At 50.0% G+C, this 1,110,790-nt stretch overlaps 32 protein-coding genes, 3 long non-coding RNA genes, 170 other non-coding genes and 10 pseudogenes across 353 annotated transcripts; 124 read left to right on the top strand and 91 right to left on the bottom strand.

Moving 5' to 3' along the window:
- Positions 1-5,929: 5,929 nt before the first annotated feature.
- On the bottom strand, positions 5,930-33,493 carry LOC145505213 (intelectin-1-like; annotated as a pseudogene).
- A 1,740-nt stretch (positions 33,494-35,233) lies between these two features.
- Positions 35,234-35,837, top strand: LOC145505212 (large ribosomal subunit protein uL13 pseudogene; annotated as a pseudogene).
- A 3,130-nt stretch (positions 35,838-38,967) lies between these two features.
- On the bottom strand, positions 38,968-47,040 carry LOC145505211 (intelectin-1a-like; annotated as a pseudogene).
- An 11,624-nt stretch (positions 47,041-58,664) lies between these two features.
- LOC145505210 (non-selective voltage-gated ion channel VDAC2 pseudogene) lies at positions 58,665-59,562 on the top strand (annotated as a pseudogene).
- A 2,960-nt stretch (positions 59,563-62,522) lies between these two features.
- LOC145506618 (intelectin-2-like) lies at positions 62,523-72,731 on the bottom strand. 2 transcript variants are annotated; one of them, XM_081491665.1, is made up of 8 exons: positions 72,720-72,731; positions 72,444-72,507; positions 71,728-71,838; positions 70,549-70,796; positions 70,077-70,235; positions 69,552-69,672; positions 68,492-68,595; positions 62,523-62,792 (listed from the first exon to the last, which is right to left on the bottom strand). In XM_081491665.1, exons 1-8 carry the CDS (start codon positions 72,729-72,731, stop codon positions 62,640-62,642), a joined length of 972 nt encoding a protein of 323 aa, XP_081347791.1. In that variant the 3' UTR covers positions 62,523-62,639. The 2 variants fall into 2 exon arrangements, with proteins under 2 accessions (XP_081347791.1, XP_081347793.1); XM_081491667.1 differs by having other exon boundaries at positions 71,728-71,835.
- Positions 72,732-98,992: 26,261 nt separating this feature from the next.
- LOC145505209 (non-selective voltage-gated ion channel VDAC2 pseudogene) lies at positions 98,993-99,743 on the top strand (annotated as a pseudogene).
- Positions 99,744-100,851: 1,108 nt separating this feature from the next.
- On the bottom strand, positions 100,852-109,971 carry LOC145506616 (intelectin-1-like). 4 transcript variants are annotated; one of them, XM_081491661.1, is made up of 8 exons: positions 109,712-109,971; positions 109,108-109,171; positions 108,395-108,505; positions 107,194-107,441; positions 106,702-106,860; positions 106,201-106,321; positions 102,571-102,674; positions 100,852-101,108 (listed from the first exon to the last, which is right to left on the bottom strand). In XM_081491661.1, the coding sequence occupies exons 1-8, from the start codon at positions 109,712-109,714 to the stop codon at positions 100,956-100,958; spliced, it is 963 nt and encodes a 320-aa protein (XP_081347787.1). In that variant the 5' UTR covers positions 109,715-109,971; the 3' UTR covers positions 100,852-100,955. The 4 variants fall into 4 exon arrangements, with proteins under 4 accessions (XP_081347787.1, XP_081347788.1, XP_081347789.1 ...); XM_081491662.1 differs by having other exon boundaries at positions 108,395-108,502; XM_081491663.1 differs by lacking the exon at positions 102,571-102,674.
- Positions 109,972-119,890: 9,919 nt separating this feature from the next.
- LOC145505208 (intelectin-2-like) lies at positions 119,891-127,729 on the bottom strand. The gene is given in 8 exon segments (XM_081486979.1): positions 119,891-120,043; positions 123,420-123,523; positions 124,532-124,652; positions 125,036-125,194; positions 125,521-125,768; positions 126,707-126,817; positions 127,436-127,499; positions 127,718-127,729. Coding segments are annotated over 8 exon segments (972 nt in total).
- A 24,762-nt stretch (positions 127,730-152,491) lies between these two features.
- LOC145507778 (heterogeneous nuclear ribonucleoprotein D-like pseudogene) lies at positions 152,492-153,415 on the bottom strand (annotated as a pseudogene).
- A 13,485-nt stretch (positions 153,416-166,900) lies between these two features.
- Positions 166,901-167,439, top strand: LOC145507777 (neurotrophin-4-like; annotated as a pseudogene).
- Positions 167,440-207,823: 40,384 nt separating this feature from the next.
- On the bottom strand, positions 207,824-235,106 carry F11R (F11 receptor). 6 transcript variants are annotated; one of them, XR_014052165.1, is made up of 10 exons: positions 234,941-235,106; positions 212,161-212,229; positions 211,903-212,010; positions 211,540-211,686; positions 211,054-211,256; positions 210,589-210,691; positions 210,324-210,451; positions 209,759-209,807; positions 209,534-209,614; positions 207,824-209,418 (listed from the first exon to the last, which is right to left on the bottom strand). XR_014052165.1 is itself a non-coding variant. In XM_081485104.1 (10 exons), the coding sequence occupies exons 1-9, from the start codon at positions 234,999-235,001 to the stop codon at positions 209,579-209,581; spliced, it is 888 nt and encodes a 295-aa protein (XP_081341230.1). In that variant the 5' UTR covers positions 235,002-235,106; the 3' UTR covers positions 207,824-209,418; positions 209,534-209,578. The 6 variants fall into 6 exon arrangements, 5 of the variants coding, with proteins under 5 accessions (XP_081341230.1, XP_081341231.1, XP_081341232.1 ...); XM_081485104.1 differs by having other exon boundaries at positions 210,340-210,451; XM_081485105.1 differs by adding an exon at positions 210,112-210,124 and having other exon boundaries at positions 207,824-209,614; positions 210,344-210,451.
- LOC145505074 (small ribosomal subunit protein uS10 pseudogene) lies at positions 223,503-223,855 on the top strand (annotated as a pseudogene).
- A 20,522-nt stretch (positions 235,107-255,628) lies between the features above and the next one.
- TSTD1 (thiosulfate sulfurtransferase like domain containing 1) lies at positions 255,629-257,104 on the bottom strand. 2 transcript variants are annotated; one of them, XM_081485131.1, is made up of 4 exons: positions 256,981-257,104; positions 256,631-256,753; positions 255,949-256,111; positions 255,629-255,823 (listed from the first exon to the last, which is right to left on the bottom strand). In XM_081485131.1, the coding sequence occupies exons 1-4, from the start codon at positions 257,054-257,056 to the stop codon at positions 255,772-255,774; spliced, it is 414 nt and encodes a 137-aa protein (XP_081341257.1). In that variant the 5' UTR covers positions 257,057-257,104; the 3' UTR covers positions 255,629-255,771. The 2 variants fall into 2 exon arrangements, with proteins under 2 accessions (XP_081341257.1, XP_081341258.1); XM_081485132.1 differs by lacking the exon at positions 256,631-256,753.
- Positions 257,105-257,365: 261 nt separating this feature from the next.
- On the bottom strand, positions 257,366-263,068 carry USF1 (upstream transcription factor 1). Of its 14 annotated transcripts, none has more exons than XM_081485121.1 (11): positions 262,976-263,068; positions 261,036-261,143; positions 260,625-260,674; positions 260,348-260,463; positions 259,898-259,999; positions 259,464-259,659; positions 259,126-259,213; positions 258,929-258,987; positions 258,701-258,795; positions 258,320-258,448; positions 257,366-258,124 (listed from the first exon to the last, which is right to left on the bottom strand). In XM_081485121.1, the coding sequence occupies exons 5-11, from the start codon at positions 259,994-259,996 to the stop codon at positions 258,035-258,037; spliced, it is 756 nt and encodes a 251-aa protein (XP_081341247.1). In that variant the 5' UTR covers positions 259,997-259,999; positions 260,348-260,463; positions 260,625-260,674; positions 261,036-261,143; positions 262,976-263,068; the 3' UTR covers positions 257,366-258,034. The 14 variants fall into 14 exon arrangements, with proteins under 14 accessions (XP_081341247.1, XP_081341239.1, XP_081341243.1 ...); XM_081485113.1 differs by having other exon boundaries at positions 261,051-261,143; XM_081485117.1 differs by having other exon boundaries at positions 260,379-260,463; positions 261,051-261,143.
- LOC145504405 (uncharacterized) lies at positions 261,820-270,586 on the top strand. Of its 20 annotated transcripts, XR_014052175.1 has the most exons (7): positions 261,820-261,863; positions 262,076-263,120; positions 267,017-267,244; positions 267,365-267,542; positions 269,016-269,091; positions 269,867-269,957; positions 270,185-270,586. It is a non-coding gene; the product is annotated as an uncharacterized LOC145504405 (long non-coding RNA). The 20 variants fall into 20 exon arrangements; XR_014052172.1 differs by lacking the exon at positions 262,076-263,120 and having other exon boundaries at positions 261,820-262,044; positions 270,300-270,586; XR_014052171.1 differs by lacking the exon at positions 262,076-263,120 and having other exon boundaries at positions 261,820-262,044.
- On the bottom strand, positions 264,752-279,544 carry ARHGAP30 (Rho GTPase activating protein 30). 10 transcript variants are annotated; one of them, XM_081485043.1, is made up of 13 exons: positions 279,163-279,544; positions 274,528-274,630; positions 272,703-272,847; positions 271,449-271,531; positions 271,225-271,332; positions 270,339-270,466; positions 269,691-269,862; positions 269,508-269,611; positions 269,352-269,429; positions 268,673-269,074; positions 267,215-267,480; positions 266,774-267,122; positions 264,752-266,122 (listed from the first exon to the last, which is right to left on the bottom strand). In XM_081485043.1, the coding sequence occupies exons 1-13, from the start codon at positions 279,257-279,259 to the stop codon at positions 265,512-265,514; spliced, it is 2,646 nt and encodes an 881-aa protein (XP_081341169.1). In that variant the 5' UTR covers positions 279,260-279,544; the 3' UTR covers positions 264,752-265,511. The 10 variants fall into 10 exon arrangements, with proteins under 10 accessions (XP_081341169.1, XP_081341159.1, XP_081341161.1 ...); XM_081485033.1 differs by having other exon boundaries at positions 264,752-267,122; XM_081485035.1 differs by having other exon boundaries at positions 264,752-267,122; positions 267,386-267,480.
- Positions 279,545-281,711: 2,167 nt separating this feature from the next.
- Positions 281,712-306,625, bottom strand: NECTIN4 (nectin cell adhesion molecule 4). 13 transcript variants are annotated; one of them, XM_081485054.1, is made up of 12 exons: positions 306,376-306,625; positions 303,856-304,066; positions 299,286-299,392; positions 296,566-296,710; positions 287,491-287,850; positions 285,962-286,252; positions 284,753-284,873; positions 283,675-283,823; positions 283,318-283,477; positions 282,830-282,905; positions 282,395-282,469; positions 281,712-282,054 (listed from the first exon to the last, which is right to left on the bottom strand). In XM_081485054.1, the coding sequence occupies exons 4-12, from the start codon at positions 296,639-296,641 to the stop codon at positions 281,830-281,832; spliced, it is 1,533 nt and encodes a 510-aa protein (XP_081341180.1). In that variant the 5' UTR covers positions 296,642-296,710; positions 299,286-299,392; positions 303,856-304,066; positions 306,376-306,625; the 3' UTR covers positions 281,712-281,829. The 13 variants fall into 13 exon arrangements, with proteins under 13 accessions (XP_081341180.1, XP_081341185.1, XP_081341181.1 ...); XM_081485059.1 differs by having other exon boundaries at positions 283,318-283,474; XM_081485055.1 differs by lacking the exons at positions 299,286-299,392; positions 306,376-306,625 and adding exons at positions 305,697-305,824; positions 305,989-306,178.
- LOC145504404 (uncharacterized) lies at positions 287,600-300,873 on the top strand. 4 transcript variants are annotated; one of them, XR_014052166.1, is made up of 11 exons: positions 290,102-290,127; positions 290,411-290,461; positions 291,887-291,930; positions 292,226-292,385; positions 292,517-292,548; positions 293,718-295,667; positions 296,630-296,734; positions 296,826-296,943; positions 298,805-298,960; positions 299,050-299,145; positions 300,670-300,873. XR_014052166.1 is itself a non-coding variant. In XM_081485133.1 (10 exons), the coding sequence occupies exons 1-5, from the start codon at positions 288,633-288,635 to the stop codon at positions 293,771-293,773; spliced, it is 309 nt and encodes a 102-aa protein (XP_081341259.1). In that variant the 5' UTR covers positions 287,600-288,632; the 3' UTR covers positions 293,774-295,667; positions 296,630-296,734; positions 296,826-296,943; positions 298,805-298,960; positions 299,050-299,145; positions 300,670-300,873. The 4 variants fall into 4 exon arrangements, 1 of the variants encoding a protein (XP_081341259.1); XR_014052167.1 differs by having other exon boundaries at positions 291,887-291,934; XM_081485133.1 differs by lacking the exons at positions 290,102-290,127; positions 290,411-290,461 and adding an exon at positions 287,600-288,642 and having other exon boundaries at positions 291,887-291,934; positions 292,514-292,548.
- Positions 306,626-306,875: 250 nt separating the features above from the next.
- KLHDC9 (kelch domain containing 9) lies at positions 306,876-308,829 on the top strand. 2 transcript variants are annotated; one of them, XM_081485085.1, is made up of 4 exons: positions 306,876-307,548; positions 307,832-307,991; positions 308,083-308,281; positions 308,550-308,829. In XM_081485085.1, the coding sequence occupies exons 1-4, from the start codon at positions 307,028-307,030 to the stop codon at positions 308,714-308,716; spliced, it is 1,047 nt and encodes a 348-aa protein (XP_081341211.1). In that variant the 5' UTR covers positions 306,876-307,027; the 3' UTR covers positions 308,717-308,829. The 2 variants fall into 2 exon arrangements, with proteins under 2 accessions (XP_081341211.1, XP_081341212.1); XM_081485086.1 differs by having other exon boundaries at positions 308,083-308,316.
- A 208-nt stretch (positions 308,830-309,037) lies between these two features.
- On the bottom strand, positions 309,038-319,306 carry PFDN2 (prefoldin subunit 2). The gene is made up of 4 exons (XM_081485130.1): positions 319,203-319,306; positions 310,105-310,193; positions 309,880-310,003; positions 309,038-309,330 (listed from the first exon to the last, which is right to left on the bottom strand). Exons 1-4 carry the CDS (start codon positions 319,275-319,277, stop codon positions 309,154-309,156), a joined length of 465 nt encoding a protein of 154 aa, XP_081341256.1. The 5' UTR covers positions 319,278-319,306; the 3' UTR covers positions 309,038-309,153.
- Positions 310,131-322,269, top strand: NIT1 (nitrilase 1). Of its 5 annotated transcripts, none has more exons than XM_081485084.1 (8): positions 310,131-310,215; positions 318,725-318,889; positions 319,989-320,087; positions 320,353-320,607; positions 320,719-320,822; positions 321,030-321,163; positions 321,333-321,458; positions 321,726-322,269. In XM_081485084.1, exons 4-8 carry the CDS (start codon positions 320,363-320,365, stop codon positions 321,990-321,992), a joined length of 876 nt encoding a protein of 291 aa, XP_081341210.1. In that variant the 5' UTR covers positions 310,131-310,215; positions 318,725-318,889; positions 319,989-320,087; positions 320,353-320,362; the 3' UTR covers positions 321,993-322,269. The 5 variants fall into 5 exon arrangements, with proteins under 5 accessions (XP_081341210.1, XP_081341209.1, XP_081341207.1 ...); XM_081485081.1 differs by lacking the exons at positions 310,131-310,215; positions 318,725-318,889 and adding exons at positions 319,357-319,432; positions 319,677-319,778; XM_081485083.1 differs by lacking the exons at positions 310,131-310,215; positions 318,725-318,889 and adding an exon at positions 319,056-319,115.
- DEDD (death effector domain containing) lies at positions 322,154-333,081 on the bottom strand. 13 transcript variants are annotated; one of them, XM_081485100.1, is made up of 7 exons: positions 332,967-333,081; positions 331,194-331,226; positions 325,434-325,620; positions 325,232-325,304; positions 324,924-325,031; positions 324,482-324,628; positions 322,154-323,746 (listed from the first exon to the last, which is right to left on the bottom strand). In XM_081485100.1, exons 3-7 carry the CDS (start codon positions 325,554-325,556, stop codon positions 323,370-323,372), a joined length of 828 nt encoding a protein of 275 aa, XP_081341226.1. In that variant the 5' UTR covers positions 325,557-325,620; positions 331,194-331,226; positions 332,967-333,081; the 3' UTR covers positions 322,154-323,369. The 13 variants fall into 13 exon arrangements, with proteins under 13 accessions (XP_081341226.1, XP_081341228.1, XP_081341215.1 ...); XM_081485102.1 differs by lacking the exon at positions 332,967-333,081 and adding an exon at positions 332,807-332,887; XM_081485089.1 differs by having other exon boundaries at positions 325,232-325,620.
- UFC1 (ubiquitin-fold modifier conjugating enzyme 1) lies at positions 333,025-351,611 on the top strand. Of its 5 annotated transcripts, none has more exons than XM_081485127.1 (7): positions 333,025-333,200; positions 347,930-348,052; positions 349,877-349,944; positions 350,179-350,242; positions 350,561-350,637; positions 350,890-350,980; positions 351,179-351,611. In XM_081485127.1, exons 2-7 carry the CDS (start codon positions 347,930-347,932, stop codon positions 351,257-351,259), a joined length of 504 nt encoding a protein of 167 aa, XP_081341253.1. In that variant the 5' UTR covers positions 333,025-333,200; the 3' UTR covers positions 351,260-351,611. The 5 variants fall into 5 exon arrangements, with proteins under 5 accessions (XP_081341253.1, XP_081341251.1, XP_081341252.1 ...); XM_081485125.1 differs by lacking the exon at positions 333,025-333,200 and adding an exon at positions 333,541-333,584; XM_081485126.1 differs by lacking the exon at positions 333,025-333,200 and adding an exon at positions 334,180-334,354.
- Positions 351,612-352,245: 634 nt separating this feature from the next.
- On the top strand, positions 352,246-358,372 carry USP21 (ubiquitin specific peptidase 21). Of its 5 annotated transcripts, XM_081485048.1 has the most exons (13): positions 352,246-352,424; positions 353,250-353,870; positions 354,673-354,732; positions 354,860-354,980; positions 355,204-355,315; positions 355,497-355,652; positions 356,162-356,226; positions 356,477-356,580; positions 356,762-356,848; positions 357,134-357,212; positions 357,441-357,548; positions 357,660-357,774; positions 357,986-358,372. In XM_081485048.1, the coding sequence occupies exons 2-13, from the start codon at positions 353,271-353,273 to the stop codon at positions 358,074-358,076; spliced, it is 1,698 nt and encodes a 565-aa protein (XP_081341174.1). In that variant the 5' UTR covers positions 352,246-352,424; positions 353,250-353,270; the 3' UTR covers positions 358,077-358,372. The 5 variants fall into 5 exon arrangements, with proteins under 5 accessions (XP_081341174.1, XP_081341175.1, XP_081341170.1 ...); XM_081485049.1 differs by lacking the exon at positions 356,762-356,848; XM_081485044.1 differs by lacking the exon at positions 352,246-352,424 and having other exon boundaries at positions 353,092-353,870; positions 357,986-358,368.
- A 128-nt stretch (positions 358,373-358,500) lies between these two features.
- Positions 358,501-362,923, top strand: PPOX (protoporphyrinogen oxidase). 12 transcript variants are annotated; one of them, XM_081485066.1, is made up of 13 exons: positions 358,501-358,684; positions 359,442-359,536; positions 359,685-359,819; positions 359,955-360,070; positions 360,253-360,385; positions 360,692-360,836; positions 360,949-361,139; positions 361,570-361,630; positions 361,808-361,926; positions 362,010-362,120; positions 362,220-362,369; positions 362,581-362,623; positions 362,706-362,923. In XM_081485066.1, the coding sequence occupies exons 2-13, from the start codon at positions 359,450-359,452 to the stop codon at positions 362,846-362,848; spliced, it is 1,434 nt and encodes a 477-aa protein (XP_081341192.1). In that variant the 5' UTR covers positions 358,501-358,684; positions 359,442-359,449; the 3' UTR covers positions 362,849-362,923. The 12 variants fall into 12 exon arrangements, 10 of the variants coding, with proteins under 10 accessions (XP_081341192.1, XP_081341190.1, XP_081341196.1 ...); XR_014052164.1 differs by lacking the exon at positions 358,501-358,684 and adding an exon at positions 359,074-359,273 and having other exon boundaries at positions 362,201-362,369; XM_081485064.1 differs by lacking the exon at positions 358,501-358,684 and adding an exon at positions 359,074-359,273.
- Positions 362,924-363,019: 96 nt separating this feature from the next.
- Positions 363,020-368,890, bottom strand: B4GALT3 (beta-1,4-galactosyltransferase 3). Of its 4 annotated transcripts, none has more exons than XM_081485078.1 (8): positions 368,554-368,890; positions 367,849-367,994; positions 367,217-367,515; positions 366,472-366,707; positions 365,496-365,686; positions 365,265-365,387; positions 363,945-364,049; positions 363,020-363,811 (listed from the first exon to the last, which is right to left on the bottom strand). In XM_081485078.1, the coding sequence occupies exons 3-8, from the start codon at positions 367,476-367,478 to the stop codon at positions 363,538-363,540; spliced, it is 1,191 nt and encodes a 396-aa protein (XP_081341204.1). In that variant the 5' UTR covers positions 367,479-367,515; positions 367,849-367,994; positions 368,554-368,890; the 3' UTR covers positions 363,020-363,537. The 4 variants fall into 4 exon arrangements, with proteins under 4 accessions (XP_081341204.1, XP_081341205.1, XP_081341202.1 ...); XM_081485079.1 differs by having other exon boundaries at positions 367,217-367,491; XM_081485076.1 differs by having other exon boundaries at positions 368,810-368,890.
- A 9,547-nt stretch (positions 368,891-378,437) lies between these two features.
- ADAMTS4 (ADAM metallopeptidase with thrombospondin type 1 motif 4) lies at positions 378,438-388,572 on the bottom strand. Its single transcript, XM_081485032.1, has 9 exons — positions 385,436-388,572; positions 384,002-384,325; positions 383,620-383,752; positions 382,888-383,058; positions 381,869-382,155; positions 381,576-381,762; positions 381,169-381,344; positions 380,083-380,258; positions 378,438-379,652 (listed from the first exon to the last, which is right to left on the bottom strand). The coding sequence occupies exons 1-9, from the start codon at positions 386,165-386,167 to the stop codon at positions 379,226-379,228; spliced, it is 2,613 nt and encodes an 870-aa protein (XP_081341158.1). The 5' UTR covers positions 386,168-388,572; the 3' UTR covers positions 378,438-379,225.
- A 1,451-nt stretch (positions 388,573-390,023) lies between these two features.
- Positions 390,024-398,580, top strand: NDUFS2 (NADH:ubiquinone oxidoreductase core subunit S2). 2 transcript variants are annotated; one of them, XM_081485019.1, is made up of 14 exons: positions 390,024-390,137; positions 390,918-391,024; positions 393,017-393,207; positions 394,701-394,821; positions 394,996-395,108; positions 395,525-395,599; positions 395,769-395,846; positions 395,987-396,072; positions 396,277-396,396; positions 397,061-397,190; positions 397,606-397,701; positions 397,878-397,961; positions 398,100-398,157; positions 398,349-398,580. In XM_081485019.1, the coding sequence occupies exons 1-14, from the start codon at positions 390,043-390,045 to the stop codon at positions 398,384-398,386; spliced, it is 1,392 nt and encodes a 463-aa protein (XP_081341145.1). In that variant the 5' UTR covers positions 390,024-390,042; the 3' UTR covers positions 398,387-398,580. The 2 variants fall into 2 exon arrangements, with proteins under 2 accessions (XP_081341145.1, XP_081341146.1); XM_081485020.1 differs by lacking the exon at positions 395,769-395,846.
- A 573-nt stretch (positions 398,581-399,153) lies between these two features.
- Positions 399,154-402,377, top strand: FCER1G (Fc epsilon receptor Ig). The gene is made up of 5 exons (XM_081485031.1): positions 399,154-399,266; positions 401,113-401,204; positions 401,372-401,404; positions 401,836-401,856; positions 402,018-402,377. The coding sequence occupies exons 1-5, from the start codon at positions 399,218-399,220 to the stop codon at positions 402,078-402,080; spliced, it is 258 nt and encodes an 85-aa protein (XP_081341157.1). The 5' UTR covers positions 399,154-399,217; the 3' UTR covers positions 402,081-402,377.
- A 2,861-nt stretch (positions 402,378-405,238) lies between these two features.
- Positions 405,239-407,397, bottom strand: APOA2 (apolipoprotein A2). The gene is made up of 4 exons (XM_081486167.1): positions 406,469-407,397; positions 406,257-406,332; positions 405,850-405,982; positions 405,239-405,474 (listed from the first exon to the last, which is right to left on the bottom strand). Exons 2-4 carry the CDS (start codon positions 406,306-406,308, stop codon positions 405,357-405,359), a joined length of 303 nt encoding a protein of 100 aa, XP_081342293.1. The 5' UTR covers positions 406,309-406,332; positions 406,469-407,397; the 3' UTR covers positions 405,239-405,356.
- A 1,069-nt stretch (positions 407,398-408,466) lies between these two features.
- On the top strand, positions 408,467-412,979 carry TOMM40L (translocase of outer mitochondrial membrane 40 like). 5 transcript variants are annotated; one of them, XM_081485027.1, is made up of 11 exons: positions 408,467-408,543; positions 408,764-409,013; positions 409,305-409,372; positions 409,694-409,786; positions 410,068-410,169; positions 410,316-410,421; positions 410,612-410,734; positions 410,849-410,925; positions 411,119-411,221; positions 411,359-411,541; positions 412,517-412,979. In XM_081485027.1, exons 2-10 carry the CDS (start codon positions 408,899-408,901, stop codon positions 411,496-411,498), a joined length of 927 nt encoding a protein of 308 aa, XP_081341153.1. In that variant the 5' UTR covers positions 408,467-408,543; positions 408,764-408,898; the 3' UTR covers positions 411,499-411,541; positions 412,517-412,979. The 5 variants fall into 5 exon arrangements, with proteins under 5 accessions (XP_081341153.1, XP_081341156.1, XP_081341151.1 ...); XM_081485030.1 differs by lacking the exon at positions 409,305-409,372; XM_081485025.1 differs by having other exon boundaries at positions 411,359-412,979.
- On the bottom strand, positions 412,079-422,951 carry NR1I3 (nuclear receptor subfamily 1 group I member 3). Of its 4 annotated transcripts, XM_081485021.1 has the most exons (11): positions 422,927-422,951; positions 419,438-419,506; positions 416,881-417,022; positions 416,588-416,726; positions 415,900-416,030; positions 414,571-414,740; positions 414,006-414,145; positions 413,644-413,789; positions 413,432-413,548; positions 413,144-413,249; positions 412,079-412,347 (listed from the first exon to the last, which is right to left on the bottom strand). In XM_081485021.1, the coding sequence occupies exons 4-11, from the start codon at positions 416,692-416,694 to the stop codon at positions 412,218-412,220; spliced, it is 1,047 nt and encodes a 348-aa protein (XP_081341147.1). In that variant the 5' UTR covers positions 416,695-416,726; positions 416,881-417,022; positions 419,438-419,506; positions 422,927-422,951; the 3' UTR covers positions 412,079-412,217. The 4 variants fall into 4 exon arrangements, with proteins under 4 accessions (XP_081341147.1, XP_081341148.1, XP_081341149.1 ...); XM_081485022.1 differs by lacking the exons at positions 416,588-416,726; positions 419,438-419,506; positions 422,927-422,951 and having other exon boundaries at positions 416,881-416,900; XM_081485023.1 differs by lacking the exons at positions 416,588-416,726; positions 419,438-419,506; positions 422,927-422,951 and having other exon boundaries at positions 412,218-412,347; positions 413,144-413,264; positions 416,881-416,900.
- Positions 422,952-451,278: 28,327 nt separating this feature from the next.
- On the top strand, positions 451,279-454,122 carry PCP4L1 (Purkinje cell protein 4 like 1). The gene is made up of 3 exons (XM_081495185.1): positions 451,279-451,314; positions 452,072-452,183; positions 453,008-454,122. Exons 1-3 carry the CDS (start codon positions 451,279-451,281, stop codon positions 453,151-453,153), a joined length of 294 nt encoding a protein of 97 aa, XP_081351311.1. The 3' UTR covers positions 453,154-454,122.
- Positions 454,123-468,618: 14,496 nt separating this feature from the next.
- MPZ (myelin protein zero) lies at positions 468,619-477,112 on the bottom strand. 2 transcript variants are annotated; one of them, XM_081485007.1, is made up of 6 exons: positions 476,432-477,112; positions 471,002-471,168; positions 470,535-470,748; positions 470,157-470,292; positions 469,965-470,025; positions 468,619-469,863 (listed from the first exon to the last, which is right to left on the bottom strand). In XM_081485007.1, coding segments are annotated over exons 1-6 (681 nt in total). In that variant the 5' UTR covers positions 476,433-477,112; the 3' UTR covers positions 468,619-469,761. The 2 variants fall into 2 exon arrangements, with proteins under 2 accessions (XP_081341133.1, XP_081341135.1); XM_081485009.1 differs by lacking the exon at positions 476,432-477,112 and adding an exon at positions 473,520-473,641.
- Positions 477,113-477,142: 30 nt separating this feature from the next.
- SDHC (succinate dehydrogenase complex subunit C) lies at positions 477,143-507,109 on the top strand. 8 transcript variants are annotated; one of them, XM_081485011.1, is made up of 6 exons: positions 477,143-477,186; positions 482,503-482,559; positions 485,719-485,820; positions 493,111-493,166; positions 500,165-500,328; positions 506,249-507,109. In XM_081485011.1, exons 1-6 carry the CDS (start codon positions 477,167-477,169, stop codon positions 506,351-506,353), a joined length of 504 nt encoding a protein of 167 aa, XP_081341137.1. In that variant the 5' UTR covers positions 477,143-477,166; the 3' UTR covers positions 506,354-507,109. The 8 variants fall into 8 exon arrangements, with proteins under 8 accessions (XP_081341137.1, XP_081341136.1, XP_081341139.1 ...); XM_081485010.1 differs by having other exon boundaries at positions 493,111-493,172; XM_081485013.1 differs by lacking the exon at positions 482,503-482,559.
- Positions 507,110-509,569: 2,460 nt separating this feature from the next.
- CFAP126 (cilia and flagella associated protein 126) lies at positions 509,570-549,048 on the bottom strand. 10 transcript variants are annotated; one of them, XM_081485003.1, is made up of 8 exons: positions 548,917-549,048; positions 542,065-542,563; positions 539,871-540,010; positions 538,834-538,973; positions 511,239-511,301; positions 510,953-511,033; positions 510,292-510,468; positions 509,570-509,921 (listed from the first exon to the last, which is right to left on the bottom strand). In XM_081485003.1, exons 4-8 carry the CDS (start codon positions 538,873-538,875, stop codon positions 509,613-509,615), a joined length of 672 nt encoding a protein of 223 aa, XP_081341129.1. In that variant the 5' UTR covers positions 538,876-538,973; positions 539,871-540,010; positions 542,065-542,563; positions 548,917-549,048; the 3' UTR covers positions 509,570-509,612. The 10 variants fall into 10 exon arrangements, with proteins under 10 accessions (XP_081341129.1, XP_081341128.1, XP_081341131.1 ...); XM_081485002.1 differs by having other exon boundaries at positions 542,072-542,563; XM_081485005.1 differs by having other exon boundaries at positions 542,450-542,563.
- Positions 512,912-524,692, top strand: LOC145504385 (uncharacterized). Of its 2 annotated transcripts, XR_014052162.1 has the most exons (4): positions 512,912-513,030; positions 513,609-513,716; positions 520,798-520,896; positions 524,092-524,692. It is a non-coding gene; the product is annotated as an uncharacterized LOC145504385 (long non-coding RNA). The 2 variants fall into 2 exon arrangements; XR_014052161.1 differs by lacking the exons at positions 512,912-513,030; positions 513,609-513,716 and having other exon boundaries at positions 519,997-520,896.
- A 1,387-nt stretch (positions 549,049-550,435) lies between the features above and the next one.
- On the bottom strand, positions 550,436-550,508 carry TRNAV-CAC (transfer RNA valine (anticodon CAC)). The gene has a single exon. It is a non-coding gene; the product is annotated as a tRNA-Val (tRNA).
- A 32,809-nt stretch (positions 550,509-583,317) lies between these two features.
- On the bottom strand, positions 583,318-583,389 carry TRNAG-UCC (transfer RNA glycine (anticodon UCC)). The gene has a single exon. It is a non-coding gene; the product is annotated as a tRNA-Gly (tRNA).
- A 758-nt stretch (positions 583,390-584,147) lies between these two features.
- On the bottom strand, positions 584,148-584,219 carry TRNAD-GUC (transfer RNA aspartic acid (anticodon GUC)). The gene has a single exon. It is a non-coding gene; the product is annotated as a tRNA-Asp (tRNA).
- Positions 584,220-584,762: 543 nt separating this feature from the next.
- TRNAL-CAG (transfer RNA leucine (anticodon CAG)) lies at positions 584,763-584,845 on the top strand. The gene has a single exon. It is a non-coding gene; the product is annotated as a tRNA-Leu (tRNA).
- A 1,419-nt stretch (positions 584,846-586,264) lies between these two features.
- On the top strand, positions 586,265-586,335 carry TRNAG-GCC (transfer RNA glycine (anticodon GCC)). The gene has a single exon. It is a non-coding gene; the product is annotated as a tRNA-Gly (tRNA).
- Positions 586,336-595,761: 9,426 nt separating this feature from the next.
- Positions 595,762-595,832, bottom strand: TRNAG-GCC (transfer RNA glycine (anticodon GCC)). The gene has a single exon. It is a non-coding gene; the product is annotated as a tRNA-Gly (tRNA).
- Positions 595,833-597,251: 1,419 nt separating this feature from the next.
- Positions 597,252-597,334, bottom strand: TRNAL-CAG (transfer RNA leucine (anticodon CAG)). Its single transcript has one exon. It is a non-coding gene; the product is annotated as a tRNA-Leu (tRNA).
- Positions 597,335-597,877: 543 nt separating this feature from the next.
- On the top strand, positions 597,878-597,949 carry TRNAD-GUC (transfer RNA aspartic acid (anticodon GUC)). The gene has a single exon. It is a non-coding gene; the product is annotated as a tRNA-Asp (tRNA).
- Positions 597,950-598,704: 755 nt separating this feature from the next.
- On the top strand, positions 598,705-598,776 carry TRNAG-UCC (transfer RNA glycine (anticodon UCC)). The gene has a single exon. It is a non-coding gene; the product is annotated as a tRNA-Gly (tRNA).
- A 298-nt stretch (positions 598,777-599,074) lies between these two features.
- Positions 599,075-599,146, top strand: TRNAE-CUC (transfer RNA glutamic acid (anticodon CUC)). Its single transcript has one exon. It is a non-coding gene; the product is annotated as a tRNA-Glu (tRNA).
- A 7,082-nt stretch (positions 599,147-606,228) lies between these two features.
- TRNAG-GCC (transfer RNA glycine (anticodon GCC)) lies at positions 606,229-606,299 on the bottom strand. The gene has a single exon. It is a non-coding gene; the product is annotated as a tRNA-Gly (tRNA).
- A 1,419-nt stretch (positions 606,300-607,718) lies between these two features.
- TRNAL-CAG (transfer RNA leucine (anticodon CAG)) lies at positions 607,719-607,801 on the bottom strand. Its single transcript has one exon. It is a non-coding gene; the product is annotated as a tRNA-Leu (tRNA).
- A 543-nt stretch (positions 607,802-608,344) lies between these two features.
- Positions 608,345-608,416, top strand: TRNAD-GUC (transfer RNA aspartic acid (anticodon GUC)). The gene has a single exon. It is a non-coding gene; the product is annotated as a tRNA-Asp (tRNA).
- A 755-nt stretch (positions 608,417-609,171) lies between these two features.
- On the top strand, positions 609,172-609,243 carry TRNAG-UCC (transfer RNA glycine (anticodon UCC)). Its single transcript has one exon. It is a non-coding gene; the product is annotated as a tRNA-Gly (tRNA).
- Positions 609,244-609,541: 298 nt separating this feature from the next.
- TRNAE-CUC (transfer RNA glutamic acid (anticodon CUC)) lies at positions 609,542-609,613 on the top strand. The gene has a single exon. It is a non-coding gene; the product is annotated as a tRNA-Glu (tRNA).
- Positions 609,614-616,695: 7,082 nt separating this feature from the next.
- Positions 616,696-616,766, bottom strand: TRNAG-GCC (transfer RNA glycine (anticodon GCC)). The gene has a single exon. It is a non-coding gene; the product is annotated as a tRNA-Gly (tRNA).
- Positions 616,767-618,185: 1,419 nt separating this feature from the next.
- TRNAL-CAG (transfer RNA leucine (anticodon CAG)) lies at positions 618,186-618,268 on the bottom strand. Its single transcript has one exon. It is a non-coding gene; the product is annotated as a tRNA-Leu (tRNA).
- A 543-nt stretch (positions 618,269-618,811) lies between these two features.
- On the top strand, positions 618,812-618,883 carry TRNAD-GUC (transfer RNA aspartic acid (anticodon GUC)). The gene has a single exon. It is a non-coding gene; the product is annotated as a tRNA-Asp (tRNA).
- Positions 618,884-619,638: 755 nt separating this feature from the next.
- On the top strand, positions 619,639-619,710 carry TRNAG-UCC (transfer RNA glycine (anticodon UCC)). The gene has a single exon. It is a non-coding gene; the product is annotated as a tRNA-Gly (tRNA).
- Positions 619,711-620,004: 294 nt separating this feature from the next.
- Positions 620,005-620,076, top strand: TRNAE-CUC (transfer RNA glutamic acid (anticodon CUC)). The gene has a single exon. It is a non-coding gene; the product is annotated as a tRNA-Glu (tRNA).
- Positions 620,077-627,146: 7,070 nt separating this feature from the next.
- Positions 627,147-627,217, bottom strand: TRNAG-GCC (transfer RNA glycine (anticodon GCC)). The gene has a single exon. It is a non-coding gene; the product is annotated as a tRNA-Gly (tRNA).
- Positions 627,218-628,636: 1,419 nt separating this feature from the next.
- TRNAL-CAG (transfer RNA leucine (anticodon CAG)) lies at positions 628,637-628,719 on the bottom strand. Its single transcript has one exon. It is a non-coding gene; the product is annotated as a tRNA-Leu (tRNA).
- A 543-nt stretch (positions 628,720-629,262) lies between these two features.
- On the top strand, positions 629,263-629,334 carry TRNAD-GUC (transfer RNA aspartic acid (anticodon GUC)). Its single transcript has one exon. It is a non-coding gene; the product is annotated as a tRNA-Asp (tRNA).
- Positions 629,335-630,089: 755 nt separating this feature from the next.
- Positions 630,090-630,161, top strand: TRNAG-UCC (transfer RNA glycine (anticodon UCC)). Its single transcript has one exon. It is a non-coding gene; the product is annotated as a tRNA-Gly (tRNA).
- A 298-nt stretch (positions 630,162-630,459) lies between these two features.
- TRNAE-CUC (transfer RNA glutamic acid (anticodon CUC)) lies at positions 630,460-630,531 on the top strand. The gene has a single exon. It is a non-coding gene; the product is annotated as a tRNA-Glu (tRNA).
- Positions 630,532-637,625: 7,094 nt separating this feature from the next.
- On the bottom strand, positions 637,626-637,696 carry TRNAG-GCC (transfer RNA glycine (anticodon GCC)). Its single transcript has one exon. It is a non-coding gene; the product is annotated as a tRNA-Gly (tRNA).
- A 1,419-nt stretch (positions 637,697-639,115) lies between these two features.
- On the bottom strand, positions 639,116-639,198 carry TRNAL-CAG (transfer RNA leucine (anticodon CAG)). Its single transcript has one exon. It is a non-coding gene; the product is annotated as a tRNA-Leu (tRNA).
- A 543-nt stretch (positions 639,199-639,741) lies between these two features.
- TRNAD-GUC (transfer RNA aspartic acid (anticodon GUC)) lies at positions 639,742-639,813 on the top strand. The gene has a single exon. It is a non-coding gene; the product is annotated as a tRNA-Asp (tRNA).
- A 755-nt stretch (positions 639,814-640,568) lies between these two features.
- On the top strand, positions 640,569-640,640 carry TRNAG-UCC (transfer RNA glycine (anticodon UCC)). The gene has a single exon. It is a non-coding gene; the product is annotated as a tRNA-Gly (tRNA).
- A 294-nt stretch (positions 640,641-640,934) lies between these two features.
- TRNAE-CUC (transfer RNA glutamic acid (anticodon CUC)) lies at positions 640,935-641,006 on the top strand. Its single transcript has one exon. It is a non-coding gene; the product is annotated as a tRNA-Glu (tRNA).
- A 7,070-nt stretch (positions 641,007-648,076) lies between these two features.
- TRNAG-GCC (transfer RNA glycine (anticodon GCC)) lies at positions 648,077-648,147 on the bottom strand. The gene has a single exon. It is a non-coding gene; the product is annotated as a tRNA-Gly (tRNA).
- Positions 648,148-649,566: 1,419 nt separating this feature from the next.
- Positions 649,567-649,649, bottom strand: TRNAL-CAG (transfer RNA leucine (anticodon CAG)). The gene has a single exon. It is a non-coding gene; the product is annotated as a tRNA-Leu (tRNA).
- Positions 649,650-650,192: 543 nt separating this feature from the next.
- TRNAD-GUC (transfer RNA aspartic acid (anticodon GUC)) lies at positions 650,193-650,264 on the top strand. Its single transcript has one exon. It is a non-coding gene; the product is annotated as a tRNA-Asp (tRNA).
- A 755-nt stretch (positions 650,265-651,019) lies between these two features.
- Positions 651,020-651,091, top strand: TRNAG-UCC (transfer RNA glycine (anticodon UCC)). Its single transcript has one exon. It is a non-coding gene; the product is annotated as a tRNA-Gly (tRNA).
- Positions 651,092-651,385: 294 nt separating this feature from the next.
- Positions 651,386-651,457, top strand: TRNAE-CUC (transfer RNA glutamic acid (anticodon CUC)). The gene has a single exon. It is a non-coding gene; the product is annotated as a tRNA-Glu (tRNA).
- Positions 651,458-658,515: 7,058 nt separating this feature from the next.
- Positions 658,516-658,586, bottom strand: TRNAG-GCC (transfer RNA glycine (anticodon GCC)). The gene has a single exon. It is a non-coding gene; the product is annotated as a tRNA-Gly (tRNA).
- A 1,419-nt stretch (positions 658,587-660,005) lies between these two features.
- TRNAL-CAG (transfer RNA leucine (anticodon CAG)) lies at positions 660,006-660,088 on the bottom strand. The gene has a single exon. It is a non-coding gene; the product is annotated as a tRNA-Leu (tRNA).
- Positions 660,089-660,631: 543 nt separating this feature from the next.
- Positions 660,632-660,703, top strand: TRNAD-GUC (transfer RNA aspartic acid (anticodon GUC)). The gene has a single exon. It is a non-coding gene; the product is annotated as a tRNA-Asp (tRNA).
- A 755-nt stretch (positions 660,704-661,458) lies between these two features.
- Positions 661,459-661,530, top strand: TRNAG-UCC (transfer RNA glycine (anticodon UCC)). Its single transcript has one exon. It is a non-coding gene; the product is annotated as a tRNA-Gly (tRNA).
- A 298-nt stretch (positions 661,531-661,828) lies between these two features.
- TRNAE-CUC (transfer RNA glutamic acid (anticodon CUC)) lies at positions 661,829-661,900 on the top strand. Its single transcript has one exon. It is a non-coding gene; the product is annotated as a tRNA-Glu (tRNA).
- A 7,082-nt stretch (positions 661,901-668,982) lies between these two features.
- On the bottom strand, positions 668,983-669,053 carry TRNAG-GCC (transfer RNA glycine (anticodon GCC)). Its single transcript has one exon. It is a non-coding gene; the product is annotated as a tRNA-Gly (tRNA).
- A 1,419-nt stretch (positions 669,054-670,472) lies between these two features.
- Positions 670,473-670,555, bottom strand: TRNAL-CAG (transfer RNA leucine (anticodon CAG)). Its single transcript has one exon. It is a non-coding gene; the product is annotated as a tRNA-Leu (tRNA).
- Positions 670,556-671,098: 543 nt separating this feature from the next.
- TRNAD-GUC (transfer RNA aspartic acid (anticodon GUC)) lies at positions 671,099-671,170 on the top strand. Its single transcript has one exon. It is a non-coding gene; the product is annotated as a tRNA-Asp (tRNA).
- Positions 671,171-671,925: 755 nt separating this feature from the next.
- On the top strand, positions 671,926-671,997 carry TRNAG-UCC (transfer RNA glycine (anticodon UCC)). The gene has a single exon. It is a non-coding gene; the product is annotated as a tRNA-Gly (tRNA).
- A 294-nt stretch (positions 671,998-672,291) lies between these two features.
- Positions 672,292-672,363, top strand: TRNAE-CUC (transfer RNA glutamic acid (anticodon CUC)). The gene has a single exon. It is a non-coding gene; the product is annotated as a tRNA-Glu (tRNA).
- Positions 672,364-679,439: 7,076 nt separating this feature from the next.
- TRNAG-GCC (transfer RNA glycine (anticodon GCC)) lies at positions 679,440-679,510 on the bottom strand. Its single transcript has one exon. It is a non-coding gene; the product is annotated as a tRNA-Gly (tRNA).
- Positions 679,511-680,929: 1,419 nt separating this feature from the next.
- On the bottom strand, positions 680,930-681,012 carry TRNAL-CAG (transfer RNA leucine (anticodon CAG)). The gene has a single exon. It is a non-coding gene; the product is annotated as a tRNA-Leu (tRNA).
- A 543-nt stretch (positions 681,013-681,555) lies between these two features.
- On the top strand, positions 681,556-681,627 carry TRNAD-GUC (transfer RNA aspartic acid (anticodon GUC)). The gene has a single exon. It is a non-coding gene; the product is annotated as a tRNA-Asp (tRNA).
- A 755-nt stretch (positions 681,628-682,382) lies between these two features.
- Positions 682,383-682,454, top strand: TRNAG-UCC (transfer RNA glycine (anticodon UCC)). The gene has a single exon. It is a non-coding gene; the product is annotated as a tRNA-Gly (tRNA).
- Positions 682,455-682,752: 298 nt separating this feature from the next.
- Positions 682,753-682,824, top strand: TRNAE-CUC (transfer RNA glutamic acid (anticodon CUC)). The gene has a single exon. It is a non-coding gene; the product is annotated as a tRNA-Glu (tRNA).
- A 7,082-nt stretch (positions 682,825-689,906) lies between these two features.
- On the bottom strand, positions 689,907-689,977 carry TRNAG-GCC (transfer RNA glycine (anticodon GCC)). Its single transcript has one exon. It is a non-coding gene; the product is annotated as a tRNA-Gly (tRNA).
- A 1,419-nt stretch (positions 689,978-691,396) lies between these two features.
- TRNAL-CAG (transfer RNA leucine (anticodon CAG)) lies at positions 691,397-691,479 on the bottom strand. The gene has a single exon. It is a non-coding gene; the product is annotated as a tRNA-Leu (tRNA).
- Positions 691,480-692,022: 543 nt separating this feature from the next.
- TRNAD-GUC (transfer RNA aspartic acid (anticodon GUC)) lies at positions 692,023-692,094 on the top strand. Its single transcript has one exon. It is a non-coding gene; the product is annotated as a tRNA-Asp (tRNA).
- A 755-nt stretch (positions 692,095-692,849) lies between these two features.
- Positions 692,850-692,921, top strand: TRNAG-UCC (transfer RNA glycine (anticodon UCC)). The gene has a single exon. It is a non-coding gene; the product is annotated as a tRNA-Gly (tRNA).
- Positions 692,922-693,215: 294 nt separating this feature from the next.
- On the top strand, positions 693,216-693,287 carry TRNAE-CUC (transfer RNA glutamic acid (anticodon CUC)). Its single transcript has one exon. It is a non-coding gene; the product is annotated as a tRNA-Glu (tRNA).
- Positions 693,288-700,363: 7,076 nt separating this feature from the next.
- TRNAG-GCC (transfer RNA glycine (anticodon GCC)) lies at positions 700,364-700,434 on the bottom strand. The gene has a single exon. It is a non-coding gene; the product is annotated as a tRNA-Gly (tRNA).
- A 1,419-nt stretch (positions 700,435-701,853) lies between these two features.
- TRNAL-CAG (transfer RNA leucine (anticodon CAG)) lies at positions 701,854-701,936 on the bottom strand. Its single transcript has one exon. It is a non-coding gene; the product is annotated as a tRNA-Leu (tRNA).
- A 543-nt stretch (positions 701,937-702,479) lies between these two features.
- TRNAD-GUC (transfer RNA aspartic acid (anticodon GUC)) lies at positions 702,480-702,551 on the top strand. The gene has a single exon. It is a non-coding gene; the product is annotated as a tRNA-Asp (tRNA).
- A 755-nt stretch (positions 702,552-703,306) lies between these two features.
- Positions 703,307-703,378, top strand: TRNAG-UCC (transfer RNA glycine (anticodon UCC)). Its single transcript has one exon. It is a non-coding gene; the product is annotated as a tRNA-Gly (tRNA).
- Positions 703,379-703,676: 298 nt separating this feature from the next.
- TRNAE-CUC (transfer RNA glutamic acid (anticodon CUC)) lies at positions 703,677-703,748 on the top strand. Its single transcript has one exon. It is a non-coding gene; the product is annotated as a tRNA-Glu (tRNA).
- A 7,076-nt stretch (positions 703,749-710,824) lies between these two features.
- On the bottom strand, positions 710,825-710,895 carry TRNAG-GCC (transfer RNA glycine (anticodon GCC)). The gene has a single exon. It is a non-coding gene; the product is annotated as a tRNA-Gly (tRNA).
- A 1,419-nt stretch (positions 710,896-712,314) lies between these two features.
- On the bottom strand, positions 712,315-712,397 carry TRNAL-CAG (transfer RNA leucine (anticodon CAG)). The gene has a single exon. It is a non-coding gene; the product is annotated as a tRNA-Leu (tRNA).
- Positions 712,398-712,940: 543 nt separating this feature from the next.
- Positions 712,941-713,012, top strand: TRNAD-GUC (transfer RNA aspartic acid (anticodon GUC)). The gene has a single exon. It is a non-coding gene; the product is annotated as a tRNA-Asp (tRNA).
- Positions 713,013-713,767: 755 nt separating this feature from the next.
- On the top strand, positions 713,768-713,839 carry TRNAG-UCC (transfer RNA glycine (anticodon UCC)). Its single transcript has one exon. It is a non-coding gene; the product is annotated as a tRNA-Gly (tRNA).
- Positions 713,840-714,137: 298 nt separating this feature from the next.
- Positions 714,138-714,209, top strand: TRNAE-CUC (transfer RNA glutamic acid (anticodon CUC)). The gene has a single exon. It is a non-coding gene; the product is annotated as a tRNA-Glu (tRNA).
- Positions 714,210-721,293: 7,084 nt separating this feature from the next.
- On the bottom strand, positions 721,294-721,364 carry TRNAG-GCC (transfer RNA glycine (anticodon GCC)). Its single transcript has one exon. It is a non-coding gene; the product is annotated as a tRNA-Gly (tRNA).
- A 1,419-nt stretch (positions 721,365-722,783) lies between these two features.
- TRNAL-CAG (transfer RNA leucine (anticodon CAG)) lies at positions 722,784-722,866 on the bottom strand. The gene has a single exon. It is a non-coding gene; the product is annotated as a tRNA-Leu (tRNA).
- A 543-nt stretch (positions 722,867-723,409) lies between these two features.
- TRNAD-GUC (transfer RNA aspartic acid (anticodon GUC)) lies at positions 723,410-723,481 on the top strand. The gene has a single exon. It is a non-coding gene; the product is annotated as a tRNA-Asp (tRNA).
- Positions 723,482-724,236: 755 nt separating this feature from the next.
- TRNAG-UCC (transfer RNA glycine (anticodon UCC)) lies at positions 724,237-724,308 on the top strand. The gene has a single exon. It is a non-coding gene; the product is annotated as a tRNA-Gly (tRNA).
- Positions 724,309-724,606: 298 nt separating this feature from the next.
- On the top strand, positions 724,607-724,678 carry TRNAE-CUC (transfer RNA glutamic acid (anticodon CUC)). Its single transcript has one exon. It is a non-coding gene; the product is annotated as a tRNA-Glu (tRNA).
- Positions 724,679-731,768: 7,090 nt separating this feature from the next.
- Positions 731,769-731,839, bottom strand: TRNAG-GCC (transfer RNA glycine (anticodon GCC)). The gene has a single exon. It is a non-coding gene; the product is annotated as a tRNA-Gly (tRNA).
- Positions 731,840-733,258: 1,419 nt separating this feature from the next.
- Positions 733,259-733,341, bottom strand: TRNAL-CAG (transfer RNA leucine (anticodon CAG)). Its single transcript has one exon. It is a non-coding gene; the product is annotated as a tRNA-Leu (tRNA).
- A 543-nt stretch (positions 733,342-733,884) lies between these two features.
- Positions 733,885-733,956, top strand: TRNAD-GUC (transfer RNA aspartic acid (anticodon GUC)). The gene has a single exon. It is a non-coding gene; the product is annotated as a tRNA-Asp (tRNA).
- Positions 733,957-734,711: 755 nt separating this feature from the next.
- Positions 734,712-734,783, top strand: TRNAG-UCC (transfer RNA glycine (anticodon UCC)). Its single transcript has one exon. It is a non-coding gene; the product is annotated as a tRNA-Gly (tRNA).
- Positions 734,784-735,081: 298 nt separating this feature from the next.
- On the top strand, positions 735,082-735,153 carry TRNAE-CUC (transfer RNA glutamic acid (anticodon CUC)). Its single transcript has one exon. It is a non-coding gene; the product is annotated as a tRNA-Glu (tRNA).
- A 7,079-nt stretch (positions 735,154-742,232) lies between these two features.
- TRNAG-GCC (transfer RNA glycine (anticodon GCC)) lies at positions 742,233-742,303 on the bottom strand. The gene has a single exon. It is a non-coding gene; the product is annotated as a tRNA-Gly (tRNA).
- Positions 742,304-743,722: 1,419 nt separating this feature from the next.
- TRNAL-CAG (transfer RNA leucine (anticodon CAG)) lies at positions 743,723-743,805 on the bottom strand. Its single transcript has one exon. It is a non-coding gene; the product is annotated as a tRNA-Leu (tRNA).
- A 543-nt stretch (positions 743,806-744,348) lies between these two features.
- Positions 744,349-744,420, top strand: TRNAD-GUC (transfer RNA aspartic acid (anticodon GUC)). The gene has a single exon. It is a non-coding gene; the product is annotated as a tRNA-Asp (tRNA).
- A 755-nt stretch (positions 744,421-745,175) lies between these two features.
- Positions 745,176-745,247, top strand: TRNAG-UCC (transfer RNA glycine (anticodon UCC)). Its single transcript has one exon. It is a non-coding gene; the product is annotated as a tRNA-Gly (tRNA).
- Positions 745,248-745,545: 298 nt separating this feature from the next.
- Positions 745,546-745,617, top strand: TRNAE-CUC (transfer RNA glutamic acid (anticodon CUC)). The gene has a single exon. It is a non-coding gene; the product is annotated as a tRNA-Glu (tRNA).
- Positions 745,618-752,683: 7,066 nt separating this feature from the next.
- Positions 752,684-752,754, bottom strand: TRNAG-GCC (transfer RNA glycine (anticodon GCC)). Its single transcript has one exon. It is a non-coding gene; the product is annotated as a tRNA-Gly (tRNA).
- A 1,419-nt stretch (positions 752,755-754,173) lies between these two features.
- On the bottom strand, positions 754,174-754,256 carry TRNAL-CAG (transfer RNA leucine (anticodon CAG)). The gene has a single exon. It is a non-coding gene; the product is annotated as a tRNA-Leu (tRNA).
- Positions 754,257-754,799: 543 nt separating this feature from the next.
- TRNAD-GUC (transfer RNA aspartic acid (anticodon GUC)) lies at positions 754,800-754,871 on the top strand. The gene has a single exon. It is a non-coding gene; the product is annotated as a tRNA-Asp (tRNA).
- A 755-nt stretch (positions 754,872-755,626) lies between these two features.
- Positions 755,627-755,698, top strand: TRNAG-UCC (transfer RNA glycine (anticodon UCC)). Its single transcript has one exon. It is a non-coding gene; the product is annotated as a tRNA-Gly (tRNA).
- A 298-nt stretch (positions 755,699-755,996) lies between these two features.
- TRNAE-CUC (transfer RNA glutamic acid (anticodon CUC)) lies at positions 755,997-756,068 on the top strand. The gene has a single exon. It is a non-coding gene; the product is annotated as a tRNA-Glu (tRNA).
- Positions 756,069-763,132: 7,064 nt separating this feature from the next.
- On the bottom strand, positions 763,133-763,203 carry TRNAG-GCC (transfer RNA glycine (anticodon GCC)). The gene has a single exon. It is a non-coding gene; the product is annotated as a tRNA-Gly (tRNA).
- A 1,419-nt stretch (positions 763,204-764,622) lies between these two features.
- Positions 764,623-764,705, bottom strand: TRNAL-CAG (transfer RNA leucine (anticodon CAG)). The gene has a single exon. It is a non-coding gene; the product is annotated as a tRNA-Leu (tRNA).
- Positions 764,706-765,248: 543 nt separating this feature from the next.
- On the top strand, positions 765,249-765,320 carry TRNAD-GUC (transfer RNA aspartic acid (anticodon GUC)). Its single transcript has one exon. It is a non-coding gene; the product is annotated as a tRNA-Asp (tRNA).
- A 755-nt stretch (positions 765,321-766,075) lies between these two features.
- TRNAG-UCC (transfer RNA glycine (anticodon UCC)) lies at positions 766,076-766,147 on the top strand. Its single transcript has one exon. It is a non-coding gene; the product is annotated as a tRNA-Gly (tRNA).
- A 294-nt stretch (positions 766,148-766,441) lies between these two features.
- TRNAE-CUC (transfer RNA glutamic acid (anticodon CUC)) lies at positions 766,442-766,513 on the top strand. Its single transcript has one exon. It is a non-coding gene; the product is annotated as a tRNA-Glu (tRNA).
- Positions 766,514-773,584: 7,071 nt separating this feature from the next.
- TRNAG-GCC (transfer RNA glycine (anticodon GCC)) lies at positions 773,585-773,655 on the bottom strand. Its single transcript has one exon. It is a non-coding gene; the product is annotated as a tRNA-Gly (tRNA).
- A 1,419-nt stretch (positions 773,656-775,074) lies between these two features.
- On the bottom strand, positions 775,075-775,157 carry TRNAL-CAG (transfer RNA leucine (anticodon CAG)). The gene has a single exon. It is a non-coding gene; the product is annotated as a tRNA-Leu (tRNA).
- A 543-nt stretch (positions 775,158-775,700) lies between these two features.
- On the top strand, positions 775,701-775,772 carry TRNAD-GUC (transfer RNA aspartic acid (anticodon GUC)). The gene has a single exon. It is a non-coding gene; the product is annotated as a tRNA-Asp (tRNA).
- A 755-nt stretch (positions 775,773-776,527) lies between these two features.
- On the top strand, positions 776,528-776,599 carry TRNAG-UCC (transfer RNA glycine (anticodon UCC)). The gene has a single exon. It is a non-coding gene; the product is annotated as a tRNA-Gly (tRNA).
- A 294-nt stretch (positions 776,600-776,893) lies between these two features.
- TRNAE-CUC (transfer RNA glutamic acid (anticodon CUC)) lies at positions 776,894-776,965 on the top strand. The gene has a single exon. It is a non-coding gene; the product is annotated as a tRNA-Glu (tRNA).
- Positions 776,966-784,024: 7,059 nt separating this feature from the next.
- On the bottom strand, positions 784,025-784,095 carry TRNAG-GCC (transfer RNA glycine (anticodon GCC)). Its single transcript has one exon. It is a non-coding gene; the product is annotated as a tRNA-Gly (tRNA).
- Positions 784,096-785,514: 1,419 nt separating this feature from the next.
- TRNAL-CAG (transfer RNA leucine (anticodon CAG)) lies at positions 785,515-785,597 on the bottom strand. The gene has a single exon. It is a non-coding gene; the product is annotated as a tRNA-Leu (tRNA).
- A 543-nt stretch (positions 785,598-786,140) lies between these two features.
- Positions 786,141-786,212, top strand: TRNAD-GUC (transfer RNA aspartic acid (anticodon GUC)). Its single transcript has one exon. It is a non-coding gene; the product is annotated as a tRNA-Asp (tRNA).
- A 755-nt stretch (positions 786,213-786,967) lies between these two features.
- TRNAG-UCC (transfer RNA glycine (anticodon UCC)) lies at positions 786,968-787,039 on the top strand. The gene has a single exon. It is a non-coding gene; the product is annotated as a tRNA-Gly (tRNA).
- A 302-nt stretch (positions 787,040-787,341) lies between these two features.
- TRNAE-CUC (transfer RNA glutamic acid (anticodon CUC)) lies at positions 787,342-787,413 on the top strand. The gene has a single exon. It is a non-coding gene; the product is annotated as a tRNA-Glu (tRNA).
- Positions 787,414-794,471: 7,058 nt separating this feature from the next.
- TRNAG-GCC (transfer RNA glycine (anticodon GCC)) lies at positions 794,472-794,542 on the bottom strand. Its single transcript has one exon. It is a non-coding gene; the product is annotated as a tRNA-Gly (tRNA).
- Positions 794,543-795,961: 1,419 nt separating this feature from the next.
- TRNAL-CAG (transfer RNA leucine (anticodon CAG)) lies at positions 795,962-796,044 on the bottom strand. The gene has a single exon. It is a non-coding gene; the product is annotated as a tRNA-Leu (tRNA).
- Positions 796,045-796,587: 543 nt separating this feature from the next.
- Positions 796,588-796,659, top strand: TRNAD-GUC (transfer RNA aspartic acid (anticodon GUC)). Its single transcript has one exon. It is a non-coding gene; the product is annotated as a tRNA-Asp (tRNA).
- Positions 796,660-797,414: 755 nt separating this feature from the next.
- TRNAG-UCC (transfer RNA glycine (anticodon UCC)) lies at positions 797,415-797,486 on the top strand. Its single transcript has one exon. It is a non-coding gene; the product is annotated as a tRNA-Gly (tRNA).
- Positions 797,487-797,780: 294 nt separating this feature from the next.
- On the top strand, positions 797,781-797,852 carry TRNAE-CUC (transfer RNA glutamic acid (anticodon CUC)). The gene has a single exon. It is a non-coding gene; the product is annotated as a tRNA-Glu (tRNA).
- A 7,058-nt stretch (positions 797,853-804,910) lies between these two features.
- Positions 804,911-804,981, bottom strand: TRNAG-GCC (transfer RNA glycine (anticodon GCC)). Its single transcript has one exon. It is a non-coding gene; the product is annotated as a tRNA-Gly (tRNA).
- A 1,419-nt stretch (positions 804,982-806,400) lies between these two features.
- TRNAL-CAG (transfer RNA leucine (anticodon CAG)) lies at positions 806,401-806,483 on the bottom strand. Its single transcript has one exon. It is a non-coding gene; the product is annotated as a tRNA-Leu (tRNA).
- Positions 806,484-807,026: 543 nt separating this feature from the next.
- TRNAD-GUC (transfer RNA aspartic acid (anticodon GUC)) lies at positions 807,027-807,098 on the top strand. The gene has a single exon. It is a non-coding gene; the product is annotated as a tRNA-Asp (tRNA).
- Positions 807,099-807,853: 755 nt separating this feature from the next.
- TRNAG-UCC (transfer RNA glycine (anticodon UCC)) lies at positions 807,854-807,925 on the top strand. Its single transcript has one exon. It is a non-coding gene; the product is annotated as a tRNA-Gly (tRNA).
- A 294-nt stretch (positions 807,926-808,219) lies between these two features.
- Positions 808,220-808,291, top strand: TRNAE-CUC (transfer RNA glutamic acid (anticodon CUC)). Its single transcript has one exon. It is a non-coding gene; the product is annotated as a tRNA-Glu (tRNA).
- A 7,059-nt stretch (positions 808,292-815,350) lies between these two features.
- TRNAG-GCC (transfer RNA glycine (anticodon GCC)) lies at positions 815,351-815,421 on the bottom strand. Its single transcript has one exon. It is a non-coding gene; the product is annotated as a tRNA-Gly (tRNA).
- Positions 815,422-816,840: 1,419 nt separating this feature from the next.
- TRNAL-CAG (transfer RNA leucine (anticodon CAG)) lies at positions 816,841-816,923 on the bottom strand. The gene has a single exon. It is a non-coding gene; the product is annotated as a tRNA-Leu (tRNA).
- A 543-nt stretch (positions 816,924-817,466) lies between these two features.
- TRNAD-GUC (transfer RNA aspartic acid (anticodon GUC)) lies at positions 817,467-817,538 on the top strand. Its single transcript has one exon. It is a non-coding gene; the product is annotated as a tRNA-Asp (tRNA).
- Positions 817,539-818,293: 755 nt separating this feature from the next.
- On the top strand, positions 818,294-818,365 carry TRNAG-UCC (transfer RNA glycine (anticodon UCC)). The gene has a single exon. It is a non-coding gene; the product is annotated as a tRNA-Gly (tRNA).
- A 302-nt stretch (positions 818,366-818,667) lies between these two features.
- Positions 818,668-818,739, top strand: TRNAE-CUC (transfer RNA glutamic acid (anticodon CUC)). Its single transcript has one exon. It is a non-coding gene; the product is annotated as a tRNA-Glu (tRNA).
- A 7,052-nt stretch (positions 818,740-825,791) lies between these two features.
- On the bottom strand, positions 825,792-825,862 carry TRNAG-GCC (transfer RNA glycine (anticodon GCC)). The gene has a single exon. It is a non-coding gene; the product is annotated as a tRNA-Gly (tRNA).
- A 1,419-nt stretch (positions 825,863-827,281) lies between these two features.
- TRNAL-CAG (transfer RNA leucine (anticodon CAG)) lies at positions 827,282-827,364 on the bottom strand. Its single transcript has one exon. It is a non-coding gene; the product is annotated as a tRNA-Leu (tRNA).
- Positions 827,365-827,907: 543 nt separating this feature from the next.
- TRNAD-GUC (transfer RNA aspartic acid (anticodon GUC)) lies at positions 827,908-827,979 on the top strand. The gene has a single exon. It is a non-coding gene; the product is annotated as a tRNA-Asp (tRNA).
- A 755-nt stretch (positions 827,980-828,734) lies between these two features.
- On the top strand, positions 828,735-828,806 carry TRNAG-UCC (transfer RNA glycine (anticodon UCC)). The gene has a single exon. It is a non-coding gene; the product is annotated as a tRNA-Gly (tRNA).
- Positions 828,807-829,104: 298 nt separating this feature from the next.
- Positions 829,105-829,176, top strand: TRNAE-CUC (transfer RNA glutamic acid (anticodon CUC)). The gene has a single exon. It is a non-coding gene; the product is annotated as a tRNA-Glu (tRNA).
- A 7,083-nt stretch (positions 829,177-836,259) lies between these two features.
- TRNAG-GCC (transfer RNA glycine (anticodon GCC)) lies at positions 836,260-836,330 on the bottom strand. Its single transcript has one exon. It is a non-coding gene; the product is annotated as a tRNA-Gly (tRNA).
- A 1,419-nt stretch (positions 836,331-837,749) lies between these two features.
- On the bottom strand, positions 837,750-837,832 carry TRNAL-CAG (transfer RNA leucine (anticodon CAG)). Its single transcript has one exon. It is a non-coding gene; the product is annotated as a tRNA-Leu (tRNA).
- A 543-nt stretch (positions 837,833-838,375) lies between these two features.
- On the top strand, positions 838,376-838,447 carry TRNAD-GUC (transfer RNA aspartic acid (anticodon GUC)). Its single transcript has one exon. It is a non-coding gene; the product is annotated as a tRNA-Asp (tRNA).
- Positions 838,448-839,202: 755 nt separating this feature from the next.
- Positions 839,203-839,274, top strand: TRNAG-UCC (transfer RNA glycine (anticodon UCC)). The gene has a single exon. It is a non-coding gene; the product is annotated as a tRNA-Gly (tRNA).
- A 298-nt stretch (positions 839,275-839,572) lies between these two features.
- Positions 839,573-839,644, top strand: TRNAE-CUC (transfer RNA glutamic acid (anticodon CUC)). Its single transcript has one exon. It is a non-coding gene; the product is annotated as a tRNA-Glu (tRNA).
- A 7,064-nt stretch (positions 839,645-846,708) lies between these two features.
- TRNAG-GCC (transfer RNA glycine (anticodon GCC)) lies at positions 846,709-846,779 on the bottom strand. The gene has a single exon. It is a non-coding gene; the product is annotated as a tRNA-Gly (tRNA).
- Positions 846,780-848,198: 1,419 nt separating this feature from the next.
- TRNAL-CAG (transfer RNA leucine (anticodon CAG)) lies at positions 848,199-848,281 on the bottom strand. The gene has a single exon. It is a non-coding gene; the product is annotated as a tRNA-Leu (tRNA).
- A 543-nt stretch (positions 848,282-848,824) lies between these two features.
- Positions 848,825-848,896, top strand: TRNAD-GUC (transfer RNA aspartic acid (anticodon GUC)). The gene has a single exon. It is a non-coding gene; the product is annotated as a tRNA-Asp (tRNA).
- A 755-nt stretch (positions 848,897-849,651) lies between these two features.
- Positions 849,652-849,723, top strand: TRNAG-UCC (transfer RNA glycine (anticodon UCC)). The gene has a single exon. It is a non-coding gene; the product is annotated as a tRNA-Gly (tRNA).
- A 294-nt stretch (positions 849,724-850,017) lies between these two features.
- TRNAE-CUC (transfer RNA glutamic acid (anticodon CUC)) lies at positions 850,018-850,089 on the top strand. The gene has a single exon. It is a non-coding gene; the product is annotated as a tRNA-Glu (tRNA).
- Positions 850,090-857,160: 7,071 nt separating this feature from the next.
- On the bottom strand, positions 857,161-857,231 carry TRNAG-GCC (transfer RNA glycine (anticodon GCC)). The gene has a single exon. It is a non-coding gene; the product is annotated as a tRNA-Gly (tRNA).
- Positions 857,232-858,650: 1,419 nt separating this feature from the next.
- TRNAL-CAG (transfer RNA leucine (anticodon CAG)) lies at positions 858,651-858,733 on the bottom strand. Its single transcript has one exon. It is a non-coding gene; the product is annotated as a tRNA-Leu (tRNA).
- Positions 858,734-859,276: 543 nt separating this feature from the next.
- Positions 859,277-859,348, top strand: TRNAD-GUC (transfer RNA aspartic acid (anticodon GUC)). Its single transcript has one exon. It is a non-coding gene; the product is annotated as a tRNA-Asp (tRNA).
- Positions 859,349-860,103: 755 nt separating this feature from the next.
- TRNAG-UCC (transfer RNA glycine (anticodon UCC)) lies at positions 860,104-860,175 on the top strand. Its single transcript has one exon. It is a non-coding gene; the product is annotated as a tRNA-Gly (tRNA).
- Positions 860,176-860,469: 294 nt separating this feature from the next.
- On the top strand, positions 860,470-860,541 carry TRNAE-CUC (transfer RNA glutamic acid (anticodon CUC)). Its single transcript has one exon. It is a non-coding gene; the product is annotated as a tRNA-Glu (tRNA).
- A 7,059-nt stretch (positions 860,542-867,600) lies between these two features.
- On the bottom strand, positions 867,601-867,671 carry TRNAG-GCC (transfer RNA glycine (anticodon GCC)). Its single transcript has one exon. It is a non-coding gene; the product is annotated as a tRNA-Gly (tRNA).
- A 1,419-nt stretch (positions 867,672-869,090) lies between these two features.
- On the bottom strand, positions 869,091-869,173 carry TRNAL-CAG (transfer RNA leucine (anticodon CAG)). Its single transcript has one exon. It is a non-coding gene; the product is annotated as a tRNA-Leu (tRNA).
- A 543-nt stretch (positions 869,174-869,716) lies between these two features.
- TRNAD-GUC (transfer RNA aspartic acid (anticodon GUC)) lies at positions 869,717-869,788 on the top strand. Its single transcript has one exon. It is a non-coding gene; the product is annotated as a tRNA-Asp (tRNA).
- Positions 869,789-870,543: 755 nt separating this feature from the next.
- On the top strand, positions 870,544-870,615 carry TRNAG-UCC (transfer RNA glycine (anticodon UCC)). Its single transcript has one exon. It is a non-coding gene; the product is annotated as a tRNA-Gly (tRNA).
- Positions 870,616-870,917: 302 nt separating this feature from the next.
- Positions 870,918-870,989, top strand: TRNAE-CUC (transfer RNA glutamic acid (anticodon CUC)). Its single transcript has one exon. It is a non-coding gene; the product is annotated as a tRNA-Glu (tRNA).
- Positions 870,990-878,047: 7,058 nt separating this feature from the next.
- On the bottom strand, positions 878,048-878,118 carry TRNAG-GCC (transfer RNA glycine (anticodon GCC)). Its single transcript has one exon. It is a non-coding gene; the product is annotated as a tRNA-Gly (tRNA).
- Positions 878,119-879,537: 1,419 nt separating this feature from the next.
- TRNAL-CAG (transfer RNA leucine (anticodon CAG)) lies at positions 879,538-879,620 on the bottom strand. Its single transcript has one exon. It is a non-coding gene; the product is annotated as a tRNA-Leu (tRNA).
- Positions 879,621-880,163: 543 nt separating this feature from the next.
- Positions 880,164-880,235, top strand: TRNAD-GUC (transfer RNA aspartic acid (anticodon GUC)). Its single transcript has one exon. It is a non-coding gene; the product is annotated as a tRNA-Asp (tRNA).
- Positions 880,236-880,990: 755 nt separating this feature from the next.
- Positions 880,991-881,062, top strand: TRNAG-UCC (transfer RNA glycine (anticodon UCC)). The gene has a single exon. It is a non-coding gene; the product is annotated as a tRNA-Gly (tRNA).
- Positions 881,063-881,356: 294 nt separating this feature from the next.
- TRNAE-CUC (transfer RNA glutamic acid (anticodon CUC)) lies at positions 881,357-881,428 on the top strand. Its single transcript has one exon. It is a non-coding gene; the product is annotated as a tRNA-Glu (tRNA).
- A 7,059-nt stretch (positions 881,429-888,487) lies between these two features.
- Positions 888,488-888,558, bottom strand: TRNAG-GCC (transfer RNA glycine (anticodon GCC)). The gene has a single exon. It is a non-coding gene; the product is annotated as a tRNA-Gly (tRNA).
- Positions 888,559-889,977: 1,419 nt separating this feature from the next.
- On the bottom strand, positions 889,978-890,060 carry TRNAL-CAG (transfer RNA leucine (anticodon CAG)). The gene has a single exon. It is a non-coding gene; the product is annotated as a tRNA-Leu (tRNA).
- Positions 890,061-890,603: 543 nt separating this feature from the next.
- TRNAD-GUC (transfer RNA aspartic acid (anticodon GUC)) lies at positions 890,604-890,675 on the top strand. Its single transcript has one exon. It is a non-coding gene; the product is annotated as a tRNA-Asp (tRNA).
- Positions 890,676-891,430: 755 nt separating this feature from the next.
- Positions 891,431-891,502, top strand: TRNAG-UCC (transfer RNA glycine (anticodon UCC)). The gene has a single exon. It is a non-coding gene; the product is annotated as a tRNA-Gly (tRNA).
- Positions 891,503-891,796: 294 nt separating this feature from the next.
- On the top strand, positions 891,797-891,868 carry TRNAE-CUC (transfer RNA glutamic acid (anticodon CUC)). The gene has a single exon. It is a non-coding gene; the product is annotated as a tRNA-Glu (tRNA).
- Positions 891,869-898,927: 7,059 nt separating this feature from the next.
- TRNAG-GCC (transfer RNA glycine (anticodon GCC)) lies at positions 898,928-898,998 on the bottom strand. Its single transcript has one exon. It is a non-coding gene; the product is annotated as a tRNA-Gly (tRNA).
- A 1,419-nt stretch (positions 898,999-900,417) lies between these two features.
- TRNAL-CAG (transfer RNA leucine (anticodon CAG)) lies at positions 900,418-900,500 on the bottom strand. The gene has a single exon. It is a non-coding gene; the product is annotated as a tRNA-Leu (tRNA).
- A 543-nt stretch (positions 900,501-901,043) lies between these two features.
- Positions 901,044-901,115, top strand: TRNAD-GUC (transfer RNA aspartic acid (anticodon GUC)). Its single transcript has one exon. It is a non-coding gene; the product is annotated as a tRNA-Asp (tRNA).
- Positions 901,116-901,870: 755 nt separating this feature from the next.
- On the top strand, positions 901,871-901,942 carry TRNAG-UCC (transfer RNA glycine (anticodon UCC)). The gene has a single exon. It is a non-coding gene; the product is annotated as a tRNA-Gly (tRNA).
- Positions 901,943-902,244: 302 nt separating this feature from the next.
- TRNAE-CUC (transfer RNA glutamic acid (anticodon CUC)) lies at positions 902,245-902,316 on the top strand. Its single transcript has one exon. It is a non-coding gene; the product is annotated as a tRNA-Glu (tRNA).
- Positions 902,317-909,368: 7,052 nt separating this feature from the next.
- TRNAG-GCC (transfer RNA glycine (anticodon GCC)) lies at positions 909,369-909,439 on the bottom strand. The gene has a single exon. It is a non-coding gene; the product is annotated as a tRNA-Gly (tRNA).
- A 1,419-nt stretch (positions 909,440-910,858) lies between these two features.
- TRNAL-CAG (transfer RNA leucine (anticodon CAG)) lies at positions 910,859-910,941 on the bottom strand. Its single transcript has one exon. It is a non-coding gene; the product is annotated as a tRNA-Leu (tRNA).
- Positions 910,942-911,484: 543 nt separating this feature from the next.
- On the top strand, positions 911,485-911,556 carry TRNAD-GUC (transfer RNA aspartic acid (anticodon GUC)). The gene has a single exon. It is a non-coding gene; the product is annotated as a tRNA-Asp (tRNA).
- A 755-nt stretch (positions 911,557-912,311) lies between these two features.
- TRNAG-UCC (transfer RNA glycine (anticodon UCC)) lies at positions 912,312-912,383 on the top strand. Its single transcript has one exon. It is a non-coding gene; the product is annotated as a tRNA-Gly (tRNA).
- Positions 912,384-912,681: 298 nt separating this feature from the next.
- On the top strand, positions 912,682-912,753 carry TRNAE-CUC (transfer RNA glutamic acid (anticodon CUC)). Its single transcript has one exon. It is a non-coding gene; the product is annotated as a tRNA-Glu (tRNA).
- Positions 912,754-919,835: 7,082 nt separating this feature from the next.
- On the bottom strand, positions 919,836-919,906 carry TRNAG-GCC (transfer RNA glycine (anticodon GCC)). The gene has a single exon. It is a non-coding gene; the product is annotated as a tRNA-Gly (tRNA).
- A 1,419-nt stretch (positions 919,907-921,325) lies between these two features.
- Positions 921,326-921,408, bottom strand: TRNAL-CAG (transfer RNA leucine (anticodon CAG)). The gene has a single exon. It is a non-coding gene; the product is annotated as a tRNA-Leu (tRNA).
- Positions 921,409-921,951: 543 nt separating this feature from the next.
- TRNAD-GUC (transfer RNA aspartic acid (anticodon GUC)) lies at positions 921,952-922,023 on the top strand. The gene has a single exon. It is a non-coding gene; the product is annotated as a tRNA-Asp (tRNA).
- Positions 922,024-922,781: 758 nt separating this feature from the next.
- TRNAG-UCC (transfer RNA glycine (anticodon UCC)) lies at positions 922,782-922,853 on the top strand. The gene has a single exon. It is a non-coding gene; the product is annotated as a tRNA-Gly (tRNA).
- Positions 922,854-923,147: 294 nt separating this feature from the next.
- Positions 923,148-923,219, top strand: TRNAE-CUC (transfer RNA glutamic acid (anticodon CUC)). The gene has a single exon. It is a non-coding gene; the product is annotated as a tRNA-Glu (tRNA).
- Positions 923,220-933,164: 9,945 nt separating this feature from the next.
- LOC145506622 (uncharacterized) lies at positions 933,165-939,379 on the bottom strand. Its single transcript, XR_014054071.1, has 2 exons — positions 937,761-939,379; positions 933,165-933,714 (listed from the first exon to the last, which is right to left on the bottom strand). It is a non-coding gene; the product is annotated as an uncharacterized LOC145506622 (long non-coding RNA).
- A 17,508-nt stretch (positions 939,380-956,887) lies between these two features.
- On the top strand, positions 956,888-967,969 carry LOC145506619 (low affinity immunoglobulin gamma Fc region receptor II-like). 5 transcript variants are annotated; one of them, XM_081491672.1, is made up of 5 exons: positions 956,888-957,056; positions 958,907-958,927; positions 960,122-960,376; positions 961,917-962,183; positions 966,510-967,969. In XM_081491672.1, exons 1-5 carry the CDS (start codon positions 956,948-956,950, stop codon positions 966,602-966,604), a joined length of 747 nt encoding a protein of 248 aa, XP_081347798.1. In that variant the 5' UTR covers positions 956,888-956,947; the 3' UTR covers positions 966,605-967,969. The 5 variants fall into 5 exon arrangements, with proteins under 5 accessions (XP_081347798.1, XP_081347795.1, XP_081347797.1 ...); XM_081491669.1 differs by having other exon boundaries at positions 966,406-967,969; XM_081491671.1 differs by having other exon boundaries at positions 960,119-960,376; positions 961,917-962,099; positions 966,406-967,969.
- Positions 967,970-971,189: 3,220 nt separating this feature from the next.
- TRNAG-GCC (transfer RNA glycine (anticodon GCC)) lies at positions 971,190-971,260 on the bottom strand. The gene has a single exon. It is a non-coding gene; the product is annotated as a tRNA-Gly (tRNA).
- A 93-nt stretch (positions 971,261-971,353) lies between these two features.
- On the top strand, positions 971,354-974,215 carry HSPA6 (heat shock protein family A (Hsp70) member 6). The gene has a single exon (XM_081491650.1). It carries the CDS (start codon positions 971,955-971,957, stop codon positions 973,884-973,886), a length of 1,932 nt encoding a protein of 643 aa, XP_081347776.1. The 5' UTR covers positions 971,354-971,954; the 3' UTR covers positions 973,887-974,215.
- A 5,203-nt stretch (positions 974,216-979,418) lies between these two features.
- TRNAL-CAG (transfer RNA leucine (anticodon CAG)) lies at positions 979,419-979,501 on the bottom strand. The gene has a single exon. It is a non-coding gene; the product is annotated as a tRNA-Leu (tRNA).
- A 659-nt stretch (positions 979,502-980,160) lies between these two features.
- On the top strand, positions 980,161-980,232 carry TRNAG-UCC (transfer RNA glycine (anticodon UCC)). The gene has a single exon. It is a non-coding gene; the product is annotated as a tRNA-Gly (tRNA).
- A 909-nt stretch (positions 980,233-981,141) lies between these two features.
- Positions 981,142-981,213, top strand: TRNAD-GUC (transfer RNA aspartic acid (anticodon GUC)). The gene has a single exon. It is a non-coding gene; the product is annotated as a tRNA-Asp (tRNA).
- An 8,090-nt stretch (positions 981,214-989,303) lies between these two features.
- On the top strand, positions 989,304-989,377 carry TRNAN-GUU (transfer RNA asparagine (anticodon GUU)). Its single transcript has one exon. It is a non-coding gene; the product is annotated as a tRNA-Asn (tRNA).
- Positions 989,378-991,725: 2,348 nt separating this feature from the next.
- On the bottom strand, positions 991,726-1,003,005 carry LOC145504835 (low affinity immunoglobulin gamma Fc region receptor III-A-like). Of its 2 annotated transcripts, none has more exons than XM_081486164.1 (6): positions 1,002,947-1,003,005; positions 1,001,952-1,001,972; positions 1,001,191-1,001,448; positions 998,312-998,566; positions 992,979-993,165; positions 991,726-992,887 (listed from the first exon to the last, which is right to left on the bottom strand). In XM_081486164.1, exons 1-5 carry the CDS (start codon positions 1,002,993-1,002,995, stop codon positions 992,990-992,992), a joined length of 759 nt encoding a protein of 252 aa, XP_081342290.1. In that variant the 5' UTR covers positions 1,002,996-1,003,005; the 3' UTR covers positions 991,726-992,887; positions 992,979-992,989. The 2 variants fall into 2 exon arrangements, with proteins under 2 accessions (XP_081342290.1, XP_081342291.1); XM_081486165.1 differs by having other exon boundaries at positions 1,001,191-1,001,445.
- A 58,680-nt stretch (positions 1,003,006-1,061,685) lies between these two features.
- On the top strand, positions 1,061,686-1,078,444 carry LOC145506610 (low affinity immunoglobulin gamma Fc region receptor II-like). 8 transcript variants are annotated; one of them, XR_014054068.1, is made up of 8 exons: positions 1,061,686-1,061,854; positions 1,065,373-1,065,393; positions 1,066,588-1,066,845; positions 1,072,163-1,072,417; positions 1,073,064-1,073,183; positions 1,076,652-1,076,785; positions 1,077,438-1,077,478; positions 1,077,600-1,078,192. XR_014054068.1 is itself a non-coding variant. In XM_081491641.1 (8 exons), exons 1-8 carry the CDS (start codon positions 1,061,746-1,061,748, stop codon positions 1,077,684-1,077,686), a joined length of 945 nt encoding a protein of 314 aa, XP_081347767.1. In that variant the 5' UTR covers positions 1,061,686-1,061,745; the 3' UTR covers positions 1,077,687-1,078,444. The 8 variants fall into 8 exon arrangements, 7 of the variants coding, with proteins under 7 accessions (XP_081347767.1, XP_081347766.1, XP_081347768.1 ...); XM_081491641.1 differs by lacking the exon at positions 1,076,652-1,076,785 and adding an exon at positions 1,075,351-1,075,407 and having other exon boundaries at positions 1,066,591-1,066,845; positions 1,077,600-1,078,444; XM_081491640.1 differs by lacking the exon at positions 1,076,652-1,076,785 and adding an exon at positions 1,075,351-1,075,407 and having other exon boundaries at positions 1,077,600-1,078,444.
- LOC145507733 (polyhomeotic-like protein 1 pseudogene) lies at positions 1,069,623-1,070,732 on the top strand (annotated as a pseudogene).
- Positions 1,078,445-1,096,694: 18,250 nt separating the features above from the next.
- FCRLA (Fc receptor like A) lies at positions 1,096,695-1,108,241 on the top strand. 6 transcript variants are annotated; one of them, XM_081491639.1, is made up of 6 exons: positions 1,096,695-1,096,920; positions 1,099,875-1,099,889; positions 1,100,338-1,100,535; positions 1,100,854-1,101,120; positions 1,101,594-1,101,878; positions 1,106,290-1,108,241. In XM_081491639.1, exons 1-6 carry the CDS (start codon positions 1,096,848-1,096,850, stop codon positions 1,106,322-1,106,324), a joined length of 873 nt encoding a protein of 290 aa, XP_081347765.1. In that variant the 5' UTR covers positions 1,096,695-1,096,847; the 3' UTR covers positions 1,106,325-1,108,241. The 6 variants fall into 6 exon arrangements, with proteins under 6 accessions (XP_081347765.1, XP_081347762.1, XP_081347760.1 ...); XM_081491636.1 differs by lacking the exon at positions 1,106,290-1,108,241 and adding an exon at positions 1,102,861-1,103,327 and having other exon boundaries at positions 1,096,695-1,096,812; positions 1,100,383-1,100,535; XM_081491634.1 differs by lacking the exon at positions 1,106,290-1,108,241 and adding an exon at positions 1,102,861-1,103,327 and having other exon boundaries at positions 1,100,383-1,100,535.
- Positions 1,108,242-1,109,074: 833 nt separating this feature from the next.
- The window catches only part of LOC145505207 (glutamate receptor ionotropic, kainate 5 pseudogene), a 4,188-nt pseudogene continuing 2,472 nt past the window's right edge, over positions 1,109,075-1,110,790 (bottom strand).

The following is a 1,110,790-nucleotide window of genomic DNA, read 5'->3' as shown; positions in this document are numbered from 1 at the left end:
TTGTTGTCATTGTCATTAAGCTAACATTTTCTGCCTTTGTAGGTTGAAAGTACTGATTTATACAAAATACTAGATAGATTAAGGAAAATAAAACACTGTCCAAGAAGAAAAGCTCCAAAGAAAAGTTATGCTTCTTGTAATACATTCTTTTATTCCTTCTAAGACATATTTTTTCATATTTGACATCTTTAATGTCACTGTGCATCTCATCCTGTAGGGTATGAAATTAAGGAATAACCTACAGTAGATAGCACATAAACATCTGGGAAAATGGTACAAGTAACTTTAGGGACATCACCCCTTCTAACCACCTTCATCCAGTCACAGCCAGTCACCTACCTCCTACTTCCTCTGGAATCTGTATCCCACATCACTACCCTCAAGTCTTACTGCCCCTGACACTTAATTTGTTCAGGTCTAGATCAGTTATGAGGCTTTCAACTGGGACTAATACTAAACCCACCTCAAACTGGCTTAAGCAAAGAGTAAACACATCACCTCATGAAATAGGAAATTTAGAGGCAAGGCAGTTTCCGGCTTGATTGACTCAGCACCAGCTCAGTGTCTTCAAGGACCTGGGCACTTTCAGCCTCTCTGCCCTGGCTCATCCTCTGGCTGAGGATAAAATGTCCTCTGGTGTTCTAAGCTGCATGTGTGCAATAGTTTTCTGGGTCTACCATAACAAAATACCACAGACAGGTGGAGACAAGGGGGCCTAAACAGCAGCGTATTTTCTCAGTTCTAGAAGGTACAAATCCAAGGTCAAATGCTGACAAGTCTAGTTTCTTCAGAGGCCTCTTTCTTGGCTTGCAGATGGCCACCTTCTCACTGTGTCCTCACAGGGTCTTTCCTCTGTGCATGAATCCCTAGTGATCTGTGTGTCATTGAAGTGCTTCCTCTTCTAAGGATATGAATAAGTGGATTGGACCCTCACTTTAACTTCATAACCTCTTTAAAGGCTTGGTCCCCAAATGCAGTCATGTTCTGAGGTACTCAGAGTTAGGGTTCTGGCATGAATTGGGGGAGAACACAGTTCAACCCATAATAATCTATATTATTTTTTATAATATTTTTTGAAGTATAGTTTGTTTGCAATGATGTGCCACTCTCTGTTGTACAGCCAATTGACTCAGTTATACACAAAGAGGCAATGTTTTAAATATTCTTTACCACTGTGGTTTATCACAGGATATTGAATATAGTTTCCTGTGCTATACAGTAGTGCCTTTTTTTTGTCTATCCTATACATAACAGTTTAACAGTGCTAATCCCAAATTCCCAGCCCTTCCCTCCCCATACGTCTCCCCTTTGGCAACCACAGATCTGTTCTCTATGTCTGTGTGTCTGTTTCTGTTTTGTAAATGTGTTCATTTATGCCATATTTTAGACTCCATATGTAAGTGGTGTCATATAGTATTTGTCTTTCTCTGACTTACTTCACTTAGTATAATCATCTCTACTACTACTACTAAGTCGCTTCAGTCGTGTCCGACTCTGTGCGACCCCATAGACAGCAGCCCACCAGGCTCCACCATCCCTGCGATTCTCCAGGCAAGAACACTGGAGTGGGTTGCCATTTCCTTCTCCATAATCATCTCTAGATGCATCCATATTGCTGCAAATGACAGTATTTCATTCTTTTTGTGGCTGAGTAGTATTTCATGGTGCATATGTTCCACATCTTCTTTACCTATTCACCTGTCAGTGGACATTTAAGCTGTTTCCATGATCTGGCTATTGTGAATAGTGCTGCTATGAACATAGGGGTCCATATATTTTTTTCAAATCAGTTTTGGATATATTTTTTGATTACTTACTTATTATTTAGCTTCCTCAGATCTTAGGTGCGGCAAGCAGAATCTTCATTGCATTATGAGGGCTCTTTCATTGTGGCACACAGGGTCGGAAGTTGTGGCATGCGGGCTCTGTAGTCGTGGCATGCAGGCTGAGTTGTTCTGTGGCGTGTGGGAATCTTGGCTTCCTGACCAGGTATCAAGCCCACATCCAGTTCATTGCAAGGTGGATTCTTAACTACTGCACCACCGGAGAAGTCCCCGGGGATGCGTGTATCCTTTTGAATTGCACTTTTATCCAGGTATACACCCAGGAGTGGGATTCTTAGATCATATGATAATTCTATTTTTAGTTTTCTGAGAAACCTTCACACTGTTTTCCATAGTGGCTGAACTAACTTATATTTCCATCAACAGTTTAGGAGGGTTCCTTTTTCTCCACACAGTCTCCAGGATTTGTTGTTTGTAGAATTTTTAATGATGACTGGTGTGAGGTGGTACCTTGCTATAGTTTTAGTCGCATTTTTCTAATAATTAGTGATATTGAGCATCTTTCCATGTGCTACCTGGCCATCTGCATGTCTTCTTTGGAGAAACGTCTATTAAGGTCTTCTGTCCATTTTTCTATCGGACAACCCATAATAACCTATAAGACTAAGGAATATCCAGAGCAAAACCAGGGATCACTTCCTCTGGCTCTTTTGCAGAAGAAATGAAGTTTTTCCCAGAGGCCCCAGCACACTTTTCTTCATGTCTTTTTGGGCAGAGATAGGACACCTGCCTGCTCCTGAGCCAGTCTCTGGCCAGAAGGCTGGAACTACTTTGATTGCCTCAAACAAATCATCTGGACATAAGATGACGTTGGTGATCATAGAACAAAGTCCTGCTGAGACCTCCATTCCTGAAATGGCCTCCTGCCCCTTCCTAATCCTCACTGTGTCCAATGTTGGTCCCCTCCAATCCCTTCCCTACACTGCTGCCAGTAAGGGTCCTTGTAAACCACAAGCTCCTCCGCAATCCCACTAAGAATACTCATGTCATCAGCTAGAGCACCAGGCTCAACCTCCACCCGATGAGGTTGGATCAGTTATCAACAGTGGCACAACAAGCCACTCCAAACTCAGGGGCTTAACACAGTGATGATCCTTTCTTTTGCTCCTGAGTCTACAGTTTGAGCAGAGCTCAGTGGGGACAGCTTGTTTCTGCCACACATGGTGTCACTGGGACATTTGAAGACCTTCTTGCTCCTTCTCTCTTCCCTCAGTGACCTTCTTCCTCCAGCACCTCAACTTTGCCTTCTCTCTTTCTACTCTCCCTTCCTCTTTTCCTCCTTGCTTTCTTTATCCCCTGACCCCTTCTACCTTTCCCCTCTCCTCTTTCTGTGACCACCCTTGTCCCCGTTTCTCATAAGCAATCAGTTGTCATCACTCATTCAGTGTCCAGCCCTGGACAATGTACCATGGGACCTGGGATAGATTTCAGATCAGTCCTCTGCCTCCTCCATATCTCTTCCAGAATTATTATAAAGAGACAGGTAGAGTGATCACAAATCACATAGCTTCTAGGTTTTTTTTTCCAATCTCTTCAATTTTTTCCTAATCTTTGTCTTTCTGAATTGGCAGCTCCTAACTCAAGTCTTAGTTAGCACTTTCATTTTTGCCTCAGGCTTTCATGTATGGAGGACCCAGGCTAAGATAAATAGCACTAGAATTGGTTGTGGAAACAGGCTGTCACAATGGGCTTTAGAGTCAAATGGCTCACATATCTGATAGGAAGAGTGACCCATTGCTGCTGGACTCTGGGATTCTGTGAACGTCTGATACTTGCCCTCTGTACCTTTCTCTTCCCCAATTTGTGCCTTTTATGACTTTTAGATCAATTTCTCTCACACTGAACTTCCCTGTGAACCAGAAGATAGGGATTAGGGAGAGAAGTTAAGGGGGAAACTGTAGACCCAGCAGGGAACATTAGAGCACTGGCCATGAAGAAGGGATAGACAAAGTGAGGGAAGTGTTAGGAGGTGGTGATTGTAGCCACTGATCTTTCTACTACCGGACAGCCTAAACTGGGGAGACAAGGCAAAGTTTGAGACTGGATTGTGTCTGGCAACAAGCTGGAACTGTTGAAATGTAGAGAAGAGTTAGTAAGAATGTAAAAGAAGGATAAAAATTGATTCTGATATATTATTACTTTTTGTGAATTTAAATTCACCATCAATCACCAGTCCATAGAAAGATAATTCAAAATGTACCTTAGGCAAAAGAAAAACTGACGTGTTTGCATAGAAAGAGAATAGTGGGAATAAAAGCCCTGACCCCTGCCACCCTTTCCAGCCCAGCTTATCTAAGTGAATTGTTTACGCTTTATTGTTAAAAAAAGAATAACAAAAAGAATGTTATAAAAATTAACACAACTACAGGAAAGGATATAAGGCATAAATATACAGTTTAGTGAATTACAAAAAAGCAAAGACTTATGAAACTACCATCCTGCTTAAGAAACAAAAGGTTGCCAGAGCTCCAAAAATAGTACTTCCAGATAACAAACCTTTTCTAAGTCATACCTTGGAGCTGTTTTGCGGATACTGAAACTCCACCAGGTGGAAGAAGTTAACTGTATGCCAACCACAAGCACACTGACCCCAGACCAGCTGGAACCAGAAGGTGGATGATGTTGATTCCCAGTAACCTCACAATCAACCAATTAGATGAAAGTCCAGCAGCTGATCCTGCACCCTGCAACTCCCTTCTTCACTCTGTCTTTAAAAACTTTTCCCTGAAAGACACTGGGGTGTTCAGGCACTTTGTGGGCATTAGCTACCTAAACTCCTTGCTGGGCACTTGCAGTAAATGTTGTACTTTCCTTCACCACAGCTCCATGTCAGTAGATTGGCTTCCCTGCACATAGGCCAGCAGACTCAAGTTTGGTTTTATAACACCCTGACATTAGGAGAGAGAAAAAAGGCAAGAGGTAACAAAAATGAGTAGAGAAAGAAAGAATAAAGGAGCAAAAAGTGAAGTCAGGAATGTGCTAGTAAGGGACAAAGATTTACTAAGGAGGTGAAAGCAAAAGAAGATACTAGAAAAAAAGCAAATACAGGTGACTCTTGAACAATACAGATTTGATTTGTGTTGGTCAACTTATATGCAGGTTTCCTTGACACAATACTGCACCATCCATGACTCACTGAATCTGCAGTTGCTGACCACAAACTCAGAAACTGCAGATATGGAGGAACCATGGTACAGAGGGCCAAGTATGAACTATTCAACTGTGCAGGGGATTGGTGCCGACAGGTTGTTCAAGGGTCAACTATATATTAATAGTAGATGACCTAGTATCATACAAACCAAGTTTAGCCAAGAGCAACCACAGGGCTTTCACTTCACCCTCCAGCCAAGACAGCTGCTGCCCAAACCAAAAAAAAAGCCCCAGGGCCTCAGCCGTGGCTGCAGTTCTCCCCTCAGAAAGATTCAAGGGGCAGACTTGTAGGACTCAGCCTTTCACTTGTAGGACTCAGCCTGATCCTGTTTCCCTGTAGATTGGGTCAAAATTGAGTTGACTTGGAGGACTCCCAGCTACTTTTCAGTGAATTTCTTGGTATTGTGAGAACCCTCCCCAACACACACACATTGCAACACATACTATAATCATTGTAGGGACACTGTCCTGAGTGTCAAAGCTGGAGGAATAAAGGAAATGGACAGTTGTGACCTTAATCTCTTTTTTCCTACTGAATCTAAGTAATCTATTCTTCTTTAAGATGTTTACGTTGAGGACTTTACTTGATTAAATAATAACAGTATGTTACCAAAAAATTCATAAGAATCATTTTCCTCTGCCCTTCAATCTCAGAAATGGGCAAACTTGTGTTCAAGAACTTGAAGTGGCGACTTGAAGTTTCAAACGCAGAATGTTCAAAGAGGTATTCACCAGAATGAGGGGTATTGTTTCAAAACATCCCTTCAGGTCTTCAGGTCTCTGTCAATTTGTAAATAGACTCAAGGAAATTCAAAACCACAAAGTGCACAAGGTGATATAATTTATTCCCCTCCCCTCCTTGTTAACATTCTATTTTTTCATCTTTGAGTGTCTGCGCTTAGGAGCTGGCTTCTGTGTCTCACACCACACACCTCTCAGCGGTAGAACAGAAGCACAGCTGCCTCAGTGATCTCCCCGCTGGAGCTGTAACCCCAGTGAGCTCCGTATCCATTCCAGTCAAAGGAGGAGAAATCCCCACACTGCAAGGGACTGCTCTCTGGGAAGTATCCTCCTCCGCCAATGCAGTGCTGGGGGGCAGAGAGAAGACACAGTGAGGGATTGGCTGTAAACACACTAGTGAGCTCTTAATGGTCTCATCCCCTGAAATTTCGGTCCCTCTCCTACTTGGCCTTGACCACTCCCCTGCACAGAACTCACTCTCCAGTGGACTCTGAAATCATGTTCTCCTAAATTCCTTTTTAACTTCTTTCCCGTTTATTCTCAGGCCCCTCAGCTCACCTCTTTTCCTTAATCAATCCCCCAAATGCTATTCCTCACAGCTCTGTCCACTTCTCGTTCTCCCGGTGAGGCTCATCTTCTCCCATGACTTTTGCTAACACCAGCATAATCATACATTGTTGTGATGCTCCTAAATTTCAGAGGGCAGCCAGTTATTTTCTGCATTTGAAACCCCATATCCAACTGTCACATGGATGTCTCCACCTACATATCTTTAGATCTAAAACTCCACTTGAGCAAAACAAAACTAACTCTCTCTTGCTGTCCTTGAATCTATTCCTCTCTCATCACACATCTTAACTGATAGCATCCAGTCACCCAAAACAAAACCCTGAAGTCTGTTTGGTCTTCATCACTTGCCATCTCCCATTTTCATTTAATCATCAAGAACTGTTGGTTCCATCGTCTATGCATCCATCTTTGCTCTTTCAGCTTTATCAACAACACTCTAGCTCAAGTCCTCAGTGTTTCACATCTGCACTTTTACACCTGCTTCATGGTCTCGTTCACTCATTTCCCTGCTCTTGAATCCATGTCCCCCTCCTTGCTAAACCAAAGTGATCAGGTCACTACTCTGTTCAAACTCCTCTGATGTGTCCCATCACCTATAACATAAACTCTATGTCCTGAACATAATGTAAAAGCCCCTCCTTGTCCTACTTCCTGCAAGTATTTCCAGCTCTTGATTCTACACCATGTGCATACCGTGATACAATTTACACAACAGCTCACTGCCCCCTCAACACACCATGGTCTATCAAATCCCAGTGATTTTGAACGTTAGTCATTCATCCTCAAAGGACACTGTTTGCCCCTTGCTGCCTGTTGAACTCTACACACATCTTTTGATATTTATCAAAAATGTCACCTTCCTGAAGAATCAACTGTGTGCCATTAGTAGAGGTAGAAGCTTCTGTATTGTGTTCCCAGGGCCCTTTGTTTATGTTGCTATCACAGGTGATACCACATGAGATTGCAGTCATGCGTTTATATATTTTTTTATTAACTTCTTTATTTTAGTTGGAGGCTAATTACTTTACAATATTGTAGTGGTTTTTGCCATACATTGACATGAATCAGCCATGGGTTTACATGTGTTCCCCATCCTGAGCCCCCCTCCCACCTCCCTCCCCATCCCATCCCTCTGGGTCATCCCATTGCCCCAGCCCTGAGCACTTGTCTCATGCATCGAACCTGGACTGGCGTTCTGTTTCACATATGATAATATACATGTTTCAATGCTATTCTCTCATATCGTCCCACCCTCACCTTCTCCCACAGAGTCCATAAGACTGTTCTATGCATCTGTGTCTCTTATTCTGTCTCGCATATAGGGTTATCACTATCATCTTTCAAATTCCATATATATGCATTAGTATACTGTATGGGTGTTTTTCTTTCTGGCTTACTTCACTCTGTATAATGGGCTCCAGTTTCATCCATCTCAATAGAACTGATTCAAATGTATTCTTTTTAATGGCTGAGTTATATTCCATTGTGTATATGTACCAAAGCTTCCTTATCCATTCGTCTGCCGATGGACATCTAGGTTGCTTCCATGTCCTGGCTATCATAACCAGTGCTGCTATGAACACTGGGGTACACGTGTCTCTTTCAGTTCTGGTTTCCTTGGTGTGTATGCCCAGCAGTGGGATTGCTGGGTCATATGGCAGTTCTATTCCCAGTTTTTTAAGGAATCTCCACACTGTTCTCCATGGTGGCTGTCTTAGTTTGCATTCCCACCAACAGTGTAAGAGGGTTCCCTTTTCTCCACACCCTCTCCAGCATTTATTGCTTGTAGACTTTTGGATAGCAGCCATTCTGGCAGTCATGCATTTATATCTCTGTCCCTAACCACTTGAGTTGCTTAAGATGACTCTGTCAGCCTGCAGTTCTAATACCTAGCACTTTGTAGGTAACCTCCCATGTATTTTTGAATCAATACATACAGGGGTAAATGCAAATGGGCACTTATGAACAGAATAAGGATTCATGGAATCCAGAATAGGGGAGGACACACCCAACCCCACTCCCAGGACCAACACACACATTATCCTCCAGATCAGAATCTAGGGGCCTTGTCATGAGGGCACAGCTGCCTCTTTTTGACTGACAAATGGATGAACTGATAATTGCAGGGGGAAGTGAAGATGTCCTTGACTTCAGGGTCACATTTTTCAGACTGACAGGTGTGGAAGGAAAAGTTGTGAGTGAGCATGCTTGTTCTTAGAGCTCTGACTCCCTTTTCCTCCTGCCCCTCCAGTCACAAAACATCCCTCAAAGACACTCTCCAGCTGACACACCTATGCTGCTCACTTCTACAAGACTGAAGAAACAACAAAAACATAAAGATTCTAGAAGTTAATAAGAATACTAGATAATATTTTTGTGATCTCAATATATGAAAATACTTCTTAAACACAATGTAAAAGTACTAATCATACATGAGAATATACATAAATTGTACTTTAATGAAGTAAATTATGTCTAATGGTTAAAGGTACAAACTATCACTTACAAATTAAGTTTCTGGGGATGTAATATACAATATGCTTCCTATAATCATAATATCATGGTGTACATTGAAAAATTATAAAAGAGTAGATGTTAAAAGTTTTCCTCAGAAGAAAAAAGAATTTGTAACTATGTGTGGTAGTGGATGCTGACTAGACTTATTCTGATGATCATTTCACAATACATAAAAAAATAAAATCATTATAGTACACACCTGAAACTAACATAATATTACATATTGATTACATCTCAAGTAAAAATAATAGTAACAATCTTAAAATTATGTCCACAAAATACTAGCAAAAGAAGAAAAATGCAAGCTACAGAGACATACACCAATATATAAGGGGTTGTGCACACACAAACACAGACACACACACACACGCACAAGCCATGATTCTTCCCAAAATTCACGAACTCAGTGTTTCAGCCAGTTACTCTCATCCCAGCACACAGGGCATTGGCTGCTCTCTCATTACTAAACACCCTGAACTGGACAAATCCTGCAACAAATTCCTCTGGAAAAGAAGAGGCAGAGAAAGGCCTAAGTATTCAAAGGATGAACTGAAAAAAGTTTCCTTTTGACCAGCCCAGGGATTCCCTAAATCAATAGGTCAAGCAACTTCAAGCTGCGGGGATGAAACCCAGCACCTCTGTGGACAGCGGCTGCTACATCCTGGCTCTGAACTTCAATGGAAGAGATCTTCCCTCCATCTGGAGTAACAGGACCAAGGCTCGTGTTCAAAAGAGTCACTTGTCTGCCTAGGGCTCATAGGTGAAATTAATAACCCACTGAGAGATCAGCAAGAAGACCTTCAGAGGTCCAGAAGGAATAAGCAATTATCAGAAGTAGCCATCTGTTTCTGCTAGCACACTTCTCATCCAACTACCATGATGTTAACGTAAAATGACTTATTTTCCCACCAAAAACTTAAGTCTGTGGCTTCTTTAAAATAATAGCTATCCATCGTTTGTTGTTCAGTCACTAAATCATGTCGGACTCTTTGTGACCCAATAGAATGCAGCACACGAAGCTTCCCTGTCCTTTGCCATTTCCTGGAGCTTGCTCAAACTCATATGCATTGAGTAGATGATGCCATCCAACCATCTCATCCTCTGTCGCCCCCTTCTCTTCTTGCCCTCAATCTTTCCCCACATCAGAGTCTTTTCCAATGAGTCAGCTCTTCACATCAAATAGCCAAATTACTGGAACTTCAGCTTCAGCATCAGTCCTCCCAGTGAATATCCAGGGCTGATTTCCTTTAGGATTCATTGGTTTGATCTCCTTGCTGCCCAAGGGACTTTCAAGAGTCTTCTCCAACACCACTGTACAAAAGCATCAATTCTTTGGCACTCAGCCTTCTTTATGGTCCAACTCTCACAACCATACATGACTACTGGAAAAACTAGAGATTTGATTGTACAGATCTTTGTCTGCAGAGTGATATCTCTGCTTTTTAATACACTAAGTTTGTCATAGCTTTCTTTCTTCCAAGGAGCAAGCGTCTTTTAATTTCATGGTTGCAGTCACTGTCTGCAGTGATTCTGGATCCCAAGAAAATAAAGTCTGTCACTGTTTCCACTTTTTCTCCTTCTATTTGCCATGAAGTGATAGGACAGAATGCCGTAATCTTAGTGTTTTGAATGCCAAGCTTTAAGCCAGCTTTTTTACTCCCCTCTTCCACCTTCATCAAAAGGTTCTTTATTTCCTCTTCACTTTATGCCATTAAATTGGTATCATTTACATAACTGAGGTTGTTGATAATTCTTCAGGTAATCTTGATTTCAGCTTGTTGATTCATCCAGCTTGACATTTCACATGATGCACCCTACATAAAAGTTAAATAAGCAGGGTGACAATATATAGCCTTGACCTACTCCTTTCTCAATTTTGAACCAGGCTGTTATTCCATGTCTGGTTCTAACTGTTGCTTCTTGATCTACGTACAGGTTTCTCAAGAGACAGGTAAGGTGATCTGGTGTTCCCATTTCTTTAAATATTTTCCACAGTTTGCAGTGATCCACACAAAGGCTTTAGCATAGTCGATGAAGCAGAAGTAGATGTTTTTCTGGAATTCCATTACTTTTTTTATGATGCAGTGGCTGTTGGCAGTTTGATCTCTGGTTCCTCTGCCTTTTCTAAATCTAGTTTGTATATCTGGAAGTTCTCGGTTCAAGTACTATTGAAGCCTAGCTTGAAGGATTTTGAGCATTACCTTGTTAGCGTGTGAAATGAGCACAACTGTGCAGTAACTTGAATAATTTTGACAGTGCCTTTCTTTGAGATTGGAATGAAAATTGACCATTTCCAGTCCCATGGCCAATGCTGAGTTATTCAAATTTGCTGGCATATTGAGTGTAGCACTTTAACAGCATCATCTTTTAAGATTTCAAATAGCTCAGCTGGAATTCTAGCACCTCCACTAGCTTTATATATAGTAATGCTTCCTAAGACCTACTTAACTTTGCACTCCACAGTTTCTGCCTCTAGGTGAGTGATGACGCCATCATGGTTTTCCAGATCATTAAGACCTTTTTAATATAGTTTTTCTATGTATTCTTACCAACCCTTCTTAATCTCTTCTCCTTTTACTAGGTCCTTGTCGTTCCCATCCCTTATTGTGCCCATCTTTCCATGAAATGTTACCATGAAGAGACCTCTAATCTTTTCCATTCTATTGGTGTTCTCTATTTCTTTGCACTGTTCCCTTAAGAAGGCTTTCTTATCTCTTCTTACTATTCTTTGTACCTCTGTATTCAGCTGGGTATATCGTTCCCTTTCTCCTTTGCCTTTCGCTTCTCTTTTTTTCTCAGCTATTTTATAAACTCGATTTTCTAAACAAAAATATTCAAATTACTGCACAATTGTACTCATTTCACATGCTAGCAAGGTAATGCTTAACATCCTTCAAGCTAGGCTTCATCAGTACGTTAACCGAGAACTTCCAGATATACAAGCTGGATTTAGAGAAGGCCTCCTCAGACAACCATTTTGCCTTCTTGCATTTCTTTTTCTTTGAGATGATTTTGGTCACCACCTTTGATACAATGTTATGAACGTCCGCCCATAGTTCTTTAGGTACTCTGTCTACCAGATCTAATCCCTTGAATCTATTTGTGACTTCCACTGTATAATCATAAGGGATTTTATTTAAATCATATCTGAATGTCTTAATGTTTTTCCCTGCTTTCTTCAATTTAAGCCTTAAGTTTACAATAAGGAGCTCATGATCCAACCCACAGTCAGCTCTAGGTCTTCTTTTTGCTGACTATATAGAGCTTCTCCATCTTTGGCTGCAAAGAACATAATCTGATTTCGGTATTGACCAACTGGTGCTATCCATGTGCAGAGCTGTGTTCTGTGTCATTGGAAGAGGGTGTTTGCTATGACCAGTGCATTCTTTTGGCAAAATTCTGTTAGCTTTTGCCCTGCTTCATTTTGTAATCCAAGGCCAAACTTGCCTGTTACTCCATTTATCTCTTGACTTCCTACTTTTGTATTCCAATGCCCATGATGAAAAGTACATCTTTTTTGGTGTTAGTTCTAGAAGGTCTTATAGATCTTCATAGAACTGATCAACTTCAGCTTCTTTGGTATTCTATTCATCATTACAAAAACAAATTTTTCTCATCACTTTGCTATTTGTTTTTGCCTCTGAACTTTAACTTACCTCTTTCCTTAACTATTATAAGAGTCATACAGGGTATTGGTTAAGAAGATTGAGCTTGTATCCTCTACAATGGAGAAGAGTAATACTAACTTCATTCTTTTCTCATGATGATTAAATGACACAATATCATGTTAAGTTCCTATATTACACCATGGTACATTGTATGTGTTCAATAAATGCTAGCAATCATTAACTGTTGCTAGTTACACTTTCCCCAAGAGAGCAGGGAAGAGCTGATGACTGGGCTTGGGAAGGAGATACTCAAGCTGACTATCTGGTAAATAATAAGATGCAGTTTTCTCAGCATCACCAAAGTCATAGTCGACAGGAATGGCTGGGCCATTGTCAGTCCAGCACTTCCCTGCTCCATATTTCACTGGGTATTTCTACAGAGACCAAAATACTGGTTGTGTGAGGACAAGCAGGAGATTTAATGCCCTCAGGTGTCATTTTCAGATCAGTCTTAAAATACTAATTCCTCCCCACCTACCCTCTATCATAACTATGTCCAACAGCCTTGAGTCCCTCTCTCCTCCCCCATATGCTTCTTCCCTTGCTTGGCTCAGAACTCCCAAGAGAGGTAGCCCATGAGTTCACTTGACCCAGAGAGAGAATAAAGAGCCAAGAACAAGCTCCTGCTAGGGATATGGGACCCAGACCAGACTTATTCTCATCGAAAACTCCTGGCCCTCAGCTCACCAAAAGAAGTGCCCCCACCCCCAGCCAGCAGCCCCATGTACCTGGTAGAACCAAACAGATTCTGTCCCAGTCTCCAGAAGAAGACAATGTTGGTGTGGTACCTCAGCAGAGAGCTGTTCCTCTAGTGCTGCAGGGGGCACTTATTGGGCACATGCCAGATGCCCAAGTCCCGAGCTTGAATGTCGTAGTAGCCAGGGTTCTGCAGAGCGACACACACTCAGTCTGACCAGCCCAGGAGGTGCTACCAGCCAAAGACCCCACACACACAGCCCTCAGTGGAGCTGATAGGTCAGGTCTCCAGGAGGGCAGGTACCCAGCAGTGCTCAGACCCCAACCTCCCTCCAGAAGATGATGAGACCCCACCACACAAACAGCTTTGGTGGGAAGAAGCTGTGATTCAAGACATGGACTTCTGTCTGTCTTCTCCAGTCCCACCTCCACATCTTCATCTCCCACCCTCTCTTCCACATGCTCTGCTCCAGCCACATCCAGCTCCCTATCCTTTCCACCTGGAATCTCAGTGCCACCCACCTTGTAGTCATCGCTGGTGGCCACCTCTGCAGACCCAAACGTGTTGTAATTGGCCCAGTTGCCATCGTCCTCTAGGTAGTCAGCCCTGTTGCCTTGCTGACTGGACCAGCGATCACCCAATGTGCATTTCCCAAGCATGCAGTTCTCATGCACACTGGCCACCAGGGTCCAGCCACCACCCTCAGAGGTCATGTCACAGGAGGTCTGGTAGATGACACCATTCTCAGTGCGGAGGTGATACAGGCCATCTGCAGAGGGAACCAACCCAGAGACCCCCTTTCTGAGACCACAGGGTCCATCTCAGGCCTCACAATCAGAAAGATTCTGGAAAGTCAGAAATGTATCCTGAAGGCTCTCACACATATCTGCTTATTAGAGAACAATTCTCTATGGGTCATCTAAGAGCAGAAACACTGACTGACTTTGTTCAAAGCTACCTTTTCAAAGACTTTGTAGAGCAAATATCCAAGAAGACAGAGATGATATCTCCCTCTGGATAGAGCCTCCTTCTGACCGCTCAAGGCCTGATAATAGTGCCCAACCACATCTCAAGTCTACATCAGGATGTGGCTCTGCAACTCAGAGCAAGGGGAGCCATGGTCACTGCCCATTTTATGAGATTCACATTCCCTAAGTGCAGAGTTCCTTTCCTGGACCCAGCCCTAAAGGAGAATAAACTCTCTGATATGAATTTTGTAGTTTCTTTACCAACCCTATCTGTCAATCTCCTTGGAAAACCCACTACATGTACAGATGTCTCCTGTAACATGATCCAAACCCTCAAAATTCCCATTGGAAATCTCCTTGGCTGGACGCTGGAGTCAGATCAGACAGGAGTGGTGGGCACAGCCCTCCTGACCTCCATAACTGGGATCTGCTTAGCTAAAAAGTAACTGAAAGGAGAGGGTACTGGATTGGTTTATTACTCACCATCTGCCTCACTACAACTTTCTTTGATTTCCTTGCAGCTTCTGGGAAGGAAAGACATGTAAGGAGCACATTTTTCGTCCTCCCAGAACTTCTCAACAGAAGAGATCATTGCTAGAGGATGGGAGAATAATTCTCATTAATATTCAGATGCTGCTCACACCAGCTTTCCAGGCCGTCAGCTCCCAGCCCCTTCTTACTTTACCATTTTATCATTGGACTGTGAGGCCCAAGAGGTCATGATTCTCATAGCTAAGAATACTTGACCACAATCTACTACAGCCTTAACACTTGCACTCTTTTGCTCAACTATTTAAAAATGAAAACTATCATAATGCCTACTACAAGGAAGGGAATTGGGAGGATGAAGACTAGACTATGTTGTTCCCTGGACATAGCCTTGAATACCGTCTCCTTCTGGGAATCCCAAGACCAAGGCCATAGGAGCAGGAGCCACTAGAAGGAAGCACAGTCTTCGCCACCATGGCTCCCCTGAGCCCCTCAGGCACACACAGAGGCACACATTGCGGCCCCAGGACAGGCCCTAGCTTCAGACCACACATCCAGAGAGACAAGCAGTCAACACTCAGGCCACAGCTCATGTAGGCTGCAAAGTGTGGCTTCTCTGTATCTCCATGACTTCCCTCTCTGGGCCAGGACATCAGCATCCAGCCCAGATCCACTCCCTCTGCTCCACTGTGCACCTGGGTGAGCTGATGAAACTGCTGCTCCTGAATGACTTACCTGCACTCAGCCCTCTTGTGGCCACAGAGAGGAACAGCAGGAGGCAGAATATGGCACCTGGTCCTTAAGAAGAAAATGAGGCACAATGAGGATCATTGGCCGATCCATCATTTTTCATCTTCTCATCCTTGCTGCCTGAACTTTCTGAGTAAGGAAATCTCAAATGGGAAGTGATGGCCTCCTGGGCATTCTCGAACCTATTGTAATACACCCAATCTCATCCAACCGTCAAATCCTTAAGGGTCCACAGGCTCCTTGCTCTGAAACTCTCCATTCCTGAGACCAAAACCAGACCTGAGCTGCCATTGTGGCTCCCCACACACTTGGATCTTGTCTCAGACTCAGCACAGAGAGCTTCCTCACAGCACAGAGAGCTTCCTCCTTCCTTCCTCACAAATCCCAGGAACCACGAGTTCCCTGCCAGGTGGAATCTCAGAGCTACTGCCTCTGCAGAGAGTCCTGACATGAGTGAAATGCTGAGCCTTGTGGAGAGAATAAAGCATGTGGGCTCTGCCCACTTTGGGCTGCAAGCCCCTCCCTCGGACTTTCTTCCCTTGAAGGTTCCTGAGCCTCACCTCCGGCAATGAGAAGAAATGTGTGACTGTCTGGAGGGGCAGGAGGCAGCACTCTGGGCACACAGGTGACACTCACCATGAGGAGGGCAAGCCCTGCTGGGTCAGAGTACACACGGTGTTCCCTTCCGTAACAGACTCTCAGGATGGACGGGACCTCACAGTTCTTCCCTGCAGCCTGTCCTGCTCCCACCTCAGTCAGATGCTCCAGGGCCTCACACACCTCTGTCAGGTCGTCATCCTTCCAGTCTCTCCTGAAACTTCTCCATGAAGCAAGCCTTCCCTGACAACCCCACCGCAGACAAAGCTGATGGATACTCCCCTGGCCTAATATGGACTTTGTCACTCTAATCATGACATGTGACACATTGTCATGTCATTTTGTTTTAATTTGGAGGCTAAAATAATTGAAAATTTACAGAATATTGCAAAAATAAGAGTAGTGCAAAGACACATATAGCCTCTACCTAGATTCACCTATATTTTGTGTTTTACCCAATTTACTTTAGCACGTGTGCCTCCTCTCTATGTGCATATACAAACTCACACAGGCTTTTTCTTTAAAAACAAATTGAGAGTAAGTTACATACATGAAGGCCCTTTCCCTAGTTAAATATGTGTTTTCCTAATAGGGATTTCTCACATATAACCACAGTGTAATTATCAATTATGTATCGCTAACTCTTTTTAATACAACAGGTATTTTTCTAGAGTCCACTAACCTGGGAGTTCTACTCAGCTCGGCTGGCATTCATTAGACTGAAATTTCTCTGGCTTTCATTTCTTCCCATCATTAGGAGATTTCTGTCCACGCTGAAGCCCATAGTCCCTAGGGGATGTTTTACACCTGCTGACAACTGGATTTCCCCATTCCACACCCAAGCCAGCCCAATTCCTTGAAAGGAATCGATGTCAAGGATTCAGAGCACTGACAAGTGATCCTATGATACCTCATTTCTGTCACCTCTGCCTCTGGGGCTGCTCTTGGGGTCAGATGCCGATGTTCAGGGCACTGCTTCCTCTCACTCCTGGGCCTCCAGCCCCACATCTCTTTGATGTCCAAGGTGCAGGAGCCATCCAGCTTGTTCAGTGCAGAGGAAGGCAAATGCCTTACACCCACACAAAACAGTATCTAGTCCAAGGCCTGGAATGTTATTAATAACTTACACTTACCCATGCACTCTACTATATCACAACCACCTGAATTTGTTTTCAGAAAGGACAGAGTCAGAGGGAGAGATGGAGAGAGGACTGACCTATCTCCCATACATCTCTGCTGTTTGCTACAGCCATAGGGAAATGACCACTAATACCACTTAATCAGGCAATTTCTCAGGTAGTCACTTGGGTTGTTCACTGTGATTAATTCCCTTCTTTTTGGAGGCACAGGAAAGACTGTACCTCTCCTCTGTAAAGTTAAATGGGCCATGGGACCTGTCCTAGCCAAGAAATGTCAGCAGAAAAGATCAGTTTCAGGCTGAAGCCTTTACCAGGCAGGGCACAAGTCCACACCATCCTTTTTCCAGCCTCAGGAAATAACCCCATAAAATATGGGGCCCTGGCTTGGTGGTATGTTTATGTCTGATGAGGAAACTAATCTTCGAGGTTGGAAGGATGGCGATCTGTGTTCTGTTTTAGGGGAAATGCTAAATGTGTTGCCTGTGGTATCTCAGGAGGTGTGTGATATACAGACTGCACTGGGGCGTTAAAGGAAGACCTCAGGGAAACAATGTCAGCACTGCATGTCAGCTGTCTTGGTTCTGTATTACAAAGGGGAGGGTCTGGGAGAAAAGGTGGTCGTTTTGCAAGCAGAAATGAAAGGAATAACAAATTCTGGGTCTTCAACCAGCAAATAGTGTGGAAATTTTTCTTCATAAATCATCTTCGATCAAGGCGCACACACACACATGCAAGCATGATGTATTTTGGGAGGGATATATATTGTTACTACATGATATCAAACTTTTAAAATTTGACTAGTAAAATTTGGGAAAATAAAGCAATACATTTGGATGAGTTATCTTCCAGATATTCAATCTTTGGACATCAACACATGGCATTATCCTCTGCTGAATACTGTTTCTAATATGGGAGTATTTAGAATAAGTGGTCAAATGTATATTAGTGATCTCTACCAAAAGGGTTCATAACTCCCGGATGAGATCTTAAGCAGCCTGTAAAGCTCGGCCTGGGAAGGAGAGGTTCTGACTGCAGTACAGGTTTGGCATGTGCTGACATTCTGAAATAAAGTGTACTTAATATCCAAAATGCTAATACTTGGGGTAAAATAACATGTATTAGTGTCTTTAAAAAATGTGAAATCTGAATTTATATATCAGTATATGTCTTGAGGAACCCTTTGCATTAAAATTTCAAACTGAATAAAACTACACACCTTTTAAAAAAAGTCACCATATCTGTTCCTCACTTAAAAGCCCAGCCTGATTTTATCCCAACAAGTACATTAGCATTTCAATTTACAGAATATCACAGTGTACTGGAATACTGAAAGTTTGTATGGTAAAGAAGGCTGAGAGCCAAAGAATTGATGCTTTCAAATTGTGGTGCTAGAGAAGACTCTTGAGAGTCCCTTGGATTGCAAGGAGATCAAACCAGTCAATCCTAAAGGATATCAACCCTGAATATTCATTGGAAGGACTGATGCTGAAGCTGAAGCTCCAATATTTTGGCCACCAGATGAGAACAGTCAACACATTGGAAAAGACCCTGATGCTGGGAAAGATTGAGAGCAAAAGGAGAAGAGGGCAGCAGAGGATAAGATGGTTGGATATCATCACAAACCCAAAGGACATGAGTTTGAGCAAATTCCAGGAGATAGTGAGGGACAGTGAAGCTTGGCTTGCAACAGTCCATGGGGTCACAAAGAGTCAGACACGACTTAGCAACTGAAAAACAACAACAATGTGGTACTGAAAACTTGCTTTGTAGTCACAACGTCCTGGTTGCAGACTCAAGTTTGAGAGCTGTGTATAGTCTATTATTGCAGTTGTTAAATATTCTTACTCACAGACATCAGAGGATGTCTTTTCTTAGGTAATTAATCTGGATCTATTGACTAATTCTTTTCCCCATGGAAAAGAAATGCAAAAAAGCAAAATGGCTGCCTGAGGAGGACTTACAAATAGCTGGGAAAAGAAGAGAAGTGAAAAGCAAACAAGAAAAGGAAAGATATTCCCATCTGAATGCAGAGTTCCAAAGAAGAGCAAGGAGAGACAAGAAAGCCTTCCTCAGCGATCAATGCAAAGAAATAGAGGAAAACAACAGAATGGGAAAGACTAGAGATCTCTTCAAGAAAATTAGAGATAGCAAGGGAACATTTCATGCAAAGATGGGCTCGATAAAGGACAGAAATGGTATGGACCTAACAGAAGCAGAAGATATTAAGAAGAGGTGGCAAGAATACACAGAAGAACTGTACAACCCAGTTATCTTCACGACCCAGATAATCACAATGGTGTGATCACTCGCCTAGAGCCAGACATCCTGGGATGTGAAGTCAAGTGGGCCTTGGAAAGCATCACTACGAACAAAGCTAGTGGAGGTGATGGAATTCCAGTTGAGCTATTTCAAACCCTGAAAGATGATGCTGTGAAAGTGCTGTACTCAACATGCCAGCAAACTTGGAAAACTCAGCAGTGGCCACAGGACTGAAAAAGGTCAGTTTTCATCCCAATCCCAAAGAAAGGCAATGCCAAAGAATGCTCAAACTACCACATGCTTGCACTCATCTCACACGCTAGTAAAGTAATGCTCAAAATTCTCCAAGCCAGGCTTCAGCAATACGTGAACTGTGAAATTCCAGATGTTCAAGCTGGTTTTAGAAAAGGCAGAGGAACCAGAGATCAAATTGCCAACATCCGCTGGATCATCGAAAAAGCAAGAGAGTTCCAGAAAAACATCTATTTCTGCTTTATTGACTATGCCAAAGCCTTTGACTGTGTGGATCACAATAAACTATGGAAAATTCTGAAAGAGATAGGAATACCAGACCACCTGACCTGTCTCTTGAGAAACCTGTATGCAGGTCAGGAAGCCACAGTTAGAACTGGACATGGAACAACAGACTGGTTCCAAATAGGAAAAGGAGTACGTCAAGGCTGTGTATTGTCACCCTGCTTATTTAACTTATATGCAGAGTACATCATGAGAAACACTGGGCTGGAAGAAACACAAGCTGGAATCAAGATTGCCGGGAGAAATCTCAGTAACCTCAGATATGCAGTTGACACCACCCTTAGGGCAGAAAGTGAAAAGGAACTAAAAAGCCTTTTGATGAAAGTGAAAGAGGAGAGTGAAAAAGTTGGCTTAAAGCTCAACATTCAGAAAACTAAGACCATGGCATCTGGTCCCATCACTTCATGGCAAATAGATGGGAAAACAGTGGAAATAGTGTCAGACTTTATTTTTGGGGGCTCCAAAATCACTGCAGATGGTGATTGCAGCCATGAAATTAAAAGACATTTACTCCTTGGACGGAAAGTTATGACCAACCTAGATAGCATATTAAAAAGCAGAGACATTACTCTGCCAACAAAGGTCTGTCTAGTCAAGGCTATGGTTTTCCCAGTAGTCGTGTATGGATGTGAGAGTTGGACTATGAAGAAAGCTGAGCACCGAAGAATTGATGCTTTTGAACTGCGGTGTTGGAGAAGACTCTTGAGAGTCTCTTGGACTGCAAGGAGATCCAACCAGTCCATCTTAGGGGAGATCAGCCCTGGGTGTTCATTGGAAAGACTGATGTTGAAGCTAAAACTCCAATACTTTGGCCACCTCATGCGAAGAGTTGACTCATTGGAAAAGACCCTGATGATGGGAAGGATTAGGGGCAGGAGGAGAAGGGGACGACAGAGGATGAGATGGCTGGTGGCATCACCGACTCGATGGACATGAGTTTGGGTAAACTCCAGGAGTTGGTGATGGACAGGGAGGCCTGGTGTGCTGCGATTCATGGGGTCGCAAAGAGTCGGACACGACTGAGCAACTGAACTGAACTGATTGAGTAATTCATTTCCTTGACATTCTCAAAATATAAAATATTAGGTTTCCAGACATGGGAAACCATCAACTTTTACTGAGAAATCCTATAAGGGAAAAATAAATGTTTGAATGCAATGCTATCAATTGTATAATAGAGATTTGCCTCAAAATTATGAAAATATATTGGAAGAAGTGGTTGATTTTGTCACTGGGAAAGGGAGGTAAATCTTTTTTCTCAAAGAAATCATTAACTCCAGTGTATGAATAATATTAAGTATTTAGATTATGAGTGGGAATGGGTTGTACTGAATCAAATATTCACAAAGTGTCATCTAAAGATTGTGGCAGGTAATGATACTTCCAGTGGTTGGCATACATAATACAAAATTCTTTTCCCAGGAACTAGATATATTCATGCTGAAGAACTATATTTATTCTGTGGTTAAGGTCTTTCTATTTTGTTATTGTTAAAATATCTTTCCAATTTGCTATAACACAACATTGTAAATCAACTATACGCCAATAAAAAAATTTTAATGTTTTTTGTGTAAAATTCTGTGGATAACAGATGTTTGATTTTAGCTTCTTAGTCTTTAACTGGGAATTTTTTTAATTTGGTAACTTTACATTGTTTCCCATGGAAGTAAATGAATTTTATATGAGTGCTAAGTTTATGACTCTGTGCTGAGCCTAATCTAGCCCTGAGAAAACCAAAGTCCTCATCTCTATTGGACAAAGTATTTGGGCAGAGACACCACTAAGCTTTCCTCCTAAAGGACACAGAAGCAACCCTAGAGAATTTACAAAACAAGAAAAGATCCCAACTTGGCAGGGAACTTTTCATTCCAAGAAGCTCATAGAAGGAAAGAAAGATAAGGTAAAGCTCCTTCACCCTTTAGAAGGAGAATGCAGGGGCTATTCTATTTTGGCAACTAAGTCTCCCACTCCTTTCCTTTTGGGGTTACAGGCTTATTGTAGAACCATCTCTTCTTTCAATTATGTCCATCCTTGCTTTATACATTTTAATGGTCTGTTGTTAGTTGCACAAATGTTTGCAAATGCTGTATCTTCTTGTTATTTTGAACCATTGTTAATATACAGTGTCGTCTCTTGCAAATTTTAATTCTTTTTGTTGATATTAGTATACCACCCCTGCTTTCTTTTTGCTGTCATTTTCATAGGTTATCTTTTCCCCCCTCCTCACTTTTATTCAGTTTCAACCTATTTAAAGGCCTTCTCGCTCCTCTCTTCCCTCAGTGACCTTCCTTCCCAATACCTCAATCTTACCTTCTCTTTCCTGACTCTCTTTAAATTCTCTCTTTCTCTTTGCTTTTTTCAATCCCCTGACCCGTTCCACCTTTTCTCCTTCCTCTTTCTCTGCCCACCATTGTCCTTGCTTTTCATATGGAATTAACTGTCATCACCCACTTACTGTCCCATTATAGATAATGCACCATGGGACTTGGGGCAGATTTCAGATCAGTCCTCTGCTTCCTCCATGTCTCTTCAAGAATCAGTATAAAGAGACAGGCAGAATGATAGCAAATCACACAGCGTCTAATATGTTTCATCTCTGCCATTTTTTCCTACTCCTCATCTCTCTGCACTGGCAGGTCCACAGTCAAGAGTTAACACGTTCATCTTTGCCTCAGGTTTCCATGTGTGGAGGACCCAGGCTAAGATAAAAACACCTAAGAAATGGTTCTAAAGACAGGCTGTGAGGATAGACTTTAGAATCGAAGTGCTCACATATCTAAAAGAGTGACCCGTTGCTGCTGATCAGTGGGATTGTATGAACGCAGGGTGCTTGCCCTCTCCACCTTTCTCTTGCCCATATTGTGCCTTTGTGCCCTGTAGATCAATTTCTCTCACACTGAACATCCCTGTGCACCAGAAAATAGGAAACAGGGAGAAAAGTTAAGAAGGAAGCTGTAGAAAAAGAAGCAAGAAACTGTTAGAGTACTGACCATGAAGAGAAGCAGGGGAAAGTGAGGGAAATATTAGGAGGTAGTGACAGCAGCCAAGTCATCATTCCAATACAGGACAGCCTAAAATGGGGAGACAGGGTGGAATTTGAGGCTGGATTGTGTGTAATGACAGGTTGGAAATTGTTGGAAGGTGTAGGAAGTTTGGAAGAATTAAAAGAAGGAATAAATAATTGATTCCGAGAGACTATTGCTCTTTTGAATTTAGATGCATCACCAAAGAGCAGTCCTTGTCAACAGAACTCAAATATACTTAAGGCTAAAAAAGAAAATTGTCAGTATGTGTGTGCATAGAGAGAAAATGAAATTTTTCCCCATTCCTCACCTCATATCCAATCCAACTTCTCCAAGTGACTTTTTACGCCTTATGCTAAAAAGAAAACATCATTGTAAAAATTAACACTTTCAGAGAAGGATATAAAACAAAAATATAACATTTAATGAATTTTAAAAAGCAAATGCTATGGACTCACTAACCCCCATAAGAAATAAAATTTTGTCAGGACTCCAAACTTGTTCCTTCCAGATGACAAATCCCTTCTGGGACATATCCTTCAAGATCAACACAAAAACCTCCAATGGGTAGAAAAAGTTAACCACATGCTGACCACAAGCAGGTAGAGTCCAGATCACTAAAACCAGAAGACTGATGATATTCACCCTCAATTACCTCACTAACAGTCAATCAGAAGAATGTCCTCTAGCTGATCCTGTACCACACAACATTCTTCCTCACCCTGTCTTTAAAACCCTTTCCCTGAAAACCAATGGGGACATCAGAGGCAATGGGTGGGGAGAGGAGGGTGACGTTAGCTACCCAAACTTCTTGCTGTCACCTATAGTAAATGCTGCACTTTCCTTCACAATCCTGTGTCAGTAGGTTGGCTTTTTTGTGCACAGGCCAGCAGACTCAAGTTTGGTTCAGTAACCCCTTGACATGAGAAGACAGAAATAAGGCAAGAGGTAACTAAAATAAATAGAGGAAGAAAAAATAAATTAGCAGGTAGGAAAATCAGGAATGAGCTAGTAAGGAACAAATTTTCTTCTTTTCTTTTCCTTCTTTTTTTGTTTTATTGGGCTCCGAAATCACTGCAGATGGTAACTGCAGCCATGAAATTAAAAGACACTAGCTTTTTGGAAGAAAAGCTATGACCAACCTAAACAGCATATTAAAAAGCAGAGACATTACTTTGCCAACAAATGTCCATCTAATCAAAGCTATGGTTTTTCCAGTAGTCATGTATGGATGTGAGAGTTCAACCATAAAGAAAGCTGAGCACTGAAGAATTGATGTTTTTGAACTGTGTTGTTGGAAAGACTCTTGAGAGTCCCTTGGACAGCAAGGAGATCAAACCAGTCAATCATAAAGGAAATCTGTCCTGAATATTCATTGGAAGGACTGATGCTGAAGCTGAAGCTCCATAATTCTGGCCACCTGATGCAAAGAGCTGACTCATTGGAAAAGACCCTGATGCTGGGAAAGATTGAAGGCAGGGGGAGAGGGGGACAACAGAGGATGAGATGTTTGGATGGCATCACCAACTCAATGGACATGAATTTGAGTAAGCTCTGGGAGTTGGAGATGGACAGGGAAGCCTGGAATGCTGCAGTCTGTGAGGTTACAAAGAGGTAGACATGACTGAGCGTCTGAACTGAACTGAACTGGAGTAAGGAACAAAGATTTAATAAGGAGGTGGGATAAAGAGAAGACACAAGAAAAAAATGCAGTTAACCCTGGAGCAAAGCAACTTTGAACTGTACTGGTCCACTTACATGGGGGTTTTATTTTCCAATATTAAATAACATAGACTACAGAATTCATGACATTGAATCTGCACATGTGGACCACAAACACAGAGGAACCTCAGATGTGGAGAAATTATGAGTACAGATGATCAACTATAACCTACATGTGGATTTTAGACTCTGAGGAAGAATGGTGCCCACAACCCACACGTTGTTCAAGGGTCAACTGTACATTACCAGTAGCTTACCAACAACCATACAAATCAGGTTTAGCCAAGAACAGCTATAAGGCTTTCACTTCACCCTTCTCCAGGCCATCTGCCTCTCAACCCATAGCAAGCCCGTGGCCTCAGCTGTGGCTGCAGGCTGTCTCCTTCAGAAGACACCAGACTACCCCTTCTCATAGTCTTGTCTTGAAACCAACACACTGAGCTGTGGGTAAACAATGTGCATTCCTCTGTCATGGGCTGACTTTGGCAAATCCGCCAGAGATATTTTCAAGGAAGGATTGGTTTGGGGTTGTCTGAATGAGAAAACATAATCATGTACTGACACAACATTTTCAACATCTGGATCATCTAATACAGACACCGGTCAAGTTCCTGGGACTGGAGAAGGAAATGGCTACCCACTCCAGTATTCTTGCCTGGAGAATCCCATGGGCAGAGATGCCTAGGGGGCTACAGTCCATGGGGTCGCAAAGAGTCAGACATGACTGAGCAACTATCACAAGTTTCTGGGAACTTGGAAACCAAACACATATACAGTATGATCTATCACAGAACAGTGCAAACACTGACAGAACTCTGGGAGCAGAATTGAATTACCAATGAGGACCAGATTTGACAAGGTTTGAACCTGAGATTTGATGCTGCCTTCTCACACTACCATGGTAAAGAATAGTGGTAACATCAAGTCTTCTTACAAGAGGGAGTCTATACACCATAGTTGTGATGTTGACTTGGATTTTGCTGGACCTGCAATCCATTGTTCAGCTGTCTTTGATGGTGAGGGCTGTTTTGACTGTGATGGCTGGCTTGCTGGGTTCCAGCCCATAATCTGGGACAGTGACAAATCATAGCTAACAAGGAGTAACTTTGCAAGGCGCTGCAGGACTGGGGACTTCCAGCTAAACACAATGTCAGATTCTGGGAACAGAATTTGAAGCATCAATTTATCAGAAAGAAATTCATCTTGACATTTGGGTGAATGTTGCTCAGACATTAGGTACCAGCTGCATGCATTTGGTGGAGAAGGCAATGGCACCCCACTCCAGTACTCTTGCCTGGAAAATCCCATGGATGGAGGAGCCTGGTAGGCCACAGTCCATGGGGTCGCTCAGAAGTCGGACACGACTGAGCGACTTCACTTTCACTTTTCCCTTTCATGCACTGGAGAAGGAAATGGCAACCCACTCCAGTATTCTTGCCTGGAGAATCCCAGGGACGTCGGAGCCCGGTGGCTGCCGTCTATGGGGTCGCACAGAGTCGGACACCACTGAAGCGACTTAGCAGCAGCAGCATGCATTTGGGCATTGCAACTAAATATCACTTGGATCTCACTGCTTCTGTTTAGTTGGAGTAGGCTACACTCAACTTCTGTGCCTGATGTGAACCTAACATTGTCTTGGTAAACAGGAAGAGCATACTGCCTGGAGGCCACGAACTTGACCTTTCTCTGGGGTTGGAAGTTCATCCAGCTGTAGAAATCTCTGGGAAGGGATAGCAGAAGATTGGGTCTTAACACAATTTCCCTGTGACCAGTATGATTAACTACCCCTCCTGGGCTTCCAGGTGGTGCTAGTGGTAAAGAACCCACCTGCCAATGCAGGAGGCATAAGAGATGCAGGTTTGATCCCTGGCTCAGGAAGATCCCCTAGAGGAGGGCATGGCTACCCACTCCAGTATTCTTGCCTGGAGAATCTCATGGATAGAGGAGACTGGCAGACTACAATCCATGGGGAACCAAAGAGTTGGACTTGACTGAAGTGACTTAGCATGAATGCACACACCCCTGAACCCCAGTGATCAAAACAAAGGATGATCTACACAAAAGCTGTATTTTAAATGTCTAGACAATTTCATATTACCTGGTCTCTTGTGAAATTGGTTATCTAGTTATCAGTGCCGCATTCATGGATCATTTTTAAATGCATTCACCTTGCATTTTTGAATCTAGTTAACTGTTAAATGTACTAACCACCAAAATGAAACTGACCTTTGTGAAAATTGTTTTAAAAAAATTAAAGACACAAACCCTCTCTCCAGGGTTGCTCAACTACAGCACTGTTGACGTTTTAGATCACTCTGCATTTGGGAAAGGGGTCCTGTACTATGTCCAGTGTTTCACAGCAGGAACTGGCCTCTATCCAGCAGTACTCGTGTCACCCCCATATCAACTGGTGTCTGCACTGGATGCATCAAGAGGCAGCCTTCACCTGGGGATCTGAGGATTTCTCCTGGTAGATTGGGTCAACTTTGAGTTGAGTTGGAAGACACTCAGCTAGTTGTCAGTGAATTGCCTGATGTTGTGAGAACCTGCCCCAACACACAGATGTTGCAATTAGTACTAAAATCATTTTAGGGACACTGTCCTAAGGAATAAAGGACATGGCAGGTGTGACCTCAATCTTTTTTTTCCTAATGAATCTAAATAATAGTTATCTTTTCTGCTCTAAGATGTTTATGTTGAGGGTTTGATTTGACTAACCAATAATGGTAGGGTAGGAAAATTAAGGAATGGCTTCCCCTGTTCTTAACCTCCCTCAGGGAGTCCAAAGAGGAGCAAACTTGTGTCTGGGACCCAAGACTTGAAGCTCCAAACTCAGAATGTCTAAAGTGGGAATCAACCCCAAAGGAGGCTTAAAGTCTCCCTTTAGGTCTCAGTCAATTTTCAAAATGAATTCAGAGAAACTCAGAACCACAAAGTGATGTAATTTATTCCCCACCCCTCCTTGTTAGCATTCCATTTTTCCATCTCAGAGTATCTGAGCTTAGGAGCTGGCTTCCATGTCTCACACCACACAGCTATCAGCAGTAGAACAGGAGTACAACTGCCTCAGTGATCACCCAGCTGGAGCTGTAACCCCAGTGAGCTCCATATCCATTCCAGTCAAAGAAGGAGAAACCCCCACACTGTCAAGGACTGCTGTCTGGGAAGAATCCTCCTCCATCCAGGCAGTGCTGGGGGGCAGGGAGAAGACACAGTGAGGGGCTGGCTGTGGACACCAACAAGCTCTGAATCTTCGAATCCCCTGCAATCTTTAGTCTGTTCCTACTTGGATTTGCTCCCCCTTGCCCAGAAAACCCACTCCTCCAGTAGACTTCGAAACAATGCACTTCTCTGAATTCCTTTCGAACCTCCTTCTTATTAACCCTCAGGCCTGCTAGCCTACCTTCCCCTGCTTTTACTCAGGGCTCCGTCCACACCTCCCTATCTGGATGATGGCTCATCTTCATAAACCAAGGCCCTTGTTTATGTTGCTACCACAGGTGATACCTCATGAAGATTGCCATCATGCATTTATATCTCTGTCCCACTTCATTCGAGTTCCTTAACGACTCTGTCAGCTATGCATGTCTAATATCTATTGCTTTGTAAGTACCTATCATGCAGTTTAAAAGAATCAGTTTTCGCAGGGGTACATGCAAATGGGGCTTTCCAGGTGTCCCAGTGGTAAAGAATCTTCCTACCAATGCAGGAGACGCCAGAGACGGGAGTGGGATCCCTGGGTCGGGAAGATCCACTGTAGTAGGAAATGGCAACCCACCCCAGTATTTCTGCCTGAAAAATTCCAAGGACAGAGGAGCCTGTCTGGCTACAGTCCGAGGGGCTGCAGAGAGTTGGACACGACTGAGCACACATGCACAAGTCACAGCACATGCAAACGGGCACCGAGGAACAGGGTAGGCTCCATGGAAGCCAGAGAGGGGAAACACCCTACCTCCCCAAAGCCCACACCTGTATTATCCCCTTCCACAAGGGCGTGGCTGCTGCATCTTGACCGACATATGGACAAATTAATAATTGAAGGGGGAAGTGAAGATGTCCTTGACTTCAGGGTCACATTTTTCAGAGTGACAGGTGTAGGAGGAAAATGTGCTAAGTGAACTTTATTATTCTTAGAGCTCTGACTCCCTCTTTCTCCTCCCCCTCAGCCAAAAAATGATCCTCAAAGACAGTCTCTAGTCACCACAACTATGGTGCTCTCTTCTACAAGACTGGAAAAACAACAAAAACATAAAGCTTCTACAAGTTAATATGAATATTGGAGAATAACTTCATGACTTCAACATATGGAAATACTTCTTAAACACAGTATAAAAGTACTAATCACACATGAGAATACAAACAAATTAGACTTCAATACAGGAAATTATGTCCAGCGGTCAAAAGATAAAAACTTTCAATTATAAAATAGGTCCTGGGGATATATTATACAGAATGGTGACTAATACTATATTGTACATTGACAAGTTGTAAGAGAATAGATATTAATTTCTCATCACAAGAAAAAAAATTGTAACTATATATGCTTTTGGGTGTGGACTAGACTTATTATACTGATCATATGCGATGTATAAAAATATAGAATTATTATGGCATACACTTCAAATTAATATAATGTTATATGTCAATCAAGTTTCAATTAAAAAGTGATAGTAACACTTTACAAATTATGTTCACAAAATATCAGCAAAAGAGTAAAAATACAAGCCGTGGAGAAGCATATCATCATACTCCATAGGGTGTGTGCACTCTCATGCACACACACACGTGGACAGGTCATTGCCCTTGTTGTCCAACAACTCCCTTGCTCGTTGTTGCAGCCAGTGACTTTCATTCCAGCACACAGGGCATTGGCTGCTCTCATGGTCACTGCACATTATATGAGATTCAGATTCTCTAAGTGCAGAGTTCCTCTCCCGGACCCAATCCTTCAGAGAATAAATTCTCTGATAGGAAAAACTCTTGCTGTTTCTTGACAAGCCAAATATGCCAGGCTTCTTGGCAAACAAACTACCTGTGCAGCTGTCTCCTGGCCCTCTTGCCATTCTTCTGTTGGGATTGAGGCTCAGGAAACCAGCACAAGAAAATTCTGATACTCTCACTACTGCTGTGAATAATAAATTTCCTTGCCTCACTGCCAGGAGTTTCCTGTTTTCTACCAGCACCTATGAAACTGTGAGTAGCTTATTCTTTAGCTTAGAAGAAGGGGAAAATCTTACACTCATCACTGCTCAAGAGTCACCAGGATAGACAGAAGAAATAGGCACACTGTTCTTTATCTCCATGACAGGGATCTGTTCAGCTTAAAAGTGACTAAAATGAGAGGATCCCGTGTTGGTTTATTACTTACCATCTGCTTCACCACAACTTTCTTTGATTTCCTTGCTGCTTCGAGGCAGGAAAGACCAGAAAGGGGCATAGATTCTGCTCTTGCAAAATGTCTCAGGAGAATGGCATGCTGCTAGAAGATGCAAATATAATTCTCTAACAGTCTGGAGCTGCTCACACCAGCCTTCCAGGCCATCATCTTCCAGCCTCTGCCCACTTCACTAGTTCATCACTGGACTGTGAAGCCACAAAGGTCAGGATGCTCTCGGGTAAGACTAGCTGACCATGATCTAGTACATGCTTGACACTTGCATTCTTCTGCTCAGCTAATTAAAAATAAAAAGTATCATTACTTCTACTGTGACCTTTGGACTTGAGAGGTAGGGGAACTAGACAAGGTTGCTCGTTGCCACAACCCTCACCAGCTCCCTCTGGGAACCCCAAGGCCAAAGCAATAGGAGCAGGAGCAACTAGAAGGAAGCGCTGACTCCACAGCTCCCCTGAGCTCCCTGAACCACCCAGAGGCATAAGTGGGGCCCCAGGACATGCATTAGCTTCAGATCAGATCCAGAGAGGCCAGGCAATCAGCACCTAGATCACAGCTCTGTCAGCTGCAAAGAATGACTTCTCTGCATCTGCACAACTCCCTCTCTGGGCCAGAACATCAGCCTCCTACCCAGTTCTACTCCCTCTGCTCCACCAGGGTGCACACCCGGGTGAGCTGAAGAAGCAGCAGCTCCTGAGTGACTTACCTGCACTCGGACCTCTGGTGGCCACAGAGAGGAACAGCAGAAGGCAAAATCCCGGCCATGTCCTCTCAAGGACATGCAAACGGTTAGTCCATTCATTCTCTTGTCCCCATCTTGTTCTGTCAACTTCCTAGTAAGGAAAAGTCAACAGAAAGTGATGGCTTTCTAGGCATTCTGGAACCTCCTGGAATAGCCCCCACCCTATGAACCCTTAAGGGACCGTGGGTTTCTCTGAAACTCTCCATCCCTGAGACTAAGACCAGAGCTGAACTGGAATTGTGGTTCCTCACACACTTGGATCTTGTCTCAGACTCAACAGATTCGTCACTTCACAGAGAGCTCCCTCCTTACTGCCTCACAGATGCCAGGAGCCGAGAGTTCCCTGCCAGGTGGAAACTTAAGAGTACTGCCTCTGCAGAGAGTCTGAGGTGGGTGAAATGCTGAGCCTTTTGGGGAGAGCAAAGTGTGGGCCCTGCCCATCCCAGCCCACTTTAGGCTGCAAGCCCCTCCCTCAGACTTTCTTCCCTTGAAGGTTCCTGAGCCTCTGCCCCCGGCAATGAGAAGGAATGTGCGACTGTCTGGAGGGGCAGGAAGCAGCGCTCCTGGGCACAGGAGTGACACTCACCATGAGGAGGGTGAGCCCTGCTGGGTCAGAGCACACACGGTGTTACCTTCCGTAACAGACTCTCAGGATGGACGGGGACTCACGGTTCTTCCCTGCAGCCTGTCCTGCTCCCACCTCAGTCAGATGCTCCAGGGCCTCACACACCTCTGTCAGATCGCCAACCTTCCAGTCTCTCCTTAAACTTCTCCGTGAAGCCTGCCCTGACACCACCACCTCCCCCCCAGGCAAAGCTGATGGATGCTTCACTGTCCTACTACTGGACTTTCTCCAACCCCTAATTGTGGCATGTCACACTGTCATGTCATTCTTTCATTTACTTTGGGGTTAGAAATAATTGAAAATTTACAGAACATTGCCAAAATAACAATATTACTAAAAAATCCACACAGTCTCTCCCTAAATTCATCTTTTTTTTGGAAAATAAATATTCACAGGAAATGTTTACAGGGTGGAGGAGGGTTAGTAAGAATGTGAATTGTATTTTTTCGTATTTCACCCTATTTGCTTTATCATGTATTCCCTCTGTCTAAATGCACGCGCAAACTCACAAACTCACTGTGCTTCCTTCTAGATGCTCCTGTGAGTCCTCCCAGAGCAGCAGCACCCCCACCCACCTCACCTGTGCCGCCATGATCTGAGGTCTGGGGAGGGTGGCTGGCCTGGCCTCTGCAGCTCCACACCTCATATCTCTGGTACGTTTATTTTGCACCAGAAACAATTTTGAGAAAGTATTCTGCTGAGACAGAGCCTGCCTTGCTCCTGGAGGAGTGGCCATCCCACACCCACCCACCTGTGCCACAGAGCAGGAGGCCCAGTCAGCTGCCCGAGCCACAGAGAGCCCACTCCCAATACTGCAGTGTTTTTATGTTTCAAAGGTCAAACATCCTCATTCACTCACCTAGCCCTTCAGGTGTCTTCTACTCTCCCAGTGCCAGGGCCAGACCACAGGGGTTTCCTGCTGCAGGAATTGGGGGCTGGGAAAAGCAAGAGGGATAGTAGTCTGGGGACAGGGTTAGTATTCTCTACTTTGGGGAAAGGCCCACTCAGATGCACTGGGATACTTCACTCTGCCTCACCACCCCCCCTTGGAAGATAGATGGGGAAACAGTGGATGACTTTATTTTTCTGGGCTACAAAATCACTGCAGATGGTGAGTACAGCCATGAAATTAAAAGATGCTTACTCCTTGGAAGGAAAGTTATGACCAACCTAGATAGTATATTAAAAAGCGGAGACATTACTTTGCCAACAAAGGTCCATCTAGTCAAGGCTATGGTTTTTCCAGTGGTCATGTATGGATGTGAGAGTTGGACGGTGAAGAAAGCTGAGTGCTGAAGAATTGATGCTTTTGAACTGTGGTGTTGGAGAAGACTCTTGAGAGTCCCTTGGACTGCAAGGAGATCCAACCAGTCCATCCGAAAGGAGATCAGCCCTGGGTGTTCATTGGAATGTCTGATGTTGAAGCTGAAACTCCAATACTTTGGCCGCCTGATGCAAAGAGCTGACTCATCAGAAAAGACCCTGAGCTGGGAGAGATTGAGGGCAGGAGGAGAAGGGGACGACAGAGGATGAGATGGTTGGATGGCATCACTGACTCGATGGACATGGGTTTGGGTGGACTCAGGGAGTTGGTGATGGACAAGGAGGCCTGGCGTGCTGCAATTCATGGGGTCACAAAGAGTCGGACACAACTGAGCTACTGAACTGAACTGAACACAGCAGAACCAGGTGGGTATTTTAGTATATATGTATAAAAAAGAATTCTAATTTGCAAAAGAAAGAGAGAAATACAGTCAGAGTGATCATACATCAGAGTTCCTGATGCTTTTCTTCATTGTTTTCTTTTTTTCCTGGTCCTCATCTTTCTGAATTGGCATATAGCAACTCATGTGTTGGCACTTTCATCTTTGCCTCAGATTTCCATGTGTGGAGGACACAGGCTAAGATAAATAGCATCAGAAATGGTCCTGGAAACAGGCTGTCAGGATGGGCTTTTGAGTCACATTTCTCACATACCTGAAAGGAAGAGTGACCCACTGCTGCTGGTCAGTGGGATTATGAGAACGCCTAGCACTTGCCCTCTCCACTTTTCTCTTCCCCATTTTGTGCCCTTGTGCCCTGTAGATCAGTTTCTCTCATCTCTGAACTTTCTGTGTGCCAAAGTTAGGAATCAGGGAGAGAAGCTAAGAAGGAAACTGTAGAAGCAGCAAGGAACATAGGAGCACTGGACATGAAGAGAAGCTTAAGAAAGTGAGGGAAATGTTAGGAGATGGCAGTTGCAGCCAACAGATCTTTCTAGTACAGGACAGCCTCAACAGGGGAGATGTGGAAGAGTTTGAGGCTGGATTTGTGTGGTAACATGCTGCAAATGTTTACAGGGTGGAGGAAGGTTCAGTTCAGTTCAGTCACTCAGTCATGTCCAACTCTTTTTGACCCCATGGACTGCAGCACACCAGGCCTCCCTGTCCATCACCAATTCCTGGAGTTTACTCAAACTCAAGTCCATTGAGTCAGTGATGCCATCCAACCATCTCATTCTCTGTCATCCCCTTCTCGTCCCACCTTCAATCTTTCCCAGCATCAAGGTCTTTTCCAATGAGTCAGTTCTTCGCATCAGGTGGCCAAAGTATTGGAGTTTCAGCTTCAACATCAGTCCTTCCAGTGAATATTCAGGGTTGAGTTCCTTTAGGATGGACTGGTTGGATCTCCTTGCTGTCCAAGGGACTCTCAAGAGTCTTCTCCAACACCACAGTTCAAAAGCATCAATTCTTCAGCACTCAGTTTTCTTTATAGTCCAACTCTCACATCCATACATGACCACTGGAAAAACCACAGCTATGACTAGACAGAGCTTTGTCAACAAAGTAATGTCTCTGCTTTTTAATATGCTGTCTAGGGTTTTCATAACTTTTCTTCCAAGGAGCAAGCATCCTTTAATTTCATGGCTGCACTCACCATCTGCAGTGATTTTGAAGCCCAAAAAATAAAGTCTCTCACCGTTTCCACTGTTTCCCCATCTATTTTCCATGAAGTGATGGGACCAGATGCCATGATTTAGTTTTCTGAATGTTGAGTTTTGAGCCAACTTTTTCACTCTCTTTCACTTTCATCAAGAGGCTCTTCTGTTTTTCTTTGCTTTCTGCCCTAAGTGTGGTGTCATCTGCATATCTGAGGTTATTGATATTTCTCTGGCAATGTTGATATTAGCTTGTGCTTCATCCAGTCCAGCATTTCTCATGATGTACTCTGCATATAAGTTAAATAAGCAGGATGACAGTATACAGCCTTGATGGATTCCTTTCCTTATTTGGAACCAGTCTGTTGTTCCATGTCCAATTCTAACTATTGCTTCCTGACCTGCATAAAGATTTCTCAGGAGGCAGGTCAGGTGGTCTGGTATTCCCATCTCTTGAAGAATTTCCCACAGTTTGTTGTGGTCCTCACAGTCAAAATTCAGTAAGAATGTAAAAGAGTAAATAAATACTTGATTCTGAGAGAGTATCGTTTTTTGTGAATTTAGATTCATCACCAATTACCAGTCCATAACAGCATAATTCAAAATGTACTTTAGGAAAAAAAAATTAGCAGTCTATGTCTGTGTGGAGAGAGAATAGTGTGACTTAAAGCTGTCCCTTTCCAAACTTGCATCCAGTCCAGCTTCTCCCAGTGAACTATTTAGGATTTATTGTTTAAAAAAAATACTTGGTTGTAAAAAATTAATACACATACAGAAAAGGATAGAAAGCATAAATAGACAATTTAATGAATCACAAAAGTAAATACCTATAGAGTCACCATCCTGTTTAAGTAACAAAAGTTTCTTTCCCACACAACTGCCAAAGATGGTGGAGGGGCAGGTCCTGGTGTTTGATGGCTGAGGCCATCTCTTGACCTACCTGGCAGCCATCCTGGCCAAGAAGGTGCTTCTGGGCCAGAAGGTGGTATTCCTGCACTGCTGGGGAATCAATATTTCCTGGCAGATTCTACAGAAACAAGTTGAAGTGCCTGGCCTTCCTCTGCAAGCAGATGAACACCAACCCCTCCCAAATCCAAACCCCCAACTGCATCTTCTGGCTGACAGTGTGAGACATGGTACCTGCAAGACAAGGCAAGGCCAGGCCACTCTGGACCACCTCAAAGTACTTGATGGGATCCCACAACCCTATGATATGAAAAAGTGGACAGTGATCCCTGCCATCCTCAGGGTGACATCTTGACATCTATGTGGAAGTTTTCCTGCATAGGGGACCTGGCTCATGAGACTGATTGGAAGTACCAGGCAGTAGCAGCCACCCTGGAGGAGAAGAGAAAGAAGAACAACATCCATTAGTGGGGAGGGGGAAGGAGAAGCAGCTCATGAGGCTACAGAAGCAAACTGAAAAGAACATAGAGAAGAAAACTGACAAATTCACAGAGGTCCTCAAGACCCGTGGATTCATAGCCTGAGACCCATAAAATTGGCTGTTGAGTTCTCAAGAAAAAAGAAACAGAAGTTTGCCAGGACTCCAAACATATGCCTTCCAGATGACAAATCTCTTCTGAGCTATATCCTTCCAGATGATTTGCAGATAATGAAATCCACAATAGATGGAAGAAGGTAACCGGAGGCTGACCACAAGCAGGTGGACTCCAGATCAGTTGGGGAAGGTTGATGATGTTGAGTCCCAATTACCCCACCAACAATCAGTCAGAAGAGTGTCCAATTGTTGATCTTACATACAGCCACCCTCTTACCCATCCTGCCTTTAAACACTTTTTCCCTGAAAGCCAGTAAGGAGTTCAGAGTCCAGGATTTGAGCATTAGTTACCCAAACTCCTTGCTTAGTGTCTGCAGTAAATGCTACACTTTCCTTTACCACAATCCTGCATCAGTAGATTGGCTTTACACACCTAGCAGATTCAAGCTGGGATTTGTAGCAATCTGACATGAAGAGAGAGAAATAAGGCAAGAGATAACAAAAAGGAGCAAGAAAGAAAGGATAAAGGAGAAGGACGGAAATCTGGAATGAGCTAGTAAGGGGGAAAGATTTATTAGGGAGGTGAAAAAAAGAGAAGATATTGGGAAAAAAAAAACCACAGCTGACCCTTGAGCAAAGCTGGTTTGAACTGTGCTCATCCACTTATATGTGGGTTTTTTCCCAATATTAAATCATATAGTACTACACAATTCATGAAGATCCCCTGGAGAAGGGATAGGCTACCCACTCCAGTATCCTTGCGTGGAGAATTCCCACAAACAGAGGAGCCTGAAGGGCTACAGTCCATGGAGTCAGAAAGAGTCAGACATGACTGAAAACTAAGCACAGCACAGCACGCAATTCATGACTTGTTGAATCTGCAGATGTGGAACCCAGACCCAGAGGAACTGCAGATACGAAGAAACTATGGGTACAAATGATCAACCATAAGTTATATGTGGATTTTAGACTGTTTGGAGGATTGGTGCCCACAATCCACACATTCTTCTAGGGTCAACTGTACCTTAACCATCATTGACCAACTACCATACAAACCAAGTTTAGCCGAGAACAACCACAGGGCTTTCACTTCACCCTCCAGCCAGGATAGCTGCTGCTCAACCCAGAGCAAACCCCATGGCCTCAGCTGTGGCTGCAGAACTCACCTGAGGAGACACTGAGCCACCTCTTCTCACAGTTTTACCATCAGACCTATACACAGAACTCTGTGTGTGAGCAATGTGCATCCATCTACATATGCTGACCTTGGCAAATCTGCCAGAGATATTATCAGTGAAGGATTTGGCTTGGTGCTGTCATGATGTAAAAACAAAATGACTCACTGACAAGGAATGCTCAGCACTTGAATCATCTGATACACAGGTCATGTTCCTGGCAGCTTGCAGACCAAATACATAGACTGTATGATCAATCACAGAACAATCCAACACTGCAACTGGGAACAGAATTGAATTACAAATGAGAACCAGATTGGTCAAAGTTTGAATCTGAATTTGGTACTACCTTCTCACACTAACATGGTAAAGAACAATGGTAAAATCAAGTCTTCTTACAAGAAAGTGTGTATACACCTTGGTAGCAATGTTGACTAGGATTTTGTTGAACCTGCAATCCCTGATTCAACTGTCTTTGACTGTGAGGTCTGGCTTTTCCATTCCAGCCCATGACCTGGGACAGTGCCACATCCAAGCTGACAAGGGATAACTTGACAGTGCATTACAGACTGGGGACATCTGGCTACATGCTCTGGGGTGATTCTGTGGACAGAATTTGGAGGACCAATTTATCAGAAAGCAATTTATCTTGACACTTGGGTGAATCTTGCTTGGCCACTAGGTATCAGCTGCACTTAACTGAGCATCGCAGATAATATCAATTGGAACCCACTGCTTCTGTTTCTGCAAAAACCAACAACTCTAGTTCAGTTGGAATGGGCTACATTCAGACTCTGCCTAAGAGATCTTCAGTCATGTTAATGAAGTTAGAATCTGCCTTGAAATGAGAGGGTTGAAACTTTCAAGCCCAGTCACCCTGACTCTCCTGAAGAGCAGAGGGTTGGAAGGTTGAATCAATTTCCCTGGCCAATGACTTAATCAAACCTGTCTGTGTAAAACCCCAAAAGGATATGGTTTAGAGATCTTCAGGGTTGGTGAGTATGTGGAGATTGGGAAGAAACGCTATGCTCAGAAAGGGCAAGGAAGCTCAGGGCCCTTCACCTGTACTAGCTCCAGCTGTCTCTTCCATCTGGCTGTTCCTGAGTTAAACCCTTTTCTAATAAACTCATCATCTAGTAGGTAAAATGTTTCATTGAGTTCTCCGAGCCACTCTAGCAATTTAATTGAACCCAAGGAGGGATTCACTGGAACCTCCAATTGACAGCCAGTCAGTCAAAGCACAGGTGACAATCTGGACTTGCAACTGGTGTCTGGAGTAGGGGATTCAAGGGACAGACTTGTAGGACTGAGCCCTTCACATGGGGATCTAATGCTGTCTCTTGGTAGATTGGGTCAAAATGGAGTTGAGTTGTAGGACATCCCACTAGGTATCAGTGAATTTCTTGGTATTGTGAGAACCCTCCCCAAAACAGACATGTTGCAAATAGTACCAAATCATTTTAGAGACACAGTCCCAAATGTCAAAACTGGAGGAATAAAGGAAATGGACAGCTGTGACCTCAGTTTCTTTTTTTCCTACTGAAACTAGATAATAATCAGCTTTTACTCTTTAAGATACTTATGCAGAGAGCTTGATTTGACTAACCAATAATAGAAAGGTAGGAAAATTAAGAATGATTTTTCCCTGCTCCTCAGTCTCCCACAGGGGTTCCCTAGAAAGAGAAGCAAATGTGTGTCTGCGATACCTGAGACTAGAAGTTCCAAACTCCGAAAGTCTACAGTGGAAATCACCAGATTACGAGGCACTATTGTAAAACATCACTCCAAGTTTCAATTTGTAAAAGGAATTACAAGAAACTGAGAGGCACAAAGTGCACAAAGTGATGTAATCTATTCCCTCCCCCTCCTTGTTAGCATTCCATTTTTCCATTTCTGAGGGTCTGGGCTTAGGAGCTGGGTTCCACATCTCACACCACACAGCTCTCAGCGGCAGAACAGGAGCACAGCTGCCTCAGTGATCTACCGGCTGGAGCTGTAACCCTGGTGAGCTCCATATCCGTTCCAGTTGAAAGAGGAGAAATCCCCACACTGCACGGGATTGCCCTCTGGGAAGTACCTTCCTCCACCCATGCAGTGTTGGGGGCAGAGAGAAGACACAGTGAGGGGTTGGCTGTAAACACACCAGTGAGCTCTTAATGGTCAAATTCCCTGTAAGTTTGGTCTTCTTTCTACTTGCCTTGACCCTTCCCCTGAAAAAACCTTTCCCTCCAGTGGACTCTGAAACCATGCTTTCCTGAATTCCTTTCTACCTTCCTTCATGCTTATTCTCAGACCCTTCAACCACCCTTTTTCCTCAATGGATCCCCAAAGGCTATTTATTCCTCACAGTTCTGTCCACACCTCACTGTCCCAATGATGGTCAGTCTTCTCCCATGACTTTTGCTAGAACCAGCATAAACTATATTGTCAAGATATACTCCTAAATCTGGATGACCAGCGAGGTATTTTCTGGGCTTGAAATCCCCTATCCAACTGCCCTGTGAATGTCTCCACCTACATATCACTAGATCTAAAACTCCACTTAAGCAAAACAAAACTAATTCACTCTCTTGCTGCTCTTGAATCTATTTCTCTTCTTGTCACCCATCTTAATTGATAGCACTCAGTCACCCAAAACAAAACCCTGAAGTCTGTTGCCTCCTTCACTTCTCATCCCCCATGTTCGTTTAATTATCAAGAACTTCTGCTTTCACTGTCTATGCATCCATGCTTGTTCTTTCAAATTTATCAAATCCACCCCGGCACAGGTCCTCACTATTTCACATCTGTACATTTACACCTGCTTCATGGTCTCGTTCACTCATTTCCCTGCTCTTGAATCCATTTCCCTCTCCTTGCTAAACCAAAGTGATCAGGTCACTAATCTGATCAAACTCCTCTGATGTGTCCCATCACCTATAACATAAACTCTATGTCCTGAACATAATGCAAAAGCCCCTCCTTGCCCTACTTCTTGCAAGTATTTTCAGCATCAGCTCTTGATTCTACACCATGTGCATACCATGATACAGTTTACACAACAGCTCACTGCCCCCTCAACACACCATGGTTTATTAAATCCCAGTGATTTTGAATATGTTAGTCACTCATGCTCAAAGGACACTGCTCTGCCCCTTGCTGCCTATTGAACTCTACACACATCTTTTGACATTCAGCAAAGATGTCACCTTCCTTCAGAATCAACTGTGTGCCATTAGTAGAGGTAGAAGCTTCTGTATTGTGTTCCCAGAGCCCCTTGTTTATGTTGCTATCTCAGATGATAACATGTAAGATTGCAATCATGCATTTATATCTCTCTCCCACTCAGTCTGAGTTCCTTAAGATGACCCTGTCAGCTTTGCCTCTCTGACAGCTGCATTTTGTAGGTTCCCTAGCATGTATTTTTGAGGAATCAGTGCTTGCAACGGTACATCCAAATGAGCATTAATGAGCAAGATAAGACTCCTTGAAAGCCAGTGTAGGGGGAACACACCCCACCCTACTCACAGGTTCCATACCTGCATCATCCTCCAAACCATAATCTAGGGGCCCTTCCATGAAGACACAGCTATTACACCTCGACTGAGAAATGGACAACTGGTAACTGAAGGGGGAAGTGAAGATGTCCTTGACTTCAGGGTCACGTTTCTCAGACTGACAGGTGTGGAAGGAAAAGGTACTGAGTGAACATTCTTGTTCTTAGAGCTGTGACTCTCTCTTCCTCCTGCCCCCTAGCCATAGAATGCCCCTCAGAGACAGTCTCCACTAACCACAACTATGGTGCTCTCTTCTCAATACTGGAAAAAAATAAAAACATAAAGTTTCTACGTTGAATGTAGAATATCATCATGATCTCAACATAAGGAAATACTTCTTAAACACAGCATCAAAGTATTAATCATACATGAGAATATAGATAAATTGGACTTCAATACAGGGAATTATATCCATAGGACAAAGGTACAAACTTTCAGTTATAAAATAAGTCCTGAGGATGTAAAGTATAGACTAGTGACTGTAGTTAATAATACTGATTTGTACACTGAAAAGTTACTAAGAGAGTAGATATTAAAATTTTTTATCACAAAACAAAAGAATTTGAAGCTATTTGTGGTGGTGGGTGTTGACTAGAGTTACTGTGATGATCATTTCAAAATACATAAAAAATATAGAATCATTATATTATATACCTGAAGCTAATAAAATGTTTTATGTCCATTGAATCTCAGTTTAAAAGTAATAGTAACAATTTTCAAAATACGTCCACAAAATACCAGCAAAAGAATAAAATACAAGCCAAGGAGATACACATTAAAATATTCCAATCAAGTGTTCCCATGCACACATAGACACACATGCACAAGCCAGGGGTCTTCCCCAAACTTACGAGCTCAGTGTTGCAGCCAGTGACTGTCATCCCAGCACACAGGGCATTGGCTGCTCCCCCATTGTTAAACACCCTGAACTGGACAAATCCTGCAACAAATTCTCCTGGAAAAGAAGAAGCAGAGAAAGGCCTAAGTATTCAAAAGATGCACTGGAAACAATTTCCCTTTGACCAGCCCAGGAATTCCCTAAATCAACAGCTCAGGTTATGGCCCAGCACTCCAAGCTTAGGGGATGAAACCCAGCCCTTCTGTGGATAGCAGCTGCTGCATCCTGGCTCTGAACTTGGCTGGAAGGGAACCTCCTTCCATCTGGTAATAGGACCAAGGCTCGTGTTCACAAGTCACTTGTCTGCCTAGGGCTCATAGGAGAAAGTAGAGTCCACTGAGAGATCAGCAAGAAGACCTCCAGAGGTCCAGCAGGAATAAGCAATGACCAGAAGTGCCCATCGGTTTCTGCTGGCACACTTCTCATCCAATTACCATGACTTTATTTGCCCTGCCTACCACTACCTGCTCTCATTGAAATAGTAAATGTAAAAACTGATGGTTCACATTTTCCCACCAAACATTAACGTTCTATGGCTTTAGTAGTGTTAGTCTCTCAGTCTTGGTGGACTCTTTGTGAGGCCATAGACTGCAGCCCGCCAGGTTCCTCTGTCCATGAGATGTTCCAGGCAAGAATACTGGAGTGGGTAGCAATTTCCTTCTCCAGGGGACCTTCCCTACCGAGGTATCAAACCCACATCTCCTGTTTTATCATGCTGAAAAAATGTCTTCTTTCAAATAATAGCTATCCATCATAACAAAAACAAATTTTTCTCACTACTCTCCAAGTGGTTCTCACCTGGGAACATTAGCTTGCTTCTTTCCTTAACTATTATGTCACACAGTATATTGATTAAGAAGTCTGGCTTTATATTCTCTACAATGGAGAGGACAGTAATTTTAACTCCATAGATTTTTCATGATGATTAAATGACACAAAGCCATGTCAAGTTTCTAGAAAACAATTTGGTGTGTTGTATTGATATGTGTTCCCCAAATGCTGGCAATCATTAATTGTTGTTATTTACCCTTTCCCCAAGAGTGCAGCAAAGGATTGATGACTGGGTTTTGGAAAGAGATACTCACGCTGACCATTTGGTGAGAAATAAGGTGCAGTTTTCTCAGCATCACCATAGTCATAGTCGACAAGAATGGCTGGGCCGTTGTCAGTCCAGCACTTCCCTGCTCCGTACCTCACTGGGAATTTCTACAGGGACCAAATACAGATTGAGGAGAGTAGAGACACTGCTGTACTGGGAAGTAGAGGATTTAATGTCCTCAGGTGGCGTTATTCAGACAACAGTCCGAATAATAGTGATTCTTTGCCACCCTTACTCATAGCTCAGAACCTAACCAGCCTCAAGACCCTTGTTTTTCTCCTTCTTTACCCACCTTCTTCTCTCCCCTAGCTTCTTGTGCTTCCTGGCTCAGAGATTCTCTGAGAGAGGCAGCCCACTAGTTCACAGGGACCCAGAGGTAGGAAAAAGCCAAGCAGAGGTACCTCTTAGTGCAATGAACAGAGCAGAGTTACTCCTCATCCAAAACATTGGGTCTCTGTTCACCAAAGGAAGTGCCTCCAACCCCCAGCCAGCAGCCCCATATACCTGGGAGAACCAAACAGATTATGTCCCAGTCTCCGGAAGAAGCCAATGTTAGTGTGGTACCTCAGTAGGGAGCTGTTCCTCCAGTGCTGCAGGGGGCACTTGCTGGGCACATGCCAGATGCCCAGGTCCTGGGCCTGGATGTCGTAGTAGCCAGGGTTCTACAGAGGGACACACACTCAACCTTACTGACCCAGGAGGTGCCACCAGCCAAAGACCCACACACACAGACCTCACTTGAGCTGAGAGCTCTGGGCTTCAGGGAGGCAAGTGCCCAGCAGTGCTCAGACCCTCACCCTCCTCCAGCAGACAATGAGGGCCCATCACCCAAACAGCCTTGGCAGGAATAAGCTGTGATTCAAGACATGGACTTCTGTCTGTCTTTTCTCCAGCCCCACCTCCCCATCCCCATCTCCTGCCTTCCCTTCCACTTGCTCTGCTCTAGCCACAATCAGCTCCCACCCTTTCTCACCTGAGTGCTCAGTTCAGTTCAGTTCAGTTCAGTCGCTCAGTCGTGTCCGACTCTTTGCGACCCCATGAATTGCAGCACGCCAGGCCTCTCTGTCCATCACCAACTCCCGGAGTCTACCCAAACCCATGTTCATCGAGTCGGTGATGCCATCCAACCATCTCATCCTCTGTCGTCCCCTTCTCCTCCTGCCCCAAATCCTACCCAGCATTAGGGTCTTTTCCAATGAGTCAACCCTTCGCATGAGGTGGCCAAAGTATTGGAGTTTCAGCTTCAACATCAGACCTTCCAATGAACACCCAGGATTGATCTCTTTTAGGATGGATTGATTGGATCTCCTTGCAGTCCAAGGGACTCTCAAGAGTCTTCTCCAACACCACAGCTCAAAAGCATCAATTCTGCGGCGCTCAGCTTTCTTCACCGTCCAACTCTCACATCCATACGTGACCACTGGAAAAACCATAGCCTTGACTAGACGGACTTTTGTTGGCAAAGTAATGTCTCTGCTTTTAAATATGCTATCTAGGTTGGCCATAACCTTCCTTCCAAGGAGTAAGCGTCTTTTAATTTCATGGCTGCAGTCACCATCAGCAGTGATTCTGGAGCCCAGAAAAATAAAGTCTGACACTGTTTCCACTGTTTCCCCATCTATTTCCCATGGAGTGATGGGACCAGATGCCATGATCTTAGTTTTCTGAACGTTGAGCTTTAAGCCAACTTTTTCACTCTCCTCCTTCACCTTCATCAAGAGGCTCTTTAGTTCTTCTTCACTCTCTGCCATAAGGGTGGTGTCATTCGCATATCTGAGGTTATTGATATTTCTCCCGGCAATCTTGATTCCAGCTTGTGTTTCTTCCAGCCCAGCGTTTCTCATGATGTACTCTGCATATAAGTTAAATAAGCAGGGTGACAATATACAGCCTTGACGTACTCCTTTTCCTATTTGGAACCAGTCTGTTGTTCCATGTCCAGTTCTAACTGTGGCTTCCTGACCTGCATACAGGTTTCTCAAGAGTGCTCAGTACCACCCACCTAATAGTCATCACTCGTGGCCGCCTCTGCAGACCCAAACGTGTTGTAATTGGCCCAGTTGCTGTCGCCCTCTGGGTAGTCAGCCCTGTTGCCTTGCTGACTGGACCAGCGATTGCCCAACGTGCATTTCCGAAGCATGTGGTTCTCATGCACACTGGCCACTAGGGTCCAGCCACCGCCCCAAGAGGTCATGTCACAGAAGGTCTGGTAGATGACACCATTCTCAGTGTGAAGGTGATACAGGCCATCTGCAGAGGGAACCAACCCAGAGACCCCCCTGTCTGAAAACAGGGAGTCCCTGTCAGGCCCCATTACCAGAAAGAATTTGGGAAGTTAGAAATGTATCCTGAAGGCTCCTACACATACCCATTTCTTGAGGACAATTCTCTGTGGGTCAACTAAGAGCAGGGACACTGACTGCCTTTGTTCCATGCTACCTTTGCAAAGATTTTATAGAACAAACATCCAAGAAGACAGAGATGGTATCTCCCTCTGGATAGATCCTCCTTCTGACCACTCGAGGCCTGATAACAGCACCTGACCACATCTCAAGTCCACATCAGGATGTGGCCTCTGCAACTCAGAGCTAAAGGCAGGCATGGTCACTGCCCATCTTATGAGATTCAGATTTCCTAAGTACAGAGTTCCTCCTCATACTCAGCCCCAAAGAAAATAAGCTGTAATATCAGAAAAGACTTGTACTTGCTTGACGGGTCCAATTTATGAGCTGCTCAGAGGGTAAAGAGTCTACCTGCAGTGCAGGAGACCGAGTTGATCCCTGGGTTGGGAACATGCCCTGGAGAAGGAAATGGCAACCCACTCTAGTATCCTTGCCTGAAAAATTCCATGGACAGAGGAGCCTGGCAGGCTACAGTCCATGGGGTCACAAAGAGTTGGACACAGCTGAGCAACTTCATTTTCACTTTTCACTTTTGGCAAACAAATTACATGTGCAGATATCTCCTGGACCTCTTCACATCACTGTGATGGGATGGGACCAGAGAAACAGCACAGGAAAAAGCTGATGCTCTGGCTACTTCTGTGAGTAATAAAGTTCTATGTCTCTGCCTCTGAAAGCACATGTTTTCTACCAGAATCTATGACACTGGGACAGAAAAACTATTTAGCTTACTTACAAGAAGGAGAAAATCTTACAGTCATCGGAGCTCTGGTCGCCAAACTAAGAGTCACCAGGAACACCAGGAATATTCTCCCTGTGTTCAGAAGATCATGTCTCTTACAACTAGATGGGACCCAAAGGCCTCAAAATTCCCACTGGAAATCTCCTAGCCTGGAAGCTGGAGTCAGAGAAGACAGGAGTGGTAGGCACACCCATTTTGATCTCAATAACCAGGATCTGTAGCAGAAAAGGGGCCAAAAGGAGAGGATGCTGAGTTGGTTTATTACTTACCACCTGCTCTATGGCAACTGTCTTTGATTTCCTTGCAGCTTCTGGGCAGGAAAGACAGGAAAGGGGCTCAGGTTTTGTTCCCCCAGAACTTCCCAACAGAAGGGGTCACTGTAGAGGATGTGAGGATAATTCTCATTAATAGTGTCGCACGGCTCACTCCAGCCTTCCCGGTCATTGACTCCCAGCTCCTTTCCCCTTCACAGGTTCATCACTGGGCTTTGCAGCCCCAGAGTTCTGTGTCTTCTCTGCTAAGACTAGCTGAGCCACCATCTAGTACAGGTTTAATTTAATTTGCATTCTTCTCCACAACTAATTAAACATGAAAATTCTCATTATGCCTACTGTGATAAATGGAATTGTAAGGATGAGGATTAGGGAAGAATGTTCCCTGGACACAGCCCTGACCACCAAGCACCCTCTGGAAATCCCAAAGCCAAGGCCATAGGAGCAGGAGCAGCTAGAAGAAAGCAGTCTTCGTCACTATGACTCCCCTGAGTCCACTCAGCCACACAGAGGCACAGAAGGAGCCCCAGGACAGGCCTTAGCTTCGGACCACACGTCCAGAGAGACCCGCAATCAACACTAGGCCACAGCTCAATTTGGCTGCAAAGTGTGGCTTCTCTGCATGTCCATGACTTCCCCTCTGGGCCAGGACATCAGCATCCAGCCCAGCTCCGCTCCCTCTGCTCCACTGTGCTCCTGGGTGAGCTGATGAAACTGCTTCTCCTGAGTGACTTACCAGCACCCCGCCCTCTGGTGGCCAAAGAGAGGAACAGCAGGAGGCAGAATCTGGTACCTTGTCCCTAAGAAGAAAGGAGGTGCAGAAAGTCATTGGCGGGTTCATTCTTTCTCTCCCTTTCATCCTTGCTGATCCATAATTTTCATCTTCCTATTATGATCTCTGAACTTTCTGCATATGGAAACCTCATATGGAAAGTGATGGGATTCTGAGCATTCTCGAACCTCTGGAATAGACCCCACCTCATCCAACCCTCAAATCCTTAAGGGCTCACAGCCTCCATTCTCTGAAACTCTGCATCCCTGAGACCGAGATCAGACCTGAGCTGGCATCGTGGCTCCCCACACACTCAGATCTTGTCTCAGACTCAGCTTCCTCAGAGCACGGAGAGCTATCCCCTTCCTTCCTCCCAGATGCCAGGAGCCGAGAGTTCCTGCCAGGAGGAGACTCAGAGCTACTGCCTCTGCAGAGAGTCCTGAGGTGGGTGAAGTGCTGAGCCTTTATGGGGAGAGCAAAGCATGTAGGGCCTGCCCATCCCAGCCCACTTTGGGCTGCAAGCCCCTCCCTCGGACTTTCTTCCCTTGAAGGTTCCTGAGCCTCGGCTCCGGCAATGAGAAGGAATGTGTGACTGTCTGGAGGGGCAGGAGGCGGCGCTCTTGGGCACACAGGAGACACTCACTATGAGGAGGGCGAGCCCTGCTGGGTCAGAGTACACACGGTGTTCCCTTCCGTAACAGATGCTCAGGATGGACGGGACCTCACAGTTCTTCCCTGCAGCCTGTCCTGCTCCCACCTCAGTCAGATGCTCCAGGGCATCATCAGGATGCTGTCAGGTTGTCATCCTTCCAGTCTCTCCTGAAATTTCTCCATGAAGCCTGCCCTGAATCCCCTACCCTCGGTTATAGCTGACGGATACTCCCCTGGCCTACTATGGACTTTGTCACTCTAATTATGACATGTGCCACACTGTCATGTAATTCTGTTTTAATATGGAGGCTAAAATAATTGAAAATTTACAGAATATTGCAAAAATAATAATAGTGCAAAGACACACATATAGCTTCTACCTGAATTCACTGATAGTTTGCATTCTACCCAATTTGCTTTATCATGTATGCCTTCTCTCTATATGAATACACAAAATTACACAGCCTTTCTTTCTTTAACATATTGAGAATAAGTTACATATATGAAGCCCTTTTCCCTAGACAAGTGTGTATATTCCCAATACGGATATTCTCATATTAACCACAATGCAATTATCAACTTCTATCATTAATTCTTTTTAATGTAATTGGTACTTTGCTAAGGTTCACTAGCCTGGGAGTTCTACTCAGCTCAGCCAGCATTCATCAGACTGAATTTTCTCTGGCTTTCATTGTCTCCCATTATTAGGAGATTTCTTGTCCACACTGAAGCCCAAATTCCCCAGGGGATGTTCTTGTTGTTATTCAGTCACTCAGTGATGTCCGACTCTTTGTGATCCCATGAACTGCAGCAAGCCAGGCCTCCCTGTCCCTCAGTATCTCCCAGAATTTGCTCAGACTCATCTCCATTAAATTGGCGATGCCATCCAACCATCTCATCCTCTGTTATCCCCTCCGCCTCCTGCCTTCAACCTTTTCCAGCATCAGGGTCTTTTCCAATGAGCCAGATCTTTGCATCAGGTGCCCAAAGTATTGGAGCTTCAGCTTCAGCATCGGTCTTTCCAATCAGGGTTGATTTCCTTTAGGATTGACTGGTTTAGTCTCCTTGCAATCCAAGGGATTCTCAAGAGTCTTCTCCAGCACCACAGTTCAAAAGCACCAATTCTTCAGTGCTCAGCCTTCTTTATGGTCCAACTCTCATATCTGTACTTGACTACTGGAAAAACCATAGCTTTGACTATATGGACATTTGACCATATATGACTATATGGACTACAGGGTCAGAAAAGTGATGTCTCTGCTTTTTGATACGCTGTCTAGGTTCATCACAGCTTACAACTAGACTTCACCATTCCACACCCATGTCAGCCTGACTCCTTTCAGCTCTGTCCACTGCCCAGGTTCTGGCTGACCACTGATACCTCATTTCTGTCACCTCTGCTGCTGGGGTCAGATGCTGATGTTCAGGGCACTGCTTCCTCTCACTCCTGGGCCTCCAACACCACATATCTTTGATGTCCAAGGTGCAGGAGCCAGCCAGCTTGTTCAGTGCAGAGGAAAGCAAATGCCTTACACCCACACAAAACAGTATCTAGTCCAAGGCCTGGAATGTTATTAATAACTTACACTTACCCATGCACTCTACTATATCACAACCATCTGAATTTGTTTTCAGAAAGGACAGAGTCAGAGGGAGAGATGGAGAGAGGACTGACCTATCTCCCATACATCTCTGCTGTTTGCTACAGCCATAGGGAAATGACCACTAATACCACTTAATCAGGCAATTTCTCAGCTAGTCACTTGGGTTGTTCACTGTGATTAATTCTCTTCTTTTTGGAGGCGCAGGAAAGACTGCACCTCTCTTCTGTGAAGTTAAATGGGCCATGGGACTTGTCCTAGCCAAGAAATGTGAGCAGGAAGGGTCAGTTTCAGGCTGAAGCCTTTACCAGGCAGGGCACAAGTCCACACCATCCTTTTTCCAGCCTCAGGAAATAACCCCATAAAACATGGGGCCCTGGCTTGGTGGTATGTTTATCTCTGATGAGGAAACTAATCTTCGAGGTTGGAAGGATGGCGCTCTGTGTTCTGTTTTAGGGGAAATGCTAAATGTGTTGCCTGTGGTATCTCAGGAGGTGTGTGATATACAGACTGCACTGGGGCGTTAAAGGAAGACCTCAGGGAAACAATGTCAGCACTGCATGTCAGCTGTCTTGGTTCTGTATTACAAAGGGGAGGGTCTGGGAGAAAAGGTGGTCGTTTTGCAAGGAGAAATGAAAGGAATAACAGATTCTGGGTCTTCAGCAGGCAAACAGTGTGGAAAATTTTCTTCATAAATCATCTTCAACAAGGGCACACACACATGCACACACATAATAGCTCTCAAAATATTTTTCCATATACACCTCAGTAAAGAGCAAGTATTTTACTATTTGGTATCCCATGTACAGGGCTTTCCTGGTAGCTCAGACAGTACAGAATCTGTCTGTTATTTGGGAGACCTGGGTTTGATCCCTGAGTTGGGAAGATCCCCTGGAGGAGGGTATGACAACCCACTCCAGTATTCTTGCCTGGAGAACCCCCTTGGACAGAGAAGCCTGTGACACCTGCTGTTCATGGTGTCACAAAGAATCGGACATGACTGAGTGACTAAGCACAGCATATTCCATGTAAAATAAACTGACTAGTTACACAGACCCAAGCTAGCAGCTGAGAAATATTGTTGCTACATGATATCAAACTTCTAAAATTTGACTAGTAAAATTTGAGGGAACAAAGCAATACATTTGGATTGAGTCACTTTCCAGATGTTCATTCGTTGGCCATCAACACATGACATCATCCTCTGCTGAATACTGCTTCTAACATGGGACAATTGAGAATACATGGCCAAAGGCATATTCAGTGACCTCTACCAAAAGGGTATGTAACTACTAGATGACACCTTAAAAAGTCCGAAGACCTCAGCCAGGGAAGGAGGGTGTGTCTGTGGTACAGGTTTGCCATGTGCTGACATTCTGAAATAAAATGTGCCTAGTATCCAAAATCCTAATATTTGGGGTAAAATAACATGTATTACTGTCCTTTTGAAAACTACGAAATCTGAATTTATGTAATAGTATATATCTCGAGGATCACTTTGCATTAAATTTTCAAACTGAATAATTCTATACTCCTTTAAAAAATGTCACCATATCTATTCTCACTTAAAAGCCCATCCTGATTTTATCCCAGCAAGTATACTAGCATTTCAACCCTACAGAATATCACAGCGTACTGGGATACTGAAAGCTTGTTTTGTAAAAAAGGCTGAAAGCCAAAGAATTGATGCTTTTGAATTGTGGTGCTAGAGAAGACTCTTGAGAGTCCCTTGGACAGCAAGGAGATCACCAGTCAATCCTGAAGGAAATCAACCCTGAATGTTCATTGGAAGGACTGATGCTGAAGGTGCAGGTCCAATCCTTTGGCCACTTGATGTGAACAGTGGACTCACTGGAAAAGATCCTGATGCTGGAAAAGATTAAAGGCAGAAGAAGAAGAGGGCAGCAGAGAATGAGATGGTTGGAGGGCATCACCAACCCAATGGACACGAGTTTGAGCAAATTCTGAGAGATAGTGTGGGACAGGGAAGCATGGCTTCCTGTTCTCCATGGCATTGCAAAGAGTCAGACACAACTTAATGAATGAACAACAGCAATGATGGGGTACTGAAAGCTTGTTTTGTAGTCACAATATCATGGTGGCAGACCCAGGTTTTAGACCTACATATAGTCTGTTTTTGCAATTGCTAAATATTCTTACTCCCAGACGTCTCAGTCTTTTTCTTTTATAATTAATCTGGATCTATTGAGTAATTTATTTCCTTGACATTATCAACATAGAAAATATTAGCTTACAGACATGGGAAGCCATCAACCCTTTCCTGAGAATTGCTATAAGGGAAAAAGAAATATTTGAATGCAATGTTATCAATTATATAATAAAGGCTTGCCTCAAAATTATGAAAATATATTGGAAGAAGTGGTTGATTCTGTCATGGGGAAAGGGATGTAAATCTTTTTTCTCAAAGAAATCATTGACTCCAATGTATGAACAATATCAAATATTTAGATTATACGGGGAATTTAAACTGAATCAAATATTCACAAAATGTCATCTAAAGATTGTGGCAGGTAATGATACTTCAACTGGTTGACATACAACATACAAAATTCTTTGCCCAAGAACTAGATATATTCAAGCTAAAGAAGTATATTTATCCTGTGGTTATGGCCTTTCTATTTTGTTAGTGTTAAAATTCTTTCCACTTTGCTGTACACCTCAACTAACAAAACAGTGTAGATCAACTCTACTCCAATAAAATTTTTTAATGTCTTTCATGTAAAATGATATGGATTATAGATGCTCAATTTTAGCTTCTTTGTCTTTAACTGACAAATTTGGTAACTTTATATTGTTTCCCATGAAAGTAAATGAATTTTATGTAAGTGGTAAGTTTGTGATTCTGTGCTGAGCCTAAACTAGCCCTGAGAAAGCCAAAGTCCTCATCTCTATTGGACAAGTATTTGGGCAGAGGCACAACTAAGCTTTCCTCCTAAAAGACACAGAAGCAACCCTGGAGAATTTACAAAACAAGCAAAAGTTCTCAACTTGGCAGGGAACACTTCATTCCAAGAAGCTCATGGAAGGAGAGGAAGATAAGGGAAAGCTCCTTCACCCCTTAGAAAGAGAATGGGGCTGTTACAGTTTTGCGAAAAGTCTCCCACCCCTTTCCCTTTGGAGTTACATGCTTATTATACAACTATCTCTTCTTTCAATGATGTCCATCTTTGCTTTATATATTTTAAAGGTCTGTTGTTAGTTGCATAAATGTTTATAATTGTTGTATCTTCTTGCCATTTTGAATCATTGTTAATATATAATGTACTTTGTCTCTTACAAATTTTCAAGTCTAATTTTTCTGATAATACTATACCATCCCTGCTCTTTTTTTATTGTCATTTTCATTGTCACTGTTGTTCAGTCACTCAGTCCTGTCCAACTCTTTGAGACCCAATGGACTGCAGCAAGCCAGGCTTCCCTGTCCTTCACTGTCTCCCAGAGATTGCTCAAACTCACATCCATTGAGTCAGTGATCCATGCAAACATCTTGCCCTCTGTTGTCCCCTTCTCCTCCTGCCTTCAATTTTTCCCAGCCTCAGGGTCCTTCCCAATGAGTCAGTTCTTTGCATCAGGTGGCCAAAGTATAGGAACTTCAGCTTCAGCATCAGTCCTTTCAATGAATATTCAGGAATGATTTCCTTTAGGATTGACTGGTTGGATCTTCTTGCAGTCCAAGGGACTCCCAAGAGTCTTCTCCAACACTACAGTTCAAAAGCATCAATTCTTAAGTGCTCAGCTTTCTTTATAGTTCAACTCTCACATCCATACATGACTACTGGAAAAACAATAGCTTTGACTGGATGCACCTTTGTCTGCAAAGTAATGTCTCTGCTTTTTAATATGCTGTCTAGGTTGGTCATAGCTTTTTTTCTAAGGTGCAAGTGTCTTTTAATTTCATGGCTGCAGTCACCATCTGCAGTGATTTTGGAGCCCAAGAAAATAAAGTCTTTCACTGTTTCCTTGTTTCCCCATCTATTTGCCAAGTGATGGAATGGATGCCATGATCTTTGTTTTTAGAATGTTGAATTTAAAGCCAGCTTTTTCACTCTCCTCTTTTACTTTCATCAAGAGGCTCTTTAGTTTCTCTTTGCTTTCTGCCGTAAGAGTGATGTCATCTGCATATCTGAGGTTATTGATATTTCTTCCAGCAGTCTTGATACCAGCTTGTGCTTCATCCAGCCTGGCATTTCACATCATGTACTCTGCATATAAGTTGAATAAGCAGGGTGACAATATACAGCCTTGATGTACACCTTTCCCAATTTTGCACAAGTCCATTGTTCCATGTCTGTTTCTAACAGTTGCATCTTAACCTGCATACAGATTTCTCAGGAGGCAGGTAAGTTGGTCTGGTATTCCCATCTCTTTAAGAATTTTTCCACAGTTTGTTTTCATCCATACAGCAAAGGCTTTAGAAGAGTCAATAAAGCAGAAGTACATGTTTTTCTGTAGTTCTCTTGCTTTTTCTATGATCCAATGGATGTTAGCTATTTAAACTCTGGTTCCTGAATTGAACTTAATTGATATTTATAGAGCATTCCATCCAAAAGCAACAGATTACACATTTTTCTCAAGTGCACATGGAACATTCTCCAGGATTTACCACTTGCTGGGCCACAAGGTGAGCCTTGGTAAATTTAAGAAAATCAAAATCATATCAAGCGTCTTTTCTGATGACAATACTATGAGATTAGAAATAAACCACAAGAAAAAAACTCTGACAAACACAAACTTGTGGTGGCTAAACAACATGCTACTAAACAACCACTGCATCACTGAAGGAATAAAAAAAATGCCTAGAGATAAATGAAAACAAAAGCTAAATGGTCGAAAACTTATGGGATGCAGCAAAAGCAATTCGAAGAGGGAAGTTTATAGAAATACAATCTTACCTCAAGAAAAACCTGAAATAAGAAACTTAACCTTATACCTAAAACAACTAGAGAAAGAAGAACAAACAAAACCTAAAATTAGTAGAAGGAAGGAAACCATAAATATCAGAGTAGAAATAAATGAAATAGAGACAAAGAAAACAATAGCAAAGATCAATGAAACTAAAAGTTGGTTCTCTGAAAAGATAAACAAGACTGATAAACCTTTAGCCAGACTCATCAAGAGAAAAAGGGAAAGGACTCAGATCAGTAAAATTAGAAATGAAAACAGGTAAGTTACAACTGACTCCATAGAAATACCAAGAATCATAAGAGACTACTGTGAACAACTGTATGCCAATAAAATGGACAGCCTGGAAGAAATGGACAAGTTCTTAGAAAGATACAGTCTCCCAAGACTGAACCAGAAAGAAATAGAAAATGTATGAACAGACCAAGCACTGATATTGAAACCGTCATTGAAAACTTCCAACAAACAAAAGTCTAGGACCTGATGGCTTCAAGGGTGAATTTTATCAAACATTTAAGAAAGAGTTATCATTTATCCCTCTGAAACTGTTCCAAAAAGTTTCAGAGAAAGGAATACTTCCCAACTCATTTCATGAGGCCACCATCACCCTGATACCAAAGATACCACAAAAAGAGAAAATTACAGGCTGATATCACTGATGAAGATAGATGTAAAAATCCTCAACAAAATACTAGCAATTTGTATCCAACAATACATTAAAAAGATCATACACCATAATCAAGTGGAATTCATCCCAGGGATGCAATGAATTTTCAACAACCACAAATCAGTCAATGTGATACACCATATCAACAATTTGAAGAACAACACATGATCATCTCAATAGATGCAGAAAAGGCTGTCGGCAAAACTCAGCACCCATTTATGATAAAAACTCTCCAGAAAGTGGGCCTAGAGGGTACAGAGCTCAACATAATAAAGGCCATATATGACAAACCTACAGCTAGCATCACCAGTTCAGTTCAGTTCAGTTCAGTCTCTCAGTTGTGTCCAACTCTTTGCGACCCCATGGACTGCAGCATGCCAAGCCTCCCTGTCAATCACCAACTCTCGGAGTTCACTCAAACTCATGTCCATTGACTTGGTGATGCCATCCCACCATCTCATCCTCTGTCGTCCCCTTCTCCTCCCACCTTCAATCTTTCCCAGCATCAGGGTCTTTTCCAAGGAGTCGGCTCTTCACATCATGTAGCCAAAGTATTGGAGTTTCAGCTTCAACATCAGTCCTTCCAACGAACACCCAGGACTGATCTCCTTTAGGATGGACTGGTTGGATCTCCTTGCAGTCCAAGGGACTCTCAAGGGTCTTCTCCAACACCACAGTTCAAAAGAATTAATTCTTCAGCTCTCAGCTTTCTTTATAGTCCAACTCTCACATCCATACCTGACTACCAGAAAAACCATACCCTCGACTAGATGGGCCTTTGTTGGCAAAGTAATGTCTCTGCTTTTAAATATGCTATCTAGGTTGGTCATAACTTTCCTTCCAAGGAAAGTTTTAATTTCATGGCTGCAGTCACCATCTGCAGTGATTTTGGAGCCCCCAAAAATAAAGTCAGTCATTGTTTCCACTGATTACCCACCTATTTGCCATGAAGTGATAAAACCGGATGCCATGATCTTAGTTTTCTGAATATTGAGCTTTAAGCCAACTTTTTCACTCTCCTCTTTCACTTTCATCAAGAGGCTCTTTAGTTCTTCTTCACTTTCTTCCATGAGTGGTGTCATCTGAATATTTGAGGTTATTGATATTTCTCCCAGCAATCTTGATTCTAGCTTGTGCTTCATCCAACTCGGAGTTTCTCATGATGTACTCTGCATGTAAGTTAAATAAGCAGGATGACAATATACAGCCTTGACGTACTCCTTTCCTTATTTGGAACCAGTCTGTTGTTCCATGTCCAGTTCTAACTGTTGCTTCCTGACCTGCATACAGGTTTCTCAAGAGACAGGTCAGGTGGTCTGGTACTCCCATCTCCTTCAGAATTTTCCACAGTTTATTATGATCCACACAGTCAAAGGCTTTGGCATAGTCAATAAAGCAGAAATAGATATTTTTCTGGAACTCTCTTGCTTTTTCAATGATCCAACAGATATTGGCAATTTGATCTCTGGCTCCTCTGCCTTTTCTAAATCCATCTTAAACATCTGGAAGGTCACGGTTCACATATTGTTGAAGCCCGGCTTGGAGAATTTTGAGCATTATTTTACTAGCGTGTGAGATGAGTACAATTGTATGGTAGTTTGAACATTCTTTGGCATTGCCTTTCTTTGGGATTGGAGTGAAAACTGACTTTTTCCAGTCCTGTGGCCACTGATGCGTTTTCCAAATTTGCTGGCATATTAAGTGCAGCACTTTCACAGCATCATCTTTTAGGATTTGAAATAGCTCAATTGGAATTCCATCATCTCCACTAGCTTTGTTCCTAGTGATGCTTCCTAAGGCCCAATTGGCTTCACATTCTAGGATGTCTGGCTCTAGGTGAGTGAGCACACCATCGTGGTTATCTAGGTCATAAAGATCTTTTTTGTGTTACTTCTTCTGTGTATTCTTGCCACCTCTTCTTAATATCTTCTGCTTCTATTAAGTCCATACAATTTCTGTCCTTTATTGAGCCCATCTTTGCATGAAATGTTCCCTTAGTATCTTTAATTTTCTTGAATTAGAGTTAGCATCATACTCAGTGGTGAAAAGCTGAAAGCATTCCCTCTAAGATCAGGAACAAGACAAGACAAGGATGTCCATTCTCACCACTTTTATGGAAGTCTAGCTATATCAAACAGAGAAGAAAAAGAAGTAAAGGGAATCCAAATAGGAAAAGAAGTTGAACTGTCAGTGTTTGCAGAGGACATGATACTATACTTAGAAGACCCTAAAGATGCTACCAGAAAACTCCCAGAGCTCATCAATGAATTTGGTAAAGTTGCAGGCTACAAAGTTAATACACAGAAATCTATTGTAGTTCTATACATGAGTTTGGGTAGACTCCGGCAGTTGGTGATGGACAGGGAGGCCTGGCGTGCTGCGGTTCATGGGGAAGCAAAGAGTAGGACATGACTGAGTGACTGAATTGAACTGAACAGCAAAAGATCAAAAAGAGAAATTCAAGAAGCAATTCCATTTACCATTGCATCAAAAAGAAATAAAATACCTAGGAATAAACCTACCTACGGAGCAAAAACCTGTGCTTCAAAAACTATAAGATGCTGATGGAAAAAATCAAAGAAGACATAAACAAATGGAAAGATACACCATGATCATGGATTGGAAGAATCAATATTGTCAAAATGACTATACTACCCAAGGAAATCTACAGATTCAAAGTAACCCCTATCAAATTACCAATGGCAGCTTTCACAGAACTAGAACCAAAAAAAGTCTCAAAATTTATATGGAAACACATAAGATGCCAAATAGCCAAAGCAATCTTGAAAAAAGAAAAATGGAGGTGTAGGAATCAAGCTCCCTGACTTCAGACTATACTACAAAGCTACAGTCATCAAAAGAGTATGGTACTGGCACAAAAATAGAAATATAGATCAATGGAACAGGATAGAAAACCCAGAAATAAGCTCATGCACCTATAGTCAATCTAATTACTCAGATTAAATTAATCTATGATAAAGGAGCCAAGACTACACAATGTTGTAAAGACATGGAAAAAACCTAAATGTCCATCCACAGAGGGATGGATAAAGAAGATGTGATATATATATATATATATGTATGTATGTGTGTGATATATATATAAGATGTCATACATATATATATGTATACACACACACAATGCAATATTACTCAGCCATTAAAAAGAATGAAATAATGCCATTTTCAGCAACATGGATGGACCTAGAGAGTGTCATACTGAGTGAAGTAAGTCAAACAGAGAAGGAGAAATATCATATCCCTTATAAGTGGAATCTAAAAAGAAATTATACAAATGAACTTATTTACAAAATAGGAAGAGACAGACTTAGAAAATGAACTCATGGTTGCTGTCACCTACAGTAAATGCTGCACTTTCCTTCACCACAACCCTGTGTCAGTAGATTGGTTTTTCTGCACACAAGGCAGAAGACTCAGTCTTGGTTCAGCAACACCTTGACGTGAGGAGAGAGAAATAAGGCAAGAAGTAACAAAAATAAGTAGAGAAAGGAAAGATAAATGAGCAGTAAGGAAAATCAGGAATGAGCTAGTAAGGAACAAAGATTTAATAAAGAGGTGAAAAAAAAGAGAAGATACTAGAGGGGGAAATGCAATTGACCCTGGAACAAAGCAGGTTTGAACTAGACTGATCCACTTACACATGGATTTTTTTCCAATATTAAATAATATAGACTACATAACTTGTGACTCATTGAATCTGCTGATGTTGGCCACAAACACAGAGGAACCTCAGATATGGAGGTACTATGGGTACAGATGATCAACTATAATTTATATGTGGATTTTAGATTGTGGGAAGAGTTGGCCTACAACCCACACATAGTTCAAGGGTCAACTGTACATGAATAGTGGCTGATCAACTACCATACAAATCAGGTTTAGCCAAGAACAACTACAAGGCTTTCACTTCACCCTCCAGCCAGGACAGCTGCCGCCCAACCCATAACAAGCCCATGGCCTCAGCTGTCGCTGCAGCTCCCCCCTCAGTAGACTCCAGACGACTCCTTCTCACAGTCTTGCCATTGAGACCTACACACTGAGCTGTGTGTAAACATTGTGTATTCCTCTGTCATGAGGTGACATTGGAAAATTGCCAGAGATATTTTCAAGGAAGGATTGGTTTGGGGTTGTCTGGATGTGAAAACAAAATCATACACTGACACAAAATTCTCAACATCTGGATCATCTAACACAGACACAGGTCAAGTGCCTGGCACCTTAGAACCAAATACCTGTACTGTATGATCTATCACAGAAAACGCCACTGATGACACTCTGAGAGCAGAATCGAATTAAAATGAAGACCAGATTTGTCAAGGCTTGAATCTGAGTTTGGTGCTACCTTCTTTCACTAACACAGTAAAGAAAAACAGCAAAATCAAATCTTCTTACAAGAGAGAGTCGATAAACCTTGGTTTTGATATTAACTTGGATTTTTCTGGACCTGCAATCCATGGTTCAGCTGTCTTTGACTGTGAGGGCTGGCTTGCTGGATTCCAGCCCATGACCTGGTACAGTGCCAAATCCAAGCTGACAAGGAATAACTTTGCAGTGCATTACAAGACTGGGGACTTTCAGCTACATGCTATGGAGTGATTCAGGGGACAGAATTTGGAGGATCAGTTTAACAAAAAGAATACAAAGATCTTGACAGTCAAGTGAATGTTGATTGGATATTAGGTACCACCTGCACTCATTTGGGTTATTCCAGCTAAATGTCAGTTGGATCCCATTATTTCTTTTTCTGCAAAAGTCAACAATTCTAGTTCAAATGGAATGGGCAACATTTAGACAGCATGTCTGGTGTGAAGCTGACGTGTCTTCTGGTAAAAAGGAAGAGCATTACTGTTGGAGGCCATGAACTTGGAGTTTCTCTGGCGTGGGAGGTTTATCTAAATGTAGAAACCTCTAGGAAGGGATATCAGAAGATGGGTCTTGATACAATTCCCCTGTGACCCAGTAGGCTTCATTCTCCCTCTCCTGATCCCCAGTCATCAAAACAAAGGATAATCTGCAAAAGAACTGTATTTTAAAAGTGTGGGCAATTTTAAGTAAACTAGCTGTCTAGCTAAATAGAAATTATCTGTCTAGTTACCAAGGCTGCAGTCCTCTAGTCACCTATGCATTATTTAGTCAATGAAGAAATTAATCAGATGATCTATGAAAGAAATGGAGTTTTATTCAAGCTAAACTGAGGATGGTAACCCAGGAACAGCCTTTCAAAAACTTCCAAGAACTGTTCTACCAGTTAGAGGTCCATGCCTAGTTATTTAGGTTTTCTTTTTTCATTTATTTATTTTGGCTGTGCTGGGCCTTGGTTGCTGCTCACAGGCTTTCTCTAGTTGCAGTGGCCAGTGGGGGCTACTCTCTAGTGGTGGTGCACAGGCTTCTCATTGTGGTGGCCCCTCGTGTTGTGGAGCATGGGCTCCAGAGCATGCGGGCTTCAATTGCTGTGGCACTCAGGCTCAGAAGATACAGTTCCCAGGCTCCAGAGCTTGGGCTCAGTAGTTGTGGCACATGGCTTAATTGCCCCATAGCAAGTGAAATCTTCATGGACCAGGGATCAAACCCATGTCCTCTGCATTGGCAGGCAGATTCTTTACCACTGACCCACAAGTGAAGTCCTATATAGGTTTATGAGATAGACGGCTGTGCATTAAACGACGTAGAGAGTTTGCAAAATCCTGATCTCTGAGTACAAAGTAATGGGTCATGGTGACCCCTTACAAGTTCAAGAAGGAATGTTGCCTATTAAGGAGTTGCCTTGGTTCTAGGAGAATGACTGAGCAAGTATTTCTGCCAATACAGAGGTTTGGTGGATGCATAAGGCAGATACACAATGCACAGTAGAGGATACCAAGGAGGCCAAGGGGTGGAGAAATGTTTTGCTTAAATTTTCTTGACTTCTCTTAGAATACGAATTTCTATTTAATCAATTTAAATGCATAAAATTATTAAATACTTGGGGCCGATAATGAAATAGATTTTTGTGAAATTTTTAAATTAAACACATTTTCTTAAATTTTTCTTTTTGCCCTCAGCTACAAATGTTCAGAAACTTAGAATGTCAATACTCTACAAATAAAACAAGTCCTATGTCCAGGATTTCTCAGACACACTACTGACATTTCAGATCACATCACTTTCCATTTGAGGGAGGAGTCCTGTGCAATGGATGGTGTTTCACAGCAGCCATGGCCTCTATCCAGTGGCACTCCAGCCCCACAACATCACCTCCCAGTCATGAAAATGTCTCCAAATGTTCCCAGGTTTTCGTTGGGGGTAGGGTCTCCAGGTAAATATTGCAGGAGACACATTTATACTAAAATCATTATTCATTATTTATCTGAAATAAAGTGTAGGTGATCTCCTATATTTTTATTTGCTAAATCTGGCAGTCCTCCTGAGAGACAACAGCATCTTCATCTCCTCCATCTCCCACCCTATTTGAGAACCACTGCTCTAATCCACAAGGAGCAATGGAGAAAGAGTACAGTGATGGGAGGTGAGGAAAGTTATGATCAGATTTGCATTCTGAACAAAATAGAATAAAATATCTGCACTAGGCTCATAGCCAGAACTGTTGTCATCGAATTCTCATTGTACAGATGATGCACTGAGACCTAATTCAATGTGTGGCTCTGCTTTTGAATAAGCAACTGAAGATGGGAGCCCAGATCCTGCCTTTCACATCCTTGGGGAATGTGATACTGATTTACACTAAGTATATATTTTGTTTTCATCGTGTTTCTAGTACTGAGTTCCAAAAACTCTTGGATTTCTTAAGTGATCAGAGCAAAAAAGCAAAAAACAAAAAAAAAGTTTCTTGTGTTATGTGAATGAAGTAACTTTTGGATCACACCTAAGGAAGTAGGCTAGTTGCCAGGTGACTAATCACATGATTAAAGGGTTAGAACTATCAGTACTACAAACCCTGACCCTCCTGGAGAGAAGAGAGGCTGGAGATGGAAACAATTGCCCTGGTAAATGATTAAATCAATCATGCCTATGTAATGAAGCCTCTGTTAAAAAAAAAAAAAAAAAGAAGAAGAAGAAGAAAAGAAAAAAAACCCAAAGAAGTGGGTTCAGAGGGTTTCTGGATTGGAGAATAGATGGAGAATCAGGTTTGGTGATATGCTGAGAGGGCATGGAATCTCCTTACACTGTCCCCATACTGTGCCCTAAGCATGTCTTACGTAGGGTATTTCCCATTTTCTATCTTTTTATAATAAACCAATCACCAGTTGTTTCTGAGTTCTGTGAGCCACTCTAACAAATTAGTTGAACCAAACAAGGGATTCACTGGACCCTCAAATATATAGCCGGTCCTTCTGGACTTGCAACTAGTGTCTGAAGTGGGGGATCCAAGGGGCAGATGTATAGAACTGAGCCATTCACATGTGGGATCTGAGGATTTCTCATAGTAGATTGGGTCAACATTGAGTTGAATTGTAGGACCTCCACCTAGTTGTCAGTGCATTTCTTGGAGCTGAGACAACCCTCCCCAACACACACAAATTGCAATTCATACTAGAATCATTTTAGGGACAATGTCTTGACTGTCGAAGCTAGAGAAATAAAGGAAATGGGTAGTTTCAACTACCCAACTCTACTTTTTTCCTACAGAATCTAAATAATATTCATCTTTTCTTCATTCTGTTTCCTTTGAGATCTTGATTTGATTAGCCAATAACAATATGGAAGGAAAAATTAATGAGAAAAACTTTCCCTTGCTCCTCAGTCTTACTCGGGATTTGCCTAGAAAGAAGGGAAAACTTGTGTTCTGGGACCTGAGACTAGAAGTTCCAAACTCAGAAAGTCTAAATCAAAAATCACCAGAATAAGAGGCATTATTTTAATACATCCTCCAGGTGTCAGTCAATTTGTAAAAAGAATTCAAAAACACTTAAAAGTCACAAATGATGTAATTTATTCTCCTTTCCTTGCTGGAGAAAATGGAAACATATTCCATTTTTCCATCTCTGAGTTTCTGGACTTAGGAGCTGGGTTCCACGTCTCACACACTCAGGTCTCAGCGGTAGAATAGGAGCACAGCTGCCTCAGTGATCTTCCGGCTGGAGCTGCAATCATGGTGAGTTCCATATCCATCCCAGTCAAAGGAAGAGAAATCCCCACACTGCACTGGATCACCCTCTGGGAAGAATCCTCCTCCACCGATGCAGTGCTGGGGACAGGGAGTAGACACAGTGAGGGAACGGCTGTGGACACCATGGAGATCTTAATCCTTAAACCCCCTGGAATCTTTGGTCCTCCTCCTACTTGGCCTTGACCACTCCCCTGTCAAAAATCCTCCCTCCAGTGGGCTCTGAAATCATGTTCTTTCCTGAATTCCTTTCTACCTTCCTTCACATTTATTCTCAGGCCTTTTAGCTCACCCTTTTCCCTCAACTGATTCCCCCAAATGCTATTCCCCACAGTTCTGTCCACACCACAGTCTCCTGATGATGGCTCATCTTCTCCCATGACTTGCTAGTATCAGCATAACCATACATTGTCAAGAAATGCCTAAATCTCGGAAGTCAGGTCAGTATTTTCTGTGCTTGAAACCCCATATGCAACTGCCACCGGCATGTCTCTATCTACATATCTCTAGATCTAAAATTCCAGTTGAGCAAAACAAAACTAATTCTCTCTCTTATTGTCCTTGAACACCCTGGGTCAGGTCCTCAGCATTTCACATCTGCATCTTTACACCTGCCTCATTACCTCCCTGCCCCTAATTTCCCTGATCTTGGATCCATGTCCTCCACCTGGCTATACATCATTATAGAAACATCAAAGCTAATCAGGTCACTCTCTGTTCAAAATCCTCTGATGAGTCACATCTTCTACAACATGAAATCTACATCCTGGCAGAATGAATAAGTCCTTGCTTATCCTGCTTCCTGTAGGTATTTCCAGCTTCGGCTCCTGCTTCTACCTAAATGCGCAAGATGCTCCAAAAGCAAACAACGGCTCAAGGGCCCTTCAGCACCCCCATGGTCTCTCAAACACCAATGATTCTAAAAATGTTAGTCACTCATGTCCAATGACAACCCACTCCAGTACTCTTGCCTGGAAAATCCCATGGACAGAGGAGCCTGGTAGGCTGAAGTCCATGGGGTCGCTAAGAGTCAGACACGACTGAGCGACTTCACTTTCACTTTTCACTTTCACGCATTGGAGAAGGAAATGGCAACCCACTCCAGTGTTCTTGCCTGGAGAGTCCCAGGGACGGTGGAGCCTAGTGGGCTGCCGTCTATGGGGTCTCACAGAGTCGGACACGACTGAAGCGACCTAGCAGCAGCAGCAGCATGTTAGACGGGCATCTTTCTGCCCTTGTTACTTGTTGAACTCTACACACAGCTTTTGGGATTCAACAAAAATGTCACCAACTTGAGGAGTCAGCTATGTGCCATCATTAGAGATAGAAGCTCCTATATTTTGTTCCTCAGGCCCCTTGTTTATATTGCTATCACAGGTGATACCACATTGCAATCATGCACTTATGTCTCCATCCCATTCAGTCTGATTTCCTTAAAATGACTGTCAGCTTTGCATGTCTAATATAGAGCACTTTGTGGATGCTCTATCATGTATTTTTATGGAAACAGTGCTTGCAAGGGTACGTGCAAATGAGCACTAATGAATACGATAAGGCTCCAAGGAAGCCAATGTAGGGGGCGACACATTGCATCCCACTCCCAGGGCCCACACGGGCATTATCCTAAGAATAGTAACCTAAGGGCTCTTTCATGAGGACACAGTTGTCTCACTTTGACTGACAAATGGGCAAACATATTTGAGGGGGGAAATGAAGATGTCCTACAGGGTCACATTTCTTATACTGATAGGCGTGAAAGGAAAAGGGCCTAAGTGAATGTTCTCCCCCCCGTACTTCTGACACCCTCTTCTTCTTGCCCCTCCAGTCACAAAATGCCCATCAAAGACAGTCTCCAGTCAACACACCTATGGTGCGCTCTTCTACAAGACTGGAAAAACAACAAAAACCTAAAGCTTCTAGAATTTACTAAGAATATTTGAGAATGTCTTTGTGACCTCAAGAAGCAGAAATACTTCTTAAACACAAAATAAAAATGCTAATCATATATGAGAATATACATAAATTGAACTTCAATACAGTAAATTACGTCCAGTGGTCAAAAGGTATAAACTTTCAGTTCTTTTTTCTTGTCCATGCCATGCATGTTACAGACCTCAGTTTCCCATCTAGGGATCCAGATGGGCCCCCTATAGTGGGAAATTGATCATCAAAGCATCAGGAATATAAATATGAAGATGCGGGCAGTCAGCTCCATGATGGACTGTTGGCTCCAGGGTGGTGGATCGGCTCCAGGGTGGCCAGCGGCAGTGGTGAAGGCGAGTGCCCTCTGCTCCTGGGAGTCCTCCAACATCAGTACCAGCCTTCTCCGGACCCACTTCCCAACCACTTCATCAGGGCCTTTGCCTCAACCCCCAGCCACATACTGACCAACACCTGATGGCCCATGAAGGTTTAAACGTTCACTGTGGACTAGCAGTGGGACAGCCAGGGCACTGAGCATGTCATCTACTATGCTGACTGGCTAAAGGGCATGTCCCTGCTAATTAGGGCCTGAAAAATGTGGTCCACTAGAAGAGGGAATGGCAAACCACTTCAGTATTCTTGCCTTGAGAACACCATGAGCAGTATGAAAAGGCAAAAAGACATAACACTGAAAGATGAACCCCCCAGGTCAGTAGCTAACCAATATACTATTGGGGAAGATGGAGAAATAGCTCCAGAAAGAATGAAGAGGCTGAGCCAAAATGGAAATGACACCCAGTTGTGGTTGTATCTGGTGTTGAAAGCAAAGTTCAGTGCTGTAAAGAACAATATTGCATAGGAAGCTGAAATATTAGGTCCATGTAGCTAGCTAAACAGGAGATAACAAGAGTGAACATGGACATTTTAGGAATCAGTGAACTAAAATGGACGGTAATAAGAGAGTTTAATTTAGATGACCATTATATCTACTACTGTGGGTAAGAATTCCTTAGAAGAAATGGAGTAGACCTAGAGTAAACAAAAGAGTCTGAAATGTAGTACTTGGGTGCAATCTCAAAAATGACAGAATGATCTCGTTTTGTTTCCAAGGCAAATAATTCAGCATCACAGCAATCCAAGTCTACCTCTCAACCATAAATGCTAAAGAAGCTGAAGTTGAATGAGTCTATGAAGACCAAGACTTTCTAGAACTAAAACTAAAAAAAGATGTCTTTCTCATCATGAGGACTGGAATGCAAACGTAGGAAGCCAAGAGATATCTGCAATAATAGGCAAGTTTGGCTTTGGAGTACAAAATGAAGCAGGGTAAAGGCTAACAGAGTTTTGCCAAGTGAGCACACTCATCATAGCAAACACTCTCTTCCAAAAATACAAGAGACAACTCTGCACGTGGACATCACCCGATGGTCAGTACCAAAATCAGATTGATTATATTCTTTGCAGCCGAAGGTGGAGAAGCTCTATACAGTCAGCAAAAACAAGACCTGGAGCTGATCATGATCAGATAATGAGCCCCTTATTGCAGAATTCAGGCTCAAATTGAAGAAGTAGGGAAAACCACTGGGTCATTCAGATATGACCTAAATCAAATCCTTTATGATTATACAGTGGAAGTGACAAATAAATTCAAGAAATTAGATCTGATAGAGTGCCTGAAGAACTATGGATGGAGGTTTGTAACATTTACCAGAAGTGGTGACCAAAACTATCCCATAGAAAAAGAAATGTAAAGGCAAACTGGTTGTCTGAGGAGGCCTTACAAATAGCTGAAAGAAGAAGAGAAGCAAAAGGCAAAGGAGAAAAGGAAAGGTTATATCCGTTTGAATGCAGAGTTCCAAAGAATAGCAAGGAGAGATAAGAAAGCCTTAGGGGCCTTAGGAAGCATCACTACAAATAAAGTTGGAGGTGATGGAATTCCTGCTGACCTATTTCATATCCTAAAAGATGATGCTGTGAAAGTGCTGCACTCTTTATGCCAGCAAATTTGGAAAACTCAGCAATGGCCACAGGACTGAAAAGGTCAGTTTTCATTCTAATCCCAAAGAAAGGCAAAGCCAAAGAATGTTCAAATTACCATACAATTACATTCGTTTCACATGCTAGCAAGATCATGCTCAAAATCCTTCAAGTTAGGCTTAAGCAGTATGTGAACTGAGAACTTCCAGAGATGTACAAGCTGGATTTAGAGAAGGCGGAGAAACCAGAGATCAAATTGCCAACATACGCTGGATCATAGAAAGCAAGATAATTCCAAAAAAAATTTTTAAAAAGTCTATGCTGCTTCATTGACTATGCTAAAGCCTTTGACTGTGTGGATCACAAACTGTGAAATATTCTTAATGATATGGGAATACCAGACCACCTTACCTGCCTCCTGAGAAAACTGTATGCAGGACAAAAAGCCACAGTTAGAACTGGACATGGAACAATGGACTGGTTCAAAATTGGGAAAGGAGCAAGTCAAGGCTGTATACTGTCACCCTGCTTATTTAAGTTATATGCAGAGTACATCATGCAAAATGCAAGGCTGGATGAAGTACAAGCTGGAATCAATATTGCCGGAAGAAATGTCAACAACCTCAGATATAGAGATGATACGACTTTAATGGAAGAAAGCGAAGAGGAACTAAAGAGCCTCTTGACGAAGGTGAAAGAGGAGAGTGAAAAACACTGGCTTAAAACTCAACATTCGGGCAACAAAGATCATGGCATCTGATCCTACCACTTGATGGCAAATAGATGGGGAAAATGTGGAAACAGTGTCAGATTTCATTTTCTTGGACTCCAAAACCACTACAGAGAGTGACTACAGCCACAAAATTAAAAGACACTTGCTCCTTGGAAGAAAACCTATGACAAACCTAGACAGTGTGTTAAAAAGCAGAGGATCACTTTGCCGACAAAGGTCCCTGTAGTCAAAGCTGTGGTTTTTCTGGTAGTCATTTATGGATGTGAGAGTTGTACTATAAAGAAGGCTGAGAAGCAAAGAACTGATGCTTTTGAACTGTGATGCTGGAGAAGACTTTTGAGAGTCCCTTGGACAGTAAGGAGATCAAAGCACTCAATCCTAAAGGAAATCAACCCTGAATTTTCATTGAAAGGATTGGTGCTGAAGCTGAAGCTCCAAAACTTTGGCCACCTAATGCAAAGAGCTGACTCATTGGGAAAGACCCTGATGCTGGTAAAGATTGAGGGCAAGAGGAGAAGGGGTCAGCAGAGGATGAGATGGTTGGATGGCATCACTGACTCAATGGACATGAGCTTGAGCAAACTCCGAGAGATAGTGAAGGACAGGGAAGCCTGGCCTGCTGCAGTTCATGGGGTCACAAAGAGAGAGACATGACTTAGCAATTGAACAACAACAACAGTGGAATTCCAGAGTCCTAATCACTGGACCATCAGTGATGTTCCAAACTTTCATGTATAAAATAAGTCCTGGGGATGTAATGTACAATATAGTGACACTAGTCATAATATTATGTTATACATTGAAAAGTTACTAAGAAAGTAGATGTTAAAACTTCTCATCAGAAAAAAAAAGGAATATGCAACTGTGAGTAGTGCTGGGTGTTGGCTAGATTTGTTACAGTGATCATTTCATAATATATACAAATATAGAATCACTATGCTATATACCAGAAACTAACATAATGTTTTAGATCAATTGAAGCTCAATTAAAAAATAATAGCTACAATTTAAAAATTATGTCCACAAAATGACAGAAAAGAGTAAAAATTCAAGCCACATCAAACACCCCAGACAACTACACACACACACACAAACGTACACACACATACACTCGCCCGGACAAGCCATGGATCTTCCCCAAACTCACGTGCTCAGTGTTGCAGCCAGTGACTCTCATCCCAGCACACAGGGCATTGGCTGCTTTCTCATTATTAAACACTCTGAACTGGACAAATCCTGCAACAAATTCTTCTGGAAAAGAAGAGGCAGAGAAAGGGCCAAGGATTCACAGGACGAACTGGAAATATCTTCCCTTTGACCAGCCCAGGAATTCCCTAAATCAACAGGTCAGGTTACAGCTAATCTGTGGGCATAGAGCCCAGCACTTTTCAACAGTGGCTGCTACATCCTGGCCTTGAAAAAGGCAAGAAGAGACCCTCCCTCCATCTGGGCAAGAAGACCAAGGCTCAGACTCACAAAAGTCACTTGTCTGTCTAAGGCTCATAGGAGAAATGAGAGTCCACTGACAGATCAGCAAGAAGACCTCCAGAGCTTCAGCAGGAATAAGCAACGATCAGAAGTAGCCATCCGTTGCTGCTGGCCCACTTCTCATTCAATTACCGTGACTTTAAAGTAAAATGACTCTTCTTTTCCCACCAAAGAAAGTTCTGTGGCTTTATCATGCTAAAAAAGGTCTTCTTACAATAATAGCTATCTACCATAACAAAAACAAATTTTTCTCACTACTTTGCAAGTTGTTCTCACCTGTGCACATTAATTAGCTTTTAACTATTGTAAGATTCTTATAGTGACTCAGAAAACTCAAACCAGGGCTCTGTGACATCCTAGAGGGGTAGAATGGGGTGGGAGGTTCAAGAGGGAGGTAACACATGTATACCTATGGTTGATTCACATTGATGTATGGCAGAAACCAACACAATATGGTATTGGTTTAAAATAAATAAATAAACTAAGGGGAAAAAAGAATCAAACAGGGTTATTGGTTAAGAAGCCTGAGCTTATAGTTTTTCCATGATGGTGATAAAAATTTTTGTGACATAACAAAAATCCATGTCACATTCCTAGAAAACAGCTTGGCATATTGTACATGTTTAATAAATGCTAACAATCATTAACTTTTCTTATTTACACTTTCCCCAAGAGTGCAGAGAAGGGTTGATGACTGGGCTTTGGAAGCAGATACTCACGCTGACCACATGGTGAGTAATAAGATGCAGTTTTCTTAGCATCACCAAAGTCATAGTGAACAGGAATGGCTGGGCCGTTGTCAGTCCAGCAATTCCCTGCTCCGTATTTCACTGGGTATTTCTGCAGGGACCCAAAATACAGATTGTGGAAGACAATAGAGATATTGCCATTCTGAGCAGTAGAGGATTTAATACCCTCATGTGGCATTATTCAGGAATCAGTATGAATAATACTGATGTATTTTCTCCCTACCACTCATAGCTAAGACCCTAACCAGACTCAAGACCCCTGTCCTTTTCACTCTCTTCCCACCCCCAATCCTCTCCCCTAGGCTTCTTCCCCTTCCTGGCTCACAGTTCCTCTGAAAGAGGCAGCACACTAGTTCATAGTGACCCAGAGGTAGTAGAAAGCCAAGCAGCGGCACTTAGTGATATGGACAGAGCAGACTTACTCCCCATCCCAAACACTTGACTCTCTGTTCACCAAAGGTAGTGCCCCCACCCCCAGCCAGCAGCCCCATGTACCTGGTAGAGTCCAAACAGGTTCTGCCCCAGTCTCCGGAAAAAGCCAGTGTTGGTGTGATACCTCAGCAGGGAGCTGTTCCTCCAGTGCTGCAGGGGGGACTTGTTGGGCACATGCCAGATGCCCAGGTCCTGCGCCTGGATGTCGTAGTAGCCAGGGTTCTGCAGAGGGACACACACTCAGTCTGACTAGCCAAAGACCCACAAGAGCAGCTTTAAGTTGAACTGAGAGCTCTGGGCTCCAAGGGGCCAGGTGGTAACAGCGCTCTGACCCCTCCCCCTCAGCAGATGATGAGGGCCCACCACCCAAACAGCCTTGGAGGGAAGAAGTTGTGGTTCAAGACATGGACTTCTGTCTATCTTCTTCTCCAGTCCTTCCTCCATGTCCCCATCTCCCACCCTCCCTTCCGCATGCTCTGCTCCAGCCACACCCCTCTCCCTACCCTTTCCCAACTGGGTTCTCAGTGCCACCCACCTTGTAGTCATCGCTGGTGGCCGCCTCTGCAGACCCAAACGTGTTGTAATTGGCCCAGTTGCCGTCGCCCTCTGGGTAGTCAGCACTGTTGCCCTGCTGACTGGACCAGCGATCGCCCAAAGTGCATTTCCCATGCATGTTGTTCTCATGCACACTGGCCACCAGGGTCCAGCCACCACCCCCAGAGGTCATGTCACAGAAGGTCTGGTAGATGACACCATTCTCAGTGCGGAGGTGATACAGGCCATCTGCAGAGGGAACCAGCCCCGAGACTCCCTGTCTGAGAGCACAGGGTCCATCTCAGACCCACAACCAGAAAGAACTTGGGAAGTCAGAAATGTATCCTGAAGGCTCCCACCCATACTACTTGTTGGAGGACAATTCTCTATGGATCATCTAAGAGCAGGGACACTGACTGCCTTTGTTCCATGCTACCTTTTCAAACACATTGTAGAGCAAACATCCTAGGAGACAGAGATAGTATCTCCCTCCTTCTGACCACTCCAGGCCAGAAATCAGCACTCAACCACACCTCAAGTCTACATCAGGATGTGGCCTCTGCAACTCAGAGCAAAGAGAGGGCATGGCACTACTCATTTAATGAGATTCAGATTCCATAAGTACAGAGTTCCTGTCGAACAAGAGAGGAATAAACTAATCTACAAAAGGCTTGTAGTTTCTTTACCAGCCCAATCTGTCATCTGCTTGGCAAACAAAATACATGTGCAGATGTCTCCTGGCCCTCTTAACATTAACCTATTCAGACGGGACTCAATAAAGAACACAATAAAAAGCAGTTGCTTTGCCTACTGCTAGGGTTGTGAGCAACAAACTTCTGTGTCTCAGCCTCTGGAGGCTCAGGTTTTCTGCCTCCGTCCATAAAGTTGTAGTAGGCTAGCACTTTAACTTATAAGGAGTAGAAAATCTTCATTGCAGCTCTGGCCACCACCCTAAAAGCCACCAGGAACACCACATTCTCCCTGTATTCTGAAGATCATGTCTCCTACAACTAGATAGGAATGAAATGCCTCAAAATTCCCACTAGAAATCTCCTCGGCTGGAAGCTGGGAGTCAGAGCAGCAGAGACTAGTGGACACACCCTCTTGCTCTCCATGACTGGGATCTGTTTAACTAAAAAGTGACTGAAAGGAGAAGATGGTGGGCCGGTTGATTACTTACCACCTGCTTTGCGGCAACTTGTTTTGATTTCCTTGCAGCTTCTAGGCAGGAAAGACAGGTAAGGGACGCAGGTTTCATCCTCCCAGAACTTCTCAACAGAAGGGGTCGCTGCTAAACAATGTGTGGATAATTCTTGTTAACAGTCTGGTGCCACTCACACCAACCATCCTGATCATCAGCTCCCAGTCCCAGCGCACTTCACAGGTTCTTCATTGGGCTGTGAAACCCCAGAGGTAAAGATCCTCTCTGCTAAAAATAGCTGACCACCATCTAGTACAGGCTTGACACTTGCATTCTTCTGTTCAACTAATTAAAAATGAAAACTATCATAATGCCTAATAGGAGGAAAGGAATTGTGAGGATGAGGACTAGGGAAGGATGTTCCCTGGACAGGGCCCTGACAACCTAGCTCCCTCGGGGAACCCCAAAGCCAAGGCCATAGGAGCAGACAGAAGGGAGCACAATCTTCACTACAGCTCCTCTGAGCCGCCTCAACCACACAGAGGCATAGATCGGGGCCCCAGGACAGATCTTCGCTTCAGATAGGACCTCAAGAGGAGCCAAAAATCAACACCCAAGTCACAGCTTATGTATATGCAAAGTGTGGCTTGTCTGCATCTCCATGACTTGCCCCCTAGGCCAGGACTTCAGCATCCAACCCAGCTCCACTGCACACCTGGATGAGCTGATGAAACTGCTGCTCCTAAGTGACTTACCTGCACCCAGCCCTCTAGTGGCCACAGAGAGGAACAGCAGGAGACAGAATCTGGCCCCAGTACCCTAAGAAGAGATGCACTAAGTCATTGGCAGGTCCATCCTTCTCTCCCCTGTATCCTGGTTCTTTGAACTTTCTGAGTTAGGAAACCTCAAATAGAAAGTGATGGGATGCTGGGCATTCTGGGCCCTCCTGGAATAGCCCCCAATCCATCCCACACTACAAAAAGAGACCATGGGCTCTGTTCTCTAAATCTCTCCATTCCTGAGACCAAGACCTGAGCTGGCATCATGGCTCCCCACACACTCGGATCTTGTCTCAGACTCAGAAACAGCTTCCTGACAGTGTGGAGAACTCTCTCCTTCCTTCCTCACAGATGCTGGGAGCTGAGAGTTCCCAGCCAGGTGAAGACTCGGAGCTACTGCTTCTACAGGGTCCTGAAGTGGGTGAAGTACTGAGCCTTTATGGAGGAAAAGAACCTTGTGGGCCCTACCCAGCCCTGCCCACTTCGGGCTTCAGGCCCCTCCCTCGGGTGAGCTTCCCCTGAGGGCTTTGGCCACCGGGCACTGAGGAGTGAGTGACTGTCTGGAGGGGTGGAAGGCAGTGCTCTTGGGCACACAGGTGACACTCACCACAAGGAGGGCGAGCCCTGCTGGGTCAGAGCACACAAGGTGTTCCCTTCCTTAACAGACGCTCAGGATGGACGTTACAGTTCTTCTGTGTGTAGATAAGCAGGCCATGAGACCTGTTTGAGTCAAAAAATATAAGCAGGAAGGGTCACTTTCAGGCTGAAGACCTTACCAGACAGGGCACAACTCTACCTCATTCTTTTTCCAGCCTTAGAAAATAGCTTAAATATGTGGCACTGGTTTGGTGGTATGTTTATAGCTGATGAGGAGACTTATCTTGGAAGTTAGAAGGGTGGCGTTCTGTGTTCTGTTTTAGGGAAAATGTTAAATGTGTTGCCTGTGGTATCTCAGGAGGTGTGAGATGTACAGACTGCACTGGTGCATTAAACGAAGGCCTCAGGGAAACAATGTCAGCACTGCAAGAGTCAGCTGTCTTGGTTCTGTATTACAAAGGGGAGGTTCTGGGAGAAAAGGCAGTCTGTTTTGCAAGTAGGAATGAAAGGAATAACTGCTTCTGGGTCTTCAACAGGCAAATGGTGTGGGAAAATTGTCCTTGTTAAATCATCTTCTATCAGGACACACACACACACACAAGCACTATATATACATTAATATATACGTGTGTGTGTGTATCATTCCTGACATCTTTTTCTCCATCCACCTCAGTCAAGGGCAAGTATTTATTATTTGGTATCTCATGTGTGATATAGTAACTAGTGATAAAGACACAACCTAGCAGCTGAGGAAGTTGAGAAACATTGTTCCTACACTGTATATCAAACTTCTAAAATTTGACTAGTAAAATTTGAGGGAATAAAGCAATACCTTTTTAATTACATTTAGATTGAGTATGTTTCCAGATGCTTGTTTGTGTGCTGACATTCTGAACTACAGAGCTTTTAAATCCCCAAATCCCAATATTTGGGGTACAATAAACATATCTCAGTGTTTTTCAAAAATATGAAATCTGAATTTGTTCATCTTAACCAGAGGAACAATTTGCATTAAAATTTCCAATTGAATAAAACTACACTCCTTTTTAAAAAACTACACTCACTTCAAAGCCCATATTGGTTTTACCCTAGTAAGTACACTAGCATTTCAATCCTACAGAATATCACAGTGTACTAGAGTACTGAAACATTGTTTTATAGTCACAACATCCTTGTGGGAGACCCAGATTTTACGCCTAGTTATGGTCTATTCTTGCAACTTTTTAAAATTCTTACTCCTATACATCTGAGAACTCTTTTTTAATGTTACTTCAGACTTTAACTTTAATGTTATCAGACTTATTGAGAAATTCATTTCCTTGACATCCTCAATATGGAAAATGTTAGCTTAGCAAACAAAGGAAGCAATCAATGTTTTCTTAAGAATTGCCATAAAAGACAAATAAATATTTGAAGTGCAATGTAGTTAAATAGTACAAGCTTGTCTCAAAATTATAAAAGTACATATGAGGAAGTAGTTGAGTTTGTCACCAAAAAGGGAAATAAATATTTGTTCTCACAGAGCTCACTGACTCTAGAGTATGAATAATGTCACATTTTTGATCATGAGAGGGATTTGTACTAAATCAAAGATTCACAATTTGCCTTCTGAAGACTGGGGCAGATCAATACAATTTCTAGTGGTTGACATACAACATAAAAAATATAAGAACAGAAATATGGATTTTCTATGGAACAGATATATTCAAGCTAAAAAGCTATATCTACTCTGTGATTACAGCCTTTCTATTTTGGTATTGTTAAAGTGCCTTTCATTTAAAATGGTATTGATAACAGATGTTCTATTTTTGCTTTTTAATCTTTAATGGGATCTTTTTTTAATTTTGTAACTTTTTCACATTCCCTGTAGAAGTATATGAACTTCGTAACAAGCTCTAAGTCAATGATTCTGTGTTTAGCCTAGTCTAGGCCTAAGAAAACCTAAGTCCTCAACTCCATGGGGCAAAATACATGGTCAGAGGTAGCACTGGGCTTTCCTCCTAAAGGACTCAGCAGCAATCCCCAGGAACTTTATAAAACAAGCAAAGGATCCCAACTTAGCAGGGAATTCTTCATCCCAAGAAGCTCATGAAATGAGGGAGAAATAAGGGAAAGCTCCTCCACCCTTTGAAAAGAGAATTCAGGGGCTGTTCTGGTTTGGTGATTAAATCTCCCACCCTTTTGGGTTGCATGCCTATTGTAGAACTATGTCTCCTTTCAATTATGTCCATCTTTGCTTTATATATTTTAAAGGTATTTTATTAGTTGCATAAATGTTTATAATTGCTGTATCTTTTTGCTGTCCTGAACACTTATAAAGATATAATGTCCTTTGTCTCTTGCAACTACTTTTTTTTTTATTTAAAGTCTGTTTTGTCTGATACTAGTATACCAACTCTGGTCTCTTTCGTTAATATTTGCATGGACTATCTTTTTCTTTCACTTTTATTCACTTTCAATCTATTTGTACCTTCAGATCTAAAATGAGTTTCTTGGAGACGTCATAGAGTTGGATCATGACTTTTTTTAAACTTTTGGCTGTGCTGGGTCTTTGTTGCTGTGCACGGGCTTTCTCTAGTTGTAGTCAGAGAGGACAACTCAATAGTTGTGGTGCATGAGCTTCTCATTGCAGTGGCTTCTCTTGTTGTGCAGCATGGGCTCTAGGCACAGGGTCTTCAGTAGTTGTGGTGAACAGGGTTACTTGCTCCATGGCATGGGGGATCTTCCAGACCATAGATCAAACCATGTCATCTGCATTGGTAGGCATATTAACCACTAGACAACCAGGGAAATCCTGATCAATATTTTTTAATCCATTCTGCCATCTCTGTCTTTATATTGGAGAATTTAATTCATTTTAGTTTTAAGTAATTACTGATAAGGGGGGATTTACTTCTGTCATTTTTCTTTGTTTTCTCTATGCCTTATAGATTTTCCTTTCTCCATTGTTGTATGGCAGAAACCAATACAACATAGTAAAGCAATTATCCTACAATGAAAAATATGTAAAAAATTTTCCTTTCTCATAAGCCTGCCTTACTGGCTTCTTTTGTGTTTAGCTGATAATTTTTTGTAGTGAAACTTTTAAACACTTTTCTCATTTTCTTTTGTGTATATTCTATAGTAGTTCATTTGTGCTTAACATGGAGTTTGCATGTAACCTACTAAAATTATAACACCATATTTGAATTTTAACAGTTTAACTGCACTATCACACAAAAACTCTGTTTCTTTATAGCTCTAGTCCCACCTCTTTCTGTTGCTGATGTCAAAAAATTACATCTTTCTATATTGTGTATCCAGAAATATAAACTGTTTTTAATGTATTAATTGCTTAGATTGTAGGGAAAATATGTACTCATAGAGTTTGAATAATGTGCTTACCTGTATATCTCTCCCTGCCATTCCCTTAACTTCACCCTCCATTCCACCGTACTCACAACTCAATGAACATATCTTTGTTCTCTTTTAATCCATTTCAGGGTTTATCACAATTCATAGCACAGGAATTCTTCAGCAAAATTGTCCCCAAAATGCCTTTTTAATAAGTAAGTAAAACTGAATTGACGTAGACTTTTCAAAACTCTCAAGAATTCGATGTTGTTGTTCAGTCGCTAAGTCTGAACCCATGGACATTTGCAACCCTATGGACTGCAGCACTCCAGGCTTCCCTATCCTTCACTGTCTCTTGGAGTTAGAGCAAACTCATGTCCATTGAGTCAATAATGCCATCCAACCACCTCATTTTCTGTTGTCCCCTTCTCCTCCTGCCTTCAATCTTTCCCACCATCAATATCATTTCCAATGAGTTGGTGCTTCACATCATGTGGCCAAAGTACTGGAGCTTCAACATCAGTCCTTACAATGAATATTCAGGATTGATTTCCTTTAAGATTGACTGGTTTGAACTCTTTGCAGTCCTAGGGACTCTCAAGAGTCTTCTCCAGTACCACAGTTTGAAAGCATCAGTTCTTGGGGCTCAGCCTTTTGGGGAGGCTTCCCTGGTGGCTCAGACAGTAAAGAATCTGCCTGCAAGGCAGGAGACCCGGGTTTGATCCCTAGGTTGGGAAGATCCTCTGGAGAAGGGAATGGCAACCCACTCCAGTATTCTTGCCTGGAGAATTCCATGGACAGAGGAGCCTGGCAAGCTGGGATTGCAAAGAGTCAGACATGACTGAGTGACTAACACGTTCACAATTTTCAGCATTCTTTATGGTCCAGCTCTCACATCTGTACGTGACTACTGGAAAAAATCATAGCTTTGACTATACAGACATTTGACAGCTAAGTGATCTCTCTGCTTTTTAATACACCGTCTAGGCTTGTCATAGCTTTTCTTCCAAGGAGCAAGCATTATTTAATTTTATGACTGCAGTCACTATCAGCAGTAATTTTGGAACCCAAAAAAATAAAATCTGCCACTGTTTACATTTCTTCCCTATCTATTTTTCATGAAGTGATGGGACTGTATGCGATGATCTCAGTTTTTTGAATGTTGAGTTTTAAGCTAGCTTTTTTACACTCCTCTTTACCTTCATCAAGAAGCTATTTAGAATCCAAGGACGACTGTCCACAAGATCTACTGAGTCAGAGATCTCCATTGTGTTCTTGTGCACTGGCTTTTGGAACTCAAGTAAAGGCCCTTTCATTTCAGGTGAAATCCCTCTTGGTGGATTGGACCTAGGCTGGTGTTTGGAGATAGATCAAGCCCTGAGCCTTTGGAGTGGAAGCATTGACTCCAATACCATAGACAATCAAAGAACTAACCCTAGGGAGTATCAAATAGTGAGAACTCACACAAAGGAAACCATTTGAATACAAGACCCAGCATCACCCAACCACCAGTAGCACCCTTTGCAGGATGCCTCATCTAAACAACAAACAAAACAAAAATACAAACCCAATCATCAGCAGACAGGATGACCACCTCACTCAGCCTTGTTCATCAGAGGAAAAACAAACAAACAAAAACCAGCACAAATCTCACCCTATAGGAAGCTTACACAAACCACTGGACCAACCTTAGGAGGGCAGAAACCAAAAGGAAGAAATAATTCAACCTTGAAGACCGGGAAAAGGAGACCTCAAACACAGTAAGTTAAAAAATAATTTTTTAAAAAAGGCAGAGAAATACTACACAAATGAAGGAACAAACTAAAAACACAGAAGTCCAAATAAATGAAGAGGAAATAGGCAAACTACCTGAAAAAGAATTCAGAATAATGATAGTAACGATGACCTAGAACCTTGAAAACAAAATGGAGAAAATGCAAGAATCAATTCACAAAGACCTAGAAGAATTAAAGAATAAACCTACTGAGACAAACAGCACAATTACTGAAATTAAAAATACTCTAGAAGGAATAAACAGCAGAATATCTGAAGCAGAAGAACAAATCAGTGAGCTGGAAGATAAAATGGTGGAAATAACTTCTGAAGAGCAGAATAAAGTAAAAAGAATGAAAAGAACTGAGGACAGTCTCAGAGACCTCTGGGACCATATCAAATGCACCAATATTCAAATTATAGGGGTCCCAGAAGAAGAGAAAAAGAAAGGGCATGAGAAAATTTTTGAAGAGATTATAGTTGAAAATTTCCCCAACATGGAAAAAGAAATCATCAATCAAATCCAAGAGGCACAAAGAGTTCCATACAGGATAAACCCAAGGACAAACATGCCAAGATACATACTAATCAAACAAAAAAAAACCCTGAACACAAAGAAAGAATATTAAAAACAGAAAGGGAGAAGCAACAAGTAACATACAAGGGAAACCCCACAGGTTTAACAGCTAATCTTTCTGCAGAAACTCTGCAGGCCAGAAGGGAATGGCACAATATATTTAAAGTATTGAAAGGGGAAATCTACAACCAAGATTACAGTACCCAGCAAGGATCTCATTCAAAATTGATGGAGAAATAAAAAATTTTCAGATAAGCAGAGTTAAGAAAATTCAGTACTACCAAACCAACTTTACAACAAATGTTAAAGGGACTTATGTAGTCAAGAAATAAAAGACAAGAAAAAAGATCTACAAAATCAACCCAAAACATCTAAGAAAACAGCAATAGGAACATATATATCAATAATTACTTTAAATGTAAATGGATTAAATGCTTCAACTGAAAGACTCAGACTGGCTGAATGGATACAAAAACAAGACCCATATATATGCTGTCTACAAGAAACCCACTTCAGACCTCAAGACACATATAGACCGAAAGTGAGAGGATGGAAAAATATATTCCATGCAAATGGGAAGCGAAAGAAAGCTGGAGTAGCGATCCTCATATCAGACAAAATAGACCTTAAAATAAAGAAGATTACAAGAGATAAGGGAGGACACTACATAATGATCAAGATATCAATCCAAGAGGAAGATATAACAATTGTAAATATCTATGCACCCAACATAGGACCACCTCAATACATAGGACAAACACTAACAGACGTAAAAGGAGAAACTGACAGAAACACAATAATAGTAGGAGACTTTAACACCCCACTCACACCAATGGACAGATTATCAAAACAGAAAATTAATAAGGAAACACAAGTTTTAAATGATACATTAGATGAGATGGATCTCATCTTCTCATCTCCTGATATCTTCAGGACATTCCATCCAAATGCACAAGAATACACCTTCTTCTCAAGTGTGCATGGAACATTCTCCAGGATAGACCACAAATCAAACCTCAGTAAATTTAAGAAAATTGAAATTCTATCAAGCATCTTCTCTGACAACAATGCTATGAGACTAGGTATCAATTACAAGGAAAAAACCTGTAAGAAACACAAATACATGGGATTAAACAACACGTTTCTAAATAACCAACAGGTTACTGAAGAAATCAAAAGGAAAAGCAAAAATTTTCTAGAAACAAATGACAATGAAAACATGACAACTCAAAACCTATGGGATGCAGCAAAAGTAGTTCTAAGAGGAAAGTTTATGGCAATACAATCCTACCTCAAGAAACAAGAAAAACATCGACTAGACAACCTGACTTTACACCTAAAACAACTGGAAAAAGAACAAAATAACCCCAAAATTAGGAAAGAAGTCATAAAGATCTGAGCAGGAGGGACTTCCCTGGTGGTCCAGTGGCTAAGACTCTGTGCTCCCAATGCAGGGGGCGCAAGTTCAATCCCTGTTCAGGGAACCAGATCCCATATGTTGCAACCAAGACCCAAGGCAGCCAAATAAATAAAAATTAAAACTAAATATAAAAAAAAAGATATGAGCAGGAATAAATGAAAAAGAAATGAAAGAAACAATAGTAAAGATTAATAAGACTAAAAGCTGGTTCTTTGAGAAGATAAACAAAATTGACAAATTTTATCCACTCATCAAGTAAAAAAGAGAGAAGAGTCAAATCAACAAATTAGAAATGAAAAAGGAGAGGTTACAACAGATTATGAAGAAATACAAAGGATTATAAGAGACTATTATGAACAACTATATGGCAATAAAATGGATAACCTGGAAGAAATTGACAGATTCTTAGGACAGTTCAATCTTCCAAGACTGAACCAGGAAGTAGAAATTATGAACAACCCAATTACAAGCACTGAAATTGAAGCTGTGATCAAAAATCTCCCAAAAAACAAAAGCCCAGGACCAGATGGCTTCACAGGAGAATTTTATCAAACATTTAGAGAGGAGCTAATGCCTATCCTTCTAAAACTCTTTCAAAAAATTGCAGAGGAAGGAACACTTCCAAACTCATTCTACAAGGCCACCATCACCCTGAGACCAAAACCAGACAAAGACAACATACAAAAAGAAAACTACAGGCAAATATCACTGATGAACATAGATGCAAAAATCCTCAATAAACTTTTAGCAAACAGAATTCAGCAAAACATCAAAAAGCTCATACACCATTATCAAGTTGGGTTTATTCCAGGGATGCAAGGATTCTTCAATATATGCAAATAAATCAATGTGATACACTATATTAACAAATTGAAGGACAAAAACCATATGATAATCTCAAAGGATGCAGAAGAAGTCTTTGACAAAAGTCAGCACCATTTTTATGATTAAAACTCCTCAAAAAATGGGCATAGAAGGATCCCTCCTCAACATAGTGAAGGTCATATATGATAAGCCTACAGAAAACATTATTCTCAATGGTGAAAAATTGAAAGCATTCCCTCTAAGATATGGAACAAGACAAGGGTGTCCACTTTCATCAATATTATTCAACATAGTTTTGGAAGTCCTAGCTACAGCAATCAGAGAAGAAAAAGAAATAAAAGAAATCCAGGTTGGAAATGAAGAAGCTCACACTGTTTGCAGATGACATGATACTGTACATAAAAACCCTAAAGATGGTATCAGAAAATTACTAGAGCTAATCAGTGAATTTAGCAAAGTTACAGGATACAAAATCAATACACAGAAATCACTTGCATTTCTACACACTAACAAAGAAAAATCATAAAGAGAAATTAAGGAATCAATCCCATTCACCATTGCAATGAAAAGAATTAAATATCTAGGAGTAAACTTACCTAAGCAGATTAAACAACTGTACACAGAAAATTATAAGAAACTAATGAAAGAAATCAAAGATGACATAAACAGGTGGAGCAGAGAAGGCAATGGCATCCCACTCCAGTACTCTTGCCTGGAAAATCCCATGGACAGAGGAGCCTGGTAGGCTACAGTCCATGGGGTCGCACAGAGTCGGACACGATTGAAGCGACTTAGCAGCAGCAGCAGCAAACAGATGGAGAGATATTCCATGTTCCTGGGTAAGAAGAATCAATATTGTGAAAATGACTATACTACCAAATGCAATCTACAGATTCAATACATTCCCTATCAAATTACCAATGGCATTTTTCACAGAACTAGAACAAAAAATTTCACAATTCATATGGAAACACAAAAGACCCCTAATAGCCAAAGCAGTCTTGAGAAAGAAGAATGCAGCTGGAGGAATCATCCTTCCTGACTTCAGATTATACTACAAAGCTACAGTCATCAAGATAGTATGGTAACTGTCACAAAAACAGAAATATAGACCAATCGAACAAGATAAAAGCCCAGAAATAAACCCATGCACCTATGGGTACCTTATTTTTGACTAAGGAGGCAAGAATATTTAATGGGGCAAAGACAGTCTCTTCAATAAATGGTGCTGGGAAAACTGGACAGCTACATGGAAAAGAATGAAATTAGAACACCTCCTAACACCACACTCAAAGATAAACTCAAAGTGGATTAAAGACCTAAATACAAGACCAGAAACTATAGAACTCTTAAAGGAAAACGTAGGCAGAACACTCGATGACATAAATCAGAGCAAAATTCTCCATGACCCACCTCCTAGAGTAATGGAAATAAGAAGAAACAAGTGGGATCTGATTAAACTTAAAAACTTTTGCATAGCAAAGGAAACTATAAACCAGGTGAAAGACAATCCTCAGAATGGGAGAAAATAATAGCAAATGAAACAACTGACAAAGGGTTAATTTCCAAAATACACAAGCAGCTCATACAACTCAATACCAGAAAAACAAACAACCCAATCAAAAAGTGGGAAAAAGACTTAAACAGACATTTCTCCAAAGACATACACATGGCTAACAAACACATGAAAATATGCTCAACATCGCTCATTATTAGAGAAACGCAAATCAAAACTACAATGAGATATCATCTCACACAGTCAGAATGGCCATCATCAAAAAGTCTGCAAACAGTAAATGCTGGAGAGGGTGTGGAGAAAAGGCACCGCTCCTGCGCTGTTGGTGGGAATGTAAATTGATACAGCAACTATGGAAGACAGTATGGAGATTCTTTAAAAAAAAACAAACCAGGAATAAAACCACCATATGACCCAGCAATCCCACTCTTAGGCATATACCCTGAGGAAACCAAAATTGAAAAAGACACATGTATCCCGTTGTTCACTGAAGCACTATTTACAATGACTAGAACATGGAAGTGGAGAAGGCAATGGCACCCCACTCCAGTACTCTTGCCTGGGAAACCCCATGGACGGAGGAGCCTGGTAGGCTGCAGCCCATGGGGTCGTGAAGAGTCAGACACGACTGAGCGACTTCACTTTCACTTTTCACTTTCATGCACTGGAGAAGGAAATGGCAACCGACTCCAATATTCTTGCCTGGAGAATCCCAGGGACGAAGGAGCCTGGTGGGCTGCCGTCTATGGGGTCGCACAGAGTCGGACACGACTGAAGCGACTTAGCAGCAGCAGCAGCAGCAGAACATGGAAGCAACTTAGATGTCCATCGACAGATGAATGGATAAAGAGTCAGTGGTACATATACACAATGAAATATTACTCGGCCATAAAAAGGAACGCATTTGAGTCCTTTCTGATGAGGTGGATCAACCTAGAATCTATTATACAGAGTGAAGTGAGTCAGAAAGAGTAAGATAAATATCGTATTCTAACATATATATATGGAATCTAGAAAAATGGTACTGAAAAATTTATTTTCAGGGCAGCAGTGGAGAAACAGACATAGAGAACAGACTTATGGACATGGGGAGAGGGGAGGAGAGGGTGAGGTGTATGGAAAGTGTAACATGGAAACTTATATTACCAAATATAAAATAGATAGCTAACAGGAATTTGCTGTATGTCTCAGGAAACTCAAACAGTGGCTCTGTATCAATCTAGAGGGGTGGGATGGGGCAGGAGATGTGAGGGAGGTTCAAAAGGGAGGGAATATATGTATACCTATGGCTGATTCATGTTGAGGTTTGACAGAAAACAACAAAATTCTGTAAAGCAATTATCCTTCAATAAAAAAATAAATTAAAAAGAAAAGGAAAAAAAAGAAGCTATTTAGTTCCTCTTTGCTTTCTGCCAATAAATGTGGTGTCATCTACATATCTGAGGTTATTGATATTTCTCCCATCAATCTTGATTCCAGCTTGAGCTTCATCCAGTCTGGCACTTCGCATGATGTATTCTTCATATAAGTTAAATAAGCAGGGTGACAATACACAGCCTTAAAGTACTGCTTTCCCAATTTTGAACAAGTCCATTTTTCCATATACAGTTCTAACTGTTGCTTCTTGTCCTGCATACAGGTTTCTCAGGAGGCATGTAAGGTGGTCCAGTATTCCCATTTCTTTAAGAATTTTCCACAATTTGTCATGATCCACACAGCGAATGGCCTTAGCATAATCAATGAAACAGAAATAGGTGTTTTCTAGAAATCCCTTGCTTTTTCTATGATCCAACAGATATTGGCCATTTGATTTCTGGTTCCTCTACCTTTTCTAAATCCACCTTATACAACCAGAAGTTCTCAGTTCATATACTGCTCTTCAAGTGTGGCTTGAAGGATTTTGAGCATTATCTTGTTAGCATGTGAAATGAGTACCACTGTATTGTAGTCTGAACATTCTTTGCCATTGCCCTTCTTTGGGCCTGGAATGAAAACTGACCTTTTCCAGTTCTGTGGCCAGTGCTGAGTTTTCCAATTTTGCTGACATATTGAGTGCAGCACTTTCACAGCATCATCTTTTAGGATTTGAAGTCCATGATGTAGTATAAGAATTGCAAAATTCCTAGGATGCACCCACGCCTGCAGAAGTGGACCATTCCTGCTGGAAGTCATACGGCTTTGTGTCTAATGGCTTATGGGTTTGGAAGGAGAGGAATGGGCCCAGGATCTGGGGATGCCACCACAGTCCAAGATGGCACACAGTGTCCCTGTTTCCAGGGATCACCAGTTGGTCCTTTAGTTTTTAAAGGCAATGCCTTCCCACACTATAAATTATCATGGTGGTGTCCACCCAAATTTCAAGATATTTCTCTGACAATATAACAAAATTTTCAACAGAGCTAATTTCATAGAGCTATTTTGCACTATAAAATATGTCTAAAAACTAATGTGAAAACAGCTGCATAAAAAAGTCAAAAAACATTAAAGCATACAAATAAGTTTCAATTATATTTATCAGTAAATATGTTTTCAGTATCACCCCAGTATTATTGACTTATTTATTATTTATTTATCTGTGACAAAAACTGGGAAATGAGAATTGTTCTACTGAATTGCAAAATGTGCCCTGAAAATTCAAGAAACAGAACTCATTTCATTTCCCCTAAAACAAGAATCACCATGAGAGAGACAAGATGGTGGAAAAGTAGGTGGACATGGAGTACATCTCTCCCCACAGATGCATCAGGAAGACACCTCCAGACACAGATCTTGCAGAACACCTGCTGAGAATGGGCAGGAGTACCTGGCAACCAGAAAAGAACATACAGAACCATGCAGAACTCAGCAGAATGAAGGAAAGAGGGGAAAAAGAGGAGGGTGAGAAGGACCGGAACTGCACGTGCTGAGGGGGGCCGGGTGGGGGGCTACTGAAAGCAGGGGTCAGATCCCCACATCGGGACAATCGTTTAGGACAGACAAGAAGCATATGAGACTGTTGGAGCGTGCAGAAGCTGCTCTGTGACAGGCTGAATGCAATGAGAATCACAGGGACAATTCTTGCTGCAGCCCTTCCTACGCGGACAGGGACACAAGTCTGCTAGAAAGCTTGGCGGCTGGGAGCTGGAGCATAGGGATTGGAGAGCAATCCCAGGCCGAGGCCTGCTGTTGACTGCAGGGAGACAGCCTGAGGGGACATGAGGGAGGAGACTACAGTGGGAAATGCCAGTGGAGGAAAGCAGGGCAGCCATGGAGGCAAGGAATTAGTGCTGAGTGACATGCAGGGGGTGAAGCCATCACTGTTGCCTCTCTCTCCCCATATGCCAGACTGGCAGCTGAACAATAGAGAAACATCCCAGACAGGCTGGCCGTTTAAGTGCCTAACTCACCGAGCAACAGAGAAGGACCAGCCAAATAGGCCCTTTGAACGCCAGCTACCAGAGGCTAGAAAAAGACTCTAATAATGCCACAGCCCCTACAGCTGAGGCAGCCGATGTCCCTGTACACTTGACGCTACCAGGGTCCCCATGACCCAAGCAGCTGAGTCACCTCCACACTCAATCCTCATGGGGGCAGAGCTGCCAGAGGCTAGGAAAAAGCCTAATAGTGCCTATCTCCTGCAACAATAGCCGCTGGCACTCCTACCTACTGGCATTGCCAGGATCCCTGTAATCCAAGCAACCATGCCACCTCCACACTCAATCTCCACTGAGACAGAGCTGCCAGAGTCTAGAAAAAACCCTAAGAGCACCGTATCTCCCACTTCCCTAGCCACCGGCTTCTCTGCATACCTGATGCTGCAAAAGGCCCTGCAATCCAAGCAGCTGCAGTACCTCCACACCCAATCCTCACTCGGGCAGACCCAAGTCCTCCAGGGCAGCCTCAGGAGCAAATCCCTGTGGACAACCCACATGCAGTGGTAGAGATAAAACCACAATTGAAATCCAGGGGCAGTGTGGCTAAGGAAGAGAACTGAAAGCCTTCCCACCACCTGTACAAGTTGCAGATTAAATCCACATGACCGACTAGGCAGAACCTGTGTCTATGGAATATATAAAAGGACAATAAGAATTCCCACAAAAGAAAATGCACTAGTTCTGGCAGCTGTGGACATTGGAGGCAAGAACACGCAGCTGCTGCTGCTGCTGCTAAGTCACTTCAGTTGTGTCCGACTCTGTGCAACCCCATAGACGGCAGCCCACCAGGCTCCGCCGTCCCTGGGATTCTCCAGGCAAGAACACTGGAGTGGGTTGCCATTTCCTCCTCCAATGCATGAAAGTGAAAAGTGAAAAGGAAGTCGCTCAGTCGTGTCCGACTCCTAGCGACCCCATGGACTGCAGCCTACCAGGCTCCTCCGTCCATGGAATTTTCCAGGCAAGAGTACTGGAGTGGGGTGCCATTGCCTTCTCCGAAGAACATGCAGAAGTGGGACCAAATTAGAGTCTGAGCTGCCCCTACAGCAGGTTCAAAGACCAGCCCAGTGTTGGAGGGCATTCCAGGGCGGTGACAGTGGACTGTGACTCACAGTGAGGGAAAAGACACTGACAACTGAGATCTGACAAAAACATACATTATTCTTATATATTGACTTGCTCTACAGTTGGTTCTGGATTTTTTCTTCTGTTTTGCTTTGTTTTTTTCCTCTGTTGCTGTGGCTGTTTATTTTAATAGTACTAATAACTCTGCTTAAGCTTTTGAGAAATTTTTTTTTTTAAAGAAGTTTATTTATTTTAGTTGGGCTAATTACTTTACAGTATTGTAGTAGTTTTTGCCATACATTGACATGAATCAGCCATGGGTTTACATGTGTTCCCCATCCTGAACCCCCCTCCCACCTCCCTCCCCATCCCATCCCTCTGGGTCATCCCTTTGCCCCAGCCCTGAGCATTTGTCTCATGCATCGAACATGGTGTTCTGTATATGATAATATACATGTTTCAATGCTATTCTCCCAGAACGTCCCACCCTCACCATCTCCCTCAGAGTCCGTAAGACTGTTCTATGCATCTGTGTCTCTTATTCTGTCTCGCATATAGGGTTATCGTTACCATCTATCAAATTCCATATATATGCATTAGTATACTGTATTGGTGTTTTTCTTTCTGGCTTACTTCACTCTGTATAATGGGCTCCAGTTTCATCCATCTCAATAGAACCGATTCAAATGTATTTTTTTTAATGGCTGAGTAATATTCCATTGTGTATATGTACCACAGCTTCCTTATCCATCCGTCTGCTGATGGACATCTAGGTTGCTTCCATGTCCTGGCTATTGTAAACAGTGCTGCGATGAACATTGGGGTACACGCGTCTCTTTCAATTCTGGTTTCCTCGGTGTGTATGCCCAGCAGTGGGATTGCTGGGTCATATGGCAGAGAACTTTTTTTTAATTACACTTTTTAATTCCTTTGTATACTGTTATCTCTACAGTGGCCTTTTGTGATTCTGTGGGGTTATTTCTTTTTTGTTAATTTTTTTTAATTTATTATTATTATTATTGATTTATTATTTTTTAGATTTTTTTTCTTAATGTTCTTTTCTGCTGTAGTTATGCTTTAATATGTGTAATCTTCTTTATATGCTTCTATTTAACTTTGCTTTTCTAATTCTTCCTCTCTGGTCTTCCTTTTCTTTCTTTCACCATGTTTGTTAGTCTTATCTTCTTTGCTTTATTCCCCAGTTGGCACCTTACTCTGGCTTTGTTTTCAGTTTGAACTTCAGATAGTTTTGTTTTTAACTGGTCGCTAATTTCGGTTCCCTTTGCTCAGTAGTCAATCTCTTGTAAGTTCTTTTCTTTAGATTGTTTTGGTATATGTGTGTGTTTATATCCCATTATTCTTGTTATTATTGCCTGATTTTGTATTCACCATTTGTCTGGGGCTCATTTTTTTGTTTCTTGTTTTGTTGTTTTTGTATGTTTGTTTTAATCCCCTTTAATGCCATAACAAACGACTTGTGGAGTCTCAGTTTCCCAGACAGAGATGGAGCCCTGGCCTTTGGAGTGGGAGTGATGAGTCCAACCCCATAAAATACCAGAGAATCCCTAACCCAGAGAGCATAATTAGTGAGAACTCCCATGAAGGCCTACACTTGATTACAAGAGCCAGCATCACCCTAGTGCTGGCAGCACTCAGTGCAGGACGCCTCACCCAAACAACAAGCAAGACTATTTCCCAAGAGAGGACACATATCCCCCACTTATAGATTGCAACCTAGATAGCATATTTAAAAGCAGAGACATTACTTTGCCAACAAAAGTACGTCTAGTCAAGGCTATGGTTTTTCCAGTAGTCATGTATGGATGTGAGAGTTGGACGATGAAGAAAGCTGAGCGCCGCAGAATTGATGCTTTTGAACTGTGGTGTTGGAGAAGACTCTTGAGAGTCCCTTGGACTGCGAGGAGATCCAATTAATCCATCCTAAAGGAGATCAGTTCTGGGTGTTCATTGGAAGGACTGATGTTGAAGCTGAAACTCCAATACTTTGGCCACCTCATGCAAAGAGTTGACTCATTGGAAAAGACCCTAATGCTGGGAAGGATTGGGGGCAGGAAGAGAAGGGGACGACAGAGGATGAGATGATTGGATGGCATCACTGACTCGATGGACATGGGTTTGGGTAGACTCTGGGAGTTGGTGATGGACAGAGAGGCCTGGCATGCTGCAATTCATGGGGTCGCAAAGAGTCGGACATGACTGAGCGACTGAACTGAACTGAACTGATCCTCCCCACCCTGGCTTCAGAAAACGTCACTGATGGCCCCAAAATCACTATCTCTGGTCCAGATGTTTCTTGGTCTGAATCTAGAAATCCAACAGCCACCTGGATATCGTCAACGCAGCTCAGTTCCACACGTGACCAAAACAGTTAGCTCTATGCTTCACTGATCTCAAACCTGTTCATTGTCTAGACATCCAAACTCTCACTCACCCAAATGAAAATCAAGTGGTGATTCTTAACTTCTTCCCTTCCCATCTTCCCTGTTCCACTGCTCATAAATTTAAAATCTTTGAATTCATCAAATCCCACCGTTCCTCTCCATGGGCATTGCCCTACCTCAAGCCTTCATGTGGCTTATTGAATCTACTCATTACTGACCTCCTTGTCCTTAGTCTCTTTCCCTGGAATCTGTCACCATTATGATACCAGCATGATCTTTGTGAAACAAACAAACAAAAAAGGTCAATCTTCCCTTTAAAATCCTTTAATACTCCCATCAATACAGGACAAGGCCCAAAATCATTGGCATCATGTAAAAGTTCCCCTATCACCTGGATCCTGTTAATATTTCCAGCATCTCCTGCCTCTACCCAACAAACATTCCGTGCTCCAAAATTAAAAACCAAGTTGCTGCCATAAGATGCTCTCTCTGAAACAGTCATGATTTTGAATAGACTATTCAAAATGAATAGTGAATAGACTATTCACTCAACCTAAATTGCACTGATTTCCCATAGACTCTTATACAGCTCCCAAGACACAGCTCAGTAGTTACCTTTCATGAGTCACCACCCCTGAGACCGCAACAGAGTTAGAGCGTCATGTAGACCCTCAGTAATATTTCCATTATACCTAAGATGCTTCATATGATAATTATGTGGATGTCTATAATTATATGTTTGTGTGGATGTCTGTCCTGCCAAACGCTGAGCAAGACACATGCCATTAATGTGCTTTTCTCTCCCACAACAGCAGAGTATAGCTGCCCCCTGCAAGCTTGTTAAGGTGCACACAGGCACATGTGCACACAACCTCACACATGCTTTGGACCATGACTGGAGGGAACCATGGAGACCAGACTGGCACAAGGAGGAGAAATACACAGACCTTCCATTTAGTGCCCTCATTCTCATCAGTCCCCCATCAGATCTGAGGTCCTCCCTGACAAGGAAGCTGCCTCATTCTGACTGGGAGAAGGACAAGCTGAAGACTGAGGAGGAAGAAGAGATAAATCTTGAGAGTCACCTGCCGCAGCTAAGGACCTTGTCTCAGACTTCCTTGGTGTTACAGTGATTAAGACTCCATGCATGCTTTCATTGTAGAGGGCACAGTTTCAATCCCTGGTCAGGGAAATAAGATACCACCTGTCACTCAACGTGACCAAAAGAAAAATGTGAGTCAGCTTTAAAAAAGAAAGAAAGAAAGAAGACAGAGACTCATATGCTTATACACTGGTGTTCAATGAACATTATTCACAACAGTCAAGAGACTTTCAATTATATTTAACATACTTGACTCTGTTTCCTTATGCCAAAAATGAAGCCAGTAAACAGTGATTTAGAATTTAGTGAAGATCAAATGAGATGATATTTAGCAACATGCTTTACTTACAAAAAAAAAAAAGCATAAATGCCAATGAAGACAAAGACAGATTTTTAAATTCCATTCTTATTCTTATTGTGGGGAGGAGGACGGAAAGAGAGCAGTCCTGGGCACAAAACAGACCATTCAAATCCCTCTGGAAATCCCAAGACCAAGCACACTGGAGTGGGGAGAGACTGGGAGGGAACACAGTTCTTAACACAGGCCCCTGAAGGCCACTCTGAGGGTCACACAGAGGCACAGAACTGGGACCCAGGACCTGCCTCACCCAGCACACTACTGCTCCTCATCAGATCCCACTAGCCAACAGAAATCAGTGCTCAGCCTACAGACACCTCAAGTCTAAAGCATGAAGTGGCCTCTGTGCAGCTGAAAGACATCCCCTCTGCCCCAGAGACACCAGCAGTCCAGCCCATTTCTATTATTGACACTTAAAGGAGAAAGGAGAAAGTGTTGCTCCAGAAGACAGTCTCCTGCACTGCGCCCTCTGGTGGCCCATGGCCAATGTGAGAAATACCAGGAAGCCAGGTTCAGTTCAGTTTGGTTCAGTTGCTCAGTCGTGTCCGACTCTTTGAGACCGCATAGACTGCAGCAAGCCAGGCTTCTCAATCCATCACCAATTCTCAGAGCTTACTCAAACTAATGCCCGTCGAGTCAGTGATGCCATCAAACCATCTCATCCTCTGTCTTCCCCTTCTCTTCCTGTCTTCAATCTTTCCCAGCAACAAGGTCTGTTCCAAAGAGTCAGTTCTTCCCATCAGATGGCCAAGTTTTGGAGTTTCAGCTTCAGCATCAGTCCTTCCAGTGAATATTCAGGACCAATTTATTTTAGGATGTACTGGTTGGATCTCCTTGCAGTCCAAGGAGCTCTTAAAAGTCTTCCCCAACACCACAGTTCAAAAGCAAAATTCGGTGCTCAGCTTTCTTTATAGTCCAACTCTCCCATTCATACATGACTACTGGAAAAACCATAGCCTTCACTAGACAGACCTTTGTTGGCAAAGCAATGTCTCTGCTTTTTAATATACTGTCTAGGTTGGTCAGACTTTTCTTTCAAGGAGCAAGCGTCTTTTAATTTCATGGCTGCAATCACCATCTGTAGTGATTTTGGAACCCCAAAAAATAAAGTCCCTCACTGTTTCCATTGTCCCCCATCTATTTCCCATGAAGTGATGGGACTGGATGCCATGATCTTAGTTTCTGAATGTTGCATTTCAAGCCAGCTTTTTCACTCTCCTCTTTCACTTTCATCAAGAGGCTCCTTAGTTCTTCTTCACTTTCTGCTATAAGGGTGGTGTCATCTGCATATCTGAGGTTATTGATATTTCTCCCGGCAATCTTGATTCCAGCTTTCTTCCTCCAGCCCAGCATTTCTCATGATGTACTCTGCATATAAGTTAAATAAGCAGGGTGACAATATACAGCCTTGATGTATCCCCTTCCCAATTTGGAACCAGTCTGTTGTTCCATGCCCAGTTCTAGCTGTTGCTTCTTGACCTGCATACAGATTTCTCAGGAGGCAGGTCAGGTGGTCTGGTATTCCCATCTCTTTCAGAATTTTCCACAGTTCGTTGTGATCCACACAGTCAAAGACGTTGGTATAGTCAATAAAGCAGAAATAGATGTTTCTCTAGAACTCTCTTGCTTTTTCAATGATCTAGCGGATGTTGGCAATTTGATCTCTGGTTCTTCTGACTTTTCTAAATCCAGTTTGAACATCTGGAAGTTCAAAATTCATGTAATGTTGAAGCCTGGCTTGGAGAATTTTGAGCATTACTTTGCTAGCATGTGTGATGAGCGCAATTGTGCAGTAGTTTGAACACTCTTTGGCATTGCCTTTCTTTGGGATTGGAATGAAAACTGACCTTTTCCAGTCCTGTGGCCAATGCTGACTTCTCTAAATTTGCTGGCATATTGAGTGCAGCACTTTCACAGCATCATCTTTTAGGATTTGAAGTAGCTCAACTGGAATTCCACCACCTTCACTAGCTTTGTTTGTAGTGATGCCTCCTAAGGCCCACTTGACTTCGTACTCCAGGATGTCTGGCTCTAGGTGAGTGAGCACACCATCATGGATATCTGGGTCATGAAGATCTTTTTTGCATAGTTCTGCTGTGTATTCTTGCTACCTCTTCTTAATATGTTCTGTTTCTATTAGGTCCATACTATTTCTGTCCTTTATTGAGCCCATCTTTGCATGACTTATTCCCTTGGTATCTCTAATTTTCTTGAAGAGGTCTCTAGTCTTTCCCATTCTATTGTTTTCCTCTATTTCTTTACACTGATCACTGAGGAAGGCTTTCTTATCTCTCCTTGCTATTCTTTGGAACTCTGTATTGAGATGGGAATATCTTTCCTTTTCTCCTTTACCTTTCACTTCTCTTCTTTTCATCGCTGTTTCTAAGGCCTCCTCAGAAAACCATTTTGCCTTTTTGCATTTCTTTTTCTTGGGGATGGTCTTGATCATTGCCTCCTGTATAATGTCATGAATCTCCATCCATAGTTCTTCAGGCACTCTGTCTATCAGATCTAACCCTTGAATTTATTTGTCACTTCCACTGTATAATCATAAGGGATTTTATTTAGGTCATACCTGAATGGTCTAGTGGTTTTCCCTACTTTCTTCAATTTAAGTCTGAATTTGGCAATAAGGAGTTCATGATCTGAGCCACAGTCAGCTCCCAGTCTTGCTTTTACTAACTGTATAGTGCTTCTCCATCTTTGGCTGCAAAGAATATAAACAATCTGATTTCAGTATTGACCATCTGGTGATGTCCATGTGTAGAGTCTCCTCTTATGTTGTTGGAAGAGGGTGTTTGCTCTGACCAGTGCATTCTCTTGGCAAAACTCTGTTAGCCTTTGCCCTGCTTCATTTTGTACTCCAAGGCCAAATTTGCCTGTTACTCCAGTATCTGTTGACTTCCTACTTTTCCATTCCAGACCCCTATGATGAAAAGGACATCTTTTTTGGGTGTTAGTTCTAGAAAGTCTTGTAGGTCTTCATAGAACCACTCAACTTCAGCTTCTTCAGCATTACTGGTTGGGGCATAGACTTGGATTACTGCGGTATTGAATGGTTTCCCTTGGAAACAAACCAAGATCATTCTGTCATTTTTGAGATTGCATCCAAGTACTGCATTTAGGACTCTTTTGTTGACTATGATGGCTACTCCATTTCTTCTAAGGGATTCTTGCCCACAGAGTTGCCAGGTTATACCCTTTTTTTCTCAGTCTCTGCCTCCAATCTTGGAGAAGGGAATGGCAACCCCCTCCAGTATTCTTGCCTGGAGATTTCCATGGACAGAGGAGCCTGGTGGGCTATAGTCCATGGGGTCACCATGAGTCAGACACAAGTAAGTGAGTAACATGGCCCCCTCCAATTCCTGTCCAGCCCTACAAAGACTCAAAGTCTAAGGATCCCTTGCCCTCCACACTCCTCTGAGCTGTAACCCATGCCCCCGCACCCACAGACCTTAGCAGCACTTACTTCCAGCACATCGGCCCCTATTCTTCCCTCAAGCCAGGTCCAGGAGCTGAGAGTTGAAGCCAGGTGGACACTGGGAGCTTTCTCTCTAGAATCCCCACAGGCTCTAAAAGACACTTGTTGAAGGTCACTTCTTAGCACAGTGTTCAGATCTGGGGATTTCATGGACCTGTGTATTTTCCAAACAAAACACATGAAGACAAGATTAATGAGAGCTGTTGCTGGCTGTTTTTTTCTTTGTGTCTTTCTTTCTGGAAAAACACCAAAAAAAAGTTTTCATTTAAACATTGACCATCATCAACCACCATTTCCTAGGGAAAAAAAAAACATACTCTAAGAACAAAATTAGAACTGATCATCTCAGAATACATAAAAATCTTCAACTGAAATAAATTTTAGTTTCACACAAAGACACTTCTTTGCCTTTTATCTTCTCACTTTCCCAGAAACTAGTGAACATTTATTACAGATGAACAAATGAAGATACTGCATGTGAGAATAAGTCAGTACAAACCACCCTGATGCTTCAAGCTTCCTCAGTCATTTCTATCCCAGTAGCATTCTTTTGCTCTTAGATTCTTCCTTCACTGTAATAGAATTAATCAGTTCCTTCACAGTGATATCACATAACTTTATTATACTACTGATGACATCACAAGCCTTAGGAAAAAATTGAGCCTTTTGTTGTTGTTAAGCCAACATTTTCTGTCTTTGTAGGTTCAAAGTACTGATTTACACAAAATACTAGGTAGCTTGATAAAGGAAAATAAAACACTGCCCAAGTAGAAAACTCCAAAGAAATCTTATGCTTGCAGTGTGTTCTTTCATTACTTATAAGACATAGCTTTTCATATTTTGACATCTTTAACTTCATTGTACCTTTCGTCCTATGTGGTATGAAATTAAGGAATAACCTATAGCTGATGGCACATAGGCATCTGGGGAAATGGTACAAGTAACCTTAGAGACATCACTCCTAACCACCTTCATCCAGTCACAACCAGTGACTGTGTCCATTTCATTCTACTTCCTACTTTCTCTTAAATCTGTCCTACACCACTACCCTCAAGTCTCACTGCCCCAACACTTGATTAGTTCAGGTCTATATCAGTTATAAGGCTTTCAGCTAGGACTGATACAAAACTTATCTCAAAGTGACTTAAAAAAGAAAAGTAAATACATCACCTCATGAAATAGGAAATACAGAGGCAGAACAATTTCAAGCTTGATTAACTCAGCACCAGCTCAGTGTCTTCAAGGATCTAGGCACTCTCAGCCTCTCTACCCTGGCTCATCCTTTACCTGAGGATAAAATGTCGACTAGTGTTCTAAGCAGCATGTGTGCAATAGTCTTCTTGGTCTACCAAAACAAAATACCATGGACTGGTGGGGAGAGGGGAACTTAAACAGAAAATGTTTTTTTCTCAGAGTTCTGGAAGGTAGAAGTTCAAGGTCAAGTGTTGGCAGGTCTAGTTTCTTCAGAAGCCTCTCTCCTAGGCTTGTAGATCGTCACTGTCTCACTGCGTCCTCACACAGTCTTTACTCTCTGAATGCCTCCCTAATGATCTGTGTATATCCAAATGGCTTCTTCTTGTAAGGACATGAATAAGAATGGATTGGACCCATACTAATGGCCTCATTTTAGCTTTATACCTCTTTAAGGACTGAACCCCCAAAAGCGGTCATGTTTTGAGGTACTGAGGGTTAGAGTTCTGGTATGAATTTGGGGAGAATACAATTCAACCCATAATAATCTATAATCGTAAGACGTATATAGAGGGAAAAGAAGGTTCTCTTCCTCTGGCTTTTTTTCAGAAGAAATGAAGGGTTTCCCAGAAGCCCAGCACACATTTTCTCATTTCTCATCGGCCAGAGATAAGACATATGCTACCTCCTGAATCAGCTTTTGGCCAGGAGAGTGGAACAACCTTAATTGCTTCAAATTAATCCCCTGGGATGGTGTTGGTGACCATAGACCAAGGTCTAGTTGAGGCCTGCATTCCTGAAATGGCCTCCTGCCCCTTCCTAATCCTCACTGTGTCCAGTGTTGGCCCCTTCCAATCCCTTCCTCATACTGTTGCCAGCAAGGGTCCTTGTAAACCACAAGTACCTCCACAATCCCACTGAAAATACCCATGTCATCAGCCAGAGCATCAGGCTCAACCTCCAACCATGGAAGATGGAACCATTATATACAGGTACACAATAAGCCACTCCAAACCCAGCAGCTTAACAAAGGGACAATCATTTCTTTTGCTCATAAGTCTACAATTTGAGCAGAGCCCTGGGGGTGAGGGGTGGGGGTGTTTCTACCGCACATGGTGCCACTGGGACATTTAAAGACCTTCTCTCTCCTTCTCTCCTCCCTCGATGACCTTCCCCCCTACTAGTATCTCAACTTTGCCTTCTCTCTTCCTACTCTCCCTTCCTCTATTTCACTTTGCTTTCTTTATCCCCTGACCCCTTCCACCTTTTCCTCCCTTCCTCTTTCTCTGTCCACCCTTGTCCTTGCTTCTCATATAGTATCAACTGTCATCACCCACTCACTGTCCCATTCTAGACAATGCACCATGGGACTCAGGAGAGATTTCAGGTCAGTCCTCTGCCTCATCCATGTCTTTTTCAGAATCATATAAAGAGACAGGCAGAGTGATCAAAAATTACATAGCTTTCATGTTTTCTTTTCATCTCTTCCATTTTTTCCTAGCCCTCGCCTCTCTGAATTGGCAGCTCTCCAGTCAAATGTTAACACTTTCATCTTTGCCTCAGGTTTTCATGTGTGGAGGATGCAGACTAAGATAAATAGCACCAGAAATGCTCCTGGAAACAGGCTGTCAGGATGGGCTTTAGAATCAAATTGCTCACATATGTGAAAGGAAGAGTGACCCATGGCTACTAGTCAGTGGGATTGTATGAACGCCTTGGTGCTTGCCCTCTCCACGTTTTCCTTCCTCATTTTGTGTCCTTGTGCCCTATAAGTCAATTTTTCTCATACTGAACTTCCCTGTGTACCAGAAAATAGGGATCAGGGAGAGAAATTAAGAAGGAAACTGTAGAAGCTGCAAGAAACATTAGAACATTGGCCATGAAGAAAAGCTGGGAAAGTGAGGGAAATGTTAGAAGGTAGTGATTGCAGCCAACTGATCTTTCCAGTATAGGACAGCCCTAACTAGGGAGACAAGTTGGAGTTTGAGGCTGGGTTTTGTGTGATGATATGCTGGAACGTGTTGGAAAGTAGAGGAGGTTTGGAAGAATTAAAAGGAATAATTAATTGATTCTGGTAGAGTATTGCTTTTGTGAATTTATATGCATCACCAATGAGCAGTCCATGTCAACAGAATTCAAAATGTACATTAGGCAAAAAAATGACAGTATGTGGGTGCATAGACAAAGAATAATGTGGAGGAAAATCTTGCCCCCTCTCCACATCACATCCAACCCAGCTTCTCCAAGTGACCTCCTTATGTTTTATTGTTAAAAAGAAAATTTCATTGTAAAAAGTTAACACACACAGAGAGAAGAATATAAAATAGAATTGTACCATTTAATGAATTTTAAAAAGCAAACACTTATGGACTCACCAACCTCCATAAGAATTAAAATTTTGTCAGGACTCCAGACATATTCCTTCCAGATGGCAAATCCCTTCTGAGTCATATTCTTCAAGATGATTTGCAGATATTGAAATCCCCAACAGGTGAAAGAAGTTACCTATGCTGACCACAAGCAGGTAGAGTCCAGATCATTGGAACAAGAAGGTTGATGATGTTGACTTTCAATTACCTCACCAACAACCAATCAGAAAAACGTCCTCTAGCTGATCCTGCACCCTGCAACATTTTTCCTCATCCTGTCTTTAAAACCTTTTCCCTGAACACCAATGAGGAGTTCAGGGGCAGGGGGTGGCAAGTGGAGGCAGTGAGCACTGGCTACCCAAACTTCTTGCTGTCACCTATAGTAAATGCTGCACTTTCCTTCACCACAACCCTGTGTCAGTAGATAGGTTTTTCTGCACTCAAGGCAGAAGACTCAAGTTTGGTTCAGTAACACCTTGACATGAGGAGAGAGAAATAAGGCAAGAGGTAACAAAGTAAGTAGAGAACAAAAAAGAAATGAGCAGGAAGGAAAATCAGGAGTGACTTAGTAAGGAATAAACATTTAACAAGGAGGTGAAAAAAAAGAAAAGATTGCAGGAAAAAAAAACAAATGCGGTTGACCCGGGACCAAAGCAAGTTTGAATGATACTGATCCACTTACACATGGGTTTTTTTCCCCAATATTAAATAATATAGTACCACACAATTCATTACTTGTTGAATCTGCAGGTGTGGACCACAAACACAGACAAACTTCACATATGGAGGATCTATGGGTACAGATGATCAACTATAATTTATAGATGGATTTTAGACCGTGAGGAGGGTTGGTGCCCACAACCCACACATAGTTCAAGGGTCAACTGTACATGAATAGTGGCTGATCAACTACCACACAGATCAGGTTTAGCCAAGAACAACTACAAGGCTTTCACTTTACCCTCCAGCCAGGACAGCTGCCGCCCAACCCATAACAAGCCCAAGGCCTCAGCTGTGGCTGCAGCTCCCCCCTCAGTAGACACCAGATGACCTCTTCTCACAGTCTTGCCATTGAGACCTACACACTGAGCTGTGTGTAAACATTGTGTATTCCTCTGTCATGAGGTGACATTGTAAAATCTGTCAGAGACATTTTCAAGGGAGGACTGGTTTGGGGTTGTCTGGATGTGAAAATAAAATCATGCACTGACACAAAATTCTCAACATCTGGATCATCTAACACAGACACAGGTCAAATGCCTGGCACCTTAGAATCAAATACCTGTACTGTATGATCTATCACAGAACAATGCCACTGATGACACTCTGAGAGCAGAATCGAATTAAAATGAAGACCAGATTTGTCAAGGCTTGAATCTGAGTTTGGTGCTACCTTCTCACACTAACAAAGTAAAGAATAATGTTAATATCAAGTCTTCTTACAAAAGAGAGTCTATAAACCTTGGTTATGATGCTGACTTGGATTCTGTTGGACCTGCAATCCATGGTTCAGCTGTCTTTGACTGTGAGGGCTGGCTTGCTGGGTTCCAGCCCATGACTTGGGACAGTGTCAAATCCAAGCTGACAAGGAATAACTTTGCAGTGCATTACAAGACTGGGGATTTCCAGCTAAATTCTATGTCAGTGATTCTGGGGACGGAATTTGGAGGATCAGTTTATCAGAAAGAAATTCATCTTGACATTTGGGTGAATGCTGCTTGGATATTAGGTACCGGCTGCACTCATTTGGGTGTTACAGCTAAATATCACTTGGGTTTCACTGCATCTGTTTCTGCGAAAACCAACAGCTCTAGTTTAGTTGGAGTAGGCTACATTCAACCACTGTTTCTGGTGTGAACCTAACACTGTCCTGATAAACAGGGAGAGCATTACTGCTTTTGGCCTTTCTGTGGGGTTAGAAGTTCACCCAGCTGTAGAAACCTCTGGGAAGGAATATCAGAAGATTGGGTCTTACTTAACAGAATTCCCCTGTGACCAGTAGGATTAACTCCCCCTCCCCTGAACCCCAGTGACCAAAACAAAGGATGATCTACACAAGAACATTTTAAATTTTATATTATCTGGCATCTAGTGAAAATGGATATCTACTATTTATCAATGTTACATTCATGTAGTCACCTTGCATTATTTAAATCTATTTAACTGTTGAATGTACTAACTACCAAAATGAAACTGACCTACATGAAAATTGTTAAAAAAAAAAAAATTAAAGACAAAACACTCTATCCAGGGTTGCTCAACCACAGCACTGCTAACATTTCAGATCGCATCACTCTCCATTTGGGGAAGGGGTCCTGTGCAATGCAGGGTGTTTCACAGCAGCCCTGGCCTCTACCCAGGTAGTTATCATGCCATCCCCACATCCACTGGTATCTGGAGTGGAGGATTCAAGGTGCAGACTTGCAGGACTGAGCCCTTCACATGAGGATCTGAGGATCCGAGAAGATCATGGGGATCTTCTCCTGTAGATTGGGTCAAAATTGAGTTGAGTTGAGGACACTCAGCTAGTTGTTAGTGAATTGCTTGGTGTTGTGATAACCCTCCCCAACACACAGATATTGCAATTAGTACTAGAATCATTTTAGGAACACTGTCCTGACTGTCAAAGCTGGAGGAATAAAGGAAATGGCAGTTGTGACCTCAATCTAATTTTTTCCTACTGAATCTAAGTAATAGCTATCTTTTCTGCTTTCAGATGTTTATATTGAGGGCTTGATTTGACTAACCAATAATGGTATGGTATGAAAATTAAGGAATGATTTTCCCCTGCTCTTATTCTCTTTCATGGGTCCAAAGAAAGAGGGGCAAACTTGTGTTCTGGACCCAAGACTTGAAGTTCCAAACTCAGAACATCTAAAATGGAAATCAAACCCAATAGGAGGCATTATTTTAATAATGAGACCCTCTAGGTCTCAGCCAATTTCCAAAAAGAATTCAGAGAAACTTAGAAGCACAAAGTGATGCAATTTATTCCCCTCCCCACCTTGTTAGAATTCCATTTTTCCCTCTCTGACTGTCTGGGCTTCTGGGTCTCACACCACACAGCTCTCAGTGGTAGAACAGGAGCACAGCTGCCTCAGTGATCTCCGGGCTGGAGCTGTAACCACGGTGAGTTCCGTATCCATGCCAGTCAAAGGAGGAGAAATCCCCACACTGCACAGGATTGCCCTCTGGGAAGAATCCTCCTCCACCGATGCAGTGCTGGGGGCAGGGAGAAGACACAGTGAGGGGTTGGCTATGGACCCCACTAAGCTCTTTATCTTCGAATCCTCTGTAATCTTTGGTCCTGTTCTTACTTGGCTTTGTCCTCCCATAAACCCCTCTACTCCAGTGGACTCTGAAACCATGCACCTTCTTGAATTCCTTTTGACCTTGCTTCACATTAATTCTTAGCCCTGTCACCCCACCTTTTCCCCTCAATCAATTCTCTAAGTGCTATTCCTCAGGGTTCTGTCCACACCTCACTCTCCAGTTGATGGCTTATCTTCATAAACAAGGACCCATTGTTTATGTTGCTATCACACGTAGTTATCTCATGAGATTGCCATCATGCATTTATATCTTTGTCCCACTTCATCTGAGTTCCTTAAAATGACTCTGTCAACTTTGAATGCCTAATATCTATTGCTTTGTAGGTATCCTAGAATGTATTTTAAGGGAATCATTTTTTGCGGGGGTTAATGCCAATGGGGCTTCCCACGTGGCTCAGTGGTAAAGATCTTCCTGCCAAAGCCAGAGATGCAGGTTGGGCCCTGGGTCGGGAAGATCCCCTGGAGGAGTGCATGGCAACCCACTCCAATATTCTTGCATGATAACTATAGTTAATAATACTATATTGTACAATGAAAAGTTGTGAGAGAGTTGATATTAAAATTTCTTTTCTTTTTTTTTTAATAAATTTATTTATTTTAGTTGGGGGCTAATTACTTTACAATATTGTAGTGATTTTTGCCATACATTGACATGAATCAGCCATGGGTTTACATGTGTTCCCCATCCTGAACCCCCCTCCCACCTCCTTCCTCACAAGAAAAAAATTTGTGACTATATGTTCTTGTGGGTGTGGACTAAACTTACTGTGATCACATTCAATATATTAAAATATAGAATTATTATGGCATACACTTGAAATTAATATAATGTTATATATCAACTGCATCGCATAGAACAGTCTTATGGACTCTGAGGGAGAAGGTGAGGGTGGGACGTTCTGGGACAACAGCATTGAAACATGTATATTATCATATGTGAAACAGAACACCATTCCATGTTCGATGCATGAGACAAATGCTCAGGGCTGGGGCAATGGGATGACCCAGAGGGATGGAATGGGGAGGGAGGCGGGAGGGGGGTTCAGGATGGGGAACACATGTAAACCCATGGCTTATTCATGTCAATGTATGGCAAAAACGACTACAATATTGTAAAGTAATTAGCTCCCAACTAAAATAAATAAATTTATTAAAAATAATAATAAATAAATAAATACAACATAAAAAAAAATAATAATAGCAACAATGTAAAAACTATGTTCACAAATATCAGCAAAACAGTAAAAATGCAAACCGTGAAGAAACATATCATCAGATTCCATAAGGTGGGTGTACCCATGTCCATACAGACACATACACATGGACAGACCGTGTATCTTCTCAAAACTCACATGCTCAGTGTTGCAGCCAGTGACTCTCATCCCAGCACACAGGGCATTGGCTGCTCTCTCATTATTAAATACCCTGAACTGGACAAATCCTGCAACAAATTCCTCTGGAAAAGAAGAGGGAGAGAAGGGGCCAAGTACTGAAAGGACAAACTGGAAATACCTTTGACAAACCCAAAATGAATTGAAATTGTTAGTTGCTTAGTCATGGCCGACTCTGCGAACCCATGGACTGCAACCTGCCAGACTACAGAGGAAGACTGTAACTTGCCAGGCTCCTCTGTCCATGGGATTCTCCAGGCAAGAATACTAGAGTGAGTTGCCATTCCCTTCTCCAGGGGATCTTCCTGACCCAGGGATGAAAATTGGGTCTCCTGTATTGCAGGCAGATTCTTTACCTGTCTGAGTTACCAGGGAAGCCCTTGACGAGCCAAGGATTTCCCTAAATCAACACTTTAGGTTACAGCCCAGCACTCCAGTCTGTGGGAATGGAGCTCAGCACCTCTAGAGAGTGGTTGCTACGTACTGGCTCTGAACTTGGCTGGAAGAGACTCTCCTTCCATCTGGGTCAAGAGGACCAAGGCTCAGGTCACAAGAGACCACTTTTCTGCCTAAGGCTCATATAACTGTAGAAGAAGATAACAGTAGAAAACTTCCAGAAGTCCAGCAGGAATAAGCAGTGATCAAAAGTGTCCATCTGTTTCGGCTAGCACACTTCTCATCCAATTACCATGACTTTATTTGCCCTACCTACCATTACCTGGGGCTTGCCAGGTAGCATTAGTTGTAAAGAACCCACCTGCCAATGCAGGAGACATAAGAGACATGAGTTTGATCCCTGGGTTGGGAAGATCCCCTGGAGGAGGGCATGGCAACCCGCTCCAACACTCTTGCCTGGAGAATCCCCATGGACAGAGGAGCCTGGGGGGCTACAATCCATAGTGTCACACAGAGTCAGACATGACTGAGGCAACTTAGCACGAATGCACACATACACACACCATTACCTGCTCTCATTGAAACAGTAAATGTAAAAAAGTGATGGCTCTCAGAAAAGAAAAAGAAATAAAAGGAATACAGATCATAAAAGAAGAAGGAAAGCTCACACTGTCTGCAGGTGACAGGATACTATACATACAAAACCCTAAAGATACTATCAGAAAATTACTAGAGGTAATCAGTGAATTTAGCAAAGTTGTAGGATACAAAATCAATACACAGTTATCATTTGCATTCCTATATACTAATGATGAAAAATCATAAAGAGAAATTAAGAAATCGATCCCATTCACCACTGCAAGAAAAAGAATAAAATATCTAGGAATAAACTTCCCTAAGGAGACAAAAGAACTGCATACAGAAAATTATAAGACACTGATGAAAGAAATCAAAGATGACATAAACAGATGAAGAGACAGTCCATGTTCCTGGGTAGGAAGAATCAATATTGTGAAAATGACTATAGTACCAAATGCAATCTACAGAATCAATGCGATCCCTGTCAAATTACCAATGGCATTTTTCACAGAACTAGGACAAAAAGTTTTACAATTTATATGGAAACACAAAAGACCCCAAATAGCCAAAGCAGTCTTGAGAAAGAAGAATGGAGCTGGAGGAATCAACCTTCCTGACTTCAGATTATACTATAAAGCTATGGTCATCAAGACAGTATGGTACTGGCACAAAAACAGAAATATAGACCAATCGAACAAAATAGAAAGCCCAGAAATAAACCCATGCACCTATGGGTACCTTATTTTTGACAAAGGAGGCAAGGATATTCAGTGGGGCAAAGACAGCCTCTTCAATAAATGGTGCTTGGAAGACTGGACAGCTACATGTAAAAGAATGAAATTATAACACCTCCTAACACCATACACAAAGAAAAACTCAAAATGGATTAAAGACCTAAATTTAAGAACAGAAACTATAAAACTCTTAGAGGAAAACATAGGCAGAACACTCAATGACATAAATCAAAGCAAGATTCTCTATGACCCACCTCCTAGAGTAATGGAAATAAAAACAAAAACAAACAAGTGGGACCTGATTAAACTTAAAAGTTTTTGCACAGCAAAGGAAACTATAAGCAAGGTGAAAGACAACCCTCAGAATGGGAGAAAATAATAGCAAATGAAACAACTGACAAAGGGTTAATTTCCAAAATATACAAGCAGCTCATACAACTCAATACCAGAAAAACAAACAACCCAATCAAAAAGTGGGAAAAAGACAGACATTTCTCCAAAGAATACATACAGATGGCTAACAAACACATGAAAAGATGCTCAACATCACTCATTATTAGAGAAATGCAAATCAAAACTACAATGAGATAATACTTCACACCGGTCAGAGTGGCCATCATCCAAAAGTGTACAATCAGTAAATGCTGGAGAGGGTGTGAAGAAAAGGGAATGCTCTGGCATTGTCGGTGGGAATGTAAATTTATACAGTCACTATGGGAGACTGTATGGAGATTCTTTTAAAAAAAACTAGGAATAAAACCACCATATGACCCAGCAATCCCACTCCTAGGCATATATACCCTGAGGAAACCAAAATTGAAAAAGACACATGTATCCCATTGTTCATTACAGCACTATTTACAATAGCTAGAACATGGAAGCAACCTAGATGCCCACCGACAGATGAATGGATAAAGAGGTTGTGGTACATATACATAATGGAATATTACTCAGCCATAAAAAGGAACACATTTGAGTCAGTTCTAATGAGGTGGATGAACCTAGAGCCTATTATACAGAGTGAAGTAAGTCAGAAAGAGAAAGATAAATATATTATACTAACACATATATATGCAGAATCTAGAAAAATGGTACTGAAGAATTTATTTTTAGGGCAGCAATGGAGAAACAGACATAAAGAACAGATTTATGGACATAGGGAGAAGGGAGGAGAGGGTAAGATGTATGGAAAGAGTAACATGGAAACTTACATTACCATATGTAAAATAGATAGCCAACGGGAATTTGCTGTATGTCTCAGAAAACTCAAACAGGGGTTCTGTATCAACCCAGAGGGGTGGGATGGGGAGGGAGATGGGAGGGAGAACCTCTTGAGATGTTCAAGAGAGGGGGGATGTATGTATACCTATGGCTGATTCATGTTGAAGTTTGACAGAAAGCAACAAAATTCTGTGAAGCAATTATCCTTCAATTAAAAAATAAATAAATTTTTAAAAAGTAATAGCTCTTATTTTCCCACCAACAACTTATGTTCTGTGGATTTATTACCTGAAAAAATGTCTTCTTTAATGTCTGTCCATCATAAAAAACAAAACAAAAACAAATTTTCCTCACCACTTTGATAGTTGCTCTCACCAGGGACTATTAGCCTAGCCTTTACTATTCTAAGCATCATACAGGGTATTGGTTAAGAAGCCTGGGTTTACATCCTGTAGAATGGACAGGATAAGAATTCTAACTTCATACTTTTCTCATGATGATTAAATGACACAGAACAAGGTCAAGTTCCTGGAAATGAGAGTGGCACCCTGTGTTGATAAGTGTTCAGTAAATGCTAGAAATTGATCATTGTTGTGATTTATAATTTCCTCCAAGAGAGCAGGAAAGGACTGATGAATGGGGTTTGGAAGGAGATACTCACGCTGACCATATGGTGAGTAATAAGATGCAGTTTTCTCAGCATCACCAAAGTCGTAGACCACAGGAATGGCTGGGCTGTTGTCAGTCTGACAACTCCCTGCTCCATACTTCACTGGGTATTTCTGCAGAGACCCAAAATACAGGTTGTGTGAGGACAGGGAAAAAGCTGCCACATTGGGAGTAAGGGATTTAGAGCCCTCAGGTGTTATTCTGCAGAAATCAGCCTGAATGACAGTGACTCCTTCTCCCTGACCCCACCCAGCTAGGTACCTAACCAGCCTCAAGACCCTTGTCCTTCACCCTCTCTCCTCCCCTAAGGCTTCTTCTCTTGCTCTGCAGAGGTAGCACATGATTTCAGCTGACCCACAGGTGGAAGAAACAGCCAAGCAGGAGGATCTGCTAGTGATCAGGGACTCAGAGCAGACTTACTCCTCACCCCAAACACTTGGCTCTCTGTCCACCAAAGGTACTGCCCCCACCCCCAGCCAGCAGCCCCATGTACCTGGTAGAGTCCAAACAGACTATGGCTCTGATTTTGGAAGAAGCCAGCGTCATTGTGGTACCTCAGCAGGGAGCTGTTCCTCCAGTGCTGCAGGGGGCACTTGTTGGGTACGTGCCAGATGCTCAGGTCCTGGGCCTGGATGTCATAGTAGCCAGGGTTCTGCAGAGGGACACACACTCAGCTTTACTGATCCAGGAGATGCCGCCAGCCAAAGACCCACACACACGGCCCGCATTTGAGCTGAGAGCTCGGGTCTCCAGGGGGGCAGGTGCCCAGCAGTGCTCAGATACCCCCATTTCCAGTAGACAATGAGGCCCCACCACCCAAACAGCCTTGGTTCCAAGAGATTGTGATTCAAAGCACAGACTTCTGTCTGTCTTCTTCTCCAGCCTCACCTCCAAATCCCCATCTCCCAACCTCCCTTCCGCATGGTCTGCTCCAGCCACACCCTGCTCCTTACCCCTTCTCAGCTGGTTGATCAGTGCCACCCACCTTGTAGTCATTGCTGGTGGCCGCCTCTGCAGACCCAAATGTGTTGTAATTGGCCCAGTTGCCATCCCCCTCTGGGTAGTCAGCCCTGTTGCCTTGCTGACTGGACCAGCGATCACCCACCGTGCACTTCCCAGGTAAATGGTTCTCATGTACACTGGCCACCAGGGTCCAGCCACCACCCCCAGAGGTCATGTCACAGAAGGTCTGGTAGATGACACCATTCTCAGTGTGGAGGTGATACAGGCCATCTGCAGAGGGAACCAGCCCAGAGACACCCTGTCTGAGAGCATAGGGTCCATCTCAGACCCACAACCAGAAAGACTCTGGGAATTCAGAAATGCATCCTGAAGGCTCCTACACATACCCACTTGTTGAGGACAATTCTCTGTGGGTTATCTAAGAGCAAGGACACTGACTGCCTTTGTTCCATACTACCTTTCCAAAAGCTAAATCCTTAGAAGACAGAGATGGTATCTCCCTCTGGATAGAGCCTCCAGACCAGGAGAGTCCAGAAATCAGCACCTGACCACATCTCAAGTCTACATCAGGATGTGGCCTTTGCAACTCAGAGCAAAGGGCAGGCATGGTCACTGCCATGAGATTCAGATTTCCTAAGTGCAGAGTTCCTCTCCTGGACCCAGCCCTTGAGAGAATAAATTCTCTGATGGAAAAAATGGTAGTTGTTTCTTGACAAGCCCAATTTGTCGGCCTGCTTGGCAAACAAACTACCTGTGCAGCTGTCTCCTGGCCCTCTTCCCATCACTCTGTTGGGATTGAGGCTCAGGAAACCAACATAAGAAAATGCTGATACTCTGACTACTGCTATGAATGTGAATAATAAATTTTCTTGTCCCACTGTCAGGAATTTCACATTTTCTACCAGCATCTGTGAAACTGTGACTGGCAAAATCTTCAGCTTACAAGAAGGGGAAAATGAAAATCTTAGACCCATCATTGCTCCTGCCACCACCTTAAGAGTGACTAGGAACACTGCATTTCTCTTTGTGTTCACAAGATCATGTTTGCTGTCCTTGGGTTGGACAGAAAACCCTCAATATTCCCACTGGAAGTAACCTTGGCTGGAAGCTGGAGTCAGAGCAGACAGAAGAGATAGGCACACTCTCCTTCATCTCCTTGACGGGGATCTGTTCAGCTTAAACGTGACTAAAACGAGAGGGTACGAGGTTGGTTTATTACTTACCACCTGCTTCACTACAAATTCCTTTGATTTCCTTGCAGCTTCGAGGCAGGAAACACCAGAAAGGGACATAGGTTTTACTCTCCCAAAACATCTCAGGAGAACAGGATGCTGCTAGAGGGTGCGAAGATACTTCTCATTATTAGTCTGGAGCCGTTCAACACCAGCCTTCCAGGGCATCAACTCTCAGCCCCTGCCCACATCATCAGTTCATCACTGGACTGTGAGGGCACAGAGGTCAAGGTCCTCTCTGCTAAGACTAACTGACCCCCAATCTAGTAAAGGCTTTACACTTGCATTGTTCTGCTCCACTAATTAAAAATGAAAACTATTAATATCATTATGCCACTTTGACAAATGGACTTGTGAGAATGGGTACTACACAAGTACTTTCCTTGGCACAACCCTCACCAGCTCCTTCTGGGAACCCCGAGGCCAAGGCCATATGAGCCGGTGTAGCTAAAAGGAAGCGCAGTCTTCACTACGGCTCCCCTGAGCCCCCTCAGCCACACAGAGGCACAGACTGGGGCCCCAGGAACCGTGGAGAGACAAGCAATCAGCACTCAGGCTGCAGCTCAAGTTGGCCGCAAAGTGTGACTTGTCTGCGTCTCCGTGACTCCCCCTCTGGACCAGGACTCCAGTATCCAGCCCAGCTCTATTTCTGCTCCTCTGCACACCTGGGTAGCTGATGAAACTGCTGCTCCTGAGCGACTTACCCGTACTCGGCCCTCTGGTGGCCACAGAGAGGAACAGCAGGAGGTACAATCTGGCCCTTGGCTCCTAAAGAGAAAGGAGATCCACAGTCATTGGCAGGTCCATCTTCTCTCTCCTTCCATCCTTGCTCTTAGAACTGAATGAGTAAGGAAACCTTGAATGGAAAGTGACGGGATTCTGGGCATTCTGGAACCTCCTGGAATAGCCCCAACCTCATCCAACCCTCCTTTCTCTAAAAATTTCCATCTCTGAGACTAAGACCTGAACTGGCATCATGGCTCCCCCCACACACAGGTCTTGTCTCAGACTCAACACAGAGAGCTCCGTCCTTCCTTCCTCACAGATGCCAGGAGCTGAGACTCAGGTGGAGACTCAGAGCTACTTACTGGCTCTGCAGAGTCCTGAGGTGGGTGAAGTGCTGAGCCTTTAATGGGAGAGCAAACCACGCTGGCCCTGCCCAGCCCAGCCCACTTCAGGCCAAAGGCCCCACCCTCAAGCTGTCTTCCCTTGAAGGTTCCTGAGCCTCAGCACCCAGCAGTGAGAAGAAATGTGTGACTGTCTGGAGGGGCATGAGGCAGCACTCTTGGGCGCACAGGTGACACTCACCATGAGGAGGGCGAGCCCTGCTGGGTCAGAGCACACACGGTGTTCCCTTCCGTAACAGACTTAGGATGGACGGGACCTCACAGTTCTTCCCTGCAGCCTCTCCTGCTCCCACCTCAGTCAGATGCTCCAGGGCCTCACACACCTCTGTCAGGTCATCATCCAGGTCATCATCCTTCCAGTCTCTCCTGAAACTTCTCTGTGAAGCAAGCCTTCCCTGACAACTCCATCCCCAGGCAAAGCTGGGGGTCCCTGTCCTCTCTGCCCAGAGTAGTCCCTCTCCAGGACTACTGTGTCCAACTCCTAATTATGACATGTGTCACACTGTCACGTCATTCTTTTACTTACTTTTGGGTTAGAAATAATTGAAAATTTACAGAACATTGAAAAAATAAGAACAGTACAAAAGTACACATTCAGCTTTTAACTGAATTCACCTAGAGTTCATATTTTACCCCATTTGGTTTATCATGTATGCCCTCTCTCTATAGATATACACAAATTCACACAAACTTTTTTTTCTAAACAAATTAAGGGTAAGTTACATATGTGAAGTTCCTTTCCCATAGATAGGAGTGTAATTTCCTAATAGTGATATTCTCATATATGGCCATATGCATTCATCAACTTCTTATCATTAACTTTTTTTCATGAAACTGGAACTTTCCTAGGATCTAGCAGCCCAGAAGTTCTAGTGAGCTGATATTTATGGTACTGAAATGTCTCTGGTTTTCATTCTCTCCCATTATTATGAGAGTTCCTTTCTGCATTGGAGCCCATAACCCTCAGAGGATGTTTTAGGTGGGCTAACAAACAAAATATCTCCATTCCACAGCCATGCCAGCCTGACTCATTTCAGCACTGTTCACTGCCCAGGCCCTGGCTGACCACAACCCTACGATTCATCATTGCTACCACCTCTGGGGCTGGGTGTGCTCTCTGGGACCAATCGCTGATGTTCAGGGCACTGCTCCCTCCCTCTCAGTCCCAGACCTGGAGCATCACCTCTCTTTGTTGTCCAAGGTATAGGAGTCATTTGCCATGTTCAGTACTGAAGAAAGCAAATGCCTTATACACTTAGAAACCACTAGCCAACCCAAGAACTGTAATGTTATTAATAACTTACACTTACCCATGTGCTTCCCTACATCATTCTTGTCTGAATTAGCATTGGGGAAAAGGAGAGAGAGAAGGAGAGATGGAGAGAGGACTGACCTGTCTCCCATGCATCTCCGCTGTTTTGTACAACCATAAGGAATTGACCACTAATATCATTTCATCAGGAAATTTCTCAGGTAGTCACTAGGGCTGTTCACTGTGATTAATTCTCTTCTTTTTGGAGGCACATGTACGTCTGTGCCTTTTCTCTGTGAAGATAAACAGGGCACAGGACTTATTCTAGCTGAGAAATATAAGTAGAAAGAGTTACTTTCAGGCTGAAGCCTTTACCAGGCAGAGCACAAGTTCATATCGTCCTTTCTCCAGCATCAGGAAATAATTCACACGTGGGACACTGAGTTGGTGATATGATTATAGCTGATGAAGAAACTCATCTTGCAGCTTAGAACAATGGTGTCCAGGTTCTGTTGTAAGAAAATATTAAGAGTGTTGCCTGTGGTGTCTCAGGAGGTGTGTGATCTACCTACTGAGCTGGAGCATTCAAGGAGGACCTCAGGGAAACAGTGTCAGCACTGTGAGTCAGCTTCCTTGGTTCTGAATTACAAAGGAGAAGTTCTCAGGGGAAAAAAAATTGGTCTGCTTAGCAAGCAGGAATGAAAAGAATAACTGATTCTGGGTCTTCAATAGGCAAACAGTGTGAAAAATTTCACTGATAAATATCTCCAATCAGGACACATACACACACACACGAAGGCAACCATTATATACTTATATATACAAAATACTGCTACCAAATCTTTGTCTCCAACCACCTCAGTCAAGAGCATGTATTTGCTATTTGGTATCTCTTGTGCATTATAATAGCCAGTGACAGATATCCTCCCTATCCAAGGGAAGGAGTGGAGAAATATTGTTCCTACACTGTGCATCAAACCCCTAAAATTTGACTAGCAAAATTTAGGGTAATACAGCAATGCATTTTTAATTACATTTGGTTTGAGTCATCTTCCAGATGTTCATTATTTGGGCATCAATACATGGCTTTATCCTCTGCTGAATACTGTTTCTAACATGAGACTATTGAGAATATGTGACTAAATACATAATCAGTGACCTCTTCCAAAATGGTATATAATTGCTGGATGAGCCCTCAAGCAGCCCGACAACCTGGGCTTGGTTGAGAGGAGGTATGATGGCAGTACAGGTTTCTCACGTGCTTATATTCTGAAATACAGTGTGCTTAACTTTCAAAATATGAATATTGGGATAAAATAAAATACTTTCATGTTTTTCAAAGTATGGAATCTGAATTATATATCATAATATAAACCATGAAGATCACTTTGCATTAAAATTCAAATTGAATAAAACTACACTCCTCTGAAAAAATGTCACCATATCCATTACCCATTTAAAAATCCATCATGGAATCACTTTGATTGCTTCAAACTAATCATCTGGACATGGGATGATGTTGGTGACCATAGAACAAGTTCTTGCTGAGGTCTGCACTCCTGAAACGGCCTCCTGCCCCTTCCTAATCTTCACTGTGTCCAGTGTTGGCCCCCTCCAATCCCTTCCCCACATTGCTGCCAGCAAGGGTCCTTGTAAACCACAAGCTCCTCCGCAATCCCACTAAGAATACTCATGTCATCAGCTAGAGCACCAGGCTCAACCTCCACACCATGAGGTTGGATCAGTTATCAACTGTGGCACAACAAGCCACTCTAAACCCAGGGGCTTAACACAGTGATGATCCTTTCTTTTGCTCCTGAGTCTACAGTTTGAGCAGAGCTCGGTGGGAACAGCTTGTTTCTATTGCATATGGTGTCACCGGGACATTTGAAGGCCTTCTCACTCCCTCTCTCCTTCCTCAATGACCTTTCCCCCTGGCACCTCAACTTGGTTATCTCTTCCCTTAATCTCCCTTCCTCTTTTCCTCCTTTCTTTATCCCCTGACCCCTTCACCCCTGTTCCTCTTTCTCTGCCCCTCCTTGCTCCTGTTCCTTATATGGAAATAGCATATGTCAGCCAAATTTTCTCCCACCCTGGACAATGTACCACAAGACCTGGGATGATTTCTGGTCAGGACACTGCCTTTTCATTTCTCTTCCAAAATCACTATAAAAGGATAGGCAGAGTGATCACAAATCACATAGTTCCTAATGTTTTCTTCATCTCTTCCATTTTCCCCTAACCCTTATTTTCTGAATCAATAGCTAGCAACTCACGTGCTAGAAATTTCATCTTTGCCTCAGATTTCTATGTGTGGAAGACACGGGCTAAGATAAATAACACCAGAAATGCTCCTGAAAACAGGTTTTCAGGATAGCCTTTAGATTGCTCATGTATCTGAAAGGAAGAGTGACACATTGCTGCTGGCCAGTGGAATTGTGAGAACACCTGGCACTTGCCCTCTCCACCTTTCTCTTCCCCATTTTGTGCCCTTGTGCCCTGTAGATCAATTTCTCTGATCTCTGAACTTCCTGTGCACCAGAAGTTAGGAATTAGAGAGAAAAGTTAAGAGGGAAACTATAGAAGCAGCAAGGAATGTTAGAGCACTGGCCATGAAGAGGAGCTGGGGAAAGTAAGGGAAATGTTAGGAGGTGGGGATTGCAGCCAACTGATCTTCCCAGTACAGGACAGCCTAAACTGGGGAGACAAGAAAGAGGTTGAAGCTGGATTGTGTGTGTTAACATGCTAGAAATGTTTGTAAGGTAGAGAAGTATTGGTAAAAATGTAATAGAAGAAATAAACAATTGATTCTGAGAGAGAATTGCTTTTTGTGAATTCAGATTCATTATCAATCACCAGTCCATATCAACATAATTCAAAATGCACTGTAGACCAAAAAAAAAAAAAAATTGTCTGTGTAGAGAGAGAATAGTACAACCGGAAGCCATCCCCATTCCAAACTTGCATCCAGTCTAGCTTCTCCCAGTGACTTGTTTATGCTCTATTGTTAAAAAGAATATTGTAGGCTTCTGTGGAAGAATGTGTGCTCACTTCCTCCTGTGAAAGCACCAAAATCACAACTATCTATTGAACAACCATCGACAGGAGGACACTGGAATCTACCAAAAAAAAAAGATACCCCACATCCAAAAACAAAGAAGAAGCTGCACCTAGATGGTAGGAGGGGCGCAATCATGATAAAATAAAATCCCATACCTGTCGGGTGAGTGACCCACAAACTGGAGAACAATAATACCAAAGAAGTTCTCCCACTGTTGTGAAGGTTCAGAACCCCATGTCAGGCTTCCCTGCCTGGGGACACAACAAAGCAACTGGGAATCCCCAAGGAATCTGACCTCAAAAGCTAGTGGGATTTGATCATAAGACTTCCACAGGACCAGGGGAGACAAAACTTTGTGCACACCAAGACTCAGAGGAACAGAGCAGTGACTCCACAGAAAACTGAGCCAAAACCACCTGCTAGTATTGGAGGGTCAGCAGGGGCTCACTGCAGAGACAAGGGGACTGGCAGCAGCTGTCTGGGAAGGTTCTCCTTGGTGTAAACCCTCTTGGAAGTCACCGTTAACCCTACCATAGAGACCACAGTCCCCAGGGCTGGGTCACTTCAGGCCAAGAAACTACCAGTTGAAAGAACTCAACCCCATCTATCAGCAGATAATTGGATTAAAGCTTTACTGAGCAAGGCTCTGCCCACCAGTTCAGTCAGTTCTGTTCAGTTCAGTTGCTCAGTCATGTCCGACTCTTTGTGACTCCATGGACTGCAGAATGCCAGGCTTCCCCATCCATCACCAACTCCCAGAACTTGCTCAAACTCATGTCCATCAAGTCGGTGATGCCATCCAACCATCTCATCCTCTGTAGTCCCCTTCTCCTCCTGCCTTCAATCTTTCCCAGCATGAGGGTCTTTTCCAATGAGTCAGTTCTCTCTTTGGCCATCAGGTGGCCAAAGTATTGGAGTTTCAGCTTCAGCATCAGTCCTTCAAATGAATATTCAGGACTGATGTCCTTTGGGATGGACTGGTTTAATCTCCTTGCAGTCCAAGGGACTCTCAAGAGTCTTCTCCAACACCACGGTTCAAAAGCATCAATTCTTTGGTGCTCAGTTTTCTTTATGGTCCAACTCTCACATCCATACATGACTACTGGAAAAAGCATAGCTTTGACTAGATGGACCTTTCTCAGTAATGTCTTTGTTTTTTAATATGCTGTCTAGGTTTGTCATAGCTTTTCTTCCAAGGAGCAACCATCTTTTAATTTCAGGGCTACAGTCACCACATGCAATGATTTTGGAGCCCAAGAAAACAAAGTTTGCCCACCAAAGCAAGACCCAGTTTTTCCCACCACCAGTCTCTCCCATCAGGAAGCTTACACAAGCCTGTTAGCCTCCTCCATCATAGGGCAGACAGAAGAAGCAAGAAGGACCACAATCCCACAGTGACTAAAACAAAACCACATTACAGAAAGTTAATTGGAATGAAAAGGCAGAAAGTTACATCCCAGATGAAGGGACAAGATAAACCCCCAGAAAAACAACTATATGAAGTGGATATAGGCAGTCTTCCAGGAAAAGAATTCAGAATAATGATAGTGAATATGATTCAGGATCTCAGAAAAAGAATGGAGGCAAAGATTGAGAAGATGCAAGAAATGTTTACCAAAGGCCTACAAGAACTAAAGAACAAACAAACAGAGATGAATAATACACTGGAAGGAACCCATAGCAAAATAACTGAGGCAGAAGACCAGATAAATGACCTGGAGGACAGAACAGTGGAAATCACTGCCACAGAACAGAATATGGAAAAAAGAATGAAAAGAAATGAAGACAGCCTAAGAGACCTCTGGGACAACATTAAACACAACAACATTTGCATTATAGGCATTCCAGAAGTAGTAAAGAGAGAGAAAGGACCTGAGAAAACATTTGAAGAGATAATAGCTGAAAACTTTACTAACATGGGACAGGAAATAATCAACTAAGTCCAGGAAGCACAAAGAGTCCAAGGCAGGATAAACCCAAGGAGGAACACACCAAGACATAGTAATCAAACTGATAAAAATTAAAGACAGAGATAAAATATTAAAAGCAACAAAGGGGAAATGACAAATAATGTACAAGGGAACTCCTATCAGGCTATCAACTGATTCTCAACAGAAACTGTACAAGCCAGAACGGAATGGCATGACATATTTAAAGTGGTGAAAGGGAAGAATCTACAACCAACAAGACCCTACCCAGCAAGATTCTCCTTCAGATTTGATGGAGAAATCAAAAGCTTTCCAGACAAGCAAAAGTTAAGAGAATTCAGCACCACCAAACCAGCTTTACAACAAATGCTAAAGGAACTTCTCTAGGCAGAAAACAAGAGAAGGAAAAGCCCTACTTGCAGAAAATATACCCAAAACAATTAAGAAAATGGTAATAGGATCATATCTATTATGATCATAGGATCATATCGATAATTACCTTAAATGTAAATGGATTAAATGCACCAACCAAAAGATATAGACTGGCTGAGCAGAAGAAAACACGTGCATGTATGCACTTCTACTTACCACATCACTCTGCTTGACTCACCCCAAAATTGTATGTAATTATTTATATTGTTAGGTTAATCATGTTCTCATTATAGCTTGCAATTGTAATTATCTTCTATTTTGTGTCTGGGTATTAATTTTGAAAACTGATAAACATCTTTTACTATTGTGATTATGTAACTACTACTCACTTAATATCATTGTATCATGATTGGTCAACAGAAAAACTACAGAATTCTATATCATCAAAGCTACCATTTAATAGAAAAAACTGTAACCACTTTTTAAAATCCATATGCATATCAGAATTATCTTGGAATTTTTTGAAAAATACAAGTGCCCAGGTGTTACTTGTTTTTGGTTTTTTTGTTTGTTTTTTTAAAAAAACATTTATTTATTTACTTGGCTGTGTTGGGATCTTTGACGTGGGATCAGTAGCAGTGGTGCTTGGGCTTAGTTGCCCCACAGCATGTGGGATCTCAGCTCCCTGACCAGGGATTGAACTTGAGTCCCCTGCATTGCAAGGCAGATTCTTAACCACTGGACCACCAGGGACGTCCCTTGTTTTTGGTTTTGTTTTGTTTTGTTTTTTTGCCATAGCTCCAGATATGTCTCTAACGAGCAGCCATGTTTAAAAACAACTGGACTGTATGAAGATTTTTTACTTTTATCTAGTTTGTTTCACTTTTTCTATTTCATATTCAGAGCTTCCATTTCATTTAGCTTATTTTCCAATTCCTCCATTTCTTTTTTTTTATTTTGAAGTTCCTTCTCAAGCCTTTATCAAGCATAGTAGAAAAGCTTTTGTATACATATATGTAAATAATATGTATAATACATATATTTTAGAAAACTTATGAATTTTTGTCTAACTAAAAAATTTATGATATTTTGATTCCACTTGTTTGACCTAGTATGAATAGAATGCTAGATTTCTAATTTAAAAAAATAGATATGTAACAAGCAAAAAAAGTTAACTATATAGCATAGGAAACTATAGTCAATATCTTATATTAACTAAATGGAAAATAACTTCAAAAATAATATATGTGTATATGTATAACTGAATCACACACTCAAGAAATAATTCTACTTTTTGAAATTTAGTAACGTTTATCTTTTTGCCAGTTTTTCTAAATGTCCTATGGACATCTAATAGTAATGTGTGAGACACAAAATTTTAAATATATTTGTGTAGGATGTGATTAATATAAATTAATAAAATATAAATCTATTATTTTTAAATTATTAATGACATCATTCAAGAAGCTCCTATTCTTCTTTTTTCTGCATTTGATAAAATATTCTCAGAGAAATGTTAATATGTCTCACTATGATTATATATTTTTTCTTTTCCCTTGTATTTCTTCCGATTTTTGCCTGATTTTTTTTGTTGTTAAGGTGTCTAATGGTTTATGATGTCTATCTTCTTTGTGAATTGTACTTTTTATCTCTAAAAATATTCATCTTTGTTTCATTTAAAATAGGTAAATAAATTTTAAAAAGAATATTATAAAAAATTGACAAACATACAGAAAGGGATATAAAAGATAAATCTACAGTTCAATGAATTATAAAAAGTAAATACCTATAGGCTCATTATCCTGTTTAAGTAATAAAAGTTTCTTTCCCAGGTGGCTGCCAAAGATGGTGGAGGGGAAGGTCCTGATGCTTGATGACAAGGCCATCACCTGGGATGTCTGGCAGCCACTCTGGGCAAGCAGGTGCTTCTGGGCCAGATGGTAGTATTCCTATACTACTATAAGCACTATAAGGAAACCAACATTTCTGACAGTTTCTACAGAAACAAGCTGAAGTGCCTGGCCTTCCACAGCAAGCACATGAATACCAATTCCTCACATGGCCCCTGACACATCCAATCCCCCAGCTGCATCTTCTGGTGGACGTTGTAAAACATGGTGCCCCATATGACCAGGCAAGGCCAGGTCACTCTGGACTATCTCAAGGTATTTTATGGGATCCCACCACCCTATGACAAGAGAAAAGTGGATGGTGATTCCTGCCATCCTCAAGATTGTGCCAGATTGTGCAAACAAATGCCCACGTGCAAGTTTGCCTACCTAGGCTGCCCAGCTCATGAGGCTGGCTTGGAAGTACTAGCAGTAGCAGCCACACTGGAGAAGAGAAAGAAGAAGGTCAACATCTGTCACTGGAAAAATATTATAAAAAGCAGTTCATGAGACTACAGAAGCAGGCTGAAAAGAACGTAGAGAAGAAAACTGACAAATGCACAGAGGTCTTCAAGACCCATGGATTACTAATCTGAGCCCCCAAAAATGACTTCTTATTTTTCAAAAAAGAAAAAAAAATTTGCCAGGACTCCAAACATATTCCTTCCAGATGACAAATCTCTTCTGAGCCATATCCTTCAAGAAGATTTGCAGATAATGAAACCCACAACAGATAGAAGAAGTTAACTGTGTGCTGACCACAAGCAGGTAGACTCCAGATCAGTTGGACAAGAAGGCTGATGATATTGAGTCCCAAACCTCACCAACAACCAAGAAGAAGAATGTTGACTTTCTGATCTTGCATACAGCAATCCTCTTCCCCATCCTGTCTTTAAAAACTTTTCCCTGGAAGACAGTGGGGCATACAGGGACCAGGATTTGGGCATTAGCTACCCAAACTCCTTGCTTAGTACCTGCAGTAAATGCTGCACTTTCCTTCACCACAACCCTGTGTCAGTAGATTGGCTTTACACACACAGGCTAGCAGATTGAAGTTTGGATTTGTAACACTCTGACATAAGGATAGACAAATAAGGGAAGCAGTAACAAAAGGGAGTAAGAAAGAAGAGATAAAGGAGAAGGACAGAAATCTGGAATGAGCTAGTAAGGGGAAAAGATTTATTAGGGAGGTGAAGGAAAAAAAAAAAGAAAAAGAAGAAGAGACTGAAAAAAAGCAAACACAGTTGACTCTTGAGCAAAACTGGTTTGAACAGTGCTGGTCCCTGATTGAGTCAAAATGGGGTTGAATTACAGGACATCCTGCTAGATGTCAGTGAACTTCTTGATATTGTGAGAACCCCTCACCAATACAGAGATGTTTCAAATAGTACCAAATCATTTTAGGGACACTCTCTCAACTGTCATACTGGAGGAAATGCGCAGTTATGACCTCAATTTCTCTTTTTTTCTACTGAATTTAGATAATAGTCATCTTTTCCTCTTTAAGATGTTTATGCTGAAGGCTTGATTTGACTAACCGATAACAGTATGGTAGGAAAACTAAGGAGAATGATTTTCCCCTGCTCCTCAGTCTCCCACAGGGGTTCCCTAGAAAGAAAAGCAAACATGTGTCTGGGATACCTGAGACTTGAAGTTCCAAACAGAATGTCTAAAGTAGAAATCACCAGAATAAGAGGCATCATTTTAAAACATCCCTCCAGAGCTCAGTGAAATTTAGAACCACAGACAACACAAAGTGATGTAATTTATTCCCCTCCCTCCTTGTTAGCATTCCATTTTTCCATCTCTGAGGATTTGGCTTTAGGAGCTGGGTTCCACGTCTCACACCACACAGCTCTCAGTGGTAGAACAGGAGCACAGCTGCCTCAGTGATCTCCCGGCTGGAGCTGTAACCCTAGTGAGTTCCGTATCCATTCCAGTCAAAAGAGGAGAAATCCCCACACTGCACAGGATTGCCCTCTGGGAAGAATTCTCCTCCACTGATGCAGTGCTGGGGGCAGGGAGAAGACACAGTGAGGGGCTGGCTGTAAACACACCAGTGAGCTCTTAATGGTCGAATCCCCTGTAATTGCAGCCCTCTTCCTATTTGCCTTGACCACCTCCCTGCACAAACCTTTCCCTCCAGTGGACTCTGAAACCGTGCTTTCCTGAATTCCTTTCTGTAAGGTAGCATTTAACAGGAGGCTTCCTGTATGCTGTTTTTGGTCTTGCATAAATCCTTTTGTTCCTTAACAGCCCCTGAATGCAGGTGCAGAGGGCTGGCAAGCCAGCTCTTGGGAAAAATAGGAATTTATGTATCCCGTTCGTATGGAAAGTAGCTTTTCCATACGGTGAAAAGTAGCCATTTACAACTCTCTTCCCTTCTGTTATGGAAAGTAACTTTTACAATCCCCTCTCTTGAAAATGATTCTAGCCTCAAGCTTCCTGAAAAACGTTTAAGATTTTTTTATCCCTCTCTCTGCTGAAAAGGCTATCTTTTGAGACAGTATATATATGCCCACAATATGTTGAATAAATGTCTTTGTTCCATCAGAACACTGGTCCCTGTGTCTTTCTTCATTTCTCTCTCTCTCTCTCTGTCCCCTTCAGGCTGCTCAGCCTCTTTCCTTCCTTCTTTCATTTTCTTATCATCGACTCTGTACTCCCAAGTTTTGGCCCATTAAAGGACCACAACACCTTTTTATCTCCCTTAATATTTGTTCTCATACCCCTTGCTCACTCTTTTTCCTCAATTGTTATGTCATTCATTCGCTAAGTCATGTCTGACTCTTTGCAACCCCATGAGCTGCAGCATGCCGGGCTTCCCTCTCCTTCACTATCTCCCTGAATTTGTTCAAACTCATGTCCATTGAGTTGGTGATGCCATCCAATCATCTCATTCTCTGTCTCCCCCTTATCCTCTTGTCTTCAATCTTTCCCAACGTCAGGGTCTTGTCCAGTGAGTTGGCTCTTCACATCAGGTGGCCAAAGTATTGGAGCTTCAACTTCAGCATCAGTCCTTCCAATGAATATTCAGAGCTGATTTCCTTTAGGATTAACTGGTTTCATCTCTTTCCTGTCCAAGGGACTCTCAAAAGTCTTCTCCAGAACCACAGTTCAAAAGCATCAGTTCTTCAGAGCTCAGCCTTGTTTATGGTCCAACTCACATCCATACATGACTACTGGAAAAACCATAGCTTTAATTATATGGACTTTGTTGGCAAAGCGATTTCTCTGCTTTTAAATATGCTGTCTAGTTTTGTCATAGCTTTTCTCCCAAGGAGCAAGCATCTTTAAATTTCATGGCTGCAGTCACCTGGATCCCCCAAATACTATTCCTCACAATTCTGTTCACACCTCACTCTCCCGATGATGGCCTGTCTTCTCCCATGACTTTTGCCAGAACCAGCATAATCATTTATTGTCAACATACTCCTAAATCTAGATGACCAGCCAGGTATTTTCTGGGCTTGAAACCCCATATCCAACTGCCACATGAAGATCTCCACCTACATATCACTAGATCTAAAACTCCACTTAAGCAAAACAAAACTAATTCACTCTCTTGTTGCCCTTGAATCTATTCCTTTTCTTGTCACGCATCTTAATTGATAGCACTCAGTCCCCCAAAACAAAACTCTGAAGTCTGTAGTCTCCTTCACTTCCCATCCCCCATGGTCATTTAATCATCAAGAACTGTTGATTTCACTGTCGATCCATCCATGCTTGCTCTTTCAAATTTATCAAGGCCACCCCAGCTCAGGTGCTCAATATTTCACATCTGCACCTTTACACCTGCCTCATGATCTCCTTGCCTCTAAATTCCTTACTCTTGAATCCAGGTCCGTCACCTGGCTATGCATCATCATAGCAAAACGAAAGTGGATCATGTCGCTACTGTTTGAACTCCTCTGATATGTCCCATCATCTACAGCATAAAATCTATTTCCTGGATATAATGTAAACACCCTGATTGCCCTGCTTCCTGTAGGTATTTCCAGCATAGCTACCTGCTTCTACCCCATGTGCGTACAATGCTCCAAAATTAAACAACTCATGTCCCCCTCAACACACCATGGTGTATCAAATCCCAGTGATTTAGAACATGTTAGTCATTCATGCTCAAAGGACACTACTCTGCCCCTTGCTGCCTATTGAACTCTACACACATCTTTTGACATTCAGCAAAGATGTTACCTTCCTGGAGAATCAACTGTGTGCCATTAGTAGAGGTAGAAGCTCCTGTATTGTGTTCCCAGGGCCCCTTGTTCATGTTGCTATCACAGGCAATACCACATGAGATTGCAGTCATGCATTTTTATCTCTCTCCCACTCAGTCTTGAGTTCCTTAAGATGATTCTGTCAGCTTTGCATCTCTAATAGCTGCACTCCATAAGTTCCCTAGCATGTATTTTAAGGAATCAGTGCTTGCAAGGGTACATCCAAATGAGCATTAATGAACAAGATAACGCTCATTGAAAGCCAGTGTAGGGGGAACACACCCCACCCTACTCCTAGGGCCCACACTTGCATTATCCTCCAAATCATAACCAGGGGACCTTCCATGAAGACACAGCTATTACACCTCGACTGACAAATGGACAAACTGATAACTGCAGGGCAAAATGAAGATGTCCTTGACTTCGGGGTCACATTTCTCAGAGTGACAACTGTGGAAGGAAAATGTGCTGAGTGAGCATTCTTGCTCTTAGAACTCTGGCTCCCTCTTCCTCCTGCCCCCCCAGCCATAGAATGCCCCTCAGAGACAGTCTCCACTAACCAAACTACAGTGTTCTCAATACTAGAAAAACAATAAAAGCATAAAGTTTCTATGTTGAATATGTGAGAATATCATCAGGACCTCAACATAAGGAAATACTTCTTAAGCACAGCATAAAAGTACTAATCATACATTGAGAATATAGATAAATTGGACTGCAATACAGTAAATTATAGCCATTGGTCAAAGGTACAAACTTTCAGTTATAAAATAAGTCCTGGGGATGTAATGTACAGACTGGTGACTATAGTTAATAATACTATTTTGTTCATCAAAAAGTTACCAAGAGAGTAGATACTAAAAATTGTTATCACAAGACAAAATATTTGCAACTATGTGTAGTAGTGGGTGTTGACTAGAGTTACTGTGATGATCATTTCACAATACATAAAAATATAGAATCATTATGTTATGTTCTTGAAACTAGTATAATGTCATATGTCCTTTGAATCTCATTTTTTAAATAATATTAACAATTTTAAAAGTCTGTGCACAAAATACCAGCAAAAGAATAAAAACACAAGCCAAAGGAACATACATCAACACCCCAATCAGATGTTCACATGTACACACACACACACAAGTCATGGATTGTCCCAAAACTTACGAGCTCAGTATTGCAGCCGGTGACTTTCATTCCAGCACACAGGGCATTGGCTGCTCTCTCATTATTAAACACCCTGAACTGGACAAATCCTGCAACAAATTCTCCTGGAAAAGAAGAAGCAGAGAAAGGGCCAAGTATTCAAAGGAGGAACTAGACACAGCTTTCCACTGATCAGACCAGGGATTCCCTAAATCAACAGGTCAGATTACAGCCCAACACTCCAAGCTGCGGAGATGAAGCCCAGCACCTCTGTGAAAAATTTGTTTTTGTTCTCACTTTATCAAGAACACCCTGGCTCAGGTTCTCAGTATTTCACATCTGCACCTTTATACCTGCCTCATGTAAAAAGAATCTACCTCCTTATATGAGATTCTTTTTACATGATAAAGAACAAAAAAAATTTTTACTTGATAAACAGATGGATAGCTATTTTTAAAAGAAGACGTTTTTTCAGCATGATAAAGCCATAGAATATAAATATTTGGTGGGAAAATACAAGCCATCAGTTTTTACCTTTGCTGATTCAACAAGAACAGGTAATGGTAGGTAGGGCAAACAAAGTCATGGTAATTAGATGACAGGTGTGGCTTCAGAAACAAATGGCCACCTCCGATCATCACTTATTGCTGCTGGACCTCTGGAGATCTTCTTGCTGATCTCCCAGTGGACTCTTATTTCTCCTATGATCCTTAGGCAGAAAAGTGACTCTTGTGAGCCTGAGCCTTGATCTTCTTACTCTCAACTGGAGTTTCTCCAGGTGAGCCATGGTGTTCTTGATAAAATGAGAACAGAAATTTTTCTCAATACTTTCCAAGTTGTTCTCACCTGTGAAAATTAGCTTACATTTTCCTTAACTAGTCTAAAAATCATGGAGTGTATTGGTTAAGAAGTCTGGCTTTATATACTCTACAATGGAGAGGACAGTAATTGTAACTTCATTGGTTTTTCGTGATGATTAAATGACACAAAACCATCTCAAGTTTCTAGAAAACAGTTTGGCATACTGTATTGATACGTGTTCCATAAATGTTAGCAATCATTAATTTTTATTTACACTTTTTCCAAGAGAGGAGGGAAGGATTGATGACTGGGTTTTGGAAGGAGATACTCACGCTGACCATTTGGTGAATAATAAGATGCAGTTTTCTCAGCATCGCCAAAGTCATAGTCAACAGGAATGGCTGAGACATTGTCAGTCTAGCACTTCCCTGCTCCGTATTTCACTGGGTATTTCTGCAGGGACCAAAATACAGGGTTGTGTGAGGACAGTAGGCAAGCTGTCATATAGGGAAGTAGGAGATTTAATGCCCTCGGTGTCATATTCAGAAATCAGACTGAATAACAGTGATTCCTTCCCACCTGCACTCATAGCTAGGACCCTAACCAGCCTCAAGACCCTTGTTTTTCTCCCTCTTTACCCACCCATAATTTTCTCCCCCAGGCTTCTTCCCTTCTGAGAGGCAGCACCCTAGTTTGCAGTGACCCAGAGGTAAAAGAAAGCCAAGCAGAAGCACCGCTTAGTGACATGAACAGAGCAGACTTACTCCTGTTTCCAAATACTTGGCTTTTTGTTCACTAAAATAAATGCCCCACCCCCAGCCAGCAGCACCATGTACCTGATAGAGTCCAAACAGATTCTGTCTCAGTCTCTGGAAGAAGCCAGTGTTCGTGTGGTACCTCAGCAGGGAGCTGTTCCTCCAGTGCTGCAGAGGGGAATTGTTGGGCACATGCCAGATGCCCAGGTCCTGAGCTTGAATGTCGTAGTAGCCAGGGTTCTGCAGAGGGACACACACTCAGCTTGATCAGCCCAGGAGGTATCTCCAGCCAAAGACACACACACACAGTACTCAGTGGAGCTGAGAGCTCAGGTCTCCGGGGGACAGGTGCCTAGCAGTGCCCAGACACCCACCTCCCTCTAGCAGAGGATGAGACCCCACCACACAAACAAGCTTGGTAAGAGGAATTTGTGATTCAAGACATGGACTTCTGTCTTTCATCTTCTCCAGCCCTACTTCCAACTCCCTATCTCCCACCCTCCCTTCCACATGCTCTGCTCCAGCCACACTCAGCTCCCACCCTTTCCCAACTGGGTGCTCAGTACCTTGTAGTCATCGCTGGTGGCCGCCTCTGCAGACCCAAATGTGTTGTGATTGGCCCAGTTGCCATCGCCCTCTGGATAGTCAGCCCTGTTGCCTTGCTGACTGGACCAGCGATCGCCCAATGTGTATTTCCCATGCATGTTGTTCTCATGCACACTGGCCACCAGGGTCCAGCCACCACCCCCAGAGGTCATGTCACAGAAGGTCTGGTAGATAACACCATTCTCAGTGAGGAGGTGATACAGGCCATCTGCAGAGGGAACCAACCCAGAGACCCCCTTTCTGAGACCACAGGGTCCATCTCAGGCCTCACAATCAGAAAGATTCTGGTTAGTCAGAAATGTATCCTGAAGGCTCTCACACATACCCACTTGTTGAGGACAATTCTCTGTGGACACTGACTGCCTTCGTTCCATGCTACCTTTTCAAAGACTTTGTAGAGCAAACATCCTAGGAGACAGAAATGGTATCTCCCTTGGGATAGAGCCTTCTTCTGGCCAGAAGAGGCCAGAAATCACACCCGACGACATCTCAAGTCTACATCAGGATGTGGCCTCTGCAACTCAGAGGTAAGGGCAGGCACAGTCACTGTCCATTATATGAGATTCAGATTCCCTAAGTGCAGAGTTCTTCCTTGCACTCAGCCCCAGAGAAAATAAACTGTCTTATCCGAAAAGGCTTACCTTTGCTTGACAAACCCAATTTATGAGCCGCTTGGCAAACAAACTACACGGGCAGATATCTCCTGGCCCTCTTCACATCACTGTGATGGGATGGGACCCAGCACAGGAAAAAGCTGATGCTCTGGCTGCTTCTTTAATTGTGGGTAATAAGGTTCTATGTCTCTGCCTCTGGAGGCTCATGTTTTCTGCCAGAATCTATGACACTAGGGCAGAACTAACATCTTAGATTACAATAAGGGAAAAATCTGACACTCATTGGAGCTATGGTCACCATGCTAAGACTCACCAGCAACACCACATTCTTGCTGTGTTCAGAAGATCATGTCTCCACCAACTAGGTTGGACCCCAAAGCCTCAAAATTCCTAATAGAAATCTCCTAGGCTGGAAGCTGGAGTCAGAGCAGACAAGAGTGGTAGGCATACCCCCTCTTGATCTCCATGACCAAGATCTGTTTAGCTAAAAAGTGGTTAAAAGGAAAGGATGCTGAGTTGGGTTATTACTCACCACCTGCTTTATGGCAACTTTTTTTGATTTCTTTGCAGCTTCTTGGAAGGAAAGACAGGTAAGGAGCACAGGTTTCCTCCTCCAAGAACTTCTCAACAGAAAGCATCCCTGCTAGAAGATGTGAGGATAATTCTCAGTCTCCTGCCACTCACACCAGCCTTCCTGGCCATTGGCTCCTAGCCCCTTCCCACTTCACAGGCTCATCACTAGGCTGGGAGGCCCCAGAGGTCAGGATTCTCTCAGCTAAGAATAGCTGGCCTCAATCTAGTACATACTTAACACTTGCATTCTTCTCCATAACTAATTAAACATGAAAACTCTCATTATGCTTACTGTGATAAATGGAATCATGAGGATGAGGACTAGGGAGGGATGCCCCCTGGACACAGCCCTGACCACCAAGCACCCTCTGAGAACCACAAGGCCATGGCCACAGAAGCAGGAGCTGCTAGAAGGAAGCACAGTCTTCACCACCATGGCTCCCCTGAGCCCCCTCAGCCACACAGAGGCACAGATGGAGCCCTAGGACAGGCCTTAGCTTCAGACCAAACATCCAGAGAGACCAGAAATCAACACTCTGGCCACAGCTCAATTTGGCTGCAAAGCGTGGCTTCTCTGCATCTCCATGACTCCCTCTCTGGGCCAGAACTTCAGCATTCAACCTGGTTCTACTCTCTCTGCCCCACTGCACACCTGAGATGATGAAACTGCTACTCCTGAGTGACTTACCTGCATTCGGCCCTCTGGTGGCCAGAGAGAGGAACAGCAGGAGGTAAAATCTGACTCCTGTCCCCTAAGTAGAAAGGAGATGCACACGGTCATTGGCTGGTTCATCCTTTCTCTCCCTTCCATCCTTTCTCTTTGAACTCTCTGAGTAAGGAAAACTCAAATGGAAAGTGATGGGATTCTGGGCACTCTGGAATAGACTCCATCCCATCCAACCCTACAATTCCTTAAGGGGCCACAGTCTCCTTTCTCTGAAACTCCCCATCCCGAAGACCAAGACCAGACCTGAGATGGCATTGTGGCTCCCCACACACTGGGATCTTGTCTCAGACTCAGCACAGAGAGCTAGATTCCTCCTTCCTTCCTCGCAGATGCCAGGAGCTGAGAGTGCCCAACCAGGAAGAGTCTCAGAGTCTCAGAGCTACTGCCACTGCAGGGAGGTCTGAGGTAGGTAAAGTGCTGAGCCTTCCTGGGAGAGCAAACCATATGGGCCCTGCCCATCCCAGCCTACTTTGGGCTGCAGGCTCCACCCTCGAGCATTCTTCCTTTGAAGTTTCCTGAGCCTCAGGCCCAGGCAATGAGAAGAAATGTGTGACTGGCTGGAGGGGCAGGAGGCAGCACTCTTGGTCACACAGGTGACATTCACACAGTGTTGCATTTTGTAACAGACTCTCAGGATGAAGGGGACCTCACAGTTCTTCTCTGCAGCCTGTCCTGCTCCTACCTCAGTCAGATGCCCCAGGGCCTCACACACCTCTGTCAAGTCATCATCCTTCCAATCTCTCCTGAAACTTCTCCATGAAGCCATCCCTAACACTCCCATCCCCTGGAAAAGCTGATGGATACTCTCCTGTCCTACTATGGAGTTTTTCCAATTCCTAATTATGTGATGTCACACTGTCATGTGATTCTTTTACTTATTTTGGGTTAGAAATAATTGAAAATTTACAAAATATTGTAAAAATAAAAATCGTTCATAAACACAAATATACCTTTTACCTAGACCCGCCTATTGTTTGTGTTTCACCCCATTTACTTTATCATATATACCCTCTCTCTATATGCATACGCAAACTCACACAGCACTTTTTTTCTGAGCAAATTGAGGGTAAGTTACATACATGAAGGCTCTTTCCCAGAGATAAGTTTGTATTTTATTAATAGAGATATTCTCATATATAACTACAGTGCAATTATCATTAACTCTTTTCAGTGTAACAGTGTAACTTGCTAGGGTCCACCAGCCTGGGAGTTCCACTCAGCTCAACTAGCATCCATAGTAAACTGAAATTTCTCTGGCTTTCATTCCCTCCCATTATTAGGAGATTTCTTGTCCACATTTGAAGCCCATAATCCCCAGGGTATGTTCTACACCTGCTTACAATGTTCTACATCTCCATTCCGCACCCATGCCAGCCCAACTCCTTTCAGCACTGTCCACTGCCCAGACTCTGGCTGACCATTGACCCTATGATACCTCATTTCCGCCACCTCTGCTGCTGGGGTTGCTGTGGGTGATCAGTTGCTGGTGTTCAGGACATTACTTCCTCTCATTTCTGCGCCTCCAGCAGCATATCTCTTTGCTATCCAAGATATAGGAGCCATCCAGCATGTTCAGTGCTAAGGAAAGCAAATGCCTTACACACATATAAACCACTATCTAATCCAAGGCCTGGAATGTTATTAATAATTTACACTTACCCATGCACTTTACTACACCACAACCATCTGAATTTGTTTTCAGAGAGGAGAGAGTTGGAGAGAGAGATGGAGAGAGGGCTGACTTATCTCCCATACATTTCTGCTGTTTGCTACAGCCATAGGGAAATGACCACTAATACCACTTAATCAGGCAATTTCTCAGGTAGTCATTTGGGTTGTTCACTGTGATTAATTCTCTTCTTTCTGGACGCCCAAGAAAGACAATGCCACTTCTCTATGAAGTTAAATGGGCCATGGGACTTGTTCTAGCCAAGTGATGTTAGCAGAAAGAGTCACTTTCACACTGAAACCTTTAACAGGCAGGGCACAAGTCCACATCATCCTTTTTCCAGCCTCAGGAAATAATGCAAATATGGGGCCCTGGCTTGGTGGTATGTTTATGTCTGACGAGGAAACTAATCTTCGAGGTTGGAAGGATGGCGCTCTGTGTTCTGTTTTAGGGGAAATGCTAAATGTGTTGCCTGTGGTATCTCAGGAGGTGTGTGATATACAGACTGCACTGGGGCATTAAAGGAAGACCTCAGGGAAACAATGCACTGCATGTCAGCTGTCTTGGTTCTGTATTACAAAGGGGAGGGTCTGGGAGAAAAGGTGGTCATTTTGCAAGCAGGAGTGAAAGAAATAACTAATTCTGGGTCTTCAACAGGCAAATGGTGTGGAAAAATTTCCTTGATAAATCATCTTCTATCAGGACACACACACACAGAAGCACTATGTATGTGTGTGTGTGTGTGTGTGTGTGTGTGTGTGTTAGTCGCTCAGTCATGTCCAACCCTTTGTGACTCATAGACTATAGCCTGGGGGGCTCCTCTGTCCATGGAATTTTCCAGGTAAGAATACTGGAGTGTGTTGTCATTTCCTCCTCCAGATATATAGATATAGATATAGATATATGCCACTCCCAAAATCTTTGTCTCCGTCCACTTTAGTCAAGAACAAGTATATACTATTTAGTATCTCAATGCAATATAGTAAGTAGTGGCAAAAACACAACCTAGCAACTGAGGGAGCTGAGAAATACTGTTCCTGCACTACATATCAAACTTCTAAAATTTTACTAGTAAAATTTGGGAGAATAAAGCAATACCTTTTTAATTACGTTCCAGATGTTCATTCATGTACTGACAATCTGAATTACTGTGCTCTTAAGTTCCAAAATACCAATATTTGGGGTATAATAACATATTTTAGTGTTTTTCAACAATATGAAATCTGATTTTTTACATCTTAATTTATATATCCAAAGGAACAATTTGCATTAAAATTTCAAAGTAAAACTACACTCCTTTAAAAAATTGTCACCATACCCATTGCTCACTTAAAACCCCATCTTGGTTTTACCCTACACTAACATTTCAGTCTTACAGAATATAACAGTGTACTGGGGTACTGAAAGCTTGTTTTTTAGTCACTACATCCTGGTGGCAGACCCAGGTTTTAGGCCTAGTTATGGTCTATTCTTGCAACTCTTTTAATTCTTACTCCTATACATCTGAGAACTCTTTTTTATGTTAGTTCACCCGGACTTATTGAGTAATTCATTTCCTTCATGTCCTCAAAATAGAAAATGTTAGCTTAGCAAACAAGGGAAACAACCAACATTTTCTTAAGAATTGCATAAAAGATAAATAAATATTTGAAATGCAATGAAATCAGTTACATAATAAAAGTTTGTCTTAAAATTATGAAATTACATACAAGGAAGTAGTTGAGTTTGTCACTGGAAAACGGAGATAAAAATTTGTTCTTAGAGAGCCTACTGTCTCCAGAGTATGAATAATGTCACACTTTTTGATCATGAGAGGGGTTTGTACTAAACCAAAGATTCACAAATTGCCATCTGAAGATTGGGGCAGGTCATGACAGCGTTAGGCATACAACATAAAAAAATATAAGAACAAAAATATAGGTTTTCTTTGGAACTAGATATATTCAAGCTAAAAAAACTACATTTACTCTGTGATTATGGCCTTTCTATTTTGGTGTTGTTAAAATACCTTTCATGTAAAATAATACTAATAACAGATGTTCAGCCGGAGTCCAGCTCCAGCAGGTCCAGGGGTTCCCTCAGGATGGACGGCGTCGGCGATGCGAATGAAAAGACACAGCGAGTCTCAGTGTTTCCAAGTGTCTCCCCAATGTCTTCCAACTTTATTATTTTTAAGACAGCTTTTATATTTTTTGTGGTACATAGAAACAAATGTAAAGTATAGAGTCATACCAATTCAGCTTAGTGGGCATACCAATTTAACTTAATGGGCATATGAATTCAGCTTAATGGGCCTATCAATTCAGCTTAATAGGCCAGCAGTTTTGACCTTCATCGAAACGGTTTGCATGTTTTTAGTTACCAAAAAGCCTCATTTTGTTTACATCATCTTCTGGCCTGGGGGCCTGCTAACATCTTGTGACTCTCCATTGATAAGGGTTGATCAGTCAGAACACTTTTGTATCAGGCACAGCAGGAAAGAATTCATCAATAGAAAGTTTCAAGGTAAAACCTGTTTTCGGTAATTTACTCTACGCCTTGAGCTTAACAGAAAAGAATGTGGTTCCATAAAGTCATAGAACAGCAAGCTGAAGGTCAGCTCTAAGTAAGAATCATCAGTTAAATCAACAGTTGTCTTATTATTTGTATTACAGCTAAACTTTTATTTATATAAATTTCTAACTATTATGCTTTCATTATATAGGCTAAATACGTTAAGAGTAAAAACATAGTGAGTAAATATAGACCAAGTAACAGTTGTATAAAGCAATATTTCTTATATTTCCTAATAAGCCTTTTTTCCTACGAAGAGCTCTGTGCCTATTGGGGTTTTCTGTGTGGAGGCTCTCAATGCTGTTTTATTATTAAGGAGCAGTCATGTATATTAGCTCTAAAGGCACAGGCTTATTTATGAAACAAACTAATATGTTAGCAAAAGGAATTTAGATCAGCATACTCTATATCCCAGATAATTTTATTTAGGGTGCTACCATTCAGGTGCCTTGTTGATTTGAGGTTTCAGAATGATCTATTTTAGAAGGGAATCAGGAAAGGCCTTTTGCCTAAGTCATAGAAAATAAGAAGAGGTTTTTTATAGCAAACATCAGAAAGACAGATATCTTTAAGGTGAGTGCTGAGGCAGCCTTCCGAGAATCCCTGAGGCCTGAGAAGCCGTGCTCAATCATTCCTCTTTCCCATGACTCTGTCATGGGTGGGATCTCGTGGGCTGGCTCCTGGCAATGTTCTATTTTTGTTTTTTAATTTTTAATGAAAAATTTTTTTTAAATTTTGTAACAACTTTTTCTTGTTTCCCATAGAAGTAAATAAACTTTGTGACAAGTCCTAAGTTATGATTCTGTGTTGAGCCTGGTCTAGTCCTAAGAAAACCTGTCTTCATCTCCATGGGGCAAAATATGTGGTCAGAGGCACCACTGGGTTTTCCTCCTAAAGACCCAGCAGCAACCCCCAGGGACTTTATAAAACAAAGAAACGATCCCAACTTAACAGGGAATTCTTCATTCCAAGAAGCTCATGAAAGGAGGGAGAGATAAGGGAAAGTTCCTCTGCTCTTTGGAAGGAGAATTCAGGGGCTGTTTTTGTTTGGTTATTAAGTTTCCCACCTCTTTGCCTTTGGGGTTTCATGCCTATTGTAGAACTATCTCTCAGTTATGTCCATCTTTGATTTATATATTATAATATATGTTATAGTTGTATAAATGTTTATAATTGCTGTATCATTTTGCTGTACTAAACTTTATAAATGTATAGTGTCCTTTGTCTCTTGCAACTGTTATTTTTTTATTTAAAATCTATTTTGTCTAATATTAGTATTAATATTTGCATGGAATACCTTTTTCCTGCCTTTCACTTTTATTCACTTTCAATCTATCTGCATCTTCAGATCTAAAATGAGTCTTTTGGAGATATCATAGAGTTGGATCATGACTTTTTTTTTAACTTTCGACTGTGCTGGGTCTTTGTTTCTGTGAACAGGCTTTCTCTAGTTGCGGCGAGCAAGGGCTACTTTCTACTTGTGGTGTACGGGCTTCTCATTGTGGTGGCTTCTCTTGTGGAGCACAGGCTCTAGGTGTGTGGGCTTCAGGAGTTGTGGCACACAGGCTTAGTTGCTCCATGGAATCTGGTATCTTCCTGTACCAGGGATCGAACCCATGTCCCCTGCATTGGCAGGCAGATTCTTAACCACTAGACCACCAGGGAAGTCCTGATCACGATTTTTTAATCCATTCTGCCATCTCTGTCTTTTTATTGGAAAATTTAATTCATTTATATTTAAAGTAATTACTGACAAGAGGGGATTTACTTCTTTCATTTTGTTTTGTTTTCTTATACCTTACAGGTTTTCCTTTCTCCATTGTTGTACAGCACAAACTAACACAACATTGTAAAGCAAATCTCCTCCAACTAAAAAGAAAAAAAAAGATTTTCCTTTCTCCTCACCTGCATTACTGTCTTCTTTTGTGTTCAATTGGTAATTTTTTTGTAGTGAAACATTTAAATTCTTTTCTCATTTTCTTTTGTGTATATTCTATACTATTTAATTTGTGCTCAACATGAAGATTACATGTAACCTGCTAAAATTATAATGTCATATTTGAATTTTAACAGCTTAACTTCAATATTATACAGCTCTAGCTCTGCCCCCACCCCTTTCTGTTGCTGATGTCACAAAATTATATCTTTATACATTGTGTGTCCTAAAACTTAACCTACTAATGTTTTCAATGCATTAATCTCAGATTGTGTAGAAAAAAAGTATATTCATAGTGTTTGAATAATTTGCTTACATGTATGTCTCTCCCTGCCATTCCCTTGACTTCACCCTCCATCCCACTGTACTCTACAACTCAATGAACATATTGTTTTCCTCTGTTTCAGAGTTTACCACAATTCATAGTACAGTGATTATTCAGCAAAAGTGTCCCAAAATCTCTTTTTAATAATTGAATAAAACAGAATTGAAGTAGACTTTTCAAAACTCTTAAGAATATAATAATAGTTAACAAGTATCAAGCAGTTATCACAATCCAGGCACTCTTTTAAGGGCTGTAATGCTATTTCATCGAAAAAGCAAGAGAGTTTCAGAAAAACATCTACCTCTGCTTTATTGACTATGCCAACGCCTTTGACTGTGTGGATCACTATAAACTGTGGAAAATTCTTCAAGAGATGGGAATACCAGACCACCTGACCTATCTCTGGAGAAACCTGTATGCAGGTCAGGAAGCAACAGTTAGAACTGGACATGGAACAACAGACTGGTTCCAAATAAGAAAAGGAGTACGTCAAGGCTGTATATTGTCACCCTGCTTATTTAACTTCTATGCAGAGTACATTATGAGAAATGCTGGGCTGGAAGAAACACAAGCTGGAATCAAGATTCCCGGGAGAAATATCAATAACCTCATGTATGCAGATGATATCACCCTTATGGCAGAAAGTGAAGAGGAACTAAAAAGCTTCTTGATGAAAGTGAAAGAAGAGAGTGAAAAAGTTGGCTTAAAGCTCAACATTTAGAAAACTAAGATCATGGCATCTGGTCCCATCACTTCATGGCAAATAGATGGGGAAACAGTGGAAACAGTGTCAGACTTTATTTTTCTGGGGTCCAAAATCACTGTAGATTGTGATTGCAGCCATGAAATTAAAAGATGCTTACTACTCCTTGGAAGGAAAGTTATGAGCAACCTAGATAGCATATTGAAAAGCAGAGACATTACTTTGCCAACAAAGATCCATCTAGTCAAGGCTATGGTTTTTCCCGTAGTCATGTATGGATATGAGAGTTGGACGGTGAAGAAAGCTGAGCGCCAAAGAATTGATGCTTTTGAACTGTGGTGTTGGAGAAGACTCTTGAGAGTCCCTTGGACTGCAAGAAGATCCAACCAGTCCATCCTAAAGGAGATCAGTCCTGGGTGTTCATTGGAAGGACTGACGTTGAAGCTGAAAACTCCAATACTTTGGCCACCTCATGTGAAGAGTTGACTCATTAGAAAAGACCCTGATGCTGGGAAGGATTGGGGGCAGGAGGAAAAGGGGACGACAGAGGATGAGATGGCTGGATGGCATCGCCAACTCGATGGACATGAGTTTGGGTAAACTCTGGGAGTTGGTGATGGACAGGGAGGCCTGGCATGCTGCGATTCCTGAGGTCTCAAAGAGTCAGACACGGCTGAGCGGCTGAACTGAACTGAACTGAATGCTATTTCATTTAATATTTATAAAAACAACAAGTGAGGACTTTACTATTATTATCTGTACTTTATTAACGTCTGTATGACCTGTATTCAGTTAAAAAAAACTAAGACTCTGATATATGAATAAATTTCTAAGGACCAGGTGAATTTCAGGAAATATGATTTGGACTAAATACATTTATGAACATTTTTTAATGTACTATCCACCTGGAACTTTCTGCCAGTTTTTGTTTCTACCTGTGGAGAATTAGAGGATCCATTTATTTCTCTTTTTTTAAGAGGCATAATTGACATACTATATTAGTTTTAGGTATACAACATAGCAATTCAACATTTATGTACACTGCAATATGGTCACCACGGTTACCATCTGTTACCTTACAAAGTTAACAAATTCCCTACATTATATACCCATGGCTAAGTACATTATATCCCCATGACTTATTTTTTTATAACTGGAAATTTGTACATCTTAATCCCCTTCATCTATTTCGCTCTCCCACCCCACTCCTCCTCTGGCAACAACCAATCTGTCCTAAAAGAGTCCATTGTTTTTTGTTTTTTGTTTTCTTTTTTACCCACTGTGTGGCTTGAGGGATCTTAGTTCCTTAACCAGGGATAGAACCCATGCACCCTGCAGTGGAAGCATGATGTCCTAACCACTAGACCACAAGGGCATTCCTAAGAGTCCATTTCGTGAATCTCTTGTCAAGGTTTATATTTGGCTGCAAATAATAGAAAAACCTATCATAGCAGCTTAAATAATTCAGTGGATTTATTTATCACAAAATAAAAATTCCAGGGGTAGGCAATGAAGGACTAGTGTGAGTCTCAAGTACTTCAAGAGGGTACTTGACTTCTTTGATATTCCTACTTTACCTTCCGTTGCACATAATTTTTTTTCAGCCTCCTGATCACAGACTGGCTACTGTCTCTCCAATCATCCTATCTGTTTCCAGGGATAAAGAAGAATAAAGGATGAACAAAGAACATTTAGACTTCTACTCACTAGCACTTGTAACATGACAACTCTAGATACTAAGGAGTCTGAAAATAATATTTTGTACTGACATTAGAAAAAAGAGGAAAAACTGAGATTGGAATGATGAGCTGAGTTCACTACTAGAAACTATGACTTATCATATTTTTGTCAATTTCAATTTTTTTAAAAGCAAACTTATCATCTACATTTCTTTGATTATTAATGAAGTTGAACAATGATGACTTTGTGGAATCTTGATCTTAGTTTTACTAAACCTAGAAAATAATTTAGAAATAATGGTAATCACTTCTGCCTCCCCGGCCATGCCACATGGCTTGCAGGATCTTAGTTCCCCAACCCGGGCCCTTGGCAGTGAAAACTTGGAGTCCTAACCACTGGACCAACAGAGAATTCCCAACCTTTAAATGTGTAAACCCATGCTCAGCTCACTGGCCATAAAAAAACAGGTCATGGGCAATGGTTTGTCAACCCCTGATCTTGACAAGAATAAAGCATTAGTGTTATTCCCCTCTGTTTTCAAATCTACCTACCTTTTTCTGGAATTTATCACATGAATTGGTCTGGGTAAAATCTCAGTATATTATTATCAAAGCAATGAACCTGACCTCTGCTTGTGAGTTAATTCTTTACCTCCCAAGGCTACTTATTCCACTTGGGCCCTCTTGACTGCAAAAAATAATCTTATGTTCTTTTGTCTTAAATATCTTCTTCATTAGTAATATTTCTGTGATGTATTATGAGAATTGCAAAATTCCCAGGAGGCACCCACACCTGCAGAGATGGACCATTCCTGCTGGAAGTCTTATGGCTTTGTGTCTAATGGCTTGTGGGCTTGGGAGGAGAGAAGAGGGCTCAGATGACAACAGGATCTGGGGATGCTACCAGTCCCCAAAACGTCCCTGTTTCCAGGGATCACCAGTTGGTCCTTTAGTTTTTAAAGTCAATGCCTACCCACACTATAAATTATCATGGTGGTGTACATTCAAATTTCAAGACATTTCTCTGGCAATATAACAAGATTTTAGCAGAACTACTTTTAAAGAGCTATTCTGCAATATTAAATATTTCTAAAAACTAAAGTGATGGAGGAGAAGATGGCAGGGGAGTAGGTGGACGTGGCGTACATCTCTCTCCATGGAAACATCAGGAATACACCTTCAGACACAGAAGTGCATACAGAACACCAGCTGAGAGCAGACACGCATACCTGACTAGCAGAAAAGAATATACAGAACCACTCAAAACTCGGTAGAATTAAGGAACTAGGGGGGGAAACAGGAGTGTTAGTAGGACTGGACCTGCCCTCCACAGGTGGGGGAACTGAAGCAGGGGTCCGATCCCCACATCGGGGCATCTGAGTCAGAGGAGAAACATTTAAGGCTGAGAGTGAAACAGCTGATCTGTGGTAACCTAAATGGAATGAAAATCAGACAGTCCTTGCTGCAGCCATACATACCCCAGACAGGGACACAAGTCCCCTGGGAAGGCACAGCAGCTGGGAACTGGAGTTTAGGGATTGTGGAACAATCCCAGGGCGAGGGCTGCTGTTGACTGCAGAGAGATGGATCGAGGGGATGTGAGGGAGGAGATTGTGGTGGGAAATGCCTGTGGAGGAAAGCTGGGCAACCATGGAAGCAAGATGATACTGCTGAGTCACACATAGCGGGTGTAGCCACCACCATAGCCTCTCCCTCCCCACATGCCAGCATCAGCAGCTGAACAATAGGGAGGCTGGCCCATCAAATGCCTGATGCACTGAACTACAGAGTAGGACCCCAGCCAGGGGGACCACTCTGTGTGCCTGACGTGCCAAACAACAGAGAAGGACCCCAGGCAAGGGAGCCCTCTTAGTGCCTGAACAGGCAGAGCTACGGAGAAAGACTAGCCAAAGAGCCTTCTGATCGCCAGCTACAAAAGGCTCGAAAAAAAGACTCGGATAGAGCCATAACTCCTGTGGTAGAGGCAGTCCATGTCCCTGCACACTTGAGGTCCCTGCAAGCCAAGCAGCTGCACCACCTTCACGCTCAACTCTCACTGGGGCAGAGCTGCCACAGGCAAAAAACATCTTGCATCTATGCATATGGGGTGGCTTGGGTCATGTCCAACTCAGACCCTGTGGACTGTGGCCTGCCAGGCTTCTCTGTCAGGGAGGGGTGTTCTCCAGGCAAAAATACTGGAGCATATTGGCCAATACTGGTTGCCATACCCTTCTAGAGCACTGTATCCCCTGCTGTCCTAGCCATCAACTCCCCTGAGGACCTGGTGATGCCAGAACCCCTGCGACCCAAGCAGCTGCACCACCTCCTCACCTGGCCCTCACAGGGGCAAACCCAAGTCCTCCAGGCCAGCCTCAGGAGGAAACCCCAGTGGATGACCCACATGTAGAGGTGGAAATGAAATCACAATTGAAACTCATGAGCAGTGTGGCTAAGGAAGAAGACCCCAAACCTTCCCACCTGCTGTACAAGCAGATTAAATCCACACGATCAACTAGACAGACTCTGTGTCTATGGAATATACAAAAGTGTTGGGAGCCGCGATAGGCATTACTGACCAAATGGAGGCACGGCTCCAACCCCCTCTCCTCATCCCGCAGGCACGGTCCTGGGATGAAGGAGTTAGGTCTTGTGATTCTGACTTGTCCTTTCCTTCCTCCGGTTGAGTTGGTTGGAAAGAATGTTATAATCCATAAAGTTAACTATTGACATTTATTCAAGGATCTTTACAAAGAATGTTCCAGAATGAGCACATAGGCTGCAGCTTGCTGCTGCTGCTGCTGCTAAGTCGCTTCAGTCGTGTCCGACTCTGTGCGACCCCACAGATGGCAGCCCACCAGGCTCCGCCGTCCCTGGGATTCCCCAGGCAAGAACACTGGAGTGGGTTGCCATTTCCTTCTCCAGTGCATGAAAGGGAAAAGTGAAAGTGAAGTCGCTCAGTCGTGTCTGACTCCTAGCGACCCCATGGACTGTAGGCCACCAGGCTCCTCCATCCATGAAATTCTCCAGGCAAGAGTACCAGAGTGGGGTGCCATTGCCTTCTCCAAATGGGAAACATTGTTATCTGAAACCTGCTTGTAAGGGAAATGTTTATGGCAAAACAAGTTTGCTGAGTTTAGGGGTTAGGAATAATTAAGAATAGTTAGAAGCTAAAAGTTTAAGGTATGTTGTAGTGTGGCACATTTTACTATAGCTTATGAAAACTGGGTATTTTAGAGATACGAATAGCTAAAAGCCTTTTTAGGAGATGACGAGCTTTAGTTACTAGGGGATAGCAGGATTTAAAGAGAGAAGAAATAAACTGAGGAATGTAATATACAGCCCAGAGACAAACTTGAGTTACAATGTTATCACAAGGACATTTAAGAGGGAACTCTGAAGGACAACAATGATTTATGGAGACAGTAAATATAGGTGAGGGGAAACTGGAGATGTCATACCTCTGACCTCATGCTTTTGTAAAAGTGTAAAAGAAAACCTGATGCTTAAAATAAACATGCAGCCCAGTGCTTTGAGCGAGAGACTGCATCATTTTCTCCGCCGACGCCGACGCCGTCCATCCTGAGGGAATCCCTGGACCAGCTGGAGCAGGACTCCAGCACAAAAGGTCATTGAGAGCTCCCACAAAAGAAGTTCTGATAGCGCTAGTTCTGATAGCTATGGACATTGGAGGCAAGAACACACAGGAGTAGGACCAGATTACAATATGAGCTGCCCTCACAGCAGGTCCAGAGATCAACACAGTGTTGGAGGGTATCCTAGGAGTTGAGGTGGACTGTGACTCCCAGAGAGGGAAACAACTCTGACAGCAGTGACTCAAGAAAAACATTTACTATTCTTATGTTTTGACTTGTTCTGTAGATTCTTTTGGATTTTTTTTCTTTTTTTCCCCTCTTTTTCCCCCTCTGTTGTAGTTGTTGGTTTTACTGGCACTATGAAATCTAATTAAGCTCCTGAGCTTTTTTTTACCCTCAGTCACATTTTTTATGATTGTTACAAACCTCTGCCTCTACGTTGGGCTTTTGCAGTTCTGTTCTCCTTTTTCTCTCTCTCTCTCTCTTTTTTAATTTTAATTTTTAAGTTTTCAAATCTATTATTATTTTTTCTCCATTTGTTCCTTTGTTTACTTTTCCTCCTGTTCTTTTCCCCTTGCAGTTAATCTTTAATGTATATAAATCTTCTTTATCTACCTCTATTTGATGTTGTATATCCATTCTTTCTTTCCTTTCCTCTCAATATATTTAAATTTTCATTTCTTTATTTCCCAATTGGCACCTTGCTTTAGTTTGGTTTTCCAGTTTGTGCTTTAGTTAGTTTTCTTCTGATAGATATACTTTTTGATTTCCTTTGTTATCCAGGTCAATCTATTGTACATTATTTTTGTTGGACTGTTTTGATTTTGCTTATGGGTGTATATGTATATATGTATATTCAGTCACACTTTTTATTGTTGTTATAAACCTATGCCTCTAGGTTGGGCTTTTGCAGTTCTGTGATGTTTTCCTTTTTTTTCTTTTTTCCTTCTTCTTCCTTTTTTTATTTCTGTTTTTTATGATTTTAATTTTTAATTTTTTAAACCTATTAAATTTTTTCTACATTTATTCCTTTGCTTGCCTTTCCTACTGTTCTTTTCCCCTTGCAGTTAATCTTTAATGTATATAAATCTTCTTCATCTACCTCTATTTAACTTTGCATATCTACTCTTTCTTTCTTTCCTTTCCTCTCAACATATTTGTTAATTTTGTCTTCATTGCTTTATTCCCCACATGGTACCTTGCTTTAGTTTTGTTTTCCAGTTTGTGCTTCAATTAGTTTTCTTCTTAACTGGTAAATATGATTTTTTATTTCCTTTATTTGCCAGGTCAATCTACTGTACTTTATTTTTGATGGACTTATTTGACTTTGCTTATGGGTGTATATGTATAAGTGTATATTCCATTATTTTAATTATTACTTGCCTGATTTTGTAACTGCCATTTGTCTGGGGTTCATGTTTGGTTTCCCATTTTTGGATATTTGTTTTAATCTCACTTAATGCCATAACAAACCACTTGTGAAACATCATTCCTGACCAAAGATCCAGCCCTGAGACTTTGGAGTGGGAGCACTGACTCTCAGACCCTAGACAACCAGAAAACTAACCCTAGGGAGTAGCAAACAGTGAGAACTCACGCAAAGGAAACCACTTGAACACCACCAGTAGCACCCTGTGCAGATGCCTCATCTTTTTTTTTTTTTCAAATAAATTTATTTATTTTAGTTGGGGGCTAATTACTTTACAATATTGTAGTAGTTTTTGCCATACAGTGACATGAATCAGCCATGGGTTTACATGTGTTCTGCTTCCTGGACCCCTCTCCCACCTCCCTCCCCATCCCATCCCTCTGGGCCATCCCATTGCCCCAGCCCTGAGCATTTGTCTCATGCATCGAACATGGAATGGTGTTCTGTTTCACATATGATAATATACATGTTTCAATGCTATTCTCCCAGAACCAGATGCCTCATCTTAACAATCTAAACAACAAACAAAACAAAAATACAACCCAATCATCAGCAGACAGGATTACCACCTCACTCAGTCTTGCCCATCAGAGGAAAAACAAGCAAACAAGCAAACCAAAAAAAAAAAAAAAAAAACTCAGCACAAATCTCACCCTATAGGAAGCTTACACAAACCATTGAACTAACCTTAGGAGGGCAAAAACCAAAAGGAAGAAAAAATTCAACCTTGAAGCCTGGGAAACTTCAGTTCAGTTCAGTCGTTCAGTCGTGTCTGACTCTTTGCGACCCCATGAATCTCAGCTCGCCAGGCCTCCCTGTCCATCACCAGCTCCCGGAGTTTACTCAAACCCATGTTCATCGAGTGGGTGATGCCATCCAATCATCTCATCCTCTGTCGTCTCCATCTCCTCCTGCCCCCAATCCTTCCCATCATCAGGGTCTTTTCCAATGAGTCAACTCTTCACATGAGGTGGCCAAAGTATTGGAGTTTCAGCTTCAACATCAGTCCTTCCAATGAACACCCAGGATTGATCTCCTTTAGGATGCACTGGTTGGAGCTCCTTCCAGTCCAAGGGACTCTCAAGAGTCTTCTCCAACACCACAGTTCAAAAGTATCAATTCTTCGACGCTCAGCTTTCTTCACCGTCCAACTCTCACATCCGTACATGACCACTGGAAAAACCATAGCCTTGACTAGACGGAACTTTGTTGGCAAAGCAATGTCTCTGCTTTTCAATATGCTATCTAGGTTGGTCATAACCTTCCTTCCAAGGAGTAAGCGTCTTTTAGTTTCATGACTGCAATCACCATCTGCAGTGATTTTGGACCCCAGAAAAATAAAGTCTGACACTGTTTCCACTGTATTCCTATCTATTTGCCATCAAGTGATGGGGCCAGATGCCATGATCTTAGTTTTCCGAACGTTGAACTTTAAGCCAACTTTTTCACTCTCCTCTTTCACTTTTATCAAGAGGCTCTTTAGTTCTTCTTCACTTTCTGCCATAAGGGTGGTGTCATCTGCATATCTGAGGTTATCGATATTTCTCCCGGGAATCTTGATTCCAGCTTGTGTTTCTCCCAGCCCAGCGTTTCTCATGATGTACTCTGCATAGAAGTTAAATAAGCAGGGTGACAATATACAGCCTTGACGTACTCCTTTTCCTATTTGGAACCAGTCTGTTGTTCCATGTCCAGTTCTAACTGTTGCTTCCTGACCTGCCTACAGGTTTCTCCAGAGACAGGTCAGGTGGTCTGGTATTCCCATCTCTTGAAGAATTTTCCACAGTTTATAGTGATCCACACAGTCAAAGGCTTTGGCATAGTCAATAAAGCAGAAATAGATGTTTTTCTGGAACTCTCTTGCTTTTTCGATGATCCAGCAGATGTTGGCAATTGGATCTCTGGTTCCTCTGGCTTTTCTAAAGCCAGCTTCAGCATCTGGAAGTACACGGTTCACGTATTGCTGAAGCCTGGCTTCGAGAATTTTGAGCATTACTTTACTAGCATGTGAGACGAGTGCAATTGTGAGGTAGTTTGAGCATTCTTTGGCATTGCCTTTCTTTGGGATTGGAATGAAAACTGACCTGTGGCCACTGCTGAGTTTTCCAGATTTGCTGGCATATTGAGTGCAGCACTTTCACAGCATCATCTTTCAGGATTTGAAATAGCTCAACTGGAATTCCATCACCTCCACTAGCTTTGTTCATAGTGATGCTTTATAAGGCCCACTTGACTTCACATTCCAGGATGTCTGGCTCTTGGTGAGTGATCACACCATCGTGATTATCTGGGTCGTGAAGATCTTTTTGGTACAGTTCTTCTGTGTATTCTTGCTACCTCTTCTTAATATCTTCTGCTTCTGTTAGGTCCATACCATTTCTGTCCTTTATCGAGCCCATCTTTGCATGAAATGTTCCCTTGGTATCTCTAATTTTCTTGAAGAGATCTCTAGTCTTTCCCATTCTGTTGTTTTCCTCTATTTCTTTGCATTGATTGCTGAGGAAGGCTTTCTTATCTCTCCTTGCTATTCTTTGGAACTCTGCATTCATATGGGAATATCTTTCCTTTTCTCCTTTGCTTGTTGCTTCTCTTCTTTTCACAGCTCTTTGTAAGGCCTCCTCAGACAGCCATTTTGTTTTTTTGCATTTCTTTTCCACAGGGATGGTCTTGACCCCTGTCTCCTGTACAATGCCATGAACCTCTGTCCATAGTTCATCAGGCACTCTATCAGATCTAGTCGCTTAAATCTATTTCTCACTTCCACTGTATAATCATAAAGGATCTGATTTAGGTCATACCTGAATGGTCTAGTAGTTTTCTCTACTTTCTTCAATTTAAGTCTGAATTTGGCTATAAAGAGTTCATGATCTGAGCCACAGTCTGCTCCCGGTCTTGTTTTCGCTGACTGTACAGAGCTTCTCCATCTTTGGCTGCAAAGAATATAATCAGTCTGATTTCGGTGTTGACCATCTGGTGATGTCCATGTGTAGAATTTTCTCTTGTGTTGTTGGAAGAGGGTGTTTGCTATGACCAGTGTGTTCTCTTGGCAAAACTCTAGTAGCCTTTGCCCTGCTTCATTCTGTACTCCAAGACCAAATTTGCCTGTCACGCCAGGTGTTCCCTGACTTCCTGCTTTTGCATTCCAGTCTCCTATAATGAAAAGGACATCATTTTTGGGTGTTAGTTCTAAAAGGTCTTGTAGGTCTTCATAGAACCGTTCAAGTTCAGCTTCTTCAGCTTACTGGTCGGGGCATAGACTTGGATTACCGTGATATTGAATGGTTTGCCTTGGAAATGAACAGGGATCATTGTGCCGTTTTTGAGACTGCATCCAAGTACTGCATTTCGGACTCTTTTGTTGAGCATGATGGCTCCTCCATTTCTTCTAAGGGATTCTTGCCCACAGTAGTAGATATAATGGTCATCTGAGTTAAATTCACCCATTCCATTCCATCTTAGTTCACTGATTCCTAGAATATCGGCGTTCACTCTTGCCATCTCCTGGGAAAAGGAGACCTCAAATATAGTAAGTTTAAAAAAAAAATGAAAAGTCAGAGAAATACTGCACAAATGAAATAACAAACTAGAAACACAGAAGTCCAAATAAATGAAGAGGAAATAGGCAAACTATCTGAAAAAGAATTCAGAATAATGATAGCAATGATGACCAAAAACCTAGAAAACAAAACGGAGAAAATGCAAGAATCAATTCACAAAGACCTAGAAGTATTAAAGAATAGACCTACAGGGACAAACAACACAATTACTGAAATTAAAAATACTCTAGAAGGAATCAATAGCAGAATATCTGAAGCAAAAAAATGAATCAGTGACCTGGAAGATAAAATGGTGGAAATAACTTCTGAAGAGCGGAATAAAGTAAAAAGAATGAAAAGAACTGAGAATAGTCTCAGAGACCTCTGGGACAATATCAAATGCAAAAAAAAAAAAATCGAATTATAGGGGTCCTAGAAGAAGAAGAGAAAAAGAAAGTGTATGAGAAAATTTTTGAAGAGATTATAGTTGAAAATTTCCCCAAGATGAAATCAAAAGACACTTGCTCATTGGAAGAAAAGCTATGATCAACCTAGACAGCTTATTAAAAAGCAGAGACATTACTTTGCCAACAAAGGTCCATCTAGTCAAGGCTATGGTTTTTCCAGTGGTCATGTATGGATGTGAGAGTTGGACGGCGAAGAAAGCTGAGCGCCGAAGAATTGATACTTTTGAACTGTGGTGTTGGAGAAGACTCTTGAGAGTCCCTTGGACTGCAAGGAGATCCAACCAGTACATCCTACAGGAAATCAGTCCTGAATATTCATTGGAAGGACTGATGCTTAAGCTGAAACTCCAATACTTTGGTCACCTGATGTGAAGAACTGACTCATTGGTAAAGACCCTGATGCTGGGAAAGATTGAAGGCGGGAGAAGAAGGGGACGACAGAGGATGAGATGGTTGAATGGCATTACCAACTCAATGGACATGAATTTGAATGGACACCAACTCTGGGAGTTGGTGATGAACAAGGAAGCCTGGCGTGTTGCAGTCCATGGGGTTGCAAAGTGTCAGACACAACTGAGCTACTGGTCTGAACTGAACCTAAGTGTCAGCTACCCAAATGGTATCAAAAGGACCTTCAGTTAACACAAACATGCCTGAACGAAACTTGTTGTGTTAAATGGTCTGCAGGTTCCAGAGAAAGAAGAGGGAGGAGGGAGCCCAGATTAGAAGATGAACCTGGAGAGCCCCACTCACTGCTCAGCTGGCTTGTTCTTCTTTTCAGGAATAACTTACTGATCCTTGTGTTTGCTAATCATGCTGGACCCTCACCAAGATTAGGGTTGGAATAGAATATTTCAGTGTCTCTCTGGAACAGAAAATTTTATTTATTTTTAAGCTATTTATATGGCTACATCCAGTCTTAGTTGAGGCACACATGGTCTTTGCAGGATGCTAGAATTTTTAGTTGCAGCATGTGAACTCTTAGTTGTGGCATGTGGAATATACTTCTTTGACCAGGGATTAAACCCAGGCCCCCTGCAATGCGAGCATGGAGTCAGTCATTGGACCACCAGGTAAATCCCAGAAAAGAAAATTTTAAACTGGACTTCAGAAATTGTCTCAAATATGTGTTCCAAATTTTTAAAACTATCTCTCAAAATTAAAATGTTTTAAACTGAACAAGCAATAAAAATTCAGCTGAAACATACATTTAATTTTTATAAGCTTATGACTCAACAATAACAAGAAAAACAATCTAATTCAAAAATGGGCAAAAAAGCTTAATAGACATTTCTCCAAAAAAGATATACAAATGACTGAGATTTACAATAAGCACATAAAAAGATGCACAATATCAGTAATAATCAGGGAAATGCAAATTAAAATCACAATAAGACACCACTTCACATCTATTAAGATGGCTACCACCCAAAAAAACAGAAAACAAGAAGCGTTGCCATGGATGTGTAGTAACTGGAATCCTTGTACTGTACTTGTGGGAATCTAAAATGATGCAGCCTCCACAGAGAACGGCATGGTGGCTCCTCAAAAAATTAAACGTAGAATTATCCTGTGGTAGCTCAGACAGCTGGAGAAGGAAATGGCAACCCACTCCAGTACTCTTGCCTGGAAAATCCCATGGACGGAGGAGCCTGGTGGGTTCCAATCCATGGGGTCGGGAAGAGTCGGACACGACTGAGCGACTTCACTTTCACTTTTCACTTTCATGCATTGGAGAAGGAAATGGCAAACTACTCCAATGTTCTTGCCTGGAGAATCCCACAGACGGTGGAGCCTGGTGGGCTGCCGTCTATGGGGTCGCAAGAGTCGGACACGACTGAAGCACCTTAGCAGCAGCAGCAGCAGCAGCTCAGATAGCAAAGAATCTGCCTGCAATACAGGAGACCTGGATTCAGTCTCTGGGCCTGGAAGATATTCTTGCCTGGTGAATTCCATGGACAGAGGAGCCTGGCAGGCTACAGTTCATGGGGTTGCAAAGAGTTGGACTGAGCGACTAACACACTAGCAATTTCACTTCTGGTTTTATCAATGAAAAAACTGCTGCCTGCCGTATCAGTAAACTAAGGATGCTGTAGCTAGCAAGCCATCACATTACCTCCCCTCTGACAATGATAGTGAGCCCTAAGAACAGAAACAGGGTGCCCACCATCAAGTAGTCAACTACTGCAACCAACCGTTTTAGTGTACCCTCAGAAGACTCAGGATGAGAAAACACAAGATACTGGCCCCAGACAGCTGAGGCTCATAGAAAAGGAATGACTTCAGTGAACCCAGATTTGTTCATCTTCCCACACACAGAAAAGTACTAAATTCCTTAACTTGAGATATCTGGTTTTCTTTAATTAATAGTAATCTTTGGATGTTTGACTATCTGGTCTTTGTCACAAAAACTCCTATATATCCTGGCTTCTCCCTTACCTCTTCAGACCCACTCTCTTAGAACTGTATGAGAGTCTACATCCCAGGCTTAAGTTCTCAGTTTGTCCACCAAATAAAACATAACTCTCAGCTTTTAGGTTGTGCATTTTTTTTCAGTCAACAGGTATATATACAAAAGGTGGAAACAACCTAAGTGTCTGTTAACTGTTGAGTGGATAAACAAAATGTGGTATATACATGCAGTGGAATATTATTCAGCCTTAAAAAAGGAATTAAATTCTGACACATGCTACAACATGGATGAACCTTGAAGATTTCACAGTAAATAAAATAAGTTTTGTGGCGGTGGTTTAGTCCCTAAGTCATGTCCAACTCTTTCAACTCTATGGACTGTAGCCCAAGAGGCTTATCTGTCCATGGGATTTCACAGGCAAGAATACTGGAGTGGGTTGCTATTTGCTTCTCCAGGAGATCTTCCCAACCCAAGGACCAAACCCACATCTCCTGCGTTGCAGGCAGATTCTTTACTACTGGGCCACCAGGAAAGCCCCACACAAAGCAAATATTGTATGCACTTACTGAGGTACCTAGATTAGTCAAATTCAAGAGACAGAATGTATAACAGTGGTTACCAGGGGCTGAAATCAGGAGGGAGAAATAGAGGTTATTGTGTAATGAGTACAGGATGGGATGATGGGAAAGTTCTGGAGATGAATAGTGATGATGGCTGCACAACATTATTAACATATTTAATGTCATTGAACTATATGCTTAAAAATGGTATATTTTATGTTATGTATGTTTTGTGACAGTTAAAAAAAGTTGTGATAGGTTATTACTTGAAAGATACTGAGGAGTCTCCACTCTGGAACTACCCAAGGGTTTTAACTAAAGCTTGAACTATCTTTCCCTTGAATCTACCCAAGAAAAGTCTTTAGTTGGCATAAGAGATGATAAACATTTTTTTCTTTGGTGATGTTCCTAACCAAAGAAATGGTGATGAATCACACTTAGAAAATGAACTTATGGTTGCTGACAGCTGAAGAGATAGTTAGGGAGTTTGGGAAGGACATGTACACATTGCTATATTCAAAATGGATAACCAACAAGGACCTATTGTGTAGCACATGCAACTCTACTCAAGCTTATGTGCCAGCCTGGATGGGAGAGGGGTTTGGGGGAGAACAGATACATGTATATGTATGGCTGAGGCCCTTCACTGTTCACCTGAAACTATCACAACATTGTTCATCCGCTATACCCCAATACAAAATAAAAAGTTTAAAGTTTGGGAAAAAGAAAAAAAAAAGAAATGGTAATGAGTGATGTTCCTCGTAGAGGAAGGGCTAGAAATGCTGTACAGGCCTGTATACAACCTACAGGCCTAATGATTGGGAGTAGGCCTTCAGCCTGAGACTCTTGCATTCTGCCATTTAAAGGAGGAGTCTGATCCTGATCCAGTTAAAAGGAGTGCTTAGTCCTGCAATAGAATATTGTCACATCTGGCTCTAGTGAACCTGAAGTTCCTAAATGCAGAGTGCTGTTACTTCACTGAACTTCAAAGAACAAGTTGTATATTTGGTTTGCACCTCTTTCATAATAAATAGTATGGCAGATATCAGTTTGAAATTTGCTTTTCTTGTAATATATCAGTTCAGCAGGGGAGGCTGTGGAAAAGGAAACCCATAGCCTTCACTATCTCAAATCATCAAGATCACTTACATCTACCAAAAAGAACTTGACAACTGTGAACAGCCAATTTGGCTTAGGTCAGTTTACAAACACATCCTTAATGACTCATTGTCTATAAATAATCTCAAACCATGGTCCTCTCTCAAAGGTGATATTTCAGACAGTCTCATTGGATAGATCCCTTTGACATCTCTATACAGTCATGAGTTGAAGAACACTCTAAGGTACCTGAGACCACATCTGTTTTTACTCACTATCCTATCCTCTGTGTGTGCCGTGTAGTAGCTGTTCAATAAAAACTATTAAATGTATGCTTTAATAAATGAATATGTAACACATTTTAGTCAGAATGTCCCCAAGTCCAAATCTTCCAACTTTCATTGGACAAAAAACAGAAAAAAATCCACTGACTCAATTTCCTGCTCTACATACTCTGGAAAAACCCCTTGCCCTCTCTGAGATTTCGAGGGATTCCCAGGGGCACCTCATGGCTATGTCTGGCTCTGACTTCCTGTTCTTGCTGAATTCTCTCACGTCTCTCCTCCCACACAGTTCTCATCCTTACACTGTATGTAGGACCAAGTATGAAGCCTCCCCTTTTATCTGCAAAACATCACCAATCCAAGGCAGTTGTTGAGATTGTTACTGAAGGTTTTTGGATAATAGAGAGGAGTTACTGCCAGCCCCAAAAATAAATAAAAATGGGATATTAGACATCTCTGTTCTCATGTTCCTCAGCATCCCTGAAAAAAGGAACTTCCTACTGCTGAATTTCCCCCTCAGAAGAGTGACCCTGCCTCTGGCTCCCAGAGCTATAACGGCCTCTTGCTAACTTCCGACATCAATCACTAACTTCCCAACGTTGTCTTATACAGGGAAGCCTAACTCTTCTTTGCTGCATCATCTCCTGTCTAGACTGAGTTTTTGCAAGCAAACTGGCCTGTTTAGATGTTTTTCCTAACCCAGGAGTTTACATCTCTCCCTCGAGACCATGCTCTATACAAGAGCATTTACTGTATATATTCTATGAACCAGGTGTCCTAATAGATGCCAGGATATAAGATGAATAAGAGCTTTCATGGTGGCTCAGTGGTGAAGAATCCACCTGCCAGTGTAGGAGACACAGAAGATGCAGGTTTGATCCTTGGATTGGGAAGATCCCTTAGAGAAAGAAATGGCAACCCACTCCAATATTCTTGCCTGGGAAATCCTACGGACAGAGGAGCCTGGTGGGCTACGATCCATGGGGTCACAAAAGAGTAGGACGACCTAGCAACTAAATAACAAAAAAAGATGAATAAAATATAGTTTCTAGGGAATTCCCTACCTGTCCAATGGTTAGGACTCTGAGCTTTCACAGCTGAGGGCCTGGGTTCAATCCCTGGTCAGGGAACTAAGATCCCACAAGCCACACAGTGCAATCAAAAATGAGCTTTCACAGCTGAGGGCCTGGGTTCAATCCCTGGTCAGGGAACTAAGATCCCACAAGCCACACAGTGCAATCAAAAAAGAAATATATATATATAGTTTCTACATTAAAGAGACTCAGTTGTCATTTCTTAATCTCAGTATCTCATTTCCATGACCCTGTTTACATTAAAATGAAGTAAAATGAAGTCAGTCTCCATCCTCAGCTTCAACATGTTGTACTTTGTTAATAGCAGTCAGGTTGGTTATACATATTGATCTCCAAACCTCTCTAACTATCCGTTCCTTCCACCCTTCCCCTTGGTAACCACAAATTTGTTCTTTAAGTCTGTGAGTCTATTTCTATTTTTGTGTATGAGTGTATTATATCATTTCTTTTTAGATTCTACATATAAGGGATATGGGATATAATACTTTTCTTTCTCTGTCTGACTTACTTCTGTCTGACTTACTTCTCTGTCACTCAATATCACAATCTCTAGGTACATTCATGTTGTTGCAAATGGCATTACTTCATTCTTTTTAATGGCTGGGTAATATTCCACTGTATACATGCACCACATCTTCCTTATCCATTCCTTTATCAATGGGCATTTGGGTTTCTTCCATGCCTTGGCTACTGTAAACATATTGCAGTGAACACTGGGGTGCATGTATCCTTCCAGACCATGTTTTCCTCCAGATGTATACCCAGCAGTGGGATTGCAGAGTCATGTGGTAACTCTAGTTTTAGCTTTTTTAAGGAACCTCCATACTATTCTCCATAGTAGCTATACCAATTTACATTCCCACCAACAGTGCAGGAGGGTTCTCTTCTCTCAACACCCTCTTCAGCACTTAATGTTTGTGAATTTTTTGATGATAGCCATTTTACTGGTGTGAGTTGATATCTCATTGCAGTTTTGATTTGCATTTCTCTAATAACTAGCATTGTTGAACACCTTTTCATGTGTCTCTTGACCGTCTGTATGTATTCTTTGGAGAAATGCCTATTTTGGCCTTCTGCCCATTTTTTTGATTGGATTGTTTGTTTTGATGATATTAAGCTTCATGAGCTGTTAGTAGATTTTGGAGACTAATCCCTCATCAGTCACTCCAAGTCTGTAGGTTGTCTTTTGTTTTGTTTAATGTTTTCTTTGCTGTGCCAAAGCTTTTAGGCTTAATTAAGTCCCACTTGTTTATTTTTGTTTTCTATTTCCATTATTCTAGAAAATAGATCAAAAAAGATACTGCTGCCATCTATGTTAGGACTGCTCTGCCTATGTTTTCCTATAGTGTTCAGTCTCATCTTTAAGTCTTTAATCCATTTTGAGCTTATTTTTTGTATGGTATTAAAGAATGATCTAATTTGATTTTTTTCCATGTTGCTGTCCAGTTTTCCCACCATCATTTGTTGAAGAGACTGTCTTTTCAAAATTGTATAGTCATGCCTCTTTCATCATAGATTAATTGACCATGGGTGCGTGGGTTTATTTCTGGGCTCTTGATCTTATTTCATTGATCCATATTTCTATTTTTGTGCCAGCACCACACTGTTTTGATGACTATAGCTTTGTAGTATAGTCTGAAGTCAGGGAACCTGATTCCTCTAGCTCTGTTTTCCTTCCTCAAGATTGTTTTGGCTTTCCCTGAAGCATTTTCAGAAACTGAGGACAAGAGACCAAACGTTATCTCAGTGCTCTTATCACTCAATGAACTCCAAGGGTTTAGGGAGCTGTAAGACAGGAACTGTGGATGAAGACCAAATATATATTTCTCATACATTCTGATTATCACCTGAATGATCAATTGTATTTTTCTATAAAGCATAATATCATAGGCACTCTTGTAACTTCCATATCTTTCATCATAATATTTGGTTTTGGGTTTGGTCCTAATGTCCACCATGATCCTAGTACCACCTGGTCCACCAGCTGCAGCTCCCCTTCCTCCTGTTGCTATTGCTGCTTGTACATCTCTTTGGGTTGTGTTTTTTTAATTTACTCTTCACAGAACCAATTTGATGATATGTGCTTTCTAACAATTTCTTTACTGGCTCTTCATCTGTATATGTGATAAAAACAAATCCTCATTTTTTCATTTATTTTTGTATCCATGGGGAGTTCAATATTTCAACCCCTCCAAAATCTCCAAAGTATTCTTTAATTTGTTCTTCAGAAGTATCTGGTCTCAACCTACCCACAAAAATCTTTTTAGGAGATTCCTTGCCTCTTAAAGCATTGACTTTTGGGAGGTCTATCAATTTGCCATCTAGTTAGTGTTCTTTCACTTCCAAAGTCTTATTAACACTAGCAGCATCTCTGAAAAGCACAAATCCAGGTCCTCTTGATCTTCTAGTAATTGGATCTGTTTTGATTATGCAGTCTACAGCTTACCAAGTGAGATAAGTATTCAGTCAGGTCTTTCTTGCTTATATACCAACCCAAGGCTCCAATAAACATTTTACTATCATCCTGCTGATGCTTACTGATGTTGATCTTGTAGCTCTCTGAAAATTCTTCTATGCCATCATACTTATTTACATGCTGCATGGTGGGGATGCTGGTGCTCAGCCTGAGTCCAGGCAGCAGCGATGATGGTGCATTTTATGGAATTGAATTTAAAATGATGGCAGAAGGGCCCATTCCTTGAATGTTTTAATACTTTGACTTCGTAGGGCCTTACTTGCCCTGAAAGAACTATCCCTGTCAGGGTTAACTAATTCCTAAGGGTAGCAAACAACTCGCATGTGAACATTCCTGTCATGTGCAAACCAACCAATACAGAGCTGGTACCCTCAGCCCCCTATCTATTAGGATCTCACATTCCAGGACACTATCAACCTGCCCCAATCACCAAAGATCAGGAGACAGACAACTCGACATAGCCCCTATGCCCCAGAGCCTGCTGAAATTATTCAAACTAGCCAATCCTAAACCTGCTTATCCTGCTTTATCCCTTCCTGTGGAAACCACAATAAGGGCTCTTGCATAAGTTTTCCCCTCACTATCTCTGCCTCCTGATTGACCCTGATTTCTGCCCTTTGTGGCCCCCTACCCTGATGCTGGGAAATATTGAATGCAAAAGGAGAAGAGGGTGGCAGAGGATAAGATGGTTAGATAGCATCACCTACTCAAAGGACATGTATCTTAGCAAACTCCGGGAAATAGTGAAGGACAGGGAAGCCTGGCTTGCTGCAGTCCATGGGGTCACAGAGTCGGACATGACTTAGTGACCAAACAACTACAGCTTGTGGAATTGAGCGCTTTACCTGTGGAATCTGATTCTATCTCTGGGCAGGGAATGTCAAAATTGGGTCAAATGCTCAGACACTCTGCTGGCATCCGAGTATTGCTTGTTGGTATGGGTAAGCCTATACACACACACACAGGAACAGAGTCTCAGAACCTTACTTAGTGCCTATAGAGGTGATCAAAGCTATAGTGGCTATGGGTGGTATGAAGATACTGTGTAGAACTATGGGAAATATGGATATGGACTAGAATATGCAGATATTGGCAAACAGAGCATCTGTTCCCTGTCCTTCACTATTTCCCGGAGTTTGCTAAGATTCATGTCCTTTGAGTAGGTGATGCTATCTAACCATCTTATCCTCTGCCACCCTCTTCTCCTTTTGCATTCAATATTTCCCAGCATCAGGGTAGGGGGCCACAAAGGGCAGAAACCAGGGTCAATCAGGAGGCAGAGATAGTGAGGGGAAATTTTATGGCAATGCATCTCAAGCAGGAGACAATCACCAAAACAATTTCCAGCCATACTAGTGGGGGGTATTGGAGAAAACAAGGAGTAGTAATGATTGGTCTTCTGTTGATTTAAAATGATTATTTTGTAAAAGATTTTCTACTGTACAAGACAAAACGATGTCCCACTGTATATAATTGAAGCAGGAGGGAAGGGGGCAAAGCATATTCTTTAAAAGAGTGACATAGCCTGAGGACATGACATAAGCTGATTAGAACCAAATAGGTCCAAGATGGAAGACAAGCTGACTTCCACTAGGCCTTGAGCCTTCAGTATATGTTCACTGTAACATATCAGCAAGCTAAATGACATACCTACCAGGGAAAACCACTAGACCATTCAGGTATGACCTAAATCAAATCCCTTACAATTACACAGTGAAAGTGACAAATAGATTCAAGGGAATAGATCTGACAGAGTGCCTGAAGAACTATGGACGGAGGTTCATAGCATTGTATATGAGGCGGTGATCAAAACCATCCCCAAGAAAAAGGAATGCAAGAAGGCAAAATGGTTGTCTGAGGAGGCCTTACAAATAGCTGAGAAAAGAAGAGAAGTGAAAAGCAAAGGACAAAAGGAAAGATATACCCATCTGAATGCAGAGTTCCAAAGAATAGCAAGGAGAGATAATAAAGCCTTCTTCAGTGATCAGTGCAAAGAAATAGAGGAAAACAATAGAATGGGAAAGACTAGAGATCTCTTCAAGAAAATTAGAGATACCAAGGGAACAAGTCATGCAAAGATGGGCACAATAAAGGACAGGAACGATATGGACCTAACAGAAGCAAAAGATATTAAGAAGAGGTGCAAGAATACACAGAAGAACTATACAAAAAAGATCTTAATGACACAGATAACCATGATGGTTTGATCACTCACCTAGAACCAGATATTCCTGGAGTGAGAAGTTAAATGGACCTTGGAAAGCATCACAAATTTAGTGGAGGTGATGGAATTCTAGCTGAGCTGTTTCAAATTCTAAAGATGATGCTGTGAAAGTGCTTCACTCAGTGTGCCAGCAAATTTGGAAAACTCAGCAGTGGCCACAGGACTGGAAAATGTCAGTTTTCATTCCAATCCCGAAGAAAGGCAATGCCAAAATATGTTCAAACTACCACACAATTGCACTCATCTCATATGCTAGTAAAGTAATGCTCAAAATTCTCCAAGCCAGGCTTCAACACTACATGAACCATGAAATTCCAGATGTACAAGCTGGATTTAGAAAAGGCAGAGGAATGAGATATCAAATTGCCAACATCCATTGGATGATCAAAAAAGCAAGAGTTCCTGAAAAACATCTACTTCTGCTTTATTGACTACACCAAAGCCTTTGTGTGGATCACAACAAACTGTGGAAAATTCAAGAGATGGGAATACCAGACCACCTGACCTGCCTCTTGAGAAATCTGTGTGCAGGTCAGGAAGCAACAGTTAGAACTGGGCATGGAACAACAGACTGATTCCAAACTGGATAAGGAGTATATCAAGGCTGTATATTGTCACTCCGCTTATTTAACTTATACGCAGAGTACATCATGAGAAATGCCAAGCTGGATGAAGCACAAGCTGGAATCAAGATTGCTGGGAGAAATATCAACAATCTCAGATAAGCAGAGTACGCTACCCTTATGGCAGAAAGGGAAGAGAAACTAAAGAGCCTCTTGATAAAAGTGAAAGAGGAGAGTGAAAAAGTTGGCTTAAAATTCAACATTTAAAAAATGAAGATCATGGCATCTGGTCCCATCACTTCATGGTATATAGATGGGGAAACAGTGAGAGATTTTATTTTGGGGAGCTCCAAAATCAATGCAGATGGTGACTGCAGCCATAAAATTAAAAGATGCTTGCTCCTTGGAAGAAAAGCTATGACCAACCTAGACAGCATATTAAAAAGCAGAGACGTTTTTGCCAACAAAGGTCTGTCTAGTCAAAGCCATGGTTTTTCCAGTAGTCACGTACTGATGTGAGAGTTGGGCTAAAAAGAAAGCTGAGTGCCAAAGAACTGATGGTTTTGAACTGTGGTGCTGGAGACTACTTGAGAGTCCCTTGGACTGCAAGGAGATCAAACCAGTCAATAAAGGAAATCAGTCCTGAATATTCATTGGAAGGACTGATGCTGAAGCTGAAGCTTCAATACTTTGGCCACCTAATGTGAAGAACTGACTCATTAGAAAAGACCCTGATGCTGGGAAAGATTGAAGGCAGGAGGAGAAGGGGACGACAGAGAATGAGACGGTTGGATGACATCACCGACTAGATCAATATGAGTTTGAGCAAGCTCTGGGAGTTGCTGATGGACAGGGAAGCCTGGTGTGCTGCAGTCCATGGGGTTCCAAAGAGTTGGACATGACTGAGCAACTGAACTGACTGACTGACCAGTGCCATGACCATTCTGAGGTCAACCATCAAAGGTCAAAAGGTGGGTGGTGGCCCAGTTCCTGGAAATCCCTACCCCTTCCTCAAAAGAGTTGAAATAACTGTCCCACTCATTAGCTTATGAAACTACTCAGCCCATAAAACTAATCATGCCATATTTCAGTGCCTCTCACCTTCTGAGACAGCACAACTCTGTAGAGTATGTTTCTCTCTAAATAAAACCACTTCTTACCTGTCACTTTGTTTCTCACTGAATTCTTTCTGCAATGAGATATCAAGAAACTGGGCTTCATTAAATGCTGAAGCTAGGTGTATGATCTCGGTAGGAAGACTGTGAGTTTTGGCTGGATTTGAGTCCCAGCCTTGTTGATTCAAGTCCCAATTTGAGTTACACAGTTTCATAGTCACCAATTGATCTTCTTCGATTTTACTTGTCCTTTGTTATCTGTCTTATGACTGAATGTGGGTTTGTGTTTACATAAATTTTATTTGTAAAATTTCATGGTAAGCATCAAATAAATACTACTGTTGGGGAGGGAGAAACTTTCCCTTACCTTTCTCAAGCTATTTTGGCTGGTCTAGTAATTAAATTCACACGAGACAAATTAACAAGAGGGAAAGAAAAACAAATTTGTGTGCACAGAGATCCCAGGAATGGTACCTACGAAGCAGTTTTTTAGACTTTTTAGACAAACAATAAATTTGTGAGGAATTGATGAGACAAAGAAACATAGGCTTTGGGTGCTTAACTAGTGAAGAATCTAGAGTTTACTCAAGTAGCAAAGTTTGTTCATACACACTTCTTGGCCCCAATATCACTGACCCTGTTGATAAGGGTATCCTTATATCTCCAGGTACAAGGAGGGTACCTTTCACATGGGAAATTTATTTTCTACTTTCAAGGGGACAGAGAGGAAGGTCAGGGCATTCCTCTTACATTGGCCGTTCCTTAAGTATTTTCCATTCAAAATAATCAATATGCCATTTTGGCATATCTGGGGGCAGCCTGCCCTGAGTCCCAACACTTCCTTCTGTGAGAAAAAGAAAAACAAAATGAAAGAAAAGAAATGGTTAGTATACCTCCACTCCCTTAGCCTGAGTTAGGTTGCACCCTAGAAACATTTCTGTCATCAGATTTATTAAACTATATCGTAATAATCATTTTGTTGGGTTCTGCCTATTAGACATAATTCTTGTGGGTAAACATTCTGTCTCCTTCATCCCTGTGTTCTCAGCTTACAGGGCAGTGCATTGCCCAGAGTTTCCCAGCTCCTGTAACTTAGCACCTTTGTAGAGTGTAAACAAGTTACAGGTGTCCCAGGAGATCCTGATGGCTGTAAATTTTTTATAGTGATACACAAGCCAAAACCATGTTTCATAACCACTTAAATGTTCACTTCAATTAAAATTATATTTGAATATTATTTATATGGATTCCCTATTTTCAGTTATTATCTTAGCAAAAGACTTTAGATATAATGCCCACCACCAGAATGTCCTCTATTGGCAATACTAAGGAGCACCTCCCTCAGTAATGCCATGCAAATATCATCCTTGTTTGTGTGTGCCAGGATGTAAAGTTTTGGGAGCAGTGACCTACCTAGAAGGATTCTGAAAAGCAATTTGAATTATAAGATTGCATGAATGAACTGATGAATGTACTGGCTTTGCCTATTAGTAACTGCAAATCACCAGCATCCCCAAACCTTGGTATTCCAGCTAAAAAGAGAACAATGACTACCTTATAGAATTATGATGATTAATAATAAATGCTCTAAGTTCAGCTATAAAACATTATATAACGTAAATTTAATTACTGACTTTGGCAGTAACAGTTACACTACCATTTCCCTAACTGATTTCCCTTTCTTCAGCCTCACTCCTCTGCCGTTAAGAATTCTGCACCAAAAAAAAAAAAAGAATTCTGCACCCAATTCTAGTAGGGGGAGGAGGGTTTCCCCACACTGCCAAGCACCACTAGCTGGGTGTCCTACAATTAAACACAATTTTGATGCTATCTAGTGAGAGGTTAAGGATTCAGTCTCCCAAGGCTTCCCCCTCTGCCCACTTCAGACATCAGTTGCAAGTCCAGATTGTCATCTGTGCTTCTGACCTACTAGCTATAGATGAGAGGTTCCATTGACTCCTTCATTGGGTTCAATTAATTTGCTAGAACAGCTTACAGAACTCAGCGAAACATTTTGCTTACTAGATGATCAGTTTATTACGAAAGGATATAACTCAAGAAGAGCCAGATAGAAGAAATACACAGAGCAAGGTATGAGGGAAAGGCTCAGAACTTTTACGCCCTCTCTGAGAATGCTACTCTTAAATCTCCACATGTTCACCAACTCAGAAGCTCTGAACCCTGTCCTTTGGGGGGTTTTGGAGGCTTCATTACACAGGCTTTATTGACTAAATCATTTGATCACTGGTTGATTCAACCTCCAACCCCTCTCCCCTCCCTAAGGGTCAAGAGAGGTGGGAGTGAAAGTTCCAGCCCTCTAATCACAGGGTTGTTTCTCCCGCCAACCAGCCCCCATCCCTAGGTGGGGCTCAAATTTCACCTCATTTGCATAACAGAAGATATCCGTATCCTTCTCAGCACTTGAGAAACTCCAAGGGTTTTAGAGCTCTGTGCCAGAAATGGAGATGAAGACTTATGTATCTTCAAATATATGTATTTTTTTTATTATCAGTTACAAAGTCAGAGCCCTATACCCTGCTCTTATGAGCAAATCATTCTTCAAGTCTTTTTCCCCAAATTACTCCTTAAATTAAAAATTTCTAGACAGCTCCCCTTTGCCTACAGTTTTTTGCAGTTAAGCCTAACTGAGGCCACGAGGACCTTCAATTTTTAACTTTGAGGCAGATCCCTCTGTTCGCTATGACCCTACAACAGGTCCAAGGGGGAAACCCAAGGCCAATAAGCCAGGTACACCAGCCACTAAGGGTGGGAGATCCCAGAGTCAAGCTATATTAAACAAGTTTATCCAGAGAAGTCAGAAGCAACGGCACGAAGGCAGGCTCAGTAGATGAGGCAGGCAACAAGAAGTCAAAGCTGCACCAGCAGCAGTAGTATTGGGTTTAGAGGTGAGGTAAGCACATAAGCAATACGTTTTCATCAGAATGAGCTCCGTTATGTTCCCCTAGCAAACAGCTTCCAAACTAAGTGGCTTATCACAACACAGGTTTATTGCTTGCTAAAACAAAGTCAGTTGCAGGCCTGGGGAACTGCAAAATAATTACCACCTGTGGAGCAAGTCACAGTAATTACACCATGAGGTCTTCTTAGTTGCAGAAGAGATAACACATCTGGAGTATCTTGCAGGTTTTTCTTTGCTTTAGCCTGGAAATGAAATATGTCATTTTTGCCAAAAGCCCATTGTCCACAAGTCAGATGGCCCCACCTAATTTTAAAATGACTGACAAATGCGGTTGCGGTAGATAGAATCCAAAGCTGTAACCCACATTCCTTACCCAACAATTACACAGGTATCATCCCTCCCATCAAAGGATGTAGCCTAGTTTTCCTCTCTCTAAACCCGACATTGTCACCTCTTTGACCAGTAGAATGTGGCAGAAATCATGTAGGTATAGCCTAGCCCTTAAGAAGTGGCACCTCCTGTTTTCCCTCTCTTGGACCTCAGTCTCCATGGATAGGGAAGTCCAAGCTATCCTGTTGGAGAGAGAGGGGTCATGGAGAGTGAGACACAGCATGGAGAGAGAGGCATGGAGGAGAACTAAGGAGCCCCTGCCAAATTCCCAGCTGAATGCAGCCCCATAACAATATCCATAGTTCAGTCCACACAAAAAATTAGAGGAATAACCTTAAAATCCATCAACTGGCAAGTGGATAAATACAATGTGGTAAATTCATAAAATAGAATATTTTTGGTGATAAAAAAGAACTAAGTATTGATACATGCTACAAAGTAAATGAACCATTTATATGAAATATTAAGAATAGTCAAATCTATAGAAAGAGAAAGTAAATTAGTGGCTACTTAGGGCTGAGGGGGTTTGGGGAAATGTGGTGTGACTGCAATGGGTATGGGGTTTCTTTGGGGGTGATAAAAATGTCCTAAACTTGATTGTGATGATGGTGACACAACTCTGTGAATATACTAAAAAGAACATTCAACTATACATTTTAACTTACATTTATGTATAGTTAAACTATGCATTTATTTAACTATACATTCAACTATACATTTATGGTATGTGGATTATATTTCAATAAAGCTGTTTTTAAAAATCAAGATAATTTATACACCCTCAGAACTCTTGACAAAAATTATCCAAAACTCATAAATAAGGTGAAAGGATGACTGTATGTGGTTTCAAGTTCATACACAAACATAGTCCAAGAGGCTTCCCCAAGGATTATCTCACCGTTTCTTTCTAGCCTGTCCAATACTCTAACCACAGCCACAGATGTCTGCTGACCACCTAAAATGTGGCAAGCACAACCAAATGTTTAATTTTATTTAATTTTAATTAATTTAAATGTTAAAGCTACAGTTATTGGGAAACTTTTAAATATATATATATATTATATATTTATATATATAATATATATATAAATATATATATGTGTATATATATATAATATATATATATACACATATATACTTTTTTTTAACAGAGGTCTTTGTGTTTATTTGTATCATAGGTAGGGTTTGGGGAATTTGTTTGTTTTGGGCTGAGTCACACACATTGTGGGTTCTTATTGTTATTTTTTTTTTAATCTTTTAATTGGAGAAAAATTGCTTCATAATGTGTTGGTTTCTACCATACAACAACGTGAATCAACTATGATTATACATATATTCTCTCTTTCTTGAGCTTCCCTCCCCTCCGCCCCACCACTCCCCTCTAGGTCATCATAGAGTGCCAGGCTGGGTTCCTTGTGTTAATATAGCAACTTCTCACCAGCTATATATGCCAAAGAATGCTCCAACTACCGCACAATTGCACTCATTTCACGTGCTAGCAGAGTAATGCTCAAAATTCTCCAAGCAAGGCTTCAACAGTACGTGAGCTGAGAACTTCCAAATGTTCAAGCTGGATTTAGAAAAGGCAGAGGAACCAGAGATCAAATTGCCAACATCCTTTGGATCATAGAAAAAGCAAGAGAATTCCAGAAAAACATCTACTTCTGCTTCATTGACTATGCTAAAGCCTTTGACTTCAAGGAACACAACAAACTGTGGAAAATTCTTCAAGAGATGGGAATCCCAGACCTCCTGACCTGCCTCCTGCAAAACCCGTATTCAGGTCAAGAAGCAACAGTTAGAACTGGACAAGGAACAATGGACTGGTTCCAAATTGGGAAAGGAGTATGTCAAGACTGTATATTGTCACCCCGCTAATTTAACTTAAATGCAGAATATGTCATGAGAAATGCCTGGCTGGATGAATGATAAGCTGGAATCAAGATTGCCAGAGAAATATCAATAACCTCAGATAAGCAAATAACAACACCCTTGTAGCAGAAAGTGAAGAGGAATTAAAGAGCCTCTTGATGAAGATGAAAGAGGAAAGTGAAAAGCTTGCTTAAAACTCAACATTCAAAAAATTAAGATCATGGCATCAGGTCCCATCGCTTCATGCAAATAGATGGAGAAACAATGGAAACAGTGAGAGACTTTACTTTTTGGGGCTCCAAAATCACTGCAGATGGTGACTGCAGCCATGAAATTAAAAGATGCTTGTCCTTGGAAGAAAACCTATGACAAACCTAGATGGTGTATTAAAAAGCAGACACATCACTTTGCCAACAAAAGTCCATATAGTCAAAGCTATGGTTTTTCCAGAAGTCATGAATGGATTTGAGAGTTGGACCATAAAGAAGGCTGATCACTGAAGAACTGATGCTTTTAAACTGTGGTATTGGAGAAGACTCTTGAGAGTACCTTGGACTGCAAGATCAAACTAGTCAATCCTAAAGGAAATCAACCATGAATATTCATTGGAAGGACTGGGGCTGAAGCTGAAGCTCCATTATTTTGGCCACCTGATGGAAAGACGACACCCGGGAAAAGACCCTGATGCTGGAAAAGATTGAGAGCAGGAGGAGAAGGGGACGGCAGAGGACAAGATGGTTGGATGGCATCACTGATTCAATGGACATGAGTTTGAGCAAGCTCTGGGAGATGATGAAGGACAGAGAAGCCTGGCGGGCTACAGTCCATGGGTTCACAAAGAGTCATACACAACTGAGCAACTGAACATCAGCATCAGCATCTCACCAGCTGTCTGTTTCACACATAATAGTGTGTATACGTCAATGCTACTTTCTCCATTCTTTCCACTCTCTCCTTTCCCCACTGTGTCCATAAGTCCATTCTCGACATCTGTGTTTCCATTTGTTATTTTTTACTTACTTTTTATTATTTGGCCTTGCTGTGCAGCATGTGGAAACTTAGTTCCCTGACTAGAGACTGAATCCACACCTGCTGCATTGGAAGCAAGGAGTCTAAACCACTGGACCACTAGGCAAGTCCTAGCCTTGCAGGATCTTAGTTCCTCAAACAGGGAAAATGTCAAATCCTAACCACTGGGTCACCAGGGAATTCCCAGTGTATTTTTAACTAGACTTGGAACAACTCTTTTGACTGTAAATTTTATGAAACCTAAATGCAACATCAACAATTCTAATGAATACGTAGCATACACATTGAGTGGAGCTTTATGTGAGTATTAGATACACAGTAGATTTTGAAGACTAAGCAAGAGAATAAATTTTTTACATTGATTACATATTGAAATGATAATATTTTGGCTACACACATATTAAAATTAATTTCACCTTCTTTTTTTACTTTTTTTTTACAGAGTTAATAGAAAAATTTAAATTACATATGCAGCTTGCATTATGCTTCTATTGGACAGTGCTGCTCTAAGGTATATACCTTTAATTTACTATTTAAAATTAATTAGGGCTTAAACTGAAGCTACACATTAATTTGTCAATTTTAGCCTGATAAAAGCATAAATGATTGAAGACTACCCCAAAGTTTTGTTGTCTAGTTTGTTTCTTGGTTGACTTATTCCAGAAGGCTCCTCCTGACTACTATATAAATCTCTATTCCACAAATTCTCTTTGAATCAGCTTTACTATCCACTAGATTCCTCATTAATGAGTTAAATAAACATCTGACACATGTTCACTTTAGAGTCATATGAATCATATTTTGAACTTTTTTAAAATTACACTTTGGCAGATCCCACTGGCAAGGTTCTACATGGTCAGATCACTTCTTTAATACAAAAAACTATAATCTACTATATCATTCAAATAAAATTTCTGAAAGGAAAAACAATTTATAACCTTGCTACTTAAGAAAATTATTTTGATTCATCCAAATCATCTACCAACATTGCCTACATGACATTTTTCCAAATAGATGTAATTATGATGGATGCTATTTTGTATTTTCAGTATGTGTATGTGCAAAAATCATAAACATTTTCATGTTTATACAAGTGCTCTGTAATTATCATTTTTAATAGCTGCATACTATTTCATTGGCCTTTGTGTTCTAACTCAACAGTTTGTGTATTGTTGAGAATTTGATTTCTTTCCAGGTTTTTACTCTTATAAATCATGCTTACCATGGACATCTTTCACATATATGTATATATATTTATATAACCTTTTGCTTCTGTTTAATTGCTTCCTTAGGGCAGATTCCCATGAAAGGGATTAGTGAACTTCAGGATGTGAACAATTTTATAGCCATTGAAATGCTGCTGTAATGCATCCAGAAAACTTTGTAACCATTTCTACAACCATCAACAGTCCATTAACTTTTTAGTTTTCTGAAAGTTCCCAGTCTTGGTGAAAGAATGTATTTTGAGGTTTCTTTGTTTATTTTGTTTTAACTATGAATTGATAGATGCAAAACAAGTCCTCAATTTAAATGTTTTCTATAGTTTCCTGTTGTCTTTCTTTTTTGATCAAAAGAAAAACTGGCACTCTGGGGACACCTAACCAGAGAATGATTCTTACAGTGGACCTACCACATAGCCCTCAGCTGTGTGAAGCCAACTGAATGTGTTACCAAGTGTAACCACACTCTGCTCGACCCATGACAGGCCAGTGAATACAAGAGATGAGGTGATGAGGCAAGGAACACAACTTTATTCAGAAAGCTGGCTGACTGCAAGAAGATGGCAGACTAATGTCTCAAAGTAACCATCTTCTCAGGGTCTGGATGCCAGGTTCTTTTATAGAGCCAGAGGGAGAGAAGCAACGAGAAACTAATGTCAAAAGGCAGAATGAGGACTTCCCTGGTGGTCTAGTGGCTAAAACTCTGTGCTCCCAATGCCAGGGGCTTAGGTTTGGTCCCTGGTCAGGGAACTGTATCCCACATGCTGCAATTAAGAGTTTGTATGTATGCCACAACTAAGACCTGGTCAGCCAAATAAATAAATATTGAAAAATTGAAAGGCAGAATAGAGAGGGAGAGGCAATGAAGAAGTAAGGTAGAAAGGGTCTTCAGTCTTGCAAAACATCTCTGGGAAGGGCCAGCCTTTGGAAGGGGTGTGTTAATCTCTTCTTTTTTGCATCCATTCACAAGTGGGCACCATCAGATTATCTCTCTATGAGCTGAACAAGCTAAAAGCAAAGGAGAAAAAGAAAGATATACCCATTTGAATGTAGAGTTCCAAAGAATAGCCAGGAGAGATAAGAAAGCCATCTTAATGATCAATGCAAAGAAATAGAGTAAAACAATAGAATTGGAGAGACTAGAGATCTCTTCAAGAAAATTAGAGATACCAAGGGAACATTTCATGCAAAGATGGGCACAATAAAGGACAGAAATGGTATGGACCTAACAGAAGCAGAAGATACCAAGAAAAGGTTGCAAGAATACACAGAAGAACTGTACGAATAAATCTTAATGACCCAGATAACCATGATGGTGTGATCACTCACCTAGAGCCAGATATCCTGGAATGAGAAGTCAAGTGGGCCTTGGGAAGCATCACTATGAACAAAGCTAGTGGATGTGATGGAATTCTAGCAGAGCTATTTCAAATCCTAAAAGATGATGCTGTGAAAGTGCTGCACCCAATACGCCAGCAAATTTGGAAAACTCAGCACTGGCCACAGGACTAGCAAGTGTCAGTTTTCATTCCAATACAAAAGAAAGGCAATGCCAAAGTATGTTCAAACTACTGCACAACTACATTCATTTCACACTCTAGCAAAGTAATGCTCAAAATTCTGCAAGCCAGGCTTCAACAGTACATGAACTGCAAAATTCCAGATGTACAAGCTGGATTTAGAAAAGCCAGAGGAGCCAGAGATCAAATTGCCAACACCCACTGGATGATCAAAAAAGCAAGAGAGTACCAGAAAAACATCCACTTCTGCTTTATTGACCAAGCCAAAACCTTTGACTGTGTGGATCACAACAAACTGTGGAAAATTCTTCAAAAGATGGGAATATCAGACCACCTGACCTGCCTCCTGAGAAATCTGTATGCAGGTTAAGAAGCAACAGTTAGAACCGGACATGGATCAATGGACTGTTTCCAAAATGGGAAAGGAGTACATCAAAGCCATATATTGTCACCCTGCTTATTTAGCTTATATGCAGAATACATCATGCAAAATGCCAGGCTGGATGAAGTACAAGCTGGAATCAACATCGCCTGAAGAACCCCCAACTCTGCTTCCAGTAAGAAGGAGGAGGAGGCGACGCGCCAGAAATAGCCGAGGAGGGGAGCTGAGGAGGTCGCCCTGCATGGTTGCCTCCTCCCTCTCCTGAGATGTCAGGAAGGAAGGGGCCACCTGTGTCCCCAACAGGGGCCCCCTGGAGCCTGGGGACCCGCAGCCCTGGAGCTCAGAGGTAAGGAGGTGCTGATAGGTGCTCAGCGAGATGCTCCCCCACCCCTCAGGCTCCCTTCCCATTCTCCTATTTTTCCTCCTCCCCAGGGTCCCAGTGGAGCCCCACCCCTCACCCTCACCCTTGCCCCCATTTCCAGCACCTGAGTGGGACTTCTTGTCAGCCCCGCATAACCCTGTCCAGGGGTACCCTCATGGGGCCCTCTCCGCTCTTTCTGCTGGAGTCCGAGGCCTTTGGGGAGCCAACCCAGAGCCCAGCTAACCACAGTCTGTGAGGGGTGAGCAAGACAGCACCAGCCAGTTGCTGTGGAGAGCTGACCTGTGTGATGCAGTCAGCGGCTGGTGACAGACCCCTGGACTGCTATGGACCTGCGTGGGTGTGAGGTGGAGGTGCTGGAGGAGGTGCCTATAGCTGGCGGCAGTCCCCTGTGCCAGTACTTCTTTGAAACCCGCTGCAAGCCTGCCAGCGCTGAGGAAGGTGGCCCTGGTGGGGGTGGAGGAGGATGCCGGGATATGGGCTGGAGGCACTGGGTGTCTGAGTGTAAGGCCAAGCAGTCCTACGTGTGGGACTGATGATGGATTTGAATTGATACCGCCTGTGTCTGCATGCTCCTAAGCCGGACTGGCCGGGCCTGAGACCCATGCCCCAGAACTGGGCAGACAGAGGAAGATGCTGAAAGATGCTGAAAGACCTCAGGAGTGACCTGGCTGCTCTGGGCCTCAGTCTAGGAACTTGTCAAATGGTCACAAAAATCATTGAGAGTTCATTCTGGGCAAGACAGATGGTGAAACCAAATGGGGTTTTGAAGGATGAATAGGAGTTATCCTGGATGAACTTGAGGGTAAAAATGATGATGATGATGATGATGATAGCCAAAGAAAAAAGAAGAAGATTGCTGGAAGAAATATCAATAACCTCAGATATGCAGATAATACCACCCTTATGGCAGAAAGAGGCTTTTGATGAAAGTGAAAGAGGAGAGCGAAAAAAGATGGCTTAAAAATCAACATTCAAAAAACAAAGACCATGGCATCCTGTCCCATCACTTCATGGCAAATGGATGGGGAAACAATGGAAACAATGGCAGACTTTATTTTCTGGGGCTCCAAAATCACTGCAGATATGACTGCAGCCATGAAATTAAAAGATTCTTGCTCCTTGGAAAAAAATCTACGATCAACCTAGACAGCATACGAAAAAGCAGAGATATCACTTTGCCAATAAAGGTCCGTCTAGTCAAAGCTATGGTTTTTCCAGTAGTCAGGTATGGATGTGAGAGTTGGCCTATAAAGAAAGCTGAGTGCCAAAGAACTGATGCTTTTGAACTGTGGTGCTGGAGAAGACTTGAGAGTCCCTTGGACTACAAGGAGATTCAACCAGTCAATCCTAAAGGAAATCAGTCCTGAATATTCGTTGGAAGGACTGATGCTGAAGCTCCAATACTTTGGCCACCGGATGCAAAGAACTGACTCATTGGATAAGACCCCGATGCTGGGAAAGATTGAAAGCAGGAGGAGAAGGGGATGACAGAGGATGAGATGGTTGGATGGCATCACCAACTTGATGGACATGAATCTGAACAAGCTCAGGGAGTTGGTGATGGACAGGAAAGCTTGGTGTGCCGCAGTCCATGGGGTCACAAAGAGTCAGACACGACTGAGCAATTGAATTGACCTGAACTGAACTGAACTAGTGACTTCATTTAATCATAATTGTTACTGAACAGGTTCAATGGTTCACCACTTGAAAGCCAATATTTGAGAGACAAGTGCTGGCTAGAAAGGAAAGTTTGCTTTATTCAGGAGGTCAGCAACCTAGGGAGAAGGTGGACTCCTATCCAAGAACCAACTCGAAGATTCTGTTCGACCAGGAAAGTTTTTAAAGGAAGAGAGGGGAAGCTTATCACAGTTAATCATTTGGAAAAGGGGGTCAGAGTCTTTATTACCTTCCACTGTGTGCAGACTTTCTCCTGATTGGTTGGTAGGGAGGCAGCAAGGCAGTGTTCCAGGAATCTTGTACTCAGTCTGAAGTTATCATCCTCCACCTGGGTGGAGACTTTAGTTCCTGCAGAAGAACTCAAAGATATTGTTGTATATATTACATGAGCAGAAACCAGGTCCCTGTTTTATCACTGCACTATAGTTTCTTGACCATTCTGAGGCAGGATATAGATAGGTCCACCCCTGGGTAAGGTAATAGGAGATTCATTCTCTGGACTGAAACTCCAAGATGCGAATAGCAGGGCATTTCAGAGAAGAGGCTAGGCCTTGCCCAGACCACATATTTCTCATTCTCAAAGTCAGGAGATCTCCCTGACCATGCATGTCCTTGGAGGTTGAAAGGGATTGATGCTAACTGACACCAGGCTACCCATAGGCCTCTGGCAGTAGAATCCATCTTGGCTAAGAGATGTATGCATACATATGGGATGATCCTGAGATATACCAAATATGGACTCTGAGCCAGGCAAATCAAACTGATAGGCCTAAGAAAAACCAGAGTGATGCTCCACAAAAGTGATTTAAACTACCACAAGGGCAAGACTTGAGGACCTTCTCTCTGAGCTCACCTTTGTGTCTATCCACATATACTGAAATCTTTTTCCACCTAGTAAATACTTTACTTGCTTCACTACTTTCTTCCTATATGGGAATTGTTTTCTGCAAAGCCAAAGAGCCAGGGCCTTGTCACTGACCACAGGTCTAGTGGGTAGGATTTGGTGTTTTCACTGCTATAACCCACCTCAGTCTCTGGCCGGAAAACCAAGGGCCCACTTCAAGCTGCTTCAGGTTGAGTCTACCAAAGATCAGTTCCTCTTTTCATTCCCCATTACCTCACTATTCACTATTTTGATCAACAACTGTTGTTTGAATTTACCCTTTGATAGTCAGGGAAGGTCTAGGAGGTTGAAGCTTCTTTCCTACATACAAGAAACTGAGGACAAGGAAAAGATTTGTACCAGGGGAGGTTCCAATAGGGTCCTGCTCAGTTTTATAATCATTTCTTTAAAGGCCTTATACACAAATATAAACATAAACCATGATTATGTTTGATTGACAACTTAGATGTCAAGTTCTAAACTGGGTTAGAACTTTGGTTTATGAACTGGATGGGCAGGTGGGGGCAGGCAGATACAGTTCCGCCTATAATGGTAGTGTTAGCAATATTTGTTACAATTTGTAGAAATAAAAGTTTCAAAACTGGTAAAGTTAAAGCCCCTGGAAGGATAGTGCTTAGAAAAATCACAATTCCAATAAGCAATGTAAGAGCAAAAAAAATTTCCCAGCATCCCCTGTATTGCAGGAGAGTGAGGCACAGGAGGATGGTCACATCCCAGTTCCTGTGACAGCTACCATATGTGTGTTCTTGGTTTCATGAAACAAAGAATTCAAGAGCAAGAAACAGTAAAGTGAAAAAGTTTATTTAGGGAGGAAACACACTTCGTTGACAGAGTGTGGGCCATCTCAGAAGGCAAGAGAGGCAAAAAAGGCACCAGGGTAGGCTAATCTAATCCTAAACTGAGTTCGAGTCCTAATATGAGTTGTATGGTTTCAATAGTCCTAAATATGGGACTTTCAGTTTTTGTAAGGGTGGGTAATTTCACAGGCTAATGAGTGGGAAGAGTATCCAGCTCTTTTGGGAAGGGGTGGGGATTTCCAGGAATTGAGCCACCGCCTACTTTTTGACCTTCATGGTCAAGGCATCTGTGGATGTGTCATTTAGCATGTTGATGTGTTACAATAAGCGTATACTGAGGCTCAAGATCTAGTAGAAGATGACTCATCTGTCACCTTATACTTCAGTTCAGTCGCTCAGTCGTGTCCGACTCTTGGGACCCCATGAATTGCAGCACGCCAGGCCTCCCTGTCCATCACCAACTCCCAGAGTTTACCCAAACTCATGTCCATCGAGTTGGTGATGTGATCTAACCATCTCATCCTCTGTCATCCCCTTCTCCTCCTGCCCCCAATCCTTCCTAGCATTAGAGTCTTTTCCAACGAGTCATCTTTTCACATGACGTGGCCAAAGTATTGGAGTTTCAGCTTCAATGTCAGTCCTTCCAATGAACACCCAGGACTGATCTCCTTTAGGATGGAGTAATTGGATCTCCTTGCAGTCCAACGGACTCTCAAGAGTCTTCTCCATCACCACAGTTCAAGAGCATCAATTCTTCGGCGCTCAGCTTTCTTCTCCGTCCATCTCTCACATCCATGCATGACCACTGGAAAAACCATAGCCTTGACTAGACGGACCTTTGTTGGCAAAGTAATGTCTCTGCTTTTAAATATGCTATCTAGGTTGCTCATAACCTTCCTTCCAAGGAGTAAGCGTCTTTTAATTTCATGGCTGCAATCACCATCAGCAGTGATTTTGGAGCCCCCAAAAATAAAGTCTGGCACTGTTTCCCCATCTATTTCCCATGAAGTGATGGGACCAGATGCCATGATCTTAGTTTTCTGAATGTTGAGCTTTAAGCCAACTTTTTCACCCTCCTCTTTTACTTTCATCAAGAGGCTCTTTAATTCTTCTTCACTTTCTGCCATAAGGGTGGTGTCATCTGCCTATCTGAGGTTATTGATATTTCTCCCGGCAATCTTGATTCCAGCTTGTGTTTCTTCCAGCCCAGCGTTTCTCATGATGTACTCTGCATATCTTATACCTAGTTGGTTCTAATCAGTTTAAGTCCTGTTCTCAGGCTATGTCATTCTTTTAAAGGCTGTGCCCTGCCTCCTTCCTGTCTCAGTTCTATGTTCTTTGACTGGTCTAATAATTAAACTATATAAAACAGATTAACAGAGGAAAAACAAACAAAATTACATACCTCCAGGAGCATGTGAAAATATGAAGAATCAAAGGCAGCCAGGTAACTGAAGCTTATACAATATCCTGAGCTAAAAAAAGGGGTGGAGATCTAGAGACACAAAATTGTGAACGAGGAAGGACAAAAAAAGCATTGTTCACCACCCAGTTCTACATTGTCATAACCCTCTACATTTGCCCACCAACAGGGTGAAACACAGAGTGAGGATTTCTGTACTTTGGCCTAACAGCTCTTTATGAAACTGAGCAAGACCCTGTGGGGCTCCTGGTCTTGGAAGCCTTTCCGTGTCCCCTATTCTTTATAAGGAACAGACTCCAGTCTCCATGACCTTTCCTGAGTTCCAAAGGGCAGATTCAGTTGCTAATCTGGGAAGGAGAGGATGTAGAGACAAGGGAGGAACAGCCAAGAATCAATAGTGTAGCCTTGGGGTAGGGGCAGGTTCTGCCTCAAGGGATACACATAACAATATCTTTATGCTCTTTATAGAAATAAAAACACCAACAGGTGAAAGATGTATGTATGCTTGACTGCATGTATTCCCTAGACCAAAAAAAAAAAAAGAACACTGTATGTATACTGGTTCCTCCTCTACCACTTCTAAATTCTGAGCTTCATTAGGTCCTGAGATGAGGTGTATGATCTCAACAAAAGACTGTGTGTTCAAGTCCCAATATGAGTTGTGCGATTTAGCTACTACTTGCCTGTCTCCTCCTTTACCAATACCCAGTCTACCAATCATCTATCCAAATTACCTTTCTGAAACAGGAGGGAAGGGGTCAGGGTACAGTCTTTAAAAGAATGACATAGCCCAAGGACAAGACATAAACTGATCAGAACAAAATAGTTCAAGGTGAAAGATGCATCAACTTCCACTAAACCTTGAGCCTCAGAGTATACTCATCATAACACATCAGCAAACTAAGTGATACGCCCACCAGTACCATGACAGTTTCAAGGCCAACCATCAAAATTCAAACAATGACCAGTGGTCTAATTCCTGGAAATCTCCACCCCTTCTCTAAAATAGTTAAAATAATCCTCCCACTCATTAGACTATGAAATTACCTGGCCCATAAAAACCAACCTCTCCATATTTGGGAGCCTCTTACCTTCTGAGATAGCCCACAGTATGTTGGTGAAGTGTGTTTCTACCAAAGTTGTTCTCGCTTTTTGAGACATATCCCATCCTGTCTATGGAATATGTATCTCTCTAAATAAATCCACTCTTTACCTATCACTTTGTCTCTCATTAGATTTTTTTCTGCAACAAGACATAAAGAACCTGAGCTCACTGAATCCTGAGACCAGGTGTGTGATCTCAATTAAAAGTGAGTGGGTTGAAGTCCTAATCTGAGTTGTACAGTTTCAAAAGTTCTATGTAAGCCCCTGATTATGTAACCAAGCAGGACCATATGGGACCTTCCCAGTTCCCCCATATTTCTGTTTTTTCTCCTCTCTGAAGTATCTAGATAATAGTATCTAAAGCATATTTCCTAAGTTTTTCAGCTGATAAAACTGCCACCTAATGGATGAAATTAACTATTAATACTTGATCATCATAAGCAGTAGCTTGCTTCTAGTGCTCAGGAATTGATCACCATCAACCAATCAGAGAATTGTACAGGAGCTGATCACATACCCTGGGACACCACTTCCTCCCCTTGCCTTTAAAAATGCTTTGCTGAAACCCTTCAGGGAGTTTGGAGTTTTTAAACACAAGTGCCAGGAGCCAGCTCACGAGATCCCACCCATGACAGAGTCATGAGAAAGAGGAATGATTGAGCACAGCTTCTCAGGCCTCAGGGATTCTCGGAAGGCTGCCTCAGCACTCACCTTAAAGATGGTATCTGTCTTTCTGATGTTTGCTACAATAAACCTCTTCTTATTTTCTGTGACTTAGAAAAAAGGCTTTTCCTGATTCTCTTGTAAAATAGATCAATCTGAAAACTCAATCAACAAAGCCCCTGAACGGTAGCACCCTAAATAAAATTATCTGGGATATAGAGTATGCTGATCTAAATTCCTTTTGCTAACATATTGGTTTGTTTAATAAATGTACCTGTGCCTTTGGAGCTAATGTGCATGACTGTTCCTTAATAATAAAACAGCATTGAGAGCCTCCGCACAGAAAGCCCCTATGGGCACAAAATCCTTCGCAGGAAAAAAGGCTTGTTAGGAAATATAAGAAATATTGCTTTATACAACTGTTACTTAGTCTATATTTACTCACTATGTTTTTACTCTTAACGTATTTAGCCTATATAATGAAAGCATAATAGTTAAAAATTTATATAAATAAAAGTTTAGCTGTAATACAAATAATAAGACAATTGTTGATTTAACTGATGATTCACTTAGAGCTGACCTTCAGCTTGCTGTTCTAGGACTTTATGGGACCACATTCTTTTCTGTTAAGCTCAAGGCGTAAATTACTGAAAACAGCTTTTACCTTGAAACTTTCTATTGATGAATTCTTTTCTGCTGTGCCTGATACAAAAGTGTTCTGACTGATTAACCCTTATCAATGGAGAGTCACAAGATGTTAGCAGGCCCCCAGGCCAGAAGGTGATGTAAACAAAATGAACTAAGATATGCAAACGATGTCGGTGAGGGTCAACACTGTTGACCCATTAAGCTGATTTGGTATGACTCTATACTTTACATTTGTTTCTATGTACCACTAAAAATATAAAAGCTGTCTTAAAAACAATAAAGTCGGAAGACACTTGGAAACACCAAGACTCGCTGTGTCTTCCCATTCGCATCGCCGATGCCGTCCATCCTGAGGGAAACCCTGGACCTGCTGGAGCTGGACTCCGGCACACAAGCCCCTTGTTCTTGCTCAGCCCTCTGTCAACTACAAATTGGCAGTTGATTGGGTACTTGTCATCTACCTCTACGAGGATTAAATCATATGCTGCTACACCTGTTGATTTTCAACACCCTCTGAAAGGAGTTCAGGGTAGAGAGCAGAAATTGTTGCAGGTAAAGCCTTAACTCCATGTTGGATCTCTTTCTTTGACTTTAACCTTTATTTTTTTGTTGTTTTTGTTATTATAATCATACATAATGGCCTGCCTAAAAACCCCACCCTTCTGCTGGACTGTTAAACTAAAGTGCCTTTGTTCAGCACACAGAAATATAACCTGACTCTGCCCACCTGTTAATGGCTGCAGGAAAGAAGATATTAACACATTCCTTCCCCAATACTGGCTATTCCCAGAGATGATTTGCAAGACCAATGGCCCTTTTTATTTTACTTCCTCATCCCATCTATATCTCTCTCGTTCTATAAAAGAAACTGTCATCCAGACCCTGATAAGATGGTTATTTCTAGACATTAGTCTATCATCTTCCCAGTCAGCTGGCTTTCTGAATAAAGTCATATTTCTTGCCTCAACATCTCATCTCTCAGCTAATTGGCCTGTCATGTGGTGAGCAGAGTGAGCTTGGATTCGGTAACAAAATGAGGCACTCTGTGCTCGGGGAGATAGTTAGATATTTTCAGGAGACTTTTTTTTTTTGGTTGTGCTGGTTGATATACAGGTTTTTCTCTAGTTGCAGCGAGTGAGCTACTCTCTAGCTGTGGTGTGATAGCCTCTCTTGGTAGTGGCCTCTCTTGTTGCAGAGCACGGACTCTAGGGCTCTTGGGCTTTAGTAGTTGCAGTGCCCAGACTCAAGAGCACAGGCTCAGTGGTTACGGTGCAGACTTAGTTGCGCCGTGGTATGTGGGATCTTCCCAGACGAGGGATAAAACCTGTGTCTCCTGCATTGGCCACCAGGGAAGCCCCAGAGTCCATTTTTTGAGCCTAATTCTTGTGTCTCCTCTGGAAAAGTATTAAAATCCATGGTGACAACTCTTCCTGATGACTAACAAAAGCTTCACAAGTCTAGTAGAAACCTTCTGGGAAGTATGTGCTTGATTGCATGTATTTCCCCTTTACCAAAATTACATATATACTATTTTTCCCTCCTACATCTTGGGAGTAGTTTCTCGGAGGTATCTGAGATGCCATCTCCCAGGCTGCAGTCCTCATTTTGCCCCAAATAAAACTTGACTCACAACTCTCATTATTGTGCTTTTTCTTAAGTTGACATCTCCAATAAACCTTTCTGTGCTCTAAACTCATTTTTGTTTATTTGCCCTAGAGGTAGGAGATACTTGGGCCCAGGCTCAACAGTTTCTCCTCTGTGGACAGAAATTCCATAATAGCAGAAAGGTGGCTCAGATGGTAAAGCGTCTGCCTACAATTCGGGAGACCCGGGTTCGATCCCTGGGTCAGGAAGATCTACTGGAGAAGGAAATGGCAACCCACTCCAGTATTCTTGCCTGGAAAATCCCATGGATGGAGGAGCCTGGCGGGCTACAGTCCGTGGGGGTCACAAAGAGTCGGACACGACTGAGCGACTTCACTTCACTTAATAAAAACAGGATGATGGAGGAGGCTGGACCCTGTACAGATAAGAGATGAAAGACCACATATTCTTCATTCTAAAGTTAAGGAGACCTCCCCAACTACACATGCACTGAAAGGCTCCTTGGAGGTTGAAAAGGGAGGGGGGATAACCTCAAAGTAAATGATGTCAACTACCCATAAGACTCTTTACTAGAATCCATCTGGGCTAAAAGATGTGCACACATACAGGATGACCCTGAGATATGCCAAATATGGCATCTTTACCAGACAAAGCAAGATGATTGGTCAAAGTAAACTGGAAAGAAATGCCCCATAAAAGTGATTCAAATTACCACCAAGGTGCAACTCTCTCTCTGAGTCTGCCCATGTACAGGCACTGTACTCTTTTTCTCCCTAATAAACACCACCTCTGTGGGAATTCCCTTCTGCAAATCCAAAAGGCTAGGACTTTGTCACTGACCACTGGTCTACAAGACAATGGTGATGCAGGGACTCCAGCCACTCCCCACAGCAGATCCTGCAAAAGCAACTGAAGTCATCCTGGGACCTCTTTAATGAGACAGGGTGAGAGCTCCATGACTCCAACTAGGTAGGGTCTATGAGGCCCTGTCAGCCTGAAGAAGTTACAGAAAACAGACATTTGCCTGTCATCTTCCCAATAAAGATTTTTTGGGGTTTATGTTTCTCAGAGGGCATGATGCAGGAGGTAGACGCTCCCCCAACACAGTAGAGCAATTGGAGATTCATTCCCTACAGACTGAAACTCCAAAACAAAAGCAGCAGGACAATTAGAGGAGGCTGGGCCCTATCCAGGACATATATTTCTCGTTCTTGAAGTCAGGAGACCTCCTCAACTGCATATGTGCAGAAAAGGCTCCTTTGAGATCAAAGAGGGAGTTATGTCAAAGGATATTCTCTACCCATACAACTATTCATCTTGGCTAAAATCCATCTTGGCTGAGAGATGTGTATGCACACATGAGAGATCCTGAGATATACCAAATATGAATAGTGAACCAGGCAAATCAAAATGACTGGCCAAAGGAAACTCAGAAGAAATGCCCCATACTGCCACAAGGGTGCAACTCAGCAGTTCAGACACTCTCTCTCTGAGTTCGCCCATTTGTCTATCCACACATGCTGTACTCTTTTTTCCTCTTAATAAATATTTTATTTTTTTCCCCTATTTTCTGTCTTTGTGGGAATTCTTTTCTGCAAACCCAAAGAGCCAGGCCCTTGTCACTGACCATTGGTCTAGTGGTTAAGATTTGGTGCTCACACTGCTGCAACACAGCCTCAGTTTCTGGCTGGGAACCCAAGCCCGGCTCCTAGCCAAAGCAGGCTGAGGCCACCCAAGATCAGCCTCATTGTGCATTGGGCTCACAAATTTGCATTCAGTAACAAACAAAATTTAAATTCTCAATTTCACCTTGTGTGGTTTTTCTTTAAGTAGACAAAGGGGAATAAAACTATTCACAGGAAGGCAGAGATGTTTGGAAAACAAAAGGTGAATAAATTTCTTTAGGTGTCTCAGTCAATAGCTCTCTTCCTGGTACAGACCCCCTTTCCAATGTAAATTTAAGCAGTTAAGGGAGAGATAAAGAGCTTTCCAGAATTTGTTAGATTTGATTACCTTTACTTTGAAATAACCCTCAGGCTGAAGAGGCATACATTGGGGTGAGAAATTCTGCTTCCCTTCAATACGAAATAATTTACATTGCCCCCCCAAAGGACACTGAAAAGGGATAAATCCTTGGTCTCACTTAGTAACTTTTCACAGAAAAGACCCTGGAAAAGATCTGATGCTGGGAAAGATAGAAAGCGAGAAGAGAAGGGGGCAACAGGACAAAACAATTAGATGGCATCATCAACCCAATGGACATGAGCTTGAGCAAGCTCTGGGAGATGCTGAAGGACAAGGAAGCCTGGCATGCAGCAGCCCATAGGGTTGCAAAGAGTTGGACATGAATGAGCAACTGAACAACAACAACAACAACTCTTTTTGCAATTCCCTTTCTCCCATTCCACTCACAACAGAATACTGCTTTGCACCCACAGTTCCCAGGTCTGCTTAGGGACCCTGACTCTTTGTAATGCAAATTTAGTAAACTCTGCTGTTAAAGTCTTATCCTTGCCTCTCCCTGACATTCCAGCTCAACCCCACCACACAAGTTCAAACCAGTCTGGCTGGAATTTGCTCTCCACAAATGGGAGGTGGGGCTGAGGGTGGGGTCAAGTGTCAAACACTGGAGGAAACAAGTTACATCTTGTTGGAAAGCCAGATGACTGGTTTTGTTGTTGTTTAGTCTCTAAGTACTGTCCCACTCTTTTGCCACTCCATGCAGGTTACTGGAGGAGTGAGTAATAGTTATGCGCTTGCAATCAGCCCCCACCTCCATCTTTTCTGGGAGCCCCAAAGAGATGCTGAGTACCCCAGTGTGCAGCCCACTGCCTCTGCAGTCCCTTTCTACAGCCAGTGCACAGTTCCTGTCCTCATTTGGAAACACCTGGGGCCAGATTTCTCAATTCCCACAAAGTCAGGAACTTTCCTAGGATACACACGACCTGCTCAATAGTTTCCTCCAAGATTATTGTCATTGGCACCCCAAGAATAACAAAACAAAAGGATAGGCAGCCACTAGATGGCCCCCTTTGCCTTATCCACAGCAATGCAGGGCTCAGTTCAGTTCAGTTCAGTTCAGTCGCTCAGTCATGTCCGACTCTTTGTGACCCCATGAATCGCAGCACATCAGGCCTCCCTGTCCATCACTAACTCCCGGAGTTTATCCAAACTCATGTCCATCTAGTCGGTGATGCCATCCAACCATCTCATCCTCTGTCGACCCCTTCTCCTCCTGCCCCCAATCCTTCCTAGCATTAGGGTCTTTTCCAATGAGTCAACTCTTCACATGATGTGGCCAAAGTATTGGAGTTTCAGCTTCAACACCAGTCCTTCCAATGAACACCCAGGATTGATCTCCTTTAGGATGGACTGGTTGGATCTCCTTGCAGTCCAAGGGACTCTCAAGGGTCTTCTCCAACACCACAGTTCAAAAGCATCAATTCTTCAGCTCTCAGCTTTCTTCACCATCCAACTCTCACATCCATACATGACCACTGGAAAAACCATAGCCTTGACTAGACAGACCTTTGTTGGCAAAGTAATGTCTCTGCTTTTAAATATGCTATCGAGGTTGGTCATAACCTTCCTTCCAAGGAGTAAGCGTCTTTTAATTTCATGGCTGCAATCACCATCAGCAGTGATTTTGGACTCCAGAAAAATAAAGTCTGACACTGTTTCCACTGTTTCCCCATCTATTTCCCATGAAGTGATGAGACCAGATGCCATGATCTTAGTTTTCTGAACGTTGAGCTTTAAGCCAACTTTTTCACTCTCCTCTTTCACTTTCATCAAGAGGCTCTTTAATTCTTCTTCACTTTCTGCCATAAGGGTGGTGTCATCTGCATATCTGAGGTTATCGATATTTCTCCCGGCAATCTTGATTCCAGCTTGTGTTTTTTCCAGCCCAGCATTTCTCATGATGTACACTGCATATAAGTTAAATAAGCTCAACTACCTCCCAAAGTTTGATATTCATTTATCTCCATCTGGGGATTTGGTGACTGGCTTCCTCTGTGGAAGCAAGTGTTAACTACAAATCGGCACTTGCCATCTCCCTCTACAGGGATTAAATCATGTGCTGCTGCAGCTGCTAACTTTCAACACCCACTGAAAGGAGTTTAAGGTGGAGAGCAGGGGGAAGGGGTGGAGTGGGGGAACTGCTAGGAGAGGTCTTCATATATTTAGATATTTTTAGGAGCTGGTTTTATGTGCCCAATTCTTGTATCTCCTCATATCTAGAAAATCACTAAAGTTCTTTATGGTGACAACTGTTCCTCATGACTAGCAAAAGCTTCAGGAGACTAGCAGAAACCTCCTAGAGAAGTATGTGCTTGATTGCATGTATTCCCCCTTCACCAAAATTACATATATAATGACCTTTCCCCTGCTTCTCTGAACCAGTTTCTCAGAGCTATCTGAAGTAAAGTGCTGACTCCTGGGCTGCAGTCCTCATTTGCCCCAAATAAAACTTAACTCACAGCACTCAAGTTGTGCATTTTTTTAAGCTGACACAAGTTAAGGGACATAGTCTTCTACCTGAGCCCTTGACTGGCTCCACAAGAAGTGGCCCTGGAGGAGTCTGAAGAACTCCCTGAATCCATCCTCAGGGACTTTACATGCAGATACTTATCTTTGGGGGGTCAACTTAGGCCTGCATCACTCACAGGTCCCCATAGTGGGGAGTGCACATCAAACTAAAAGACTTTGTGTTGTCTGCATCTTTCCAGGTTATCAGATTCTAGTGAAGGGAACAGAATCCTAGGGGGCTCTTCTGAGTACATATCCTTTCCATGTCTCCCATTTCATGTTTGTAGGAAACAGGCTTCATTCAGCCTCCTAGACCTTCCCTGAGTCCCAAAGGGCTGATTCAAAGGGTTGGTAATCAGGAAAGGGAGAGAATACAGAAACAAAAGGGGAATGTTACCAAAAAGTCGACTTCTCTATACTCCAGTGGTGAATCATATCCTGGAGACAGAAGTAGAAACAAATAGCTTTCTTGCTTTGCCAGGCAAAGGGAGACACACCAGGCTTCCGCCTTGAAAACCTATGTGTCTCAAACCCAGAGAACTTGACGAGTGTTTTTATACCAGTGGGTCAAAGATAGGGTCTAACAAGACTCGGGTGTGTGCAGGGTTTGCCCTCCTTTAATCTTGTCTCAGGTGGTCAGGTGATGAGCTTCTCTTGTTCCTTTCATCTTTGCCTCAAGTGGTTTCTTTGCTGATCCTCCCTTGATTAGCAACCATTCCAAGCCACCATTTGGAACTCAGGAAAAGTCACAGAGGCTGGAGTCTTGCCTACAAGAAATGGGGGACAGAAAGTCTCCATCCTTGGGAGCCCCACAGGACTGGGTTTCAGGAACAGCCAAGGAATAATCATGTGGCCCTGGGGCAAAGTTCCAGTTCCTCCTCAGGGGACAAGCACAGCAATGTCTTTAAGTTCTTCTACAGAAAGTAAGGGCCCCACTCAAGTGGAGGATGGTAACCTCATGCTGAAGCACAAGATTCCTGGAGTACCACCCTGTTACCTCACCACCAACCAATCAGAAGAAAGCCACACACCCTGCAGCTCTCACCCCAAATTTTGCCTATAAAAACTTTTCCCTGGAAATCCTAAGGGAGTTTGGGGTTTTTGAGCACGAGCCACCATTCTCCTTGCATGGCCCCACAATGAACCTTCCTCTGCCCCTAACTCCAGCCTTTTGGTTTGTTTGATCTCACTGTGCATCAGGCACATGAATTTGTGTTCAGTAAGGTACCCTATGTACACTGAGGAATTTTAAGTTGGAGGTAATTAATATGTTCAGTCGTGTCTGACTCTTTGCCACTGTATAGTTCATGGAATTCTCCAGGCCAGAATACTGGAGTGGGTAGCCTTTCACTTCTCCAGGGGATCTTCCCAACCCAGGGATCAAACCCAAGTCTCTCACATTGCAGGTGGATTCTTTACCAGCTGAACCACCAGGGAAGCCCAATTAATATGGTGATTTCCTTGACTTTTCCCCTCTCAAGGGAAAGAATTCAGTCAAGCAGCATAGAGAAGTTTTAAGTAGCAAGAGTTTTACCAAGCACAGCAAAAATACACTCCTAAGAAAGGGTGAGAGTGGACTATAAGGAAGCCAGAAGCAGCCCTGCAAGAAGGTAGTGTTGGGTTTTTTAGAGTTGTTGCTGTTCCCTGTGTCCTGCATCATTTTGAAACCATTCACCCCAGATTAAGACTTGAACCCATGTGCCAGGACTCAGCCAAAACCCAGGTTGGGACTCAAACCAACGTGGCCAGGACTCAAACCTGGCCAAAATTGGGCTTGGACTCAAACCCACGTGGCCAGGACTCGATCCCAGCCAAAACCCACTCTCTTCCAACTGACACTACAGACTTGGTTTCAGGACCTAAAGAAGCTCTTCTTCTTGATGTCTCATTGCAGGAAGAATTCAGTGAGAGACAAAGTGATATGTAAGAAGTTAATTTACTTAGAAAGAAACACACTCCACAGACAAGAATGTGGGTTGTCCCAGAGAGTGAGTGTGGCCTCAAAATGTGGAGTGGTTAAATTTTATGGGCTGGGAAATTTCATAGGCTAATGAGTGGAAAGATTACCCCAACCATTTCGGAAAAAGGGTGGAGATTTCTAGGAATTGGGCCACTGCCCACTGTTTGGTCTTTGATGGTGGACCTTGGAAATGTCATGGTGCCTCTGGATGTGTCATTTAGCTTGTTGATGTGTTACAATGAGCATACACTGAGGATCAGATCTAGTTGAAGTTGACTTGTCTGCCATCTTGAGCCCATTTGATTCTAACCAGTTTATGTTGTGTCCTCAGGCTATGTCATTCTTTCTAAGATTGTGTCCTGTCCCCTTCTCTCCTGTTTCAGCATCATGTGGCCAAAGTATCGGAGCTTTAGCTTCAGCAAGAGTCCTTTCAATGAATAAAATTACCCAGCCTATAAAAGCTAACCACACATTTTGAGGCTGCACTCACCTTCTGTGATGGCTCACACTCTTGTGTATGGAGTGTGCATCTCCCAAGGCTGCCCTTGCCTTCTGAGATAGCCCACACTCTGTGGAGTGTGTTTCTCTCTAAAAAAAAAAAGAACCAAAACAAAACACTTCTTACCTATCACTTTGTTTCTCACTGAATTCTTTCTGCAATGAGACATCAAGAACCTGAGTTTCACTAGGTCCTAAAACCAGCTGTGTGATCTCAGTTGGAGGACCATGGATTTTGGCCAGGTTTGAGGCCCAACCACATGGGTTCAAGTCCCAAGCAGGTTTTTGCCTGGGTTCAAGTCCTGACACGTGGATTCAAGTCTCAATCTGAGGTGAATGGTTTCAATGTAAAGAGCCAACTCATTGGAAAAGACTTTAATGTTGGGAAAGATTGATGGCAAAAGGAGAAAGGGGAGGCAGAGGATAAGATGATTAGATAGCATCACCATCTCACTGGACATGAATCTGAGCAAACTCTGGGAGATGGTGGAGGTCAGAGGAACCTGTGTGCTACAGTCCACAAGGAGTCAGACACAACTTAGTGACTGAACAGCAACAAAAATTTCACAGGCTAATGAGTAGGAGGATTATTTCAACTATTTTGGGGACAGGGTGCAATCTCCAGGAATTGGGTCACCACCCACTCTTTGGTCTGTGATAGTTGACCTTGGAACCATCATGATTCCTCTGGATGTGTCATTTAGCTTGCTGACATGTTACAATGAAGGCTTCCCAGGTGGTTCAGTAGTAAAGAATGTGTCTGCCAATGCAGGAGATGTAGGAGACAGGAGTTTGATCCCTGGGTCGGGAAGATTTATCAATTTATGTTGTGTCTTCAAGTTAAGCCATTCTTTCAAATGTAGTACCCTGCACCCTTCCCTCCTTGTGTCATTCCTTGCTCAGATTTTAGTCCCATATTCTTATGGGAAGCAAAAAGGCATGGTCCATCTTCTGTACCTGCTTCAAGGCTGAGTAGTTGCCGGAGTCCTGCTCCAGCTGGTCCAGGGGTTCCCTCAGGATGGACGGCGTCGGCAAAAAGATGAGAAGACACAGCGAGTCTCGGTGTTTCCAAGTGTCTTCCAACTTTATTGTTTTTAAGACAGCTTTTATATTTTTAGTGGTACATAGAAAAAAATGTAAAGTATAGAGTCATACCAATTCAGCTTAATGGGCATATCAATTCAGCTTAATGGGCCAGCAGTTTTGACCCTCATTGAAACCGTTTGCGTGTCTTTAGTTACAAAAAGCCTCATTTTGTTTACATCATCTTCTGGCCTGGGAGCCTGCTAACATCTTGTGACTCTCCATTGATTAGGGTTGATCAGTCAGAACACTTTTGTATCAGGTACAGCAGGAAAGAGTTCATCAATAGAAAGTTTCAAGGTAAAACCTGTTTTCGGTTATCTATCCTACGCCTTGAGCTTAACAGAAGAGAATGTGGTTCCATAAAGTCATAGAACAGCAAGCTGAAGATCAGCTCTATGTAAGAATCATCAGTTAAATAAACAATTGTCTTATTATTTGTATTAAAGCTAAACTTCTATTTATATAAATCTCTAAGTATTATGCTTTCATTGTATAGGCTAAATACATTAAGAGCAAAAACATAGTGAGTAAATATAGACTAAGTACAGTTTCATAAAGCAATATTTTTTATATTTCCTAACAAGCCTTTTTTCCTACGAAGGGTTTTGTGCCCATAGGGGCTTTCTGTGCGGAGGCTCTCAATGCTGTTTTATTGTTAAGGAGCAGTCATGCACATTAGCTCCAAAGGCACAGGTACATTTATTAAGCAAACCAATATGCTAGCAAGAGGAATTTAGATTAGTATACCCTATATCTTTGATAATTTTATTAGGGTGTTACCATTCAGGGGCCTTGTCAATTGAGGTTTCAGAAAGATCTATTTTAGAAGAGAATCAGGAAAGGCCTTTTTTCTAAGTCACAGAAAATAAGAAGAGGTTTATTATAACAAACGTCAGAAAGACAGATATAATCTTTAAGGTGAGCGCCGAGGCAGTCTTCCGAGTATCCCTGAGGCCTGAGAAGCCGTGCTCGATCAGTCCTTCTCCTCATGACTCTGTCATGGGTGGGATCTCGTGAGCTGGCTCCTGGCAAGTAGTAGCATTGACCCTGCCTGTCAGGTAGTAAATATCTCTGGATGCCTGATCTCAGGGCCTGAGGGACAGGACAGTTTGTTGTTTTAAGTCAATATGAGCCATAATCATAACCATCATCTTGATATGAAACTGTTGTAAATGCTTAACAGCTTTCTTTATGAATCTCCTTGATAATGAAGCACTTTTTCTAAGCACCAGAGTATAAAAATATCTATAAATGACAAAACATTTAAAACACAGAGTTAAACATCTGATTACAGTATAATTGATGAAGAATCCTGATTGCTGTTGTGACACACAATATTTTAAGATAACTAGAACTATCACATTATACCAGGACACATTCTAATTTTAGAAACTTTATATAATTTTTAGAATGTCTATATTAATCAAACCAACAAGCTTAAGCCACCTTCAATACCAGATATTAGTTTTGTTCTGAATATTTTCCAGCTAACATGAACCTGAAATTCATTCTGCCAGATTACTTTGTATTTCTGAGTATTATGTAAGTGCTTATTTCCTTTAAGTCAATTAAATGTGGCTCTTTTATGAATTAATTTTTGGCAATACCATCATCTATAACACTTATAGACACACAAACAAACACAGAAGCCTGTCCAAAATTTCAGCCGTCATCTTAGGCCCAAACCATTTTCTCAAAATACTTTCCAAATCGAGGAGAGGGTCATTTAGAGCCTCTATCTGTTTGTGCATGTGACTCAGTAATTGAGATACACTAACAGAATTATCTGGAGTAAAAACACAATATTCTGTCTTAATGATAGCACAGATTACCCCCTACCCCACTCCATGAAGCTGTGATACTGTCCAAGGCCATTCTATTTTGTAGGATAGCTTTCCTCATTGGAAGTCCAAATTCTTCAATAGATGTGCAACAGGCTAGTATGTAGGTCCTAAACATTGAGTTAACACACCAAGGGCCATACCTCCTCCTTCAGTACCAAAGAGAAAAAATATTTTTTTCTAAATTAGGCAACCTCCGAGCAAGGGGGTCTAATAATTTTCTTTTTAGAATTTAGAAGACCTGTTCTTCTGTATCCCCCCAATTTAATGGTACAGTTTCTGCATTTTGTTTTAGGAGCTCATATAATGGCTTTGCATCTAGCCCATAACCAGGAATCCAACCCAGCAATATCCAGTTACCCCCAAGAAGGTCCTAAATTGTTTTACTGTTTTTGAAGACTTTAATCTTTGAATTAACACTATTCTATCAGCAGATATAGACTTCTTCCCTGGGGTAAGCATGCATCCCAGATAATGAAACTTGTTTAGAAATTTGCACCTTAACTTTGGACACTCTATTACCATTTTTTCATAAATGAGTTAGGATCTTAACAGTATTCTCATCTGATGCCTTCTTGGGGAAAACTTCCTACTAAAATATCATCTACATATTGCAGAATAACTCCATTTGTTTCCTTTACTTCTCAGTCATGGAACAGGAATTCCAAGTTCTTGCGCCAAGGCAATCCCCCAAATATGTGGGCTATCCCTAAATCCTTGGGAAAGTCGAGTCTAAGTATATTGTCCAGTTTCTTTTGTATCTGAATCTGTCCACTTGAGAGCAAAAGAAACTGAGATTCTTTGGCTGATGGAATGTAGAAAAGGGTATTCTTTAAATCTAATACAGTAAGCCAGTTGGTTTCCTCTGGGATCTGAGTCAGAATAGTATAAGGCTTAGGCACAATAGGCTAGATGGTTCCCCTACTTCATTAATAGCCCTTAGATCTTATGCAAATTGATATTCCCCAGTGGGTGTAAGAATGGGTAATATCAGCATATTATGCAGAGACTGAGGTACCAACAAACCATGCAAAAGGTATTTTTTAACTTAGGGAGAGATTCCTCTTGGTGCCTCTGATTTTAGAGAGCTCTGCTTTTTGCGGAGAAATTCCCACCTAGGTCTTAACTTAATAACCACTGTTTGGATATCTTTAGCCAAGCCTAGACCCTCTATATTCTACACTCCAGAGTCTAAAAAGGCTTCTATCTTAGTTTCAATCTGTTCCTTCCTACTTTCTGTCAGAACCACTTGGCAATAAGGGTGGTTCCTTTGTCCCTCAAGAAACAGAGAAACCCCTAACCTTAGTTAATAAATCACTTCCTACTAAAGGGATGAGACAACCAGGCACCGAAAGGAGTGTAAAAAGAACTGGCCATTGATGTTGCACAAAAGGGTCTCCAAGAAACTGTGCCCCTGTTTCTTCCCTGACAACCCCATTACATATCCCTTATGATTGCTAAGGTCTCCAATTCTTTGGGTTTCGACCGAGAAGTTTGCATCAGTGTCTATAAGAAATTCTATCAAGTGGCCCACTGCATCAATGACCACCCAAGGCTCGGCATTAGTTACATAGATGGTATCTCTGGGTAGAGTCACTTTCAGCCTCAGGCCCCATAGCTGCACTATGGGGCACTGATGCAAAACCATCAGTGGCTGAGGGGCCTCCGTTGCTCTCTGGCATCTGGAGCATTCCTTATGCCAATGCCCTGGCTATTTGCAAAGGGCACATCAACTGTAATCCTTCCTCCAGTGCCCCTTTTGTCCACACAAGTTACACTGAGGTTGTATGGATACCCACGGACCTTGTGGTCTGCCAGAGTCAGATTGGCCCAGAAAAACCAGACTCAGTTGGTGGTCTCTGAGCAGACAAAGCCATTGCAATCATTTGGGCCTTTTGCATATTTCTCAGGGTACATTCAGCCTTTTTGGCCATATCCCTATTATTGAAAACCAAATAAGTCAATTGGAGCAAATTGCTCATTGGAATCTGAGGACCAGCAGTTGCTTTCTGAATTTTGTGCCTGATATCTGGGGCAGACTGAGCTGTCCCTCAGGGCAAAAAGCCTCTACTAATCTCTTTTAGAACACTACGGGATTTTCATCCTGTCCCTGTTCAACCTCTTTCACCTTATCATAATTAACAGATTTTACTGTAAGTTTCTTCATACCCTTTATTAAACAGTTAATCATAGGGTCTCATCTATCTCTATCAGTTGAGTTAAGCTGGTAATTCTGTTAGGGGAAGCACACTAATTGAAACCGCCCACCCTGGCCAGGCACCATAGTAACCATTTGCATGAGTTGTTTTATGACAGGAGGTTCTGGTAAGGAACACAACTAATAAGCCTCCACCAACAGGAAGAGTTCTGGAAAGGTCAAAAGGAGACACCTCATGTCCGACCACCTCCCAGAATCCTCCTCTCTGGCATCCATCTTGGCTGAACAAGGCCTGCACCACCAGGAAGGACTCTGAGTCAGAATGATTGGCTAAAGACAACCCGAAACTGATCCCATCACCATAAAACCCTGTGAAAGTCATGTGACAGAGCAGTTCTCCTGGGTTCCCTTACCCTCCTGCTCTGCGCCCGGGCGCCCTTTCCCAATAAAATCTCTTGCTTTGTCAGCACATGTGTCTCCTCGGACAATTCCTTTCCAAGTGTTAGACAAGAGCCCAGTTTCGGGCCCTGGAAGGGGTCCCCCCTCCTGCAACAATTCCATTGCAGGTTTGCCTCAAGGACAACATCATTCCCCACTCAGAGCACTGCATAGTCCTGTTGGGCTTGGGCTGCCAGTTAGTCCACATGGGCTCTGGTCACCAGTAGTATACACTGCTTTTCCTCAGGGGTGCAGCAGTAGGGTAGTAGTCAATAAGATCTATAAGTCCCCTCAGGTGAGATCAAAAGATCTCAATAGTTGGGTAAATCCCTTTGTAAAAAAGTTCAGGATCCCCAGAAAAACTTTCCAACTTGTCCTCCGCCATACTTAGATCAGGCATTGAAAAAGGTGCATGGACTTTTATTGTCCTTTGATTTTCATCAGGGCAAAACTGTAAGGGCAGTTTGTTGGTAACTTACACCAACCGAGTACTAGCTGGGCTAAGGATGGGCCCCTTGGGTAACCCAGAGTACAAAGAGGTTCCTGAATATGGGCAGGGCCTTTTTTCATCCCTAGCTGTGTTTTCCCCTCAGGCAATAGGCAGAGGAGGGGCTCCTGCCTGTGGGTATTCCTCTGAGCTACATACACCTTAAATCCCTTTTGGGTCTCATTTAAATTTAAATACAAGGCCATGAAAATTTGAAGTGTGGAAGCTCACTCCATTCAAATTTCTTTCCACAATATAAATCTAACTGCAATATAGTATCATAACTAAGGGAACCATTTAGTGGCCACTTTTTTTTTTTTGGCTTCCTCCTTTAGTTGCCACTTTCCCTGGCTTCCTAATTCCTATCATGGCCAAACATGATTACATAACTTAAAAAGTTTTTTTTTTTTTTCTTTTTAATCCCTGTAGTCTCAATCTTTCCCAATCCCTGAGGATATGGCCCAGAGGGCTCTTGGTTGAGACTGATGCAACTTGATCCATTTCAGACCCAAACTTGAGATGATGTCTCTAACTCCCGTTCTATCCAAAATTTCACTCTTAAATCAATATCCACTGTGCAATTTGGTCAAGATTTGCACTTATGATATTAGATGCTATCTTTTCCAAGATAGTCTCCCAATCGGGTGTAAGTGCCAAAAAGTTGATGCAAAAAAATAGCACAGTAGACATCCCAATGGTATTGAGGAGTTGGAGTTGGTCTAGCTATAAGTTGGGAATAAAGGGTCAGCACTTGTAAGAGTCAGAGAGGTATAGTAAAAACAATAAACGGTACAATTTGGTGGTCACATAAGTCTTCTAGGGTTAACAGAAGAAAGAAAGAAATAGAGAGGGAATGAACAAGAATGCAAGAATGTAGGAGAAAAACCTCAGTCAAAGACTATAGAGATTAACAATTCTGTGTGCACATAAGCACACAGACTTGACCCCACCAATGACATCAGCAGATCTTCCTCCCCCTGTGGGCTTGTGGAATCCCACGTGCCTCTTAAGGACCAAGACCTAATTTTAAACCTTTTCTTGCCTTATCACTGTCCCTTTGTAGTCACTAACTAAAACCGTTCACCTCAGATTGGGACTTGAACCCATGTGCTGGATTCAGCCAATACCCAGATTGGTACTTGAAAACAGCCAAAACCCATGGTCTTTCAACTGAGGTCACACACCTCGTTTCAGGACATAACGGAGCTCAGGTTCTTGATGTCTCATCGCAGAAAGAATTTACTGAGAGACAAAGTGATAGGTAAGAAGTGGATTTATTTAGGGAGAAACACACTCCACAGACAGAATGTGGGCCATCTCAGAAATCAAGAGTGGCCTTGGGAGAAATACACTCCACAGACAAGAGTGTGTGGCTGTCCTAGAGGGTGAATGCAGCCTCAAAATGTGATGTCGTTACCTTTTATGGCTTGGCTCAACTGGTAAAGAATCTACCTACAATGTGGGAGACCTGGGTTCAATCCCTGCATTGGGAAGATCCCCTGGAGAGGGCAAAGGCTACCCACTCCAGTATTCTGGCCTGGAGAATTCCATGAACTGTATAGTGCATGGGGTCACAAAGAGTCGGACACAACTGAGCAACTTTCACGCCTAGCTTTTATGAACTCAGTAATTGTATAGGCTAATGAGTGGGAGGATTATTTCAACTATTTTGGGGAAGGGGTGGAGATTTCCAGGAACTGGGCCACCACCCACTTTTTGGTCTTTGATGGTGTGTCTTGGAACTGTCATGGTGCCTCTGAGTGTGTCATTTAGCTTGCTGATGTGTTATAATGAGTGTATACTGAGTATCAAGGTCAAGTTGACGTGTCTGCCATCTTGGACCCATTTGATTCTAATCAGTTTATGTTGTGTCCTCAGGTTACGCCATCCTTTCAAAGGTTGTGCCCTGTCGCCCTTCCTCCTGATTCAATTTGCCTGACAAGCTGATTGACAGCTTTAGGTTATATAATTTTGTCCCAGTGCACAGGCACTTACCCATGAGCCCCCGAGTGAAACCCATGATGGGGGAGGGGGGAACCAAAATCCTAATTTATTACAAATATGGCATAATGAACCCAAGGTCACTGTGAGTCACCTTTTAGGTCTTGGTGCTCCTATGCCAACCTGTGCTGGAGTTTTATCTTGTTTGAAACTTAGAGCAAGGATCTCTGGGTGTGCTCTGATTACCAGCGTCCACGTAGGGGAGGGAAATATGACCCTTATAGAATGAGATGGGACCCACTCATGTCTGACTAGCTACCTAACAAGTAGAAGTGTAAATTCTGTAATTTATGTAAGTTTTATAATTTTCCTTCCTCTCCCAAAAAATCAACTTTGTCTCCACTTGCAGTTTATTTCAGCATTTGTGTTTTTTCTATTCTCACTTGCATTGGTTATAATATTTGCCTAATTCTACCATATGAGTAAAATAAATCTTTTACCTAACATCATTATTATATCTGTATGAGATTCATGGTTTTAACCTCCTTGCAAAAATTATCTTTTAACAATGGTTAGAGGTAGATTCACTGTAATGTTAAAGAAATAAAGAAATCTGAACTTCAGGTCCTCTTCCAATGTATTATTTTCTTAAAGGGACCTCCAGATTGCATAAACTACAGGCCCACCAAACTTATATCCACTGCCACAAACTGCCAGCTCCCATTAAGCAGTTGAAATTTTATTAATGTAAAGTCATAACTCCCATAGGAAATTCAAAATGAACACATGTTAACAATTAATTAGCTCATTAATTAATTCTGTGAAGCAAAAAATGCAATTTCTGGAATCATCTGCTTACTTTCTAGAGTGGAAATCAGTCCCTACCAAACAAAATTCATTTGCATTTCTCTGAACAGGGATTATTTGCATCACCATCAGGCCTCCACGAATTAACCTTTCCCTGTGTGCTTAGTCACTCAGTTGTATCTGACTCTTTGTGACCCTATGGACTATAGCCTGCCAGGCTCCTCTGCATGAGGATTCTCCAGGCAAGAATGCTGGAGAGGGTTGCCCTGCACTCCTCCAGGGGATCTTCCCAACGCAGGGATCAAACCCTGATCTCCCACATTGCAGGTGGATATTCTTTACCATCTCAGTCACCAGGGAAGCCCAACTTTTCCCTACAGAGTTGCAAAATAGTCAAAGATGATAAAGAACGCAAACCCTATAGAACCAGAAAATTCCAAGGAGGGTCCTCTAGTTTAGACAAATCTTGATATTCCACTGAAGGGAGGCTCAGTATTTGTCCATTTCAAAATGTTTCACAATTTTTCCTTAATTAACAGCAGGAATTCAGGTAGCATTAAGGTGTTGTTTGTAACAAACATGCTGTTTGTTTTTTCCTAAGAGTGTTGTTTCCCCAAGCCTCCCCCTAAGCCTGTCACCCTGCATCAAGGTGACTGACAATTTGTGGAAATTTTTCCCAAGGTGTCTAGAACAGTATTTGATTTTGGCTGATTTCAGATGCAAACGTGTTCTAGAGGATTGAGACAGCACTGCCCGGAAGTGCCAGGTGACAAAGACTCTCTCCTTGACCAGACCCTCATATGAAGCACTGTACTCCCCCTATCCATGAATCAGTTTCCCTTGAATAAAGCACATCAAATTTATTATGATATTGTACTGTTTTTTCCGTTGGTATTCCTTACTTTCTCGTTTTCTGTATTCAGATATTACCAAATTGAGACCCCTTGACGAGACTCATTGTCTCAGCCAGGGAGGTCCTTGCTCCTGCTTGGATTCTCGAAGCCGATAAGGGAACAAAAACCCATGCTGAGACTGGAATTGCACAGTCTTTATTCAATGGCCAAAGGATGGAAAAGCAGGAACTTAGTTCACAAATCAACTTTTCAACCTTGTTAGAGCAGAGACCTCATATTTAAAGGAGTGTCTAGCTAAAAGGGAGGCAATTGTAAAAGTGAGAGAAATATTCATGAGTCATCCAAGAACAGGAGTGTGGTTTGGAGCTGGAATTGATGCAGCTCTCCTTTTTGTTCTTGTATGGTCTTGTTCAGTTGTTGTCATTGGAAACCGTCAACTATCATGGCACTGGTGGGTGTGTCTTTTAGCATATACTAATGCTAAAAGTGAACATATGATGAAGCTCAAGATCTCTGGAAGTCAAATCGTCTGCCATTTTGGGCCTAGTTGGCTCTAAACAGTCTTTGCTTTTTACTCTTTGAAGCTTCCTCCTGAAACTTAGATAAGAGTAATTGGTTTCCATTGGCAGGAGAGGCAGGGGTATGATTCTGGGGCACAGTCTTGGTAAGGCTTTTTCTTTTAATCACCTCAGTTCAGTTCACTCAGTTGTGTCCAACTCTTTGTGACCCCCATGGACTGCAGCATGTCAGGCTTCCCTGTCCATCACCAACCTTCAGAGTTTACTCAAACTCATGTCCATCGAGTCAGTGATGCTATCCAACTATCTCATCCTCTGACATCCCCTTCTCCCTCCTTCAATCTTTCTCAGCATCAGGGCCTTTTCCAATGAGTCAGTTCTTCACATCAGGTGGCCAAAGCATTGGAGTTTCAGCTTCAACATCAGTCCTTCCAGTGAATATTCAGGACTGATTTCCTTTAGGATGGACTGGTTGGATCTCCTTGCAGTCCAAGGGACTCTCAAGAGTCTTCTCCAACACCACAGTTCAAAAGCATCAATTCTTCAGCGCTCAGCTTTCCTTACAGTCCAACTCTCACATCCATACATGACTACTCGAAAAACCATAGCTTTGGTTAGACTGACCTTTGTTGGCAAAGTAATGTCTCTGCTTTTTAATATGCTATCTAGGTTGGTCATAACTTTTCTTTCAAGAAGCAAGCATCTTCTAATTTCATGGCTGCAGTCATCATCTGCAAGATTTTGAAGCCCAAAAAATTAAAGTCTCTCACTGTTTCCTTTCTTTCCCCATTTATTTGCCATGAGGTAATGGGACCATATGCCATGATCTTAGTTTTCTGAATGTTGAGTTTTAAGCCAACCTTTCCACTCTCTTTTACTTTCATCAAGAGGCTCTTTACTTCTTCTTTGCTTTCTGCCATAAGGGTGGCATCATCTGCATAACTGAGATAATTGATATTTCTCCCAGTAATCTTGATTTCAGCTTCTGCTTCGTCCAGCCCGGCATTTCTCGTGATGTACTCTGCATATAAGTTAAATAAGCAGGATGACAATATACAGCCTTGACATACTCCTTTCCCGAATTGGAACCAGTCTGTTGTTCCACGCCCAGTTCTAACTGTTGCCTGTTGACATGCATACAGATTCTCAGGAGGCAGGTCAGATGGTCTGGTATTCCCATCTCTTGAAGAATTTTCCACAGTTTGTTGATCCACACAGTCAAAGGCTTTGGCATAGGCAATAAAGCAGAAGTGGATGTTTTTCTGGAACTCTCTTGTTTTTTTGATGATCCAGCGGATGTTGGCAATTTGATCTCTGGTTCATCTGGCTTTTCTAAATCCAGCTTGAACATCTGGGAGTTTTCAGTTCACGTGTTATTGAAGCCTGGCTTGGAGAATTTTGAGCATAACTTTGCTAGCGTGTGAAATGAATGCAGTTGTGCAGTAGTTTGAGCATTTTTTGGCATTACCCTTCTTTGGGATTGGAATGAAAACTGACCTTTTCCAGTCCTGTGGCCACTGCTGAGTTTTCCAAATTTGCTGGCATATTGAGTGCAGCACTTTCACAGCATCATCTTTCAGGATTTGAAATAGCTCAACTGGAATTCCATCGCCTCCACTAGCTTTGTTCGTACTGATGCTTCCTAAGGCCCACCTGAAGAAGCTGAAGTTGAACGGTTCTATGAAGACCTACAAGATCTGCTAGAACTAACACCCAAAAAAGATGTCCTTCTCATTTTAGGGGACTGGAATGCAAAAGTAGGAAGTCAAGAGACACCTGGAGTAACAGACAAATTTGGCCTTGGAGTACAAAATGAAGCAGGACAAAGGCTAGCAGAGTTTTGCCAGAGAACACACTGGTCGTAGCAAACACCCTCTTCCAACAACACAAGAGATGACTCTACACATAGACATCAGCAGATGGTCAGTACCAAAATCAAATTGATTATATTCTTTGTAGGCAAAGATGGAGAAGCTCTTTACAGTCAGCAAAAACAAGGTTGGGAGCTGACTGTGGCTCAGATCATGAACTTCTTATTGCCAAATTCAGACTTAAATTGAAGAAAGTAGGGAAAAACACTAGACCATTCAGGTGTGACCTAAATCAAATCCCTTACAATTATACAGTAGAAATGACAAACAGATTCAAAGGACTAGATCTGGTAGACACAGTGCCTGAAGAACTATGGACAGAAGTTTGTGACATTGTGCAGGAGGCACTGATCAAGACCATCCCCAAGAAAAAGAAATGCAAAAAAGCAAAATGGCTGTCTGAGGAGGCCTTACAAAAGCTGAGAAAAAAAGAGAAGCTAAAGGCAAAGGAGAAAAGGAAAGATATACCCATTTGAATGCAGAGTTCCAGAGAATAGCAAGGAGAGATAAGAAAGCCTTCCTCAGAGATCAGTGCAAAGAAATAGAGGAAAACAATAGAATGGGAAAGACTAGAGATCTCTTCAAGAAAATTAGAGATACCAAGGGAACATTTCATGCAAAGATGGGCTCGATAAAGGACAGAAATGGTATGGACCTAACAGAAGCAGAAGATATTAAGAAGAGGTGGCAAGAATACACAGAAGAACTATACAAAAAAGATCTTCATGACCAAGATAACCACAATGGTGTGATCACTCACCTAGAGCCAGACATCATGGAATGAATCACCTAGTGGTTTTTAAGTTTGCTTCTCACCTAGCACATTCAACAGGCCGTGTAAGTATCTTCTCCTAAAATGTGCAACCCTGACTTGGGAGACTTGGCCATGCTATCTTTTCTATGTGTCTTTTTAGTACTATTTCAATACTGTCATAGCTCAAGCATGATCAACTCCCAATTCCTTTGTACTGTTACGGCAGTCTCTTCGGCAAGTTCTCCCGTGAAATTCAAATTTTTTTCTTGTTGACTTTTTAAAATATGCAAAACATAATTATAACTCCAAAATTCAAAACAATAAAAAGTGTTATGTTCAGAGCCACGCTCCATCATCTTTCTCTTTCACCCTTATCTTATCCGCCAATTTTTTTGATGATAAAAAAATTCATTAACCATTTTCCTTTCTGTGTTTGTTTCTGCAAAAATAAATATAATATGATGTCTTATTTCTCGTCACTTTTTACCAAAAAGGAAGCCTTGCTTTTTCTTCATTTAAAAAACATATCCCAGGGACTTCCCTGGTGGTTCAGGGGTTAAGAATGCACCTTCCAATGCAGGAAACATGGATTCAATCCTTGGTCAGGGAACTAAGAACCCACAAGTCATGGGGCAACTGGGTCTGTGAGCCACAAGTGGAGAGCCCACACGCCACAGTGAAGACCTAGTGTAGCCAAAGTAAAAAAATAATAATTTTCAAATTTTTAAAAATTCAGTCTTTGAAGAATTTTATTAAAATATATCTTAGATATATCATATATATTAAATATATAAAACTATACATTCAAACTAATTTATAGAAATCTTTCTCTTTTTTTAATAATTGTGTAAAGAAAAGAATGTTGCCTGCCGTTCCAGTTTTACAAGGATCAAGCTATTAGCCACTGCTGTCTTCCACTAGAAGGATGTTCAGATATTCAGGATGGGGAAAAAAACAGGAAACATTCTGTGCTTTGGCACTAGATAGCTAGGATCCATATCTAAGGGAAATTTTCAAAGGACTCCAGATTCTTGCATCTTCCCATCAATACAAAAGCACTAAAACCTTTGACTTGAGATGTCTGTTCTTCGCGATTAGCAGTAATATTTTGATGTTTGACTACATGTTCTTCCTAGCAAAAGAAAAACTTCATATATATCCCAGCTCCTCCCTTACCTCTTTAGAGAAGTTCTTCAGAGCTATCTGAGATGTTCTCTTGTACTATATAAGGTTCCCAAATAAAACTTAACTCACAATTTCCTTTTTTTAATTATTTATTTATGTATGTACTTATTTTTTGCATCAGGTCTTCATTGCTTCAATGCGAGCTTTCTCTTAGTTGCAGTGTGCAGGCTTCTTATTGCAGTGGTTTCTCTAGTTGCAGACTCTAGGCACACAGGTTTTTGTAGGGCTTGAGGGTTCTAGAACACGTGGGCTCCAGTAATTGTGGTGTAGGGACTTAGCTGCCCCAAAGCACGTGGAACCTTCCTAGACCAGGGATTCAACCTGTGTCCCCTGCAGTTGGCAGGCACACTCCCATCCATTGTACCACCAGGAAAGTCCAATTCACAACTTCTACATTGTGTGTTTTTCAGGTGACATTTGCATGGTATTTCATTGTGTGAATATACCATAGCTTATTGAACCTTTTTTTTTTCCCAGGTTTTTTGGTTGTGATGAGCAGCATGCATGATCTTACTTCCTCTACCAGGGATCAAACTGTCACCCCTGTCACCTTCACTTTCTTGTCCCATCCTTGTTCTGTCAGAGTTGAGAACTATCGGAGAAAAGGGGAGGGGGATTAAAAATGAGCAGGAACCTGCAAGGACTTCGCTGGCACAAAAGCTGCTCCATGTCCCGTGCTTCTTATTTGGAGAAAAAAGTGTTAGTCTTCTAAGCCTTCTCTGAGTTCCAAAGAGCAGACTCAAGCAGTTACTAATTAGGGAAGTGAGGGCATGCAGAAAAAAGCAAAAGCAGTCAAGCAAGAAAAGTAATGACGGCTTAACAGTATTTCAGCCATAAAACAGAGTTCTAGTTTCTTCTCATGGAATACATGATGCAAATGTTTGAGTTGTTTTGCAGAAACTAAGACTGCTACCCAGGTGGAGAGCTATGACTTCATGCTGACCACAAGTCCGTAGACCCCAGACTGGTTAGAACCAGAAGGCTGATGATTAAGATTCCTGAAACATCAGGAATTTTCTAGTGGTTAGGACTCTGCACTTCCACTGCACAGGGCACAGGTTAGATTCCTTGGTTGGGGAATTAGGATCCCGCAAGTCACTTGATATGGCCCCCCTCCCCCCCAAAAAAAAGATTCCTGAAACATCAATAAATGCTGTCCTTTCCTTCGCCACATCCTGTTATCAGCAGACTGGCTTTGCTGCATGGCAGATGAGCAGACAAGTTTTGTTTGATAACATGTTGGCCAGGTCATATTTTAAATGTATATTAGTTTTATTATGATATTGACAATGTCAACTAAAAAAACACACACAACCTGAGAGTTGCGAGTTGATTTTGACTTGGAGCAAAATAAGGACTGCAACACAGGAGACAGCCCCTCGGAGAGCTGGGAAACGGCTCCAAAGAGACAGTGAAGGAAAGTCAATATATATGATTTGGGGGAAGGGGAAGTTCAATGCAATCAAGCACTTATCTCACAAAAGGTTTTCTACTAGTCACAAGGAGCTGATGTCATCATGAAGGGATTTAGTGCTTTTCTAGAAATGAGATGCAAGGACTGAGATCATGAAATCATTTCCTGAAAATATCTATCTAAAGACCTGTTCCACCAGTTTCCCTGGAGCGCAAAGTGCCTCTTATTCTCCACCCTGAATTCCCTCAGGGAGTGTTGAAGGTCAACAGCTGCAGCAGCACAGGATTCTATCTTCACAGAAGCAGATGGCAAATGCCCTCCTCGTTCAGTCGCTGGCAAATGCCCTTGGCAAGTGCCAATTTGTAGTAGACAACAAATTGCCCCCCTTTTATATTCACATCAGCAAAATATGTGCTTGTTTCCCCCAGCCTTGATGATCAAGTGTATTACCAAGTGAAGGGGAGCAGAATATGCCACCCCAACATATGCCCTTTTGGTACTCAGGAGGAAGAAATTTTCCTCTCCCCTTTTAGCTTTTTCTGGCTAGTTTAAGAAATAAATTGACATGAACCAGATTAACATGAGAAAAGCAAAATTTAATTAATAACGTGTATCCAGGGGAGAGACCCAGGAAACTGGGTAACTGACTCAGGAAACTGAATAGCTCAACAAAATGGCCAAACTCTTCACCTTAAATATCATCCTCAGCTAAAGACAAAAGAGAATGTTGAGAATGGGGGCAGTGCATTATGGGAAGTTACCAGGAAAAGCACAGTAAAGAAGGGTAATTGTGATGCAGGTTTAGGTCATTGCCTTCTCTATTGATAAGTTTCCAGAGATTTGGTCATCTTCCTCTTACAGGTACAGAGAAAGCACACCCTTACAAATGGAGATTTCCCTCACAAATGTAATCATTTCTTAAAAAAGGGCAACTCCTACTCGGTTTACAGAGCCCTGGCTGGAGAAGGGATAGGCTACCCACTCCAGAATTCTTGGGCTTTTTTCCCACTGGTAAAGAATCTGCCTGCAATACGGGAGACCAGGATTCGATCCCTGGGTTGGGACGATTCCCTGGAGAAGGGACAGGCTACTCACTCCAGTCTTCCTACCTGGAGAATCCCCATGGACAGAGGAGCCTGGTGGGCTACAGTCCATGGGGTCGCAAAGAGTCGGACACCACTGAGCGACTAAGCACAGCACAGCATGCCAAAGAGACATATTTCAGAGTGGCAAATTCTGCTCCCCTACGTTGACATAAGGATTATCTTGAGTTGATTACTTTTTAAAAGCAGCAAAAAACCATAAATAAATAAAAACAACAAACATAGGAAATGCTCTGAAAACCAAGTGTAAGTCAACCTTTGAAAGAGTAATTTACGGGGGGAGGGGAGAAGTGCAGGATGGGCAGAAAGGGGCAGTTCCTCAACCAAGAACTTGGAGGGGTGGATGCAAAATTCTTTTTCCTCCCCTGTACAAGATTTTAAAATTTTGCCAATATGATAAGGGAAGTTAGCTATTTTTGATTCCTCATACTTAACTCCAGGAAATCATGCCTTTAACATAGCATCACGTCAGGAAGAATAGCCACGACAGAAGGGTCTAGCTCCACCTGGTGGTAGCATGTCTAGCTGCAGGAAAGGTACTGTACCTTTTCCCCAGGGTTATTTGTGCCTTTGTACATTTGCCTACCAATGTCAACTACAAATTGGCACTTGCCATGGGTGCTTGCAATCTACCTCTACAAGGATTAAATCATGTACTGCTGCAGCTGCTGACTTTCAATACGCCCTGAAAGGAGTTCAAGGTGGATAGCAGAAATGAGACACTCTGGGGAAAAGCTGGCAGGACAGGTGTTGAGATAGTTAGCTATTTCAGGAGCTGATATAATGAGCCCAATTCTTGTATCTCTTCATACCTAGAAAAGCACTAAAATCCTTCAGGGTGATGACTGTTCCTCAGGACTAGCAAAAGCTTCACAAGACTAGTAGAAAGCTTATGGGGAAAATATGTGCTTGATTGCAAGTATTTCCCCTTCACCAAAATCACATATATCACCTTCCTCTTTGGACCAGTTTCTCAGAGCTATATGAGTTGCTGTCTCCTGGACTGCAAACCTCATTTTGCCCCAAACAAAATTTAACAGATGTGGGTCTAGCCAATTAAAAAGATGCATAAAGTGAGAGTTGCAAGTTAAGTATTATTTGGGGCAGCCTGGGAGACAGCACCTCAAATAGCTCTGAGAGACTGCTCCAAAGAAGTAGTGGGGGAAGATCAATATAGAAGATTTTGGAGAAGGGGGATTTCAGTGCACTCAAGTGGTTTCTTTCCAAGATTTTCTGCTAGTCAGGAGGAGCTGGTGCAGCCATGAAGGGATTGAGTGCTTTTCTAGATATGAGGAGATGCAAGGATTGGGATCATGAAATCAGTTCCTGAAAATATCTATCTAAAGACCTGTTCCACCAGTTTCCCTGGGGCACAGAGACTCACTCTCCACCCTGAATTCCCTTCAGGGAGTGTTGAAGGTCAGCAGCTGTAATAGCATGGGTAGACAGCAAAGGCCCTGCTTGTTGGTGTTCAGTTGCTGGCAAATGCCCTTGACAAGTGCCAATTTGTAGCTGACAGGCTTAACCCTTTTACCGGCTTTATTTCACAAGTATACCTGCTGTCTTGTCCTTTCATCCACTGAGACCCTTTAAAATATTAGAGGATCCCTTGGTTCATTTAAGCCACTATAACAAAATACTGTTGACTGGGTAGCTTATGAACAATGCTAATTTATTTCTTCAGTTTTGGAGGCTGGAAGTCTGAGATTAGGATGCCAGTATGCTTGGATGAAGGCTCTCTTCCAAATTGCAGGCTTCTCCTAGTATCCTCCATGATGGAAGGAGCCAGGGAGCATTGTGGAGCTTCTTTTATAAGTGCACCAATCCCATTAATGAAGGCCCCACCCTCATGACTTAAGCTTCTGCTAAGGACTCCACCTCCTAATACCATCACCTTTGAGGGTTAGGATTTCAGCATATGAATTTGGGTGGAACTCAAACATTCAGACAGTAGCAGAGGGCAACCCTTAGACCACCTGGACCTTAGGCTCTGTTCTAACATTAAAGGCTAAAGGTTGTCATCACCTGCTTCCCACACTAGCCAACTTCTTTGCCCTCATTCTATTTTCTTTTTATTTCTTCTTTTCTCCTTTTCCTTCTGTCTTCTACGTGATCAAGGCCTAAATGTGACACTATAAGGCCCTATCTCAGGACTAAAAGGGAACCCTCTTACACTGTTGGTGGGAATGCAAACTAGTACAGCCACTATGGAGAACAATGTGGAGATTCCTTAAAAAACTGGGAATAGAACTGCCATATGACCCAGCAATCCCACTTCTGGGCATACACATTGAGGAAACCAGAATTGAAAGAGACGCATGTACCCCAATGTTCATCGCAGCACTGTTTATAATAGCCAGGACATGGAAGCAACCTAGATGGCCATCAACAGACGAATGGATAAGGAAACTCTGGTACATATACACAATGGAATATTACTCAGCCATTAAAAAGATTACATTTGAATCAGTTCTATTGAGATGGATGAAACTGGAGCCTATTATACAGAGTGAAGTAAGCCAGAAAGAAAAACACCAATACAGTATACTAATGCATATATATGGAATTTCAAAGATGATAATGATAACCCTATATGCGAGACAGAATAAGAGACACAGATGCATAGAACAGTCTTATGGACTCTGAGGGAGAAGGTGAGGGTGGGACGTTCTGGGAGAATAGCATTGAAACATGTATATTATCATGTGTGAAACAGAACACCATTCCAGGTTCGATGCATGAGACAAATGCTCAGGGCTGGGGCAATAGGATGACCCAGAGGGATGGGATGGGGAGGGAGGTGGGAGGGGGGTTGAGGATGGGGAACACATGTAAACCCATGGCTGATTCATGTCAATGTATGGCAAAAACCACTACAATATTGTAAAGTAATTAGCCCCCAACTAAAATAAATAAATTTATTTAAAAAAAAAGTTTTCAGTGTATAGGGAAATTTGACTTGTATCCATAAGAAATGCTTTCTTGAAATAGACCTCAGATCCAGGCCTGGATTCTGCAGGCACCACAGGGAGCTACAGGCAAGAGCCCCAAGTTGCATCCTCCTGGCATTGCTTACATTGAATTACACAAGAGCGGCACCTCTGGCCTACAATGCGTCCCAACAAGGCATCTCGTATTCATGAATTTTCCAAAAAGCCTCTGGAGTTGTGTACAGAGTGACAGTGCTGGTGTGGTTTAGGGAAACTTTCCAATAGCTCTTTTTCATATAGATAATTACATTTCTATAACCTTGGCAGAATAGTGAGTCTTTAGAATTTGGTCTCTGTAGTCTGTCTGTCTGGGTCTGCATTCTGGCTCCACTACTTCCCCCTATATGATGTTGGACAAGGCACTTAACTGCTTCCTGCCTCAATTCCTCATCTGCAAATATGAATGATAAGAGTACCTTCCTTTTAGGTGTGAGGATTAAATGAGGTAGTGCATTTAATGGTTTTAGAACAATGCCTGGCACTAAAGAGGATTCCAGGCCAATTATCATTATGTAAAACACTATGCAACTACAGCTTCAGCTCCTGCCCTCCAACCAGATTGCTGCTCTCTAGGGAACAACTTCAGCAGCATCAACTCTCCTATGATTCCCAAATGTGTAAAAGCTCCATGAGGGAAAACATAAGGCTGTTTTTCACCTAATCTGCTTATCTCAAACTCTAAAGAATGCTCATCTTTCTCACACCTTTGTAAAAAATCTGTGATGTTTCTGCCAACAGTGACATCCCTTTTCAGTCTGGACATCTTTAAAAATTTCAACCTGTGTTTCTTGGAGATGCAGATAACACCACCCTGATGGCAGAAAGTGAAGAGGAACTGAAGAGCCTCTTGATGAAGGTGAGAGGAGAGGGAAAAAACTGGCTTAAAACTCAACATTCAAAAAACTAAGATCATGGTATCCAGTTCCATCACTTCATGGCAAATAGATGGGGATAAAAATGGAAACAGTGACAGACTTTATTTTCTTGGGTTTCAAAATCACTCCAGATGGTGACTGCAACCATGAACTTAAAGCAGAGATATCTTTTTGCTGACAAAGGTTCATATAGTCAAAGCTATGGTTTTTCCAGTAGTTGTGTATGGACGTGAGAGTTGGACCAAAAAGAAAGCTGAGCACCGAAGAATTGATGCTTTTGAAATGTGGTGTTCTAGAAGACTCTTGAGAGTCCCTTGGATAGCAGGGAGATTGAACCAGTTAATCCTAAAGAAAATCAACTTGAATATTCGTTGGAAGGATTGATGCTGAAGCTGAAGCACCAATACTTTGGCCACCTATGCAAAGAGTTGACTCATTGGAAAAGACCCTGATGATGGGAAAGACTGAGGGCAGGAGGATAAAGGGGCAGAGGATGAGATGGTTGGATGGCATCACCAACTCAATGGACATGAGTTTGAACAAACTCCGGGAGATAGTGAAGGACAGAGAGGCCTGACATGCTGCAGTCAACGGCGTTGCAGAGTGAGACACGACTGAGCAACTGAACATCAACAACTCCCCTCCAAAAATAGATATTGAAGGGTAGCAGAATATGCCACCGCAAAATATGCCACTTTGGTGATTATTTCAAGCTGAAGAGAATGAGTAGTGGATACAAGAAAAGCCCTCTGCCCTTTCCCTATTTGCCTAAAAGCAGGACATAAATTTATTAGGGTGCCCCTCCACCTTTACCAGAAAGGACAGAAGTTAATCACCAGAGACAACTCTAGCCTTTAGCCCAGATACGGCACAAGAAAAAATGCTATATAACAAACCTAACATTCATGTCCCAGTAGTTTCTCCCATATCCTTACTTCCCTACAATTTGCCACCCAGGAAACTCTTTTTCCTTTTGTCTGGTCATTTTACTAAAACTTTATTATTCTTTTGTTATGCTGTATACCCCCAAATTATCTTTTGTCAGTCTAATGACAGGACCCCAGCTGAAGAACCTAGGCGGGTAGTGGGGAAATTATTTTTCTTCCCCTACAAGGTAGACTTCAAGTGTTCTGTGTGTAAACAGATTTAGGTCACAAGTCTCTTAAGAGTGTTGTCAAAATATTGGTGGAAAAAGGTGAGAGATGCCTGGAGCCTTAGGGGCTGTCCCTGCTCCTTGTTTATCCCTCTGGCCACACTGCTGTTGCCAGGCTCCTTCCAGACCAGGATAAATGGACCTCATTCTCAGCATTCGGCCTTTCCTGTATAGGTTGATGTCTCCCCAAGGAAGGTTTCAATGTGTTCTTTACTGGCTGTGAGCTGGGCTCAGAGATAGGAAGAGTGCTGAAAACCCAGGAGCCCAGCCCCTTGGGAAAGACTCAACACACCAGAGGAAGTGAATGAGGCTGCTCATTGTCTTCTCAGCCCTGTACCCTGTTCCACTGCTTCTACTGCCCACACACCAAGAACAAAATACATGCTTCAAGGCCTGGGATCCTCTGTCCCCCATCTCTCTTCTGCTTATTTTCATTTGGCTAGCACTTAAAAATCAAGAGGTGAGAATGTTGGTGAAAGAGGATATATGTTTACCTATGGCTGATTCATGCTGAGGTTTGACAGAAAAAAACAAAATTCTGTAAAACAATTATCCTTCAATAAAAAATAAATTAATTTAAAAAAAAAAGAATGTTGGTGAAAAATCTGGCTTAAAATTCAACATTTAAAAAATGTGGCTTTCCATTTACTCCTTCCCTGCAGGCTCCAGGGATTTAGCACTTATTCTAATCCAGATGTTCCCACTTACTCTGTTGTGAGTTTCTTTCTCCACAGGGATGTCACAGACCTGGACCAAAGAAATGTTAAAGTCTATGTTCAAAATCAAATGAGGTTAGGTGCTTATGATAGCTCAGTTGGTAAAGAATCCGCCTGCAATGCAGGAGATCCCGGTTCAATTCCTAGGTCGGGAAGATCCGCTGGAGAGGGGATAGGCTACCCATTCCAGTATTCTGACCTGGAGAATTCCATGGTCTGTATAGTCCATGGCGTCACAAAGAGTCGGACACAATTGAGTGACTTTCACTTTCACTTTTATGAATAAAATAGGGCTTCTCTGGTGGCTCAGACTGTAAAGAATCTGGCTGCAATGCAAGGAGTTCAATCCCTGGGTCGGGAAGATCCCCTTTGGAAGGAAATGGCAACCCACTATCGCATCCTTGCCTGGAGAATTCCATGGACAGAGGAGCCTGGTGAGCTGGACTATTTCCTGAAGAAGGAAATGGCAACCCACGCCAGTATTCTCACCTGGAAAATCCCATAGGCAAAGGAATCTGGCGGGCTACAGTCCATGGGGTCACGGAGTCAGACACGACTGTGCAGTAACATGTACATTCTTTCCACCATACAACAGCCCCTCCTTAAAGCTCTAAAGGGCACATTTTGAATTATAACCAGTCTTCTTTCTTGGACATTATCCATTGATCCTAATTTTCTCCCTTGAGGCCATCCATCCATTCAGTAATCTTCAAATATCTAACTTTGTCTTGCTTGAGCCTTTGATTCTTTTGGTTTGACATTGTTTTAGGAGTTTCTATATGACACAGTTTTAAGTCCCTTCACCATTCATATCACTTTCTATGAACATATTCTATTTGTCTGTAATCATCTTAAAAAGGTTGACACCTAAAACAGAACTTCATATAGGATTTTAGCACTATCAGCAAAGAGTATCTCTCTGCTTCTAGACATTCTACATTTTTCCAACTTTATACGTGAAGAATTGGTTTTGCAAGTCCAAAGATACAATCTTACACTTACTACTATCGAACTTCTAAGGTGAAGTGTATCATTCCAGCCTATTGAGATCTTTTTGTATTCTCATTTTGCCAACTAATGAAGTTGCTGTTCTAGCTCCTTGTTATCCAAATATGATGTGCCTTGTTTGCCACCTGGGTCACTGGCACAGTGACATTATCTTTCATTCCAGAAGGTGGCACTCACAGGCCCTACATTCTACCAAGAGCTTCATAATCGTTAGTCTCAATCTGTACTGTAGGCACTGTTACTGCTAAGTTACTTCAGTCGTGTCCGACTCTGAGCGACCCCATAGATGGCAGCCCAGAGGCTCCGCGGTCCCTGGGATTCTCCAGGCAAGAACACTGGAGGGGGTTGCCATTTCCTTCTCCAATGCATGAAAGTGAAAAGTGAAAGTGAAGTCGCTCAGTCGTGTCTGACTCTTTAGCGACCCCATGGACTGCAGCCTACGAGGCTCCTCTGTCCAAGGGATTTTCCAAGTAAGAGTACTGGAGGGGGTGCCATTGCCTTCTCCTGTTGGGGTGTCTCAATTCAGAGAAAACTCCAAGTGTCGTTGCTCTCTCCTAATCCTCACATACATACCTCTACAGGGAAAGTTAAATTCTGTCTCCAGCTCCTCCTGCCCTTTTTCATGCAGGGTCACTGTGAACAGAACATATGTTACCCAGCCTCTTCTGAAGCTGTCCTGAATCGCAGATCTACACTTGCCTAGGTTCCTTAGTCGGAGAAGGCAATGGCACCCCACTCCAGTACTCTTGCCTGGAACATCCCAGGACGGAGCAGCCTACATGGGAGGAGCCTGGTAGGCTGCAGTCCATGGGGTCGCTAAGAGTCGGATGCGACTGAACGAGTTCACTTTCCTTTTTTCCTTTCATGCACTGGAGAAGGAAATGGCAACCCACTCCAGTACTCTTGCCTGGAGAATCCCAGGGACGGCAGAGCCTTGTGGGCTGCCGTCTATGGGGTCTCACAGAGTCGGACACGACTGAAGCGACTTAGCAAACAAGCAAGGTTCCTTAGTATTTCTGTGCCTCCTTTTCCCAATCTGTGAAATGGGGATAGTAGTAATACACAGTAACTTCATGAATGATAGTAATTATTCAACAAGGCACTGGGGAATTCCCTGGCAGTCCAGTGGTTAGGGCTCAGGCTTTCACTGCCATGGGCCGAGGGTTCAATCCCTGGTTGGGGAACTAAGATTCCACAAGCTCCAGTGTGGCAAAAAAAGAAAAAAATTACAAATTCCTCGTCTTAGAAAAGTTCCATTTCATACTAGATTTTTACAGCTAGTACCAAGGAAGGGGCAATAAATTGGAAGACCTACAAAATTTGAGATTTTTAAAGTGCAAGTTGTACTTTCATTTTACTTCCTTTACTGAGCTATCCCATGCCCCAGCATGCAGAAATGGACCAATCCATTTCCCACTTTCCCCACCACCACCTTGATCTGCAAATCCTATTAACACAGGGACAACAAACACATCCTTAATGTTCAATCATTTTATCTCTAATCAGGTTGGGTCCATGTCTAAAACACTAATCTCTATGGAATCATGCTGTTCTCCAACCCCAGGTCTCCTTCTAATATAGATTATATTCATTTGAAGCATTACCATTCAAGTATAGTCTAATGGTAAGTTAAAGTGAAAGTGAAGTGGCTCAGTCATGTCCGACTCTTTGCAGCTCCATGGACTGTAACCTGCCAGGCTCCTCCATCCATGGGATTTTCCAAGCAAGAATACTGGAGTGGGTTGCCATTTCCTTCTCCAATGCTAAGTTAAACTGAAATCTAACCACCAGATTCTGTAGAAGGATATCCCTGATCTCTTAAATAAGACTACAGGGAAGATTATTGAATGTCAAAGTCACTCTGAGAGTCCCAATTCTTCAAAGCTAGAACTTCAGGATTTAAACAAACTCAATGTGAAAAATAAACATTTATTACAAAAATTAGTTTTAACATTCTAAAATGAAAGCAGACGAGGTGTTTTCCAACTCAAAGGGGCCATTGTTAGCTGGAGAAGTAAATTCCAAGGTTGGTAATCACTGACTCATACTCCTCTCAAGTGACCTAGGGAGTGAGGAACCATTTGCTCCAGACTTGCAAGAGCAATGATTCACCTCTGCCTCCCTGTGCCCTTTACTCCCCATCCTTCCCACCCTGTCTCCCAACCAGGAAACTCAAACATACTTTGAAAATTTCATTCTTACTGAACCGTTTCACAATTTCTACTTTTATTGCCTAATTAGATTTTATTTCCATCTGGAAAGCTTATTTTTTATTGGAGCATGACGATATGATTTGTTTTCTGTTTTTCCTTCTGGACCCTGGATGAAAAGAAAACTCAGTTCTGGGAGGGATTGTCGGATAAGGGTACAGAATATGGTGAAATGGTGCTCAGTATCCTCCACAAAATTAGCAAAATCAATCCTAGAAGATCCCTTATTTGCCCTCTTGCTAGTTAATAAATAGACTGCTGGGGTAAAGGGAGAAATAGATTCAAGGGCAAAGAAGGGTTCAGATGGGATGAGGAAAGCAGGGACAGGCATGTCTACCCCACTCACTCCTGCTCTCACACCTATCCTCTAAATAAAGTAGTAGTATTACTTTAAACTACTACTAAAGAAGTGGTTCTCCAAAGGATTTGAGAAATCCTGCCTCAGGCTCTGGAGCAGCTTTTCCTGCAGCCTCTGGTAAGTCTACTAGTACATCTGGGTTGGCAGAGGTGGGAGGGTGGGCTTCTTTCGGTGGGTGAGTCAGATCAAGTAGCACCTGGAGCACAGCATCACTTCACCCAGGTGCTCTCCTCCTACCCTAAGAGGACTCTGGAACACTCGATTTCAACATAGAGCTAAGACCACAAACACACACACACTCACATGCTCAGCAGAACTGACTGCTACACAAATTTCCATAACCCTGCAGACCTCTCTTAAATGGGCAGGTCAAGTTGTTCCAACCAAGAGAAGAGTGATAGCTTGAGCTACCCACTTCAGCTTTCTTTTCTGTCGATCAGTGGTTTACAAACTCTTCTCTCCATGTGCTCTGAAAGTTTACTAGGCTTCCCACAAAAAAAGTTCTTGTTTTCCCTACAGACATAGTTTTCAGTCTGCTTGTGTTCGGGAAGAGGATGGTGCAGGAGGATCCCAGTGGCACTTCCCATGGAAGACAGAAGAAAGTGGGCTGTAGAGGTGGAAGAGACTTGACATCGTTTCCAAACAAATATTTCAGCTGCTCTAGTCTCCAGTCCCCACTCTAGAACAGCTGTACCAGTCCTCAGCATGGCAGGAAAGAGTCAAGAAGCCAGGCTCCAGATTCCTATCTGAGAACCACTACATGCAGGGGGCAATGAGTACCCCACTGCTCTTGTGGTCTACTTGGAATGGAAGTCAGCAGGCATCAGTCAGGACTTCTCTCTGATCCCTTGTAGGGCTGGGACAAGAAGGCTTTAAACAAGTTCCAGACCACTCAGCAGTGGTGGGAAAGGAAGGCAGGCAGGAAGGTGCACATGGCTGAAATTATTACAAAACACAACCTAAGATAAAAGTGGGGGCCCCTAAGGGGGCTCAAAGACAAATAAGGCATCCTGTGAAACTACAGACATCAGGGGCCAGAGTCTGGTAGCACCTGAGTAAGGCAAGCAGCGAAGACAGGAGAGAAGCCGGACCAGGGTCACACCAAGAATGACGAGGTCTGTCTGAACTCCCCCTGGAGAAACAAAACATCCAGGTCAGCTCTCTATAGTCTCTCTTCTTTAGCTGCTAGATAATCCCCAGAATACATGTGAACACAGGCTGGAAAACCCCGACTCCAGCCAGGGGGCCCTCCCCATCCCAGGGCAGGCATACTCACGTCACTCCGAGCACTGGGCTGGCTGTAAATTACCTTCTTACTGGAGGTCCTAAAGACAAGCCAGAAGATGGAGACACTCAGTCCCCTAGTTCCTCTCCTTAACCTCCGCTCACTCACGTTAGAGGCCAGGACTGAGAACTTCATGGGTGCATGGAGCTCTCAGTAGGGAGGTTTGGGTGGAGGGAGAAAGGACAAGCACAGGACCGCAGTGGACAATGGTAGAAATCCAGATGTTCTCCCTACCAGGCTGGTTGCCTCCCCCTCCAACCTCTTCCCCTGGGCACATCTCAGCTTCAAACCATACACATCCATGTTCTCAACCTCAGAGAGCCCCTGGACAGCAGCTCACTCACCCTTTCTTTGCTCCTGAAAGACAAGAAATGGGACCATGAGTGTCAGCAGAGTAGAAGACAGCATGGCACAGGAAGATGGGGAACACAGTGTGTGGCCCTGAGACATGGGTGACCCAAGCTTCCCGGGAGGTAACCCAGCACACCAAGGCTCAGTACCAGGTCGGCACTCAGGTGGTACTCAAGAATCAGGCCCTAAAACAGGGATGATCCACCTTTGAGGGCAAATACTTACTGTCAAAGTAGCCTCGGCTATAGGCGAACCAGATGCCAAAAATCAAGGCTCCCAGAAGAATAAGTGTTACGAGGACAGCTGCCACGATGCCCCCTACATTGAGCTCCACTATGGGACACAAACGAGAGGTCAGGCACCTGAATACGCCTTCACAGCACTGACAGCACCACCAAAGCCAGGATGGAAAGCAGACCCCAATCCCCACCCCAGGTCTGAGCTCAAGCCCCAGCCACACCCTCACTCACCAGCATCCATGTGCACAGTATCTGACTTCACGGGGGATTCATAGCCATTCTGTGCCTCACAAGTGAAATCTCCAGTATCAGAGGCCGACACGGGATCAAAGATCTAGAGGGCAGAAGATGAATTGGCTTCCTGCTTGAAGAAGCCACTTACCTCTCTTTTATGTCTCCTGACCCTCATGTCAAAGTTATCTTGTTGCTTGCTTTTACGCCATCTTCAGAGCTTCTATAACCCTGTACCCCATCACACACACCTTTTACCCCAACCCCATCTGCACTGCCTGCAATGCAGGAGACCAAGGTTTGATCGCTGGGTCGGGAAGATCCCCTGGGGAGGGAAATGGCAATCCACTCCAGTATTATTGCCTGGAGAATTCCATGGACAAAGGAGCCTGGCAGGCTACAGTCCATGGAGTCGCAAAGAGTCGGACATGACTGAGCAACTAACACACACACACACATCCGTACCAACTCCCCTGTCTTCTGGTTCAGGGTATAGGAAGAGTTGAGGAAGGCACGGTTGCTCTTGGGTTCCAAAGGCATCTCTACCCCATCCTTGAACCACTTGTATTCAGATGGCGGAGAACCATCTTTCTCTGAGCAGGTCAGCACTGCTCGGCTTCCAATGGTAACAGAGGAGGGGACATGGATCGTAGGCTTGGATGGAGGCACTGGGGAGGGAGAGAAGGTACTGGTCACAAGGGTGGGAGGGCTGCCTGAAGCATGACACCCCTGTCCATCAGCTCTAGCCTTCCTCCCATACTGTGCCCTTAGTTTCCCCCTAACCAGGGGCTTATCATTCTCTGGCAGCACCAGGACTCTGAATACCCTCCTCCCTGCCCCACCTGCAACCTGACATGAGCATGCTATCAGTGAGCTCTGAAACTGAGCAGAGCCTAAGGGTTTAGGGAAGCAACTGACTGCAAACCCACACAGAAGACCCGTGGGACATACCGAGCACAATGAGCTGGACCGTGACCTCCCCATAGGTGTTGCCGCCTTCGTCAGAGACCATACAAGTATACATCCCTGTGTCTTTCCGGGTCACAGAATGGAAGGTGATGCCACTATCCGAGAAGGTAACTCGGTTCTCATAGGAAGCTGCCAGGAGAGAGGAAGCAGGGGCAGAGTGAGCTGGAGAGCTAAGAGAAGCTGGTGACGGTAGCACCCATGGCACAGGGGCTCTCTTCTTCCCCCAAGCAAGGGCAGTGGGAAGGCCCTGAAGACTTGAGCCCCAAGGTGTGCCCCTCCCCTGCAATCCAAGCACAACCAATCCCTCTACAAGTCGGCAGTCAGCAAGGAGATGGAGCGACTCACCTGTGATTTTGTTGTTATAGCAAACGAGACCTCTGATATCACCATGGGTAAACTTCCACTCCACACGGGGCGAGGAGAAGCCTGAGTAGGAGCAGGACAGCTTGGCAGCTGCAGGCAGAATCCAAGTGAGTGAGAGGAGGGAGCAGCAGTAAATGGACTCAAAGCACCATGTGAGTTGGATGTTCCCCAAAGGTCTGCCCCTGCACGCCTCCCTCTCACCCCAGCCCCCACCATCCCCCACAGCCACTCCCAACTCACGTTTATTCTCAGGAACTTTGACTATCGGTTCATAAGTTTGCACCGCACCCCTGCCCAATGCCAGGGAACCTGAGAAGAAGAGAGGTAGGTCCATCAGGAGTGGACAGAGAAATGCCATGGCGAGGGAAGAGCAGTCCCAGCCGATGGAGCATCTGGAGCTAGGACCCTCTGTGCTGAGATCTCAAGGTCAAGGGATTCAAGAGATCCAAACTCCTCTCAGATTTCACACCCTCTCACCATCTTCTTCAAATGTTTTTTGCTAAACTGCAGGCCAATACTTGTTTAATCAATGGAAATAAAACATTTATTTCTAAGGCAATGTCCTTCATTTAAAAAAAAAAATTGGGATGGGATGGGAAGGGAGGTGGAAGAGGGGTTCTGGAAGGGGAAAACATGTACATCCATGGTGGATTCATGTCAATGTATGGCAAAACAAATACAATATTGTAAAGTTAAAAAATAGAAAATAAATTAATTTTAAAAAAATTTCCTTCTGTGACTACCAATAATTTAATTAATTCCTACCAGTCCAAGAACAGTTTCCCAAATGACATTTCATGGTTCAGAGAAAGCTTCTCAGCAAATAATTGTTGTCACTTGTCAGACAATTCTGGCAGGAAGCTGGAGGCAAGGGAGGGAAGGAAAGGAAGGAGCAGTAATAGGGTAATAATACTCGGCATTTGGAGGGCATTTTGTGCTTTCTAAGGTGTTTTCACATACATTACTTCATTTGATCCCTGAAACAAGCACGACAGATCAGCAGGACAAGTATTATCATTCCATCATGAGGAACTAAAGTAAAGAAACGTGTCTAAGATCACACAGCTGGTTCTGGACCAGAAGTGAGCTAGGATCACCTCAATAGAATCTCAATCACTGGGTAGGGAAGATCCCCTGGAGAAGGAAATGGCAACCCACTCCAGTATTATTCCTTGGAAAATCCCATGGACAGAGGACCCTGGTGGGCTACAGTCCATAGGGTTGCAAAGTTGGATGTGACCGAGCAACTTCACTTTCACTTCTGCCCAAAGGTAAAGGGAAAGAAAAGGTGGTGTGTGTGGTGGGGTTGAGAGAGGAGGTGAGAGACAGGCTAATGAAATAACATGGTGGGAGAGAGGCAGCAGGTTCACAGGAGGGGCCGACACACTCCAAAACAAGCGCCAGCACAAGGACTCTGGGGTGGTGTGATACAGTTACCAACCCGCACTTGCACAGTTACTCTCAATTATGCTTTCCAAGCCCAAACTGATGAAGGATGCTTTAGTCAAAACCCTGTCTTTCTTAGATAAATGCAAGCACATCTGTTCAATGCAAGTATATTTTTCCTTTATTAAATTACTCATATAACTGAATATGCAAAAGTAGGAAATCAAGAGATACCTGGAGTAACAGGCAAATTTGGTCATGAAGTACAGAATGAAGCAGGGCAAAGGCTAACAGAGTTTTGCCAAGGGAACACACTGGTCGTAGCAAACACCCTCTTTCAACAACACAAGAGACGACTCTACACATGGACATCACCAGATGGTCAATATCGAAATCAGATTGATTACATTCTTTGCAGTCAAGGATGGAGAAGCTCTGTACAGTCAGCAAAAACAAGACCAGGAGCTGACTGTGACTCAGATCATGAACTCCTTATTGCCAAATTCAGACTTAAATTAAAGAAAGTAGGGAAAACTACTAGATCATTCAGGTATTACCTAAATCAAATCCCTTATGATTATACAGTGAAAATGACAAATAGATTCAAAGGATTAGATCTGATAGACAGAGTGCCTGAAGAACTATGGATGGAGGTTCGTGACATTGCACAGGAGTCAGTGATCAAGACCATCCCCAAGAAAAAGAAATGCAAAAAGGCAAAATGGTTGTCCAAAGAGGCCTTAAAAATAGCTGAGAAAAGAAGAGAAGCTAAAGGCAAAGGAGAAAAGGAAAGATATACCCATTTGAATGCAGAGTTCTAAAGAATACCAAGAAGAGATAAGAAATCCTTCCTCAGTGATCAGTGCAAAGAAATAGAGGAAAACAATAGAATGGGAAAGACTAGAGATCTCTTCAAGAAAATTAGAGATACCAAGGTAACATTTCATGCAAAGATGGGCACAATAAAGGACAGAAATAGTATGGACCTAACAGAAACAGAACATATTAAGAAGAGGTGGCAAGAATACACAGAAGAACTGCACAAAAAAGATATTCATGACCCAGATAATCATGATGGTGTGATCACTCACACTTACCTAGAGCCAGACATCCTGGAATGTGTCAAGTGGGCCTTAGGAAAAATCACTACAAACAAAGCTAGTGGAGCTGATGGAATTCCAGTTGAGCTATTTCAAATCCTAAAAGATGATTCTGTGAAAGTGCTGCACTCAATATGCCAGCAAATTTGGAAAACTCAGCAGTGGCCACAGGACTGGAAAAGGTCAGTTTTATTCCAATCCCAAAGAAGGGCAATGACAAAGAATGCTCAAACTACTGCACAATTGCACTCATCTTACACGCTAGTCAAGTAATGCTCAAAATTCTGCAAGCCAGGCTTCAACGGTATGTGAACTGTGAACTTCCAGATGTTCAAGCTGGATTTAGAAAAGGCAGAGGAAACAGAGATCAAATTGCCAACATCCGCTGGATCATCGAAAAAGCAAGAGAGTTCCAGAAAAACATCTACTTCTGCTTTATTGACTATGCCACAGCCTCTGACTGTGTGGATCACAATAAACTGTGGAAAATTCTTCAAGAGATGGGAATACCAGAGACCATCTTACCTGTCTCTTGAGAAATCTGTATGCAAGTTAAGAAGAAACAGTTAGATCCGGACATGAAACAACAGACAGGTTCCAAATTGGGAAAGGAGTATGTCAAGGCTGTATATTGTCACCCTGTTTATTTAACTTATATGCAGAGTACATCACGAGAAATGTCGGGCTGGTTGAAGCAGAAGCTGAAATTAAGATTGCCGGGAGAAATGTCAATAACCTCAGATACGCAGATGACACCACCCTTATGGCAGAAAACAAAGAACTAAAGAGCCTCTTGATGAAAGTAAAAGAGGAGAGTGAAAAAGTTGGCTTAAAACTCAACATTCAGAAAACTAAAATCATGGCATCTGGTCCCATCACTTCATGGCAAATAGATGGGGAAACAATGGAAACAGTGAGAGACTTTATTTTGGGGGGCTCCAATGTCACTGCAGATGGTGACTACAGCCATGAAATTAAAAGATATTTGCTCCTTGGAAGAAAAGTTATGACTAATCTAGACAGCTTATTAAAAAACAGAGACGTTACTTTGCCAACAAAGGTCCGTCTAGTCAAAGCTATGGTTTTTCCAGTAGTCATGTATGGATATGAGAGTTGGATCTTAAAGGAGATCAAACCAGTCAATTTGAAAGGAATCAGTCCTGAATATTCATTGGAAGGACGGATGCTGAAGCTGAAACTCCAATACTTTGGCCACCTGATGCGAAGAACGGACTCATTTGAAAAGACCCTGATGCTGGGAAAGATTGAAGGCAAGAGGAGAAGGGGACGACAGAGGATGAGATGGTTGGACGGCATCACCAACTCGATGGACATGAGTTTGAGCAAGCTCCAGGAGTTGGTGATGGACAGGGAAGCCTAGCATGCTGCAGTCCATGGAGTTGCAGAGAGTCAGGCACAACTGAGCGACTGAACTGAACTGATTACTGATAGTCTCTTGACCCCTGAGGCTCCCTTTTCTCATCTGAAACATGAAGGGTTTGAACTAGATATTCTCTGAAATCCTCTAGGTTCTTTTTCTTGTTTCTTTCTCTTTTTTTATAATATATTTATATTTGGTTGCGCTGGGTCTTTGTTGCTGCATGTGGATTTTTCTAATTGCTATGAGTTGGCACTACCCTTCATTGTGTAGTACACAGGCTTCTCATTACAGTGGAGTCTCCTGATGTGCAGCACAGGCTCAGTAGTTGGGGCACACGGGCTCAGTTGCTCCACAGCATTTGGAATCTTCCCAGATCAGGGATCAAATCCACGTCCCCTCTCTTGGCAGGAGGATTCTTATCCATTGTACCACCAAGGAAGTCCCTTTTTCTTTCATCCTTTCTTTTCTGGCTTAAATATTTAGAGAGTATTTTTACGTAATTTATTTCAATTTGATACAACAACACTGAATTAGCCAGGCTAAGTATTCTCTCTCCCATTTTATAGATGAAAAAATTGAATGTCTACAAGGTTAAGTGGAAGATCCAAGTTTTCATAGCTAGGAAATGACAGAGCTGTGATTAGCATACAGGTTACTCCTATATCTCCTTTTCTGCCTTATTATACCATACTTTTATACATCATGCTGCTTTTCAGAAAAGCCACTGGTTTAATGGAAGTAGTGCTTCCCAGGTAGCTCAGTGGTAAAGAATCTGCCTGCCAATGCAGAACACACGGGTTTGATCCCTGGGTCAAGAAGAGTCCCTGAAGGAGGCAAATAATGGAGTGGCAAACCACTCCAGTATTCTAGCCTACGAAATCCCATGGACAGAGGAGCCTGGAGGGCTACAGTCCACGGGGTCACAAAGAGTCAGACACGACTGAGCACACATGCCTTAATGGAGGCAAACCATGTACTGAAATATGATTCTTTTAAAAGTCAGGTCCATTTTATGTCTAAATTACTTCTAATCATATTATTTTGTGTCTGTATATTTGGCATTATATTTCAAAGTCAAATGTATAATCAAATGTACTACAGACACAGAAATTAAAGCAAATAACCTTTACTAAATTGAAATTTGAGGACATGGAAGTTCTCTGATTCAGCTGTCATCAAGGATGCTGATAATGAAATGTTTTGATTTTTTGCCCAAGTCAACTTTCTCTGCTTTAATGATGGGAATTTTGTTTTTTTTAAGATTCTCAAATTTTACAATTTGCTACCTGTGATGTGCACTGAGATACTCAAAACCAGATCTCTGGAGAAGGCAATGGCACGCCACTCCAGTACTCTTGGCCTGGAAAATCCCACGGACGGAGGAGCCTGCTAGGCTACAGTCCATGGGGTTGCTAAGAGTCGGACAAGGCTGAGCGACTTCACTTTCACTTTTCCCTTTCATGCAATGGAGAAGGAAATGGCAATCCACTGCAGTATTCTTGCCTGGAGAATCTCAGGGACGGGGGAGCCTGGTGGGCTGCCGTCTATGGGGTCGCACAGAGTCGGACACTACTGAAGCGACTTAGCAGCAGCATATATATATATATGAAAATATTTCTTTCCTGCTCTTCCTTTCTTCGTAACCTCCCTCGATACAAAAAGGACTTAGTACAGCCATTCACACAACACATTAGTGGCCTTACTCAACATACAATACATATATAGAAATAAACACATGCAGACATTGTGCACACAGTATTTATACACATGTTAATACTCATATAAACATACATACCTCCTTATATACTCACCACTCCTGCTTATGTGTTCCACCTCTCACAATGTTAATAGATATTTGCATTTATCCTGCACAGTTATTGCTATCCTGCACTCTACTTGACAAGTCACCTCCTGCCAAGCAGAGAACCTGATCATTGTATCATTCTACCTCAGTTTTTAATGAGCTGTCTCCACTAAGTGTTAAATCTTTTAAGTTAATTAATTTATTTTAATTGGAAAATAATTACAATACTGTGATGGTTTTTTGCCATACATCAACATGAATCGGCCACAGGTATACATATGTGTCTCCCCCATTGTGAAACCCCTCCCACACCCCTCCCTACCCCTTCCCTCTGGGTTGTCCCAGAACACCAGCTTTTGGTGCCCCATTTCATGCATTGAACTCACACTGGTCATCTATTTTACATGTGGTAATGTACATGTTTTGGTGGTATTCTCTCAGATGGTCCCACCCTCGCCTTCTCCCATTAAGTACAACTAAGTGTTAAATTAAGGTTACCCGTTTCCCTGAATATCTTACTAGAATCCTAGCACCAGATACTCCCCATTATTCTATTATTGCTTCCTACTACAGGCACAAAGGAGAAAAATATCACCTAGGGTTCATTAAGCCTATACTTGAGCATAGGCCTGAAGTGTGAAAGAATTTCAATCTAAAATGGAACCAGAGGATATGAAATGGAGAATCTCATGCATGTGCCCTGAGAAGAACAGATTTAAGAATGAGGAGACCAATTCCCCATAAATACATGATTTACAGAAAACTGATTCTCGTCTCCTGACCAATGAACATCTATCAAGTATCTCTCACCATCCTCAAGCCAATGAATTTAACTGCTTCGACTCTGGCTGGACTTCTCGCTCTTTGCACTTCTTCCCCTTAAATGCAGCCCAGCCCAAACCCTCAATGGTCTCATGTGTAGCTTGCTACAGCATGCATTTATCAAATTGATTCCTTTGCTATTCCTGAGTAAATTCTATTTTAGGTAATTCAAAAAAAAAAACAAACCCAGATCTCTCTTCAGGAATGAAAGACTTGTCCTGGTTGCTGGACTATTGCAAGAAGAAAGCCTGCAGCTATCATCCCTCTCTGAGAGTAACCAGAACACTTGCCCAGGGGCATGCCTCTTGCCAGGCAGAACAGGGTCAGGGCACCAGCATCCAGTGTCTGATGGAGAGGAGGGGGGAGTTAGGATTCTGGACTTCCACTGCTGTAGCTTGGATTCAATACATGCCTGGGGAACTGAGACCCAGCCAGTCCTGTGGCCAAAAATAGAACTTTTGGGGACTTCCCTGGTGGTCCAGCGGTTAAGACACTGTGCTTACAATGCAGGGGAAGCGGGTTCAATTCCTGGTCAGGGAAATAAGATCCCACATGCCATGTGATCAAAAAAAATGGGGTGTGGGGAGGAAACCAGAATTGAAAGAGACACGTGTACCCCAATGTTCATCGCAGCACTGTTTATAATAGCCAGGACATGGAAGCAACCTAGATGTCCATCAACAGATGAATGGATAAGGAAACTCTGGTACATATACACAATGGAATATTACTCAGCCATTAAAAAGATTACATTTGAATCAGTTCTATTGAGATGGATGAAACTGGAGCCTATTATACAGAGTGAAGTAAGCCAGAAAGAAAAACACCAATACAGTATACTAATGCATATATATGGAATTTGAAAGATGGTAACGATAACCCTATATGCGAGACAGAATAAGAGACACAGATGCATAGAACAGTCTTATGGACTCTGAGGGAGAAGGGGAGGGTGGGACGTTCTGAGAGAATAGCATTGAAACATGTATATTATCATATGTGAAACAGAACACCATTCCATGTTTGATGCATGAGACAAATGCTCAGGGCTGGGGCAATGGGATGACCCAGAGGGATGGGATGGGGAGGGAGGTGGGAGGGGGGTTGAGGATGGGGAACACATGTAAACCCATGGCTGATTCATGTCAATGTATGGCAAAAACCACTACAATATTGTAAAGTAATTAGCCCCCAACTAAAATAAATAAATTTATTAAAAAAAAAAAAATGGGGTGTGGGGAGGACATATAAAGTCCCAGCTCTATCGTCCTACCTCCCCAACTTGGGACAACAATGAAGGGCTATTCCTGCTTCACAGTTCCTTGTGCAGAAGGTTGAAGCCTTGTTGAGACTACAGTGCAGCTCAACTTCTCCCTCTGCCCAATCCTGCTTCCTTTCCATAGGTGTGGATTGCAAGAGCACTCCCTAATAAATGTCTTAGTACAGTAATTGACATCTCAGAGTCAGCTTCCCAAGAAGCCAACCTATGACACCACCCAAATAAAGAACAGCTTCTAATTAAGCTAAAAACTAGCCCTTGAAATAAAAGGCCACCTAAAAGAAGATAAATAAATAAATCACAGCATATGAATTTGATGATTATTTCTGCCTTACTTCTAACTTTAGCCAAAGTCCTTTTTGAGTCCTCTCAGATCATCAGATCTAGAGCGTGTCCAGGAATGACACCACCACATAGATTCACAAACATACTGGACAACAGACATCTTCCCCTTCTCATGAAATCTGATTGCAATTACCTAGTCCAGGCTTCTCGTCTCTTATTTAAAATACAGGGCCCTTTACCTCATGGCCTTCCCACCTTCTTCTGATGCAGGCACTGCTGATGACTTCCCCATGACCTGACTGCAATGCTCAGAGTTCTACTATGACTGCATATTGCACCATGAGTCAAGTCCAGCCACCGTGTCCTTCCTTCCTAGTGACTGCAGGACACCCCAGTCATCCTGATCCATGGTCCCCTTCTCATTCCAGAACAAGCCTCTGGAACCAGCCTGCCTGCATTCAAATCCCAGCTCTGTTACTTATAATTTGTGTGACCCGGGCAAACCACTTTGAACCTCAGTTTGCCCATTTGTAAAATGGGGATAATAACAGTTTCGACATCAAAGAGCTGTTGTTGATTGTTAAACAAGTTACTACAAATAAAGGGCTTATAAGAGTGTCTGATCAACAGGAAGCACCCAATAGGTATTATGCCTTATTATCATTATCATCTGCCCATAGGTCCTTCTGTACACACTTCTCTTTCTGACTTCAAAGTAAGGCGTATAAGTAAATGTAAATACTTCTGAAAAAATGCTTACATTCCAGCCCACCAAACCATCTCTCCTCTGTCACTGTGACTTAGCCTTCGAAAGACTGACTCTTTTCTAGAACCATCATGTATAGACCAGCAGAGTTGAGGGCTTTCCCTCATCACATCCTAGCTACATCACAACACCCATGATTTCCACATCCATTCTCCTCATCTATTTTATATTTTCCCTTACCGCATCACGACCTCCCTTTTGCATTTAACCTTGGACCTATACTTGGCATACTATATGTGTTAGTCGCTCAGTTATGTCAACTCTTTGTGACCCCATGGACTATGGCCTGCCAGGCTCCTCTGTCCATGGAATTTTCCAGGCAATATTGGCGTTAGCAGCCGTTCCTTTCTCCAGGGGATCTTCCCAACCCAGGGATCAAATCTGGGTCTCCCACATTGCAGGCAGATTCGTTACCATCTGAGTATACTTGGCATAATGTACATATACACAAATGTCCTACTATTGATAATTAACATGGTAAACCAAAACAGAAGAAAATTTTACCTTTTCCATTGTGATGTTTAATTTACCCTTAAGTTCACAACAAGAAAAGTTATAGAGTCAAAGGTATCAATAGATTTTTGGTGCCTTCATGTACAGAAAACCTTCACTTAATCTTGCACCCCTCTCTGGTTACAATTTTTCCTCCCTTCTTCTCGAAATTTCTTAAAGAAGTAGTCTACACATACTGTTTGCAACCCAACATACGTGTTCACTGCTCAGCCTACTTCAATGCATCTTTGGCTCTCAACCTGAAATTAAAATTGCTTTTACTAAGGGCACCAATCATTGTATTCCTCAATTTTAAGATACCCTGATTATAAGATAAAACACTGATTTAGTAAAAATTTCTTGGGGGAAAATTAAATATATACAGTAGACTTATATTGGCTGTAAGTCACATCCCAATTTCTAAAACATTAAAATAGCCTTAGAATTAAAATATCCAGTATTTGCTTTTTTCAGTTACCTTCTGTGCCCTTGGTAAGATATTTGATCCTGCTAACTACTCCGCTTTTAAGTCATCACCATCTTTCCTTCATTCTAGTCAATCAAGCACCAAGCACTACAATGTCACCTCCCAAACCTCCCCAAATTTGGCTCCTCCTCTCCAGACCCACTGCCATTTTTCAGTACCATCACCATCTGTTGTTCATTGTTCAGTCACTAAGTTGTGTTCTGACTCTTTGCAATTCCACTGATGGCAGCACGCAAGGCTTCCCTGTCCTTCACTATCTCTTGGAGTTTGCTCAAACTCATGTCCATTGAATTGATAATGCCATCTAATCATCTTATGCTCTGTCGCCCCCTTCTCCTCTTGCCCTCAATCTTTCCCAGCATCAGGGTCTTTTCCAATGAGTCTGCTCTTCGTACTAGGTGGCAAAGTATTGGAGCTTCAGCTTCAGCATCAGTCCTTCCAATGAATATTCAGGATTGACTTCCTTTAGGAATGACTGGTTTGATCTCCTTGCAATCAAAGGGACTCTCAAGAATCTTCTCCAGAACTCAAAATCAGCATCTGGAGAATTATTTAGTCTTTCAGTTGTTTTCTCTGCCTTGTTTAATCTTGACCCACTCACATCCATTCTCCACCCCACTGCTGGAGAAAGAGTTAACATTTATTGAGCACGTACTATATGTCAGGCACTGCTATAAGCACATTACATGGACTACTATTTAATCCCTACAACAACCTTCGGAGTTGGATGATATTGTTATTATCATCTCTTTTCTACATGGGGAAACTGAGGCCCAGAGCTACAGATTCAAACCAAAGCAGTCCAGTTCCAGAGACTGGGCTACACTATACAGCCTTCTGGAAAGTCCAGATCTCACACTTGCTTCAAGCTTCCAGTGATTCCACATTGCCTGTAAGATAAAATCCAAATTTTTCAGCCAGGCAATAGTTCTAGCAAAACCCAACCTGGTGATAAGTTTATCATCTTCATCACCCTCCCTACTCTTGCAATTTACCCCCCAGCAATACAAAACTACTTAAAATTCCCAGCAAAGAGTTTCACAACCTCTGCTTTGCTCATGCTATTCCTGCCATGCAGAATACCCTTTCCCCTCTTTCTTCATCTGGCCAGCAGATATTCATCCACGTTATTTTCTGGAAAATGACCTATCCCACTCCCAATCCTTCCTCCGTCTCCTTCCTAGGCTTCCATTACACCATGCAAAACACTGTTCAAAGCACTTCCCATATTATAATGACATCATCTATGTGCCTGTAGGTCTCCCCTATCAGGCAGTAAACTCCCAAAGGAGCAGGAACTATAGGTTAATCTACCATTCTTTCTCATCACTTAGCATAAGTACAAATGGGTACAAATTGACATTGAACAACACAGAGTCTTAACAAATCAGGTCAGAGCAAATCATTCACTATAACATCTACTTGTTAAGATAAGACCATTTTTCAAATTGACAGATGAGGCACACACCACCCAAAAAAATCTTGATTCAAAACACTAGCTTTAAAGCTGTAGATATCTGCCTGCACAATGGTAGAGGCTGGTTTCCCGCATCCAGGAGAGGTGCGCAGAGCCAAAAGTGGAAGAAGTGCCAGAAGGTTTTCTAATGCAAGGTCTAAAATGTGGGGAAATGGACAAAAGATGTGAATCCATTTAAAACACCCCCAGCTCTTTGAGGAAAATTTGGCTGCTGCTGCAGCAGAGCCTGGAGTTACCTGCTCCCTGTCTCACTGTTTGCTCTCACCAAGGAACTAGCCTGCAGGAAGCCACACGGCCACAGTCATGGCCTTTGAAGATACGGAAAGACTCTTGTGGAGCCAGAGCTGACAAGTCACAGGATTAGAATCACCCTCACCAGGTGCAACGTGAAGTCTTTGGAGAAGGTATGTGCTGACCTGATCAGAGGCCCAAAGGGAAAGAATCTCAAAGTGTAAAGACAGGATTGGATGCCTACCAAAATCTTGAGAATAACTATGAGGAAAACTCCTTGTAGTGAAAGTTCTACTATGACATTGATTCCAGGTGAGAATCCATACCGACTCAATGACCTGCACAGTCCTGAGATTGCCAAGCAGATCGCTTCCATCAGCATAGAGCTACGAGTCAAGGTTGAAGTCACTATTGCAGAAGCTTAAATTAACATTTTTCTAAATATTGATAACCAGTTGTTAAACAAACAAAAAAACCTATTTCTTTCATGATCCCAAGAGCAACCCAAGTAAGCCCAAGCCATCTGAGGAGACACCTGGCTAGATCATTGCTCTTTCTGCCAAATCTTCAAAATGGTTTCTGGTGTTTAAGGATTGAATTGTATTCCCTCAGAATTCATATATGAAAGCCCTAACTTCAGAAAGTAACTGTATTTGGAGACAAGCCCTTTAAGGATGATGTCATTGTTAAAATGAGGCCCTTAGGACATGCCCTAATCCAATCTGATTGGTGGTGTTCTACAAAGAGACACTAAGAGTGCTCAAGCCATAGAGGGAAAGACCAGGTGAAGAGGCAGCAAGAGGGTGGCCATTGTAAGTCAGAGGTTTCAGAGGAAACCATCCCTACCAGCACAGTGATCTTGGACTTCTGGGCTCCAGAACTGTGAGAAAATAAATTAGTGTTGTTCAAGCTACCTAGCCTTTGGTATTTTGTCCCAAGCAGACCAATACAAAGGTTCAAATTGGACATCAGCAATGAGCATTCTGGTTGAATCCCCAGTCACTACAGCCTTGACTCAAGTATGCATGATGACATGAACAGTGAAAGAATCAACATGCTGCACAGCAAAGGAATCCACCAACAAAATGAAAAGGTCTTCCCTGTAGTGTAAGACTCACGGTTCTAAGACAGAAGGTAAGGGTTTGATCCCTGGTCCAGGAACTAAGATCCCACATACCACACAGCATGCCCAAATAAATAGATAAAATTTAAATTTGTTATAAAAAAAAAAGCTAAAAATGCAACCTAGAGAATGAGATAAAATATTTGCAACTCACTTAACTGATAAGGTATTAATATATAAAACGTATAAAGAATTCATATAAATCATAGTAAAAAAAAAAAAAAACCCAAACGAACCACACCTAACCAATCTATTTTAAAAACTGTCAGAGGATCTGCATAGACATTTTTCCAAGGAAGACATACAGATGGCCAACAGGTACATGAAAAGATGCTCAATATCACTAATTATCAGGGAATGCAAATCAAAAACCAGAATGAGATACCACCTCACACTTGTTAGAATGGCTGTTTTCAAAAAAGACAAGAAATAGGAGATTTCCTGGTGGTCCAGTAGTTAGAGATCCTTGCTTCCACTGCAGGGGGCATGGGCTTGATTCCTGATCAAAGAACTAAGATTCCACAAGCTGCACCAGCATGCTCTCCAACCCCAGAAAAGACAAGAAAAAACGAATGCTGGTGAAGACATGGAGAAAAGGGAACCTGCATGCAAACCTCATGTTGTTGGGGCTGTAAATTGATACAGTCACTACAGAAAACAGTACGGGGTTCTTCAAAAAGTTAAATATAGAAGTATCATATGATCTGGGGCTCTCTCTACCCAGGTGGCAAAGAAGAATCCGCCTGCCAATGCAGGAGACGCAGCTTTGATCCCTGGGTTGGGAAGATCCCCTGGAGTAGGAAACGGCAACCCACTCCAGTTGTTCTTGCTTAAGAATCCATGGACAGAGGAGCCTGATGGGCTACAGTCCATGGGGCCGCAAGAATCAGACATAACTTAGCGACTAACAACAAATCTAAGGAGAAAACAAGATGCAAGTTACCTTCCTGACAGTTGTTTTCCTTTTAGTCTCTGCCCCCAATTCCCGTCCAGTCCTACAAAGACTCAAAGGCTAAGGATCCGTTGTCCTCCACACAACTCTGAGCTGGAATCCAGGCTCCTGCACTCACAGGCCTCGTCTGAGTCTCAGTGGCACTTGCTTCCAGTACAGACATTCCCTTTTTCCCTGCACACTGGGGCCAGCACAGAGTTAGCCGAGACTTGAGCGCACACATAATGCACAATGGAATATCACTGAGTCATTAAAAAAGAATGAAATCTTGCCATTTGTGACAACAGGGATGGACTTTAAGGGCATTATATGAAGTAAATTAAGTCAATCAGAGAAAGTCCAAATACCATATAATGTTACTTATATATGGGATCAGAAACAAACAAAAAACTCCAAGCTCATAGACACAGAAAACAGATTGGGTGCTTGCCAGAGGCAAGGAGAGGGTGGGGGGCAAAAATGAGTGAAGAGGATCAAAAGGTACCCTCTTCTAGTTAGAAAATAACTAAGTCATGGGGATATAATGCACAACACAGTGACTATAGTGAATAATGCTGTATTGCATATTTAGAAGTTGCTAAGAGAGCCAAAGAATGCTCAAACTACCGCACAATTGCACTCATCTCACATGCTAGTAAAGTAATGCTCAAAATTCTCCAAGCCAGGCTTCAGCAATACGTGAACCGTGAACTTCCAGATGTTCAAGCTGGTTTTAGAAAAGGCAGAGGAATCAGAGATCAAATTGCCAATATCTGCTGGATCATCGAAAAAGCAAGAGAGTTCCAGAAAAACATCTATTTCTGCTTTATTGACTATGCCAAAGCCTTTGACTGTGTGGATCACAAGAAACTGTGGAAAATTCTGAAAGAGATGGGAATACCAGACCATCTGACCTGTCTCTTGAGAAACCTGTATGCAGGTCAGGAAGCAACAGTTAGAACTGGACATGGAACAACAGACTGGTTCCAAATAGGAAAAGGAGTATGTCAAGGCTGTATATTGTCACCCTGCTTATTTAACTTATATGCAGAGTACATCATGAGAAACGCTGGGCTGGAAGAAACACAAGCTGCAATCAAGATTGCCGGGAGAAGTATCAATAACCTCAGATATGCAGATGACACCACCCTTATGGCAGAAAGTGAAGAAGAACTGAAGAGCCTCTTGATGAAGGTGAAAGAGGAGAGTGAAAAAGTTGGCTTAAAGCTCAACGTTCAGAAAACTAAGATCATGGCATCTGGTCCTATCACTTCATGGGAAATAGATGGGGAAACAGTGGAAACAGTGTCAGACTTTATTTTTTGGGGCTCCAAAATCACTGCTGATGGTGATCGCAGCCATGAAATTAAAAGACGCTTACTCCTTGGAAGGAAGGTTATGGCCAACCTCGATAGCATATTTAAAAGCAGAGACATTACTTTGCCAACAAAAGTACGTCTAGTCAAGGCTATGGTTTTTCCAGTGGTCTTGTATGGATGTGAGAGTTGGACGGTGAAGAAAGCTGAGAGCCGAAGAACTGATGCTTTTGAACTGTGGTGTTGGAGAAGACTCTTGAGAGTCCCTTGGACTGCAAGGAGATCCAATCAATCCATCCTAAAAGAGATCAATCCTGGGTGTTCATTGGAAGGACTGATGTTGAAGCTGAAACTCCAATACTTTGGGCACCTCATGCGAAGGGTTGATTCATTGGAAAAGACCCTAATGCTGGATAGGATTGGGGGCGGGAGGAGAAGGGGACGACAGAGGATGAGATGGTTGGATGGCATCACCGACTCGATGTACATGGGTTTGGGTAGACTCCGGGAGTTGGTGATGGACAGAGAGGCCTGGCGTGCTGCAATTCACGGGGTCGCAAAGAGTCGGACACGACTGAGCGACTGAACTGAACTGAAGAGAGCAAATCTTAAAAAATCTATCACAAGGAAAAAAATTCCATAACTATGTATGATGACAGATGTACATTTATTGTGGTGATCATTCTTCAATAAACATAATTGTTATATTATTATTTTGTACATCCGAAACTAAAATAATGTTGTATGCAAAATATACTTCGGTAAAATAATTAAAAAAAAAAAAAACATAACTTTTTTTTTTGGAAGGGACCCTGGGGACCCTCTATCCCATCCTTTTATAAATATATAATTTTATTTATTTTTGACCATGCTGGGTCTTCATTGCTGCATAGGCTTTTTCCTAGTTTCGGTGAGCAGGGGCTACTTTGCGGAGCCCAGGCTCTAGGGTGCTCAGGCTCAGTAGTTGTGGCCCATGGGCTTAGCTGCTCCACAGCATGTAGGATCTTCCCAGGTCAGGGATCAAATCTGGGTCTCCTGCATTGGCAGGTGGATTCTTTACTATTGAGTCACCAGGGAAGCCCAACAAAACTAAACAAGACCTCTGCAAGGTTTGTGCTCCGAAAGGTTTAATTAATTATATCCAAATTCTAGACATATGTTACTCAGCATGACCAAATAAATAAAATAGCATGAATAATAAGATAATAGAAGCTAACATTTCTTGAATACTATGTACCAGATACTCTTCTGAGCCCTTTACAGATCCTATTTAATCCCTGTAATAATGCTATAAAATAAATTTTATTATTGCTCCCACCTTACATATGCATTAACTGGAGCACAGAAATAAGTAATTTGCTCAAGGTCTCAAAGCTAGTAGGAGGTAGAGCTAGGATTCTAACCAGGTAACTTGGCTCCAGGGTACAATAAATTATACAACTAAGTAAAAATAAAAACAAATAAAACTAACCATATTGCCATGCCAAAAGTTAAGGTAGATCAATTTATTCAGAAAAATAATCCCAGTATACATGTAAAAGTATCTCTAAGAATAGATTCCAAACCCTTAACAGTGCATATTATCTGAGAGGTGAGAATACAGGCAACTTTTCTATGTTCTACATTTGTGTAATGACCAAGTATGTATTAAATATTTTAAGTTAAAGAAAAAAGAGTGGGAAATGGGAGTTAAAAAGGAAAAAAAAAAAAATCAGATCACAAGAAAAATAAAATATAGCCAGAAAGGAGAGGCAAAAGCAAAGGCAAAAACAAAGGAAGAATGATCAAGAGTAACAAGAACACACCAGGAAGCACAGGATGATGAAATAAAACTTTGAAGGTGAAATGAAATAACAGATGAGCAAGAAACAGGAGATTACAATCAAGATCCTGTATATGAGTCTGATAAATTTCAAGGACAGAAAAAAGGCAGGAAGAAATGTGAGCACATGCATTGGATTGTCCCATTAAAAATGTTTCGAGGAAAAAGAAAACAACCCTGGAAGGCAAATATTATTGTTATCATCCCACTTTATAGATGAGAATACCAAGGCTTTTCATAGTTGCCCCAAATCACACAGCTACAAACGAAGTGGGAATATTAACCCAAGTCTGCCTAATTCTGAGTCTCCAAAACTACTGTACTACACATTGTCTCCAGTAGAGAGGACAGGAAACACCATTCATCCTTCAAGATTCTGGTCCAGTGTCCCTTGATCCATTATAACTTTCCCCAATCAAAATTAATCTCTCTCCAACTTCTAGGAATATAACCTAAGAAAATAATCAAAGAAAAGCTTAAACATGTATATTCAAGGACAATTTAATGTTATATCATACAGCAAACAAACAAAAAAAAAAGCTCAGCAAAAAGTGAACAATTAAGTAAATTACAGGATAGTCATCCAGTATAATACTACAGAATGGATTTTATTTAAAGCATTGTTTGCTCAAAAAAAAAAAAGAAGGAAAAATACATATATGGCCATGGTTTGCAATCATACGCTACCATCACAGAACACATAGAACATTTATGTTCCTGTCCTCTCTGTCATGGAGGTAGTCACCCATTTCATTTAAAACTGATATTCATTCATTAATAAACTAAATGAGAAGGGATCTATAACACAGATTTGTTTTTTCCCACTGGAATTCCTACCTAATCTGACAAACTGGCCATAGCTCAAAGTAGTTTAGTACACAACTTGGCTTAAACATTGGTATGTATGGATTTCTGTTGAGCTGGTGTGACCTAAATGAGTATCTGCCCACAGGGCCAAGGCTTAAGGAAAAGTCAATGGCATCAAACAGCCATTTCATTTTTTTCCAATATATTTTGCACAGGTCAGCTATACCACACATTAATCATAGAGGAAAGATTAGAATAAAACCAGCAATCGGTGTTATCTTTAGAGAACAGGATGGCATGTGATTTTATTTTCTCTATATCCCTCTGTTTTCCCATTTTCTGCATTGAACATCTATCATTTCTTAATAAAGAATTTATCATTTTGAAAAGTTAACTCTTCCTCTACGTTCCCCAAACACTCTGTACTTCGATGACAGCCGCTGACGTATGGTGCTCTGTATGTAGTAAATACACGTCTATAGCTCCTTAGAAACAGAGAAAACAAGATATATTTGTATCCTCCCCTGTTCTTAGAGCTGTGCTGCCACCAAAGCAGTGCTGTGTTAATAAGAAGGCCGTCACAGAGGGTGGAGGCATCCAGATAACTGACAGAACCCACCAACCCATCCCTGTAAACATAGGTCAAACCCACAACAGAAAAGCTACTTCTTTCTACTGCTTTATTAAGAAAACTTTGTTTTCACTATGCAATCCTGTTAATAATTAGAATTTTCCTTAAGGTGTTTTCATGCAATGAGTTTGTTTTGATCCATTTAAAAACAAACAAACAAAGGAAGGAAGGAAAAGGAGGGAAGCCAGGAAGCCAGCCAGCCAGTCTCTGGTCTTCTCTAAAAATTCATCCAAACTTCCCCTCTAGGTAGATGAGCCTCACAGGACCCACCAGCCTCAGAATAAGCCAAAGCCTCCGAAAGCCCCCAGATACAGCATGCTCACAGTTTACCTAACATCAGCTGTTGGCTAATGGTTACAAATACCTGACTGCCCTCAGAGTTTCTTAATAGCAGAGGTTATTCATTTTTTAATCCCTAATCTCAGCACAGTGCTCAGAACATAGTAAACACCAAATGCTTGTTGGATTAACAACTGAATTTGACATTACAGTAGAATTGGAACCTGGACCCAGGGCTTCCACCCCTGGTTTGCTCTTTCCTTCCCACCACTCACCCTGTAGAGACTGAACTCACTCCTGGGGGTTGAGGTGGGACAGATAAGGCATGTGTGGGCAAGAGGAAGGCTGTATGAGCCAAAGACTGGCCGGGTTAAGTCTAAACAGTCAGGCTTGGCTGTACTTTCAATGACGTGGGTCAACTGACACAGCCCTCTGAGTGCAGCAAAGTGGTGATGGCTCTGCAGGACAGGACAGCTTTCACACCACTGCTCCCTCCAGCCCTCTCTCAGCAGAATTTCCAGTTCTACCAGCTCGGCTCTCCTCCCCCACTCACCTACTCATTACAAACCAGGCTGTGCCTGCCTACCCAGGGCTCACTCCAAGGGCCTGGCATCAGACTTCTGGCCAGCCAGCTGCTTCCTCCCATCTGACCCCGCACTGTAAAACGAATGACACCAGGCGGACTTTAGACAGAAACCCTGCTTATCAGGGAGTCCCAGGCAGATGAACTCTGAGTTTTCAATGCCTGGAAAACCCCAGTGTGTATCCACTCACTTTACTTCTCACAACCCTCTGACAACACTGAAACCTCTTCCACAGTTACATTTGACAAGTGGCCATCCAGGTCTTTCCTGAACCTCTAGAGAGGAAGCAGGGCTGAGTTTAGAGATCCCCAAGGTCTCCCCTCAATGCTAACACAAGTGAAAAACAAGCCAAATTTTTTCCTAATCTCTCACATAAAATGTATGTAGCTTTTAAATCTGTCCTTGAGCAGGAGTGTCAGCGACTTCTGAATCCACAGAATAGATGCCCCTTAACCCAGAGGACTTGGGGAGGAGGTGGGGAGAGGGGTGGAATATTCTAACAGCCAAGGCCACACCAACAACATGAGAAGAACTCCAGGGCATATCAAATGAAATAAACAAGATACAGGATGGATTAGAATGTATAGAGGGTGCCTCCTTTTGTGTAAGGAAAGGGAAAAGAAAGCAATATATGTTTATATATACTGATATCTGTATAACAAGCCACTGGAAAAATACACAGGAAACTAGGGGAGGTGTGGAATGAACGGGAACCTGGTGGGAGTGATAACCCCACTCGTTTCATATTATTTTGATTCTCAAACCACGTTAATGTATTCACCTCTTTTACACAGACAAATGGTGTTGTTGTTTGTTTGTTTTTTTAATTACAGCAGCTCCACCCCAAGCCAAAACTAGGCTGGAGAGGCCAGGCAAGCCCAGATCACAAGAAACTGAAGAGAAGCGTCATAAAGTGAAAGTGTTCTGGAGTAAGGAGAAAAAAACTGGTAAGACACTGGAATTCCACTGCCATTCACTTCCTTGTTTCACCTTGTTGTGTCACTAGTTTCTAGCTTCTGGTTTCGAGGGAACAATTCTTACACGGGAGAACCCCCCTCAGAGAGAGGGAGGGGAAAGGAGTGACTCACCAATCTACAGTTTGAGGTGAGTCTAACCCTGAATAGGCAAGCTAGAAAGGCTTGAGTCCAAAATATCGATATGAAACACCCAGACTCACAGGTTGACCTAGACAGACACAGGGCAGCAGTTCCTCCCTCCTGGAATGCCTCAGTGCAGACACTTCACGAAGGGGTGTGTGTGCAAACACCAGGGTTCCAACCAGCTTTCCACTTCCCCTGCGGTCACATCAAAACTCATCCTATACACACACCATCTTGCTAGACAGAAATGCCTCTTCCTGCCTAGGAGATAGCCGGGAACTTTTTTAAGCACGGGCTCTCTAGGGGGAGGGAGGCTAGTATTCTTGGTCACCAGTTTTTCTTTTCCCAGGCCCAGTTCTCCCAGTGTTTAGTCTCCAACCCTGTCCCAGCAGGTTCAGTTCTTCTCCTTCACTAGATTCCCCAGGCAGTGGTTGTGCCACTACTTGATCTTTTCTTCCTCCCTGATGACAGAGTCCATGTGAGGAGCAGCCCTGGAGGGAGGACATGCAGGCATCCTATATAAGCTCCCAATATCCCAAGGGCAGAGGACAGACTAGACATGCAAGAAAGCCCCTACTTTCTCACTGTAGCCATTTGGAATCTAGCAGGGTCTCTCCCTGCTTTCTCTGACCTGCTCTACTACGGGCAGCATTCTTTCACCCTCACAAAATCCAAAGGGGGTAATAGCTGCCCACTAATAATCACTTTCATGTATGTCATGAAGCTATTATCCCAGCTGATCCTCGGGATGAGGTTAGGACAAGTATTATTACTCCTGTAATACTCATGTATTACAGATGAAAAGACTGAGTTACTAGACTATGATCACAAATAAGCCAGAAAGTCAAGCTAGAACCCAGGTGGAGGGTGGCCTGGTTGTTATTTCCATCCTCACTGTGCTAACCAAATAGCATCTCCCAGGTCTAGCCCTATTTACATGTGACAAGGTCAGTTCCTCCATCTCCTGGACATGTTACTTCCAATGATCCACTGTCCTGTCAAGCTGATACATATTACCATCTCAAGTTCCCTCTAAACCACTGTTTCTTGATTCCCTGAACAGACTAGAAGACATTCCCAAGCTCAGCAGGGTGATATCACAATGCTTTCAGTGTCAATCTGTGACAATATATTGTGGGGTTATTATAGAAAATGAGGGGGAAAGAGGAAAAGGGAGAAGGATGCAGTTCTAGGAGTCTTATAAGCCTGACAAATACTGTCACGATACAGTTACTGACTCAGAAATTTCTAGGTTGGGAGGTGGGGGGATGAGTACGAGGGTTGACAGGGTTGGCAAAGTATTTAGTACTGAGCACCACAAAGAACAAGAAAATGACTATGGGTATCACTAGCAGTTCTAAGATACAGACAGAAGTAAATGGAGAAGAATGGGAGGGAAAGAGTGGAAATTGAAGAAAGGGGGGAAATGGAGGAGTAGAATGAAAGGGAGAAGTGAGAAAAGAAAGAATCTAGTGAGAAAGAAAAATTGAAAAAGGTAGGTGAGATAGTGGACTCTGGAGCAGTATCCCAAACTGATGTTTTGATATGCTGGTTCCTGTGTCACAGGGTGCCTGAGATGGGCCCAGGTGTAGAAAAAGGAGAAGTGAATCAGGAGACTTTGGTTCCAGTCCCAGGTCCGTTTGTCAGTCTTATCAAGTCATTTCCCCTCTTTGTACCTGTTTCCTGATCTGTACAATAGGGGGAGGATCTGACTTGCTACTGGTCCAGTCCATCCCAAGGGTTAATGTTTTTGTGATAAGAAACAAAAGCGTCATCAATCCATCTGTCTAAGGGCACCCTTCACACTAAGCAAAGTGAATTATCTTGTAACCACCAACATTGGTCTTAACTGTTCATCCCTTCTACATTTCCTAAAACAGGGATCTTGAGCGGGAAATGGAGATTCTTACAGACCCCTGCTGACACAACTATTCACAGTAGCACACACAGACACTCAAGAATCAGATAAGTGTCCAGGCGCTGACACGGGTAGACTAAGGCACAAACCATAAACTCAGTCAGGCACAAGCACAGATATAGACAGAAGCCTGCCCAAGCAAGTGAGCCTCATTGTTCCACAGGAAAGGGAGTTTACAAAGGAAACAAAAACTCTCAAACATGGCCGGGGGGAGGGCAGAGTTCTGGCTCTGAGAAGGAACCAGCCAACCAAAAAACAGGACCTTCCCCTGGGAATGGTCTCTCGGTCAACAACATTTATTAAGGACTCCTGAAGTAAGTTATGCTAGAGAGGAACTTTGAATGCTGTACTAAGAAATTTTAGATTTCAATTTTATGTATTTCCTTCAAAAAAAAAAAAGATTTTGCAACTGGACACTTTTCCTGGAGCAACCATGCAACCCAAAGATTCGGGGAAAGCTAAAAAGACCCTTCAGCAACAACCAGGGAAAGGGACTTCCACTGCAGTCGACCTCCATTAGATTTTCTCTGAGGACCCTTCAGGAGCAAACCATCCCAAGAGAGTCAGGGTTCGGGAGGCTTCCGACTGATCTCGGATGGTTCGCGGATGTTGGAGGGGCAGGATGGCCCTTCCCAGATGCGTGATCCCAGCTGAGCAGCGCCCCCGAGCCCACCAGCACTCACCAGGAAGTGAGAATGAAGGAAAGGGGAACCCACCTCTCCCCGTTATTTTTGGTAAAAGTGCGGTAGAGGCAGCTCCCTCCGGGTGGATATAAAAGGGGATCCTTATTCATAAGTGTGGGGGAGGGGAGCCAGCAGCTCACCAGGGGGAGGGGGAAGGGAAAAAAGAGGGACGAGTCTAGGGTGGAAAAGAGGACTAGGAGGGTGAGGCGGACTGATTTCAGAACCCCTCCCCTCTCGTGAGCCACAGGTGTGGGGAGCGCCTCCCTCCAACCTCTGATCAGACGCACAGATTCCTCCGAAAACTCCGGGAACTTACACAGGATCATCGACGTGAAGAGAAGCAACTCTGTACTGCCGACTTTCGTCTTTGTACCCATCACGATCAAGATCCCGCTGCGACAGAAGCCACTGCGACCCTAGAAACAGACACAGCTTCGCCCACAGCAGTGCGGGGACTAAACTCCAGACGCCAGGTTGAGCCCAGCCCGGCCCTTCCCTTCACGCCCGATTGGTCGGCGCCGCTCCTCTGCACTTTCCGATTGGTGGAGGGAGCCGCCGCTCCTCCGAGTGATTCACCGTCGCCAGGTGCAGTCCCGCCCACTACTCCGGCTAAGGCGGATTGGAACCTTTCCAAGCGCGATCCGCCCCTGATTGGGCCAGGAAACTGTCGCGTACTGAGACCCAGGCCTCACCTTCTGCAGGTGAGGACTCTCTGATTGGGCGGCGTTCCTGAAGTAGGGACTTTATGACTGGCTAGGTTCTGAACTGAAGCTGGAAGATTAGAGGAACACCTTAAAGGAGGTGGTCGGGAAGGTAGTTGTTCTGTGGGACTCGAGAGAGATAGGCCTGGTTTTGTTTGTTCGTATGTAATGGTTTGTTTGTTTATTCGGAATGTAAGTTGCAGCTGCAGAAACCTTGGTCCAGTCCATTGTCAAGTGAAAACCACGTGTATTAATATGTGAGGGTCGGGAGAGAAGACCCTCAAAGTGTATTCCTCTGTCCACTCCATTCGCAGGATTCAAGGCTGCGCTAGAGGAGGAAAGGGAAAAGAGAGGGAAATGAAGCGCTCTGTTCATTAGTGGGAAGGGCAGAATCGAATCACCAAACACACCCAGATAATACAAACTGACCTACAGACGCTCTATAAACATCACTGTGAGTGACTGTGGGTATTTTACACATGTTTAATCAGTCAGCTGCTGCTGCTGCTGTTAAGTCAGCAGAGGTCTGCATTTCAATATCACTTCTCACTGTGGATAATTGCGTGCCTGCTAAACCCTCTTTCTATAGGCTATGTTAATACTGTTAATATTTATATCGTTACATCGTTTTTATTTGAAACCCGTTCTCAATACCTTTGCTATTTCTAGTTTCTAATATTTTACAATGATTTTATATTGTGATTGTAATACTTTTTTTTTTTTTTTTTAACTTTTTGGCTACTGGAGGCTGCGTTCAGGATCTTACTTCCAGATCAGGGATTAAACCCACGCCCCCTGCAGGAAAAAAAATAGAGAAGTTCCTATTTTTTTCTAGTATATCCAGATTGCCTGTGGGAAAACTTCCTGAACTTTATCTCACTGCAAGTAAGAAGTCCATACTTGTATCCAAAACAGTGGTATTCTTTGACCTTTTGCTCTTTCATCTTTGTCCTCATTCCTTTGGGCCAAAAGTCCTCTTCACGGTTCACACAACTTAAAGCAATATTTATCAAGCACCTTTTGGGTGCTGTGAGGGAATACAAATAAATATAAACCATAATCTGTGACTTCAAATGATTTACAGTTTACCTCCAATACAATATAGGAAACAGGACAATATGTATCCAAAAAAGAAACTTCATAAAGTTTCAAAAGAGAAACACTTGCGAAGCTCTGGTCTTTAGCCTCAAGGGAATTTAAAGTCTTGGGGAGACATACATATGAAGTTAAATATGAGAGTAAAGAGAAGAGAGAAGAGCTTAGAGAAGGAACCAGGCATTCCGGACTGTGATTGTCAGAGAAAATTTTAAGATGGGCGAACTTAAGCAGGGATTTTATCTATTTACATGTACATACTGTTTTGTTATTGTTTAACCCCTGAGTTGTGTCCAGCTGTTTTGTGACCCCATGGACTATATGTAGCCCATCAGGCTCCTCTGTCCTTGGGATTTCCCAATCAAGAATGCTGGAGTGGGTTACCATTTCCTTTTCCAGAGGATCGTCCTGACCGAGGGATCGAAGCCATGTCTCCTGTATTTGCAGGCAGATTCTTTACCACAGAGCCACCAGGGAAGCCCTAACAGTGCTTTATTTATTTATTTTTGGCTGTGCTGGGTCCTTGTTGCTGCACACAGGCTTTCTCTAGTTACAAAGAGCAGGGGCTACTTGCTAGTTGCAGCCCATGGGCTTCTCATTGCAGCAGCCTCTCCTGTGGTGGAGCACAGGCTCTAGGCACACAAGCTTCAGTTGAAGCATGAGGGCTCTAGAGCGTGGGTGCAGTAGTGGTAGCTCACCGGCTTACTTGCTCTGTGGCCTGTGGAATCCTCTCTCACCAGGGATTGAACCTGTGTCCCCTGCTTTGGCAAGCAAATTCCTAGCCACTGGGCAGAGGAGTCCCTCAAGCAGGGATTTAAAGGAACTCTGAGACTGATCAGTCTTTAGGTAGAAGGGATGTCTTAAATGTCATTTAGGTCACTTTCTCACCCTTCACAGAAAGGAATTCAGTGATAGACAAAGTGATAGGTAGTGGATCTATTTAGGGAGAAATATACTCCACAGTGTATGGGCCATCTCAGAAGAGGCCCTGAAATAAAATGTGGTTAGTTTTTATGGCGGAGAAGGCACTGGCACCCCACTCCAGTACTCTTGCCTGGAAAATCCCATGGACAGAGGAGCCTGGTAGGCTGCAGTCCATGGGGTCGCTAAGAGTCGGACACAACTGAGCAACTTCACTTTCATTTTTCACTTTCATGCATTGGAGAAGGAAATGGCAACCCACTCCAGTGTTCTTGCCTGGAGAATCCAAGGGACGGCGGAGCCTGGTGGGCTGCCATCTATGGGGTCGCACAGAGTCGGACACGACTGAAGCAACAGCAGCAGCAGCAGCAGCAGCAGTTTTTATGGGCTGGGTAATTTCATAGGCTAATGACTGGGAGGAGTATTTCAGCTATTTGAGGGAAAGGGCAGGGATTTCCAGAAATTAGGCCCCTGCCCTCTTTTTTGGCCTTTGATGGTTAGCCTCAGAACTCTTGTGGTGGGTGTGTCATTTAAATGCTAATATGTTACAAAGGCTTCCCTGGTGGCTCAGATGGTAAAGCATCTGCCCGCAATGCGGGAGACCAGGGTTCGATCCCTGGGTTGGTAAGATTCCCCTGGAGAAGGAAATGGCAACCCACTCCAGTATTCTTGCCTGGAAAACCCCATGAATGGAGGAGCCTGGCAGGCTACAGCCCATAGGGTCGCAAAGAGTTGGACACAACTGAGCGACTTCATTTTATATTACAGAGAGTGTATAATGGGGCTCAAGGGCTTCCCAGGGGGTGCTCAGTCAGTCCAGTCGCTCAGTTGCTCTTTTTGACCCCATGGACTGCAGCACACCAGGCTTCCCTGTCCATCACCAACTCCCAGAGCTTGCTCAAACTCTTGTCCATCAAGTCGGTGATGTTATCCTGTTGTAGGCACACGTTCTGGGAAACAAACTCACTCAAAAGGACAATGCAGATAGTGGAGTGCAGTTTATTACACCAACAGGCCCAAGGCAGAATCTCCTCTTAGCCAAGGACCCCGACCAGTTTTTGTGAAAACCTTATATACCCTAAGTGTACGTGCCCAAACCCACCTCCCCAAATTCCCTGAAACTAGTCTGAACAAAGGAAAAAGAAAGATACAATCAAAGTTAACCCGTGATTCATATGCCTTAAGCCTAGGTAGTTATCAGTGGACAGTTATCAATAGGCTTGTGGTCATACCCCAATAAGCATAATAGAATGTATGATTCTATTCCATTACACAGATAATTAGGGTATTCTTTTAGGCGATGGAGAGCCCTGGGGCTCTTCCTTCCAGGGGCCTGGTTTTCCAGTTGGTATGTCGTTTCCATAGATACTGGGCATATAGCTCAAAGTCCACAGTCCGGCCCAAGATGGAGTCCTGCTTTCAAGATAGAACCTGTTCTGTTTCCTCCTTCAACCCAACCATCTCATCCTCTGTCATCCCCTTCTCCTGCCTTCAGTCTTTCCCAGGTGGTACTAGCAGTAAAGAATCCGCCTGCCAATGAGGAGACACAAGGGAGGCAAGTTCCATCCCTGGGTCAGGAAGATCCCCTGGAGTAGAAAATGGCGCCCCACTCCAGAATTCTTGCCTGGGAAATTCCATGAACAGAGGAGCCTGGGGGACTACAGTCCATGAGGCCACAAAGAGTGGGAGATGACTGAGTGACTGAACACTTTCTGTCTGTCATGGGGTTCAAGGTCCACTGGAAGTCGAATTTTCCATCTTGGACCTTGTGGGTTCTAATCAGTTTTTGTCAGGGCCGATGTCTATATCATTCTTTTAAAGGTTGTTCCCTGCCCTCTTCCCTCCTGTTTCATTTCAGATAGTCTTCATATTGTTACCCTAAAACTGGGTTCACCTCTTGGTATCACACCAATAGACAGCCAAGGCAATGATCAGGAGAAGGAAGAATTGATTATCACTAGCAGTAAGTAAGGGGAGCACTGGAGATTTTTCCCAAAGCAGCATCTCCTTGAAAAGCAAAATTGGGGAACTTTTAAGCTAAAAGTACACATATATTCAGGAAGGGGCTTGAGGAGAGAACACAGCATAGAGTTGGGGCAAAGGTTGACAGAGTCCAAACTTTAGTTGATTGAAGTCAAAAGGGTCAGCATCATTCCATCCTCCTCCTGTGTGGAGGTGTTAGTTCCACACAGGACCTATTATTGTGTATATCCCTTGAGGAGGAACTAGGACTCTGCTCTTTCATTGTACTATTGTTTGCCTTTTCTCTGTTAGTGCACTCCTTTCTTCCTTAAGATCATTAATTACTGAGACCTGTTCAAGGGTAAGCATAGCTCCAGGCTTAGATCACAAAATGTCTTAGGCCAAAATGGCTTCTCTTATAACAAGAAAGCCGTTAATTGTTCTCTTTCTCCAGAGATTCCCCTAATTTATCTGCTTACAAAATGGCACAGATTCACATGCCCCCCAATTAATCTCACTTCTCTGGATAACCTCTTATTATTTTACCATGAACTGAACCAGGCGCTGGAGAAACTATCTCTCTAAGGGATAGACAGATCTCAGTTAAAACCCAATTCCCCAATGTAACTATCTGTCCTTGGCCCGCTCGCATTTCTCTGAAATTTTCTCAATTCAGAAGGCAGTTATGATGATGGCAGTATTGTCCTTTTTCTATTCTAACTACCTAACAGTATGACTTACCTTAGGACAGGGAAGCCTGGCATGCTGCAGTCCATGGGGTCACAAAGAATCAGACACAGCTGAGCAACTGAACAACAACAATGGCAAAATAAGAATTAAATAATATAATAGATGTACTATGCTTACTTAGCACAGGGCCTGGTACATTTTAAGAACTTCAGTCTAAGAATGCATTTGCAACCCCATACTTACGTCAGTTAATCTACAACAAAGGAGGCAAGAATATATGATGGAGAAAAGACAATCTCTTCAATAAATGATACAGAGTAAACTGGACAGCTACACATAAAAGAATGAGATTAGAACATTTCTTCACACCATATTCGAAAATAAACTCAAAATGGATTAAAGACCTAAACATTAGACCTAGAAGAGAACATAGGCAGAACACTTTTTGATGTAAATCATAGCAATATATTTTAGATCTGTCTCCTAAGGCAAAAGAAATAAAAACAAAAATAAACAAATGGGACCTAACTAAACTTCAAAGCCTTTGCACAGCAAAGTAAAAGACAATCTACTGAATGATAGAAAACGCTTGCTGATGATATGATCAATAAGGGGTTAATATCCAAAATATATAAACAGCTCATATAACTTAATATCAATAAACAACCCAGTTTTATTTATTTTTTTGGCTGCACTGGGTAGCATGTAGGCTTAGTTGCTCTCAGCACATTGGGTCTTAGCTGCTCCACCAGGGACTGAACTCATGTCCACTTCTTTGGAAGGCAGATCCTTAACCACTGGACCACCAGGAAAGTCCCTATTTTTTTAAATTTATTTTTAATTGGAGGATAATTGCTTTAAAATGTTGTGTTGGTTTCTGCCATACAGCAATGTGAATCAGCCATAGGTATATATACATCCCCTCCCTCTTGAACCTTCCTCCCTAACCCACCATCCCACCCCTCTAGGTTGTCACAGAGCACCAGGTTGAACTCCCTATAACCAGGTTTTAAAACAGCCCAGATAGACAACCTTCCAAAGAAGACATACACATGGCTAATAAGCACATGAGAAGATGTTCAACATCACTAAGTATTAGAGAAATGCAAATCAAAATCACAATGAGATCACCTCACACCTGTCATAATGGTTATTATCATAATGTCTATAAACAATAAATGTTGGCAAGGAAGAGCAGGGAAGGGAACCCTTGTATGCTGTTGGTGGTAATGTAAATTGGTGCAGCCAGTATAGAAGTTCCTCAAAAAACTAGAAGTAAAACTACCATATGGTCCAGCAATTCTACTCCTGAGTGTTTAGCCAAAAAAACAAAAAACACTAATTTGAAAAGATACATGCATCCCAATATTCACAGTAGCATTATTTACAACAGCCAACATATGGAAGCAGTCTAAGCATCCACCAACAGGTGAGTGGATAAAGCAGATGTGACTGATACACACACACACACACACACAGGAAAAAGAATGAAATTAAATTTAAATTAAATTAAACCATGAAAAAGAATGAAATTCTGCCATTTGCAACATCTTGGTGGACACAGAGAGTATTAAGCTTAATGAAATAACTTAGACAGAAAGACAAATATTGTATGTTATCATTTGATTGTTGTTCAGTTGTTCAGTCGTGTCCGCCTCTTTGCAACCCGATGGACTGCAGCATAGCAGGCTTCCCTGTCCTTCACTATCTACCGGAGCTTGCTCAAACTCATGTCCATTGAATCGGTGAGGCCATCCAACCATCTCATCCTCTGTCGTCACTTTCTCCTGCCTTCAATCTTTCCCAGCATCAGGATCTTTTCCAATGAGTCAGCTCTTCACTCCAGGTGGCCAAAGTATTGGAGCTTCAGCCTCAGCATCAGTCCCTCCGATGAATATTCAGGATTGATTTCCTTTAGAGTTGACAGTTTTATCTCATTATATATGGAATCTGAAAAAACAAATGTATGTAACAAAACTTAAGGGCTTCCCTGGTAACTCAGCTGATAAAGAATCCACCTGCAATGCAGGAGACCCCGGTTCAATTCCTGGGTTGGGAAGATCCCCTGGAGAAGGGATAGGCTACCCACTCCAGTATTCTTGGTCTTCCTATGTGGCTCAGATAGTAAAGAATCTGCCTGCAATGTGGGAGACCTGGGTTCCTTCCCTGGGTTGGGAAGATCCTCTGGAAGGGGGCATGGCAACCGACTTCAGTAGTCTTACCTACCGAATCCCCGTGGACAGAGGAGCCTGGTGGGCTGCAGTCCATGGGGTCACAAAGAGTTAGATACGACTGGGCGACTAAGCACATGTAACAAAACAGACTGACAGATATAGAATACAAACTAGTAGATACTAATGGGGAGAGGGAAGATGGTCAAGATTAGGGGTATGGGATTAAGAGATGCAAATTATTATGTATAAAATAGATAAGCAATAAAGATATATTGTGTAGCTCAGGGAAATATAGCCATTTCCGTATAATAACCTTAAATGGAGTATAATCTATAAAAATACTGAATCACTATGCTGTACATCTAAAACTAATATAGTATTGTATATCAACTATACTTCAATTTTAAAAATGCATTTGCAAGTATAATATTTATTAATATTATAGAATTATTAACAACTAATATTAATGTTATTATAAATACTAAGTAATTTACAGTCAATTTACAGCAAACTAAAACCCACAAGCCTCTTATTTTTTAATAATATTTATTTTTATTAATTTATTTGACTGCACCAGGTCTTAGTTGCAGCAGGTGGGATGGAGTTCCCTGACCAGGGATCAAACCCAGACCTCCTGCATTGGAAGCATGGAGCCTTAGCCACTGGACCACCAGGGAAGTCCCAGCCTTTTATTTTTGCTTGAACTACTGTTAAACCAGATCTCTCACATACTATCTTTATACAGTTGTGGGGTTTTGGCCACCCTGTGCAGCATGCAGGGATCTTAGTTCCCCAACCAGGGATCAAACCTGTGCCCAGTGGATTGGGAGCTCAGAGTCTGATGCATTGGACCACCAGGGAAGTCCCTATACAATTTCTTTAAAATATTTAAATTTGTTTATTTGGCTACATCAGGTCTTACTTGCAGCATGTGGGATCTAATTCCCTAACCAGGGATGAATCTAGTTCCCTGACCTGGGCCTCCTGCATTGGGAGCTTGAAGTCCTGCCACTGGACCACCAGGGAAGTCCCCCTGTGCAATTTTAACCAAAGCACAAAGGAAATAGTACCCCCACTCCAGTACTCTTGCCTGGAAAATCCCATGGATGGAGGAGCCTCGTGGGCTGCAGTCCATAGGGTCACTAAGGGTCGGACACGACTGAGCAACTTCACTTTCACTTTTCACTTTCATGCATTGGAGAAGGAAACGGCAACCCACTCCAATGTTCTTGTCTGGAGAATCCCAGTGACGGGGGAGCCTGCTGGGCTGCCATCTATGGGGTCGCACAGAGTCGGACACGACTGAAGCGACTTAGCAGCAGCAGCAGCATATGCATTTGTCCCTACTCAATTTTATATTTTTTGTTTTGAAAATGAATTAATATACAGAAAAGTATACATGTAATAATGTTAATGATTAAAGTAAATACAAATAATGTGCATTCCAGTTATTTCTATATAAAACATTTATGTATATATTTACAAAGCATAAAGGGGCTCTCCTGGTGGCTCAGTGCTAAAGAATTCACTCTAAAGGCAGGAGACTGCCTGTAATGCAGGAGACGTGGGTTCTATCCCTGGGACAGGAAGATCCCCTGGAGAAGAAAATGGCAACCCACTCCAGTATTTATGCTTAGGAAATCCCATGAACAGAAGAAGCTGGCAGGCTACAGTCCATGGGGTCAAAAGAGTTGGACATGACAGCAACTACACCACCACAAAGCATGCAAGTAAATTTGGAGTGTACAAATAATTTTTTTAATTATGTATTTATTTTTGGCTGTGGTAAGTCTTTGTTGCTGCTCATGGGATTTCTCTAGTTGTGGCAAGCAGGGGGTACTCTCTAGTTTCAGTGCCCAGCCTTCTCACTGTGGTGGGTTCTCTTGTCATGGAGCTCAGGCTCTAGTAGTTGTGGCACATGGACTCAGTAGTTGTGTCTCTTGGGTTCTACAGCTCGGGCTCAGTAGTAGTGGTGCATGGACTTAAGTTGCTCTGCAGCACGTGGCATCCTCCCAGACCAGTTATTGAAACCATGTCCCCTGAATTGGCAGGCGAATTCTCATCCACTGTACCACCAGTTCAGTTCACTTCAGTTTCTCAGTCATGTCCGACACTTTGCAACCCCATGGACCACAGCACGCCAGGCTTCCCTGTCCATCACCAACTCCCAGAGTCCACCCAAACCCATGTCCATTGAGTCGGTGATGCCATCCAGCCATCTCATCCTCTGTCATCCCCTTCTCCTCCTGCCCTCAATCTTTCCCAGTATCAGGGTCTTTTCAAATGAGTCAGCACTTTGCATCAGGTGGCCAAAGTACTGGAGTGTCAGCTCAACATCAGTCCTTCCAATGAACACCCAGGACTGATCTCCTTTAGGATGGACTGGTTTGATCTCCTTGTAGTCCAAGGGACTCTCAAGAGTCTTCTCCAACACCACAGTTCAAAAGCATCAATTCTTTGGCGCTCAGCTTTCTTTATAGTCCAACTCTCACAACCATACATGACCACTGGAAAAACCATAGCCTTGACTAGGTGGACGTTTGTTGACAAAGTAATGTCTCTGCTTTTTAACATGCTGTCTAGGTTGGTCATAAGTTTCCTTCCAAGGAGTAAGCATCTTTTAATTTCATGGCTGCAATCACCATCTGCATTGATTTTGGAGCCCAGAAAAATAAAGTCAGCCACTATTTCCACTGTTTCCCCATCTATTTGCCATGAACTAATGGGACCAGATGCCATGATCTTAGTTTTCTGAATGTTGAGCTGTAAGCCAACTTTTTCACTCTCCTCTTTCACTTTCATCAAGAGGCTCTTTAGTTCTTCTTCACTTTCTGCCATAAGGGTGGTGTCACCTGCATACCTGAGGTTATTGATACTTCTCCCAGCAATCTTGATTCCCGCTTGTGCTTCCTCCAGCCCAGTGTTTCTCATGATGTACTCTGCATATAAGTTAAATAAGCAGGGTGACAATATACAGCCTTGAGGTACTCCTTTTCCTATTTGGAACCAGTCTGTTGTTCCATGTCCAGTTCTAACTGTTGCTTCCTGACCTGCAAACAGGTTTCTCAAGAGGCATATCAGGTGGTCTAGTATTCCCATCTGTTTCAGAATTTTCCACAGTTTATTGTGATCCACACAGTCAAAGGTTTTGGCATAGTCAATAAAGCAGAAATAAATGTTTTTCTGGAACTCTCTTGCTTTTTCGATGATCCAGCAGATGTTGGCAATTTGATCCCTGGTGCCTCTGCCTTTTCTAAAACCAGCTTGAACATCTGGATGTTCACAGTTCACGTATTGCCAAAGCCTGGCTTGCAGAATTTTGAGCGTTACTTTACTAGCGTGTGAAATGAGTGCGGTTGTGTGGTAGTTTGAGCATTGTTTGGCATTGCCCTTCTTTGGGATTGGAATGAAAACTGAACTTTTCCAGTCCTGTGGCCGCTGCTGAGTTTTCCAAATTTGCTGGCATATTGAGTATAGCAGTTTCACAGCATCTTTTAGGATTTGAAATAGCTCAACTGGAATTCCATCACCTCCACTAGCTTTGTTCGTAGTGATGCTTCCTAAGGCCCACTTGACTTCACATTACAGAATGTCTGGCTCTAGGTGAGTGTGAGTGATCACACCATCGTGAAGATCTTTTTTGTACAGTTCTTCTGTGTATTCTTGCTACCTCTTCTTAATATCTTCTGCTTCTGTTAGGTCCACACCATTTCTGTCCTTTATTGAGACTATCTTTGCATGAAATGTTACCTTGGTATCTCTAATTTTCTTGAAGAGATCTCTAGTCTTTCCCATTCTATTGTTTTCCTCTATTTCTTTGCACTGATGGCTGAGGAAGGCTTTCTTATCTCTCCTTGCTATTCTTTGAAACTCTGCATTCAAATAGGTATATCTTTCCTTTTCTTCTTTGCTTTTTGCTTCTCTTCTTTTCAGAGCTATTTGTAAGGCTTCCTCAGACAGCCATTTTGCTTTTTTGCATTTCTTTTTCTTGGGGGTGGTCTTGATTCCTGTCTCCTGTACAGTGTCACAAACCTCTGCCCATAGTTCATCAGGCACTCTGTCTATCAGATCTAGTCCCTTAAATCTATTTCTCATTTCCACTGTATAGTCATAAGGGATTTGATTTAGGTCATGCCTGAATGGTCTAGTGGTTTTCCCCATTTTCTTCAATTTAAGTCTGAATTTGGCAATAAGGAGTTCATGATCTGAGCCACAGTCAGCTCCCAGTCTTGTTTTTGCTGACTGTATAGAGCTTCTCCATCTTTGGCTGCAAAGAATATAATCAATCTGATTTCGGTGTTGACCATCTGGTGATGTCCACGTGTAGAGCCTTCTCTTGTGTTGTTGGAAGTGAGTGTTTGCTATACGACCAGTGCGTTCTCTTGGCAAAACTCTATTAGCCTTTGCCTTGCTTCATTCTGTACTCCAAGGCCAAATTTGCCTGTTACTCCAGGTGTCTCTTGACTTCCTACTTTTGCATTCCAGTCCCCTATAATGAAAAGGACATCTTTTTTGGGTGTTAATTCTAGCAGGTCTTGTAGGTCTTCATAGAACCATTCAACTTCAGCTTCTTCTGTGTTACCACCAGAGAAGTCCCAAATAATTTGATATTCACCAGGTTCTTTTTCCCATAAATTGATGAAATAAATAATAAATTTTAAAGTTTTGTTATCATTAACATTTATTTTCTGTAGTCTTTTAAGAAAAAATAGATTTTGTAAACTTCAGATTGGTGAGCTTATTTGCAAAGTGGAAAATCCTGGAAGGAAATATTAAATATAAATCTTGATCCTGTCATCCAGTATATTAGCAGTTGAACCTGAATCTGTATTATATGCCAGTTTCATAAGCATGCTGTCTCTGACCCAGTTCAATAAGTTTTTTAAAAAATATGGAACAAAGACAGAGTTGAAAACAGGATCCTTAAGTGACCTCTTTCCAAGCTGGCAGAATACACTGAATAGCACTCTAGCTACTGATATTTCCAGAGGTTCCTGTTGAAAAATGCTATGCTTCTGTCACATATTGATTGTATAGATACCTTACATTTTATAATTGATCTTGTTAGTCATTTTGCTTTAATCTCTAGGAAGAGCAAGCCCAAATTTGCAATCCAAATACAAATATTGACATGCATTCCTCATTTCTTCTGACTTTATCCTGACTTCATCTGACTTATTTAATTTTCTCTTTGCCCTGAGATTTCCTTCCCCTTCTATCCGTTTTGGAATGTAGGGTTTTCCATACATACAAAGATACTGTAGTGATGCTGTGATGTGCTATTCAGACTCCCATTCAGAAGTGAAGGATGATTTCCCCAGTTGTTGGCCTCTTTGGGAACTACTTCCACCTGAGAGTCACACAAAGGTGTGCCCCCTTCCCAGGGTGGTGGTGGTGGTTTAGTCTTGCCCAGCTCTTTCAACCCAATGGACTGTAGCCCGCCAGACTCCTCTGTCCATGGGATTTCCCAGGCAAGAATACTGGAGTGGGTTGCCATTTCTTTTTCCAGGGCATCTTCCCAACCCAGCGATGGAACCCAGGTCTCCTGCATAGCAAGTGGATTCTTTACCAACTGAGCTACCAAGAAAGCCTCTTCCCAGGGCAACCTATATCTAATCTCAATCCTGTATATTGTTCCTGGGTCACCTTGAAAGAAGTTTCAATAGAGTAGTGGAATAGGCAATAAAACCTGTATGGAGTAGGCTGAGGAGAGAATGTAAACTGAGAAAATATAGACTATGACCACAGACAGTTCAAGAGAGATTTTGCTGAGAAGAGCAGCAGAAAAAAGAAGCGGCAGCTGGAAGGGTGCTGGATGAAGGCAGAGTAGGTATTTTGTTTACATGGAAAGGATTGTTTGCTAATGGCAATGGTCCAGTAGAAAGAAATGCTTATGAAAGAGGGGGTAGTTGCAGTACTATGTTCTTGAGGAGGGAGGAGATGGAATCCACAACCTGAGGCTCAAAAAGAGAGCAGAGACAACCACTATGACTAGCAGGAAGTGTATGGTACCATTGGAACATTTGTAGCGGGAAGATGATAAAAATTCAGTCTAACTTTTGTTCTCTGGAGTATGAGGTAAAATCATTAGCTAAAAGTACAGAGGAAAAAGGAAGGTTTAGGAGATTGAAGAGTGGGGAGTAGTAGACACAGAAACTGTACATACTAGGGAAGTGTATTAGGACTGGTGAGCAGTAACAAGTGTCTACAAGATATTTTAGACTTAAATTTCAAGAGAGACCAGCCAAGCTGGTGTGACTTTTACTCCAGCTCTTTGACTATAGAAAAACAGTAAGTGGTTAGTTGGATATGACCATAGTTGGGATTTTCCTAAACAAATGGATAGAGAAAGCATCAAGGATGTTAAAGTGGTATTTAAGGGAGTGGCAGTTTACTTAATTCTGTGTTTTTCCAGGGTTTTTTGGGTTTTTGTTTGTTTTTGCTAATATAAGCAAATATAAACATATATGCATATTATTTTACTTTTACTTTATTAATTATCTTACTTTTTTTTCTTTTACACAAAAGATAGCATACATTTTTTTTCACCTGACAATATGTCTTGGAGAATGCACTTCTCAAATGAATTGTTTCCTCATTCTTTTTTACATTTGCATAGTATTCTATTTGTAAGCTTCCCTGGTGGCTCAGACAGTAAAGAATCTGCTGAAATGCAGGAGACCCGGGTTTGATCCCTGGGTTGGGAAGATCCCCTGAAGAAATAGCAACCCACTCCAGTATTCTTGCTTGGAGAATCCCATGGAAAGAGGAGTTTGGCAGGCCCCAGTCCATGGGGTCACAAAGAATCGGACACGACTGAGAGACTAACACTTTACACTTCTAAGGGCTCTTTATACAGTCCAGGAGTTAGCCCTTTGTGTATGCTATGACTTGAATTTTCCCCTTACTTTGTCTTTTGACTTGTGTGATGTTTGTTTGTTTGGGGGGCTCTTTTCCTTTTGTTTTGCATTTTGTTTTTCTTTTTGGCTGTGACACACAGCATGCAGGATCTGTTACCAGACGAGGGAGGGAAACTGCGCCCCTTGCAGTCGACTAATAGGGAAGTCCCTATTTGTTTTTGTTTTTGCCACCCATAAGCTTGCTTGTTTTGCATTGTTTTTTATCAGTCTTTTATTTCATGGGTTCTAAATTTTGACTCAGAGATCTTCCTCACTTTTATTTATTGCAATTTGTTTTCTTATAATGAAAACCTTTACTATGTATTCTCTCAGCAACTATCATATACACAGTACAGTATTATTAACTAAGAGTCACCATGCTGTACACTACATTCCCATCACTTTTTTTAAATTAATTTTTTTTGGAATAGAGTTGTTTTAAAATGTTGTGTTAGTTTCTGCTGTGCAGCCAAGTGAATCAGCTATCTATATACCTATATCCTCTCTTTTTCAGATTTCCTTCCCATTTAGGTCACCAGAGAGCATTGAATAGTGTTCTGTGCTATAAGTAGGTTCTCATTAGTTGTCTGTTTTATACATAGTAGTGTATATGTGTCAATCCTGATCTCCCAGTTCATCCCACCTCCCTCTCTCCCCTTGGTATCCATACATTTGTTCTCTACACCTGTGTCTCTATTTTCTGCTTTGCAGATAAGTTCATCTGTACCATTTTTCTAGATTCCACATATAAGTGATATTCTATGATTTTTTTCTTTCTGCCTTACTTCACTCTGTATAACAGTCTCTAGGTCCATCCACATCTCCACAAATGGCACAATTTCATTCCTTTTTTTATGGCTGAGTAATATTCCATTGTATATATGTGCCACATCTTTATTCATTCCTCTGTTGATGGACATTAGGTTACTTCCACGTCCTGACTATTGTAAAGTGTTGCAATGAACATTGAGGTTCCTCACTTTTAGATAATGAAATAATTCTTCTTGATAGTTTCCGTTTTTACTTAAATTTTTGATCAATTTGAAACTTACCTTGGTATAGATTGTGCAGTTTGGAACCCATCTATTTAATTGCAAACAACCACCTTATTATATATTGTAATAGCTGGTAGAACTTGCTCCCGCTCATGTTTTTTTTTTTTTTTCCTGGCAATTCTTAATTTCAGCTAAACTGATACATTTATGGAGTTGAGTCTTCCTATCCGAGAACCTTCTGTTTTTTCTTTCATACAGGTCTTCTTTTACGGTTTTCGTTTTCTTCAATATGTTTTGAATTTTCTTTGTAAGTTTAGTCCCAATTATGCAGAATAATGATGATAATAATAGCCACACATGGGGTCAACTGGATTAGGAGGAAAATAAGGGCATGAGGAAACTAATAGTGAAACTGAGGTAAGGTCAATTAATTGGAGGACTTAACAGGTTGAGGAATATGATTAGGACTGGAAAAACTAAGGGAATGAATGAGCTGGAAGGACTTCCCACTGGGAAATACTATCAAGTCTAGGTTCTTTAGACTCTCAACTTCCTGACTCCTACTCTCCTTAGAGTCTTCAGCTATTTAACTGATATTTTCTTTTAACTTAAAAAATTTGCTTTCCTATAGTCCATTTCTTGTGTCTAGTTGTACTTAGTGTTTTCTTCTTTGGTTAATATGAATTCTAGGAGACATGGCCTATTATTACCATGTAAACATTAACTGAAATGAAGCTGGTGTAGTTGTAATAACAGCAGATAAAATAGACTTTAAGGTAGAAAGCATCATCAGAGCTAAAGAAGGATGTAATAAGAAAAGGATCCATTCCAGAGGAAGCGTAGCAATTCTAAATCTGGAACATCTGATAACATCATCTCCAAATATATAAATAAAAATGCCAGAAAAAAGAGAGAAAAGACAAATCCCAATCATGATGAAAGATTTAAACATATCTCTGTAAGTAGCTAATAGAATAAGCAGGCAAAAAAAGAAAAATCAGCAGAGCTATAGATTTGAACAAAATAATTAATAAACTGGAACTGATATATTAATATATAGAACACTGCACCTCAAAACTGTAAAATATATCTTTTCAAGTGTTCATGGAACATATGCAAAAATCAACCATACACTTGGCTATAAAGCAAGTTTCAACATGGTTTAAATGATTCAAATCTCAGTATATGTTTTCTGAGCAGAAGCAGTGGTTAAATGAGTATGTAAAAACTCATCAAGCTGCACATTTATGTTATCTGACTCTTGCATTATACTAAAAAAAAAAACACTTTTCCACTGCCAGTCATAAATTCCCTTCCATCAAGTTTCAGTTATATCTATGCTATTTTATTTACTTTCTTGTGTTTACTCATACATACATCTCTAAATCTACACATTTTGAATGGCAGGCACTTTTCATATGTTTACATGTTATTCCAGTAAACTTTCAGAACCATCCAAACAGATAAGTCGTTTAACCCCCATTTTATAGATAAGGAAAGTGAGAATTGGAAAGGAACTTGCAGTGACCACTAAGGAGTGCTGAGTCAGAACTGGAACTTAGAACTCTGATTCATGGCCTGGGTTCTTTACATAACATGCTGTAATACCATTCAGGAGTATTCTTCCCAACTTTCTCCCCTTGTATTTCCCTCCCTGGATTATTAAACACCTCAGTCAAAGTTCAGCATCTCTTGAGTACCTGCTTTATGCAGTTCTGGTTTCATTGTTGGCCATACAGAAATGAAATAAACAGTCCCTCCCCTTAAAAAGCTCAGTCCAGGACTTCCCTGGTGGTCCAGTGGTTAGGAGTCCATCTGTCAAAGCAAGGGACATAGTTTCCATCTCTGGTCCAGGAAGACTCCACATGCCTCAAGGCAACTAAGCCTGTGCACCACAACTCCTGAACTTGTGAGCCCTCGAGACCGTGCTCTGCGATAAGAGAAGCCACCGCAATGAGAAGCCCATGCACCACAATAAGAAAGTAGCCTCTGCTCACCCCAACTAGAAAAAGCCTGCACGCAGCAACAAAGACCCAGCACAGCCAAAAATAAATCAATTAAAGAAAAAAAAAAAAGAGCTAGGCCCAAGAGGAAGAACCACATAAATGATAATACAGTGTGATAAGTGCTACATAGAAGTGTGTACCTTCTCCACCATTCTTCTGTTCCCTCTAACCTTCATGAATCAGTTACTTAATTTTATCGGGTTATTTTTCTTCCTTTTCCTTCAGTTTAAAAGCCCTCTGGATGAAGATAGCAAGCATCCTGCCAAATACATTCTTCTAATTTTTGTGAAATTCATAGTGGCACAGAAGAGGCTGGAAGCTTCCCAAACAGGGTAAATGGTGAGAAGAGGCCAGGGTCAGAAGGGAGGAGGACCTACTTAGGCCACTAAAGAAACTAGCCTGATGGGAGCTGGCACTGAAAGACGTGTTTGAAAAGTCAGGGTGATGCCAGATCCAGACTAAAGACTGCTTGGAATGCCAGGTCAAGACACATGCTTGAGCCACTAGGCAACAAGGACATATTGTAAATGATCAACTCTGACTGATAAGATTAAAATGTTACTTTAAGGTTGCTCAGGCAGCAACGTTTCAGAAAGACTGAAATTAGGAGATTCTGAAAGTTGGAAGGCTAGTTAGTAAAGCTCTGAGAACTTGAATCCCACGCGGTGGAGACAGGGAAACGAAAGCCAATTCCTACCTTTGAGGAATTCATAATCAACTGAGAGAGAAACAACCAAAATGTAATGCAATAGATATGATGACTCACTCAACACAAACCTAGGGTAGATAAAGTATGATGAGAGAGAGGAGTCTGATATAGCATGGGGAGAGAGAAGGCAAGGGAATGACAGAGAGCTGGCACACTCCAGCTCTTCAGCCTCACCTGCTGACATAGTCAGCTATGAGGAAAGGGAAAGAGAGCATTAAAGGGCAAGGTAATCGGTTGGCACAGCCCAACAAGATTATGACCCACACAGTTAATGATGGGGAAAGAGGAATGTTCTCTTAACAATGATCAAGCCAGAGGGCATGGTCAGGTAGTGGGTCAGCTCAGTTTACTTCCAGGATTCTCTCTAACCCTCATCAGCTGAACTGAAGAAAGCAAGTATTGTAGGCTGGCAGGCCAGGAAGGAAGCTAGAAAATTAGTTTAGGTGACGAAGATACAAAATGGTTGCCTAAAAAGAGATTAAGGATAGAATTGACTGGTCCCAGAGAAATTTTGGAGATTTCAGTGTTCTATATCTTGGTTAGGATGCTTGCTTCAAGTAAGTGTACAACTGTCAAAACTTAATGAAGGGAACACTTAAGAACACTGCATTTTAGGGAATCCCGGGGCAATCCAGTGGTTGGGACTCCATGCTTCCACTGCAGAGAGCACAGTTTGGATCCCTAGTTGGGAAGTTAAAATCCCACATGCCATGCCAAAAAAAAAAAAGGCATTTTATTGTAGGTAAATTATGCTTCACTAAAAAAGAAATGTTATAATCAAATTATAAAATTTGAGGAAGGATAAAAGAAGACTCAACAGTTGAGACTCAACAAGGGAAATTTGGGACTTCCCTGGTAGTCTAGTGGTTGAGAGTCTGCCTGCCAATGCAGGGGACACGGGTTTTATACCTGGGCCGGGAAGATCCCAGGCTTCCCAGATGACACTAGTGGTAAAGAACCCACCTGCTAATGCAGGAGATATAAGAGACGCAGGGTCTATCCCTGGGTTGGGAAGATCCCCTTGAAGAGGGCACAGCAACCCACTCCAGTATTCTTGCCTGGAGAATCCCCATGGACAGAAGACCCTGGTGGGCTACAGCCCATGGGGTCGCAAAGAGTCGGACATGACTGAGGCGGCTTAGCACACATGCATGCTGGGAAGATCCCACATGCCAAAGGGCAACTGCGCCCACATGATGCAATTACCAAAACTTGAGCACTCTAGAGCCGGTGCTCTGCAACAAGAGAAGCCACCACCAAGAAAAGCCCAAACACCACAAAAAGAGTAGCCCCTGCTCACTGCAACTAAAGAAAGCCCCTGGAAAGCAATGAAGACCCAGCATAGCCAAAAATAAATACACAAAATTTTTTTTAAAAGAGGGAAATTAAAGCCCAGGAAAAATTTCCCAACCAGTCTGAGAGCCAAAGGAATTTTGGTATTTGAGGAAAGAGTAACTGACATCTATTATTTGCCAGACCCTAGACTAGACTCTTTCACATATTTCAAGTTTATCTCCAAACCCAACAATGTCCAGCTAAACTCAGTATTGTGACTAGTCCAGAGAGAGAATGAAATAGGTTTGTGAAAGGAAGTGGAGAGTTCAGATGAATGGAAGATTTTATACAGTGTGCAGTGTAGATTGTGAGGTAAAAGATGTATAAGGGCTGGGTACAGTCCCAAAGGCAGAAGGAGGAAAGGAAAAGGTGAGAGAAAGGCAAGGAATATAGGAAATGCCTCCAAGGAATTTCTTCAGAAACTTGAAAAATCAGAAAACTGGGTCCATCTCTGACTCAACCTTCTCTTCCACAAACTAAGGAGTAAAATTTTTTATAATCAGATTTAACAAGTCAGAATTCAGGGACTTCTCTGGTGGTTCAGTGGCTAAGACTCCTGGCTCCCAATGCAGGGGGTCTGGGTTTGATCCTTGGTTAGGGAACTAGATCCCACATGTACCAATTAAGAGTTTGCATGCTTCAACTAAAGATCCTATATGCCTCAATGAAGATTCAATACAACCAAATAAATTAATTAAAAAAAAAAACTCTGACATTGAAATATTTAATAGGTCTGGAAGGATACGCATTAAACCATGAAACATAACAGAGGGAAATTACATACCTACTGTATAGTGTTGCATTTTGCCTCAGTGAGTATGTGCTGTTTCTTTCTGTTTTTCTTTTAAACCAATTAAATTTTGTTAAATCTACTGTGAGATCAAGAAACTATGCTGGTAAAAACTCAGACCTCTTTCTGGTGGCACAGGAGGAGCTCCTCATACCTGTGATCTATGCTTGGGATTAGGGGTGGCATCCAGTCCTTCACCCAACTGCCTGGGAGAACCATTTCATTTCCTCAACCCAGTGACAAAGTCTGAGGGAAGTGAGGTTGGGGCTGGGGACCTGAAGACCTAGAGCAAGGATACACAAACTTTCTATAAAGGACTAGATACTTCAAAGAACATATAGTTTCTGTTGCAACTATTCTCCTATTTTGGCACAGAAGTAGTTACAGACAATGTGTAAACAAAAGGTCATGGTAGCAAGACCAAGTAGGGCCATAGTTTACTGACCTCTGGTCTAGTTCTGGCTCCTGACTGCATATTAGAATTACTTGAGGGCCTTGTAAAACCAGGTTCCATCAAATCTGAGATGAGGCCCACGTTTGTTTGTTTTTTTTTGCTACTAGGTGATTCTGGATTATAGTCTTTCAGCAAACATCTGGGTGTTTTGGTTTTGGTGTTCGTTGAGGGGCAGATGAATGCTGGTAGAAGAAGGACCTAGGGCTGAATTGAAGTCTAGGTTATGATTAGAACTGTTTGCAATCCACCTGACAAATTAAGTGCTTCCAATACTTTGATTAAATGCTCTTTATTTGCTGCTTTTCATGCACAGCGCTATAAGGAGTTGCTCAACCCAACAAGTCAGCCCTTTCATCACTCTTAGTTAAGGCGGCCACTGGCGGCGGAGAGGGAGCATTCAGTAAGCCACCTTCTACCTAACCTTCTTTCTGGAGCCATTCTCTATAGGCTCCTTCATAGTTCCGAGCCCTGTGAAGAAAAATAGGGGTGAGGGAAGGACAGAGCCAAGGAGGCAGCCCCGAGTCATCACCGCACCCCTTCACCCCCTCACTCCCCACCACCCCCCCAGTTACCAAGCCACACCACCCCGATACCCTTTGTATCCAAGGCTCTGGGCCAACTGCGTGGCCTGCAAGCCCCGCTTGCCCATCTGACAGAAGAAAATGAGATTCTCTTCTTCCAGCTTTGGCTTCTCAGCGCAGTACAAAGCCTTGAAAGCAGCTGGCTCCATCTGCAGGGCGCTTTCCAACTCTGACACTGGGAGGAGGAGTCGAGAGGATACAATGGAGAGCCGGCAGTTGGGCAATCTCAGGTTCAGTGGTTGGGTCTGGAAGGACCGGTCCTGTGGTCGAACAAATCTCCAAGGGGCCCCAAAACAACACATGGTGACAACTGCTCCCCCCCGCCCCCACCCACTTCAAGGACAGGCTACATCCTACCTGCACAGGAAGTCAGCCTGAATGGAAGCCACTTGCCTAGTTTGTGAGGAGGCGCGGGCAAACTCAGGCATCCAGCTTTGGGGAGGTCAAGCGTGTGAATCTGGCCTGCCCCTTTCTCATTGCCTGTTACCCCCTCAAGGTGGAAGGGCCAGTTCCGCTGCCAGGATCCGCCTCCCATCAACCCTTCTTAAGGGAAGTCTAGGGGGCGGGAGCCAGAGGAATACGGGACCCCTGTAACCAATGCCTTCCCACACCATCCTAAATGAGGTCCTATTGGCTAAGACCCTCCTAAACTGTCTCCAATCCACCACCAGGGCTTCCCCCCTCAATCCCGTACCCGGGATGTTGAGAGCCCCAGGGATGGTTCCAGCCGCCGCCTCCTCCCGGGATCTCACGTCAAAGAGCCGGGCCCGGCCGGAGGCCAGGAGAGAACGGAGTTCAGGGAGCGAGACCGTAGGCTCTGAGGAAGGGGCACGCGAGCCTTAAGGGAAGCAGGACTGCCGCCCGCTCGCCTGCCGCGGGGCCCCCCTCACCTGGCAGCGCCCCAACCTGGCGAGGGATGCGTGAGGACCCCTCCGCCACTCCCCTTCGTGCCTCCCTCTGCGTACACCTCCACCGGGGGCGTTCCGAGAGCTCCTAAGGCCACAGGCGGGCCTAAACCGGATCCCAGGTCTCCCCTGCAGGTACCTCCAGCCATGGTGCGCACCGCAAATGTGAGTTTCAGGAACTTGGCCCCGGCCCGCCCCCTGAGAGCGGACAGCATCTCCCCCGCCTTCCCGAAGCTGCCGCGGAGCTGAGACCGACCGGAACCGGAAGCAAAGGCACCGCCTCCCGCACAGCCCCCCCCCCACCACCTGTTCCCGGTGCTCCTAACACACTCGCTAGAGAAACCTTCGCGATTGCGGGCGTGGACGGCGAACGACATATAGGCTTGGCCCAAGTAGTAGACTCACTGTCGTAACCATAGGAGCTCCGATACCCCACCCAACCTTGACCCAACCCTTACTGGTCAAAGCAGTGTGTTCCCTCCCTCCCAGCCTGGAGCCCACAAAGGGAGGAAGACCCAGAGATAGTCACGGCTCTGAACATTTTATCTTTAAAAAAAAAAAAAAGGAAAGGAAAAAAAAACGTCCCCACAATGGGGTAAGGCCCCCAGTGGGCCCTGCCTCTTGTTCTCCCTGGTGCCAGAGACCTGCATAGGCCTCAACTGCTTGCTGGCCAATCTCCTCTTCCTGGGACAGCAGCCACTGCTAAGCCTCCGATCCCCACTTCCTGCTAAAGCCTGTTCCCCAGAGTCCTGAGGAGCACATCTGAGCTCTAGGGAAAGGAAGAACCAACCAGTGGAAGCGCCAGTCCTGGGGCAAGCCAAACACTGCTTATCAGCAGATCTTCTGCTGGCACTTTAAGCAAGCACAGGGCAAGCCCCCCACTTTAGTGTGTCCAGTGTCCAGCATGGAGACAGCACATGCATTGTGCAAGAGGAGCACAAGGGCCCAGGGGCTGCATGGTAGGGTTGGCTGGGCGAGACTGTCGGTGCACACCCACGTGTGTGTTTCACACCACTGCAGGCTGCTAGATCACAGGGCCTCTATTCAAAGATACGCCTTCTGAACTCCCCCCAGTCCCATGCCAAATGTGGGCAGTGAAGGAAAGGGGCATGGGGTTATTAGCCTGTGGCTCCTGGGCTATCTGAAGTTCTCGGAAAGGGGCTGTAGAGCTTAGAGCCCCTGAGTCCCCAGAGTTAGTTGCTGTCACTCTTGATGACAACCTCTACTCCGTGGTGCCGCAGCTGAGCTCGTAGCAGCAGATTCTTGTTCTTAAGATCTTCTACCTGGACGTGGGAAAGAGCAGTAAGGGAAATAGGTAGAAAAGTTAGCACACCCAAGTCTCTGAACATATTCAGACACCCACCAGTGACGAGGTAAAGATAAAGCTCTTTCTATGGAAAACAAAATAGAGAGTCCCGAGCTGGGTTGGTGGCTAGGGAGGTCAAGGACAGCTGTACTGAGGGTAGGGGGGGTCTGACCTGCTGTCGAAGCACATCGTTGTCCAGCTGTAGTTGGTCAAGCCCCTGCAGTTCTTCAGACAACCGGTGGTTACTCTGCCGAAGTTCCTGGATATAATCACAGGCTTTGGATAGAATTCCACCTTTACTCTGTTAAGAAAAAGCCAACAAAATAAGGACTAGGATATAAAAATACCTGGCTTGCTTTCCAAAAGCATGTTCACACTCTGGACCTCGTTTTCCCTTAAAGGATGGTGGAATAACATCTCCCAGGGATTCAGGAGCCTCAGAGACAGATAGGAAAAAACTATTGCCATGTGTGCCCACTCTCTACCATTTCTGGAAGCAATACCAGGAGACAGAATTCAGGCATCCTGCCCACTACCAGGGTCTTTCCATGACCTGGCCAGACTTGGTGCTCTCCATGGAGCAGTCTGGGATGATCTTGGACAGCTGTACAATCCAGTTGTTAATCTTGTCTCGGCGGCGGCGCTCCACTGTGGGGCAAGTAGAGGACAAGGTGACTCACCAAAGGCTCCAGGGTAAAATTACCTAACCTCTCCCTTCAACATCATAGAGGTCCCCAATTCCACTAGACAGCTCCAAGCTTCACGTGCGGATCATGCCTACCTTCATTATGCTGAGCCCTGCGTTTCTCATCCCGAGTTGTCCGGGGAGCTTCTGACTTCCTAACAATAGAGCCCAGGGTGGCCAGAGTGAGGCAAGGTTAAAAACTGAGATTGGAGTTTGGGGTAAGGAACCGCACTAAATCTTTGGAAAGAATCAAGACTGTTCCTGGTAACTGATAAGAAACAAGGGTTACTCACGGGGAATAAGGGTGGGTCCTGGGGGCAATAGAGCGCTGGCTTCCTCCTTGCAACACTTCTTGTGGTGACATCATCACAAAGAACTGACCTGTGAAGATGCAAGGGAGGTTCTGTCAGGACATGGGACTAGGACCCTCACCAAGCTCTAAAGCCAAGGCCCTGGGATCCTCCTCTAAAAAACGACATACTGCCTCCTGCTGGAAGGGCAGCCCCAGACTCACTGCCTGCCCGGGTCTTAGTGATCATTAAGGGATCATTAGTAAAGGCCCACTGCCCACCAGCCATGTCCCACAGCCTATCCTAGCCCCTCCAGCCAGCATCCTCACATAATATCTCACCAGTGCCAGGAGGGGTCGCCTGCCCCAGTAGTGCCTCTGAGCCCTGGGTAGTAACAACAGCTGCTGTACTCCCCGATGTGGTACCCCCTGCCCCATCTCCCACTGCAGTGCTGGGGAAGTAAGTATAGTGCGTCTCAGCAGCTGTCCCCTCTGTGTCAACTGCATCATCACTCGTGAACGCACCCTGGATCACGGCCTGGGAAGGGGAGCAAGAGAACAGAGACAAGTGACAGTCAGATACTTCCCATGAACTACTCTGCAGCTCTATATCTTGTGAGGAGACAGGGAGAATCATCCAGAGACGAGGAGTCTAGTGCTTTGGGTCAAGGCAACTCCAGATGTCTCACTATCCCCAGCCACGCCCATCCTATTAGTTCCCTTCTTCATCTTACTACTCAGAGCTCGAGTCCCCTCTGCAGCCCATACCCCTGTACCTGGGTCATGGATTGAGTGGCAGGGTAGCCACTGATGGCGCCAGTCCCCTCACTCTGGCCATCCAGCTGCCCTTCAGACACCTGGATCACCCTGTACATCACCTAGATTCAGGGAAGAAAGGAGGAAGGGAAGAGAGAACAAGAGAGTAAGTGCTAGGGACTCCAGAGCCCCTCATAAAGCTTCTCTTGGATAGGGCCCCCCCAAAAGAATCCTTCAGAGATGTATATTTAGCCATTCCCCCTCCTTTTCCCATATAGTGGTTTCAGCATAGCCCCCACCTCATATCAATCTCTACTGTAAACCTCATATTCCACCCCCCAACTCCCACCCTCCAATTAGTCCACATCTTCACCTCATCCTCCAAACCAGGTCTCCCCATGACAGGTTCAATCACCTCCCTCAATCCCAACCCCAGGTAACACCTGCAGCCACCTGGCCCCCTCCCTTACCTGGCCCCCATTTTCAGTTCGGAAGACGTACTTGACGTTGGGGTCAGGGAAAGTGGCAGCTGACTGGATGCTAGCTATAGCCACACTGGTGGGGTCCTCCCCAGTTGCCACTGCGCCTGAATTAAAAGGAAAAGGTCTGTGAGTTACTGCTTTTCTCCCTCTGTTGCACTTGTGTGTCATTTAAAAGGAGAACGGCACACAGGTGATAGGCCATGGGGTGTGGGGCGAGACCACAATGGGCTGTCGGTCTCAGCTCAGTTCTGTTTCTCCCACTCACCTTCCTGAATCTGCACTGTCCCCTCTTCGGTTTCTGCTGTTTTCTGCTGCCTGTTTGTGAAGGGACAAGAGGAAGAATAAGGGGAAAAAGTGAATGAAAAGCTCACTGGCCCAGTTAACATATGGCTCCCAAACTCATTGGCATTCCCAACAGATGCTAGGGGAGGTTAGAATAACTAGAGCTACTATTTACTTAGCACTAAGCTAAGCATTTAACAGGCAGTATCTTACTTAGTACTAAGAACAGCAATTATGAGTAGGTAGCACTACTTGCATTTTATAAACAGAAAACCAGATCACATAGCTAGCTGATATAGCTGGGACCTAAAATGAGGTCTGCCTGACTCCAGAGCCAGTGCTCCTAGCCATTTTGCATTCTCCCAGGCCTCCCATCTCCCATTCCAGGCCCTACCTCTTCTTCACTCACCCCTTCATCTCTCTGTGAGGGGGCACATCCGAGGAACTGGTCCTTCTTTGGAAGTCTTCGTATCTCCTGCCTCACAGGCCTGAGTGCTAAGTCCTGGTAGAAATCAGGGAGTCTAGTGAGTCTAAGAAACTGAAAGCTCTCCTATTTCTAGAACCTAGGCTCCATGCAGACACATCCAGGAACATAACCAATCTTCTGCAGGGGACAATCAGCTTTCTCCATTCTGAGGCTGAAAGCTGCCTACAGTGACTGAAAAAGCAATTCTACAAATAATGTTCCTCGCCTCTCCAATTCTCACTCGATCTCCTGATGGAGAGGGGATAATTATACTGAAAGACTGAAAAACAACATATTTCTGGATGGATTATTATTAAAGCTATTACAATCTGCCATGATATCAGGATTAGGAAGGACCATGTTTAGACCACAGCTGTCAAAATACACAGGACCATAGACCCTGATGCTTATTCCAGTTTCTCAGGCACACATACTGAACACCAAGAAATTCCTGTCCTCAGATCTAGGAAAAGAAAACCCCCAGAACCATAAAGGCCAGGCTTGGCCCTTGGGCCCCATTCTACTAATCCGGCTGTTGTTTGGGGAAGTCCAGATATATGTCATTCATTAAAAAGACCTTAAAGCCCTAGTGTATCATCTTCAAGCCCCTACTATTTTATTCAGCAAGCTTTCCTGTAGAACAACATAGTTGCTAAAATGTTGCCATGACAACTCCAAATCAACTGAACCCAGCAAGAAGGGAGAAAACTCCAGGGTTCGGAAGAGGAGACAATGGGGGAGGAATCCATAAACAAGGTCCTGCCTTAAGACCCTAACGGGGGGTGGGGGTGGAGGGGAGTGGGGGGGCTGGCGGGGAGTGGGGAGACGGTTGGAGGGCGGCGGGAGGTGGACAGGAAAAACAAAGGACTGAGCAGGCGCCTCCAGAAGGAAACAGCTATACAGTGTAAAGCAACAGAATAATCTCGACAGGAAAGGGGTAAGGTTTTTGTAAATTCTCTACCCACTAGGTCCCCCAAACCTTTATCTTCAGCGGATGAGTCATGGAAAGCTTGTATCCAAAGCGTTAACCCCAAAAAAAGGAACTGAAAGTGAAACCGTCCGGAGGAAGTAGCGCTGCAAGAAGATCCCAGACCCTGAGGGGGAAGTAGGACCAGTGTTTCAAGACCACCTATCGCTCCATCCTCCAACCTGCGGAGGAAATGCCCCTCTGAAGCTTGCAGCACTGACAGCAAAAGGACGCAATCAAACAGAGGGCAGGGTACAGGAGGCGTCTCTATGGCCCACAGCTGTCAGCCAGGAGCAGCCTCTGAGGACAATCAGCAACGGGGTCAGGCTACTTATTCAAATCTTAGTTGGACATCCGGAAGCATTTCCTGAGTTTAAGGGGTATGCGACACGGAAAGTGGGCTAGGATGTTGTGGCGTGCACGCTCCGGGAAGGAGGGCCCTGCAAGAGCTTAGCTAAGTCTGGACACAAAGGGAAAAATCAAGTCCGCAAAGAAGTCAGGCACCTAGACCTCGCCTGAGAATGCGGCGTCTCCCTGCGGGCCCACCAACCAGCAGGCGCTCAGCAGCTGAGCTACGGCCAGGCGCGAGCCCAGGGGCCCGCGCGGTGACCCGGCTAGCCCGGCCAGGCTCACCCCCAACCCGCGCTGCTCCTCGGGGGTAGGGAAGAACGCCGGGGGCTCAGGAAGCCCTGCGGTCTCCGGCCCAGCGGCCCGCGGCTGGCAGCGCAGGAGGGCGGGGACGTGCGCGCCCGGGGGCGGGGAGTGAGTTCGGCCCACAAAAGGGGTAGGAGATAAAGAACCAGGCACGGCCCCCTCCCTCAAAACAAAGACTTCCGCCCCAGGAGTTCCTGAACCTAAAAAACGGAAACAAAATCAAAGCTGCTATGCCTCGCCGGCTCACCCAGTCTCCAGACTCCCGCTATGTCCTGCACTCACCGGCCAAAGCCGCCGCAGCCGCCGATCTCCCGCGACCGTGTTCTCCCTCTCCGGACTCGGGGATCGCCAGGACAGCTGATCATGCGCACTCCCGGCCCGCGGCCATGTTGGTGAGGGGCGGAAGTGTCTGTCTCGACCCACCCAGCCTTCTCTGCCTCCGAGCCGCCCGACTTCCGTTCCCTCCATGTTGCTGAGGGTTTGGGTGCGGGCTTGTATAGGGTGGTGCTGGTACTGGGAAGAAACAACCTTTCGGGGTCTTGGGAGAAGGACACTGAAGTCCAAGTGGCTTTAGGCAAGAACGGGAAAAGGACGATTAACTTGGTGCTACCATTTTTCTGCTGGCCAGGGCCTTTTTAGTTCCAGGAGAAGTGAGCTTATATCAAACGAGGGACGTCAGATGGAGGCAGAGGCGCCGTCTTTAGAAAGAGCTATTTGGGAGGGCATCTTGGATCAGGCCACCTATTTGCAGTTTCCTATTGGAGATTAGGACATATCTGAGCATACATAAATCTGGATATGCTCATGTGTATTAGTGTTAGCCGGGCTTTCCTGGTGGCTCAGTGGTAATAAATCCTCCTTCCAGTGCAGGAGACCTAAGTTCCATCCCATTGGTTGAGAAGGTCCCCTGGAGAAGGAAATGGCAACCCACTCCAGTGTTCTTGCTTGGGAAATCCCATGGACAGAGGAGCCTGGCGGGCTACAGTCCGTGGGGTCGCAAAGAGTTGACAGGACTTGAGCGACTAAATAGCAACATTAGCCTTTGTAGTCACTTGAAGACCCCAAAGGCGTCTAGTTTTTGTGAGTCTCAGTTTCTGTAAGAGGTACCTTAATTCCCATTCTTTTCAGTCAGGACCTACCTTTAATGGATTTGAAGTAGTGTGGTGTAAGGGAAGTGTTCAGACCCTGAGCCAGACAAATTTGGGTCTCAGACCTGCCTCTGCCGCTTGTTAGTTCTGAGACCTTTGGCAAACATTTTGACCTAATTAACTGTTGTTTCCTCGCCTGTAAAATGGAGATACTAGAGACTTACCTGGTAGTCCAGTGGCTAAGACTTTGTGCTCCAGTGCAGGGGATGCCAGGTTCCATCCTTGGTCAGGGAACTAGATCCCGCATGCCACAAGGATGCATTCACAGGCAGCAACAACAACAACGAAAAAAGCCCGCATGCTGCAATTAAGATCCAGTGCAGCCAAAGAAAACATTTTTTTTTAATGGAGATACCAGTACCAACCTTATAGAATTATTAGGTGGGCTAAAAATTAAGAGCATAGATTCTGTGCACGTAGGATACCTAGCATTACTGGCATATAAAGAGCATTATGTAAATATAAGTTTCCCTTCCTCATTTCCTGACCACCATGAACCCAGCTCTAGTTTCTAGCTATACGTCTCCACCACGACAGTTGAGGAAGAACACCCAGACAGTAAAAACAGAAGAACGCAATGTTTGACCAAACATGAAAATATGATAACAATGCGTGCTTAGTCACTCCAGTCATGTCTGACTTTGTGACCCTATGGACTGTAGCCTGCCAGGCTCCTTAGTCTGTTGGGTTCGCCAGGCAGAAATACTGGAGTGGTTTGCCATTTCCTCCTGCAGGGGATCTTCCAACCCAGGGATGGAACCCCCATCTCTTACGTATCCTGCATTGGCAGGTGGGTTCTTTACTACTAACACCACCTTGGAAGATATGGTATCTATCATTCAAGACTTCAGTAAGAGTAAAAAGAAACCACACTATTTATGTGTAAAAATACAGCATTTATTCTGAGATATTCCCCCTTGGGACCTGTGGCCCCAACCTGTCCAGAGAAGCAATCCCAGAGCCTGAGTGATGCCATCCCTCTTCCCTAAAATAGGGAGTTATTCCAAAGGAGAAAGAAGAGGCCAGAGAGATCTATACAAGACCTCGGTTCCTAGAGATTCAGGGAGGCAGAGAATTGGGGAGCTGAGAAGGGAACTAGTCCTGCCAACAAATACTGTGTATTCAAAGAGTTTCCTGGACATTTTTCTCCTAATCTGGAGTTAATAGGAGCAGGAGGTATCCAAGGGACCAAGAGTAGAACAAGGATAGGTAACCTCTAAAAGTGTTTGTGTGTAATAGGCTCCAACCTGGCCCTGGCCCCACCTCTACTCTGGACTTCCATGAAGAGTTGATTGCCTCAGAGGAAGGCAGGACCTTGGCTGGAGTTCCCCCTTCATTCTTCACTTTGAGAAACCGTTAAGTTTTCCACCTACTCTTTGTTCCCTTTGGCCAGTGACCCCTCTCTCTGGGGACAGGATCTTGGTGAGTTTCTCAGGAATCTCCTAAGGGATAAGTGCTATGTGTCTGAGACAAGCTCAGGTAAACAGACCAAGACAGTGCTTCCCACAGTCAAAAAGAGAAGCTGGAGGGCCAAAACCTATAGAGTTGGGTACTACAGCCGCTCATGCTGCAGGTGAAACAGTCCAAGACCCTGGAGACAACTACTGTCCCTTATGCCCAGTGCTCCAGTCCTAATTACAGTCCCTCACCTTTCCCAGAGTTAGCCTGTGTTTCGAATGCATATGATCGGCGCTGGGGGGACATAAGGGGATCAGGAGGTTGGGATTCTCTGGGGGGCAGGCTAAACCGACTCCGGGGTCCAGACCCTTCTGTGCCCTCAGCTGGGATCTCCAGGCAGCTAAGGGGCCGGGGAGCGTAGGCAGGGATCATGCTATAGGGGGAGGTTTTGGGGATGAGGCTGTAGTCCCCAGCACCAGTACAGGTCTGGGTCCGCCGAACTGCCTGAGCTTCAGTCCTCTGGCGGTCCCGGGCCAGGGCCACAGCAGCATCAAAGGAAAGACTACCCCCATTCCTCCAAGAGGAGCGGGAGGCTCGGGAGCCCCAGGCCCTGTCCCCATCGAGCCGGCCAGGCTTTGGGCATGGGTTTGCTGGTGCCACGTGGATCTTGCCACACATTGCACTGGGCATCTTGGCAAACTGTGGTTTGGGGGGCACTACGGGCACAGAACGGACTTGTTGGACCTGAACGAGGGTGGAAGCCAGGCGCATGCCCACACCGCCAGCTGAGCCAAGGGGATTGGGCTGCCCCTCAGGATACATCTCCTCTGGCCGAGGTGGCTGTGGGGCTGCCTGTTCTGTCTCAGAGGACTGGGAATTGCCCTCTTTGGCACTGTCAACCTCCAGGGACTCTACCTGTGACCCTTCAGGGAGGGTACCCTCTTCTACATGTTCACCTCCAGCTCTCTGGTCTCCCTCAGATTCTCCATTTCCACACGCCCGTTCCTTGCTGATCTCCCCTGCTCCTCCTTCAGCTGCTGCTCCTGGGATCCTGCTATCTCCGCCATCTCCTTGATCTTCTCTTGCCTCTTGACCCTCGTCTCCCCTTTGTCCTTTGACCTCATTTTCTCTGCCTCCTTCAGCTTCTTGTTTGTGTACAACTTCCCAGCTCTCTTCAGCAATTTGGTTTTCCTGGGCCTCATGCTCTGATTCCTTTCCAGCTGCTACCTGGGCTTCATCTCCTTCCTCAGCACCTTCCTCTCTCTCAGTCTTTCTTTCCTTCCCCTTGTCTTTAACCTGCTCTCCTCCAGTTTCTTCCACACCCTTAGCTTCCTCCGTTCTCTCATCCTCCTGCTGACCTTTGGACTCCTCTGCCTTGGCCTCTGTCTCCCCTGTCTCTTTCCCACATCCTTCTTTCAAACTGTCAATCACCTTCTGGCTTCCCTCAGCCTCTGCTCCTTCCTCACTGGCCTCTCTGCCCTCCAGTTCACTCTCTGGACTCCCCTCAGCCTCCTCCCTGGTGTCCCGTCTGCTCCCAGGCTCAACCTCCTTGTCCTCTCCACCTTCACACAAGACTTGCTCTCCCTCAGCCTGTCCTGAAGCCTCCTGTCTTCCAGACCCTGCCACCTTTTCCTCTTCACTGCCTGGACCCTCCCAGGTTGGGAGTTTGGGCTCCAGAAGGGGACTTAGGTCATCATAGGCACTCAGGAAGACTTCCTCCCCGCTTTCCTCCTCTGTTTCAGGCCTGGGGCCAGGAGAGTCCAGGGAACAGCAGCTGGGAGCCAGGACAAACTGTGCCTCATCCAGGGACAGGTCATCCAGGGGTGGCTCCACAGAGAACTCCTCCACCTGTAAATACAGCATCATGGCTTAGGGCTACGTGGCCCTGTCCACCCTCTGGGTTCCTTAACACCCCCAAACCCAGCACAGCGCCTCCTTACCTGAGGCCCAACTCCCAGGAGCTCCTCCAGGTAGCCCATCCCAGGGTCTTCCTCCCCAGGGGAGAAGGCTGCTCCTGTTGGTCCTGCCTTGGCCACCTCCCCGTCCTCCACCCCCACCCACTCAGGTTCTGAGCTGCTTGAGTCCTCTAGGAAGGAGAAGGAATCCTGCACCTCCTGGGACAGGCAGTCCTCCAGGGCAGGGGCCACGTCCACTGGGCCTGAGTCAGCCGAGGGACCTGGGGCTGGACTTGCCTCCAACTTCTCATCTGTTGGGAGAGAGAGAGTCCCAGGAATACTAAGGTCAAGACCAGCTCTGACCCTTTCCAAGGTCAGTCTTCCTGGCACTGCTTACAGTATGGGCCCAACATTCCCACCATAGATGCTTCATGTGGCTAATCCTCTCAGACCAATATCCCTAACTATTGGCTTATAGCCACCTTTTAGAACTCCTGCCAGGTGCCAAGCACTGTGCTATATGTTTTATTTTCTCCACAAAACAACTTTATAATGTCGGGTATGTATCCCCATTATATATATGAGGAAGTTGAGACTCAGAGAAATTTGTCCAAGGTCACACGAACAAGTGGCACAGCCCAACTTTGAATCCCAGTCTACTTTACTCTGCAGTTGTTATCCTTACCCACTACCCAGTGCTGCCTCAGTACTTCTCATTATTGACACTTTGGAACTGGAGTCAGAACACAGATCAGATTCCAGCCATGCCACCGCCTACCAAATTGCTTAACATAAGTCTCAGGTTCCACTGCTGTAATGTAAGGACAATAACAATACCTTAGTCAACACTATGAGAAAATGAAATGAGCTAATGCCTTCAAAGTCCTTAACAAAGCATATCATAACCTCTCAACTAATGTTAGCTTTTCTTATTAATGTTGTTATTATTATTTTTGTGATGCATGGGCTTAGTTTCCCTGAGGCATGTGGAATCTTTCTGGAGCAGGGATTGAACCTGTGTCACCTGTTAATGTGTCTATACTCAGTCGTGTCCAACTCTGTGCAACCCAATGGACTGTAGCCTTCCAGGTTCCTCTGCCCATGGAATTTTCCCAACAAGAATACTGGAGTGGGTTGCCATTTCCTTCTCCAGAGGATCTTCCCAACCCAGGGATCGAACCCAGGTCTCTTGGCTCTCCTGCATTGGCAGGTGGATTCTTTACCACTGAGCTACCTGGGTAGCCAACTATTATAACTTCCTACTTTGTACTTAGTATCTGACACAAATCCCCATTCTTTGGTGTATCAGTGATATAAGGCTGCCAGAGAGCCTTTCTACATGAAGCTCATACAACCTAATAATATACTGTATTCCCTCAATCTTGAATTTAGAAAGGCAGCTAAAGATAACCACCCACAGTCCAGGGCAGATTCCCAGCTTCAGAGCCTCAGCCTAGCATTCTAGTCCCTTCTCCCAGTCCTGGGCAATCCTTGGGTCCTCACCTGGGGGGCCAGGGCCAAGGCCGGGGCCAGGACCAGGGCCAGAGGCAGGGCTTGGCCGACTCTGTAGGGTAGGGTGTTCAAGACCAGGGGCAAACCCCGCCAAGGAGATGTTGGCGATGTTGCCTGGGGATATGTTGAGCATGCTGCTGATGTGTGCGGGGAGGTTGACGTCGTAGGGCTCTGAGATGTGGACACCAGCACGGCGCTCGGCATGGCAGCCGCCCCCAGCGCGGACTGCTGACCGCCCCAGTCGTGGAGTGCCGGGCTCGGAGCTCGTGCCACCCAGCACCTCTGGGTCGGGCTCCTGCTCACCCTCTGCCGCTTCCACGGAATCATTCTCCAGGCTTTCCGTCAGCAGTGGGCCTGGCCGAGGACTGCTGGATCCGACCAGCCCCTCTGGTTCTGTGGAGAAGAGAGAGGTAGGCCATACCCTCAGCCACAAGGGGCCTGGACACACCTCAGAAGGGCTCTGGAGAGTGCCTTCTGTTTTGTCTATAGCCTGGAAGGCACCAGGCCCAGCTTCCCTTAGCCACTACTGTCAACCCTTCACAACCAGCTGTGCAGAGGTCACCCCACCAACACATGCTTAGGAACGCCCTTCCCTCCCTGGAGATGGAGTCACTGGCCATCACCACCCTTCCCCCCACACACACACACACGAGTGCACACCTGTACTCACCATCACTAACCCCGGCCACAGCACTCAGTGAGTCCATGCTCTTGGCTGGCCGCAGAGTCCCTTTATCAGATTTGTCCTCTGCAAGACAGAGATGTGCATAGAGCCAGGACCTAGTGCACCCTCAGCAGAACTCCCCCTATATCTCCGCAGACTTACCCCTGTCCTCAGCCCCCCGTGGAAGTTTACGTTTGGTCTCATGGCCAGAGCGACCCAAATTGAAGATAGATCTCCACTTCCTGACCTTCAGAGACCCCTTCCTCCTGGAGGGAATGGAGAAATCACTGCAGTTGGAGCCTGACGGCCAGTGCAGGGGAGAAGGGCTCAGGAAGAAGGCCTTACTTGTGCTCTGCAATCTCTATGATAGTGTGATAGGGCCGTATCTGGGGGGGTCCATCACCAGCCTGCAGGATGCTAGGCAGATTGTAGGGCAGGGACCGTGGCATAACGTCCTCAGGGCTGCCTGACACCCGGGCCCCTGGAAGTGATCGCCATCCACTTTCCACTTCACTACCTAGGAAAAGAAAGAGGAATTGGCCAGCCCGGGACAGAAAGAGGGCTTTGGGTACCCACCTCCTCACTGCATCCTCCCACTCACTAACTACCAAGGTAGGGGATATACCTGGAGATCGATCGATCCTCTGTGCTCAAGAGGAAGTCCTCAGGGACAAGGAGGGCCAGGAGATCCCAGGACATTGGCCCCGTGGGCTGGGGGTGGGAATGATCAGTCACTAGCCTTGAGAACCGGGATGGGCGTTGATTAAGAGGTCAAGCTATGCCCTAGACTGAGAGTGGAAGAGGCCTGCTCAAGTCCTGACTGCACCATTCTTCTGTAGGGTCTTCTCCACATGACCATAAGAACTTATGAGTCTCAGTCCTGTCATCTGCAAAGCAGGGAGACTGAACTGGATGATCTTGGAGGCCTTCTCTAACTCTGACGTGACTCCCCAGGCAGAGAGTGGTGATGTGGGGCGTGGGAAGGACACTGACCGGAGAGAGCAGCACCCCCAAAAAGCTGGTCCACGTGCGTGAGGATGAACTCGACGACGATGGACTGCACACGCACCTCCATGAAGGCTGCCGTCCCGTTGAAGCCTGAGGCCTCTATGTCCTTAGACCTGTGGAGATGTGGAGTTATGCCCCGCAGCCCCACTGCATTTCCCCATTCAAATTCTCCCTAAAAATACCTTATACCCTTTCCTCTGAATGCCATTAAACCCATTCCTCCTTTTACTCAACATGCATGATTCAAGGCTCAAATGGCCACTTCCTCCGGGAAGCCTTCTTGGACACCGTCCTCAGGATATTAGTCTCTACCTCCTCTGCCCACCAGGGTGCCTGTGTATAACAAATCTCAGGACTTCTCATAGTCTACCGTGCACCACAGGGAGTGACATGCAGGCCACTTCTCCAAGATATTCGCTCAACATTTGACAAGGCCCACCCCAGCCCCACACCCCACAGCCCCCCAGCTCCCACACTCTGCACCGCCCCTATCTCCTGTCCTGCTCCAGTCCCTGAGCTAAATGACAACAGTATAAGAAAACATAAAGGCCCCAAAATTCCCTGGTGCTCCTGTGGTTAGGATTCTACCCTTCCACTGCAGAGGGCACAGATTTGATCCCTGGACAGGGAACTAAGACCCTACATGCTACTCAGTGTGGCCAAAAATAAAACACAAAGGCCCCATCCTTAGGAACTTTACTCAAGCTCAGAGAAGGGGCTCCCATAGGTGAGCTCCAAACCACACCGTGTAATCCTGAACCTTCCTGTTCTCACTGGGTGAGACCCCTCTCCAGTACCACACAGCCACACTCCATCCTCAAGCGGCTCCCCAGGGGCTAAGCTCCGCCAGGATACCCACACACGCACCCACCTCAGCAGGTTGGGGGCCCACACGATGGCCAGGTTGCGTGCGTGCATGTTGGTTTGGGCACTGAACGAGGCCATGTGCACCAAGTGTCTCATGAGGAACTCCAGGGTCCTGCAGAAAGGGGGTGTCATGGGGCAGAGAAGTGACAAGTCAAGGCCCCAGGTAAAGAGACAGCCTGGGCTTAGTGGGGGGAGTCAGGACTTTGGTCAGGGAGGATCCCCACACACCTGTAGTTGGGGACTGGAAGTTCCTGAAGCACATCTAGGATCTTGACCAAGCGCTCAGGTTCCAGTTGTACTGCCACAGCCTCCTGGTTGGGAGCAAGGAGCAGGAGTCAGTGACCCAGTGCTGCCCCAGCATCCTCCCCAGAGCTCTAAGCCAAACTCTCAGAAACAGTCTGTGCTAAACCCTACGCCATTCCCCAACCCTGGATCTTTGAAGCACACTGAAGCAGCAGACAGAACTTGGGTCCCACAAAGACCTGCAGCTGACTCTTGGCTATGCCACTTAGGGCTTTGTGACTCTGAGCAGCTCCCTGCCACTCTCTGCCTGAGCGTCCTCATCAGTAGTGCTCTGGTACTGGAAAACATTTGTGGTTTCATCCTGTGGGCACGCCAGGGGCTGTGGTTTATTTCAGGGTGTCTGGGAAGTCCTATGCCCACCCAGCCTGGTCTATTCGGGCTGAATGGCATACCCTGGCTGTTAAGGATCTCTAAACGATGTCATGCTCCATAAAATGCAACTTAATTTAAAAGTGTTACTCAAGGCAGTTCCCTGGCGATCTCATGTCTCAGTGCTTAGGAAGCTCTCACAGTCAAAGGCCCAGTTTCAATCACCAGTCGGGGAACTAAAATCCCATAAGCTAGAAGGTGCAACCAATAAATAAATAAATACTTTAAAAAATATAAGTAAAAATGTTACTCAGTTCAAGATAGCGCTTCTGCCATGTATTTTCTTTCTCTTTAAAACATTATTTATTTATTTGGCTGTGCCGGGTCCTAGTTGCGGCACGTGGGATCTAGTTCCTTGACCAAGGATTGAACCCTGGCCCCCTGCACTGAGAGCGGGAGTCCTAGCCACTGGCCCACCAGGGAAGTCCTGTCATGTATTTTTTCATTCAAGAGATGTTCAACACACAAATCACAGTTCACAGAAGGGCACATTTGAAAAAAAAATGGCTTCTTGAAAGTGTTCTCATTCTCTTAAATGTAGGGAAGCTCTGGTCTAGGTGGTTTCCAAGGGCTTTCCAGTTTCTACTCTCCCCAAGTCTCACCCTGCACTGTGTGCAGTTTGCAGGCCTTGGGGAAAGGAAGGACAGGGGAGGGCAGAGATGGCAGGACTAGGAGATTTGTAGGGAAGGGTCTTGTCATTTCCATGTGGTCTCTGTCATGCGGGATCCCTAGGACTCTGTCTGACATTAGACACATCTGGGATGTCACATCAGAGGGGCCACCCTCAGCCTTCTCTTCCACTCAACTCACAGCAAACTTGTCATAGAGCCGGTAAGTGAGCAGGGGGTCTGGCAGCTCTCTGAAGTAGGCCTTGCACAGGGAGGAGACACAGTGAATGTCCTGAAGGTAAACATCTCGCCGCAGGTCTGGCTTCCGTTCAGCTTCAAATTCCTGCCTGGGGAGGTACAGAGTAGTCAGGAGTGGTGGGGGTCTGGGGCAATGTGGGGAGAGGGGGAGCTGTAGAGATGGGCTCCAGGCAGGGTCGAGGGTCAGTAAGTATGAAACTTGGAAGGAAGAGGTTGGGGCGTGTATATACGTGAGGCAGCAAGCTTAAGGCATTGTTCTTGTCAACATGCAGAGTTGATGTGAGGTGGATGAGTGGATGCATGAATAGGGATACATGTCAGGATGTAGAGAAGGTGTGAGCAGCAGTATAGGGGTATGTAGGAGTCAGTAGAAGTGGAGGAATGAGCCTAAAATGTGTGTTTCTGGCTATGTGCAGAGATGGATGTGACTAAGTCTTAGAAGGAAACGTAAGTGTAAATCTTCATGACCTTGGACCTAGGCAGCAGTTTCTTGGATGACACCAAAAGCACAAGCAACCAAGGAAAAAAATAGATAAATTTAACATCAAAGTTACAAACTATTGTGTGAGAAAGGACACTATCAAGAAAATGAAGAAAACCCACAGAACGGGAGAACATATTTGCAAGTCATAGATTTAGTCAGTATCTAATATTCAGAATTCGTAAAGAACTCCTACAACTCAAAACAGACAAATAACCTATTTTCTTAATGAACAAAGTTTATGAATAGACATTTCTCCAAAGAAGATGTATAAATGACTAATAAGCACACAGAAGGTATTTGAAATCATTAGCTATTAGGAAAATGCAAATATAGATGAAATATCACTTCATGCCATTATGGTGGCTATAATCAAAAAGATACACAGTAACAAATGTTGACAGGGATGTGGAGAAATTGGAACCCTCATACATTGCTGGTAGGAATGTAAAATGATGCAACTGCTGTGGAAAATAGTTTGACAGTTTCTTTAAAAGTTCAATATAGAGTTACCATACGACTCAGCAATTCCACTTCTAGGTATATACTCAAGAGAGTTGAAACCATATGTCCACACAAATACTCATACACAAAATGTTTATAGCAGCATTAATCATAACACCCAGAAGGTAGGAACAACCCAAATAGCCATCAACTGATAAATGTGTAAACAAAATGTGATAACACCACACAATGGAATATTTTTCAGCCATAAAAAGAAATGAAGTGCATGCGACAACATGTATGAACCTTGAAAACATACTAAGTGAAAAAAAGCCAGCCATAGAAAGTTACCATTATATGATCCCATTTATGTGAAATGTCCAGAATAGGCAACTCCATAGACAGAAAGTAGACTCGGGGCTGAGGGAGAAGGGAAATGTGGAGTGACTGTGGTTACAGGGTTTCTTGGGAGTTGATGCTCTGGAATCAGACAGCGGTGGAGGTTGCACAACCTTGTAAATATACTAACAACTATTGAATTATACATTTTCAAATGGTGAATTTTATGGCCTGTGAATTATATCTAAATCTGTCTTTAAAGCTGGGTGGGTACATGTGGGAGTGGAGGAGTGTGTGTATGTGTGCATGTGCATGTGCACACACAGGCATCTGTGCAGGCTAGCCTGTGGGAAGTGTGGGGCATGGTGTCAACCTTTCCTGAGGAGACTAGAGCGCCTCCCTTGGACAGTACCTATCATCTATGTTTCCTTCTCCCCACTTCCCCTCACCCCTCTGGCTTCCTGGCCTCATGGCCGCAGAGCCCTCCCCTCACTGCCTGACTCACCGGAGCTTCTGGATGTTGGAAGAGACCCCTGAGAGGCGGTAGATCCCATCCACCACTCCATACTCCTCCACAAACTCTGCGCAGCTCCTTAGCACCTGGGGAACTGGGGACACAGAAGGGGCAGAGAAAAATCAGAAGGTCTGGGAGATCAGAGATCCCAGAGCGTCTGAGAAATGGACACATCAGGGAAGGGGGTTGGGGAGATAGAAGGCAAAACTCATGGAATAAACACTTGTCAGAAAGATTCTTGCAGGATATCAGCTCCAGCCTGCCAACCTGTTATAATCCCTCTGCCCATTGGGTCTAGAGTCTTGGTATAAATTCCCCCATTGAGGGTGAGATCACTGCCTCCCCAGACTGCCCATTCCCATTAGAAAGTTCTGCCTTTGTTGACCTGAAATTTCTCTCTCTGTAATTACTAGTTGCTACTACAAAAATTTTAGAGGGACAGCAATGCAGTTGGAAGAGGTAAAAAACTGATTTGAAAGTGCATTTACTAACACTCTACAGAAGTTAAAGGAACATTAATTCTTCCAACCAGAATGGAACAGAGCTGGTGGGCATTATTGTGAAGCACCTCCTCTGGTTAGTGAGCGCATGGATGTTAGATCTGTCATAGAAAGGTACACAAAATTGTAACAGACCTTCATACTGGTCCATTCAGGAGAAAAGTACCTATGTGCCAAGCACTATGCATTAGACATGAAAACAGAGGATCAAAGAAGTAACGAGTGCCCAGTATCAACCTGATAGAGCCAGAATTCAAATCCAAGAATGCAAAAAAAACTGTGTTATCTCCGCCTGCCTTGGAGCCTTCCCCAGTTACCGGACTGTAAGCCCCTTAAGGACAAGATCTAAGTGTGACCCATCTTGCTTTTCCTCATCTTATCTGTCATGGTGTCTTAATCATGGGAAATCCTCAAAAACCATGCGTTGAATCTCATCTCCACAAGGCCACAAAGTTATTTCTCTAAAGCACTTCCATGCTTGAAATCCTTTGCTACATATACACTCTGCTCCACCCCAATCTTCAATGCTTAGCTTACAAATACAGACTAAAATAAAAACTTCTCAACAGGTATACTGCATAAGACCCTTCACAAACCAGATCCAACTGCCATCCAGCCTTACCAGTTCCAGCCAGCCCCCTCTCCGCACAACCGCCACTCCCCCATAAATCCTATGGTCCAGTCCTCTGCTGTTCCTTGAACAATAAGCCTTGGTACCATCACTCATGTTTTCCCTTGCTTGGAATGCCTTCCTCTCTGTCTCTGCCTGGTGAATCCCTATGCATTCCTCAAAACACACCTCAGACATCACTTTCAGTTCTGAACTCTGCTGATATCTGTATTATAGTTCCCACGGTCCTTTGTTTATATCTGTACTATAGTACTTATTGTACTTTGTTACGATTAGTATATTTTGTATCTATACCTTCTGACAAATAGTAACGTCCTCCCCAGCATGTAGCACAGTGTTGAAACAGAGCAGGTGCTCAACAGATGTTTATTAAATTACTCAATGAATTAGTCAATGAATTGGAGATTTAATAGAGAATATTGCCTAAGACAAAACACTGGGTCCAATTAACTGAGACTCAGCAGAGAAAACCCTGTCTTGTGTTAGTGTCAGAAAAAGATGTGCTTCTTCTAAGCCACCTATATTTTTCATGTTGACTTTATGAATTTTATACCTGATTATGTTTACCTCTTTACTTTAACTGTCAGGAAGCCCATATGGAACTACTTGAAATGGATTTCTGGGCACTGAGCTCACCCTTCTTGTTTTCCCTTCAATTTAATTCCTTCAGTCATTTATTCTTTTGATTTGGTGTTTTGGAAGTCATCCATCCCAAGTTCATTGTGGAATTAAGTAAGTTAGAAATACAGACTGAAGAAAATAATAAATCCATCAAACACTATTTTAAACCCTCCTTGTATGACCTGGTGTCCACACCCTTTACCCTCATGCACCCCAGAACCAGGACTTGGGTAGGAGAAGGAAAGCACCAAGGCGGCACAATTTTTTTGAAGGCTGCAAAATTTAAGGAAGCGCTCACTCTTAGGGTCATGCCAGAGCCAGCTGTGCACATGAATGATCCTGAGAGTGAATGTCTCCTTAAGAAAGAGGCACCTAGGGCACTTGCCTGGCCCTGAGAGTGAGAGCTTCCTTAAATTTTGTGCCCTAGTCACCTCTCTTGCCTCATCTTAGTCCTGGCCCTACAGTTTGACATCCATCCCTTCAGGATCTGGGCCCATTTGCCAGGGTCTCCCAACCTCAGGTTCCCAGCATTGAATGCAGACATGGGGCAGGTCCTCCTCGTTCAAGCTGTTGCTCTACTCTAATGCTACCCCAGCTCTTTTAGCCATCACTCTGTTAACTCATAAATAGTTTGCTGTCACCTAAATCCCAAGCTCTTTTCACATGAACTGCAACCAAGTCAGGTCTCCCCATCCTTCTCTGTTGATTTTTGAACCTCCAGGGGAGGTCTTGAAAGAAGACATTCGAGAGCCTAAGGAGTCAAAGCCATAGAGGAAATGGGTCAAGGAGATGGGGGAGGAGATAATAGGATCAGAGTGATGGAGGAGTCAAGGAGACAGAGATAAGAGAAATGGGGTCAGAGATAAAAGACACAGAGTTGGGGTGGTAGAGTCAAAGAGTTAGAGTCAAAGGGTGGGTCACGGAGGAGGGACTGAAGCTTAGAAACCTGGAGAATCAGAAACCTGAGCAAGGTCTCAAAGAGTTAACGTTTAGGATAAGGAAGAACTCAACACACATAAGGTCTTAGGAAGGAAGAGACCTACCTAAGGCAAAGAGCTGGGAGAGGTTGCTGAAATGGAGCAGAGCAGCAAAGATTTGGGAACCCAAGATAATCAGGATAAATTAACCAGAAACACAGCTTTCCACTGGCCTGGACTTTCACTTTTGCTGGGTCTTAGCTTAAAGAGAGAAGCCGGTTATGGCTTCTCTCTGTCCTTCAACTTTCCACCTGTCTGTGCTAGGAGGAGCTGGGGGAAGGGGAGAAGGCTGCCGTTGCTGCCCTGCTGCCTAAGATTCTCCTCCACTCTTGGATTCAGATGTGGCTTTGGTGAAGGGCGGGAGGTGCTTCTCTCTCTCTCTCTGGGATTCATTAGGATCTGGACCCAGCAACCTGTCTGTCCCTTCCAGAGAACATGCCCCACACCATCTGAGGCCAGGAAGGTTACAGGAGTGGGATCTGGGTTGGCTGTGGGGTCAGCACTTCAACATGAGGTTAGCAGGGGGTCCACAAGGAAGGACAGTGCCAGGATGAGGAGGCTGAACCGAGGGTTTGCAGAGAACTAGAAGAACATCAGCCCCAGCTAAAGCATGTGGCCCTCGGCCAAGAACCATCTTTCTCAAGATTGTGATTCCTCTTGTCAGGCCTGTGCTGGCTGCTGGAATCTGCCCCATGAGAAGAGAAAGGTACAGAGAAACCACTTCAGCTGTTGTACACCCTTCCTTGGGGCCCGGGTTTTCCCTTAAGCAAGGCCTGTGGGGATGGGGGCCTTTGGGGGAGGAGAAAAGGGGAAGGAGGTGTCTGGAGTCACAGGGGCGGGACTAAGAGCAGGAAATGAGCTGGGACCCACCGTCACCCTGCCTCCACTGCAGGCACCACAGCCCAGAGCAGAGAGGAGGACAAAGAGGAAATGACAGATTGGGGTGGGGTTGGGGGGGGGGATAGAAATCGTGTCCTTCTTTGGCAGGAGCTCAAAGTACCAAAAAACAAGCTGGGCTGGGCAATTCAGGATATATGCATTCAATTCCAAGTCAAATCAAGAAATGTTTCTGAGTGTCTACTCCACACCAAGAATAGTTGGGAGCCGGTGTTGTTTTGGCCCTGCTGGTTTCCAAGCCCCTCCAAGGTAATCCAGGGAGGATGCAGTCCGCCCGCAGTCCTCACACCCACCTTCCTTTGTACCCTCCACCCCCACCTTCAAACCAGGCTCAGGCCATCCCTCTTACTCTTCTGGTGTTCCCCATTTTAGCAACTTCTTGCCTTTCCCTCCACTTTGAACCTGCTTCTCCTTTGCACAGGGAGAACCAGAGAATCACAGAGACTGGGGGAGGGGACCATCCCTACCCCACATCTTCACCTGTGGCCCAGCAAGGCTGCAAAGAGACCAGAGCCCCGTAACCTCTTCTCCTCCAACCAGGAAACCCCCATCCTTCCCATGTACCACCCTCACCCTCTCCAGGGGCCCTTCCACTGTCTTCTTTCATTCAGACCCAAGGACTGTCCATGCTCCTCAGCCGCTCATTTCCTGACCCGGTCGCCTCAGCCTTCCTCTCCTGTCCCACAGCTGTCATCTTCTCACCTCTATTTCTTCTCCCTCTCCTGGGTTTCCAGTCTTTCCATCCTCTCCTCTCAAGTGTCCTCATTCTCATCCCCAGGCTCTTCACCCCAGGCGGTCCCACAGAAGAGCTCCTCGGCCTCCTTCACAGAGCCACATTTCCTGCCCTGCCTGCGCATTAGCCTCCTGGGGGAGACCCCATGCCTCTGCCCCTTCTCCATGAGCTCCCGGAAGAACTGCTCTGTACCCTCAATTTCGATCGGGCTGGAGAAGCCCCGTGCCTCCCCCTCTAGCAACAGCAGCTCTGGGCTGGCCTCCTTACCCTCCTGGCCTGAGTGCTGCAGGTGCTCCTGCAAGTCACACCCAAACACCCGCTCCTTCGAGCTGCCCTTCTTCTTTCCTTTCTGCCGAGACTTCATGGCCGGAGCCCCAGGGCCCTGGCCCAGCCACCTCTGTCCCCCAAGACCTTTGCCCTACTAGTCCCCCATGGGATCCCAAGCCAGCCTCTGGGCTTGGCCTGGCCCCAGGGGGGCAGGGCTCAGAACTGGGGGTGGAGGGTGGCCTGGGCAACGGGCAGCAGCTCCTGCCTCTGGGGCCCCGGCCACACGGAAGTAGCTGTGGAAGAGGAAGCTGCTAGGACCCCGGCAAGAAGCTGTGTCTCGTGGCCGGGACTGGCACTCGCTCTTCTCGCCCTGCTCAGCCCTGGGGTGGCAGGAAGCCGTGCAGCTCCTTAAACCCGCTTCCTGTTAGAGCATCTTTGCAACCACAGGGCTGGGGTGGGGGAGGTAGCTGACATTCACATCCTCACCCATTGCTGGGCCTCTGCTCATTGGTCAAGAGGAGGTGATGTCAGAGCCCTTGGGTGGGGTGGTAGCGCCTGGGACACAAGCAGGTGACTGGCACTCTTAGAGACCAGAATCCTGGGGTCTGAGGTTGATACCCCAGAATTGCCTAGGTGCAGAGCAACGCAGGGCTGTGCAGGGCACACCAAGGAGGGAGGAGGCCCAGCCTCCAACTCTTACAGGCCTGTACGTCACTCGAGCCGCATTCCTGTGCTAAGCCTTGTTTTCCACACATGAAAAAATGAAGAGTAGACTAAGACGATCTTTAAATGCTTCCAACTCTAATATCCTGTGGAACCCATCTGAGTTTTGGGTTCTTTGACCATAAACATTTTACACAGCTGTTTACTTTCCAGGCCTGTTGTAGTAAGACTCCAGTAAAAGATAGGATATAAAATACTGCCAACTGAGTTACTGTCTATCCTGGAAGAGGTCTTCCCTTCCACTGTCCTACCTGGGAACTCTCAGAGATGGCTCAAGGTCTTGTGGAGGCCATTTCTTTCCCCCTGTCCCTCCCAGTTCCAGGCATCCTAGCTCCTCCCCAACTTGGAACCACAGGGAGAATGTGCTGAGACAGAAGAGTATTGAGGTTCAGGATTTACACAGTTCAAGGAGCAAGACAGGAACCAGAAAGAACAAGTTTTATCTGTTTATTTAAAAACAGAATATCATTTATGTACAACTATGCACATATTTACACAAAATGTACATACTAGAATTCCATATCTTCAGGCTCCACATGCAAAGTCCTGGCTGGCTGGAGAGCAGGGGATGAGAGACCCTCCTTTGGTCAGAAATCCAGCAGAGTTCAGGCTGAGCAGGGTTTGGCACTAAATCTAGGTATCCTGGTTGAATGTATTTGGGTCAGGCAGGCAAAAATGGGCCTCATCTAATCCCAGCCCCCACCCAGCAAAACTGCTGGAAGAGCCCCAAGTTAGTGACCCTGAGACCCCTGGGGAAAAGGGGATATTCTTGCTCCCAGTAGCTCCTTCACCTCACTTGAACTCCCACCCTCCCTTGTTCTATTATCACTATTCTCTCTCCCCTACACCATGACTAAACCAGGAGCCCTTGTCACCAAGTCCTAGTGACCCCCTCACCAAGGGACCACAAACACCGGTGCACATAACTAATAAAGCATGAGCCTAGGGGAAGAGCTGAGGAACCGCTAGGCCCAAGGACCTTACTTTTCCTCCCATTACCAGTAACTGTGGGCACACACTCCTCCTTCAAACTCCATCAAGTCTTAGTCTCCTTCCCATGAGGCTCTCTAGACTAAGATGCCTAAGAAGGGGCACCTTGAACCGTAGAAATTAACCTCCTGGGGTCGGGCCCGAGCAAGGTCTAGCTTTGCTGAATTCCTGTGCAGGCTGATGACTCTTTAAGCAATCCTTGTTACAATAAACATCCAGGTGAATCCAAAGTTTTTTAAAAAGTCTTTTCTCTTAATGAGTTTGGGGCAATATTCCTTAAAGAAGCTCCCCTGTGCAGGCTTATTTACAGAAACTATGTACATGCAGCAGGGCCAGAGACCACCAGAGGGCAGTTTCAGCTTCTGGCGGACCCCGGCCCACTGCTTCACACGTGCCCCAGCGGGTCCCAAGTGGTGGGAGCCCTGCTCCCCAACTCAGGAGGCCAGATTCCAGCTCCAGCTATGCCCGCACACCTGGATCTGGCCCAAGTCTCTACCTCCCGCCTCGAACCTCTGCATCATTAATACTGCTCTGGGGTCTGAGGAAAACACCTGCATTTTACAGGCAAAGGTCCCACAGCCACACGACACACAAGCCCATCCCCGTGACGTACCCCCATGTTGCCACCGAACCGGGTGACACACATACCACAATTCACTTGTGACGGCATGACGCACACCACGGGCACAATCACCCCTGCACGCACACACAGCACACACTCAAACAAGCACACACGCACACACAGTGACCTGCACACACTGTGGGAGGGACTCAACCAGCAGAGCCCTTCCGTTATCCAACGGAAGGACTGGAAGGACTGGAGATCAAGCAGTCAGTGGGGTGGGGAACATCTTCCTCAAGAAAAGAGTGTGTAGGGAGGCCCCCCTAGGGATGAGCTGAAGGCTTCCCTGTCAGCAGAGGGAGCCAGGCTTAGGGGACGGAGGCAAGCCTGGGTCAGACCAGATGCCCCCGCCCGTTGATGTAGATGCCATTGCCCGTGGGCTTGGCCCGCAGGGTCCCATTCTCCTGAACAAAATGGTTCATGGCCTGCTTGATGCCTTCATCCCGATCTTCCTCCTCCTCTGCCCGTCCAGAGCCTGGAGACAGCAGCTCAGTCTGTGTTTCAATCTCCCTCACTGTGGTCAATGTGGAGTAACTGCGGCCCTCTGGCTCTTCACTCTGGAGACCAAGGGCAGAGGGCGAGTCAGGAGCCTGGGCAGGGTGGTCACATGTGAGGGGGCTGGTTGGGGCACGGTGGGGTCAGAGGTCAGGCACAAGCAGGGGTTATGGTTGCTCAGCAGCTCAGAGATGGGCGCCAGGAATGAATGTTAGATGTGGGGAAGGGGAGACTAGAGAACGAAGGTGTAAAGGCATAGCTGGGGGTATGGGGGAAGGCAGGCGGGCAGCATGAGTGTCAGGCAAGAGGGACTGGTGGAGGGGCTGCTGACGCACCACATCTGGGGCCAGGAGAGGGGCCTGAGCAGAGTGGTGGGGACACCGGTGGGGCCGGGGGCCTCACCATCACAGAGCAGCTACTGTTGTCCTTGAGACTATCAGGGTGGCCCTCGGCTCTCAGCCCTACACTCTCCTCCGGCTGTAGGGCCCGGACACGGGGGACGAGTCAGAACAGGGCTCAGGCTCCTCCCTTCAGCCTCTTCACCTCTGTCCTCCCCCAGGCTCCTCCCTAATCACCTTCCCCCACCCCAACCTGTCCATGCACTCCTCCACACAGACATCCTCATTTCCCCCACCCTGACCTTGATCCCACCCTGAAACCAGTGCTAATGATGGCTTCCCAGAGCAACCAGTGATAAAGAGGGCTTTCTAAGGGAGCCAGCAGACCCAAATAAGCTCTGCCCACCCACCCCCACCTCCCCCCAGGGCAACCCTCCTAGACTCCTGAGCTGCAGAGGGGCCCCGGCCCCAAGGACACACCCGACCCTGGCACACACACCTGGTTTCTGGGGTCCGAGTGATGGGAATGCAGCCTCCGGATGGAGTTCTCCCTGGTCAGGGTCAGCTCCTCCTCACTGGGAAGACACCCCCTCGTCAGGAGCTGAAGGGAGTGGTGGCCTCCCAAGGTGAACCTAGACTGGCGGCGCCTCTATGAGCTGGGGCTGGAGGGTGTGGGCACTAGGCTGTCCCTGCAAGTGTGAGTACGTGGCTGCAGAGTGTGTGTGCCTGGTGCCATGTATGTGCCCATGTGACACCCTCGCATATGGATCTGCCCTCACTCAGGCAGTGTGGCACCCCTCACCCAGCTGTGGTCCAGGCCCAAAGGCCTTTCTTACCTCCCAGGAGACTCTGCCTACCTCTGGTCCACAAGCTCCTCAGATGTTGGGCCACCCAGCCTCCTCTCACTCCTCAGTCCTGGCCCACCTCCTGCTTGTCTCCTCTTTGCTCCCTGCTGACCTCACCCGCCCGGGAGTGGCCCATACTCACTATTTCTGGGTCATCTGCTGGGCCTTGCGCCGATGGTATCGGGACATGAGCACTACGACCACCACCAGCAGGCAGAACAAGAGCGCGGCAATCACACCCACCACCACCACAGAGGCCGACACCAGGTCCACCTGCTTCCCCGGGGCATCCTCGGGGTCTGCTGGAGACAGGCCGCGGTCTGAGGCAGATGTCCAGCTCTCTGGCCCACCCCCCACTGTCCTCTCAAAACACATTCCGAACCACCCCCCTCAGCCTAATCCCCTCCAAATCAACACTGTCCCATTTCTCTCTCTGTCTTGCTCCCCGTTGCCCCCACCAGGCCCCTGGCCTGGTCTCAGCCTTTGCCCCCGTGCTTACCAAGAACCTCCACCACCACCTGGGAGTCCCTTGAGGAGAGTTCGTTGCTGACGTGGCAGACGTAGGTGCCACTGTGCTCAGTGGTCAGTGTGGGGAAGCCCAGGGTGTCTCCTTCTGCTCGTACCCCACTGGGCAGAGGCCCATCCAGCCTGGAGGACAGGGAAGCTGATGGGCACCGGCCAGGGCGGGCTGAGGCTGCCACCATCCAACGTGCCCAGGCAGCTCTCCACCTCCCTCCCCCATGACGTCACCCAGAGCCACCGGCTGTTCCCACGGTGCCCCTCCCTCCTCTAGGCAGGTCTAGGCAGAGGCCCCTTCTCCCTGCCGCCCAGCCTGACCTGGGCACCCCCACACACACTCGGGGAAGCTCCACACGCACACCGTCTCACATGCTCCTGTAGGCACCACGTCATTCAGCACTAAGTACCAGGTCCACATGGTATAAAGTCCATACGACAGGACTTGCTGCTCCTATTTGGGCTCAGATGGACTTGGAAAATGTGACTGCATGCCCCAATACCCGTGACATTGCATGGTAGGATACATGAACAGAGCCCCAGACACGAGGCCACATACATGGCTCATATGTGAGAACATGCCTGTCATGGGCTCACATACATGTGCCCCTGATGACCTCCCTGATTCTCTGGACATCTCAGACCCTGGAAAAAAGCCAAGGAACTAGCAGAGATTGGGGGGAGTGCTTCTAAGGTGCTGGCAATGTGACAGTGGTTATAAAAGTGTTACTTTAACAACAGTCACAGTCAGCTGTATCTTTTTGTCTTATCCACTTCAGGCACTTACATTAAAAGTGTTAACATTTAAATACTGTATTATATTTCATAATTTTAAAGTTAAGGAAAAAACCCAAGCACTTATTAGCTAACTCCCTATTCATCGCCATGTATCCCACACTCCCTGGTGTCAGCCAATAATAATGTTTGGTGACCATGCATATTCTTGTATTGGTCTGAACATGTGCCCCAATTTATTTGGGGTTCAGAGTATATTGTCCCAGTTCATAATGAGTATGTGTTGGTCCTGAGGGAAGGATCCCAGTCTCAAGCTTGGCTGTTACCGTGTCCAGTTGTACGAGGGAGGGGGCTGCCCTTCACTCAGGCACTTGAGCATAGCTCCTTCTCTGCCAACCTGCCACAGCTTTCGGTCTTCAAGGCCTCTCACAGAGGCTTCAGCAAGGACTGGAATGAAAGGTGGGAGGAGAGAGAATGAGAGTGATGCTCTTCCTTGAAGAACCCCGGTCCTAGGTCTCACCCTGCCTGGAATAGCCTCTCCCTGCCCTTCCCTATCCTGTCCATCTGCGGCCCAACCTAGCCCAGCCCCACTTTGCTGACAGCTCCCTCCCCTAAGTTCAGAGAGTCCACACTGGTTTACCTGTGCAATGAACCTATACATTCCTCTGTATAGCAGTGTGGCAACACCTTTTGAATCCCCTGTGGTCCCTAGCATAGTGCTAGTCACAGAACAGGTGCTCAGCAAAATCCCTCCCTGATCCTTCAAAGGTTTAACCATCCTCCTAGTTCCTTCATTTCTTTTTTCTTTTTTCCTGACTGTGCAGCACAGCTTGCGGGAACTTACTTTCCCAGATCAGGGATCGAACCGAGGTCCTTGGCAGGGAAATCGTGCTGTCCTAACCACTGGACCACCAGGGAATTTCCAGTTCATTCATTTCTTTAACAAACATTTGTTGAGGACCTACTTTGTGCCAAATGCTGTGTTAGTATGAGTAGAAAACAGTGCCATCCCTCACAGAGGCTCAAAGTCTAATGCCAGGAAGACAATATCTGCCATTGACCTGGCACCATCCATACACTAAGCACCGTGTGAGAGGCTTTGCATTTGTGGTTTCTAATTCCCATCAGAACCCTGTAAAGTTGATATAATTACTCTCCTTCTACTAATGAAGAAAATGAATCTTGACTGAATAACAGCTGGTAAATAGCAGAACTAGGGTGCATTCCAAGTCCATCAGTCTTCAAATCCTAAACTCTTTCACAAAATTCTTTCAACTCCATATTTATATCTGACCTCCCTGAAACCTGAAAAACAGGGCAAGCTCCTTTGTAAACAGGAGGACTCTGAAGGTCAGAGAGTGATTTTTCAAGGTCATCTGGGATGGGCTCCAGGTCTTATACCTTGGACTAGTGCTCTTTTGGCCACACAGCATGCCCTGTAGGATCCAGGCTGGCCAGATTGGTGGGCCTCACGGTCTTTCAGTATCTCACCAGTCTTCCTGGAGCCCATAGGGGTGCCCTACCCAAATACTCACAGGCCACTTGGAGGATGTGCGTGATCCGTTGGTCCTGGAGCAGGCCCGGGTGGGATACCACGCAGGTAAGTGGCTGTCCATTCATGCTGCGGCTGGGCACCAGATGGAATTCTGAAGTGACGGCAGCTGAGCGGGAGTGTGTGAAGGAGCGGTGGGATGCCGTGCCCTTGACCTCTGTGTCCCAGGTAACACTGGGGGCCGGGCTGCCCTCCGCCGTGCAGGAGGCTGCCAGGGTCAGGCCCTGGCCCTCTTCTAGTGCTGGACCAGGATTCAGCGAGGGTAAGGGAGGCACTGCAGATGAGGGGAGGCAGACATCACCATCTTCACAACCCCTGTGAGGAGGCCACACCCCATCCCAGTTCAGTCTAGCTTTTTCTTCTTTTATATTATCAACAGAGATGTCAAATGAGTGGTAGAATTTCAACTGACTTTGTACCTTTCTCCACTGTTTGAATTATTTACCATGAGTATGGGTCATTTTTTTAATGAAAATAATGAGGTAATTTAAAAACTAACCAGATAACATCTATATTATAATAATAATAACAGCCACCATTTTTAAAGCACTGACTATGTGCCCAGTACTGTGCTCAACACTTTATGAACGTTATTTCTTTTAATCCTATTAACAAACATGAAGTAGGTATTATTATCCTTATTTCATAGCTGAAGAAGCTGAAGCTTAGGGAGGTTAAATGAGTCATTCCAGATCATTAGCTATGGGGTGGTGAAGCCAAGATTCACACTCAGGTTTTTCTACCATGGCTGGTATTACTATATTCCATGTGGATAAAGGAAAACTATAAAGGTCTTTATTTTTCTCTTTATAACATTAACAGTTCAAGCACAGAATGGAAAAGACTTGACTTGACCATAGGTCCAGGGCATCCGTTGACCGCGAGAGTCCACAGTGCCAAGTGGTGGTTTACAAGGCAACTGTGGCTTCCAACCACATTCACTGAAGGTCAGGATCAGGAAAGGCATTGGCCCCACTGGTCACGCACAGCCACTCTGGTCAGAGGTGGGCCTGTGTGTCCATGTCTAGGCCCGGTATTTTAAATGGAGCCCAGGGGGATGAGAGAGGCTCTGAATGAGTGTCTCTGGTAGAACTGTTGCAGAAACTAGTAAATTTAACTTGAAGAAGAGATTTGAGTAAGGCGTGACAGAGCTCCACATCTAGTGGAAAGGCTGTTGTGCAGAAGAGAGAATAATCCTGCGTCATCTTGCTGGAGAGAGTGAAAGTAACCAAGAAGGAGATTTCAGGTCCACAGAAGGAAGACCAGCCTAATAAATGGATTCTTCTCCAAGGCTGATCAAGCCATATCAAGCTTTTGGGAGTCACCTGAAAAGAATTTCTGCATTGGGGTGGGGGTTGGATGGGCTAAAGGAAGCTCTCTCAGTGCCACAGGACTCCACCTCTTCCTGTTTCGACCCCACCCCATTCATCTCTACATCCCCCTGCCTCTGGCTCTGCCCTCCAAGACCCAGGGCCTGAGGTTCTGGCGCCTCCGGCAGCTGGCCTCACTTACCCAGAACGCGGAGCCGCAGCCGGGCCTGGAAGCTTCCGGCAGGGAAGGTGCTGACGCGACACTCGTACTCGCCCTCGTCAGCCTGCACCGCATTGCGCAGCAGCACCGCACCATCCAAGGGGTTCCGTGGGGGCGGCGGCTGTTCCACGCGGCCCTCGTAGGCTGAGCTCACGTGCAGCCCGTATTTGGAGTTCAGCAGTGCCAGTTCCCGGCCGCCCTCGCCCGCATCCACGCGAGCCCATGCCACCTGCTCCACCTGCTCGCCCGGATCCCCTCGGTAGAAGCAGGGCAGCTTGGCATCCTGGCCCAACACCACGGTCACCAGGTCCGAGGTCTCCAGCTCACCAGCAAGGCACTGACCTGCAGGGGGCAGACAGAAGCAGCCAGGATTAGGGGCGCTGCCAGAGCTGGGGAACACTTATTCATAATGATAATGTCAGCAAAGGCAGCCCAGAACTCCTGGAGCATTTTATGCTTGCAAAGCGCGTTCAGTCCATTACCTCATTAGATCCACAAACCATTCCCAAGAGGTAGGCATTATTATCGCCCTTTAACAGATGAGGAAACTGAGACCCAGAGAGAGGAAGTGACTTGCCTAAGGCCACACAGATGGTATATGGAAGAGTCACACCCTCTCTCAGCCCTGGATCCTATCCTGAGCAATTGTAAGGTGGGCAGCTATAACAGGAGAAGAGGCCCAGCCTCTGCCCTCTGGGAGCTCAGGGAAATGGATTTTGTGCCACAAAGACCTGGAAGCCATGGACAGACTTTCACAGAAGGCTTAACCTACCAAGAGAGGGAAAGAGAATGCTTTCAGAAAGTGACCAGGAGTCAAGGCAAGGGTCGAGAAGAGCTGGTGTCTGGGATGCGGCATGTGGTGTAGAAAGGGTCCACCCCAATAGGCCCTTCAGAACATTCTTTTCATGACTTGAAGATGAGAGGATAAGAGACCTGGGTTCCCAGAGAGAAGAAGTTATGCTATGTGGGAGGAATGGCATGAACCAAGACAGAGACAGGAATGAGCAAGTCACTGAAGATAGAAAGGCCCAGGGTCAGAGGCCCAGAGAGAAGAGGTCAGTACAGATACATAACAACAGGGTTAGAACCATGAACCAGAAGCAGAGGATTGGAGATGAGGACCTATGATGAAAGGTGAGTGTTATGTGCATTGATAAGGAACAGTATGTAGCCTTATCAGCAAAGAAGGATGCATATCCTGCACTTATAGAATCTGAGTTCTTCTGGGGAAGAGATATGTATGGAAACATCTATGGAAATACGTGTGATGGGTTCTTATTTAGTGGTTAGTGGTGTGTTGCAGGTTAGTTATGGGATAGGCTAGTCACAGTGGTCCTGATTCAGGTTGGAGGGCCTCATGCATGAAGTGGGTAGAATCAGGAGGGGGTGAGACCTGGAAAGGGATCCCAGGTAAGGGCCCCAGGTGGGCAAACCCCACGGAGGTGGAGAGTCTGGTTGGTTCAGGAAGCCAAGAGGAGAGGACACAACTAAGACAAGGGGTGTGTGTGGAGTGGGAGTGGGACATCTGGTCACAGCAAAATCATCCAGGACCTTCCACACCAGGCAAAGGAATTCAGATTTGGCCAGGGGAAATATGGAGTCACTAAAGCATTAAGCCAGTGGTCATGTGTCCCTCCGACTGGAAAGTGGAGAGACTGAGGACAGGAGACACACTAGGACCCTGCTGCTGCCAGCCTGGACTGTGCTGCCAAGAGGAGGGGACAGCTCCAAGGGAAGCTTGGCAGGATTTGCTCACTGACCAGAAAGAGGAAAGACTCAAAGACAACTCCTAGCTTTCTAGGATGAGTAACTTATGAGGGAGGCAGAGCTGGAGAAGCTCGAGGCTGGGAAGAAAGAAATTTGAAGTGGTGGAATAAAGTGTATGAAACATAGGGCTGGGGGCGGAAGGCTGTGGGCAGGATGGAGGCTCTCTGGGATGGTGAGAGTGCCATACCTTGGAATGCATGTCCAGTAATTCCCAAAAGTTCAAAGCTCCTACTTCTAGCCAGCACTTCACACACCCTGCTGGCCTTCACCTTGCTCATGCTGTGATCCTGCCTGGAACGCCCTCCTCCCTATGTCTGGTAGCTCCTACTCATCACTGTCTGGGTAACTCCTACTCATCCTTAAAGACTCTGCTTAGACATCACTTCCTCCCAGAGTCCTCCTTCCCCCCACCTCCACCTGAGGCAGGGTGAGGTGCCCTTCCTCTGTTCTGCCTCTAGCATCCTGCGTTGACCCATCACAGACTGTATTTGTTGATACCACAGATTGTGTTTGCTATTTTCTCGTCTGCCTCTTCCACCAGACTGAGAACCTCAAGATCTCACATCACATATGGAAATATGGTTTCTGATTTAGTGCCCAGTAGTCTGCATTCCTGGCATATAATTGGTACTCAATTATTATTTATTGACTGACTGAATGAGTGAGTGAGTGGATGAATGAATGAACGTGAGAGACAGGCGGAAGAAGGAAAGGGTAGAACTGAGGAGGAATGTGCAGTCTTTGGTTGGGCTGGGCAGGGAGGGGGTTGGCATGGCAACCTTAGGGTGGAGACACAATAGGCTGGCTAGCTGGGTTCTGTGCCAAAGGGAGTACCTCCAGACTGGACCTAGGGTGAAAGTAGGGGGTGGAGGGAATCAGACATGGAGGGAGAAAGTGAAGCCCCACTAGAGTGGCCAGAGGGTTCCAGGGAGGCAGAGCATGGGACAGAGGAAGGGAGTCCCATGGCCCTGCAAATGGGAAGAGGAAGGGAGGATGCTGTTGGGAGCCGGGAGGGCCCGAATGGGACGGGACAGACCTGCAGGGCCAGATACCAGGGCCCTGACCTGCCTAAGCTGATGTTGGTCCCACCCAGCCCAGCAAAGGAGTCCAGCTAACTACCTATCACCCCTCCCAGGCACTTCTTCTTGGCACCAGAGGGAGCAAGGCTGCAAAGGAAGGGCTGAAGGTGGGCTTGAGATTGGGGCTTCCTGGTACTTCCTCTGCTTCTAATCCCAATGTCTATGCAGGTCACAGGGAATCCAAGCACTGCTCCACTGGGAGACACTCAAACCCTTCCAAAGCCTATTTCTGGAACAATGTCAGATGGCATCCTCATTCCTATACTTGTCAACCAACTGGCCCCTCCCCACCACTTATCACATTTCCCACCAAAAATACCTTCTTAGTGTACAACATGCATCGAGTCCCTAGCACATGTCTGAGTCCGATCCTCCATATTCCTACCTATGGCTCCATGATTCCCATGATACCAAGTGATAAACCCAAACTTTGCAGGATGAGGAACCCAGTAAAACTGGAAAGTCCCTTCTGGGTCTCTCCCACATCTCCCCATTGTCCTAAATTCACTATTTACTGGGAGCATCTCAGCTTGAGCAACACACACACACACACACACACACACACACACACACACACACACACACACACACACACACACAGGCTGCAAGAGAAGGAAAAGAGAACTTGGGCTCTGGAATCCCTGTCCTGGGCTCAGTAGGTAAACCCAGAAGCTGAGACTCCCAGGGTAGGGCAGACCAGGACTGCCTCCTCCTTCTCTCCCCCACCCAGTGCCTGCCCGGCATCAGCATGATGATGTCACCAGAGCAAAGGAGATACACCGCCCGCCTGGTGAGGTCACCCTGCGGGCATGTAGTGGCCAGGCCAAGCCCACAGACCCTTCTGCTGCAGATTGTTTGCTGAGGCTGGTGGACCCTGCTGGCTGAGCGCTCCTCCCTCTGACCCTCCCCTCCCCTCCTCCTGGGAGCACCAGGACGCTGGTCAGGAGCCTGGGTGATTCAGCTGCTGCTGCACAGCCAGCCTAGCCACAGCCGCCACCAGCCATCACCTTGCGCAAGGCAGAGAACAGGCCCAACTGGCCAGACAGGATCCCTGCCCTTGTCCTCCCCCACCCCTGGCCAGGCCCCCACGGGCCTCTTTGGGGCCCTGCCCTCTGTGTACCCCATCTGCTCCCAGACAGGCCCTCCATTCCTGGCCTGGGCTGGCTGCCTTCTCCCCATCCTGTGCCTGGGCCCCAACTTTCCTCCCTGTGCGACGCCCAGCCCCTGATCTCCAGAGGGGAAACTGAGGCTGGCGATGGCAGATGACGGCACCTCTCGAGCAGGAGGCTTTTCTTTCTGTGGAGCCTTCCTCTCTCAGCATCCGCTGCTAGTGCATCTAGGAGCACACAATGGGGTCCTAGAGATGGGTCTATGAGGAGGAGGAAGGGAGTCAGTGTGAGCTCTGTGTGTCTGCATGTACATCTCTGAGTGAGGACCTGGAGAGTCTCAGTGCTGGTTCACATGCAGGAGAGGCTGCCTCTTTGCACAAACTTGGTGTTTCCCACATATATGTGTTCATTTTTTCTCTTCAGGAGTGCATGTGTGCTCGTCAGCATCCAGAGCAAGCCATGGAAAGGCATGTATGTGAATGTACACACATAGTAAATATTTTGATGGTTTCTCCTAGCTTCCGCATAGTTGTCTGTCTCAGCTGCCTCTGGTCAGTGGTGTGTGGCTCGGGGCCTTTGTCTCTGCACCCACTGGAGTGTGGCCCAGGCACTCCTCCCCTCCTCACCCCAGACTTGAGGCAGATTCATCTCAGGCAGAGGGACCCAGAGATGAGGTCACTGTCCCTCTGGGGTGATGGGAAATTGTCATCGAGGACTACCCCACAGAACGAAACAAAAGCTCTTTCTACCCTTGCTCCTCAGGTTCCTACTGGAAGGACCCCCACCCTTCTCAGCCCCCCCAGTCACACCCCCAGGCTCCTGCAGCACCTCTGGCCCCTCAAGGAGGCCTCTCCCTGGGAATCTCTGTCAGGTCTCTGCTGCTGCCTCCACCAGAAAAACCAGCTCTCGCTGCAGGCCTGGGGTGAGGGTTGTCTGGTGGAGGTTTGGTGGGAAGGAGGAGGGGGATCCTACCTGGGGCTAGGGGGAGGGGGCCGAGCTGTCTAGGGTCTCATTCTCCTTTGTTAACTCTTGCCTCCCCTCACCCCACAGCAGCAGCCTCCCCAAGAAAGAGCTGGAATGTGTGGGTGAGTTTGGGATAAGAAAGCACGTGGGGAGGGAGGTGGGTGGGGGGTCCAGGAAGGGGAACACATGTAAACCCATGGCTGATTCATGTCAATGTATGGCAAAAACTATTACAATATTGTAAAGTAATTAGCCCCCAACTAAAATAAATAAATTTATAAAATAAAAAAATTTTTTAAAAAATTAAAAAAAAAATAAAAGAAATTAACTGGAAAAAAAAAAAAAAAAGAAAGCACCTGGGAAGGGACCCCTGAAGCCCCCTATTCAGGACAGGTGATATAAACAACCCCACTTTTTTTCCTTCCATCCTTCCCTCTCCCCCCCATAACCTTGGCCTTGGAGTGCTAAGGAACTTTGAAAACCAGCAGATTCTCTCTCTGCCTTCCTCCACCTCCCTCACTTACCCTCCATTGTCCTAAGCCCCTCAGCTTAGTGAGAGCTTCCCAACCCGGGCAAAGCGCCCACCACAGATTAGTGTCTGGGGAGGGGGGCCACACCAATCACAAAGGGAGGTGAGAACAATGGGGGAGGACGGGCCTTGGGCCCAGACACGGCTCCCAGCACAGATAAGTCCCCTAAACCCCCCGGAGCCAGAGTCTGAGCCTGGCTGAGTCACCACAACAGCCACACTGTGGGTGGGAGACCCAGAATTCAACTTCTCCCAAACCCCTGAGATCTTAACCCCCTCCCCAATCCTGCCAGCCAGCCACCCCCCTCCCCCATCTCTGCAAGTATGGCCAGCTCTGCCCCACCCCAAATCACAGCCTCAACCTAGCTCTCAGGACAGCCGACCAGTTTTAAAGGCAAGAGGGGGTGGGGGTGGGGGGTGGCCTGAGAACTCTGGGGAAAGTGTCTGAAGCCCGAGGCTCTCTGTCCAGTGAAAGAGTGATCTTGTCCCCTCCCCCTCAGGCAGAGCCCTCCTCTTCCAGCTCTGCGGCTGGACCCCAGTTCTGAACTTGACCTTCTCAGTTTAGATTCTGTTCCCAGATTCAGCCCCTAGGCTTCTCTCCTCCCTTCCCTCCTGACTCAGCTCCCTACCCCACCCCATCCCTTCTGTCTGCCTAGACTTTGGTCAGCAGAAGGGCAAGTTTGGGAGGCCAGAAAGCCCAGGCATTCTCTCTTCACTAGGCTTGCTCCCACCGTGGCTGACCTCCCTTCACTTTGCCTGCAGGGCCCCAGGATCCCGAGGCTGAGGTCAAGAGGCTGGGACCATGGACTCTACTATGAATCCCTTACTGCCATCTCTGTGGCTGGGGTGCCCCTGGTCCAGCTCCCTGAAACACTGGGATTGGACCAAGGTCACCGGGGCCACAAGGCTTCCCTGGGATCCTCCTAGCGCTCCCCACCTTGGGCAGGGAAGCTTGCCTCCCTTTCTGGGCTTCCCCAGGGGTTTGGGTAGGTCCTTCAGAAAAGGGCCTGCCCCCACCTCTGTAAATAGGAGTAGAGATGCAGGGATGGGGTCCCTCCCTTTCTAGAAAACTCACTTCAGACAGAAAGCTGATCCTAACCCTCAGAGGCCAGACGTCAGAATTCAGAGAATCCTGTGTTCTCTGGGGTCCTGCAGGGCTCAGTTGGATGCAAACAAAGATTAGGAACTAGGACCCTACTGGCAGAGTGTTTACAGATTTGGGTCCCTCAGCCCCAAGGCAGGAGATGGGAAGGAGAAGGGAGGAGACCTCACCCGGAAACTCATCCCATTAAGGAGAGACAAAGAGCTGTGGTTGTTGGGGTTCCTCCCCAGCCTGGGCTCCTCTCCCTGACAGGGGTGGGGCAGGGCCCTGGGGCTCAGAGCGCTAATGGCCCAGGACTTGGTGGGGGCACAAATCGGCAGCATTGCAGGGGCAGAAGGCAGTATCCAGGGTAAAGCTACCCCTGGTCCCCGCTGAGAAAGGGGATCAGGACCTTTCCCCCTTCTGTCACCACAGCCGGATGGACTGCCTCTTCCAGCACCCAGCACCCTCCTTCAGTCAGGGCCTGGACGTTCATGCAGCCACAGGCTCTCAGAGCTGGAAGGCCCATATAGATCATCTGGTCCTACCTCTTGGTCTCCTGAAGTCTAGATTCTTAGTTGCCCAAGGTCATGTAACAAATTAACTGCAGAAATGGGGCCGGAACCCAAAACTCATGATTTCCCAAGGTTCCTGTCCAAGGCTTTCTCAGAGACAAGAACACTCTAGTTTCCTGGGGGCCATTGAGGAGATACCTACAGGGAAGCCAGAATGGGGGTGGCAGTTAGGTGGGCCCACCTGTTCCTTGGGCTAGGAACCTGGGCTCTGACTTCTGGCCCTCAGAGCATGCTGTGCGGGTTACAGCAGCTGAGCGTGGCTCACTGGGTGCCAACTTCCCTGGAGACAGGCTGCCTCCCTGGCCACAGCACCCGTCCATCAGGCACCGGACAAGGTTGGGGTGATGCCCTAACTAGAAGGGGTCTCCTCTCCCTTCCATGGGCTTCTCTGAGAAAGAACAGCTTTGTGCCCTGGACAAAGAAGGCAGGGACTATGTCTTGCTAACTGTTGTATCTCCAGCATCCAGTGCCCTGGCTCTACCCAGTGAGCTCTCAGAGGTACTATGCTCTGATGAATTAGGAGTTGGAAGACCAAGACGCTAACCCCGATTATGCTTCTAACACTGAGTAATCTTGAGATCTCGCTGGCCTTTCTATTTCTTTCAGTTTTCCTTGAAAACTTCCCTAAGGGAGTTGGATATCTTGATCCCTTCCGAGTCCTGAGACATCATGGCTCCACTCTCTAGGTGTGGGTAGATCCTTTAGGTGTGGGTAGATCCTACAGGAAAGTGACTGCTGAGTTCCCTGGCCCCAGCAACCAGGCCCCACCCTCTTGGCCTAAGCAAGTGAGAAGAGTTGTCTGGAAGATGGGAATTAAGATGGGGGAAGGGAGAGATGGCAGGGCTTGGAGCTCAGTATCCTGCAGTTGGAGGCTGGGCCAATGACCCTTCTATTACAAGATCAGAGCAAGAGCAGCCCCCACCCAACCACACATCTAGGTCTGACTCTCCTCCTGACAGCTTTAGCTGGGAATGGAGGTTGGGGAAAATCACTGCTGGACAACTGCGGCTCCGTCACCACTGCTCCTGGGACTTGGAATCAAACTGTTGTATGTAGGTGAGGCCCTGACTTTCTAAGGAGGAAGATTTCTCAGTTGTCTATTACCTTGGGACAGCCTAAGGAATCCTACCCTGGTCTCATTGTGCATACGCACACTTACAGACACACACACACACACACACATTCTCTCCCCCACTCTGAAGATTATAAATTCCTATAATTTCTAATCTTCTGTATACAGTGCTAGACAGGAGTGATACAAGACATCTAGTTGAGAAAATAGGACAACAAGGGATAAATAGAAGAGGACCACACCCTCTGTAGAAGGTGCCCTACTCCAGACCCCCCACTCATGGAAGGAGCCGTCTTACTTTGGAATAGCACACCTCATAGTGTGCTCAGAGACAGAGGGGGCCAGAGCTCCCCAACAGCCCCCCAACAGGTGCCACAGAACTGGTATTCTAGGACATCATGGAGAGAGGAAGTGATAGAAAGACCCTGTTCATTCTCTGGACATCAGGCTTCCTACACCCTGATGACTGGGGAAACCAGCTCAGCCCTGAGTCAGCCGCAGCCCCAGTCAGCAATTCTGAAGCCCAGGAGGTAGGCGAGGGAATCTCTAGGAAACCCTGGGGTGAAAGGGTCCCCACCAGTTCTGCCTCCCTGGCCACCTGCACTGGATCACCACATCTCTTCCCCCAGAGGCAGCTCCAACGTTTTGGCTAAGGTGGTCAGGGAGCCCAGATCCAGAGACCTGGCCTGGGGCTGGAAAGGGACATGAAATAGAAGAGCTCCAGTGGCTCTCCTGAGGGCACTATATCAGCTGGAGATGCGGGAGCGAGGTTGATTCCTCAGCTCAGAGTACAGGAAAGGGAATGTGTATGTGTGCGTGCATGTGTGTGTGTGCGCCTGGTTGGCCTGGGCTCAGGAACAAGGGTTCTGAAGCAAGTCCTACCTGTAAATGACGCCAGGAGCAGCAGCAGCAGCCAGGCCTCAGGACCCCACATCTCGGCTCCCAGGGACAGAGGCATTGGTCGGGAGGCAGAGCTGCCCAGTGTTTCTGAAGTTCCACCGAGTTCTCCCTGGGAGCCGCTCGAGAGCTGGATAAGGGACCGACCCAGACGGTAGGCAGTCACAGAGTCCTCGGGCAGGGTCGCACCTGCCTACCCCCCTGGGGTCTCCGCTAGGGGACCCAGCCTCCTTCCACCCACCCAGCTGTAGCTACCCCCAAGAAGCCGTGATTGGGAGCTCCGAGCTCCCCCAGAGCTGCTTCCCACGCTGTGGCCAACAACGAAGGCAGAAACTTGGGAACCTGCTCAGCAGGTCAGAACAGGTGCGTCTCCGGGGGCTGGGCCTGGCACGGAGACTAGGCAGCCGCCGCCCCCACGGCCCGGCTGGCTAATGGGCGCCAGAGAGGGAGGGAATAAGGGAAGGACCTGGGGGGGTGTGGGATCCCATCATCAGCTGTAGGCTTTACCTCGCAGTATGTGGAAGGGGCTGTGATGGGAGGGGCCAGGTGGGGGGAGGGTAGGAAAGGCCCAGGGTGGCTCAAAGAGGGAGGCACCTAGCCAGGAGGAACCAGGGCAAGGCCCTTGTGGGTGGAAAGCAAGCCAATAGCCCCGCACTCCGGCCGGTCTTGCTGCCTTCCCTTGGGTTTTGCTGAGTTCCCCAACTTCCCAGAGGGGTTCAGCTTTGGAGCCAGAATCAGAGAAGACCAGAACAGAGGACAGTACTGCCCAAATACCTCATCCATCTGATGAGAAAACAGAGGCCCAGAGTGGGGAAGGGGCTTGCTGGAGGACACAGCTTAGGTAGTATGAGACATCTCTACCTCTGAGGCAGGGAGTTAGAACAAAGGCAAGAATACTGGTAGCCATTCCCTTCTTCAGCGGATCTTCCCGACTCAGGGATCAAACCCAGGTCTTCTGCATTGCAGGCAGTTCTTTACCATCTGAGCTACCAGGGAAGCCCCAGAGACCCCTCAGAAGGAACTTAAGTGACCTCATCCCCAAAGCCTCCCCCTCTGACATAGGAGAAGCCAAGGGATTGACCAAAGCATTAAGCCCACAGATTCCTGGCCTCCCTAGCAGGACTCTCCCTCAGCATCAACACCTTCTCACTACTGGTCAGGAGTTCCCACACTGCATCAGCACTACCTTAGTGGAAAGGGGTTCTTTTCCACCATCACTATGGTCGCTTTAACCATTTATCCCATGGTTATTGAACAAAGCCACATGTCTGGACTTTGCAAGGACAATCGATTTCAAATACTCTGTCCTTGTATTCCTGTAAGTATACTCTCACCTGTAAAACCATCTGTTTCCATGTTGCCTATAATGCAACTGCCAAGTTACACAAAACCTTACTGACCTATCTGGGATAGCCAGAGAAGGGGGCAAACTCAACTCCCTGAAAACTAAGGGAAGGGGAGGAGCAAGATCATTGAAATACTGGAGCTAAAATATGTACAGGAAAGAGGAGGAAATACATACAGGTTAAAATCTTGCAGCAGGATCCTTTTGTCTGGAGAGTGGCAGGCAGGAGGAGTCAAGGACAGCAAGGTGAGGGAGTGGGGATCATTTCGTGTAGAATATTTTACACACACACATACACACACACTCCTGATTCTACCTGTCAAAATCTTACTCATCTTTCAAAGCTGACCTCAAATGCCACATTTTCCATGAAGCCTTCTCAGTTCCTCCCACCTAAAATTAATCTTTCTCCCTTCTGTTCCTCCTCAGCCTCTGCTAGTCCCTTTATTATAGCTTGCGTACTCATAATTTGTGCACATCTTATCTCCTTAACTAAATTGTAAGCTTCAATTCAAGAAGCATCGATTGAAGCCTGCTGTGTGCCAAGGATTCAGTAAATGTGTTAAATGAGGGACAGGATGAGAACTGTAGTCTGTGAACTCCTGGAAAGTCAGGCTTGTTTTGTAATCTTGTCTCAGTCATCCATGCTAGCACAGTCCACAGCACTTAACGGGGACTGAATGCATTTTTGTTGAAGGCATGACATTATGGATAGAAAAGGTGATCAGGTACGGAGTGGAGATCCTGACTCTCCCGAACCTGGTCAGTGACCCAGACTTTAACCCTGCCTCTGGACCATGAGCCCAACTCTGGACCATGACTCCAGGGGCTCTAGATCCCAAATCTCACAATGTTCATGGTAGTGACCTCTTCTTACAGAACTATTTCCCACGAGGACCAGGCTGAATGCCAAAGCTCCTGTTTCTCTCCACCTCTGCCTGGGTGAACCCCTTCCCCTCTTCAGGACTCACATCCCCACCTGTGCCAGGGGAGCAACCCCACCCCGATGTTGCTTTGAGATCCACGGTGGCAGGGGTGGGGTAAAGCCGGGGGGAATAAGAGGGAGGAGCACCCTGTGTTATAATTATAATTATCACACTTCGGATCCTATCGCACGATTTCAGAGGAGCTCCTTTCCTTCCCACGGATTCACCCCTCCTGGTCCAGGAAACCCCAGGAGAAACTGAGGCACGGTGGTGGGAAAGCAGTTTGATCACAAGGTGGGTACCCAGTCCCTATATCTCTTTCACCTTTTCCATTCACAGTACATCCGTAGTGTTGCCAGACAAGATGTCTAGGACCCTCAATCACTCACCTGCAATTCCAGTCATATGGAGCACTGGGCTCCTGCTGGACTTACCAGAGATGTTAAGGCCAGGCTGTGCCAAATATTTTTTCATGGGTATGTTGAGGTCCTAGTAAACACCAGAGGTGGCCTTGAAGGGAGGACTAAGGCTACCACTGGGCCTGAAAGGGAGCACTTGGGCAGGAAGTAACTTCAGGCCTCTGCTTGAGGTAGGCATCTTTCTTCGCCTCATCCAACAAGTATCTGTCTCCAAGTCCCTCTGCCCGTTGTGACCTCAGTCCTGTATATTTCACATGGGCCATGCTCTTGGGGAACACACCCTCATTCTTAGGCCTTGCCTTCACTCTTCTGGGATGAAGCTTGCAGAAGGCAAATTCCAGGGTTGGGGCTAGAGGAAATATTGTTTGGAGAAGACTTTCCAAACAAGTGCGTGGTCTCTTGAGTTCTGTTCTCTCTCCCTCATTGAATCCCCATTCTCCTCATGCCTCACTACCTACCCTCCTCCCACCCACATTCTGGGCTCTAAGAATGGGAATAATTCAAGCCAAGGTGGCCTCCTTAGCATGTGTATTGTCCTAGTGGCATCACTGCCTGCATGCCTGCATGCCTGAGTTCATTCGACAGACATTTAGTGAGCACCTCTTCATGCCAGGCCGCAGGCAGAGGATAGAGATGCATAATACACATGGTCCCTGCCTCAAGGAGCCCTCAATTAGGAGAGACAGATGCATAATAACACGCCATATCCCTTCATCATGTGTTCCCTACATGTCTCTGTATGTCCATACCCAGGGCTTTCTCTGTGTGTATAACTTCAGATGTTCATTATCTAATATGTCCAAGCATCCGCTTGTAACCTGTGTCTGTCCCCACGGAAGGCTGCACACCTCAGCCAAACCGGTTGGAGTGGGTTGTGCTGAAATTTTTGTTTGTGTCAATGGGACTTGGAGGTGAGTCAGGGAAGACCAAGGATGGGTGGGGTGGTGTGGGGGAGAAGAAGAGTGAGAGTGAGGGTCAGATTGAGTGAGCAGGGGAAAAAGGGAGTGGGTCAGGATGGGAGGGGCAGGGGGTGGGGTATCAGGAGGATGGTTTGGGGGAAGGAATAGATGAGAGAGCCTCTTAGTGAGTAATAGCCAGTTTTTCTGAGGTGAGATCCCAGGTCAAAGAGTCAGAGGCTGGCAGGGAGACCCCTGGGCTTTGGGAGAGACAAAAGCAGAAAATAAAGCTGAGCAGAACTAGTTGCAAGCATGGGGGTGGACAAAATGTCTACAATCCATTTCTATACAGCTTTGTTTCTTTGTGTGATATTAAGCTATTCCTAATTAAGCTATTCACTGCCTTGGCTTCTGCAGTTTGTACAGAGAAGTTTCAGGGGGTTAACTGAGGCTGTAGTGGAAGATTACTGATAGGGGACTTGATTTCCTCCCTCAGGACCAAGGCTATTTCCAGTAGAAGCTTCAAGATCCCTCTTCCTGCTCCTCCCTGGGACGCTCCTCACCCACAGAGGGCTGGACAGTGACCCCGATACTCTGGCAGGTTTTCCTCCACTGAAAAGCACCTTGCTCCCCTCCAGCTGAAGCTTCACTGTGCCCAGTATCAGGATGATGGCATCCTTCTTTCTAAGAGATTTCCTCTAAACATTGCCATGTGTGGTGCTGTTCCTATCTGGCTATCCTGCAAGTCCATTGATTCCCCAGTACCCAGCCCCATCCTTTCCTGTTGCCTAACAACAACCACACTTTCCTGTTGCCTAACAACATCCCTTAGAGCTTAGGGGGCTGGATTTGCTTGTTCCTAAAAAGCCCTGAAGCTGAGTGAGGAAGTAGCTGAGCATAGGCATATTTGGGTCCTGTTTCTCAGTAGGATGATGTGTGCAGAGCCCCCTCCTCCTTGTGTTCATCCCAGGAACTCCCCAAGCTTCTGTAAATACATAATCACAGAATCAGGGACCACAGTGTGGGTAAAGAGAGAGATGCCTTCATTCTTTGACACTGTGGTCTCTGGGTGCTCCTGCCCAGTTGCTTAGTCATGTCTGACTCTTGTGACCCCATGGACTGTCGCCCGCCAGGCTCCCCTGTCCATGGGATTTTCCAGGCAAGAATACTAGAGTGGGTTGCCATTTCCTCCTCCAGGGCATTTTTCCTCACCCAGCGATTGAACCCACGTCTCCTGCATTGGCAGGCGGGTTCTTTACTGTGGAGCCCCCAGGGAAGCCTTGGTCTCTGGGTGGGCTAGCACTTTTAGAAGGTTCTGGAAATAGGTCCTGACTGGCCAAGGACAAGAGAAGGAGTCCTTGTGGAAATCAGAGTTTTCTAAGTGCTGACAAGAGCAGGAGAAGATGGCAGTGGTTTAAAGAGCAAAGCTGAGGTGGAGACCAAAGAGTTTGGTGAGAGAATGGATTCTAGTGATGACACCAAACTGTGCTTCCTTGCATTCCCCCATCCTTGTCTCCACCCCCGACCACAGAAAGAACCAGGCTCCTCCCAGGGAGCCCACCTGTTAGAAAACATGTAGACAGCCCCCAGGGACCAGCCCCACCTGCAGAGCCTATACCACCAGGGCATCTTCAGGTAATATCCAGCCTCTTAGTTTCTCAAACTTGTCTCCAGGTATCCAGCTTAGATACTGAGGGTGTGGCTCTTCTCTGCACCAAAGAGACTGCCACATCCCAGCCATCAGCCTGGGCTTCTGCCACCACCTAGCTTGGCTTCCCCAAGGGAAAGCATTCTGAGGCCCTGAGATATAGCATCACCCAGGACCAGGCCCTGGGGGTGGCAGGACAGCTGCAGAGCAGAATATGAGGCTGTGGATGGAGAAAAACATCATGAGCCCCAGGAAGCCTGAAACGAGTGGGAGATTGGAGGGAAGAGCCTGAGGGAAGAGGCCAGTTGTTAGGGAAGAGGGGCAGAAGCTGAGAGGACATGAGCAGGAAGTGGGAATCAGGGGAACTAGTAGGATCTGGGGATTCCTGTAATTGGAGGATGGATTTTAGTATGAAATGTGTTAGCAGAGTCCTCCTTCTGTATGGTCCAGGAGTACTCACCTCTCTATCACCTCAATTTGAATCCCCTCCTTTCCATGTGCGTGCTAAGTTATTTCACTCGTGTCCAACTCTTTGAGACCCTACGGACTGTAGCCCACCAGTTTCCTCTGTCCGTGGGGTTCTCCAGGCAAGAATACTGGAGTGAGTTGCCATGCCCTCCTTCAGGGGATCTTCCCAATCCAAGGATCGAACCTATGACCCTTACATCTCCTGCACTGGCAGCTGGGTTCTTTACCACTAGTGCCACCACGGAAGCCCTTTCCCTCCACACCAGGACCCAAAGTTACATCAGACCTGCAGTTACACCTGTTTCCACCATCCATGCTCAGCACTCGGCAGGCAGGCATCACTGCCCTGGTCAGAGGCCAGGATGCCATGCAGCTGTAGAGAAGCCCTAGTCTAAGTGCCCTGGTTCTCTCTCTGCCTGGTCCTGGAAAGCAGGGACTGGGTCCTTCAGGTTCCAAGACACCCCCAAAGCCCCACTGCAGCAGGACTAGTTTTTAGTCTTGCTCCCACTGCACTCAGAGACTTGGACCTGTCCTGCATCTGTTTTCAGTCCCAGAGAAAGCAAGGTGGGAGCTTTTGAGCTGAAGATGGAGGAGGTAAGTCCCAGTTGCAGGAGAAGCAAGAGTGGAAGCCCAGGTAGAGCATGCCCCTGATTCCCTCCTGAGCATCTTCCACCACACATTCCAAGATGTACTTAAGGCTTTCTGTGAAGAAATCCCTAGTAACTGCCCTCCAGCCTCATCTTAAAGCCTTCCTGCTGAACCTCAGTTTTTCCTTCAACTCTAGAAGTGGCATAGAAGAAGGGCTAGGGATCACGAAACAGAGCAAGAGTCCCTTGCCTGTGATAACTAGTGAGATCAGGAAGCACTGGTCCATGGGCTACATGGAGAGGTAGAGGAAGAAGGACTAGAGTCTAATCTCCCCATTCTAGCCAGCTTCTCTCCCTGGGCCCAGGCCTCCACACTCTAAGGTCCTCTGTGGAGAAATAATACTCCCTGAACAGGTCCCATATATTGAAGCTCACTTAGGTCCTCATCAGTGATCAATACCCTATGACTGTGTCCAGGGACCCCAAACTGTTTCTACATTTCTAGCATACAGCCAAAGGGGAGAAACCTGGTCACTCCTAGAAGATTCCAGAGCTCCTTGCAGAAGAGTCAGATGGTTGGCTCTGTTCAGCAGAAGAGAGGGCAGGGGGACAAAAGACAGAGATCCAGAGAGAAAAACACAAAGTAGAAATGGTGAGAGAGACCTCAAGGCACAGTGATACAGGTTGAAACTTAGAGAGACAAAGAAACAGAAGGAGAAACACACAAGTTATCGAAGAGGGGTAATTCAAAGAGACAGCAAGCTGAGACAAGAGCTGAAACAGAGACAGAAAGACCTAAAGAGAAATTTCTGGATGCCTGCTTGCCCACTGTTGGGATCACTCAGGTATTTCCCTCCTCCACCCTCAATTTCCACCACTCAATATGACCCATTGATACTTTCCTACTCAGTATCACCATGGCTCAGGTTCTTCCCATCCTTATCCCACCTCTCCATCATCCTCTAACTCACCTGATTCTCACTCACCTCCACCCCAAGTCTGCTTACAGTTCTGCTTTTCTCTCCAACTCCTTTCAGCTCACGTCTCAATCATGACTCAAGATCAGGCCTCAAGTCTCTTGTCCTGGTCATTCCTCTGTCCTTCTGTTTGCCCATGTCCTTATTCTGGCTGAGCTGAGCAGAGTCAGAAGTGGGGCCAAGAAGGCACGGGGACAGGAAATCAACTAGCCAGAATGAACTGTGGGAAAAATGTAGAAAGGTCAGAGGACAAAAAAGAAAGAGCCAGAGAGACCGCCAGAAGGCTAGGACAGCCTGGGAGATGTAGGTAGAGGAAATTGAGAGAGTCTTGACAGTGTGACTAAGACCCCTAGGGTCCAATTGTTGGCTTTCTGTGTGTACTGGACAATGCTGAGAACCAGGGATGGTTCTAGGGGCAGAAAATGGGGTTACAGAAAGGTGAAAATAGACTAAGAGTTTTGTGAAGGTTTGAGACAAGTGGGTGTAGATTTAGGGCTGGGACAGATATGAGACTAAAAAGCTGAGCTGCAGGGATCCTTGCTTGCCAGAAATAGCCAACTGAGGAGACTAAAGTCATAGGGTCACATCAGGATTCTGAGACTTTCAGGATGATCAGCCCCTCCCCCAACTCCTGGACAGAAGTTGTCCCTGTATATTATTAGCAGTTGGAAAACAGGTCCAGAGAAGGAGAAGCCCTGGTAGCCCTTCTTCCTATCTCTCATGATTCTCTCACAGGTGTGCCCTTCACTTTATCTTAATGCTCTTTCAGTTTTTTACCATCGATGGGTCATCATACACCGCTTAAGATGCTGCCCTGGAGTGTCCAGTGTGTGTCAGACAAGTACAAATTGGTTTATTTTCTTCTTTTCTCTCCTTCTTCTTCCGCGCTTTTCCCCTCTCCAAGTTTTTTTTTTTTTTCTTCCTCCAAAATATGGGCTTGATTCAGACTAACCAGGGGAGGTAGGAGTCCTCCCCCAGGTCTATGTTTGGAATGCCAATGGACATGTCAGACACCTCTGACTAGTAGGTGGAACTGGAAGAGGTACAGTAGTGGCAGGGAACAGCTAAGGAGCATGTGAGGTTCAGGCTGCATGTTCAAGTGAGATGTCGACTGCTGAGGACCCAGAGTGGAAGCTGGGAGGAGAAGGACAACAAAGCTGAGAGAGAGGAGCTGGAAAGGCCCCTGGGGTAGGGAGTTCCCTGTTCTGTCCAGGAGAGGCAGAAAATGAGTCTGGCGGAACAGCCAAAGACTTAAGCAAAAGCAAGAGCATAAAATGGGCATATAGGCCAGGACAGTTAAAGCAAAATGACACCACCCCCCAGGCAGCTCCTCACTGAAATCTTAGCAGTGTGACAGACCTGAACCCAGCATTTTGGAGATTAGCCAGTTAGAAGCCTTAGGGAAAAGACTGACTTTCAGATTTCAGCCAAGGATGTTAGTAGCGATTTTTTTTTTTTTTCTTTAACCATGATCTGGAAAACTGAGGATCCCTTTTGCCAAAATCAGGGAAAGCTATAGTTGGGTGGGCAGAGACTTTCAAAGCTACTACTGGGTCTCGGCTTAAAGGTATAGGTGAGGAACAGGTCCTCATACCTTCCTGCCCATACCCTCTTCATGCTATTTTCCTCTAAGGACCAAGAGTTAGGATCTGGAGTGGGAAAAGCCCTGCTGTGCTGTCCCTGAATGACACCTCCATCCCTACTGTAACTCAAGTCACTCTCTAAGGCCTCAGTTTCTTGGACATGATGGGGACCAAGCTGATGCTATAGAAACCAAAGGCAAAAGTAAGCAGTCATCACTCCCATTTACAGCCCAGTCCCAGTGGACACAAGTCCTGTTTCTGTCCCACCTCAGCGATGCTGGAAGTAGAAGTCTGTCTGCATTATCACCTGTAGCTAAAAACTAGTCAATGTGGATCTGGGCCTCTTCATTCTTCACTGGGTCTTGCAGGGATGAGTTAAGAAGAAGCTCAGGGACCTGGCTTGAATAAAAGGCCGATACCAGGGAGGGGCAGGAATCTGTTTTTCTCACTCCTCCCCTCCTTCACCTCTATCCAGCTTCTAAGGCTGGGCAGCTTCTGCCCTGGATCTTATCAGGAGAAACTCCCTGCCCTTAATTCTGAGTTCCAGATGCCACAGTACCTGTTTCCTTGTGCTGTATGAGTTCATGAGACAAGATGAAATCAGGAATTACTCTTCCTAGGACTCAATAGTGAAAAGTTCTCCAAAGTTCAAGGTCTCTTCCCTCACCCCGACCCAATCACTCCTCTCGCCCTCGCCCCCTCCCCCACCACAGGACCCTGAGACTGGGCTCTACTACCCTCTAGTGGCCAGAGAGGAAAGGGCTGTCCCACCCAAGTCAAGACCTTCAAGCCTTTGCCACAGATCTTTGGTTGGCAAGACAACCAAGAGATTAGCCAACAATGTTTTATAAATGAGAAAGAGGCCTAGAGAAAAATAATCACTTTGAGAGTCAGGATATAGTTGGAATCAGAACCCAAGTCTCCTGACTCCCAGGTCAGTACTTACTCTACTTTAACTGTCTCCCCTCTGACTTTGGTCTCCTCTTCCTAACTCATCCCCGGGGAAATCAGAATCAATCAGAAAAATGCCAAAGCGAACTTCCCTGGCTGCCCAGTGGTTCAGACGCCAGGCTTCCACTGCCTGGGGCGAACGTTGGATCCCTGTTGGGGAACTAAGATCCCACACGTCAAGTGGCAGGCCTCTCTCCTCTCCCCGCGCAGCCCCCCCACCCCGCCCCCCAAAAAACGTTAAAGTCAAAAGGACATGGTTCCTCCTCAATCTTTATTGAGCAACACCGGCACCTGAAACATCGTAGTCCCAAGTGAATTCGCAGCTTAAACAACAGGGATCTTTCTGAAGAACCGGCTCTCCTCGGTCTGAGTTCAACACTCATCATTTTTATTGACCTAGCACAGCTCCTGTTGCCACGGTGACAACACTGCTTCCCCGGTAGCTCCCCAGGTCTCCTGTCTCCACGGTAACCAGTGCTTTGCGACTTTCAATTTGCTGCGTCGTGCTGCAGCCGCGGCAGTGGTTGCTGGGTGACGGCTGTGAGAACGGGTGCCTTGAGGTGGGGACCTGGAGGGGCTTCCGGTAGGGGCCCCCACATAGCGGGGCTCCGGGCTGCCGACCCCGCAGCTCGCCTCTACCGGGTCGCATGGCGGGGGCTGTGCGTGAGGCGCGGGGCTCGGGCTGGACCTGGCGGCCGGTGGCGCGGGACCCGCTGCTGGCGCGGGCCTTCCATTCATGCACTGAACTGCGGGGACGGTTCTATCTGGTCGGGGGGCTCCTAGCTGGAGGAGCGAGAGAGCCGAGCAGTGAAACGGTGGTCTTCGATCCGGCTGGGGGCCAGGCCGTGCGGGTGGCAGCACGGGGCGGCCCGAGCCGCAGCCACCACGACGCGGCGCCGGTGGGCGGGCGCTGGCTCTGCGTGGTGGGCGGCTGGGACGGGTCGCGCCGCTTGGCTACTGTGACCGCTTTGGACACGGACCGCGGTGTGTGGGAGGCGTGGACCGCCGGCTGCAGCAGCTGCCCCCTTGCCGGCCTCAGTAGTCACACCTGTACCCGAATCTCCGACCGAGAGCTGCGGGTAGCAGGCCGGGAGGGCGGGACCCACACTCAGCGTCGTTACGGAAGCATCTACACGTTAAGGCTGGACCCTGGAGCCCGCACCTATTGGTATGACATCCCTTGCCCTAAAATTTTCACCCTTCCTTCACCTGCACCCTGGAAAAACAGATTCGCAGGCAATTTAACATCCTCACCCTAGCACCATTCTTCCCTGGGAATCTTCCATGTCTCAAAGAGTTTAACTCTCTTTCAATGTTACCCTTCATCTCAACTCAATTACATGTGGCCCTTTACCATGTCTCCCTTCTATCGTTGGCGAGGGGAGTGGGGAAAAGGCAGTATACAGCACTTACATTTTCCAGAAAACTCAACTCGGGCCTGAATTTCACAGCTATAAGGAAGAAGGCTGCCACACTGTTTCACGCTCGGGTCACTGTGCTGCTTTGCTCCCAAGTCCTGGGCCCCAATCAGGTCACCAGCTATTACTCTTTGGGGGCTGCAAATCACCTGAGCCAGAAGTAGCTGGGCATTGGAGTCATGGGAAGATTAAGGTATTGTCTACTCGCATCTCGCTAAGGGTGGGACGCGACTAAACTTTGGATGCCCAAATCCCTCCAGACAGTCGCTTCTTTTTCCCTCAAGGAGGAACCACCTGTTGCCCCCCGTTTGATGGAAAAGCTTTCAAGGCTCGTGAGCAGCGGGCAAGGGTCCCAGCAGGGGCCTCGAGGACTCCGCCATCACTCATGTTCTGTGGTTGGGCCCTTTGCTGTCCTGTTTGGTGGAGAAACTTTGACCAGAGCCAGAGACACCATCTGCAATGACCTCTACATCTATGATACCCGTGAGAGCCAGCTTAATGGTTGAGAAGGGGAAAAGGTGGGAAGACAGGAGAACCTGAAGACTACACAAGAAAAAAGGATAGAGTAAAGGGGCAGGGAGGAGGAAGAATTAGTCAACAACTTAAAGGAATACACAGAATATTAAATTTTGGAGAGGCCTGCAAATCATGGGAGGAGAAAAACAATGAGCAAGTCTTTGGTCTTCTTGAGAGCCCCATGGGGGCCAAAGTGCTACTGCCTCAATAACCACCCTCTGCCCTTACCCAACAGGAAAGTCTCCTTCTCTGTGGTTCCACTTCCCCTGTGCCGACCATGGACTAAAACGCGTGGGCCATCGGACCTGCCTTTGGAATGATCAGCTCTACCTGGTTGGGGGTTTTGGTGAGGATGGCAGGACAGCTAGTCCACAGGTTTGCATTCTAGACCTCTTTATCTAAAGAATAGTGCCAAGATACACTGCCAACCCTCTGTTTTGTTGCAAACTCAAAGCATTATCACAGAGCTATCTTCCTCATTTCAAATGCTGATTAAATTTCAACCTGAGAGTCAACACTGTCTCTGAATCTTTTGGTGGGGAGGGAAGTAAATAAGGAGATGCATCTTTATTTGCAAAGGAAAGGAGAAAATATAAGACCTAGTCTGATACTGTGAGCCATTAACCTGATAGAACCAAAACCATAAATCATATGCTTATCCATGCCCCATGCAAATTCTACTCCTCATATTGGGTGAAAGGTTCAGGCTAGAGCTAAGCATTCTGACCAAAACATTTAATTAACAAAAAAATATTACAATAGCAGAGAAAATAATAATAACAATAAAGAGAAATTAGAAGTGGGGATTAGGGTAGAAAACAATGCGAAGGCTTTGGTTTCTAGGAGACCAACACGCCAGCTGAGCTGGCCTTAGCCCCAGCGCCTTCTGAATTTTCCTTGGCTGCTGGCTTCTCGTCTTCCCCCATGAGACGAATGTTGTGCTTTTCCCGGAATTCATTTAGTTCTTTTCCCTTTGCCTGAAGCTGTTGTGTCAGTGTCTCAATGATCTTCTGTATCTAGAGGGCAAACGACAGGGAGAAGTGAAGGACAGATGATACCTCTAAGCTCAACTTTAACCAAATATTAATAGTAGAGCCCAGACACTGTAAGTATTCCTTTCTTTAAAACAATGTTTTAAAAACTTTAGTATACATAAGAATCACCCGGGCTGATTATTTTTAAAATGCTCTTCGTGGCTCCCATCCCCAGCAGTTTTGAATCAGTGGGTACAGGAGAGGGTCTGGGAAGCTGCATTTTAAATTAGTCCTCCAGGTTATCTGGATGCAGGTACCCATAGACTACACTGTGAAAAACACCACTCTAACCACCTTCCTTCTCCCAACTCAGCCAGGTCACAGAACCCATGTTGAGAGGCACAGTCAGCAACTCCTTTATCTAAGGAGTTAGACTTAGCATAACATAAAGAGCATAGGCCAATAGGCTATTTATGCTGTCTTCAATGTGAGTCCCTACCCACACTTTCCTCCCTACAATCCCTAAAGCCCTAGCCAACCCTTTCTTACGGCTTGGTTGCTCAGAGCATCTATACGGGGATTCTTGCTCACCTGCTCCTTGTTGTTCTCCAAGGCAGGCAGCACCTCTTTGACAGTCCGCTCCACCAGCACCCCTCCAACCATGCGGTAGCACTTGCGGGTTTCATCCACCTCCTTCAGAGTATCAATCACTAGGCTGAGGTAGGAGGACAAAGCAGGCTCTGAGAATTCAGTCCCACTCTGCTGCAACCCTCGTACAAAATGGCCCATCCAACTCTCCTACTGTTTGCTCCTCACCTGTGCTCATTCAACTCCATCTCCAGCTCAGCTGCTTTGGATGCCAGGCCCCGCTGTTCCTGCCTAAGACGGTTGAAGCCAGCAATTACCTAAGAAGATGAGAAAGATAAGGTGAGAGAGGGGACAGTGGAAATGGTAGAGGGTCAACATGCAAACGACTCACTGGAAAAGACCCTGACACTAGGAAAGATTGAAGGCAAAAGGAGAAGAGGATGGCGGAGGATGAGATGGTTAGATAGCGTCACCAACTCAATGCAAACTAATCTGAGCAAACTCCAGGAGACAGTAGAGGACAGAGAAGCCTAGCACTCTGGAGTCCATGGTGTCGCAAAGAGTTGGACATGACTTAGCCACTGAACGACAACAACATACAACACAGCATCGCAGGCTTTACAAAGACGCAGTCGTTTCCTACCTGCATAGGAAAGGAGTAGAACACAGTCTGCAATTTGTAACTTATGTCTGTCTGGAACTCCATTCAACCAACACTGAGTGCCAACTAGGTGGCTAGACCATCTTGCAACTTAGTTTGGTGAGGACTAGGCATTTGTTATATAAGAATGGAGGTGGAGAGCTACTGGAGCACCTACAGGGGAGCTTAAACTTGTAGGTAAAGGAAAGGCTTTGTAGTGAGTAATTCTTGTTTGGATCTGCCCAGCATCCCTCTCGTTAGGGAACTGCCCCTCCTAATTCACTGGGGTTCTTGTGGGGCTACTAATTACAGGACCCTTGCTCCTTGACCACAGGGACAGTAACCTATTCTATACTAGAGTCTCTCTACAGGAGAGACAAACAGGTACAAAATGCAGCTGGAGCTAAGACACCTATGTGAGTTTTCAGTCATCTCTGACATTTTGCGACCTTATGGACTGTAGCCCGCCAGGCTCTTCTGTCTATGAGATTTTCCAGGCAAGAATACTGGAGTGGGTTGCCATTTCCTCCTCCAGGGAATCTTCCCGACCCAGGTATCAAACCACCATTTCCTGTGTCTCCTGCATTGCAGACAAATTCTTTACCATCTGAGCCACCAGGGAAGCCCCAACACTGACAGTTGTCCTGTAAAGATTATCCTCTATTCCTTTCCTGAAATCCCTGAAGCTGCCTTAGTTCTTGAACTTTGTGTGACCTAGATGATAAATGTTTCTTTTCACTGTGTTCAATTCTGTGTTCACTGTGTTCAATTCTACCACCATCCTTCTAAAACAGTCCTTTAAAAAAATATAAGTGGCCCAAAGCCCATATCTGCAGCCTGTAAATCCTAACTGATAATAGGTTTCCTGAGAGAGAATGCCTTAACTGAAGCCTAAAGGATGAGAAATTGGGGGTGAGGGTGGGGTGGGTAGTGGTGCAAAAGAAGCATAATAACATACTTAAAGGCCCAGAGAAGTGATTACCACCAGCCACTTCTTCCCCAGAAACTGAGCAGAGAATTAAAACAGACTGAAAGTCAGCCTGGGTACTTAATACCCCAGCAACACATCTAGTATCACGCTCTGATGACTGTATTTGGAAAGAAATATCAGATGAAAGACAAAAGACTAGGTTTCAAGTTTTGTCTTTGTCACACATTGGTTTTATGAACTATGACAGACTTTTAACCCTATTCATTTAACCCTGGCTACAAGTTAGGATCAGGGGATCAGTTTTAAAACATGAATAGTGGAACCTCAGAACAATTACACAATCACTGGGAATGAGGCTCCAGGCCTCAGTATTTCAGAAAAGATCTCCCATGAAATTCTGATGTGCAGCCAGAACTGAAAACCACTGGGTTAATTTCTCTGAGCCTTAGTTTTCTTACCTGTGATACGCAGATGATACCTACTTCATAGGGCTGTTGTATCACATGAATGAATTAATGTGGAACAGTTTTGTAAGCAGTGAAGTACATTCATTACCATCATGATCTCTCTCCAAATGGAGTGTCCCTTGGACCCTCATGGTCAGCTGAGAGCAACAGGCCCATTCATTCAAACCATTACCAAATCTCTCACGGTCACTTCCATCATCTCCATTCTCATTCCCATCAATGACTAAGCACCTCGTCTTTACTAGGATCCCTTATTTCTAGCTCTCTCTGCAAGATTCATATACAGCTAATATCATGCTGTCCTGTACCACCTCTGCATCCCTTCTACTGCCCAATAAATGAAGGAATAAATTTGACTAGGAACTTGTCATTCCAGCAGCTTGTTTCCTTCTCCCAACCATCATCCTTTCATCTCAATCTGCTTCATCCACTCATTTCAGCAGATGCGTCGGAAATCTCACTCATCTACAAGCTGTTTTTCCTTCACCTTCATTACCTATATCAAAACTATTCCATTTATAATTAGCATTTTCTCCACTGTCAATGTAACATCAAAATACTTTCATCTAAGAAAATTCCACAACTAAGCTAGATTCCAGATGCCCTCCTAGCATCTGAATGACATCCATTCTTCTGGATATATATTGTATTTAACATACATTAATGAAATCAGCTTAAATGTCTAAAATTTCTGAGACTTGAAATTATTTTCTTTAGTATAATAATTAGTAGGAATCTACTTTTCAACCACCAGTTTAACACTACTAAAGACAAAGAAATTTTTTTAAATTCCAACTTTTCTTCAAACACTCTTGCTGATTAACAATGCTATATTTCAACTCTATACTTAACAATCCTATAATAAGCAGAGATGGCCAGGTCACTGTTGACTCCCTCAGCCCTACTAAATCATCTCACACATAAACACTCCTCCTGAAAAAGAATCCAATTAAAATACCAACTTTTTTTCCTTTTTTTCTGGTCGCGAGGTGCAGCAGGATCTTAGTTTCCTGATCAGGAATCGAACCCACAACCCCTGTAGTGCAAAGGCAGAGTCCAAACCACTGGATCACCAGGGAAGTCCCTACTGTTCCTGTTCTAAAGTAACTTCAAGCCTCACAACTATACAGGGCTCTCACATTCTCATAACTGGCATGTAGAAATAATTTTACAGAGGACATGATCATCTTTTTTGTTTGTTTGTTCCCAGTTTTCTTCAGATATAATTGATAGGGGACTTCCCTGGCAAACCAGTGGTTAGGACTCAGCTTCCACTGCAGGGGTGCTGGGTTCGATCCCTGTTTGGGGAACTAAGCTCCCACATGACGCACAGTGCTGCCAAAAACAAAGATAATTGACACAGAGCATTGTGTAAGTTTAAGGTATATAACATTATGATTTTATATATATATATTTGGAAACGATTAGCACAATATTAGTTAATATATCCATCACCTCACAGTTACTTTTGTGATGAGAACTTTTAAGATTTCTGCTCATTGAAACTTTCAAGTGTACAACACAGTATTGTTAACCACAGTCATCATGCTATACATTAGATCCCCAGAACTTATTCATGTTGTAACTCCAATTTTGTTATTTTTGACCCCCCCTTCACTCATTCCTCCTCTTCCCACTCCAAAGCACCAATCTACTCTGTTTCTATGAGTTCAATTTTGTTTTTTTACTCCACATATAAATGAGATCATTAAGTATTTGTCTTTCTTTGACTTATTTTCACTGAACATAATACCTTCAGGGTTCATTCATTTTGTCACAAATAGAAGAATTTCCTTCTTTTTTACAGGTGAATAATATTCTTCTGTGTGTGTGTATATATGTGTGTGTGACATTTTATGTATTCATCTACAGGACATGGTATTCTAATTTTTAAGGGCTATACAGCATTTAAACCGTATTGATACTTTTTTTTAATACATAAACCATCTAACCATTCTTCTCTTGTTGGGACATTTAGGTTATTTCCAATTTTTCTGTAATAAATAGCATTGATTTTACATATCTGGACAAACAGTATAAAAACTTTACAGTCATTTCTCTTGAATCATATTCCCCCAATAAGACTGAGTCAAAAGGGTATTAACATTATTATAGTTTCTACTGTATGTTGCTATAAACTTCTCCAAGATGACCAGATGACTTTACAGTGCTACCAGCAATGTCATGATTGTACCTAATGGTAGCTTATATTACCTATGTTAATTTAGTAATTTTTAGAGCAGGAAGAGATCTTAATTGCAGAAGCCTTGGAATCATCCTCAACTCACTATCCACCCTCAATTAATTAACTTCTAAATCATATCTATCTACTGAATACCTCAAATCCATCCACTATCATCTCTCACCTGTACTACGGAGCCTCCTAGGTGAATTCCACACTTGCCTCCTTCAATCCATTCCCCACACTTCAGCACAAGTAACCTTAAATTTAAATCTACCCATCCTATGCCTAAACCTTCAATTATTCCCACTGCTCACGGGATAAAATCCAAACTCCTGAAGACAGTAGAAAAAAAGTCCTATAGACCTGGTCCTTGCTGACCTCTTGCAATCAGTCCTTCTCCTACCTCTTAGGCTCAGCACTATCAGGTCTCCCATACTGAAGGCAGATTCTTTACCGACTGAGCCGCCAGGGAAGCCCATTGCCCAGTAGAACCACTTGCAATTCCCCGATCATTTACCTTCAGGCATTTGCAGAAAATCCACACCCTACCTAGTACACTTACCCAAACCTTTGTCATCGCATTTTTCTCTGCCTAACTCTACTTCGTTCTTCATGTTTCAACATAGATTCTTCTAGGAAGCAGTTCTTGCCATCCCCTAGTCCCATATTAACTCCTTGTATGTACTCACATATAAGCGCTTATCAATTTAACTTTTTGATAGAAAACTTTTTCTATTTTCACATACTATGTTCTTTATTTTCCATCATACCGCCTACCTCTAAACTTTATTGTTATCTTCTTTGAAAATTTAAAATATGTAAATATAACTTCTTTTAAAATACCTGTATCTTAAAAAAAAAAAAAAAAAACCTGTATCTTTTATAGTCCTACGATAAACTGCCTGCCTCCCACCGCAGTCTGCACAGTAAAGGGGCACTACTGTGTGCAGGCACTCTGCTGGACTCTTTATTTCATTTAATTCTAAAACAAACAACAAAAGCAACAAAAACATTGTAAGACATGTACCTTCTGTAAAATACAGATCATGAAACCAAGGCTGGTGGGATGTGGGGGTGGATAAAATAACACAGTGGACTGCAGGACTGCTACTTTTACCATGGTCTGTCTAACTCTAAGAATTCATTTTCTACTAATGTATTATTCCTGGCTTGTCACATAATAATCTCTTAATGAGTCAAACTATTTCTATTTGATTTATTTTTGTTTTCTTTCTTTTTTGTTTGATACCATATAGTTTTGTTAAGTATGGGGAAAATCTATAATCATTATATTTATCACCCAAAGGTCTTATCTACATGATATTTACTCTTACTGCGTTTAATGGAAGAATAAAAGAGGTAGAGAATTATGACTGGATGCATCTGGAAAAGCATTTTCTGGGCTCTCACTGCACTTAATATCTTCTTTTTAGTTCAGTGCTCCCTCTTCTAACTAACATGTGCTGTGTGCTTAGTTGCACAGTCACGTCTGACTCTTTGTGATTCCCTGGACTGTAGCCTGCCAGGTGCCTCTGTCCATGGGGATTCTCCAGGTAAACATATTCAACTCTAAAATTTCTCTGAGCTTATCAAATGATGATTCTCATCCTTTCTCTTCATCAAAGTTTTTAGGATCAGTCTATACTCACTGCCTCCACTTCCTCACCTCCCAATTCACTTTATTTGTTTAAATGTTTGACCATGCCATGAGGCTGTGGAATCTTAGTTCCCTGACCAGGGATCGAACCTGGGCCATGGCAGGGAAAGCACTAAGTGGGCCATCAGAGAATTCCCAAGTTATGTCTTTTTTGAATCTAAGTTTTTTCACCAAAAAATTGGAGGCATCTATCTCATACAATGTTGTGAGGATTCATTAATTACATCAAGGACTTAGGACATTATCCAACATACAACAGACTGTCAATAAACAGTACCTGCTATTATTATAAAACAGCTCCACCTAAATGTCCTATAGATACCTTAAACTCAGGTCATTCAAAGCTGAACTTTCTTTTCTTTTACTCCTTTGTTTCTTTTTTCTTTTTTTGGCAACTCACACAGCATGTGGGATCCTAGTTCCCTGACCAGGGTTCAAACCCTCACGCCCTGCATTGGAAGCTCAGAGTCTTAACCACTGGACCACCAGGGAAGTCCTTTTACTCCATTTTAAACCGCTTCTCTTCTTGTCTCCCGTCTTTCTGCTAATGACACAACTCTAGGCTGGTAGGAAACCCTGGTTTCATCTTTGAACACACCCTTATCCCATCAACTACCAAATTTACTGCCTCTACCTCAGCAATTTTTCTTAGGCTTACTGACATTGATCATGCCAACTGAAGGCCTCATTACCTCTTGTCTCAGGTACTGCAACAATCTCCCCATTTTTGGACTCTCCAAATCCATCTTATACATTGTTGCTAATTTAATTATTCTAGCACTAGGATGACACAGAAAAATATTCATGATATTAAGCTTAAAAGCAGATTATGAAATAGCAAATACTGTATTTAGAATACTATAGAAAATTAAAGATGTAAATGTGTAAAATACACATGTACAAAAACATAAAGGAGGGGGAAAACCTCTTAAAGGATACATTTCAAAATGGTAAGAATAGTAATCGCTGGATAGTAGAGCCATGGGTAATTTATTTCTTATCTTATACTTTTTCTTGTGTTTTCTACAATGAATATGTATTATTTTATGTAATAAGAAAAAAATCAATGGTATAACATATACCTTTCTATGAGTCCCTCACTGCTTACATTAAAAAGTCCTGAATTCTTTGCAATGCAAAGACTCAGTATACTTTAAGGACTATACCTTTCTAACTTATAACTCATGATTTAGCTAAACAAAGTAGTCACTGCACTTCATGTCAATCCATGCTTTCTCTAGATCTCCTCTTACCCTATTCTCTATATTCTGTTTCTACTGCCATCTGTTCAAATTTATCCAATCCTTCAGGCTCAGCTCAAATATCTCTAGTAGGATCATGGTATAAGCAGAAAAAATAGGTCTGTCTGATTCTCAAGTCCCTCAATTAAACTCTCCCAGTCTGAGTAAGTTAAAGCCTCTGAAACTCAAACATTCTGAGGACAACACTGATACTTCAAACGGCAGTAATTAAATAACAGAGGATAAAACAAGTAAAGTGCCCAGCACAATGTGCCACTTGCCTCCATCTTGTCTAGATGGCTCAGATTTGAAGCAGTGATAAATATTTTTTACCCAGTGTTCTCTCTGGAACACAAACAAAGGTCAGAGAATGTTAAGCAAGAAACAGCCTCAGAACTCAATTACCACAATTCTTCAGTCTGTTTTGACGGCCTCTTTTTCTCTATCATCCCTTAAAATTGGTTTCACTCTGTTCTTTTTTCACTTTCTGTACAAACCTTAGGTGATTTCACCCACAACCATGGCTTTGTCTACCACTCATATACGTATAACTCTCTGTATCTCCAATTCAGATTTCTTTCTGTAACCTGACATTATGAATCAAACTATCTACTAAATGTCTCTACCTGTATGTCCCACAAAAAACTCAAATTCAAACTTATTTTCTCCCCAAACCTGTCCATCTTCCTACATGCCCTAAAGGCACCATCAAAGACAGAAACCTGAAGGACATCCAAGATTCCTCTTTTGTCCCCCTTTCTCCACTTTCAAGTCTTGCAGTAATCCATTCCAAACTTTAAGTCCATCTGCATCCCAAACTTTAAGTCTATCTGCATCCCAAACATATCAGGAAGTTTCATGCCACAGTGTTTTTAAACACATTATTCCCTCTACAAAGAAAATCCTCCACTTTCTTCTTTGCTTGACTTTCTCTCATCCTTTAGAACTGAGCTGAAAGATGATCTTTTTTACAAAACAAAATAATTAACATTTATTACGCACATCAGGTACTTTGGCCACCTGATGGGAAGAGCTGACTCATCTGAAAAGACTCTGATGCTTGGAAAGATTGAAGGCAGGAGAAGGGGAAGACAGAGAATAAGATGCTTGGATGGCCTCACCGACTCAATGGACAGGAGTTTGAGTAAACTCCGGGAGTTGGTGATGGACAGGGAGGCCTGGCGTGCCATGGGGTCGCAGAGTCACACGACTGAGCGACTGAACTGAAGCACACAGTATATTTTGTTTTTTATCACTGTGCAAAACACGTTGTATACGTTGTCTAAAAACTCTTCTCCTCTCCCCCAAAATTCCATAACACTTCAAATCTCTCATACATATACTTCTGCCTCACATTAGCATTTTGTGTATGTCTTATTTTTCTCACCAGACTAAAAGCTCTTTGACTGCAGGCGTCAGTTTTAAAAATCTTTATGCAGAATACCTCTGACTACAGTAACTGTTCAACAAATGACTGATAAATGAACCTAAAATTAAAAGAGCTATTGTTTTAATTACGTTTTCCTATTACACGGATTTCTTCCCACCCGTAATAAACACCAGCCCCACTATCAGCAAACCACTGTTCCCAAGCCACAAACGGCTTTCTGATTAATTTATCAAACCTCTCCCGGTGCTAGGCACTGGGAGAAATGCATGCTCAAATTTTTGGTAAAGGATTTCTGGTGTCTAAATTCAATCTAGTAATGACTCTCAAATCAAAACAGTATGAAACAGTAGACTGTTCGAGTATGTGAGTCACGTGGCTCTGCAGAGTGACGACGATTTTCAGCGTGGCTTCAGGATCAAGTAACAGACTACACTACCAATCCGTCGACTAATCCCCTAGGACTCGTCATGACCTGCCTCACCTAGCCATATCCTGTTCCAAGGTGCGGAGGAAAAGTAGGGAAACTGGCCACCCATTTTTGCTCAGACCTGCGCATCCTCCCAGCCCCTGCTTCCCCGAGTTGTTCTCTCGCCTAGGCTCACCCAACCCTCCGAGGGGGCGTGGCTCTCACCTACCAATCCGCCTACTCGCTCCCCGGGGGCTCGGCTAGCTTCTAGAAGGACCCTCCCCTCTCTGGATGGCCACGCAAATGGGGGACTGGAGTAAAGGTCTGCACAGCCACAGGCTTCCCCCCATCTTCTCACAGCGACTCTGGACCAGGAAGCTTGCCCTACTTCACGTTTTCTGGTCCTCACCTGCTCTGCGGACACCGCCCCCTTCCCCGTGCCGCTCCCGCTGCTCTTGACGGCACGACCGCCGTTCTCCGCCATCTTCACCGCCTGCTAGGCTTCCGGCCTTCGCGGCTCAGCCCCCCTGCCCTGCGTCATGTCCGGTCTCGGAGTTACCGCCCACTCGCCCCTGGCACCTCCACCCCCAGGCCGCAGTTCTGTTCGGATCCTGCGGATGATTTTGGCCATATCTTAATGTAGGACCTACTACCTATCCCGCCCACCCCGATGAATTCCACCTGCGGTGCTTTAACTTGTGCAACAGAGACGCTGCCCCTGGGAGGCGCGGGAAAGAAAGGGTTAACTGGAGAGTGGGGCGCTGGTTGGGATCTGGGTGCCAGTGCCCCCCTGCCCACCGCTGGGTGGTGAGACACGAGGGAGGGTGAACTTCCCCTCAGAGATTCTGGTGGGGAAATAGGCGTTGCGTCAATAAAACTGCAGGTGCACAGTCAAGAAGAGAAGCTGGGAAGACCGAGGAACTATCTCGGAGCTGAGTTTTGAACTGCGGAAACATTTGTCTGAGGAAAAAGGCTTTAATTTAATGTGAGATCAAAGGCCTTTCCTCCATCTTCCCACTTTATGATCTCTTCCGGTAGCCCATAATTACCTATGATAAAGAATGTTTTGAAGATTTGGGAGGTTTTACAGGGAGGGTCCTGATTCAGCCTCACAGTACGAAGAGAGAAGTCAGAGGATCTTAGAAATTTATTGCTTGAGAGTGGGGTTGGTGTCCTGATTTCTCACTTTCTTCAGGCTGGGCTTCATCATCAGGCCTCCTCACCAACTCCTGTCCCTTCTTTCGTGTACTGGACTCCGGATACCTCGATTTTCAGTACTTTGTGCTCCACCCAGGTAACATGTTTGTTGTGCTCAGTGCCTGGCACATAATAGATGCTCAGTAAATGTTTGTTAAATGTCTGGATGGTGGGAGAAACTGGGGCACCAACCATCCACAGAAATATTTCATTAGTGGGTCATTATGCCATGGGTGATTGTGCCCTGTAAGAGTAAAATCAAAGGAAAGTCCAGCTTTCATGTCTCCCTATTTTAGCCTCTCATCCTTAAACTTAGGTTTCCCCATGCTAGTCAGTCTGAGGCCTGCCTATGCCATTTACAGACTCAAAACCATGGCCATCTCATCTTCTTCCTGGGAACTGCCCCTGGTGGCTGTGTGCCAGGTAACATCGACACCAGACAAGGAGCAGAACTTTAAAACATGTGCTGAGCTGATTCGGGAGGCTGCCAGACTGGGCGCTTGCCTGGCTTTCCTGCCTGAGGCATTTGACTTCATTGCACGGGACCCTGAAGAGACACGCCGCCTATCTGAGCCACTGGGTGGGAACCTTTTGGAAGAATATACCCAGCTTGCCAGGTATCAAGGAAAGGGGGAGGGAGAGGTAGTTTCTTTTTGAGTAATGTCCTAGGATTGCCAGATATGAGGGTAGAACCTTGAGAAAAGTTGTCAGTATCCCCTCCCCCTCAGGGAATGTGGACTCTGGCTGTCCTTGGGTGGTTTCCACGAGCGTGGCCAGGACTGGGAGCAGACTCAGAAAATCTACAACTGTCATGTGATTCTGAACAACATGGGTGAGACTCCTTAGCCTGCCTCCTCAGGCAATTCTACCTAAGATTCTCCAGAATTCTGTTTTCTCAACTGTTTCCTTGGCCAGGGGTTTTTGTGGGTATTTGTACTTCTGTTCCTAGCCTATAAGCTATCTCCTCTTTGGGAGGAGAGGATCTAAGCTGGCTTTCTAGGGCACCAGCACCGAGGATTCGTTTTCCCTCTTACTCTAGGGTCAGTAGTGGCCACCTATAGGAAGACGCATCTGTGTGACGTAGAGATTCCAGGACAGGGGCCTATGCGTGAAAGCAACTCTACCATACCTGGGCCCAGTCTTGAGTCTCCTATCAGCACACCGGCAGGCAAGGTGGGCATTGTGAAAGGATGAGGGTAGGAGAGGAACAAGAGGGAAGGGAACAGGAATACTTTAAAGCGGTGGTAGAGGACAAAAAGCCCTAAGGAGTGGGGTAGCAGCGTTATGACCAAATGCTGTGACGTAAGGGCAGGGGGGCTAAATAAGCTGTTTTTCATTCCAGATTGGTCTAGCTATCTGCTATGACATGCGGTTCCCTGAACTCTCTCTGGCATTGGTTCAGGCTGGAGCAGAAATACTTACCTACCCGTCGGCTTTTGGATCTGTTACAGGCCCAGCCCACTGGGAGGTAAGAGAGTACTTCTTCAGAACATGAGGGCCTTTTCTTACTTCATTCTCCTTCCTTGGTTCTACCAGTTAAAAGATTTTCTTTCTCCTTCCCACCTAGTGGGAAAATTCATTTCCCCAGATTGTTGCCTCTCAGAGTAGTAAATCGTTCACAGGCAATTATCAGAATGGTCACAATGGGTAGATTGGGCTGTAATGTCCATGGCTTATCACTTCCCTACCAGCTGCTACATGTACTTAAGTGAACACCTATCTCCTCCATCCCTAGGTGTTGTTGCGGGCCCGTGCCATTGAAACCCAGTGCTACGTAGTGGCGGCAGCACAGTGTGGACGCCACCATGAGAAGAGAGCAAGTTATGGCCATAGCATGGTGGTAGATCCCTGGGGAACAGTGGTAGCCCGCTGCTCTGAAGGACCGGGCCTCTGCCTTGCCCGAATTGACCTCAACTATCTGCAACAGTTGCGCAAACAACTGCCTGTGTTCCAGCACCGCAGGCCTGACCTCTACCGCAATCTGGGTCACCCACTGTCTTAAGACTTTTGACTTCTGCCCACTGAGACCTCCATTGTGAGCTGGTGGTGTTGTGACCTGTAGGCAGGACCCAGGCGCAGCTCCCCTCACTTGGAGAACCTTGTCTCTTGATGGAACACAGGTTCAGCTTCTTGGAAAAGAAGAAACTTTCACCTGAGCTCAGATTTCCGTTTCAGAAAGGTGGAATTTAATATAGTCACTGTTTATTTCGTGAAAACTGAAGTTATGCTGAGGGCTGAGCAGCACTGGCATTGAAAAAAAATATAATAATCATAAAGTCTGTGTCTGAATATCTCTTTTGGGAGCTGAAAGGGGAGGTGGTATTGTACCAGCTGGACTAGGCTCCAGTTCTAGGCCTCCTGGCTTTTTCAACAGGCCTCCCTACCTAAAGAAAAGTGCAACACTCAGTGCATGTCCCAGCCCCGTGCTCCCGAGCTTGGGATTGGGAGTCAGGGTAGAGGATGGGGAAAGAAAAAGAAGAAAGGAATTGATACCGAATCACTTCACTCTCACCTATGATGCCCTTTGCCCAAGCCAGAAGAAAGCAAAAGGGGAAAGGGCTGCAGGGTACATTATTTATTTTCACTTGAACATGGAAAGAAAGTGTCACACTCCCCCTTCCCCTTTTCAGGGGGAGTGTATTTTAACCAGCAACCGCTTCTCCATCCACCCTGTGTGTGTGTGTACACACACACCACAGTTAGGACAGTGACTAGGCTGACCTAGTCCTCTTACCTATTATTCCTTTCAAGAGGGTTTGAGAGGGAAAAGGAAGGAGCCACACCAGGCAGAGGTTTCAAGCCATGGAATGGAGGAAACGAGGCAGAGAGGAGCAGCACCAGAGGCCAGGAGAGAGTGGAAAGGGCCACAGCTTCTTTGTTTTTTAAAAATTCTATAATTTGGGAGAGGGTGGTGATTAATTTCCAAAATACACTTCAGAGTCCCACCTTCCACACAGCTCCCTACTGACAGCCCTTTGGTTTTTCAGACAAAGTTTAAGAGCCCTCATAAAGCCAGAAGTACTGATAACCCCTCAATGCACCCAAAAGCAGTGATCACTTCAATCCCTTACAAAGACTATGATCTATAGACTTTGCTTCTCCCTACACATTTGTCTTACGGCTCAGTGGCAAGGTGACTGTAGAGACACACATGAGGGGGTAAGTGGAAAGGGGAAACAAAGGGGAGCCCAGGCACATGGGTGCAGGGAGGGGTGGGGGACACCACTTCCATTTTTCTTTTGTCTTTTCCTTTAAAAAAAAAAAAAAAAAAGGCAGGGGTGTGATTGGTTGGAAGGGTAGAGAACAAACCCCAGAACAGTATGTAAGCTCCAGAGGTGGGTGGTGAGAAGTCCCCAGAGAAGTGAGAAGGGGAAAAAGGTCAGGGCAATGCTTGCAGCATCAAGTTCCTCAGGAGTTTCTGTCGGCCCAGCTCATAGTCCTCCTCGTCCACATTCACCAGCAGCTTGATGGCTTCATGGCCCACAGCCTGCTTGAGGGAGTCTGTGATAAAGACACCTTTAAGTGCCTCTAGTAACGAGCCATTGATGTAGTCGCGCCAGAATGCATCGAGGTAGGTGAGCTCAGAGAACTTGATGTCACAGATGATGGAGCCCAGGTCCCGGGACTTGAGGATGGTGTTGGCCTGGTTAAAGCGCTCAAACTGGCGCTCAAGTGGGTCCTGCTTGTTAGAAAAGACGTTGCCCTGCAGAGCAGTCTCATGCTGGCAGTATTCAGCCCGAACCCGCAGTCTGATGTCTGTGGAGAAAAGCAGACAAGAGATTGCAGTGAGAGTTGATTTTACACCCAAGTTTTGAAAAGTTGGGAACAACACCTGACAGCTTCTCGACCTCTTCCCAGGACTAGTTCTTTTCTATGAAGCTCTGAAATCCTTGCCTCAATTCAAGAGGTTCCCTTAAATGGGACATGCCCACATCAGATTATTTCCATCACTCACAAGTAGCACCTTGATTCTAAGAGATATTTTCCTAATTAACAGAAGTTCCCTTTAATATTCTATCATGACTTGAGTCATACTACAATAAGGATGTCACAATGGCATCTCTTTCATCTAGTTATTACTTAGAAAGAGTTGAAATGTACTCTGCCACAAAGACAGAGTTCTCCACCCAGGGACTGTAACATTCAACCTCAATGTGCAACAGCAATCAAAGTGAGCCTTGCTCTAAATAGCATAACCTGCCCAGTATTCCAAGCCTTCCCAGGTGGCGCTAGTGGGAAAGAACCCACCTGCCAATGCAGGAGACATTAAGAGACAGGGATTGGGAAGATCTCCTAGAGAGGGAAATGGCAACCCACTCCAGTATTCTTGCCTGGAGAATCCCATGGACAGAGGAGCTTGGTGGGCCACAGTCCAGTGGGGTTGCAAAGAGTCGGACATGACTAAAGCAACTTAGCATGCCCAGTATTCCAGCAGTTCTTTGTATTTCCCCTCCAGTCTACTCCACCTCTAGAACCCTTGAACTTCCTCACCGCATGTCTGCTTTTCCTTGGGATCTGGTGTCACTGACTTCCGGCGTTTTCGCTGGCTCCCAAGTGTGGCTCTCCCTCGAGCTGGCCGCTTGCTACACATCTGAGGGCCCGAAGTAGGGCAGCACACCACAGGATAGTGGGGAGGCACTGACCAGAAGGTAAAAAGGGAGACACAGTAGGGGAAAAGCAGAAATTGAAACAATTCACTTGGAATGTGGAGGGATCATTTAGACTTAGCACTACAGCAGTATCAATAATGTGCCTTGAAAGGTAGACACAACATGGGAACCATTATAGGACCTAGATGAAGCATTAACACCTCATCTGATTTTGAAGGAGGGGCAGATATGGGAGGGACAGTGTCCTTTCATTTAGGCTGGCAAAAGATGGGTCCAGCGTCCTCTTTCTTGATGATGGGAATTAGGGAGAGTTAGTATCTCACCTGTTTTAGCAGGGTGGGGAGGCCTCGGTTCTGGGTCGCTGAGGGCTCTGGGTGTCACATAGCGAACTGATGTCTCCTCCAGGTATTTGTCTACAAGATCAGGGCACACTGTAGGGGGAGAAGGACTCACTCAGGAAAAGATACACCCTTCCCTTCTCCTAGTCCAACCCTCCAATGCACCTCAAAACGTCCTTCTCAGTACTCCCCAGAGTCAATGCCTCCTTCTGCCTGGACTCCTATGCTGCTTACTCAGGGCCGCCCACAACTCTTCCCTGATCCCAGTGTCCCAGCCCCAAGTGCACCCTCACCAGCCCGTCTCCTCTTGAGAGTGACGTAGGGCAGCAGGTCATGGCGAGTGATGATGCGCAGCAGCTGCAGCACCTGGCGAAAGTTACTCTCATCACAGCGGCCCTGGCGCTCCAGTGCCAGTAAGAAGTCACGTCCATTCCGGATGAGGCCACGCTCATGGTCATCAATGACATCAACAAAGAGGAAGGAAAGAACTCGCACATCTCTGTGTGTCAGGTGGGTGCCCACGATGTCAAACATGCGGTGCAGGCTATACAGCCCATGCTCTTGCTCACCATGCTCTTCGGGCCACACCTGGCTTGCCCTCCGCTTTAGGCCCGCCATGCTGGGGGCTCAGGTACACAATGCTTTCCAGAATCCCTGCTCAGCAGCTGCAATCCCCACTATACTGTAAGGACAAGGAAAGAACCTGTGAACACTCAGTGTTAGGAACTAGTCTTATCCAATCCTGTATTCTCAGAGCCTAACACAATGCCTGGCACTGTGTAGTGCTTAATAAGCATTTATTAACTTTTACAAAGTTGTTGATTTTTTTGGCTCACTGTGGAGCACGCAGGATCTTACTTCCCTTGATCAGGGATCGAACCCGCATCCCTTGCATTGGAAGCATGGAGCCTTAACCACTGGACTGCCAGGGAAGTGCCTATAAAATATTTATTAAAAAATAAAGCCTAGAGTTCTCTATATTCAGCAGATGCTGCCCTAAGTCCAGATCCTACTAGAGAAAGATAAGTCACTTCCACTAAGGAAGACTCACTAATTGCAATTTTAGTGCTACATATTCAGCAGACATCGTCCCGATTGTTCCTCTGGCCTCTAAAATACTGCTTTTGGTTCTGTGTGCTCTCCCTGACAGTGCCCCCGATCAATTCATCCCTTAAATGAAAGCAAAATGAAGAGAAGTAGAAAATTCACTCTAAATTCTAACAAAGAAGCTGCATCAGATAAACTTAGGGGCTGACAGCAGGGAAACTGAAAGTCTGAACTAGTTTTAATTCTGCCTGTATCGTTAACAAACTGTAGCTACGTGACCTTAAGTAAGTCACTTAACTTGAAAGCCTCAGTGTCCCCATCTACAAAACAAGGATGAAAAAAACTAGTCCTCGGAGTTATTAAGAATCCAGTGAGAAAATGCACATGAAATCACCGTAAAACTTTTCTAACTGGCTAGGAGATTTCAAAGAGACAAGCATCCTTGGCCTCTGCAGCCCCGACTCATCCGTCCACAGACCTATCCTCATTTCTCCTACAGTCAAACCAAGTCCAGGAGAATAACTGCTGAGAAAGTTAATCAAATATCCACCAAAACTCATGGATTTAAATCAACAAACATCACTAAACTCCTACACTGAGCATTCGTGTAATTCTCCTGTACTCTCCTGATGTTCACATACCATTTGGATATATGCCACTTTCTAACCTTTCCTCATGGTTGTCATTTACCAATGCCCTGTCAGTGACCAAGCACAGTCCCACATTTATTATGTATTTTGGCATCTGATTCACAAATTTCCTCCATCATTGTGGGTAATGTCAGTGACCCAGCTAATAACCAACCCTCAGGTCAAACAGCTTTCATCTCCTCTCTAGGCACTCATATTTACTACCCTACCAAGTACCACCCAATACTACTACACCCTCTGGCCACAACCTCCAATAACCCAAACAATTATAAATTTCTGTTGATACTACTTTCTATTTCTTAAATTTGCCTTCCCTTTCCACCTCCTACTACTACCACACTGGTTCAGGTCCCAATAATCTCTCACCTGGCTTACTGCAAAAGCCTCTTTAAGAGCTCTCCTTACCACCAATCTTAACCTGTCTAAATCCATCCCCTACATCCAGCTGAATTATCTAAAATGCACAACTGACCACATCACTTTTCATCTTAACACCTCTCCACAATTCTCTCCTTGAGTTTCTCATGTAGTTGTTAGTGGTAAAGAGCCCACCTGCCAATGCAGGGGACATAAGAGATGTGGGTTTGATCTCTGGATCAGGAAGATCCCCTGGAGGAGGACATGGCAACCCACTCCAGTATTCTTGCCTGGAGAATCCCATGAACAGAGGAGTCTGGCAGGTTACAGTCCACAGGGTTAGAAAGAGTCAGACATGACTGAAGCGAATTCGCATGCACAATCCTCTCCTTACCAATAAGAACACTCCAGATTCCTTACCCAACACACCAAACCATCCAAGATCAGGCCTTTGTCACTTTTTATTTCTCTAACGTTAATCATTTGTCTACAGTTCACATATATCACACAATTCATTTCTCTATAACTATCTTTAGACTATTCTCTTTGCCTGAATGGCCCTCCCTCCTTTTCTATACACCCCACCACACCTTTTTTCAGATGGCTAACTCCTACTCATCCTTTAAGAATCAGTTCAGGGACTTCCCTGGTGGTCCCGTGGTTAAGAAGCTGCCTTCCAAAGCTGGGGACACAGGTTCAAGCCCTGGTTGGAGAACTAAGATCCCACATGCCACAGGGCAACTAAGCCATGCGCCGCAACAGAGGGTCCTGTGTGCCTCAGCTAGGACCCCACACAGCCGAAAACAAAATAAATAAATACTAAAAAATACCAATAAACAAGAAATACTAATAAATACTAAGAAATAAATACTAAAAAAAAAAAATCAGTCCAGATGCCATCTTCAAATTCATTCTCTACACCCCCATGCTGGGATTAAGTAGTCCTCTTCTGTGCTTCTATGGAACACTGTACATATATTTCCCTTAAACCGTTTATCAAAGTGTACTAAAATTATCTGTACATCTATTATATCTTAAACAACTCAAGTAGAGGGACTAGGTCATATTCATCTTTATATCTATAGTGCCTAGCAATGGACGGGGGTTGGCATATACGAGGAGCAACCTGCTGTTGAACTGAACTGAACCTCCAAGAGATCACCACAAGCAGTACCAATTAAGAACAAACTCACGTAAGTCCAAGAGTGAGAGGACCCCATTAAAAGTACATGCAACTCAGGCAACATGCATATTCTCTAGCAATCCCCATACTGAAAAACTACCCATACCATAGCAACCTACTCAACAACAATACAGGCTGTTCTGTCCATTTTATACTCTAAGAAACTGAGGCTATGTTAAAAGAGAGAATAAAATGATAAACTACTTCAGAAGAGTCAAGCAATTGGGGACTCAGAAAACTGAAGAGCACGTAGGACCTGGTCCTCTCTTTTAATCCTGAAATGAACGCACAGAGAGACTCATATCCTTAAGAAAACAGGAGGTCCAATCTGGAATACCTAGCCCCATAACATGGGTTCAGAATGTGGACAGGAAACATAGTCCATATCGAGTTATGAGAACCACATATCCCACCCAAAGCGTGGGAAACAACTAGGAATATAGCTACTCAACTATTGACTGGTTTTCCTTGTCTCTTCCTCTCTTGTTTCACCTGCTGCAGTCACTGGCTACAAATAGAGGGGACTGAAGGAAAACAACTTCTTGCTCATAGCAGCCACGTGAGAAAACTGAGCCTCCTTAGAGCCCCTACAACTTCTCCTTGTTCCTATCCCACCTGTTCCCCTTGGCCAGCTGTCTATTATGTGGATCCCAGAAAAAAAACAGATGGGCAGGTTTCACATTCAACCAATCAGAAAAGTAGGTTGCTCCAGAGTTCCCTAATTCAAAGTGTCCTGACTATAGACCCCAGGAAATTAGCAAGTATTGTCCCCACATACCTGGTCACTGGAGAATGAAGCAGAATACAGGAAAGCACTGTGGTCCTAACTATATATCAATGGATACAATTCTACTATAGGCCTCAGTTCTGAGGGTTACATCCCTAGATCTGAGGGGGAAACAGCCACCTTTAAGTCGCAGATCCTAGGCTGGACCAAAGTGACAGGAATTATCAGAGCTTGTAGGTCAGTGGTTCTCAATCAGGGCAATTTTTCCCACCAGGGAACATTCAGCAATGTCTGGAGGCTTTTCAGATTGTCATGACTAGGGGAAGTGAGGGTAGTAACGGAGGGTGCTACTGGCGTGCAATGAGTAAATGCAATGGATAATGCTAGACATCCTATAAAGCACAGGATGGCCTCTTGCAACAAAGAATTATCTGATCCAAAATATCAGTAATGCTAAAGATGAGAAATCCTATTCTAGATGGAGCATGATGAAGGGTCAAAAGAAGAGACAGCACTGTCACTTGCCATTTTATATCTGGAGAAGGAAGTCATCTGGTCCCTCCAACCAATACCCATCAAACAATATTCCAGAAGAAGAGCCAGTGAGACAAAGACTCATTAACTTAACTAAGGAGTTTCATCCCACTCCAGCTTTGGCTTCTTTATCACCTGCTGCTGCCATTTAGGTGAACAGCAAGGACAGGGCTACACTCCCTTCCACCCCATCCCAAGAGGTATAATCCGACCTAATTCAATCTAAATTGCTGTGAAGATTAGAGAAATGCCATCCTCTGCAAGACAGAAAGGATCCTGCACTGAAACCTTGCAGCCATCTTTAAAGTCCCAAAATGAGACCAAGAGCAGACCCTTCCTTGTTAGGCTGCTGAGCAGACTTACAGTACTTATGCAATAAAGCGAAATGTAGAAGAGGCAGAAGTTTCCCAAGGCCATGCTTGTCCTTGGGAGAAATGTCAGGAGGCTGGCATGCAGGCTAATAGGCAGCCCTCCCCACTTAATTATCATCTATGATGGCGAGTTCACTCACTCAGCAATACAGGTGGGGGTTCCAAGAATCTAACTTAAGCACTGAAAGAATGCGGCCAACTTCCTCTTAAACCAAAATATACTCAGCTTACTGTGGCAGTGAATTGAGGGAACTACCTAGAAATTATACAGAGATTCTAGAAGAAAGGTATCAGAGCAGTGAGGAGAATGTACACCCTCCAAATAGAAGATGAGAAAGAACTTCAGAATCTTGGTGCCTGAAATATTACCAGACACCAAGAGACAAAACTTCAGTAAACCAGAGTCCTGATCCTGCAGGCCAGTTTGGGTCCACCTGAGAGCCTAACATCTAGATCACCCCCAACGGTTCCCAAGACTAATCCTTTATTCTGATGAATTGCTGCATTTCCTGGCACTGTAGGAGTTTTTATTGTTTGTTTTCTTTAGGTAGGCAGAAGCCAGCCAAGGGCCAACAGTCTGTATGTATCTACAGGCCTTCCTCTTGATTAATTGTTGTCTGTTAGGTTTCTACTCCCAAGCAAAGTCTAGTCTCATTCCAACCAGGAATGAGATCTGTATTTTTTGAGGTATTTGATTCTCTCAGAAGCCCTTGGAAGTCATGTGGAAGAAATTAAGGAGTGATGTCTTAAAATGAAAACAATAGTAGTTTCATCCCAACAGAACTAGAGGTATCTGACTCTCTCACAAGCCCTTTTGAGAGGGAAACTCTGAAAAAGGGTGATGTCTTAAAACTTGAAATGTAAAGGATATGGAAAATCTTAAAAATGACTAAGACTATATAAAAAGAGACCTTTCTTGCTGGTATGACCCAGAAAATGCAACCAAATATCTGGAAGTCAGAATTACAAAGTATGTTTTCAGAATGATAATTCCAGAACAACTAGGAGAAAGAGCAAGCTAGAGGAAAAGCCTTCCCACAGCAGGTGTCTCAGCAATCCTCCAAGGGCAACATTTACTAGACATTGTTCTAGAGTACAAAATTCCATATGTTTACAAATGTTTCTCTCAGAGCCGACCAAGAAGACTAGACAGTAACAAAACAAGGCTGGTGGCTTGTCCTAAGACACTTAATTTCTGTTCTCTTTTCCCTCCTATCAGTTTCCAGTGACCTAAAGAGACAATGACTGTAACAAATCTTATGTACTTGGTTGGGTGAGTGAAAACCCATTTTCCCTGTTATCTGCCCCATTACTGCACTCAACCCTCAATATGTCATTTCCATTCCCTTTCCTTGTTTGGAAACAAACAAAAAGTTCCAGACTTACCTCTGCAGGAAACTTAATTTCCCAGGTCTCTTCCTAGCACAAGGTTCAAAGCCAGCAGCAAAACAGAAACAAATAAGGGGGGAAAGTGTCAATTTTCAAGCTTTACTTTGACACATCAAAGGCCCAAAGAGTCAATCTCAGCTGCAAAAATATACAGACAAGCCTAAAGCTATTTCAATTGTAATGATACACTCTAAGCTAAACGGGAGAACTCACTTCCAACAAAGTCCCCAGGCTTCCCTAACCTTCTATTACCCTATTCACTAAACAATACCAACTCTGAGAATGTCCAGTCTCAGTGGCTTAGGGCAAAAAAGGTCCCAAATTTAACAACTTGTGGGAAAACCAATTATCCTCTGACACCTCACTCCTCAATCTCTTATGAGGCCCATCTACTTTGTTACACTATCAACACTGACTTCATCTTTAGATGAACCAGGAGGAAAGTGGTTACAGCCAAAGAAAGCACTTTCTTTCCATCACTTCACTTATGACACCGTAACTATCCTCCAAATTCTGTCTTCACTCTTTCCCTTACCTAGTACACAGTGAGAACGAAATATCCACTGGGGCAGCATCCACTCAAACATCTACATTTCACAGGGAACATTTTTTTATACACGAGTACTGACGCTCCCTCCTAGCACTAAACAGCAAAATAAAGAGTCTGGAAACTAAAGCGCTCATTTAATTAGCATGGCTGCCTAGATGCCATCCTGTGTTTTCTGTTCCCTTTCACAGACTTCACAGCCTTTACTTTAGCATACAGAGGTCCAACAGAGTATGCATGTTTCCCCATTCTGATATCGCTAATTACTTAGAACTAGGAAAGTCCTTTACTCTTTCCACACTCCAGCGATACCAGGGTCCTCCTTTCCCCTTCTTTTCGTAACCAGGAAAAACAAGGGTGCTTTTGGAAATCCATTTGAACCCTCATCCAACCCCAATTCTCTAAACCCAGAAGACCATTCCCTTCTGCCCGTCCCACCCTAGGAAAAGCTAAAAGGCCCGGCAATTAGAATTGGCTGCAACTGATGCTGCTTAACTCTGCTCTCTCTTCCTTTCCACAGGGGAAAGGGAAACCCCTGAACCTCTATCATTCGTGCAGCTCCACTGTCCTATGTCCCATCCCATTCCCCTTCCTCCCAAACTTTCCTCCTAGTCTCTCACTTTCTCCATTACCTCGTTACACCGACACGCTCTCCAGTCCCCAAACCTCCGTTTTCTTCTTTTCCACCCAAATTCTCCCCTAGGCCCTTCCCCCTCCCACCTCCAATTTAACACTTTCAGAACCTCCCTCCAAACGTCTCAAATCCAATCCTCACCTCTCACCTCTCCACTACACCCCGTACGTGAGTCCAATTCTTCTCCAAAGCACTTGCTACAAGCCCCCTTTTCCTTCACACCCTCAGCCCCTCCCTCCCGCTCCCACCCCCTCAGCCTGGCGGGCTCCCAGCCCTACTCCCCACCTCGGCCTCTCTAATACCCCTGGCCCGGCCCAGCCTCGGCCCTTGTTTACGCCCCTCCCCTGCCCCACTCCTCCGCCTCGACCCTGCCTTCTCTCACAGTTGCCACCTCCCCCGCACGCCCCCTCGGCCGCTCCCCTCCCCCACCTCGCAGCGTCCCGTCGCCTCCCTCTCCTGAGGTTCCCAAGCTGGACGTCGCCACCGCCTCCCCCTCCACTTTCCTTCCCCAAGCCCTTTGCGGCCCCGCCCGGCCCCGCCCCGTCCCGCTCTACTCCCCCTCCCCACTCCGGCCGCCCCGCCGCCTCACTCTCGGCTCAGGTTCGGCGCCGCCATGTTGGATCCATCCGCGCCGCGCTCCCGGGCCTGTCTCACGGCGCCGCATCCGGGCTCCAGCCGCCACCGCCACCGCCGCCACCGCGGGCGTGGGGGAGGGGCGAGGCGGGCGGGGGTGGCTGCATCCTGAACACCGCCTCCCGGAACCTGGCCGGTTAGTGGCGGCTTCGAGACCATAGTGAGGCATGAGCCAGAGTAGCCATGCTAGGTGAGGGCAGCCTGGCAGCGGCATTAAACAGGGAGTGGATAGCTTCACTTTGGTACCGGAGACTAGAGATTGGTAGCCATCTTGCTTTGGGGCAAGCTGGCAACGCAAGTTTTTCTTCTGTACGGCTTTAGGGCCGTAGTAAGGCCTGTGAGAGGTTGCACTCTCTAGTGTGGAAACGTTGGTGGGACCCGAGCTGGCTGGTGTCGACTTCAAGAGCTACTGAAAGACTGCGACTGGCAGCCATGACGCAGAAGGGCGGAATATTACGGGGTCCGATTGCTCTACGAACTTGGGGGAAGGTTCACGATCTGGGTTTGACCTTTGCCCTGAGCTTCCTGGTAACCCGGACGTTCCGTAAACTTGGATCCGGAACAGAAATCGCTGGTCAGTTGCCCTCTCGGATTTCACATTTTGAGCGTTTGCTTTTTGAGCACCCGCTTCCTGAAGGAAGTGTCACCTGAGCTGAATCCTGAACTGTTGGGAATTGGGGGTGGGAGACTGGGTACCTTCTGGAGCTGCCAGCAGCATGGTATGGCTAAAGAGGGGTAAATAGATGAGTTCTGTGAGGTTGGGAGGGGCCAGTTTACACAAGGCCACGTAAATTATTTTATCCTAAGGGTAATAAATAGGTTTTGAAGAGTCTTAGCAGAGGTGTGAGCAAATATATTTGCATTTCAAAAGATCAGTGGTAGCAATGGGTAGAATGAATTGGAGGGGGCGAAGTTAGAGGCAAGAACGGTTAGGACGCTCTTACCCCGAAGAGAGACGACAGTGGTCTGTCCTGTGGAAGGGTGTGTACAAATGGGGGGAAAATGATCTGAAATGGATATGAGGCCGAGGGAGGAATCCAAGGTATTTCCCAGTGTTCTGGCTTGGGCAACTAGGGAATAAAGATGCCATTTTCATTGTTATTTGACGTCGTGGGGAGAGAATGAGTTTTAAGGGCCTGTGGGATATCCATTAGACAATGGAATGTTACATAATGTGAGTTGGGAGTCCAAAAGGAAAGTTTAGAATGTGTGTTGTTGAAACCATGGAAAATGGCCTAGAAAGAGGAATACCTGCATTTAAGAGATGAGGTGAGGAAAGAGGGAAAAAGAGGACACTGAGAAGGGACAAGCAGAAAGAAGAAACCAGAAATATCAAGGAAATTGGTCAGTATTAAAGTAGATCAAAAAAAAATTACGTTAAGATGTGGACTACAATGGGTCCATTGGATTCTGCAATAAGTAAGTCATTTAGTAATTTCCGAGAAAGCTGTTCCAAAGATATGGTGGGGTAGAAACAACGAGGTAAATTGAGTTACTAGAAAGGCACAATGTATAAAGACAATTTTCTTCACAATGTTTATGATAAAAAGGGGATAGCAGTAGGGTATAGCATATGGGAGAATTTCACAGAAAGGGAAGGAATTTTAGGTAACTGTGGGACAGCCAGATAGAGATGTCCAAATGACAGTTGAATGTACAAATCTAAAACATGGGAGAAAGTTATATTAAGTTGGGAAAAACAAGTGCAAAAGAATACATGCATATTTACACAAGCATTAAAAAATTAGTTATGAAGAGTGGGCTTGGGAGGGGTGAAACATACTTTTTATTTTAGATTCATCTTTACTGTTTGAATTTGTTTTACTGTGTACATAACATACATTACTTTTATCGAAAGCTGCTTTTGAAAAACTTCAATGATGTATAGGCCAGAAATTCCAAATCATGAACATTTCAGTGGTTGTTGAAGCCATAGATTTGAATAACGCTCCCCCAGAGAGCAGCAGAGGGTTAAGCAGAGGCCTTGGTGAAGTCTAGCACTTAAGGCATAAATAGAAGAGCCCTTGGAGAATCTTTGAAAAGGAACAGCCAGTGAGGAAGAAAAAACTCTGGTTCCTAGTGTCACAGAATCAGAAGGAAGAGAGTGTGTCACGAGGAGAGAAGTTGTTGAAAGCGTTGGATATCCCTAGAAAGGCAGCTGACGGGGAAAGTTAAAAGCTAGCTCCAAACTCAGGTTTCCTGGAAACTTGGCATAAAGGTCAAATCCATATCTTGAACCTTCAGTAAATATCATTGAAATTCAACCTCTATGCTATTCCATCATTATATGTCACAGATGACAACCCCAGTCTTTCAAGTAACCCCAGTCTTCAAGTAAATACCAGCCAATTCTTGCACCATGAATGTTTTCACATTCAAGAATGCTTCCTCTCCCATTCTTTATTAAAGCCCTTAGGCTGCCATCAAGAAAAACTTGTGTTGCCAGAAATGGTAAAGTTAAGGAATTGAAAGTAGGAGTATAGGTTGAGAAGGCCAAGAACTAACTACTGATCACATGGATTTTCCTAAAACCACCCAGATAGGAGGGCTTCCCAGGTGGCACTAGTGGTAAAGAACCTGCCTGCCAATCCAGGAGACAGAAGAGACACAAGTTAGAACCCTGGGGCAGAAGATCCTCTGGAGGAGGGCATGGCAACCCACTCCAGTATTCTTGCCTGGAGAATCCCATGGACAGAGAAGTCTGGCTGGATACAGCCCATAGGGTCTTGAAGAGTTGGACGACTTAAGTGACTTACCACGTACATACACATACCTAGTTTGGCACAGAGGGGTTATTTAATAGGCACAGTAGTTTTCAGTAAGCAGGAGGGATAAAGACAGTAGAACCAAATGGTATAAGCTTCAGAGAAGGAGGAGTTTTTACAAGAGGATGAGAGCATGATCATCTGAAAGTAGCAGTGAACTGTAAAGAGAAGGATGATACCCTGCCCCCATTTCCTGCAGGACTGGGAAGAATAAACAGTCTCTACAAGGTTGAAAGGAAGAGATATCCATTAGAAAAAGCCAACACTGTCTCTCCCCCCTTCACCACCACCCCATACTGGAACTCTTCCCTTGTGAACAACCTGCACTCCATCCTCATTTTCTTCAGATTACTCTAACTTTTTCCTAGAGGAAGAGTCATCAGGGCAGAGGTTGCTACCTGTAATGTATGGAATGGGGATGTGCCCCCACCCACATAAGCTCATAAAAGGGGCAGACAGGCACTACTTATAGTTGAATGGTATTCTCTCCCTGCCCATATTAGGAAGTGGTTTGATGCCTAGCAATCTTGACATCATGGTGGGAATTCCTTTCCAGGAGCCCATCTCTTCCAAACTTAAGCCAACCCCATTTAGAGGATTAGCAAGGAGAGGCCTTTTCTAGTGGTGTGGTGTCCTATCTGCTCAGTGCAGCCTCTGGGGAGATGACCTATTGCCCTCTTCTTCAACCACAATGGAAAGATAAAGGAAAGACTGGAATTTTTCATTAGGCTTGCAAAGTAATCCTTCTTCTTCTATAGGACTTGAAGAACCTAATCCTCTTCCCTGGGCCAAACCTTAACTAAATTTTACAGATTCCAGACATTGAGACAATTGCCTGGCCAGCTGTTCCTAAGTTAGTCTATTCATGACTGCATTCATGACTGTAGAAATGTTTTCTTTTGGGGGTGGGAGCTGGAAATACACTCTTAAAACATGAAGACTTGGGACTTCCCTGGTGGTCTAGTGGTTAGGACTCCACACTTCCACTGCAGGGGGCACAGTTTCAGTCCTTGGTCAGGGAACTTAATACCCTACATACTGCACTGCATAGCCAAAACCAGAAAAACATGAGTCCTCAGGACTTTCCTGGTGGTCCAGTGGCTAAGAGATCATAATGCCCTTAACAGAGAGCTAAGCAGGTTTCCTGAAGTGAAATGGAATAAATGCTAACCAAACCAAGGAGACTGGCACTTATGCCCAGCACTGAGAAAAAAATATTTCAAACACTTAAGATTTTTTTGTTGTTCAGTTCAGTCGCTCAGTGATGTCAGACTCTTTGCGACCCCATGGACTGCAGCACACCAGGTCTCCCTGTCCATCACCAACTCTCAGAGATTACTCAAACTCATGTCCATTGAGTCGGTGATGCCATCCAACCATCTCATCCTCTGTCGTCCTCTTCTCCTGCCTTCAATCTTTCCCAGCATCAGGGTCTTTTCAAATGAGTCGGTTCTTCGCATCAGGTGGGCAATGTACTGGAGTTTCCGCTTCAGCATCAGTCCTTCCAATGAGTATTCAGGACTGATTTCCTTTAGGATCGGCTGTTTGTTTGTTTTTTGTTAGTTGTAGCTAAACAGTTGTTTCCCTTTTGCTTGAACTGTATGTCATCTCTACAGTTAAAGCAAAAACTTCATCTCTTGTCTAATGTTCTTTTTCCAACCTCTCCTTACTTCAACTAAAAACTCAAAAAAATTCTTGAGAAGATTGAGAACCCTATATAGGACTCTCTTGTTCCTCCTCCTTTCATGTCCCTTTCTTTATATCCATCCCTGTCTCTTCCTTGGAGCCTCAGTTGAGAGAACATCCCTCCAGCTTTCAAGCAGGCCCCCAGGGCCAGGGGAGCCTGGTGGGCTGCCGTCTTTGGGGTCGCACAGAGTCAGACACAACTGAAGTGACTTAGCAGCAGCAGCAGCAGCAATAGCCTCCCACTGGACCAACTCCCAGAGATTACTCAAACTCATGTCCATCGAGTTGGTGATGCCATTCAACCATCTCATCCTTTGTCATCTCCTCTCCACCTGACCTTCAGTCTTTGCTAGCATCAGGGTCTTTTCCAATGAGTCAGTTCTTTGCATCAGGTGGCCAAAGTATTGGAGTTTCAGCTTCAGCACCAGTCCTTCCAGTGAATATTCAGGACTGATTTCCTTTAGGATTGACTGGTTTGATCTCCTTGCAGTCCAAGGAACCCCCAAGAGTCTTCTCCAACACCACAGTTCATAAGCATCAATTTTTCGCTGCTCAGTTTTCTTTATAGTCCAACTCTCACGTCCATACATGACTACTAGAAAAACCATAGCTTTGATTAGACGGACCTTTGTTGGCAAAGTAATGTCTCTGCTTTTTAATATGCTATCTAGGTTGGTCATAGCTTTTCTTCCAAGGAGTAAGTGTCTTTTCATTTCTAACCTAGCTGTAAGCCTTTAGCTAGAATCCCAGTGTCTCCTGGCTCCTGTATAGAAGAGTAGAGACCACAGTCAGTCACTGAATCCTAAGGATTTGCTGTCTAACATTCTCCTTAACTTGTTTCCTTCATTTGCCACCTCTGACCTTCACTAAAAGACTTTGGGTAAGTCCATTAATTTCCCTGAGCTTGTTTTCTCATCTGTAAAAGGAGCATATATAAAATAACATTCATGTCATAGGTCATTGTTTTAAAGATTATGTTAAATAATATATGTGAGCTGTCAACATAGGGCCTCGCTCATTGTAAGCACCAGATAAATGTTACCTAATATGGATATGTAACAGTTTTCACCAGGTTTCAGAAATTCAGGAGGTTCTTTGTTAATGCTCTCTGCTGCTCCCATGGGGATGACTTTCTCCAAGTCATTGGTTATCCTACAGGCAGGCCATGACAAAAAAACAGCCCTGTCCCACCAACCCCTCCAGCTAATTAGAGATTTAATTCTCTTTAGTTGTTGTTCAGTCAAATAGTGGTATTTCTGTATGATAGCAAATTCACTATCTTTTTAAAAGAACATATCAGGAAACTGTTAGTTTTTTTTCTGAAATCAAGATATGGTGTCTCTGTGATGTTCCCTTAATCTGCTAGTCTAGTAACACTGACAAGGAAAGTCGTCCAGTCGTTTATTTAATACAGATACATTAAGCATTTACTAATGTCAAGTGCTCTTACAGGCATATAGGGTAGGATGCACAGTGGTGGACAAACAGACATGGTCCATGTCGTCATGGAGTTTATTGTTTCCATGGGTGGACTGCCTAAGGAAAGAAAATAGCAAATATACCATTTTAAATTGAGATAGGTGCTATGAAGGAAAAGAACAGAATGCTGTGACAGAAAAATGAATGATCAGGGAAAGCTCTCTTTGAGGAGGTAACACAGAAGCTGAGACCCAAAGAACCCAAAGGAGCCAGTCTGCTTGCAGAAGACTATCCTAGGCTGAGAGGATACATGCTAGAGGCCCAAAGGCAAGGAAGAGCCAACACCTTGGGCAACTGAATCACATCATGGTGAACCACTGTTGGCATCTGGGGATCACTGCTTTCTTTTCTCATTTATAAAATAATCTTTAATAACTGTTCTATAATGGTAAAAGAATCAATAATCTTGATTCTTTAGTTTCCAGAATTCACCATCTAGAATTTCCCTCTTTGAAAATGTGGACATTTGCCATATTGTGAGTTCTTCAGACCACCTTTGGGGAAAACAATTTCACTTACAAAATATTTCTGATTTCTAGAATACCACGTGTCCAGGCCCTGAACTCATTTAAAATGCTGAGAATCCTGTTATCATTTTAGCTAATCATCAGTGAAATTATAACTAACAAAAAGAATTTTCCTAACTCGTTTTACCTCATTTCTTCATGTTTTCTCCCAAGCTAGCTACTTATAAACATTTTTATATAGCTAAAATAATCACGTAATTATCAGTATTGCAGATGATAGCTTATTATATATATGTAGATATAATCATGAAAATCAACTTTAAAATTATTACAAGTAATAGAATTTAGTAAAGTGATGATTGGGAGAGGAACTATCATGCAGAAATAAATATCCTTTATATATAAACAATAAACTAAACGTATAATTTTAAAAAGACCCAATTGCAACAAATGAGATAAAATGCCTAGGAATAACTAAAAAGAATGGGCAAGATCTGCATAAATGAAATTTTCTTTTCCCCACACTTCAAGGCTTGCAGGATCTTAGTTCCCCAACCAGGAGTTGAACCTATGCCCTTGGCAGTGAAAGTGCAGAGTCCTAACAACTGTGCTGTCAGGAAATTCCTAGTATGAATGAAATTTTAGAATGCTACCCACATAAAAAAAAACTTGGTCAAATGGAAAGTAACATCATGTTCTTGGAGAGAGAGAATATGTAATGATGTCAATTTCCCAATGTTATCTATAAATTTAACATCTAGATAAAAATGTCAGCAAGATTTTTAAACAAATTAATTTTAATTCACATGAAAAATAAGGAAAAAATGAAAGAGAAATTCTGAAAAAGATTAAGTAATGACTAAAAGTTAACCCAAATATTAACATGTATTGTAAAGCTACAATAATTAAAACAGTGGGTTAATGCCCTGTGAATAAGCCAACTGATGAAAACAAGTGGAAGGTCCAGTGATAGACCCAAATACATAAGATAATTTTGTATTAATAAACGTGTCACTTTAGATCATTGGAAATATTATACATACCCTTTAAAATTATTTCCATATGCATTAATAGCCAATCATAATTAGCATAAGATACGAGAAACTAAAACATAACAATACAAAAAAGGTTGAAAGTAAAAGAATGGGAAAAGACATATTGTGCAAAAATAAACCAAAAGGAAATTATATAACAGATGTAATAGGCTTGAAAGCAAAAGCATTACTAGAAATAAATAAGAACACTTCACTTGAGTAAGTCTAATTTACCTGGAAGTTTTAAAGTTGCATTTAAGTATGAAATTAACTTGAAATTATGTAGAGCGACAGAGCTACAAGGGACAAATAGACAAATTCACTATTGTAACAGGAGATTTAACACACTGCTCTTATTCACTGATAGAGCAAACCTCTTTCAGAACCAATGAAAACTTAAATAACATGAGTAGCAAATTTAACTCAACAAGTATAAATATATATATACAGCCACTATACTCCAGAACTGCAAATTACAGATTTTTTCAAGCACACTTGGGACATTTTGAAAATTGACCGTATAGTGTATGCTTAGTCATGTCCAACTCTTTGCAACCTCATGGACTGTAGCCTGCAAAACTCCTCTGTCTATGGGATTATCCCAGTGAGAATACTGGAATGGGTTACCATTTCCTCTTCCAGGCTATCTTTCCAACCCAGAGATCAAGCCTACATCTCCTGGGGCTCCTGCACTGGCGAGCAGATTCTTTACCACTGAGTCACCTGGGAAGCCCTACCATAAGGCAAATCTCAACAAATTTCAAAGTTCTGAAGTGATACAAAGTATGTTTCTTGACTTGCAGTTAAGATACAGATCAGTAACAAAAAGGTAACTAGAAGTTATACACTACTTCTAAGTAACCTCCCTCCCCCCAAAAAATCACAGTTGGAGTTAGAAAATAACTTGAACTGAATGATAATAAAAATATTACATACAAAACTTGGATGTGACTAAAGCTATGCTTATAGGGAAATGTATAGTCTTAAATGCACATATTAGGAAAAAAGAAAAACTGAAAGTTCAAAAGTTTTACATCCATCTTAAGAACCTGTATAACAGTAAATTAAAACCAAACAAAGTAGAAGAAGAAAAATGTGTGCATAGAGATGTCTAGAAGGATGTGTACTTAAAATGATAGCAGGTTTTTTTTTAATATGGGGTAGAATTTTGAATTTTGTTTTTCTGTATTGTTTAAATAAGCTAGAACAAACAAAGCCATTTTCATTTTAAGAGAAACAGTACTAGAGGAAAACATGGGATAATTTTTAAAAAGTAATACAAACTGTTGTGGTGACTCAATACCAGAAATTATAAGCAAAAAAAGACTGTGGGAAAAAAAATTGCCACGTGGTTAGAAATACTATGAACAAAAACTAAGACAGATGACAAACTGAGAAAAATATTTGTAACTCATCACAAATGACTAATCTCTTTAATGTATTTTTTAACAACTCAAAATCAGTAAGAAAAAATGAATGACAATTTAAGAGCAAAGGATATAAGAATTTATAGAAAATGAAATACAAATGAATCCTAAACCTATGAAAAAATATTCAACCTTACTCATAATGAGAAATAGACACTAAAATTGTCTTGAGATTCTACTTCGGTCATGAAATTGGCAAAAACAACTCTGTTGTTAACACTGATTTTTTTTTTTTTTTTAAGGAGGGGAAACTTGTCATTTCATATATTGCTAATAGTAATACAAATTGGTTTAATTTTTATAGAGGAAAATTTTTAACAAATTGCCTTTTATAGAGGCAATATTTAAACAAAATTTAAAGCACAAATCTTTTGAGGCAACAGTACTGTATCTAGGTATTTATTACATGTGTACAAAGTGATGAGTAGACAAAGCTATTAACTGCAGTACTGTTTGTAATAAATAGCAAAAGACAATCTAAATATACCTCCTGAGGGTCTTGCTGAATAAATTATGGTAGATCCATACAATGGGATGCATCTACAAAAGAAGAAGAAAGAGTGGGAGGGGGAAGAATGAGGTAGTTTAATTATGTGTTAATATAGAACAGCCTCCAAGATATTATTCAGTGAAAAAAAAGCAGAAATTTGAACAGTATACTGTGATTTATATAGAGTTTTCAAAGAAGGTATATGTGTGTATATGTGTAAGTGTATAGACTATATCTGGAAGGATATACAAAAAGCTAGTTGGAGAGGAGAGCCCTGGGGAAGAGAACCAAGTAGCCAAGGAATGGGATTAGAGGGAGACTTACATTTCACTCTATAGCATTTTCTATCTTTTGAATTTTGAGTAGGTGCATGTATTTGTAAGTATTTTGAAGCCACATCTGTGTATAATTTTGTTTTGTGATTTTATGCTTATTTTATAAATATTTCTATATAGCATATTGCATATAAATTAAGTCTTTCTAGGCGCTTTCTTCTGTCTCCTCTTATAAACAATGATCTGGATATTTGCTGTTCTTAATATACTACTTTATTCCCTCATGACTTCCTGACTTACAGAATGCTCTTCTTTCTGCCTAGAATGTCACATTTACCCTGCTCTCTCCTTTCCTGCATTCAGTATGCTATCCTAAGGGATCCAGTTCAAGTACTATCAGCCTTATCTGATTCTCTCAGGCATGTGTACTTGGACTGTACTTTGAACATGTCCAGAATTAGATATTTCTTATTTTATGGTAATTGACTACTTATTAATTTCTCCTCCCCAAAGAATATGTATTTTCATCTTTATTAACCAAATCCTCTGACACCCCCAACCCTTGCCCAGATCTTACTTTGAACTCAAAGTCCATAGTTCTATAATCTCTAGGGGTGATATTAACACCTCAGAGAGTCCTGTGCACACTTCAGCCCATTCCAGGGAGGGGGTTGGTTGTCCCATTTATGTTTCTGCAGCTCTACTGTTTGTTTCTGCAGTCTCTCTTTGTATTTTGATAGCTGTCTGCCCTTTAAGGGTGATGAATAGCCCTCTGCTACCAACTCTTACCCCTCAGATCACTGCTACTAATTTCACATTGGCCCAGAAATGGTAGAAAGCTGGTTATGGATGTGATCTCTAGAGCCAGACTGTGCTTGGGACTGAATGCCAGTTCTGCCATTTAGTGGCTGTGTGATATAGGGCTTTCTTTCATTGAACCCAACTGTTCTTCAGTTTCTTCAAATGTAAATGAAGCTAATGAAAGTAACTATATTAAGATTGTTGCCAGAATTAAAGGATCTAATTTTTTTTTAATGTTTGGGACAGTGCCTAGCACATTGTAAGCATTGTATAAATGTTTTTTTTTTTTCAATCATTCTCTCCACCAAGTTCTCTGAGTGTTATAAGAATTCTTTGCTGAAGTCTCCAGAATAATTAAAGGTGATAACAAAAGGAAAAAAGTTTTCCGAACTGGTTACCCATCTATACTGATCCTCTATTGGGTGGCTCCCTCTCCTCACCATTCTGAGCTATATTCTCTGAGAATATTCGAGTCCAGACTAACCCCTTAAAGATCAGAATGAGGAAAAACTTAAATTCCTCCCCTAGTCCAAAGTTTATTTCCCTAATACAATATTTCTCCTTTTGTCCCAAGGGCTACCTTTCTCCATGATGACTGACAAGGGGATTTTCAACTACTTTTAGGGGCACCCTCATGTACCCAACAGTACTATCCCATCAAAACCATGGTCTGATGTCAGTGCATTTCCCAGAATTGAAATTTCCAGTCATTTCTGTTTAATTCCTTTTTTAGCTGTTTTAGGACAATTTCCTTCAGGGCAAGTACTCCACCTGCCTTATGCACTACTGTATTTCCAATGCCTGAATGTAGTAAGAACTCCATAAATGTATGAATTGTGCATGAATGAGCTCTTCTTTTGGAAAAAAGATGAAGCTCAGGCCTACATACTCTTTTTTCAGTCTTCTCAACCTTACCTTCTGATCTCTTGTAAGAAGTACTTAAACAAAAATAAGCTAAATTGAAAATTTTAAATGAAACATTTCTCTAAAATAAATATACTTTACAGAAATGTAACTATGCTTACAATAGAGACAGCTTTTTATCATGCATTATGAGCTCTGCTTTACAAAGTGGTCTAATAAGGTAAGTTTTTTTTTTTTAAAGTAAGATACAGATTTAGGGAGATGGCTTTTCTGATGCTTACCTAACTCATCAAGAAATTCTTTTATTTTAAAAATACTGGTTGAGCACTTAGCTTGTGCCAGGCACCACAGTATTATTGTATAAACAAGATTGACACACAGTCTTTACTGTGAGTTTCCAGTCTTTCACAACAATTAAACAATAAAGTGTGATAAGTCGTTAACCGTAGGGGAAGTATTCTAAGGCTAGAGGTCTCTGCCTGTACTTGAACAAGAACAGCTCTTCATTGATTATTTTTGTATTTTGAGATTCCAAGTGAGAGTTTGCTTGTTAAACTAGCTCCAGTATTACAAAAAGTTTGAAAATCACTGCCATATATTTAACGTGAATTTCATCCTGAAAGTCTATTATGTGAATGCATGAAGAGACACCACACTCATGCCACAGCTAGAGTCCATGTAATACAATGAAAGATCCTGTGTGATGCAGCAAAGATCTCATGTGACACAACTAAGATCTGACACAACCAAATAAATAAAAATAAGTAAAATAAAAATGAAAAGCTCAGTGAAAAAGAGAGTGAGAAAGAGAGATTGCATATATAGTTAAAACCACCCTATAAACACTACTATCCTTCTTTCATAGGTGAGGACATGCAGCTCACAGAGATACAGTAACTCACCAAAGTCTGGCCCTCCCCTGCTTTATTGAGGAATAATTGACAAATATAATTGTATATCTTTAAAATCATGGCTTGATCTACATCTGCATGTATATATCATATACATGTGGCGAATACACACACACACACACACACATGAGCACATATAGAAATGATTACCAAAATCAATATCCATATCCATCACTTCACATAGTCAACACATGTGTGGTTAAGAATGTTTAAGATTGGACTTCGCTGGTGGTACAGTGGATAAGACTCTGCCTGCCAGTGCATGGGACATGGGTTCAATCCCTGGTGTGGGAAGATTCCACATGCCACAGAGCAACTAAAGTCCATGTGCCACAACTACTGAGCTCACTTACTACAACTTGTGAAGCCCATGCACCTAGAGCCTGTGCTCCACAAGAGGAGCCACCACAGTGAGAAGCCCATGCACCACAACAAAAAGTAGCTCCTGCTCACCCACACACTGCAACTAGAGAAAGCCCATCTTTAGTCACCGTGCGGTGGTGGTGGTGGTGTAGTCACTAAGTTGTATCCAACTCTTGTGACCCCATGGACTGTAGCCCACCAGGCTCCTCTATCCATGGGATTTTCCAGGCAAGAATACTGGAGTGGGTTGCCATTTCCTTCTCCAGGGGATATTCCTGACCCAGGGATTAAACCTGAGTCTCCTGCATTGCAGGCGGATTTACCGCTGAGCCAGCTGTACGTTAAATCCTCAGAATGTATTCTTTTTATAACACTGTGCATCCAATTTGACCTACATTTCCTTTTTCTCTCTCATCCTATCTCCAACTTCTTATGACAATCAAATTGCATGCCTCATTCAAAATCTCTGCTCTCCACCACACCACAAAGCCCACACTCAAAATGGAATAAATCTTTATTTCTCTAGGAGAGAAAACTCTAGTGAGATACTACAAAGCTTTGCCTTAGCCTTATCCGATATCCAATATTTTAAAGAAAGAAACATATTGCATGCTAATAAAAGACAAAAACTACATCATCATCTCAGTGAATAAAGAAAAAGCATTCAGGGAGGGGGGAACACTCCCATTCATGATAAAAACTTTCAGCACTAGGAAGAGAAGGGAACTTCCTTAACCTGATAAAGGGCACCCATGAAAAGACTATAGAGAACAGCATACTTAAAAAAGAAAGACAATGCTTTCCTCCCTGAAATCAGAACAAGACAAGGGTGTCTGCTCTCAACACTGTACTGGAGGTTTCAGCCATAAGAAATTAAATTTGGGGACTTCCCTGGTGGTCCAGTGGCTAGAACTCTGTGCTTCCAATGCAGGGGATCCAGGTTCATTCCCTGGTCAGGGAACTAGATCCCACATGCTGCGACTAAGACTTGGCGCAAATAAATAAATACTGAAAAAAAAAAATTTAATTTTTAGATAAACTATAGAATTTTATGATTAATAGGATCTGATCCAAAATTACAGCTAAAGGTTGCAATGATTAACGCTGCAAGCAAGACGTGTAAGTTAAGGCCAAAAATAATGTGCTTCTGTTTAAAAACCAACTTGAAGATAAAAAATTCTGAAAAAGGATTACTGGGTACCTACTGTGTGCCATGCACTGGAGATAAGAGACATGATTCTCTCCTAGATTTGTTAATTCCAGACCCAAAAATGACTAGGCTAGACAAAGGCAAGTTTTCTAGTGGCCTTTCAACAACTTTGGCATTTATTAAGAATTCTCTAATTCAATCCAGACCCAAAAATGACTAGGCTAGACAAAGGCAAGTTTTCTAGTGGCCTTTCAACAACTTTGGCATTTATTAAGAATTCTCTAATTCAATTGTGTTAACTCTTTAGGGCTGAGACTATACATACTTTGATTCTCCATGGTTTCCAATAACTTTCAGAAGTTTAATACCTTACTAATGGATGACTTTTGATGTTTTTGAACTGTGGTGTTGGAGAAGACTCTTGGGAATCCCTTGGTCTGCAAGGAGATCAAACCAGTCCATCCTAAAGGAAATTAGTCCTGAATATTCATTGGAAGGACTGATGCTGAAGCTGACACTCCAATACTTTGGCCACCTGATGCAAAAAACTGACTCATTTGAAAAGACCCTGATGCTGGGAATGATCGAAGGCGGGAGGAGAAGGGGATGAGATGGTTGGATGGCATCACCAACTTAACGGACATGACTTTGAGTAAACTCCGGGAGTTGGTGATGGACAGGGAGGCCTGGCGTGCTCCAGTCCATGGGGTCGCAAAGAGTTGGACATGACTTAGCGACTGAACTGAATGGATGACTACAGAGGCTCCCTGCTACCTCAGCCTAACTACAAGGAAGTTAAGGAAGTTTAATCAAAGCTGAAACAGGTGACTCGCGCATTTTAGGATGACAGGAACCAGAAGCGTGCCTAAAACTGCCTGAAATTCTAACAATTCTAAAAGTGTCCAGAAGGGTTTTCTGAGATTACGTCTCTGAGCATGAGCGGAAGTCACCCTTTGAGCAATCTGCCGTTAAATGATAGGTGCCATATTCAGGACAGAGTCATCCGTTTCCATTCTTTTCTCGTCGTTGCAGCCACAAACAGGTGATCCGGTGACAAATTTGTCTTCGTTACTAGAAAAGAAAGATCGCATTCAGCGAAGTTTTAAGGCAGCCAACTCCCCCATCTTCCCATAGTAAAGATGGAGGCGCCCTGAATGTAAACTACAGGTAATACCACTTCCGTATTTTTCTTGTGCCCTGGTCTAAGATGGCGGACGAGGCCACCCGGCGTGTCGTGTCTGAGATCCCGGTGCTGAAGACCAACGCCGGACCTCGAGATCGGGAGTTGTGGGTGCAGAGACTCAAAGAGGAATATCAGTCTCTTATACGGGTCAGTTGTGCTTCTACTGTCAACCGCGTCGTAAAAGGGTTGCGGGTAATCAAGTGTCCATCGGAATAGGCTCCGTGTGGAATCCACTTCCGGTTTTAAAGTTTAACTTACAAATTCAAAGATACTGGATGACTTCGGGGCTGGGGGACTTAAGGAGTCGCGGTGGGGAGGAGGCAGAAGAGACTCAAGTTAGGAACCACGGTGGGGCCAGATTTTCTGACTGAAAGCAGCAGTTGTTTTAGGGCTACGCGGCCCGGGGAAATGACGTGTCCTTCTGGCCCCAGGTGATTGCTCTCCTGGATGTAGGGGAGGTGGTCTTAAGGATTTCTTAGAGCCCTAAGTCCGGGCCTGAGTCTCTCCGCTCTTTCACTTGTCCTAAGGTAGGAATACATGTTAGAGCGATAAATTAGAGGAGGTGTTAGTTGCAGAGAGATGAGGAGCTGAGCTCAGTTAGGAACGAACCATTTTCTCAGCTAATCTCCCTTCTGTGGAAGGAGAATTTGACTTCCTTGCGGTGGTCTCTGTCTGTTTCAAAGGTTTCCTGATGCATGTATTTACTAAAAAATAAATTTAAAAAATAATGTACATCTAGTACCTAGGAAGGGCATCCAAAGCCGAATAAAGTGGAGCCTACGGATAGACAGAAACATATTATTATAATACATGAAGTGGAGAAAGAGGGAGAAGGAATCTGAGAAATTGCTAGGATGTTTTGAAGCAGGAGGTGAGATACCTAAATCTAGCTTGGGTCTGGTCAGGAAAGGCTTCCTAGAAGAGGCAATGCTTGAGCTGAGACTGAAAGGGTAAACATAAGTTAGCCTTATAAAAAACGAACGTAAGAGAAGAACATTCAAGGCAAAAGGAACAGCATGAGCAAAGTTATGGAAGCTAGAAACACATGACATATATGAAGAAACACAAGTAGTTAGAGCATCAAGGTGTGGCAGGGAGTGGTAGATAAGACTTAATAAATAGATTTGAGCACTTGAATTCTATCTTGGAGGCATTGGGATACCTTTAAAGGATGTTAAGCAGAGGAGTAACATGATGAGATTTGGGTTTAGATCAATCACTGGCAGAAGAGAGCAAAATAGAATTGGCAGGGCTAACACTGAAGTTTGGAGGCTGTCATTAATCCAGGCAAAAGAAAAGTGATGATATAAATTCAGCAGTTATGGTAAAGAGAGAGAAGAGAGGTAGACTTGAAGAATATTCAGAAGGTAAAATCAGCAGGATATCATAAAAGATTGGTTTCTAAAGGAGAAGGAGGCTTGAGGATGATTTCCAGGTTTTTAGCTTGGGTGACTGAATGCGAATCCTGCCAATGGAGATTGGTGCGGTGGAGAAACAAGTCTGAAGGACTAGGGAAAAACTCACACTGCCAAGTTTGAATTGTACCTGTGGAATGAAGGTAGAAATTTCAATATACATTTGGATATAGACTTTGAAGCTCTGAGAAAAGCTCTCATTTAACGATAAAGATTTAGAAGTCATCAGCATGTGAGTGCTAGTCAAAATCAGGACAAAATGAAGTCTTGGGAAGGAATATGCCATAAAATGAGTTGTGGCTGTCATTGTCAGAAGCGAGAAGAAAAGCCAGGCAACATCATAAAGTGTTTTGTGCCTGCTAAATTGAGTAGAACCCAGCATTCTATTCTCTGTTCTGCGCAAGTCCCCTACTTACCAATATGGCTTTGACTTCAACTTATGTCAGAAGAGTTGGGTAAACATACTAAGAGAGTAAGTAATCACACTTCTTTTGAGGGAAGGCGGACTGCCCTTGGCCCCAATTCCCCCCTCAGAGACCTCATTCTCTGCTTTTAGTATGTGGAGAACAACAAGAATGCGGACAATGACTGGTTCCGACTGGAGTCCAACAAGGAAGGGACTCGGTAGGCAGACCCTCTCGGGAGGTGTGGGTGGGGATCTTACATAGCTTAAGCATTCCGGTGTCCCAGAACCCACTCTCAGGCCTTTCCTGCCCCCTTCTAGTCTTCACTCCCACAACTCCAGAGTTCCCAATTCCCAACCTATGAGCCTCCCAGGCTGGTCACCTAGGCCAAAAAGATGTCATATGAGTATTAGAAGAATGGGAAAATTGGACTGAGGTTTGGTTTCTGTTATAGGTGGTTTGGAAAATGCTGGTACATCCATGACCTCCTCAAATATGAGTTTGACATCGAGTTTGACGTGAGTATGATGGAGTGGTAGTTAATGGAGGTTAGTAGAGGACGAGGGATTAGGTGATTGTTAACAGGTGATTGTTAACAAGCTAACCTTTCTTGGAGGGACCAAAGAAAACTTTTTAAATGGGAGGGAAACTCTTAATGAAGTTTGAAACAAGCATAGGTTTTAATTACTCATCTCCATGTCCAGAACCCTGCTGTATACCTGCTGCTTGGGGGAGTTTGCAGAACCTTTCATTTCAACCAAGAAATGTATATATCTGATTAGATTAGTTCCTTTCTATTCTGATTCTGTCATATTAAAGCCTTGTAATTCTTCCAGATTCCTATCACATATCCCACTACTGCTCCAGAAATTGCAGTACCTGAACTAGATGGAAAAACAGCAAAGATGTACAGGTAGGACTGAACAGGAAATGGGAAAAGGTCAAAGAAGGCCTTGGTGAAGAACTCTCCAAGGCAGAAATTTTCCCAGAGTCTGCAGGCCTAGAGAAATTCCACATCTCCCTCTGCCAAGCCTGGGAAAAGCACTTAGATGACCTTGTTCTCAGTTGTGATCCCCAGTAGTCTTCCTGTGCTCTCAAGAATCTGCTTTGCTTTGTGGTGTACCTTGCATGTCAACACCTTCTGATCATCTTGTTCCTCTCATAGGGGTGGCAAAATATGCCTGACTGATCACTTTAAGCCTTTGTGGGCCAGGAATGTGCCTAAGTTTGGACTAGCTCATCTCATGGCTCTCGGGGTAAGTTTGGAGTATTTGGTATATAAGAGGGGAAGGGGTTTAGTCCCGAGCAATATAAGAAAAATGAGAGTAAACATGGAATAATAGTGTTTTCCTTTGGGTATGTTCTCCTAGACTATCTCTAGGAAAGAGCTTGTGGTGGAATACAAGGCATTGACTGGCTGGTAGTAATCTCACAGGGTCTCCCTTGTATTGCAGCTGGGTCCATGGCTGGCAGTGGAAATCCCTGATCTGATTCAGAAGGGAGTGATTCAGCATAAAGAGAAATGCAGCCAATGAAGGATCAAGCCACTGAGGCAGGACAGAGGGACCTTTGATAGGCTACAGTTCCTGTTTTCCTGTGCATCATTCTTCTTACTCATCTAACTGCTTCCTCTGACACCCCTTCACCCATAATTGTTACTAAGTAGCTGCAGCAGACACTGCTGAAAAAAACAGCATTGCTGCTGAACTTCTAAGCTGGGCTACACAGGAAGAGGAAAGACTAGGGCCTTGAAAAACCAAGAGGCAATTTATATCCCTTCCCTAGGTGGAGCACTGCGAGGTTTGGAGGGATAGGGGGTGACCAAAAGTGGGTACATAGTCTTTCTGGTTTCTGGAGATAACTCAATAAAAGCTGCTTTCTCTGGTGGCTTGCGGTTCTCATTGGTGTCTGTAATAGTGGGTGAGTAGCCTAAGGTTCAGCAGGCTACCACCCAAGGCACATGTACGACCATCCTAGTTCAGGAGGGAGGGGGAAATGGAGGAAGCTCTGGTCTGGACCAGAATGAAAGGAAATCCTGACTGCTGTCCCTGCTGTTGAAATCTGCTCATGTGCTTTAGCAGGGAGCCTCCTGCTTCGGCCTGCAAGATGACTGAGGACTGGTTTTGCAGGACCAGTAGTCCCTGCCCTCCGGGGAGCTTCCCATCCCTATGTGGATACTTCTCTGGTCTGTGGGGTGGACCCCGACCCTGCATTCGCATCCCTGCTCCCTGGGAAGGTCTGTGCTGCATTGGGGGGGAGCATACAACGGTTGTCAGGTTTATATCCTTTAGGGCCACGAGATGGGGCGATGGGACTCTGTACTTTAGGGTCTTGTTTTGGAGTGATGGTTTAAAGAAAATTTTTGGCAGAGCTGGGAACTGGCGGTCCTAAAGTTGGCTGTGTTTCCATGGTGTCAGCCGCGGAGCCAAGGGGGCGGGTTCACGCAAGCGCCGAGGATGCAGGTGGGTGGAGTCTGACTGTGGGTGCGCAGGCGCTCTGAGAGACAGTGAAGCCGGTGGCCGGTGCCCGGGCGGGACCAACAAAGATGGCGGCGGCCCCTGCGGCGGGAGAGAGCTGGGCAATAGCTGCGGCTAAAGCTGCAGCCGGGCCCGCGGGGGCGCTGCGCGAGGGTAGTAGGGGGTGGCCCTGAGCTGAGGCCTGACCCCGGTTGGCCTCCCCCGCCGCCTCACTCGGGGACAGGTACGGTCCGGGGCGTATGGCGTGGGGGGTTCCGAGGGAAGACTGCTCCAGACTCAAGAGATCGCCCTCCACAAAGGCAAAGCCGCTGGGGACCTGGCAGGCCTGAGAGAACTGGGCTGGAGGGACCAGCATCCTTGGATCGTGGAGAATATGTCTCTGGACCCCGTAGCCAATCAGCAGCCTCGGCCTTTCTGCCCTCGAGGGGGGCGGACCCGGTTGAAACCTGCTGTGGTGGGCGAGGTGCAGAGCTTGGAGGTCAGGGAATTAGTTGTTCGTCCTCCCTGCTCGCCACTGCCCCTAAGCCCCAACATCACTTTGGAGCTCAGAGGCGGGGGGAGGGAGTGATTCGCAAGTCACCCTTTTAATCTACTTCATTTGCAGCCTGGAGGGGCAGAGGTTTGAGAATGGAATGCTGTCTTTGGGGCTGTTATGCTTGCATCCACACCCCTATTTGACCAGAGGTTCTAAATGACCCAGAGCACATCCCACTTGACTAGCCAAGTATGGGGGACCTTCATGAACATTTAGATTATAAAGACAGACGAGATAAGAACTGTCTTTTCCTTGGCTCTCCAGTAAAGCTGTATTCTGCAGGAAGAGGGTAAGGAATGTAGAGTCAAAGCTCTGGACTGCTATCATTCATTCATTCATTTACTCAATGGTTACTAAGTGTTTACTTTGTGCCAAACACTATGCTAGCTATTGGGGATACAGTGACTGATATGATAGACATGGTTCCTACCCTCCATGCATATAGCTAGGTATGGTAGCCTAGGTTCCCACCTCCCTCCATGTTCAAATGTTGACCCTGTCTTCTTCTCCCAGGTCCAGCCTCTGGTGTCCACAATGCCCCAGGCTTCTGAGCACCGCCTGGGACGGACCCGAGAGCCACCTCTTAATATCCAGCCCCGAGTGGGATCCAAGCTACCATTTGCTCCCCGGGCCCGGAGCAAGGAGCGTCGAAACCCAGCCCCTGGGCCAAATCCCATGTTACGACCTCTGCCTCCTAGGCCAGGTCCCCCTGAGGAACGGCTCAAGAAACTGGAGCTGGGACGGGGACGGACCTCAGGCCCTCGTCCCAGCGGCCCACTGCGGGCAGATCATGGAGTTCCCCTGCCTGGCTCACCACCCCCAACTGTGGCTCTGCCTCTCCCATCCAGGACCAACCTAGCCCGTTCCAAGTCTGTGAGCAGTGGGGACTTGCGTCCAATGGGGATTGCCTTGGGAGGGCACCGTGGCACTGGAGAGCTAGGGGCTGCACTGAGCCGCTTGGCTCTCCGGCCTGAGCCACCCCCTTTGAGACGTAGCACCTCTCTCCGCCGCCTCGGGGGCTTTCCTGGGCCACCCACTTTGTTCAGCATACGGACAGAGCCCCCTACTCCCCATGGCTCCTTCCACGTGATATCTGCCCGGCCCTCTGAACCTTTCTACTCCGATGACAAGATGGTGAGGATTCGCCAGCACACGTGCCCTTCCATGCCCATGTTCCTCCATGCCTGCAGCTTTCTTACCATCATATGGCTTTCCTTTCTCCTTTTGCCCCAAATTCCTTTTTCACCCTTTCATTTCAGTAGTGTGGACTCTCCTCTCCCTTATTTAAGTACCCTCGAGCCTCATAGACCCTTTTCGGGCTTGTCTGTGACTCCCCAGCATGGTTTGCCATTTCATTCTCCAAGGAATTAACTCAACCATTTGGAATTCTTTGGGTCCCCAGGCCCTTAATTTCCCTTGCTGTGCCTTCTCTCCTAGGATGCTTGCCTAGGTTTAATTAATCTCTGGAGCCAAGGAGGGGCGGGCTCAGAACATCTGAGCTAATGTGGTTGCCCATTTCCCGAGCTAAGTAAGCTAGGCTGATTGCAGTTGGAGTCATCAGGAGAGGGTGTAGAAAGGGGCCACGGGTGCAGGAGGGGGCCTTGCGGGTAGCAAGGTGGGGGTGGGGAGCAGCTGGGCAACCATGCCAGTGCTTGGGGAGTTGCCCCAGGAGTTGCATCGCCGGCTAGCTGGGCAGAGGAGTAAGTGGGGAACAGATGGGACAGCCATGGCTGAGACCGTGGTACACTCAGCTGTGATGGGCTTACTGCTCATGGCCAGTGAGGTAGGGAGGCCCTGATACTCAGTGAGGGAAAAAGTGTAGAGTTTGGGGGTGAAGGATGGGGTGGGGAAGGCAGTGGGCAGCATGCTGTGGAAAGGTTCAAGTGCCAGGTAGGGTATACAGCAACCTGTTGACTGTACTGTACTGACCTTCCAGGCTCATCACACACTGCTTCTGGGCTCTGGTCATGTTGGCCTCCGAAATCTGGGGAACACGGTGAGAGCCATTCTTCCATCCTTCCTAACAGGAATGTGGACTGGTGTTGGGGACGGCATGGGGAGGGAAACTTGGAGGACAGCACTGAAGTTCTCCTAAGGCTTCTTGTGTCTCTCCTGCTCCCCAGTGCTTCCTGAATGCTGTGCTACAGTGTTTGAGTAGCACCCGGCCTCTTCGGGACTTCTGTCTGCGAAGGGACTTCCGTCAAGAGGTGCCTGGTGGGGGCCGAGCCCAAGAGCTCACTGAAGGTAGGGCAACAACTCCTGCTCCTCTCTTTCAAGACCTCTGTTCCCCAACCCCGTGTAGGTTCATCTGCCAGTGTCGGTGACCCCGAGCCTGAAAGCTGGCAGTTATATCTGTTTTTCACTCTGTCTGATTTCCTAGAGGTTGTTTTCCACCCTCTGGGCCTCCTCTTGCTTCCCTCTTGTAGTCATTAACTTTTGTTTCCCTTCCCCACTCCCATCCTGATAGCCTTTGCAGATGTGATTGGTGCCCTGTGGCACCCTGATTCCTGTGAAGCTGTGAATCCTACTCGATTCCGAGCTGTCTTCCAGAAATACGTTCCCTCCTTCTCTGGATACAGGTGGGAGAGCTGGAGGGTATGGGATTTCTCTCTGGCCTTGTCTGGGGGTAGGGAGCCCTGGCAGCCTCATTCTGAGCCTTGAGATGCTCTTCATCCAGGAAGTGGGGACAGATGTCTGGGAGAGATTAGTGACTGTGGACTAAGGAGGAGTCAGTTGCCCATGCTTTTTGTCTGGCTGTAGCCAGCAGGATGCCCAAGAGTTTCTGAAGCTCCTCATGGAGCGGCTACACCTCGAAATCAACCGACGAGGCCGCCGGGCTCCACCAATCCTGGCCAGTAGTCCTGCTCCCTCCCAACCCCGCCTCGGAGGGGCTCTGCTAGAAGAACCTGAGTTAAGGTAAGGTTGCTCCCCCTCCCTCTTCTCCCCAGTAGTTTATCAGCAGCATTCATCCTTCAAAGAAGTAAGTGAGTCAAGATTAAGGCTGTAGGGTCCAAGGAAATACATAGTTCAGAAAGTGGTTTGTGAAGCAGTGCAGAAGGAGGAAGGAGGAGGAGGAGGCTGAGGGGCACAGATGGAAGCAGAAGATAGTGCTGTGGCTGTCACCATATTGACGGAGGAGGGGATAATTAACTTATAAGGTACAAAAGGGGTTTGGAGCCAGGTGGAGGAAGACGGCATGTTCTTCCCTTGTCTACATTCCTTTGTTTTCCTCTCACCAGAAAGTCCTCTGAAGGAGGACTCCTTGGACTCTTTCTTGAAATTTAGAGAAGGAGCTGGGGCACAGAGGGGGTAGGGTACAGGGTGGGGTGGGGTACAGGGCTTTGTGGATCATTTCAGTGGTGTTGGGGGTGCCCAGTGTTCCTGCTGTCTCATGGATGCTTCCCACTTTCCTTGATCTGTGGTAGCGATGACGATCGAGCCAACCTAATGTGGAAGCGTTACCTGGAAAGAGAGGACAGCAAGATTGTGGGTATGGAATAAGACAGAGTGATAGGGGAAAGTGTGGGGGGGGCGGGGCGGTGCAGGCTTGGTAGAAAAAAATCAAAACTGTCGAGGGGTATGGGAACAGGACTGGGTGGAAAAGTCGTTAGAGGCTTGTGAGGAGTGTTGGTGGTGGGAAAGCAAAGGTCAGGTAAGGGGGTGGAAAGAGATGGGATTACAAGAAAGCACCTTAGGCATCCCACAGTGACTGTTTCTTCTGCCCCTTTGCTTCTATCTAGACCTGTTTGTGGGCCAGTTGAAAAGTTGTCTCAAGTGCCAGGCCTGTGGGTATCGCTCCACGACCTTCGAGGTTTTTTGTGACCTGTCCCTGCCGATCCCCAAGGTGGGATTCCAGAAGATTCCCGGGGTGGATGGGACATGGGTTCTGTGACGCAACCCTCCCACCCCTAGTGTGGGAGGGAACCCTGTGGGTCTCTGGAATAGAAATGAAGCTTGGATTACTTGAGAAGAGTTGGAAAAGTAAATTCATACCATGTTGACCCTTCACTCCCCTTTCCCCCCAGAAAGGATTTGCTGGGGGCAAGGTGTCTCTGCGAGATTGTTTCAACCTTTTCACCAAGGAAGAAGAGCTAGAATCGGAGAATGCCCCAGTATGTGGGGGTTCACAAGGGATATAGTAAGGGTGGGAAACCTGGGGGGGAGCTCCGTATGTGTAAAAGGGGTTGCATGGTGCCTGAGTATGAAGAAGAACACATGTGTCAGGGTTTGTAAAGGAGTTTCAGGTATGTCCTGGTGCTTCCAGGGCAAAGGGCAGCGGCCCAGAGGATACAGAACTATATACAGAGCACAGTGAATTTGTATGAGTCAGGATGCCAGAAAAGCCAACTGAGGTGAGGAACACATTAACCTTCTAACATTATTTGACATTTATTTAGGTGTGTGACCGATGTCGGCAGAAAACACGAAGTACCAAAAAGTTGACAGTACAAAGATTCCCCCGAATTCTCGTGCTCCGTATCCTAATCTTCAAATTATTTCTCCCATTGATTCTTTTTCTACATTTTCCATGTTTACAGAAACTGGACATTTGGGAATTCAGTTTGCCTTAGGAAAAGCCTGCCACTCCACCTTTCCCTATCATGCTCCCCAGATGTGTTCAGGGAGGGGTGGTGAACAACATTCAATTCCTCAGCCCCCTTCAGAGGCCCTCTGCCTCCCAAATTCTCCTTAACCAGAGCTTAGATCTTAACCGATTTTCTGCCTCCCGAGGCTCCATCAAGAAAAGTTCAGTAGGTGTAGACTTCCCACTGCAGCGACTGAGCCTAGGGGACTTTGCCAGTGACAAAGCCGGTGAGTCTGGTAGGGAAGGTCCTGTGGAGCTAGCTCCATGAAGGGGAGGGAGAGTGGGAGCAAGCGGGGCACAGCTCTGACTATAGAATTTGGTCGTCTGTGACTCTGAAGGAAGCCCCGTGTATCAGCTGTATGCCCTCTGCAACCACTCGGGCAGTGTCCACTATGGCCACTACACAGCGCTGTGCCGGTGCCAGACTGGTTGGCATGTCTACAACGACTCTCGGTGAGAACACCGTGCCATTCAACTCCAGCCCTATTCCCACAGCAGCCCTGACACCTTTCCCTAATGCAGGGCCCCGGGAGAGCACAGTGCCTGGGGGGGCGGACGGGGTTGGTATCCTGATCACTACCTGGATGCTATGAGGCTGATCTTGCGGGGAGGTAGGAATACACAGAGATGATCACACCTCTCTCCCCATGTCCTTTCTTCCTAGTGTCTCCCCTGTCAGTGAAAACCAGGTGGCATCCAGTGAGGGCTACGTGCTGTTCTACCAACTGATGCAGGAGCCACCCCGGTGCCTGTGACATCCCTTTTAAGCCCTGGCACCTGTGAAACCCTTTCAACACCCTTAAGCCCCCAGGCTCCCCATTTACCTCAGAGACGTCTATTTTTGTGTCTTTTTAATCGGGGAGGGGGGAGGGGGTGGTTGTACCTCCCATTATTTTTTTTATTAAAAAATACCCTTTCACCTGGAGGCTCCCTTGTCTCCCAGTCCCATGTACAGAGCTCCACAGGCCCCTGCCCGTGTACAGCCCCCAGACCCTCTACAGTCTCACTTTTTTTGTGAATAAATTTATTTTAAAAAAAAATGATGTCCTTATTTGTATTTGTGTTTCAAGGGTGTGGAGATACAGAACTAGGCCGAATGGGGAGTCTTCCTGGGACTCAGTTCCCTCTCTGAACAGATGGGGGCCCCGCTCAGAGCCGTGGGGGTGGGGATAGGGGTGTGGGGCCAGAACACGTTGATGCCAAGGTTTACATTGGGAGGAAAAGAGGGAAGGCAAACTTGAGACTCGTAAAGCTGTAAGGAAGCCTGGAGCTCGAGTGCGGGCACGGGGGTCCACGGGTTTTGCCAGCGTAGGGGGTTGCCTCTCGAGAGCGTGGTACCCAGGGACCCCTGTGGATAAACACGGTACGCTGCCGGGCCGTCCTAGCTCCCCCAGGCCTAGGCTGTTGCTAACATCAAGGAGCTGTTTATGGAGCCACCTCCCCGCGGAGCAGCCTCCAGCGTCCCTATCTACTCTCCCTACGACCAAAGCTCATAGGACCCTCCCTCCAGGGTTCTCACCCTAGGTGGGGACTGGGAAGCTCGAGCTGGGGAATGCTGACCAGGATTCAGCTCTCGCCGATCCAGCCCTGAAGGGAAAGCCTTGCGGGATATGGCCGCTCTCTCCAACCCGGCATCGAAGCAGTTAATCTCCAGCTTCAGAGAACCGCCTTCTACAGGCTGGAGCGTCAGCGAGACTAGAATGGACGGAGAGTCGGAGAGACCAAAAAGCTTGGGGGCGGAGGCAGCGGGCTGAAAGCACTAGGCCTAGAGAGGGGTGGGAGGGAAAGCGCTGCAGAACACAGGCGTCCATTTGGATCCCCAAGCCCTGCGCGAGCAGATAGCGTGGGTGTGGCCCTTATCCACCTCCCCTGTCCCCCCGGAACGCCGGCGGGGTGATGCGCTGAGACCTCTACCTCCTCCTTTCGCCTCATTTTTCTCGTTCCCCTCGTGGGTGAGTCCTAGGCTCTGGAAGGGGACCTCAGAGTTCCACCACCCCATCCGCCGGCTCTTGGTTTCCCCGAAAGCAGCGAATGGCCGGGGGTGGAACGCGGAGCTCGCAGGTTTTCTGGAGAGCAGGCTGCTTGCTGTCACCCTGTCCCTAGTGCCTCTTCACCCGCAGGTTTCTTCATGGGCCGGACCGTGGTCGTGCTGGGCGGAGGGATCAGCGGCTTGGCCGCCAGTTATTACCTGAGCCGGGCCCCCTGTCCCCCCAAGGTGAGTGGCCCCACGATGCCAGAGGGAGCTCCTTTACTACTTCTCTCCCATTTCCAGCAAGAGGGAATGCGCCGCCCCCTTTTTCTCCTGACCCCTTATGCCGCCGCGGCTGTGGCTGTAGGCTGCAGTATCTCCCTCTTGTCCTCAGGTGGTCTTGGTGGAGGGCAGCGAGCGCCTGGGAGGCTGGATCCGCTCAGTACGAGGGCCAGATGGTGCTATTTTTGAACTTGGACCTCGAGGAATTCGGCCGGCGGGAGCCCTGGGAGCCCGGACCCTGCTCCTGGTGAGCGGCTTGTAGAATGCCTAGGAGAGATTGCGGAGGGGCCTTCACTAGAGGATAGAGTTAAGAGGAGCAAGTGGATTTGGTGGCCAGTCCTTTCCTTAGTATATCCTCTTCTTGAGGACGTGTGGAGAGCAGGTTTCTGAGCTTGGCTTGGACTCAGAAGTATTGCCTGTCCGGGGAGACCATCCAGCTGCCCAGAACAGGTTCCTGTATGTGGGTGGTGCTCTGCATGCCTTGCCCTCTGGCATCAGGTAACGTTATCACTTCCTTACTGCCATCCTTCTCCTTTGCCCTTATCCTCACATCCCTTCCATTTCCTCATCTCCCAGTCTGTCAGCCCTACCAGCAAAAGGGGCCAAGTGAATGAAAATGATCCCCTGGAGCTGGGGAGGTAAATCAGAGCTCCCTTTTCACTGTGCCTTCCTCCATACAGGGGGCTCCTCCGCCCTTCACCTCCCTTCTCCAAACCTCTGTTCTGGGCTGGGCTGAGGGATTTGACCACCCCTCGTGGCAAAGACCCTGATGAGACTGTGCACAGTTTTGCCCAGCGCCGCCTTGGTTCTGAGGTAACACCACCCAGAAGCCCCCAAATCCCTCCCCTTCTAAACCAGCTGCAAATCTACCACTAGGGCCCAAATCTACCACTAGGGTCTCCTCTTATGTAGCCTCTGAAAATGCCCTCTTCTCTTCATACCCAGTAGCCCCCCAAACTCAGTGTTGAGGTGAATGCCTTCACTTCCTTCCCATCCATCTGTTATAGCCAAACTGCTTTCCAAGTAAACCCATGCTGCCCCCATTCCCTACCAAGCAGGGATTAGTGGAAATTAGTGCAGTTTATTCCTTGGCCTCTCAATCCTAGTCTCACCCTTAAGGTGGCGTCTCTAGCCATGGACAGTCTCTGCCGTGGAGTGTTTGCAGGCAACAGCCGTGAGCTCAGCATCAGGTCCTGCTTTCCCAGTCTCTTCCAAGCTGAGCAAACCCATCGCTCCATATTACTGGGGCTGCTGCTGGGGGCAGGTGAGGGGGCAGTTGGTTTAAGGGTTGAAGATATTATTAAAGACTGCCAGACTGAGGGACTGGAGGCAAGGGGTGCTAAAATAATGATTCTTCTCTGCTTCCTCCTCTGCAGGGCGGGGCCCACAGCTGGACTCAGCACTTATTCGCCAAGCTCGGGCTGAGCGCTGGAGCCAGTGGTCACTCCGTGGAGGGCTGGAGATACTGCCCCAGGCCCTCAACGCCCACCTGACTAGTAGGGGTGTCAGTGTTCTCCAAGGCCAGCCAGTCTGTGGGCTCAGTCTCCAGGCAGAAGGGCGCTGGAAGGTAGGAGAGCCTCCTGGACTGTAATGAACCTGTGTGTTAGTTTTCATCTTTGTTTAAACTCCAGGACTGGAGTTTCCCTTTTTCTTCTGTCCTAGAAGATGCTTAAATATGGGCTACCCCAGGTTCTTAGGCCTTATTTGTGGACCTTCCTCCAAGACCATTTGATCCAGATCTGTGGATAGAAGCAGTGCTTATATATAAGTGGCTCCCAGCTAAGGGAAAGAACCACCCAGCTCCACTAAACATTTCAAATTGGCCCATTGTCTTTTTTGTCTGGCCCACTTGCTGGTGTAACGGGGATGATTTTTGTTTTGACTACATAGTCAGTCTCTTCATCCTGAGTTAGCATCCAGTCTCTCTCCTGCCACTTGGATGCTGGGAAACTGAGGCAAAATTCCCATGATTTCTTTTAATGTTTTCATCCTTTCAGGTGTCTCTAGGGGACAGCAGCCTGGAGGCTGACCACATTATTAGTGCCATTCCAGCTTCAGGTAATGGGATAGCCACCCTCCCCTTCCCCAGCCAGGGTGAGGAACCTAGCTTCTTCCTGGGCCAACGGGACCATACCATGCCCTTGAACTGCTCATCCTTTTGGGGGTCTCATCCTAAGGAGGGTGGCTAAAACTGCACTGGGAATGCCTCCTGAGGCAGGCTTCTCTCTCCTCCAGTGCTCAGCAAGCTGCTCCCTGCTGAGGCCACACCTCTGGCCCAGGCCCTGAGTACCATCACTGCTGTGTCTGTGGCTGTGGTGAATCTGCAGTACCAAGGAGCTTGTCTGCCTGTCCAGGTGTGACCCAGAAGAGGAGGAGAGACAGACATGGGCTCAGCTGGAACCCTTCCTTCCTGACCCAGGCTGTTTGTTTTCTCCAGGGATTTGGACATTTGGTGCCATCCTTCGAAGATCCAGTTGTCCTGGGAATTGTGTATGACTCCATTGCTTTCCCTGAGCAGGATGGGAGCTCCCCTGGCCTCAGGCTGACTGTGAGAGAAGGCAGCCATGCTTAGTGGGGGTTTCCAAAGGGCTCTTCTCTGCCCCAGTGCAGTAAGGCCAGGCTGGTCAGTGCCATATTCCCTCCTTAGGTGATGCTGGGAGGTTCCTGGTTACAGACACTGGAAGCCAGGGGCTGTGTCTTATCTCAGGAGCTGTTCCAACAGGAGGCAGAGAAAGCTGTTGCCACACAACTAGGACTGAATGAGCCACCAAGTCACTGCTTGGTCCATCTACACAAGGTGAGATGGTAACACAAGGTGAACACTCTCCAGCTACCTAGTAGAGGCAAGCCTTGGAGGCAGAGACTGATCTATTTGTCATTGTCTATCCAGGCCTGTTGTTGTTCAGTTATTAAGTCGTGTCTGACTCTTTGTGACCCCGTAGAACGTAGCAGCGAGGCCTGGGATATCAATAATAATGTTTTCCATGTATCCCTTTTTCTCTCCCCAGAACTCTATCCCCCAGTATACATTAGGCCACTGGCAAAAATTGGGTAAGTTGAGAAAGCAGCTGGGCTGAGAAGAGCCATGAAAATAGACCCCCAGCTGTAATATTCCTTTTATCTTTCCTTTCAGAGTCAGCTGCCCAGTTCCTGGCTGCTCAGAAACTGCCTTTGACTCTGGCCGGAGCCTCCTATGAGGGGGTTGCTGTCAATGATTGTATAGAGAGTGGGCGTCAGGCAGCAGCCCGTGTCTTGGGCACAGAACCTAACAGTTGATCCTCAGCTCCCACTCTTTTTGCCCCTGGTGGCAGGGATTCTCTCACCCATGAAAATAAAAGTTGCTAAAGCTTGGCTTGGTCTGGCTGTTCTGTCATCCAAGGGCAGAAGGTGGGGGTGGGTGACCAAAGATAGGCAAAGAGTGCCTGGGATGCAGAAAGCAGAAGCAGAGGCAAGACAAAGTCCTTTATTAGAAAATATATCAAAATCCCAGCCCCCTGAGCCAGGTCCAAAAGAGGGAGCTACTCCATTACTGGCAGAAAGTACCCAGGGAGGGGCTTCCTTCAAACACACTTCCTGGGAACCATAAATAGAATAAATATTCACAGAGGTCCTGGGAGAAGCCAGATCACTCTTCTCTCCATGGAAGAAGAAGGGATTTGGGGTCCAGCCCTGCTCCTACCCCATGGGCAGGGGACTCCTAGGAGTCATCACATAAGTCATGACATCAAGGATTCACAGTCATAAGCCCTGGCAGGTGACCCTAGAAAGAAAGACCCCCAGGGCCAGAGGAGCCCAGCTCCAGTCCAGCAGTGAGGAGAGGCCCCTGCCCCCAGCACAGCAGTAAAGTTCAGTTCCCCCACATCCATCTAAGAGCAGTGAGGAGCTGAGGGTGGGGAAAATATAACCCCTCTGATTCAGTTTCATGATTAAAGTGAGAAAGATTCAGTTTCATGATTAAGAAGGAGTCAGTGTGAACCATGGGGAGCTGTGTGGTTGGCAGTAGGCAGAGGGCCAGGCCTGGCTGGCGGCCGGCGCTGCAGCATCTCCTGACGGAAGGCTTGGGAGGAACCAGGCGGGTAATGGGGACCAGAGGAAGTCCGGGGACCCCGAGGGTCAGTTCCAATGTCTGCTGTGATGTTGGTATAGAGAGGGCCCAGCTCTCGAGACAGCAATTGGTATGTCAGTGAGTTCATTCCATCTTGAGTCCAGGAATTCTGGGTACGGACCAGGAGGTCAAATCTGAGGGTTAGAGATTGGAGACTAAGACCCGGAAAGGAACAGCCAGGAATCTAGAAACTTTTATGAGCTGCCTGGCTAGGGTGTAGAGCCCTGAGGATTCACTAATAATTCCCAGGCAACCCTCCCGTCCTACCTGTGGGGATTTTCCTCGTTGCCCTTATCTCCTCGGTGCTTCACCATCTTATAGTGTCCCACAGAAGTGGGGGGACGAGAGATCTTCATCCCAGCCAAGCGAACCCTATGGGAAAAGCGAGGACACCTTGGAGGATCCAGAGTGGAAGAAAGCTGCTGACAGGTGAGCAAGAAGAGCTAAGGCCAGCAAGGGAGGAATTGCATGTTTCTTTACACAAACAATAACTATTACTAACTCGACAAAGGGCCAAGACAAAGGGCCAAGTACTGGAAGGGCGAACAGAAAAGTCAAACAGAAGGAAAGGCTGAAGAGAATGTAAAAGCTGGTTGTCTCCAAATCCTCAGGGCCTAGTGCAGGCACCCTAGGGCCTATAAACAATTGGCAGAGGTAGGTTTGCACCTCCCACCTTTGTTTCCTAAATGGCTCCCAGGAGCTGCCTTTGCTGTCTGGAAAGGACAGGGAGAGGAACCATTTTGTCAAAAAAGGTAGGACAAGACTGGGAACCACAGACCCAAGCTCAGCCATTCTTACTGAGATTAGTGGCGGAGCGGCCTCAGCTCTGCTGCACTCCTACCCCCTACCTACATTTAAGAAAAGGGTGGAACCAAGAACTCAGGATCTGGAAAGAAATGAACTCCAATTCTGATACACAGAAGCAAGAAGTGAGGATGGCTGGGGAAGGTACTGAAAGAATACATAACATTTAGAAATTGCTGGGTGCTTTACATACATACAGAAGACAAGAATTCATAGAGATGTCATCCCAGAGGACAAAGTGGGAGGAGAGGCAAGGGGCCCAGCATATCAAGCCCAAATAGTCAAATGACATGTGAAATTGGGTCAGCTGAGGCTGAAGGTCAAAATGTTTCACATGCTAAAAATAAGCTGGCATCATGCCAATGGCACAGGTCCTTTATTTGAAAAAAAAAAAAAAGTGATTCTGGACTATGTGGAGCAAAGCCTTTCCTCTTCCAGCTCTGCAGGAAGTGGTTTGGATGCAATCCTAGCAGAGGCAGGACTAAACAGTCTCTAGGCCCCTTTCCAGCTCTGGAATCCCATGATACTATTGGGATTGATTGTATTGATCTTGTCTTCTCTCCCGGGAATGTTACTAACCAAGTCTAAGGGACTGAAGGATAACAGAAGGGGGAGCAGCATGCAAAGACTGACCTGGGTAGACTGAAAAGATAAGGGAGAGGAATAGGCACCATTCAGGACCAGGGAGCTAAATTAGTGTTAAAAGACTATGGCTAGAGGTGGTCTTAGAGGACAGGGATCCAGGCTGGGGTTAAGGAAGAAGGTGGTGGCAAGAAGTCTGACCTGGTAGCAATGTCATCATCCTCACCACCCCAGCCCCAATATTCATTGGGGAAGCCATTCATCTTCAGGTACTGGTCAGGAGTGAGGGCCGAGACCCCGCCAAAGTACTGGGGATACGGGAGGCTGGGGAGAGAAAGATCCTTGGATTTCACATGTCTTCTGGGAGCCACCCCTCCTCCTTCCACTGGATGGTGGACTACTCTGCTTCCAGGACCTTCACGTGCCCTCTACCTGTATCCAAACTTGTTCATGGCGACAGCGACATGCCGAGGTCCTCGGGAGTCACACACATACAGATTGTGGTCGTTCTCTGGCAGGAGATCCACATCATGCAGGAACAAGCAGTCCCATTCTTCATCACGCAGGGCCTCCCGCACCCCAACATTCAGCAGCTTTGCCCTGTTAAATGTTCCATTTCCAGCCTGGAAGATAATGGAGGAGGACCAACTAGGTCTATAGGTGGCATGGAGAAGAAGCATAAAAGTGGAAGCAGGGAAGTCAAAGTGGGTTATGGGATAAAGAGGATGAAGAGAAAGACAACTTCTTTGTTTTTGCATTCAACAAAAAATGTTTGGGCATCAGTATGTGCTGGATGGGCTTCCCTGTGGCTCAGACGGTAAAGAGCCTGCCTGCAATGCAGGAGACCCGAGTTCAATCTCTGGGTCAGGAAGATCCCCTGGAATGGCAACCCACTCCTGTATTCTTGCCTCAAGATTCCCATGGACAGAAGAGCCTGGCTGGCAGAGTCCATGGGGTCGCAAAGAATTGGACATGACTGAACGACTAACACACATATGTGCCTGACACATACATGCTACTATTTAGCATTTAATCCCAACAACCATGTGAAATAGGTGGTATATTGGTTACCACTCTTTGTCTCATTTTAGCAGGTTGGGTGTCTTGCTCAAGGTCACATATGGAACAAATGGCAGAACCAGAACTTTAGCCCAAAGCTATCCACTTCCAAATTCAACAATGGAAAAATCATGGAAGATTACAGGACAATGGGAATATCCTTAAGAAGAAGCATGGGCTAACATGTTGGCAGAGCAGTGCAAGCTGCTGCTTTCTTACATTCCACAGTCTGACCTTCTTTTAATTATTTTCAGACCCATTATATGAGAGTGGAGTGGAATTTGCTTGAGGCTTCCTTATAAAAAAGAAAATCACAGTGGTATCACAGTGGTGTGGGAACTGGGAGTACCTGGTGGATGACATAAATGCCATAAGCAAGCTGCTGGCGCTGCAGGAACGGATGCAGGTGGTAGAGCAGCAGGCGCAGGTGGTGCTCCCGTGCACGGTGGGGCACAATGATGGCTGTCCGGGACCGGGGCTCACACCTTGCAGGGCGGTATCGGCCCCCCGGTCCCACCTGGGGATTCCTCTCCACAATCTCTGCCAGTGACGGTACTGGGCTAAAGGACACGGATATGGGGCCCACTGTCGGGAGGGAATGACAAGGTCAGGGATTAGAAGGTCAAGGAGAACTCTCCCTGGCAGTCTGATTCTGGGACTCAGCTCCCCCAAGGGCTTGCTCAGAAATCTCACAAAACCTTGAGTTCCCCATCATTGGGACAACTTTGCAAAGTCTGGAAGGTGAAGGCTCCTCACCTAGCCTGCCTTATTTTAGGGTTCCTTAACTCTCCCCTGTCTCACAAGGTTGGCAGCTTACAGTTAGCAGGTGGAAAGAACAGGACTTCCAACTAACTCCTAATGCTACCCTGAGGCAAGAAGAGCTCATAACCAGGCAGGCAATGGAAAGTTGTGGCTCAATCAAAGAACCCAGTCGAAACTCCAAATTTAGAGTCCATTCTATCTCAACATTAGCTATCTTCCAGTTCCATGACCCTCCAGTTTGAAGACCCACTGCTCCCATTCTATACTTGTCCAAGCCTCCCTGTCCCCACACTTTGGCCTTGCCTTCACTTCTGCCTTCCTTCTGCACTCACCTAAGAGAGGAGATCGTTCTGGACAGTATGGCAGGCCTTGAGGAGCTGGGAGGCCCCCTGGGGCAACAGGGGCCCCAGGCAGGTGACTGAGGTTACTGTAGACATCATGGGGATGAGAATAGTCAAATGTCGGCTCCTGCTCTCGGCCAAAGAGGGCACTGAGGCTTCGAAAGCCCCCCAACGACAGGTACATCATGACTGCCAGCTGGGAGCCCACAAGCAGGGCCAGTGTGCAGGGCCGCTCCAGCAACCTCCGCAACATCCTGCACTGAGGTCTGGATGAAAGAGAGAGGAGAGTTCTGGGGGGGCAGGAAGACAGCATGCCAGCAGAGAGATCGTTGGGTATTGATGAAGGTGGTGGGCAGGGGTAAAGAGGAAAAAGGAAAAGAACAAAGTCACAGAAGGGAGCACACAGGTATACAGAAAGAAATAGAATGTAACCATCAGCAGGCCGCACCACCTGTCACTTCCAGCCTAAGTTTCACTCTCTACCACCCATCCCTCAAACCACTCCTACCACCTACTCAGTCCCCACCCCCAAGAATGCTTACATCATTCAGGTCCCAAGGCCATTCCAGAGCATTCTCTGGAGAACATTCCTTCCAATTTTAAAGGGGGAGAGATAGACTCACCTAGATTCAAACTGTCTTCTTCAGGATCATGGGAACTTCAGGAGGTCCCGGGGGAGCAGAGATGTGAAGCATTATATAAAATTGGAAATGTAACAGAGGACAGAGACAGGCTCCATCCAGCACTCCAACAGCAATCTTGGGACCAGCTGGAACAGAAGTGGTCAAGGATAGCCAGCCACCCTCAGAGGGGCAGAGAGCAGGAACAGGGTGAAGCCGGTTTCCCAGCTGGGTAAGCCAGCAAGGGAAAGTGGTTGGAGAGAAAAGGGGTGGAGCAGGAGATGCTAGGTCCCCGGCTCTGCCCCAGCCATCCTATAGCGTGTCAGATTCACTCGGTATTTAACCATCCCCCACCCCAACAGGACCAGCCTGTTTGGGGAGTGGGGACAGGGCAACTACTGGAGATCTGGGTGAGGCAGTCCTAACAGGACTGTGAAGTGGCCTCAAGAGAACCCAGGGCGGAGGAACTGGCTCCTTTCCGTTCTTCACATTTATGAGAGCTAGCTCCGCAGGTGCAGGGAGGTGACCACCTGGGAGCTGCAAGCAAACAACCCCGGAGCGCGGCAGGAAATAGGATGGGGGTAGCGTCCTCTACCTTCTTCTACCTTTCTCCATCTTAGCGAGGGTGGGGATCAGGGTTATTGATGAAATGAGATAAGGAGAGGGAGGGCTGGGCAGAACCTGTCAGAGGAAACTGGGCTAGCTCACCTAGAGGGGCGTGACCAACGGTCTGGAAGAGGTTACGACCCAGTTCTTTCGGAGCAGCCTCATCTCATCCCACGCCAACCTCCTCTGGCGATTAGTCTACCTTGCAAAGTGAGCCCACCGGCCTCTGTCCGGACTTGCATTTAGGTCCCCCTCCTTGCTCAAGGCTGTTTACAGCCTTTATCCAAAACTTCTCACCTTCCCAATCTACCAAACCTTTCTCCAGGGCCTCTCACCCCACCATCTCCAGCCTACACACCTGGCCTTCTGCCGCCCGTCGTCACCGCCAACCGGACAGCCGGGCAGGAGTCGCCGCCGCCATCTTGGAAGCGGGCGCCGCGGGGGCGGGGCCTCACGTCACGGGGCGGGGCCTCGGAGGGGAGCCGCCCAGGCGTGGAGCGCAGGGTCTGAGCACCGCGGGGACCGTGGGGCTCCCTTCAGGCCACAGGCAACGAGAGGCTCGACCCTTTGGGACCCCGTGCAGGGGCTCTCCCCCACTGGACCGACTCCTAGCAGGATTCCATTTCCCACCCCTCAATTCAGCCTCTGAGTCGTGTCCGACTCTTTGCGACCTCATGGACTGCAGCGTGCCAGGCTTCCCTGTCCTTCACCAACTCCTGGAGCTTGCCCAAACATGTCCATTGAGTCGGTGATGCCATCCAACCATCTCATCCTCTGTTGTTCCCTTCTCCCGCCTTCAATCTTTCCCAGCATCAGGGTCTTTTCAAATGAGTCAGTTCTTCGCATAAGTTGGCCAAAGTATTGGAGTTTCAACTTCAGCATCAGTCCTTCCAATGAATATTGAAGACTGATTTCCTTTAGGATGGACTGGTTTGATCTTGCAGTCCAAGGGACTCTCAAGAGTCTTCTGCAACACCGCAGGTCAAGAGCATCAAATCTTCGGCGCTCAGCTCTCTTTAACATCCAACTCTCACATCCATACATGACTACTGGAAAAACCATAGCTTTGACTAGATGGACCTTTGTTGGCAAAGTAATATCTCTGCTTTTTAATATGCTGTCTAGGTTGGTCATAACTTTTCTTCCAAGGAGCAAATGTCTTTTAATTTCATGGCTGCATTCACCATCTGCAGTGATTTTGGAGCCCCCAAAAATAAAGTCTGTCACGGTTTCCATTGTTTGCCCATCTATTTGCCATGAAGTGATGGGACTGGATGCCATGATCTTAGTTTTCTGAATGCTGAGTTTTAATCTAGTTTTTTCACTCTCCTCTTTCACTTTCAGAATCAAGAGGCTCTTTAGTTCTTCGCTTTCTGCCATAAAGGTGGTGTCATCTACATATCTGAGGTTATTGATATTTCTCCCTTGATTCCAGCTTGTGCTTCATCCAGCCTGGCATTTTGCTTGATGTACTCTGCATATAAGTTAAATAAGCAGTGTGACAATATGCAGTCTTGACGTACTCCTTTGCCAATTGGAAGCAGTCTGTTGTTCCATGTCCAGTCCCCACCCCTAGACTTATAAAAACAGCGGGTCAAACCAGGACCTTCCTTGGAGCCAAGAAGGACCGAGAGGCCAGTGTGTCAGAAGACCTATCACCCCAGACTGGTCTGAATATGATTCTCAATGTGTCAGTGGCCCCCCCTGCAACCTAGTGCCACTTATTATCAAAACTTTTTTCTGCTTGGGGTACATCTTTGCAGACCACTTTGGCACATTTTTGTATCCCCAAGGTATCCCTCAGGCCTTGAAATAGAAGTGGTTACTAAAACAAGGAAACATTGAGTATGAAGGGAAGGGCAGCGTCTGCTTTAATGTAAAAATGCCTTTCCTCAGATGTTAGAATAAGACGGAAGCGCCATTAATATGCAATATGTTTATCTTGTGGCTTCTACTACCCCCTTCGGATATTATGCTTCTTAGAAGCAGATGATCACACTGAGAAAACTTGAATAACTCACAGTGTCTGCCTCAAAAAGCTCATGTTCTTATGTGGGGATGGGAGGGTTACACACAATATAGTATAATAAATATGATAACCTAGAAATTGCCCCTCATTCACAAGTTGAAGTTTGGGAAAGATTTCCCAGGAAACCTAAAGTACTTGTCCAAAGCATGTCCTTCTGTGGTGTAAGTTTCTGTTTCCATGTGGCTATTTTACAGCTCTGTAGGTAACTGACCCAATGTAAATTCTGTTGTCTGACAGAAGTTCAATTAACCCCCTCCTCCCAACTTTGTGGAAAAAACAGTTTTGCCTCCATTTTCATATTTCTGTATCCCTGATCTACATAAATGTGTCTATTCTTTTGTTCAGTTGCTCAGTCGTGTTTATCTCTTTGCGACCCCATGGTCTGCAGCATGCCAGTCTTCCCTGTCCTTCACCATCTCCTGGGGCTTGCTCAAACGCATGTCCATTGAGTCAACGATGCCATCCAACCATCTCATCTTCTGTCATCCCCTTCTCCTCCGCCTTCAGCCTTTCCCAGCATCAGGGTCTTTTCCAGTGAGTCAGCTCTTCGCATCAGGTGGCCAAAGTATTGGAGCTTCAGCTTCAGCATCAGTCCTTCCAATGAATATTCAAGGTTGACTTCCTTTGGAATTGACTGGTTTGATCTCCTTGCTGTCTGAGGGACTCTCAAGAGTCTTCTGCTTGTTTCCTTGTGAGTTAAATAAAGCCTTTAACAGGTGTTCATTTTTATATGTGTATTAACAAAAACTCTCTCCTTGACCAAATTTTAAACAGGCCCCCTGAGCCCTCTTTTCCAATAGACCTCATCCTTGGGCCTGTAGCCATTTTTAGGAAGAATCTGATATCAATTTAGCAAGAATCCCCTTACCCTTAATTTCTGATCTCCTTGGCCTGCTTTTAGCAAGAATTCTAAGTTGGTTTAGCAAGAATCTTCCTATCCTTGATGTAATTTTCCATCCATTGACGCTCTCATTCTGCTCATTGGCTATAAATATCCATTTGTCCTTACTGTATGTAGCGGGAATTCCTAATAATGTACTTTCACAGCCTTGAGAAATTCCACAGAAATAGCACCTGGAAAAACAGCATATATTAAGAAACTATGTTAATGATTATCTTTCATATTTTTCTTAGAATAATAGCCTTGTTACAAACCCCAAGGCCAGACCCAGAAGGGAGTATGACTGGGATCATGAAAGCATGAACCTTGGAACACCGGATCCAAGTCAGGCATGAATGCTGCTTACTCACTTGCTAATTGTTCCCAAGACTAGCCCAGAAGGGAGAAGTCTGGGGTAAAAACAAGGAGATCTGGACTCTGTCAATGTAGTCCATGACATTTAGGAGCATGTGATTGAAACAGCATGTGTCTTGAGAAAGATAAGACCTGAGAAAGTCTTGTGGTCTACAATTAGGAATAAAAGCTGGACTCAGAGTGGACTCTGCAGCTCAGTCCAGTAGAGGCTGCAGGGTCCCCTGACCCATTGCACCATATTTCGTGTTCTGTCTTCATTTTTGTTGCTCACTCCCAGACCGTTAGAGCAACAACTGTATTCAGAGTTGAATCCAATCTCTCTCTGATTGGGATAGTGTTGGCCCTATTGCGATAATCCTGAATAAAATCTTTCTTACCATTTTAACAAGTGTCAGAATAAGTTTTTACAGAGTGAGAGTTATAATTTTACCCTTTTCTGAAAATTATCTTTTAACGGATTGTGTTCTAGACCAAGAAAACCATAGTGCAGTCTGAAGATGAGGAATAAATTAGGGCACTGGGGAAATTAAAAAATGGATCAGTAGAGCTAAACAATAGGGTGAGGGGAATGATGAGAGATGAGACTGACGAGGTAAATAGGTGCCAGATAATGAAAGAGTCCATAAGCCACAGTAAAAGAGATTTTTATCCTGAGGGCAAGATGAAGGCATTAAAATGCTCAAAACAGAGATTTTAGGAAGTCTGCTCCGGTGGAAATGTGGAGCATTATCAGAGTGGTCAAGGCTGGAAGCAGGGACCTATTAAGGTTACTGCAGAAATCCAGGAGTGAAATGAAGCTCATGCAAAGTAAGGTAATTTCAGTGGGACTAGAGGGAAGAAGACACCGTTGAGAACTTTTGGGAGGCAAATAGGACTTGGTGATTGATGGCATGTGCCAAGTCAGGGCGTTAGAAGGCTCCAAGATGAATCTTGGATTTCTGATGTGGACCAATGGACATTTAATGAGAAACAAAACTTAGAAGAGGCAAATTTGGAGGAAACAGTAGCGATGACAAGTTAAACTTTGGACTTAATAAGTTTTATGTGCCTGTGAAGGCTTAAAATTATATAATACTGGATTTGAGTACAATAGCAACTTTTTTTTTTTTTTTTGACTGTGTCAGGTCTTCTTTGCATCATGTGGAATCTTTCACTGTGTTGCACGGATTCTCTAGTTGTGGTGTGTGGGCTCAGGAGTTGCAGCATACAGGCTCAGTTGCTCCAAGGCATGTGGGATCTTAGTTCCCCAATCAGGGATTGAACCCATGTCCCCTGCATTGCAAGGCAGATTTTTAACCACTGGACCATCAGGGAAGTCCCACAATGGCAGCTTTGAAACCTCTGGCTATGTGATGTTGAGCAATACACTCTCTGGGTTCATCTGTACAGTGAACACGTCTTAAAGGGTTTTGTGATAATTAGTGAGAAGTATGGGAAGGGGCCAGCAAACAGGGGATATTCAATATATCTGAATTTTGAGCACAAAGTAGGAGACAAGTAAAAGCCCTACTTTTTTTTTTAAAGGTCTCACTGTATAATGGAAAAGATAGACTTATACAGATATATATATATATATACTAATATAGATATATATCTCATCCAGAGGACTTTTCCTCTGAGCCTCTGCCCCTCCATGGTGTTCTACTCTTGTAAAACTGATTTTCACCTTCTATCCCTCATATCTACCATCTTCTGACAACTCCTCTACATTCATTTGCAAGCTCCCTGTTTTCAGGAAACTTCACCTCCACTCCTTTTCATGCTGGCCACACCCTGGGCTTAGTCATCATCTAGAACTGCTACATTTCTGAAATCTTGAATTCTAATATGCTGGTTTCTACCACAACATCCTGCCTTTTTGTATTCTGAATAAATCATGGGGCCCCTAGAGGCCCAGTCATGACACACAACGTAATAGAAGAAACTCAGTCTAATAATTAAAAAAAATAATAATTTAAATCTCTACTTGGGCTTCCCTGGTGGCTCAGTGGTAAAGAATCCACTTGTCAATGTAGGAGACATAGGTTCAATCCCTGGATCGAGCAGATCTCCTGGAGAAGGAAATGGCAGCCCACTCCATTATTCTTGCCTGGAGAATTCCATGGAAAGGGGAGCCTGGCAGGCTACAGTCCATGCGGTTGCAAAAGAGTCGGGAGTCGGACACGACTTAGTGACTAAACAGCAACAACAACAACAACAAATCTCTAGTTAGTTTCTCTAGTAGACGTCAGAGGCATGGGGGAAGGGAGAGGGAAGCAAGAGCACATTTTAATGCACAGCTCAATGTCTTTAAAATCCTCCTCTTCCACTTAACATCTTCTACTGAGATGGTAGCTTCTTCCCAAAACTACCCCTTCCAACTCTACTCAGTTCCTTACAGGTATTATCCACCAGCTTCAAGTCTGTTCGCTTTATTTTGATTTTGCATAACGAAGAAGAGCTTGGGAGCTGACCTAGCAAGCAGAAATTCTTTCTTCTTCCACCACTACCCTACTCTCCACAAGCACTTACAGCTTACTTCTCAAAGGGGAAGCAGACACCTCTAGGAACACTTCTGTGACCTCATAGTCTATGACCCCCCTCTATCATGGCACCTGTCACACATGTCTGGAATCTTTGTCTTACCCAGATGTCTGAGCCATCAGACTATGAACTCTCTGAGAACAGAAACCATGTCTTCCTTTTTATTATCCCCTGAATGTAACCTAGAACTTCTGGCACAAATTTTAACAAAATTTTAGATCTGACCTAGAAAATTCCTTGGTCCTTATTTTCTCATGCTAACGCACAAGTGGGAAGAGGACAGGGAACGGAAGAGATTTGAGGGGAAGAGAATCAGCATGTATTGACACTTACGAGAAGCCAGGCCCAGGGCCAAGCATTTACATCATTATATTCTTAAGTTCTGGCAACCTCTCCATAAGGCAGATAATAGTGTACCCATTTTACAGATAAAGAAACAGAGATCAAGTAATTTAAGATCATGCTATTACATCTTGGCTCTTGCAAAGCTTAGATTCAGTCCACCTCCAAAAATCTGTGTCCTTTCCAGACACTGTGAAAGAATGATTTGATTCAGGTTTATAACCTAATGGTTTATTTATTGAACAGGTAAGTGTGATGAACAGTTCATTTGCATAGGGGAATTAAGTCAATTAATTTATTTCCTCTGACCCATTTTCAGGCCTCAATTCCACATTTTCAGCTTCTCAATGCTTACTTGCATCTATATTTGAACATGTGTGTCAATGTGTGTCACTGTTGGTGTATTTATTACTGGATTTGCAGGGCTTGTTGTTGGTTCCCCAAAGACTGTGAGGGATGTCTTAAATCTATTTCCTCCCCTCCCTTTCCTTTCTAAAGCTACTTAAGGACTCAGGGCCTGTCCCCATATAAGGTCCTGTCTGAGGAAGTTTTTCAGTATTGTTGTTCCCCCCTTCCCCTCACCCACCTCTTTCAGAGTGGTTTTTTAAGAACTGGTGGTTTCCCGCAGCTGTCAGCTGGTTACTCTTGCTACCAGTGATTTTGGCTTGCCCCCAGCAACAGTCAATGAGGAAGGTGTTCAGCTGGTTCAGAAGCATCCTCTTATATGTTACAAGAAGCATCCTCTTATATGTATTAACAATAAAATGTTAATACATTAAATTCCACTCTCTTCCTCCTTCCTCCCCAACAAGTCCTGACCATGAGATGAAGGTTTTGTCACTTACTATCAATCTGGTATTTTAGAAAATAAAATATTATAATACTATGTGAGGATTAAAGAAGTGGGGCTAGAGATGGAGTAGAAATGGAAATTAATAGCTCATTCCACAACAAACACCCCACCCCAAACACTGCCTCTCCCACTCCCACCACAAAATTAGTGATTGGACAAATGCTCAGATTTCTTCTGCTCTAACCGCTAAAACAGAGAATCTCAGGGACAGAAAGATTTGAAAGAAATTGGCCCAACTCACAGCTATTGCTTCAATTTCCACCCACCCCCCACCTCAAACACACAGTCACCCTTGCCATCCTATAAAGTAGTGTGTCTGCTTGAACTTCTGAAGGGACTGGGCTCTCCCAGCAGTCACTGATTCTTCTTTCTTCAGCTCAACATCATTCTTTTTCCCTTAAGGACCAGATATTTGAACTGTCTCCATGCTTTCCTCCCTCCTGTTATTCTTGTTTCTCCTCTTGTTTGTCCATTCATACCCCAGCTCAGCCCCATGCTGCTGCTGCTGCTAAGTCGCTTCAGTCGTGTCCGACTCTGTGCGACCCCATAGACGGTCAGGCCCATGAAGGGAATAGATTAGGCAGACTGAGGAGTCAGGGCTCATTCTGGCTCTTTGAGGGAGGTATGCACTCCTTAATCCATAGGAAGAACTTGCTGGACTCCTGACATCAGGATATTAGGCAGTCTCTGGCCTGGTTCTGGGGAGGGTGCTATGATGAGAACATTCTGGAAAAGGGTGAGGCCTTGCTTGGGATTTAGGGCCAGAATACCCATCACTTCTCTTTGGGGAGCAGCTCTCTCTTCTATTTCACTGTCTAACTCCACCCACCTACCCACCCAATAATACAGGTGGCCTCTGAGCTCAGAGCCTTCCTGGGAAAAACTTCTTCATGACAGTCAGAACCTTATTCAGTGAGAAAAGGGCTTTCTCTTAAAATAATACACATGAAAGTGGTTTGCAAAGTGTGAATTACCATAGACACTAAAGAAACATAAGAAGGTGTATCATGATTACCTGTTCATAAGGCCCAGCCCAGGACACTCTCCTTTTTTATTTTCTTTGACCACACTGCACAGCATGCAGGATGTTAGTTCTCCGACCAGAGATCAAATCTGTTTCCCCTGCAGAGGAAGCACGAAGTCCTAACCATTGGACCACTAGGGAATCCCAGGATTCATCCTCCTTAAACCTCATAGTCCACTGAAGCCTGGGCATCAGTTCAGCTTGCTCTTATCATACAGTTCTTCATATCATCCTATCCTTCTCCTTGTGGAGGTATACTACAAAACATTTCCCCAGACTGCAGTGGGCGTCTTTAATCTTGTACTGTTTGTGTTTGTACCGCAGGTCTACTTAGCACCAAACTTGGGTTATTATACCATTAGCTCATAGTATGAAGGTCTATAAACATGTTATTGGTGGCCCAATTTTGCTACTTAGATGAAACATTTGAAGATCACTCTGGCCTTGTCGCACTCTCCTGTTTCTCCCTCCTCTAGCCTGGTTGGTAGGAGGACAGGAGAAAGGGCCAGGGCCAAGCACAGCAGTGGGTGCCATACACAATGAAGAGAAGAGATGGAGCAGAGCAGGGGCCTGCCCTGCTCCCAGTGCTGCCGAGGGAGTAGGTGCCATGCTCGGCAGTACAAACTCCAGTGCGCTGTGTAAGGCACTGCCTGGCACAGAACTTGAGCAGTGAAGCCCAGCTCCAGTGAGCATAGTACACACTACCACCACACTCTCCATGGCTTGCCTTAATCCCCTAGTTCCAGCACTACATCCCAAGCAATGTTTGGCAGCCCAGCCAGGAGCTACTATGGCAGAATGAAGCACCTCTATTTTCCCTGTTTCCTCTTCCTCCACTTCCACTTCAGAGTCTTCTTTACCTACAGTTCCTCCCTCACCTCCACATTTAGTCCTTCTTTTTTTTTTTTTTTATAAATTTATTTATTTTAGTTGGGGGCTAATTACTTTACAATATTGTAATAGTTTTTGCCATACATTGACATGAATCAGCCATGGGTTTACATTTGTTCGCCTTCCTGGACACCCCACCCACCTCCACATTTAGTCCTTCTTTAATCCCTAGCAGTCCTGCTACTGTCTCAAGACTCCAAATTCTTGCAGGGTTCACCTGTTACCCTATCACAAGCCTGTTCCCTTAATCAAAGTCACCCAGTCAGAAGGAAAAATAGAATTGTTTAGTCCCCAGTTGCCCTTTGGGTGTTTTCTGCCACGTTGAATACCTGGCTTCCCCTTGCCTCAGCTTCTCCATGCCTTTTTTTTTTTTTGGTCTTCCTGACTATCTCCCACACCTCTTATTAAATTCCATTCTAACCTCACGTCTTCAAAGAAGTCTGCTGGGTTTATACTGGTTTCCAGGGACTCTAGTACTCTGTGAGTACTCAGTACTCACAAGGGTAATTCACATGGGTATAGTCTTCACTGTTTTGAAAATATTGTAACATTTGTTCAGAATAACCCTGTGGGAAGAGGTATTTTTAGCCCTCTTACACACATGAGCAACCTAAGGCTTAAAATCTGTGACTTATCCACCACTACCAGCTAATAAGATGCTGAACCCCAACTCAGATTCAGACCCACCAGCTCCTGCTCCAGTGGTCTTTCTGAAACAGCTTCGCCAGGACCCCCTTAACTAGCACTCTCCTTACTAAGCACTGTTTGTATGTGTTGACATAGTTGTTCTTGGTATTTTTCACCTTCACGTTCTTGTCAACTGTGCTTGTACTGCAGTGTTTCTTAAGTCTCCACGTGGTTGGAAGCCTCTAGGAATCAGGGACCGGATTGTCCTTTCTCTGACAGTCCTTCAAAATCCAGGCTAGGGCTCTGCCAACCAAAGGAATTGAGCCTGGGGGTGAGGCCAGGCACCACTGACGCAGATCTTTGCCACCTTCAGATGCACTGCAGACTGCGTAGACAGTGGAGCTGAGGACAGCAAGGTGGTGATAATAACAACAGACAACAGTTGACATTTGTTGAGCACTTATGGAGTGCTAGGCATTGTGCTAGTTCTTTATTTACAGTATTTAATCCTTATAACAAATTTACAAAGGAGGTATTATTATTGTCAAATGAGGAAACTAATGTTCAGAGATGTGGAATCAGGGTGCAACCCACATCTGTCTGACTCCAAAAGGAGCACATAAATAGCAAAACTCAATTTATATTGAAAAAATATGATAATCCCTTACTCCCTGAAGGCCTATCCTACCCTTGACTCTTCCTTTCCCAGAAAATAAAATTCAAGGAGAGGAAAGCTGGGCAGGATGAACCACACACACACACACACACACACATACACACACACACACTTTGTCACACACAAACACACACAGATCACGTACACCTATCACCACCACCCTGGATTTCCTAGACAGGGTGAGGGCTATGAAGTCAGGGGATCAGTTTCCCCAGGACCCTGACCCTCATCCCCATCCCTGGTGCTAAATAAAAGTGAATAAATACGAAATAAATACAACTGGGGCCCACCCTGCCTTCTCCCTCCCTCCTGTGACCAGCAGGGCAGAGGGGGCAGTTTAGATAGGGGACAATCTCCCAGCTCCTTCCATCCACCAGCCATCCAGGGCAGGAAACCCGGCAGGGCCAGCCTGCTCGGGAGGGCAGAGAGGAGGGGAGGGGCTCACTAAGCCCCTCCCCCACGGTGTCTCGGTGCGAGGCCGCGGCAGAGGTCTCTCGTTCACCCAGCTAAGTCCGAGGCCCCGGTGCCCAGAAAGGGCAGCCGGGATGGTGAGGTTATTTCCTGCCGGCCCATGAGCGCCGCCGGAGTATCTCCAGAATCTGTGCCTTGCGGCGCAGCCAGTCCTGGGGAGTGGGGCGTGGCGTGGAGGGGGCCGGTCGGGGCACGAAGAAGCTGTATCGGAGGCGGGCATTCTGCGGGTTGCCAGCCACTAGGACCTGCAGCGTTAAGGGCTCAGCCAGGGGCCCGTGTCCTGACAGTGTCTCCGAGGCTGCAGTGGCCCCGCTGTAGCGCAGGCTGACTGCCCCGGGCAGTACCACGTCTGTGGGGGACGGTATCAGCGTGTATTCACCGTTGAGGGCATAGGAGCCATCGGGGAGCTTCAGGGCCAGGTAGATGCTCCGGATACTAGGGCTCCCCTGCTGCCGCACCAGGATGTGGGTGGCCCCAGCGGGGATGGTGACCACGTTGTTGTATCCGTACCTGTGTGAGAGCAGAGGAGAACTCAGCATCTTGGTGAATCCTCTCTGCTATTCTGAGCGGGGTTTGTACCATCACACTTGTGCAGCAGGTTGTTTCCCCAGACCTACCTGAGCTGTCTAGCCTAGATATGAGCTACCTGCAAATGTGTCCTTCTCCCTCTTCTCTGTGGGCCCTTACACCTGTGGCCCCTTCTTGAGGTGCCCTTCTAAGCCCCGCCTCCTTGGTGCCTGTCCAATTCCTACTCTCCCTCTAGGAGGGGGGTCACCTCCTGGGGAAGCCTACCCCATTGCCCACAAGGGGCAAGCCCAGGCTGACACTCTGCAGCAGGTGTCTGTTTGTCTCCCCTACCAGAGTCCCAAGTCAGCTCTTTGAGAGGAGAAACAGTGTTGAGGATACCTCTGTATCCCCAGGAAGGTGGAAGTGAACAAACCTGAATTTTTTGAAGGAGCCAGACTGCTTGCTGCAGCTGGAACCATCCCCACCACACACCATGCACTTGTCAAACTTCTTTTTGGAGCCAATGACTCGGTCACAGCCAGCATGGATGCAACGGCCCTGGACACAGACTGAGGAGCTGTCCGGGGAACAGGGGGTCCCATCTGCCACCTGAGGAGAAGAGAGGGAGTGATGAAAGGGTCTTCCTAAATCAAAAGGTGTTAGTAAGCCAAACAAAACCCATATCCCATCAGGGAGGGGATGTGGATGGAATGCGGAGGGAAGCCCAGGCTCTGTAAGGGATGATAATCATAATGACAATGATAAAAGCCACCATTTTCATAATGCTCACTCTGAATTAGACACTGTGCTAAGTGCCATATAAATCTCACAACCACTATTTGAGGTTTGTAGAGATGGAACCCTGAGGCTTAGAAAGATTAGGAGCTTGCCCAAAGGTTACACAGCTGGCAAGAGGAGATGCCAACATGGGAATTGCAGGCCTGAATCCCAACACCAAGCCCTAAACCTTGGTGTAGTGTCCCAGCTAGACACTAGAGGGCAGTCAACATGTAGGCATTCTCCCCAGAACAGGGTGAAGGAGGCAAAACCGCTAGTCTTGTTCTTCTTTAGCTTCAACCCAGGGCCCTATCACAGAGAGGGGAGGGGCAGGGCCATCACCCTCTCCAGGAGGCCTGTTTAGTGGGGGACTGGCTCCCCATGAGCTCAATGAGGCCACCACTGTAATTCAACAGAGCAGCTCATCAGATGGGGGTCAGAGACGTGCCCAAAAGGCCACACGCTTCCATTCTCAGCAAATGGAGCACTGGAAGATGGGGAGAGAAAGAGCAAGAAACCAATGGAGATGGGACAGGCTAGCACGGCCTGACTGACAACTTATCCAGAGTCCAGGGCTGATTTTCCAAATACCCACAGACAGAGAATGGAGCCCTGGGCTGGCCAGGCATGGCCGTGGGAACTCCGGCAATAGCACTGTTTTGGATCTCGGCCATCAGAAAGCAGAGGGCCTCTGGGGGCGTGAGTGAGCACAGACAAGGCCCTGGGGCATGCTGGTCCTCACCCGGGGCTCCAGCACGTAATAGTAGCCCAGTGCCCGGGTCTGGCAGGTGAGTTTGCACTGGTCCCGGGGGGCCACACCAGTGTAGCGAGGAACCCAGTCCATGGGCCCTGGGAAGTTCTTGAAGAGGTCAGTGCGGTGGTTGTAGGCAGCACACTGCTCTTCGCGGAAGGTCAGTGCTGTAGGGTTAAAACAGATAGTCAGAGCCCCTCTCTCCTCACACTGCCCCACCAGCCTCCCGTAAGCCTCTCACACCTTCTGGACAGCATGGCAGCTCTCTACCCCACAGACTGCCTGTCATTCCCCTCAACAGCAGGACCCTTAACACCTCCTTGGTCTCTTCACTCAGGGGACCATGCTTTCTGTTCTCCCAATGCTTTCCAAGGGGTCCCATACCTCCCACTCCTCACCTGAGCCAGTTGGGCAGCCCTGGGTGTTGCAGGAACGGAAGCGGGTACGGCGGCCCTCACAGTACTTGCCACCATTCCGGGGGACGGGCCGTGTGCAGTCCCGGGAAGAGAACTGGACACCACCCCCACAGCTCCGAGAGCAGTCTCCCCACGATCCCCAGGGACCCCAGCCACCAGCCTGTGGGACCTGCAGAAGGACAGAATGGAAGAGTGGGATAAATATACTCTCTTGGGCTCAGGGCCAGTCACCACTCCCCCAGGCCCTCTGCCCCACCCCTGCCCTGGGATCTCACATTGAAAGCCTGGAGCTGGTCCACATGGAGGCAGCGGCCACCCATACAAGCCTGTGCGGGTCCACAAGGGGTACCATCAGCCCAGGGTGAGTGCTTGGTCTGGCACATGGCATGGCCATTCAGATGGCCAGAGCACCAGAGGGCAGCACAGGGCGGCGGCAGCTGTGGACAATGGCGTGAGTCAGGCCCAAAGGTCAGCTGGCACTGGCGGTCAGCATCATAGTCCTTGCCGGGGAAGGTCACAGGCAGATGTAGGGGAGCCTCTGGCTTGTCTAGGAGACAGTGCCCTGGGAAAAGAGGCAGGGGGGTTATGAAGTCAGCAAGAGGTTGCAGAGGTGCCTGCTGATCATCAGCTGAAATCTTGGATTCCCCGGGGGGCTGAGGGATCCTACAAATGCGAGTACTGGAAGAAACTTTAAATAGCAGCTACAATTTATTCGATGTTTATTTGATGAGCACTGACTAAATACTTGACCAACAATATGTGTTTAATCATGGCCAGCACCTGTGAGGTAGTTACTGTTATTATGCCTATTTTACAGATCGGCAATGCAGAAGTGAAGTAACTTACAGTCACACATCTACACACATCAAAAAATAGGATCAGGAGAGGAGCTCACAGCACTAGATCTTCCTACCTAGTCTAACCAACTACAGACTTCTTGATCTGCTTCTCATCAACAGCCTTGCCCGATCATAGTCATACTGCTAAGTTTGCACACCTCAAGTGACAAGGCCTCTTCACAACTGGCCCCTTCTGGTGTCGAACAGTTCTGGCCCTTAGAAGGTCAGTTCTAATTCTTTTGAGGCCAAAACTTGCCTCCTGTAGTTGTGCTATTCATTCTGAGAGGAAGTAGGAACTGCATAAAGGCAGCAACGTTTCTCACCCTATCCCACATGTAGAGGAGGCATGTTGGAGGGAGTCAATTTGGCCCATGTGGGATGCAGCAGAAGAGGAAGTACTGTGGGGGGGCAGGAACTGCATCCTGCACAGGGCAAGGGGAGTGCCATCTGCTTACCATAGCCATTGTCTAGGAAGTCAGTGATGAAGCGGGCACTGCAGGGGGACCAGGGCTCCTCGGGATCCACGTGAGCCATCACAGGAGCCATGACATGGCCGGAGGTGCCCTCAGGCCCATTCAGACCAATACATGACTTTGAGTTGTCATGGAGCATGTTGAAGACATGGCCTGTGGAGTAGAGGCCCTGTTAGTGTCCAAGAATCCCATCCCTGTGCCCTCAGGGGGTTGCAGACCCATCAAAGCCTGGTTGCAGTTTTGGGTGATCAGATCCATTCCACATCTCATTCTGCCCCCAGTCTCTTTCTGGTGCTCCAAGGGCTTCTCAGTATGTAGCCCCCATTTCTCTGTCTCCCTTCCCCCCGATATATTCAGGGGCCCTCTCTACTCACTTTTCCTTACAGCCAACATTCCCAACCCTGATTCCATCCATTCTATCACTGACTCTCGTGAATAATCTCTCTCAACACTGTCCCACCTCCCCCTCCAAACACACACACACACAACCAAGTTCACAGTAGATTTCTACACACTATCTCATTGAATAGAAAAATTTAATTGTTTGTCTACATCCTGAGCAGAGAAGGGTAATGGCCCTGGACTGAGGCTTGGGGGGAAGGAAGAAAAACCTTGTGACTTCCACTTGTACCCTGGTGAGCTCACCGTTGCCTCACCTCCCCCGACAGCTCTCTCACTCCTCGTGGGTACCCCATGACCCCACCCCTAGCTTACCCAGTTCATGAGCAGCAGTGAAGGCTGATTGGAGTCCGTCATCCTCCACAACGGCACAGCTCCGAGCGGGGTCACACACGGTGCCCACGTCAGCCATGCCTAGAGTGTCACAAGTAGAAACTCCACACAGGTCCTGTGGAGAGGGATCAGAGACAATGCATGAGGAAACAAGGCACCAGGGTGCATGGGGCTGAGATCCAGATTAGTAGAGACCTGGGCACTGCGTCTTTAGCACTGTCAGGGCCAAGATGGCACTGGCAGTGTGGCTGGGGCCAGGCGCCATGTCGAACTACTCCAGGGGCACCATTTACACCAGAGTCTGTGCACCGGTGCTTCTTGGAGTTGTGCAGTGCATTGCCTGAGGTGCTGACTGGGGCCTCACCTGACGGGTAAACAGAATGGCTGTGTCAAAGTGGTCAGGGTCCGAGTCGTCGGGGGTGTTGAGTCCTCGCTGCCAGGTACAGAAGCTGCGCAGGGTCTGGGCGGCACTGGGGCCTACCTGGGGCCCTTCCTCACCTGGCCCCAGAATCACTAGCCGAGTCACCACCAAGCTGACGGGGTTGCGGATGCTTGGGTGCTTGAAGGCCTTGGCCGCCGCTGCCATAACGGTCAGCAGGTAGCGCTTTAGCCCTGCACCGTGAAATGCCGCCATCTTGTCATCTGCCACCACCAGAGTCTCCACAAATCTGCTCAGTGAAGCAAAACGCTGCAGAGGAAAAGAGGGGAGGAGGATCCTGAAATAGTCTTCCAGACCCATGGATAACTTCTCCCCTCCCTCACTTCCTAGGTCTGGAACTCAGCAGAGCCAGCTGGGCCTCACATATCCCACAGGATTCTTGAAGGGTCTGGTGAGGCCTCCCCCCCCCAACTCCAAATCCCTGGGCTTTTGTGGTAACTCTGAGAAATCATCTGTTGGTTCTGAGAAGAGGAGGGGATAGGGATGCCATGTCCCAGGGCTGTATGGGCCCCTGAAGTGAAAAACAGTTGGGACTGCCTCTGGGAGGGACCATGGGGTCCCCCAGGCCTGAGTGTGGCCGGGGCCTGCAGGACTGGGGCTAGAGGGCTGGGCTGCAACGTGTCTGCCCTGTGTGGTTGGAGGAATAATTCAGTCAGCAGCTAGGGCCAGGGCCAGATCTCAGCGTGGCGGGTGTGGAGGGAACGTCTGGTCTGGATTAAAGCTAGAGAGGGAGGGAGGAAGGAAGGGAAGAAGGGGGAGAGCAGGAGTGGGAGGGAGGAAAGGATGGAGCCTCAGGCAGCCTTACAGTCAGCCCGCAGTGTGGGAAGGACCGACCACAACGGACTTCAGGGTGCCTTGCCTCCCCTGTCCGCTCCTGCCCTAGTTGGTAGTTTGCCAGAACAATTTTGAAGACAGCATCAGAAGCCAGAGGCCAATCCCTCGAGCCTCAAACGTCATTCATTTAGCTGGTGGTGGGGTGAAAGTCAAACTTGGGGCCCAGAAAAGAGTCAAGGCCAGGGGGCTGTTAGGAGGGCCTCATTGTTGGGGACTGTGCCAGCAGGATGCCACAGCCAAGCAGGGGTGGGATGGGGAGAGGGAGCAGTCATTCCCAGCACAGAGTCTCTGACCCACCTCTGGGAACCACCCCTTGGGATCAGCGATCTGGCTAGAAGGGCTGGGGCAGGGAAAAGCCAGAGGCTTCCCAGGAAAGGAGGCTAGTGGAAAGAGAAAAGGCAGGCAGAAGGGAGGGGAGCAGCAGACGGGCCAGAAGTTGAAGTGGGTGGAGAAAAGGTGAATAGCGGTCAGTAGGACAGACATGGCAGGAGGACACTGCAGGACACAGACTCCAGGACTGCCTACCTTAGTCCTTCGGGGGCTGGGGCCGGGGTTCCCGAGAGGAGCCTTGACGTTGCACATGGGTCCCTGGCCGCTGACAGGACTCTTCCGGCGTAGGATGTGAGCCCCAGGCCCCCCAGCGGAGTTAGGCGCACCTCCCTCCAGGGGCTGGATGTGGAGTTCAGTCCCTCGGTACTGCAGCACCCCTAAAAGTGCTCCCCTGTCCCAGTGCAGAGATGCCACCGACTCCGGATCTCCGTTGATGGTGCCGGTGAGGTAGGTGCCCGGCTCTGCCCCACCTAGCAGTTCAGGCGCCCGGCCCAAGTATTGCACCGTCAGCCCCTCAACCTGCACGCCGGGGTCCTTCTCCAGCTCTAGCAGCAGCATCTCCCCAAAGGCTGGCAAGCGGTACAACAGCCTGGCAGGGGCACCCAAACCAGGCAGGATGCTGCCATTGAGCTTCTCTGGAAACACGATCTCCTCCTCCCGGGGGAGGGGGCTGGCCAGCCAGGCTGAGGGCAGGAGGGAGGCTAGCAGCAGCAGCCACACTAGCCTGGAGACGGGCACAGTGGGGAGCAGCAGGCGGGGCTGGATTCCCCACAGCCAGCCGTCCGCCAAGCCCCTCCCGGGATGCGAGTCCATCTGGGACATGGCACTGGTGCTGCAGCTGGGAGGGACTGAGGCCGTCTGGACACCAAGTCCTCCCTGCCCTGGCTTTGAAAAGCTCCTCTCTGCAGCCTGGGGGCTCGGACTCATGCCAGGGTCAGAGGCAGAGTTTTCAGAGGGCCCGGGGACCTTCAGAGGAGATGGGAGAAAACTTGGCCCTTAGGCTTAGGAGAGGTGCCTAGTGGTCTGGTTCCTCCACACTCTCCTCCCACACCCTCCTTCTCCCGGGTCTGTTTCTCCCTGCTTGTGTCTTCTGCAGCTTCTCTGGCTTCTCCCTCTGCTCTCTCAGACTCTCTCTGGCTTCGCTTCAGTGCCTGTCCTCTCTCTGCCTCCTTCCGCCGTGCCTTTGTCTCTTTCTCCTCCTCCTCTCTCTCCCGTGTCTATGTGTCTGTGGGTCTCTCTGTGAGTTCTTCCCAGCTTCTCTCCGCGCCAGCTCTTTTTAAGCATCCCCAGCTGCTACGATTGGCTGAGCTATAAGCCATTCAGCCCAGAGCTCTGGTGGCAGAACTCAGATGGGTGTCTCATCGCTTCCCAAAAATCCTTTTGTTTTCCTTTAAAAAAAAAAAAATGGGACTTGCCCAGTCCCATTTGCTAAAGGGGACTCTCACAGGCACTGGGCCAACTGATGACATAGCCTTTTCCCAAACTCCACAGTCGGCTCTCAGCTGTCTCACTCTCTTTGGTGCAACAGAGCCCCAGGAGGGGTAGGAAGTCAGGGAAAGGGCCTGACCAACACGCAAAGAAAGGATCAAAGTCCCGGGAGAATTCTTGCTCCCACTGTCTAGCCTTTTCTCAGGAATCCTTCATGATGTTCTCTGCCCCATAGGCTGGTTTCCAGGGCCAAGGGGACTGAGTGAGCTGCCAGGGAAAGAGGGTGGGGAACAGGTAAGGAAGCATCAAGAGGGCAGAACAAAGAAAGGAGGTGACTTGACACAGCTCAGGAACCAAGCAGTCGGAGAGAGTACAGGAGGCCGGAAGAAGGGACAGGCAAGGAGACAGTGATCAGGAAGGGTACTGCTCAAAGGCAGGCTGAGTCTGCTTAGAATGCGCACGTGAAGCAGGCAGAGGCTGCGGCAGACAGGATTAAGGACTTTTATAGAAAGAAGACCCAGGGTGGCACCACTGCTTCCCTTCTCTTTCCCTTAGGCTCCCCCTTCCTGAATTACCATTCCCCGCCCCCTCCAAAGCCCAAACAGCCATTCCGCCTCCATTCCCCCCAGGGCTCCCCCTCCCCACTTCCTGACTCCCCATTTCCCTGGCCCGGTTCCCAGTAGCTTCCCCCAGGCTCTGGGCCTAGCTCCTACCCACTCTCAACTGCCCTAACCCCTCCCCCAGCCTCAAGTCAGTCAACCCCCAGCACAGGAAAGACTTGTTTCCTCAGGATGCTCCCTGTGTCAATCCATCAGAGGGAATCCCCACTTGGTTCCCTTTTTTTGGCCCCACTTTGTCCTAAGAACCCAGTGTTTCCTGGAATACCTAGTCATCTTTATTTCTCATTCCCCATGGGGCAGGGAGAGAGTGGATGCAGCATTGTGTATATAGGAAACTTAGGGTACTGAAAGAAATAGAAACCCAGTGCCTAGGATGGGGAGAGTGCTTGGGGAGGAAGAGGTAATGTTTGGGAAAGGGAACAAATGATTCCCTGGGTTCGGTGGGACTGGAGGTGGGACTGGAGAAGACTCAGCAAAGGAGTCTTGGGGGTGGACTCTCAAGGCAAGGAAGGAAAGGGTTCAGAAGTAGTGGTGATTTCTGCTCACCCCATGCTATGGCCACTCCTTTCCCCAGGATATCCCGAGGAAGGAGAGTACAGTCAGCACTTTCCTTTCCCAGAGGTGGACTACCTGCCCCTACCCCCATTCCCCTATTCACTCTTTGCCTCGTCACCTCCTGTCCTCCTGTCCTCCACATCACATCCGCCAGAATACTTCCTCTCCCATTCCCTTCCTGCTCAGGTTGCTAATACCTGCCCTGGTGCCCATCGCTTCCTGTATCACCCACCAGCTTCTGACTGCCACACCCACCTGTTGACCCACCACACAGCCTGACCCTGGTCCTAAGTGGAGGGGGTTGGTGTTGCAGGAGTCAGACAAAGGCTAGGAGACCAGAAGGGGCAGGGGCAAGAGGAGCTATCACCAGAGGGCTCTTACTACCCCTTCCTACCCCCATTTGAGATGAGGACAAAGGGGGTGACTAAGCAGTGAGAGACAAAGGGCCTTAGAGCCACAGCAGCAGTGTGTGAGTGTGTGTGGGGGGGGTGCTGGCAGCAGGGAGAAGGCACAAAAGATGCAGTGTCCTAGGCAGCCCCCCAGGATCCCTCACCCTAGCCCAAGTTGCCCCCAGGGCCAAGCAGCCCAGAGTCTATCCTGACTTCTAGTCTATCCTGACTAGACTATCCTGACGTGTGTGTGTGTGTGTGTGTGTGTGTGTGTCACTCAGTTGTGTCCGACTCTTTGTGACCCCTATGGACTCTAGCCTACCAAGCTCCTCTGTCCATGGAATTTTCCAGGCAAGAATACTGGAGTGGATTGTCATGTACTCCTTCAGGGCATCTTCCAGGCCCAGAGATGGAACCTGCATCTCCTGCATTGCAGGTGGATTCTTCACTGCTGTGCCACCAGGGAAGCCCCTCCTAGGCTGGATTAGGGCAAAAAAAAATGCAGTCCCCACCTCGTTCTCCCACACTATTACCACATTCACTGTGTTTCAGGGAGACAAGGCCCAGGGAGTGGGTGGGAAATGAAGGGGGCAGGGAGACACAGCCTCTGCCTGGCTCTGTGGGGGCTGCCCAGTCTTTCCAGGTCCCAGGCAGTTCCCACAGCGTGGGATATGGCCCCACCCTTTGGTACAGTTCCCATTAGGTCAACTAGAAGTTTGGCTTTCCTCTCTTTCTTTGTAGCTAGGAATTACTTGTATCTACCACTCTCTTGGTCTGTCTGTCCCACCCTGCTGCACTGCTGGTGGGCTCTGGCCCAGGAACCCTCTCTGGGGAAAGACTCTGTCCAGACCTCAAGTGGAAGGGATGTGCAAATTCAACGGGTGGCCCAGCTGGAGCTCAGCTTAGAGGCCAAGAGAACAGGAATCAGATCCAAGGCTGGAAAACTCCTCTTTGTCTCTACCACACAGAATTGGGATCAGACTCCTGATGGTACCACATTTCTATGCCATTGGCCAGGGGATAGGCCAGGTCAGAAACACATGAGGTAAAAGAGACTGACCAGGGATAGAAGTGGGATGCTAGGGATCACTAAGGGCACTTCCTGAGTATGTAATTTTGTAGGTTCTGGAAAGCTGGCAGATATCAGGGTCACCTACAGGGGACCTCCTCTCCTCAGCTAGGATGAGGTGACTCCTACACACCCCAGCAGCCTGTTCCAATGCTGGTGGCCTTGGCCTCCTACTCTTTTTTTCATTTAGGTTTGGCGGGAGCTCTCAGACCCGCCCAGTCCCACTTGGGCCCCTTTTCCCTAACCCATTTAGGCCATCTGCAAATTAGCTAGCTCCCTCTGCTCCAAATCTTTTGGATTTGGGGATAAGGAGGTAACTGGCAAAGCCTGGCGCTACCCTAGAAGGGCAGGACTACAGACCAGCGCAGGCAGAACGTGGGGAAGGGTCTCCATGCAAGTGTGCGTCTGGCACCGGGCGGCAGGACACTTTCTAAGGCGCGCACGGGCAGCGCGGCGGGGCTTCCTGAGGGAAGTCGCTGCCTGCGGCAGCGGTGGCAGGTTTCTCTGGCTCAGCCTTTGAAGAGTCCGTCAGGAGCGGTGGGAAGCACCGTCCCCAGCCTCCGGTGTTTAAGCGAAAGTGAAGCCGAGGCGCAGAACCCGGATGTTATCAGGTTAGCGATCGGCGACCCAGCCAGCTTACAAAAGGGCGGGTGCGTGACGCCGATACGCGGGAAGCCCACAAGGAGGCGCGCTAGAGGCACTTCCGCCAGGTTCTCCTTCCCGCAGTCTACGGCGGGCAAGATGGCTGCGCTCCGGGCTCTGTGTAGCCTGCGGGGCGTCGCGGCCCAGGTGCTGCGGCCCGGGGCTGGGGCCCGATTGCCGATTCAGCCCAGCAGGTGAGACCACGGGCGGCGCCCGATGCGCTGTCTCCAGGGCTGGGGTTTCTCGAGTCTGGGAACTCCACGGGCCCCATGACCCCTTAGGAAAGAATGACCCAGGCCCGTGACCCCTCTCCCTGGCCTGCTCTCTCGGGTTCCAGGATCCGGTGGTACCTGTTCTGGAGGAGGGAGGAAAGATTGTTTCAGCTCGATCTGCCAGAGATGAAATCATTTGGAGGGAGACTCTGCCCCTCAGCGTTAGTGATAATGTCACCCACCCCATACACCCTGCTGCTTCTCCCAACCCCATCAGGGGTGGGGCGCGACTGGTGAAAAGTCTCCTTAGACGCTAGAAAAGAAAAGGAAAGCAATCCCCATGGACTTAAAGGAGGAACGTAAACCAAGAATCCCCGGGTCTCAGTGCATCCCTCTGGCCATACTTGAGCCAGCATGCCCCACCCCGCTTTTCTTACTCTTCGGTTGACCTTGAATAAACGCCTTTCTCGGATTTGTATTCACTGAGATGGGAACCATGAATATGACCAGAAATTAAAGGACCTGGGATCCCCATCTTTGCATGCATAGGGTTGTTGGGTGAAGTGATTCCGGGAATAAGTTATTAGTAAGAATGGAACCTCTAGAGTTCCAGTTTGTTCTGCCAAAGCTACACAGCTCTGTCAGGGGCTTGGCATTGATGAATCCAAGACACCTTCCCAGGGCCCACGTGAAAGTGAATGGGAACAGAGGAACCAAGCACTGTTCAGGCCTTTTGTCTAGGATTTGTCATTACCTCCCCAGAGGTGCTCGGCAATGGCAGCCAGATGTGGAATGGGCAGAGCAGTATGGGGGCGCTATCATGTACCCCACCAAGGAAACAGCCCACTGGAAACCTCCCCCTTGGAATGGTGAGTGCCCAGGGTCACTGTCCCAACCCACACACTTCCCTGCCCTACCCTGATTTCTGAGTGCTCTTGAGCTGTCTGTCTGAGGCAAAATGTAGCCCCCAACTCTTTTTGCTTGCAATAGCCTACTTGCAACTCACCACATATGATAATAATGATAATAGGAGGTATTTATCAAGTAGAATATTCCAAGGGAAAAGAAAGAGGAGATTCCAGACAACCCTTGAAGATCCCTACCAAATTTGTATCTTTAGCTTCAGCTTTTTCCAGAGGTTTAATATATTTCCTGCTAAAGGAGTTTTTTCCCACTGGCACCCAAATGAAACCTTTCTAAATATGAAACTTCCCCCCACCCTGCCATAAAACTAGCCCTTCTTGTGATTTTTAATTTTGATCAATGACTCCCTCATTTTCCTAATCCCTTAGGATTGAAACTTTTTAGTCACCTTTGGTTCTTTTTTCTTTCTTCCCCTCCATGTCTATTTTCATTATGTCACCAAACCATGCAGATTCTTTTGTAGTAATGTTTCACACCTGGTTATCTTGCCCTTTGTTGGTTTGGTTTATTTTATATTAGACCTTGTTTATCTTGGGAATCTCTTTGATGGGTTCCTGCACTGATCTAGTTCCCCTTCAGCTGTCCTATACAATGTCATCACCTTTATCTTCCCCCAAACATTGTTTTATACTATGTCATTCATTCTTTTGCTCAAAAACCTTTAGAGGAATTTCCAGTTACCTTTCAAAAAACTTAACAGTAATAATAGCTGAGTGCTTATCATGTGCTGAGTGTTTTTTGTATGCATTATTTTACTTAGTCATTACAATAACCCTATGAGAATGATATTATCTCACTTTTGAGGAAATCATGGTGTAGGGAAATTAAAAGATCATCGAGGACACAGGTGGATTTGTACGTGGATCTGACTGACTCCAAAGCCCATGGTGAAGAATTTTGGTTGCATAAGTAGAGTCTGGTTTCAGATCTCAACCCTCCATTTACTAGTGAATGAAGCACCTACTTTCGTAGCGTTTTTGTAAGGATTAAAAGAAATGCTAGTAACATAAACCACTTAGTGTAGTGATTGGCTTGTGCTCAGTCCTCCCTAAGTGTTCTAATAATCCTGATAATTGAACCATACCCCCCACTGCCTGCCAACACCAATCTTCTGCCCCTTGGTAGATAAGAATTTCACAGATACTTACTTCCTTGTTTCTAAGATTTGACATATGTTCATTCCATAGCCTAGGATGCCTCTTCTCTCTTCCTATCTGAATCATTCCCTGTATTTAAGAAGCAGCCTATATCTTGCCTCCACGAAGTCTTCACAGTCTTCTTTCCTTTTTTAAATACTTAGCTAAGCAACTTACTTGGCAACTTGTAAATTTGACCTGTGCTACTAGTTTCTCACAGGTACTTATTTTCCAAACTAAATAGTAAGCCTCTCGAGGGTACAAGCTGTCAATTAGTAGTGGTAAAAATGAAATATACATTTCCCAGTTAGTTGGACATTCAGCAGATACAGCTGGAGAGCAGTGTATCTTAGTGGTTAAGAGTGTGGAGTCTGAAACTGCCACTTACTGACTCAGTGGGAATTCATTTATCCTTTCTGGCCTCAGTTTCTTCAGTAAGATAGTTACTACTTATATGGTTTTTGACATGATTAAATTAATTAAAATAAGTAAAGTGCTTAGAGTAGTGCCTGGCGTATTATAGGGACTGTATAAATGTTATCTGTCATTTTTTTTTAAAGGTATTCTGAGAGATGTGGAAAGAGTGAGGTTCATGGTCCCTCTCCCTCTCATCAGAAAGTTTAGATCTCCCTTCCCTTTTCCCCAGCTGATGGTCTTCTTCTTGGTTATGTTAAAGACTGGGAAATTAGCAGGATATGAAATGGTGAGATGGAAGGTATACAGGGAGATGCTAACTCCTTGCTGTCTTTTGGGGGTTCTCAAAGGAATTACCATTTGGCTCAACTATTTCCCACTTCTCAGATGTGGACCCTCCAAAGGACACATTGGTGTCGAACTTGACCCTGAACTTTGGGCCCCAGCACCCAGCAGCCCATGGAGTCCTGCGGCTAGTGATGGAATTGAGTGGGGAGATGGTGCGGAAGTGCGACCCTCACATCGGGCTGCTGCACCGAGGCACTGAGAAGCTCATTGAATACAAGACCTATCTGCAGGTGTGAGGGGTGAACAGAGACCTGCTGGCAGGACTGGGGATGCTCTAACCTGGGACTTTGCCAGTTTGCTGCCCCAGAAGCCCAGAGAAGGAGGGTGTTGTGGGGGTTGGGAGGGAACCCTGTTGAGGTTATTAGGACAGTTTTGGTTGGAAGGATGGAGAGATGTGGCAGGGAATGCTGGACTTGAATCATCTGGATTTGGTTTACCCAACAGAAAGGCTTTGGAGCCAGAGCTACACTCCTAACTCCTCTCTGGCTGACTTTTGGCTGGCCCCTTTACCTTTACTCCAGTGCCTCAGTTTCCCTGCCCTTATATCACACTAGTACGTCAAAGCTGGTGTCCCTGGGGTCAGGGAAAGAGGAAAGAGACGTCAGCTCTCCAGGACTAACAGCTGATTCTTGTATCTTCCAGCATTCTAAGTTTGTTTTTGAAATACTCAGTGAGTCAGAGTGACCGAGAGGGAGTTTGTGAACGAGTTTGCTGTTTTTGGAGAACTCTGTGACCCAAATAGTGAGGGTCAGATTTGAAGAAACTGGATCCTGGGATAGGAATCTGAAGTTTTTTTTCTTACTGTCACGAAGAAAGCTCTTGATAACCGAACGATGGGGTTAGGATTTAGAACCAGATGACTAGAATGTGATTCCCCCCAAGAGTCCCAGCAACGATGGTTTCTGTCTGTAGAGTTAACCCCTGTAGCTTTATCCCGCGTCACAGTGACATCAGGGCAAGAACTGGCTGTTCCAAAGAGAGGCATCTTAGCTCCGCCTCCTTCCTGGAAACTGAAGCAAACAGCTGGAACGTAGCTTTCTTGGTACTGTGTGGATGAATCCTTTCTGTCTCTTTCCGTCCTTCTTGCTCTTCCTTAATTTCCTCCTAAGATTACCTTTCCCTGTTAGTATCTCAGATAGACATTCTTCTTGGACAGAGGTGTCACTTGGCCCAGAAGGCTAGGTTGACAGTGGTGTGCTGCAGCCAGCTCATACTGGCTCGCAAAAACAGATTGTTAAATTTTCAGTTCTGTGAGCCAGTTGTTAAACACAGCTATCATTAAAAATTAAATTATGCTAGCTTGCAGTTTAATATATTAAAAATCAAGGTAAGAAGTATGAAAATCCCTGGCTTTGTTATTTTACCACATTTTTCTGTGCCGTGCTCTCGAGGCATTTGCTTTTATTATATCTGTGTAGTGGAAATACTGTGTAATAGTGTGTTACTCTGCCCAGTGCTGTCTGTGTTCAGTTATGTAGTGCTGGTAGTTTAAAACGGGACCTTGTAGGAGTATTTTTACTGTGGAAATTGGCAAACCCGACAGATCAGGGTCCCCCCCACCTCACCCCTTCTGTGTGTTTCATCCTGCCTTTCTAAGACTCCTGAGATTGGGAAGACTTACGTAGCACTGACCTCTGATGCCCACTGAGAACAATGCTTCTAGCAGCCAGACTGAGGGTTCCTTGGCCTGTTAGATGTGACCCAGATTTCTCCCTCTCCCCAGGCCCTTCCATACTTTGACCGGCTGGACTATGTATCCATGATGTGTAATGAACAGGCCTATTCACTGGCTGTGGAGAAGTTGCTCAACATCCAGCCTCCCCTTCGTGCACAGTGGATCCGAGGTATGCCCCATCCCCTTCTTCCTATGGCCCATTGTGAGTATAGCATAGAGCCTCTGCCCCCCGTCTTAGGAGCACTGAACCAGAGCTTAGTATATAGACAGACCCCAGAACTGTTCTGTCAGCCTGGATCCCTGGCTCCTATATCCATCTCTTCTTGTCCTCACCTCTCTACAGTGCTGTTTGGAGAAATCACTCGACTTTTGAACCACATCATGGCTGTGACCACACATGCCCTGGACATTGGGGCTATGACCCCTTTCTTCTGGATGTTTGAAGAAAGGGAGAAGGTATGAAGAGGAGGAAGGATGGGAAAAGGGGAGGAGGTACCTGAGATAGAGAAGGTATGAAGGATATGAGAATAAAAGGAATGAGAACATTCAGGGGGAGAAGGCATGTTTAATCTGGGTTATATATATATATTTTTAAGCTTTTGTTATATATTTTTATTTGGCTGCATGGGGTCTTAGTTGTGGCACGTGGGATCTAGTTCTCTGACCAGGGATCGAACCCAGGCCCCCTGCCTTGGGAGCACAGAATCTTAGCCACTTTTCCACCAGGGAATCCCCTGGGTTATATTTTTAAGGAGCTTTGTGTTGTGAAGTGTTGGTTGGGCACCAGAAGGCTGGAGGCGGGGGAGTAAACCACCATGGTGTTGGACTTAGGGACCCAGGACTTTGTCACTAACTCAGTGTGTCCCGTCAAGATGTTCGAGTTCTACGAGCGAGTGTCTGGGGCTCGTATGCATGCGGCTTATGTCCGGCCAGGAGGTGTTCACCAGGTGAGCAGGTTCCCCCGCCTGCCTTAACGTCCCGTCCTTGCTTGTCTCCTCCGTGGCCACTGGAGGGCAGCACTGCGGATGGAAGTGCCAGCCCTGTACCCCTGAGGCAGAGCTGGCTCTCCTTAGCAGGAGCTCTAGGCTCATTTTTGATCCTCCATTTGTTTTCTAGGACCTACCCCTTGGGCTTATGGATGACATTTATGAGTTTTCTAAGAACTTTTCTCTTCGGATTGATGAGCTGGAGGAGGTAAGATAGAAGTCAGTGGGAAGAATCCCCTTTCCCCCAAGAAGGGTTCGTGGGGTTTTAGTCCCCAGTTGTAAAGAAATACAGAGGTATCTGAGGACTGTCTTGAATAGTGTTCATACAGCAGTTTTCTTGATCAACAGATGCTGACCAACAATAGGATCTGGCGAAATCGGACAGTCGACATTGGGGTTGTAACAGCAGAAGACGCACTTAACTATGGTTTTAGGTGGGAGGAATAAGACTTTTCTCTTTAGGGTTGGGTGGGTTCCAGATTAATATCTTGGCTTCAGGTGTGGCACCTTCCTTGCCAGGCTGATTTTTTACCCCATGCCCAGAGTGTGCGGGAGGGAGAGGGGAGCCTAAGGAAGAGAGCATGCCTCCTTTCTTGGTTTGTGGAAAGTGACCCTCGATTCTATTATACTCTCTACAGTGGGGTGATGCTCCGGGGCTCAGGCATCCAGTGGGACCTGCGGAAGACCCAGCCCTATGATGTTTACGACCAGGTGGATTTTGATGTGCCTATTGGCTCTCGAGGGGACTGCTATGATAGGTAAGGCCCAAATCCTTTCTTGGCTCATTGTCCCCCTGGTTTTTTCCCTGTCTAACCTTGCTCTTAGCTACTTTTCTTTTTTCTCATACTTTTTAGTATCTACCAGAACACCTGTGTGTATTAAATTAGGTTGCTTTTTAAGGCACTTTCACATATGTGACATCTTATTTTACCCTTACATTCTCCTTATGTCTTGGATAGAACTAGTTTTGGCCGCATCTTATAGCTGAAAAAGCTGAAGCATAAAAGTTAGAGATTAGCCTGGGATTGTTCTGTCAGTAGTGCTTGAGACTAGAATCCTCCTGATCCAGTGCTCTTTCTACTAGATTCTAAGCTTCAAATTCCATTGCTCTTTACTGACCCCAAGAAAAGTTTGCTACTGTTTTCTTTTTCAGTCAATCTGACTCTCACCTCCAAAAAGAGAGTAGCTAAAGAGGGAAATACTATAGGACATAATCTGAGAAAACTAGGAGAGGATTTGGGAAAGTACTCAAATCAGAAGACTAGGTTTTATACGGGTGCCCAGGCCAAGCAGAGATGCCATACTAGGGGAGTGAAGAAAGTCACCTAGCACTGTTCAGTTCAGCCCAGCGCTTTCTCCCAGCCTCACATCCGATCCTCTGGCTGCTTGTCTCTTGTTCTTAGTCTGTCTCATCTCCTTCAGATACCTGTGTCGAGTGGAGGAGATGCGCCAGTCCATTCGAATCATCTCACAGTGTCTGAACAAGATGCCTCCTGGGGAGATCAAGGTTGATGATGCCAAAGTGTCTCCACCAAAACGAGCAGAAATGAAGGTTGGCTTGTTGTTGTTCAATTGCCCAGTTGTGTCCAACTCTTTGTGACCCCACAGACTGCAGCACACCAGCCTCCCTGTCCCTCATCATCTTCCGAAGTTTGCCCAAGTTGGCTACAGGGGTAGGAAAAAGGCCGGGGGCGGACAAGGGGCAGTGACTGGGGAGGAGTGTCTTTGGATTAAATCCTACTTTTCAGTTTTCCTTTTTCAAAGAATTCACTGTGTAAGATTGTTAACCTCCCACACTCTCCTTTCTCTTTCTGTATCTTCTCTGCTCACTGACTTACATGGGGGATTTTAGACTCCCTGGGGATAGAGGTTATTTTCTCTGTGCAAAGAGAGTGTTTTTCTGTGTGCAAAGGCCTGCCATACAGTTTGGATCCGGCTTATTGATGCTCCCTTATTCCTTTCTCCAGACATCTATGGAATCACTGATTCATCACTTTAAGTTGTACACTGAGGGCTACCAAGTTCCTCCAGGTGCCACATACACGGCCATCGAGGCTCCTAAGGTGAGGCGAGAAAGGAAAGGAAAAGACAGTATGTGTAGTGGGTGACTGGAGACAGAGGTACAATTAAATTCTCATTCATCAGTGAAAACGAGGACATGAGGGTGAATAGAAAGGATTTTGTTGGCAGAGAAAAGCGTTCTTCCTATTAATGAAGGCAGCCAACCTTCTTTGGACAGGGAGAGTTTGGTGTGTACCTGGTATCTGATGGTAGCAGCCGCCCTTATCGATGCAAGATCAAAGCACCTGGTTTTGCTCACCTGGTAAGAACCAGCCTCGGTGATTATAACTCTTAATACATGAATCCAATAAGGAATGACCTTGGTTGAGATCTTTATGAACTTTCATTCCCCCTCCACCTTGCTTATCTTGCCTAATACTTGCTGTCTTAATCTCTCCAGGCTGGTCTGGACAAGATGTCTAAGGGACACATGTTGGCGGACGTCGTTGCCATCATAGGTACAAGGCCTGTTGGGTGGTGGAGGCATTCTAGTCAAGGGACTTTGGAACTCTGACTGGGGACAGAAACCGAACACTTCCTTTTCAACAGACTACAGGCATAGACTCAGATCCTCAGTCTCCCGGGCACTGTAATGACTTCTAGATCCTTGGTAACATCACTTTTTTTTCTCCTTCCCCTGACCTCCTAGGTACCCAAGATATTGTGTTTGGAGAAGTGGATCGGTGAGCAGGGGAACAGTGTTGGACCTCCCTGCCCTCTGTGGAGCCTCTTCATCGTTGGAAATGGGACTCTGTGTGTGTGTGTGTGTGTGTGTGTGTGTGTATACACATACATGAATGCTTAGCTGTCAGGCTTTCTGTGCATGTACTAGAAAAGGAGAAACTATAATAAATTAGCCACTTTCTGGTCCCACACCCAAATTTCTGGTTTGTCTTTCCCAGCATCTTACTGTCTTTCACTTTAAAGAGAAACTTAGGATGTTTGTTAACCATCTACTTCTCTGTTAGACTCAGTCCTTGGCAATTTTTCCTGTTCATCTCCACCCCCTTTTCTGACTCTTGTTCCACTTCTCCATTCCCCATTTCCTCTTTTCCCCTCACTCCCCCCCCTGCCCAAACCTTGCTGCCCACACTAATTGGTAAACTCCTTAAGTCAATTCTGGGTACAGAATTCCAGATGGGAGAGAAGGGTTATCATGGGGTCTTAGAGACTCTTGAGGGGCAGTTTATCACTGTTCTGTCTCTGAACAGGGCTGGAGTGAGAAGGTGGGTTTAGATAGCCTTTCCCAAGCACTGGTGTCCCCTCTTTCCATGGTGACAGGGGCTTGGTCATTGAAGGACGGTGGCACGAGAGTTCAGATCTCCTAGCTGCCTTCCTTAGTTGGCCCTTCCGGGAGCTGCTCGTTCTCTGTTGCAGGAAGGGGAAGGGGCCAGAGCTCGGAGGAAGGCGTGGCAGGAAGGGGGGAACTCTGTGGTCAGGGAGCTGCTCACAGCACAGCTGCGCGGTGCCATCAGAGCGTCAGATCCCCAGCTCTCGGCCCCTCAGCCCCTGCCCAGGATGATCCCAGCAGTGTTCCTGCTCTTACTCCTCTTGGTTGAACAAGCAGGTGAGAGGGTTTGATGGGGGACGGTGAGCTGGACTCTAGGGTGGGAACCAAGGGCATGTGTCTGAGGGACAAGGCGGGACCAGACAGAGGAAGGCCGGCATGGGGCAGGTGGACACAGAGACCCTGAGGCTGGTCCCATCCAGTCATCAAGGCACAGGAATTGTTCCCTCTTGTCCCCTTCTTACTTTTTCAGGGCTAATACATACATTAGGCTTCAGTTTGGCAGGGGAGTGGTTCTATGACGTGAAAAGCTGGTCCGGGGGAAAGCTTCCATTTCCCTTGAAGAGGGTTTTCTGTGGGTTGCATTTGGTCTTGTCCGTTGGGAACTGATCTCTAGCTGGTTAAATAACAATTATAAAGCCCCCCTTAGAAAGGCAGGGGCCTGTCCTTGTGTTTAGGGGTGAGGCAAGGATAGTTAAACGATTGCTGCTTCCAAGGGGTTTTCACTAAGGCACAGCTGATATGAGGGCGGGCAGCACACGATGCTCAGGTCTAGAGAGTTGGGAGCATCAGCTGAGAAATGGAGGCAGAAAAGGAAGGTCTCTGCAGTTCTGAGGCTCCATCATTCTCTGACTGCTCACTTGCTCTCTTGGAGTTGTCCGTTTTTTGAAGACAGGTTGTCACAGCTGGGGTTCGGGGAGGAAGAGGTTGGTGAAACTTAAGGGAAGTGGGGAAATTAAAAAAGATGGAGTGGGATGGACTTCCACCAGCCCAACCATAAAGGTGGAGGGAAGGTCTAAGTGAGGGGCCAGTCGGCTGCCGTAAGATGAGGTAGCAGGGCCACTGAGGCATATAAGAGAGGGCGCAAGCTTTAAAAGCGGAAAACCTGGGTTTGAATTCAAGTTCTGTCACTTAACTCTGTTGCCCTAAATGAATTACTTAACTTTTCTTGGCCTTGGTTTCGTCATCTTCAAAATGGCGATGATGTTTCCCTCAAGGGGTAGTTTTAAGATTTATGCAATACTGTGTGTGAAAGAACGTCACAGCATAAAATGTGCTTAACTGATAAATCACATGCTCACGAGCTCTTCTGATAGGGGTCGGAGCTGATAGAGGCTGCAGCTCAGACTTTATTTTTTCATTGCACAAAACTTCCTCTCTCAGTGGCCCAGAGTGAGTGAGTAACAGGGCAGAGTACCCAGAGCCGGAATCCATACAGCTTGCAGTCGTTCCCTTGAGCCTGGGCTGAGACACTCACTCAGCCTTGTGTGTAGAGCCATCAGTATCCATAAGGCCGAGGAAAGCAGGCACCTTGTTTTTACATATTTAAGTGTCTCAGGATGGGGGTGGGTGGCGAGGGGCGAAAGCAATGTGGCTGAGGCTAGATGACCAATAATAGAGTGATTGCCTTCCCTCCCTTCCTCAGCTCACATCCTTCCTGTCCAGCCCTCAGCCACAGGTCACAGGACTTAGCAAAGACACCCCTGTGGTTTCTTTGCTGAAATTTGTCTCTGCCTCTCCTCACTTTACCCCTCTGGTCTGAGGTTTTCAGCAAAGTGAACACAAATGGGTCCCTTGAGGCCTATGAAGTGCTCAGTGGTGCCTGAGGAACCCACGGTGCTAAAAAGTTGGTTGGGGGGTTGAAAGGGGAAGGCTCTCAACTCTCAGAAACTATAAGTTCCGTCACAACAGAACCCTTCACACTCCTGTCCTACCCCTACCCTAGGGTGAGGGAGAAGATAGAGAGATCAGAGAAATAGGAATCCAGAGAGAAAGATGAAGGTTCTTCCCTTGGAGGGTGCTCCTTCAGGCCCCGTCCTACCTCCCAGAGCCCGTCCCTTCTCTCCTCTGAGCACCAGATCTTCCCTGCTGCCCCTGACCTAATGCGTACCCTCTGTCCCTTCAGCGGCCCTGGGAGAGCCTCAGCTCTGCTATATCCTGGATGCGATCCTGTTTCTATATGGTATTGTCCTCACCCTGCTCTACTGTCGACTCAAGGTAAGGCAGGGGCAGGGTAGGCTGAGGGCTGGAAGGAGAAGTGGGAGCTTGGTGGCAGCATGGCTTCAAGGAAAGGGGAAAAGGGGGTTTGAAGTTCCCCCATGAAGTCTGAAGGTGGAGTTGGGCCAATTGTCTTCGCCTTTGCTAATGACTTTCCTCTACTCCAGTTGCAGGTGCGAAAGGCAGCTATAGCCAATGAGGTATGAACCCACTCTCAAAGGGGTGTCAACAATTTTTCAGACTCTCAGCCCATCTGGGGTTTTAGCCTTGGGGTCTGTCGTCTCTGGGCGGGGGGTGGAGGGGTGGCATGGGACTCAGGTACTGATCTGTTTAGCTTCAGAGACCCCCTCCCACCTCATCCTACCCACCCTGCCAGCTAGTAAGTCACAAGTAAAATATTCAGCAGGCAATGAGAAAGAGTCAAGTGTAGAGTGACAATGAGTACGTGAGAGAGTTGAACGTTGTGTATATATGTGTGTTGGTAGTGTTATGGGCAAATGTGTGTTCATGCCCCAGAGTGGCCTGAGGGAACAAGTCACCCCTGGCCAAATACCTCCCTGGGAGGGCAAGATGTTGAGGGGTTCTGTAGGACATGTCGCTCTCTAATGCTTTGCCCCTTTTGCCTCTACAGAAATCAGATGGCATTTACACAGTAAGTGAACCTGCCTCCCCACCCCCTACCCCCTGTCCAGGAAGTCAGCAGAAGAGGGTGGGCTTTTGAGTGACCTTTGGAATGGGTGGAGCCTGTGGGGGTGGCTAGGAGGCCCAGTGATGGGCTCAAGCTCCTGACTGTCCTTTGACCTCTATCTCCAGGGCCTGAGCACCCGGACCCAGGAAACTTATGAGACCCTGAAACATGAGAAACCACCACAATAGCTTTAGAACAGACGCCCTTGGTCCCTTCCTTCTAACACTCTCCTCCTAGCCCTCATGGTTGGCATCACATATGCCTCCCCACCATTAATGCCAGTTGATCCTACCCCTGTAATGACCCTCTGCCCCCCATTAATAATCACCAGTGATTCCTCCTCCTTGTCAAAGACCTCAGATGCTCTTCATTGATGTTTATATTCTAGTCTCACCCCTTTATGCCACCCTTCCCCTCTTCCCCATCCCCAGGTCCCACTAAACAATGGGATGCGACTAACATCAATAAAGATACCACGGACTGGACTCTACTCATTCATTCATTTAAGATATTTATTCAGCCTTTACTATCCTAGGCTGGATACTGAAGATACCATTTCGAGTAAGGGAAACTCGGTTCCTGACCTGCCAGAGCTCATAGTCTAATAGACTTCAGGGTTGTTTGACTTGATTGAGGGATGAATGCTGTCTGTGACTGGGGGAAGGAAGACTCTTGACCCCCAGGTTCTCTAACATGGAGCTGGAGCAAGGAGGAATGTGTTGGGAGTCTAGGCACATTCAGAACAGTAAAAGCCAAGAAATGACTTTCTCACCCAGCATGGCCCTCTGTGTCTGACAACTGGAACAAGGTTGGGTTGCAGGCAAGCCTGGCTGTCCAACCCCAGATAGTCACTAATCCAGATCAGAGTGGGTTACAGGGAGCAGTGTAAGCACGTCTCATAATACACAAGCATATGGGCATTAGCAGAGCTGGAAAGCCATACGTGCAGAAGGAATGGTGTGACAATTGCTTGTGTGAGACTCCCAAAGAAAGGTTTAATGGAAGATGTTTTCTGTGGATTCTTGGGCAAGAGGGACCTCAGGGGGCCAGGTTGGGGTTGGAGGAGGGTAAGGCAAAGGGGAGGGCTTCCTAGGTGGCACAGTGGTAAAGAATCCACCTGCTAATGCAGGAGGCACAGGGATCTGGATTTGATCTCTGGCCCAGGAAGATGCTGTGGGGGAGGAAATGACAATGCACTCAAGTGTTCTTGCCCGAAAAATCCCATGGACAGAGGACCCTGGAAGGCTACAGTTCAAGGGGTCACAGAGTCGGACACAACTGAGCATGCAAGCAAATAAGGCAAAGGGGAACAAGTCAGGTCCAGGTAGGAGGCCAGCTCCTCTGAGCACACAGGTGAGTGGTGACGGGATGCCCCTTGTCAGGGCCTGTCCTGTTTCTAGGCAGGATTCTGTGGTAGTATCTGAGTCCCATCTGATGTTGTCACTCCTACCTCTGATCTAGCAGCCCTGTCCAAACGGGTCCAGGTCTCCAGGCTTACCCCTGTCTCCCCCCTACCCCCACCCTGTGCTCGGCAATACTTTGCACTGCATGGTGACTTACACTTTTCGGTGTGTTTCCAGCTTGTACCATTTGATCCACTCATTAGCCCTGTGAGGAAATTCAGGCTCTTTTAAGTTAATTAACCTGTCCAAGGTCATCTTACAAGTGAAGGACAGATCTCTGTCTCTGCATGTTTTGCCACATGCAGGAAAAAAAAGAAAGAAAAAGATACTGAGAAAGAAAGGGGAAGAAAGTAATTTTGAGTGGTAAGTGGCTAGAAGGCCAGACGGAAGAGGTTGATTAATATACAGAAGAGGGGGACAGGGATAGATTGGGAGTTTGGGATGGAGATATACACACTGCTCTATTTAGAATAGGTAACCAACAAGGACCTACTGTGCAGTACAGAGAACTCTATTCAATGCTCTATAATAACCTAAGTGGCAAAAGAATTTGGAAAACAGCAGATACATGGAATATGTATAACCGAATTACCCTGCTATGTACTTGAAACACAACATTGTTAATCAACTATACTCCAATATAAAATAAAAGTCTTAAAAAGTATACAGAAGAAGTTGGAGCCATTTCTGATGTCTGGGGAAAAGGTGATTTCGGATGAAATATGAAGAATGAGTCAGGATAGGGAAGTAAATATTTTAAAGATAAAGTGGAAACAAACTTTTATTGGAAATGCCCATTTTCCCATTTGGGGATTGTGAATCTCCTGCATCAATCCAGCCTGACTTACATTCCATTTTGATTTAACCCAGGTATCACAGCTACCAGAATTTCTTAAGTCCTACATGTCCACCAAGTTGGAGAATTGTCAGGCCTTTAACTGGCTATCATGTCTGCTAGTTCTAGGCTCTAAGATAGCTACCAGAATTTAGGCCAGTTCTATGAACAGAACCCAGATAATGGTAGGGGAGGGGCTTCCTTGGTGGCTCAGACAGTAAAGAATCTGTCTGCAGTGCAGGAGATCTGGGTTTGATCCCTAAGTCAGGAAGATCCTCTGGAGAAGGGAAAGGCTACCCACTCCAGTATTCTTGCCTAGAGAACCCCATGGACAGAGGAGTCTGGTGGGCTATAGTCCATGGGGTCACAAACAGTTGAACATGACTGAGTGACTAACACTTTCACTTTCAATAGTGGGGGAGATACTTGGAATGAGTGTTCTGCAGACAGGGGTCTAGGTGAGAGGTTTTAAATGGAAGGATTAGAGCACCTCCAGGGAAAGCTTCTCTGGTGGTTCAGCTGGTAAAGAATCTGCCTGCAGTGCTGAAGACCTCGGTTCAATCCCTGGGTAGAGAAGATCCCCTGGAGAAGAAAATGGCTACCCACTCCAGTATTCTGGCCTGGAGAATTAAAGCGTTGGGCACGACTGAGGGACTTTCACTTTCTTTTCTTTTCAGGGGAGAAGCACAGTGTCCCCTGGCTCAGAATGGAAGGGAGGGGCCTTGGGTGACACCTCTGGGCTCATTTGGGGAAGCTTTCTCCTCTTCATAGTGTGGTAGAGGAAATTCTGAGGGGTGCTCTCATTTCCCATGACCTCTAGGAGTCTAGGGATTCAGATTATGAATCTCTCATGCCTTTAAAGGTACCATGTCCAAGGCAAAGTCTCTAGGTCGTTCCCAGGCCTGTAAAAAGATTCCCTGGGTTTGGAGAAGAGTCACCAGCACCTCCCACCCTGTCATTTCCATCATTGGTCTCGTCAACCCTTTCTCCACCCCTTCACACCAAAATTCCTTTCCTGTTAGAAGCAGATTTCTCTTTGTTCTTCCTCCTACTCTTCCCCCATGACCCTTATGTCCCCTGATTCCCCAAACAGACCACAACTCACAACTTAGTTCCTGCAAAGTTTATTGTAGAAAACAAGGAGTGGGTAGGGAGAGGAGTTTCAGGCCTGGCCAGTGGGTGTCCCAGGGAACAAACTAGGGATAGGAGACAAGTGTCTGGACACCTCAGTGGGCGGCAGGCTGTTTTTTGAGGTCTATAAAACTGCTCAAGAAGTTAAGCAGGTCAGTTCCAGCCTTCTTGAACAGGGGTGTGAGTTCCTCCTGTGTCTTCTCAAAGTAGGCCCTGGAAACGTGAGGGATTAGAAGTTAGGGTAAGGGATGGGTACTGGCCTTCTTGTGGTGGGAGGTGAGACCCAAGGCCCCAAACTCTAGTGCCTGGTCTGTCCTGGCATGGTGAAGCTCCTAGAAGGGGAGGCAAGCTCTCAGTTGGCAGAGGAACAGACCATAGAGATAGAAATTCGAAGCCCAGTTCCTGCTGCCCCTACCTGTCTAAGAGGTCTGAGGGATCTCTAGGGTGATGATGGAATTTTCTCTACAATTTAAACCTCTTCCTCCCTAGCCCCCCCTCCCCTGAGCTCAGTGTTCTGTGGGATCTCCCACTTTCCCCTCTTTCTCTCCACAGCCCCCTGGTCCCTGAACCCCCTTTGCTGAGACTTACTTGGCTTGGGTTTGAAGCTCCGAGCCCTTGGCCTTCTCCACCAGGTCCTTGCCATAGTCAGCCACAGTCTGGAAGTACTGAGAGACCAGGCTCTGCAGATTCGGCTCCTCGGCCTGTCTCCGAACCAGAGCCCCTGTACATACACAGAAACACACACACTCTCTCTCAGTTGAGTCCCCAACAATGAGCCCCACATCTCTGCCAGTATTCAGCCTCAGCTCTCAGCCCTCTCCCTGAACAGGTATCCAACTCCAGGTCTTTGGATGGGTTTTCTGGGCTTTAGAGAGGGGATTATTTTCCTCTTATGCTTTCTGGTTGCCAGACCTGGGCATAGGAGCACAGACAGAGGGGCAGCTAGGACCCAAGCGCCTTCTCCTCCTTGGGACCCCTCTTCAGATCACACCTACCTTCAAGGCTACAGATGGTCAGGAGCAGCACAGTCAACGCAAGCAGCTTCATGGTGTTAATGGTAGGGAAAGTGGCCTGTGAACAGTTGGGGGCAGGGGAGGTCACTGAAGCTGCATGGGCTTCAGCCCTTCCCCAGCGACCCCCTCCCTACACGTCCACTCCAACCCGGTTCCCTCCTTTTCTACCTTTAAATCTTTGAATGCCGCCTCACCTCTTACTCCTTTACTGTACCTAGTCAGCGATGCTGTCCTTGCTGTCTGTGTCTGGTCTGGCTGAGGAGGCAGAGGCTATATATCTCTATGCTTCCCCACTCCACCCCATCAGGTGATAAGGACTTTGGAGGAGTCCAGTGGGGCAGGGACTATGTTGGAGTAAACAAGTTAGAGAAGTTGGGGGAGGAGAGGCCAGCATATAGGAGTCGCCTGGTGATGGGGTCAGAGGCAGGGCCTTAATGGATGCCAAGGGGATACATTTTAGTCCTATTCAAGATTCATTCCTTTGAGGCCTGGGACCAGTAGTCCTTGGATCTAAATCCTTCAGTAAGCAGGATTTCTAGGGTTTTCTTCTCTTTTTTCCTGGAAAACTTTGATGTATCAGATCTAACAACCTCAGCCCTTGGTATCTTTGTACCATTATGCGTAAATTTCATCTCCCAACCCTACCCCCATTCACTGAAACTTGGCAGAGAGGTATTGGGGGACAGAAGAAAGGCGATAAAATCAGGGACAGGGGTGAGGGGAATGCAGGTTAGGAGAATAAGGATTAGGTCCAGAGGACAGGTGTGATTGACTCTGTACTTTTTTGAGTTAATGTGTAATGAATGAGTTGGGGGAGAAAACACTAGAACCAGAATGACCTTCCTGAGTGCTGATCAGCGAGCACAGGCAACCCCCAATAAAACAAATTCAGAAAGCAGCTGCTGCCCACCCCACACACCCTCCCCCCCCCAAAACCCCCCATCATTGGAGTGTTCTGGCAGGATAAAGGTTGAAGGTCTCTGGGCATTCGATTGCCTTATCAGTTCCAGGCAGTGGTCAGCCAATATGAGTCAGCAGGGGCCATAACATCCCTCTGACCAAGGTCCTGGCCCTTGTCCCTGTCCTGATTGTGAGGGAGGACAGAGATGCATCCCCCAGGCCCAAGGCATTTGGGTGAAATCAGCTAAATAGATATCACAAGTAATTGTATCTTTCATCCTTTGACCTCTTCCTGAGAGATGGGAGTGGTGATGTGAGAGCTAGTAGGGGAGGCGACCAGAGACTAAGAAATTTTATCCTATCTTCATCTATTCCCCTGTGGAGCACTTAGTGCTTGAAAGGGTGCTCCACTGATTTGTCCCTGGCTTTGGAGTGGAGTGCATTTGAGGGCAGGAGCCTATATTTCTCGGTTTTATTTGCCAACTCTGCCTAGGGAAACTTTTCACTTTCTTTCTTTCCTAGGGAACCAGGGAAGGAAGGATCAACTTCAGAGGTCAGGTGTTTCAGGGACTACTTCTGCTGGAACTCAGGTTGCAGCCCCTGCTCCTCTACCCCAAACTCTCACACCCATTCCCTTTCTACAGAGAGGACAAGAGGGTGAACTTTTAAAGGTTTGGACCTCCAGGAGGGAGGGTTGTGTCCCTTTTCCTACGGAGAGCTGTACCTATGAGTGGAATTCATTTGGGGGTGTACTCTGTACTGTGAAGGACTGCGAAGAGGAGTCCCCAGGGGTTCCTATGGGTCTGGGTGGGGGCGGGGCCCCTATGAGAGATATGAATCAGTGTTCGAAATAAGTATTCAGTTTTCCCTGGGCCACCTTTCACAGGCTATATGTCTCCAGGCTACACAGTGGAGGGAACTTCAGTGGCTCAGGCCCCAAGATGCTCCCTCTAGTTTCTTGCTCGCTAAAAGGTTTTTCCCGACCTTGGAGAGGCAGGGCAATCTAAGGCCATCTATTTGAGTAGATCTAAGGACCTAACCAATCAACTACCTCCTGTCCCTGCAGTGCCGGGGTTGGAGCTCTCTGGACTTAAGGTCGGTCATGCCTTTGCGTTCTCCTCTCCTATTGGCCAATGCTCGGCAGTCAAGCAGCCTTTTCTTTTTTTTTTTTTTTAATCCATCGGGCGGAGCCCAATCAAGGAGGGTTGGGTCTCTGAAATCTTTTTTTCGCCCGGTTCCAAGATGGCGTCCATGACCACGCTGGGGGTGCAGCGTGAAGCCGCAGTTCTGCCATCACTCAAGATGGCTGCCCCCATCAAGATGACCGGGGTGTGCCTGGGAGAAAGGGGCAGTATGATGGTCTGAGAAGGTAAGGGTTATTGCCTCATTGCAAGCCTCGCTATGGGGCCTAGGAATGGAGAGTAGAAAGACTAGGAAGCTGGGTAAAGTCTGTGGTGGAGACTAGGATTAGAGAGTGGGGGAGGTTACAAAGGTGACAGGTAGGGGTGAGGGATTAAAGATGGAATGGGAGTGTGCCTGGGGTTCAAGCTCCCCACCGGTGCCCTCTCCCCCTACTTTTCCTGTTCCAGGTCTAGCGTCGGACTATGTGGAAGTTTCTGGGACTGGGGAACCGGATAATGGGGGGTGGGGCCCGTGGAGGGTAGAGGGAGCAACAGCGTCCTTCCCCAGGCGAACCCCGGCCCCTCCCTGACCTCTCTACTGAAATGGGGAACACACTGGGCCTGGCACCTATGGGGGCTTTGCCCCGCCGGAGCCCCCGTCGAGAGGAACCTCTCCCCAACCCTGGGAGCTTTGATGAGCTGCACCGGCTATGCAAAGGTGAGAAGACACCCAAGGCGTTTGGGTGTCTCAAGGTGAAGGGGCAGAGAAGGGCGGGGTCTTGAGTGCTGGGTGTCCAGTGATGGGAGCAGAAAAGGGGAACTCACAGCTGGGGCATGCAGCCTCAGGGAGGATCAGGCGCCCCCATGGAGTGGAGCATTTCCTGTTGCAGGACTTGAGAGGAGGTCAGTTCCTCCAAAGCACTTCTGTGGGATTGAAAGGGGAGACTACTTCGTGGGGTAGGGGTTCCTTGTCTGCTTATTCCTTCCCTTCCCCCTCCCCTCCCTTCAGATGTATTCCCAGCACAGATGGAGGGAGTGAAGCTCGTTGTCAACAAGGTTCTGAGCAGCCATTTCCAGGTGCTCCCACTTCTCTGGCCCCTCCTTACTATTCCTCCCTGCCTGTCCCTGGATCTTCTCCTTTCCTTTTGTGCTCCCCCCTTAGCCAGGCTATATGGGACAAAAGAGGAGGGATATGGGGCCCTTTTGACTTCCTTTGCCTGTGAGACTTGTTGCTTTTAATCTGGTGACCCTCTGTATAAGTATCTGGTGACCCTCTGTATAAGTTGGAATGTTTGGGGTTCTTAAAAGACCTGCCGGATGGGGAATAGATGAAGGATAGGATGGGGGATTGAAATGGAGCAGGAATGCTGTCTCCTCCATTGATTTCTCTTTCCTCAGGTGGCTCACACTGTGCACATGAGTGCTCTCGGTTTGCCAGGCTATCATCTTCATGCAGCCTATGCAGGGGACTGGCAACTTAGTCCCACTGAGGTGAGGGCTCCACTGACCTGGGTTATCTCCCCAAAAGCTCAGTTGGAACTCAGATGTAGAGGAGGAGGAAATGTGTTTGTTATGGGGAAGAATGGGCAGGGTATGTCCTCTGTGTTTCTTCTGAATGGAAGAAGGTGGGGAAACGTGTGTGATGAGTTGAGAATGTGTCTTTGTGATTCCACTAGGGGGTGCTGCGTACCGTTAAAGAAATCCTACACTTGGATTCAGGCCGAGTGGTGCCCCTCTGTTCAGCATTACTGACTGTGGACCCTCTTCAACAGGTGTTCCCCACTGTGGTAGGAGATATGGACAGCAGTGGCAGCCTTAACGCCCAGGTCCTGCTCCTCTTGGCAGAGCGGCTCCGAGCGAAGGCTGTCTTTCAGGTGACCGTGGTTCCTGCCTTCATCCACTGAAGCATTTCCTCTTTCTCCTCCTTGACTGTTCTGCCCTGGTGGCTGAGGGAGAGGAGTAGAGGCAACAGTGATGGTAAAGACAGAGGGAGATTTTACTTCTTGCTCTCCCTATCTAGACGCAGCAGGCCAAGTTCCTGACATGGCAGTTTGATGGCGAGTATCGGGGAGATGACTACACAGCCACTCTGACCCTAGGAAATCCTGACCTGATTGGGGAATCAGGTGAGGAATGGGTACAGGGTTCTTTTTGTCTTGGCCACCCACCTGCTAATGTTGACTATGCCTCTACACTGTCTGTACAGTTCAGGGATTAGAGAAGAAACTTTGGGGGCAGGCTGGGATGGGGGCCGTTGGGAATGAGAGAGCAGGCCTATCTCTATGACTGACTCCGGGTCTCCCCACTCCCCCGCAGTGATCATGGTCGCTCACTTCCTGCAGAGCCTCACTCATCGACTGGTGCTGGGAGGAGAGCTAGTTTATCACCGGCGGCCAGGCGAAGAGGGGGCCATCCTGACACTGGCTGGGAAGTACTCGGGTATGGGGTGAGGAAGAATAGTGATGGGGAGGGAAATTCTGGACTTGGCTGGAGATTCTGGCCTGTGTTCTACTACAGTAACACTCTTTTTCTCTTGTACTTTGGTTTTTACAGCTGTACACTGGGTAGCTACGTTGAATGTGGGATCAGGTGGGGCCCATGCAAGTTATTACCACAGGGCAAATGAACAGGTGAGTCTACTGACCCCACCCCCTACCCCTAACAAGTCCCTCTGGATTCCCACAGGCCCTGCTAACTTGCTGTTTTTCCTGCCCACACTACATATATATTTCATGCGTGCCTTCATTCTGCCAGTCCCCTGTCAGGCCTCCTCTTGCCTTCACTGAGACAGATCCGTCTCCCATCCTTGCCCACCGTTCTCAGGTTCAGGTTGGAGTGGAGTTTGAAGCAAACACAAGGCTACAAGACACAACCTTCTCCTTTGGTTACCACCTGACTCTACCCCAGGCCAACATGGTATTTAGAGGTGAGGGCTGTTCAGATGATATTCTGAGGTGCTGAGCGATTGGGGCGGGCAGTGAGAGGGAAGCGCTGCCTTATATCCGCTGACCCCTTTCTCCAAGCCCTGTTAAATAACATAGTGTGTATTCTCTTTCCCAACAGGCTTGGTGGATAGTAACTGGTGTGTGGGTGCTGTGCTGGAGAAGAAGATGCCCCCCCTGCCTGTCACCCTCGCCCTCGGAGCCTTCCTTAATCACTGGCGCAACAGATTCCACTGTGGCTTTAGCATCACTGTGGGCTGAGGTCATCCCAGAGCCAGCCCACACAACAGTTGGAGCCTCTGAGGCAGGTGTCCTGGGGCCAGAGCCCTCTCCAGAGTCCACCTTGCTGGGTGACCTCTGGGTCCCAAGAGCAGAGTGGGGACAGGACCACACCCTCCTCAGAACTGGAGCTGTCACAGGGGCAGCTGCTGAGGCAGTGGTTTGAGTCTCCCACCTCTGCCATCAGTCCAGTATCATCTCCCCATGCTCTTATGGCTCTGGACTAGGGGAGAAGAATTAAGGAGTATGTCTGGCTGAATTTTCTCTCCTCACTCCCACCTCCTTTATTTCTCTGTGGATTAAAGCTCCTAGCCTCTTTCTCTTCAGAGCAGAAAAATCTGCATGGGATTCACTCCCCATCCTGTGTTCCATCCCAGGGTTTCCCAAACTGGGAAAAGAAGGGCTGAAGGGCTAAATCTTTGACCTCAGAAAGTGGGGCCCACCTATTCCCAGAAGGAGCTTCTTTACCTCTTAGCCCTGAGGCTTGCTCCTTCCCCATCTTCTGTACTTCCAGAGAATAACTTTGTCCCCACAGCCACTCCTCACTCTCCCTATTACTGCATGAAGAGGCAGTTACTGCTTTAATCTTTCTTTGCAACCAGTGGGCTCCCTGTTTACTGTCTCCGACCTCTGGCCCCAGGATTCTCCCCTTTCCAGTCCAACGTGTCCAGGTGGGGCTGGGGAAGGAGGTAGATTGGGCCTCAGCTGCAGATCTCCTGGAGCAGTGGCATCATGGTGGACAGTCCCTGGATGTTCTGGATTTGGTACCAAAATGCATCGTGAATGCTTCGAAGATCAGCCAACAGGCCCAGCAGCTTCGCATATAGAAACCTTTGCGGTCACCAGGGAAAGAGGAGAGAAATAAGGCAGCTAAGAGTCTTGTCCTGAGGCCCTGACCCCCTGAATTGCCTCTCAGTGAAGCTAGGTCTGAACACCAAGTTCCAAAGGGGCCTCTATATGACGCTGACTTCTCTCACCATGCTGTTTTTCTTGAACCCAGGGCCCAGAGGGCCAAGTGAGGAGAAACCCCTGACTTGACCAGATCTTCAGCTGTGTGGATCTCGCCTTGTAGAGCAGGTTCTAGAAGGTGGGTGTGTTCTATGGTATTATAACGCACCCCTCTTCTGACCAAACTGGCACATTGAGGAATAAGCAAAACAGAAGTGGAGTGTGCCCCAGAGCCTGGTTAGCTCATGGACTGTGGAACCAGGGACTGGCTTTGACCATGAAACTGAATGACCATAACTTCAAGAGGAATGAAAAATTAAAGGAATTGGACCAATGGAGAGTAGGGGAAGGGCCAAGAGAGTGAACAAGACTCTTGATAAGGTTGCTTTAGTCTGGAGAAGTGGGCTTGGGGAGGTGATGGATGTCATCAATTTCAGGAATGCTATTACTCACAGCTGTGAGCTACCACTTTGCATCTCTGCTGAATAAAAAGATCTGGAAAAAGTGAGATGAAACAGCAGTAGGAGCAATTTGAATGCCAAAACTCTGTGAAATGGGAAGGAAGGACTAGAGCCCCAGGGGCCCTGGTTTTCCAAAGGAAAGGACAGTAAAAGTACTCATCCTGAATTGTCTCCTTAACCCCTTTGGTAGATCCTCCACGTGCCCAGTCCCACCATACCGATCCCGGGGACATGGCTGCTGGCCTTGGATGTAGTTCTGCAGAGTCAGTGCCATCTCCTCTTGCAACTGATCAATCTCCTCCCTGCAGGTTATTCCAGGCCGGTCTGTAAGATAGGGAGTGAGGAAGGATAAGATGGGAGGTTGTGGGTGGCCTGGAGAGCCAAGACTGGGATAGACCTACTCCACAGGCTTGAAGACTACAAGGCCTGGATGGATGGATTGAGGGAGCTGGGAGTTTGGGCAGAGGTGGTAGAATGAAAGTTTCTGGGCTTTGGGGGATGCTCACCAGGAGAGAAGAGGGCCATCGCAGCCATGAGCACATACTCAGGCTCCTGGAGTTGTAGTCGGCGCAGCGTCCTATGGAAGCCAAAGAGGAACTGCAAAAACTCTTCCTGGAACCCCGCTGTGGGAGATACTAGGCTTAGGAGCCTGCGGGTCACCTCGCCACATACCCTACCAGAGGGATGCATGCCCTCTACTGCCCGAGCACCATCTCACCTTGTGCTGCATCTTCTATTGTGTAGCGAAGAGGCCCACAGAGGAAGTTTTGTGTTTGGAGACAGAAAGTGGTGTTAAGTGCAATATGACAGATTTCTATAGCTGCTCCCTTGAGAAGGGAGATCTGGTCCTCCATGGGCAAGGACCTGTGAGGAGCAGGAACCCTGCACTTTAGACTGAACTTCAGAGAATGAGAGGAACCCCCAGTTCTTATTGAGATGCTTAAAAGCCAAGCTGAGAATTCAAGACCCGCTACTTGAAAGAGCTGAGGGGTGGGTTGGTTAGTGACTTTTTTTAATGGAGTGGGATTATAATTTACTGGAGCAATTTCTTCTGGAAAGGCACGTGAAGGGGTCACATACCGAAAGAGGGGCAGATCCTTGGTGAACTTGATGATTTGCTGTACCATGAAAGTGTGGACATCTGCAAAATGCATGAGCAGGGGCAGTACAGGGACCAGGGTGGGCAAGCGCTGGTGATGGATGAACAGATGAGCTGGTGGCTGCAGAGATCAGAGCCTGAGTGAGAGGCCCCAGTCCTAGGGGTCTCTTTAGATTTCTCTAGTTTGATGGCTCAAACAGTAAAGAATCTGCTTGCAATATCAGAGACCCAGGTTTGATCCCTGTGTCGGGAAGATTCTCTGAAGGAGGAAATGGCAACCAACTCCAATATTCTTGCCTGGGAAATCCCAAGGACAGAGAAGCCTGGCTGGCTACAGTCCGTGGGGTCACAAAGAGTCAGACACGACTAAGCGACTAACACAACAGTTTTATCTTGGAAGGATTCCAGGCTGAGAAGTCTGCCTCGGGTGGGGTTTTGGAGAAGTCCTGTCCTCTATCAGGGCATGGCACACAGTCCCCTCCCTCAGGCCAGCCTCCTTGGGCACCCTTTTTGTCTTATTTCATCTTGAATCCTATAAATGCTCACCCTGAATTGCACAAACTGGTCAAACATGGTACCCACATGGCGAGCGTGGGCCCCCAGGAGTGTCTGGACTAGCTCTTTCTGCTCCTTCCTCAGCTGCATCGATGCTTGCTGTGCCCGTCGCTGGGCCTGTCTTGCTCGCCGCAGTGCCAGGGCTTCTGCCGATAGGATCACTGTGCCCGGGGAAGGGATGTGACAAAGCTGTTTAGACCAGCAGAGAGCACATCTCTCTGCCAGCCCCTGGCTTGGGACCCTTGGACACTCTGCACAATGGACACAAGGAGGGAGGAGAGTTCCTGAAGTTTCCTTGGGCTCGACTGGAGTCCCAGAGGCTCCAGGTGGCAGGGGATTCCTGTAGATTTTCTCCAACCCATGGGACACTGTGGCAGAAAACAATGCACTGTAGGAGGGAAAGGAAGGATGGAGAATAAAGTGGGAAGGTTAGGAGGTGTTTGGCTTCTGGGGGAATATTGAGGAGGGAGGGCTTGTGATACCAAAAACATCACCTTATGTTGCAATAGCTTTATAATTTCAAAGCCTCTGAGGTTAGGTCTCAGTGACTGAAACAATCCTATGGGTAGAGAGGGCAGGTGTGATTTCCATGTTTTTCAGAAACATAGACAGGCTGACATTCTAGTTACAGGTCCAAGGTCACAAAATACTTACGTGATGTATACTGGATTCAAGACTTTTTGACTTCTACAGTTTCTTTTCTACTGCTCCATGATGAAAAGTAGTGTGATGTCACAAAGAAAATAAGGGTCTGGTGAATACTGACTCTCCAGTTTTCAGCTGAGTGTACTTAGGCAAGCTGATTTCTGTTAGTTTATTATAAGTTACATTGTCTTTTGGGGGCTGAACCTAATTACTTGGCACTGAGAAAAAAATTAAATCAGTTATTGAGTAGTTACTAAGTAACAGGTACTATACTTGAGAGATAGAGGAGAAAAAGCAAGCCATAAGAATACCCAGGAAAAGAGCATTCCGGGTAGAGGGACTGGCAAGTGCAAGTATAAGTTACATAAGTCCCCAGGAGAGTGTACTTTGGTGTGTTTGAGAATGGCATTGACATCAGTGTGGCTGGGATGGATTGAGCAAGGGGAAGAGTAGGAAGTAAAATCTGAGAGGTGGTATGGCAGACATGGGACTGAGACCATGGACCATAAGAGATGAGGAGCCCTTGGAGATCTTGAGCAAGATAGTGACATTGTCTGACGCGTTTCAAAAAGCTTACTCTGTCTTCCATGTGGAGAATAATGCTGTGGGAACAAGGGCAAAGCATAGTCAGGGAAGGACACAGTGGATTCTTGGGATGGTAGAGGGCCAACTCACTGTCCTTCTTCATGCCAGCATCCAAGCACTTCTGCAACCTGCAGGCTGGGCAGTGGCGCCTCTGGGCCTTGTTGACCTCACAGCTTCCAGCAAAGGGGCACGTGAGACTGGTGCTTTTGTTGACTGTTCGCCTGTGAAGACAGATGTGAGGGTCAGGGATGGCAGGAAGCAGGTGGGTATGTGAGGGGCTTCAATGATATGGTCCCAAAGAATCTATGGTGGGGATTCCCTGGTGGTCCAGTGGTTAGCACTCGGTGCTTTCACTGCCAAGGGCCCGGGTTCAATCCCTGGTTGGGGAACTAAAATCCTGAATCTATGGTGACATGGGCTAATCTGAGCTGTGTCCAGAAGTCCCTAGGGGTAGGGAGGACACAATGCATCTCAAGCATTTCCATGGGGCACAGAATCAGTCAGGCAAAGTCTATCCTTTCTATAGACTATACTAGTTTGGTGCTTTGCAGGTAGTGAGTACACTTGACACAGGACACACACTCTGCCTTCCCTCTGTTCTTTTGCAACGTGTTTATACAGTGTTGAGGTTGCCAGTGTGTCACATGCTAGCTACAGGGCGGTTAGGTTCCAAGATGCAAGAGTGCTGTAGCTGGACAAGCCCTGGCGTGTGCCGAGGCTTAAAGGCTGCCTGGAAGGCAGTTTGGGAGGTTGTTTGTGTTGAGGAGGAGGTTCTCACCTGAAGAAACCCTTGCAGCCCTCACAAGTTAGAGCGTGGAAGTGGTAGCCTGTAGCCCGGTCCCCACACACTGCGCAGTTCCTCGGCTCGTCTTCCCCACTGGCCATGGCTTCAGGTAATGAGTGGCTGTCGCAGGCCCCTGAATTTGGGAGGGGTTAGCAGTCAGCTCTGGACCCCCCTTGACATTCAACCCCCCTTCTGCAGATCCTCTCCCCAAACCTACCCTGGGCCTGACCCCCTGCACTATCTGCACTTCATTGCTTTTAATCTCTGCCCCCCGAAAGATCTCCTACCTGCTCCTCTTACACAGCATGTAACCTGCAGGCCACAGAATCTGGTGTTGGATTCTTCTCCCCAGACTCCCCCTCTGACCTGCTTTCCACTTGGTCTCAGGAGCTGCCAGTGTTTCGAGTTAGGGATTATGGCCCTCAGTACCTGGAAAACAAGGAACTTCTGTTGTGTGTAGCCTCCGTTGTTCTCAGCGATTACCTAGATGGGGCACAGACTCTGAACCCAGGGCAAAGACTTGGGTGGGAGGTTTTCCCAGCATGCCCCTGGTGCTGGCTGCTGGCACGTGGGGAGGGACCCTGGCAGGAGGGGACCTCATGACTCATTAGAAACTGCTCCTTATCAGATCCATAGGGACTTTCCCTACTGCCGAGTTTCATGTTAGATCTGCAGCCTCCTCTGTGTATGGATTCTGGACAAGCTGAGAAGACAGCGGGAGAGAGAGAGACAACAAGCTTTTTCACACGTGGTATGTCCACAGTAAAAGAACAGGTATAACAATTGTACAATGCTCCTCTAAGGTAAGTTCTTCAAAAGAGACTGGGGCCTAATTAAGAGCTTATGTATGAAGAGCTAGAAGAGGCACGACTTCTGAAGCAGGGAGGGCTGAGAATTAAATCAGAGTGGCCGCTAGAATGTTAGAGGTATTTGGCATTGATCTGGGGACTCATGCACCAGAGATGGCTTCATGGGAGTGTGCCTGTGAAGTCACACAGGCTCTGTGCTCAGAGGGATCTTGGGCTTGTTTTAATGCTCTGCTATTTCTGCTGGCTTGAAATTCTTAATGATGTTTGAAAACGGGGCTCTGCATTTTCATTTTTCAGTGGGCCCTGTAAATTATGTACCTGGTCCTGTATGGAACCAAGATGAAGGACTTCTAAGTAATAAGTTTAAGAATCAGAAGTAGGAGCCTTCACTGTGGTTGTCTAGTGCTCCATAAATATTGAAGAATATTTTTGCAAGTATAAAAAGTATGTGTGTGTTCAGATGACCAAGAGGCACTTGAAAAGATGGTCAACATCATTAATTATTAGAGAAATGCAAATCAAAACTACAATGAGATATCACCTCATACCAGTCAGAATGGCCATCATCAAAAAGTTTACAAGCAATAAGTGCTGGAGAGGGTGTGGAGAAAAGGGAACATTCCTACACTGTTGGTAGGAATGTAAATTGGTGCAGTCACTATGGAGAACAGTATGCTGCTGCTGCTGCTAAGTCGCTTCAGTTGTGGCCGACTCTGTGTGACCCCATAGACGGCAGCCCACCAGGCTTCCCTGTCCCTTGGATTCTCCAGGCAAGAATACTGGAGTGGGTTGCCATTTCCTTCTCCAATGCATGCATGCAGGCTAAGTCACTTCAGTTGTGTCCAACTCTGTGCGACCCTATAGACAGCAGCCCACCAGGCTCCCCTGTCCACGGGATTCTCCAGGCAAGAATACAGGAGTGGGTTGCCATTTTCTTCTCCTGGAGAACAGTTTAAAAAACTAAATATAAAGCTACCATATGACCCTGCAATCCCACTCCTGGGCATATGTCCAGAGAAAACTGTGGTTTGAAAGGATACATGTACCCCAGTGTTCATTGCAACGCTGTTTACAATAGCCAAGGCATGGAAGCAATCTAAATGTCCATTGACAGATGAATGGATGAAGAAGATGTGGTACATATATACAATGGAATATTACTCAACCATTACAAAGAATGAAATAATGCCATTTGCAGCAACATGGATGGACCTGGAGATTATCATACTAAGTAAAGTAAGTCAGACAGACAAATTCATATGATATTGCCTATATACAGAACCTAAAAATATGATATAACTGAACTTATTTACAAAACAGAAACAGACTCACAGACATAGAAAACAAATTTATGGTTACCAAAGGGGAAAGGTGGATGGGAAATATAATTTGGGAGTTTGGGATTGACATGTACACATGACTATTTCTAAAATAGATAACCAATAAGGACCTACAGAAGAATCTGCTCAATATTCTGCTCAATATTCTGTAATAACGTAAATAGGAATAGAATTTGAAAAAGATTGATATATGTATAACTGAATCACTTTGCTGTACACCTGAAACTAATACAATATTGTAAATCAACTACTGTTGCTGTTATTGTTTTGTTGCTAAGTCATGTCTGATGTTTTGCGACCCCATGGAGTGTAACCCACCAGACTCCTCTGTCCATGGGATTTCCCAGGCAAAAGTACTGGAGTGGATTGCCACTTCCCTCTCCAGGGGATCTTCTTGACACAGGGATCTAACGTCTCCTGCATTGGCAGGAGGATTCTTTACCACTGAACCACCAGGGAAACCCGAATCAACCATGATTGATTAAAATAAAAATAGAAAATAAAAAAGTGAGAATTCTGAAAAGAAAAAGTGTGTATGTGTGCATACAATATTCTCTCCCAAATTTATGAATGGAAAAAAATAATTTCAAAAGCTATTTGGATGTGTTGGGAATGGGTAACATGTTGGATAAATCTATGCTAGATGAATCTGATCGTGCGAACACTGCAATAAGGTACAAATCTCAATCTTTTACCTTGAAAGTTCTTTCTCAGTGCAGCTCTCCAGGGGTGTTTGTTGTTCTGCACTTATATAGTCTTCTCCACTAGAATACAGCATTTTTTCTTTTTGTCATATTGTTCATTTCTTCAGTTAAAGACTAAATTATAACTAATGTTGCTCTGACAATGAGTTAAAAACAAAACACAGGCTAGAACCATAAAAATACATTAGAGACAGAGAGAAGAGACTGGGTTAGAAAGGGCTTTGTTTAGGTCCTCTTCATCTCAAGTAGGTACAACATCCAACTATGTATAACTTACTGCATTTTGAAGGAAGCTAAGTTCCAGAGAGCACAGACTTGGATCTGGTCCTTGCATATTTATGTGTGTGCATCTGTTGTTATCTTTGCTTGAGTGGGACTCTTGTGAGAATTTACACTAACTCATTCAATCAACAAATACTGAGAACCTCCTATATATTAGACACTAGGGATAAAAAAGGTGAATAAAAGCCCAAGGGAAAAAAAGATGAATAAGATGCTCTCCTGCCCTTGTGGAGTTTAAGCATGTGGAGTGGGAAGACAGACCTTTAAACAGATGTAAGGAAATATAACCGGAGACTTCCCTGGCAGTCCAGTGGTTAAGACTCCGTGCTTTCAATTCAGGGGGCGTAGGTCTGATCCCTGGCTGGGGAACTAAGATCCCACTGGGTGGTGAGGCAAAAAAAAAAAAAAAAAAGAAATAGAAATATAATCAAATCACTGATGATGCTATGCACAGAGCTTTATGGGACCACAGAAGAGGGACATTTGATCCTGCTTTGGCAAAGAGGTGTTGAGGAGGAGGCAGGAAAGGCTTTCTGAAGGAATGACAACTGAGTTGATTTTTAAAGGATAATGAGGAGCTAGCCAGATGAAAAAATAAAAGGTAGTTCAGGTAGAGGGTGCAACCTGAGAAGTCTGAGAAGCCAGATACAATGAAGTAGATATGGTAGAACCACAAACAGGCTTTTCTTGCTGGAGCATAACATTTCAGGCTGGAGTGGGAAGAGAGAAGCCTAGAGAGATGGGATGTGAGGCTGGGATGTAGGCAGTGCCGGTTCATGGGAGACCTTGTGTGCTGGAGATAGCAGCTTAAGTCCATCAGGAAGCTTTTAAAGGGTAAAATGGGTAATGACATGGTCAGATCTGTTGTAGATATCTAACTACTGACTGTTTGGAAGATGGATCTAGGTGTTGGGGGCAGGACTGGAGGCAAAGAAACCAGTTGGAACTCTTGCCATAAAGTAGATGCAGGGTTAATAAGCCTGATCTAGGATAGTGGGAGGATATAGTGGAGGAGAGGGTTTTGAAAAATACATGGGAAGTGAAGTACTTGGAACTTGGTGATTACTAGTATGTCTGGGTTGAGAAAGAGGAAGAGGAGTTAAAGATGACTCCAGATTCCTAGCATGTGTGATTGAGAGAACGGTGGTACCACCAACTGGGGTAGAGAGTACAGAAAGAGTATAGGGCCCTCTATCCACTTTCACAGTGGTCAATTTCCCTTAGCATTAAGTTATTAGGTACCCACTCTGTGGTGAGGCACTATGGGGAAGGAGAAAAGAGAGGGTTCCTATTATCAAGGAATTTACTGATTATGGAGACTGCATAAATAAATGGAACTCCTAGCTCTTACAAGAAAATATATAATCAAACTCTAACTTGTGTGGTAAAGATCATGTTTCATATTATAGGTATTGCTTCATTAATTTGTTCTTATTATGAGCAGTGTACTGTGTAAGAATCCTTACTAATATTTACCCTAAAAGATAGGCAATATCAGCCCTTTAAAGATGAGGAAACTGAGGCCAGAGAGTGTAAATAAGTTGTGCAAGGACTACTATACCCAATAGTTCATTAGATGACTTTACTTGGATGTCACATAGGCATCTCAAATTCAGTATGTCTAAAATGGAGCATTATGATACCTAAAGCACAAGCAACATAAAAAAAAAAAGTATTAATAGTACAATTTGTGCTTCCCAGGTGGCACTGGTGATAAAGAATCCACTTGCCAATGCATATGTAAGAGACGTAAAAGACTCAGGTTCGATCTCTGCGTTGGAAGATCCCCTGGAGTAGGAAAAGGCAATCCACTCCAGTATTCTTGCCTGGAAAATTTCATGGACAGAGGAGCCTGGTGGGTCACAGTCAATGGGCCACAAAGTGTAGGACATGACTGAGTGACTCTGCATGCACAGTACAGTGTGTACATCAAACAAAAAAGTCTGTACAGAAAAAGAAATGAACAACAAAATGACAAGGCCACTTATGAAGGGGAGAAAATATTTGAGAACTACACATCTGGTAAGAGGTTACTATCCAAAATATGCAGCTCAATAGCAAAACCCCCAAATAATCCAATTTTAAAATGAGCAAAGGACCTGAACAGAGTTTTCCAAAGGATATATTCAAATGGCCAACAAATACATGAAAAGGTGCTTAACATCATTAATTTTTATGGAAATGCAAATCAAACCACAATCGAGATGTCATCTCACATCTGTTAGACTATCATGAAAAGGCAAGAAATATAAAAATTGTGAACTACTGTGTTGTATACCTGAAACATATATTGTTCATCAACTATACCTCAATAAAAAAAAATCTAAAAATAAAAAAGACAAGAAATAACAATTGGTGGTGAGGATGTGGAAAAAAGGGAAACCTTGTACACTGTTGGTGGGAATGTAAATTGGTGCAACCACTGTGGAAAAAGGATGGCAGTTCCTCAAAAAATTAAAAAGAACTACCATGTGATCCAACAATTCCACATTTAGGGGCATATCTGAAGGGAACAAAATCACAAAGGGATATCTGTATCTTCATGATCATTGCAGCCATATTTGTAATAGCCAAGACATGGAAACAACCTAACTGGCCATCAATAGATACATGGATAAAGGAGATGTAATATATATGTTATATACGTATATAATATTATATATGTATCGTATTATATCCATATAAGATATGTTATATATTTAATTCAGTCATAAAAAAGAAGGAAATTCTACCATTTGTGACAATGTGGATGGACCTTGAGGGAATTATGCTAATAGAATAAGAAAAAGACAAATACCGTATGATCTCACTTATATGTGGAATCTAAAAAAACTCAAACTCATAGAAATGGAGATCAGAGTTTTGGTTGGCAGAGGTAGGGGGAAAGGATCTTTGGGTGAAGCTGGTCAGAAGGCACAAATTCCTAGTTATAACTTAAATAAATTCTAAGGTTGTAATACACAACATGGTGACTATAGTTAACAAAACTATATTGTATATTTGAAGACTGCTAAGAGAGCAGATCTTAAAAGTTCTCATTACAAGGAAAAAAATTATAATTATGTGATGAATCATTTTTCAATATGTACATATCAAATCATTATGCTGTTCACCTTAAACTTATACAATGTTATATGTCAATTGTAGCTCAGTAAAAATGGAAAAAATAAAACAAAATAGAAATCATTGTCAACTTACCACAAACTGACATATCCTATGTAACCTAACTTCGTGACAATCCCAACATGCAAAAGTAGAAAGAACATGGAGTTTGGAGTCATACAGACCTAAGTTCAAATTTTGACTCTGATTCTTGCTTGTTGAATTTCTTTCTTTCTTTCTTTTTTGGCTCCTTTCCTACCTATTTGATGTTACCGAGACTCAGCTCCATGAGAGTCAGATAGCATCAGGCTTGGCCATTCCCAGACTGGGGAAGGGAGGCTGACGTCCTCTTCCTAGATCGGTATTGATAGGGAGGAGTTCAGGCTAGAGGAGAGATTCTCTGGCTGAGGGCTGCCCTTCACCTGGGGCAAAGGAATTGCCCTGAACTGTTTTTTTCCCCCAACTGAGGAATGAACCCTCACCCTTGAAAGTGAAAGCATGGAGCCCTAACCACTAGACTCTCCAGGAATTCCCTGGCCCTGAGCCTTCTTATTCTTCGAGGAGTTCACCTTGCTGTTCTTTGAGATGGAGTAGCTTTAGGAACACACCTCTCTGTGCTCTTCTGCATGCAGAAATGCTCCCCCAGTTCCAGGGTTTCTCCCTTTGAGCAAACCGAGACTGGGAGGTGCTGCAGAATGCCCGTGGCATCCACGGTGGACAGGTTTTTAGGGTTAACTCATGTCCTTGCCCTCTTCCATCATGCTTGTCCCAGCCCAGGTCTGAAAAACATCTGTGTTGGTTGTAGCCTGGTAGGTTAAACTCTCTGAACTTCATTTTTCTTATTTGGAAAAAGGGGTTAGTGATACCCACTAGCTGAGTGTGTTGTGAAGATTAAATAAATTAATATATGTAAACTTCCTTACACAGTGCTTGAATCATGGAACAAAGTGAATACATATTCATTCTCCTGCTCTCTTCATTTCCTTCCTCTCCATTGCCATCCTCTCCATGATATTGAGCCAGAAGCCAAGGAGTCACCTAGCCCCTTTTCTCTCCCTCCTTAAAAATGATCAGATGCCTGCCCTGTTATTCCTCTCTCCTGGCCTCTACATGCCCTCTATCTCTTAGCTGAATTCAGGCCCTCATCATTTTTCACTTATCAATGCAAGTAGTGGAATTAAATTATTTAAATTAAATGATTCTGTCTATGACCAGCCTCATCTCTTTCCAACCCATCCTCCACGCTGTTGCTATTTCTAAAATGCAAATTCAATCTTGTCTCTCTCCTGCTTAAAATTCATTTGCTTCTCGCCACCTTTGGGATAAAAAATCCAGTCTCTTTAGCATGTCACACAAAGTCCTTTATGACCTGGCCCCTATTTATCACTCTGCCCTCGTCTGTCCCAACCCATTTCCCTCTCCTGACCTAACGTCTGTACTTTCGCTCTAGATGTGCTTAAGCGTTTAGCTCCTTGAGCAAGCTATGCTCACACACCTCTGAATATCTGCCCTCATTATTCTGTCTGGTTGGAACGGCCACACACACCCCACTTCCAAACCGCCCCCACACCCCACACCCCCCCACCCGGTCCTCCTGATCTTTTTTGCCCTTTGGGTCTGAGCCCAGTGGATCACCTCTGAGAGCCTGTGGGTTAGAGCTACACATCTGCACACACATTTGTCACAGCACTCATCACATCACAGAGCAACTGTCACTTTCTTTTTGACTCTGTCAATCAATTGTGAGTTGTTGAAGTCCAGAGGTGCATCTTTTATTTTTGGATCCTTAGGGTCTTGTATATTCCAAGCACATATAAAAAAAGTTTATGGAGTGAATAAATGAGCTAGGATATGAATTGAGGTCTGATTCCAAACTCATGCTCATTCTATGCGGTATCATATTATTATTTGTGAATGCATTCATTCATGAAACAAATACTTAATGGGTTTCTATTTTTTCAGGCATGTTCTAGTAACGGATGTTACATGTCTTCTGGGTACATTCCCGTTTCCCTCTTAGCTGCTGTCTCTCACAGCTGATTATCCTTTGCTGTTCTGAGTTTCTAACAGGATACTCATTGGTCTTTTCATCTGATTCCTGACTCCTTTCTGACTTCTGAACCATTGCTGCCTGCTGTTCTTACCTGCCTTGTTGCAGTTGACATGCGGTCAACCTCACTCAGGTGGCCACTGAGTCAAATTTCCAGTCTGGGCCTGCTTTATCCTCTTTGGCCTCCCAGGTTTTGGCACATAAACTTCTTTGAACAAGAGGGATTCAGGATACCGCCTTTCTTTATACCTGTAATCTAGTTTTGATTTTCTTTCTCTAAATTCATCAAAGATTTGTGACCTGTTGACTTCAATGGGCTTTCTCATATGTTTCTCCCAATTAAGCTCCCTATTGCTTTTGACTCCTTGACAATTATATTATCTTCTTTGAAATGCCTTTTCTCCCTAGCCTCTGTGATATTATGCACTCCTGATTCTCCACCTGTACTTCTAATAGCTCTTTTTTCTTTCTCCTGCATTTTTCCTAAGGCAATTGGTTATGGAAAACTGAGTTTTCTCTTTTTTGACTCAATTTAAATCTTCTCACCTTTCTTCTTCTATGTGCTTCCCTAGTAGTGCATCTAGTCACAAGGCTCTGGTAAAACATAAAAATAGCTCACATTTTAACATTATGGTTTACAGAGTACTTTTACATATCTGATTTCACTCATCCTCATTCTAGTATGTGAATGTCTTCACAAATCAACTGCAGTTCTATCCATGGGGTCTTGCTATTTTTAGTAGTTCCTTCTGATGCCTGTTCAGATTATTATTCTCGTTCTATTCCTTTCCTGGACTCTCACCACACTTGCCCAGATCTCCACTGCAGCACCCATAAGAATACTGCACCTTTGAGTTCACATGACCATCTCTCCTCTTCTAGGCTGTCGGTGCTTTGTCCTGTGGGTCTTCTTTTCCCAACACCTAGCATATGTTCTGGCCATAATGTGCATTTAAGAGCCAATGAATAATTGAATAAATTCCCATGTTCTGGTCCTGAATTCCAAGAGTCACTTTGAATCCTCTCCTAAATCTTGTTATTGATTCCTTATGCCTTATGTTTCTTGATGTTGTCCCTTTTCTTCTGTTATTTTTCCTACAGTCACCCATTTTGTCTCCCTGCTCCTGGTCTTCCTCTTGTCGCATCAATTCTTGTTTACCTTGCAAGAATAATCTAAAGGGACTTCCCTGCTGGTCCAGTGGCAAGACTCTGTGCTCTCAGTGCGGAGGGCTGGGGTTTGATCCCTTGTCAGAGAACTAGATCCCATATGCTGCAACTAAGAGTTTGCAGCTTACAACTAAAGATCCTGCATACCACAACTAAGACCTGGTGCAACCAAATAAATGTTTTTTAAAAAGAATAATCTAAAAGTGCCATTTGTGTGAGGATCAGGTTTAAATTCCTTATTCTGATATTCAAGACCTTCACACATCTCCTGAAACTTCCCCATCATATACCTCAGTCTTCTTTTATGATTTTTTTTCTTGTTTCCACCCAAATGCCAGATCCACACCTTTTCCTCCTTCCACCTCCCTTCTCCCATTTGTCTAAATTTTACCCTTCCTTTATCCAACACAAATCCCATTTTCTCCAGGAATCTTTTGAGTCTTTCAGTCCTAGACAATGTCTTTCTTCTTAGACCTATTACTATTTAATTCTATACAACTTACTGTTGTAGCATACTTGAGCATTTAATCATCTATGGTAGGGATCATATCCCATTTAATCATCTATAGAGCTTCCCTGGTGGCTCAGATGGTAAAGAATCTGCCTGCAATGCGGGAGACTGGGGTTCTATCCCTGGGTTGCGAAGATCCCCTGGAGGAGGAAATGGGAACCAACTGCAGTATTCTTGCTGGAGAATTCCATGGATAAAGGAGCCTGGCAGGTACAGTCCACAGGGTCGCAAAGAGTCAGGCACGACTGAAACGACTTGACACAGCATGGCACATGGTAGGTATCAGCAATTTATGACGCGAAAGCCAAATCTGGCATACTGCCTGTTTTTGCAGAGTCTGTGAGCTAAGAATGGTTTTTACATTAAAAATGTAAAAGAAGAAAGAGAATATTTCACTCATAGCACATGAAAATTATATGAAATTCACACATTAGTGTCCACAAATGAAGTTTTATGAGAATATAGTCACATCTATTTTGTTTACATATTGTCTATGACTTCTCTCAAGCTATAATGGGAGGCTCGAGTAGTTTGACTATAGGTCCTGCAGAGCCTAAAATATTTACTTTCTGGCTGTTACAGAAAAAGCTTGTTAATCTGTGATCTAGGATTTTGAAGTCTCTGTATAATCCTTGCTGCTGCTGCTGCTGCTGCTAAGTCGCCTCAGTCGTGTCCGACTCTGTGCGACCCCATAGACGACAGCCCATCAGGCTCCCCCGTCCCTGGGATTCTCCAGGCAAGAACACTGGAGTGGGTTGCCATTTCCTTCTTCAATGCATGAAAGTGAAGTCGCTCAGTCGTGTCCGACTCTTAGCGACCCCATGGACTGCAGCCTATCAGGCTCCTCCATCCATGAGATTTTCCAGGCAAGAGTACTGGAGTGGGGTGCCATTGCCTTCTCCGGTATAATCCTTGCATCGCTATTCAAAAACTTTGGAGAGGTCTGCTTCATTAAAGATAGTCTTTTCAAGGCTAATTATCCATTTGTCAGAAAGGTAGGGGAAGCCAGAGAGTAGGCTGCATAGAGTAGGTGCTAGCCTACTTAGAATTTATTAACTTAGGCAAACAGATTCCCATTGGAAAGTGAAGGTCAGAGGATCCCAGGTGTAGGGGGAAAGATATGATCTTTTTTCTATTTCTCTGTTTCTGAAGTAGCAGTGAAAATATAAACACACAGAGGGTTTAGCTAGTGAAAGGGTATTTGAGGTCTTATCTGAATCTAGTTGTTGAGAATGGATCAGTGGTTGCTGACTTAGAGAAGCTCAGCTATTAATGACTCAGTTATTGCAGGCCATGAAAGAAACTATCAAAAGGATGTAACAGCTAAAGCTGAAAGTGTTTGGCTTTGGCCGACTGAAGCTTCAAGAGGGCTAAGAGGTTTTGCAATGCCTAGAAGTATCACAGGCAAGAGCATTTAAAGGATTTCTTTAAAGTAGAAACGAAAGCTAGGTATTTAGGTATAGTGGTTGAAGTGATCAGAAAGTTCATGACTTTTACCTAGGCGTTCTATTTCTTTTCATCTTACTCTCATCATATTTTTCCTTAAAGCTTATACAACATAGTGACTATTTAATAAAGTTCCATCTTACTGAAAAATAATCTGTACAGATTGGGCTGTGGGCTTCCTCTTTCACATCTGCTCCCTACACCTGGGCAGAGTCCACTTGCTAGTTTTGGTACTCAAACATGTACCACCAAATGGGTTGCTACCTGAATTGCAGGAAGAAAAAAGTTAGAGTTTAAGAGATAGGACTTGCATATTGAGTGAAATCTATTTTAATGGCAACAAAAGGTGTAAGGTCATAAGAAGTCTCTCTTTTTTTTAATTTTCATTTTTATTTATAGTTTCTCCACCACAGTGGAGCACAGTGGAGGATGCACTGTCAGATTGAGACTGAATGAGTAAACAGTTGTAAATTAACTTTTGGAGGAGCTTGCTACCTATTCAAGTGGACCGTAGGGAACCATCATTTTGCTGGAGAGGGTTTTTTGCATTATGTGGGAGGTAGGATTGATGAATCTGAAAATGTCTTTCAGCTCCTAAGAATAAAATCTTCCGAATCAGACACTTAAAACTTTCCCTGTTCTTTGCTACAGAACACTGTCCCCTTCCATCTCTCTGTCTCTCTCTCTCTGTCCCTTCCTCCTTTCCGCCCTTCTCTTATTCAGACTGCCATCCTATAACTAAATCTTAATCTGTAACATTTCTTCCCTTTACCCTTTGATTCACTGCTGCCTGCTTCACATGTACCCTCTTGATTTCCTTCCAGCTCTTTTTTTCTTCATTTTCTCAAACTCACACACCCCTTCCTTCCCTCTCTCTCCTTCCTTCCTTCGTATACTATTCCTTCCTTCTTTGCTCCCCCTACTTCATTTTCCATCCGCTCATCCCCCGACGGTCTCCCCCTCCTTCCAGCTCTCTGTCTTACCCTAGTTTGGAAATGCAACAGACCTCTGAGCCTGCCACCATTGGTTACGAGGGGCTGTCACTCTGAGGTAGGAAGAGCTCCTATTGGTCGGCTTGGAGGCGGGTATGGCGCTGACTATAAAAGGTGGGGCCAGCGGAGGTTAAGAGCGCGGCTCTGACAGGACAGGGTCGGAAGGGGGCTCCCGGCGCGGAGCTGAGCGCTTGAAGCTGGGGTGCGGGCACTAGAACGACGGCTCTCTGCACCGACTCTCCCCGCCTCATCAGCGGGGACCCTGCCTCAGAGCCCGGCAACTCGCTGCCGTCGCCGGTGCAACCCGAGGGCCCTTTGTCTCCCCTGCACGTGCCGCGCCCCGCGCGCCCCGTCTGGTCGCAGAGATGAGCGAGGTGAGCGGCGCTGCCCGACTCCCCGCTGCGGGCTAGGGCAGCGGCGCGGGGAGGCCGCGGCTCGCGTGTCCCAGGGCGGCTCGGGAGGGTGCTGTAGTCCACCTCCGCGGAGAAGCCTCCGGGGGCGCCCACCTGCTTCTCTGGAAAAGGCCTCGTATCCAGGCGCTGGGAGCGATTGGAAAAGGGAGGCTTTAAGTTTCCCGACTGTGGGTGGCGATTTTGGGGGACAGGAATCGAGTGTAGAATGGAGGAAGGCTGAGGTCTCTGGTTATAAATCTCACCCTCGGGATGCTGCTCTCTGCATCTGTTTTACCGCTCCGAGGTTACTCGGGCTTCCCTTCACTCCCCTGACTTCTGAGAAAAACATTCACTTCTGTCCTCTTAGGGCTGTATTGCTTTTACTCTCCTTAGGTAGCATTCAGCCGAGAACTCCAGCCTTGGCCCCCTGAGGTGGCCACTTTGCCCCTTTTAGGAAGGTGACATTCCACCCTCCATTCATTCAATCAAGAGCCAACTGTTGGAAGGACCATTTCTGACATTCGGAAGCCTTGTGGTGGGGCCCTGTCCGGCTCCTGGGGAGATGTCCCCTTCAAAAATAGATCCCCCCCTCTGCAGTGCTTGTTACATCCTGAGGCTCCGTGGTCATCTGAGACAGACCTAGTCCATTAACTGTGATTTCCTCCATTCAGAGAGCACTGTCCATCTGTGAGGGTCAAAACAGAAACTGGGAAAGACCTGTCCCATTGTTTGACTGCATTTGCAGGCATCCGGAGACAAGGATCTTCTTTTCTGAGTGAAGTCAGTATGGGCAGTGAGTGACATCACAGGCTTGCTCTTGGCAACCCCTTTCCTAGTACCCAGGATCCTGTGTTAAATCCAACTTCTCATCTATATGCCAGATCCCAGCTCTACTACTTACTATATGGCCTTAGGCAAGTTTACTAAACCTTTCTCTGCTTCAGTGTTTTATCTGCAAAACGTAAGTAATACTGGTTGTTCTAATGATTAAATGAGATATTATATGCCAAGTACTTAGTACCCAGCACAGAGTAGGCACTCAATTTATGTTAGCTATACTCTCTCTCTTTAAAATTTTAACTTAAAAGCATTTTTTTAGAGTGTTTCAGAAAAACTAGCTTGAGAATTCTCAAGAATACAGATCAGTGAAGGCGCACGACGCTGGAGCCGGGGTCTCACTTTAGATCTTCATCTTTAGCAAGAGCTCTGCTGACTACCAAAGGCTGTCACCCAGGGAGCCAATTAGTGCCAACTATCATGTTTTGGTTGCCATGTCCACTAAATTCATCCTGGAAAATTCAGCTAGTCTGGGGGCTGCAGATGAACACAAGTGGTTTCCTCTCCCTCAGATAGCTGTGACTGTGATTACAGCAGCCTTTCAGAAAGAAAAGGAAAAAAAAAAAGAGATTCAATTTTCTTTCCTTTTGCTTCTTTCAGCTCTAATATTAGAGGAGAGGTTTTCCATTTCCTCTTTTCATTGAGGTCGAGTTCAATGCCCCCTCCAGTGTTTCTAAATCTGAAAGTTGCAATTCAAGCCATCCCCTGGGGGTTTGTGATCTGAGGTCTATGCCAGCATGAAGATGTATGGTTAGTCTGTGCTTTTAAGGGGAAGTGCATAGCCTTTCTGTAGAATATGCTACAGGGGCTGGGATTTAGAGTGGTATTTGGTGGAGTGACAAAACTGTCACAAAGCAGTGTCAAGAAAAACAATTTGGTTGAGGGAAACGTCAGGTCTTGATTTAGCAGCTGTGCTTGGCTAGCCTCAATCAGGAACTCAAGTAGAATGGTGAGAGTAGGATCCTTGAATGGGAAGTAACCATCAGCTGTCTGCAGGGCTGCCCAGACTTCCAGGCTGTCAGAGTGATTGGGCTCTAACTAGGAATTTAGCCGTCAAAGTTGCCCCCTAATACGGAGCTGAGCCCGACTTCAGGGATGAGTATTTATGAAATCCAGAAGCAGCTACCTGAGCTTTCACAGAGACCAACTGTCTCTGAACCAGATCCCCAAAGGGCCTTGAATTCCCTCGAGGCCAAGACCCAGCCTATTTTCTTCCCCCTGTTAAATCTATGATGAAAAGCGGAAGTGTTGCCCAGAGCTCTGAAGCTCCAGGGAGACTCCAAGCTCCTTTATTTCTCTCAGCCCAGCCTCAGGGGTCTCCTATTTCGGGCTGAGTTCTAGCCAGGAAAGCCCTGTGCACTCTGAATCTTATGTAAGCTTCACCTCCTCCACCTGCTTATTTTCTTGCTTCAGAGAAACTGCATGAAATGAGAGGATTTGGGATCTCTTTAAGAGATTCCCATTTCAAATGAACAGCAAAAATTGGGAGGGGGGGGTGGTCGCCAGACCTAGAAAAAAAGTGTAGGGTCCTGGTGACACTGCTGGGGAGGGTCTCTGGTTACACTTTGCCTTCCTGGCTCTTTGCTGTCACTCAGTACTGCAGCAGAGCATTTCCCTGTGAGTGTGTGTGCTCATGCGCAGAGGAGCCGCAGGCTCATCTCCAGCTTGTCTGCATTCACAGCTGCAGGCAGGACTTGATTGCTGTCAATCAGTCTGTCTCTTATAGTTTAATAACTTTTTGCCGGTTTCGGTGAAGAATGGGAATAGGAGTTGCATCCAGTCCCTGAGGGCTCTTTCCTATAATCCCTTCTCATATGGTGTAGCTGGCTCCTTAAAGCACACTTGCAAGTTTTTCTGTGATCCTGTTGCACTTCTCAAGTGTAAAAAACCCCAGCTGGAGGAATCCCTTGGTCCAACAGTCAATCTGTTGAAACGAAGGTTATGGAGGTCTGATAACTAGTCCCATGGTATCTGCCCCATAGTGTCTGTCCCCAGGCTGGCAGGGGATAGAGCAAGGGACAGATCAGTTAGAAACCTCACTAGAACCAGTACTCCCTCCTTTATTATTCTGCTTGCTGTCTTCCAAGGTAATAGGAATGGAACATGGTAAAGAATCTGCCTGCAATGCAGGAGACCTGGGTTCAATCAATGAATTAGGAAGATCCCCTGGAGGGGGAAATGGCAACCCAGTATAGTATTCTTGCCTGGAAAATCCCATGGAGAGAGGAACCTGGTAGGCTAAAGTCCATGAGGTCACAAAGAGTCAGACATGACTGAGCGACTAACATAACATATCATACTTTTGGGATCACATTCTTATTCCTGTGCATATCTGTCTGAGTCTACAAGCCTTCTCCACAATGGAAGTTTGGTCAGAGTGACATCATTCTGTTATGTCTTTAGTGAACCAGTTGTTAGGGAACCTGGTAGGGATTTGGGGGAAATCCAAGTTTCTCTCTCTTTCTCATTGTATTTAGTTACGATGATAATTATATTGGACATATAAAATAGAAAAGCTTGATATTGGAAAACTTTCTACCTCTAGAAATACCTGTTTTCTAAAGTAAGAGAAACCATAACTTCGTTCTAGAATTTGCTCATCTCTTTCTTAGTCATCCATCCAGGTTGTTGACTTTGGCTGTTTGAGCAGGAGACTCTCTGGCTGGTCCAAGTGGATGACTTTGTCACCCTGTGACCCAGGAATATAGATGACTCTTTTTCCTAAGCTGCAGCTGTGATCAGTTACACTTTAGAATATCAAATCTCTATAGGGTCAGGCATCCATAAGTAATGTGGCTGAAGTCCAAATATGCAAACCTGCTGTCTTTCATATCTGTCCGTAGAGGGTCTTAACCCTGAAAAAAGCGATGGGTATAGGCTTGCAGAGGCAGTGGAGGAAGAAGGATCAGGTTAATAACTGTCTTTTCAAGGCAGTGATTCTATAAATGCCTCCTCCTGTTTTCTTTCTGTTTTTCTGTAGCTCCGAATTGTCTTTCATGAGTCTATGTTATCATGGGAAAAAATAAGCTTAGTTTTGCGAAAATCTTTCTAGAAGAAACATAGGTAATATTTTTCATCAAGAAAATCTCAAATAATATATCAAAACATTTGATGATACAATTTCAGATTCATTAAGGAGCCGTAAAGGTCATCTGGTCCAGTCTTCTCATTTTGCAGATAAGGAAACTGAGGCCCAAACCTCAGTGTTAGAATCAACAGTGGGGCACAGACGACTGCCTTTTTAATCCCCAAAGAACTTTTCCTAAGACCCTTAGTGTGTGACCCAGTGATAGAATGATGTAAAATCTGCATGCAACTTTGGAGGACAATATTACAAATAATTTATATAGGAAATCTAAGCAGGATGATTTAATAAATCCTGAGTATGAGAATAGAGAGAAAGGAGAGACCAACATGGGAATGAAAGCACTATTCTTCCTTGAGATGCCTAGTCACCTTAAAAATGGGTGCAATGAATATGCTGAAGTGGAGTAGGTAAGTTAATACGAATCAAGGGAAGGGGAAGCCCGGAGACTCTCTTTTCATGCATTTTTAGCTTCTGGTGTCCATCATTGATTTCCTCAAGTGTAGAGTATCAGGGACCAGAAGGAGAGGTTTTCTTTCAGAGAAGAAAGGAATGACCAATTCTGTTAACTCTAACTTATTTGACTTGGAGGACCCATTGCTGAAAAGTGGGCATTTAAGTAAAATTGCTATACTTGATGATCAAACAGATGCTGAACAGTCCTCCTTTATTTGGCCACTTGACTTCCAAAGAGAGTATTAGTGGGTTCCGGAGGAGAAATCCAGAAGAGGGAAAGAAGAATGTATTAGGCTGGCAAAGTAAGTGATCAATACCAAGTGCATAATTTTCTAAATCCATACTCCAAACCCGCTGCTCAAAATGGCTTGACTTGCCCCAGAATTATTTTACCTGAAAGAGTAAGCCAAGCCAGAAGCAGATCCAAAACCACTTTCTTTAAGAAATCTGCGTCTCTGCAGGTGCCTGGACCTTATCACATTCTCCTCCTTGAAGCCTGATGACTGCTTAATTCCAGGCTGACACCAGAAGGCAGGCCCACCTAGGTTTCCCAACCCCCCATCCAGGGAAAAGAGGTGCCATTTACGGTTCTGTTGTCCTTGCCGCTGCCTCCCTCTCACACAAAGCCCTCCAGCTGCGTGTTTGCTTTGTAGGCTGTGGTGGGATTAATACGTTTATTTTGGGACATTAACGCCATGGGTGGGATGCACATTGAAGATTATAGTAATAAATGATGCTTTGGCACTACTCTCTCTCCCCCACCCCCTACCCTCAGTATGGGGTGAAGGCACAGTTCCAAGCTGTGTGCAAAGCACCACAAATAACACTCATTAAATTGTGGCAGTCCATGCTGGGGGGAAACGGGCTGGGGCCTTTGACTCACTGCATACCATGAGCTGGCATAAACAAGGAATGTTGCCTGACTCCGGTGAGGGGTACTGCTATTCCAGGAAACAGAGGTGGGGTGGCTGAATGGGGAAGGACAGACCAGGGGGCTGGGGAGCTCAGACTGCTTAGATTCTATTCCTGCCTTAGGAGGCACCCGAGCTATAAGGTATTTATTTGAGTTATATGCCTTATGTTAGGAAAAGAAGGTGTGTATGTAGAACTGGGAGTAAGGATTTGTAGTTCTTTTTCTGTTATAATCTTGAGGGTGACCTTGAGAAAGTCTTTCTGAAGCTGTTTGAGGACTGCAGCTGGTTGCTACACTGAAAGAATTGAAACAGTTCCAACAGTGCTCCAAAAACAGCAGTCTGGGGTCTTTCAGGGGCACCAGGGGATCCCAAAGGCCTTTCTAAGGATCTTTAGCGGTGAACTTCATTTACCATTGGGGGAGGGGACATGTCAGCAGGGATAGAAGGGTCTTTGAGGGGCTGAAGCCTCTTTGTCACAACTTGAAAGCAGATGCACTAACCCTGTCTCTGTTCCCTTTCTGTACCTCTAAAGCAAACAGGGAGCTTACACAGCCTAGGATTTATGTCAATACTCAGGCAAGAAAAAGGTGTCTGGGATTCATATCTGGGATTTTTAGGATTCAGTCCCTTTTTAGATTTCCCTGCCCTGAACTGTAGGACAGGATTCTAAGTCCTTGTGCCTATTCATCTGGATTAAGTGATTCTAACAATACTATAATGTGTGTATAACATGCTTTTATTTGCCCAGCATCCAAGTTATATCCTGCAAAAGCAGGGTACATTTTGCCCTGGTATGATGAGATGCTCCTTTGTTCCTGTCTATTGCTGCTGCTAACAACCTGTGATACCTCTTGAAAGACTCCAGTAGGATGAGGAGTATAGGAAAATCTGGGTAGTTTACCTTTCCTATGGTTAGTTTTAACTTGCTGCTTGGAGCAGAAGGGGTGACACTATCTTGCCTCTTCCTTGTGACAATGGTTGCTGTAGCAACACCACTGAAGATGAAAGAGACAAAGAAAGGAAAAATTGCAGCCTAGGAAGGGGGTGGGGCAAGTAGGACCTAGAGTTATAGGGTACCTATTTCCCAATAGTGGTAGCAAGGAAACAGCACCTAAGTTGCTACCACTTTGACTGTTTTTAGGTGCTTTGCCAAGACAATACTAACCAAACTATCCTCTGAGGCAAGGAGTATATTTCCACAAACATCTTTGTGATACATAGGTGGATGAAAGAACTTGATCAAAGAGATGTGGTTTATTTGCTCCTGAGCAGTAATCACCTCCCTGTGGTCTATAACTCAAAAAAAAAGAAAGAAGGAAAAAAACAAACAAACAGTGTGTTTGTGTCTAAGGGTTCTTTGAAGTAAAACATGAACATTGTTGGAGGTGCTCTACTGGAGGTCCTCTCTTGTACACCCCTGACCTGGGACTAGTTCCAGCAGGCTCCAGGACTCCAGAGCTGTACAGAATACAATTTCTATCCAAGCACTCTGTTGTTGGACCCTTTTCCAAAGGTTTAGAGCCCTTGTCAGCATTTTTTGAGGTCAGGCATTGGGAAGATAGGGAGATTGTGATTTCCAGGGTTGGTTTAGAGTAAAAAGAGATCAGTTATGAAACTCCTATCGTACCAGAATAAGCCTCAGGGGCCTTTAGAGCCATCCCAGATATTCCCTTCTTTCTTCAGTCCCACTTAGTGAAGCTCTACTCTGTGGAAAGCTCTGCTATTTCATTCCAGGACTTGAACCATGCAACACCCTAGTAGCTTGACCTGTCCTTACATTCAACCCAGAGTTACATTACTTCAGAATAATAACTATTTATGTTAATATGGACTAGACATTTTACATACATTTTTCTAGTTCTTTTTACCTTTTAGGATAGATATTTCTCTTCTGTAGATGAGAGATCTGAGCGCAGCAAGGCTAACTGCCCTCCCAGTGTCACACAGCTAGGAATGGCAGAGCTGGGACAGTCAATTCAGATCCAGGATATGAACCCAGATCTGTCTAACTCTACCTAATATGACATACTGCTTCCACCAGGAATTTGAGGCTTAAGAAATTTTTAATTCATGTAAACAAATATCTATTGAGTAACGACTATGTGCAAGGTATAGGTTGCAGTTACTGCTAGTGATACACAAATGAATGGACCGTGCTTTCAAGGAAATGGGCTCTGGTGGGGTGGTGAAGGTGGGAAAAGGGAGGTAAGACAAAAACACAATAACCATAATACAAGTAACGTGAAACACACTTCTAGAGAAGTTCTTCCCCTTCATCCTCAGCTCTCTTTCAGGTACATCAGCTGAAGTGAGGAAAAACAATGACCTAGCTTCACTATCTCTGAACCACTACAAAATGAGGCCCTCAGCTATCTGGAAACAAATTAGATTTTAGAAGGCTAGGTGAGGTGGCAAATAAAGTAGAGTTGGAGCTCCCTTCATTCTTTTGACAAATACCTACTGGGGACTAACCTGGTGGTCCCGTGGTTAAGAATCTGCCTTGCAATGCAGGGATTGTGGGTTCAATCCCTGGTTAAGGAACTAAGATCCCACATGCCACAGAGTGACTAAGCCCGAGGCCCACAGCTCCTGAAGTCTGCCCACTCTGGAGCCCATGCCCCACAACTAGAGAGTCTGTGTGCCACAATGAAAGATCCCACATGACACATTGAGTATTCTGCATGTTGCAACTAAGACCTGATCCAGCCAAATAAATATTTTTTTTAAAGTGTTAGACTGGGGACTTCCCTGGTGGCCCAGTGGTTAAGACTTCGCCTGCCAACATAGGGGATACAGGTTCAATCCCTGGTCTGGGAGCTAAGATCCCACATACCTTGTGGCCAAAAAACCAAAGAATAAAACAAAAGCAATATTGTAACAAATTCAATAAAAATTTTAAAAAATAAATAAATAAATAAAAATAAAGTGTTAGACTGAAAAAAAGACAAATACTGAGTATATATCGTGTGTAAAGGCATTGTGCTAGACCCTGGGACTACAAGAGTGAATAAGATAGATACTGCCCCTACCCTCACAGAAGCTCACACTGAGATGGGGGAGACATTCAATATTTAACCACTAAATTAATATTTAATTACATTAATGAAAAGTACTATCAAGGAGAAATACTAGGTTCTATGAAAACTTATAATGAGGGACTTAGCCTAGTCTGGGGTGCTTAGAAGAGCTTCCTGGAAGAAGGAATTCTTGAGAAGAGCTCTGAAGAATAGGAATTTAACTGGGTAAAAGGGGAGCAGGGGTAAGAGAACCATGTGTCAAGGTATTGAGGTGGGAAGGAACAGCGATGAGGTTACTAAGGTAATCAGAGGCTGCATAACGTTGGGCCTTTTAGACCATGTTAAGAATTTTCATCTCTATCTTAGGAGCATTGGTAACACCTGGGCTCTTAAGGTGGTCTACATAAGAAACAGCTGTGTTAGGGTGGTAACAGTGGGAGAAGTGAATGGATTAAGAGATATTGGGTAAATAAAGTTAACAGGACTTACTATTGAATTTGGATATGCAGTATAAAGGAAAGGTATCAAAAGTAATTTCTAGGTTTCTGGCTTGTACAATTGGATGAAATGGGGAGTATTGCAGAGGACTAGGTTGGGTAGGTAGAATTATGAATTTAGTCTGAAACTGAAGAGTTTGGAGTTTCCATAAAACACCTGAGTGGAGACATTTTAAAGCTCGGAGGAGAGGTTTGGGAAAGAGATATGTGGTCTGCCCTCTGCATCCATAGGCTCCAGCAACAGCGGATCAGATTTCTGAATCTAAGAAGGCAGAACCCATGGAGAGCCAACTGTACTGTGCCATTTTATATAAGGGATTTGAGCATCTGTGGATTTTGATATCCTTAGGGATCCTAAAACCAATCCTTCTTGGATAACAAAGGGAGGTTGTACATTTGAGTCTTCAATGGCATTCTGTGCTGTTGAATATGGTTTAATTATTATTAATCAATAATTAATAAGAATTATTAAGTTATTAAATAAAATTATAAATTTTATTTCTCAGTTGCACTAGCCACATTTCTAAGTATTCAGTAGCCCCTTGTGTCTGCTGCTGCTGCTGCTAAGTCGCTTCAGTCGTGTCTGACTCTGTGTGACCCCATAGACGGCAGCCCACCAGGCTCCTCCGTCCCTGGGATTCTCCAGGCAAGAATACTGGAGTGGGTTGCCATTTCCTTCTCCAATGCATGCAAGTGAAAAGTGTCTAGGGAGTACCATATATTAGATGGCACTCTATCATTTCAAAATACTTCTATTATTGCAAAAAGTTCTATTGCAGGGGTCTGCAAACTTTTCCTGTAATGGGCCAGGTAGCAAATATTTTTGGTTTGTGGGCCGTGTGGTCTCTGTTGCAGTTACTCAACTCTGCTGTTGTGGTGCCAAAGCAGCCACAAACGATATGCACACAAGGGCATGCCTGTGTTCCAGTAAGGCTTTATTTAGGAAAACAGGCTGCAGACCAGATTTAGCAGTCAGCAGTAGCTTGCCGACCCTTGTTCTGTTGGATGCTTCTGGTATAAATGATAAACTGAAGTCATAGGTACATATAAGATCATCTGGGAAAAGAGAACCGAAGAGAGCCTAGACCTAAACCTGGAGAGCCTCCAATACTTACATGTTGGCAGAAGTGTCCAGAAAGAAAAAAACATGAAAAACTGTGATGCTCCAGGAGCCAAGGAAAGACTGTGTGTCAAGAAAGGTGAAATGATTAACACTGCTGAGTGCTTCAAGAGGTCAAGACAAGGGGAGCTGAAACTTTGCATTTGATTTAGTATCATAGAGAACTTTGGTTTCCTAAAAAGCCATTTCAGTGGAGAAGGAATAGAAGCTAGGTTGAAGTGGGCTGGAGAGTGTGGGAGGTAAGGAAATGGAAACAGTAAATGTTTTGAGGAGCCCAGTTATGGAAAGAAGAGAGACATGAGAGATCCTGGCCCTCCCCCCCATCCCAGTCACCTTTCTACTGTTTCTTCTCAGTCTTTGCTAGCTTCTTGACCTCTCCTTAACCTTTTTATCTCCCTTAATAAAAAAATAAAGCATAATTTACTTGAAGTAAAATGTACCCCGATCCCCATAGTTCTGTGAATTTTAACAAATATATAGTCATATAAACACCACCACAATCAAGATGTACAGCAGTTCCATCATCCTCAAATTCCCCCAGCCCCCTCTATAGTCACCCCTCCCATGACCTACCTCAGCCCTCAGTAGTTGCTGGACTGTCTGTGGTCCCTATAGTTTTTCCTTTGCAAGAAATGTCACATAATTGGAATCATACAATATGTGTGTATCCTTTTGGGTCTGGCTTCTTTCACTTAGCATAATGCCTTTGAAGTTCATCCATGTTGTGTGTATCCATAGTTCATTCCTTCTTTAATTGCTGAGTAGTATTACATTGTATGGATGTACTACAATTTGTTTATCCGTTCCTCAGTTAAGGGACATTTGATTGTTTATAGTTTTTGGTGATTACAGGTAAAGCCATTATAAACATTCACTTAACAAGTTTACATGTAGACGTAAGTTTTAATTTCACTTGAGTAAATACCTGGGAGTAGGATTGCTGGGCTGTGTGATAAATGTACCCTTAAGAAACTACCACAGGGACTTCCCTGGTGGTCCAGTGGTTAGGAGGACTCCACACTTCCACTGCAGGGGACACAGGTTTGATCCCTGGTCAGGGAACTAAGCTCCCACATGCCATTTAGTGTGGCCAAAAAATAAATGAAGAAAAATTAAAAAAAAAAAAGAAACTACCACAGTAACTATACCATCTTGCATTCCCAGCAATGTCTGAGAATTCCAGATACTCTGTATCTTTGCCAGCACATGGTATTGTCATAAACAAAACAAACAAAAAACCCAAAACAACAATAACAAAAATTCTAATTAGGTATATAATGAGATCTAATTGTGGTTTTAGTGTGAATTTCTCAAGTGACTAATGATGTTATACATATTTTCATGTGCGTATTTGTCATCCATGCATCCTCTTTGGTGAAGTGTCCAAACATCTTGTCCTTTTTGCAAATTGTATTCATATTATGGAGATTTGAAAGTTCTTCATATATACTGGATACAAGTCCTTTATCAGATTTTTGATTTGCAAATATTTTTTCCAGTCTGAGATTTGTCTCTTCATTCTATTAGAAGTGTCTTTCAAACAGCAGTTTTAAATATATATGTGTGTGTGTGTGTGTGTCTTTCAAACAGCAGTTTTAAATATATGTGTGTGTGTGTGTGTGTGTGTGTGTGTGTGTGTTTTGGTCATGCCAAGCAGGCATGTTGGATCTTAGTGCATCAACCAGGGATTGAACTTGTGCCTGTTATAGTGGAAGAATGAAGTCTTCTTTTTTTTTTCCTTAACTTTTTATTTTATATGGGGTGTAGTTGATTAACAAACAATGTTGTGATAGTTTCAGAACAGTGAAGGGACTCAACCATACATATACATGTATCCATTCTACCCCAAGCCCCACTCCCATCCAGGCTGCCACGTCTCATTGAGCAGAGTTCCATGTGCTATACAAAGCATTGAGTCTTAACCAGTGGACTGCCAGGGAAGTCCCAGAGCAATTTTTAATTTTGACAAAGTCCAATTTATAATTTTTTTCTCTTATGGATTGTGCTTTTGGTGTATCTAAGAAATCTTTGCCTAACCCAAGGTTGCAAAGATTTTTTTTCCTGTATTTTCTTCTAGAAGTTTTACAGTTTTAGGTTTTATATTCATTTCAAGTTAATTATTGTATAAGGTGCAAAGTATAGATAGAGGTTTTTGGGGGTTTTTTTGTACATGGCTAGCCAATCATTCTAGCACTATTATGAATGGATCACCCTGACCTTTCAATATTGAGGTTCCTCCAGGCTTGGTCCTAGATCTGATTCTTTTCACTCTAGTGGTGGCTGGAGAAGGAGTTCAAATTGATGAAGCTTTTTTTTTTTTGTCTTAGAGAAAGGACGAGGTTTTATTTATAAGTGAAGAAAATTGATTGTAAAGCTTCTTGAGAAGGAGGAAAGGGGAATGGGTTCTAAAACTCAAATGGAAGGACAAGACATCATCTGAATGCTGATAAATGCCCTAGAAGGAGGTATGGGGTGGGGAAAGGGAGGATATTACTATGTCATACCTCTCTCTGCAGTCTCAATGCCTGAAGACAAAAGACCCCTAAGCCAGCAGGCCTCTCCTTCTCCTCCTTCCCCACAGAAAGGGTGAATCCACAACTTTGAACAGCAGAGGAAACAAAAGTTACTCATGGGGAATTGGCAGCTACTGCCAAGATGATCGAATTGGAACACCTCAGGCCCAGAGGTGAGGAAAAAAGGAATACAGGAAGGAAGGCAGGGAAAGAAACTAGGGCCCTCTAGGGAAAAACAAGAGTTGATGGGCCTCATAGTTGCTAATTAGTGTTTGGTGTGTATTGAGAAGTAAAAAACATTTAGTCCTCTGTGGGCAGTGAGGTGGAACTGAACCAAGCTTCAACTCACTAGAAGCTTGGAATAACAGGCTCTAATGTAAGCAAGGGAGTCATTTGGAATGGAAACCAGTAGGATGATCCTACACATGGAATTCTCAGAATCTCAAAGGCTAGCATCTGGCCCTGGGAGTGAAGAACACACAAACAGGCTATGGCTAACCCCCAGGGGTTACCCTGGTGTGTGTCAGGAGGCCCACTGAGCAATCATTAAAATGATAGCCAAGAACTTGCCTGGTGGTTCTGTAGCTAAGACTCTATAAACTCCCAACGCAGGGGACCCAGGTTCTATCCCTGGTCAGGGAACTAGATCCCACATGCCACAACTAAAGATCCTGCATGCTGCAACTAAGACCCAGCCAAATACATAAATATTTTTTAAAACTGTATATATATATTTTTTTAAAAGATGAAAACCAGAGTCAGTGTGGTTAGCTCAACTATCAGAGCAGGAATCTGAATCAGTAGGCATGGTCTGGGGTCAGATTCTCAAATTACAAATAAGCTTTCCCCATTTTGGGAGGATGGGACCTTGTACAGTGGTGGTCTGCAAACTTTTTGGCACCAAGGGCTGGTTTCATGGAAGACCATTTTCCCACAGACCAGGGGTTGAGGGGAGTGGAGGTGGTGGGGATGGTTCATGGATGACTCAAGTGTACTACATTTATCGTGCACTTTATTTCTATTATTATTATATCAGTTCCACCTCAGATCATCAGGCATTAGATCTAGAAGTTGGGGACCCCTGCTCTAGAGTGTATACCAAGAAACTGTTGGGGACTATGGACTGAGAGAGTAGTTCTTGAATACAGCTGTCTAACTGTGGAAATGGAAGGAAGTCATGATCCCTAGGACTTTCCTTCTTACCCAGAGATTGCTCTGCTGTGCAGGAGAACTTGCCTAATTAAGTCAGTTTCATGTTGGACATGCTTCTCATGCGGTATGTGTGTACCACATGCATACACATGCTTATGTCTTTGGCTGGAGGCTGGGATATAGCATAGCATATTGTTCAAGAGGGTAGACTCTGGAGTTGGACTGTCTTGGTTGAAATCCTGGCTTTGCTACTTCTTAGCTATATGACCTTAGGTAAGTTAATTAACCTCTTCTGGACCTTAGTTTTCTTATCTGTAAAGTGAGACTAGTAACATTACCTATCTTATAGGGTAAGAATTCAATGTGTTATATTGTAAGAATTCAACGTGTTAAAGTACTTAGAAAAGTGACTGGTACAAAGTAAGTATTTTATTTATATATATGACTTTTAATAAGATGAGGTAGTGAAGTGAAGGTTGCTCAGTTGTGTTTGACTCTGCGACCCCATGGACTGTAGCCCACCAGGGTCCTCTGTCCATGGGATTTCCCAGGTAAGAATACTGAAGTGGGTTGCCATTCCCTTCTCCAGGGTATCTTACCAACTGAGGGATCAAACCTGGGTCTCCTGCATTGCAGACAGGTTCTTTACTATCTGAACCACCAGGGAAGCCTTAAGATGAAGTTGGGTGAGAAGATGAGGTAGTGTGGCATTCTAAAGTCTTTTGATTCCCTTCAGTTCCCAGAGATGGGTTCTATAAGGACACGGAAGGATTTGCTAAGCAATTTAACTGTCATTATTTCTGGAGTCAGAAGAGCTCAGTATTGAAGGAAGTAGAAGAGCACCTGAGAGTTAGTAATCCATACCTGGACAGAATGAGAGGCTGAGAGAGAGAGCGGCTGAGAAACGCTCACCTGTCACAGCTCTTGTGGGTTAGAATCGATCCTCTGCAGGTATAAGTTTTTGTGAGAGACGCTCATAGAGCATGTGGTTCACATGGAGTGGACCTCCGTGCCTCCTTGGTTTGCCTGAAATATGGTTAATCTGATGGCTTCCAGATAGATGCACTAGAGGATCTTTATTCACCTAAAATTGCCGAGTTTCTAGGAGATACACAGGAGGGTTAGGGCAGGGACCAGAGACCAGTAAAGGGCTGAGTATGATATAGAGGGTGGGAGCTAACAACTTGTGATTTGACTGCCCCCAACCCCCACACCGCACCAAATCACTAACCACTAAATCCAGAAATCCAGAGTGTTTGGAGCAGCTATTTTGAGAACTGGCTGCAGAGGGTGCAGGGAAGAGGGGCAAGATGAAGCTCTAACAGACTATGTTTTAGTAGAAGGTATGAAAGAGATTTCAAGGAGGATTGTGAGTAATAGGGGTTTTCTTCTCCTTTTTAGAACCCTTTTCTGCTCTCCCTAGTGACCTTTCATAAATTTAAGTCAAATAGAGCTGAGAACCCCTGGGTGACCAGACAGCTGCTGTGCCATGGCTCCATCCCAGGGTCAGTAATCTCAGGAGAGACTCAGGAAGGCAACAGCTGGCCAGGCGGAGGGAAAGGGCTGGCCTGTGTGGCTCAGTCCCGATACATACTCCTGCTGAGTGGATTCTCGAGGTTAGCTGATGCGGGAGGGAATGTGGAGGAAGAGTCAGCTACTCGAAGGGAGATTTTAGAATTGGAGTCCAGATTTTCCTCCAAAGGGGAGGGATGAGAGAAAAGAATTGGTGGATTAAGGGAATGGGCTTAGAGAGAGAGAGAGGGAGGGAGGGATAATAGTTAAAGCAAGGATCAGATTCAGGGATTTGCTGGTAATAGAGAAAGCAAGATTTGCAGTCAGAGATCATGAGACTATAGAACTTGCGTCTAGACCCATGACCCTCTTGTCTGGACTATTGAATGTTATCCTATTACTAAACACCCCATCCACGGCTTGCTTCTGCAATGTGGACAGACCTCTTGTGATGACAGTGTGCCATCATGGAAAGTGTTACCTAGCTAACTACTGGATCATTATATTGATCGTGTGAAAAAAATTTTACTATAGGAAGACAGGAAGACCATGGGAAAAGAAAGAGTATTGAGTGACCAGTCTCCCAAGAGTCTCAGGAATAACCTTTCCTCTTGTGAAACCTTTTTTTTCTTTTTTTTGTCAAAGGGGGACAAGGAAGAATTCTATAGGGTTTGGGGAACACTTTTGTGCATGTTCTTTCAGATTTTTAAATAAAAATGTACTTATACATAGATAAGCAATTTATATCTTTTATAAAAATTGGACCATATCAACTTATAATCTACTTTCAAAAACATTAGAGCAAAAATTAACACATTGTAAATCAACTATACTTACATAAAATTTAAAAAATAATTTAAAAATTAGATAGTTATTTTATGACTGTCTGCTATCTCCAGTACTTTGCAAGATGTTAGGAAAGCACAAATAAATCACAAGACTTGAAAAAGCAGTGTAGATGTGACCAGTATATCCTTTGAAAATCACATCTTAACTCTGATAGCCCAGTGGTTAAGAAAGTGCCTTGCAGTGCAGGGGACATGGGTTCATTCAGTCTTTGATCTGGAAACTAAGATCCCACATACCTGGGAGCAACTAAATCAGCACGCCATGACTACTGAAGCCCTCTCGCTGTGGAGTCCCTATGTAGGAACTACTGAGCCTGTGCACCTCAACAAAAGATCACACGTGCTGCAATGAAGACCTGACAGAGCCAAATAAGTAAATAAATAAAATCACATATGGTCAATAAAGCAATCTTAGTTTGGCCCCACATTTTAATATCCAAAAGGATGGGATTGTCCATCTACCTAACAATTCTTAAATTTGTAATTTACTTTTAAAGACACTTTCCCTATCAAATACAGTACAGCATCAGTGTTTTATAATCATAATTTTTGTTTTACTTTATTTTCTTTTTTAAAAACTATGTATTTATGTGGCTTCATTGAGTCTTAGTTGTGGCACTTGGGATCTTTGTTGTGATGCATGGAGCATGTGGGCTTAGAAGTTGTGGGCTTAGTTATTCCGTGTCGTGTGGAATCTTAGGTCCGCGACCAGGGATTAAACCTGCACCCCCTGCATTGCAAGGCAGATTCTTTACCACCAAGGAAATCCCAAACTGTTATTTTCTTATTTCCCTCTAACTTTTTATTAGAAAAATTTATCAGAGTTGAAAGAATTGTTCAATGCACATCCATATCCTTTCCACCTAGCCTCACTAATTGTTAATATATTGGCATATTTGTGTCAGCATGTGACTGTATTCGATCTTGTGGATGTAGTACAGTGGTTAAGAACGTGGAGTCAGTCTGCCTGGGTCCCAGAGCCAGTTTCACTGTTTTCTAGTAGTGTGGCTTGAACTTGGGCAAAATCTTTAGTGTCTCTAAGCCTGTTTCCTCAACTGTAAAACAGGATGAGATTTCAGAGGATGATATGGGATAGGGTTTGGCACATAATCAATGCTCGAGAAGTATTATTTGGGACCCTGTCCTATTTCCTCACTCAGCTTAGAAGATAGGGACAATATCTTGACTGGTTTTACTTCAAATTTATGCCCATTAACTTCAAGTGAGCCCTTAGGGCTACCTGGTAGTCCTGCCACATCTCACCAGTTATTCACTCTCTTAACTTTGTTCGATGACTGTTTCACTCAGTCACCTCTCTCCTCAAATCTTAAATACTTTCTGCCCCTTCTTCATTCTTAGCTGACAAGTGTGCTTATGTCACTGAGAAAATAGAAACAATCAGAAGAGAACTTTCGTACATTCCCATTACTCTTGCCACCTTACTTCCATCTATACCCCTATTCTATGTCTTCATTCCTATATTGTGGATAAACTGTCCATAGTTCTGTTTAAGGCCAACCTATTTACTTGTGCACTAGATCCATTTCCTTTTGCCTATTCAAGCTCACTCTAGTAATTATGACTTCTATCTTCTGCACCATCAGGTTTGCCTTCTCTACTAAATCATTCCCATGACCCCACATCCTTCCTCGGCTACTGTCCAATTTCTCTGGATCTCTTTAAAGCAAAACTCTCTGAAAGAGATATCTTTTTCACACATCCATCAACAAATCCAACTTATTCTACCATGAAAATTGTCTCAAGTCTTATCACCTCTCTCACTACCACCCTAGTCCAAATGCCCATGATCTGACTTGTATCACTGTAAGATCCTCTTGTTTTCCCTCTTTCTTTCTTGCCTCTCTCTAGTCTGTTCTCCACCCCACAGTCAGTGATCCTTTAAAAACACATCAGACTATGTTTCCTTCAGCATCAAACCTTGTGATGCCTTTTCATCAACTCAGAAAAAATCCAGGACTTCCCTGGTGGTCCAGTGGTTGGGAATCCGCTTGCCAATGCAGGAGACATGGGTTCAATCCCTGGTCTGGGAAGATTTCACATGCTTCGGGGCAACTAAGCCCGCATGCCACAACTGCTGAGATTGCACACTCTAAAGACAGTGCTCTGCGACAAGAGAAGCCACTACCATGAGAAGCCCATGCACTGCAACTAGAGAGTAGTCCCTGCTTGCCACAACTAGAGAAAGCTCACAGATTGCACGAAGATCTAGGGCAGCCAAAGATAAATGAGTAAGAAAAAGGAAAAAAGTCTAACCTTTTCCCTGGTCCAAAAACATTCATATTCTAGCACCTACCCAACTTCATTTTCTATATTCTCTCCCTTTCTCACTCAACTCCAGACGTGCTGATTTTCTTACTCTTCCCTGAACACACTCGGCACAAAATCTGCCTCAGTGGCTTTCCACTTGATGCTTCATCTGCCCTCAAGGCTCTTCTCCTAGATATTCACCTGACTGGCTCTTAAATGTCATTCAAACCTCTACGTCACTCATCAGAGAGGCCTTCCTAGACTACTCTGTTTTATTTTCCTTCTTGGTGCTTGTCACTAACCGGCATAATTGTTTAATGAGTTCAGGGACTTATTAATAATTTGGCTCATTTCTGTATCCATAATGTCTAGAACAATAATCGGCATATACTGGGCAGTGATATATTTGTTGAATGAATGAATCTTGTGTTTCTTCTATACCCCTTTCATGTATAGAACAGTGCTAAACCCAAATATAAGTCCATGATAAGTATTGATAAAAATAGGGTAGAAATAGCATAATCTACAGAATTGATGCTTTCAAACTGTGGTGGTGGAGAAGATTCTTGAGAGTCCCTTGGACTGCAAGAAGATCAAACCAGTCAGTCCTAAAGGAAATCAACCCTGATTATTCATTGGAAAGACTGATGCTGAAGCTGAAGCTCTGATACTTTGGCCACCTGATGTGAAGAGCCTACTCATTGGAAAAGACCCTGATGCTGGAAAAGATTGAGGGCAGGAGGAGGAGGCGACAGAGGATGAGATGGTTGGATAGTATCACTGATTCAATGGACATGAGTTTGAGCAAACTCTGGGAGATAGTGAAGGACCAGAAAACCTGGCTTGCTGCATTTCATAGGGTTGCAAGGAGTCAGACACAACTTAGCGACTGAACAACAACATAACATAAACTGGATTCAATCAGCTTCCTAAAGTAGAACCCTCATATCTGGCAGTCATTTAACAAAGGTTTGCATCTGTAAAATGAGGGATAATATTTTATACTCCATTGAGCTCTCCCAAGGGTGAGATGAGAAAACATTTTTGAAAGCACCAGTTTCTGTATTTTGAAAATATCAAGTACTCAAAATTGTGAAATAAACAAACTCTAAGGGGACCTAGAAGCCTACAGGAGTGACTGTTTCAAGATGAATTGTGCCTTGAGACTGAGGAATGACCAGATGAAGCAGTTCTATTGATAAGATTCTGAGGAAGGGGAGTTACTGTTATGTTACATCTAACTCTCCATCTGAGCAGAGAGGCTGGAAAGAAGCACACATACGTATTGATAAATCTCACTTCATATTCATGAACTTGGCCTTGTGAGGGGCCTTACTGCTTCCCAGAAATCTTACTACTGTTTCCTAATCCATTCACTTTCCTCCTCTCCTAGATGAGTATTTCATCCCTTCTCCTCTGCCCTCCTCTTCAGTACCTCTTCTTGCCTCTTGAAGGATCACCTTGTTACCTATTTTACTTCAGATACAGAAGCAATTAGAAGAGACCTTGCAAATGTTCCCACCTGCTTGTATCTGAGCTTGCGTGGCTCTGCTTCTCCTCCAGTTACTCTGGATGACCTGTTGTTAGCTCCTATTCAAGGCTACCCCTCTACTCATGTGCTGAATCTTTCCCCCTTTCTCCTGCTCCAGCAATGAACCTCTTTCTCTCCTACAGTTTTTCCTTCTTTACTGGATTATTTCCACAAAGCACAAATCTTCTGTAACTTCTGCTGTCTTAAATAAAATCTTCGTATGACCCCATGCCCCCTCAAGCCGCAGCCCCCATTCTTATTTCTTTGGAACTCCTTCTATATTTGCTGCTTTAATGCCTGTCCTTCTTTTCTCTTAGGAACACACTACAATCAGATTTTTCCTCCCTTCCTCGACTGTAACTTCTCTTGTCACTGTCACCAGTGATCTCCCTGTAGCAAAACCCAGTGGTCAATTCTTGATCCTTATTTTACTAGGCCTACCTGCAGAATTTGACACAATCACTCTCATCTCCTTGAGATAGTTTCTCTATGTGGCTTCTAAAGTACTATAATCTCCTGGCTTTTCTCCTGGCTTCTTCTCAGTTTTTTTTATTGACATTTTGTCATTTCTATACCCTCTAATCACTGGAACGCCCCAGGATTTGACCCTGTTCTCTTCTTTATCCGAACTCACTTCCTTGGTGATCTCACTCTCATGGCTTAAATACCAACCACATGTTAATAATTGCCTAATTTATATCTCTGGGCCAGGGCCTTCTCTTTAACTCACTTGAATATTCAACAGTGTATCAAAGCAAATGCTGGATACTTCTGTAGGCATCTCAAACTTGTCCAGAAACAAACCCCTGATCTTTTCCTTAATACCTGCTCTCCGTGCTGTCTTCTTCATTTCAGAAAATGGCAATTCCATTGTTTTTCATTTCCTCAGCCCTAAAACTTTGGAGTCATCCTTGACTCCTGTCTCACAGTGCCACTTATCCAATCAACCAATCACTTTAGTTGTAGCTTAAAAATAGTGTCTGAGGGTTCCACTCCTGTAGATTCAATCAACTGAGGATTGAAAATATTTTTATAAAAATTCCAGAAAATTCCAAAAAGCAAAACTTAAATTTGCTGCAAGCCAGCAACTATTAATAGAACGTTTACATTGTATTAGATATTATAAGTAATCTAGGGATGATTTAAAAATCTGTGGAAGGATGTGCATAGGTTATATGCAAACATCACGCCGTTTTATACAGACGTGCGCATCCATGGGTTTTTGTATCCTCAGTGGTCCTGGAACCCATCCCTATAGATACTGAGAGACAACTGTATACCAGAGTTGAACTGCTGCTCACCACTTCCACAGGCTTCCTAGGTGGCTCTAGTGGTAAAGAATCTGCCAGCCACTATGTACGAGACTCGGATTTGATCCCTGGGTTTGGAAGATCCCCTGGAGTAGGATATGGAACCCGCTCCAGTATTTTTGCCTGGACACAGGAGCCTGGCAGGCTACAGTCCATGGGGTGGCAGAGAGTCAGACACAAATGGGCGACTGAGCGCACCACTTCCACTGCCACCTTGTTGATCCAAGCAACCATGATCTCCTGCCTGATTTTCTGCAATAATTGCTTAGCAGATTTTTCTGCTTCCTCCCTAATGCCCCTTATGTGCAAATTGAAGGTCTCTAATAGCTTCTCCTCTCTCTTACGGTAAAAGTCAAACTCCTTAAAATGACTTCCAAGGTCCAACATGGTCTGCCTGTACTCCCAGTCATTTCTGATCTCATCTCCATCTGTTGTTCCTCCTTCTTCCTTCTCTCCACTCCAGATACATTGGCTTCTTGCTGTTCCTCAAACAGGCTAGTGACACTTCTGTTTCAGGAAGGGGGACCCCTTTCAGGGCCCGAGAGTGGGCTCTTGTCTAACACTCAGAAATTAATTGTCTGAGGAGACACACGAGCTGATAAAGCAAGAGGCTTTATTGGAAAGGGAACCTGGGCAGAGAGCAGTGGGGAAAGGGAAATCAGGAGAACTGCTCTGCCATGTGGCTCCCAGTCTCAGGTTTTATGGTGATGGGATTAGTTTCCAGGTTGTCTTTGGCCAATCATTCTGACTCAGGGTCCTTCCTGGTGGGACATGCATTGCTCAGTCAAGATGGATGCCAGCGAGAAGGATTCTGGGAGGTGGAAGGACACATGGAGTCTCCTTTTGACTTTTTCCGAACTCTTCCGGTTGGTGGTGGCTTATTAGTTCCGTGTTCTTTGCTGGGACTTCCTGTTATAAAATAACTCACACACATGGTTACTATGGCGCCTGGCCAGGGTGGGCAGTTTCAGTCACTGTGCTTCCCCTAACACTTCCACCCCTTGAAAGCTCTTGCCCTCCATCCATAGGCCTTACTCCCTTATCTCCTTCAGCTCTTGGCTCAGATGCCACCTTTCAGAGAGGGTTTTCCTGACCATTCTGTGTACAACTGTATTTCTCCATCCCCACCTCTCATTCACTACCTCCCTTTCCTGTCTTTTGTCTATAGCACTCCTCACCATTTAACATAATAATAACTTTCTAAAAGATTTTTTTTAATATGGACCATTTCTAAAGTCTTTATTGGCTTTGTTACAACATTGCTTCTGTTGTTTATGTTCTGGTTTTTTTGGCCGCAAGGCATGTGGGATCCTAGCTCCCTGACCAGAAATCTCACCTGTTTCCCCCCTAACTCAGATTCTTAATCACTGTACCAGTAGGGAAGTTCATAATAACATACTAATAGTTTTGTTTATTCATTTGTCTATCTAAATCCTAGAATGCAAACTCAATGAGGGCAGGTTTTTCCTCTTTTGTCCTCTACAATTTCCTTAGCAACAAATACTTTTTGAATAAATTTTGATGATTTTTCTCCCTCTCTCTGATCTGAAGACTCAGTTGTTCAAAAGGCTAAGAGATGTACTTGGTAATAGGAGGACTTGAAAATTATGATGATGAGTCTAGGGGGATGGTACCTTAATTCTTCCATTAATATCTAATATTCTGATTTTTCTTTTCCAGCTTAACACCAAAACATCCCCAGCAACCAACCAGGCACCTGGCCCTGAGGAGAAGGGTGAGTGGGGATGGGCTGGGAAGTTTATAGAGCAGGTAAATATAAGGACATGAAAACAAGTAGAGCTGTAAACCTGGAAGCTCCTAAAGTCAGATGTAACAGGAATAAGAATGTAATAAGTGAAACAAAGCACTAGTTTAGGACCACTATATCTATAGGCTTCCTTCTGCTTTTTTCCTAAGAAGTAAACCTGCCAGTATTTACTCTTTGATTTTAGAAACTGGCTCTGGAATGCTTGGAAACAAGCACGCAGCGATAGGAAGAAACTCATCAAATAACCCCAGACTCTGTCTCAATCAGAACTTGAGAGAAAGCTGGGGAAAGAGAGTGCGCTCTGGGACCCTGAATTGTTGTTGTTTAGTTGCTAAGTCGTGTCTGACTCTTCTCGACTCCATGGACTGTATCCCGCCAGTCTCCTCTGTCCATGGGATTTCCCAGGCAAGAATATTGGATTGGGTTGCCGTTTTCTTCTCCGGGGGATCTTCCCAACCCAGGGATCAAACTGGCATCTCCTACATTGGCAGGCGGATTCTTTACCACTGAGCCACCAAGGAAGCATTTAGGAATAAGTGATGACAGAAGACATTTGTCATCTTGGTTTAAGAGTTGCAAAGCTCCTGAGTAATTACTATAACTAATTCTCAGCCCAGGTACCCTGACTCAAGCTCCTAGAAGATTATTAGACATTCTCTGTCCTAGCAAAGGTTGGGGGACCACACAGAGTCTAAGCAGAAAGTGGGCTTTAACCACTGTATTTGGGGCCTGGGGAAAAGGGCTGGGGCAATTCAGGTTTCCTCATTAATGAAACTCTCAACTGTCTTCAGGGAAAGCTGGCAGTGCCAAGAAGACTGAGGATGAGGAGGAGGAGATTGACATTGATCTGACGGCACCAGAAACAGAGAAGGCTGCCCTTGCTATTCAGGGCAAGTTCCGGCGATTCCAGAAAAGGAAAAAGGATCCCAGCTCCTGAATAACCAGCCTTACCCTTCACTCTGCTCCCTTCCCTCTCCTTTTCCACAGCTCTGACTCCCACGTGTCTTTGTCTCTTTGTCCCACTAGCCTCTCATAGAGGCAAGTTCAACCCTTATACATTATTTATTCCAGCCCCTCAAGCCATTGTCGTTGTAGAGGCACAAGGACCATAGGCAAGATGAAGAATTTAATAGGCAGCCACTTGTCTAAGGGTGGACCATTTTCTCCTGGAGATACAGACACTTGATCAGTACCTATGCCTTCCCTACGAGGTTGAAGAGCAAGAGGATTTGAGGTTGAGAGAGGGACCCCTGATAATGTGGGAGGGAGGGGAATGCCTTCAGAGTAGGGTGCCCAACGGTGGGGCATATACACCGTTCCACTGGTTACAAAAGTTTCACTTCAGGTAGCATCTTTTCCCCTTCACATCCTTCTCATCAGCACCTCAACTCCCCTCCTATGAGCTAAGCCACAGTGGGAACTGGAGCCTCCTTTTCCCCTTGGCAGACCTAAATCAAGCTGCTTGCATGTTAGTGCATGCTGAGTAGGTTAGTTCCAAGGATGGGAGACTGGGACAAGGAAAAGTTTCCTTCATCGACAAGGAAAAGTTTCCTTCATCATGTTAGTCGAGAACCATAAGGGGCAGACATGGAAGAGGTTCAAGGGGCCACAGGCAGGGAAATGGGAAGATTTGGGAAGCAAAGACAAATGAAGGAGGAGGAGGTCCCTAAAGATACAAGTTACTGCTGGTAAAGGTGTACTATGTAAAGGATTCTTGGGGCTTTGCTAACCTGCCTACCTCTAACCCCTCACGTCTAGATGCCCTCAGAGGCCACACAAATCGAGTGACCCCTATAGTTCCCACCTGTCTTGTGGTGGAGTCAGAGCAGAGTTGGAATAACCACTCTATGTGATTTTAGCATGTGTAATAATTATGAAAACAATAAAAAAAAAAAAAAACCCTCAAGTGGAGCTGTTTGACCTCTACTTCTATATTTTTCTCCGGAGGAATATGAATGTAAGTCTGAGCTGGCCTCAGGGAAGTGCAGCTGCACAGATGGCACGGTGGCTCAGGAAACTGATGCTGGCTGAGTATTTGCAGACTGAAGCCCCCTCCTACCTTCTTTCCCTGACCTTGTCCTCACCTTGCTTCACCGCCCACACCGTCTTTATCTGCTGCTGTCGCCCCCCTGCAACAGCAGGGTGCACCTGCAAGGGTGCTTGTCTCCGTCTCTTTCCCCTTCCAGCTCAGTGTATGCTTGATGGATCTGCCTCTGGGAAAAAAAACCCATCTTCCTTGCTCCCTATCCCCGAATGACCTGTGCTAACTGTCCCTCCTGTGTTGTCTTCTCCCACATCCCTCCTCACCTCCCACTGTTTTATCAAACTTAGGAGAAGAAGTAGATGAGTCTGGGTCAATAGAGAGCAGCACGGTCACCCTGAAGATTTTAAACTATGAATAAAATGATGGTTTACATTGCTGAGAAAGAAACTCTATATGTTGTAACCAGAAGACAAATGCTTAAAAATCAAACAAGGAACACTTTATCTCTCCCACTCTCCTCACTTCTTAGCATTGATTTAAGAATATAGAAGTTGAGGGACTTCCCTGGTGGCTCAGTGGCTAAGACTCTGAGCTTTCAATGCAGGGGGCCTGGGTTTGATTCCTGGGCAGGGAACTAGATCCCACATGCTGTAACTAAAGGTCCTGAGTGCTGCAGCTAAGACCTGAAACAGCCAAAAATAAAAAGAATACAGAGGTTGAAACCATGCACAGCTCTGAGTAGGAAGCAAGGAACAATATTCCTGGAAGGCAACCTATATCCCAAAGTTTATCCATGCCTAACAACTCATTTTGGGCTTCCCTGGTGGCTCAGATGGGAAAGAATCTATCTGCCTGCAATGTGGGAGACCCAGGTTCGACCCCTGGGTCAGGGAGATCCGTTGGAGAAGGGAAGGGTGACCCACTCCAGTATTCTTGCCTGGAGAATCCCATGCAGAGAGGAGCCTGGCAGGCTATAGTCCACGGGGTCGCAAAGAGTCAGACACAACTGAGCGAGTAACACTTTCACAACAACCCATTTTACATTTAAAATCTGTTCTGAGTGCAGTATAGCAGTGATGGTGTCTTTGTCTGGAACTCAGGAGCAAATGAAAAGATAACCTCATTGTCACACCCAGTGTGTGTCCAGTATGTCCTGGTAAAACAGGAGGACTTCCTGTTTTGTTTCATGGACACAAGATGGGGATCAAATGTACTGTACCTTGGTCTTCCCCTGTGGACACTGAAGTAAAACAGATGCTTCCTGTTCCTGGTGATACAGGCTTCTGAGAGTTGACTGTCTGCTGTGCTTAGTCACTCAGTTGTGTCTGACTCTGTGACCCCATGGACTGTAGCCCGCCAGGCTCCTCTGTCCATGGAATTTTCCAGGCAAGAATACTGAAATCGGTTGCCATTTCCTATTCGAGGGGATCTTCCTGCCCTAAGGATCAAGGATCCTCCCTACCTGCGTCTCTTCGTCTCCTGCATTGGCAGCTGGATTCTTCATCACTGCGCCACCTGGGAAGCCCAGGTGGAAAGTAGAGAGATGACTGCTGCTAAGCAGTGGTGGCGTTCTCTGGCACCAGCACTCTCCTCTAGGCTTGCCGCTTGGAGGATATCTGCTGATTTGTTTTTACAACATTGATCTGGAGCGTGGTGCTGAAATGATTTTTTTTTTCCCTTCACCACTGCCTGCTCCCGAGTATTACACTTGTCCTCATGCATTTTTTTTTTTTTAATTTTTAAAATTAATTTATTTTTGGCTGTGGCAGGTCTTTGTTGCTGCTCTCTGGCTTTCTCTAGCTGAGGCGAGTGGGGGCTGCTCTCTAGTTGTGGGGCATGGGCTTCTCATCGCAGCGGCTTCTCTTGTTGTGGAGCACAGGCTCTAGGCAGTAGCAGTGGCACGTGAGCTCTAGAGCTCAGGCTCAGTCATTGTGGCTCATGGGCTTAGTTGCCCTGTGACATGTGGAATCTTCCTGGCCTAGGAATCAAACCCGTGTCCCCTGCATTGGCAGGTGGATTCCCAACCACTGGACCACCAGGGAAGTCCTCATGCATGGTTTAAAGAAAGGGCATAGTAGCAAAACATAATATGTTGCTTTGGGAAAGATAGTTCAAACTGGAAAGAAAGGTTTAGGCAACTTTTGCTAAACAAGTGGCAGTTCCCATAAAAATTCTGAAAGCTGCTTTCTATCTGCCCAGGCTACTTACTTCTACCATGGAGCACTCAGATTGAGCCTCTCATCTCTGACATATCTGTAACTCCTTCTTGGGGCCCTAGAATTCTGTCTTTCTGTCCTCTAGTTCCTACTGCTGGAAACATGATCCTTCAGTACTAATCACTGAGGAATTATTCCTGAGTGCTTTGTTTTGTGGAGCAAAACCTGCAAGTTCTTTGAGGGATTGGTGAACACTTTTATAATAAGTGGTTAGGTAGAAGACACATGCATCAGAAATAGTCAAGGGAGAAAGCAAATGCAGCTGTCACACCTGTATCACTGAAAACTCTTTCAGTGTTTTTTCAGTTGTGTAGGAGTGGCAGAGCTGGGAATAGAGTCCTGACAAAAGTGGAACGCTGGAGAACTGAGCAAGGGCTGTTTTGAGATATGTTCCCAAAGCCCAAACTTGAGGTGAAAGTCTTGGGAGAAACTCAGGTAACCAAAGGGACAAGGATTCTGCTTCCCTGGACAACCTACTTTCAGGGACTTAGTGTCATTGCTGGGTAGGACTCTTCACTTCTCCTTGAACTTGCCCCAGTATAGAGCCACCTTTCCTACTTTGATCTCTTTCATCATTTACTGTTATAAGTAGCCCCTGTTCTATTGTCCTTTTTGGAAGTTCCTTCCTGTCCACCTCTGGCTCTCTCTCTGTCTGCCCTTCTTGTCCTTGCTATGTTTTCTCTATTTCTGGAGTTGTTTTCAGTGGGAGTGGCTCCTGGCAGCTTCTTTGTTCCTGCTGTACTCATCCCTGAGAACTAGTCCTCACTGGAATCACTCTCCAGTGAGTTGCTGTTTTCCAGGTTTAATCCCCTGTTCTCCATGCCTTTGAAAATGGAGGCTTTGGGGGTCAGGTAGTTTGTTTAGACGAACATCACTGGTACCTTCTGTCCTGGTTGTTTGGGTGGCAGTCCTGACGCCAGATCTGCAAAGGCAGAAAGTCACGATCCACAGATGGACAGAAAGTCAACCTGTTCACAAGGCTGCAGGAAATGCTTCTGCATTCCCTCTTTGACTACTTCCCTCCTCCAGCCACTGGGTTAGGGTGACATTGACAGCCTTCCCTCCTGCTCAGCATTTTATTCTCCCCTTATTATACTATTACTACTACTGCAAACAGGCCTTTCTTAGTCCCTGACCACCTAGATCTTTAAGAATGAAGCAAGAGAGCCTTCTTCCCTAAATCACCTGAGTATTCTTACCTGCACATAATGTTCTGTTAACATAGGTTTCTTCATAGTTAGTGTCTTCAGGGATTTCAACCCCTAAGTTGGGGTAACTCCATAGCCTTATGCTACCTTCAGGGCATGAATGGTGATGACAATAGCAATATCTAGATTTGGAAACTACTATGTGCCAGACCCTGTTCCAAGCACTTTTACATGTGTAAACCCATCTAATTCTGATAACCCTATGATATATTATTTTCTTTTACACATGAGGAAACTGAGACCGAGAGAGATTAAATAACCTTCCCAAAGCAAGTGAATAAGAGAGTTACAGTCTGAACTCAGGTAGATTGTCTCCAGAATCTGTGTTCTTCACACCACCTTGATAAAGGACTGGGTGAATGAAGGGTAGAGACCTTGGCTATTAAGGATGTTGTCTAGCCTAATACAGAGGGTAGAGAGGGCCAAGTTGCCCCTAGCTGAGCCCAGGCGTACCTATTTGGTCCCTCACAGCCCACACAAGTAAGATCTGCTGCTATGCTGCTAGGTCGCCTCAGTCGTGTCCGACTCTGTGCGACTCCATAGACGGCAGCCCACCAGGCTCCGCCGTCCCTGGGATTCTCCAGGCAAGAACACTGGAGTGGGTTGCCATTTCCTTCTCCAGTGCATGAAAGGGAAAAGTAAAAGTGAAGTTGCTCAGTCATATCTGACTCTTAGCGACCCCATGGACTGTAGCCTACCAGGAGCCTCCGTCCATGGGATTTTCCAGGCAAGAGTACTGGAGTGGGGTGCCATTGCCTTCTCCCAAGTAAGATCTAGACCCTCTCAATCCCTCTTATTTCTAGAGAACCACCAGCTCTGGCTTTACCTGATTGTTCTGCCAGACTCCTCCCAGAGTTCTATCACTGGCTTGATCTCATCCAGGTGCCTCTCCTGGTATTCCAAGGAACACAGGGAAAGGCTCTGTGGAATTAAAGCTTGTTTGAAGTGAAATGAATAGAGAAATGGGGCTCAGAACTTGAGAGGCAAGGCTGATATGCATGCTCAGAAAGGAGGAAGGGTCAAGAGACTCACATTAGGATATAAAGGTGAATAGAAGGGACTTCCTTGTGGTCCAGTGGTTGAGAATCTGCCCTTCAATGCAGGGGATGCGGGTTCAATCCCTGGTCAGGGAACTAAGATCCCACATGCTCTGGGGCATCTGAGCCTATGAGCTGCAACTACAGCCCCAATGCCATGCCACAACTAAGACCTGTTGAAGCCAAAAATCAATGAATAAATAAATATAGTTTTTTAAAGGTGAATAGATGTGGGCATTATGAAATGAAATCAAACTCTAACTCCTGAGAGGGTGCTAGGTCTCACTCCCCAAGCCAACAGGAGGATGGCTTGCGGAGTTATCAACAGGAGGATGTACTGCCCTCTAGGGGATGTTTTGGAAATCCATGGGGGTCTTTTTCGATTGTCATGATATATTGGGGGGTGGGGTGGGGATGGGTAGGGTTTTGTGGTTTTGAGTGCTCAGGAGCAAAGATGTTATAACCTGGATAATAACCTGCAATAACCAGGAGAGAGCTGCACAGGATAAAATTGTCCCACATCCCACATGTCCTTTGGAGAAGGCAATGGCGACCCACTTCAGTACTCTTGCCTGGAAAATCCCATGGACGGAGGAGCCTGGTAGGCTGCAGTCCATGGGGTCACTAAGAGTCAGACACGACTGAGCGAATTCACTTTCGCTTTTCACTTTCATGCATTGGAGAAGGAAATGGCAACCCACTCCAGTGTTCTTGCCTGGAGAATCCCAGGGACGGGGGAACCTAGTGGGCTACCATCTATGGGGTCGCACAGAGTCGGACACGACTGAAGCGACTTAGCAGCAGCAGCAGCAGCAGCCACATGTCCTTTAAAAATATCATTGAGGACTTCCCTGGTGGTACAGTGGATAAGAATCCGCCTGCCAATGCAGGGGGCAAGGGTTTGGTCCCTTGTCTGGGAAGATGCCACGTACCAGGGAGCAATTAAGCCTGTGCACCACTACTACTGAGCTGACACCTCAGAGCCCACGAGCTGCAACTTCTAAAGCCTATGCGCCTAGAGACTGTGCTCCGCAACAAGAGGAGCCACTGCAACGAGAAGCCTGTGCACTGCAATGAGAAGCCTGTGCACTGCAACGAGAAGCCTGTGCACTGCAACGAACAGGCACTCTCCTCTCACCTCAATTAGAGAAATCCCTTGCATCAGTGAAGACCCAGCACAACCAAAAAAAATTAAATAAATAAAATTATTTAAAAAGTAGATAACATTGGATATTAATGTGAAAAACCTGTTACAATTTGAGTGCACCTAGAATGGCGCCCCACTCCAGTACTCTTGCCTGGAAAATCCCATGGATGGAGGAGCCTGGTAGGCTGCAGTCCATGGGGTCGCGAAGAGTCGGACACGACTGAGTGACTTCACTTTCACTTTTCCCTTTCATGCATCGGAGAAGGAAATGGCAACCCACTCCAGTGTTCTTGCCTGGAGAATCCCAGGGATGGGGGAGCCTGGTGGGCTACCGTCTATGGGGTTGCACAGAGTCGGACACAACTGAAGCGACTTAGCAGCAACTTAGCAGAATCCAACCTGATTTTACATATAAACACAAAGTACTTTTTGCACCATTTTAAATATTGAATTTCCCAGAAATGCAACTAAGATGTAGATTGAGGGGACTTAGAATTTGTTTTGTTCAGAACTTTACCATGAATTCCTTACCATTTCAGAAATCCATGTCATCAACAACAGTGCTGCTTATGGTATCTGAGTCACTGATACCTATGCAAACCCACCAGTTGGCATTTGTTGCTGTTGTATTCACAGTGATTCTGCATGTAGGTTCAGGTCTCTGACTACTACATTATATGCTTCCAGTCTAGTTATGTCTGAATATTACATATTAAAATATTTATAATATTATTATAAATTAATCTTTTATTTCACCTTTATATTATGGTTAGAGCATTATATTTACCTTCTAAAATTATATTTATACTTTATATTATAGAAAAATATCATTTCTGGGTAATAAAAAGGACACTGGGTCTGAGGGGTTTGGGAACTATTGCTCTAAGGTTTTGAAAAGCCATGCCCAGCACTAGCCTGAAGATTCAGAAATTCATCTTCCCCCTGCCTCCAACCCTTTTCTCTCTAAAAGAGCCCCCTGAACCTTGCTGCCAAGCTGTAAGTTAGGGCTGGACACTCAGAGCGAGACCACAGGATAAATAGTAGGGGCTCACTTGGAAGCTACACTTACTACCCAGAAAGGAAACCCTTTACAGGATCATGTCTGTGTTGTGACGATGTCTGAATTGTAAAGCAGACAGCGGTAGACAGAGATCTGACCTGCGGGCAAGTTAGGCCCTCTTGCCTGAGTGCTTGTTGGGTGAGAGGTCCCCCACTTGCTTCAATGAACAGAGGAAGAAAAAGGAGGAAGAGGATGGATGACTAGGAACTAACATGGGTGGAGCTTCTACTCCATGCCGAGTACTTAGTGATATTGTTTATATATATTTTCAATTTCTTCTTTTAAATGCACCACAGGGTAGATATCAACTTAACAAAACTCAGCGTTCTGCAGTCAGGTGATTTGTCCCAGGTCACAGAGAGCCACAGCAGAAATTACAGCAGGACTGGTTTGATCTCTTTTTTAGATCTTCCCCAAAACAGGGATGAGTTCCTTCTTTAGACAATTCCTAATTTTTGGCTCTTTTAGAATAAGCAAAAAGATTTAAGTGAATCAGAGATTGTGCTGAATTTTTATTCTACCCTAAAGCAATGTTAAAGAACATTCACACACATCACTTCAGCTTATAAGACCTCTGTCTCTCACTGTGTACACACACATCTGCTCAGACCTAGACTCCCTGCTTTTACTGGGGAGACCATACATGTAGCTTCACCCACACTGGGTGATGCTTCCTGAGGAGAAGGTGTTCTGATCCTTTTTACTTCTTGTGTGTCCCTAACCAGGAGGGAGGAGAGCCAATAAAAACTCCATTATCTCATGGCGCCTGGCTCAATGGACAAGATACTCTCTGCTCTTCATCTGGTTTCTCACAAGAACTTTGCAAACATCACATGTTCCATTTATCTCAATACATCAAAACTGTCTTCTGGGACTTCCCTGGTGATTCAGTGGCCAAGATTTTACTCTCCCCATTCAGGGGGACCCAGGTTCAATCATTGGGCAGGGAATTAGATCTCACAGGCTGCAACTAATGCTTCTGCATGCTGCAACTAAGACCCAGTGAAGCCAAATAAATAAATAAATATTTGTAAAAAAAAGACCCAACAAACTAACTTCTGGGAAGGAATATATAACATAGATTTTAGTATAACCTGCCCCACCACTAAGCTTTATTGACACATAACATTGTGTAAGTTTAAGGTGTACAGCATGATGATTAGACACATTTATAAATCTCAAAGTGTACTATAGTGCATGTGTATGGAGTTTGAGGGATGGTGGCGATGGCCCTGTGTGCGGGACAGAGTGGGAGACGCGGATGCATGGAACGGTTTTGTGGACTCTGGGGGAGAGGGTGAGGGTGGGACGTTCTGGGAGAATAGCATTGAAACATGTATATTATCATATGTGAAACAGAACACCATTCCATGTTCGATGCATGAGACAAGGGCTCAGGGCCGGGGCAATGGGATGATCCAGAAGGATGGGATGGGGAGGGAGGTGGGTGGGGGGTCCAGGAGGGGGAACACATGTAAACCCATGGCTGATTCATGTCAATGTATGGCAAAAACTATTGCAATGTTGTGAAGTGATTGGCCCCCAACTAAAATAAATAAATTTATTAAAAAAAAAAAAAAAATCTCAAAGTGACTACCACCATAGTATTAGCTACTACTATACATCATCACATAATTACCAATTCTTTTTTTATGCTGAGAAATTTAAGATCTACTCTCTTAGCAACTTCACGTATATGATACAGTATTATTAGCTATTATCAGCATGTTGTACATTTGATCCCCAAACTTGTAATCTTATTGATACATTGGTGTAACTTATTTATTTATTTTTGGCTGCGCTATGTCTTTGTTGTGGCGGGGGCTTTCTCCAGCTGTAGGGGGGTAGGGAGGATATTGTGCTTTATGGTGCACTGGCTTTTCATTGTTATGGCTTCTCTTGTTGCAAAGCGAGGGCTCCAGAGTGTGCAGGCTTCAGGAGTTGCAGCACCCAGGCTCAGTAGTTGCGGCTGGCAGGCTCCAAGACAGCAGGCTCAGGAGTTGTAGTGCACTGGCTTAGCTGCCCCGAGGCATGTGAGATCTTCCTGGACCAAGGATCTAACCCATGTCCCCTGAACAGACAGCCGGATTCTTAAGAAGTTATACCAGGACTTCCCTGGTGATCCAGTAATTAACAGTCATATTTGTTAATTCCATTTTTCTAAGAAAAGAATACACTAAATTACATGGTGAATATTAGGAGGGCTTCAGGACTAGAAAGATAAATATAACTTAAAATCTTCCAGATGACTCCAAAGATGAGTACCTAATATATCAATGGCAGAGGCCGATACTGAGTCCCTGACATGTGCTATTTCTTGTGGGGATCAGCCAGACAGTTGATGTCCAGTTAATTATATTGGATTTCTTTCATCGTGGAGAGGGCGAAGATTTATCTTCACTGAAACAGGCATATTTTGGACATGAATTTGCCTTCTTTGCTCAAAATGCTGCTGCCAGCACCAGCATTGGTAGATTCACAGATATGCCTTATTCATAGTTACGGCATTCCCCATAGCATTGTGTCCAATCAAGGAACTTACTTCATAGCAAAGGAAATGAACTTGTGCTCATTAAATTAAGTGATCTCTCCATGTACCCCATCTGAAAGCAGATGCTTATTTTAAATGTGGAATGGTTTACTGAAGAGTCACAGCAACAATTGGGAGACAATTCTCTGAAAGTACGAAGTTCTGTCTTACAAGATGCAATATAAGCTTTGAATCAGGGACCATTACATGGTGTTGTCTCCCTCAAGGCCAGGATATAAGGGTTCCAGAGTCAGGGGCTGAACTTGGGGGTGGCTGTTTCACTATTATACCTAATAATCTACTTACAGAATTTTTGTTTTCCTAGCAAATTTGAGCTCTGCTGGTTTGGAAAACTTAGGCTCCAAAATGAGAATGCTTCTACCATTAGACACTATGGTTCCATTGAATTAGAAGAATCTGCCACTGGGTCATTTGGGGTTCTATATATCACTGAATCAAGAAGCAAAGAAAAAAAGTGGTTACTTGGCTGGCTGGTGTGATTGACCCTGATTCCCTAGGGGAGATTGGGATGCTGCTACACAATGAGAGAAGGAGAGTATTTCTGGAAGCCAGGAGAGTCTCTGGGGCACTTCCTTGCCTAGTAGTAAAGGTTAACATAGCAACTGAAGGGAAAAAAAAGGCAGGATAGACCTTGAGTCGGCAATGGAAGCTTTGATCACTCTACCACGTAAAGAACCCTGACTATCTGAAGTTCTGGCTGAAGACAAGGGAAATATGAAATGAGCAGTGGAAGTGGTTCAGAGATGTCAGTTATGGCTTCTTAACTAACTACAGAAATGAGGGCTGTTGTAACTTAGCATATTTTCTGTTTGTTTGTTTTAGGTGTTTGTCTAAGTAACCATTTTATTCCTCTCTCCCTTTCTTCCCATTTTTGTTATTATACAAGTTGTTGGAAGTGAACTTCCCAATTTAGTCTTCTTAAAAAGTCTTATTTTTGGCTGTGTTGGGTCTTTGTTGCTGCACTTGGGCTTTCTCTAGTTGCCTCGAGTGGGGCTACTTGCTAGTTGCTGTGCGTAGGCTTCTTGTTGTGGTTGCCTTCTCTCATTGTGTAGCATGGGTTTTAGAGAGTGCAGGTTCAGTAGTTGTGGCAGCTGGGCTTAGTTGTCCCAAAGCATGTGGAATCTTCCTGGACCAGGTATCAAATCTGTGCCCCCTGCATTGGCAGGTGTATTCTTTACCACTGGACCACCAGGGAAGTCCTTAGTCTTTCTCTTTAAAAAAAAAAAATTATTTATTTATTTGACTGTGTTGGGTCTTAGCTGCAGCATGCAAGATCTTCGTTATGTCACATTGGATCTTTTGTTGCAGTACCTGGACTCTCTAATTGTGGTGGGCAGGTTCCAGAGCATGTGGGTTCAGTAGCTCCAGGGCATGTGGGATCTTAGTCCCCGACCAGGGATCAGACCTGCATCCCTTGCATTGCAAGGAGGATTCTTAACCACTGGACCACCAGGGAAGTCCCACACAATTTAGTCTTTTTTTTTTTTTTAAATATTTGTTTATTTGGCAGCATTGGGCCTTAGTTGTAGCGTATGGAATCTAGTTCCTGACCAAGGATTGAAGCCAGGTCCCCTGCATTGGGAGCATGGAGTCTTAGCCACTGGACTACCAGGAAAGTCCCTATCATTTAGTCTTTAGATAACAAAGAATTCAGTGGGACTCTGAGTTTGATGAGTAACTAACATAGCCAGAGAAGAACACGATGACTGGTGGCCTGTTTGAGGAACTGTGAGAAACTCTGGGCTGTAGTCTGACCGACCACACCTCACTTCTGCAACTTCATTCCCACTCATAAATGTCTGTCCGGTTTCTTAGATGTTTTAAGACAGAGCAGCTGATTCATGTTAAGAGTGGTCAAGCAGGTAAGGAAATGAGAGTGATGAGAATTCAGGCTCTATCTAAAGCGAAAAAACAATATTCAGTTCAGCATGATTGTTGCTATGTGATGACCAAATGTAGCTTTAAATAAATAAACACATCATGTGGGACAAACGAAAGATGTCTTTCTGGTTGTTTCGATCTCTACTTTAAAATTAAGTCACATGTGCTGTGCTAAGGCACATCCAACTCTTTGTGGCACTATGCACTGTAGCCTGCCAGGCTTTTCTGTCCATGGAACTTTCCAGGCAAGAATACTGGAGTGGGGTGCCGTTTCTATTCCAAGGATCGAACCCACGTCTCTTGCATATCCTGCATTGGCAGGCAGATTATTTACTGCTAGCTCAACCTGGAAAGCTGCATCTCCCAAAAGTGTGTGTGTATTGGTCGCTCAGTCATGTCCAACTCTTTGTGACCCCATAGACTGTAGCCCACTAGGCTCCTCTGTCCATGAGATTCTCCAGGCAAGAGTACTGGAGTGGGTCACCATTCCCTTCTCCAGGGGATCTTCCTGACCCAGGGACTGAATCCGGGTCTTCCTCATTTGAGGCAAATTCTTTACCATCTGAGACACCAGGGAAGCCAAATAGGTAGGGGTAAAGCCACATGAGTGTGTTTTAAGAAAGCCAAGTGATGAAGTGTCATCAAAAAGAGGAAGTGGCCAATAATGTCAAATGCTGCTAAACAGATGAGAAGGGCCAAAAAATGACTATCATATTGGCGAAATGGTCATCTCTAATGCCCTTTGACAGGAGCAGTTTCAGTAGAGTGGGGGACAGTGGGTTGAAGGGAGAATGGGAGGTTGGAGATAGTGCCCTAGACTTGTCCAAGCAGCTTTGCTATAGAGGAAAGCAGAGAAATGGGACAGTAGCAGGAGATGGGGATAACAGAGATACTAGATTATTATGTGTAGAAGATATTTCATTTGCACTGTATTTTTCCCCATGATTACCAACTGTCTTTTGGTTTCATTTATAATATATTCTGCCTTTAAAGAGGTTCAAGATTTCGTGTATTTCCTTTAAGATTTTTAGACTTCCTCCCTTATTTAAAGGCCGTTCCCACTTGAGGATTAAATGAATATGCTTATCTCCTTCAGATTCTTGTATTTTATTTCTTAATATTTGGATTTTATTTTTATATATGATGCAAGATAAAGATCTTACTTTGTTTTCTTCTAGACATAGTCAATATAACAATATTTTTGATTAAATAATCCATTCATTTACCACTGAACTGGAATGTTATTTTTATAACATAGTATGTTCCCCCACACTTATATGCATTTCTGAACTCTGTATTCTGGTTCACTGATAAAGACTCTTTATCTTAGATAGTCTCAACTTTATTGAGTTGCGACTAAGCTTCCTCTATCTCCCTGAAAAAAGCTATATAGACTCTGTTAACTTTTATTTTCTTATCAAAAAATTGTAGTAAAATACATTTACCATAAAATTTACCTAATCATTTTAAGTGTATAGTTCAGTGATATTAAGTACATTTCTAATGTGTGCAACCATCACCATTATCCATCTCCGTAACTCATCAGCTTGTAAAAGTGAGACTCTATCCTAATTAAACAGTAACTGCCCATTCTCCCATTTCTCCAGCCCCTGACAACTACCATTCTACTTTCTATCTCTATGATTGTGACTATGATAAGTAACTCATATAAGCAGAATCACAGTGTTTGTCTTTTTATGGCTGGCTTATTTCACTTAACATGATGTCCTTAAGTTCATTCATGTTGTAGCATGTGTTAGAATTTTCTTTCTTTTTACAGCCAAGTAATACCCCATTGTATGTATAGATACACCACATTTTGCTTATCTAGTCATCAATTGTCCGTGGACTTTTGGGCTGCTTCCACATTTCAGCCATTGTGAATAATGCTGCCAAGAACATGGGTGTACTAATAAATATATCAAGACCCTGCTTTTAATTTTTTTAGATATATACCCAGAAATGGAACTGCTGGATAATATGGTAATTTTATATTTAATTTTTCAGGAACTTCCTACTTTCCACAGAGGCTGTACCATTTTACATCCCCACAAACTGTACACAAGGATTCCAACTTCTCCACGCCCTTGTCAATACTTTGTTTTTGATAGCAGCTATCCTAATGGGTATGAGGTGGTATCTCATTATAGTTTTGATTTGTATTTGCCTAATAGAATCTATTGGGCTTCCCAGGTGGCACTAGTGGTAAAGAACCCGCCTCCCAATGCAGGAGACACAAGAGACACAGGTTTGATCCCTGGGTGGGGAAGATCCACTGGAGGTGGGGGCATGGCAACCCACTCCAGCATTTTTGCCTGGAGAATCCCGTAGACAGAGGAGCCTAGCGGGCTATAGTTCATAGGGTTGCAAAGAGTCGGACATGACTGAAGTGACTTTGCATGCACACACAATGGAATCTATTAGCTTTTACATTAAAATGAATTTGGGTTAATTTTGCTTTTAAGAGAAATGAAAGACAGCCCTTGAAATAAATGGAAGCACTCTGGGTTTTGCAAAACTGCTATTAAAAATCTTTTATTTAACTCTTAACAAGGTGAAGAAATGACTTATGAGACTCTTGGGTTTTTTGCCATCAGTAACCACCAAGGGAAAAAGATACATATATGTTTTTCCATAATTATTTAAGGACTCTGGATATTAATGGTGTACCTAAATTAGCATGCCAACAAACTAGCTAATGAGCTGTTAATAGTATACCTAAAATGCACCAACAAAACAAAATTGTGTGTGCATGAGTTTATATGAGTGAATGAAATTAGTGCTAGTTTGTAAAGTGTAATCCTTTAGGCAAGATTGAAAAACATCTGTAAAGGACTGATCCTTAATATTTTTGTTGTGTATCAATTTATGAGTTACCAAGGTTTCCATACACAGCATGGAATCATGTGATTCTTAGAAAAATCCTGGGAATTCAGCTGAGCTGGTATCATTATCTCTGTTTACAAATGCAGAAACAAGCTTACTTAAATCAAGTAACTAGCCCTTGGTCACACAGCTTGTGAGTGGCTGAGATATTTTAAGAATACGCAGTTTGGTGAAGAGGGAATCTGTTATAACCCATGTAAACGCAGAGCCTGACACACAGTTTAGCACATAGTACAAACTCACTGGATATTTGTTGAATGTACAAATATGTCTTATGAGCCTGTTTCACAGTTGTTTCCACTAGACTCTGTAACCCCATATCATGAAATCAAATTCTTAACAACTGAAATCAGTTGGGGAAGAGTGGGACTGGGGATAACAGGCAGGGATTACTCCCAGGAGAATGAGGAAACTGGAGATGGAGGCAGCAGCTTCTGGAAATGTCAGTGTTTATTAAACATTTAAGGACATTCGGGGGGTTTGAGAAGAAATATACAGGATGTAGAAAAATCCTAAGAATCCCCTGTGGCTGGCAGTGCAACCTCTTCCCTTTCCCCCTATTTCCCATTTGTTTTTTCTGCTTTTTCTTTGGTTATTTACAAGCTATTTTTTAAGGCTCATTTGCCCCTTCCTCAACCCCTGACCTGTGAGGATCCTTTGTCTCTCTCTCTCCATTCCCGTGACCTTGAGTCCCAGAAGAGTGCTCCAGAGTGGTCAGGGGACACCATTCCTGTAGCTGAGGTTTGAGGATCAGGAGCCCCTCTGCTTGGGCTGGCTCTCCATTAAGGATTTAAAGTGGGGGTGGTGATGGTGAAGAATTGCAAAAGCCACATGACGTCATTGGTACTCAGTCATGGGGGAGGGTAGAGCATGGGCACAGATAAACAAACAAACAAAGAAGAATGGATTAAAAAATAAAAAATAACTAACAACCTAAATAAACCCTGAAGGAGAGTCTGATCTGGGTGACCTGGGTGTTAGCTGCGAGGGTAGAGTAGGGAGCCGGACCACCTGAAGGAGGGGAGGGAGGGTCAGAAAGAAGAGAGCCAGAGGGACAGGCTAGCTGGTGCAGGGGATCCAAACGTCAGGTGGCCTGGATTTGAGGCAGGGGTAGCAAGGTCCCTTTCTTCTCGGCGCCAGAGGAACAGGCACCAAACACACAGTCCTTGGGGCAAGTGAAAGATAGGATGGGGCTTCCAGAAAGCCAGGGGGTGAAAGTGGGGGAGAATATGAAGTGCCTGGGTAATGAAGTCTGGAATGAAACTTACATCTCAAAAGAAGTGAGGGCAGGGCAGGGCTGGGGAGCTAAGGAGGAAAGCACCTAGACAGGGGATAGAGGACCGGAGGTCCCCTTGCTCTGGCAGGGCCTTGGTGGGGGGGTGATCACTTTTCTGAGTCCAGGCCCATCATGTTCTTGAGGGCATTCTTGAGGCTGGTTCTGCTGGGGGACTTGACAGCAGGCCGGAGCTCCGCGCTCTGCTCATCCTTCCGTAGCTCCATCTCGATGACCACCACCTTAGCGCCTTTGGAAACCTCCGCCCCTAACCCCCGACCCCCCGCCCGGCCCGCTAACCGCTATTTCTTATCCTTGCGAGACTCCCCCAACCCTTTAGTCTTCTTCTCACTGACAGCTTTGGTGCTTCTGCTGTGGTCCAGCATGGCATACAGCACCGGCGTCTGTGGGAAGGAGCGCATGCATCAGGGACCCGTCCGGTAGGGCTTGACTGTTCCCAGCCCGCCCTCGACGGCTGCCCGGCGGCTTCCCAAGTCCCGCTAACCTGCCGGCCGCGCTTTGAAGTGTCCTTCGCAGTCTTGTGCAATTTGCCCTTCTCCATGGCACTGCAGGGAAAGGGGGTGCTGTGGATTTGGCGGCCTCCTCTTCTCTTTGGCCCTCCCACCCATCGAAGTAGTCTCCGCCCAGAGACGGGGAGTAGTGGGTTGGGGAAGAGGTGTCAGACTCCGCCCTTTACCTGAGCCTCCTCTGCAGGGCCGCCTGCCTGCGTAGCCAGCAGTACCGAATCAGGTAGAAAAGCAGCAGCGCCAACAGCACAGTCCCCAGGACACCCCCGATCACGGCTCCCAGCACCACCCCGTACCTAGTAGGCACTAAACGGGGGAAGGAAAAGAAGTGGGGGAATGAGCAGAAACAAGTATCTTTGGTTCCTAGCCACACACCTATTCCCTGCGGTTGGGGATCTAAGATATCCCAACAAGGCTGCCTTCTGCCCACTGTCCCGGAGCCTGAGGGGCATTAGCCCGGGCATTTTGCCCCTTGCCCCAGCCTCTCAGCCAGGCCTGATCCCCTCTCTGAACTGCCTCCCATACTCCCGGCCCACCTCCTCTCACACCTTTTTCAAAGACATAGAGCGTGACCTGAGAGGTCTTGCCCACTATGTCTGGTGGGTTTTTGACGTCACAGGTGAAAGTGCCGTTGTCACTATAATCCAGGTTGTGTATGACGATGGAGCCATCCTTCCGGTGAGGGTCCCCTACCCACTGGATGCGCTCTTTGAAGGTCCCCACCTCATCGATGTAGGGCTGTCCCTTGGCGAAGTGGAAGATCTGTGAGGAATGAGGGGAAGCATGCAACTCTCGCCTCAGGGTGAAGGATTCTGGGCTGGAGAGGGTAGGGCTGGGGAGGGAGTGTCAGTGTTGGCAGGTACCAGTCAAGGTGACAAGACTTGCCACTTACCTTGCCAAAGCTGGGGTTATGGCTCATAAAGGATTTCCCCTTCCTTAGCCCAAGTTCTCATTCCTGTGGTTGTTTGAAGCCCCCTTTGTGTTATGCAATCCCAGCATTCCCCCAGGCACTCACCGAGATGGCATCACGGCCCCCTTCGGGTTGGTAGCGCCAGGTGAAGGAGAGGTCATCTGAAACCCACTCACTGGACCAGAAGGAGCAGTACAGGGTCACCTGGGAGCCCACAGCACCGTGGACCTCCTTGTCCGTGTAGACCACAATGGCCTGGACTGGGGAGAGCACTGCAAACATAGAGGGGAAATCAGATGCACGTGTGGGCCCAGCAAAGAGTATAGAAGGAGTGAGACCAATGGGAAGTCAAGCCTGAGTCACAGACCATAGCGAAGACTGGGGCAAAAATGATGAATTCTGAGGCCCAGGTCTCTCTGGACTAACTGAATAGAATGAGTAGAAATACTATGTTGTCTCAAATTCTTCACCATGTTTGACAGAGGAAATGAAATCAGCAGTACCAGAGTTCTCTGGAGGACTTTCAGACGTTGGATTCAGTCTCCAGAGTCTTACTTTGCCTTTAGATCAGTATCTAATTCTTAAGCTATCCCTTAGATGTGGCTTAATGATTTTTAAAACTTATTATAAATTATACAGGTAACACCTTGTGCATTCTTCTTATAACTATGCAAGCAGTATAGATAAAGAAAGCTAAAGTCTGTCTTGACAGCTCCCAACCAACTCCTCTTCTGTAATCCCCTTCCAGATAGAACCAATGTTATCAGTTTAACGTGTAATCATTTTCTATGTATGAGACTCAACATAAACTCAAGATACACATGTATTTATAAGAAATAGTTTTGTTCTATGAAGCTTTTTTTAAAAAACATATTTTGCATTACAGTCTACTTTTTTCCTTAAGAATATACCTATATAAAAGAATACAGGTGTCTGGGAGAGTGTTCCATGTTGATGCCTAGAAATCAATATTATTGCTGCATAGTATTTCAAAGAATGGCAAACTCAAGTTTCTTGCAGAAAAGATGAAGATAACTAGAGACTATAAGTCTTTTTCCCTGGCCCAATTGTCCTCATTGCTGAATCCCTACTTTCCATACAATTGCTCCTGACTGGAAGGGTCAGAGAGGGGAGGACCTCATATCCCTCTCAGGGGAAGCTGGATTCAAGCAGGAAACCCCTGCCGCCTCCGCCCCCCCCAGCCCAAAACTCAGATGACTCTGCTTGTAAGCCCTCTGTGGTTCTGATTTGACCCTCCTCACCCTCCTTCTGGCCATTCTGGCCCAGTGCCACTCCCAAGACTCACCCATACAAGGAAGGCCATTCCAGGGAGATTATGTGTGTGGGTTGGCCCTGGCTGGGGGCAACTGTAGACCCTTTTGTTCTATGGGAGGGGGAGGAAGCAACCAAATAAATAGAGACCCATTGTCTGACCACTGACCAGTGTTGGGGGCTTATGCCTCCTCTCTCCTGCCCCCGACCCCATCCCCAGCTCTCCAGTCCCAAATCTCCCACCTCAGCATGCAATACCAGTGATTCACCTCCTGGAACTCAGCCTTGGAGCCTTCTGGGGAATCCCAAATGTAACAAGGAAGGTTATTCATTGGATCTAACTTCTATTCCTCCTGTTCAAGTATAAACCACTGCCCTTCGGCTCTGTTCAATGGTTCTATGAGTGGGGCAGATGCTAGACAGTACCCTTTCTCCCTCTTATACTCCAAGATTCCCTCTCCTCATTTCCCTTGGCATGCCCTTCTCCAATTCCCTATCCTTAACATTTTCTCAGGGTACCTTCAAATAGTCCAGTACAGCCCAGAGGAGTCTAGATTCTGGGTTTAGCCCTAAAGGAGCTGACAGCAGAGAAACTCAGACATCCTAACCAGCTCTTCCTCCCCTCTCTCTCCCATTTGCCCTACTTCTCGCCCATTGCACCAGGCTTCAGGGCAGTTTGGAGAGGGGAAGGATCCATTCAGATAACCCTACTTTGAGTTTTTCTTGCTCAGCCAGCATCTGCCATGGGAGGGGTTGGCCAGCTTCTGTGGAAGATAGCTTTAGATGCAACAAGACCCTGGAATCTCATGAAACCTCCCTGCTCAGCCAGCATCTGCCATGGGAGGGGTTGGCCAGCTTCTGTGGAAGATAGCTTTAGATGCAACAAGACCCTGGAATCTCATGAAACCTCCCTTCTACTCTGTTCACCCACATAATGGACAACAGATGCAGAGTGAGAAACTGAGGCAGCAGATCCCAAGAGCTGGGATCACAACCCTTGGGCTCCACCCTTAGATCACGTTCCCTGACTCTTTTCTTTGGGGAGACTAAGGTTAAGTTACCTCCTACACCACTAAGGAATGAGAAGGACCAGTTTCCAACCCCTATCCAGTCAAGTCCACCTTGGGGAAACCCTCTACACTCTCTTCTCCCTTCTCCCTTCACAGAATACCTTCATCTTAACAGCCTCTCTCCAAACTATATGTATATATATTTTTCTAGAGAGACTATACCTTCCTGCTCTTGTTCACTCTTTCTTTGATTGCAGAGGGGAGTGCAGTGAAGGCCGTGGAAAGGTTGCTGAGAGACAACCTGAGCCCCAGGGCCCCCAAACTGGGTCAGTTCAACTTACCCAAGGAGAAGAGTAGTGCAGCCAGGATAGGACTGGGGCTGGATGAGGGAGCCCCAGGAGCCATCGCTGGGGCAGGGCTGGGGCCCAGAGCGCCTGCGCAGTTGGGAGAGTGGGGGACAGGGAACTGAGCGGGGGTTCCTGGAACCCGCTTAAAATCCCCCAGGACTCCAGTGTGAGGGGGCTGTCCTGAGCCAGTAACCAATTGCAGCCTGGCATGTGCAGTTGAGAGGTGGTGGGGAGGGGGGCAGAGTGCAGGGAGCAGAAGTGGCATTGTGTCCTCTGGGTGGAGGGGTTGGGGGTCACATTCCATCCCATACACTGAAGGCTTTGTGTCTGCTGGCCTCCCCCTGCCCTAGGCTGGAATGTCATGTGGTGGGGGGGTGAAGGAGAGGGACAGAAAAAGGGCCACAAACACATTTCTCTGAGGGACAGATGGGCAGGAGAACGTGAATCTTAAACCTATGAAAAGGGATTTTTCCATAGTGTCCTTGCCTGAGAGTGGCTCCTCTAGAACCCTAGGAGCTAGTGATCCCCAGAGAAATCTGAAAACAGGATATCCCTACTATCTTGACTACTGTGGACTGCAATACAGGCTTCTTGAGATGACCAGGTCCTTTGGGAATCTTCATTTTTTTTTTCTTCTCTCTGCATCTTTGGTGATTCCTTCCAGATAAAACCTTTTCTCCATGGGAAAGTATCCAGGGGATAATCCTCTGATCTTACCTTCTTTTTTAGGAAGTTCTTCACTGCCTCATGCTGCAGTTTAAGTCCATTTTAGTTAAGAGCAAGGCAGTAAAATCATATTGAGCGCCAGCTACATAGATGAGTATGTGAGTATGTGGGTAGTTGAGTAATACAGAGTAGAATAAAAATTAAGGTCTTCCTTCAAGGAGTTCAAAATTTAGTTTGGGGAAGCAGAGAAGGGAATCAGAGGACAAACCCATTAACAATGAACTACAATAAACCATGATGCTTGGTATAGTAGCATGACGAACAAAGTGCCAAGAGTATAAAGAGGGCATACAGAGCTACATTAGGAAGATTAAGTTGTGTAACAGATATTAAACACAAAAATAACCTTCATTTAATAAATTAAGTTCAGAGGAAGGGGGAGTCATGTCTAGAAGTCAGTATTAGATGCAGACCAGCCTTTAAGGATGCATGGCATTTTGAAGAGGAGAAATTGGCAGTGCAGATATTCAGGAAGCAAGAAGAGCAAGAGCAAAGACAAAAAGACAAGAAAGCGTGTGTGTGTGTGTGTGTGTGTGTGTGTGTGTGTGTGTGTGTGTGTGTGTGTGTGTGTGTGTGTGTGTGTGTGTGTGTGTGTGTGTGTGTGTGTGTGTGTGTGTGTGTGTGTGTGTGTGTGTGGTGTTGGGTAGATTTGTGAAGTTTGGGGAATATCCAGGACAGATCTGGTGTTCCCCATTTTGACTTGACATGGGGGATCTTGAAGAGGCATCGCAGGAAAGGAGGCTGCACAGGAAATCTGAAGCCAGTTTGTGGAGGGCCTTAAAAGACAGACTAAAGGGGGTGGATTTAATTTGGTACATCATAAGAATGTGCTGAAGGTCTGAGGGTGGTATTTGGGGATAGGACTGGGAGTGTCTATATAGTTAGAGCTGAGTTTTAAGACAGATATGTTAAGTGAAACTATTTAAAGAGCTAAGTGAAAAAAGACACTCATCGAATTTGTTAATGTGAAACTTCGAAGGGCCAATGACTAAAGATCAATCGCAGAAAACTCTAACATAACAACTTCCTAAAGGCTAAACTGCTTATTAAATGAAACCTGTATTTTTGAGATACCCATTAAGGAATACCTTAAGTCTTGAAGATCAGCTGTCAGCCGTGTTGCAAAGGAGATTCCTGAACTAGATGGAAAAGCAGGCTGGAGAGCCTCTGAGGTCTCTTCCACACCAGAAGCCTATTAAAGTGCTTTCTTTGCCAGCATTATAGAAATGCAAAATAGTATTTTCATTTGATGCAGAAATAAGTGAATCTCTGCTGTGTAAGTCCTGAAAGGAAAAGCACAGGAGTGCTAAATATAAATAAGATCTGAATATTACTGTAACGAATATGTTTTTATTGTAGAACAGGAGTTGCTCTGGGCCGTTGTCTCCTTCACTTCTCCTCACCCCATCTCCTCAAAAAGGGCTCAAGAACTTTTTCTCTCTTCCATTCCTTGCCACTTGCTTGTTTCTCCCTTAAGTCGTAAGTTCTCTGGAAGTGATTGCTGTGGTAGGTTTCCTCAAAACTGCTTTCCTGCATACAAATCAAAGCGAGTTCTCCCCCACCCTCACCCTAGGTTCTTGTGGCAGTGGGTGTCGCCCACATAGCCCTGAAACAAGGAACAAGGGAGCGCTGTTGTTAGTGGGCATCTGGCTCCTGTGGCAGCTCAAGCCCAGGAATCGTGAGAACATGGAGGTGGTTAGAGCATGCTCCCCATTCTCAGGAATAGTGGTCTGGGAGGGTCTCTACCCCACGGGTCTCAACTTGTGCACTATTTCTGGTGAAGAAGGTTCACGTAAGAATGGGAAGGAGCCCCAAGTATCTTTAATAAACTTTTTTTAAATTTAAGTATAGTCGATTTACAAAATTGTGCTAGTTTCTAGTATGCAGCAAAGTGATTCAGTCATGTATCTAGTCATATATAAATATATATATTCTTTTCCATATGGTTTATTACAGGATATTGAATGTAGTTCCCTATGCAGTAGGATCTTCTTGGTTATCTACTTTATATATAATTAATTTATATCTGCTAGTCCCAAACTCCTAATTTATTCCATCCCCACCCCCTCTTTGGTAATTAAACATTTGTTGTCTATGTTTTCTGTTCTGTAAATAACTTCATCTGTATTCTATTTTAGATTCCATATATAAACGATACCCTATTTGTCTTTCTGACTTACTTCACTTAGTAGGCTAGTCTCTTGGTTCATCCATTTGGGTAAATCCAAAGTATCTTTTCCCTCGGTGTGTCAATCATCCTATAATACACCCTTTTAGTCCCACCTGGGAGGGGGAAGGAGTGAAACTAGACTAAGACGTCTTCAGTGAAGAATCTAGGCAAGTCCTCTGTTTTGTGGGGCTGAACAAATCAGTGTGTTCAGCGGTGAAATGTACACTGCAGAATCTGACCCAGCCGCAATTCTGCCGAAATTTTGTCACTTTAAAATAGAAGTCAGCTGAGAGGAAAAGTGGCAGACACCAGAGTCTAAGTCTAAGTCGCTTCAGTCGTGTCCGACTCTGTGTGACCCCACAGACGGCAGTCCACCAGGGTCTGCCGTCCCTGGGATTCTCCAGGCAAGAATACTGGAGTGGGTTGCCATTTCCGTCTCCAGCGCATGAAAGGTAAAAGTGAAAGTGAAGTCGCTCAGTCGTGTCCGACTCTTAGCGACCCCATAGACCGTAGCCTACCAGGCTCCTCCCTCCATGGGATTTTCCAGGCAAGAGTACTGGAGTGGGGTGCCATTGCCTTCTCCCAGACACCAGAAGAACAGATAAAACCAGCCAACAATCTGAACCCTGGAGGGGCCCAATCCTCTAAAAATAGTCGGTGTTGTCACGTGACAGAAGCCCCGCCCACCTCCCTCCAAGGGGTGGCGGGACCGTCTGGCGTCACTTCCGCCAGGCCGGAACCCAAGATGGCTGCGCTCTTGTTGAGGTGACTTTAGTGTGGGGCTGGGAGTTCGTGCCGGCGGCCCTCAGGGGACCTGTATTGGCCCCTCACGTCTTGCTGAAGCTGTTTTACCCCGTGCTTGGACACGGAAAGGACCTGTGGGTGGAGGCGACGCAGTCTAGAATCCTAGAGACCCCTTACCCTCCCCCAGCCGCTCCTGTATATCTTGGAGAGCATCGGGGTCACTGGCGTATTATCTTTTCTTTACTCCGTTTTACGGAGGGGTCGCGGGGCTCTCGCTTCTTTTGCTTTCCCCACTTATAATAGTTCTTCCTCAGCTTGCTCTCTGGGCCATGGCCAGAGCGAAGCTCCAAGAAAATAGCTCTTTTTTATTTAGGACTTGGGCTTCGAGGAGAAGAATCTTGGTGTACTTTACTTGTGCATTTTACTCCTGCAAACACCAGCTGCTGGCAATGGGTGGGCACTGTTCGAGTTCCTAACTGGCCCATGCTAGAAAGTGCAGGAGACATGGACCCCACCGGGCTGACGATTAGTAACAGTGCCTATAGCTGTCGCTCTGCTGCGCCAAAGCAGCCCGGAAATTCAATTAAGTTTATTTTTTTATTTGGTGGGTGAGGGGAGTAGATACCTCAGTTTTTCTCTGCAGTGTCAACTCGTCCAGAGAAATACCGTAGATTTTCTTCCATTCTGAATTGTCCACTTTTTAAGAGGCCTCGTTCTCAGAGCCTTTATAGCTGTAGCCGCTTTAGTGACTTTAGGCTCTCTTGGTACAAATCCCAGCACAGTTTCGTGCCAGCACTATTTTTGGAAACTATTTGTTATGGAAAGTTAGCTTAAATGCTGTTGAGATTTAATTCCTGATTTCCCCAAATATCTTCTCGTTCTCTTTCCACTTCAGTCACTTCAGACTTTATTTAGTTTTTTTCTGTGACAAAATGATTCCTCTTGGGAGTTGAGATCAGGAATGGTTTATCTTGATCCTTCATTTTTCTCCCTGTCTGTTATTTCCAATTGTGTCTCTTTCTAAAATGTATTAGGGCTAGTCTTGCCAGATTGCCTCCTTTATTACAGGTAGTTTGACCATAATTGAATGCTTTTGAATTCCTTGGTATATACATTTTAGTAGATGTCATAGGCTTTTTAGTGGCATTACCTTATAGCTTGTAATGATCATATTGGGTCTGACCAGTTCATTTTAGGAGTTTCATGTTTAGTACTTAGAAAGTGAGGATCACTGTATTCATTGGGTATGTCCAAACTCTTAATTTTGAGCTATGTAGGACTGTCATCATTAGGATTCATTAGTGGTAGTACAAAACTCTTATGGGAGGGGCACCTCTCTTCATTTCTCACAAGGGCTTTTTAAAAGGAGAAATAGGAGATTTCAAAAAAGTTTTTCTTTTCTTGATGAAAGTTTTGGGGTGTAATTCCATTTCACTAGAGGGATTTGTTTATAATGCGCTGATTTCACCTCAAAGGAAAATACCTTCTAAGAGATTATAGGAGCTGGTTTCTAGTTCTAGTAGTGTCACTAATTCCATTTATTTTGACAAGTCTGGGTCATTGATTGCATGATCATCATTTCTTTGCAAATGAAAATAGTACTAACTTGAACTCAGGAGAAATATTTTCTATATGTTTTTAATGCTTGGTTAACTAAAAATTATTAGTATGGCAGTACTGTATGTTATGGCTTTTGAATAGTCCTCTATATTTTGTATAGTCCCTGAACAGTTCACAAACTAGCTAGGGATGAATAACCAGCTATGTAGCACAAACTCCATTGATGGTCAGGGAATGATTTGCCAAAGCCAAGGAAGACCTAGATGGAGAACTAAGCTGAGAATAGCTAGGCTTCTGTCTGGTAATATTCATGCAACTTAAGCACAAATCCACCAAGAGTCATTAACCCTCTGGGCATTGCCCATCATATTAAATACTACTTGTGAAGCCCCTCTAAAAACAAGGCTTAATTTATTTAAAGTCTAAATTCTTAAGACTGCTTTTTAAAATAAGCATACTCATTCACAGACCATTTTTTTGAGCCTGTTCTGTTTCATGTTATTATAGGTGCTGTAGATGTAAAGTATTCCATTCTATTCTGGAGGAACTCAAAGTTTAGCAAAGGAGATTAATAGATTAATAAGCAACCTAATTTTGATTTAGAGAATATGAACAATTGCTTTGGGAGCATGGCAGCTGCAGCAGGTAAGGCTAAAGGAGTGAAGTTGCCATTTGGGAGTTGCTGGGTCTTGAAGGATGAGTTTATCAGACTATAAGGGAGGTCCACTCAGAATAGCCTGAGCAAAGGCATGTGGTCAAAAGAAACTATTGCTCTGTTTGTGGGTAATGTAACTTTCAGTTGGTAGTTTAGAGGGCTGAAGGGAACTTGTGGGGGAATAGTTCTAGAGAATTGGATTGGGTCATGTTGAGAAGGACCTTGTTTGACTGTGGTATGAACCTTGTAGTCAGTAGAGAACTGTTAAAGAATTTTAGGCAGATGATTGATGAAGTCAGCTTTATTTTTCAGTAACTTAACTGGTTATATTGAATGATAGGGAAGAGATTGGTGGTGCTAGAAGATCAATTTAGGAGTTCTTGCTGGAGTTGGTTGGATGCTCGTACAGTTAATCAGAACTTTTGTGTATAAATTCATTGTGTCCTTCAAGATTATATATTTTAATGTTGTTGATAACCTCAGACATTTATGAAACTAAGTTTTCATGTGCCATCAGATCAGGTGTAGAGGATGTGCAAAAGAAAGTCATTATATTATACTCTAAATACTCTAAAGCCCTCTAAACTACCAAAGTGAAAGTTACATTACCCCACAGACAGAGCAATAGTTTCTTTTGACCACATGCCTTTGCTCAGGCTATTCTGAGTGGACCTCCCTTATAGTCTGATTATATTATATCTTGTTCTGGACTAAAAATGGTTTTTATTCAATTTGATGACATAGACTTGGCTTTGAATAACTTTTGTTTTTTTCCAGAAGTCAGATCCATTTTCAGCAGATGAAGATTTTTACACCACAAAGAATTTTAAGGAGAATGTGATGTGAATTCTAAAGGCCTTGGGGAAACCAGTGAAATATTAATAAATTACATATATTTGGTATAGTGCAGTTTAGAGAGTGTTTTCCTATACATTTTCTCATGTTATCCTCCTAGTAATCAATAATGTAGGTTTTATCAATCCCATTTTATAAATGAAAAAGCTGAAGCTCAATTACTCAATATACAACTTAGGCCAATCTAGACCTCCAGTGTGGCTCTTATTACTTTGTCCAGTGTTCTTTCTACATTACTGTTGTTGCCTCGATACAAGGAAGAGCTTCAGAAACAATTTGAGCAATGATTACATTTAGGAGGAGACAAGTATAGTGCATTTAGAAAGGGGCAGCACCAAGTGGAAATTATAAGTTCTGGTTTGTTAAAAACAAAACAAGGTGACTACTATTACTTTCTAGCTGTAACATTTATAAAGTGCTATTCCTGGATTGGAAAAGAAATCTTTTCAGGGTTCCTGGTTTCACATGAAAGGCAAGGATAGATTAGATATCTACTCTTATCATATTTCAAATAGGGTTATGTAGTTGTGCAACCAGATTCTGTTAGGGCCTTGTGGAAAGTTTACATTGGTATTTGTCTGGGAAACAATAGCACTAGACAGAGAGTGCTGTAGATTCCAACCCACATCTGAAAACTCTTGCTGGGTAGCTCAGTGACTGGACCTAGCCTGGTGTGAGGAATGCATGCCCTGCAACTTCAGAGTCACAATTACTTCAATTGATATAAAGAGATTTGTTCCCACTTCTTTCTTTCTGGGAGTCTTGGGTGCACAATGTCTGTATTTACCCCTTGCCTCCAAAGCTGGGAAGGGGGAAGAGCTGAAGGAAGTGTTGGTTGGATTATTTTTCCTTCCAGTAGTGGGCCCTTCTAGTTTTCAAGTGTAAAACATAAGGTTCTTGAAATGCTTATGTCTCTAATATCAATGGTGTGAGGGACATCATGCACTTTTTTTTAGAAGTGTTGGATCTTAACGTGATCTTGTATCTGCCACGGTACATAGTGGATATATGATAACTTTTGTAGAATCTCAGTGTATTTTTAACTTTGATCCCAGAGCTTTACCTTTCTTAAATAAAGATTTGATGTAATGTGAGTTAAAGGGGTGTAGTGATCATGTGTTTTTCATGATACCATGTAAACGCTGGATCAGAGCCTCTTTAGGTAGAATGGCTGGGCACATTTTAGTCTTGGATTGAAAAGCAGTTCTGGTATTGATTGCTATTTAAAAAATAGCAGCATTTTAATGGAAAGCTTGTGTATCCTCTTCAAGTACTTTTTCATGTGGATAGCAGAGAAATCTGCATTCTCATATTTTTTGCATTATTGTATGACGGCCTTTTTCACTTCAAGTTCATCCGGGTTGTCTAGAACCTGATGGTGGTTCCCTAAAATAACAGTTTAATACTTAGGACCCTGACTCTTCAAACTCCTGTTCTTTAAACCTTTTAAATTCATTCGTTTGCAGCAGGTGTCTGCTTTAGCTAAGCTGTGTAGTACTTGGGGGGCTTCCCAAGTGGCGGTAGTGCTAAAAGAACCCGCCTACGAATGCAGGAGATGTAAAGAAATGTGGGTTCAGTCTCTGGGTGGGGAAGATCCCATGGAGGAGGGCAAGGCAACCCACTCCAGTATTCTTGCCTGGAGAATCCCTTGGACAAAGGAGCCTGGTGGGCTACAGTCCATAGGGTCACAAAGAGTCAGACATGACTGAAGCGACTTAGCACACAGCACACACATAGTTCTTGGTGTTGCCAGTGGCTTATTCTGTCCCTCTGCCCTTTTTTTTTTAGAAAAAAACCTGTCTTTTAACCATCACCTCCTTTAAGACCTAGCTTGAAAAAAATTGCTTTCTATATTTCTTTTTGTGGCCGCCCCTCGTGGCATGTAGGATCGTAACCAGGGATTGAACCTTGCCTCTTACATTGGGAGCATGGAGTCTCAACCACTGGACCACTAGAGAAGTCCTACTTTCTATGTTTCTTTGTTGAGTATTAACCAACTCTGATTATTCCTTTACCTTGTATTATTTGTGTTTAGCTAAAACCTTATTTTGCATTTGAAAATAATATTTGTGATTATTCTCAAGTTATTAAAGTTGTAGCTGTCCGACTAGAAGAAAAATCTTAAAATCCTGATACTGTCATTGTTTTCATCTTATTCCTAATTTTCCCTTCCACCCTAAAGTCTTACACAGTACAAAAATAGAGAAGTTGATACACTAAAGTTGGTCTCTAAATGTTTATTGACTGTTGGTTCTCTTATCTTGCAGACATGTTGGCCGTCATTGCCTCCGTGCCCACCTTAGTCCTCAGCTCTGTATCAGAAAGTAAGTTCCTAAATCTGTGGAGATTATTATTATTTAAACTTTTTCTCATCAGAGAAAAGCAGTAGGCTTTTGAGTGAGATTTTGAGGATATGTACGAAAGCAGGTAATTGTAGATGGTTGGCTGAAAATTTAGTGACCGTGGTCTCTATTTTTCTTATCTTATAGTAGAAGAAAGAAGGAATTTGAATATATCTTTGCTCTTTTCATAATTTTCCTCACTTTAACCTTTTCTGCTATTTTTAACTTCATTTATTTGCTCCATTTTTTGGTTCCTTTCTTGATGTTTAATTCTCTTCTGTCTAGTCTTTCTTCCTTTTTTACTTCCTTTTTCTTGTAACCTTTAATTTTGGGCAGCTCCTAGGAGTTAGTATTTAAATGTGTTTCTTCCTGTAGTATTCATTCCTAGTCTGTTGACCTCAGCAGTTGCCTCTGTATGGTTTTTTTTTTAATATAAAGAACTTTACAATATTTATTTATTTATGGCCACACCCCATGGCATGTGGAACTTCCCTGACCAGGGATTGAACCTGTGCACCTGCATTGGAAGGGTGGAGTGTTAACTGGACTACCAGGGAAGTCCCCCTTAATTTTTTTTTTAAATTTATTTATTTTTGGCTGTACTGGATCTTCGTTGCTGTGAGGGCTTTTCTTTAGTTGTGGCAAGCAGGAGCTTCTCTAGTTGCAGTGCAAGCGCATCTCACTGCAGTGGCTTCTCTTGTCACAGAGCACAGGCTCTAGGCATGAGGGTTTCAGTAGTTGGAGCATAACTTTTTAACCTATTTTTTTTATCTCCCTCTAACTTTTAATTTTAGAAATATTTTGTACTTTTAGGGAGTTCCCTGGTTGCCTAGTGGTTAGGATTGCAGGCTTTCACTGTGGTAGCCTGGGTTCAATCCCTGTTCCATGAACTGAGATTCTGCAAGCTGAGCAACGCAACTGGGAAAAAAAAAAAAGAGTAGAAATATTTTGTACTTCCAGAAAAGTTGGAAAAATAGTACAAGGAAGTTCTGCATACCTTTTACCTGTATTCTCAGTTGTTAACGTTTTCCTGTGTTTACATATCACTCTATATTTTTGGTTGTGCCATATGAAATTATATTTTTGTAGCTCAAAACTTGTGTAATACTGACAATTTAATGTGGTTCAGCACAATTTAATTATTGTGATTATTTTCTCTGTATTCTTTGAGATTAAGTTGCAGACATCATGACCTCTTACTTCTAAATACTTCTGCTAAGGAAATTCCTGGCGTTCTCGTAGTCAGGACTCCACATTTCCACTGCAGGGAGCATGGGTTTGATCCCTTGTCAGGGAAATAAGATCTCACATATCTCACAGCACAGCAAAATAAACCCCAATTTCTCCTAAGAACAAGAACATTATCTTACAAAACACAGAATAATTATACAAATGCAGTTATCAAACTCAGGAAATTTAACTTTGACCTAATCTTACCTGATATACAGTAAATTTTCAGATTTTTCATTTGTCCCAAACAGTCAGTCTGTCCCATATCAAGGATCTAATTAGGCTCACATATTATATTTAGTTGTCATATTTCTGTATTATCCTTTAATCTGGAACTATTTCTTAGCCCTCTTTGTCTTTTATGACATTGACATTTTTCAAGAATGCAGGTCAGTTATTTTTCAGAGTTTCTCTCAAGTTAGATTTGTCTGGTTGTTTTCTAATGATTTAGGTTATGCATTTTTGGTAGGAGTAATATATTAATGATGTTTTATCCTCAGTATGTCACATCAGGGACATATGATGTCATTTGTCCCATTATCAGTGATTTAACTTTGGCCATTTGAATCTAGAAATGTTTGCTAAGTTTTTTCCCAGTATGGAGTTACTGTTTTTAACTTTTGTAATTTATGAGTAATATATGGGGAAATATTTTTCTTGAGGGGGATGGATCATGTTTAATATAGGTACATAGTAAATTAAATTGTTGAACATAGCTGTCTAAGAGTTGGCTTCAGCCTAGCCTCAGCTCAGTTCAGTCACTCAGTTGTGTCCGACTCTTTGCGGCCCCATGGACTGCAGCACACCAGGCTTCCCTGTCCATCACCAACTCCTGGAGCTTACTCACATCCATTGAGTCGGTGATGCCATCCAACCACCTCATCCTCTGCCATCCCCTTCTCCTCCCACCTTCAATCTTTCCCAGCATCAGGGTCTTTTCAAATGAGTCATTTCTTCGCATCAGGTGGCCAAAGTATTGGAGTTTCAGCTTCAGTATCAGTCCTTCCAATGAATGTTCAGGACTCATCTCCTTTAGGATGGACTGGTTTGATCTCCTTGCAGTCCAAGGGACTCTCGAGAGTCTTCTCCAACACCACTGTTCAGAAGCATCAATTCTTCAGTGCTGAGCTTTCTTTATAGTCCAACTCTCACATCCATACATGACTACTGGAAAAACCATAGCTTTGACTAGACAGACCTTTGTTGGCAAAGTAATGTCTCTGCTTTTTAATATGCTGTCTAGGTTGGTCATAGCTTTTCTTCCAAGGAGCAAGCGTCTTTTAATTTTATGGCTGCAGTCACCATCTGCAGTGATTTTAGAGCCCCCCAAAATAAAGTCACTCACTGTTTCCATTGTTTCCCCATCTACTTGCCATGAAGTGATGGGACCAGATGCCATGATCTTAGTTTTCTGAATGTTGCGTTTTAAGCTACCTTTTTCACTCTCCTCTTTCATTTTCATCAGCCTAGCCTAGTGACAGGAAAAATCACAAAACTATTTAGAGGTACTGAACTGGATTCAATTCTCAATTTTTGACACTTGGAAAGGAATCTTAAAGAGCTGGATGAGAGCAGGTGGTAATGCATGAGATAATCACACATGACCTGGGTGATATGTAAATGGTTTTGAAATATGGTATTTGCCCTGCTGCCCAACAAGAAAGTTAATCTTCCATTACTGTACTTGGGTGTTGGGGGATTGAAAAGAAGAGTTGCTCTCTAATATGACCTCATTGGGTGGTTGAGGTTATTAGTAGCTGAATCATACTTGGCGGAAAGATAAGGTGAATGGACAGACATGTTTTCTTAATATATGGGTTCATCTAGCCCAGCTTACCTTTAACTTTTTATTATGTAAAATTTTAAACCAAGTTTACTTTTAATCACTTAAACCTTTTGGTTTTATTTTAGTGCTGTTCCTTTGGGAACCACAGCCAAAGAAGAGATGGAGAGGTTCTGGAATAAGAACACTAGTTCAAACCGTCCTTTGTCTCCCCATATTAGCATCTACAGGTAAGGGCTCTGGAACCAGGGAACTTAGTTGTAGCAGGTAAAAGTTCTGGAGGTAAGTCAAAATGTAATTCCTATTAATTAAAAAAATTTATTTTGAAACCATTTCAAATTTGCATAAATGTTGCAGAAATAGTGTGCTGTGTTACTCTATACCTTTATGCAGATTCCCAATGTGTTAACATGTCTGAATGATTTAAGAAAAGTGCAGCGATGATTATACTCCATTACTCCTGTGTTCGTTTTCTATTGCTGTTGTCGTAAGTGATCACAAACTTGGTAACTTGAAACAACACATTTATTATCTTACAGTCCTGTAGTTCAGAGTCTGGCTCAGGTCTTACAGGGCTAAAATTAAGGTGTTGGCAGGGCTGCGTTCATTTCTGGAGGCTCTGGGGGAGAATCTGTTTTGTTACCTTCTCCAGCTTCTGAAGGCTGTTCCTTGGCTTGGAACCTGTTTCCTCCATCTTCAAAACTAGCAGTGGTGTGTCAGGTTCTCCCATCATATCACTTTGAACTTGCTTCATTGTCACATTTCTTCCCTAACTCCCTCCTTCTGCCACCCCCTTCCACTTTTAAGGACCCTTTGTATTATATTGGGCCCATCCAGATAATGCAGGATAGCCTTCTTATCTTAAGGTGAGCTTATTAGCAACTTTAATTTCACTTGCAACCTTAATTCCCCTTTGCTGTTTAAGGTAAATATTCACAAGTTTCATGAGTTAGAATGTGGACATCTTTCTGCCTGCTGCAATCCCTTAATACTTGATTGTATGTTTCTTAAATTCGAGGAAGGTCCCCGTACTACAGCCATCACAGTCAGAAAATTAACACTGATCCTGTGTTGATCACCTAATCTTCAGATCCCATACAGATTTTGCCAGTTGTCCCAAAAGTGTCCTTTATAGGTCCAGGATCCAACTGAGGATCATTATTACATTTAGTTGTCTAACTACTTGGAATCAGCCCAGACCCCACAGGTAGGGATTCAGTCCCACAAGACTGCCTCCCACTTCAGAGGCCAATCCCAAATCCCAGCTTGTCACTTGTACTTCTAACTGAAAGTGTTAGTCGCTCAGTTGTGTCTGACTGTTCATGACCCCATGGACTGTAGCCCTCCAGGCTCCTCTATCCGTGGGATTCTTTAGGCAAGAATACTGGAGGGAAAAAAAAAGAGTACTGGAGGGGTTGCCATTCCCTTTTCCAGGGGTTCTTCGTGACCCAGGGATCGAACACAAGTTTCTTACGTCTCCTGAGATGGCAGGCAGGTTTTTTACCACTGGTGCCACCCGGTACTTCTGACTAACCAACTGTAAATAAAGAGTTCTCACAACCTCTTCCTTGGGTTCAGTCATTTGTTAAAACTGCTCAGGAAACTTGGAAACGTTTACTTAAGTTTACTGTGATTATAAGGGTATTACAGATGATACAGATGATAGCCAGGCCCCCTGTTAGGGCCCTCTGTATCTAGAAGGATCCTGAGCACAGGAGCTTCTGTCTCCATGGAGTTGGGGCACATTATCCTTCTGATGTGTGGATGTATTTACCAATCTGAAAACTTCCCAAACCCTGTACTTTGGAAATTTTTATGGAGGCTTCATCATGTAGCCATGATCAATTATTAACTTAATCTCTAGCCCTTCCTTCCCTGGAAGGAGGTGGGGTGGGGCCGAAAGGTCCAAGCTTCTGGTCATGGTTTTGTCTTTCTGGTGACCAGCCCCCATCCAGCGTCACCTCATTAGAACAAAGATCACTCTTATATCTCAGGAAATTCTAAGGGGCTTAGGAACTGTGTGTTGGGAACCAGAGTCAAAGACCAAAGAAAAAGATACTCCTAGCACCCATATTAATGAGGAGATTGATAAGGGTTTTAAAAGCTCTGTGTCAGAAACTAGGAACAGATATGTTTTATACACACAGACACACACACATATATATATTCCTCCCCTCCACCACATTACTTCACAATTCTTGTTTTGCCCGGAGTTACACTGTTAACTCTGGATGTTCAGATTGTCCCAGACTTGGCTGGTGGAAATTTTTCAAGATGACTCCTGTGAAATCAAGATCTGGGTGCTAGATGTGCTCACTGCTAACAGGATATCATTGCTTCTAGGCTTTTTCGGTAGACAGACCTATGATATATATGTACAAACACATACACCCATACAAACACAAGTACATGTGTATATATGAGTATATACATACATGTACATCTATTTCTGGTAATTTGTTGTCCTCAGAAGTAGCATTGATGGCTGTTATGCTAGTGTCTTCCCAAAAAACTCCTAACCCAGCAAAGCATCTTGAGCCCTGCTACTGTATTTTCTTGGGTTCCTGCCGGGGAAGCTGGTCATTTTTTAACCACCTCCACAAATACCACAACCCTTCAGATTTTTTCCAAACCAGATTCCTGAAATAATTCATTGTAGAAATTGGACAGTCTGCTAAAACAGAAGATGAATAAGTGATCTCAATCTTTGCTACTTTATTGTAAAACTTTTTTTTAAGAGATGAAAGATTTGGGGGAGAAGAACTTCTCAGATTATCTTGAGTCTATATTTAAAGCTCTGGCCTCTTTTCACAAGTTAACAAATGATAATAAGCTGGTGGGATGAGACTTAAACTACTTTGTTTGCTCTTCTGATTATGAAACTCTAGACATACTCATGGAAAAAGAAAAGAAATAGCGGGAAACATGGGGCTGTTTCCAAGGTGGTATGTCTGAAAAAGATATCTGGAGTCATATTTTCTGTTACTTTTATAAATTTTTGGAGGTAGCATGGAAATATATGGTTAAGTTAGCCTTTCTGAAGTATTCTTTATCTCTTAGTAAATTGTCACTATCAAAGCAAAAGTATATATAGGGAATTACATTTTCAGGAAAACAAGTCATTTTAAAAGATGTTAGAAAAATATTTTAAAAATTTAGAGTTGGAAGAGTTCTTAGATTTTAATTTAATTTTCAACCACATTGGTTTTAAGAGTGCTGCTTGGGGCTTGGGATACTCCATTAAGTATCACAACTACCCACTTCTGTGGGTAGTTGTTTGGGGCTGGCCAACATGCAGATTGTACTGTAGGCCTTTAGACCTGGCTATAACCAAAGCAACTTGACTTTAAGGACTTTGCTTTTGAAGAAAGGGTGCTACTCAAAAAAAAAAAACTTTAAAAGCCACAAATGAGTAAATTTCTTCTGCAATATTTTCATAAACAAATGTCTACTTATGCTTGCATGCCTCCAGTGACAAACTCACATCACCCTTTTCCAGTTTGGAAATTTCTCTTATTATCAGAAAGACCCTTACTTTATTGAGCTTACTATAACTTACATCTTCTGCACAGAGGCTCTGGTTCCACCATGAACCATGTAAAATAGGTCTAAGCCCATTTTTCCCCCTGACGACCTTTATTGATGTTGCATGTCTTTTCATGTGTTTGCTGGCAACTTGTATATCTTCTTTAGAGAAATGAATATTCAAGTCCTATGCTCATTTTTATATTGGGTTGCCTTTTAACCTTTTTTAAATGCGAGACAGAATAAGAGACACAGATGCATAGAACAATTTTATGGACTCTGAGGGAGAAGGTGAGGGTGGGACATTCTGGGAGAATAGCATTGAAACATGTATATTATCATATGTGAAACAGAACACCATTCCATGTTCGATGCATGAGACAAGGGCTCAGGGCCGGGGCAATGGGATGACCCAGAGGGATGGGATGGGGAGGGAGGTGGGTGGGGGGTCCAGGAAGGGGAACACATGTAAACCCATGGCTGATTCATGTCAATGTATGGCAAAAACTATTACAATATTGTAAAGTAATTAGCCCCCAACTAAAATAAATAAATTTATATATATAAAAAAAAAAAGTCCTCAAAAAAAAAAAGAAAGAAAATTTGTGGTAAAGTATACATAACAAAATTTACAAGTGCATCGATTTATTGATTTTTAAGTGTACAGTTCAGTGGCATTAAATACATTCAAGTTGTTGTGCAACCATCACTACTGTTCATCTCCAGAATCTTTTCATCTTCCCAGACCCAAACTCTGTACAATAATTCCCATTTTCCCGGGCCCTGGCAACCACTATTTGAGTTTCAGTCTTTATAACTTTGACTACCCTGTATGCTGGGCTTAGTCACTCCGTTGTGTCTGACTCTTTGCAACCCCATGGATTGTAGCCCACCAGGCTTCTCTGTCCATGGGGATTCTGCAGGCAAGAATACTGGAGTGCGTTGCTATTTCCTTCTCTAGTGGATCTTCCCAACTCAGGAATTGAACCCAGGTCTCCCACATTGCAGGTGGATTCTTTACCCTCTGAGCCACCAGGGACCTCATAAAGTAGAATCATATGATGTTTGTCTTTTTGTATCTGGCTTATTGCATCTGGCATAATGTCCTCAAGGTTAACCTGTGTTGAAGAATATATCAGAATTCCATTTCTTTTTAAGGCTGAATAATATCTCATTGTACATATGTACCACATTTTGCTTATCCATTCATTTGGATTGTTGCTATCTTTTGGCTATTGTGAATAATGCTGCTGTGAACATGGGCACACAGATATCTCTTTGAACCTCTGCTTTCAATCCTTTGGGAGTATAATCTAGAAGTAGAATTGCTGGATCATATGGTAATTCTATACTTAATTTTCTGAGAAAGCAACATATTGACCACAGGGGCAGCAGCGCTGTTTACATTTCCACCAGCAGTGCACAAGAGTTCCAGTTTTTCCACATCCTCACCAACACTTGTGATTTACTATTTTTGTTGTTGTTTTAATAATAACCATCCTAATGAATGTGAAAAGGTATTTCATTGTGATTTTGATGTGCATTTCTCTAATGATTGGTGATGTTGAACATCTTTTCATATACTTAACTGGCCATTTATATATCTTCTTTGCTTTTTGATTTTTTGATGGTATTGTTTGCAGCATGATTGTTAGATCACTTGCTGAAATTCATATATCCTATGTCTCTAGCTTTTCCTTGGTTAACATTCTACTAACAGTCAAAAAAAGGGGAAAAAATTAACACTCTTCAAATCAGGAGATGTTTGTCAATTTCTCAGTGTGCTTGGTACTCTTTTTGAAGTTGAAATACAAAGGTGAATAAGATATAACCTGGGTTGAAAAGGATCTCAGTATTTTCTGAAAAAAAATTTTCTTAAAGGAAATCTTACTGGCTTCTAGTCATCACTTTTTTCTGAGTAAAATCAGTCTTGATTTTCTTTGCTAGACTCTTACATAATGTTCAGAAGGAAATAGTGGGGGTGACCTACTAGTCTCTGCCCCATGATGTCTGAGCCCTCAACGAGAAGACACAAACTGGGGCTGAAATAATTTGAAGATTCGTTTACTCACATGTCTTGGATTGATTCTGGCTTTTAGCAGGGCCTTCATTTTCTCTCTGCATGGGTCTTTCTACTTGATCTCTCTGCATAGACTATTTCAGGCTTCCTTACAGCATGAGAGAAGGATGGAGGGATGGAAGGAGTGCAAGTGATTTGGAAGTCATGTAGTGTCGGATCTGCTGTGCTCTGTATCTTGAGGCAGTCAGTCATGAAGTCCTGCCCAGAGTCAAGGGGCTAAATATAAATACGGTGTGATGAGGAGTGACAAGATTCTAGAAGATCATGTGGGACTGGAAATACTATGATTATTTAGAAAATAAAATTTCCTTTAGTAGCTCGGTACTAGGCTAACCAGTCTATGATTTTAACCATTTTTTAAAGTTAGGTTAACATTTGACTTCATATCACTCCCATTTTCCATTTCAGTATTTCTAAAAGATTACAAGATCAATGGTTATATTTCATGTGTTAGCTCTTGGGATTTAACTCATCTGGCCAGGAGTCCTAAGTGCATTTGGAATGCTAAGTAATGTCTTATAATTTCACCACCTTTTTTTCCCCCCAGTTCTCTCAAATCAATATTTGTTCTGTCTTTTTTAGTCTGATAATCATTCTCTTTGACAAATAAAATAGTTGAGCAATCTGCTTTGCACTCTGTCATCCATTAACATAAAATTGTCAACCCCAGTTAGGAGGCTTTCTTTCCCTGAGTACAATCTTAAAAGCCCCTTTTTGTTGTCCTTGACATTTTTGCAAGCCTCAGCTCATTCTGGGTTTTAGTCTCCTGATTCTTCTGATCAAATTATGCCGTTCTCTGCTTGTCCTTTGTTAATGAGGTTCTTCTTCTGCCTTTTATATTTATCTTGTTAGTCTGAGTTAATCTAGAGTGGTGTCTAGCCAGTTTTCTTGGTTTCTTTAGACATTATTCTTTTTTTTTTTTTAACACTGTGACCATTTTTTAACACAGAATTTTTTTTACATAAACATCATTTATTACACTTATTATTGTGACCATTTTTATTACATAGATTTTGCTCTCTTTTTTTACTGTGACCATTTTTATTACATAGAATTTCTTTTCATGATCTTTTCAATCTGCTGGAATTCCTTTCCTTTAGAGTGTGGATTATGTGGTCTGATTATGCTCAACATTCTCTATCTAAGCTGACTTTCCAGGATGAATGTTAACTTTATCCAAAGATACCTGTTCTTTCCATTTTACTAACCAATTCTCTCTTGAGCAAGAGAACTAGGTCCAGAATATAGAAGTATTGGTTATCCTTCTAAGGAAAAGCATTGGCAGATAGACAGATGAGAACATGATTTTTAAAAGGGTTTGATGACAGAGTATTTCAAAACACCTGTGGATTTAAGAAACATATACTAAATCCAGCAAAATTAGATTTTAAATTTGGGATAAGTAATTTATTAGGGAATGAATGATATGCTTAATTTGGATATTTTTGGTTATATAATAATAAAGTTCATGGATGACTGTGTTATATGAAACAGTAGATAAATAAAACTCAAGTTTTCTTCTACTTCTGTCTTACTACTGGAAGAAAGGAAGGACCCAGATGGTTGTATTCTAGTGTTTATTTTCTAACTGTATGCAACTTTAATTGATGTTTTTGACCCATGTTATTTCTTTTATGAAAGGAATTTGAGTCTTAATTGATTTCTCATCTCTGTTAGTGATGCAGTCTAGAAAAGGGAGGGACTTCTTAAATAAATCATTTTCTTACTTTTAAACTGGAGAGTGGGAACACAGGAATATGAAAGCTGTTTGGTTTTGTTTTGTGATAAATAGTTGCCTGTTTCCAAAGTAGTCTATATTTTCTTTTCCTAGATGGATTCTCTACAATGGTGTCCTCTATTCCTCTTTAATTTAATTTATTCCTCTTATAAATTGCCTTTGTGTGTTTTTTTTCAGTTGGTCTCTTCCCATGGCGATGTCCATTTGCCACCGTGGCACTGGTATTGCCTTGAGTGCAGGTATGTATGTGTGTTTTTATTCGCATATGAACACACAGACACATACACACATATTTCTTTGAAAAACTTTGCTATTTCTGTGGCTCTTGATAGTGCCTCATTTGCAACTCAGCAGCTTGATTTAGAGAAAATGATAAGTCTATTGAAGCTTATTGTTCATTCATTAGCAGTTAATTATGAGTTCCCACAATGCTCAGGTTCTTAACCAGTTTTTTTTCTTTTTTAAAAAATTTTCTTATTTTTTCTTATCCAGTTTCTAAATTATTCGTAGCATGTCCTGATATTATATTTATTGACATTACAGAGAACAGATACAGAAATATAATGGAGATAGCCTGGCTGACTGAACATTGACCAAACACAGTCCAAGATTAATCATCAACCTTATTCTTTCAGAAAATCCGTTTTAGCACCCATTTTTCGTCACCTGGAATTGGTTAAGGACAGAAATACTAACTCATTCTACATTCTCAAAAGATCCTGGTAACAAACCACAATTTCTGTTTGTTTATTTATATAATATGAAATACAGCTTCAGCATTTGTTTTTCATAGTATCCTTTGGAGCCCCTCCTAGTCTTCCATAGAGTATGTTTTTACTGAAGTGGTCATCAACAGGACCGATGGCTCAAGTATAGGGATCCTGCATTTAGGAAGCTACTGCTGAGACATGGGAGAAATTATCTAAAAGTAAGTCTGTGATTCAAAATTAGATTAGTTTTGTTGGTAATCAAGTAAGGATAGGAACTCCTATCTTAAGATCCGATGTTATTATTCCTGTGTTACCTTTTCTTTGGTTGGTAAAGTAATAATGGAATCCAAGTATAAGGATGATTGGTGTTGTCTGAGAATCTGTACAGTTTCTGATTTTTAACTTATTTGCACTTAAATAATAGGATAAATTTTAGGATTAGCCTGTTCTGAATATAAATTCATAGTTACTTTATTTCTTCTTACTTAGAATCTTATAATTTTTAGATTGATGCTTTTGCTTAGTTTGGTGGTGTTTATAAACAGATTCAGTCCTAAAAATCATTGGAAGGACAAGAACAATTTATTTATTAGGCTATAGTTTCAATTATCGGGCTTCCCAGGTGGCTCAGTGGTAAAAAATCCGCCTGCTATTGTGGGAGACATGGGTTTGATCCCTGGGTTGGCAAGATCCCCTGGAGTAAGAAATGGCAACCCATTCTAGTATTCTTGCCTGAAAAATTCCATGGATAGAGGATCCTGGCTGGCTACAGTCCATGAGGTTGCATAGAGCCATGAGGTTGCATAGAGTTGGACATGACTGAGTATACACACAGTTCCATTATTATCTCAGTATATTTATCGCTACTGAATGAAAAAAGAGGATATTAACTCTTTCATAGACTATAATGTAAAGTAGTATTAGTTTGCTAAGTATGGCTAAAGTTGTATTATATTTTTTTCACAGCTGAACTTAATAATTATTTTTTTCTGTTTTTACCCCTTTGAATGCTGTTGTTTTTGTTAGTATGTTTACTCTTCCCAAACCTTTTCCCTTAATTCCGTAACAGTAGCTGACTGCTGTAGAATAGTAGTTACCATGTTTCCCTTAAATTCTGAAAGTCCCTACTTCAAAACTGGAACAAATTTTTGTTGGGTGGATGATTTAGGCAACTTAGTTGCCTCTCTAAGCCTCTGTTTATTCCTTGTTTTAAAATATTAATAATGCCTATTCCAAAGTTGATGGGATTTCAAGAAACTACACTCTGGATGTTGACTTAGGAAAACAAGGATGAGAAGCACGATAAATTTGATAGCAGTAGTCTCTTGGAAGATGGTGTGTACTGGACCAAATGGCGAGAAGAATTGGATCATTTGACCTGAAATGAAGTCAGTCCCAGCAGCTGTGATCATTGCAATCTTGTGATACTCCTCCAATCTATTTTTTACACAACAGCAAGAACAATAAAAATCTCTTGAAAATAAATTGAATCAAGTCACACTTAGGATCTTCCTGTTACAGTATTTGCCTTTGCACTTAGATTAAAATTCAACTCTCCACCATGACTCTAAAATACTCTACCTGATCCAGCCCTTGCCTAAGTCATCCTGCCGTTTTTCCCCTTGCTTACTCTGTTCTGGCCACACTTGTCTTTGAATTCTTTGGAACAGGTAAAACTCTTTCTCATCCCAGAGTCATTGCATGTTTTATTCCCTTGATCTGAAATTACCTCTTGCTACAGAGTGTGTGGTTAGTTCCTTCTTATTTCTTAGATCTCCACAAAATTGTTAGCTCAAAGTTTACTTTACTCACCACCATATCTGAAGTAGTAGCTCTGGTTTCTTTCTAGTTATTAGTTTTCAATTTCACAACACTATTCCTTCATAGTTCTTATTGCAGTTTCTTCACAGCTTTTTATAAATCTGTCTCTTTTATTAGACTGTAAACTCTTCAGAGGGTAGGACCTGCATCTACCTCATTTACCATTCATATCTTCTAGCACTCAGTGGGTGCTTCTATGAGTGTCTTAGTCACTCAGTCATGCCCAGCTCTGTGAATCCATGGACCATAGCCTGCCAGGCTCCTCTGTCCATGGTAAGAATACTGTAGTGGGTAGCCATTACCTTCTCCAGGGAATCTTCCCAACCCAAGGATCAAACCCGGGTCTTCTTAATTGCAGGCAGATTCTTTACCTTCTGAGCCACCAGGGAAGCCCAATAATGGAAACTATTAACCTAATAAATAAACTGCTCTTGTCCTTCCAATGATTTTTAGGCTAAATGAATGCAACTATGTCAGTCACTTTGCTTATGGTGGTCAGTTCAGAAATGTTTGCTCCTCCTAAATTCTAATTAATCTCTGTTATGCATTAGCAATTGGATAGTGATAAAAGCATCTACCCTCAAGGGTGAAAGAGTCTAAGGAATAAGACAAATAAATATTTATAATGCACTGGGATAATTTTTTAATAGAGATATGAGGTCCCAGAGGTGAGACCAACTCTGCAGGAGTTGGAGATCTTGAAAGAAGAACGGGTAGGAGAATTCATGAAAAGGAGGTAGAGGAGGATGTTCCAACAGAGAAATCACTGAATGCAAAGGCACAGGGTTTGGAAAGCATCCAAAATCCTGGATAATGATAAGTAGATCTGCTTGTTTAGAGCTGTGTTATGGAAGTGGCAGAAGAAAAGGTTGGATAATGATAACTAGATCTGCTTGTTTTAAGAGTTGTGTTATGGAAAAAGTAGCAAAAGATAAGGCTGGAAAGTGTCCTGGACTGTAAAGTGTAAAGGACTTTGACCGCTGTGTTGAGAAGTTGGAACTTAATCCCGTAGACCATAAGAAATCAAAAAAGGTTTACGTTCTCATTTGTTTCAGTAACAGAACAAGCTGGGCTAGACAAATCCATGATTAGGTGTTTATTCATACTGTAGAGATTTTGTGGCTGATACTCTAAAAAGCATGTTGAACTAAAAAAAGCATGATGACACTAGTTTGACTTTAAATAGAATTTATTGAGGAAGAACTTTACAAGCAGTTCTTTAAAAGATGGAAAAAGAAGCCAGTAACACTTTTCCATTGCTTAGGTTCTGTAAGGGATTAAAATACTTGTGATCATAGCAACAGTGTAAAAATCTAGGTGAAATTAGGTAAATTTCTTGAAAATGGCAGGTAGCTGAAGCTGCAATATGAATTAAGACTGGGAAAGGGTAATCAACAGGCAACGTACAACAATGAAAAGAATGAGATTTGAGGGACTCCTCTGGTGGTCCAGTGGCTAAGACTCCATTCTCCCATGCAGGGGGTCCAGGTTCTATCCCTCTAGTTCCCTGAGGGAACTAGAGCCCACATACCACAACTAAGACCCAACACAGCCAAATAAAGTTTTTTTTTAAAGAATGAGATTTGAAAAATAAAATATGGGTGCCAAACAACAGGTATGTTAGAAGAATGCAGCTGTAAATAAATTGTACAGTTAACTTGAATGGGAAGAAGAATGGTCCTGAATGTTCTGAATAGTCTTTAAAAACAGGTCGGATTGAAAATCAGAACTTCATTGAGAAGTCACTTGACTGTATAGGCAAACCTGCTCAGGTAGTCACTTCTTTTCTAGAAAAGCCGAAGAACTGACAGATTATAAAGTAACTAATGGAACTCTGAAATCCCTGTTGTGTTTTTCTGGGCTCTTCATGAGATGGGACATTAGTTATTGATTCTCAGATGTGATGTCATTCCCAACTGAGACAGTGTAGAGAAAAAGCACAAACTTGGGATATTTTCTGAGTTCAGTTCCAACTTTGTCACTAACTAGCTACTATATCATCACTTCCTTTTCTGCTTATAATGCCTAGCTAGGACTTTGAGAATTATATATATAAAGTTGCGGCTGTAAACCAGGGTTCCCATGATCCCTTCCTCAGTTTTGATAATTTACTAGAAGAGTTTACCATAACTCAGGAAGACCCTTTATTTAGACATACTGGTTTTTAAAGTAAAATAAAAACCAGTGGAGGAGATAACACAGGGCAAGGTATACGGGAACGGAGAGCAAAGTGTGTATGGAGCTTCCGTGCCCTCTCTGGGCACACTACCCTCTTAGCACATCCTTGTGTTCAATAACCTGGAAGCTGTCCAAATCCTATAGTTTATGGTGACTTCAGTGCCTAGGCAAGATTGATTAATCATTGGCCATTGGTCATTAGCTTGATCACCAGCCACTCCCAGGTGTGTGTATATGTAGTGAGAGGAAGCGGGGAGTAGACAGGGAAGGGGAGGGATGTATGGGACTAAAAGTCCCAATCCTCAAATCATGTTTTGGTCTTCCTGGCAGCCAACCCCCTTCCTGACGCTGTCTAGGCTCCCCCAGCTACCAGCCATCTCATTGGTATACAAAAAACCTCTCACTCCAAGAGTTTTTGGAGCTGTATACCAGGATTTGGTAAAAAGACCACATGTGTATTTCTTATTGTGTCACATCTTCAAACACAGAATATCAATCAGTTAATTCAGTCACAAGTTGGCCAAAGCTTTCTCTTTACAAATGAAAAGTATGTGAGAAGAAATTAAGTATGAAATTTCCCAAGTCCTCTTCTTAATGTTTAGTATACTGGGAAGCAGAAAATAGACTCTCCTCCTAGAACCTGAGGAGAGACTGTTGTAACAGCTAAACAGTTTAAATTGGGAAAACAAAGCCACTGAAGCTGTCCCATCTAATCACTAAGAAAAAATAAATAGTGCTTTCTACTGACTGCCAAGACCATCTTTAGCCTACTCCTCTGCAGTGAAGTGCTACAACACAAAGAACTGTGCAGATTGTTAGTAAATCCTGTTGGCACTTCAGAAGCCATCGTAAACTTTGATACTTCTTCCCAGCAAGCCCCTGTAGATGTCACTGCAAAAGAAAATGAAAACATCTAAAAGGGCCTTAGTGAATCTGTTCAAGTGATGATTAAAACTCAGGTTGGCAGCACCTGATTGCTATTTTATCTAAAGTGAGGTCAAACTAATCTCATGATATACTCTGCCTGTTTGCTCCCCTGCAACCTCTAGGAGGTGGGGTGGCAGGAGTATTCATGCACTGAGGGAAAGCAAAACATTTCTGAGAAGTGTTTTCTAGTATCTAGGGTCTTCCCAGGCCAGGGGTTGAACTCATGTCCTCTGCATTGGTAGCTGGACTCTTAACCACTGGACCAGCAGGAAAGTCCTGGAATCTTTTTTCTAATATTTTCCATTCAAATTCATTTGGATGCAGAACCCATAGGTACAGAGCACTAGTATAGCCTTCTAGTGGGTATGAAGTGGCTTCTCATAGTTCTGATTTGCATTTCCCTAGTGGCTAATGGTATTGAGCATCTTTTCATATACTTATGGACCTTTTACTTATCTTCTTGGGAGAGAGATTTATTCACATCCTCTGCCCATTTTTAAATTAGGTTGTCTTTTTATTATTGAGCTGTAAGGGTCTTTAATATATTCTGTATACAAGTCCCTTATCAGACATAACAGTGTGCAAAAATTTTCTCTCATTGCATATGTTGTCTTTTTACTTTTTTGTTGTCATTGCTTGCAGCACAAAAGTTTTTTATTTTTTTCCATAGTATTTGTTGATTTATCAACACAAATTGTTCCTTAGTCCATTATTCTTATGTCATAGTTTCATAGCTCAGTTTACAGTTAAGTGACAAACTTCCATGGAACTCAACCTAAAGAAATTCTTTACATTGTGAAATCAGTTTACACTTTGAAAGATACCAGCCTTCCTCATCTCCTCAAAAATCTTTCATGGAATCATAATTTCTGTAGTAGTCTGCATATGCTTGCTTTCTTGGTTCAGCCACAGCAAACTTATAGAAAGCTGCACCCCCGGAAAACAGTGAATGCTCCAACAATCTGAAGTTTCATCAGAGAACTGAAAGCCATGGTAGTTATTCTCAGCATCAGCGTCCTTCCAGACTAATGGAGAAATGGACGGCCCCAAAAAGTGTTTAATTTTGATGAACTCCAATTTATTATTTTGTTGCTTCTGGCTTGGTGTTATATCTAAGAAACCACTGCTGATCCAAAGTTCTAAAGATTTACTGCTGTGTTTTCTTGGTTTTAGTTCTTACATTTAGGTCTCTGATTCATTTTGAGTTAAATTTTTGTGTGGTAGAGATTTGATTGATTTAAATTTTTTTTTTCTCAGTCTTTTCCTTGAACTGAATATACTGTTTTTATTTTTTCTTACTGAGATGATGATATAGATACAGCAGAGGTGACTTCTAAAGTGGTAGGTAAAGTTTTCATAGAGAGCAATGTTGGATGAAGGATTAAGATGCTAAAATATATATTCTAAATTTAAGAGATTGGAGTCAGGTTCCATGGAACCTGTCTACACATGTGAACATTAGTTTAAATCTTCCCCATTTTAAATTGGTTTAGAATTGTGTGAAGTGCTAGGGACTGTCATAGAAACCAGTTTTATGTGTTTTATTGGTTGTAGCTGATGGACCGCTGTGATGGGCTTACTTTGTTTCTCCTCAGGAGTCTCTCTTTTTGGTTTGTCGGCCCTCTTGGTCCCTGGGAGCTTTGAGTCTCATTTGGAATTTGTGAAGTCCCTCTGTTTGGGGCCAGCAGTCATCCACACAGCCAAATTTGCACTTGTGTTCCCTCTCATGTATCACACCTGGAATGGGATCCGACACTTGGTAAGTTAATTGTAGACTTGTACATTTTCTAGGTGAAAGGAATGGAGAGGCTCAGAGGATTCTCTTTCCTGGTGTGGGTTTAGTATTGTTCTTAAAGTTAGTTGTGCTGGATGTTTGCTCAAGGGCCTCTTGGGCAAAGCTAAACTAGATTGCCTGGGCACTGCCAGGCAGCACAGCTGGTGATGTAGCTGAGCACTGGACATAGACCTGGCAGATGCTTTCAGGGTCTCAGTGAACTCGTCCAGTTTTAAGAGAGTCATTACTAAAAGAGACCCCTGAAGCCAGGCCATATATCTGGCATAGAAGGCATATTGGTCAGACAGAAATTGTTACCTGTTGTGTCAGGCACTGTTGTAGACATTGGAGGTTCATTTATGAACTAGATAACAATAGTTCCTGCTTTCAGTCTTAATCTTCCCATCAAGACAAAGTGACAAATCTGGAGTCAAGTATACTGATTATTATTAACTTGATATTGGATTATATTAACTGCTTTTGTTTTTTATTTGTTTTAAACTATTAGAATAGGACCAACTTCAACAAGAAACCAAGTGCCTAGGATCTCAATATTGGGTTTAGAAATCTTTTGACAGCCTGAACTCTGTCCAAGTTGCCTTCTACATGAGCTTGGGGTCAGTTCAAACTGGTGTCCCCTTCTTTTTATTAAGGAATCAAACCTGCCCCATGTCAGGGATCAATCTCTCCTACAGCACTTTAAGATTTATATTTTGTGGTCTCCGTACCCCTGGTCTTGCTTCCTTTGTTAGGAAGATAATTACAGCTTCCTTCTTTATGGTTTTCCATTATCTCCTACCCTGAGCCATCTGTCAGTTGGATGTTCTTGCCTTAATTTGACCTTTTGTAACTTCCACATTAGAGCTTAGAGACAAGCACTTTCTGAATTTTAGTCTGGTCCAATAGACGGTTTAATGGAATCAGAAAAGGGAGAGACTAAATGACCTATTAAATTAAGTGTATCTATTAACTGTTCCCTGGGGCAGTGTTGAGTTTGATTCAAAATGACTTCACTTCCCTCAGAGAGGGGAGGGAGAGGGAGAGCATTTCTATTAATGACTTCTTATTCCATGGAACAAAGCTCTTCAATAAAATCAGCTGATCAGCTTCCTCTGTTGGCATCCTGGCTCAGGCAGGGACTTGCCATATATTTGCTTTTGTCTCAGAATGAGGGGAGGGGAGGGAAGGGAACAAGATTTTATAAAATGTCAGAACTCAGGGCTTTTCTTAAGCCCTTAAATCTGCTTTTGTTTGTTCTAGCAAGTCCTGGCTCTGAGTGTGGGACAGGATTTTGTTTTCTGTGACAGTCCATAGTTCTTGCACTCTTGAGCTTGATAATTGCGCTGCCAGAAGATCTAATGGGCTCTGTCCCCTGTTGGTCTGGTGGCTAGGATTCCTGGTTTTCATCCAGGCTACCCAGGTTCAGTTCCTGGGCAGGGAACTAAGATCTTTCTCTGGGACTGCTCACTGCTGTCTCTCCAAGATCACATCCAGAACTTTCCCTGTACATTCATATTCATGTAAATGCACATCTACCGTTACATTAAAAGAAAAAAAAAAATCAAATGGAGTGGAGGGTGGAATTGATGTAAGAGAGTAGGAAGTGACAGGGTCTCTGATATGCTAGAGAATATCCCCCTATCACCACCACCCAGTAGGACTCAATTTTTTTGTAAAGCATTGTACCTTTATTTTTTTGAAAGCACTGTGCCCCATGAATAGTATGAAAAGGCAAAAAGATATAACACTGAAAGATGAACTCCCCAGGTTGGTAAGTGCCCAATATGCTACTGGAGAAGAGGGGAGAAATAACTTCAGAACGAATGAAGAGACGGAGCCAAAGCAAAAACAAAACCCAGCTGTGGATGTGATTGGTGATGGGAGTAAAGTCCAATGCTGTAAAGAACAATATTGCGTAGAAACCTAGACCATGAATCAAGGTAAATTGGAAGTGGTAAATAGGAGATGGCAAAAGTGAAAATAGACATTTTAGGAATCAGTGAACCAAAATGGACTGGAATGGGTAAATTTAATTTAAATGAAAATTATATTTCCTACTGTGGGCAAGAATCCCTTAGAAGAAATGGAATAGCCCTCATAGTCAACCAAAGAGTCAGAAATGCAGTACTTGGGTACGCTGTCAAAAATGACAGAATGATCTCTGTTCGTTTCCAAGGCAAAACATTCAATATCACAGTAATCCAAGTCTATGCCCCAACCAGTAGTGCTGAAGAAGCTGAAGTTGAACGGTTCTATGAAGACCTACAAGACCTTCTAGAATTAGCACATAAAAAAGATGTCCTTTTCATTATAGGGGACTGGAATGCAAAAGTAGGAAGTCAAAAGATACCTTGAGTAACAGGCAGGTTTGGCCTTGGAGTAAAAAAAAAGAAGCAGGGCAAAGGCTAACAGAGTTTTGCCAAGAGAACACACGGGTCATAGCAAACACCCTCCTCCAGCAACATAAGAGAAGACTCTACACATGGACATCACCAGATGATCAACACCAAAATCAGATCGATTATGTTCTTTGCAGCCAAAGATGGAGAAGCTCTATACAGTCAGCAAAAACAAGACCGGGAGCTGACTGTGGCTCAGATCATGAACTCCTTATTGCAAAATTCAGATTGAAAAAACTAAGGAAAGCCACTAGACCATTCAGGTATGACCTAAATCAAATCCCTTATGATTATACAGTGGAAGTGAGAAATAGATTTAAGGGATTAGATCTGATAGAGTGCCTGAAGAACTATGGATGGAGGTTCGTGACATGGTACAGGAGGCAGTGATCAAGACCATCCCCAAGAAAAGGAAATGCAAAATGGCAAAATGGTTTTCTGAGGAGGCCTTACAAATAGCTGAGAAAGAAGAGAAGCTAAAGGCAAAGGAGAAAAGAGAAGATATACCCATCTGAATGCAGAGATCCAAAGAATAGCAAGGAGAGATAAGAAAGCCTTAATGATCAGTGCAAAGAAATAGAGGAAAACGATAGAATGGGAAAGACTGGAGATCTCGATCTCTTCAATAAAATTAGAACATTTCAGACAAAGATGAGCACAATAAAGGACAGAAACGGTATGGACCTAAGAGAAGCAGAAGATATTAAGAAGAGGTGGCAAGACTACACAGAAAAACTATACAAAAAAGATCTGCATGACCCAGATAACCATGATGGTGTGATCACTCACCTGGTGCCAGACATGCTGGAGTGTGAAGTCAAGTGGGCCTTAGAAAGCATCACTATGAACAAAGCTAGTGGAAGGGATGGAATTCCAGTTGAGCTATTTCAAATCCTAAAAGATGATGTTGAAAGGGCTTTGAAAGGGCTGCACTCAATATGCCAGCAAATTTGGAAAACTCAGCAGTGGCCACAGGACTGGAAAAGGCCAGTTTTCATTCCAATCTCCAAAAAAGGCAGTGCCAAAGAATGTTCAAACTACTGCACAACTGCATTCATCTCATATGCTAGCAAAGTAATGCTCAACATTCTCCAAGCCAGGCTTCAATAGTACATGAACCGAGAACTTCCAGATGTTCAAATTGGATTTAGAAAAGGCAGAGGAACCAGAGATCAAATTGCCAACATCCGTTGGATCATTGAAAAAGCGAGAGAGTTACAGAAAAACATCTACTTCTGCTTTATTGACTATGCCAAAGCCTTTGTGTGGATCACAGCAAACTGGAAAATTCTGAAAGAGATGGGAATACCAGACCACCTGACCTGCCTCCTGAGGAATCTGCATACAGGTCAAGAAACAACAGTTAGAACCAGACTTGAACAACAGACTGGTTTCAAATTGGAAAAGGAGTATGTCATGGCTGTCTATTGTCACCCTGTTTATTTAACTTATATGCAGAATACATCATGTGAAATGCTGGGCTGGATGAAGCACAAGCTGAAATCAAAATAGCCGGAAGAAGCATCAATAACCTCAGACAGGCAGATGACACCACCCTTAGGGCAGAAAGTGAAGAAGAACTAAAGAGCCTCTTGATGAAAGTGAAAGAAAGAGTGAAAAAGTTGGCTTAAAACTCAACATTCAGAAAACTAAGATCATGACATCTGATCCCATCACTTCATGGCAAATAGATGGGGAAACAGTTAGAGGCTATATTCTTGGGCTCCAGAATCACTGCAGATGGTGACTGCTGCCATGAAATTAAAAGACGCTTGCTCCTTGGAAGGAAAGCTGTGACCAACCTAGACAGCATATTAAAAAGCAGAGACATTACCAACAAAGGGCTGTCTAGTCGAAGCTATGGTTTTTCCAATAGTCATGTATAGATGTGAGAGTTGGACTGTAAAGAAAGCTGAGCACTGAAGAATTGATGCTTTTGAACTGTGGTGTTGGAGAAGACTCTTGAGAGTCCCTTGGACTGCAAAGAGATCCAACCAATCTATCCTAAAGGAAATCAACCCTGAATATTCATTGGAAGGACTGATGTTGAAGCTGAAACTCTAATACTTTGGGCCACCTGATGTGAAGAACTGACTCATTGGAAAAGACCCTGATGCTGGGAAAGATTGAACACGGGAGGAGAAGGGGACGACAGAGGATGAGATGGTTGAATAGCATCACTGACTCGATGGACATGAGTTTGAGCAAGCTCTGTGAGTTGGTGATGGACAGGGAGGCCTGGCATGCTGCAGTCCATGGGGCCGCAAAGAGTTGGACACTACTGAGCAACTGAACTGAACTGTTCCTTTATAAGCAAACAACTGTTCTGTGGAGTCTCTTTGACTCCTAATCTTATCTAGGTAGAAGCTGTTTGACACCTGAGGTAGGGACATCTCATCCTGAGTTTTTTCCAGGCTCTAAGTTTTCTCTGAAGCATTCTTAAAGTGTGGGCTTATTGTGTTGATGCAGTCATGTGTGGAAAGTGTGAAGCCTGAAGTCTCTGCTTTTGCCCTAGGGGAGCTTTTAGAATACAATATGTTGATATCCCTAGGGCACAAGAGAGTCTAAATCAGTGTTTTTTAAACTGTGTTTTTTGACTCAATGGGTACAAAATCTATTTAGTGGGTTGCTACCAACAAAAAAGAACTTTAAATAGAATATACCATACAGACTGTAACACACAAGATGTTGATAAATATTGCTTATTGTTTCATGAACTTTTATACATAAAATATATATACACAGACACTGGCTACTAACTAAAAAGGTATTTCTTAGTGGTATTTCTTAGTGGTGGTGGCGTGTCACAGACAAAACAAAATTGAGTCTAGATCCCAAGAGTATTTTTTTTTTTTGGCCATGCCTTGAGTCACGTGGGATTATTTTCCCACCAGGGATTGAACCCCCTGCATTGAAAGTGTGGAGTCTTAACCACTGGACCACCAGGGAAGTCCCCAAAGAGTATTTTCTAAAAAAATACTAGTCCCCCAATGGACAAATGTTGCTTCCCAAAAAGGATTCAGTGCTTGACTATATCTAAAAAGCTATGTATTATATCCCCGTTTTGGAGATTAACAGTGTGCATTAGTAAATTGTTTGAGCAGTCTTGTATTTAAACATTTGCCAAATTTATTTGACCTCAGAACTTTTTTTCCCCACATGTAATGCCTTTAACATTCTGAGGAACTAGTTTTTGGAGAAACACACTTTGGAAAACCTTGATCTGGTTTTGTTGTCACGAGGGAAAGTTTTATCCATTTAGTCTGAAAGGTCTTAAATATAGGGACTGAGGATCGATTCCCTTACTGTCACTGGGATAAGAGGGTGGCAGCTACCATATTGTGGGTTTCGAGGAAGGTGAAGGTCATGAATAAGGGAGAAGTGCTTTTCTCTAGGATCATGCTGAGAGAAATTGTCTGTTTCTAAGTGGAGTTCTTTTCTGAGAAAGGAGCTATGAGAGTGACTAGGACCCTGATTGCTGAAATTTTTTTTTCTTATTTTTACAGATGTGGGATCTAGGAAAAGGCCTGACGATTTCCCAGCTACACCAGTCTGGAGTGGTTGTCTTGGTTCTTACTGTGTTGTCCTCTTTAGGGCTGGCAGCCATGTGAAGAGCCGAAGTTCCCAGCGTCATCATCCTACAAATTACCACATTGACCTGTCTTCCTGTTTGTTACTCTTGTCTTTGGCCAGGGCAAAGTTACCCTGATTTGTTTAGACCCTTCTTTGCTTGCAGATCCCCTTGGAGCTCAGCAGTAGAGTACCTTACAGAACCATAATGGTGGAAAAGGGTCCAGTTTTCCCCTTATTTCTAAGGATGGAATGACTGCAAAAACTCCCTTTTCTTGTCCCCGGCTTGCAGCCTACTCTGGGCTTGGGAGCCTTCTTTCTCTCTCCATGTTAGTCCTTGATTTATGCTGAGGGTCAGCCTTTGGCTCCTTCTTCCTGAGACAGTGGAAACAATGCCAGCTCTGTGGCCTCTGCCATGGGGATTGGGAGTGGGGATTCGGGTGCCACTGCCTGTGGGTTGCTGGCTCAAAGGACAATTCTGTCCATTGGTCAGAGCCCAGGGTCTTTAGCACCCACACAGTGTGACTGAAAGGAGAGGGGTGGAGGTGGAGGAGAATTAGCCTGTCCCAGCTCGCGGGAGATAAAAAGAGTTAAGTTGGCTCTTGAAGCAGGTCTTGGGGAGAAGATACATAGCTTTTGATGCAAGAAGATCCAGAAAATTATCATTGAATCTATTACAGGTTATTTCTTTCCTTGTGTTTCCAGAAAAACCAAACCTCTTACTGTCATGTTTTCTAATCCAGATTCATGTGACATCTTTTTCTGAAACTGAATTAAAATTATTATTTTGCCTTTGACTCTCGTTGATATTTTGAAAAACCAAGACAGTGGCGATTGGGGAGGAGGAGCCGTCTGGTCTCCCTTCCCCATCTGGTCTCCCTCTAGTCTCCTCCTCTCAGGTGTTTGCATCCCCTAATCCTACCTTCCTCAGGAGGGAAGCAATTTGTCCTTTTAAGTGAGCACTGGAAAAATTATCAGGGAATCAAATAAAAGTAGCTAGGGATTTAGTATGCAGAAACCTCAAAGAAGAAAGGATCAGGAGAAAGAAAGTTAAGCTGTGGAGAGCGTTTAGTTTGTTATAATATAAACTGCAAAATCCCACTGCGAATGGATTATAAGCCCCAAGGTACAGTTCAGCAAGTTATAGTCCAGTGGAACAATGGAGGGGATGGCCAAGGGACCATGAGTAAATCGGGAGAGGGGAGAGTAGAGATAAGAGATTGTTGGAAACCTGGCAGACATTTATGGTTTTATGAGAAAACCTGCTCCTTTCCTAATCCATATAGGCCAGGCTTTTGGGTCCCGATCTCCCTGTGGCAGGAGTGCTGTTTTGATAGTCTGGAAACTCTGGGGTGACCGATCTCCTTAGTGTGTCACTGAGTTGCTAGCCAGCCAGTTAAAGCTTTGGGTTGGAGAGAAGTAGCAGTGACTGTAATTGGTGTCAGTTGGAGAGGAAGACCTTGCTTGGCTGCCTCATCAGTCTTCATCCCAGCTCCCAGTAGTCCTTGGCTTTAAGTGATGATCACTTCTCCCTTTTTGCTCTACTGGCCCTGAGAGGTCTTTGGAGCCTTCTCCAGCGCACACCGGGGGCTTCCCTTGTGACTCAAAACAGTAAACAATCTGCCTGCAATGCAGGAGACCTGCGTTCAATCCATGGATTGGAAAGATCCCCTGGAGAAGGACATGCTAACCCACTCCAGTATTCTTGCCTGGAGAATCCCATGGACAGAGGAACCTGGTAGGCTACAGTCCATGGGATTGCGAAGAGACGAACAGAACTGAGCGACTAACACGCTTTCCAGTGTACACCAAATGTCCTCTGTAGTTGTCTTTGGAGTGAGGCATCCATCTTCACAAGGAAACAACTGGAACTGGGAAAGGTTTGGCAAGTGGATTAAATGTAACAGCTGGTGCCAGGAAGTTGCAGAACAGGGATAAAGAAACAGAAATTAGAGGCTGGGAAATGGATAGGAGACTTATTTGATGGCTTCTTAATCTTTCAGATGATTGGGTCAGGGGAGTGGCAGAGTGGTCATCATGTATGTTATTCTGCCCCAACTTTCTACTTAACTGTCGCCCTTTAGTTTTCTTCTCTGTCTCCTAATCGCTTCTGTATCTTCAGTTTTCAAATTATACTTGTATTTTTGCTTAAGTTTTGCTTTTACAACTCTCAGTTCCCCTGTGTGTTCTGTCAGATCAGATACGATCTCTTAGACAAGGATCATGTCTCCTACTCTGGCATCCTGTTGCTTTTCTTCCCCACCTGCAAATGCACATATGCCTGCTCTACTCTAAATGGTTGTACTTCTGACTTTGAAGTTGTAGATCATGCTTGGGGTGAAAACTGAGGTGGGTAGGAGTGACAGACTGGTTATTTGAGGTTTGTTTGATATAATTCAGACTGTCTTCTTCCTGGTCTTGTCTTTTCTGGAGTAAAATCCTTGTAAAAATGTGTTCTACCCCAAGCCACTGTCATGTTGCTTTCCCTACTTTATTTCCTCCAACCCTTCTAATTATGGGTTAAAAGAGGTGGCCAGAGTGATCTCGGGTGGCCTCGGCCTGCAACAGCTTAGAGCAGGGCTTGGTATTCCTAGCTACTAGACCAGTGGTCAGTGGCAAGGGCCCTGGCCCTTTGACTTTGCAGAAAAGAACTCCCACAAAGAAAGTAGTGAAACAAGTAAGGTATTCATTAAGAGGAAAAAGTATAATACACGTGGATAGGCACATAAGCAGACTGTCCCAGACTTGCGCCCTCGAAGCAGTATGAATTACTTTTATGAGGCATTTCTTGCTGGTTTCCTTTGGTCAGTGATTTTGATTTGTCTGGTTCACAGTCCATATGTGGTATATCAGGATTCTCTCATGTGAGTGCACACATCTCTTAGCCAAGGTGGATTCTACTAAAGAGGCGAATGGGTAGCGCATCCCTTGACATTGCTCCCTGCTTTTGTTTGCAAGGAGCCTTTCTGTGCATGTGTGGTCGGGGAGGTCTCCTGACTTCCAGAGTGAGAAATAAGTGGTCTGAGCAGGGCCCAGCCTCTTCCCTTAATTGTCCTGCTATTCTCATCTTGGAGTGGTTTCAGTTCACAGGGAATGAATCTCCAATCGCTTTACCTTGGGGGAGTGAGGGTGGGGTGCCCATCTACCTCCTACCTCAAGAGCTGAAGAGAAAAATTTCAAGTCAGTAAAAGATTGAACATAACAATGTTACTAACACAAAACTGCAAAGCAACTATACTCCAATAACAAAAAAAAAATATTTTACAAATTTGCCTTTATTCCCATCTGTGATTTCCCTGATTAAGGGGGCGTCTTCCTTTTGTCACTCAGTCCCTTAGTCCCGTATGGAGTTGCAGGCTTGCATTTCTGGGCCTCAGCTAGATTACAGCCTGCACAGGGCAAACACGGGCTTCCAGGTGGGCACTTTGGAGAGTTGAGTGGGCTTTGGGGACCTGGAGTGTGACCTGCAGAGGGGTGTGAGCTTTGGAGTTGGTCTGGGGAATTGAGATTTGAGGCTGGGGAATTTGGGATTATGGTGGGACTTGGGGCTTGTTGTACAGTCTTTGTGATAGACTTCTGGAGTTTCTTCTGACTGTCTGGATCATGGGGCTGTCGGGTAGAACAGAAGAGACAGTTATGTTTCCGGTTAAGCCTAGATCATTTTCAATCCATCTCAATTCTAAATCCCCTTCTCCTCATCCCATGGGCAAGAAGTCAGGTTTCAAATAAGAGTTCAATTGGTACCGTTAACCTCCCCTTGAGATCGGATCATTTTGTACTGTGTGAAGGGGGGAGATGGGTGGGGTGGATAAGATGTCCTTAGCTTAGCCCTTCAGGCCGAAGAGGCTGTTTAAGGACTACACAGGATAAGACAGAATTGGTTAGAGGTTCCACCTGCTGGGATTGTGGTAGTATAACAATAGACATTTCTGAGGTTGAAAAGAAAATAGGATTGAGGTTAAATGGGAGAAATAGATACCTTGCCTAAGATTTCAGGACGCAACCCATTGGAGGCCTTGAGTAAATCAGGATTTTTCTGTATCCATTTGGTGAGGGAGGCAGCACCAGCAGCTGTACGGGAGGTCAGGGTCGCCCGAGCAGGGGGTACCTTCAGAGGCATTTGCCAGGTGCCCATGAAGGAGCCCCAAGGACTTGCCTAAATGGAAAAAGATGGGATTCCTCAGCAGGGCTTCTCACTCCCAGTAACTGGCCTATTGGCAGATCTGTTCTATTTGTCTTAGTTCCATCTTTTTACCTTTGGGATTGTCAAGACTGAAAGCATAACTTCCCCAATCTCTTCCCCCTTTCTCATTTAGATTGCCCTAATTTTTTAGTCCCCTTTACCTCCACTGGCTTAAATTCTACATCCTTAGCCTAGTTGGGCAGGGTCACCCATTATATAAGTATTATCACCTGAAGGTGTTCATTTTATACCAAGCATTCATCAACTTAAGGAGTTCTGTGTGTTAAACCTATCCTGTTGGCTGAAGTTTGGGAGCACTCATGTTTCAATGTGAATTAGATTGCACTTTAATTTTCTAAGTAGTGGCTGTGGGAGATTACAAGTCTTCCCTCTGTTACTCCAGTTCTATGCCTTGGTTCTATAACTTTCTAGATGAGAATGGAGATGAATATCTCACCTTGGAACGGGGCACTGAAGGCAACAGATGACCACGATCATTGGCAATAATCTGAGTGTAGCCTTCATGGGAAGAAATCCTCTGGGGTAGAGGTGGGGAGAAAAGTGCTTGTGAAGATGGAGTGGGAAAGTAGGAGAAAGTATCTGAAGGGCTTAAATTTGAATTAAGGGCTGAGGGAGAGGAGGATATGGGAATCCAAAGAATGCTGAAAGGTGCCAGTGAATTACACAGAGTAAGACGTAAAGAACCAGAAACTGGCCTTGAGGCTGCACTGAAGCTGGAATACCTCTTTTGTTGGCTTGGCAAGAGACCAGTTCTGCAGATACTTGGGTGAGAAAGGTTTTTCGTACTGTGGAGAGAAAGATGAGAATCCCTGAGACTCAAAGGTCCCAATGATAGCTAAACACAGTTTTTTAGATTTGAAGACCAAAGGCATGAACAACCATGCTAAGTAAGCTTTAACTCACTGCAGAGAGGATGTAAGTCGTCTTGTCTGTGTGCTGTCCAACATGAAGCCACTAGCCACGTGTGGCTCTTGAGCCCAGGAAATGTGACCAGTCCAAATTGAGGTGCTTTGTATGTATAGTTGACCCTTGAACATCATGGTTTGAACTGTGCAAGTTAACGTACAGATTTTTTTCAATAAATATGTACTATAGTACTACATGATCAATAGTTGGTTGAATCTGTGAATGTGGAGCCCTGGATATGGAGGGCTGACTGTTAAGTTAGATGCAGATTTTCAATTACGTGGGGATCTGTGCCCTAATCCCTGCCTTGTTCAAGGGTCAGCTATATAAAGAATACTGGATTTTGAAGATTTAGTACAAAGAAGAATGTACAACATCTAATTATAATTTAAAATAGTGATTAAATGTTGGAAATAGTATTTGGACTCACAGGCTAAATTAAATATATTATTAAAATTAACTTTTTCTTTTAAATCTTTCTCATGTAGCTACTCAGAGAAGGCAATGGCACCCCACTCCAGTACTCTTGCCTGGAAAATCCCATGGACAGAGGAGCCTGGTAGGCTACAGCCCATGGGGTTGCTAAGAATCGGACACGACTGAGCGACTTCACTTTCACTTTTCCCTTTCGTGCACTGGAGAAGGAAATGGCAACCCACTCTAGTATTCTTGCCTGGAGAATCCCAGGGACGGCAGAGCCTGGTGGGCTGCCGTTTATGGGGTCGCACAGAGTCGGACATGACTGACGCGACTTAGCAGCAGCAGCAGCAGCAGCAGCATGTAGCTACTAGAAAATTTGAAGTTAGTTGTGATTCACATTATCTTTTTATTATAGTGATGGTCTAGACCAGGGGTCAGCAAACTCTGGCCCATGGGCCAAATCCATCCTCCTGTCTGTTTTGAGATGGCCTGAGAAAGCTAAGAATTATTTTTAATAGATGAACATTTGCAGTTGATTTGATAAAAGGGAACGCTAACTTTGTATCCCAATTAAGCAAAAATATTTTCTCATCCTATAAGAATTTCGTTTTCATTAATAATATAAAAAAATTATATTGTTATTATATTTTGAATTTTGTTGAAAATTTTATGGAAAATGTTTTCTCTCATACCTATATAGTATCTTCGATTTTATCACTTGGCCCACAGAGCCTAAAATATTTCCTCTCTGGCCCTTTTCAGAAAAAAATTTGCTGACCTCTGGGTTAGAGCCTACAAACTTGACCCAGAAATACTTATTACTTGTCCTTTGGGCTCTCCCTCCTCTGAGAGCCAAGGAGATTAAAAAAAAAAATACTATCACATACCACTTTTTTTTTTTTTTTTTTGTCTATTCAGTAATCAGAATCCTATGGGAGGGGTCAGGCAAAAGGTGGACTCTGGAAGGCAAAATTAAATGTTAAAGAAATGGAAAAAGAGTGCTTACCTGGTTGGCGCTGTAGTTAGTGGCCATGATCCTGCCACTTCCTGCTGTTTACCTTTGTTGCCTGGCAACCGCAGAAGGCAGCCCTTCCAAGACTGCCTCGCAATTAGCAGGGGCTGCCTTTTGCTTCTTGTTATTCATTTTATTGGCTGATAGTGCCCCCAGTATTCTCCCCTGAAACTTAGGTGCATTTTCATTTTAGAGATGTGAGGGACAGAGTAAATAAATGTGGGAAAATTGGTTGAATAGAGGCCCTGACTTTTTTCTAGCATAACTTTCAGGTTCTTAGCATGCTTAAGAACTTCCAGGTTGTCTTTGACTGGGTTCTTTAACCACCCTAGCAAATCATGGAGCCCCAAGAGCAGTGTTTGTTCATTGGGTGGAGTGGTGTAATTGTACGACATACTTTAGAGCCAGACACTGGGGTTTGAGTCCTTATTCTACACAGGAACATAGGAGCTGTGTGATATAAATCAATTGACATCCCTTCACTGAATTTCTGTAGTCACTTGTATTGTGAAGATAATATAATAGAACCTTTACAGGGGAAACGAGGTAAAGTGAATAAAGTATCTAGATAATGTCATAGTATGGTAGGTGCTCAGTACTGCCAAGACCCTGTTTACAGGGTCCATTACTTCATTTTCTCAGACAGAACAAAAGAATGTTTTAAAAAACAGTTGATTCAAATTTGTCCCCAGAAAGAAAAACATATCTTATCCTTTGTCCTTAAGTGACTCCTGTCTCTGCCATCACTCTCTAGAATCATAGAGCCTAAGAATACAAGTGCTTGATGTTGGCTGGGTTGAGGTGGAATCCAGAGTTGGTGCCACGAGATTGAGCAGGGATGATGAAAGAAGGCTGTAGTGTGGTAAGTAACAGATTTAGAAGATTAAGTGGTGGTGTTAGAACACAAACCTAATATCTGTTGGATTAGGCGACCTCTCTGAGACTCATCTAAAATGACATTATCAGTCCCATCTACTGGGTTGTTAGGGAGAAAGTGGAATTGTGCTTTCTGAATTATAAAGTTTATGTGTAAGGTGTTAAGATGAAAGGAAAAAAACTAAGAAATAAGTTGTCAAAAAAAAAAAAAGATCATTGAGAACCAGGAGAGCATTTTAATGGATGATTGTCAATCCTTCTCCTTTCCTTCTTCCCCCAAAGTCCTTATCCCAATCAATACACCAAGTACAAGAACACTTCTAGAGATGGAGGTAAAAACAGCTCTTAGTTTAGCGGTAGTTAACAGATGGATAATATGAGGTCTGGAAAGGAGACTCATGTGTTTAGTCTCTGTGGTTCTCATCACTCTCTAGAGTGATAATATTTTTGTCCCTAAAGCCATGTTATCGGAGAAGGCACTGGCACCCCACTCCAGTACTCTTGCCTGGAAAGTCCCCTGGACGGAGGAGCCTGGCAGGCTTCAGTCCATGGGGTCACGAAGAGTCGGACACGACTGAGCGACTTCACTTTCACTTTTCACTTTCATGCATTGGAGAAGGAAATGGCAACCCACTCCAGTGTTCTTGCCTGGAGAATCCCAGGGATGGAGGAGCCTGGTGGGCTGCCGTCTATGGGGTCGCACAGAGTCAGACACGATTGAAGCGACTTAGCAGCAGCAGCAAAGCCATGTTATACTTAAGCAAGCGTCATCTCTCTTAGAACTTCTATCTTTAGCTGGTATGCTTTTCTGATAGAGATGTAATGTTATACGATGGCTGCAGTCTTTTTTTAATTAACTAGTTTTTGTTTCATTAAAAAAATGTACATGGGAGAAAAAGTTTCATTTTTACAGAAACGTATTTAATGAAAAGCAAATCTCTATCTGACTTCAGCTCCTATTCTTGCTCCTCAGAGGCAACTACTGTTATTATTTTCTTGTGTCTTCTTCCAGAAATATTATATGCATTCTTAGACTAATGGGAGTAAGCTGTCCACATTATTTGGTGATTTGCTTTTTTGACTATTTTGGGGATTCTTTTTCATAGCGGTGTATTATTTCATTTTAGGGTATACCGTCGTGTATTTTTTTGTCTAATTTAGATGATATTTAGGTCATCTCCAGTCTTTTGCTGTTACATACATTGCTGCAATGAAAATCTGTATATACGTATATATCATTATGAGTATAAAGATATATATAGAGAGAGAGATGGAAGTATATATCTTTATGAATATAAAGATATATATAGAGAGAGAGATAGAAGCATATGTCTTTATGAACGTATGTGATTAGTAGGATAAATTTCTAAAAGTGAACTGCAAACTCACAGGGTTTATGAAGTTAGGACACTAGTAGACAATATCAAATTGCTACTCAAAGACACTGTGCCAGTTTATACATCTGCCAGTGGTATACGTGAGTGCCTAGTTCTCCACTCCCTTTCTAACACTATACCAATGGTTTTCCTGTTTTTGTCCAGCTGATAATAAGAACTAATGTGGTTACTATATGCCATGCACAGTCTTCATTGTTTTTTATTATATTTTCTCATTTTGTTCTCACAAGAACCCAGGCTTAGGAAACAAGAGAATGCACAGTAAGGAGTAGAACCAGGATTCAATCTCAAGTATTCTGACTCTAGAGCAATCAGTTTTAACCATTACAATGTATTGCTTCTTAAACTGTAGGTGAAACAAGGTGTTTCATTTTTTACATTTTCATTTCCTTAATTATGAGGTTTCTTTCCCCTTATGTTTATATGTTTGATTTCTTTTTTCTCCCTGAAAATAGCCTTTCATGTTTTTTACCATTTGCTATTTGGCTATTGATCATTTATATTAACTGTTTGAAACTTTATGTATTGAGGAAATCAGCCCTTTGTCAACTATGTTACAAACATTTTCCCCCAGGTTTTCATTTAATTTTTGATTGTGGCTTTTTTTTTTTGCCATAGACATCTTCTTAATATTTATGTAGTCAAATATATTACTCTTTCTTTCTGTGCTTCCAGATCTTATACTTTGAAGGCTTTTTGTAAATTCCAGTATTTATCCCTGGTTACAGATTTTATATTTAAATTTTTATTCTGTTGGTATTTATTTTGGTGACTAAACTGAGGTCAGTCTCTAGATACCTAACTAGTTATCTCAGCATCATTTACTGAATAAGCCGTATTTTCCTACTGACTTGAAATACCACCTTTATTGTATTCCCTAATATATTTGGGTCTGTTTCTGGATCCTCTAGCCCATTCTTCTCTGGGGAGAGGTGACCATTTTAGGTTATTTGTGTCTCTTTAAAATCCATGGTTCAATCCTGCTTGAGTCCTATGTGAATTCTCCACTTAGTATTTCACAGACACTAACAGGAATTGTAATATAATTAGTAACAGGCATTTACAGGCTTCTAATAAAATTATATTAAATTTTAGCCTTTCTTCTGCTTGACTGGTTGACTTCAGGTACAGCTGTTGTTCTTTCATCAAACCAACTCTTTCAAAGTTGGAAGGGCTCATAAAGGCCCCACTGAAAAAATATGCCTCACAATATTTTCATGATTTGATTCAGTTCTCTAATGCCTGAAACTAGACCATTCAGTTCAGTCGTTCAGTCATATCAGACTCTTTGCAACCCCATGGACTGCAGCACACCAGGCTTCCCTGTCCGTCACCAACTCCCAGAGCTTACTCAAACTCATGTCCATGGAGTAAGTGATGCCATCCAACCATCTCATCCTCTGTCGTCCCCTTCTCCTCCCGCCTTCAATCTTTCCCAGCATCAGAGTCTTTTCTAATGAGTCAGTTCTTTGCATCAGATGGCCAAAGAATTGGAGTTTCGGCTACAGCATCAGTTCTTCCAATGAATATTCAGGACTGATTTCCTTTAGGATAGACTGGTTTGATCTCCTTGCAGTCCAAGGGACTTGCAAGAGTCTTCTCCAACACCACAGTTCAAAAGCATCAATTTTTCGGCACTCAGCTTTCTTTATACTCCAACTCTCATATCCATACATGACTATTGGAAAAGCCATAGCTTTGACTCGACAGAACTTTGTTGGCAAAGTAATGTCTCTGCTTTTTAATATGTTGTCTAGGTTGGTCATAGCTTTCCTTCCAAGGAGCAAGCGTCTTTTAATTTCATGGCTGCAGTCACCATCATCTGCAATGATTTTGGAGCCCCCAAAATAAAGTCTGTCACTGTTTCCATTGTTTCCCCATCTATTTGCCATGAAGTGATGGGACCAGATGCCATGATCTTAGTTTTCTGAATGTTGAGTTTTAAGCCAACTTTTTCAAGCTCCTCTTTCACTTTTATCAAGAGGCTCTTTAGTTCTTCGCTTTCTGCCAAAAGGGTGGTGTCATCTGCAATCTTGATTCCAGCTTGTGCTTCATCCAGCCCAGCATTTCTTATGATGTACTCTGCATATGAGTTAAATAAGCAGGGTGACAATATGCAACCTTGACGTACTCCTTTCCCTATTTGGAACCAGTCTGTTGTTCCATGTCCAGTTCTGTTGCTTCTGGTCAGCATACAAATTTCTCAGGAGGCAGGTCAGGTGGTCTGGTATTCCCATCTCTTTAAGAAGATGGTATTCCCATCTCTTTCCACAGTTTGTTGTGATCCACATAGTCAAAAGGTTTGGTGTAATCAATAAAGCAGAAGTAGATGTTTTTCTGGAAGTCTCTCACTTTTTCAATGATCCAACAGATGCTGGCAATTTGATCTCTGGTTCCTTTGCCTTTTCTAAATCCAGTTTGAAAATCTGGAAGTTCTCGGTTCATGTACTATTGAAGCCTGGCTTGGAGAACGTTGAGCATTACTTTGCTAGCGTGTGAGATGAGTGCAATTGTACGGCAGTTTGAACATTCTTTGGCATTGCCTTTTTGGGGATTGGAATGAAAACTGACCTTTTCCAGTCCTGTGGCCACTGCTGAGTTTTCCAAATTTGCTGGCATATTGAGTGCAGCACTTTCAAAGCATCATTTTTTAGGATTTGAAATAGCTCAACTGGAATTCCATCCCCTCCACTAGCTTTGTTCCTAGTGATGCTTCCTAAGGCCCACTTGACTTTGCACTCCAGGATGTCTGGCTCTAGGTGAGTGATCACACCACTGTGGTTATCTGGGTCATGTTGATCTTTTTTGTACAGTTCTTCTGTGTATTCTTGCCACCTCTTTTTAATATCTTGTGCTTCTCTTAGGTCCATACTGTTTCTGTCCTTTATCATGCCCATCTTTGCAAGAAATGTTCCCTTGGTATCTCTAATTTTCTTGAAGAGATCTCTAGTATTTCCCATTCTATTGTTTTCTTCTATTTCTTTGCACTGATCACTGAGGAAGGCTTTCTTATCTCTCCTTGCTATTCTTTGGAACTCTGCATTCAAATGAATATATCTTTCCTTTTCTCCTTTGCCTTTAGTGTTTCTTCCCTTCTCAGCTATTGTAAGGCCTCCTCAGATAACCATTTTGCCTTTTTGCATTTCTTTTTTTGGGGATGGTCTTGATCACTGCCTCCTATACCATGTCATGAACCTTCATCCATAGTTCTTCAAGCACTCTGTCTATCAGATCTAATCCCTTAAATCTATTTGTCACTTCCACTGTGTAATTGTAAGGGATTTGATTTAGGTCATACCTGAATGGTCTGGTGGTTTTCCCTACTTTCTTCAATATAACTCTGAATTTTGCAATAAGGAGTTCATGATCTGAGCCACAGTCAGCTCCCGGTCTTGTTTTTGCTGCTTGTATAGAGCTTCTCCATCTTTGGCTGCAAGGAATATAATCAATCTGATTTTGGTATTGACCATCTGGTGATGTCCATGTGTAGAGTCTTCTCTTATGTTGTTGGAAGAGGGTGTTTGCTATGACCAGTGCGTTCTCTTGGCAAAACTCTGCCTTTGCCCTGCTTCATTTTGTACTCCAAGGCCAAACTTTCCTGTTACTCCAGATATCTCTTGACTTCCTACTTTTGTATTCCAGTCCCCTATAATGAAAAGGACGTCTCTTAGTTTTTTGTGACGGTCTTGTAGGTCGTCATAGAACCATTCAACTTCAGCTTCTTCAGCATTACTGGTTGGGGCATAGACTTGGATTACTGTGATATTGAATGTTTTGCCTTGGAAACGAACAGAGATCATTCTGTCATTTTTGAGACTGCATCCAAGTACTGCATTTCAGACTCTTTGGTTGACTGTGAGGGCTATTCCATTTCTTCTAGGGGATTCTTGCCCACAGTAGTAGATATAATGGTCATCTGAGTTAAATTCACCCATTCCATTCCATTTTAGTTCACTGATTCCTAAAACGTCTATTTTCACTCTTGCCATCTCTTGTTTGGTCACTTCCAATTTACCTTGATTCATGGACTTAACATTCCAGGTTTCTATGCATTATTGCTCTTTACAGCATCAGACTTTACTTTCATCACCAGTCACATCCACAACTGGGTTTTGTTTTTGCTTTGGCTCCGTCTCGTCATTCTTTCTGGAGTTATTTCTCCACCGATCTCCACTAGCATATTGGGCACCTACCGACATGGGGAGTTCATTTTTCAGTGTCCTATCTTTTTTCCTTTTCATACTGTTTCTTAGACCATTAGGAAAACTTTTATTTTTATTGGGATCATCTGCCATCGAACAACAAATTTACTTTTTATCTAGAGGAAATGTATAAACTGTATAATTGAGGGCAGCTACCATCTTGAGCAGTGGAATCAGATTGCCTGGATTAAATTCTAGTTCTGCCTAAATATGTGACTTTGGATAAGTTAGTTGATCTTTCTGGATCTGAGTACCCTTATGGTGTGAAATGAGCATAATTTTAGTTTTGAGCATTAAACATATGTAACATGCCTAGTAGATGCTTGATGCATAGTGAGTGTTCAATAATTTTAGCATTATTATTGGCTCAAGACTGCCCAGTAAAAAGAAGTACCTATTCAGGTTACCTGAAACAGAAAAGGGGGGGATTTATTATAAAGTTATAGGATATTTATGCTATGCTATGCTATGCTAAGTCGCTTCAGTCGTGTCCGACTCTGTGCGACCCCATAGACGGCAGCTCACCAGGCTCCGCCGTCCCTAGGATTCTCCAGGCAAGAATACTGGAGTGGGTTGCCATTTCCTTCTCCAAGGCATGAGAGTGAAAAGTGAAAGTGAAGTCGCTCAGTCGTGTCCGACTCTTAGCGACCCCATGGACTGTAGCCTACCAGGCTCCTCCGTCCATGGGATTTTCCAGGCAAGAGTACTGGAGTGGGGTGCCATTGCCTTCTCCTAGGATATTTATAACAGATTTCAAAAGTAGAAAGTATAGTTTGGGCCTCAGAGGGTACTAGAATCTGGATGAAAGAACATGATCAGGAAGGGAGATTTTTTTCCTCCATCTCTTTTTTCTTTGCAAGTCAGCCAACTGATTTGCTTCCTCACTGACAGCCACCATCCTGAGATACCTTGGGTTCATACCTTTCTTGCAACCTTATAAGAAAGAGTCTTAACTAATAACAGTAGGAGAGAATGGGAAGAACAGAAAGAATGCTGATTAGTTTTAAGTGGAGAGATGTCAGGATACATTTAACAGGAGGCTTCCTGTGTGCTGTTTTCAGTCTTGCATGAATTCTATGTTCCTTAACAGCACCTGAATACAGGTGCCAGAGAGCTGGCAAGCCAGCTTTCGGGAATAATAGAAATTCATGTATCTCATTCGTATGGAAATTCCATACGGTGAACAGCAGCCATTTACAACTCTTCCCTTCCTATATGTAAAGTAACTTTTACAACCCCCTCTATTGAGAATGATTCTAGCCTCTGGCTTTCTGGATGACTTGTTAGATTTTTGATCCCTGTCTCTGCTAAAAGGGCTATCTTGTAGGAGAGTATATATATGCCCACAATATGTTAAATAAGCACTGGTCCCTGTGTCTCTCTCCACCCACCCACCATCCCCTTCATGTGGCTCAGCCTCTTTTTTTCTTTCTTTCACTTTTTTATTGGTCGACTCTGTACCCCCAAGTTCCAGTCCATTAAAGGACCACAACAATTGGCGCGCCAGAACAGGGACTTGGGATACGGCAGGTCAGGCAGAGTGACCTCGGAAAGCTTATTGAAGCTGGTAAGTACTAAAGACATGGGTATAACAGCGAGCTTATTGAGGCTGGTAAATATTAAGGACGTAAATATAATGGTGGGAAATCCCAATCACTTTTTTACTTTACTTTATCACTTATTTTTACTTTATCACTTATTTAAAGCTCAGGGGTTTTTAGTTTTGTGCCAAGAAATAGAGACTGGCCTTCAAACAGTGGTTGAATGTAACCCTTGGTTTCCTGAGGAAAGTGATATTGATTTAGAAATTTGGCACCAAGTCGAAAAGAATGCTAACCGAGCCACCAGAAAGGGAAAAAACATTCCTACAGATTTCTGGCCTTTAAGGGCTCCTATTGAAACTATGATTCTGCCACTTCAAGGTAATCCTGGCTCTCCAGATATTCAACAACAGGCAGGACACTTATTACATAAATATAAACTAAATGATAAAACCTTATAAAAGGCCCAATTGGAACAACATAATATATTTACTAACCCTCCCTTGGTTGTTCCAAGCGCTCCCCTGTCAACAGAGGCAAAGCCTCTCCTTTGCTAGAACCTAATGATTTTAACAATGATTACCCTAAGCAATCTCCTTTGCGACAGAGGCTTTCTGAATGGTTGGCTTCTCAATCACAGGTCTTTGAAGTTGATGGTTTTTCCATTTTTCCAGTTTTAAGAAACCCTGATGCTCAAGGGCACGTAATACCTCAATATAAGGCTATTAACTTTTATCATATGCAACAAATAAAAAAGGCTATAACTATGTACAGCCCACATTCACCTTTTACTAAAGTACTTCTAAATTCTATTACATCCACTCTGGGAAATTTTGTTCTGCATGATTGGCGTACTTTAATAAAAGCTCTCCTTAAACCAGGAGAATATCTTCAGTGGACAGTGTGGTTTCATGACATAGCCAGAGATCATGCTAACAGAAATGCTCGAGCTGGCGCTCCCCAAAATCAAATTACTTTTGAGATGTTAACTGGTACAAGACCATTTGATGCTTTAGAAGCTCAAGTAAAGTGCCCTCCTTTGTTGCATGAACAAGTAAAAACAGTGGCCCTTAAGGCTTGGGAGCGAATTACTCCTCAAGGGGAGCCTACAGGTAGCTACACTAAAATATTGCAAGGACCTAATGAAACGTATGCTGATTTTTTAGTTAGATTGCAAACTGCTATTTCCTGTACTGTAATTGGAAAAGAAGCTAAAAGACAACTAGAGAAACTACTTGCTTATGAAAATGCAAATCAGGAATGCCAAAAAGCCATAACTCCTATTCGGGAGGCAGGGACTATTATAGATTATTTGAAGGCTTGTTGCAATCTAGGATCAGAAACTCAAAAGATGCAAATGCTAGCTGAAACAATGGTTGCTGCCCTTAAAAGGAGAAATGAAGATGTTTTACATGTGGAAATAAAAGCCATTTAAAAAGGGATTGCTCTAAGAAGGTTAATAATAACACTCCCCAAAATCTGCCCTCACTACCGTAGAGAAATGCATTGGGCCAAAGACTGTAAATCTAAATTTGACATTAAAGGGAAACTTATTCCAAGAAACTCCAAGCAAGAGACCCCCCCAGGTCGCCTCCAACAATAATCAGGGACAAATTCCATCTTTTTCCTCAAACCCTCAAACAGTCCCCTCTCCAATACCTACCAGACTGTTTGAAGCCCTGCCCCCACAAACTTTCGGTCTTTTACTTGGCCACTCTAGTTTGACTTCTAAAGGAATTACTGTTCACCCTGGAGTAATTGATTCAGATTATAGAGGAGAAATTCAAATTGTGATGTCATCCCAGATTTTATGGCAATTTAAAAAGGGAGACAAAATGGCTCAATTATTTCTTTTACCTTACATTTCTATTAACTCCTCTAAAAATGTACAGACAGGCAGATTCGGCAGTACAGATCAAAAACAATTCTTGTGGACTTCATTAATATCTGAATTTGCCCAACCAAATATAAATATCAAAATTAATGGTAAAAAATTTTCTGGTCTCCTCGACACTGGATCTAATATTACTATCATTTCCAGACATTTATGGCCCAAATCTTGGCCTATACAAAAAATTTCTTGCCAAATTGCAGCTATTTCTCAAACTAAAGTACAAGAGGTTTATCAAAGTACTCAAATATATCCATGTGAGGGGCCAGAAGGCCAACCTGCAACATTAAAAATTTATGTAATAGATGCCCCCCTTAATTTAATAGGGAAAACCTTTACTCACATTGTTGTAGCCATGCATTCTGGGAAACAAACTCACTCAGAAGGACAATGCAGATAGTGGAGTGCAGTTTATTACACCGGCGGGCCTAAGGCAGAGTCTCCTCTTAGCCAAAGACCCCGACCAGCATTTGTAAAAATCTTTGATACTCCATGTGTATGTGTACGAACTCACCACTCCAAATTCCTTGAGACTTACATAAACTAGGAAGGGTAAATGCAGGGTAAATGCAATCAGAGTAATCCCATCATTCGTGTGTTGTGTGTTTAAACAGTTAAACAATTGGCCAATAATCAATAAGCCTGAGGTTACACTCCGAGAGGTACAGAAAAATTTATGGCCTGTCTGGAGACAGGGGTGATCAGTGTATATTTTCTAAAAATTAAAAAAGGGGGAATACACAGGAACAGTACTGTCTCCCCTATCTAAAGCAGACTTTACTAGAATACAGTTTATTTGTTTTAAATTTTTAAATTTTCCACAGAGAGATATTTTAACTAGAGCAGAAAAACATTTTGAGGAATTGAAGGACACTTCTCTTCCTCTGCCCGTTTGGTACCAAGACGGGTTAACAAAACAATGGAAATCTGGGAAACTAATCTTACAGGGAAAGGGGTATTCTTTTATCTCCCCAGAAGGATCCATAGAACTCACATAGCTTCCTCTTCAGAAAACTGGACTCAAGGGGGCCCCCAGCCTTCAAAACAGAGACAAAACAACAAAAACCCCAGGAGGAAGAAATTCCAGTACGGGCCATGGCAGCTCTAAAGATCTCCAGGAAGCGCCGCCCTTGGCGACATCAACCTTATAACCTCCCCACTTGGGAACAAATAAAAACCCTTACTAATCAAGCAGAAAATTTGGTCTCTCAACAGGGAATGCCGCAGAATCCAGAAAACATTTTCCTAGCCATGCTTAGCTTGGTTGCTTGTGCCACCCCTTTGCCCGAGGCAAATTAATCATTCATACCCAACTCCTTTTTTACTACAGGTGATAAAAATGGATGGAGAGAAAATCAATTGTTTCTACTAATGACTCTATACGTATGCCTTCTTCCTAGAGCATTAAAGGGCCCTCACACCCTGAAGTAGAAGAAAAAACTAATTAACATTTCTCTAGGTTATGAAGTCCTTCCTTCGTGCATGGGACCAACAGAATTCCGACAAACTTGGGCTTTCGCCCTGCCTCCCAAAAAAGACTTTCAGACTTTGCTTAAATTGTAAACCATGGTTACACTACAAAAACCTTAGGGAAAGAATTCACTACCATGACAAAGGACTTCTTGAGTGACTTAACAAAAAAATCTCCCCACCTCGCCTTCAAATCAATAAACAGATTGGGCCTAAACTACGAGACACCTAGAAACCTGTTGCGAGCACCTAAAAACTTGAAACTTGGAATGGACATTTTACAAGGACATGCTAATAAGACTTTACCTTCTGTAACCTGTATTAATTGCTAACTATATACTTGTTAAAAAATGATTCCCTTTTGATTGTGATTGAGATGCTACTCAATATTGTGTTGCTCCTGTTCAATCTAATCATAGTAACTACAACTGGGTACAAATAAAATTCATTTATGAAATATACATAATAATGGCTCACTGTATGTACAAAAAGAACTCCTTGTTACCTTTTTTAAAAACATCTGCCTTCTTCCACTAATCTAGAGACTTTAGCTGAACAACTAGCAGTTTAATTATCTGGGCTAAACCCACAAGGTTAATTTCAAAATATTAGTCACAGCATCAGGTCTGAAACTGTAACTTTGGTGTTTATCTTGGTGACTTCATTTGTTGTTTACTGTTGCCTTTCTATGAGATTGGTTGATACTAAACAAACTCATATGGTCAGGACCTTTTTTACAAATATAATAAAACAGGGGGAGTTGTCAGGATACATTTAACAGGAGGCTTCCTGTGTGCTGTTTTCAGTCTTGCATGAATTCTATGTTCCTTAACAGCACCTGAATACAGGTGCCAGAGAGCTGGCAATGCGGTTTTCGGGAATAATAGAAATTCATGTATCTCATTCGTATGGAAATTCCAAACGGTGAACAGCTGCTGCTGCTAAGTCACTTCAGTCGTGTCTGACTCTGTGCGACCCCATAGACAGCAGCCCACCAGACTCTGCCGTCCCTGGGATTCTCCAGGCAAGAATACTGGAGTGGGTTGCCATTTCCTTCTCCAGTGCATGAAAGGGAAAAGTGAAAGTGAAGTCGCTCAGTCGTGTCCGACTCTTAGCAACCCCACGGACTGTAGCCCACCAGGCTCCTCCATCCATGGGATTTTCCAGGCAAGAGTACTGGAGTGGGGTGCCATTGCCTTCTCCATTTACAACTCTTCCCTTCCTATGTGTAAAGTAACTTTTACAACCCCCTCTATTGAGAATGAGTCTAGCCTCTGGCTTTTTGGATGACTTGTTAGATTTTTGATCCCTGTCTCTGCTAAAAAGGGCTATCTTGTAGGAGAGTATATATATGCCCACAATATGTTAAATAAATGCCTTTGTTCTATCAGAGCACTGGTCCCTGTGTCTCTCTCTCTCTCTCTCTCCCCCCCGCACCCGTCCCCTTCATGCGGCTCAGCCTCTTTTTTTCTTTCTTTCACTTTTTTATCGGTCGACTCTGTACCCCCAAGTTCCGGTCCATTAAAGGACCACAACAGAGAGAGACCAGAGAAGGTAAAACTTTTGCTTTGAAGCAGTGGATCTTCTTTTAAAAAATAGGTAATAACTTTCCCACAATCAGTTATCAGTTTTTTGTGTAGTTTTCCAAGCTTTTGTGCATATTCAAGAATAGAAATAATAGGGATTTCCTGGCGGTCTAATGGTTAAGATTCCATGCTCCCAGTGCAAGGGGCACAGTTGTTCTTTGATCAGGGAACTGAGATTCCCACATGCTTCACAAAACGAAATAAAAATAAAACAGAAATTTTTTAAAGGATAGAAATAATACATAGAAAATTTTATTTTATTCATTACTTTTTGCATATATTATAGCATACATACTACTTTGTTTTTAAGATCAAAAGATATATTTTGAATATCATTAAATATTAGTGCATAAAGAGCTTCCTTGCTTTTTTACAGCTGCATAGTATCACACTGATGATGCATTATAATTTATCTAACCAGTTTCCTGTTGTTGAACATTTAGTTTGTTTTTAAACTTTTGCTATCACAATGCAGCAATGACTAACTTTGTACGTATGTTGTTTTTCATTGTGTGAGTATATTTGTATGATAAATTTATAGAAATAAAATTGTGAAGTCAAAAGTTATGTGCAATTTACCCCACTCCAGTACTCTTGCCTGGAAAATCCCATGGACGGAGGAGCCTGGTAGGCTACAGTCCGTGGGGTCGCTAAGAGTCGGACAAGACTGAGCGACTTCACTTTCACTTTTCCCTTTCATGCACTGCAGAAGGAAATGGCAACCCACTCCAGTATTCTTGCCTGGAGAATCCTAGGGACGGCGGAGCCTGGTGGGCTGCCGTCTATGGGATCGCACAGAGTCGGACACGACTGAAGCGACTTAGCAGCAGCAGCAGCAGCAGCCAAATTGCCTTCTAGAGGTCATACCCTCTCTAACCGTCATGTATCAGAGATCTTGAAGCCTTGATAGATTGGTTAGATCTCCAAGTTTGCTTTTATCCTGTATCTCTTCCCAGACATTAAAGAAAAATTTGCATTGTTAGGTAAACTATCTCATTTAGTGTTTTCTAATTTGTAATAGCCAAAAGTTTCTACTTGAACTTTCAGTGTATTTTACTTCCTATGGCAATTTTTTTAAAAAAATATTTATTTATTTAATTATTCATTTATTTGGCTGAGCCAGGTCTTAGTTGTAGCACATGGGATCTTTAGCTGCAGCATGTGAATTCTTGGTTGCAGCATGCAGGTCTAGTTCCCTGACCAGGGATTGAACCCAGGCCCCCTGCATTGGGAACCTGGAGCCTTAGCCACTGGACCACCAGGCAAGTCCCCCTATGGCAATTTTTCCCCCCTTTTTTGTCATGCAGCTTGCAGGATCTTAGTTCCCCAAACAGGAATTGAACCCAGGCCCTTGGCAGTGAAATCTCGGAGTCCTAACCACTGGATGGCTAGGGAATTCCCCCCATGGCAATTTTTAAAACCAGAAGAATCATTAGTAGCCACATTAGTAAAAACTTGGTTGTTGTTCAGTCGCCAAGTAGTGTCCGACTATTTGAGACCCCATGGACTGCAGCACGCCAGGAATCCCTGTCCTTCCCATCCCCTGGAGTTTGTTCAGGCTCATGTCCATTGAGTCCGAGATGATATCTAACCATCTCATCCTCTGTCGCCCTCTTCTCTCCTTTTGCCCTCAGTCTTTTCCAGCATCAGGTTCTTTTCTAATGAGTCAGCTCTTCGCATCAAGTGGCCAAAGGATTGGAGCTTCAGCTTCAGCATCAGTCCTTCCAATGAATATTCAGGGTTGATTTCCTTTAGGATTGACTGGTTTGATTTCCTTGCTGTCCAAGGGACTCTCAAGAGTCTTCTCCAGCACACAATCCTAAAGCATCAATTCTTCAGCACTCAGCTTTCTTTATAGTACAACTCTCACATTTGTACATGACTACTGGAAAAACCATAACTTTGATTATATGTATCTTTGTTGGCAGAGTAATGTCTCTACTTTTTAATATGCTATCTAGGTTTGTCATAGCTTTTCTTCCAAGGAGCAAGCATCTTTTAATTTCATGGCTGTAGTTACCTTCCACAGTGATATTGGAACCCAAGAAAATAAAATCTGTCACTGCTTCCACTTTTTCCTCTTCTATTTTTTTCTTGAAGTGATGAGACCAGATGCCATGATCTTAGTTTTTTGAATATTGAATTTCAAGCCAGCTTTTCACTCTCTTCTTTCACTTCATCAAGAGGCTCTTTAGTTCCTCTTCACTTTCTACCATTAGAGTGGTATCATCTCATCTATTACATAGTTTAGCAAACAGCTCTTGAAGGTTTCTTCCAGATGGCTCCAAAGTGCCCTGCATGCTATTGCACTGGGGCAGGTGATGGCAGGTCTTAGAGTGGAGACTTGGCTTTCGCCTGTTTTCCTGAGCTAACAACATCTTATCCAACCAGCTACTGGCCCAACTTTGAACTATTTAAACTTCTTGTTTTCTATATATTCCTTTATAGGAACTGAAGACATAGTTCTGTATACAGTAAACACTGAAGAAATGGATGGCTGCAAACATAGAAACTATTTCAAAAATTCTCTATAGATTACAAATTTCTGACCCTATTTTCTTTCCTGCAATGGGGTCGCAAAGAGTGGGACATGACTGAGTACACACATACTAAGTACCACATATGCAGATGCTAGAGGAAAGCAATAGGTGGGCAGGTGGAGGGGTGGGATTAAGAGATTCCTAGGTAGTTTTTCAATATTGCTCTCTATATTAGGAAAAACTCCAGTCCTCCTTTACTCTCACACTATCTCATTAACAACACTTCTGACACCAGATGTGGGGAGTTTTACCCGTACAAGTAATTCCATGACACAAGCTGGGTATTCTACAGTTTAGCTCAAGGAGATAATATCTGGTGACAACATCAGATCCCACAGGTTAAGGGCTCAGTCCCACAAAACTGCCTACCCTCCTACTCTTCAGATGCCAATTGCAAGTCCAGGTTGCTACTTGTGCTTCTGATTAATCAGCTATAAGTCAGAGGTTCCCATAATCCCCTCCTTGAGTTTAGGTAATTTGCTAGAATGGCTCACGGAACTCAAGAATGTACTCTTTACTGCTTTTTATAAAAGGCAATGAAAGGGGACTTCCCTGGTGGTCCAGTGGTTAAGAATCCACCAGGCAATGCAGGGGACCAGGGTTCAATCCCTGGTGGGTCAACTAAGATCCCACGTGCCACAGAGCAGCTAAGCCTGTGGCACAAAAAGAGAAGTCCGAACAATGCAACAAAGAGCCTGTGTGCTGCCACAAGGACCCAGAACAGCCAAAATAAAAAATTTTTAAAAGAATATGATAAAGGATACTGATGAACCTCCAGATGGAAGAGATGCTCAGGAAAGGTGTGTGGGAAGCAGTGGGGAGCTCCCATATCCTCTGCAGGCCTGACACTCTCCCTGGAAACTCTCCAAACCTTACTTATCTTATTGGGATTTCCATGGAGGCTTTATCACACAGGCCTAATCCATCATTAACTCCACTTCCAGCACCTCTCCCTTATATAGAGAATGGGGGAGGGGTTGATTTCTAATTCTCTAATCATGATTTGGTCTTTTTGTGACCAGCTTTCATCCAAGAGCCCACCAAGAATCACCTCATTGGGAACAAAAGCACCCCTATTACCCAGGAAATTCCAAGCACTCTTAGGAAACAGGATCAAAGACCAAATGTTAGCACAAAAGATGCTCCTAGAGCCTTTATCACTTAGGTATTTAACAGGGTCAGGAGCTGTGTGGGAAAAACATGGGCAGAGACCAATATATACATTTTCAATCATCTCACATGCTCTATAGACAATAGCCAAAAAGAGACAGAACTTACGTATTGTATAATAAATGTATTAGGATAAAGTTAAAACCATTAGAACAAAAATATAAACTCTTTTAAATATCAGAAGATATGTTTAAAAAGGAAGGAGGAAGCAAATGAAATAGATCATATGGTGAGAGACCCAAATATACAAAAAATATGTAACATAAAGCCGTAAAGCAGGACTTCCCTGGTAGTAGAGTGGATAAGAATCTGCCATGCAATGCAGGGGACACTAGTTTGATCCCTGGTGGGGGAAGATTCCACATGCCACACAGCAACTAAGCCTGTTTTTACCTCAGAACTACTGAGCCCACATCCCACAGCTACTGAAACCTATGCTCTTAGAGCATATGCTCCACACCAAGGAGCGCCAATGCAATGAGAGGCCCTCAGGTCCCAATCAAAGAGTAGCCCCCACTCTGCTACTAGAGAAAGCCTGCACACAGCAACAAAGACTCAGTGCAACTGAAAATAAATAGCTTTTTTAAAAAAGTAAGGCGGATCTAAGGCCTTAAATATATAAATAAGCTTACCTCACCTGTTAAAATGAGTTTCATATTGACTACAAAAGCAAATTCCAACACTATGCTGTATAAAAGAAATATATCTAAATTGAAGAGATTCAGGAAGCCTAAAAATAAATGACTAAAAATGTACCAGAATTTTTTTTCTGTAATTTAAACAGGGGTTGCAATTGTAATTATCCAAGAAAGTAGAATTCTGACTTAAAAGGTTTAAAAGAAATAAAGAAATTTTTACCACAATTAAAAAATCAGAAGAATTATACTTAAAATGGGGAGAAATAGAAACACACTAATAATAATAGGAACTTTAACAAATCTCTCAGATCTAGGGAGAGAAAGTGACAAGAAATTAGTACAGATACAGACAACCCAAACAACACAATAAATAAGGCATATTTAAAATATATTAAACTCTGAAACTTGATAATAGAGAATATGATCCCCCCCCAACAAATGCATATAAAGGATTCACAAAAATCACAAAAATGTGGTACATTCATATTCTGGCATGGCATGTGTGTGCTCAGTCATGTCCGACTCTTTGTGACTCCACAGACTGTAGCCCACCAGGCTCCTCTGTCCTTGGAATTTTCCAGGCAAGAAATGCTGGAGTGGGTTGCCATTTCCTTCTGACCCAGGGATCCATATTTCTTGAGTCTCCTACATTGGCAGATTCTTTACCACCTGTGCCACCTGGAAACATTTTTGGCCACAGAAAAAAAATCTCAATAAAGTCCAATTTAAATTTCCAAGTGAGTAATTTAAAAACTTGCTGTTAACCACTTCTGGGTCAAAGGAGAAATGCAAAACAAATTGAAAATATTAATAATGAAAACAAGAACTATGGGAAATAGTTAAAACAGCTGTCATAGAAAAATTTATAATAATAAATGAATAAAAGTTTAGAAGCAAAAATAAATGAATAAACATTATGACTCAAAAAACTAGGGGAAAAAGCAAAGCAAACCAAATAACAGCAAAAGGAAGAAATTAGTCAAAAGAAAGCGAATGACTAATGGGTTTGAAAATAACAACAAAAAGTAGAACTAACAAATAAATCCAAAAATGTTTCTTTGAAAAAATTAAATTGATAACTTCTTAGCTAAACTACTCAAAAAATTGGGAGGGGGGAATTTCAACACAAATACATAAAACTAGAAAGAAAGAGACATAGAAGAGGAATTTTTTTAAAAGTCTATGTAAATATGTTCGAAAATCTACATTAAATATATAATTTTGTGTAAAACCCCAATTTAATAGAATTGATTCATGTGGAGACAAAGTAAAAACAGACCATTTAACATAAAAGAATTAGAGTAACTGATTAGAGTTACCCCACAGAACAAAACAGATCCAGATAGTTTCACAGAAGATAAATCAAACTTAAAAAAATAAATTTTCAAGCTATTTTAGAACATGGCAAAAGAGGAAAGTTTTCAAATTCATTTTCTGAAGTGAGTGTAATATTGATTCCCAAACCTAAATTTTGGAATCATGACAAAGACTAAACAAAAATCACTATAGATCAACTTCACTTGTTAATACTGATATAAAAATCTTAAATAAGATATTAGTAAACAGAAGCCAATAGTATATTAAAAAATTTGTATCATAAACAAGTGGATAATACTCCATGGATGCAAAAATGGCGAGTCAAAGGAAATTCATTAATGTAGTTTATCATATTAATTGATCCAAGGTAAAAAAAAAGTATGCTCATCTCCACAGATGAATTGATAAAATGAGCCTATCACAGAGAAGACATACAAATTTCTGTTAACCATACGAAAAATGTTCAGTATTGCTCATAATTTTAAAAACATGGAAATTAAAAGTACATGGAGATAGCACATCTTACCCACAAGACTGAATAAATCCAAAACTTTGATAACATACTCTGTTGATGAGTCTGTGAGGAAACAGGCATTCTCATATGTTGAGTATGGAAATGTAAAATGATACAGCCTCCACAATGGAGACTTTGACAATATCTAACTAGCACAATTATCAACGCCTTTTGATTAAGCAATCCATTTTAAAAAATCCATCCCAAAGATACTCTAACAAAAGTATGAAAAGTGTACACTATTGTATACAACATTATTTGTAATAGCTACAGACTGGAAACAACAATCTGTCTGTCAGTAATATGGTACCTCCACAAAAGGAGTACTATACACTACTTTTTTACTGTAAAAAGCAGTGAGGAAGATGCTGCTATGGAGTAATCTCCAAGAAATACTTTAAAGTGAATAAAGAAAGGTGTAGGACATGTGAATAGTGCGCTATTGTTTATATTTAAAAGGAGATATAAAAAAAGGCAGAGGAGGGACTTCCCTGGTGGCCTAGTGGCTAAGACTCCACGCTCCCAATGCCAGGGGCTGGGGTTTGATCCCTGGATGGGGAACTAGATCCCACATGCTGCAGCTAGGGTTTCACGTGTCTCAACTAAAGATCCCGCATGCTGCAACTAAGACCGAGTACAGCTAAATAAATAATAAATATTAAAAAAAAAAAAAGGCAGAGGAACCAGAGATCAAATTGCCAACATCCATTGGATCATTGAAAAAGCGAGACAGTTCCAGAAAAACATCTACTTCTGCTTTATTGAGTATGCCAAAGCCTTTGACTGTGTAAAGAGATGGGAACACCAGACCACCTGACCTGTCTCCTGAGAAATCTGTATGCAGGTCAAGTAGCAACAGTTAGAACTGGACATGGAACAACAGACTGGTTCCAAATCTGGAAAGGAGTACGTCAAGGCTACATATTGTCACCCTGCTTTAACTTACATGCAGAGTACATCATAAAAAATGCTGGAATGGATGAAGGACAAGCTGGAATCAAGATTGCCAGAGAAATATCAATAACCTCAAATGTGCAGATGACACTACATTTAGGGTAGAAAGCGAAGAGAAACTAAAGAGCCTCTTGATGAAAGTGAAAGAGGAGAGTGAAAAAATTTGCTTAAAACTCAGCATTCAGAAAACTAAGATCATGGCATCTGGCCCCATCACTTCATGGCAAACAGATGGGGAAACAATAGAAACAGTGACAGACTTTATTTTCTTGGGCTCCAAAATCACTGCAGCCATGAAATTAAAAGACGCTTGCTACTTGGAAAAGTTGTGATCAACCTAGACAGCATATTAAAAAGCAGAGACATTACTTTGCCAACAAAGTTCCGTCTAGTCAAAGCTATGGTTTTTCCAGTAGTCATGTATGGATGTGAGAGTTGGACCATCAAGAAAGCTGAGCGCCGAAGAATTGATGCTTTTGAACTGTGGTGTTGGAGAAGACTCTTGAGAGTCCTTTGGACTGCAAGGAGATCCAACCAGTCCATCCTAAAGGAGATCAGTCCTGGATGTTCATTGGAAGGACTGATGTTGAAGCTGAAACTCCAATACTTTGGCCACCTGATGGGAAGAGCTGACTAGTTGGAAAAGACCCTGATGCTGGGAAAGATTGAAGGCGGGAGGAGAAGGGGACGACAGAGGATGAGATGGTTGGATGGCATCACTTACTCCATGGACATGAGTTTGAGTAAGCTCCAGGAGTTGGTGATGGACAGGGAAGCCTGGCATGCTGCAGTCCATGGAGTCGCGGAAGCCTGACATGCGGCAGTCCATGGAGTCGCAAAGAGTCGGACACGACTGAGCAACCGAACTGAACTGAACTGATAAACGTGTGTTTCTAATAGAAAAAATAATGTTGGAAAAGTAAGTGGTATGATTAGTGATTACCTTTAGAGAGAGGAGAAATAATGCAGAAAAGACAGAAGATAAACTTCTTTGAATATACTTTGTTTTGTAGAATTGATTTTAGAACCATGTAAATATTTTGTGCGTGTGCTTAGTCACTCAGTTGTGTCCGACTCTTTGCGACCCCATGGACAGTAGCCCACTAGACTTCTCTGTCCATGGAATTCTCTAGGCAAGAATATTGGAGTGGGTAGCCATTCCTTTCTCCAGGGGATCTTCCTGACCCAGGGATAGAACCCAGGTCTCCCTCATTGCAGGCGGATTCTTTACCAACTGAGCCACCAGGGAAGCCCCCCAAATATTACATATGAAAAATACGTAAATATTTTACATAATTATAAAATTAAGTTAAAGAAAAGTGAAAGAAAGTGAAGTCGCTCAGTCGTGTCTGACTCTTTGCGACCTCATGGACTGTAGCCTACCAGGCCTCCTCTGTCCATGGGATTTTCCAGGCATGAGTACTGGAGTGGGGTGCCATTTCCTTCTCCAGGGGATCTTCCTGACCCAGGGATAGAATCCAGGTCTCCTGTATTGTAGGCAGAGGCTTTTACCGTCTGAGCTTCCAGGGAAGTAAATTATGTAAATATTTAAGTAAATATTTTACATAATTATAAAATTAAGTTAAAAACAAAAAGTAATTCCTACATAAAATGAATTATCATTGTGAAAATAATGTGGAAATAAGAGCTTTCTTTTTTTTAAAAGAGATAGTTGGCTAAATGCAACAGCTGTATAAATTAATTATATACTTCCTCTACATGTTCTGTACTTTATCTGCTTCCATTAAACATCACGAATTTCATATCGTTTTCTTTCTTAAGATGAAGTCTCCCTCTAGTGGAGATTAGTTTTCCAACTAGTCCCCCTACATTACAAAGGAAGAAATATTTTGTCCATTGTCTCCAAATCCTTAAATGACGTCAGTATTAAAGTCCAGAGTCAGGGACAAAGTCAAGTTTTAAAAGGGAGCCGGTGATTCATGTCAATGTATGGCAAAAACCACTACAATATTGTAAAGTAATTAGCCTCCAATTAAAATAAATAAATTAATTTAAAAAAAAAAAAATAAAAGGAAGCCGGGATGGGGTTGGGGGGTGGAGTGGGGAGGAGAGACATGAGAGACTCTACGAGCCAAGAAAATTTGGTTGTTCAATCCAGAACAGGGAAGGAACTTCAACTTCCTGTTGTTGGAGGACTGCCACCACTTCTGCCCAGAAAGACGTGATTAATATGTCAGTGTCGTTGTGTACTCAGAGAAATAGCTCCCCCCAAGGAGCTGCTTTAGGGGAAAACCTGGGTGAGAAATAGTGATGAGTAGATGAAGAGTGATTCTCCTGAGCCGGATAAGGTGTGATGAGGGTGAACTCCAGGCAACTGTCCCACCCCTCAGGACTCTCCCAGATACCCACTGACCCTTGAGGTCAGATGTGTGAAAGCTCTGCCTCCTCAGAGACTGATCATGGGGAAAGGTACTGGCAACAGTCTCTTCAGTTCCTGGTAGGGAGAGGAGAATCAGAGACTAGCCCACACTGACAGTGGTCTGTGGGGATATGAAGGGAGGGTCCTTGTGTTCTGGGCTGTCCTAGGTCTCATCTGACCTCACATAGTGGAAACTACTCAGAGGAAAGCTCCTTTAGAGTAGAAATTCTCCTAAAATCTACTCTATTTTCTAAAAGTGTATGCCATTCTTCCCCTCTTTCTGTCACACTGTGGCCTGTAGAGAATGTTCAATGGTTGCCACCTCAGCATGTATCTCCAATCTCCTTTACAGTTTTAAATAAGAATACAAAAAGAAGAGAACAGCTAGTCTAGTTTCCTAAATTCATTTTCTGGTCCTATAAAATCTAACTCCTTGCAGGAGAAGGATAAATTAGCAGTTTGGGATTAACGTGTACACACTACTATATATATATATATACTACACACACACACATATATGTATATAAAAACAGATAGTCAACAAGGACTTATTGTATAGCACAGAAAACTGTACTCAGTATTCTGTAACAACATATATGGAAAAGAATCTGAACAAGAAGGGATATATGTATAACTGAATCACTCAGCTGTATGTCTAAAACTAACACAACATTATAAATCAACTATACTCCAATATAAAATAAAAACATTTTTAAAAAATCCACCTCTAGGTATACCTAAGAGAAATTAAAACACAGGTCCCATAATTTATACATGAGTATTCAAAGCAGCAATACTCATAATAGCCAAAAAATAGGAACAAATCTAATGTCCAAAATCTGATGAGTAGATAAAATGCAGTATAATCAACAATATGGAATATTATTGAGAAATAAAAAGAAATTAATTTCTGCTATTATTTCTCTCATCTAGTAAACAAAGAAATGAATTATCAATACACGCTACAACATGGATGAACCTTGAACTAAGTGAAAGAGGCCAGTCATAAAGAACGACATATTATATGATTTCATTTACATGAAATTTCCAGAATAGGCATCTCTGTATGGACAGAAAGTAGATTAACGGTTGCACAGGGCTAAGGAGGGACCTGGGAGTGATGGCAAATTGGTACAAGAATTCTTTCAGGGACTATGAAAATTTTTTAAGATTTTGTGATAATAGTTCTACAACTCTGAATATGTGAAAAGTCAATGAAGTTAAACAAATGAATTAAATAACATTAAATGAATGAATTGTGTGGTCTATGAATTATATCTCAATAAAGCTGTTACCAATAAATATATGAATCAATAACCCCCTGCCCCTAAATCTAACTCCTTAATTTAGCTCTGGGGGCCTGCTGTTTTACATATCTAGCCGGGAATACTGTCCAGGAAATAATTACTCATTTGAAAGATTATTTTAGTCTGTTCCCACTCCTGTCTTTGTTCTGCCTTCACTTCCTCCCTTTAAAAGGTGAACTGAAATCCTAGAGGGAAAACACTGACCTGACTATGTATGGTGACCCTTCCTGTGTGCAAAATATAAGAAACATGTTATAAAGGGCCAAAGTTCTTGATATAACAAAAAGTAATGTGAAGTTTATACAAAGAAATATTACTAGCCTTAAACAAGCATGAAATTCTAACATATGCTACAATACTGAATGAGCCTTGAAGACATTATGCTAAATGAAATAAGCCTGTCACAAAAAGAAAAATACTGAAAATACTGATTCCATTTATATGAGGTAGTTAATGATCAAACATCACAGAAGCAGAAAGTAGAATTCTACAGGCGGAGGCTGGGGGGCAGGTAGTGGGGATGGGGAGTTATTGTTTGATAGGTACAGAGTTTCAGTTTTGCAAGATGAAAAGAATTCTAGAAATGGATAAGGGTGATGGTCACACAACAATATGAACTGTACACTTAAAAAGGGTTCATCTAAGATGGTAAATTTTATGTTATATGTATTTTACAATAAGAAACATTTTTTTAAGTAATGTGTAACGTGAACTCTACTGAAGACTGCCAAGAAATAATGAAACTAGGTACTAATGAATGATGCTAGGATTAGATCTCAGGTCTAATTTTAAGTACCAGGAGGAACACACCTCTCCAGAGTGTGTCCCTCCTTTCAACATACATAAATCACTCAAATGTCCTCTTCTCCAAGAACATACTGCCTCAGACCACTCCCAAATTTTATCCTCTCCTTCTTTTGTCAGAAATCAGGCCAAGTCACTGATTTCCTAAAAGTCTAGATCAAAGTTTTCACTCTCACAATTATCAAAATTTTTGAGCTATTAAAGCCAAAGTTTTTAAACTTAAGTTTTGCAAGCCCCATGTAAAGTAATATTAGTACACTTTGTCTATGAGAAAATTGAAACATAGGAAGATTAAACAATATGTCCACGATATACAGCCAGTAAGCTGAAGAATCAGTTTTCCAACTTGCAAACTGACCTGTTCCTAAAAGTCCAGATCCTAAAATTGATAGCTTAGAGTGAATGGTGTCAGATTTGTGATCTCTGAAGAAGAAGATTTAGCTTCGGGACCAGGGACCAGGCTTGATCACTCAAGAGCTTTTGTGTAGCAGAGTTTTATTAAAGTGAAAAAGGGACAGAGCAAGGTTCTGACATAGACATCAGGAGGGGGCCGGAGAGTGCCCCCATCCCTAGTCTAAGCAAGGGAGTCATATACTTTTTAAATTAGTTATTAAAATAAATCAAAAGAATATCTCAAGATTGTAAAGATCTTACTAGACCCACTCCCATAACTTACATTTTAAGATAACAGGATCAGCCAGAAGGTTTCCAGGAAGGAGAAACTGTCCTCAAACAAGATACATTGTTGTTATATAATCCTTAGTACAGAGTTTAAACTGAGTTGTTTGTTGTGTAATCATCAGTTCTGGGCTTAAAGAAAAAATGTTTTACGTGACTAAGACTAAGGAATGTAGAGAAAAAAGAAAAAGAGTTTGTCCTTTTCTCCTCCTTGAGAGCCCCAGACTCCTCTCTCCTCCTCGGGGACCCCGGACTTCTTATTAACCTGCCTAGGAATTGACTCAAAATCTGAAATCTCAAGCCCTCATTTAACTGGTTGGATCTCCCTGCAGTCCAAGGGACTCTCAAGAGTCTTCTCCAGCACCACAGTTCAAAAGCATCAATTCTTCAGCATTCAGTCTTCTTTATGGTCCAGCTCTTACTACTACATGACTACTGGAAAAACCATAGCTTCGACTAGACAGACCTTTCTTGATAAAGTGATGTCTCTGCTTTTTAATACACTGTCTATGTTTGTCATAGCTTTCCTTCCAAGGAGTAAGCGTCTTTTAGTTTCATGGCTACAGTCACCATCTGCAGTGATTTTGGAGCCCAAGAAAGTGACTGTTTCCATTTTTTCTCCATCTATTTGCCATGAAGTGATGGGAACGGATGCTATGATCTTAGATTTTTAAATGTTGAGTTTTAAGCCAGGTTTTCACTCTCCTCTTTTACCTTCATTAAGAGGCTCTTTAGTTCCTCTTGGTTTTCTGCCATTAGGGTGTCATCTACATATCTGAGGTTATTGATATTTCTCCTGGCAATCTTGATTCCAGCTTGTGATTAATCCTGCTGGGCATTTCGCATGATGTATTCTGCATGTAAGTTAAAAAAAAACAGAGTGGCAATATACAGCTTTGACATACTCCTTTCCCAATTTGGAACCAGTCTATTTTCCATGTCTGGTTCTAACTGTTGCATCTTGACCTGCATACAGGTTTCTCAGGAGACAGGTCAGGTAGTCTGGTATTCCCATCTCTTTTAAGAATTTTCCACAGTTTGTTGTGATCCACACATTCAAAGGCTTTAGTGTAGTCAATGAAGCAGAAATAGATGTTTTTCTGGAATTCTCTTGCTCTTTCTATGAGCCAACGGGTGTTGGCAATTTGATCTCTTGTTCTTCTGCCTTTTCTAAATTTAGCTTGTACATGTGTAGTGGCTCACAATTTATTCATTACATTCAGAGAGGGCACAAGAAGAAGCAGGCAACAGAGGATGAGATGGTTGGATGGTATTGCTGACTCAATGGACATGAGTTTGAGCAAACTCCCAGAGATAGTGAAGGACAGGAAAGCCCAGCATGCTGAAGTTCACAGGGTTGAAGAGTCAGACATAACTTAGTGACTGACCAACAACAATGCACGGGAAAAAATGTAGCCTATTTTATAATTGATCTAACCTGTTCTTAAACCTGTAGCCTACAAGATGTGGAGAAATGGGAAAAATTTAACTGCCCAGTTAAAAATCTCTCCGTTTGTTCTTGTTTAACTAGTAGTGGTGACTGTGTTTCTAAAGATGACAACAATATCTCTCATCCCACAAACTCTTTTGAAATGTGACCCGGAAAACTACCCTTCAAGAGGTAGAGTCTATTTCCCCTCTCTTTAAATCTGAGTTGGCCCTGTGACCTGTTTTGACCAACAGAATGGGATGGAAGTACTGATATGTAACTTTCAGGGGAGAGCTTTAACAGATCTGTAGCTTCTGGTTACCTTGGTTGAAGCATTCCCTCTTGCTACTCCACGCCATGCAAGAAGACCAGTTACTCTGCCAGAGATAAAGGCCATGTGGAGAAAGGCTTAAGGCTAAATTGATCATTCTGGCTCCAGCCGAATTCACATCTGAGCCCCAGCTAACAAAGAGAACCATGAGAAATAATAAATTGTTAATTTAAGGCACTAAATTTTAAAGTGATTATGCAGAAATAGATAATTTTTCAGATGATTCCAGTCCCCAGTCATCAAGTCACCTCTGGCCTTCAAGTCTTCTCAGCTGAAATTTAGAAGCAGAGATAAACTGCCTCTCCCCTCATACCCTTTCCAAATTCCTGACACTGGAATAGTTTGTTAAACAGCAATAGACAACCAGAACACTCTCTTATCCTCCTCCAGGTGGCATCTAGGTGAAGCTGGTGCTACCATGGCCTAGACGTAGCAAAAAAAGGAGGCAACCTCAGGTCCCTGTGGCTGGCATCTGGGACCTTACTGCTCTCAGATGTGTTGGGGTGGCCTTGTCCCTAGGTACTATGTGCTAAGTTGCAGCTGATTCTGTTGGGTCTTTTGCCAACCTGATAGTAATTGCTCAGGTCCATGGACCCACCCCATTCATTTGCCTTTAGCTGTGAAATCTCTGCCTTGTCCCATTCTGGGACTTCTACTAAAGATATTTGTTCTTGTCCAGGTGTCTTTCCTTGGAAGGAGATGGGAATTAAATCTATTCAGAAACCATTCCTCTCTCTATCCACCCTCCCCCCAACAACTCTCAGCGTGACTGGATTCAACCAGATGGTGGGTCAAGTTCTTACTTCCTACTCTTAGGGGTTTGTTTGTTTTGTTTTTAATCCATTCCTCAGAAACGGGAAGCTCAGATTCCCTTCCAGCACTAGCCCCACCTTCGGGGTTTCATTAGAATATCTGGGAGTGTTCTACAAGGGTTACAGCCAGAGCAGCTGTGTTTAAGGTAGCAAGAAGTACTGCTGGTACCCCAACTTCAGTATCCCCTCTGCCTCAGTTTGTTTTTAGAAGCCAGGCAATCCACCTCTTCCATGGTAGGGCTGGGACTCACATTCCCTTGTTTAACTGGAACCTCACAGTCGCCCCCTCCAAGGACTCCAAGACAAAGTATATTTTTTGTAGGCCTGGTCTCAAGCAATGCTCTGATTTAAAAAGGGATTTGTGGGCAATCAGTATAAATGACCTGGGTCTGGGTCTAGCTCCATTACTAGAACGGAAACTCAGGCATGTCGCTTTACAACTTATTTCCTCACCTGTAACATTTTGACCTGTGACCTGGAAAACTACCCTTATGATTATCTCATAAGATCGTTAAAATGATTAAATGACATTGTCAATTACTGTGATAGCAAAATGACTGCAGCCTGTAAACAGCGCCTCAGATACCTCTGAGAAACTGCTCGAAAGAAGCAGGGAGAAATGTCAGTATATACATGATTTTGGTGAAAAGGGAATACATGTAATTGAGTGCATATTTTTTCCCAGGTTTCTTCTAGTCTCATGAAGCTTTCTGCTAATCATGAAAACAGTCATCACCCTGAAGGATTTCAGTGATTTTCTAGATATGAGGAGATTCAAGAACTGGGTTCATGAGACTTTCCTGGTGGTACATCGGATAAGAATCCTCCTGCCAATGAAGGGAACCTGGGTTCAATCCCTTGTCCGGGAGGATCTCATGCCAAGGAGCAACTAAGCCACCACGACTACCACGTGCCACAACTACTGAAGCCCGTGCTCCTCAATGAAGAGCAGCAGTAGCCCCTGCTGTCCGCAGCTAGAGAAAGTCCATGTGCAGCAACAAAGGCCTAGCACAGCCAAAAGTAAATAAATAAATTAAAAAAAAGAATTGGGTTCATAAAATCGGCTCCTGAAAATATCTATTTAGAGAACCGCCCTGCCAGTTTCCTTTCTCCACCCACCCCACCCAGCTCCACCCCAGCACAGTGTGCCTCATTCCTGCTCTCCATTCCTGCTCTCCGCATCAGGGGGTGTGGATGGTCAGCAGCTGCAACAGCACATGATTTAATCCTTATAGAGGTAGATGGCAAGTGCCCATGGCAAGTGCCAACCTGTAGTTAACACTGGGATTAGGGTGGAGATGGAGGAGCCGGAGTAAACTGGACCTGGCTGGAACACGCACACGAATGAGAAGTGTTCAGACCCATGGGCTTACCACTCGCCTGGGAGCAAGGGCAAGGCCGAGTCATTTCCAGCTCCTGGGGCCTAGCTGGGGACAGCAACAGGAGGCTGCTTGCGCTGTACTCCATGTCCCTCCCACCGATGCGTGGTGTGGCTGGTATCGTGCCCGTTGTCGGGAAATCATCGCTCCTTCCCAGCCTTCCAGTCCTGACTCAGCCCTGACTAGCCGGAAGGCTCCGACCGCCGCAGGCCCGGACGAGAGCGGGGCGCGGCTCTCCGCGGGCTGCGGCTACAAGACCGCTCAGACTTCGGGAAACCCAGGCCGCTTTTTGCCCCAGTCCCAGGCTTCTGGTCTTGGGTTAGGGTTTTAGGGTTGAACAGTTAAGGCGACGAAAGTGGCTTTTGTGCAAGGTTCCTGCCTCGGAGTCGGCTCTCTTCCTCCTCTGCGCGCCTGGCCCGGGGGCCCAGATTTCAGGTCTGCCCCGGCATTCCGGGGCGTCTTGCTTGCCTCGCGCGCTGCCCAGCCGCTGGTCCTCGGAGCCGGAAAAAAAACGAGGGAGGAGGGGTTAGGTGGAGCTTGGACGCCCCCAGGAGTGAGAAGGCGAAATCACGCTACCAATTAATTTTTGGAGAAATTCGCGTTTTTGTAATTTTGTTAATGTGTCCATATCTTCTTTGTCTGTGTAATAAAAGCTTATAAGTTTGCCTTTACGTAACTAGACTACTCTCTTCTCATGATATTGTGTCTTTTTCTTTTTATCATGCTTGAATTCGGCTACCCATTCCACAAAATATCCACTGACATTTTCACTTAAAGTTAGGTCGCATACACTTCTCCTTTCTATTTAGTCTTAATGGTATTTTTAAATTTTAAAAACATTTGATAATTATTGAATATGTAATATATAAAAGTAATAAAAATAAATTCATACCCTAAGAAAGTTAATACTGAGACCAAAGGGACGATAGCCCAGAGGAGAGGAATAGGTGAGGGAGGTTAAGTGGTACAAACTTCCAATTACAAAGTAAATGGATTAGGAGTGTAAATATACAGTGTCGTGCTTGTGCATGCTAAGTGTGGGGAATACAGTAAATGACAATGTAGTATCTTTGCATAGTGACAGGTGGTAATCATTTTGAAATGTATAGAAATACTGAATATGTTGTGCATCAGGAACTAACATAGTACTGTATATCAAATATACCTCAAAAACAAGCAAACTAATGCAAAAAAAAACATCAGGGACTTCCCTGGTGGGTCAGTGGTGAAGACTCCACCCTTTCAACACAGGGCCCACAGGTTCCATCCCTGATTGGGAAACTAAGCTCCCACGTGCCACACCTCCTGGTGTAAAAAAAACCTATAAATAACATTTTTTTAAAAAGTAACTTAAAGAGAAAGAAAAATATTAGATTTGCAGTCTGGGGAGAGGCAGAATTGGATGAAGATGGTCAAAGGGTACAAACTTCCAGTTACAACTTAAATAAGTACTAGAGACATAGTGTGCAATATGATAAATACAATTAATACACATGGACATCACCAGATGGTCAATACTGAAATCAAATTGATTATATTCTTTGCAGTTGAAGATGGAGAAACTCTATACAGTCAGTAAAAACAAGACCGGGAAATGGCTATGGCTCAGATCATGAACTCCTTATTGCAAAATTCAGACTTAAATTGAAGAAAGTAGGGAAAACCACTAAGCCATTCAGTTATGACCTAAATCAAATCCCTTACAATTATACAGTGAAGTGAAGTGAAGTTGCTCAGTCATGTCTGACTCTTCCCAACCCCATGGACTGTAGCCTATCAGGTTCCTCCGTCCATGGGATTTTTCCAGGCAAGAGTACTGGATGGGTTGCCGTTTCTTTCTCCAGAGACCTTCCCCACCCAGGGATCGAACCCCAGTCTCGCACATTGTAGGCAGATGTTTTTACCGTCTGAGCCACCAGGGGAGTTGCATTTATACAGTGGAAGTGACAAATAGAGTCAAGGGATTAGATCTGATAGACAGAGTGCCTGAAGAACTATGGATGGAGGTTCGTGACATTGTACAGGAGGCAGTGATCAGAACCATCCCCAAGAAAAAGAAAGGCAAAATGGTTGTCTGAGGAGGCCTTACAAATAGCTGAGAAGGGAAGAGAAGCAAAAGGCAAAGGAGAAAAGGAAAGATACACCCATTTGAATGCCAAGTTCCAAAGAACAGCAAGGAGAGCTAAGAAAGCCTTCCTCAGTGATCAATGCAAAGAAATAAGAGGAAAACAATAGAATGGGAAAGACTAGAGATCTCTTCAAGAAAATTAGAGATACCAAGAGAACATTTCATGAAAAGATGGGCACAATAAAGGATAGAAACGGTATGGACCTAACAGAACCAGAAGATATTTAGAAGAGGTGGCAAGAATACACAGAAGAACTGTACAAAAAAAATCTTTAGGATCACGATGGTGTGGTCACTCACCTAGAGGCAGACATCCTGGAGTGCAAAGTCAAGTGGGCCTTAGGAAGCATCACTAGGAACAAAGCTAGTGGAGGGGATGGAATTCCAGCTGAGCTATTTCAAATCCTAAAAGATGATGCTTTGAAAGTGCTGCACTCAATATGCCAGCAAATTTGGAAAACTCAGCAGTGGCCACAGGACTAGAAAAGATCAATTTTCCTTCCAATCCCAAAGAAGGGCAATGCCAAACAATGTTCAAACTACCACATAGTTGCACTCATTTCACATATTAGCAAAGTAATGCTCAAAATTCTCCAAGCAAGAATTCAACAGGACATGAACTGAGAACTTTCAGATGTTCAAGCTGGATTTAGAAAAGGCAGAGGAACCAGAGATCAAATTGTCAATGTCCCTTGGATCAGGGAAAGAACAAGAGAGTTCTAGAAAAACATCTACTTCTGCTTCATTGACTACACTAAAGCCTTTGACTGTGTGGATCACAGCAAATTGTGAAAAATTCTTCAAGAGATAGGAATACTAGACCACCTTTACCTGCCTCCTGAGAAACCTAATGCAGGTCAAGAAGCAACAGTGAGAACTGGACATGGAATAACAGACTGGTTCCAAATTGGGAAAGGAGTACGTCAAGGCTGTATATTGTCACCCTGCTTATTTAACCCATATGCAGAGTACATCATAAGAAATGCTGAGCTGGATGAAGCACAAGCTAGAATCAAGACTGCTGGGAGAAATATCAATAACCTCAGATATGCAGATGACACCAGCCTTATGGCAGAAACCGATGAGGAACTAAACAGCTTCTTGATGAAGGAGAAAGAAGAGAACTAAAAAGCTGGCTTAAAACTCAGCATTCAAAAAACTAAGATCATGGCATCAGGTCCCATCACTTCATGGCAAATAGATGGGGAAACAATGGAAACAGTGAGAGACTTTATTTTCTTGGGCTCCAAAATCACTGCAGATGGTGACTGCTGCCATGAAATTAAAAGACGCTTGCTTCTTGGAAGAAAAGCTATGACAAACCTAGACAGTGTATTAAAAGGCAGAGACATTACTTTGCCAACAAAGCTGTCTAATTGTAGCTATGGTTTTTCCAGTAGTCCTGTATGGTTGTGAGTTGGAGCATAAAGAAGGCTGAGCATGGAAGAATTGATGCCTTCGAATTGTGCTGTTGAAGAAGACTCTGAGAGTCCCTTGGACCGCAAGGAGATCAAACCAGTCAATCCTAAAGGAAATCAATTCTGAGTATTCGTTAGAAGGACTGATGCTGAAGCTGAAGCTCCAATACTTAGGCCTCTAATGTGAAGAGCAGACTCATTAGAAAAGATCCTGATGCTGGGAAGGATTGAAGGCAGGAGGAGAAGGATATGACAGAGGACAAGATGGTTAGATGGCATCACTGACTCAATGGACATGAGTTTGAGTAAGCTCCAGGAGATGGCGAAGGACAGGGTGGGGCATGCTGCAGTGCATGGAGTCACAAAGAGTCGGACACAACTGAGCGACTGAACAACAACAAGGGATGTAATGTACAAAGTGATAAATATAATTAATACTACTGTATGTCATATATTAAAGTTACTTAAGATAGTAAATTCTAACAGTTCTCATCACAAGGGAAAAAAACATAATTTTAATGTTATCTTATTTTGTATCTATATGAGGTAATGGATGTTCACTAAACTAATTATGGTAATCATTTCATGATGTATATAAGTCAAATCATTATGCTGTACACCTTAAACTTATACAGTGCTGTATGTCAACTATTTCTCAATAACACTGGAAGGGGGGAAATTGTTAAATTAAAGAACAAATGAAGACTGGCTTTGAAAATTTCCTGAGCAGCTTAATTTATCTCATTTTGCAAGACAAGGGAGACTAACTTGACTTGGTCACTTCTTGCTTATGCCTTTGGAAATCATAGGCACAACTTAAACTCTTTACCATGTTGATATGAGGTAACCACTAACCAATTCCTTATCATTTAAGAAAATTATAATTTTGTAACCAATGCTATAAAGAATAAGCAGTCTCTGCATCCTCACTAATACAAGCAGTTTTATAACAATATAGTTGGCCCTCCTTACCCATTCATTCCACATTCTTGGAGTGAACTAACCAAGAATCAAAAATAGTTGGAAAAAAAATTTCCAGAAAATTCCCAAAAGCAAAACTTGAATTTCCTACAAGCCAGCAACTATTTACATGGAATTTATATTTTATTTACAGCTATTTACATAGCATTTGGGCTTCCCTGGTGGCTCAGTGGTAAAGAATCTGCCTGCAATGTAGGGGACCCGGGTTTGATCCCTGGGTTGGAAAGATTCCCATGGAGAAGAGAATGGCACCCACTCCAGAATTCCACGGATAGAGGAGCCTGGCAGGCTACAGTCTATGGAGTTTCGAAGAGTGGGACACGACTGAATGACTGACACACACACACACACACACACACACACACACATGCACACACACACACGCGCACACACACATATACAATAAAAAGAAAAAAAGAATCTATGACAGCATTGTTTGCCATCCATTGGAGTGGGTCACAATCTAGTATCTATAATGGGGGGAAGAAAAGTAAAATGAATGGGTACCCACTGTGACATTATTTACATCAGCTAGAAACAAAGACTACATGTGCATACAGCAACCTGGGTAGACCCCAAAGTCACATTCTAAGTGAAAAACATATGCAAGATTAGGAAGCAATTACACACAAAACAACTACACAGCCTATGAGGATACATACAAATTCATAATACATAACAAACACATTAGGGGGATGGGGAAGTAGGGAATAGGATGAAAGAAAGTAATAAATTGACATAAATAAAGCAAGAGAAGAATCTTGCACCCATCCATATGAATTAAGGGCAATGAATTAAGATTAACACTGTACCCAAGGTCCACCCCCAAGTTATTCAATGTTGTGAATACACATTTTAATTTCATACAAAAATTTCAATAAGAAACAAAAATATGTATTTGTATGAGTATCCAGAACAGACTCCAAATACATGTTTTTTTTAACCTGAGAAATTTTAAAACAACCATTAATAGCTGTATTAGGGCATACTTGACATACATCAAAGCGAACATATTCAAAATGTACAAGTTGTTAAGTTTTGACAAAATGTATAGATCTGTGAATGCATCTTTACAACAGGGGACTGACTTGCCTGTTAGGCACAGTAGGCATACACCTTCAAAAATGCAAACTTTTTAGTTCAAAATGTTTTAATTAAAAAAATTCATTTAAATTCAAAGGAACATAATAAAATTTTACAATGTTTTTATACAATATTAATGTACTATGCTCAGTCGCTTCAGGCGTGTCTGACTCTTTGCGACCCCGTGGACTGTAGCCCTCCAAGTTTCTGTGTCCACAGGACTCTCCAGGCAAGAATACTGCCATGTCCTTCTCCAGGGGATCTTCCCGACTCAGGGATGGAAACTTCGTCTTTTGTGTCTCCTACATTACAGGCAGATTCTTTACCCACTTATATCAAAGCAGCTGTACAATATCTTATATCAATAAATTATATATTATATAATCATATACTATAGGCAATTATCTGTGATATATGTAAATAAACTATATTAATAAATAAAATTTAAATTAAAAATATCAGTCAATCCTAAAGGAAATCACTGGAATATTCATTGGAAGGACTGATGCTGAAGCTGAAGCTCTTATACTTTGGCCACCTGATGCGAAGAGCTGACTCATTTGAAAAGACCCTGATGCTGGGAAAGATGGAAGGCAGGAGAAGAAGGGGATGACAGAGGATGAGACGGTTGGGATGGCATCACTGACTCGATGGAGATGAGTCTGAGCAAGCTCTGGGAATTGGTGATGGACAGGGGAGCCAGGCGTGCTGCACTCCATGGGGTCACAAAGAGTCAGATACGACTGAGCAATTGAACTGAAATATCTAAACATTAATATTTTAATATTTAAACATTATTTTTTATGAAAGGTTCCATGAAGATCAAAGTGTCTAGGGCCAGTGAAAGTCATAATGAAAGCCCTGCCACAGTTAAGGTGAACATATCCATTGTTTCCCCTTCCTGATTTTCCCTTTCTAATACTTATTGCCTGCCATTCTCTTTCCTCTTATCAAGCAATCGCTGATCTGCTTTCTGTCATTATAGTTTTCATTTTCTACAGTTTTATATAAATGGAATCATACAACACTTTTTTGATTGAACTTTTCACCCAGCATAAGAGTAATAATAATAATTTTTCCTGAGTAGCATTCCATTTTATGGATGTAATCATAATTTATCTTCACCTGTTGAGTGACATTTGTGTTGTTTCCAGCTTTGGACTATTATAAATAAAGCTACTATGAATATTCATATACAATTCAACGCACATACACTTAATTTTCTTTTGTAAATACCTGGGATTAGAATGGCTGAATCATATCATTGTAGTTGAACTTTCCAAGAAATTGTTAACTGTTTTCCTAAGTGGATGTGACATTTTATATTCCCCTCAGCAGTGTATGAGTGTTCCAGTCCCTTCACGTTCTGGACATCTGGTATCATATGCACTGTTATGTATGTGTAGTGATTTGTTGTTTTGTTCAGTCGCTAAGCCATGTCTGACTCTTTGTGACCTCATGGACTGCAGAACGCCAGGCATCCCTGTCCTTCCCATCCTTTGCTCAGGTTCATGTCCATTGAGTCCGTGATGCTATCCAACCTTCTCATCCTCTGATGGATTCTTCTCCTTTTGCCTTCGATCTTTCCCAGCATCGAGGTCTTTTCCAGTGAGTCAGCTCTTCAAATCAGGCAGCCAAAGTATTGGAGTTTCAGCTTCAGCAACAGTCCTTCGAATGAATATTCAGGGTTGATCTCCTTTAGGATTGATTGGTTTGATCTTTCTGTCCAAGGGACTCTCAAGAGTCTTCTCCAGCACCACAATTCGAAGGCATCAGTTCTTCCGTGCTCAGAGGAAGACTTCTTCATGGTCCAACTCTCATATCCATACATGACTACTAGAAAAACTATAACTTTTACTATACAGACTTTTGTCGGAAGAGCGATGTTCTGCCTTTCTATATGCTGTCTAGCTAGGTTTGTCATAGCTTTCCTTCCAAGGAGCAAGCGATGTGTAGTGTTATCTCATTGTATTTTAAATTTGCATTTCCCTAATGATAAATGATGTGGAATATCTTTAGGTATGATTATTTGCTATCTATCTTTGGAGAAGTGTCTGCAAACTGCCCAAAGGGGATGGGGGGAATGTGTGTGAAAATAACTTTTAATTAAAAGAAAATATATATTGTTTTCCCCTGATTTACAACCATGGGCCTTAGGTCTTTAGGATTCCCCGTGGGAAAAGACTCAGAGGAGGGAAGGAGGAAGAATCTCCATGACTGGGAACTTTAGTATTGAATGCATGGGAACAGCTTAAAACGAGAATAGAAATAGGAAGAGTGGGTTTGGTAGGGGTGAGAGAGCAGAGTGACTTGTGACACTGCCTCTGCAACTATGTTCCATTCATTCCTCTGGACGGCAGGGAAAATATACCTGCTGTCAGCTTAAAGCGAGATAATGTTAGGCACATAGTTGGGTTTTGATACAGGTTTGCAAATTCTCTGCAGGACATAGCCCCTTGTGGTCCCAGCTGAAGAGTCCGGAGCCTGAGCAGAGTTTGAATAAGGGAAGGACCTGAATTTTAGGACAACACCCTGAGTCAGAACTTTGTCCTGGGCATCCGGATCGGATCTATGACTTCATTTGAGTGGCCAAAATTGTTTTAGATTTACAATGTCAGAAAAGATAACGAAAAACTGCAGGGGCCGACGTCTGCGAAGGTGCCTGCTGAACTGGTCTCAGGGTTCCGGCAGGAACGAGTCAACAACCGCTGAGCCGGTCCGGGATCAACCAGCAGGAAATAAAAACGAAACACTCTGTTTCCGCCCGGTTTCGAACCGGGGACCTTTCGCGTGTGAGGCGAACGTGATAACCACTACACTACGGAAACTCTACAAGAGCTAGTTTCTTAAAAACTTGTCTTGAGAGACATCGGCTTGTCACTGTGTCCCTGGCTAGGAGGAAAGTATGGGGTGCATCAAGCACAGCCCTGCCTGACCCAGCACCTGGAAGTGGCCTGCAAGGCCCCGATGCGCGCCCTCGTCACGGCCGCAGCACCAGGGGAGCCCCGTTGTGCCTTATCTGGAACTTCAGGCGCGAGTGGAGCTCCAGCCAGTGTTGTTGCTGTTGAAAGCCGGAGTCTGCGGGTCAAAGTTCCAGGCTTCCTCAAATGCTTGTCGGGCAATTTTCCCGATCCTGGTGGTCCCGGAGGAACGACGGCGAGGGAGCCGGCCCGCCCTGGGGTCAGGCCACCTGCCGGCCCTTAGCTCACGTCCCCTGCTCCGAGACTGGAGAAAAAATGGTGCAGTAACTACAGGTACTGGAGAAGGCAATGGCACCCCACTCCAGTACTCTTTTGCCTTGAAAATCCCATGGACGGAGGAGCCTGGCAGGCTTCGGTCCATAGGGTCGCTGAGTCGGACACAACTGCGCGACTTCACTTTCACTTTTCACTTTCATGCTTTGGAGAAGGAAATGGCAACCCACTCCAGTGTTCTTGCCTGGAGAATCCCAGGGACAGGGGAGCCTGGTGGGCTGCCGTCTATGGGGTCGCACAGAGTGGGACACGACTGAAGCGACTTAGCAGCAGCAGCAGCAGCAGCAACTACAGGTAGGAAGAGACTTGGGTGACTGATTCGGTCAAGATAAGGAAAACCAGCTCATACGTGAAACAAACATGCACCTTAACGTTTGCCCAGTGCTTACTTGTGAAGGCAATTGTAATGGGAAAACTCAGTTCTCTCCTTCCCATGTCTTTCTTCCCTTTACTCCTCGCACCAGGACTTCGCTTGTGGTTACCAGGCGAGAGGTTTTTTCCCCCACGCCAAGCAAATCTGTGTCTGACACCAGCTAGGTGTCCTACAATTTAACTCAGTTTTGACACTGACTATTTGGAGATAGTGTCGGGTCCACAGGTTAAAGGCCCAGTCCTTCCTTACAAGAATGCCCCACTTCCTTCAGATGCCAGTCTCAAGCCCAAGTTATTACCTGCACTTCTTTTTAAAATTGAAGTTTAGTCTATTTGCAATATTGTGTTAGTTTCAGGTGTATAGCAAAGTAGTTCTACGTGTGATTCTACATTTATATGTATATATTATTTTTTTCCAATTCTTTTCCATTATAGTTCATTACAAGATATTACATATAGTACCTATGTTATAGGTAAATCCTAGTCGTTTATTTATATACAGTAGTATGCATATGTTAATCTGACACTCCCAATATATCCTTTTCTCTTTGGTAGCTATTAGTTTGTTTTCTATATCTGTAAGTTTGTTTCTGTTCTGTAAATAAGTTCATTTGTTCTGTTTTTTGAGATTCCACATACAAGTGATATCATATGATATTTGTCTTTGACTTACTTCACTTAGTATGATAATCTCTAGGTCTATTCATGTTGCTGCAAATGATCTTACTTCATTCTTTCATGGCTGAGTGATATTCGATAGTACATATATACCACATCTTAAGTCAATCATCTGTCAGTTATAGGGTTTTTTTCCAATAGTCCCAAATGTCTTGACTATTTCCAATTGTGCTGCTATGAACATGGAGGTGCATGTATCTTTTTAAGTTAGAGCTTTCCATTCCATGTTCGATGCATGAGACAAATGCTCAGGACTGGGGCAATGGGATGACCCAGAGGGATAGGATGGGGAGGGAGGTGGGAGGGGGGTCCAGGAAGGGGAACACATGTAAACCCATGGCTGATTCATGTCAATGTATGGCAAAAACTACTACAATATTGTAAAGTAATTAGCCCCCAACTAAAATAAATAAATTTATTTTTAAAATGAAAATAAAAAAATAAAAAATAAATTAGAGCTTTCGTTTTTTCCCAGTATATGCTTAGGAGTGAGATTGCTGAATCATACGGTAACTCTATTATTAGTGTTTTAAAGAAACTCCGTACTGTTTTCATAGTGGCTGCGCCAATTTACATTCCCACCAACAGTGTAGGAGGGTGGGCCGCCTTTTCTCCACACCTCCAGCATTTATTATTTATAAACTTTTTGATGGTGGCCATTCTGACTTGTGTGGGGTGATATCTCCTATTTTTATTTGCATTTCTCTAATAATTAGTGATACTGAGCATCTTTTCATGTACCTATTGGCCATCTGTATGTTTTCTTTGGAGAAATATCTATTTAGGTCTTCTGCCCATTTATTGATTGGGTTGTTTGTTTTTTGTTGTTATTGAGCTGTATGAGTTGTGTGTATATATACACAGGATAAGGGAAGTTAAGCCCTTATTGGTTGCATCATTTGCATGTATTTACTCCCAGTCTGTAGGTTCTTTTCATTTTGTTTATGGTTTCCTTTGCTGTGCAAACATTTATAAGCTTGATTAGGTCTCATTTGTTTATTTTTGCTTTTATTTCTATTGCTTTGGGATTCTGACCTAAGAAAATATTGCTTGATTCATGTCAGAGAATGTTTTGCTGTCTTCTCTTCTAGGAATTTTGTGGTGTCATGTCTTCTGACTCACTATAGATTATAGATTGGGGGTTCCAATGATCCCTTCATCAGATTGCATTAATTTGCTAGAGTGGCTCACAGAACTCTTACTTGCATCAACTGCGTCAATGTATTAAAGAATATGATACAGGATACAGATGGACAACCAGATACAGAAATACATACGGCAAGATCTGGGAGGCTCTCTAGTGCAGAAACTTCTGTCCCTGTAGAGTTAATGTGCATCCTCCTCTTGGTGTTCCAGCTTCCAATCTGGAAGCTTCCTAGACCCCATGCTTTTGGGAGTTTGTGGAGGTGTCCCTTTCTGATGGATGGAGCTGAAAATTCCAAGTTTTTAATTATGGCTTGGTCTTTCTTGTGACCAGCCACAAATCTAGTAGTCATGCAGGAGCCCATTCAGCGTCACTTTCTTAGAACAGAAGATTCTCCTAGTGCTCTTATCACTTAGGAAATTAAAAGGGTTTTAGGAGTTCTGTGCCAGGACTCAGGGACAGAGACCAGTATATATATTTTCTCTTTTCTCTTTTCTCACAGCCCACCACCCCTGGTCTCTGGTCACTGACCCCTTCCATCAAAATGATTCAGAAGTTCAAAAGTACAAGTTCACATTACTGGAATCCAAAGTAGTCATTAAAAATCATTCCTGTCCATCATCATGTTGTATGAGACTGTCTCCCGGGGCAAGACCACTCAGGTTTGCAGGCTTTCATTCCATCTTGTCAAGTTCCAAAAGCAGGTATGCTCTCAGCAAACATATGGCTTCACCCTTTCAGGCATCTTACATAATTGAGCTGAGGCAATACCATGTCTTGCTCTGAGCCTCTTTCAAGATGTTGATGTAATATGGGAATTTTTCCTTATTACATAATTCATTTATTCATTACTTTATGGTTAACTGCTATTATTCCTCCTCTCTATTTACACGCAAACTCTTTTACCTTTGGAAGAGATATTAGACTGTGCTGGTCTGTACTGCAGGCAGTAGTACTAGTCTAGCATGTACCTCCCCATCAGTCCACTTCTATTCAGATGAGGTAAGTTTACATAGGTGCAGAACTAGTGGGCTGTCTTAACTACCAAGTGATATAACTGCCTTCACTGTTAGCCCCAATTTTGTCAGTGGGTTGAAGACACATCTTGCCCCAATAGGCTCTTAGTAATTATGACATAAAGATGAGAAACACAGTTGTACTTTTTGGTTAGGATTATGCCTATTTTCCGCTCTAGCTGTAGCCCTGGTTCTGTGACCATTGCATCAGTAAGGGAGACAAAAAAATTGAGGTGATGTGGGGAAGAAAGAATGACTAGCATCCTTCCACACCCCAGTCCCCCAGATCCACCAGTAAAACAGAGAAATACATCTAGCAGGGAGACTCCTTTAGTCCCTATTATTTTGAGTGTAAGCCCCCTCTGACTCTCATTTCAGTTCCGTTCAGTCTGTCAGTCATGTCCGACTCTTTGTGACCCCATGGACTGCAGCATGACAGGCTTTCCTGTCCATCACCAACTCCCTGAGCTTGTTCAAACTCATGGCCATTGAGTCAGTGATGCCATCCAACCATCTCATCCTCTGTCATCCCCTTCTCCTCCTGCCTTTAAACTTTCCCAGCATCAGGGTCTTTGCCAATGAGTCAGTTCTTCGCATCAGTTAGCCAAAGTATTGGAATTTCAGCTTCAGCATCAGTCCTTCCAATGAATATTCAGGACTGATTTTCTTTATGATTGACTGGTTTGATCTCCTTGCAGTCCAAGGGACTCGCAAGAGCCTTCTCCAACACCACAGTTCAAAGCATCAATTCTTCAGTTCTCAGCTTTCTTTATGGTCCAACTCTCACATCCATACATGACTACTGGAAAAACCATAGCTTTGACTAGATGGGCCTATGTTGGCAAAGTAATCTCTGGTTTTTAATATGCTGTCTAGGTTGGTCATAGCTTTTCTCCCAAGGAGCAAACATCTTTTAATTTCATGGCAGCAGTCACCATCTGCAGTGATTTTGGAGCCCAAGAAAATAGAGTCTCTCACTGTTTCCATTGTTTTCCCATCTATTTGCCATGAAGTGATGGGACTGGATGCTATGATGTTAGTTTTTTGAATGTTGAGTTTTAAGCCAACTTTTTCACTCTCCTCTTTCACTTTTATCAAGAGGCTCTAGTTCTTCTTCGCTTTCTGCCATAAGGCTGGTGTCATCTGGATATCTGAGGTTGTTGATATTTTTCCTGGCAATTTTGATTCCAGGTTGTGCTTCACCCAGCTCGGCATTTTGCATGATATACTCTGCATATAAGTTAAATAAGCAGGGTGACAACATATAGCCTTGACATACTCCTTTCCCAATTTTGAACCAGTCTGTTGTTCCATGTTCAGTTCTAACTGTTGCTTCTTGACCTGCATACAGATTTCTCAGGAGGCAGGTAAGGTGGTCTAGTATTTCCATCTCTTGAAGAATTTTCGACAGTTTGTTGTGATCCACAGAGTTGAAGGCTTTAATATAGTCAATGAAGCCGAAGTTTTTTCTGGAATTCTCTTGCTTTTTCTATGGTCCAAGGGATGTTGGCAATTTGATTTCTGGTTCCTCTGCCTTTTCTAAATCCAGCTTGAACATCTGAAAGTTCTCGGTTCATGTACTGTTGAAGACTTGCTTGGAGAATTTTGCGCATTATTTTGCTAGTGTGTGAGATGAGTGCAATTGTGTGGTAGTTTGAACATTCTTTGGCATTTCCCTTCTTTGAGATTGGAAGGAAAACTGATCTTTTCTAGTCCTGTGGCCACCGCTGAGTTTTCCAAATTTGCTGGCATATTGAGTGCAGCACTTTCAAAGCATCATCTTTTAGGATTTGAAATAGCTCAGCTGGAATTCCATCCCCTCCACTAGCTTTGTTCCTAGTGATGCTTCCTAAGGCCCACTTGACTTTGCACTCCAGGATGTCTGGCTCTAGGTGAGTGATCACACCATCGTGGTTATCTGGGTCCTGAAGATCTTTTTTGTACAGTTCTTCTGTGGATTCTTGCCACCTCTTCTTAATATCTTCTGCTTCTATTAGGTCCATACTGTTTCTGTCCTTTATTGTGCCCATCTTTGCATGAAATGTTCCCTTAGTATCTCTAATTTTCTTGACGAGATCTCTAGTCTTTCCCATTCTATTGATTCTATTTAGCATGTCTAATTAACATTGCTTGAAGGGTGGATGTACATGGTTCCTGTTTTACAATATTAGATAGGGAAAATATTCCCCAGTCAGATCCAGTGTCCATCCCCATAATACAATCAGGTAGAAGACATAACCACTTCACATAAAACCTGTTCAAACATACCAATTCTCCTGCCGACTAGTACTGTAATTCCATAAATGTTTACACTCCTAACTGTAGCCTCCACTAGGAGTTCGTCAACAGATTTTGATTTTTCAGTACTAGGTAAAGGAAGTGCTCCCCAGCCAGACATACTATCCATTTCCAGGAAACATTCACATAAAGGAGACACAGCTTTACATGAATCTTGTTTGAACAGTCCCACTTTTATACTCTTACTGGTGTGCTCACATGTTCAATCCCTCAGTCAGGAAGATCCCCTGGAGGAAGGCATGGCAACCCACTCCAGTGCTCTTGTCTGGAGAATCCCATGGAGAGAGATAGGGTCCCATAGATTTGGACACAGCCGAAGCAATTTAGCATGCAATCTAACTGAAGATGTCATGGTTTCACCAATAGGTTTTGGTATCATAGTGCATGAGGAATCCTCTATCACCTATATGTGTTTCTGGGTCATATAACACCATCTGTGATTGTTCAATAGTGAACTGTGGGTCCTGTCTCAATGTAAATATGCCCTTCCGCTCAGCAGCATTCAAAACCAAAGACATAGCCCCTAAATTAGCCATTCTCAATATCTATTTTAATAAAGGCTCTTCAGAAAGCTGATGCTACTATGAGACAACCCCTTCACACTATACTCCCTGGTTTCGGTAGGTTGATGGCTTTCCCCTCCCCCCACATTGACTACCTTCTTGCTAACCAGAGGCCTTAGAGGTACTTTATGTTGTCCTGGCATAATTTTTCCCACTGTGGGCAGCTTTGAGGTTAGTGGCTGAAGTTCAGACCAACCCAAGCCTGAGCTTGGATGAACATCAAGTTCTGACCCAGCACTTTTCCTTATTTTAGTTATTACAGATAACGATGACCAAGAGATTGTATGTTTAGTGTGCTTTTTATTATTATGCATTTCCTTGCTTATTAAATAGTCAGCTCTTCAGGAGTCAGATTTATTCCTGTCTCTAAATTCCATTAGTAGAGACTTGAAGTTTAATACCATGGGTGACCAGGTAGCCATCCAGGGATCAAAGGTTCATCAGACACTACCCTCTTTTCCTTTCTCTTCCCAAACCACATGTTTCCATGAGCCAGGGTGGTTCTAGCAAATCCCACTTCACTGACACCAACTATAATTTGGAAAAACCTCGGTTTTTCCCTTCTTATGTTTTTCTTTCCTGTGAGTCTCCTTTATTACTCACACAACACTTCATCCTGTCACCAAATATGTGGAGGTTTTTCTCCATACTAATTCTCAGTCTGTGACACCAGCTGGATGTCCTACAGTTTAACTCACTTCAGATACTACATAATGTCAAACAGAGAATTCCTTGGTGTGGGGGAAAAAAATCTCCACACATTTGGTGACCAGATGTGCTATGTAAGGAGTAAAGGAGACTCATAAGGAAGGAAACATACAGCGGGGAAAAACTGAGATTTTCCCTACATAGAAGAAGAACTAAAGTTTTCCCTTTTTCTCACTTTTATGCTCTCTCACATTTAATGAGAGTTTTCATAACACTGCTATGAAGGAAGGGAGGCAGGATATAGATGGGTCCCAGGCTAAACAGTTTCTCCCCTGTAGACAGATACTCCAAAATAGCAGGAGTGAGAGAGGACCTGGGGCTTGCCCAGATAAGAGATAAAAGACCACATATTCCTCATTCTTGAAGTCAGAGAACCTCCCCAACTATACATGTGCAGAAAGGCTCCCTGGAGGTCAAATAGGGAGGGTCGCCACTCCATAGTAAGTGATGTGATGCCTATCACCCACAGGCCTCTTCACTGGAATTCATCTTGGCTAAGGGATATGCATGCACACAAGGGAGGACCCTGTCATATACCAAATACGGATTCAGAACCAGGCAAAGCAAAATGATTGGCCGATAGAAACTTGGAAGAAACACCCCATAAAAGTGGCTTGAACTACTGCAAGGGTGTGACTTTCTCTCTGAGCCCACCTGTGTGTCTATCCACATGTACTGTACTTGTTTTCCTCCTAATAAACACTTCACTTGTTCCATTACTTTCTGTCTCTTGTGGGAATTCATTTCTACACAGCTGATGGGCCAGGGCCTTGTCACTGGCCACAGGCCCCTGACGGTCTAGTGGCTAGGATTCAGTACTCTCACTGACAAGGCCTGACTTCAATCTCTGGCTGGGAACCAAAACTCCACTGCTCTGAGCTTGAAGCCACTGAAGGCTGAGGCCACCTGAGATAAGATGTGTTAGAGATGTTTTAAAGCGTGTAGAGATGAAGAGAGTGAGCTAAGCAAATTTGACTTGCTTAAGATGGAAGAGTCAATTAATATAAAAAAAGAGCGCATGAGCCTGGTAGTCTCAGGCTGTATCTAGTCTTACCGGGACTATACCTTATAATCTGAGGAAGCAGGAAAGAGTGGAGACCTAAAGACTATAGACACTGGAGTGACAGTATGCCTGGAGGGGTTCAAGAAACATCTGTGGAAGGTAGGTAGAACCCCAAAATACTTTGTGTAAAATGATCACTGAGGTCAAATGACCTCATCTTCTCAATGGTGTCAGGGGTGAAATTATCTGAGGAGGTAAGGGGTAGAGACAGTTTGGGGACACCATGTGAGAAAAACATTGGAAAGTTAAGAGAAAGGTGAGAATATTACCAAAAGAGCAGTGGAGACTTACTTGTGGTTGGATGATACACGTTTCTGGGGGACTAGAATGGCACCATGTTGGCTGACTACTCTAGGAGCTCTAATCTGGCAAGAGCCTAGAGGAGAAAATGGGTATGGGATAAATAAGCAAAGGATAAGGAGGTTTAAGGAGCTATGAATAGCAGTGTGAGGGCACCAGGGGAGTAGATGTGTGTGGGCTGAGAATGTGTTGAGTGTGAAAAGACATCAGAAATGGTTAATGGACTGAATTCTCAGTGGAGAGTCGGAAGTCTATCAGATGAAGTCACATTAACAGAAAATGCATAAATTGGCTTACCTATCCTCAAAATGCCACCATCAGCAACTTGGATTATAGGCTCCCTTGTCCACATCTAGCAGGAAAAGTGTTTATTTCTCACAGAACTCATTAGTGAACAGTAATTGTACTATAGATAAAGAGAATGGGATATGCTTCTTAGTTTGAGCCAACCAGGGCTACTCCTGAAGTTAGAGATAGGATTAATCCTACTTAGACTCTATGGCTGACAAATTCAAGGTTTTGTGAAGTATGCCAAAGGAGATGGGAATGCTGAAGTGGCAACCCTCAAATGTTCTCTACAGAGGATAAGATGACAAAAAATGACAAAAATTTGGAGGGAAGGATGGCATATACTTTTAGCAACTGGAGTAGATGTAGGAGAATTTCTACTCTAAAGGAGTTTTCCTCTGAGTAGTTTCCACTATGTGAGGTCAGATGAGACCTAGGACAGCCCAGAACACAAGGACCCTCCCTTCATATCCCCACAGACCACTGTCAGTGTGGGCTAGTCTCTGATTCTCCTCTCCCTACCAGGAACCGAAGAGACTGTGCCAGTACCTTTCCCCATGATCAGTCTCTGAGGAGGCAGAGCTTTCACACATCTGACCTCAAGGGTCAGTGGGTATCTGGGAGAGTCCTGAGGGGTGGGACTGCCTGGAGTTCACCCTCATCACACCTTATCTGGCTCAGGAGAATCACTATTCATCCACTCATCACTATTTTTGACCTGGGTTTCTCCCTAAAGCAGTTCCTTGGGGGGTGGTGCTATTTCCGTGAGTACACAGTGACATTGACATATTAATCACATCATTCTGGGCAGAGGTGGTGACAATCCTCCAACAGGAAGTTGAAGTTCCCTTTCTGGGTTGAATAACAAAATTTTCTTGGTTCTGAAAAGTCATGTCACTCCTCCTGCATCTCACCCCTGCCCCACCCCACCCCACCCCACTTCCTTTTAAAACTTGACTCTGTCCCTGACTCTTTGCTACCCCATTGCTTAATGTCTTCCATCACATCCTCCTCCCCAGGACTCTAATACTTATGTAATTTAAGGACTTGGCAGCAAGAGACAATGGGCAAAGACTTCTTTGTGGTGTGGACACTGGTGGTGGTGAGGAGGAGGCAAAGGATGTTCTAGAACTAGTTTTCCATAGAGGAGGCACAGTCTCTGGGAAGAAAATTACACATTAAATTTGCAATCTGGAGAGGAAGTAGAGTTTTGAAATGAACTTTAATGGCTTCCAGATTTCACTCTCATAACACTGATGCTAGACAGTTTCTCAAAGAGGCACAGTTGTTTTGATTAACTGTGTAGAAAATGAAGCAGAGTCAATAAACTGTTAGACTAAGAGAATTCAACAAGGTTGTTGGCTGCAAAATGAACACACAAAAATCGATATCATCTACCACATCAGCAATAATCACCTACGAAACTTAAGAGGACATAACCTATTACTCACAATAGAGTAAAAGCGTAAAGTAGCTACAACCAACCATAGAACAAATTCACATAATCTTTGTATGGAGAAATATTTAAAATTACTGAAGGACAAGAGGAGAACTATTAAATGAAGACATCTACATTAGTCACAAATGAAGTAATCTGATAGTATAAAGATCACAGTTTTTCCCAAATCCTCCTACAAAATCAATGCAGCATCAATATACCAACAGGGTGGCTTTATAACTTGACAACTGATTTTCAAATTTACATGAGTACATAAATCTGTGGATAATTAAGGGAATTTTGAAAAAGGAGAGTGAGTAGAGACTCATTATACTTGACATCAAAAGATAATAGAAAGCTGTAATAATAAAATGGTATATTCTATCATTGGTATAGGATAGAAATAGCAGCATAAATTAATGAGTTGCTTAGTAGATAATCTTGGGTAAAGTGACTTACTGTATATTGTAAGAATAAATTTGGATTGTAACTCATATAATTACAAATTTCCAATAGACTAAATATCAAAAAGTAAAAGATTAAACTATAGGCCTAATAGGAGAACATGCAGAACAATGCTTTTGCTCCCTTGGGGTGTGAAAGAATTTTTTTAATAAAAGATCCTAAAAGTACAAAGCATGGAGAGAAAAACAGATAAATCTGAGCAAATGAATATGAAAGATTTCGACAAGGCATTGCATGGACAAAGTTAACATAACAGATAGGGATGAGATATTTCAGCATCTAAAACAAATGAGGGATTAATATTTAGATTCTAGAATATACAAAGACCTTTTCTAAAAAACTGAGATATAATTGACATATGAGGAACTTCCTCAACAATAATCTCTCCAAAAAATAAATAAATAAATAAGCCAACTGGAAACCCAATAGGAAAAATATGGGCAAGGAATGTCATTAATCAATTCACAGAAGGAGAAAACTAGTTGGCTAAAAATTTGAAGAGATGGTGAATCTTACTAGTAATTAGAAAAGTGAAAATAAAACTGAGATATCACTTCACATTTTTGAGTGGGAAACATTAGAAAGTTAGCAAGTTTAACTAAAATATAGAGAAATGGGAATACTCATGTCTTGTTGGTAGAAGTTCAAATAGGTCAGCATATTGGAAAGCAACTGGAAGTCCTTACGTAACTGTGTACTCTGACTCAGCAGTCTTCCTTGCTATATGCCACAGAGAAACGAACAAGTAGGTCTATTAGGAAACTTGTGCCAGGATATTCAAGACAGGATTTTGTGTGATAGTGAGAACTGGATGCAATCCAGATGTCTATCGCTAAAGTATAGATTAATTTATGCTTGATTTACTTATGCTTATGCAACATGGATCTTGTCAAGAAAGTGATAGTGCCACTGACTTTTGTAAGAGTTATTTTATTCACTCTGGAGAAAATGGTATATAGAGATAAGCTACTCTGCACTGTTATTGACTGGTTTCTATAAATCGATATCCTCTATTCCTTTGTTCTCCCCATCTTTGTGGTTTATATCTTTTTAAAATATCATACTATTGATTTACTGAGGGTTGAAGAGAGTGAAATTAGATACACTTATGCAGTCTACCATCCTCATATGTAACCTCTTCTTGCTGCTTTAGTCCATTCAGGCTGCTATTAACAAAATACCACAGACTTGGTTTGTAAACAGCAGAAATGTATCACTTACAGTTCTGGAGAGTAGATGATGAAACCATAGAGATGTATATTCTAACATGGATCATTACACAGAAGCCAACTGTCATTATTTTAACATACCTTGGCAAAGACCCTTTGACACAAGGGAAGAAAATTAAATATTAGATTTTCTAATGCAGAGAAAAACACAAACATTCCCTCAAAAGAGGAATTATCTCATATATGCATCCATATCTACATATATCTGAAAAGATACAGAATATGCTAGTATTTATTGCTTATGGGGATAACTGCATGGCTGAAATAAGGTTTTTAGACTTAAATTTTACTCTTTGCCCTTTTAAACTTTGCAATGTGTACATATTATTTATTTAAATAATGAAAAAAATTCCTCTGCTTCAGAGTTTATTGTAGTAGGAAACGGCAGGCCATCTTGCTCACTACAACAACTGAAAAAATAGAATACTTTAAAAATATATATGATATAATATATTTCAGTTCCATATATAATACATACAGTGTGTACATGCTAAGCCGCTTCAGTGTTGTCCGACTCTGTGCGACCCAATGAACTGCAGCCCACCAGGCTCCTCTGTCCGTGGGATTTCCAGGCAAGAACACTGGAGTGGGTTGACACGCTCTCCTCCAGGGGATTTTCCTGACCCAGGGATCGAAACTGCATCTCTTACATTTCTGGCATTGGCAGGTAAGTTCTTTACCACTAGGGCCAACTGGAAAGTCCAGTACATAGAGTATTTTAATATAAATATATGAACCACATGTAGCTTATGTAGTAAACTGTAAATGTAATACTTTAAAAAGTTATCAGAGGGCTGTGAAGCAAAGAGGACTAGATGAACTAAAATTATATAGAGAAATACCACAGGTAAGCTGAGATTGTTAGTTGTTCTCTTCCCTCTGAGAATTTTCTGAGTCTGGGACCAAGGTGAGAATTAGATATCATCTAGGCAGAGTATTAAGAAGCAAAGACAGCACTTTGCCAACAAAGGTCCGTATAGACAGTCAAAGCTATGTTCTTTCCAGTAGTCATGTACAGATGTGAGAGTTGGATCATAAAGAAGGTAGAGCGCCAAAGAATTGATGCTTTTGAACTGTGGTACTGGAGAAGACTCTTGAGAGTTCCTTGGATAGCAAGGAGATCAAACCAATCAATCCTAAAGAAAATCAACCCTGAATACTCATTAGAAGGACTGATGCTGAAGCTGAAACTCCAATACTTTGGCCACCTGATGTGAAGAGCCAAGTTATTGGAAAATACCCTGATGCTGAGAAAGATTGAAGTCAGAAGGAGAAAAGGGCGACAGTCTGTCCATGAACTTGGGCAAATTCTAGGAGATGGTGAGGGACAGAGAGGCCTGGTGTGCTGCAGTCCATGGGGTTGCAAAGAGTCAGACATGACTTGGCGACTGAACAATAACAACAAAGGCAGAGGAACCCTACTAACGGAAAGAAAAACTAGCGGAACTTTTGATGGCCATACTGGTTTGTTGATAGATAAAACTCAATGGAACATCAAACAAATGGCTATTTCCCCACACACAACATTTGTTGAAAACTGGGTTAGCATGGGAGGCTGAGTGCTGAGATGAAAAGGCAGAGTGAGATCTCCTGCAGTGTCTCAGTGCTTGGGAGACAGGGTGCCAGACAGAGTGACCTGCACTAAGTACATATATATGTCAGATTTCACTCTTGAGATCATTGATATCAGAGTTGGACTAAATCTGACTAAAACTGTACCTATCCATCAGTTCAGTTCAGTTCAGTTGCTCAGTCGTGTCCGACTCTTTGCAACCCCATGAACTCCCAGGCCTCCCTGTCCTTCACCAACTCCCGGAGTTACCCAAACTCATGTCCATCGAGTCGGTGATACCATCCAGCCATCTCATCCTCTGTCGTCCCCTTCTCCTGCCTTCAATCTTTCCCAGCATCAGGGTCTTTTCAAATGAGTCAGCTCTTTGCATCAGGTGGCCAAAGTATTGGAGTTTCAGCTTCAACATCAGTCCTTCCAATGAACACCCAGGACCGATCTCCTTTAGGATGGACTGGTTGGATCTCCTTGCAGTCCAAGGGACTCTCAAGAGTCTTCTCCAACACCACAGTTCAAAAGCATCAATTCTTCGGTGCTCAGCTTTCTTTATAGTCCAACTCTCACATTCATACATGACTACTGGAAAAACCATAGCCTTGACTAGACAGACCTTTGTTGACAAAGTGATGTCTCTGCTTTTTAATATGCTGTCTAGGTTGGTCATAACTTTCCTTCCAAGGAGTAAGAGTCTTTTAATTTCATGGCTGCAATCACCATCTGCAGTGATTTTGGAGCCCCAAAAAATAAAGTCAGCTTTTATTTTATGTTTCCACTGTTTCCCCATCTATTTGCCATGAAGTGATGGGACTGGATGCCATGATCTTAGTTTTCTGAATGTTGAGCTTTAAGCCAACTTTTTCACTCTCCTCTTTCACTTTCATCAAGAGGCTCTGTAGTTCTTCTTCACTTTCTGCCATAAGGGTGGTGTCATCTGCATATCTGAGGTTATCGATATTTCTCCTGGCAATCTTGATTCCAGCTTGTGTTTCTTCCAGCCCAGTGTTTCTCATGATGTCCTCTGCATAGAAGTTAAATAAGCAGGGTGACAATATACAGCCTTGACGTACTCCTTTTCCTATTTTGAACCAGTCTGTTGTTCCATGTCCAGTTCTAACTGTTGCTTGCTGACCTGCATACAGGTTTCTCAAGAGGCAGGTCAAATGGTCTGGTATTCCCATCTGTTTCAGAATTTTCCACAGTTTATTGTGATCCACACAGTCAAAGGCTTTGGCATAGTCAATAAAGCAGAAATAGATGTTTTTCTGGAACTCTCTTGCTTTTTCAATGATCCAGGGGATGTACCTATCCATGACCCAGATAAATTCACAATTGGATTAAAGTGATCAACTCTTATCCTCTCTGCCTGACAGAAAAATATAAAGGGGAAAAAAACCCTTTGGGAGAAAACATCTACTTCAGTTTCTATAGTTATGTTATTCAATGTCCATAATACAATAAAAATTAGGAGACATGAAAAAAAAAGGAAAATGTGACCATTAATCAGGAGAAAAAGCAAACAGTAGAAGCAGAAACAAAGGTAAGCCAATTGCCTAAAGTTACAGACAAGAACTTTAAAATAACTATGGTTATTATTTAAAGAAAATACAGAGAAACATGAAAAATAGATGAAAAGATGGAGCATTTCAGGAGAGATGTAAGAATCCATACAGAGGTGCAAATGGACTTATAGAACCAAACTCTCTGGATGGCTTTAACATCAAACTGGACACAACAGAAGATGGGATTAATGAACTTAAAGATAGGTCGATAGAAAATATCCAAATTGAAGCCCACACATACGCAAAACATGGGGAAAAAGAGACTATACCAGAAACATTGCATTTGGTTCCAGTAGGAGAGAAGAAAGATAATGGACAGAAGTGATTTTGAAGAGATAGTGACTGAGAACTTTCCAAAACTGATGAATGACTCTATTTCCAGACTCAAGGAATTCAGCAAATCCCAAGCAGGACAAATACAGAGAAAACCACATCTTGGTTTTTTCTTTAGTTAAATTACTAAGTTTCTGAAAAATCAAACTTCAGTTACTACAAATACAAGTTAAACATAAAAATCATAAAAATAGATAGAAAAAAAAAGGTGTTACTTCTAAAAGAGTACCATATTGAAAGAGGTAATTCTTAGGTAGGTTGATAAGGAGTCCAAATCCCTCAAGGAGAAAAGGACAAGCGTTTTTTTTTCATTGCTTTGTCTTAGTCACATAAGACTTTTTTTTCTTTAAGCCCAGAGCTAAAGATTACACAACAAAACAACTCATCTTGCTCAAGGTATGTTTTTCCTTATAAGCTCTGTACTAACAATTATATAACAATCTGCTTCTTAACAAGAACCTTCTGACTAATCTTATTATATTAAGAGGTATGTTGTGGAGGTGGGTCTTATAAGATCTTTCTGTTGTTAGTTCTAATCTTGTTAATTAAGATGCATGTTATGGGAATGGGTCTGGTAAAAGTATATAAAAGGCCTTGATAAGACTGGCAAGGGGGGCACTCTCTGTCCCCCTTCTGATGTCCATGTCAGAAGCTTTCTCTGCCCTTTTTCACTGTAATAAAACTTCTGCCAACAAAAGCTGTGAGTGATCAAGCCTGGTCCTTGGTCCCAAAGCTAAATCTTCTTCAGAGATCACGATTCCGACACCGTTCATTGTTAGCTATCAGTATGAATGATGTCTGGTTTTCCAACAGAAACCATGGAAGACATGTAACAGCATGTTCAAAATGCTGAAAAATAGAAGAAACACCTACTTTCTGAGAATTATATGATCAGTGAAAGCATCCCTAATATGAAAGCAAAATAAAGACATTTTCAGACGAAACAAAAGCTGTACATTTCCAGCTGACTAAGAGGAGTGTTTTGGATGAAGTAAAATGTCTCCACATAGAAACAGGTATATATAAGGAAAAAAATGAAAACTGGCAAACTGATGCATGTAAATATGAAATAACATAGCCTATTTTAAGTGACAATGATAACCATGTTTTGTGGTGGTTATAACCTAGGATGAAGTAAAATATATGACAAAAATAACACAAATGGCAGGAAGGTAAGTAGAACTGAACTGTTACAAGATTCCTGTGTAGTTCATAAAGTAGTTGTAAATATACTAATTTAAGTTAAGCTAAAAGAAACCAAGGATGCCTATTGTAATCTCTAGGATAACCACTAAAAGAATACTCCTAAAAGCAATAACCACAAAGTTAATAGAGGAGATAAAATTGAATAACAAAACATACAATTAACATAAGAGAAGACAGAAAAGAATAATAAGGAAATAAATAACATACGGAGCAAGTAGAAAACAAAAAGATAAACTTAACTGTATGAGTAACCACAATAAATGTAGATAGACTGTATACTCCAGTTAGAAAGCAAAAGTTGTCAGACTGGATCAATAAACAAACCTAAGACTCAACTATGTGCTCTTTACAATACACAAAATACACTTCAGGTATTAAGACACAGATTGGTTGAAAGTAAAAGGACAGAAAATGATATACCATGCAGACATTAACCGAAAGAAGACTGGCGTGCCAATATCATCTAAAACTGGGGAAAATACCCATATATACATTATTAGGAGAATGGATTTTAAAAATGTGATATATAATGGAATACTCATAGCAACAAAATAACCATATACTGATATCCTCAACAATATGATTGTTTTTAATAATCATTATGTGAGAGAAGCTATACACAAAAGAGAACTTACCCTGTGCTTTCATATATATGAAATTTCAAGAACTGTGATAAATATCAGAATAGTGTCTCCCTCTGGTGGGGAGTACAGATTGAGAAGGAGCAGGAGAGAACCACCTAGAATGCTGGAAATATTCTATATCTTAACTTGAGTGGTGATTGCACAGGTGTATGAATATATAAAAACTCACCAAGCTCTAAGTTTAATATTAGTGCACCTTAAATCTCAATAAGAAGGAAAAATGAACAAAATGAAATTCCTTAAAAATTACAAATTCATATTTCTTTTCACTTAGCAATTCTTCCATGAATTTATTCTCTGGATACAGCTGCACATTTTCAAAATGATACTTGTACAGGTTATTCAAGTAGCGTAATAGTAACAGATTGGAAACAACCTAAATGTTCATTCATAGAGTATTGGTGAAATAAATTATAAACATCTACATGGTAGAATACTATGCAGCTACAAAAAGGAATGAAGAAGATTATTTAAATTAATAAGGCAGGTGTAGAAGAAAATATGTATAGTATAGTATCATTTGTATAAAAGGGGAGTATAGATATTAGGTAAACAGACGTGTTTAGGCTGTTCCTGGTTGGTTCTCATTATCCCTCACTTCTTATCATGGCACCTGACTCCTCATGCATGAAGCCACAAAATCTTCAGTGTGTGCATCCATGACCCTCTAAGGCGCTGTGTGGGAAAGTCCGAACATGTAGCAGGCTCTCTGCAAGAGTGAGATGTTTGAAACAATTGTATCAGATACTGGTACAGGATCTACTATAAACTTTTCTTAACAGGCAGTCTTTATTCAAGCCATTTGAAAGGTTGACTAACCTTAGTATGTATATGAATGACTTCAGATTTGTCTTGCATTTGCAACAGAAATAGAATGATTCATCATAGTTTAATTTCTCCAAAATTCTAATACAATGCAACATTTGTCCCTTTTGTTTGTTTTGATAACATATCTTATACAGACCCAAAGGGCTGAATCAAATGGGAACTACATATCTTTGTAGATTATTTTAGCTTGATTCTAACTGAAATGAAATATCTTGTCTGGCACTATATAATCAGTTAATCCAGGATGACAAGTCTACAGAATGGGATTAAAATAGCCCAGAGTGAAAGGTAGTATGTTATGTAAGTTGGTCATCAATTTTTAAAGTGTACAAGCATGGTTTCTGAGCTGCTGGGATAAGAATATTTGAACACACTCACAAAACTCTATTCCTCTACACAGTGAGTACTTCTGACAGAGACGTGTGGTTTGTTCCCCCAACACTGACCAGTTCTCTGACACCAGCCGGGTGTCCTAAATTCAATTGAATTCTGACACTATCAACCTGGGGTTAGCACAGACAGGTTAAGGGCTCAGTCCCACAAGATTGCCGTCCTCTGTTTCACATACCTATTCCAAGTCCAGGTTGTCACCTGTGGGTCTAATCAACCAGTTATAAATTAAAAGTTCTCATGACTCCCTTCTCAAGTTTGAGAATTTGCTAGAATTACTCACTGAATTCAGGGAAACAGGTTGCTTACTGGACTATGGATTTATTATTAAAGGATGCAACTCAGAAACAGCCAGGTGGAAGAAGTACATAGGGCAAGAGATGCAGGAATGGACTTGCAGTTTGATACTCTCTCCAGGTACGCCACCTTCCTAGTACCCTCCATGTGTTCATCAGCTTGAAAGGCTTTCTGAACCTCTCTAGTTAAGCTCATCTAATAAGCTTGACTGTAGCTTGATTTTTTTGATTTGAAGTATAGTTGATTTACAATGTTGAATTGGTTTCTGGTATATAGCAAAGTAATTGAGTTATACATTTACATATGTATATATTCTTTCTCATACTCTTTTCCATTATGATTTATTACAGGATACTGAGAATAGTTCCTGTGTTACACAGTAGGGACTTGTTATTTATTTTATATGTTGTAGTTTGTATCTGCTAATCCCAAACTCCTCATTTACCCCTTCTCCACTCCCTTTCCCCTCTGGTAACCATTAAGTTTTCTGTGTCTGTGAGTCTATTTCTGTTTCATAAATAGGTTCATTTGTGTCATATTTTAGGTTCCACATATAAAAGATGCGCTGCATGCTAAGTCATTTCAGTCATGTCTGACTCTTTGCGACCCTCTGGACTGTCGCCTGCCAGGGTCCTTTGTGCATGTGATTCTTCATGCAAGAACACCGGAGTGGGTTGCCATATCATTCTCCAGGGAATCTCCCTGACCCGGGGATTGAATCCACGTCTCTTAAGTCTCCTGCATTGGTAGGCGGGTTCTTTACCACTAGCGCCACCCCAAAAGTGTTAGTTGCTCAGTCTGGTAAGATATATCATACGATATTTATCTTTCTCTTTCCAACTTACTTCACTTAGCATGATAATCTCTAGGTTCATCCATGTTGCTATCAATGGCATTATTTCATTCTTTTTAATGGCTGAGTAGTATTCCATTGTGAATATATACTGTATCTTCCAAATTCATTCAGCTGTCGATGGAGGTTTAGGTTGCTTCCATGTATTGGCTCTTGTAAACAGCTGGGCATGCTTGATTATTAACTCAGTTTCCAATCCTCTCCAAAAGATGGCAGTGGGGAAATGGTAGGGGGCTGAAATGTTCAGGCTTCTAATCACAATGTTCTTTCTAAGTACCAGGTCCCACCCTGAAGCTATTCAGGAGCCCACCAAAAGTTGCCTCAATAGAACATAAGATGCTCCTATTATCCAGGAAATTCCAAGGGATTTAGGAGTTCTGTGACAGGAACCAGGTCAAAGGCCAAGTCCTAGAACAAAAGATGCTCCCAAGAAATTAAAAAGGTTTTTAGGCGCTTTGGCCAGTAGCCTGGAATGAAGACCAAAATATATATTTCTTGTTATAACACACTATTGCAGAAACTATATGGAGTCTCTCAGACACTTGGCATAAGGAGACTGGGAATCTTTATTTTACAAGTCTTAGCACTAGTTATTAAGCCGGACAGACACCATCCCCTTCTCCCACTTTTGGAGGAAGGGCGGAGAAGGGGTCCAGGCAGCCATAATTCTCAAGAGAAACAAAGGCAAAGTCAAACACCCAGTTGCTAGGTTGATCAGCACCTGAGGGGAGGCTGTGAAGATTAAAGATGACCTTCAAGTAATTCCAAAATGCTACCCCCATTGAGAATCACTGATTTATGCTTTTTGGGGAAGTGGGGCACACCTCATGGCCTGCAGGATCTTAGTTTGCTGAGCAGGGAACAAACCCAGGCACTGGCAGTGAAAGTACTGAGTACAAGCCATTGGGCCTCCAGGGAGTTCCGATTTATACTTTAAAAAATTAATTTTTGTACTGAAACACGCACAATATTTTAGACATGTTCTAAATCTTGAAAGGTTATATTAGCACAGACACAGCATTAATAATTATGAAACTTTCCCCCATTTTGAAATACTAAAAATAGTTAAAATTAGAGTTCTAGGAAGTCCAGTAATTTTACCATTTTTGGTCTTTCCACTGGTGGCTGTCACCAGCTGCTTCATAGGGAAGTCCAGAACCACTCAATATACTTACCCAGCTTGCAAAATCAGGGATGTTATTCATCTGTATTTCTTGTAAAATAAGAATGTATTCTGTATAATTACTAACTGGTTAATTTTACTTGTAAGCCAATAAATAAAATGAATAAACAAACGTGATGTGATGACACATTAATTAAATGTTTGGGAAATCAAATCCTAATCTCTATGACAGATGATAATAGTCTCTACTATGCTAATAAGGAAGGAGATGCAGTATTTCATCGAAGTTAGTTATCTTCTTCAGCTGCCTGATTCTACCCTGTGTACAACTAGCTAAAGAATTTGATGCTCTGGTCTTTCCCTCTATACTCTGGTCCCATTAGTTCTCAGGTACCACCAGCATCCAGTCCCCTACCTGTGGCAGAGTAAGAGACCAGCATAGGAGTGGGACTTGGTGGAAATGCCAGAAACACTGTTGGCTCTCCACCTCTCCCCCACCCAAACCCATTTGCACCCTGCAGCATTGAGGCAGATGGCCATAGGCTGAAGAGGTTGCCCTGCAGTAGCCTGGAAGGAGCAGAGATTAGGTTTGGCCAAGTGGCAGGAAATCCAACAGGATGCTCTGGCGAGATGCATGTCCTGTTCAGCTCCTGCCTGCAAAGAATAGATTGCGAAGAAACAGTCGACTTTTACCCGACAGGCAAAGGGAAAAAAAGCAATCAATCGGGCATGGTGGCCAGCTGGCCACCTGAATGGGAGGTACAGCATGGGTGTTCCAGAGTTCTTTGGCTGCTTGGTCAAGGCCCAGAACAATGGAAATGTTGATGGCAGAGTATCAGGAACTTAGTAGTAATAAAGAAGAAAAATGGATAACAAAACCAAGACAAACTCTAGCTAGGAAGTTTGAGAAAGAAGTCTTAATAACTAATGCGCAAGTATATACCAGGAAACCCAACTTACCTCTTGTACCAGGATCAGGTACGAAATTATGGGGCCCAGCACAAAATGAAAATGTGAGCCCCCTGTTCAGAAAGCAGCAAGAAAAATGTTGTTAGAGGTAGTGAAACGTAACACTTTTTCCTTTTTTTCTGTGGTCTGTCTCATGACTTGTTATGGTGTTTTTTACTTGCTATTTAATGTCTATGTAAAGAAAAATTAAGAATTTAAATAGCATGAATTTTACTTATTAACTTTATATACTGACCAAGTTCTCACTATTGTCCATCCCTTATCCTCTGCTTCATCTTGACCTAACTTTAGTCAGGTTTCTCTACTCCCAACAGGCCCTTAAACTTTGGACTGCAGCAGCAGCCCCTGATGAGCATACAGAATATGTTCCTTCACCAACTTATCCTGAGAATCGGGGTAGACAGGGAGACACATTTCCTAGGAAACTGCTCTGATCCTGCCATCTATTCACACTCCCTTGATTCCTCAACTTCCCCTTAAAAGTTTCTGTTGCTGCTGCTGCTGCTGCTAAGTCGCTTCAGTCGTGTCCGACTCTTTGCGACCCTATAGACGGCAGCCCACCAGGCTCCGCCGTCCCTAGGATTCTCCAGGCAAGAATACTGGAGTGGGTTGCCATTTCCTTCTCCAGTGCATGAAAGGGAAAAGTGAAAGTGAAGTCGCTCAGTCGTGTCTGACTCTTAGCGACCCCATGGACTGCAGCCTACCAGGCTCCTCCATCCATGGGATTTTCCAGGCAAGAGTACTGGAGTGGGGTGCCATTGCCTTCTCCGAAAGTTTCTGCTAAGCTCTGCTTACTCCTCCCTCTGAAAGAAACACCTTTTTTCTATTTAATTTTGAGATGCTTGCAGATTTCTGAGATTGGAACATTCTCCCTTTTCTCTTGGAAAAGTCTTTGCTTATCTAAGTCTGCATTTGTTTTTATTTGACAATGCAAATATAAAAGCATTTAATTCATATGCTGATCACCATATTTCATAGCTCCTATGTACACATAAACTTTTGTCCCTACGGAATAGTGGAAATGCTGCGCAGAACTAACTCAGCTGTATTTGTTTTATTTCTTGATATACACACGTGTGTGTGCTCAGTCACTTCAGTTGTGTCTGACTCTGCGACCCTATGACTATAGCCCCCCAGGCTCCTCTGTCCACGGGATTCACCAGGCAGGAATACTAGAGTGGGTTGCCATTTCCTTTTCCAGGGGATCTTCCTGACCCAGGGATTGAATCCATGTCTCTTAAGTCTCCTGTATTGGCAGGTGGGTTCTTTACCACTAGTGCCACCTGAGAAGTCCTGATACACACATAGTACCAACATTTTCTTTGGCTTGCGGATAAGTAAGGACTGAAAGGAAAAAGAACTATGAGTTGTTCTATCTTTTTCTTTCTGTCATTGTTTTCAGCATAGTTCAGTTCAGTTCAGTCGCTCAGTCATGTCCGACTCTTTGCAACCCCATGAACTGCAGCATGCCAGGCCTCCCTGTCCATCACCAACTCCCGGAGTTACCCAAACTCATGTCCGTTGAGTCGGTGGTGCCATCCAGCCATCTCATCCTCTGTCGTCCCCTTCTCCTCCTGCCCTCAATCTTTCCCAGCATCAGGGTCTTTTCAAATGGGTCAGCTCTTTGCATCAGGTGGCCAAAGTATTGGAGTTTCAGCTTCAACATCAGTCCTTCCAGTGAACACCCAGGACTGACCTCCTTTAGGATGGACTGGTGGGATCTCCTTGCAGTCCAAGGGACTCTCAAGAGTCTTCTCCAACACCACAGTTCAAAAGCATCAATTCTTTGGTGCTCAGCTTTCTTTATAGTCCAACTCTCACATCCATACGTGACTACTGGAAAAACCATAGCCTTGACTAGACAGACCTTTGTTGGCAAAGTAATGTCTCTGCTTTTTAATATGCTGTCTAAGTTGGTCATAACTTTCCTTCCAAGGAGTAAGCATCTTTTAATTTCGTGGCTGGAATCACCATCTGTAGTGATTTTGGAGCCCCCCAAAATAAAGTCAGCCACTATTTCCACTGTTTCCCCATCTATTTGCCATGAAGTGATAGGACCGGATGCCACGATCTTAGTTTTCTGAATGTTGAGCTTTAAGGGAAATGATATCAAAAAAGATATGATAGGATTCCCTGGTCATTTGTTTTTCTTAGTATGTCGCTGCCTTTTTGTATTTGAAGCAAGTTCTGCTTTGAAGGGCAAGTGTGGCCTCTGGGCCAAGCAGGTCAGCTTATTCAGTCATAGAAGCAATGTGCCTACCTTATATTACTCATCTTGGGTCTTCGAACTCCCACTGCATAGTGGGTCCATCCAGAATTCTGTGTTCATCAAGCAAAGTAAATGCTATTAACATATACAGATGGGTGACAAGGCAGGTGATAAGAAGTTGCTGATATCTGCTCATTGAGCAGCTCCATTGTTCCATTGGACTCCAGTTATAAAAGGCCCATTCAAAGATAAAATTATTTAAAATTTCAGGAACATTCTTCAGGATCCCTAAAAGTTTCTAATATTTGTTTGAGTGATTCCCAATATTGTTTTCTAGAAGGTGCTGTCTGTCCCTATTAGTGTCCTTCCCTGGTTGTCTGTGGTTAGGATTCAGCATTTTCACTGACTTGGCCTGTCAGGGAAGTTAGTTTTCTTTCTGATCACCTGCATTCTACTGTAGCTTCCGCAGCTGAGTGTTTATGATGCTTGCTTGCCCACACCCCAAGTCATCCTGTCCTGAGGTATATACTTCTGAAGGGAACAAGGTGACAGTGAAGAGTGAAAACTCCCTCTATGCAGATACAAACTCCCTTACATGCGCCTCACCCCATTGGGAATTACTAATTTCTGTGGCTTCTTGTCCCCCACCCTCAGTGCACAATATAAGTAATTTCTACATAAAACAAGTGAGTTAATTCAAATGACTTACAACTGTGTTAAGGTTTGATTGACATAGGCACCATTTTAGTAACAAGTGTAATTTTCCCTCCAGTTCATTGAAACCCTAAGAGCAGTTCCATTCAGAGATGTAGAGATCCCAGGTCATTTTACCAGATCCACTGCAGTTTCCACTGGTGGCAGCAGCTGGGTGTTCCAAATTGCCCTACTAGGAAGTTGAAGCCATCTATTATGCTTCTGTGTGTATTTTAGGAACAGAAAACCACACTTTATCCATTGGGTCTTTTGTAAAAATAAGAACACATTTCTGTATGGTAATTGGCTAGTTACCTTTATCTGTAAGACAGAAATTATAATAAAAAGATCAAAGATAATCTTATTAAAATGGCAAGTTACATGACAGCAGTCCTTAGCTCACAAGAGACGTCACCCACAAGTGTCAAAGTTGACTTCAGAATCACCTGAAAGAAGTTTGAGAGGCTTGAAGATTTCACATGCCACTCCATAATCTGAAAATCCTGGAGTTCAGCATTGGCAGGCAAAAATCAAGAGCCATGTGGTCACTTGCAGATCCCAAAGATTGTGTGCAAGCAAGCCTTGGCTATTAAAGAAGTCATGGAAGCCTCAACAGCAATAAAATATTGGTGGCCAGAAAGAAAAGCTAGCTTCCACTAAAGGGGAATTGAACCCAGGCTGTGATGGTGAAAGCCCCAGGTCCTAGCCACTAGACTATCAGAGATCTTGGTCAAGAGGCTGAAGGCAGCACTTTGTGGGAAAAGATCTTACAAATGATTCAGACACATATTGGAAAACTTTCAGGGAAGTCTGAAGAATGCTTTGAAGTGGTGTGTGTGGTGGTACTGCGGTGACCACCACCTGGGTCATAGAATGGAAGGGAACTTTAGTGGCAGAAAAGTTGGAAGAAAGATTGTGATCAGTCAAGCCAAGCAAGAAAAGGATAATTTTTCCTACAACACTTTTATCACTGACATTCTGACCACAGAGGTTTCTCTCTCTTTCTCTCTCTCTCTCTTTATTTCTTCCTTCCTTCCTTCCCTCCCTCCCTCTCTCCCTTACATTCCTAAAATCTGTATGTCTCTCTTGCTTCTGTAGTTTCCCCATATTTGACTGAGGAAAACATGTCCTTTTTCCCCTACTCTCCCCCTACAAGGATGATATTCCTGGTCTTTTCCAAATTTCAGTCAGTTAGGTTCAGTTGCTCAGTTGTTTCAACTCTTTGCAACCCCATGGACTGCAGCATGCCAGGCTTCCCTGTCCATCATCAACTTTCAGAGCCTACTCAAATTCATGTCCATCGCATTGGTGATGCCATCCAACCATCTCATCCTCTGTCGTCCCCTTCTCCTCCTGCCTTCAATCTTTGCCAGCATCGGTGTCTTTTCCAATGAGTCAGTTCTTCACGTCAGGGGGCCGAAGTACTGGAGTTTCAACTTCAGCATTAGTCCTTCCAATGAATATTCAGGACTGATTTTCTTTAGCATTGACTGATTGGATCTCTTTGCAGTCCAAGGGACTCTCAAGAGTCTACACCACAGTTTAAAAGCATCAATTCTTTGCTGCTCAGCTTTCTTTATGCTCCAACTCTAACATCCACAAACGACTACTGGAAAAACCGTAGTTTTGACTAGACGGACCATTGTTGGTAAAGTAATGTCTCTGCTTTTTAATATTCTGTCTAGGTTGGTCACAGCTTTTCTTCCAAGGAGCAAGCATCTTTTAATTTTATGGCTGCAGTCACCATCTGCAGTGATTTTGGAGCCCCCCAAAAAAGTCTCTCACTGTTTCCTTTGTTTCCCCATTTATTTGCCATGAAGTGATGGGACCAGATGCCATGATCTTAGTTTTCTGAATATTGAGTTTTAAGTCAACTTTTTCACTTTCCTCTTTCACTTTCCTCAAGAAGCTCTTTAGTTCCTCTTTGCTTTCTGCCATCAGGGTGGTGTCATCTGCTTATCTGAGGTTGTTGATATTTCTCCCAGCAATCTTGATTCCAGCTTGTGCTTCATCCAGCCCAGCATTTCACATGGTGTATTCTGCATGTAAGTTAAATAAGCTGGGTGACAATATACAGCCTTGACACACTCCTTTCCCGATTTGGAACCAGTCTGTTGTTCCATGTCCAGTTCTAACTGTTGCTTCTTGACCTGAATACAGATTTCTCAGGAGGCAGGTCAGGGGGCCTGGTATTCCCATCTCTTGAAAAATTTTCCACAGTTTGTTGTGATCCACACAGTCAAAGGCTTTGGTGTAGTCAATAAAGCAAAAGTAGATGTTTTTCTGGAACTCTCTTGCTTTTTCAATGATCCAGCAGATGTTGGCAATTTGATCTCTGGTTCCTCTGCCTTTTCTAAATCCAGCTTGAACATCTGGAAGTTCATGGTTCAAGTACTGTTGAAGCCTGGCTTGGAGAATGTTGAGCATTACTTTGCTAGCATGTGAGATGAGTGCAATTGTGTGGTAGTTTGAACATTCTTTGGCATTGCCTTTCTTTGGGGATTGGAATGAAAATTGGCCTTTTCCAGTCCTGTGGCCACTGCTGAGTCTTCCGAATCTGCTGGCATATTGAGTGCAGCACTTTCAAAGCATCATCTTTTAGGATTTGAAATAGCTCAAGTGGAATTCCATCACCTCCCCTAGTTTTGTTCGTAGTGATGTTTTCTAAGGCCCACTTGACTTTGCACTCCAGGATGTCTGCCTCTAGGTGAGTAATTACACCATCGTGGTTATATGGGTCATGAAGATCTTTTTTGTACAGTTCTTCTGTGTATTCTTGCCATCTCTTCTTAATATCTTCTGCTTCTCTTAGGTCCATAATGTTTCTGTCCTTTATTGTGCTCATTTTTGCATAAAATATTCCCTTGGTATCTCTAATTTTCTTGAAGAGATCTCTAGTCTTTCCCATTCTATTATTTTCCTGTATTTCTTTGCTTTGATTGCTGAGGAAGTCTTTCTTATTTCTCCTTGCTCTTCTATGGAACTCTGCATTCAAATGGGTATATCTTTCCTTTTCTCCTTTGCCTTTAGCTTCTCTTCTTTTCTCAGCTATTTGTAAGGCCTCCTCAGACAATCATTTTGTCTTTTTGCATTTCTTTTTCTTGGGGATGGTCTCGATCACTGCCTCCTGTACCATGTCACGAACCTCTGTCCATAGTTCTTCAGGCGCTCTGTCTATCAGATCTAATCCTTTGAATCTATTTGTCACTTCCACTGTATAATCAATCATAAGGCATTTGACTTAGGTCATACCTGAGTGGTCTGGTGGTTTTCCCTACTTTCTTCAATTTAACTCTGAGTTTGCCAAATTTACCCTTCCCCAGTGCAGAGGGTCAATGGGACACGCCCTCCTGGAGTTGCACCCTCCTCTAGACCCGGGAACAACCTGCACAAATGCCTGAATTCTGATTAGGCCTCTTCTCCCATCAGGACTATTGAGGTGGATTAGGCCTCCAGTGTGTGCAGGCAAATATGCACAGATGGCCAAAGGAAGGCTGTTTGCAGGGGTCTGAGAAGAGCTTGGACATGGGAGGTGAGGTTTGCCCTTTCAGTACAGAAAGGAGCTAGAGTGAATAGAGAGTCCTCCCTGTGTCACCATGCTCAGGCACAGAACTATGAGAAGTTCCATAATTCTAAATCCAAAACTGGCCTCATAGATCCTTAAGAGAATATTTTTGTCAAAGTAGGAAGGAAGATCTTATTTTATTTCACAGTTTACTAGCTTAATTTATAAGTTTAAAATATTTAGATATAAGTATGTGGGCCTCCATCTGTACTCATTCACATAGCTGCAGATATTAGGGCATGCTGATGTCTGTGACTTTCCAGGCTCACCCATGTATCAGGCTGTCAGTTCCTTGCCCAACCACTTGGATCTAAGGTCCTTCTTTCCCAAACTGAGTCACCTTTCTCCACTCCTCCAACCAGGAACATTTTCCTAGGTCCTACTCCAAGTGAATTACAGCACCCTTGGAAATAAGCTCAGAACCTTTCCTACTCACCATATCCATTAGGCATCAAGTCCTTTCTCTTTTATCCCTTTGGCTTCCCCTCCAGTGAGAACACTGCCAAGTTCTTCGGTGAGTATTTTCACCTCAGTAGCTCAAGTAGTTGCCATGTAGTTTGAAGGTACAGGGCTAACAAATATACATTTTCATCTTAAAATTGTATTCAGGATCATGTTTCCAATTTTTAGAAAGATTCCTTTAACTTGAGGAACACTCAGTTTTCCTACTAGAAGTTAATCAGAGGAGAGAGAAAAAGGGGCCTGTAAAGTTTCTTGGATGTTGGACTGGATGGATGGTGCATTAGTCAGGATCTCCTAGAAACAGAACCATTAGGAGCTCTGTTGTTGTTGTTGAGTTGCTAAAGTTGTATCCGACTCTTTTGCGACCCCATGGACTGCAACATGCCAGGTCTCCCTGTCCCTCATCATCTCCCAGAGTTTGTCCAAGTTCATGTCCATTGAACTGGTGATACCATTCAAACATCTCATCCTCTGCTGCCCTCTTCTCCTTTTGCCTTCAATCCTTCCCAGCATCCGGATCTTTTCCAGTGAGTCAGCTGTTCACATCAGGTGGCCAAAGTATTGGAGATATGTACCTATCTATACATCTGTATCTAGAGAGAGAGAAGGAGATTATAAAGAATTGACTCATATGATTATGGATCTACAGCATGAGTTGGCAAGCAAGCCACTGAGAGCTGATGGTTTGGTTACAGTTGGAGTTTTAAGGCTTGAGAACCAGGAGAGCTAGTTAAAGGCCAACAGGCTCTATCCAAGGAAAAGCTAATGTTCCAGTCCAAACCTGAAGGCAGGAAAACCACAATTCCCAGTTTGACAGCAGTTAGGCAGGATGAGTTCTTTCTTACCAGAGGGATGGCAATCTTTCTGTTCTATCTGGTCATCCAACAGATTGGATGAGGCCCATCCACAACAGGGAGAGCCGTCTGCTTTACTCAGTCTTCTGATTTAAATGTTAATCCCATGCAAAAACATTCTCACAGAAAGACTTGAAATAAAGTTTGACTAAATATCTGGGTACCCCATGGCCCAGTCAAGTTGACACATAAAATTAACCATCACAGACGGTGACACCATTATACTAAGCACACAGAAGAAAAAGAATTCCCTTGGTTGGGTTATAGTTTAGGATAACTGCTTTTTCAGAGCATTTTTGCTTCTGCCTTATCTGGATGTAGTGCAAAGATGTTTTCATCTGGTTACATAAGAGGAATGAATTAAAAAAGAAAAAGTCCCTCTGGCAGAGAAACATCAGGGCTGGGTAATATTAATGGCAGGCTAAACACACCAATATACTGATTTACAGTTAAACCTACTGACAATTGGACTTCAGAGACCACACTGAATTTTGTTTATTTTTAAGTGAAATTCACATAAAATCAACCATTTTTAAGTGAACAATTCATTAGCATTTAAAGCATTCTGAAAGTTATGTAACCACCACCTCCATCTAGTCTGAAACATTTTCATCATCCCAAAATAAAACCCCATATCCACTAAGCAATTATTCCCCAATACGCTCTCCTCCTAGTCCTTGGAAGCCATCAATTTACTTTCTATTCCTCTGCAGTTATCTATTTTAGATATTTCATATAAGTGGAACCACACATTATGTGACATTTTGTGTCTGGCTTCTTTCACTTCTCTTTGGAGTTCATTCATATTGTAGTACGTATCAGGACTTCATTCTATTTTATGACTGAATAAAATTCCATCATATGTATTTACCACATTTTGTTTATATATTCATCCATTGATGGATATTTGTGTTGTTGCCACTTTTTGGCTGCTGTGAATAGTTCTGCTATGAACATTCCTATACAAATATTTATATCTTTTTTTACTCAATTAGTTCCATCCCATCGTTACCTTCCCACAGTTTCTTGTCATGTCATTTCTCTACAAATTTATTTTTCTTTTGTTAAGATGCTATACTGGCCCAAGTTGTAACCACTCCTTTGAATTACCCATCATGAGGTTTTTTCCTGTGTGATGTGTGCTACATGCATTCACAAACTGTCTTCCTCTTGTCAATCTTCTATTAGTGTAATTTTATAGTGCCCTAGCTGAAAAACCTAAGAGGGTACAGGAAAAAAGAAATTTTTTCCTCCTCTCCCCTGCCTGTCACAAAATCTTAGAAAACAGAGGTGAACCAAACAACTAACTGCTCCATTTTCGACTGGAATTTGGAGGAAATGTAAAAGCTTGAGACAGTTTCCACTCAACAATATTTTTCAGCAAAAGAAAGAGACTCCAACCAAAGATCAAACCCAGGCACTGTCAGAAAAACATGGTCCCAGGGGAAACAGAAAACTAAGGCTGCACCTATAGGACTCTTTATTAAGACAAAAGGGAAACTGAGACAGTGCCTCACAGACTCTTTCAGACAGAGAAGACACTCAGTCTTAAGGGTATGCCGCAAAGACTTTGCCTTAATGAGGCTTTTTAAAGAATATTAAGGGCCTTGGCCTCCACTAGGCTCACCAAGAGCCCAAAGTAAAAAAGAGCTTATCTCAAAGAGATTTGTGAGTATGGTTTTTGTCTAATAAGTGAAATACATATTGACATGTAAGACACTCTTCAAGCTTTTACAGGGAGTATATCAGCTTGAACTGAAAGGGACAGAGACAGTACAAAATTAAAAGAAGCCTTTGGATCTCCAAATTTCGATGGGCAGAAAGCAGGCTAGGGAAATAAAAAAGGATCAGCTACAAATGCTATTCTTATGGAAGAGTAAGGATAACTCAGGGGATGCTATCGAGAGGCAGAGAATCATTCCCGGTGAGCAGCAGTGGGCCTTACGGAACTGGCAGTGTGTATCAGGCTGGATGTTGAAAGTACTGTGAACCAGTGATTGCTCTGTGCCTTCAGTTTCCCCCTTTTGAATGGGAATGGACATTAACCCAAGCCTTTCCCAACACTGTATGTGAAGTTACCATGGTGGCAAAAGAAGAGTGTTTTGTGGCTAAATGGTAATAGAGAGCTGTAGTTATTTTGTGTAGTAGCAGCCCCTACTTGTAACAGCCCATTGGCTGTGAGATTCTGTAGGAAAGCCACTCTCAAAGGATTTCCTTCTGGGAAAAAAGGACAGGAATATTTGTTTCGCTGCAGATGACTCCTGTCTTATTAGGATGTGGAAAACTAAGAAATGTCTCTTACTAGACAATTGATTCATAGCATTCTGGACTAGAACGATGTCTAAAAGGAAATGTGGAGAAGAAGGAAGACTGCGACATCAGTAGCAGAATATTTAATGATCCTAACTCAAAATTGTAAAGGCCTTGTGGGGAGGGGAAAATGGGTAAATGGATCACTGTTTCCTGACGAGTGAAAACTAAACTTCCGGTGAGGAGCACCTAGTAGTGTATACAGAAGCAGAAATATATTATCCTACAAGTGAGCTTACCTAATGTTAGAAACCGATATTACCTCAAAATATTTACATTATAAACATCAATGAGAGGGAGTGCACCAAAAAAGCAAAACACACCAATGGGTTGCAAAACAGAAACCAAGGAGGCAAGCTCATTACTGCAGATTTTATGCAGACATCTTTCCATAAACACTACATTGCTCCGCTAAGACACCTCTTTCCTACATTTCAGGTTGCAAATGTCTAACCCAGGTGGCTGTAATAATGTAGGCAAAAAGTTAATCCAGAATACACTAGTCGCCCTACTTTCTCATCTCGCAGCAACCATGGGATACAGGGGCGGTACGGTCCTACCGGGGAGATGAGTGAGTGAGAGGAAAATTAACCACCCCCTACCTGGGAAACAACTCACAACCGAGGCGGTGAGAGCGCCGAATCCTAACCACTAGACCACCAGGGAGCGCCGGGACTCGGCCCTCGCCTGCTCCCGCTGAACCCAGCGCCTCCATGCCACCTTGGTGCCCACACCCGGCCTCCGCAAGTCCAGCCGCCCGCCCGCCCGCCCTCCCTGTCAGTCCGCCTGCCCTAGCGTGCGTCTTGTTTTCGGCACCCTCAAAACACTGTCCCTCGCCGCCGGCTTCTCGCGCCCACGCCAAAAGCCGCGGGCCAGCTGGCTCCCTGCTCCAAGCGCTCTCTCCCCCGAACGCCCCTGCCGGGAGGGCGCTGCAACTCAGCAAAAGGTCGGCCCGCTGCGTTGGCCGGGAATCGAACCCGGGTCAACTGCTTGGAAGGCAGCTATGCTCACCACTATACCACCAACGCTGCACAGCCCGGGCCGCCGCCAGACGCCGGCCCCGGGCTCGCCCCAGCACACTCCTGCCGCCGCCGCCGCCGCCGCCGCATCCCTGCCCCGACGCCCCGTCAGCCGGCGGCTCTGCGCCGCCGCCGGCGCTCCCAGCAGCCGCGCGGCGCCCCATCTGCGCCAGCGCTACGCAGCAGCCGGGGTCCACCGGCGTGCCCGCCCCGGGGCGCCGCTCCCGCGCCCTTGCGGCCCTCCGGCCCTTCGCTCCCCGCCGCGGCCCGCGGACGCCTCCGCCCTCACCCCCGGGGGGCAAGGCGGGGCACGCAGCTCGCAGCTGCCAGCACCCAGCTGGCCAAAGCCCTTCTCCACCGGGCGCTGGGCGACGCCACTTGCCACGACGACAGGGGCACACGGGACCCACGCGCCTGCACGCCTCCCGGCGCTGTGCCGCGCCGCGCCGCGGGGGCGTCGCGAGCCTAGGAGCCCACTGCGGCAGCCACTGTGGGCGGGCGGGCCGCAAGATCCGGCTATGGTCGGGCAAGGCCGTGGGGTCGCCAAGGAGGCCCTGGCTCCGCCGTGGCGACCGAGCGCCCGGCGACGACCAAGGGCTCGGGCTGGAGGGCTGCACGGCTCGAGGGGGTCGACGGTCGGTAGACCGGGCCCCGCCGTGGGCGGCGCCCCGGCGCCTCGCCCAAAGGCGGAGGGAGGAGACGAAGGGCCCTTGGGGGCCAGGCGGCGGGCCAGAGAGCGACCGCGGCCACCAAAAAGGGTGTGTTGCCTCCCCGTCGGGGAATCGAACCCCGGTCTCCCGCGTGACAGGCGGGGATACTCACCACTATACTAACGAGGACGGCGGCGACCGCCCTGCCGCCCGGCCGCTCTCGGGCTCTCGGGCTGCCTGCCGACGCCTCCCCCTGCCCGCCACGGGCCCCGACCCGACCGCACACCAAACCAGCCGCCTCAGTCAGAGCGGCAGCCCCCGACCCCGACAGGGACGCGGACCCGGGGGACACGGGAAACTCCTAGCGCGCGCCGCCTCTTGCCTGCAACGCGGCCATTCCGCCGGGAGAAGGGGGCCCGAGAAGGCACGCGAGGCTGCGAGGACACGGTGGGCGCGCCGCCGGCCCGCGTCTGGCGAGGACAGGCGCGGGTGGGTAGGGGCCGGCACGCCAAGGGTCCGGCTGGGTCCGGGGCCAGGCGTGGGCGAGGGCGCGACCGGCGGCGGAGCCAGGCGCCTCGGCCGGCCGCCGCGCGCCGGCTCCGTCGCTCACGCACACCAGACGGCCGCCCGCCTGCCTGGCGCGGCGCACCGCGCGTCCCGCCAAGGGCGCCGGGGCTCGCGCCGCGTCGGGTCCCAGCCAGGCGAGCGGCCACGCGCCCGCCCAGGCCCGCCGTCAGGATGGCCGAGCGGTCTAAGGCGCTGCGTTCAGGTCGCAGTCTCCCCTGGAGGCGTGGGTTCGAATCCCACTCCTGACAAGCCAGCCTTTTGGCCCGCCCGACAAACGCGCCCGTCCTCCCCGCGCCACTGCCGTTCTCCACACACGCCCTCCCCGCCACCTGCAGCCCACACCAGGAACCTTCAGTCCTTCTCAGCGCATCTGTCCTCCCCAGCTGGCTGCGCCTGCAGCTGCCGGTTTTCCTGCCTCCCCGCCTCCCCGCCTCCCCTTCGCCCACCCTCGCCCATCCCCCCACTCCCACTCCCACTCCCACGGCCCCGCTCCACCCCGCCCCCGTCCGCGCCGACGCACGCAGCCCCGCGGCGGGTGGCAAGCCCTCCTCGCTTCGCCAGCGCTCCGACTTCTGCCTGGTGAACGGCCAAGTCGCTCTCGCAGCCTTGCTTCCCCGTCCGCCCCGGGCAGCTCTCCCTCCGGCCGGCACCCTGTCGTCCGCGCCCGCCCGGCCGCCCCGCCTGTGCTCCCCAGCCACACCGAGGCGGCCGAGCCCCCGCCTTGGCCGCCTGGGGTGCTGCGTGCCCTCGAGGCTTCACCGCCTTGCGGCCTTGGCCGGGCCACACCTGCCTGCCTCCCGCCCGGGACGCGTGCCACCCAGCCTTCCTGCTGGCCAGCCAACACCGGCCCTCCGTGCACGAGTCCGTCCCGGGAAGGGTGCTCCGCTGGGGAGTGAGCGGAAGCCCTGCGTGCCCGTCCACCCCACCCACAGGCGCCCGGCCCGCGCCCCCGACCTCGGCGCCACCGCGCCCGTTCCCGGGGAAAGCCGCTGCCCGGGCCGGAGCCAGGCTCGCCCTGGCGCGCTCGCTGCCTCAGCCTGCAGTCGCCGAGCCAGGAGCCGCTCTGCCAAAGGGCCCCTCCTCACCACCACCAATCCGTCAGAGCCGGACCCCTCGGGAGCGCAGGAGCCAGGGTGTCACACGCCTTTGCGTCCTTGGGCCTGAGCGCCGCTCTGCGCGTCGCGCTCCCACGCTCGCGCATCCGGCACGGCCCGAGCCCGGAGTCCCGGCCCCCGCCCGCTCTCGCACGCCCCACCCCGCCCCGGCCGGAAAGCCAGCCCGCCAGAGGGACTTTGGGTCGGGACTCCGCGGTCGCTGAGAGGAACGTCGGTGCGCGGCCGCAGCGACCACGCAGCGCCTGCCCTGACAGGGATCCCCGCGCCGGCCAGACGGCGTCGGCTCGCGGGCCCCTCGGGCGGCACCGACAGCGTCGCGGCGGCCGTGGTCGGCGCAGAAGGCGCGGGAGCCGCGTCCCGAGTGGGCCGGCGTCCCGCCGCCCGGGGGTCCCTCGAGGGCTCGCGCCCCGGGGTCCTGCACGCGCCCGGATCCTGGCTTTCAGGTCGCCCGCCCGATGGAGCAGAGAGATGCCCACGGGCGAGCAGTGAGCAGTGACGGGCGGGTGGCGGCCAGCGCCTCTGGGGCAGCGGCGGGCGGCGGCGGCCACCGGTGCATGGGTGGTTCAGTGGTAGAATTCTCGCCTGCCACGCGGGAGGCCCGGGTTCGATTCCCGGCCCATGCAGCCACTGCGTCCCCTTTTGGTCCCGCAGGGCAGCCCCAGGGCCCAGCTAGGTCTGCCCACTGAAACGCGCTCAAGGCAGGGCTCCTGCAACCGCTGGCTGCTCCCTGCCGCCAGCTGCCTCTCCCGCGCGGACGGCCCCCCACCCCACACACTCTCGGCCCTGCTGCCGAGGCTCCGTGGCCCCAAACCCCGCAGGCTCAGCCGCCCGTGCGCCCAGATACCTCCCCTGTGTTTACTCGCTTCCTCACCCGGACCCAGCCGGTGGCTCAGGGATTTCACTGGAAGGAATACCCCACCGCTGGCGCCCAGCCGCCTCCCCTCTTCACCTTTCCTCACGTCTCCAAGCTCCCTGGCTCACTCTCCCCACACTCCGAAAATCAATCACACTACGTTTGCACAGCCAGGGGCAAGGAAGTTGCCGCATCTGGCAAGGATACCTCCCTTTTCCCGGGAGGGTCCCTGGAGCATCGCCTTGCAGGAGGAGTTGCAAAGAAGTCCACCAGCTCCCGGCGGACTGTACTCTCGATTCATCTTTTGTCCCTGGGCAGAGAGAGGTTTCCACCAGCAACGCCCTCACCAGCTCAAACACCACCCCCTCCCCTGAAACCCTCTTGCCCGCCTCAGCTCAGCATCAGCCCTGCCCCAAGAGCACCACCACCTCAGCCTGCACCTTCACCATCGCCCTACTCCGCCAACCGGGCCCATCGCCCCCCCACCCTGCTCCCCCCGCCCCACCCCCATCTCCCCCATCCCCAACACCCGCCGCAGGCCCCGTTCCTCCCTCAGCCATGGCAAATCCTGCTCTTGTCAAGGAACCTGCCTTTGCTTTTGTCCCACTGGACTGCCTTCCCCCGTCCCACCCCCACCCCCACCCCCACCCCCACCCCCACCCCCACCCCCACCCCCGGCCTGCTCCTTTTTCTGCTTCTTCCAACACAGGTGGAACTGATTTACATCCCTGGGTTAGTTTCAGGTGCACAGCAAAGTGATTCAGTCCCCTGTTCTCTTTCAGGTGATTTTGCATTGTAGCTGAAGGCGAGATTCGAATACAGTTCGCATGCTACACAGTAAAGCTTTGTTGCTTACCTACTGTACCTATAGGATGTCCTATCTCTCCATCCGACTCCAACTTTCCTCCCTCCCCTGCCTTTCCCCTTGGGTAGCCCGGTGTACGGTTTCTCCAAACCGTCTGAACGTCGGTTTCCCCTTTGCACGTGGATTCCTTTGTGTTAGTTGTTAGGTTCCACAAAGCTTTGTCCCTCTCCACCCGACTCACTTCACCAAGTGGACTCTTGCGTGGGTCCATCTGGCGTTGGGGCCCACGGCAAAGGCTGCTCCTTCTTGATGGCTGCGTCATATTCCACGGGACAGATACGCCTCATCTTCTTGTGCCGGCCACCTGCCGACGGGCACTTGGGCGTATCCCATGTCCCGGCTACGGCATAGAGGGCTGCGATGACCCTGGGGGATGCCTGCATCTCTACCCATTAGGGCTTTGGTCTTCTCCCGATGGGTACCCAGCATTGGGTTTGCTGGGTCATATGGGAAGCTCTTCTTCTTCCTATCGTTGGACCGACCCTCGACGGACTGACTTCCATGTAGTAGCAGATGCTGTTCTGGAAGGGTAGGATACTGGATCTTATTCCCTGTGGTATCCTGTGTATCCTTGTGGCTCCTCTCCTTTCTATGCAGTCCTACTACGGTATATCCGTGGAGCCCAGCTCCTCATTCATCCCTCCGGCCCTGACTTTGCCCTTGGGAAGCCCCAAGTTGCTTTCCTGTGGCTGGGTGTCTGTCGCTGTTTGGCACAGGGATTAAGGTGTACAGCACTTTAGAATCCACCCATCTGTGCCCTTCTCTGTGTCTTCCCTCACCGAGGGTAATAGTCTGCAGCTCCGGCCGCTGTTGCTGCCAGTGACACTATTTGTCTCTTGTGGACGGCTCAGAGACACCCCATTCTCTGCCTTTCTCTGGTACTGCATCTTCGTGGGTGAGCCGTTGGTGACGGACACTAGGGTTCTCTCCTCGCCTCGGCTGTGGCGCACGGTGCTGCAGTGACCGTGGGGTTTGCACGTGTCTTGCCGAATCCAGAGCTGCGGCTTTCACGGATATGTACCCAGGGTTGGGATCGTGATAGCTCACCTGTTTCCGGCTTACTCAGTTACCTATCGATTTAGCTTAATTTTTAAACCTTCCTCCAATGTCGTAGTGGCGGCTGTGGGAGAAGTACAGTGGGTTTCCAATAGTGTGCTCATGTCCGACGGACTGCAAAGCGGTTCTGTTTCCCATGTACAGATTTCAGATTTCCTACGTGTTTTCAGACTCTTTTCCGTTGGAGGTTATTACAGGATACTGACTCTTAGTCCCTGCGTTGAACTGGATAAGCTTGTGGCTTCTCCCTTTACACATGGTCCTGCGGATCTGTTCGTTGCAGCTCCACAGCCATCCCTCCACCGCTGCCTTACCGCTTGCGTTACCCTACGGTGGTTTTCTTTGGGAGTCGGTTTCTCTTCGGCAAATAGGTTCGTGTCGTATTAGTTTACACATTCCACATGCGTTTGTCCAACTCGGTCTGACTTTCTTCACCGAGTGTCAAGAGTCTCTAGGTCCATCGTGGCTTTTGACAAGTGGCAATGCTTCCCTTCTTTCTTTATGACCGAGTGATATGTCCATGCTCCATCTATGCCACATCTTCTTGTGCCCGCCATTTGTGGATGGGCACTGGGGCTTGTTCCACGTCTCGGCTGTGGCAAATACTGCTGCTACATACATGGCGGTGTAGGGACCTTTAGATCTCTCCGAGTTTGGTACTCTGCAGGTATGTACCCTGGAGGGGGTGTGCTCGGTCATATGGGAGCTCTCCTCGGTCCTCACGAAATCTCGGCCACCCCCGCTCCCTACCACCACACCCCATCCCACCCTGACCCCCAGCAATGTCACACCCGAGACTGGACATTTGCTCCTGATGAGTGGTGACTTTGGGCTCTGGGGCGCTACGGTGGGCCCAGGCCTTTCAGCCCGGGTCTGGCCCCTGTCTGGCACTCCGTTGCTGTCGTTCGCTTGCCTGCGTCCCAGCCACCGCCCAGAGCCCCAGCCCACCGCTGAGCCTGAGCACCCTGCACCACCACGCAGCAGTGTGGCACGCACGCTGACACGCCACCCCGCCCGAATGGAGCCCCCCCCCCCACTGTCACCGCCTGCCATCTGCCTTTCCTGCCACCCTCCAGGCTCGGCCCCATCTACCCGCCACCAAGCCCCTGGAGCCCCGGCCCATCTCTCACACGTCCTTGTCCTTCCCTGCCCTGCCCCGGTGTCCCCCAGTGCGGGCCTCCCTCCGGCTCCTCCGACCCACCCATACCGCACGCCCACCCCTAACGCAGATCTGTCCCAGCCTCACACATGTGCCTGGCATGGCGTCGCCACCGCCCCCATGCTTCTGCAGAGGCCCCGCTCCAGTGGCCTGCCGATCTTTCTTTCGGCCAGGTCCCCGCCAGCCCCACGCCTCCCCCTTCCCGCCGGCACTCCGCGCAGACGCCCCGCCCAAGCACCCCTGGGCCTGCCTCCCAGCACCCGGCTCGCCACCGCCCCCTCTCCCTGCCATCGTTCTGCCCCATTCCCTGATCCACGTGGGGCGGCCACCAACCATGGCCCCAAGCGCCTTCGGCCCGCACTCTCAGCCATGCACGCTGGCGCCCAAGGCCCCGGCAGGGGCGTCGAGGAAACCTCCTGCGGCGACGGCAAGCACACGTCGGGCCACGGGGGATCCACTGCCACAGGGGAATCGGCTCTGTCCCATCGCGCCCGAGTGTGCCGCCCTCGCCGCACGTTGGTGCGCTTCATCGGCCGTCCACTTCCCCTCCCCGCGAAGGACACGGTCCTTGAACAGACGAGACATCCTTTGCTGACACACCAGCCCAAGATCTGGCGGAGAGGAGGCTGCGGTGGGCGATTACCCTCGGGGAGAGTTCCTAGGGGAAGACGATGACAGGTTGGGGAGAGGGATGGAGTGGATCCTGGATAGACGGTTTGGAGAGAATGGGAAACTATAAGAGGTCATAACTAGGTGAGGGGTATGTGGAACAGGGCGCTCTGTGTGTGTGGGGGGGGGTGTGTGTGTGTGCATGCGCGCGCGAGCCCGAGTGCCCACCCTGGGTTAGGAGTGGGGGAGGGAGACCTGGGTACATCTTGCCTCACTCCGGTAGCACTGAGAGCTGTGGTCAGGCAAGGGAAATACCACGCCGGTTGGGGTGTCCACCCTGGCAGGCATCGCGGCCTCGAGCGCATCTGCCGCCTCCCGGCTGGTTGGCTAGGTTTTCCCGGCCGGCCCGCCCCGCCCGGATCTGCCTTCTCTCTCACTTCCACGGCTGCCGTGGTGTGACTCGCGGCACAGGTCCACATTCATCTTCACCCCTGTGCCTCCGGGGGAGCGAAGAAGAACGCAAGAGCCTCTTGATGAATGTGAAAGAGGAGAGTGAAAACGTTGGCTTACAACTCAGCATTCAGAAAACGAAGGTCGTGGCATCCGGTCCCATCACTTCATGGCAAATGGATGGGGACACAAGGGAACCCGGGAGAGACTTCATCTTGTTCAGTTCAGTTCAATCGCTCAGTCGTGTCCGACTCTTTGCGACTCCGTGAATTGCAGCACGCCAGGCCTCTCTGTCCATCACCAACTCCCGGAGTCTACCCAAACCCATGTCCATCGAGTCGGTGATGCCATCCAACCATCTCATCCTCTGTCGTCCCCTTCTCCTCCTGCCCTCCACCCTACCCAGCATTAGGGTCTTTTCCAATGAGCCAACTCTTCGCATGAGGTGGCCAAAGTACTGGAGCTTCAGCTTCAACATCAGTCCTTCCAGTGAACACCCAGGATTGATCTCCTTTAGGATGGACTGATTGGATCTCCTTGCGGTCCAAGGGACTCTCAAGAGTCTTCTCCAACAGCACAGTTCAAAAGCATCAATTCTGCGGCGCTCAGCTTTCTTCACCGTCCAACTCTCACATCCATACACGACCACCGGAAAAACCATAGCCCTGACTAGACGGGCTTTTGTTGGCGAAGTAATGTCTCTGCTTTTCAGTACGCTATCTAGGTTGTCCATAACCTTCCTTCCAAGGAGTAAGCGTCTTTTAATTTCATGGCTGCAATCACCATCAGCAGTGATTTTGGAGCCCAAGAAAATGAAGTCTGACACTGTTTCCACTGTCTCCCCATCTATTTCCCATGAAGCGATGGGACCAGATGGCAAGATCTTAGTTTTCTGAACGTTGAGCTTTAAGCCAACTCTTTCACTCTCCTCTTTCACTTTCATCAAGAGGCTCTTTAGTTCTTCTTCACTTTCTGCCATAAGGGTGGTGTCATCGGCAGTTGTAACCTCTTATGTTTTCCAATTTTCTCCAAAGCGTCTATACAGGATCCACTCCATCCCTCTCCCCAACCTGTCATCGTCTTCCCCTAGGAACTCTCCCCGAGGGTAATCGCCCACCGCAGCCTCCTCTCCGCCAGATCTTGGGCTGGTGTGTCAGCAAAGGATGTCTCGTCTGTTCAAGGACCGTGTCCTTCGCGGGGAGGGGAAGTGGACGGCCGATGAAGCGCACCAACGTGCGGCGAGGGCGGCACACTCGGGCGCGATGGGACAGAGCCGATTCCCCTGTGGCAGTGGATCCCCCGTGGCCCGACGTGTGCTTGCCGTCGCCGCAGGAGGTTTCCTCGACGCCCCTGCCGGGGCCTTGGGCGCCAGCGTGCATGGCTGAGAGTGCGGGCCGAAGGCGCTTGGGGCCATGGTTGGTGGCCGCCCCACGTGGATCAGGGAATGGGGCAGAACGATGGCAGGGAGAGGGGGCGGTGGCGAGCCGGGTGCTGGGAGGCAGGCCCAGGGGTGCTTGGGCGGGGCGTCTGCGCGGAGTGCCGGCGGGAAGGGGGAGGCGTGGGGCTGGCGGGGACCTGGCCGAAAGAAAGATCGGCAGGCCACTGGAGCGGGGCCTCTGCAGAAGCATGGGGGCGGTGGCGACGCCATGCCAGGCACATGTGTGAGGCTGGGACAGATCTGCGTTAGGGGTGGGCGTGCGGTATGGGTGGGTCGGAGGAGCCGGAGGGAGGCCCGCACTGGGGGACACCGGGGCAGGGCAGGGAAGGACAAGGACGTGTGAGAGATGGGCCGGGGCTCCAGGGGCTTGGTGGCGGGTAGATGGGGCCGAGCCTGGAGGGTGGCAGGAAAGGCAGATGGCAGGCGGTGACAGTGGGGGGGGGGCTCCATTCGGGCGGGGTGGCGTGTCAGCGTGCGTGCCACACTGCTGCGTGGTGGTGCAGGGTGCTCAGGCTCAGCGGTGGGCTGGGGCTCTGGGCGGTGGCTGGGACGCAGGCAAGCGAACGACAGCAACGGAGTGCCAGACAGGGGCCAGACCCGGGCTGAAAGGCCTGGGCCCACCGTACCGCCCCAGAGCCCAAAGTCACCACTCATCAGGAGCAAATGTCCAGTCTCGGGTGTGACATTGCTGGGGGTCAGGGTGGGATGGGGTGTGGTGGTAGGGAGCGGGGGTGGCCGAGATTTCGTGAGGACCGAGGAGAGCTCCCATATGACCGAGCACACCCCCTCCAGGGTACATACCTGCAGAGTACCAAACTCGGAGAGATCTAAAGGTCCCTACACCGCCATGTATGTAGCAGCAGTATTTGCCACAGCCGAGACGTGGAACAAGCTCCAGTGCCCATCCACAAATGGCGGGCACAAGAAGATGTGGCATAGATGGAGCATGGACATATCACTCGGTCATAAAGAAAGAAGGGAAGCATTGCCACTTGTCAAAAGCCACGATGGACCTAGAGACTCTTGACACTCAGTGAAGAAAGTCAGACCGAGTTGGACAAACGCATGTGGAATGTGTAAACTAATACGACACGAACCTATTTGCAGAAGAGAAACCGACTCCCAAAGAAAACCACCGTAGGGTAACGCAAGCGGTAAGGCAGCGGTGGAGGGATGGCTGTGGAGCTGCAACGAACAGATCCGCAGGACCATGTGTAAAGGGAGAAGCCACAAGCTTATCCAGTTCAACGCAGGGACTAAGAGTCAGTATCCTGTAATAACCTCCAACGGAAAAGAGTCTGAAAACACGTAGGAAATCTGAAATCTGTACATGGGAAACAGAACCGCTTTGCAGTCCGTCGGACATGAGCACACTATTGGAAACCCACTGTACTTCTCCCACAGCCGCCACTACGACATTGGAGGAAGGTTTAAAAATTAAGCTAAATCGATAGGTAACTGAGTAAGCCGGAAACAGGTGAGCTATCACGATCCCAACCCTGGGTACATATCCGTGAAAGCCGCAGCTCTGGATTCGGCAAGACACGTGCAAACCCCACGGTCACTGCAGCACCGTGCGCCACAGCCGAGGCGAGGAGAGAACCCTAGTGTCCGTCACCAACGGCTCACCCACGAAGATGCAGTACCAGAGAAAGGCAGAGAATGGGGTGTCTCTGAGCCGTCCACAAGAGACAAATAGTGTCACTGGCAGCAACAGCGGCCGGAGCTGCAGACTATTACCCTCGGTGAGGGAAGACACAGAGAAGGGCACAGATGGGTGGATTCTAAAGTGTTGTACACCTTAATCCCTGTGCCAAACAGCGACAGACACCCAGCCACAGGAAAGCAACTTGGGGCTTCCCAAGGGCAAAGTCAGGGCCGGAGGGATGAATGAGGAGCTGGGCTCCACGGATATACCGTAGTAGGACTGCATAGAAAGGAGAGGAGCCACAAGGATACACAGGATACCACAGGGAATAAGATCCAGTATCCTACCCTTCCAGAACAGCATCTGCTACTACATGGAAGTCAGTCCGTCGAGGGTCGGTCCAACGATAGGAAGAAGAAGAGCTTCCCATATGACCCAGCAAACCCAATGCTGGGTACCCATCGGGAGAAGACCAAAGCCCTAATGGGTAGAGATGCAGGCATCCCCCAGGGTCATCGCAGCCCTCTATGCCGTAGCCGGGACATGGGATACGCCCAAGTGCCCGTCGGCAGGTGGCCGGCACAAGAAGATGAGGCGTATCTGTCCCGTGGAATATGACGCAGCCATCAAGAAGGAGCAGCCTTTGCCGTGGGCCCCAACGCCAGATGGACCCACGCAAGAGTCCACTTGGTGAAGTGAGTCGGGTGGAGAGGGACAAAGCTTTGTGGAACCTAACAACTAACACAAAGGAATCCACGTGCAAAGGGGAAACCGACGTTCAGACGGTTTGGAGAAACCGTACACCGGGCTACCCAAGGGGAAAGGCAGGGGAGGGAGGAAAGTTGGAGTCGGATGGAGAGATAGGACATCCTATAGGTACAGTAGGTAAGCAACAAAGCTTTACTGTGTAGCATGCGAACTGTATTCGAATCTCGCCTTCAGCTACAATGCAAAATCACCTGAAAGAGAACAGGGGACTGAATCACTTTGCTGTGCACCTGAAACTAACCCAGGGATGTAAATCAGTTCCACCTGTGTTGGAAGAAGCAGAAAAAGGAGCAGGCCGGGGGTGGGGGTGGGGGTGGGGGTGGGGGTGGGGGTGGGGGTGGGGGTGGGACGGGGGAAGGCAGTCCAGTGGGACAAAAGCAAAGGCAGGTTCCTTGACAAGAGCAGGATTTGCCATGGCTGAGGGAGGAACGGGGCCTGCGGCGGGTGTTGGGGATGGGGGAGATGGGGGTGGGGCGGGGGGAGCAGGGTGGGGGGGCGATGGGCCCGGTTGGCGGAGTAGGGCGATGGTGAAGGTGCAGGCTGAGGTGGTGGTGCTCTTGGGGCAGGGCTGATGCTGAGCTGAGGCGGGCAAGAGGGTTTCAGGGGAGGGGGTGGTGTTTGAGCTGGTGAGGGCGTTGCTGGTGGAAACCTCTCTCTGCCCAGGGACAAAAGATGAATCGAGAGTACAGTCCGCCGGGAGCTGGTGGACTTCTTTGCAACTCCTCCTGCAAGGCGATGCTCCAGGGACCCTCCCGGGAAAAGGGAGGTATCCTTGCCAGATGCGGCAACTTCCTTGCCCCTGGCTGTGCAAACGTAGTGTGATTGATTTTCGGAGTGTGGGGAGAGTGAGCCAGGGAGCTTGGAGACGTGAGGAAAGGTGAAGAGGGGAGGCGGCTGGGCGCCAGCGGTGGGGTATTCCTTCCAGTGAAATCCCTGAGCCACCGGCTGGGTCCGGGTGAGGAAGCGAGTAAACACAGGGGAGGTATCTGGGCGCACGGGCGGCTGAGCCTGCGGGGTTTGGGGCCACGGAGCCTCGGCAGCAGGGCCGAGAGTGTGTGGGGTGGGGGGCCGTCCGCGCGGGAGAGGCAGCTGGCGGCAGGGAGCAGCCAGCGGTTGCAGGAGCCCTGCCTTGAGCGCGTTTCAGTGGGCAGACCTAGCTGGGCCCTGGGGCTGCCCTGCGGGACCAAAAGGGGACGCAGTGGCTGCATGGGCCGGGAATCGAACCCGGGCCTCCCGCGTGGCAGGCGAGAATTCTACCACTGAACCACCCATGCACCGGTGGCCGCCGCCGCCCGCCGCTGCCCCAGAGGCGCTGGCCGCCACCCGCCCGTCACTGCTCACTGCTCGCCCGTGGGCATCTCTCTGCTCCATCGGGCGGGCGACCTGAAAGCCAGGATCCGGGCGCGTGCAGGACCCCGGGGCGCGAGCCCTCGAGGGACCCCCGGGCGGCGGGACGCCGGCCCACTCGGGACGCGGCTCCCGCGCCTTCTGCGCCGACCACGGCCGCCGCGACGCTGTCGGTGCCGCCCGAGGGGCCCGCGAGCCGACGCCGTCTGGCCGGCGCGGGGATCCCTGTCAGGGCAGGCGCTGCGTGGTCGCTGCGGCCGCGCACCGACGTTCCTCTCAGCGACCGCGGAGTCCCGACCCAAAGTCCCTCTGGCGGGCTGGCTTTCCGGCCGGGGCGGGGTGGGGCGTGCGAGAGCGGGCGGGGGCCGGGACTCCGGGCTCGGGCCGTGCCGGATGCGCGAGCGTGGGAGCGCGACGCGCAGAGCGGCGCTCAGGCCCAAGGACGCAAAGGCGTGTGACACCCTGGCTCCTGCGCTCCCGAGGGGTCCGGCTCTGACGGATTGGTGGTGGTGAGGAGGGGCCCTTTGGCAGAGCGGCTCCTGGCTCGGCGACTGCAGGCTGAGGCAGCGAGCGCGCCAGGGCGAGCCTGGCTCCGGCCCGGGCAGCGGCTTTCCCCGGGAACGGGCGCGGTGGCGCCGAGGTCGGGGGCGCGGGCCGGGCGCCTGTGGGTGGGGTGGACGGGCACGCAGGGCTTCCGCTCACTCCCCAGCGGAGCACCCTTCCCGGGACGGACTCGTGCACGGAGGGCCGGTGTTGGCTGGCCAGCAGGAAGGCTGGGTGGCACGCGTCCCGGGCGGGAGGCAGGCAGGTGTGGCCCGGCCAAGGCCGCAAGGCGGTGAAGCCTCGAGGGCACGCAGCACCCCAGGCGGCCAAGGCGGGGGCTCGGCCGCCTCGGTGTGGCTGGGGAGCACAGGCGGGGCGGCCGGGCGGGCGCGGACGACAGGGTGCCGGCCGGAGGGAGAGCTGCCCGGGGCGGACGGGGAAGCAAGGCTGCGAGAGCGACTTGGCCGTTCACCAGGCAGAAGTCGGAGCGCTGGCGAAGCGAGGAGGGCTTGCCACCCGCCGCGGGGCTGCGTGCGTCGGCGCGGACGGGGGCGGGGTGGAGCGGGGCCGTGGGAGTGGGAGTGGGAGTGGGGGGATGGGCGAGGGTGGGCGAAGGGGAGGCGGGGAGGCGGGGAGGCAGGAAAACCGGCAGCTGCAGGCGCAGCCAGCTGGGGAGGACAGATGCGCTGAGAAGGACTGAAGGTTCCTGGTGTGGGCTGCAGGTGGCGGGGAGGGCGTGTGTGGAGAACGGCAGTGGCGCGGGGAGGACGGGCGCGTTTGTCGGGCGGGCCAAAAGGCTGGCTTGTCAGGAGTGGGATTCGAACCCACGCCTCCAGGGGAGACTGCGACCTGAACGCAGCGCCTTAGACCGCTCGGCCATCCTGACGGCGGGCCTGGGCGGGCGCGTGGCCGCTCGCCTGGCTGGGACCCGACGCGGCGCGAGCCCCGGCGCCCTTGGCGGGACGCGCGGTGCGCCGCGCCAGGCAGGCGGGCGGCCGTCTGGTGTGCGTGAGCGACGGAGCCGGCGCGCGGCGGCCGGCCGAGGCGCCTGGCTCCGCCGCCGGTCGCGCCCTCGCCCACGCCTGGCCCCGGACCCAGCCGGACCCTTGGCGTGCCGGCCCCTACCCACCCGCGCCTGTCCTCGCCAGACGCGGGCCGGCGGCGCGCCCACCGTGTCCTCGCAGCCTCGCGTGCCTTCTCGGGCCCCCTTCTCCCGGCGGAATGGCCGCGTTGCAGGCAAGAGGCGGCGCGCGCTAGGAGTTTCCCGTGTCCCCCGGGTCCGCGTCCCTGTCGGGGTCGGGGGCTGCCGCTCTGACTGAGGCGGCTGGTTTGGTGTGCGGTCGGGTCGGGGCCCGTGGCGGGCAGGGGGAGGCGTCGGCAGGCAGCCCGAGAGCCCGAGAGCGGCCGGGCGGCAGGGCGGTCGCCGCCGTCCTCGTTAGTATAGTGGTGAGTATCCCCGCCTGTCACGCGGGAGACCGGGGTTCGATTCCCCGACGGGGAGGCAACACACCCTTTTTGGTGGCCGCGGTCGCTCTCTGGCCCGCCGCCTGGCCCCCAAGGGCCCTTCGTCTCCTCCCTCCGCCTTTGGGCGAGGCGCCGGGGCGCCGCCCACGGCGGGGCCCGGTCTACCGACCGTCGACCCCCTCGAGCCGTGCAGCCCTCCAGCCCGAGCCCTTGGTCGTCGCCGGGCGCTCGGTCGCCACGGCGGAGCCAGGGCCTCCTTGGCGACCCCACGGCCTTGCCCGACCATAGCCGGATCTTGCGGCCCGCCCGCCCACAGTGGCTGCCGCAGTGGGCTCCTAGGCTCGCGACGCCCCCGCGGCGCGGCGCGGCACAGCGCCGGGAGGCGTGCAGGCGCGTGGGTCCCGTGTGCCCCTGTCGTCGTGGCAAGTGGCGTCGCCCAGCGCCCGGTGGAGAAGGGCTTTGGCCAGCTGGGTGCTGGCAGCTGCGAGCTGCGTGCCCCGCCTTGCCCCCCGGGGGTGAGGGCGGAGGCGTCCGCGGGCCGCGGCGGGGAGCGAAGGGCCGGAGGGCCGCAAGGGCGCGGGAGCGGCGCCCCGGGGCGGGCACGCCGGTGGACCCCGGCTGCTGCGTAGCGCTGGCGCAGATGGGGCGCCGCGCGGCTGCTGGGAGCGCCGGCGGCGGCGCAGAGCCGCCGGCTGACGGGGCGTCGGGGCAGGGATGCGGCGGCGGCGGCGGCGGCAGGAGTGTGCTGGGGCGAGCCCGGGGCCGGCGTCTGGCGGCGGCCCGGGCTGTGCAGCGTTGGTGGTATAGTGGTGAGCATAGCTGCCTTCCAAGCAGTTGACCCGGGTTCGATTCCCGGCCAACGCAGCGGGCCGACCTTTTGCTGAGTTGCAGCGCCCTCCCGGCAGGGGCGTTCGGGGGAGAGAGCGCTTGGAGCAGGGAGCCAGCTGGCCCGCGGCTTTTGGCGTGGGCGCGAGAAGCCGGCGGCGAGGGACAGTGTTTTGAGGGTGCCGAAAACAAGACGCACGCTAGGGCAGGCGGACTGACAGGGAGGGCGGGCGGGCGGGCGGGCGGGCGGCTGGACTTGCGGAGGCCGGGTGTGGGCACCAAGGTGGCATGGAGGCGCTGGGTTCAGCGGGAGCAGGCGAGGGCCGAGTCCCGGCGCTCCCTGGTGGTCTAGTGGTTAGGATTCGGCGCTCTCACCGCCGCGGCCCGGGTTCGATTCCCGGTCAGGGAAGCCTTTCTTCTTCCTCTCCGCCTGCCACCTCCCGATCTCCTCGCCGCCGGACCTTTCCACCCTTTTAGCCTACGCTGGCTCCGCGGGCCCCAGCGCTGCGACAGAGGCCCCCGGGCACCTGCACCTCCAGCCCAAGCAGGATGCAGGGCCCCCCCGCCACGGCGTCCCCGGGGGCAAACCTTTTGGTCTCGGTGGCAACCGCGCACCGCTTCCACCACGACCCGCCTGAGGCCTCCCATCCCCGGCCTCCCTCCCCCGTGAGGGGCTGCGGCTGGTGCCCCTGGAGGCGGCGGCGGTGATGCTCCCGGCCTTGTGCTGGTTCTCCTGCTGTTGGTGGTGGGAAGGAGGCGGGGTGGGAGAGGGGGGTGGGGGAGGGGTGGGGGAGGGTGGGGGGGAGGGGAGGGGGCTGCGGTGGGCGCCCGCGCCGGCCGGCAGCGGCGGTGGCGGTGGCGGTGGCGGTGGCGGTGGCCACAGCCGAAGGTGAGCGAGGGGGATCTGCCTCTGGGAGTGGGGCCGGTGGCCGCGGTCGCGCCTCCCTTCCCATGTCCCTCATGCCAGCCCCTCTCTGGGCGGCTCGGCCATTGCGCGCCCGGTCCCGGGCTGCCTGTGACCCCCGTGCGGCGCTGCTGACTCCGAGAGGGTTCTGGTCTTGAGTGGGCTCTGGGAGGCGGACCACGGCGCCCGGGAGGCATCAGTACCAGTTCAGTCGCTCAGTGCACTGCAGCAGCCCAGGCCTCCCTGTCCATCACCAACTCCCGGAGCTCACTCAAACTCGTGTCCGTCCAGTCGGTGATGCCATCCAACCACCTCATCTTCTGGCGTGTCGTCCCCGTCTCCTCCTGCCTTCCATCAGGGGCTTTTGCAGTGAGTCAGTCCTTCGCATCGGGTGGCCAGAGGATGGGAGTTTCAGCTTCAGCATCAGTCCTTCCAATGAATATTCAGGACTGATTTCCCCTACGATTCACTGGTTCGAGCTCCCGGCAGTCCAAGGGACTCTCAAGAGTCTTCTCCAACACCGCACTTCAAAAGCATCTATTCTCCGGCGCTCAGCTTCTTTATACTCCAACTCTCACATCTGTACGTGGACTACTGGAGAACCCGTAGCTTTCCCGAGAGGGAGCCGCCTCGCAGAGTCACGTCTCTGCTTTTCAATATGCTGTCTAGTTTTGGTCATAGTTTCTCTCCCAAGGAGCGAACGTCGTTTACATTTCACGGCCGCAGCCACCGTCTGCAGTGATTTGGGAGCCCCCCAAGATGAAGTCAGGCTTCAGCAATACGTGAACCGTGAACTTCCAGATGTTCAAGCTGGTTTTAGAAAGGGCAGAGGAACCAGAGATCAACTTGCCAATATCCGCTGGATCATCGAAAAAGCAAGAGCGTTCCAGAAAAACATCTATTTCTGCTTTATTGACGATGCCAAAGCCTTTGACTGTGTGGATCACAATACACTGTGGAAAATTCTGAAAGAGATGGGAATACCAGACCATCTGACCTGTCTCTTGAGAAACCTGTATGCAGGTCAGGAAGCAACAGTTAGAACTGGACATGGAACAACAGACTGGTTCCAAATAGGAAAAGGAGTACGTCAAGGCTGTACGTTGTCACCCTGCTTATTTAACTTCTATGCAGAGGACATCATGAGAAACGCTGGGCTGGAAGAAACACAAGCTGGAATCAAGATTGCCGGGAGAAATATCGATAACCTCAGATATGCAGATGACACCACCCTTATGGCAGAAAGTGAAGAAGAACTAAAGAGCCTCTTGATGAAAGTGAAAGAGGAGAGTGAAAGAGTTGGCTTAAAGCTCAACGTTCAGAAAACTAAGATCTTGCCATCTGGTCCCATCGCTTCATGGGAAATAGATGGGGAGACAGTGGAAACAGTGTCAGACTTCATTTTCTTGGGCTCCAAAATCACTGCTGATGGTGATTGCAGCCATGAAATTAAAAGACGCTTACTCCTTGGAAGGAAGGTTATGGACAACCTAGATAGCGTACTGAAAAGCAGAGACATTACTTCGCCAACAAAAGCCCGTCTAGTCAGGGCTATGGTTTTTCCGGTGGTCGTGTATGGATGTGAGAGTTGGACGGTGAAGAAAGCTGAGCGCCGCAGAATTGATGCTTTTGAACTGTGCTGTTGGAGAAGACTCTTGAGAGTCCCTTGGACCGCAAGGAGATCCAATCAGTCCATCCTAAAGGAGATCAATCCTGGGTGTTCACTGGAAGGACTGATGTTGAAGCTGAAGCTCCAGTACTTTGGCCACCTCATGCGAAGAGTTGGCTCATTGGAAAAGACCCTAATGCTGGGTAGGGTGGAGGGCAGGAGGAGAAGGGGACGACAGAGGATGAGATGGTTGGATGGCATCACCGACTCGATGGACATGGGTTTGGGTAGACTCCGGGAGTTGGTGATGGACAGAGAGGCCTGGCGTGCTGCAATTCACGGAGTCGCAAAGAGTCGGACACGACTGAGCGATTGAACTGAACTGAACAAGATGAAGTCTCTCCCGGGTTCCCTTGTGTCCCCATCCATTTGCCATGAAGTGATGGGACCGGATGCCACGACCTTCGTTTTCTGAATGCTGAGTTGTAAGCCAACGTTTTCACTCTCCTCTTTCACATTCATCAAGAGGCTCTTGCGTTCTTCTTCGCTCCCCCGGAGGCACAGGGGTGAAGATGAATGTGGACCTGTGCCGCGAGTCACACCACGGCAGCCGTGGAAGTGAGAGAGAAGGCAGATCCGGGCGGGGCGGGCCGGCCGGGAAAACCTAGCCAACCAGCCGGGAGGCGGCAGATGCGCTCGAGGCCGCGATGCCTGCCAGGGTGGACACCCCAACCGGCGTGGTATTTCCCTTGCCTGACCACAGCTCTCAGTGCTACCGGAGTGAGGCAAGATGTACCCAGGTCTCCCTCCCCCACTCCTAACCCAGGGTGGGCACTCGGGCTCGCGCGCGCATGCACACACACACACACCCCCACACACACACAGAGCGCCCTGTTCCACATACCCCTCACCTAGTTATGACCTCTTATAGTTTCCCATTCTCTCCAAACCGTCTATCCAGGATCCACTCCATCCCTCTCCCCAACCTGTCATCGTCTTCCCCTAGGAACTCTCCCCGAGGGTAATCGCCCACCGCAGCCTCCTCTCCGCCAGATCTTGGGCTGGTGTGTCAGCAAAGGATGTCTCGTCTGTTCAAGGACCGTGTCCTTCGCGGGGAGGGGAAGTGGACGGCCGATGAAGCGCACCAACGTGCGGCGAGGGCGGCACACTCGGGCGCGATGGGACAGAGCCGATTCCCCTGTGGCAGTGGATCCCCCGTGGCCCGACGTGTGCTTGCCGTCGCCGCAGGAGGTTTCCTCGACGCCCCTGCCGGGGCCTTGGGCGCCAGCGTGCATGGCTGAGAGTGCGGGCCGAAGGCGCTTGGGGCCATGGTTGGTGGCCGCCCCACGTGGATCAGGGAATGGGGCAGAACGATGGCAGGGAGAGGGGGCGGTGGCGAGCCGGGTGCTGGGAGGCAGGCCCAGGGGTGCTTGGGCGGGGCGTCTGCGCGGAGTGCCGGCGGGAAGGGGGAGGCGTGGGGCTGGCGGGGACCTGGCCGAAAGAAAGATCGGCAGGCCACTGGAGCGGGGCCTCTGCAGAAGCATGGGGGCGGTGGCGACGCCATGCCAGGCACATGTGTGAGGCTGGGACAGATCTGCGTTAGGGGTGGGCGTGCGGTATGGGTGGGTCGGAGGAGCCGGAGGGAGGCCCGCACTGGGGGACACCGGGGCAGGGCAGGGAAGGACAAGGACGTGTGAGAGATGGGCCGGGGCTCCAGGGGCTTGGTGGCGGGTAGATGGGGCCGAGCCTGGAGGGTGGCAGGAAAGGCAGATGGCAGGCGGTGACAGTGGGGGGGGGCTCCATTCGGGCGGGGTGGCGTGTCAGCGTGCGTGCCACACTGCTGCGTGGTGGTGCAGGGTGCTCAGGCTCAGCGGTGGGCTGGGGCTCTGGGCGGTGGCTGGGACGCAGGCAAGCGAACGACAGCAACGGAGTGCCAGACAGGGGCCAGACCCGGGCTGAAAGGCCTGGGCCCACCGTACCGCCCCAGAGCCCAAAGTCACCACTCATCAGGAGCAAATGTCCAGTCTCGGGTGTGACATTGCTGGGGGTCAGGGTGGGATGGGGTGTGGTGGTAGGGAGCGGGGGTGGCCGAGATTTCGTGAGGACCGAGGAGAGCTCCCATATGACCGAGCACACCCCCTCCAGGGTACATACCTGCAGAGTACCAAACTCGGAGAGATCTAAAGGTCCCTACACCGCCATGTATGTAGCAGCAGTATTTGCCACAGCCGAGACGTGGAACAAGCCCCAGTGCCCATCCACAAATGGCGGGCACAAGAAGATGTGGCATAGATGGAGCATGGACATATCACTCGGTCATAAAGAAAGAAGGGAAGCATTGCCACTTGTCAAAAGCCACGATGGACCTAGAGACTCTTGACACTCGGTGAAGAAAGTCAGACCGAGTTGGACAAACGCATGTGGAATGTGTAAACTAATACGACACGAACCTATTTGCCGAAGAGAAACCGACTCCCAAAGAAAACCACCGTAGGGTAACGCAAGCGGTAAGGCAGCGGTGGAGGGATGGCTGTGGAGCTGCAACGAACAGATCCGCAGGACCATGTGTAAAGGGAGAAGCCACAAGCTTATCCAGTTCAACGCAGGGACTAAGAGTCAGTATCCTGTAATAACCTCCAACGGAAAAGAGTCTGAAAACACGTAGGAAATCTGAAATCTGTACATGGGAAACAGAACCGCTTTGCAGTCCGTCGGACATGAGCACACTATTGGAAACCCACTGTACTTCTCCCACAGCCGCCACTACGACATTGGAGGAAGGTTTAAAAATTAAGCTAAATCGATAGGTAACTGAGTAAGCCGGAAACAGGTGAGCTATCACGATCCCAACCCTGGGTACATATCCGTGAAAGCCGCAGCTCTGGATTCGGCAAGACACGTGCAAACCCCACGGTCACTGCAGCACCGTGCGCCACAGCCGAGGCGAGGAGAGAACCCTAGTGTCCGTCACCAACGGCTCACCCACGAAGATGCAGTACCAGAGAAAGGCAGAGAATGGGGTGTCTCTGAGCCGTCCACAAGAGACAAATAGTGTCACTGGCAGCAACAGCGGCCGGAGCTGCAGACTATTACCCTCGGTGAGGGAAGACACAGAGAAGGGCACAGATGGGTGGATTCTAAAGTGTTGTACACCTTAATCCCTGTGCCAAACAGCGACAGACACCCAGCCACAGGAAAGCAACTTGGGGCTTCCCAAGGGCAAAGTCAGGGCCGGAGGGATGAATGAGGAGCTGGGCTCCACGGATATACCGTAGTAGGACTGCATAGAAAGGAGAGGAGCCACAAGGATACACAGGATACCACAGGGAATAAGATCCAGTATCCTACCCTTCCAGAACAGCATCTGCTACTACATGGAAGTCAGTCCGTCGAGGGTCGGTCCAACGATAGGAAGAAGAAGAGCTTCCCATATGACCCAGCAAACCCAATGCTGGGTACCCATCGGGAGAAGACCAAAGCCCTAATGGGTAGAGATGCAGGCATCCCCCAGGGTCATCGCAGCCCTCTATGCCGTAGCCGGGACATGGGATACGCCCAAGTGCCCGTCGGCAGGTGGCCGGCACAAGAAGATGAGGCGTATCTGTCCCGTGGAATATGACGCAGCCATCAAGAAGGAGCAGCCTTTGCCGTGGGCCCCAACGCCAGATGGACCCACGCAAGAGTCCACTTGGTGAAGTGAGTCGGGTGGAGAGGGACAAAGCTTTGTGGAACCTAACAACTAACACAAAGGAATCCACGTGCAAAGGGGAAACCGACGTTCAGACGGTTTGGAGAAACCGTACACCGGGCTACCCAAGGGGAAAGGCAGGGGAGGGAGGAAAGTTGGAGTCGGATGGAGAGATAGGACATCCTATAGGTACAGTAGGTAAGCAACAAAGCTTTACTGTGTAGCATGCGAACTGTATTCGAATCTCGCCTTCAGCTACAATGCAAAATCACCTGAAAGAGAACAGGGGACTGAATCACTTTGCTGTGCACCTGAAACTAACCCAGGGATGTAAATCAGTTCCACCTGTGTTGGAAGAAGCAGAAAAAGGAGCAGGCCGGGGGTGGGGGTGGGGGTGGGGGTGGGGGTGGGGGTGGGGGTGGGGGTGGGGGTGGGACGGGGGAAGGCAGTCCAGTGGGACAAAAGCAAAGGCAGGTTCCTTGACAAGAGCAGGATTTGCCATGGCTGAGGGAGGAACGGGGCCTGCGGCGGGTGTTGGGGATGGGGGAGATGGGGGTGGGGCGGGGGGAGCAGGGTGGGGGGGCGATGGGCCCGGTTGGCGGAGTAGGGCGATGGTGAAGGTGCAGGCTGAGGTGGTGGTGCTCTTGGGGCAGGGCTGATGCTGAGCTGAGGCGGGCAAGAGGGTTTCAGGGGAGGGGGTGGTGTTTGAGCTGGTGAGGGCGTTGCTGGTGGAAACCTCTCTCTGCCCAGGGACAAAAGATGAATCGAGAGTACAGTCCGCCGGGAGCTGGTGGACTTCTTTGCAACTCCTCCTGCAAGGCGATGCTCCAGGGACCCTCCCGGGAAAAGGGAGGTATCCTTGCCAGATGCGGCAACTTCCTTGCCCCTGGCTGTGCAAACGTAGTGTGATTGATTTTCGGAGTGTGGGGAGAGTGAGCCAGGGAGCTTGGAGACGTGAGGAAAGGTGAAGAGGGGAGGCGGCTGGGCGCCAGCGGTGGGGTATTCCTTCCAGTGAAATCCCTGAGCCACCGGCTGGGTCCGGGTGAGGAAGCGAGTAAACACAGGGGAGGTATCTGGGCGCACGGGCGGCTGAGCCTGCGGGGTTTGGGGCCACGGAGCCTCGGCAGCAGGGCCGAGAGTGTGTGGGGTGGGGGGCCGTCCGCGCGGGAGAGGCAGCTGGCGGCAGGGAGCAGCCAGCGGTTGCAGGAGCCCTGCCTTGAGCGCGTTTCAGTGGGCAGACCTAGCTGGGCCCTGGGGCTGCCCTGCGGGACCAAAAGGGGACGCAGTGGCTGCATGGGCCGGGAATCGAACCCGGGCCTCCCGCGTGGCAGGCGAGAATTCTACCACTGAACCACCCATGCACCGGTGGCCGCCGCCGCCCGCCGCTGCCCCAGAGGCGCTGGCCGCCACCCGCCCGTCACTGCTCACTGCTCGCCCGTGGGCATCTCTCTGCTCCATCGGGCGGGCGACCTGAAAGCCAGGATCCGGGCGCGTGCAGGACCCCGGGGCGCGAGCCCTCGAGGGACCCCCGGGCGGCGGGACGCCGGCCCACTCGGGACGCGGCTCCCGCGCCTTCTGCGCCGACCACGGCCGCCGCGACGCTGTCGGTGCCGCCCGAGGGGCCCGCGAGCCGACGCCGTCTGGCCGGCGCGGGGATCCCTGTCAGGGCAGGCGCTGCGTGGTCGCTGCGGCCGCGCACCGACGTTCCTCTCAGCGACCGCGGAGTCCCGACCCAAAGTCCCTCTGGCGGGCTGGCTTTCCGGCCGGGGCGGGGTGGGGCGTGCGAGAGCGGGCGGGGGCCGGGACTCCGGGCTCGGGCCGTGCCGGATGCGCGAGCGTGGGAGCGCGACGCGCAGAGCGGCGCTCAGGCCCAAGGACGCAAAGGCGTGTGACACCCTGGCTCCTGCGCTCCCGAGGGGTCCGGCTCTGACGGATTGGTGGTGGTGAGGAGGGGCCCTTTGGCAGAGCGGCTCCTGGCTCGGCGACTGCAGGCTGAGGCAGCGAGCGCGCCAGGGCGAGCCTGGCTCCGGCCCGGGCAGCGGCTTTCCCCGGGAACGGGCGCGGTGGCGCCGAGGTCGGGGGCGCGGGCCGGGCGCCTGTGGGTGGGGTGGACGGGCACGCAGGGCTTCCGCTCACTCCCCAGCGGAGCACCCTTCCCGGGACGGACTCGTGCACGGAGGGCCGGTGTTGGCTGGCCAGCAGGAAGGCTGGGTGGCACGCGTCCCGGGCGGGAGGCAGGCAGGTGTGGCCCGGCCAAGGCCGCAAGGCGGTGAAGCCTCGAGGGCACGCAGCACCCCAGGCGGCCAAGGCGGGGGCTCGGCCGCCTCGGTGTGGCTGGGGAGCACAGGCGGGGCGGCCGGGCGGGCGCGGACGACAGGGTGCCGGCCGGAGGGAGAGCTGCCCGGGGCGGACGGGGAAGCAAGGCTGCGAGAGCGACTTGGCCGTTCACCAGGCAGAAGTCGGAGCGCTGGCGAAGCGAGGAGGGCTTGCCACCCGCCGCGGGGCTGCGTGCGTCGGCGCGGACGGGGGCGGGGTGGAGCGGGGCCGTGGGAGTGGGAGTGGGAGTGGGGGGATGGGCGAGGGTGGGCGAAGGGGAGGCGGGGAGGCGGGGAGGCAGGAAAACCGGCAGCTGCAGGCGCAGCCAGCTGGGGAGGACAGATGCGCTGAGAAGGACTGAAGGTTCCTGGTGTGGGCTGCAGGTGGCGGGGAGGGCGTGTGTGGAGAACGGCAGTGGCGCGGGGAGGACGGGCGCGTTTGTCGGGCGGGCCAAAAGGCTGGCTTGTCAGGAGTGGGATTCGAACCCACGCCTCCAGGGGAGACTGCGACCTGAACGCAGCGCCTTAGACCGCTCGGCCATCCTGACGGCGGGCCTGGGCGGGCGCGTGGCCGCTCGCCTGGCTGGGACCCGACGCGGCGCGAGCCCCGGCGCCCTTGGCGGGACGCGCGGTGCGCCGCGCCAGGCAGGCGGGCGGCCGTCTGGTGTGCGTGAGCGACGGAGCCGGCGCGCGGCGGCCGGCCGAGGCGCCTGGCTCCGCCGCCGGTCGCGCCCTCGCCCACGCCTGGCCCCGGACCCAGCCGGACCCTTGGCGTGCCGGCCCCTACCCACCCGCGCCTGTCCTCGCCAGACGCGGGCCGGCGGCGCGCCCACCGTGTCCTCGCAGCCTCGCGTGCCTTCTCGGGCCCCCTTCTCCCGGCGGAATGGCCGCGTTGCAGGCAAGAGGCGGCGCGCGCTAGGAGTTTCCCGTGTCCCCCGGGTCCGCGTCCCTGTCGGGGTCGGGGGCTGCCGCTCTGACTGAGGCGGCTGGTTTGGTGTGCGGTCGGGTCGGGGCCCGTGGCGGGCAGGGGGAGGCGTCGGCAGGCAGCCCGAGAGCCCGAGAGCGGCCGGGCGGCAGGGCGGTCGCCGCCGTCCTCGTTAGTATAGTGGTGAGTATCCCCGCCTGTCACGCGGGAGACCGGGGTTCGATTCCCCGACGGGGAGGCAACACACCCTTTTTGGTGGCCGCGGTCGCTCTCTGGCCCGCCGCCTGGCCCCCAAGGGCCCTTCGTCTCCTCCCTCCGCCTTTGGGCGAGGCGCCGGGGCGCCGCCCACGGCGGGGCCCGGTCTACCGACCGTCGACCCCCTCGAGCCGTGCAGCCCTCCAGCCCGAGCCCTTGGTCGTCGCCGGGCGCTCGGTCGCCACGGCGGAGCCAGGGCCTCCTTGGCGACCCCACGGCCTTGCCCGACCATAGCCGGATCTTGCGGCCCGCCCGCCCACAGTGGCTGCCGCAGTGGGCTCCTAGGCTCGCGACGCCCCCGCGGCGCGGCGCGGCACAGCGCCGGGAGGCGTGCAGGCGCGTGGGTCCCGTGTGCCCCTGTCGTCGTGGCAAGTGGCGTCGCCCAGCGCCCGGTGGAGAAGGGCTTTGGCCAGCTGGGTGCTGGCAGCTGCGAGCTGCGTGCCCCGCCTTGCCCCCCGGGGGTGAGGGCGGAGGCGTCCGCGGGCCGCGGCGGGGAGCGAAGGGCCGGAGGGCCGCAAGGGCGCGGGAGCGGCGCCCCGGGGCGGGCACGCCGGTGGACCCCGGCTGCTGCGTAGCGCTGGCGCAGATGGGGCGCCGCGCGGCTGCTGGGAGCGCCGGCGGCGGCGCAGAGCCGCCGGCTGACGGGGCGTCGGGGCAGGGATGCGGCGGCGGCGGCGGCGGCAGGAGTGTGCTGGGGCGAGCCCGGGGCCGGCGTCTGGCGGCGGCCCGGGCTGTGCAGCGTTGGTGGTATAGTGGTGAGCATAGCTGCCTTCCAAGCAGTTGACCCGGGTTCGATTCCCGGCCAACGCAGCGGGCCGACCTTTTGCTGAGTTGCAGCGCCCTCCCGGCAGGGGCGTTCGGGGGAGAGAGCGCTTGGAGCAGGGAGCCAGCTGGCCCGCGGCTTTTGGCGTGGGCGCGAGAAGCCGGCGGCGAGGGACAGTGTTTTGAGGGTGCCGAAAACAAGACGCACGCTAGGGCAGGCGGACTGACAGGGAGGGCGGGCGGGCGGGCGGGCGGGCGGCTGGACTTGCGGAGGCCGGGTGTGGGCACCAAGGTGGCATGGAGGCGCTGGGTTCAGCGGGAGCAGGCGAGGGCCGAGTCCCGGCGCTCCCTGGTGGTCTAGTGGTTAGGATTCGGCGCTCTCACCGCCGCGGCCCGGGTTCGATTCCCGGTCAGGGAAGCCTTTCTTCTTCCTCTCCGCCTGCCACCTCCCGATCTCCTCGCCGCCGGACCTTTCCACCCTTTTAGCCTACGCTGGCTCCGCGGGCCCCAGCGCTGCGACAGAGGCCCCCGGGCACCTGCACCTCCAGCCCAAGCAGGATGCAGGGCCCCCCCGCCACGGCGTCCCCGGGGGCAAACCTTTTGGTCTCGGTGGCAACCGCGCACCGCTTCCACCACGACCCGCCTGAGGCCTCCCATCCCCGGCCTCCCTCCCCCGTGAGGGGCTGCGGCTGGTGCCCCTGGAGGCGGCGGCGGTGATGCTCCCGGCCTTGTGCTGGTTCTCCTGCTGTTGGTGGTGGGAAGGAGGCGGGGTGGGAGAGGGGGGTGGGGGAGGGGTGGGGGAGGGTGGGGGGGAGGGGAGGGGGCTGCGGTGGGCGCCCGCGCCGGCCGGCAGCGGCGGTGGCGGTGGCGGTGGCGGTGGCGGTGGCCACAGCCGAAGGTGAGCGAGGGGGATCTGCCTCTGGGAGTGGGGCCGGTGGCCGCGGTCGCGCCTCCCTTCCCATGTCCCTCATGCCAGCCCCTCTCTGGGCGGCTCGGCCATTGCGCGCCCGGTCCCGGGCTGCCTGTGACCCCCGTGCGGCGCTGCTGACTCCGAGAGGGTTCTGGTCTTGAGTGGGCTCTGGGAGGCGGACCACGGCGCCCGGGAGGCATCAGTACCAGTTCAGTCGCTCAGTGCACTGCAGCAGCCCAGGCCTCCCTGTCCATCACCAACTCCCGGAGCTCACTCAAACTCGTGTCCGTCCAGTCGGTGATGCCATCCAACCACCTCATCTTCTGGCGTGTCGTCCCCGTCTCCTCCTGCCTTCCATCAGGGGCTTTTGCAGTGAGTCAGTCCTTCGCATCGGGTGGCCAGAGGATGGGAGTTTCAGCTTCAGCATCAGTCCTTCCAATGAATATTCAGGACTGATTTCCCCTACGATTCACTGGTTCGAGCTCCCGGCAGTCCAAGGGACTCTCAAGAGTCTTCTCCAACACCGCACTTCAAAAGCATCTATTCTCCGGCGCTCAGCTTCTTTATACTCCAACTCTCACATCTGTACGTGGACTACTGGAGAACCCGTAGCTTTCCCGAGAGGGAGCCGCCTCGCAGAGTCACGTCTCTGCTTTTCAATATGCTGTCTAGTTTTGGTCATAGTTTCTCTCCCAAGGAGCGAACGTCGTTTACATTTCACGGCCGCAGCCACCGTCTGCAGTGATTTGGGAGCCCCCCAAGATGAAGTCAGGCTTCAGCAATACGTGAACCGTGAACTTCCAGATGTTCAAGCTGGTTTTAGAAAGGGCAGAGGAACCAGAGATCAACTTGCCAATATCCGCTGGATCATCGAAAAAGCAAGAGCGTTCCAGAAAAACATCTATTTCTGCTTTATTGACGATGCCAAAGCCTTTGACTGTGTGGATCACAATACACTGTGGAAAATTCTGAAAGAGATGGGAATACCAGACCATCTGACCTGTCTCTTGAGAAACCTGTATGCAGGTCAGGAAGCAACAGTTAGAACTGGACATGGAACAACAGACTGGTTCCAAATAGGAAAAGGAGTACGTCAAGGCTGTACGTTGTCACCCTGCTTATTTAACTTCTATGCAGAGGACATCATGAGAAACGCTGGGCTGGAAGAAACACAAGCTGGAATCAAGATTGCCGGGAGAAATATCGATAACCTCAGATATGCAGATGACACCACCCTTATGGCAGAAAGTGAAGAAGAACTAAAGAGCCTCTTGATGAAAGTGAAAGAGGAGAGTGAAAGAGTTGGCTTAAAGCTCAACGTTCAGAAAACTAAGATCTTGCCATCTGGTCCCATCGCTTCATGGGAAATAGATGGGGAGACAGTGGAAACAGTGTCAGACTTCATTTTCTTGGGCTCCAAAATCACTGCTGATGGTGATTGCAGCCATGAAATTAAAAGACGCTTACTCCTTGGAAGGAAGGTTATGGACAACCTAGATAGCGTACTGAAAAGCAGAGACATTACTTCGCCAACAAAAGCCCGTCTAGTCAGGGCTATGGTTTTTCCGGTGGTCGTGTATGGATGTGAGAGTTGGACGGTGAAGAAAGCTGAGCGCCGCAGAATTGATGCTTTTGAACTGTGCTGTTGGAGAAGACTCTTGAGAGTCCCTTGGACCGCAAGGAGATCCAATCAGTCCATCCTAAAGGAGATCAATCCTGGGTGTTCACTGGAAGGACTGATGTTGAAGCTGAAGCTCCAGTACTTTGGCCACCTCATGCGAAGAGTTGGCTCATTGGAAAAGACCCTAATGCTGGGTAGGGTGGAGGGCAGGAGGAGAAGGGGACGACAGAGGATGAGATGGTTGGATGGCATCACCGACTCGATGGACATGGGTTTGGGTAGACTCCGGGAGTTGGTGATGGACAGAGAGGCCTGGCGTGCTGCAATTCACGGAGTCGCAAAGAGTCGGACACGACTGAGCGATTGAACTGAACTGAACAAGATGAAGTCTCTCCCGGGTTCCCTTGTGTCCCCATCCATTTGCCATGAAGTGATGGGACCGGATGCCACGACCTTCGTTTTCTGAATGCTGAGTTGTAAGCCAACGTTTTCACTCTCCTCTTTCACATTCATCAAGAGGCTCTTGCGTTCTTCTTCGCTCCCCCGGAGGCACAGGGGTGAAGATGAATGTGGACCTGTGCCGCGAGTCACACCACGGCAGCCGTGGAAGTGAGAGAGAAGGCAGATCCGGGCGGGGCGGGCCGGCCGGGAAAACCTAGCCAACCAGCCGGGAGGCGGCAGATGCGCTCGAGGCCGCGATGCCTGCCAGGGTGGACACCCCAACCGGCGTGGTATTTCCCTTGCCTGACCACAGCTCTCAGTGCTACCGGAGTGAGGCAAGATGTACCCAGGTCTCCCTCCCCCACTCCTAACCCAGGGTGGGCACTCGGGCTCGCGCGCGCATGCACACACACACACCCCCCCACACACACACAGAGCGCCCTGTTCCACATACCCCTCACCTAGTTATGACCTCTTATAGTTTCCCATTCTCTCCAAACCGTCTATCCAGGATCCACTCCATCCCTCTCCCCAACCTGTCATCGTCTTCCCCTAGGAACTCTCCCCGAGGGTAATCGCCCACCGCAGCCTCCTCTCCGCCAGATCTTGGGCTGGTGTGTCAGCAAAGGATGTCTCGTCTGTTCAAGGACCGTGTCCTTCGCGGGGAGGGGAAGTGGACGGCCGATGAAGCGCACCAACGTGCGGCGAGGGCGGCACACTCGGGCGCGATGGGACAGAGCCGATTCCCCTGTGGCAGTGGATCCCCCGTGGCCCGACGTGTGCTTGCCGTCGCCGCAGGAGGTTTCCTCGACGCCCCTGCCGGGGCCTTGGGCGCCAGCGTGCATGGCTGAGAGTGCGGGCCGAAGGCGCTTGGGGCCATGGTTGGTGGCCGCCCCACGTGGATCAGGGAATGGGGCAGAACGATGGCAGGGAGAGGGGGCGGTGGCGAGCCGGGTGCTGGGAGGCAGGCCCAGGGGTGCTTGGGCGGGGCGTCTGCGCGGAGTGCCGGCGGGAAGGGGGAGGCGTGGGGCTGGCGGGGACCTGGCCGAAAGAAAGATCGGCAGGCCACTGGAGCGGGGCCTCTGCAGAAGCATGGGGGCGGTGGCGACGCCATGCCAGGCACATGTGTGAGGCTGGGACAGATCTGCGTTAGGGGTGGGCGTGCGGTATGGGTGGGTCGGAGGAGCCGGAGGGAGGCCCGCACTGGGGGACACCGGGGCAGGGCAGGGAAGGACAAGGACGTGTGAGAGATGGGCCGGGGCTCCAGGGGCTTGGTGGCGGGTAGATGGGGCCGAGCCTGGAGGGTGGCAGGAAAGGCAGATGGCAGGCGGTGACAGTGGGGGGGGGCTCCATTCGGGCGGGGTGGCGTGTCAGCGTGCGTGCCACACTGCTGCGTGGTGGTGCAGGGTGCTCAGGCTCAGCGGTGGGCTGGGGCTCTGGGCGGTGGCTGGGACGCAGGCAAGCGAACGACAGCAACGGAGTGCCAGACAGGGGCCAGACCCGGGCTGAAAGGCCTGGGCCCACCGTACCGCCCCAGAGCCCAAAGTCACCACTCATCAGGAGCAAATGTCCAGTCTCGGGTGTGACATTGCTGGGGGTCAGGGTGGGATGGGGTGTGGTGGTAGGGAGCGGGGGTGGCCGAGATTTCGTGAGGACCGAGGAGAGCTCCCATATGACCGAGCACACCCCCTCCAGGGTACATACCTGCAGAGTACCAAACTCGGAGAGATCTAAAGGTCCCTACACCGCCATGTATGTAGCAGCAGTATTTGCCACAGCCGAGACGTGGAACAAGCCCCAGTGCCCATCCACAAATGGCGGGCACAAGAAGATGTGGCATAGATGGAGCATGGACATATCACTCGGTCATAAAGAAAGAAGGGAAGCATTGCCACTTGTCAAAAGCCACGATGGACCTAGAGACTCTTGACACTCGGTGAAGAAAGTCAGACCGAGTTGGACAAACGCATGTGGAATGTGTAAACTAATACGACACGAACCTATTTGCCGAAGAGAAACCGACTCCCAAAGAAAACCACCGTAGGGTAACGCAAGCGGTAAGGCAGCGGTGGAGGGATGGCTGTGGAGCTGCAACGAACAGATCCGCAGGACCATGTGTAAAGGGAGAAGCCACAAGCTTATCCAGTTCAACGCAGGGACTAAGAGTCAGTATCCTGTAATAACCTCCAACGGAAAAGAGTCTGAAAACACGTAGGAAATCTGAAATCTGTACATGGGAAACAGAACCGCTTTGCAGTCCGTCGGACATGAGCACACTATTGGAAACCCACTGTACTTCTCCCACAGCCGCCACTACGACATTGGAGGAAGGTTTAAAAATTAAGCTAAATCGATAGGTAACTGAGTAAGCCGGAAACAGGTGAGCTATCACGATCCCAACCCTGGGTACATATCCGTGAAAGCCGCAGCTCTGGATTCGGCAAGACACGTGCAAACCCCACGGTCACTGCAGCACCGTGCGCCACAGCCGAGGCGAGGAGAGAACCCTAGTGTCCGTCACCAACGGCTCACCCACGAAGATGCAGTACCAGAGAAAGGCAGAGAATGGGGTGTCTCTGAGCCGTCCACAAGAGACAAATAGTGTCACTGGCAGCAACAGCGGCCGGAGCTGCAGACTATTACCCTCGGTGAGGGAAGACACAGAGAAGGGCACAGATGGGTGGATTCTAAAGTGTTGTACACCTTAATCCCTGTGCCAAACAGCGACAGACACCCAGCCACAGGAAAGCAACTTGGGGCTTCCCAAGGGCAAAGTCAGGGCCGGAGGGATGAATGAGGAGCTGGGCTCCACGGATATACCGTAGTAGGACTGCATAGAAAGGAGAGGAGCCACAAGGATACACAGGATACCACAGGGAATAAGATCCAGTATCCTACCCTTCCAGAACAGCATCTGCTACTACATGGAAGTCAGTCCGTCGAGGGTCGGTCCAACGATAGGAAGAAGAAGAGCTTCCCATATGACCCAGCAAACCCAATGCTGGGTACCCATCGGGAGAAGACCAAAGCCCTAATGGGTAGAGATGCAGGCATCCCCCAGGGTCATCGCAGCCCTCTATGCCGTAGCCGGGACATGGGATACGCCCAAGTGCCCGTCGGCAGGTGGCCGGCACAAGAAGATGAGGCGTATCTGTCCCGTGGAATATGACGCAGCCATCAAGAAGGAGCAGCCTTTGCCGTGGGCCCCAACGCCAGATGGACCCACGCAAGAGTCCACTTGGTGAAGTGAGTCGGGTGGAGAGGGACAAAGCTTTGTGGAACCTAACAACTAACACAAAGGAATCCACGTGCAAAGGGGAAACCGACGTTCAGACGGTTTGGAGAAACCGTACACCGGGCTACCCAAGGGGAAAGGCAGGGGAGGGAGGAAAGTTGGAGTCGGATGGAGAGATAGGACATCCTATAGGTACAGTAGGTAAGCAACAAAGCTTTACTGTGTAGCATGCGAACTGTATTCGAATCTCGCCTTCAGCTACAATGCAAAATCACCTGAAAGAGAACAGGGGACTGAATCACTTTGCTGTGCACCTGAAACTAACCCAGGGATGTAAATCAGTTCCACCTGTGTTGGAAGAAGCAGAAAAAGGAGCAGGCCGGGGGTGGGGGTGGGGGTGGGGGTGGGGGTGGGGGTGGGGGTGGGGGTGGGGGTGGGACGGGGGAAGGCAGTCCAGTGGGACAAAAGCAAAGGCAGGTTCCTTGACAAGAGCAGGATTTGCCATGGCTGAGGGAGGAACGGGGCCTGCGGCGGGTGTTGGGGATGGGGGAGATGGGGGTGGGGCGGGGGGAGCAGGGTGGGGGGGCGATGGGCCCGGTTGGCGGAGTAGGGCGATGGTGAAGGTGCAGGCTGAGGTGGTGGTGCTCTTGGGGCAGGGCTGATGCTGAGCTGAGGCGGGCAAGAGGGTTTCAGGGGAGGGGGTGGTGTTTGAGCTGGTGAGGGCGTTGCTGGTGGAAACCTCTCTCTGCCCAGGGACAAAAGATGAATCGAGAGTACAGTCCGCCGGGAGCTGGTGGACTTCTTTGCAACTCCTCCTGCAAGGCGATGCTCCAGGGACCCTCCCGGGAAAAGGGAGGTATCCTTGCCAGATGCGGCAACTTCCTTGCCCCTGGCTGTGCAAACGTAGTGTGATTGATTTTCGGAGTGTGGGGAGAGTGAGCCAGGGAGCTTGGAGACGTGAGGAAAGGTGAAGAGGGGAGGCGGCTGGGCGCCAGCGGTGGGGTATTCCTTCCAGTGAAATCCCTGAGCCACCGGCTGGGTCCGGGTGAGGAAGCGAGTAAACACAGGGGAGGTATCTGGGCGCACGGGCGGCTGAGCCTGCGGGGTTTGGGGCCACGGAGCCTCGGCAGCAGGGCCGAGAGTGTGTGGGGTGGGGGGCCGTCCGCGCGGGAGAGGCAGCTGGCGGCAGGGAGCAGCCAGCGGTTGCAGGAGCCCTGCCTTGAGCGCGTTTCAGTGGGCAGACCTAGCTGGGCCCTGGGGCTGCCCTGCGGGACCAAAAGGGGACGCAGTGGCTGCATGGGCCGGGAATCGAACCCGGGCCTCCCGCGTGGCAGGCGAGAATTCTACCACTGAACCACCCATGCACCGGTGGCCGCCGCCGCCCGCCGCTGCCCCAGAGGCGCTGGCCGCCACCCGCCCGTCACTGCTCACTGCTCGCCCGTGGGCATCTCTCTGCTCCATCGGGCGGGCGACCTGAAAGCCAGGATCCGGGCGCGTGCAGGACCCCGGGGCGCGAGCCCTCGAGGGACCCCCGGGCGGCGGGACGCCGGCCCACTCGGGACGCGGCTCCCGCGCCTTCTGCGCCGACCACGGCCGCCGCGACGCTGTCGGTGCCGCCCGAGGGGCCCGCGAGCCGACGCCGTCTGGCCGGCGCGGGGATCCCTGTCAGGGCAGGCGCTGCGTGGTCGCTGCGGCCGCGCACCGACGTTCCTCTCAGCGACCGCGGAGTCCCGACCCAAAGTCCCTCTGGCGGGCTGGCTTTCCGGCCGGGGCGGGGTGGGGCGTGCGAGAGCGGGCGGGGGCCGGGACTCCGGGCTCGGGCCGTGCCGGATGCGCGAGCGTGGGAGCGCGACGCGCAGAGCGGCGCTCAGGCCCAAGGACGCAAAGGCGTGTGACACCCTGGCTCCTGCGCTCCCGAGGGGTCCGGCTCTGACGGATTGGTGGTGGTGAGGAGGGGCCCTTTGGCAGAGCGGCTCCTGGCTCGGCGACTGCAGGCTGAGGCAGCGAGCGCGCCAGGGCGAGCCTGGCTCCGGCCCGGGCAGCGGCTTTCCCCGGGAACGGGCGCGGTGGCGCCGAGGTCGGGGGCGCGGGCCGGGCGCCTGTGGGTGGGGTGGACGGGCACGCAGGGCTTCCGCTCACTCCCCAGCGGAGCACCCTTCCCGGGACGGACTCGTGCACGGAGGGCCGGTGTTGGCTGGCCAGCAGGAAGGCTGGGTGGCACGCGTCCCGGGCGGGAGGCAGGCAGGTGTGGCCCGGCCAAGGCCGCAAGGCGGTGAAGCCTCGAGGGCACGCAGCACCCCAGGCGGCCAAGGCGGGGGCTCGGCCGCCTCGGTGTGGCTGGGGAGCACAGGCGGGGCGGCCGGGCGGGCGCGGACGACAGGGTGCCGGCCGGAGGGAGAGCTGCCCGGGGCGGACGGGGAAGCAAGGCTGCGAGAGCGACTTGGCCGTTCACCAGGCAGAAGTCGGAGCGCTGGCGAAGCGAGGAGGGCTTGCCACCCGCCGCGGGGCTGCGTGCGTCGGCGCGGACGGGGGCGGGGTGGAGCGGGGCCGTGGGAGTGGGAGTGGGAGTGGGGGGATGGGCGAGGGTGGGCGAAGGGGAGGCGGGGAGGCGGGGAGGCAGGAAAACCGGCAGCTGCAGGCGCAGCCAGCTGGGGAGGACAGATGCGCTGAGAAGGACTGAAGGTTCCTGGTGTGGGCTGCAGGTGGCGGGGAGGGCGTGTGTGGAGAACGGCAGTGGCGCGGGGAGGACGGGCGCGTTTGTCGGGCGGGCCAAAAGGCTGGCTTGTCAGGAGTGGGATTCGAACCCACGCCTCCAGGGGAGACTGCGACCTGAACGCAGCGCCTTAGACCGCTCGGCCATCCTGACGGCGGGCCTGGGCGGGCGCGTGGCCGCTCGCCTGGCTGGGACCCGACGCGGCGCGAGCCCCGGCGCCCTTGGCGGGACGCGCGGTGCGCCGCGCCAGGCAGGCGGGCGGCCGTCTGGTGTGCGTGAGCGACGGAGCCGGCGCGCGGCGGCCGGCCGAGGCGCCTGGCTCCGCCGCCGGTCGCGCCCTCGCCCACGCCTGGCCCCGGACCCAGCCGGACCCTTGGCGTGCCGGCCCCTACCCACCCGCGCCTGTCCTCGCCAGACGCGGGCCGGCGGCGCGCCCACCGTGTCCTCGCAGCCTCGCGTGCCTTCTCGGGCCCCCTTCTCCCGGCGGAATGGCCGCGTTGCAGGCAAGAGGCGGCGCGCGCTAGGAGTTTCCCGTGTCCCCCGGGTCCGCGTCCCTGTCGGGGTCGGGGGCTGCCGCTCTGACTGAGGCGGCTGGTTTGGTGTGCGGTCGGGTCGGGGCCCGTGGCGGGCAGGGGGAGGCGTCGGCAGGCAGCCCGAGAGCCCGAGAGCGGCCGGGCGGCAGGGCGGTCGCCGCCGTCCTCGTTAGTATAGTGGTGAGTATCCCCGCCTGTCACGCGGGAGACCGGGGTTCGATTCCCCGACGGGGAGGCAACACACCCTTTTTGGTGGCCGCGGTCGCTCTCTGGCCCGCCGCCTGGCCCCCAAGGGCCCTTCGTCTCCTCCCTCCGCCTTTGGGCGAGGCGCCGGGGCGCCGCCCACGGCGGGGCCCGGTCTACCGACCGTCGACCCCCTCGAGCCGTGCAGCCCTCCAGCCCGAGCCCTTGGTCGTCGCCGGGCGCTCGGTCGCCACGGCGGAGCCAGGGCCTCCTTGGCGACCCCACGGCCTTGCCCGACCATAGCCGGATCTTGCGGCCCGCCCGCCCACAGTGGCTGCCGCAGTGGGCTCCTAGGCTCGCGACGCCCCCGCGGCGCGGCGCGGCACAGCGCCGGGAGGCGTGCAGGCGCGTGGGTCCCGTGTGCCCCTGTCGTCGTGGCAAGTGGCGTCGCCCAGCGCCCGGTGGAGAAGGGCTTTGGCCAGCTGGGTGCTGGCAGCTGCGAGCTGCGTGCCCCGCCTTGCCCCCCGGGGGTGAGGGTGGAGGCGTCCGCGGGCCGCGGCGGGGAGCGAAGGGCCGGAGGGCCGCAAGGGCGCGGGAGCGGCGCCCCGGGGCGGGCACGCCGGTGGACCCCGGCTGCTGCGTAGCGCTGGCGCAGATGGGGCGCCGCGCGGCTGCTGGGAGCGCCGGCGGCGGCGCAGAGCCGCCGGCTGACGGGGCGTCGGGGCAGGGATGCGGCGGCGGCGGCGGCGGCAGGAGTGTGCTGGGGCGAGCCCGGGGCCGGCGTCTGGCGGCGGCCCGGGCTGTGCAGCGTTGGTGGTATAGTGGTGAGCATAGCTGCCTTCCAAGCAGTTGACCCGGGTTCGATTCCCGGCCAACGCAGCGGGCCGACCTTTTGCTGAGTTGCAGCGCCCTCCCGGCAGGGGCGTTCGGGGGAGAGAGCGCTTGGAGCAGGGAGCCAGCTGGCCCGCGGCTTTTGGCGTGGGCGCGAGAAGCCGGCGGCGAGGGACAGTGTTTTGAGGGTGCCGAAAACAAGACGCACGCTAGGGCAGGCGGACTGACAGGGAGGGCGGGCGGGCGGGCGGGCGGCTGGACTTGCGGAGGCCGGGTGTGGGCACCAAGGTGGCATGGAGGCGCTGGGTTCAGCGGGAGCAGGCGAGGGCCGAGTCCCGGCGCTCCCTGGTGGTCTAGTGGTTAGGATTCGGCGCTCTCACCGCCGCGGCCCGGGTTCGATTCCCGGTCAGGGAAGCCTTTCTTCTTCCTCTCCGCCTGCCACCTCCCGATCTCCTCGCCGCCGGACCTTTCCACCCTTTTAGCCTACGCTGGCTCCGCGGGCCCCAGCGCTGCGACAGAGGCCCCCGGGCACCTGCACCTCCAGCCCAAGCAGGATGCAGGGCCCCCCCGCCACGGCGTCCCCGGGGGCAAACCTTTTGGTCTCGGTGGCAACCGCGCACCGCTTCCACCACGACCCGCCTGAGGCCTCCCATCCCCGGCCTCCCTCCCCCGTGAGGGGCTGCGGCTGGTGCCCCTGGAGGCGGCGGCGGTGATGCTCCCGGCCTTGTGCTGGTTCTCCTGCTGTTGGTGGTGGGAAGGAGGCGGGGTGGGGGAGGGTGGGGGGGAGGGGAGGGGGCTGCGGTGGGCGCCCGCGCCGGCCGGCAGCGGCGGTGGCGGTGGCGGTGGCGGTGGCGGTGGCGGTGGCGGTGGCCACAGCCGAAGGTGAGCGAGGGGGATCTGCCTCTGGGAGTGGGGCCGGTGGCCGCGGTCGCGCCTCCCTTCCCATGTCCCTCATGCCAGCCCCTCTCTGGGCGGCTCGGCCATTGCGCGCCCGGTCCCGGGCTGCCTGTGACCCCCGTGCGGCGCTGCTGACTCCGAGAGGGTTCTGGTCTTGAGTGGGCTCTGGGAGGCGGACCACGGCGCCCGGGAGGCATCAGTACCAGTTCAGTCGCTCAGTGCACTGCAGCAGCCCAGGCCTCCCTGTCCATCACCAACTCCCGGAGCTCACTCAAACTCGTGTCCGTCCAGTCGGTGATGCCATCCAACCACCTCATCTTCTGGCGTGTCGTCCCCGTCTCCTCCTGCCTTCCATCAGGGGCTTTTGCAGTGAGTCAGTCCTTCGCATCGGGTGGCCAGAGGATGGGAGTTTCAGCTTCAGCATCAGTCCTTCCAATGAATATTCAGGACTGATTTCCCCTACGATTCACTGGTTCGAGCTCCCGGCAGTCCAAGGGACTCTCAAGAGTCTTCTCCAACACCGCACTTCAAAAGCATCTATTCTCCGGCGCTCAGCTTCTTTATACTCCAACTCTCACATCTGTACGTGGACTACTGGAGAACCCGTAGCTTTCCCGAGAGGGAGCCGCCTCGCAGAGTCACGTCTCTGCTTTTCAATATGCTGTCTAGTTTTGGTCATAGTTTCTCTCCCAAGGAGCGAACGTCGTTTACATTTCACGGCCGCAGCCACCGTCTGCAGTGATTTGGGAGCCCCCCAAGATGAAGTCAGGCTTCAGCAATACGTGAACCGTGAACTTCCAGATGTTCAAGCTGGTTTTAGAAAGGGCAGAGGAACCAGAGATCAACTTGCCAATATCCGCTGGATCATCGAAAAAGCAAGAGCGTTCCAGAAAAACATCTATTTCTGCTTTATTGACGATGCCAAAGCCTTTGACTGTGTGGATCACAATACACTGTGGAAAATTCTGAAAGAGATGGGAATACCAGACCATCTGACCTGTCTCTTGAGAAACCTGTATGCAGGTCAGGAAGCAACAGTTAGAACTGGACATGGAACAACAGACTGGTTCCAAATAGGAAAAGGAGTACGTCAAGGCTGTACGTTGTCACCCTGCTTATTTAACTTCTATGCAGAGGACATCATGAGAAACGCTGGGCTGGAAGAAACACAAGCTGGAATCAAGATTGCCGGGAGAAATATCGATAACCTCAGATATGCAGATGACACCACCCTTATGGCAGAAAGTGAAGAAGAACTAAAGAGCCTCTTGATGAAAGTGAAAGAGGAGAGTGAAAGAGTTGGCTTAAAGCTCAACGTTCAGAAAACTAAGATCTTGCCATCTGGTCCCATCGCTTCATGGGAAATAGATGGGGAGACAGTGGAAACAGTGTCAGACTTCATTTTCTTGGGCTCCAAAATCACTGCTGATGGTGATTGCAGCCATGAAATTAAAAGACGCTTACTCCTTGGAAGGAAGGTTATGGACAACCTAGATAGCGTACTGAAAAGCAGAGACATTACTTCGCCAACAAAAGCCCGTCTAGTCAGGGCTATGGTTTTTCCGGTGGTCGTGTATGGATGTGAGAGTTGGACGGTGAAGAAAGCTGAGCGCCGCAGAATTGATGCTTTTGAACTGTGCTGTTGGAGAAGACTCTTGAGAGTCCCTTGGACCGCAAGGAGATCCAATCAGTCCATCCTAAAGGAGATCAATCCTGGGTGTTCACTGGAAGGACTGATGTTGAAGCTGAAGCTCCAGTACTTTGGCCACCTCATGCGAAGAGTTGGCTCATTGGAAAAGACCCTAATGCTGGGTAGGGTGGAGGGCAGGAGGAGAAGGGGACGACAGAGGATGAGATGGTTGGATGGCATCACCGACTCGATGGACATGGGTTTGGGTAGACTCCGGGAGTTGGTGATGGACAGAGAGGCCTGGCGTGCTGCAATTCACGGAGTCGCAAAGAGTCGGACACGACTGAGCGATTGAACTGAACTGAACAAGATGAAGTCTCTCCCGGGTTCCCTTGTGTCCCCATCCATTTGCCATGAAGTGATGGGACCGGATGCCACGACCTTCGTTTTCTGAATGCTGAGTTGTAAGCCAACGTTTTCACTCTCCTCTTTCACATTCATCAAGAGGCTCTTGCGTTCTTCTTCGCTCCCCCGGAGGCACAGGGGTGAAGATGAATGTGGACCTGTGCCGCGAGTCACACCACGGCAGCCGTGGAAGTGAGAGAGAAGGCAGATCCGGGCGGGGCGGGCCGGCCGGGAAAACCTAGCCAACCAGCCGGGAGGCGGCAGATGCGCTCGAGGCCGCGATGCCTGCCAGGGTGGACACCCCAACCGGCGTGGTATTTCCCTTGCCTGACCACAGCTCTCAGTGCTACCGGAGTGAGGCAAGATGTACCCAGGTCTCCCTCCCCCACTCCTAACCCAGGGTGGGCACTCGGGCTCGCGCGCGCATGCACACACACACACACCCCCACACACACACAGAGCGCCCTGTTCCACATACCCCTCACCTAGTTATGACCTCTTATAGTTTCCCATTCTCTCCAAACCGTCTATCCAGGATCCACTCCATCCCTCTCCCCAACCTGTCATCGTCTTCCCCTAGGAACTCTCCCCGAGGGTAATCGCCCACCGCAGCCTCCTCTCCGCCAGATCTTGGGCTGGTGTGTCAGCAAAGGATGTCTCGTCTGTTCAAGGACCGTGTCCTTCGCGGGGAGGGGAAGTGGACGGCCGATGAAGCGCACCAACGTGCGGCGAGGGCGGCACACTCGGGCGCGATGGGACAGAGCCGATTCCCCTGTGGCAGTGGATCCCCCGTGGCCCGACGTGTGCTTGCCGTCGCCGCAGGAGGTTTCCTCGACGCCCCTGCCGGGGCCTTGGGCGCCAGCGTGCATGGCTGAGAGTGCGGGCCGAAGGCGCTTGGGGCCATGGTTGGTGGCCGCCCCACGTGGATCAGGGAATGGGGCAGAACGATGGCAGGGAGAGGGGGCGGTGGCGAGCCGGGTGCTGGGAGGCAGGCCCAGGGGTGCTTGGGCGGGGCGTCTGCGCGGAGTGCCGGCGGGAAGGGGGAGGCGTGGGGCTGGCGGGGACCTGGCCGAAAGAAAGATCGGCAGGCCACTGGAGCGGGGCCTCTGCAGAAGCATGGGGGCGGTGGCGACGCCATGCCAGGCACATGTGTGAGGCTGGGACAGATCTGCGTTAGGGGTGGGCGTGCGGTATGGGTGGGTCGGAGGAGCCGGAGGGAGGCCCGCACTGGGGGACACCGGGGCAGGGCAGGGAAGGACAAGGACGTGTGAGAGATGGGCCGGGGCTCCAGGGGCTTGGTGGCGGGTAGATGGGGCCGAGCCTGGAGGGTGGCAGGAAAGGCAGATGGCAGGCGGTGACAGTGGGGGGGGGCTCCATTCGGGCGGGGTGGCGTGTCAGCGTGCGTGCCACACTGCTGCGTGGTGGTGCAGGGTGCTCAGGCTCAGCGGTGGGCTGGGGCTCTGGGCGGTGGCTGGGACGCAGGCAAGCGAACGACAGCAACGGAGTGCCAGACAGGGGCCAGACCCGGGCTGAAAGGCCTGGGCCCACCGTACCGCCCCAGAGCCCAAAGTCACCACTCATCAGGAGCAAATGTCCAGTCTCGGGTGTGACATTGCTGGGGGTCAGGGTGGGATGGGGTGTGGTGGTAGGGAGCGGGGGTGGCCGAGATTTCGTGAGGACCGAGGAGAGCTCCCATATGACCGAGCACACCCCCTCCAGGGTACATACCTGCAGAGTACCAAACTCGGAGAGATCTAAAGGTCCCTACACCGCCATGTATGTAGCAGCAGTATTTGCCACAGCCGAGACGTGGAACAAGCCCCAGTGCCCATCCACAAATGGCGGGCACAAGAAGATGTGGCATAGATGGAGCATGGACATATCACTCGGTCATAAAGAAAGAAGGGAAGCATTGCCACTTGTCAAAAGCCACGATGGACCTAGAGACTCTTGACACTCGGTGAAGAAAGTCAGACCGAGTTGGACAAACGCATGTGGAATGTGTAAACTAATACGACACGAACCTATTTGCCGAAGAGAAACCGACTCCCAAAGAAAACCACCGTAGGGTAACGCAAGCGGTAAGGCAGCGGTGGAGGGATGGCTGTGGAGCTGCAACGAACAGATCCGCAGGACCATGTGTAAAGGGAGAAGCCACAAGCTTATCCAGTTCAACGCAGGGACTAAGAGTCAGTATCCTGTAATAACCTCCAACGGAAAAGAGTCTGAAAACACGTAGGAAATCTGAAATCTGTACATGGGAAACAGAACCGCTTTGCAGTCCGTCGGACATGAGCACACTATTGGAAACCCACTGTACTTCTCCCACAGCCGCCACTACGACATTGGAGGAAGGTTTAAAAATTAAGCTAAATCGATAGGTAACTGAGTAAGCCGGAAACAGGTGAGCTATCACGATCCCAACCCTGGGTACATATCCGTGAAAGCCGCAGCTCTGGATTCGGCAAGACACGTGCAAACCCCACGGTCACTGCAGCACCGTGCGCCACAGCCGAGGCGAGGAGAGAACCCTAGTGTCCGTCACCAACGGCTCACCCACGAAGATGCAGTACCAGAGAAAGGCAGAGAATGGGGTGTCTCTGAGCCGTCCACAAGAGACAAATAGTGTCACTGGCAGCAACAGCGGCCGGAGCTGCAGACTATTACCCTCGGTGAGGGAAGACACAGAGAAGGGCACAGATGGGTGGATTCTAAAGTGTTGTACACCTTAATCCCTGTGCCAAACAGCGACAGACACCCAGCCACAGGAAAGCAACTTGGGGCTTCCCAAGGGCAAAGTCAGGGCCGGAGGGATGAATGAGGAGCTGGGCTCCACGGATATACCGTAGTAGGACTGCATAGAAAGGAGAGGAGCCACAAGGATACACAGGATACCACAGGGAATAAGATCCAGTATCCTACCCTTCCAGAACAGCATCTGCTACTACATGGAAGTCAGTCCGTCGAGGGTCGGTCCAACGATAGGAAGAAGAAGAGCTTCCCATATGACCCAGCAAACCCAATGCTGGGTACCCATCGGGAGAAGACCAAAGCCCTAATGGGTAGAGATGCAGGCATCCCCCAGGGTCATCGCAGCCCTCTATGCCGTAGCCGGGACATGGGATACGCCCAAGTGCCCGTCGGCAGGTGGCCGGCACAAGAAGATGAGGCGTATCTGTCCCGTGGAATATGACGCAGCCATCAAGAAGGAGCAGCCTTTGCCGTGGGCCCCAACGCCAGATGGACCCACGCAAGAGTCCACTTGGTGAAGTGAGTCGGGTGGAGAGGGACAAAGCTTTGTGGAACCTAACAACTAACACAAAGGAATCCACGTGCAAAGGGGAAACCGACGTTCAGACGGTTTGGAGAAACCGTACACCGGGCTACCCAAGGGGAAAGGCAGGGGAGGGAGGAAAGTTGGAGTCGGATGGAGAGATAGGACATCCTATAGGTACAGTAGGTAAGCAACAAAGCTTTACTGTGTAGCATGCGAACTGTATTCGAATCTCGCCTTCAGCTACAATGCAAAATCACCTGAAAGAGAACAGGGGACTGAATCACTTTGCTGTGCACCTGAAACTAACCCAGGGATGTAAATCAGTTCCACCTGTGTTGGAAGAAGCAGAAAAAGGAGCAGGCCGGGGGTGGGGGTGGGGGTGGGGGTGGGGGTGGGGGTGGGGGTGGGGGTGGGGGTGGGACGGGGGAAGGCAGTCCAGTGGGACAAAAGCAAAGGCAGGTTCCTTGACAAGAGCAGGATTTGCCATGGCTGAGGGAGGAACGGGGCCTGCGGCGGGTGTTGGGGATGGGGGAGATGGGGGTGGGGCGGGGGGAGCAGGGTGGGGGGGCGATGGGCCCGGTTGGCGGAGTAGGGCGATGGTGAAGGTGCAGGCTGAGGTGGTGGTGCTCTTGGGGCAGGGCTGATGCTGAGCTGAGGCGGGCAAGAGGGTTTCAGGGGAGGGGGTGGTGTTTGAGCTGGTGAGGGCGTTGCTGGTGGAAACCTCTCTCTGCCCAGGGACAAAAGATGAATCGAGAGTACAGTCCGCCGGGAGCTGGTGGACTTCTTTGCAACTCCTCCTGCAAGGCGATGCTCCAGGGACCCTCCCGGGAAAAGGGAGGTATCCTTGCCAGATGCGGCAACTTCCTTGCCCCTGGCTGTGCAAACGTAGTGTGATTGATTTTCGGAGTGTGGGGAGAGTGAGCCAGGGAGCTTGGAGACGTGAGGAAAGGTGAAGAGGGGAGGCGGCTGGGCGCCAGCGGTGGGGTATTCCTTCCAGTGAAATCCCTGAGCCACCGGCTGGGTCCGGGTGAGGAAGCGAGTAAACACAGGGGAGGTATCTGGGCGCACGGGCGGCTGAGCCTGCGGGGTTTGGGGCCACGGAGCCTCGGCAGCAGGGCCGAGAGTGTGTGGGGTGGGGGGCCGTCCGCGCGGGAGAGGCAGCTGGCGGCAGGGAGCAGCCAGCGGTTGCAGGAGCCCTGCCTTGAGCGCGTTTCAGTGGGCAGACCTAGCTGGGCCCTGGGGCTGCCCTGCGGGACCAAAAGGGGACGCAGTGGCTGCATGGGCCGGGAATCGAACCCGGGCCTCCCGCGTGGCAGGCGAGAATTCTACCACTGAACCACCCATGCACCGGTGGCCGCCGCCGCCCGCCGCTGCCCCAGAGGCGCTGGCCGCCACCCGCCCGTCACTGCTCACTGCTCGCCCGTGGGCATCTCTCTGCTCCATCGGGCGGGCGACCTGAAAGCCAGGATCCGGGCGCGTGCAGGACCCCGGGGCGCGAGCCCTCGAGGGACCCCCGGGCGGCGGGACGCCGGCCCACTCGGGACGCGGCTCCCGCGCCTTCTGCGCCGACCACGGCCGCCGCGACGCTGTCGGTGCCGCCCGAGGGGCCCGCGAGCCGACGCCGTCTGGCCGGCGCGGGGATCCCTGTCAGGGCAGGCGCTGCGTGGTCGCTGCGGCCGCGCACCGACGTTCCTCTCAGCGACCGCGGAGTCCCGACCCAAAGTCCCTCTGGCGGGCTGGCTTTCCGGCCGGGGCGGGGTGGGGCGTGCGAGAGCGGGCGGGGGCCGGGACTCCGGGCTCGGGCCGTGCCGGATGCGCGAGCGTGGGAGCGCGACGCGCAGAGCGGCGCTCAGGCCCAAGGACGCAAAGGCGTGTGACACCCTGGCTCCTGCGCTCCCGAGGGGTCCGGCTCTGACGGATTGGTGGTGGTGAGGAGGGGCCCTTTGGCAGAGCGGCTCCTGGCTCGGCGACTGCAGGCTGAGGCAGCGAGCGCGCCAGGGCGAGCCTGGCTCCGGCCCGGGCAGCGGCTTTCCCCGGGAACGGGCGCGGTGGCGCCGAGGTCGGGGGCGCGGGCCGGGCGCCTGTGGGTGGGGTGGACGGGCACGCAGGGCTTCCGCTCACTCCCCAGCGGAGCACCCTTCCCGGGACGGACTCGTGCACGGAGGGCCGGTGTTGGCTGGCCAGCAGGAAGGCTGGGTGGCACGCGTCCCGGGCGGGAGGCAGGCAGGTGTGGCCCGGCCAAGGCCGCAAGGCGGTGAAGCCTCGAGGGCACGCAGCACCCCAGGCGGCCAAGGCGGGGGCTCGGCCGCCTCGGTGTGGCTGGGGAGCACAGGCGGGGCGGCCGGGCGGGCGCGGACGACAGGGTGCCGGCCGGAGGGAGAGCTGCCCGGGGCGGACGGGGAAGCAAGGCTGCGAGAGCGACTTGGCCGTTCACCAGGCAGAAGTCGGAGCGCTGGCGAAGCGAGGAGGGCTTGCCACCCGCCGCGGGGCTGCGTGCGTCGGCGCGGACGGGGGCGGGGTGGAGCGGGGCCGTGGGAGTGGGAGTGGGAGTGGGGGGATGGGCGAGGGTGGGCGAAGGGGAGGCGGGGAGGCGGGGAGGCAGGAAAACCGGCAGCTGCAGGCGCAGCCAGCTGGGGAGGACAGATGCGCTGAGAAGGACTGAAGGTTCCTGGTGTGGGCTGCAGGTGGCGGGGAGGGCGTGTGTGGAGAACGGCAGTGGCGCGGGGAGGACGGGCGCGTTTGTCGGGCGGGCCAAAAGGCTGGCTTGTCAGGAGTGGGATTCGAACCCACGCCTCCAGGGGAGACTGCGACCTGAACGCAGCGCCTTAGACCGCTCGGCCATCCTGACGGCGGGCCTGGGCGGGCGCGTGGCCGCTCGCCTGGCTGGGACCCGACGCGGCGCGAGCCCCGGCGCCCTTGGCGGGACGCGCGGTGCGCCGCGCCAGGCAGGCGGGCGGCCGTCTGGTGTGCGTGAGCGACGGAGCCGGCGCGCGGCGGCCGGCCGAGGCGCCTGGCTCCGCCGCCGGTCGCGCCCTCGCCCACGCCTGGCCCCGGACCCAGCCGGACCCTTGGCGTGCCGGCCCCTACCCACCCGCGCCTGTCCTCGCCAGACGCGGGCCGGCGGCGCGCCCACCGTGTCCTCGCAGCCTCGCGTGCCTTCTCGGGCCCCCTTCTCCCGGCGGAATGGCCGCGTTGCAGGCAAGAGGCGGCGCGCGCTAGGAGTTTCCCGTGTCCCCCGGGTCCGCGTCCCTGTCGGGGTCGGGGGCTGCCGCTCTGACTGAGGCGGCTGGTTTGGTGTGCGGTCGGGTCGGGGCCCGTGGCGGGCAGGGGGAGGCGTCGGCAGGCAGCCCGAGAGCCCGAGAGCGGCCGGGCGGCAGGGCGGTCGCCGCCGTCCTCGTTAGTATAGTGGTGAGTATCCCCGCCTGTCACGCGGGAGACCGGGGTTCGATTCCCCGACGGGGAGGCAACACACCCTTTTTGGTGGCCGCGGTCGCTCTCTGGCCCGCCGCCTGGCCCCCAAGGGCCCTTCGTCTCCTCCCTCCGCCTTTGGGCGAGGCGCCGGGGCGCCGCCCACGGCGGGGCCCGGTCTACCGACCGTCGACCCCCTCGAGCCGTGCAGCCCTCCAGCCCGAGCCCTTGGTCGTCGCCGGGCGCTCGGTCGCCACGGCGGAGCCAGGGCCTCCTTGGCGACCCCACGGCCTTGCCCGACCATAGCCGGATCTTGCGGCCCGCCCGCCCACAGTGGCTGCCGCAGTGGGCTCCTAGGCTCGCGACGCCCCCGCGGCGCGGCGCGGCACAGCGCCGGGAGGCGTGCAGGCGCGTGGGTCCCGTGTGCCCCTGTCGTCGTGGCAAGTGGCGTCGCCCAGCGCCCGGTGGAGAAGGGCTTTGGCCAGCTGGGTGCTGGCAGCTGCGAGCTGCGTGCCCCGCCTTGCCCCCCGGGGGTGAGGGCGGAGGCGTCCGCGGGCCGCGGCGGGGAGCGAAGGGCCGGAGGGCCGCAAGGGCGCGGGAGCGGCGCCCCGGGGCGGGCACGCCGGTGGACCCCGGCTGCTGCGTAGCGCTGGCGCAGATGGGGCGCCGCGCGGCTGCTGGGAGCGCCGGCGGCGGCGCAGAGCCGCCGGCTGACGGGGCGTCGGGGCAGGGATGCGGCGGCGGCGGCGGCGGCAGGAGTGTGCTGGGGCGAGCCCGGGGCCGGCGTCTGGCGGCGGCCCGGGCTGTGCAGCGTTGGTGGTATAGTGGTGAGCATAGCTGCCTTCCAAGCAGTTGACCCGGGTTCGATTCCCGGCCAACGCAGCGGGCCGACCTTTTGCTGAGTTGCAGCGCCCTCCCGGCAGGGGCGTTCGGGGGAGAGAGCGCTTGGAGCAGGGAGCCAGCTGGCCCGCGGCTTTTGGCGTGGGCGCGAGAAGCCGGCGGCGAGGGACAGTGTTTTGAGGGTGCCGAAAACAAGACGCACGCTAGGGCAGGCGGACTGACAGGGAGGGCGGGCGGGCGGGCGGGCGGGCGGCTGGACTTGCGGAGGCCGGGTGTGGGCACCAAGGTGGCATGGAGGCGCTGGGTTCAGCGGGAGCAGGCGAGGGCCGAGTCCCGGCGCTCCCTGGTGGTCTAGTGGTTAGGATTCGGCGCTCTCACCGCCGCGGCCCGGGTTCGATTCCCGGTCAGGGAAGCCTTTCTTCTTCCTCTCCGCCTGCCACCTCCCGATCTCCTCGCCGCCGGACCTTTCCACCCTTTTAGCCTACGCTGGCTCCGCGGGCCCCAGCGCTGCGACAGAGGCCCCCGGGCACCTGCACCTCCAGCCCAAGCAGGATGCAGGGCCCCCCCGCCACGGCGTCCCCGGGGGCAAACCTTTTGGTCTCGGTGGCAACCGCGCACCGCTTCCACCACGACCCGCCTGAGGCCTCCCATCCCCGGCCTCCCTCCCCCGTGAGGGGCTGCGGCTGGTGCCCCTGGAGGCGGCGGCGGTGATGCTCCCGGCCTTGTGCTGGTTCTCCTGCTGTTGGTGGTGGGAAGGAGGCGGGGTGGGAGAGGGGGGTGGGGGAGGGGTGGGGGAGGGTGGGGGGGAGGGGAGGGGGCTGCGGTGGGCGCCCGCGCCGGCCGGCAGCGGCGGTGGCGGTGGCGGTGGCGGTGGCGGTGGCCACAGCCGAAGGTGAGCGAGGGGGATCTGCCTCTGGGAGTGGGGCCGGTGGCCGCGGTCGCGCCTCCCTTCCCATGTCCCTCATGCCAGCCCCTCTCTGGGCGGCTCGGCCATTGCGCGCCCGGTCCCGGGCTGCCTGTGACCCCCGTGCGGCGCTGCTGACTCCGAGAGGGTTCTGGTCTTGAGTGGGCTCTGGGAGGCGGACCACGGCGCCCGGGAGGCATCAGTACCAGTTCAGTCGCTCAGTGCACTGCAGCAGCCCAGGCCTCCCTGTCCATCACCAACTCCCGGAGCTCACTCAAACTCGTGTCCGTCCAGTCGGTGATGCCATCCAACCACCTCATCTTCTGGCGTGTCGTCCCCGTCTCCTCCTGCCTTCCATCAGGGGCTTTTGCAGTGAGTCAGTCCTTCGCATCGGGTGGCCAGAGGATGGGAGTTTCAGCTTCAGCATCAGTCCTTCCAATGAATATTCAGGACTGATTTCCCCTACGATTCACTGGTTCGAGCTCCCGGCAGTCCAAGGGACTCTCAAGAGTCTTCTCCAACACCGCACTTCAAAAGCATCTATTCTCCGGCGCTCAGCTTCTTTATACTCCAACTCTCACATCTGTACGTGGACTACTGGAGAACCCGTAGCTTTCCCGAGAGGGAGCCGCCTCGCAGAGTCACGTCTCTGCTTTTCAATATGCTGTCTAGTTTTGGTCATAGTTTCTCTCCCAAGGAGCGAACGTCGTTTACATTTCACGGCCGCAGCCACCGTCTGCAGTGATTTGGGAGCCCCCCAAGATGAAGTCAGGCTTCAGCAATACGTGAACCGTGAACTTCCAGATGTTCAAGCTGGTTTTAGAAAGGGCAGAGGAACCAGAGATCAACTTGCCAATATCCGCTGGATCATCGAAAAAGCAAGAGCGTTCCAGAAAAACATCTATTTCTGCTTTATTGACGATGCCAAAGCCTTTGACTGTGTGGATCACAATACACTGTGGAAAATTCTGAAAGAGATGGGAATACCAGACCATCTGACCTGTCTCTTGAGAAACCTGTATGCAGGTCAGGAAGCAACAGTTAGAACTGGACATGGAACAACAGACTGGTTCCAAATAGGAAAAGGAGTACGTCAAGGCTGTACGTTGTCACCCTGCTTATTTAACTTCTATGCAGAGGACATCATGAGAAACGCTGGGCTGGAAGAAACACAAGCTGGAATCAAGATTGCCGGGAGAAATATCGATAACCTCAGATATGCAGATGACACCACCCTTATGGCAGAAAGTGAAGAAGAACTAAAGAGCCTCTTGATGAAAGTGAAAGAGGAGAGTGAAAGAGTTGGCTTAAAGCTCAACGTTCAGAAAACTAAGATCTTGCCATCTGGTCCCATCGCTTCATGGGAAATAGATGGGGAGACAGTGGAAACAGTGTCAGACTTCATTTTCTTGGGCTCCAAAATCACTGCTGATGGTGATTGCAGCCATGAAATTAAAAGACGCTTACTCCTTGGAAGGAAGGTTATGGACAACCTAGATAGCGTACTGAAAAGCAGAGACATTACTTCGCCAACAAAAGCCCGTCTAGTCAGGGCTATGGTTTTTCCGGTGGTCGTGTATGGATGTGAGAGTTGGACGGTGAAGAAAGCTGAGCGCCGCAGAATTGATGCTTTTGAACTGTGCTGTTGGAGAAGACTCTTGAGAGTCCCTTGGACCGCAAGGAGATCCAATCAGTCCATCCTAAAGGAGATCAATCCTGGGTGTTCACTGGAAGGACTGATGTTGAAGCTGAAGCTCCAGTACTTTGGCCACCTCATGCGAAGAGTTGGCTCATTGGAAAAGACCCTAATGCTGGGTAGGGTGGAGGGCAGGAGGAGAAGGGGACGACAGAGGATGAGATGGTTGGATGGCATCACCGACTCGATGGACATGGGTTTGGGTAGACTCCGGGAGTTGGTGATGGACAGAGAGGCCTGGCGTGCTGCAATTCACGGAGTCGCAAAGAGTCGGACACGACTGAGCGATTGAACTGAACTGAACAAGATGAAGTCTCTCCCGGGTTCCCTTGTGTCCCCATCCATTTGCCATGAAGTGATGGGACCGGATGCCACGACCTTCGTTTTCTGAATGCTGAGTTGTAAGCCAACGTTTTCACTCTCCTCTTTCACATTCATCAAGAGGCTCTTGCGTTCTTCTTCGCTCCCCCGGAGGCACAGGGGTGAAGATGAATGTGGACCTGTGCCGCGAGTCACACCACGGCAGCCGTGGAAGTGAGAGAGAAGGCAGATCCGGGCGGGGCGGGCCGGCCGGGAAAACCTAGCCAACCAGCCGGGAGGCGGCAGATGCGCTCGAGGCCGCGATGCCTGCCAGGGTGGACACCCCAACCGGCGTGGTATTTCCCTTGCCTGACCACAGCTCTCAGTGCTACCGGAGTGAGGCAAGATGTACCCAGGTCTCCCTCCCCCACTCCTAACCCAGGGTGGGCACTCGGGCTCGCGCGCGCATGCACACACACACACACCCCCACACACACACAGAGCGCCCTGTTCCACATACCCCTCACCTAGTTATGACCTCTTATAGTTTCCCATTCTCTCCAAACCGTCTATCCAGGATCCACTCCATCCCTCTCCCCAACCTGTCATCGTCTTCCCCTAGGAACTCTCCCCGAGGGTAATCGCCCACCGCAGCCTCCTCTCCGCCAGATCTTGGGCTGGTGTGTCAGCAAAGGATGTCTCGTCTGTTCAAGGACCGTGTCCTTCGCGGGGAGGGGAAGTGGACGGCCGATGAAGCGCACCAACGTGCGGCGAGGGCGGCACACTCGGGCGCGATGGGACAGAGCCGATTCCCCTGTGGCAGTGGATCCCCCGTGGCCCGACGTGTGCTTGCCGTCGCCGCAGGAGGTTTCCTCGACGCCCCTGCCGGGGCCTTGGGCGCCAGCGTGCATGGCTGAGAGTGCGGGCCGAAGGCGCTTGGGGCCATGGTTGGTGGCCGCCCCACGTGGATCAGGGAATGGGGCAGAACGATGGCAGGGAGAGGGGGCGGTGGCGAGCCGGGTGCTGGGAGGCAGGCCCAGGGGTGCTTGGGCGGGGCGTCTGCGCGGAGTGCCGGCGGGAAGGGGGAGGCGTGGGGCTGGCGGGGACCTGGCCGAAAGAAAGATCGGCAGGCCACTGGAGCGGGGCCTCTGCAGAAGCATGGGGGCGGTGGCGACGCCATGCCAGGCACATGTGTGAGGCTGGGACAGATCTGCGTTAGGGGTGGGCGTGCGGTATGGGTGGGTCGGAGGAGCCGGAGGGAGGCCCGCACTGGGGGACACCGGGGCAGGGCAGGGAAGGACAAGGACGTGTGAGAGATGGGCCGGGGCTCCAGGGGCTTGGTGGCGGGTAGATGGGGCCGAGCCTGGAGGGTGGCAGGAAAGGCAGATGGCAGGCGGTGACAGTGGGGGGGGGCTCCATTCGGGCGGGGTGGCGTGTCAGCGTGCGTGCCACACTGCTGCGTGGTGGTGCAGGGTGCTCAGGCTCAGCGGTGGGCTGGGGCTCTGGGCGGTGGCTGGGACGCAGGCAAGCGAACGACAGCAACGGAGTGCCAGACAGGGGCCAGACCCGGGCTGAAAGGCCTGGGCCCACCGTACCGCCCCAGAGCCCAAAGTCACCACTCATCAGGAGCAAATGTCCAGTCTCGGGTGTGACATTGCTGGGGGTCAGGGTGGGATGGGGTGTGGTGGTAGGGAGCGGGGGTGGCCGAGATTTCGTGAGGACCGAGGAGAGCTCCCATATGACCGAGCACACCCCCTCCAGGGTACATACCTGCAGAGTACCAAACTCGGAGAGATCTAAAGGTCCCTACACCGCCATGTATGTAGCAGCAGTATTTGCCACAGCCGAGACGTGGAACAAGCCCCAGTGCCCATCCACAAATGGCGGGCACAAGAAGATGTGGCATAGATGGAGCATGGACATATCACTCGGTCATAAAGAAAGAAGGGAAGCATTGCCACTTGTCAAAAGCCACGATGGACCTAGAGACTCTTGACACTCGGTGAAGAAAGTCAGACCGAGTTGGACAAACGCATGTGGAATGTGTAAACTAATACGACACGAACCTATTTGCCGAAGAGAAACCGACTCCCAAAGAAAACCACCGTAGGGTAACGCAAGCGGTAAGGCAGCGGTGGAGGGATGGCTGTGGAGCTGCAACGAACAGATCCGCAGGACCATGTGTAAAGGGAGAAGCCACAAGCTTATCCAGTTCAACGCAGGGACTAAGAGTCAGTATCCTGTAATAACCTCCAACGGAAAAGAGTCTGAAAACACGTAGGAAATCTGAAATCTGTACATGGGAAACAGAACCGCTTTGCAGTCCGTCGGACATGAGCACACTATTGGAAACCCACTGTACTTCTCCCACAGCCGCCACTACGACATTGGAGGAAGGTTTAAAAATTAAGCTAAATCGATAGGTAACTGAGTAAGCCGGAAACAGGTGAGCTATCACGATCCCAACCCTGGGTACATATCCGTGAAAGCCGCAGCTCTGGATTCGGCAAGACACGTGCAAACCCCACGGTCACTGCAGCACCGTGCGCCACAGCCGAGGCGAGGAGAGAACCCTAGTGTCCGTCACCAACGGCTCACCCACGAAGATGCAGTACCAGAGAAAGGCAGAGAATGGGGTGTCTCTGAGCCGTCCACAAGAGACAAATAGTGTCACTGGCAGCAACAGCGGCCGGAGCTGCAGACTATTACCCTCGGTGAGGGAAGACACAGAGAAGGGCACAGATGGGTGGATTCTAAAGTGTTGTACACCTTAATCCCTGTGCCAAACAGCGACAGACACCCAGCCACAGGAAAGCAACTTGGGGCTTCCCAAGGGCAAAGTCAGGGCCGGAGGGATGAATGAGGAGCTGGGCTCCACGGATATACCGTAGTAGGACTGCATAGAAAGGAGAGGAGCCACAAGGATACACAGGATACCACAGGGAATAAGATCCAGTATCCTACCCTTCCAGAACAGCATCTGCTACTACATGGAAGTCAGTCCGTCGAGGGTCGGTCCAACGATAGGAAGAAGAAGAGCTTCCCATATGACCCAGCAAACCCAATGCTGGGTACCCATCGGGAGAAGACCAAAGCCCTAATGGGTAGAGATGCAGGCATCCCCCAGGGTCATCGCAGCCCTCTATGCCGTAGCCGGGACATGGGATACGCCCAAGTGCCCGTCGGCAGGTGGCCGGCACAAGAAGATGAGGCGTATCTGTCCCGTGGAATATGACGCAGCCATCAAGAAGGAGCAGCCTTTGCCGTGGGCCCCAACGCCAGATGGACCCACGCAAGAGTCCACTTGGTGAAGTGAGTCGGGTGGAGAGGGACAAAGCTTTGTGGAACCTAACAACTAACACAAAGGAATCCACGTGCAAAGGGGAAACCGACGTTCAGACGGTTTGGAGAAACCGTACACCGGGCTACCCAAGGGGAAAGGCAGGGGAGGGAGGAAAGTTGGAGTCGGATGGAGAGATAGGACATCCTATAGGTACAGTAGGTAAGCAACAAAGCTTTACTGTGTAGCATGCGAACTGTATTCGAATCTCGCCTTCAGCTACAATGCAAAATCACCTGAAAGAGAACAGGGGACTGAATCACTTTGCTGTGCACCTGAAACTAACCCAGGGATGTAAATCAGTTCCACCTGTGTTGGAAGAAGCAGAAAAAGGAGCAGGCCGGGGGTGGGGGTGGGGGTGGGGGTGGGGGTGGGGGTGGGGGTGGGGGTGGGGGTGGGGGTGGGGGTGGGACGGGGGAAGGCAGTCCAGTGGGACAAAAGCAAAGGCAGGTTCCTTGACAAGAGCAGGATTTGCCATGGCTGAGGGAGGAACGGGGCCTGCGGCGGGTGTTGGGGATGGGGGAGATGGGGGTGGGGCGGGGGGAGCAGGGTGGGGGGGCGATGGGCCCGGTTGGCGGAGTAGGGCGATGGTGAAGGTGCAGGCTGAGGTGGTGGTGCTCTTGGGGCAGGGCTGATGCTGAGCTGAGGCGGGCAAGAGGGTTTCAGGGGAGGGGGTGGTGTTTGAGCTGGTGAGGGCGTTGCTGGTGGAAACCTCTCTCTGCCCAGGGACAAAAGATGAATCGAGAGTACAGTCCGCCGGGAGCTGGTGGACTTCTTTGCAACTCCTCCTGCAAGGCGATGCTCCAGGGACCCTCCCGGGAAAAGGGAGGTATCCTTGCCAGATGCGGCAACTTCCTTGCCCCTGGCTGTGCAAACGTAGTGTGATTGATTTTCGGAGTGTGGGGAGAGTGAGCCAGGGAGCTTGGAGACGTGAGGAAAGGTGAAGAGGGGAGGCGGCTGGGCGCCAGCGGTGGGGTATTCCTTCCAGTGAAATCCCTGAGCCACCGGCTGGGTCCGGGTGAGGAAGCGAGTAAACACAGGGGAGGTATCTGGGCGCACGGGCGGCTGAGCCTGCGGGGTTTGGGGCCACGGAGCCTCGGCAGCAGGGCCGAGAGTGTGTGGGGTGGGGGGCCGTCCGCGCGGGAGAGGCAGCTGGCGGCAGGGAGCAGCCAGCGGTTGCAGGAGCCCTGCCTTGAGCGCGTTTCAGTGGGCAGACCTAGCTGGGCCCTGGGGCTGCCCTGCGGGACCAAAAGGGGACGCAGTGGCTGCATGGGCCGGGAATCGAACCCGGGCCTCCCGCGTGGCAGGCGAGAATTCTACCACTGAACCACCCATGCACCGGTGGCCGCCGCCGCCCGCCGCTGCCCCAGAGGCGCTGGCCGCCACCCGCCCGTCACTGCTCACTGCTCGCCCGTGGGCATCTCTCTGCTCCATCGGGCGGGCGACCTGAAAGCCAGGATCCGGGCGCGTGCAGGACCCCGGGGCGCGAGCCCTCGAGGGACCCCCGGGCGGCGGGACGCCGGCCCACTCGGGACGCGGCTCCCGCGCCTTCTGCGCCGACCACGGCCGCCGCGACGCTGTCGGTGCCGCCCGAGGGGCCCGCGAGCCGACGCCGTCTGGCCGGCGCGGGGATCCCTGTCAGGGCAGGCGCTGCGTGGTCGCTGCGGCCGCGCACCGACGTTCCTCTCAGCGACCGCGGAGTCCCGACCCAAAGTCCCTCTGGCGGGCTGGCTTTCCGGCCGGGGCGGGGTGGGGCGTGCGAGAGCGGGCGGGGGCCGGGACTCCGGGCTCGGGCCGTGCCGGATGCGCGAGCGTGGGAGCGCGACGCGCAGAGCGGCGCTCAGGCCCAAGGACGCAAAGGCGTGTGACACCCTGGCTCCTGCGCTCCCGAGGGGTCCGGCTCTGACGGATTGGTGGTGGTGAGGAGGGGCCCTTTGGCAGAGCGGCTCCTGGCTCGGCGACTGCAGGCTGAGGCAGCGAGCGCGCCAGGGCGAGCCTGGCTCCGGCCCGGGCAGCGGCTTTCCCCGGGAACGGGCGCGGTGGCGCCGAGGTCGGGGGCGCGGGCCGGGCGCCTGTGGGTGGGGTGGACGGGCACGCAGGGCTTCCGCTCACTCCCCAGCGGAGCACCCTTCCCGGGACGGACTCGTGCACGGAGGGCCGGTGTTGGCTGGCCAGCAGGAAGGCTGGGTGGCACGCGTCCCGGGCGGGAGGCAGGCAGGTGTGGCCCGGCCAAGGCCGCAAGGCGGTGAAGCCTCGAGGGCACGCAGCACCCCAGGCGGCCAAGGCGGGGGCTCGGCCGCCTCGGTGTGGCTGGGGAGCACAGGCGGGGCGGCCGGGCGGGCGCGGACGACAGGGTGCCGGCCGGAGGGAGAGCTGCCCGGGGCGGACGGGGAAGCAAGGCTGCGAGAGCGACTTGGCCGTTCACCAGGCAGAAGTCGGAGCGCTGGCGAAGCGAGGAGGGCTTGCCACCCGCCGCGGGGCTGCGTGCGTCGGCGCGGACGGGGGCGGGGTGGAGCGGGGCCGTGGGAGTGGGAGTGGGAGTGGGGGGATGGGCGAGGGTGGGCGAAGGGGAGGCGGGGAGGCGGGGAGGCAGGAAAACCGGCAGCTGCAGGCGCAGCCAGCTGGGGAGGACAGATGCGCTGAGAAGGACTGAAGGTTCCTGGTGTGGGCTGCAGGTGGCGGGGAGGGCGTGTGTGGAGAACGGCAGTGGCGCGGGGAGGACGGGCGCGTTTGTCGGGCGGGCCAAAAGGCTGGCTTGTCAGGAGTGGGATTCGAACCCACGCCTCCAGGGGAGACTGCGACCTGAACGCAGCGCCTTAGACCGCTCGGCCATCCTGACGGCGGGCCTGGGCGGGCGCGTGGCCGCTCGCCTGGCTGGGACCCGACGCGGCGCGAGCCCCGGCGCCCTTGGCGGGACGCGCGGTGCGCCGCGCCAGGCAGGCGGGCGGCCGTCTGGTGTGCGTGAGCGACGGAGCCGGCGCGCGGCGGCCGGCCGAGGCGCCTGGCTCCGCCGCCGGTCGCGCCCTCGCCCACGCCTGGCCCCGGACCCAGCCGGACCCTTGGCGTGCCGGCCCCTACCCACCCGCGCCTGTCCTCGCCAGACGCGGGCCGGCGGCGCGCCCACCGTGTCCTCGCAGCCTCGCGTGCCTTCTCGGGCCCCCTTCTCCCGGCGGAATGGCCGCGTTGCAGGCAAGAGGCGGCGCGCGCTAGGAGTTTCCCGTGTCCCCCGGGTCCGCGTCCCTGTCGGGGTCGGGGGCTGCCGCTCTGACTGAGGCGGCTGGTTTGGTGTGCGGTCGGGTCGGGGCCCGTGGCGGGCAGGGGGAGGCGTCGGCAGGCAGCCCGAGAGCCCGAGAGCGGCCGGGCGGCAGGGCGGTCGCCGCCGTCCTCGTTAGTATAGTGGTGAGTATCCCCGCCTGTCACGCGGGAGACCGGGGTTCGATTCCCCGACGGGGAGGCAACACACCCTTTTTGGTGGCCGCGGTCGCTCTCTGGCCCGCCGCCTGGCCCCCAAGGGCCCTTCGTCTCCTCCCTCCGCCTTTGGGCGAGGCGCCGGGGCGCCGCCCACGGCGGGGCCCGGTCTACCGACCGTCGACCCCCTCGAGCCGTGCAGCCCTCCAGCCCGAGCCCTTGGTCGTCGCCGGGCGCTCGGTCGCCACGGCGGAGCCAGGGCCTCCTTGGCGACCCCACGGCCTTGCCCGACCATAGCCGGATCTTGCGGCCCGCCCGCCCACAGTGGCTGCCGCAGTGGGCTCCTAGGCTCGCGACGCCCCCGCGGCGCGGCGCGGCACAGCGCCGGGAGGCGTGCAGGCGCGTGGGTCCCGTGTGCCCCTGTCGTCGTGGCAAGTGGCGTCGCCCAGCGCCCGGTGGAGAAGGGCTTTGGCCAGCTGGGTGCTGGCAGCTGCGAGCTGCGTGCCCCGCCTTGCCCCCCGGGGGTGAGGGTGGAGGCGTCCGCGGGCCGCGGCGGGGAGCGAAGGGCCGGAGGGCCGCAAGGGCGCGGGAGCGGCGCCCCGGGGCGGGCACGCCGGTGGACCCCGGCTGCTGCGTAGCGCTGGCGCAGATGGGGCGCCGCGCGGCTGCTGGGAGCGCCGGCGGCGGCGCAGAGCCGCCGGCTGACGGGGCGTCGGGGCAGGGATGCGGCGGCGGCGGCGGCGGCAGGAGTGTGCTGGGGCGAGCCCGGGGCCGGCGTCTGGCGGCGGCCCGGGCTGTGCAGCGTTGGTGGTATAGTGGTGAGCATAGCTGCCTTCCAAGCAGTTGACCCGGGTTCGATTCCCGGCCAACGCAGCGGGCCGACCTTTTGCTGAGTTGCAGCGCCCTCCCGGCAGGGGCGTTCGGGGGAGAGAGCGCTTGGAGCAGGGAGCCAGCTGGCCCGCGGCTTTTGGCGTGGGCGCGAGAAGCCGGCGGCGAGGGACAGTGTTTTGAGGGTGCCGAAAACAAGACGCACGCTAGGGCAGGCGGACTGACAGGGAGGGCGGGCGGGCGGGCGGGCGGCTGGACTTGCGGAGGCCGGGTGTGGGCACCAAGGTGGCATGGAGGCGCTGGGTTCAGCGGGAGCAGGCGAGGGCCGAGTCCCGGCGCTCCCTGGTGGTCTAGTGGTTAGGATTCGGCGCTCTCACCGCCGCGGCCCGGGTTCGATTCCCGGTCAGGGAAGCCTTTCTTCTTCCTCTCCGCCTGCCACCTCCCGATCTCCTCGCCGCCGGACCTTTCCACCCTTTTAGCCTACGCTGGCTCCGCGGGCCCCAGCGCTGCGACAGAGGCCCCCGGGCACCTGCACCTCCAGCCCAAGCAGGATGCAGGGCCCCCCCGCCACGGCGTCCCCGGGGGCAAACCTTTTGGTCTCGGTGGCAACCGCGCACCGCTTCCACCACGACCCGCCTGAGGCCTCCCATCCCCGGCCTCCCTCCCCCGTGAGGGGCTGCGGCTGGTGCCCCTGGAGGCGGCGGCGGTGATGCTCCCGGCCTTGTGCTGGTTCTCCTGCTGTTGGTGGTGGGAAGGAGGCGGGGTGGGGGAGGGTGGGGGGGAGGGGAGGGGGCTGCGGTGGGCGCCCGCGCCGGCCGGCAGCGGCGGTGGCGGTGGCGGTGGCGGTGGCGGTGGCGGTGGCGGTGGCCACAGCCGAAGGTGAGCGAGGGGGATCTGCCTCTGGGAGTGGGGCCGGTGGCCGCGGTCGCGCCTCCCTTCCCATGTCCCTCATGCCAGCCCCTCTCTGGGCGGCTCGGCCATTGCGCGCCCGGTCCCGGGCTGCCTGTGACCCCCGTGCGGCGCTGCTGACTCCGAGAGGGTTCTGGTCTTGAGTGGGCTCTGGGAGGCGGACCACGGCGCCCGGGAGGCATCAGTACCAGTTCAGTCGCTCAGTGCACTGCAGCAGCCCAGGCCTCCCTGTCCATCACCAACTCCCGGAGCTCACTCAAACTCGTGTCCGTCCAGTCGGTGATGCCATCCAACCACCTCATCTTCTGGCGTGTCGTCCCCGTCTCCTCCTGCCTTCCATCAGGGGCTTTTGCAGTGAGTCAGTCCTTCGCATCGGGTGGCCAGAGGATGGGAGTTTCAGCTTCAGCATCAGTCCTTCCAATGAATATTCAGGACTGATTTCCCCTACGATTCACTGGTTCGAGCTCCCGGCAGTCCAAGGGACTCTCAAGAGTCTTCTCCAACACCGCACTTCAAAAGCATCTATTCTCCGGCGCTCAGCTTCTTTATACTCCAACTCTCACATCTGTACGTGGACTACTGGAGAACCCGTAGCTTTCCCGAGAGGGAGCCGCCTCGCAGAGTCACGTCTCTGCTTTTCAATATGCTGTCTAGTTTTGGTCATAGTTTCTCTCCCAAGGAGCGAACGTCGTTTACATTTCACGGCCGCAGCCACCGTCTGCAGTGATTTGGGAGCCCCCCAAGATGAAGTCAGGCTTCAGCAATACGTGAACCGTGAACTTCCAGATGTTCAAGCTGGTTTTAGAAAGGGCAGAGGAACCAGAGATCAACTTGCCAATATCCGCTGGATCATCGAAAAAGCAAGAGCGTTCCAGAAAAACATCTATTTCTGCTTTATTGACGATGCCAAAGCCTTTGACTGTGTGGATCACAATACACTGTGGAAAATTCTGAAAGAGATGGGAATACCAGACCATCTGACCTGTCTCTTGAGAAACCTGTATGCAGGTCAGGAAGCAACAGTTAGAACTGGACATGGAACAACAGACTGGTTCCAAATAGGAAAAGGAGTACGTCAAGGCTGTACGTTGTCACCCTGCTTATTTAACTTCTATGCAGAGGACATCATGAGAAACGCTGGGCTGGAAGAAACACAAGCTGGAATCAAGATTGCCGGGAGAAATATCGATAACCTCAGATATGCAGATGACACCACCCTTATGGCAGAAAGTGAAGAAGAACTAAAGAGCCTCTTGATGAAAGTGAAAGAGGAGAGTGAAAGAGTTGGCTTAAAGCTCAACGTTCAGAAAACTAAGATCTTGCCATCTGGTCCCATCGCTTCATGGGAAATAGATGGGGAGACAGTGGAAACAGTGTCAGACTTCATTTTCTTGGGCTCCAAAATCACTGCTGATGGTGATTGCAGCCATGAAATTAAAAGACGCTTACTCCTTGGAAGGAAGGTTATGGACAACCTAGATAGCGTACTGAAAAGCAGAGACATTACTTCGCCAACAAAAGCCCGTCTAGTCAGGGCTATGGTTTTTCCGGTGGTCGTGTATGGATGTGAGAGTTGGACGGTGAAGAAAGCTGAGCGCCGCAGAATTGATGCTTTTGAACTGTGCTGTTGGAGAAGACTCTTGAGAGTCCCTTGGACCGCAAGGAGATCCAATCAGTCCATCCTAAAGGAGATCAATCCTGGGTGTTCACTGGAAGGACTGATGTTGAAGCTGAAGCTCCAGTACTTTGGCCACCTCATGCGAAGAGTTGGCTCATTGGAAAAGACCCTAATGCTGGGTAGGGTGGAGGGCAGGAGGAGAAGGGGACGACAGAGGATGAGATGGTTGGATGGCATCACCGACTCGATGGACATGGGTTTGGGTAGACTCCGGGAGTTGGTGATGGACAGAGAGGCCTGGCGTGCTGCAATTCACGGAGTCGCAAAGAGTCGGACACGACTGAGCGATTGAACTGAACTGAACAAGATGAAGTCTCTCCCGGGTTCCCTTGTGTCCCCATCCATTTGCCATGAAGTGATGGGACCGGATGCCACGACCTTCGTTTTCTGAATGCTGAGTTGTAAGCCAACGTTTTCACTCTCCTCTTTCACATTCATCAAGAGGCTCTTGCGTTCTTCTTCGCTCCCCCGGAGGCACAGGGGTGAAGATGAATGTGGACCTGTGCCGCGAGTCACACCACGGCAGCCGTGGAAGTGAGAGAGAAGGCAGATCCGGGCGGGGCGGGCCGGCCGGGAAAACCTAGCCAACCAGCCGGGAGGCGGCAGATGCGCTCGAGGCCGCGATGCCTGCCAGGGTGGACACCCCAACCGGCGTGGTATTTCCCTTGCCTGACCACAGCTCTCAGTGCTACCGGAGTGAGGCAAGATGTACCCAGGTCTCCCTCCCCCACTCCTAACCCAGGGTGGGCACTCGGGCTCGCGCGCGCATGCACACACACACACCCCCCCACACACACACAGAGCGCCCTGTTCCACATACCCCTCACCTAGTTATGACCTCTTATAGTTTCCCATTCTCTCCAAACCGTCTATCCAGGATCCACTCCATCCCTCTCCCCAACCTGTCATCGTCTTCCCCTAGGAACTCTCCCCGAGGGTAATCGCCCACCGCAGCCTCCTCTCCGCCAGATCTTGGGCTGGTGTGTCAGCAAAGGATGTCTCGTCTGTTCAAGGACCGTGTCCTTCGCGGGGAGGGGAAGTGGACGGCCGATGAAGCGCACCAACGTGCGGCGAGGGCGGCACACTCGGGCGCGATGGGACAGAGCCGATTCCCCTGTGGCAGTGGATCCCCCGTGGCCCGACGTGTGCTTGCCGTCGCCGCAGGAGGTTTCCTCGACGCCCCTGCCGGGGCCTTGGGCGCCAGCGTGCATGGCTGAGAGTGCGGGCCGAAGGCGCTTGGGGCCATGGTTGGTGGCCGCCCCACGTGGATCAGGGAATGGGGCAGAACGATGGCAGGGAGAGGGGGCGGTGGCGAGCCGGGTGCTGGGAGGCAGGCCCAGGGGTGCTTGGGCGGGGCGTCTGCGCGGAGTGCCGGCGGGAAGGGGGAGGCGTGGGGCTGGCGGGGACCTGGCCGAAAGAAAGATCGGCAGGCCACTGGAGCGGGGCCTCTGCAGAAGCATGGGGGCGGTGGCGACGCCATGCCAGGCACATGTGTGAGGCTGGGACAGATCTGCGTTAGGGGTGGGCGTGCGGTATGGGTGGGTCGGAGGAGCCGGAGGGAGGCCCGCACTGGGGGACACCGGGGCAGGGCAGGGAAGGACAAGGACGTGTGAGAGATGGGCCGGGGCTCCAGGGGCTTGGTGGCGGGTAGATGGGGCCGAGCCTGGAGGGTGGCAGGAAAGGCAGATGGCAGGCGGTGACAGTGGGGGGGGGCTCCATTCGGGCGGGGTGGCGTGTCAGCGTGCGTGCCACACTGCTGCGTGGTGGTGCAGGGTGCTCAGGCTCAGCGGTGGGCTGGGGCTCTGGGCGGTGGCTGGGACGCAGGCAAGCGAACGACAGCAACGGAGTGCCAGACAGGGGCCAGACCCGGGCTGAAAGGCCTGGGCCCACCGTACCGCCCCAGAGCCCAAAGTCACCACTCATCAGGAGCAAATGTCCAGTCTCGGGTGTGACATTGCTGGGGGTCAGGGTGGGATGGGGTGTGGTGGTAGGGAGCGGGGGTGGCCGAGATTTCGTGAGGACCGAGGAGAGCTCCCATATGACCGAGCACACCCCCTCCAGGGTACATACCTGCAGAGTACCAAACTCGGAGAGATCTAAAGGTCCCTACACCGCCATGTATGTAGCAGCAGTATTTGCCACAGCCGAGACGTGGAACAAGCCCCAGTGCCCATCCACAAATGGCGGGCACAAGAAGATGTGGCATAGATGGAGCATGGACATATCACTCGGTCATAAAGAAAGAAGGGAAGCATTGCCACTTGTCAAAAGCCACGATGGACCTAGAGACTCTTGACACTCGGTGAAGAAAGTCAGACCGAGTTGGACAAACGCATGTGGAATGTGTAAACTAATACGACACGAACCTATTTGCCGAAGAGAAACCGACTCCCAAAGAAAACCACCGTAGGGTAACGCAAGCGGTAAGGCAGCGGTGGAGGGATGGCTGTGGAGCTGCAACGAACAGATCCGCAGGACCATGTGTAAAGGGAGAAGCCACAAGCTTATCCAGTTCAACGCAGGGACTAAGAGTCAGTATCCTGTAATAACCTCCAACGGAAAAGAGTCTGAAAACACGTAGGAAATCTGAAATCTGTACATGGGAAACAGAACCGCTTTGCAGTCCGTCGGACATGAGCACACTATTGGAAACCCACTGTACTTCTCCCACAGCCGCCACTACGACATTGGAGGAAGGTTTAAAAATTAAGCTAAATCGATAGGTAACTGAGTAAGCCGGAAACAGGTGAGCTATCACGATCCCAACCCTGGGTACATATCCGTGAAAGCCGCAGCTCTGGATTCGGCAAGACACGTGCAAACCCCACGGTCACTGCAGCACCGTGCGCCACAGCCGAGGCGAGGAGAGAACCCTAGTGTCCGTCACCAACGGCTCACCCACGAAGATGCAGTACCAGAGAAAGGCAGAGAATGGGGTGTCTCTGAGCCGTCCACAAGAGACAAATAGTGTCACTGGCAGCAACAGCGGCCGGAGCTGCAGACTATTACCCTCGGTGAGGGAAGACACAGAGAAGGGCACAGATGGGTGGATTCTAAAGTGTTGTACACCTTAATCCCTGTGCCAAACAGCGACAGACACCCAGCCACAGGAAAGCAACTTGGGGCTTCCCAAGGGCAAAGTCAGGGCCGGAGGGATGAATGAGGAGCTGGGCTCCACGGATATACCGTAGTAGGACTGCATAGAAAGGAGAGGAGCCACAAGGATACACAGGATACCACAGGGAATAAGATCCAGTATCCTACCCTTCCAGAACAGCATCTGCTACTACATGGAAGTCAGTCCGTCGAGGGTCGGTCCAACGATAGGAAGAAGAAGAGCTTCCCATATGACCCAGCAAACCCAATGCTGGGTACCCATCGGGAGAAGACCAAAGCCCTAATGGGTAGAGATGCAGGCATCCCCCAGGGTCATCGCAGCCCTCTATGCCGTAGCCGGGACATGGGATACGCCCAAGTGCCCGTCGGCAGGTGGCCGGCACAAGAAGATGAGGCGTATCTGTCCCGTGGAATATGACGCAGCCATCAAGAAGGAGCAGCCTTTGCCGTGGGCCCCAACGCCAGATGGACCCACGCAAGAGTCCACTTGGTGAAGTGAGTCGGGTGGAGAGGGACAAAGCTTTGTGGAACCTAACAACTAACACAAAGGAATCCACGTGCAAAGGGGAAACCGACGTTCAGACGGTTTGGAGAAACCGTACACCGGGCTACCCAAGGGGAAAGGCAGGGGAGGGAGGAAAGTTGGAGTCGGATGGAGAGATAGGACATCCTATAGGTACAGTAGGTAAGCAACAAAGCTTTACTGTGTAGCATGCGAACTGTATTCGAATCTCGCCTTCAGCTACAATGCAAAATCACCTGAAAGAGAACAGGGGACTGAATCACTTTGCTGTGCACCTGAAACTAACCCAGGGATGTAAATCAGTTCCACCTGTGTTGGAAGAAGCAGAAAAAGGAGCAGGCCGGGGGTGGGGGTGGGGGTGGGGGTGGGGGTGGGGGTGGGGGTGGGGGTGGGGGTGGGACGGGGGAAGGCAGTCCAGTGGGACAAAAGCAAAGGCAGGTTCCTTGACAAGAGCAGGATTTGCCATGGCTGAGGGAGGAACGGGGCCTGCGGCGGGTGTTGGGGATGGGGGAGATGGGGGTGGGGCGGGGGGAGCAGGGTGGGGGGGCGATGGGCCCGGTTGGCGGAGTAGGGCGATGGTGAAGGTGCAGGCTGAGGTGGTGGTGCTCTTGGGGCAGGGCTGATGCTGAGCTGAGGCGGGCAAGAGGGTTTCAGGGGAGGGGGTGGTGTTTGAGCTGGTGAGGGCGTTGCTGGTGGAAACCTCTCTCTGCCCAGGGACAAAAGATGAATCGAGAGTACAGTCCGCCGGGAGCTGGTGGACTTCTTTGCAACTCCTCCTGCAAGGCGATGCTCCAGGGACCCTCCCGGGAAAAGGGAGGTATCCTTGCCAGATGCGGCAACTTCCTTGCCCCTGGCTGTGCAAACGTAGTGTGATTGATTTTCGGAGTGTGGGGAGAGTGAGCCAGGGAGCTTGGAGACGTGAGGAAAGGTGAAGAGGGGAGGCGGCTGGGCGCCAGCGGTGGGGTATTCCTTCCAGTGAAATCCCTGAGCCACCGGCTGGGTCCGGGTGAGGAAGCGAGTAAACACAGGGGAGGTATCTGGGCGCACGGGCGGCTGAGCCTGCGGGGTTTGGGGCCACGGAGCCTCGGCAGCAGGGCCGAGAGTGTGTGGGGTGGGGGGCCGTCCGCGCGGGAGAGGCAGCTGGCGGCAGGGAGCAGCCAGCGGTTGCAGGAGCCCTGCCTTGAGCGCGTTTCAGTGGGCAGACCTAGCTGGGCCCTGGGGCTGCCCTGCGGGACCAAAAGGGGACGCAGTGGCTGCATGGGCCGGGAATCGAACCCGGGCCTCCCGCGTGGCAGGCGAGAATTCTACCACTGAACCACCCATGCACCGGTGGCCGCCGCCGCCCGCCGCTGCCCCAGAGGCGCTGGCCGCCACCCGCCCGTCACTGCTCACTGCTCGCCCGTGGGCATCTCTCTGCTCCATCGGGCGGGCGACCTGAAAGCCAGGATCCGGGCGCGTGCAGGACCCCGGGGCGCGAGCCCTCGAGGGACCCCCGGGCGGCGGGACGCCGGCCCACTCGGGACGCGGCTCCCGCGCCTTCTGCGCCGACCACGGCCGCCGCGACGCTGTCGGTGCCGCCCGAGGGGCCCGCGAGCCGACGCCGTCTGGCCGGCGCGGGGATCCCTGTCAGGGCAGGCGCTGCGTGGTCGCTGCGGCCGCGCACCGACGTTCCTCTCAGCGACCGCGGAGTCCCGACCCAAAGTCCCTCTGGCGGGCTGGCTTTCCGGCCGGGGCGGGGTGGGGCGTGCGAGAGCGGGCGGGGGCCGGGACTCCGGGCTCGGGCCGTGCCGGATGCGCGAGCGTGGGAGCGCGACGCGCAGAGCGGCGCTCAGGCCCAAGGACGCAAAGGCGTGTGACACCCTGGCTCCTGCGCTCCCGAGGGGTCCGGCTCTGACGGATTGGTGGTGGTGAGGAGGGGCCCTTTGGCAGAGCGGCTCCTGGCTCGGCGACTGCAGGCTGAGGCAGCGAGCGCGCCAGGGCGAGCCTGGCTCCGGCCCGGGCAGCGGCTTTCCCCGGGAACGGGCGCGGTGGCGCCGAGGTCGGGGGCGCGGGCCGGGCGCCTGTGGGTGGGGTGGACGGGCACGCAGGGCTTCCGCTCACTCCCCAGCGGAGCACCCTTCCCGGGACGGACTCGTGCACGGAGGGCCGGTGTTGGCTGGCCAGCAGGAAGGCTGGGTGGCACGCGTCCCGGGCGGGAGGCAGGCAGGTGTGGCCCGGCCAAGGCCGCAAGGCGGTGAAGCCTCGAGGGCACGCAGCACCCCAGGCGGCCAAGGCGGGGGCTCGGCCGCCTCGGTGTGGCTGGGGAGCACAGGCGGGGCGGCCGGGCGGGCGCGGACGACAGGGTGCCGGCCGGAGGGAGAGCTGCCCGGGGCGGACGGGGAAGCAAGGCTGCGAGAGCGACTTGGCCGTTCACCAGGCAGAAGTCGGAGCGCTGGCGAAGCGAGGAGGGCTTGCCACCCGCCGCGGGGCTGCGTGCGTCGGCGCGGACGGGGGCGGGGTGGAGCGGGGCCGTGGGAGTGGGAGTGGGAGTGGGGGGATGGGCGAGGGTGGGCGAAGGGGAGGCGGGGAGGCGGGGAGGCAGGAAAACCGGCAGCTGCAGGCGCAGCCAGCTGGGGAGGACAGATGCGCTGAGAAGGACTGAAGGTTCCTGGTGTGGGCTGCAGGTGGCGGGGAGGGCGTGTGTGGAGAACGGCAGTGGCGCGGGGAGGACGGGCGCGTTTGTCGGGCGGGCCAAAAGGCTGGCTTGTCAGGAGTGGGATTCGAACCCACGCCTCCAGGGGAGACTGCGACCTGAACGCAGCGCCTTAGACCGCTCGGCCATCCTGACGGCGGGCCTGGGCGGGCGCGTGGCCGCTCGCCTGGCTGGGACCCGACGCGGCGCGAGCCCCGGCGCCCTTGGCGGGACGCGCGGTGCGCCGCGCCAGGCAGGCGGGCGGCCGTCTGGTGTGCGTGAGCGACGGAGCCGGCGCGCGGCGGCCGGCCGAGGCGCCTGGCTCCGCCGCCGGTCGCGCCCTCGCCCACGCCTGGCCCCGGACCCAGCCGGACCCTTGGCGTGCCGGCCCCTACCCACCCGCGCCTGTCCTCGCCAGACGCGGGCCGGCGGCGCGCCCACCGTGTCCTCGCAGCCTCGCGTGCCTTCTCGGGCCCCCTTCTCCCGGCGGAATGGCCGCGTTGCAGGCAAGAGGCGGCGCGCGCTAGGAGTTTCCCGTGTCCCCCGGGTCCGCGTCCCTGTCGGGGTCGGGGGCTGCCGCTCTGACTGAGGCGGCTGGTTTGGTGTGCGGTCGGGTCGGGGCCCGTGGCGGGCAGGGGGAGGCGTCGGCAGGCAGCCCGAGAGCCCGAGAGCGGCCGGGCGGCAGGGCGGTCGCCGCCGTCCTCGTTAGTATAGTGGTGAGTATCCCCGCCTGTCACGCGGGAGACCGGGGTTCGATTCCCCGACGGGGAGGCAACACACCCTTTTTGGTGGCCGCGGTCGCTCTCTGGCCCGCCGCCTGGCCCCCAAGGGCCCTTCGTCTCCTCCCTCCGCCTTTGGGCGAGGCGCCGGGGCGCCGCCCACGGCGGGGCCCGGTCTACCGACCGTCGACCCCCTCGAGCCGTGCAGCCCTCCAGCCCGAGCCCTTGGTCGTCGCCGGGCGCTCGGTCGCCACGGCGGAGCCAGGGCCTCCTTGGCGACCCCACGGCCTTGCCCGACCATAGCCGGATCTTGCGGCCCGCCCGCCCACAGTGGCTGCCGCAGTGGGCTCCTAGGCTCGCGACGCCCCCGCGGCGCGGCGCGGCACAGCGCCGGGAGGCGTGCAGGCGCGTGGGTCCCGTGTGCCCCTGTCGTCGTGGCAAGTGGCGTCGCCCAGCGCCCGGTGGAGAAGGGCTTTGGCCAGCTGGGTGCTGGCAGCTGCGAGCTGCGTGCCCCGCCTTGCCCCCCGGGGGTGAGGGTGGAGGCGTCCGCGGGCCGCGGCGGGGAGCGAAGGGCCGGAGGGCCGCAAGGGCGCGGGAGCGGCGCCCCGGGGCGGGCACGCCGGTGGACCCCGGCTGCTGCGTAGCGCTGGCGCAGATGGGGCGCCGCGCGGCTGCTGGGAGCGCCGGCGGCGGCGCAGAGCCGCCGGCTGACGGGGCGTCGGGGCAGGGATGCGGCGGCGGCGGCGGCGGCAGGAGTGTGCTGGGGCGAGCCCGGGGCCGGCGTCTGGCGGCGGCCCGGGCTGTGCAGCGTTGGTGGTATAGTGGTGAGCATAGCTGCCTTCCAAGCAGTTGACCCGGGTTCGATTCCCGGCCAACGCAGCGGGCCGACCTTTTGCTGAGTTGCAGCGCCCTCCCGGCAGGGGCGTTCGGGGGAGAGAGCGCTTGGAGCAGGGAGCCAGCTGGCCCGCGGCTTTTGGCGTGGGCGCGAGAAGCCGGCGGCGAGGGACAGTGTTTTGAGGGTGCCGAAAACAAGACGCACGCTAGGGCAGGCGGACTGACAGGGAGGGCGGGCGGGCGGGCGGGCGGCTGGACTTGCGGAGGCCGGGTGTGGGCACCAAGGTGGCATGGAGGCGCTGGGTTCAGCGGGAGCAGGCGAGGGCCGAGTCCCGGCGCTCCCTGGTGGTCTAGTGGTTAGGATTCGGCGCTCTCACCGCCGCGGCCCGGGTTCGATTCCCGGTCAGGGAAGCCTTTCTTCTTCCTCTCCGCCTGCCACCTCCCGATCTCCTCGCCGCCGGACCTTTCCACCCTTTTAGCCTACGCTGGCTCCGCGGGCCCCAGCGCTGCGACAGAGGCCCCCGGGCACCTGCACCTCCAGCCCAAGCAGGATGCAGGGCCCCCCCGCCACGGCGTCCCCGGGGGCAAACCTTTTGGTCTCGGTGGCAACCGCGCACCGCTTCCACCACGACCCGCCTGAGGCCTCCCATCCCCGGCCTCCCTCCCCCGTGAGGGGCTGCGGCTGGTGCCCCTGGAGGCGGCGGCGGTGATGCTCCCGGCCTTGTGCTGGTTCTCCTGCTGTTGGTGGTGGGAAGGAGGCGGGGTGGGGGAGGGTGGGGGGGAGGGGAGGGGGCTGCGGTGGGCGCCCGCGCCGGCCGGCAGCGGCGGTGGCGGTGGCGGTGGCGGTGGCGGTGGCGGTGGCGGTGGCCACAGCCGAAGGTGAGCGAGGGGGATCTGCCTCTGGGAGTGGGGCCGGTGGCCGCGGTCGCGCCTCCCTTCCCATGTCCCTCATGCCAGCCCCTCTCTGGGCGGCTCGGCCATTGCGCGCCCGGTCCCGGGCTGCCTGTGACCCCCGTGCGGCGCTGCTGACTCCGAGAGGGTTCTGGTCTTGAGTGGGCTCTGGGAGGCGGACCACGGCGCCCGGGAGGCATCAGTACCAGTTCAGTCGCTCAGTGCACTGCAGCAGCCCAGGCCTCCCTGTCCATCACCAACTCCCGGAGCTCACTCAAACTCGTGTCCGTCCAGTCGGTGATGCCATCCAACCACCTCATCTTCTGGCGTGTCGTCCCCGTCTCCTCCTGCCTTCCATCAGGGGCTTTTGCAGTGAGTCAGTCCTTCGCATCGGGTGGCCAGAGGATGGGAGTTTCAGCTTCAGCATCAGTCCTTCCAATGAATATTCAGGACTGATTTCCCCTACGATTCACTGGTTCGAGCTCCCGGCAGTCCAAGGGACTCTCAAGAGTCTTCTCCAACACCGCACTTCAAAAGCATCTATTCTCCGGCGCTCAGCTTCTTTATACTCCAACTCTCACATCTGTACGTGGACTACTGGAGAACCCGTAGCTTTCCCGAGAGGGAGCCGCCTCGCAGAGTCACGTCTCTGCTTTTCAATATGCTGTCTAGTTTTGGTCATAGTTTCTCTCCCAAGGAGCGAACGTCGTTTACATTTCACGGCCGCAGCCACCGTCTGCAGTGATTTGGGAGCCCCCCAAGATGAAGTCAGGCTTCAGCAATACGTGAACCGTGAACTTCCAGATGTTCAAGCTGGTTTTAGAAAGGGCAGAGGAACCAGAGATCAACTTGCCAATATCCGCTGGATCATCGAAAAAGCAAGAGCGTTCCAGAAAAACATCTATTTCTGCTTTATTGACGATGCCAAAGCCTTTGACTGTGTGGATCACAATACACTGTGGAAAATTCTGAAAGAGATGGGAATACCAGACCATCTGACCTGTCTCTTGAGAAACCTGTATGCAGGTCAGGAAGCAACAGTTAGAACTGGACATGGAACAACAGACTGGTTCCAAATAGGAAAAGGAGTACGTCAAGGCTGTACGTTGTCACCCTGCTTATTTAACTTCTATGCAGAGGACATCATGAGAAACGCTGGGCTGGAAGAAACACAAGCTGGAATCAAGATTGCCGGGAGAAATATCGATAACCTCAGATATGCAGATGACACCACCCTTATGGCAGAAAGTGAAGAAGAACTAAAGAGCCTCTTGATGAAAGTGAAAGAGGAGAGTGAAAGAGTTGGCTTAAAGCTCAACGTTCAGAAAACTAAGATCTTGCCATCTGGTCCCATCGCTTCATGGGAAATAGATGGGGAGACAGTGGAAACAGTGTCAGACTTCATTTTCTTGGGCTCCAAAATCACTGCTGATGGTGATTGCAGCCATGAAATTAAAAGACGCTTACTCCTTGGAAGGAAGGTTATGGACAACCTAGATAGCGTACTGAAAAGCAGAGACATTACTTCGCCAACAAAAGCCCGTCTAGTCAGGGCTATGGTTTTTCCGGTGGTCGTGTATGGATGTGAGAGTTGGACGGTGAAGAAAGCTGAGCGCCGCAGAATTGATGCTTTTGAACTGTGCTGTTGGAGAAGACTCTTGAGAGTCCCTTGGACCGCAAGGAGATCCAATCAGTCCATCCTAAAGGAGATCAATCCTGGGTGTTCACTGGAAGGACTGATGTTGAAGCTGAAGCTCCAGTACTTTGGCCACCTCATGCGAAGAGTTGGCTCATTGGAAAAGACCCTAATGCTGGGTAGGGTGGAGGGCAGGAGGAGAAGGGGACGACAGAGGATGAGATGGTTGGATGGCATCACCGACTCGATGGACATGGGTTTGGGTAGACTCCGGGAGTTGGTGATGGACAGAGAGGCCTGGCGTGCTGCAATTCACGGAGTCGCAAAGAGTCGGACACGACTGAGCGATTGAACTGAACTGAACAAGATGAAGTCTCTCCCGGGTTCCCTTGTGTCCCCATCCATTTGCCATGAAGTGATGGGACCGGATGCCACGACCTTCGTTTTCTGAATGCTGAGTTGTAAGCCAACGTTTTCACTCTCCTCTTTCACATTCATCAAGAGGCTCTTGCGTTCTTCTTCGCTCCCCCGGAGGCACAGGGGTGAAGATGAATGTGGACCTGTGCCGCGAGTCACACCACGGCAGCCGTGGAAGTGAGAGAGAAGGCAGATCCGGGCGGGGCGGGCCGGCCGGGAAAACCTAGCCAACCAGCCGGGAGGCGGCAGATGCGCTCGAGGCCGCGATGCCTGCCAGGGTGGACACCCCAACCGGCGTGGTATTTCCCTTGCCTGACCACAGCTCTCAGTGCTACCGGAGTGAGGCAAGATGTACCCAGGTCTCCCTCCCCCACTCCTAACCCAGGGTGGGCACTCGGGCTCGCGCGCGCATGCACACACACACACCCCCCCACACACACACAGAGCGCCCTGTTCCACATACCCCTCACCTAGTTATGACCTCTTATAGTTTCCCATTCTCTCCAAACCGTCTATCCAGGATCCACTCCATCCCTCTCCCCAACCTGTCATCGTCTTCCCCTAGGAACTCTCCCCGAGGGTAATCGCCCACCGCAGCCTCCTCTCCGCCAGATCTTGGGCTGGTGTGTCAGCAAAGGATGTCTCGTCTGTTCAAGGACCGTGTCCTTCGCGGGGAGGGGAAGTGGACGGCCGATGAAGCGCACCAACGTGCGGCGAGGGCGGCACACTCGGGCGCGATGGGACAGAGCCGATTCCCCTGTGGCAGTGGATCCCCCGTGGCCCGACGTGTGCTTGCCGTCGCCGCAGGAGGTTTCCTCGACGCCCCTGCCGGGGCCTTGGGCGCCAGCGTGCATGGCTGAGAGTGCGGGCCGAAGGCGCTTGGGGCCATGGTTGGTGGCCGCCCCACGTGGATCAGGGAATGGGGCAGAACGATGGCAGGGAGAGGGGGCGGTGGCGAGCCGGGTGCTGGGAGGCAGGCCCAGGGGTGCTTGGGCGGGGCGTCTGCGCGGAGTGCCGGCGGGAAGGGGGAGGCGTGGGGCTGGCGGGGACCTGGCCGAAAGAAAGATCGGCAGGCCACTGGAGCGGGGCCTCTGCAGAAGCATGGGGGCGGTGGCGACGCCATGCCAGGCACATGTGTGAGGCTGGGACAGATCTGCGTTAGGGGTGGGCGTGCGGTATGGGTGGGTCGGAGGAGCCGGAGGGAGGCCCGCACTGGGGGACACCGGGGCAGGGCAGGGAAGGACAAGGACGTGTGAGAGATGGGCCGGGGCTCCAGGGGCTTGGTGGCGGGTAGATGGGGCCGAGCCTGGAGGGTGGCAGGAAAGGCAGATGGCAGGCGGTGACAGTGGGGGGGGGCTCCATTCGGGCGGGGTGGCGTGTCAGCGTGCGTGCCACACTGCTGCGTGGTGGTGCAGGGTGCTCAGGCTCAGCGGTGGGCTGGGGCTCTGGGCGGTGGCTGGGACGCAGGCAAGCGAACGACAGCAACGGAGTGCCAGACAGGGGCCAGACCCGGGCTGAAAGGCCTGGGCCCACCGTACCGCCCCAGAGCCCAAAGTCACCACTCATCAGGAGCAAATGTCCAGTCTCGGGTGTGACATTGCTGGGGGTCAGGGTGGGATGGGGTGTGGTGGTAGGGAGCGGGGGTGGCCGAGATTTCGTGAGGACCGAGGAGAGCTCCCATATGACCGAGCACACCCCCTCCAGGGTACATACCTGCAGAGTACCAAACTCGGAGAGATCTAAAGGTCCCTACACCGCCATGTATGTAGCAGCAGTATTTGCCACAGCCGAGACGTGGAACAAGCCCCAGTGCCCATCCACAAATGGCGGGCACAAGAAGATGTGGCATAGATGGAGCATGGACATATCACTCGGTCATAAAGAAAGAAGGGAAGCATTGCCACTTGTCAAAAGCCACGATGGACCTAGAGACTCTTGACACTCGGTGAAGAAAGTCAGACCGAGTTGGACAAACGCATGTGGAATGTGTAAACTAATACGACACGAACCTATTTGCCGAAGAGAAACCGACTCCCAAAGAAAACCACCGTAGGGTAACGCAAGCGGTAAGGCAGCGGTGGAGGGATGGCTGTGGAGCTGCAACGAACAGATCCGCAGGACCATGTGTAAAGGGAGAAGCCACAAGCTTATCCAGTTCAACGCAGGGACTAAGAGTCAGTATCCTGTAATAACCTCCAACGGAAAAGAGTCTGAAAACACGTAGGAAATCTGAAATCTGTACATGGGAAACAGAACCGCTTTGCAGTCCGTCGGACATGAGCACACTATTGGAAACCCACTGTACTTCTCCCACAGCCGCCACTACGACATTGGAGGAAGGTTTAAAAATTAAGCTAAATCGATAGGTAACTGAGTAAGCCGGAAACAGGTGAGCTATCACGATCCCAACCCTGGGTACATATCCGTGAAAGCCGCAGCTCTGGATTCGGCAAGACACGTGCAAACCCCACGGTCACTGCAGCACCGTGCGCCACAGCCGAGGCGAGGAGAGAACCCTAGTGTCCGTCACCAACGGCTCACCCACGAAGATGCAGTACCAGAGAAAGGCAGAGAATGGGGTGTCTCTGAGCCGTCCACAAGAGACAAATAGTGTCACTGGCAGCAACAGCGGCCGGAGCTGCAGACTATTACCCTCGGTGAGGGAAGACACAGAGAAGGGCACAGATGGGTGGATTCTAAAGTGTTGTACACCTTAATCCCTGTGCCAAACAGCGACAGACACCCAGCCACAGGAAAGCAACTTGGGGCTTCCCAAGGGCAAAGTCAGGGCCGGAGGGATGAATGAGGAGCTGGGCTCCACGGATATACCGTAGTAGGACTGCATAGAAAGGAGAGGAGCCACAAGGATACACAGGATACCACAGGGAATAAGATCCAGTATCCTACCCTTCCAGAACAGCATCTGCTACTACATGGAAGTCAGTCCGTCGAGGGTCGGTCCAACGATAGGAAGAAGAAGAGCTTCCCATATGACCCAGCAAACCCAATGCTGGGTACCCATCGGGAGAAGACCAAAGCCCTAATGGGTAGAGATGCAGGCATCCCCCAGGGTCATCGCAGCCCTCTATGCCGTAGCCGGGACATGGGATACGCCCAAGTGCCCGTCGGCAGGTGGCCGGCACAAGAAGATGAGGCGTATCTGTCCCGTGGAATATGACGCAGCCATCAAGAAGGAGCAGCCTTTGCCGTGGGCCCCAACGCCAGATGGACCCACGCAAGAGTCCACTTGGTGAAGTGAGTCGGGTGGAGAGGGACAAAGCTTTGTGGAACCTAACAACTAACACAAAGGAATCCACGTGCAAAGGGGAAACCGACGTTCAGACGGTTTGGAGAAACCGTACACCGGGCTACCCAAGGGGAAAGGCAGGGGAGGGAGGAAAGTTGGAGTCGGATGGAGAGATAGGACATCCTATAGGTACAGTAGGTAAGCAACAAAGCTTTACTGTGTAGCATGCGAACTGTATTCGAATCTCGCCTTCAGCTACAATGCAAAATCACCTGAAAGAGAACAGGGGACTGAATCACTTTGCTGTGCACCTGAAACTAACCCAGGGATGTAAATCAGTTCCACCTGTGTTGGAAGAAGCAGAAAAAGGAGCAGGCCGGGGGTGGGGGTGGGGGTGGGGGTGGGGGTGGGGGTGGGGGTGGGACGGGGGAAGGCAGTCCAGTGGGACAAAAGCAAAGGCAGGTTCCTTGACAAGAGCAGGATTTGCCATGGCTGAGGGAGGAACGGGGCCTGCGGCGGGTGTTGGGGATGGGGGAGATGGGGGTGGGGCGGGGGGAGCAGGGTGGGGGGGCGATGGGCCCGGTTGGCGGAGTAGGGCGATGGTGAAGGTGCAGGCTGAGGTGGTGGTGCTCTTGGGGCAGGGCTGATGCTGAGCTGAGGCGGGCAAGAGGGTTTCAGGGGAGGGGGTGGTGTTTGAGCTGGTGAGGGCGTTGCTGGTGGAAACCTCTCTCTGCCCAGGGACAAAAGATGAATCGAGAGTACAGTCCGCCGGGAGCTGGTGGACTTCTTTGCAACTCCTCCTGCAAGGCGATGCTCCAGGGACCCTCCCGGGAAAAGGGAGGTATCCTTGCCAGATGCGGCAACTTCCTTGCCCCTGGCTGTGCAAACGTAGTGTGATTGATTTTCGGAGTGTGGGGAGAGTGAGCCAGGGAGCTTGGAGACGTGAGGAAAGGTGAAGAGGGGAGGCGGCTGGGCGCCAGCGGTGGGGTATTCCTTCCAGTGAAATCCCTGAGCCACCGGCTGGGTCCGGGTGAGGAAGCGAGTAAACACAGGGGAGGTATCTGGGCGCACGGGCGGCTGAGCCTGCGGGGTTTGGGGCCACGGAGCCTCGGCAGCAGGGCCGAGAGTGTGTGGGGTGGGGGGCCGTCCGCGCGGGAGAGGCAGCTGGCGGCAGGGAGCAGCCAGCGGTTGCAGGAGCCCTGCCTTGAGCGCGTTTCAGTGGGCAGACCTAGCTGGGCCCTGGGGCTGCCCTGCGGGACCAAAAGGGGACGCAGTGGCTGCATGGGCCGGGAATCGAACCCGGGCCTCCCGCGTGGCAGGCGAGAATTCTACCACTGAACCACCCATGCACCGGTGGCCGCCGCCGCCCGCCGCTGCCCCAGAGGCGCTGGCCGCCACCCGCCCGTCACTGCTCACTGCTCGCCCGTGGGCATCTCTCTGCTCCATCGGGCGGGCGACCTGAAAGCCAGGATCCGGGCGCGTGCAGGACCCCGGGGCGCGAGCCCTCGAGGGACCCCCGGGCGGCGGGACGCCGGCCCACTCGGGACGCGGCTCCCGCGCCTTCTGCGCCGACCACGGCCGCCGCGACGCTGTCGGTGCCGCCCGAGGGGCCCGCGAGCCGACGCCGTCTGGCCGGCGCGGGGATCCCTGTCAGGGCAGGCGCTGCGTGGTCGCTGCGGCCGCGCACCGACGTTCCTCTCAGCGACCGCGGAGTCCCGACCCAAAGTCCCTCTGGCGGGCTGGCTTTCCGGCCGGGGCGGGGTGGGGCGTGCGAGAGCGGGCGGGGGCCGGGACTCCGGGCTCGGGCCGTGCCGGATGCGCGAGCGTGGGAGCGCGACGCGCAGAGCGGCGCTCAGGCCCAAGGACGCAAAGGCGTGTGACACCCTGGCTCCTGCGCTCCCGAGGGGTCCGGCTCTGACGGATTGGTGGTGGTGAGGAGGGGCCCTTTGGCAGAGCGGCTCCTGGCTCGGCGACTGCAGGCTGAGGCAGCGAGCGCGCCAGGGCGAGCCTGGCTCCGGCCCGGGCAGCGGCTTTCCCCGGGAACGGGCGCGGTGGCGCCGAGGTCGGGGGCGCGGGCCGGGCGCCTGTGGGTGGGGTGGACGGGCACGCAGGGCTTCCGCTCACTCCCCAGCGGAGCACCCTTCCCGGGACGGACTCGTGCACGGAGGGCCGGTGTTGGCTGGCCAGCAGGAAGGCTGGGTGGCACGCGTCCCGGGCGGGAGGCAGGCAGGTGTGGCCCGGCCAAGGCCGCAAGGCGGTGAAGCCTCGAGGGCACGCAGCACCCCAGGCGGCCAAGGCGGGGGCTCGGCCGCCTCGGTGTGGCTGGGGAGCACAGGCGGGGCGGCCGGGCGGGCGCGGACGACAGGGTGCCGGCCGGAGGGAGAGCTGCCCGGGGCGGACGGGGAAGCAAGGCTGCGAGAGCGACTTGGCCGTTCACCAGGCAGAAGTCGGAGCGCTGGCGAAGCGAGGAGGGCTTGCCACCCGCCGCGGGGCTGCGTGCGTCGGCGCGGACGGGGGCGGGGTGGAGCGGGGCCGTGGGAGTGGGAGTGGGAGTGGGGGGATGGGCGAGGGTGGGCGAAGGGGAGGCGGGGAGGCGGGGAGGCAGGAAAACCGGCAGCTGCAGGCGCAGCCAGCTGGGGAGGACAGATGCGCTGAGAAGGACTGAAGGTTCCTGGTGTGGGCTGCAGGTGGCGGGGAGGGCGTGTGTGGAGAACGGCAGTGGCGCGGGGAGGACGGGCGCGTTTGTCGGGCGGGCCAAAAGGCTGGCTTGTCAGGAGTGGGATTCGAACCCACGCCTCCAGGGGAGACTGCGACCTGAACGCAGCGCCTTAGACCGCTCGGCCATCCTGACGGCGGGCCTGGGCGGGCGCGTGGCCGCTCGCCTGGCTGGGACCCGACGCGGCGCGAGCCCCGGCGCCCTTGGCGGGACGCGCGGTGCGCCGCGCCAGGCAGGCGGGCGGCCGTCTGGTGTGCGTGAGCGACGGAGCCGGCGCGCGGCGGCCGGCCGAGGCGCCTGGCTCCGCCGCCGGTCGCGCCCTCGCCCACGCCTGGCCCCGGACCCAGCCGGACCCTTGGCGTGCCGGCCCCTACCCACCCGCGCCTGTCCTCGCCAGACGCGGGCCGGCGGCGCGCCCACCGTGTCCTCGCAGCCTCGCGTGCCTTCTCGGGCCCCCTTCTCCCGGCGGAATGGCCGCGTTGCAGGCAAGAGGCGGCGCGCGCTAGGAGTTTCCCGTGTCCCCCGGGTCCGCGTCCCTGTCGGGGTCGGGGGCTGCCGCTCTGACTGAGGCGGCTGGTTTGGTGTGCGGTCGGGTCGGGGCCCGTGGCGGGCAGGGGGAGGCGTCGGCAGGCAGCCCGAGAGCCCGAGAGCGGCCGGGCGGCAGGGCGGTCGCCGCCGTCCTCGTTAGTATAGTGGTGAGTATCCCCGCCTGTCACGCGGGAGACCGGGGTTCGATTCCCCGACGGGGAGGCAACACACCCTTTTTGGTGGCCGCGGTCGCTCTCTGGCCCGCCGCCTGGCCCCCAAGGGCCCTTCGTCTCCTCCCTCCGCCTTTGGGCGAGGCGCCGGGGCGCCGCCCACGGCGGGGCCCGGTCTACCGACCGTCGACCCCCTCGAGCCGTGCAGCCCTCCAGCCCGAGCCCTTGGTCGTCGCCGGGCGCTCGGTCGCCACGGCGGAGCCAGGGCCTCCTTGGCGACCCCACGGCCTTGCCCGACCATAGCCGGATCTTGCGGCCCGCCCGCCCACAGTGGCTGCCGCAGTGGGCTCCTAGGCTCGCGACGCCCCCGCGGCGCGGCGCGGCACAGCGCCGGGAGGCGTGCAGGCGCGTGGGTCCCGTGTGCCCCTGTCGTCGTGGCAAGTGGCGTCGCCCAGCGCCCGGTGGAGAAGGGCTTTGGCCAGCTGGGTGCTGGCAGCTGCGAGCTGCGTGCCCCGCCTTGCCCCCCGGGGGTGAGGGCGGAGGCGTCCGCGGGCCGCGGCGGGGAGCGAAGGGCCGGAGGGCCGCAAGGGCGCGGGAGCGGCGCCCCGGGGCGGGCACGCCGGTGGACCCCGGCTGCTGCGTAGCGCTGGCGCAGATGGGGCGCCGCGCGGCTGCTGGGAGCGCCGGCGGCGGCGCAGAGCCGCCGGCTGACGGGGCGTCGGGGCAGGGATGCGGCGGCGGCGGCGGCGGCAGGAGTGTGCTGGGGCGAGCCCGGGGCCGGCGTCTGGCGGCGGCCCGGGCTGTGCAGCGTTGGTGGTATAGTGGTGAGCATAGCTGCCTTCCAAGCAGTTGACCCGGGTTCGATTCCCGGCCAACGCAGCGGGCCGACCTTTTGCTGAGTTGCAGCGCCCTCCCGGCAGGGGCGTTCGGGGGAGAGAGCGCTTGGAGCAGGGAGCCAGCTGGCCCGCGGCTTTTGGCGTGGGCGCGAGAAGCCGGCGGCGAGGGACAGTGTTTTGAGGGTGCCGAAAACAAGACGCACGCTAGGGCAGGCGGACTGACAGGGAGGGCGGGCGGGCGGGCGGGCGGGCGGCTGGACTTGCGGAGGCCGGGTGTGGGCACCAAGGTGGCATGGAGGCGCTGGGTTCAGCGGGAGCAGGCGAGGGCCGAGTCCCGGCGCTCCCTGGTGGTCTAGTGGTTAGGATTCGGCGCTCTCACCGCCGCGGCCCGGGTTCGATTCCCGGTCAGGGAAGCCTTTCTTCTTCCTCTCCGCCTGCCACCTCCCGATCTCCTCGCCGCCGGACCTTTCCACCCTTTTAGCCTACGCTGGCTCCGCGGGCCCCAGCGCTGCGACAGAGGCCCCCGGGCACCTGCACCTCCAGCCCAAGCAGGATGCAGGGCCCCCCCGCCACGGCGTCCCCGGGGGCAAACCTTTTGGTCTCGGTGGCAACCGCGCACCGCTTCCACCACGACCCGCCTGAGGCCTCCCATCCCCGGCCTCCCTCCCCCGTGAGGGGCTGCGGCTGGTGCCCCTGGAGGCGGCGGCGGTGATGCTCCCGGCCTTGTGCTGGTTCTCCTGCTGTTGGTGGTGGGAAGGAGGCGGGGTGGGAGAGGGGGGTGGGGGAGGGGTGGGGGAGGGTGGGGGGGAGGGGAGGGGGCTGCGGTGGGCGCCCGCGCCGGCCGGCAGCGGCGGTGGCGGTGGCGGTGGCGGTGGCGGTGGCCACAGCCGAAGGTGAGCGAGGGGGATCTGCCTCTGGGAGTGGGGCCGGTGGCCGCGGTCGCGCCTCCCTTCCCATGTCCCTCATGCCAGCCCCTCTCTGGGCGGCTCGGCCATTGCGCGCCCGGTCCCGGGCTGCCTGTGACCCCCGTGCGGCGCTGCTGACTCCGAGAGGGTTCTGGTCTTGAGTGGGCTCTGGGAGGCGGACCACGGCGCCCGGGAGGCATCAGTACCAGTTCAGTCGCTCAGTGCACTGCAGCAGCCCAGGCCTCCCTGTCCATCACCAACTCCCGGAGCTCACTCAAACTCGTGTCCGTCCAGTCGGTGATGCCATCCAACCACCTCATCTTCTGGCGTGTCGTCCCCGTCTCCTCCTGCCTTCCATCAGGGGCTTTTGCAGTGAGTCAGTCCTTCGCATCGGGTGGCCAGAGGATGGGAGTTTCAGCTTCAGCATCAGTCCTTCCAATGAATATTCAGGACTGATTTCCCCTACGATTCACTGGTTCGAGCTCCCGGCAGTCCAAGGGACTCTCAAGAGTCTTCTCCAACACCGCACTTCAAAAGCATCTATTCTCCGGCGCTCAGCTTCTTTATACTCCAACTCTCACATCTGTACGTGGACTACTGGAGAACCCGTAGCTTTCCCGAGAGGGAGCCGCCTCGCAGAGTCACGTCTCTGCTTTTCAATATGCTGTCTAGTTTTGGTCATAGTTTCTCTCCCAAGGAGCGAACGTCGTTTACATTTCACGGCCGCAGCCACCGTCTGCAGTGATTTGGGAGCCCCCCAAGATGAAGTCAGGCTTCAGCAATACGTGAACCGTGAACTTCCAGATGTTCAAGCTGGTTTTAGAAAGGGCAGAGGAACCAGAGATCAACTTGCCAATATCCGCTGGATCATCGAAAAAGCAAGAGCGTTCCAGAAAAACATCTATTTCTGCTTTATTGACGATGCCAAAGCCTTTGACTGTGTGGATCACAATACACTGTGGAAAATTCTGAAAGAGATGGGAATACCAGACCATCTGACCTGTCTCTTGAGAAACCTGTATGCAGGTCAGGAAGCAACAGTTAGAACTGGACATGGAACAACAGACTGGTTCCAAATAGGAAAAGGAGTACGTCAAGGCTGTACGTTGTCACCCTGCTTATTTAACTTCTATGCAGAGGACATCATGAGAAACGCTGGGCTGGAAGAAACACAAGCTGGAATCAAGATTGCCGGGAGAAATATCGATAACCTCAGATATGCAGATGACACCACCCTTATGGCAGAAAGTGAAGAAGAACTAAAGAGCCTCTTGATGAAAGTGAAAGAGGAGAGTGAAAGAGTTGGCTTAAAGCTCAACGTTCAGAAAACTAAGATCTTGCCATCTGGTCCCATCGCTTCATGGGAAATAGATGGGGAGACAGTGGAAACAGTGTCAGACTTCATTTTCTTGGGCTCCAAAATCACTGCTGATGGTGATTGCAGCCATGAAATTAAAAGACGCTTACTCCTTGGAAGGAAGGTTATGGACAACCTAGATAGCGTACTGAAAAGCAGAGACATTACTTCGCCAACAAAAGCCCGTCTAGTCAGGGCTATGGTTTTTCCGGTGGTCGTGTATGGATGTGAGAGTTGGACGGTGAAGAAAGCTGAGCGCCGCAGAATTGATGCTTTTGAACTGTGCTGTTGGAGAAGACTCTTGAGAGTCCCTTGGACCGCAAGGAGATCCAATCAGTCCATCCTAAAGGAGATCAATCCTGGGTGTTCACTGGAAGGACTGATGTTGAAGCTGAAGCTCCAGTACTTTGGCCACCTCATGCGAAGAGTTGGCTCATTGGAAAAGACCCTAATGCTGGGTAGGGTGGAGGGCAGGAGGAGAAGGGGACGACAGAGGATGAGATGGTTGGATGGCATCACCGACTCGATGGACATGGGTTTGGGTAGACTCCGGGAGTTGGTGATGGACAGAGAGGCCTGGCGTGCTGCAATTCACGGAGTCGCAAAGAGTCGGACACGACTGAGCGATTGAACTGAACTGAACAAGATGAAGTCTCTCCCGGGTTCCCTTGTGTCCCCATCCATTTGCCATGAAGTGATGGGACCGGATGCCACGACCTTCGTTTTCTGAATGCTGAGTTGTAAGCCAACGTTTTCACTCTCCTCTTTCACATTCATCAAGAGGCTCTTGCGTTCTTCTTCGCTCCCCCGGAGGCACAGGGGTGAAGATGAATGTGGACCTGTGCCGCGAGTCACACCACGGCAGCCGTGGAAGTGAGAGAGAAGGCAGATCCGGGCGGGGCGGGCCGGCCGGGAAAACCTAGCCAACCAGCCGGGAGGCGGCAGATGCGCTCGAGGCCGCGATGCCTGCCAGGGTGGACACCCCAACCGGCGTGGTATTTCCCTTGCCTGACCACAGCTCTCAGTGCTACCGGAGTGAGGCAAGATGTACCCAGGTCTCCCTCCCCCACTCCTAACCCAGGGTGGGCACTCGGGCTCGCGCGCGCATGCACACACACACACACCCCCACACACACACAGAGCGCCCTGTTCCACATACCCCTCACCTAGTTATGACCTCTTATAGTTTCCCATTCTCTCCAAACCGTCTATCCAGGATCCACTCCATCCCTCTCCCCAACCTGTCATCGTCTTCCCCTAGGAACTCTCCCCGAGGGTAATCGCCCACCGCAGCCTCCTCTCCGCCAGATCTTGGGCTGGTGTGTCAGCAAAGGATGTCTCGTCTGTTCAAGGACCGTGTCCTTCGCGGGGAGGGGAAGTGGACGGCCGATGAAGCGCACCAACGTGCGGCGAGGGCGGCACACTCGGGCGCGATGGGACAGAGCCGATTCCCCTGTGGCAGTGGATCCCCCGTGGCCCGACGTGTGCTTGCCGTCGCCGCAGGAGGTTTCCTCGACGCCCCTGCCGGGGCCTTGGGCGCCAGCGTGCATGGCTGAGAGTGCGGGCCGAAGGCGCTTGGGGCCATGGTTGGTGGCCGCCCCACGTGGATCAGGGAATGGGGCAGAACGATGGCAGGGAGAGGGGGCGGTGGCGAGCCGGGTGCTGGGAGGCAGGCCCAGGGGTGCTTGGGCGGGGCGTCTGCGCGGAGTGCCGGCGGGAAGGGGGAGGCGTGGGGCTGGCGGGGACCTGGCCGAAAGAAAGATCGGCAGGCCACTGGAGCGGGGCCTCTGCAGAAGCATGGGGGCGGTGGCGACGCCATGCCAGGCACATGTGTGAGGCTGGGACAGATCTGCGTTAGGGGTGGGCGTGCGGTATGGGTGGGTCGGAGGAGCCGGAGGGAGGCCCGCACTGGGGGACACCGGGGCAGGGCAGGGAAGGACAAGGACGTGTGAGAGATGGGCCGGGGCTCCAGGGGCTTGGTGGCGGGTAGATGGGGCCGAGCCTGGAGGGTGGCAGGAAAGGCAGATGGCAGGCGGTGACAGTGGGGGGGGGCTCCATTCGGGCGGGGTGGCGTGTCAGCGTGCGTGCCACACTGCTGCGTGGTGGTGCAGGGTGCTCAGGCTCAGCGGTGGGCTGGGGCTCTGGGCGGTGGCTGGGACGCAGGCAAGCGAACGACAGCAACGGAGTGCCAGACAGGGGCCAGACCCGGGCTGAAAGGCCTGGGCCCACCGTACCGCCCCAGAGCCCAAAGTCACCACTCATCAGGAGCAAATGTCCAGTCTCGGGTGTGACATTGCTGGGGGTCAGGGTGGGATGGGGTGTGGTGGTAGGGAGCGGGGGTGGCCGAGATTTCGTGAGGACCGAGGAGAGCTCCCATATGACCGAGCACACCCCCTCCAGGGTACATACCTGCAGAGTACCAAACTCGGAGAGATCTAAAGGTCCCTACACCGCCATGTATGTAGCAGCAGTATTTGCCACAGCCGAGACGTGGAACAAGCCCCAGTGCCCATCCACAAATGGCGGGCACAAGAAGATGTGGCATAGATGGAGCATGGACATATCACTCGGTCATAAAGAAAGAAGGGAAGCATTGCCACTTGTCAAAAGCCACGATGGACCTAGAGACTCTTGACACTCGGTGAAGAAAGTCAGACCGAGTTGGACAAACGCATGTGGAATGTGTAAACTAATACGACACGAACCTATTTGCCGAAGAGAAACCGACTCCCAAAGAAAACCACCGTAGGGTAACGCAAGCGGTAAGGCAGCGGTGGAGGGATGGCTGTGGAGCTGCAACGAACAGATCCGCAGGACCATGTGTAAAGGGAGAAGCCACAAGCTTATCCAGTTCAACGCAGGGACTAAGAGTCAGTATCCTGTAATAACCTCCAACGGAAAAGAGTCTGAAAACACGTAGGAAATCTGAAATCTGTACATGGGAAACAGAACCGCTTTGCAGTCCGTCGGACATGAGCACACTATTGGAAACCCACTGTACTTCTCCCACAGCCGCCACTACGACATTGGAGGAAGGTTTAAAAATTAAGCTAAATCGATAGGTAACTGAGTAAGCCGGAAACAGGTGAGCTATCACGATCCCAACCCTGGGTACATATCCGTGAAAGCCGCAGCTCTGGATTCGGCAAGACACGTGCAAACCCCACGGTCACTGCAGCACCGTGCGCCACAGCCGAGGCGAGGAGAGAACCCTAGTGTCCGTCACCAACGGCTCACCCACGAAGATGCAGTACCAGAGAAAGGCAGAGAATGGGGTGTCTCTGAGCCGTCCACAAGAGACAAATAGTGTCACTGGCAGCAACAGCGGCCGGAGCTGCAGACTATTACCCTCGGTGAGGGAAGACACAGAGAAGGGCACAGATGGGTGGATTCTAAAGTGTTGTACACCTTAATCCCTGTGCCAAACAGCGACAGACACCCAGCCACAGGAAAGCAACTTGGGGCTTCCCAAGGGCAAAGTCAGGGCCGGAGGGATGAATGAGGAGCTGGGCTCCACGGATATACCGTAGTAGGACTGCATAGAAAGGAGAGGAGCCACAAGGATACACAGGATACCACAGGGAATAAGATCCAGTATCCTACCCTTCCAGAACAGCATCTGCTACTACATGGAAGTCAGTCCGTCGAGGGTCGGTCCAACGATAGGAAGAAGAAGAGCTTCCCATATGACCCAGCAAACCCAATGCTGGGTACCCATCGGGAGAAGACCAAAGCCCTAATGGGTAGAGATGCAGGCATCCCCCAGGGTCATCGCAGCCCTCTATGCCGTAGCCGGGACATGGGATACGCCCAAGTGCCCGTCGGCAGGTGGCCGGCACAAGAAGATGAGGCGTATCTGTCCCGTGGAATATGACGCAGCCATCAAGAAGGAGCAGCCTTTGCCGTGGGCCCCAACGCCAGATGGACCCACGCAAGAGTCCACTTGGTGAAGTGAGTCGGGTGGAGAGGGACAAAGCTTTGTGGAACCTAACAACTAACACAAAGGAATCCACGTGCAAAGGGGAAACCGACGTTCAGACGGTTTGGAGAAACCGTACACCGGGCTACCCAAGGGGAAAGGCAGGGGAGGGAGGAAAGTTGGAGTCGGATGGAGAGATAGGACATCCTATAGGTACAGTAGGTAAGCAACAAAGCTTTACTGTGTAGCATGCGAACTGTATTCGAATCTCGCCTTCAGCTACAATGCAAAATCACCTGAAAGAGAACAGGGGACTGAATCACTTTGCTGTGCACCTGAAACTAACCCAGGGATGTAAATCAGTTCCACCTGTGTTGGAAGAAGCAGAAAAAGGAGCAGGCCGGGGGTGGGGGTGGGGGTGGGGGTGGGGGTGGGGGTGGGGGTGGGGGTGGGGGTGGGACGGGGGAAGGCAGTCCAGTGGGACAAAAGCAAAGGCAGGTTCCTTGACAAGAGCAGGATTTGCCATGGCTGAGGGAGGAACGGGGCCTGCGGCGGGTGTTGGGGATGGGGGAGATGGGGGTGGGGCGGGGGGAGCAGGGTGGGGGGGCGATGGGCCCGGTTGGCGGAGTAGGGCGATGGTGAAGGTGCAGGCTGAGGTGGTGGTGCTCTTGGGGCAGGGCTGATGCTGAGCTGAGGCGGGCAAGAGGGTTTCAGGGGAGGGGGTGGTGTTTGAGCTGGTGAGGGCGTTGCTGGTGGAAACCTCTCTCTGCCCAGGGACAAAAGATGAATCGAGAGTACAGTCCGCCGGGAGCTGGTGGACTTCTTTGCAACTCCTCCTGCAAGGCGATGCTCCAGGGACCCTCCCGGGAAAAGGGAGGTATCCTTGCCAGATGCGGCAACTTCCTTGCCCCTGGCTGTGCAAACGTAGTGTGATTGATTTTCGGAGTGTGGGGAGAGTGAGCCAGGGAGCTTGGAGACGTGAGGAAAGGTGAAGAGGGGAGGCGGCTGGGCGCCAGCGGTGGGGTATTCCTTCCAGTGAAATCCCTGAGCCACCGGCTGGGTCCGGGTGAGGAAGCGAGTAAACACAGGGGAGGTATCTGGGCGCACGGGCGGCTGAGCCTGCGGGGTTTGGGGCCACGGAGCCTCGGCAGCAGGGCCGAGAGTGTGTGGGGTGGGGGGCCGTCCGCGCGGGAGAGGCAGCTGGCGGCAGGGAGCAGCCAGCGGTTGCAGGAGCCCTGCCTTGAGCGCGTTTCAGTGGGCAGACCTAGCTGGGCCCTGGGGCTGCCCTGCGGGACCAAAAGGGGACGCAGTGGCTGCATGGGCCGGGAATCGAACCCGGGCCTCCCGCGTGGCAGGCGAGAATTCTACCACTGAACCACCCATGCACCGGTGGCCGCCGCCGCCCGCCGCTGCCCCAGAGGCGCTGGCCGCCACCCGCCCGTCACTGCTCACTGCTCGCCCGTGGGCATCTCTCTGCTCCATCGGGCGGGCGACCTGAAAGCCAGGATCCGGGCGCGTGCAGGACCCCGGGGCGCGAGCCCTCGAGGGACCCCCGGGCGGCGGGACGCCGGCCCACTCGGGACGCGGCTCCCGCGCCTTCTGCGCCGACCACGGCCGCCGCGACGCTGTCGGTGCCGCCCGAGGGGCCCGCGAGCCGACGCCGTCTGGCCGGCGCGGGGATCCCTGTCAGGGCAGGCGCTGCGTGGTCGCTGCGGCCGCGCACCGACGTTCCTCTCAGCGACCGCGGAGTCCCGACCCAAAGTCCCTCTGGCGGGCTGGCTTTCCGGCCGGGGCGGGGTGGGGCGTGCGAGAGCGGGCGGGGGCCGGGACTCCGGGCTCGGGCCGTGCCGGATGCGCGAGCGTGGGAGCGCGACGCGCAGAGCGGCGCTCAGGCCCAAGGACGCAAAGGCGTGTGACACCCTGGCTCCTGCGCTCCCGAGGGGTCCGGCTCTGACGGATTGGTGGTGGTGAGGAGGGGCCCTTTGGCAGAGCGGCTCCTGGCTCGGCGACTGCAGGCTGAGGCAGCGAGCGCGCCAGGGCGAGCCTGGCTCCGGCCCGGGCAGCGGCTTTCCCCGGGAACGGGCGCGGTGGCGCCGAGGTCGGGGGCGCGGGCCGGGCGCCTGTGGGTGGGGTGGACGGGCACGCAGGGCTTCCGCTCACTCCCCAGCGGAGCACCCTTCCCGGGACGGACTCGTGCACGGAGGGCCGGTGTTGGCTGGCCAGCAGGAAGGCTGGGTGGCACGCGTCCCGGGCGGGAGGCAGGCAGGTGTGGCCCGGCCAAGGCCGCAAGGCGGTGAAGCCTCGAGGGCACGCAGCACCCCAGGCGGCCAAGGCGGGGGCTCGGCCGCCTCGGTGTGGCTGGGGAGCACAGGCGGGGCGGCCGGGCGGGCGCGGACGACAGGGTGCCGGCCGGAGGGAGAGCTGCCCGGGGCGGACGGGGAAGCAAGGCTGCGAGAGCGACTTGGCCGTTCACCAGGCAGAAGTCGGAGCGCTGGCGAAGCGAGGAGGGCTTGCCACCCGCCGCGGGGCTGCGTGCGTCGGCGCGGACGGGGGCGGGGTGGAGCGGGGCCGTGGGAGTGGGAGTGGGAGTGGGGGGATGGGCGAGGGTGGGCGAAGGGGAGGCGGGGAGGCGGGGAGGCAGGAAAACCGGCAGCTGCAGGCGCAGCCAGCTGGGGAGGACAGATGCGCTGAGAAGGACTGAAGGTTCCTGGTGTGGGCTGCAGGTGGCGGGGAGGGCGTGTGTGGAGAACGGCAGTGGCGCGGGGAGGACGGGCGCGTTTGTCGGGCGGGCCAAAAGGCTGGCTTGTCAGGAGTGGGATTCGAACCCACGCCTCCAGGGGAGACTGCGACCTGAACGCAGCGCCTTAGACCGCTCGGCCATCCTGACGGCGGGCCTGGGCGGGCGCGTGGCCGCTCGCCTGGCTGGGACCCGACGCGGCGCGAGCCCCGGCGCCCTTGGCGGGACGCGCGGTGCGCCGCGCCAGGCAGGCGGGCGGCCGTCTGGTGTGCGTGAGCGACGGAGCCGGCGCGCGGCGGCCGGCCGAGGCGCCTGGCTCCGCCGCCGGTCGCGCCCTCGCCCACGCCTGGCCCCGGACCCAGCCGGACCCTTGGCGTGCCGGCCCCTACCCACCCGCGCCTGTCCTCGCCAGACGCGGGCCGGCGGCGCGCCCACCGTGTCCTCGCAGCCTCGCGTGCCTTCTCGGGCCCCCTTCTCCCGGCGGAATGGCCGCGTTGCAGGCAAGAGGCGGCGCGCGCTAGGAGTTTCCCGTGTCCCCCGGGTCCGCGTCCCTGTCGGGGTCGGGGGCTGCCGCTCTGACTGAGGCGGCTGGTTTGGTGTGCGGTCGGGTCGGGGCCCGTGGCGGGCAGGGGGAGGCGTCGGCAGGCAGCCCGAGAGCCCGAGAGCGGCCGGGCGGCAGGGCGGTCGCCGCCGTCCTCGTTAGTATAGTGGTGAGTATCCCCGCCTGTCACGCGGGAGACCGGGGTTCGATTCCCCGACGGGGAGGCAACACACCCTTTTTGGTGGCCGCGGTCGCTCTCTGGCCCGCCGCCTGGCCCCCAAGGGCCCTTCGTCTCCTCCCTCCGCCTTTGGGCGAGGCGCCGGGGCGCCGCCCACGGCGGGGCCCGGTCTACCGACCGTCGACCCCCTCGAGCCGTGCAGCCCTCCAGCCCGAGCCCTTGGTCGTCGCCGGGCGCTCGGTCGCCACGGCGGAGCCAGGGCCTCCTTGGCGACCCCACGGCCTTGCCCGACCATAGCCGGATCTTGCGGCCCGCCCGCCCACAGTGGCTGCCGCAGTGGGCTCCTAGGCTCGCGACGCCCCCGCGGCGCGGCGCGGCACAGCGCCGGGAGGCGTGCAGGCGCGTGGGTCCCGTGTGCCCCTGTCGTCGTGGCAAGTGGCGTCGCCCAGCGCCCGGTGGAGAAGGGCTTTGGCCAGCTGGGTGCTGGCAGCTGCGAGCTGCGTGCCCCGCCTTGCCCCCCGGGGGTGAGGGTGGAGGCGTCCGCGGGCCGCGGCGGGGAGCGAAGGGCCGGAGGGCCGCAAGGGCGCGGGAGCGGCGCCCCGGGGCGGGCACGCCGGTGGACCCCGGCTGCTGCGTAGCGCTGGCGCAGATGGGGCGCCGCGCGGCTGCTGGGAGCGCCGGCGGCGGCGCAGAGCCGCCGGCTGACGGGGCGTCGGGGCAGGGATGCGGCGGCGGCGGCGGCGGCAGGAGTGTGCTGGGGCGAGCCCGGGGCCGGCGTCTGGCGGCGGCCCGGGCTGTGCAGCGTTGGTGGTATAGTGGTGAGCATAGCTGCCTTCCAAGCAGTTGACCCGGGTTCGATTCCCGGCCAACGCAGCGGGCCGACCTTTTGCTGAGTTGCAGCGCCCTCCCGGCAGGGGCGTTCGGGGGAGAGAGCGCTTGGAGCAGGGAGCCAGCTGGCCCGCGGCTTTTGGCGTGGGCGCGAGAAGCCGGCGGCGAGGGACAGTGTTTTGAGGGTGCCGAAAACAAGACGCACGCTAGGGCAGGCGGACTGACAGGGAGGGCGGGCGGGCGGGCGGGCGGCTGGACTTGCGGAGGCCGGGTGTGGGCACCAAGGTGGCATGGAGGCGCTGGGTTCAGCGGGAGCAGGCGAGGGCCGAGTCCCGGCGCTCCCTGGTGGTCTAGTGGTTAGGATTCGGCGCTCTCACCGCCGCGGCCCGGGTTCGATTCCCGGTCAGGGAAGCCTTTCTTCTTCCTCTCCGCCTGCCACCTCCCGATCTCCTCGCCGCCGGACCTTTCCACCCTTTTAGCCTACGCTGGCTCCGCGGGCCCCAGCGCTGCGACAGAGGCCCCCGGGCACCTGCACCTCCAGCCCAAGCAGGATGCAGGGCCCCCCCGCCACGGCGTCCCCGGGGGCAAACCTTTTGGTCTCGGTGGCAACCGCGCACCGCTTCCACCACGACCCGCCTGAGGCCTCCCATCCCCGGCCTCCCTCCCCCGTGAGGGGCTGCGGCTGGTGCCCCTGGAGGCGGCGGCGGTGATGCTCCCGGCCTTGTGCTGGTTCTCCTGCTGTTGGTGGTGGGAAGGAGGCGGGGTGGGGGAGGGTGGGGGGGAGGGGAGGGGGCTGCGGTGGGCGCCCGCGCCGGCCGGCAGCGGCGGTGGCGGTGGCGGTGGCGGTGGCGGTGGCGGTGGCGGTGGCCACAGCCGAAGGTGAGCGAGGGGGATCTGCCTCTGGGAGTGGGGCCGGTGGCCGCGGTCGCGCCTCCCTTCCCATGTCCCTCATGCCAGCCCCTCTCTGGGCGGCTCGGCCATTGCGCGCCCGGTCCCGGGCTGCCTGTGACCCCCGTGCGGCGCTGCTGACTCCGAGAGGGTTCTGGTCTTGAGTGGGCTCTGGGAGGCGGACCACGGCGCCCGGGAGGCATCAGTACCAGTTCAGTCGCTCAGTGCACTGCAGCAGCCCAGGCCTCCCTGTCCATCACCAACTCCCGGAGCTCACTCAAACTCGTGTCCGTCCAGTCGGTGATGCCATCCAACCACCTCATCTTCTGGCGTGTCGTCCCCGTCTCCTCCTGCCTTCCATCAGGGGCTTTTGCAGTGAGTCAGTCCTTCGCATCGGGTGGCCAGAGGATGGGAGTTTCAGCTTCAGCATCAGTCCTTCCAATGAATATTCAGGACTGATTTCCCCTACGATTCACTGGTTCGAGCTCCCGGCAGTCCAAGGGACTCTCAAGAGTCTTCTCCAACACCGCACTTCAAAAGCATCTATTCTCCGGCGCTCAGCTTCTTTATACTCCAACTCTCACATCTGTACGTGGACTACTGGAGAACCCGTAGCTTTCCCGAGAGGGAGCCGCCTCGCAGAGTCACGTCTCTGCTTTTCAATATGCTGTCTAGTTTTGGTCATAGTTTCTCTCCCAAGGAGCGAACGTCGTTTACATTTCACGGCCGCAGCCACCGTCTGCAGTGATTTGGGAGCCCCCCAAGATGAAGTCAGGCTTCAGCAATACGTGAACCGTGAACTTCCAGATGTTCAAGCTGGTTTTAGAAAGGGCAGAGGAACCAGAGATCAACTTGCCAATATCCGCTGGATCATCGAAAAAGCAAGAGCGTTCCAGAAAAACATCTATTTCTGCTTTATTGACGATGCCAAAGCCTTTGACTGTGTGGATCACAATACACTGTGGAAAATTCTGAAAGAGATGGGAATACCAGACCATCTGACCTGTCTCTTGAGAAACCTGTATGCAGGTCAGGAAGCAACAGTTAGAACTGGACATGGAACAACAGACTGGTTCCAAATAGGAAAAGGAGTACGTCAAGGCTGTACGTTGTCACCCTGCTTATTTAACTTCTATGCAGAGGACATCATGAGAAACGCTGGGCTGGAAGAAACACAAGCTGGAATCAAGATTGCCGGGAGAAATATCGATAACCTCAGATATGCAGATGACACCACCCTTATGGCAGAAAGTGAAGAAGAACTAAAGAGCCTCTTGATGAAAGTGAAAGAGGAGAGTGAAAGAGTTGGCTTAAAGCTCAACGTTCAGAAAACTAAGATCTTGCCATCTGGTCCCATCGCTTCATGGGAAATAGATGGGGAGACAGTGGAAACAGTGTCAGACTTCATTTTCTTGGGCTCCAAAATCACTGCTGATGGTGATTGCAGCCATGAAATTAAAAGACGCTTACTCCTTGGAAGGAAGGTTATGGACAACCTAGATAGCGTACTGAAAAGCAGAGACATTACTTCGCCAACAAAAGCCCGTCTAGTCAGGGCTATGGTTTTTCCGGTGGTCGTGTATGGATGTGAGAGTTGGACGGTGAAGAAAGCTGAGCGCCGCAGAATTGATGCTTTTGAACTGTGCTGTTGGAGAAGACTCTTGAGAGTCCCTTGGACCGCAAGGAGATCCAATCAGTCCATCCTAAAGGAGATCAATCCTGGGTGTTCACTGGAAGGACTGATGTTGAAGCTGAAGCTCCAGTACTTTGGCCACCTCATGCGAAGAGTTGGCTCATTGGAAAAGACCCTAATGCTGGGTAGGGTGGAGGGCAGGAGGAGAAGGGGACGACAGAGGATGAGATGGTTGGATGGCATCACCGACTCGATGGACATGGGTTTGGGTAGACTCCGGGAGTTGGTGATGGACAGAGAGGCCTGGCGTGCTGCAATTCACGGAGTCGCAAAGAGTCGGACACGACTGAGCGATTGAACTGAACTGAACAAGATGAAGTCTCTCCCGGGTTCCCTTGTGTCCCCATCCATTTGCCATGAAGTGATGGGACCGGATGCCACGACCTTCGTTTTCTGAATGCTGAGTTGTAAGCCAACGTTTTCACTCTCCTCTTTCACATTCATCAAGAGGCTCTTGCGTTCTTCTTCGCTCCCCCGGAGGCACAGGGGTGAAGATGAATGTGGACCTGTGCCGCGAGTCACACCACGGCAGCCGTGGAAGTGAGAGAGAAGGCAGATCCGGGCGGGGCGGGCCGGCCGGGAAAACCTAGCCAACCAGCCGGGAGGCGGCAGATGCGCTCGAGGCCGCGATGCCTGCCAGGGTGGACACCCCAACCGGCGTGGTATTTCCCTTGCCTGACCACAGCTCTCAGTGCTACCGGAGTGAGGCAAGATGTACCCAGGTCTCCCTCCCCCACTCCTAACCCAGGGTGGGCACTCGGGCTCGCGCGCGCATGCACACACACACACCCCCCCACACACACACAGAGCGCCCTGTTCCACATACCCCTCACCTAGTTATGACCTCTTATAGTTTCCCATTCTCTCCAAACCGTCTATCCAGGATCCACTCCATCCCTCTCCCCAACCTGTCATCGTCTTCCCCTAGGAACTCTCCCCGAGGGTAATCGCCCACCGCAGCCTCCTCTCCGCCAGATCTTGGGCTGGTGTGTCAGCAAAGGATGTCTCGTCTGTTCAAGGACCGTGTCCTTCGCGGGGAGGGGAAGTGGACGGCCGATGAAGCGCACCAACGTGCGGCGAGGGCGGCACACTCGGGCGCGATGGGACAGAGCCGATTCCCCTGTGGCAGTGGATCCCCCGTGGCCCGACGTGTGCTTGCCGTCGCCGCAGGAGGTTTCCTCGACGCCCCTGCCGGGGCCTTGGGCGCCAGCGTGCATGGCTGAGAGTGCGGGCCGAAGGCGCTTGGGGCCATGGTTGGTGGCCGCCCCACGTGGATCAGGGAATGGGGCAGAACGATGGCAGGGAGAGGGGGCGGTGGCGAGCCGGGTGCTGGGAGGCAGGCCCAGGGGTGCTTGGGCGGGGCGTCTGCGCGGAGTGCCGGCGGGAAGGGGGAGGCGTGGGGCTGGCGGGGACCTGGCCGAAAGAAAGATCGGCAGGCCACTGGAGCGGGGCCTCTGCAGAAGCATGGGGGCGGTGGCGACGCCATGCCAGGCACATGTGTGAGGCTGGGACAGATCTGCGTTAGGGGTGGGCGTGCGGTATGGGTGGGTCGGAGGAGCCGGAGGGAGGCCCGCACTGGGGGACACCGGGGCAGGGCAGGGAAGGACAAGGACGTGTGAGAGATGGGCCGGGGCTCCAGGGGCTTGGTGGCGGGTAGATGGGGCCGAGCCTGGAGGGTGGCAGGAAAGGCAGATGGCAGGCGGTGACAGTGGGGGGGGGCTCCATTCGGGCGGGGTGGCGTGTCAGCGTGCGTGCCACACTGCTGCGTGGTGGTGCAGGGTGCTCAGGCTCAGCGGTGGGCTGGGGCTCTGGGCGGTGGCTGGGACGCAGGCAAGCGAACGACAGCAACGGAGTGCCAGACAGGGGCCAGACCCGGGCTGAAAGGCCTGGGCCCACCGTACCGCCCCAGAGCCCAAAGTCACCACTCATCAGGAGCAAATGTCCAGTCTCGGGTGTGACATTGCTGGGGGTCAGGGTGGGATGGGGTGTGGTGGTAGGGAGCGGGGGTGGCCGAGATTTCGTGAGGACCGAGGAGAGCTCCCATATGACCGAGCACACCCCCTCCAGGGTACATACCTGCAGAGTACCAAACTCGGAGAGATCTAAAGGTCCCTACACCGCCATGTATGTAGCAGCAGTATTTGCCACAGCCGAGACGTGGAACAAGCCCCAGTGCCCATCCACAAATGGCGGGCACAAGAAGATGTGGCATAGATGGAGCATGGACATATCACTCGGTCATAAAGAAAGAAGGGAAGCATTGCCACTTGTCAAAAGCCACGATGGACCTAGAGACTCTTGACACTCGGTGAAGAAAGTCAGACCGAGTTGGACAAACGCATGTGGAATGTGTAAACTAATACGACACGAACCTATTTGCCGAAGAGAAACCGACTCCCAAAGAAAACCACCGTAGGGTAACGCAAGCGGTAAGGCAGCGGTGGAGGGATGGCTGTGGAGCTGCAACGAACAGATCCGCAGGACCATGTGTAAAGGGAGAAGCCACAAGCTTATCCAGTTCAACGCAGGGACTAAGAGTCAGTATCCTGTAATAACCTCCAACGGAAAAGAGTCTGAAAACACGTAGGAAATCTGAAATCTGTACATGGGAAACAGAACCGCTTTGCAGTCCGTCGGACATGAGCACACTATTGGAAACCCACTGTACTTCTCCCACAGCCGCCACTACGACATTGGAGGAAGGTTTAAAAATTAAGCTAAATCGATAGGTAACTGAGTAAGCCGGAAACAGGTGAGCTATCACGATCCCAACCCTGGGTACATATCCGTGAAAGCCGCAGCTCTGGATTCGGCAAGACACGTGCAAACCCCACGGTCACTGCAGCACCGTGCGCCACAGCCGAGGCGAGGAGAGAACCCTAGTGTCCGTCACCAACGGCTCACCCACGAAGATGCAGTACCAGAGAAAGGCAGAGAATGGGGTGTCTCTGAGCCGTCCACAAGAGACAAATAGTGTCACTGGCAGCAACAGCGGCCGGAGCTGCAGACTATTACCCTCGGTGAGGGAAGACACAGAGAAGGGCACAGATGGGTGGATTCTAAAGTGTTGTACACCTTAATCCCTGTGCCAAACAGCGACAGACACCCAGCCACAGGAAAGCAACTTGGGGCTTCCCAAGGGCAAAGTCAGGGCCGGAGGGATGAATGAGGAGCTGGGCTCCACGGATATACCGTAGTAGGACTGCATAGAAAGGAGAGGAGCCACAAGGATACACAGGATACCACAGGGAATAAGATCCAGTATCCTACCCTTCCAGAACAGCATCTGCTACTACATGGAAGTCAGTCCGTCGAGGGTCGGTCCAACGATAGGAAGAAGAAGAGCTTCCCATATGACCCAGCAAACCCAATGCTGGGTACCCATCGGGAGAAGACCAAAGCCCTAATGGGTAGAGATGCAGGCATCCCCCAGGGTCATCGCAGCCCTCTATGCCGTAGCCGGGACATGGGATACGCCCAAGTGCCCGTCGGCAGGTGGCCGGCACAAGAAGATGAGGCGTATCTGTCCCGTGGAATATGACGCAGCCATCAAGAAGGAGCAGCCTTTGCCGTGGGCCCCAACGCCAGATGGACCCACGCAAGAGTCCACTTGGTGAAGTGAGTCGGGTGGAGAGGGACAAAGCTTTGTGGAACCTAACAACTAACACAAAGGAATCCACGTGCAAAGGGGAAACCGACGTTCAGACGGTTTGGAGAAACCGTACACCGGGCTACCCAAGGGGAAAGGCAGGGGAGGGAGGAAAGTTGGAGTCGGATGGAGAGATAGGACATCCTATAGGTACAGTAGGTAAGCAACAAAGCTTTACTGTGTAGCATGCGAACTGTATTCGAATCTCGCCTTCAGCTACAATGCAAAATCACCTGAAAGAGAACAGGGGACTGAATCACTTTGCTGTGCACCTGAAACTAACCCAGGGATGTAAATCAGTTCCACCTGTGTTGGAAGAAGCAGAAAAAGGAGCAGGCCGGGGGTGGGGGTGGGGGTGGGGGTGGGGGTGGGGGTGGGGGTGGGGGTGGGGGTGGGGGTGGGACGGGGGAAGGCAGTCCAGTGGGACAAAAGCAAAGGCAGGTTCCTTGACAAGAGCAGGATTTGCCATGGCTGAGGGAGGAACGGGGCCTGCGGCGGGTGTTGGGGATGGGGGAGATGGGGGTGGGGCGGGGGGAGCAGGGTGGGGGGGCGATGGGCCCGGTTGGCGGAGTAGGGCGATGGTGAAGGTGCAGGCTGAGGTGGTGGTGCTCTTGGGGCAGGGCTGATGCTGAGCTGAGGCGGGCAAGAGGGTTTCAGGGGAGGGGGTGGTGTTTGAGCTGGTGAGGGCGTTGCTGGTGGAAACCTCTCTCTGCCCAGGGACAAAAGATGAATCGAGAGTACAGTCCGCCGGGAGCTGGTGGACTTCTTTGCAACTCCTCCTGCAAGGCGATGCTCCAGGGACCCTCCCGGGAAAAGGGAGGTATCCTTGCCAGATGCGGCAACTTCCTTGCCCCTGGCTGTGCAAACGTAGTGTGATTGATTTTCGGAGTGTGGGGAGAGTGAGCCAGGGAGCTTGGAGACGTGAGGAAAGGTGAAGAGGGGAGGCGGCTGGGCGCCAGCGGTGGGGTATTCCTTCCAGTGAAATCCCTGAGCCACCGGCTGGGTCCGGGTGAGGAAGCGAGTAAACACAGGGGAGGTATCTGGGCGCACGGGCGGCTGAGCCTGCGGGGTTTGGGGCCACGGAGCCTCGGCAGCAGGGCCGAGAGTGTGTGGGGTGGGGGGCCGTCCGCGCGGGAGAGGCAGCTGGCGGCAGGGAGCAGCCAGCGGTTGCAGGAGCCCTGCCTTGAGCGCGTTTCAGTGGGCAGACCTAGCTGGGCCCTGGGGCTGCCCTGCGGGACCAAAAGGGGACGCAGTGGCTGCATGGGCCGGGAATCGAACCCGGGCCTCCCGCGTGGCAGGCGAGAATTCTACCACTGAACCACCCATGCACCGGTGGCCGCCGCCGCCCGCCGCTGCCCCAGAGGCGCTGGCCGCCACCCGCCCGTCACTGCTCACTGCTCGCCCGTGGGCATCTCTCTGCTCCATCGGGCGGGCGACCTGAAAGCCAGGATCCGGGCGCGTGCAGGACCCCGGGGCGCGAGCCCTCGAGGGACCCCCGGGCGGCGGGACGCCGGCCCACTCGGGACGCGGCTCCCGCGCCTTCTGCGCCGACCACGGCCGCCGCGACGCTGTCGGTGCCGCCCGAGGGGCCCGCGAGCCGACGCCGTCTGGCCGGCGCGGGGATCCCTGTCAGGGCAGGCGCTGCGTGGTCGCTGCGGCCGCGCACCGACGTTCCTCTCAGCGACCGCGGAGTCCCGACCCAAAGTCCCTCTGGCGGGCTGGCTTTCCGGCCGGGGCGGGGTGGGGCGTGCGAGAGCGGGCGGGGGCCGGGACTCCGGGCTCGGGCCGTGCCGGATGCGCGAGCGTGGGAGCGCGACGCGCAGAGCGGCGCTCAGGCCCAAGGACGCAAAGGCGTGTGACACCCTGGCTCCTGCGCTCCCGAGGGGTCCGGCTCTGACGGATTGGTGGTGGTGAGGAGGGGCCCTTTGGCAGAGCGGCTCCTGGCTCGGCGACTGCAGGCTGAGGCAGCGAGCGCGCCAGGGCGAGCCTGGCTCCGGCCCGGGCAGCGGCTTTCCCCGGGAACGGGCGCGGTGGCGCCGAGGTCGGGGGCGCGGGCCGGGCGCCTGTGGGTGGGGTGGACGGGCACGCAGGGCTTCCGCTCACTCCCCAGCGGAGCACCCTTCCCGGGACGGACTCGTGCACGGAGGGCCGGTGTTGGCTGGCCAGCAGGAAGGCTGGGTGGCACGCGTCCCGGGCGGGAGGCAGGCAGGTGTGGCCCGGCCAAGGCCGCAAGGCGGTGAAGCCTCGAGGGCACGCAGCACCCCAGGCGGCCAAGGCGGGGGCTCGGCCGCCTCGGTGTGGCTGGGGAGCACAGGCGGGGCGGCCGGGCGGGCGCGGACGACAGGGTGCCGGCCGGAGGGAGAGCTGCCCGGGGCGGACGGGGAAGCAAGGCTGCGAGAGCGACTTGGCCGTTCACCAGGCAGAAGTCGGAGCGCTGGCGAAGCGAGGAGGGCTTGCCACCCGCCGCGGGGCTGCGTGCGTCGGCGCGGACGGGGGCGGGGTGGAGCGGGGCCGTGGGAGTGGGAGTGGGAGTGGGGGGATGGGCGAGGGTGGGCGAAGGGGAGGCGGGGAGGCGGGGAGGCAGGAAAACCGGCAGCTGCAGGCGCAGCCAGCTGGGGAGGACAGATGCGCTGAGAAGGACTGAAGGTTCCTGGTGTGGGCTGCAGGTGGCGGGGAGGGCGTGTGTGGAGAACGGCAGTGGCGCGGGGAGGACGGGCGCGTTTGTCGGGCGGGCCAAAAGGCTGGCTTGTCAGGAGTGGGATTCGAACCCACGCCTCCAGGGGAGACTGCGACCTGAACGCAGCGCCTTAGACCGCTCGGCCATCCTGACGGCGGGCCTGGGCGGGCGCGTGGCCGCTCGCCTGGCTGGGACCCGACGCGGCGCGAGCCCCGGCGCCCTTGGCGGGACGCGCGGTGCGCCGCGCCAGGCAGGCGGGCGGCCGTCTGGTGTGCGTGAGCGACGGAGCCGGCGCGCGGCGGCCGGCCGAGGCGCCTGGCTCCGCCGCCGGTCGCGCCCTCGCCCACGCCTGGCCCCGGACCCAGCCGGACCCTTGGCGTGCCGGCCCCTACCCACCCGCGCCTGTCCTCGCCAGACGCGGGCCGGCGGCGCGCCCACCGTGTCCTCGCAGCCTCGCGTGCCTTCTCGGGCCCCCTTCTCCCGGCGGAATGGCCGCGTTGCAGGCAAGAGGCGGCGCGCGCTAGGAGTTTCCCGTGTCCCCCGGGTCCGCGTCCCTGTCGGGGTCGGGGGCTGCCGCTCTGACTGAGGCGGCTGGTTTGGTGTGCGGTCGGGTCGGGGCCCGTGGCGGGCAGGGGGAGGCGTCGGCAGGCAGCCCGAGAGCCCGAGAGCGGCCGGGCGGCAGGGCGGTCGCCGCCGTCCTCGTTAGTATAGTGGTGAGTATCCCCGCCTGTCACGCGGGAGACCGGGGTTCGATTCCCCGACGGGGAGGCAACACACCCTTTTTGGTGGCCGCGGTCGCTCTCTGGCCCGCCGCCTGGCCCCCAAGGGCCCTTCGTCTCCTCCCTCCGCCTTTGGGCGAGGCGCCGGGGCGCCGCCCACGGCGGGGCCCGGTCTACCGACCGTCGACCCCCTCGAGCCGTGCAGCCCTCCAGCCCGAGCCCTTGGTCGTCGCCGGGCGCTCGGTCGCCACGGCGGAGCCAGGGCCTCCTTGGCGACCCCACGGCCTTGCCCGACCATAGCCGGATCTTGCGGCCCGCCCGCCCACAGTGGCTGCCGCAGTGGGCTCCTAGGCTCGCGACGCCCCCGCGGCGCGGCGCGGCACAGCGCCGGGAGGCGTGCAGGCGCGTGGGTCCCGTGTGCCCCTGTCGTCGTGGCAAGTGGCGTCGCCCAGCGCCCGGTGGAGAAGGGCTTTGGCCAGCTGGGTGCTGGCAGCTGCGAGCTGCGTGCCCCGCCTTGCCCCCCGGGGGTGAGGGTGGAGGCGTCCGCGGGCCGCGGCGGGGAGCGAAGGGCCGGAGGGCCGCAAGGGCGCGGGAGCGGCGCCCCGGGGCGGGCACGCCGGTGGACCCCGGCTGCTGCGTAGCGCTGGCGCAGATGGGGCGCCGCGCGGCTGCTGGGAGCGCCGGCGGCGGCGCAGAGCCGCCGGCTGACGGGGCGTCGGGGCAGGGATGCGGCGGCGGCGGCGGCGGCAGGAGTGTGCTGGGGCGAGCCCGGGGCCGGCGTCTGGCGGCGGCCCGGGCTGTGCAGCGTTGGTGGTATAGTGGTGAGCATAGCTGCCTTCCAAGCAGTTGACCCGGGTTCGATTCCCGGCCAACGCAGCGGGCCGACCTTTTGCTGAGTTGCAGCGCCCTCCCGGCAGGGGCGTTCGGGGGAGAGAGCGCTTGGAGCAGGGAGCCAGCTGGCCCGCGGCTTTTGGCGTGGGCGCGAGAAGCCGGCGGCGAGGGACAGTGTTTTGAGGGTGCCGAAAACAAGACGCACGCTAGGGCAGGCGGACTGACAGGGAGGGCGGGCGGGCGGGCGGGCGGGCGGCTGGACTTGCGGAGGCCGGGTGTGGGCACCAAGGTGGCATGGAGGCGCTGGGTTCAGCGGGAGCAGGCGAGGGCCGAGTCCCGGCGCTCCCTGGTGGTCTAGTGGTTAGGATTCGGCGCTCTCACCGCCGCGGCCCGGGTTCGATTCCCGGTCAGGGAAGCCTTTCTTCTTCCTCTCCGCCTGCCACCTCCCGATCTCCTCGCCGCCGGACCTTTCCACCCTTTTAGCCTACGCTGGCTCCGCGGGCCCCAGCGCTGCGACAGAGGCCCCCGGGCACCTGCACCTCCAGCCCAAGCAGGATGCAGGGCCCCCCCGCCACGGCGTCCCCGGGGGCAAACCTTTTGGTCTCGGTGGCAACCGCGCACCGCTTCCACCACGACCCGCCTGAGGCCTCCCATCCCCGGCCTCCCTCCCCCGTGAGGGGCTGCGGCTGGTGCCCCTGGAGGCGGCGGCGGTGATGCTCCCGGCCTTGTGCTGGTTCTCCTGCTGTTGGTGGTGGGAAGGAGGCGGGGTGGGAGAGGGGGGTGGGGGAGGGGTGGGGGAGGGTGGGGGGGAGGGGAGGGGGCTGCGGTGGGCGCCCGCGCCGGCCGGCAGCGGCGGTGGCGGTGGCGGTGGCGGTGGCGGTGGCCACAGCCGAAGGTGAGCGAGGGGGATCTGCCTCTGGGAGTGGGGCCGGTGGCCGCGGTCGCGCCTCCCTTCCCATGTCCCTCATGCCAGCCCCTCTCTGGGCGGCTCGGCCATTGCGCGCCCGGTCCCGGGCTGCCTGTGACCCCCGTGCGGCGCTGCTGACTCCGAGAGGGTTCTGGTCTTGAGTGGGCTCTGGGAGGCGGACCACGGCGCCCGGGAGGCATCAGTACCAGTTCAGTCGCTCAGTGCACTGCAGCAGCCCAGGCCTCCCTGTCCATCACCAACTCCCGGAGCTCACTCAAACTCGTGTCCGTCCAGTCGGTGATGCCATCCAACCACCTCATCTTCTGGCGTGTCGTCCCCGTCTCCTCCTGCCTTCCATCAGGGGCTTTTGCAGTGAGTCAGTCCTTCGCATCGGGTGGCCAGAGGATGGGAGTTTCAGCTTCAGCATCAGTCCTTCCAATGAATATTCAGGACTGATTTCCCCTACGATTCACTGGTTCGAGCTCCCGGCAGTCCAAGGGACTCTCAAGAGTCTTCTCCAACACCGCACTTCAAAAGCATCTATTCTCCGGCGCTCAGCTTCTTTATACTCCAACTCTCACATCTGTACGTGGACTACTGGAGAACCCGTAGCTTTCCCGAGAGGGAGCCGCCTCGCAGAGTCACGTCTCTGCTTTTCAATATGCTGTCTAGTTTTGGTCATAGTTTCTCTCCCAAGGAGCGAACGTCGTTTACATTTCACGGCCGCAGCCACCGTCTGCAGTGATTTGGGAGCCCCCCAAGATGAAGTCAGGCTTCAGCAATACGTGAACCGTGAACTTCCAGATGTTCAAGCTGGTTTTAGAAAGGGCAGAGGAACCAGAGATCAACTTGCCAATATCCGCTGGATCATCGAAAAAGCAAGAGCGTTCCAGAAAAACATCTATTTCTGCTTTATTGACGATGCCAAAGCCTTTGACTGTGTGGATCACAATACACTGTGGAAAATTCTGAAAGAGATGGGAATACCAGACCATCTGACCTGTCTCTTGAGAAACCTGTATGCAGGTCAGGAAGCAACAGTTAGAACTGGACATGGAACAACAGACTGGTTCCAAATAGGAAAAGGAGTACGTCAAGGCTGTACGTTGTCACCCTGCTTATTTAACTTCTATGCAGAGGACATCATGAGAAACGCTGGGCTGGAAGAAACACAAGCTGGAATCAAGATTGCCGGGAGAAATATCGATAACCTCAGATATGCAGATGACACCACCCTTATGGCAGAAAGTGAAGAAGAACTAAAGAGCCTCTTGATGAAAGTGAAAGAGGAGAGTGAAAGAGTTGGCTTAAAGCTCAACGTTCAGAAAACTAAGATCTTGCCATCTGGTCCCATCGCTTCATGGGAAATAGATGGGGAGACAGTGGAAACAGTGTCAGACTTCATTTTCTTGGGCTCCAAAATCACTGCTGATGGTGATTGCAGCCATGAAATTAAAAGACGCTTACTCCTTGGAAGGAAGGTTATGGACAACCTAGATAGCGTACTGAAAAGCAGAGACATTACTTCGCCAACAAAAGCCCGTCTAGTCAGGGCTATGGTTTTTCCGGTGGTCGTGTATGGATGTGAGAGTTGGACGGTGAAGAAAGCTGAGCGCCGCAGAATTGATGCTTTTGAACTGTGCTGTTGGAGAAGACTCTTGAGAGTCCCTTGGACCGCAAGGAGATCCAATCAGTCCATCCTAAAGGAGATCAATCCTGGGTGTTCACTGGAAGGACTGATGTTGAAGCTGAAGCTCCAGTACTTTGGCCACCTCATGCGAAGAGTTGGCTCATTGGAAAAGACCCTAATGCTGGGTAGGGTGGAGGGCAGGAGGAGAAGGGGACGACAGAGGATGAGATGGTTGGATGGCATCACCGACTCGATGGACATGGGTTTGGGTAGACTCCGGGAGTTGGTGATGGACAGAGAGGCCTGGCGTGCTGCAATTCACGGAGTCGCAAAGAGTCGGACACGACTGAGCGATTGAACTGAACTGAACAAGATGAAGTCTCTCCCGGGTTCCCTTGTGTCCCCATCCATTTGCCATGAAGTGATGGGACCGGATGCCACGACCTTCGTTTTCTGAATGCTGAGTTGTAAGCCAACGTTTTCACTCTCCTCTTTCACATTCATCAAGAGGCTCTTGCGTTCTTCTTCGCTCCCCCGGAGGCACAGGGGTGAAGATGAATGTGGACCTGTGCCGCGAGTCACACCACGGCAGCCGTGGAAGTGAGAGAGAAGGCAGATCCGGGCGGGGCGGGCCGGCCGGGAAAACCTAGCCAACCAGCCGGGAGGCGGCAGATGCGCTCGAGGCCGCGATGCCTGCCAGGGTGGACACCCCAACCGGCGTGGTATTTCCCTTGCCTGACCACAGCTCTCAGTGCTACCGGAGTGAGGCAAGATGTACCCAGGTCTCCCTCCCCCACTCCTAACCCAGGGTGGGCACTCGGGCTCGCGCGCGCATGCACACACACACACCCCCCCACACACACACAGAGCGCCCTGTTCCACATACCCCTCACCTAGTTATGACCTCTTATAGTTTCCCATTCTCTCCAAACCGTCTATCCAGGATCCACTCCATCCCTCTCCCCAACCTGTCATCGTCTTCCCCTAGGAACTCTCCCCGAGGGTAATCGCCCACCGCAGCCTCCTCTCCGCCAGATCTTGGGCTGGTGTGTCAGCAAAGGATGTCTCGTCTGTTCAAGGACCGTGTCCTTCGCGGGGAGGGGAAGTGGACGGCCGATGAAGCGCACCAACGTGCGGCGAGGGCGGCACACTCGGGCGCGATGGGACAGAGCCGATTCCCCTGTGGCAGTGGATCCCCCGTGGCCCGACGTGTGCTTGCCGTCGCCGCAGGAGGTTTCCTCGACGCCCCTGCCGGGGCCTTGGGCGCCAGCGTGCATGGCTGAGAGTGCGGGCCGAAGGCGCTTGGGGCCATGGTTGGTGGCCGCCCCACGTGGATCAGGGAATGGGGCAGAACGATGGCAGGGAGAGGGGGCGGTGGCGAGCCGGGTGCTGGGAGGCAGGCCCAGGGGTGCTTGGGCGGGGCGTCTGCGCGGAGTGCCGGCGGGAAGGGGGAGGCGTGGGGCTGGCGGGGACCTGGCCGAAAGAAAGATCGGCAGGCCACTGGAGCGGGGCCTCTGCAGAAGCATGGGGGCGGTGGCGACGCCATGCCAGGCACATGTGTGAGGCTGGGACAGATCTGCGTTAGGGGTGGGCGTGCGGTATGGGTGGGTCGGAGGAGCCGGAGGGAGGCCCGCACTGGGGGACACCGGGGCAGGGCAGGGAAGGACAAGGACGTGTGAGAGATGGGCCGGGGCTCCAGGGGCTTGGTGGCGGGTAGATGGGGCCGAGCCTGGAGGGTGGCAGGAAAGGCAGATGGCAGGCGGTGACAGTGGGGGGGGGCTCCATTCGGGCGGGGTGGCGTGTCAGCGTGCGTGCCACACTGCTGCGTGGTGGTGCAGGGTGCTCAGGCTCAGCGGTGGGCTGGGGCTCTGGGCGGTGGCTGGGACGCAGGCAAGCGAACGACAGCAACGGAGTGCCAGACAGGGGCCAGACCCGGGCTGAAAGGCCTGGGCCCACCGTACCGCCCCAGAGCCCAAAGTCACCACTCATCAGGAGCAAATGTCCAGTCTCGGGTGTGACATTGCTGGGGGTCAGGGTGGGATGGGGTGTGGTGGTAGGGAGCGGGGGTGGCCGAGATTTCGTGAGGACCGAGGAGAGCTCCCATATGACCGAGCACACCCCCTCCAGGGTACATACCTGCAGAGTACCAAACTCGGAGAGATCTAAAGGTCCCTACACCGCCATGTATGTAGCAGCAGTATTTGCCACAGCCGAGACGTGGAACAAGCCCCAGTGCCCATCCACAAATGGCGGGCACAAGAAGATGTGGCATAGATGGAGCATGGACATATCACTCGGTCATAAAGAAAGAAGGGAAGCATTGCCACTTGTCAAAAGCCACGATGGACCTAGAGACTCTTGACACTCGGTGAAGAAAGTCAGACCGAGTTGGACAAACGCATGTGGAATGTGTAAACTAATACGACACGAACCTATTTGCCGAAGAGAAACCGACTCCCAAAGAAAACCACCGTAGGGTAACGCAAGCGGTAAGGCAGCGGTGGAGGGATGGCTGTGGAGCTGCAACGAACAGATCCGCAGGACCATGTGTAAAGGGAGAAGCCACAAGCTTATCCAGTTCAACGCAGGGACTAAGAGTCAGTATCCTGTAATGACCTCCAACGGAAAAGAGTCTGAAAACACGTAGGAAATCTGAAATCTGTACATGGGAAACAGAACCGCTTTGCAGTCCGTCGGACATGAGCACACTATTGGAAACCCACTGTACTTCTCCCACAGCCGCCACTACGACATTGGAGGAAGGTTTAAAAATTAAGCTAAATCGATAGGTAACTGAGTAAGCCGGAAACAGGTGAGCTATCACGATCCCAACCCTGGGTACATATCCGTGAAAGCCGCAGCTCTGGATTCGGCAAGACACGTGCAAACCCCACGGTCACTGCAGCACCGTGCGCCACAGCCGAGGCGAGGAGAGAACCCTAGTGTCCGTCACCAACGGCTCACCCACGAAGATGCAGTACCAGAGAAAGGCAGAGAATGGGGTGTCTCTGAGCCGTCCACAAGAGACAAATAGTGTCACTGGCAGCAACAGCGGCCGGAGCTGCAGACTATTACCCTCGGTGAGGGAAGACACAGAGAAGGGCACAGATGGGTGGATTCTAAAGTGTTGTACACCTTAATCCCTGTGCCAAACAGCGACAGACACCCAGCCACAGGAAAGCAACTTGGGGCTTCCCAAGGGCAAAGTCAGGGCCGGAGGGATGAATGAGGAGCTGGGCTCCACGGATATACCGTAGTAGGACTGCATAGAAAGGAGAGGAGCCACAAGGATACACAGGATACCACAGGGAATAAGATCCAGTATCCTACCCTTCCAGAACAGCATCTGCTACTACATGGAAGTCAGTCCGTCGAGGGTCGGTCCAACGATAGGAAGAAGAAGAGCTTCCCATATGACCCAGCAAACCCAATGCTGGGTACCCATCGGGAGAAGACCAAAGCCCTAATGGGTAGAGATGCAGGCATCCCCCAGGGTCATCGCAGCCCTCTATGCCGTAGCCGGGACATGGGATACGCCCAAGTGCCCGTCGGCAGGTGGCCGGCACAAGAAGATGAGGCGTATCTGTCCCGTGGAATATGACGCAGCCATCAAGAAGGAGCAGCCTTTGCCGTGGGCCCCAACGCCAGATGGACCCACGCAAGAGTCCACTTGGTGAAGTGAGTCGGGTGGAGAGGGACAAAGCTTTGTGGAACCTAACAACTAACACAAAGGAATCCACGTGCAAAGGGGAAACCGACGTTCAGACGGTTTGGAGAAACCGTACACCGGGCTACCCAAGGGGAAAGGCAGGGGAGGGAGGAAAGTTGGAGTCGGATGGAGAGATAGGACATCCTATAGGTACAGTAGGTAAGCAACAAAGCTTTACTGTGTAGCATGCGAACTGTATTCGAATCTCGCCTTCAGCTACAATGCAAAATCACCTGAAAGAGAACAGGGGACTGAATCACTTTGCTGTGCACCTGAAACTAACCCAGGGATGTAAATCAGTTCCACCTGTGTTGGAAGAAGCAGAAAAAGGAGCAGGCCGGGGGTGGGGGTGGGGGTGGGGGTGGGGGTGGGGGTGGGGGTGGGGGTGGGGGTGGGACGGGGGAAGGCAGTCCAGTGGGACAAAAGCAAAGGCAGGTTCCTTGACAAGAGCAGGATTTGCCATGGCTGAGGGAGGAACGGGGCCTGCGGCGGGTGTTGGGGATGGGGGAGATGGGGGTGGGGCGGGGGGAGCAGGGTGGGGGGGCGATGGGCCCGGTTGGCGGAGTAGGGCGATGGTGAAGGTGCAGGCTGAGGTGGTGGTGCTCTTGGGGCAGGGCTGATGCTGAGCTGAGGCGGGCAAGAGGGTTTCAGGGGAGGGGGTGGTGTTTGAGCTGGTGAGGGCGTTGCTGGTGGAAACCTCTCTCTGCCCAGGGACAAAAGATGAATCGAGAGTACAGTCCGCCGGGAGCTGGTGGACTTCTTTGCAACTCCTCCTGCAAGGCGATGCTCCAGGGACCCTCCCGGGAAAAGGGAGGTATCCTTGCCAGATGCGGCAACTTCCTTGCCCCTGGCTGTGCAAACGTAGTGTGATTGATTTTCGGAGTGTGGGGAGAGTGAGCCAGGGAGCTTGGAGACGTGAGGAAAGGTGAAGAGGGGAGGCGGCTGGGCGCCAGCGGTGGGGTATTCCTTCCAGTGAAATCCCTGAGCCACCGGCTGGGTCCGGGTGAGGAAGCGAGTAAACACAGGGGAGGTATCTGGGCGCACGGGCGGCTGAGCCTGCGGGGTTTGGGGCCACGGAGCCTCGGCAGCAGGGCCGAGAGTGTGTGGGGTGGGGGGCCGTCCGCGCGGGAGAGGCAGCTGGCGGCAGGGAGCAGCCAGCGGTTGCAGGAGCCCTGCCTTGAGCGCGTTTCAGTGGGCAGACCTAGCTGGGCCCTGGGGCTGCCCTGCGGGACCAAAAGGGGACGCAGTGGCTGCATGGGCCGGGAATCGAACCCGGGCCTCCCGCGTGGCAGGCGAGAATTCTACCACTGAACCACCCATGCACCGGTGGCCGCCGCCGCCCGCCGCTGCCCCAGAGGCGCTGGCCGCCACCCGCCCGTCACTGCTCACTGCTCGCCCGTGGGCATCTCTCTGCTCCATCGGGCGGGCGACCTGAAAGCCAGGATCCGGGCGCGTGCAGGACCCCGGGGCGCGAGCCCTCGAGGGACCCCCGGGCGGCGGGACGCCGGCCCACTCGGGACGCGGCTCCCGCGCCTTCTGCGCCGACCACGGCCGCCGCGACGCTGTCGGTGCCGCCCGAGGGGCCCGCGAGCCGACGCCGTCTGGCCGGCGCGGGGATCCCTGTCAGGGCAGGCGCTGCGTGGTCGCTGCGGCCGCGCACCGACGTTCCTCTCAGCGACCGCGGAGTCCCGACCCAAAGTCCCTCTGGCGGGCTGGCTTTCCGGCCGGGGCGGGGTGGGGCGTGCGAGAGCGGGCGGGGGCCGGGACTCCGGGCTCGGGCCGTGCCGGATGCGCGAGCGTGGGAGCGCGACGCGCAGAGCGGCGCTCAGGCCCAAGGACGCAAAGGCGTGTGACACCCTGGCTCCTGCGCTCCCGAGGGGTCCGGCTCTGACGGATTGGTGGTGGTGAGGAGGGGCCCTTTGGCAGAGCGGCTCCTGGCTCGGCGACTGCAGGCTGAGGCAGCGAGCGCGCCAGGGCGAGCCTGGCTCCGGCCCGGGCAGCGGCTTTCCCCGGGAACGGGCGCGGTGGCGCCGAGGTCGGGGGCGCGGGCCGGGCGCCTGTGGGTGGGGTGGACGGGCACGCAGGGCTTCCGCTCACTCCCCAGCGGAGCACCCTTCCCGGGACGGACTCGTGCACGGAGGGCCGGTGTTGGCTGGCCAGCAGGAAGGCTGGGTGGCACGCGTCCCGGGCGGGAGGCAGGCAGGTGTGGCCCGGCCAAGGCCGCAAGGCGGTGAAGCCTCGAGGGCACGCAGCACCCCAGGCGGCCAAGGCGGGGGCTCGGCCGCCTCGGTGTGGCTGGGGAGCACAGGCGGGGCGGCCGGGCGGGCGCGGACGACAGGGTGCCGGCCGGAGGGAGAGCTGCCCGGGGCGGACGGGGAAGCAAGGCTGCGAGAGCGACTTGGCCGTTCACCAGGCAGAAGTCGGAGCGCTGGCGAAGCGAGGAGGGCTTGCCACCCGCCGCGGGGCTGCGTGCGTCGGCGCGGACGGGGGCGGGGTGGAGCGGGGCCGTGGGAGTGGGAGTGGGAGTGGGGGGATGGGCGAGGGTGGGCGAAGGGGAGGCGGGGAGGCGGGGAGGCAGGAAAACCGGCAGCTGCAGGCGCAGCCAGCTGGGGAGGACAGATGCGCTGAGAAGGACTGAAGGTTCCTGGTGTGGGCTGCAGGTGGCGGGGAGGGCGTGTGTGGAGAACGGCAGTGGCGCGGGGAGGACGGGCGCGTTTGTCGGGCGGGCCAAAAGGCTGGCTTGTCAGGAGTGGGATTCGAACCCACGCCTCCAGGGGAGACTGCGACCTGAACGCAGCGCCTTAGACCGCTCGGCCATCCTGACGGCGGGCCTGGGCGGGCGCGTGGCCGCTCGCCTGGCTGGGACCCGACGCGGCGCGAGCCCCGGCGCCCTTGGCGGGACGCGCGGTGCGCCGCGCCAGGCAGGCGGGCGGCCGTCTGGTGTGCGTGAGCGACGGAGCCGGCGCGCGGCGGCCGGCCGAGGCGCCTGGCTCCGCCGCCGGTCGCGCCCTCGCCCACGCCTGGCCCCGGACCCAGCCGGACCCTTGGCGTGCCGGCCCCTACCCACCCGCGCCTGTCCTCGCCAGACGCGGGCCGGCGGCGCGCCCACCGTGTCCTCGCAGCCTCGCGTGCCTTCTCGGGCCCCCTTCTCCCGGCGGAATGGCCGCGTTGCAGGCAAGAGGCGGCGCGCGCTAGGAGTTTCCCGTGTCCCCCGGGTCCGCGTCCCTGTCGGGGTCGGGGGCTGCCGCTCTGACTGAGGCGGCTGGTTTGGTGTGCGGTCGGGTCGGGGCCCGTGGCGGGCAGGGGGAGGCGTCGGCAGGCAGCCCGAGAGCCCGAGAGCGGCCGGGCGGCAGGGCGGTCGCCGCCGTCCTCGTTAGTATAGTGGTGAGTATCCCCGCCTGTCACGCGGGAGACCGGGGTTCGATTCCCCGACGGGGAGGCAACACACCCTTTTTGGTGGCCGCGGTCGCTCTCTGGCCCGCCGCCTGGCCCCCAAGGGCCCTTCGTCTCCTCCCTCCGCCTTTGGGCGAGGCGCCGGGGCGCCGCCCACGGCGGGGCCCGGTCTACCGACCGTCGACCCCCTCGAGCCGTGCAGCCCTCCAGCCCGAGCCCTTGGTCGTCGCCGGGCGCTCGGTCGCCACGGCGGAGCCAGGGCCTCCTTGGCGACCCCACGGCCTTGCCCGACCATAGCCGGATCTTGCGGCCCGCCCGCCCACAGTGGCTGCCGCAGTGGGCTCCTAGGCTCGCGACGCCCCCGCGGCGCGGCGCGGCACAGCGCCGGGAGGCGTGCAGGCGCGTGGGTCCCGTGTGCCCCTGTCGTCGTGGCAAGTGGCGTCGCCCAGCGCCCGGTGGAGAAGGGCTTTGGCCAGCTGGGTGCTGGCAGCTGCGAGCTGCGTGCCCCGCCTTGCCCCCCGGGGGTGAGGGTGGAGGCGTCCGCGGGCCGCGGCGGGGAGCGAAGGGCCGGAGGGCCGCAAGGGCGCGGGAGCGGCGCCCCGGGGCGGGCACGCCGGTGGACCCCGGCTGCTGCGTAGCGCTGGCGCAGATGGGGCGCCGCGCGGCTGCTGGGAGCGCCGGCGGCGGCGCAGAGCCGCCGGCTGACGGGGCGTCGGGGCAGGGATGCGGCGGCGGCGGCGGCGGCAGGAGTGTGCTGGGGCGAGCCCGGGGCCGGCGTCTGGCGGCGGCCCGGGCTGTGCAGCGTTGGTGGTATAGTGGTGAGCATAGCTGCCTTCCAAGCAGTTGACCCGGGTTCGATTCCCGGCCAACGCAGCGGGCCGACCTTTTGCTGAGTTGCAGCGCCCTCCCGGCAGGGGCGTTCGGGGGAGAGAGCGCTTGGAGCAGGGAGCCAGCTGGCCCGCGGCTTTTGGCGTGGGCGCGAGAAGCCGGCGGCGAGGGACAGTGTTTTGAGGGTGCCGAAAACAAGACGCACGCTAGGGCAGGCGGACTGACAGGGAGGGCGGGCGGGCGGGCGGGCGGCTGGACTTGCGGAGGCCGGGTGTGGGCACCAAGGTGGCATGGAGGCGCTGGGTTCAGCAGGAGCAGGCGAGGGCCGAGTCCCGGCGCTCCCTGGTGGTCTAGTGGTTAGGATTCGGCGCTCTCACCGCCGCGGCCCGGGTTCGATTCCCGGTCAGGGAAGCCTTTCTTCTTCCTCTCCGCCTGCCACCTCCCGATCTCCTCGCCGCCGGACCTTTCCACCCTTTTAGCCTACGCTGGCTCCGCGGGCCCCAGCGCTGCGACAGAGGCCCCCGGGCACCTGCACCTCCAGCCCAAGCAGGATGCAGGGCCCCCCCGCCACGGCGTCCCCGGGGGCAAACCTTTTGGTCTCGGTGGCAACCGCGCACCGCTTCCACCACGACCCGCCTGAGGCCTCCCATCCCCGGCCTCCCTCCCCCGTGAGGGGCTGCGGCTGGTGCCCCTGGAGGCGGCGGCGGTGATGCTCCCGGCCTTGTGCTGGTTCTCCTGCTGTTGGTGGTGGGAAGGAGGCGGGGTGGGGGAGGGTGGGGGGGAGGGGAGGGGGCTGCGGTGGGCGCCCGCGCCGGCCGGCAGCGGCGGTGGCGGTGGCGGTGGCGGTGGCGGTGGCGGTGGCGGTGGCCACAGCCGAAGGTGAGCGAGGGGGATCTGCCTCTGGGAGTGGGGCCGGTGGCCGCGGTCGCGCCTCCCTTCCCATGTCCCTCATGCCAGCCCCTCTCTGGGCGGCTCGGCCATTGCGCGCCCGGTCCCGGGCTGCCTGTGACCCCCGTGCGGCGCTGCTGACTCCGAGAGGGTTCTGGTCTTGAGTGGGCTCTGGGAGGCGGACCACGGCGCCCGGGAGGCATCAGTACCAGTTCAGTCGCTCAGTGCACTGCAGCAGCCCAGGCCTCCCTGTCCATCACCAACTCCCGGAGCTCACTCAAACTCGTGTCCGTCCAGTCGGTGATGCCATCCAACCACCTCATCTTCTGGCGTGTCGTCCCCGTCTCCTCCTGCCTTCCATCAGGGGCTTTTGCAGTGAGTCAGTCCTTCGCATCGGGTGGCCAGAGGATGGGAGTTTCAGCTTCAGCATCAGTCCTTCCAATGAATATTCAGGACTGATTTCCCCTACGATTCACTGGTTCGAGCTCCCGGCAGTCCAAGGGACTCTCAAGAGTCTTCTCCAACACCGCACTTCAAAAGCATCTATTCTCCGGCGCTCAGCTTCTTTATACTCCAACTCTCACATCTGTACGTGGACTACTGGAGAACCCGTAGCTTTCCCGAGAGGGAGCCGCCTCGCAGAGTCACGTCTCTGCTTTTCAATATGCTGTCTAGTTTTGGTCATAGTTTCTCTCCCAAGGAGCGAACGTCGTTTACATTTCACGGCCGCAGCCACCGTCTGCAGTGATTTGGGAGCCCCCCAAGATGAAGTCAGGCTTCAGCAATACGTGAACCGTGAACTTCCAGATGTTCAAGCTGGTTTTAGAAAGGGCAGAGGAACCAGAGATCAACTTGCCAATATCCGCTGGATCATCGAAAAAGCAAGAGCGTTCCAGAAAAACATCTATTTCTGCTTTATTGACGATGCCAAAGCCTTTGACTGTGTGGATCACAATACACTGTGGAAAATTCTGAAAGAGATGGGAATACCAGACCATCTGACCTGTCTCTTGAGAAACCTGTATGCAGGTCAGGAAGCAACAGTTAGAACTGGACATGGAACAACAGACTGGTTCCAAATAGGAAAAGGAGTACGTCAAGGCTGTACGTTGTCACCCTGCTTATTTAACTTCTATGCAGAGGACATCATGAGAAACGCTGGGCTGGAAGAAACACAAGCTGGAATCAAGATTGCCGGGAGAAATATCGATAACCTCAGATATGCAGATGACACCACCCTTATGGCAGAAAGTGAAGAAGAACTAAAGAGCCTCTTGATGAAAGTGAAAGAGGAGAGTGAAAGAGTTGGCTTAAAGCTCAACGTTCAGAAAACTAAGATCTTGCCATCTGGTCCCATCGCTTCATGGGAAATAGATGGGGAGACAGTGGAAACAGTGTCAGACTTCATTTTCTTGGGCTCCAAAATCACTGCTGATGGTGATTGCAGCCATGAAATTAAAAGACGCTTACTCCTTGGAAGGAAGGTTATGGACAACCTAGATAGCGTACTGAAAAGCAGAGACATTACTTCGCCAACAAAAGCCCGTCTAGTCAGGGCTATGGTTTTTCCGGTGGTCGTGTATGGATGTGAGAGTTGGACGGTGAAGAAAGCTGAGCGCCGCAGAATTGATGCTTTTGAACTGTGCTGTTGGAGAAGACTCTTGAGAGTCCCTTGGACCGCAAGGAGATCCAATCAGTCCATCCTAAAGGAGATCAATCCTGGGTGTTCACTGGAAGGACTGATGTTGAAGCTGAAGCTCCAGTACTTTGGCCACCTCATGCGAAGAGTTGGCTCATTGGAAAAGACCCTAATGCTGGGTAGGGTGGAGGGCAGGAGGAGAAGGGGACGACAGAGGATGAGATGGTTGGATGGCATCACCGACTCGATGGACATGGGTTTGGGTAGACTCCGGGAGTTGGTGATGGACAGAGAGGCCTGGCGTGCTGCAATTCACGGAGTCGCAAAGAGTCGGACACGACTGAGCGATTGAACTGAACTGAACAAGATGAAGTCTCTCCCGGGTTCCCTTGTGTCCCCATCCATTTGCCATGAAGTGATGGGACCGGATGCCACGACCTTCGTTTTCTGAATGCTGAGTTGTAAGCCAACGTTTTCACTCTCCTCTTTCACATTCATCAAGAGGCTCTTGCGTTCTTCTTCGCTCCCCCGGAGGCACAGGGGTGAAGATGAATGTGGACCTGTGCCGCGAGTCACACCACGGCAGCCGTGGAAGTGAGAGAGAAGGCAGATCCGGGCGGGGCGGGCCGGCCGGGAAAACCTAGCCAACCAGCCGGGAGGCGGCAGATGCGCTCGAGGCCGCGATGCCTGCCAGGGTGGACACCCCAACCGGCGTGGTATTTCCCTTGCCTGACCACAGCTCTCAGTGCTACCGGAGTGAGGCAAGATGTACCCAGGTCTCCCTCCCCCACTCCTAACCCAGGGTGGGCACTCGGGCTCGCGCGCGCATGCACACACACACACCCCCCCACACACACACAGAGCGCCCTGTTCCACATACCCCTCACCTAGTTATGACCTCTTATAGTTTCCCATTCTCTCCAAACCGTCTATCCAGGATCCACTCCATCCCTCTCCCCAACCTGTCATCGTCTTCCCCTAGGAACTCTCCCCGAGGGTAATCGCCCACCGCAGCCTCCTCTCCGCCAGATCTTGGGCTGGTGTGTCAGCAAAGGATGTCTCGTCTGTTCAAGGACCGTGTCCTTCGCGGGGAGGGGAAGTGGACGGCCGATGAAGCGCACCAACGTGCGGCGAGGGCGGCACACTCGGGCGCGATGGGACAGAGCCGATTCCCCTGTGGCAGTGGATCCCCCGTGGCCCGACGTGTGCTTGCCGTCGCCGCAGGAGGTTTCCTCGACGCCCCTGCCGGGGCCTTGGGCGCCAGCGTGCATGGCTGAGAGTGCGGGCCGAAGGCGCTTGGGGCCATGGTTGGTGGCCGCCCCACGTGGATCAGGGAATGGGGCAGAACGATGGCAGGGAGAGGGGGCGGTGGCGAGCCGGGTGCTGGGAGGCAGGCCCAGGGGTGCTTGGGCGGGGCGTCTGCGCGGAGTGCCGGCGGGAAGGGGGAGGCGTGGGGCTGGCGGGGACCTGGCCGAAAGAAAGATCGGCAGGCCACTGGAGCGGGGCCTCTGCAGAAGCATGGGGGCGGTGGCGACGCCATGCCAGGCACATGTGTGAGGCTGGGACAGATCTGCGTTAGGGGTGGGCGTGCGGTATGGGTGGGTCGGAGGAGCCGGAGGGAGGCCCGCACTGGGGGACACCGGGGCAGGGCAGGGAAGGACAAGGACGTGTGAGAGATGGGCCGGGGCTCCAGGGGCTTGGTGGCGGGTAGATGGGGCCGAGCCTGGAGGGTGGCAGGAAAGGCAGATGGCAGGCGGTGACAGTGGGGGGGGGCTCCATTCGGGCGGGGTGGCGTGTCAGCGTGCGTGCCACACTGCTGCGTGGTGGTGCAGGGTGCTCAGGCTCAGCGGTGGGCTGGGGCTCTGGGCGGTGGCTGGGACGCAGGCAAGCGAACGACAGCAACGGAGTGCCAGACAGGGGCCAGACCCGGGCTGAAAGGCCTGGGCCCACCGTACCGCCCCAGAGCCCAAAGTCACCACTCATCAGGAGCAAATGTCCAGTCTCGGGTGTGACATTGCTGGGGGTCAGGGTGGGATGGGGTGTGGTGGTAGGGAGCGGGGGTGGCCGAGATTTCGTGAGGACCGAGGAGAGCTCCCATATGACCGAGCACACCCCCTCCAGGGTACATACCTGCAGAGTACCAAACTCGGAGAGATCTAAAGGTCCCTACACCGCCATGTATGTAGCAGCAGTATTTGCCACAGCCGAGACGTGGAACAAGCCCCAGTGCCCATCCACAAATGGCGGGCACAAGAAGATGTGGCATAGATGGAGCATGGACATATCACTCGGTCATAAAGAAAGAAGGGAAGCATTGCCACTTGTCAAAAGCCACGATGGACCTAGAGACTCTTGACACTCGGTGAAGAAAGTCAGACCGAGTTGGACAAACGCATGTGGAATGTGTAAACTAATACGACACGAACCTATTTGCCGAAGAGAAACCGACTCCCAAAGAAAACCACCGTAGGGTAACGCAAGCGGTAAGGCAGCGGTGGAGGGATGGCTGTGGAGCTGCAACGAACAGATCCGCAGGACCATGTGTAAAGGGAGAAGCCACAAGCTTATCCAGTTCAACGCAGGGACTAAGAGTCAGTATCCTGTAATAACCTCCAACGGAAAAGAGTCTGAAAACACGTAGGAAATCTGAAATCTGTACATGGGAAACAGAACCGCTTTGCAGTCCGTCGGACATGAGCACACTATTGGAAACCCACTGTACTTCTCCCACAGCCGCCACTACGACATTGGAGGAAGGTTTAAAAATTAAGCTAAATCGATAGGTAACTGAGTAAGCCGGAAACAGGTGAGCTATCACGATCCCAACCCTGGGTACATATCCGTGAAAGCCGCAGCTCTGGATTCGGCAAGACACGTGCAAACCCCACGGTCACTGCAGCACCGTGCGCCACAGCCGAGGCGAGGAGAGAACCCTAGTGTCCGTCACCAACGGCTCACCCACGAAGATGCAGTACCAGAGAAAGGCAGAGAATGGGGTGTCTCTGAGCCGTCCACAAGAGACAAATAGTGTCACTGGCAGCAACAGCGGCCGGAGCTGCAGACTATTACCCTCGGTGAGGGAAGACACAGAGAAGGGCACAGATGGGTGGATTCTAAAGTGTTGTACACCTTAATCCCTGTGCCAAACAGCGACAGACACCCAGCCACAGGAAAGCAACTTGGGGCTTCCCAAGGGCAAAGTCAGGGCCGGAGGGATGAATGAGGAGCTGGGCTCCACGGATATACCGTAGTAGGACTGCATAGAAAGGAGAGGAGCCACAAGGATACACAGGATACCACAGGGAATAAGATCCAGTATCCTACCCTTCCAGAACAGCATCTGCTACTACATGGAAGTCAGTCCGTCGAGGGTCGGTCCAACGATAGGAAGAAGAAGAGCTTCCCATATGACCCAGCAAACCCAATGCTGGGTACCCATCGGGAGAAGACCAAAGCCCTAATGGGTAGAGATGCAGGCATCCCCCAGGGTCATCGCAGCCCTCTATGCCGTAGCCGGGACATGGGATACGCCCAAGTGCCCGTCGGCAGGTGGCCGGCACAAGAAGATGAGGCGTATCTGTCCCGTGGAATATGACGCAGCCATCAAGAAGGAGCAGCCTTTGCCGTGGGCCCCAACGCCAGATGGACCCACGCAAGAGTCCACTTGGTGAAGTGAGTCGGGTGGAGAGGGACAAAGCTTTGTGGAACCTAACAACTAACACAAAGGAATCCACGTGCAAAGGGGAAACCGACGTTCAGACGGTTTGGAGAAACCGTACACCGGGCTACCCAAGGGGAAAGGCAGGGGAGGGAGGAAAGTTGGAGTCGGATGGAGAGATAGGACATCCTATAGGTACAGTAGGTAAGCAACAAAGCTTTACTGTGTAGCATGCGAACTGTATTCGAATCTCGCCTTCAGCTACAATGCAAAATCACCTGAAAGAGAACAGGGGACTGAATCACTTTGCTGTGCACCTGAAACTAACCCAGGGATGTAAATCAGTTCCACCTGTGTTGGAAGAAGCAGAAAAAGGAGCAGGCCGGGGGTGGGGGTGGGGGTGGGGGTGGGGGTGGGGGTGGGGGTGGGGGTGGGGGTGGGGGTGGGACGGGGGAAGGCAGTCCAGTGGGACAAAAGCAAAGGCAGGTTCCTTGACAAGAGCAGGATTTGCCATGGCTGAGGGAGGAACGGGGCCTGCGGCGGGTGTTGGGGATGGGGGAGATGGGGGTGGGGCGGGGGGAGCAGGGTGGGGGGGCGATGGGCCCGGTTGGCGGAGTAGGGCGATGGTGAAGGTGCAGGCTGAGGTGGTGGTGCTCTTGGGGCAGGGCTGATGCTGAGCTGAGGCGGGCAAGAGGGTTTCAGGGGAGGGGGTGGTGTTTGAGCTGGTGAGGGCGTTGCTGGTGGAAACCTCTCTCTGCCCAGGGACAAAAGATGAATCGAGAGTACAGTCCGCCGGGAGCTGGTGGACTTCTTTGCAACTCCTCCTGCAAGGCGATGCTCCAGGGACCCTCCCGGGAAAAGGGAGGTATCCTTGCCAGATGCGGCAACTTCCTTGCCCCTGGCTGTGCAAACGTAGTGTGATTGATTTTCGGAGTGTGGGGAGAGTGAGCCAGGGAGCTTGGAGACGTGAGGAAAGGTGAAGAGGGGAGGCGGCTGGGCGCCAGCGGTGGGGTATTCCTTCCAGTGAAATCCCTGAGCCACCGGCTGGGTCCGGGTGAGGAAGCGAGTAAACACAGGGGAGGTATCTGGGCGCACGGGCGGCTGAGCCTGCGGGGTTTGGGGCCACGGAGCCTCGGCAGCAGGGCCGAGAGTGTGTGGGGTGGGGGGCCGTCCGCGCGGGAGAGGCAGCTGGCGGCAGGGAGCAGCCAGCGGTTGCAGGAGCCCTGCCTTGAGCGCGTTTCAGTGGGCAGACCTAGCTGGGCCCTGGGGCTGCCCTGCGGGACCAAAAGGGGACGCAGTGGCTGCATGGGCCGGGAATCGAACCCGGGCCTCCCGCGTGGCAGGCGAGAATTCTACCACTGAACCACCCATGCACCGGTGGCCGCCGCCGCCCGCCGCTGCCCCAGAGGCGCTGGCCGCCACCCGCCCGTCACTGCTCACTGCTCGCCCGTGGGCATCTCTCTGCTCCATCGGGCGGGCGACCTGAAAGCCAGGATCCGGGCGCGTGCAGGACCCCGGGGCGCGAGCCCTCGAGGGACCCCCGGGCGGCGGGACGCCGGCCCACTCGGGACGCGGCTCCCGCGCCTTCTGCGCCGACCACGGCCGCCGCGACGCTGTCGGTGCCGCCCGAGGGGCCCGCGAGCCGACGCCGTCTGGCCGGCGCGGGGATCCCTGTCAGGGCAGGCGCTGCGTGGTCGCTGCGGCCGCGCACCGACGTTCCTCTCAGCGACCGCGGAGTCCCGACCCAAAGTCCCTCTGGCGGGCTGGCTTTCCGGCCGGGGCGGGGTGGGGCGTGCGAGAGCGGGCGGGGGCCGGGACTCCGGGCTCGGGCCGTGCCGGATGCGCGAGCGTGGGAGCGCGACGCGCAGAGCGGCGCTCAGGCCCAAGGACGCAAAGGCGTGTGACACCCTGGCTCCTGCGCTCCCGAGGGGTCCGGCTCTGACGGATTGGTGGTGGTGAGGAGGGGCCCTTTGGCAGAGCGGCTCCTGGCTCGGCGACTGCAGGCTGAGGCAGCGAGCGCGCCAGGGCGAGCCTGGCTCCGGCCCGGGCAGCGGCTTTCCCCGGGAACGGGCGCGGTGGCGCCGAGGTCGGGGGCGCGGGCCGGGCGCCTGTGGGTGGGGTGGACGGGCACGCAGGGCTTCCGCTCACTCCCCAGCGGAGCACCCTTCCCGGGACGGACTCGTGCACGGAGGGCCGGTGTTGGCTGGCCAGCAGGAAGGCTGGGTGGCACGCGTCCCGGGCGGGAGGCAGGCAGGTGTGGCCCGGCCAAGGCCGCAAGGCGGTGAAGCCTCGAGGGCACGCAGCACCCCAGGCGGCCAAGGCGGGGGCTCGGCCGCCTCGGTGTGGCTGGGGAGCACAGGCGGGGCGGCCGGGCGGGCGCGGACGACAGGGTGCCGGCCGGAGGGAGAGCTGCCCGGGGCGGACGGGGAAGCAAGGCTGCGAGAGCGACTTGGCCGTTCACCAGGCAGAAGTCGGAGCGCTGGCGAAGCGAGGAGGGCTTGCCACCCGCCGCGGGGCTGCGTGCGTCGGCGCGGACGGGGGCGGGGTGGAGCGGGGCCGTGGGAGTGGGAGTGGGAGTGGGGGGATGGGCGAGGGTGGGCGAAGGGGAGGCGGGGAGGCGGGGAGGCAGGAAAACCGGCAGCTGCAGGCGCAGCCAGCTGGGGAGGACAGATGCGCTGAGAAGGACTGAAGGTTCCTGGTGTGGGCTGCAGGTGGCGGGGAGGGCGTGTGTGGAGAACGGCAGTGGCGCGGGGAGGACGGGCGCGTTTGTCGGGCGGGCCAAAAGGCTGGCTTGTCAGGAGTGGGATTCGAACCCACGCCTCCAGGGGAGACTGCGACCTGAACGCAGCGCCTTAGACCGCTCGGCCATCCTGACGGCGGGCCTGGGCGGGCGCGTGGCCGCTCGCCTGGCTGGGACCCGACGCGGCGCGAGCCCCGGCGCCCTTGGCGGGACGCGCGGTGCGCCGCGCCAGGCAGGCGGGCGGCCGTCTGGTGTGCGTGAGCGACGGAGCCGGCGCGCGGCGGCCGGCCGAGGCGCCTGGCTCCGCCGCCGGTCGCGCCCTCGCCCACGCCTGGCCCCGGACCCAGCCGGACCCTTGGCGTGCCGGCCCCTACCCACCCGCGCCTGTCCTCGCCAGACGCGGGCCGGCGGCGCGCCCACCGTGTCCTCGCAGCCTCGCGTGCCTTCTCGGGCCCCCTTCTCCCGGCGGAATGGCCGCGTTGCAGGCAAGAGGCGGCGCGCGCTAGGAGTTTCCCGTGTCCCCCGGGTCCGCGTCCCTGTCGGGGTCGGGGGCTGCCGCTCTGACTGAGGCGGCTGGTTTGGTGTGCGGTCGGGTCGGGGCCCGTGGCGGGCAGGGGGAGGCGTCGGCAGGCAGCCCGAGAGCCCGAGAGCGGCCGGGCGGCAGGGCGGTCGCCGCCGTCCTCGTTAGTATAGTGGTGAGTATCCCCGCCTGTCACGCGGGAGACCGGGGTTCGATTCCCCGACGGGGAGGCAACACACCCTTTTTGGTGGCCGCGGTCGCTCTCTGGCCCGCCGCCTGGCCCCCAAGGGCCCTTCGTCTCCTCCCTCCGCCTTTGGGCGAGGCGCCGGGGCGCCGCCCACGGCGGGGCCCGGTCTACCGACCGTCGACCCCCTCGAGCCGTGCAGCCCTCCAGCCCGAGCCCTTGGTCGTCGCCGGGCGCTCGGTCGCCACGGCGGAGCCAGGGCCTCCTTGGCGACCCCACGGCCTTGCCCGACCATAGCCGGATCTTGCGGCCCGCCCGCCCACAGTGGCTGCCGCAGTGGGCTCCTAGGCTCGCGACGCCCCCGCGGCGCGGCGCGGCACAGCGCCGGGAGGCGTGCAGGCGCGTGGGTCCCGTGTGCCCCTGTCGTCGTGGCAAGTGGCGTCGCCCAGCGCCCGGTGGAGAAGGGCTTTGGCCAGCTGGGTGCTGGCAGCTGCGAGCTGCGTGCCCCGCCTTGCCCCCCGGGGGTGAGGGCGGAGGCGTCCGCGGGCCGCGGCGGGGAGCGAAGGGCCGGAGGGCCGCAAGGGCGCGGGAGCGGCGCCCCGGGGCGGGCACGCCGGTGGACCCCGGCTGCTGCGTAGCGCTGGCGCAGATGGGGCGCCGCGCGGCTGCTGGGAGCGCCGGCGGCGGCGCAGAGCCGCCGGCTGACGGGGCGTCGGGGCAGGGATGCGGCGGCGGCGGCGGCGGCAGGAGTGTGCTGGGGCGAGCCCGGGGCCGGCGTCTGGCGGCGGCCCGGGCTGTGCAGCGTTGGTGGTATAGTGGTGAGCATAGCTGCCTTCCAAGCAGTTGACCCGGGTTCGATTCCCGGCCAACGCAGCGGGCCGACCTTTTGCTGAGTTGCAGCGCCCTCCCGGCAGGGGCGTTCGGGGGAGAGAGCGCTTGGAGCAGGGAGCCAGCTGGCCCGCGGCTTTTGGCGTGGGCGCGAGAAGCCGGCGGCGAGGGACAGTGTTTTGAGGGTGCCGAAAACAAGACGCACGCTAGGGCAGGCGGACTGACAGGGAGGGCGGGCGGGCGGGCGGGCGGGCGGCTGGACTTGCGGAGGCCGGGTGTGGGCACCAAGGTGGCATGGAGGCGCTGGGTTCAGCGGGAGCAGGCGAGGGCCGAGTCCCGGCGCTCCCTGGTGGTCTAGTGGTTAGGATTCGGCGCTCTCACCGCCGCGGCCCGGGTTCGATTCCCGGTCAGGGAAGCCTTTCTTCTTCCTCTCCGCCTGCCACCTCCCGATCTCCTCGCCGCCGGACCTTTCCACCCTTTTAGCCTACGCTGGCTCCGCGGGCCCCAGCGCTGCGACAGAGGCCCCCGGGCACCTGCACCTCCAGCCCAAGCAGGATGCAGGGCCCCCCCGCCACGGCGTCCCCGGGGGCAAACCTTTTGGTCTCGGTGGCAACCGCGCACCGCTTCCACCACGACCCGCCTGAGGCCTCCCATCCCCGGCCTCCCTCCCCCGTGAGGGGCTGCGGCTGGTGCCCCTGGAGGCGGCGGCGGTGATGCTCCCGGCCTTGTGCTGGTTCTCCTGCTGTTGGTGGTGGGAAGGAGGCGGGGTGGGAGAGGGGGGTGGGGGAGGGGTGGGGGAGGGTGGGGGGGAGGGGAGGGGGCTGCGGTGGGCGCCCGCGCCGGCCGGCAGCGGCGGTGGCGGTGGCGGTGGCGGTGGCGGTGGCCACAGCCGAAGGTGAGCGAGGGGGATCTGCCTCTGGGAGTGGGGCCGGTGGCCGCGGTCGCGCCTCCCTTCCCATGTCCCTCATGCCAGCCCCTCTCTGGGCGGCTCGGCCATTGCGCGCCCGGTCCCGGGCTGCCTGTGACCCCCGTGCGGCGCTGCTGACTCCGAGAGGGTTCTGGTCTTGAGTGGGCTCTGGGAGGCGGACCACGGCGCCCGGGAGGCATCAGTACCAGTTCAGTCGCTCAGTGCACTGCAGCAGCCCAGGCCTCCCTGTCCATCACCAACTCCCGGAGCTCACTCAAACTCGTGTCCGTCCAGTCGGTGATGCCATCCAACCACCTCATCTTCTGGCGTGTCGTCCCCGTCTCCTCCTGCCTTCCATCAGGGGCTTTTGCAGTGAGTCAGTCCTTCGCATCGGGTGGCCAGAGGATGGGAGTTTCAGCTTCAGCATCAGTCCTTCCAATGAATATTCAGGACTGATTTCCCCTACGATTCACTGGTTCGAGCTCCCGGCAGTCCAAGGGACTCTCAAGAGTCTTCTCCAACACCGCACTTCAAAAGCATCTATTCTCCGGCGCTCAGCTTCTTTATACTCCAACTCTCACATCTGTACGTGGACTACTGGAGAACCCGTAGCTTTCCCGAGAGGGAGCCGCCTCGCAGAGTCACGTCTCTGCTTTTCAATATGCTGTCTAGTTTTGGTCATAGTTTCTCTCCCAAGGAGCGAACGTCGTTTACATTTCACGGCCGCAGCCACCGTCTGCAGTGATTTGGGAGCCCCCCAAGATGAAGTCAGGCTTCAGCAATACGTGAACCGTGAACTTCCAGATGTTCAAGCTGGTTTTAGAAAGGGCAGAGGAACCAGAGATCAACTTGCCAATATCCGCTGGATCATCGAAAAAGCAAGAGCGTTCCAGAAAAACATCTATTTCTGCTTTATTGACGATGCCAAAGCCTTTGACTGTGTGGATCACAATACACTGTGGAAAATTCTGAAAGAGATGGGAATACCAGACCATCTGACCTGTCTCTTGAGAAACCTGTATGCAGGTCAGGAAGCAACAGTTAGAACTGGACATGGAACAACAGACTGGTTCCAAATAGGAAAAGGAGTACGTCAAGGCTGTACGTTGTCACCCTGCTTATTTAACTTCTATGCAGAGGACATCATGAGAAACGCTGGGCTGGAAGAAACACAAGCTGGAATCAAGATTGCCGGGAGAAATATCGATAACCTCAGATATGCAGATGACACCACCCTTATGGCAGAAAGTGAAGAAGAACTAAAGAGCCTCTTGATGAAAGTGAAAGAGGAGAGTGAAAGAGTTGGCTTAAAGCTCAACGTTCAGAAAACTAAGATCTTGCCATCTGGTCCCATCGCTTCATGGGAAATAGATGGGGAGACAGTGGAAACAGTGTCAGACTTCATTTTCTTGGGCTCCAAAATCACTGCTGATGGTGATTGCAGCCATGAAATTAAAAGACGCTTACTCCTTGGAAGGAAGGTTATGGACAACCTAGATAGCGTACTGAAAAGCAGAGACATTACTTCGCCAACAAAAGCCCGTCTAGTCAGGGCTATGGCTTTTCCGGTGGTCGTGTATGGATGTGAGAGTTGGACGGTGAAGAAAGCTGAGCGCCGCAGAATTGATGCTTTTGAACTGTGCTGTTGGAGAAGACTCTTGAGAGTCCCTTGGACCGCAAGGAGATCCAATCAGTCCATCCTAAAGGAGATCAATCCTGGGTGTTCACTGGAAGGACTGATGTTGAAGCTGAAGCTCCAGTACTTTGGCCACCTCATGCGAAGAGTTGGCTCATTGGAAAAGACCCTAATGCTGGGTAGGGTGGAGGGCAGGAGGAGAAGGGGACGACAGAGGATGAGATGGTTGGATGGCATCACCGACTCGATGGACATGGGTTTGGGTAGACTCCGGGAGTTGGTGATGGACAGAGAGGCCTGGCGTGCTGCAATTCACGGAGTCGCAAAGAGTCGGACACGACTGAGCGATTGAACTGAACTGAACAAGATGAAGTCTCTCCCGGGTTCCCTTGTGTCCCCATCCATTTGCCATGAAGTGATGGGACCGGATGCCACGACCTTCGTTTTCTGAATGCTGAGTTGTAAGCCAACGTTTTCACTCTCCTCTTTCACATTCATCAAGAGGCTCTTGCGTTCTTCTTCGCTCCCCCGGAGGCACAGGGGTGAAGATGAATGTGGACCTGTGCCGCGAGTCACACCACGGCAGCCGTGGAAGTGAGAGAGAAGGCAGATCCGGGCGGGGCGGGCCGGCCGGGAAAACCTAGCCAACCAGCCGGGAGGCGGCAGATGCGCTCGAGGCCGCGATGCCTGCCAGGGTGGACACCCCAACCGGCGTGGTATTTCCCTTGCCTGACCACAGCTCTCAGTGCTACCGGAGTGAGGCAAGATGTACCCAGGTCTCCCTCCCCCACTCCTAACCCAGGGTGGGCACTCGGGCTCGCGCGCGCATGCACACACACACACCCCCCCCCACACACACAGAGCGCCCTGTTCCACATACCCCTCACCTAGTTATGACCTCTTATAGTTTCCCATTCTCTCCAAACCGTCTATCCAGGATCCACTCCATCCCTCTCCCCAACCTGTCATCGTCTTCCCCTAGGAACTCTCCCCGAGGGTAATCGCCCACCGCAGCCTCCTCTCCGCCAGATCTTGGGCTGGTGTGTCAGCAAAGGATGTCTCGTCTGTTCAAGGACCGTGTCCTTCGCGGGGAGGGGAAGTGGACGGCCGATGAAGCGCACCAACGTGCGGCGAGGGCGGCACACTCGGGCGCGATGGGACAGAGCCGATTCCCCTGTGGCAGTGGATCCCCCGTGGCCCGACGTGTGCTTGCCGTCGCCGCAGGAGGTTTCCTCGACGCCCCTGCCGGGGCCTTGGGCGCCAGCGTGCATGGCTGAGAGTGCGGGCCGAAGGCGCTTGGGGCCATGGTTGGTGGCCGCCCCACGTGGATCAGGGAATGGGGCAGAACGATGGCAGGGAGAGGGGGCGGTGGCGAGCCGGGTGCTGGGAGGCAGGCCCAGGGGTGCTTGGGCGGGGCGTCTGCGCGGAGTGCCGGCGGGAAGGGGGAGGCGTGGGGCTGGCGGGGACCTGGCCGAAAGAAAGATCGGCAGGCCACTGGAGCGGGGCCTCTGCAGAAGCATGGGGGCGGTGGCGACGCCATGCCAGGCACATGTGTGAGGCTGGGACAGATCTGCGTTAGGGGTGGGCGTGCGGTATGGGTGGGTCGGAGGAGCCGGAGGGAGGCCCGCACTGGGGGACACCGGGGCAGGGCAGGGAAGGACAAGGACGTGTGAGAGATGGGCCGGGGCTCCAGGGGCTTGGTGGCGGGTAGATGGGGCCGAGCCTGGAGGGTGGCAGGAAAGGCAGATGGCAGGCGGTGACAGTGGGGGGGGGCTCCATTCGGGCGGGGTGGCGTGTCAGCGTGCGTGCCACACTGCTGCGTGGTGGTGCAGGGTGCTCAGGCTCAGCGGTGGGCTGGGGCTCTGGGCGGTGGCTGGGACGCAGGCAAGCGAACGACAGCAACGGAGTGCCAGACAGGGGCCAGACCCGGGCTGAAAGGCCTGGGCCCACCGTACCGCCCCAGAGCCCAAAGTCACCACTCATCAGGAGCAAATGTCCAGTCTCGGGTGTGACATTGCTGGGGGTCAGGGTGGGATGGGGTGTGGTGGTAGGGAGCGGGGGTGGCCGAGATTTCGTGAGGACCGAGGAGAGCTCCCATATGACCGAGCACACCCCCTCCAGGGTACATACCTGCAGAGTACCAAACTCGGAGAGATCTAAAGGTCCCTACACCGCCATGTATGTAGCAGCAGTATTTGCCACAGCCGAGACGTGGAACAAGCCCCAGTGCCCATCCACAAATGGCGGGCACAAGAAGATGTGGCATAGATGGAGCATGGACATATCACTCGGTCATAAAGAAAGAAGGGAAGCATTGCCACTTGTCAAAAGCCACGATGGACCTAGAGACTCTTGACACTCGGTGAAGAAAGTCAGACCGAGTTGGACAAACGCATGTGGAATGTGTAAACTAATACGACACGAACCTATTTGCCGAAGAGAAACCGACTCCCAAAGAAAACCACCGTAGGGTAACGCAAGCGGTAAGGCAGCGGTGGAGGGATGGCTGTGGAGCTGCAACGAACAGATCCGCAGGACCATGTGTAAAGGGAGAAGCCACAAGCTTATCCAGTTCAACGCAGGGACTAAGAGTCAGTATCCTGTAATAACCTCCAACGGAAAAGAGTCTGAAAACACGTAGGAAATCTGAAATCTGTACATGGGAAACAGAACCGCTTTGCAGTCCGTCGGACATGAGCACACTATTGGAAACCCACTGTACTTCTCCCACAGCCGCCACTACGACATTGGAGGAAGGTTTAAAAATTAAGCTAAATCGATAGGTAACTGAGTAAGCCGGAAACAGGTGAGCTATCACGATCCCAACCCTGGGTACATATCCGTGAAAGCCGCAGCTCTGGATTCGGCAAGACACGTGCAAACCCCACGGTCACTGCAGCACCGTGCGCCACAGCCGAGGCGAGGAGAGAACCCTAGTGTCCGTCACCAACGGCTCACCCACGAAGATGCAGTACCAGAGAAAGGCAGAGAATGGGGTGTCTCTGAGCCGTCCACAAGAGACAAATAGTGTCACTGGCAGCAACAGCGGCCGGAGCTGCAGACTATTACCCTCGGTGAGGGAAGACACAGAGAAGGGCACAGATGGGTGGATTCTAAAGTGTTGTACACCTTAATCCCTGTGCCAAACAGCGACAGACACCCAGCCACAGGAAAGCAACTTGGGGCTTCCCAAGGGCAAAGTCAGGGCCGGAGGGATGAATGAGGAGCTGGGCTCCACGGATATACCGTAGTAGGACTGCATAGAAAGGAGAGGAGCCACAAGGATACACAGGATACCACAGGGAATAAGATCCAGTATCCTACCCTTCCAGAACAGCATCTGCTACTACATGGAAGTCAGTCCGTCGAGGGTCGGTCCAACGATAGGAAGAAGAAGAGCTTCCCATATGACCCAGCAAACCCAATGCTGGGTACCCATCGGGAGAAGACCAAAGCCCTAATGGGTAGAGATGCAGGCATCCCCCAGGGTCATCGCAGCCCTCTATGCCGTAGCCGGGACATGGGATACGCCCAAGTGCCCGTCGGCAGGTGGCCGGCACAAGAAGATGAGGCGTATCTGTCCCGTGGAATATGACGCAGCCATCAAGAAGGAGCAGCCTTTGCCGTGGGCCCCAACGCCAGATGGACCCACGCAAGAGTCCACTTGGTGAAGTGAGTCGGGTGGAGAGGGACAAAGCTTTGTGGAACCTAACAACTAACACAAAGGAATCCACGTGCAAAGGGGAAACCGACGTTCAGACGGTTTGGAGAAACCGTACACCGGGCTACCCAAGGGGAAAGGCAGGGGAGGGAGGAAAGTTGGAGTCGGATGGAGAGATAGGACATCCTATAGGTACAGTAGGTAAGCAACAAAGCTTTACTGTGTAGCATGCGAACTGTATTCGAATCTCGCCTTCAGCTACAATGCAAAATCACCTGAAAGAGAACAGGGGACTGAATCACTTTGCTGTGCACCTGAAACTAACCCAGGGATGTAAATCAGTTCCACCTGTGTTGGAAGAAGCAGAAAAAGGAGCAGGCCGGGGGTGGGGGTGGGGGTGGGGGTGGGGGTGGGGGTGGGGGTGGGGGTGGGACGGGGGAAGGCAGTCCAGTGGGACAAAAGCAAAGGCAGGTTCCTTGACAAGAGCAGGATTTGCCATGGCTGAGGGAGGAACGGGGCCTGCGGCGGGTGTTGGGGATGGGGGAGATGGGGGTGGGGCGGGGGGAGCAGGGTGGGGGGGCGATGGGCCCGGTTGGCGGAGTAGGGCGATGGTGAAGGTGCAGGCTGAGGTGGTGGTGCTCTTGGGGCAGGGCTGATGCTGAGCTGAGGCGGGCAAGAGGGTTTCAGGGGAGGGGGTGGTGTTTGAGCTGGTGAGGGCGTTGCTGGTGGAAACCTCTCTCTGCCCAGGGACAAAAGATGAATCGAGAGTACAGTCCGCCGGGAGCTGGTGGACTTCTTTGCAACTCCTCCTGCAAGGCGATGCTCCAGGGACCCTCCCGGGAAAAGGGAGGTATCCTTGCCAGATGCGGCAACTTCCTTGCCCCTGGCTGTGCAAACGTAGTGTGATTGATTTTCGGAGTGTGGGGAGAGTGAGCCAGGGAGCTTGGAGACGTGAGGAAAGGTGAAGAGGGGAGGCGGCTGGGCGCCAGCGGTGGGGTATTCCTTCCAGTGAAATCCCTGAGCCACCGGCTGGGTCCGGGTGAGGAAGCGAGTAAACACAGGGGAGGTATCTGGGCGCACGGGCGGCTGAGCCTGCGGGGTTTGGGGCCACGGAGCCTCGGCAGCAGGGCCGAGAGTGTGTGGGGTGGGGGGCCGTCCGCGCGGGAGAGGCAGCTGGCGGCAGGGAGCAGCCAGCGGTTGCAGGAGCCCTGCCTTGAGCGCGTTTCAGTGGGCAGACCTAGCTGGGCCCTGGGGCTGCCCTGCGGGACCAAAAGGGGACGCAGTGGCTGCATGGGCCGGGAATCGAACCCGGGCCTCCCGCGTGGCAGGCGAGAATTCTACCACTGAACCACCCATGCACCGGTGGCCGCCGCCGCCCGCCGCTGCCCCAGAGGCGCTGGCCGCCACCCGCCCGTCACTGCTCACTGCTCGCCCGTGGGCATCTCTCTGCTCCATCGGGCGGGCGACCTGAAAGCCAGGATCCGGGCGCGTGCAGGACCCCGGGGCGCGAGCCCTCGAGGGACCCCCGGGCGGCGGGACGCCGGCCCACTCGGGACGCGGCTCCCGCGCCTTCTGCGCCGACCACGGCCGCCGCGACGCTGTCGGTGCCGCCCGAGGGGCCCGCGAGCCGACGCCGTCTGGCCGGCGCGGGGATCCCTGTCAGGGCAGGCGCTGCGTGGTCGCTGCGGCCGCGCACCGACGTTCCTCTCAGCGACCGCGGAGTCCCGACCCAAAGTCCCTCTGGCGGGCTGGCTTTCCGGCCGGGGCGGGGTGGGGCGTGCGAGAGCGGGCGGGGGCCGGGACTCCGGGCTCGGGCCGTGCCGGATGCGCGAGCGTGGGAGCGCGACGCGCAGAGCGGCGCTCAGGCCCAAGGACGCAAAGGCGTGTGACACCCTGGCTCCTGCGCTCCCGAGGGGTCCGGCTCTGACGGATTGGTGGTGGTGAGGAGGGGCCCTTTGGCAGAGCGGCTCCTGGCTCGGCGACTGCAGGCTGAGGCAGCGAGCGCGCCAGGGCGAGCCTGGCTCCGGCCCGGGCAGCGGCTTTCCCCGGGAACGGGCGCGGTGGCGCCGAGGTCGGGGGCGCGGGCCGGGCGCCTGTGGGTGGGGTGGACGGGCACGCAGGGCTTCCGCTCACTCCCCAGCGGAGCACCCTTCCCGGGACGGACTCGTGCACGGAGGGCCGGTGTTGGCTGGCCAGCAGGAAGGCTGGGTGGCACGCGTCCCGGGCGGGAGGCAGGCAGGTGTGGCCCGGCCAAGGCCGCAAGGCGGTGAAGCCTCGAGGGCACGCAGCACCCCAGGCGGCCAAGGCGGGGGCTCGGCCGCCTCGGTGTGGCTGGGGAGCACAGGCGGGGCGGCCGGGCGGGCGCGGACGACAGGGTGCCGGCCGGAGGGAGAGCTGCCCGGGGCGGACGGGGAAGCAAGGCTGCGAGAGCGACTTGGCCGTTCACCAGGCAGAAGTCGGAGCGCTGGCGAAGCGAGGAGGGCTTGCCACCCGCCGCGGGGCTGCGTGCGTCGGCGCGGACGGGGGCGGGGTGGAGCGGGGCCGTGGGAGTGGGAGTGGGAGTGGGGGGATGGGCGAGGGTGGGCGAAGGGGAGGCGGGGAGGCGGGGAGGCAGGAAAACCGGCAGCTGCAGGCGCAGCCAGCTGGGGAGGACAGATGCGCTGAGAAGGACTGAAGGTTCCTGGTGTGGGCTGCAGGTGGCGGGGAGGGCGTGTGTGGAGAACGGCAGTGGCGCGGGGAGGACGGGCGCGTTTGTCGGGCGGGCCAAAAGGCTGGCTTGTCAGGAGTGGGATTCGAACCCACGCCTCCAGGGGAGACTGCGACCTGAACGCAGCGCCTTAGACCGCTCGGCCATCCTGACGGCGGGCCTGGGCGGGCGCGTGGCCGCTCGCCTGGCTGGGACCCGACGCGGCGCGAGCCCCGGCGCCCTTGGCGGGACGCGCGGTGCGCCGCGCCAGGCAGGCGGGCGGCCGTCTGGTGTGCGTGAGCGACGGAGCCGGCGCGCGGCGGCCGGCCGAGGCGCCTGGCTCCGCCGCCGGTCGCGCCCTCGCCCACGCCTGGCCCCGGACCCAGCCGGACCCTTGGCGTGCCGGCCCCTACCCACCCGCGCCTGTCCTCGCCAGACGCGGGCCGGCGGCGCGCCCACCGTGTCCTCGCAGCCTCGCGTGCCTTCTCGGGCCCCCTTCTCCCGGCGGAATGGCCGCGTTGCAGGCAAGAGGCGGCGCGCGCTAGGAGTTTCCCGTGTCCCCCGGGTCCGCGTCCCTGTCGGGGTCGGGGGCTGCCGCTCTGACTGAGGCGGCTGGTTTGGTGTGCGGTCGGGTCGGGGCCCGTGGCGGGCAGGGGGAGGCGTCGGCAGGCAGCCCGAGAGCCCGAGAGCGGCCGGGCGGCAGGGCGGTCGCCGCCGTCCTCGTTAGTATAGTGGTGAGTATCCCCGCCTGTCACGCGGGAGACCGGGGTTCGATTCCCCGACGGGGAGGCAACACACCCTTTTTGGTGGCCGCGGTCGCTCTCTGGCCCGCCGCCTGGCCCCCAAGGGCCCTTCGTCTCCTCCCTCCGCCTTTGGGCGAGGCGCCGGGGCGCCGCCCACGGCGGGGCCCGGTCTACCGACCGTCGACCCCCTCGAGCCGTGCAGCCCTCCAGCCCGAGCCCTTGGTCGTCGCCGGGCGCTCGGTCGCCACGGCGGAGCCAGGGCCTCCTTGGCGACCCCACGGCCTTGCCCGACCATAGCCGGATCTTGCGGCCCGCCCGCCCACAGTGGCTGCCGCAGTGGGCTCCTAGGCTCGCGACGCCCCCGCGGCGCGGCGCGGCACAGCGCCGGGAGGCGTGCAGGCGCGTGGGTCCCGTGTGCCCCTGTCGTCGTGGCAAGTGGCGTCGCCCAGCGCCCGGTGGAGAAGGGCTTTGGCCAGCTGGGTGCTGGCAGCTGCGAGCTGCGTGCCCCGCCTTGCCCCCCGGGGGTGAGGGCGGAGGCGTCCGCGGGCCGCGGCGGGGAGCGAAGGGCCGGAGGGCCGCAAGGGCGCGGGAGCGGCGCCCCGGGGCGGGCACGCCGGTGGACCCCGGCTGCTGCGTAGCGCTGGCGCAGATGGGGCGCCGCGCGGCTGCTGGGAGCGCCGGCGGCGGCGCAGAGCCGCCGGCTGACGGGGCGTCGGGGCAGGGATGCGGCGGCGGCGGCGGCGGCAGGAGTGTGCTGGGGCGAGCCCGGGGCCGGCGTCTGGCGGCGGCCCGGGCTGTGCAGCGTTGGTGGTATAGTGGTGAGCATAGCTGCCTTCCAAGCAGTTGACCCGGGTTCGATTCCCGGCCAACGCAGCGGGCCGACCTTTTGCTGAGTTGCAGCGCCCTCCCGGCAGGGGCGTTCGGGGGAGAGAGCGCTTGGAGCAGGGAGCCAGCTGGCCCGCGGCTTTTGGCGTGGGCGCGAGAAGCCGGCGGCGAGGGACAGTGTTTTGAGGGTGCCGAAAACAAGACGCACGCTAGGGCAGGCGGACTGACAGGGAGGGCGGGCGGGCGGGCGGGCGGGCGGCTGGACTTGCGGAGGCCGGGTGTGGGCACCAAGGTGGCATGGAGGCGCTGGGTTCAGCGGGAGCAGGCGAGGGCCGAGTCCCGGCGCTCCCTGGTGGTCTAGTGGTTAGGATTCGGCGCTCTCACCGCCGCGGCCCGGGTTCGATTCCCGGTCAGGGAAGCCTTTCTTCTTCCTCTCCGCCTGCCACCTCCCGATCTCCTCGCCGCCGGACCTTTCCACCCTTTTAGCCTACGCTGGCTCCGCGGGCCCCAGCGCTGCGACAGAGGCCCCCGGGCACCTGCACCTCCAGCCCAAGCAGGATGCAGGGCCCCCCCGCCACGGCGTCCCCGGGGGCAAACCTTTTGGTCTCGGTGGCAACCGCGCACCGCTTCCACCACGACCCGCCTGAGGCCTCCCATCCCCGGCCTCCCTCCCCCGTGAGGGGCTGCGGCTGGTGCCCCTGGAGGCGGCGGCGGTGATGCTCCCGGCCTTGTGCTGGTTCTCCTGCTGTTGGTGGTGGGAAGGAGGCGGGGTGGGAGAGGGGGGTGGGGGAGGGGTGGGGGAGGGTGGGGGGGAGGGGAGGGGGCTGCGGTGGGCGCCCGCGCCGGCCGGCAGCGGCGGTGGCGGTGGCGGTGGCGGTGGCGGTGGCCACAGCCGAAGGTGAGCGAGGGGGATCTGCCTCTGGGAGTGGGGCCGGTGGCCGCGGTCGCGCCTCCCTTCCCATGTCCCTCATGCCAGCCCCTCTCTGGGCGGCTCGGCCATTGCGCGCCCGGTCCCGGGCTGCCTGTGACCCCCGTGCGGCGCTGCTGACTCCGAGAGGGTTCTGGTCTTGAGTGGGCTCTGGGAGGCGGACCACGGCGCCCGGGAGGCATCAGTACCAGTTCAGTCGCTCAGTGCACTGCAGCAGCCCAGGCCTCCCTGTCCATCACCAACTCCCGGAGCTCACTCAAACTCGTGTCCGTCCAGTCGGTGATGCCATCCAACCACCTCATCTTCTGGCGTGTCGTCCCCGTCTCCTCCTGCCTTCCATCAGGGGCTTTTGCAGTGAGTCAGTCCTTCGCATCGGGTGGCCAGAGGATGGGAGTTTCAGCTTCAGCATCAGTCCTTCCAATGAATATTCAGGACTGATTTCCCCTACGATTCACTGGTTCGAGCTCCCGGCAGTCCAAGGGACTCTCAAGAGTCTTCTCCAACACCGCACTTCAAAAGCATCTATTCTCCGGCGCTCAGCTTCTTTATACTCCAACTCTCACATCTGTACGTGGACTACTGGAGAACCCGTAGCTTTCCCGAGAGGGAGCCGCCTCGCAGAGTCACGTCTCTGCTTTTCAATATGCTGTCTAGTTTTGGTCATAGTTTCTCTCCCAAGGAGCGAACGTCGTTTACATTTCACGGCCGCAGCCACCGTCTGCAGTGATTTGGGAGCCCCCCAAGATGAAGTCAGGCTTCAGCAATACGTGAACCGTGAACTTCCAGATGTTCAAGCTGGTTTTAGAAAGGGCAGAGGAACCAGAGATCAACTTGCCAATATCCGCTGGATCATCGAAAAAGCAAGAGCGTTCCAGAAAAACATCTATTTCTGCTTTATTGACGATGCCAAAGCCTTTGACTGTGTGGATCACAATACACTGTGGAAAATTCTGAAAGAGATGGGAATACCAGACCATCTGACCTGTCTCTTGAGAAACCTGTATGCAGGTCAGGAAGCAACAGTTAGAACTGGACATGGAACAACAGACTGGTTCCAAATAGGAAAAGGAGTACGTCAAGGCTGTACGTTGTCACCCTGCTTATTTAACTTCTATGCAGAGGACATCATGAGAAACGCTGGGCTGGAAGAAACACAAGCTGGAATCAAGATTGCCGGGAGAAATATCGATAACCTCAGATATGCAGATGACACCACCCTTATGGCAGAAAGTGAAGAAGAACTAAAGAGCCTCTTGATGAAAGTGAAAGAGGAGAGTGAAAGAGTTGGCTTAAAGCTCAACGTTCAGAAAACTAAGATCTTGCCATCTGGTCCCATCGCTTCATGGGAAATAGATGGGGAGACAGTGGAAACAGTGTCAGACTTCATTTTCTTGGGCTCCAAAATCACTGCTGATGGTGATTGCAGCCATGAAATTAAAAGACGCTTACTCCTTGGAAGGAAGGTTATGGACAACCTAGATAGCGTACTGAAAAGCAGAGACATTACTTCGCCAACAAAAGCCCGTCTAGTCAGGGCTATGGCTTTTCCGGTGGTCGTGTATGGATGTGAGAGTTGGACGGTGAAGAAAGCTGAGCGCCGCAGAATTGATGCTTTTGAACTGTGCTGTTGGAGAAGACTCTTGAGAGTCCCTTGGACCGCAAGGAGATCCAATCAGTCCATCCTAAAGGAGATCAATCCTGGGTGTTCACTGGAAGGACTGATGTTGAAGCTGAAGCTCCAGTACTTTGGCCACCTCATGCGAAGAGTTGGCTCATTGGAAAAGACCCTAATGCTGGGTAGGGTGGAGGGCAGGAGGAGAAGGGGACGACAGAGGATGAGATGGTTGGATGGCATCACCGACTCGATGGACATGGGTTTGGGTAGACTCCGGGAGTTGGTGATGGACAGAGAGGCCTGGCGTGCTGCAATTCACGGAGTCGCAAAGAGTCGGACACGACTGAGCGATTGAACTGAACTGAACAAGATGAAGTCTCTCCCGGGTTCCCTTGTGTCCCCATCCATTTGCCATGAAGTGATGGGACCGGATGCCACGACCTTCGTTTTCTGAATGCTGAGTTGTAAGCCAACGTTTTCACTCTCCTCTTTCACATTCATCAAGAGGCTCTTGCGTTCTTCTTCGCTCCCCCGGAGGCACAGGGGTGAAGATGAATGTGGACCTGTGCCGCGAGTCACACCACGGCAGCCGTGGAAGTGAGAGAGAAGGCAGATCCGGGCGGGGCGGGCCGGCCGGGAAAACCTAGCCAACCAGCCGGGAGGCGGCAGATGCGCTCGAGGCCGCGATGCCTGCCAGGGTGGACACCCCAACCGGCGTGGTATTTCCCTTGCCTGACCACAGCTCTCAGTGCTACCGGAGTGAGGCAAGATGTACCCAGGTCTCCCTCCCCCACTCCTAACCCAGGGTGGGCACTCGGGCTCGCGCGCGCATGCACACACACACACCCCCCCCCACACACACAGAGCGCCCTGTTCCACATACCCCTCACCTAGTTATGACCTCTTATAGTTTCCCATTCTCTCCAAACCGTCTATCCAGGATCCACTCCATCCCTCTCCCCAACCTGTCATCGTCTTCCCCTAGGAACTCTCCCCGAGGGTAATCGCCCACCGCAGCCTCCTCTCCGCCAGATCTTGGGCTGGTGTGTCAGCAAAGGATGTCTCGTCTGTTCAAGGACCGTGTCCTTCGCGGGGAGGGGAAGTGGACGGCCGATGAAGCGCACCAACGTGCGGCGAGGGCGGCACACTCGGGCGCGATGGGACAGAGCCGATTCCCCTGTGGCAGTGGATCCCCCGTGGCCCGACGTGTGCTTGCCGTCGCCGCAGGAGGTTTCCTCGACGCCCCTGCCGGGGCCTTGGGCGCCAGCGTGCATGGCTGAGAGTGCGGGCCGAAGGCGCTTGGGGCCATGGTTGGTGGCCGCCCCACGTGGATCAGGGAATGGGGCAGAACGATGGCAGGGAGAGGGGGCGGTGGCGAGCCGGGTGCTGGGAGGCAGGCCCAGGGGTGCTTGGGCGGGGCGTCTGCGCGGAGTGCCGGCGGGAAGGGGGAGGCGTGGGGCTGGCGGGGACCTGGCCGAAAGAAAGATCGGCAGGCCACTGGAGCGGGGCCTCTGCAGAAGCATGGGGGCGGTGGCGACGCCATGCCAGGCACATGTGTGAGGCTGGGACAGATCTGCGTTAGGGGTGGGCGTGCGGTATGGGTGGGTCGGAGGAGCCGGAGGGAGGCCCGCACTGGGGGACACCGGGGCAGGGCAGGGAAGGACAAGGACGTGTGAGAGATGGGCCGGGGCTCCAGGGGCTTGGTGGCGGGTAGATGGGGCCGAGCCTGGAGGGTGGCAGGAAAGGCAGATGGCAGGCGGTGACAGTGGGGGGGGGGGCTCCATTCGGGCGGGGTGGCGTGTCAGCGTGCGTGCCACACTGCTGCGTGGTGGTGCAGGGTGCTCAGGCTCAGCGGTGGGCTGGGGCTCTGGGCGGTGGCTGGGACGCAGGCAAGCGAACGACAGCAACGGAGTGCCAGACAGGGGCCAGACCCGGGCTGAAAGGCCTGGGCCCACCGTAGCGCCCCAGAGCCCAAAGTCACCACTCATCAGGAGCAAATGTCCAGTCTCGGGTGTGACATTGCTGGGGGTCAGGGTGGGATGGGGTGTGGTGGTAGGGAGCGGGGGTGGCCGAGATTTCGTGAGGACCGAGGAGAGCTCCCATATGACCGAGCACACCCCCTCCAGGGTACATACCTGCAGAGTACCAAACTCGGAGAGATCTAAAGGTCCCTACACCGCCATGTATGTAGCAGCAGTATTTGCCACAGCCGAGACGTGGAACAAGCCCCAGTGCCCATCCACAAATGGCGGGCACAAGAAGATGTGGCATAGATGGAGCATGGACATATCACTCGGTCATAAAGAAAGAAGGGAAGCATTGCCACTTGTCAAAAGCCACGATGGACCTAGAGACTCTTGACACTCGGTGAAGAAAGTCAGACCGAGTTGGACAAACGCATGTGGAATGTGTAAACTAATACGACACGAACCTATTTGCCGAAGAGAAACCGACTCCCAAAGAAAACCACCGTAGGGTAACGCAAGCGGTAAGGCAGCGGTGGAGGGATGGCTGTGGAGCTGCAACGAACAGATCCGCAGGACCATGTGTAAAGGGAGAAGCCACAAGCTTATCCAGTTCAACGCAGGGACTAAGAGTCAGTATCCTGTAATAACCTCCAACGGAAAAGAGTCTGAAAACACGTAGGAAATCTGAAATCTGTACATGGGAAACAGAACCGCTTTGCAGTCCGTCGGACATGAGCACACTATTGGAAACCCACTGTACTTCTCCCACAGCCGCCACTACGACATTGGAGGAAGGTTTAAAAATTAAGCTAAATCGATAGGTAACTGAGTAAGCCGGAAACAGGTGAGCTATCACGATCCCAACCCTGGGTACATATCCGTGAAAGCCGCAGCTCTGGATTCGGCAAGACACGTGCAAACCCCACGGTCACTGCAGCACCGTGCGCCACAGCCGAGGCGAGGAGAGAACCCTAGTGTCCGTCACCAACGGCTCACCCACGAAGATGCAGTACCAGAGAAAGGCAGAGAATGGGGTGTCTCTGAGCCGTCCACAAGAGACAAATAGTGTCACTGGCAGCAACAGCGGCCGGAGCTGCAGACTATTACCCTCGGTGAGGGAAGACACAGAGAAGGGCACAGATGGGTGGATTCTAAAGTGTTGTACACCTTAATCCCTGTGCCAAACAGCGACAGACACCCAGCCACAGGAAAGCAACTTGGGGCTTCCCAAGGGCAAAGTCAGGGCCGGAGGGATGAATGAGGAGCTGGGCTCCACGGATATACCGTAGTAGGACTGCATAGAAAGGAGAGGAGCCACAAGGATACACAGGATACCACAGGGAATAAGATCCAGTATCCTACCCTTCCAGAACAGCATCTGCTACTACATGGAAGTCAGTCCGTCGAGGGTCGGTCCAACGATAGGAAGAAGAAGAGCTTCCCATATGACCCAGCAAACCCAATGCTGGGTACCCATCGGGAGAAGACCAAAGCCCTAATGGGTAGAGATGCAGGCATCCCCCAGGGTCATCGCAGCCCTCTATGCCGTAGCCGGGACATGGGATACGCCCAAGTGCCCGTCGGCAGGTGGCCGGCACAAGAAGATGAGGCGTATCTGTCCCGTGGAATATGACGCAGCCATCAAGAAGGAGCAGCCTTTGCCGTGGGCCCCAACGCCAGATGGACCCACGCAAGAGTCCACTTGGTGAAGTGAGTCGGGTGGAGAGGGACAAAGCTTTGTGGAACCTAACAACTAACACAAAGGAATCCACGTGCAAAGGGGAAACCGACGTTCAGACGGTTTGGAGAAACCGTACACCGGGCTACCCAAGGGGAAAGGCAGGGGAGGGAGGAAAGTTGGAGTCGGATGGAGAGATAGGACATCCTATAGGTACAGTAGGTAAGCAACAAAGCTTTACTGTGTAGCATGCGAACTGTATTCGAATCTCGCCTTCAGCTACAATGCAAAATCACCTGAAAGAGAACAGGGGACTGAATCACTTTGCTGTGCACCTGAAACTAACCCAGGGATGTAAATCAGTTCCACCTGTGTTGGAAGAAGCAGAAAAAGGAGCAGGCCGGGGGTGGGGGTGGGGGTGGGGGTGGGGGTGGGGGTGGGGGTGGGGGTGGGGGTGGGACGGGGGAAGGCAGTCCAGTGGGACAAAAGCAAAGGCAGGTTCCTTGACAAGAGCAGGATTTGCCATGGCTGAGGGAGGAACGGGGCCTGCGGCGGGTGTTGGGGATGGGGGAGATGGGGGTGGGGCGGGGGGAGCAGGGTGGGGGGGCGATGGGCCCGGTTGGCGGAGTAGGGCGATGGTGAAGGTGCAGGCTGAGGTGGTGGTGCTCTTGGGGCAGGGCTGATGCTGAGCTGAGGCGGGCAAGAGGGTTTCAGGGGAGGGGGTGGTGTTTGAGCTGGTGAGGGCGTTGCTGGTGGAAACCTCTCTCTGCCCAGGGACAAAAGATGAATCGAGAGTACAGTCCGCCGGGAGCTGGTGGACTTCTTTGCAACTCCTCCTGCAAGGCGATGCTCCAGGGACCCTCCCGGGAAAAGGGAGGTATCCTTGCCAGATGCGGCAACTTCCTTGCCCCTGGCTGTGCAAACGTAGTGTGATTGATTTTCGGAGTGTGGGGAGAGTGAGCCAGGGAGCTTGGAGACGTGAGGAAAGGTGAAGAGGGGAGGCGGCTGGGCGCCAGCGGTGGGGTATTCCTTCCAGTGAAATCCCTGAGCCACCGGCTGGGTCCGGGTGAGGAAGCGAGTAAACACAGGGGAGGTATCTGGGCGCACGGGCGGCTGAGCCTGCGGGGTTTGGGGCCACGGAGCCTCGGCAGCAGGGCCGAGAGTGTGTGGGGTGGGGGGCCGTCCGCGCGGGAGAGGCAGCTGGCGGCAGGGAGCAGCCAGCGGTTGCAGGAGCCCTGCCTTGAGCGCGTTTCAGTGGGCAGACCTAGCTGGGCCCTGGGGCTGCCCTGCGGGACCAAAAGGGGACGCAGTGGCTGCATGGGCCGGGAATCGAACCCGGGCCTCCCGCGTGGCAGGCGAGAATTCTACCACTGAACCACCCATGCACCGGTGGCCGCCGCCGCCCGCCGCTGCCCCAGAGGCGCTGGCCGCCACCCGCCCGTCACTGCTCACTGCTCGCCCGTGGGCATCTCTCTGCTCCATCGGGCGGGCGACCTGAAAGCCAGGATCCGGGCGCGTGCAGGACCCCGGGGCGCGAGCCCTCGAGGGACCCCCGGGCGGCGGGACGCCGGCCCACTCGGGACGCGGCTCCCGCGCCTTCTGCGCCGACCACGGCCGCCGCGACGCTGTCGGTGCCGCCCGAGGGGCCCGCGAGCCGACGCCGTCTGGCCGGCGCGGGGATCCCTGTCAGGGCAGGCGCTGCGTGGTCGCTGCGGCCGCGCACCGACGTTCCTCTCAGCGACCGCGGAGTCCCGACCCAAAGTCCCTCTGGCGGGCTGGCTTTCCGGCCGGGGCGGGGTGGGGCGTGCGAGAGCGGGCGGGGGCCGGGACTCCGGGCTCGGGCCGTGCCGGATGCGCGAGCGTGGGAGCGCGACGCGCAGAGCGGCGCTCAGGCCCAAGGACGCAAAGGCGTGTGACACCCTGGCTCCTGCGCTCCCGAGGGGTCCGGCTCTGACGGATTGGTGGTGGTGAGGAGGGGCCCTTTGGCAGAGCGGCTCCTGGCTCGGCGACTGCAGGCTGAGGCAGCGAGCGCGCCAGGGCGAGCCTGGCTCCGGCCCGGGCAGCGGCTTTCCCCGGGAACGGGCGCGGTGGCGCCGAGGTCGGGGGCGCGGGCCGGGCGCCTGTGGGTGGGGTGGACGGGCACGCAGGGCTTCCGCTCACTCCCCAGCGGAGCACCCTTCCCGGGACGGACTCGTGCACGGAGGGCCGGTGTTGGCTGGCCAGCAGGAAGGCTGGGTGGCACGCGTCCCGGGCGGGAGGCAGGCAGGTGTGGCCCGGCCAAGGCCGCAAGGCGGTGAAGCCTCGAGGGCACGCAGCACCCCAGGCGGCCAAGGCGGGGGCTCGGCCGCCTCGGTGTGGCTGGGGAGCACAGGCGGGGCGGCCGGGCGGGCGCGGACGACAGGGTGCCGGCCGGAGGGAGAGCTGCCCGGGGCGGACGGGGAAGCAAGGCTGCGAGAGCGACTTGGCCGTTCACCAGGCAGAAGTCGGAGCGCTGGCGAAGCGAGGAGGGCTTGCCACCCGCCGCGGGGCTGCGTGCGTCGGCGCGGACGGGGGCGGGGTGGAGCGGGGCCGTGGGAGTGGGAGTGGGAGTGGGGGGATGGGCGAGGGTGGGCGAAGGGGAGGCGGGGAGGCGGGGAGGCAGGAAAACCGGCAGCTGCAGGCGCAGCCAGCTGGGGAGGACAGATGCGCTGAGAAGGACTGAAGGTTCCTGGTGTGGGCTGCAGGTGGCGGGGAGGGCGTGTGTGGAGAACGGCAGTGGCGCGGGGAGGACGGGCGCGTTTGTCGGGCGGGCCAAAAGGCTGGCTTGTCAGGAGTGGGATTCGAACCCACGCCTCCAGGGGAGACTGCGACCTGAACGCAGCGCCTTAGACCGCTCGGCCATCCTGACGGCGGGCCTGGGCGGGCGCGTGGCCGCTCGCCTGGCTGGGACCCGACGCGGCGCGAGCCCCGGCGCCCTTGGCGGGACGCGCGGTGCGCCGCGCCAGGCAGGCGGGCGGCCGTCTGGTGTGCGTGAGCGACGGAGCCGGCGCGCGGCGGCCGGCCGAGGCGCCTGGCTCCGCCGCCGGTCGCGCCCTCGCCCACGCCTGGCCCCGGACCCAGCCGGACCCTTGGCGTGCCGGCCCCTACCCACCCGCGCCTGTCCTCGCCAGACGCGGGCCGGCGGCGCGCCCACCGTGTCCTCGCAGCCTCGCGTGCCTTCTCGGGCCCCCTTCTCCCGGCGGAATGGCCGCGTTGCAGGCAAGAGGCGGCGCGCGCTAGGAGTTTCCCGTGTCCCCCGGGTCCGCGTCCCTGTCGGGGTCGGGGGCTGCCGCTCTGACTGAGGCGGCTGGTTTGGTGTGCGGTCGGGTCGGGGCCCGTGGCGGGCAGGGGGAGGCGTCGGCAGGCAGCCCGAGAGCCCGAGAGCGGCCGGGCGGCAGGGCGGTCGCCGCCGTCCTCGTTAGTATAGTGGTGAGTATCCCCGCCTGTCACGCGGGAGACCGGGGTTCGATTCCCCGACGGGGAGGCAACACACCCTTTTTGGTGGCCGCGGTCGCTCTCTGGCCCGCCGCCTGGCCCCCAAGGGCCCTTCGTCTCCTCCCTCCGCCTTTGGGCGAGGCGCCGGGGCGCCGCCCACGGCGGGGCCCGGTCTACCGACCGTCGACCCCCTCGAGCCGTGCAGCCCTCCAGCCCGAGCCCTTGGTCGTCGCCGGGCGCTCGGTCGCCACGGCGGAGCCAGGGCCTCCTTGGCGACCCCACGGCCTTGCCCGACCATAGCCGGATCTTGCGGCCCGCCCGCCCACAGTGGCTGCCGCAGTGGGCTCCTAGGCTCGCGACGCCCCCGCGGCGCGGCGCGGCACAGCGCCGGGAGGCGTGCAGGCGCGTGGGTCCCGTGTGCCCCTGTCGTCGTGGCAAGTGGCGTCGCCCAGCGCCCGGTGGAGAAGGGCTTTGGCCAGCTGGGTGCTGGCAGCTGCGAGCTGCGTGCCCCGCCTTGCCCCCCGGGGGTGAGGGTGGAGGCGTCCGCGGGCCGCGGCGGGGAGCGAAGGGCCGGAGGGCCGCAAGGGCGCGGGAGCGGCGCCCCGGGGCGGGCACGCCGGTGGACCCCGGCTGCTGCGTAGCGCTGGCGCAGATGGGGCGCCGCGCGGCTGCTGGGAGCGCCGGCGGCGGCGCAGAGCCGCCGGCTGACGGGGCGTCGGGGCAGGGATGCGGCGGCGGCGGCGGCGGCAGGAGTGTGCTGGGGCGAGCCCGGGGCCGGCGTCTGGCGGCGGCCCGGGCTGTGCAGCGTTGGTGGTATAGTGGTGAGCATAGCTGCCTTCCAAGCAGTTGACCCGGGTTCGATTCCCGGCCAACGCAGCGGGCCGACCTTTTGCTGAGTTGCAGCGCCCTCCCGGCAGGGGCGTTCGGGGGAGAGAGCGCTTGGAGCAGGGAGCCAGCTGGCCCGCGGCTTTTGGCGTGGGCGCGAGAAGCCGGCGGCGAGGGACAGTGTTTTGAGGGTGCCGAAAACAAGACGCACGCTAGGGCAGGCGGACTGACAGGGAGGGCGGGCGGGCGGGCGGGCGGGCGGCTGGACTTGCGGAGGCCGGGTGTGGGCACCAAGGTGGCATGGAGGCGCTGGGTTCAGCGGGAGCAGGCGAGGGCCGAGTCCCGGCGCTCCCTGGTGGTCTAGTGGTTAGGATTCGGCGCTCTCACCGCCGCGGCCCGGGTTCGATTCCCGGTCAGGGAAGCCTTTCTTCTTCCTCTCCGCCTGCCACCTCCCGATCTCCTCGCCGCCGGACCTTTCCACCCTTTTAGCCTACGCTGGCTCCGCGGGCCCCAGCGCTGCGACAGAGGCCCCCGGGCACCTGCACCTCCAGCCCAAGCAGGATGCAGGGCCCCCCCGCCACGGCGTCCCCGGGGGCAAACCTTTTGGTCTCGGTGGCAACCGCGCACCGCTTCCACCACGACCCGCCTGAGGCCTCCCATCCCCGGCCTCCCTCCCCCGTGAGGGGCTGCGGCTGGTGCCCCTGGAGGCGGCGGCGGTGATGCTCCCGGCCTTGTGCTGGTTCTCCTGCTGTTGGTGGTGGGAAGGAGGCGGGGTGGGAGAGGGGGGTGGGGGAGGGGTGGGGGAGGGTGGGGGGGAGGGGAGGGGGCTGCGGTGGGCGCCCGCGCCGGCCGGCAGCGGCGGTGGCGGTGGCGGTGGCGGTGGCGGTGGCGGTGGCCACAGCCGAAGGTGAGCGAGGGGGATCTGCCTCTGGGAGTGGGGCCGGTGGCCGCGGTCGCGCCTCCCTTCCCATGTCCCTCATGCCAGCCCCTCTCTGGGCGGCTCGGCCATTGCGCGCCCGGTCCCGGGCTGCCTGTGACCCCCGTGCGGCGCTGCTGACTCCGAGAGGGTTCTGGTCTTGAGTGGGCTCTGGGAGGCGGACCACGGCGCCCGGGAGGCATCAGTACCAGTTCAGTCGCTCAGTGCACTGCAGCAGCCCAGGCCTCCCTGTCCATCACCAACTCCCGGAGCTCACTCAAACTCGTGTCCGTCCAGTCGGTGATGCCATCCAACCACCTCATCTTCTGGCGTGTCGTCCCCGTCTCCTCCTGCCTTCCATCAGGGGCTTTTGCAGTGAGTCAGTCCTTCGCATCGGGTGGCCAGAGGATGGGAGTTTCAGCTTCAGCATCAGTCCTTCCAATGAATATTCAGGACTGATTTCCCCTACGATTCACTGGTTCGAGCTCCCGGCAGTCCAAGGGACTCTCAAGAGTCTTCTCCAACACCGCACTTCAAAAGCATCTATTCTCCGGCGCTCAGCTTCTTTATACTCCAACTCTCACATCTGTACGTGGACTACTGGAGAACCCGTAGCTTTCCCGAGAGGGAGCCGCCTCGCAGAGTCACGTCTCTGCTTTTCAATATGCTGTCTAGTTTTGGTCATAGTTTCTCTCCCAAGGAGCGAACGTCGTTTACATTTCACGGCCGCAGCCACCGTCTGCAGTGATTTGGGAGCCCCCCAAGATGAAGTCAGGCTTCAGCAATACGTGAACCGTGAACTTCCAGATGTTCAAGCTGGTTTTAGAAAGGGCAGAGGAACCAGAGATCAACTTGCCAATATCCGCTGGATCATCGAAAAAGCAAGAGCGTTCCAGAAAAACATCTATTTCTGCTTTATTGACGATGCCAAAGCCTTTGACTGTGTGGATCACAATACACTGTGGAAAATTCTGAAAGAGATGGGAATACCAGACCATCTGACCTGTCTCTTGAGAAACCTGTATGCAGGTCAGGAAGCAACAGTTAGAACTGGACATGGAACAACAGACTGGTTCCAAATAGGAAAAGGAGTACGTCAAGGCTGTACGTTGTCACCCTGCTTATTTAACTTCTATGCAGAGGACATCATGAGAAACGCTGGGCTGGAAGAAACACAAGCTGGAATCAAGATTGCCGGGAGAAATATCGATAACCTCAGATATGCAGATGACACCACCCTTATGGCAGAAAGTGAAGAAGAACTAAAGAGCCTCTTGATGAAAGTGAAAGAGGAGAGTGAAAGAGTTGGCTTAAAGCTCAACGTTCAGAAAACTAAGATCTTGCCATCTGGTCCCATCGCTTCATGGGAAATAGATGGGGAGACAGTGGAAACAGTGTCAGACTTCATTTTCTTGGGCTCCAAAATCACTGCTGATGGTGATTGCAGCCATGAAATTAAAAGACGCTTACTCCTTGGAAGGAAGGTTATGGACAACCTAGATAGCGTACTGAAAAGCAGAGACATTACTTCGCCAACAAAAGCCCGTCTAGTCAGGGCTATGGCTTTTCCGGTGGTCGTGTATGGATGTGAGAGTTGGACGGTGAAGAAAGCTGAGCGCCGCAGAATTGATGCTTTTGAACTGTGCTGTTGGAGAAGACTCTTGAGAGTCCCTTGGACCGCAAGGAGATCCAATCAGTCCATCCTAAAGGAGATCAATCCTGGGTGTTCACTGGAAGGACTGATGTTGAAGCTGAAGCTCCAGTACTTTGGCCACCTCATGCGAAGAGTTGGCTCATTGGAAAAGACCCTAATGCTGGGTAGGGTGGAGGGCAGGAGGAGAAGGGGACGACAGAGGATGAGATGGTTGGATGGCATCACCGACTCGATGGACATGGGTTTGGGTAGACTCCGGGAGTTGGTGATGGACAGAGAGGCCTGGCGTGCTGCAATTCACGGAGTCGCAAAGAGTCGGACACGACTGAGCGATTGAACTGAACTGAACAAGATGAAGTCTCTCCCGGGTTCCCTTGTGTCCCCATCCATTTGCCATGAAGTGATGGGACCGGATGCCACGACCTTCGTTTTCTGAATGCTGAGTTGTAAGCCAACGTTTTCACTCTCCTCTTTCACATTCATCAAGAGGCTCTTGCGTTCTTCTTCGCTCCCCCGGAGGCACAGGGGTGAAGATGAATGTGGACCTGTGCCGCGAGTCACACCACGGCAGCCGTGGAAGTGAGAGAGAAGGCAGATCCGGGCGGGGCGGGCCGGCCGGGAAAACCTAGCCAACCAGCCGGGAGGCGGCAGATGCGCTCGAGGCCGCGATGCCTGCCAGGGTGGACACCCCAACCGGCGTGGTATTTCCCTTGCCTGACCACAGCTCTCAGTGCTACCGGAGTGAGGCAAGATGTACCCAGGTCTCCCTCCCCCACTCCTAACCCAGGGTGGGCACTCGGGCTCGCGCGCGCATGCACACACACACACCCCCCCACACACACACAGAGCGCCCTGTTCCACATACCCCTCACCTAGTTATGACCTCTTATAGTTTCCCATTCTCTCCAAACCGTCTATCCAGGATCCACTCCATCCCTCTCCCCAACCTGTCATCGTCTTCCCCTAGGAACTCTCCCCGAGGGTAATCGCCCACCGCAGCCTCCTCTCCGCCAGATCTTGGGCTGGTGTGTCAGCAAAGGATGTCTCGTCTGTTCAAGGACCGTGTCCTTCGCGGGGAGGGGAAGTGGACGGCCGATGAAGCGCACCAACGTGCGGCGAGGGCGGCACACTCGGGCGCGATGGGACAGAGCCGATTCCCCTGTGGCAGTGGATCCCCCGTGGCCCGACGTGTGCTTGCCGTCGCCGCAGGAGGTTTCCTCGACGCCCCTGCCGGGGCCTTGGGCGCCAGCGTGCATGGCTGAGAGTGCGGGCCGAAGGCGCTTGGGGCCATGGTTGGTGGCCGCCCCACGTGGATCAGGGAATGGGGCAGAACGATGGCAGGGAGAGGGGGCGGTGGCGAGCCGGGTGCTGGGAGGCAGGCCCAGGGGTGCTTGGGCGGGGCGTCTGCGCGGAGTGCCGGCGGGAAGGGGGAGGCGTGGGGCTGGCGGGGACCTGGCCGAAAGAAAGATCGGCAGGCCACTGGAGCGGGGCCTCTGCAGAAGCATGGGGGCGGTGGCGACGCCATGCCAGGCACATGTGTGAGGCTGGGACAGATCTGCGTTAGGGGTGGGCGTGCGGTATGGGTGGGTCGGAGGAGCCGGAGGGAGGCCCGCACTGGGGGACACCGGGGCAGGGCAGGGAAGGACAAGGACGTGTGAGAGATGGGCCGGGGCTCCAGGGGCTTGGTGGCGGGTAGATGGGGCCGAGCCTGGAGGGTGGCAGGAAAGGCAGATGGCAGGCGGTGACAGTGGGGGGGGGGGCTCCATTCGGGCGGGGTGGCGTGTCAGCGTGCGTGCCACACTGCTGCGTGGTGGTGCAGGGTGCTCAGGCTCAGCGGTGGGCTGGGGCTCTGGGCGGTGGCTGGGACGCAGGCAAGCGAACGACAGCAACGGAGTGCCAGACAGGGGCCAGACCCGGGCTGAAAGGCCTGGGCCCACCGTACCGCCCCAGAGCCCAAAGTCACCACTCATCAGGAGCAAATGTCCAGTCTCGGGTGTGACATTGCTGGGGGTCAGGGTGGGATGGGGTGTGGTGGTAGGGAGCGGGGGTGGCCGAGATTTCGTGAGGACCGAGGAGAGCTCCCATATGACCGAGCACACCCCCTCCAGGGTACATACCTGCAGAGTACCAAACTCGGAGAGATCTAAAGGTCCCTACACCGCCATGTATGTAGCAGCAGTATTTGCCACAGCCGAGACGTGGAACAAGCCCCAGTGCCCATCCACAAATGGCGGGCACAAGAAGATGTGGCATAGATGGAGCATGGACATATCACTCGGTCATAAAGAAAGAAGGGAAGCATTGCCACTTGTCAAAAGCCACGATGGACCTAGAGACTCTTGACACTCGGTGAAGAAAGTCAGACCGAGTTGGACAAACGCATGTGGAATGTGTAAACTAATACGACACGAACCTATTTGCCGAAGAGAAACCGACTCCCAAAGAAAACCACCGTAGGGTAACGCAAGCGGTAAGGCAGCGGTGGAGGGATGGCTGTGGAGCTGCAACGAACAGATCCGCAGGACCATGTGTAAAGGGAGAAGCCACAAGCTTATCCAGTTCAACGCAGGGACTAAGAGTCAGTATCCTGTAATAACCTCCAACGGAAAAGAGTCTGAAAACACGTAGGAAATCTGAAATCTGTACATGGGAAACAGAACCGCTTTGCAGTCCGTCGGACATGAGCACACTATTGGAAACCCACTGTACTTCTCCCACAGCCGCCACTACGACATTGGAGGAAGGTTTAAAAATTAAGCTAAATCGATAGGTAACTGAGTAAGCCGGAAACAGGTGAGCTATCACGATCCCAACCCTGGGTACATATCCGTGAAAGCCGCAGCTCTGGATTCGGCAAGACACGTGCAAACCCCACGGTCACTGCAGCACCGTGCGCCACAGCCGAGGCGAGGAGAGAACCCTAGTGTCCGTCACCAACGGCTCACCCACGAAGATGCAGTACCAGAGAAAGGCAGAGAATGGGGTGTCTCTGAGCCGTCCACAAGAGACAAATAGTGTCACTGGCAGCAACAGCGGCCGGAGCTGCAGACTATTACCCTCGGTGAGGGAAGACACAGAGAAGGGCACAGATGGGTGGATTCTAAAGTGTTGTACACCTTAATCCCTGTGCCAAACAGCGACAGACACCCAGCCACAGGAAAGCAACTTGGGGCTTCCCAAGGGCAAAGTCAGGGCCGGAGGGATGAATGAGGAGCTGGGCTCCACGGATATACCGTAGTAGGACTGCATAGAAAGGAGAGGAGCCACAAGGATACACAGGATACCACAGGGAATAAGATCCAGTATCCTACCCTTCCAGAACAGCATCTGCTACTACATGGAAGTCAGTCCGTCGAGGGTCGGTCCAACGATAGGAAGAAGAAGAGCTTCCCATATGACCCAGCAAACCCAATGCTGGGTACCCATCGGGAGAAGACCAAAGCCCTAATGGGTAGAGATGCAGGCATCCCCCAGGGTCATCGCAGCCCTCTATGCCGTAGCCGGGACATGGGATACGCCCAAGTGCCCGTCGGCAGGTGGCCGGCACAAGAAGATGAGGCGTATCTGTCCCGTGGAATATGACGCAGCCATCAAGAAGGAGCAGCCTTTGCCGTGGGCCCCAACGCCAGATGGACCCACGCAAGAGTCCACTTGGTGAAGTGAGTCGGGTGGAGAGGGACAAAGCTTTGTGGAACCTAACAACTAACACAAAGGAATCCACGTGCAAAGGGGAAACCGACGTTCAGACGGTTTGGAGAAACCGTACACCGGGCTACCCAAGGGGAAAGGCAGGGGAGGGAGGAAAGTTGGAGTCGGATGGAGAGATAGGACATCCTATAGGTACAGTAGGTAAGCAACAAAGCTTTACTGTGTAGCATGCGAACTGTATTCGAATCTCGCCTTCAGCTACAATGCAAAATCACCTGAAAGAGAACAGGGGACTGAATCACTTTGCTGTGCACCTGAAACTAACCCAGGGATGTAAATCAGTTCCACCTGTGTTGGAAGAAGCAGAAAAAGGAGCAGGCCGGGGGTGGGGGTGGGGGTGGGGGTGGGGGTGGGGGTGGGGGTGGGGGTGGGGGTGGGACGGGGGAAGGCAGTCCAGTGGGACAAAAGCAAAGGCAGGTTCCTTGACAAGAGCAGGATTTGCCATGGCTGAGGGAGGAACGGGGCCTGCGGCGGGTGTTGGGGATGGGGGAGATGGGGGTGGGGCGGGGGGAGCAGGGTGGGGGGGCGATGGGCCCGGTTGGCGGAGTAGGGCGATGGTGAAGGTGCAGGCTGAGGTGGTGGTGCTCTTGGGGCAGGGCTGATGCTGAGCTGAGGCGGGCAAGAGGGTTTCAGGGGAGGGGGTGGTGTTTGAGCTGGTGAGGGCGTTGCTGGTGGAAACCTCTCTCTGCCCAGGGACAAAAGATGAATCGAGAGTACAGTCCGCCGGGAGCTGGTGGACTTCTTTGCAACTCCTCCTGCAAGGCGATGCTCCAGGGACCCTCCCGGGAAAAGGGAGGTATCCTTGCCAGATGCGGCAACTTCCTTGCCCCTGGCTGTGCAAACGTAGTGTGATTGATTTTCGGAGTGTGGGGAGAGTGAGCCAGGGAGCTTGGAGACGTGAGGAAAGGTGAAGAGGGGAGGCGGCTGGGCGCCAGCGGTGGGGTATTCCTTCCAGTGAAATCCCTGAGCCACCGGCTGGGTCCGGGTGAGGAAGCGAGTAAACACAGGGGAGGTATCTGGGCGCACGGGCGGCTGAGCCTGCGGGGTTTGGGGCCACGGAGCCTCGGCAGCAGGGCCGAGAGTGTGTGGGGTGGGGGGCCGTCCGCGCGGGAGAGGCAGCTGGCGGCAGGGAGCAGCCAGCGGTTGCAGGAGCCCTGCCTTGAGCGCGTTTCAGTGGGCAGACCTAGCTGGGCCCTGGGGCTGCCCTGCGGGACCAAAAGGGGACGCAGTGGCTGCATGGGCCGGGAATCGAACCCGGGCCTCCCGCGTGGCAGGCGAGAATTCTACCACTGAACCACCCATGCACCGGTGGCCGCCGCCGCCCGCCGCTGCCCCAGAGGCGCTGGCCGCCACCCGCCCGTCACTGCTCACTGCTCGCCCGTGGGCATCTCTCTGCTCCATCGGGCGGGCGACCTGAAAGCCAGGATCCGGGCGCGTGCAGGACCCCGGGGCGCGAGCCCTCGAGGGACCCCCGGGCGGCGGGACGCCGGCCCACTCGGGACGCGGCTCCCGCGCCTTCTGCGCCGACCACGGCCGCCGCGACGCTGTCGGTGCCGCCCGAGGGGCCCGCGAGCCGACGCCGTCTGGCCGGCGCGGGGATCCCTGTCAGGGCAGGCGCTGCGTGGTCGCTGCGGCCGCGCACCGACGTTCCTCTCAGCGACCGCGGAGTCCCGACCCAAAGTCCCTCTGGCGGGCTGGCTTTCCGGCCGGGGCGGGGTGGGGCGTGCGAGAGCGGGCGGGGGCCGGGACTCCGGGCTCGGGCCGTGCCGGATGCGCGAGCGTGGGAGCGCGACGCGCAGAGCGGCGCTCAGGCCCAAGGACGCAAAGGCGTGTGACACCCTGGCTCCTGCGCTCCCGAGGGGTCCGGCTCTGACGGATTGGTGGTGGTGAGGAGGGGCCCTTTGGCAGAGCGGCTCCTGGCTCGGCGACTGCAGGCTGAGGCAGCGAGCGCGCCAGGGCGAGCCTGGCTCCGGCCCGGGCAGCGGCTTTCCCCGGGAACGGGCGCGGTGGCGCCGAGGTCGGGGGCGCGGGCCGGGCGCCTGTGGGTGGGGTGGACGGGCACGCAGGGCTTCCGCTCACTCCCCAGCGGAGCACCCTTCCCGGGACGGACTCGTGCACGGAGGGCCGGTGTTGGCTGGCCAGCAGGAAGGCTGGGTGGCACGCGTCCCGGGCGGGAGGCAGGCAGGTGTGGCCCGGCCAAGGCCGCAAGGCGGTGAAGCCTCGAGGGCACGCAGCACCCCAGGCGGCCAAGGCGGGGGCTCGGCCGCCTCGGTGTGGCTGGGGAGCACAGGCGGGGCGGCCGGGCGGGCGCGGACGACAGGGTGCCGGCCGGAGGGAGAGCTGCCCGGGGCGGACGGGGAAGCAAGGCTGCGAGAGCGACTTGGCCGTTCACCAGGCAGAAGTCGGAGCGCTGGCGAAGCGAGGAGGGCTTGCCACCCGCCGCGGGGCTGCGTGCGTCGGCGCGGACGGGGGCGGGGTGGAGCGGGGCCGTGGGAGTGGGAGTGGGAGTGGGGGGATGGGCGAGGGTGGGCGAAGGGGAGGCGGGGAGGCGGGGAGGCAGGAAAACCGGCAGCTGCAGGCGCAGCCAGCTGGGGAGGACAGATGCGCTGAGAAGGACTGAAGGTTCCTGGTGTGGGCTGCAGGTGGCGGGGAGGGCGTGTGTGGAGAACGGCAGTGGCGCGGGGAGGACGGGCGCGTTTGTCGGGCGGGCCAAAAGGCTGGCTTGTCAGGAGTGGGATTCGAACCCACGCCTCCAGGGGAGACTGCGACCTGAACGCAGCGCCTTAGACCGCTCGGCCATCCTGACGGCGGGCCTGGGCGGGCGCGTGGCCGCTCGCCTGGCTGGGACCCGACGCGGCGCGAGCCCCGGCGCCCTTGGCGGGACGCGCGGTGCGCCGCGCCAGGCAGGCGGGCGGCCGTCTGGTGTGCGTGAGCGACGGAGCCGGCGCGCGGCGGCCGGCCGAGGCGCCTGGCTCCGCCGCCGGTCGCGCCCTCGCCCACGCCTGGCCCCGGACCCAGCCGGACCCTTGGCGTGCCGGCCCCTACCCACCCGCGCCTGTCCTCGCCAGACGCGGGCCGGCGGCGCGCCCACCGTGTCCTCGCAGCCTCGCGTGCCTTCTCGGGCCCCCTTCTCCCGGCGGAATGGCCGCGTTGCAGGCAAGAGGCGGCGCGCGCTAGGAGTTTCCCGTGTCCCCCGGGTCCGCGTCCCTGTCGGGGTCGGGGGCTGCCGCTCTGACTGAGGCGGCTGGTTTGGTGTGCGGTCGGGTCGGGGCCCGTGGCGGGCAGGGGGAGGCGTCGGCAGGCAGCCCGAGAGCCCGAGAGCGGCCGGGCGGCAGGGCGGTCGCCGCCGTCCTCGTTAGTATAGTGGTGAGTATCCCCGCCTGTCACGCGGGAGACCGGGGTTCGATTCCCCGACGGGGAGGCAACACACCCTTTTTGGTGGCCGCGGTCGCTCTCTGGCCCGCCGCCTGGCCCCCAAGGGCCCTTCGTCTCCTCCCTCCGCCTTTGGGCGAGGCGCCGGGGCGCCGCCCACGGCGGGGCCCGGTCTACCGACCGTCGACCCCCTCGAGCCGTGCAGCCCTCCAGCCCGAGCCCTTGGTCGTCGCCGGGCGCTCGGTCGCCACGGCGGAGCCAGGGCCTCCTTGGCGACCCCACGGCCTTGCCCGACCATAGCCGGATCTTGCGGCCCGCCCGCCCACAGTGGCTGCCGCAGTGGGCTCCTAGGCTCGCGACGCCCCCGCGGCGCGGCGCGGCACAGCGCCGGGAGGCGTGCAGGCGCGTGGGTCCCGTGTGCCCCTGTCGTCGTGGCAAGTGGCGTCGCCCAGCGCCCGGTGGAGAAGGGCTTTGGCCAGCTGGGTGCTGGCAGCTGCGAGCTGCGTGCCCCGCCTTGCCCCCCGGGGGTGAGGGCGGAGGCGTCCGCGGGCCGCGGCGGGGAGCGAAGGGCCGGAGGGCCGCAAGGGCGCGGGAGCGGCGCCCCGGGGCGGGCACGCCGGTGGACCCCGGCTGCTGCGTAGCGCTGGCGCAGATGGGGCGCCGCGCGGCTGCTGGGAGCGCCGGCGGCGGCGCAGAGCCGCCGGCTGACGGGGCGTCGGGGCAGGGATGCGGCGGCGGCGGCGGCGGCAGGAGTGTGCTGGGGCGAGCCCGGGGCCGGCGTCTGGCGGCGGCCCGGGCTGTGCAGCGTTGGTGGTATAGTGGTGAGCATAGCTGCCTTCCAAGCAGTTGACCCGGGTTCGATTCCCGGCCAACGCAGCGGGCCGACCGTTTGCTGAGTTGCAGCGCCCTCCCGGCAGGGGCGTTCGGGGGAGAGAGCGCTTGGAGCAGGGAGCCAGCTGGCCCGCGGCTTTTGGCGTGGGCGCGAGAAGCCGGCGGCGAGGGACAGTGTTTTGAGGGTGCCGAAAACAAGACGCACGCTAGGGCAGGCGGACTGACAGGGAGGGCGGGCGGGCGGGCGGGCGGGCGGCTGGACTTGCGGAGGCCGGGTGTGGGCACCAAGGTGGCATGGAGGCGCTGGGTTCAGCGGGAGCAGGCGAGGGCCGAGTCCCGGCGCTCCCTGGTGGTCTAGTGGTTAGGATTCGGCGCTCTCACCGCCGCGGCCCGGGTTCGATTCCCGGTCAGGGAAGCCTTTCTTCTTCCTCTCCGCCTGCCACCTCCCGATCTCCTCGCCGCCGGACCTTTCCACCCTTTTAGCCTACGCTGGCTCCGCGGGCCCCAGCGCTGCGACAGAGGCCCCCGGGCACCTGCACCTCCAGCCCAAGCAGGATGCAGGGCCCCCCCGCCACGGCGTCCCCGGGGGCAAACCTTTTGGTCTCGGTGGCAACCGCGCACCGCTTCCACCACGACCCGCCTGAGGCCTCCCATCCCCGGCCTCCCTCCCCCGTGAGGGGCTGCGGCTGGTGCCCCTGGAGGCGGCGGCGGTGATGCTCCCGGCCTTGTGCTGGTTCTCCTGCTGTTGGTGGTGGGAAGGAGGCGGGGTGGGAGAGGGGGGTGGGGGAGGGGTGGGGGAGGGTGGGGGGGAGGGGAGGGGGCTGCGGTGGGCGCCCGCGCCGGCCGGCAGCGGCGGTGGCGGTGGCGGTGGCGGTGGCGGTGGCGGTGGCCACAGCCGAAGGTGAGCGAGGGGGATCTGCCTCTGGGAGTGGGGCCGGTGGCCGCGGTCGCGCCTCCCTTCCCATGTCCCTCATGCCAGCCCCTCTCTGGGCGGCTCGGCCATTGCGCGCCCGGTCCCGGGCTGCCTGTGACCCCCGTGCGGCGCTGCTGACTCCGAGAGGGTTCTGGTCTTGAGTGGGCTCTGGGAGGCGGACCACGGCGCCCGGGAGGCATCAGTACCAGTTCAGTCGCTCAGTGCACTGCAGCAGCCCAGGCCTCCCTGTCCATCACCAACTCCCGGAGCTCACTCAAACTCGTGTCCGTCCAGTCGGTGATGCCATCCAACCACCTCATCTTCTGGCGTGTCGTCCCCGTCTCCTCCTGCCTTCCATCAGGGGCTTTTGCAGTGAGTCAGTCCTTCGCATCGGGTGGCCAGAGGATGGGAGTTTCAGCTTCAGCATCAGTCCTTCCAATGAATATTCAGGACTGATTTCCCCTACGATTCACTGGTTCGAGCTCCCGGCAGTCCAAGGGACTCTCAAGAGTCTTCTCCAACACCGCACTTCAAAAGCATCTATTCTCCGGCGCTCAGCTTCTTTATACTCCAACTCTCACATCTGTACGTGGACTACTGGAGAACCCGTAGCTTTCCCGAGAGGGAGCCGCCTCGCAGAGTCACGTCTCTGCTTTTCAATATGCTGTCTAGTTTTGGTCATAGTTTCTCTCCCAAGGAGCGAACGTCGTTTACATTTCACGGCCGCAGCCACCGTCTGCAGTGATTTGGGAGCCCCCCAAGATGAAGTCAGGCTTCAGCAATACGTGAACCGTGAACTTCCAGATGTTCAAGCTGGTTTTAGAAAGGGCAGAGGAACCAGAGATCAACTTGCCAATATCCGCTGGATCATCGAAAAAGCAAGAGCGTTCCAGAAAAACATCTATTTCTGCTTTATTGACGATGCCAAAGCCTTTGACTGTGTGGATCACAATACACTGTGGAAAATTCTGAAAGAGATGGGAATACCAGACCATCTGACCTGTCTCTTGAGAAACCTGTATGCAGGTCAGGAAGCAACAGTTAGAACTGGACATGGAACAACAGACTGGTTCCAAATAGGAAAAGGAGTACGTCAAGGCTGTACGTTGTCACCCTGCTTATTTAACTTCTATGCAGAGGACATCATGAGAAACGCTGGGCTGGAAGAAACACAAGCTGGAATCAAGATTGCCGGGAGAAATATCGATAACCTCAGATATGCAGATGACACCACCCTTATGGCAGAAAGTGAAGAAGAACTAAAGAGCCTCTTGATGAAAGTGAAAGAGGAGAGTGAAAGAGTTGGCTTAAAGCTCAACGTTCAGAAAACTAAGATCTTGCCATCTGGTCCCATCGCTTCATGGGAAATAGATGGGGAGACAGTGGAAACAGTGTCAGACTTCATTTTCTTGGGCTCCAAAATCACTGCTGATGGTGATTGCAGCCATGAAATTAAAAGACGCTTACTCCTTGGAAGGAAGGTTATGGACAACCTAGATAGCGTACTGAAAAGCAGAGACATTACTTCGCCAACAAAAGCCCGTCTAGTCAGGGCTATGGTTTTTCCGGTGGTCGTGTATGGATGTGAGAGTTGGACGGTGAAGAAAGCTGAGCGCCGCAGAATTGATGCTTTTGAACTGTGCTGTTGGAGAAGACTCTTGAGAGTCCCTTGGACCGCAAGGAGATCCAATCAGTCCATCCTAAAGGAGATCAATCCTGGGTGTTCACTGGAAGGACTGATGTTGAAGCTGAAGCTCCAGTACTTTGGCCACCTCATGCGAAGAGTTGGCTCATTGGAAAAGACCCTAATGCTGGGTAGGGTGGAGGGCAGGAGGAGAAGGGGACGACAGAGGATGAGATGGTTGGATGGCATCACCGACTCGATGGACATGGGTTTGGGTAGACTCCGGGAGTTGGTGATGGACAGAGAGGCCTGGCGTGCTGCAATTCACGGAGTCGCAAAGAGTCGGACACGACTGAGCGATTGAACTGAACTGAACAAGATGAAGTCTCTCCCGGGTTCCCTTGTGTCCCCATCCATTTGCCATGAAGTGATGGGACCGGATGCCACGACCTTCGTTTTCTGAATGCTGAGTTGTAAGCCAACGTTTTCACTCTCCTCTTTCACATTCATCAAGAGGCTCTTGCGTTCTTCTTCGCTCCCCCGGAGGCACAGGGGTGAAGATGAATGTGGACCTGTGCCGCGAGTCACACCACGGCAGCCGTGGAAGTGAGAGAGAAGGCAGATCCGGGCGGGGCGGGCCGGCCGGGAAAACCTAGCCAACCAGCCGGGAGGCGGCAGATGCGCTCGAGGCCGCGATGCCTGCCAGGGTGGACACCCCAACCGGCGTGGTATTTCCCTTGCCTGACCACAGCTCTCAGTGCTACCAGAGTGAGGCAAGATGTACCCAGGTCTCCCTCCCCCACTCCTAACCCAGGGTGGGCACTCGGGCTCGCGCGCGCATGCACACACACACACCCCCCCCCACACACACACAGAGCGCCCTGTTCCACATACCCCTCACCTAGTTATGACCTCTTATAGTTTCCCATTCTCTCCAAACCGTCTATCCAGGATCCACTCCATCCCTCTCCCCAACCTGTCATCGTCTTCCCCTAGGAACTCTCCCCGAGGGTAATCGCCCACCGCAGCCTCCTCTCCGCCAGATCTTGGGCTGGTGTGTCAGCAAAGGATGTCTCGTCTGTTCAAGGACCGTGTCCTTCGCGGGGAGGGGAAGTGGACGGCCGATGAAGCGCACCAACGTGCGGCGAGGGCGGCACACTCGGGCGCGATGGGACAGAGCCGATTCCCCTGTGGCAGTGGATCCCCCGTGGCCCGACGTGTGCTTGCCGTCGCCGCAGGAGGTTTCCTCGACGCCCCTGCCGGGGCCTTGGGCGCCAGCGTGCATGGCTGAGAGTGCGGGCCGAAGGCGCTTGGGGCCATGGTTGGTGGCCGCCCCACGTGGATCAGGGAATGGGGCAGAACGATGGCAGGGAGAGGGGGCGGTGGCGAGCCGGGTGCTGGGAGGCAGGCCCAGGGGTGCTTGGGCGGGGCGTCTGCGCGGAGTGCCGGCGGGAAGGGGGAGGCGTGGGGCTGGCGGGGACCTGGCCGAAAGAAAGATCGGCAGGCCACTGGAGCGGGGCCTCTGCAGAAGCATGGGGGCGGTGGCGACGCCATGCCAGGCACATGTGTGAGGCTGGGACAGATCTGCGTTAGGGGTGGGCGTGCGGTATGGGTGGGTCGGAGGAGCCGGAGGGAGGCCCGCACTGGGGGACACCGGGGCAGGGCAGGGAAGGACAAGGACGTGTGAGAGATGGGCCGGGGCTCCAGGGGCTTGGTGGCGGGTAGATGGGGCCGAGCCTGGAGGGTGGCAGGAAAGGCAGATGGCAGGCGGTGACAGTGGGGGGGGGGCTCCATTCGGGCGGGGTGGCGTGTCAGCGTGCGTGCCACACTGCTGCGTGGTGGTGCAGGGTGCTCAGGCTCAGCGGTGGGCTGGGGCTCTGGGCGGTGGCTGGGACGCAGGCAAGCGAACGACAGCAACGGAGTGCCAGACAGGGGCCAGACCCGGGCTGAAAGGCCTGGGCCCACCGTACCGCCCCAGAGCCCAAAGTCACCACTCATCAGGAGCAAATGTCCAGTCTCGGGTGTGACATTGCTGGGGGTCAGGGTGGGATGGGGTGTGGTGGTAGGGAGCGGGGGTGGCCGAGATTTCGTGAGGACCGAGGAGAGCTCCCATATGACCGAGCACACCCCCTCCAGGGTACATACCTGCAGAGTACCAAACTCGGAGAGATCTAAAGGTCCCTACACCGCCATGTATGTAGCAGCAGTATTTGCCACAGCCGAGACGTGGAACAAGCCCCAGTGCCCATCCACAAATGGCGGGCACAAGAAGATGTGGCATAGATGGAGCATGGACATATCACTCGGTCATAAAGAAAGAAGGGAAGCATTGCCACTTGTCAAAAGCCACGATGGACCTAGAGACTCTTGACACTCGGTGAAGAAAGTCAGACCGAGTTGGACAAACGCATGTGGAATGTGTAAACTAATACGACACGAACCTATTTGCCGAAGAGAAACCGACTCCCAAAGAAAACCACCGTAGGGTAACGCAAGCGGTAAGGCAGCGGTGGAGGGATGGCTGTGGAGCTGCAACGAACAGATCCGCAGGACCATGTGTAAAGGGAGAAGCCACAAGCTTATCCAGTTCAACGCAGGGACTAAGAGTCAGTATCCTGTAATAACCTCCAACGGAAAAGAGTCTGAAAACACGTAGGAAATCTGAAATCTGTACATGGGAAACAGAACCGCTTTGCAGTCCGTCGGACATGAGCACACTATTGGAAACCCACTGTACTTCTCCCACAGCCGCCACTACGACATTGGAGGAAGGTTTAAAAATTAAGCTAAATCGATAGGTAACTGAGTAAGCCGGAAACAGGTGAGCTATCACGATCCCAACCCTGGGTACATATCCGTGAAAGCCGCAGCTCTGGATTCGGCAAGACACGTGCAAACCCCACGGTCACTGCAGCACCGTGCGCCACAGCCGAGGCGAGGAGAGAACCCTAGTGTCCGTCACCAACGGCTCACCCACGAAGATGCAGTACCAGAGAAAGGCAGAGAATGGGGTGTCTCTGAGCCGTCCACAAGAGACAAATAGTGTCACTGGCAGCAACAGCGGCCGGAGCTGCAGACTATTACCCTCGGTGAGGGAAGACACAGAGAAGGGCACAGATGGGTGGATTCTAAAGTGTTGTACACCTTAATCCCTGTGCCAAACAGCGACAGACACCCAGCCACAGGAAAGCAACTTGGGGCTTCCCAAGGGCAAAGTCAGGGCCGGAGGGATGAATGAGGAGCTGGGCTCCACGGATATACCGTAGTAGGACTGCATAGAAAGGAGAGGAGCCACAAGGATACACAGGATACCACAGGGAATAAGATCCAGTATCCTACCCTTCCAGAACAGCATCTGCTACTACATGGAAGTCAGTCCGTCGAGGGTCGGTCCAACGATAGGAAGAAGAAGAGCTTCCCATATGACCCAGCAAACCCAATGCTGGGTACCCATCGGGAGAAGACCAAAGCCCTAATGGGTAGAGATGCAGGCATCCCCCAGGGTCATCGCAGCCCTCTATGCCGTAGCCGGGACATGGGATACGCCCAAGTGCCCGTCGGCAGGTGGCCGGCACAAGAAGATGAGGCGTATCTGTCCCGTGGAATATGACGCAGCCATCAAGAAGGAGCAGCCTTTGCCGTGGGCCCCAACGCCAGATGGACCCACGCAAGAGTCCACTTGGTGAAGTGAGTCGGGTGGAGAGGGACAAAGCTTTGTGGAACCTAACAACTAACACAAAGGAATCCACGTGCAAAGGGGAAACCGACGTTCAGACGGTTTGGAGAAACCGTACACCGGGCTACCCAAGGGGAAAGGCAGGGGAGGGAGGAAAGTTGGAGTCGGATGGAGAGATAGGACATCCTATAGGTACAGTAGGTAAGCAACAAAGCTTTACTGTGTAGCATGCGAACTGTATTCGAATCTCGCCTTCAGCTACAATGCAAAATCACCTGAAAGAGAACAGGGGACTGAATCACTTTGCTGTGCACCTGAAACTAACCCAGGGATGTAAATCAGTTCCACCTGTGTTGGAAGAAGCAGAAAAAGGAGCAGGCCGGGGGTGGGGGTGGGGGTGGGGGTGGGGGTGGGGGTGGGGGTGGGACGGGGGAAGGCAGTCCAGTGGGACAAAAGCAAAGGCAGGTTCCTTGACAAGAGCAGGATTTGCCATGGCTGAGGGAGGAACGGGGCCTGCGGCGGGTGTTGGGGATGGGGGAGATGGGGGTGGGGCGGGGGGAGCAGGGTGGGGGGGCGATGGGCCCGGTTGGCGGAGTAGGGCGATGGTGAAGGTGCAGGCTGAGGTGGTGGTGCTCTTGGGGCAGGGCTGATGCTGAGCTGAGGCGGGCAAGAGGGTTTCAGGGGAGGGGGTGGTGTTTGAGCTGGTGAGGGCGTTGCTGGTGGAAACCTCTCTCTGCCCAGGGACAAAAGATGAATCGAGAGTACAGTCCGCCGGGAGCTGGTGGACTTCTTTGCAACTCCTCCTGCAAGGCGATGCTCCAGGGACCCTCCCGGGAAAAGGGAGGTATCCTTGCCAGATGCGGCAACTTCCTTGCCCCTGGCTGTGCAAACGTAGTGTGATTGATTTTCGGAGTGTGGGGAGAGTGAGCCAGGGAGCTTGGAGACGTGAGGAAAGGTGAAGAGGGGAGGCGGCTGGGCGCCAGCGGTGGGGTATTCCTTCCAGTGAAATCCCTGAGCCACCGGCTGGGTCCGGGTGAGGAAGCGAGTAAACACAGGGGAGGTATCTGGGCGCACGGGCGGCTGAGCCTGCGGGGTTTGGGGCCACGGAGCCTCGGCAGCAGGGCCGAGAGTGTGTGGGGTGGGGGGCCGTCCGCGCGGGAGAGGCAGCTGGCGGCAGGGAGCAGCCAGCGGTTGCAGGAGCCCTGCCTTGAGCGCGTTTCAGTGGGCAGACCTAGCTGGGCCCTGGGGCTGCCCTGCGGGACCAAAAGGGGACGCAGTGGCTGCATGGGCCGGGAATCGAACCCGGGCCTCCCGCGTGGCAGGCGAGAATTCTACCACTGAACCACCCATGCACCGGTGGCCGCCGCCGCCCGCCGCTGCCCCAGAGGCGCTGGCCGCCACCCGCCCGTCACTGCTCACTGCTCGCCCGTGGGCATCTCTCTGCTCCATCGGGCGGGCGACCTGAAAGCCAGGATCCGGGCGCGTGCAGGACCCCGGGGCGCGAGCCCTCGAGGGACCCCCGGGCGGCGGGACGCCGGCCCACTCGGGACGCGGCTCCCGCGCCTTCTGCGCCGACCACGGCCGCCGCGACGCTGTCGGTGCCGCCCGAGGGGCCCGCGAGCCGACGCCGTCTGGCCGGCGCGGGGATCCCTGTCAGGGCAGGCGCTGCGTGGTCGCTGCGGCCGCGCACCGACGTTCCTCTCAGCGACCGCGGAGTCCCGACCCAAAGTCCCTCTGGCGGGCTGGCTTTCCGGCCGGGGCGGGGTGGGGCGTGCGAGAGCGGGCGGGGGCCGGGACTCCGGGCTCGGGCCGTGCCGGATGCGCGAGCGTGGGAGCGCGACGCGCAGAGCGGCGCTCAGGCCCAAGGACGCAAAGGCGTGTGACACCCTGGCTCCTGCGCTCCCGAGGGGTCCGGCTCTGACGGATTGGTGGTGGTGAGGAGGGGCCCTTTGGCAGAGCGGCTCCTGGCTCGGCGACTGCAGGCTGAGGCAGCGAGCGCGCCAGGGCGAGCCTGGCTCCGGCCCGGGCAGCGGCTTTCCCCGGGAACGGGCGCGGTGGCGCCGAGGTCGGGGGCGCGGGCCGGGCGCCTGTGGGTGGGGTGGACGGGCACGCAGGGCTTCCGCTCACTCCCCAGCGGAGCACCCTTCCCGGGACGGACTCGTGCACGGAGGGCCGGTGTTGGCTGGCCAGCAGGAAGGCTGGGTGGCACGCGTCCCGGGCGGGAGGCAGGCAGGTGTGGCCCGGCCAAGGCCGCAAGGCGGTGAAGCCTCGAGGGCACGCAGCACCCCAGGCGGCCAAGGCGGGGGCTCGGCCGCCTCGGTGTGGCTGGGGAGCACAGGCGGGGCGGCCGGGCGGGCGCGGACGACAGGGTGCCGGCCGGAGGGAGAGCTGCCCGGGGCGGACGGGGAAGCAAGGCTGCGAGAGCGACTTGGCCGTTCACCAGGCAGAAGTCGGAGCGCTGGCGAAGCGAGGAGGGCTTGCCACCCGCCGCGGGGCTGCGTGCGTCGGCGCGGACGGGGGCGGGGTGGAGCGGGGCCGTGGGAGTGGGAGTGGGAGTGGGGGGATGGGCGAGGGTGGGCGAAGGGGAGGCGGGGAGGCGGGGAGGCAGGAAAACCGGCAGCTGCAGGCGCAGCCAGCTGGGGAGGACAGATGCGCTGAGAAGGACTGAAGGTTCCTGGTGTGGGCTGCAGGTGGCGGGGAGGGCGTGTGTGGAGAACGGCAGTGGCGCGGGGAGGACGGGCGCGTTTGTCGGGCGGGCCAAAAGGCTGGCTTGTCAGGAGTGGGATTCGAACCCACGCCTCCAGGGGAGACTGCGACCTGAACGCAGCGCCTTAGACCGCTCGGCCATCCTGACGGCGGGCCTGGGCGGGCGCGTGGCCGCTCGCCTGGCTGGGACCCGACGCGGCGCGAGCCCCGGCGCCCTTGGCGGGACGCGCGGTGCGCCGCGCCAGGCAGGCGGGCGGCCGTCTGGTGTGCGTGAGCGACGGAGCCGGCGCGCGGCGGCCGGCCGAGGCGCCTGGCTCCGCCGCCGGTCGCGCCCTCGCCCACGCCTGGCCCCGGACCCAGCCGGACCCTTGGCGTGCCGGCCCCTACCCACCCGCGCCTGTCCTCGCCAGACGCGGGCCGGCGGCGCGCCCACCGTGTCCTCGCAGCCTCGCGTGCCTTCTCGGGCCCCCTTCTCCCGGCGGAATGGCCGCGTTGCAGGCAAGAGGCGGCGCGCGCTAGGAGTTTCCCGTGTCCCCCGGGTCCGCGTCCCTGTCGGGGTCGGGGGCTGCCGCTCTGACTGAGGCGGCTGGTTTGGTGTGCGGTCGGGTCGGGGCCCGTGGCGGGCAGGGGGAGGCGTCGGCAGGCAGCCCGAGAGCCCGAGAGCGGCCGGGCGGCAGGGCGGTCGCCGCCGTCCTCGTTAGTATAGTGGTGAGTATCCCCGCCTGTCACGCGGGAGACCGGGGTTCGATTCCCCGACGGGGAGGCAACACACCCTTTTTGGTGGCCGCGGTCGCTCTCTGGCCCGCCGCCTGGCCCCCAAGGGCCCTTCGTCTCCTCCCTCCGCCTTTGGGCGAGGCGCCGGGGCGCCGCCCACGGCGGGGCCCGGTCTACCGACCGTCGACCCCCTCGAGCCGTGCAGCCCTCCAGCCCGAGCCCTTGGTCGTCGCCGGGCGCTCGGTCGCCACGGCGGAGCCAGGGCCTCCTTGGCGACCCCACGGCCTTGCCCGACCATAGCCGGATCTTGCGGCCCGCCCGCCCACAGTGGCTGCCGCAGTGGGCTCCTAGGCTCGCGACGCCCCCGCGGCGCGGCGCGGCACAGCGCCGGGAGGCGTGCAGGCGCGTGGGTCCCGTGTGCCCCTGTCGTCGTGGCAAGTGGCGTCGCCCAGCGCCCGGTGGAGAAGGGCTTTGGCCAGCTGGGTGCTGGCAGCTGCGAGCTGCGTGCCCCGCCTTGCCCCCCGGGGGTGAGGGCGGAGGCGTCCGCGGGCCGCGGCGGGGAGCGAAGGGCCGGAGGGCCGCAAGGGCGCGGGAGCGGCGCCCCGGGGCGGGCACGCCGGTGGACCCCGGCTGCTGCGTAGCGCTGGCGCAGATGGGGCGCCGCGCGGCTGCTGGGAGCGCCGGCGGCGGCGCAGAGCCGCCGGCTGACGGGGCGTCGGGGCAGGGATGCGGCGGCGGCGGCGGCGGCAGGAGTGTGCTGGGGCGAGCCCGGGGCCGGCGTCTGGCGGCGGCCCGGGCTGTGCAGCGTTGGTGGTATAGTGGTGAGCATAGCTGCCTTCCAAGCAGTTGACCCGGGTTCGATTCCCGGCCAACGCAGCGGGCCGACCTTTTGCTGAGTTGCAGCGCCCTCCCGGCAGGGGCGTTCGGGGGAGAGAGCGCTTGGAGCAGGGAGCCAGCTGGCCCGCGGCTTTTGGCGTGGGCGCGAGAAGCCGGCGGCGAGGGACAGTGTTTTGAGGGTGCCGAAAACAAGACGCACGCTAGGGCAGGCGGACTGACAGGGAGGGCGGGCGGGCGGGCGGGCGGGCGGCTGGACTTGCGGAGGCCGGGTGTGGGCACCAAGGTGGCATGGAGGCGCTGGGTTCAGCGGGAGCAGGCGAGGGCCGAGTCCCGGCGCTCCCTGGTGGTCTAGTGGTTAGGATTCGGCGCTCTCACCGCCGCGGCCCGGGTTCGATTCCCGGTCAGGGAAGCCTTTCTTCTTCCTCTCCGCCTGCCACCTCCCGATCTCCTCGCCGCCGGACCTTTCCACCCTTTTAGCCTACGCTGGCTCCGCGGGCCCCAGCGCTGCGACAGAGGCCCCCGGGCACCTGCACCTCCAGCCCAAGCAGGATGCAGGGCCCCCCCGCCACGGCGTCCCCGGGGGCAAACCTTTTGGTCTCGGTGGCAACCGCGCACCGCTTCCACCACGACCCGCCTGAGGCCTCCCATCCCCGGCCTCCCTCCCCCGTGAGGGGCTGCGGCTGGTGCCCCTGGAGGCGGCGGCGGTGATGCTCCCGGCCTTGTGCTGGTTCTCCTGCTGTTGGTGGTGGGAAGGAGGCGGGGTGGGAGAGGGGGGTGGGGGAGGGGTGGGGGAGGGTGGGGGGGAGGGGAGGGGGCTGCGGTGGGCGCCCGCGCCGGCCGGCAGCGGCGGTGGCGGTGGCGGTGGCGGTGGCCACAGCCGAAGGTGAGCGAGGGGGATCTGCCTCTGGGAGTGGGGCCGGTGGCCGCGGTCGCGCCTCCCTTCCCATGTCCCTCATGCCAGCCCCTCTCTGGGCGGCTCGGCCATTGCGCGCCCGGTCCCGGGCTGCCTGTGACCCCCGTGCGGCGCTGCTGACTCCGAGAGGGTTCTGGTCTTGAGTGGGCTCTGGGAGGCGGACCACGGCGCCCGGGAGGCATCAGTACCAGTTCAGTCGCTCAGTGCACTGCAGCAGCCCAGGCCTCCCTGTCCATCACCAACTCCCGGAGCTCACTCAAACTCGTGTCCGTCCAGTCGGTGATGCCATCCAACCACCTCATCTTCTGGCGTGTCGTCCCCGTCTCCTCCTGCCTTCCATCAGGGGCTTTTGCAGTGAGTCAGTCCTTCGCATCGGGTGGCCAGAGGATGGGAGTTTCAGCTTCAGCATCAGTCCTTCCAATGAATATTCAGGACTGATTTCCCCTACGATTCACTGGTTCGAGCTCCCGGCAGTCCAAGGGACTCTCAAGAGTCTTCTCCAACACCGCACTTCAAAAGCATCTATTCTCCGGCGCTCAGCTTCTTTATACTCCAACTCTCACATCTGTACGTGGACTACTGGAGAACCCGTAGCTTTCCCGAGAGGGAGCCGCCTCGCAGAGTCACGTCTCTGCTTTTCAATATGCTGTCTAGTTTTGGTCATAGTTTCTCTCCCAAGGAGCGAACGTCGTTTACATTTCACGGCCGCAGCCACCGTCTGCAGTGATTTGGGAGCCCCCCAAGATGAAGTCAGGCTTCAGCAATACGTGAACCGTGAACTTCCAGATGTTCAAGCTGGTTTTAGAAAGGGCAGAGGAACCAGAGATCAACTTGCCAATATCCGCTGGATCATCGAAAAAGCAAGAGCGTTCCAGAAAAACATCTATTTCTGCTTTATTGACGATGCCAAAGCCTTTGACTGTGTGGATCACAATACACTGTGGAAAATTCTGAAAGAGATGGGAATACCAGACCATCTGACCTGTCTCTTGAGAAACCTGTATGCAGGTCAGGAAGCAACAGTTAGAACTGGACATGGAACAACAGACTGGTTCCAAATAGGAAAAGGAGTACGTCAAGGCTGTACGTTGTCACCCTGCTTATTTAACTTCTATGCAGAGGACATCATGAGAAACGCTGGGCTGGAAGAAACACAAGCTGGAATCAAGATTGCCGGGAGAAATATCGATAACCTCAGATATGCAGATGACACCACCCTTATGGCAGAAAGTGAAGAAGAACTAAAGAGCCTCTTGATGAAAGTGAAAGAGGAGAGTGAAAGAGTTGGCTTAAAGCTCAACGTTCAGAAAACTAAGATCTTGCCATCTGGTCCCATCGCTTCATGGGAAATAGATGGGGAGACAGTGGAAACAGTGTCAGACTTCATTTTCTTGGGCTCCAAAATCACTGCTGATGGTGATTGCAGCCATGAAATTAAAAGACGCTTACTCCTTGGAAGGAAGGTTATGGACAACCTAGATAGCGTACTGAAAAGCAGAGACATTACTTCGCCAACAAAAGCCCGTCTAGTCAGGGCTATGGTTTTTCCGGTGGTCGTGTATGGATGTGAGAGTTGGACGGTGAAGAAAGCTGAGCGCCGCAGAATTGATGCTTTTGAACTGTGCTGTTGGAGAAGACTCTTGAGAGTCCCTTGGACCGCAAGGAGATCCAATCAGTCCATCCTAAAGGAGATCAATCCTGGGTGTTCACTGGAAGGACTGATGTTGAAGCTGAAGCTCCAGTACTTTGGCCACCTCATGCGAAGAGTTGGCTCATTGGAAAAGACCCTAATGCTGGGTAGGGTGGAGGGCAGGAGGAGAAGGGGACGACAGAGGATGAGATGGTTGGATGGCATCACCGACTCGATGGACATGGGTTTGGGTAGACTCCGGGAGTTGGTGATGGACAGAGAGGCCTGGCGTGCTGCAATTCACGGAGTCGCAAAGAGTCGGACACGACTGAGCGATTGAACTGAACTGAACAAGATGAAGTCTCTCCCGGGTTCCCTTGTGTCCCCATCCATTTGCCATGAAGTGATGGGACCGGATGCCACGACCTTCGTTTTCTGAATGCTGAGTTGTAAGCCAACGTTTTCACTCTCCTCTTTCACATTCATCAAGAGGCTCTTGCGTTCTTCTTCGCTCCCCCGGAGGCACAGGGGTGAAGATGAATGTGGACCTGTGCCGCGAGTCACACCACGGCAGCCGTGGAAGTGAGAGAGAAGGCAGATCCGGGCGGGGCGGGCCGGCCGGGAAAACCTAGCCAACCAGCCGGGAGGCGGCAGATGCGCTCGAGGCCGCGATGCCTGCCAGGGTGGACACCCCAACCGGCGTGGTATTTCCCTTGCCTGACCACAGCTCTCAGTGCTACCGGAGTGAGGCAAGATGTACCCAGGTCTCCCTCCCCCACTCCTAACCCAGGGTGGGCACTCGGGCTCGCGCGCGCATGCACACACACACACCCCCCCCACACACACACAGAGCGCCCTGTTCCACATACCCCTCACCTAGTTATGACCTCTTATAGTTTCCCATTCTCTCCAAACCGTCTATCCAGGATCCACTCCATCCCTCTCCCCAACCTGTCATCGTCTTCCCCTAGGAACTCTCCCCGAGGGTAATCGCCCACCGCAGCCTCCTCTCCGCCAGATCTTGGGCTGGTGTGTCAGCAAAGGATGTCTCGTCTGTTCAAGGACCGTGTCCTTCGCGGGGAGGGGAAGTGGACGGCCGATGAAGCGCACCAACGTGCGGCGAGGGCGGCACACTCGGGCGCGATGGGACAGAGCCGATTCCCCTGTGGCAGTGGATCCCCCGTGGCCCGACGTGTGCTTGCCGTCGCCGCAGGAGGTTTCCTCGACGCCCCTGCCGGGGCCTTGGGCGCCAGCGTGCATGGCTGAGAGTGCGGGCCGAAGGCGCTTGGGGCCATGGTTGGTGGCCGCCCCACGTGGATCAGGGAATGGGGCAGAACGATGGCAGGGAGAGGGGGCGGTGGCGAGCCGGGTGCTGGGAGGCAGGCCCAGGGGTGCTTGGGCGGGGCGTCTGCGCGGAGTGCCGGCGGGAAGGGGGAGGCGTGGGGCTGGCGGGGACCTGGCCGAAAGAAAGATCGGCAGGCCACTGGAGCGGGGCCTCTGCAGAAGCATGGGGGCGGTGGCGACGCCATGCCAGGCACATGTGTGAGGCTGGGACAGATCTGCGTTAGGGGTGGGCGTGCGGTATGGGTGGGTCGGAGGAGCCGGAGGGAGGCCCGCACTGGGGGACACCGGGGCAGGGCAGGGAAGGACAAGGACGTGTGAGAGATGGGCCGGGGCTCCAGGGGCTTGGTGGCGGGTAGATGGGGCCGAGCCTGGAGGGTGGCAGGAAAGGCAGATGGCAGGCGGTGACAGTGGGGGGGGGGCTCCATTCGGGCGGGGTGGCGTGTCAGCGTGCGTGCCACACTGCTGCGTGGTGGTGCAGGGTGCTCAGGCTCAGCGGTGGGCTGGGGCTCTGGGCGGTGGCTGGGACGCAGGCAAGCGAACGACAGCAACGGAGTGCCAGACAGGGGCCAGACCCGGGCTGAAAGGCCTGGGCCCACCGTACCGCCCCAGAGCCCAAAGTCACCACTCATCAGGAGCAAATGTCCAGTCTCGGGTGTGACATTGCTGGGGGTCAGGGTGGGATGGGGTGTGGTGGTAGGGAGCGGGGGTGGCCGAGATTTCGTGAGGACCGAGGAGAGCTCCCATATGACCGAGCACACCCCCTCCAGGGTACATACCTGCAGAGTACCAAACTCGGAGAGATCTAAAGGTCCCTACACCGCCATGTATGTAGCAGCAGTATTTGCCACAGCCGAGACGTGGAACAAGCCCCAGTGCCCATCCACAAATGGCGGGCACAAGAAGATGTGGCATAGATGGAGCATGGACATATCACTCGGTCATAAAGAAAGAAGGGAAGCATTGCCACTTGTCAAAAGCCACGATGGACCTAGAGACTCTTGACACTCGGTGAAGAAAGTCAGACCGAGTTGGACAAACGCATGTGGAATGTGTAAACTAATACGACACGAACCTATTTGCCGAAGAGAAACCGACTCCCAAAGAAAACCACCGTAGGGTAACGCAAGCGGTAAGGCAGCGGTGGAGGGATGGCTGTGGAGCTGCAACGAACAGATCCGCAGGACCATGTGTAAAGGGAGAAGCCACAAGCTTATCCAGTTCAACGCAGGGACTAAGAGTCAGTATCCTGTAATAACCTCCAACGGAAAAGAGTCTGAAAACACGTAGGAAATCTGAAATCTGTACATGGGAAACAGAACCGCTTTGCAGTCCGTCGGACATGAGCACACTATTGGAAACCCACTGTACTTCTCCCACAGCCGCCACTACGACATTGGAGGAAGGTTTAAAAATTAAGCTAAATCGATAGGTAACTGAGTAAGCCGGAAACAGGTGAGCTATCACGATCCCAACCCTGGGTACATATCCGTGAAAGCCGCAGCTCTGGATTCGGCAAGACACGTGCAAACCCCACGGTCACTGCAGCACCGTGCGCCACAGCCGAGGCGAGGAGAGAACCCTAGTGTCCGTCACCAACGGCTCACCCACGAAGATGCAGTACCAGAGAAAGGCAGAGAATGGGGTGTCTCTGAGCCGTCCACAAGAGACAAATAGTGTCACTGGCAGCAACAGCGGCCGGAGCTGCAGACTATTACCCTCGGTGAGGGAAGACACAGAGAAGGGCACAGATGGGTGGATTCTAAAGTGTTGTACACCTTAATCCCTGTGCCAAACAGCGACAGACACCCAGCCACAGGAAAGCAACTTGGGGCTTCCCAAGGGCAAAGTCAGGGCCGGAGGGATGAATGAGGAGCTGGGCTCCACGGATATACCGTAGTAGGACTGCATAGAAAGGAGAGGAGCCACAAGGATACACAGGATACCACAGGGAATAAGATCCAGTATCCTACCCTTCCAGAACAGCATCTGCTACTACATGGAAGTCAGTCCGTCGAGGGTCGGTCCAACGATAGGAAGAAGAAGAGCTTCCCATATGACCCAGCAAACCCAATGCTGGGTACCCATCGGGAGAAGACCAAAGCCCTAATGGGTAGAGATGCAGGCATCCCCCAGGGTCATCGCAGCCCTCTATGCCGTAGCCGGGACATGGGATACGCCCAAGTGCCCGTCGGCAGGTGGCCGGCACAAGAAGATGAGGCGTATCTGTCCCGTGGAATATGACGCAGCCATCAAGAAGGAGCAGCCTTTGCCGTGGGCCCCAACGCCAGATGGACCCACGCAAGAGTCCACTTGGTGAAGTGAGTCGGGTGGAGAGGGACAAAGCTTTGTGGAACCTAACAACTAACACAAAGGAATCCACGTGCAAAGGGGAAACCGACGTTCAGACGGTTTGGAGAAACCGTACACCGGGCTACCCAAGGGGAAAGGCAGGGGAGGGAGGAAAGTTGGAGTCGGATGGAGAGATAGGACATCCTATAGGTACAGTAGGTAAGCAACAAAGCTTTACTGTGTAGCATGCGAACTGTATTCGAATCTCGCCTTCAGCTACAATGCAAAATCACCTGAAAGAGAACAGGGGACTGAATCACTTTGCTGTGCACCTGAAACTAACCCAGGGATGTAAATCAGTTCCACCTGTGTTGGAAGAAGCAGAAAAAGGAGCAGGCCGGGGGTGGGGGTGGGGGTGGGGGTGGGGGTGGGGGTGGGGGTGGGACGGGGGAAGGCAGTCCAGTGGGACAAAAGCAAAGGCAGGTTCCTTGACAAGAGCAGGATTTGCCATGGCTGAGGGAGGAACGGGGCCTGCGGCGGGTGTTGGGGATGGGGGAGATGGGGGTGGGGCGGGGGGAGCAGGGTGGGGGGGCGATGGGCCCGGTTGGCGGAGTAGGGCGATGGTGAAGGTGCAGGCTGAGGTGGTGGTGCTCTTGGGGCAGGGCTGATGCTGAGCTGAGGCGGGCAAGAGGGTTTCAGGGGAGGGGGTGGTGTTTGAGCTGGTGAGGGCGTTGCTGGTGGAAACCTCTCTCTGCCCAGGGACAAAAGATGAATCGAGAGTACAGTCCGCCGGGAGCTGGTGGACTTCTTTGCAACTCCTCCTGCAAGGCGATGCTCCAGGGACCCTCCCGGGAAAAGGGAGGTATCCTTGCCAGATGCGGCAACTTCCTTGCCCCTGGCTGTGCAAACGTAGTGTGATTGATTTTCGGAGTGTGGGGAGAGTGAGCCAGGGAGCTTGGAGACGTGAGGAAAGGTGAAGAGGGGAGGCGGCTGGGCGCCAGCGGTGGGGTATTCCTTCCAGTGAAATCCCTGAGCCACCGGCTGGGTCCGGGTGAGGAAGCGAGTAAACACAGGGGAGGTATCTGGGCGCACGGGCGGCTGAGCCTGCGGGGTTTGGGGCCACGGAGCCTCGGCAGCAGGGCCGAGAGTGTGTGGGGTGGGGGGCCGTCCGCGCGGGAGAGGCAGCTGGCGGCAGGGAGCAGCCAGCGGTTGCAGGAGCCCTGCCTTGAGCGCGTTTCAGTGGGCAGACCTAGCTGGGCCCTGGGGCTGCCCTGCGGGACCAAAAGGGGACGCAGTGGCTGCATGGGCCGGGAATCGAACCCGGGCCTCCCGCGTGGCAGGCGAGAATTCTACCACTGAACCACCCATGCACCGGTGGCCGCCGCCGCCCGCCGCTGCCCCAGAGGCGCTGGCCGCCACCCGCCCGTCACTGCTCACTGCTCGCCCGTGGGCATCTCTCTGCTCCATCGGGCGGGCGACCTGAAAGCCAGGATCCGGGCGCGTGCAGGACCCCGGGGCGCGAGCCCTCGAGGGACCCCCGGGCGGCGGGACGCCGGCCCACTCGGGACGCGGCTCCCGCGCCTTCTGCGCCGACCACGGCCGCCGCGACGCTGTCGGTGCCGCCCGAGGGGCCCGCGAGCCGACGCCGTCTGGCCGGCGCGGGGATCCCTGTCAGGGCAGGCGCTGCGTGGTCGCTGCGGCCGCGCACCGACGTTCCTCTCAGCGACCGCGGAGTCCCGACCCAAAGTCCCTCTGGCGGGCTGGCTTTCCGGCCGGGGCGGGGTGGGGCGTGCGAGAGCGGGCGGGGGCCGGGACTCCGGGCTCGGGCCGTGCCGGATGCGCGAGCGTGGGAGCGCGACGCGCAGAGCGGCGCTCAGGCCCAAGGACGCAAAGGCGTGTGACACCCTGGCTCCTGCGCTCCCGAGGGGTCCGGCTCTGACGGATTGGTGGTGGTGAGGAGGGGCCCTTTGGCAGAGCGGCTCCTGGCTCGGCGACTGCAGGCTGAGGCAGCGAGCGCGCCAGGGCGAGCCTGGCTCCGGCCCGGGCAGCGGCTTTCCCCGGGAACGGGCGCGGTGGCGCCGAGGTCGGGGGCGCGGGCCGGGCGCCTGTGGGTGGGGTGGACGGGCACGCAGGGCTTCCGCTCACTCCCCAGCGGAGCACCCTTCCCGGGACGGACTCGTGCACGGAGGGCCGGTGTTGGCTGGCCAGCAGGAAGGCTGGGTGGCACGCGTCCCGGGCGGGAGGCAGGCAGGTGTGGCCCGGCCAAGGCCGCAAGGCGGTGAAGCCTCGAGGGCACGCAGCACCCCAGGCGGCCAAGGCGGGGGCTCGGCCGCCTCGGTGTGGCTGGGGAGCACAGGCGGGGCGGCCGGGCGGGCGCGGACGACAGGGTGCCGGCCGGAGGGAGAGCTGCCCGGGGCGGACGGGGAAGCAAGGCTGCGAGAGCGACTTGGCCGTTCACCAGGCAGAAGTCGGAGCGCTGGCGAAGCGAGGAGGGCTTGCCACCCGCCGCGGGGCTGCGTGCGTCGGCGCGGACGGGGGCGGGGTGGAGCGGGGCCGTGGGAGTGGGAGTGGGAGTGGGGGGATGGGCGAGGGTGGGCGAAGGGGAGGCGGGGAGGCGGGGAGGCAGGAAAACCGGCAGCTGCAGGCGCAGCCAGCTGGGGAGGACAGATGCGCTGAGAAGGACTGAAGGTTCCTGGTGTGGGCTGCAGGTGGCGGGGAGGGCGTGTGTGGAGAACGGCAGTGGCGCGGGGAGGACGGGCGCGTTTGTCGGGCGGGCCAAAAGGCTGGCTTGTCAGGAGTGGGATTCGAACCCACGCCTCCAGGGGAGACTGCGACCTGAACGCAGCGCCTTAGACCGCTCGGCCATCCTGACGGCGGGCCTGGGCGGGCGCGTGGCCGCTCGCCTGGCTGGGACCCGACGCGGCGCGAGCCCCGGCGCCCTTGGCGGGACGCGCGGTGCGCCGCGCCAGGCAGGCGGGCGGCCGTCTGGTGTGCGTGAGCGACGGAGCCGGCGCGCGGCGGCCGGCCGAGGCGCCTGGCTCCGCCGCCGGTCGCGCCCTCGCCCACGCCTGGCCCCGGACCCAGCCGGACCCTTGGCGTGCCGGCCCCTACCCACCCGCGCCTGTCCTCGCCAGACGCGGGCCGGCGGCGCGCCCACCGTGTCCTCGCAGCCTCGCGTGCCTTCTCGGGCCCCCTTCTCCCGGCGGAATGGCCGCGTTGCAGGCAAGAGGCGGCGCGCGCTAGGAGTTTCCCGTGTCCCCCGGGTCCGCGTCCCTGTCGGGGTCGGGGGCTGCCGCTCTGACTGAGGCGGCTGGTTTGGTGTGCGGTCGGGTCGGGGCCCGTGGCGGGCAGGGGGAGGCGTCGGCAGGCAGCCCGAGAGCCCGAGAGCGGCCGGGCGGCAGGGCGGTCGCCGCCGTCCTCGTTAGTATAGTGGTGAGTATCCCCGCCTGTCACGCGGGAGACCGGGGTTCGATTCCCCGACGGGGAGGCAACACACCCTTTTTGGTGGCCGCGGTCGCTCTCTGGCCCGCCGCCTGGCCCCCAAGGGCCCTTCGTCTCCTCCCTCCGCCTTTGGGCGAGGCGCCGGGGCGCCGCCCACGGCGGGGCCCGGTCTACCGACCGTCGACCCCCTCGAGCCGTGCAGCCCTCCAGCCCGAGCCCTTGGTCGTCGCCGGGCGCTCGGTCGCCACGGCGGAGCCAGGGCCTCCTTGGCGACCCCACGGCCTTGCCCGACCATAGCCGGATCTTGCGGCCCGCCCGCCCACAGTGGCTGCCGCAGTGGGCTCCTAGGCTCGCGACGCCCCCGCGGCGCGGCGCGGCACAGCGCCGGGAGGCGTGCAGGCGCGTGGGTCCCGTGTGCCCCTGTCGTCGTGGCAAGTGGCGTCGCCCAGCGCCCGGTGGAGAAGGGCTTTGGCCAGCTGGGTGCTGGCAGCTGCGAGCTGCGTGCCCCGCCTTGCCCCCCGGGGGTGAGGGCGGAGGCGTCCGCGGGCCGCGGCGGGGAGCGAAGGGCCGGAGGGCCGCAAGGGCGCGGGAGCGGCGCCCCGGGGCGGGCACGCCGGTGGACCCCGGCTGCTGCGTAGCGCTGGCGCAGATGGGGCGCCGCGCGGCTGCTGGGAGCGCCGGCGGCGGCGCAGAGCCGCCGGCTGACGGGGCGTCGGGGCAGGGATGCGGCGGCGGCGGCGGCGGCAGGAGTGTGCTGGGGCGAGCCCGGGGCCGGCGTCTGGCGGCGGCCCGGGCTGTGCAGCGTTGGTGGTATAGTGGTGAGCATAGCTGCCTTCCAAGCAGTTGACCCGGGTTCGATTCCCGGCCAACGCAGCGGGCCGACCTTTTGCTGAGTTGCAGCGCCCTCCCGGCAGGGGCGTTCGGGGGAGAGAGCGCTTGGAGCAGGGAGCCAGCTGGCCCGCGGCTTTTGGCGTGGGCGCGAGAAGCCGGCGGCGAGGGACAGTGTTTTGAGGGTGCCGAAAACAAGACGCACGCTAGGGCAGGCGGACTGACAGGGAGGGCGGGCGGGCGGGCGGGCGGGCGGCTGGACTTGCGGAGGCCGGGTGTGGGCACCAAGGTGGCATGGAGGCGCTGGGTTCAGCGGGAGCAGGCGAGGGCCGAGTCCCGGCGCTCCCTGGTGGTCTAGTGGTTAGGATTCGGCGCTCTCACCGCCGCGGCCCGGGTTCGATTCCCGGTCAGGGAAGCCTTTCTTCTTCCTCTCCGCCTGCCACCTCCCGATCTCCTCGCCGCCGGACCTTTCCACCCTTTTAGCCTACGCTGGCTCCGCGGGCCCCAGCGCTGCGACAGAGGCCCCCGGGCACCTGCACCTCCAGCCCAAGCAGGATGCAGGGCCCCCCCGCCACGGCGTCCCCGGGGGCAAACCTTTTGGTCTCGGTGGCAACCGCGCACCGCTTCCACCACGACCCGCCTGAGGCCTCCCATCCCCGGCCTCCCTCCCCCGTGAGGGGCTGCGGCTGGTGCCCCTGGAGGCGGCGGCGGTGATGCTCCCGGCCTTGTGCTGGTTCTCCTGCTGTTGGTGGTGGGAAGGAGGCGGGGTGGGAGAGGGGGGTGGGGGAGGGGTGGGGGAGGGTGGGGGGAGGGGAGGGGGCTGCGGTGGGCGCCCGCGCCGGCCGGCAGCGGCGGTGGCGGTGGCGGTGGCGGTGGCGGTGGCCACAGCCGAAGGTGAGCGAGGGGGATCTGCCTCTGGGAGTGGGGCCGGTGGCCGCGGTCGCGCCTCCCTTCCCATGTCCCTCATGCCAGCCCCTCTCTGGGCGGCTCGGCCATTGCGCGCCCGGTCCCGGGCTGCCTGTGACCCCCGTGCGGCGCTGCTGACTCCGAGAGGGTTCTGGTCTTGAGTGGGCTCTGGGAGGCGGACCACGGCGCCCGGGAGGCATCAGTACCAGTTCAGTCGCTCAGTGCACTGCAGCAGCCCAGGCCTCCCTGTCCATCACCAACTCCCGGAGCTCACTCAAACTCGTGTCCGTCCAGTCGGTGATGCCATCCAACCACCTCATCTTCTGGCGTGTCGTCCCCGTCTCCTCCTGCCTTCCATCAGGGGCTTTTGCAGTGAGTCAGTCCTTCGCATCGGGTGGCCAGAGGATGGGAGTTTCAGCTTCAGCATCAGTCCTTCCAATGAATATTCAGGACTGATTTCCCCTACGATTCACTGGTTCGAGCTCCCGGCAGTCCAAGGGACTCTCAAGAGTCTTCTCCAACACCGCACTTCAAAAGCATCTATTCTCCGGCGCTCAGCTTCTTTATACTCCAACTCTCACATCTGTACGTGGACTACTGGAGAACCCGTAGCTTTCCCGAGAGGGAGCCGCCTCGCAGAGTCACGTCTCTGCTTTTCAATATGCTGTCTAGTTTTGGTCATAGTTTCTCTCCCAAGGAGCGAACGTCGTTTACATTTCACGGCCGCAGCCACCGTCTGCAGTGATTTGGGAGCCCCCCAAGATGAAGTCAGGCTTCAGCAATACGTGAACCGTGAACTTCCAGATGTTCAAGCTGGTTTTAGAAAGGGCAGAGGAACCAGAGATCAACTTGCCAATATCCGCTGGATCATCGAAAAAGCAAGAGCGTTCCAGAAAAACATCTATTTCTGCTTTATTGACGATGCCAAAGCCTTTGACTGTGTGGATCACAATACACTGTGGAAAATTCTGAAAGAGATGGGAATACCAGACCATCTGACCTGTCTCTTGAGAAACCTGTATGCAGGTCAGGAAGCAACAGTTAGAACTGGACATGGAACAACAGACTGGTTCCAAATAGGAAAAGGAGTACGTCAAGGCTGTACGTTGTCACCCTGCTTATTTAACTTCTATGCAGAGGACATCATGAGAAACGCTGGGCTGGAAGAAACACAAGCTGGAATCAAGATTGCCGGGAGAAATATCGATAACCTCAGATATGCAGATGACACCACCCTTATGGCAGAAAGTGAAGAAGAACTAAAGAGCCTCTTGATGAAAGTGAAAGAGGAGAGTGAAAGAGTTGGCTTAAAGCTCAACGTTCAGAAAACTAAGATCTTGCCATCTGGTCCCATCGCTTCATGGGAAATAGATGGGGAGACAGTGGAAACAGTGTCAGACTTCATTTTCTTGGGCTCCAAAATCACTGCTGATGGTGATTGCAGCCATGAAATTAAAAGACGCTTACTCCTTGGAAGGAAGGTTATGGACAACCTAGATAGCGTACTGAAAAGCAGAGACATTACTTCGCCAACAAAAGCCCGTCTAGTCAGGGCTATGGTTTTTCCGGTGGTCGTGTATGGATGTGAGAGTTGGACGGTGAAGAAAGCTGAGCGCCGCAGAATTGATGCTTTTGAACTGTGCTGTTGGAGAAGACTCTTGAGAGTCCCTTGGACCGCAAGGAGATCCAATCAGTCCATCCTAAAGGAGATCAATCCTGGGTGTTCACTGGAAGGACTGATGTTGAAGCTGAAGCTCCAGTACTTTGGCCACCTCATGCGAAGAGTTGGCTCATTGGAAAAGACCCTAATGCTGGGTAGGGTGGAGGGCAGGAGGAGAAGGGGACGACAGAGGATGAGATGGTTGGATGGCATCACCGACTCGATGGACATGGGTTTGGGTAGACTCCGGGAGTTGGTGATGGACAGAGAGGCCTGGCGTGCTGCAATTCACGGAGTCGCAAAGAGTCGGACACGACTGAGCGATTGAACTGAACTGAACAAGATGAAGTCTCTCCCGGGTTCCCTTGTGTCCCCATCCATTTGCCATGAAGTGATGGGACCGGATGCCACGACCTTCGTTTTCTGAATGCTGAGTTGTAAGCCAACGTTTTCACTCTCCTCTTTCACATTCATCAAGAGGCTCTTGCGTTCTTCTTCGCTCCCCCGGAGGCACAGGGGTGAAGATGAATGTGGACCTGTGCCGCGAGTCACACCACGGCAGCCGTGGAAGTGAGAGAGAAGGCAGATCCGGGCGGGGCGGGCCGGCCGGGAAAACCTAGCCAACCAGCCGGGAGGCGGCAGATGCGCTCGAGGCCGCGATGCCTGCCAGGGTGGACACCCCAACCGGCGTGGTATTTCCCTTGCCTGACCACAGCTCTCAGTGCTACCGGAGTGAGGCAAGATGTACCCAGGTCTCCCTCCCCCACTCCTAACCCAGGGTGGGCACTCGGGCTCGCGCGCGCATGCACACACACACACCCCCCCACACACACACAGAGCGCCCTGTTCCACATACCCCTCACCTAGTTATGACCTCTTATAGTTTCCCATTCTCTCCAAACCGTCTATCCAGGATCCACTCCATCCCTCTCCCCAACCTGTCATCGTCTTCCCCTAGGAACTCTCCCCGAGGGTAATCGCCCACCGCAGCCTCCTCTCCGCCAGATCTTGGGCTGGTGTGTCAGCAAAGGATGTCTCGTCTGTTCAAGGACCGTGTCCTTCGCGGGGAGGGGAAGTGGACGGCCGATGAAGCGCACCAACGTGCGGCGAGGGCGGCACACTCGGGCGCGATGGGACAGAGCCGATTCCCCTGTGGCAGTGGATCCCCCGTGGCCCGACGTGTGCTTGCCGTCGCCGCAGGAGGTTTCCTCGACGCCCCTGCCGGGGCCTTGGGCGCCAGCGTGCATGGCTGAGAGTGCGGGCCGAAGGCGCTTGGGGCCATGGTTGGTGGCCGCCCCACGTGGATCAGGGAATGGGGCAGAACGATGGCAGGGAGAGGGGGCGGTGGCGAGCCGGGTGCTGGGAGGCAGGCCCAGGGGTGCTTGGGCGGGGCGTCTGCGCGGAGTGCCGGCGGGAAGGGGGAGGCGTGGGGCTGGCGGGGACCTGGCCGAAAGAAAGATCGGCAGGCCACTGGAGCGGGGCCTCTGCAGAAGCATGGGGGCGGTGGCGACGCCATGCCAGGCACATGTGTGAGGCTGGGACAGATCTGCGTTAGGGGTGGGCGTGCGGTATGGGTGGGTCGGAGGAGCCGGAGGGAGGCCCGCACTGGGGGACACCGGGGCAGGGCAGGGAAGGACAAGGACGTGTGAGAGATGGGCCGGGGCTCCAGGGGCTTGGTGGCGGGTAGATGGGGCCGAGCCTGGAGGGTGGCAGGAAAGGCAGATGGCAGGCGGTGACAGTGGGGGGGGGGCTCCATTCGGGCGGGGTGGCGTGTCAGCGTGCGTGCCACACTGCTGCGTGGTGGTGCAGGGTGCTCAGGCTCAGCGGTGGGCTGGGGCTCTGGGCGGTGGCTGGGACGCAGGCAAGCGAACGACAGCAACGGAGTGCCAGACAGGGGCCAGACCCGGGCTGAAAGGCCTGGGCCCACCGTACCGCCCCAGAGCCCAAAGTCACCACTCATCAGGAGCAAATGTCCAGTCTCGGGTGTGACATTGCTGGGGGTCAGGGTGGGATGGGGTGTGGTGGTAGGGAGCGGGGGTGGCCGAGATTTCGTGAGGACCGAGGAGAGCTCCCATATGACCGAGCACACCCCCTCCAGGGTACATACCTGCAGAGTACCAAACTCGGAGAGATCTAAAGGTCCCTACACCGCCATGTATGTAGCAGCAGTATTTGCCACAGCCGAGACGTGGAACAAGCCCCAGTGCCCATCCACAAATGGCGGGCACAAGAAGATGTGGCATAGATGGAGCATGGACATATCACTCGGTCATAAAGAAAGAAGGGAAGCATTGCCACTTGTCAAAAGCCACGATGGACCTAGAGACTCTTGACACTCGGTGAAGAAAGTCAGACCGAGTTGGACAAACGCATGTGGAATGTGTAAACTAATACGACACGAACCTATTTGCCGAAGAGAAACCGACTCCCAAAGAAAACCACCGTAGGGTAACGCAAGCGGTAAGGCAGCGGTGGAGGGATGGCTGTGGAGCTGCAACGAACAGATCCGCAGGACCATGTGTAAAGGGAGAAGCCACAAGCTTATCCAGTTCAACGCAGGGACTAAGAGTCAGTATCCTGTAATGACCTCCAACGGAAAAGAGTCTGAAAACACGTAGGAAATCTGAAATCTGTACATGGGAAACAGAACCGCTTTGCAGTCCGTCGGACATGAGCACACTATTGGAAACCCACTGTACTTCTCCCACAGCCGCCACTACGACATTGGAGGAAGGTTTAAAAATTAAGCTAAATCGATAGGTAACTGAGTAAGCCGGAAACAGGTGAGCTATCACGATCCCAACCCTGGGTACATATCCGTGAAAGCCGCAGCTCTGGATTCGGCAAGACACGTGCAAACCCCACGGTCACTGCAGCACCGTGCGCCACAGCCGAGGCGAGGAGAGAACCCTAGTGTCCGTCACCAACGGCTCACCCACGAAGATGCAGTACCAGAGAAAGGCAGAGAATGGGGTGTCTCTGAGCCGTCCACAAGAGACAAATAGTGTCACTGGCAGCAACAGCGGCCGGAGCTGCAGACTATTACCCTCGGTGAGGGAAGACACAGAGAAGGGCACAGATGGGTGGATTCTAAAGTGTTGTACACCTTAATCCCTGTGCCAAACAGCGACAGACACCCAGCCACAGGAAAGCAACTTGGGGCTTCCCAAGGGCAAAGTCAGGGCCGGAGGGATGAATGAGGAGCTGGGCTCCACGGATATACCGTAGTAGGACTGCATAGAAAGGAGAGGAGCCACAAGGATACACAGGATACCACAGGGAATAAGATCCAGTATCCTACCCTTCCAGAACAGCATCTGCTACTACATGGAAGTCAGTCCGTCGAGGGTCGGTCCAACGATAGGAAGAAGAAGAGCTTCCCATATGACCCAGCAAACCCAATGCTGGGTACCCATCGGGAGAAGACCAAAGCCCTAATGGGTAGAGATGCAGGCATCCCCCAGGGTCATCGCAGCCCTCTATGCCGTAGCCGGGACATGGGATACGCCCAAGTGCCCGTCGGCAGGTGGCCGGCACAAGAAGATGAGGCGTATCTGTCCCGTGGAATATGACGCAGCCATCAAGAAGGAGCAGCCTTTGCCGTGGGCCCCAACGCCAGATGGACCCACGCAAGAGTCCACTTGGTGAAGTGAGTCGGGTGGAGAGGGACAAAGCTTTGTGGAACCTAACAACTAACACAAAGGAATCCACGTGCAAAGGGGAAACCGACGTTCAGACGGTTTGGAGAAACCGTACACCGGGCTACCCAAGGGGAAAGGCAGGGGAGGGAGGAAAGTTGGAGTCGGATGGAGAGATAGGACATCCTATAGGTACAGTAGGTAAGCAACAAAGCTTTACTGTGTAGCATGCGAACTGTATTCGAATCTCGCCTTCAGCTACAATGCAAAATCACCTGAAAGAGAACAGGGGACTGAATCACTTTGCTGTGCACCTGAAACTAACCCAGGGATGTAAATCAGTTCCACCTGTGTTGGAAGAAGCAGAAAAAGGAGCAGGCCGGGGGTGGGGGTGGGGGTGGGGGTGGGGGTGGGGGTGGGACGGGGGAAGGCAGTCCAGTGGGACAAAAGCAAAGGCAGGTTCCTTGACAAGAGCAGGATTTGCCATGGCTGAGGGAGGAACGGGGCCTGCGGCGGGTGTTGGGGATGGGGGAGATGGGGGTGGGGCGGGGGGAGCAGGGTGGGGGGGCGATGGGCCCGGTTGGCGGAGTAGGGCGATGGTGAAGGTGCAGGCTGAGGTGGTGGTGCTCTTGGGGCAGGGCTGATGCTGAGCTGAGGCGGGCAAGAGGGTTTCAGGGGAGGGGGTGGTGTTTGAGCTGGTGAGGGCGTTGCTGGTGGAAACCTCTCTCTGCCCAGGGACAAAAGATGAATCGAGAGTACAGTCCGCCGGGAGCTGGTGGACTTCTTTGCAACTCCTCCTGCAAGGCGATGCTCCAGGGACCCTCCCGGGAAAAGGGAGGTATCCTTGCCAGATGCGGCAACTTCCTTGCCCCTGGCTGTGCAAACGTAGTGTGATTGATTTTCGGAGTGTGGGGAGAGTGAGCCAGGGAGCTTGGAGACGTGAGGAAAGGTGAAGAGGGGAGGCGGCTGGGCGCCAGCGGTGGGGTATTCCTTCCAGTGAAATCCCTGAGCCACCGGCTGGGTCCGGGTGAGGAAGCGAGTAAACACAGGGGAGGTATCTGGGCGCACGGGCGGCTGAGCCTGCGGGGTTTGGGGCCACGGAGCCTCGGCAGCAGGGCCGAGAGTGTGTGGGGTGGGGGGCCGTCCGCGCGGGAGAGGCAGCTGGCGGCAGGGAGCAGCCAGCGGTTGCAGGAGCCCTGCCTTGAGCGCGTTTCAGTGGGCAGACCTAGCTGGGCCCTGGGGCTGCCCTGCGGGACCAAAAGGGGACGCAGTGGCTGCATGGGCCGGGAATCGAACCCGGGCCTCCCGCGTGGCAGGCGAGAATTCTACCACTGAACCACCCATGCACCGGTGGCCGCCGCCGCCCGCCGCTGCCCCAGAGGCGCTGGCCGCCACCCGCCCGTCACTGCTCACTGCTCGCCCGTGGGCATCTCTCTGCTCCATCGGGCGGGCGACCTGAAAGCCAGGATCCGGGCGCGTGCAGGACCCCGGGGCGCGAGCCCTCGAGGGACCCCCGGGCGGCGGGACGCCGGCCCACTCGGGACGCGGCTCCCGCGCCTTCTGCGCCGACCACGGCCGCCGCGACGCTGTCGGTGCCGCCCGAGGGGCCCGCGAGCCGACGCCGTCTGGCCGGCGCGGGGATCCCTGTCAGGGCAGGCGCTGCGTGGTCGCTGCGGCCGCGCACCGACGTTCCTCTCAGCGACCGCGGAGTCCCGACCCAAAGTCCCTCTGGCGGGCTGGCTTTCCGGCCGGGGCGGGGTGGGGCGTGCGAGAGCGGGCGGGGGCCGGGACTCCGGGCTCGGGCCGTGCCGGATGCGCGAGCGTGGGAGCGCGACGCGCAGAGCGGCGCTCAGGCCCAAGGACGCAAAGGCGTGTGACACCCTGGCTCCTGCGCTCCCGAGGGGTCCGGCTCTGACGGATTGGTGGTGGTGAGGAGGGGCCCTTTGGCAGAGCGGCTCCTGGCTCGGCGACTGCAGGCTGAGGCAGCGAGCGCGCCAGGGCGAGCCTGGCTCCGGCCCGGGCAGCGGCTTTCCCCGGGAACGGGCGCGGTGGCGCCGAGGTCGGGGGCGCGGGCCGGGCGCCTGTGGGTGGGGTGGACGGGCACGCAGGGCTTCCGCTCACTCCCCAGCGGAGCACCCTTCCCGGGACGGACTCGTGCACGGAGGGCCGGTGTTGGCTGGCCAGCAGGAAGGCTGGGTGGCACGCGTCCCGGGCGGGAGGCAGGCAGGTGTGGCCCGGCCAAGGCCGCAAGGCGGTGAAGCCTCGAGGGCACGCAGCACCCCAGGCGGCCAAGGCGGGGGCTCGGCCGCCTCGGTGTGGCTGGGGAGCACAGGCGGGGCGGCCGGGCGGGCGCGGACGACAGGGTGCCGGCCGGAGGGAGAGCTGCCCGGGGCGGACGGGGAAGCAAGGCTGCGAGAGCGACTTGGCCGTTCACCAGGCAGAAGTCGGAGCGCTGGCGAAGCGAGGAGGGCTTGCCACCCGCCGCGGGGCTGCGTGCGTCGGCGCGGACGGGGGCGGGGTGGAGCGGGGCCGTGGGAGTGGGAGTGGGAGTGGGGGGATGGGCGAGGGTGGGCGAAGGGGAGGCGGGGAGGCGGGGAGGCAGGAAAACCGGCAGCTGCAGGCGCAGCCAGCTGGGGAGGACAGATGCGCTGAGAAGGACTGAAGGTTCCTGGTGTGGGCTGCAGGTGGCGGGGAGGGCGTGTGTGGAGAACGGCAGTGGCGCGGGGAGGACGGGCGCGTTTGTCGGGCGGGCCAAAAGGCTGGCTTGTCAGGAGTGGGATTCGAACCCACGCCTCCAGGGGAGACTGCGACCTGAACGCAGCGCCTTAGACCGCTCGGCCATCCTGACGGCGGGCCTGGGCGGGCGCGTGGCCGCTCGCCTGGCTGGGACCCGACGCGGCGCGAGCCCCGGCGCCCTTGGCGGGACGCGCGGTGCGCCGCGCCAGGCAGGCGGGCGGCCGTCTGGTGTGCGTGAGCGACGGAGCCGGCGCGCGGCGGCCGGCCGAGGCGCCTGGCTCCGCCGCCGGTCGCGCCCTCGCCCACGCCTGGCCCCGGACCCAGCCGGACCCTTGGCGTGCCGGCCCCTACCCACCCGCGCCTGTCCTCGCCAGACGCGGGCCGGCGGCGCGCCCACCGTGTCCTCGCAGCCTCGCGTGCCTTCTCGGGCCCCCTTCTCCCGGCGGAATGGCCGCGTTGCAGGCAAGAGGCGGCGCGCGCTAGGAGTTTCCCGTGTCCCCCGGGTCCGCGTCCCTGTCGGGGTCGGGGGCTGCCGCTCTGACTGAGGCGGCTGGTTTGGTGTGCGGTCGGGTCGGGGCCCGTGGCGGGCAGGGGGAGGCGTCGGCAGGCAGCCCGAGAGCCCGAGAGCGGCCGGGCGGCAGGGCGGTCGCCGCCGTCCTCGTTAGTATAGTGGTGAGTATCCCCGCCTGTCACGCGGGAGACCGGGGTTCGATTCCCCGACGGGGAGGCAACACACCCTTTTTGGTGGCCGCGGTCGCTCTCTGGCCCGCCGCCTGGCCCCCAAGGGCCCTTCGTCTCCTCCCTCCGCCTTTGGGCGAGGCGCCGGGGCGCCGCCCACGGCGGGGCCCGGTCTACCGACCGTCGACCCCCTCGAGCCGTGCAGCCCTCCAGCCCGAGCCCTTGGTCGTCGCCGGGCGCTCGGTCGCCACGGCGGAGCCAGGGCCTCCTTGGCGACCCCACGGCCTTGCCCGACCATAGCCGGATCTTGCGGCCCGCCCGCCCACAGTGGCTGCCGCAGTGGGCTCCTAGGCTCGCGACGCCCCCGCGGCGCGGCGCGGCACAGCGCCGGGAGGCGTGCAGGCGCGTGGGTCCCGTGTGCCCCTGTCGTCGTGGCAAGTGGCGTCGCCCAGCGCCCGGTGGAGAAGGGCTTTGGCCAGCTGGGTGCTGGCAGCTGCGAGCTGCGTGCCCCGCCTTGCCCCCCGGGGGTGAGGGCGGAGGCGTCCGCGGGCCGCGGCGGGGAGCGAAGGGCCGGAGGGCCGCAAGGGCGCGGGAGCGGCGCCCCGGGGCGGGCACGCCGGTGGACCCCGGCTGCTGCGTAGCGCTGGCGCAGATGGGGCGCCGCGCGGCTGCTGGGAGCGCCGGCGGCGGCGCAGAGCCGCCGGCTGACGGGGCGTCGGGGCAGGGATGCGGCGGCGGCGGCGGCGGCAGGAGTGTGCTGGGGCGAGCCCGGGGCCGGCGTCTGGCGGCGGCCCGGGCTGTGCAGCGTTGGTGGTATAGTGGTGAGCATAGCTGCCTTCCAAGCAGTTGACCCGGGTTCGATTCCCGGCCAACGCAGCGGGCCGACCTTTTGCTGAGTTGCAGCGCCCTCCCGGCAGGGGCGTTCGGGGGAGAGAGCGCTTGGAGCAGGGAGCCAGCTGGCCCGCGGCTTTTGGCGTGGGCGCGAGAAGCCGGCGGCGAGGGACAGTGTTTTGAGGGTGCCGAAAACAAGACGCACGCTAGGGCAGGCGGACTGACAGGGAGGGCGGGCGGGCGGGCGGGCGGCTGGACTTGCGGAGGCCGGGTGTGGGCACCAAGGTGGCATGGAGGCGCTGGGTTCAGCGGGAGCAGGCGAGGGCCGAGTCCCGGCGCTCCCTGGTGGTCTAGTGGTTAGGATTCGGCGCTCTCACCGCCGCGGCCCGGGTTCGATTCCCGGTCAGGGAAGCCTTTCTTCTTCCTCTCCGCCTGCCACCTCCCGATCTCCTCGCCGCCGGACCTTTCCACCCTTTTAGCCTACGCTGGCTCCGCGGGCCCCAGCGCTGCGACAGAGGCCCCCGGGCACCTGCACCTCCAGCCCAAGCAGGATGCAGGGCCCCCCCGCCACGGCGTCCCCGGGGGCAAACCTTTTGGTCTCGGTGGCAACCGCGCACCGCTTCCACCACGACCCGCCTGAGGCCTCCCATCCCCGGCCTCCCTCCCCCGTGAGGGGCTGCGGCTGGTGCCCCTGGAGGCGGCGGCGGTGATGCTCCCGGCCTTGTGCTGGTTCTCCTGCTGTTGGTGGTGGGAAGGAGGCGGGGTGGGGGAGGGTGGGGGGGAGGGGAGGGGGCTGCGGTGGGCGCCCGCGCCGGCCGGCAGCGGCGGTGGCGGTGGCGGTGGCGGTGGCGGTGGCGGTGGCGGTGGCCACAGCCGAAGGTGAGCGAGGGGGATCTGCCTCTGGGAGTGGGGCCGGTGGCCGCGGTCGCGCCTCCCTTCCCATGTCCCTCATGCCAGCCCCTCTCTGGGCGGCTCGGCCATTGCGCGCCCGGTCCCGGGCTGCCTGTGACCCCCGTGCGGCGCTGCTGACTCCGAGAGGGTTCTGGTCTTGAGTGGGCTCTGGGAGGCGGACCACGGCGCCCGGGAGGCATCAGTACCAGTTCAGTCGCTCAGTGCACTGCAGCAGCCCAGGCCTCCCTGTCCATCACCAACTCCCGGAGCTCACTCAAACTCGTGTCCGTCCAGTCGGTGATGCCATCCAACCACCTCATCTTCTGGCGTGTCGTCCCCGTCTCCTCCTGCCTTCCATCAGGGGCTTTTGCAGTGAGTCAGTCCTTCGCATCGGGTGGCCAGAGGATGGGAGTTTCAGCTTCAGCATCAGTCCTTCCAATGAATATTCAGGACTGATTTCCCCTACGATTCACTGGTTCGAGCTCCCGGCAGTCCAAGGGACTCTCAAGAGTCTTCTCCAACACCGCACTTCAAAAGCATCTATTCTCCGGCGCTCAGCTTCTTTATACTCCAACTCTCACATCTGTACGTGGACTACTGGAGAACCCGTAGCTTTCCCGAGAGGGAGCCGCCTCGCAGAGTCACGTCTCTGCTTTTCAATATGCTGTCTAGTTTTGGTCATAGTTTCTCTCCCAAGGAGCGAACGTCGTTTACATTTCACGGCCGCAGCCACCGTCTGCAGTGATTTGGGAGCCCCCCAAGATGAAGTCAGGCTTCAGCAATACGTGAACCGTGAACTTCCAGATGTTCAAGCTGGTTTTAGAAAGGGCAGAGGAACCAGAGATCAACTTGCCAATATCCGCTGGATCATCGAAAAAGCAAGAGCGTTCCAGAAAAACATCTATTTCTGCTTTATTGACGATGCCAAAGCCTTTGACTGTGTGGATCACAATACACTGTGGAAAATTCTGAAAGAGATGGGAATACCAGACCATCTGACCTGTCTCTTGAGAAACCTGTATGCAGGTCAGGAAGCAACAGTTAGAACTGGACATGGAACAACAGACTGGTTCCAAATAGGAAAAGGAGTACGTCAAGGCTGTACGTTGTCACCCTGCTTATTTAACTTCTATGCAGAGGACATCATGAGAAACGCTGGGCTGGAAGAAACACAAGCTGGAATCAAGATTGCCGGGAGAAATATCGATAACCTCAGATATGCAGATGACACCACCCTTATGGCAGAAAGTGAAGAAGAACTAAAGAGCCTCTTGATGAAAGTGAAAGAGGAGAGTGAAAGAGTTGGCTTAAAGCTCAACGTTCAGAAAACTAAGATCTTGCCATCTGGTCCCATCGCTTCATGGGAAATAGATGGGGAGACAGTGGAAACAGTGTCAGACTTCATTTTCTTGGGCTCCAAAATCACTGCTGATGGTGATTGCAGCCATGAAATTAAAAGACGCTTACTCCTTGGAAGGAAGGTTATGGACAACCTAGATAGCGTACTGAAAAGCAGAGACATTACTTCGCCAACAAAAGCCCATCTAGTCAGGGCTATGGTTTTTCCGGTGGTCGTGTATGGATGTGAGAGTTGGACGGTGAAGAAAGCTGAGCGCCGCAGAATTGATGCTTTTGAACTGTGCTGTTGGAGAAGACTCTTGAGAGTCCCTTGGACCGCAAGGAGATCCAATCAGTCCATCCTAAAGGAGATCAATCCTGGGTGTTCACTGGAAGGACTGATGTTGAAGCTGAAGCTCCAGTACTTTGGCCACCTCATGCGAAGAGTTGGCTCATTGGAAAAGACCCTAATGCTGGGTAGGGTGGAGGGCAGGAGGAGAAGGGGACGACAGAGGATGAGATGGTTGGATGGCATCACCGACTCGATGGACATGGGTTTGGGTAGACTCCGGGAGTTGGTGATGGACAGAGAGGCCTGGCGTGCTGCAATTCACGGAGTCGCAAAGAGTCGGACACGACTGAGCGATTGAACTGAACTGAACAAGATGAAGTCTCTCCCGGGTTCCCTTGTGTCCCCATCCATTTGCCATGAAGTGATGGGACCGGATGCCACGACCTTCGTTTTCTGAATGCTGAGTTGTAAGCCAACGTTTTCACTCTCCTCTTTCACATTCATCAAGAGGCTCTTGCGTTCTTCTTCGCTCCCCCGGAGGCACAGGGGTGAAGATGAATGTGGACCTGTGCCGCGAGTCACACCACGGCAGCCGTGGAAGTGAGAGAGAAGGCAGATCCGGGCGGGGCGGGCCGGCCGGGAAAACCTAGCCAACCAGCCGGGAGGCGGCAGATGCGCTCGAGGCCGCGATGCCTGCCAGGGTGGACACCCCAACCGGCGTGGTATTTCCCTTGCCTGACCACAGCTCTCAGTGCTACCGGAGTGAGGCAAGATGTACCCAGGTCTCCCTCCCCCACTCCTAACCCAGGGTGGGCACTCGGGCTCGCGCGCGCATGCACACACACACACCCCCCCACACACACACAGAGCGCCCTGTTCCACATACCCCTCACCTAGTTATGACCTCTTATAGTTTCCCATTCTCTCCAAACCGTCTATCCAGGATCCACTCCATCCCTCTCCCCAACCTGTCATCGTCTTCCCCTAGGAACTCTCCCCGAGGGTAATCGCCCACCGCAGCCTCCTCTCCGCCAGATCTTGGGCTGGTGTGTCAGCAAAGGATGTCTCGTCTGTTCAAGGACCGTGTCCTTCGCGGGGAGGGGAAGTGGACGGCCGATGAAGCGCACCAACGTGCGGCGAGGGCGGCACACTCGGGCGCGATGGGACAGAGCCGATTCCCCTGTGGCAGTGGATCCCCCGTGGCCCGACGTGTGCTTGCCGTCGCCGCAGGAGGTTTCCTCGACGCCCCTGCCGGGGCCTTGGGCGCCAGCGTGCATGGCTGAGAGTGCGGGCCGAAGGCGCTTGGGGCCATGGTTGGTGGCCGCCCCACGTGGATCAGGGAATGGGGCAGAACGATGGCAGGGAGAGGGGGCGGTGGCGAGCCGGGTGCTGGGAGGCAGGCCCAGGGGTGCTTGGGCGGGGCGTCTGCGCGGAGTGCCGGCGGGAAGGGGGAGGCGTGGGGCTGGCGGGGACCTGGCCGAAAGAAAGATCGGCAGGCCACTGGAGCGGGGCCTCTGCAGAAGCATGGGGGCGGTGGCGACGCCATGCCAGGCACATGTGTGAGGCTGGGACAGATCTGCGTTAGGGGTGGGCGTGCGGTATGGGTGGGTCGGAGGAGCCGGAGGGAGGCCCGCACTGGGGGACACCGGGGCAGGGCAGGGAAGGACAAGGACGTGTGAGAGATGGGCCGGGGCTCCAGGGGCTTGGTGGCGGGTAGATGGGGCCGAGCCTGGAGGGTGGCAGGAAAGGCAGATGGCAGGCGGTGACAGTGGGGGGGGGGCTCCATTCGGGCGGGGTGGCGTGTCAGCGTGCGTGCCACACTGCTGCGTGGTGGTGCAGGGTGCTCAGGCTCAGCGGTGGGCTGGGGCTCTGGGCGGTGGCTGGGACGCAGGCAAGCGAACGACAGCAACGGAGTGCCAGACAGGGGCCAGACCCGGGCTGAAAGGCCTGGGCCCACCGTACCGCCCCAGAGCCCAAAGTCACCACTCATCAGGAGCAAATGTCCAGTCTCGGGTGTGACATTGCTGGGGGTCAGGGTGGGATGGGGTGTGGTGGTAGGGAGCGGGGGTGGCCGAGATTTCGTGAGGACCGAGGAGAGCTCCCATATGACCGAGCACACCCCCTCCAGGGTACATACCTGCAGAGTACCAAACTCGGAGAGATCTAAAGGTCCCTACACCGCCATGTATGTAGCAGCAGTATTTGCCACAGCCGAGACGTGGAACAAGCCCCAGTGCCCATCCACAAATGGCGGGCACAAGAAGATGTGGCATAGATGGAGCATGGACATATCACTCGGTCATAAAGAAAGAAGGGAAGCATTGCCACTTGTCAAAAGCCACGATGGACCTAGAGACTCTTGACACTCGGTGAAGAAAGTCAGACCGAGTTGGACAAACGCATGTGGAATGTGTAAACTAATACGACACGAACCTATTTGCCGAAGAGAAACCGACTCCCAAAGAAAACCACCGTAGGGTAACGCAAGCGGTAAGGCAGCGGTGGAGGGATGGCTGTGGAGCTGCAACGAACAGATCCGCAGGACCATGTGTAAAGGGAGAAGCCACAAGCTTATCCAGTTCAACGCAGGGACTAAGAGTCAGTATCCTGTAATAACCTCCAACGGAAAAGAGTCTGAAAACACGTAGGAAATCTGAAATCTGTACATGGGAAACAGAACCGCTTTGCAGTCCGTCGGACATGAGCACACTATTGGAAACCCACTGTACTTCTCCCACAGCCGCCACTACGACATTGGAGGAAGGTTTAAAAATTAAGCTAAATCGATAGGTAACTGAGTAAGCCGGAAACAGGTGAGCTATCACGATCCCAACCCTGGGTACATATCCGTGAAAGCCGCAGCTCTGGATTCGGCAAGACACGTGCAAACCCCACGGTCACTGCAGCACCGTGCGCCACAGCCGAGGCGAGGAGAGAACCCTAGTGTCCGTCACCAACGGCTCACCCACGAAGATGCAGTACCAGAGAAAGGCAGAGAATGGGGTGTCTCTGAGCCGTCCACAAGAGACAAATAGTGTCACTGGCAGCAACAGCGGCCGGAGCTGCAGACTATTACCCTCGGTGAGGGAAGACACAGAGAAGGGCACAGATGGGTGGATTCTAAAGTGTTGTACACCTTAATCCCTGTGCCAAACAGCGACAGACACCCAGCCACAGGAAAGCAACTTGGGGCTTCCCAAGGGCAAAGTCAGGGCCGGAGGGATGAATGAGGAGCTGGGCTCCACGGATATACCGTAGTAGGACTGCATAGAAAGGAGAGGAGCCACAAGGATACACAGGATACCACAGGGAATAAGATCCAGTATCCTACCCTTCCAGAACAGCATCTGCTACTACATGGAAGTCAGTCCGTCGAGGGTCGGTCCAACGATAGGAAGAAGAAGAGCTTCCCATATGACCCAGCAAACCCAATGCTGGGTACCCATCGGGAGAAGACCAAAGCCCTAATGGGTAGAGATGCAGGCATCCCCCAGGGTCATCGCAGCCCTCTATGCCGTAGCCGGGACATGGGATACGCCCAAGTGCCCGTCGGCAGGTGGCCGGCACAAGAAGATGAGGCGTATCTGTCCCGTGGAATATGACGCAGCCATCAAGAAGGAGCAGCCTTTGCCGTGGGCCCCAACGCCAGATGGACCCACGCAAGAGTCCACTTGGTGAAGTGAGTCGGGTGGAGAGGGACAAAGCTTTGTGGAACCTAACAACTAACACAAAGGAATCCACGTGCAAAGGGGAAACCGACGTTCAGACGGTTTGGAGAAACCGTACACCGGGCTACCCAAGGGGAAAGGCAGGGGAGGGAGGAAAGTTGGAGTCGGATGGAGAGATAGGACATCCTATAGGTACAGTAGGTAAGCAACAAAGCTTTACTGTGTAGCATGCGAACTGTATTCGAATCTCGCCTTCAGCTACAATGCAAAATCACCTGAAAGAGAACAGGGGACTGAATCACTTTGCTGTGCACCTGAAACTAACCCAGGGATGTAAATCAGTTCCACCTGTGTTGGAAGAAGCAGAAAAAGGAGCAGGCCGGGGGTGGGGGTGGGGGTGGGGGTGGGGGTGGGGGTGGGGGTGGGGGTGGGGGTGGGACGGGGGAAGGCAGTCCAGTGGGACAAAAGCAAAGGCAGGTTCCTTGACAAGAGCAGGATTTGCCATGGCTGAGGGAGGAACGGGGCCTGCGGCGGGTGTTGGGGATGGGGGAGATGGGGGTGGGGCGGGGGGAGCAGGGTGGGGGGGCGATGGGCCCGGTTGGCGGAGTAGGGCGATGGTGAAGGTGCAGGCTGAGGTGGTGGTGCTCTTGGGGCAGGGCTGATGCTGAGCTGAGGCGGGCAAGAGGGTTTCAGGGGAGGGGGTGGTGTTTGAGCTGGTGAGGGCGTTGCTGGTGGAAACCTCTCTCTGCCCAGGGACAAAAGATGAATCGAGAGTACAGTCCGCCGGGAGCTGGTGGACTTCTTTGCAACTCCTCCTGCAAGGCGATGCTCCAGGGACCCTCCCGGGAAAAGGGAGGTATCCTTGCCAGATGCGGCAACTTCCTTGCCCCTGGCTGTGCAAACGTAGTGTGATTGATTTTCGGAGTGTGGGGAGAGTGAGCCAGGGAGCTTGGAGACGTGAGGAAAGGTGAAGAGGGGAGGCGGCTGGGCGCCAGCGGTGGGGTATTCCTTCCAGTGAAATCCCTGAGCCACCGGCTGGGTCCGGGTGAGGAAGCGAGTAAACACAGGGGAGGTATCTGGGCGCACGGGCGGCTGAGCCTGCGGGGTTTGGGGCCACGGAGCCTCGGCAGCAGGGCCGAGAGTGTGTGGGGTGGGGGGCCGTCCGCGCGGGAGAGGCAGCTGGCGGCAGGGAGCAGCCAGCGGTTGCAGGAGCCCTGCCTTGAGCGCGTTTCAGTGGGCAGACCTAGCTGGGCCCTGGGGCTGCCCTGCGGGACCAAAAGGGGACGCAGTGGCTGCATGGGCCGGGAATCGAACCCGGGCCTCCCGCGTGGCAGGCGAGAATTCTACCACTGAACCACCCATGCACCGGTGGCCGCCGCCGCCCGCCGCTGCCCCAGAGGCGCTGGCCGCCACCCGCCCGTCACTGCTCACTGCTCGCCCGTGGGCATCTCTCTGCTCCATCGGGCGGGCGACCTGAAAGCCAGGATCCGGGCGCGTGCAGGACCCCGGGGCGCGAGCCCTCGAGGGACCCCCGGGCGGCGGGACGCCGGCCCACTCGGGACGCGGCTCCCGCGCCTTCTGCGCCGACCACGGCCGCCGCGACGCTGTCGGTGCCGCCCGAGGGGCCCGCGAGCCGACGCCGTCTGGCCGGCGCGGGGATCCCTGTCAGGGCAGGCGCTGCGTGGTCGCTGCGGCCGCGCACCGACGTTCCTCTCAGCGACCGCGGAGTCCCGACCCAAAGTCCCTCTGGCGGGCTGGCTTTCCGGCCGGGGCGGGGTGGGGCGTGCGAGAGCGGGCGGGGGCCGGGACTCCGGGCTCGGGCCGTGCCGGATGCGCGAGCGTGGGAGCGCGACGCGCAGAGCGGCGCTCAGGCCCAAGGACGCAAAGGCGTGTGACACCCTGGCTCCTGCGCTCCCGAGGGGTCCGGCTCTGACGGATTGGTGGTGGTGAGGAGGGGCCCTTTGGCAGAGCGGCTCCTGGCTCGGCGACTGCAGGCTGAGGCAGCGAGCGCGCCAGGGCGAGCCTGGCTCCGGCCCGGGCAGCGGCTTTCCCCGGGAACGGGCGCGGTGGCGCCGAGGTCGGGGGCGCGGGCCGGGCGCCTGTGGGTGGGGTGGACGGGCACGCAGGGCTTCCGCTCACTCCCCAGCGGAGCACCCTTCCCGGGACGGACTCGTGCACGGAGGGCCGGTGTTGGCTGGCCAGCAGGAAGGCTGGGTGGCACGCGTCCCGGGCGGGAGGCAGGCAGGTGTGGCCCGGCCAAGGCCGCAAGGCGGTGAAGCCTCGAGGGCACGCAGCACCCCAGGCGGCCAAGGCGGGGGCTCGGCCGCCTCGGTGTGGCTGGGGAGCACAGGCGGGGCGGCCGGGCGGGCGCGGACGACAGGGTGCCGGCCGGAGGGAGAGCTGCCCGGGGCGGACGGGGAAGCAAGGCTGCGAGAGCGACTTGGCCGTTCACCAGGCAGAAGTCGGAGCGCTGGCGAAGCGAGGAGGGCTTGCCACCCGCCGCGGGGCTGCGTGCGTCGGCGCGGACGGGGGCGGGGTGGAGCGGGGCCGTGGGAGTGGGAGTGGGAGTGGGGGGATGGGCGAGGGTGGGCGAAGGGGAGGCGGGGAGGCGGGGAGGCAGGAAAACCGGCAGCTGCAGGCGCAGCCAGCTGGGGAGGACAGATGCGCTGAGAAGGACTGAAGGTTCCTGGTGTGGGCTGCAGGTGGCGGGGAGGGCGTGTGTGGAGAACGGCAGTGGCGCGGGGAGGACGGGCGCGTTTGTCGGGCGGGCCAAAAGGCTGGCTTGTCAGGAGTGGGATTCGAACCCACGCCTCCAGGGGAGACTGCGACCTGAACGCAGCGCCTTAGACCGCTCGGCCATCCTGACGGCGGGCCTGGGCGGGCGCGTGGCCGCTCGCCTGGCTGGGACCCGACGCGGCGCGAGCCCCGGCGCCCTTGGCGGGACGCGCGGTGCGCCGCGCCAGGCAGGCGGGCGGCCGTCTGGTGTGCGTGAGCGACGGAGCCGGCGCGCGGCGGCCGGCCGAGGCGCCTGGCTCCGCCGCCGGTCGCGCCCTCGCCCACGCCTGGCCCCGGACCCAGCCGGACCCTTGGCGTGCCGGCCCCTACCCACCCGCGCCTGTCCTCGCCAGACGCGGGCCGGCGGCGCGCCCACCGTGTCCTCGCAGCCTCGCGTGCCTTCTCGGGCCCCCTTCTCCCGGCGGAATGGCCGCGTTGCAGGCAAGAGGCGGCGCGCGCTAGGAGTTTCCCGTGTCCCCCGGGTCCGCGTCCCTGTCGGGGTCGGGGGCTGCCGCTCTGACTGAGGCGGCTGGTTTGGTGTGCGGTCGGGTCGGGGCCCGTGGCGGGCAGGGGGAGGCGTCGGCAGGCAGCCCGAGAGCCCGAGAGCGGCCGGGCGGCAGGGCGGTCGCCGCCGTCCTCGTTAGTATAGTGGTGAGTATCCCCGCCTGTCACGCGGGAGACCGGGGTTCGATTCCCCGACGGGGAGGCAACACACCCTTTTTGGTGGCCGCGGTCGCTCTCTGGCCCGCCGCCTGGCCCCCAAGGGCCCTTCGTCTCCTCCCTCCGCCTTTGGGCGAGGCGCCGGGGCGCCGCCCACGGCGGGGCCCGGTCTACCGACCGTCGACCCCCTCGAGCCGTGCAGCCCTCCAGCCCGAGCCCTTGGTCGTCGCCGGGCGCTCGGTCGCCACGGCGGAGCCAGGGCCTCCTTGGCGACCCCACGGCCTTGCCCGACCATAGCCGGATCTTGCGGCCCGCCCGCCCACAGTGGCTGCCGCAGTGGGCTCCTAGGCTCGCGACGCCCCCGCGGCGCGGCGCGGCACAGCGCCGGGAGGCGTGCAGGCGCGTGGGTCCCGTGTGCCCCTGTCGTCGTGGCAAGTGGCGTCGCCCAGCGCCCGGTGGAGAAGGGCTTTGGCCAGCTGGGTGCTGGCAGCTGCGAGCTGCGTGCCCCGCCTTGCCCCCCGGGGGTGAGGGCGGAGGCGTCCGCGGGCCGCGGCGGGGAGCGAAGGGCCGGAGGGCCGCAAGGGCGCGGGAGCGGCGCCCCGGGGCGGGCACGCCGGTGGACCCCGGCTGCTGCGTAGCGCTGGCGCAGATGGGGCGCCGCGCGGCTGCTGGGAGCGCCGGCGGCGGCGCAGAGCCGCCGGCTGACGGGGCGTCGGGGCAGGGATGCGGCGGCGGCGGCGGCGGCAGGAGTGTGCTGGGGCGAGCCCGGGGCCGGCGTCTGGCGGCGGCCCGGGCTGTGCAGCGTTGGTGGTATAGTGGTGAGCATAGCTGCCTTCCAAGCAGTTGACCCGGGTTCGATTCCCGGCCAACGCAGCGGGCCGACCTTTTGCTGAGTTGCAGCGCCCTCCCGGCAGGGGCGTTCGGGGGAGAGAGCGCTTGGAGCAGGGAGCCAGCTGGCCCGCGGCTTTTGGCGTGGGCGCGAGAAGCCGGCGGCGAGGGACAGTGTTTTGAGGGTGCCGAAAACAAGACGCACGCTAGGGCAGGCGGACTGACAGGGAGGGCGGGCGGGCGGGCGGGCGGCTGGACTTGCGGAGGCCGGGTGTGGGCACCAAGGTGGCATGGAGGCGCTGGGTTCAGCGGGAGCAGGCGAGGGCCGAGTCCCGGCGCTCCCTGGTGGTCTAGTGGTTAGGATTCGGCGCTCTCACCGCCGCGGCCCGGGTTCGATTCCCGGTCAGGGAAGCCTTTCTTCTTCCTCTCCGCCTGCCACCTCCCGATCTCCTCGCCGCCGGACCTTTCCACCCTTTTAGCCTACGCTGGCTCCGCGGGCCCCAGCGCTGCGACAGAGGCCCCCGGGCACCTGCACCTCCAGCCCAAGCAGGATGCAGGGCCCCCCCGCCACGGCGTCCCCGGGGGCAAACCTTTTGGTCTCGGTGGCAACCGCGCACCGCTTCCACCACGACCCGCCTGAGGCCTCCCATCCCCGGCCTCCCTCCCCCGTGAGGGGCTGCGGCTGGTGCCCCTGGAGGCGGCGGCGGTGATGCTCCCGGCCTTGTGCTGGTTCTCCTGCTGTTGGTGGTGGGAAGGAGGCGGGGTGGGGGAGGGTGGGGGGGAGGGGAGGGGGCTGCGGTGGGCGCCCGCGCCGGCCGGCAGCGGCGGTGGCGGTGGCGGTGGCGGTGGCGGTGGCGGTGGCGGTGGCCACAGCCGAAGGTGAGCGAGGGGGATCTGCCTCTGGGAGTGGGGCCGGTGGCCGCGGTCGCGCCTCCCTTCCCATGTCCCTCATGCCAGCCCCTCTCTGGGCGGCTCGGCCATTGCGCGCCCGGTCCCGGGCTGCCTGTGACCCCCGTGCGGCGCTGCTGACTCCGAGAGGGTTCTGGTCTTGAGTGGGCTCTGGGAGGCGGACCACGGCGCCCGGGAGGCATCAGTACCAGTTCAGTCGCTCAGTGCACTGCAGCAGCCCAGGCCTCCCTGTCCATCACCAACTCCCGGAGCTCACTCAAACTCGTGTCCGTCCAGTCGGTGATGCCATCCAACCACCTCATCTTCTGGCGTGTCGTCCCCGTCTCCTCCTGCCTTCCATCAGGGGCTTTTGCAGTGAGTCAGTCCTTCGCATCGGGTGGCCAGAGGATGGGAGTTTCAGCTTCAGCATCAGTCCTTCCAATGAATATTCAGGACTGATTTCCCCTACGATTCACTGGTTCGAGCTCCCGGCAGTCCAAGGGACTCTCAAGAGTCTTCTCCAACACCGCACTTCAAAAGCATCTATTCTCCGGCGCTCAGCTTCTTTATACTCCAACTCTCACATCTGTACGTGGACTACTGGAGAACCCGTAGCTTTCCCGAGAGGGAGCCGCCTCGCAGAGTCACGTCTCTGCTTTTCAATATGCTGTCTAGTTTTGGTCATAGTTTCTCTCCCAAGGAGCGAACGTCGTTTACATTTCACGGCCGCAGCCACCGTCTGCAGTGATTTGGGAGCCCCCCAAGATGAAGTCAGGCTTCAGCAATACGTGAACCGTGAACTTCCAGATGTTCAAGCTGGTTTTAGAAAGGGCAGAGGAACCAGAGATCAACTTGCCAATATCCGCTGGATCATCGAAAAAGCAAGAGCGTTCCAGAAAAACATCTATTTCTGCTTTATTGACGATGCCAAAGCCTTTGACTGTGTGGATCACAATACACTGTGGAAAATTCTGAAAGAGATGGGAATACCAGACCATCTGACCTGTCTCTTGAGAAACCTGTATGCAGGTCAGGAAGCAACAGTTAGAACTGGACATGGAACAACAGACTGGTTCCAAATAGGAAAAGGAGTACGTCAAGGCTGTACGTTGTCACCCTGCTTATTTAACTTCTATGCAGAGGACATCATGAGAAACGCTGGGCTGGAAGAAACACAAGCTGGAATCAAGATTGCCGGGAGAAATATCGATAACCTCAGATATGCAGATGACACCACCCTTATGGCAGAAAGTGAAGAAGAACTAAAGAGCCTCTTGATGAAAGTGAAAGAGGAGAGTGAAAGAGTTGGCTTAAAGCTCAACGTTCAGAAAACTAAGATCTTGCCATCTGGTCCCATCGCTTCATGGGAAATAGATGGGGAGACAGTGGAAACAGTGTCAGACTTCATTTTCTTGGGCTCCAAAATCACTGCTGATGGTGATTGCAGCCATGAAATTAAAAGACGCTTACTCCTTGGAAGGAAGGTTATGGACAACCTAGATAGCGTACTGAAAAGCAGAGACATTACTTCGCCAACAAAAGCCCGTCTAGTCAGGGCTATGGCTTTTCCGGTGGTCGTGTATGGATGTGAGAGTTGGACGGTGAAGAAAGCTGAGCGCCGCAGAATTGATGCTTTTGAACTGTGCTGTTGGAGAAGACTCTTGAGAGTCCCTTGGACCGCAAGGAGATCCAATCAGTCCATCCTAAAGGAGATCAATCCTGGGTGTTCACTGGAAGGACTGATGTTGAAGCTGAAGCTCCAGTACTTTGGCCACCTCATGCGAAGAGTTGGCTCATTGGAAAAGACCCTAATGCTGGGTAGGGTGGAGGGCAGGAGGAGAAGGGGACGACAGAGGATGAGATGGTTGGATGGCATCACCGACTCGATGGACATGGGTTTGGGTAGACTCCGGGAGTTGGTGATGGACAGAGAGGCCTGGCGTGCTGCAATTCACGGAGTCGCAAAGAGTCGGACACGACTGAGCGATTGAACTGAACTGAACAAGATGAAGTCTCTCCCGGGTTCCCTTGTGTCCCCATCCATTTGCCATGAAGTGATGGGACCGGATGCCACGACCTTCGTTTTCTGAATGCTGAGTTGTAAGCCAACGTTTTCACTCTCCTCTTTCACATTCATCAAGAGGCTCTTGCGTTCTTCTTCGCTCCCCCGGAGGCACAGGGGTGAAGATGAATGTGGACCTGTGCCGCGAGTCACACCACGGCAGCCGTGGAAGTGAGAGAGAAGGCAGATCCGGGCGGGGCGGGCCGGCCGGGAAAACCTAGCCAACCAGCCGGGAGGCGGCAGATGCGCTCGAGGCCGCGATGCCTGCCAGGGTGGACACCCCAACCGGCGTGGTATTTCCCTTGCCTGACCACAGCTCTCAGTGCTACCGGAGTGAGGCAAGATGTACCCAGGTCTCCCTCCCCCACTCCTAACCCAGGGTGGGCACTCGGGCTCGCGCGCGCATGCACACACACACACCCCCCCACACACACACAGAGCGCCCTGTTCCACATACCCCTCACCTAGTTATGACCTCTTATAGTTTCCCATTCTCTCCAAACCGTCTATCCAGGATCCACTCCATCCCTCTCCCCAACCTGTCATCGTCTTCCCCTAGGAACTCTCCCCGAGGGTAATCGCCCACCGCAGCCTCCTCTCCGCCAGATCTTGGGCTGGTGTGTCAGCAAAGGATGTCTCGTCTGTTCAAGGACCGTGTCCTTCGCGGGGAGGGGAAGTGGACGGCCGATGAAGCGCACCAACGTGCGGCGAGGGCGGCACACTCGGGCGCGATGGGACAGAGCCGATTCCCCTGTGGCAGTGGATCCCCCGTGGCCCGACGTGTGCTTGCCGTCGCCGCAGGAGGTTTCCTCGACGCCCCTGCCGGGGCCTTGGGCGCCAGCGTGCATGGCTGAGAGTGCGGGCCGAAGGCGCTTGGGGCCATGGTTGGTGGCCGCCCCACGTGGATCAGGGAATGGGGCAGAACGATGGCAGGGAGAGGGGGCGGTGGCGAGCCGGGTGCTGGGAGGCAGGCCCAGGGGTGCTTGGGCGGGGCGTCTGCGCGGAGTGCCGGCGGGAAGGGGGAGGCGTGGGGCTGGCGGGGACCTGGCCGAAAGAAAGATCGGCAGGCCACTGGAGCGGGGCCTCTGCAGAAGCATGGGGGCGGTGGCGACGCCATGCCAGGCACATGTGTGAGGCTGGGACAGATCTGCGTTAGGGGTGGGCGTGCGGTATGGGTGGGTCGGAGGAGCCGGAGGGAGGCCCGCACTGGGGGACACCGGGGCAGGGCAGGGAAGGACAAGGACGTGTGAGAGATGGGCCGGGGCTCCAGGGGCTTGGTGGCGGGTAGATGGGGCCGAGCCTGGAGGGTGGCAGGAAAGGCAGATGGCAGGCGGTGACAGTGGGGGGGGGGCTCCATTCGGGCGGGGTGGCGTGTCAGCGTGCGTGCCACACTGCTGCGTGGTGGTGCAGGGTGCTCAGGCTCAGCGGTGGGCTGGGGCTCTGGGCGGTGGCTGGGACGCAGGCAAGCGAACGACAGCAACGGAGTGCCAGACAGGGGCCAGACCCGGGCTGAAAGGCCTGGGCCCACCGTACCGCCCCAGAGCCCAAAGTCACCACTCATCAGGAGCAAATGTCCAGTCTCGGGTGTGACATTGCTGGGGGTCAGGGTGGGATGGGGTGTGGTGGTAGGGAGCGGGGGTGGCCGAGATTTCGTGAGGACCGAGGAGAGCTCCCATATGACCGAGCACACCCCCTCCAGGGTACATACCTGCAGAGTACCAAACTCGGAGAGATCTAAAGGTCCCTACACCGCCATGTATGTAGCAGCAGTATTTGCCACAGCCGAGACGTGGAACAAGCCCCAGTGCCCATCCACAAATGGCGGGCACAAGAAGATGTGGCATAGATGGAGCATGGACATATCACTCGGTCATAAAGAAAGAAGGGAAGCATTGCCACTTGTCAAAAGCCACGATGGACCTAGAGACTCTTGACACTCGGTGAAGAAAGTCAGACCGAGTTGGACAAACGCATGTGGAATGTGTAAACTAATACGACACGAACCTATTTGCCGAAGAGAAACCGACTCCCAAAGAAAACCACCGTAGGGTAACGCAAGCGGTAAGGCAGCGGTGGAGGGATGGCTGTGGAGCTGCAACGAACAGATCCGCAGGACCATGTGTAAAGGGAGAAGCCACAAGCTTATCCAGTTCAACGCAGGGACTAAGAGTCAGTATCCTGTAATAACCTCCAACGGAAAAGAGTCTGAAAACACGTAGGAAATCTGAAATCTGTACATGGGAAACAGAACCGCTTTGCAGTCCGTCGGACATGAGCACACTATTGGAAACCCACTGTACTTCTCCCACAGCCGCCACTACGACATTGGAGGAAGGTTTAAAAATTAAGCTAAATCGATAGGTAACTGAGTAAGCCGGAAACAGGTGAGCTATCACGATCCCAACCCTGGGTACATATCCGTGAAAGCCGCAGCTCTGGATTCGGCAAGACACGTGCAAACCCCACGGTCACTGCAGCACCGTGCGCCACAGCCGAGGCGAGGAGAGAACCCTAGTGTCCGTCACCAACGGCTCACCCACGAAGATGCAGTACCAGAGAAAGGCAGAGAATGGGGTGTCTCTGAGCCGTCCACAAGAGACAAATAGTGTCACTGGCAGCAACAGCGGCCGGAGCTGCAGACTATTACCCTCGGTGAGGGAAGACACAGAGAAGGGCACAGATGGGTGGATTCTAAAGTGTTGTACACCTTAATCCCTGTGCCAAACAGCGACAGACACCCAGCCACAGGAAAGCAACTTGGGGCTTCCCAAGGGCAAAGTCAGGGCCGGAGGGATGAATGAGGAGCTGGGCTCCACGGATATACCGTAGTAGGACTGCATAGAAAGGAGAGGAGCCACAAGGATACACAGGATACCACAGGGAATAAGATCCAGTATCCTACCCTTCCAGAACAGCATCTGCTACTACATGGAAGTCAGTCCGTCGAGGGTCGGTCCAACGATAGGAAGAAGAAGAGCTTCCCATATGACCCAGCAAACCCAATGCTGGGTACCCATCGGGAGAAGACCAAAGCCCTAATGGGTAGAGATGCAGGCATCCCCCAGGGTCATCGCAGCCCTCTATGCCGTAGCCGGGACATGGGATACGCCCAAGTGCCCGTCGGCAGGTGGCTGGCACAAGAAGATGAGGCGTATCTGTCCCGTGGAATATGACGCAGCCATCAAGAAGGAGCAGCCTTTGCCGTGGGCCCCAACGCCAGATGGACCCACGCAAGAGTCCACTTGGTGAAGTGAGTCGGGTGGAGAGGGACAAAGCTTTGTGGAACCTAACAACTAACACAAAGGAATCCACGTGCAAAGGGGAAACCGACGTTCAGACGGTTTGGAGAAACCGTACACCGGGCTACCCAAGGGGAAAGGCAGGGGAGGGAGGAAAGTTGGAGTCGGATGGAGAGATAGGACATCCTATAGGTACAGTAGGTAAGCAACAAAGCTTTACTGTGTAGCATGCGAACTGTATTCGAATCTCGCCTTCAGCTACAATGCAAAATCACCTGAAAGAGAACAGGGGACTGAATCACTTTGCTGTGCACCTGAAACTAACCCAGGGATGTAAATCAGTTCCACCTGTGTTGGAAGAAGCAGAAAAAGGAGCAGGCCGGGGGTGGGGGTGGGGGTGGGGGTGGGGGTGGGGGTGGGGGTGGGACGGGGGAAGGCAGTCCAGTGGGACAAAAGCAAAGGCAGGTTCCTTGACAAGAGCAGGATTTGCCATGGCTGAGGGAGGAACGGGGCCTGCGGCGGGTGTTGGGGATGGGGGAGATGGGGGTGGGGCGGGGGGAGCAGGGTGGGGGGGCGATGGGCCCGGTTGGCGGAGTAGGGCGATGGTGAAGGTGCAGGCTGAGGTGGTGGTGCTCTTGGGGCAGGGCTGATGCTGAGCTGAGGCGGGCAAGAGGGTTTCAGGGGAGGGGGTGGTGTTTGAGCTGGTGAGGGCGTTGCTGGTGGAAACCTCTCTCTGCCCAGGGACAAAAGATGAATCGAGAGTACAGTCCGCCGGGAGCTGGTGGACTTCTTTGCAACTCCTCCTGCAAGGCGATGCTCCAGGGACCCTCCCGGGAAAAGGGAGGTATCCTTGCCAGATGCGGCAACTTCCTTGCCCCTGGCTGTGCAAACGTAGTGTGATTGATTTTCGGAGTGTGGGGAGAGTGAGCCAGGGAGCTTGGAGACGTGAGGAAAGGTGAAGAGGGGAGGCGGCTGGGCGCCAGCGGTGGGGTATTCCTTCCAGTGAAATCCCTGAGCCACCGGCTGGGTCCGGGTGAGGAAGCGAGTAAACACAGGGGAGGTATCTGGGCGCACGGGCGGCTGAGCCTGCGGGGTTTGGGGCCACGGAGCCTCGGCAGCAGGGCCGAGAGTGTGTGGGGTGGGGGGCCGTCCGCGCGGGAGAGGCAGCTGGCGGCAGGGAGCAGCCAGCGGTTGCAGGAGCCCTGCCTTGAGCGCGTTTCAGTGGGCAGACCTAGCTGGGCCCTGGGGCTGCCCTGCGGGACCAAAAGGGGACGCAGTGGCTGCATGGGCCGGGAATCGAACCCGGGCCTCCCGCGTGGCAGGCGAGAATTCTACCACTGAACCACCCATGCACCGGTGGCCGCCGCCGCCCGCCGCTGCCCCAGAGGCGCTGGCCGCCACCCGCCCGTCACTGCTCACTGCTCGCCCGTGGGCATCTCTCTGCTCCATCGGGCGGGCGACCTGAAAGCCAGGATCCGGGCGCGTGCAGGACCCCGGGGCGCGAGCCCTCGAGGGACCCCCGGGCGGCGGGACGCCGGCCCACTCGGGACGCGGCTCCCGCGCCTTCTGCGCCGACCACGGCCGCCGCGACGCTGTCGGTGCCGCCCGAGGGGCCCGCGAGCCGACGCCGTCTGGCCGGCGCGGGGATCCCTGTCAGGGCAGGCGCTGCGTGGTCGCTGCGGCCGCGCACCGACGTTCCTCTCAGCGACCGCGGAGTCCCGACCCAAAGTCCCTCTGGCGGGCTGGCTTTCCGGCCGGGGCGGGGTGGGGCGTGCGAGAGCGGGCGGGGGCCGGGACTCCGGGCTCGGGCCGTGCCGGATGCGCGAGCGTGGGAGCGCGACGCGCAGAGCGGCGCTCAGGCCCAAGGACGCAAAGGCGTGTGACACCCTGGCTCCTGCGCTCCCGAGGGGTCCGGCTCTGACGGATTGGTGGTGGTGAGGAGGGGCCCTTTGGCAGAGCGGCTCCTGGCTCGGCGACTGCAGGCTGAGGCAGCGAGCGCGCCAGGGCGAGCCTGGCTCCGGCCCGGGCAGCGGCTTTCCCCGGGAACGGGCGCGGTGGCGCCGAGGTCGGGGGCGCGGGCCGGGCGCCTGTGGGTGGGGTGGACGGGCACGCAGGGCTTCCGCTCACTCCCCAGCGGAGCACCCTTCCCGGGACGGACTCGTGCACGGAGGGCCGGTGTTGGCTGGCCAGCAGGAAGGCTGGGTGGCACGCGTCCCGGGCGGGAGGCAGGCAGGTGTGGCCCGGCCAAGGCCGCAAGGCGGTGAAGCCTCGAGGGCACGCAGCACCCCAGGCGGCCAAGGCGGGGGCTCGGCCGCCTCGGTGTGGCTGGGGAGCACAGGCGGGGCGGCCGGGCGGGCGCGGACGACAGGGTGCCGGCCGGAGGGAGAGCTGCCCGGGGCGGACGGGGAAGCAAGGCTGCGAGAGCGACTTGGCCGTTCACCAGGCAGAAGTCGGAGCGCTGGCGAAGCGAGGAGGGCTTGCCACCCGCCGCGGGGCTGCGTGCGTCGGCGCGGACGGGGGCGGGGTGGAGCGGGGCCGTGGGAGTGGGAGTGGGAGTGGGGGGATGGGCGAGGGTGGGCGAAGGGGAGGCGGGGAGGCGGGGAGGCAGGAAAACCGGCAGCTGCAGGCGCAGCCAGCTGGGGAGGACAGATGCGCTGAGAAGGACTGAAGGTTCCTGGTGTGGGCTGCAGGTGGCGGGGAGGGCGTGTGTGGAGAACGGCAGTGGCGCGGGGAGGACGGGCGCGTTTGTCGGGCGGGCCAAAAGGCTGGCTTGTCAGGAGTGGGATTCGAACCCACGCCTCCAGGGGAGACTGCGACCTGAACGCAGCGCCTTAGACCGCTCGGCCATCCTGACGGCGGGCCTGGGCGGGCGCGTGGCCGCTCGCCTGGCTGGGACCCGACGCGGCGCGAGCCCCGGCGCCCTTGGCGGGACGCGCGGTGCGCCGCGCCAGGCAGGCGGGCGGCCGTCTGGTGTGCGTGAGCGACGGAGCCGGCGCGCGGCGGCCGGCCGAGGCGCCTGGCTCCGCCGCCGGTCGCGCCCTCGCCCACGCCTGGCCCCGGACCCAGCCGGACCCTTGGCGTGCCGGCCCCTACCCACCCGCGCCTGTCCTCGCCAGACGCGGGCCGGCGGCGCGCCCACCGTGTCCTCGCAGCCTCGCGTGCCTTCTCGGGCCCCCTTCTCCCGGCGGAATGGCCGCGTTGCAGGCAAGAGGCGGCGCGCGCTAGGAGTTTCCCGTGTCCCCCGGGTCCGCGTCCCTGTCGGGGTCGGGGGCTGCCGCTCTGACTGAGGCGGCTGGTTTGGTGTGCGGTCGGGTCGGGGCCCGTGGCGGGCAGGGGGAGGCGTCGGCAGGCAGCCCGAGAGCCCGAGAGCGGCCGGGCGGCAGGGCGGTCGCCGCCGTCCTCGTTAGTATAGTGGTGAGTATCCCCGCCTGTCACGCGGGAGACCGGGGTTCGATTCCCCGACGGGGAGGCAACACACCCTTTTTGGTGGCCGCGGTCGCTCTCTGGCCCGCCGCCTGGCCCCCAAGGGCCCTTCGTCTCCTCCCTCCGCCTTTGGGCGAGGCGCCGGGGCGCCGCCCACGGCGGGGCCCGGTCTACCGACCGTCGACCCCCTCGAGCCGTGCAGCCCTCCAGCCCGAGCCCTTGGTCGTCGCCGGGCGCTCGGTCGCCACGGCGGAGCCAGGGCCTCCTTGGCGACCCCACGGCCTTGCCCGACCATAGCCGGATCTTGCGGCCCGCCCGCCCACAGTGGCTGCCGCAGTGGGCTCCTAGGCTCGCGACGCCCCCGCGGCGCGGCGCGGCACAGCGCCGGGAGGCGTGCAGGCGCGTGGGTCCCGTGTGCCCCTGTCGTCGTGGCAAGTGGCGTCGCCCAGCGCCCGGTGGAGAAGGGCTTTGGCCAGCTGGGTGCTGGCAGCTGCGAGCTGCGTGCCCCGCCTTGCCCCCCGGGGGTGAGGGCGGAGGCGTCCGCGGGCCGCGGCGGGGAGCGAAGGGCCGGAGGGCCGCAAGGGCGCGGGAGCGGCGCCCCGGGGCGGGCACGCCGGTGGACCCCGGCTGCTGCGTAGCGCTGGCGCAGATGGGGCGCCGCGCGGCTGCTGGGAGCGCCGGCGGCGGCGCAGAGCCGCCGGCTGACGGGGCGTCGGGGCAGGGATGCGGCGGCGGCGGCGGCGGCAGGAGTGTGCTGGGGCGAGCCCGGGGCCGGCGTCTGGCGGCGGCCCGGGCTGTGCAGCGTTGGTGGTATAGTGGTGAGCATAGCTGCCTTCCAAGCAGTTGACCCGGGTTCGATTCCCGGCCAACGCAGCGGGCCGACCTTTTGCTGAGTTGCAGCGCCCTCCCGGCAGGGGCGTTCGGGGGAGAGAGCGCTTGGAGCAGGGAGCCAGCTGGCCCGCGGCTTTTGGCGTGGGCGCGAGAAGCCGGCGGCGAGGGACAGTGTTTTGAGGGTGCCGAAAACAAGACGCACGCTAGGGCAGGCGGACTGACAGGGAGGGCGGGCGGGCGGGCGGGCGGGCGGGCGGCTGGACTTGCGGAGGCCGGGTGTGGGCACCAAGGTGGCATGGAGGCGCTGGGTTCAGCGGGAGCAGGCGAGGGCCGAGTCCCGGCGCTCCCTGGTGGTCTAGTGGTTAGGATTCGGCGCTCTCACCGCCGCGGCCCGGGTTCGATTCCCGGTCAGGGAAGCCTTTCTTCTTCCTCTCCGCCTGCCACCTCCCGATCTCCTCGCCGCCGGACCTTTCCACCCTTTTAGCCTACGCTGGCTCCGCGGGCCCCAGCGCTGCGACAGAGGCCCCCGGGCACCTGCACCTCCAGCCCAAGCAGGATGCAGGGCCCCCCCGCCACGGCGTCCCCGGGGGCAAACCTTTTGGTCTCGGTGGCAACCGCGCACCGCTTCCACCACGACCCGCCTGAGGCCTCCCATCCCCGGCCTCCCTCCCCCGTGAGGGGCTGCGGCTGGTGCCCCTGGAGGCGGCGGCGGTGATGCTCCCGGCCTTGTGCTGGTTCTCCTGCTGTTGGTGGTGGGAAGGAGGCGGGGTGGGGGAGGGTGGGGGGGAGGGGAGGGGGCTGCGGTGGGCGCCCGCGCCGGCCGGCAGCGGCGGTGGCGGTGGCGGTGGCGGTGGCGGTGGCGGTGGCGGTGGCCACAGCCGAAGGTGAGCGAGGGGGATCTGCCTCTGGGAGTGGGGCCGGTGGCCGCGGTCGCGCCTCCCTTCCCATGTCCCTCATGCCAGCCCCTCTCTGGGCGGCTCGGCCATTGCGCGCCCGGTCCCGGGCTGCCTGTGACCCCCGTGCGGCGCTGCTGACTCCGAGAGGGTTCTGGTCTTGAGTGGGCTCTGGGAGGCGGACCACGGCGCCCGGGAGGCATCAGTACCAGTTCAGTCGCTCAGTGCACTGCAGCAGCCCAGGCCTCCCTGTCCATCACCAACTCCCGGAGCTCACTCAAACTCGTGTCCGTCCAGTCGGTGATGCCATCCAACCACCTCATCTTCTGGCGTGTCGTCCCCGTCTCCTCCTGCCTTCCATCAGGGGCTTTTGCAGTGAGTCAGTCCTTCGCATCGGGTGGCCAGAGGATGGGAGTTTCAGCTTCAGCATCAGTCCTTCCAATGAATATTCAGGACTGATTTCCCCTACGATTCACTGGTTCGAGCTCCCGGCAGTCCAAGGGACTCTCAAGAGTCTTCTCCAACACCGCACTTCAAAAGCATCTATTCTCCGGCGCTCAGCTTCTTTATACTCCAACTCTCACATCTGTACGTGGACTACTGGAGAACCCGTAGCTTTCCCAAGAGGGAGCCGCCTCGCAGAGTCACGTCTCTGCTTTTCAATATGCTGTCTAGTTTTGGTCATAGTTTCTCTCCCAAGGAGCGAACGTCGTTTACATTTCACGGCCGCAGCCACCGTCTGCAGTGATTTGGGAGCCCCCCAAGATGAAGTCAGGCTTCAGCAATACGTGAACCGTGAACTTCCAGATGTTCAAGCTGGTTTTAGAAAGGGCAGAGGAACCAGAGATCAACTTGCCAATATCCGCTGGATCATCGAAAAAGCAAGAGCGTTCCAGAAAAACATCTATTTCTGCTTTATTGACGATGCCAAAGCCTTTGACTGTGTGGATCACAATACACTGTGGAAAATTCTGAAAGAGATGGGAATACCAGACCATCTGACCTGTCTCTTGAGAAACCTGTATGCAGGTCAGGAAGCAACAGTTAGAACTGGACATGGAACAACAGACTGGTTCCAAATAGGAAAAGGAGTACGTCAAGGCTGTACGTTGTCACCCTGCTTATTTAACTTCTATGCAGAGGACATCATGAGAAACGCTGGGCTGGAAGAAACACAAGCTGGAATCAAGATTGCCGGGAGAAATATCGATAACCTCAGATATGCAGATGACACCACCCTTATGGCAGAAAGTGAAGAAGAACTAAAGAGCCTCTTGATGAAAGTGAAAGAGGAGAGTGAAAGAGTTGGCTTAAAGCTCAACGTTCAGAAAACTAAGATCTTGCCATCTGGTCCCATCGCTTCATGGGAAATAGATGGGGAGACAGTGGAAACAGTGTCAGACTTCATTTTCTTGGGCTCCAAAATCACTGCTGATGGTGATTGCAGCCATGAAATTAAAAGACGCTTACTCCTTGGAAGGAAGGTTATGGACAACCTAGATAGCGTACTGAAAAGCAGAGACATTACTTCGCCAACAAAAGCCCGTCTAGTCAGGGCTATGGCTTTTCCGGTGGTCGTGTATGGATGTGAGAGTTGGACGGTGAAGAAAGCTGAGCGCCGCAGAATTGATGCTTTTGAACTGTGCTGTTGGAGAAGACTCTTGAGAGTCCCTTGGACCGCAAGGAGATCCAATCAGTCCATCCTAAAGGAGATCAATCCTGGGTGTTCACTGGAAGGACTGATGTTGAAGCTGAAGCTCCAGTACTTTGGCCACCTCATGCGAAGAGTTGGCTCATTGGAAAAGACCCTAATGCTGGGTAGGGTGGAGGGCAGGAGGAGAAGGGGACGACAGAGGATGAGATGGTTGGATGGCATCACCGACTCGATGGACATGGGTTTGGGTAGACTCCGGGAGTTGGTGATGGACAGAGAGGCCTGGCGTGCTGCAATTCACGGAGTCGCAAAGAGTCGGACACGACTGAGCGATTGAACTGAACTGAACAAGATGAAGTCTCTCCCGGGTTCCCTTGTGTCCCCATCCATTTGCCATGAAGTGATGGGACCGGATGCCACGACCTTCGTTTTCTGAATGCTGAGTTGTAAGCCAACGTTTTCACTCTCCTCTTTCACATTCATCAAGAGGCTCTTGCGTTCTTCTTCGCTCCCCCGGAGGCACAGGGGTGAAGATGAATGTGGACCTGTGCCGCGAGTCACACCACGGCAGCCGTGGAAGTGAGAGAGAAGGCAGATCCGGGCGGGGCGGGCCGGCCGGGAAAACCTAGCCAACCAGCCGGGAGGCGGCAGATGCGCTCGAGGCCGCGATGCCTGCCAGGGTGGACACCCCAACCGGCGTGGTATTTCCCTTGCCTGACCACAGCTCTCAGTGCTACCGGAGTGAGGCAAGATGTACCCAGGTCTCCCTCCCCCACTCCTAACCCAGGGTGGGCACTCGGGCTCGCGCGCGCATGCACACACACACACCCCCCCACACACACACAGAGCGCCCTGTTCCACATACCCCTCACCTAGTTATGACCTCTTATAGTTTCCCATTCTCTCCAAACCGTCTATCCAGGATCCACTCCATCCCTCTCCCCAACCTGTCATCGTCTTCCCCTAGGAACTCTCCCCGAGGGTAATCGCCCACCGCAGCCTCCTCTCCGCCAGATCTTGGGCTGGTGTGTCAGCAAAGGATGTCTCGTCTGTTCAAGGACCGTGTCCTTCGCGGGGAGGGGAAGTGGACGGCCGATGAAGCGCACCAACGTGCGGCGAGGGCGGCACACTCGGGCGCGATGGGACAGAGCCGATTCCCCTGTGGCAGTGGATCCCCCGTGGCCCGACGTGTGCTTGCCGTCGCCGCAGGAGGTTTCCTCGACGCCCCTGCCGGGGCCTTGGGCGCCAGCGTGCATGGCTGAGAGTGCGGGCCGAAGGCGCTTGGGGCCATGGTTGGTGGCCGCCCCACGTGGATCAGGGAATGGGGCAGAACGATGGCAGGGAGAGGGGGCGGTGGCGAGCCGGGTGCTGGGAGGCAGGCCCAGGGGTGCTTGGGCGGGGCGTCTGCGCGGAGTGCCGGCGGGAAGGGGGAGGCGTGGGGCTGGCGGGGACCTGGCCGAAAGAAAGATCGGCAGGCCACTGGAGCGGGGCCTCTGCAGAAGCATGGGGGCGGTGGCGACGCCATGCCAGGCACATGTGTGAGGCTGGGACAGATCTGCGTTAGGGGTGGGCGTGCGGTATGGGTGGGTCGGAGGAGCCGGAGGGAGGCCCGCACTGGGGGACACCGGGGCAGGGCAGGGAAGGACAAGGACGTGTGAGAGATGGGCCGGGGCTCCAGGGGCTTGGTGGCGGGTAGATGGGGCCGAGCCTGGAGGGTGGCAGGAAAGGCAGATGGCAGGCGGTGACAGTGGGGGGGGGCTCCATTCGGGCGGGGTGGCGTGTCAGCGTGCGTGCCACACTGCTGCGTGGTGGTGCAGGGTGCTCAGGCTCAGCGGTGGGCTGGGGCTCTGGGCGGTGGCTGGGACGCAGGCAAGCGAACGACAGCAACGGAGTGCCAGACAGGGGCCAGACCCGGGCTGAAAGGCCTGGGCCCACCGTACCGCCCCAGAGCCCAAAGTCACCACTCATCAGGAGCAAATGTCCAGTCTCGGGTGTGACATTGCTGGGGGTCAGGGTGGGATGGGGTGTGGTGGTAGGGAGCGGGGGTGGCCGAGATTTCGTGAGGACCGAGGAGAGCTCCCATATGACCGAGCACACCCCCTCCAGGGTACATACCTGCAGAGTACCAAACTCGGAGAGATCTAAAGGTCCCTACACCGCCATGTATGTAGCAGCAGTATTTGCCACAGCCGAGACGTGGAACAAGCCCCAGTGCCCATCCACAAATGGCGGGCACAAGAAGATGTGGCATAGATGGAGCATGGACATATCACTCGGTCATAAAGAAAGAAGGGAAGCATTGCCACTTGTCAAAAGCCACGATGGACCTAGAGACTCTTGACACTCGGTGAAGAAAGTCAGACCGAGTTGGACAAACGCATGTGGAATGTGTAAACTAATACGACACGAACCTATTTGCCGAAGAGAAACCGACTCCCAAAGAAAACCACCGTAGGGTAACGCAAGCGGTAAGGCAGCGGTGGAGGGATGGCTGTGGAGCTGCAACGAACAGATCCGCAGGACCATGTGTAAAGGGAGAAGCCACAAGCTTATCCAGTTCAACGCAGGGACTAAGAGTCAGTATCCTGTAATAACCTCCAACGGAAAAGAGTCTGAAAACACGTAGGAAATCTGAAATCTGTACATGGGAAACAGAACCGCTTTGCAGTCCGTCGGACATGAGCACACTATTGGAAACCCACTGTACTTCTCCCACAGCCGCCACTACGACATTGGAGGAAGGTTTAAAAATTAAGCTAAATCGATAGGTAACTGAGTAAGCCGGAAACAGGTGAGCTATCACGATCCCAACCCTGGGTACATATCCGTGAAAGCCGCAGCTCTGGATTCGGCAAGACACGTGCAAACCCCACGGTCACTGCAGCACCGTGCGCCACAGCCGAGGCGAGGAGAGAACCCTAGTGTCCGTCACCAACGGCTCACCCACGAAGATGCAGTACCAGAGAAAGGCAGAGAATGGGGTGTCTCTGAGCCGTCCACAAGAGACAAATAGTGTCACTGGCAGCAACAGCGGCCGGAGCTGCAGACTATTACCCTCGGTGAGGGAAGACACAGAGAAGGGCACAGATGGGTGGATTCTAAAGTGTTGTACACCTTAATCCCTGTGCCAAACAGCGACAGACACCCAGCCACAGGAAAGCAACTTGGGGCTTCCCAAGGGCAAAGTCAGGGCCGGAGGGATGAATGAGGAGCTGGGCTCCACGGATATACCGTAGTAGGACTGCATAGAAAGGAGAGGAGCCACAAGGATACACAGGATACCACAGGGAATAAGATCCAGTATCCTACCCTTCCAGAACAGCATCTGCTACTACATGGAAGTCAGTCCGTCGAGGGTCGGTCCAACGATAGGAAGAAGAAGAGCTTCCCATATGACCCAGCAAACCCAATGCTGGGTACCCATCGGGAGAAGACCAAAGCCCTAATGGGTAGAGATGCAGGCATCCCCCAGGGTCATCGCAGCCCTCTATGCCGTAGCCGGGACATGGGATACGCCCAAGTGCCCGTCGGCAGGTGGCTGGCACAAGAAGATGAGGCGTATCTGTCCCGTGGAATATGACGCAGCCATCAAGAAGGAGCAGCCTTTGCCGTGGGCCCCAACGCCAGATGGACCCACGCAAGAGTCCACTTGGTGAAGTGAGTCGGGTGGAGAGGGACAAAGCTTTGTGGAACCTAACAACTAACACAAAGGAATCCACGTGCAAAGGGGAAACCGACGTTCAGACGGTTTGGAGAAACCGTACACCGGGCTACCCAAGGGGAAAGGCAGGGGAGGGAGGAAAGTTGGAGTCGGATGGAGAGATAGGACATCCTATAGGTACAGTAGGTAAGCAACAAAGCTTTACTGTGTAGCATGCGAACTGTATTCGAATCTCGCCTTCAGCTACAATGCAAAATCACCTGAAAGAGAACAGGGGACTGAATCACTTTGCTGTGCACCTGAAACTAACCCAGGGATGTAAATCAGTTCCACCTGTGTTGGAAGAAGCAGAAAAAGGAGCAGGCCGGGGGTGGGGGTGGGGGTGGGGGTGGGGGTGGGGGTGGGGGTGGGACGGGGGAAGGCAGTCCAGTGGGACAAAAGCAAAGGCAGGTTCCTTGACAAGAGCAGGATTTGCCATGGCTGAGGGAGGAACGGGGCCTGCGGCGGGTGTTGGGGATGGGGGAGATGGGGGTGGGGCGGGGGGAGCAGGGTGGGGGGGCGATGGGCCCGGTTGGCGGAGTAGGGCGATGGTGAAGGTGCAGGCTGAGGTGGTGGTGCTCTTGGGGCAGGGCTGATGCTGAGCTGAGGCGGGCAAGAGGGTTTCAGGGGAGGGGGTGGTGTTTGAGCTGGTGAGGGCGTTGCTGGTGGAAACCTCTCTCTGCCCAGGGACAAAAGATGAATCGAGAGTACAGTCCGCCGGGAGCTGGTGGACTTCTTTGCAACTCCTCCTGCAAGGCGATGCTCCAGGGACCCTCCCGGGAAAAGGGAGGTATCCTTGCCAGATGCGGCAACTTCCTTGCCCCTGGCTGTGCAAACGTAGTGTGATTGATTTTCGGAGTGTGGGGAGAGTGAGCCAGGGAGCTTGGAGACGTGAGGAAAGGTGAAGAGGGGAGGCGGCTGGGCGCCAGCGGTGGGGTATTCCTTCCAGTGAAATCCCTGAGCCACCGGCTGGGTCCGGGTGAGGAAGCGAGTAAACACAGGGGAGGTATCTGGGCGCACGGGCGGCTGAGCCTGCGGGGTTTGGGGCCACGGAGCCTCGGCAGCAGGGCCGAGAGTGTGTGGGGTGGGGGGCCGTCCGCGCGGGAGAGGCAGCTGGCGGCAGGGAGCAGCCAGCGGTTGCAGGAGCCCTGCCTTGAGCGCGTTTCAGTGGGCAGACCTAGCTGGGCCCTGGGGCTGCCCTGCGGGACCAAAAGGGGACGCAGTGGCTGCATGGGCCGGGAATCGAACCCGGGCCTCCCGCGTGGCAGGCGAGAATTCTACCACTGAACCACCCATGCACCGGTGGCCGCCGCCGCCCGCCGCTGCCCCAGAGGCGCTGGCCGCCACCCGCCCGTCACTGCTCACTGCTCGCCCGTGGGCATCTCTCTGCTCCATCGGGCGGGCGACCTGAAAGCCAGGATCCGGGCGCGTGCAGGACCCCGGGGCGCGAGCCCTCGAGGGACCCCCGGGCGGCGGGACGCCGGCCCACTCGGGACGCGGCTCCCGCGCCTTCTGCGCCGACCACGGCCGCCGCGACGCTGTCGGTGCCGCCCGAGGGGCCCGCGAGCCGACGCCGTCTGGCCGGCGCGGGGATCCCTGTCAGGGCAGGCGCTGCGTGGTCGCTGCGGCCGCGCACCGACGTTCCTCTCAGCGACCGCGGAGTCCCGACCCAAAGTCCCTCTGGCGGGCTGGCTTTCCGGCCGGGGCGGGGTGGGGCGTGCGAGAGCGGGCGGGGGCCGGGACTCCGGGCTCGGGCCGTGCCGGATGCGCGAGCGTGGGAGCGCGACGCGCAGAGCGGCGCTCAGGCCCAAGGACGCAAAGGCGTGTGACACCCTGGCTCCTGCGCTCCCGAGGGGTCCGGCTCTGACGGATTGGTGGTGGTGAGGAGGGGCCCTTTGGCAGAGCGGCTCCTGGCTCGGCGACTGCAGGCTGAGGCAGCGAGCGCGCCAGGGCGAGCCTGGCTCCGGCCCGGGCAGCGGCTTTCCCCGGGAACGGGCGCGGTGGCGCCGAGGTCGGGGGCGCGGGCCGGGCGCCTGTGGGTGGGGTGGACGGGCACGCAGGGCTTCCGCTCACTCCCCAGCGGAGCACCCTTCCCGGGACGGACTCGTGCACGGAGGGCCGGTGTTGGCTGGCCAGCAGGAAGGCTGGGTGGCACGCGTCCCGGGCGGGAGGCAGGCAGGTGTGGCCCGGCCAAGGCCGCAAGGCGGTGAAGCCTCGAGGGCACGCAGCACCCCAGGCGGCCAAGGCGGGGGCTCGGCCGCCTCGGTGTGGCTGGGGAGCACAGGCGGGGCGGCCGGGCGGGCGCGGACGACAGGGTGCCGGCCGGAGGGAGAGCTGCCCGGGGCGGACGGGGAAGCAAGGCTGCGAGAGCGACTTGGCCGTTCACCAGGCAGAAGTCGGAGCGCTGGCGAAGCGAGGAGGGCTTGCCACCCGCCGCGGGGCTGCGTGCGTCGGCGCGGACGGGGGCGGGGTGGAGCGGGGCCGTGGGAGTGGGAGTGGGAGTGGGGGGATGGGCGAGGGTGGGCGAAGGGGAGGCGGGGAGGCGGGGAGGCAGGAAAACCGGCAGCTGCAGGCGCAGCCAGCTGGGGAGGACAGATGCGCTGAGAAGGACTGAAGGTTCCTGGTGTGGGCTGCAGGTGGCGGGGAGGGCGTGTGTGGAGAACGGCAGTGGCGCGGGGAGGACGGGCGCGTTTGTCGGGCGGGCCAAAAGGCTGGCTTGTCAGGAGTGGGATTCGAACCCACGCCTCCAGGGGAGACTGCGACCTGAACGCAGCGCCTTAGACCGCTCGGCCATCCTGACGGCGGGCCTGGGCGGGCGCGTGGCCGCTCGCCTGGCTGGGACCCGACGCGGCGCGAGCCCCGGCGCCCTTGGCGGGACGCGCGGTGCGCCGCGCCAGGCAGGCGGGCGGCCGTCTGGTGTGCGTGAGCGACGGAGCCGGCGCGCGGCGGCCGGCCGAGGCGCCTGGCTCCGCCGCCGGTCGCGCCCTCGCCCACGCCTGGCCCCGGACCCAGCCGGACCCTTGGCGTGCCGGCCCCTACCCACCCGCGCCTGTCCTCGCCAGACGCGGGCCGGCGGCGCGCCCACCGTGTCCTCGCAGCCTCGCGTGCCTTCTCGGGCCCCCTTCTCCCGGCGGAATGGCCGCGTTGCAGGCAAGAGGCGGCGCGCGCTAGGAGTTTCCCGTGTCCCCCGGGTCCGCGTCCCTGTCGGGGTCGGGGGCTGCCGCTCTGACTGAGGCGGCTGGTTTGGTGTGCGGTCGGGTCGGGGCCCGTGGCGGGCAGGGGGAGGCGTCGGCAGGCAGCCCGAGAGCCCGAGAGCGGCCGGGCGGCAGGGCGGTCGCCGCCGTCCTCGTTAGTATAGTGGTGAGTATCCCCGCCTGTCACGCGGGAGACCGGGGTTCGATTCCCCGACGGGGAGGCAACACACCCTTTTTGGTGGCCGCGGTCGCTCTCTGGCCCGCCGCCTGGCCCCCAAGGGCCCTTCGTCTCCTCCCTCCGCCTTTGGGCGAGGCGCCGGGGCGCCGCCCACGGCGGGGCCCGGTCTACCGACCGTCGACCCCCTCGAGCCGTGCAGCCCTCCAGCCCGAGCCCTTGGTCGTCGCCGGGCGCTCGGTCGCCACGGCGGAGCCAGGGCCTCCTTGGCGACCCCACGGCCTTGCCCGACCATAGCCGGATCTTGCGGCCCGCCCGCCCACAGTGGCTGCCGCAGTGGGCTCCTAGGCTCGCGACGCCCCCGCGGCGCGGCGCGGCACAGCGCCGGGAGGCGTGCAGGCGCGTGGGTCCCGTGTGCCCCTGTCGTCGTGGCAAGTGGCGTCGCCCAGCGCCCGGTGGAGAAGGGCTTTGGCCAGCTGGGTGCTGGCAGCTGCGAGCTGCGTGCCCCGCCTTGCCCCCCGGGGGTGAGGGTGGAGGCGTCCGCGGGCCGCGGCGGGGAGCGAAGGGCCGGAGGGCCGCAAGGGCGCGGGAGCGGCGCCCCGGGGCGGGCACGCCGGTGGACCCCGGCTGCTGCGTAGCGCTGGCGCAGATGGGGCGCCGCGCGGCTGCTGGGAGCGCCGGCGGCGGCGCAGAGCCGCCGGCTGACGGGGCGTCGGGGCAGGGATGCGGCGGCGGCGGCGGCGGCAGGAGTGTGCTGGGGCGAGCCCGGGGCCGGCGTCTGGCGGCGGCCCGGGCTGTGCAGCGTTGGTGGTATAGTGGTGAGCATAGCTGCCTTCCAAGCAGTTGACCCGGGTTCGATTCCCGGCCAACGCAGCGGGCCGACCTTTTGCTGAGTTGCAGCGCCCTCCCGGCAGGGGCGTTCGGGGGAGAGAGCGCTTGGAGCAGGGAGCCAGCTGGCCCGCGGCTTTTGGCGTGGGCGCGAGAAGCCGGCGGCGAGGGACAGTGTTTTGAGGGTGCCGAAAACAAGACGCACGCTAGGGCAGGCGGACTGACAGGGAGGGCGGGCGGGCGGGCGGGCGGCTGGACTTGCGGAGGCCGGGTGTGGGCACCAAGGTGGCATGGAGGCGCTGGGTTCAGCGGGAGCAGGCGAGGGCCGAGTCCCGGCGCTCCCTGGTGGTCTAGTGGTTAGGATTCGGCGCTCTCACCGCCGCGGCCCGGGTTCGATTCCCGGTCAGGGAAGCCTTTCTTCTTCCTCTCCGCCTGCCACCTCCCGATCTCCTCGCCGCCGGACCTTTCCACCCTTTTAGCCTACGCTGGCTCCGCGGGCCCCAGCGCTGCGACAGAGGCCCCCGGGCACCTGCACCTCCAGCCCAAGCAGGATGCAGGGCCCCCCCGCCACGGCGTCCCCGGGGGCAAACCTTTTGGTCTCGGTGGCAACCGCGCACCGCTTCCACCACGACCCGCCTGAGGCCTCCCATCCCCGGCCTCCCTCCCCCGTGAGGGGCTGCGGCTGGTGCCCCTGGAGGCGGCGGCGGTGATGCTCCCGGCCTTGTGCTGGTTCTCCTGCTGTTGGTGGTGGGAAGGAGGCGGGGTGGGGGAGGGTGGGGGGGAGGGGAGGGGGCTGCGGTGGGCGCCCGCGCCGGCCGGCAGCGGCGGTGGCGGTGGCGGTGGCGGTGGCGGTGGCGGTGGCGGTGGCCACAGCCGAAGGTGAGCGAGGGGGATCTGCCTCTGGGAGTGGGGCCGGTGGCCGCGGTCGCGCCTCCCTTCCCATGTCCCTCATGCCAGCCCCTCTCTGGGCGGCTCGGCCATTGCGCGCCCGGTCCCGGGCTGCCTGTGACCCCCGTGCGGCGCTGCTGACTCCGAGAGGGTTCTGGTCTTGAGTGGGCTCTGGGAGGCGGACCACGGCGCCCGGGAGGCATCAGTACCAGTTCAGTCGCTCAGTGCACTGCAGCAGCCCAGGCCTCCCTGTCCATCACCAACTCCCGGAGCTCACTCAAACTCGTGTCCGTCCAGTCGGTGATGCCATCCAACCACCTCATCTTCTGGCGTGTCGTCCCCGTCTCCTCCTGCCTTCCATCAGGGGCTTTTGCAGTGAGTCAGTCCTTCGCATCGGGTGGCCAGAGGATGGGAGTTTCAGCTTCAGCATCAGTCCTTCCAATGAATATTCAGGACTGATTTCCCCTACGATTCACTGGTTCGAGCTCCCGGCAGTCCAAGGGACTCTCAAGAGTCTTCTCCAACACCGCACTTCAAAAGCATCTATTCTCCGGCGCTCAGCTTCTTTATACTCCAACTCTCACATCTGTACGTGGACTACTGGAGAACCCGTAGCTTTCCCAAGAGGGAGCCGCCTCGCAGAGTCACGTCTCTGCTTTTCAATATGCTGTCTAGTTTTGGTCATAGTTTCTCTCCCAAGGAGCGAACGTCGTTTACATTTCACGGCCGCAGCCACCGTCTGCAGTGATTTGGGAGCCCCCCAAGATGAAGTCAGGCTTCAGCAATACGTGAACCGTGAACTTCCAGATGTTCAAGCTGGTTTTAGAAAGGGCAGAGGAACCAGAGATCAACTTGCCAATATCCGCTGGATCATCGAAAAAGCAAGAGCGTTCCAGAAAAACATCTATTTCTGCTTTATTGACGATGCCAAAGCCTTTGACTGTGTGGATCACAATACACTGTGGAAAATTCTGAAAGAGATGGGAATACCAGACCATCTGACCTGTCTCTTGAGAAACCTGTATGCAGGTCAGGAAGCAACAGTTAGAACTGGACATGGAACAACAGACTGGTTCCAAATAGGAAAAGGAGTACGTCAAGGCTGTACGTTGTCACCCTGCTTATTTAACTTCTATGCAGAGGACATCATGAGAAACGCTGGGCTGGAAGAAACACAAGCTGGAATCAAGATTGCCGGGAGAAATATCGATAACCTCAGATATGCAGATGACACCACCCTTATGGCAGAAAGTGAAGAAGAACTAAAGAGCCTCTTGATGAAAGTGAAAGAGGAGAGTGAAAGAGTTGGCTTAAAGCTCAACGTTCAGAAAACTAAGATCTTGCCATCTGGTCCCATCGCTTCATGGGAAATAGATGGGGAGACAGTGGAAACAGTGTCAGACTTCATTTTCTTGGGCTCCAAAATCACTGCTGATGGTGATTGCAGCCATGAAATTAAAAGACGCTTACTCCTTGGAAGGAAGGTTATGGACAACCTAGATAGCGTACTGAAAAGCAGAGACATTACTTCGCCAACAAAAGCCCGTCTAGTCAGGGCTATGGCTTTTCCGGTGGTCGTGTATGGATGTGAGAGTTGGACGGTGAAGAAAGCTGAGCGCCGCAGAATTGATGCTTTTGAACTGTGCTGTTGGAGAAGACTCTTGAGAGTCCCTTGGACTGCAAGGAGATCCAATCAGTCCATCCTAAAGGAGATCAATCCTGGGTGTTCACTGGAAGGACTGATGTTGAAGCTGAAGCTCCAGTACTTTGGCCACCTCATGCGAAGAGTTGGCTCATTGGAAAAGACCCTAATGCTGGGTAGGGTGGAGGGCAGGAGGAGAAGGGGACGACAGAGGATGAGATGGTTGGATGGCATCACCGACTCGATGGACATGGGTTTGGGTAGACTCCGGGAGTTGGTGATGGACAGAGAGGCCTGGCGTGCTGCAATTCACGGAGTCGCAAAGAGTCGGACACGACTGAGCGATTGAACTGAACTGAACAAGATGAAGTCTCTCCCGGGTTCCCTTGTGTCCCCATCCATTTGCCATGAAGTGATGGGACCGGATGCCACGACCTTCGTTTTCTGAATGCTGAGTTGTAAGCCAACGTTTTCACTCTCCTCTTTCACATTCATCAAGAGGCTCTTGCGTTCTTCTTCGCTCCCCCGGAGGCACAGGGGTGAAGATGAATGTGGACCTGTGCCGCGAGTCACACCACGGCAGCCGTGGAAGTGAGAGAGAAGGCAGATCCGGGCGGGGCGGGCCGGCCGGGAAAACCTAGCCAACCAGCCGGGAGGCGGCAGATGCGCTCGAGGCCGCGATGCCTGCCAGGGTGGACACCCCAACCGGCGTGGTATTTCCCTTGCCTGACCACAGCTCTCAGTGCTACCGGAGTGAGGCAAGATGTACCCAGGTCTCCCTCCCCCACTCCTAACCCAGGGTGGGCACTCGGGCTCGCGCGCGCATGCACACACACACACCCCCCCACACACACACAGAGCGCCCTGTTCCACATACCCCTCACCTAGTTATGACCTCTTATAGTTTCCCATTCTCTCCAAACCGTCTATCCAGGATCCACTCCATCCCTCTCCCCAACCTGTCATCGTCTTCCCCTAGGAACTCTCCCCGAGGGTAATCGCCCACCGCAGCCTCCTCTCCGCCAGATCTTGGGCTGGTGTGTCAGCAAAGGATGTCTCGTCTGTTCAAGGACCGTGTCCTTCGCGGGGAGGGGAAGTGGACGGCCGATGAAGCGCACCAACGTGCGGCGAGGGCGGCACACTCGGGCGCGATGGGACAGAGCCGATTCCCCTGTGGCAGTGGATCCCCCGTGGCCCGACGTGTGCTTGCCGTCGCCGCAGGAGGTTTCCTCGACGCCCCTGCCGGGGCCTTGGGCGCCAGCGTGCATGGCTGAGAGTGCGGGCCGAAGGCGCTTGGGGCCATGGTTGGTGGCCGCCCCACGTGGATCAGGGAATGGGGCAGAACGATGGCAGGGAGAGGGGGCGGTGGCGAGCCGGGTGCTGGGAGGCAGGCCCAGGGGTGCTTGGGCGGGGCGTCTGCGCGGAGTGCCGGCGGGAAGGGGGAGGCGTGGGGCTGGCGGGGACCTGGCCGAAAGAAAGATCGGCAGGCCACTGGAGCGGGGCCTCTGCAGAAGCATGGGGGCGGTGGCGACGCCATGCCAGGCACATGTGTGAGGCTGGGACAGATCTGCGTTAGGGGTGGGCGTGCGGTATGGGTGGGTCGGAGGAGCCGGAGGGAGGCCCGCACTGGGGGACACCGGGGCAGGGCAGGGAAGGACAAGGACGTGTGAGAGATGGGCCGGGGCTCCAGGGGCTTGGTGGCGGGTAGATGGGGCCGAGCCTGGAGGGTGGCAGGAAAGGCAGATGGCAGGCGGTGACAGTGGGGGGGGGCTCCATTCGGGCGGGGTGGCGTGTCAGCGTGCGTGCCACACTGCTGCGTGGTGGTGCAGGGTGCTCAGGCTCAGCGGTGGGCTGGGGCTCTGGGCGGTGGCTGGGACGCAGGCAAGCGAACGACAGCAACGGAGTGCCAGACAGGGGCCAGACCCGGGCTGAAAGGCCTGGGCCCACCGTACCGCCCCAGAGCCCAAAGTCACCACTCATCAGGAGCAAATGTCCAGTCTCGGGTGTGACATTGCTGGGGGTCAGGGTGGGATGGGGTGTGGTGGTAGGGAGCGGGGGTGGCCGAGATTTCGTGAGGACCGAGGAGAGCTCCCATATGACCGAGCACACCCCCTCCAGGGTACATACCTGCAGAGTACCAAACTCGGAGAGATCTAAAGGTCCCTACACCGCCATGTATGTAGCAGCAGTATTTGCCACAGCCGAGACGTGGAACAAGCCCCAGTGCCCATCCACAAATGGCGGGCACAAGAAGATGTGGCATAGATGGAGCATGGACATATCACTCGGTCATAAAGAAAGAAGGGAAGCATTGCCACTTGTCAAAAGCCACGATGGACCTAGAGACTCTTGACACTCGGTGAAGAAAGTCAGACCGAGTTGGACAAACGCATGTGGAATGTGTAAACTAATACGACACGAACCTATTTGCCGAAGAGAAACCGACTCCCAAAGAAAACCACCGTAGGGTAACGCAAGCGGTAAGGCAGCGGTGGAGGGATGGCTGTGGAGCTGCAACGAACAGATCCGCAGGACCATGTGTAAAGGGAGAAGCCACAAGCTTATCCAGTTCAACGCAGGGACTAAGAGTCAGTATCCTGTAATAACCTCCAACGGAAAAGAGTCTGAAAACACGTAGGAAATCTGAAATCTGTACATGGGAAACAGAACCGCTTTGCAGTCCGTCGGACATGAGCACACTATTGGAAACCCACTGTACTTCTCCCACAGCCGCCACTACGACATTGGAGGAAGGTTTAAAAATTAAGCTAAATCGATAGGTAACTGAGTAAGCCGGAAACAGGTGAGCTATCACGATCCCAACCCTGGGTACATATCCGTGAAAGCCGCAGCTCTGGATTCGGCAAGACACGTGCAAACCCCACGGTCACTGCAGCACCGTGCGCCACAGCCGAGGCGAGGAGAGAACCCTAGTGTCCGTCACCAACGGCTCACCCACGAAGATGCAGTACCAGAGAAAGGCAGAGAATGGGGTGTCTCTGAGCCGTCCACAAGAGACAAATAGTGTCACTGGCAGCAACAGCGGCCGGAGCTGCAGACTATTACCCTCGGTGAGGGAAGACACAGAGAAGGGCACAGATGGGTGGATTCTAAAGTGTTGTACACCTTAATCCCTGTGCCAAACAGCGACAGACACCCAGCCACAGGAAAGCAACTTGGGGCTTCCCAAGGGCAAAGTCAGGGCCGGAGGGATGAATGAGGAGCTGGGCTCCACGGATATACCGTAGTAGGACTGCATAGAAAGGAGAGGAGCCACAAGGATACACAGGATACCACAGGGAATAAGATCCAGTATCCTACCCTTCCAGAACAGCATCTGCTACTACATGGAAGTCAGTCCGTCGAGGGTCGGTCCAACGATAGGAAGAAGAAGAGCTTCCCATATGACCCAGCAAACCCAATGCTGGGTACCCATCGGGAGAAGACCAAAGCCCTAATGGGTAGAGATGCAGGCATCCCCCAGGGTCATCGCAGCCCTCTATGCCGTAGCCGGGACATGGGATACGCCCAAGTGCCCGTCGGCAGGTGGCTGGCACAAGAAGATGAGGCGTATCTGTCCCGTGGAATATGACGCAGCCATCAAGAAGGAGCAGCCTTTGCCGTGGGCCCCAACGCCAGATGGACCCACGCAAGAGTCCACTTGGTGAAGTGAGTCGGGTGGAGAGGGACAAAGCTTTGTGGAACCTAACAACTAACACAAAGGAATCCACGTGCAAAGGGGAAACCGACGTTCAGACGGTTTGGAGAAACCGTACACCGGGCTACCCAAGGGGAAAGGCAGGGGAGGGAGGAAAGTTGGAGTCGGATGGAGAGATAGGACATCCTATAGGTACAGTAGGTAAGCAACAAAGCTTTACTGTGTAGCATGCGAACTGTATTCGAATCTCGCCTTCAGCTACAATGCAAAATCACCTGAAAGAGAACAGGGGACTGAATCACTTTGCTGTGCACCTGAAACTAACCCAGGGATGTAAATCAGTTCCACCTGTGTTGGAAGAAGCAGAAAAAGGAGCAGGCCGGGGGTGGGGGTGGGGGTGGGGGTGGGGGTGGGGGTGGGGGTGGGACGGGGGAAGGCAGTCCAGTGGGACAAAAGCAAAGGCAGGTTCCTTGACAAGAGCAGGATTTGCCATGGCTGAGGGAGGAACGGGGCCTGCGGCGGGTGTTGGGGATGGGGGAGATGGGGGTGGGGCGGGGGGAGCAGGGTGGGGGGGCGATGGGCCCGGTTGGCGGAGTAGGGCGATGGTGAAGGTGCAGGCTGAGGTGGTGGTGCTCTTGGGGCAGGGCTGATGCTGAGCTGAGGCGGGCAAGAGGGTTTCAGGGGAGGGGGTGGTGTTTGAGCTGGTGAGGGCGTTGCTGGTGGAAACCTCTCTCTGCCCAGGGACAAAAGATGAATCGAGAGTACAGTCCGCCGGGAGCTGGTGGACTTCTTTGCAACTCCTCCTGCAAGGCGATGCTCCAGGGACCCTCCCGGGAAAAGGGAGGTATCCTTGCCAGATGCGGCAACTTCCTTGCCCCTGGCTGTGCAAACGTAGTGTGATTGATTTTCGGAGTGTGGGGAGAGTGAGCCAGGGAGCTTGGAGACGTGAGGAAAGGTGAAGAGGGGAGGCGGCTGGGCGCCAGCGGTGGGGTATTCCTTCCAGTGAAATCCCTGAGCCACCGGCTGGGTCCGGGTGAGGAAGCGAGTAAACACAGGGGAGGTATCTGGGCGCACGGGCGGCTGAGCCTGCGGGGTTTGGGGCCACGGAGCCTCGGCAGCAGGGCCGAGAGTGTGTGGGGTGGGGGGCCGTCCGCGCGGGAGAGGCAGCTGGCGGCAGGGAGCAGCCAGCGGTTGCAGGAGCCCTGCCTTGAGCGCGTTTCAGTGGGCAGACCTAGCTGGGCCCTGGGGCTGCCCTGCGGGACCAAAAGGGGACGCAGTGGCTGCATGGGCCGGGAATCGAACCCGGGCCTCCCGCGTGGCAGGCGAGAATTCTACCACTGAACCACCCATGCACCGGTGGCCGCCGCCGCCCGCCGCTGCCCCAGAGGCGCTGGCCGCCACCCGCCCGTCACTGCTCACTGCTCGCCCGTGGGCATCTCTCTGCTCCATCGGGCGGGCGACCTGAAAGCCAGGATCCGGGCGCGTGCAGGACCCCGGGGCGCGAGCCCTCGAGGGACCCCCGGGCGGCGGGACGCCGGCCCACTCGGGACGCGGCTCCCGCGCCTTCTGCGCCGACCACGGCCGCCGCGACGCTGTCGGTGCCGCCCGAGGGGCCCGCGAGCCGACGCCGTCTGGCCGGCGCGGGGATCCCTGTCAGGGCAGGCGCTGCGTGGTCGCTGCGGCCGCGCACCGACGTTCCTCTCAGCGACCGCGGAGTCCCGACCCAAAGTCCCTCTGGCGGGCTGGCTTTCCGGCCGGGGCGGGGTGGGGCGTGCGAGAGCGGGCGGGGGCCGGGACTCCGGGCTCGGGCCGTGCCGGATGCGCGAGCGTGGGAGCGCGACGCGCAGAGCGGCGCTCAGGCCCAAGGACGCAAAGGCGTGTGACACCCTGGCTCCTGCGCTCCCGAGGGGTCCGGCTCTGACGGATTGGTGGTGGTGAGGAGGGGCCCTTTGGCAGAGCGGCTCCTGGCTCGGCGACTGCAGGCTGAGGCAGCGAGCGCGCCAGGGCGAGCCTGGCTCCGGCCCGGGCAGCGGCTTTCCCCGGGAACGGGCGCGGTGGCGCCGAGGTCGGGGGCGCGGGCCGGGCGCCTGTGGGTGGGGTGGACGGGCACGCAGGGCTTCCGCTCACTCCCCAGCGGAGCACCCTTCCCGGGACGGACTCGTGCACGGAGGGCCGGTGTTGGCTGGCCAGCAGGAAGGCTGGGTGGCACGCGTCCCGGGCGGGAGGCAGGCAGGTGTGGCCCGGCCAAGGCCGCAAGGCGGTGAAGCCTCGAGGGCACGCAGCACCCCAGGCGGCCAAGGCGGGGGCTCGGCCGCCTCGGTGTGGCTGGGGAGCACAGGCGGGGCGGCCGGGCGGGCGCGGACGACAGGGTGCCGGCCGGAGGGAGAGCTGCCCGGGGCGGACGGGGAAGCAAGGCTGCGAGAGCGACTTGGCCGTTCACCAGGCAGAAGTCGGAGCGCTGGCGAAGCGAGGAGGGCTTGCCACCCGCCGCGGGGCTGCGTGCGTCGGCGCGGACGGGGGCGGGGTGGAGCGGGGCCGTGGGAGTGGGAGTGGGAGTGGGGGGATGGGCGAGGGTGGGCGAAGGGGAGGCGGGGAGGCGGGGAGGCAGGAAAACCGGCAGCTGCAGGCGCAGCCAGCTGGGGAGGACAGATGCGCTGAGAAGGACTGAAGGTTCCTGGTGTGGGCTGCAGGTGGCGGGGAGGGCGTGTGTGGAGAACGGCAGTGGCGCGGGGAGGACGGGCGCGTTTGTCGGGCGGGCCAAAAGGCTGGCTTGTCAGGAGTGGGATTCGAACCCACGCCTCCAGGGGAGACTGCGACCTGAACGCAGCGCCTTAGACCGCTCGGCCATCCTGACGGCGGGCCTGGGCGGGCGCGTGGCCGCTCGCCTGGCTGGGACCCGACGCGGCGCGAGCCCCGGCGCCCTTGGCGGGACGCGCGGTGCGCCGCGCCAGGCAGGCGGGCGGCCGTCTGGTGTGCGTGAGCGACGGAGCCGGCGCGCGGCGGCCGGCCGAGGCGCCTGGCTCCGCCGCCGGTCGCGCCCTCGCCCACGCCTGGCCCCGGACCCAGCCGGACCCTTGGCGTGCCGGCCCCTACCCACCCGCGCCTGTCCTCGCCAGACGCGGGCCGGCGGCGCGCCCACCGTGTCCTCGCAGCCTCGCGTGCCTTCTCGGGCCCCCTTCTCCCGGCGGAATGGCCGCGTTGCAGGCAAGAGGCGGCGCGCGCTAGGAGTTTCCCGTGTCCCCCGGGTCCGCGTCCCTGTCGGGGTCGGGGGCTGCCGCTCTGACTGAGGCGGCTGGTTTGGTGTGCGGTCGGGTCGGGGCCCGTGGCGGGCAGGGGGAGGCGTCGGCAGGCAGCCCGAGAGCCCGAGAGCGGCCGGGCGGCAGGGCGGTCGCCGCCGTCCTCGTTAGTATAGTGGTGAGTATCCCCGCCTGTCACGCGGGAGACCGGGGTTCGATTCCCCGACGGGGAGGCAACACACCCTTTTTGGTGGCCGCGGTCGCTCTCTGGCCCGCCGCCTGGCCCCCAAGGGCCCTTCGTCTCCTCCCTCCGCCTTTGGGCGAGGCGCCGGGGCGCCGCCCACGGCGGGGCCCGGTCTACCGACCGTCGACCCCCTCGAGCCGTGCAGCCCTCCAGCCCGAGCCCTTGGTCGTCGCCGGGCGCTCGGTCGCCACGGCGGAGCCAGGGCCTCCTTGGCGACCCCACGGCCTTGCCCGACCATAGCCGGATCTTGCGGCCCGCCCGCCCACAGTGGCTGCCGCAGTGGGCTCCTAGGCTCGCGACGCCCCCGCGGCGCGGCGCGGCACAGCGCCGGGAGGCGTGCAGGCGCGTGGGTCCCGTGTGCCCCTGTCGTCGTGGCAAGTGGCGTCGCCCAGCGCCCGGTGGAGAAGGGCTTTGGCCAGCTGGGTGCTGGCAGCTGCGAGCTGCGTGCCCCGCCTTGCCCCCCGGGGGTGAGGGCGGAGGCGTCCGCGGGCCGCGGCGGGGAGCGAAGGGCCGGAGGGCCGCAAGGGCGCGGGAGCGGCGCCCCGGGGCGGGCACGCCGGTGGACCCCGGCTGCTGCGTAGCGCTGGCGCAGATGGGGCGCCGCGCGGCTGCTGGGAGCGCCGGCGGCGGCGCAGAGCCGCCGGCTGACGGGGCGTCGGGGCAGGGATGCGGCGGCGGCGGCGGCGGCAGGAGTGTGCTGGGGCGAGCCCGGGGCCGGCGTCTGGCGGCGGCCCGGGCTGTGCAGCGTTGGTGGTATAGTGGTGAGCATAGCTGCCTTCCAAGCAGTTGACCCGGGTTCGATTCCCGGCCAACGCAGCGGGCCGACCTTTTGCTGAGTTGCAGCGCCCTCCCGGCAGGGGCGTTCGGGGGAGAGAGCGCTTGGAGCAGGGAGCCAGCTGGCCCGCGGCTTTTGGCGTGGGCGCGAGAAGCCGGCGGCGAGGGACAGTGTTTTGAGGGTGCCGAAAACAAGACGCACGCTAGGGCAGGCGGACTGACAGGGAGGGCGGGCGGGCGGGCGGGCGGCTGGACTTGCGGAGGCCGGGTGTGGGCACCAAGGTGGCATGGAGGCGCTGGGTTCAGCGGGAGCAGGCGAGGGCCGAGTCCCGGCGCTCCCTGGTGGTCTAGTGGTTAGGATTCGGCGCTCTCACCGCCGCGGCCCGGGTTCGATTCCCGGTCAGGGAAGCCTTTCTTCTTCCTCTCCGCCTGCCACCTCCCGATCTCCTCGCCGCCGGACCTTTCCACCCTTTTAGCCTACGCTGGCTCCGCGGGCCCCAGCGCTGCGACAGAGGCCCCCGGGCACCTGCACCTCCAGCCCAAGCAGGATGCAGGGCCCCCCCGCCACGGCGTCCCCGGGGGCAAACCTTTTGGTCTCGGTGGCAACCGCGCACCGCTTCCACCACGACCCGCCTGAGGCCTCCCATCCCCGGCCTCCCTCCCCCGTGAGGGGCTGCGGCTGGTGCCCCTGGAGGCGGCGGCGGTGATGCTCCCGGCCTTGTGCTGGTTCTCCTGCTGTTGGTGGTGGGAAGGAGGCGGGGTGGGGGAGGGTGGGGGGGAGGGGAGGGGGCTGCGGTGGGCGCCCGCGCCGGCCGGCAGCGGCGGTGGCGGTGGCGGTGGCGGTGGCGGTGGCGGTGGCGGTGGCCACAGCCGAAGGTGAGCGAGGGGGATCTGCCTCTGGGAGTGGGGCCGGTGGCCGCGGTCGCGCCTCCCTTCCCATGTCCCTCATGCCAGCCCCTCTCTGGGCGGCTCGGCCATTGCGCGCCCGGTCCCGGGCTGCCTGTGACCCCCGTGCGGCGCTGCTGACTCCGAGAGGGTTCTGGTCTTGAGTGGGCTCTGGGAGGCGGACCACGGCGCCCGGGAGGCATCAGTACCAGTTCAGTCGCTCAGTGCACTGCAGCAGCCCAGGCCTCCCTGTCCATCACCAACTCCCGGAGCTCACTCAAACTCGTGTCCGTCCAGTCGGTGATGCCATCCAACCACCTCATCTTCTGGCGTGTCGTCCCCGTCTCCTCCTGCCTTCCATCAGGGGCTTTTGCAGTGAGTCAGTCCTTCGCATCGGGTGGCCAGAGGATGGGAGTTTCAGCTTCAGCATCAGTCCTTCCAATGAATATTCAGGACTGATTTCCCCTACGATTCACTGGTTCGAGCTCCCGGCAGTCCAAGGGACTCTCAAGAGTCTTCTCCAACACCGCACTTCAAAAGCATCTATTCTCCGGCGCTCAGCTTCTTTATACTCCAACTCTCACATCTGTACGTGGACTACTGGAGAACCCGTAGCTTTCCCAAGAGGGAGCCGCCTCGCAGAGTCACGTCTCTGCTTTTCAATATGCTGTCTAGTTTTGGTCATAGTTTCTCTCCCAAGGAGCGAACGTCGTTTACATTTCACGGCCGCAGCCACCGTCTGCAGTGATTTGGGAGCCCCCCAAGATGAAGTCAGGCTTCAGCAATACGTGAACCGTGAACTTCCAGATGTTCAAGCTGGTTTTAGAAAGGGCAGAGGAACCAGAGATCAACTTGCCAATATCCGCTGGATCATCGAAAAAGCAAGAGCGTTCCAGAAAAACATCTATTTCTGCTTTATTGACGATGCCAAAGCCTTTGACTGTGTGGATCACAATACACTGTGGAAAATTCTGAAAGAGATGGGAATACCAGACCATCTGACCTGTCTCTTGAGAAACCTGTATGCAGGTCAGGAAGCAACAGTTAGAACTGGACATGGAACAACAGACTGGTTCCAAATAGGAAAAGGAGTACGTCAAGGCTGTACGTTGTCACCCTGCTTATTTAACTTCTATGCAGAGGACATCATGAGAAACGCTGGGCTGGAAGAAACACAAGCTGGAATCAAGATTGCCGGGAGAAATATCGATAACCTCAGATATGCAGATGACACCACCCTTATGGCAGAAAGTGAAGAAGAACTAAAGAGCCTCTTGATGAAAGTGAAAGAGGAGAGTGAAAGAGTTGGCTTAAAGCTCAACGTTCAGAAAACTAAGATCTTGCCATCTGGTCCCATCGCTTCATGGGAAATAGATGGGGAGACAGTGGAAACAGTGTCAGACTTCATTTTCTTGGGCTCCAAAATCACTGCTGATGGTGATTGCAGCCATGAAATTAAAAGACGCTTACTCCTTGGAAGGAAGGTTATGGACAACCTAGATAGCGTACTGAAAAGCAGAGACATTACTTCGCCAACAAAAGCCCGTCTAGTCAGGGCTATGGCTTTTCCGGTGGTCGTGTATGGATGTGAGAGTTGGACGGTGAAGAAAGCTGAGCGCCGCAGAATTGATGCTTTTGAACTGTGCTGTTGGAGAAGACTCTTGAGAGTCCCTTGGACCGCAAGGAGATCCAATCAGTCCATCCTAAAGGAGATCAATCCTGGGTGTTCACTGGAAGGACTGATGTTGAAGCTGAAGCTCCAGTACTTTGGCCACCTCATGCGAAGAGTTGGCTCATTGGAAAAGACCCTAATGCTGGGTAGGGTGGAGGGCAGGAGGAGAAGGGGACGACAGAGGATGAGATGGTTGGATGGCATCACCGACTCGATGGACATGGGTTTGGGTAGACTCCGGGAGTTGGTGATGGACAGAGAGGCCTGGCGTGCTGCAATTCACGGAGTCGCAAAGAGTCGGACACGACTGAGCGATTGAACTGAACTGAACAAGATGAAGTCTCTCCCGGGTTCCCTTGTGTCCCCATCCATTTGCCATGAAGTGATGGGACCGGATGCCACGACCTTCGTTTTCTGAATGCTGAGTTGTAAGCCAACGTTTTCACTCTCCTCTTTCACATTCATCAAGAGGCTCTTGCGTTCTTCTTCGCTCCCCCGGAGGCACAGGGGTGAAGATGAATGTGGACCTGTGCCGCGAGTCACACCACGGCAGCCGTGGAAGTGAGAGAGAAGGCAGATCCGGGCGGGGCGGGCCGGCCGGGAAAACCTAGCCAACCAGCCGGGAGGCGGCAGATGCGCTCGAGGCCGCGATGCCTGCCAGGGTGGACACCCCAACCGGCGTGGTATTTCCCTTGCCTGACCACAGCTCTCAGTGCTACCGGAGTGAGGCAAGATGTACCCAGGTCTCCCTCCCCCACTCCTAACCCAGGGTGGGCACTCGGGCTCGCGCGCGCATGCACACACACACACCCCCCCACACACACACAGAGCGCCCTGTTCCACATACCCCTCACCTAGTTATGACCTCTTATAGTTTCCCATTCTCTCCAAACCGTCTATCCAGGATCCACTCCATCCCTCTCCCCAACCTGTCATCGTCTTCCCCTAGGAACTCTCCCCGAGGGTAATCGCCCACCGCAGCCTCCTCTCCGCCAGATCTTGGGCTGGTGTGTCAGCAAAGGATGTCTCGTCTGTTCAAGGACCGTGTCCTTCGCGGGGAGGGGAAGTGGACGGCCGATGAAGCGCACCAACGTGCGGCGAGGGCGGCACACTCGGGCGCGATGGGACAGAGCCGATTCCCCTGTGGCAGTGGATCCCCCGTGGCCCGACGTGTGCTTGCCGTCGCCGCAGGAGGTTTCCTCGACGCCCCTGCCGGGGCCTTGGGCGCCAGCGTGCATGGCTGAGAGTGCGGGCCGAAGGCGCTTGGGGCCATGGTTGGTGGCCGCCCCACGTGGATCAGGGAATGGGGCAGAACGATGGCAGGGAGAGGGGGCGGTGGCGAGCCGGGTGCTGGGAGGCAGGCCCAGGGGTGCTTGGGCGGGGCGTCTGCGCGGAGTGCCGGCGGGAAGGGGGAGGCGTGGGGCTGGCGGGGACCTGGCCGAAAGAAAGATCGGCAGGCCACTGGAGCGGGGCCTCTGCAGAAGCATGGGGGCGGTGGCGACGCCATGCCAGGCACATGTGTGAGGCTGGGACAGATCTGCGTTAGGGGTGGGCGTGCGGTATGGGTGGGTCGGAGGAGCCGGAGGGAGGCCCGCACTGGGGGACACCGGGGCAGGGCAGGGAAGGACAAGGACGTGTGAGAGATGGGCCGGGGCTCCAGGGGCTTGGTGGCGGGTAGATGGGGCCGAGCCTGGAGGGTGGCAGGAAAGGCAGATGGCAGGCGGTGACAGTGGGGGGGGGGCTCCATTCGGGCGGGGTGGCGTGTCAGCGTGCGTGCCACACTGCTGCGTGGTGGTGCAGGGTGCTCAGGCTCAGCGGTGGGCTGGGGCTCTGGGCGGTGGCTGGGACGCAGGCAAGCGAACGACAGCAACGGAGTGCCAGACAGGGGCCAGACCCGGGCTGAAAGGCCTGGGCCCACCGTACCGCCCCAGAGCCCAAAGTCACCACTCATCAGGAGCAAATGTCCAGTCTCGGGTGTGACATTGCTGGGGGTCAGGGTGGGATGGGGTGTGGTGGTAGGGAGCGGGGGTGGCCGAGATTTCGTGAGGACCGAGGAGAGCTCCCATATGACCGAGCACACCCCCTCCAGGGTACATACCTGCAGAGTACCAAACTCGGAGAGATCTAAAGGTCCCTACACCGCCATGTATGTAGCAGCAGTATTTGCCACAGCCGAGACGTGGAACAAGCCCCAGTGCCCATCCACAAATGGCGGGCACAAGAAGATGTGGCATAGATGGAGCATGGACATATCACTCGGTCATAAAGAAAGAAGGGAAGCATTGCCACTTGTCAAAAGCCACGATGGACCTAGAGACTCTTGACACTCGGTGAAGAAAGTCAGACCGAGTTGGACAAACGCATGTGGAATGTGTAAACTAATACGACACGAACCTATTTGCCGAAGAGAAACCGACTCCCAAAGAAAACCACCGTAGGGTAACGCAAGCGGTAAGGCAGCGGTGGAGGGATGGCTGTGGAGCTGCAACGAACAGATCCGCAGGACCATGTGTAAAGGGAGAAGCCACAAGCTTATCCAGTTCAACGCAGGGACTAAGAGTCAGTATCCTGTAATAACCTCCAACGGAAAAGAGTCTGAAAACACGTAGGAAATCTGAAATCTGTACATGGGAAACAGAACCGCTTTGCAGTCCGTCGGACATGAGCACACTATTGGAAACCCACTGTACTTCTCCCACAGCCGCCACTACGACATTGGAGGAAGGTTTAAAAATTAAGCTAAATCGATAGGTAACTGAGTAAGCCGGAAACAGGTGAGCTATCACGATCCCAACCCTGGGTACATATCCGTGAAAGCCGCAGCTCTGGATTCGGCAAGACACGTGCAAACCCCACGGTCACTGCAGCACCGTGCGCCACAGCCGAGGCGAGGAGAGAACCCTAGTGTCCGTCACCAACGGCTCACCCACGAAGATGCAGTACCAGAGAAAGGCAGAGAATGGGGTGTCTCTGAGCCGTCCACAAGAGACAAATAGTGTCACTGGCAGCAACAGCGGCCGGAGCTGCAGACTATTACCCTCGGTGAGGGAAGACACAGAGAAGGGCACAGATGGGTGGATTCTAAAGTGTTGTACACCTTAATCCCTGTGCCAAACAGCGACAGACACCCAGCCACAGGAAAGCAACTTGGGGCTTCCCAAGGGCAAAGTCAGGGCCGGAGGGATGAATGAGGAGCTGGGCTCCACGGATATACCGTAGTAGGACTGCATAGAAAGGAGAGGAGCCACAAGGATACACAGGATACCACAGGGAATAAGATCCAGTATCCTACCCTTCCAGAACAGCATCTGCTACTACATGGAAGTCAGTCCGTCGAGGGTCGGTCCAACGATAGGAAGAAGAAGAGCTTCCCATATGACCCAGCAAACCCAATGCTGGGTACCCATCGGGAGAAGACCAAAGCCCTAATGGGTAGAGATGCAGGCATCCCCCAGGGTCATCGCAGCCCTCTATGCCGTAGCCGGGACATGGGATACGCCCAAGTGCCCGTCGGCAGGTGGCTGGCACAAGAAGATGAGGCGTATCTGTCCCGTGGAATATGACGCAGCCATCAAGAAGGAGCAGCCTTTGCCGTGGGCCCCAACGCCAGATGGACCCACGCAAGAGTCCACTTGGTGAAGTGAGTCGGGTGGAGAGGGACAAAGCTTTGTGGAACCTAACAACTAACACAAAGGAATCCACGTGCAAAGGGGAAACCGACGTTCAGACGGTTTGGAGAAACCGTACACCGGGCTACCCAAGGGGAAAGGCAGGGGAGGGAGGAAAGTTGGAGTCGGATGGAGAGATAGGACATCCTATAGGTACAGTAGGTAAGCAACAAAGCTTTACTGTGTAGCATGCGAACTGTATTCGAATCTCGCCTTCAGCTACAATGCAAAATCACCTGAAAGAGAACAGGGGACTGAATCACTTTGCTGTGCACCTGAAACTAACCCAGGGATGTAAATCAGTTCCACCTGTGTTGGAAGAAGCAGAAAAAGGAGCAGGCCGGGGGTGGGGGTGGGGGTGGGGGTGGGGGTGGGGGTGGGGGTGGGACGGGGGAAGGCAGTCCAGTGGGACAAAAGCAAAGGCAGGTTCCTTGACAAGAGCAGGATTTGCCATGGCTGAGGGAGGAACGGGGCCTGCGGCGGGTGTTGGGGATGGGGGAGATGGGGGTGGGGCGGGGGGAGCAGGGTGGGGGGGCGATGGGCCCGGTTGGCGGAGTAGGGCGATGGTGAAGGTGCAGGCTGAGGTGGTGGTGCTCTTGGGGCAGGGCTGATGCTGAGCTGAGGCGGGCAAGAGGGTTTCAGGGGAGGGGGTGGTGTTTGAGCTGGTGAGGGCGTTGCTGGTGGAAACCTCTCTCTGCCCAGGGACAAAAGATGAATCGAGAGTACAGTCCGCCGGGAGCTGGTGGACTTCTTTGCAACTCCTCCTGCAAGGCGATGCTCCAGGGACCCTCCCGGGAAAAGGGAGGTATCCTTGCCAGATGCGGCAACTTCCTTGCCCCTGGCTGTGCAAACGTAGTGTGATTGATTTTCGGAGTGTGGGGAGAGTGAGCCAGGGAGCTTGGAGACGTGAGGAAAGGTGAAGAGGGGAGGCGGCTGGGCGCCAGCGGTGGGGTATTCCTTCCAGTGAAATCCCTGAGCCACCGGCTGGGTCCGGGTGAGGAAGCGAGTAAACACAGGGGAGGTATCTGGGCGCACGGGCGGCTGAGCCTGCGGGGTTTGGGGCCACGGAGCCTCGGCAGCAGGGCCGAGAGTGTGTGGGGTGGGGGGCCGTCCGCGCGGGAGAGGCAGCTGGCGGCAGGGAGCAGCCAGCGGTTGCAGGAGCCCTGCCTTGAGCGCGTTTCAGTGGGCAGACCTAGCTGGGCCCTGGGGCTGCCCTGCGGGACCAAAAGGGGACGCAGTGGCTGCATGGGCCGGGAATCGAACCCGGGCCTCCCGCGTGGCAGGCGAGAATTCTACCACTGAACCACCCATGCACCGGTGGCCGCCGCCGCCCGCCGCTGCCCCAGAGGCGCTGGCCGCCACCCGCCCGTCACTGCTCACTGCTCGCCCGTGGGCATCTCTCTGCTCCATCGGGCGGGCGACCTGAAAGCCAGGATCCGGGCGCGTGCAGGACCCCGGGGCGCGAGCCCTCGAGGGACCCCCGGGCGGCGGGACGCCGGCCCACTCGGGACGCGGCTCCCGCGCCTTCTGCGCCGACCACGGCCGCCGCGACGCTGTCGGTGCCGCCCGAGGGGCCCGCGAGCCGACGCCGTCTGGCCGGCGCGGGGATCCCTGTCAGGGCAGGCGCTGCGTGGTCGCTGCGGCCGCGCACCGACGTTCCTCTCAGCGACCGCGGAGTCCCGACCCAAAGTCCCTCTGGCGGGCTGGCTTTCCGGCCGGGGCGGGGTGGGGCGTGCGAGAGCGGGCGGGGGCCGGGACTCCGGGCTCGGGCCGTGCCGGATGCGCGAGCGTGGGAGCGCGACGCGCAGAGCGGCGCTCAGGCCCAAGGACGCAAAGGCGTGTGACACCCTGGCTCCTGCGCTCCCGAGGGGTCCGGCTCTGACGGATTGGTGGTGGTGAGGAGGGGCCCTTTGGCAGAGCGGCTCCTGGCTCGGCGACTGCAGGCTGAGGCAGCGAGCGCGCCAGGGCGAGCCTGGCTCCGGCCCGGGCAGCGGCTTTCCCCGGGAACGGGCGCGGTGGCGCCGAGGTCGGGGGCGCGGGCCGGGCGCCTGTGGGTGGGGTGGACGGGCACGCAGGGCTTCCGCTCACTCCCCAGCGGAGCACCCTTCCCGGGACGGACTCGTGCACGGAGGGCCGGTGTTGGCTGGCCAGCAGGAAGGCTGGGTGGCACGCGTCCCGGGCGGGAGGCAGGCAGGTGTGGCCCGGCCAAGGCCGCAAGGCGGTGAAGCCTCGAGGGCACGCAGCACCCCAGGCGGCCAAGGCGGGGGCTCGGCCGCCTCGGTGTGGCTGGGGAGCACAGGCGGGGCGGCCGGGCGGGCGCGGACGACAGGGTGCCGGCCGGAGGGAGAGCTGCCCGGGGCGGACGGGGAAGCAAGGCTGCGAGAGCGACTTGGCCGTTCACCAGGCAGAAGTCGGAGCGCTGGCGAAGCGAGGAGGGCTTGCCACCCGCCGCGGGGCTGCGTGCGTCGGCGCGGACGGGGGCGGGGTGGAGCGGGGCCGTGGGAGTGGGAGTGGGAGTGGGGGGATGGGCGAGGGTGGGCGAAGGGGAGGCGGGGAGGCGGGGAGGCAGGAAAACCGGCAGCTGCAGGCGCAGCCAGCTGGGGAGGACAGATGCGCTGAGAAGGACTGAAGGTTCCTGGTGTGGGCTGCAGGTGGCGGGGAGGGCGTGTGTGGAGAACGGCAGTGGCGCGGGGAGGACGGGCGCGTTTGTCGGGCGGGCCAAAAGGCTGGCTTGTCAGGAGTGGGATTCGAACCCACGCCTCCAGGGGAGACTGCGACCTGAACGCAGCGCCTTAGACCGCTCGGCCATCCTGACGGCGGGCCTGGGCGGGCGCGTGGCCGCTCGCCTGGCTGGGACCCGACGCGGCGCGAGCCCCGGCGCCCTTGGCGGGACGCGCGGTGCGCCGCGCCAGGCAGGCGGGCGGCCGTCTGGTGTGCGTGAGCGACGGAGCCGGCGCGCGGCGGCCGGCCGAGGCGCCTGGCTCCGCCGCCGGTCGCGCCCTCGCCCACGCCTGGCCCCGGACCCAGCCGGACCCTTGGCGTGCCGGCCCCTACCCACCCGCGCCTGTCCTCGCCAGACGCGGGCCGGCGGCGCGCCCACCGTGTCCTCGCAGCCTCGCGTGCCTTCTCGGGCCCCCTTCTCCCGGCGGAATGGCCGCGTTGCAGGCAAGAGGCGGCGCGCGCTAGGAGTTTCCCGTGTCCCCCGGGTCCGCGTCCCTGTCGGGGTCGGGGGCTGCCGCTCTGACTGAGGCGGCTGGTTTGGTGTGCGGTCGGGTCGGGGCCCGTGGCGGGCAGGGGGAGGCGTCGGCAGGCAGCCCGAGAGCCCGAGAGCGGCCGGGCGGCAGGGCGGTCGCCGCCGTCCTCGTTAGTATAGTGGTGAGTATCCCCGCCTGTCACGCGGGAGACCGGGGTTCGATTCCCCGACGGGGAGGCAACACACCCTTTTTGGTGGCCGCGGTCGCTCTCTGGCCCGCCGCCTGGCCCCCAAGGGCCCTTCGTCTCCTCCCTCCGCCTTTGGGCGAGGCGCCGGGGCGCCGCCCACGGCGGGGCCCGGTCTACCGACCGTCGACCCCCTCGAGCCGTGCAGCCCTCCAGCCCGAGCCCTTGGTCGTCGCCGGGCGCTCGGTCGCCACGGCGGAGCCAGGGCCTCCTTGGCGACCCCACGGCCTTGCCCGACCATAGCCGGATCTTGCGGCCCGCCCGCCCACAGTGGCTGCCGCAGTGGGCTCCTAGGCTCGCGACGCCCCCGCGGCGCGGCGCGGCACAGCGCCGGGAGGCGTGCAGGCGCGTGGGTCCCGTGTGCCCCTGTCGTCGTGGCAAGTGGCGTCGCCCAGCGCCCGGTGGAGAAGGGCTTTGGCCAGCTGGGTGCTGGCAGCTGCGAGCTGCGTGCCCCGCCTTGCCCCCCGGGGGTGAGGGCGGAGGCGTCCGCGGGCCGCGGCGGGGAGCGAAGGGCCGGAGGGCCGCAAGGGCGCGGGAGCGGCGCCCCGGGGCGGGCACGCCGGTGGACCCCGGCTGCTGCGTAGCGCTGGCGCAGATGGGGCGCCGCGCGGCTGCTGGGAGCGCCGGCGGCGGCGCAGAGCCGCCGGCTGACGGGGCGTCGGGGCAGGGATGCGGCGGCGGCGGCGGCGGCAGGAGTGTGCTGGGGCGAGCCCGGGGCCGGCGTCTGGCGGCGGCCCGGGCTGTGCAGCGTTGGTGGTATAGTGGTGAGCATAGCTGCCTTCCAAGCAGTTGACCCGGGTTCGATTCCCGGCCAACGCAGCGGGCCGACCTTTTGCTGAGTTGCAGCGCCCTCCCGGCAGGGGCGTTCGGGGGAGAGAGCGCTTGGAGCAGGGAGCCAGCTGGCCCGCGGCTTTTGGCGTGGGCGCGAGAAGCCGGCGGCGAGGGACAGTGTTTTGAGGGTGCCGAAAACAAGACGCACGCTAGGGCAGGCGGACTGACAGGGAGGGCGGGCGGGCGGGCGGGCGGGCGGGCGGCTGGACTTGCGGAGGCCGGGTGTGGGCACCAAGGTGGCATGGAGGCGCTGGGTTCAGCGGGAGCAGGCGAGGGCCGAGTCCCGGCGCTCCCTGGTGGTCTAGTGGTTAGGATTCGGCGCTCTCACCGCCGCGGCCCGGGTTCGATTCCCGGTCAGGGAAGCCTTTCTTCTTCCTCTCCGCCTGCCACCTCCCGATCTCCTCGCCGCCGGACCTTTCCACCCTTTTAGCCTACGCTGGCTCCGCGGGCCCCAGCGCTGCGACAGAGGCCCCCGGGCACCTGCACCTCCAGCCCAAGCAGGATGCAGGGCCCCCCCGCCACGGCGTCCCCGGGGGCAAACCTTTTGGTCTCGGTGGCAACCGCGCACCGCTTCCACCACGACCCGCCTGAGGCCTCCCATCCCCGGCCTCCCTCCCCCGTGAGGGGCTGCGGCTGGTGCCCCTGGAGGCGGCGGCGGTGATGCTCCCGGCCTTGTGCTGGTTCTCCTGCTGTTGGTGGTGGGAAGGAGGCGGGGTGGGGGAGGGTGGGGGGGAGGGGAGGGGGCTGCGGTGGGCGCCCGCGCCGGCCGGCAGCGGCGGTGGCGGTGGCGGTGGCGGTGGCGGTGGCGGTGGCGGTGGCCACAGCCGAAGGTGAGCGAGGGGGATCTGCCTCTGGGAGTGGGGCCGGTGGCCGCGGTCGCGCCTCCCTTCCCATGTCCCTCATGCCAGCCCCTCTCTGGGCGGCTCGGCCATTGCGCGCCCGGTCCCGGGCTGCCTGTGACCCCCGTGCGGCGCTGCTGACTCCGAGAGGGTTCTGGTCTTGAGTGGGCTCTGGGAGGCGGACCACGGCGCCCGGGAGGCATCAGTACCAGTTCAGTCGCTCAGTGCACTGCAGCAGCCCAGGCCTCCCTGTCCATCACCAACTCCCGGAGCTCACTCAAACTCGTGTCCGTCCAGTCGGTGATGCCATCCAACCACCTCATCTTCTGGCGTGTCGTCCCCGTCTCCTCCTGCCTTCCATCAGGGGCTTTTGCAGTGAGTCAGTCCTTCGCATCGGGTGGCCAGAGGATGGGAGTTTCAGCTTCAGCATCAGTCCTTCCAATGAATATTCAGGACTGATTTCCCCTACGATTCACTGGTTCGAGCTCCCGGCAGTCCAAGGGACTCTCAAGAGTCTTCTCCAACACCGCACTTCAAAAGCATCTATTCTCCGGCGCTCAGCTTCTTTATACTCCAACTCTCACATCTGTACGTGGACTACTGGAGAACCCGTAGCTTTCCCAAGAGGGAGCCGCCTCGCAGAGTCACGTCTCTGCTTTTCAATATGCTGTCTAGTTTTGGTCATAGTTTCTCTCCCAAGGAGCGAACGTCGTTTACATTTCACGGCCGCAGCCACCGTCTGCAGTGATTTGGGAGCCCCCCAAGATGAAGTCAGGCTTCAGCAATACGTGAACCGTGAACTTCCAGATGTTCAAGCTGGTTTTAGAAAGGGCAGAGGAACCAGAGATCAACTTGCCAATATCCGCTGGATCATCGAAAAAGCAAGAGCGTTCCAGAAAAACATCTATTTCTGCTTTATTGACGATGCCAAAGCCTTTGACTGTGTGGATCACAATACACTGTGGAAAATTCTGAAAGAGATGGGAATACCAGACCATCTGACCTGTCTCTTGAGAAACCTGTATGCAGGTCAGGAAGCAACAGTTAGAACTGGACATGGAACAACAGACTGGTTCCAAATAGGAAAAGGAGTACGTCAAGGCTGTACGTTGTCACCCTGCTTATTTAACTTCTATGCAGAGGACATCATGAGAAACGCTGGGCTGGAAGAAACACAAGCTGGAATCAAGATTGCCGGGAGAAATATCGATAACCTCAGATATGCAGATGACACCACCCTTATGGCAGAAAGTGAAGAAGAACTAAAGAGCCTCTTGATGAAAGTGAAAGAGGAGAGTGAAAGAGTTGGCTTAAAGCTCAACGTTCAGAAAACTAAGATCTTGCCATCTGGTCCCATCGCTTCATGGGAAATAGATGGGGAGACAGTGGAAACAGTGTCAGACTTCATTTTCTTGGGCTCCAAAATCACTGCTGATGGTGATTGCAGCCATGAAATTAAAAGACGCTTACTCCTTGGAAGGAAGGTTATGGACAACCTAGATAGCGTACTGAAAAGCAGAGACATTACTTCGCCAACAAAAGCCCGTCTAGTCAGGGCTATGGCTTTTCCGGTGGTCGTGTATGGATGTGAGAGTTGGACGGTGAAGAAAGCTGAGCGCCGCAGAATTGATGCTTTTGAACTGTGCTGTTGGAGAAGACTCTTGAGAGTCCCTTGGACCGCAAGGAGATCCAATCAGTCCATCCTAAAGGAGATCAATCCTGGGTGTTCACTGGAAGGACTGATGTTGAAGCTGAAGCTCCAGTACTTTGGCCACCTCATGCGAAGAGTTGGCTCATTGGAAAAGACCCTAATGCTGGGTAGGGTGGAGGGCAGGAGGAGAAGGGGACGACAGAGGATGAGATGGTTGGATGGCATCACCGACTCGATGGACATGGGTTTGGGTAGACTCCGGGAGTTGGTGATGGACAGAGAGGCCTGGCGTGCTGCAATTCACGGAGTCGCAAAGAGTCGGACACGACTGAGCGATTGAACTGAACTGAACAAGATGAAGTCTCTCCCGGGTTCCCTTGTGTCCCCATCCATTTGCCATGAAGTGATGGGACCGGATGCCACGACCTTCGTTTTCTGAATGCTGAGTTGTAAGCCAACGTTTTCACTCTCCTCTTTCACATTCATCAAGAGGCTCTTGCGTTCTTCTTCGCTCCCCCGGAGGCACAGGGGTGAAGATGAATGTGGACCTGTGCCGCGAGTCACACCACGGCAGCCGTGGAAGTGAGAGAGAAGGCAGATCCGGGCGGGGCGGGCCGGCCGGGAAAACCTAGCCAACCAGCCGGGAGGCGGCAGATGCGCTCGAGGCCGCGATGCCTGCCAGGGTGGACACCCCAACCGGCGTGGTATTTCCCTTGCCTGACCACAGCTCTCAGTGCTACCGGAGTGAGGCAAGATGTACCCAGGTCTCCCTCCCCCACTCCTAACCCAGGGTGGGCACTCGGGCTCGCGCGCGCATGCACACACACACACCCCCCCACACACACACAGAGCGCCCTGTTCCACATACCCCTCACCTAGTTATGACCTCTTATAGTTTCCCATTCTCTCCAAACCGTCTATCCAGGATCCACTCCATCCCTCTCCCCAACCTGTCATCGTCTTCCCCTAGGAACTCTCCCCGAGGGTAATCGCCCACCGCAGCCTCCTCTCCGCCAGATCTTGGGCTGGTGTGTCAGCAAAGGATGTCTCGTCTGTTCAAGGACCGTGTCCTTCGCGGGGAGGGGAAGTGGACGGCCGATGAAGCGCACCAACGTGCGGCGAGGGCGGCACACTCGGGCGCGATGGGACAGAGCCGATTCCCCTGTGGCAGTGGATCCCCCGTGGCCCGACGTGTGCTTGCCGTCGCCGCAGGAGGTTTCCTCGACGCCCCTGCCGGGGCCTTGGGCGCCAGCGTGCATGGCTGAGAGTGCGGGCCGAAGGCGCTTGGGGCCATGGTTGGTGGCCGCCCCACGTGGATCAGGGAATGGGGCAGAACGATGGCAGGGAGAGGGGGCGGTGGCGAGCCGGGTGCTGGGAGGCAGGCCCAGGGGTGCTTGGGCGGGGCGTCTGCGCGGAGTGCCGGCGGGAAGGGGGAGGCGTGGGGCTGGCGGGGACCTGGCCGAAAGAAAGATCGGCAGGCCACTGGAGCGGGGCCTCTGCAGAAGCATGGGGGCGGTGGCGACGCCATGCCAGGCACATGTGTGAGGCTGGGACAGATCTGCGTTAGGGGTGGGCGTGCGGTATGGGTGGGTCGGAGGAGCCGGAGGGAGGCCCGCACTGGGGGACACCGGGGCAGGGCAGGGAAGGACAAGGACGTGTGAGAGATGGGCCGGGGCTCCAGGGGCTTGGTGGCGGGTAGATGGGGCCGAGCCTGGAGGGTGGCAGGAAAGGCAGATGGCAGGCGGTGACAGTGGGGGGGGGCTCCATTCGGGCGGGGTGGCGTGTCAGCGTGCGTGCCACACTGCTGCGTGGTGGTGCAGGGTGCTCAGGCTCAGCGGTGGGCTGGGGCTCTGGGCGGTGGCTGGGACGCAGGCAAGCGAACGACAGCAACGGAGTGCCAGACAGGGGCCAGACCCGGGCTGAAAGGCCTGGGCCCACCGTACCGCCCCAGAGCCCAAAGTCACCACTCATCAGGAGCAAATGTCCAGTCTCGGGTGTGACATTGCTGGGGGTCAGGGTGGGATGGGGTGTGGTGGTAGGGAGCGGGGGTGGCCGAGATTTCGTGAGGACCGAGGAGAGCTCCCATATGACCGAGCACACCCCCTCCAGGGTACATACCTGCAGAGTACCAAACTCGGAGAGATCTAAAGGTCCCTACACCGCCATGTATGTAGCAGCAGTATTTGCCACAGCCGAGACGTGGAACAAGCCCCAGTGCCCATCCACAAATGGCGGGCACAAGAAGATGTGGCATAGATGGAGCATGGACATATCACTCGGTCATAAAGAAAGAAGGGAAGCATTGCCACTTGTCAAAAGCCACGATGGACCTAGAGACTCTTGACACTCGGTGAAGAAAGTCAGACCGAGTTGGACAAACGCATGTGGAATGTGTAAACTAATACGACACGAACCTATTTGCCGAAGAGAAACCGACTCCCAAAGAAAACCACCGTAGGGTAACGCAAGCGGTAAGGCAGCGGTGGAGGGATGGCTGTGGAGCTGCAACGAACAGATCCGCAGGACCATGTGTAAAGGGAGAAGCCACAAGCTTATCCAGTTCAACGCAGGGACTAAGAGTCAGTATCCTGTAATGACCTCCAACGGAAAAGAGTCTGAAAACACGTAGGAAATCTGAAATCTGTACATGGGAAACAGAACCGCTTTGCAGTCCGTCGGACATGAGCACACTATTGGAAACCCACTGTACTTCTCCCACAGCCGCCACTACGACATTGGAGGAAGGTTTAAAAATTAAGCTAAATCGATAGGTAACTGAGTAAGCCGGAAACAGGTGAGCTATCACGATCCCAACCCTGGGTACATATCCGTGAAAGCCGCAGCTCTGGATTCGGCAAGACACGTGCAAACCCCACGGTCACTGCAGCACCGTGCGCCACAGCCGAGGCGAGGAGAGAACCCTAGTGTCCGTCACCAACGGCTCACCCACGAAGATGCAGTACCAGAGAAAGGCAGAGAATGGGGTGTCTCTGAGCCGTCCACAAGAGACAAATAGTGTCACTGGCAGCAACAGCGGCCGGAGCTGCAGACTATTACCCTCGGTGAGGGAAGACACAGAGAAGGGCACAGATGGGTGGATTCTAAAGTGTTGTACACCTTAATCCCTGTGCCAAACAGCGACAGACACCCAGCCACAGGAAAGCAACTTGGGGCTTCCCAAGGGCAAAGTCAGGGCCGGAGGGATGAATGAGGAGCTGGGCTCCACGGATATACCGTAGTAGGACTGCATAGAAAGGAGAGGAGCCACAAGGATACACAGGATACCACAGGGAATAAGATCCAGTATCCTACCCTTCCAGAACAGCATCTGCTACTACATGGAAGTCAGTCCGTCGAGGGTCGGTCCAACGATAGGAAGAAGAAGAGCTTCCCATATGACCCAGCAAACCCAATGCTGGGTACCCATCGGGAGAAGACCAAAGCCCTAATGGGTAGAGATGCAGGCATCCCCCAGGGTCATCGCAGCCCTCTATGCCGTAGCCGGGACATGGGATACGCCCAAGTGCCCGTCGGCAGGTGGCCGGCACAAGAAGATGAGGCGTATCTGTCCCGTGGAATATGACGCAGCCATCAAGAAGGAGCAGCCTTTGCCGTGGGCCCCAACGCCAGATGGACCCACGCAAGAGTCCACTTGGTGAAGTGAGTCGGGTGGAGAGGGACAAAGCTTTGTGGAACCTAACAACTAACACAAAGGAATCCACGTGCAAAGGGGAAACCGACGTTCAGACGGTTTGGAGAAACCGTACACCGGGCTACCCAAGGGGAAAGGCAGGGGAGGGAGGAAAGTTGGAGTCGGATGGAGAGATAGGACATCCTATAGGTACAGTAGGTAAGCAACAAAGCTTTACTGTGTAGCATGCGAACTGTATTCGAATCTCGCCTTCAGCTACAATGCAAAATCACCTGAAAGAGAACAGGGGACTGAATCACTTTGCTGTGCACCTGAAACTAACCCAGGGATGTAAATCAGTTCCACCTGTGTTGGAAGAAGCAGAAAAAGGAGCAGGCCGGGGGTGGGGGTGGGGGTGGGGGTGGGGGTGGGGGTGGGACGGGGGAAGGCAGTCCAGTGGGACAAAAGCAAAGGCAGGTTCCTTGACAAGAGCAGGATTTGCCATGGCTGAGGGAGGAACGGGGCCTGCGGCGGGTGTTGGGGATGGGGGAGATGGGGGTGGGGCGGGGGGAGCAGGGTGGGGGGGCGATGGGCCCGGTTGGCGGAGTAGGGCGATGGTGAAGGTGCAGGCTGAGGTGGTGGTGCTCTTGGGGCAGGGCTGATGCTGAGCTGAGGCGGGCAAGAGGGTTTCAGGGGAGGGGGTGGTGTTTGAGCTGGTGAGGGCGTTGCTGGTGGAAACCTCTCTCTGCCCAGGGACAAAAGATGAATCGAGAGTACAGTCCGCCGGGAGCTGGTGGACTTCTTTGCAACTCCTCCTGCAAGGCGATGCTCCAGGGACCCTCCCGGGAAAAGGGAGGTATCCTTGCCAGATGCGGCAACTTCCTTGCCCCTGGCTGTGCAAACGTAGTGTGATTGATTTTCGGAGTGTGGGGAGAGTGAGCCAGGGAGCTTGGAGACGTGAGGAAAGGTGAAGAGGGGAGGCGGCTGGGCGCCAGCGGTGGGGTATTCCTTCCAGTGAAATCCCTGAGCCACCGGCTGGGTCCGGGTGAGGAAGCGAGTAAACACAGGGGAGGTATCTGGGCGCACGGGCGGCTGAGCCTGCGGGGTTTGGGGCCACGGAGCCTCGGCAGCAGGGCCGAGAGTGTGTGGGGTGGGGGGCCGTCCGCGCGGGAGAGGCAGCTGGCGGCAGGGAGCAGCCAGCGGTTGCAGGAGCCCTGCCTTGAGCGCGTTTCAGTGGGCAGACCTAGCTGGGCCCTGGGGCTGCCCTGCGGGACCAAAAGGGGACGCAGTGGCTGCATGGGCCGGGAATCGAACCCGGGCCTCCCGCGTGGCAGGCGAGAATTCTACCACTGAACCACCCATGCACCGGTGGCCGCCGCCGCCCGCCGCTGCCCCAGAGGCGCTGGCCGCCACCCGCCCGTCACTGCTCACTGCTCGCCCGTGGGCATCTCTCTGCTCCATCGGGCGGGCGACCTGAAAGCCAGGATCCGGGCGCGTGCAGGACCCCGGGGCGCGAGCCCTCGAGGGACCCCCGGGCGGCGGGACGCCGGCCCACTCGGGACGCGGCTCCCGCGCCTTCTGCGCCGACCACGGCCGCCGCGACGCTGTCGGTGCCGCCCGAGGGGCCCGCGAGCCGACGCCGTCTGGCCGGCGCGGGGATCCCTGTCAGGGCAGGCGCTGCGTGGTCGCTGCGGCCGCGCACCGACGTTCCTCTCAGCGACCGCGGAGTCCCGACCCAAAGTCCCTCTGGCGGGCTGGCTTTCCGGCCGGGGCGGGGTGGGGCGTGCGAGAGCGGGCGGGGGCCGGGACTCCGGGCTCGGGCCGTGCCGGATGCGCGAGCGTGGGAGCGCGACGCGCAGAGCGGCGCTCAGGCCCAAGGACGCAAAGGCGTGTGACACCCTGGCTCCTGCGCTCCCGAGGGGTCCGGCTCTGACGGATTGGTGGTGGTGAGGAGGGGCCCTTTGGCAGAGCGGCTCCTGGCTCGGCGACTGCAGGCTGAGGCAGCGAGCGCGCCAGGGCGAGCCTGGCTCCGGCCCGGGCAGCGGCTTTCCCCGGGAACGGGCGCGGTGGCGCCGAGGTCGGGGGCGCGGGCCGGGCGCCTGTGGGTGGGGTGGACGGGCACGCAGGGCTTCCGCTCACTCCCCAGCGGAGCACCCTTCCCGGGACGGACTCGTGCACGGAGGGCCGGTGTTGGCTGGCCAGCAGGAAGGCTGGGTGGCACGCGTCCCGGGCGGGAGGCAGGCAGGTGTGGCCCGGCCAAGGCCGCAAGGCGGTGAAGCCTCGAGGGCACGCAGCACCCCAGGCGGCCAAGGCGGGGGCTCGGCCGCCTCGGTGTGGCTGGGGAGCACAGGCGGGGCGGCCGGGCGGGCGCGGACGACAGGGTGCCGGCCGGAGGGAGAGCTGCCCGGGGCGGACGGGGAAGCAAGGCTGCGAGAGCGACTTGGCCGTTCACCAGGCAGAAGTCGGAGCGCTGGCGAAGCGAGGAGGGCTTGCCACCCGCCGCGGGGCTGCGTGCGTCGGCGCGGACGGGGGCGGGGTGGAGCGGGGCCGTGGGAGTGGGAGTGGGAGTGGGGGGATGGGCGAGGGTGGGCGAAGGGGAGGCGGGGAGGCGGGGAGGCAGGAAAACCGGCAGCTGCAGGCGCAGCCAGCTGGGGAGGACAGATGCGCTGAGAAGGACTGAAGGTTCCTGGTGTGGGCTGCAGGTGGCGGGGAGGGCGTGTGTGGAGAACGGCAGTGGCGCGGGGAGGACGGGCGCGTTTGTCGGGCGGGCCAAAAGGCTGGCTTGTCAGGAGTGGGATTCGAACCCACGCCTCCAGGGGAGACTGCGACCTGAACGCAGCGCCTTAGACCGCTCGGCCATCCTGACGGCGGGCCTGGGCGGGCGCGTGGCCGCTCGCCTGGCTGGGACCCGACGCGGCGCGAGCCCCGGCGCCCTTGGCGGGACGCGCGGTGCGCCGCGCCAGGCAGGCGGGCGGCCGTCTGGTGTGCGTGAGCGACGGAGCCGGCGCGCGGCGGCCGGCCGAGGCGCCTGGCTCCGCCGCCGGTCGCGCCCTCGCCCACGCCTGGCCCCGGACCCAGCCGGACCCTTGGCGTGCCGGCCCCTACCCACCCGCGCCTGTCCTCGCCAGACGCGGGCCGGCGGCGCGCCCACCGTGTCCTCGCAGCCTCGCGTGCCTTCTCGGGCCCCCTTCTCCCGGCGGAATGGCCGCGTTGCAGGCAAGAGGCGGCGCGCGCTAGGAGTTTCCCGTGTCCCCCGGGTCCGCGTCCCTGTCGGGGTCGGGGGCTGCCGCTCTGACTGAGGCGGCTGGTTTGGTGTGCGGTCGGGTCGGGGCCCGTGGCGGGCAGGGGGAGGCGTCGGCAGGCAGCCCGAGAGCCCGAGAGCGGCCGGGCGGCAGGGCGGTCGCCGCCGTCCTCGTTAGTATAGTGGTGAGTATCCCCGCCTGTCACGCGGGAGACCGGGGTTCGATTCCCCGACGGGGAGGCAACACACCCTTTTTGGTGGCCGCGGTCGCTCTCTGGCCCGCCGCCTGGCCCCCAAGGGCCCTTCGTCTCCTCCCTCCGCCTTTGGGCGAGGCGCCGGGGCGCCGCCCACGGCGGGGCCCGGTCTACCGACCGTCGACCCCCTCGAGCCGTGCAGCCCTCCAGCCCGAGCCCTTGGTCGTCGCCGGGCGCTCGGTCGCCACGGCGGAGCCAGGGCCTCCTTGGCGACCCCACGGCCTTGCCCGACCATAGCCGGATCTTGCGGCCCGCCCGCCCACAGTGGCTGCCGCAGTGGGCTCCTAGGCTCGCGACGCCCCCGCGGCGCGGCGCGGCACAGCGCCGGGAGGCGTGCAGGCGCGTGGGTCCCGTGTGCCCCTGTCGTCGTGGCAAGTGGCGTCGCCCAGCGCCCGGTGGAGAAGGGCTTTGGCCAGCTGGGTGCTGGCAGCTGCGAGCTGCGTGCCCCGCCTTGCCCCCCGGGGGTGAGGGCGGAGGCGTCCGCGGGCCGCGGCGGGGAGCGAAGGGCCGGAGGGCCGCAAGGGCGCGGGAGCGGCGCCCCGGGGCGGGCACGCCGGTGGACCCCGGCTGCTGCGTAGCGCTGGCGCAGATGGGGCGCCGCGCGGCTGCTGGGAGCGCCGGCGGCGGCGCAGAGCCGCCGGCTGACGGGGCGTCGGGGCAGGGATGCGGCGGCGGCGGCGGCGGCAGGAGTGTGCTGGGGCGAGCCCGGGGCCGGCGTCTGGCGGCGGCCCGGGCTGTGCAGCGTTGGTGGTATAGTGGTGAGCATAGCTGCCTTCCAAGCAGTTGACCCGGGTTCGATTCCCGGCCAACGCAGCGGGCCGACCTTTTGCTGAGTTGCAGCGCCCTCCCGGCAGGGGCGTTCGGGGGAGAGAGCGCTTGGAGCAGGGAGCCAGCTGGCCCGCGGCTTTTGGCGTGGGCGCGAGAAGCCGGCGGCGAGGGACAGTGTTTTGAGGGTGCCGAAAACAAGACGCACGCTAGGGCAGGCGGACTGACAGGGAGGGCGGGCGGGCGGGCGGGCGGGCGGCTGGACTTGCGGAGGCCGGGTGTGGGCACCAAGGTGGCATGGAGGCGCTGGGTTCAGCGGGAGCAGGCGAGGGCCGAGTCCCGGCGCTCCCTGGTGGTCTAGTGGTTAGGATTCGGCGCTCTCACCGCCGCGGCCCGGGTTCGATTCCCGGTCAGGGAAGCCTTTCTTCTTCCTCTCCGCCTGCCACCTCCCGATCTCCTCGCCGCCGGACCTTTCCACCCTTTTAGCCTACGCTGGCTCCGCGGGCCCCAGCGCTGCGACAGAGGCCCCCGGGCACCTGCACCTCCAGCCCAAGCAGGATGCAGGGCCCCCCCGCCACGGCGTCCCCGGGGGCAAACCTTTTGGTCTCGGTGGCAACCGCGCACCGCTTCCACCACGACCCGCCTGAGGCCTCCCATCCCCGGCCTCCCTCCCCCGTGAGGGGCTGCGGCTGGTGCCCCTGGAGGCGGCGGCGGTGATGCTCCCGGCCTTGTGCTGGTTCTCCTGCTGTTGGTGGTGGGAAGGAGGCGGGGTGGGAGAGGGGGGTGGGGGAGGGGTGGGGGAGGGTGGGGGGGAGGGGAGGGGGCTGCGGTGGGCGCCCGCGCCGGCCGGCAGCGGCGGTGGCGGTGGCGGTGGCGGTGGCGGTGGCGGTGGCGGTGGCCACAGCCGAAGGTGAGCGAGGGGGATCTGCCTCTGGGAGTGGGGCCGGTGGCCGCGGTCGCGCCTCCCTTCCCATGTCCCTCATGCCAGCCCCTCTCTGGGCGGCTCGGCCATTGCGCGCCCGGTCCCGGGCTGCCTGTGACCCCCGTGCGGCGCTGCTGACTCCGAGAGGGTTCTGGTCTTGAGTGGGCTCTGGGAGGCGGACCACGGCGCCCGGGAGGCATCAGTACCAGTTCAGTCGCTCAGTGCACTGCAGCAGCCCAGGCCTCCCTGTCCATCACCAACTCCCGGAGCTCACTCAAACTCGTGTCCGTCCAGTCGGTGATGCCATCCAACCACCTCATCTTCTGGCGTGTCGTCCCCGTCTCCTCCTGCCTTCCATCAGGGGCTTTTGCAGTGAGTCAGTCCTTCGCATCGGGTGGCCAGAGGATGGGAGTTTCAGCTTCAGCATCAGTCCTTCCAATGAATATTCAGGACTGATTTCCCCTACGATTCACTGGTTCGAGCTCCCGGCAGTCCAAGGGACTCTCAAGAGTCTTCTCCAACACCGCACTTCAAAAGCATCTATTCTCCGGCGCTCAGCTTCTTTATACTCCAACTCTCACATCTGTACGTGGACTACTGGAGAACCCGTAGCTTTCCCGAGAGGGAGCCGCCTCGCAGAGTCACGTCTCTGCTTTTCAATATGCTGTCTAGTTTTGGTCATAGTTTCTCTCCCAAGGAGCGAACGTCGTTTACATTTCACGGCCGCAGCCACCGTCTGCAGTGATTTGGGAGCCCCCCAAGATGAAGTCAGGCTTCAGCAATACGTGAACCGTGAACTTCCAGATGTTCAAGCTGGTTTTAGAAAGGGCAGAGGAACCAGAGATCAACTTGCCAATATCCGCTGGATCATCGAAAAAGCAAGAGCGTTCCAGAAAAACATCTATTTCTGCTTTATTGACGATGCCAAAGCCTTTGACTGTGTGGATCACAATACACTGTGGAAAATTCTGAAAGAGATGGGAATACCAGACCATCTGACCTGTCTCTTGAGAAACCTGTATGCAGGTCAGGAAGCAACAGTTAGAACTGGACATGGAACAACAGACTGGTTCCAAATAGGAAAAGGAGTACGTCAAGGCTGTACGTTGTCACCCTGCTTATTTAACTTCTATGCAGAGGACATCATGAGAAACGCTGGGCTGGAAGAAACACAAGCTGGAATCAAGATTGCCGGGAGAAATATCGATAACCTCAGATATGCAGATGACACCACCCTTATGGCAGAAAGTGAAGAAGAACTAAAGAGCCTCTTGATGAAAGTGAAAGAGGAGAGTGAAAGAGTTGGCTTAAAGCTCAACGTTCAGAAAACTAAGATCTTGCCATCTGGTCCCATCGCTTCATGGGAAATAGATGGGGAGACAGTGGAAACAGTGTCAGACTTCATTTTCTTGGGCTCCAAAATCACTGCTGATGGTGATTGCAGCCATGAAATTAAAAGACGCTTACTCCTTGGAAGGAAGGTTATGGACAACCTAGATAGCGTACTGAAAAGCAGAGACATTACTTCGCCAACAAAAGCCCGTCTAGTCAGGGCTATGGTTTTTCCGGTGGTCGTGTATGGATGTGAGAGTTGGACGGTGAAGAAAGCTGAGCGCCGCAGAATTGATGCTTTTGAACTGTGCTGTTGGAGAAGACTCTTGAGAGTCCCTTGGACCGCAAGGAGATCCAATCAGTCCATCCTAAAGGAGATCAATCCTGGGTGTTCACTGGAAGGACTGATGTTGAAGCTGAAGCTCCAGTACTTTGGCCACCTCATGCGAAGAGTTGGCTCATTGGAAAAGACCCTAATGCTGGGTAGGGTGGAGGGCAGGAGGAGAAGGGGACGACAGAGGATGAGATGGTTGGATGGCATCACCGACTCGATGGACATGGGTTTGGGTAGACTCCGGGAGTTGGTGATGGACAGAGAGGCCTGGCGTGCTGCAATTCACGGAGTCGCAAAGAGTCGGACACGACTGAGCGATTGAACTGAACTGAACAAGATGAAGTCTCTCCCGGGTTCCCTTGTGTCCCCATCCATTTGCCATGAAGTGATGGGACCGGATGCCACGACCTTCGTTTTCTGAATGCTGAGTTGTAAGCCAACGTTTTCACTCTCCTCTTTCACATTCATCAAGAGGCTCTTGCGTTCTTCTTCGCTCCCCCGGAGGCACAGGGGTGAAGATGAATGTGGACCTGTGCCGCGAGTCACACCACGGCAGCCGTGGAAGTGAGAGAGAAGGCAGATCCGGGCGGGGCGGGCCGGCCGGGAAAACCTAGCCAACCAGCCGGGAGGCGGCAGATGCGCTCGAGGCCGCGATGCCTGCCAGGGTGGACACCCCAACCGGCGTGGTATTTCCCTTGCCTGACCACAGCTCTCAGTGCTACCGGAGTGAGGCAAGATGTACCCAGGTCTCCCTCCCCCACTCCTAACCCAGGGTGGGCACTCGGGCTCGCGCGCGCATGCACACACACACACCCCCCCACACACACACAGAGCGCCCTGTTCCACATACCCCTCACCTAGTTATGACCTCTTATAGTTTCCCATTCTCTCCAAACCGTCTATCCAGGATCCACTCCATCCCTCTCCCCAACCTGTCATCGTCTTCCCCTAGGAACTCTCCCCGAGGGTAATCGCCCACCGCAGCCTCCTCTCCGCCAGATCTTGGGCTGGTGTGTCAGCAAAGGATGTCTCGTCTGTTCAAGGACCGTGTCCTTCGCGGGGAGGGGAAGTGGACGGCCGATGAAGCGCACCAACGTGCGGCGAGGGCGGCACACTCGGGCGCGATGGGACAGAGCCGATTCCCCTGTGGCAGTGGATCCCCCGTGGCCCGACGTGTGCTTGCCGTCGCCGCAGGAGGTTTCCTCGACGCCCCTGCCGGGGCCTTGGGCGCCAGCGTGCATGGCTGAGAGTGCGGGCCGAAGGCGCTTGGGGCCATGGTTGGTGGCCGCCCCACGTGGATCAGGGAATGGGGCAGAACGATGGCAGGGAGAGGGGGCGGTGGCGAGCCGGGTGCTGGGAGGCAGGCCCAGGGGTGCTTGGGCGGGGCGTCTGCGCGGAGTGCCGGCGGGAAGGGGGAGGCGTGGGGCTGGCGGGGACCTGGCCGAAAGAAAGATCGGCAGGCCACTGGAGCGGGGCCTCTGCAGAAGCATGGGGGCGGTGGCGACGCCATGCCAGGCACATGTGTGAGGCTGGGACAGATCTGCGTTAGGGGTGGGCGTGCGGTATGGGTGGGTCGGAGGAGCCGGAGGGAGGCCCGCACTGGGGGACACCGGGGCAGGGCAGGGAAGGACAAGGACGTGTGAGAGATGGGCCGGGGCTCCAGGGGCTTGGTGGCGGGTAGATGGGGCCGAGCCTGGAGGGTGGCAGGAAAGGCAGATGGCAGGCGGTGACAGTGGGGGGGGGGCTCCATTCGGGCGGGGTGGCGTGTCAGCGTGCGTGCCACACTGCTGCGTGGTGGTGCAGGGTGCTCAGGCTCAGCGGTGGGCTGGGGCTCTGGGCGGTGGCTGGGACGCAGGCAAGCGAACGACAGCAACGGAGTGCCAGACAGGGGCCAGACCCGGGCTGAAAGGCCTGGGCCCACCGTACCGCCCCAGAGCCCAAAGTCACCACTCATCAGGAGCAAATGTCCAGTCTCGGGTGTGACATTGCTGGGGGTCAGGGTGGGATGGGGTGTGGTGGTAGGGAGCGGGGGTGGCCGAGATTTCGTGAGGACCGAGGAGAGCTCCCATATGACCGAGCACACCCCCTCCAGGGTACATACCTGCAGAGTACCAAACTCGGAGAGATCTAAAGGTCCCTACACCGCCATGTATGTAGCAGCAGTATTTGCCACAGCCGAGACGTGGAACAAGCCCCAGTGCCCATCCACAAATGGCGGGCACAAGAAGATGTGGCATAGATGGAGCATGGACATATCACTCGGTCATAAAGAAAGAAGGGAAGCATTGCCACTTGTCAAAAGCCACGATGGACCTAGAGACTCTTGACACTCGGTGAAGAAAGTCAGACCGAGTTGGACAAACGCATGTGGAATGTGTAAACTAATACGACACGAACCTATTTGCCGAAGAGAAACCGACTCCCAAAGAAAACCACCGTAGGGTAACGCAAGCGGTAAGGCAGCGGTGGAGGGATGGCTGTGGAGCTGCAACGAACAGATCCGCAGGACCATGTGTAAAGGGAGAAGCCACAAGCTTATCCAGTTCAACGCAGGGACTAAGAGTCAGTATCCTGTAATAACCTCCAACGGAAAAGAGTCTGAAAACACGTAGGAAATCTGAAATCTGTACATGGGAAACAGAACCGCTTTGCAGTCCGTCGGACATGAGCACACTATTGGAAACCCACTGTACTTCTCCCACAGCCGCCACTACGACATTGGAGGAAGGTTTAAAAATTAAGCTAAATCGATAGGTAACTGAGTAAGCCGGAAACAGGTGAGCTATCACGATCCCAACCCTGGGTACATATCCGTGAAAGCCGCAGCTCTGGATTCGGCAAGACACGTGCAAACCCCACGGTCACTGCAGCACCGTGCGCCACAGCCGAGGCGAGGAGAGAACCCTAGTGTCCGTCACCAACGGCTCACCCACGAAGATGCAGTACCAGAGAAAGGCAGAGAATGGGGTGTCTCTGAGCCGTCCACAAGAGACAAATAGTGTCACTGGCAGCAACAGCGGCCGGAGCTGCAGACTATTACCCTCGGTGAGGGAAGACACAGAGAAGGGCACAGATGGGTGGATTCTAAAGTGTTGTACACCTTAATCCCTGTGCCAAACAGCGACAGACACCCAGCCACAGGAAAGCAACTTGGGGCTTCCCAAGGGCAAAGTCAGGGCCGGAGGGATGAATGAGGAGCTGGGCTCCACGGATATACCGTAGTAGGACTGCATAGAAAGGAGAGGAGCCACAAGGATACACAGGATACCACAGGGAATAAGATCCAGTATCCTACCCTTCCAGAACAGCATCTGCTACTACATGGAAGTCAGTCCGTCGAGGGTCGGTCCAACGATAGGAAGAAGAAGAGCTTCCCATATGACCCAGCAAACCCAATGCTGGGTACCCATCGGGAGAAGACCAAAGCCCTAATGGGTAGAGATGCAGGCATCCCCCAGGGTCATCGCAGCCCTCTATGCCGTAGCCGGGACATGGGATACGCCCAAGTGCCCGTCGGCAGGTGGCCGGCACAAGAAGATGAGGCGTATCTGTCCCGTGGAATATGACGCAGCCATCAAGAAGGAGCAGCCTTTGCCGTGGGCCCCAACGCCAGATGGACCCACGCAAGAGTCCACTTGGTGAAGTGAGTCGGGTGGAGAGGGACAAAGCTTTGTGGAACCTAACAACTAACACAAAGGAATCCACGTGCAAAGGGGAAACCGACGTTCAGACGGTTTGGAGAAACCGTACACCGGGCTACCCAAGGGGAAAGGCAGGGGAGGGAGGAAAGTTGGAGTCGGATGGAGAGATAGGACATCCTATAGGTACAGTAGGTAAGCAACAAAGCTTTACTGTGTAGCATGCGAACTGTATTCGAATCTCGCCTTCAGCTACAATGCAAAATCACCTGAAAGAGAACAGGGGACTGAATCACTTTGCTGTGCACCTGAAACTAACCCAGGGATGTAAATCAGTTCCACCTGTGTTGGAAGAAGCAGAAAAAGGAGCAGGCCGGGGGTGGGGGTGGGGGTGGGGGTGGGGGTGGGGGTGGGGGTGGGACGGGGGAAGGCAGTCCAGTGGGACAAAAGCAAAGGCAGGTTCCTTGACAAGAGCAGGATTTGCCATGGCTGAGGGAGGAACGGGGCCTGCGGCGGGTGTTGGGGATGGGGGAGATGGGGGTGGGGCGGGGGGAGCAGGGTGGGGGGGCGATGGGCCCGGTTGGCGGAGTAGGGCGATGGTGAAGGTGCAGGCTGAGGTGGTGGTGCTCTTGGGGCAGGGCTGATGCTGAGCTGAGGCGGGCAAGAGGGTTTCAGGGGAGGGGGTGGTGTTTGAGCTGGTGAGGGCGTTGCTGGTGGAAACCTCTCTCTGCCCAGGGACAAAAGATGAATCGAGAGTACAGTCCGCCGGGAGCTGGTGGACTTCTTTGCAACTCCTCCTGCAAGGCGATGCTCCAGGGACCCTCCCGGGAAAAGGGAGGTATCCTTGCCAGATGCGGCAACTTCCTTGCCCCTGGCTGTGCAAACGTAGTGTGATTGATTTTCGGAGTGTGGGGAGAGTGAGCCAGGGAGCTTGGAGACGTGAGGAAAGGTGAAGAGGGGAGGCGGCTGGGCGCCAGCGGTGGGGTATTCCTTCCAGTGAAATCCCTGAGCCACCGGCTGGGTCCGGGTGAGGAAGCGAGTAAACACAGGGGAGGTATCTGGGCGCACGGGCGGCTGAGCCTGCGGGGTTTGGGGCCACGGAGCCTCGGCAGCAGGGCCGAGAGTGTGTGGGGTGGGGGGCCGTCCGCGCGGGAGAGGCAGCTGGCGGCAGGGAGCAGCCAGCGGTTGCAGGAGCCCTGCCTTGAGCGCGTTTCAGTGGGCAGACCTAGCTGGGCCCTGGGGCTGCCCTGCGGGACCAAAAGGGGACGCAGTGGCTGCATGGGCCGGGAATCGAACCCGGGCCTCCCGCGTGGCAGGCGAGAATTCTACCACTGAACCACCCATGCACCGGTGGCCGCCGCCGCCCGCCGCTGCCCCAGAGGCGCTGGCCGCCACCCGCCCGTCACTGCTCACTGCTCGCCCGTGGGCATCTCTCTGCTCCATCGGGCGGGCGACCTGAAAGCCAGGATCCGGGCGCGTGCAGGACCCCGGGGCGCGAGCCCTCGAGGGACCCCCGGGCGGCGGGACGCCGGCCCACTCGGGACGCGGCTCCCGCGCCTTCTGCGCCGACCACGGCCGCCGCGACGCTGTCGGTGCCGCCCGAGGGGCCCGCGAGCCGACGCCGTCTGGCCGGCGCGGGGATCCCTGTCAGGGCAGGCGCTGCGTGGTCGCTGCGGCCGCGCACCGACGTTCCTCTCAGCGACCGCGGAGTCCCGACCCAAAGTCCCTCTGGCGGGCTGGCTTTCCGGCCGGGGCGGGGTGGGGCGTGCGAGAGCGGGCGGGGGCCGGGACTCCGGGCTCGGGCCGTGCCGGATGCGCGAGCGTGGGAGCGCGACGCGCAGAGCGGCGCTCAGGCCCAAGGACGCAAAGGCGTGTGACACCCTGGCTCCTGCGCTCCCGAGGGGTCCGGCTCTGACGGATTGGTGGTGGTGAGGAGGGGCCCTTTGGCAGAGCGGCTCCTGGCTCGGCGACTGCAGGCTGAGGCAGCGAGCGCGCCAGGGCGAGCCTGGCTCCGGCCCGGGCAGCGGCTTTCCCCGGGAACGGGCGCGGTGGCGCCGAGGTCGGGGGCGCGGGCCGGGCGCCTGTGGGTGGGGTGGACGGGCACGCAGGGCTTCCGCTCACTCCCCAGCGGAGCACCCTTCCCGGGACGGACTCGTGCACGGAGGGCCGGTGTTGGCTGGCCAGCAGGAAGGCTGGGTGGCACGCGTCCCGGGCGGGAGGCAGGCAGGTGTGGCCCGGCCAAGGCCGCAAGGCGGTGAAGCCTCGAGGGCACGCAGCACCCCAGGCGGCCAAGGCGGGGGCTCGGCCGCCTCGGTGTGGCTGGGGAGCACAGGCGGGGCGGCCGGGCGGGCGCGGACGACAGGGTGCCGGCCGGAGGGAGAGCTGCCCGGGGCGGACGGGGAAGCAAGGCTGCGAGAGCGACTTGGCCGTTCACCAGGCAGAAGTCGGAGCGCTGGCGAAGCGAGGAGGGCTTGCCACCCGCCGCGGGGCTGCGTGCGTCGGCGCGGACGGGGGCGGGGTGGAGCGGGGCCGTGGGAGTGGGAGTGGGAGTGGGGGGATGGGCGAGGGTGGGCGAAGGGGAGGCGGGGAGGCGGGGAGGCAGGAAAACCGGCAGCTGCAGGCGCAGCCAGCTGGGGAGGACAGATGCGCTGAGAAGGACTGAAGGTTCCTGGTGTGGGCTGCAGGTGGCGGGGAGGGCGTGTGTGGAGAACGGCAGTGGCGCGGGGAGGACGGGCGCGTTTGTCGGGCGGGCCAAAAGGCTGGCTTGTCAGGAGTGGGATTCGAACCCACGCCTCCAGGGGAGACTGCGACCTGAACGCAGCGCCTTAGACCGCTCGGCCATCCTGACGGCGGGCCTGGGCGGGCGCGTGGCCGCTCGCCTGGCTGGGACCCGACGCGGCGCGAGCCCCGGCGCCCTTGGCGGGACGCGCGGTGCGCCGCGCCAGGCAGGCGGGCGGCCGTCTGGTGTGCGTGAGCGACGGAGCCGGCGCGCGGCGGCCGGCCGAGGCGCCTGGCTCCGCCGCCGGTCGCGCCCTCGCCCACGCCTGGCCCCGGACCCAGCCGGACCCTTGGCGTGCCGGCCCCTACCCACCCGCGCCTGTCCTCGCCAGACGCGGGCCGGCGGCGCGCCCACCGTGTCCTCGCAGCCTCGCGTGCCTTCTCGGGCCCCCTTCTCCCGGCGGAATGGCCGCGTTGCAGGCAAGAGGCGGCGCGCGCTAGGAGTTTCCCGTGTCCCCCGGGTCCGCGTCCCTGTCGGGGTCGGGGGCTGCCGCTCTGACTGAGGCGGCTGGTTTGGTGTGCGGTCGGGTCGGGGCCCGTGGCGGGCAGGGGGAGGCGTCGGCAGGCAGCCCGAGAGCCCGAGAGCGGCCGGGCGGCAGGGCGGTCGCCGCCGTCCTCGTTAGTATAGTGGTGAGTATCCCCGCCTGTCACGCGGGAGACCGGGGTTCGATTCCCCGACGGGGAGGCAACACACCCTTTTTGGTGGCCGCGGTCGCTCTCTGGCCCGCCGCCTGGCCCCCAAGGGCCCTTCGTCTCCTCCCTCCGCCTTTGGGCGAGGCGCCGGGGCGCCGCCCACGGCGGGGCCCGGTCTACCGACCGTCGACCCCCTCGAGCCGTGCAGCCCTCCAGCCCGAGCCCTTGGTCGTCGCCGGGCGCTCGGTCGCCACGGCGGAGCCAGGGCCTCCTTGGCGACCCCACGGCCTTGCCCGACCATAGCCGGATCTTGCGGCCCGCCCGCCCACAGTGGCTGCCGCAGTGGGCTCCTAGGCTCGCGACGCCCCCGCGGCGCGGCGCGGCACAGCGCCGGGAGGCGTGCAGGCGCGTGGGTCCCGTGTGCCCCTGTCGTCGTGGCAAGTGGCGTCGCCCAGCGCCCGGTGGAGAAGGGCTTTGGCCAGCTGGGTGCTGGCAGCTGCGAGCTGCGTGCCCCGCCTTGCCCCCCGGGGGTGAGGGCGGAGGCGTCCGCGGGCCGCGGCGGGGAGCGAAGGGCCGGAGGGCCGCAAGGGCGCGGGAGCGGCGCCCCGGGGCGGGCACGCCGGTGGACCCCGGCTGCTGCGTAGCGCTGGCGCAGATGGGGCGCCGCGCGGCTGCTGGGAGCGCCGGCGGCGGCGCAGAGCCGCCGGCTGACGGGGCGTCGGGGCAGGGATGCGGCGGCGGCGGCGGCGGCAGGAGTGTGCTGGGGCGAGCCCGGGGCCGGCGTCTGGCGGCGGCCCGGGCTGTGCAGCGTTGGTGGTATAGTGGTGAGCATAGCTGCCTTCCAAGCAGTTGACCCGGGTTCGATTCCCGGCCAACGCAGCGGGCCGACCTTTTGCTGAGTTGCAGCGCCCTCCCGGCAGGGGCGTTCGGGGGAGAGAGCGCTTGGAGCAGGGAGCCAGCTGGCCCGCGGCTTTTGGCGTGGGCGCGAGAAGCCGGCGGCGAGGGACAGTGTTTTGAGGGTGCCGAAAACAAGACGCACGCTAGGGCAGGCGGACTGACAGGGAGGGCGGGCGGGCGGGCGGGCGGGCGGCTGGACTTGCGGAGGCCGGGTGTGGGCACCAAGGTGGCATGGAGGCGCTGGGTTCAGCGGGAGCAGGCGAGGGCCGAGTCCCGGCGCTCCCTGGTGGTCTAGTGGTTAGGATTCGGCGCTCTCACCGCCGCGGCCCGGGTTCGATTCCCGGTCAGGGAAGCCTTTCTTCTTCCTCTCCGCCTGCCACCTCCCGATCTCCTCGCCGCCGGACCTTTCCACCCTTTTAGCCTACGCTGGCTCCGCGGGCCCCAGCGCTGCGACAGAGGCCCCCGGGCACCTGCACCTCCAGCCCAAGCAGGATGCAGGGCCCCCCCGCCACGGCGTCCCCGGGGGCAAACCTTTTGGTCTCGGTGGCAACCGCGCACCGCTTCCACCACGACCCGCCTGAGGCCTCCCATCCCCGGCCTCCCTCCCCCGTGAGGGGCTGCGGCTGGTGCCCCTGGAGGCGGCGGCGGTGATGCTCCCGGCCTTGTGCTGGTTCTCCTGCTGTTGGTGGTGGGAAGGAGGCGGGGTGGGAGAGGGGGGTGGGGGAGGGGTGGGGGAGGGTGGGGGGAGGGGAGGGGGCTGCGGTGGGCGCCCGCGCCGGCCGGCAGCGGCGGTGGCGGTGGCGGTGGCGGTGGCGGTGGCCACAGCCGAAGGTGAGCGAGGGGGATCTGCCTCTGGGAGTGGGGCCGGTGGCCGCGGTCGCGCCTCCCTTCCCATGTCCCTCATGCCAGCCCCTCTCTGGGCGGCTCGGCCATTGCGCGCCCGGTCCCGGGCTGCCTGTGACCCCCGTGCGGCGCTGCTGACTCCGAGAGGGTTCTGGTCTTGAGTGGGCTCTGGGAGGCGGACCACGGCGCCCGGGAGGCATCAGTACCAGTTCAGTCGCTCAGTGCACTGCAGCAGCCCAGGCCTCCCTGTCCATCACCAACTCCCGGAGCTCACTCAAACTCGTGTCCGTCCAGTCGGTGATGCCATCCAACCACCTCATCTTCTGGCGTGTCGTCCCCGTCTCCTCCTGCCTTCCATCAGGGGCTTTTGCAGTGAGTCAGTCCTTCGCATCGGGTGGCCAGAGGATGGGAGTTTCAGCTTCAGCATCAGTCCTTCCAATGAATATTCAGGACTGATTTCCCCTACGATTCACTGGTTCGAGCTCCCGGCAGTCCAAGGGACTCTCAAGAGTCTTCTCCAACACCGCACTTCAAAAGCATCTATTCTCCGGCGCTCAGCTTCTTTATACTCCAACTCTCACATCTGTACGTGGACTACTGGAGAACCCGTAGCTTTCCCGAGAGGGAGCCGCCTCGCAGAGTCACGTCTCTGCTTTTCAATATGCTGTCTAGTTTTGGTCATAGTTTCTCTCCCAAGGAGCGAACGTCGTTTACATTTCACGGCCGCAGCCACCGTCTGCAGTGATTTGGGAGCCCCCCAAGATGAAGTCAGGCTTCAGCAATACGTGAACCGTGAACTTCCAGATGTTCAAGCTGGTTTTAGAAAGGGCAGAGGAACCAGAGATCAACTTGCCAATATCCGCTGGATCATCGAAAAAGCAAGAGCGTTCCAGAAAAACATCTATTTCTGCTTTATTGACGATGCCAAAGCCTTTGACTGTGTGGATCACAATACACTGTGGAAAATTCTGAAAGAGATGGGAATACCAGACCATCTGACCTGTCTCTTGAGAAACCTGTATGCAGGTCAGGAAGCAACAGTTAGAACTGGACATGGAACAACAGACTGGTTCCAAATAGGAAAAGGAGTACGTCAAGGCTGTACGTTGTCACCCTGCTTATTTAACTTCTATGCAGAGGACATCATGAGAAACGCTGGGCTGGAAGAAACACAAGCTGGAATCAAGATTGCCGGGAGAAATATCGATAACCTCAGATATGCAGATGACACCACCCTTATGGCAGAAAGTGAAGAAGAACTAAAGAGCCTCTTGATGAAAGTGAAAGAGGAGAGTGAAAGAGTTGGCTTAAAGCTCAACGTTCAGAAAACTAAGATCTTGCCATCTGGTCCCATCGCTTCATGGGAAATAGATGGGGAGACAGTGGAAACAGTGTCAGACTTCATTTTCTTGGGCTCCAAAATCACTGCTGATGGTGATTGCAGCCATGAAATTAAAAGACGCTTACTCCTTGGAAGGAAGGTTATGGACAACCTAGATAGCGTACTGAAAAGCAGAGACATTACTTCGCCAACAAAAGCCCGTCTAGTCAGGGCTATGGTTTTTCCGGTGGTCGTGTATGGATGTGAGAGTTGGACGGTGAAGAAAGCTGAGCGCCGCAGAATTGATGCTTTTGAACTGTGCTGTTGGAGAAGACTCTTGAGAGTCCCTTGGACCGCAAGGAGATCCAATCAGTCCATCCTAAAGGAGATCAATCCTGGGTGTTCACTGGAAGGACTGATTTTGAAGCTGAAGCTCCAGTACTTTGGCCACCTCATGCGAAGAGTTGGCTCATTGGAAAAGACCCTAATGCTGGGTAGGGTGGAGGGCAGGAGGAGAAGGGGACGACAGAGGATGAGATGGTTGGATGGCATCACCGACTCGATGGACATGGGTTTGGGTAGACTCCGGGAGTTGGTGATGGACAGAGAGGCCTGGCGTGCTGCAATTCACGGAGTCGCAAAGAGTCGGACACGACTGAGCGATTGAACTGAACTGAACAAGATGAAGTCTCTCCCGGGTTCCCTTGTGTCCCCATCCATTTGCCATGAAGTGATGGGACCGGATGCCACGACCTTCGTTTTCTGAATGCTGAGTTGTAAGCCAACGTTTTCACTCTCCTCTTTCACATTCATCAAGAGGCTCTTGCGTTCTTCTTCGCTCCCCCGGAGGCACAGGGGTGAAGATGAATGTGGACCTGTGCCGCGAGTCACACCACGGCAGCCGTGGAAGTGAGAGAGAAGGCAGATCCGGGCGGGGCGGGCCGGCCGGGAAAACCTAGCCAACCAGCCGGGAGGCGGCAGATGCGCTCGAGGCCGCGATGCCTGCCAGGGTGGACACCCCAACCGGCGTGGTATTTCCCTTGCCTGACCACAGCTCTCAGTGCTACCGGAGTGAGGCAAGATGTACCCAGGTCTCCCTCCCCCACTCCTAACCCAGGGTGGGCACTCGGGCTCGCGCGCGCATGCACACACACACACCCCCCCACACACACACAGAGCGCCCTGTTCCACATACCCCTCACCTAGTTATGACCTCTTATAGTTTCCCATTCTCTCCAAACCGTCTATCCAGGATCCACTCCATCCCTCTCCCCAACCTGTCATCGTCTTCCCCTAGGAACTCTCCCCGAGGGTAATCGCCCACCGCAGCCTCCTCTCCGCCAGATCTTGGGCTGGTGTGTCAGCAAAGGATGTCTCGTCTGTTCAAGGACCGTGTCCTTCGCGGGGAGGGGAAGTGGACGGCCGATGAAGCGCACCAACGTGCGGCGAGGGCGGCACACTCGGGCGCGATGGGACAGAGCCGATTCCCCTGTGGCAGTGGATCCCCCGTGGCCCGACGTGTGCTTGCCGTCGCCGCAGGAGGTTTCCTCGACGCCCCTGCCGGGGCCTTGGGCGCCAGCGTGCATGGCTGAGAGTGCGGGCCGAAGGCGCTTGGGGCCATGGTTGGTGGCCGCCCCACGTGGATCAGGGAATGGGGCAGAACGATGGCAGGGAGAGGGGGCGGTGGCGAGCCGGGTGCTGGGAGGCAGGCCCAGGGGTGCTTGGGCGGGGCGTCTGCGCGGAGTGCCGGCGGGAAGGGGGAGGCGTGGGGCTGGCGGGGACCTGGCCGAAAGAAAGATCGGCAGGCCACTGGAGCGGGGCCTCTGCAGAAGCATGGGGGCGGTGGCGACGCCATGCCAGGCACATGTGTGAGGCTGGGACAGATCTGCGTTAGGGGTGGGCGTGCGGTATGGGTGGGTCGGAGGAGCCGGAGGGAGGCCCGCACTGGGGGACACCGGGGCAGGGCAGGGAAGGACAAGGACGTGTGAGAGATGGGCCGGGGCTCCAGGGGCTTGGTGGCGGGTAGATGGGGCCGAGCCTGGAGGGTGGCAGGAAAGGCAGATGGCAGGCGGTGACAGTGGGGGGGGGGCTCCATTCGGGCGGGGTGGCGTGTCAGCGTGCGTGCCACACTGCTGCGTGGTGGTGCAGGGTGCTCAGGCTCAGCGGTGGGCTGGGGCTCTGGGCGGTGGCTGGGACGCAGGCAAGCGAACGACAGCAACGGAGTGCCAGACAGGGGCCAGACCCGGGCTGAAAGGCCTGGGCCCACCGTACCGCCCCAGAGCCCAAAGTCACCACTCATCAGGAGCAAATGTCCAGTCTCGGGTGTGACATTGCTGGGGGTCAGGGTGGGATGGGGTGTGGTGGTAGGGAGCGGGGGTGGCCGAGATTTCGTGAGGACCGAGGAGAGCTCCCATATGACCGAGCACACCCCCTCCAGGGTACATACCTGCAGAGTACCAAACTCGGAGAGATCTAAAGGTCCCTACACCGCCATGTATGTAGCAGCAGTATTTGCCACAGCCGAGACGTGGAACAAGCCCCAGTGCCCATCCACAAATGGCGGGCACAAGAAGATGTGGCATAGATGGAGCATGGACATATCACTCGGTCATAAAGAAAGAAGGGAAGCATTGCCACTTGTCAAAAGCCACGATGGACCTAGAGACTCTTGACACTCGGTGAAGAAAGTCAGACCGAGTTGGACAAACGCATGTGGAATGTGTAAACTAATACGACACGAACCTATTTGCCGAAGAGAAACCGACTCCCAAAGAAAACCACCGTAGGGTAACGCAAGCGGTAAGGCAGCGGTGGAGGGATGGCTGTGGAGCTGCAACGAACAGATCCGCAGGACCATGTGTAAAGGGAGAAGCCACAAGCTTATCCAGTTCAACGCAGGGACTAAGAGTCAGTATCCTGTAATGACCTCCAACGGAAAAGAGTCTGAAAACACGTAGGAAATCTGAAATCTGTACATGGGAAACAGAACCGCTTTGCAGTCCGTCGGACATGAGCACACTATTGGAAACCCACTGTACTTCTCCCACAGCCGCCACTACGACATTGGAGGAAGGTTTAAAAATTAAGCTAAATCGATAGGTAACTGAGTAAGCCGGAAACAGGTGAGCTATCACGATCCCAACCCTGGGTACATATCCGTGAAAGCCGCAGCTCTGGATTCGGCAAGACACGTGCAAACCCCACGGTCACTGCAGCACCGTGCGCCACAGCCGAGGCGAGGAGAGAACCCTAGTGTCCGTCACCAACGGCTCACCCACGAAGATGCAGTACCAGAGAAAGGCAGAGAATGGGGTGTCTCTGAGCCGTCCACAAGAGACAAATAGTGTCACTGGCAGCAACAGCGGCCGGAGCTGCAGACTATTACCCTCGGTGAGGGAAGACACAGAGAAGGGCACAGATGGGTGGATTCTAAAGTGTTGTACACCTTAATCCCTGTGCCAAACAGCGACAGACACCCAGCCACAGGAAAGCAACTTGGGGCTTCCCAAGGGCAAAGTCAGGGCCGGAGGGATGAATGAGGAGCTGGGCTCCACGGATATACCGTAGTAGGACTGCATAGAAAGGAGAGGAGCCACAAGGATACACAGGATACCACAGGGAATAAGATCCAGTATCCTACCCTTCCAGAACAGCATCTGCTACTACATGGAAGTCAGTCCGTCGAGGGTCGGTCCAACGATAGGAAGAAGAAGAGCTTCCCATATGACCCAGCAAACCCAATGCTGGGTACCCATCGGGAGAAGACCAAAGCCCTAATGGGTAGAGATGCAGGCATCCCCCAGGGTCATCGCAGCCCTCTATGCCGTAGCCGGGACATGGGATACGCCCAAGTGCCCGTCGGCAGGTGGCCGGCACAAGAAGATGAGGCGTATCTGTCCCGTGGAATATGACGCAGCCATCAAGAAGGAGCAGCCTTTGCCGTGGGCCCCAACGCCAGATGGACCCACGCAAGAGTCCACTTGGTGAAGTGAGTCGGGTGGAGAGGGACAAAGCTTTGTGGAACCTAACAACTAACACAAAGGAATCCACGTGCAAAGGGGAAACCGACGTTCAGACGGTTTGGAGAAACCGTACACCGGGCTACCCAAGGGGAAAGGCAGGGGAGGGAGGAAAGTTGGAGTCGGATGGAGAGATAGGACATCCTATAGGTACAGTAGGTAAGCAACAAAGCTTTACTGTGTAGCATGCGAACTGTATTCGAATCTCGCCTTCAGCTACAATGCAAAATCACCTGAAAGAGAACAGGGGACTGAATCACTTTGCTGTGCACCTGAAACTAACCCAGGGATGTAAATCAGTTCCACCTGTGTTGGAAGAAGCAGAAAAAGGAGCAGGCCGGGGGTGGGGGTGGGGGTGGGGGTGGGGGTGGGGGTGGGACGGGGGAAGGCAGTCCAGTGGGACAAAAGCAAAGGCAGGTTCCTTGACAAGAGCAGGATTTGCCATGGCTGAGGGAGGAACGGGGCCTGCGGCGGGTGTTGGGGATGGGGGAGATGGGGGTGGGGCGGGGGGAGCAGGGTGGGGGGGCGATGGGCCCGGTTGGCGGAGTAGGGCGATGGTGAAGGTGCAGGCTGAGGTGGTGGTGCTCTTGGGGCAGGGCTGATGCTGAGCTGAGGCGGGCAAGAGGGTTTCAGGGGAGGGGGTGGTGTTTGAGCTGGTGAGGGCGTTGCTGGTGGAAACCTCTCTCTGCCCAGGGACAAAAGATGAATCGAGAGTACAGTCCGCCGGGAGCTGGTGGACTTCTTTGCAACTCCTCCTGCAAGGCGATGCTCCAGGGACCCTCCCGGGAAAAGGGAGGTATCCTTGCCAGATGCGGCAACTTCCTTGCCCCTGGCTGTGCAAACGTAGTGTGATTGATTTTCGGAGTGTGGGGAGAGTGAGCCAGGGAGCTTGGAGACGTGAGGAAAGGTGAAGAGGGGAGGCGGCTGGGCGCCAGCGGTGGGGTATTCCTTCCAGTGAAATCCCTGAGCCACCGGCTGGGTCCGGGTGAGGAAGCGAGTAAACACAGGGGAGGTATCTGGGCGCACGGGCGGCTGAGCCTGCGGGGTTTGGGGCCACGGAGCCTCGGCAGCAGGGCCGAGAGTGTGTGGGGTGGGGGGCCGTCCGCGCGGGAGAGGCAGCTGGCGGCAGGGAGCAGCCAGCGGTTGCAGGAGCCCTGCCTTGAGCGCGTTTCAGTGGGCAGACCTAGCTGGGCCCTGGGGCTGCCCTGCGGGACCAAAAGGGGACGCAGTGGCTGCATGGGCCGGGAATCGAACCCGGGCCTCCCGCGTGGCAGGCGAGAATTCTACCACTGAACCACCCATGCACCGGTGGCCGCCGCCGCCCGCCGCTGCCCCAGAGGCGCTGGCCGCCACCCGCCCGTCACTGCTCACTGCTCGCCCGTGGGCATCTCTCTGCTCCATCGGGCGGGCGACCTGAAAGCCAGGATCCGGGCGCGTGCAGGACCCCGGGGCGCGAGCCCTCGAGGGACCCCCGGGCGGCGGGACGCCGGCCCACTCGGGACGCGGCTCCCGCGCCTTCTGCGCCGACCACGGCCGCCGCGACGCTGTCGGTGCCGCCCGAGGGGCCCGCGAGCCGACGCCGTCTGGCCGGCGCGGGGATCCCTGTCAGGGCAGGCGCTGCGTGGTCGCTGCGGCCGCGCACCGACGTTCCTCTCAGCGACCGCGGAGTCCCGACCCAAAGTCCCTCTGGCGGGCTGGCTTTCCGGCCGGGGCGGGGTGGGGCGTGCGAGAGCGGGCGGGGGCCGGGACTCCGGGCTCGGGCCGTGCCGGATGCGCGAGCGTGGGAGCGCGACGCGCAGAGCGGCGCTCAGGCCCAAGGACGCAAAGGCGTGTGACACCCTGGCTCCTGCGCTCCCGAGGGGTCCGGCTCTGACGGATTGGTGGTGGTGAGGAGGGGCCCTTTGGCAGAGCGGCTCCTGGCTCGGCGACTGCAGGCTGAGGCAGCGAGCGCGCCAGGGCGAGCCTGGCTCCGGCCCGGGCAGCGGCTTTCCCCGGGAACGGGCGCGGTGGCGCCGAGGTCGGGGGCGCGGGCCGGGCGCCTGTGGGTGGGGTGGACGGGCACGCAGGGCTTCCGCTCACTCCCCAGCGGAGCACCCTTCCCGGGACGGACTCGTGCACGGAGGGCCGGTGTTGGCTGGCCAGCAGGAAGGCTGGGTGGCACGCGTCCCGGGCGGGAGGCAGGCAGGTGTGGCCCGGCCAAGGCCGCAAGGCGGTGAAGCCTCGAGGGCACGCAGCACCCCAGGCGGCCAAGGCGGGGGCTCGGCCGCCTCGGTGTGGCTGGGGAGCACAGGCGGGGCGGCCGGGCGGGCGCGGACGACAGGGTGCCGGCCGGAGGGAGAGCTGCCCGGGGCGGACGGGGAAGCAAGGCTGCGAGAGCGACTTGGCCGTTCACCAGGCAGAAGTCGGAGCGCTGGCGAAGCGAGGAGGGCTTGCCACCCGCCGCGGGGCTGCGTGCGTCGGCGCGGACGGGGGCGGGGTGGAGCGGGGCCGTGGGAGTGGGAGTGGGAGTGGGGGGATGGGCGAGGGTGGGCGAAGGGGAGGCGGGGAGGCGGGGAGGCAGGAAAACCGGCAGCTGCAGGCGCAGCCAGCTGGGGAGGACAGATGCGCTGAGAAGGACTGAAGGTTCCTGGTGTGGGCTGCAGGTGGCGGGGAGGGCGTGTGTGGAGAACGGCAGTGGCGCGGGGAGGACGGGCGCGTTTGTCGGGCGGGCCAAAAGGCTGGCTTGTCAGGAGTGGGATTCGAACCCACGCCTCCAGGGGAGACTGCGACCTGAACGCAGCGCCTTAGACCGCTCGGCCATCCTGACGGCGGGCCTGGGCGGGCGCGTGGCCGCTCGCCTGGCTGGGACCCGACGCGGCGCGAGCCCCGGCGCCCTTGGCGGGACGCGCGGTGCGCCGCGCCAGGCAGGCGGGCGGCCGTCTGGTGTGCGTGAGCGACGGAGCCGGCGCGCGGCGGCCGGCCGAGGCGCCTGGCTCCGCCGCCGGTCGCGCCCTCGCCCACGCCTGGCCCCGGACCCAGCCGGACCCTTGGCGTGCCGGCCCCTACCCACCCGCGCCTGTCCTCGCCAGACGCGGGCCGGCGGCGCGCCCACCGTGTCCTCGCAGCCTCGCGTGCCTTCTCGGGCCCCCTTCTCCCGGCGGAATGGCCGCGTTGCAGGCAAGAGGCGGCGCGCGCTAGGAGTTTCCCGTGTCCCCCGGGTCCGCGTCCCTGTCGGGGTCGGGGGCTGCCGCTCTGACTGAGGCGGCTGGTTTGGTGTGCGGTCGGGTCGGGGCCCGTGGCGGGCAGGGGGAGGCGTCGGCAGGCAGCCCGAGAGCCCGAGAGCGGCCGGGCGGCAGGGCGGTCGCCGCCGTCCTCGTTAGTATAGTGGTGAGTATCCCCGCCTGTCACGCGGGAGACCGGGGTTCGATTCCCCGACGGGGAGGCAACACACCCTTTTTGGTGGCCGCGGTCGCTCTCTGGCCCGCCGCCTGGCCCCCAAGGGCCCTTCGTCTCCTCCCTCCGCCTTTGGGCGAGGCGCCGGGGCGCCGCCCACGGCGGGGCCCGGTCTACCGACCGTCGACCCCCTCGAGCCGTGCAGCCCTCCAGCCCGAGCCCTTGGTCGTCGCCGGGCGCTCGGTCGCCACGGCGGAGCCAGGGCCTCCTTGGCGACCCCACGGCCTTGCCCGACCATAGCCGGATCTTGCGGCCCGCCCGCCCACAGTGGCTGCCGCAGTGGGCTCCTAGGCTCGCGACGCCCCCGCGGCGCGGCGCGGCACAGCGCCGGGAGGCGTGCAGGCGCGTGGGTCCCGTGTGCCCCTGTCGTCGTGGCAAGTGGCGTCGCCCAGCGCCCGGTGGAGAAGGGCTTTGGCCAGCTGGGTGCTGGCAGCTGCGAGCTGCGTGCCCCGCCTTGCCCCCCGGGGGTGAGGGCGGAGGCGTCCGCGGGCCGCGGCGGGGAGCGAAGGGCCGGAGGGCCGCAAGGGCGCGGGAGCGGCGCCCCGGGGCGGGCACGCCGGTGGACCCCGGCTGCTGCGTAGCGCTGGCGCAGATGGGGCGCCGCGCGGCTGCTGGGAGCGCCGGCGGCGGCGCAGAGCCGCCGGCTGACGGGGCGTCGGGGCAGGGATGCGGCGGCGGCGGCGGCGGCAGGAGTGTGCTGGGGCGAGCCCGGGGCCGGCGTCTGGCGGCGGCCCGGGCTGTGCAGCGTTGGTGGTATAGTGGTGAGCATAGCTGCCTTCCAAGCAGTTGACCCGGGTTCGATTCCCGGCCAACGCAGCGGGCCGACCTTTTGCTGAGTTGCAGCGCCCTCCCGGCAGGGGCGTTCGGGGGAGAGAGCGCTTGGAGCAGGGAGCCAGCTGGCCCGCGGCTTTTGGCGTGGGCGCGAGAAGCCGGCGGCGAGGGACAGTGTTTTGAGGGTGCCGAAAACAAGACGCACGCTAGGGCAGGCGGACTGACAGGGAGGGCGGGCGGGCGGGCGGGCGGCTGGACTTGCGGAGGCCGGGTGTGGGCACCAAGGTGGCATGGAGGCGCTGGGTTCAGCGGGAGCAGGCGAGGGCCGAGTCCCGGCGCTCCCTGGTGGTCTAGTGGTTAGGATTCGGCGCTCTCACCGCCGCGGCCCGGGTTCGATTCCCGGTCAGGGAAGCCTTTCTTCTTCCTCTCCGCCTGCCACCTCCCGATCTCCTCGCCGCCGGACCTTTCCACCCTTTTAGCCTACGCTGGCTCCGCGGGCCCCAGCGCTGCGACAGAGGCCCCCGGGCACCTGCACCTCCAGCCCAAGCAGGATGCAGGGCCCCCCCGCCACGGCGTCCCCGGGGGCAAACCTTTTGGTCTCGGTGGCAACCGCGCACCGCTTCCACCACGACCCGCCTGAGGCCTCCCATCCCCGGCCTCCCTCCCCCGTGAGGGGCTGCGGCTGGTGCCCCTGGAGGCGGCGGCGGTGATGCTCCCGGCCTTGTGCTGGTTCTCCTGCTGTTGGTGGTGGGAAGGAGGCGGGGTGGGGGAGGGTGGGGGGGAGGGGAGGGGGCTGCGGTGGGCGCCCGCGCCGGCCGGCAGCGGCGGTGGCGGTGGCGGTGGCGGTGGCGGTGGCGGTGGCGGTGGCCACAGCCGAAGGTGAGCGAGGGGGATCTGCCTCTGGGAGTGGGGCCGGTGGCCGCGGTCGCGCCTCCCTTCCCATGTCCCTCATGCCAGCCCCTCTCTGGGCGGCTCGGCCATTGCGCGCCCGGTCCCGGGCTGCCTGTGACCCCCGTGCGGCGCTGCTGACTCCGAGAGGGTTCTGGTCTTGAGTGGGCTCTGGGAGGCGGACCACGGCGCCCGGGAGGCATCAGTACCAGTTCAGTCGCTCAGTGCACTGCAGCAGCCCAGGCCTCCCTGTCCATCACCAACTCCCGGAGCTCACTCAAACTCGTGTCCGTCCAGTCGGTGATGCCATCCAACCACCTCATCTTCTGGCGTGTCGTCCCCGTCTCCTCCTGCCTTCCATCAGGGGCTTTTGCAGTGAGTCAGTCCTTCGCATCGGGTGGCCAGAGGATGGGAGTTTCAGCTTCAGCATCAGTCCTTCCAATGAATATTCAGGACTGATTTCCCCTACGATTCACTGGTTCGAGCTCCCGGCAGTCCAAGGGACTCTCAAGAGTCTTCTCCAACACCGCACTTCAAAAGCATCTATTCTCCGGCGCTCAGCTTCTTTATACTCCAACTCTCACATCTGTACGTGGACTACTGGAGAACCCGTAGCTTTCCCGAGAGGGAGCCGCCTCGCAGAGTCACGTCTCTGCTTTTCAATATGCTGTCTAGTTTTGGTCATAGTTTCTCTCCCAAGGAGCGAACGTCGTTTACATTTCACGGCCGCAGCCACCGTCTGCAGTGATTTGGGAGCCCCCCAAGATGAAGTCAGGCTTCAGCAATACGTGAACCGTGAACTTCCAGATGTTCAAGCTGGTTTTAGAAAGGGCAGAGGAACCAGAGATCAACTTGCCAATATCCGCTGGATCATCGAAAAAGCAAGAGCGTTCCAGAAAAACATCTATTTCTGCTTTATTGACGATGCCAAAGCCTTTGACTGTGTGGATCACAATACACTGTGGAAAATTCTGAAAGAGATGGGAATACCAGACCATCTGACCTGTCTCTTGAGAAACCTGTATGCAGGTCAGGAAGCAACAGTTAGAACTGGACATGGAACAACAGACTGGTTCCAAATAGGAAAAGGAGTACGTCAAGGCTGTACGTTGTCACCCTGCTTATTTAACTTCTATGCAGAGGACATCATGAGAAACGCTGGGCTGGAAGAAACACAAGCTGGAATCAAGATTGCCGGGAGAAATATCGATAACCTCAGATATGCAGATGACACCACCCTTATGGCAGAAAGTGAAGAAGAACTAAAGAGCCTCTTGATGAAAGTGAAAGAGGAGAGTGAAAGAGTTGGCTTAAAGCTCAACGTTCAGAAAACTAAGATCTTGCCATCTGGTCCCATCGCTTCATGGGAAATAGATGGGGAGACAGTGGAAACAGTGTCAGACTTCATTTTCTTGGGCTCCAAAATCACTGCTGATGGTGATTGCAGCCATGAAATTAAAAGACGCTTACTCCTTGGAAGGAAGGTTATGGACAACCTAGATAGCGTACTGAAAAGCAGAGACATTACTTCGCCAACAAAAGCCCATCTAGTCAGGGCTATGGTTTTTCCGGTGGTCGTGTATGGATGTGAGAGTTGGACGGTGAAGAAAGCTGAGCGCCGCAGAATTGATGCTTTTGAACTGTGCTGTTGGAGAAGACTCTTGAGAGTCCCTTGGACCGCAAGGAGATCCAATCAGTCCATCCTAAAGGAGATCAATCCTGGGTGTTCACTGGAAGGACTGATGTTGAAGCTGAAGCTCCAGTACTTTGGCCACCTCATGCGAAGAGTTGGCTCATTGGAAAAGACCCTAATGCTGGGTAGGGTGGAGGGCAGGAGGAGAAGGGGACGACAGAGGATGAGATGGTTGGATGGCATCACCGACTCGATGGACATGGGTTTGGGTAGACTCCGGGAGTTGGTGATGGACAGAGAGGCCTGGCGTGCTGCAATTCACGGAGTCGCAAAGAGTCGGACACGACTGAGCGATTGAACTGAACTGAACAAGATGAAGTCTCTCCCGGGTTCCCTTGTGTCCCCATCCATTTGCCATGAAGTGATGGGACCGGATGCCACGACCTTCGTTTTCTGAATGCTGAGTTGTAAGCCAACGTTTTCACTCTCCTCTTTCACATTCATCAAGAGGCTCTTGCGTTCTTCTTCGCTCCCCCGGAGGCACAGGGGTGAAGATGAATGTGGACCTGTGCCGCGAGTCACACCACGGCAGCCGTGGAAGTGAGAGAGAAGGCAGATCCGGGCGGGGCGGGCCGGCCGGGAAAACCTAGCCAACCAGCCGGGAGGCGGCAGATGCGCTCGAGGCCGCGATGCCTGCCAGGGTGGACACCCCAACCGGCGTGGTATTTCCCTTGCCTGACCACAGCTCTCAGTGCTACCGGAGTGAGGCAAGATGTACCCAGGTCTCCCTCCCCCACTCCTAACCCAGGGTGGGCACTCGGGCTCGCGCGCGCATGCACACACACACACCCCCCCACACACACACAGAGCGCCCTGTTCCACATACCCCTCACCTAGTTATGACCTCTTATAGTTTCCCATTCTCTCCAAACCGTCTATCCAGGATCCACTCCATCCCTCTCCCCAACCTGTCATCGTCTTCCCCTAGGAACTCTCCCCGAGGGTAATCGCCCACCGCAGCCTCCTCTCCGCCAGATCTTGGGCTGGTGTGTCAGCAAAGGATGTCTCGTCTGTTCAAGGACCGTGTCCTTCGCGGGGAGGGGAAGTGGACGGCCGATGAAGCGCACCAACGTGCGGCGAGGGCGGCACACTCGGGCGCGATGGGACAGAGCCGATTCCCCTGTGGCAGTGGATCCCCCGTGGCCCGACGTGTGCTTGCCGTCGCCGCAGGAGGTTTCCTCGACGCCCCTGCCGGGGCCTTGGGCGCCAGCGTGCATGGCTGAGAGTGCGGGCCGAAGGCGCTTGGGGCCATGGTTGGTGGCCGCCCCACGTGGATCAGGGAATGGGGCAGAACGATGGCAGGGAGAGGGGGCGGTGGCGAGCCGGGTGCTGGGAGGCAGGCCCAGGGGTGCTTGGGCGGGGCGTCTGCGCGGAGTGCCGGCGGGAAGGGGGAGGCGTGGGGCTGGCGGGGACCTGGCCGAAAGAAAGATCGGCAGGCCACTGGAGCGGGGCCTCTGCAGAAGCATGGGGGCGGTGGCGACGCCATGCCAGGCACATGTGTGAGGCTGGGACAGATCTGCGTTAGGGGTGGGCGTGCGGTATGGGTGGGTCGGAGGAGCCGGAGGGAGGCCCGCACTGGGGGACACCGGGGCAGGGCAGGGAAGGACAAGGACGTGTGAGAGATGGGCCGGGGCTCCAGGGGCTTGGTGGCGGGTAGATGGGGCCGAGCCTGGAGGGTGGCAGGAAAGGCAGATGGCAGGCGGTGACAGTGGGGGGGGGGCTCCATTCGGGCGGGGTGGCGTGTCAGCGTGCGTGCCACACTGCTGCGTGGTGGTGCAGGGTGCTCAGGCTCAGCGGTGGGCTGGGGCTCTGGGCGGTGGCTGGGACGCAGGCAAGCGAACGACAGCAACGGAGTGCCAGACAGGGGCCAGACCCGGGCTGAAAGGCCTGGGCCCACCGTACCGCCCCAGAGCCCAAAGTCACCACTCATCAGGAGCAAATGTCCAGTCTCGGGTGTGACATTGCTGGGGGTCAGGGTGGGATGGGGTGTGGTGGTAGGGAGCGGGGGTGGCCGAGATTTCGTGAGGACCGAGGAGAGCTCCCATATGACCGAGCACACCCCCTCCAGGGTACATACCTGCAGAGTACCAAACTCGGAGAGATCTAAAGGTCCCTACACCGCCATGTATGTAGCAGCAGTATTTGCCACAGCCGAGACGTGGAACAAGCCCCAGTGCCCATCCACAAATGGCGGGCACAAGAAGATGTGGCATAGATGGAGCATGGACATATCACTCGGTCATAAAGAAAGAAGGGAAGCATTGCCACTTGTCAAAAGCCACGATGGACCTAGAGACTCTTGACACTCGGTGAAGAAAGTCAGACCGAGTTGGACAAACGCATGTGGAATGTGTAAACTAATACGACACGAACCTATTTGCCGAAGAGAAACCGACTCCCAAAGAAAACCACCGTAGGGTAACGCAAGCGGTAAGGCAGCGGTGGAGGGATGGCTGTGGAGCTGCAACGAACAGATCCGCAGGACCATGTGTAAAGGGAGAAGCCACAAGCTTATCCAGTTCAACGCAGGGACTAAGAGTCAGTATCCTGTAATAACCTCCAACGGAAAAGAGTCTGAAAACACGTAGGAAATCTGAAATCTGTACATGGGAAACAGAACCGCTTTGCAGTCCGTCGGACATGAGCACACTATTGGAAACCCACTGTACTTCTCCCACAGCCGCCACTACGACATTGGAGGAAGGTTTAAAAATTAAGCTAAATCGATAGGTAACTGAGTAAGCCGGAAACAGGTGAGCTATCACGATCCCAACCCTGGGTACATATCCGTGAAAGCCGCAGCTCTGGATTCGGCAAGACACGTGCAAACCCCACGGTCACTGCAGCACCGTGCGCCACAGCCGAGGCGAGGAGAGAACCCTAGTGTCCGTCACCAACGGCTCACCCACGAAGATGCAGTACCAGAGAAAGGCAGAGAATGGGGTGTCTCTGAGCCGTCCACAAGAGACAAATAGTGTCACTGGCAGCAACAGCGGCCGGAGCTGCAGACTATTACCCTCGGTGAGGGAAGACACAGAGAAGGGCACAGATGGGTGGATTCTAAAGTGTTGTACACCTTAATCCCTGTGCCAAACAGCGACAGACACCCAGCCACAGGAAAGCAACTTGGGGCTTCCCAAGGGCAAAGTCAGGGCCGGAGGGATGAATGAGGAGCTGGGCTCCACGGATATACCGTAGTAGGACTGCATAGAAAGGAGAGGAGCCACAAGGATACACAGGATACCACAGGGAATAAGATCCAGTATCCTACCCTTCCAGAACAGCATCTGCTACTACATGGAAGTCAGTCCGTCGAGGGTCGGTCCAACGATAGGAAGAAGAAGAGCTTCCCATATGACCCAGCAAACCCAATGCTGGGTACCCATCGGGAGAAGACCAAAGCCCTAATGGGTAGAGATGCAGGCATCCCCCAGGGTCATCGCAGCCCTCTATGCCGTAGCCGGGACATGGGATACGCCCAAGTGCCCGTCGGCAGGTGGCCGGCACAAGAAGATGAGGCGTATCTGTCCCGTGGAATATGACGCAGCCATCAAGAAGGAGCAGCCTTTGCCGTGGGCCCCAACGCCAGATGGACCCACGCAAGAGTCCACTTGGTGAAGTGAGTCGGGTGGAGAGGGACAAAGCTTTGTGGAACCTAACAACTAACACAAAGGAATCCACGTGCAAAGGGGAAACCGACGTTCAGACGGTTTGGAGAAACCGTACACCGGGCTACCCAAGGGGAAAGGCAGGGGAGGGAGGAAAGTTGGAGTCGGATGGAGAGATAGGACATCCTATAGGTACAGTAGGTAAGCAACAAAGCTTTACTGTGTAGCATGCGAACTGTATTCGAATCTCGCCTTCAGCTACAATGCAAAATCACCTGAAAGAGAACAGGGGACTGAATCACTTTGCTGTGCACCTGAAACTAACCCAGGGATGTAAATCAGTTCCACCTGTGTTGGAAGAAGCAGAAAAAGGAGCAGGCCGGGGGTGGGGGTGGGGGTGGGGGTGGGGGTGGGGGTGGGGGTGGGGGTGGGGGTGGGACGGGGGAAGGCAGTCCAGTGGGACAAAAGCAAAGGCAGGTTCCTTGACAAGAGCAGGATTTGCCATGGCTGAGGGAGGAACGGGGCCTGCGGCGGGTGTTGGGGATGGGGGAGATGGGGGTGGGGCGGGGGGAGCAGGGTGGGGGGGCGATGGGCCCGGTTGGCGGAGTAGGGCGATGGTGAAGGTGCAGGCTGAGGTGGTGGTGCTCTTGGGGCAGGGCTGATGCTGAGCTGAGGCGGGCAAGAGGGTTTCAGGGGAGGGGGTGGTGTTTGAGCTGGTGAGGGCGTTGCTGGTGGAAACCTCTCTCTGCCCAGGGACAAAAGATGAATCGAGAGTACAGTCCGCCGGGAGCTGGTGGACTTCTTTGCAACTCCTCCTGCAAGGCGATGCTCCAGGGACCCTCCCGGGAAAAGGGAGGTATCCTTGCCAGATGCGGCAACTTCCTTGCCCCTGGCTGTGCAAACGTAGTGTGATTGATTTTCGGAGTGTGGGGAGAGTGAGCCAGGGAGCTTGGAGACGTGAGGAAAGGTGAAGAGGGGAGGCGGCTGGGCGCCAGCGGTGGGGTATTCCTTCCAGTGAAATCCCTGAGCCACCGGCTGGGTCCGGGTGAGGAAGCGAGTAAACACAGGGGAGGTATCTGGGCGCACGGGCGGCTGAGCCTGCGGGGTTTGGGGCCACGGAGCCTCGGCAGCAGGGCCGAGAGTGTGTGGGGTGGGGGGCCGTCCGCGCGGGAGAGGCAGCTGGCGGCAGGGAGCAGCCAGCGGTTGCAGGAGCCCTGCCTTGAGCGCGTTTCAGTGGGCAGACCTAGCTGGGCCCTGGGGCTGCCCTGCGGGACCAAAAGGGGACGCAGTGGCTGCATGGGCCGGGAATCGAACCCGGGCCTCCCGCGTGGCAGGCGAGAATTCTACCACTGAACCACCCATGCACCGGTGGCCGCCGCCGCCCGCCGCTGCCCCAGAGGCGCTGGCCGCCACCCGCCCGTCACTGCTCACTGCTCGCCCGTGGGCATCTCTCTGCTCCATCGGGCGGGCGACCTGAAAGCCAGGATCCGGGCGCGTGCAGGACCCCGGGGCGCGAGCCCTCGAGGGACCCCCGGGCGGCGGGACGCCGGCCCACTCGGGACGCGGCTCCCGCGCCTTCTGCGCCGACCACGGCCGCCGCGACGCTGTCGGTGCCGCCCGAGGGGCCCGCGAGCCGACGCCGTCTGGCCGGCGCGGGGATCCCTGTCAGGGCAGGCGCTGCGTGGTCGCTGCGGCCGCGCACCGACGTTCCTCTCAGCGACCGCGGAGTCCCGACCCAAAGTCCCTCTGGCGGGCTGGCTTTCCGGCCGGGGCGGGGTGGGGCGTGCGAGAGCGGGCGGGGGCCGGGACTCCGGGCTCGGGCCGTGCCGGATGCGCGAGCGTGGGAGCGCGACGCGCAGAGCGGCGCTCAGGCCCAAGGACGCAAAGGCGTGTGACACCCTGGCTCCTGCGCTCCCGAGGGGTCCGGCTCTGACGGATTGGTGGTGGTGAGGAGGGGCCCTTTGGCAGAGCGGCTCCTGGCTCGGCGACTGCAGGCTGAGGCAGCGAGCGCGCCAGGGCGAGCCTGGCTCCGGCCCGGGCAGCGGCTTTCCCCGGGAACGGGCGCGGTGGCGCCGAGGTCGGGGGCGCGGGCCGGGCGCCTGTGGGTGGGGTGGACGGGCACGCAGGGCTTCCGCTCACTCCCCAGCGGAGCACCCTTCCCGGGACGGACTCGTGCACGGAGGGCCGGTGTTGGCTGGCCAGCAGGAAGGCTGGGTGGCACGCGTCCCGGGCGGGAGGCAGGCAGGTGTGGCCCGGCCAAGGCCGCAAGGCGGTGAAGCCTCGAGGGCACGCAGCACCCCAGGCGGCCAAGGCGGGGGCTCGGCCGCCTCGGTGTGGCTGGGGAGCACAGGCGGGGCGGCCGGGCGGGCGCGGACGACAGGGTGCCGGCCGGAGGGAGAGCTGCCCGGGGCGGACGGGGAAGCAAGGCTGCGAGAGCGACTTGGCCGTTCACCAGGCAGAAGTCGGAGCGCTGGCGAAGCGAGGAGGGCTTGCCACCCGCCGCGGGGCTGCGTGCGTCGGCGCGGACGGGGGCGGGGTGGAGCGGGGCCGTGGGAGTGGGAGTGGGAGTGGGGGGATGGGCGAGGGTGGGCGAAGGGGAGGCGGGGAGGCGGGGAGGCAGGAAAACCGGCAGCTGCAGGCGCAGCCAGCTGGGGAGGACAGATGCGCTGAGAAGGACTGAAGGTTCCTGGTGTGGGCTGCAGGTGGCGGGGAGGGCGTGTGTGGAGAACGGCAGTGGCGCGGGGAGGACGGGCGCGTTTGTCGGGCGGGCCAAAAGGCTGGCTTGTCAGGAGTGGGATTCGAACCCACGCCTCCAGGGGAGACTGCGACCTGAACGCAGCGCCTTAGACCGCTCGGCCATCCTGACGGCGGGCCTGGGCGGGCGCGTGGCCGCTCGCCTGGCTGGGACCCGACGCGGCGCGAGCCCCGGCGCCCTTGGCGGGACGCGCGGTGCGCCGCGCCAGGCAGGCGGGCGGCCGTCTGGTGTGCGTGAGCGACGGAGCCGGCGCGCGGCGGCCGGCCGAGGCGCCTGGCTCCGCCGCCGGTCGCGCCCTCGCCCACGCCTGGCCCCGGACCCAGCCGGACCCTTGGCGTGCCGGCCCCTACCCACCCGCGCCTGTCCTCGCCAGACGCGGGCCGGCGGCGCGCCCACCGTGTCCTCGCAGCCTCGCGTGCCTTCTCGGGCCCCCTTCTCCCGGCGGAATGGCCGCGTTGCAGGCAAGAGGCGGCGCGCGCTAGGAGTTTCCCGTGTCCCCCGGGTCCGCGTCCCTGTCGGGGTCGGGGGCTGCCGCTCTGACTGAGGCGGCTGGTTTGGTGTGCGGTCGGGTCGGGGCCCGTGGCGGGCAGGGGGAGGCGTCGGCAGGCAGCCCGAGAGCCCGAGAGCGGCCGGGCGGCAGGGCGGTCGCCGCCGTCCTCGTTAGTATAGTGGTGAGTATCCCCGCCTGTCACGCGGGAGACCGGGGTTCGATTCCCCGACGGGGAGGCAACACACCCTTTTTGGTGGCCGCGGTCGCTCTCTGGCCCGCCGCCTGGCCCCCAAGGGCCCTTCGTCTCCTCCCTCCGCCTTTGGGCGAGGCGCCGGGGCGCCGCCCACGGCGGGGCCCGGTCTACCGACCGTCGACCCCCTCGAGCCGTGCAGCCCTCCAGCCCGAGCCCTTGGTCGTCGCCGGGCGCTCGGTCGCCACGGCGGAGCCAGGGCCTCCTTGGCGACCCCACGGCCTTGCCCGACCATAGCCGGATCTTGCGGCCCGCCCGCCCACAGTGGCTGCCGCAGTGGGCTCCTAGGCTCGCGACGCCCCCGCGGCGCGGCGCGGCACAGCGCCGGGAGGCGTGCAGGCGCGTGGGTCCCGTGTGCCCCTGTCGTCGTGGCAAGTGGCGTCGCCCAGCGCCCGGTGGAGAAGGGCTTTGGCCAGCTGGGTGCTGGCAGCTGCGAGCTGCGTGCCCCGCCTTGCCCCCCGGGGGTGAGGGCGGAGGCGTCCGCGGGCCGCGGCGGGGAGCGAAGGGCCGGAGGGCCGCAAGGGCGCGGGAGCGGCGCCCCGGGGCGGGCACGCCGGTGGACCCCGGCTGCTGCGTAGCGCTGGCGCAGATGGGGCGCCGCGCGGCTGCTGGGAGCGCCGGCGGCGGCGCAGAGCCGCCGGCTGACGGGGCGTCGGGGCAGGGATGCGGCGGCGGCGGCGGCGGCAGGAGTGTGCTGGGGCGAGCCCGGGGCCGGCGTCTGGCGGCGGCCCGGGCTGTGCAGCGTTGGTGGTATAGTGGTGAGCATAGCTGCCTTCCAAGCAGTTGACCCGGGTTCGATTCCCGGCCAACGCAGCGGGCCGACCTTTTGCTGAGTTGCAGCGCCCTCCCGGCAGGGGCGTTCGGGGGAGAGAGCGCTTGGAGCAGGGAGCCAGCTGGCCCGCGGCTTTTGGCGTGGGCGCGAGAAGCCGGCGGCGAGGGACAGTGTTTTGAGGGTGCCGAAAACAAGACGCACGCTAGGGCAGGCGGACTGACAGGGAGGGCGGGCGGGCGGGCGGGCGGCTGGACTTGCGGAGGCCGGGTGTGGGCACCAAGGTGGCATGGAGGCGCTGGGTTCAGCGGGAGCAGGCGAGGGCCGAGTCCCGGCGCTCCCTGGTGGTCTAGTGGTTAGGATTCGGCGCTCTCACCGCCGCGGCCCGGGTTCGATTCCCGGTCAGGGAAGCCTTTCTTCTTCCTCTCCGCCTGCCACCTCCCGATCTCCTCGCCGCCGGACCTTTCCACCCTTTTAGCCTACGCTGGCTCCGCGGGCCCCAGCGCTGCGACAGAGGCCCCCGGGCACCTGCACCTCCAGCCCAAGCAGGATGCAGGGCCCCCCCGCCACGGCGTCCCCGGGGGCAAACCTTTTGGTCTCGGTGGCAACCGCGCACCGCTTCCACCACGACCCGCCTGAGGCCTCCCATCCCCGGCCTCCCTCCCCCGTGAGGGGCTGCGGCTGGTGCCCCTGGAGGCGGCGGCGGTGATGCTCCCGGCCTTGTGCTGGTTCTCCTGCTGTTGGTGGTGGGAAGGAGGCGGGGTGGGGGAGGGTGGGGGGGAGGGGAGGGGGCTGCGGTGGGCGCCCGCGCCGGCCGGCAGCGGCGGTGGCGGTGGCGGTGGCGGTGGCGGTGGCGGTGGCGGTGGCCACAGCCGAAGGTGAGCGAGGGGGATCTGCCTCTGGGAGTGGGGCCGGTGGCCGCGGTCGCGCCTCCCTTCCCATGTCCCTCATGCCAGCCCCTCTCTGGGCGGCTCGGCCATTGCGCGCCCGGTCCCGGGCTGCCTGTGACCCCCGTGCGGCGCTGCTGACTCCGAGAGGGTTCTGGTCTTGAGTGGGCTCTGGGAGGCGGACCACGGCGCCCGGGAGGCATCAGTACCAGTTCAGTCGCTCAGTGCACTGCAGCAGCCCAGGCCTCCCTGTCCATCACCAACTCCCGGAGCTCACTCAAACTCGTGTCCGTCCAGTCGGTGATGCCATCCAACCACCTCATCTTCTGGCGTGTCGTCCCCGTCTCCTCCTGCCTTCCATCAGGGGCTTTTGCAGTGAGTCAGTCCTTCGCATCGGGTGGCCAGAGGATGGGAGTTTCAGCTTCAGCATCAGTCCTTCCAATGAATATTCAGGACTGATTTCCCCTACGATTCACTGGTTCGAGCTCCCGGCAGTCCAAGGGACTCTCAAGAGTCTTCTCCAACACCGCACTTCAAAAGCATCTATTCTCCGGCGCTCAGCTTCTTTATACTCCAACTCTCACATCTGTACGTGGACTACTGGAGAACCCGTAGCTTTCCCGAGAGGGAGCCGCCTCGCAGAGTCACGTCTCTGCTTTTCAATATGCTGTCTAGTTTTGGTCATAGTTTCTCTCCCAAGGAGCGAACGTCGTTTACATTTCACGGCCGCAGCCACCGTCTGCAGTGATTTGGGAGCCCCCCAAGATGAAGTCAGGCTTCAGCAATACGTGAACCGTGAACTTCCAGATGTTCAAGCTGGTTTTAGAAAGGGCAGAGGAACCAGAGATCAACTTGCCAATATCCGCTGGATCATCGAAAAAGCAAGAGCGTTCCAGAAAAACATCTATTTCTGCTTTATTGACGATGCCAAAGCCTTTGACTGTGTGGATCACAATACACTGTGGAAAATTCTGAAAGAGATGGGAATACCAGACCATCTGACCTGTCTCTTGAGAAACCTGTATGCAGGTCAGGAAGCAACAGTTAGAACTGGACATGGAACAACAGACTGGTTCCAAATAGGAAAAGGAGTACGTCAAGGCTGTACGTTGTCACCCTGCTTATTTAACTTCTATGCAGAGGACATCATGAGAAACGCTGGGCTGGAAGAAACACAAGCTGGAATCAAGATTGCCGGGAGAAATATCGATAACCTCAGATATGCAGATGACACCACCCTTATGGCAGAAAGTGAAGAAGAACTAAAGAGCCTCTTGATGAAAGTGAAAGAGGAGAGTGAAAGAGTTGGCTTAAAGCTCAACGTTCAGAAAACTAAGATCTTGCCATCTGGTCCCATCGCTTCATGGGAAATAGATGGGGAGACAGTGGAAACAGTGTCAGACTTCATTTTCTTGGGCTCCAAAATCACTGCTGATGGTGATTGCAGCCATGAAATTAAAAGACGCTTACTCCTTGGAAGGAAGGTTATGGACAACCTAGATAGCGTACTGAAAAGCAGAGACATTACTTCGCCAACAAAAGCCCGTCTAGTCAGGGCTATGGCTTTTCCGGTGGTCGTGTATGGATGTGAGAGTTGGACGGTGAAGAAAGCTGAGCGCCGCAGAATTGATGCTTTTGAACTGTGCTGTTGGAGAAGACTCTTGAGAGTCCCTTGGACCGCAAGGAGATCCAATCAGTCCATCCTAAAGGAGATCAATCCTGGGTGTTCACTGGAAGGACTGATGTTGAAGCTGAAGCTCCAGTACTTTGGCCACCTCATGCGAAGAGTTGGCTCATTGGAAAAGACCCTAATGCTGGGTAGGGTGGAGGGCAGGAGGAGAAGGGGACGACAGAGGATGAGATGGTTGGATGGCATCACCGACTCGATGGACATGGGTTTGGGTAGACTCCGGGAGTTGGTGATGGACAGAGAGGCCTGGCGTGCTGCAATTCACGGAGTCGCAAAGAGTCGGACACGACTGAGCGATTGAACTGAACTGAACAAGATGAAGTCTCTCCCGGGTTCCCTTGTGTCCCCATCCATTTGCCATGAAGTGATGGGACCGGATGCCACGACCTTCGTTTTCTGAATGCTGAGTTGTAAGCCAACGTTTTCACTCTCCTCTTTCACATTCATCAAGAGGCTCTTGCGTTCTTCTTCGCTCCCCCGGAGGCACAGGGGTGAAGATGAATGTGGACCTGTGCCGCGAGTCACACCACGGCAGCCGTGGAAGTGAGAGAGAAGGCAGATCCGGGCGGGGCGGGCCGGCCGGGAAAACCTAGCCAACCAGCCGGGAGGCGGCAGATGCGCTCGAGGCCGCGATGCCTGCCAGGGTGGACACCCCAACCGGCGTGGTATTTCCCTTGCCTGACCACAGCTCTCAGTGCTACCGGAGTGAGGCAAGATGTACCCAGGTCTCCCTCCCCCACTCCTAACCCAGGGTGGGCACTCGGGCTCGCGCGCGCATGCACACACACACACCCCCCCACACACACACAGAGCGCCCTGTTCCACATACCCCTCACCTAGTTATGACCTCTTATAGTTTCCCATTCTCTCCAAACCGTCTATCCAGGATCCACTCCATCCCTCTCCCCAACCTGTCATCGTCTTCCCCTAGGAACTCTCCCCGAGGGTAATCGCCCACCGCAGCCTCCTCTCCGCCAGATCTTGGGCTGGTGTGTCAGCAAAGGATGTCTCGTCTGTTCAAGGACCGTGTCCTTCGCGGGGAGGGGAAGTGGACGGCCGATGAAGCGCACCAACGTGCGGCGAGGGCGGCACACTCGGGCGCGATGGGACAGAGCCGATTCCCCTGTGGCAGTGGATCCCCCGTGGCCCGACGTGTGCTTGCCGTCGCCGCAGGAGGTTTCCTCGACGCCCCTGCCGGGGCCTTGGGCGCCAGCGTGCATGGCTGAGAGTGCGGGCCGAAGGCGCTTGGGGCCATGGTTGGTGGCCGCCCCACGTGGATCAGGGAATGGGGCAGAACGATGGCAGGGAGAGGGGGCGGTGGCGAGCCGGGTGCTGGGAGGCAGGCCCAGGGGTGCTTGGGCGGGGCGTCTGCGCGGAGTGCCGGCGGGAAGGGGGAGGCGTGGGGCTGGCGGGGACCTGGCCGAAAGAAAGATCGGCAGGCCACTGGAGCGGGGCCTCTGCAGAAGCATGGGGGCGGTGGCGACGCCATGCCAGGCACATGTGTGAGGCTGGGACAGATCTGCGTTAGGGGTGGGCGTGCGGTATGGGTGGGTCGGAGGAGCCGGAGGGAGGCCCGCACTGGGGGACACCGGGGCAGGGCAGGGAAGGACAAGGACGTGTGAGAGATGGGCCGGGGCTCCAGGGGCTTGGTGGCGGGTAGATGGGGCCGAGCCTGGAGGGTGGCAGGAAAGGCAGATGGCAGGCGGTGACAGTGGGGGGGGGGCTCCATTCGGGCGGGGTGGCGTGTCAGCGTGCGTGCCACACTGCTGCGTGGTGGTGCAGGGTGCTCAGGCTCAGCGGTGGGCTGGGGCTCTGGGCGGTGGCTGGGACGCAGGCAAGCGAACGACAGCAACGGAGTGCCAGACAGGGGCCAGACCCGGGCTGAAAGGCCTGGGCCCACCGTACCGCCCCAGAGCCCAAAGTCACCACTCATCAGGAGCAAATGTCCAGTCTCGGGTGTGACATTGCTGGGGGTCAGGGTGGGATGGGGTGTGGTGGTAGGGAGCGGGGGTGGCCGAGATTTCGTGAGGACCGAGGAGAGCTCCCATATGACCGAGCACACCCCCTCCAGGGTACATACCTGCAGAGTACCAAACTCGGAGAGATCTAAAGGTCCCTACACCGCCATGTATGTAGCAGCAGTATTTGCCACAGCCGAGACGTGGAACAAGCCCCAGTGCCCATCCACAAATGGCGGGCACAAGAAGATGTGGCATAGATGGAGCATGGACATATCACTCGGTCATAAAGAAAGAAGGGAAGCATTGCCACTTGTCAAAAGCCACGATGGACCTAGAGACTCTTGACACTCGGTGAAGAAAGTCAGACCGAGTTGGACAAACGCATGTGGAATGTGTAAACTAATACGACACGAACCTATTTGCCGAAGAGAAACCGACTCCCAAAGAAAACCACCGTAGGGTAACGCAAGCGGTAAGGCAGCGGTGGAGGGATGGCTGTGGAGCTGCAACGAACAGATCCGCAGGACCATGTGTAAAGGGAGAAGCCACAAGCTTATCCAGTTCAACGCAGGGACTAAGAGTCAGTATCCTGTAATAACCTCCAACGGAAAAGAGTCTGAAAACACGTAGGAAATCTGAAATCTGTACATGGGAAACAGAACCGCTTTGCAGTCCGTCGGACATGAGCACACTATTGGAAACCCACTGTACTTCTCCCACAGCCGCCACTACGACATTGGAGGAAGGTTTAAAAATTAAGCTAAATCGATAGGTAACTGAGTAAGCCGGAAACAGGTGAGCTATCACGATCCCAACCCTGGGTACATATCCGTGAAAGCCGCAGCTCTGGATTCGGCAAGACACGTGCAAACCCCACGGTCACTGCAGCACCGTGCGCCACAGCCGAGGCGAGGAGAGAACCCTAGTGTCCGTCACCAACGGCTCACCCACGAAGATGCAGTACCAGAGAAAGGCAGAGAATGGGGTGTCTCTGAGCCGTCCACAAGAGACAAATAGTGTCACTGGCAGCAACAGCGGCCGGAGCTGCAGACTATTACCCTCGGTGAGGGAAGACACAGAGAAGGGCACAGATGGGTGGATTCTAAAGTGTTGTACACCTTAATCCCTGTGCCAAACAGCGACAGACACCCAGCCACAGGAAAGCAACTTGGGGCTTCCCAAGGGCAAAGTCAGGGCCGGAGGGATGAATGAGGAGCTGGGCTCCACGGATATACCGTAGTAGGACTGCATAGAAAGGAGAGGAGCCACAAGGATACACAGGATACCACAGGGAATAAGATCCAGTATCCTACCCTTCCAGAACAGCATCTGCTACTACATGGAAGTCAGTCCGTCGAGGGTCGGTCCAACGATAGGAAGAAGAAGAGCTTCCCATATGACCCAGCAAACCCAATGCTGGGTACCCATCGGGAGAAGACCAAAGCCCTAATGGGTAGAGATGCAGGCATCCCCCAGGGTCATCGCAGCCCTCTATGCCGTAGCCGGGACATGGGATACGCCCAAGTGCCCGTCGGCAGGTGGCTGGCACAAGAAGATGAGGCGTATCTGTCCCGTGGAATATGACGCAGCCATCAAGAAGGAGCAGCCTTTGCCGTGGGCCCCAACGCCAGATGGACCCACGCAAGAGTCCACTTGGTGAAGTGAGTCGGGTGGAGAGGGACAAAGCTTTGTGGAACCTAACAACTAACACAAAGGAATCCACGTGCAAAGGGGAAACCGACGTTCAGACGGTTTGGAGAAACCGTACACCGGGCTACCCAAGGGGAAAGGCAGGGGAGGGAGGAAAGTTGGAGTCGGATGGAGAGATAGGACATCCTATAGGTACAGTAGGTAAGCAACAAAGCTTTACTGTGTAGCATGCGAACTGTATTCGAATCTCGCCTTCAGCTACAATGCAAAATCACCTGAAAGAGAACAGGGGACTGAATCACTTTGCTGTGCACCTGAAACTAACCCAGGGATGTAAATCAGTTCCACCTGTGTTGGAAGAAGCAGAAAAAGGAGCAGGCCGGGGGTGGGGGTGGGGGTGGGGGTGGGGGTGGGGGTGGGGGTGGGACGGGGGAAGGCAGTCCAGTGGGACAAAAGCAAAGGCAGGTTCCTTGACAAGAGCAGGATTTGCCATGGCTGAGGGAGGAACGGGGCCTGCGGCGGGTGTTGGGGATGGGGGAGATGGGGGTGGGGCGGGGGGAGCAGGGTGGGGGGGCGATGGGCCCGGTTGGCGGAGTAGGGCGATGGTGAAGGTGCAGGCTGAGGTGGTGGTGCTCTTGGGGCAGGGCTGATGCTGAGCTGAGGCGGGCAAGAGGGTTTCAGGGGAGGGGGTGGTGTTTGAGCTGGTGAGGGCGTTGCTGGTGGAAACCTCTCTCTGCCCAGGGACAAAAGATGAATCGAGAGTACAGTCCGCCGGGAGCTGGTGGACTTCTTTGCAACTCCTCCTGCAAGGCGATGCTCCAGGGACCCTCCCGGGAAAAGGGAGGTATCCTTGCCAGATGCGGCAACTTCCTTGCCCCTGGCTGTGCAAACGTAGTGTGATTGATTTTCGGAGTGTGGGGAGAGTGAGCCAGGGAGCTTGGAGACGTGAGGAAAGGTGAAGAGGGGAGGCGGCTGGGCGCCAGCGGTGGGGTATTCCTTCCAGTGAAATCCCTGAGCCACCGGCTGGGTCCGGGTGAGGAAGCGAGTAAACACAGGGGAGGTATCTGGGCGCACGGGCGGCTGAGCCTGCGGGGTTTGGGGCCACGGAGCCTCGGCAGCAGGGCCGAGAGTGTGTGGGGTGGGGGGCCGTCCGCGCGGGAGAGGCAGCTGGCGGCAGGGAGCAGCCAGCGGTTGCAGGAGCCCTGCCTTGAGCGCGTTTCAGTGGGCAGACCTAGCTGGGCCCTGGGGCTGCCCTGCGGGACCAAAAGGGGACGCAGTGGCTGCATGGGCCGGGAATCGAACCCGGGCCTCCCGCGTGGCAGGCGAGAATTCTACCACTGAACCACCCATGCACCGGTGGCCGCCGCCGCCCGCCGCTGCCCCAGAGGCGCTGGCCGCCACCCGCCCGTCACTGCTCACTGCTCGCCCGTGGGCATCTCTCTGCTCCATCGGGCGGGCGACCTGAAAGCCAGGATCCGGGCGCGTGCAGGACCCCGGGGCGCGAGCCCTCGAGGGACCCCCGGGCGGCGGGACGCCGGCCCACTCGGGACGCGGCTCCCGCGCCTTCTGCGCCGACCACGGCCGCCGCGACGCTGTCGGTGCCGCCCGAGGGGCCCGCGAGCCGACGCCGTCTGGCCGGCGCGGGGATCCCTGTCAGGGCAGGCGCTGCGTGGTCGCTGCGGCCGCGCACCGACGTTCCTCTCAGCGACCGCGGAGTCCCGACCCAAAGTCCCTCTGGCGGGCTGGCTTTCCGGCCGGGGCGGGGTGGGGCGTGCGAGAGCGGGCGGGGGCCGGGACTCCGGGCTCGGGCCGTGCCGGATGCGCGAGCGTGGGAGCGCGACGCGCAGAGCGGCGCTCAGGCCCAAGGACGCAAAGGCGTGTGACACCCTGGCTCCTGCGCTCCCGAGGGGTCCGGCTCTGACGGATTGGTGGTGGTGAGGAGGGGCCCTTTGGCAGAGCGGCTCCTGGCTCGGCGACTGCAGGCTGAGGCAGCGAGCGCGCCAGGGCGAGCCTGGCTCCGGCCCGGGCAGCGGCTTTCCCCGGGAACGGGCGCGGTGGCGCCGAGGTCGGGGGCGCGGGCCGGGCGCCTGTGGGTGGGGTGGACGGGCACGCAGGGCTTCCGCTCACTCCCCAGCGGAGCACCCTTCCCGGGACGGACTCGTGCACGGAGGGCCGGTGTTGGCTGGCCAGCAGGAAGGCTGGGTGGCACGCGTCCCGGGCGGGAGGCAGGCAGGTGTGGCCCGGCCAAGGCCGCAAGGCGGTGAAGCCTCGAGGGCACGCAGCACCCCAGGCGGCCAAGGCGGGGGCTCGGCCGCCTCGGTGTGGCTGGGGAGCACAGGCGGGGCGGCCGGGCGGGCGCGGACGACAGGGTGCCGGCCGGAGGGAGAGCTGCCCGGGGCGGACGGGGAAGCAAGGCTGCGAGAGCGACTTGGCCGTTCACCAGGCAGAAGTCGGAGCGCTGGCGAAGCGAGGAGGGCTTGCCACCCGCCGCGGGGCTGCGTGCGTCGGCGCGGACGGGGGCGGGGTGGAGCGGGGCCGTGGGAGTGGGAGTGGGAGTGGGGGGATGGGCGAGGGTGGGCGAAGGGGAGGCGGGGAGGCGGGGAGGCAGGAAAACCGGCAGCTGCAGGCGCAGCCAGCTGGGGAGGACAGATGCGCTGAGAAGGACTGAAGGTTCCTGGTGTGGGCTGCAGGTGGCGGGGAGGGCGTGTGTGGAGAACGGCAGTGGCGCGGGGAGGACGGGCGCGTTTGTCGGGCGGGCCAAAAGGCTGGCTTGTCAGGAGTGGGATTCGAACCCACGCCTCCAGGGGAGACTGCGACCTGAACGCAGCGCCTTAGACCGCTCGGCCATCCTGACGGCGGGCCTGGGCGGGCGCGTGGCCGCTCGCCTGGCTGGGACCCGACGCGGCGCGAGCCCCGGCGCCCTTGGCGGGACGCGCGGTGCGCCGCGCCAGGCAGGCGGGCGGCCGTCTGGTGTGCGTGAGCGACGGAGCCGGCGCGCGGCGGCCGGCCGAGGCGCCTGGCTCCGCCGCCGGTCGCGCCCTCGCCCACGCCTGGCCCCGGACCCAGCCGGACCCTTGGCGTGCCGGCCCCTACCCACCCGCGCCTGTCCTCGCCAGACGCGGGCCGGCGGCGCGCCCACCGTGTCCTCGCAGCCTCGCGTGCCTTCTCGGGCCCCCTTCTCCCGGCGGAATGGCCGCGTTGCAGGCAAGAGGCGGCGCGCGCTAGGAGTTTCCCGTGTCCCCCGGGTCCGCGTCCCTGTCGGGGTCGGGGGCTGCCGCTCTGACTGAGGCGGCTGGTTTGGTGTGCGGTCGGGTCGGGGCCCGTGGCGGGCAGGGGGAGGCGTCGGCAGGCAGCCCGAGAGCCCGAGAGCGGCCGGGCGGCAGGGCGGTCGCCGCCGTCCTCGTTAGTATAGTGGTGAGTATCCCCGCCTGTCACGCGGGAGACCGGGGTTCGATTCCCCGACGGGGAGGCAACACACCCTTTTTGGTGGCCGCGGTCGCTCTCTGGCCCGCCGCCTGGCCCCCAAGGGCCCTTCGTCTCCTCCCTCCGCCTTTGGGCGAGGCGCCGGGGCGCCGCCCACGGCGGGGCCCGGTCTACCGACCGTCGACCCCCTCGAGCCGTGCAGCCCTCCAGCCCGAGCCCTTGGTCGTCGCCGGGCGCTCGGTCGCCACGGCGGAGCCAGGGCCTCCTTGGCGACCCCACGGCCTTGCCCGACCATAGCCGGATCTTGCGGCCCGCCCGCCCACAGTGGCTGCCGCAGTGGGCTCCTAGGCTCGCGACGCCCCCGCGGCGCGGCGCGGCACAGCGCCGGGAGGCGTGCAGGCGCGTGGGTCCCGTGTGCCCCTGTCGTCGTGGCAAGTGGCGTCGCCCAGCGCCCGGTGGAGAAGGGCTTTGGCCAGCTGGGTGCTGGCAGCTGCGAGCTGCGTGCCCCGCCTTGCCCCCCGGGGGTGAGGGCGGAGGCGTCCGCGGGCCGCGGCGGGGAGCGAAGGGCCGGAGGGCCGCAAGGGCGCGGGAGCGGCGCCCCGGGGCGGGCACGCCGGTGGACCCCGGCTGCTGCGTAGCGCTGGCGCAGATGGGGCGCCGCGCGGCTGCTGGGAGCGCCGGCGGCGGCGCAGAGCCGCCGGCTGACGGGGCGTCGGGGCAGGGATGCGGCGGCGGCGGCGGCGGCAGGAGTGTGCTGGGGCGAGCCCGGGGCCGGCGTCTGGCGGCGGCCCGGGCTGTGCAGCGTTGGTGGTATAGTGGTGAGCATAGCTGCCTTCCAAGCAGTTGACCCGGGTTCGATTCCCGGCCAACGCAGCGGGCCGACCTTTTGCTGAGTTGCAGCGCCCTCCCGGCAGGGGCGTTCGGGGGAGAGAGCGCTTGGAGCAGGGAGCCAGCTGGCCCGCGGCTTTTGGCGTGGGCGCGAGAAGCCGGCGGCGAGGGACAGTGTTTTGAGGGTGCCGAAAACAAGACGCACGCTAGGGCAGGCGGACTGACAGGGAGGGCGGGCGGGCGGGCGGGCGGGCGGGCGGCTGGACTTGCGGAGGCCGGGTGTGGGCACCAAGGTGGCATGGAGGCGCTGGGTTCAGCGGGAGCAGGCGAGGGCCGAGTCCCGGCGCTCCCTGGTGGTCTAGTGGTTAGGATTCGGCGCTCTCACCGCCGCGGCCCGGGTTCGATTCCCGGTCAGGGAAGCCTTTCTTCTTCCTCTCCGCCTGCCACCTCCCGATCTCCTCGCCGCCGGACCTTTCCACCCTTTTAGCCTACGCTGGCTCCGCGGGCCCCAGCGCTGCGACAGAGGCCCCCGGGCACCTGCACCTCCAGCCCAAGCAGGATGCAGGGCCCCCCCGCCACGGCGTCCCCGGGGGCAAACCTTTTGGTCTCGGTGGCAACCGCGCACCGCTTCCACCACGACCCGCCTGAGGCCTCCCATCCCCGGCCTCCCTCCCCCGTGAGGGGCTGCGGCTGGTGCCCCTGGAGGCGGCGGCGGTGATGCTCCCGGCCTTGTGCTGGTTCTCCTGCTGTTGGTGGTGGGAAGGAGGCGGGGTGGGGGAGGGTGGGGGGGAGGGGAGGGGGCTGCGGTGGGCGCCCGCGCCGGCCGGCAGCGGCGGTGGCGGTGGCGGTGGCGGTGGCGGTGGCGGTGGCGGTGGCCACAGCCGAAGGTGAGCGAGGGGGATCTGCCTCTGGGAGTGGGGCCGGTGGCCGCGGTCGCGCCTCCCTTCCCATGTCCCTCATGCCAGCCCCTCTCTGGGCGGCTCGGCCATTGCGCGCCCGGTCCCGGGCTGCCTGTGACCCCCGTGCGGCGCTGCTGACTCCGAGAGGGTTCTGGTCTTGAGTGGGCTCTGGGAGGCGGACCACGGCGCCCGGGAGGCATCAGTACCAGTTCAGTCGCTCAGTGCACTGCAGCAGCCCAGGCCTCCCTGTCCATCACCAACTCCCGGAGCTCACTCAAACTCGTGTCCGTCCAGTCGGTGATGCCATCCAACCACCTCATCTTCTGGCGTGTCGTCCCCGTCTCCTCCTGCCTTCCATCAGGGGCTTTTGCAGTGAGTCAGTCCTTCGCATCGGGTGGCCAGAGGATGGGAGTTTCAGCTTCAGCATCAGTCCTTCCAATGAATATTCAGGACTGATTTCCCCTACGATTCACTGGTTCGAGCTCCCGGCAGTCCAAGGGACTCTCAAGAGTCTTCTCCAACACCGCACTTCAAAAGCATCTATTCTCCGGCGCTCAGCTTCTTTATACTCCAACTCTCACATCTGTACGTGGACTACTGGAGAACCCGTAGCTTTCCCAAGAGGGAGCCGCCTCGCAGAGTCACGTCTCTGCTTTTCAATATGCTGTCTAGTTTTGGTCATAGTTTCTCTCCCAAGGAGCGAACGTCGTTTACATTTCACGGCCGCAGCCACCGTCTGCAGTGATTTGGGAGCCCCCCAAGATGAAGTCAGGCTTCAGCAATACGTGAACCGTGAACTTCCAGATGTTCAAGCTGGTTTTAGAAAGGGCAGAGGAACCAGAGATCAACTTGCCAATATCCGCTGGATCATCGAAAAAGCAAGAGCGTTCCAGAAAAACATCTATTTCTGCTTTATTGACGATGCCAAAGCCTTTGACTGTGTGGATCACAATACACTGTGGAAAATTCTGAAAGAGATGGGAATACCAGACCATCTGACCTGTCTCTTGAGAAACCTGTATGCAGGTCAGGAAGCAACAGTTAGAACTGGACATGGAACAACAGACTGGTTCCAAATAGGAAAAGGAGTACGTCAAGGCTGTACGTTGTCACCCTGCTTATTTAACTTCTATGCAGAGGACATCATGAGAAACGCTGGGCTGGAAGAAACACAAGCTGGAATCAAGATTGCCGGGAGAAATATCGATAACCTCAGATATGCAGATGACACCACCCTTATGGCAGAAAGTGAAGAAGAACTAAAGAGCCTCTTGATGAAAGTGAAAGAGGAGAGTGAAAGAGTTGGCTTAAAGCTCAACGTTCAGAAAACTAAGATCTTGCCATCTGGTCCCATCGCTTCATGGGAAATAGATGGGGAGACAGTGGAAACAGTGTCAGACTTCATTTTCTTGGGCTCCAAAATCACTGCTGATGGTGATTGCAGCCATGAAATTAAAAGACGCTTACTCCTTGGAAGGAAGGTTATGGACAACCTAGATAGCGTACTGAAAAGCAGAGACATTACTTCGCCAACAAAAGCCCGTCTAGTCAGGGCTATGGCTTTTCCGGTGGTCGTGTATGGATGTGAGAGTTGGACGGTGAAGAAAGCTGAGCGCCGCAGAATTGATGCTTTTGAACTGTGCTGTTGGAGAAGACTCTTGAGAGTCCCTTGGACCGCAAGGAGATCCAATCAGTCCATCCTAAAGGAGATCAATCCTGGGTGTTCACTGGAAGGACTGATGTTGAAGCTGAAGCTCCAGTACTTTGGCCACCTCATGCGAAGAGTTGGCTCATTGGAAAAGACCCTAATGCTGGGTAGGGTGGAGGGCAGGAGGAGAAGGGGACGACAGAGGATGAGATGGTTGGATGGCATCACCGACTCGATGGACATGGGTTTGGGTAGACTCCGGGAGTTGGTGATGGACAGAGAGGCCTGGCGTGCTGCAATTCACGGAGTCGCAAAGAGTCGGACACGACTGAGCGATTGAACTGAACTGAACAAGATGAAGTCTCTCCCGGGTTCCCTTGTGTCCCCATCCATTTGCCATGAAGTGATGGGACCGGATGCCACGACCTTCGTTTTCTGAATGCTGAGTTGTAAGCCAACGTTTTCACTCTCCTCTTTCACATTCATCAAGAGGCTCTTGCGTTCTTCTTCGCTCCCCCGGAGGCACAGGGGTGAAGATGAATGTGGACCTGTGCCGCGAGTCACACCACGGCAGCCGTGGAAGTGAGAGAGAAGGCAGATCCGGGCGGGGCGGGCCGGCCGGGAAAACCTAGCCAACCAGCCGGGAGGCGGCAGATGCGCTCGAGGCCGCGATGCCTGCCAGGGTGGACACCCCAACCGGCGTGGTATTTCCCTTGCCTGACCACAGCTCTCAGTGCTACCGGAGTGAGGCAAGATGTACCCAGGTCTCCCTCCCCCACTCCTAACCCAGGGTGGGCACTCGGGCTCGCGCGCGCATGCACACACACACACCCCCCCACACACACACAGAGCGCCCTGTTCCACATACCCCTCACCTAGTTATGACCTCTTATAGTTTCCCATTCTCTCCAAACCGTCTATCCAGGATCCACTCCATCCCTCTCCCCAACCTGTCATCGTCTTCCCCTAGGAACTCTCCCCGAGGGTAATCGCCCACCGCAGCCTCCTCTCCGCCAGATCTTGGGCTGGTGTGTCAGCAAAGGATGTCTCGTCTGTTCAAGGACCGTGTCCTTCGCGGGGAGGGGAAGTGGACGGCCGATGAAGCGCACCAACGTGCGGCGAGGGCGGCACACTCGGGCGCGATGGGACAGAGCCGATTCCCCTGTGGCAGTGGATCCCCCGTGGCCCGACGTGTGCTTGCCGTCGCCGCAGGAGGTTTCCTCGACGCCCCTGCCGGGGCCTTGGGCGCCAGCGTGCATGGCTGAGAGTGCGGGCCGAAGGCGCTTGGGGCCATGGTTGGTGGCCGCCCCACGTGGATCAGGGAATGGGGCAGAACGATGGCAGGGAGAGGGGGCGGTGGCGAGCCGGGTGCTGGGAGGCAGGCCCAGGGGTGCTTGGGCGGGGCGTCTGCGCGGAGTGCCGGCGGGAAGGGGGAGGCGTGGGGCTGGCGGGGACCTGGCCGAAAGAAAGATCGGCAGGCCACTGGAGCGGGGCCTCTGCAGAAGCATGGGGGCGGTGGCGACGCCATGCCAGGCACATGTGTGAGGCTGGGACAGATCTGCGTTAGGGGTGGGCGTGCGGTATGGGTGGGTCGGAGGAGCCGGAGGGAGGCCCGCACTGGGGGACACCGGGGCAGGGCAGGGAAGGACAAGGACGTGTGAGAGATGGGCCGGGGCTCCAGGGGCTTGGTGGCGGGTAGATGGGGCCGAGCCTGGAGGGTGGCAGGAAAGGCAGATGGCAGGCGGTGACAGTGGGGGGGGGCTCCATTCGGGCGGGGTGGCGTGTCAGCGTGCGTGCCACACTGCTGCGTGGTGGTGCAGGGTGCTCAGGCTCAGCGGTGGGCTGGGGCTCTGGGCGGTGGCTGGGACGCAGGCAAGCGAACGACAGCAACGGAGTGCCAGACAGGGGCCAGACCCGGGCTGAAAGGCCTGGGCCCACCGTACCGCCCCAGAGCCCAAAGTCACCACTCATCAGGAGCAAATGTCCAGTCTCGGGTGTGACATTGCTGGGGGTCAGGGTGGGATGGGGTGTGGTGGTAGGGAGCGGGGGTGGCCGAGATTTCGTGAGGACCGAGGAGAGCTCCCATATGACCGAGCACACCCCCTCCAGGGTACATACCTGCAGAGTACCAAACTCGGAGAGATCTAAAGGTCCCTACACCGCCATGTATGTAGCAGCAGTATTTGCCACAGCCGAGACGTGGAACAAGCCCCAGTGCCCATCCACAAATGGCGGGCACAAGAAGATGTGGCATAGATGGAGCATGGACATATCACTCGGTCATAAAGAAAGAAGGGAAGCATTGCCACTTGTCAAAAGCCACGATGGACCTAGAGACTCTTGACACTCGGTGAAGAAAGTCAGACCGAGTTGGACAAACGCATGTGGAATGTGTAAACTAATACGACACGAACCTATTTGCCGAAGAGAAACCGACTCCCAAAGAAAACCACCGTAGGGTAACGCAAGCGGTAAGGCAGCGGTGGAGGGATGGCTGTGGAGCTGCAACGAACAGATCCGCAGGACCATGTGTAAAGGGAGAAGCCACAAGCTTATCCAGTTCAACGCAGGGACTAAGAGTCAGTATCCTGTAATAACCTCCAACGGAAAAGAGTCTGAAAACACGTAGGAAATCTGAAATCTGTACATGGGAAACAGAACCGCTTTGCAGTCCGTCGGACATGAGCACACTATTGGAAACCCACTGTACTTCTCCCACAGCCGCCACTACGACATTGGAGGAAGGTTTAAAAATTAAGCTAAATCGATAGGTAACTGAGTAAGCCGGAAACAGGTGAGCTATCACGATCCCAACCCTGGGTACATATCCGTGAAAGCCGCAGCTCTGGATTCGGCAAGACACGTGCAAACCCCACGGTCACTGCAGCACCGTGCGCCACAGCCGAGGCGAGGAGAGAACCCTAGTGTCCGTCACCAACGGCTCACCCACGAAGATGCAGTACCAGAGAAAGGCAGAGAATGGGGTGTCTCTGAGCCGTCCACAAGAGACAAATAGTGTCACTGGCAGCAACAGCGGCCGGAGCTGCAGACTATTACCCTCGGTGAGGGAAGACACAGAGAAGGGCACAGATGGGTGGATTCTAAAGTGTTGTACACCTTAATCCCTGTGCCAAACAGCGACAGACACCCAGCCACAGGAAAGCAACTTGGGGCTTCCCAAGGGCAAAGTCAGGGCCGGAGGGATGAATGAGGAGCTGGGCTCCACGGATATACCGTAGTAGGACTGCATAGAAAGGAGAGGAGCCACAAGGATACACAGGATACCACAGGGAATAAGATCCAGTATCCTACCCTTCCAGAACAGCATCTGCTACTACATGGAAGTCAGTCCGTCGAGGGTCGGTCCAACGATAGGAAGAAGAAGAGCTTCCCATATGACCCAGCAAACCCAATGCTGGGTACCCATCGGGAGAAGACCAAAGCCCTAATGGGTAGAGATGCAGGCATCCCCCAGGGTCATCGCAGCCCTCTATGCCGTAGCCGGGACATGGGATACGCCCAAGTGCCCGTCGGCAGGTGGCTGGCACAAGAAGATGAGGCGTATCTGTCCCGTGGAATATGACGCAGCCATCAAGAAGGAGCAGCCTTTGCCGTGGGCCCCAACGCCAGATGGACCCACGCAAGAGTCCACTTGGTGAAGTGAGTCGGGTGGAGAGGGACAAAGCTTTGTGGAACCTAACAACTAACACAAAGGAATCCACGTGCAAAGGGGAAACCGACGTTCAGACGGTTTGGAGAAACCGTACACCGGGCTACCCAAGGGGAAAGGCAGGGGAGGGAGGAAAGTTGGAGTCGGATGGAGAGATAGGACATCCTATAGGTACAGTAGGTAAGCAACAAAGCTTTACTGTGTAGCATGCGAACTGTATTCGAATCTCGCCTTCAGCTACAATGCAAAATCACCTGAAAGAGAACAGGGGACTGAATCACTTTGCTGTGCACCTGAAACTAACCCAGGGATGTAAATCAGTTCCACCTGTGTTGGAAGAAGCAGAAAAAGGAGCAGGCCGGGGGTGGGGGTGGGGGTGGGGGTGGGGGTGGGGGTGGGGGTGGGACGGGGGAAGGCAGTCCAGTGGGACAAAAGCAAAGGCAGGTTCCTTGACAAGAGCAGGATTTGCCATGGCTGAGGGAGGAACGGGGCCTGCGGCGGGTGTTGGGGATGGGGGAGATGGGGGTGGGGCGGGGGGAGCAGGGTGGGGGGGCGATGGGCCCGGTTGGCGGAGTAGGGCGATGGTGAAGGTGCAGGCTGAGGTGGTGGTGCTCTTGGGGCAGGGCTGATGCTGAGCTGAGGCGGGCAAGAGGGTTTCAGGGGAGGGGGTGGTGTTTGAGCTGGTGAGGGCGTTGCTGGTGGAAACCTCTCTCTGCCCAGGGACAAAAGATGAATCGAGAGTACAGTCCGCCGGGAGCTGGTGGACTTCTTTGCAACTCCTCCTGCAAGGCGATGCTCCAGGGACCCTCCCGGGAAAAGGGAGGTATCCTTGCCAGATGCGGCAACTTCCTTGCCCCTGGCTGTGCAAACGTAGTGTGATTGATTTTCGGAGTGTGGGGAGAGTGAGCCAGGGAGCTTGGAGACGTGAGGAAAGGTGAAGAGGGGAGGCGGCTGGGCGCCAGCGGTGGGGTATTCCTTCCAGTGAAATCCCTGAGCCACCGGCTGGGTCCGGGTGAGGAAGCGAGTAAACACAGGGGAGGTATCTGGGCGCACGGGCGGCTGAGCCTGCGGGGTTTGGGGCCACGGAGCCTCGGCAGCAGGGCCGAGAGTGTGTGGGGTGGGGGGCCGTCCGCGCGGGAGAGGCAGCTGGCGGCAGGGAGCAGCCAGCGGTTGCAGGAGCCCTGCCTTGAGCGCGTTTCAGTGGGCAGACCTAGCTGGGCCCTGGGGCTGCCCTGCGGGACCAAAAGGGGACGCAGTGGCTGCATGGGCCGGGAATCGAACCCGGGCCTCCCGCGTGGCAGGCGAGAATTCTACCACTGAACCACCCATGCACCGGTGGCCGCCGCCGCCCGCCGCTGCCCCAGAGGCGCTGGCCGCCACCCGCCCGTCACTGCTCACTGCTCGCCCGTGGGCATCTCTCTGCTCCATCGGGCGGGCGACCTGAAAGCCAGGATCCGGGCGCGTGCAGGACCCCGGGGCGCGAGCCCTCGAGGGACCCCCGGGCGGCGGGACGCCGGCCCACTCGGGACGCGGCTCCCGCGCCTTCTGCGCCGACCACGGCCGCCGCGACGCTGTCGGTGCCGCCCGAGGGGCCCGCGAGCCGACGCCGTCTGGCCGGCGCGGGGATCCCTGTCAGGGCAGGCGCTGCGTGGTCGCTGCGGCCGCGCACCGACGTTCCTCTCAGCGACCGCGGAGTCCCGACCCAAAGTCCCTCTGGCGGGCTGGCTTTCCGGCCGGGGCGGGGTGGGGCGTGCGAGAGCGGGCGGGGGCCGGGACTCCGGGCTCGGGCCGTGCCGGATGCGCGAGCGTGGGAGCGCGACGCGCAGAGCGGCGCTCAGGCCCAAGGACGCAAAGGCGTGTGACACCCTGGCTCCTGCGCTCCCGAGGGGTCCGGCTCTGACGGATTGGTGGTGGTGAGGAGGGGCCCTTTGGCAGAGCGGCTCCTGGCTCGGCGACTGCAGGCTGAGGCAGCGAGCGCGCCAGGGCGAGCCTGGCTCCGGCCCGGGCAGCGGCTTTCCCCGGGAACGGGCGCGGTGGCGCCGAGGTCGGGGGCGCGGGCCGGGCGCCTGTGGGTGGGGTGGACGGGCACGCAGGGCTTCCGCTCACTCCCCAGCGGAGCACCCTTCCCGGGACGGACTCGTGCACGGAGGGCCGGTGTTGGCTGGCCAGCAGGAAGGCTGGGTGGCACGCGTCCCGGGCGGGAGGCAGGCAGGTGTGGCCCGGCCAAGGCCGCAAGGCGGTGAAGCCTCGAGGGCACGCAGCACCCCAGGCGGCCAAGGCGGGGGCTCGGCCGCCTCGGTGTGGCTGGGGAGCACAGGCGGGGCGGCCGGGCGGGCGCGGACGACAGGGTGCCGGCCGGAGGGAGAGCTGCCCGGGGCGGACGGGGAAGCAAGGCTGCGAGAGCGACTTGGCCGTTCACCAGGCAGAAGTCGGAGCGCTGGCGAAGCGAGGAGGGCTTGCCACCCGCCGCGGGGCTGCGTGCGTCGGCGCGGACGGGGGCGGGGTGGAGCGGGGCCGTGGGAGTGGGAGTGGGAGTGGGGGGATGGGCGAGGGTGGGCGAAGGGGAGGCGGGGAGGCGGGGAGGCAGGAAAACCGGCAGCTGCAGGCGCAGCCAGCTGGGGAGGACAGATGCGCTGAGAAGGACTGAAGGTTCCTGGTGTGGGCTGCAGGTGGCGGGGAGGGCGTGTGTGGAGAACGGCAGTGGCGCGGGGAGGACGGGCGCGTTTGTCGGGCGGGCCAAAAGGCTGGCTTGTCAGGAGTGGGATTCGAACCCACGCCTCCAGGGGAGACTGCGACCTGAACGCAGCGCCTTAGACCGCTCGGCCATCCTGACGGCGGGCCTGGGCGGGCGCGTGGCCGCTCGCCTGGCTGGGACCCGACGCGGCGCGAGCCCCGGCGCCCTTGGCGGGACGCGCGGTGCGCCGCGCCAGGCAGGCGGGCGGCCGTCTGGTGTGCGTGAGCGACGGAGCCGGCGCGCGGCGGCCGGCCGAGGCGCCTGGCTCCGCCGCCGGTCGCGCCCTCGCCCACGCCTGGCCCCGGACCCAGCCGGACCCTTGGCGTGCCGGCCCCTACCCACCCGCGCCTGTCCTCGCCAGACGCGGGCCGGCGGCGCGCCCACCGTGTCCTCGCAGCCTCGCGTGCCTTCTCGGGCCCCCTTCTCCCGGCGGAATGGCCGCGTTGCAGGCAAGAGGCGGCGCGCGCTAGGAGTTTCCCGTGTCCCCCGGGTCCGCGTCCCTGTCGGGGTCGGGGGCTGCCGCTCTGACTGAGGCGGCTGGTTTGGTGTGCGGTCGGGTCGGGGCCCGTGGCGGGCAGGGGGAGGCGTCGGCAGGCAGCCCGAGAGCCCGAGAGCGGCCGGGCGGCAGGGCGGTCGCCGCCGTCCTCGTTAGTATAGTGGTGAGTATCCCCGCCTGTCACGCGGGAGACCGGGGTTCGATTCCCCGACGGGGAGGCAACACACCCTTTTTGGTGGCCGCGGTCGCTCTCTGGCCCGCCGCCTGGCCCCCAAGGGCCCTTCGTCTCCTCCCTCCGCCTTTGGGCGAGGCGCCGGGGCGCCGCCCACGGCGGGGCCCGGTCTACCGACCGTCGACCCCCTCGAGCCGTGCAGCCCTCCAGCCCGAGCCCTTGGTCGTCGCCGGGCGCTCGGTCGCCACGGCGGAGCCAGGGCCTCCTTGGCGACCCCACGGCCTTGCCCGACCATAGCCGGATCTTGCGGCCCGCCCGCCCACAGTGGCTGCCGCAGTGGGCTCCTAGGCTCGCGACGCCCCCGCGGCGCGGCGCGGCACAGCGCCGGGAGGCGTGCAGGCGCGTGGGTCCCGTGTGCCCCTGTCGTCGTGGCAAGTGGCGTCGCCCAGCGCCCGGTGGAGAAGGGCTTTGGCCAGCTGGGTGCTGGCAGCTGCGAGCTGCGTGCCCCGCCTTGCCCCCCGGGGGTGAGGGTGGAGGCGTCCGCGGGCCGCGGCGGGGAGCGAAGGGCCGGAGGGCCGCAAGGGCGCGGGAGCGGCGCCCCGGGGCGGGCACGCCGGTGGACCCCGGCTGCTGCGTAGCGCTGGCGCAGATGGGGCGCCGCGCGGCTGCTGGGAGCGCCGGCGGCGGCGCAGAGCCGCCGGCTGACGGGGCGTCGGGGCAGGGATGCGGCGGCGGCGGCGGCGGCAGGAGTGTGCTGGGGCGAGCCCGGGGCCGGCGTCTGGCGGCGGCCCGGGCTGTGCAGCGTTGGTGGTATAGTGGTGAGCATAGCTGCCTTCCAAGCAGTTGACCCGGGTTCGATTCCCGGCCAACGCAGCGGGCCGACCTTTTGCTGAGTTGCAGCGCCCTCCCGGCAGGGGCGTTCGGGGGAGAGAGCGCTTGGAGCAGGGAGCCAGCTGGCCCGCGGCTTTTGGCGTGGGCGCGAGAAGCCGGCGGCGAGGGACAGTGTTTTGAGGGTGCCGAAAACAAGACGCACGCTAGGGCAGGCGGACTGACAGGGAGGGCGGGCGGGCGGGCGGGCGGCTGGACTTGCGGAGGCCGGGTGTGGGCACCAAGGTGGCATGGAGGCGCTGGGTTCAGCGGGAGCAGGCGAGGGCCGAGTCCCGGCGCTCCCTGGTGGTCTAGTGGTTAGGATTCGGCGCTCTCACCGCCGCGGCCCGGGTTCGATTCCCGGTCAGGGAAGCCTTTCTTCTTCCTCTCCGCCTGCCACCTCCCGATCTCCTCGCCGCCGGACCTTTCCACCCTTTTAGCCTACGCTGGCTCCGCGGGCCCCAGCGCTGCGACAGAGGCCCCCGGGCACCTGCACCTCCAGCCCAAGCAGGATGCAGGGCCCCCCCGCCACGGCGTCCCCGGGGGCAAACCTTTTGGTCTCGGTGGCAACCGCGCACCGCTTCCACCACGACCCGCCTGAGGCCTCCCATCCCCGGCCTCCCTCCCCCGTGAGGGGCTGCGGCTGGTGCCCCTGGAGGCGGCGGCGGTGATGCTCCCGGCCTTGTGCTGGTTCTCCTGCTGTTGGTGGTGGGAAGGAGGCGGGGTGGGGGAGGGTGGGGGGGAGGGGAGGGGGCTGCGGTGGGCGCCCGCGCCGGCCGGCAGCGGCGGTGGCGGTGGCGGTGGCGGTGGCGGTGGCGGTGGCGGTGGCCACAGCCGAAGGTGAGCGAGGGGGATCTGCCTCTGGGAGTGGGGCCGGTGGCCGCGGTCGCGCCTCCCTTCCCATGTCCCTCATGCCAGCCCCTCTCTGGGCGGCTCGGCCATTGCGCGCCCGGTCCCGGGCTGCCTGTGACCCCCGTGCGGCGCTGCTGACTCCGAGAGGGTTCTGGTCTTGAGTGGGCTCTGGGAGGCGGACCACGGCGCCCGGGAGGCATCAGTACCAGTTCAGTCGCTCAGTGCACTGCAGCAGCCCAGGCCTCCCTGTCCATCACCAACTCCCGGAGCTCACTCAAACTCGTGTCCGTCCAGTCGGTGATGCCATCCAACCACCTCATCTTCTGGCGTGTCGTCCCCGTCTCCTCCTGCCTTCCATCAGGGGCTTTTGCAGTGAGTCAGTCCTTCGCATCGGGTGGCCAGAGGATGGGAGTTTCAGCTTCAGCATCAGTCCTTCCAATGAATATTCAGGACTGATTTCCCCTACGATTCACTGGTTCGAGCTCCCGGCAGTCCAAGGGACTCTCAAGAGTCTTCTCCAACACCGCACTTCAAAAGCATCTATTCTCCGGCGCTCAGCTTCTTTATACTCCAACTCTCACATCTGTACGTGGACTACTGGAGAACCCGTAGCTTTCCCAAGAGGGAGCCGCCTCGCAGAGTCACGTCTCTGCTTTTCAATATGCTGTCTAGTTTTGGTCATAGTTTCTCTCCCAAGGAGCGAACGTCGTTTACATTTCACGGCCGCAGCCACCGTCTGCAGTGATTTGGGAGCCCCCCAAGATGAAGTCAGGCTTCAGCAATACGTGAACCGTGAACTTCCAGATGTTCAAGCTGGTTTTAGAAAGGGCAGAGGAACCAGAGATCAACTTGCCAATATCCGCTGGATCATCGAAAAAGCAAGAGCGTTCCAGAAAAACATCTATTTCTGCTTTATTGACGATGCCAAAGCCTTTGACTGTGTGGATCACAATACACTGTGGAAAATTCTGAAAGAGATGGGAATACCAGACCATCTGACCTGTCTCTTGAGAAACCTGTATGCAGGTCAGGAAGCAACAGTTAGAACTGGACATGGAACAACAGACTGGTTCCAAATAGGAAAAGGAGTACGTCAAGGCTGTACGTTGTCACCCTGCTTATTTAACTTCTATGCAGAGGACATCATGAGAAACGCTGGGCTGGAAGAAACACAAGCTGGAATCAAGATTGCCGGGAGAAATATCGATAACCTCAGATATGCAGATGACACCACCCTTATGGCAGAAAGTGAAGAAGAACTAAAGAGCCTCTTGATGAAAGTGAAAGAGGAGAGTGAAAGAGTTGGCTTAAAGCTCAACGTTCAGAAAACTAAGATCTTGCCATCTGGTCCCATCGCTTCATGGGAAATAGATGGGGAGACAGTGGAAACAGTGTCAGACTTCATTTTCTTGGGCTCCAAAATCACTGCTGATGGTGATTGCAGCCATGAAATTAAAAGACGCTTACTCCTTGGAAGGAAGGTTATGGACAACCTAGATAGCGTACTGAAAAGCAGAGACATTACTTCGCCAACAAAAGCCCGTCTAGTCAGGGCTATGGCTTTTCCGGTGGTCGTGTATGGATGTGAGAGTTGGACGGTGAAGAAAGCTGAGCGCCGCAGAATTGATGCTTTTGAACTGTGCTGTTGGAGAAGACTCTTGAGAGTCCCTTGGACTGCAAGGAGATCCAATCAGTCCATCCTAAAGGAGATCAATCCTGGGTGTTCACTGGAAGGACTGATGTTGAAGCTGAAGCTCCAGTACTTTGGCCACCTCATGCGAAGAGTTGGCTCATTGGAAAAGACCCTAATGCTGGGTAGGGTGGAGGGCAGGAGGAGAAGGGGACGACAGAGGATGAGATGGTTGGATGGCATCACCGACTCGATGGACATGGGTTTGGGTAGACTCCGGGAGTTGGTGATGGACAGAGAGGCCTGGCGTGCTGCAATTCACGGAGTCGCAAAGAGTCGGACACGACTGAGCGATTGAACTGAACTGAACAAGATGAAGTCTCTCCCGGGTTCCCTTGTGTCCCCATCCATTTGCCATGAAGTGATGGGACCGGATGCCACGACCTTCGTTTTCTGAATGCTGAGTTGTAAGCCAACGTTTTCACTCTCCTCTTTCACATTCATCAAGAGGCTCTTGCGTTCTTCTTCGCTCCCCCGGAGGCACAGGGGTGAAGATGAATGTGGACCTGTGCCGCGAGTCACACCACGGCAGCCGTGGAAGTGAGAGAGAAGGCAGATCCGGGCGGGGCGGGCCGGCCGGGAAAACCTAGCCAACCAGCCGGGAGGCGGCAGATGCGCTCGAGGCCGCGATGCCTGCCAGGGTGGACACCCCAACCGGCGTGGTATTTCCCTTGCCTGACCACAGCTCTCAGTGCTACCGGAGTGAGGCAAGATGTACCCAGGTCTCCCTCCCCCACTCCTAACCCAGGGTGGGCACTCGGGCTCGCGCGCGCATGCACACACACACACCCCCCCACACACACACAGAGCGCCCTGTTCCACATACCCCTCACCTAGTTATGACCTCTTATAGTTTCCCATTCTCTCCAAACCGTCTATCCAGGATCCACTCCATCCCTCTCCCCAACCTGTCATCGTCTTCCCCTAGGAACTCTCCCCGAGGGTAATCGCCCACCGCAGCCTCCTCTCCGCCAGATCTTGGGCTGGTGTGTCAGCAAAGGATGTCTCGTCTGTTCAAGGACCGTGTCCTTCGCGGGGAGGGGAAGTGGACGGCCGATGAAGCGCACCAACGTGCGGCGAGGGCGGCACACTCGGGCGCGATGGGACAGAGCCGATTCCCCTGTGGCAGTGGATCCCCCGTGGCCCGACGTGTGCTTGCCGTCGCCGCAGGAGGTTTCCTCGACGCCCCTGCCGGGGCCTTGGGCGCCAGCGTGCATGGCTGAGAGTGCGGGCCGAAGGCGCTTGGGGCCATGGTTGGTGGCCGCCCCACGTGGATCAGGGAATGGGGCAGAACGATGGCAGGGAGAGGGGGCGGTGGCGAGCCGGGTGCTGGGAGGCAGGCCCAGGGGTGCTTGGGCGGGGCGTCTGCGCGGAGTGCCGGCGGGAAGGGGGAGGCGTGGGGCTGGCGGGGACCTGGCCGAAAGAAAGATCGGCAGGCCACTGGAGCGGGGCCTCTGCAGAAGCATGGGGGCGGTGGCGACGCCATGCCAGGCACATGTGTGAGGCTGGGACAGATCTGCGTTAGGGGTGGGCGTGCGGTATGGGTGGGTCGGAGGAGCCGGAGGGAGGCCCGCACTGGGGGACACCGGGGCAGGGCAGGGAAGGACAAGGACGTGTGAGAGATGGGCCGGGGCTCCAGGGGCTTGGTGGCGGGTAGATGGGGCCGAGCCTGGAGGGTGGCAGGAAAGGCAGATGGCAGGCGGTGACAGTGGGGGGGGGGCTCCATTCGGGCGGGGTGGCGTGTCAGCGTGCGTGCCACACTGCTGCGTGGTGGTGCAGGGTGCTCAGGCTCAGCGGTGGGCTGGGGCTCTGGGCGGTGGCTGGGACGCAGGCAAGCGAACGACAGCAACGGAGTGCCAGACAGGGGCCAGACCCGGGCTGAAAGGCCTGGGCCCACCGTACCGCCCCAGAGCCCAAAGTCACCACTCATCAGGAGCAAATGTCCAGTCTCGGGTGTGACATTGCTGGGGGTCAGGGTGGGATGGGGTGTGGTGGTAGGGAGCGGGGGTGGCCGAGATTTCGTGAGGACCGAGGAGAGCTCCCATATGACCGAGCACACCCCCTCCAGGGTACATACCTGCAGAGTACCAAACTCGGAGAGATCTAAAGGTCCCTACACCGCCATGTATGTAGCAGCAGTATTTGCCACAGCCGAGACGTGGAACAAGCCCCAGTGCCCATCCACAAATGGCGGGCACAAGAAGATGTGGCATAGATGGAGCATGGACATATCACTCGGTCATAAAGAAAGAAGGGAAGCATTGCCACTTGTCAAAAGCCACGATGGACCTAGAGACTCTTGACACTCGGTGAAGAAAGTCAGACCGAGTTGGACAAACGCATGTGGAATGTGTAAACTAATACGACACGAACCTATTTGCCGAAGAGAAACCGACTCCCAAAGAAAACCACCGTAGGGTAACGCAAGCGGTAAGGCAGCGGTGGAGGGATGGCTGTGGAGCTGCAACGAACAGATCCGCAGGACCATGTGTAAAGGGAGAAGCCACAAGCTTATCCAGTTCAACGCAGGGACTAAGAGTCAGTATCCTGTAATAACCTCCAACGGAAAAGAGTCTGAAAACACGTAGGAAATCTGAAATCTGTACATGGGAAACAGAACCGCTTTGCAGTCCGTCGGACATGAGCACACTATTGGAAACCCACTGTACTTCTCCCACAGCCGCCACTACGACATTGGAGGAAGGTTTAAAAATTAAGCTAAATCGATAGGTAACTGAGTAAGCCGGAAACAGGTGAGCTATCACGATCCCAACCCTGGGTACATATCCGTGAAAGCCGCAGCTCTGGATTCGGCAAGACACGTGCAAACCCCACGGTCACTGCAGCACCGTGCGCCACAGCCGAGGCGAGGAGAGAACCCTAGTGTCCGTCACCAACGGCTCACCCACGAAGATGCAGTACCAGAGAAAGGCAGAGAATGGGGTGTCTCTGAGCCGTCCACAAGAGACAAATAGTGTCACTGGCAGCAACAGCGGCCGGAGCTGCAGACTATTACCCTCGGTGAGGGAAGACACAGAGAAGGGCACAGATGGGTGGATTCTAAAGTGTTGTACACCTTAATCCCTGTGCCAAACAGCGACAGACACCCAGCCACAGGAAAGCAACTTGGGGCTTCCCAAGGGCAAAGTCAGGGCCGGAGGGATGAATGAGGAGCTGGGCTCCACGGATATACCGTAGTAGGACTGCATAGAAAGGAGAGGAGCCACAAGGATACACAGGATACCACAGGGAATAAGATCCAGTATCCTACCCTTCCAGAACAGCATCTGCTACTACATGGAAGTCAGTCCGTCGAGGGTCGGTCCAACGATAGGAAGAAGAAGAGCTTCCCATATGACCCAGCAAACCCAATGCTGGGTACCCATCGGGAGAAGACCAAAGCCCTAATGGGTAGAGATGCAGGCATCCCCCAGGGTCATCGCAGCCCTCTATGCCGTAGCCGGGACATGGGATACGCCCAAGTGCCCGTCGGCAGGTGGCTGGCACAAGAAGATGAGGCGTATCTGTCCCGTGGAATATGACGCAGCCATCAAGAAGGAGCAGCCTTTGCCGTGGGCCCCAACGCCAGATGGACCCACGCAAGAGTCCACTTGGTGAAGTGAGTCGGGTGGAGAGGGACAAAGCTTTGTGGAACCTAACAACTAACACAAAGGAATCCACGTGCAAAGGGGAAACCGACGTTCAGACGGTTTGGAGAAACCGTACACCGGGCTACCCAAGGGGAAAGGCAGGGGAGGGAGGAAAGTTGGAGTCGGATGGAGAGATAGGACATCCTATAGGTACAGTAGGTAAGCAACAAAGCTTTACTGTGTAGCATGCGAACTGTATTCGAATCTCGCCTTCAGCTACAATGCAAAATCACCTGAAAGAGAACAGGGGACTGAATCACTTTGCTGTGCACCTGAAACTAACCCAGGGATGTAAATCAGTTCCACCTGTGTTGGAAGAAGCAGAAAAAGGAGCAGGCCGGGGGTGGGGGTGGGGGTGGGGGTGGGGGTGGGGGTGGGGGTGGGACGGGGGAAGGCAGTCCAGTGGGACAAAAGCAAAGGCAGGTTCCTTGACAAGAGCAGGATTTGCCATGGCTGAGGGAGGAACGGGGCCTGCGGCGGGTGTTGGGGATGGGGGAGATGGGGGTGGGGCGGGGGGAGCAGGGTGGGGGGGCGATGGGCCCGGTTGGCGGAGTAGGGCGATGGTGAAGGTGCAGGCTGAGGTGGTGGTGCTCTTGGGGCAGGGCTGATGCTGAGCTGAGGCGGGCAAGAGGGTTTCAGGGGAGGGGGTGGTGTTTGAGCTGGTGAGGGCGTTGCTGGTGGAAACCTCTCTCTGCCCAGGGACAAAAGATGAATCGAGAGTACAGTCCGCCGGGAGCTGGTGGACTTCTTTGCAACTCCTCCTGCAAGGCGATGCTCCAGGGACCCTCCCGGGAAAAGGGAGGTATCCTTGCCAGATGCGGCAACTTCCTTGCCCCTGGCTGTGCAAACGTAGTGTGATTGATTTTCGGAGTGTGGGGAGAGTGAGCCAGGGAGCTTGGAGACGTGAGGAAAGGTGAAGAGGGGAGGCGGCTGGGCGCCAGCGGTGGGGTATTCCTTCCAGTGAAATCCCTGAGCCACCGGCTGGGTCCGGGTGAGGAAGCGAGTAAACACAGGGGAGGTATCTGGGCGCACGGGCGGCTGAGCCTGCGGGGTTTGGGGCCACGGAGCCTCGGCAGCAGGGCCGAGAGTGTGTGGGGTGGGGGGCCGTCCGCGCGGGAGAGGCAGCTGGCGGCAGGGAGCAGCCAGCGGTTGCAGGAGCCCTGCCTTGAGCGCGTTTCAGTGGGCAGACCTAGCTGGGCCCTGGGGCTGCCCTGCGGGACCAAAAGGGGACGCAGTGGCTGCATGGGCCGGGAATCGAACCCGGGCCTCCCGCGTGGCAGGCGAGAATTCTACCACTGAACCACCCATGCACCGGTGGCCGCCGCCGCCCGCCGCTGCCCCAGAGGCGCTGGCCGCCACCCGCCCGTCACTGCTCACTGCTCGCCCGTGGGCATCTCTCTGCTCCATCGGGCGGGCGACCTGAAAGCCAGGATCCGGGCGCGTGCAGGACCCCGGGGCGCGAGCCCTCGAGGGACCCCCGGGCGGCGGGACGCCGGCCCACTCGGGACGCGGCTCCCGCGCCTTCTGCGCCGACCACGGCCGCCGCGACGCTGTCGGTGCCGCCCGAGGGGCCCGCGAGCCGACGCCGTCTGGCCGGCGCGGGGATCCCTGTCAGGGCAGGCGCTGCGTGGTCGCTGCGGCCGCGCACCGACGTTCCTCTCAGCGACCGCGGAGTCCCGACCCAAAGTCCCTCTGGCGGGCTGGCTTTCCGGCCGGGGCGGGGTGGGGCGTGCGAGAGCGGGCGGGGGCCGGGACTCCGGGCTCGGGCCGTGCCGGATGCGCGAGCGTGGGAGCGCGACGCGCAGAGCGGCGCTCAGGCCCAAGGACGCAAAGGCGTGTGACACCCTGGCTCCTGCGCTCCCGAGGGGTCCGGCTCTGACGGATTGGTGGTGGTGAGGAGGGGCCCTTTGGCAGAGCGGCTCCTGGCTCGGCGACTGCAGGCTGAGGCAGCGAGCGCGCCAGGGCGAGCCTGGCTCCGGCCCGGGCAGCGGCTTTCCCCGGGAACGGGCGCGGTGGCGCCGAGGTCGGGGGCGCGGGCCGGGCGCCTGTGGGTGGGGTGGACGGGCACGCAGGGCTTCCGCTCACTCCCCAGCGGAGCACCCTTCCCGGGACGGACTCGTGCACGGAGGGCCGGTGTTGGCTGGCCAGCAGGAAGGCTGGGTGGCACGCGTCCCGGGCGGGAGGCAGGCAGGTGTGGCCCGGCCAAGGCCGCAAGGCGGTGAAGCCTCGAGGGCACGCAGCACCCCAGGCGGCCAAGGCGGGGGCTCGGCCGCCTCGGTGTGGCTGGGGAGCACAGGCGGGGCGGCCGGGCGGGCGCGGACGACAGGGTGCCGGCCGGAGGGAGAGCTGCCCGGGGCGGACGGGGAAGCAAGGCTGCGAGAGCGACTTGGCCGTTCACCAGGCAGAAGTCGGAGCGCTGGCGAAGCGAGGAGGGCTTGCCACCCGCCGCGGGGCTGCGTGCGTCGGCGCGGACGGGGGCGGGGTGGAGCGGGGCCGTGGGAGTGGGAGTGGGAGTGGGGGGATGGGCGAGGGTGGGCGAAGGGGAGGCGGGGAGGCGGGGAGGCAGGAAAACCGGCAGCTGCAGGCGCAGCCAGCTGGGGAGGACAGATGCGCTGAGAAGGACTGAAGGTTCCTGGTGTGGGCTGCAGGTGGCGGGGAGGGCGTGTGTGGAGAACGGCAGTGGCGCGGGGAGGACGGGCGCGTTTGTCGGGCGGGCCAAAAGGCTGGCTTGTCAGGAGTGGGATTCGAACCCACGCCTCCAGGGGAGACTGCGACCTGAACGCAGCGCCTTAGACCGCTCGGCCATCCTGACGGCGGGCCTGGGCGGGCGCGTGGCCGCTCGCCTGGCTGGGACCCGACGCGGCGCGAGCCCCGGCGCCCTTGGCGGGACGCGCGGTGCGCCGCGCCAGGCAGGCGGGCGGCCGTCTGGTGTGCGTGAGCGACGGAGCCGGCGCGCGGCGGCCGGCCGAGGCGCCTGGCTCCGCCGCCGGTCGCGCCCTCGCCCACGCCTGGCCCCGGACCCAGCCGGACCCTTGGCGTGCCGGCCCCTACCCACCCGCGCCTGTCCTCGCCAGACGCGGGCCGGCGGCGCGCCCACCGTGTCCTCGCAGCCTCGCGTGCCTTCTCGGGCCCCCTTCTCCCGGCGGAATGGCCGCGTTGCAGGCAAGAGGCGGCGCGCGCTAGGAGTTTCCCGTGTCCCCCGGGTCCGCGTCCCTGTCGGGGTCGGGGGCTGCCGCTCTGACTGAGGCGGCTGGTTTGGTGTGCGGTCGGGTCGGGGCCCGTGGCGGGCAGGGGGAGGCGTCGGCAGGCAGCCCGAGAGCCCGAGAGCGGCCGGGCGGCAGGGCGGTCGCCGCCGTCCTCGTTAGTATAGTGGTGAGTATCCCCGCCTGTCACGCGGGAGACCGGGGTTCGATTCCCCGACGGGGAGGCAACACACCCTTTTTGGTGGCCGCGGTCGCTCTCTGGCCCGCCGCCTGGCCCCCAAGGGCCCTTCGTCTCCTCCCTCCGCCTTTGGGCGAGGCGCCGGGGCGCCGCCCACGGCGGGGCCCGGTCTACCGACCGTCGACCCCCTCGAGCCGTGCAGCCCTCCAGCCCGAGCCCTTGGTCGTCGCCGGGCGCTCGGTCGCCACGGCGGAGCCAGGGCCTCCTTGGCGACCCCACGGCCTTGCCCGACCATAGCCGGATCTTGCGGCCCGCCCGCCCACAGTGGCTGCCGCAGTGGGCTCCTAGGCTCGCGACGCCCCCGCGGCGCGGCGCGGCACAGCGCCGGGAGGCGTGCAGGCGCGTGGGTCCCGTGTGCCCCTGTCGTCGTGGCAAGTGGCGTCGCCCAGCGCCCGGTGGAGAAGGGCTTTGGCCAGCTGGGTGCTGGCAGCTGCGAGCTGCGTGCCCCGCCTTGCCCCCCGGGGGTGAGGGCGGAGGCGTCCGCGGGCCGCGGCGGGGAGCGAAGGGCCGGAGGGCCGCAAGGGCGCGGGAGCGGCGCCCCGGGGCGGGCACGCCGGTGGACCCCGGCTGCTGCGTAGCGCTGGCGCAGATGGGGCGCCGCGCGGCTGCTGGGAGCGCCGGCGGCGGCGCAGAGCCGCCGGCTGACGGGGCGTCGGGGCAGGGATGCGGCGGCGGCGGCGGCGGCAGGAGTGTGCTGGGGCGAGCCCGGGGCCGGCGTCTGGCGGCGGCCCGGGCTGTGCAGCGTTGGTGGTATAGTGGTGAGCATAGCTGCCTTCCAAGCAGTTGACCCGGGTTCGATTCCCGGCCAACGCAGCGGGCCGACCTTTTGCTGAGTTGCAGCGCCCTCCCGGCAGGGGCGTTCGGGGGAGAGAGCGCTTGGAGCAGGGAGCCAGCTGGCCCGCGGCTTTTGGCGTGGGCGCGAGAAGCCGGCGGCGAGGGACAGTGTTTTGAGGGTGCCGAAAACAAGACGCACGCTAGGGCAGGCGGACTGACAGGGAGGGCGGGCGGGCGGGCGGGCGGCTGGACTTGCGGAGGCCGGGTGTGGGCACCAAGGTGGCATGGAGGCGCTGGGTTCAGCGGGAGCAGGCGAGGGCCGAGTCCCGGCGCTCCCTGGTGGTCTAGTGGTTAGGATTCGGCGCTCTCACCGCCGCGGCCCGGGTTCGATTCCCGGTCAGGGAAGCCTTTCTTCTTCCTCTCCGCCTGCCACCTCCCGATCTCCTCGCCGCCGGACCTTTCCACCCTTTTAGCCTACGCTGGCTCCGCGGGCCCCAGCGCTGCGACAGAGGCCCCCGGGCACCTGCACCTCCAGCCCAAGCAGGATGCAGGGCCCCCCCGCCACGGCGTCCCCGGGGGCAAACCTTTTGGTCTCGGTGGCAACCGCGCACCGCTTCCACCACGACCCGCCTGAGGCCTCCCATCCCCGGCCTCCCTCCCCCGTGAGGGGCTGCGGCTGGTGCCCCTGGAGGCGGCGGCGGTGATGCTCCCGGCCTTGTGCTGGTTCTCCTGCTGTTGGTGGTGGGAAGGAGGCGGGGTGGGGGAGGGTGGGGGGGAGGGGAGGGGGCTGCGGTGGGCGCCCGCGCCGGCCGGCAGCGGCGGTGGCGGTGGCGGTGGCGGTGGCGGTGGCGGTGGCGGTGGCCACAGCCGAAGGTGAGCGAGGGGGATCTGCCTCTGGGAGTGGGGCCGGTGGCCGCGGTCGCGCCTCCCTTCCCATGTCCCTCATGCCAGCCCCTCTCTGGGCGGCTCGGCCATTGCGCGCCCGGTCCCGGGCTGCCTGTGACCCCCGTGCGGCGCTGCTGACTCCGAGAGGGTTCTGGTCTTGAGTGGGCTCTGGGAGGCGGACCACGGCGCCCGGGAGGCATCAGTACCAGTTCAGTCGCTCAGTGCACTGCAGCAGCCCAGGCCTCCCTGTCCATCACCAACTCCCGGAGCTCACTCAAACTCGTGTCCGTCCAGTCGGTGATGCCATCCAACCACCTCATCTTCTGGCGTGTCGTCCCCGTCTCCTCCTGCCTTCCATCAGGGGCTTTTGCAGTGAGTCAGTCCTTCGCATCGGGTGGCCAGAGGATGGGAGTTTCAGCTTCAGCATCAGTCCTTCCAATGAATATTCAGGACTGATTTCCCCTACGATTCACTGGTTCGAGCTCCCGGCAGTCCAAGGGACTCTCAAGAGTCTTCTCCAACACCGCACTTCAAAAGCATCTATTCTCCGGCGCTCAGCTTCTTTATACTCCAACTCTCACATCTGTACGTGGACTACTGGAGAACCCGTAGCTTTCCCAAGAGGGAGCCGCCTCGCAGAGTCACGTCTCTGCTTTTCAATATGCTGTCTAGTTTTGGTCATAGTTTCTCTCCCAAGGAGCGAACGTCGTTTACATTTCACGGCCGCAGCCACCGTCTGCAGTGATTTGGGAGCCCCCCAAGATGAAGTCAGGCTTCAGCAATACGTGAACCGTGAACTTCCAGATGTTCAAGCTGGTTTTAGAAAGGGCAGAGGAACCAGAGATCAACTTGCCAATATCCGCTGGATCATCGAAAAAGCAAGAGCGTTCCAGAAAAACATCTATTTCTGCTTTATTGACGATGCCAAAGCCTTTGACTGTGTGGATCACAATACACTGTGGAAAATTCTGAAAGAGATGGGAATACCAGACCATCTGACCTGTCTCTTGAGAAACCTGTATGCAGGTCAGGAAGCAACAGTTAGAACTGGACATGGAACAACAGACTGGTTCCAAATAGGAAAAGGAGTACGTCAAGGCTGTACGTTGTCACCCTGCTTATTTAACTTCTATGCAGAGGACATCATGAGAAACGCTGGGCTGGAAGAAACACAAGCTGGAATCAAGATTGCCGGGAGAAATATCGATAACCTCAGATATGCAGATGACACCACCCTTATGGCAGAAAGTGAAGAAGAACTAAAGAGCCTCTTGATGAAAGTGAAAGAGGAGAGTGAAAGAGTTGGCTTAAAGCTCAACGTTCAGAAAACTAAGATCTTGCCATCTGGTCCCATCGCTTCATGGGAAATAGATGGGGAGACAGTGGAAACAGTGTCAGACTTCATTTTCTTGGGCTCCAAAATCACTGCTGATGGTGATTGCAGCCATGAAATTAAAAGACGCTTACTCCTTGGAAGGAAGGTTATGGACAACCTAGATAGCGTACTGAAAAGCAGAGACATTACTTCGCCAACAAAAGCCCGTCTAGTCAGGGCTATGGCTTTTCCGGTGGTCGTGTATGGATGTGAGAGTTGGACGGTGAAGAAAGCTGAGCGCCGCAGAATTGATGCTTTTGAACTGTGCTGTTGGAGAAGACTCTTGAGAGTCCCTTGGACCGCAAGGAGATCCAATCAGTCCATCCTAAAGGAGATCAATCCTGGGTGTTCACTGGAAGGACTGATGTTGAAGCTGAAGCTCCAGTACTTTGGCCACCTCATGCGAAGAGTTGGCTCATTGGAAAAGACCCTAATGCTGGGTAGGGTGGAGGGCAGGAGGAGAAGGGGACGACAGAGGATGAGATGGTTGGATGGCATCACCGACTCGATGGACATGGGTTTGGGTAGACTCCGGGAGTTGGTGATGGACAGAGAGGCCTGGCGTGCTGCAATTCACGGAGTCGCAAAGAGTCGGACACGACTGAGCGATTGAACTGAACTGAACAAGATGAAGTCTCTCCCGGGTTCCCTTGTGTCCCCATCCATTTGCCATGAAGTGATGGGACCGGATGCCACGACCTTCGTTTTCTGAATGCTGAGTTGTAAGCCAACGTTTTCACTCTCCTCTTTCACATTCATCAAGAGGCTCTTGCGTTCTTCTTCGCTCCCCCGGAGGCACAGGGGTGAAGATGAATGTGGACCTGTGCCGCGAGTCACACCACGGCAGCCGTGGAAGTGAGAGAGAAGGCAGATCCGGGCGGGGCGGGCCGGCCGGGAAAACCTAGCCAACCAGCCGGGAGGCGGCAGATGCGCTCGAGGCCGCGATGCCTGCCAGGGTGGACACCCCAACCGGCGTGGTATTTCCCTTGCCTGACCACAGCTCTCAGTGCTACCGGAGTGAGGCAAGATGTACCCAGGTCTCCCTCCCCCACTCCTAACCCAGGGTGGGCACTCGGGCTCGCGCGCGCATGCACACACACACACCCCCCCACACACACACAGAGCGCCCTGTTCCACATACCCCTCACCTAGTTATGACCTCTTATAGTTTCCCATTCTCTCCAAACCGTCTATCCAGGATCCACTCCATCCCTCTCCCCAACCTGTCATCGTCTTCCCCTAGGAACTCTCCCCGAGGGTAATCGCCCACCGCAGCCTCCTCTCCGCCAGATCTTGGGCTGGTGTGTCAGCAAAGGATGTCTCGTCTGTTCAAGGACCGTGTCCTTCGCGGGGAGGGGAAGTGGACGGCCGATGAAGCGCACCAACGTGCGGCGAGGGCGGCACACTCGGGCGCGATGGGACAGAGCCGATTCCCCTGTGGCAGTGGATCCCCCGTGGCCCGACGTGTGCTTGCCGTCGCCGCAGGAGGTTTCCTCGACGCCCCTGCCGGGGCCTTGGGCGCCAGCGTGCATGGCTGAGAGTGCGGGCCGAAGGCGCTTGGGGCCATGGTTGGTGGCCGCCCCACGTGGATCAGGGAATGGGGCAGAACGATGGCAGGGAGAGGGGGCGGTGGCGAGCCGGGTGCTGGGAGGCAGGCCCAGGGGTGCTTGGGCGGGGCGTCTGCGCGGAGTGCCGGCGGGAAGGGGGAGGCGTGGGGCTGGCGGGGACCTGGCCGAAAGAAAGATCGGCAGGCCACTGGAGCGGGGCCTCTGCAGAAGCATGGGGGCGGTGGCGACGCCATGCCAGGCACATGTGTGAGGCTGGGACAGATCTGCGTTAGGGGTGGGCGTGCGGTATGGGTGGGTCGGAGGAGCCGGAGGGAGGCCCGCACTGGGGGACACCGGGGCAGGGCAGGGAAGGACAAGGACGTGTGAGAGATGGGCCGGGGCTCCAGGGGCTTGGTGGCGGGTAGATGGGGCCGAGCCTGGAGGGTGGCAGGAAAGGCAGATGGCAGGCGGTGACAGTGGGGGGGGGGCTCCATTCGGGCGGGGTGGCGTGTCAGCGTGCGTGCCACACTGCTGCGTGGTGGTGCAGGGTGCTCAGGCTCAGCGGTGGGCTGGGGCTCTGGGCGGTGGCTGGGACGCAGGCAAGCGAACGACAGCAACGGAGTGCCAGACAGGGGCCAGACCCGGGCTGAAAGGCCTGGGCCCACCGTACCGCCCCAGAGCCCAAAGTCACCACTCATCAGGAGCAAATGTCCAGTCTCGGGTGTGACATTGCTGGGGGTCAGGGTGGGATGGGGTGTGGTGGTAGGGAGCGGGGGTGGCCGAGATTTCGTGAGGACCGAGGAGAGCTCCCATATGACCGAGCACACCCCCTCCAGGGTACATACCTGCAGAGTACCAAACTCGGAGAGATCTAAAGGTCCCTACACCGCCATGTATGTAGCAGCAGTATTTGCCACAGCCGAGACGTGGAACAAGCCCCAGTGCCCATCCACAAATGGCGGGCACAAGAAGATGTGGCATAGATGGAGCATGGACATATCACTCGGTCATAAAGAAAGAAGGGAAGCATTGCCACTTGTCAAAAGCCACGATGGACCTAGAGACTCTTGACACTCGGTGAAGAAAGTCAGACCGAGTTGGACAAACGCATGTGGAATGTGTAAACTAATACGACACGAACCTATTTGCCGAAGAGAAACCGACTCCCAAAGAAAACCACCGTAGGGTAACGCAAGCGGTAAGGCAGCGGTGGAGGGATGGCTGTGGAGCTGCAACGAACAGATCCGCAGGACCATGTGTAAAGGGAGAAGCCACAAGCTTATCCAGTTCAACGCAGGGACTAAGAGTCAGTATCCTGTAATAACCTCCAACGGAAAAGAGTCTGAAAACACGTAGGAAATCTGAAATCTGTACATGGGAAACAGAACCGCTTTGCAGTCCGTCGGACATGAGCACACTATTGGAAACCCACTGTACTTCTCCCACAGCCGCCACTACGACATTGGAGGAAGGTTTAAAAATTAAGCTAAATCGATAGGTAACTGAGTAAGCCGGAAACAGGTGAGCTATCACGATCCCAACCCTGGGTACATATCCGTGAAAGCCGCAGCTCTGGATTCGGCAAGACACGTGCAAACCCCACGGTCACTGCAGCACCGTGCGCCACAGCCGAGGCGAGGAGAGAACCCTAGTGTCCGTCACCAACGGCTCACCCACGAAGATGCAGTACCAGAGAAAGGCAGAGAATGGGGTGTCTCTGAGCCGTCCACAAGAGACAAATAGTGTCACTGGCAGCAACAGCGGCCGGAGCTGCAGACTATTACCCTCGGTGAGGGAAGACACAGAGAAGGGCACAGATGGGTGGATTCTAAAGTGTTGTACACCTTAATCCCTGTGCCAAACAGCGACAGACACCCAGCCACAGGAAAGCAACTTGGGGCTTCCCAAGGGCAAAGTCAGGGCCGGAGGGATGAATGAGGAGCTGGGCTCCACGGATATACCGTAGTAGGACTGCATAGAAAGGAGAGGAGCCACAAGGATACACAGGATACCACAGGGAATAAGATCCAGTATCCTACCCTTCCAGAACAGCATCTGCTACTACATGGAAGTCAGTCCGTCGAGGGTCGGTCCAACGATAGGAAGAAGAAGAGCTTCCCATATGACCCAGCAAACCCAATGCTGGGTACCCATCGGGAGAAGACCAAAGCCCTAATGGGTAGAGATGCAGGCATCCCCCAGGGTCATCGCAGCCCTCTATGCCGTAGCCGGGACATGGGATACGCCCAAGTGCCCGTCGGCAGGTGGCTGGCACAAGAAGATGAGGCGTATCTGTCCCGTGGAATATGACGCAGCCATCAAGAAGGAGCAGCCTTTGCCGTGGGCCCCAACGCCAGATGGACCCACGCAAGAGTCCACTTGGTGAAGTGAGTCGGGTGGAGAGGGACAAAGCTTTGTGGAACCTAACAACTAACACAAAGGAATCCACGTGCAAAGGGGAAACCGACGTTCAGACGGTTTGGAGAAACCGTACACCGGGCTACCCAAGGGGAAAGGCAGGGGAGGGAGGAAAGTTGGAGTCGGATGGAGAGATAGGACATCCTATAGGTACAGTAGGTAAGCAACAAAGCTTTACTGTGTAGCATGCGAACTGTATTCGAATCTCGCCTTCAGCTACAATGCAAAATCACCTGAAAGAGAACAGGGGACTGAATCACTTTGCTGTGCACCTGAAACTAACCCAGGGATGTAAATCAGTTCCACCTGTGTTGGAAGAAGCAGAAAAAGGAGCAGGCCGGGGGTGGGGGTGGGGGTGGGGGTGGGGGTGGGGGTGGGGGTGGGACGGGGGAAGGCAGTCCAGTGGGACAAAAGCAAAGGCAGGTTCCTTGACAAGAGCAGGATTTGCCATGGCTGAGGGAGGAACGGGGCCTGCGGCGGGTGTTGGGGATGGGGGAGATGGGGGTGGGGCGGGGGGAGCAGGGTGGGGGGGCGATGGGCCCGGTTGGCGGAGTAGGGCGATGGTGAAGGTGCAGGCTGAGGTGGTGGTGCTCTTGGGGCAGGGCTGATGCTGAGCTGAGGCGGGCAAGAGGGTTTCAGGGGAGGGGGTGGTGTTTGAGCTGGTGAGGGCGTTGCTGGTGGAAACCTCTCTCTGCCCAGGGACAAAAGATGAATCGAGAGTACAGTCCGCCGGGAGCTGGTGGACTTCTTTGCAACTCCTCCTGCAAGGCGATGCTCCAGGGACCCTCCCGGGAAAAGGGAGGTATCCTTGCCAGATGCGGCAACTTCCTTGCCCCTGGCTGTGCAAACGTAGTGTGATTGATTTTCGGAGTGTGGGGAGAGTGAGCCAGGGAGCTTGGAGACGTGAGGAAAGGTGAAGAGGGGAGGCGGCTGGGCGCCAGCGGTGGGGTATTCCTTCCAGTGAAATCCCTGAGCCACCGGCTGGGTCCGGGTGAGGAAGCGAGTAAACACAGGGGAGGTATCTGGGCGCACGGGCGGCTGAGCCTGCGGGGTTTGGGGCCACGGAGCCTCGGCAGCAGGGCCGAGAGTGTGTGGGGTGGGGGGCCGTCCGCGCGGGAGAGGCAGCTGGCGGCAGGGAGCAGCCAGCGGTTGCAGGAGCCCTGCCTTGAGCGCGTTTCAGTGGGCAGACCTAGCTGGGCCCTGGGGCTGCCCTGCGGGACCAAAAGGGGACGCAGTGGCTGCATGGGCCGGGAATCGAACCCGGGCCTCCCGCGTGGCAGGCGAGAATTCTACCACTGAACCACCCATGCACCGGTGGCCGCCGCCGCCCGCCGCTGCCCCAGAGGCGCTGGCCGCCACCCGCCCGTCACTGCTCACTGCTCGCCCGTGGGCATCTCTCTGCTCCATCGGGCGGGCGACCTGAAAGCCAGGATCCGGGCGCGTGCAGGACCCCGGGGCGCGAGCCCTCGAGGGACCCCCGGGCGGCGGGACGCCGGCCCACTCGGGACGCGGCTCCCGCGCCTTCTGCGCCGACCACGGCCGCCGCGACGCTGTCGGTGCCGCCCGAGGGGCCCGCGAGCCGACGCCGTCTGGCCGGCGCGGGGATCCCTGTCAGGGCAGGCGCTGCGTGGTCGCTGCGGCCGCGCACCGACGTTCCTCTCAGCGACCGCGGAGTCCCGACCCAAAGTCCCTCTGGCGGGCTGGCTTTCCGGCCGGGGCGGGGTGGGGCGTGCGAGAGCGGGCGGGGGCCGGGACTCCGGGCTCGGGCCGTGCCGGATGCGCGAGCGTGGGAGCGCGACGCGCAGAGCGGCGCTCAGGCCCAAGGACGCAAAGGCGTGTGACACCCTGGCTCCTGCGCTCCCGAGGGGTCCGGCTCTGACGGATTGGTGGTGGTGAGGAGGGGCCCTTTGGCAGAGCGGCTCCTGGCTCGGCGACTGCAGGCTGAGGCAGCGAGCGCGCCAGGGCGAGCCTGGCTCCGGCCCGGGCAGCGGCTTTCCCCGGGAACGGGCGCGGTGGCGCCGAGGTCGGGGGCGCGGGCCGGGCGCCTGTGGGTGGGGTGGACGGGCACGCAGGGCTTCCGCTCACTCCCCAGCGGAGCACCCTTCCCGGGACGGACTCGTGCACGGAGGGCCGGTGTTGGCTGGCCAGCAGGAAGGCTGGGTGGCACGCGTCCCGGGCGGGAGGCAGGCAGGTGTGGCCCGGCCAAGGCCGCAAGGCGGTGAAGCCTCGAGGGCACGCAGCACCCCAGGCGGCCAAGGCGGGGGCTCGGCCGCCTCGGTGTGGCTGGGGAGCACAGGCGGGGCGGCCGGGCGGGCGCGGACGACAGGGTGCCGGCCGGAGGGAGAGCTGCCCGGGGCGGACGGGGAAGCAAGGCTGCGAGAGCGACTTGGCCGTTCACCAGGCAGAAGTCGGAGCGCTGGCGAAGCGAGGAGGGCTTGCCACCCGCCGCGGGGCTGCGTGCGTCGGCGCGGACGGGGGCGGGGTGGAGCGGGGCCGTGGGAGTGGGAGTGGGAGTGGGGGGATGGGCGAGGGTGGGCGAAGGGGAGGCGGGGAGGCGGGGAGGCAGGAAAACCGGCAGCTGCAGGCGCAGCCAGCTGGGGAGGACAGATGCGCTGAGAAGGACTGAAGGTTCCTGGTGTGGGCTGCAGGTGGCGGGGAGGGCGTGTGTGGAGAACGGCAGTGGCGCGGGGAGGACGGGCGCGTTTGTCGGGCGGGCCAAAAGGCTGGCTTGTCAGGAGTGGGATTCGAACCCACGCCTCCAGGGGAGACTGCGACCTGAACGCAGCGCCTTAGACCGCTCGGCCATCCTGACGGCGGGCCTGGGCGGGCGCGTGGCCGCTCGCCTGGCTGGGACCCGACGCGGCGCGAGCCCCGGCGCCCTTGGCGGGACGCGCGGTGCGCCGCGCCAGGCAGGCGGGCGGCCGTCTGGTGTGCGTGAGCGACGGAGCCGGCGCGCGGCGGCCGGCCGAGGCGCCTGGCTCCGCCGCCGGTCGCGCCCTCGCCCACGCCTGGCCCCGGACCCAGCCGGACCCTTGGCGTGCCGGCCCCTACCCACCCGCGCCTGTCCTCGCCAGACGCGGGCCGGCGGCGCGCCCACCGTGTCCTCGCAGCCTCGCGTGCCTTCTCGGGCCCCCTTCTCCCGGCGGAATGGCCGCGTTGCAGGCAAGAGGCGGCGCGCGCTAGGAGTTTCCCGTGTCCCCCGGGTCCGCGTCCCTGTCGGGGTCGGGGGCTGCCGCTCTGACTGAGGCGGCTGGTTTGGTGTGCGGTCGGGTCGGGGCCCGTGGCGGGCAGGGGGAGGCGTCGGCAGGCAGCCCGAGAGCCCGAGAGCGGCCGGGCGGCAGGGCGGTCGCCGCCGTCCTCGTTAGTATAGTGGTGAGTATCCCCGCCTGTCACGCGGGAGACCGGGGTTCGATTCCCCGACGGGGAGGCAACACACCCTTTTTGGTGGCCGCGGTCGCTCTCTGGCCCGCCGCCTGGCCCCCAAGGGCCCTTCGTCTCCTCCCTCCGCCTTTGGGCGAGGCGCCGGGGCGCCGCCCACGGCGGGGCCCGGTCTACCGACCGTCGACCCCCTCGAGCCGTGCAGCCCTCCAGCCCGAGCCCTTGGTCGTCGCCGGGCGCTCGGTCGCCACGGCGGAGCCAGGGCCTCCTTGGCGACCCCACGGCCTTGCCCGACCATAGCCGGATCTTGCGGCCCGCCCGCCCACAGTGGCTGCCGCAGTGGGCTCCTAGGCTCGCGACGCCCCCGCGGCGCGGCGCGGCACAGCGCCGGGAGGCGTGCAGGCGCGTGGGTCCCGTGTGCCCCTGTCGTCGTGGCAAGTGGCGTCGCCCAGCGCCCGGTGGAGAAGGGCTTTGGCCAGCTGGGTGCTGGCAGCTGCGAGCTGCGTGCCCCGCCTTGCCCCCCGGGGGTGAGGGCGGAGGCGTCCGCGGGCCGCGGCGGGGAGCGAAGGGCCGGAGGGCCGCAAGGGCGCGGGAGCGGCGCCCCGGGGCGGGCACGCCGGTGGACCCCGGCTGCTGCGTAGCGCTGGCGCAGATGGGGCGCCGCGCGGCTGCTGGGAGCGCCGGCGGCGGCGCAGAGCCGCCGGCTGACGGGGCGTCGGGGCAGGGATGCGGCGGCGGCGGCGGCGGCAGGAGTGTGCTGGGGCGAGCCCGGGGCCGGCGTCTGGCGGCGGCCCGGGCTGTGCAGCGTTGGTGGTATAGTGGTGAGCATAGCTGCCTTCCAAGCAGTTGACCCGGGTTCGATTCCCGGCCAACGCAGCGGGCCGACCTTTTGCTGAGTTGCAGCGCCCTCCCGGCAGGGGCGTTCGGGGGAGAGAGCGCTTGGAGCAGGGAGCCAGCTGGCCCGCGGCTTTTGGCGTGGGCGCGAGAAGCCGGCGGCGAGGGACAGTGTTTTGAGGGTGCCGAAAACAAGACGCACGCTAGGGCAGGCGGACTGACAGGGAGGGCGGGCGGGCGGGCGGGCGGGCGGGCGGCTGGACTTGCGGAGGCCGGGTGTGGGCACCAAGGTGGCATGGAGGCGCTGGGTTCAGCGGGAGCAGGCGAGGGCCGAGTCCCGGCGCTCCCTGGTGGTCTAGTGGTTAGGATTCGGCGCTCTCACCGCCGCGGCCCGGGTTCGATTCCCGGTCAGGGAAGCCTTTCTTCTTCCTCTCCGCCTGCCACCTCCCGATCTCCTCGCCGCCGGACCTTTCCACCCTTTTAGCCTACGCTGGCTCCGCGGGCCCCAGCGCTGCGACAGAGGCCCCCGGGCACCTGCACCTCCAGCCCAAGCAGGATGCAGGGCCCCCCCGCCACGGCGTCCCCGGGGGCAAACCTTTTGGTCTCGGTGGCAACCGCGCACCGCTTCCACCACGACCCGCCTGAGGCCTCCCATCCCCGGCCTCCCTCCCCCGTGAGGGGCTGCGGCTGGTGCCCCTGGAGGCGGCGGCGGTGATGCTCCCGGCCTTGTGCTGGTTCTCCTGCTGTTGGTGGTGGGAAGGAGGCGGGGTGGGGGAGGGTGGGGGGGAGGGGAGGGGGCTGCGGTGGGCGCCCGCGCCGGCCGGCAGCGGCGGTGGCGGTGGCGGTGGCGGTGGCGGTGGCGGTGGCGGTGGCCACAGCCGAAGGTGAGCGAGGGGGATCTGCCTCTGGGAGTGGGGCCGGTGGCCGCGGTCGCGCCTCCCTTCCCATGTCCCTCATGCCAGCCCCTCTCTGGGCGGCTCGGCCATTGCGCGCCCGGTCCCGGGCTGCCTGTGACCCCCGTGCGGCGCTGCTGACTCCGAGAGGGTTCTGGTCTTGAGTGGGCTCTGGGAGGCGGACCACGGCGCCCGGGAGGCATCAGTACCAGTTCAGTCGCTCAGTGCACTGCAGCAGCCCAGGCCTCCCTGTCCATCACCAACTCCCGGAGCTCACTCAAACTCGTGTCCGTCCAGTCGGTGATGCCATCCAACCACCTCATCTTCTGGCGTGTCGTCCCCGTCTCCTCCTGCCTTCCATCAGGGGCTTTTGCAGTGAGTCAGTCCTTCGCATCGGGTGGCCAGAGGATGGGAGTTTCAGCTTCAGCATCAGTCCTTCCAATGAATATTCAGGACTGATTTCCCCTACGATTCACTGGTTCGAGCTCCCGGCAGTCCAAGGGACTCTCAAGAGTCTTCTCCAACACCGCACTTCAAAAGCATCTATTCTCCGGCGCTCAGCTTCTTTATACTCCAACTCTCACATCTGTACGTGGACTACTGGAGAACCCGTAGCTTTCCCAAGAGGGAGCCGCCTCGCAGAGTCACGTCTCTGCTTTTCAATATGCTGTCTAGTTTTGGTCATAGTTTCTCTCCCAAGGAGCGAACGTCGTTTACATTTCACGGCCGCAGCCACCGTCTGCAGTGATTTGGGAGCCCCCCAAGATGAAGTCAGGCTTCAGCAATACGTGAACCGTGAACTTCCAGATGTTCAAGCTGGTTTTAGAAAGGGCAGAGGAACCAGAGATCAACTTGCCAATATCCGCTGGATCATCGAAAAAGCAAGAGCGTTCCAGAAAAACATCTATTTCTGCTTTATTGACGATGCCAAAGCCTTTGACTGTGTGGATCACAATACACTGTGGAAAATTCTGAAAGAGATGGGAATACCAGACCATCTGACCTGTCTCTTGAGAAACCTGTATGCAGGTCAGGAAGCAACAGTTAGAACTGGACATGGAACAACAGACTGGTTCCAAATAGGAAAAGGAGTACGTCAAGGCTGTACGTTGTCACCCTGCTTATTTAACTTCTATGCAGAGGACATCATGAGAAACGCTGGGCTGGAAGAAACACAAGCTGGAATCAAGATTGCCGGGAGAAATATCGATAACCTCAGATATGCAGATGACACCACCCTTATGGCAGAAAGTGAAGAAGAACTAAAGAGCCTCTTGATGAAAGTGAAAGAGGAGAGTGAAAGAGTTGGCTTAAAGCTCAACGTTCAGAAAACTAAGATCTTGCCATCTGGTCCCATCGCTTCATGGGAAATAGATGGGGAGACAGTGGAAACAGTGTCAGACTTCATTTTCTTGGGCTCCAAAATCACTGCTGATGGTGATTGCAGCCATGAAATTAAAAGACGCTTACTCCTTGGAAGGAAGGTTATGGACAACCTAGATAGCGTACTGAAAAGCAGAGACATTACTTCGCCAACAAAAGCCCGTCTAGTCAGGGCTATGGCTTTTCCGGTGGTCGTGTATGGATGTGAGAGTTGGACGGTGAAGAAAGCTGAGCGCCGCAGAATTGATGCTTTTGAACTGTGCTGTTGGAGAAGACTCTTGAGAGTCCCTTGGACCGCAAGGAGATCCAATCAGTCCATCCTAAAGGAGATCAATCCTGGGTGTTCACTGGAAGGACTGATGTTGAAGCTGAAGCTCCAGTACTTTGGCCACCTCATGCGAAGAGTTGGCTCATTGGAAAAGACCCTAATGCTGGGTAGGGTGGAGGGCAGGAGGAGAAGGGGACGACAGAGGATGAGATGGTTGGATGGCATCACCGACTCGATGGACATGGGTTTGGGTAGACTCCGGGAGTTGGTGATGGACAGAGAGGCCTGGCGTGCTGCAATTCACGGAGTCGCAAAGAGTCGGACACGACTGAGCGATTGAACTGAACTGAACAAGATGAAGTCTCTCCCGGGTTCCCTTGTGTCCCCATCCATTTGCCATGAAGTGATGGGACCGGATGCCACGACCTTCGTTTTCTGAATGCTGAGTTGTAAGCCAACGTTTTCACTCTCCTCTTTCACATTCATCAAGAGGCTCTTGCGTTCTTCTTCGCTCCCCCGGAGGCACAGGGGTGAAGATGAATGTGGACCTGTGCCGCGAGTCACACCACGGCAGCCGTGGAAGTGAGAGAGAAGGCAGATCCGGGCGGGGCGGGCCGGCCGGGAAAACCTAGCCAACCAGCCGGGAGGCGGCAGATGCGCTCGAGGCCGCGATGCCTGCCAGGGTGGACACCCCAACCGGCGTGGTATTTCCCTTGCCTGACCACAGCTCTCAGTGCTACCGGAGTGAGGCAAGATGTACCCAGGTCTCCCTCCCCCACTCCTAACCCAGGGTGGGCACTCGGGCTCGCGCGCGCATGCACACACACACACCCCCCCACACACACACAGAGCGCCCTGTTCCACATACCCCTCACCTAGTTATGACCTCTTATAGTTTCCCATTCTCTCCAAACCGTCTATCCAGGATCCACTCCATCCCTCTCCCCAACCTGTCATCGTCTTCCCCTAGGAACTCTCCCCGAGGGTAATCGCCCACCGCAGCCTCCTCTCCGCCAGATCTTGGGCTGGTGTGTCAGCAAAGGATGTCTCGTCTGTTCAAGGACCGTGTCCTTCGCGGGGAGGGGAAGTGGACGGCCGATGAAGCGCACCAACGTGCGGCGAGGGCGGCACACTCGGGCGCGATGGGACAGAGCCGATTCCCCTGTGGCAGTGGATCCCCCGTGGCCCGACGTGTGCTTGCCGTCGCCGCAGGAGGTTTCCTCGACGCCCCTGCCGGGGCCTTGGGCGCCAGCGTGCATGGCTGAGAGTGCGGGCCGAAGGCGCTTGGGGCCATGGTTGGTGGCCGCCCCACGTGGATCAGGGAATGGGGCAGAACGATGGCAGGGAGAGGGGGCGGTGGCGAGCCGGGTGCTGGGAGGCAGGCCCAGGGGTGCTTGGGCGGGGCGTCTGCGCGGAGTGCCGGCGGGAAGGGGGAGGCGTGGGGCTGGCGGGGACCTGGCCGAAAGAAAGATCGGCAGGCCACTGGAGCGGGGCCTCTGCAGAAGCATGGGGGCGGTGGCGACGCCATGCCAGGCACATGTGTGAGGCTGGGACAGATCTGCGTTAGGGGTGGGCGTGCGGTATGGGTGGGTCGGAGGAGCCGGAGGGAGGCCCGCACTGGGGGACACCGGGGCAGGGCAGGGAAGGACAAGGACGTGTGAGAGATGGGCCGGGGCTCCAGGGGCTTGGTGGCGGGTAGATGGGGCCGAGCCTGGAGGGTGGCAGGAAAGGCAGATGGCAGGCGGTGACAGTGGGGGGGGGCTCCATTCGGGCGGGGTGGCGTGTCAGCGTGCGTGCCACACTGCTGCGTGGTGGTGCAGGGTGCTCAGGCTCAGCGGTGGGCTGGGGCTCTGGGCGGTGGCTGGGACGCAGGCAAGCGAACGACAGCAACGGAGTGCCAGACAGGGGCCAGACCCGGGCTGAAAGGCCTGGGCCCACCGTACCGCCCCAGAGCCCAAAGTCACCACTCATCAGGAGCAAATGTCCAGTCTCGGGTGTGACATTGCTGGGGGTCAGGGTGGGATGGGGTGTGGTGGTAGGGAGCGGGGGTGGCCGAGATTTCGTGAGGACCGAGGAGAGCTCCCATATGACCGAGCACACCCCCTCCAGGGTACATACCTGCAGAGTACCAAACTCGGAGAGATCTAAAGGTCCCTACACCGCCATGTATGTAGCAGCAGTATTTGCCACAGCCGAGACGTGGAACAAGCCCCAGTGCCCATCCACAAATGGCGGGCACAAGAAGATGTGGCATAGATGGAGCATGGACATATCACTCGGTCATAAAGAAAGAAGGGAAGCATTGCCACTTGTCAAAAGCCACGATGGACCTAGAGACTCTTGACACTCGGTGAAGAAAGTCAGACCGAGTTGGACAAACGCATGTGGAATGTGTAAACTAATACGACACGAACCTATTTGCCGAAGAGAAACCGACTCCCAAAGAAAACCACCGTAGGGTAACGCAAGCGGTAAGGCAGCGGTGGAGGGATGGCTGTGGAGCTGCAACGAACAGATCCGCAGGACCATGTGTAAAGGGAGAAGCCACAAGCTTATCCAGTTCAACGCAGGGACTAAGAGTCAGTATCCTGTAATGACCTCCAACGGAAAAGAGTCTGAAAACACGTAGGAAATCTGAAATCTGTACATGGGAAACAGAACCGCTTTGCAGTCCGTCGGACATGAGCACACTATTGGAAACCCACTGTACTTCTCCCACAGCCGCCACTACGACATTGGAGGAAGGTTTAAAAATTAAGCTAAATCGATAGGTAACTGAGTAAGCCGGAAACAGGTGAGCTATCACGATCCCAACCCTGGGTACATATCCGTGAAAGCCGCAGCTCTGGATTCGGCAAGACACGTGCAAACCCCACGGTCACTGCAGCACCGTGCGCCACAGCCGAGGCGAGGAGAGAACCCTAGTGTCCGTCACCAACGGCTCACCCACGAAGATGCAGTACCAGAGAAAGGCAGAGAATGGGGTGTCTCTGAGCCGTCCACAAGAGACAAATAGTGTCACTGGCAGCAACAGCGGCCGGAGCTGCAGACTATTACCCTCGGTGAGGGAAGACACAGAGAAGGGCACAGATGGGTGGATTCTAAAGTGTTGTACACCTTAATCCCTGTGCCAAACAGCGACAGACACCCAGCCACAGGAAAGCAACTTGGGGCTTCCCAAGGGCAAAGTCAGGGCCGGAGGGATGAATGAGGAGCTGGGCTCCACGGATATACCGTAGTAGGACTGCATAGAAAGGAGAGGAGCCACAAGGATACACAGGATACCACAGGGAATAAGATCCAGTATCCTACCCTTCCAGAACAGCATCTGCTACTACATGGAAGTCAGTCCGTCGAGGGTCGGTCCAACGATAGGAAGAAGAAGAGCTTCCCATATGACCCAGCAAACCCAATGCTGGGTACCCATCGGGAGAAGACCAAAGCCCTAATGGGTAGAGATGCAGGCATCCCCCAGGGTCATCGCAGCCCTCTATGCCGTAGCCGGGACATGGGATACGCCCAAGTGCCCGTCGGCAGGTGGCCGGCACAAGAAGATGAGGCGTATCTGTCCCGTGGAATATGACGCAGCCATCAAGAAGGAGCAGCCTTTGCCGTGGGCCCCAACGCCAGATGGACCCACGCAAGAGTCCACTTGGTGAAGTGAGTCGGGTGGAGAGGGACAAAGCTTTGTGGAACCTAACAACTAACACAAAGGAATCCACGTGCAAAGGGGAAACCGACGTTCAGACGGTTTGGAGAAACCGTACACCGGGCTACCCAAGGGGAAAGGCAGGGGAGGGAGGAAAGTTGGAGTCGGATGGAGAGATAGGACATCCTATAGGTACAGTAGGTAAGCAACAAAGCTTTACTGTGTAGCATGCGAACTGTATTCGAATCTCGCCTTCAGCTACAATGCAAAATCACCTGAAAGAGAACAGGGGACTGAATCACTTTGCTGTGCACCTGAAACTAACCCAGGGATGTAAATCAGTTCCACCTGTGTTGGAAGAAGCAGAAAAAGGAGCAGGCCGGGGGTGGGGGTGGGGGTGGGGGTGGGGGTGGGGGTGGGACGGGGGAAGGCAGTCCAGTGGGACAAAAGCAAAGGCAGGTTCCTTGACAAGAGCAGGATTTGCCATGGCTGAGGGAGGAACGGGGCCTGCGGCGGGTGTTGGGGATGGGGGAGATGGGGGTGGGGCGGGGGGAGCAGGGTGGGGGGGCGATGGGCCCGGTTGGCGGAGTAGGGCGATGGTGAAGGTGCAGGCTGAGGTGGTGGTGCTCTTGGGGCAGGGCTGATGCTGAGCTGAGGCGGGCAAGAGGGTTTCAGGGGAGGGGGTGGTGTTTGAGCTGGTGAGGGCGTTGCTGGTGGAAACCTCTCTCTGCCCAGGGACAAAAGATGAATCGAGAGTACAGTCCGCCGGGAGCTGGTGGACTTCTTTGCAACTCCTCCTGCAAGGCGATGCTCCAGGGACCCTCCCGGGAAAAGGGAGGTATCCTTGCCAGATGCGGCAACTTCCTTGCCCCTGGCTGTGCAAACGTAGTGTGATTGATTTTCGGAGTGTGGGGAGAGTGAGCCAGGGAGCTTGGAGACGTGAGGAAAGGTGAAGAGGGGAGGCGGCTGGGCGCCAGCGGTGGGGTATTCCTTCCAGTGAAATCCCTGAGCCACCGGCTGGGTCCGGGTGAGGAAGCGAGTAAACACAGGGGAGGTATCTGGGCGCACGGGCGGCTGAGCCTGCGGGGTTTGGGGCCACGGAGCCTCGGCAGCAGGGCCGAGAGTGTGTGGGGTGGGGGGCCGTCCGCGCGGGAGAGGCAGCTGGCGGCAGGGAGCAGCCAGCGGTTGCAGGAGCCCTGCCTTGAGCGCGTTTCAGTGGGCAGACCTAGCTGGGCCCTGGGGCTGCCCTGCGGGACCAAAAGGGGACGCAGTGGCTGCATGGGCCGGGAATCGAACCCGGGCCTCCCGCGTGGCAGGCGAGAATTCTACCACTGAACCACCCATGCACCGGTGGCCGCCGCCGCCCGCCGCTGCCCCAGAGGCGCTGGCCGCCACCCGCCCGTCACTGCTCACTGCTCGCCCGTGGGCATCTCTCTGCTCCATCGGGCGGGCGACCTGAAAGCCAGGATCCGGGCGCGTGCAGGACCCCGGGGCGCGAGCCCTCGAGGGACCCCCGGGCGGCGGGACGCCGGCCCACTCGGGACGCGGCTCCCGCGCCTTCTGCGCCGACCACGGCCGCCGCGACGCTGTCGGTGCCGCCCGAGGGGCCCGCGAGCCGACGCCGTCTGGCCGGCGCGGGGATCCCTGTCAGGGCAGGCGCTGCGTGGTCGCTGCGGCCGCGCACCGACGTTCCTCTCAGCGACCGCGGAGTCCCGACCCAAAGTCCCTCTGGCGGGCTGGCTTTCCGGCCGGGGCGGGGTGGGGCGTGCGAGAGCGGGCGGGGGCCGGGACTCCGGGCTCGGGCCGTGCCGGATGCGCGAGCGTGGGAGCGCGACGCGCAGAGCGGCGCTCAGGCCCAAGGACGCAAAGGCGTGTGACACCCTGGCTCCTGCGCTCCCGAGGGGTCCGGCTCTGACGGATTGGTGGTGGTGAGGAGGGGCCCTTTGGCAGAGCGGCTCCTGGCTCGGCGACTGCAGGCTGAGGCAGCGAGCGCGCCAGGGCGAGCCTGGCTCCGGCCCGGGCAGCGGCTTTCCCCGGGAACGGGCGCGGTGGCGCCGAGGTCGGGGGCGCGGGCCGGGCGCCTGTGGGTGGGGTGGACGGGCACGCAGGGCTTCCGCTCACTCCCCAGCGGAGCACCCTTCCCGGGACGGACTCGTGCACGGAGGGCCGGTGTTGGCTGGCCAGCAGGAAGGCTGGGTGGCACGCGTCCCGGGCGGGAGGCAGGCAGGTGTGGCCCGGCCAAGGCCGCAAGGCGGTGAAGCCTCGAGGGCACGCAGCACCCCAGGCGGCCAAGGCGGGGGCTCGGCCGCCTCGGTGTGGCTGGGGAGCACAGGCGGGGCGGCCGGGCGGGCGCGGACGACAGGGTGCCGGCCGGAGGGAGAGCTGCCCGGGGCGGACGGGGAAGCAAGGCTGCGAGAGCGACTTGGCCGTTCACCAGGCAGAAGTCGGAGCGCTGGCGAAGCGAGGAGGGCTTGCCACCCGCCGCGGGGCTGCGTGCGTCGGCGCGGACGGGGGCGGGGTGGAGCGGGGCCGTGGGAGTGGGAGTGGGAGTGGGGGGATGGGCGAGGGTGGGCGAAGGGGAGGCGGGGAGGCGGGGAGGCAGGAAAACCGGCAGCTGCAGGCGCAGCCAGCTGGGGAGGACAGATGCGCTGAGAAGGACTGAAGGTTCCTGGTGTGGGCTGCAGGTGGCGGGGAGGGCGTGTGTGGAGAACGGCAGTGGCGCGGGGAGGACGGGCGCGTTTGTCGGGCGGGCCAAAAGGCTGGCTTGTCAGGAGTGGGATTCGAACCCACGCCTCCAGGGGAGACTGCGACCTGAACGCAGCGCCTTAGACCGCTCGGCCATCCTGACGGCGGGCCTGGGCGGGCGCGTGGCCGCTCGCCTGGCTGGGACCCGACGCGGCGCGAGCCCCGGCGCCCTTGGCGGGACGCGCGGTGCGCCGCGCCAGGCAGGCGGGCGGCCGTCTGGTGTGCGTGAGCGACGGAGCCGGCGCGCGGCGGCCGGCCGAGGCGCCTGGCTCCGCCGCCGGTCGCGCCCTCGCCCACGCCTGGCCCCGGACCCAGCCGGACCCTTGGCGTGCCGGCCCCTACCCACCCGCGCCTGTCCTCGCCAGACGCGGGCCGGCGGCGCGCCCACCGTGTCCTCGCAGCCTCGCGTGCCTTCTCGGGCCCCCTTCTCCCGGCGGAATGGCCGCGTTGCAGGCAAGAGGCGGCGCGCGCTAGGAGTTTCCCGTGTCCCCCGGGTCCGCGTCCCTGTCGGGGTCGGGGGCTGCCGCTCTGACTGAGGCGGCTGGTTTGGTGTGCGGTCGGGTCGGGGCCCGTGGCGGGCAGGGGGAGGCGTCGGCAGGCAGCCCGAGAGCCCGAGAGCGGCCGGGCGGCAGGGCGGTCGCCGCCGTCCTCGTTAGTATAGTGGTGAGTATCCCCGCCTGTCACGCGGGAGACCGGGGTTCGATTCCCCGACGGGGAGGCAACACACCCTTTTTGGTGGCCGCGGTCGCTCTCTGGCCCGCCGCCTGGCCCCCAAGGGCCCTTCGTCTCCTCCCTCCGCCTTTGGGCGAGGCGCCGGGGCGCCGCCCACGGCGGGGCCCGGTCTACCGACCGTCGACCCCCTCGAGCCGTGCAGCCCTCCAGCCCGAGCCCTTGGTCGTCGCCGGGCGCTCGGTCGCCACGGCGGAGCCAGGGCCTCCTTGGCGACCCCACGGCCTTGCCCGACCATAGCCGGATCTTGCGGCCCGCCCGCCCACAGTGGCTGCCGCAGTGGGCTCCTAGGCTCGCGACGCCCCCGCGGCGCGGCGCGGCACAGCGCCGGGAGGCGTGCAGGCGCGTGGGTCCCGTGTGCCCCTGTCGTCGTGGCAAGTGGCGTCGCCCAGCGCCCGGTGGAGAAGGGCTTTGGCCAGCTGGGTGCTGGCAGCTGCGAGCTGCGTGCCCCGCCTTGCCCCCCGGGGGTGAGGGCGGAGGCGTCCGCGGGCCGCGGCGGGGAGCGAAGGGCCGGAGGGCCGCAAGGGCGCGGGAGCGGCGCCCCGGGGCGGGCACGCCGGTGGACCCCGGCTGCTGCGTAGCGCTGGCGCAGATGGGGCGCCGCGCGGCTGCTGGGAGCGCCGGCGGCGGCGCAGAGCCGCCGGCTGACGGGGCGTCGGGGCAGGGATGCGGCGGCGGCGGCGGCGGCAGGAGTGTGCTGGGGCGAGCCCGGGGCCGGCGTCTGGCGGCGGCCCGGGCTGTGCAGCGTTGGTGGTATAGTGGTGAGCATAGCTGCCTTCCAAGCAGTTGACCCGGGTTCGATTCCCGGCCAACGCAGCGGGCCGACCTTTTGCTGAGTTGCAGCGCCCTCCCGGCAGGGGCGTTCGGGGGAGAGAGCGCTTGGAGCAGGGAGCCAGCTGGCCCGCGGCTTTTGGCGTGGGCGCGAGAAGCCGGCGGCGAGGGACAGTGTTTTGAGGGTGCCGAAAACAAGACGCACGCTAGGGCAGGCGGACTGACAGGGAGGGCGGGCGGGCGGGCGGGCGGGCGGCTGGACTTGCGGAGGCCGGGTGTGGGCACCAAGGTGGCATGGAGGCGCTGGGTTCAGCGGGAGCAGGCGAGGGCCGAGTCCCGGCGCTCCCTGGTGGTCTAGTGGTTAGGATTCGGCGCTCTCACCGCCGCGGCCCGGGTTCGATTCCCGGTCAGGGAAGCCTTTCTTCTTCCTCTCCGCCTGCCACCTCCCGATCTCCTCGCCGCCGGACCTTTCCACCCTTTTAGCCTACGCTGGCTCCGCGGGCCCCAGCGCTGCGACAGAGGCCCCCGGGCACCTGCACCTCCAGCCCAAGCAGGATGCAGGGCCCCCCCGCCACGGCGTCCCCGGGGGCAAACCTTTTGGTCTCGGTGGCAACCGCGCACCGCTTCCACCACGACCCGCCTGAGGCCTCCCATCCCCGGCCTCCCTCCCCCGTGAGGGGCTGCGGCTGGTGCCCCTGGAGGCGGCGGCGGTGATGCTCCCGGCCTTGTGCTGGTTCTCCTGCTGTTGGTGGTGGGAAGGAGGCGGGGTGGGAGAGGGGGGTGGGGGAGGGGTGGGGGAGGGTGGGGGGGAGGGGAGGGGGCTGCGGTGGGCGCCCGCGCCGGCCGGCAGCGGCGGTGGCGGTGGCGGTGGCGGTGGCGGTGGCGGTGGCGGTGGCCACAGCCGAAGGTGAGCGAGGGGGATCTGCCTCTGGGAGTGGGGCCGGTGGCCGCGGTCGCGCCTCCCTTCCCATGTCCCTCATGCCAGCCCCTCTCTGGGCGGCTCGGCCATTGCGCGCCCGGTCCCGGGCTGCCTGTGACCCCCGTGCGGCGCTGCTGACTCCGAGAGGGTTCTGGTCTTGAGTGGGCTCTGGGAGGCGGACCACGGCGCCCGGGAGGCATCAGTACCAGTTCAGTCGCTCAGTGCACTGCAGCAGCCCAGGCCTCCCTGTCCATCACCAACTCCCGGAGCTCACTCAAACTCGTGTCCGTCCAGTCGGTGATGCCATCCAACCACCTCATCTTCTGGCGTGTCGTCCCCGTCTCCTCCTGCCTTCCATCAGGGGCTTTTGCAGTGAGTCAGTCCTTCGCATCGGGTGGCCAGAGGATGGGAGTTTCAGCTTCAGCATCAGTCCTTCCAATGAATATTCAGGACTGATTTCCCCTACGATTCACTGGTTCGAGCTCCCGGCAGTCCAAGGGACTCTCAAGAGTCTTCTCCAACACCGCACTTCAAAAGCATCTATTCTCCGGCGCTCAGCTTCTTTATACTCCAACTCTCACATCTGTACGTGGACTACTGGAGAACCCGTAGCTTTCCCGAGAGGGAGCCGCCTCGCAGAGTCACGTCTCTGCTTTTCAATATGCTGTCTAGTTTTGGTCATAGTTTCTCTCCCAAGGAGCGAACGTCGTTTACATTTCACGGCCGCAGCCACCGTCTGCAGTGATTTGGGAGCCCCCCAAGATGAAGTCAGGCTTCAGCAATACGTGAACCGTGAACTTCCAGATGTTCAAGCTGGTTTTAGAAAGGGCAGAGGAACCAGAGATCAACTTGCCAATATCCGCTGGATCATCGAAAAAGCAAGAGCGTTCCAGAAAAACATCTATTTCTGCTTTATTGACGATGCCAAAGCCTTTGACTGTGTGGATCACAATACACTGTGGAAAATTCTGAAAGAGATGGGAATACCAGACCATCTGACCTGTCTCTTGAGAAACCTGTATGCAGGTCAGGAAGCAACAGTTAGAACTGGACATGGAACAACAGACTGGTTCCAAATAGGAAAAGGAGTACGTCAAGGCTGTACGTTGTCACCCTGCTTATTTAACTTCTATGCAGAGGACATCATGAGAAACGCTGGGCTGGAAGAAACACAAGCTGGAATCAAGATTGCCGGGAGAAATATCGATAACCTCAGATATGCAGATGACACCACCCTTATGGCAGAAAGTGAAGAAGAACTAAAGAGCCTCTTGATGAAAGTGAAAGAGGAGAGTGAAAGAGTTGGCTTAAAGCTCAACGTTCAGAAAACTAAGATCTTGCCATCTGGTCCCATCGCTTCATGGGAAATAGATGGGGAGACAGTGGAAACAGTGTCAGACTTCATTTTCTTGGGCTCCAAAATCACTGCTGATGGTGATTGCAGCCATGAAATTAAAAGACGCTTACTCCTTGGAAGGAAGGTTATGGACAACCTAGATAGCGTACTGAAAAGCAGAGACATTACTTCGCCAACAAAAGCCCGTCTAGTCAGGGCTATGGTTTTTCCGGTGGTCGTGTATGGATGTGAGAGTTGGACGGTGAAGAAAGCTGAGCGCCGCAGAATTGATGCTTTTGAACTGTGCTGTTGGAGAAGACTCTTGAGAGTCCCTTGGACCGCAAGGAGATCCAATCAGTCCATCCTAAAGGAGATCAATCCTGGGTGTTCACTGGAAGGACTGATGTTGAAGCTGAAGCTCCAGTACTTTGGCCACCTCATGCGAAGAGTTGGCTCATTGGAAAAGACCCTAATGCTGGGTAGGGTGGAGGGCAGGAGGAGAAGGGGACGACAGAGGATGAGATGGTTGGATGGCATCACCGACTCGATGGACATGGGTTTGGGTAGACTCCGGGAGTTGGTGATGGACAGAGAGGCCTGGCGTGCTGCAATTCACGGAGTCGCAAAGAGTCGGACACGACTGAGCGATTGAACTGAACTGAACAAGATGAAGTCTCTCCCGGGTTCCCTTGTGTCCCCATCCATTTGCCATGAAGTGATGGGACCGGATGCCACGACCTTCGTTTTCTGAATGCTGAGTTGTAAGCCAACGTTTTCACTCTCCTCTTTCACATTCATCAAGAGGCTCTTGCGTTCTTCTTCGCTCCCCCGGAGGCACAGGGGTGAAGATGAATGTGGACCTGTGCCGCGAGTCACACCACGGCAGCCGTGGAAGTGAGAGAGAAGGCAGATCCGGGCGGGGCGGGCCGGCCGGGAAAACCTAGCCAACCAGCCGGGAGGCGGCAGATGCGCTCGAGGCCGCGATGCCTGCCAGGGTGGACACCCCAACCGGCGTGGTATTTCCCTTGCCTGACCACAGCTCTCAGTGCTACCGGAGTGAGGCAAGATGTACCCAGGTCTCCCTCCCCCACTCCTAACCCAGGGTGGGCACTCGGGCTCGCGCGCGCATGCACACACACACACCCCCCCACACACACACAGAGCGCCCTGTTCCACATACCCCTCACCTAGTTATGACCTCTTATAGTTTCCCATTCTCTCCAAACCGTCTATCCAGGATCCACTCCATCCCTCTCCCCAACCTGTCATCGTCTTCCCCTAGGAACTCTCCCCGAGGGTAATCGCCCACCGCAGCCTCCTCTCCGCCAGATCTTGGGCTGGTGTGTCAGCAAAGGATGTCTCGTCTGTTCAAGGACCGTGTCCTTCGCGGGGAGGGGAAGTGGACGGCCGATGAAGCGCACCAACGTGCGGCGAGGGCGGCACACTCGGGCGCGATGGGACAGAGCCGATTCCCCTGTGGCAGTGGATCCCCCGTGGCCCGACGTGTGCTTGCCGTCGCCGCAGGAGGTTTCCTCGACGCCCCTGCCGGGGCCTTGGGCGCCAGCGTGCATGGCTGAGAGTGCGGGCCGAAGGCGCTTGGGGCCATGGTTGGTGGCCGCCCCACGTGGATCAGGGAATGGGGCAGAACGATGGCAGGGAGAGGGGGCGGTGGCGAGCCGGGTGCTGGGAGGCAGGCCCAGGGGTGCTTGGGCGGGGCGTCTGCGCGGAGTGCCGGCGGGAAGGGGGAGGCGTGGGGCTGGCGGGGACCTGGCCGAAAGAAAGATCGGCAGGCCACTGGAGCGGGGCCTCTGCAGAAGCATGGGGGCGGTGGCGACGCCATGCCAGGCACATGTGTGAGGCTGGGACAGATCTGCGTTAGGGGTGGGCGTGCGGTATGGGTGGGTCGGAGGAGCCGGAGGGAGGCCCGCACTGGGGGACACCGGGGCAGGGCAGGGAAGGACAAGGACGTGTGAGAGATGGGCCGGGGCTCCAGGGGCTTGGTGGCGGGTAGATGGGGCCGAGCCTGGAGGGTGGCAGGAAAGGCAGATGGCAGGCGGTGACAGTGGGGGGGGGCTCCATTCGGGCGGGGTGGCGTGTCAGCGTGCGTGCCACACTGCTGCGTGGTGGTGCAGGGTGCTCAGGCTCAGCGGTGGGCTGGGGCTCTGGGCGGTGGCTGGGACGCAGGCAAGCGAACGACAGCAACGGAGTGCCAGACAGGGGCCAGACCCGGGCTGAAAGGCCTGGGCCCACCGTACCGCCCCAGAGCCCAAAGTCACCACTCATCAGGAGCAAATGTCCAGTCTCGGGTGTGACATTGCTGGGGGTCAGGGTGGGATGGGGTGTGGTGGTAGGGAGCGGGGGTGGCCGAGATTTCGTGAGGACCGAGGAGAGCTCCCATATGACCGAGCACACCCCCTCCAGGGTACATACCTGCAGAGTACCAAACTCGGAGAGATCTAAAGGTCCCTACACCGCCATGTATGTAGCAGCAGTATTTGCCACAGCCGAGACGTGGAACAAGCCCCAGTGCCCATCCACAAATGGCGGGCACAAGAAGATGTGGCATAGATGGAGCATGGACATATCACTCGGTCATAAAGAAAGAAGGGAAGCATTGCCACTTGTCAAAAGCCACGATGGACCTAGAGACTCTTGACACTCGGTGAAGAAAGTCAGACCGAGTTGGACAAACGCATGTGGAATGTGTAAACTAATACGACACGAACCTATTTGCCGAAGAGAAACCGACTCCCAAAGAAAACCACCGTAGGGTAACGCAAGCGGTAAGGCAGCGGTGGAGGGATGGCTGTGGAGCTGCAACGAACAGATCCGCAGGACCATGTGTAAAGGGAGAAGCCACAAGCTTATCCAGTTCAACGCAGGGACTAAGAGTCAGTATCCTGTAATAACCTCCAACGGAAAAGAGTCTGAAAACACGTAGGAAATCTGAAATCTGTACATGGGAAACAGAACCGCTTTGCAGTCCGTCGGACATGAGCACACTATTGGAAACCCACTGTACTTCTCCCACAGCCGCCACTACGACATTGGAGGAAGGTTTAAAAATTAAGCTAAATCGATAGGTAACTGAGTAAGCCGGAAACAGGTGAGCTATCACGATCCCAACCCTGGGTACATATCCGTGAAAGCCGCAGCTCTGGATTCGGCAAGACACGTGCAAACCCCACGGTCACTGCAGCACCGTGCGCCACAGCCGAGGCGAGGAGAGAACCCTAGTGTCCGTCACCAACGGCTCACCCACGAAGATGCAGTACCAGAGAAAGGCAGAGAATGGGGTGTCTCTGAGCCGTCCACAAGAGACAAATAGTGTCACTGGCAGCAACAGCGGCCGGAGCTGCAGACTATTACCCTCGGTGAGGGAAGACACAGAGAAGGGCACAGATGGGTGGATTCTAAAGTGTTGTACACCTTAATCCCTGTGCCAAACAGCGACAGACACCCAGCCACAGGAAAGCAACTTGGGGCTTCCCAAGGGCAAAGTCAGGGCCGGAGGGATGAATGAGGAGCTGGGCTCCACGGATATACCGTAGTAGGACTGCATAGAAAGGAGAGGAGCCACAAGGATACACAGGATACCACAGGGAATAAGATCCAGTATCCTACCCTTCCAGAACAGCATCTGCTACTACATGGAAGTCAGTCCGTCGAGGGTCGGTCCAACGATAGGAAGAAGAAGAGCTTCCCATATGACCCAGCAAACCCAATGCTGGGTACCCATCGGGAGAAGACCAAAGCCCTAATGGGTAGAGATGCAGGCATCCCCCAGGGTCATCGCAGCCCTCTATGCCGTAGCCGGGACATGGGATACGCCCAAGTGCCCGTCGGCAGGTGGCCGGCACAAGAAGATGAGGCGTATCTGTCCCGTGGAATATGACGCAGCCATCAAGAAGGAGCAGCCTTTGCCGTGGGCCCCAACGCCAGATGGACCCACGCAAGAGTCCACTTGGTGAAGTGAGTCGGGTGGAGAGGGACAAAGCTTTGTGGAACCTAACAACTAACACAAAGGAATCCACGTGCAAAGGGGAAACCGACGTTCAGACGGTTTGGAGAAACCGTACACCGGGCTACCCAAGGGGAAAGGCAGGGGAGGGAGGAAAGTTGGAGTCGGATGGAGAGATAGGACATCCTATAGGTACAGTAGGTAAGCAACAAAGCTTTACTGTGTAGCATGCGAACTGTATTCGAATCTCGCCTTCAGCTACAATGCAAAATCACCTGAAAGAGAACAGGGGACTGAATCACTTTGCTGTGCACCTGAAACTAACCCAGGGATGTAAATCAGTTCCACCTGTGTTGGAAGAAGCAGAAAAAGGAGCAGGCCGGGGGTGGGGGTGGGGGTGGGGGTGGGGGTGGGGGTGGGGGTGGGACGGGGGAAGGCAGTCCAGTGGGACAAAAGCAAAGGCAGGTTCCTTGACAAGAGCAGGATTTGCCATGGCTGAGGGAGGAACGGGGCCTGCGGCGGGTGTTGGGGATGGGGGAGATGGGGGTGGGGCGGGGGGAGCAGGGTGGGGGGGCGATGGGCCCGGTTGGCGGAGTAGGGCGATGGTGAAGGTGCAGGCTGAGGTGGTGGTGCTCTTGGGGCAGGGCTGATGCTGAGCTGAGGCGGGCAAGAGGGTTTCAGGGGAGGGGGTGGTGTTTGAGCTGGTGAGGGCGTTGCTGGTGGAAACCTCTCTCTGCCCAGGGACAAAAGATGAATCGAGAGTACAGTCCGCCGGGAGCTGGTGGACTTCTTTGCAACTCCTCCTGCAAGGCGATGCTCCAGGGACCCTCCCGGGAAAAGGGAGGTATCCTTGCCAGATGCGGCAACTTCCTTGCCCCTGGCTGTGCAAACGTAGTGTGATTGATTTTCGGAGTGTGGGGAGAGTGAGCCAGGGAGCTTGGAGACGTGAGGAAAGGTGAAGAGGGGAGGCGGCTGGGCGCCAGCGGTGGGGTATTCCTTCCAGTGAAATCCCTGAGCCACCGGCTGGGTCCGGGTGAGGAAGCGAGTAAACACAGGGGAGGTATCTGGGCGCACGGGCGGCTGAGCCTGCGGGGTTTGGGGCCACGGAGCCTCGGCAGCAGGGCCGAGAGTGTGTGGGGTGGGGGGCCGTCCGCGCGGGAGAGGCAGCTGGCGGCAGGGAGCAGCCAGCGGTTGCAGGAGCCCTGCCTTGAGCGCGTTTCAGTGGGCAGACCTAGCTGGGCCCTGGGGCTGCCCTGCGGGACCAAAAGGGGACGCAGTGGCTGCATGGGCCGGGAATCGAACCCGGGCCTCCCGCGTGGCAGGCGAGAATTCTACCACTGAACCACCCATGCACCGGTGGCCGCCGCCGCCCGCCGCTGCCCCAGAGGCGCTGGCCGCCACCCGCCCGTCACTGCTCACTGCTCGCCCGTGGGCATCTCTCTGCTCCATCGGGCGGGCGACCTGAAAGCCAGGATCCGGGCGCGTGCAGGACCCCGGGGCGCGAGCCCTCGAGGGACCCCCGGGCGGCGGGACGCCGGCCCACTCGGGACGCGGCTCCCGCGCCTTCTGCGCCGACCACGGCCGCCGCGACGCTGTCGGTGCCGCCCGAGGGGCCCGCGAGCCGACGCCGTCTGGCCGGCGCGGGGATCCCTGTCAGGGCAGGCGCTGCGTGGTCGCTGCGGCCGCGCACCGACGTTCCTCTCAGCGACCGCGGAGTCCCGACCCAAAGTCCCTCTGGCGGGCTGGCTTTCCGGCCGGGGCGGGGTGGGGCGTGCGAGAGCGGGCGGGGGCCGGGACTCCGGGCTCGGGCCGTGCCGGATGCGCGAGCGTGGGAGCGCGACGCGCAGAGCGGCGCTCAGGCCCAAGGACGCAAAGGCGTGTGACACCCTGGCTCCTGCGCTCCCGAGGGGTCCGGCTCTGACGGATTGGTGGTGGTGAGGAGGGGCCCTTTGGCAGAGCGGCTCCTGGCTCGGCGACTGCAGGCTGAGGCAGCGAGCGCGCCAGGGCGAGCCTGGCTCCGGCCCGGGCAGCGGCTTTCCCCGGGAACGGGCGCGGTGGCGCCGAGGTCGGGGGCGCGGGCCGGGCGCCTGTGGGTGGGGTGGACGGGCACGCAGGGCTTCCGCTCACTCCCCAGCGGAGCACCCTTCCCGGGACGGACTCGTGCACGGAGGGCCGGTGTTGGCTGGCCAGCAGGAAGGCTGGGTGGCACGCGTCCCGGGCGGGAGGCAGGCAGGTGTGGCCCGGCCAAGGCCGCAAGGCGGTGAAGCCTCGAGGGCACGCAGCACCCCAGGCGGCCAAGGCGGGGGCTCGGCCGCCTCGGTGTGGCTGGGGAGCACAGGCGGGGCGGCCGGGCGGGCGCGGACGACAGGGTGCCGGCCGGAGGGAGAGCTGCCCGGGGCGGACGGGGAAGCAAGGCTGCGAGAGCGACTTGGCCGTTCACCAGGCAGAAGTCGGAGCGCTGGCGAAGCGAGGAGGGCTTGCCACCCGCCGCGGGGCTGCGTGCGTCGGCGCGGACGGGGGCGGGGTGGAGCGGGGCCGTGGGAGTGGGAGTGGGAGTGGGGGGATGGGCGAGGGTGGGCGAAGGGGAGGCGGGGAGGCGGGGAGGCAGGAAAACCGGCAGCTGCAGGCGCAGCCAGCTGGGGAGGACAGATGCGCTGAGAAGGACTGAAGGTTCCTGGTGTGGGCTGCAGGTGGCGGGGAGGGCGTGTGTGGAGAACGGCAGTGGCGCGGGGAGGACGGGCGCGTTTGTCGGGCGGGCCAAAAGGCTGGCTTGTCAGGAGTGGGATTCGAACCCACGCCTCCAGGGGAGACTGCGACCTGAACGCAGCGCCTTAGACCGCTCGGCCATCCTGACGGCGGGCCTGGGCGGGCGCGTGGCCGCTCGCCTGGCTGGGACCCGACGCGGCGCGAGCCCCGGCGCCCTTGGCGGGACGCGCGGTGCGCCGCGCCAGGCAGGCGGGCGGCCGTCTGGTGTGCGTGAGCGACGGAGCCGGCGCGCGGCGGCCGGCCGAGGCGCCTGGCTCCGCCGCCGGTCGCGCCCTCGCCCACGCCTGGCCCCGGACCCAGCCGGACCCTTGGCGTGCCGGCCCCTACCCACCCGCGCCTGTCCTCGCCAGACGCGGGCCGGCGGCGCGCCCACCGTGTCCTCGCAGCCTCGCGTGCCTTCTCGGGCCCCCTTCTCCCGGCGGAATGGCCGCGTTGCAGGCAAGAGGCGGCGCGCGCTAGGAGTTTCCCGTGTCCCCCGGGTCCGCGTCCCTGTCGGGGTCGGGGGCTGCCGCTCTGACTGAGGCGGCTGGTTTGGTGTGCGGTCGGGTCGGGGCCCGTGGCGGGCAGGGGGAGGCGTCGGCAGGCAGCCCGAGAGCCCGAGAGCGGCCGGGCGGCAGGGCGGTCGCCGCCGTCCTCGTTAGTATAGTGGTGAGTATCCCCGCCTGTCACGCGGGAGACCGGGGTTCGATTCCCCGACGGGGAGGCAACACACCCTTTTTGGTGGCCGCGGTCGCTCTCTGGCCCGCCGCCTGGCCCCCAAGGGCCCTTCGTCTCCTCCCTCCGCCTTTGGGCGAGGCGCCGGGGCGCCGCCCACGGCGGGGCCCGGTCTACCGACCGTCGACCCCCTCGAGCCGTGCAGCCCTCCAGCCCGAGCCCTTGGTCGTCGCCGGGCGCTCGGTCGCCACGGCGGAGCCAGGGCCTCCTTGGCGACCCCACGGCCTTGCCCGACCATAGCCGGATCTTGCGGCCCGCCCGCCCACAGTGGCTGCCGCAGTGGGCTCCTAGGCTCGCGACGCCCCCGCGGCGCGGCGCGGCACAGCGCCGGGAGGCGTGCAGGCGCGTGGGTCCCGTGTGCCCCTGTCGTCGTGGCAAGTGGCGTCGCCCAGCGCCCGGTGGAGAAGGGCTTTGGCCAGCTGGGTGCTGGCAGCTGCGAGCTGCGTGCCCCGCCTTGCCCCCCGGGGGTGAGGGCGGAGGCGTCCGCGGGCCGCGGCGGGGAGCGAAGGGCCGGAGGGCCGCAAGGGCGCGGGAGCGGCGCCCCGGGGCGGGCACGCCGGTGGACCCCGGCTGCTGCGTAGCGCTGGCGCAGATGGGGCGCCGCGCGGCTGCTGGGAGCGCCGGCGGCGGCGCAGAGCCGCCGGCTGACGGGGCGTCGGGGCAGGGATGCGGCGGCGGCGGCGGCGGCGGCAGGAGTGTGCTGGGGCGAGCCCGGGGCCGGCGTCTGGCGGCGGCCCGGGCTGTGCAGCGTTGGTGGTATAGTGGTGAGCATAGCTGCCTTCCAAGCAGTTGACCCGGGTTCGATTCCCGGCCAACGCAGCGGGCCGACCTTTTGCTGAGTTGCAGCGCCCTCCCGGCAGGGGCGTTCGGGGGAGAGAGCGCTTGGAGCAGGGAGCCAGCTGGCCCGCGGCTTTTGGCGTGGGCGCGAGAAGCCGGCGGCGAGGGACAGTGTTTTGAGGGTGCCGAAAACAAGACGCACGCTAGGGCAGGCGGACTGACAGGGAGGGCGGGCGGGCGGGCGGGCGGCTGGACTTGCGGAGGCCGGGTGTGGGCACCAAGGTGGCATGGAGGCGCTGGGTTCAGCGGGAGCAGGCGAGGGCCGAGTCCCGGCGCTCCCTGGTGGTCTAGTGGTTAGGATTCGGCGCTCTCACCGCCGCGGCCCGGGTTCGATTCCCGGTCAGGGAAGCCTTTCTTCTTCCTCTCCGCCTGCCACCTCCCGATCTCCTCGCCGCCGGACCTTTCCACCCTTTTAGCCTACGCTGGCTCCGCGGGCCCCAGCGCTGCGACAGAGGCCCCCGGGCACCTGCACCTCCAGCCCAAGCAGGATGCAGGGCCCCCCCGCCACGGCGTCCCCGGGGGCAAACCTTTTGGTCTCGGTGGCAACCGCGCACCGCTTCCACCACGACCCGCCTGAGGCCTCCCATCCCCGGCCTCCCTCCCCCGTGAGGGGCTGCGGCTGGTGCCCCTGGAGGCGGCGGCGGTGATGCTCCCGGCCTTGTGCTGGTTCTCCTGCTGTTGGTGGTGGGAAGGAGGCGGGGTGGGAGAGGGGGGGTGGGGTTGGGGAGGGGGAGGGGTGTGGGCAGGAGGGTCGTCTGTGGTGTGTGCCAGCGCCGGCCGGCAGCGGCGGTGGCCACAGCCGAAGGTGAGCGAGGGGGATCTGCCTCTGTGTGGGGGAATGATGTGGGTGAAGGCTGAGTTGGTGGTGCTCTTTGAGCAGCGCTGTTGCTGAGGTGAGGTTGAAGCTGAGGTTCCAGGTGAGGACGTGATGTTTTAGGTGGTGAGGCCCGTGTAAGTAGAAAGCCTTGTCTGCTGAGGGACAAAAGATGTGTAGAGATTACAGTTTGCCAGGAGCTTGTGAACTTGTTTTGAACTCTTTACGTTGATTGCATGGTACCCCCAATGTATTTCGAGTTATTGTCCCAGATGTGGCAACTTCGCTAATCTTCGTTATGCAAATTAGTGTGATTTTTGGAGTATGGATAATGACTCAGATAGTTGCATACTTGGTGAAACTTGATGAGGTTGCTCGTGGTGTTCTTAAATCTGATACAGTTTGCAAAATTCAATTTGTCAGCAATACATGAATATGTCTGAAATCACCTCCACAATGACTACTACCTATTTTACTTTGAATGTCTGAATCATAGGTGCTCCCATTTTGACTGTTAAATGCACTACACTCATCAATCGTGAAAGTAGATGTAGAAGGTATGTTTAATAAACCACAGCACCGACTGCTGTGATCAATAAAATTTGAATTAGACTATGATTAAAGTTCTTTAAAACCAGATAGGTGATCTACATGTCAAAGGCATAGGAAGAGAAATACGGGTTGCTTTCATTCATGGGAGCATAAATACCCTGCGAGAACTGTAAGATGAAAGCGCTCTGGTCACCCATACTTAATTATTCATGGCCAAATAGCAAACCAATACAACGTAGAACAGTCTCTCAGGGTTGCAGTTCCCTAGGCCTCAAAAGGGAAATTTCCAAGCAATGTTCCACTATATTCAAAGTCAATGCAATAAAGGGAAACTTTATTGAGTTTGAGCCCTGTCAGGGCTCAAAGGCCATAGATGTCTCAATCAGCCAATCCTAGTACTGATACACATATACATACTTAAAAACAACAAATATATTTCCACCAACAAAAGATCAGAGAAGTTGTAGCCCCCAAATTCCACTTCCAGTACCAGATGGAGACTTCCAGATTAACCTGGCTCCTGAAAGAGAATGAATGTAGAGTGTCTCATAATCAGTCCTGAATGGTTCAGTCCCTGAAAGGAAAGTGAGCCCAGATGGTGCAGGTAGAATTTTCCCATCCTGCACAAGCCAGAGGGGCTCTTCGCAATACAATACACACAAAAACGCTAACAACTAATAAGGTATGTTCACACAGACAGAAGATCAGAAAAGGTATAGTCCAAAGTTTTATTCCCATTTCCAGGTGGAGGTCTCCAAACAGATTGGCCCAGCTCTTGAAAGAAAAATGCAGAGTGGCTTGCAATGAGCCTGCTCTTGGGTGGCCTCAGCCTGCAATGTCTTGGAGCAAGGCTTGGGCGCTCCCAGCCAGAAACTGCGCTGAGTCATAGAAGTGAAAGCACCAGATCCTAGCCACTAGACCAGTGGTCAGTGACGAAGGCCCTGGCCCTTTGGCTTTACAGAAAAGAATTTCCACAAAGACGAAATAATTAGTGAAGCAAGTAAAGTATTTATTAGGATGAAAAAGAGTATACAATATGTGTGGATAGACACACAGGCAGACTCAGGGAGAGAGTTGCTGAGTAGCATCCTTATGGTAGTTTGAATTATATTTATGGGGTGTTTCTTCCATGTTTCCTTTGGCCAGTCATTTTGATATGCCTGGTTCACAGTCCATATTTGCTTTATCTCAGGTTCCTCCCATATGTGTACAAGCATTTCTTGGCCAAGATGGATTTTACCAAAGAGGCATATGGGTAGCCTGGCATGAGATAGCATCACTCCCCTTTGACCTCCATGCCGGGAGCCAGCCCACAAGATCCCACCCATGACAGAGTCATGAGGAAGAGGACTGATTGAGCACGGCTTCTCAGGCCTCAGGGATTCTCGGAAGGCTGCCTCAGCGCTCACCTTAAAGATGGTATCTGTCTTTCTGATGTTTGCTACAATAAACCTCTTCTTATTTTCTGTGACTTAGAAAAAAGGCTTTTCCTGATTCTCTGTAAAATAGATCAATCTGAAACCTCAATCGATAAGGCCCCTGAACGGTAGCACCCTAAATAAAATTATCTGGGATATAGAGTATGCTGATCTAAATTCCTTTTGCTAACATATTGGTTTGTTTAATAAATGTACCTGTGCCTTTGGAGCTAATGTGCATGACTGTCCCTTAATAATAAAACAGCGTTGAGAGCCTCCGCACAGAAAGCCCCTATGGGCACAAAACCCTTCGCAGGAAAAAAGGCTTGTTGGGAAATACAGGAAATGTTGCTTTGTGAAACTGTTGCTTAGTCTATATTTACTCGCTATGTTTTTACTCTTAACGTATCTAGCCTATATAATAAAAGCATAATAGTTGAAGATTTATATAAATAGAAGTTTAGCTGTAATACAAATAGTGAGACAATTGTTGATTTGACTGAAGATTCTTACTTAGAGCTGACCTTCAGCTTGCTGTTCTATGACTTTATGGGACCACATTCTTTTCTGTTAAGCTCAAGGCGTAGAGTAAATTACCGAAAACAGGTTTTACCTTGAAACTTTCTATTGATGGATTCTTTCCTGCTGTGCCTGATACAAAAGTGTTCTGACTGATCAACCCTTATCAATGGAGAGTCACAAGATGTTAGCTGGCCCCCAGGCCAGAAGATGATGTAAACAAAATGAGACTTTTTGTAACTAAAGACGTGCAAACGGCTTCGATGAGGGTCGAAACTGTTGGCCCATTGAGCTAACTTGATAGGCCCATTAAGATATACCCCTTAAGCTAAGTTGGTATGTTCCTTGAGATAAGTTGGTATGTCCCTTAAGCTGAATTGGTATGTCCCTTAAGCTGAATTGGTATGACTCTATGCTGTAGATTTGTTTCTATATACCACTAAAAATATAAAAGCCGTCTTAAAAAACAATAAAGTAGAAGACACTTGGAAACGCTGAGACTCGCTGTGTCTTCTCATTCATATCGCCGACGCCGTCCATCCTGAGGGAACTCTGGACCCGCTGGAGCTGGACTCCGGCACCCAGAAGTGTTAATCCAAGTATAGCAAGTGGTGTTGGCAATGGCACAGACACTTCTTGCTCCTCTAAAAGACATCACGGGCTATCCTATTTCAAGAACATTGGCCAGAGAATCTAGGGATTTTAGTTGGGCAGCTATTGTTTTAACAGTAGATTTCTATGATCAAGAGTTAAGGGTAGGTTCCTAATCACAGCCTCATTTATACTGACTCCTAGCCTAGGAAATAGGGATCTGTCAAAGGAAGAAAAAAATTTTTTTATTTAATTAATTTATTTTAATTGGAAGCTAATTACTTTACAATATTGTAGTGGTTTTTGCCATACATTGACATGAATCAGCCGTAGGTGTACATGTGTTCCCCATCCTGAAACCCCTCCCACCTCCCTCCCCATTCCATCCCTCAGGGTCATCCCAATGCACCAGCCCTGAGCACCCTGTCTCATGCATCAAACCTGGACTGGTGATCTATTTCACATATGGTAATATACATGTTTCAATGCTATTCTCTCAAATCATCCCACCCTTGCCTTCTCCCACAGAGTCCACAAGTCTGTTCTTTACATCTGTGTCTCTTTTGCTGTCTCACATATAGGGTTATCATTACCATCTTTCTAAATTTCGTACATATGCGTTAATATACTGTATTGGTGTTTTTCTTTCTGACTTACTTCACTCTGTATAATAGGCTCCAGTTTCATCCACCTCATTAGAACTGATTCAAATGCATTCTTTTTAATAGCTGAGTACTATTCCATTGTGTATATGTACCACAGTTTTCTTATTCATTCATCTGCCGATGGGCATCTAGGTTGCTTCCATGTCCAAGCTATTCTAAACAGTGCTGTGATGAACACTGGGGTACATGTGTCTCTTTCAATTCTGGTTTCCTCAGTGTGTATGCCCAGCAGTGGGATTGCTGGGTCATATGGCAGTTGTGTTTCCAGTTTTTTAAGGAATCCAAAGGAAGAAAATTTTGAATTGTGGATGCCTCCTGGTAATTCTCATTGGATCTGCAATGTAGATAGACAGGTGCAGCCCAGTGTGAAGCCTTGGTTTGATTGTGGACAGTTGGAGACATAGTTAGCTCAGACCACAGCTTCGTACCATTTCCCAATTATTTAAACATTGAGTTTCCCATGTGTGAAGGGCACTATCATCCATAGACAAAGATAAACCTGGGAACAGCACAGGTGGCCTACTAAAGGAAATATTCCCATGGTGGAGAATGGAACAGGAGTGCAGAGAGGTCAGATGATTTATGACTAAAGAGTTAAGGGTCTGTAGATTGCACAGAGAGTATTGTTCTGATTTCTCTCTGTAGAGTTGTCAACTGGAAGCAGAGAAATTGACTTGCAGAGTCAGGGTTAGGAGTCTAATAACATAGAGGGGGAGCTTCATTTGGTCCAAAGAAATTGAGGCATTGGAAATCAGGGAGAAGTTTGTAACAGGCAGAACTACAGGATTACCGGTATTATAGTAATTGTTGCTTTGGTGGCAAATTTAATAATCAGATAAGTCTCCCCTTTTGCAAGAGCCCCAGAAATACAGATGATAGCTTTATCTTTACAAGTGACAACAAGGAAAGAAGAATGGTGAAGCAGGTACAAAGGGAAGAAGGTGTTTCATGATGAGAGTCATAGGGACCAGGATTCTTGCCCGTTACAGTGTCTTGGGTGCAAGCGATCTACTTCATGATGTCAATAGCTTTTCATTCTAGTAAGCTTGATTGTGAGTTCTCCACCATTTGTACAGAACCAGATGTCAGATGGAGCCTTTTTCAGTTGTGAAATGTACATGCAAGGTTTTGATGTCAAAAGCTCAGCTTCTCTGTACACCAGTGCTGAATCAAATCTTGGAGACAGAGTTTTGGGTGAAGCAGAAAAGACTAGCTTTTTTGCTTTGCCAGGCCAAGGGGGCCACAGCAGGCAAATGCCTTCAAAACCATGTTTCCCAACCTGGGGAAGATAGTGAGAAGTTTTATAGTAATTGTTCAAAGAGAGTGTGATCAGCTCGTGCATATTCTTCTAATGGGTTGGTGGTGATGTAAGTAGGAGTTAATATCATCAACCTTCATGGTCTGGGATCTACATGCTTGTGGGCAGCGTACCATCTTTAATCATTAACTTCTCCCACCTGGAGGGGGTTTCAGTATCTGCAAAATAGGTCAAAGATATTTTTGTGTGTATCCATTGATGGGAAATAGGACCTTGCCCCAAGGCTACTCTTGACTGTTTTTCCCTGGTCTCGCATCCCCTCCTTTCCCTAATTAACAATGGCTTGAATATGCCCATTGGAACTCAGGGAAGGTCCTGGAGTCTGAATGAAGGCTGTTTACTGTAACCAAAGAAATGGGGACACAAAGGCCTTGTGCCCAGGAGCCCCACAGGGCCCTGCACGGTATCAGTTTGCCACCAGTAATTTGGCAGCAGTGTGCTGCTGCTGCTGCTGCTGCTGCTGCTAAGTCGCTTCAGTCGTGTCCGACTCTGTGCGACCCCATAGACGGCAGCCCACCAGGCTCCCCCGTCCCTGGGATTCTCCAGGCAAGAACACTGGAGTGGGTTGCCATTTCCTTCTCCAGTGCATGAAAGGGAAAAGTGAAAGTGAAGTCGCTCAGTCATGTCCGACCCTTAGCGACCCCATGGACTGCAGCCTACCAGGCTCCTCTGTCCGTGGGAGTTTCCAGGCAAGAGTACTGGAGTGGGTTGCCATTTCCTTCTCCTTTACTTGTGATATTAACATTAAAAAAAACCTTAAGTAAATCCATCCCAATCTTAGCCACATTTTCCAGCTTGACCACACTTAAAATTGCTTTCCCACAAGAATCCTTTCCCACAAACATTCTACAACTTTTTTTGCATCCATTCAAGTTTTTTCCTATATTTCTCTTTTTCTCGTTCTGGAACAACCATTTTAGATTAGGACAAAATTACTCTCTTTTTCCCTTAAGAAAAACACATCTCCACATCTTGCATAGATATGTTTCTCTTATTATTTCTGTTAGTCTTAATTTCATGTATTAATTATAATCCTTACCCTTAGAATCCCTTAATTCCTAGTGAAAACTAAAAAGTAAGTAATTGTGGACTGTCTGTTGCACTAGCATTTTGTGAATTGGCAAATATATAAAAAACATTTCATAGTTTTTAGAAGTATATTCTTCCTCATAGTAAAGGTTTTCAATGTGCCAAAAACCATGTTTACTAAATGACCCAAATATCTTTAGTTTCTCTGTAAAAGGAAGCCAAAAGCAGATAAGCCTATGTTCAGTAATTAATGTTTCAGAATTATATCTTATTTGGAATGATCTAGATATTTAATCGGAGAAGGCAATGGCACCCCACTCCAGTACTCTTGCCTGGAAAATCCCATGGACGGAGGAGCCTGGTAGGCTACAGTCTATGGGGTCGCACAGAGTCGGACACGACTGAAGCGACTTAGCACAGCATAGTGTAGATATTTAATGAATATCCATATTTAAGATTAGTATAACATTAAAATTTTAAGTTACCAGAAAGATTTTAGAAACTACTTTTAAGATGTATTGTGAAGTATAATTACTGTTGAAAACTTCATTTATAAACTTGTATATCTATTTATTTTCTCTTAACAATTTTGTTTAAATTGCTAACCATGATTTTAAGTTATCTTTCTTGCTGACAAATTCTGTAACAGATATAACATGAGCTAATTTGACTTTTAGTAAGCCTGGGTAGAATAAAAGGATTACTGAACCAAATGTGGGTCTGCTAGCTCATGCACAGTGATGCCAATCTACTGACCCCAGGTTGTGGTAAAGTGCAGTGTTTATTGCAGGGTGGCAGGTGAGTTCAGGACAGCTAGTGAACTTGCTAGTGAACAAAAAGCCCACACTCCTCAATGGGTTTCAGCAAAGCATTTTTAAAGGCAAGATGAGGGAGTGGAGTCCCAGGGTATGTGATCAGTTTGTGCACAATTTTCTGATTGGCGATGGTGAGGTAACAGAGCAGTGCTGTAGGAGTTAACATCAACATTATTCAGACACCAACTGGTCTGAAAGCTACTACTTATGATCAAGTAGTTAATTTCTTCCATTTGGTGGTGGATTTAGCATCTATAAAACAATCCAGGAAATGTGCTCAGATAATATTATCTAGGTACTTCAGGAAGAAGATAAAAGCAGAGGATATGGGGGAAGGCTCTGCACCAAGAAGGCCCCATAGCATCTTTCTCAGTTACAAAAGTATTATATTTAATGCTGATATTTCTAAAAACATGCCTGTTTTAATCAAACGGTTTCAGGAAGGGGCTTCCTACATAGCTCAGTCCATAAAGAATCTGCCTGCAATGGAGGACACCTGGGTTCAATTCCCAAGTCGGGAAAATCCCCTGGAGAAGAAAATGGCAACTCACTCCAGTATTCTTGCCTAGAGAATCCCATGGACAGGGGAGCCTGGCAGGCTACAGTCCGTGGGGTCTCAAGAGTTGGACACGACTCTTAGTTTCAGGAAGGGGGACCCCTTCAAGGACAGAGAGTGGGCTCTTATCTAACACTCAGAAGTGAGTTGTCTGAGGAGACACATGTGCTGACAAAGCAAGAGACTTTATTGAAAAGGGGTGCCTGGGCAGAGAGCAGCAGCGTAAGGGAATCCAGGAGAACTGCTCTGCCCTATGGCTCATAGACTCAGGATTTATGGTGATGGCATTAGCTTCCAGGTTGTCTCTGGCCAATCTTTCTGACTCAGGGTCCTTCCTGGTGGTGCATGCATTACTCAGCCAAGATGAATTCCAGCAAGAAGGTTCTGGGAGGGTGGTAGTGAGGCAAGAGTTTGATGAGCTCCAGGCTGAGCAGCTGGAGTTTGTCCCCTGTAGACAAGGACTCCAAGATGAAGATAATATTAATAGCAGAAAGGGAGAGGGGAGCTGAGTCCTGCCCAAATAAGAGACCCCATATTTCTTTCTTTTTAAAACTATTTATTTTGGCTGTGCCAGGTCTTAGTTGCAGCACATGGGATCTTAAGTTGTGGCATAAGAACTCTTACTTGCAGCAGGGAGGATCTAGTTCCCTGACCACAGATTGAACCCAGGCCCCCGGCATTCACTGGGAGTGAAGAGTTTTAGCCACTGGATCACCAGGGAAGTCCCAAGCCCACATATTTCTCATACTTGAGGTCAAGAGATCTTCCTGACTACATGTGTACAGAAAGGTTCCTCTGGCCAAAAGAAGGGGAAGTCACACATGGGGGAGGACCCTGAGATAAACCAAGTACACACTTAGAACTAGGCTAAGCAAGATGATTAACCAGAGGAAATCCAAAATAAATACCTCGTAGAAGTAATTCAACTACCACGAGGGTGCCTGCCTGTGTGAGTCAATTCACATGTACCCTTTTTCCTCCTAATAAACACTTCACTTGTTTCATCACTTTCTCTTTGTGGGAATTCATTTCTACAAAGCCAACGGGCCGGAGCCTTGTCGCAGGTGACATTGGCTACTGGCCCTCGTGGTCTAATGGCTAGGGTTCAGCACTCTCACTGCCTTGTCCTGACCTCAATCGTTGGCTAGGGGACCAAAATCCTGCTTCAAGCCACTGCAGGTGGAGATCACCTAAGATCAGTAGGACACATGGCCTGCAGTCTCCTTTCTCTTTTTGGCCTTTCCTGAATTCTTCTGGTTGTTGGTAGCTTGTTAGTTCTGTATTCCTTACCAGGACCTCTGGTTGTAAGGTAACTCATTCAAGTGGTTACTATCGTGCCTGGCCAGGGTAGGCGGTTTCAATCAGTGGTTCCCCTAACAACACCGACAAGCTTAAACTAGCTTTTATTCAGCAAACTTTATCCTAAATTATGTGAAATTGAAAAACATATTCCATATTTCTGAGAGTATACTTGATTTATATAAATGCTTAATTTTCTTTAAGCCAATTAGAGCTCCTCACCAATTAATTTTGGCAATATCATCCAGAGGTGTTAAAAAATTACACATTTATGAAACATACTCATAGACATACACAAACACATGTAGAGACCCAGAGATCTTATGCTTCTGTTGAAAGATTTTAGTCACAAGACTATTATGATAATGATAGCCCAAGTTTGTGAGTCTGACACAGTGAGGCCAAACTGAAATGTCAGAGTTTGAAGCAAAGAAAGGTTTATTGCAGGGCCAGGCAAGGAGGTAGGTGGCATGAGCTCTAAAAAACCCCCAACTCTCTGAAGGCTTTCAGCTAAGCATTTTTAAAAGTCAGGTGAAGGAGGAGGGTTGCAAGCATCTGTGATCATCTTAGGCACAGTTCTCTGACTGGCTGATAGTGAGGTAACAGGGCAGTGTCATAGAAGTTATTAATGACATTATGCTGGGGGAGTGTGTAACTTCCCTGGTTCTGTCTCGCCACAGCAAAAATTTCAAGTGAAGGACAGACCAGTGTAACAGCTCCGTGTTACAGCTCAGTTTTATTTGGCAAGCAAAGGAAAATACATCTTTGAGGTGTGAAGGCGGGCCAACCCAAAAGATGCCAAGAGAAGAGGTTTAAACCCCCCGCTGAAATTTGGCTCCTCTTTTTGTATGATTTTTCTCCTCCCCTTGAGCCTGCCCTATGTAAATTGGGTTAGCCAGGAGGGCTGTTCGTTTTACCTGAGGTTCTCACTCAGGTCCTCAGACCTTCCTTTGTTCTATTTTTGTGGGCTTTTCTCTTTGTCTTTTAGCCACTGCCATTCTGACTCCTTGTTCCTATTCTACCTACCTAACATTCCCCCCTCAAGAGATGGGATGCCCAATTTTTTGGGAATAGGGGTGTCAAGGTCTCTCTGGCTACTTTCTGCTGAACTGGGATGGTGAGGGGCATTGGGCCTTCCCCTCTTACTAGTCTCAAACCTCAGAATCCTTATAGCGGTGTCCATCTAAGGGTGAGTGTTATTTTCCATGGTTGGCTGTAGTTTTATACGTCCTTGTTGAACTGGCACTGCATGTTGTAGCTTGTTGACCTGGGCAGAGAAAAAATGGGTTAGACAATTGATAATACATGGAGCAATCATAAGCATCATCAATGTGGTGATAACAGGGATTAGTAGGGGCATTAGCCAACTCCAAATTCCCCCTCGCCAGGAGAAGGATCCCCCAAAGAGAGACTGTAGCCATCCCAAGAACTCTCCATCTCATTCTTTGAGGTCCTGTAGGATCTGGAATGTTTTTCTTGAAGACTGTGAAACTTTCTTTAACGTAGCTGGAGGTATTTACCCAGAAACAACACGTCTCATTCAAGATGGCTCAAGTCCCTCCTTGTTCAGGGGTCAGGAGATCTATCTCCTGTCTGTTTTGGAGTGCAACACCTGCCAAGCTGTGTTGGCTCTTTAGAGCTGTCCTGAGAAATCTTATCCCCAGAAACTTAATTTTGGGGGTGTTCATTAGAATGACACTCATTTGTAGTTCTGAGTAGGTATCTAAGATCTCCCAGGGGCTCACAGGTGTATTGAATGTTCTCTTCTGTTTTCTTTCATGGCTTGACTCATGAGTAATAATCCAGGAGTCATGTCCTGGAACCTTGACTGATGTTGGGGTATAAAGTATTACAGGGTAGGGGCCCTTTCATGTGGGCTGGAGTTGAGCCTTTGGGGACTCATCTTTCCAGACTTTAATTAGGACTTGACTCCCTGGAGCATATAGTGGTGGCTCTTTAGAATCTTTGGGGTCCTGGTTGATACCCTACAAGCATATGTCTTGTTGGAATTGCCCAATGGCCATGGTATAAGACTGGAGAGTCTGAGCCTCTGGATCTAGGAAGAGGTCATTGACATAAACAAAAGGTCTCCCATATAACATCTCATAAAGAGTAAGACCAACCTATTCCTTAGGAGCAATATGGGTGTGGAGGAGAGCTATTGGTAAAGTCTCCTTCCATCCCAGAGAGGTCTCCTGGGTTATCTTTTTTATCACTGATTTTGAGAATTGGTTGGCTTTTTCTACTTTTCTTGAAGACTGAGCCCTCCAGGCACAATGGAGATAATAAGTAATGCCCAATGCTTTAGAGACCCCTTGGATGACCTTAGAAGTAAATGATATCCCATTGTCACTTGGTAGTGATCTAGGCAGACCAAATCTCGGAATGATTTCATGGAGCAGTTGTTTTTTTTTTTTTTTTACCACCTCCTCAGCCTTCTCAGCTTGGGTGGGAAAGCCTTCAATTCATCCTGTGAATGTATCTATCATGACTAATATGTATTTATACCCTTGAGAAACCGGCATCTGGGTGAAGTCCATCTGCCAGTTCTCTCCTGGGTAGGTCCCACATCGTTGGATGGGCTGGGCCAGCTGGGGTCTTTGAGCTCCTGGGGGGATGTTTAATTGGCAAGTGGGACAAGAGGAGACCACTTGCCTTATAGTAGTTTGGAGACCTGTTCCTCTGAAGGAACTTTCTAGTAATCTTTGGAGGGCCTTCTCCCCTAAATGAGTGGTGGCATGTAAGGAGTTAACCAACTTCCACTGGAGGTTCCCAGGCAGAAATAGGAGTCCCTCCTTTTGGAACCACCCCATATGATCTTCTTGAAAGCCCTCACTTTTAGCTTTAAGAGTCTCACTTTCAGCATATGAAGGAATTTCTGGCAAATTAGTCTGTGGAACTAAGGTGGCAACCTCTATTATGTCACTATTTTGTATTGCTGCTCTCTTAGCTGCCTGATTGGCTGCTTGATTCCCTCGTGCCACTTCCATGCTCCCTTTCTGGTGTCCTTTACAGTGGGAGACTGAAACCTCAGTGGACAAATAGACTGCCTCCAAGAGCCTAAGGATTTGATCACCACCTTTTATTAGGGACCCTTGGGTGGTCAAGTGGCCTCTTTCTTTCCAAATAGCAGCACGTGCATGTAGCACCAGAAAGGCATATTTGGAGTCAGTGCAAATGGCTATTCTTTTTCCTTTTACCAGCTCTAATGCTCGAGTCAGGGCTATGAGCTCAGCTAATTGAGCTGAAGTACCTGGTGGAAAAGGTTTAGCTTCTATGGTCTCAAAATTGGAGACTACTGCATATCTGGCTTTTTCCATAAAGTTGGAATGCTTTCTCTGAGTCTGGAAACCTCAAGGCAGGTGCTTGAGTTATGGCTTGTTTTAGTGTAGGCTCTGTGTTCTTTTGAGGCATCCCACATCATCCCATCCCTTCAAGCTTCAGGGGCTGGGCAATTAGACCATAGTTGGGTATAGATTCTACAATACCCAGTTAGCCCCAGGAAAGCTCACAGTTGTTTTCGAGTCATGGGGGAGGGCAACTGGAGGATTCCTTGTACTCGATCAAAGGACAGCCTCCTGGACCCCTGTGTAATCTGAACTCCCAGGAAAGTGACTTTTGTCTTGACCATTTGTGCCTTAGCATGGGAGACTTTATATCCCCTTTCTGCCAAAAAGTTTAGAACCTGAATTGCATGTTGTTGGGCATTTTTCTCATCTGGAGAGCAGATTAGTAGGTAATCTACGTATTGTAATATTTTCCTATTAGGTCCCAGGTCCAGCTCTAGGAGATCTGGACTAAGAGCCTGCCCAAACACGTGGGGGCTATCTCTGAACCCCTGAGGTAATACTGTCCAAGTTTTCTGTTGGTGTTTTTCTCCTGGAGCCTCCCACTCGAAGGCAAAAAGATATTGGGATTCTTTAGCCAGTGGTATGCAAAAGAATCACTTCATGGGAAATAGATGGAGAAACAGTGGAAACAGTGTCAGACTTTATTTTTTTGAGCTCCAAAATCACTGCTGATGGTGATTGCAGCCATGAAATTAAAAGATGCTTACTCCTTGGAAGGAAGGTTATGGCCAACCTAGATAGCATATTTAAAAGCAGAGACATTACTTTGCCAACAAAAGTCTGTCTAGTCAAGGCTATGGTTTTTCCAGTGGTCATGTATGGATGTGCGAGTTGGACGGTGAAGAAAGCTGAGCGCCGCAGAATTGATGCTTTTGAACTGTGCTGTTGGAGAAGACTCTTGAGAGTCCCTTGGACTGCAAGGAGATCCAATCACTCCATCCTAAAGGAGATCAATCCTGGGTGTTCATTGGAAGGACTGATGTTGAAGCTGAAACTCCAATACTTTGGCCACCTCATGCGAAGAGTTGACTCATTGGAAAAGACCCTAATGCTGGGTAGGATTGGGGGTAGGAAGAGAAGGGGACGACAGAGGATGAGATGGTTGGATGGCATCACTGACTCGATGGACATGGGTTTGGGTAAACTCCAGGAGTTGGTGATGGACAGGGAGGCCTGGCGTGCTGCAATTCATCGAGTTGCAAAGAGTCGGACACGACTGAGCGACTGAACTGAACTGATGCAAAAGAATGCATCTTTGAGATCCAAGACTGTAAACCACTTGGCACTGGGTGGGATTTCTCCCAAGATTGCATAGGGATTGGGTACTGTGGGATGGAGGGGGACTACAGCTTCATTTATGATCTGGAGTTCTTGAACCATTCACCAGGTCTCATCCTTTTTCTTTACAGGGAGGATTGGGGTGTTACACTGTGCATTGGTGGGGACCAATAGCCCACAGGCAAGGAATTTTTTTTATTAGAGGCTGTAGTCCTTCCTGAGCTTCTCTTCTGAGGGTGTATTGTTTCCGGTTTGGAAACTGAGTAGTATCTCAGAGGACAATGACAGCTGGTTCAGCTTGGTGGGGTCATCCAGGAGTCTTCTGGTCCCACACCTGGGGGTTAATCTTGTCCTCCCATAGTTTTTGGCCCTTTCCTATTGGAGAGGGTGTAATGGGTTTCTTAGTAGTAACCAGAAGCTGTAGGGCCCTAGGGACTGAAAAGCTTCCCATCACAAGGGTGGTCCCAAGTTTACTGAGTATATCTCTTTTACTCAGGGACCACCAGAAACTGGTGGAAAAATATTTGCCCATCCAAGCAACAAAGAAGTGCTCGGGTGAGTATTTTTGCAATTTTTTTTCCTGTAGCACCTAAAATGGTACAGGTTTGGGAGGAGAAGGCTCTGGAGTAGGAGGTCAGGACAGAGTAGGTAGCCTCTGTGTCAACTAAGAAACCCTCGGACCTACCTGCCACATCGAGTTGCACCCTTGCCTCCAGCAACAGGTGGGCTGGCTGGAGCGGGCTGCTTCAGTCCTGTTGAACCATCATCAAGGAAGGCTTGGTGCTTGACCTTGAGGCTCTTGGGTTCCAAGGGCAGAGTGCCACCCAATGTCCCAATTGATGGCATTTGTAGCAAGCCATTTTAGGACACTTGTCATGGTTTGGACACTCTTTGGCCCAATGTCCTGCCTGTCTACAGATTAGGCATTTGCCTCATGCCTTGTCCTTCAAGGACTTGGGGTTTGCCATAGGGCTTCCCTGGAGGACGGCCAGCATTTGGGCATGGCTTGTCTCTTTCCTTTTATCCTTTTCATGGGCCTTGGCCTCCCTCTCCTGTTCTCTGTTATAAAAGGTATTGGTGACTGTCTGGACCATCTCATCTAAATATGCAGCAGGGTCCTGCTGCTGTAGCTGTTGTAACTTTATCCTGATGTCTGATGCACATTGGGACAGGATTTGTCCTTTAAAATCACCTGTCCCTTGTAAGAGTCTAAGTTCAGATTGGTAAACTTTTGGAGGGCCTTTTTTGGCCTTTCCAGAAAGACAATGGGGTTCTTGTTGGGTTCCTGAGTTATTGCTGATACCCGGGCATAGCAATTACTTTTTGCTGTGCTGCTTTTAGTTCACCTCATTGGGTGACAGGCACTCAATGCCTACTAGAGGTTTATCTGTTGGTGGCATCCCTTCAAGGGCAATTGGGCATCCAGGGATAATATTTGGGCCCTTACCACCCTTCTCCCAAAGTTACAAATATACCCCTGGATCAAATATCCACTCCACTTTTATGGAACATCTGGTCTGTTGCCTCTTATCAATTTGTTCTTAGTTCAGTTCAGTTCAGTCACTCAGTCGTGTCTGACTCTGCGACCCCATGGACTGCAGCACATGAGGCTTCCCTGTCTATCACCGACTCCAGGAGCTTGCTCAAACTCATGTCCATCAAGTTCATGATGCCATATAACTATCTCATCCTCTGTCGTCCCCTTCTCCTCCTGCCCTCAATCTTTCCCAGCATCAGGGTCTTTTCTAATGAATCAGTTCTTTGCATCAGGTGGCCAAGGTAATGGAGGTTCAGCTTCAGCATCAGTCCTTCCAATGAATATTCAGGACTGATTTCCTTTAGGATTGACTGGCTTGATCTCTTTGCAGTCCAAGGGACTCTCAAGAGTCTTTTTCAACACCACAGTTCAAAAGCATCAATTCTTCAGTGCTCAGCTTTCTTTGTAGTCCAACTCTCACATCCATAGATGACTACTGGAAAAATCATAGCTTTGACTAGACAGATCTTTGTTGGCAAAGTAATGTCTTTATTTTTTAATATGCTGTCTAGGTTGGTCATAGCTTTTCTTCCAAGCAGCAAGCATCTTTTAATTTCATGGCTGCAATCACCATCTACAGTGATTTTGGAGCCCAAAAAACTAAAGTCTGTCACCATTTCCAGTGTTTGCCCATCTATTTGCCATGAAGTGATGGGACTAGATGCCATGATCTTAGTTTTCTGAACATTGCATTTTAAGCCAACTTTTTCATTCTCCTTTTTCACTTTCATCAAAAGGCTGTTTAGTTCCTCTTCACTTTCTGCCATAAGGGTGTTGTCATCTGCATATCTGAGGTTATTGATATTTCTCCCTGTAATCTTGATTCCAGCTTGTGCTTCATCCCGTCTGGCATTTTGTGTGATGTACTCTGCATATAAGTTAAATAAGCAGGGTGACAATATACAGCCTTGACATATTCCTTTCCTGATTTGGAACCAGTCTGTTGTTCCATGTCCAGTTCTAACTGTTGCTTCTTGACCTGCATACAGATTTCTCAGGAGGCAGATAAGGTGGTCTGGTATTCCCATCTCTTGAAGAAGTTTCCACAGTTTATTGTGATCCACACAGTCAAAGGCTTTGGCGTAGTTAATAAAGCAGAAGTAGATGTTTTCCCGGAATTCTCTTGCTTTTTTGAAGATCCAGCGGATGTTGGCAATTTGATCTCTGGTTCCTCTGTCTTTTCTAAATCCAGCTTGAGCATCTTTAAGTTCATGGTTCACGTACTGTTGAAGCCTGGCTTGGAGAATTTTGAGCATTACTTTGCTAGCGTGTGAGATGAGTGCAACTGTGCGGTAGCTTGAACATTGTTTGCCATTGCCTTTCTTTGAGATTGGAATGAAAACTGACCTTTTCCAGTCCTGTGGCCACTGCTGAGTTTTCCAAATTTGCTGGCATATTGAGTGCAGTACTTTCACAGCATCATCTTTTAGGACTTGAAATAGCTCAACTGGAATGCCATCACCTCCACTAGCTTTGTATTTAGTGATGCTTCCTAAGGTCCACTTGACTCACATTCCAGGATGTCTGGTTCTAGGTGGTAATCTGGGTCATGCTGATCTTTTTTGTGTAGTTCTTCTGTGTATTCTTGCCACCTCTTCTTAGTATTTTCTGCTTCTGTTAGGTCCATACTATTTCTGTCTTTTATTGTGCCCATCTTTGCATGAAATGCCATGCCCAATGTCAGCGACAATGGTCCTACAACATTGTCAGACCCTAGAATTACTGACTGCAGGGCAGGGGGCACTTGCCTCCATCTAATGGAAGAATGCTGTTTTTATTATAACCAGTCTGGGCAGCTCCAAGAAGATATCAAAGGACTTTTGAAACAGGCCACAAAGATCTGGCATTTGAGTTCAAGAGGTGTTTGGAGTTCTCCTTTCCCTTCTTGGCTCCAGCCATTTCTGGGTCCAGTGATAATTATCTTATTAGGCCTCCTATTTGGCCCCTGTATACTCCAACTCCTTGCAAAGTTTATCTCCATCAGGCTCCAGCAGTTCCAAGCCAAATTGATGTTACTACAAGGGTGAAAGCTGGTTTCAGATACAGAACACCTCAACTTAGATCAGGTAGAGAAAGACTTCTGCTCTGCTAGGGAGGACTATACCCATGCACAGAAGGAAGAAGTTATAGAAGAAAGAGACCAAGAAATATCTTGAGTATGAAGTCTCCAGGGGGGTGTTGTTAGGGGAAGTATACTAACTGAAACTGCCCATCCTGGCCAGGCACCATAGTAACCATTCGCATGAGCTGTTTTACCAGAGGAGGTCCTGGTCAGGAACACAGAACTAGTAAGCCACCACCAACCAGAAGAGTTCAGGAAAGGTCAAAAGGAGACACCACGTGTCCAACCACCTCCCAGAATCCTTCTCGCTGACATCCATCTTGGTTGAGTGATGTGTGCGCCACCAGGAAGAACTCTGAGTCAGAATGATTGGCTAAAGACAACCCAGAAACAACCTGAGACTGCGAGTCACGTGGCAAAGCAGTTCTCCTGGGTTCCCTTACCCTACTGCTCTCCGCCTGGGTGCCCTTGCCCGATAAAGTCTCTTGCTTTGTCAGCATGTGTCTCCTTGGACAAATCTTTTCCAAGTGTTAGACAAAAGCCCACTCTTGTGGCTCTGGAGCAGGTTCCCCTTCCTGCAACAGTTTCAGAGAGAAGGATTTTAGAAGGTTGGTCGGACCGGAGTATCCTCTCTCCTTTTGACCTTTCCCGAATTCTTCCAGTTGCTGGTGGCTTGTTAGTTCTGAGTTCCTGTTGTAAGATTATTCATGAAGGTGGTGTTGCGTGCCAAAATCTAGGCTTATCTCTGCCCACTAAAGCCGAATAAAAAATACAGATACAGAGTTTGGAGGAAATAGAAGGGGGCTTTATTTCATAGTAGACTCATGCCTCAAGAACTGTGCCCACCCCTCCATGAGGAGTCTAGGGAGCTTATATAAGATGGGGGCTTGCATTTAGGAGTCAGTAAGGCAATGGCAACCCACTCTAGTTCTCTTGCCTGGAAAATCCCATGGCCAGAGGAGCCTGGTAGGCTGCAGTCCATGGGGTCGCTAAGAGTCGGACACGACTGAGCGACTTCATTTTCACTTTCGTGCATTGGAGAAGGAAATGGCAGCCCACTCCAGTGTTCTTGCCTGGAGAATCCCAGGGACGGGGGAGCCTGGTGGGCTGCCGTCTATGGGGTCGCACAGAGTCGGACATGACTGAAGTGACTTAGCAGCAGCAGCAGCAATGAGGAACAAGGAGATCTGCAAGGAGATCCAACCAGTCCATCCTAAAGGAGATCAGCCCTGGGTGTTCATTGGAAGCACTGATGTTGAAGCTGAAACTCCAATACTTTGGCCACCTGATGCGAAGAGCTGACTCATTTGAAAAGACCCTAATGCTGGGAAGGATTGGGGGCAGGAGGAGAAGGGGAAGACAGAGGATGAGATGGCTGGATGGCATCACTGACTCAATGGACATGGGTTTGGGTGGACTCCGGGAGTTGGTGATGGACAGGGAGGCCTGGCGTGCTGCGGTTCATGGGGTCACAAAGAGTCAGACACGACTGAGCAACTGAATTGAACTGAACTGAATCAGGAACAAAGGGGTTAGGATCTTGATTTCTATTTTTGCATTGTTTCAAAGACAATCATAGGCTGGCGTCAGCAATCCAGTAATTGAGTCTGGCAGTTTGGTGGTTATGAGGCCTTCTTTCTGATATGTAACTACAAGGGAAAGGGTGTTGTAAGGGTAAACACCAGATACAGGATGTATTTAGGATAGAGTCAAAGGAAAATAGGGGTGAAGTGTAGCTCTTGCAGAGTTAGGAGGGAGAAAAGCAAACTTATTAGTTATAGACATTCAGAGTTAGGAGCAGTTAAAGTAAAAAGAAAAAATAAAAAACTAGGAATGTCAGGCCTGCTCACTCTTTTATCTTCTTTGTTCTCAGGCAAGGAAAATTTAAAAACTCACTCCTTTTTTTTTTTTCCCTTTTCACTTCAACAGTGGCTACTATCGTGCCTGGCCAGGGCAGGCAGTTTTGGTCAGTGGTTCCCCTAACTAAACAACTCAGGAAATGTATATCAAATACTGTTATCTAAGTACTTCAGAGAGGAGCTAAAGCAGAGGATATGGGGGAAGGCCTGTCCCAGGAATGCCGCATAGGGTCCTGCTCGGTTATGATAAGGCAAAACTCACTTTTAGTTGATAAAAACTCACTTTTTTAGTTTACTTAAAAAAAAAAAGACAATTGGACCCAATTATGTTTCTGGTAGATGGAATAAGTTAAAGTTACCTTCTCAGATGACATAGCTTTTTAATAATATTTGTGATAACTCTAAAGATTTTTCATCTACCTAGTTTCCAAGTGTCTTTTCCTTTTTTCTAATAAAAGTTACCTCACTGAGATTTGCATTTCAAAGATATGGGCTAGATAAGAGTTCCTGGAGAAGACTGGGTATATATACATTTACATCTTAAAGACCACAGAACGAAAGCAAGCTCCTCCAAGGAGGAATTTTATTTTCTAAATCCAGAATTCTACAAGACCTACAAGCTTTTGAGATGAAGGGAAATTGTTTCTTAAGCTGCATTCAGTTCTTATAAGAACAGTTGTTTTTAATTTCTTAAAGAAATGCATTGCAACCTGAATACTTCAAAGGGCTGACTGACCCACCCATGCAACTATATTATCTTCAATTTTCTTTTTTTTAATCAGGAGAAAATCTTCAATTAAGATAGAAATGAAAAGAAACCTGTAAATCTACTATACTTCAATAAAAACAAATAAATAAAAGATGGAATTGCTCAACTTGAAAAAAAAAAATCCTATATTCTATACATAGAACATAGCTGTTTCTCCTCAGAATGTTTTTCTTCTCTCTGGGTATATAGTGTCATTTAGCTTAGGGGAGAATGCCTTAAAAAACAGGATGCAAAACATAATAGTTCTCCCAAGATCCAGAGCCACTTACAAAAGTCGCCAAGATACTTAGCTAATTCCCCTGAGAGCTGGCAACAGTAGGACCTCAGCTATAAATGGGGTGCAACCTTGTTTTGTGCTAGTCTCAGCCTACCAACAACTTATGTGTTATGTGGTGGACCAGCTTTTTTAGTTCTTATAATTGCAAGATGCCCTTTAGCAATAACTATCTGCAAACTGAAAAAATAGAGGCTTACTATTTACAAGACCTAGCAATTACCCAGCACACCTGGGGCCACACAACAAGGTCATGGGGAGACACATACAGGCCTGGAGTTCTGCTTTTGTCACTGAAAGGGAAACTCCTTCTAGAGCCCAAAATTGGGCTCTTGTCTAACACTCAGAAATGAATTATCTGAGGAGACACACAAGCTAACAAAGCAAGAGACTTTATTGGAAAGAGCGCCTGGGAAGAGAGCATCAGGGTAAGGGAACCCAGGAGAAATGCTCTGCCACATGGCTCAAAGTCTCGGGTTTTATGATAATGGGATTAGTTTCCTGGTTGTCCTTGGTGGTGCATGCCTTGCTCAGCCAAGATGGATGCCAGTGATAAGGATTCCGGGAGGTGGTCAGACATGTGGTGTCTCCTTTTGACCTGTCCTGAACTCTTCCAGTTGGTGGTGGCTTATTAGTTCCATTTCCTTACTAGGACCTCCTGTCATAAAATAACTCACGCAAATAGTTACTATGGTGCCTGGCCAGGGTGGGTGGTTTCAGTCAGTGTGCTTCCCCTAACACTTTTATTGGGGTTGAGAGTGAATGCCTAGGGGTTTGGGGCCTCATTTTTTATTTATGAATTTACTATATAAGAGAAGGGATTTAAACAGCAGGATGAGAAAAAACAAAAACCATGTAGATCAATCGATTAGTTATTTAAATCTACCAGAATCTCTAAAACGAAGTGTTACCAAGTCCAAGCTCAGTCAGCGCACCGCAAGACAGGCCAATAAATTGGAGAGACAAGGTGTTAAGGCAAGAAATGCAACATTATTTGGAAAGCTGACTAAGATGACAGACTAATGTCTCAAAATAGCCACCTTATGGAGGAGTCTGGATGTCAGATTCTTTTATAGAACAGAGAAGTGGGGAGGTGAGGAAGTACTTAAAAGGCAGTTAATCTTGCAAAGGGGCTTCCCTGGTGGCTCAGAAGGTAAAGCATCTGCCTGCTATGCGGGAGACCAGGGTTTGATCCCTGTGTCGGGAAGATCCCCTGGAGAAGAAAATGGCAACCTACTTCAGTACTCTTACCTGGAAAATTCCATGGATGGAGGAGCCTGGTAGGTTACAGTCCATGGAGTTGCAGAGTCGGACATGACTGAGCAACTTCACTTTCATTTTCAATGGACATGACTGAGTGACTACACTTTCACTTTCAATCTTGCAAATATCTCCTGGAATAGCCAGCCTCAGGGAAGGGATGTATTAATTTCTTCCTCCCCATAGTCATCCACAGATGGACAAGGTCTTAAACAAAGACATTTTGGTTTAAAATATTTCTCGCTCCAGAAGTCAGGAGATCCCCTCAACCACACATGTGCAGAAAAGCTCCTGGGAGGTCAAAGGGGAGTGATGCTAATTAATTCCAGGCTTTCCATATGCCTTTTCAGTAAAACCCATCTAGGTTTAAAGATGCATGCACACACATAGGAGGATCCTGAGATATACCAAATGTGGACTGTGAACCAGGCCAACCAAATGATTGGCCAAAGGAAACCCAGAAGAAATGCCCAATAAAAGTAATTCAAACCACTATGAGTGAAACTCAGGGACTCTCCTTCTGAGCCTGCCCATGTATCTATCCACATATACTGTCCTTATTTTTTCCCTCTTAATAAATACTTTACTTGTTTCGCTACTTTCCATCTTTGTGGGAATTCTTTTCTGCAAAGCTGAAGGGCTGGCTAGGATCTGGTGCTCTCACCACCGCAACCTGGCCTCAATCTCTGGCTGGGAATGGAAGCCCCACTTCAAGCTGTTGCAGGCTGAGGGATCATTCTTGTGAATGATCGCAGGAGATCATTCATACATAATGGCCTACCTCAGGTGACCCTGCCCTTCTGCCTGAATGTTAAACCTTTGCTACAAACAAAGGTCCGTTGTCACTCTGAAAGTGATAGGGCAATCCAAATCTAAGAATAACTTCCTTTAGGATTGTCTCAGTCACTTCAGTTGCCCTCTCGGTTCTAGTGGGGAAGACTTCTATCCATCCAGTAAAGTTATCTATAGAGACTAATAAGTATTTGAAACCCTGGAAAGAGGGCATCTGAGTGAAATCTATTTGCCAGTCCTCTCTTGGATAAGTCCCATGACGCTGGACTGGGCTAACAAAAGGGGGAGGCCTGACGTTGCCTCCAGGATTATGGGTGACTCAAAGGGCACAGGCTTCAATACCTCTTTTCATTTCCTCCAGGAGCCCTTTCCCTGTAAACAGTCAGAAATCAATGATAGACATTGCATCTCTCCCCAGAGGGAGAGAATCATGTAGCCCTTTAATAGTTTTCCATTGTTCAGAGAGAAGTATGAGCCATTTCTGATCTATGTGCCACCAACCATCTGTTCTCTTAGTTCCCCCTCTATCTCGTGTCCAGTTCTCTTTGGAAGTTGAGTAACTGGTTACGTTAGAAGGGGTAAGGGATGAGATTAAAGCCATTTCATTTATGGGCATCAGGGCTGCTTGCTTTGCTTCCTGATCTGCTCTGTCATTTCCTCGGGAAATTTGAGAATTTCCCTTTTGGTGCTCATGGCAGTGGATGACTGCTACCTGTTTTGGTTTCTGGACCATTTCTATGGGATGTAAAATCTCAGCCTCATACTTTACAGGGGAGTTTCTTACATTTAGAAGTCCTTTCTCTTTCCAGATAGCTGTGTGGGCATGTAAAACAAGGAAGGTATATTTTGAGACTAGGTATATATTTATAATCTTTCCTCCCCTAGGATTAAGGCTTGGGTTAGAGCTGTCCGTTCAGCCTTTTGGGCCAAGGTGTTAGGTAGCAAGGGTTTTGCTTATGAGTGCTCACAATAGCATACCCTGCTCTCCTGACCATCTCTAACAAAACTTCTGCCATCAGTAAACCTTTCTTCTTTAGGATTTTCTATGGCCTGTGTCTGTTAGGTCAGACCTGTGGGCATAGACCTTGTCAAGGGTTAGGAGGCAAGAATGTGTTAGCTCTGGGCTTTCAACAGGCATTAAGGTAGCAGGGTTAAGAGTATGGCACGTTTTGAGGATTAACTCTGAGAAGTCAAGGAGCAAAGCCTGGTACTTGGTAAGGCGGCCTCCAGTTGGTTCTGTATCTGGGCTTTTAGTGGCTTCATACAGGGGCTTAGCCGTTAGCCTGAATCCTGGAATCCAAACTGTACAAAATCCTGCCATGCCCCAAAAGGTATGGAGATGTTTCCTTAGTCTTTGAAGTGCTTAGGCCTAATATAGCTTCTTTTTTTATCTAGAGATAACTGTCTATATCCAGGGTTTTTAATATATCCCAGACACTTAACTTGTTGCTTTGCGATTTGTGCCCTTTTCTGAGAGACTCTGTAACCCCAGGCCTAAAGGAAATTAATTAAATTAATACTTCAATGGTATTTTGATCTGAGGCCTCCATGGAGGGATAACCTGTTAAAATATCATCCATGTACTGTAGAATAACACCTTCTTCTAGGTGTATTCCCCTTAGATCCTTTCCCAGGGCCTGGGGAAACAGGTGAGGACTGTCCTGAAACCCTGGAGGCAATACTGTTCAGGTATATTACTGTGTTCAGCCTGAGTCAGGATTAGTCCACTCGAAGGCAATCAGATATTGTGATGAGGAATGAAGTGGGATGTAGAAGAAGGCATCCTTGAGATGGTATATGGTAAACCATTTAGCGTCCTCAGGGATTTCAGTTAATACGTAATAAGGATTGGCCACGAGGGGATGTATAGGAACCACTGCATCGTTAACTGGTCTAAGGTCTTGTACCATGTTATATTCCCCATTTGGCTTAACAACTAGAAGAACAGGAGTGTCACGTGGGGACTGGCAGGGCACCAAGAGGCTATGCCTTAGGAATTTATCCATGAGGGGTTGTAAACCCTTCTTTGGTTCCAACTTTATAGGATAGAGATCTGGAAGATCCTGACTCCGGTAAGAATTCTCACCCTTCAGTGTCTTCTGCCACTTCATTCAGGATCCCTTCTGGAGGCTCTGAAGCTAGAGGGGTTTAAAGTAGAGTGTAGCTCCAGTATCCATCAGAATTTCTAAGGTTTCCCATTAATTTTAATTTTGCCTTGGCTGTTTAGGGGAATAACTAATAGCAGTTTATCAGAGTCTCATTAACCATATGAGGGGCCCATTTGGCAGCCTTCCTTTAAGAGTAGATATGGGGTGTCAAATAAGGTCAAACTTGGCAGACTTTTGTTTATAGTCTTACGATCTCTTCAGAATGAAAGGGCAATTCAGATACAGGATTTGATAGGAGAAACACTGACCAATACTGCCTGCCCTGGCCAGGCCCAAAAGTAGCCAACTTGCATGAATTCTCTTAACAACAGAAAGTCCTGGTAAGGAATGGAAAATTAACAAGCTACCACCAACCAGAAGAATTCTGCAAAGGTCAAAAGGAGAGAGGAGACATCAGTCCATATGTCTTACCAACCTCCCAGAATCCTCCTTGCTGGAATTCATCTTGGTTGAGCCATGTGTGTGCCACTGGGTTCCCTTACCCTACTGCTCTCTGCCCAGCCGGGCACCCCTTCCCAATAAAGTCTCTTGCTTTGTCAGAATGTGTGTCTCCTCGGACAATTCATTTTCAAGTGTTAGACAATAGCCCACTCTTAGACCCTGGAAGGGATCTCCCTTCCTGCAACAAATTGGTTTACTGAGTACTGGTAAAGGAGGAGAGAAGCAAGTAGTAGTGAAACTGTGCAACTCAGACTGGGACGTAAACCCATGGTCTTTTAATTGAGATCACGTACCACCACATTCCCTGGTGGCTCAGATGGTAAGGAATCTGCCTGCAATGTGGGAGACCCAGGTTTGATCCCTGGGTCAGGAAGATCCCCTGGAGAAGAAAATGGCAATCCACTCCAGTATCCTTGCCTGAAGAATTCCGTAGACAGAGGAATCCTGGCGGGCTACAGTCCATGGGGTCACAAAGAGTTGAACATGACTGAGAGACTAACTGGAGAAGGCCATGGCACCCCACTCCAGTACTCTTGCCTGGAAAATCCCATGGACGGAGAAGCCTAGTAGGCTGCAGTCCATGGGGTCGCTAAGAGTCGGACACGACTGAGCGACTTCATTTTCAATTTTCACTTTCATGCATTGGAGAAGGAAATGGCAACCCACTCCAGTGATCTTGCCTGGAGAATCCCAGGGACAGGGGAGCCTGGTGGGCTGCCGCCTATGAGGTCTCACAGAGTCGGACATGACTGAAGCGACTTAGCAGCAGCAGCAGCAGACTAACAATATATTCCAATTTCTCCCAATGCAGTCCATTTCAAAATGTGAGAACAGCCTTGGGAGAAACACACTTCACAGACAGAGTGTGGGCTATCTCAGAAGGCTAAAGGCCCCCATATATGGATGGTGGTTAATTTTCGTGGGCTGGGTAATTGCCTAAGCTAATGAGTGGGAGGATTATTCCATCTATTTCAGGGAGGGAGCAGAGATTTCCAAGAATTGGGCCACTGTTGACCTTTTGACCTTTTATGGTTGGCCTCAGAACTCTCATGGTACTTGAAGGTGTGTCATTAAGCATATGTTAATGTATTACAATGAGTGTATAATGAGGCTCAAGGGCTACTGAAGTCGAAACTTCCACCATCTTGGACCTAGTTGGTTCTAACCATTTTCTGTCATATTCTCAAGGGTTATGTCATTCTTTTCTTAACTTTTTATTTTATATTGGACTATATTGGCAATTTGATCTCTGGTTCCTCTGCCTTTTCTAAAACCAGCTTGAACATCTGGAAGTTCACGGTTCATGTATTGCTGAAGCCTGGCTTGGAGAATTTTGAGCATTACTTTACTAGCATGTGACATGAGTGCAATTGTGAGGTAGTTTGAGCATTCTTTGGCATTGCCTTTCTTTGGGATTGGAACGAAGACTGACCTCTGCCAGTCCTGTGGCCACTGCTGAGTTTTCCAAATTTGCTGGCATATCGAGTGCAGCACTTTCACAGCATCACCTTTGACGATTTGAAATAGCTCAACTGGAATTCCATCACCACCACTAGCTTTGTTTGTAGTGATGCTTTCTAAGGCCCACTTGACTTCACATTCCAGGATGTCTGGCTCTAGGTGAGTGATCACACCATCGTGATTATCTGGGTTATGAAGATCTTTTTTGTACAGTTCTTCTGTGTATTCTTGCCACCTCTTCTTAATATCTTCTGCAGCCTTTGACTGTGTGGATCACAATAAACTGTGGAACATTCTGAAAGAGATGGGAATACCAGACCATCTGACCTGTCTCTTGAGAAACCTGTATGCAGGTCAGGAAGCAACAGTTAGAACTGGACATGGAACAACAGACTGGTTCCAAATAGGAAAAGGAGTACGTCAAGGCTGTATATTGTCACCCTGCTTATTTAACTTATATGCAGAGTACATCATGAGAAACGCTGGGCTGGAAGAAACAATAGCTGGAATCAAGATTGCCGGGAGAAATATCAATAACCTCAGATATGCGGATGACACCACCCTTATGGCAGAAAGTGAAGAAGAACTAAAGAGCCTCTTGATGAAGGTGAAAGAGGAGAGTGAGAAAGTTGGCTTAAAGCTCAACGTTCAGAAAACTAAGATCATGGCATCTGGTCCCATCACTTCATGGCAAATAGATGCGGAAACAGTGGAAACAGTGTCAGACTTTATTTTTTTGGGCTCTAGAATCACTGCTGATGGTGACTGCAGCCATGAAATTAAAAGACGCTTACTCCTTGGAAGGAAGGTTATGGCCAACCTAGATAGCATATTTAAAAGCAGAGACATTACTTTGCCAACAAAAGTCCGTCTAGTCAAGGCTATGGTTTTTCCAGTGGTCATGTATGGATGTGAGAGTTGGACGGTGAAGAAAGCTGAGCGCCGAAGAATTGATGCTTTTGAACTGTGGTGTTGGAGAAGACTCTTCAGAGTCCCTTGGACTGCAAGGAGATCCAATCAATCCATCCTAAAAGAGATCAATCCTGGGTGTTCATTGGAAGGTCTGATGTTGAAGCTGAAACTCTGCCGGGAGCCAGCTCACGAGATCCCACCCATGACAGAGTCATGAGAAAGAGGACTGATTTGAGCACGGCTTCTCAGGCTTCGGGGATTCTCGAGAGGCTGCCTCAGCGCTCACCTTAAAAATTAGATCTCTCTTTCTGACGCTTGCTATAATAGACCTCTTCTTGTCTTCTGTGACTTGGACAAAAGGCTTTTGCTGATTCTCTTCTGAAATAGATCAGTCTGAAACCCCAATCAACAAGGCCCCTGAACAGTAGCACCCTAAATAAAATTATCTGGGATATAGAGTATGCTGATCTAAATTCCTTTTGCTAACATATTGGTTTGTTTAATAAATGTACCTGTGCCTTTGGAGCTAATGTGCATGACTGTTCCTTAATAATAAATCAGCATTGAGAGCCTCCACACGGAAAGCCCCTATGGGCACAAAACCCTTCGCAGGAAAAAAGGCTTGTTTCTTTGACAAAATTCAGCATCCATTTATGATAAAAACCCTCCAGAAAGCAGGAATAGAAGGAACATATCTCAACATAATAAAAGCTATATATGACAAACCCACAGCAAACATTATCCTCAATGGTGAAAAATTAAAAGCATTTCCCCTAAAGTCAGGAACAAGGCAAGGATGCCCACTTTCACCACTACTATTCAACATAGTTTTGGAAGTTTTGGCCACAGCAATCAGAGCTGAAAAAGAAATAAAAGGAATACAGATAGGAAAAGAAGAAGTAAAACTCTCACTGTTTGCAGATGACATGATCCTCTACATAGAAAACCCTAAAGACTCTACTAGAAAATTACTAGAGTTGATCAATGAATATAGTAAAGTTGCAGGATATAAAATTAACACACAGAAATCCCTTGCATTCCTATACTCCAATAATGAGAAAACAGAAAGAGAAATTAAGGAAACAATACCATTCACCATTGCAACAAAAAGAATAAAATACTTAGGAATATATCTACCTAAAGAAACAAAAGACTTATATATAGAAAACTATAAAACACTGATGAAAGAAATCAAAGAGGACACAAACAGATGGAGAAATATACCGTGTTCATGGATTGGAAGAATTAATATAGTGAAAATGAGTATACTACTCAAAGCAATCTATAGATTCAATGCAATCCCTATCAAGCTACCAATGGTATTTTTCACAGAACTAGAACAAATCATCTCACAATTTGTATGGAAATATAAGAAACCTCGAATAGCCAAAGCAATCTTGAGGAAGAAGAATGGAACTGGAGGAATCAACCTGCCTGACTTCAGGCTCTACTACAAAGCCACAGTCATCAAGACAGTATGGTACTGGCACAAAGATAGAAATATAGATCAATGGAACAAAATAGAAAGCCCAGAGATAAACCCACGCACATATGGACACCTTATCTTCGACAAAGGAGGCAAGAATATACAATGGAGAAAAGACAATCTCTTTAACAAGTGGTGCTGGGAAAACTGGTCAACCACTTGTAAAAGAATGAAACTAGAACACTTCCTAACACCGTACACAAAAATAAACTCAAAATGGATTAAAGATCTAAACGTAAGACCAGAAACTATAAAACTCCTAGAGGAAAACATAGGCAAAACACTCTCCGACATAAATCACAGCAGGATCCTCCATGACCCACCTCCCAGAATATTGGAAATAAAAGCAAAAATAAACAAATGGGACCTAATTAAAATTAAAAGCTTTTGCACAACAAAGGAAACTATAAGCAAGGTGAAAAGACAGCCTTCAGAATGGGAGAAAATAATAGCAAACGAAGCAACAGACAAACAATTAATCTCAAAAATATACAAGCAACTTCTGCAGCTGAATTCCCGAAAAATAAACGACCCAATCAAAAAATGGGCCAAAGAACTAAACAGACATTTCTCCAAAGAAGACATACAGATGGCTAACAAACACATGAAAAGATGCTCAACATCACTCATTATTAGAGAAATGCAAATCAAAACCACAATGAGGTATCATTTCACACCAGTCAGAATGGCTGCTATCCAAAAGTCTACAAGCAATAAATGCTGGAGAGGGTGTGGAGAAAAGGGAACCCTCTTACACTGTTGGTGGGAATGCAAACTAGTACAGCCACTATGGAGAACAGTGTGGAGATTCCTTAAAAAACTGGGAATAGATCTGCCATATGACCCAGCAATCCCACTGCTGGGCATATACACCGAGGAAACCAGAATTGAAAGAGACGCGTGTACCCCAATGTTCATCGCAGCACTGTTTACAATAGCCAGGACATGGAAGCAACCTAGATGTCCATCAGCAGACGAATGGATAAGGAAGCTGTGGTACATATACACAATGGAATATTACTCAGCCATTAAAAAAAATACATTTGAATCGGTTCTACTGAGATGGATGAAACTGGAGCCCATTATACAGAGTGAAGTAAGCCAGAAAGAAAAACAACAATACAGTATACTAATGCATATATATGGAATTTGAAAGATGGTAACGATAACCCTATATGCGAGACAGAATAAGAGACACAGATGCATAGAACAATTTTATGGACTCTGAGGGAGAAGGTGAGGGTGGGACGTTCTGGGAGAATAGCATTGAAACATGTATATTATCATATGTGAAACAGAACACCATTCCATGTTCGATGCATGAGACAAGGGCTCAGGGCCAGGGCAATGGGATGACCCAGAGGGATGGGATGGGGAGGGAGGGAGGTGGGGGGTCCAGGAAGGGGAACACATGTAAACCCATGGCTGATTCATGTCAATGTATGGCAAAAACTATTACAATATTGTAAAGTAATTAGCCCCCAACTAAAATAAATAAATTTATAAAAAAAAAAAAAAAGAAAAAAGAAAAAAGGCTTGTTGGGAAATACAGGAAATGTTGCTTTGTGAAACTGTTGCTTAGTCTATATTTACTCGCTATATTTTTACTCTTAACGTATTTAGCCTATATAATAAAAGCATAATAGTTGAAGATTTATATAAATAGAAGTTTAGCTGTAATACAAATAGTGAGACAATTGTTGATTTGACTGAAGATTCTTACTTAGAGCTGACCTTCAGCTTGCTGTTCTATGACTTTATCGGACCACATTCTTTTCTGTTAAGCTCAAGGCGTAGAGTAAATTACCGAAAACAGGTTTTACCTTGAAACTTTCTATTGATGAATTCTTTCCTGCTGTGCCTGATACAAAAGTGTTCTGACTGATCAACCCTTATCAATAGGAGAGTCACAAGATGTTGGCAGGCCCCCAGGCCAGAAGATGATGTAAACAAAATGAACTAAGATATGCAAATGATGTCGGTAAAGGTCAACACTGTTGACCCATTAAGCTGATTTGATATGACTCTATACATTTGTTTCTATGTACCACTAAAGATATAAAAGCTGTCTTTAAAAACAATAAAGGAGGAGACACTTGGAAACACCGAGACTCGCTGTGTCTTCTCATTCACATCGCCGACGCCGTCCATCCTGAGGGAACCCCTGGACCAGCTGGAGCAGGATTCCGGCAAAACTCCAATACTTTGGCCACCTCATGCGAAGGGTTGACTCGTTGGAAAAGACCCTGATGCTGGGTAGGATTGGGGGCGGGAGGAGAAGGGGACGACAGAGGATGAGATGGTTGGATGGCATAACCGACTCGATGGACATGGGTTTGGGTGGACTCCGGGAGTTGGTGATGGACAGAGAGGCCTGGCGTGCTGCAACTCATGGGGTCGCAAAGAGTCAGACACGACTGAGCGACTGAACTGAACTGAACTGAATAGAAGATTAACAATACTGTGCTAGCCTCAGGTATACAGCAAAGTGATTCAGCCACACATATACATGCATCCATTCTTTCTCAAACTTCCCTCCCATGTAGGTTGCCACAAAACATTGAGCAGAGTTCCCTGTGCTACACAGCAGGTTCCTGTTGGCCATTCATTCCAAAAATAGCAGTGAGTACACATCAATCCCAAAACCCCCCAGCTATCCCTCCCATCCACCCTTTCCCCACTAACCTCAAAACCATAAGTTCTCTTAGTCTGTGAGTCTGTTTCTGTTTTGTAAATAAGTTCATTTCCTTATTAGATTCTGCATATAAGTGATATCATATAATATGTGTCCTTGTCTGACTTACTTCACTCAACATGACAATTTCTAGGACCATCCATGTTGCTACAAATGGCATTATTTCATCCCTTTTCATGGCTGAATAATACTCTAATGTATATATGTACCATTTCTTTATCCATTCCTCTGATAATAGACATTTAGGTTCTTTTCATGTTCTGGCTACTGTCAATAGTGCTACAATCAACACTGGGGTGCATATATCTTTTGGAATTATGGTTTTCTCTGGATATATATATAAGCCCAGGAATGGGATTGCAAGATCATGTGATAACACTATTTTTAGTTTCTTTCCTTTTTTTTTTGACTGCTCTGGGTCTTTCTTTCTGTGCACGGGCTTTCTCTGGTTACTGCGAGTGGGGGCTACTCTCTAATTGCGGTGCATGGGCTTCTCATTGCAGTGCCTTCTCCAGTTGCAAAGCCTGGGCACTAGGGCACGTGGGCTTCAGTAGTTGTGCACAGGCATAGTTGCTCCACGGAATGTGGAATCTTCCCGAACCAGGAATCAAACCCATGTTTACTCCATTAGCAGGTGGATTCTTAAGCACTGGACCACCAAGCTGTTCCTAAATTAGCTTTTAAAGTGTTGACGTCAGCTCACTGGAGCCTTGTCACTAGTTAAAGAAACTTTTTCACCTAAGAATCAGATAAGGGCTGGAGGTAGATTGGGAATGGGAGGTGGGGTGGAATGGGGCCAGTAAAGCCTTGGCCAGTGGGGCCAAAGGGTAGTTGAGGTTTCTGAAGACCACAGAGTGTAAAAACAGGTTTTACAATATCATGTCCTTGAATATTACAGCTTGTTTCCTGAGAAAGCACTTGGGAGAGAGGCCCCAGCAGAGGGCCCCGAGAGAGATCCCAGAGCATCTTCTGTTCTGGGGATGTTGAGGGTGAGCAAACGGTGATGAGGATAATGACAGAAAGCAAAAAAGGGGAACTAGTATTGATTGGATACCCACAATGCACCAAGGATGGTGCTAGCATACAAATTATCTTTTAATTTTCAAAAACCTTGAGGGCAGTGGTTCTCAGCCAGGGGCAATGTTGCCCCCAAGGGCAGATTTGTCAATGTCTAGAGACATTTCTATTTTCACAATTAGGGGATGCCACTTGACATCTAGTGGGTAGAAGTCAGGGATGTTGCTAAACACCCTATAATGTATGGGACAGGTCCTAACATCGAGAATTATTTGGCCCCACATGTCAATAGTACTGAGGCTGAGAAATCCTGCTTGAAGGATAGACATATTAATCCTCATTTATACAGATGAGGACTCTGTAGTTCTGAGAAGCTACCTGTCATTCAAAATTAGACTAATACAGCTCCAAAGCCCTGCTCTTTCACCATTCCATAATGATATGAACAGTGATGGGAATGAGGGTGAGAAAGATAAAGAACCAGGGCACTAGTTGCTGCTCAGAAGATATTTGTTGGAGGGATGAGTATAAGAAAGAAAGACAAAGGGTGATAGAGGATGGGTATGATCATTCTATTGCCACCCTGACACACTGTTCTGTCCTTGTTCCACAATCCAAAACGGAGTCTGGATTATGATAATAAAGGAAATCAAATGACGGGAGAAGGTGGCCTCAAGCCCCTCTGCTCAGTCTCAGGAGGAGTCTGATGCCAGTGTCTGCACCTCTAAATGGATCAAGAAGTACGGGGAGTCCCCTGGCACACTCTCCTCCATTGCCTTTTCCAAAGAGACAGACAGGAAGTTCTGAGCTGAGTCTGGGTGACCATTCCCCTCTTCTTCCCTGGGGCTGAGCCCAGCTATGGCCCCAGAGAAGGAGGAGAATTTGTTTCCCAGTTCTTACATTTCCTGTGAATTTGGAGTGGGACTGAGCCAGATTCATTCTGGAAAGCCCTGAATCTTCTGGGAGGGAACTCTCTAGATGAAAGAGGGTGGAAGGGGAGGAGCCAATGATAAAATACTTCTTTCACTTCCTCTTTTGGACTCCAGAATTTGCCCTCTGGGTGGAATCTATCAAGCCTCGAGAGAAGCCAGTGCCTGCCGTGCTGGGCTGTCAGAGCAACCTGCTTGCTCCAGGAGGTGATGGGGGTCCCCTCATTCCTAGCCTTCCCTGCTGCCAGGAGGAAGCAAGCTCACTGCACACCCTGGCATTGGGGCCACATGCTACTGTGGACAGCTCTGCGCTTCCTGGGTGAGTCGGGGTCCCAGGAGGGACAGTGGAGCAGGACCATGGGCAGGTGTGCTTTTCTAAGTCAGCTGCTGCCACCTGGGTTGTTGCAGAAATAGGAGGCAGTATCACTGGTTGCCGCTGGGTGGGGTGAACACTGCTGGGCACTGCTTTCTCTGCACCACTAACCTCTCTACCACCAGAGGCAAGGATGAGGGCTGCAGTGGGAAGCACATCAGGAAAGTCAGGAAGGTGAAGGCAGGCTGATGAAAATCACATTCTGACAACCTTGCTGGCCTTGGGAAATTATGAAATTGGCAGAAGTAGGGTTTTTTAAACATTTTGCCCAGTGACACTGGGCACCAAGTTCCCTGGTAATCTACCACCTCCCACAGCTCAGCCAGCTCTGAGGAATGTCCAGTGACCTAGACTTGAAGGACTAATAATGGCCAAGGTGTTTACCTTCCTTGGAAATGTATGTTTCACTGGGACCAAATCTTAGGCCAGAGGGCTGATGCTGTCTTAAGCAATAAGAGATGTGAGGAAGCAATAAAAATTACTTGGGGAGCAGAAAAAATTGGGAAGCAGAGGCCATTCTCTGTGCCTACCACTTTAGGCAGCAGGACCTATTCTCTTTATGTTAAAGGAGGGTTTGGGTTATTCAGGAATGGAGATCAGAGAATACGTTAGCAAGGCAACTCTAGCATCATCAATTGTGGAACCAGAGACATCATGAATGCCTCCTTGCACTGCAAGCATGAAGAGAGGAAAAGATCAGTATCACTACCAAGAGAATCAGAGCAAATATACTCAAGTGTCAGAGTTGCAGTTTAATGTCTTTCTGAATATGGTGACAGTAAATTTACCCTGTGTGGTAATTTTGTTAACGCAGCTGAACAAGTTAAGGCATGAACAACACAGGTGAACGAAATGCAGACATTAAGTTAAAGGACCACAAGAGACTCACGAGAGAGTTAAGGGGATTTGCAAGTGCGAGGGTAACCGGCAGGAAGGCTAGGGGCCCCCAAATGGAGGAAATAGGCTGCAAGTGTCAGATATTTTTTTTCTCTCTCTCTTAAATGGCAGGAGGAAACTACAAGTGTCAGGTTTTATTCCTCTTCTCTACACAAAATTAAAAGGGGGTTTCCCTTAAAAGTCTGTGTTGCCATGACGACACCTGGTTCCACCTAAACTTAACTTTTCTCAAACCTTGAGCTAACCAATGCGTTTTTCTTATGGAAATGTTTGTCTTAAGCTATGTTAATGAACTATGTATTTACCTTAGACTCGTTCTTTCTTCAAGTCGGTTTTGCCTAACACTCAGAACCCATAAGAGCTCAACAGACCACTATATTTTACCCATGGAAATGTTCTGTTAAGCTACGTTAATGAGACTATGTATTTGTTTGGAAATCTACCTTTCTTCAAGATTTGTGTCAATCGTTTTATGGTCTGGGATGACTTACCTTATGCCAATGTTACCTGAAAATGTATGTTGTGGATAAGGGGCCTGGTACCACTCTCTGTGTTTTGAGATGTTCCCTTCCTCTAATTAGCAGCCTGCTGATAGGAATAAAACTTCTTGCTAAAAACTAGCAAGGCAGCACTCTTTCTGCCCCCTTCTGATGTCTATGTCAGAAGACCAGTCTAAGGAGTGGCCTTCTCTATCTCTTTTATAATTTAATAAAACTTTATTACACAAAAGCTCTGAGCAATCATGCCTCGTCACTGGCCTGCACTGAATTCCTCTCCTCCAGAGGCCAAGTGTCCTGGTGTCTTTCACTGCTCAGCAACAACCTTTCACAGTGTGATTACTTACAGTGATGAATCATTCTATCCAAACACCAGGCTGATCTTTGCTTTCTCTCTTACAGCTCCTGTTGCTGGGAAACCTGGTAAGTGCTCCACCACATCCCCTCTGTCCCCCAGCCACCCTCTCTCTCTTCTCCCTGCACCATCTCTGGAGGAACTCTGGATGGGCCAGCAATCCAGGACCGAGGTAGAGCCAGGAAAGAGGAATTGTACCCACAAGATGCCCTGAACCCCCTTCTCCTTCCTGCTTCTCATCCTCCCACTGAAGCCAGGGGTGGGCAGCCAAGGGACACAGATGACTCAGCCCTCCTGCTTCTGTTATGATGAGACGTCACAGATTCTGTCACGGAAAACAACTGTCCTCTATCTCAATTGCTTCCTCTTTCCAAACTAAACCGCGAGCCCAGGCCATGCAGAATCACATGATCTGCTTAGGTTAGCCCCATGGGTTGATAAACCATCTACTTTTCATGTATCTGAAGGCTTCAGGGCCTGTTACCCTGGAGAGAGCTAGTAGGTGGTATTTCTGGCTGCAGCTGGGTGGGGTGAACGCTGCTGGGCACTGCCTTCTCAGCACCACTAACCTCTCCACCACTCAGGACTGGTAGAGGTGGGGCTCTCCCTGGGTCACTGAATCCAGGGCTCCCTAGACTGGCCTTCTGGCCTTTCTCACTCTTTCTTATTCGCCTGAGGCCATAGAGATTCATCAGTGCTTTGGTGTCAGGACAGGTCTATTTTAAAGGATAAGGAATTAAATAGGTCAGAAGAGAAATGTGACCTCTGACTCTCAGCCTGGCACGTCCACCAGATGGCCACCCTTGTCTTCATCCAGCTGTGTAGAGAGTTTATCCACTAGTGTCCAAATGCCTCAGTTTATGAGGGTGTGGGAAGTGATTCCCCAAAGGATGTATGTGTAGTGTATGTGTGTGCATGTCTGTGAGTGTGAGTTCGAGAGAGAAAGAAATAGAGACAGAGAGGAGGAACTGGATAGAGCTCCTTGGGTGAGGTGTATTTGTGTTTCTAGACTGTTTGCTTGCCCCGTCATCCTCTCCTCTGAGGAGGAGCCAAGCTCTCTGAGAGAATCTGGGTTCCTGGGGACCCCTGTGTGGCTACATCAGTTGGCGGAATTGCCTTCAGTTGTAGAACTGTTCTGGGTTGGGTTCTTCTCTTGATCTCCCCAGCATGGCCACAGTTCTCCATCATCTGAGATTTGGGGTCTGCTTAGGCCCTTGGGGTCCCTTTTCCTCATGCTGCCTCCTCTCTCTGCCCCTCAGCAGATCTCCCAAAAGCTGTGGTGAGCATCCAGCCTGCGTGGATCAATGTGCTCAGGGAGGATCACGTGACGCTGATGTGCCAGGGGACCAGCTTCTATGAAGGCAACCTCACCATGTGGTTCCATAATGGGAGCTCCATCCACACCCAGAACCAGCCCAGCTACAGCTTTAAGGCTGGCAGCAATGACAGTGGATACTACCGGTGCCAGAGGGAGCAGACCAGCCTCAGCGACCCTGTGCATCTGGATGTGATTTCTGGTCAGTGGAGGAAGGCCCTGGAGAGTCTGGGAGAACAAGGAGAGATGAAATCTGCTTCCATAGCAGAGGTTTTTAGGAAAGGGTAGTTGCCTATTTACTGGAAAGCATGGCTGTGAGTTGTTTGAAGCGGTTTTGGTCCACTCATTTCCCTTTTCAACCCACCTCCTTGGCTTAGTATGAGTGGTGAGGTGGAAGTTCCTAAGAGATTTCTCAGAGTATGTTGGGCTCTTTTTTCTTGCTGCTGATTGAGCAGGAAGGTAACAAGGCTACCAACAGGCATCTGGGTGTGAGAGAAGCAGAAGAAAATCTCTAATTCATAGACATCTTTCCATTTTTATGGCAGAGTCTAATGCACAGACACAGCACAACTGAACCCTAGCCCTGGGAATTACTAACCATCTAAACATGATGATTTCATTTACGTTTGAGCCTCAGTTTCCTCACCTGCTAGTGGAGATACCACTGCCTCCCACACAAGGTTCTGGTGAGAATCAGCATTTCCCTAATCCCTGTCCTCTCTCTCTCTGTGCCACTGAGGTGAAACTCGTGTCTTTTAAATTTTTATTTATTTATTTATCTATGGCTGCTCTGTGTCTTTGTTGCTGTGTGTGGCTACTCTCTAGTTGAGGTGCATGGGCTTCTTATTGAGGTGGCTTCATAAACACAATTTGGTCGGCATCATTATGATTTGCTGAAGGGTCTAAGTGTGGTTGACTGGCACACGTGTGACTGTTGTCATTTTTTCTTATCTCCCTGCTCCCTTCCAATCTATCTGTTGTTTCCTACCCTTTCTTTCCAATTTCAACTCTACTCTGTCCTATAGCTCCAAGAAAAAGGTCGGTATGGGCTGAGATCAGGATTAGAAATAGCTACCTAAGGCTCTATTCCCTACACAACAAAGAAATTAAATATTTTTCCCCAGTAAAAGAATGAAAATTGGGGGAAAAAATACACAGCAGGCTAATGGCCCACCCATGTCACTGCTGCCTTGAGACAGAGTCCCCACTGAATTCCACATTTACTAACATGCACCAAGTAAACCAATATTTGTTGGATGCCCATGACTTTCCCCAGAGACACAGGTCTCTGCTGTGTCCCCCTCACATGCCGTCTCCTCTAGCAGACTGGCTTCTCCCCCACCTCCCTCCCTTCCTTAGGGAAGGGATTTCACTCCCAGGTCCCCTGCATCCTCCTGCAGAGGCCTCTTGGGCCAGACAGGGCTGTATCTGGTGTGTCCCAGGACAGGAATGAGAAGACAAGCATATCCGAACACCTACTGTGTGCCAGCAACTACTGTAGATAGTACAGCTAATGGTACTATTGTGACTAGTTCCATATACACGGAAACTAAGGCCCAGAAGAATTAATTCTTTACCCAGCATCACAGGGTGCATACATGAAGGAGCCAGAATTAGAGACCAGGGGTGTGTGATTCCACATTCAAACTTCCCTCCACACATACTGGCCCCTGGAGGGATGGTCTGGGTCTCAGATTTGAGTCAAGACCTTCTGGGTCCTGCGGTCCCTTTGTGTCTTTCAGACTGGCTGCTGCTCCAGACCCCCAGCCTCGTGTTCCAGGAAGGGGAGCCCATCGTGCTGAGGTGCCACAGCTGGAGAAACCACTCTCTGAATAAGATCATATTCTACCAGAATGGGAAATCCAAGACATTTTCCTATCTGCGTTCCAACTTCTTTATCCCACGCGCCAACCTCAGTCACAGTGGCAAGTACCACTGCACAGCATTTATCGGGAAGACGTCACACTCATCACAGCCAGTGAACATCACTGTCCAGGATGGGAATGAAGGTTGTTCAAGGAGATTTACACCTTGGCAAGATGGGTAGTGAGGCGATTACTAATCTTTTCTGGGCTCCAGAATGTTTGTTTTCCTGGGAGTGCCTGTTTGACATAAACAGGAACCCTGAAAGTCGTAGTTTGACCTGATGGTTGTGTGAATGTGAAGCTCTGTTCCAGGTCATTTCTCAGGGATTATAGAAATGGGTGTCATTCGTTTGGTGTTTTAACTCTTAAGGAACAAAATCTACCTTTTCATCCTCCATATCCAACTACCAAACATTGCCACTCTCCCTCTTTTGCATCTCATTCAAACTACTTTCTCATATGTCTCTCTTGGAGTCTAATGCTTGCTGTGTTTCCCTACTGAATCTCTTAGCCTAGGATCAAATCTTAGCTTGCTGTAGCCATGTTGGCATGAGAATCTCTCTCTACACACAAAGAACTAGACTTCTGCATGTTCCTGAGAAATTGTACATTGTGGAATCCATATTATGTCCTTTCAGACAGTATCACAAATTATTTATGCCAGCCTAATGGCCACCCAAGACGGATGGGTCATGGTGGAGAGGTCTGACAGATTGTGGTCCACTGGAGAAGGGCATGGCAAACCACTTCAGTATTCTTGCCTTGAGAACCCCATGAACAGTATGAAAAGGCAAAAAGATAGGACACTGAAAGATGAACTCCCCAGGTCAGTAGGTGCCCAATATGCTAATGGAGATCAGTGGAGAAATAACTCCAGAAAGAATGATGGGATGGAGCCAAAGCAAAAATGATACCCAACTGTGGATGTGACTGGTGATAGATGCAAAGTCTGATGCTGTAAAGAGCAATATTGCGTAGGAACCTGGAATGTTAGGTCCATGAATCAAGGCAAATTGGAAGTGGTCAAACAGGAGATGATGAGAGTGAACGTCGACATTCTAGGAATCAGCGAACTAAGATGGACTGGAATGGGTGAATTTAACTCAGATGACCATTATATCTACTACTGTGGGCAAGAATCCGTAAGAAGAAATGGAGTAGCCATCATGGTCAACAAAAGAGTCCGAAAGGCAGTACTTGGATGCAATCTAAAAAACGATAGAATGATCTCTGTTCGTTTCCAAGGCAAACCATTCAATATCACGGTAATCCAAGTCTATGCCCTGACCAGTAATGCCGAAGAAGCTGAAGTTGAACGGTTCTATGAAGACCTACAAGACCTTCTAGAACTAACACCCAAAAAAGATGTCCTTTTCATTATAGGGGACTGGAATGCAAAAGTAGGAAGTCAAGAAACACCTGGCATAACAGGCAAGTTTGGCCTTGGAGTACAGAATGAAGCAGGGCAAAGGCTAATAGAGTTTTGCCACGAGAACGCACTGGTAAATAGCAAACACCCTATCCCAACAACACAAGAGAAGACTCTACACGTGGACATCACCAGATGGTCAACACCGAAATCAGATTGATAATATTCTTTGCAGCCAAAGATGAAGAAGCTCTATACAGTCAGCAAAAACAAGACCAGGAGCAGACTGTGGCTCAGATCATGAACTCCTTATTGCCAAATTCAGACTTAAATTGAAGAAAGTAGGGAAAACCACTAGTCCATTCAGGTATGACCTAGATCAAATCCCTTATGAGTATACAGTGGAAGTGACAAACAGATTTAAGGGACTAGATCTGATAGACAGAGTGCCTGATGAACTATGGACAGAGGTTCGTGACATTGTACAGGAGACAGGGATCAAGAGAATCCCCATGGAAAAGAAATGCAAAAAAGCAAAATGGCTGTCTGAGGAGGCCTTACAGATAGCTGGGAAGAGAAGAGAAGCAAAAAGCAAAGGAGAAAAGGAAAGATATTCCCATCTGAATGCAGAGTTCCAAAGAATAGCAAGGAGAGATAAGAAAGCCTTCCTCAGCGATCAGTGCAAAGAAATAGAGGAAAACAACAGAATGGGAAAGACTAGAGATCTCTTCAAGAAAATTAGAGATACCAAAGGAACATTTCATGCAGAGATGGGCTCGATAAAGGACAGAAATGGTATGGACCTAACAGAAGCGGAAGATATTAAGAAGAGGTGGCAAGAATACACAGAAGAACTGTACAAAAAAGATCTTCACGACCCAGATAATCACGACGGTGTGATCACTCACCTAGAGCCAGACATCCTGGAATGTGAAGTCAAGTGGGCCTTAGAAAGCATCACTACGAACAAAGCTAGTGGAGGTGATGGAATACCAGTTGAGCTATTTCAAATCATCAAAGGTGATGTTGTGAAAGTGCTGCACTCGATATGCCAGCAAATTTGGAAAACTCAGCAGTGGCCACAGGACTGGAAAAGGTCAGTTTTCATTCCAATCCCAAAGAAAGGCAATGCCAAAGATTGCTCAAACTACCACACAATTGCACTCACCTCACATGCTAGTAAAGTAATGCTCAAAATTCTCCAAGCCAGGCTTCAGCAATACGTGAACCGTGAACTTCCAGATGTTCAAGGTGGTTTTAGAAAAGGCAGAGGAACCAGAGATCAAATTGCCAATATCCGCTGGATCATCAAAAAAGCAAGAGAGTTCCAGAAAAACATCTATTTCTGCTTTCTTGACTATGCCAAAGCCTTTGACTGTGTGGATCACAATAAACTGTGGAACATTCTGAAAGAGATGGGAATACCAGACAATCTGACCTGTCTCTTGAGAAACCTGTAGGCAGGTCAGGAAGCAACAGGTAGAACTGGACATGGAACAACAGACTGGTTCCAAATAGGAAAAGGAGTACGTCAAGGCTGTATATTGTCACCCTGCTTATTTAACTTATATGCAGAGTACATCATGAGAAACGCTGGGCTGGAAGAAACACAAGCTGGAATCAAGATTGCCGGGAGAAATATCAATAACCTCAGATATGCGGATGACACCACCCTTATGGCAGAAAGTGAAGAAGAACTAAAGAGCCTCTTGATGAAGGTGAAAGAGGAGAGTGAAAAAGTTGGCTTAAAGCTCAACGTTCAGAAAACTAAGATCATGGCATCTGGTCCCATCACTTCATGGCAAATAGATAGGGAAACAGTGGAAACAGTGCCAGACTTTATTTTTTTGGGCTCCAGAATCACTGCTGATGGTGACTGCAGCCATGAAATTAAAAGATGCTTACTCCTTGGAAGGAAGGTTATGGCCAACCTAGATAGCATATTTAAAAGCAGAGACATTACTTTGCCAACAAAAGTCCGTCTAGTCAAGGCTATGGTTTTTCCAGTGGTCATGTATGGATGTGAGAGTTGGACGGTGAAGAAAGCTGAGCGCCGAAGAATTGATGCTTTTGAACTGTGGTGTTGGAGAATACTCTTCAGAGTCCCTTGGACTGCAAGGAGATCCAATCAATCCTTCCTAAAAAAGATCAATCCTGGGTGTTCATTGGAAGGTCTGATGTTGATGCTGAAACTCCAATACTTTGGCCACCTCATGCGAAGAGTTGACTCATTGGAAAAGACCCTGATGCTGGGTAGGATTGAGGGCGGGTGGAGAAGGGGACGACAGAGGATGAGATGGTTGGATGGCATCACCGACTCGATGGACATGGGTTTGGGTGGACTCCGGGAGTTGGTGATGGACAGAGAGGCCTGGCGTGCTGCAATTCATGGGGTTGCAAAGAGTCAGACACGACTGAGCGACTGAACTGAACTGAATGTTCATTAGTGAGTACCCAGTCCTGGGTTCAGAGGATGTGGTGAGTGAAGATGTGTTGATGTCATCCATGTATTCCCGAGTTCAATGTTCCCCAAAGGCTGTTCCCCAATCACATAACTCTTTGAGCCCTTTCAGAATGAAGGGTTCTGTGGTCAAATTAATGCAAAACACACTATGTATTCTTTTCCTCTCCTTTTATATTCATAATGCACACCAAAGGCTTCAAGAAGCCCTGTCTCAAAGAAAACTTTTAAATTAAGTCTAGTAAGGCATTTGCTAAACTCAGGTAACCACAGAACTCTTCTTCCTCTATAACTTCTCTTAATATCCTGCAGAACAGATGTGTTTGAGGTCATACTTTGGGAAATGCCAATCCAGCACTTTATTTGGGAAGGCAAAGAGATGAAGCGATCCACTGAAGACTTCCTGGGATAGCTGTCTGCTCCTGGCCTTGGCTTGGGTTGCTTTGCAGAGACTCCTCACTAGGGACATGACTGTTTATTCCAAGTTTCTGCCTTAACAACTGTCATTTTTTCCACTCCTCTGCCTCTCCGATTAGGTCCAGCAATTCCACTCATCTTCTCACCTTGGTATCAAATCACTTTCTGCCTGGTGATGGGGCTCCTTTTTGCAGTGGATACAGGCCTGTGTTTTTCTGTGCAGAGAGACCTTCAAAGCTCCATGGGAGACTGGAAGAATTACAAAGTCAGATGGAGCCAAGACCCTCAGGACAACTGACCCCTCATTCCATGGTGTAACAGCAGTGGCGGTAGCAACTCTTCAGTCCATAACTTTCCTCTTCCCTGGCCTCACCTTGACAACAAGCTGGGCTAAGGAGCCTCCAGGGAAAGAAAAGACCTGTGATCACCAGATCAAGTAGAATGTAACAGGCCCTACCTTCACTGATTCCCCAAAGGCTAAGCCACAGTCCCAGCCCAGCCAGCTCTACATGGACTCACAGCAAATGTGTTCTCCTAGCTCCTCGCCAGAGGCTCCTCAAATATATGAAACCTCAGTAAATCCTGGTGCTTCTTTCAAAGTAAATCCAACAACCTTCCCACTTCTCACAGGCTGCAGATGGGCTCGTTGTGGGGGCCAGGGCTGCCTGGAGGGATGGCGCAGCCCCAGGAGCGGGGTGGACATGGCAGCATCTTGATCCAAGCCAGCATCCTCTCTTACTTGGATAACTGCAACAGCCTCTTGCCTGGTCTTCCTGCACTCAACCATGTCACCCAACAGTCTCTTCTCACAACAGCCAATGTGTGTTGTATCTGTCACTTCTTTTCTGGAAGCCATGTAATAGCTTCCCCCTTGCATTTAGAGTAATAGCTAAAGCCTTTGTAATGTTCTACAAGGTACTACATGATCTTGCTCCTCAATGCCTCTCTGACCTCATTTACTGCTCTGGTTTGCTTCCTTGAACACTTCAATTATACTTCTGCTACAGGGTTATGTTATTTATTGTTTCTGAAATGTTCTTACAGATAACCACATCATGCTTCTTCATGGTCTTTTCTCAAATATCACCTCATCAGTGAGGTCTCCTTGGTCATTCAACCTAACCTCACTCCTCCACCATCCCCTAATCCTGCTCTCCTGCTTTATTTGTCCCCATTGTTCTCATCTCCAACTGAATATGTTCACTCATTCAGTTGTTTACTGCTGTATTTTTTCCCCCATGTATGTGCCACCAACTGACTACTCCCTCTCTCATTAAAACATGCTCCAGGAGATCTGGGCCTTTGTCTGTTTTGTTCACTACTATATACTTAAGAGTCAAGGTCTGTGTCTGGCACACGATAAGGTCCTCAATGCATATTTATGGAATGAGTAAATTCTTCAGCATTCAAAATCAGAGACTTTTTAAAAAAGTATGTCTACTCCATCTTACCAGAAGCAGAAGTCCAATTCAGTACTACTGAACACCCTATTAGATACTACCCAAAATATCCCACTAGTACATGCATTTCAAGCTTTGAATGTTATCTGTCTAAACTCATTTTTTACTTTCACCCATCACATCTTGTAAAGTAGTGTATTATTTGGACCTACTTCCCTCTGATTGAACTGACTTTCTAAGCCTGTACAGTAGCCGTGGAAAGCATACTAAAAAGAGAGTTGAACAACTTGGATTTGTGTTTCATTTCTACCATTTCTACCATTTGCTTTGTCTTGAAGAATTCATTTAACTACTCTATGAATTAGATTCTTCTTCTGTGAAATAGTAATATCTTTATCTCCCTCCCCAGGGATATCATGTGAGGTTAAAGTGTAACAACATACATGGAAGCATAATGTCTTTGGAACATAGTAGGTGTTTAATAAATGCTTATGGAATCTGATGTCTTCAGAGCACACTATTTGGCTGGCACTTTCCCTCTAAATAGATAACTATAGATAACTATAGATAATTAGATAACTATTTTACTATAGTAACTGAAAAAAAAATAAGAAGGTCTAAGTTGGAGTAAGGATGAACTCAAAGGTAGAACTGTGAGTGAGCTACATTTCTGCAGCTAATCACATTGGAAAAAAAATGGGGATAATCCCATTTGACTAGCACTAACCAGTATATTAAGCTCATATGCTGTAAAAATACAATGTTAGTGGCATAAATCATTAAAGGTTTATTTCTCACTCATTTTCTGCTGTATATGTGGAAGACTTCCTAAGGAAGCTATCTCTCATGGGATGGCTCAGGTTTATATTATACTTTCATTTTAACACCAACTACCACACATTGCCAAGGAAGGCAAAGAGAACAGTAGAATTAGGATAGTAATTAAATGCCCTCTGTCCAAAAGTAACACACCACGTATACTTAAATTTCATTAATCGAAACAGGTTGTACGACCTGACCTCAAGAGGCATGAAATTGCAATCCTTTTTTGAGGCTGGAAAGAGGAGACTCATTCATATTTTTAAGCATCATCAATATCTAGCACACTAACGTTCCTTACTGTACTGTTGTTAAGGGTTAAAATGAATAAAGTATATATGGCACCATATGATGGACATAGCAGATCACTCCTCTTTTTCTTATTAACAGAAGCATGATTTATTCAGGTATAGAGCAGGTACATAGTTTAGGGGAAACAGGAGTCCCCTTTTGCTCCTGGATGAAATCAGAGACTTCTAAAGCTAGAAAGTCTTAGAAAAGATGAAGTTCAATCTCATTTTAAAACTGAGAAAGCAATGAACCATATGGTTGAAATCCTTTGTTCAAGGATGTACAAGTGGTTGGTATCACAGACCTGTACATACCGTAACTGGATCGTACTGTATATTTTGTTCTACAGCTTGTTTTAGAAGCTGTAGAACTCTTGGAACTTGGAACTCTTGGGGGTAGATGTGCAGGCCTTTTGAGGCTGCTGAGGGCTGGGAGAGAAAGTTGGAGCAGCTTGGACAAGGTAGTCCCTGAACTACAGGGCACAGACCACAGGCCAGGCCACATCTTTCTTTCAGAAGTGAGCCTTTTTTGCAGAGCCTTGCCTAAAATATCCTGACTTTGACACACAGGCCTGCTACTGCTACTGCTAAGTCACCTCAGTCGTGTCTGACTCTGTGCAACCCCATAGATGGCAGCCCAGCAGGCTCTGCCGTCCCTGGGATTCTCCAGGCAAGAACACTGGAGTGGGTTGCCATTTCCTTCTCCAATGCATGAAAGTGAAAAGGGAAAGTGAAGTCGCTCAGTAGTGTCTGACTCTTCTCGACCCCATGGACTGCAGCCTACCAGGCTCCTCCATCCATGGGATTTTCCAGGCAAGAGTACTGGAGTGGGGTGCCATTTGCCAGCTTAAACACTGAGAGAGAATGAATTTAAAGCTGACAGCTTCTCTCCCTCTTGGGTTATAAAACAGGTTCTTTCTTTTTGAGGATGGTTTGATTTTTTACTGCAGAAGTAGCTCATTGCATATTTCTTCAAACTTTCTCTTATTTCATGGACTAATCACCTTCCCAGTACAGCTGAGCTTACTAGCAGCAAGCTTTGCCAGCTCTTTCTCATCACCACACTGGGAAAGGGTTGGCCCAGAAACCCAGTCCAGAAGTGGGACTGACATCTGCATCCTGACTCCCTCTGCCCTCTTCAAAGGCACTAAAGCACTCCAAAGGGTTCTGAGCCGTATGAGGAAAAAAGACCAATTGACGGAGCAAAGGATTTTACTTCCTATTTTTAAAAATTACTACTTTCCTTTGTATCAAGTGAATAATAACATAGTAAAGTTGAAGCTACTGAAGTTTAACGTTAGAATGTACCATGTTCCCCTGGGTACTATGCTCTTAGTATGGTGGTGACTATCCCTGTCTGTCATGCAGAAAACTAGAGTTCCTTCCCTCATGGGGAGGTTACAGAGAACATTTGCTTCTCTTTCTTCCATTTCCAACCTCGTGTCTCCAAAACAGTTCCCTCCTTTGGGCTTTTTGGAAGTCCACACCCAAAAGAAACACCAAAAAATTCAAAATGGGATATTCTGAATTAAAGAAAGTGAGACAGGGCAAAGATGCAATTTGGAAGGCCATAGGGCTGATGGGAAAAAATGTGGCTTTACTGACCAGTGAATGCATCTCCTCCCCTGGCCTCAAAGCACAGAATGCACTGTGGCCTCCAGGAATTTACTCCCCACTTGCATCCTGGGCTCCAGCTCGGAAATTGTCCAGGCCTCAGAGAAAAACCGCACACTATGGCTTTTCAACAGGCCCCTTGGGATGACGTTCCTTGGAGACACCAGCGGAGGGAGGAGGATCAACGACAGGGACATTCTCACTACAGTTCATCTGCATCCTTCTTCCTCCTGTGCTGTATTACCTCCAAGGCTGGGTGGGGAGGTCATCCCTGGGTGTCCAAGCCACAGTGTCAGACTCCAGCTCTTCTCAGGCATGCGACTTGGTAAAGGAAGGAAAATCAAAAGAACTTTGTATGGTTCTATCAAAATAAAAATGTAATATACTGATATACTGAAAAAAAAAAAAAAAAAAGAACCCAGCCCTCAACTAACTGATTTTATTTCAATGTTACAAATTCTAGAATAGAAAAAGTCTCAACATACACACATACGATATATAAAAACTAATAAAGAACGTATAGCACAGGTAACTCTTCTCAACACTCTATAATAACCTTTATGGAAAAAGAATCTAAAAAAAGAGTGGATATATGTAAATGTGTAAGTGATTCACTTTGCTGTACAGCAGCAGAAACATTTTAAAACAACTACACTCCAATTTTTTTTTTTTTAAATGAAGATCCAGGTTAGAAGTTGAATAAAAAAAAAGAAAGAAAGAAAGAAAGAAATGAAAGAAAGAAATGTTAAAATGAGGGTACCCTGAAAGAAAACAGCAGGTTGCATTGGCCGGGAATCGAACCCGGGCCTCCCGCGTGGCAGGCGAGAATTCTACCACTGAACCACCAATGCTACTCTGACGTAGATGGCTCGCAGCACTGTCTCTTATCATCATCTACTGACCCTAGGTCTTCCCCATAACGGAAACCTGACCACTCCACCGCTCTTAGTCACAATTTTAAAAACACTGCCTTTATGTTTCAAGACTAAAATAATAAAACTTTAAACTCCTGTCCTTGAGGCCGTGGCTCTAATGCTTTCGGTTTTTCTCGAGCCGCTGGACTCAAAACCACCCTCTTCAACCAACCAGAGGAAGAACTGTTCTCTTAAGAAGTTTTCGCCTTACCCTTCTTCTGCCCCAACCGTTCGCCCTTAGATCAAGGCGGGAGAAGCTGGAACTTTCTCTGCAGCTTTGAGTCAGACGCTGGTGGGGCCGCCGCTCCCTGCACGGCCCGATCCGCTCGAACCTTCTCCCAGAGTCAGCGCAGCACCTCCTGGGCTGAGTCAGCCAGAGCGGGCGTGCCGGACGGCTCTGGGATCGCCGCGAAGGCGCTAGAAGTTTCGCGGCGGCGGCGGCGGGAGGAGGCGGGCCTGCAGCAACTGGATAAAAATGCTCGTGGAGCCGGAGCCGAGCAGATCCGAGCTGGGCAGGCAGGAGAGCGGTCCTGCTGAGCGCACCTCCACGGAGGAGCAGCACCAACTTCCGCAAGCTTGAGCATCCGACTCCGTACCGCACTCGTCGTCAGGAGCGGGAGAAAGCACAACCATGTCCGGCGTGAGGGAGCTGGCCATAGGCATCGACCTGGGCACCACGTACTCATGCGTGGGCGTGTTCCAGCGCGGCCAGGTGGAGATCCTCGCCAACGACCAGGGCAACCGCACCACCCCCAGCTACGTGGCCTTCACAGACACCGAGCGGCTGGTGGGCGACGCGGCCAAGAGCCAGGCGGCCCTGAACCCGCACAACACCGTGTTCGACGTCAAGCGACTGATCGGGCGCAGGTTCGCAGACCCCACTCTGCAGTCGGACATGAAGCACTGGCCCTTCCAGGTGGTGAGCGAGGGCGGCAAGCCCAAGGTGCGCGTGTCCTACCGCGGGGAGGACAAGGCGTTCTACCCCGAGGAGATCTCGTCCATGGTGCTGAGCAAGATGAAGGAGACGGCGGAGGCGTACCTGGGCCAGCCCGTGAAGCACGCTGTAATCACGGTGCCCGCCTACTTCAACGACTCGCAGCGTCAGGCCACCAAGGACGCGGGTGCCATCGCGGGGCTCAACGTTCTGAGGATCATCAACGAGCCCACGGCAGCTGCCATCGCCTACGGCCTGGACCGGCTGGGCGCCGGAGAGCGCAACGTGCTCATTTTCGACCTGGGTGGGGGCACCTTCGACGTGTCGGTCCTCACCATCGACGCTGGTGTCTTTGAGGTGAAGGCCACGGCTGGAGACACTCACCTGGGTGGAGAGGACTTCGACAACCGGCTGGTGAACCACTTCATGGAGGAGTTCCGGCGGAAGCACGGGAAGGATTTGAGCAGGAGCAAGCGGGCCCTGCGCAGGCTCCGCACGGCCTGCGAGCGCGCCAAGCGCACCCTGTCGTCCAGTACCCAGGCCACTCTGGAGATCGATTCCCTGTTTGAGGGTGTAGACTTCTACACTTCTATCACTCGAGCCCGCTTTGAAGAACTGTGCTCAGACCTCTTCCGCAGCACCCTGGAGCCAGTGGAGAAGGCCTTGAGGGATGCCAAGCTGGGCAAGGCCCAGATCCATGACGTTGTCCTGGTGGGTGGCTCTACCCGAATCCCCAAGATACAGAAGCTCCTGCAGGACTTCTTCAATGGCAGGGAGCTGAACAAGAGCATCAACCCGGATGAAGCTGTGGCTTATGGGGCTGCCGTGCAGGCAGCAGTATTGATGGGGGACACGTGTGAGAAGGTGCAGGATCTCCTGCTGCTGGATGTGGCTCCCCTGTCCCTGGGGCTGGAGACAGCTGGTGGGGTGATGACTACACTGATCCAGAGGAATGCCACTATCCCAACCAAGCAGACCCAGACTTTCACTACCTATTCAGACAACCAGCCTGGGGTCCTGATTCAGGTGTATGAGGGTGAGAGGGCCATGACCAGGGACAATAACCTGCTGGGGCACTTTGAGCTCAGTGGCATCCCTCCTGCCCCACGTGGAGTCCCCCAGATCGAGGTGACCTTCGACATTGACGCCAATGGCATCCTGAGTGTGACAGCCACTGACAGGAGCACAGGCAAAGCTAACAAGATCACCATCACCAATGACAAGGGCAGGCTTAGCAAGGAGGAGGTGGAGAGGATGGTTCGTGAGGCTGAGCAGTACAAGGCTGAGGATGAGGCCCAGAGAGACAGGGTGGCTGCCAAAAACTCTCTGGAGGCCTATGTCTTCCATGTGAAGAGCTCCTTGCAAGAGGAGAGGCTTAGAGATAAGATTCCTGAAGAGGACAGGTGCAAAGTACAAGATAAGTGTCAGGAAGTCCTTGCTTGGCTGGAGCACAACCAGTTGGCAGAGAAAGAGGAATATGAGCATCAAAAGAGGGAGCTGGAGCAGATCTGTTGCCCTATCTTCTCCAGGCTCTATGGGGGGCCTGATGTCCCTGTGGGCAGCAGTTGTGGAGCTCAAGCCCGACATGGAGCCCACAGTACTGGCCCTGTCATTGAGGAGGTCGATTAAATGGCCCCTCTGGATAGGTCAGCTGAGACTAAGGGCTGGGTTTGTGGACTTTCTAGACTGTCTACTGTGATCCTGCCTAACTTCAGGGGTGGGAGTGGAGGAGAATCTTACCCCCAGCAGAGAATTTTTTTTTGGTCAGTATGTTTTATTACTGAGGTATTTGTCATTTGACTTATAAAAAATCTTCTCCTACATCAAACAAGCAGAAATAATCATTATGAACATTTGTGTGGCACTTTAATATTGCTTTTACCTACATTTAATGTATTTTGTTACTTGCATGTATGGATTTGTTATATGAAATAATAAAGCTAAATAAACTTTTAAAATTTCTTAGTTTTCATTCTATCTGATTAAGCAGATGAAGGGGCAGGGCTTACAGAAGCAGAAATGTTGGGGTGGATTTTGAAGGAGGGATGGGAAGAAAATTCATGAGGCTATGTTCATGATTCGGAGAAGGCAATGGCACCCCACTCCAGTACTCTTGCCTGGAAAATCCCATGGATGGAGGAGCCTGGTAGGCTGCAGTCCATGGGGTCACTAGGAGTTGGAGACGACTGAGCGACTTCACTTTCACTTTTCACTTTCATGCATTGGAGAAGGAAATTGCAACCCACTCCAGTGTTCTTGCCTGGAGAATCCCAGGGACGGGGGAGCCTGGTGGGCTGCCGTCTATGGGGTCGCGCAGTTGGACACAACTGAAGCGACTTAGCAGCAGCAGCAGCATGTGCATAATTTCTATAGGGGAAAGCAAGAGGAAGAGTTTTAGGAAGGCACATTGAAATAGTATTGAAGTGTGAGGAGAGAAAGGAGAGAATAGTGATATGGTGTTGAAAGAGGGAGGGAGGTGGAGTTGGAAAAGCAGAGAATGAAGAGAAACAAGTTTTGGCAAGACCCTAAAATAAAAATTCTGTATTGGGAGCTTAGTTTAGTTTGTCACTCTATGTGTCCTAATACACGGACAAAAAGCTTATATGCTAATTATTTGCCTCTCATAATGTGACCTTATTATTGTTCTTTTAGTGAACAGACCCCAAATCCTGGATTCTGGGGAATAGTATTTGTTAGATTAGGAGAGTAAGTCTAGTGGTGTAATTAAAGTTATTATTGATCTTATCTGCGTGAGAAAAATTGCATGGTCCCACCTGCTTTCTGCTGATGAGCGCTAGGATGATGACAATGATGATGACGACAGTGGCAACTGTGTACTACACAGTCTGGCTGTACTGGAGCCAGACAGGTGTTACTTTATCTTCTCTGCAAGTTAAACTCTGAGCTTCAGTGTTCCCTTCTTTGTAATGGGGATGATGACCAAATAGTATCTCAGAATTGTTATGAGGGTACAACTAAGTAAGTATGTGAGGAGTGAAGAAGAATGTTAGGCTAGGCATCTAGTATTGAGCAACAAATATTCACTATCACTAATTATTACTAATTGATTGTCAACTATGTACCAGCTACTTTACACAATCTAATTTAATCATCACAGCAACATCATAGTGTATTATCTCTTTTGAAAGTGAGGATCCAGAGGTTAAAAGAGGTTAAACAATTTACTCAATATCCATAGCTATTAAGTCAGGGAACGTGGGTAGTGGGAAGAGTTGGAATTAAGAACTATGTCCTGCCTACTTCTACATTCTGTGCACTGTTACCTCACAAACAGACCATTAAAGAAAAAAAGATTTTCCTCCAGATGTTGTGAAATTGTACATATTATTCCTTTAGAACATAGTTGGATACTGAGCCCTGAGAGAAAAAGTATATTTTATATTTAATTGTATCTTTGCATTATTCATTAAGTGGATATGTGCTTTTTATAGCAAGTGACTGAACCTGGGGAATATCCTCAGGCTCAAATTTACTGCCAGTTAAATGACATAAGAGAAGGATAAGTTTGTGTAAGTTAGTTCCCAATCAGCCCAAAGACTTATTTTTATCTCAGAAATGAAGGTGGCCTTGGTTAGAGGAACACTACATTATATTTAGCTAAGGGTGGTCTCTCACAGGTTGAGAGGAGATTGCAGTAACAACCCACCTGTCATCTAGTTGTCATTTCTCATTTTTAACTGCTTTTTCCTGCACCTGGCCCAAGCCTTTTGTGACTTGACTTCACACTGAAAGAGCCTGCAAAACAGAGATGATATCACACACATCTTCTGTATTGTACTTCCCCTTTCCTGAATGTCCTTCCATCTTCCAACATTGACCACCGCAAACTGTTTGTAACTTCTCAAGCAGAATGATGGCACCTACAAGGTTTGGATAGTTTCCTCACATTTCAACAATCTCTCTCTCTAAACAGACACAGGTTATAAGAAGGAGAATTTCATCATGCTTAGTTGTGAAAACACTTCAGATCTCCTTTGGATGGTATCTATTTTTCTACAGAGAGATTTAAACAAACTAACCAGTTCATCTACTTCTAAATGACTGTTGTTGATGCTTTAGATACTTTGGGGATTGTTTCCTGTTAATGGGCTTCCCTGGTGACTCAGAGTTAAAGAATCTCCCTGCAATGCAGGACATGCAGTTTGATCCCTGGGTTGGAGGAGGGCATGGTATTTAAATGTCGTTGTATTGTGTATATATAGTCTTAGTTTGATTACTGTAATCACAACTATGTGTGATTACAGTATTAATTTGTTTCCCAAAATATTGAAACAAAATACATCCCATTATTAAAAAATCAAAACTTCCTACATCCCTCCCAATGGAAAATCAGCAGTTTTGGGAACCCCTTGGTGGTCCAGTGGTTAGGACTCTGTACTTCCACTGCCTTGGCTGGGTTTCTGTCCCCGGTAGGGGCAGTTCAGATCCCACAAGTCTCGTGGTGGCAGTGGGGGCAGAACAAGAATCATAGCAGTTCCTTGCCCCACTCCCAACTGCTACTATTCCTAACAGGTAACCACTGTTAAGTTTTTTTTTTTTAAGACCTTTTTATTTTGCAATAATTTTAAACTGACAGAGAGTTGTAAAGATACTATAGAAAGTCACTGTATATCCTTCATCCACCTTCTCTTAATGTTAAGGTCTTACATGGAGGCTTTGAGCAATTAAGCCCAAGCTCTGCAACTACTGAGCCCAGGCCACAACTACTGACGCCTGCACACTCCAGGGCCCTTGAGCCACAAACAACTAATGAGCCCCTGTGCTGCAACTATTGAAGCTGGAGCACATAGATCCTCTGCTCTGCAGTGAGAAGCTCAACTAGAGAATAGCCCACCACTCTCTGCAACTACAGAAAGCCCACATGCAGCAATGCAGTCTCAGCATGGCCAAAAATAAATGAATGAATGAATGAATAAATAAAGAAATAAATAAAGCAATGTCAAAAAAAAAAACCTTTCACATTTTGGTAAGTACTGGTTAGGTATTTGGCAGAAAGAAAGTGAAAGCCGTTCAGTTGTGTCCAACTCTTTGCAACCCCATGGACTATACAGTCCATGAAATTCTCCAGGCCAGGATACTGGAGTGGGTAGCCTTTCCCTTCTCCAGGGGGTCTTCCCAACCCAGGGATCCAACCCAGGTCTCCTGCATTGCAGGTGGATTCTTTATCAGCTGAGCTACCAGGGAAGCAGATTGTCCCCTAATTTGGGTTTGTCAGACTTCTCATGGTTAAAGTGGGATTTGGGGGCAGTATATACATGGTGAAGTGCCCATCTTATTGCATTATATCAGGAGGAATGTGATACCAATATGACTAAACTCTGGTGATCTTAATCTTGATCATGTGGTTAAGGTTCAACTTTGCTATTTTTTACCTGTCTCTCTTATGGATACACTCTTATTGTCTTTAGATACAGTATCTAATTTAACTTTTTATCCTCTGTTTTAAGCAGTGACTGGCATATTGTAAGTGTTCAAATGATACAGAGTAAAAGGTGGCAAGGGAAAGGATATTCCAAGTTAAAGATCTACCTATGCAAAGACATATAAATTAGATAGACCAGTGCTTTCAAACTTTAATATGCATGAGAATCATTTGAAAATCTTATAAAATGTGGATTCAGTAAATCAGAGGTGCAGCCTGAGATTTGTATTTCTAGTAAGCTTCTAGGTCATCTCACTCAATCCTCGCAACAATTCTGTCTCCATTTTACAACAAGCAAACTAAGACTCAGAAAAGTCAAATACATTTCCCAAGGTCATAGTCTAGTAAATAACAAAGAATGTAAACTTTCACTAACCAACCTAAAGACCCTTCCATCTTCTTGCTTATGAACCTCACACATTCAGCCTCTTCAGATTGACAGTTCTCTCTTCTGCAAAGGACAACATTTTTCCATAACCAGTTCCTCTCAAATGAGAAAGTGGCTTTTTTAGGTCTTGAAGAAAAAGTTCTTGAAACAACTTCATGAATTTATTTTCTCTCTCTATTACTTTTCCCTGGGCTTGGTATGTTGATTTCTTTCCCTGTTTTTTGGTGGTACAGCAAGCCTATTGAATAAAAATCGGTGATGGGAGCAAGTTTGGCAGGATGGTGGGGAATCAGAGTCTCACCAAAGCTCAACACTACAATCTTGAGCACAAAAAGACTCGGGTCAGCTGTGGTACATATACACAATGGAATATTACTCAGCCATTAAAAAGAATACATTCGAATCAGTTCTAATGAGGTGGATGAAACTGGAGCCTATTATACAGAGTGAAGTAAGCCAGAAAGAAAAACACCAATACAGTATACTAACACATACATATGGTATTTAGTCAATCGGTAAAGATAACCCTGTATGCGAGACATCAAAAGAGACACAGATAAATAGAACAGTATTATGGACTCTGTGGGAGAGGGCGAGGGCGGGATGATATGGGAGAATGGCATGGAAGCATGTAAATTATCATATGTGAAACGAATCGCCAGTCCAGGTTCAATGCATGATACAGGGTGCTCGGGGCTGGTGCACCGGGATGACCCGGAGGGATGGGATGGGGAGAGAGGTGGAAGGGGGCTTGTGGAAGGGGGCTTCTGGAAGGGGAAAACATGTACATCCATGGTGGATTCATGTCAATGTATGGCAAACAAATACAATATTGTAAAGTTAAAAAATAGAAAATAAACTAATTAAAAAAAAAAGACTCGGGTCAATTGCAAATTAAGAGATCTGGATTGAGGGCTTTTCTCCATGAAGTGAATAAGCACTGAGAAACTGGAGTCTAAAGGAAAGAAACAAAAAATGTAACTAGGGATGGATCTAAATTGGAGAAGGAAATGGCAACTCACTCCAGTATTCTTGCTTGGAGAATTTCATGGACACAGGAGCCTGGTGGGCTACAGTCTATGGGATCACAAAGAGGCGGACACGACTGAGCGACTAACACACAACACATAACACAGATCTAAATAGATTCAGTTTTATATTCAAAGCGAAGCACACTCTTCATATGTAGATAGGTAGCATTAAAAAGGGTTGATAAAAAAAAGCGTTGATTAAAAAATGAAGTGTAGATTAATTAATAGTCTTTTCCCCACGAATTCAATCCTACTTATTCGTTGGGAAACAAAAAGAAATCCCCGAAGAAAATCAATGTTGTCAGAAGTGGGATTCGAACCCACGCCTCCAGGGGAGACTGCGACCTGAACGCAGCGCCTTAGACCGCTCGGCCATCCTGACACATGGGAAACCGCCGTTCTTATTTCCTTCTAAGACTGTCAGAAAGTGCTGTAGCATGCTGTTAGTTTCTCATTTTAAATAAAACTAGAAATCCCCCTGGACTTCTTCTCAAGATAGGGAAAATAAAACTGTTTCTGACTTATTTCCTACGTCTTCACCATCCTAAACTGTAAAGATCCATTTCTCCAGTGCCCCTTCGAACGCTCCTCTCGCTTCTTCTCTCGGGAGACCTACCCACACCAGAGTGGACTCCCTTGTTGGCTGCTCTCCCTCGGCCCCTTCGCTTCAAATCGCCCTTACCGAATCCAGCACCCTGTGGATCTAGTCCTGGGGCGGCGCCAAGCGGCGGAGCAAGGAGTTCGAGTGACAGAAGGCGGGGGCGTGGGGAAGGAAATGCTCTGCCTCGAGAGGCACTGGCTTTCCCTCCCCGCTTCCCGCTGTTCCATCCTTCCAGCTCTGGGCCTCTGGTGATCTCTGCGTTTCAGGCCCTCGTCCTTAGTTGGCGGGGCCGATTAAGAGGAGTAAGGACGGGGTCCATCCTCGCCAGAAAAGGCTCCGTGTATTTTGGGGTTTCAGACACAGAGTAGTACTAAAAAACATTTGCAGATTCATAGTCTCTATTACTCTTACATATGTAATTGGAAAACTTTGACAAACGGGCGTTGGTGGTATAGTGGTGAGCATAGCTGCCTTCCAAGCAGTTGACCCGGGTTCGATTCCCGGCCAACGCACATGTGTTCTTTTTCCCTCTTTCACCTAATTAAACAAGCTCCTTAAGAGAGAGAAGCAGAGCGTGCAATGTATTTTACATTTTAAAGCCTGAGTGAAACTGAGAACTGAAACTAGAACTGCAGCTATACCTCACTTTCTCTCTCGACCTCATTCTCTGTCCAGCTACATTTTGGAGGGATTAGACTCTGAAGCGTCTCTTTTCTCTCTTACCTTCCCTCCTGCCTTCCATTTTAAACTTTCAACTCTTGAGAAATCTTTGGGATCTTCCGGATGTCCTGTCTGAAACTGAGCTTCAGAAAGGGGCCATGGTTTTATATCTCCGAGACTGATACGGTAGCTACAAGCTGTTGGGCACTTGAAACTGGCGAATGTGTCTGAGGAGCTGCATTTCAAAGTCTACTTAATTGTAATTAATACATTAATTAGTTGAAATAAATTGATGTAAAAAGTTAAACAGATACTCCATTTACCTATTGCAGAACTTTAACGTATGTTAGGAACAACTTGGTACTTCATGAATCCACTTGAATTTCAGTTGTGAATGTTATGAAATCTAAATATTAGTCATTTTTTTCCAATGAAAATTTAACGTCTGAGTTGAAATGTGGTATCTGTAAATGTAAAATACTTACCAGTTTGAAAATTATGTAAAAAATTCTAGTTCTTATTTCGGAATTTTGGGTTAAATCACATATATTATTAAAAATATCACCTGTTTCTTCTTACTTTTTAAGGTGGCTATTAGAAAGTTTAAATTACACGTGGAGCTCCCATTATGTTTCAAATGCAGTGTGACAGTCTAGATACAATAAAGTGACAAGATGAATAACAGCCATTTTTCAAGGAATGACTATGGCAATTTAGAAGTAACTTCCTAGCTAGAAATTTGGGCTATTCTGCTGTCGTTTTCCTCGTTAGTATAGTGGTGAGTATCCCCGCCTGTCACGCGGGAGACCGGGGTTCGATTCCCCGACGGGGAGATGGAGATGTCCCTTTTTGTTCTCCCACTGCCAAAACAAAGACTAAACAACTTAAGGCTCTTTCCAAGAGTATTTCTCTTGCATGCTAATTTTTTGGAGGCTGGGCAAGAGTACTAGTTGCTGCGGTTATTTTGACCCCCGGTTCTGCGTTAAATGCGTTGACTCATTAATCCTGCAATCAAGTTTCCACCTGCTCTGCAGCTGAGTGGGCCATCCCCATTGTTTTCCTGTTGCACACTTGAATCCCATCCCAGGATTCAGGCTCTGCCTTAGGCCCTGTACTCCCGATTTCCACCTTTTTTCCTTCTTATTTTCTCCTGCCTTGACGATTCACTAAGCTCTCATTTGCTCCCTTCCTTCATATTGCTATTCAGTAGGGACCAACCTACATTCTCAAGCCCACACTCTTTGCACTGCCATACTACACGAAAGAATGCAATTTATGAAACAACCTCTCCTCTACAAGGGATGATGAAGAATAAACCAAGATTTTATGTCTAAACTGGTTTACAAAGAAATGAGTCACTGGTTTGACTATCAGAAGGCCTATTGCTTACTTATTTATCACTAAACACTGTTGGCTTGTTTGCAAGTCATTTAACTTTTCTGGGCTGCAGTTTCTTTATAAAGGAAAAGAACAAAAGTACAGTTTTTGAGATGCTTTGCAAGGCTAGAGTCCTTTGAAGTAGTGCCTTGTGTGAGCACCTGGTAGATAGTATATGCTCATTTTTTCCCAAAAGATAATAATTTTCCTGAACATAAGGGTAATATATAGTCCTTACAGAAAATACGGAGAATAAGCCAGTCACAAAGAAATAAAAGGCATGCATATTTCCATCATCCAGAAAATCTCTATTAATATTTTGCTGTATGTTTTATCTCTTTGGCATTTTTAATTGCAAGGTTAGAATCATACTGTACACATTTTTAAAGCTACTTGAATGTTTACTTAAACATGTGAATATTTCTATATTCATTAAGTACTAGTCTAAAACATTAATGACTTCATTGTTATACTATATGGCTACATCATAATTTCTTTAGCAAGTCTCCTATTTTTGAATATTTATGTCATTTCCAGTGTTTTTTCCTCTGGTGGGGCAGCTCTTGAAATCTCTGCTCAGTATTCGTTTAGACTTGCAGCTGTTATTTTCACTCTGGCCTCCCTTGAATCAGTACATACCAGGTACTAGGGTGAGCCAAAGATATGAAATGTGATTCATTTGCAGATTGTTTTTCCCTGATGATGCTCCCTGCTTTCTGAAATTTATTCCTTCAATTTCCAGCCAGTCTGGCAGCTCTAAACTGTACCTTGATGCATGAGGTATAAGGTTGGTTTTCAGCATGTTCATATGCCTGACTCTGTCTGATTAGTGAGTGCTCTCAGAATGAAGATATTACCCATTGTGGTTCCTTCTTTCAAGGCTTGAATCCTCTTTATTTTCTATATGATTTAATTGCTCTTCAGATATTTGATAATATATATACAAATAATGACGCCAGAGGAGGGCATGGCAACCCAGGTACTCCAGTATTCTTCCCTGGAGAATCCCATGGACAGAGGAGCCTGGTGGGCTATGGTCCATAAGGCCACAAAGAATTGCATAAAGGTTGCAGAGAAATGACAGAAGTGACTCAGTACACATGCACCCACACAAGTAGTGAAGCTTATAAAAACCAAAGGAATAATAAATATAAAATCCAAAATAAAACTCCTTACTGGGAAGAAGAAAAATAGAGGAACATTGGAGGCTTCTTCTGTTTCATTCTTTAGCAGGGTATTGAAATACAAGGATTTAAAATTTACATAACTGGCATCAGGTGGTATGTATTCTTTTGCAACTAGCATTTTTTCCATTAATATTAGTTTTATGGGATTCATTTATGTTGAAACACAGAGCTAGGAATGTGTTTAGCTAGGAATATTCTGACGATTTAAAACATTTATAAGAATATGTATTTCAAAAATTCTCTATTATTCTTTATGTATGTAGATAAACGTGTTTTTGTATCTTATAAAACTGATCTCTGGGTAATGTCAGGGCAAATACTATGTTAAACCTTTCTATTGCTCTCCAAATTAGCTGATTTTTAATAATTGCTGGCTTTATTTTATACAGCTGTCACTAGCCAAATGATGCTTCTACCTGAACCCTGGTTTAGCATAGGGGAAATTCATCAAATTCCTCCAATTCCTTTCCCCCAAAATGGATAGTCATTAGGTAACTTGTCTCAATGAGTAGCAAACTTTCCTAAAATTAGGAAAGGATAGATGTTGATACTGAATTCCCTGTCATCTTCTGTGGAACTAGCAGCAATTGTATTAACATTTTTTCTAGCCTTTAAAATATTGTCCAAGGTTTTATGTATGTGTTATCTCTATCATACAAAAATCATTTATTGGAATGAGATATGCAATTAGGTTGACCTCAACCATTTAGGCTGGATGAGGCACATGTGGTGGTTAATTTAAGCACATGGGGCCTGTTGTGCTTCCCATGTTGGAATTTTGGCTCTCTGTCTCAGTTTCCTCGTCTGTCACAGGGGATAAAGATAATAATTACAATTTTCAAATGAGTTAATAAATGTTTAAAATGGTGCCTGGCAACACACAAATATTAATTATTCATTTTATTACTAAAACAAATTTTAATGCCCATGGTGGGAAGATATTTGGGTTTAAAAAAAACAAAAAAACCCCCCACCTCATCCCAAGAAAAGAAGGTAAAATATTAGTACAACATGGATAGAAAAAGAGAACGAGTGCATCTCAGTCATCCCTTAGTCCCCAATTTTTCTTATACTCCAGTGCCAGAGTGCCAGCAGAGGCTACAACACCTGACTGATGCCTTCACCATGACCTATTACTGCCTGCCTACGCTCTCTGCTATTCTCTCTTGGTGCCAAGATTAGGTGGAGGCTGCAGTTCCCACAGATGGCTACAAGCAAGGGTGACTACAGAAGTGTGCTGAGTAGCGGTCAGACTGACACTGAGCGCTTTTTAATTGGACTGTGGTTCAGGTAGCCCTATCCTGGGAGACATATGGGGACAGGGATCTATGGACCTGCAGTAGGCTGCCTTAAATTAGACCCGCATAATGGGAGGCACTGAGTGGCCTCCTTGGAAGTGACTACCTAGAGTTTCTTAGAATTGGCTAGCAGTGGTATGGGGAAGGTTTCTGGAGTGTCTAGGGAGAGCCAAAGCAGAACCCAGAGGACGATTCTATCTGAGGAGGTCACTGGTATGGCACTGACCAATCAGAATAGTTACTGGCTATTTATTCCTCTCACTGTAATAGGGTGAAATTGTATTTCACTCCCATTTTGTACTTTCTTTTTGCCTCAGTTTTTCTTTTATTCTTTTCCCACCTTCTTTTGGATTGTTATCATGTGTACATGCAAAGTGAAGTACAGGAAATGTATATGTATTTAGAATAAACTTGAAAGTTATTTTTACTTTTTGTGGCCAAGATGAAAGTAGTGATTCCCAAACTAGGACTTCATAGAGAAGTAAAAATTTCCCCCAAATGTTGGTGACCAACATAGGGTTGCTAACTTTTTGTTTTGCTAAGTTAGGAAATTAATAAAACAATCACAGCCACATCAACTGTCATCTATCCTCATCTTAATGTTATAAAAGAAGGGACATTTAAAAACAAAAATTTAAAGTGTGAAAAAACAATGTTGGCTTGGAGGTCATTTGGCAAACTTATCTGAGACACACACACTCACACACACATATATTGTGTGTATTCTCATTTCACTGGAAATCAGTGAAAACTTGGACCTGCACCTAATCTGGAACCCATTATTAAGAGGATGGTGGTGCAGAAGGAAGACGGAGATTCTATGTGTTGGTTTCAGAGGTGCCCTGGGATTTGGGCAACAGAGAAAATCGCTTCTTGTGAGTGCCTGGGTTCAGCGAAGAACTGGTATTGTAACCTGGCTGGGTGTGTCTGTGGCAGAGAAGATGCAGCTCAGGAAGCCTGGGGTTTTTAAATGGCTCAAGAGCAAAGAGAGGAGCTTCTTTCCAAAGTGGAGAGAAGAGATGAACTTTATCAGGCCCAGCACTGGCCAGAATGCCTAGGTTGATTATGTTGGATAAGGGCCCTTGAATATTTGAATCTGGATTATGTCAGAGTGAAAGTCCATAAATTACAGGCATTTATAAACTCTATATTCTGCCTGGGAGCCTAATAAGCTAGTAGAAATCCTTCTAAACAGCTGAAATTGAAGATTAGTTTTGTTTCACCATGCTCCTTTACTTAGATATAACATTTTTCCAGACATGATTGGATATGTGATACAGTATTTAAAATTTTCACAATAATAATGTTATTATAAGTTAACAATCATGCATGTACACATGAATGCATAAACTGCCTAAATCGGCAAAAAAGTATGGTGATGTACTTCTCTGAGCAAAATCAAATGAACTCCTGAACACAAGCATTCATTTTGGATTTCCCCCAAGACCCCCATTGGTATAGATCACAACAAACTGTAGAAAATTCTTAAAGAGGTGGGAATACCAGACCACCTGACCTGCCTCCTGCAAAACTTGTATGCAGGTCAAGAAGCAACAGTTAGAACCAGACATGGAACAACAGACTGTTTCAGAATTGGGAAAGGAGTAGTTAAGGCTGTATATTGTCACTCTGCTTATTTGTCTCATAGGCAGAGTACATCATTTGAAATGCCGGACTGGAAGAAGCACAAGCTGGAATCAAGATTGCCAGGAGAAATATCAATAACCTCAGATATGCAGATGACATCATCTTTATGGCAGAAAGCCAGGAGGAACTAAAGAGTCTCTTGAAGAGGGTGAAAGAGAAGAGTGAAAAAGCTGGTTTTAAACTCAACATTCAAAAATCCAGTCCCATCGCTTCATGGCGAAATAGATGGAGAAACAATGAAAACAGTGACAGATTTTTGCCACCAAATCACTGCAAATGGTGACAGCAGGCATGAAATTAAAAGACGCATGCTCCTTGGAAGAAAAGCTGTGACAAACCTAGACAGTGTATTAAAAAGCACAGACATTATTTTGCCGACAAAGGTCTGTATAGTCAGTTCAGTTCAGTCGCTCAGTCGTGTCCGACTCTTTGCGACCTCATGAATTGCAGCACGCTAGGCCTCCCTGTCCATCACCAACTCCTGGAGTTTACCCAAACACATGTCCATTGAGTCAGTGATGCCATCCAACCATCTCATCCTCTGTCGTCCCCTTCTCCTCATGCCCTCCATCCTTCCCAGCATTAGGGTCTTTTCCAATGAGTCAACTCTTCGCATGAGGTGGCCAAAGTATTGGAGCTTCAGCTTCAACATCAGTCCTTCCAATGAACACCCAGGACTGATCTCCTTTAGGATGGACTGATTGGATCTCCTTGCAGTGCGAGGGACTCTCAAGAAACTTCTCCAACACCACAGTTCAAAAGCATCAATTCTGCAGCGCTCAGCTTTCTTCACTGTCCAACTCTCACATCCATACATGACCACTGGAAAAACCATAGCCTTGACTAGATGGACCTTTGTTGGCAAAGTAATGTCTCTGCTTTTAAATATGCTATCAAGGTTGGCCATAACCTTCCTTCCAAGGAGTAAGCATCTTTTAATTTCATGGCTGCAATCACCATCAGCAGTGATTTTGGAGCCCAAAAAAATAAAGTCTGACACTGTTTCCACTGTTTCTGCATCTATTTGCCATGAAGTGATGGGACCAGATGCCATGATCTTAGTTTTCTGAATGTTGAGCTTTAAGCCAACTTTTTCACTCTCCTCTTTCACCTGCATCAAGAGGCTCTTTAGTTCTTCTTCACTTTCTGCCATAAGGGTGGTGTCATCCGCATATCTGAGGTTATTGATATTCTCCCGGCAATCTTGATTCCAGCTATTGTTTCTTCCAGCCCAGCGTTTCTCATGATGTACTCTGCATAGAAGTTAAATAAGCAGGGTGACAATATACAGCCTTGACGTATTCCTTTTCCTATTTGGAACCAGTATGTCGTTCCATGTCCAGTTCTAACTGTTGCTTCCTGACCTGCCTACAGGTTTCTCAAGAGACAGATCAGATGGTCTGGTATTCCCATCTCGTTCAGAATTTTCCACAGTTTATTGTGATCCACACAGTCAAAGGCTTTGGCATAGTCAATAAAGCAGAAATAAATGTTTTTCTGGAACTCTCTTGGTTTTTCGATGATCCAGCGGATATTGGCAATTTGATCTCTGGTTCCTCTGCCTTTTCTAAAACCAGCTTGAACATCTGGAAGTTCACGGTTCACTTATTGCTGAAGTCTGGCTTGGAGAATTTTGAGCATTACTTTACTAGCATGTGAGATGAGTGCAATTGTGTGGTAGTTTGAGCATCCTTTGGCATTGCCTTTCTTTGGGGTTGGAATGCAAACTGACCTTTTCTAGTCCTGTGGCCACTGCTGAGTTTTCCAGATTTGCTGGCATATCGAGTGCAGCACTTTCACAGCATCATCTTTCAGGATTTGAAATAGCTCAACTGGTATTCCATCACCTCCACTAGCTTTGTTCGTAGTGATGCTTTCTAAGGCCCACTTGACTTCACATTCCAGGATGTCTGGCTCTAGGTGAGTGATCACACCATCGTGATAATCTGGGTCGTGAGGATCTTTTTTGTACAGTTCGTCTGTGTATTCTTGCCACCTCTTCTTAATATCTTCCGCTTCTGTTAGGTCCATACCATTTCTGTCCTTTATCGAGCCCATCTTTGCATGAAAATGTTCCCTTGGTATCTCTAATTTTCTCGAAGAGTTCTTTAGTCTTTCCCAATCTGTTGTTCTCCTCTATTTCTTTGCATTGATCGCTGAGGAAGGCTTTCTTATCTCTCCTTGCTATTCTTTGGAACTCTGCATTCAAATGGGAATATCTTTCCCTTTCTCCTTTACTTTTCGCTTCGCTTCTCTTCCCAGCTATCTGTAAGGCCTCCTCAGACAACCATTTTGCTTTTTTGCATTTCTTTTCCATGGGGATGTTCTTGATCCCTGTCTCCTGTACAATGTCACGAACCTCTGTCCATAGTTCATCAGGCACTCTGTCTATCAGATCTAGTCCCTTAAATCTATTTGTCACTTCTACTGTATAATCATAAGGGATTTGATCTAGGTCATACCTGAATGGACTAGTGGTTTTCCCTACTTTCTTCAATTTAACAATTTGACAATAAGGAGTTCATGATCTGAGTCACAGTCTGCTCCTGGTCTTGTTTTTGCTGACTGTATAGAGCTTCTCCATCTTTGGCTGCAAAGAATATAATCAATCTGGTTTCAGTGTTGACCATCTGATGATGTCCACGTGTAGTCTTGTCTTGTGTTGTTGGAAGAGGGTGTTTGCTATGACCAGTGCGTTCTCTTGGCAAAACTGTATTAGCCTATGGTTTTTCCAGTAGTCATGCACCGATGTGAGAGCTGGACAATAAAAAAGACTGAGTGCCAAAGAACTGATGCCTTCAAACTGTGGTGTTGGAGAAGACTCTCGAGAGTCCCTTGGACTGCAAGGAGATCCAACCAGTCAATCCTAAAGAAAAATCAACCCTGAATATTCATTGGAAGGACTGATGCTGAAGCTGAAGCTCCCATACTTTGGCCACCTGATGCGAAGAGCTGACTCATTCGAGAAGACCCTGATGCTGGGAAAGACTGAAGGCAGGAGAAGAGGACGACAGAGGATGAGATGGTTGGATGGCATCACCGACTGGATGGACATGAGTTTGAGCAAGCTCTGGGAGTTGGTGATGGACAGGGAGGCCTGGCGTGCTGCAGTCCATGGGGTCGCAAAGAGTCGGACACGACTGAGCGACCGAACGACGACGAAGAGTCCGGTTCATTCACCTTCGGCTGCTCTCGTTTTCTTAGCATCTTCCGAGTAGAAACAGTCCTGTCTCAGATCTAAGCAGGTGCTAGTGCGGGAAAAGGACCCACTTCTCTCTGGGCTACTTACTTCCCGGTGCTCTGGAGAGGATGTCTCTACCAGTTCCTACACCGGCCTCAACTACATTCGAGACACGGAACACTTGGAGTTTATTCTTCAGTGACCCGACTTGGCCAGACTCGCTCCCAGCGTCTGTCTCTGTGGCGCAATCGGTTAGCGCGTTCGGCTGTTAACCGAAAGGTTGGTGGTTCGAGCCCACCCAGGGACGCAATGCAGCAATTTTGACTAACCCCTGAGACAGACCTGTCAGTTTCTTACAGGAAACCAATAGCATTATTAATATTGTGAAAGTTTGCAAATCTCCACTCAGCCTACGTCCAACCTACTACTTTTTTTTTGTTTGCTTTAGAAATTGAAGTATAGTTGATTTGGGACTTTCCCTGTGGCTCAGATGGTAAAGAATCCACCTGCAATTACGGAGACCTTGGTTTGATCCCTGGGTTGGGAAGATCCTCCGGAGGCGGGAAAGGCTACCCACTCCAGTATTCTGGCCTGGAGAATTCCACCAACTGTAAAGTCCAACGGGTCGCAAAGAGTCTGACACTGAGCGACTTTCACTTTCACTTTCATAGTGGATTTGAGCTCCCCTGGTGGCTCAGCGGTAAAGCATCCGCCTGCCAGTGCAGGAGAGGCAGGCTGGATCCCTAGGTCAGGAAGATCCCCTGGAGAAGGAAATGGCAACTCACTCCAGTATTCTTGCTTGGGAATCCCATGGACAGAGGAGCCTGGCTGGCTACACTGCATGGTGTCACAAAGGAGTCGGACAGGACTCAGCGACTCAACAACAATAGTTGATTTACAGTGATTGGCATAACACTGTGTAGCAGTGTTGTGGCGCTTTGTGGCACTGTATGGCACTTTTCTGTACAGCAAAGTGACTCGGTTATACACGTAATTATAGTTTAATCCCAAGAAATTGGATATAGTTTCCTGTGCTGTACAGGACTTTGTTGTTTATCCATTCTCAATGTAATTGTTTCCATTACCAACCCCAAACTTCCAGTCCTTCCCTCTCCCTTCCCTCCTCCCCCTTGGCAACCACAGGTCTCATCTCTTTCAGTTTACTCTGTATTTTGCTAGCAGTTTCTAAACAATGGGTGTAGGAGATCAGGGTTGCAACTAGTAAAACAATTTTTACTTGCTTGAGTAAGGTTCTACTAAAATTGCATCACGAAACTGATGCTTTAAAAATATTTACCAACCAAAGGAAGTAAGCATTCATAATCCAAAACTGGAGTCTTTTACCCTACCTCTGCCTGTCCTACCTGTTGTACTTGTATTTTTAACTTGTGAAACCGTGTTTCCAGACCCTGAGCCCTCAGTCATGCTACGTCCTGCTGGTTAACAATTTTTGGAGAACCTACCTTCTAAATATTTGAATAACCATTTTCCTCTTCTGCCTGCTGATATTTACTTTCTCATTACTTGCCCCCTCAGTTACTGCAATAACCAGCTTGCTACCAAAGCAGTTTCCTGTCTTCAACTGTCCTCTTCTTTCCAGCCTCCAAGTAGCTGCCAGAGAGGCTTTCTTTAGAAAAGATTGGTTCTGCTTAAAATCCTTCAATGACTTGCTGGGTAAACAACAACCTCCTTAGCTTGGAAGGCAGTGTCTTTCAAGATCTGGCCCCTGAACTCTCCTGTCCTTCACTAACTCTTTAGACTGCAACAGAACCAAACCACTTTCTTGACCCCATTCTCTGGCTTTTGAATCATTGCCCATGAGCCTTCAGCGCCTCTCCTTTTTGCCTGGTGAACTCTTAGTCATCCGTTATGACAACACCAAATATTAAGCCTCTTTTCGGCAGCCCTTTCTTCATCTTCTATTTATGCTTTTTATTTCTCTCACTAGAATGAAAATTGCTCCAGGGAATGACCCTGAGTTGTTCATCTTTTTTTTTTTTTTTAATTTAGTTCATTTATCTATTTTTTAACTTTACAATATTGTATTGGTTTTGCCATACACTGACATGATATCTTTAGCAGCTAAACCCTAGCTTGGGGACTTCCTTGGTGGTCCAGTGGTTAAGAATTTGCCTTCCAATTCAGGGGATATGGGTTTGATCCCTGCCTTGGGAACTAAGATCCCACAAACCCCAGGGTAACTAAACCCCCATGCCTGCAATTAGGCCCAGCCTCAGCCAAACATATACTTTTTTCTTTTTAATTTGCACTTAAGTACTAAGTAAATGTGAATTGAATGTTCAACGTTTCCAAATGCCCTTATCTCATGTCCAAATCTAATGTCCCTATACTTCTCATATTCTTATACCGAGCCTAAATTGTTAGCTTGGCATAAAGCTCATAGTTGACCTACTTCCTTCCTAGCTCTACCTTTTCTTACCTGCCCCATGCTCTAAAACTACCTCTAATTCCCATTCATCCTCCTATCCCAGACCACCTATAAAAGTTCCCCTTTGCCCAGTTGTTCCAACAAGATTTGGTGAATTAGCAAGTTGACTAATTCAAATGAGTTGTGGTGAGATGGTTGCTGAGAGGAGAGGGGTTTCTCATTAACTAATCTCTGATAAGATTTTAGGCAATGGGAGGACAAAAGGATTCCATCATTCATGTTTTATTATCATGGTTTTTCAATCTTCTATCTACCAATTACATGCAGAATCTTGTAAAATGCCTTACTGGAACCAAGAAATGTTCAGTTTAAAGCTTCTAAAACACAAAGAGAGATAGCTAACGTTTTCTTCCATAAGCAATTATTGACTTCACCTCTACTCCATTATTATTGACATGCTGAAGGATTTCCAAGTTTCATGATTTAATTCAGTAGAGTTTAGTACATTTAATAGTGGCTGTCCAACATTTGTTCAAGCATGATGTGAATAAAGCTGAATTACATATTGAAGTGAAAATTCTGATTTTATATGCCCCACCTCTCTAATTCTCAGTCTAAAAGCATCCTCATTTCCTGCTGACTCCTTCCTGTGCAGTTGTGGTTGACTTTTTCTTGTAATCCTTTCTCAGTTTAGACACTGATATAATCTCTGTTCACTGGGCGTAGTTTGGAACAGCAATGTTCCTTCCAATGAGTTTATTCTGTGCTTTCTTTTGTAAATCCTCCAACCCCTAACCCCCTTCCTGGACCATTTTCTACTCATGACATCCAGAAGGTTTATCATTGTATACTCACAGACCACCCCAATTTTGACAGGGGCTCCCCTGGAAGACTCAATCCTATCTCACTTCTGTGCTTTTCTTTTACCTCCACCATGATTTATGTTCTAGGAAGACAGCCCAGGTGGTGGTCTTGTCTGGTCTATCCTGGACTACCCTGCTTTTTCTTAGCCACCCTCTTCATTGGTTGTGCTCTCTTCCCTAGACCCCCAAATGTACCCACAGTCTATCAAGAAGGAGTTTTAGGGTGCCTTGAAGGCAGCCAGCCTGTAGCAACAGACACAGGCCACCATCCAGCTGCCTCTCCACCACGAATTCTCTTATTTACATATCCATTTATTTAAGCACAATATTCATACATCAGGGGTAATCTTTGAGAGTCTGTATTGTTGTTCTCTTGGGACAGAATGGTTGGAATAGAGAAAGCAGCCATGTAGCTCTGAGACTTCTATTTCTGGTAATGCAGCTATTTACTGGTCCTTCACTGGTGGCACTTTCTTTCCATAGGAGACTAGAAGAAACAGTTGGGTGAAGGATCCTCAGATCCCCAGAATCTGAAGTGTAATTTTCCCGCTGCTCTCAGAGATGCCTGTTGGGGGATGATAAGGCTGTGAAATTAGAAAGAGGTTCACAGATGCTGCTTTTATCACCCCCATGGGATGGGGATGCTGTTTTATTACCTTCATTTGTCCTAAGGGCCCTTGCTCCATGTGACTTTGCCATTCCTCCATTCCTCTGAGTTTTGAAGGTGTCTCTGCACAGAAAAATACAGCCCTGTGTCCACTGCAAATAGGAGTCCCATCACCAGACAGAAAGCGATTTGGTGCCAAGGTAGAAAGAATGAGACACTTTGTAAAGTTCCTAGACCTGAGCAGAGGGATGAGAAAAAATGACATTTGTTAAGGCAGAAAATTGCAATAAACAGTGAGGTCATCAATGTAAAGTCTTTCTGACACCTGCTAAGAGGCACATTCTATGGCATGTGGGGGAGTCCGGAAGAAAGCCATAGCTTCCTCCCACCAGTTTTGGATTCTAGTGCTTCTTGAGCAATACTGTTTTCATGTTTGAGGAGGTATTTGTGGCTGGGTTTTGTGTGAGATCATCAACCCTGATTCACTGGAAGGACTGATGCTGAAGCTGAAGCTCCAATACTTTGGCAACTTGATGCGAAGAGCTGACTCATTAGAAAAGACTCTGATGCTGGGAAAGATTGAGGGCAGGAGGAGAAGGAGGCGACAGAGGATGAGATGTCTAACTCAATAGACATGAGTTTGAGCAAACTGTGAGAGATAGTTAAGGACAGGGAAGCCTAGCATGCTGTCTATCGGGCTACAAAGTGTCGGACATGACTTAGCGACTGTACAACAGCAATGAGAGTTGTCAAAGTTTAAGTTGTTAGAACTGCTGCTGCTACTGCTAAGTCGCTTCAGTCGTGTCCGACTCTTTGCGACCCTATAGACGGCAGCCCACCAGGCTCCGCCGTCCCTAGGATTCTCCAGGCAAGAAAACTGGAGTGGGTTGCCATTTCCTTCTCCAGTGCATGAAAGGGAAAAGTAAAAGTGAAGTCACTCAGTCGTGTCTGACTCTTAGCGACCCCATGGACTGTAGCCTACCAGGCTCCTCCATCCATGGGATTTTCCAGGCAAGAGTACTGGAGTGGGGTGCCATTGCCTTCTCCGCACTGTTTCTTAATTCAGTAACTTTATCTTGTGTCTCAAAACTATACTCATTGTTTTCACCTCACTCAAGGAAATCTAAAAAAAAAAAAAAAAGCAACAAAACACACACACAAAGTGAGCCCTTGAAATCTGCTACTTATCCTCCTTATCATCAGAAAATATTTCTTTATCAAGGCTCAGTAACTAAGAACCCAAAATGCAAAGAGGTAGAATTTGCTGGTTCTCAACCTCCTAGCATTACGATTGTTGTTTTAAAGTCATTCCTCTCTGTTGTCTATAAAGTAGTAAGATAAGAGTGGATTTTTAGTCTCAATTTTTAAAATCTTAATTTTGATATAATTTTGAACTTAAAAAATGGTTGCCAGTAAAGTACAAATACCTCTCAGATATTCTTTACCTAGATTTCCTAATTGTTTGCAATTTGCCCCCATTTTCTTTATTATTTGCTCTCTCTTTTCCTATCTATTTGAGAGTATTTACTTTCAATTAAATTGTGATGAAGTTATTTTTTATGCAAACTATGGCATTGTTTTGTTAGAATCTCAGAAGATGTGTGTCTATCTTGCTGTCTTATTACATGTAAATTGCTTACAGTGTATTGTAGTTAAGTTGCTCAGTTGTGTCCGAATCTTGGCGACCCCATGGACTGCAGCATGCCAGGCTTACCTGTCCTCCACTGTCTCTTGGAGTTTGCTCAAACTCATGTCCATTTAGTCAATGATGCTATCCAACCATCACATCCTCTGTCACCCCCTTCTCTTTCTGCCCTCAATCTTTCCCAGTATCAGGGTTTTTATCTCAGTCTGATTCCAGGTGGAAGTTTTGGGAAATTAGGAAGTCCAGGAGCACCATGGCAGGGCATCTCTGACCCTGGAGGATGGTGCTACGGAAACTGGAGATGTTTTCTAAGTGATTTGGAAAGTGGAACTCAATATCAGTTCAGTTCAGTCACTCAGTCGTTTCTGACTCTTTGCAACCCCACGGACTGCAGCACGCCAGGCTTCCCTGTCCATCACCAACTCCCAGAGCTTGCCCAAACTCATGTCCACTGAGTTGGTGATGCCATCCAATCATCTCATCGTCTGTTGTCCCTTCTTCTTCTGCTTCAGTCTTTCCCATTAGTCTTTTCCAATGAGTTAGTTCTTCACATCAGGTGCCCAAAGTATTGGAGTTTCAGCTTCAGCATCAGTCCTTCCAATGAATATTCAGGACTGATTTCCTTTAGGATTGACTGTCCTTGCTGTCCAGGGGACTCTCAAGAGTCTTCTCCAACACCACAGCTCAAAAACATTAATTCTTCGGTGCTCAGCTTTCTTTATGGTCCAAATCTCACATCCATACATGACTATTGGGAAAACCATACCTTTGACTAGACAGACCTTTGTCAGTAAAGTAATGTCTCTGCTTTTTAATATGCTGTCTAGGTTGGTCATAGCTTTTCTTCCAAGGAGCAAGTGTCTTTTAATTTCATGGCTGCAGTCACCATCTGCAATGATTTGAGAGCCCAAGAAAATAAAGTCTGTCACTGTATCCATTGTTTCCCCATTTCTTTGCTATGAAGTGATGGGCCCAGATGCCATGATCTTAGCATTCCGAATGTTGAGTTTTAAGCCAGCTTTTTCACTCTTCTCTTTCACCTTCATCAAGAGGCTCTTTAGTTCCTCCTCACATTCTGCCATAAAGGTGATGTCATCTCTATATCTGAAGTTATAGATATTTCTCCTGGCAACCTTGATTTCAGCTTGTGCTTCATCCAGTCCAGCATTTCACATGATGTACTCTGCATATAAGTTAAATAAGCAGGGTGACAATACAGCCTTGACGTACTCCTTTCAAAATTTGGAACCAGTCTGTTGTTCCATGTCTGGTTCTAACTGTTGCTTCCTGACCTGCATACAGATTTCTCAGAAGGCAGGTCAGGTGGTCTGGTATTCCTATCTCTTTAAGAATTTTGCACAGTTTGTTGTGATCCACACAGTCAAAGGCTTTGGAGTATTCAATAAAGCAGACATAGATGTTTTTCTGGAATTCTCTTGCCTTTTCTATGATCCAATGGATGTTGGCAATTTGATCTCTGGTTCCTCTGCCTTTTCTAAATCCGGCTTGAACATCTGGAAGTTCTTGGTTCATGTACAGTTGAAGCCTAGCTTGGAGAATTTTGAACATTACTTTGCTAGCGTGTGAGATGAGTGCAATTGTGCGGTAGTTTAAACATTTTTTGGCATTGCCTTTCTTTGGATTGGAATGAAAACTGACCTTTTCCATTCCTGTGGCCACTGCTGAGTTTTCCAAATTTGCTGGCATATCGAGTGCAGCACTTTCACAGCATCATCTTTCAGGATTTGAAATAGCTCAGCTGCAATTCTATCACCTCCAGTAGCTTTATTCGTAGTGATGCTTCCTAAGGCCCACTTGACTTAACACTCCAGGATGTCTGGCTCTAGGTGAGTGCTCAAACATTGTGGTTATCTGGGTCATGAATATCTTTTTTTGTATAGTTCTTCTGTGTATTCTTGTCACCTCTTCTTAATATCTTCTGCTTCTGTTAGGTCCATACCATTTCTGTCCTTTATTGTGCCCATCTTTGCATGAAATAATCCCTTGGTATCTCTAATTTTCTTGAAGAGATCTCTAGTCTTTCCCATTCTATTGTTTTCCTCTATTTCTTTGCATTGATTACTGAGGAAGCCTTTCTTATCTCTTCTTGCTGTTCTTTGGAATGCTGTATTCGGATGAATATATCTTTCCTTTTGTCCTTTGCCTTTTGCTTCTCTTCTTTTCTCAGCTATTTGTAAGGCTTCCTCAGACAACCATTTTGTCTTTTTGCATTTCTTCTTTTTGGGGATGGTTTTGATCACTTCTTCCTGTATGTTACAAACCTCCACCCATAGTTCTTCAGGCACTCTGTCGATCAGATCTAATCCCTTGAATCTATTTGTCTCTTCCACTGTACAATCAATCATAAGGGATTTGACTTAGGTCATACCTGAATGGTCTGGTTATTTTCCCTACTTCAATTTAAGTCTGAATTTTGCAATAAGGAGTTCATAATCTGAGCCATAGTCAGCTCCTGGTCTTGTGTTTGCTGACTGTATAGAGCTTCTCCATCTTTGGCTGCAAAGAATATAATCAATCTTATCCCAGTATTGACCATCTGGTGAATTCCATGTGTAGAGTCATCTCTTGTGTTGTTGGAAGAGGGTGTTTGCTATGGCCAGTGCATTCTCTTGGCAAAACTCTGTTAGCCTTTGCGTTGCTTCATTTTGTACTCCAAGGCCACGCTTGTCTGTTATTCCAGGTATCTCTTAACCTCCTACTTTTGCATTCCAGTTCCCTATGATGACAAGGACATCTTTTTTTTTTTTTTTTTAGTGTTAGTTCTGGAAGATCTTGTAGGCCTTCATAGAACCATTCAACTTCAGTTTCTTCCGCATTAGTAGTTGGGGCATAGACTTAGATTACTGTGTTTGCCTTGGAAATGAACTGAGATCATTCTGTCATTTTTGATATTACAGAAAACTTCAGAATTACAGAAAACTTCATCTGTAGAGTTACTATTACTGATCTCTTAATGTTGTTATGAAGGGTTACTATGATCATCGACTTCCCTCGTGGCTTGGCCAGTAAGGAGTCTGCCTGCAACGCAGGAGACCTAGGTTCGATCCCTGGGTTGGGAAGATCCCCTGGAGAAGGAAATGGCAACCTACTCCAGTATTCTTGCCTGGAAAATCCCATGGACAGAGGAGCCTGGCAGGCTACAGTCCATGAGATCGCAAAGAGTCGGACATGACTGAGCGACTGCACTTCACTTTGCACTTCACTATGATCATCAGATTAAGTGCATGTAATGAAGCATTCAGCCCAGTGTCCAGCACACTGAAAGATTCGCAATAAATGTCAGCTTGTCTTTGTTACAGAAGTGGAAATTGAGTTTCAAGAGACTAACTGGCCACAGTCATATGGTTAATCAGCAGCAAAGCCAGAACACAGGTTCTGGGTCTTTCTGTGAGAAAGTGAGGGGTTATTGCCAGCTTGACTCTTGGCTAAGACTTGAGGCTTGGAAGAGAAAGGGGAGCAGGAGCAGGTAAAAAAGGGCCAGCACGATAGAGATGTACAAGAGTGTGGATATGGTTTGAATGAGGTAAGCTAGGACAGGCATATTTATGAGGGAGGAAATGTGACCTTTGCACCTGCTGTCATGTTTCAGAGTGAACGACACTTATAAAGAAGTCTGTGGAATTGTCAGCAATTTCCTCCTCACTCATCTTCCCAGTGTGAATAAAAGAGTCCCAGCGCAGGGGTCTCTGAACCCTTTAGAGCTGCACCTGTCTTACCTTGAACAATGATCTGCACAGCCTCTGAAGACTCGTTTTTAGTCCCGATAATCCCCCTGCAGAAGTAGGAACCACTGTGTTCAAGCTTTGCTTCTGGAATGTAGAAGTCAGAATTCTGATGAAAATACCTCTTGCCTCTGCCATTCTGGAAATACTGGACCTTTGCTACAGCAGTTTTCTTCCAGCTGTGACATTTTAGCTGAATGGGCTCTCCCACATTTACCACCCATTGAGTGGCCTGGAGCAATAGCCAGCCTGGAAAACACAAAGAGAACACAGGCCCAGGAGGCCTCAGCATCCAGCACAAAGCTCTTCTGAAGGGGATGCTCACCACCCAGGTCCTGAGGGATAATGGAACTCCAGACTGGGTGCCATCCTTATATAACTTTCTTTGGGAAGAAGACAACTGGACTCTGGATGAGAACTCAAGTCACTCCAAGAACTTTTGTCTAATGGGAGAGAGGGACAGACACACACATGATCAAAGCATAAGGTTAGGGCAGAGGGACTAAGTGATGAGGCAGGTGAGAAGCAATCTGCAGCAGCCTTAAAGACTACACTTGGATTTGCTATGGAAGGTAATAAGGGGCCATTGTAAGTTCTAGATGAAAGAGTAAAAATCATATTAGAAAATAAGGAAAGGTAGACTTCAGAAGGAATAGACAGTTTTAGGAATGTTGGAAGACTGTTGCAACCAATCAGGAAGAAGTTTACTGAGTATCTGTAGGAGTGGCTACAGAAATTGTGAAGGAGAACTCATTGTAAAAGTCAGGGAGATGAAAGAAAAGCATGCTTGGTAGTGTTGATGGTAACTGCTAATTTCAGGAGCCACAGTGTCTTAGCAAGACCATTTCATTACAGAGCATGGCCTTCAACACAGAGAAAGTTAATCATCAAAATAACTTTTTTCACAACTGCCTTGCCAAGTAACCAGACTTCACACACACAGAGAATTTGAAGTCATGGTCAGGAAGTTGGCCTGAATAATTTTAAATGATACTGCAGAGAAATTTTAAAGTGACATGAGAAAGCATTTATCAGAGAATGTTAAGTTAAAAAGAATATAAAATGTATGTATGCTCAAAAAAAGAAAGAACATGTACTTAAATATTAACAGGGGTAACATATGTAATCACATATATATATAGATACACACAACATATATATATATATATGTATATATATATAAAATGCATGTTGTACATACACACATACATGCACACACACGCACATATATAGTTTGGTTTCTTTGAGGGGAGAACGTTCTTATTCCATTCTGGCTGTCATGGACTCAGTGAATGTTCATATATACATTAGCTAAACAAATATCTTATTGAGAACTTACTATGTCATGTCATGCAGATTGGGGACACCCAGATGACTAAGACACATCAAAGAACCTGTGGTCTAGGCATAGAAACACATATACTCAGAAATAACGATAATACCAGGTGATAACTGCTACAACAGGCTAAGAACAAAAGACTGCATGACCAAAGAGAATGGAGCAAAGAAATTCGGCCCAAAGAAAGTAAGCAAAGCTTCTCAGAGAAGAAGATGGTGAAGTGGGTCCAAAAGAATGATCAGGAGTTTGCCTGGTGAAGTTAATGCTCTTGGTCAGAGTTTAAAACTGTTCACACTAATTAGACTTCTAAAGTCAGTTTCTAGAGCCAAGTTTAAGACAAACTAACAATTCTCAGACTTGAGGTTTCTCTTGCTTCCTGTTGGTAATCCCCCATTTTATTTGGTTACAGGGGGCCATCTCTTGGTGTTCCCAGGTGGCACTGGTGGTAAAGAACCTGCCTGCCAAAGCAGGAGACGTAAGAGATGTGGCTTAGATCCCTGGGTTAGGAAGATCCCCTGGAGGAGGACATGGCCGTCCACTCCAGTATTCTTGCCTGGAGAATCCCATGGACAGAGGAGCCTGGCAGGCTCCAGTCCATAGGGTCACACAGAGTCAGATATGACTGAAGCGACTTGGCACACATGCATGGCCATCTCTCACCTAGCTAGAAGATAGACATTCCTCTCAGTAGCTCTATAGATTGAGAACTAAGTCAACTAAGTAACACAGTCAGGAGTAGGAGGCCAGAAAATCAGCTCCGGAGACCCAAGTCCATGGAATTTTGTTGCAAGTCCACCTTCATTAAACCCACCTTTCCCTCCAGGCTTGTTCCACTCACATACATTATGGAGATGGGGCAGCCATGCAAATAGAGTCAAGCTTACAAGACATGGCAGGTACCAAGCTATGTGGTGTGATTTCTGGGACACCAGGAGAGATCTCTGCCTCAACATACTTCTCCTTGCATCTAATGCCTGTATTTTGTTAAGACACAAAGACTTTCATTCCATGATGAGTGTGCAGGCTGACCGTGTATCTATCTCTATTAGGAGAGATTTCACATTGCCAAATTTAGGCTGAAGTGTATATTTGAGTGTAGTGTTGATGGGAAGAGGAGATAGATATGATGCTAGATTAGGGGTGGCTTGTGGGGTTTCTTAGAGAATGTGGAGATTGTGTCTGAGAATGAGGAGATTGAGGTCCTAAAGTGGATTCATTAATTTATTCAATAACTATTGTAGAGCATTGATGTCATGCCCTGACCTTCAGATGACACCATTCATGCTGTATATATTCATATTCTATGTGAATGTAGATTCCTGGAATTGTGCAGGGCAGCAGCCCTGTGCCTAGTGTATGCCAGGCTCTGACATTTTATCTAAGGCCTACTTGTAGCTAGGACTACAATTCTGATGTAATTCAATAGACTACAGACCATCTCATCTTAGTTTTAACCCCCAGGAACATTATTTTTTTCGGGGCCTCTTTTATTATCCTTTATTGGTCAGTTCCCTTTCCCCCTTCTCCTACTCACCTACGTGGACTTCTAGCTTCACCGGGTCACTGAGTGCAGAGAGGCCTGTCTGACACTTGTACTCGCCGCTGTCTTCAACCTTGGCATCTGTGATGAAGTAGCTGGAGGTCTGGCTTGAGATGAGAGTCCCATTGTGCCACCACTTTGTGGAATTGTTTTCAACAGGGTAGTCTCCCTGGCACTTGAGAGTCACACGGTCATTCGTGAGCACCCGGTTCCATTGAGGGTCTAGGAGCACCACAGCCTTTGAGAGATCTGCTGGTGTTAAGAGAATGTAGATAAGGGCAGAGAAGTGAGCAGGCTCTATACTGGCATTCCCAGGGAGGCTCAAAACCCATTGCAAACTGAGAGTTGGCAATTCAGCCTTAGTATTGGATTCAGTCTGAGCATATTGACTTGGAGAGACTTAGCCTCCTCCTTGGTAGGGCCAAGCCCCACTGTAATGGGGGAATTGGCCCCTGCCAAGAATTTGCCTGCAATGCCAGAGACGTGGTTTCAATCCCTAGGTCGGGAAGATCCTTTGGAGAAGGAAATGGCAATCCACTCCAATATTTTGCCTGGAAAATCCCATGGACAGAGGAGCCTGGAAAGCTACAGTCCATGAGGTTGCAAGTCAGACACGACTTACCAACTAAAGCACCACCACCACCAACTCCATGTCAACAGTTTCTTGTGCAAAGAACATTTCCTAACAGTACCCTGCAGCTATTACACATTTACATGCCTCACTTGATCAATCCAAGACCATGAAGCAAACTCACCAGCTCGTGTGTCAGTTGAAACTGTAAGAAAAAAAGAATGAAACAAATATTGATCAGCAGCAGAGAACAGGGTGACTGGAGTGTGGTACTTAAATTCCCCTGCCCACCTCTGCCCTCAGAGGCCAGTGTTCCCAAGAATCAAGATAAAGATAGTGGGGACCTCCCTGGTGGTACAGTGGTTAAGAATCCGCCTGCCAGTAAAGGGGACACGGGTTCAATTCCTGGTGCCGGAAGAAAGATCCCACATACTGCAGAGCAACCAGAGCTCATGTTCTAGAGCCCATGAGCCACAACTCCTGAAGCCTGCACACCCTAGAGCCTGCGCGCCACAGCAAGAGAAACCACCACAAGAAGCTTGCTCTCCGCAACTAGAGACGACCCGCGCAAAATAACGAAGAGCCTGAGCGCCACAATGAAAGCCCAGTACAGCCATTGAATAAACAGACAAATAAAGAAGTCTTAAAAAAAAGATAAATATAGTAGGTAACACTCCCATTGCCTGCCTTCTGGTCTCCAGTATCTGTACCTCTTAGTCTGTTGTCTGCCCAAAGCCCTGCTTTCAATACCCTTCCTCCTTGGTTCCTGTTCAAACCCCCCAAATTAAGGACACAGGTTGAATATCTCTGAATTAAGCCATAGAAACTATCTCCACCCAAGTCCTCTGGAAAGGGTAGAAATTAAAAGACTGAGAGAGGAGCATTGGAAAGTGAGAGTGGGAGACAGACCTTAGGGACCACCTAGCCCATACTGTCAGTTTATAGCCAGAGAAGCTGAGACCTAGAGGAGTGAAGCGACAGAGACCTCATGTCCTCCCCTTTCACCTCCTGATTATGCCCATTTCCCGTATCTCTAACCCCTGAAGCTGTGTCCTAGGAGCTAAATCAAGGTCTATAGACATGGTAAGGGGTTGGGTCTCATTCCTTGCCTGAAAAGAGATGCCTGCTGTGCCTAGAGCATCGTGTGCTCTGCTCTCAGGCCAAGTGACTCTGACTTACCTAGAAGCAGCAGAGCTGCTGGTGGTAGCAGCTGCCACATGCTGTGCATCAGAGTGGGCAAGTCACCACAGATGGGAACCCTCAAGAGACCTAGCTGACTTGAAGAGAGGAAGTCAACAACCTTTCTCCCCACCCCTAACATATTACTCACCAGTTTCCATTTCTGGGAACTTCATCTAATTCCTGAATATAAATGTAGATGAATGAGCCCACTTCTTGGATTAGGACCCACCACTGCCACTTTCAGGACAATAGAAACCTGGGAATGAGACTCAAGAAGGAGAACACTTCCTGAGGGGGGTCTCTTGTTCTATCTCAAAACTTCACACTCTCCTGCTTGGCCCAGACCCATCTCCAAGCAGCCAGGGCCTGCCTACAGAAAGAAAAAAGAAAGTAAAGTCACTCAGTTGTATCTGACTCTTTGTGACCCCATGGACTGTAGCCTACCAGGTTTCTCCGTCCATGGGATTTTCTAGGCAAGAATACTGGAGTGGGTTGCCATTTCCTTCTCAGAGGATCTTCCTGACCCAGGGATTGAAGCTGGGTCTCCTGCATTGCAGGCAGACTCTTTACTGTCTGAGCTACCAGAAGCTACCCACAGAAAGCAGTCATTTAAATCTTCAGATCATTAGAAGTGTCCTTCACCCCAGTATTATCTGCAGCAATATTTTCTTTTAAAATTGGAGATGTGTATACCTGTAAACTGTAGGAGCTACTAACTTAGTGGGAATTTGATCATGAGATTTGAATCCTCTATTAAAAGAAACACGCAGTGGGAGAAATGGGCTCTGGGAGGAGGAGATACCACCAATAAGTCGGAAAGAATGAAGAGAAGGTGGAAAGGCGGAAAAGGAAGCAGGGTGAGGTGAGAACTAGGGTAACACTTCTCCCCAGTCTTACTAGGGCTGTGATGGGCCACAGTAGCTCAGGTTACCTTGGGCCCCTCAGGGACACACTGGGCCTTTGCTGATCTGTGAGCCAGCTCCTTACTAGAAAAAGTGGAGGTGCAGTGGTTAGGAAGTGGTAAAGTTGTTAACCTCTTCTCCTCCTTTCTCAACATTGTTCTGCCAAAATATACACACCCATACACTCCCCCACCCTCACCCCTACTGTTTGCTCTCACATCAGTCTTGTTCTCAGACAGAAAATCAAATGGCTCTGCTTGGCCATTTCAGGCCCCCCAGCAGGTTTCTGCACATCTAGGACAGGTCTGGCTTGGAAAAGCCCAGCACGTGAGCAGCAGACAGAAGTGGGCCGGTGATGTTTGGCAAGGGTAACATGGAATCAGAGGCTGGCACAAGTGACCACTGCTTCGGACACATGCCCCTTTCTACTCCAGAGTCATATAAAAACTGCTTCACACGTTTTGATTTCTCTGGAGTAGAGTTAATCTGTCCTCTCCCATTATCATCTTCCCTGCCCCAACATGCTCCTACAGCAGCCCCTCCCCCACAGGCCCTTGGGTTAAATGTCTGATTAGGATGGACGGTGGAAACAAATGAAGCAGCCATTCTAGTGCTCCCTCTCAGGTGATTTATTTGCATCTTCCAAAATCCAGACTTGTATTTGAAATCTTCAGGCTCCATGCTACAGCACTGGGGTGGCTTACCTGGGAAGCCTAAAACCGAGTGTCTTCTGGGCTTTCTGTGGCTTCAGGGTGAAAGGTGGGTACCTCTCAATGCTCTCTGTTGTTCTTTGTTCCCTGAAGTGGCTTTCTGCCACACACGTGCTGCCAGGCGTTCACTTCAGTTTTCCTCCTTGGAGGTTTTATTTTCTTCTTGCCTCATTTTCTGTCTGTGGCCTTCAGTTGGAGGGAGGAATTGTCAGCTGTTGAGAGGATGAGCTAGACTGGAAGGAGAGGAGGGAGAACACAGGAGGACCGCAAAAGAGTGGGAACCATTCTGCAGGTTTTCTTGAACAGTCCTCCAACCAACTGTGCTTGGGGTGGTAAGGATTGACCTTGCAGTAAATGCAAATTTTTAAAAAGAAGGACAGATGGTCTTGGCATTATCTTATACTGGAGTGTTTGTCTCTGTGCTTGCTTTTTCTTTTCTCTCTCATCTTTTTCTTTACTCCTTGCCTTTTTCTCTTCCTTCATGTTGAAATGGCAGCCGCAGCACAAGGTTCTGAGATTACAGAGGTCCTCAATTATCATCCTCTGGGATTTATAGTTTCTTCTGGGTTGGAAAACTCCATGGACAGAGGAGCCTGGCAGGCTGTAGTCCATGGGGTTGCAAAGAGTCAGACACGACTGAGTGAATGATCACAGCAGAGGAAGAATACCCACATAAGCATCTGAAGTGCTTCAGGAACTTTGAAAAGATTTGTGAAATTCTGTGTATCCTCAGAGAAGGCAGTGGCTGAAGGCTTTTGAGGGAAATGGTCAATTCAGGCAACAGCAGCATCATGAGCCAAGACCATAAGTGAAATAGGCTGGCATGTTTACAGAGTTGAGTATAGCTCCAGAGGATTCGTGAATACAACAAAAGAGAAGCACAAGCTTTTAAAGCTCTAAGAGGGCTGGGTTTCAGGTGAGTGAGGGATGGAATTCCAATTTCATTACTTTAACTTTCTAGGTCTCAGTTTCCACATCTCTAAAATGGGGCTAACAAAAATGGTACCAACCCTAAGGAGTTGTTGTGAAGTTTAAATGAAATAATGCATACAAAGTTGTTGGTTCCATATCTAGACACACACCTGTTGATGACTACTAGAAGTGGAACACAACAGGCTGAGGCCTTCGCTCATTTTCTGAGTTAAGTTGTGACACTCACATCCCCTGTAATCCTGTAGTGGCTTGTGCTCGTCCTTTGTAGTACTCATCACATTTTTGGACTGTAAGGTCTTTGAGGGCAGGGAATCTGTCCCTCTTGTTCATCATTGTATCCCCAGTATACACTACAGTGCCTTGAGTAGACTCCTGCTTAGTTGCTCAGTCATGTCCAACTCTTTGCAACCCATGGACTGTAACCCTCCAGGCTCCTCTGTCCCATGGGATTTTTCAGGCAAGAATACTGGGGATCTTCCTGACCCAGGGATCGAACCCATATCTCTTGAATCTCTTGCATTGCAGGCAGCTTCTTTACTGTCTGAGCCACCAGGGAAGCCCCAAAATAAGCCATGTGTGTGTGAGAGTGCTTAGTCGTGTCCGACTTTTTGTGCCCCAGGGACTGTAGCCTTCCAGACTCCTCTGTCCATGAAATTTTCCAGGCAAGAATACTGGAGTGGGTTGCCATTTCCTTCTCCAGGGGATCTTCTTGACTCAGGGATCGAACCCACATCTCTTGACTCTCCTGCATTAACAGGTAGGCTCTTTACCAGTTGAGTCACCTGGGAAACCCTTGAGTAGACTAGTCACACAATTAATGTTTATTAGGTGATCATAAAAGACATTGTATACCATGGTGAAAAATTTGGACTTTCTTGAACTGTTATCATGGTAGTTTTTACAAAACATAAAACTGATCATCAACGTTTTAAGCTGGGGAATGACACAGTCCAAGAAGTATGTTGGAGGGGAAAGAGATTGAAAATGGAGGAAAAACTTGGAAAGTTATTTTAACATGTGAGTTGAGAGATGGGAGATGCTCTGTTAAAGAAGTGAAAATGCAATGAAAGCCTTTAGGAGAGATGTTAAGAAGGTGGAATGGACAACATTTGGATGAATGAACGGCAATGAGCAGTGGTTTAGAAGGAGGGGCTAGGTGATGCTCAGCTTTCTGATTTGGGTTATCAGGAGGATGGTAACACATTTCTCGGGCATAAGAAATAGAGGAAGGAGAATAGGCTTTGGGAGAGAGAGATTGGAGATTGGTGGTGATTTTAGGTGAAGATGTCAAGTAGGCAGTTGGATATATGGCTCTGGAACTCAGAAGGGTCTGGACAAAAGATTTAGGAGGCATCAACATGGTTGATGTTTTAAACTTTTGATAAAAGCTCTAGGCCTTCTCCTAAGAAAAAATGCACATATACATACCATTTTCCCTATAATTTAAGAATCTCCACGTGAAGCCCATCTAGAGAGCATAAGTTAAGATGAAGTATAAAAATCTCTTTGTTTATAAGAGTATTAAGTGAGAAAGAAAGGGGAACAGTGAGGAAAAGGGGAAGCGAGGGGAGAGGTGGGAAGGGGGTGAAGAGAGGGCCAATGACAGAAACTTGACACTCAGCAACTTTGACAGGGTGTGAAAAGGAAGAATAGCTGACAGAGGAAATTGGCTAGGAGGGGCTAAAGGAGAAAGCACTGCAAAATAGCCCAGGGAGAATGGATCTTGTAGGAGAGAGAATTCAACAGTATAAAATGCTGTAGAAAAGTTTAAGAGAGAGTTCTTTCAATGTGGCAATCCAAGAACAATTTATAATCTTTGCCTGAGAAATTTCAGGAGCTGGGGTTGGGGGATAGGAGCTTGATAACTTTTGGCTGAAGATAGGGTAGAAGTGAAAAAGTGTTTTAATGTTTAAAATTTTATTTAGTGTTGTGGTCCTTTAATGGATCGGAACTTGTGGATACAGAGTCAACCGATAAGAAAGTGAAAGAAGGAAGAAAAGAGGCTGATATTCCCTGGTTTACACAGTATGCCAATATAACTCTAGGACAAAGAGCTAGCACCATCTATGTAGGCTCAGGGCGCCCTCTCGAAGAGATCTTGAAAGCCCAGACAAGTAAGTAGACATGGTGGACACCTATGCTCCATGGAAGCAGCCTGAAAGGGAGAGGGGGAGAGAGAGAGAGCGCGCAGACAAAATGAGGAAAGACACGGGGACCAGTGTTCTGATGGAACAAAGGCGTTTATTCAACATATTGTGGGCATATATATACTCTCTTACAAGATAGCCCTTTTTAGCAGAGACAGGGATAAAAAAATCTTACAAGTTATTCAGGAAGCTTGAGGCTAGAATTATTTTCAAGGGAGGGGATTGTAAAAGTTACTTTCCATATCAGAAGGGAAGAGAGTTGTAAATGGCTGCTTTTCACCGTATGGAGAAGCTGCTTTCCATATGAACGAGATGCATAAATTCCTATTATTCCAGAACCTCATGTGATTCCTCCAGTGCCTGCATTCAGGGGCTAATGAGGAACAAAGGATTTATGTAAGACTGAAAACAGCATACGGGAAACCTTCTGTTAAATGCTACCTTACAATTTAATATTTATTTATTTATCTATCTCTGGCTGTGCTGGGTCTTCGCTGCTGCTCACGCTTTTCTCTAGTTGCGGCAAGTGTTCTCATGGCAGTGGCTCCTTCTGTTGTGGAGCACAGGCTCTAGGGCACCTGAGCTTCAGTAGTTGTGGCTTGTGGGCTCAGCTGTTGCTGCTCCTGGGCTCTAGAGCACTGGTTCAGTAATTGTCATGCATGTGCTTAGTTGCTCTGCGGCATGTAGGATCTTCCCAAATCAGGGCTCAGATCTGTTTCTCCTGCATTGGCAGGCAGATTCTTTACCACTGAGCCATCAAGGAAGCCCATGAGTTACTACTTCTTATAAGTGTCTGTGTTATGAAAACATGACAGGATCCACTCCTCTTCCCCTTCTTACCAGCATCTCAGTATTCCTTGGGGAAGCCCCCACTGTGAGTAGTAGTAGAAAGTGGTGATTGCTTTTTACTGCAGAAACCAAAGGAGATAGATCTCCCCTCCCCCTCATCTTGGGCTTGTGTTATGGGCTCAGTTGTGTCTCCCTTAAATTTGTATGTTGAAGTCCTAACTCCCAGTACCTCTAGAATGTGACCATATTTTGAGATAGGGTATTTAAAGGGTCATTGCATTAAAATGAAGTCCTTATGGTGGACCATAACCCAGGATGACTGGTATGGTTATAAGAAGAGGAGATTAGGACACAACCACGGACAGAGGGAAGACCATGTGAACACGCAAGAAAATGGCTATCTACAAGCTAAAAAAAGAGATCACAGAAAAAAAAGAAACAATCGTTAAAACACCTGATCTCTGACTTCTAGCCCTAGAACTGTGAGAAAATGAATTTCTGAGGTTTAAGCTGCCCAGTCTGTGATACTTTGTTATGGCAGCCTGAGTTGACTAATGCAGAAAGCCAAAGAGCAGGCATGTGATCTAGGCCTGGCCAGTTTGTCTTTCCTGGGATGTTAAATCTTGAATAAGTAAGACTTGGTCACTTATAAGTTCGATACCCTTAGAAGAGAGGGACACAGTTGAGTTCCAGTCACCACAACAGTAAGATTGGCTGATCTACCTCCAGTTACCCTCCAATAGATTCCTTTCTTGACACTGAATATATCCAGATTCTGATATTTTGGCTTACGATCAAGAGCCCTGAGTGACATAGTAAGAAAGGACAATTAGAAGATGATAAGTAGAAGGGGTGAGAGAGTCATTTCCTAGGCAGGTTGATAAGAAGTCTAGGGGTCCCCAAGGAGAGAGGGTTTTGGAATTCTGAAGGAGGAAAAAAGGGCAAATTTTTCTTTTCTCTCTACATTCCTTAGGATTATATAACAATTATGTATCCCGCCTGAGGACAGTCTCTGGATTAAACTTTCTGGCTAATTCTGTTACCTTAAAATGTAAATTATGGGAGTAGGTCTGTCTTTATAAGGATTATATAACAATAATGTATCCTGCCTGAAGGACAGTCTCTGGATTAAACCTTGGCTAATCCTGTTACCTTGGAGTGTATAACTCCACTGCTAACACTAGCAAGGGGGTACTCTTTCTGCCCCCTTCTGATGCCTATGTCAGAAGCTTTCTCTATCCCTTTTATACTTTAATGAACTCTATTACACAAAAGCTCTGAGTGATCAAGCCTCATCTCTGGCCCCGGATTGAATTCTTCTCCTCCAGAGGCCAAGAATCCCGGCGTCTTTTCGTGATTCAGCAAACAACCTTTCAGGGGGTCAAGGAAAGAAAGGGAGATTTTGTTTTAAGTAAAAGACTTGAACTTGTTTACAGGTCTTTGGGAAGAAGTCAGTAGAGTGGGAGAAGTCAGGTGCATGACAAAGAGGGAATGTATGACGAAGCAAGCACAGATCCTGAAGACATGAGAATAGAGCATGGGTGGAAAGTGGGTTCTGAGGTGGGTATGGAACACCTTTCCCTCTGAGCTAAAAGCAGGAGGTGAGGAAGAGTCATCAGTTCAGTTCAGTTCAGTCGCTCAGTCGTGTCTGACTCTTTGTGACCCCATTGACTGCAGCACGCCAGGCCTCCCTGTCCATCACCGATTCCTGGAGTTCACTCAAACTCATGTCCATTGAGCCAGTGATGCCATCCAACCACCTCATCCTCTGTCGTCCCCTTCTTCTCCTGCCTTCAATCTTTCCCAGCATCAGAGTCTTTTCAAATGAGTCAGTTCTTCCCATTAGGTGGCCAAAGGATTGGAGTTTCAGCTTCAGCATCAGTCCTTCCAATGAATATTCAGGACTGATTTCCTTTAAGATGGAGTGGTTGGATCTCCTTGCAGTCCAAGGAACTCTCAAGAGTCTTCTCCAACACCACAGTTCAAAAGCATCCATTCTTCAGTGCTCAAGATGAGTCATATGCAAATCTATTTTCAGACAATGAGTAAGAAAGGTGAAGTACTTTATGCCTGATTGCCTTGATTTTCTTGGGTAAGGAGGCAGTCAGCTGTTTAGAAAGAGGGGGCGAAGGTGACAGTAGGAGGGCTTAAGGGTGCCAGAGAAGGTTTAGAGTGGTCCTTATGGTGAACAGGAGAAGGAGCTGAACAGGAGAAGTTTACATGTAAAAGGATTGCCAAGCAATGCCAAGGGCCCAGCAGAGGTTAAAGGTTATGGGTTTGTAGCTAGGCCAGTCCTTGGTCTCAGTAACTTCTCTCCAGTAGTATTCAGGCCAAGTATTCTCTGACTAGTTTACTGACAGCAGTGCTGAGCAGGAGTCCAGGTAGATTATGCCATCTGTAGCACCTCCAAAGCAGCACAATTGGATTGAGGAAATACTAGAATGAAGACAGGCAGAAATGCAGTGAATTCATTCAAGATACAGAGTTGTGAGAGGGAGTGTGAGAGGCAGGCTGGCCTGGTTGTCTTCAATGTAGCCCAGAACTAGAATTTCAGTTATTGATTGCTATGTAACAAACCATACTCAAATTTAAAACAATAATCATTATGGTGTAAAACAACAGACATTTTATTGTTCTCATGGGTTATATGGGTCAGGAATTCAAATAGAGCATGGTAGAGATGGCTTATATCTGCTCCATAATATTTGGGGGGTGCTCTGGGAAGAATCAAACAGCTAAGGGCTACAATCATCTGGAGGATTTTTCATTAAAAAGAAAAAATGGGGGAAAACTGAGAAAGACAAAGATGCTCAGAAAGTAAAAAAATACTAAGGACGATATCTTGCTTCACAGATACTAAATCTCAAACACAGATGGAAAATGCACACAGAGTAAGACACAGATACAGAGGTCTGAAAACAGATGTGCTTATAGAAACACATAAAGGCAGTCAAGTGCGAGAACAAGTCCAAAAACAGGAAGAGACAGGCACAAGGGAAGAAAACTACAAGGAACTGAGCTATATTTGTGGTGTAGCCTTAAACCACAGCCTGTACTTTAGCTGTTGCCATTAAAATAACAGCCTATTGACATGTAAGAACTTTCCAGAAAATAGATGCTAGAGTGACTTATACATACCCTATCTCGTTATCTCACATCAGAATACACTTAGACTCCCCCCAAACTTGCAGAATTTTAAGTTGGTGATGTGGTATGGGAAAGATAATTAAGTGGAAGAGGAAGGAAATCCAAGTTTTGGTTTCAGCTTGACAGAGGCTAGCTGTCAAGCTACTTCTCTTTCCTAAGCTCATCTGTAAATGATGTAATTGAGCTAGATTATATCTAGTTTTTTCCATTTTAACATTCTATCATTTTGAATATGTGTTAGTCACGCAGTCTTGTCTGACTCTGTGGGACCCCATGATCTGTGGGACCCCATCAGGATCCTCTGATCACGGAATTCTCCAGGCAAGAATAATGGAGTGGGTAGCCATTCCCTTCTCCAGGGGATCTTCCGAACCAGGACTCCAACTCAGGTCTTCTGCGTTGCAGGCATATTCTATACTGTGTGAGCCACCAGGGAAGCCCTACCGTTTTGAATGCTGGCTTCCAGTTGTAATTTCTAAGCCTTGCAGAAAGTGAGGCAAGAAATACAGGGCCAAGCCTAAGGATAGCCTCCTCACGCATAGGCATTAAGGAGAAGGCAAAGACACCTCCTCGTTTTGCACTTAATGAGGCCACGACACAGGGAGGAATGACATCTAAAACAGAAACTTGGTAGCATCTGAGGAAGAAACTCTCACCATGAAAACTGAGGAGCATGGGCAATAAAAGCACACAGGTTGCTGATGACATTGTATGAGCTTCCACGCGTGGTGGCCCTGAACTAATACAGAAAATTTAAGGGAAAACAACCCTGAATATTCATTGGAAGGACTGATGCAGAATCTGAAGCTCTAATACTTTGGCAACCTGATGCAAAGAGCTGATTTATTGGAAAAGACACTGATGTTGGGAAAGGTTAGGGCAGGAGAAGAAGCAGGCAACAGAGGCTGAGATGGTTGGATGGTATCGCTAACTCAATGGTTTGAGCAAACTCCAGGAGATAGTGAAGGACAGGGAAGCTTGGCATGCTGCAGTCCATGGAGTAGCAAAGCATTGGACATGACTTAGTGGCTGACCAACAAACTCGTAGCGTGTGTGTGTGGTAGCTTCAGGAGATAAGTGCTCAGGATCAGGAACTGAAGAAATCTGGTGCAGTCCAGACCATACTTCAACCTTCCCCTCAATGAATATTCCCTCCTCAATCAAAAAGACTCCCACCCATTCAAAGGGCTTAAAACAGCATAAAAGTGGGAGCTAAAAATCTACGGGCATCCCTCACTTGGGAGGACACCCACCCTATTCTGTGAGTGTGTAACTTTGGCTTCTGCCCTAAACAAACTGCTTCTTGGTTCTGTTTGTTTTTTCTTTGAGTTTTGTGTTCCTTGCCCAGAATTTTTTGGATGAGTTGGACAAGAGCTTGCACTTTTGATAAAGCTTTTCTGGTATCCAAAGTAATAAACTTTGTCTTTTAAAAATTCTGATGAAGGCCATAAGGCTATTTTTTGGGAGTCCAGGGAATTTTCTAGCAGAGCTATCAAATTAATAGCTCTAAGATTTAACAGTTAATTATAAAAACTGAACTCATGCTTTCTCTTCCACGAAAGCCAGTCAAACTTACTAGAAAAATGAAAGTGACACCAAAAAAACAAAAATGCTTAGTTTTGAAATGGTTTTTCTTTAGTGCCATCTTTTCATCAGTGGAAATGTGAGCAGAGCTCAAAGTCATTCCTAGAACTTCAGTCCTTTCTCCTCTTGCCTATATTTTGTGTTGACATTTTAAAAAATTATTGTTTGAAACTGCACACGTGATCTATAATATATTCTTTCTATAAACAAGTGAAACAATTCAGAAATGTCGAGGCAGTCTGAATGCAGCTTGGAAAAGAATTTCCAGACACAGAATATGGCAGAGAGGAGTGAGGTTTTAAGAACAAAGAGCAGAGATCACGTGGGCACTGGGAGCACAGCAAGCCTCCTAAGAGGTCAGGGAGAGCCAACACTTTTTGTGGGTTAGTAGCCAATTTTCATAGCCTGAAGACAAAGGAAATTCTTGCTGGAAGGCTAGCATTATGTGGTTGGTTATGGCGCTATTGGGTAACTACCAGGGTGGAAATTTTTGACCAATTTTGGGTGAGAAACTGGCTGGTGATGATCAGGGGGGCTTTTAGCAATGGTGAGTTACAAAGGGGCTCAGTGAGTTTCAGAGATGACCTGGTTCTGGGCTCTGCTTCTGTGGCCTTGGTACAAGGCCCTCATACCTGTGGCCTTGGGGCAGGACTCCACAAGAAGTAAAAGTGACAGTGATACATCTCTCCCCCGGTTTCACTCTCCTTAGGAATAACCATTGAGAAATTTGTAGTCCTTCCAGAACTTTCCCTATACATCCATATTCATGTAAACACACATCTACCCTTATGTATTTATATTTTACTTATTTTGTTCCTATTGTTTACATATTACATTACATAATTATTCTGCAACAATTATTTACAACAACGCCACATACACATAGGCTGCAAATGCACATATCACTCAGTATTTTCACTTTTTTTTTTGGCCAGGCCATGAGACTTGTGGGATCTTAGTTCCCTGACCAGGGATCAAACACAGGCCCTGGTGGTGAAAGTGTGGAGCCCTAACCACTGGACCACCAGGGAATTCCCTCACATTTTTTAACTGAAAAAAACATACTAAAAAATATTTATTTATGAGGAATGTGTGGAAAGGAAGAGACCGTATCATTCCTTGTATCCTTAAAAGACTCATCATCATTAGAGCACAATTATCTCTTACAGATACTCAGTTCAGTTCAGTTGCTCAGTCGTGTCTGATTCTTTGCGACCCCATGAACTGCAGCACACCAGGCCTCCCTGTCCATCACCAACTCCCAGAGTCCACCCAAACCCATGTCCATCGAGTCGATGATGCCATCCAACCATCTCATTCTCTGTCGTCCCCTTCTCCTCCTGCCCTCAATCTTGCCCAGCATCAGGGTCTTTTCCAACGAGTCAGCTCTTCGCATCAGGCGGCCTAAGTATTGGAGTTTCAGCTTCAACATCAGTCCTTCCAATGAACACCCAGGACTAATCTCCTTTAGGATGGACTGGTGGGATCTCCTTGCAGTCCAAGGGACTCTCAAGAGTCTTCTCCAACACCACAGTTCAAAAGCATCAATTCTTTGGTGCTCAGCTTTCTTTATAGTCCAGCTCTCACATCCATACATGACCACTGGAAAAACCATAGCCTGACTAGACAGACCTTCGTTGGCAGAGTAATGTCTCTGCTTTTTAATATGCTCTCTAGTTTGGTCATAACTTTCCTTTCAAAGAGTAAGCGTCTTTTAATTTCATGGCTGCAGTCACCATCTGCAGTGATTTTGGAGCCCAGAAAAATAAAGTCAGCCACTGTTTCCACTGTTTCCCCATCTATTTGCCATGAAGTGATGGGACCAGATGCCATGATCTTAGTTTTCTGAATGTTGAGCTTTAAGCCAACTTTTTCACTCTCCTCTCTCACTTTCATCAACAGGCTCTTTAGTTCTTCACTTTCTGCCATAAGGGTGATGTCATCTGCATATCTGGGGTTATTGGTATTTCTCCCGGCAATCTTGATTCCAGCTTGTGCTTCCTCCAGCCCAGCATTTCTCATGATGTACTCTGCATATTCACCGACTCGATGAACATGGGTTTGGGTAGACTCCGGGAGTTGGTGATGGACAGAGAGGCCTGGCGTGCTGCAATTCATGGGGTCGCAGAGAGTCGGACACGACTGAGCGACTGAACTGAACTGAACTGAACTGACTCTGCATATAAGTTAAATAAGCCGGGTGGCAATATACAGCCTTGATGTACTTCTTTTCCTATTTGGAACCAGTCTGTTGTTCCATGTCCAATTCTAACTGTTGCTTCCTGACCTGCACACAGGTTTCTCAAGAGGCAGGCCAGGTGGTCTGGTATGCCCATCTATTGCCTAGTTCAAAGTTACTTCTCCCATTCTTCCTTGCTGGTAGAACATGATTTGGTTCAGATATATGGTGGTAAGACTCTGCCTGCAATGCAGGAGATCTGGGTTTGATCCCTGAGTTGGAAAGATCCCCTGGAGAAGAGAATGGCTACCCACTCCAGCACTCTTGCCTGGAAAATCCCATAGACAGAGGAGCCTGGCAGGCTACATACTGTCCATGGGGTGGCAGAGTCAGACATGACTGAGCAACTTTCACATGGTGTCCATGAACTTGAGAGAAGACTTGACATTTTCCTAGCCCCAGGAGGTGGTTTCTGGTTAGTCTAAGTCAGTGGTTCTCATATTTGAGCTCTATCAGAGTCATCTGGAGGTCTAGTTAAGACACAAATTAGTGAGCCCCACTCTCAGATTTTCTGATTCTCATGGGGCTCCAGAATTTGCATTTCTAACAGATTATGATGCTAATCCCCAGAGTAGGAAATGGCAACCCACTCCAGTAGTGTTGCCTGGAAAATTCCATGGACAGAGGAACCTGGCGGGTTACAGTCCATGGGGCTGCAGAGTCAGACACAACTGAGTGACTAACCACATGATGCTAATACTGCTATTCACACTTTGAGAACCAATTCCCTCACTAGTGATTTATTTAGAACTGAATGTGTAATACAGCTCTGGACAATGAATCCTCAAGGGCAATCTGATTGTGGGGGTAGGAGGGCAATTCTGGAGCACAAGAAGCAATAAATCCTCTGTCAGTCTTTGAACATGGTGATGTTTAAGGATGTGATTCTGTGAGCTGCTGTGGCCATCTTGCCTCCATAAGGGAAGTGGCTAAATTTCTAATGATAGTAAAGAGAAACATCTGAGGGACTGGTGACATTATTGAGTCATCGTTTAACTAACCCTGGAACTACCCTATCTTCAGACAACTTGATACATGACATAGCAAAATATTACTTGCTGTCTAAGCCATTTGAGAATTTTCTGGTCCTTCTGCGGAAAGTCACCTAACTGATACATACACTTCTCTCAGAGCGATTTACCTAAAGTCAGATTTTGGACATTTTTAGGTTGCTTCTGGAGAAGGCAATGGCACCCCACTCCAGTACTATTGCCTGGAAAATCCCATGGACGGAGGAGCCTGGTAGGCTGCAGTTCATGGGGTCGCTAAGAGTCGGACACAACTGAGTGACTTCACTTTCACTTTTCCCTTTCATGCACTGGAGAAGGAAATGGCAACCCACTCCAGTATTCTTGCCTGGAGAATCCCAGGGACGGGGGAGCCTGGTGGGCTGCTGTCTATGGGGTCGCACAGAGTCGGACACGACTGAAGCGACTGAGCAGCAGCAGGTTGCTTCTAATTTTTTTAAAAAATTTCAGCTTTATTGACATATGTAATACAAAAAAATTATAAGATATTTAAAGTGCACATTGTGATGACTTGTTACATATATATATAGTGAAAGGATTTTCTCATTCTAGTTAATTAACACATTCGTCATCTCACAGACTTTCTGATTTTAATTGTTTTCAATAGTGCTGCAAAGAATGGCAGTTTAAAAAATATTTTGACATTTTTCCAAAGGCCATTTTCCCTGAAGTGAAATTATGATGTCATGTTGCTGCTGCTGCTAAGTCGCTTCAGTCGTGTCCGACTCTTAGCGACCCCATGGACTGCAGCCTACGAGGCTCCTCCGTCCATGGGATTTTTCAGGCAAGATTACCGGAGTGGGTTGCCATTGCCTTCTCCGTATGACGGCATAGACGTGCATATTTCTCAACTTTTAATAGTATTTCCACATTTTTTCCTGGAACAATTGCTTTAATTTACACTTCATTCAGAAATCTATGTGAACCAATTTCATCACATTCTTTTTCTTAATCTTAGGCAATTAATAGACAAGAAATGGGGTCTTATTATTTTAATTTGCATTTCTTTGATTTCCAGTGTGTCTGAACATTACTCTGGTTGTGGCTTATAAACAGGTGGGAAGGAATAAGACTGGGAGCACAAAGATGAGTTAGGCTCCTGCAGTGGTCATGGTGGCAGATGAAGATGACTTGGGACTGAGGTAAGGGTTAGTGGTAGTGGGGTTTGGCTATTTAGCAAAGAGAACTGGAAAAATTAGATGTGGATTATGAAAGAGAGTAAGGAAACCCAATGATATCTAGATTTCTGGCTTGGGAGGTGCTATTTCTTGAGGTAGAAAATAAGATGAGAAGAATTTTAGCTGGAATGGAGTAGGGAGATATAAGTCTGAGTGTGGATATTCTGAGTTTGAGGTGCCTGTGGGGCACAGTGGTGGAGTGGTCAGAATCCGTTGGATATCTGGAAGGAGAGGTATGAGTTAGAACTAGAGACATGGCCTCAAGCTGAATTGTGCTTTAAGAAATTAACCGGAAGCCATAGAAGTGTTTCCTTTATTTACTGAGTCCTTGGGGCCTCATCTTGATGAGTTGAAAATTATCGTTTTGTCACTGGCCTATTTCCAGTGACAAGATGATAATTTTGAATCACTTAGAACCTCATTTAGAACCTCCTCTGTCCGTGGGATTTTCCAGGCAAGAATACTGGAGTAGTTGCCATTTCCTTATCTAGGGGATCTTCCCAACCCAGGGATCGAACCCATGTCTCCTGTGTCTCCTGCATTGCAGGCAAATTCTTTACCTACTAAATCATCAGGAAAGCTCTAGAACCTCATTTATACTTGTTCAAATGTTCTTATCTAATTTTGATTTGCTACTGAGCAGGGCAGCTTCAGCCCTCCCCAGGAGCAGTTTCCAGCAATTCTTAGCATGTTTGGCTTAAGACAGTGTTCCTACCTTCCTGAGTCTTTACCCTTGCTGCAGACCATGCACTGATACAGCTAAAGGACAAAGCAGGCCTGAGGGGGAGGTTCTAAGCCATTTGAGTAGCAGTGATAACCACTAGGGTTCTCGGCCTTCCCCAGTCAATAGAAGTTGACTAGAGGCCAGAAAAGAAATTCAGGCAAGGCTTTATTGGGTCTCCTGCTGCAGCAGGGGGAAGCAGGAACAAACAACAGATTCCTTTGCTTGCTTGCTTGCTCCGGGGTGGGAGTGGGGGGGTGGGGAGTGGGGAGGTTGGAGGGAGTGGGGTGGATGGTGGTGATGGTTGTTTGTTACATGGGGCAAGGGTAGGGGTGTTTCCAGGGGTCAGCAGGAGGCGTAGCTTGGTGGTTTTCCTACGCCTTAGGTGGGTGCTGTGTGCAGGGGGCATGATTTGTACTCTGCTTTTGCTCTTGATCCCCTGCTTGTGCTCCTGGCTCTTCAAAAGTGGCAGCTGGGTTTTTGGGTCTCTTTTCGTAACTTATGTCCAGAATTTGCCCCATACAGTTGCTTTGTATTTTGTTGCTCTAACTGCAAGCATTGCAATACTCTAGCAAAGGGTCTCCGGTCCCAGCCAGTCTCAGCAGATCCTAGATGCTGAGATCTAATTCCTAGTTTTCTACTGCCACTTCAAACTGTGCCCTTACTACTAAGGGTCTAAAGCCACAGTGTGAGTGAATGAAAGCAAGTTTTTGATATCACTGTCTAAAGTCAAGGGTCACTCAAGCAGAAGAGCGGAGCAAGTGGCTTAGAAAACAACACCCCCAGGTTCTTCTTGCTCCTGAACCTGACTCTCACTACTCTAGCCCATTAACTGGCTGCTTCTTATAGTAAACTGCTTAGATCCTTAGTTTTTTTGAAAACTGGGCTTTTTGTCCTGCAGAGGAAACTCACATTGTCCACTTTGCTTCAACAGAGGGCAGTAGAGAGCAGCAAACAGCCTTCTTTTGTTAGCCAAGAAAAAAATAAAACACTATTCCAAAGTCAAGGGACCCAAAATAACGGCACTTAAGAATGAGTGCCATATGGCATTTAAGAATGAGAGAGATTTTTGTGGAGGTAGGGCCACCGCTGGAGTCGGCAACATTTAGGTGACTCTTGGCAAACTAGAGTTTAGCAATGTGCAACTTACGGAAGTCTTTATGGAGAAGGAGTTTGGTCTTAAGCAATAAGTGTGAGTTGGCAAAATGGCTCTATTCAGAGAAACAGCACAGGTGAAAATATGGCAAATTTGGGGAACAGCAAGAAATATGGTGGTGGTGGAGCATAGAATTGGGGTGGGAATTACAGTAACAGTGAAACCACGTACAAGCCCCTGTGTCCTTGTCTTTTGAAGTAAAATGCTGACTTAAGAGTTAATGATTAGGAAATGTGAAGATGCAGAAACAAAGGCTAGCTCTTGGGGTAAGGAACTGGTAACAATTTTGACTATAACTGCCACACAGCCGAATTACCAAGCTCACAGTTCCCTGAAAGATATAGATAAAGCCCTGACACACGTTCCTAAGTTATTTTTACAGGAAGCAGACCCCCTCTAGATGAAAACTGCAGACCCCAGAACCGGTTGAAACCAGAAGGTTGATGATGCTTGAAACATTACCTTGATGCCAGTCTGAGAATTGTCTACAAGTTGATCATGCCCTGCTCCTTGAACACTATAAAACTCCTTACTACCTTCTCCAGGGTGGGTCACAGTCTTGACGGCAGCAGCCCTTGTGGCCTCCTTTGCCTGGCAAAGCAGTAATATCCATTCTTTTTTACTTCATCCAAAACTCGGTCTCCCTATTTCTGTTTGGCGCAAGTGAACAGAGTCTGAATATCGGCAATAGAATCGTGGGGGCTCCTCCAGGATCTACTAGTGGGCAGGCAGCCTCATGGGGGCCTCTCAGTTTGAACGGATGCTCTGAATTTCTTTTCAGACAGCCTTCTTCGGGATAGAGGTTTGGAAGACTCCTCCGGAGGCTGGATCGCCAGGGATCTCTCACCATAGGCCTATGCCACAATCATACCTGGACTGCCGTCACAGTAATTGGAGCTCCTGGACTGGGATGGAAGGCAGGAGAGAGGCTGCTCTAGCAGCTGCCAAGGCCACCTTTGCCATGAGGACATTCTCTTCGCCTTCTGCCTGCAGTGGTCTGGGCTGCCTACTTTGAGGAAATATTTTGGGGAAGGAGAAAGCACTTGGGATGTCGCGACACCTCTGTCAGCACATTGATAAGTCCCTCGGCATGTGCTCTGAGCCCCTTCGACCTTGTCCATTTGGGGAACATCTGTTCCCATTCGGGGATTTTTAAGATCTCATTTGTAAGGTGCCACTTGGACTAAGGCACGGGATTAGAAGCCAATATGAACCTTGGGCCTTTTTGTGTGTGTGTGTGTGGCTTCTGTTTGGCTGGCAAGGATTTGGTTTGCTTTTGGTTTTGCTGGCAAGTGTTTAGTTTGACTCAACATGAGAAACACTTTTGATTCCATCTGATACCCCTTAGGGAAAATTTTGGCCTACTGGTCAACCTATCATAAAACTGTAAGTTAGATAACAGTAACTTAACACCTTATGGTCACAGCATCCTTTAGACTCCAGAGAAAACTGGTTGAGATGAAACTCTTTGGAAATTCCAAAACTGGTCTTCTTTGCATGTGCAATTCGAGAAAGCTGGTTTAATAAATTTTTTTTTCCCCCAGAACACTGACCGTAAGAGAATAAAAATATTCTTAGGAGAAAACTTGAAGTTAACTCTCATCATGTCCTTGAAGTACAAGCACAGCTCACTTTGCCTGGGATGTTAGCCTTGGGTTATTTAGTAGAACTTCAAGCCAAATGGGCGGGGGTGGGAGGAAGGAGGGAAGAAAAAGAAGTTCTTTAAAGCTAAATATATCAATTTGACTATTCTGACTGTTGTTCATAAACTGATAAGTTTAATTGCAATGCCTGATTCATGAAATATAAAAAGATGAAAAATGAGGTTTCTGCCTGAATGTATGTATGTCGCAGTATGTGTCTTTGTCTTTGGATAATATTGCTGAGTTAAATTTGTAAGTGAGCTCTATTTAATTGGTTTAAAGAAAAGCAAGTGCCTACAAATGAAACAAATCTAAATTTAACTACTTTTGTCTTCTTACAAAGGGAAACTGAAGATACTTGCATCTATTAGACACATGTCTTATGCCACTTTGAGAAAAGAAATCGTGCGCTGGGAAAATGCGTGCTGTTAGAAGTTATAGAATATGTTATTAAGTTTGACAATCAGAGAATGCCAATATAACAAATAGTTCACAGTTACTTTCTTCTTGGTTCTCACTAGAGATTGACGGGTTTTATAAAGGGTTAAAAATTATAATCCATAAGTAAAGCTACTGAAATGATGAGGGAAACATTTCAGTGGGTAAAGCAAATAGGAGATGTATTGCCAGTGAGAGAAGATATAAAGATGAGATGTTTCTGTTGAGAAAAAAATAATGATAATAATTTTATCCTACAGTTGGTTGTTTCTTGGGTGGAAAAACTAAGGGACACATTAATATGAAACTGATAAAAAGTGTTGTGCCAGGGGGATTTTGAGAAAAGAATTTTGTACGTTGTTAAGATTGATCTCAGACAGAGATCATTGTCAGACTTCTCCCTCCCTGATGCCCTTTTAGCGTGGAAATGTTCTACTCCTAAATCAGAGAAATTAAAATGAATAAACAACAGTGGTAAATTAAAAAATCAGGGCTATGGGAAACCCAAGACAGCTGCTTGACTTTTTTCTGGCTCCCTGACAAACTTCATTTTCTGTTTGATGGGTTAAAGCTTTCCCAGCTGCAGGGCTGATGCTCTCATGATGAAAAGGAAAAGATCAGAAAATGTGCTTCCCACTCAGAGTATAGTTTCTTTAATCTCCAGTGGTCAAGACACCCACTTCACTGGAGAAATCTTATAAGCCTTAACAAAACCCTCATAAATGTCTTAAAGTTATCACTGTCACTATCATCTTTAGTTATCAGCCACAGTCAATGAAACTAATGGAAAAGTTGAACTTAGAACAAAGATTAATTATATAGGATTAAATGAACTACTAATCTTTGTTTTTCAGTTATAGAAAAACCCTTATCCTCATGCTACCTATGATTTACAACAATTTGGTAATTTATACTTGTGGGTAAAATTATAATATTTTTCTTTTCTTTCTGTCTGGTTCCTCCAGAAATTGAGGATTCTTGGGTTCTGAGCAAACTTATCAGGTGAAGGGAAAAGACTATCTCTTGGTATGTGCAGAAATCTAGGTAGTCCAGGGACCTGGAAAAGACACTAATTGACCCAGTCTACAGATATCACAGGCAGAATCTGAAGACAAGCCACTGGCATGGCTCTCCCAGCCTTGAGAGGCCTTTTAAAGGTATCTGAGATTTCTAATGAAAAGTTCCAGTGCAACCAATTTAAAAGAGCCTATATAAGCAATTACATTTATATGAATAATTGAGCCATATTTATTGAAACAAGACTTACTTTGAACAAGTCAACTTTAATTTGGCTGGGTTTAGTAAAAATGAAGACAATCTTGAGAGAAAAATTATGTTTCAATAGTATACCTTGGTGATGAACTTTTCTGGTGGTCCACTGGTTACGAATCTGCCTGCCAATGCAGGGGACATGTGTTCAATTCCTGGTCTAGGAAGATTCCACATGCCACAGGGCAGCAAAGCCCGAGTGCCACTATTGAGCCCATGTGCTGCAGTAACTGAAGCTCTCATGATCTAGAGTCTGGTGCTATCCAACAAGGGAAGCTACTACAATGAGAAATCTGTGAACCGCAACTAGAGAATAACCCCCACTTGTTGCAACTAGAGTAAGCCCACACACAGCAGAGAAAGCCTACACTCAGTAATGAAGACCCAGAGCAGCCAAAAATCAATAAAATAAATAAATCAGTAAATTAAGGTAAAAAAATTTTAAATAGTATACCTTTTTAGATATTGAAATTTTGTATTCACTGAGGCTTTGTATTTGTAATCTATGTCCAAGATGGCTCCTTGTTGCTATGCTACATTATTACAAAGAGGCAGAGTTTTGGTAACAATAGGTATATTCTCAGAAGTTTTGTGCTGTCCTTAAGGTCTTAGATGTCATCTTGAAGGGTTGAACATCATCCTGAAGGCAATGGGAAGTCATTGAAGGATTTTGAGCAGAGCAGTGACTCGATCTGTTAGACAATTTTGGTTTTCAGTTTTTTGGTTTTAATTGACTTTATTTTGGTATTTTCAATCTTTTAAATTTTAGCCAATCAGGTAGATGTTGTAGGGGAGGAAAAACTTCCCCTTCTTCCCCTCGAAGTTCTTTGGCTAATGTAATTATTAAATTGACACAAGACACATTAACAGGGGAAAAATAAATTTAACTTTGTACATTCATATATGTGAATAGGAGCCCCACTAAGAGATGAAACTCAAAAAAGTAAACAGAGCAGGAAAGTTTTATGCCTTTCAGACAATGGAACAACAATTTTGTGAAACATGGACAAGGCAGGGGAGTTTGAACTATCTATGGGTAGTAAATGGTAAAGAATAAACAAGGTTGTTTGTATAGTCTTCTTGGCCCTAAGTTCCCCATCTCTGTCGATAAATGTTTCCCTTCTTCCTGGTACAGGGAGGGTACCTTTTACTTGGGATATTTATCTCCTGTTTTCAGGGAGGAAGGGTGAGGTGGGGATGTCAGAGCAACTTCTGGTTTCTGTCATTAAAAAAAAAATTCCTTCAGCTGAAAATACTCAATACATCAAGCTACCATATTTTGGGACAGCGTATCCTGAACCTCATCAGCATATACTGGTTACTTATTGTGTTTTTAATTTGCATTTCCCTGATAAGCAGTGATGCTGAGTGTCTTTCCATGTGCTTATTTGGCCATTTAGATATCCTCTTTCATGATGTGCCTATTTTTTTTTCATTAAAAAATTTTTTTTGGCTATGTAGCTTGCGTGATTTTAGTTCTCCGAACCCAGGGCCCATGGCAGTGAAAGCACAGAGTCCTAATCACTGGACCACCAGGGAATTCCTGTGAAGTGCCTGTTTAAATCTTTTGTTCATATTTTAACTGGGTTCTTCACATTTTAATCAGTCTTCTTACAGATTTGTAGGAGTTCTTCATGTACTCTTGATATGAATCCTTTGTTAGATATGCCTATTACAAATATCTTCTCCTAGTCTGTGATCACTCACTTCTTAAATAATGTCTTTTGATGAACAATAGCTTGATATGTCTTTTTGAAAACAGTTATAGAAAGTGGATTTGAATGGGGCAAGACTGAGGAAGGAAGACTAGTTAAGATTCTATTTCAATATTTTAGGCAAGGAATAATTAGGTCTTGAAATAAATAATAATAACAGCAAGCACTTACATAGTACTACTATGTGCAGGCACCATTCCAAGCATTCTAAGCAATAATTAACTTATTTGATCCTCATATCAAACACGTGAGATAGTTGAGCTATTATTGTCCCTACTTTACAAATCAGAAAACCAAGGCACAAGGAGATTAGGTGACTTGCTCAAAACTTTATCCTGCTAATAATTGGCAGTAGGGAAAGAAATTTAAGAAAATTTAATTATTGATTGGATAGGAATGACAGAGAGTAGTGGCCTAAGATACCTTGAAGGGTTTTGACTTAGGTAACAGATCATAGAACGCAAGTGTGGAAGGAATAGATGAGTCTCACTTTGGAAGAAAAAATTTTTGAAGTGAAAATGCCTAATAATTAGTGGATTGTTCTATACTTTTCTAGAATTCAGAAGAAAAGTGTTAGGGAGATAAGGACTTGGGAGTCATTAGCATATAGGGAGTAGAACAGAGTTTTTTAACCTTAGCACTATTGACATTTAGGGTCAGAAAATTCTTTGTCATGAGAGGCTGTTCTGTCCATTGGAGGATACTCAGCAGCATTCTTGGCTTCTTCCCAGTAAATGTAAGGAGGAACTCTCCCCAGTTTTAACAACCAAAAATATCTTCAGACATAGGCAAATATCCCCAGAGGTGGGGCTGGGGGAATCACTTTGAATATTAGTCTAGTAGAAATTATGGGTGTGGGTAAAATCATTTAGAAGTCACAAATGTGCAAAATCATGTTTCCCAAGTTTTTAAAGTCTATTCTCAACTCCTTTAAATGTAAATATAAAAATTTCCATCTTCCTTTAATTTTGTCTCAAATTTCAAAATGTATCTGTCAAATTGCAAGTATAAAATTGTATTACAATGCTGAATAATCTTTTCAAATTACACTTCTTCCTCTCTTTCCCCTTCCCATTCTGATACCCACCCTGGGGCACTCTCCCCATTTAGAAAATCATTTTCTTTTTGAAAAATGTGTGCTGAGGATAGAGAGATGAACAAGCAACAATATTTAATGAGTGGGTGAAGATAGAGGAGCATTCACAGAAAGTAGCAAGAGTCATCAGAAGGACAGAAGGATAAACCTAAGTCTTGATGAAAGAGATACTGAACAACATCAAACTATTTTGGCCCTGCAAACTGTGATGATACATTCTGCCCATGGAGTTCACAAGTTATTTCTTAGAGAAGTGAGAGGATTTCAAGTACTCCTTGGGCTTGGAATGAAGGGAAACTTTCATGTGGCAGGACCCAAGGCAACATCTAGGACAACCCAGGGGAGGAATATTTGAGATTCAAAAAGAAAATATACTTCCTCTTCAAGACAAGTGATAAGGAAGACTGCAGGGAAGCCATCTGAAGTCTGAGATGACCTAAAATTTTCATCTTGAAGGGAAAACTAGAAAACAAGGTCTAGACACCACTGGGTTTTCCATCTGTTCCAAAAGGACATTGTTGTGTGGCATGCTTTAGAAACTGAGTTCTGACATTCTTTTTCTCATTTCCATTTCTTAAAAAAATTTCCTTTTTAAACCTTCTGGACAATTGTGAGTTGCCCAAGAGGCAGATTTAAATGTCTTCACATTTCTGCTAAAATAGTCTCTGGAGCGATTATGCCTTTGGGGCCTGGCTATGGTGGTGGCACTGATATCCTAACTCTCTAAGATTTTTAAAAATTAAGATCTATTGGTATTTTGATGATTTTTCACTTTATCTTTGGTTTTCAAGAGTTTGAATATGAAGTGTTTCTTCTCTCTGAAAATCCGCTCTTTGAGACCCCATGGACTGTAGCTTGCCATGGCTCCTCTGTCCATGGAATTCTCCAGGCAAGAATACTTAAGTGGGTAGTTGTTTCCTTCTCCAGGGGATCTTCCCAACCCAGGGATAGAACTCAGGTCTCCCACATTACAGGCACATTCTTTATCATATTCTGAGCCACCAAGGAAGCCCAAGAATAGTGGAATGGTTGGCCTATCCCTTCTCCAGGGGATCTTCCCGACCAAGGAATCAAACCAGGGTCTCCTGCATTGCAGGCCAATTCTTTACCAGCTGAGCTACCAGGGAAGCCCCATGTGTTTAGATGGGGTTGTGTGTATGTGCACGCATGCATGCGTGTATTTAGTCTGTGTATAGTTCTCTCAGTGTCTTGGATCTGTGGTTTGACAACTTCTATTATTTTTGAAAAATTCTTGGTCATTATCTCTTCAAATGTTTCTTTTGCCCCATTCTTTCTCTCCTCTTTGATATATCTATTACACATACGTTGGACTAGTTTATAATTATTTCACACTTAGATATTCTGTTCTATTTTCTTTCTTTTTTCACATTTTTCCTTTGAATTTTCAGTTCAGTTCAGTCGCTCAGCCATGTCTGACCCTTTGCGACCCCATGGACTACAACATGCCAGGCTTTCCTGTCCATCACCAACTCCCAAAGCTTGCTCAAACTCATGTCCATCAAGTCGGTGATGCCATCTAACCACCTTATCCTCTGTCGTCCCCTTCTCCTCCTTCCTTCAATCTTTCCCAGCATCAGGGTCTTTTCCAAAGAGTCAGTTCTTTGAATCAGGTGGTCAAAGTATTGGAGCTTCAGCTTTAGCATCAGTCCTTCCAATGTATATTCAGGAATAATTTCCTTTAGAATTGACTGTTGGATCTCCTTGCAGTCCAAGGGACTCTCAAGAGTCTTCCCCAACACCACAGTTAAAAAGCATCAATTCTTCAGTGCTCAACTTTCTTTATAGTCCAACTCTCACATCCATACATGGCTACTGAAAAAACCATAGCTTTGACTAGACAGAACTTTGTTGACAAAGTATGTCTCTGCTTTTTAATATGCTGTCTAGGTTTGTCACAGCTTTTCTTCCAAGGAGTAAGCGTCTTTTAATTTAATGGCTTCAGTCACCATCTGCAGTGATTTTGGAGCCTAGAAAATAAAGTCTGTCACTGTTTCCATTGTTTCCTCATCTATTTGCCATGAAGTGATGGGACCAGATGCCATGATCTTAGTTTTCTGAATGTTGAGTTTTAAGCCAACTTTTTTCACTCTCCTCTTTCAGTTTCATCAAGAAGCTCTTTAGTTCTTCTTCTTTAGTTTAGTTCTGCCATAAGGGTGGTGTCATCTGCAAATCTGAGGTTATTGATATTTCTCCTGGCAACCTTGATTCCAGCTTGTGTTTCATCCAGCACAGCATTTTGCATGATATACTCTGCATATAAGTTAAAGAAGCAGGGTGACAATATACAACGTTGATGGACTACTTTCCCAATTTGGATGGAACCAGTCTGTTGCTCCATGTCCAGTTCTAACTGTTGCTTCTTGACCTGCATGCAGATTTATCAGAAGGCAGGTCAGATGGGTATTCCCATCTCTTGAAAAATTTTCCGCAGTTTGTTGTGATCCACACTGTCAAAGTCTTTGGTGTGGTCAAGAAACAGAAATAGATATTTTTCTGGAACTTTTTGCTTTTTTGATGATCTGATGGATGTTGGCAATTTGATCTCTCATTCCTCTGCCTTTTCTAAATCCAGCTTGAACATCTGGAAGTTCTTGGTTCATGTACAGTTGAAGCCTAGCTTGGAGAATTTTGAGCATTACTTTGCTAGCGTGTGAGATGAGTGCAATTGTGTGGTAGTTAGAACATTCTTTGGCATTGCCCTTTCTTGAGATTGGAATGAAAACTGACCTTTTCCATTCCTGTGGCCACTGCTGAGTTTTCCAAATTTGCTGGCATACTGAGTGAAGCACTTTCACAGGGTCATCTTTTAGGAGTTGAAATAGCTCAGCTGCAAGTCCATCACCTCCAGTAGCTTTATTCGTAGTGATGCTTCCTAAGGCCCATGTGACTTCACACTCCAGGATGTCTGGCTCTAGGTGAGTGATCACACCAGCGTGGTTATACGGGTCATGAAGATCTTTTTTGTATAGTTCTTCTGTGTATTCTTTCCACCTTTTCTTAATATCTTCTGCTTCTGTTAGGTTCATACCATTTCTGTTCTTTATTGTGCCCACCTTTGCATGAAATATTCCCTTGGTATCTCTAGTTTCTTGAAGAGATCTCTAGTCTTTGCATTGATTACTGAGGGAGACTTTCTTATCTCTCTGTGCTATTCTTTGGAACTCTGCATTCAAATGAGTATATCTTTCCTTTTCTCCTTTGCTTCTCTTCTTTTCCCAGCTATTTGTAAGGCCTCCTCAGACAGCCATTTTGATTTTTTTTGCATTTCTTTTCTTGGGAATGGTCTTGATTCCTGTCTCCTGTACAATATCATGAACCTCTGTCCATAGTTCTTCAGGCACTCTATCAGATCTAATCCCTTTAATCTATCTGTCACTTCCACTGTCTAATCATAAGGGATTTGATTTAGGTCATACCTGAATGGTCTAGTGGTTTTCCCTACTTTCTTCAATTTAAGTCTGAATTTGGCAATAAGATGTTCATGATCTGAGCCATAGTCAGCTCCTGGTCTTATTTTTGCTGACTGTATAGGGCTTCTCCATCTTTGGCTGCAAAGAATATAATCAATCTGATTTCAGTATTGACCATCTGGTGAAGTTCATGTGTAGAGTCACCTCTTGTGTTGTTGGAAGAGGATGTTTGCTATGGCCAGTGCATTCTCTTGGCAAAACTCTATTAACCTTAGCCCTGCTTCGTTCTGTATTGCAAGGCCAATTTGCCTGTTACTCCAGGTATTTCTTGACCTCCTACTTTTGCATTCCGGTCCCCTATAATGAAAAGGATATCTCTTTTGGGTGTTCATTCTAGAAGGTCTTGTAGGTCTTCATAGAACCATTCAACTTCAGCTTCTTTAGCATTATTGGTTGGGGCTTAGGTTTGGATTTCTGTGATATTGAATGGTTTGCCTTGGAACAAACAGAGATTATTCTGTTGTTTTTGAAATTGCACCCAAGTACTGCATTTCGGACTCTTTCGTTGACTTTGATGGCTTCTCCATTTCTTCTAAGGGATTCTTGCCCACAGTAGTAGATATAATGGTCATCTGAGTTAAATTCACCCATTCCAGTCCATTTTAGTTCACTGATTCCTAAAATGTTGATGTTCACTCTTGCCATCTCCTGTTTGACCACTTCCAATTTACCTTGATTCATGGACCTAACATTCCAGGTTCCTATGCAATATTGTTCTTTACAGCATCGGACTTTCCTTCCATCACCAGTCACATCCACAAATGGGCACTGTTTTTGCTTTGGCTCTGTCTCTTCATTCTTTCTGGTGTTATTTCTCCACCCTTCTCCAGTAGCATGTTGGGCACCTACCGATCTGAGGAGTTCATCTTTCAGTGTCGTATCTTTTAGCCTTTTCATTCTGTTTGAATTTTAGTTTGGATAACTTCTATGACTCCATCTTCAAGCTACTGATTATTTCTCAGCTGTATGAAGTCTACTGATGATCCTGTCGAGCATATTCTTCCTCTCTTATCATGTTTTAAAATTTTCTAACATTTTCGTGTGCTTCTTCTTACAGTTTCTCTCTCTATTGAAATTCCACATTCGTTCATGCATGTTGTCCATGTTTTCTACCAAAGCCATTAACACATAGTGCCAACACATACAACATCTCAGATGTAGTTTCTCTTGCTTGAATTTTCTTTCAACAAGGTTGTTTTTATCTTGCATGTATTGTGTAGTTTCATAATTTTTAATTGAATTCTAAACATCATATGTAGGACAGTAGAGACTGAAGATATTTATATTTATGCTTGGAAATGAGTACTGCCTTTTTCTGTTAAGCTATTAGTGTGGAGGTTGAGATAATTCAGTCAGGGGATGAGCTGGGTTTGGGTTTTCTTTTTGCCACATTTACCTTCAATTCTTCTAGTATTATCTTGTGCTTGGGGTGGGGGTTGGTTTTTCTTGGATGGTTTTTCTCAGTATGCCTGCTCCACCCTCAACTTTAGGCCTTCCCTGTGTACCTACACCTCAGATGGTCTCTCGCTAGCAGTGCAGTGCTACTGCTTCTTATTCAAGACCCGAGAGCCTTGGAGGTGAGGCAAAGATTTCTCTGTTGTCCTAGATTCATCTCAGTCTTAGGCAAACTCTATATCCTTGGACCCCAAGGATGGGATTTTTTCCAATGGTAGAAGCATTCCAGGCCTTCCTCCAGGGGTAGAGGCTTTTTTTTCTGTTCACTTTCTCCAGGTGTAATTGTTACAGGAAGGGAAACCCCTTCCAGGGACCCTAGAGTGGGCTCTTGTCTAACCCTCAGAAAAGAATTGTCCAATGAGACAAATGACCTGACTTTATTGGAAAGGGCACCTGAGTGGAGAGCAGCAGGGTAAGGGAACCCAGGAGAACTGCTCTGCCACGTGGCTCACAGTCTTGGGTTTTATGGTGATGGGATTAGTTTCTGGGTTTTCTTTGAGCAATCACTCTGACTCAGGGTCCTTCCTGGTGTCTCATGCATTGCTCAGTCAAGATGGATGGATGTCAGCAAGGATTCTGGGAGATAGTAAGACATGTGATGTCTCCTTCTGACCTTTCCAGAACTCTTTCAGTTGGTGGTGGCTTATTGGTTCCGAGTTCCTTTCTAGGACCTCCTGTCACAAAATAACTCAGGCTAACGGTTACTATGGTGCCTGGCCAGGGTGGATGGTTTCAGTCAGTGTGCTTCCCCTAACAACTTACCCCTGAGAGATTTCATACTCAAGATACTTCTTGGGAATTGGGGTGGTGGTCTCTTCCTTCTGTAACTACTTCTTGCTGGGCATGGATGGCATAGTCCTGTCTAGCAGAACAGAAGTTGCTCTCTACTTGATCTAAGTCTACCTATACTGTGCCTGAAACCAGCATTCACTCTTCTAGTAACAGCAATTTAGCCTGAAACTGTGAAACAGACAGGGACCAAACAGGGCCCAGAGAAGGAAGGCAAAATTTGGGGTGAGGGCTGCAGGGTGTGTGACTTTCTTCTGATTGGTGGATGGTGAGGCAACAGGGCAGTGATCCAGGAATCTTGTACCTAGTCTGAAGTTATCATCCTCCACCTGGGTGGGGCCTTAGTTCTGCAGAAGAACTCAAAGATATAGTTACTCATATTCCTTGAGTAGGAACCAGGACCCTGCCCTAAGGCTGTACCATCACTTGATTGTTCCTCCCCTATTTTTGTATCTCCTCCCTTCCATGATCAGCAACTGTTTAAATATGCCCTTTGGAATTCAGGGAAAGTCAAGAAGGCTGAATGAAGTGTATATCCTATAAACAAGAAACAGGGGACACAGAAAGATTCCAAAGTCTTGGAGTCCTGCTCAGTTTTAATTTAGGGAACTGGGCAACTATAGCTCTTAGCAACGTCCTATCAAATTGGGGCATAGTGCTGCCTCTATTTGGAGAACAGACACTGAATTGGATGTATTTCTGAGGTCTAAGTCCTGGACTTGAGGCTGCTGCTGCTGCTAAGTTGCTTTAGTTGTGTCTGACTCTGTGCGACCCCATAGACGGCACCCCACCAGGCTTTGCCATCCCTGGGATTCTCCAGGCAAGAACACTGGAGTGGGTTGCCATTTCCTTCTCCAGTGCATGAAAGTGAAAAGGGAAAGTGAAGTCGCTCAGTCGTGTCTGACTCTTCAAGACTCCATGGACTGCAGCCTACCAGGCTCCTCCGTCCATGGGATTCTCCAGGCGAGAGTACTGGAGTGGGGTGCCATTGCCTTCTCCAGGACTTGAGTCTAGTATGATTAAAACCTCAAACCCTTGGTCTGCCATTTTCGGGCAACAGACAATTAAGAGTAGTTGGAGGAGTGACAACTGGAGTTTTAGTAGACAAAATAAATCTCACTTCTTTTCAGAAGAATAGGCCTGAAAGCCAGTCTGAATCTGGCACTTTGGGGTGAATTATATTCAAGTAGCCAGTTGTCTAGTTTTATAAAAAGTAAGGTTGCAATTACTAGCTGCCTGCAGATGTTGTTTTGAGAATGTCTTGTGGCATCCAAATGTAACACAGTTCAGAAAACTCGCGTTCTTAGCAATACAAGGATTAGTCTGAAATTACACCCATAATGTCATCCAGTTACTTCCTTGGATGTCTGAACGATAGCTACTCTATTCTGACTTTAATTATAATAGTCTCCTTAATAGCCAAGGCAGATGTCACCATTAACGATGTTAGTGTTTCTCTAGGTATAAGAAGATGCAAGAATTGGAACTCATAAAAACTTCTCCTGAAAATATCTAATTATCTGAAGGTCTGTTCTGCCAGTTTTTTACCAGAACACAAAGTGCTTCATTCCTGATCCTAACCTGAAACCCTCTCAGGGCTGTTGAAGGTCAGCAGCTTCTGTGGCAATGGATTAATCTTTGTATAGGTAAATGGCAAGGGCCAGCTTTCAGTTGGCAGGGCCCCTTCATGGTTATAAATTTGATCATGATTTTCTGCAGTGCATTTCATGACCATTTCATCCCATGGTGCTGAGAATGCTCATTCCCAAGTTTGGCAAAGATTTTACTGATAGGCCACTCAATGTATTGTTAATGGACTAGACCACAAAACAGCATCCAAAAATTCTCTGGACCACCTGTCTTACTAGCCTCTTGGTCCAGAAATATTCTCTCTTGTTGCTTCTTCCCTTATCTAGAGTTACATTATTATAATCATTGATCTCATATGGAATTATATATTATTTTATCAGAGACTCAGTCACACATTTGGCAATATAAGAAACAGCTATTCTGTAAAACAGATGAAATACAAATAACATAGTTAGCAGTATTAGTAAAGTCATAAGTAAGAATTAAGACAAGAATTTCCATTAGGGGCAGCCCAGTAATATCCCAGGTCATCTGACTTAGTTTATTCTGTACCATTAAAACTCAACATTCAGAAAACTAAGATCATGGCATCCAGTCCCATCACTTCATGGCAAATAGATGGGGAAACAATGGAAACTGTGAGAGACTTTGCTTATTTGGGCTCTAAAATCACTGCAGATGGTGACTGCAGCCATGAAATTAAAAGACACTTGCTCCTTGGAAGAAAAGTTTTGACAAACCTAGACAGCATATTAAAAAGCATATTAAACATTACTTTGCCAACAAAGGTCCATCTAGTCAAAGCTATGGTTTTTCCAGTAGTCATGGATGGATTTGAGAGTTGGATTATAAAGAAAGCTGAGCACCAAAGAATTGATGCTTTTGAACTGGGGTGTTGGAGAAGACTCTTGAGAGTCCCTTGGACTGCAAGGAGATCAAACCAGTCAGTCCTAAAGGAAATCATTCCTGAATATTCATTTGAAGGACTGATGCTGAAGCTGAAATTCCAATACTTTGGCCACCTAATGCAAAGAACTGACTCATTTGAAAAGACCCTGATGCTGGGAAAGATTGAAGGCAGGAGGAGAAGGGGATGACAGAGGATGAGATAGTTAGATGGCATCACCAACTCGATGGACATGAGTTTGAGCAAGCTTCAGGAGCTGGTGATGGACAGGGGAGCCTGGCATGCTGCAGTCCATGGGGTCACAAAGAGTCAGACACAGCTGAGTGACTGAACTGAACTGAACTGAACTGAATTCTGTACCATTCCTTATCTTCCAGGGAAATTATATATCAACAATGTCTATAAGGCACATAGCCCAGTTTCTACTGTTACTAGACTGATTATCCTAAGTATGATTTAATTGTTCCCAACATAGAGGAGACTTTAAACTTCAATTACCATAGCCTAGTGTTATCTACATAAATCCATCCCATAATTGTGGGAGATTTTATTCCTTGGCTGAAAGTTTGCTTGTTGCTCTGATTGAGCTTGAGTAATAGAAGAAAACTCAGATTTATGGCCAGGGTCAGAGCAGGCATTATAAATTGGCCAGGTGAGGTGATCCCACTCCAGTACTCTTGCCTGGAAAATCTCATGGATGGAGGAGCCTGGTAGGCTGCAGTCCATGGGTCGCTAAGAGTCAGACACGACTGAGCGTCCTTGCTTTCACTTTTCACTTTCATGCATTGGAGAAGGAAATGGCAACCCACTCATGTTCTTGCCTGGAGACTCCCAGGGACCGGGGAGCCTGGTGGGCTGCCGTCTATGGGGTCGCACAGAGTCTGATACGACTGAAGTGACTTAGCAGCAGCAGCAGCAGAGGGGATCCCATCGAGTAATATCAATAGTGAGCTGAACATGACTGTAAGTTTCCTTTTAAAGTAAATTTCCTCAGGGCCAACCAATTAGAGCCTTGGAGTAGAGAAATTCACCAAGGTAACCTAGAACTAGACACAGGTAATTGGCCACAAATCCAATAATTGGACTGATGTTTACAATTAGCATAGAATCATGCCCATGACTAAAATATTTGATTTATATACAAAGGTCTAAGAAGTCAAGAAAACTTTATAAATGATCATATGAATCAGGTCCAGCATTTTGTGCAAGCTGTCTTCTTATCCTAGTGTAGTACAGTTTCCTCTGATAAAAAGATCCTTCCATCCAGGTTGGAGACAGTCCTTTAAATTATGTCTTTCTCCAGTTTTGGTTGCAGGTCCTGAGACATCTGATCTTCACCCAGAGATAGATTATGGAGATAAGCTTCAGAAACAAACTTAGAGTGTCCTTCCATAATTCAGTTAAATTTTACATTAATAGAGCATGACAGTAAAGAACTATCCAAAAAATGAGTCTTAGTAGATACAGACTTCCATTAACAAATTGGTATTTACCATTCATTCATCTTTTTTTCCCCCTAAAATTACTGTCATTTCTACCAAATATAACCAAATTGAGACTAGCTTGTTTGTGAAATAGGTCTGGTCTCAATAAACGTGGCCTGATGATTTATATAACCATAATTGAGCATAGACTTTTTGTTTTGCTGAAACTTTTACAGAGTCTCAGACTAAGCTCTTAAAAGCTTTCAGGGCAGGAAAGTCACACCAAAAGCTTATCACAGACTTCACCTAACAGATCTAGGTGAATTCCTCCCTTCTCAAGGTCTCAAAAATCCCTTGAGATTTCTGTACCTGTTAGTGAAATAACGTTTCTAACTTGTCTGATAAAGTTCCTGGAACCTAAGAGTTTCCAATCTCTGGAGGGAAAAGAGATTGAAGTCAAAAGAACTTCAACGGAATTTGATTTAGGAAATTTTGTCCAAAAAATCAAAAGGGTTTAGAACACTTAGATTTAGTCAGTGCTGCTGGGTGTGTCACTTAGCTTGCTGATGTTTTTCGATGGGTGTATATAACAAGGCTCAGGTCTAGTGAAAGTCGACTCCACTATCTTGGACCTAATTGGTTCTAACCAGTTTTCCTATGGCTGTGTCATTCCTAACAAAATCCATTTACCCAACCAAATGCAATCCAATCTTAGAAAATACTGATCATGCATAACTCACTGATTTTGTATTTTTTCATTTCTCACACCTTCTTTTACTGAAAGCACATCTTACTTTCCTTAAAAGCTTTTTCCATATTGAGTTACTTTTCTTGTTGACAAACTTGTAACAGATATAACAAAATTTTATTTAATTTATAGTAAACCTAGGCACAATGAAAATATTATGCTTAATGTTAATGACTCTTAGGCATGTCTATATTAGTTAGATCAACAAACAAACATTAATATCAGGTATTAATATTTTGCAGTTCAGATGAATTGATTTGTAAGCACTTACTTTTTTAGGCCAGTTAAATAGAGCGCATTTTCAAATAAACTCAGCAATATTATCCAAAAACCAAACATAGAGTCACATACTGAGACATACATATATCCAGATGGACACAACGAGGAATTTAGTTTCATTTTATAAACTTAGTCAGGAATCAGATATTACGATGTAAAATTCACTAGTTTATAAATAACAGTTGGAATGAATAAAATTTTAAAGGCTTCTTCCCATTTTTCCTTCAGTGTCAGGAATTCGAGATGGTCTAGATTAGTGTCCTCAAGGCACAGGGAGAGAAGTAGAACTTGATTTTCTAACCCTACTTGATTTTCTGACCTCAGGGTCAGAATTCTAAAAAGCTGTTTGATCAAGCTAGCTGTTACTAACTGTATATGCAAAACGAACCAGTTTTGGAACCAATTTTTACGACTTTTACCTAAACCAACATTCTCTTAGATCTAAACAAAATGGCAGGAGGTCTAAACAAAAAGGTGACCACACAAAGCCATGTGGCCATCACAAATCACAACAAGAACACAAAGTATAAAACACACACACAGGCCCAGCAGTCCTAATCAGACACTCTCTTAAATACAAGATTACAGTCAGAAAATCTCCTATAGAGACACAGAAGTTCACATCTAGATACTAACATAGTAAATGGAAATATCTCAAGTCTTCAAAGATGTCAAAGGGAGGAAAGGCAGCTCGGTTGAAGGAAGAGGGGGAAGGAGGTGGGAGAGCAAGGCAAAAGATGCGGCCTTACAGACATTTCTTGCCACCTACAGACACCCAGGTGTTACAGGACTTTACCCTGGGCCTCCAGGTAATGGGGGACTGGAACTCAGCCTGATCAGAAACCAGATGAATCCAGAACAGAGTGGGATTCCCTGGTGGCTCAGATGGTAAAGAATCTGCCTGCAGTGTTGAGGACCCCGGTTCAATCCCTGGCTTGGGGAGATCCCCTGGAGAAGGGAATGGCTACCCTCTCCATGCTTGCTGACTACCCTCTCCATGTATGCTTGCCGGGAGAATCCCATGTACTGTAGCTTCTCAGTCCATGGGGTCGCAGAATTGGACACAATTGAGCCACCAACACTTCCACTTCAGAACAGAGTTAGAATTCAGACCAGAACAGAGCTAGAATTCGAGTTCTCTGCTAACTGGAGGTGATCAGACTCTGACTCTCTGCTCAGGCTGAGGCCCTTCAACAAGATTTCTGCATCTGAGACTTTATTGGGAATGGGTGCCTGGGTGGAGAGCAGCAGGGTAAAGGAACACAGGAGAACTGCTCTGCCACGTGGCTCGCAGTCTCAGGTTTTATGGTGATGGGATTAGTTTCCAGGCTGTCCTTGGCCAATCATTCTGACTCAGAGTCTTTCCTAATAGCGCACACACTGCTCAGCCAAGATGGATGCCAGCGAGGAGGATTCTGGGAGGTGGTAGGACACGTGGCGTCTCTCTTTGAACTCTTTCAGTTGGTGGTGGCTTATTAGTTCCATGTTCCTTACTAGGACCTCCTGCCATAACAACTTACACAAATGATTGCTATGGTGCCTGGCCAGGGTGGGCGGTTTCAGTCAGTGTCCTTCCGCTAACATAATGATCTTTTATCTGTAAATGGCAACCCACTCCAGTATTCTTGCCTGGAGAACCCCATGGACAGATGAGCCTCACGGGCTATACAGTCCATGGGGTTGCACAGAGTCGGACAGGACTGAAGCAACTTAGCACTTGGGCCATTTTTCCAAAGATTTAATGCAGTGTTCTCCTGCGTTTTTGGCACCAGAGACTGGTTTTGTGGAATACAATTTTTCCATGGTTGTGGGAGGTTTTGGCTAGATTAGGTGGTAATGGAAGCAATGGAGAGCAGCAGATGAAGCTTAGCTTGCTTGCCTGCAGCTCGCCTCCTGCTGTGCAGCCCGGTTCCTAACAGACCGTTGACTAGGACTGGTCTGCTGCCCAACGGGTTGGGAACTCCCAATTTAGGGTATTTGTTTCTTACATGGGCTTCATGCCCTTTCTACAGGGGCAGCTGCTCCAGTTATGTTATCTAGGCATGTGCCACCAGGGAGGCTTTCTTTGTTCTCCCTCCTTGCCCCCAGTTTTTTCATGAATACTGGATGATGGTCCACAGAGAACACTCTTTAAATGGGTGTGAATGCCTCTTGAATCAACAGCTCCCAGTTCTTGGCCACATCTGGCTTTGTTTAAAATGTTAACTGAATTCTTCTAATCCGTTTGTATGATAGGTCTCTCCTCCTCCTGTGCTTTGTTTTGTTTTTTTTAATATAAATTTATTTATTTTAATTGGAGGTTAATTACTTTACAATATTCTATTGGTTTTGCCATATACTGACATGAATCCGCCACAGGTGTACATGTGTTCCCCATCCTGAACCCCCCTCCCACCTCCCTCCTCATCCCATTCCTCTGTGTCATCCCAGTGCACCAGCCCCGAGGACCCTGTATCATGCATCGACTGGAAACAGAAGTGCCATATGACCCAGCAATCCCACTGCTGGGCATCCACACTGAGGAAACCAGAACTGAAAGAGACACATGTATCCCAATGTTCATCGCAACACTGTTTATAATAGCCAGGACATGGAAGCAACCTAGATGTCCATCAGTAGATGAATGGATAAGCTGTGGTACATATACACAATGGAATATTACTCAGTCATTAAAAAGAATACATTTGAATCAGTTCTAATGAGGTGGATGAAACTGGAGCCCATTATACCGAGTGAAGTAAGCCAGAAAAGAAAACACCAATACAGTATACTAACACATACATATGGAATTTAGAAAGATGGTAACAATAACCCTGTATGTGAGACAGCAAAAGAGACACAAATGTATAGAACTGTCTTTTGGACTCTGTGGGAGAGGGCGAGGGTGGGATGGTTTGGGAGAATGGCATTGAAACATGTATGTATATTATCATATGTGAAATGAAGCCTTTTTAATAAAAATGTTTCAGCTACAGAATGGAAGAAAATATTCACAATACAAATACCATACAAAAGACTTGCATTAAGAGTATATAGTTCTTACTACTTAACAATGGGCAAACAACTCAAAATCAAAAGGGAAAAGATTTTAACAGATTTTTCATCAAATCAGAGACATAAAAGAGAACAATAAACACATAAAAATATATAATTAGTCATAAAGGAATACAAATTAAAACCACATGGAGACATTACTGTACACCCACTAGATTGGCTCAAATCTGTTTTAAAAATGATAATAAATGTCTGAGAGGAAACAGAGGCTAAGTCCCTTCAGTTGTGTCCAACTCTTTGCAACCCCGTGGACTGTAGCCAGCCAGGCTCCTCTGTCCATGGGATTTCCCAGGCAAGAATTCTGGAGTGGGTTGCCATTGCCTCCTCCAGAGGATCTTCCAGACCCAGAGGTTGAACCAGCAACTCTTGTGTCTCCTGCACTGGCAGGCAGGTTCTCTACCACTAGCACCACCTGGGAAGCCCAACTCTTATACATCAGTGGTGAAAAAAATAAAATGGCATTATCACTTCAGATAAGGTAATTTTTTTATTATACATATTTAAACATTGTATCTCCCACGTGACTTCAATCTTTTCAACAAGTTTTTTAAAAACTCAATTTCTTATTTACTTAAACATACATCTGTTGTGCATGTGTGTGCCTGCTAAGTTGCTTCAGTCACGTCAGACTCTTTGCAACCCTATGGATTGTAGTTCTCCAGGCTCCCCTGTCCGTGGGATTCTCTAGGCAAGAATATGGAGGGGGCTGGTGTGCCCTCCTCCAGGGGATCTTCCTGACCCAGGGATCGAACTCGAGTCTCTTGTGTCTCCTGCACTGGCAGGCAGATTCTATACCACTAGCACCACCTGGGAAGCCCATATCTACTACATAACCCAGCAATTCCAGTTCTAAGAACTGAAAGAAAAATGTTTTATGTCCACGAAAATACCTGTACATGTTTATGGCAGTTTTATCTGTATGCAACAGCTGGGTTGATCATTTTCACTTAAATGTCCGCTAGTAACAAGTAAGGCTTTGAGGACCATGTGGCTGGTATGTCATAACTACTCATTTCTGCCATCACAGCCACAAACATGAAAGGGATGGGCAGAGCTGCCTTCCAATAAAACAATCTGCTTTTATAAAAATAGATGGATGGTCACTCAGTTTGCAGACCCTGAGAAAAGCCAAAACGTATAAACAATCGAAATGACTATCAACAGGTAAATGGATAAAAACCTACATATCCATACAATGAAATACTACTCAGTAATAAAAGAGAAAGACAACTTGTTGTTTGCCACTAAGCCGTGTCTGACTTTGCAACCCCATGGACAGCAGCACGTCAGGCTTCCCTTTCCTTCACCAGCTCTCAGAGCTTGTTCAAATTGATGTCCATCGAGTTGGTGATGCCATCCAACCATCTCATCCTCTGTCGCCCACTTCTCCTTTTGCCCTCAATCTTTCCCAGCATCAGGGTCTTTTCCAATGAGTCGGCTCTTCGCATCAGATAGCCAAAGTATTGGACCTTCAGCTTCACATCAGTCCTTCTCCAATGGAAGACAATTTTCCTTTTTTTCTTGTTTGTGGGCCTCTCTTGTAATTTGAGCTGCTTTTCTACTATATGGATGGATGCCTTTTTTTTCTTGTCCTACACGTTTTCCCTTTGGTGCTTTAGGCTCTAAGTGGCTCCTGGAGATACAGATTCAAGGAGGAGAACGGGGTTTTCTTATAGTGAGTAATAAACAAAGAGTTCCTCATACAGGTGACCTTTATTCTTAAACGTGGTCTATAGGCGCTCTTTTGCGGGAGGCGCGGAGGCAGGGTTTGGGGTGGGAGCGGTCACTGGCGGAAGACGCGGAGCTGACCCGAGGCCCGGCGACCGCGCCACGCCAGCCGCTCTCAGTTCAGCCGCTTGACCTCCGCCCCCAGCACCCCCCCGGCCCCCCGCCCCCCGCCCCCACCCGCTGAGGAGCTCCTGTGCTTTGTTAAAGGTAAAGGTGGGGCTTGTCTTCTAGCTCTCCTTGCGAGCACATACCTATCTTTCCTAAGGTATCAGGTTGCCCTGTTACCTCATTACTCTGATAGGATCAAGAAAGATTCACTTCAGTTCAGTTCAGTTGCTCAGTCATGTTCGACTCTTTGCGACCCCATGGACTGCAGCATTCCAGGCTTCCCTGTCCATCACCAGCTCCGGGAGCTTGCTCAAACTCATGTCCATCCAGTCAGTGATGCCATCCAACCATCTCATCCTCTGTCATCCCCTTCTCTTCCGGCCTTCAACCTTTCTCAGCATCAGGGTCTTTTCAAATGAGTCAGTTCCTTGAATCAGCTGGCCAAAGTATTGGAGTTTCAGCTTCAGCATCCATCCTTCCAATGAATATTCAGGAATGATTTCCTTTAGGATTGATTGTCCTTGCTGTCCAGGGGACTCTCAAGAGTCTTCTCAAATACCACAGTTCAAAAGCATCAATTCTTCAGTGCTCAGCTTTCTTTATAGTCCAACTCTCCCATCCATTCATTACTACTGGAAAAACCATAGCTTTGACTAGATGAACCTTTGTTGGCAAAGTAATATCTCTGCTTTTTAATATGCTGTCTAGGTTTGTCACAGCTTTTCTTCCAAGGAGCAAGTGTCTTTTAATTTCATGGCTTCAGTCACCATTTGCAGTGATTTTGGAACTCGCCCAAATAAAGTCTTTCATGATTTCCATTGTTTCCCCATCTATTTGCCATGAAGTGATGGGACAAGATGCCATGATCTTAGTTTTCTGAATGTTGAGTCTTAAGCCAACTTTTTCACTCTCCTCTTTCACTTTCAACAAGAGGCTCTTCTCTTCTTCTTCGCTTTCTTCCATATGGGTGGTGTCATCTGCATATCTGAGGTTATTGGTATTTCTCCCAGCAGCCTTAATTCCAGCTTGTGCTTCATCCAGCCCGGCATGCATATAAGTTAAAGAAGCAGGGTGACAATATACAACCTTGACAGACTCCTTTCCCGATTTGGAACCAATCTGTTGTTCCATGTCCAGTTCTATCTGTTGCTTCTTGACTTGCATACACATTTCTCAGGAGGCAGGTCAGGGGGCCTGGTATTTCCATCTCTTGAAAATTTTCCACAATTTGTTGTGATCCACACTTTCAAAGGCTTTGGAATAGTCAATAAAGCAGAAGTAGATGTTTTACTGGAACTCTCTTGTTTTTTGATGATCCAGCTGGTGTTGGCAATTTAATCTCTGATTCCTCTGCCTTTTCTAAATCCAGCTTGAACATCTGGAAGTTCTTGGTTCACATGCTGTTCAAGCCTGGCTTGGAGAATTTTGAGCATTACTCTGCTAGAGTGTGAGATGAGTGCAATTGTGTGGTAGTTTGAACATTCTTTGGCATTGCCTTTCTTTGGGATTGGAATGAAAACTGACCTTTTCCAGTCCTGTGGCCACTGCTGAGTTTTCCAAATTTGCTGGCATACTGAGTGAAGCACTTTCACAGTATCATCTTTTAGGACTTGAAATAGCTCAGCTGGACTTCCATCACCTTCACTAGCTTTGTCCGTAGTGATGCTTCCTAAGGCCCACTTGACTTCACATTCCAGGATGTCTGGCTCTAGGTGAGTGATCAAACATCGTCAGTATATGGGTCATGAAGATCTTTTTTGTATAGTTCTTCTGTGTATTCTTGCCACCTCTTCTTAATATCTTCTGCTTCTGTGAGGTCAATACCGTTTCTGTCCTTTATTGTGTCCATCTTTGCATGAAATGTTTCCTTGGTATCTCTAATTTTCTTGAAGAGATCTCTAGTCTTCCCCATTCTATTGTTTTCCTCTATTTCTTTGCACTGATCGCTGAGGAAGCCTTTCTCATCTCTCTGTGCTGTTCTTTGAAACTCTGACAGCCAGGGAAACGCCCTGAAGGAATGAACGGGGTCGGCGAATGATGCAGCCTCTCACTCATTTGGACTGCATGTTTATTTTAAGCATCAGGTTTTCTTTTATACTTTTACAAAAGCATTAGGTCAGAAGTATGACATCTTCAGGTTCCCCTCACCCAGATTTACTGTCTCCATAAATCATTGTTGTCCTTCAGAGTTCCCTCTTAAGTGTCCTTGTGATAACACTGTATTTGTCTCTGGGCTGTATACCACATTCCTCAGTTTATTTCCTATCTTTCTAAATCCTGCTTGAGCTCATTAACTCCTAAAAAGACTTCTAGCTATTAGTATCTCTAAAATTCCTAGTCTCTATAAGCTATAGTAAAATACTACAACATACCTTAAACTTTTAGCTTCTAACTGTTCTTAATTATTTCTAACCCTTAAACTCAGCAAACTTCTTTTGCCATAACCATTTCCCTTACAAGCAGTCTTCAGATAACAATGTTTCCCATGGCCTCAAGCTGCGGCCTATGTGTTCATCCTGGAACATTCTTTGTAAAGGTCCTTGAACAAATGTAACTTTATAGATTATTTCCTGGGCAACTGCAGAAGGCTTTGTGCTTTCTCATGCAAGAACAATAGGTACCTTAACATACTTTCCAGCCAACTCAACCGAAGGAAGGAAAGGACAGGTCAGAATTACAAGACCTAACTCCGTCATCCTGGGACCATGCCTGCAGGATGAGGAGAGGGGGTTGGGGCCGTGCCTCCATTTTGTCAGTAATGCCTATAGCGGCTCCCGACAGAAACTCTGCATTCAGATGAATATATCTTTCCTTTTCTCCTTTGCCTTTCACTTCTCTTCTTTTCACAGCTATTTGTAAGGCCTCCTCAGACAACCATTTTGCCTTTTTGCATTTCTTTTTCTTGAGGATGGTCTTGATCACTGCCTCTTGTACAATGTCATGAACCTTTGTTCATTGTTTTTCAGGCACTCTATCAGATCTAATCCCTTGAATTTATTTGTCACTTCCACTGTATAGTTGTAATGGATTTGATTTAGGTCATACCTGAATGGTCTAGTGGTTTTCCCTACTTTCTTCAATTTAAGTCTGAATTTTGCAATAAGGAGTTCATGATCTGAGCCACAGTCAGCTCCTCTTTGTTTTGCTGACTGTATAGAGCCCTCTGTCTGTATAGAGCTTCTCCAAAATGGGCAAGTTCAAAGTAAAAAATCACCAGAAATGCATGTCAGGATAAGTTTAGGCACAAGAATCAGGTTTCTCACATGACTTGATAATCTAAAAAACTGAAGATATCTCACATCTTCTTTATCCATTCATGCATTGATAGGCACCTAGTTTGTTTCCATATCTTGACTTTTGTGAATAATGCTGCAGTGAACATGGGAGTGCATTTGTCTCTTCAAAATCCTGTCTTCATTTTCTTTGGGTATCTACCCAGAAATGGGATTTCTGTTCATAAGGTTGTACTGTTTTTAATTTTTTGAGGAAAATTCTGTGATGTTTTCCGTAGTGATTGAATCAATTTACGTTCCCACCAACACATTTGCATTCCCTTTTCTCCACATTGTCAATAGCACTGACAAGATATTTTGTCTTCTTGATAATAGCTATTCTAACATGTGTGATGCAATGTCTCATTATGGTTTTGATTTGCATTTCCTTGATGATTATCAATGTTAACCATTATTTTTCATGTATCTGTTGTATCATGTCTTCTTTAGAAAAGCATCTATTTAGTTATTCTACCCAGGTTTTAATCAGACTGTTTATTTTTTGCAAGTGAATTCTGAGTTGTTTGTATATTTTGTATATTAATCCCTTATCTGATACAGGGTTTGCAATACATGGTTTATAAACTTTATTTGCCATTCTGTAGGTTGTCTTTTCATTTCCTTCATTGTTTCTTTTGCTGTGCAAAAGCTTTTAAATTTGATGTAGTCCCATTTGTCAATTTTTGCCTCTGTTGTTTGTGATTTTGTTGTCATATCCAAAAAAACATCATTGCCAAGACTGATGTTGACAAGCTTCCACTCTACATTTTCTCCAAGGAGTTTTACAGCATCAAGTTTCATGTTAAATCTGTTATCCATTTTGAGTGATTTTTCATGGGTTTTGTAAGGTGGGGATCCAGTTTCACTGCTCTACATGTGTTTGTTCAGTTTTCCCAAGGCTATGTGTTGAAGTGACTATCCTTTCTCCACTGGGTACTCTTGACCCCCTTGTCAAATGTTAACTTACTGTATAAGCAAGTGTTTAATATCTGGGCTCTCTATTCTATTCCATCGTTCTATGAATCTGTTTTTGTGCCAATGTCATACTCTTTTTATTACTGTATCTTTGTAGTATAGTTTGAGCAGGAAATGTGATAACCTCTGATTTTGTTCTTTTTTCCTAAGAGTTGTTTTGGCTATTGGGGCTCTTTTATTGTCCTATACAAATTTTAGGATTTTTCTGTCTATTTCTATGAAGAATACCATTGTAAGTTGATGGGGATTGAATCTATAGATGATTAGGAGTATATAGGCATTTTTAACAACATTAATTGTTCTGATCCATGAACACAGAATGTCCTTCAATTTGTTTATATCATCTTCAATTTCTTTCAGCAAAGTCTTGTAGTTTCAGTTTCTTGGTTAAATTTATACCTAAATATTTTACTGTTTTTGAAGCTATGTGAATGGACCTGTCTCTTGAGAAACCTGTATGCAGGTCAGGAAGCAACAGTTAGAACTGGACATGGAACAACAGACTGGTTCCAAATAGGAAAAGGAGTACGTCAAGGCTGTATATTGTCACCCTGCTTATTTAACTTATATGCAGAGTACATCATGAGAAACGCTGGGCTGGAAGAAACACAAGCTGGAATCAAGATTGCCGGGAGAAATATCAATAACCTCAGATATGCGGATGACACCACCCTTATGGCAGAAAGTGAAGAACTAAAGAGCCTCTTGATGAAGGTGAAAGAGGAGAGTGAAAAAGTTGGCTTAAAGCTCAACGTTCAGAAAACTAAGATCATGGCATCTGGTCCCATCACTCCATGGGAAATAGATGGGGAAACAGTGGAAACAGTGTCAGACTTTACTTTTTTGGGCTCTAGAATCACTGCTGATGGTGACTGCAGCCATGAAATTAAAAGACGCTTACTACTTGGAAGGAAGGTTATGGCCAACCTAGATAGCATGTTTAAAAGCAGAGACATTACTTTGCCAACAAAAGTCCGTCTAGTCAAGACTATGGTTTTTCTAGTGGTCATGTATGGATGTGAGAGTTGGACGGTGAAGAAAGCTGAGCGCCGCAGAATTGATGCTTTTGAACTGTGGTGTTGGAGAAGACTCTTGAGAGTTTCTTGGACTGCAAGGAGATCCAATCAATCCATCCTAAAAGAGATCAATCCTGGGTGTTCATTGGAAGGTCTGATGTTGAAGCTGAAGCTCCAATACTTTGGCCACCTCATGCGAAGGGTTGACTCATTGGAAAAGACCCTAATGCTGGGTAGGATTGGGGGCGGGAGGAGAAGGGGACGACAGAGGATGAGATGGTTGGATGGCATCACCGACTCGATGAACATGGGTTTGGGTGGACTCCGGGAGTTGGTGATGGACAGAGAGGCCTGGCGTGCTGCAGTTCGTGGGGTCGCAGAGTCGGACACGACTGAGCGACTGAACTGAACTGAACTGAATGGAATAGTTTTTTTAAATTTCTTTTTTAGATGTTCCGTCATTATTGTATAGAAAAGCAACCGATTTCTGTATGTTGATTTCACAGCCTACAACTTTACTGAAATTGTTAATTAGTTCCAAAGGTTTTTGGTTGAGTCTTTGGGATTTTCTGTATACTAAATTATATCACCTGCAAGTAGTGAACATTTTACTTCTTCCTTCCTGATCTGGATACCATTTATTTGTCTTAGTCTGACTAATTGTCCTAGCTAGGATTCCTGGTATTATATTGAATAAGAATGGTGAGAATGGGGATCCTTTTCATGTTCTTGATTTTCAACTTTTCTCCACTGAGTATAATGTTAGTTGTGAATTTGTCATATATGACCTCCATTATGTTGAGCTATAATCCTTCTATATCCAATTTTCTGAGTTTTTTCTTTTTTCTTTTTTTTTAATCATGAAAGAATCTTTTATTTTGTCAGGTGCTTTTCCTGCATCTTCTGAGTATTCAGGTGATTTTTATCTTTTATTTTATTAATAAACCATATTCCATTTATTGATTTACATATGTTGAACCACCCTTGCATCTCATGGATAAATCCTAAATGGCTATGGTGTATAAGGTAGTCCTGGCCTTGTAGAATGAGTTTGAAAGTATTCCCTCCCCCTCAACTTTTGGGAAGATGTTGAGAAGGATTGGTATTACTTGTTCTTTGAATGTTTGGTGAAGTTTACCAGTGAGCTCATATGTTTCTGGGTTTTCTATGTGGGGAGATTTTTGATTATTGATTAAGCCTCTTGTTGTTGGTTTATTCAGCTTTTCTATTACTTCATGATTCAGTCTTGGTAGGTTGTGTGCTTCTAGAAATTTATCCACTTCTTAGGTTATCTAGTTTTTTGGCATATCTTTGTTCATAATAGTCTTTTATGATTCTTTGTGTTTCTGTAGTTAGTTGTAATGTTTCCTTTTTCATTTCTAATTTTATATCTTTGAATCATTTTTCCTTTTTTCTTAGTCTAGCTAAATGCTTGTCAATTTTGTTCAACTTTTTGAAGAACCAGATCTTGGTTTTGTCAATCCTTTCTATTATTTTTCTGGTGTCTATTTTATTTACTTCCATTCTGATCTTTATTATTTCCTTCCCTCTGCAAACTTTGAGTTTAATTTTGTTTAGTTGCTAAGATGTGTCTGATTCTTTTGTGACCCCATGGACTGTAGCCTGCCAGGCTCCTCTGTCAATGTGATTTTTCCCAGGCAAGAATACAAGGTTGCCATTTCCTTCTCTGGGGGATCTCCCTAACCCAGGGATAAAACTCACATCTCCTGCTTGGCATGGACTCTTTACCACTGAGCCAGCAGGGAAGTAAGCCCTAGTTCTTCTTTTTCTAGTTCCTTGAAGTGTAAATTTAGGTTATTTTAGATCTTTCTAATTTCTTAATAAATGGACTTATTGCTATTAATTTTCTTCTCAGAACTGCTTTTGCTGCATCCCATAAGTGTTGATAGGGTGTGTTTCTATTTTCATTTGTTTAGAGATCATTTTTCCCCCCTTTGATTTCTTCTTAGACCCATTGGTTGTTTAGAAATGTGTTTAGTTTCCATAAATTTGTAAATTTTCCAGCTTTCCTCAGCTGTTGACTTCTATTTTCATACCACTGTAGTCAGAAAAGATAGTTGGATTGAGTTAAATCTTTTTCATCCTTGCACTTTGAACCTATGTGTGTCTTTAGAGCTGAAACAAATCTCTTGTAGGCAGTACATAAGTGGGTCTTGTTCTTTTTCTTTATTTTTTTAAATCCATTCAGCCACTCTATATTTTGTGATTGGTAAATTAAATCCATTTATCTTTAGCATGAGTATCGATATATAGTAATTTACTATTGCCATCTTATCATTTTCACTCCAGTAGTCTTGCCTGGAGAATTCCATGGACAGAAGAGCCTTGCAGACAATACTCCATGGAGTCTTGGATGGAGTAGGACATGACTGAGTGACTAACACTACTGCTACTATCTTATCATTTGCCTTCTGGTATTTTTTGTATCATTTTTTTTCCTTTCTCTTTCTGTCTCACAATGGTTGTTTTAAAGCTCCTCATCAAAAGTGACTAACAGTTAGACCCTAACTATGACTAGGGTTTTACACAAACCAGAACCGTACCATGATGGCATGATTTCCATATGTTCTTCTCATCACTAGTTCAATTTGCAGTCTTTGTGCTGAATTTTCACCACAGGTGATATTGGTATTTGTTTTTCCTGAGGCTAAAACAGGAAATACAAAACATTTGTGCAACACAAACATGATTTGCAATTTTATGACTATCATAACCATTTATGGTACAAACCTGTCATGTTCTTCAGTGTTTTCTCACTTTTATGTTATTACATAAACGTAGGTCTGCTTGCTATTCAGACATACCTTGCAACTAACCTTCAGATGTGTCTGAAACCAAAACTTTTTTTGATTAAATGCTTTGGCTCTACAAGTAATAATTTTCTTGTCTAGCACTCATACTTTTCCTCAATTTTAAATTCCAGTTACAAACTCAAAGCTCTTTTTCTATTAGGTTGGGCAAAAAGTTTAAAATCCAAACAAATTTTTAGCCAACCCAATACTATGCTAATATGAATGAAGGACAGAATGTGTTTGTGCTGTTTTTATACTGTCTCTTGTGTAGCCTGCGTGGTGACCCAAGGTTGAAAGAGCAGATAAAACCAAGGAGGGTCTTGGAATGCAGGAATGGAAAAAACAGACTCTTATCGACCTTCCCTCCCATCCCCAGTGATATAACTGTTAATGAATTTCAGGTCCTCCTGACCAGTATATCCTGTCTCCTCTCCTTCCCCATACAGAGAGAAGATATTTGCCTTACTCTCCCCGCCCCCCAACCAATATACCTACTTCACCCAATCAGCAAATGACCCATAAGACCCCTATCCCACTCCTTACACCCAGGTTATAAAAATGAATCAAGAACCCCTGTTCACTGTTGGCTCTCCCTGACTATCAGGAAGCCGGCTCGCTGTGCTGGCAGCCACTCTTCCCTCCCCACTCTAATAAACTTTATTCTTCTCTCATCCTGCTTCGTGTCTGGAAATTCTTTTCCAACCTGTGCCCAGACTACGACAGCCTGTATTCCCCATTATAATGAATGTTTCTCAGGGCACAGCTTCTTGCCTCTATTTATTTCTTCATCCTCCCACTATCACTCTATTGTATTTTCTAATTGAAGTATAGTTAATTTACAATGTTGTGTTAATTTTTGCTGTATAGCAAAGTGATTCAGCTATATATATATGTATGTATATAAAAGATTATATACATAATATGATATATGATGGGATATTGATTTTAGTTCCTTGTGTTATACAGTAGGACCTTGTTGTTTAATCACCCCATTTTATAAGTATAGAGCGAATATAGGGTTAAAGCACTGGGTGTTGACCGAGTCACTCAGTCACCCAATCTCTAGTTAATCACTTCTCCTTGGGCAAGCTCTCCCTTGCTCAGCATTTGGTGCTATTGCCAGCCTCAGTGTCATTGTCCTCTAGGTGTCCCAGAAGACTTTAGCTTCACTTCTGCAATTCTGCCAGGGTCCAAGTTTACTCCAGCTTGCCCACCTTCTCTGTACCTTTGCCAGAGAAAACTCTTCTTCTGGGGTCCTCTACTAAGACTAAGGACCACAGGAAAGCACAGATGCTAAACTGGGAACTCCCACTGCCTTCTTGTACAAAATAACTTTTCCCAGTTGCTAGAATGATAAAGTGACCTCCCAGCATCCCTCCCTCCCCCACCACGGAGGGACTTTTCTATAAGCCTCCTCAACCACCAACCATCTCCATAGTTTTATGGAGATCTCCTTTATTTATATTCTTATCCTTTTACAATCTGTCTTTTCTTAGCAATCTGCCAATGTAGAAGAGGAATGAGTGAATGGAGCTTGATTTTGACAAGATTTGTTCCAAACTGAATCTGGACCCATCACACTTTCATCTGTCTTTGACTTCTCATCCTCCAGCACTTCCTCTCTGAATACTTGATTAATGGACCTCTCTGGCTCCTCACTCTCCTGTTTTTCTCTCCAGGTGATGGCATACCTCCTTCACAGCACAGCATCTGCTTAGGATAGGAGTCATGATAAGCTATCTCTATGTCCCACCGTTCTGTGGTTCTGTGTGTTGCTCCATAGAGCAGCCTACCTGGGTGTGACCTAAGATTCCAACACTGTTGTCCCTGACAGGTTGTGAAAAATTGGTCACTTTCAGCCTTGGAATCACTGCTGAAGAGAAAGCAGAGTATGGAGCCTGAATTGGGTAAAATTGGAAAGGAATCAATGTCTATCTTCAGTAACGTAGTTTAATGACCAGGAAGAAGTGATTAGATCAGGAAGAGTTCTCAAAGAACATCCTGTTATTGGCAGAAGAATAGACAAATAGACTGGAACAGGATAGAGAGCCCAGAAACTGACCCTCATAAATACAGTCAACTGATCTTCAACAAAGAAGCAAAGGCAATACAACAGAGAAAAGACAGTCTTTTCAACAAATGGTACTGGAACAACTGGGCAACTGCAAGCCAAAAAAAAAAAAAAATCTAGGCACAAACCTTACACACTTCACGAAAATTAACTCATAGTGGACCATAGACTTATATGTAAAATGCAAAACTATAAAACTCCTAGAAGATAAAAAGGAGAAAAATCTAGATGACCTCGGGTATGACAAAGACTTTTTAGATACAATATCAAAAGTATGATTCATGAAAGAAATAATTGATACTTGACTTTATTAGTCAATGTAGAACTTCTGTTCTGCAAAATGTACTGTCAGGAGAATAAGAAAAGCCAGAAACTGGGAGAAAATATTTACAAAAATCATTTTGGATAAAGAGCATCCTGTCCATTCCCCTCATCTCACTGAGGTCTGCAAAATGGCAAAGCTGTCTCTGAAATCTTATCTCATCTCTCCCTTCCTAATCTAGGTCCTCAGAGATAAATAGCCCTCTGTTGTCTAAGACCCTCACTTTTCATGGATCTTTGCTTCCTGAGAAATAGTCTTTCCTTCTCTTATATTATTTTTCTCTCCTCTCGTGATAATTCTTCAGCACTCTGTTGTTCTGAAAATGAGTGACAAAGCCACACTTGTAGTTAACGATCCACACAGTTTAGAGTATTTGCATTTCTGAAAGGTTGTTAAAGGTGACAATGTTTTAATGCAAAGACATAAGTTTGAAAGTTTTCAGGCTGGGCTGTTGTTACTGGTATATGGAGCTGGCTGAGCCCCTTCAAGCCAGAGCTTCTATAACTCCATCACTCTTTGTTCTTTCTTCTCCTTCTGTGGTTGTCTTTCCTTCCAGACTTCCTCCTCCTTTGGAGTCAATAGTTCCTCAGATCTTGAGGAAGTCACTGTAACAAGGAAACCATAGAAAGGACTGATAAAGGGATTACGGGGATCCACTGAAAGGGTGGTCATTGTATTAACAGGAAGAGAACAAAACCCAACCAAGCAGAGGAAGAAAAGAAAAAAACGTCTTCTGAATCAAGTGGCTGGAATCCATTTGAGCTGGAGTCATTTATCTGTCCTTCCCAGTGAAGGTCCATAAACACCATCCCTCACTGGAAGCACTGGACTAGACTCTCCTAGTCTTTTTTTTTTTTACTGACTATATTTCCCCCTCTGTACATTTCATATATCCATGACTCATTTATTATTTTTTTAATGACATTGGTCTCCTTTCATTTTATTTATTTATTTGGCTGCATCAGGTCTTAGTTGTGGGATGCCAGATCTTTGTTGTGGCATGTTGTATCTTTTGTTGTGGTGTGTGGGCTGTTTACTGCTGTGCATGGGCTTCTCTCTCTAGCTGTGTGTGGGCTCAGTAGTTGCGGCCCACAGGGTAGTTGCCCTGTGACATGTGGGATCTTAGTTCCCCAACTAGAGATCAAATCCATGTCCGCTGCATTGGAAGATGGATTCTTAATCACTGGATCACCAGGGAAGTCCTCATGACTCATTTATTTCACAGCTGAAAGTTCCTACCTCTTATTCTTCCTCACTCATTTCTCTCTGGCAACCCCTTTCCCCTGGCAAACACCTGTTTGTTCTCTGTGTCTGTGACTCTATTATGTTTGCTCATTTGTCTTGTTTTTTATTTTTAAAAAATTAATTTATTTATTTATCTTTGGCTGCACTGCATCCTTTCTGCTGTGCAAGGGCTTCTCTAATTGCAGCAAGTGGGGGCTACTCTTTAGTTACAGTATATAGGCTTCTCATCGCTGCGGCTTCTCTTGTTGCAGAGCATGGGCTTTACAAGTATGCAACAATTTCAGTAGTTGCAGCACGTTGGCTTAGCTGCCATGTGGTATGTGGAACCTTTCGAAACCAAGGATTGAACCTGTGTTCCTTGCGTTGGCAGGTGGATTCTTAACCACTGGGCCACCAGGAAAGTCTTGTCTTGTTTTTTAGATTCTACGCATGTGTGAAATTATACAGTATTTGTCTTCTTCTGACTCATTTCACTTAGCATAATACTCTCAAGGTCCATCCGTGGTGTCACAAATGCAAGATTTCTTTTTCTATGACTGAATAATATCCCATAGTGTATATACATCACCGACCTTCTTTATCCATTCATTTATAGGTGAACACTAATGTTGCTTTCATATTTTGGGTTTGTAAATAATGCTGCAGTTAATGTAGGGGTGCATATAACTTTTCCAATTAGTGTTTTCATTTTCTTCAGACAAATACCCAGGAGTGGAATTACTGGGTCATATGGTAGCTCTATTTTTAATTTTTTGAGCAATCTCCTCAAATACTGTTTTCCATAATGGCTAAACAATTTACATTCTCACCAAGCATGCACGAGGGTTTCCTTTTCTCCACATTCTTAGCAACACTTATTATTTGTTGTCTTTTGATAATAACCCTTCTGATAGATGTGTGGTGATATTTCATTGTGGTTTTGGTTTGCATTTCCCTGATGATTAGTGATGTTGAGCATCTTTTCATGTGCCTACTGACCATCTGTAAGTCTTCTTGGGAAAAATGTCTATTCAGGTCTTCTGCCATTTTAATTGATTTATCTTTGGATTTTGGTTTTTGTTGTGTGGTTGTATGAGTTATTTACATACTTTGGATATTAACCCCTTGTCAATTATATTGTTTGAAAAATCTCCCTCCATTCTGCAGACAGTCATTTCATTTTGGTGATAGCTCCCTTTGCTGTGCAAAAGCTTTTTAGTTTGATGTAGTCCCATTTGTTTATTTTTCCTTTTGTTTTTCTTGCCTGAGGAAACATATCCAAAAAAAATATTGTGAAGACCAATGTCAAAGAGCATACTGCCTATGTTTTATTCTAGAATTTTAATGGTTCATGTCTTACAATAATTCTTTAACCCATCTTGTATTTATTTTTGTAGATGGTGTGAAAAGTAGTCCAGTTTGATTCTTTTGCATGTTGATGTCCAGTTTTTTCAACACTATTTATTGAAGAGACTTTTTCCTATAGTATATCCTTGCTTCCTTTGTCATAGATTAATTGACCATATAAGTATAGGTTCATTTCTGGGCTCTCTATTCTGTTCATTGATTTATGTGTTTGTTTTTGTGCCAGTACCATACTGTTTTGACAATAATAGATTTGTAGTAAAGTTTTAAATCAAGGAATGTGATACCTCCTGTTTTGTTCTTCTTCCTAGTTTTGGCTGTTCAGGATCTTTTGTGTTTCCATTCAAATTTTAGAATTATTTGCTCTAGTTTAGTGAAAAATGCCATCAATATATTGATAGAGATTGCATTGAAATTATAGATTGTCTTGGGTAGTATGAACTATTTAAGAATATTGAATCTTCCAATCCCTGAGAATGGTATATCTTTCCATTGGTTTGTGTAATCTTCAATTTCTTTCATCTTCTAGTCTTCTAATAACAGTAATAATGGTAAAGACTAAATTTGTATGCCAGGTTCCGTATTAAACATTGTTAAAAACAACAAGCCCAAAATGGAGTCACTTGTGCTAAACGCCACATCATGAAATTGAGATTTTATTGCAGTTTAGACTCGCCCAGAAATGGTGTCTTAAACTGATCAGTCAGTAATTGCCTAATAAGCACCGGTTGGATAATCTGCCTAGATAGCAGGGATAGACCCCTACTATCTCCTAAAGGAAAGTAACCCTGCCACAACCAATCTGTTTTTTTCCCCCCTAATACAACTTCCTGTTCCTGCTCTCCTCCAGCCTATAAGAGTCTTTCATTTTGTACAGCATATTAGAACTCTTTCCTATCTGCTATATTACACGCTACCTGATTCATGAATTATTGAATAAAGCCAATAAGATATTTAAAATTTAGTCAGTTGAATTTTATTTATTAACAGCATGATTTGTGGATTTTCTCATTTAATCTTTACAACATCCTAAGGTAAGTAATAATCTGCATTTTATAGATGAGGCAATGGAGCTTAGAAAGGAAGATTAACATATCTAAGTTTACACAGTTGGTAAGGGATGAAGCTTTTGATCTGTGTCTGCCTGTCTACAAAGTCCATGCTTTTGATCACTAGGATTTTCTGATTTTTCAATTATTCATACCTTTCCTATTTCAAGATATATACATTTTAAATGAAGCTATCCATTTTATTTTTAAAAATTTTTAAAATATTTATTTGGCCACACCAAGTCTTAGTCAGCTCATGGGATCTAGTTCCCTGACCAGAGATTGACCTGGGTCCCCTGCATTGGGAGCAGGGACACTTAGCCACTCTCAGAATTTGAGGAGCCAGTCTGGGGAGATTATCAAGAAAAGTACAGTAAAGGATAAAATTGTTTTGTAGATGTAAGTCTGTGCCTTCTCCATTGATAAGAGTTTCTTGTGCTGTAGGGTCATCTTCTGTTCCTGGTATATACTGACACATTTATAAGTGGAAATTTCCCTTCAGTTCAGTTCAGTCACTCAGTTGTGTCTGACTCTTCACAACGCCATGGACCACAGCACACCAGGCCTCCCTGTCCATCACCAACTCCCAGAGTTTACTCAAACTCATGCCCATTGAGTCGGTGATGCCATCCAACCATCTCATCCTCTGTTGTCCCCTTCTCCTCCTGCCCCCAATCCTACCCAGCATTAGGGTCTTTTCCAATGAGTCAACTCTTCGCATGAGGTGGCCAAAGTGTTGGAGTTTCAGCTTCAATATCAGTCCTTCCAATGAACACCCAGGATTGATCTCCTTTAGGATGGATTGATTGGATCTCCTCGCAGTCAAGGGACTCTCAAGAGTCTTCTTCAACACCCCAGTTCAAAAGCATCAGTTCTTTGGCGCTCAGCTTTCTTCACCATCCAACTCTCACATCCATACATGACTACTGGAAAAACCATAGCCTTGACTAGACGGACTTTTGTTGGCAAAATAATGTCTCTGCTTTTTAATACACTGTCTAGGTTGGTCATAACTTTCCTTCCAAGGAGTGAGCATCTTTTAATTTTATGGCTTCAATCACCATCTGCAGTGATTTTGGAGCCCAGAAAAATAAAGTAAGCCACTGTTTCCACTGTTTCCCCATCTATTTGCCATGAAGTGATGGGACCGGATGCCATGATCTTAGTTTTCTGAATGTTGAGCTTTTGAGGTAACTTTTTCACTCTCTTCTTTCACTTTCATCAGGAGGCTCTTTAGTTCTTCACTTTCTGCCATAAAGGTGGTGTCATCTGCATATCTGAGGTTATTGATATTTCTCCCTTATAGATGTAGATTTCCCTTACAAAGAATAACTTCTCAGTCTTCAGAACTCTCCCAGTGTCTGCTGTTTCTTAAATATAACCAGATCAAGATAATTCCTATGCCAAAGAAATATATTTTGGGATGACATACTCTGCTCCCTTTCACAATGAATTACAAACAGCCAGCTATGCTTTTCCAAATAATGAAGATACTTAAGAGCAATATTGGATCAGAACCTGGAATGTTAAGTCCATGAATCAGGGTAAATTGGAAGTGGTCAAACAGGAGATGGCAAGAGTGAACATCGAGATTTTTGGAATCAGCAAACTAAAATGGACTGGAATGGGTGAATTTAACTCAGATGATCATTATATCTACTACTGTGGGCAAGAATCTTTGAGAAGAAATGGAGTAGCCATCATAGTCAACGGAAGAGTCCAAAATGCAGTACTTGAATGCAACCTCAAAAACAACAGAATAATCTCTGTTTGTTTCCAAAGCAAACCATTCAATATCACAGTAATCCAAGTCTGTGCCCTGACCAGTAATGCTGAAGAAGCTGAAGTTGAATGGTTCTATGAAGACCTACAAGACCTTCTGGAACTAAGATCCAAAACAGATGTCCTTTTCATTATAGGGGACTGGAATGCAAAAGTAGGAAGTCAAGAGATATCTGTAGTAACGGGTAAGTTTGGCCTTGGAGTACATGATGAAGCAGGGCTAAGGCTAATAGAGTTTTGCCAAGAGAATGCACTGGTCATAGCAAACACCCTCTTCCAACAACACAAGAGAAGACTCTACACATGGACATCACCAGATGGTCAATACCAAAATCAGATTGATTATATTCTTTGCAGCCAAAGATGGAGAAGCTCTATACAGTCAGCAAAAACAGGATCAGGAGCAGGCTATGGCTCAGATAATGAACTCCTTATTGCCAAATTCAGACATAAATTGAAAAAAGTAGGGAAAACCACTAGACCATTCAGGTATGACCTAAATCAAATCCCTACAATTATATACAGTTCAGTTCAGTTCAATTCAGTCACTCAGTCATGTCTGACTCTTTACGACCCCATGGACCACAGCACACCAGGCCTCCCTGTCCATCACCAACTCCCGGAATTTACCCAGACTCATGTCCATTGAGTCGGTAATGCCATCCAACCATCTCATTCTCTGTCATCCCCTTCTCCTCCTGCCTTCAATCTTTCCCAGCATCAGGGTCTTTTCAAAAGAATCAGCTCTTCATGCAGTGGAAGTGACAAATAGATTCAAGGGATTAGATCTGATAGACAGAGTGCCTGAAGAACTATGACATTATGCAGGAGGCAGTGATCAAGACCATCCCCAAGAAAAAGAAATGCAAAAAGGCAAAATGGTTGTCTGAGGAGGCCTTACAAATAGCTGTGAAAAGAAGAGAAGTGAAAGGCAAAGGAGAAAAGTAAAGATATAACCATTTGAATGCAGAGTTCTAAAGAATAGCAAGGAGAGATAAGAAAACCTTCCTCAGAGTCAAATTAATGCCTAATAGGGATGTGCCTCCAGGTTGGGGATTATATGGTATTCAACAATGTACCTGGTTATTTGGAAATTTTTGTGAGGTTGGCACATGACCTACTGTCAGTCTAACCCATTCCTTGACCAACTTATCCTAGTCCAGGAGTCTGAGACAGAGGTGGTAAGCACTCTAACAGCTTTTAAGTGCTTAGTCTATGGCCACCAATTTTTGCTGCTTTGGTTTCTGAGACTCCCAATAGTAGCAGATCTTTATTCCTTTCATGAGAATATGTCTTGATAGTGGCAGACGCTCTGATGGCTTTCAAGAGTTTGACTTGTGCCTACTTAGATTTTGATGTACTTTTGGTCAAAATAGTCCAAATTTAGAGTCTTAATTCCATTCCCCAAGTCCCTCAGCAGTTTGTTCTGTGGACTCACCTCAAGCTTTCTGAGTTTCCTAATGTCTGCCATCATCTTTCTTTTGCATTGTGTGTGTGTGTGTGTGTGTGTGTGTGTGTGTGTGTGTGTTAGTCGATCAGTCATGTCTGACTCTTTGCAACCCGATGGACTGTAGCCTGCCAAGATTCTCTGTCTATGGGATTTCTTAGGCAAGAGTACTGGAGTGGGTTGCCATTCCCTTTTCCAGTCTTTTGCATAAGGGGCTCTTATTATTGTCCCTTGTTTAAATAATTCTCCTTAGTTCAACCAGACTTACTGTTTCTGACTGCCTGAGCATGTGCCTGAGACCTTTTTTTTACTTCCTGCAGATGCTTACATTGTAGCTGAGATTGGGCATAAACTCAAATGTTGTGGCCTACTAGGTGTCACCACGAAATATCTGGAGTTGCTCACACCCCAAATTTCCACCTAAAAGGGTTAGAACAAACAAACTTGATCTCCAAATGGCAAATAGGTGGAGCTCAATTTAAGAGAAATTTACCGGAGATGCTGAAGAGCAGTTGAAGAGGCAGCAAAGTAAAGTGGCTCTGCAGGACCTTCACTTTCATCTCAGAGCCAACCCCGGAACCTCAGTAGCTGTTCTCATACTACACTTCATTGACATTACTGGCTCAGAGAGATAGCGGGTTCGGTTCCAAATCCCTGTAGTAGAGCCAATATTGCAATTGAATGAGTCACACAATTTTTTTGGTTTCCCAGTGCATATGAAAGTTATGTTTACACTATACCATAGTCTATAAAGTGTGCAATAGCATCATGTCTATAAAACAATGTACACACCTTAATTTATGATGACCTTATTGCTAAAAGTTCTAAAACAGTTTCAATAGGAACATCAAAGATCACTGATCACAGATCACAGATCACCATAACATTTAATAATAATGAAAAGGTTTGAACTATTGTGAGAATTACCAAAATATGACACGGACACAAAGTGTGCCAAATGCAGTTGAAAAAAAGAATGGTACTAATAGATTTATTCAGCAAAGGTTGCCACAAGTCTTCAATTTGTGAAAAATGCATTTGCAAAGCTCAATAAAGTCAGCACAATAAAATGAGATATACACTACCTGTCCAATGACAAAGCTAAAGTGATTTAGTTACAAGATTGATATCCTTTATTCAAGGGAAAGCAAGCTATGGATTGAGGTAGTACAGTTCCTCATAAGCAGAACTCTTCCCAAGGGATTTGGGCAAGGTCAAGTTTTACAGAGCTTTACAAGAGGCCATGTGGAACAGGGCCTCGTCGGCTAGGAGGTTGGGAGTTTACTTACAAGGCTAGAAGATCCTGACTTTTAGAGTAAGGTAAAGTAGCCAAAGCTGAGTTGGAAGACTGTGATTGGTGCATGTTAAGCTCCTAGACAGGTGTTTCCTGTAAGTGCAGGCTTACCTAGGGTTAGGTTTATGATGTGGGCTGCTCTACTGGGGTGGCTCCAGTTTGTGGGTCACATTATATAAATTAACTTTTAAAGTGTTAATAACAGCTCACTGGAGTCTTGACATTGGTTAAATAAACTTTTTCACCTAAACATCAGATAAGGCCTGGAGGTAGATTGGGAGTGTGAGATGGGGTGGAATGGGGCCAGTAGTAAAGCCTTGTCCAACGCGGGGTGGGGTGGGGGATGAGGGTGGGGCTGTTGCTGAAGTTTCTGAAGACCACAGAGTGTAAGAACAGATTTTACAATATTATTTCCTTGAATATTGCAGCTTGTTTCCTGAGAGAGCATTTGGAAGAGAGGCCCCAGCAGAGGGCCCCGAGAGAGATCCCAGAGCATCTCATGTTCTGGGGATGTTGAGGGTGAACAAACGGTGATGCAGATAATGACAGAAAGCAAAAAAGGGAAATTAGCATTGACTGGATACCCACAATGCACCAGGGCCCGTGCTAGCATACAAATTCTCTTTTAATTTTCAAAAACTGTGACCACCGTGATTTAGTCAGCAACAATGTTATCCCCAAGAGCAGATTTGCCTATGTCTAGAGACATTTCTATTTTCACAACTAGGGGTTGCCCCTGGCATCTAGTGGGGAGAAGTCAGGAATACTGCTAAACACTCTACAATGTATGAGACAGGTCCTAACATCGAGAATTATTTGGCCCCGAATGTCAATAACACTGAGGCTGAGAAATTCTGCTTGAAGGATAGAAAGTTAATCTTCGTTTATACAGATGAGGACTCTGTAGTTCTGAGAAGCTATCTGTCATTCAAAACTAGACCAATATTGCTCCAAAGCCCTGCTCTTTCACCATGCCATAGTGATGGGAACAGTGATGGGAATGAGGGTAAGAAAGATAAAGAACCAGGGCACTAGTTTCTGCTCAAAAGATATTTGTCGGAGGGATGAGTACAAGAATGAATGACAGGACCTTCCCTTGTAGTCTAGTGGCTAAGACTCCACACTCTCAGTGCAGGGGTCCCAGCGTTCCATCCACGGTCAGGGAACTAGATCCCATATACCACAACTAAGAGTCTGTATGCCACAACTAAAGATTCCACATGCTGCAACTAATACCCGGGGTGGTCAAATAAATAAATGACTAAATAATTTTATAAACAGAATGAAAGACAAGGGGTGATAAAAGATGGGTATGATCATTCTGTTGCCACCCTGACACACTTCTCTGACCTTGTTCCACAATCCAAAATGGAGTCTGGATTATGATAATAAAGGAAATCAAATGATGGGAGAAGGTGGCCTCAAGTCCCTTTGCTCAGTCTCAGGAGGAGTCTGATGCCAGTGTCTGCACCTCTAAATGGATCTAGAAGTATGGGGAGTCCCCTGGCACACTCTCTTCCATCACCTTTTCCAAAGAGACAGAGACAGACAGGAAGTTCTGAGCTGAGTCTGGGTGACCATTCCTCTCTTCCTCCCTGGGGCTGAGCCCAGCTGCAGCCCCAGAGAACGAGGAGAATTTGTTTTCCAGTGCCTACATTTTCAGTGAATTTGGAGTGGGACTGAGCCAGATTCATTCTGGGAAGCCCTGAATCTTCTGGGAGGGAACTCTCTAGATGAAAGACGGTGGAAGGGGAGGAGCCAATGATAAAACAACACTTCTTTTCACTTCCTCTTTTGGACTCCAGAATTTGCCCTCTGGGTGGAATCTATCAAGCCTCGAGAGAAGCCAGTGCCTGTTGTGCTGGGCTGTCAGAGCAACCTGCTCGCTCCAGGAGGTGATGGGGATCCCCTCATTCCTAGCCTTCCCCGCCGCCAGGAGGAAGCAAGCTCACCGCATGCCCTGGCATTGGGGCCACGTGCTACTGTGGACAGCTCTGCTCTTCCTGGGTGAGTAGGGGTCCCAGGAGGGACAGTGGGGCAGGACCATGGACGGGTGTGGTTTTCTAAGTCAGCTGGTGCCACCTGGGTTGGGGCTGAGCTGGGGCAAGGATGAGAGCTGCAGTGGGCAGCACATCAGGAAAGTCAGGAGGGTGAAGGCAGGCTGATGAAGATCACATTCTGACAAATTTGCTGGCCTTGGGAAATTATGAAATTGGCAAAAGTGGGGGTGTTTTTTTAATGTGTTTTGCCCAAAGTCACTGGGCACCGAGGTCCCTGGTAATCTACCACCTCCCACGCAAAACCAGCTCTGAGGAAAGTCCAGTGAGCTAGACCTGAAGGACTAATGATGGCCAAGGTGTTTATCTTCCTTAGAAATGTATGTTTCACTGGAACCAAATCTTAGGCCAGAGGGCTGACGATGTCTTAGGCAATAGGAGATGTTGTTGTTGTTCAGTTGCTAAGTCGTGTCCGACTCTTTGTGACCCCATGGACTGCAGCATGCCAGGCTTCCTTGACCTTCACCATCTCCTGGAATTTGTTCAAACTCATGTCTATTGAATCAGTGATATTATGGAGATGTGGGGAAGCAATAAAACACATTGTGGTGGGGGGCAGTGGCTGTTCTCTGTGCCCCTGAAACCACTTCAGACAGCAGAAGCCTGTTCTCTTTATGCGAAAGGAGATCCACCTGAGAAAAAGCACAGGAGGATCTCGGTTATCCGAGATAACCCTATTCCCCACAGGGAATAGGGACCAGAGAATACATAAGCCAGGCAATTCTAGAATCATGACTTGTGAGACCAGAGACATCATGCATGTCTGTTTTCACTGTACAGACAGGGAGATGTGTCCTATCACTGAAGAAAGAGAAGGAGAGGATCTTAGGCTGTGATTGAGCGCCGCTTTCTGACCGTGTTCTCAACACTGGGCTAGGGACCATGGACTGATAATGCTGGTGGGAGAAAGAGTGTAGGGAAGGCCAAGTAGAGGAGCTTTATTGCCAGGAATGTCCCCTCAAACTCAATTTCTGGAGTATGACCATCAAATCCACTTCAGGATGGTCCCAGAGGAAGACATGCAGCCAGCCATTTTCCAAGTTACATACTATGATGGATAGTAAAATCTGGTCAGTGCTAGGAGCCCTGGCCCCGGTGCTGGATGATACTGGGACAGGAGTTGGAGATGAGGAAGACAGAGTACTTCCCCCAAGCAAGGTGAAATGGAATGAAGTAGAATAGCATAAAAAAGGAGCACACTGAACTTCTTCACTTTTTCACATGAGGGAGCTCAGGCCTGGAGAGGTGCACACCTCCCTGCCCTGCCATGCTGATATCAATGTGAGGCCTAGGCAAGATTCCTGGCAAAGACTTCTGGTATTTTTGTCCACTTGCCTTTTTTGGTGTCACCAAGGATTTAGGTCTTCATTGCTCTGTAACTCATTTTTTACAACACATTCTGGTCTAGTCTTGACTGCTTCTGTCTCCTCTTCTCTGAATCCACGCTACACACTGAAGTCATGGCTTCTTCAACTATAGCTGTGGGTGAGCCACTGTGCTTCATAAATGCCTTCAGTGCTGCTCCACTGCCTACTTAATAAAGCTCCAATCCTACTTTTACAGGAAGACTTTCCTCTAGAGCCAGGCAATGTGTACAAGTACTCTCTGCTTTCCAAAGACTCCACAAACTACCTTGTTTACACATTAATAAATGCTATGTGCAGACTAGTACCTGGGGATTTATCAGTGAATGAGAGAGACAGCCTTTTGTCTCCCTTACAATGACGATACTAAGTATGAACATATTTAATATTCACTAATATTTGTTTAGTGAATAAGTGGAAGATGACTTCTCTCTACTTTTCTCATCTTTTATTTGTTTCTTCTCCTCCTCTTCTTAGTCCTACTTCTTTACCCGTTTCCTGTACTGTCACTTGTCACTTCTGCATACTCTGGTTTTTAGCTAACTTCTATGTCAATAATTTCCAAACCTATCTCTCTTGTCTGTGTCAGGTACAGTTTTATATTTCTGCTTTCCTGGTTGGAAATTTGCAAATTGATTTGTCAGCTCAGAAACAAAACACATTCAAACTCCAACTATCTTCCCCTCACAAATGTTCTTCTCCTAACATTTATAGTTGTGTGAGCACAATTAACTATTTTCCTGGTCACCCATTTACAAACCCCCATGCCTTATCAAGTGCCACTCTCTTGCTGCCTATTAAATTTCTCTCATGCCTATGTTCTCATCTTCACTTTCTACTGTCATCACAACTTTGGGCTCTCTTATCTCTCACCTAGGTAACACTCAATGGATGATTTTCAGAGTATTGGTAAATAAAATTATGGCTATCGCCCTCTTTGAGCTTACGTTCTACTGGGGGACACAAACAATAAATAAAAAAGCACAAATGCATAAATATAAATTGGGAAGTGGCTATGAAGCTGTAAACAGGATACTCTGATAAGAACAGTTGTGGAGGAGATGAGAGAATAGCCTATGTTAACAGGATGATATGGAAAGAATTTTCTGAGGAAGTGACTTTTAGGCTAGGACCTGAAGCAAGATAAGACTTAAGCCATCTGAAGATACAGAGGAAGTGGATTCAGAGAGTTCAGCATACAGAAAAGCCCCAAGTTTGAAGAATTTAAAGAGGGCTGATATTATTGGAATTCAGTGAATAGGGAAAGTGGAGCTTGAGATGAGGCTGGGAGGTGAGCAAGGACTGTATCAGGTGTGGCCTTGTAAATATTTACATTTTACTTTAAGAGCAAAGGAGGAACCTAGAAGGCTTGTCAGCAGGGGGGTGATATCAGATTTGTTATTTTAAAAATGATTCTAGCTTCTCTGTGGGGAATGAATTGCAGGGGGGACAGAAGAAGGGATAAACTAAGTTAGGAGATGCAAGAAAGCTGATGGTAGCCTAAAGTAGTTTGGACATGGACTAAAGTCGATGCACTTAAGGACTAATTGGAAGCAGGATGAACAAGAATTTACTAGTGCAAAGGTAGATGGTTTGGGAGAGAGAGGAATAAAAGAAGATTTGCAGTTTTCTGGCATGAATACATGGGTAGATGGTAAAGATATACACTTATATGGGGGGAATCTGGGAGAGAAATAGAATATGTCTATTTAATTTGTCATTGAGGTCATTGGTGATTTTGACAAGAAAAGTTTTAGTGGACTAGTGAGGTTCAGTGATTGGAAAGAGAAGAAATGAGGATAGCCTATATAGAAAAGGAACTGAGAAATCAGGCTGGGAAAGGGAGCAGAGAAATAATTTTGAAATTCTATGCAGGGTCAAGTGAGATTTTTATCCTTTAAATGAAACATCCTGGAGCATATTTATGTTGGTAGGAAAGACCCAGCTGAGAAGGAGAAATGGGTGATGCCGAAGAGAAAGGGACTAACGCAGAGAGGGAAATCTTTGTGCAGGTGAAGGGAATCTGACCTGGGACTGATGATTATTTGTAATGATGAATCATCACATCCAAACACCAGGCTGATCTTTGCTTTCTCTCTTACAGGTCTTGTTGCTGGGAAACCTGGTAAGTGCTCCACCACATCCCCTCTGTCCCCCAGCCACTCTCTCTCTCTGCTCCCTGCACCCTGTCTGGAGGAACTCTGGATGCACCAGCAACCCAGGACAGAGGTAGAGCCAGGAAAGAGGAATTGTACCCACAAGAAGCCCAGCACCCCCTTCTCCTTCCTGCTTCCCATCCTCCCACTGAAGCCAGGGGTGGGCAGCCAAGGGACACAGATGCCTCAGCCCTCCTGCTTATGATGAGACCTCACAGATTCTGTCATGAAAAACAACTGTCCTCTGTCTCAATTGCCTTCTTCTCTCCAAACTAAACCACAAGCCCAGACCACGCAGAATCACATGATCTGCTTAGGTTATCCCCATGGGTTGATAAATCATCTACTTTGCATGTATCTGAAGGCTTCAGGGCCTGTCACCCTGGAGAGAACTAGGAGGCGGTATTGCTGGCTGCAGCTGGGTGGGGTGAACGCTGCTGGGCACTGCTTTCTCAGCACCACTAACCTCTCCACCACCCAGGACTGGTGGGGGGGTGCTCTCTCTGGTCACTGAATCCAGGGCTCCCTAGACTCGCCTTCCAGCCTTTCTCACTCTTATTCTCCTGGGGCCATAGAGATTCATCAGTGCTTTGGTGTCAGGACAGGTCTATTTTAAAGGATAAGGAATTAAACAGGTCAGAAGAGAAATGTGACCTCTGACTCTCAGCCTGGCACCTCCACCAGATGGCCCCCCTTGTCTTCATCCAGCTGTGTAGAGAGTTTATCCACTAGTGTCCAAATGCCTCAGTTTATGAGGGTGGGGGAAGTGATTCCCCAAAGGATGTATGTGTAGTGTGTGTGTGCATGTCTGTGAGTGTGTGTTCGAGAGAGAAAGAGAAATAGAGACAGAGAGAAGGAACTGTATAGAGCTCCTTGGGTGAGGTGTATTTGTGTTCCTAGAATGTTTGTTTGCCCCCTCTCCCATTTCCCTACCCCACATCCTTTCCTCCGAGGAGCTAAGCTCTCTGAGAGAATCTGGGTTCCTGGGGACCCCTGTGTGGCTACATCAGTTGGCGGAATTGCCTTCAGTTGAACTGTTCTGGGTTGGTTTCTTCTCTTGATCTCCCCAGCATGGCCACAGTTTTCCATCATCTGAGATTTGGGGTCTGCTTAGGCCCCTGGGGTCCCTTTTCCTCATGCTGCCTCCTCTCTCTGCCCCTCAGCAGATCTCCCAAAAGCTGTGGTGAGCATCCAGCCTGCGTGGATCAATGTGCTCAGGGAGGATCACGTGACGCTGATGTGCCAGGGGACCAGCTTCTATGAAGGCAACCTCACCATGTGGTTCCATAATGGGAGCTCCATCCATACCCAGAACCAGCCCAGCTACAGCTTTAAGGCTGGCAGCAATGACAGTGGATACTACCGGTGCCAGAGGGAGCAGACCAGCCTCAGCGACCCTGTGCATCTGGATGTGATTTCTGGTCAGTGGAGGAAGGCCCTGGAGAGTCTGGGAGAACAAGGAGAGATGAAATCTGCTTCCATGGCAGAGGTTTTAGGAAAGGGCAGTTGCCTACTTGCTGGAAAGCATGGCTGTGAGTTGTTTGAAGTGGTTTTGGTCCACTCATTTCCCTTTTCAACCCACCTCCTTGGCTTAGTATGAGTGGTGAGGTGGAAGTTCCTAAGAGATTTCTCAGAGTATGTTGGGCTCTTTTGTCTTGGTGCTGAGCAAGAAGGTGACAAGGCTACCAGTAGGCATCTGGGTGTGAGAGAAGCAGAAGAAAATCTCTGATTTATAGAAATCTTTCCATTTTTATGGCAGAGTCAAATGCACAGACACAGCACAATTGAATCCTAGCCCTTGGAATTACTAGCCGTGTAAACATGATTTCTTTTACCTTTGAGCCTCAGTTTCCTCACCTGCTAATGGAGATACCACTGCCTCCCACATGAGGTTCTGGTGAGAATCAGCATTTCCCTAATCCCTGCCGTCTCTGTGCAACTGAGGTGAAACTCGTGTCTTAATCTCCTTATATTTCCAGCCACTGGCACAGGGCAGGGCTTAATAAGTGTTTATTGAACAGATCAATGATTTTCCAAAGCTCTTGGCAAGAAATAGTTTCTCCATTAAAAAAAAAAAAGCTACAAGGTGATTATGATAAATATTGTCCTTGTTACTGTTCATTTAGTCCCCTTCCCTCACTGAATACCCAAATTTTCCTCATAAGTATCTACTAGGCTGGGTGGGCCTCAGTCCCAGTCCTGTCATCTTTACCCTCTGGGCTTAGCAGGAAAAGACAGTCATGGAGGGAAGCCTCAGTGGCCTGGCAGGGCCCTGGCCTCAGTGCCCTTCCCCTCCTGGAAGGGGTGGAGCTGAGGGGCTTCCTCTCCTCAGGACTATGTGAGACACCCCCCACCATTGCGACTGATGCCAGAACAACTGGCACATGAGGTGGGCACCACCCTGGGGGACCTAGGTGCAGAGCTAGATATGAAGTTCTTGAGCCCAGCACCAGCCTGGGGGACCTCGGACCACTACATGGAGACTAGTGCCAACAGACGGCAAGGCACTCTCAGTCCAAGGCAAAGGCACTCTATAAGGAAGAGGCAGGGCAGGCTCTGTAGACACAGTTGGGGCAGCTCTGTGGGCCTCGGTATTTTCACCAATTTGTACCCAGCAGCAGCTCAGCAGGCCCAGCTGCATGGCCTGGCTGTGGTCCAGCTGGCCACAACTGCTGCCAGGCAGCAGACCAGCACCCCAAGTACCAGCAAGACACAGCAGCTGAGTACCACCTAGGCCCCAGTCAGTCAGGCCACAACATCAGCCTTCCCATTCACCAGCCAATTCCAGAGTGAACTCTTCTGGTGTTACAACTTTGACCCAATCTTTGCTACTTGGGAGCACGACAGCCTTCTCCCTCAACCTATCCCAGGCCTAGATGTATCCAAGACCGCAGCTGGGAAACCAATCCTAGGTAAAGCCGACCCTGGCCCAGAATGTACCTCTAGTTTTCAACTCATCCTGATGCCTGTTGGTGGTGTAGTCCAGCAGGAGGTACCATCTGCTCAGGCTCCTGGAATCCATGCAGATACAGTTGAGTACAGAACTTGGCAATGAGGAATGACAGGCCTCAGCCCAAGGCTCCACCCAGAACCCTATTCCCCATTTTGTTGCTGTTCAGTCACTAGGTCATGTCCGACTCTTTGCAACCCCATGGACTGCAGTACACCAGGCTTCCCTGTCCTCTACTACCTCCTGGAGTTTCTCAAACTCATGTCCATTGAGTCAGTGATGCCATCCAAGCATCTTATTTTCTGTCATCCCCTCTCTTGCCTTCAATCTTTCCCAGCATTGGAGTCTTTTCCAGTGAGTCGGCTCTTCTTATCAGGTGGCCAAAGTATTGGAGCTTCTGTATCAGTCCTTCCAATGAATTGCTTTCCTTTAGGATTGACTGGTTTGATCTCCTTGCTGTCCAAGAGACTCTCAAAAGTCTTCTCCAGCACTGCAATTCGAAAGCATCCATTCTTTGGTGCTCTGCCTCCTTTATGGTCCAACTCTCACATCTGTACATGACTACTGGAAAAACCATTGCTTTGACTGTATGGATCTTTGTTGGCAAAGTTATGTTTTTGCCTTTTAATACCTCTTTTCTGGCCTACCCTAGGCCTTTTGCCAGGCCCTAGCTGTGGCTCAGACTCCCTCTAGGACTTCAGGTCAGTTTGTTAACCTTAGTCCAGCTGGTGGAGACAGTGGACGTAGGCTCATGGGTCCAGGAAGAAGTGGCCACACACCTAGGCCTTTGGGTGAGTTGCCCTTGTGAGGAATAGGTGGTGGTAGGAGCTGCCCAAGGAAAGGCACCGGAGAGGTGGAGCCCTTGCCTACATCCAGGCAGTGACTGCCCCAGGGTGTTAGCCAGAGGCAGAAAGTGCAGTGGCGAAGAAGGCAGAAGCAGATGGGAGTGGTCAGCAGGACATGAACCTGACACAGACAGCCATACCTGCTCCCAGCTAGACCCTTATGAACTCAATCACTCCCATCAAGCCCCATTCACTGATTTAGCAACAGCAACAGATCCAGCTCTTGAAGAAACAAGTGGTTATCTGACAGCAGATTGTTCTTGACCACTGGCTGCAGCTCCAACACCGTCAGTCCCAGTACGCCTCCACATAGCTATGCACCTCCAGTTGGTCCAGCAGCAGCAGCACCCACGAGTCTCACTGCTCCTCAGCCACCACCACACAGGTCCCTGTTGTTCTCCTCATGCAGTCTGTGCACTGACTGGACAACCCCAGACATCGGCTGTTCAATGCAAGGATGAGGGAGAGAATGTCTCCACACTGAGTTCAATGCTCTCGCCAAAGGTTCTCAGGCAGCAGAGAGCCCAAAACCATGGACGAAGAGAGCAGTCTTGGAGGAGAAGCTGAACTAGTGACCAATGGGAATGCTAATTCACCAAGCGATGAATTGGCAGCCGAGGCCCCTGCCCATCAACACCACCTTCTACACTAGCCATGGTATCCAGACAAACGGAGACTCAAGCCTCGGTGAAGCCCCAGATGCTCACCCAGATAACTGAGGGCTTTGATATCCAGGACTGAGCAGAAGTGTTCCCAGTGTTCTCCATTACTGAAAGAGTTTGATAAGCCACTGTAGACTGGCCTCCCGACAGGGCTGAATAAGAATCAGTCAGGTGGCTCCAGTGAAGGGGGCAACCTGTTTACTCAGCAGTAAAGAAGACAAATCTCCCAAAGTTCCAGCACTGTGGGAAGTACACTCCTGCAGAACAGTTCTACGGCTCCAAGAGTTTCCTGCTTCATGGGTTGCACTAAGAGGTACTGTGTGAGCTGTAGCTGCCAGTTGTGGCTGAGGAAGGAAAAACATGAAAGAGTTTCAGGAAGCTCACTATGCTGTGTTCACCAGTGTGGACCCTGTTTCTGCTCCTCTGACATCATCCATGCTATCATCCAGGGCAAGTGCTGCAGGGGTCAAGAGCACTCTAGCTGGGGTTCAGAGTTATGATGAAAGCACTCTCTCCAACATGCTTGGGCCTTTATCAGTGAGAGCTGGGCATGGGGAATGACACCTGGGAAACTTCCATTTGGCTCTGCCTATGCCAGGATTCATGGCATTGACCCTGTGTTCCCGTCTAGTAATCTTAGCCTTTGGAGTGTAGAGATATATAGGTTTATTGCTTCTCTACAAGGCCTCCAGGAGATTGCAGAGGAGTTTTGTTCCCAGAAGTTTGATGGAAATGCCCTTTTATGACTTAAAGAATACCTCATGAGTGCCATGAACATCAAACTGGGCCCTGCCCTCAAGATCTGCACCAAGGAATTGTCCTCAAGGAGACCTCAGATGGCCCTCTTGTAAAAACCACCCTAAGGCTGAGGCTTCCACTGTACAGGTTAAAATCTGGCACCAGTGGAGCCTTTGCTGAGAAGAAAGTGCTGTACACTTTCTGTAGAGGGGATTCCCCAGACAGGGAGGAGAAGTAATTGGTGGCAGGTGCTACATGAAAGCAGCTTTGACATTTTCTCTGGGTTCTACTTCATTTAAAAAAACCTCTACAGTTCTCAGCATTCCCATCTAGCTTAATCCAATCTTTATAAAAGAAGCAGACTAGAGACTGAGGACTGCTCACCTAATCCTGGAGTAGAACGTCTAGTCAGGGTCTGAGCTCCTCGAGAGGAGGGCTGCACAGGGCGGGGGTGGGGAGGAAGTGGGTGGAACACAAGATTGCTCCCCAGTATTAGGCGTGGGGTTTTCTAGCCTGTGTGACATAGTGCAAAGGTTGGGTGCCTCCACCTTCCCTCTGCATTGTCTCACTGTAGCTGTGGCCTGTGGTTTTCTCTTCACTGTCACTCACTCCCTCTGCTTTGAACATTTTTTCCCACATATGTGGCAGGCTCACCAGCCAATGTGGAGGCTTGGTTGGCATCATTCTGGTCTGCTGAAGGGACTAAGTGTGGTTGACTGGCACATGTGTGGCTGCTTTTTGTTTTTTTCATTCCCCTTTTCCCTTCCAATGAATCTGTTGTTTTCTACCCTTTCTTCCCAATTCCAACTCTGCTCTGTCCTACAGCTTCAGGAAAACAGAGGGTATGCGCTGAGGTCAGGATTATAAGTACCTACTTAAGCCTCTATGCCTTAAAGTATAAAGAAATTAAAAATATTTCCTCAGCAAAAGGATTAAAATGACTGGGGGAAAGTACATAGCAGGCTAATGGCCCACCCATGTCACTGCTGCCTTGAGACAGAGTCCCCACTGAATTCCACATTTACTAACATGCACCAAGTAAACCAATATTTGTTGGATGCCCATGACTTTCCCCAGAGACACAGGTCTCTGCTGTGTCCCCCTCACATGCTGTCTCCTCTAGCAGACTGGCTTCTCCCCGACCTCCCTCCCTTCCTTAGGGAAGGGATTTCACTCCCGGGTCCCCTGCATCCTCCTGCAGAGGCCTCTTGGGCCAGACAGGGCTGCAGCTGGCGAGTCCCAGGACAGGAACGAGAAGACAAGCATATCCGAACACCTACTGTGTGCCAGCAACTACTGTAGATAGTACAGCTAATGGTACTATTGTGACTAGTTCCATATACACGGAAACTCAGGCCCAGAAGAATGAATTCTTTACCCAGCATCACAGGGTGCATACATGAAGGAGCCAGAATTAGAGACCAGGGGTGTGTGATTCCACATTCAAACTTCCCTCCACACATACTGGCCCCTGGAGGGATGGTCTGGGTCTCAGATTTGAGTCAAGACCTTCTGGGTCCTGCGGTCCCTTTGTGTCTTTCAGACTGGCTGCTGCTCCAGACCCCCAGCCTCGTGTTCCAGGAAGGGGAGCCCATCGTGCTGAGGTGCCACAGCTGGAGAAACCACTCTCTGAATAAGATCACATTCTACCAGGATGGGAAATCCAAGTCATATTCCTATCTGCGTTCCAACTTCTCTATCCCACGCGCCAACCTCAGTCACAGTGGCAAGTACCACTGCACAGCGTTTATCGGGAAGACGTCACACTCATCACAGCCAGTGAACATCACTGTCCAAGGTGGGGACTCTCTCAAGATGAAAAGATGGGAGAAGAGGAGATGGATAGTTAGGAATAAAGTCACATGGTCTCAAATGGAGATTTGAGAAATGCCATATTAGCAAACCTGGGCTTTGGGGCAAAGGGCAGGGGTATGGGCAGTCTTAAATGCTGTCCAGAGTTTGGGACCCTCAGGCTCTCAAGTGACAGGTGATGAGGCTCTTATTCCACTTTGAAATATAAGCCCATCACACCAAGCAGAGCAGTGAAGCAGAGCTTTCTCGTTGGTGTAGAAGTTCCCAAAGCTCCTAGACATTCCTAAGAACTGAAGTTTTCCTAATTTTTTCTCATGTTTCATGATATGACCACTCACTGCCAAAGGTATAGCGTGTTCTTAACAGTTTAGGGGTCCAGTGTTGGAGGCTTCAGATTCATCCTCCCTGCTATTCCCCAAGAGCTAAGAGGAACCCTTCCCTCCACCTTATACACTCGACAGTGTACCTTCATTTGATTAGCAGAGAAAGGGTATGGGGGAGGCACAAGCCCAGTCACAGAACTCCTGTGCAGGCGAGGTTGGGAGAGGAAGCGAGTGTTGCATTGGAGGAGGGCAGGGAGGGTGAAGTGGCATAGGGAGGGTACTGCCTGTCCTGAGGTCTGTCTTCCCCAGAGTCCAGCTCGAGCGACCCCTCATCGATGACAGTTGTGGCTACAGGCGCTTGTTTTGCTGCAGTGGCTATTGTTGCTGCCATAGTAGCCTGGTTCCGCCTCAGGAGAAAGCCAATTTCAGGTTTGTGGTTCCTCTTGGTCCCTCTTGTTGTCAGTTCCTACTTAGCCAAGGCCCTAACCCCAAACATTGCTAGAACCCTTATCTTTGGGCTAAAGAATCCTTAGCATTCAGATATAGTCCCATATTTTATTCATTCATTTAACAGGCCTGAACAAATTGGCTTATGTGTCAAGCACTGTGATAGACTCTGTGGATGATGCCAAGTTAAAGAAGTTCAGCCTCTGCCCTTAGGGAGTCCATAATATTGTGGAGAAGACTGAAGTACAGATAGAAGTACAAATAGTACAAATAGTAACTAGAGGGGATAAGACCAGTATTAGAGAATGCAAAGGCTATGACAGGGATAGAAGAGCCTGAATGACCCAGCATGGGCTGGGCCAGTTAGAGAAAACTTCATAGAGGGGTAGTGTTGCATTGTGATTGAAGCTCAGCTGGTGGGGTCTGACTGCCTAAGTTCAAATCTAAGCTCCTCAGCTCACCAGCTGAATAACATTGGGTGAGTTATTCTCTGTGTGTTGAGAAGATGGAGCTGGTGTATTAAGAATATGCACATTACGACCAGCTGAATGAGGAGGCAAAAGCCACCCACACGGGGTTGGCAGCTCCTTCAGCATCTGAACTCCTAGATTGGGGAAGTGAAAACCCTGGGTCATTTTGATTGAAAATACAGTGTTAATACATTCTCATAAAGGAAGTAGAGTCACAAGATTTGCTACTTAGAGATCCCAGAAATGAGAAGGGGGTGGCAGTCCTTTGTCCCAGGTCATGGGTGAGCAGGAGAGAACAGTGTATCAAGCAACTATTATTTATAAAGTGATTGAGGTGGAGGACACTAACATATTTGTGGGCTTAACATCTAAGTGGTTATTTTGAAAGATGCCCCAGGAAAATCAAAGTGAGAACTTAACGGCGGGCATCCTAAACTCAAGTCCTTGTCTTAAATGTCCAGACTCTGGGGGTAAGCAGGGTTATCATACTGTAAAATTCTTAGGTGGCAACTCAGGGAAACAAAGTTGTTGTTTTTTTCAGGAAAACAGTTGTTTTTCTCATCATATTCAACTTCTATTTGCCTCAGTTTCTTCATCAGAAAAATGAGGACACTAACAGAACCTACCTCATAAGGTTGTGAGAATGAATGAGCCTGCAGCTCTTATAATGGTGCCCAGCACACAGCTCATTATGGAGGAGGTGATGTTTGAGGGTAGCAGTTAACCAGGCAAAGAGGGTAGATGAGCATTCCAGGCATGGGGGCCAAGACATGGAAATGAGAAACACTGTGGCTAGGATGGGGATCAGGGGAAGAGTAAGGAGGGTGCTGTAAGCAATTTGATGCCATTGAAGCCATAAATTGTGAAGCAGAAAAAAAGAAGGCGAAGCAGGGCAGAAAGTTCATGAAATTGACATAAGCTACCTTTAAAGAACTAATCTGTATTACAAAGGGCACAGGAGGGCAGTAAGCATGTCTCTTTGTTCTACGCTTCCTTCCCCTTCCCATCTGCACCTAGCACGATGCTTGCTACACGGTAAGATGATTAATAAACATCTCTTCACTGATCAGCTGAAGAACTTCAACTCTTGGAAAGCAGCCTCCTTCCCCCCATAGTATTAATATTAATGTAAAATTGCTGAGAGAGAAGGGAAGGTGCTATAGAAATCTAGTCAGCAGATCATCACAATTCTTAACACTGTAAAACTAGCTTACTGGTGAGAGAAAGTGCTAAAGTTATCCAGACACAGAGAAAGTAAAAGGGAAAAAAGACTTGGAGCACTGACAAAGAGCAAATAATACTACTTATACCTCACAAAGCACTTTGCAATTGGTTCATAGCCAAGACCTCATTTACCGATGATAAGTAAATGTAGAGACTCAGCGAGAAAAACTGAGAGGGAGAAAGATGCTTTTAAAAGGCAGAGCAACCTTAAGCAAGGTGCAATGGAATGGCCTTTCTGACAGTCCCATGAATCCCTACTATTAACCAAGCCAACTTCTATCTCTCTAGACCAGCCCTTTTACAGGCTAAGGTAGTCTCTGGGGAGTGGGGAGGAGAGGAGTGTCTGTGGGAGAAGGATGTGTATTGGTTCTAACCCAGTCTTGCCTCTGGTCCTTGGTCCTGAAGACTTAGGTTCTACCCCGTAATCCTACTAACCTCCTATGTGCCCCTCCTAGCTCTCCCAGGAACCCCTGAGCACAGGGAAATGGGAGAGACCCTCCCTGAGGAACCAGGTGAGTGCAGCTCCCCCTCTGGGAGCTCAGTGACACCCTGCCTTGTGCATCAAGAAGCAGCTTGTGAGCACAGGAGAGGGAGGGGGCAGTGGGAGGAGGGCAGGGGCTCAAATCTCTTGGTCAGTTCTGAGACTAACTCCTGGGCCTGAAGAGGACCTCACTGGAGGTGAAGAGAAGATAAATACCTATCCTAGATAGAGAGACAATGGCCTTGTCTGAGTTTCTGCAGCTAGAACTGCTGGAGGTATTTCCAGAGCAGGACATCAGGTCTTTCTGTGGAGCTTTGGAAGAGCTAGCACAGGGTGGGGGTAAGATGTTGTGAGACTAAGGCAAATAGAATTAAAGAGATAAAACTCTAGAGGAGAGGAGAAAGAGGCCAAGGGAATAAAGTCTAGATTTGCTGCAGTCTGTCTCTGGAGCAATGGGGTAAGCGATGAGGTAAGGGCTCAGCTCTTAGTGGAACATGAAGAGAAGATTTTAGTCTGACAAAGTTCTGTGTACTAGCTACATTAGCGGGCTTTCCTCTGTTGACAAAGCCTGGATCTAATGCCCACTCCTGTAGGTTTGTTAAATGTGGGCCTGGCACTAGCTCGGTCACTATCATAAAATGGAGTCTTGAATGTCGTTTCCTGTCTTAGGGTTTAATCACCTCACTGAGGAAATGAGTGGATTGGCCTGGAGGACCTCTAAGCCTTCCAGGTCTGACATTCTGAGAGTCAGTGCCCGTCAACCCTGGCCCAAGTGGGAATATGTTAAAGGAACAGGGGTATTCCAGGTGATTTCCTGACTGTAGTTAAAGCGAGAGCTCGGAGGGACCTGGAGCTTTCTCGGGGGGCTCCCAGACAGCAGAAACAGACAGGAAAAAGAAGCCCTTGAGGACCTCACCTCGGATGGCTGGAGTATGACTCAGAGCAGAGCCAACAGATTTGAGAGCTTGAGCAAAATGGCCCAGCTGTCCAGCTGCACTTTGAGCAAGACCCCTACGTCCCATGGCCAGGCCAAGTGGGGATATGGACCTGAGTCTGCACCGGGGCCAAACTGACGTAGAAAAAAATGTCCAAACACAAGTGGATTAGCCATTTTGATGTTTGGTTCTACCTACGCTGGCATAAATATATTTCACAAGGCGTTTATTTCACAGGAAGGCACTGGGGCTGATGGTTTCCCCAAAGGCTCATCTAGGTTGCTGGGATTGTAGAGGGATGCATTAGAAGGAGGATTCAGGACGTGGTTTGTTCCAGAAGTTGGAGCATGGCATACAGGGAATCCTTGTGTCCTGGAGATGAATGAAGACACTAGATGCATTGTCTCAGACTCCTTCCCCACTTCCTGAGGAATGCTGCTTTGCAGATACTGAGCTGCTTTCCGCACTGGCAAAGTGAGTTTGTTGGCAAAAACATGAGGAAATTTGGGTGTGTTTTAGATCTTTACCAAGGAGAGTACTGGCTGGCTTGCTTGCTTGCTTCCTTCTCTTCAGCCTCCCTTGCTCACTCTCATGCTTTCTTTCTTTTTGATATGAGGAAGTATGAGATTCTTCAGAGCTCCAATAAAGATATACTATTGGGCTGCCAAAAAGTTCGTTCAGGTTTTTCTGTACCAGCTTCTAGGGGAATCTGAATGAACTTTTTGGCCAACCCAATACATCTGGCCAACCTGGAAAAGTCCTATCTGTGGCTGGCAAAAATCTGAATTTCTTCACTCTAATAGTGAACACTACCCCCACCACCACCCCCCTACACACACCTCTTCCCCAGTATCTCCAATCCCAAAAGCTGCCTGGTGGCTTCGAAGAAAACAGTGATTTTCTGAAAAGAGTGTAGTACAGATGACTGTCTCCCTTTGCTAATGTAGCTGGTGGGGGTGCCATGTCTGGGATACTGAGGGTGGGTTGGGAATGAAACTTCTGGCCTATAGGCTGGAGCTGGGATCAGTGGCCCTCCCCTCAGGCCTGGTTTGGGCCCCAGCAGCAGTGTGGGTAGCCCCCATTTTATAGCAGTGCGCCTGCTCATCTCTGCTCTTTTTGCCCACAGTCGGTCTCACTGACGCTGAAACTGGTGCTTCCAAAACTGAGGTGAGCCATCCAGCCGCCTGCTCTTCCCTCTCCCTCCTCCTTCACCCCTGCTGCCTCTTCTGTTGCCTTCCTTCTTGTGACCTCTCTGTGGATCCTCATTGCTCCTTTCTGTTTTCTCTAGGCTGAGAATACAGTCACCTATTCACTCCTCTCGCATCCGGATGTTGCAGAGGAAGAAACAGAGTCCGATTACCAGAAACACATTTAGTTTTCATTGTCTTGCCTGGGACCTGGGCAAGTGAATCGGAGAGGCCAGGATCTGGTGTCTGCTGGCCTGAGCTCCTCTTAGGGAGGAGAAGAGGATACTGCACTTCTAAAGAAGGAGAATGACTTTTCCAGAGTTAGCTCCTATGAATCCTGAAGCTCCCTGTTCTGACATTCACAGATGATATAGCCTCAGATAACTGACCGCTGATTTACTCCTTGCCTCAGCACTTCTCATCATCAGGACTCTCCTATTACACATTCACTCAGCCGGTGTAAATTACTTTTATTAAGAGATTGTAGCAACATGGAAATACGTTACAGGTTATATGAGAAAAATTAGATAAGCATGGATGATTTCAGAAATGTTGAAATAGACTAACATATGCCAATATATTAAAAGTGATTGTTTCTGGGGGTGGAATTATTGGGGCTTTTCATTTGCTTTGTTAATTCTTCTGTACAGACCATATAGTACTTTTATAATAAAATACTACACAAACAACAGTCCCCCTATCTTTTAATCACTGAACCAATTAGAATATAGACTGATCTGGGGTCCGTTTCTTTTCAGTGGTAAGAATCTTGCTTGGGAAGGTAGTAATGGGCGGGAGGTGGGGGAAAGAAAATGTTTGAAGTGTAGGACAAGTATCCCTCGTCTTAAAACCATATACCCTTCTTCCAGTGAATTTGTGTTCTTGTTTCCATGTCTTCTTTCTCTTCCTCCCATGGCAAATAAACACCAGTTCTCAGGAAGCCAAACTTCAGATGAGTCCTGAACGGAGATTTACTGACTCTTTCTGCCCTGCTTTTCTCCTATTAGAGTTATCAGAAGGATGTGAACTTCTCAGGGAAGGTTCCGGGAGTTTAGAAACATAACTGACAGCTTCCTTAGGAGATGTCCTCAGAGAGGCCTCATTTTCCTGGACTCTAACAGGAACATTGTACAACATTTTTGCATTCAGAATTTAGCAGCTTCCTTTGTTGAGTAGTTTTCATGAGGTTTCATATTCACATATTGCAATACAATAGGGAATAGTAATTGCAATTATTTGGTTATTGAGGGCTTACTTTATGCCAAAATATGTGTCTTTAGAGTTAGAGCGCTTAAGAGTATTAGCCGTTCATAGTTCTTCTGTTGCAGTTTTCTTGTTCACATACTCATGCCCTTTTTACAGTAACAATGTATGTCCCTCTATTTATACATTACATAGTAGCAATTTATTTTATTTATATGTAAATTATTTTACTATGCTAATTTTTAAAATAAAATTAAAATACAGGTAAGTAAAAAAGATAATTAAGATCACCTATAAATTCACAAAATAGAAACAATCAATGCTAATGTTTAAAAAATTTCAATCCACATTTCTGTCTATAATAATATGTATAAGCATATGGGTTTTTTAAATTAAATCATGTTATATTTTTTACCTTTTTACAAATACACATTGGCAAAAACTCATGCTCATTGTGAGCATGAAAACTCAAATAATACTGAAATACAATGAGGAAAAGTGCGAGTTCCATTTTGTTCTCACCCTCTAATCCTATTTCCTTTTCTGTGGGTAACTACTGTTGAACTTTTGGAGTATATTTCTGGATTTTTTAATACACATCTAATTTATAGATTTTTTGAGTCAGACACAACTGAGCAACTGAGTATGCACACAGTTTTTTAAGACCATAAATGGGATCATATACTTATGCAGTTTATTTTGATTAATAGTATATTATGGAGCTCTTCCATGGAAGTATTTTCTTTTTAAGGATTATATAGTATTCCATAGTCCAAATGCTATGCTATATTTTATTTAACTAATATCTTAAATATTATCAATTTTTCATTGTTATATGCAATACTGTGGTGAACAACATTCTTGAATGATGTTTTTGACTACGTATGTGAGTATTTCTTCAGGATAAATTCCTAGAAGTAGAATCATTGGCTCAAAGGATACTCTCATCTTTAAAAAAACAGTCTACATATCCTCCCAAAGTATATTAGGGTACCCAGTTCCTGACTCCTTTGTCAATGCTGAGTATTTTTAACTTTTCCAATCTGATTATAATGGCCTATTTTCTTACCCAGCGTTGATTTTCCCTGATTCTGTTGAGAGTAACAGAGCCCGACTTCCCTTTGACTAGATAGCTCTATTCCCCCTCTCATTCCATGCAGGTAGGTGGGCTGACCTCACCCCTAGTTCCAGAGGAGAACATGCACCCCAAGCTGGCTCAATCAGGAGTTGTTTCCCTGGAATTTAAATCTTGAGCAAAGTGACACTGTGACTGAAAACAAATGAAGTTCATTTATCCCAATGGCACTGCCCAGATTAGACTAACTTCCTACACGCCTAAATCTGCCCTGTTTTTATGTTTCTAGGATCCTTCAACTTCCTTTTATATCGGTTAATTTAGATTTGATAGAATTCTCCTATAATATCCTGGCGGGGGCGGGAAGACTTCCCAGGTGATCTAGTAGATAAGAGTCTGAAGGGACACTGGTTTGATCCTTGGTCTGGGAAGATCCCCGGAGAAGGCAGTGGCACCCCACTCCAGTACTCTTACCTGAAAATCCCCTGGACAGAGGAGCCTGGTAGGCTGCAGTCCATGGGGGTCTCGAAGAGTCGGACACGACTGAGTGACTTCACTTTCACTTTTCACTTGCATGCATTGGAGAAGGAAATGGCAACCCACTCCAGTGTTCTTGCCTGGAGAATCCCAGGGACCGCGGAGCCTGGTGGGGTGCTATCTATGGGGTCGCACAGAGTCCGATACGACTGAATCGACTTAGCAGCAGCAGCAGCTGGGAAGATCCCACATGCTGCAGAGCAACTAAGCCCATGGGCCATAACTACTGAAGCGCACTCACCAAGACCCTGTGCTTTGCAGTAGAGAAGTCACTGCAGTAAGAAGCCTGAGCACCACAACTAGAGAATAGCCCCTGCTCACCACAGCTAGAGAAAGTCCATGTACAGCAATGAAGATCCAGCACAACCAAAAATAAATGAATATTAAAATATATCCTATGGGCTTGATACTTTTTTAGGATAGATCTTTGACAAACTTTTTTTCCGCTGTCATTACTGGTTTGATAAGGCTTTTCTATCTCACTGGAGTCAATTTTGAAAAAATGTTACTTTCCTAGAAACCATCCAGTTTATTGGTATGCAGCTATACACTGTATCTGCTTTTATCTTTTGGTAATAATCTGTGTGTCTGTAGGCTTCCCTGGTGGCTCAGACAGTAAAGAATCTGCCTGCAATGCAGGGGACCTGGGTCCGATTCCTGGGGAGGGAAGATCCCCTGGAGGAGGAAATGGCAACCCACTCCAGTATTCTTGCCTGGAAATCCCATGAACAGAGGAGCCTGGCGGGGGCTACAGTCCATGGTGTCACCAAGGAGTCGGACATGACTGAGTGACTATTACTACGTGTCTGCATTTATATTTTCTCTCTCATACATAGCTTTTGGGCTTGCTTTCTTTTGTCAGATGACTTCAGCTGGAAATAACAGGAAATCAGATTCAATTTGGCTTAAAGGATAGGGAAATGTATTATCTTACACAATAGAAAGTTCAGAGACAGGGTGTCTCCTGTGCATCAGGACTCTGAGTGTGCTGTCCTGCAATCCTTTACCCATTGCCCTTGGCCTAGCAGCATGACGATTACAGCAGTTCCAGGCATCACTTCCAAAGATCTAGACAAAGAAAAGGGCTATATTCTTCTATGTGTCTCTTTCTTAAGAGTGAGAAAATGTTTCTCCAGCAATCTTCCCATCACGTCATTATTGGTCAGGCCTGGGTCATATGTCCATTCCTAAATCAATCACTAGAAACGGGAATAACTTACTTTAGCTTATCATTTGGAGGTGGAATGAGTTTTGGAGAGTCAACCACCTTGACTGTCATTATCTGTTTATCTTAATCAGGCTTCCCAAACGTTTGTCTCGTTTTTTGTTTTGTCTCGTCACGACTTTTGATTTCATGATCAAGACTTTGCTATTTGTTTGTTTTCTAATGGATTATTTCTTTCTGCTACTTTATTTAGGCTTACTGTATTATTCATTTATTTCTAAAGTTCTAAGAATTTGTTTTTAAGCAAATTCACAAAAGGCTATAACATTTCCTCTTATTGCTATTTTAGCCACATTTGTTAGATTTTGATATGTATTTTTGTCATTGCTATTTGTCTTTAAATAATCTATAACTTTTGTTCTATTTTCTTCTTAACTCAAAGTTTATTTAGATGAGTATTTCACGCTATTTGCTTGCTTTATTTCCAAAGGGAATGAGCACTATCTTTTTTGTTGTTATTTACCACTATCTTTTTTGTTGTTAATTTATTGCACAGTGATGTGGTCTGAGTGAGTTTTCCTCATGTGAATGTCTTAAATGTATATGTGAAGACAATGCTTTCTTCTGTTTTTAAATAAAATTTTAATATTCTGTTAAAGTAATAAGACATTTGAGAGTCCCTTGGACTGCAAGGAGATCCAATCAATCCATCCTAAAAGAGATCAATCCTAGGTGTTCATCGGAAGGACTGATGTTGAAGCTGAAACTCCGATACCTTGGCCACCTCATGCGAAGAGTTGACTCATTGGAAAAGACCCTAATGCTGGGTAGGATTGGGGGCAGGAGGAGAAGGGGACGACAGAGGATGAGATGGTTGGATGGCATCACCGACTCGATGGACATGGGTTTGGGTAGACTCCGGGAGTTGGTGATGGACAGAGAGGCCTGGCGTGCTGCAATTCATGGGGTCGCAAAGAGTTGGACACGACTGAGCGACTGAACTGAACTGAATAAGACATAATTTGAATTATATAACAGAACACAAGGCATATAACAAGAAATAACTGATTCTTGTCCATTCCCTTGCATCTCCTCAGTCCTGTCCCCCAGAGGCAATCATTTTCAACAATATCAGCTATATCATCTGTTAATTTATCTCCAGATTTCCAAATAATACATTTGTTACTATTTCTTGTTTTTAAATGTCAGATATTATTCATTTGATTTCCTACTATAGGATATGAAGACTATGCTTACTACACCATGGTCACTCAGTTCTCATTCTCCTTACCCAGTGCTCCAATATAGTTTTATCACCATTTTATGACTACTGTTCATTACTGAGACAAATAGTATTTTCTGATTACATTTCTTCTCCTGAACAATCTTTTTTTCCCTCTGGAGGTAATTACTGCTTCATTTTCATCATGTGTTTAGTTTTCTATGTGCTTATTGCTTGCTAGCTTTTCCCAATTTTTCAAAAAGTTTATGAGGCAGCTTAATGCTATTTCTTATGCAGGCAAATGCTCCAAATAATTTTTCTCTTCCTTTCTTTTATTTTTTTTCCTGTAACAAGAAGTCCTTCCTGGAAATCACTGTTCTTCAATACTAATCTGGATTGTTTGCACTCTAGGCTCCCTGCATGGCTCTTGTATTAAACCCTCTTTCCCCTGAATTTTATGTATTCCCATTTCTTGATTGACTTGGCTGGAGCAAGTTTGCCTGGGTGTCCTGAGAGAGGGTGTGCACGTGGTATAGCAGATGCTATTGGTTCTCCACCTCAAATTCACTTGGTTCACCTGAATTCACTCATACTTGCTGACTAGTTCAATTATTTCTCCTGAGAATTAAACAAAGGTAAAAGGAAAATCAGTGACCTGGAAACATCTACTCCCCTTGGGTATGAGACAGGCTCTAAGAGTCTAACTTCTCCTTTTACAAATTTTCCAGTTATCCCCTTATTTTCAAAATCATACTTGATCCACATCTGTAGTACCTAGTTCTTCCAATTCCTGAACTTTTCCAGGAATTTTCAGGAAAATAGTTTTGCTTCTCAATAGCATTCCTCTCATTATGGAAATAAGATCAGTTCCCTGTGACTCAATTTTCTATAACAACATGACCAAGATTTGTGGTCATTCCCACGTTACTTCAGAGGTACTAAACAAAATACTGCTATTAAATGGTTGAATACTAAAAAGAGACCTTTATACCTCTGTTTATCTTAATCAGACTTGTCCAAGTTCTATTTCATTGATCTTTTCAGAGTTAACTTTTGATCAAGTGTTTTCTTTTGTTTGCTTTTTATTTTGTACATTGAAATCTCTTTTATATTTGTAATGACTTTTAGCCTTGAAGAATATCCTCTTTCTTATTTCTAAGTTTGTATTTTTTTATACCTGCAATAAGTTTATTATTTTATCAACTGAACAACCTTATCAATCCTCATCTCCCTTCCTCAAAAAACATTTATGGATTATAAGTTAAATAATAAAATAAATCTCTTGTATTTATATAACATGGTGATTATAATAAATTGTATATTTTAATTTGACCCATCAATTTAAGTACCTCTATAAGAGCTCAACAAACATTTAATATAAAATATTTTAAACCTACTTACATAAAACCAGTAAGCTATGACATAAAAAAGTAGCACACATAGAAGTAAAGAACAAGATTTTCATAAAAGAGCAATAACACATTTTTGACAAAGTTACTCTAAAAAATAAAGCTTGAATGTATATAATTTGCATTGGGTAATTGGTATCATCACTAAGGGCTGGCTAACAGTAAAGTTTTGCATGTATGTATTTTATAAATCTCATATTTTTCATTTTTCCAATCTCTATTTTGTCTTTTGAGTAATGTTTTGTGCTTGTTGTTTAAAGTTATATATGAGTGATGTTAATGAGACCATCTATCAGAAACACAGGACGCATCAACCTTGTCATTACCAGGGCACAGGTTAAAGTTGCTTCTTAAAAAACACAAAAGGGAAATCAGAAGAAGTGATTTAGAATTCTGAAGGAGAAAATTAGCTGTTTAAAAGTATTTTAACTTATATAGCAATTTTTCTCCAATTAAAAAATAAATTTTAAAAATCATCACACTTTAAAAAAAAAGTATTTTACATTGTTAGTGTTAGTCACTAAGTCATATCCTACTCTTTTGGGGATCCCATGGACTGTAGCTCACCAGGCTCCTCTGTCCATGGGATTTCCCAGGCACAAATACTGGAGTGGGTTGCCATTTCCTTCTCCAGGGTAAGTCTGTGTGCGTGCAAGCTAAGTCGCTTGAGTCGTGTCCAACTCTTTGCAACCCTATGGACTGTAGCTCGCCAGGCTCCTCTGTCCATGTGATTCTCCAGTCAAGAATACTGGAGTGGGTTGCCATGCTTTCCTCAGGGGATCTTCACCCAGGGATGGAACGCATTTCTTTTATCTCTCCTGCAGGGTTCTTTACCACTAGCGCCACCTGGGAAGCCCATTTTTTAAATACTAAAGAACATGCATATTGCACTTGAAAATAATGTGGGTTACTTTCAAATATCTTTTGATATTGAATTCTAACATAATTTCACAATGATAAGAAAAGATACTGTGTATGAATACCTTTACAGTATGAAACTTTTGTACCTTGTTTTATGTTCTTGGGTATGTTTCAAGGTCTCTTAGTTTACACTGTGTGGGAGATTGAATAGAATTTGTATCCTACTCTTGTGTGAAAACTATATAAATCTTAATTATGTTGAATTGGTTCACAGAGCTTATCAGGTCTACTATATTCTCCTACTTTTCTGTATATTCATTCTATTAATTTTTGAGAGTTTGATATTGAAATTCCTACTAAAAATCTTAATTTGTCTATTTAAAAAATAATTGTAATAAACAGTGGAACTATATGCAACCTTGTTCTGCATTTTCCAAGTCTCCTATAAATGTATTATCATATTTTCATAATTAAAAAAAATAAAGAATATGTATAGATTTAAAGTCATCTATGATATTTGCCTCACTAGTCTCTGGTTTACTGTTTTCCTGTGACTATTGTGATTAAATATTCTTTAATTTCTTTTTCATTTGCTGAACAAGCACAATTTCATCAGATTATTTAAATTATACAAGTATTTATATCAGTAAAATTATGTAAGACAACTATTAGTCAAATAAGTTAAACCCTTCAATTTATGATTTTCACATATCCAATGAAAATCTTTGTCTTTTAATAGAGCACACTTTTGGTATCAAGTCTAAGAACTCTTTGCTTAGTAGTAGGCCCAAAAGACATTTCTTCTGTATTTTTGTAAAAGTTGTATTGTTTCACGTTTTGAAATCCATCATCCATTTTGAGTTCATTTTTTATGAGGTATGAGGCTTAAACCGAAGGGTTTTATTTTTTTGCTATGAATTACCAACCATCTATTAAAAAAGTCTTTCACCATTGAATTACTTTTGCACCTTTGTCAAAATCTGTTGGGCATATTTGTGTGGGTCTATGGCTGGGTTTCTGTTCTATTCCATTAGTCTTTACGTGTACTCCTCTGCCAATCAAGTCTTAATTACTGTAGATTTATTTCTCTCACTTTATTCTTCTGCAATTTTTTTTTTTTTAGTATTTTTTATTTATTTATCTTTTGGGAAAGATTGAAGGCAGGAGGAGAAGGGGACGGCAGAGGATGAGATGGTTGGATGGCATCACCAACTCAATGGACATGAGTTTGGGTAAACTTCAGGAGTTGGTGATTGACAGGGAGGCCTGGCATGCTGCAGTCCATGGGGTCACAAAGAGGCGGACATGACTAAGCGACTGAACTGAACTGAACTGAATTGCTTTACAGAATTTTGCTCTTTTCTGTCAAACCTCAACATGAATCTATTATTGTTCCTTTGTCTTTCCATGTACATTTTAGAATAATATTGATTGTCTATACCTACAAAAATATCTTGCTAGGATTTTGACAGGAATTGTGTTAAACCAATATAATAGTTGGAGGAGAAATGGCTTTTTAAAGATGTTAAATTTTCTAATCCTTAAAACATGGTGTATCTCCCCATTTATTTATACTAAAATTGTTTCACTAGTGTTGTATAGTTTTCATCATACAAATCCTGTACATATTTTGTTAGATTTGCACCTGTTATTTCTTTTCAGTGATTATAAATGAAATTGCATTTTTAATTCCAGACTCCACATGTTCATTGCTAAATATATAGAAAGAATAATTTTTTTACTCTTTACCTGTGTTCTGAAAACTTGCTGGATATTCATTTAGTAGCTTCTAGGATGAGTTCTTCAGATTTTCTACATAGGTGATCATATCATGTACAACTAGGGATATTTTTATTTCTCTCATCCCAATCTGAAAGCCTTTTAATTTTATTTTCTTTATTAAACTGGCTAGAACTTTTAGCATTATGTTAAGTAAGAGTGGTGAGAGCAGACCTCTTTACCTTGTTTCCTCTCTTGGTGGGAAATCATGGAGTTTTGACTGTTAAGTATGATGTTAGGGTAATACTAACTTTCTAAAATGAACTGGGATGTGTTCCCTCATTGTCCGTATTCTGGAAGGGGTTGTAAAAAATTGGTGTTAATTATTCTTTAAATGTTCAGCAGAATTCTCCAGTGAAATCATACAGGCCTGGAGATTTCTTTGGGGGGAGGTTTAAAATTATGAATTCAATTTCCTTTATAATTATAGGGTTATTCAATCATCTATTTTATTTTAAGTGAATTGTGGTAGTTTGCACTTTTCAAGGTGGAGAAGGCAATGGCAACCCACTCCAATACTCTTGCCTGGAAAAATCCCATGGACGGAGAGGCCTGGTAGGCTGCAGTCCATGGGGTCGCTGAGAGTGGGACGCGACTGAGCAACTTCCCTTTCACTTTTCCCTTTCATGCATTGGAGAAGGAAATGGCAACCCACTCCAGTGTTCTTGCCTGGAGAATCCCAGGGACAGCGGAGCCCGGTGGGCTGCCGTCTGTGGGGTCGCACAGAGTCGGACACGACTGAAGCTACTTAGAAGCAGCAGCAGCACTTTTCAAGGAATTGTTTCATTTTATCTAAGTTGTCAAATTTATGTGTATAAAATTGTCTGTAGTACTTAAAAATTTTCCTCCTGATTTATGTAAGTTCTGTAATGATAGCTCGTGTTTCACTCAGATATTGGTGACTTGTGTCTTCCTTTTTGGTCAGTCTTGCTAGAGGTTTGTCAATATTCTCAATAAAGATCAATTTTTTTTGTTTCACTGATTTTCTCTGTTTTCATTGTTTTCTGCTCTTCTTCTTATTATTATTTAATTTCTTTTCTGTTTGCTTTGGACTTATTTTGCTCTTCTTTCTCTAGGTTCCTGAAGTAGGAGTTTAGATGGTTGATTTGAGATTTTTCCATTTTTTTAATGTAGTGGCTCATGTTGTAAATTTCTTTCTCAGTAGTATTTTAACTGTGTCCCATAAATTTTGATATGTTGCATTTTTATTTTCATTCATTTCAATATATTTTTAATTTCTCTTAAGATTTCCTCTTTGGATGTATTATTTGGAAGTATCCTTTTTACTTTCTAAGAGTTTAGATTTTTTTTTCTGTTTTTGTTTTGTTTGATTTCATTGTGTCTGGAAAACATACTCTTTATGATTTCAATTCTTTCAGGCTTGTTGAGTTTTTGTTTATTTGTTTTTGTTTTGTTTTTGCTCAGGATATGGTCCAGTTTGGTGTATATTCCATGGAGAGTTGAAAAGAAATGTGTGTTCTACTGTTACTGAGTGGTATGCTCTGTAAATACTGATTAGATCCTGTTGGTTAATGTGTCATTGAGCCCTTCCATATCTGTGTTGAGTTTCTGTCTGGTTGATTTATCAATTGTTGAGAGGTGTTGAAGCCTTCAACTGTAATTATGGATTTATCAAGTTCTCCTTCTATTCTATCATTGTTGCTTCGCACTTCGCAGCTCTATTGCTTGCTATATATTAATGTAGGGTCTTTTTGGTAGATTGACCCTTTTGTCATTATATAATACCCCTCTCTGTCTCTGGTAATATTCTTAGCTCTGCAGTTTACTTTATCTGATGCTTTTGTGGGTAGTGTGAGGCCACGGTTTTTCCTGTGATGTTGCTGGAGTGGAACATTTATTATCTGAATGCTTTGGGTCATGCTAAGCTGGTCCTTTCTAGTCCTTTGGCTAGAGAGAACATAGTTCTGTCAGGGCTTCGTTTTTGGCTGTGCCATTGATATTTCTGTGTCACTGGTTTTTCACTCAAAATTTGAGATATATGAGGCCAAAAGAAAATCCAGGGAACACACCATTGTGTCATTCCTCAGAGTCTAAGGTCTCTAACTGGTCTACTTTTTTCTCCCCAGTTTTTAAGAATCTTATTTTTGTTTTATATACAATGTCCAGGATTTTTAGTTGTACTTAACAGGAGAAATAGGGACAAGTAACTTTTACCCATATTCTCAGAAGATGTCTGAAACTTTATATTTTTAATATGCATATTTAAACTTATACTTTCTATTGATACATAGAGTTAATCACAGTCTGTAGTTTCCTTCTGAAATGTTGGAGGGAAAACCACCTGACCAGACCCTCCATAGGAAGTCTCTATGTGTGTGATTTTTTTCCAGTTATTTCCTTTTTCTGTGTTTTCTACACTTTCTATAATTAGCATGTATCATTATAAATAACATTTGAAAGCACAATGTTCTGTGTACCTTATGTTACTATTATGAAGTAAAACCCTGTTCATTTCTACATCATTTCTACCAGCAAAAAAAAATTTTATAGGCTTTCTTTTTGCTCACAGTGCTAACAATAAAATGGCAGGTTCTAATCTGAAAAATACAGCTTCGTAACTAATAAAAAAAAGTCTCAGAAAGAGATGAAAGAGATGTCCCCTCTCTCTTGAATGAACAGAAGGGGCATTATCCTTCTGCATGATGAAGCTGGCTCAAAGAACCTAGCCTGATTTGTTGTTAAGCCGAAGACTTTGATGAGAATATCAGAAGATCTAAAATGCATAATTCGATTTGGTTATCTTATTTCATAATGTGCTACTTGAGCAATAATATAATTGACACCTCTGTATTCCTGTAAAGAGTGCTGCTGCTGCTGCTAAGTTGCTTCAGTCGTGTCCGACTCTGTGCGATCCCACAGACGGCAGCCCACCAGGCTCCGCCATCCCTGGGATTCTCCAGGCAAGAATACTGGAGTGGGTTGCCATTTCCTTCTCCAGCGCATGAATGGGAAAACTGAAAGTGAAGTCACTCAGTCGCGTCCGACTCTCAGCGACCCCGTGGACTGTAGCCTACCAGGCTCCTCCGTCCATGGGATTTTCCAGGCAAGAGTACTGGAGTGGGGTGCCATTGCCTTCTCCGCCTGTACAGAGTAAATACCTGTAAAATTGCTCTGTCAAATAAGAAGCAGTTACTGACACTTTCACTTTCTTAGTCATGTGTTTGGGGGAAAGAAGCCTGTGGTCTGCCAGATAGTCTCCTTCCATAAAGACATTGAGAGATTTATTTTCAATTAATTAACAGATTACATTAAAAAATCCATGTGGGGCTGAAAGCTGAAGGCTGTTCTCTGTGCTGACAGACTCAAATAAAGCAACAAAGGAAAGGGAGATAGACCATCATTTTGGGCCCGAGCAAGAGCCTGCTTGTCTCTGTGTTGTACTTCTTGCCAGCTCAGAATAACTCTGTTTTGCTGAACTAATCTGCAAAGCCAACACAAAGAGAGTAAGAAAAAATATACACAAATATATTGTTTAATCCTCTGTGGTCCAAGAACTTCAGGCAGACTCAGTTTCTCAAGAAGAGAGGGCCCAGGGCACTATCCTCTATGAAATATTAATTCTTTTATTTGCTGCCAGCAATCAAGTTAAAGGAATAGCTCTGAGCACTATCTTCCAGGAATATGTGAGTTTTCTTTATGAAAATGAGGTCCACTTGGCAGCAGAGTGAGTTTCCTCATACTTCTAGTCTCCCAGAGGTAAGAAACTGGCTTTATTTGGAAACAGGAAACTGTCCCCTGGAAGAGAAACAATAGGGTCGAAAGTCTCGTGCCTTGGAGAACTCAGAGCATCTTTGTATATGCTTTCTGAATGTGTGCTCTAAAACCCTAACTGTAGGCGTAACAGGCATCCAAAAAGAGACGTGTCAGTTCATATCTGGTGCAACCTGGAGACTTCTAGCTTCTACCTGAGCAATATGAAACTGGACCTGCGTGTAGTATCTCTTTTTTCCCTCCCTCCCTGTCTCTCTCATCCCCCCCTTCCTTTGTTCCTTCTCTCTCTTTGAAGAAATATAAAAACAACCCAGTCAAAAAGTGAGGAATAACTTTGTGTACTGCAATACATTTTCAAATCTTAGGAATAAGATAGATGGCATCACTATGGGTTCTACAGGCTTGCAAATAGTCATATGAGCACTCAATAGCCACAGTGTAGCTATAGACAGATATCTTGACTAATGCAAGATTGAATTTATATTTGAAAACCAGTTAATGTAACTCACTGTATTAATAGAGCCAAAAATATGATTATTTTCAGTAGAGGCAGTAGCCACTGAGGTGGCTCAGTGGTAAAGAATCTGCCTGCCAATGCAGTAGCTGCAGAAAATGCAGGTTTGATCCCTGGGTGAGGGAAGATCCCCTGGAGGAGGAAATGGCAACCCACTCCAGTATTCTTGCTGGGATATTCCCATGGACAGAGAAGCCTGGAAGGCTACAGTCCTTGGGGTCACAAAGAGTTGGACACAACTGAATGGCAAAGCACCCACAAGAAGGAACAGAAGAAACCTTTCTTAACCTGATAAAGGGCATATATAAAAAACCTACATTTAACATCATTAACAGTGAAAGACTGCATCCTTTCTCCCCAAGGTCAGAAACAAGGTGAAGATGTCTACTCTTACCACTCTTTTAGCATAGTGCTGGAAGTTCTAGCTAGTGAAATAAGGCAATAAAAGAAAAAATTTTAAATGTACAGATGAATATGAAGAAATAAAATTTTTTGTATTTGAAAATGACTGAATGGTTTGTATAAAAAAATCCCAAGGAATCTATATTTTAAAACTCCTATAGCTAATGAGTGAGTTTAACAAGTTTACAAATTCACTATACAAAACTGTCTGTATTTCTATATACTAACTGAACCATCAGAACTTAAGTATCACTTACAATAGCATGAAGAATATGACATATTCAGGGATACATTTAACAAAAGATGTGCAAGACACATATACTGAAAACTGCTAAGGGAAATTCAAGAAGACTTAAATGGAGAGCACATGTGTTCATAGATCAAAGACCTGGAATTCTTAAGATGTCAATTCTCTCCAAACTGATCTATGGAATCAAAATCCCAGAAGGCTTTTTAAAAAAAACATTGACATGCTGTTTCTAAATTTATACGGAAGTGTAACAATATTTGCATGGAAATGCAAAATCTATATGGAATAGCTTTTGAAATTTTGAAAAAGGAGAACAAAGTTAAACAGAGTGCAGACATACAATCATAAACATATGGCTGATTTATTTTTGATAAAGATGCCAAAGCAATTCAATGAGGAAAGTATAATCTTTTCAACAAATGGTGCTGGAACAATTGATAACCAATGTGAAAATTAAACCTCGATCCTTAATCACACTATATATAAACATTTACTTAAAATGGATCTTAAAAACAAACTTATGGTTACCAAAAGAGAATGTAAGGGTAGGGAGGAATAAATCAGGAGCATGGGATTAACATACACAAACTATATATAAGCTGGGCTTCCCAGGAGGTGCTAGTGGTAAAGAACCCTCCTGCCAATGCAGGAGACACAGGAGATGTGGGTTTGATCCCTGGGTTGGGAAGATCCCCTGGAGGAGGGCATGGCAACCTATTCCAGTATTCTTGCCTGGAGAATCCCATGGACAGAGGAGACTGGTGGGCTATGGTCCACAGGGTCGCAAAGTTACACATGACTGAAGCGACTTAGCATGAATGCATATCAAAGATAGATAACCAACAAGGACCTACCGTATAGCACAGGAAACTCAATATTCTGTGATAACCTATGTGAGAAAAGAATCTGAAAAAGAACAGATATATGTATATGTACAACCGAATCATTTTGCTGTACACCTGAAACCAACACAACATTGTAAATCAACTATAATACAATAAAATTTTTAAAAAACATTAAAAAATGGATCTTATATCTAAATGTAAGATCTAAGCCTATAAAGCTTCTAGAAGAAAACAACAAAAAATCTTAATGACCTTAGATTTGGCAGAGATTTATTAAGTAGGATTAAAAAGCGATATATAAAAGAAAAAAACTTAGAATAAACTGGTAAATTGGACTTCGTAAAAATTTTAAATGTTTACTTTCAAAAGACAATGAGAAAAAAAAAAGACAATGAGTGGTTATCATTTTGTAGTGTGTAGAAATATTGAATCACGGTTGTGCACCTGAAACTACCACAGTTTCTAGGTCAATTATACTTCAGTAATAAAAATAAGAAAAGAAAAGAAGCACTAGACCTCACACACAGACAGACAAAAACCCCACAAATACATACATGCAAATTCATTTGGATGATACCCCCTCAAAAAGAGACAATGATAAGAAAATAAAATGATGAGTCAGATTGGGAGAAAGCATTTCTAAAACATATCACCCAATAAAGGGCATATATCTAGAATTTTTAAAAGCTGAAATTTTTACCACTCAACAATAAGAAAATAAAAAACCCAACTTTAAAATATGAGCAAAATGTTTGAATTAATACTTCATTAAAGAACCTATACAGTTAGTAAATATATACATGAAAGGATACTCCATATCATTAGTACATGGATGTTTATAGCAGCTTTATTGATAACTGCCAATCCTTGGAAACACCAAGATATCCTTCAGTAGGTGAATGATACATAAACTGGTATATCTAGACAATGGAATCCTATTTAGGGCTAAAAGAAAATCTGCTATCAAGTCATGAAAAGGCATGGAGGAATCTTAAATGCACACTGCTAAGTGAAAGAAGCCAGTCTGGAAGAGCTACACAGTGTATGATTTCAACTATATGACATTCCAGAAGAGGTAAAACTATGGAAACAGTAAAAATATTAGCGGTTACCCAGTGTTGCAGAAGTGGATTGATGAATAGGCAGAGCAGTAAGGGTTTGTAGGGCAGCGAAGATACTCTGTATGTTACTATATTGATGGATACATTTGTCCAAATCTGTAGAATGCACAACACCAAGGATGCACTCTAAAGTAAACTATGGATTTTGGGTGATTAGGATGCATCAGGTTTGTCAGATTTAACAAACGTACCAACAGGGGATGGCAATAGTGAGGGAGACTGTGCATGTGTTGGGGTGGGAGGGATATGCAAACTCCCTGCACCTTACCCTTTGCTGTGAATCTAAAACTACTCTTAAAAAAAGTTTTTAAACATGAAACACACACACACACACACACGTACACACATAACTGACCTGAAGGGTTCTAGAAAAGGAATTAAGAACTTTTTGTCGAAGCCCAGCATAAGGCTAATAAAGAATTCACAAAAAAAAAAAGAGAAGAAAGTAAATCTCAAAACAATGCATACAATACTAATCAATTTAATAAAAGTTCCAAGTGTGAAATGATCACAACTGTAAAATAAAGGAGTGACACTTTGTTGTGAACCAGAAACTGAACACAACATTGTAAACCAACTACACTTCAATTCAAATATAAATAATAAAATTTTAAAAGCAAAAAATAAAATAAAGGGAGTGATAAATACAAGATCAGGATTGTGGTTGATTGTCACCAGGAAAGGAGATAATGAAATCAGAAGAATCCCACACAGTGTTTCAAGGATAGTGGTAATATTCTATTTCCTCCGCTGAACCAGGTACAAAAGTCTTCATTACATCATTATTCTTTATACTGTCATATGTTTGATAAATTTTTTAATCTACTCAATTAAAAATAATGAAAAAATAAACTTCACCTGCTTGTGACAAGCCAGGAGCAGTTGGGAATGATATCAAAGGTCTAATTAGTATTGGTATGGAATGAGGATGGAGACTTGCCCCACTGATCTGTGAAAATTCTGGGGTGATCTTCATGGTGGGACTAACTCAATAAACTGAGATCAGCCTCCATAAGCACATAACAGGCCCAATGTTCCTCTTTTCCCAGTGATTCACATCTGGTCTAAATAGTTCATGGATCAGACTTCAAGTGAGTGAAATTTTCCAGAGGCTTAGTAGAAATTTTAGTGTGAACAAAGTGATAGCTTCATCCCACGTCTGCAGAGGCCTTCTTGCTTTCCACACTGACAGCGGGATCCTGTGGGAGCTGATGGAAATGGTATGTATAGATGAGGATCTCGATCTAGGTACGACTCAGTGGTAAGGGCAGTTAAGGAGAAGTTGGGGGCATGAGGATGGAAAGATTTCTGGGGTTAATGTAGAAGCTCCTTAAAGATCTAACTCCGAGAGTCTGTATTTTACATAGTGTTAGTTCTGGAAATTCATCTAAACACATTTCATTTTCTTAATTTTCATTACGGCTGGCCTAGACTTCTCTTTCTCTTCTGAGCCTGTGGGTTCTTTCACGTCACATCACCTGCAAGGCTTACTGCCTCACTGCTTCTCCCCACAGTCATATTCACCCCCCACTCCCACTGGATTCCCTGGGGCCACCTGCAAAAAAAAATTTGTCTCTCAGATAATGGAAAATTTATTCTAAATGCTTATTTTAGCTTGAGAAGTACCCGCTCTGTCAAGTCTCTGTTGCTAATATATCTGTTCTGACGTGTGGTTTTTGCACAGTTGAAGGGTCATGCTGACTCTCCTTCTGCCTTCAAGCAGGACTGCCTTCCCCCCTTTCTGATGGCTCGTTTCATCTCTGAGTAACCAACTGAGGGCCTGGTGGGTACAATGATGGAAAGGGGAGATGAGTGTGGTCCCTGTGAAAAGAGGCCTGGGCCCTTCCATTGAGATCTCAGTCCAACAGCAAATACTCAGAGGTAGGCACGTGGTTCCCATAAGGCCCCCTGGAGCTGAAGAGAGATGCTGTGGCCTTCATGTTGCCCTTATTCCTGACTCTTCTCAGGTTTCTCAAGCTATCAGATGCCTTCTGTCTCTAATTTCTTCGGGATCAATGGTTTGAGCGTTGGCCATGAGCCTGAGCCCTAAGCTTACAGATAGGGCCTCTGGAAATTGAGTTTCTTTTTTCCTCTGCTCTTTCCCAGGAGTCCCCCTTTGCCTTTTAGTCAGATTTCCAATGAGACTGAATAGTCTTAGCTGTACTGTAGAAAAAGAGAGCTGAGGCCTGAGTCTAGAAAAATTTGTATACAAATTTGTCTGGGCTTTGGATGGAAGGAGCATACCAGGTGGCTAATCTCATATGTAATTTGGTGCCATTACCGATTGGACAGAAAGGAAATCAAACCAGTCAATCCTAAAGGAAATCAGCCCTGAATATTCACTGGAAGGACTGATGCTAAAGCTGAAGCTCCAATACCTTGGCCACCTGATGTGAAGAGCCAACTCATTGGAAAAGACCCTGTTGCTGGGAAAGATTGAGGGCAGGAGGAAAAGGGGGCAAAAGAGGATGAGATGGTTTAAATGGCATCATGGGCTCAATGGACTGTGAAGGACAGGGAAGCCTGGTGTGCTGCAGTCCGTGGGGTCACAAAGAGTCAGACATGACTGAGTGACTGAACAACCATCAATCTTCTTCTCCTGCTCCAGGAGAAGAAGGACAATTCTGTCCTGCTCCAGTTTGGTTACTAGAAACATGTAAGACTTGGAACAGGACAAGATAGGACACTTGGATTCTCACCACTGCTCTTCCTGTGACTTTCTGTGTAGCCTTCAAGCAATTTCCTGCCTCCTATCCCCAATTATTTCATTGGTGAAATGAACGATTGTTGCACTGATTTTGCCCAGAGTTTGTGAAGGCCGGTGGGATAGCAGACTTTGAAGCATGCTTTTCAACATGCTTTGAAAGGTCTCTGAGCTCTACGGGGGAATTCTTGAACAACTGAGAGGGTTATCATGTCATCCACAACCCTAAGGGTGCTGATGATGCTAGAACCAACCTGGTCAATCTGAAGGATGAAAGTCAATTACAAAGTTGAAAATGGGCCCCAGATGCAAGGAGATCAGACAGTTAGACTTACTTCCTCTTTTCTAATTTGAGAGGTTTCGTGTTGAAGAAAATCAGTGTGTTAGAAGCTGCAGGAGACCTAAACACAGTTACCACGAAGCTAAGCTCTGTCCTCATGGCTGGGGTCTTCTACTTTTCTCCTGCTTTGCTCTGGGCAGCCCAGATGCTACTGGGTAAGTAAAATCTTCAAATTTGTGGAAATGGAGATATGTCAGACTTTGGGGAAAAGACTCAAAGGAAAGCAGCATGGACTAACTTCAGCACTCAGAAGCCAAGTTCAGGTGGGATATGGCTAGTGTAAGAGAGTTTCGCGTGCAGGACTGAATGGCTCTTTCTGAATGGTATTTTTTTCATCCTAAAAGTCCCCTTGACTATGATGCCCTCTTTAGCTACAATCTCAACTGTTTTCTTCGTTTGCTCAGGTAAATTTCTTGAAAGAGTAGTCTGCATTTTTGCTTTCTCTATTTCCCCCACTTGCCATTCACTCTCAATGACTGCTGTCTGGCTTCCGCTGGAATCAGTTTTGGATAGAGTGCAACAAATTCTATACAGACCCTTCACACTTTTAAAATCTTATTCCGCTGGACTTCTCTGCTGCACTGGGTACTGCTGGTCGCTTGTTCTTCCTCAGCAATCTCTATTCCCCTGACTTCTCTTTGTACTTCATGTATCTCTATTAGTCCCTTTGGTGGCTTCTCTTCTCTTTCCCTTAAAGACTGGCATTTTCTACAGTTGCATCCTTGCCTCCTTAGTTTTTAATTTACAGTCTTCTTAGTGAACTTATTTGTCTATTTAACTTTTACCACCACAACTGTATAATTAAGAGTTCTAAGTGATGCATCACACCCTAATCACGCTTTTGAGTTTCACATTCAAACATCAAGCTTTGCACAAGACATAGCTACCTGCATGTTTCAAGATATCTCAGCACAATATGACCAGAGTTGAACTCATTTATCCTCTTGGTCCCTCCCGCTCCTAACTTCATCCTTTTGGTTTTTTGACTGCACCGTATGGCTTGAAGGATCTCAGTTCCTTAACCAGGGGTTTAACCTGGGCCATGGCAGTGAAAGCCCAGGATCCGAGCCACTAGACAATTAGGGAAGTCCCTAAACTTCATTTTTCACTGTTTTATCTCAGTTAATGGTATCCATCCAGACATCTGGGTCAAAAATTGGGAGATAACATAGATTCCTCCCTCTCGTTCATCCTCTATACATGATCAGTTATCAAGTTTGGCAAAGTCTATCTTCTAAGTTGGTCGTAGAGCCAGTTTCTTTCCTGAAACATGACTAATGGTATCTACTAGTACAAGCCCTCATCTTTTCTGTCTTGTGCTAATCCAACAACTTCCTAGCTAATCTTCATATCTCAGCCTTGTGTCCTTGAAATAAATTCTGACTCTGCAGCCAGAGTAATTTCTAAAATTCAAGTCTGCCAGCCCAAGCTCCTTATCATGGCATTCAAGGTCCACCATAACTTGGCCCTGTTTCAACCTCTTCAACCTCTTCTCTCACCCTCTGAGCCTTGCAATAAACCCCAACCTGCTTATATTTACCCACCAAACTCTTATTTATCTCCAAAGTTTTGTTCATACTGCTACTTCTTCCTGAAATGAGCCCCCCCTCCCTGCCCCCGCCATTGCTCCCTACTCCTTTCTCACTTACAAACTTCTGGGCATCCCTAAAGACTCAGCTTAGGTGGCATCTTCACCAGGAAATCTTCCTTGAGCCCTCCTCTCTGCTTTGATGGCTGCCTGTGTGAATTCTTTCTTATTACTTTCCTCCTCATCTGAAACAATCGCTTCACATGCTTGTGCCAGCCATTGAACTGAGAGTTACTTGTAGGCAGGGACAATGCCTTTTTGTTTGATTTTTAAAACTGTATCTTATTTATCTTTGAATTCTCAGCACCCACATTTTCCCTACACAATAGTTTTTTTGAATTGTTTTACTGAACACACAGAAACAGGACTGAGTGACTGTATTATGATACAGCAGTGGTATTGTGGTGAGAAGTCCAGACGCAGAATCAGATGCTCTGGTTTCAAGCCACTCTTCTTTTATTTACTAGCCCTGTATCACTTGGAAAAGCCACTTTTCATATTTCTGAGCTCGGTTTTCCTATCCATAAAATGAGAATAATAATACCCGTCACATAGTTTATTGAGTCAAAGTGCCTGGTAGCCTAACAACATTTTATTTTACAAAAAGAGAAGAGGCTGAGTCCAGTTGAGTGAAAGTGGAGGAACTGAAAAGGGGTAGCAGGGTGATGAAGAGGGCTGAGAGAAGATCTAAAGAAAGCAGCTGCTGCTGACGTAATGAGAGCTAGGAAGTAGAGAGGGGCCTTGCTGAGAGAAGTTACAAGGTCAAAGAAGAGTATTGGGACTTTGGAAGTGAAAGGGGATAAAAGCAAGTGGGACAGGAAAGGACACGGTGAAGAACTGAGAACATGTGAATGGCCATGGGCCCAGAAGAGGGAAAGAAGCATTAAGAGGGTCAAGAAGCAGTCATGGAGATGAGAGAGATTTACCTAGCCTGGGTCAACCATGGAACTAAGAGGTAGGTTGAGGAAATGTGGTGAAAAATCTGTAACACTAAGTTTCAACCCCCAAGCAAAGAAAGAATTTTTTCATAGCTACCAGTACAGACTTGGAGTAGAGGGTCAGGGGTAGAGAGAAAGACATAGGATGGGCTCTACCGTTGCCAGGGAAAGTTCAAGGGATAGAGGGCGTTAAGGTAAAGGTGACTGAAAAAGGAAGATCTGAAAGGAGGAGCCAGGAAGAAGGTACTAAAAGCTGGTTGGTAGATGACATATTCAAAGACGAAGAGCAAAGTGAATTTGGGAAAATGAAAATATAAAAGAAAGCCCCCAAGGAGGGTCTGAGGACTAAAGTAGATCATGTCTGGGCAACGAAGTAAAAAGAAGACTGACTTTGGGCTCAGATGTACCTGACTTTCCTGCTGTACTCCTTACTCTCTTTTAAAATTGGGGGTAAATTAATTGACTTTTCAAAATCTGTTCATTTATTAATAAGATTTATAAAGTGGGGGTGAAATCACATGCCTAGAAATCTTGTAAGATTTGTGTGATAAAGTGTGAATGTGCCTGGCAATGTCTGACATATGGTAAACACTCAACTAATGTTAGAATCTGATCTCCTTTCCCTCTTGTCCTGTGTCTGTCTGCTCTGGGGTCCTCTTTGTCTTCGGCCTCTGGTTTCCTGCACCTGCAGCTGGATGTCATGCTGGTGAGTTCGCCTTTCTCTCCCCACCCCCTTCCTCAAACCCACAGTCCACTCAGTGACTGCACCCGGGAGCCAGCGAATCAAGTCAAATGTATCCCTCTGAGAGAGCCACATGGGTCTCTTGGGAAAAAAAAGGTTTTGATGCCTTCTTACTCTATTTTATTTTTTTTTTCTTTTTCTTTTTTTTTTTTTTAATGAATTTATTTATTTAGTTGGGGGCTAATTACTTTACAATATTGTAGTGGTTTTTGCCATACATTGACATGAATCAGCCATGGGTTTACATGTGTTCCCCATCCTGAACCCCCCTCCCACTTCCCTCCCCATCCCATCCCTCTGGGTCATCCCATTGCCCCAGCCCTGAGCATTTGTCTCTATTTTAAAACGCATGATTCCCTAAGGAGAGGGAGGAACCCCTGTGAAGAGCCATTTCCTGTCCTCTTCCTCCAAGCTGCAGCATCATTTTCTGGTTCTTCTCCAACCATGCTCTCCCCAGCTGCCAGTTTTGAGGCGCTCCAGTGCAAAGGACCAGTCAGCACCCAGGAAAGCACCTGCCACCCCAAGGATGACTTGACGGACCCAAGGGAAGTCAACTGCCAGGTCAAGGGCTACACTTTCAGTGAACCCTTCCACCTGATTGTGTCTTACGGTGAGGCCCTAGAAAAGACTGACCAGTGCAGGCAGCTCTTTCTCCCATTTCCCAAAGCTCTTCTTTCAGCCCCATAGACCACCAGGAAGGTACCCCCAGGAAATTGGCCACAAGAAGAGATACCATCTGCTCCATCTTCAGCCCAAGACGCGAGGGTACCCTCTGTGCTAGACCCTAGAGAAGCTGTCCCACACTCCCAACCAGAGGGCAGGTTGCCTGGCCCCTCAGAGAAAGACTAGAGGGATCTATTGTGGGCAGCAGTGAGGGAGCCCCCAAGGAAGGCAGTAGGTCACACTCAGCTTTTGCTTTGGACCACAGACTGGCTGATCCTCCAAAGTCCAGCCAAGCCTATATTCGAAGGAGACCCTATGGTTCTGCGCTGCCAGGCCTGGCAAGGCTGGCCACTGACCCAGGTCACCTTCTACCGAGATGGCTCAGCCCTTGGACCCCCTGGACCTAACAAGGAAATCTCCATCCCTGTGGTGCAAAAGGCCGACAGTGGACACTACCACTGCAGTGCTGTCTTCAGGAGCCCTGGTCCTGGGAGTCCAGAGACGGCATCTCCTGTGGCTCTCACAGTTCAAGGTAAGCGTAGATGCAGTGTCATCATGGTGGAGGCAGGTGGGGAAAGACAGAGGAACTAAAAATGTCTTTCACTGGAGATGGCAAGATCACCGAAGGCCTAAGTGGTAGGTTGCTGGCAGATGCCCAAGTTGGCCTTCAGGAGGAGCAGTATCTTAGCATTGCCTTTTCAAGTCCTTTGGCTTGACTCCAAGTTCAACATGTTTCCTACTGCTCCGTCCTACAGTTCTGTGCTCTCCGATGTTCACTGACTGGATGTCTGGATTACCGTCAGATTTGCCCATCTCTAGATCTTCTCTAGTCCTATCTATTAAAGAGAGAGACAACTTGAAAATTTCAAATGGAACTTCTCTAAGAGAAGTCCTTCCTGATCTAGAAATAGAGGAAGGAAAGGGGGACCGGGGTTCCTTGCTTGCTAGGGGTTCACCTGAATGTAGGATGGCTGAGTTCTTCTTTCTCACCTCTCTCTCCCCCAGAACTGTTTCGAGCCCCAGTTCTCAGAGCCACACCCTCAGCTGAGCCCCAAGAGGGAAAGCCAGTGACGCTGAGCTGTCAGACAAAGCTGCCCCTGCAGAGGTCGGCTGCCCGCCTCCTCTTCTCCTTCTACAAGGATGGCAGGACCGTGCGCAGCAGGGGCCCCTCTCCAGAATTCCAGATGCCCACCACGTCACAGGCACACTCTGGGTCCTACTGGTGTGAAGCAGCCACTGAGGACAATCAAGTTTGGAAACAGAGCCCCAAGCTGGAGATCAGGGTGCAGGGTGAGTGTGTGTGTGTGTGTGTGTGTGAAAAAGCAGGAAGGAAGGGGATAAGACAATTGGATCTATGAGCTAGGGTTTGGTGTAAGCAGGTTAAGAAAGAACACACAGGAGGCAAGAACAATAAGCCAGAGTCCCTGGTGGTGGAAAAAAGCAGATATGGAACTTCTCCTTCAGACCGTGCTGTACGACTCACCAAACCAAGACCTGAGCCAGCTCCACAGCTACTGCCCCATAGACTTGACACTCCTTTCATGAACTCTGGGCATTTGTAGGAACAGAGTTTCTAGAGTGAGGATGAAGTAGGCTGGAGTTTATATTCAATTCTAGGAATCTCCATTAAGAAGGCTGCATTTGACCTGAAATATACCCACAGGAGGTATCCAGGGTAGGGAGGGTGCTCAAGTCATGTCATAAGGAAAATAACGGAAGGGATGGGAGATACTCATCTTGAAGAGGAAGTGACTCATGGGGCCAGCAGAGGCGTCCTCAAAACACTGAAGGCTGGCACAGGATAAGGAATTACACTAATGTCATGTACATTAGCGTAGAAAGGCATGACAACCCACTCTAGTATTCTTGCCTGGAGAATTCCATGGACAGAGGAGCCTGGCGGGCCACAGTCCATGGGGTCGCAAAGAGTCAGACACGACTGAAGAGACTTAGCATGCACGCATGTACAATAAGAGATTGACCTAGGACCAGTTACCTGTTGTACAACATGCCTGTTGTAAGGAATTCAATTAAAAGAGAAGGAACTGGCTAATATCCATAGCCCTTTTAATGATAAGGCCTCCCTGTGGAAGATTTTCAAGCAGAAGAAATTCAGATTTCTTCAGATTGGAATTTGGACCAGAGTCCTCAAGTTTTTCTGCCACTGGGCTCCAAAGCTACTTTCAGAGAATAAGAAAGATTGACCAGGAGTATGAGGGTAGGACGAGAGTCAGACTTCACTCTTGTCTGTGTCTCCTGCCCCCTAATCCAGGTCCCTCCAGTCCTGCTGCACCCACTACCTTGACTCCAGCTCCTCAGAAACCAGATGCTCCAGAAACTACTTCTACAAAGCCCCCTGGGTCACTGCCTCCACTTCCCACCCCTTCTTCTAAGGATCCAGACTCCTTTTCCCCTCTACAAGGCCCAGACCCTCATCTGCATCACCAGATGCATGTTCTCCTCAAGCAGATACAGGATATGAGAGTTCTCCTTGGTCACCTGGTCATGGAGCTGAGGGACTTGTCTAGCCACCTGAAGTTTGAGACCACAAAGGGTCCTGCCAAACATGAATAAATAATTCACCTGCCATATTGTTTGACTACCCCCAATAAATCCAGCTTTTTTTCTAGTTTTCATCTTTCTGTTCTATACTTAAATAGTTTTACAAATTGCCCAGTGTTTTGTTAGAGCAGCAGAGATAGGTGAGTATAAATAAATTTGTACCAAGTTATACCTGGAGTTTAACTATAGTTGTGTATTCTCTCTTAACATGAAGACATATCCTGCTTGATCTAGAGAGTTGCCTTCTGTGGCCCAGGCCAGAATCTGGTGAATGAAAGAGAAGCATTGAGGTAGATTTAAGGCAGCAGTCTCAACCAAGGGCAATCTCTCTCCATCCTAGGGGACATTTGGCAGAGTCTGGAGGCATTTTGGGTTGTCACATGGGGGGGGCGGTGTGTGCTGATGGTGTCTAGGGATGTTATTAAACATCCAATAATACATACAACAGCCTTCCACAACAAAGGATTATCTGGTCCAAAATAGCAATAGTGCTGAGGTTGGGGAACCTCAGCTTCACATAGGTGTTGGACTCTGAGATGAACGTTTGCCTCTTTTACTTAATTCTCTCCCACTAGCCTTAATTCAGTAGATATTAATTACATGCTGGCATTTTCTGGCCTCTGCTACATGCCCAAATTGATGCTGTGTTAAGTATACCTATAAAACAGTGTTTCTGTCTATAGAGGGTTTACAATTTGAGATGGAGGGACAGTAATACTCCTACCCATTAAGCAATTAAGGCAAGGCATATACAAATTCCCCACAGGATCCTACTGAATTATCATGCTTGATCACAGAAATATGTGATAAAGCATTAACACTGCTGGGCTTCCCAGGTGGCTCAGTGGTAAGAACTTGCCTACCAATGCAGGAGACTCGGGTTCGATCCCTGGGTCAAGAGGATCCCCTGGAGAAGGAAATGGTAACCCACTCCAGTATTCTTGTCTGGGAAATCCCATGGACAGAGGAGCCTGAAGCATTACAGTCCATGGGCTCACAAAGAGTCAAACATGACTGAGTGACTAAACAACAGCAATAGCATTGCCAGAACAGCAATTATTTGTTTTAATTCATCTCTGAAATATTTTTCTTTAAAAATATACATAAATTGATTTTGGTACCATAATAATACTTTTTTCTATGCTTGGACTGCTGCTGTGCATTCTCAGCCAATGAGAGTTAGCCTGACATACTCTACAGTAACTTCTGGTCAATGAGTTAGCACTTCATTTTATGACCTCAGCCAGTGAGTACTCTACCATGTTATGTGAGGTTATTCAGTGGACGGTTTTTTTCTGCTATTTATTCTGTGTGCAGTTTGGACCCATAGTGATTTACAAAGATGTATATTTGATTGTTCCAGAAATGCCACAAAGAAACAAGGAAATAGAATCACGTTGAATGTTAACATTCAAGTTTTCTGGTGGTTCCTGTGCTGTGCTTAGTCGCTCAGTCATGTCTGACTCTTTGCGACCCCATGGACTGTAGCCCGCCAGGCTCCTCTGTCCATGGAGATTCTCCAGGGAAGAACACTGGAGTGGGTTGCCGTGACCTCCTCCCTGGTGGTTCCTAGCTCCCTCTAAAATGCCAGTTTTATGGTGATTCCTGTCATCTACAAGGGGAAAGATCAAGAAGCAAATGAAAATTGGTAAAAGTCCACAAATATCACTGTAGCATGAGGGGATGGATTAACAAGTGTACGAGTGGGAGTTGCAAGAAATGATGACCAGAAATATGTCATTTGGTAGATGACCAAAGTGGAAGCTCAGGCACCAATGGACCACACTGGATGTACCTTCAAAGGTTCTATGTTATAGCCATTCTACATGGAATTGATTTCAACTAGTGGTACCACATTCATAAATGCATCCTGCAAGCCTGCGCTAAATAAGGGAGTCATGTACAGATAATAAAAGCTCTTAGAGAAAAAATAAGGAAGAAATGGGTGTAGCTGGCTAAGTGTCTCTCTTCTTTACTCCTCATCCATGTGTCTATCTGGACCTTTATCATCACACTGCATTTTAATTTTTTTACTATCTTATTTCTAGTCACTAAAAGGTGAGTTCTTTTAGGACTTCTTGAGCTCTCTGTTCCACATTGACCATTGGTGTCTAGTTTAATGAGGCATATTTAAACTCTCAGTGAATTTTGGGTCATTGAACTGAATTGGGTCAGCATAATAAGGGAAGCATTGTGAAGAAGACGGGAATTAAGCTATACCTTAAAGTATGAGTAGGACATCTAGTATCAGGAAAATGTCCAGGTTCTCCCCTAGAGGACCCAGATTAGGTCAAGAACTGGATGCCTCAGGGAGAGAAACTGCTATCATTGGGGATAAGAAAGGCAAGAACAGAAATGAAGGAATGAGAGAGGGAGAGCTTTTACCTGTCCTCGTCTGTCTGTCCAGCCTGGGGAAATTGGAAAAAGGCTGGCAAAGAGGAATTGTTATACTAGATTGAGTTGATGGCCTGTGCAGTGTAGGATTCTGTAACCCAAAGAGGCCTTAATGCAGCTGCACTGGATGTTATCTCTGAAATAAACGTCAGATACCAAGCACACCTGTTGTCTTGTAAAGTTGAATAGTTGCACACTCTATAACCCAGAATTTCATGCCTGAGTATATATACTGATTAGTATATATACATGTATACCAGAAGATATGTACAATAGTGTTCATAATAGCACTATTTGTAAAATCAGAACTTTGAATTCAATTCATGTCCAACAGAAAAAATGGATAAGTTGTGCTATCTTCACAGAACAGAATACTATACAACAGAATAAACGAACCATAGCTACAATGCAGCAGCATAAAGGAATATCAGGAATATTAATATTCAGTGAAAAAAAACAAGTTCCAGAAGATACCATATGGTGTGATGTCCTTTATACAAAGGAATATATTGTTTAGCCATTCATTCATACATATGATAAAGCTTTTTAAAAAGGCACAAAAACGGGAACACCATGGTCAGGATAGTACTTACCTCTGAGGAGCTAATGGGAGACCATTAGGGAGGACCACATAGGTAAATATAAATTATTAATTAAAAAAATCTTCTTGGAGTAGGAATTTAGAAATATATATATGTATTTCTCTAAATCGTCTTATGTTATCTGCTTTTGTCTTTTCTTACAGGTAATAAGAAGCCGAGTTTATTACCTACAGTGTGAAGTAGTTCTTTATTGATCCCCAAGTAATCTCAACTTGCTAAAGACTGCCCCTGGTATACTGTTAGAATTGCTGGATTTGGTAAACCTTTTTTTGTTGATCTTAAAGACATGACTATAAATGTTTCACACATTTTCCTGGCCAGACAAGACAGCTAATTTTTGTCAGTACTGAAGCACCTTCATTTAATGTGGTATTTATGTGTAAAGTACTGTGCAAGGTGCAATAAGAGAAAAAAAGATAAATTTAACATGAACTCTGCTTTCAAAGGAGAGTTCAGTGGAAGTTTATGAAGAAAATCTGGCCTCATACAGATTTGTAGTTGCATTTTAAGAGACTTTTTGTATAATTGTAGATATTCTTCTTTGATGCTACATGAAGACTCAACAAGGATAGTTTCTTAAACATCAAGTTGCATTATGGAATCTGAAGCCGTATCAACATGCATTTCTCTCTTTTTTTGGCTGTGGTGGGTCTTTGTTGCTGCATTAGGACTTTCTCCAGTTGTGGCAAGTGGGGGCTACTCTCTAGTCACGGTCTATGGGCTTCTCATTGCGGTGGCTTCTCTTTGTTGCAGAGCACCAGCTCTAGGACGTGCAGGCTTTGGAAGTTGTGGTGCATGGGCTTAGTCGCCTTGTGGCATATGGGATTTTCCTGGACCAGGGATCGAACCCTTGTCCCCTGCCTTGGCAGATGAATTCTTAACCACTGACCACTAGGGAAGCCCTCAACAAGCATTTCTTACTCTGCTACAATAAAATTCATTGGTCCTTTTTGTACTTTAAATAGATCTTTCATTCATGTGTTGGCAGTTGAAAATATTTGTTCACAAAGTTATAGAGGTCTTTTAAATGTTGATAGCATCTCATTATATACAATATTTTAAAAATCAGATTCAGTATCAACAGAAAAGTCTTTAATTACTGGGAAACTGTCAAGCTCATGATAACAAATACAAGTTTTTCTAAAGCTCTAATTTTCATTTGAAATCTGGAATTTCACCATTGGCAATAATTACTGTCAGATGTTTTCCTTGAAGTGACAGTCTCTCTTTGTTCACTTTTAAGAAAATGTTGGAGAAATACCCAAGTCTGAATGACCATAGTTTTTCAGTCATTTTTTAAATTAAAAATGGTATTCCAAGAAAAAGGGTAGCTGATTCAACTCAGAACTCAGTTGTGTAAGAGCTTTCCCTGAAGACAGTCATTGTATTTCAGTATGGAACAGAAGTACATACTTCCTATTTCAGCACACGAAATATTTAAAAGATGTATACTTTGAGCTCAAAATGTAACAAAATTAATTTTAAAATGATTTCATCAAGGTTTTGTTCTGTTTTCTTACTATGAGCGCATAACATAATGGTGAAAAATACAGTTTGGTGCCACTGCCTTCAACTACGCTTCAAATCTAGCAGTTTTATCCCCCACTGCTTTGTGCCATCTGTGCAAGTGTCAACCTAATGAAAAAGGCAAGAAACCTTTTAGTAGTGGGTGAAGCTAGTGGTAAAGAACCCACCTGACAATGCAGGTGATGTAAGAGATGTGGATTCGATCCCTGGGTTGGGACGATCCCCTGGAGGAGGAGATGGCAACCCACTCCTGTATTCTTGCCTGGAGAATCCCATGGACAGAGGAGCCTGGTGGGCTACAGTCCATGGGGTCACAAAGAATCGAACATGGCTGAAGTGACTCAGCACACAAACATAATTTTGACTTTGCAGATCCCTTAAAGGGTCATTGGAACCCCCAGGTATCTCTAGACCAAACTGAGAATTACTGAACTAGATCATTCTTAAGGCCCAGCCTGACATTACCCTCAGAAATCTCAATATTTACGCATTTCTGAAGAGAAGAACCCATTTATTTTTCGATTCCTTAATCAGTTCTCTAGGTATAATAAAATAATTTTGACCTCAACCTCAGCTCAGTCATTTTAATGCTTTTAATTGGACACTTCATAGGAGTCTAAGTTGGTTATACTACATGTTTCTTTTTTCCTTTGTACATCTGTGAGATGACGCAACAACTTCTGCATAGCAATGAAAATAATCAAGAGTGAAAAGGCAGCCTATGAAGTGGAAGGAAATATTTGCAAACCCTATAGTTGATAAGGGATTAATATCCAAAATATATAAGAAACACTAACAACTTAGTAGCAGAAACCCAAAAAACTTGATTAAAAAATGAATGAAGAATCTGAATAGACATTTCTCAAAAGAAGATGTACAGATGGCCAATAGGTATATTAAAAGGTGCTCAATGTCACCAATTATCAGGAAAATGCAAATTAAAACCACAGTGAGATACCACTTCACACCTATCAGAAAGACTATTATCAAAAAGATAGAAGATAACAGGTGTTGCAAGGCTGTGGAGGAAAGGGAACCCTTGTGCACTATTGGTGGGGATGTAAATTGGTGCAGCCACTATGGGAAAAACATTATGGAGGTTCCTCAAAATTTAAAAATAGAACTGCCTAATGAACAAGAATCCTACTTATGTGTATCAGTCGGCTAAATCCTGTCTGACTCTTTGCCACCCCATGAACTGTAGCCTGCCAGGCTCCTCTGTCCATAGAACTCTCCAGGCAAGAACACTGGAGTGGGTTGCCATTTCCTTCTCCAGGGGTTCTTCCTGACCCAGGGATGGAACCCTAGTCTCCAGCATTGCAAATAGTGGGTAGTTGGCCTTTTTTTTAATGGGGGGGTGGGGTGGCGGCGGCATTTGAGTAGTAACTTGGCGACATGGGATCAAATCACTAGTTCCCTGGGGACGTGCATGCAAAGCAGCAGGAAGAGCAAGTGCAAAGGTTCTGGGGTACATGTGTGCTGGGGACCTGGAGGGGACACTTGCAAGTGGAGCTGGTGGAGAGGAAGAAACGGGTCAGACTTAATCCAGGCCGCATCATGAGGCCTTCTGGATGTACTCAGAAAGCAAAAGGGATACCAGGGGCTCTGAGCATGATTGGCCGAGGCCTGACGGGGCCCCAGAAGTGTCTGAAAGCTGGGGGTAGGGCACGAGCTCACCGTGGGGCCAGGGTAGATGCTGGCTTCTCAGTTCTCCCTGTAGGACACTTTGAGGCTGTGCACAAACTCGGGTTAGAAGGGCTGTGAGGTGTTGAACCTGGAGAAGCCCAGGATGTTGGAGGAGTCCTCCACCACCCCATCCAGGTGCAGAATGGGGAAGTCCATGGTGGCGAGGAGGTACTTGTAAAGCGCTGAGGTCATTCCCAGCTCTGAGGCAGTACTGAGAATGAGGTGGGAGATGGATGCATTGGTGTCGATGAGGATAGGATGGTGGACACTTATGTCATTGTGGAACTCCTTGAGCAGAGGGGTGGGGTCCCAGCTGTCATCCAGCATCCTCATGGACAGAGTTTCCTTGGAGATGAGGAAGCCATGCACCAGCAGAGGGGTGGGGTCCCAGCTGTCATCCAGCATCCTCATGGACAGAGCCTCCTTGGAGATAAGGAAGCCATGCACCAGTTCCTCCAATTGCAGCAGGCACTCAGCCATGGCACAGATGAGGCTGGCTGAAGGGTAGTTGAAAAACTTGGGGATCCAGGAGATGGCCAGGCTGATGTCTTTGTTATTGGGGTACAGGCTGACAGACACAAAGCGGAGGTACTGAAGGTGGGGCATCTCCACGGGACCCACCTTGATGTGGGGGATCCCCTTCTCTCCACAGATTTGGCTCACTATGGAGGCAGAAGTGGGGCTGGAGGGGGGTCTCAGGACAGACACGACCCCCTTGGGCAGGATCTGACACATGGTGTTTGTGGTCTTCTACTGGCTGTCCTGCTGCAGCTCAAAGATGTCTACTTCCACACAGGCCTTGGCTGGAACTTCGATAATCCCGTTGATCTGCTCCCGGGCCAGGGTCAGGGTCAGGGCCAGACATTCACTGTGGCCCCACACAGTCTGGTCATCCAGGATGGCAGCCATGCGCAGTGATGAGAGCACCTGGTGGGGGGGCTGGCCAAGGCAACGATCAGCAGCAGCAGCAGTGACTCAGCCGGAATCTTCCTCCCCTCCTCATGGGACACAGCTACTGTGGCCCCCACTTGCCATGGATCCTGGTGGGATGGAGGGCTGGGCTTCCTCAAGGCCCGAGGATCAACAAGGGGGAGATGCTCTGGAGCTGAGTGGTGTGGCTGGGGCCAGGGCTGAGGGCAGTCCACAGGGCCCCCTCTCCTGCCTCTGGTGGTGGTCCCCAGATAATCCAAAACAGGGGGCTCCCAGGGAGCAGGGAGGAAGGACAGGTGGAAGAGGAGAGGGAAGGCCAGGAAGGGGACGAACAGGAAAGGAGAAAATGGAAGAGGGAACGGGGGAGTGGAGAGGGGGAAGGAGCAAATGGAGGGGGAGGAGGGAGGGATATATATATCCCTAAGTGAAAAGGGAAATCAGTATATCAAGAGATATATACATTTCCACGTTCATTGTAGCATTATTCACAATAGCCAAAAT

This window comes from Giraffa tippelskirchi, chromosome 5 (assembly GCF_054371585.1).
Source record: "Giraffa tippelskirchi isolate mGirTip1 chromosome 5, T2T-mGirTip1v1.2.pri, whole genome shotgun sequence".
NCBI classification, from domain to species: Eukaryota; Metazoa; Chordata; class Mammalia; order Artiodactyla; family Giraffidae; genus Giraffa; species Giraffa tippelskirchi.
The sequence above is the reverse complement of the archived record's forward strand: the minus strand, read 5'-3'. Positions and strand labels throughout refer to the sequence as shown.

Bases quoted from the DNA above. Each gene is read 5' to 3' on its own strand.
- USF1 (XM_081485113.1), bottom strand. The intron at 259,214-259,463 runs GTGAGATATTAT...GCATCTTCACAG, and splicing joins GGCGACCCCTCCTGGCACTG to GTCAGTTCTTTGTGATGATG. The intron at 258,988-259,125 runs GTGAGTAACCCT...CTCTATTGTTAG, and splicing joins AGGACCCACCCTTATTCCCC to GAAGTCAGAAGCTCCCCGGA.
- KLHDC9 (XM_081485085.1), top strand. From the start codon at position 307,028: ATGGCGGGGGCTGTGCGTGAGGCGCGGGGCTCGGGCTGGACCTGGCGG. The intron at 307,549-307,831 runs GTATGACATCCC...TGAATTTCACAG, and splicing joins CCTGGAGCCCGCACCTATTG to CTATAAGGAAGAAGGCTGCC. The intron at 307,992-308,082 runs GTATTGTCTACT...TTTTCCCTCAAG, and splicing joins GGAGTCATGGGAAGATTAAG to GAGGAACCACCTGTTGCCCC.
- NR1I3 (XM_081485021.1), bottom strand. From the start codon at position 416,694: ATGGCCAGTGGGGAAGACGAGCCGAGGAACTGCGCAGTGTGTGGGGAC. The intron at 413,790-414,005 runs GTATGTGACCCC...TGCTCCTCACAG, and splicing joins AAGGATCTGCCCCTCTTTCG to GTCCTTGCCCATGGAGGACC. The intron at 413,250-413,431 runs GTGAGCATCCCC...CCTATCTTACAG, and splicing joins GATGGCCCTCTTCTCTCCTG to ACCGGCCTGGAATAACCTGC.
- B4GALT3 (XM_081485078.1), bottom strand. From the start codon at position 367,478: ATGTTGCGGAGGTTGCTGGAGCGGCCCTGCACACTGGCCCTGCTTGTG. The intron at 365,687-366,471 runs GTACTCCCAGTT...ATTATCTTCCAG, and splicing joins GCATTTATGTCATCCACCAG to GCTGGAAATGGAACATTTAA. The intron at 365,388-365,495 runs GTAGAGGGCACG...TTCTCTCCCCAG, and splicing joins ATGAACAAGTTTGGATACAG to CCTCCCGTATCCCCAGTACT.
- MPZ (XM_081485009.1), bottom strand. From the start codon at position 473,583: ATGGCTCCTGGGGCTCCCTCATCCAGCCCCAGTCCTATCCTGGCTGCA. The intron at 470,026-470,156 runs GTAAAGGGCGGA...CTTTCCCTGCAG, and splicing joins GCCCTGCAGAGGAGGCTCAG to TGCCATGGAGAAGGGCAAAT. The intron at 469,864-469,964 runs GTTAGCGGGACT...TCCTTCCCACAG, and splicing joins CTTCAAAGCGCGGCCGGCAG to ACGCCGGTGCTGTATGCCAT.
- LOC145506618 (XM_081491665.1), bottom strand. The intron at 71,839-72,443 runs GTAAGTCACTTA...CACATTGTTTAG, and splicing joins CACTAGAGGGCTGGGTGCAG to CAGCGACCCCTTCTGTTGAG. The intron at 70,797-71,727 runs GTAAGTAATCAA...TTCCCTCTGCAG, and splicing joins AAGTTGCCGCAAAGCAGGTG to ATGGCCTGTATCACCTCCGC.
- LOC145504835 (XM_081486164.1), bottom strand. From the start codon at position 1,002,995: ATGCACAGCATGTGGCAGCTGCTACCACCAGCAGCTCTGCTGCTTCTA. The intron at 1,001,973-1,002,946 runs GTAAGTCAGAGT...TTTTTCTTACAG, and splicing joins AGCAGCTCTGCTGCTTCTAG to TTTCAACTGACACACGAGCT. The intron at 993,166-998,311 runs GTAAGACAGGTG...CCCTCTGCTCAG, and splicing joins TGTGCAGATCATTGTTCAAG to GTCTAGGAACTTTACAAAGT.
- TSTD1 (XM_081485131.1), bottom strand. From the start codon at position 257,056: ATGCTGTCCGCTCTCAGGGGGCGGGCCGGGGCCAAGTTCCTGAAACTC. The intron at 256,754-256,980 runs GTACCTGCAGGG...CCCCTTCCTCAG, and splicing joins GGTGCGCACCATGGCTGGAG to AGCCTACGGTCTCGCTCCCT. The intron at 256,112-256,630 runs GTACGGGATTGA...TCCTCCTCCCAG, and splicing joins TGGGGCTCTCAACATCCCGG to TGTCAGAGTTGGAAAGCGCC.
- PFDN2 (XM_081485130.1), bottom strand. From the start codon at position 319,277: ATGGCGGAGAACGGCGGTCGTGCCGTCAAGAGCAGCGGGAGCGGCACG. The intron at 310,194-319,202 runs GTGAGGACCAGA...TCATCTTCTTAG, and splicing joins GGGCGGTGTCCGCAGAGCAG to GTAATTGCTGGCTTCAACCG. The intron at 309,331-309,879 runs GTGAGCAAGAAT...TTTGCCCTCTAG, and splicing joins TGGAGAACAACAAGGAGCAG to ATACAGAAGATCATTGAGAC.
- PCP4L1 (XM_081495185.1), top strand. From the start codon at position 451,279: ATGGAGTCTCCTTTTGACTTTTTCCGAACTCTTCCG. The intron at 451,315-452,071 runs GTTGGTGGTGGC...TGATGAGTCTAG, and splicing joins ACTTTTTCCGAACTCTTCCG to GGGGATGGTACCTTAATTCT. The intron at 452,184-453,007 runs GTGAGTGGGGAT...AACTGTCTTCAG, and splicing joins ACCTGGCCCTGAGGAGAAGG to GGAAAGCTGGCAGTGCCAAG.
- HSPA6 (XM_081491650.1), top strand. From the start codon at position 971,955: ATGTCCGGCGTGAGGGAGCTGGCCATAGGCATCGACCTGGGCACCACG.
- ARHGAP30 (XM_081485033.1), bottom strand. From the start codon at position 279,259: ATGAAGTCTCGGCAGAAAGGAAAGAAGAAGGGCAGCTCGAAGGAGCGG. The intron at 269,612-269,690 runs GTAAGGCCTTCT...CATTCCCTCCAG, and splicing joins ATAGAGATTGCAGAGCACAA to GAGGAAGGGGTCTCTGAAGG. The intron at 267,481-268,672 runs GTGAGGACCCAA...CTCTCCCAACAG, and splicing joins CCTTGGCCCTGGCCCCCCAG to ATGAGAAGTTGGAGGCAAGT.
- APOA2 (XM_081486167.1), bottom strand. From the start codon at position 406,308: ATGAAGCTGCTTGCGTTGACTGTGCTGCTCCTGACCATCTGTAGCCTT. The intron at 405,983-406,256 runs GTAGGTGTGATC...GTGTATGTACAG, and splicing joins GACCATCTGTAGCCTTGAAG to GGGCTCTGGTTCGGAGACAG. The intron at 405,475-405,849 runs GTAAGTCTCAGC...TCACGTTTCCAG, and splicing joins GAGCTTCAAACCCAAGCCAA to GGCCTACTTTGAGAAGACAC.
- TOMM40L (XM_081485027.1), top strand. From the start codon at position 408,899: ATGGGGAACACACTGGGCCTGGCACCTATGGGGGCTTTGCCCCGCCGG. The intron at 409,014-409,304 runs GTGAGAAGACAC...CCCTCCCTTCAG, and splicing joins GCTGCACCGGCTATGCAAAG to ATGTATTCCCAGCACAGATG. The intron at 411,222-411,358 runs GTGAGGGCTGTT...CTTTCCCAACAG, and splicing joins GGCCAACATGGTATTTAGAG to GCTTGGTGGATAGTAACTGG.
- LOC145506619 (XM_081491668.1), top strand. From the start codon at position 956,948: ATGGGGGTCCCCTCATTCCTAGCCTTCCCTGCTGCCAGGAGGAAGCAA. The intron at 958,928-960,118 runs GTAAGTGCTCCA...TCTGCCCCTCAG, and splicing joins TCCTGTTGCTGGGAAACCTG to CAGATCTCCCAAAAGCTGTG. The intron at 962,184-966,405 runs GTTGTTCAAGGA...CTCTCCGATTAG, and splicing joins TGTCCAGGATGGGAATGAAG to GTCCAGCAATTCCACTCATC.
- NDUFS2 (XM_081485019.1), top strand. From the start codon at position 390,043: ATGGCTGCGCTCCGGGCTCTGTGTAGCCTGCGGGGCGTCGCGGCCCAG. The intron at 394,822-394,995 runs GTATGCCCCATC...ACCTCTCTACAG, and splicing joins TCGTGCACAGTGGATCCGAG to TGCTGTTTGGAGAAATCACT. The intron at 395,600-395,768 runs GTGAGCAGGTTC...TTTGTTTTCTAG, and splicing joins GGCCAGGAGGTGTTCACCAG to GACCTACCCCTTGGGCTTAT.
- F11R (XM_081485105.1), bottom strand. From the start codon at position 235,001: ATGGGTACAAAGACGAAAGTCGGCAGTACAGAGTTGCTTCTCTTCACG. The intron at 210,452-210,588 runs GTGAGTGAGGGT...TGTGTCCCATAG, and splicing joins TACTGTGCACATGGATGCTG to TGGAGCTCAATGTAGGGGGC. The intron at 209,615-209,758 runs GTGAGTATGCCT...TTGTTTCTCCAG, and splicing joins AGCCCAGTGCTCGGAGTGAC to GGGGAGTTCAGACAGACCTC.
- FCRLA (XM_081491634.1), top strand. From the start codon at position 1,096,848: ATGTCAGACTTTGGGGAAAAGACTCAAAGGAAAGCAGCATGGACTAAC. The intron at 1,100,536-1,100,853 runs GTGAGGCCCTAG...TTTGGACCACAG, and splicing joins CCACCTGATTGTGTCTTACG to ACTGGCTGATCCTCCAAAGT. The intron at 1,101,121-1,101,593 runs GTAAGCGTAGAT...TCTCTCCCCCAG, and splicing joins TGTGGCTCTCACAGTTCAAG to AACTGTTTCGAGCCCCAGTT.
- UFC1 (XM_081485127.1), top strand. From the start codon at position 347,930: ATGGCGGACGAGGCCACCCGGCGTGTCGTGTCTGAGATCCCGGTGCTG. The intron at 349,945-350,178 runs GTAGGCAGACCC...TTTCTGTTATAG, and splicing joins TCCAACAAGGAAGGGACTCG to GTGGTTTGGAAAATGCTGGT. The intron at 350,981-351,178 runs GTAAGTTTGGAG...CTTGTATTGCAG, and splicing joins CTCATCTCATGGCTCTCGGG to CTGGGTCCATGGCTGGCAGT.
- SDHC (XM_081485010.1), top strand. From the start codon at position 477,167: ATGGCTGCGCTCTTGTTGAG. The intron at 493,173-500,164 runs GTATGTATGTGT...GTTTCTCCTCAG, and splicing joins TGGTATTGCCTTGAGTGCAG to GAGTCTCTCTTTTTGGTTTG. The intron at 500,329-506,248 runs GTAAGTTAATTG...TTATTTTTACAG, and splicing joins GGAATGGGATCCGACACTTG to ATGTGGGATCTAGGAAAAGG.
- NIT1 (XM_081485080.1), top strand. From the start codon at position 319,464: ATGAATTCCACCTGCGGTGCTTTAACTTGTGCAACAGAGACGCTGCCC. The intron at 321,164-321,332 runs GTGGGCATTGTG...TTTTCATTCCAG, and splicing joins TCAGCACACCGGCAGGCAAG to ATTGGTCTAGCTATCTGCTA. The intron at 321,459-321,725 runs GTAAGAGAGTAC...CTCCATCCCTAG, and splicing joins CAGGCCCAGCCCACTGGGAG to GTGTTGTTGCGGGCCCGTGC.
- LOC145504404 (XM_081485133.1), top strand. The intron at 291,935-292,225 runs GTATGTGAATGT...CTTGCTCCTCAG, and splicing joins AGCAAGCCATGGAAAGGCAT to GTTCCTACTGGAAGGACCCC. The intron at 292,549-293,717 runs GTGAGTTTGGGA...CTTTGCCTGCAG, and splicing joins GAAAGAGCTGGAATGTGTGG to GGCCCCAGGATCCCGAGGCT.
- USP21 (XM_081485044.1), top strand. From the start codon at position 353,172: ATGCATATAGCTAGGTATGGTAGCCTAGGTTCCCACCTCCCTCCATGT. The intron at 354,733-354,859 runs GTGAGAGCCATT...CCTGCTCCCCAG, and splicing joins TCCGAAATCTGGGGAACACG to TGCTTCCTGAATGCTGTGCT. The intron at 357,213-357,440 runs GTATCCTAATCT...ACCAGAGCTTAG, and splicing joins CCCCCGAATTCTCGTGCTCC to ATCTTAACCGATTTTCTGCC.
- DEDD (XM_081485094.1), bottom strand. From the start codon at position 325,556: ATGGCGGGCCTAAAGCGGAGGGCAAGCCAGGTGTGGCCCGAAGAGCAT. The intron at 324,629-324,923 runs GTGAGATACTAA...CCTTCTGGTCAG, and splicing joins TCCCCACCCTGCTAAAACAG to TGCCTCCCCACTATCCTGTG. The intron at 323,747-324,481 runs GTGAGGAAGTTC...TTTTCTCCACAG, and splicing joins CAAGGAAAAGCAGACATGCG to ACATCAGACTGCGGGTTCGG.
- LOC145506616 (XM_081491661.1), bottom strand. The intron at 106,861-107,193 runs GTGGGTGGCACT...GTCCCTCTGCAG, and splicing joins CCACCAGCAATGACTACAAG to AACCCTGGCTACTATGACAT. The intron at 101,109-102,570 runs GTGAGTTTTGAG...CCCTGCCCCCAG, and splicing joins CTGGCTGCAACACTGAGCAT to CACTGCATCGGTGGAGGAGG.
- FCER1G (XM_081485031.1), top strand. From the start codon at position 399,218: ATGATCCCAGCAGTGTTCCTGCTCTTACTCCTCTTGGTTGAACAAGCA. The intron at 401,205-401,371 runs GTAAGGCAGGGG...CCTCTACTCCAG, and splicing joins TGCTCTACTGTCGACTCAAG to TTGCAGGTGCGAAAGGCAGC. The intron at 401,857-402,017 runs GTAAGTGAACCT...CTCTATCTCCAG, and splicing joins AATCAGATGGCATTTACACA to GGCCTGAGCACCCGGACCCA.
- CFAP126 (XM_081484996.1), bottom strand. From the start codon at position 542,158: ATGGAGTACAGCGCAAGCAGCCTCCTGTTGCTGTCCCCAGCTAGGCCC. The intron at 511,302-542,071 runs GCGAGTGGTAAG...TTCTCTCCACAG, and splicing joins GGCCTTGCCCTTGCTCCCAG to TACGAAAAACCTTTCTCACC. The intron at 510,469-510,952 runs GTGAGATATTCA...TTTTCCATTTAG, and splicing joins CTTCAGTGCCCCGTTCCAAG to GCAAGTCCTTGGGGCTCCTT.
- ADAMTS4 (XM_081485032.1), bottom strand. From the start codon at position 386,167: ATGAGTCCGAGCCCCCAGGCTGCAGAGAGGAGCTTTTCAAAGCCAGGG. The intron at 384,326-385,435 runs GTAGGCAGTCCT...TTTCCTCTGCAG, and splicing joins CCAGCCCCCGAAGGACTAAG to CGTTTTGCTTCACTGAGCAG. The intron at 383,059-383,619 runs GTAAGCTAGGGG...TCTACTCCACAG, and splicing joins CACTGCTGCTCATGAACTGG to GCCATGTCTTCAACATGCTC.
- PPOX (XM_081485066.1), top strand. From the start codon at position 359,450: ATGGGCCGGACCGTGGTCGTGCTGGGCGGAGGGATCAGCGGCTTGGCC. The intron at 359,820-359,954 runs GTGAGCGGCTTG...TGTGGAGAGCAG, and splicing joins GAGCCCGGACCCTGCTCCTG to GTTTCTGAGCTTGGCTTGGA. The intron at 361,927-362,009 runs GTGTGACCCAGA...TGTTTTCTCCAG, and splicing joins GAGCTTGTCTGCCTGTCCAG to GGATTTGGACATTTGGTGCC.
- LOC145506610 (XM_081491640.1), top strand. From the start codon at position 1,061,746: ATGGGGATCCCCTCATTCCTAGCCTTCCCCGCCGCCAGGAGGAAGCAA. The intron at 1,075,408-1,077,437 runs GTGAGTGCAGCT...TTTTGCCCACAG, and splicing joins GACCCTCCCTGAGGAACCAG to TCGGTCTCACTGACGCTGAA. The intron at 1,077,479-1,077,599 runs GTGAGCCATCCA...TGTTTTCTCTAG, and splicing joins CTGGTGCTTCCAAAACTGAG to GCTGAGAATACAGTCACCTA.
- NECTIN4 (XM_081485050.1), bottom strand. From the start codon at position 289,553: ATGAGCAAGGTGAAGGCCAGCAGGGTGTGTGAAGTGCTGGCTAGAAGT. The intron at 283,824-284,752 runs GTAACAGCCAAG...CCTGTCCTCCAG, and splicing joins CCCTCGTACAACTGGACACG to GCTGGATGGGCCTCTGCCCA. The intron at 282,055-282,394 runs GTGAGGCCCCCG...CTTGGTCTCCAG, and splicing joins ACAGTAGCTGCTCTGTGATG to AGTGAAGAGCCAGAGGGCCG.